Here is a 1,153,433-nt window from a genome sequence, read left to right on the forward strand (position 1 = left end):
TAGTTCCTAAAGGTCCAGTAGGGTTATAAAACATAAGCTCATAACAATTAGTGTCAGTGAGTTGAGATAAAATTTCATTAATGTAGTCAGTCTTATTCATCACCACCACATTACCCCCTTTATCCGCCTCTCTTATTAAAATCATTTGATCATTGCTAAGATTGTTTAAAGCCAGTCTCTCTCCTTGGGTGAGGTTATCATTAAAAAAAACACCACGGTGTTTCTTGGTGGTTTTGAAGTCCCAATCTTCAAGGTCTTGTAAGACCCTTTTATAGAAAGTATCTACTGAATTGCCACCAGGGAGAGTAGGAGTCCATCTAGATTTATTTTTTAAACCACTGGTAATAGAACAATCCATATCTAAGTCAAGTTCCTCAAGGAGACGTGCCATGGTGTAGGGCAACTCTTCAACTTCAGTGATGGACAATAACAGTCTAGTCTCTTGTATTTCTTGGATACTGGGTATATCAGACACATTACTCAAATTTGCTGGTGAAACAGGTTTATTCATTTTCGGATTACATGCAAAAAACTTTTTAAGTTTCAATACCCTGATGAATTTATATAGGTCAATCTTCATTTTTCACATGTCACCCGTCTCTTTGGGATTGAAATTTAGTCCCTTACTCAATAAAGAGACCATGTCATCATCTAGATGTTTAGCCAATAGATTAATAACCTGTAAATCAGTATTGGTAGGTTCTATTGCCTCTCGTTGCCTGAGCGTAGTTTGCTCCTGTACCCGTCCTTGTCTCCTTTGTCCCCCCCTTTGGCCTCTGCGGGTTTTGGTTCTTGCACTACTCTCCCTCCTGGGTTCCTGTTCCCTTTGCGTATGGTGCGGACTTCTAATAAAAAAGCAGAAACTGGAGTGGCGGGATTATTCTCATTCTCACTATCACTGGTTACTAACATACTTGTAGAGGTAGAATTAGATGCTATGGAAATGTTATCTGCATCTAATGCCGTGCCTGGTTTAGTATTCTTCACCAAAGAGTCATATTTTTGTGCGTATGTGAAGACTCTCCCGGTATTGTAGTCTATCTCATCACGCCTCACTTGTCTTGCCTTTCTGTCCTTAATGTCTTTTTGGTGTCTAGCTAAGATATCTTTTAAAATCACATAATTCTTTTCTGTGGCCTCTTTTAAATTCATGTCCTTAATCTCACTTTCTAGAGTATCAATTTCCGCCTGTAGCTTACTCACTTTTCTATCAGAACTTTCTATAAGGATCATCATCAATGTCTCAGAGTTTATATTAAGAGATTCCTCCCATTTAATTAAGAGGTCAGCATCCAGTTCATCGTATGTGGGCAAAACTTGGGAGCGTAAACCCCTTGGAATTCTCTTTAGTCTCAAATATTGCTTCAGGGTTGCTCCGTCCCACCACCTCGCATTTTCCGTTTTTTTGAGGCGGTCTAGTTTAAGGAATTTATCTCTAAGTCCCATGGTACGTGTAGAGTTACCATTAGTTGTGGTTCTCTTATTGCTGTGATTACTAGATAGGGATCCAAACAATTCCTGAGCTTCCTTGTCTCTATCCATTTTAAAGGAAGTTCTTAAATTAAACTGATATTAAATCATATGACACGTTGCGGCAGCCTTACCCAAGACCAATAAATGATACTGGGAGAGAGGGTTTTAAGTTTTTGGGATCTACAGGCGCTCAAGCAAAGTAAACGTAATAAGTTTTTATCAAGAGTAATGGTGCAAGCAGGGAGGGGAGACCCTTGAGAACTCCTCAATTAGAGCGTAACAACTACACCCTTACAACATAAACACAAAATCCTGCGCACTCAGAAAAAGTCTCAACAACAATGTGACAATAGATTAAAATTAGCACAAAGAGAAATTTTTGTCCAGCGTCGTTTTCATGGAGGTTCATGTGTTTCTCCTTTTTATTAGGTCATCAAATAGGTAAGCTTATATACAGCCAGCCGACACGTGTTTCGTTGTAGGACTGTACATACACAGAGACTACAACTCTTCAGGGCTGGAAAATTAATGCCACAATATTATTCAAAAGGTAAAATTTAGTCTCTAAAGAACCAATAGTTATTCCACATCCTTGGAAAGTTGGTATTATTGTGTCTAGTAGACAAGAGTAAAACCATCACCCATGTCGCAATTACAAAAGGTAACAAGGTGGCATTATTTTCGAGGGGTTCCACAAAAGGAGGTGTCTGTCGACTAAGATGTCACTTTGGGTATAGAGTGTACGACATAGTACCTTTTGACATGTATCCGTAGGAGTGCGACTCAGGTCATTTCTTTTATATTTTCCAGCCCTGAAGAGTTGTAGTCTCTGTGTATGTACAGTCCTACAACGAAACACGTGTCGGCTGGCTGTATATACGTTTACCTATTTGATGACCTAATAAAAAGGAGAAACACATGAACCTCCTTGAAAACGACGCTGGACAAAAATTTCTGTTTGTGCTAATTTGAATCTATTGTCACATTGTTGTTGAGACTTTTTCTGAGTGCGCAGGATTTTGTGTTTATGTTGTAAGGGTGTAGTTTTTACGCTCTAATTGAGGGGTTCTCAAGGGTCTCCCCTCCCTGCTTGCACCATTACTCTTGATAAAAACTTATTACGTTTACTTTGCTTGAGCGCCTGTAGATCCCGAAAACCTAAAGCCCTCTCTTTCGGTATCACATATTATCAAACCTAATATGGCCACTTTAGCGGCAGTTTGCTGCCGATAAAGTGGCGATATTTATGTCGCCAAGGGTTGATGATATGGCCCTCTCTCGTTTCACAAATAAAGCTAACAGTACAGTTTTACGAGTGCAGTGTACCTGGTATATTTTAGTTGGTATAGTGCCGCGTTCAAGTGGTGTCTGTATGGAAGTGCCTACTGTGTTACAGACGCCCGTTATGGAGACTTATTTCTAATGCATTGCCATGAAGGCTTTGTAGATCTAGGGTGCTGTGCTTACCTTGTATAAAGAGTGCGGCCACCGGAGTTCACCATTCGACTTGAAGTCTGCCTATACGTCAAAGTATATTCAATAAGTTGCAGAGAATTCCATTGCTCTTGCTCGATAGGCCGTGGTTGCTTCTGAACGATGTTTGGTGAAGGAAACAAAAGGACATTTTGATTAGTCATCGTAAACTGAGTTGTGTAACTACTATCAAAAGTTAATTTTAATGTGGGTTCTTAATATTCCGTAGTTAAGACTGTTGCTGCTCCAGCAAACAAAGGAAGATCAATAAGTTAATAGAGGCCTGGGACGGCCTCGTGATGCAGAAAAGAAAATAGTATCATGGACACACAATTAATAATAATAGAGGCCTAAGCACGTGGCGTAGTACAGAAACACGACAAAGAAATTTATGCACGCACAATTTTTAAGATTAGAGGTGTATAGGACCTCGTGACTTATAAAGAAATATTTCAATTATGTAAGTACAATTTAAAACCATGGAGGGGTAGGAAAGCCATATGAAGGATAAAAAAATAGCATTATGTATATACAATTTACAGTGGAGGCTGATGTTGTGACGTCTTCTCTTACCTTTGCTTCTGTCGTCTTTTGTCATGTCTTGAAAGGCTGCAGTTTTACTGAGTCTGGGATGTTTTCGACAGTCTGTCTGTCATCGCAGCACAGGCAGGCAAAAGAGAGCGTGCTCACGTCAGTGCCCGCATTATATGGGAACCGCGGGGGCTGATCACACCAAGGCCAGGGCCGTCCTTGGTAGCGTTTTCGTGGTCTGCAAGAATGATGGCCCTGGGGGACATGTCATTGGGTAATGTATTGGTTTCCAAGCTAAATGATAGCAAGCATGCTAGGTGGTGGCATGTGGGTAGTGTGGGCGGGCGTGCACCGCACATGTGCAAGTATGAGTGTGTGCACTAACCATTAGCAACAGAGAGAGATGGGGGCGGTGTTATAATGTACGCAGAGGCAGGCCCAGAATCGGATCTACAATGAGTCAGCACTTCTAATCATTGTCCTTAGCGTGCCCTGAGGTCTGATTTGTCACTGAGAGGGTGATCGCACCATAGTTTGTACTGCGTATCATACTCAGCGTGTACCCGCGCATACGGTACGAATATGCTTCGACGTTACGCGTCGCATTAAAGCTTCGGTGCGACGTCATGTACGGCGTTCTGTACGCGGAAGGGGGCAATGTTTCTACTTGGTTTAAAACATGTATGTATTTAATGTAAATACTAAGGGCAGACATTTGGGATAACTATGATTTAAAAAAAAATACTTTTAATAATCCTATATTACTTTTAAAAAGAATTACACAAATTGCGGTAGAACATCATGCATACTCGTATTGAAAGAGCTGCGCAAGCGCATCATAAGCGTACGCAAAGCCATGTGACTTTAAAAGTAGAGATTTGATTGGTTCGTAACTTTTCCTATTGTGAGTGTTGAAAGTTCCGTCCCATTATAATTATTCGACTTTGACTTTCTAAGAAGAAGCATTTGTTGTGAGAATCTTCTCAAATAGAAGGAAGATCACCATAATAAGAGCAATGGAGTCATCTTCCAGCAGTTCATAGGAATATTTAATTCCTGAAGAAGCTCCAAAGAAGAGGAAAGAAGCTCTAATTTGGAAGATTTCACTTTTCCAGAAGGTCAAAAAAAGGTTAATGCTGCAAAATTAACCTGTAAAATTTGCCAAACAACTCCTTCAAGGGGTGATCCATGTAAAAAATACTCCTTTGGCACAGCAAATATGGTGCGAAACGTGAAGAACTTGCACCCCAAGAACTTTGCTCGAGCTGAAAGACGGAGGTTGCACGAGAACCCACCTGCTGCTACACCAAGCACATCAACTGCGGCAGCATTTTCAGCAAGCAGTCCACACCCACATATTGATTCTGACTTTGCTAAAGTTAAAATTCTTTGCATTTATTGCGATAAACTTTTGTGTTACGGGGAACAGTCTATAGACTTGATGAAACGCAGGATGCAGGATCATTGCTGTCCTCGACATTAGTTGTTCTTGTTTTCATTCTTTTGTTCCGCTTGGAATTTGTTGAGAAAACACAAAAAAATACAAAACAAAAAAAACTGTTCTCTTTAGAACTACCTTCACTGGTCAAAGAAAGAACTGTATTTCTATGTTAGTGTGTAAAAGTTTGTCAGAATGAATGTGTAGTTCATAAATGAATGAATGAATATATTACTAGTGTATGGAGAATGTGAAAGTGCAGAGCTATAAGGGAGTGCTACAGCATAAATCTATAAGGTGTTTACCTATAGTATACTGTAGTATGTGCGAAGCACTTGAATGTAACATATGTACATAAATATGTTAGAAGTCTATGCTTCAATTTGCGCTGCTGGGGAAACTGCCTGGGTGAATTTGTATGTGTTAGGGGCGGATTTACAATCCCCTTGTGCCTCTTTTACACAACCATTGCGTCACTTTTGTGACACAGCGGTGGTGCAAAAGATGTGCCATGGTGTGTGCTATTAACAATGTGACACATCTGGAGGGTGCATTACATTGTAAAGCCCTGCGCCAGAAGAGGCTTTCCTGTGCAGAAGGGGGTGCAGCAACGCCTCCTAAAAGTGACTGAGTGAAATATATAACATTTCATTCAGTCACTTTTGAGCTTCTGCTGCGTCAAAACCTTGCACATGCTTGAAGCAGGTGTAAGGATTGATACAGCTTTGTGAGCATAGGGCCCCAGAGCATTGCTGGAGTTGTGTTATACTTGCAACCGAAGTCAAACAATAATTAATCCAAAAATTACTTTGCAATTTAGTTTTGTTATTATTTTATAATAAGAATATGAAATATAATCTAAAAAATTAAATACATATAAATATTTATATTAAAAATATAAGAAATTAGTATAAAAAGAAAGACATAAAAATTAATACATTTATAACTTATCACTTGCAAAACCTTTGAAATTCACTGAAAAAAACATAGGTTTCACAAACGTTATAGTTAGGAATTAGCATTTAAAAAACCTTGCAAGTTCATTGAAAAAACTATAGGTTTCACACACGTTATAGTTAGAAATTAGCATTTGAAAAACCTTGCAAATTCATTGAAAAAACATAGGTTTCACACATGTTATAGTCAGGAATTAGCATTTAAAAAACCATGCAAATTAATTGAAAAAACCCTAGTTTTCACACGTTATAGTTAGATGCACATTTCTCTCATATAAAACCTTTGAAATTCCTCTGTTATAGTTAGCTGAGCTAACTATAAATTGCGCGCCCGCAATGCACTGCTGATGACGTCACATATAACATCACTCATGACATGGTCAGTAACATCACTCATGACATCACTGATGACATCTCAAATGACATCACTGATGATATCATCCTTGTGAAAGAATGGCAGACCTCCTTTTGGTGTAATATAACCTTTGATACACACCTTAAGAAATAGAAAGTAAAAATGTTAAAAAAAATGGAGATACCAATACCACTTACCAAAAACCTATTCAGTAATTCCGCCATCTACATACCCATGCACTCATTCACCAACAGTTCTATATAGTCACTTATACATGTACTCACTCATCATATGTACTCATATACTTATAAATACTGTTACACACCGACAGTCATCCATACAGTTACTCACACACATACTCACACATGAAAATAAACTATCAAACATACATTTGTTTGCATATACAGCTATACACACACCACTACACTTACTTTTACAGAAACGTACACATACTTACTCTCTTAAACAATCAGTGATAGAAACACATACTTATGTATACAGGAACTTTTTGAATCTGTCACTGTCTGATATCCTTACTTATATACATCGATACTCACACATACTTGTTTAAAACATATGTACTTACTCATAATGACACTATTGAGGCAGTCATTCACTCACTAGCACACCCATACACACATTCATCCACCCGTGCAGTCCTGCCCACATGCTGTCTTCAAAACACATACAAACAGTGAGTCAGTCATTCATGCATCTGTGCTCTAAGGAATACCCGCCATCAAACCATACAGACACTCATTCTGATACTCAAAAAACCAACTAATAACCCATATAGACACTCGTGTAGCTACTCACCAATCCATGCAGACACTTATACACAAAGTGAGACTCTGATACAGATATTTACATATTTAAACATTACTCGCTAATACAAGTATTCACTAAGATACACTTAATAAGTCAGTTATACAATGAAATTTACAGTAAATAATCCATTTAGACACTTATTTACCCATTTATTCTTCCATCGACCTTTAGATATACATATATAAAAATATTTATTTTTCAGGAAGACACACATACAGTGGATGATGTCATCAGTGATGTCATTTGAGATGTCATCAGCGATGTCATGAGTGATGTCACTGATCATGTCATGAGTGATGGTATATGGTATATGTGACGTCATCAGCAGTGCATTGCGGGCGCGCAAGTTATAGTTAGCTGAGCTAACTATAACAGAGGAATTTCAAAGGTTTTGTATGAGAGAAATGTTCAGCTAGCTATAACGTGTGAAAACTAGGGTTTTTTCAATGAATTTGCATGTTTTTTTAAATGCTAATTCCTAACTATAACGTGTGTGAAACCTATGGTTTTTTCAATGAATTTGCAAGGTTTTTTAAATGCTAATTCCTAACTATAACGTGTGTGAAACCTATGGTTTTTTCAATGAATATATATATATATATATATATATATATATATATATATATATATATATATATATATATATATATATATATATATATATATATATATCTATATAACCCGGGAGGAGTTACAAGCAGCCAGTCCCCCGCCAACCAGCACGGAAGAGCACGCTCAGTAGCCGACACGAAAACACGCTCGGAGAACCGCGGGAAGACCGGGTGTTGAAGTGGTAAGCCGCTGTTGCTCAATATTGTTAGCTTCAATTTTGGCTGGTGAGAGGATAGAGCTGAGGAGAAACGGGGAAAAGCAGCACAATTGCAGCCTTCTCTCGAGTGCTTATTCTAATCTTTTTACACAACATGGCGATGTCGGCAGAAACGCTTCGGAACAGAGAATCCATGGCAGTTGCTCTTTTCGATGATTTACCTGATACGAATAACAGCAATCTTGTGGCTTCTAACACGGCTAATACTAGTAAAGCTGCAATTGATCTAAAGACATTATTCAAGAAACTTGAAAAGCTCTCACGGACAGAGTTAACCAAATGGTGGGAGAAGCGTTCTCTGGAGAAATATAAAGAAGTGTGTCGTGTCCCACGGGGTTTGAGGGTTCTCATAGCTCCATCATTTGAGAACCCCAACCCCCTAATGTTGAAAGAATGGGCAACTAATAATCTCGATGCATCGATGAATATGATCTGTATACTAATTAAAGATGTGGAAATTGATCTTGCGGCAATTGAATGAAATAGAGATATTGAACACAGAAATAGAGTTGCATGACAACAAAGACTCTATAGCTAAACACAGAGGGGAGATGGAAACACGTCTGACAAAGCATGAAGAAACCATAAGAATCAGAAAACAATATACATTTGCGCGTGATAAACGTGATTACGAAACAGGCAAAATTTTCACGCTCGTGCGTAAGTACGACAATGTTAAAAGGCAAGCACAAGCGCAGGCACAGGCACGGGCATAAGCTCCTAAGACCCCCACAAGTATGGAACATAGCACAACTAATATCATAGTGTCTGATACAGATGTGAGCTCAGCTGCAAGTAGCGTAGATTCAGAAGAAGGAGACACTACTAGGGGCAATCAATCCATAGTCCCCATTCAATATTCACCCTCGGAAGAGCTGGGTTTTTTAGTGGAGGACAGGTGACAAACGTTGCAACCAGGGACGCAGCGTCAACAATGGAAAAACACAGGGAACAACGCAGCAGGAAAAACAGAAGTGCAAAAGAACGGAGAAAATCCAGAAATGCCAACATTTGCAAAACGGGGCAGGGGGGGAAGAAGAAGTGGTAATGGAGCAAAGCGTACCAAAGGAGCATGACAACACAGTAGTGAATCTTTCCAATGAGACTTTGTCCAAGGCAGAAATCCAACTCTTAGCACTTGGTTTGTCCTTTTGCCCTAAAAATTCATTTGACTATGTGCAGACCCGAATTGATGTTTTTAAGTTTATCAGAAAACTTAAGCTTAGGAAACATTTCAAACTAAATAATGCCCAGAAGTTATCGGAAACTATCAATATCTCCATGCGACCAACATCTAAACTAGCAGTGAATGACACAGAGAACCTGAAAACAGTTTTTGCCTTATCATCAAGCGAAATGACACAAATTAATTCCACACAGCAAGAATTGGAAGTCATGGGGGTGAAAAATAATATGCCATGTCAGAGTAACTTTAAACCACCTTCGACATTTATACCCTTGATGGCAAAGGATGCCATAGATACTTTTTCTGATGTAATTATAGAAGATCTTAAGGCTTTGCAATACATGTCGAACAGGAAGAAAAACAGGCCTATATACATGGAAAAACAGTACTCCAAACTTATGAAGAAACTTAGATCTAATTCTAACCTTATTATCAATAAGGCAGATAAAGGAGGAAATATTGTTATCTGGCCATGACTAATGTATATGGAAGAAGCCCAAAGACATTTAGGAGACAAATCATGTTATCGAAAAGGAACTATGAGAGATTTAAAGAACTTAAAAGAAACAGTCACAAAAGAATTGAACCAATGGAGAAGAGATGGTTTGTTAAGTAAACAAGAACTTGGCTTCCTCACCAATGAATTCCCTATTACGCCGATTCTTTACTTCATACCTAAGATTCACAAACAGTCATCTCCAGTTCCTGGTCGACCAATTATTTCGGCCCAGAGAAGCTTAATGGAACCTGTATCTAAGTATGTAGATTATTTCTTGCATGATGAGGTGGAAAATTTACCAAGCTTTAATAAGGACACTGGTCATTTTCTTTCTAAATTGTCCAGAGTAAAGTGGGAAGACGATTATGTTTTGTTAGCCATGGATATTTGTGCTTTGTATTCTAGCATTCATCACACAGATGGTCTTTCAGCGGTAAAATACTTTTTGGATCAGCGCAGTATCGAGTTTCGTCAGCACAACATTATGCTACTAAGAATGATTGAGCTCTGTTTGGAACACAATTATTTTTTATTTGATAAAACCGTATACCAACAGTTGAGAGGTGTGGCCATAGGGGCGTGTTTTTTCCCCACCTATGCATGCTTGCATGTTGGGTAGTGGGAGGAACACGTCCTCATGGGTACACACAAAAATGTGTTTGATTCTCATGTTGTGCAGTTTTGGCGATTTACAGATGATATGTGTATGATCTGGAAAGGTACTATGGAATCAGCTGAGGAATTTGTTGAATTGATCAACCAGAATAATTTGAATCTACGATTTACAGCTGATGTTAGTAAGTGTAGGATTCCGTTTTTGGATGTGGAGATTTACATTGATGATTTGGGTATACAAACTAAACTCCATCGCAAATCCACAGCAGGTAATTCTATACTGCATGCCAGCAGTGCACATCCAGGTCACCTGATAAAAAGTATACCCTATGGTGAATTTCTAAGAATGCGTAGGATTTGTAGTTCACCATTAGATCTGGAAATTTGTCAAACAGAAGCACTGAATAGATTTTTGGCTAGAGGGTACAAATTACATAATCTTAAAGAAGCATTGAATAAAGCCAACTATCACTCTAGAGAAGACTTCTTGAAATCCACCAGCTCTAGTAGCCATAAAAAAGGAATAGATGTTAGAGCTGACCCTACATCTATGGACGGGTACAAGATCATCAGGAGGGACCGCATCAACCAGACCGGAGGAGGCATCGCCATCATCCACCGGAACACCATCCGCATCACGACCGACGCCAGCGACTCCTTCGCCGCAGCCGAACATCTCCACTTCCAGATTCACACCGACCCGAAGACGACCCTCAGAGGCACCCTCGTCTACAGACCCCCGGGACCACGCACACAATTCAGCGAAGACATCGCGGACTTCATCAGCCCACACGCCCTCCCCTCCGCTGACTACATCCTACTAGGGGACCTCAACTTCCACCTGGAGAACAACAAGGACCGCAACACCACCGCCCTGCTGGAAAACCTCGCCAACCTCGGACTCAAGCAACTGGTCAACACCCCCACCCACTACTCCGGCCACACGCTTGATCCCGTCTTCTCTTCCAGCAAGTACATCACCTTCAGCCACGCCACCGGACTCCACTGGACCGACCACAGCTGCGTCCACTTCAGCTTCAAAAGATCCACGACCCACCACCACCCGCAACAGGTACCTTACAGGAATTGGAGCAAGATCACCGCGGACCAGCTCACCACCTCCTTCAGCCAGAGCCCACCCGCCAACACAACGGACCGCAACGAAGCAGCCCGCAACTTCACACAGTGGCTGACCGCCTGCGCCGACGACCTCGCGCCACTAAAGAACCCTCCCAGCAGACCCAGAAGCAAGAAGGCATCCTAGTTCACCGACGAACTCAAGGACTCCAAGAAGACCTGCTGCACCCTCGAGAAAGCCTGGCTCCTCGACCGGACCACCGACAACATGACCGCCCTCAAACACGCTACCCGCAAGGACCACCAGCTCATCCACACCACCAAGAAGAAATCACTGAAGGAACGACTGGACAACAACGCCCACGACAGCAAAGAGCTCTTCACCATCGTCAAGGAGTTCTCCAACCCCAGCACCGGCACCAACGACATCACTCCGTCACAAGACCTCTGCGACTCCCTCGCCTCGTTCTTCCACCGCAAGATCGCCGACATCCACAACAGCTTCGGCGCACCACCCACGCACCTAACCGTTGAACCAACGCCCCCCTCCGCCACCCTCCGCACCTGGACCACGGTGACCACCGAAGACACAGCCCGCACGATGAACACCATCCACTCCGGATCACCGACCGACCCCTGCCCACACCACGTCTTCAACAAGGCCGACTCCACCATTGCACCCCAACTCCGGAACATCATCAACACCTCATTCAACACCGCCACCTTCCCGGAGAGCTGGAAGCACGCCGAGCTCAGCGCCCTCCTGAAGAAACCCACAGCGGACCCCACCGACCTCAAGAACTTCCGCCCCATCTCGCTCCTCCCTTTTCCTGCTAAAGTCATCGAGAAGATCGTCAACAGACAGCTGACCGCCTTCCTCGAGACAAACGGTTCCCTCGACCCCTCGCAGTCCGGATTCAGAGCCAACCACAGCACCGAGACCGCCCTCATCGCAGCCACCGACGACATCCGGGCCCTGCTCGACAAAGGGGAAACAGTGGCCCTCATCCTCCTGGACCTCTCCGCTGCGTTCGACACTGTCTGCCACCGCACCCTAGTCCAGCGCCTCAGCAGCATCGGTATCCAAGAGAAGGCACTGGAGTGGATCATCTCGTTCCTCGCCGGAAGAACACAGAGAGTCCGCCTCCCCCCGTTTTGCTCCGAGGCCACCGAAGTCATCTGCGGCGTCCCGCAAGGATCTTCACTCAGCCCCACTCTCTTCAACGTCTACATGAGACCGCTTGCAGCCATCGCACGCCAGCACAACCTCAACATCATCTCTTACGCCGACGACACTCAGCTGATCCTCTCCCTCACCAGAGACCCCGACACCGCCAGAACCTGCCTACACGAAGGGATGAAAGACGTCGCCGAGTGGATGAAGGACAGCCGCCTGAAACTGAACTCGGACAAGACGGAAGTCCTCATCCTGGGATCTTCGCCCTCTGCCTGGGACGACTCCTGGTGGCCCCCGGCCCTGGGCACCGCACCCAAGCCAACCGACCACGCACGCAACCTGGGCTTCATCCTGGAATCCTCCCTCTCGATGAACAGACAAGTCAACGCCGTCTCCTCATCGTGCTTCAACACCCTGCGTATGCTTCGCAAGATCTTTCGCTGGCACTCGTCACCAGCCGACTGGAAACGCCCTCTACGCCGGAAACACAGCCAAGCTACTGAAAAGACTCCAGCGCATCCAGAACGCCTCCGCCCGACTCATCCTGGATGTCCCCCGACGCAGCCACATCTCCAGCCACCTGAGGAACCTGCACTGGCTCCCCGTCGACAGGAGGATCACGTTCCGGCTCCTCACCCACGCACACAAGTCTCTCCACGACCTGGGCCCCAAGTACCTCAACGACCGCCTGACCTTCTACAAGGCCAACCCGCCTTGCAACGTTCCACCAGCTTCGCCCTCGCAGCCGTATCACGCATCCGAAGAGCAACCGCCGGAGGAAGATCCTTCTCTTACCTGGCTGCCAAGACGTGGAACTCCCTCCCCATCCACCTTCGGCTGACCCAGGACCACCTCGCCTTCAGGAAACAACTCAAGACCTGGCTGTTCGAGCAGTAGCATACCCCCTCCCCCAAGCGCCTTGAGACCCTCCCGGGTGAGTAGTGCGCTATACAAATGGTATGATTGATTGATTGATTGATTGGAACCAATCAGACTTATCACTACTTTTAATGTAGAAGAAAGGGAGGTGAGGGCAATTGTCAACAAACATTGGCCCATTTTAAGGACTGACATTAAGTAAGCACAAATACTCCCCCCGCAACCATGCATCACCTTTAGAAGAGGACCATCAATGAGGGATGCATTGGTAAGGTCAAGCCCAGAGGTAGTAAGCAAAAGTAACTGGTTGACTACAAAGAGAGGATTCTTTAATTGCATTTCGTGCAGAGCATGCAAATTCGGGATCAACACTAGTGAATACCAATCTATACTACAATCTACTCCTAATAAGATTCAGGGATTTTACACATGTCGTACAGACTATGTTGTATAATTCCTACAATCTACATGTAAAATGAAGTATGTTGGGAGTACTAAGTTACAAGCATATGTCCGAATTTTACAACACATAAGAGCACTTGTAAATTCAGACGAGAACTACCCTGTAGCTCGCCATTTCAAGCTCGTGCATGCCAAGAACCTTAATGATCTGAGTTACTTTATTATAGACTCTGTCCCCAAAAACATCAGGGGAGGCAATAGAGAGAAGCAACTCAGACAATTAGAGTCTAAATACATTCTAATGTTAGATTCCAGAATCCCTAATGGGCTCAATATGGGGGAGGACCTTCGCAATTTCTTGTAACGTCCTGTAGTATGTGTCCCTTTGGAAATCTGTATAGACCAGTAAAGATAAGAAAAAATTATGTTATATTTTTTTCACCGTGATGAGCTATCCAAACTTGTATATATATGTATATATATATATATGAATTGGTTTCAATATAGGATCAAATCTCAGCTGTACAAAGATCTGTCGATTTGTGCACTTGCACTGTAGTACCATCAGGAACTTCAACAATTGAGCAGATTAAGACCATGGTCTCTTATATAACTTTTTAAAAGAATCATTTTTTAATACACTTTAATACTATGTATCCTGGAATCTAATGATATGACTGTAAATATCATGTTTTTATTCCTTGAGATATGGCATACATTTTGCACTTTTGGAATATTTGCACTTTTTTTGCACTAAGCACTTTTTAGGAGTTGGTTGCATATTACAAGTGAAACAGACATTATTTAATATTTTGTGTATATAAATGAGTGATCAGTTTTTTATGGTTCTATCATTTTTGGCCACGTGGCCGGTAAGCTACAATATACAGAATATTTTCAACAATATGAATTAACTCTGATTTTACAGTTTTAAATATATTGTTTTTTGTATATAGCAAATATTTAATCGTAATTTATATATTTGTCTTTTAAAACATATTTATATGTTTTGAGTTAATATTTACGATTTACCATGTGATTAGAATCTGGGACTCATTGTAATTGCAATAGTATTTTGTCTGTTTTTATTAGTGGGGCAATCTAGCCTAACCAGGAAGTGTATGTATATAAACTGAACACTAAATCTGGGGCGTCATGTGATCAAGGCTGCCTTTGTGCAGCCGAAACGCGTCATGCTGACGAACGCCATCGTGAAATAAAGATTCATGCACTGATTTAACGTTTGGAGCTCGTTTTGTGGTCTGTACCTGTCTCGGGCGTCTGAGGATTCCAAAGATTCAGGACTTGTTCTGGTATCTATATATATATATATATATATATATATATATATATATATATATATATATATATATATATATATATATATATATATATATATATATATTCACTGAAAAAACCATAGGTTTTACACCAGTTATAGTTAGAATTTAGCATTAAAAAAAACTATTAAATTCACTGAAAAAAACCATAGGTTTTACACCAGTTATAGTTAGCTGGAAGTTTTACTCGCATAAAACCATTGAAATTCCCACGTTATAGTTAGTTGGACTCACTATAACTTGCGCGTGCAATGCACTGCTGATGACGTCACATATTACATCACTCATGACATGGTCAGTCACATCACTCATGACATCACTGATGACACCATCCAGTGAATGTGTGCCTTTCTGAAAAATAAATATTAGTGAGTAATGTTTAAATATTTAAAAATATTTATTAGTGTTTAACTTTGTGTATAAGTGGCTGCATGGGTTGGTGAGTAGCTACATGTGTATGTATATGGGTTATTAGATGTTTTTCTTAGTATCAGTATGAGTGTTTGTATGGTTTGGTTGGGGTGTTACTTAGCACATAGATGCATGAGTGATTGACTCTCTGTTTGTTTGTGTTTTAAAGACAGCATATGTGCAGGACTGCATGGGTGGATGAGTGTATATATGTGTGTGTTGGTGACTGAATGACTGTCTCACTAGTGTCTTTATCAGTAGCTACATATGTTTTAATCTAGTATATGTGAATATTGATGTATATAAGTGAGTATATGTGAGAGTGAGGGATTGTAAGAGTTCCTGTTTAAATTAGTATGTGTTTCTATAAGTGATTGTTTAAGAGAGTAAGTATGTGTAAGTTTCCTTAGAAGTAAAGTGGTAGTGTGTGTATAGCTGTATATGCAAATAAATGGATGTTCAACAGTTTATTTGCATGTGTGAGTATGTGTGTGAGTAACTTTTGGATGCCTGTCAGTGTGTAACAGGATGTATAGGTGTATCACTACATATGATGAGTGAGTATATCTATGAGTGACTATATAGAACTGTTGGTGAATGAGTGGATGTGTATATAGATGGTGGAATTATTGAATTGGTTGTTGTAAGTGGTATGGGTATCTCCATTTTTTGAAAATTTTAGTTTCTATTTTTGAATATGTGTTTCAAGAGTTACATTACAGTGAAAGAAGGTCTGTCACTCTGTCACAAGGATGGTGTCATCAGTGATGTCATGAGTGATGTGACTGACCATGTCATGAGTGATGTAATATGTGACGTCATCAGCAGTGCATTGCACGCGCAAGTTATAGTGAGTCCAACTAACTATAACGTGGGAATTTCAATGGTTTTATGCAAGTAAAACTTCCAGCTAACTATAACTGGTGTAAAACCTATGGTTTTTTCAGTGAATTTAATAGTTTTTTTAATGCTAATTTCTAACTATAACTGGTGTGAAACCTATGTTTTTTTCAGTGAATTTCAATGGTTTTTTAATAGCAAATCTTTATAGGTATGAAATGTAATATTTTTTATAACAAATTTTATTTTTAACCCCGGGGCGCTCCCGGTGAACGCACGGGTAAGCGTAATGTTACGGCGCGCCCTGGGGAGCGTACCGGGGAGCGTCCCGTTAGCGCTATTCTCGCGAAAGAAAACAACATCGTGACGTATCGCGTGGACGCGTGATGCGTCATATGACGCACAGCGTAAGCGCACCCGGAAGCACGCGTGCGCATACGATCGCGCAATGTCCTGACGTGCTTACGCTACGCGCCCCGGGTCGCGACTACGGGCGCGCCCCGGGGCGCGTAGCGTAAGCGCGTCGTGTCATGTGACCTGAAAATAAAACTTTTCATTGGTTCATTTCACTTTTGGTTTCCTAATGATGTAAGGCCAGGTCATGTGACCTAAAAATAACACTTTTGATTGGTTAAGAACAGTTTTCTTTTCCAAATGATAAAAGACCCCACCTTTTTTCCTCATTCTACCTTTGTGCTTTGAGACAGGAAGACCTGCAGTAATTTCAGTAGAAAATGGCTACATTAGCTGCAGCTGCTGGAGCTTCTGGTCCACCACCACCACCACAAGGACCACCACAACTTCACAGTGCTGGAGATCAAGAAGAGGAGGAGGATGAGGAGGAGGAGGAGAGGAGATTCGTCCGAGAGGACAATATTACCTACAAACCTAAAGAGCACATCTTCTGGCAGTTTTTTTCAATCCCCAATGACAAGAAAAAAGTAAATGCGCCTAAGGCAACCTGCTTAATATGCCATCAGGAGCTATCAAGGGGGAATCCCAACAAAAAGTACTCCTTTGGCAACCACACCATGATCAGGCATATGCTACGCAGGCATCCAAATAACTATTCTAGGGCAGAGGTCAGGGAACTGGCCAGAAATCCTGTCCAATCTTTTGCCAGCACCTCCCAAACTAATGATCCCACCCCATCGGGACCGGAAGTTAGGGAAATTTGCTCCACCATACAAAGAAAGTTTCACAATTTAAAAATGGTTTGTATTTTTTGTGGACAAACAATATGCTATGGACAGCAAAGCATCACACTTATTAACCTTGCTTGGGATAACCACAAGTGCCCAAAGAAACATTGATTTTTTTCCGCCTTTTTTGTTGCTCCTGTTGAGCCCTTTAGAATTCCCTATTTTTTGTTTCTCCCCTTAAAAAATACAAAAAATATATAAAACTTCAGAAAAGCCCCAAAAAATAAAAAATGTTCCAAAAAGCAATAAAAAAAATACAAAACAATAAAAAAACAGTTCTTTTTCGAACTACCATTAATTTATGAAAATAAACCTATAGTTTTAAAGAATCTCTGTCCATCTTTTTTCTACAGGGTACGCGTACCGGGCGCTCCCCCGCGAAAATCGAAAAAAAATTACATTTTTTTTGGACCCGCGGGACCCTTTTATGGCCCCCACATCAAACCTAGGGGGTCAGGGGGGATCTACCCTGCCCCCTTTTGATTATTTCCCCCTTTGTTTTTACCACCTCTTGTGTCTCGATCCTACCGAGACACAAGATGGTGGCCGCTCCGGACTGTTTAGAATGTTTACAGACACCCGAGAGCCAATCAGCTTTCCGTGCGCAAGTCGCGTGGTGCGCCCGGAGCGCTCCCCGGTACGCGTACCGGGGCGCGGCTATAGATATATAAATTTTTTTTAACCTAATTTACTCAAAATCCTCTGGGACACATATCTTGAGACATAGCAAAGGCACATCGGGCTACAAGTCCCTACAATTTTGCCAAGTTTGGTGAAAATCCATTCAGCCGTTCGAGCTAAAAGTGCGACCGACCGCCCTATGGAAATTAACATGGGGAAAACACGTTTTGGGACCCCCCTTTTATCTCGGCCCCCGCTTGACGAATCCCCCCCAAACTTTCAGAGAAGGAGCGGAGAGGCGCGAGGCAAGGTTGCTGAAATATTCAGGCAGATTCCTCAACCGGCGCCAAAGTTATTCACAATAGAATGTTGCGATTTCCCTATGGAAATCAATCCTAACTATAACTACCTACTGGCGACCGCCAGTAGGTAATATATGTATATATATATATATATATATATATATATATTTATATATATATATATATATATATATATATGTCACACCACTCCTTCTGGGGAAGAAGAAGAGACCACAAGCGGGGAATCTTGGAGGCATTTATTTTCCGGGGCTACAACATGGCAAATGCATTTCGGCTCTCGTCAGCCTTCTTCAGTGCCAGAGGTGTTCACAGTCAGTTGGCGCATTTTGTGGATTCAAATATCCCGCCCTGACCTGTGGCTCGTCGCTTGCCCCGCCCTCAGGTAAGTATTCATGCGGCTCAGTGTGATAAGCCTGCAAGTCCCAGAGTGCATTGTTCAGGTTCTGTAAGGATTCACTGGGGGGGGGGTGTTTTGACGCCACATATGATAGACCCTCGATGAATGTTCATAGCCTCAGACAGTCAATGTCTCGTTGGGTCCCCAAAACTACATCACCCCCAATCCAGCGGGATCCTTTACGGCGGGGGCTCGGTAGAACTCCACCGTGCCCGACGTGTAGGTGAATGGCGGCAACACCGCCCCAATTTTCTCCCAGGACCAGGGGGGACCTACGGCAATTCCAGTACCCTGGAGACAAAGCAAATCCGCTGAAACGGTGAGCCAGCAGTTCCGTGGTCAACTTCGCGATGTGGGGGTCTCAAAAGCGTGATGCTGGCTGACACGCAACAATATGTCAAACCACTCCTTCCGGGGAAGAAGAAGAGACCACAAGCGGGGAATCTTGGAGGCATTTATTTTCCGGGGCTACAACATGGCAAATGCATTTCGGCTCTCGTCAGCCTTCTTCAGTGCCGGAGGTGTTCACAGTCGGCGCATTTTGTGGTTTCAAATATCCCGCCCTGACCTGTGGCTCGTCTCTTGCCCCGCCCTCAGGTAAGTATTCATGCGGCTCAGTGTGATAAGCTTGCAAGTCCCAGAGTGCATTGTTCAGGTTCTATAAGGATTCACTGGGGGGGGGGGGCGGGGGTTGATGCCACATTTGATAGACCCTCGATGAATGTTCATAGCCTCAGACAGTCAATGTCTCCTTGGGTCCCCAAAACCACTTCACCCCCAATCCAGCGGGATCCTTTACGGCGGGGACTCGGTAGAACTCCACCGTGCCCGACGTGCAGCTGAATGGCGGCAACACCGCCCCAATTTTCTCCCAGGACCAGGGGGACCTACGGCAATTCCAGTACCCTGGAGACAAAGCAAATCCGCTGAAACGGTGAGCCAGCAGTTCGGTGGTCAACTTTGCGATGTGGGGGTCTCAAAAGCGTGATGCTGGCTGACACGCAACAATATGTCACACCACTCCTTCCGGGTAAGAAGAAGAGACCACAAGTGGGGAATCTTGGAGGCATTTATTTTCCGGGGCTACAACATGGCAAATGCATTTCGGCTCTCGTCAACCTTCTTCAGTGCCGGAGGTGTTCACAGTCAGTTGGCGCATTTTGCAGAATCAAATATCCCGCCCTGACCTGTGGCTCGTCGCTTGCCCCGCCCTCAGGTAAGTATTCATGCGGCTCAGTGTGATAAGCCTGCAAGTCCCAGAGTGCATTGTTCAGGTTCTGTAAGGATTCACTGGGGGGGGGGGGTTGACGCCACATATGATAGACCCTCGATGAATGTTCATAGCCTCAGACAGTCAATGTCTCCTTGGGTCCCCGAAACCACATCACCCCCAATCCAGCGGGATTCTTTACGGCGGGGGCTCGGTAGAACTCCACCGTGCCCGACGTGCAGCTGAATGGCGGCAACACCGCCTTCATTTTCTCCCAGGACCAGGGGGAACCTATGCCAATTCCAGTACCCTGGAGACAAAGCAAATCCGCCGAAACGGTGAGCCAGCAGTTCCGTGGTCAACTTCGCGATGTGGGGGTCTCAAAAGCGTGATGCTGGCTAACACGCAACAATATGTCACACCACTCCTTCCGGGGAAGAAGAAGAGACCACAAGCGGGGAATCTTGGAGGCATTTATTTTCCGGGGCTACAACATGGCAAATGCATTTCGGCTCTCGTCAGCCTTCTTCAGTGCCGGAGGCGTTCACAGTCAGTTGGCGCATTTTTCAGATTCAAATATCCTGCCCTGACCTGTGGCTCGTCGCTTGCCCCGCCCTCAGATAAGTATTCATGCTTCAACTTCAATCGCTTCAACAAACAGTCCACAATCAGTGTGCTCTTTTACACAGCAGGTGCACGGATATTGAGGTTGGACCTAACCTCGCAAATATCTTTTCCACCAAGAAATATTTCCCCACACTCCAGGAATCTCTGTTGTTTAGTTTCTATTTATTGTGAAAGTGCAATTATCACCAGCACCACCAACGTTTTGACCAAGAAATGGTCTTGTCCAACCTCTCTTTCATCTATTTAAAGATCCTTAACACCCCTCAACCCTTAAACCCCTACCCACCAGAAATCCTAAAAAAAATCCCTTCCCACTCAAAAGCCCCTACCCATCCTAAACTCTGAAAATTCCCTTGCCACCCAAAAACACATATCGATCCTAAACCTTAAAGATTCCCTTGCCATTCAAAAACCCAACCCACCCTAAACCATAAAAAGCCCTTACCACCCAAAAATCCATAGCCACCCTAAACCCTAATAAATACTTTGCCACCCAAAAATTCATACCCACCCTAATCCCTAAAAAAAGGACACCCACCCTAATAAATCCTTAACATCCCTCAACCCTTAAACCCCTACCCACCATAAATCCTATAAAAATGCCATCCCACTCAAAAGCTCATACCCACCATAAAATCTAAAAATTCCCTTGCCACCTAAAAATCAATTCCTGCCCTAAACCCTAAGAATTCCCTTGCCACCCAAAACCCCATACCTACCCTGGACCCTAAAAAATCCCTTACCATCCAAAAACCCATACCCACCGAAAACAATAAAAATTGCCTGCCCACCCAAAAAATGCACACCTTACCTAAACCCTAAAAATTTTCTTGCTACCCAAAAACCCATACCGATCCTAAACCTTAAAGATTCCCTTGCCATTCAAAAACCCATACCCACCCTAAACCGTAAAAAGCCCTTACCACCCAAAAATCCATACCCACCCTAAACCCTAATAAATACTTTGCCACCCAAAAACCCATACCCACCCTAATCCCTAAAAAAACGGACACCCAGCCTAAACTCTAAGAACACCTTTCCCCTAACACACACATACACACACACACATATATACATTTATATATATACTAGCAGCCCGTCCCGACCTTGTCCGGGGATGAAATGTAATGTGTGCAATGTTTGTAATAGTAAATCCCAATTTATGTGGCGCCGAGTGAATTCCGCGTTTCTGAAAGCCGAGCCCCTTTTTTTAGGCCTGCCCCCTCTGACATCACCGAGGCTCACCAATGAGAAAAGTTTTGTTTTTGTTATCGCCGCAAGTACTGTTAGTGTTATCAGTAATGGAGCGTGAATGGGCGCGCACATTGAAATCCAAGACCATTCATTTTGTGTTTTTTGTTTTGGCCCAGGCCCCTCTGACAACGGTGATGGCCAAAAAAGCGAGAATGTTGCGCCTAGTGAATTCCGCGCTTCTGAAAGCTGCGCCCCTTTTTTTAGGCCTGCCCCCTCTGAGAACGCTGAGGCTCATAAATGACTAAAGGTTTGTTTTTGTTAGCGCCGCAAGTACTGTGAGTGTTATCAGTAATGGAGCGTGAATGTGCAAGCACAGTGAAATCCGCGCAGATTTTGTTTTTGTTTTTGTTTTTGTGCCAGGCCCCTCTGACAACGGTGACGCCCACAAAGGCGTGAACGTGGTGCCGAGTGAATTCCGCGCTTGTGAAAGCCGCCCCCCTTTTTGTAGGCCTGCCCCCTCTGACAGCGCAGAGGCTCACAAATGAGTAAAGCTTTGTTTTTGTTAGCGCGGCAAGATGGCAGTTAGCGCGGCAAGTCGGCAAGTACTGTGAGTGTTATCAGTAATGGAGCGTTAATGGGCGCGCACAGTTAAATCCGCGCCCATTTGTTTTGGGCCATGTGCCTCTGACAACGGTGACGCCCACAAAGGAGTAATGTGAAGTGTAGTTTGAGACGCCCATCGCTACTTTGACACGCCCATCGCTGACAGCATAACGCCAACGCTCTCAAGGGACTACTTTACCCCTAAGGTTCTTTGACCTTTCTAATGTATATGGTGGCCAGCTGTACAGCCTATGTCCGTCTGCTGCAACTCCCCTTTACAATGCTGTATTGGGTGTTGTGATTGGTGCTGTACTTCTTGAGATTACCCGCTCAAAGGTTTCAGCTCTCTCTTTATAAAAGTAGTATAGATATAGATATATACACACACACACACGTCTATATATATATATCTATTTATATACACATACATATACACACATACATATAGTACGCTTACCTTTATACTTACATTTTGGGTGGTAAAGGCATGCTTTGTAATGGTAGGTCATGGTGAAAAAACTGCATGATAAAGACATGCATGGTAAGGATGCATGTGTTGCTAAGCTTTCTTTGTAATGGCATGCATGGGTCATACTGTCTTGTAAGGTATCTTTCCCGCTTGTACCACATGGGTTGAGGTAGAGACAGGTTGGTGAGATAGACATGTAGAGGTAATCACTGAGATTAGTAGAGAGGTCATGTGAGAAAGAGTGAGATGTATTGGCAGAGAGGTGTCGTATACACAGGTAAGATAGAGTTGAGATAGAAAGGAGGTATTTACATATATACACTGATTTAAGTGGGGGAGCAAAAGAGATAATGGTAAGGTAGAAGTGAGGTCAAGTAAGGAGACAGACGGAGAGAGATATAAAAAAAAATCTCATCAGCTGCCAGGGAATAAGGGAATTAATGTTTGCTAGCCTACACATCCCCAGCCACCATATTAAAAGGATCATCTGAGTTCATTATTCACACTGCTATCACTTTACTGGGGGCTGGAAGATGTAGGCTGTGGGCTATTGCACACTTCTTAAAAGGGCTCTCAATCTCAAAGGATCTAGGTGCTGTTAGAACACAACATACATTTAAAATAGCTAGCTAAAAGATTACAGGATACCCAGTCTAATAGAGAGCGAAAGGGAAAGTCTGGGAAGGATATCTTATATGAAAAATACTACAAGTTTCTTAAGAGAATTGATCGATGTTGAAAATCATACTGAGATATTGATTGAATACCTACATCTTCACATTTTTACTAAAATTCAATATACTGCTTGCCAAACAATGAAGGGAAGAATGTTCGTTGATTTTTTTTGCTGCCACTTGAAAGATTTGTGCTCAGATTTACCATGATCTTTGGTTGGGGTGCATCCCTTTTACTGACCACAACCCAGGCCCATGCACTGTGGCACAACAGTGTCTGTGTTGGTGCTAGGTAGCCAGAAGTGCACTGCCACACCCTTTATCAGAAAGCAGAAATGTACCATATCTTAGTAGATATGCAGCTTTTCTGTTATCTTCCTTTGATACAATGCAGCACAGCATTCCCTTTCTGTGTTGGGTTGCATCAAGGTTCATGTCAATCAAACTTGGATGCCATGAAGTAAGGTGTCTTAGAGTGATCACCACAACAATTAAAATAGTCTGCAGTGCTCAAGGAAACAATGCAAAACACACAAAATAAATTAGATGTTGTCCAATCTAGAAAGACTAGAGACAAATCTGGCTGCAGCGCCCTGGCCTATTTGCAGCCCGTAAGAGATTTTTTTTTTCCTATGTGGGGATAGGAAAATTTCACTGCCATCGTACAAATCTGTTTGGACCCTAACATTACTACTGATGTGCAGTTCGGTTTATGTACCGCAAAGAAGGAATTATTGCGTTGTCAAAAAATGGCCTAAAATGTGATAGGAGCTATGTCACGATCGCATCCAGTTCATTTAAACTGTCTTTAAAACCTATGCCTTTTAAGTATTTATTTAGGGGACATGGCTGTGAATAAAAAATCCCAATTCGCCACAAATATTTCACAGGGTTTCCTTGTAGCCACAACCCGATGCCCACCAAGGAAATGTCATTCCTGTTCTGCAAGACACTACTGTATTGGCGTTGCCCTTCAAAACTGCTTGTGCATTTGACTCGTACTCGGCCATTGCATTTGAACATTCAGCTGCAAAACACACCTTTTGGGCCAATGTTTTCAAAATGGTGGGGGTGTTGCATCCTCCCTCTAAGGTCTCAGACTGGCCTGGTCTGCTCGCTATCATCCTTTGCTCACGCTCACTATTTCCGGCCAGGGGATCATGGCCCACTTGTGAATTTTGTTGGTATGTGAATCCTCAGGGCGAGGGCAAGTCATGGTCTTCTAGGAGAAGTTCAGGATACAATGTCAGTTGTACCAGAACTGAGGGGAATATTATCAAGTGACTTTTCGCCACTTTTTCAGCCCATTTAGCTGAAAAAGCGGCTAAATGAATATAGCTCTATTAGCAAGGACTTGCTGACGCATGCCTACTTTGCATGCCAGCGATATTTATCGCTAATGGCATGCAAAGTAGGTGTTCCTCACTAAAATTTGATGAAATATGTCGCTAAAACAGCTTTGCACTATTATCAATGCGGACCCATATACGCAAAGCTATGAATAAAGTTGCGCTGAGCACCGCTTATCGCAGCTATTTAACACATGCAAAAACAATACTCAACCACCTTTACAATGGGAGGTAGATTAATATGTTAAGTCCACGCTAGCCTATTAGCAAGCTTTTCATTGGGGCACTCGCATTATCGCAGGATTTCTCACGCTAATCACCGATATCGTTGGATTTCACATCGCCTCTTAGCAAAGCGTTGATAATACACCGCTAAGAGGGCGACCCATCGATTGACGGCAATACCAGAAAACGCGCTAAGCGCGTTTTGCGATATTTATCGCATTTTGTTGGTAACATGGCCCAGAGTATCTTGTTGCTTGTACATTTCTTCCTCAAAGGGAAGAGGGAGTTGATGTCTTCCCCACCGTGCACCTCTGCAAAACTCTCAGAAAGAGAGTGCTGTGCTGCCCAGTCTCTGTACATGTGCATTCCCTTGAGGAAGGTTGACGTCTGTAAACACCCTTCCAGTGGGACAGCCATTTTTGGGTAAGTTGATATGACAGCTGAATGAGTTTAGCGCTCGCTGTTTGGATCTGTGTGTGATAAGATGGTTAAAGGTGTGAATCCCAGAAAGTTTGACTTAGCCTTCCTTCCTTCCAAGGTCAGTCCAAAGCTTATCAATTTTGATTGGGTAATGATAATTATATAAAACAAGTTGTCCATTGCAAAAAGCTTGTACATTTTCATATGTCTCTGGTGATGGAATGCACAACTAAAGCTGCATCATAAGGCACAGGAGCAGAAGACGATGATCAACCGACCATTGATCTACTGCATGAACTTTCACATAGGGTAACAGTCAACTTCACTCAAACCTTGTGCATAGGATACTACAGGCATAACATAAGTAATACCAACTTTCATTTGCTTGCCAGCTATGGGAGGGGACTGTCTGCATCTCCCTGCCTCTGTGCAGTGCAGTGGCGGCTCCTCCACTAAGGCGGAGGAGCATTGTCCCACTGCTCGTTGAGCAGTGGAAAAATAAAAATAAAATGATATTAACAAGAAGTTATTATCATTTTATTTTCCTTTGCGACTCTGGGTGGGACGGGGTGGGCCAGGCTCGCAGCAGAGGGAGCAGAAGTGGTGTGCACTCCCTCCCTACATGCGCATGATGCTTTGACTGGCCCTCTAGGGCAGGCCAACAGTCATGCGTAGTTGGCACGTTATTTATTGGTCTTTGTTGCTTTGTTGCACAGCACAGTGGAGAACATGTCCAGTTTCTCCCGGCACTGCTTCAGTGGCCAAACAGGACACTCAGAGCAATCACGATGCTGCTCATGCAGCGTCGTGATTGGCTGGCAGAGTTTGAAGCCTTGGTGCTTCCGGTGCAGGCTGCAGGTAGCAGCTGGGAAGAAGACAAGAAGACAGAGGAGAGATGGAAGTTAGATTCTGCGGCAAAGCAGGTAAATGTTGTTTTTATTTTTATCATCCTGCCCCACCACCCTGTTCAGAGGCAGCCACCACTGGTGCAGCGTCTCTTCTGGGTGATGTCCTGCTTCAGTTAGAGAACTCCGAATCGCACTGAATATTCAAACTCCTCGGAGTGCCCATGGGTCTGGGCCTGACATTGGATATTTGGAGTGGAATATCTATGGTTGCAACTTTTTCCCACCTGCTTAAGATTTGCTCTGACAGAACAGATGTGCGCTGCTCTTCTGAGATGCGAAACAGTTTCTGTTTTCAGGTTCCACCTGAAAGTGAAAACCTTTCTGTGAAAACAGTTCTCACCTTCCAAGTCCTGCATCAATTTTCTAATTATCAAAAGAAGCAGCTTTGCCTGAAATTCTTTCTTCCTCTACATAGGATGCAAGTCATACCACATAGCACCAGGTGATATGTTAAGTGGATTAACTAGATGAGAGCTCACCTATCAATACTTCTACATCTGTCAGAGATATGAAGAGACAAAAACTGCATTGGATGTTACCCCCACGCTTACTGGCTGTCATTAGGACCATATTACCAATCTTTCTTGATGTTTGTTCACTTGTAGATCCTGATATAAGGATGAGGAACACTCTGTGTGACCTACCTCAGATACCTATTAGGCATGAATCTGACCAATTTCTTCCTCTGCCATGCTTGAGAAGAAGAGTTCTTCATGGGAAAGGTGGAAAGGATTCATGGTTTGCAGAGACAATGTTCGATTTCATTTAGTGCAAGAACGAACAGAGCGCCTTCTAAATGCACTTTCAGCGTCTTGGTCAGTGAACATGTAAGGTCAAGCAACGTGACCGCGCATGTGCTGGCTTTCTTTTCTTGTCCTGAAACAGAAGTGGGAAGGATAAGAAGAAGCAACAGTGGGCAGGTAAGTCTTGGCAGGGGTGTTTCTGTGAAAAAAAGAAGCATCCACAGAGGAGGGTTATTGTCACAACCATGTCCTGGAAGCTGTTTTCTACTTGTGGCGATTGCTTTCTTGAGGTGGCGCTTTCCTCAAGAATATTTTCTGGGAAATGGGAAGGCATACAAAAAAGCATCACTCTGTGGAAACCTCCTCCTCATCGGATATCTCCTCGTCACCTCCCACAAAGAAACACAGACGGGAGTGGAAGAAGGAAAGTTTGAAAGGACTTATTATAGAGACAACTGCTGAATTAATATAAGCAAAACATCATCTTCTGTAAACAGACCTTGTGATCTTATGATTCTTCTGGCTCTGGGAGAAGAATCTGTGCAGAACGTGAGGATCAAAAAGGCAAATATGTGCTGAGATAGAGCCGGCAAACTCCTGGTGTGGCTAGACCAATGAGAACTGGCATCAAGTTGGGTGTTTGAAGTATGAGGGGACGATGGGTCCCAGGTCAGGGATAGACAGGGTATAACAGTCGCTTTCTCAGAATATTACAGGAAATTGCACACCCCATCTGCCACCGCTACAATTGAGGAGGAATGAGAGATGCTGATGGATCTCCAGATGGCAGGTCTCAAGTCGAAGAACAGAGACCTCCTCATACAAGAACTCACAGAGAATGAGGTCTCTCAGGCTAGTTGGCCACTGAACTCGGGAAAGACTGGAGACCCAAACGGCCTGCCCATTGAACTGTATTATCTTACAGCAGTTAATAGTGCCCTTTCTTCTAAAGATGTTTAGAGAGAGTTGTGAGGTGGGAACCCTACAAGGAGATCAAAGGATAGCCAACATAGTTGTGATCCACAAAAAAGGTAAACCTCCAGAGGAATGTGCCTCTTACTGGCTGATTTTGCTGCCAAATGAAAAGGTAAAATACTAGCAAAACTATTGGTGACCCGAATGTGAATGTAAATATAAATGTACCGGAATTTATATAGCGCAAATCACCAAGCGGTTTCTAAGCGCTTGCTTAGGGAACCCGTCCTGGTATTTCCCTGTGACATAACCCCGGCAAGGTATCCGCAAGGTGAATGCCAGGCATCCCACCGAAAGGGGCCGTTGTGGAGATTAAGCAAGCTATTGCCCAGAGTCGCAGAGTGTGAACCCGTGAATCGAGTAGGCACCAGAGCGAGAATTGTCGAGTCCATGGACATTTTAGGACTCAAGACCCCGCCGGGCCGGGAATTGAACCCTGGTCCCGGGCTGACCTCTGCTTCCAGGTCTGCCTCCTCTAACCAGTGAGCCACACTTCTCCACAATGACCCAAGTTATAAGGTCACTGATTCATCCTTACTAGTCCAGATTTATACCTGGTATGAACACCGCGCTTAACCTGAGACATTTGCACAGAGAGTTGGGTAGACCTTCTGATATCTAAAGGGTTGCAGCAGTGGTATCATTGGACATGCAGATAGCATTTGATAAGGCATTTGATATGGTGGAGTGGCCATTTGTGTACGCAGTTTTAGAAAAACAGGGATTTGGAACTTGTTTTTTAGCTTGGGTTAGACTTCTGTACTCTGACCTGCTGGCCCAGGTGACAGTAAATGGGGGCACACCAAAAATCTTCCAGTTGCAGCGAGGCACAAGGCAGGGTTGCCTCTTTTCCGCCTGATCTTTTCACTTGTTCTTGAACCCTTGGTGGTGTGGGTACGGGGCGGCCTGCTGATCAGGGGGCTGTTGTGGTCAATGGAGTGGGAAGACGGGATCCCCTTCTATGCAGATGATATCCTGTTGTATATAGAAAACCAGAGTGCCACGTTCCACAGAATACTGCACATATTTAACTTGCATCGTAAATACTCAGGATACACTTTCAATTGGGAGAAGTCATTAATCTATGTGCTTCGGGGAACTCCACCTCTCCTCCTCATAGATTGTGCAGTATGAATAGTCAGAGAGATTCAGCTATTTGGGGATTTACATAACCAGAGACCCTAAAAGCTTTTATCAGTGCAACCTTGAACGCCTACTGACACGCTTATGAAATTATGTTCAACTTTGGAGGACCCTGCATTGTCTCTTTTGGGAAGAGTGTCACTCTTTAAAATGATGGCCTTGACCTGCTTTCTTTATGCTCTCCACAACACTCTACAACCAGTGCCACCTGCATACTATCAGACAGTAAATGCTCTCCTTTGGCACAGTGGTTCTCCCAGAATATCCCTTCTGAAACTGACCAGAAGCTGGCATGACGGTTGAATAGCACTCCCAGCCCTCCAGAAATACTACTGGGCGGCTGAGCTCACGGTGGTCAATCATTGGATCAGTCTTCCCCACGAGCCAGCATACAGAATGGATCGCTGCAACATGCAACATATATTTAGATTGTTCAATGTTATTTTTTATTTATTTATATTTTTAATGACTTAATTACTTTTAATTACATTTAATTTTACATTATTTCTTATGGGGTTTTATTTGGCATCCTAGACCATTATCTTCCAAGAGAGGGTGTCGAAGCATAGTGGTTCTCCATGTGTAGTGCTGTAATTACTCCAGCTCTGGGCTGGAGTAATTTACAACTGTCTGAGTCCATTTTGGCGGTGGTAAGCTTAGAATTTTAGAAGTGCAGTTTGAGAACAGCAATAGATGGATGGGTGCATGTCCCTCCCAAAACTCCTCTATCATCCTCCCAGGGCAGGTGCTCAGTGACCGCACAATACAATCTGGTATTGAAGTATTGTCAAACAATTTCAACACAAAAACCTACTGCCTTGAAAATGCTGTTTGAAGGAGTTCGCCTCTTTGGGCCTGGGTTAAACAATAGAGGTACAAACTGTGCAGAAGGTGGTCAATACTTGCTGGCTCGTTGATGAACTGAGATAATGGAAGAATCAATGTCAGGCTTGGTTTTTTTTCTGAATAGTCAGGTCATGTACCGTATCAAATTCACAGGTACCCCTCCGTTTTCAGGAACCAGACTGAATTTGTGATCTCACAGTAAGGATAAGAGAAGTGTTTTGTCTCTAGCAGCTCATGGACTTTTAATAAACAAAAAGATCATTCCAGCGCCCAAACCAGAGGGAGAGGAAGGTCCGTACTCAATAGTATTCCTGGTTCTGAAAATCCCAGCATGGTTCTGGATTTGAAGAAGCTATGTGAATGGGTGAAGACAGTGATTCAAAAAATCATAACACTCATTAATCTGGGAAATTAAATGACAACACTAGATTAGCAAAATGCCTACTTCCATTTACCCATACCTACTAAACATCAGAAATGGATTACATTCTCCATCCAGATAAGGCCTTATCAGTTCAGAGTTTATCTTTTAATCTGAAGTCTGTCCCTCGAGTATTCACATATGTGGTAGCTCGAGTAGTACCTCTTCTTCATCTTCAAGGTTGGACAATATATGCTTCACTCAATTAGATGCTTCCCTGTGCTCTTTCATATTTCAACAGAACAAGGGAACCCTTGAGGTATATTTATAGGGACCTTGGGCATTACATATTTTGAAGAACAGTGGTCCCTATATGGAATTAATACACACAGAAAAATAATAATCATATACTTGATAAGTAATATGTCTTCTGCCCGTTTGGACAGGGTTTATTTATCAATGAGTGCATAGATAAGGTTTTTTTTGGAAGAATGTCAAGCGGGCACAGCTGTGACCCTCAACATACAAGACAAAAACAACAAGGAAAAAATGTGAACAAGGCAAGAAAATAAGTCTGCATACTTGTACATCAGTAAAGCAGGCACAAAATATTATGAAACCGCTCCATTGCAAATTTGTACAGAAATAGCTCGCATATGGGGTTTTTTAAAAGGTCGACGACGTTTCGATGCCTATAGAAATGAGGGCATCATCATCAGGACAAGGGTTAACATTATTGTTGTCTTGCGCGAAAGCAATATATAATGCCTTTAAGTTACATTTATTCGTCAAAACAATGACGCTGGCCGTTTAGGAATAAAAACGACAAAATCGGAGGATCGTTTGATCTAATCTGTCCGATGGTTTTCTGCAAATGTGGTAGATTTCAGCAGAAAGGTAGCGAGCCGGGACTCAGTAGCTTCAATGGCAAAGGAGCGCGATGGCTTCTAGAGGAGTGCGGCGGCACTGCTGCGGGTGTGGCATCCAGTGAGGCCAGATTTCAAACAGATGTTAAAAGGAGTTTACAGCCACAAAAGAGAGCTGTCAGAGTTTATGCTGAAACAGGTGGTTTCAGTGAAATCTTAGCTAAAAGCCCTGCTGTAGATGTCGGCATGAGTTTTCACAGTTCTCTTGGGCCCATTACATCTGTGGCCACTATGGTCTTATCTGCACTCATATTGGGATTCAACGACTCATAACTTCAATACATTGACCTCAGTATTCCAGGGCATAAGGAGTGCTCTTGAATAATGGTTAAATCTGGAATCCATAAGCAAAGGCCTTCCATTGCAATCAGAACCTCTAGCAGTAATCAGAAAGGATTGTAGTGAATTTGGGTGGGGAGCCTCCCTTGGATCAATGTCTATCGAGGCCAGGTGATCTTTGCTGGAGAGATGTAATTCTTTAACCTGGACAGAGTTGGTGTAAAGACAGTACTACATTTACAAAGATGGATTTGGATCACAATATGGTCATAAAATCAGACAACATGGTAACAGTAGCATATAAAAACAATCAAGGGAGCATGAGATGTAGATCTTTTAATTTTATAGAAATTCAGTTGTAGCAGTGAAAAGGGGCTTACAAGTTATCACTGATAGTGGAGCAAAAAGAGGAAAGGACAATCCAGGCATACAGGAATGTTAAGGTGGATAATATAAGCAGAACCTCTCCTTTGCCTCAGTAAATGACCCTGCCCAGGTAGATCATTGAAAGGATGTGCAGGAGATTAGGAGTCTCATTCCTCAATCTATTAGATCCTCCTCTCTATGAAGAATTTCCATGGTTTTGCTCGCAAACTGTGGTGACAGTGGCATGGGGAGTGGATGCATTAATATAAGAGTAACCAAACAAATGTCATGCATTTCTTCCAGTTTTGCCAATCCCCAAAGTATTAGCCATATTGCTGAGAAAGAACAGAGAACATATTCTAGTAGTTCATTTTGTGGTCCAGAAGATTATAGTTCTCTTTACTGAGATCTTTTGCAGTTCAACCTCAATGGCTACTACTTCTGTGGCTGTAACCTCCGAGATTTTCAAGCAGTGTTCTGATTGTGTCAGTTGGATTTAGTCTGAAAGGAGCAGTTTGCACAACAAAGGTTTACAATTACATTTCAATACAACAGTCTTGTATGCATTCTACCTTAAGTCTTAGGTTAGGCATTGGGGAACTTTCAGAAATTCTGTCCTAGTCACTCATTTTCACTTTGGATTCTTTGGATTATCATTTTTCTGCAATTCTACTATTTTTGTGGAATGTAGTGAACAATAGCTGTCGGTTTCCATTACGAGGGCTGAACTGACAGCTATTAAGGAGTTTAAGGATCTTTTGGTCGATTTTAAAGATAATGTGGATTTAACTTCTTGTTTGTTGAAGACATTTCCTCTTTTGTTAGACTCTAGTTGGTTCCTTGAGATTCACCTTTAGGGCCTTTTTATGAGTATGACGGTACTAGGACCACAGTACTCCTGGTGATGGTCCGATCACCGACATCATGGCGGGTCTGCCTGCAGTATTATGAGTGTGGCGTCAGACCGCTATGTTTGCCAGGATACAGTATCCAGCAAGTGGTGGCACAGCAGGAATATGCTGGTGGTGTCACTGCAGCACAGCTGAGCATATTCCGAGTTGCTTTTCCACCACCCAATTCATGGCAGTGAGTACACCATGGAAATGGTGGCGGAGATGAAAATATGGGGTCACTAACAGCATCCCTGCTGCTTCTGGGCATGGTGGTGCACGCAGGGGTGCCCCCCTGAAATCACCCCCATTCCTGCAGTGTGAAATACATGACATGGTGCATGCCACAACATGCAGGAACGTGCTGCAGGCGCTGTCACAGCATCGATATGTTGTTAGTGCTTTCCTATGAACGTAAGACATACTCTGCTGTGAGACTGCTGCAGAACTTCCTGCCTGACTTGGATTCAACTCAGAATCCAGTGGGTGGGTGCACCATCAGGTTGGTTGTCCTCCAGCAAGTGCAGCAGTGGCAGTGCTGCAGAACGACCACCGAACTCTGAATAAGGCCCTTAGTGATTATTGCCCTATAGATACATACTCAGGAACAGGGGTCTTCAAACTGTTTGATGCCAAGACCCCCACTATCAAAATGTTTTAGGCAAAAGGACCCCCTCCTGACAAAAATGTCTAGAACTTGATACTCCTCATCATTGACAACCATCGACAACCATAAACACCCACAATCCCCTCAGCAAATCATTTTTACTGTGGGGAAATAATATTAAAAAGTGTTTTGCAAACCAAAAGTCAGTGAGGGTGGGGGAGTGGTCAAAGGTGTGGCTAAAAACAAAGTGCCTAATTTTTGAGTAATTGCATATGGCAGCACGACAAGTCTTCATTACGCCTACTGTGGGGAGGTGTAAGGTTTTGGCACTGCCCCAAGTTTACATGCTTTCATAAATCTGGGGCAGCGTAAAATTCCATGGGTGTTGTGTGGGAACACCCACTGCAATGCCTATGGAACAGCACTTAACATAGAATAAGGCAACACAGCGACTTGCGCTACTTTGTCTTACTCCATATCTATGAGGGGGGCAAGGGAAACAGCTATCACATTGCATGCATTACAACGCATGCGATTACAATGCAGTCATTACAACGACCACGTTGTTACATCGCAGTACCATTACAATGCAAGTTGTTACAATGACTTGCTCGAGGGGGCGCTATACACTAAGGAATAGCATAATTTACTATCCAACAGCTTCTCTACTGTTGCACACACTGGAGTTGGAATAGTGAATTATACTATTCCTAAGTCCAGCGCGCCTTCTAGAGCAAGTCGTTGTAACAACATGCGTTGTAATGGAACTGCGATGTAACAATGCGGTCATGTAACGACCGCGTTGTAATCATATGCGTTGTGAACACATGCAATGTAAAAGGCTATATTCCCAAGCAAAGCCATGCAGGGAGACTTTGCACCACCTCATAGATTTGATAGAGACTCTTGCGCTGCCGAAGCTTCAAAAAAAGTGATGCTCCAGCGGCACAAGCCTCTCATAAATCAGCCTCAAAATATTTTGTTCATTTTTTTAGGTCTTTCACCATCAGGTAGCTACATATACAATAATGGGTAGCTTAAATGAAAAATACATTTTAAAAAGTTGTTGCTCAGTGGGAAATGCACTGTACTACATTATGAAACCTCTATTAGTTAATGCACTGCAGAGGTCTGTGTGCAGCCAGAGAGCCACATAATTACATTTAGTTGGTACAGTGGGGAATGGTGACTTGTGTATTTTTAGTGCTACAAGGTCACAGCCTTTTACAGCAAGCACTGTGAATGTGTAAGTCATTATTTTATACTTGCATTACACAATACGATAGACTGCTACAAACTGTGCAGATAGTTTTAGGATAAAAAGGAGCTTCCAAAATATAGATTTTAGTAATACCAAACCATAAGTAATGCAATTTTATTTTTGGCAGAGCTGTCCCTTCAAGACTGCCTCAGGGCTATTAGGCGCTGTGTAAATACAATTATGGCTAAAAGCTTGCACTTGACAGCCCAGTTGTTAACTCTTTGTAATACTATTAAAAAAGCTAATCTTTGCCATCGCAATGCTTGGAATGATTCAAGCAATTAGGGCCAGAACCACTCTCAAGCGCCCTTTACATTTTCAGATTAACTCACACTTCTGCATTTCATTCAGGGAAGCAGATACCCTGACATGAAGAATTTCTTTACCTGTCTGCCCGGCCTCTTCCTTTCGCAGCACAGGAGACTCGATTAACTTCAGCTGAAGCATTTTAACAATTGGAATGAAGCGTCCTGGATGGTTATCCTTTTCCAAAAGGAAGAGCACATGTTTTGAATTCCAGGCAGAAGTGAGGCCTGGAAATGCGCAACCCCCTTCCCAGGACTCCAGAGCCCCCCGGGGGGTCGCGCCACACAGATTGAAGATTTCCGCTCTAGAGTCTATGTCATCAGTTAATTTCAAGCTTGTTGCGATGAAAGTAGTGCTCGAAGAGACAATCACTTCGGTTAGAACTATTGGGGAGACTGGTGCTCTTCTTTTCAGGGAGCTCTTTAGTTTCTATTTGGGATGCTAAAGTGCTTTTAAGGCTATATTCAACATTGGTCCCAAGGTACTCTCAGCAAAAAATAAAGCACATAAGAGTGATCTTCCAGTACTTTTCCATCTCCTCAGATGGTAGCTGGCACTTGTAGGATTTCAAAATGGCTTTACTATCAAATCAAGAGACTCCAGTTGATCCAAAATCAGGCCGCTCGCCTGATTTACCGCCAACCTAGAGATCAACATATTCGTCCTCTCTTAAAAAGTCTCCATTGGCTTCCGGTCTCTGCTCGCTGTAAGTTCAAGCTAGGCTGCATCATCTCTAAATCCCTTGCAGGTCACGGTCCCCTTTTCATTTCTTCCCTTCTCCATCCGTATGTTCCTCTTCGTAACCTCCGGTCATCTCAGATGGCCCTGCTATCAGTTCCAAGATTTAAGAGGAAGAAACATGGCGGCCTCAGGTTCTCATTTTTAGCTCCCTCTTTTTGGAACACCCTTCCCCTTCCTCTGAGGTTGCCCTCCCCACACACCAGGTTCAGATCCCTTCTCAAGACTTTCCTCTTCACTGAGGCCTACAATTAGTTCTTCCCCCCTCGTTTCTTTCACTGTTCCCTCAACACAAGCGCCAAGAAACCTTAAGGTGTTAGCTGCGCTCTACAAATTTTTTTAACATAACATAACATAACATATCAATCCTGAGAGTTCCCAGAAATGTGTTTGTCAATTTTTGGGTTGTAGAGATTTTAGAGTAATAATTAGTTGGTTACAAATGGAAATAGATTTGGCCAATTCTTTAGCCTACGTACCTCTCCTGGCTAGGGTTCACAGTTTGAAATCTGTACAGCTGCCACTTGGAATTCTTGGATCTTTCACTCCACATTACTGACTAAATAATGTTTTGAAATAATGGAAAGAGAATTGGTATTGATGCTGGTGTTTCAAGCTTAATTGTGTCATGAATATTTGATTTTGATACTTCTAAAAAAAATCATGATAGTGTTGCATGTCAGTGGTTAATACACCGGGGGAGGGCGCACACTACCTCTCATCCCAGCACAGTTCACTCCATTGTATTTTTGTAAAATGCAGTACAATTACTTTAAAGTTTCAGTAGTTTTCCACCAAAGTTAGTGAAGGTAGTGCTGTTATCTCCAGACACATGTTTCTGGCTTTAGCCCTGCATCAGTAGAGTGCAGATGTAGTAGAGAGCACTGAAAAGTCACCTGGGGTTGCGGAAACGCTGCCCAACAGGTGCCTCCCAGGTGAGCTTGTCAGCTCTTCGGGTCAAGGGATCCTTTTGAACACAAGGGGGAGGGAGCACATTGCCTCTAAATCCCAGCACAATTCACCCCATTGCAGTCTGGTGAATGCAGTATGCTTACTGTTTCTGTAGTTTTGCACCAGAAGTTATTACAGGTTGGGCTGTTATCTCCAGACAGTGTCAGTGGTTTATTGTAATAATTATGCATATGGTTTTAATGATGACCGTTGAGTTGGCTTTGGTATTCCTAATGCTTAATGAATGGAATGAGGACGAATGACATGGAGGTAACATGGGCTAATCACCTTGCACCTAATTTTAGTGCTGTAGTGAAAATCAGCCTGGAGACCACTCCCAGGTCCGCTGCATGCCCCAACCAAGGACAATTCAACAACTCTAAGTGCTAATTCTAACAAACTTTCACTTGCGGCAACCGATTGTGAACCCAAACATCTCACAATTGAATTACAAATAATAAAACAATGTCAAATTGAAAAAATAATCGCGAGAGCTCAATGGGAGAGTGTCCCTGGTCCAAATGGCATCCCCAAGTGATAAAGAAAAACTGCCAAGCCATGTCTTCCCTGGACCGGAATCAAGCTTCCCAGGACCGGTTTCTGGCATTACAGCCGTCTTCAGCCGGGCTTGCTTGACTCCAGTGGCAAAGTGAGCAAGGGACTCACGTTTGAGCATACCCTGCCAACTTAGGGCGAACAAAGAAAAACCAAAGGTGGTGATGGACGGAACGTTGACAATACAAACACTCACCCCAGTCAACTGATCTGGGTTTAATCCATCACCGTTCTTTAGCTCACTCCGTCACCCCAGTTCGGACATGGCCATATGCAAATCAGTCTGACTCTGTGCCTCATGGGAACAGTCCAGCCCGAACTGCCAATCCATGTCTTCCCAGGACCGGAATCAAGCTTCCCAGGACCGGTTTCTGGCATTACAGCCGTCTTCAGCCGGGCTTGCTTTCCTCCAGTGGCAAAGTGAGCAAGTGACTCACGTCTGAGCATACCCTGCCAACTTAGGGTGAACAAAGAAAAACCAAAGGTGGTGATGGACGGAGCATTGACAATACAAACACTCACCCCCAGTCAACTGATCTGGGTTTAATCCATCACCGTTCTTTAGCTCACTCCGCCACCCCAGTTCGGACATGGCCATATGCAAATTAGTCTGACCCTGTGCCTCATGGGAACAGTCCAGCCCGAACTGCCAAGCCATGTCTTCCCTGGACCGGAATCAAGCTTCCCAGGACCGGTTTCTGGCATTACATCCGTCTTCAGCCGGGCTTGCTTGACTCCAGTGGCAAAGTGAGCAAGGGACTCACGTCTGAGCATACCCTGCCAACTTAGGGCGAACAAAGAAAAACCAAGGTGGTGATGGACGGAGCGTTGACAATACAAACACTCACCCCCAGTCAACTGATCTGGGTTTAATCCATCACCGTTGTTTAGCTCACTCCGCCACCCCAATTCGGACATGACCATATGCAAATCAGTCTGACCCTATGCCTCATGGGAACAGTCCAGCCCGAACTGCCAAGCCATGTCTTCCCTGGACCGGAATCAAGCTTCCCAGGACCGGTTTCTGGCATTACAGCCGTCTTCAGCCGGGCTTGCTTGACTCCAGTGGCAAAGTGAGCAAGGGACTCACGTCTGAGCATACCCTGCCAACTTAGGGCGAACAAAGAAAAACCAAAGGTGGTGATGGACGGAGCGTTGACAATACAAACACTCACCCCCAGTCAACTGATCTGGATTTAATCCATCACCGTTCTTTAGCTCACTCCTCCACCCCAGTTCGGACATGGCCATATGCAAATCAGCCTGACCCTGTGCCTCATGGGAACAGTCCAGCCCGAACTGCCAAGCCATGTCTTCCCTGGACCGGAATCAAGCTTCCCAGGACCGGTTTCTGGCATTACATCCGTCTTCAGCCGGGCTTGCTTGACTCCAGTGGCAAAGTGAGCAAGGGACTCACATCTGAGCATACCCTGCCAACTTAGGGCGAACAAAGAAAAACCAAAGGTGGTGATGAACGGAGCGTTGACAATACAAACACTCACCCCCAGTCAACTGATCTGGGTTTAATCCATCACCGTTCTTTAGCTCACTCCACCACCCCAGTTCAGACATGGCCTTATGCAAATCAGTCTGACCCTGTGCCTCATGGGAAAAGTCCAGCCCGAACTGCCAAGTTCTTTCTTCTTTCTTCTTTCTTCTTTCTTCTTTCTTCTTTCTTCCTTCTTTATCCCCAAGTGATATACAAAACAAATATTGGTAATTGGGCAGGAAAATTGACTAGGGTCTTTAATGCTGTAATACAGACTCAGTCTTTCCCAGATTCTTGGAGAGACTCAATTGTCAATCTAATTTCCCAGGGGGGGTGACAGGTTCAAGCAGAATAATTATTAATTGTCTTAATTGTTAATGAAGCAAAGTATTTTGCATCCTACCTTCTCGAGGATCTTTGCTGAATGTAATCCCCCTAAATTAAACTGGTTTTACACAAGGAACGGAGGCTCTCACTAACATATTGGGGCCAGGTTTTTTTGATCTCATTTTATCTAAGTTGTACTTGTGCTTTATTGGCTTTAAGGCCAAGTTCAATTATGTACCACCTAATCATCTCTGACTCAAATTTGGGTCTGGTTCATACTGTATCATTTATTGTGAGCTACATCATTACTAAACACAGATTCTAGGTTAAGAATTAAGATAGGCAAGGCCAACTGTTTGTCACAGAAAATCTTTACATATCAAGGTGTTAAACAGGGACTCATGCTGGCCCCATAGTTGTTTAATCTTTTCTTGGCCGACCTCTGGACCAAGACAATTCTCATGATCCTAAGCTAGGATATGTTCATCTTTCTCATTTGCTATATGCCAATGATGTTATAACTGCTGAGCCAAACTAATATGGGCCTTCAATGTTTAATCTGGCAACAGCTCACTCTGTCCTCAACATACAACAATCAAACAACGATTGATTACATCATTCTAAGTGTCAAACTACAACCATTGATGTCAAACTACACTGTCCATCAGCGAAACGAAAGTGATCATGCCGCCCTAACACTCACATTGAACTTGACAGCAGAAATTTGTCATAGGATACAATGCATTGGGGCCCCAAATGGTGATGAATTGTTAAAGCTACCTAGAAGAATCAAATGGGGGCCGGTATCAATCACCACGTTTAACAAATGGACAAACACCTGGGCAGGCCGGCCACCGAGCTCCCATATGATGGGCGTAATAGAAGAATGGGATAGAACTGCCGGGAACTTAGCATCTTTACTTCGAGGAGACACAGCAAGCACAAACCGCTGGCACCCACCATCTATACTTGGATTTACTCCGGCAATCAAAGATAGCGCCAAACATCTGAATGCAAAACGAAAAGCATACCGGAAAAATGGCACAGCATCGGATAAAAAACTACTACAAGAAGCAGCAAAAAAACATTCAAAGAAAGTGTTGGGCCGCGAAACGCGAATATTCCAAGGGACAATGGCTGAAAATCTTTGATTTGCTGAGACCCTGCAAATGGCAAGAGTTTTGGAGCTACCTAAACAACCTAACTCAAGGAAAAAACCACAGAGAAAACTCCCTCGACGCACATACCTGGGTCACCCACGTTAAAGCTTTATATAAAGAGGATTCAATCAGACCTCACTTATATAAAGCAGCCGCAGCAAGGGTAAGAGCTAGATCTCACCGCATACACGAAGGCCGCTCCCGGAAAATTCTTAGTATCCAAAATCCTAAAAAAAACCAGACAAAATGGTGCACCAGGTCCCAACGGTCTCCCGGGCTCCTTATTCAAGGCGAATATAGAATTTTGGTCTGAAAATCTGACCCACCTATATGCTGAATGCCGGCTCCTGGGGGATGTGCCAGATTCCTGGAGAGGGTCGCTTCTGCACCCAATACACAAGAAAGGGCCTAAATCAGACCCGTCCAACTATCGCATGATTGCCCTCCTGGACACCGAGGGCAAGGCCTACGCGAGTACCATCCTGGCAGATCTAGCAAATTGGGCAAGCACAGAAGGACTTTTCCCCCTCTTCCAAACAGGATTCAGACCCGGGGCTTCAACCGTGGACAACATAACAGCACTTTCTTATCTAGCCCATCAAGCACGGTCGCGCAAAAGTCTTCCCCTCTTCGCTTGCTTCATCGACTACTCTGCAGCGTTCGATGGGGTCGACCTCGCAATTCTCTGGAAGAAGCTGGCACTTTGGAACATCAACCCAGCCCTGCTGAAAGCAATTCAGTCGCTATACCAAAGAATGTGGGTCCGAATCAAACTTTCGAGCAATTCTGCATCAGAGAAGATTGAAACAGACCGAGGTTTAAAGCAAGGGTACGTCCTAGCACCGCTGCTGTTTAATTTATACACAGCAGACATGGACCAAGCCTTGACTGGAGCGGCTTTAGCTACACCAAGAATCGGGGGCACCAAAATCCAGTTTATGCAATAAGCCGATGACTTGGTACTTCTGGATCATACCAATATAGGCCTACAAAAGGCGCTTGCGGCCTTGGCAATTTACAACGATAAAAACAGGTTGGTGGCTCATCCAAATCAAAAATTGTTATCTTCGGGCACTACCCGGAAAAAAAAACTAACTAAATGGAGGCTTGGTCACTTGATTCTGGGATGTATGCAGCAATAGAACTACCTGGGCGTCTGGTACCATGAATCGGGGCTATCCGGTGCTCACCTAAGGAAAATTCAATGCAAAGGGAAAACAATCACCTTTGCAAATTACAAGCCACCTTACACAGCCCGACCCCAATTGCTATCCAAAGAGTACTAAAGGCAAAACTAATGCCAGCCCTGAATTACGCCCAACAAGCGTTCCCTGGAAAACTAAACAAGGACTTGGAAAAAATCAACTGTAGCGCATAAAAGAGACTATTCCACCTACCCACGTGTACTAGAAACACTCTTGTACGACTAGAATTTTCTCTGAACCAACAAAAGCTGGAAGAGATGGCTGCCTTGAGCAAATACTACTACCTTACAGCAGCGGCACATGATAAAACATTGATGGCAGTCTTAAAAAACAACTTCCTGGAACCTGGGAACCCTTGGTCAGCGACCCTCACCGCGGCAAAGGATCTCCTTAACTTAGCTACAGAGAACTGGGACTCTGAGCTAGTTAATTATCCTGCCATCAAAAATGCAATCAAAAAACAAGTCCGCATCTGCTCTCGTGCATTGGACTTGGAGTCACTGGCAAAAATTGGCCTCCAAGAATCCCAAAGTCTGCCGCATACAGTGCACAATTCTAAATACCATCTCACGCAGGCAGTGGGCTGCCCAGCCTTACACAAGATTTTAGTCTACAGATTACATCCCCTGCGCCTTACAGATTATACACCACTGAACGGACTGATTCAGCGACCAAGGAATGCAGGCTCTGTAAATACAAACGGGAGTCTCTGGCCCACCTCCTATTTTGCTGCCCGGCCCTGCGCACAGCTCGCAGCCTTTATCTCAGGCCCATCATCTTACAACTGGGGACGCGTACCGCCAAGAAGGCGGTTCATCAATTATACACATTGAACTCAGTAAAACAGATGGCCACATTTGGCAAATTCATTCAACAGACTCGTACTAAGCTGATGGCCATCTTGAGCTAAAACTATCAGAGACTTAGCCGATGCATGCTGGGCCGCAAGACTATGGATACTACCCCTTCCAGCCCACAAGAACTTCGATTTTAAATACACAGTCTTGCCTCAAAGAAGATGACTTCTCTGTCTCCTTTAACTTTTGTAATTTTTGTACTTTGGTTTTTATGTAATGGTTTTGAGTAACCAAACAATAAATTCATTCTTCATTCATTCATTCATTCATTCATTCATTCATTCATTCATACATTTGTTTAGAATTTAACATTATTAAACAGTCTCTGGCCAGACAAGGAGGCAATATTAAGACTTGCTAGAGGCTAAAACAGACAACTATTCAAGCAACATGATACCATGGCCTACCGTACCTAATTCCCCTCCAATGCCTGGAAGGCTGTACCTGGACACTGATATACACATGTTTTGTCTCGGGTTCTTTTGGGACCTGAATATACCACACACAGCCCTAAAAATTGATCAATGGCATGACAAGGAAGCTGTTGATAGTGGCAGATAAGGCAACACTGTCCAAAAGTTCTCATGCCTAAATGGGGTTACAGAATTACAAGTTCTTATAATCTCAGCCCTACTTTAATTGTGATTAGTCCTTTGCCTTAAAACAGACGTAAATGCTTTTTGCTCTGGCCGTTTACCAGCCCTACTACTCAGGCTCCCTTGGTTAAGGGCCACCGAGCACAGCTGATGTCCTCTATGTGGAGCTTCCAGGGAGGATTTGGTCCATTTGGATTGCATATGTCGAGCTCTTATGCATGACAGAAGGGATTTTTCTAGGGCGGATTTTTTAGCAAGGGAAATTTAAACATGCAACCAAGCAATAGCAATTCTTGCTTCTTTTAACCCAACTGACCCTATATTAAATTGTTGTTTTACTAAATATTTATTAAGGATAGATTGGAAAATCAAGTATCCCTTTAAACTGTACTGCAATCTATGCCCTGATTCTTTGTCCTTTTTCTTCTTTTTTTACGCAATGATTTTAATTAATCATGTACAATAAGCTACTTACCTACATTGTGGTAATGCTTCTATTACATATCAGTAAACTTCATTACAACAGGCCCTTTCATCCTCATATTAGTTATTACATACCCTCAATGACCAACATGTACACCATTCATTAGTTACGACTGGTATTCCAGGAAGAATGCAGGGTAACATGGTCCTTATGATAACCATTGGGGAAGATTTCTTGTTTTTTCCTGTTTCAGATAGTGGATTCCACCTCAAAAGTAAGTGACCAGAATGAGGCCTAATAGGATTATAAGTAAAGTAGATTACTGGTAAGTAATTGAAACATTACCACCTCGGTAGCGATCCTTGTCACAGTCTAATGCATTAGGTAAGCCCTCACCGGGGAGACATGAAGGTCACTGGCATTCAGTGCTCATATTTTTTCAAATTCTTCCCATCACCCATATGTAGCCTTGTACTGACCCACATCATTTCCAATTGTCTCTGTCTACTTTGGAGACAGTGCTATGCTGTGCTCCATGAGGTAAGATGTCATTTTTTATTTCTTTAACTTCTTTTCTTACACTTTACACTTGGTTTGGTCGTTGTCTATGTGCTGTCTGACTCCGTTGCTGTGCTCCTGCTTTTAGGGGGAAGGCTAACTTCCTTGTTGGGCTCTGGGTATACTCTACCAATCCATTTATCATCCCAGGATTTCACTGATGGGGTCTACTTGTTCATTACTGGTAGCTGCATTTTAAGTCAGTTATTTCAAACTTTACAGGTGGGGAGGTGAACTCAGCTGCTCTTGGGAGCAGAGTCATGCTCAGCTTCTGAGATCGCTCCACCAGCTCCAATAATCTCCTTGTTTCCTTTAAGAACTTTGCTACGCAAACAAATGATGGACGGAATGCTGAATAAATCATACATTTACCCCCAGTCAAGAGATCTGGGTTAAATCCATCCTTCTTGTGCTCACCCAGTTTAGACCCAGCCATATGCAAATCAGTCTAGACCCTGTTCCTCATGGGAACAGCCAAGACCTAACTGCCAAGTCAGGTCCTCCCTGTACAGAAACAAGCATCCTGGGACGCTGTTGACATGGCCTTTTCAGCATCTGGCCGTCCTCTTCAGTTTGGGGCCTTTTTTACATATGTGGTTCAATATTTGCTGGAGGACTTCACTCTTATGCACAGTGGCAAAGACCCAGTTCAATAGTGGAAAGCAAGGTATGAGTCCTCTCATTTTATCTTCAATATATGACTTCAAAACATATAAAGCACCTAGTGACAAGGGGTTAATCTCTAAGCGATGTGGGACATACAGACAGCATCAGTGTTTTATTGGTGGCGAAGGTCTTGCTTTAATCTGAACACCTGAGGTGTCACTTCCCTTACTACAGATTTATTAACAGAACATTGACAATAGATTCAAGGATCAATGCAGAATGCTGCAATTTATCACATTTGTGATAATAATTCACACTTTTTCTCGTTCCCCCAATGGGCTTACTAGTTCAGTTCAGTTCATTAAAATATTTTCGAGTTTTGATAAAATCATAAAAGTGTACATCTCATTTAGTAGGTCCGTTGGGGCAGAAAGACGGGGCCGGAGGGGGGCAGGGTGGGGGGTGATATAAACCGGAATATGGATAATTGGAGTTAAGTGAACAATTTAATTAATAAAATGAATTTCGTAGTGTGCCCTGCATCGCAGAATGCAATATATTAATAAAACAAATTTCGGGGGTACTAAAAATCGGAATATGGATAATTGGAGGTAAGTAAACAATTTAATTAATAAAACGACTTTCGTAGCGCGCCCTACAGCGCAAAATCCGATATGTTAATAAACTAATTTTGGAGCGCGCCCTGCATCGCAAAATGCGATGCAGGGCGCTCTACAAAATTCATTTTATTAATTAAATTGTTTACTTACCTCCAATTATCCATATTCCGTTTTTTAGCACCTCCCACCCTGTCCCTCCCCTGCCCCGCCTTTCTGCCCCAACGGACCTCCCTCCACGGGCCGCGGCTTAATATATCCCAGTAAAAATAAAACACTTAAAAATACATCAGATACAAATTTAAGAGGAGCTCACAGATATACATAAAAACAGGTAATTAAAAATAAGATTAAGATCAACATTGCCATCATTATCCTAGAAGAACTAGATCCTAAAGTGCAGATCTTAGTAAATTACAAATAGGACACCAGACCGAATGAGAAACAAAAAAACACATTTTGTTTGTCGCTAGCAGCTGTAGGTAAAGATATGCAGATCTGATCTGTCTGAAATTTCGGAAACCAGGAGAGGACTGATATATTTCTATTGGAGATTAAGAAACTTTGGGCAAATGAGTAAACCATGCATAGTGTGACAAATTGAGATGTTATCACAGTTTCAAACAGGAAAGTTGGATGGTTATTACCATACCCCCTTTGGGAACAAGAGCTGGTGAAATATATCCAGCCATAGGAATGTTAAGACATGACGTTGCCATTATGCATGTTTAGTAGGAGTTTCGGCTCAATCCCACAGACAGATTTGACAAGGACATACTTGTACATTCTTTGCTTTGTTAAAGTAGAGTTCTCCTGGTCAACTGCCATCCTCTGCCTGCTTGACCCACGCAAGATCGCTCTTCAAAATGTTTCTGGGGTTGGTAAAAAAGCCTAGTCGCCCTAATTCTTAAAAAAAATTCTCAATGTATTATAGCCATGAGATTTGTAATACATTATCTAAAAGGAGACAATCCTGGAGAATGAGCCTGTTAAGATGTAATTCCCCCTTATGCCATACAAAAAACCACAGTAAAAATGGACGAACAAGAATAAAATCTGTGATGAATAATTTCGGTGGAAATTCCCTGGCCCATTTCCAGTAGGTTTCTCAAAAACTTGTTTTCAATCACCTGTACATGATAACAATGATTTTGCAACAACAAGTTGCCATCAGGATGTGTTTATCCTTGTATATAACTAATACAACTGTGGGGGTGGTGCTTATGCGCAATGAGTCTGGCAAAATTGTAAAGCCCTGAGATGCCCTTTGTAGAATCCCTCAGTTATTCTCAAGTAGAGGCAGTGGGTTTAGTAGAACATGGGTACTCAATGTGTTGGAGCCCAAACTACTTTGGTTGTTGTAGAAAAGGGAAGAAATGTATATAGCTTTACTAGAAACCAGTTACTGTCATAACTAACCCTGAGCGCGGTCACGAACATGACGTTGAGGACCGCGAACAAGCAAAAAATGACCGCTGCACTACGCTACGCTGCGCTACGCATGTTCGCACTGTGCTACGTGCAGCTCGCGTAGCGCGAAGTTGCGCAAACTTCGCAAACTACGCGAGCGTAGCGTAGTGCTTCGCCCAGGGTTAGTCATAACTCAACAGAAAACTGTCTGAACAAGGGGCTAAGACCCACAGTAAGTCTGCTGTTCATAGACCACTTTAAGGAGTTCCCTTTTTTGCTTTGGTGGTGAAGTCTGAAAAGTTTGATGTGCAGGTGCACATACAAAATCTTGGACACCCTATTCCTACATTCAAATGGGGAACTGGAGACTTATGTCCTGGTCATGTATACAACATGTGGCCTTTCTGGCCTAATCAGCTATTGGGCAGGATAGGTTGATGCCACACTAAAAGTTCAGGAAGATCTTCCTTAGATTGTTTAACCTGCTGAAAAGCTCCTTTCATGCCAGCGCAGCTGCAAGGACCTTGTGTCACCTGGGCATCTTTATTCCTTGAGACAACCTCCTAGCAGGCTTCAGCAAGCTGGTCTTGCTTCTGTCTTCTTACTCACTGTTTTTTTGTTATTTGTTATATATATAGAGTGAACCTAGGTGGCCAGCAATGGAGCACTATACATTTTAGTGGGTGTTGAGAGGATTCTGTACATCAAGTGAATATTTACAACTTTGATTGACACAATTTCATGCAATTTACATAATTCTATTTATAGGCAGGGGCGGAGTTTCTTAAGTTAGATTAGAGGGGTGAGCAACAAAGACTTCCCAACCATCACTGCCATTGAAATGGCAAAATGATTGAGAATAGTCTAAAATGTAATAAACTTCTCTGCTGCACCACATAAGAGCCATCCAGTCCTTTGTTTATTCTTAGCCTGTGTTGTGCAGAAGGGAAGGGGAGAGATGGGTGTATTCAATTTCCAATTCCAATGTATTTATTTATTTTGCATTGGAACTCCTACGGAGGTCCACAAAAACACACCAACAATTTAAAAAGACAAACATTGCATACAGTACAAAATTCCTTCCTTATACATTACTATAACATTATATCAAACATAGTGAAAAATGTGCAAATAATGCGATAATACGTAAAACAATCACATAACCAACCATTAAATTTTTTTATATACATACTAAGAAATGTGCAAATGATGCTATGAATACATGAAACAATTAAATAGCCAACCAATTGGTATTAAATCGGAACCAGAGTACTACTGTTAGACAAAATTCCAATAAATAGGTAAAAATGTTCTAAAAAATTGGTATATCTTAAAACAAACCATTTCATTCGGGGGGACAAGACCAGAGAATGTGCGTCCTGAGCAGAGTGAATATTAAATCTGATAAATACTGGTTTTAAAAACACTCACCTGGCACTTTGCAATTTTGAACATACAAATAAGACATGATTTAGATCTTGGATTTGCAACTGGCACAATTCACAAATTCTCTTCTCTCTTGGTGTTTTATCCCAGATGCCAGTGACGTCTCTTAAAGGCAGCAGATTAAGTCTCAGTAGGAGTATCAGCCTTCTAATCCCATGGGGGATATTCCAAGTTAAATAAGGCTGTGATTTATTCCCCAATGCACTCCCACTGACCGCCACGTTACTGGGCCTGGATTTACTTAAAGCAGCGTCTCTCGCCAGACTGATAGGGGATCTGATTTCTTTACGAACTGTTTCAAACCAGATTTAGGCATTAGAGAAGCGGGAGTTAAACTAAGACTGAAACTGTCAATTGCACATAAAAAGGACCTAAAAAACGTAGATTGTTCTTTTAGAGTGCAAAAGATTTCTGTTCTCAGAGCAGCCCTAAGAGTACCCTCTTTCCCCAAGAAGAGAGAGTTATCGCACCTAGGAACTGCTGCCTGGACTAAAATAAAGGACGAGACTAATCCAAATTCAAGGCGCAGAACATGTGGGGCAGCCAGAGAATTTAAATTGCAGATTTGGCGCATAATTTGTCCTTCTGCCTTATCAAACAATAGCCAATAATTCATGTCCACTACCTCTGCAGCATATATTAACGAGGGTGGGATTTTAACCTTGAAAACAGATAAGACATGGCTAAAATGGCATCTTCCGCAAGTTTTATAGAATCTGTTTAATGCACTTGCCTGGGAGACGGCTTTACTAACACAGTGTTAAGTATGCTCCAAGTCTCGACCTGTGTTGGAAAAAACTTTCGGTAAATAGACATACGAGTCAACCAATTCCATTTTTTCAAAACCAAGCATCCATCTTAAACATCTCTTTATTCTGAGCCCCTTCTAACGAAAAAACAAGATCTTGCTTTTTGCAATGTTAATTTTTAAAAAGTGAACCTCTGCATATTTGTTTAAAACATCCAGACGGCGTTGCAGGTCAATAGGTGTTAAATCAAATATTGCAACATCGTCTGCGTACAATAAAGACCCAACTGACATTCGACCAATTTTGGGGGCATCCCCTCTCACCAAGTTCAAAGCGCCAGGGAGATCAGCGATATACAATAAAAATAAAAGTGGGGCTAATAAACAACCCTGCTTAAGCTAATTATGCGTTCTAATTTTGCAGGTTAACCCCCGCGTACCTCCCATTAGAAGCTGGCACCAGGTGTCAGTATGCAATTCCATGATCAGACCCAGAAGATGATTTGGAATGCCGAGGGAGACAAGTTTTCTCCACAGGGTCTGGCGGTCCACCTTGTCAAACGCCGTGGAGAAATCAGTAAAGGCTGTATAAACTGGCATCCCTCGGGTGAAAACATATTTCTCCATAATTGTCTGAACAACCGCTATATTATTTAAGGTGCCTTGGTTCTTTTTAAAGCCGACTTGTTCCCGTGGAAGGATATCCTGATCATAAACCCATTGTTGTAAGTGGCATAATATGCTTTTTGCAAATAATTTGCCTGAGGCATCCAGGAGGGCAATCTGTCTCAAACTAGTCGGCACCGTTTTTGGTTCTTTTTTATACAGGGGGACGATAATGCTCCCCTTCCAAGAGGTGGGAGATTTTATTCATAAAGCAGCAATATTTAAAAAGTGGCTCTAAAAAATTCCCCCATACTTCTGGCTCCTTTTTGATTAGTGCATTTGGGATACCATCCGGCCCTTGTGCGCCGGAAGTTCTAGCAATCTTTATCTACTTTACCAATACCTTTCCTAGCGGAGGACCAAATTCAGTAAAAACAGCTGACGCAGGTTTAACTCCATCAGGCAACACAGGAGAAACTGGGCTATTATTTCTATATACAAGAGAGATATAATCCACCCATTCCTTTTCGGGAATCGGTATCGGAATAGCTCTCTGCCTTGAATCGCAATATTCAGCAATCAAGTGCCAATATTTTCTCGAGTCCTTCACCCTTGCGGCTTCCCTCAGCCCTATCCACGTCACATCGAGCTCCTTTCTTTTTTCACTGAGCATGAGGCGACTTCTCACTCGCTTGATGCGATTGATTTCCTGCTGTCGACCAAGGAGGTAATGTATGTGCTGTTTTCGAACAAGATGGTTAATTGCCTGTTTTAAAAATATTATATGAGACCTATCTTGTTTATACATGAGAGGTTCAGAAGATGTGGAGCTTAAACTAGAAATCTTCTTCATTTGAGCCTCAAAGAAGGATATGATGTTGGAGTGAGTAATACCTTGCTTTTCGACATACACCGTCTTCACAATGGAGCCTACTTCAACAGTGGTTTTTTTGCGTCCAAAAGGACTGACTATTTCCTTTATTAAAAGTGGTCAAGCCCTGACCGGCATTCCCTAAATCCAGTGTGGGTAGATCAAAGGCCACTGACATACCCACTATGCAGTGGTCGCTCCATAACGACGGGCTAACAAAAAAATTATCACAAGCCCCAAACATTTGGTAGGAAACAATCACATAATCTAAAAGGCTCTGAGTATGTTGAGAATGAAAGGTAAAATGGGTGATTTTATTAGCGGGCACTTTCCAGTTTAAGATAACAAGATCCGAACTTCTGACGCTATCAAGCAAGAGGAACCCCCGCTTGTCTGTCTTTACTTTATTTGGTAATATATTCTCGGATATGTGCCAAATTTCCCCTTTGTCAGTATTGGCATAAATTTCAGAGGCAGAATTAGAAATTTTAGCATTTCAGTCCGCAGCTACTATCACTAGGGGGCAATCTTCTCTAGTAGCTATTTCCTGAATAAAAGAAAAAATACGGGCAAAAGACGATCACAATTTTTCCCGGGGGGGACATAAAAGTTTGCCACAAGAAAGGACGTGGGCGTGTCAGAATCTCCCAAGCATGGCAACTTCAAGCATATACAGAGGTTTGAGGGGTGGCGGAAAACCTTCTGGTTCCAATTGATGGAGTTTTTAAGCAGGATAGATACCCCCCGCTGGCATGTCCCCTTTCCGATCGCTTCGCGTAACACGAATATACAAAATAGCCATCACATTCAAACTCTTTACAAGACCACGTTTCTTGGAGACATATAATTATGGGATTCATACTTTTTAAGGAATTTCATTTTGTTTCCTTGGGTCCCAGGCCAGCCATATTCCAGGACACGAGTAGCCTACCCAGGCTACCTCAATGGAGCACTCCTTACTGCATCCACATGGGTGTTATTCAGGGCTCTTGCAACCCAACTCCACTGGACAAATTCATCTTCTATGTCTGGAGTCTGGGGGCAGCTACTACGATGGGAACAACATTTATTAAACGCCCCCTCCAGTCCACGGAAACCACTATATCTTTAGGATTGACCGTGGAATACTCTATTTCGGGGCCAAATGCGTCTAGTGCCACTGAATAAGTAGCCTTTGAAACTTTCAGGTTTTGGCTTTTGGGGCCCGCAATTTGATTTTCCTCAAATTTATTAACAGATGTTACATCAAGCCCTTGTTTAGAAAACAAAATACCAGTTCTTCACAACCAGGTTGGCCACTATCAGGGAACAAAAAGTAACCCTAGAGTACGGGACAATGTCATGTACATAAATCATCACATTTAAGATATCCTTGCTAGCTATCAGCTTTAGTGACTCTAATTCTGAAAATAAATTGAGAATGAAACCTCTGTTTACCGGGATGGATTCAGTATCAAATAGCCAGGTGAAATCCACCATGGGAGATAAACCGGGCTGTGCCCCGCTAGTATTCTTTGGGGCATCTCTCCATGGGATCCATAAGGGAACCCTATCCGTGGAGCAGGCAACTTGCGTCCCACCATGTTGTTGGATATTCGAGTATGGGACTGTATTGGGTATTGGGGCCTCGGAGTTTCCAACAGGCGGAAATGAGGGCCCTATGAGGGTTCTATTTGGCCCAACCTGCGATGTGATTGGGGCTTGGGGCCCTCCCTCTTGAGTACCAGCCCCCCTGGAATCAATAGAGTCGATTGCCCCAGACCCTATGTGCAGCAAGGGGACCCCGTAACCCATGTGCTCTTCTCCACCCAATGGGTCTAATAACTCCTTAGTGGGGGCTGGGTTCCTTGGAGGGTTTGTAGTGACCGGGTTAGAGGAGGTACTTCCGGTCCGGAGTCCCCCAAACTTCCAGTCAATGTTGTGGGTGCTATAATGGATTCCCTTGGGTTGCTCTCTGCTGATGGAGTTTTCGGGCCTCCCTTCTCCGTTATTAAATGAACATCGCTCTGGCTTTCCAAAACCCGGGAAAAATGCAATTTTGACGTTTGGAGAATCGTCTAATTTTTCTGTGTTTCTTTTTCAAGTTTTCCCCCTTATGTTTTGAAACTGGGCCATCCCTCTTACCTACTTTCTGTCCTCCCTTCCCTGACAATGTAGGAGAGTACACCTGAGAGGTAGTCAGAGGGCCCTGATTTTCTAATTTTCTCCGGTGCGCTCCAATCTACACTTTTTAAACAGGGGGAAGAATTTCATGGTGGGTTTTTTCTAAAGGGGGACTCAGTTCGACCTCCTCAAATAATATGCTTAAGCATAGCTCTTCCTTTTCAAGATTACATACAGGAGCCATGGGGGGGCACCAGGGAGAGAGGAGTTCCTGCCTGTACAGAAACATGTCTCGACTCTCCAGAGGGAAGGTCTAATACCGGCCTATCCATGTGGGGGAGAATCGTGGGGATAGATTTCGGTGTAACAAACTTGTTTCCCTTTTGGATTTCAAATAGCATTACAGAAATCATTTCCAGCATATGGTCAGAACTCAAAACAGATTCCTCTAATAAGGATAATATGGAGTTTAAGATGTTTTCAATACACACAAGATATTCTGATGGCGCCCCCTCTCTCTCATTTCCCCATTTTGGTTGAGAATCAGGCAAGAATACATCATGGCCAGACTCCATGAAGGTACCAATCAAATGACATGTGCTACTGTATAAGAGAGGCATAGAGAGGCACCGTGGCAAAGAGCTTACGATTGGAGTATTGACATATCTGTGACCACTCATTAATTGGACGTCTTTATGCCTACGATCGAAACAGTCTCCCAAGACCCTTTTTTGGGCTTCTATATCAATGTCCGGGAGTGTAAAGTCTTCCCCTAGCGGTGGCTCTTCGCGTGGTATTACCTTCTCCGCCGGGGGAACACCAAGGTGGTCATCTGGGATACCATCCCCGCCTGATCCCTTTTGGAATCCCATCCGTGGAGATAAAACAACCAGTGTAGACTCCTTTATACTGTCAATAGTTGACTGCTTTGACGGCTTTGACCCATTTATTAGAATAATTAACTGACTCTGCTGGCTGGCAACAAAGTCCAAGTCCGAAGGGGCACCGGTAGGTGCATCAAACAGTTGCACACTGGATCCGACTTCCATTCTCTCAGTAATCTGATCCACGGACCAAGACCCTCCACTAGACTGCACCTGCCCCGCAGCCAGGCTGCCTTGGAGCTACAGAGAATCTGTGAGGGGCGATCAGGAGGAGATTAACGGTAGTACAGGATGGAAGTTAAATGTCTGGCCTTCTTGGGCCACAACTGCCACCTCTGGATCTATCCACTGCCACCTCTGGATCTATCCGATGCTTTTTGCGAAAGAAACCAGTAATAACAGGGTGGGATTTATAGCAGAGATGTTGCAATTGCCTGGTAACGCTGAAACATCTTCTCAATTTATGACTGGGTGAGGAGGAGAGCACTCGCCCTGAGCGCAATTTTCTGGAGGTCATCTCACTCCGGATGTCCAGATACAGGTGTCCAGATAAAGGCTCCCTTCCGTGAACGAAAAGCTCCTGCTGTAATGGATAAGGAGCTTACGCTTCCTGGAGAAAAACTCTTGCGGCTCCTGCCCCCTCCTGCTCCCGCCGCTGTAGAGAGACTCTTGCAGCTTCTACGATGCGCTGCTGGAGCAGTAACGCTACTCGTGCCTCTGTGGTTTGCTCTCACCTCTTTGTCCTTGCCTCACCACTGCTCACCACTGCCGTGGGGCTACTCGCACCGCTGTGCCGTCTGCCAAGACTGTAGTAGGCTGTAATTTATTGCTGCAAACAGCCACAGCTGGGTTCAGAAGGTGATGGGGCAGGGAGGTGGTCTGGCTGCTGCTGCACCCCCAGGCCACAAGGGAGTCAGGCTGCATGCATCACGCCACAGCCCACCGTGATTCACTGAGGTCCACTGCAATCCATTGCAGTCCAGTGCAATCCGCCACAGCCTACCCCCCGCCGACCGCTAATGAATGCGGGGCAAAGCTGGAGCGGGGCTGACACGATGCTAACATCAAGAGCCTCGATCTGGGACCATGAGGCATCTTCTTCAGACCCCCAAACACGGGTCACGGTTGTGGTTTTGATGAGAGCAGCCACTCTGTCGTGAGACCCCCGGTGGGCTGGGGCCAGTGGAAAAAATCAACGAGGGAGAATGGAGCTGGGGTCGGAACCGTAGGATTAGGATTCACCTTATCCTTATACTTAGCTTTAACACATAACTCAATACTGTACAAGATTACAAGTGGGCACTTCAGCTGGGTCACCGATGCCTCAGGTGACAATTGATGTGGTTTGGGAGGCAGCCTCTCCTCCTCCTATAGAAACTGCCGTAGTCGCACTCCCCTCTGGACACCGCAACACTGCAGCACAGCTCCGGGCTCCGCGGCTCCAAGGTCCGCTCCAGAGCTCCGTCTAAGGCCCCAAAGCTCACCTGAAGATGGCGCCTCACACCACGAGCTGCACGCCCTGCTCCGCCGGCAGCTCTCGGTCCTGAGCTACTTCCGCGATGGGGGGGGCTCAGGCGTGGGCACGGACACAGACTCCGGCTGGGTCCGCAAATGAAGAAACTGCTGTGAAGAAACTGCCGTAGTCGCATTCCGCTCTCGACACTGCAACGCTGCAGCTCAGCTCAGAATACAATCTCTTCAAAGTTTCACAGAGATGTGTGTCCGTGCTATGAGTGCTGATAATCCGAGTGGACATCTGACCACAGACACTGCCAGCCTGACTGGAGGCCCAGGGCCCAACTAAACACACGAGAGTCCATTTATTATGGAGTGTCACTCCCCAATTTCCCGCCCTGAAGCCACGCCCCTGTTTATAGGCGCAGGAAGACTAAGCAGTTTACCCAGTATCACAAGATTTTCATTCAAAAGCTTCCTATCTTGGCTCCGCTTTGAGTAATACAGCCTGTGACCTCCAGGACAAGGAGCAGAAAAGCAATGATCACTTTAGTAGCTGGATTACCTGGGCACTAGATTCTATTTTGTCAGTTAGAAATATAATTACTCATCGAAACTGCCCTTCAGCACCTTTGAATACTCCAGCCACGGGAGATGTGAAACATGCTTGTAAAGCTTTGGAGAGAGCTTTGCGGAAAATCTCATTCACAGAAATGAATGTAAGACCGCTTTGAAGAACTAAGGGTCCCACTCATGCTAGCTTGTTTTGACTGCTTCTCCAAATGCCTCCTATCAAGCAGCAATTCTTCTAAAGAAATATTACAATCTTAAAAGAATTCTCTAATTCACGGGTCACCCAGAATAAGGGTCCCAAAACGCTGGAGGTCTGTGAATCAATCTGTAATGTTTTATGTTCGAACATTTAGACTATTTACCTTTCTTTGAAATAATACGCAAGCTTTATTTATTTATTTATTTATTTATAAAGTTTTATATAGACTCGACTCTCTTGACAACCCACGCCCAGTCTATAGTTCAACTTTTGGCTTTAGACTTAAAAAATCCATGTATCATCCCCAGACCTGTCAAGTTTTCAGGTCCATTGTGACTAGCTGCTCTAATCCAGGTTGTTTTCTTTAACACCTTCACTGCGGCGGCTATTTCGCCGCAGTGCTAAGGGTTTGGGGCGGCCGCGCGGCGGCCGCATGCTGGTGACGGAACCGCTCCGTCACCAGCGTCGGTTGAGCTGTGCTCGTGACGGAGCGGTTCCGTCACGGCCCGCCCCGCTCAATAGAACCCTCAGCGCAGGCGCGGAATTCGCGCCGCGCATGATCGTTCTATCGAGCTGGGCGGGCCATGACGGAACCGCTCCGTCATCAGCACAGCGCGACCGCGGCTGATGACGGAGCGGTTCCGTCATCAGCACCGAAGGGGTTAAATGCTGAAACTTGTAGTCTTGTTTATTCCATTACAAAACCAGAATTTAAAGAAAAGGCCTGGATGGGAGCAGCTCATCACTTATGGACTTGGGAAACTTAGGCACTAATCATCCCTCTACTAAAAAAGCAAATGTATGGCACCCTGATTTTGAGCAACTATTATCCCATTTCCCTGTTACCTTAGTGGTAAACTGAAAGGATTGTTATTGATCACATGTCTGAGTTTATTACCACTGACCCTTTTTTAAACTTAACTCTGACTTGGTGGCTGGCTGTATTTTAAAATATATTATGGGGTTAAAAGTCAAGTCAAGTCAAGTCAAATAATTTATATAGCGCGCTACATACCCAGAGGGTCTCAAGGCGCTTGAGGAAGGGTGGGGAATTACTTGTCGAATATCCACGTTTTAAGTTGCTTCCTGAATGCTAGGTGGTTCTGAGTGAGGCGAAGGTGAATGGGGAGTGAGTTCCAGGTTTTAGCTGCCAGGTAGGAGAAGGATCTTCCTCCCATGGAGGTTTTGTTGATGTGGGGTACGGCAGCAAGAGCTTGGTTGGAGGAGCGTAGCTGGCGGGAGGGGGTGTAGAAGGAAAGTCGTGTGTTGAGGCAATCGGGTCCGAGTTCGTAAAGTGCTTTGTGTGCGTGGGTTAAGAGGCGGAATGTTATTCTCTTATTGACGGGGAGCCAGTGGAGGTTTTTCAGGTGACTAGAAATGTGGTCTTTACGCGGGATGTCTAGTATGAGTCTGGCTGAAGCGTTCTGGATGTTTGGAGTTTTTTCTGAAGTTTTGCGGTGGTACCGGCGTATAGGGTGTTACCGTAGTCCAGTCGGCTCGTGACCAGTGCGTGGGTGACCGTTTTTCTAGTTTCGGTGGGGATCCAGCGAAATGTTTTTTTGAGCATGCGAAGAATGTTGAAGCACGATGATGAAACGGCGTTGACTTGTCTGTTCATCGAGAGTGAGGAGTCCAAGATGATGCCCAGGTTCCGTGCGTGGTCCGTCGGGATGGGTGCTTTTCCAAGGGCCTCTGGCCACCAAGAGTCATCCCAGGCGGAAGGGGAGGTGCCTAAGATAAGGACTTCTGTTTTGTCTGAGTTCAGTTTCAGACGGCTGTGTTTCATCCACTCGGCTACTTCTTTCATTCCTTCATGTAGGTTGGTTTTGGCGGTGTTCGGGTCTTTGGTGAGTGAGAGGATCAGTTGAGTGTCATCAGCGTAGGAGATGATGTTGAGGTTGTGTTGGCGTGCGATGGTCGCGAGGGGGCTCATGTATACTTTGTAGAGAGTGGGGCTGAGTGAAGATCCTTGTGGTACGCCGCAAATGACTTCAGTGGCTTCTGACTTGAATGGTGGAAGGCGGACTCTCTGAGTTCTTCCGGTAAGGAACGAGGTGATCCAATCCAATGCTTTTCCTTGGATTCCGATGTTTCTGAGGCGTTGTAGGAGGGTGTTATGACAGACTGTGTTGAAGGCTGCGGAGAGGTCAAGGAGGATGAGGGCGACTGTGTCTCCATTGTCCAGTAGGGTTCGAATGTCGTCTGTTGCTGCGATGAGTGCGGTCTCAGTGCTGTGTTTTGCTCGGAAGCCAGACTGTGAGGAGTCGAGGGATTTATTGGTTTCGAGGAAGGCGGCGAGCTGGCTGTTGACGGCTTTCTCGATGACTTTGGCCGGGAATGGTAGGAGCGAGATGGGGCGGTAGTTTTTGAGTTCGGTGGGGTCAGCTGTGGGTTTTTTCAGAAGGGCGCTGAGTTCGGCGTGTTTCCAGCTTTCCGGGAAGGTGGCAGAGTTGAGGGAGCAGTTGATGACGTCTCGGAGGTGTGGTGCTATGATGGAGTCAGCTTTGTTGAAGATATGGTGAGGGCATGGGTCTGTGGGGGATCCTGAGTGGATGGAGTTCATCAGGCGGATGGTGTCCTCAGTGGAGATTGGGTTCCAATCTGTAAGGATGTTCAAGGGGGGTGAGGGTACGGCAGAAGGTTGGGTGGGTTGGTCTCCGTGTTGGTTGTCGAAGCTGTTGTGGATGTCTGCGATTTTGTTGTGGAAGAATGAGGCAAGGGAGTCGCAGAGGGTTTGAGAGGGAGTGATGCCGTTGGAGTTGGCTGAGGGGTTGGTAAATTCTTTGACGATGTTGAATAATTCCTTGCTGTTGTGGGCGTTGTTGTCTAGGCGGTCTTTAAGTGCAGCTTTCTTGGCAGTCCGGATCAGTTGGTGGTGTGTGCGGGTGGCGTTTTTGAGGGCGTTCTTGGTGCTGGTGTTTGGGTCTTTTTTCCAGGCCTTCACAAGGGAGCGACAGAGTTTCTTGGATGTCTTAAGATCATCGTTGAACCAGGGAGCGTTTTTGCTGCCTAGTTTGATTTGACGTTTTTTCAAAGGTGCTAGGTTGTCGGCGCTATTGGTTAGCCATTGAGTGAGGTTAGTGGCTGCTTGGTTGGCGTTCGAAGAGTGGGCCGGGGGGTTTAGAAGAAGCGATGAGGAGATCTGGTCGATGGTGATTTTGTTCCAGTTTCTTCACAAAGTGGGTTGAGGAAGGTTCTGGGTTGTGGTCTTTTTGTAGACAAAGTGAACACATCTGTGGTCCGTCCAATGGAGAACTGTGGTGTGACTGAAGGAGATATGTTTGCTGGAGGTGAAGATGGGGTCGAGTGTGTGGCCTGCGTAGTGAGTGGGGGTGTTAACAAGCTGTTTGAGTCCGAGGTTGGCCAGATTGTCCAGAAGGGTTGTGGCGTTGCTGTCGTTGCTCTTTTCCAGGTGAAAATTGAGGTCTCCCAGTAGTATGTAGTCCTCGGAGGGGAGGGCGTGTGGGGTGATAAAGTCAGTGATGTCTTCACTGAATTGTGCACGGGGTCCTGGTGGCCTGTAGAGGAGGGTGCCTCGGAGTGTGGTCTTGGGGTCGGTGTGGATCTGGAAGTGAAGGTGTTCGGCGCTAGCGAGGTTGGCGTCTGAGCTGGTTGAGATGCGGATGGAATTCTTATGGACGATTGCGATGCCTCCTCCTGTTTGCTTGGTGCGGTCCTTACGGATGATCTTGTAGCCTTCCGGGATGGCAATGGTGATGTCTGGGGCTGAGGATGCGTTCATCCATGTTCCTGTTAGGAAGGCGACGTCCGGAGAGATGGTGTCTAGTAGATTCCAAAGGTCGATGGCGTGTCTGTGGACCGAGCGGGTGTTGAGCAGGATGCATTTTAGGTGGTTGGGGTCAGATCTCTGTTTGGTGTTCGTGGATGAGGAGTTGGTCTTGGTGCCGTCATACTTGCAGGAGATGCATGTGAAGGGTCCATGGGTGTGTCCTGGAGCGGCTTGGGCGCAGTTGGGGAGTCGGCCGGGGTTAAGGGCTAAAAGGGTGGAGGCGTCGTAAGTAATGCGGGTGGTGTTGGTGGTACGGGGGCCAGGGGGTCTAGCGCTGGGCGCGGGCTTTGCGCGGACGGGCGCAGACGGGCTTACCTTTGGCGCACCTTCGGCGCGGCCGCAGCGCGTGGACGCTGCGCGTTGGGACATCTGTCTTAAATGTAGAGTGAAGGGGGGTGGAGCGTGGGCGGGTCAGCTGGGAGGCGGGAGCGGGGAGGAGACAAGGGCCACGAGGACAACAAACAACCAAATGGCAGGAAACGAAACTGGGACACAAAGACCAAAATGCTATTCAAAGCGCCGAAATTACACAGCAGTGCAGCGCTATTAATTCAAATATTAATACAGGACACTTGGCTATAATGCGAGGCAGATAACGATACCAGGCGCTATGTTCGCGTTGCAGCGCTCTCAGAATGCAGGCGATGTCGCTGAGGCAGGCAATCCGATATAGCTGGAGGAGGGGTGCAGGCAGAGAAGGGGCTGAGGTAGGGAGCGTGTGGGAGCGACCTCCACGGAGCGAGTCCAGCAGGTCACAAGTTGGAGTAGGAGGAGAGAGCTTCCTCTACCAGTGGGTGGGCGGGTTAGCTGGGAGGCGGGAGCGGGGTCCTGCTGCAGAGTTCCCTGTGTATCCAGCAATTTTCAGTCAACAATAGAAATGTCTGGGTAACTCTCGTGATTAACGCACTTGCAGGAGGGAAGTTGAAGTCTTGTCTAGTGGTAGTTTTACCTCATCTGTGAGGTTTCAAAAGAATCGAGTTCCACAACAGAGCTGATATGAGTTTCTTATCCGTCTTCAGTACTCTTTACATCAGGGTCTGGGTTTCGTTCTCCTCCTTCTTCGGGCTCATGGATTTGGTTGTCCTCGGGGAAAGAGAAGAGTGGCATTGGTGAGAGGGTCTATCTGAATATATCTCCTCGGGTAAAGAGAGTGAGGGTTCACCCAGTGCTACGGACCTGAGGGACTGGGGACGTGCAGTTGTGAGGGGAGGATGGTGGGATAGGCAGGGGTTATTTAATGCTTGCCCACTAATGACAACTTTCTCCCTCATCTCGGTCCACCCTGAGAGCTGCGCACGTATCTTTGTGAGCCACGCTCCTCCAGGAGCGTGGCATGGCGTGGCGAAGCTTAGGACTGTTGGCCTCCTGGCTCTCCCGGTTTCTCTGGACTTCTGTCTCTCGCTGTCAAGACCAGCAGCGGAGTTCTCTCAGCTGATGTCTCCATCTCCGCCTCCTCTGTTGTTGCAGGGCCAGCATCTTTCACACCATGGCGTCTTCCGGGTTCTGTTCTCCTCTGTCCTGAAGGTGGGCTTCCCGTTTCAGTCACTGGCTCTGAGTCAGTGACGAAGGGTCGGGGGAGGGGGGAAACCTCTGGTGACAGTTCCCAATTAAAGGAGCCTTGTCTGGTAAAGGAAGGCTGTAGCCCAGGTGTGAGGCTCCGAGACACAGCCCAGTCTGGTGCATCATCTGGCTGCGGAAAGAGGAGAGGATCCTTTCCGTAAGGAACACACCACCATAGTTCAAGTTCAAGTTCAGAAATTTGTATAGCGCACTGCTCACCCAGAGGGTCGCAAGGCGCTTGAGGGAGGGGGCGTACTTTACTTATCGAATGACCAAGTTTTAAGTTGTTTTCTGAAGGAGAGGTGGTTCTGTGTAAGGCGGAGGTGGGTGGGGAGAGAATTCCAGGTCTTGGCCGCTAAGTAGGAGAAGGATCTTCCCCCCACGGTGGATCTATGAACGCGCAGAATTGCGGCGAGGGCTTGGTTGGACGATCGTAGTTGTCGCGTGGGGGTGTAAAAGGACAGGCGCGTGTTGAGGCATTCGGGTCCTAGGTCGTAGAGGACTTAGTGTGCGTGGGTGAGGAGACAGAACGTTATTCTTTTGTTGACGGGGAGCCAGTGGAGGTCTTTCAGGTGACCGGAAATGTGAGCTTGGCGGGGGATGTCTAGTATGAGTCTGGCTGAGGCGTTTTGGATGCGTTGGAGTTTTTTCTGTAGTTTTGCTGTGGTTCCGGCGTAAAAGGTGTTTCCGTAATCCAGTCGGCTTGTGACCAGTGCGTGGGTGACCGTCTTTCTTGTTTCGGTGGGGATCCAACGGAAGATTTTTTTGAGCATGCGTAGGATGTTGAAGCATGATGATGAGACGGCGTTGACTTGTCTGGTCATCGAGAGGGAGGAGTTCAGGATGAAGCCCAGGTTACGTGCGTGGTCCGTTGGTATGGGTGCGGTTCCCAGGGCCGGTGGCCACCATGAGTAGTCCCAGGCAGTGGGGGATGAACCTAAGATGAGGACTTCCGTTTTGTCCAAGTTAAGTTTTAAACGGCTGTTCTTCATCCACTCGGCTACTTCTTTCATTCCTTTGTGTAAGTTAGTTTTGGCGGTGTTTGGGTCATTGGTGAGGGAGAGGATCAGCTGGGTGTCGTCTGCGTAGGAGATGATGTTGAGGTTGTGTTGGCGTGCGATGGATGCGAGGGGACTCGTGTAAACGTTGAAGAGGGTGGGACTGAGTGATGATCCTTGTGGTACGCCGCAGTTGACTTCGGTGGCCTCGGATCTAAAAGGGGGGAGGCGGACTCTCTGGGTTCTTCCGGCGAGGAACGAGATGATCCAGTCCAATGCTTTTCCTTGTATTCCGACGTTGCTGAGGCGTTGTATGAGGGTGCTATGACAGACTGTGTCGAAGGCAGCGGAGAGGTCAAGTAGGATGAGAGCAACCGTTTCTCCGTTGTCCAGTAGTGTTCGAATGTCGTCTGTTGCTGCGATGAGGGCGGTTTCGGTGCTGTGTTTGGCTCGGAAGCCAGACTGTGAGGGGTCGAGGGATTTGTTGGATTCGAGGAAGGCGGCGAGCTGACTTTTGACGGCTTTCTCAATGACTTTGGCAGGGAATGGGAGGAGCGAGATGGGGCGGTGGTTCTTAAGTTCAGTGGGGTCTGCTGTGGGTTTCTTCAGAAGGGCGCAGAGTTCGGCATGTTTCCAGCTTTCCGGGAAGGTAGCAGAGTTGAGGGAGCAGTTGATGACGTCTCGGAGATGGGGTGCGATAATGGAGTCTGCTATGTTGAAAATGTGGTGGGGACATGGGTCGATTGGCGATCCTGAGTGGATGGAGTTCATCAGGCGGATGGTGTCTTCAGTGGTGATTGGGTTCCAGGCGCAGAGGTTGTTAGAGGGGGGTTTTGGTTCGGAGGTGGATGGAGAGGACTGGTCTCCGGACTGGTTTTCAAAGCTGTTGTGTATGTCGGCGATTTTGTTGTGGAAGAATGAGGCTAGGGAGTCGCAGAGGTCTTGGGAGGGAGTGATGTCGTTGGTGCCGGCGGTGGGGTTGGTGAATTCTTTGACGATGTTGAATAGTTCCTTGCTGTTGTGGGCGTTGTTGTCAAGTCGATCCTTGAATGCTGATTTCTTGGTAGATCGGATCAGTTGGTGGAGTTTGCGGGTGGCGTTCTTGAAGGTGGCCAGGTTGTCAGAGGTAGGGTTTTTTCTCCAGGCTTTCTCGAGGGTGCGACAGAACTTCTTGGATTTCTTAAGGTCATCGTTGAACCAGAGGGCATTTTTGCTACCTTGCTTGATTTGATAGTTTTCAAGGGTGCTAGTTCGTCGGCGCTGTGGGTGATCCATTGTGTGAGGTTGGTGGCTGCTTGGTTTGGGTCCGATGATTTGGCAGGAGGGTTTTGGTGAAGCGATGTGAAGAGTTGGTCGGTGGTAATTTTGTTCCAGTTTCTTCGTGGAATTGGTTGTGGGAGGTTGTGGGTCGTGGTCTTTTTGTAGTTGAAGTGAACGCAGCTGTGGTCCGTCCAGTGGAGAGCTGTGGTGTGATTGAAGGAGATGTGTTTGCTGGAGGTGAAGATTGGGTCGAGCGTGTGTCCGGCATAGTGAGTGGGGGTATCCACAAGTTGTTCGAGTCCGAGGTTGGCCAGGTTGTCCAGAAGGGTGGTGGTGTTGCTGTTGTTTTTCTTTTCCAGGTGGAAGTTGAGGTCTCCCAGTAGAATGTAGTACTTAGAGGGGAGGGCGTGTGGGCTGATGAAGTCAGTGATGTCTTCGTTGAATTGTGTGCGGGGTCCTGGTGGCCTGTAGATGAGGGTGCCTCTGAGTGTGGTTTTGGGGTCGGTGTGGATCTGGAAGTGAAGGTGTTCGGCGGTAGCGAGGTTATCGTCGGAGCTGGTCGTGATGCGGATGGTGTTCTTATGGACGATGGCGATGCCTCCTCCAGTTTGCTTGATGCAGTCCTTTCGGATGATCTTGTATCCGTCCGGGATGGCTATGGCGATGTCGGGAGCTGATGAGGCGTTCATCCAGGTTTCTGTAAGGAAGGCGACGTCCGGCGATGTAGTATCGAGTAGGTTCCAAAGGTCAATGGCGTGTCTGTGGACCGAGCGGGTGTTGAGCAGGATGCATTTCAGGTGGTTAGTGTCGGAACTCAGTTTGGAGTTTGTGGATTTGGTGTGGGTCCTGATGCAGTCGAATTTGCAGGAGTGGCAGGTGAAGGGTCCATGGGTGTGTCCTGGGGCGGCTTGGTAGCAGTTTGGTAGTCACCCGGGGTTAAGGTCTGAGAGGGTAGTGGCGTCGTACGTTATGCGGGTGGCGTGGATTTTGCGGGGGCCAGGGGGTCTGGCGCTGGGCGCGGTCCCGGTGCGGACGGGCGTAGACGGGCTTACCTTTGGCGCACCTTCAGCGCGCATGGGGCGCGACCGCTGCGCGTGAACACTGTGCGCAAGTGCATCTGACATAAGTGAATAGTGGAGGGGGCGGAGCGAGGGGGGAGCAGCTGGGAGCTGGGAAGCGGGAGCGGGGTGGAGAGGCTGGCTACGAGGCACAACAAGCAAAATGACAGCGAGAGCAAAACCGAAACCAGGACGAGATTGGGCACAAAGGCACCGGCACAATCAGGCAATAATTGTAAATATTAAATTACGCAATGCGAGAGCAGAGGGCACAATAATTCTTCTAGGTAGCAGTGAGCACTAGCAGGCAGCAATTAACAAAGCGCTACGATATGATGCAGTGAGCACTAGCAGGCAGCAATTAACAAAGCGCTACGATATGATGTAACAAAGCGCTAGGATACCCAGGTACAATTCTTAGAGGCAGAGAGGCAGTGGTAGCAGAGCGCTATGAGATCCAGGCAGGGAGCGTGGGGAGCGACCGCTTCACAGAGAGTCACACGGTCACACGGTTCACCCATACTGTCCGTTCCAGCCCGTGGGACGTGTGGTTCATGACATCATCATAATATTGATAAAAATGATGCCAATGCTCATAATGGTACACTTGCCTACACTAACACAATCGCATTCCTATTGTCAAATTCGCACATCATGGCCTCTCAAACAACCCGACTCATAAACACGTGATCAGGCAGGCTCTGGAAACTAGTCCCATGGTAATTGATTAACAGGTCACAGGTGGAGTGGCACATAGTGCCCAGACAAATGCTCGAACAGGAAACTCAGGTCAATTTCCCAGATAAGGGCAGAAACACCACAATGGTCCAGGGAAATTGGCCCCAATAAAGCACACATAGCCAAAGGGGTGCGCACATTTCCAAAACACCATGAAGTCAGATGCTGCATAGAGTTAGGAACATGCAGTCAATCAGGACACAGCACATACATTACAGGCAGTCATCATGCGCCCATCATGCTATTCATCTGGACAAATTACCCACTAGCCCACATTGTATCCACGCATGGTCGAGACCCACCTGCATTTGTCATCAGGGATCTTTTATTTACAACTCCAAAGACAAGGCCCGCATTCTTTTATCAAACAAGGATCGCAGAATGTACTTTTATGACACCCAAAACTGTATAAAAATCGCCTGGATTGATTGTACTTTGAAACAGTCCTAAGACCCGCTTTTGGCGTGTTACCTATTTTATGTGGCCAAACTAAGTAGTACCAAGCCAGCCTCGGAGACGTTACTGTGGAGGTCACATTTTAATGGTCAGCATACTATGAAGGGTGAATTGCTCGGCACTTGAGCCTCTGGGAGTGATAAAGATGGTACGCATGGGCCAAGGGTGTGATATAGGGCCAGCACCTCAATCTTATTTTTTAGTCTGAAGGGCTACTGCTTTCTTAACACTGGTGTTATCTGAAAGAAGAGAAATGTGTTATTCGCTTGGACTGCTGGGTGTTTCATAGATGGTATGCTAAGACCCTGGGTGTGAAACAGGGTGAAATTCAGAGGAATTTGAAATATTTGGATCTGGGAGATCAGGTGTAGCTTGTGTTTGGCCAGAGGAGCCTGTGGTTTGTCGAGTTATTCCCTTTCTCCGTGAATTTATTTTCAGTTTATTTGTCCCGCAGCTGATATTGGCAAACTATCGGGCTCACTTAGACCTGTGTACCGCGGAGGGCTTCCCCAGTCACAGAATAGCATGGGCTAGGAGCCGGTTTAGGTATTTTTGACAAAGTCATAATTATTTCTCTGTCAGTTTTTTTTTAATGTAGTTTGAAATTGATGCAAGTTGTTTGATTTGGAACTGCGGTGCTGGTAGATTATTGCAACTGTATTTTGTCTGAATAATGTGTTTTGTCAATGTCTCAATGTGCTATATGAAGGTGGTGCTATTTTCACAATTATTATTTCATATTTCAGTAAAGTCTACTACTTTCAGCCCATTTCATGACACTGTTACCATTGAACTTTCTTCCAGGTTGTGATCCTTCATATGCATTGCTATTTTGTGTTTGTGAAATGTATATATTGATGCCTCTATACATAGTGTTGAGCTCATAATAAGTAGGTATGACCAGAAATCCCCATGTAATATTGTCCCCACAAGTATAGTAGAACTTAAAAAGTTCCCAAAAAACCCATAGAAACTATTGTGCGTCTGTCCCTTAAAAAGTACCCAGCCTATCATGAAGTCACCACTAAAGTACATGCAAACCAGGTTCCACACACATGCAAAAACAATGAACAAGTATTGACATGATTGGTGTGTACACACTAAGGCACACGTATTTCCCTGACCAGAAGAGGGTTCCTTCTACTCTAACTTAATCAAACACACGAGGACACACATACAGACTAAATATGCAGGACAGAAGAAGGACAGGAGAGAGGCACTATTAGAACTGTGGGCCATCTTTGTGAAGGCCCAGAATGATGATCCTGTCTCACAGACAATAAGAAAAGCATTTGCACCTCCCCTGCCATATGCAGGTATGGAGGTGCTCACCCCAATGCCAGCTATCCCCGCATTAGGATACACCAACTTGCCAGTTGAGGGGGCTGGAGGATCCCCTACCAAACAAAGACTGTTAGGTATTGACACAAGTGCCTAACAGGCCATCTGGACCTGGCACAACCCCATTCCAGTGCTAGTGCTCCCTAAGGCTCGACCCCCTGTCTGTAGTATTTGGCCCATCAAGTCCCAGCGGCATGAAGAACACACACTCTCAGCAGGTCAGATGAACACCCTGGGGTAACAGGGAAATTCATAGCAATTATGGACAACTTGCGGGGATGAGGAACAGGGTCCCAGTTCTCTGGGGTCTGACAATAAGGTGGAGCCACAGGGTTTGCTCAGGTATCAGGAGAAACGACGGGTGGCAAGATTAAAGGCATGTTCTGACTAAAAAAACTGAGCACAGCTCGGAACGAAGGAGGAAATCTAGGTGGGAATTAGTGGAAAGGTGTGAAGTAAGGAGAGATAGAGTGAGCCATTGAAGCTCATCCAGAAATCAGAGCAGGGGTAGGCACAGAGCACCATTTGAGAAGCGTCTGAGGCAGAACTAGATGAGAGGCGTCTGGCCGGGAACCGAGCCTTGTCTTATCATCAGCGTAGGAGAGGGGTTGACCAGGAAATAAGAGACCATGGTAACCTGGTGCCAACTCAACTGAGACATAGGAGAAGTAGGATGGCACCTTTGTGTGCGCACGAGGGGAGCAGCGATGAAGATGTCCACTGCTCCTCCTGAGTGCATGGGACAGATAGGCTGACCCAAATGGCGATAGTGGCCCGAAAGGAAAAAGAGATCTTCCCATGGTCATTTTGCCACCTGTTACACCACTGGACCATGGGCAAGGACCAGTGTGATAGACCCTGGTCAGAGGAGGGATCCTTCGAACCAGAGGACATTGCTTTTGCTGAAGACTTCATTTGGAAGGGAGGGGGAGATCCCAAGTAGAACTTCACCTGCATGCAGGATTGCTTAAGAAGATGGGAAAGCTATGTTAGGGAAAAACCAGTGGAGTTCCCCCACCACAACATTTATCCACTACTATAGAAGGACACGCCTGGGGCCATCTATGTGCCCTGGGCTCAGATGGATAAAGAAGGGCTAAGGACCAAATTGTCACCCTTGATGGATGGGAGTGTGGAAATGGATCTCATGTTTTGAGAAGAACACTGCAGGTGTAAATCTTGTGATAGATGATGTTGAAGCTCTCCTGAGCAGGCTCATCAGAGAAGAGACTAACACAGTATTTGCCAGAGCTCGCATCCCAGCAGTCATGCTAACAAACACCTAGCATGATGGGCCCACGTTCAATTCATACAGGCACCAATTCTCGATGGCCCTGAGGGAAATGTTCTCTGAATGCCCAGATGTAGGAGGGTTAGTGGCAGAAACTTTGAAACCTGGGGAGACCATAGCTGAGTTTATGTCTAGAATGAGAGAACTATGGGGACAAGAGACAGGAGAGCTATGGACTGACTCTGGCCAACAAGTAGTGTACTTTTATAACATTCTCAAAAGGGGCTACCCACCGAGATGCAGAGTGGTTCTGACAGTGTAGTAGGGTTAGATACAAACCCTGGTGGGAGATACAGTCCCACAGATTGCACTACTCCAAAATTGAAACAAGAGATGGATAGAGAGAAACGAGAGCAGCGAAACCCCCATTGACAAAACCAAACACAGAGGGGCCCGAACCAACCATACACACAGTCTCAGGGATGTAAGCCAGCCACTGATCCACGGCAATAGGGATCAGGTAGTTGGGAAATACATGGCAACAGCAACAGCAGACAAGGAACCCAGATCAGCAGGGATCTGGGCCACAAACATGGCAGAAAAGGGTTACTGTCTGGGAAGGCAATGCCTTCATGCAGATGCAGAACCTAAATATGCAGTAAGTAAAAACACCCAATTATGAACCATCCATTTCATGCGCAACTCACAATCCTAGTACCAAAAGAAGAACCAATCAGACAATATTAGGAATCCAAGCCTTTATCTGTTTTCAGGAAATTCAGGACAGATAGACATGTTTTGTTGATCGGGTATCCTCACTAGAGTCCTCCATTCCATTTGCCAGCAGAAGCCTAGGCCCCTCGCTGCTGCTGATACCCAGGGGCGGGTTCGATGACCACACCCCTGGGGGAAGACAGTCTGACAAGGAGGGGCAGGATGACACCCGTCCAGTCCTGAAAAGCAGGCACACGCACCTACAATTTAAACAGGATGGGTTGTGATCACAAATTCAAAATTACTCCTTTTGTGGGCCCCCAGTCCGCGACCAAAATTCCTTCATGGCTTGTGGTTCCAACTGAGCCCCCAAAAGCTAGCAGCCTCCAGCCAATTGTGGCCCCCTTAAGTTCCAAAACAAAGCTGTCCTCTGGTGTCGGGAGCCAAGGTCCCACACACTTGGGATAGTGAAGACCCCATCACCTCCACCTCATAGGACCTGACAAGTTGCAAAGTGCTACGCAGTGCTGAGTCAGTCGGGAAGGGAGGTCTACCTGAACACAAAACTATCCCAGCCCATCACCTTCATTGGATGAATTTCAACAAATTCTTAACCTTAGATTCCAGGTTCTCCATGCAGAAATATTTTCCTCTCCCTTCGCTCCCAAAATTTTCCAAGCATCTAAACGCCTGCTCCCTGGGTCATGCTCCTCCAGAAAAACAAAATCAGCTTGCTGCCCTTGAAGTAAACCCTGACCACAACTGTGAACTGAGGTCCAAGTGTCCAGGAGAAGAAGGGTCCGAGGGAGGGGTGTTGTTGGGGGGAGGGACAGGGAGTCCGCAAAGATCCATCACAGTTCCACACGGTTCCGCACAAGATTAGAAGTTGAGAATGTGCTCACTGCCTTATTAGACCTAGCAGTGAGCCAACACCCAGTCCTTACACACACCATCTGAAGACGACAGCAGACCAAATCTCAGACACTGCAATATCAGAAGCACACAAAGGCCACAGGACAGCTTTTCAACCTCCTCCATTCTCTCCTGATAAAATGGGACAGACAAATCATGTGAGATCTAGGGAAGCACCCAAAAGACCAAAACAAGAAGCCCAAAGCTAGCCCAAATGGAAGTACAGAGAAGGGGCATAGTCAAGACACCTGATGCCACTGAGAGGGTTACGTTGCATGCTCCATGTTGAGACAAGAGGGGTATATACGTGCCCTCAGGGTGCGTTGCGATCACCACCCACATTCATTTGCGACACCCCCCTCTTATATATTGCTATATGCATGTGTAGATCAAGACCAGCATTCACACCCATAGTACCTCCCATTTACACCGCAGGGCTGGTGACACCCAAGGAACCCTAACTAACATTGATGACACCCCATGTTCACAAGTTTACCCCGTAAAAATGTTGCGCCAACTTAATTGCCAGCTAGGCATGGAGAGGGGGAGGCCTGACATCCCATAAAAATTAAAAGGCCCGACAATCCCTAAAAATGTTGTTTCCATGAACGATAACGTACTTTGCAAAATAAGATACCCCGACTGGTGCCGCCTTCAGGTGCCTCACTAAAAATGGCACAAATGAATGGGTAGAAGGCACACCCAATTACCAGCGGAACACCAATACCTCCCCTTTATCCAGTCCCATGATCTATGATGTTCCATAAGTTATGTATTGTTGCTCTTCTATGTACCCTTTATTTGCTATGGGTGTTTCCGCATCCATTCTTCATCAAAGCACTGCCTAGTCTGATGAGGTCTACCCCGAAGCTATCAATGCGCTTGCATAGGAACGGCTCCCACATTACTTAAAATTACACCAAACCCAAAACTAGCATTCCACACGCAATACATAGCACCCTCCTACACAACATGTCATATCAGCACATGACCACCATGGGCTCCCAGACAACAGACAGGTCAAGTTATGTTTGTTTGCTGATACTGCACGCAATAGGCGCAGACAGGCTTTACTTGTCCCAAGAGGTAGCCCCTCAAAAAGGAACATGCCTTCTTCACCTATATCTAAGTAGTAGTAGGACCAAGATACAGCCCACCAGAGAACAACCCCATAAAGTAGTTTGAACCTGACTTGATACGAGACCAATTCCACAGCATTGTACATTTTCATCAAGCCTAATGACATTTAAATAGAGCTAGAGAGAATGCGTAGGAGGGGCACCATGGGGGAGGATACTGTTTGGCGCAAGGCTTTCCATAATTGAGGTTCTTGGAGGTAGCTAAACTGCCATATCAATGCAAAAACACGTCTGCTTATGCCTCCATCTGTGGTCCCAGGGTGGCCGTTAGCATTTCTGGGGTTGTCTTCCTTAATAACAAATGGACCCCAAACATGGAGTTTCAGTGTAGGGCCATCCACCTCGGTGATACACAGCGAAATGAGTCTCTCAGGGGAGGGTAAAACAACAGCATAGTTCCCCCATGTCAGGAACTCCGGGCTATGGAGGTGAATAGATATACGTGATTAGAAGGGAAGGGGCAACCCTTAATTGTACAGAAACTTACACTGTATTCCTTGTGTGTCAAAGGAAAAAAGAACCATCCTACTGCGAATGAATAGGATGCCTACTGGCAGTACGGCGAGTTTGCTTACACTCAGCTTGTCCCTGGATGGCGTAACTTCTGCTACCTCGTCATCAAAAGCACCCAACCCTGATCATTCCCAGAAAAGATCTGTCAGAGTTGCACCAACACCAGCCAAGAAAGAGGAAGTCCCTGTTGCATCAGAATTGAGAGAAAAGAACTGCTAAATATTTTAGCTGGGCTCAGTATAAGTACATTATGGACACATTCAGACTGTTTTCTGACAAACAAATCAATGCAGGGGGTCCATACCCTTCTTCACAGTGCAAACAAAAGTGAAAATCCACTGGTTGATGATAATCAGGTGGGAGATGCTCAAGATGATGAACAGCACTGAGCTCGGCCTTTAGGCAATCAAGGAAGAACTGAAAACCGTCTGGCTCATGGTGATGCAACATCGATATATGTTGGACTTATGACCACAATGGAGGGAGGGTTGTGTGCCAAGATCAGTGTGTCCTGTTGTACATTTATCGCATGTAATGACCTGGATAAGACTTTTGCCATTCAAGCATTGCGCCGTTTACAAGGAGACAAGAGGGAGGAGGGTGGTGCCCGTGAGCAGCCATGGTATTTAAACTGGTTTACCTGGCTTTCCTGATGACTGTCTGGGCTGTGCACTTTGCTGTTGTCCAATCTCATATTTTTATTGTTCCTGTGCGGCTTCCTACAATTGGGGGTTTCCTGCTGTAAAAATGCAGTCCTCAAATTAGGTAGATAGCAAGTAACTAGGAAATGGCATTAGTCAAAAACGAAGAACAGCATGCCCCCAATAATGCGAATGTCATGAAGTATGGGTTAGATAATGTAATTGAAAATGCAACTAGAGGGTGGAATGTTGATAATGATGAAAACTATGCCAATGCTTATAATGGTCACTCGTATACACAAACGAAATTGCTTCACTATTATCAAATTCCCCCGTCATGAACTCTCCTTCAACCCCAACTCAATTATATATGTGATCAGTCAGACTCTGCAACCTAGACCTGCAGTAACTGATTGACAGGTTACAGGTGGGGTGGCATGTAGTCGCCAGACAAACGTGCAAACTGGGAACTCAAGTCCATCCCTCAGATAAGCACAGTGATACCACAATGGTCCAGGGAAACTGGCCCCAAGAAAGCACACATGGCCAGAGGGGTGCGCGCATTGCCAAAACAGCATCAAGTCAGAAATCAGCTTCCAGGGTGGTTTCTGAAATTGCTAAAAGCAGTAGAGCATCTCCAGAAGGACGGAAAGGGGACAGATCAAGCCATGGACTGAGGAGCTCAACAAGATCTTGTGCTGGAATGAGCAGATATAAGAAAACAGCTAGCTCTCCAAAGAGCAATAGTAACAAGGAAGTGATGGCAGAGCCGCCAAATTCAGCACAACACTCTATATGATGAGGGAGGTGTGCTGATGAGCCATCCTTGATGGTATGCCGTGTTGGAGGGGGGTGGGCACCAAGAGGGAAAAAGAAGGTGACCAACCTGCCTCTAATGAAGTAGCAACACCAAGGGATTCATAATTTAAGGGTTTTACACAAATGGATGTTAAGATACATGCAGGGTTACTGTTGGTTGATAATGCAGAGGTGGGTTTCCCCAACTACAACCCCAGGTACTATGCTCAGATGCCAGAGCTGCACCGTAGTAGTGGGACCTAAACATGGTGGCCAGAACATAGCAAGTGCAGGCATGGAAGTCTTTTTCTTTAACATTTTCAGTTCAGCCCGTAACTTAAAATAGGGGTTTCCAACTCCATACTGAAATCTTCTTCTCTGCAATGGATCTTTGCCACCATTTTAGAATGGAGCATCAATAAAAAAAACATCTCAATAGACATCATCAATTTAGTCATTTAGTTCAATCAATGATGAGAGTTTTGGATTAGTTTGAAAACCTTTATTTATTGATAAGAGCTTAGTATTTGTTTTAGCTTGTTATTCAAATTAGTAAATCAGATACATCTGTTTACAGAAACATAAGGAAAGGTCATAGTTAGAATCAATCATCTAAATTAAATGTGCTCCATAAAGGAAATAAATCCCTGTTCAATTCTAAGCAGATTCTTACCTTCCAGAACCCAGAAAGCATCCTTTTGGAAAAGAGCGTGATTTAAACAAGCAATAAAATAGAATCAGATTGAAGCCGAACTCCCCATGAAGAGTAGTTCTAGAAACTCATCTGAGTATCTCATCTCAAATCAGTATCAACAAACCGTCGCAGTAACAATGGTTCTCATTTAAGCTAAGACAATAGTCACAGCAGTAACAGTAACTGTTAAAGAAAATAGACACCCACAAAGTAGTAGGTGACAGAGATCACAGTCAGCAGTACCTCACACCGATTAGGGTAAAAATTGCTAAGAGAGAAAGGGATGATCGCAGAACAATGGCATGGACTGGACTGCTTTAATTTTAACTAAGAACATGCATATTATAAAACACAAAACATATGTAACAATCTATAGTGGTGTAACTTAATCTTAAACCAATGAGAAAAGATAGTCCGATGGTCTGCTACTTCTTCCTTAATTCTCACGGCAAACGTACGAGGTCGGCAAGGTACCATCCACAAATGTCAATTTAGGCCCTCATTATGATGAGAATCAGAAAGCCTCTGACCGCAGGTTCAGGTTTGACCGATGCATTACGCTGCATTACGATGCCGGCAGTTGAAAGTGAAACTGGACAGTCACGGTCGGAGGCCTGCCCTTAATCCCTATGGAGGTATTTCCACTGTAGGGATTCAGATGTCGGTTTCTGGCAAGCTTTCCATGTCTGGCTTTCTGACATAGTAAGACTGTCGGAAAGAGACATTGGGGGCCCCCAGCAGGGCCCTATTCACACTACGACCTCCAGTTTGGGGCAGAGGGGAGGTACCCCCCTGTTAATCCCTGCACATATTGGCAGGCACCCTGAGGTGCCTTCCACGTGGTGCAAGGAAGAACAGATTCTCCCATTTGTCTATGGGAGCATGCGACCGTACCACGTGCTGTTGCATTGTAATTGCGGTGTCAGGACCACCGACAAGAGGTCAGTTGGTCCCGAGACCGCAACATCTTGATGAGGGCCCATCTCTGACACAGTTCCCTCTTCATCCAATGGAGACATCCTTGAAGATTTTGAAAGGCCTTAAATCAGGCTCCCCCATGGACCTCTACCCAGCCAAAGTGTTAGCAACGGTGGCCGAGGCTATCAATCCAGCCACAAATGTTGTCCTCAACTCCTCGTTGAAGAATGGCCAAGTGCCCAGCAGGTAGAAAAAAGCTAAAATGTTACCACTAGTAAAAAAGCCTTCGGCCGATCTCTCGGTGGCCTTCAACTGTAGACCGATCTCACTCCTCCCATTCTTCTCCAAAGTACTAGAGAAATATGTGAACTCAGTTATCACAGACTACGTGGAAAACCACAATCTTTTCCACCAGAGCCAGTCCGGCTTTAGATCTAATTTAGCACACAGACAGCACTGCTTGAAATTTCTGAGTCTATTAAGGAGAAGCTGGATAAAGGAGGGAAAGTGGTGTTGATCTTCCTGGATCACTCCGCGGTTTTTGATACCATGCCACACGACCGACCATTGCACAGATTACAGTAGTACAGCCTGGGTGGCGCGGTACTTAAGTGGTTCTCCTCCTTTTTGGAGGGTAGATACCAAGAGGTCTGATCCCCTCCTTATGCCGCCCCATCTCTCCTCTGAAGGTGGGTGACCCCAGGGTTCTATTCTGAGCCCGACACTTTTTAATATTTACTTGTCCCCCCTCGCTCCTTTGGCTGAAGCTTGCGGCGCGACAATAATATCCTATGCAGATGACACGCAGCTTCTATTTTCATAATAATAAGGGCAAGGACTTTGCAGTGGAGAAGATTACAAAATGCCTGACTGGGGTATTTACTTGGTTAAGAGAAAATCAACTTAAATGCAACCCGAGAAATCTGAGATAAATTTCTTTGGCTCTCCATCTCGGGAAGAGTGGAAACAATGGTGGCCATCAGACATGCCACCTCCCCTCACCTTGGTTAACATGGTCAAGAACCTGGCTGTTAGGCTGGATGATACCCTGTCCATGAAGGCCCAAATCCAGTCAGTCACAGGTTCCTGTTTTGGCCTCCTGCGGATGCTTAAGAAATTTCTCCCCCTACTGCCTCTTACCCATAGGAAGACTGTGGTCCAAACCCTCATTATCTCTAGGCTTTACTATGCCAATGTGTTATACCTTGGCCCTCTGGAGTACCTTCTGAACAGACTTCAGGAGAACCAGAACGCGGCTGCCAGGGCGGTCCTTATGCTTGGACCGAGAGCCCGGATCATACCCCACCTAAAGGGGCTACATTGGCTTCCCATCCAAAAAATAATTTGTTTTAAAGCCCTGGTTTTAGCCTTTAAGGCTTTACAATGTATGGGTGCACACTATCTCAGAAGCAGAGTTACACATTATGTCCCCTGCAGAACTCCGAGATCATGTGTCCGGAATCATGCGGTTGTCCCTAAGTTCTCCCGCATCCGAACTGGAGGTTGTTCTTTCCAAGTTCAGATGGCCCGGGACTCGAACATCCTATTGGTGACTCTTAAACAGGTGCCTGAGGCACTCATCTTTAGGATGATGTTGAAAACCTGGCTGTTTCAGCAATAACCTTAAAGTATCTCTCTCCCTTTTTCAGGGTCTGCAATAGCTTTAGCTCCAAGGTACTGAAGCGCCGGGATACTCTTGCTGAGTAGCTGTGCACTCTACAAATATTATATATCATATAATTTTGGAGGGATTTGCATAGGGATTTAGAATCCCCTACATTGGACCTAGGACCAGCAAATCGGACCAGCAAATAGGACCAGCATTTGGGTGGAAAACTGCAGATTATGCACTGACATAATAAAATAGTGGCTGATAAATTGAGGAAAGAAGTAGAGAGTGGTCAAATGGCAAGCCCTTTAGATGATCTGCCACTACAGGATCAAATATTTTCACTCCTTGGGGTGGTGCCTAAGAATGCAGTAGACGACTTCCAGCTAATTCAGCACCTATCATGACTGGAAGGAGAAACTTCATCGACAACAGTGATTGTTAAATTGACTACTCTAACACAGATACAGAGATTGAAGTTAGTACAGAAAAGCAGAATGAGGCTGTGTAAAGCTGATATCAAGTCAACATTCCAGCTCTTGCCAGTACACCTTAAAGATTTGCAGCAACTTGATGTTTTATTTATAGGATAATACTACATGGAGAAATATGGGGTGTCTTGCACCGTGTGCAGTGTTTGAGAAATGTTGCCTGATTTTGGAGAGGGTGATGAGGCAGATGTTGAGGCCTGAGGAGGTGCTGCACTAGTATGAAACTGTTCTGATGGGGACAGAGTGTGAATGGCTCATGAGTGCACCAGAATGAGGAGAATCTTGGAGGCAAGAGCCAGGGTTAGACTGGGGCAGAAAATGGGCCCAGGCACCAAACTAGAAGTGGACCCCATTAGTGAATGTGAAAACTAAAAATGAGTCCGGTATTTTCAAATTTGGGTAGTTTTTAACTCGTAAAGACCTGCTATATAAGTGTTTTGCAAGGTATGGAAGACTGCACGGATTTTAACTTACTGCAGGCAATGCTTGTTTTAATGTCAGGGTAATCAACAGTAACAAATGGCCCAAAGGACCATAAAACAGTCCCATAAAAAGCCAAAAAACAGGGCCACACACTCACCTATCAGACCAGCCCATCAGCCCTGCCTGATTGCCCTATGAGCCTGTCCGACCCTGGCAATAGCGAGTGATTCTGGCATACAAGTAGCTCTGGAAAAGAAAGAAGGTATCAACACTCTTCTGACATTCCTGGCAATTAGACAAAACTCAGTGGATATGGTGCTGTGGCTTACAATGGACAAACCTAGAGCCCAGAAGGCCTTACTTAAGGAAGTAGTAGGTGAAAATAAGAGTGGACTGAGGAAACTACAACAGGTGCTAGGGCAACTGTACTCCACCTGAAAGGCAATGCACCTAGGTAGATCCTTTTTTGGACAGGTGCCTTTTACCATGAATGGATAAAGAGCAATCTATTGAGAGAATGCAGAACAATGTCATACATTCACCTCAGTATAGAGATCTGGGGCTAAATCCATAGTTTTTTGCTCACCATACCATTTCAGTTTGGACCCAGCCATATGCAAATCATTCTTGACCCTGCGCCCAATGGTAAAATTTCAGTCAGAACTGCCAAGCCAGGTTCACTCTGGACTGGGAACAAGCATCCTATTTCTTTATTTATTTAGGACCGGTTTTTGGGTTTCACCCCTCATCAGCCAGGATAGCTTGACTCCAGTGGCACGGAGAGCATGAATGGGGCAACAAATCCACATCACAAGGTTAAGGTGACAGAAAGGGTGAAACAGGATTTGAGAATATGGCTTGGATTTTTTTAGCACTACAATGGAGTCATGGTGTGGGTCCCAGATGAGCTGAATGTAAAGATCTTTTCTGATGAAAAAGGCACAGGAGGATTTGAATTTATGATGAATTTTATCATGAGGCAGATTGTGGAAGGGCTTGTGCCCGTGAATATGGGGGGGGGATTTACAGGCATAGCATTCCATGTGAAATGTTTCTTAGGATATCATCCACGTGGGTGCGAACTGGGCATAGGAATGCTTGAAGGGTATGACAAGAAAAACTGGAAAGATAGAGATCTTAGGAAATCAGTCACAACTGATGTTTGAGGGGAGTATTGGAACAGGTGAGAGTTGTGTACTCCTTCACCTGGGAGAGTGCATTTATTCATTGCAACATCCATATTGCTGTTTTTCAGGGCCTTTCGGGTATCGAAGGTAGTTGGGTCAGGGAGCAGCAAGGGATTTAGTTTGGATTACATAAGGGTGAATGAGGGTGGAGTATGAATTGGAGTGAAGAGGAGTAAAACAGATCAAAAGATTAAAGGGAATATGGCGTGGATAAATGTCAGGAGAAGAAATATGTCAAGTCAAAGTGGTAGGTGTGAAGGGGCTTATTTATGAACCCTTGCGTCTCTTTTGTGCGCCAGTGCGTCACTTTTTGTGACGCACCAGCGGCGTAAAAAATGCACCTTATTGTGCCATATTTGCAAAATGACTCATCTAGGTAGATCCGTCACTTTGTAAACCCCTGCGCCACATTTTACCTGTGCCAGGTATAGTGTATGCAAGGGGGGCGTATTGACGCAAGAAAGGGTCGTAGAAGTGATGCAGTAAAATCTATAAGATTTCACTGCGCCATTTCTTGGAAGCTAATGCGTCAATATCTTACACCTGCCTCATGGCAGGCGACTGATGCAGGCACATTTGAAATGGGACTTGCCCATGTGTAATGACCCATTGTTGAAGTTGCGTCACTTTTGTGACACACTCCAGCAATGCACCATTTTGGAGCCTACAGATACCTCAGAAATACTGACGTATCTGTAACTCCTTGCGACATGATGCATCATACAGTAAATATGACGCATAATTGGTGTCGCAGGGAGGTTCCAGTGAAAAGTGACGCATCGCTGTTTTCACGCAGCGATGCATCACTTTTTATAAATGAGGCCCAAAGTTTTTTTTAGAAAGCTGGGCAGTGCAAACAGCCGTTTTTTGGCATAAAGGCAGTTCGAAACTGACAGACAGTGACAGACAGGCAAGTGTTGGGGATTACTAGTAAAGACCTGAAGAAAAGTGGCTGGAAGGAGGGATGGTTAGGGACCCATTAATTCAATATATGGTTGGCTATGTCAGGATTTTTATTGGGACTGACTAGGTACATAGTGGGGTGGAAGAGTGAATGCATGTGGGGTTCTGTGAGAAATGCACTTAATGAGCAATACCCTGGTACAAGGTCGATAGCCATTTGAATGAAGTTGGGCTGGTCAGGGGGGCCTACAGATGTAGAATATCACTAGGAAGAAGACAGTGTGGGGGCTCACAGAATGGAGAGATGGATAAGCAGAATAGAGGCAAACAGAGGAAGTAGGAGGAGAGAGAGGAATAACGGAGATCCTGGGGGAAAACACCCGAGGAATGTAGGATTTAACACTGCTTAAAGTTGAATGTTGAGAAAACAAATAGAGGGGATGGGAGATGTTGGAGTGGTTTGTTGTTTAGAGAGTAGTGAACGGATTAGTCGCCGTTATTCCGTTGTGTATGTCATAATAGAACGTGGGGCTCATCCGAAGGTATGAAGATGTCAGCCCAGCTCTGTCCCAATAAATGTCCCCTTTTTTCACACCAGCATTAGAGTGGCGAAGGTGATTCCTATCCCATCTGAGAGTAGCGAAGGAATGGATTGTCACGAGATGCACGGTAGACGGGTGGCGATGGCAGGTGGTGTTTTTTTTCTAGCTGTTACAAGCATAGTTGGCGTACATGGCTATCCACACCGCTTTGTTAGAACTCGGCTTCGAAGAATGCGTATAAGTCTATTATTTACCAGTCTACACGGGCTCTCTTAGTTTCCCTTGTAATTATTAACCATGCAGCTTTTTCTCTCTACTAGGCATCTTGATTTTATCGCTGACATGACAGTAGACTAATCTGTATGCTGAAATATTGGAAACCTCAACAAAGAACTGATTGCAGAAAATAAGCAGGAATGCGAACACCTGCTGAGAGCAGAGGCGAGGCCCTGAACCGGCTGACCCCACAGTGTATGGTGTAGTCCCACCTGGCATTATTAGCCCGATTGAGCTAATGGTCAGTCCGCCTCTGCCTGGTTCCTGATCGGACTCGTAGTTTTGCAACACAAGAAAACTTACCTCACACCTCCCGCGGCTGCCTCAAAGTCTTTCTGGCGCTTTCATCGGCGCAGCTAAAAGGAGACCGCGTACTGCGTCCTGCTTTTCATCTGCCAGTGAAATTAATTAGGAAAAGCTTTGTTAATATTAATATTGTTTTCGCAAAAGATCAAGACAGGACGTGCTTCCCTCTGTCTTCACCGTCCGGATATTATATATTTTTCCTTTTGTTAATGCTGACGAGCCTGCATCCAAAAAAAGGCAGGTTTGTAATGTAACAATTCTACTCACGCCGACTTATCTTTGTTGAGAGCGCCACATTGGGACATATAGGCAGAATTCGTAATCCACTCGATGAGACCACATTTTAAGGAGCATCAGGCAGTACGGTGAAGACCAATCAATCAATCATTCATCATCTTTATTCGGTCATATTAAAAAATAACCACATACAAATGGATCTATAAAAATATGTTATTACAAAATATTATCATTTAAAATTCCGAATATTTCTTCACAATCCTAAACTGAGATGAGAGTGTATAAAAGATAAAAAAAAGAGATAAAAGTATGTAAAAAACATTTCATATCATATTTCTACTTACATTGAGATTGCTAATCAAACTCAATTTACTGCATGTCATCCCCTTCTTTTTTCTCATGCAAGCCCATAAGAAAGTTGCTACAGAGAAGCAAACCAAAGGACCTGAGAGCGTATGGAAAAAGGATAGTGCTACCCTACACTGCTTAAAGCCCAATTTCTTTAAAATTGGCTTCAAGTAGGCCTTCAGTTCACTCTCGTAGTGCCTGCAAAATAAAACCAAATGCAGTTCGGCTTGAGGTGATACCTTATCACACAGGCACAAGCTTAGATTGGATTGGTTATACGTTTTTTCAGAATAGCCAAGCATTAGTGGAATCAAGTTGGTGTGGAATCTTAACAGTAAGAATCTATGTTGTGAGCTGTTTATGTTGACTAGGTAAGAGAAATCTCCCTCCATTAGCAGTGGGTTAAGGTAATAAACCTGTGCTACATGTTTCTCTTTATGGTATTCTTTACGCCTATATTCAGCCATCAACATAAACATAACAATAACTTTCTGCTTGGACACCCTCTTACAGACCAGAGGATCTTTAAAAAGTTCATGAAGACCTATCTCTTTTAAAACTGTCTCCACATAGCTTAGCCACTTATATCTTTTCCATTTATCCTTCTCTATGAAGCTCTTAATTATCATTTGAGTCAAAGGTAATTTTTCTCTCCTCCAAATGGAATGCCATAGGAGGAGTGGGGCTAGTTTTATGTAATTTGATATGTAAGGGAGGGTTAGTTCTGTGTGTAAGATCACATTCATGAAGGAGAGAGGGAGGCCCACTAAATTATTTTCAATGATTTGTAGGGGTGTGGCTGCAACCGTGCCCCAAACCCCAGCTCCATAAGTCACGGCCGCTTTTACTCCAGCCTGATATATGTTTTTATTGGCAGTAGGGGTTTGGTGCGCCAAATTCTTTGAAAACAATTTTACGGCAGTAATGCCCCTCTCCATCACCATCCTCCAACCTTCCATCAATTTTGCCCATGTCAAGTCTAGATATAGGGGGCAGAGTCTACAACCTCAATTGTTCCTGCATCTGCGCTGAAATACGGGAATTTATCTCTTTTATTGCCCCCAGCTATGATTATAAAGGACTTAGATTGATTGACTTTTAGCTGTAATGATTCCATAAAAGAGACATACGCTGTTATAAGCCTTTGTAGTCCTATCCCCGTTCTTGCAATTAAAACCGCATCGTCTGCATAGGACAATATCGGTAGCATTTGATTTTCATAAAGGGGAACGTCCATAGTAGCCACTGTTAGCGCCTTCTCTACTCCGTTTGTATATAGGGAGAAGAGAAAATTGGCCAGTATGCAGCCCTGTCTGACTCCTTTGGAAATTTTAAAGAGACGTGTACTATTTCCCGATTTAGAATAGCGCACTGAAGCCGTGGCATTTACATACCATTGCCTAATGTAATTTAAGATAGCAGATTCAACCCCCTTCTTCTCCATTATATCCCCTAATTTATCATGGGCCACGCAGGCGAAAGCCGCGCTCGGGTCCATGAACGCCATGTATAGATTACCATCTTTCATACTGGTGTATTTTTCAATAGTCAGTGCTAAGTTCAAGCATTGGTCCGCAGTACCCCATCCCTGCTGGAAGCCATACTGTGCCTGGATCAAGATCTTATTTGCAGAAGCCCAACTCTCTAACCTAGAGAGGAGGAGTCGGCCCATAAGCTTTGATGTTGTGTCCAGCAGGGATATTGGTCTGTAATTTTTAGGGACAGCCCTATCCCCTTTTTTATAAATAGGTACAATAACCCCCGAAGACCACGAGATCAGGCTGGATGTCGGCTTGGTGGCCTCCTAGTCTAGGCCCCACTCCTACACCATGCACCCGGTGAAAAACCTTGGCGTATGGTTGGACTCCAATCTCTCATATGAAGTTCACACCAGATGTGTAGTGGGGAAGTGTTTTGGAGTCCTTAAAAGCTTGCGGAAAACGATGGATCTCCTTCCTATAGAGGCTAGGAAGATGCTGGTGCATGCCCTCATTACATCTCGCCTAGACTATGGCAACATACTATATCTTGGCGCCACTGCTAAATGCCTTGGAAGATTGCAGGTTGTGCAGAATGCCGCCGCACGGCTGGTACTTATGCAGCCTAGGAGTGCGGCCTCCAAAAGAGCCTTGGATACCCTGCACTTGCTACCAGTAAGGAAAAGAGTGATGTTTAAGGCACTGTGCATATGCCATTGCATCACCAAGGCCACGGGTCCTTCTTATTTGAGGGATCTTTTCACCTGCTATGTGCCCATAAGGTCCCTTAGATCGAGTGGGACTGGCCTGTTGCTAGTGCCGAAGGTGAAGAAGGCCAGAATGGGAGGCAGGTCCTTTCGGCTCCTGGTGGCTCAGAGCTGGAACAAACTCCCTCTGAGCCTCCGGATGGAGACTTCTGAATTAAAGTTTAGGAAGGCTCTTAAAACCCATCTGTTCCCATGTTGATTAGGTGGGCTGTTCTGGACGTGGTTTGAGGCGCTGCCACTTCTCTCACCCCAGCCCGGGGACACGCCGGTATGGCGTACCCATGCACTTTATAAACTCCTTTATTATTTATTATTTAAGAGTGGGATCCACAGATCTGGATTAGTTTGGAAGAAAACAATTGGGACGCCATCCGGTCATGGGGCCTTTCCTGCACTAAATGAATTCAGTGCCAACGTTACTTCATTTAATGAGAAAGATATTGGTGCATAAGACGTTTCCAGGATAATCGCATGATGGTTGTTAGTATCAAAAGTTGATGAAAAAATGTTCTCATAATGAATGACCCACGACTCCTCATCAACATTTACGTCCGTAGTAGGGTCAGTAGGGGTTTTAAAATATGGTGCATTAACAATTTTCCAGAATTCGCAGCTGTTTCCAGAACAGGATGCTTTTTCCAGGTCAGCCCATAGGTCATCCCTAATTTCGTTTTCTCTTATTTTCCTTACCGTTTTGTAGGAAGCCCGGAGTGTTCTTATGTGGTCATGGTTCCTAGGTTTAGCATTTAAAGCAACCAACAGTGCCTTTCTTGCTTTTGTGCAAGGGGAATTAAACCATCCCCGCCTTTCCCCCTTTTTGAGGTTTTATCTTTAGTTAGGGCAGTTTTTATTTTTGTTAGGATATTACAAAAGGCTGGGACAACTTTCCCTGCCTCTGCTTCCGGATCTAGACAAAATTGAATGTCAACTGGTGTATTGGATATAAGTTCAGGGACAAACTTCATTGCATCGATATGGGCCCACTTAAGCTGTATCCCGTTCTTCCTGGACGCAATTGGTATTTCAACATTTCTACGGGGTTGTCCCTCAGATGTTAATACCCTGAGTGTCACGGTTGTCACCTCCTCAGGATCAGGGTGATGCTCAAAAGGGGTCCACCTCCCGATCTCCCTACACTCTGACTGATAAACAATACACAGAGCATAAATGGAATCAGGCGAGCGAAAGGTAAGGAAGGGTCTGGAATGGGAAAGGATAGCTGAAACGAGAAAATGCACAAGGGTAAGTACATATATCTCTAACTACTCTCATAGAGTCTCGCTAGTAGAACACGTACCAAAAGCAAATGTCTGTGGGCCGTCCTTTTCCCTTTGTGGTAGGTAGCAGATCCATCTCTCTATAACTATCACTCATTTTCTATAATACAAAATCACAGATTAATGACCATTCATACTTTCTCCACACGGTTGATATAATGTCAAGCGCCCCGTGTTCCAAACATACCTTCCAGTCTTCCCACCAAGAAAATAAAGACTAAACAACCCTGCTCCAATAACCGTTGTAAAGGATTGTCCATTAGAGCAATAAAGAATCAGTAACTGCACTCAGTCTCCAATGTCTTGCACAAAAAAAATAACGATATATCCAAGAATAAAAGGAACTAGTTGTTTGTCCTCCACAAATATATATCCAGGAAAAACAAAGAAAGAGTCTCGGACCTTATTTGAGGCTTGCTTCCGCCCAAGGTCAAAAGTCACAATGCATAATGTTTATGGCAGCAGAAACATCCAACAGTTCTTATCCAGGGTTACTGTCACCACAATGTCCCGCAATTGGAGAATACAATCCAGAAATACAACGAGGCGCGTCTCATCCGAGAACGCGGGTACTCACTCACTGCTGTGAAGGCTCTTGTCTCTTCCGAGAGCACGATAAGGCAATTCCGCAGCAGCAGCGAACTAACAGGATCCAAAATGCCAGAAGGATAACGTCCGGCAGCTGCCGGACGTTCCGCACCAAATTAACAGGAGCTCGATCCCTGCGTCTCCGCCGAGAACGCCGAGAACTCCCCAACAGCTGATTCACGTGTCTCAGCCGAGAACACGATCAGGAAAAACTCCACTGCAGCCGCAAATGGAGGAACATGGAAAACGGGAGCTTGAACAGCAATCACAGCGCCTCAGCCGAGAATGCTGTGTTGACACAGTACCAGGATTCAGACAGGATCAACTCGGCTCAGGATACAAACAAAGAATCGCGTACAGCTTGCGTCGTGCTGTGGCCTTCCTATATGTTGATTTTGGCTCCTCCCAAGCACTGAGCCTTCTGGGACTTGTAGTCTGGCAGGCGCGATTGGCAGATCATGACAGTATGCCCTCCTCCCAAGCGCCTCCTAGCTCCAGGCTTCTCCGGATGGTGAGCATAGAACCTACGTAAAGCACTGGGGGCATGGACCCCTGAACATGGTTCCCACGAATCATCCTCCGCAGTGTAACCCTTCCAAGATACCAGGAACCAGAGCCTGCCTTGTCGATACCGAGAATCCAAAATCCGACGCACCTCATGCTCCAGTTGCCCATCCCTCAATACAGGAGGCACCTCCTTGCGACGAGCAGACCGGGCAGGTTTCAGCAAACTACAATGAAACACGGGATGGATCCTCAAAGACGCAGGGAGCTTCAATTTGTATGCCACCGGGTTTACACGACGAATAACAGTATACGGCCCGATGAAACGAGGATGGAATATGCTGTGGAAACGGAAGCGTATGTTCCTGGTGGAGAGCCACACCCTGTCACCCATCTGATACGATGGATCCTCTATACGATGTCTGTCCTCCCACTTTTTGTAGGACACCGTGGCCTTATCCAAGTGCGCCTGAACCCTCCGGTGAATCCTCAAGAGGGCCTTCACCTGGCTGGCCACCGTGGGATGGTTCAACACATCACTCGTAATCGTCACAGGCAATGTATCGGCATGGAAACCAGAGTTGGCCCTAAAAGGCGTCTCACCAGTGGAACAGTGCCAGGCATTATTGTAGGATAGTTCAGCCAACCACAACAACAACACCCACGAATCCGCTGCTTCGTCAGCATAACAGCAGATACTTCTTGAGAGTCTGGTTCAACCTCTCTGTTTGTCCGTCGGACTGAGGATGGAAACAGGTCAAAAGAGCGTCTGATATGTTCTTGTTCAATGCTTTACACCACATGTGCCAAAACCTGGCGATGAACTGTGGACCCCTATCTGATATAATGACCTGGGGTATCCCATGGAGACGAACCACTTGAGTCAACAGCAATTGTGCAGTTTGTGAAGCTGTAGGGAGATTCTTGCAGGGAATAACATGTCCCATCTTTGTGAAACTGTCCACCACCACCAAGATGGCGTTACTACCTTTATCCAAAGGTAGACCCAACACAAAGTCCATACTGATCACCTGCCATGGTCGGGAAGGAGTAGGAAGTGGCAAGAGCATTCCTTTGGCTTTTGATTGTTCACGCTTAGCCCGCGCACATGTCTCACACTGTTCTATCCATAGTTTCACGTCCTTTATCATTCCTTCCCACCAGAAATGTCTCTGTAGTGCATGAACAGTCTTTTGATGTCCTGGGTGTCCTGCCACCATCGCATTGTGACACCAATTAAATGCCATTAACCTAAGGGCGTGAACAGGAAGGAACAGCCGATTCTGAAACATTAGCAGGCCATGTTTAAGAGTACGCTGTACGTGTTTATCAGCCCACTCTTTCCATTGTAGAGGAGAACGATGTTTTGCAACTGCTTCCAAGAAATAATCCACGGTTATGGTACACAACACAACATCCGGAGATAGAATGGGTCTTGGATCATTCTTTGGCTGTCCTTCCGAATCTGTTTGTCGAGACAAAGAGTCTGCTTTCCTGTTTTCGGCTCCTGGGCGATAGGTTATTGTAAACTCATATTCCGCAAAGAAAAGCATCCATCGCATCTGACGTTGAGACAAATGCCGGGCAGTCTTCATGAACTGGAGGTTTCGATGGTCAGAATACACGGTTATAGGATGTTGCCCCCCCCCCACAGATAGTGTCTCCATTCTTGGAATGCTTTCTTCACCGCCAAAAGCTCCTTCTCTGCTATGGTGTAGTTTGTTTCCGCATGATTGAGCTTCTTTGACAAAAACGCCACCGGATGCAGCTGTCCTGTTTGTTTATCTCGCTGTGACAACACTGCCCCAATCGCCACATCGGATGCGTCTGCTACCACGATGAAGGGAACATCCATTTGGGGATGTTGCAGGATAGGAGCGGTGCTAAAGGCCTTTTTCAACTGCTCAAAAGCCTCCATGGCTTCGGGTGTCCAACAGAAAAGAGTACCCTTCCTCAACAGACGGGTTATTGGAGAGGCTAACTGAGAGAAATGAGAGATAAACCTCCTGTAGTAATTAGAGAACCCAAGGAAACACTGAACATCTCTCACATTCTTGGGAATTGGCCACTCCTGAACCGCTTCCACCTTTCTCTCCGCCTTCCTTAACCCTCTTGGATTTCGGATCACCCCCAGAAACTCCACTTCACAGAAATTGAACTCACACTTACTGAGCTTACAATACAAGCTATTCTCCTGCAGCCTCTGTAGAATCAAGAGAACATGACTAACATGCTGAGCTGGGGAATCTGAATAAATCAAAATGTTGTCTATGTAAATTACAACAAAACAATCTAGGTACTCTTTCATGATGTCGTTCAGAAAATACTGGAATGCCGCCCGGGCGTTGCACAACCCGAACAGCATTACAAGGTATTCATACAAACCAAAACGGGTCTTAAACGCCGTCTTCCACTCATCACCCGCCCTGATCCGTACCAGATGATGGGCCCCACGCAGATCCAAACGTGTATAGATGTTTGCCTCTCTCACCTGATCCACCAAGACGGGGATGAGTGGAAGTGAGTATCGATTCCTTACCGTAATCTTGTTGAGTTGTTTAAAATCAATGCAAGTGCGCAGCTCTCCATTCGCTTTCGAAATAAAAAAAAGAGGAGAGGCTGCTGGAGGACGCGAAGGGCGAATAAATCCAATGGAACAAAAATGCTCCAGATACGCCTTCAGGCGTGTGGTTTCTGAAGTGGACAACGCATACACTCTACAAGAAGGCACCACTGCCCCTTCCACCAAATCAATCCGGCAATCATAGTCCCGGTGAGGTGGGAGTATTCCTGCCTCACTAAACCCCTCCTTGTATCCTGCATACTCCATAGGCAGAACCACTTCTTTCTCGGCTGCTGTGGCGACTGTAAAGGCGTGGGCCACAGAAAAAACGTGCGACACATGTGATTTCAGACAATGAGACACACAAACGTCTGAATCAAAACAAACAGATTTCTGCTTCCAATTGATGGAAGGATTGTGTTGCCACAGCCAAGGCATACCTAAGATGACCTCGTATTGAGGAGCCTCAATGATGTTCAACACAATCCCCTCGCTATGGTCCTTTGGATCACCAGGCATTGTGAGTTCCAACACTTCAGTGTGTTCCACAATGGGACCTGATTTTAATGGAGTGCCATCTACAGCCAGGACTATTTCGGGCTGGAGGGTAGGCACTTTCACTAATCCTAACCTTTGAACTAGCCCGTAATCAATAAAGTTTCCGGTTGCTCCGGAATCGATCATTGTCGATACGGGGTACTTTTGGTGTTCCTTGTTTAGTAACATAGAAAATACAATGTGTGTCTCCGAACTCTTTCCAGTGGACACCTCCAATGAAGGTATCTTCCACTCTTGGGTTGGCTTACGGTCTAGCATTAGTTTCTTGCTCTCAGGTGGGGCTTCGGGAACTACGGCTGCGTTCATGATGGCCACCTGTTTACCGGAGTAGAAAGGGTTTCTCTTGTTAGGCTTCAGAGTACAGTCCCTAACATAATGCCCCTTTCTAACACAGTACATACAGAGACCATGTGCCCGCCTTCTCTCTCTCTCTCTTCTTTAGTCAAAGGGGATCGGATAGCCCCAATATCCATAGGCTCGGGACCTGTTTCTTTATTACCAATAGGTCCTGTAAAATCCACTCCACCCCCTGATCGTTCTCCTTTTTTACGGTCTCCACCCCTCTCAGACATTCAGTGATCCAACCTTAAGGTGAGGTTAATCAAGTCAGTGCAATTGGTGGGCTGGGGGTCTAACTGTGCCAACACATCCTTAAGGTCCTCATTTAATCCTCGATAGTACAAGGCCATTCTCTTTTCCTCCGGCCAGGAGGTTTCCACCACTAACCTGTTAAAGTTGGTCATATATGATTTAAGCTCTTTTCTTCTCTGACGCAATCCCATTAGTTCACGGTCAGCAGTGAGAGTAGTAGCTCGCCTGTCAAACACCCTTTCGAATTCCTTTCGGAAATCGTCCCAGTCTGTCAACAGAGGATCATCGTTGCGCACTAACGGTACCGCCCAATTGGCTGCATCCCCTGTGAGATACAAAATAGCAAACGCCACTCTCGATAAATTAGTAGTAACAGATGCCGGCCTACAAGAAAAGTGTAACGTGATCTGAGTCAAAAAGGTCTGTATTTTGAGAGGGTCTCCAGCATACCTTTATGGTCTAGCCAGAGGTATAGGGGGAGGCAATGTCACCTGTATTTGGGAGGCCCCAGTCGGAATGTCAAAAGGATTTCTGGTATGTCTATCTAACCTTTCTTTTAAGGCTGCGGTTTCAGCACGAGAGGTTTCCAACTCCTGCTGCACCAAAACTAAGGCCTGTAATACATCATCCAACGTGGCCATCTTTCAACCACCCCTGACCGGGAGGAGGATATAACGTGGGTACGTGATTCTGTCACGGTTGTCGCCTCCTCAGGATCAGGGTGATGCTCAAAAGGGGTCCACCTCCCAATCTCCCTACACTCTGACTGATAAACAAAACACAGAGCATGAAGGGAATCAGGCGAGGGAAAGGTAAGGAAGGGTCTGGAACGGGAAAGGATAGCTGAAACGAGAAAATACACAAGGGTAAGTACATATATCTCTAACTACTCTCATAGGGTCTCGCTAGTAGAACACGTACCAAAAGCAAATGTCTGTGGGATGTCCTTTTCCCTTTGTGGTAGCTAGCAGATCTGTCTCTTTATACCTATCGCTCGTTTTCTATAATACAAAATCACAGATTAATGACCATTCATACTTTCTCCACACGGTTGATATAATGTCAAGAGCCCTGTGTTCCAAACATACCTTCCAGTCTTCCCACCAAGAAAATAGAGATTAAACAACCCTTCTCCAATAACCGTTGTAAAGGATTGTCCATTAAAAACAATAAAGAATCAGTAACTGCACTCAGTCTCCAATGTCTTGCACAAAAAAAATAACAATATATCCAAGAATAAAAGGAACTAGTTGTTTGTCCTCCACAAATATATATCCGGGAAAAACAAAGAAAGAGTCTCGGACCTTATTTAAAGCTTGCTTCCCTCCCAAGGTCTAAAGTCACAATGCATAATGTTTATGGCAGCAGAAACATCCAACAGTTCTTATCCAGGGTTACTGTCACCACAATGTCCCCCAATTGGAGAATACAATCCAGAATTACAATGAGGAGCGTCTCAGCCAAGAACGCGGGTACTCACTCACTGCTGTGAAGGCTCTTGTCTCTTCCGAGAGCACGATTAGGCAATTCCGCAGCAGCAGCGAACTAACAGGATCCAAAATGCCAGAAGGATAACGTCCGGCAGCCGCCGGACGTTCCGCCCCAAATAAACAGGAGCTCGATCCCTGCGTCTCCGCTGAGAACTCCCCAACAGCTAATTCACGTGTCTCAGCCAAGAACACGATCAGGAAAAACTCCTCAGCAGCCGCAAATGGAGGAACACGAAAAACGGGCGCTTGAACAGCAATCACTATTTACAACAAGGGGTGGTGAGGGACAGAGTCTCTGAATTAAGCAGAATACTCTCACCCAGTCAAGAGATCAGGGCTAGATCCAACACCGTTTTTTAGCTCATTGCACCATCCCAGTTTCAGAACCTGGCTGTATGCAAATTAGTCTGTTCCTGTCCCAGTGCATGATGGGAACAGGGCAAACCAAACTACAAAAGCCAATTCTTACACTGGGAAGGAAACAAGCTTCCGGGGACCGGTTTCTGGCATTACAGCCGTCTTCGGCCCGGCTTGCTTGAATCCTGATGGTGCAATGAGCAAGGGACTCATGTCTGAGTATACCCTTCCACGCTTAGGGTGGACAAAATTATTTACAACAAGGGGTGGTGAGGGACAGAGTCTCTGAATTAAGCAAAATACTCTCACCCAGTCAAGAGATCAGGGCTAGATCCAACACCGTTTTTTAGCTCATTGCACCATCCCAGTTTCAGAACCTGGCTGTATGCCAATTAGTCTGTTCCTGTCCCAGTGCATGATGGGAACAGGGCAAACCAAACTACAAAAGCCAATTCTTACACTGGGAAGGAAACAAGCTTCCGGGGACCGGTTTCTGGCATTACAGCCGTCTTCGGCCCGGCTTGCTTGAATCCTGATGGTGCAATGAGCAAGGGACTCATGTCTGAGTATACCCTTCCACGCTTAGGGTGGACAAAATTATTTACAACAAGGGGTGGTGAGGGACAGAGTCTCTGAATTAAGCAGAATACTCTCACCCAGTCAAGAGGTCAGGGCTAGATCCAACACCGTTTTTTAGCTCATTGCACCATCCCAGTTTCAGAACCTGGCTGTATGCATTTCATTTCATCAACTTTTATTCGATTATAGGCTTGTATAATCATAAAAAGTACATTTAAAACAGGGAAATATAACATAGTCAAAAGGAAGAAAATCAATGAGCAAATGATCACAGAACTGGCATTGCTATACCGAACAAAAGATGTCTAAGCGGGTTACTGTTATAGAAGTGAATCAAGTTTAGAGGTTGACTTTGCGACGAGTTGATATTACAATTTTAAGAAAGGTCGCTATCATTTTTGCTTCATGCGGGGATTTCGGGGATTGTAAGTGAGAAAGTGCTGAATGTGATTGTCTAAAACCGCTTGAGCGGAGGAGGGGCAAAATCCATGTTTTCCTTGGTAGTCTGTAATACTTGCAGAAAAGGACAACATGTATCGTTGATTGTTCAGAGACTCCGTCGCAGGGGCAACTCGTCAATTTTCTGGACCAGTTCTTCATTTCTGGAAATGAGACCAGACGGAAAAAAAGATTGAACCGGAGTCTTGTGATTAAAAACTTTTCATAGTTTGAGAGGAAGTATGTCAGGTATGGCTGTATGAGTTTCCCTGTCTGCAATAAGCGAGATTTTTCATTATGTTTTTTGGTAATCTCAGTTTGGTTGCGGAGTTCCCTTAAGTGGCCCATACATAATTCCTTCAAATGTTTCTTCGAGATATCTTCTATTGAAGGGGGTTCGAGGAAGTAGTGCTCGCAGTCAAGGTCTAGAAAGAATTTGTGAATGTAATTGAGCCAAGGTATTTTTTTCCAGTACGCTAGGCCGAGACATTCAGTGATGAGGGAACGGGTGATGTGACTTTCGGGGTTACACCATATACGCTGCCACAATAGGATGGGCTGGCATCGTATGGTGTCGGTCATATATTCCATACCCAGTTCCCGATGTGAGGCTAGGATCGGGGAGCTTTGGGGGAGAGCTAGGATGTATTTGATAAAAGTGTTCTCAGTAACCTGGAGTTGGTCGATGGATCCATGGCCCCAGATGCCTGCTCCGTACGTGGCCACACTGTGGCATTTTGCATAGTATATCGTTAATAGTTCCGCTGGAGCTGGTTTGCCTAGTTTCCTTGAAAACGCACTTAATGCTGATACTGCGCGACGGAAACTGAGGTTTCTAGCTTCCACTGTCTTACTCCAGATCATTGTGTCTTCCACTAAAATGCCCAGGTATGGGTACACCGATGTTTTTTCTAGTCTACTGTTGTTAATGTATATGGGCTTGGAGACTCTTGGTCTCGGTCCGATGGTCATTGTGAAAGTTTTTTTAATATTAACTTTCAATCCCAGGGAGTCCATGAAAGTCACATATTTATTTAGCTGTCGCTGGAGTTGGTTGGATGTCCGTGCCAGAATGACAGAGTCGTCGGCATATAGGAGGATTGGTATCGGGCGATGGTCTATCTGCGTGAGGTCCAGGCTCCCTTCCAGCATGGCCTGTTCGAGCCCGTTTGTGTATAAATTGAACAGGAAGGGAGCCAGCACGCACCCCTGCCTTACTCCTCGTGATATTTTAAAGGGACGTGATAGTTCGCCGCCAATGCCAAAACGAACTCGGCCTTCTGCGTTGGTATATAGCTCTCTCAGGAAGGCTAGTATGGGAGGGTCCACTCCGAGGTTTTCCAGGATCTGCCATAGCTTTGCGTGCTGCACGCAGTCGAAAGCCGCGCTTAGGTCTACATAGACCAGATAGATGTTACCTCCTTTAGCGCGTGTGTACTTTCCAGCCAAAAGGACGAGGTTTAGAACCTGTTCCACCGTTCCGAGCCCCTTCTGGAAACCATATTGCAGGTCAGTGATGATGTTATTCTCCCGGGCCCATGATTGTAGTCGGTCCAGGAGTATTCGACCTGCAATCTTGCCCGTGGAGTCCAGAAGGGAGATCGGTCGGTAGCACGCGGGGTCGTTGCGGTCCCCTTTCTTAAAGATGGGCAGTAATGTAGATGTGGACCATGATTGGAAAAGACCGGTTTCGGCAACTGCTGCCATTACCCGTGTGATTATTATTGACCAATAATCAACATTGTGTAGGAACAGGTCCATGGGAACCCCGTCTGGGCCGGGGGCCTTGCCAGGTTTTGAGGCCTTGATTGCCTTTCTGACCTCGTTAAGGGTAAAACGTAGCCTAATGGGATAGATATTTCTCTTGGCTGTTTCAGAGTCTTGTGTTTGAATTGTTTGAGCAGCACCCGTTGGTATTGCAAAGATTTTTGTAAAGTGGGAGACCCAGTCGTCCTCAGTTATTGCCACATCAAGGTGGTTTGGGTCGGTGATGTTAGCCAGAAAGGGTGATCTTATGGTCTGCCAGAAAGCAGTGCTATCTTTCTTTGCTGCACTGTCGTGTAGTTGAAGCCATAGATCTTGCTTTATCTGCTTTTTGCGATTTTTTCGGGCGATATTATAGATTTTTCTCCGTTGTGAGATTATTTGGAGATCCCTCGGTTTCTGTCTTAGGGCTTCTTTAAGGGATGTAAGAGTCTTTCGGCAGTTAGTGTCAAACCATCTCATGGTAGGAAGTCTTGGCTTGTTTTTAGTGTTTATGAATAGCTCGTCCCTTATTGATTCCTGGATGTTATAAAAGGAGGTGATAATTATTTCTGGGGATGCCTCGGGGGACAAACAGTTTGTTAACCAGAGATGAGTTTTTTCAAGGACCCTTTGTGTTATCTCTTCTGGGTCGATCTTTGACCATTTAATTGCGTAGCCTTTCGTCTTCCTCATGGCCAGCGATTGTTGGTCAAGGGAGCTGGCTTTTGCAGAGAGTGTTCCAGCTTTTTTCATGAGGATTTCCACACTAAGAGGATAATGGTCACTGGTTGGATTAGACCCTATTTTATAGTTTTTTAGTTGCCCATTATAGGAGTTTGAAGCTAAAATATAGTCGATGGTAGAGAGAGAGCCTCGCCCGTGAAAGGTGGGTAGAAAATCCTGCACCGGGTTGACTAGTTCGTTAGCAAAGTCAAGGTCTAGGGTGAAGAGGATTTCATTTAATTTGTTACCACCCAACGTGTGCACAAAGTGGGGAATGGGATTTCCGAGGTCGTTCTGGAGCCCACAGTTCCCATTTTTGTAATTTGGGCACAGTGATAAATTGAAGTCACCTCCCCAGATATAGTTGAGTATGGAATTGGGATTTGTATTCTGAAGTAAAAGTAAGTATGCCGCTATTTCATCTAGGTATGAGCAGCATTCCAGAGTACCGGTGTTATTATAGTAATTTATGAATACATATAAGTTTTTCTTTGATTCCGTTGGTTGTGTGACTTGGATGATTTGATAGATGTGTGTTTCCTTTAGTAGTTTTACAGTGAGTGGAACAGTATTAGAAAAATAGATCATAAGTCCACCTTTTGGTCTTCCCATAGTACTAGGTACTGCTTTGGTGAAGAATGTTTTGTAGCCCGCTAAATGAAGTGGAGTTGTGCGCCAGGTCTCTTGTAGGCACAGAATTTGTTTGCTCCTTGCTGTGTCGAGCCATGAGGGACAGGTTATTTTTGTTGTTAAACCTGCAACGTTCCAGTAGGCGATGGCTAGGCTCAGAGTTGGTAGTTCCTTCGCAGTTGCGAGTGTTGTCGAGTTGTTGATATTCGCTGAGGCTTGTTGGACACATGTTCCCAAGTTGATACCACGTTCCGCCCGAAGGATGTTTGGTGGAAGCTTTTTTGAGTGTAAAGATAGTACCTCGGACTTTGGAGATGTTGCATGCTGCTTGGAGATTGCTAGTTGTGACCTGATATCAAATATTTGTTTACTAAGTTTGTCCCGAGTTGGTCAGTCGACCATTTCGAGACAATCGAAACGGTTTTGGGTTGGAAAGCCCTGCCATCCTTCGTAGGTTTGGCAGGGTCCGTCCTGCCAATATGGCCTCTGGCGTTCTCTGGGCCTTTCTCTTGAACCGCCCCTAGCTGTATGGTCATAAGGGTTTTCAATCTGTTTCCATGGCGCTTGATACCATGGCTCCTGATTCCACGGCTCTTTGGGGAGCTGGTGCCATGCCCAGGGTAGAGGGTTACGCTGCTGTTTCGCTGGGGGATAGAAGAAAGAAAGGTGTCGAGCATCGATCCCCCCTTTTTTGTCGAGCTGAGGCCATGCACAAATATAGTCTACTGTTGAGGGATCTCTGCACGTTATAATGATACAGTCTCCGCGTATTGATTTTGCCGTTTTGCCTATCCAAGCTACCCTACGGGCTGTGATTATTCCGCCCGATAGATGGGATTCGAGAGGTCTGTTGATGCTTAGCCACTGCATGGCTTTATTTTTAAGTGACCATGCAGTTTCTGGTGTATCATCAGTTAGCTCTGGCACTCCTGTGAGGACTAATGTGTAGGGAGTAGCTTCCGGGGGCAAGTATACAGGACGTCTAGTTGGTGGAGGTTTTTTGGGTGTATTTTTTGGAGTCTTTTGAATGGGAAATGAATTCAGTGGAAGGGTTTCGGACCTTTTTTCTAAGCAGGCTCTGCTCGTGTCTGTCTTTATCATTGGGCCTGGAGTATCTGTCTTGTCTGTATCAGCGCTTACTGTTTGGTGTACAGTTATAGCGGAAGGTTTCTCTTTCTGAGGTTGAGACGTTTTAACTGCAGGTTTGGGAAGTGTGATGTTTTGTTTGAGGTTTTTCTGTGGTAGGGACGTTGGGTTTGTGTGGTTAACTGTTTTAGGCGTGGGTACTTGATTCTGTTTTTTGGATGGCTGCGAGGTGTTACGCTGCCCCTTCATTTCTATACGGGTATTAGAGTCTAGGAGGGTGGCCGAGATTATAGTTAGTTGGGCTTCGAGATTTCTAATGCTGAATTGAATGGGCTTTAGATATTGATATAAGAGGTCTTTTATTGTAGTAAGAACTTGCGAGGTGATTCTGCAAGTTTTACATTGATTTCCCATATGGTCGTTTGAGATTGCCTTGTGTGGGAGGATAGTTTCTGGGAGAATAAATGTGCTATGGGACGTGGAGTTTAAATGAGTTGTTGTGTGTTCCGAGCACGGGACACTAGGTAATTCGTCATTATTTACTGAACGTGTTTTTGGGATTGCTCCTTCCCTATCACCTTTCTGGGGGGGGTTTTCATTGGATTGAGCGTCCCCCTGAGTTTGACAACCGGCTAGATCAGGGGTTGCTTCCAGGTCGTCAAATGTTATGGAGAGGTCTGACTCAGAATGTGTAACTGACAGGTCTACCACCGACGGTACTGTGTTTAAATCAGGTACTGACAGTGTCACTGGAAGAGAACAATCTTGTGTATTGAGATTGATGGGAGAGGTAGCGTTTGCTATAGCGCCTAATGAGGAACGCTTCGCGTGTGCACTCATAAGGTCTAATGATACTCTCTTCTCCATCAGGGCTATGCTCTGGTTTATTGTCTCATTGACCCGCGAAATGAATAAGTCAATAGGGCCTGTTACTTGTGCTACCTCCTGCGCGTGTTTAGATTTTGGCTTAGAGGTGCTCCTTGTTTTTGGTGGCATATTTGTTTGTTGGGTCGGTGAGAAAAAAGAGGTGGCCCGGTCCGGTCTCTACCGGGCAACAACGGGCCCGCCCTTGGCCCGGGCTTTGCCCGGGCGTCGACCCGCGCGCGTCCCGCGATGCGCGTTATGAGCCCTGTTTAAGTAGGTGTGTTGTAGGGAAGGGGCGTGGCACTGGGAGGGGGCGCGGCTCACGCGGGAAGAGGGAACAGCTGGTGTTACTGACGCTGTCCCTCGCAGTCCCGGGGCCGCGCCTCTCACCTCCTCTGCGGCCTCGCGTCTCCTCACTCAAGGTCCCGGTCAGCTTTGGCAACTGAGGGCTGCTCCTGCAGCAATGGCAATTCGGGCTTTAAAAACGCTGGAAACGTCTATACAAACAGCAACATCTATGGCGAGCAGCACCCGCGAAGCGGGGGCCGCAAGAGGTTTTGTACGCCTTGTAGGGGGCGGGGCACTGGGAGGGGGCGCGGCTCACGCGGGAAGAGGGAACAGCTGGTGTTACTGACGCTGTCCCTCGCAGTCCCGGGGCCGCGCCTCTCACCTCCTCTGCGGCCTCGCGTCTCCTCACTCAAGGTCCAGGTCAGCTTTGGCAACTGAGGGCTGCTCCTGCAGCAATGGCAATTCGGGCTTTAAAAACGCTGGAAAAGTCTATACAAACAGCAACCTCTATGGCGAGCTGTATGCAAATTAGTCTGTTCCTGTCCCAGTGCATGATGGGAACAGGGCAAACCAAACTACAAAAGCCAATTCTTACACTGGGAAGGAAACAAGCTTCCGGGGACCGGTTTCTGGCATTACAGCCATCTTCGGCCCGGCTTGCTTGAATCCTGATGGTGCAATGAGCAAGGGACTCATGTCTGAGTATACCCTTCCACGCTTAGGGTGGACAAAATTATTTACAACAAGGGGTGGTGAGGGACAGAGTCTCTGAATTAAGCAGAATACTCTCACCCAGTCAAGAGATCAGGGCTAGATCCAACACCGTTTTTTAGCTCATTGCACCATCCCAGTTTCAGAACCTGGCTGTATGCAAATTAGTCTGTTCCTGTGCCAGTGCATGATGGGAACAGGGCAAACCAAACTACAAAAGCCAATTCTTACACTGGGAAGGAAACAAGCTTCCGGGGACCGGTTTCTGGCATTACAGCCGTCTTCGGCCCGGCTTGCTTGAATCCTGATGGTGCAATGAGCAAGGGACTCATGTCTGAGTATACCCTTCCACGCTTAGGGTGGACAAAATTATTTACAACAAGGGGTGGTGAGGGACAGAGTCTCTGAATTAAGCAGAATACTCTCACCCAGTCAAGAGATCAGGGCTAGATCCAACACCGTTTTTTAGCTCATTGCACCATCCCAGTTTCAGAACCTGGCTGTATGTAAGCATGGGCGTAAAATCCGCTCCGCTCGCGGATTTTTCGGATTTTCGGCAAATTCGCAATCCGCGAACGCTCGCGAATTTGTCGAAAATCCGTGAATCCGCTCGCGGCGGATTTTTTGCTTGGTTGCGGCGCGAGGCGTGGTGCACGGCGTTCACTTTCCGTCATTTAGCGTTTGCCGAGTTGTTTTTCTTTGCGAGTGACGCGCCATTTTAGATCTTGCTGCGTGTTCCCGCGGGAGTTTGGCGCCCGCGAATACGTAATCGCGGCTTGCCACCTTGCACAGCACACCTCGCGAGAGTTCGCAATTGCGAACACGTAGTTGCGGCGGAAAGGAACAATCTCGCACTTGCGAAATAGAGATTTTGCAATTTCGCACAAGAAAATCACCAGCAAACAGGATAAACCTTCAGAAAATTATGATTTTTATCAGAATCACTCCTCAGGTTGACATTTGCATGGCCTTTTTTTTTGCAAGGAGTCCATTTTTGGGGGGGGGGAGGAAGGCTCCTCCCAGTGCTTTGTCCATCTCCTGGTCACTTTCATTTGGATCTGGAGCTGGAAGGGTTACTTTTTGTGGGTGCTGCTTGATATTTGGATTTGAGACCTTTTTGACTGTCTTTGGATCACTTTTGGATTAGAAATCAACGTTCACAAGTAAGTTTGTTTGGGGCATTACAGTTGCTGCAAGTAAAATTTTGGAACTTTTTCAGAACATTAAATAAATTATATTGTGGGTAGCCACAGTATCCAGTAGGACCAGGGTTGGTTAGGGGTTCATGATACAACTGTTTTGTTGAATTTAAACACCATTGAGGCCATGGATGGGCTGGGATTGTGCTGATTTTTGTCCTTTTTTTGGGCCTGCTGGTGTGGCCCTTTGCCCAGGGGTGGTGAGTGTTGCATGGGCCTAGTCTTTCTGTGGGGTGTCTTCTTGAATTTAAACATAATTGAGGCCATGGATGGGCTGGGATTGTGCTTATTTTATTGTTTTTTGTCGTTTTTGGGGGGCTGCTGGTGTGGCCTTTTGCCCAGGGGTGGTGGTGGTGCATGGACTGAGTGTGCCTGTGGTGTGGTCTCACTCTCTTTAATGTAAACATCATGGATGGCATTGGATTGTGGTGATTTCTGGCTGTTTTTCTGTTTTTTGGGGGTGTGTACTGTTGATGTGGACTGGCCATGTGGGTGGTGGTGGTGGCCATCTTGAGTGCTGGCTGGTACAGGCAACATGTGCTTGGGGTGTAAGGGGCCATTTTGAGGAGAGGCAGTGTCTGAGGCCTGCACTTATTTTGGCTACTTTTCATCCATTATGCCCAGGGGTAGTGAGTGTTGCATGGGCCTAGTGTTTCTGAGGGGTGTCTTCTTGAATTTAAACACCATTGAGGCCATGGATGGGCTGGGATTGTGCTGATTTTATTGTTTTTTGTCGTTTTTTTGGGCCTGCTGGTGTGGCCCTTTGCCCAGGGGTGGTGAGTGTTGCATGGGCCTAGTCTTTCTGTGGGGTGTCTTCTTGAATTTAAACATAATTGAGGCCATGGATGGGCTGGGATTGTGCTTATTTTATTGTTTTTTGTCGTTTTTGGGGGGCTGCTGGTGTGGCCTTTTGCCCAGGGGTGGTGGTGGTGCATGGACTGAGTGTGCCTGTGGTGTGGTCTCACTCTCTTTAATGTAAACATCATGGATGGCATTGGATTGTGGTGATTTCTGGCTGTTTTTCTGTTTTTTGGGGGTGTACTGTTGATGTGGACTGGCCATGTGGGTGGTGGTGGTGGCCATCTTGAGTGCTGGCTGGTACAGGCAACATGTGCTTGGGGTGTAAGGGGCCATTTTGAGGAGAGGCAGTGTCTGAGGCCTGCACTTATTTTGGCTACTTTTCATCCATTATGCCCAGGGGTAGTGAGTGTTGCATGGGCCTAGTGTTTCTGAGGGGTGTCTTCTTGAATTTAAACACCATTGAGGCCATGGATGGGCTGGGATTGTGCTGATTTTATTGTTTTTTGTCGTTTTTTTGGGCCTGCTGGTGGGGCCCTTTGCCCAGGGGTGGTGAGTGTTGCATGGGCCTAGTCTTTCTGTGGGGTGTCTTCTTGAATTTAAACATAATTGAGGCCATGGATGGGCTGGGATTGTGCTTATTTTATTGTTTTTTTGTCGTTTTTGGGGGGCTGCTGGTGTGGCCTTTGCCCAGGGGTGGTGGTGGTGCATGGACTGAGTGTGCCTGTGGTGTGGTCTCACTCTCTTTAATGTAAACATCATGGATGGCATTGGATTGTGGTGATTTCTGGCTGTTTTTCTGTTTTTTGGGGGTGTACTGTTGATGTGGACTGGCCATGTGAGTGGTGGTGGTGGCCATCTTGAGTGCTGGCTGGTACAGGCAACATGTGCTTGGGGTGTAAGGGGCCATTTTGAGGAGAGGCAGTGTCTGAGGCCTGCACTTATTTTGGCTACTTTTCATCCATTATGCCCAGGGGTAGTGAGTGTTGCATGGGCCTAGTGTTTCTGAGGGGTGTCTTCTTGAATTTAAACACCATTGAGGCCATGGATGGGCTGGGATTGTGCTGATTTTATTGTTTTTTGTCGTTTTTTTGGGCCTGCTGGTGGGGCCCTTTGCCCAGGGGTGGTGAGTGTTGCATGGGCCTAGTCTTTCTGTGGGGTGTCTTCTTGAATTTAAACATAATTGAGGCCATGGATGGGCTGGGATCGTGCTTATTTTATTGTTTTTTGTCGTTTTTGGGGGGCTGCTGGTGTGGCCTTTTGCCCAGGGGTGGTGGTGGTGCATGGACTGAGTGTGCCTGTGGTGTGGTCTCACTCTCTTTAATGTAAACATCATGGATGGCATTGGATTGTGGTGATTTCTGGCTGTTTTTCTGTTTTTTGGGGGTGTACTGTTGATGTGGACTGGCCATGTGGGTGGTGGTGGTGGCCATCTTGAGTGCTGGCTGGTACAGGCAACATGTGCTTGGGGTGTAAGGGGCCATTTTGAGGAGAGGCAGTGTCTGAGGCCTGCACTTATTTTGGCTACTTTTCATCCATTATGCCCAGGGGTAGTGAGTGTTGCATGGGCCTAGTGTTTCTGAGGGGTGTCTTCTTGAATTTAAACACCATTGAGGCCATGGATGGGCTGGGATTGTGCTGATTTTATTGTTTTTTGTCGTTTTTTTGGGCCTGCTGGTGGGGCCCTTTGCCCAGGGGTGGTGAGTGTTGCATGGGCCTAGTCTTTCTGTGGGGTGTCTTCTTGAATTTAAACATAATTGAGGCCATGGATGGGCTGGGATTGAGCTTATTTTATTGTTTTTTGTCGTTTTTGGGGGGCTGCTGGTGTGGCCTTTTGCCCAGGGGTGGTGGTGGTGCATGGACTGAGTGTGCCTGTGGTGTGGTCTCACTCTCTTTAATGTAAACATCATGGATGGCATTGGATTGTGGTGATTTCTGGCTGTTTTTCTGTTTTTTGGGGGTGTACTGTTGATGTGGACTGGCCATGTGGGTGGTGGTGGTGGCCATCTTGAGTGCTGGCTGGTACAGGCAACATGTGCTTGGGGTGTAAGGGGCCATTTTGAGGAGAGGCAGTGTCTGAGGCCTGCACTTATTTTGGCTACTTTTCATCCATTATGCCCAGGGGTAGTGAGTGTTGCATGGGCCTAGTGTTTCTGAGGGGTGTCTTCTTGAATTTAAACACCATTGAGGCCATGGATGGGCTGGGATTGTGCTGATTTTATTGTTTTTTGTTGTTTTTTTGGGCCTGCTGGTGGGGCCCTTTGCCCAGGGGTGGTGAGTGTTGCATGGGCCTAGTCTTTCTGTGGGGTGTCTTCTTGAATTTAAACATAATTGAGGCCATGGATGGGCTGGGATTGTGCTTATTTTATTGTTTTTTGTCGTTTTTGGGGGGCTGCTGGTGTGGCCTTTTGCCCAGGGGTGGTGGTGGTGCATGGACTGAGTGTGCCTGTGGTGTGGTCTCACTCTCTTTAATGTAAACATCATGGATGGCATTGGATTGTGGTGATTTCTGGCTGTTTTTCTGTTTTTTGGGGGTGTACTGTTGATGTGGACTGGCCATGTGGGTGGTGGTGGTGGCCATCTTGAGTGCTGGCTGGTACAGGCAACATGTGCTTGGGGTGTAAGGGGCCATTTTGAGGAGAGGCAGTGTCTGAGGCCTGCACTTATTTTGCCTACTTTTCATCCATTATGCCCAGGGGTAGTGAGTGTTGCATACTTGCATGTCCCTAGTCTTTCTGTGGGGTGTCTTCAATGTAAACATCATGGATGGCATGGGATTGTGCTCATTTTTCTGTGTTTTGTCGATTTTTTGGGGTGTATAACTGAACTGATGTTCCTCTGTCTTCCATTGCTTTTAGGTGTACAAGAAGACTCAAGAGAACCACCAGTGCCAGGAAGAAGTCCTGCAGCGGTGTGTGTGTGCAGCATAACGTCACGCGACGTCACGTCTGGACACAGAACCCTCTGCAACTCGTGCAACTGCTGCCGTGCTGACCTGCTCTGAAGAAGATGGCCCCAAAAAAAGTAACCCGTAGCTCCTCTAGCAAGAAAGGTGCCAGTAAGGAGCAGAAGAAGCAAGTTACCAAGGACACTGGTGTGCTGCCCGCCCCTTTTTTTGGGAGTAAAAAAAAAAGTATGCCTGCAGCAGCAGCAGCGGGATCTGCTGGGGACCAAGCTGGCAGCAGCACCCCCGCTCCATTGGGCTCAGTGCCACCACCACCACCACGCCAACTTAAGTCCAAGCCCTTGAGTGCTGCAGAGGCAGCCAGTATGGTTGTTCAATCACCATCGACCAGTGATGTTGGCTCATCGCAAGAAAGCAGCAGCAATGTCCCTCAATCAACACAGGTTGTTGTAGCTCATCTGACGAGTGTTGAACAACCACAGCCGCAACAACAATCACATGTGCAAGTACAAGCCCAAGTACATGTGGAAGGAGAGGCAGCGTAAGGAGATGCGCAAGCAGAGGTGCATGGAGGGTCACAAGTGCCCACAATAGTTGTTCCTCCCGAAGTAGGGGCACATCAGGAAATCGACAATCAAGGCGAGGTATCATTTGAGGAAGCCACTCCTCCTGATGATCCTTCATTGTCTTCCACACCCCTAGCAAGGAAGAGATCAAGGGTGGTGTCTACATCTTCTTCAAGCACACCTCCTTCTGATGATACGGATCAAACTTGGGAACCAGCACCACAGCCGTCTGAGAGTGAGGCACACCATGATCCGACAAAGGTAGTTAAGCGTAAAAGGAAGCTCGTCCAAAGTCTCAGAGTTATGGAGTGTGATGAGTCTCAACAAGAAGTGGCGGATACTGCTGCTGATGAAGACTCTGCCAACGACGACCCAGTCATCATAAAGGTCACTGCAGCCCCAGCGGGCATGCAGCAAACAGACATTTTGACCCTAGCCCGAAGAGCTGCTGAGCGTGATGATGATGATGATGATGTTGTCGATGAGGAGGCAGTGGAAACACCACAATCATTGGAGTTAAGTAGTACACCAACTCGTCCCGCTTCCATATTTCTTTCTGGCAAGAAGAGACCTCCGTCAACCTCGACCTTAATTAGTGGCGGTGAAAGTGCAAAACGTACAAAAGTTGGGCAATCCAGATCCTCCACTTCATCTGGCATTAGCTTCATGACCACCACCACCAGTATCGCCGCCTTTTCCAGGTCCCACAGACACTTCAAGTCCCCAGTTTGGGACTTCTTTACTGTTTGTCCCAAAGATCCAAAGTTTGCCATTTGTACCCTTTGTAAGCTTGCAGTTAGTCGTGGTAAGTCAGGTACCAACTGTTAGTCGCGGTAAGTCAGGTACCAACTATGGTACCGGCGGCCAGAGAGGTCATCTTGAGAGAAAGCACGCTGTCAAATGGTTTGCGCACCTAGATGCGATCAAGAAAGGCCAAATTCAAGGAAACGTTGATGTTTCATCTGATGATGATGAGCAGGAAGAAGACGTGTCAAACACTTCCCTTACACCCAGTACCCCTGTCAGCAGCACACCCAATGTGAGGCACACTAAGAGTGTTGGAGCGAGTGAGACACCAACGCACAAAAGTTCACCAGCGAGCAAAATTGGGTCAACGAAGTCATTATCAGCCCGTAAATGCTTGGTCCAGGGCAACATTAGAACAATGCTTACTTCAGACGTGCCATATGAACGCAACCACCCACTGACGCGTCTGTATAACACTAAGCTGGCTAAAATGCTAGCTGTGGACCTTCTACCTTTTTCTTTTGTAGAAGCGGTAGGTTTTCTTGAATTAGTGGCAACGCTCTGCCCTAAATGGAAGGTTCCGAGCCGGTTCTATTTTGCCAGAGTTGCGGTTCCAGCACTACATGAAGATGTGCTGGAGGCGATTGGGGCAGCTTTGCAGAAGAGTGCTGTTCACACAATACATCTGACAACAGACATGTGGACCAGTGGCGCAGGCGCTGATTACATGTGCATCACTGCACACTGGGTCTCTTTTTCAGGTGTTAAAGCAAAGCTAAACGCAGGTGTTGACCCGGACAAAGTTTTCAAAGCTGCTCGGAAACATGCAACACTAGCCATGTTTGGCTTGGAGAAAAGTCACACAGCAGAAAACCTTTTGGAAGAGTTTAACAAAAAGGTCTTGAAAATGCTATCCCCCCTAAAACGCAAGATTGGTTATGTTTCCACGGATAATGGCGCCAATGTAGTTAAGGCCATGTTGAAGGGTGACCATGTTAGAGTGCCGTGTTTGGCGCACTGTATCAACCTGGTAGTTCAAAAATTCTTGATTGATAAACAGAGTCCAGCGTTCGAGGTAATGGCCACCTGCCGCAAAATGTGCAACCATTTCAGCCATTCTTTTAAGGCCCGGAAGCATCTGCGGAGACTGCTACTTCAACGTGGAATGCCAGTGAAAGCACTCATCCAGGAGGTGGCAACACGTTGGAACTCAACCTTCTACATGCTTGAGCGTCTGTATGAGCAGTATACGGTACTCGATCACTATTTCTTCACAGAGGGTACATCTCAGAAGGAGGACCTGCGGATGAGTGCGGCGCAATGGGACATAGTTAAAAGCCTGACAGACATGCTTCGTCCTTTTGAGTTCTTCACGCGTGCAGTCAGCCAGGAGGACTGTAATTTGGGAAAAGCTATCCCATTGTTGTGCATGCTGGAGCACCAACTGATGGCGGTGTCTTCTGAGTTTGAAAAAGATGTACAAAAAAAAGACCATTTTATTTTGTCTGAGAAATTATTAGAGCGCCTACGTGGTGATGAACGTCTTCAAAAGATCAAGTCAGATCAGCATTACATTTGTGCTACTATTCTGGATCCACGCTACAAAAAGGCGCTGGCAGGCGAAGCATTCTTTCCTTTTGCTGATGCAGATGTTCAAAAGTACAAACATTGGTTAGCCTGGTCAGCCAAGAGGTTTGAAAAAGAACGGCAGGTTATTGAAGGAGAAGCCAGTACATCAGCATCAGCATCAGCAGGCCATCCCCAGTCACAAGAATCCACTTCTGCACCTGTGGCTGGGGCACAAGTGACCTCTCAGCCGTTAAAGACACCGGCAACTGGATCATCTGCACCACACACAATGACAACACTAACAGTGGCTGCGGAGGAGGATTGGCTAAGTTTGATGGGGTATGGTTCTCGAAAAAATGTCACAGGCACAGCAAAAAGTAAGCAAAGTGGAGGAACAGTTGATGACCTTGAGTCGATGGTGCAGGACTATCTGAATGACTCAACAGAGGTCTTTCTTAATGATGAGCCATTGCAGTATTGGCATGGCAAAAAACAATTGTGGCCACAGCTCTTCAACCTGGCTATAAACTATTTGTCTTGCCCACTCGCAAGTGTGTCTTCTGAACGTGTTTTCAGTGCTGCTGGTGGCATTGTAACTCCCAAACGGAGCCGCCTCTCGCCCAAAAATGTGGAGCGGCTGACAATGATCAAGATGAATCAGCACCTCATACCACCAGATTACAAAGTACGAGAAAGCACGCCGCATGAAGACGAGGAGGACGGCAACGTAGATGAGGGGATTTGTTCTCTGTTCGGTGGCACTGACCTCATCCAGCCTGAATTCGCAGAGTATGATGACGAAATCTTGTTCTTATTCCCTGACACCGAGCCCTGAAAATGAGACAATCAATCAAGAACTTTCTTTTTCGTCCTTATTCACTTTTATTCCTGTGTGCTTTGTGTCTCTCTTTCTTTGTTTTGCACAGTTAATTTAATTCAAACTTTAATCACCTAATCCCAAAAACAAGACCATCATCAGAACTGTCTTCACTTGTTTGCTTATTGATTTGAAGGTGCCGCAGTCTACATTCCTCAGGTTCACAAGTTCTGAAGAACATGCTCCTCTATCCTCCTCCTCCAGACTGCGATTTCCCTCAAAGCAGAGTGCTGGATTACGCCCAATGAAGAAAGACTCAGCACTTGTGGGGGTGTTGTACTTCTTTGCGGGTGAGTTGACGGATTTGGGCCCATTGCTGTGAAGCTCTAATAATGGACAAAAGTGTTTTGGACCAAATATGAGGTGGAAATTTCTTGCCGTTTTTGCTGACTTGCTTGCCTTTGAGGTGCTCTTTGGCGGGGTTCCGGGTGTTTGTGGGTAATTTTTGGTGTCTGGGAGCACTGTTGCGACAGTCTAATCTTGATTGCATTTGCTTTTCAGGAAATCCGTGGTGGAAAACAGGAGTTATGATGATTGATGATGATGATGACCTAGCTGCACAGCGCCGCGTTTGGACCGAAGGCCGAGAGATATTGTAAGTATGAGATTTAGCTTTTTCGCTGTTTGGGGGTGTTGTCGGGTGGTTTTTTCCGGGTGGGTTGGCGGGTCTTGCCTGGGGCATTCCTGGGAAGGTCTAATACCGGATAGAAGTGTTTTGGACAAAATCCTGAAGGAACAGCCTTTTTTTTGCTATTTCTTCTGTCATCTTGCTCAATGTAACGTTTTGGGGGGCTTCCTGCTGTTCGTGGGTGGGTTGCGGCCGGGGTCTCTGTCGAAGCACTGCTGCGACAATCTAATCTTGATTGCATTTGCTTTTCAGGAAATCCGTGGTGGAAAACAGGAGTTATGATGATTGATGATGATGATGACCTAGCTGCACAGCGCCGCGTTTGGACCGAAGGCCGAGAGATATTGTAAGTATGAGATTTAGCTTTTTCGCTGTTTGGGGGTGTTGTCGGGTGGTTTTTTCCGGGTGGGTTGGCGGGTCTTGCCTGGGGCATTCCTGGGAAGGTCTAATACCGGATAGAAGTGTTTTGGACAAAATCCTGAAGGAAACACCAGTTTTGGCACTTTTTGTAAGTTAGGATTCGTTAGGGTTAGCCCTACCAGCAGGATTGCATGTGTTTCGGGGGGTTCTATTGCAACGCAGTTCTGGTGTTGTAGAGCACTGTTGGAGCGATGCTGGCTATGGATACTTTTGCTTGCTTGCAAGTGGTTTGAATACAATCCACGGTCTGTATTTGGGCCTACTGTTACTTTCAAAGTACGTTTTGTAACCATTTTTCTGCTAGGCATCGTTTTTGGAGATCTGATTGGGGTTCTTCTACATTTTTGCGACTGGCTTTAGTAAGGGTCTTGGTGGGAGCATTGCTGGGATGGTCAAATTTTGTTCTAAAACACAGTTTACAGTACACCTACCTTGAGGGGAAAGATCCGCTATAATATTTTGGCCATACTTATTTATCCTTAAAAAGGTGACTCAGACAGAGCACGCAATTTCAAAAATATTGTACTGTCTATTAGGGAAATCAAAGTGTCACATTTTGAACCACACAGCGTACATACCTTTTATTTATTTATCAGTGGTATTGTAATAGCACTTCCTGTTTTCCGTTCAATAATTACAGGCCGGGTTTCAGTCAACATCCGCCAGGCAGGCAGTGGACAGGGTGTCTTCTGTCAGTGGTCACCAACATTGATGGACGAAGCGTCAGCTGGAATGGAGGAGTGCCGCCAATAAGAGGAATTGTTTGCTGCATGCAACTTACTTACCAAATTCAAGGACAACTCCAACAACATACGCAATACAGATACAGTATCCATTGTATTATTCTATGAGTGTGACTGCATGTGCTTAGCTTTAGTTTGTAACCAAAGATTGTCTTTATCTTCAATTATTGTTTGTCCATGCTCTGCTTTTTTTTTCTTCTCTCAACAAAACCTACCCAAAAAGAAACCCCCATTCCCATCCATTTTACAAACCCTAACCCTCTTCCCCCGGGCTGTGTTGTTTTGCTTGATGTCTGACTAAAATGACATCAATAATTCCACACACTTGCTGGGGAGGATAAGGTCATAGCAACAGGCTGGTGAAGGAATACGAGGATATCTTCTAGACTTACTCAGCTTCAGTACTATATCTTCTAGTAGTAGTAGCCAATGTCAAATAAATTCAACGCAAGTACTAGTTATACTTGCAAGCAAATACTTTACCATTTGTTAGGCTACATTATGGCACTGTTCTGTCTGTCACCTGCTATATTCTCGATCGTACCGTAACCGTTGTAATGCTACAGTAAGGACAAACAAGGTTTCGTTTTCTTTTTTTCCATAGGCATGCAACTGCCACTGTGTCACACCACTAGTACCACCGCAATGAGGAAATGTCACCCGCCCAGGATTGACAACGTTAATCCCCATTTCACGTGGAGCCAGCCCTGGGCCTAGCCCTAATTTCTAACACAAATTACAGGTAAGATAAGCGTTTGGTGGGAGGTAGTATAATGGAGTATTATTTCGGAGTAGACAAGAGATTGACGGTTGTACTACTAAAGTCCTACGACTGTTCAGGAAAACAAAGTTACTGTTACACCCCCACCCCCCACCCACCAGACTGAAAAGCAGTAAAAAACAGGTATGGTCAGATAAAGTTTAAAAATATATTTATGTAGCCCTAACAAAATAATCTCCCTCACCCACCCTAACCCCAACGATTGTCTTTGAAACGTCCCAAAACGATCCCAACTCCCAAATCCCACCCCCCAAAAGTCTATAAAAAAAGGGCAAGGGACACTCCACTACTGGAGGGTGCTGGTGCTGGTGCATTTTGCGGCATGGGCATCATACTCCTTGCGGAGGGTGGCAAGCTCGGAGCGGAGGCCCTTAACCAAGTTCTTATACTTCAGGACCTCCTGCTCCAGGTTGGACATTCGGACTCGTAGGCGGCGTTGGCGTTCCTTGCAGCTCCTGTGGGGGGCAGCTGGTATTTCTGTTGCTTGGCGGTGGCGGTTGTCTTTGTTAGCCCGGCTCGGTCCCGCTGGCTTAGTCACGGAGGAGGATGCAGTGGTCACAGTCGAGGATGTTGTTGTTGCCCCGCTCGACTGCGTGTCCTCCTCCTCCTCCAGGGCCACCAGCCGCCGATATTCGGCGACAGTGGCCTCCAGCCTCCGTTGCCGGGCCATTCTAGCCTGCTCCCTCCGTGTTGTTGATTTGGAAGGAGCAACTATATGAAGAAAGAAAGACATAGTCTGTAACCAATGCTCCTTAGCATTAATAACACAAAGTGATTGAGCCGAAAGTTGGGTCACAGTACAAGTAGCAAATTGAAAGCACAGTACATAACTATTGAGGACAGTATCTATGTAATAACCTCCCACTTCTGCATCCTTGCTCTAACATTAGTGGTAGTTTAATGAACAAATTCTACGACCACTATGGACTTCCATTACAGTCGACTATGACAGTACACCAGTCTTATTCTTCTTCTTCTCTCTTGTTTAGGGAAATTGGTACGTTATCTTATGCAAGCCGGCAGAATGACATGGACAGCACAGTGAACTTGCACCCGAGAAAAAAAGTTGCACACCATGATGAGTGAGACAGACTTGCGCGTTACTGTACCGGTCCAGTACATGCAGGTGGTGAAGCTATTACTTTTCTATTACGGGTGGCACTGAGAATACTCTGTTACAAGGGCTACTGCTTAATTAATTTACCTTTAACCCTACAGTGCAAATGAGTACTAGAAAAGGAAAATGAAGAAGCTAACTAATTTGATTATCTATCACTTCACATGGGACGTATTTGATGACATATGGGATGACTTTAGGTGCTTTGCTTAATATTGAGTGAACAGTGATACACCCACACATGAATGACGTACTACAAGTAAACTAAAGTTATTAAGAGAGGTACAGAGTGTCCACCGTAATAACCAGATATATGCTGTGATTGCAGACGCAATACAAAGTACTGCTACTATTCATGGTAGTATTGGACACATTTACAATTTCTTTTCCTTGCCTTCCCAGCACTGGAACGGACGTGCGGGTGCGGTGGTACATGCTCTTCAAGGTAACACTTACTTCATCTGGCAACCATCTACTCTCTCTAGATACACATGTGCTATCTAAGAGTCAGAGAATACCATGCTCCAGGCATCCATTCAGTCAAAGTATACGCACACATACAGTTTCTGTTTCACCCACCCAGGCTGCTGTCCTTCCACCCATCCTTGCTTCATCATTGACCCAGCCATGCACCATACCATATTCTTTCCTTCCCAGCCACCTCGGGGGCCAAGCAAACACATATCGTTCTTCTTTGCCAGCCATCATACAAGTATGCGTCCCACTTACTTACACCCTTCTTTCGCTTTTCGTTCATCCCATCCATCACGTTCGTCTAAGAACTTATTGGGATTCTTCTCACCAAAAACTTCACAGCTAAGTCGAAGTACATTTCGAGGAGGCTACTACCTGGTTGATTTGTAATACACCCGTGCAGAAAGCACACTATGCAGTCTTCAATCTCATTAAGTAAGGAATATATAGCTTACCTGTTTCCGCCACCACCGTTTGAACCCCCACAGGACCGTCCGCCGGCTCTTGCACCGCCTCCTCCCCAGAGTCCGCCGAGTCCTCGCCCAACACAGCCACCTCCGCGCTGGCCCCGTCACCAGATGTTACACCTACAAAGTACATTTAAGAATGTTAGAATACACCACTCACTACTATATAATATTTGGTCTAGGAGAAATGTTAAAAAACTGAATACAATGTAATAATTTGTGACTGTCTACTCCAAAGTAAAAATGTCCCATTTTCCAGGGAAGGCTGTTGTCTTGCTGCACTTTTATGCACAACTGATGAATGCTTGCTTTTGATTTTTAACACGCACCACTTTTTCTCCTAACAGACAGAAGCTTGACTCCTAAGAACACGACCAGGATCAAGTTCAAACCAGGTGAGAGCTCGGCTCGACCACAAGAAATGTGTCCAATTAATCGTCAGCACTAACCACTTTTCCGTTTTCAGTTAAATAGTTTTATGACAAAGTAGATTTTAATAAATGTGTTTACTTTTAATAAAGCTTTTAAACTTAAATAGACTCTGTGGTTTTTGTTCCTCCAGACTAGAGTGGATGAGCTAAAGGTTTTGGAATTTTTGCAAGCATGAGTGCCTCTGACACTTCTTGACTGTGCTGTGACTCCGTACTCTCTTGTCCTGCGTACGATAATCTAGAGATCATTGGGGATCAATAATCGGTGACTTCGGGAGCTGAATGACTCTGCCACACTATCTAGTCAGTAAGGAGACAGTGCATAGAGCTATTGCTGAATAGAATGGGAGTCCAATGGAATTGCCAAATGTCCAATCTTAGTTAGCTACACAGACAGACTAATAAGAATAGTCTAGTAATACCCCAGGGAGTCATATTCGAGGCAGGATAAGAATTTATATCCAGTCTACAAGAAGATCAAAGACGATTTAGAAAAAATCGAATGAGGAACACTAGGAAAAAATAGGTACTCTTTATTAAAATGTAAACTTACTGGGGCCAGCAAAGGAGCCCTCGCCTGCCCGATCCTGGCCTGCATCCTCAGCACCCTCCTCCTGTGTCCTCTTGCCCTTGGGGGGAGCTGATGTACAACATGAAAGAAAGAAAAACCAGAAAACATGGATGAGATTTTTCAACCAAATCAAACATTTCAAAAGAACAATAACAAAATATTTTGGAGAAATAGCAAATAGATAGACAACTATTCCATGGGATCTATCTCATGTGGTATACTACGTTATTCGTATTGCCTGATTTGCGGAACGTTGACTTAGAAAGTTCCTATGTAACTCAATAAACAGACTACTAAAGAGGTTTGCCTAGGCCTGGCACTGCAGGCAGCAGTCCGCAGCACGCGAAGTGACAGACAAAGTCCATCCTGCTTGCAGATCAGTGAATACTCAAACTATCAATCCACCCACCACCGCCACTATTTCTTCTTATAGCCATGTGTCTAAAGGAAGGACTGGACTTCAGTCTGTTGGGGCTGATTTAGAAGTCCCTTGCAGCTCATTTTCCTCCATTGTTGCGTGCCTTTTGTGAGGCAGCGGCAGAACAAAAGACTCGCCATGGTGTTGGTGCGGCGTATATATAAAAAAAAAACACATATGGGCATATGGGCGATGCATCACGTTGTAAAGCCCTGCGCCATCAGGGGGCGTTCCGGCGCAAGGGAGGGCGTACCTGCGCAGGAACGAATCCTAAAAGTGGCTGAGGGAAATCTACAAGATGTCAATCAGTCACTTTTAGGACAATGATGCATGACTCAAACCCTGCGCGCTTGAAGCCGACGTACGGCTTGATGCAGCATTGGGGAGATAGGGTACCCCAGAGCATTGCTGGAGCTGCGCCATCGTTGGCACGCAACTCCAGCAATGCGCTGCCTTTACGGCACAGATGCGTAAGGCTTCTGTGACGTTTTGGGCCAATGGGTGGTGGTGGCATGGCACACAATTACTGCCGCATCCCTGCTACTTTGCAGGGATGCGCCGGTAATTGCAAATATGACCCTTAGTGTCTAGCATTACGCAGTTCTTATCTTTACACTACACTCATACATAATTTCTCAGGCCAATGAAATGCTTCTGAACACAACATACAAAACAAAGAAGCATAGTAGCAAGCAAGGCTACTGAGAAGGAGAGCAGTGCACCTGAAATGCATAGAAGATTTTGAAATATAATTTACCTCAATGTAATCGGCAGCATTATTGCTCTTGGTAAAGAACAAAGATTTGCAAATAACAGAGCCGGATAAAACAGAGTAGTAAATGAATAGCTACTACTACTCACCAAGCCCGGGGACCTCTACGCCGAGCGCGTCCAGCAAGTCCCGCTCCCGGTCCATGACATCGGTCCAGCGGTGGGTGGCCTGGTTATATGTGCGCCGGACCCCAGAGAGCTTATACATGGCCCGGCACACCTTCTCCCACCGCTTGCGGCGCTCCCGGATGCCATAGCCAGTCGCGATCTTGCCGCCTCCCAGGATCGTCTTGGGGAGGCGGCGCTGGACGTGGAAGATGAGTGCCGCCACTTCCTCCGCGCTGAAGATCTCCCGCGGGACCACTTGCTCCCCCCTCAAACGCCCGCACGGGAGCCGGGCACGGGGTGCGGGACCCTTCCCCTTCTCAGGGTGCTTCCCGGCTCCCTTTACCATGGTCTGGGCAGAAATACAGTTAAATGATAAACAAGAAATAGAATAGTGAAGAAGAAAAGAAAAGAGTTTAAAAAAGTAGTTTAAAAGTAACTAAAAGCAGCAGAAAACACAAAAATATAGAGCTAGAAAAATAGAGGGATAGATAATAAGTAAAATTAGATCAAATAAACTTCAAACAAGCAAAGGATGGCAGAGATTGAGAGAGGATAGAGAAAGCATGCCCAGAACCATAGCAATGAATGAGAAACAAGATGGCCGCGCCCGTTCACGACCGCGTGGGTAAGTTCGCGCGAGATTTTCCTCGCGATCACGCGCGAAATTGTACTAGCGAGCAGCGCACTTTGCGAGATTACACATAGCGGCCGGAAACGGAATTACGTCACGCAAACAAGATGGCCGCGCCCGTGTACGACCGATAGGGTAACTTGGCAAACGTATAGCTAGAAGCGCCTCGCGAACACGCGCAAGATCACGCGAACATACACGTCGCAAAAAAAACAATTTTGTATTCGCACGTATTCGTGGCTTCCGAAATCGATCTCGCACGGATTCGCGCCCCAAAAAACGCGCGAAATTGCAGAAAAAACGATTTTAGCTAAACTGAAAGCAATGAGCAGGTGCAAAAGTTCAAACTTAACATTAGTAACATTCAAGGTAGTGCTTCCTGAGGGGCCCCTCCAGAGTTTGCAACTATTCTATGACCCTGCTATGACCCAAACAGCAGGCTCATAGAATAGCTACAAGTAGACCATAAAGGTCCTGTGAAAAAAAATTTCACTGCAACAAAAAGCAAATTACAGATAAGGAAGGAAGCAGGTGCCAGCCAGACTGGAACTTTCAAAATTACTGACACATTAATGACCCACAAATTAATTGATGGCAGTTGAAGAAGGGCAGGTGTGCTTGCTTTTTTCAACCACCATAATCTACAGTGATAAATAAACCTAATGGGTGGCAGTGAGGATGTACCAGAGGGTGGCATGGGTGTCCCAGAGGGTGGCAGTGGTGAAACAGAGGGTGCTGTGAACCTGTGATGATAAACCAGACGTAGAAACAACATAGTCGCGGCCGTTGCGAGCCGAAAAGTAAGTTCGCAATTGCGAACTTGTCCCAAAATCGGCGCGAACGCGCGCCAACACAAAAAACGGGAAAATCCGCAAATCCGCTAGAGTTCGCGTATCTTCGCGGATTGCGAATCCGTAAATCCGCAATTTCGCGTACGCGAGATCCGCTAGATCCGCCCATGCTTAGCTGTATGCAAATTAGTCTGTTCCTGTCCCAGTGCATGATGGGAACAGGGCAAACCAAACTACAAAAGCCAATTCTTACACTGGGAAGGAAACAAGCTTCCGGGGACCGGTTTCTGGCATTACAGCCGTCTTCGGCCCGGCTTGCTTGAATCCTGATGGTGCAATGAGCAAGGGACTCATGTCTGAGTATACCCTTCCACGCTTAGGGTGGACAAAATTATTTACAACAAGGGGTGGTGAGGGACAGAGTCTCTGAATTAAGCAAAATACTCTCACCCAGTCAAGAGATCAGGGCTAGATCCAACACCGTTTTTTAGCTCATTGCACCATCCCAGTTTCAGAACCTGGCTGTATGCAAATTAGTCTGTCCCTGTCCCAGTGCATGATGGGAACAGGGCAAACCAAACTACAAAAGCCAATTTTTACACTGGGAAGGAAACAAGCTTCCGGGGACCGGTTTCTGGCATTACAGCCATCTTCGGCCCGGCTTGCTTGAATCCTGATGGTGCAATGAGCAAGGGACTCATGTCTGAGTATACCCTTCCACGCTTAGGGTGGACAAAATTATTTACAACAAGGGGTGGTGAGGGACAGAGTCTCTGAATTAAGCAGAATACTCTCACCCAGTCAAGAGATCAGGGCTAGATCCAACACCGTTTTTTAGCTCATTGCACCATCCCAGTTTCAGAACCTGGCTGTATGCAAATTAGTCTGTTCCTGTCCCAGTGCATGATGGGAACAGGGCAAACCAAACTACAAAAGCCAATTCTTACACTGGGAAGGAAACAAGCTTCCGGGGACCGGTTTCTGGCATTACAGCCGTCTTCGGCCCGGCTTGCTTGAATCCTGATGGTGCAATGAGCAAGGGACTCATGTCTGAGTATACCCTTCCACGCTTAGGGTGGACAAAATTATTTACAACAAGGGGTGGTGATGGACAGAGTCTCTGAATTAAGCAGAATACTCTCACCCAGTCAAGAGATCAGGGCTAGATCCAACACCGTTTTTTAGCTCATTGCACCATCCCAGTTTCAGAACCTGGCTGTATGCAAATTAGTCTGTTCTGTCCCAGTGCATGATGGGAACAGGGCAAACCAAACTACAAAAGCCAATTCTTACACTGGGAAGGAAACAAGCTTCCGGGGACCGGTTTCTGGCATTACAGCCGTCTTCGGCCCGGCTTGCTTGAATCCTGATGGTGCAATGAGCAAGGGACTCATGTCTGAGTATACCCTTCCACGCTTAGGGTGGACAAAATTATTTACAACAAGGGGTGGTGAGGGACAGAGTCTCTGAATTAAGCAGAATACTCTCACCCAGTCAAGAGATCAGGGCTAGATCCAACACCGTTTTTTAGCTCATTGCACCATCCCAGTTTCAGAACCTGGCTGTATGCAAATTAGTCTGTTCCTGTCCCAGCACTCTTTTTTTTTTTTTTTTTTTTTTTAAAACCTTTATTAAGCTGATGAGCAGTACACAGCGTCTGCCTACAACCACTACGGGCCGGCCGCCATGACAAACAGGAACATTACAGATCGGCACAAAAAGCGGAAAGCAAAAAACAATAGCACTACATCGTACCAACAGCAGACTGGAAAATAATCAAATGGGTTTCATTTTATGAGATTAGAGAAAATTCGTACACTCAGGTCAGACAACCAACAAGGTGGGCCGTACGACAGAATAGCAATTAAGGGTGCCACCACAATAGGAGTCGTGCGCAAAGCAGTGCAACCAACATGGAAAAACAATACATTACATTCCGCGCAAGACTGCGCCCATACCAATTGACAAAACACTTCAGGATGTCTGTACAAACGAAGTCGCTATCCGGCAGGACTTAAAAGGGGCACTTTTAACAGCCGGAAGAGAGGATACGGCGTCACCCAGTAAAGCGAATTGTATCGGGAACAAGCCACAAAGGAGGAAACATACCCATTGTAAACACAATCAGGAGGAGAAACAGGATATGCGAACAGGCAATGGGGACATATTGTTAATAGCGCTTCGCACACAAAAATCCCAGAAACAGCGCAAACCCCAAAAACACAAGGCACAGAACCCACCCCGAAAGGAACACCACCCAGTCCCTGCCCGACCCAAATACACGAGAAGAAAGAGAATACAATAAGGAATAACAAAGGGGAAAGGGAAAACAACCAAAACAACAAAAATAAAGAAGGCCATAGAAACATAAGACAATACAAAACATCATCCCCCCACCCTGCACCACTGCACGTGACTACGGCCCCCCCCCCCTCTAGCAGCGTGCCTGTCGCCCAGTAGAACCCCGAAATATAGACAAAAGACCGAGGAAAGAGGGATAAAACACGGAAGGGAAGACAAAAAGAGACAAAAAGAAAAAAGAAGACAAAAAAGAAACTAACAGCGGGGGAGGAGGAGAAACAGACATGCCCTCGGCCCCACGACCCCCAAACCACAGCCAACATCCCCGGGCATCGATCCAACCGGTATGCTAACAAAACATAAAAACAACAGCATCCGGAGAGGACGTTTATCCCGGCCCCACCACCCGACAGCCGAGATGACGAATAGATAGCTCACCACAAGTTCCAGGTGTCCATCACAGTCAACAAACTCACCCCTGACCCTGACGAATAAACACATAAATGACCGTAGCCAGCATCCGCACCCCCTTAAGACAATGCAAAGTCCCAGTATGTCCATGAATCCACGCAGCGGGTCCGGTACGATCCGTCGGGACTCCACAGCCAAGAGCCGCCACAATACTCGCCTCCACCATATAAAAGTACATACCCAACAAAGCCCCTAACGAGATACTAGGCAGATAGTCCAAGGGAATCGACCACGACCGTCGGGTCGTCAAAGCAACAGTTCCAGACGAGGACAGGAGTGAGAAGTCAACCAACAACAAAGATGGCGGGTGGGATGGTGGAACAATAGGGTCAGCTTCTCCAAGCGGCCGGAGTGACGGTGGTAAGGCCCCAACACAAAACGGACCCGGATCACCTAGGTGCAGGCGTGGCGCAGAATAAGCCGATATTCCAGGGGGATCAGACAGACCAGGGCCCTCACATAATCGGCCCGTGGCGACGGTAGCTGAGATCCGAGCGTGGAACAAAGAAGCCATATAGGTGCGGAGGTCCCCAATGGCGGCCAGCACGGCTCCCAAAGACAAAGCATCCCCATCCCGCACCGCCTCCAGCGGAGCAGTTTCAAGCATCTGTGTATCCATCACGGGGCCGATCGCACCCGGGGATCCAAGCTATGCAGGGCGGGCGGGAACTGGAGGTGCAGCGTAAAGCAATGTCGGGGATTCACAGGCGGGGGCTCCGACCCGGCGGGGACGGGCAGGCGCCGGGAAGGGGGTCCCCCACCTCGCAGCCACCGCCAGGGGTAGTGCACCTCCGCAATACGTAGGGAGCCTCAGGCGGACCGCCAAATCCGGGATAGGATGTGTTCCACAGCCACGGTCCAGACCGCGTCCAGATCCCCAAACCGCTGTTGCTACGCCACAGCCCGATAAGGCCAGTACTCGCAGACCCGGCTCGCCACCGGCGTCAGGCCAGGAATGACAGCACGGTAGAACTCCGCCAATCCGAGTCAGAAATTGACCGGGAACACACCGTCGAGATCAGTATCAGGCAAGACACCCGGGGATGGAGCCGGAGAACAGGATTAACAACAGGATATTCGAACAACGGGAGAGGGTCAGCGGAGCCGAGAGCCTACGCGGCCATCTTCGTTCGTCGCTAGGCTCCTCCTCCAACCAAACACTCTTGAGAACCCAAACATGGCTAACTGAGAACCACCTCAAACTTAACGCACTCAAAACTGAACTCCTACTCATAGCTCCACCCTCCAAAATCCCCCTCCCAGGACTGGTTCAAACACCTCACGACATTCAACGTGCAACCGACAATCATTGACTCAGCTAAATCTCTGGGTATAACCCTTGATGGCAACCTCAAAATGCATAAACACATTGCCAATGCAACAAAAGTGCACATTTTCAGATTAATATTCTAAGGAAACTTAAACCCTTCCTACCAAAGAACGACCTCAAAACGGCAGTTCAAGTTCTAGTTATCCCCAGGATCGAATACGGATGTGTGTCTCTTTGCGGTCTCCCCAAAGCTACAACAGCACCTCTAAGAGCCACCATCAACGCTGCAGCCAGGCTCATAATGGGCTAAAAAAAAGGTCCCAGATCTCCCCCGACCTGAAAGCGTTGAACTGGCTACCATGGGAAGCCAGAATTCACCTAAAAATAGCATGCTTAACCCACAAAGCCATTCACCATAAAGCGCCCAGCTATCTCTCTCGGAAACTGTCTATCTCGGGAGGCAAGAGATCCACAAGAAGTGCAGATAGCCTATTATTGAAGCCACACAGATTTATCAAGGCGAAAACTTACAAACGCTCCTTCTCAGGGATGGCTCCTAGGATTTGGAACGCACTACCCCCAGAAACCAGACTTACCACATCTACTGCACTGTTCAAAAAGGAAGTAAAGGCGATCCTCATCGAAAAATTCACATGAGCCTCTCTGACATTCACGACCTATATAGATGCAAACAGACAATCTACATCGCATGTTGGCTCTCTCGGCCGGCACCTTTCTCTATATCAGACAAGATTTAGCGCATCTTAGGATTCAGCTTTTGATCTACCTCTCTTGGCTGTTTTACTTAGGCACACTTTATCCACACATATCTGTATTTCTGTACTGTGTAATGCTGTATTATGTTTTTATATCTCATTATATATACTGCTATTGTATACTGTTTTTGTATAAATTTTCACTGCTTGTAAAGCGCTCTGATATCCGCAAGGATCTGGTTCGCGCTCTATAAAACTTTCAAAATAAATAAATAAAATAAATCTCCGTCAGGTGACATATTGTTTACTGTATCTGTTGTACAAGTTACCTGTGCTGTATTCTGGTAATTTCTGGAGGCTACCTCTATCACAGTGTGTTCAGTTCCATTGACGTTTTCTGGCATTAGAGGCCTATCAATTGCAAATTATTTCCGGTTCTGAAGGTCGCTTCAAAAGTGTGTGGAAGTGTTTATTTATTGATGGGGGAATGTTGTGCGTGTGGAAGAGTAAGTGGTGAATGGATGGGGGACTTGGGAATGATTGGGTGAGTGAGAGGAAGGCCACACATGGATGGGTCAGTTGGGAGAATTCAACGAAAAACGAGTGGAGTGCATGGGTGATTTGGTGGACTTGTGAGCTTCTGAAAGGATGCCAGAATGGAGTGAGGAGTTTATTATTGGTTGGTTGAAATGAATGTGAATTTGTGAATAAATTGGTGGAGGAATGAGTGTATTGTTTGGTGACACGAGTGTAGCCAGAGTTGCTGACAGCCGTGAGCAAGGACACCAAAGCCAGATCTTATGGCAAACACCTCTTAATATTCTTAAAAACAACACAATTTATTTTGGACCAGGCCTCTGTGCTTTGACTTTGCAAAGGCAATGCCACCTATTCTGGCTGGCATGGAGAAGGAGTCAATTTAACTTTCACAAAATTGCATTTTATGAGAAAGCCACACAGAAGTGTAGACTCCCCGGTGCCAAGAAGGAATATTTGGAGGAGCAGACTTTATGTTAACCCCATCCATAGATTGCTTCCCTGAGAGGGTTAAGTTTTAGCTGTCAGAGGGTGCGATGGTGACTCAGATGTTCTACTTATTCTCTACTAGCAGCCCATCCCGACGTTGTCCGGGTATGAATTGCTGCCGGCCAGTAGTATATTGTTTTGTAGGATTTCATTTTGATAGCATTTCTTATCTGTGACAGGCCTGTGAAACGCTCCGATTCACAGTGCACTGCTGATGCACTTAAGAGTGCGCGTTCAGTAGTGTGTGAACTCTAGTTTCCCTACTTTATTTTTCCTTGCAATATTATATAGCGCGAACTCGACAACATGGCATGAGTACAATTTACATTACAGAAGAACACATTCATTTGTGGTGGCACGGGTAGACAAAGCGATTTGCCTGGAATCACAGGATGTTGAGCTGATGCAGAGATTCGAACGTAGCTCCCCAGCTCTAAAGTTCGCAATTCTAGAACTTGTGGCGGGAGGTGTGTCTAAAAGTGTATGTCGGTGCTGGCCATCAATGAGAGAGACCTGTGCATTTTTCAAATCGTTGGTGAAAAAATATGAGTATGTTGCTGGAGATGTGGGCCGCCGTACCACCAATGTACTTACCGGGGGAGGGTAAACACCCATTAGTCCGCAACTTCCTTTTCGCATACCATCACTTCGTTATACTTTCATTACGAAAGTACCATGACTCCGCAATGCCATTATAACGCATGGCATTACATTTTATATGCTTTTACCACGCATACATTTAGAACGAAATTCGTTATAAATACATGAATGGTAAAAGCATGTTTTTTTTTAAGGTTTGGATAAGGTAAGTATGGGTATAGGGGTATATGTTTTGGGGTACTGAGGTATATGTTTTGGGGTGTTTTGGTATTTTAAGGGTTCAGATATAGTTTTGGGTTATGGGGTAGAGGGGTAGTTTTAGGGTTTAGGGATAAGTATGGGTTTTGTGGTACAGGGGTATTTTTAGGGTTTAGGGATAGGTATGGGTTTTGGGGTACAGGGGTATTTTTAGGGTTCAGGGCTAGGTTTGGGTTTTGTGGTATAGGGGTATTTTTAGGGTTCAGGGGTAGGTTTGGGTTTTGGGGTACAGGGGTATTTTTAGGGTTCAGGACTAGGTTTGGATTTTAGGGTACAGGGGTATTTTAGGGTTCAGGGGTATGTTTGGGTTTTGGGGTACAGGGTTATTTTTATGGTTCAGGGCTAGGTTTGGGTTTCGGGGTACAGGGGTATTTTTAGGATTCAGGGGTAGGTTTGGGTTTTGGGGTACAGGGGTATTTTAAGGGTTCAGGGCTAGGTTTGGGGTATTTTAGGGTTATGGGGTAGGTTTGGGGTACAGGGGTATTTTTAGGGTTCTGGGGAAGGTTTGGGTTTTGGGGTACAGGGGTATTTTTAGGGTTCAGGGGCAGGTTTGGGTTTTGAGGTACAGGGGTATTTATAGGGTTCAGGGCTAGGTTTGGGTTTTGGGGTACAGGGGTATTTTTAGGGTTTAGGGATAGGTTTGGGTTTTGGGGTACAGGGTATATTTATAGGGTTAAGATGGGTTAGTGTTTAAGGGTGTTGGGGTATTTTAAGGAGTAAGGGTGGGTTATGATTATGGGGTGAAGGGGTATTCAAAGGGAGCAGGGTGGACACCCGGAGCTGTAATGTACAGAACCTGGGAAGAAAAAACAATGAAATATTGGGCACAACGCTCACTTTTTTTTCCCCCGTAATCCCGTGCCCCGCACACACCCACGCCCCCAGCAGACGCCCACAGCACACGATATGAGATATGGCATGAAGGGCGGAACGTACCGCACGACCCCAGCGTTTGTCACGCCCCCAGCACACGCCCACAGCACAACGCAGACACGCCCACAAGGGACTACTTGGCTGGCACGGTTCTTTTACCTTTTAAATGTATATGGTGGGCGTCTGCATAGCCTATATCCTTCTGCTGCAACTGCCCTTTCCAACGCTGCATTGGGTGTTGTGATTGGTGCTGTGGTTCCTGAGATTACCCGCCTCAAAGGTTTGGGCTCTCTCTTTATTATATTAGTATAGATATCACAGCAGAACAAATCTCCGGCAGGTCACCTTGCCTGGTGGTACATTCATCATGCAGGAGATGACTGTAGCTGCTGTGGGAAAAGAAATTTAAATCACATTTCGACTACAAACCATGTGAGAATATCACCTGAGAATGTGTTTAAACTGCTATAGAAATGTTTTCACATAGAAAATGACACATAGGAAAAATGTGTGTGCTTCATAATGTGAAAGAATAATTTTCAAATGCATTATTAATATCGCAAATAATTCATAAATTAATTACACGTAGGGAAATGTGCATTGCTTAAATATATATGAAATAATATTAAGAAACATTTTGTACTAGGCTATCATTCCTAAATGTGCCCCTTTAAGAAGGCCCAAAAGCCTTCCTTTTCGAACTATTACCCTTAGCTTGATAAACGTTTACTTAGAGCATTTTGTCTTGCACCAGCATTTTGCTTAAGAATGTGCTGACTTCAAGCTTATGTTTCGTTTGCCCCATCACCCACATTAGCTCATGTGAAATAAACAATAGACAATGCAGTGATTGTGAGAAGTAATAATGATTTAGATATTTTATGTATGCCTCACCAAAACATTATTACTAGTTTTGTAACAGTATATTTCATCCATGTTGCAAATGCATGGCATATTGTTTTACTATACACAGGCATGAATGTTTACAGTGGGAATCGAATGGCGAAACATCGAAAGTTGACAACACCATCAGATAAGCGGTTTCCATTGGAGGAAGACTATTAACAATTGCTAAGCTTTGATACATTATTACATGATTTTTTATTAATAAGTGTTTCTAGCTAGTTAGGGGCAGTTGCTCTCACTTCTTCTTGACCCTTACTTGAGACTCATTTTGAGACTAGAGACTCGCCCAATTCTACCTCTAAAACCCGCTTGTAGGAGACTTCATCCTTGCTACCGACAACTATTGCTAAAGGGGACTCTATTCTCTAACTTACCTAAATCCTTTTTTGAACAATTCTACTACAACGATCCTTCCTCCTTTACTGATACTTTTATGGTTGCACCTACGACTGTGGGAATTCAGCTGAGTTTTCAGAATAACTCTTTATGGGAAGTTCAACTTGCTATTTTCCGAAAAGGAACTCTTCATGGGTTCCATTCTAGGGTAGATCAGTGACAACTCTGGAACACTTTATATTAATTTATGCCTGTCATTAATCAATCTTTTACTTGATATTTGTGTTACCCAAACTGATTTGAATAGAGATGATGAAAATCATACTGATCCTTTAAGATAAATAACGGGTTTGGAAAACTGTTCCAATCTCTCATCATTGACTGAACATTAAGAATCTGACAGTTGATGAAATATGCATGACTTGTATTCTTGTTCCAGCTCCCTTCAACTACAGTGGCCAAGGTCCATTGATCTATGAGGGAGCCATCAGGATTTCCAAGGGACAAAATCTGTAATTTGGGGTGTTAGGTCTTTAAGACCCTTTGAAAACTTTCCAGAGATTTCCCGCACTGCAGATTGTGATTCTACCAAACTCTTACATCCTCTACTGTCAATACTTGTATACCTTTCATAACAATTTGGAAATGTCAAAGTAATTCCTTGTCGGTATCATGAATTTGAACTCTGATGATATAATAAGAGTATCATGACATCACCCTGGAGCCTAATGACATCATTAAATGTTACAGAACATGGCATTTTATCCTGATTCCATCGCAGGATGCAGCAACACTTTAACAGTTAAAACAGCTCTCAGGATTAGGTCGATTCGCTAAACTGCACAAATCTTAGAGGATTAGGCCTCAAACAGTAACTTCTAGTGTTAAGGGAGTTTAGCAGACTCATGCTTCAGAGCTATTGATCATGTTTCACAGAGTGTCCAGAATTGGATTGATAGGCTGGTGGATTAGACAACAGAGCTATCTCTCGGCTACTTGGATGTCAGAATCCCTTTCAGAAGTCGACGGGGCAAGCAGGGGTTCCTGGGCCCACTCCTGAGTGTTGAGGCTTTTTACTCCTGATGTCTTGGGCAAACTTACCATGGACTCTTAGCATCAGGGCCAAGTACCCCTTTTGCACTTGAGTCTCCAGATACCCTGGTCCGAGCAGTCCAAGGCTTCCTCAAGGGGAAGGTGGATACAGATTAGTAAAAACAGACTCACAACTCAACATGCACAGAGCTGCAAGAATAAATCACTGTCCAGAAAAATACTCGCTGTTATGAAAACAGAGGAGTATTTAATTTCTACCCCTATCCCCACAAATGAAAAATACAACATTCACAAACAATTACACACTCCTCCCCTTGAGATATGGTCTCTGGAGTTTCTTTGGTAATTCTCAGTCCCTCTCGCTCTTTGTGTTAGTGATCGTAGTTATTCCCCATTCACTACTGGTAACATCCAGGGTATGCCCCACTAGTAGTCTTAGTGTCAAGAGTCCACTATGACCTTGATTTAAAGTCAATATTCTTCCTGTGCAAATGCTCTCATATTAACAGCAAGATCTCCAGTGGTACATCAGGCCTGAAACAAGTCTTAACCCCACAGGCAGGTGTGGAGAGTCCCGAATTCTGGAGTGCAAACCATCTGCAGATGACAACAGCAGCTGCAGCCAACTTTGGGTAAGTCAGCTGCACACAGACCAGACAGCTGCACTCAGTGGGTGCCGATTCTTTCACTCGCGGTCACGCTTTTGAAGTGACCAACAGCTTTCTGCAACTCCTCCTGTGGGGTAAGTGGGTGCCGATTCTTTCACTTGCGGTCACGCTTTTGAAGTGACCAACAGCTTTCTGCAACTCCTCCTGTGGGGTAAGTGTTCCTTTGGCTCTCGATGGGGGGTGGGTATGACAATCCTGCCTTGGGTTCCTCGCCCAGAGAAGAGTGGACGGGTGCTCCCACTGCATCACTTCTCCAGCAGGGGGAAAAAATAAGATGCAGTGCCTGATGCTCCCTGTGACCCCGGGATCAGCACAACTCACTGTTCACAGCAGTCCCTCCTGAAATCCGGTGATTGCTGCACCACTACAGCACAATGCTTTGGCCCCTTCCACATGGCAGTCATTTTCTCAGCCACCTCTCGTGGCATACGGCGCTGCCAGTGCTACCAAAAAGGCTTTAGCATTACTGCATGGCTGTCTTTTCCTTAAGGGCCTCTTGGCATACAGGGTCACTGCACTGCTACTGCACAAAGGCTTCTGCCCTTACAGCATGGCAGTCTTTCACACAATTATCTTCACAACAGCCCCCTCCTGGCATACGGAGGTCGCTGACTCAGTCCTCTCTCTCGCCAATTGTGGAGAAGTGTGGCTCAATGGTTAGAGCGGCAGACCCTGATGCAGAGGTCTGGCCCAGGACCAGGGTTCAATTCCCGCCTCGGCGGGTCTTGGGCTCAATTTCCTCGGACCTGATAATTCTCGCCTCGGTGCCTATTCTAATCATGGGTCCCACTCTGCAACTCTGGGCAATAGCTTGCTTAATCTCCACAACGGCCCCAACAGCGCTGGGATGCCTGGAGTGGACATTTCACAGGGAAACGCCAGGAAGGGTTCCACAGAGGTATGCGTTACAGCACCAGGACACCCCAGTTGGGTTATTAGTGCGCTTTACAAGTACAAATTACATTTACATTACATTACAATGCTCTCCTCTTTCTCACAGGGCAGACTGGTCTTGGAAAGCAGGCTGGAGCTTCAGGCTCAAGGGCAGGTGGTCTTCGATTCCCTAAGTTATGTCCCCTCACCCAGAAAGGAGAGTAGCAGGCCTTGGCCCTCAGTCCTGGTCACAGTCAGAAGTCTTCCAGAGCTTCCCCTTCTCACACAGCCTGTCTGGCTACTTGGCAGATGACCCGTTTTTAGGGTCTCAAATTCACCTCCTTATAGTCCATTTCTTTAGGGTCAGAGTCTTTGAGGTTTTATGTTGTGGTCTGCATCTATTGAAATGCGTGTTCCCCTGCACCCTCAATCTCTTGAAAGCCAATCTCACATGGCAGGAGTTTCTCCAAAGCTGATGGTCCCACAACACAGGCCAAAGGAGTGATTAGAGTTCACACCTGAATGTCAGCCACAGAGATATGTGCATCACAAGATTAGCCCAGGGCCCCAAGCCCTACTATTTATGATTCTTTTATCAGCCCCATCTCTTTCCTGAGATGGGCCCAGGCCCCTTCCTTGTGACCCATCACTGAATTAAAGAGCACCCTTTGAAATATATGGGGAGGCCTAGAATTCTCTCCCCGGTGTACGTCTCACTCAGCTTACCGGAATGGAGCAATCCACAAATGTATCTGGGGGATCTCTCTACCTAATCTCCATGTTTTACCGGGCAGGCCTGGGTCTCCCAAAATGGCCCTACATGTATCGTACTATTCACAGGCACACATACACACAGTGCATGTATACAGCACACAAGAATTGCACAGTACTGTATCCTCCATTTTCTCTACCATTCAGAGGCACACATATATCCAGCAATTGCATCTAAAATGCATGCACTGCCTGTACTGTATCCTTTATACTCCACTTTATGCTCCACTCATAGGCACATACACTTCCACCACATGTATTTATTATGCACACACTGTACAGCACTACATCTTTCTGATATTGTACCACTCATAGGCACATGTAATCCAGCACAGGCATACACCTTGCACACACTACTCAGTAATGCATTATTCCTGAATTCAACCTTCTCAGGCACAAATAAACCCAGAGCAGATAACATTTCCACACTGTGCAGCACTTCACATCAACCTGATGTAAGCCAAGCGAAAGTTAAGCAGAGAACAGTGGAACTTTAAAAAGTGAGTGCACCTGTAGACCTATCTCCAGTGACATAGGTTAAAAAGGACCTATGCACTTCTACTTATAACTACACAATATACTGCCACCACCATAGTCGTACTGCTTAATTCCTGGTGAAGGTGATAGCCTTCCACCACTATGATGGAAGCTCTACGGGAACCCCCACCAGTGCTTCAAGATGGCATACACGCATGATCAGTGTTCGCCTATGAGAATAAAAAGTCAGCATTGAAGAACCAAAAATTAGTCAGTTGGTCACTCAGGGCAGGTGTGCACCTCTGTTACCATATAATGGACCTTTCTGTCCCAACAATAGACATTATAGGCTCAGACATCAGACGGAAGACCAATGCATCATGTTACAGGAGCAGGTCCTAGACCTAGCTCTCCCCTGTGCCAAGTGCACTGCCAGCCTTCGACGCCACATCTGCTGCCTGATCTCTCCTTCTGGGCTCACCCTCTTTGACGTCTATGTCTTTGACGTCTGTGCACTGTGCTCTCTGCTCTGCTCCTTTCCTTAGATCTTAATCTCTGAATTTGCTCCCTTTCTCTCTGTTCTTTCCTGCTCATTTTTTCTAATAGTTTTTGTGCTCATCCCTTGGTCTCACTCACCCCTGTTTTCCCTCCTCCCACCTCCCATTTTTCCCGCCTTGACTTCTTCTCACTCTCTATCTGTTCTGTCCTTTCCTTCGATCTCAAATTATGGCTGTTCCTAACTTTGTCTCTGTTCTATTCTTTTTCTGCCATTTTCAGGCCATTTTTCTGTTCATGTTCCTGCTCATTTCTCTGCCCATTCCTTGATCTCACTCACTCTTGACCTGCTCATTATCATGCCTCCAACCAAAACCCCTCTCCCAATCGCTGCTCTCCCTCCTCCCACTAAGCTCCCCCATCACCTCCCAGTGCCCCGCCTTCCTCCTGGGTCCTACTTCATGGAGGCCGCAGTGCGGCCACGCCAAAGAAAGCCTGTCTGTGCCTATTCGTGCCTGGACAGGGCCCAGCACCAGGACCCCCCATCCTCGGCCCACCCACAGATACAACACTACCGCCCTCCGCGCCCTCCGCGCCCTCCGCGCCCTCCGCACCTTGAACACCAGATGACCAAGCAAAGCTGCTGCCACATCGCGCTGCACTCTACTGTAGGGCCATTCTCCTGCACCACCTCTAGTCACACCACACCAGAAATGACACACTGACTCAATTGCCTACTCATCAACATGTGCTCCATGCACAAGCACTCCCCCGAATTATGGGACCTCATCTCCACCCTCGCACCGGCACCGTCTTCCTCAGATGACTTGGCTCAACCCCACATCCATTGTCACACCATTCCCATACAGATATAAAATAACTCACCAGGACAACACCAGCAAGCCGTGAGGGGGAACAGCCATCATCCACAAAACAATCACTGTGCACCACCACTGCCGCCAACACCACCACCCCCATTGGACACCTCAACTTCAAGCACCACACTGCCTGCAAGACAACCATTAGAGGTACCCTCACATACCGACCCCTGGGCCCGCAGTCCAGCTGCTACAACACCATTGCAGACTTCATTGCACACCTAGCCTTAGACTCCAACAACAACACCACACAACTCCTCAACAATATGAGCAGCCTTGGACTGACCCAGATCATCCACCACCCTACGAATACTGCATAACACATGCTCGACCACAACTTCACCTGCAGTAACTGCATCAAATTCAGCCACATCACAGAACCCAATTGGACCTATCACTCCATCATTCACTTCAGCATATCCAGCCATTGCACCACCACCCCCAAGTTGACCAGTGCTTTCCACGGCAGGTGGAACAAATTATCAGAGATCAGCTGGATGGATGCCTTCAACACCTAAAACCCCATTACTGCCACCAACCTCGAACAAGGAGTTAAGAACTTTAATGCCTGCATCACAAATTGCACCAACAGAATCGTCCCAATCAAGAAAAACAACCAGAGAAAACTCTCAAATAAGGCCAACGGGTACACCCAACAACTCAGAACATCAAAAAAGGAGAACAAACAGCTAGAAAGGAGATGGCATGCCAGAAAGGACAACTCTGAGAGGACAGCCTTCAAGACATTCATCCACAGCTGCCACTGCCTGCTGAGGGCAACAAAGAAGACAGCCTTAGTTGCACTCCAACCTGACTGACAGCGAAAACAACATCACTCCCTCATAGGAGCTGTGCAACCCCCTTGCCGACTTCTTCCACAACAAGATTGAAAACATATACAGAAATTCTGAATCCACACCTATGGACTTACCCGACAGACATGCCGCCACTGCTGCCAACACAATCCACAGAAGGACCACCTGGAACCTCCTCTCCTCTTAGGACACCACATCCACCATGAAATCCATCCACTCAAGAGCTCTCACAGACCCAAGCCCACACCACATCTTCAATCTCGGAAATCAAAAGATTGTCCAGGAATTCACCACCCTGCTCAACACCTCCATCAAAAACACAACAGTTCCCAATACCTGGAAACACGCAGAAGTCAGAACACTGCACAAACAACCCTCCGCTAACCCCAGCAAACTTGCAAACTACAGATCAATCTCCCTGGTTCCATTCCCAACAACAGTACTGAACAGATCACCAACAAGCAACTTGTGACACACCCAGAGCTGAAGCAACTATTCAACACTTCCCACTCTGGCTTCTGCAGCAATCACAGCTCCGAGACCGCCCTGAGCACAGCCACTGATGACATCTGAACCCTTCTCGACCAAGAAGAAACAGCAGCCCTGATCCTCCTTTACCTCTCCGCAGCCTTATTTATTTTTGTATTTATTTTACAGACTTGTAAAGCGCATGGCTTCCCGTGAGCGTCCCAGCGCTAGCCTTCAACACCATATCCCATCATGTGCTGATCAAAAGACTCCACCACATTGGCTTCCATGGGGACGTGCTCAGATGAATCACATCTTACCTCACCAGAAGAACCCAGAAGATCCACCTTCCACCTTTCACATCCGAATCCAAGGATATCACCTGCAGTGTCCCCCAAACCTCATCCCTCTCCCCTATGCTCTTCAACGCATATATAACCCGCTGGCCTCATTGTCAGATCCCACAAGTTCAACATAACTTCCTACACAGACGACACCCAATTCATCCTCTCACTCACCAACAACCCCACCATCTCTATAACCAACTTCCACAGTTGCATGACAAGCATCGCCGACTGGATGAAGAACAACTGCCTTCAACTAAACACAGACAAGGTGGAAGTACTGATCCTCACCCACTCCCTCTGACCATGCCAGAAACCTAGGAATCATCATTGACAACAAGCTCTCCATGAAATCACAGATGAGCAGCAGCTCCTCAGCCTGCTTCCTCACTCGGTGTAAGCTATGTAAAATCCTCAAGTGGCTGCCTTTGCACATGAGACTCACAGTGATACAGGCCCTCATCACCAGTCAACTGAGCTACGACAACTCTCTCTATGTGGAATCACCGCACACCTCCTACAGAGATTACGGATCATACAGAACACCGCAGCTAGACTCATGCTCAATCTTCCCCGATGTCCCCACATCACACTCCCCCTCAGGCAACTCCACTGGCTTCCCATTTAGAAGAGGGACCATTTCAAGCTACTGACCCACGCAATCAAGGTTTTACTCAACTAAGGACCCACCTACATTAACCACCGCCTATATTCCACCGACCATCAAGAAGACTATGCTCCGCCTCCCTTTCACTTGCCCAGACCCCCCACATTTACCAAAGAGAAGTGGAGGCTGCTTCTTTTCCCACATCACAGCAAAGACCTGGAACAGCCTCCCCATGCAACTCCTGACCATCACCTCTCTTTTGGAATTCAGGAGGCCCTCAAGACCCGGCTGTATGATTGTGCCTCCGGGACCTGCTAATGCCTGGATACCGTACTGGGTGATTAGCCGATCTTCATAAATGCTGATGAGTGATTGATTGGTTACACAAATCTTACAGGCTGAAAGCATTAATAGACTCTCCGTTAAAAAATGTAGCAAAAGAAAATTAAAGAACATTTATAATGATTATTAAGATCCCTAATAATTATGTTTATGGACATGTTGTCCTTTAGACTACAGAATTTACGGGACTGGGGTTAAGAATGCAGAGTTTTCTCTCATGTTGCGTCCTCCTTATATCTTTAGATTTTGAAAGGCAGACCCTCTCCGCCGGCCACACTCTCGCCCCCGTCTTGTCCCCAAGCCTGCAAGTCTCCGTCACCCACTCCACCGAACTCCTCTGGACCGACTACCGCTGCATCCACTTCGCCTTCCAGAAATCCACCACACACCACCGCACCCAACAGATCCCGCGCCGCTGCTGGAGCAAAATCACCAAAGACCAACTACACGCAAACCTCGCTCTCAGCCCACCCACCGAACCCTCCAACACCGACGACGCTGCCCACAGCCTCAGATGCTGGATCGAGGACCGCTCCAACACCCTCGCCCTGCCAAAGAAACCCCTCCACAGAGACACCAGCAAGAGCGCCAGCTGGTTCACCCCAGAACTCCTAGCCTCCAAGCAAGCCTGCCGGAAACCAGAGAACAAATGGCACAGTGAACAAACTCCGGTCAGCCACGCAGCACACAAGAACGCCATCCGCATCCACCACCACCTCATCAGGGCGGCCAAGAGGACCTCCTTCAAAGACCGCCTCGACAACAATGCACACAATAGCAAGGAGCTCTTCATCATCTTGAAGGAACTCTCCAACCCCAGCTCCAACACCAACGACATCCCGCCGTCGCAAGCCCTGTGCGACTCCCTCACCACCTTCTTCCACCTCAAGATAGCAGACATCCACAACAGCTTCAACACCCAGACAGCCCCAACAGACAGCAACACAGCAGACCCTCCTGGGCCAGCGTGAGCATCGATGACACCATCCAGACCATGCGCACAATCCACTCTGGCTCTCCGTCAGACCCATTCCCGCACCACGTCTTCAACAGAGCAAGCAGCTCCATTGCACCCCACCTGGGCAACATCATCAATCTCTCCCCCGAGACCGCGAACTTCCCAGAGATCTGGAAATGGCACTGGGGGCATCCCCGACACCCCCGACCACGCACGCAACCTGGGAATCATCCTCGACTCAACGCTCTCAATGACCAAGCAAGTCAACGCCGTCTCCTCCTCCTGCTTCAACATCCTCTGCATGCTCTGCAAGATCTACAGATGGATCCCGACAGATAAAAGATAGACAGTCACCCAGGCCCTTGTCAGCAGGCCCTTGACTTCGGAAACGCCCTCTACGCGGGGGCCCCGACCAAGCTCATCAAACGACTACAATGCATCCAAAACGCCTCGGCACGACTGATCCTCAACGTACCACGCCACGGCCACATCACCCCCCACCTGAGAAACCTGCACTGGCTCCCCATCAACAAGCGGATGTACTTCAAGCTCCTCACCCACACACACAAGGCACTCCACAAGACCGGCTCAGCCTACCACAACAGACGGCTCTCCTTATACTTCCCCAACCGCCAGCTACGCTCCGCCGACCTCTCACTCGCCACCATCCCGCGCATCCGAAGAACAACCACCGGTGGGAGATCCTTCTCCCACCTCGCCGCCAAGACATACACCCTCCCACTGAGCCTACAACAGACCCAAGACCTGCTGACTTTCAGGAGGATACTCAAGACCTGGCTGTTCGATCAGTAGCGCCCCCCCTGCGTCTTGTGACCCTCGTGGGTATGTAGTGCGCTTTACAAATGATTGATTGATTGGTTATAGAATTCTGATAGGGTAATCTGAGAAGAAGAGATCTGTTGATAAATGTACATATATCTTAAAGGGTAAGAACGCAGAGAGTAAAACTATTCCTTAGGATAGGTATCCTGGCTCTGAATAACAGATGTTTATTGTTACCGAACTCAATGGTACTCATTTTATCGACCTTAGATGGATGGATGAAAGGCTGAATGGAACGGCTGGGATTTGAACCTGTGACCATGAGGTCAAACACAGGCACCTGCAGTTGATGCATTAGTCCACTGAGCCACTAGACCCTGGTTTCAGACACGGCCGCTATCCCAAATGCTACACATACATTACAGAGTAGATGTAGTTATAGGTCGCAATGCAGAGCAACCAAATATTAATATGAAATGTATATGCTAACAAGATCCTTAATAGATATACCTTCATTTGTGTGCTCTGGGCCTTGATAATGAAACTGTGTGCCTCTCTTTATTCCGTGTTGATTTCATCGATCAGTTGCATTCACTGTTCCTCAGGCTGACCTATCTCTGACTTTGCCTCCCATAGCTAATATTAATCTTCTTCTACCACTTCTTTTCATCTCATTGCTTCCCACACAGAGACATTTTAAGGCATGGAAAAAGTTGGCAATTGCCAGGGCCCTCTGCTTCCCCAACCCGGTAAAGTGAGCTTTCTCACTAGCTCACTTCTTTGTATTTCTGTATTTCAACCTTCAACTTATAATTCAACATTGTTAGGAGGCCTAGGGATTGCAAAGCAGAAAATGGATAATAAAATTAGAGTTGTTACAAACAGGGCCGCAAAAATATTTCTGGCCTGGGTCCCTCATAATCCTTTACATGGCAATGACTGCCCCCACATTGAATTAGAGGGGAAGAGTGACATATCACCCAGAATGATCACCTTCATCTACCTCTCATGAAAAAAAGGTTACCTAAGTGGATCTTTATAGGCATGAGCGGAACTCATGGAGTTTCACTCCACATGAAATTCAGTGGAGTTACTAAAAAACTCCTTGGAATTCCATGAGCAGCCAGAAATAGACACTTCACGATGCTCACGCTGTGATTTAGCTCAAGGAGCTGAAAAAACTGTGCGAATGATACCACAGTGTATACCAGAGAGTGCAGCTTCTCAAGGTGATTGTGCTGCAGCTCGAGTCTATTTTCTATTTGAGGGGCAGCTTTCTGATAGTGAACAGTTGTGACCACCGTGTTGGAGAAATCACAACGTTAAATTCTCCATGTCCATCTGCGCTTGTTCCCTCGTTTACTCCGAGTCACAGGAGTTATCATTGCTTCTGAATTTTTTTCTGTATAATAATGTCTTTATATATCAAGACAAACTCTACACACAGACACAGGGGATGGCCATGGGTCCCTCTTTGACCCCAGCTAAGAGAACTTGTGTGTGGGCTGGTAGGAGAAGGAGGTAGCCTGGTCAGACACGCATGACGAATGTTGGTCCTGAGTTGGTGCAGCGTTGGGCTTCGCCGGAGGTGGAGGGGAAGCTCGTTCCATGTCTTGGCTGCAAGGTAGGAGAAGGACCTTTCTCCCGATCTGTTCCTGTAGAATCATGGGACGTTGGCAATGGAGAGGTTGGATGAGTGGAGGTTTCTCTTGGGTGCATGGAAGGAGAGGCGGTTGTTAAGGTATTGGGGTCTGATGTTGTGGAGGGCCTTGTATGTATGGCGACTAGCTTTAAAGTTATTCTTCTTTCAACAGGGAGCCATTGGAGGCTGCAGAGGTGTTGGGTGATGTGGTTGTGTCTAGGGATATTGAGGATTAGTCTGTCTGCAGAGTTCTGGACGGTCTGGAGTTTTTGGCAGAGTTTTTTGTTGATTCCGGCCTAGAGGGCGTTGCTGTAGTCAAGTCTGCTAGTGATGAGGCGTGAGTGATCATTTTCCTGGAGTCGGAGGGTATCCATTTGAATGTTTTGCCTAGTATGCAGAGGATGTTGAAGCATGCAGAGGAAACGGTGTTGATCTGGCGATTCATATTGAACGATGATTCCAATATGATGCAGAGATTACGTGCGTGGTCTGTCGGTCTGGGTGGGTTTCAAAGGACGGGGGGCCAACAGGTTTCATCCCATGAGGAGGGGTGGAGTCGAGGATAAGTACTTCAGTTTTCCCTGAGTTGAGTTTCAGGCAGCTGTTCTTCATCCATGTGGCAATGACTTTTATCCCCTCTTGGAAGTTCTGCCAGGTGATGTCAGGTTCCTCGGTGAGGGAGAGGATGAGTTGGGTATCATCGGCATTGGAGATGATGTTAAGCTTGTGGTTTCTGGCAATGGTTGAGAGGGGGCCCATGTAGACATTGAAGAGGGTGGGGATGAGGGAGGAACCTTGGGGTACTCCGCATTTGGTCTCTGTTGGTTCCGAGAGGAAGGGCAGGAGTCTTATTCTCTGTGTTCTGCCAGTGAGGAATGAGTGTTTCCAGTCTAGGGCCTTTCCTGCAATGCCGGCATCGTAATAGAGTTTGGTGACTAGTGTGCAGTGCCAGGTGGTACATGATTGAATTTGTTCATAAATGCCACGAGGAGCCAACATGCATTAATTATGAATAACTACTGGTAGGAGGCCATCAATATCTGGTTGATAATTAGGTACAATATGTGATTATAATTTACCACATATAGGTGCAGTCTTGTGTATAATGGACATTTGTTTGATGTTACTTATATGGATTGCAGAAATCAGAATACACTTCAAGGTGGCGTGTTTTATGGAGATGCCTGAATGCACATGTGATTTTAAAGTTTAGTCCTTGGTTTATAACTATAAATTTCAGTGAACCAATGAAATGTATTGTAGTGTAGTTCCTATATTCCCAATAGGCTCTGCGCATTGGAGTAATATATCCTATCGATGTGATGTAGGACTTTTGTCCAATAGGTCTCTATCGAAATATATTAGACTTAATTATGAGTGCCAGCTAGCTCAGAGGTCACTGGAAACTTTCTCGAATTCACAAGAAGAGATTTGGTTTCTGACAACTGCATAAACATGACAACTCTGTTTCCCCAAGATCAAACTGATCTTTAGAGTCGTGGAAACAATAGTTAGATATTTCACTCAGTCAATCGGTGCTTCGTTTCACCAGAGGTGCAGAGAAATAGATAGACGGGCGTTTTCAATAAAAGGATTTATTGAACAGTCTTCTTTCTCAAGCATAAGAAATGAATTGCTACAATTGTAAAACGGGTTGCAAAATATAATGCATACAGTAGAAAGAGTAGAATACAATAATTCTGTAAGAGCATTGTATGGTTCCTAAACCATAGATAAGTACATACATAAATAACAGAGGCTAAAAGAACTCAACTGGTGCTTCTAAAATACGCCTACCCCGATGTACCTAACCTAAGCTTAGTACGAGGGAAGAAGTAAATGAGGTGAGCATAAATGTACTATTCTTTGCCAAGAATCTGTCCAAGATTTCTCTTAGGGTCTAATCAGCTCTGTACCTTGATGTGGAATGAAGAAGGTCAGGCTCAGGACTCGATTTCCCAACAACCGCAAGGGTAGCTTGGAAACACTGGAGCTGGATTTCTCGACAGGAGAAAAGACAGCGTCTCTCTCAGTGCCTCTGCTGGAGGGTCGGCTTCCTTCGGCACTTGCAGTAGCAAGGCGCGTCGGGCAAGTAGATAGTCGAACTGCTCCAAACCACCGTGTGTTTACTATGGCAAGTGTGGGCATATTTATACCTTGAAGGTGCCGAGATTGACGTAAAGGTGGACATAATAACGTCATCAAAGAGTCTCAGTTCTTTGAAAACTCCGTGAGTTCTTGGACAAGTCAGTATTTGAGCAAGGGGAAGTCCCTAGCTACTGAAGCCGAGTTTTCCAAGAAATCATTGTGGACTAGTGGAATTAGCTCTGCCGTATTTGGACTGCATGAGCTATGTCTAAATATGGTTATGATTCTTATGCCTATATAATAATATGGTGATTTATACCTATATAAGGGCATGAATCGGAAAAATTACAATAGGGTCCTAAAATGTTTATGTGAGTCGTGAGACGTGAGTCTTTTGTAGTTTTTTCTGTAAAAGAACTACTTGTTCCCAAAGCATTGTATGCTTGATTGTGCCACCTTTTGCGTCTTTAAATCCATTTTTAACCCAGTTCTGCAGATATTCATTGTAAGACTGGACGCAGTAATACGAATCGCACACTAGGAGTGTGGGGAATTCGCGATCGGTATTTTCAAGCGCCATCTTGAAAGCCTGTAGTTCAGCTCGCTGAGCTTTACAGTCTCCTAGGGATTTCGTTTTTGTGACCATAGGTCTGGATTTGCCATCGCGCCAGCGACCTTTAACAATCCTGCACGCAGCACTATAAGCTTGTTTACCCTCAATTGAGGGCTGTGCTGATCCGTCTGTATATATTATACAGCCGTAATGTTCTAGAGGCAGAATTTCAGTGGGCAGAGGACATTCTTGTTTGTATTGGAGAAATTCTTGTGTCTTCAAGTAAGGATCAAAAACGTATTCAACGTCTGTCGCAGCAAGAGAATTTACCCATTGTATCCATCTTGGATGTAAAGCCTTTGCATTTGGAATGCTTGCCTTTGTCACTGCCTCTAAGGCAGGTACAGGAGTAACGATTTTTATGCGTTTACCATGCGCGAGGGCTCTTTCTTTTGCTACTGCAGTCTGAACCGCTGTCAGAATTTTCTCTGTTGAAGTGAATTTCATTTCAGCTTGTGTGTACAAGTGTGACTTATAAGCTATTGGTACCTTTTCACCTTCATTAAAGGTTAGGTATGTGAATCGGCATCTCCCAGGGATGATTCGGATTACAAGGTTGGGTTCGTTTACACGTGTCTGTAATTGGGTTGTTGCTAACATGTCTGTTTTCACTGAACGCAAAATTTCTGTGTGTTTTTTAGTCCAATTAGGTTGTTTGAAATCATTTTTGATTAATTCGTGGAGAGGTTTTACCCTTTCTGCGTAGTTTAGAATGTAAGTTCTTCCAAAATTCAGGAATTCTAGAACTGACTGTAAATTTTTCAGCGTTTTTGGAGGTTGGAGAAGAACACATTTTTCTAAAAAGTTTGCTGCCGGTCTTTTGCCTTCACTTGAAAGTTCATATCCGAAGAATAGGACATTGAGTTGGGCAATTCTTGATTTTTTAAAGTTGATTTTGTACCCTTCAGGGGCGAATCCAAGTATTATGGTGTTCACCCTGGTCAAGTGCCTGTCCAATTCATCATCTGTAAGATAGATGTCATCGACATAAGATAATGCCTCATCATCATACGTTTGTAGTACCTCTGTTTCTCTGGCGGAAAATAATCCAGGACTATTCTCGAATCCCTGGGGGAGACGACAAAAGTGTCGTTGTGTCCCCATTATTGAGAAAGCGGTCAAGTACCTGCTTTCAGGTGCAATGTTTTGACAGAAGAAATCGTTTGAAATATCTAATATTGTTTTATATTTTTTGCACACGATGTTATTCATCAGCGCTGCACTGTGTGCATTTTGTACTGCAAAGGTTAGGCAGCAGGAGCATAAATGTCTGTAATCCAAGACTAGACGATATGTATTGTCTGGTCTGGAGACAAGAAACAAAGGATTGTTCAATCATCCCTTGGTATTCAAGTTGATCTAGGATCTCCCTGACCTGTTTCTTTGATTCTTGTTTAACTGGATACTGCTTCTGATCAGTTGGTTGATTTTTTCAACTGGATTTTGTGGTGAGGAGAATCCTCATCCCATTCCACATGATTTTTATATAATGCGGGTGCCTGGGCCACAGACCATTTTCTGGCATAGGTGTATTTTTTATGAATAGGAATATGATTTGAGAAAGCTGGCATAATGATCAGGTGGCCAGTCTTTCAGCCAGAAGGATGTCATAACCCTTGGATAGTTTTTCCCAAAAGAGTGCTTTTATTTTCCTAGTTATGTCGCCCTCTATTCGGAGTGTGACTTCATATAAGTTGTGTGGTACACTAACCCTGGTATCTGCAGTTTCATCCTGAATGCATTCATTCAGATTCACTGTCTCCAGATGATCCTTCAGGATCCTGCGAGCTATGGTGACCTCTGCTACACTGTCCAGCATTGTCTGGGCCCACTCCCCGTTCTTGAGTTGTGTCCTCAAGATCCTCGGCATGTCTGATTTTAATACTTGCTACCTTCTTTTTGGTGAATTGAGTTTTCTTATTTTTTGGAACGTGTTGATCGCCTTTGGACTGATCGTCCTCTTCTTTCGGACTTCCTCGAGGAAGTCTGAAAGATACAAGAGGAGCGTGTATCAGTAACTTGATATCTATCAGGTTTTCCTAAATTATCCCTATTTCTAAGGTATACCTCTTTTCAGAGTGTTCTTTTTGAGGAGATCTACCTCTGGACTGATAACGCTTCTCTTTAGGAAGTGATTGTCTACTATTTTCCCACTTCTTTTTAGGTGTAGCGAGATTGTTTTTGATAAATACCTTTTCAGGATTTTCTGTCAGTTCAGGCTTTACTGATTTCCCACCCAAACTATCTCTTTCTAGTTCTTCATTGGATTTTTCAATAATTCTAGCAAGTTAATACGGTTGCTCAGTAATATCAAGTTCTTTTAATTTTTGGTGGATTGCCACGGATGCTGCTTCACCTTTAATGTTAGCTAATAATATAACTGAAACCTGTTTGTAATCTTTTAGTAATTTCATACCAAGATTCAAGGCAGGTTCTGGTCTGTATTCATTTTGAATCTGTTTCAGGACGTCAGGTATTACCGCCATAGACGGAACACCATGTGATTTTGTGTAGATTGAAGCAAAGACTGTACCCCAAGTGTCACAGTCCTCCACGTGTGGTGCAATCCCCATTGGTAAGCATATTGTTAAAATCCTGTGTTTCTCATGAGGTGTACTATCCAGAAATGCTGTCTTTATTTGAGTAATGTTTTGAGCTAACCAAAATGGAATTTGTTTCCCTTTTGCGGGCAACTTACCAATGACTCATTGTATAGTCTGTGGTGTAATTTTGTTTGTGTTCCCCTGATGAGGGGTGTGCTGTGGAATTCTTATAGCAGGTTGGACTGTTAAATTCCGCATGACATATTGTACCAATTGTCTATGAATTTTGATTAATTGTTTTAGCTGAGCTAACAGTTCTGGACCTGTCATTTGTTCTATGGCAGGATGTGGTGTATAGCTAGCTAGTACCGGCCATGTCGCTCCTGGTCTACCTAGTGGACCGAGCCTGGTAATGTGATTTTGATGTTGTAGGGCGCCTTTAAATCAGAGCTGATGCTCTTGGTAAGTTAGTGGAATTTCAATGTCCTCGAAAGGAGCGTATTCCGCTGGAGGTTCCTCCATCTTGTAGAAGTGGAAAACATGTGTTGTTGGATTTGCTTGTGGAAAGATAATCCATGAATAGAATACCTCTGTCTGCCGATATTCATGTGCCTCTATGACAAATATGACTCTACCACATCATGCTGCTGATCGGCCAATAAGCTTTGTAGCTATGGCTTTCCTTACGTTTTCCGGGATGATTATAGCATCCACGTCGTCTTCATTAAACCCTGTGGTGTCAAAACCTGGTTGAGCATTTCCAGCTCCACCGGCTTCGGTGTTGTTGTCATTCAACATTGTTTAATGAAAGTTTGCAGAGCAAGTCTTAAGGAAATAAAGATAAGGTGCACAATATTTTCGAACAGTGTATCCTTCAACGTTGAACAAAATCAAAAACTAATAAATAGGATTTTTCGTCCTACTCAGTTTAAGGCGGATATTTTATCCTTTAACCCACTCCAGACGTCTATTGGCGTATTCTACGGGAAAAAGGGGTCTCTTTGAAAAGCATGACTGAGTTACTCTAGTACCTAGCGTTAAATAAGTGCCTTACCAAATGTTGGGCGCCATGTAGTGTAGTTCCTATATTCCCAATAGGCTCTGCGCATTGGAATATTATATCCTATAGATGTGACATAGGACTTATGTCGACTAGGTCTCTATCGAAATATATTAGACTTAATTGTGAGTGCCAGCTAGTTCAGAGGTCACTAGAAACTTTCTCGAATTCACAAGAAGGGATTTAGTTTCTGATAACCGCATAAACATGACAACTTTGTTTCCCCAAGATAAAACTGATCTTCAGAGTCGTGGAAACAATAGATAGATATTTCACCCAGTCAATCGTGCATGCTTCGTTTCACCAGAGGTGCAGAGAAATAGATAGACGGGCGTTTTCAATAAAAGGATTTATTGAACAGTCTTCTTTCTCAAGCATAAGAAATGAATTGCTACAATCGTAAAACTGGTTGCAAAATATAATGCATACAGTAGAAAGAGTAGAATAAAATAATACTGTAAGAGCATTGTATGGTTCCTAAACCATAGATAAGTACATACATAAATAACAGAGGCTAAAAGTACTCAACTGGTGCTTCTAAAATACGCCTACCCCGATGTACCTAACCTAAGCTTAGTACAAGGGAAGAAGTAAATGAGGTGCAGCATAAATGTACTATTCTTTGCCAAGAATCTGTCCAAGACTTCTCTTAGGGTCTAATCAGCTCCATACCTTGATCTGGAATAAAGAAGGTCCGGCTCAGGACTCGATTTCCCAACAACCCTCAAGGGTAGCTTGGAAACACTGGAGCTGGATTTCTCGGCAGAAGAAAAGACAGCATCTCTCTCAGTGCGTCTGCTGGAGGGTCGGCTTACTTCGGCACTTGCAGTAGCAGTGCGCGTCGGGCAAGTAGATAGTCGAACTGCTCCAAACCACCGTGTGTTTGCTATGGCAAGTGTGGGCATATTTATACCTTGAAGGTGCTGAGATTGACGTAAATGTGGACATAATACCTTCATCAAAGAGTCTTAGTTCTTTGAAAACTCCGTGAGTTCTTGGACAAGTCAGTATTTGAGCAAGGGGAAGTCCCTAGCTACTGAAGCCGAGTTTTCCAAGAAATCATTGTGGACTAGTGGAATTAGCTCTGCCGTATTTGGACTGCATGAGCTATGTCTAAATATGGTTATGATTCTTATGCCTATATAAGGATATGGTGATTTATACCTATATAAGGGCATGAATCGGGAAAATTACAATAGGGTCCTAAAATGTTACACAACAGTATTGTATATGAAGATGTGCGATGATGATGTTCGCTAACATTGAGAAAGGCGTTTGCTGAAATGTGATTGTTTGCACCTGTCTTCCATTCATTTCTTGGAGCAATCATCTAATCTCCGAGTTGACCCTCACGCTTGTTCAAGCACCCACTCGTGTATGCAGAGGTCTTGGTAACCTGAAGTTTATATATACATATATATCTATAGTACTCCAAAAGAAAAAGAACACAGCACTCCAGGGAGTTTGTATTAATGATTCCTGTTCATTACAAAAACACCCATATTCCACTCCAACTGACTCATTTCAACAAAAGGGTCTTTGTCGCGGTAAGTACGTCCTTTCCCACTGTTGCATTTTACACTCTAAAATTGTATTACATCACTAATTCATTATGAGATCTGAACTTCTCCTTTGATACATATCAATTGGCCAAATGAATATGTTTACAAATGTGTTACTGTGGTCTCTATTAATCTACTTTATTGTACCATATGTCTGGGTAATAATCATGTCATTCTGGCATTGTTTCATCCCTTTGTACATTAATGCAACATAAAAAATCAATCTTTTTTATGGTGTTGGTGTACGTATTATCACATTCTATAGGATACTGTAAGAAATAATCGTTACCATTAATACGAACTCCCTGGAGTCCATTGTTAATTTTCCTTTGGTGTAGAAGATTATTGCGGTGTCGCGGTCTTACTCCTGAACAGTGCACGCTGCACCAGCAGTGAGAGCACTCCAGCACCTTGACCGATTTGTGGACGCAATATTCATATATATACATATATATATATATATTCACTTAAAAAAACATTGGTTTCAGGGACATTACAGTTAGTTGAACATTTGACTCATATAAAACCAGAGAATTTCACGTGTTATAGTTAGTTGAGCTAACTATAATTTGCGTGCCCGCAATGCACTGCTGATGATGTCACATATTACATCACTCATGACATGGTCAGTGACATCACTGATGATATCTCAAATGACATCACTGATGACATCACTCATGCCATCATCCAGTAAATGTGTGTTTCTGTAAAGTTTATATATGTTTTATATATATATATATGCCAAGGTGTATTGAAGAATGAATGCATTTACAAGTGCCTAAAGGAATTATTTTGTAGGTGCGTAACTGACTGTATAAGTTAGTGATTGTACTTCAGAACAATAAGTGTTAAGGATTCAGCCTGAATACTTGTTGACATCTTAAGTATTCCCTTGTTAGTTATTTTCTTGTTATTATTCTTGACCGTTTGAAAAGATTTCTAGATAACCTATTTATGGTGAAGAAATATTCAAGAAGTATTTGTGATGTTAATCTACTGGTAATGCCTTGTAAGTAGCAATGCTTGTTTAATTGGTTATTTGCCCAGTACTTAGTTGAAGGATGGGGAATCTTAAAGTGCTCACACGCGCTCACACGTGGCCTCAATGCTTCAACCGAAAACAACTAACACGTGTACAGCGCTAGTTCCATATGCCTGACGTTCTCACCCGTACCTATAAAAACCCACCCCGCTGCTGAACGGTGCTTCGCTTCTTCGCGTGCACAACAAGAACTCCCGGACCTGCTTAGAGACGCCGCCCCACAAGAACTCCCAGCTTACCTGAGGAGAGACGCTGCCTTCGGAACCGCTCTTGGTTTCTCCTGCTTCTCGGCTGCATCCTCAGCTGCCCCTTTCACTCCCGGATATTCTTCCGATTACTTCCTGGTTCGTCACTCCTCCCGACTGCTTTCCTTAAAACCTACGGAGAAAAGATAAAGCGCACAGTCTTAGAGTACAGAACAATCGGTAAATCTCTTTAAAGCAGAATACTATCTAAAAGGATGCCGGTAAGCTTATTTAACATTAATGAACATTCTTTAAATCTTTTTGAATATTTTAATGGAACGGTTTGGCGCATCTCAGAATATTTAATGTCAAAACATTAGACATAATAATATTTCAAGGAAATCAAGCACCTGGAAACATTTATAGGAATTCCTGTGAACTGAGAGACTTGTACTCAGAACTCTTAAGACATTTTGGAAAACTTTACTGATTAATGTTTATTTAGCATTTATTTGCTGCTAACATACAAGCAACAGAGCAGCATCTGTGCAGCATCTTCTGATTGAAGGTCACTACATTTAATGCATGCAAATATAAACATAGTGTTCTGCATTGTATTTCTTTTTAATTTTAATTTCAGAGTCCCTTTTTAAAGAATCGTCCCAGAGGAGTAAGGTACAATTAAAAATTCAGTAGGCCAACATTAACACTACTAACCACCTAACAAAAAAAGAGCAATATACATAATGATTAATGTTTTGTCATTTGTTTCTCTTAGTATAATACAGTCATCTTAAGGGACATAAAGATTATTTCCTTTGAAGTGTGTGCATGAGTTCTCTCAAATCTAGGTAGGCCTGCACCTGAACTTGGAACAATATTATTATTGTATAAATATGCAATATAGTTACATTGTTACCTCTTTTATGTAGATTACAAGGAAAGAGAGCTCAGAGTCACTTCCTGTTGAGAAAACATCGCTGGACTAATTCAAGTAGACGCAGTCCAGTGTTTGTCTTGTTTTTCTCATTCCACTTCCCCTTTTCCCCAGGGATCACTCAGGCTGACAGGAATTATTAAGATTTTGTTAGTTTGATTGGTTCAGGGGGGATTTTGGAACATTCAGCACCAAGAAGAACGCAATCGGAGACTCTGGAGGTTCTGGTGAGTGACATCGTGACAATAAGAGAGTAAGGAAAAACAGGAAGGCTACCTGTCCTGTTCCTTGGGTAATTATAGAATAAACAAAGTGGACAAGTCCTTGGTAGGTGTAAAGGTCGTAGTTCGTGACCTATACCTATGTAGAAGGAGCGCAAACAACTGTTTGTTGTTTAAGGAAACCCCTCACCCTCCTACCTAGTAGGTGGCATGCTTCATCATCGGGCCCAGCTGGATTACCAAGTGCAATCCAGCTGTGCTTCAATGCCTGAACTACAGCGAAGCGGGTTCTTGTGTGGAAAGTGCACAGTGCTATATGAAGTGAAATTATGTGCTAAAAATGTCTCTAGGAAATGCCCTTATGAAAGGGTCCTAAGACATGGGTAAAAACATTGTCAGGATACACTGGAGGTTTTAAAATGAACCTCTGTATCTCTTAAAAAAGTGTAGGTCTACTAGTTGCAGCCTTCAGAAATGTTCACGAGGCTTTCGTCAGGACCATATGAGAGTGCGTGACCCAAAGAAAGGGGGCACGTTGGTGTGATTATCAGCACACAACCTAAAGTGTGCTGTGAGTGTTGTGGGATCTCATTACTTACAGATCATATGCAGCGAATACCCGTGAGAGAGAAAATACATAATACAACTTATATTGTCACATTTTCAAATATCTGTAGGTATATCATGCATGTCTTACTTTGGTAGTGCTCCTCTGTACGTAGAGTTGTGGGGAATGGTCTGAAGAAGGCATCATGCATGTGACTTTGTGAGGGCATGCATGATGGCTATCTATAAATAACCAAGCGTGGCTACAATGTGCCCCAGTAGTGTCTGGTTGAATACAGGACTACCATACTGGCATTTTAGAGAATGGTTAAACAAAAGGCAGATTTGTGCAGTGGTGAACTGTTGTTATTTATCAATATTTTCTCAGAATGCATTTACGTTTTTGCACAGAGAAGTGTTCGCATTATGGTGCATCTTGTGTTTATTAAAATTCAGTATCTCGTGATAGCGCGTTATATGTCCAAAGAACACACTTAACATGGAGACACATACAGGACGTACTGACTGACAACGAGCAAGAGAGGCCTCACTTTGATTCTGTTAGCAAGCTGCCTCATGGATCCGGTTTACAATGTTACACCTGTTTTTGACCCAGGAAAAACAATAAGTGCTGTGGAAATAGTAGCGGGAATCGGCAAAGAGGGACAAACGAGGAAACGTTGTGTCCTGTGAGAGACTGGTGCCTGGATTTACTCACGTTTGTCCTTGAGCTAGAATGCATTATCACCTATGTTGCAGTCCGGATCCCGCCGTTTGTGGGATGCTGTGGGTCTAAGCGATACAAGTAGGAAGTTGCCGTCGTGGGGAAGCATGAGAGCGAGGCAGGCACATTCCCGGCACTAGTGCGCAAACCCTCTTGTATCGCTTAGACCGACCACATCCCACAAACGGCGGGATCCGGAATGCAACGTAGGTGATAATGCATTGCAACCCATCACATGGATGATGTCATGAGTGATGTCATGAGTGATGTCACTGACCATATCATGAGTGATGTAATATGTGACATCATCAGCAGTGCATTGTGGGCTAGTGAGTTATAGTTAGCTCAACTAACTATAACAGGCGAATTTCTCTGGTTTTATATGAGTCAAATATTCAACTAACTATAACGTCCCTGAAACCTATGTTTCTTTTAGTGGATTTCTAAATGGTAATTCCTAACTATAATGTGCCTGAAACCTATGGTTTTTTCAGTGAATTTCTAAGGTTTTTTAAATGTTAATTTCATATTTTAATGTTTTTAAAACCTACATTTTCTTCTTATATTTTAAAAATATTTTGGAACTTTATTATACTGCTTTTTTTTTTTACTTTAACAATTATGTAATGTTTTATATTTCCCCCCAAAAATATGTATATTATTTTTTTGTTGTTGAGAAAACTGCACTCCCATACCAGTAGCGTACAAGCTCAATCACCACGCAAATGTATCCGACGAGTTTCTGGCACCGCGTCCCGCATAACATCATATACGCAGGAAGTCCCCCCAACTGCAACTTTGGTGCCTGACGGGTTGACAGTACCAAGCCACATATTACGTCATGTACGTATGGGGTCGCGCTTGCTGTGCTTTGCGTATGCAACGAGTACACGCTGCCAGGGCCTGTGTTATGTCACAGACGTATAGTGTCGCGCCAAATACGCCATTCCCTCTTTTTTTTTTGTCTCAAAAGTATATCTAAATAACTTTAAACAGTATATGAGAGCAAGCGATAATCTAAAATAATTTAAACATTTATATATTCTAACTGTAAAAAATCTTATATTATGGTAAATATATTTTGTCAAAATCGCGTCGGGTGCGGCCTCCTTGCGCGCTCGGTGCGCTATTGCCATGTGACCCTAAAAAAAAGCATTGCTATTCCCATTGTAACATTTGGACGACCTCACCCATTTTAGTCATTCTCTCTACAGGTTTTGATGAGAGACACCTCTTCTACTTAGAAAGCTTTTTTGAAAAGTGTTTTCCTGTATACACATATCTTATACTTTACACAACATACAACAATCATCTTGATCAATATTCATGGTCTGTACATTAGCCTTCCACGTGTGATTGCAATGCATCTCAAAGGTTCCATCAAAAACAAATGTGTGTTACACAATGCCCTTGGTGTGTGTGTGTGTGTGCACATTATTGTTCTCCCTTTCGGCCTGAGTATTGGTGGCTCTAAGAAGTATCAGAATCCATGGGCAGAGTGCACATCCTAGATCACATGTGACAAACAGTAAACAGCAATGTGTAGATTTCTTTTGCTGTACGCTCTGTTGTCAGGCTTTACCAATACAGTAGTGTGTTATATATGAGACTTTCAGATTCACACTTGACATGCATTGCTTGACTGTAATGAGCATTATCACTGTGTATGACGTAGCCTCACTGCTGATCCTTCCTTTATCTGAGCACATCCACATGTGTACGCTTCGTAATAGCAACACATTCAATATTACCGCACACCATTGACATGCGTGTCTGCGCATATCCACAACCTTGACAATGACATGTACTGTTCGCCATTCAATCTTTTCAAACACCATCTCATAAGCGATACTTGCCGTCCTCCCGACACATGCTACACTTATATAAATTGCACACTCTGCGAGGTCAAAATCACAAAAGAAACCCACATAAGTACACTTCCTGGCCAGGCAGGAACGGAACAACGCCCTGGTCCCCGGAATAATTATTCACACCCCTACGCTAGCATGGGGTATGCAAGCACAGCCCACTTTGCGTACGTATAAATATAATAACCACGACGCCACACTGCCTCAGGTGATATGGCCGCATCCACCTCGCCTAGCACAATTTACAATAAAAAAGAGATCCATGAGGTGTACACCATCCTGGCAATCAACACTGGCTCTAAATTGTGAGCCCTACTGTCCATCGTCTTCAAAAGGGATCCATGAGGTGTACACCATCCTGAAATCATCACTCCATCTGAATTGTGCCCATGGTGTTTGCTCACACAACAATGACAGCAGGTGAGCAGAGCGGCCTGGGTGGACAGGGGCTCCAATTGAGCGCGGTGCGGCAGGAGTGGTGGGGTGCATCAGCCTGGCTGCGCAGGTGCGAACAAGCGATGTTGCTGTGCATAATGATGTGATCTCTGACCTGATTCAGTCTCATCTCTGTCTCATTTTAAAGTCCTGCTGGACCGTACTGTAGGCCTGAGCCAGCAGGCAGCGCTGCCCTACAGACGTGTTGAGCACTGTGCTGCTGGAGGGGTGGGGTGCATCAACCTGAATGCACACGTGCGAATAAGCGATGTTGCCGTGCGTAATGACGCGATCTCTGACCTCATTTAGTCACATCTCTGTCTCATTTTAAGGACCTCCTGGACCGTACTGTAGGCCTGAGCCAGCTGGCAGCGCTACCTACAGACACGTGGCGTTGGCTTGTAGGGCACTGTAGTGAGCTCGTAACTAAGTGTACATGCACACAGCCTTCTGCCACTGCATTACACGCGTACATTATGCTTCTACCATGTGCTCCGTTCCTTTCTCTGTGAACCTTTCTTTAACGTATTACTATTTAACCTTGTGTATTCTCGTGCACTCCAACTCCTCTTTGAACCACAATTACCACTAACAGTTGGTAGATCGTACTTCAAAAACGAAGGATGCACTCAACTCTTGTTTTCTATTAAGCTTGAAAAAAACCTTCATTTACCTCCAGACGTTTCCACCATTACATTATTCCTCCGTTTTCAGACACCCAAATTGATTGGCTCAAGATGGGCGGAGCGGGAGCCCACCCCGCAATGATGCCCTAGGCATTCTGATGCCTTCCATCATGGTATCAAGACACAGTCCCTGACCGGAGACCTGCTCTCCTACAGTACAAATGTACCCCGGACTCAGAGCTTGCACCAACATGTCGTGGGACACACCGGTGGTGGCAGGTGAACAGTGAAACCTCAGTGTGCAGGACCTACAATTAAGCACAGTGCGGGGGAAGGGACTGGGGTAAAGCACCCTGGGTGCACAGTTGCTGGCAAGTGATTTTCCCGTAGCTAATAATGTAGGACCATATTATCATGGAACGGCGAGAACATTATCGCCGCTTTAGCGGCAGGAAACTGCAGCTAAAGCAGCGATATTAGGCTTGATAATATGCCCTTGTGAATTCCCATAGAAGCCCAGGGTCACACCAGAACCTGGGCTTCTATGGGAATTCACAAGGGCATATTATTAAGTCCATTATCGTCGCTTTAGCGGCAGTTTCCTGTCGCTATAGCGGCGATAATGTTATTGCAGTTCAATAATAATGTAGCCCCTAATCTCTGGCCTCATATGTTTCATTTTAAGGACTGGCTGGACCAAACTCTTTCTCGCGGACCCCAGCGTCCTAGACAAACTGGTGACGGGAGGGTAAATACTGAGGGCTGGGTGCAGTAGACCGACGCTCTGACTCCTCCTTCCTCTCTTCTTTTGACTCTAACTCCCCTTCTCCCTTCCACCCACTCCCTCTCCCTCCCATTCTCACTATCATCCTTTCATTCGGACTATCTTTCTTTACCTCTTCCACATAGCACACATACTTATGTTTCATTTTTGTCTTGCAAGTTTTCTATGCTGCTTCCACTGGAGTCCAACCCACGTTTTTTATATTATACTGTTTGTTCTATTAAACTCACGTTTCTATTTATTTGTGTTTTAATAAAGATTATTTTTTTTCAAATAAATAACTGAGTGTTTATTGGTCTTCTTTTTCTGACAACACTTGTCTATAGTTTATTGTGAAAATCATCTGTTTGTAGGAGATTATGAGGGCAAACCTTTCTAATATTATAGTGCACCTACCAACCATAATCTAATTGACTATTACACAAATGAAGCCTGGGTAATTCTACAACTGCAAGGGTTCTATGAGTGTATCACTTTATAACACCATGAGTACTGCCTGTGTGATTACAGAACCAATAAGGCAATGCCTAGGACCACCGAGGCTTCTGGGACTGCCGAGGCCCACCCGGCATATTTTAGTAAAGCCCCGGAGTGTGGCGATCCCCGGACTTCATTTGGACTCGAACCCCCCGAACAATTAGTAAACAATGCCCGGGAGGATGACGGTCCCATAGGCTGAGAAACGTCTCTGTGCCTTCCAGTGTCTAATTTACATGTGACATTAAGATCCCCAGTCCTACAGAGACCTCGCAATATAATAATTGAATTGTCCACGGAACATTACCCACCACAGGCCTCATTTAAATGAATGGGTGAGACCCCGCTTTTTTATATTTTGGGGGGGGGGTTTCTCCATTTTTACCATCCGCATCCCCATCTATTAAAGCGATACAAGGTTTTCCTCCTCTCGTTTCAAGTAGTCAAACAAGGATTTGCTATCACAGGGTGGAAACCATGCACCCACCCTCTAATAGCAAACACCAATGTCCCGTGAATACACACCTTGGGACATTGTATGAGCTGCGCCTGAGAGGTCGCCCTCCCTAGGACCATGATGCATTTGTTAGTATAAACGCATACTAACACTACTTACACACGTGTAGTACAGCGACCAGAATGTAGTGAAGAATTAGAGAAAGTGCAAAATCTAAAAATATAAATCCTACCAGAAGTTGGATGACATAGTTCAATGAGCCGAGGACCCTGGCATGAGTAGAAACAGCTACACGAGGAAAACGGGTCTTCAGCACAGTGCAAGCAATTTTGAAATATTGGTGAGTGCTGCCTTCTTTTTACCTTCTCCCGCTCGTTGCCAAATTTATGTAGTGAAGAGGCGGACAGCAGTGGATCCAATAAGTAGATTTATAACGGGAAAACAAGACACCTGAAACAGCCACCAACAGGAGTAGACAGCAAGGCAACCGTCTTCTCCAGCACTGTGTACAAACTCCGAAAAGGTCCCCTAAGGACAGCCCTACATTCTAACATTACATACTTAGATTCTAGTAGAATTACATACTAACATTCTACCATGACTTACAATGGAATACTACACAGAGCACATGACTACACAGCAAAGAGCTCATGGTTTCATCCACGAGTCTTGAGACCGGTATGGGTGAGTAATTCGCTTCCCACTCCCTGTATTGTATAAACGCAAACTAACACTACTTCCACAGGTATGCTACAGCGCCCAGAGCACATCACTTTACAGCAATGAGCTCACAATTTAGGCTCACGGTTTAATCCCAGAGCCTTCAGACCAGTACGGGTGAGTAGTTTGATTCCCACTACCTATATACTATAAACGCATACTAACACTACTTACACACTTATACTACAGTGAATAGTATCCTACAATGCCCAGAGCCCATCAATTTGCAATCAGCTCGGTTTGATCCCCGACTCTTCACACCGGTAGGCGTGAGTACTTCACTTCCCACTTCCGGTATAGTATAAACGCACTGTAGCGGTCAGTAGTTTGCTTCCCACATCCTGTACAGTATAAATGCCTACTAACAGTATTTGCGCACATATACTACAGGGCCCAGAGCCCATCCCTTTATAACAAAAACCTCGGTTTCATCCCCAAGTCTTCACACCGGTAGGCGTGAGTACTTCGCTTCCCGCTTCCGGTCTACTATAAATACATAGTAGCGGTCAGTAGTTCGCTTCCCACTCCCTCTATGGTATAAAAGCCTACTAACACAACTTGCACACGTATATTACAGCACACAGAGCCCATCCCTTTACAGCAAATACCTTGGTTTCATCCCCAAGTCTTCACACCGGTAGGCGTGAGCACTTCGCTTCCTACTTCCGGTATAGAATAAACGCACAATAGCGGCCAGTGGTTCGCTTCCCACTCCCTGTGTAGTGTAAACGCCTACTAAGCCTGCTTGCAAACGTATGCTACAAAGGCCAGACTACATCATTTTACAGCAGTGAGCTCACGGTTTAGGCACTCGGTTTCATACCTGAGTGTAGCACCATATCATCTCAGCACCATGTCACTCTGAGGAACACCGCACTTTCAGACCGGTAAGAGTGACTACTTCTGTTCGCACTCCCCCACAGAGGTTACAGTGCTCCTCCCATCCTCTTTCCAACTTTGTTTGCCCTTTTTTCCCCTTACTCGCTTCAACAGAATCACAAAATTGCGGCCAACACTTCCTAGTTGCAAAAGCTCGCAGCCAATCAGCAGCAAGCTTGTGATCGTAACACCTCAGCCAATCAGATGGCAGAATTCCCAAATATCGATATCTGTAAATTTTTATATTTCTCAAAAACTACTGAACGGATTTACACCAAATAAACAAAAGCTTGCTTTCTAGACCAAGACCCGTCTCCGTGCCAAATTTGGGGTAATTCCGTTCACCTGTTCGAACTGTAGCCTTGTCTAAAGTTTCCTATGGAAATTAACACGGAGAAAACATGTTTTGGGACCCCTCTTTTTTCTTGGCCCCTCCTTGACGAATCACCCCCAAATTTAAACATAGGAGCTGATATGAACAAAGAATTAGTTTTGAAAATGTCATGAAGATTCATCAAACGATGCTAAAGTTATAAGCAAAACAAAGAATTTGAAACTAGGTCCTAACTATAACTACCTTCTGACGACCGCCAGTAGGTAATATAGATATATATATATATGTGTATATATATATATATATCAAACACACGAAGAGTTTCCCCCTTAGAAGAGCCACACCAGCAGTAAGGTACAATTCCGTTTATTCACAGAAAGCTGCAGCAAAGCGGATGAAAAACCACCAAAATTATAGTTTGCCTTCAAGTCTGCCTGACGCGTTTCATACTCCACGAGCATTTCTTCAGAGGCAAGGCGTCCATGCGCAGTCATTCGCTAGTGTTCCTTATATTCATTACACCTGCCCGAGTGGGCGTCGGCTCTCGCAGAGCCTGATGGTGTTTGTAGTTTCACCAACTGACTGTGATGCTCCGGACAAATATTAATCCACAGTGGGTCTGGGGGTGTTCCAAGCTCACGCTGTACTGCACCATAGTCTCTCTGAAAACGACCTTTCTGCCTGACCGCCGCCAGTCGGGTGACTGCAGCAGACACCGCATCAACGCGGTAGGGCTTCTTCCACGGCCGGGACCAGCCGTTTTACATCAAACACACGAAGAGTTTCCCCCTTAGAAGAGCCACACCAGCAGTAAGGTACAATTCCGTTTATTCACAGAAAGCTGCAGCAAAGCGGATGAAAAACCACCAAAATTATAGTTTGCCTTCAAGTCTGCCTGACGCGTTTCATACTCCACAAGCATTTCTTCAGAGGCAAGGCGTCCATGCTTTGCTGCAGCTTTCTGTGAATAAACGGAATTGTACCTTACTGCTGGTGTGGCTCTTCTAAGGGGGAAACTCTTCGTGTGTTTGATGTAAAACGGCTGGTCCCGGCCGTGGAAGAAACCCTACCGCGTTGATGCGGTGTCTGCTGCAGTCACCCGACTGGCGGCGGTCAGGCAGAAAGGTCGTTTTCAGAGAGACTATGGTGCAGTACAGCGTGAGCTTGGAACACCCCCAGACCCACTGTGGATTAATATTTGTCCGGAGCATCACAGTCAGTTGGTGAAACTACAAACACCATCAGGCTCTGCGAGAGCCGACGCCCACTCGGGCAGGTGTAATGAATATAAGGAACACTAGCGAATGACTGCGCATGGACGCCTTGCCTCTGAAGAAATGCTCGTGGAGTATGAAACGCGTCAGGCAGACTTGAAGGCAAACTATAATTTTGGTGGTTTTTCATCCGCTTTGCTGCAGCTTTCTGTGAATAAACGGAATTGTACCTTACTGCTGGTGTGGCTCTTCTAAGGGGGAAACTCTTCGTGTGTTTGATGTAAAACGGCTGGTCCCGGCCGTGGAAGAAGCCCTACCGCGTTGATGCGGTGTCTGCTGCAGTCACCCGACTGGCGGCGGTCAGGCAGAAAGGTCGTTTTCAGAGAGACTATGGTGCAGTACAGCGTGAGCTTGGAACACCCCCAGACCCACTGTGGATTAATATTTGTCCGGAGCATCACAGTCAGTTGGTGAAACTACAAACACCATCAGGCTCTGCGAGAGCCGACGCCCACTCGGGCAGGTGTAATGAATATAAGGAACACTAGCGAATGACTGCGCATGGACGCCTTGCCTCTGAAGAAATGCTCGTGGAGTATGAAACGCGTCAGGCAGACTTGAAGGCAAACTATAATTTTGGTGGTTTTCCATCCGCTTTGCTGCAGCTTTCTGTGAATAAACGGAATTGTACCTTACTGCTGGTGTGGCTCTTCTAAGGGGGAAACTCTTCGTGTGTTTGATGTAAAACGGCTGGTCCCGGCCGTGGAAGAAGCCCTACCGCGTTGATGCGGTGTCTGCTGCAGTCACCCGACTGGCGGCGGTCAGGCAGAAAGGTCGTTTTCAGAGAGATTATGGTGCAGTACAGCGTGAGCTTGGAACACCCCCAGACCCACTGTGGATTAATATTTGTCCGGAGCATCACAGTCAGTTGGTGAAACTACAAACACCATCAGGCTCTGCGAGAGCCGACGCCCACTCGGGCAGGTGTAATGAATATAAGGAACACTAGCGAATGACTGCGCATGGACGCCTTGCCTCTGAAGAAATGCTCGTGGAGTATGAAACGCGTCAGGCAGACTTGAAGGCAAACTATAATTTTGGTGGTTTTTCATCCGCTTTGCTGCAGCTTTCTGTGAATAAACGGAATTGTACCTTACTGCTGGTGTGGCTCTTCTAAGGGGGAAACTCTTCGTTTGTTTGATGTAAAACGGCTGGTCCCGGCCGTGGAAGAAGCCCTACCGCGTTGATGCGGTGTCTGCTGCAGTCACCCGACTGGCGGCGGTCAGGCAGAAAGGTCGTTTTCAGAGAGACTATGGTGCAGTACAGCGTGAGCTTGGAACACCCCCAGACCCACTGTGGATTAATATTTGTCCGGAGCATCACAGTCAGTTGGTGAAACTACAAACACCATCAGGCTCTGCGAGAGCCGACGCCCACTCGGGCAGGTGTAATGAATATAAGGAACACTAGCGAATGACTGCGCATGGACGCCTTGCCTCTGAAGAAATGCTTGTGGAGTATGAAACGCGTCAGGCAGACTTGAAGGCAAACTATAATTTTGGTGGTTTTTCATCCGCTTTGCTGCAGCTTTCTGTGAATAAACGGAATTGTACCTTACTGCTGGTGTGGCTCTTCTAAGGGGGAAACTCTTCGTGTGTTTGATGTAAAACGGCTGGTCCCGGCCGTGGAAGAAGCCCTACCGCGTTGATGCGGTGTCTGCTGCAGTCACCCGACTGGCGGCGGTCAGGCAGAAAGGTCGTTTTCAGAGAGACTATGGTGCAGTACAGCGTGAGCTTGGAACACCCCCAGACCCACTGTGGATTAATATTTGTCCGGAGCATCACAGTCAGTTGGTGAAACTACAAACACCATCAGGCTCTGCGAGAGCCGACGCCCACTCGGGCAGGTGTAATGAATATAAGGAACACTAGCGAATGACTGCGCATGGACGCCTTGCCTCTGAAGAAATGCTCGTGGAGTATGAAACGCGTCAGGCAGACTTGAAGGCAAACTATAATTTTGGTGGTTTTTCATCTGCTTTGCTGCAGCTTTCTGTGAATAAACGGAATTGTACCTTACTGCTGGTGTGGCTCTTCTAAGGGGGAAACTCTTCGTGTGTTTGATATATATATATATATATATATATATATATATATATATATATATATATATATATATATATATATATATATATATATATACAATTTTTAACATATTTATATGGATATGTATATAAGAATCTATATTATGTATTTATATTTTAATTTTCTAGTTATTCGCTTAAAATATTAAAATGTATTTATTTATTTGTATAGGTGGACTGAGTCATGACCAGCAATCGTAGGACCACTAAGTGTACACAAAAAAACAAAGAAACAAAATAATGTCTGATGTAGCATTCATGCCGGAATATCGTATGTGTGATTTTTGCCTATGAAATTACAGGTTGTTGTGGGTGTTTTTACTATTTTTACTATTTCCCTCTAAAGTTATGCATTGATGTTAAAAAATATATAATGATAATTATTGGGATAAGTTGAATCCATGTATATGTATGGCAAGTATATATCACTGGACATTAGTGAGCACTGTTACTATCACTTTAAAAGGTGTGGGTATTGCACAATCACAAGATCTCATTTGCTTGTTCAAAGAGAGGGGAAAAAATGACAAAAAGAAAAAAACTTGAAAAAAAGTAAAAAAAAGTGAACCACTATTTAAATGAATTGTATAGGTGGATTGGCGTCATGTGATCAAGTCCCAAGCTAGGGACGAAACGCGTCATGGCTGCCCCATCTGTTTTTGTACCTGTAATGAAATAAACACCGAAGGTATTTCAACTTCTGTGGTCCGTGCTCTTAATTTTGGTATCCTGTGATAGGAATTACGAAGCTGAGGAGAACTGTTCGATATATATATATATATATATATATATATATATATATATATATATATATATATATATATATATATATATATATATATATATATATATATATATACCACTGTCTCCTTCCAAGAAAAAGGAGTCCTTGCTCTCCAGGGAGGGTGGGCCATTGAACTTTATTTAAAACTGCTTTCCTTTCCCAGAGACACGTTTCAGCACTTTCTGCCTTTTTCAATCTGGAGTCACGTGCTGCTTGTTTGTTTTATTAATGCAAATTGGCCCTCCATCAACATGAAGGAAATATTCATCGTACTTCTTTTGCGAACTGGCCCGTCATTATAAATGTACTGTGAATGAATAGCCCAACCTGCACAGTGAGTATTGGAATGTTAAAATGTCTTGAACAACGAACAACACAGTAAAAGTTATTTTTAAAATAGCAGCATGAAATGTTCTAGGTTCACCTTTAAACAGTCCTTCATTTAAACTTGCAGCTCCCACTCCTCTCCACTGACTCACAATACTGAGGGGCAGTACCCTGCTTCGTAATCCTTGAATTATATATATAAGAATTTAACCCGTTAACCGCGACTGTAATTCCGCAGTGGTGCGGGCGTTTTCTTGTGCGGGTGGGGTCGCGTCGGCCGTTGTACGTGCGCAGCACTACGAAGGTAGTGCTCGCGACGGCCAAAGGCCGACAGCAGCAGGGAAGGGGTTAAAGAAGTACATATATTAAAATAATACCAACACATACACCACCAAAAAATCCCTCCAATTCACTAAATTGTGTCAAATATAGGAATCAATGGAAGTGCAGTAACTCCTCTTAACCATGACAGTTTGAAAAAATCATCTTGGTTCACAATGAATCAATCTTTCAAATACTCGCAAGAATGGGACTTAACATAAAATACAAATTCTGATTAATAAAGTTAAGAATGGTGTGGTTTTGATGTTTCGGTATTCAATGCCCCACTAGGTCCTTGAGACCATCCTCATGACTCAGCATTATGGAGAAATAAATCCTGTATTTTCTGACACAAACAAAGCACTGAATCAGAAGTACTCAAATCAATACCTCCAGTGACAATAGTCATCGCCTCTTTACAACAAAAACACCCACAAGTGAAAAATCACTACCAAAACACCATACATTTGTGCCAATTCAACCATAATGAAAAAACACTTTATGGCATTTAAAACTCACATTGGAACACCCTGTGTTAAACCTATAACCCAATCCCTACAGTCCATATGAATCAAAACCTTGCTTCCAAATAAATCAGCTTCATGCCAGATACCAATTATAGTGCATAATTCAAGCTGTAGATTAAAACACAATACCTGCAATGAATACTCCAAATCCAATCCTACTATAAATTGACTATCAACACAAGAAAAACGGTCTTATCCATGTCCAAGTTAATTAGGGTCATATTATCTATAAAAACAAGCATTTGCAATGCAATAGGTCTCGCATTTACTAGAGTTTGAGCTATTGGCATTGTAAATGACAATGCCTTTTATTTACTTGTTGATTTTTAAAACAAACATAAAAAGCATTGTTATTTACAATGCCAATAGCTTAAACTCTCACAAATGCGAGACCTATTGCATTGCAAATGCTTTTTTTTACTGGTACCAAAAATAGGGCAGTACCATTTTCAGCATTGTTGAGGCCTCTGCATTACAGGATGGAACACACCGTTTTTCCCTCCACAGGGGAATTTATGTACCAGGCACAAGTGAAACAAGTTTAAGCTATTGGCATTGTAAATGACAATGCCTTTTATATATGTTTTGGTTTTTAAAATTGCATCACAAATTCTTGTTTTGTTTTATAGATTTTAGATTACCGCACCTGAAATCAATAATTTGTTGGTGAATATTTCAGGACTGGAGACAGTGGTCGGAGGGGGTCACCCTACACATTAGACTCTAGATAGAACCCTACAGCCAGCCTTCTTGTAGCTGATTCACCAACAAACATCCAGTCAGCAGAAACTTGAAGGTAGATTATTGGGCATTAAGAGCCCCAGACTCTAGATCTCTTTAACCCCACCTTGCCAACAGATTTCAGCCATAGACTTAAAGAATCACTGGCAAAAACCCAACTATTTGGGCTGGCCACTTTTGAGACATTGATTCTTCCAAGGTAGCACAGTGTATGCAGCATAGGTGTGTATGCTTCGAATTCCGTTGGATGCTTAACACAAATATCCTCAGCTGATAGTTCTCAGACTCTCTGGCACTCTGAAGTGGTCATCAGGCAGCGTGTGGCTGTTTATAACAGCTGCAAATAAATAAAAAATGTTTCGAGGCGTGGGCTCTGCTCGAAACGGGTGCTCCACAAATAACACTATAGTGTTACCAGATGTAAAAAAATAAACTGGACTGAATGCTTCTGCTACCGTGTAATGAATGTGTAAACCAATTTGAGCTTAAAATAAGAGCATACACTTTGGGCAGGCGTCTCATAGGGCGTTAATGACACGAAGCAGAAACAAGTGGTAGCATTTGGTGGCATTCTCACTTATGCCGCACTGGTGCATTGCTGTCTGCTCTCCTTGTATCACTATGAAGACAGCAGCGTGAGGCTTCATAGGCGCAGCGGGGATAAGTGCTGGCATATGTATATAGAGTTGGTTATCTAAAAGTAGCGCGCACACAATGCATGTGCTCAGACCCCAATTTCAAGTTCCACGGGCCCTGCCTCCCTGAACTGGGTTGGTTAACGATGGTTGCAGAGACTGGCATCGAGACAGTAAGTAGACTCACCCATCCCGTGCGCAAAATACACAAGCAAAGTCCAGTGTGCGCATCTGCCAAGGGAGGAAGGTTGTGCACAGCTCTGAGAATCCGAATAGATGTGCACTACTGAGCGCTTAGTGTGCGAATGGAATGAACACTTGTGACTTGCGTAAAATATGGCTGCGTACACGTATCCGACAGCCCTGCTTTATTGGCGATTCATTTACGAGCCCAAATGCCATTTTACGGGGGGGTGCTGTTTTTGATACTTTAGTTTGGAAATATACTGGGACGTTTCACAACTATCCCACACGATGCAATATATAAGTGACTATTCTGTGGCCTCCATTCACCGGCCAAGATGCATGTGATGTCAGAATTAACGTCCTCAGCTGTTGACATTATGGCAGAAAACATACAAACATAGCACAGACACTGTGTGATCTTAGACAAAAAACGTTTCCAATGCGCGATCTAAAATGTAAGAAATACTGCAGCCCTCTAATATTGAAATGAAATACCAAGTCGAGCACACGATGTTTTCAAAGGAAGCACCTTCAAATAAATGTACAGATAGTGGGAATGAAAACTCATGGGTATGCGTACACTGACTGCACATAGTCCACATTCTTGCAACTAAGTATGGGTGGAAAATCCGTTCCGCTCGCGGAATTTGCGGATTTTCTGCAATTTCGCGATCCACGAATCTCGCGAAATTGCAGGAAAATCCAAGAACTAGCCAGCGGGACGGATTTTCAAAGACTGAAGTACATGCAGCACTTACAGGGTTACAGCAGGTGCCCAAGGTGAAGCTAATTTCTTTGTAACCGTTTACAAAATGGTTACAAAGAAATTAACTTCAACTTAGGCACCTGCTGTAACCCTGTAAGTGCTTCCTGAGGGGCGCCTCCAGAGTTCCTTGCCTACTTGCAACTATTCTATGACCCTGCTCTGACCCTCGAAGCAGGGTCAGAGAATAGTTACAAGTATGGCACAATGCTCCAGGCAGTCACAAAAATTAAACCACAACAGGAAGCACTTACAGATAAGAAAGCAGGTGCCGGACTTTAACCTCAAATTCAGTAACACATTAACCATCCCCAAATTAATTTTTATCGGTTGAGGCTGGGCAGGTGTGCTTTTTCCCCAAAATCTACAGTGGTGAACCAGAGGGTGCTGTGATGAACCAGAAGGTACAGTTGTGAACCAGAAGGTGCTGTGATGAACCAGAGGGTGGCAGTGATGTACCAGAGGGTGCTGTGATGAACCAGATGGTGGCAGTGATGAACCAGAGGGTGCTGTGATGAACCAGAAGGTGCAGTGGTGAACCAGAGGGTGGCAGTGATGAACCAGAGGGTGGCAGTGGTGAACCAGTGGGTGGCAGTGGTGTACCAGAGGGTGGCGGTGATGAACCAGAGGGTGGCAGTGATGAACCAGAGGGTGCTGTGATGAACCAGATGGTGGCAGTGATGAACCAGAGGGTGCTGTGATGAATCAGAAGGTGCAGTGGTGAACCAGAGGGTGGCAGTGGTGAACCAGAGGGTGCTGTGATGGACCAGAGGGTGGCAGTGATGAACCAAAGGGTGACAGTGATGAACCAGAGGGTGGCAGTGATGAACCAGAGGGTGGCAGTGATGAACCAGAGGGTGGCAGTGGTGAACCAGAGGGTGCTGTGATGAACCAGAGGGTGCTGTGATGAATCAGAAGGTGCAGTGGTGAACCAGAGGGTGGCAGTGGTGAACCAGAGGGTGCTGTGATGGACCAGAGGGCGGCAGTGATGAACCAGAGGGTGACAGTGATGAACCAGAGGGTGGCAGTGATGAACCAGAGGGTGGCAGTGGTGAACCAGAGGGTGGCAGTGGTGAACCAGAGGGTGCTGTGATGGACCAGAGGGCGGCAGTGATGAACCAGAGGGTGACAGTGATGAACCAGAGGGTAGCAGTGATGAACCAGAGGGTGGCAGTGATGACCCAGAGGGTGGCAGTGGTGAACCAGAGGGTGCTGTGATGAACCAGAGGGTGGCAGTGATGAACCAGAGGGTGGCTGTGGTGAACCAGAGAGGGTGCTGTGATGAACCAGAGGCTGGCAGTGATGAACCAGAGGGTGGCAGTGGTGAACCGGAGGGTGACAGTGATTAACCAGATGGTGGCAGTGATGAACCAGAGGGTGTTGTGATGAACCAGAAGGTGCAGTGGTGAACCAGAGGGTGGCAGTGATGAACCAGAGAGTGGCAGTGATGAACCAGAGGGCGCTGTGATGAACCAGAAGGTGCAGTGATGAACCAGAGGGTGGCAGTGATGAACCAAAGGGTGGCAGTGGTGAACCAGAGGGTGGAAGTGGTGAACCAGAAGGTGCTGTGATGAACTAGTGGGTGGCAGTGATGAACCATAGGGTGGCAGTGGTGAACCAGAGGGTGCTGTGATGAACCAGAGGGTGGCAGTGGTGAACTAGAGGGTGGCAGTGATGAACCAGAGGGTGGCAGTGATGAACCAGAGGTTGGCAGTGGTGAACCAGAGGGTGGCAATGGTGAACCAGAGGGTGGCAGTGGTGACCCAGAGGGTGGCAGTGGTGAACCGGAGGGTGGCAGTGGCGAAACAGAGGGTGCTGTGATGAACCAGAGGGTGGCAGTGATGAACCAGAGGGTGGCAGTGATGAACCAGAGGGTAGTAGTGGTGACCCAGAGGGTGCTGTGATGAACCAGAGGGTGCTGTGATGAACCAGATGGTGGCAGTGATGAACCAGAGGGTGCTGTGATGAACCAGAAGGTGCAGTGGTGAACCAGAGGGTGGCAGTGATGAACCAGAGGGTGGCAGTGGTGAACCAGTGGGTGGCAGTGGTGTACCAGAGGGTGGCAGTGACGAACCAGAGGGTGGCAGTGGTGAACCAGAGGGTGCTGTGATGAACCAGAGGGTGGCAGTGATGAACGGCAGGGTGCTGTGATGAATCAGAAGGTGCAGTGGTGAACCAGAGGGTGGCAGTGGTGAACCAGAGGGTGCTGTGATGAACCAGAGGGTGACAGTGATGAACCGGAGGGTGGCAGTAATGAACCAGAGGGTGGCAGTGATGAACCAGAGGGTGACAGTGATGAACCGGAGGGTGGCAGTAATGAACCAGAGGGTGGCAGTGATGAACCAGAGGGTGGCAGTGATGAACCAGAGGGTGCTGTGATGAATCAGAAGGTGCAGTGCTGAACCAGAGGGTGGCAGTGGTGAACCAGAGGGTGCTGTCATGGACCAGTGGGTGGCAGTGATGAACCAGAGGGTGACAGTGATGAACCAGAGGGTGGCAGTGATGAACCAGAGGGTGGCAGTGTTGAACCAGAGGGTGGCAGTGGTGAACCAGAGGGTGCTGTGATGAACCAGAGGGTGGCAGTGATGAACCAGAGGGTGGCTGTGGTGATCCAGAGGGGGTGCTGTGATGAACCAGAGGCTGGCAGTGATGAACAAGAGTGTAGCAGTGGTGAACCAGAGGGTGAAAGTGATTAACCAGATGGTGGCAGTGATGAACCAGAGGGTGCTGTGATGAACCAGAAGGTGCAGTGGTGAACCAGAGGGTGGCAGTGATGAACCAGAGAGTGGCAGTGATGAACCAGAGGGCGCTGTGATGAACCAGAAGGTGCAGTGATGAACCAGAGGGTGGCAGTGATGAACCAGAGGGTGGCAGTGGTGAACCAGAGGGTGGAAGTGGTGAACCAGAAGGTGCTGTGATGAACTAGTGGGTGGCAGTGATGAACCAGAGGGTGGCAGTGGTGAACCAGAGGGTGCTGTGATGAACCAGAGGGTGGCAGTGGTGAACTAGAGGGTGGCAGTGATAAACCAGAGGGTGGCAGTGATGAACGAGAGCTTGGCAGTGGTGAACCAGAGGGTGGCAATGGTGAACCAGAGGGTGGCAGTGGTGACCCAGAGGGTGGCAGTGGTGAACCGGAGGGTGGCAGTGGCGAAACAGAGGGTGCTGTGATGAACCAGAGGGTGGCAGTGATGAACCAGAGGGTGGCAGTGATGAACCAGAGGGTGGCAGTGATGAACCAGAGGGTGGCAGTGGTGACCCACAGGGTGCTGTGATGAACCAGAGGGTGGCAGTGGTAAACCAGAGGGTGCTGTGATGAACCAGAGAGTGGCAGTGATGGCCCAGAGGGTGGCAGTGGTGAACCAAAGGGTTGCAGTGGTGAACCAGAGGGTGGCAGTGGTGAACCAGAGGGTGGCAGTGGTGAAACAGAGAGTGGCAGTGATGAACCAGAGGGTGGCAGTGGTGAACCAGAGGGTGCTGTGATGAACCAGAGGGTGGCAGTGATGAACCAGAGGGTGCTGTGATGAATCAGAAGGTGCTGTGGTCAACCAGAGGGTGGTAGTGGTGAACCAGAGGGTGCTGCGATGAACCAGATGGTGGCAGTGATGAACCAGAGGGTGACAGTGATGAACCCGGAGGGTGGCAGTAATGAACCAGAGGGTGGCAGTGATGAACCAGAGGGTGGCAGTGATGAACCAGAGGGTGGCAGTGGTGAACCAGAGGGTGCTGTGATGAACCAGAGGGTGGCAGTGATGAACCAGAGGGTAGCAGTGGTGAAACAGAGGGTGCTGTGATGAATCAGAGGCTGGCAGTGATGCACCAAAGGGTGGCAGTGGTGAACCAGAGGGTGACAGTGATGGACCAGAGGGTGGCAGTGATGAACCAGAGGGTGACAGTGATGAACGATAAGGTGTAGTGGTGAACCAGAGGGTGGCAGTGATGAACCAGAGAGTGGCAGTGATGAACCAGAGGGTGCTGTGATGAACCAGAAGGTGCAGTGGTGAACCAGGTGGTGGCAGTGATGAACCAGAGGGAGGCAGTGGTGAACCAGAGGGTGGCAGTGGTGAACCAGAGCGTGGCAGTGGTGAACCAGAGGGTGGCAGTGATGAACCAGAGGGTGGCAGTGGTGAACCAGAGGGTGATGTGATGAACCAGAGGGTGGCAGTGATGAACCAGAGGGTGACAGTGATGAACCAGAGGGTGTCAGTGGTGAACCAGAGGGTGGCAGTGGTGAACCGGAGTGTGCTGTGATGAACCAGATGGTGGCAGTGATGAACCAGAGGGTGGCAGTGGTGAACCAGAGGGTGGCATTGGTGAACCAGAGGGTGCTGTGATGAACTAGTGGGTGGCAGTGATGAACCAGAGGTTGGCAATGGTGAACCAGAGGGTGGCAGTGGTGAACCAGAGGGTGGCAGTGGTTAACCAGATGGTGGCAGTGGTGAACCAGAGGGTGGCAGTGGTGAACCAGATGGTGATGTGATGAACCAGAGGGTGGCAGTGATGAACCAGAGGGTGACAGTGATGAACCAGAGGGTGGCAGTGGTGAACCAGAGGGTGGCAGTGGTGAACCGGAGTGTGCTGTGATGAACCAGAGGGTGGCAGTGATGAACCAGAGGGTGACAGTGATGAACCAGAGGGTGGCAGTGATGAACCAGAGGGTGGCAGTGATGAACCAGAGGGTGGCGCAGCTAAACTGCCCGGGAGCCCTATGGATGTGAGCACCCGCGCTGCTTAGTTGCCCAGGGATTGTGAGCCCCCGCGCTGCTGAACTGCCCCGGAGCCCTCTCAGTGTGAAAATCATTTGTGCTCAATTGCCTGGGAGCCCTCTGGGTGTGAGCACACATTGTGCTAAGTGTCCCCCTGCCCCCAATATATATATTCCCGTACCGCACTGCACCATTATGCTCTTGCACCATGAAGTCTGGTGCCTGGATGCTCCTGATCCGTGTAGGTGGTACCACCGTCTGGTGCAGTCAAAATGTAAAGTCATAACTTGCTACACCAATAAACATGTGTCCCCCCAGGCACCGGTATGCGCATATACCAGGCGTGCAGCATACAGTATAAAACGTCTTCCCGTCCGTCCCCTCTATGATGGCCAGCTCACTCAAGGGACCTCGGCGCCTTTTGGCGTGCTGGCAAAGTTACAGGCACACATGGTGACTGGAGACAAATCATCTGGCCCGTTACGCAGCTGCAGTGTAGGAAAAGCACTATACATTTACCCAACGAGGGAGCACTTACTGATTAGCCAATAGAAACTACACCAGTTGAGTAGAGGTATTGCACAAAACGGTGGCATCTTCGTGGACAAATATGCAGGGCAGGATTCATTCTGGCACGATGCTCCAGTCACAAATAGTAAACCTCAACAGTAGGCACTTAGAGATAAAAGTAGGTGCCCGAGTTGAAGCTCAAATTCAGTAATGTATCAATCAGCCCTAAAAAGTAGTGAGCAAGGTCGAGGCCGGGCAAGTGTCCTTTATCCCCATATCTGCCGACAAAAATGAGCTGTAATCCTTGAGGAGGTCTTTGCATCCATGAGTTTCCCGAGCGCCATCCCCGTGTAGCTCCTGTGACCAGGAGGCTGCTTTATCCTCATCTGCTACTCTGCTCGGTCTCTGACCCTTTACAAACAGGATGCATGTGAACTTGCATAGAAGCCCTGCCCGTTTGGCCCTGTCCACAACACACTAGCGGTATGAAACGTCTTCCCGCCCGTCCCCACTATAATGGCCAGCTCACTCAAGTGACCTCAGTGCCTTTTGGCGTGCTGGCAAAGTTACAGGCACACGTGGTGACATATTTGTGCAAATGGCAAACAAATCCGCGATTTTGCGGGGAAATTCATGAACTCGCGGATTTTTTGCCATTTCACACGAATTCGCGGACCGCGAATTCACAAATTTCGCCCATACTTACTTGCAACCCGCACAGCACATGTACTCCTCACATCAATCATACCCAGTGCAACTATCGGCAATATATGAAACGTGCCAATCACATGTCAGGCTTGGAAAGAAAGGCAAGCTGGCTCTGCGGAGCCGATGGGAGGGAAAGGGGGGAGCGCACGCTGCCAAACATGAAGCAACCTGCTTGCAGCCGCTCTATGAACGGAGGCAGTGATAGGGCAGCGCAGAGGGTGACGGTCTCCATGCATTTCTCTGCAAAGGCTCTCTAAAGTCAAACTTACGTACCAGAGTGCGCGTGAGCCGGCAGGACCAGAGGTTGGAGCGGCGATACTGTTCTACGCACTCCCAATATCAGCTCGCATATCTGTCTGCCGCCTGCCAGGCTTGAAGCCGAAGGCTTAGCCGTGACAGCAGAGCGTACATGAGTGAGAGCAGGCAGCAAGTAGCCCAGTGTGTGGGCCTCACGTTTACAGCACTTGGAGGCATTCGTGGCTTTAGCATGCACAAGGGCTGTCCAGGCGCCCTCGCTCGCGAAAGTGAAAGCGTGGGGGAGCACGAGAAGAGACGTGCACGTTCACAGCCCATGTCTCCTAAAGCGCGCGGTCACAGCCATTGTCTCCAATGTCTTTGGCAACCTCGTGCACCTCTCCTGTCCCACTTCGCTAACTACCCGGCAACTATAAGTCTCGCTTACGCGAACAGCGCATAGTGCTGCAACGGTAGCGACTTTCATTCACGACCTAGTCAAGGTGGTACAGAAACTCCTAATGTAGAAACTTACTCATACTCCATGCCGTGGCGTACGCATACTTTCACTGGTCCGAACAAACAGCTTCAACTTCATAAGAAGAATGCTTCACTCAATGTAAAAGTATATCTATTCAAGATCGCATGTGAGAAGCCAAAAATGTCAGCCTTATGAGAAGTACTTCAAAAACTAGAAAAACAATAGTAACCGAAAGCAGTAACCATAAATAAAGTATGTACAATATATCATAATGAGGCGTTAAACGCATATACAGGTGTGAAAATAACACCTAATGGTTCGCAACAATGTCACTTAACTAGACTAGAAAGTGCACCTTTCTAAGTTCCTCTTTGAAATCATTATAGGTCACTGCCATCTTGGAATAGCTTCAGAGATTCAACACAACAACTAATCTCCCTATCCGTACTAAAGGTGAATTGGATTTCACATGTTTGACAAAAGGAGACATAAACAGGTGAACCATAATGCTGTAAGTTAAAAACAACATCGCAAGCGGAAAACCGAATAGACAGATTTATGGTTTTACCGTGAGTTCAGAGTTTATTGAAAAAAACAATATTCATAGAACATTTTTTAAAGAATTTTTGGGAAAAAGAAAACTGCATCCCAAGGACCAATCAACTAAGGGAACCTACAATGAAGCATTTCACAGAAACTGGACAAGGTTGATTCAATATAACAAATAAGGACTAAAAACAACCATTTCTGGCATGTACTTACAGCAGAAAATATTCCATACTGCAATGTCTTTCCAGCCATTAGACCTTTAGATCTTGAAATATGTAGTATTCTCCTATTACTTTCTACCTCTTATGTTAACTTGCTCCTAGCTGCTCAGCCTGTGTCAATGTTCTGAGTGGAATGTTGGTGTGTGGTCTGGGTGTGGAATGCTTGGATGACTGTAGCAGAGTGACAGTTGGATGGATGGGGCTGAACAGCTAGCAGGCTGCTCCCGGTGGGACTGTGGAGAGACCTTATTACCTGCTTTTCCTACTCTTCAATAAAGCTACGTTGACTTCATCCTACCTGTGTTGTACAGATTACTGCACATATTTTTGGCGACGAGGTAAAGACGTTCCTACACTCAACGGTGTATAACTGGCCTGAGAAACCTCATCATGCCTTCTGCAAGATGCTGGAGAATAGAGACCACAAGTAACGGACGACTGGTCAAAGCAGAAGGAATAGGGTGTTACAGAAATTATGTTCAAGAGGCCTCACAGGTATCATTCTTTAAAGACACTAAGCTTCAAATGACACAAAAGAAACAAGTACAAAGACAGCGCACTATGCAGTCCCACCGGTGTCCATCACACCGGACAGCCCCCATACAAGCGTGCTGTCCTTCATCTCAAGAAGCTTCTACAAGAACCTACTTCAAGGATTCTGTGAACAATCAACCTTGCAGTAAAGTAAGCCTTTTATTTCACTTAATTGATGTTGCACACAAAAAGTGCCTGAGTGGAACAAAGTTTCTCTATATGGATGCTGCGCAGAGACTCTGTCTTTACCCAGCAAGCTACTCTTTAAGTTCCATGGATGCTGCACTGAATGTGTCAAACTTTCATCTGGGTGCATGATTTTAGCTGGCTCTGGTGCTGATGCTGATCTACACTATGGAACTTGTAAAGAGTCATGCTTATGGCATGTGGCAAATGGCAAGATTTTCAAAGACAGCTGTACTGCGCTCAATTTGTCTATTGCAAGCTGTGGGCGATACTTTGGAGATACTCGATTAAGGACTGTATGCCACAACGTATGTGTGGGGATCGGTGCACTTGATCTGGTTCGTTATGAAATCTCTTCTCTGAATTTTGAAGCTGTGGACACACTCAATTAATTAGAATGTACATGGAGCAGAGCGGTAAAAATTTACATCTGTGACACTTCATTTTGGCAAAGTCTTATGTATTTTCACAGTCACCTTTGTCTTTTGTACATTTTACAGCTGTGGACACACTCAATTTATTAAAATGTAAATCGATCAGAGAGGTGAATATTCATGACTGTGATACTACGTTTTTGCCAGTCTCTTGGGCCTAGTTCATTGTATTTTCTTAGGGGCCTTAGGTTTACATTTGGCAGTTTAACCGCCTCTGTTACAGTTTAAAATATCAATGTGCGCCATGCTCAGTGCATTTACAGGTTGTCCCTTAGTTACTACTGGGGCAGGCCATTGGGTGCTAGTCCCTATGTTCTCATGACGTTTTTGATTATTTACCTAGTGTGATTTTGTTTTAATCACAGGTTGTCCCTTTGGTTTACGGGGGCAGGACATTGGGTACAAGTCCCTCTTGTCCACATCCACATATTTGTTGTACCCTGTTTAGGGTGGGGGCAGGACATTGGGTATGAGTCCCTCTCGTCCACATTTGACATACACGTTGTCCCCTGTTTACAGTGTGGCAGGGAATTTGGGTTGACAGTTCCTCTTTCCACACCTTTACAAGGAGCCTTCCCTACATGGGATTATATACATTAATGTCATCTATTTATTACCTTTATTAAGAGGGGGAGATGGGTATTTCGTATTTTATATATTTACCTTTTTCCCTTCTCTTTTTATATTGCATAGTCGATATCCCTCTTGTGATGTTATTTATAACATCCCTGGGTTACTGACTATGTTACTTATCTTTTGCTGTTGCATTTACAGTCTTAAGATGTTAAGCTTATACATTTATGCTTGTAGTTTTAAGATGTTTTTATTTATCTTATCTTATACTTTTTGGTTTATAGTTTCAAGATGTTTAGTTTCGTCTTTTGCTTATAAGGAAAGAGATAAGTAGTATTCTCCTATTACTTTCTACCTCTTATGTTAACTTGCTCCTAGCTGCTCATCCTGTGTGAATGTTCTGAGTGGAATGTTGGTGTGTGGTCTGGGTGTGGAATGGTTGGATGACTGGAGCAGAGTGACAGTTGTATGGATGGGGCTGAGCAGCTAGCAGGCTGCTCCCGGTGGGACTGTGGAGAGACCCTATTACCTGCTTTTCCTACTCTTCAATAAAGCTACGTTGACTTTATGCTCCCTGTGTTGTCCAGATTACTACAAATTACAATATATATCAGTAACATCCAACGACATGAATTGCCACAACCAGAAAGTATTACAAAGTGGCCAATGTATGCCATTCAACATATTGTTTTAGCCCTTTTCCTAATATTTTGACCAACCAAATCCACTTGTTTTCTTTCATTGTAAGCAGGCAATCCACATCCTGTCTGCATCTAGAACACTTAACTACTCCCAAGACAAACTATTTCATTTCATTTGAGGCATGTGCCAGCCTCTTATAATGGTCCACCAATGGGGCATTTGCTACTTTGCAACGTAAGCATGACTGATGTTGAATTATACATTTCTTCACTTCTTGAGTAATTGTTCCTATATATACAACGAACAAGGACTTTCAATACAGTAAGTTACATTTTTTGAACAGCAATTTGAATGATGTCTCAAAATCCAAGATTTTCCATTTAATGTACATGTTTTAACTATGGTTGTCATGGGACATGCTGAGCAATTACCACATGGGTAATGTCCCATCGCTCTATAAAGATGATGGGACCTCCTCTAAGGTACTAATTCGCAGGTCAGGGAGAAGAGGGGAAAGAAATTTGATATAACAGCAATTATAAACACAAACTCCCTCGTGACCACTCTATTTCTTTAAGGGTTTTAGCCTCTTAAATTCTAACATGGGCCTAACAAAGCACAAATTTACATGTTTCTTATTTCCATTCTCTTTTTTATTTGTTGTTTAAATAATTTTTTCCCCTTTGTTATATCTTTTGAACATTGTTATCATTAAAAAGTACAAAAAAGTAAATCCTTATATACACAATTTAACAACATGAAAAATAATTCACAAATTCATTAAGTAATCTATATGCGACCGGGTAGAGAACAAACAACAGTCAAACCACACATACATACTTCACACCCATTCATACCACAAAATATCTGTGCAAGTTATCACGTTTAGTTGGTTCTTGTCTAATGCCCACAGACAGGGTCACTACAAAATGTAGGATTATATATAGACTTGGTCGACGCGTTTCGGTGGCAATGGATAGCAGTAAGAACCACCTTCTTCAGGACCCAACAATTTATCAAAAAAATATATTCTACACCCTGGTTCTTCCTGTAAGAATATATATAATAAGAGACCCACAATAAATGTTTATGCTCATGGACAATAACAATTATGACATTGATTGGATCGAACAAAATTTATTAAGAAAAATTACACATAAAAACACCAGTGCCACCTTATACCCAAGATGGATGCATTTAGCTCCCATTAGTACACCTATTATTTTTTACTTTCTTTCTTTTTTTTATATATATATACTTGCCCCCAAGTACTCTGGGCAATGATGTACTCTGTAATGCCTTTCGCAGAGACTTATAGGTATCTGATCATGCCTGACATATGCACTCACTATTGGTTGGAAGCAAACCCTAGTAGAGACTTACTCCACTTAGACTGTTGATGTAGCCTATCACAGCTCCACATTCAAGGCCTTCTTCAGAATGGTAGATATTTATCCCACAGAATTCTTTTATGACTAAATAAGAAAAAAGGAATACAAATTGCTGTTATCCCTTAACTACCAATGGATCTATCTGCCTGTTTTACCTCGGAGATTCCTAAGATGGACTGAGTGCACGATCCATCTTTATTCCAGTTAGAGCAGTATAAACTTAATTTCCACTGGAAAAGAAGAAATCAAATTAGTCTTCTATTTCCGTCACTATTTTCATTTATGACCATCTGCCTTTAAGCTTAATTACCTCGAGTATCCTGTCTCGGAGCACCGCTTATTGTTTTGATTCCACAAGTATGGGTCTCTCTCTCTTTTGTTATTACTCCCTTTTGTATTATAGTCCCTCCTACATGGTAAAAAGACATGGGGGCATATTTAAAATAAGTGGTGAATCCCTGCATATCAGCAGGGATGCGCCACTTATTGTGCGCCATGCCTCCGCCACTATAGATGCGCCGCATTTACAATGCGGCGCACCATGGGGCAAAAACGGCACAGATGCGTCACACATCTGTGCCGTAAAAGTGGCGCATTGCTGGAGTTGCGTCGCAAGCGCGACGCAGCTCCAGCAATGCTCTGGGGGGCCCTATCTTGTTAATGCTGCGTCAATCCTTACGCCTGCTTCAAGCAAGTGCAGGGTTTTGACGCAGCATGGGCCCCAAAATGACTGAGTGAAATCTTGTATATTTCACTCAGCCACTTTTAGGAGGCGTTCCTGCGCCGGAACGCCCCCCCCTGCACAGGAACGCCTCCCTCTGGCGCAGGGCTTTACAACGTGATGCATCCCCCGATGCGTCATGTTGTAAATACCCCGCAACATGGCGCATCTTTTGCGCCGATGCTGCGTCACAAAAGTGACAGGTTTAGATGATTGAAAGAAAAAAAACTAGAATTTCATTGCTGTCTAATGTACCTGAGAACTATCTGTAAAACTAGATAGTAGTGGTCAGTCTGTGTTCGAAATGCGTCTCATCAATGTTTCCGGGATAATTAAGATAATCTCGTAAGGATAGCTATCTTCAAAAAAGAAGCCTTGCCGAGAAAAACAGCGGGCCTAAAATTTAAGAGGCTAAAACCCTTAAAGAAATAGAGTGGTCAAGAGGGATTTTGTGTTTATAGTTGCTGTTATATCTAATGCCCCATCACTGGCTTTAAACCCAAAAGTTGTTGTAATGACTTAGATTCCAGATCATTGTATGCCCTAACCATATGACCTCTTAGGTTTTTACCTCTTTTAAACTCAAACATTGGTCTTTCCTACTAGGTGTCGACAGTTTTCAATATATGCCAATTTTTTAATATGGTATTTTTTGTCCTATTCAATTCAGTCCCAAAGGTTGTTACATAAGTCAGTCGATTATGATCTTGTTCTTGATGATATTTTACTTTTAATAGGGCATCACAATCATAATACCAAGCTTGTTTTAATTAACGTTTCACAAGGTGGTATGGATAGACTCTCATTACCAATTTTGACATAAGACTTTTCGCCTCATTAAAATAATTATCGGTTTTGGTATAATTATGATTCATTCTTAAAAACTGTCCAAAAGGGAGATTATCTCTCAAATTTTGGGGATATTGACTTGTGGATTTCAAAAGTGTGTTCCTAGCCATTAGTTTATTATACAGGCTTATTGAAAGGTGTCCTAGGTTATTCCAAATTCTTAGGTCGAGGAAGCTCATTGCCTTATTGACTGTTATATTCAATAGTAAATTATAAATTACTATCCTGTCGCCTAAGCCCTGTATGGAATTTTGTTAATTGCTTATAGAACCATGCCAGACCATAAGGACATTGTTGATATATCCTAACCATTTTTTCACATTATGCACAAATGCCCTCATTGCCAAACCTCTTATCTGGGCGAAAAACTCCCCATTAAAGATGAAGTAGTTCCGTTCTGAGGCATTACTTGCACAGTCTACAATAAAGCCAGTAGGTACCTTATGTGGTTGTGGTCTCAGTTCTAAAGGGCTTTCAATCACTGATAATGCTTCTGCTTGGGGAATATTAGTATAAAGACTTTCAATGTCCACTGTAACAAGGATATCATACTGGGCATCAAATTCAACCCCCTCTATTTCTGTAATGACTGCTAGGCTGTCCCTAGTATAAGATCTGGCGGAAGGTATAAAAGGTTTAATAAAAAAGTCCACATACTCAGACAAAGGTTGTAAAATAGATTGGCATCCTCCAACTATAAATCTTCCAGGGGGTGTTTGTCTCCTTTTCAACTATAAAGTGTGTAGTTGATCACGTGAATCACACCAGTAACTGTTAAAAATTGTTGAAATAATTAGTTTAAAATGATTCCTCAAGGAATCTTCAATGAGCTGCAGCACATAAAGATAACTAGGAACAGATGGATAGTTCTTGTTATTTTGAAGACTAAAGTAATTTAGCAATGTGTTTTTGAAAGTGTAATCAAAACCAAACCAAAGACTGTATGCCCCCAACAATATGAGAGTACATTACAAACCTAAAACTTCCTCACACTTTCTGTCTCCATCTATTTAATTGGGACAAACATCTAAGATTTAATGGGAACCATGAATGGATTTATGAGATGAAGAATTAAGAGACAATTCAGACAAGCAAATATCGTTTTTATGGTGAAATACTCAGAATTGTTTAACAATAATGTATGTGGCTTAGATCAATATAATATATGGCAACAAACTTTAATAGGGGCCTCCTCATGTGTAGGCTCAGCTATGCAGAATGTGAGGTTCTTGCCTCACATTAAATTCTGATAGACTGGTAGTGGCCATTGCGGGGATGCAGCCAAATAATACCCCATGGAATTGTGCTCACAATTGAATTCTTCAGAATATTTGACTATATGAAGAACCCACATCCCGGAACATATTTTGGGGGTCAACACAAGCAAAGACCCTCCGTGAGGCTGGATCATAAATGAGTTGCTGGTGCAGAGCAATGCTGTCCACAAACATACATACATAAGACATAGTGCACTCATATTAAAATAGCTTTATGAAGGATTGTGGCACTAGACACACCTTTAGGCATGCTCATAAGGCCTGGACCAAAGTCATTTTTTGTCAGGCCCGAGCAGATTGATCCTGATTAATTAGAGAAGGCCTAAGGTATGTTTAATTAGAAATGCCTCTTGTGTCCTGCAAAAGATGAATTTTGGCCCCAGTTTCCTGAACTGTGTTAAGACTTCATATGAGCTGGTGGTGAAAGTACGGGTGAATTTATTTATTTGTATTTATTTATGCAATTTTTAGAGCGCGCTGCAACCCTACGGGCATCCTGGCGCTATGAAAAGTGCGACTAAGAACTGAGCATCAAGGGGCAGGATGGGGGAGTGAACAGATTACTTTTGGGGTAGTTAGACTTTGGGGAAGAGCCATGTCTTTACCTTTTTGCGGAAAGGCATCAGTTCACTTGTTTTCCTAATTGCAATAGGGAGGCTATTCCAGAGATGGGCTGCTGCTATGCTAAAGGCTCTGCCACCGTGAGTAGCTTTCCTGATCCTAGGTATGCTAATGAGATTAGTGGATGAGGAACGGAGGGAACGTGTAGGCTCATACCATTTGAATTTATTTTGTAGAGGTTTGGGGCCCAGACCATGTGCTGCCTTGAAGACAGTGCATAGAGATTTAAAAAGGATCCTCTGATGCACGGGCAGCCAGTGTAGCTCGGCCAGTGCTAGAGTGGTGGAGGATCGTCGTCCTCGAGAGAGTGCCATTTTCGCTGCTGCCGCCTGGATGCTCTGGAGTCTGGAAATCAAATATGCAGGAGATTCCAGTAACAGAGTGTTAAAGTAATCCAGGCGGCTACCAATGGTGCTCCTGACTACGGTTGCTCTAGTCTGTGCTGGAAGGAGAGGCAGCAGCTTTCGGAGGCCCCGCATTAGGGCGAAGCAGCTGCTCACCTGTTTGTTGACGTTGGTCTCCAGATTTAGGTTGTCATTAAAACTGACCCCCAAATTCCGCACCGTCTTTACTGGTGTCAGTGGCTCATCTGAAGCTAAAGGCCAAAAGTCAACAGGCAGGTTTCTGACGATTCTTCCCACTTTGCATTGCATTATCTCAGTTTTACCGCTGTTAAACTGTAGTAAGTTACTTTTTAGCCAAGTTGCCATTTCCAGCATGCAGGTGTGGAATGTCTCAAGTGATTCTGCATGGGCACCATCAAGAGAAATCATCAGCTGCGTGTCATCCGCATAGTTGATCACGCTAATGCCGTGAGCCTTGATGATGCCCATCAGGGGTTACATATAGACATTAAAAAGGATCGGGCTGATCGCAGACCCCTGTGGGACCCCATGTGGGACTTTAGCAAACTCAGACTGGTATGGAGGGAGTGCCACTGCCTGCCATCTATCTGTCAGGTACGAACGAAGCCAGTCGAGCGCCGCTCCCTCTACTCCAAAGGTTTTCAGCCTTGTCAGCAGGATGTCATGACTCACCGTGTCGAACGTGGCGGACAGGTCCAGCAAGGTTAGAATTGCTGATTCTCCCCTGTCCGCCCTCATTCGCAGGTTGTCCAGGACCATCAGCAAAGCTGACTCGGTCCCATGGGCTGGTCTAAACCCAAATTGCTAATTGCTCCTCTTCAAGGATGTTATTTGTTTCCAGGAAGAGGGACAGAGACCTACTGACCAGCAGTTCCATGATCTTAATTGGATACGGCAGGAGCGAGATGGGTCGGTAATTCTTGTGGCAGCTGGGGTCCAAATTCGGTTTCTTTAGAAGGGGCGTGATAACTGCCTGTTTCCATTCTCTCGGTACAATACCTGTGCCGAGGGATTGCCCGCATAACTGACGGAGTACAGGAAAGAATTCAGCCCCAAATTCCTTTACTACTTTGTGGGGTAGAGGATCCAGTGGGGATCCAGATGGTATGTTAAGGGCTATTTGCGCAAACTCTTGTTCTGCGGGAGTATCGAATTTGTCCAAGATGGCCTTTGGCATTAGGTGTCCATCCATTCCTTCTCTCTTCTTCCCGTTCTCCATGCTGTTCTGGTGCTGCGCTAAGGAAGTGGGGGCATCCTCCATACTCTCTATTAGTTTGGTAATTTTTTCCTGAAAGAAGGAGGCCAAACCATCACATCATTCCTGCGAAGGTTTGATATTGCTATTGGCGCACTCAGGGTGAATGGGCCGTCTTCCCCATGAGAGGGTGTCTGAACCAAGTTGTTCTCTCTTGCAACTTTTATTTGCATTGACAATGGTAAAATACATACAAGATGTGCTGCTGCAGGACTTTGGGCAAGAAAAAGTCACCAAACGGCTTGTGAGACTCTATGCAATTAATATGCTTCTCTTTCAGTAATATCGTAGGCAGATGGTCCATTGCTTGATGAGACACTGAGGGCCCGATTCAGAAAGGTAAACTTACACTTTTGCATAGCTTTCTGACTGTTTTCTACTCATGAAGGTATTTTACTAGTAGTATCTTCACGACTGCAGAGTCTCTGCACTTAAATAGATAGGGCTGGAAAGTCACAAGTTCAGGTCAAAAGTGATGGAGCATGAGCTGGGTACCGTGACCCAGTAAGCCCGCTGAATGAGAGTTGCGAGGTCCTGCGCCGAGGATAGGTCAGACAGTTGAGGCAATGTGCTGCTTTTGAGGTGCTGCAAGATCCAGTATCACCATTTAAGATCCTGTCGCTGATGACTTGCAATGTGAAGCCTGATGCCGAGGATGCATCATGCAGTCAACGTGATGTGCAGTCCCGAGGAGCTGTGAAACTACAATGCAATAACATGCATCATCGTCAAGGCTGCTGTCGATGAGATATTTGTGATGGGAGGGTCTACGACAGCAGTTCTGATGTGGACTGCGGGGTTGATGCAGGGTCCTTTGATTGGGTGAACCCACGCAGGTTGGGTCTGCTCGGGAAAAGCGTCGCTCAGCAGAGGAGATGCTTGGGTTCTGCTGGGTCCACAGATAGCCTTGCAGAGCCCACTTCTAAGGGTTCAGAAGACCAGAACTAAGGTGGCAGTACTTGACACGGTAGGACTCAATGATAGTAGAGTCCAGGTGCTGGTTTCAAGGTTATTGGAGCCTTCTCTCCCTGAAGCTCCAGATAGGAGGTGGGATAACTAGCCCTTGCATTACAACATGTGTAACAAAATGTCACCATCAAGGGAGCCAGAAGTAGCTGCAAAATAAAAGGAACAGGGTGGAATTGATAAAACGAGGCTCAGTGGCCTCCAGGACAGGGATGCAAAGAGGCCACATCAGAAGGCAGTGGTCCTGAGCCTTGTGGTTGAAGGCGGAGGATGATTGTCTCAGAAATATTTGAGTGCAGGGATACGTAGCTCGCTAGAAGATGCTGGTCCTGTAGGAGGCAATACGATAAGTGGTCTCCAGGATTGCAGGTTGGTCCGGCTGGCTACTACTGGCTCCCTTCATGCTGGCAATGGGTTACACATGGAGTAACTTTAATACTGTCTAAGGAATAATCTTGTAAGCCCTGATGATGATTCCAATATTTCACTAAGAGATTGAAATTTCGTCGACTATGGTACCTTGACTCAATTGCTAAAATTGATCAATATTATACATGAGCATTGGTACTGGCAGTTTGTGATCTAACTATTGCATTCTCATTCTTGTTAGATTGAGATTCATGAGTTTGGAAGCTTCATGTGACCTTTCTTGTGTCCGTCTTCCCTCTGCAAAGTCTTTTGTTCTGCTTTAATAAATATTTATTATTACTCCAATTGGATACCAAATGTAAACTTCATTGTATTGCTATGTATTTTCGATTTTCTACAGTCTTCACATAAGGGACCCTTGCTCCTTTAAAAAACACCCCCGGCAGGGAGCCAGTCAAGTGGGCCATCAGGGTCCAAAAAACAGTTACGTCCTCAAGGGAAGCCGGTTTTAGTCCAGTTGTGCCGCCAGTGGCCCCTTTCATTGACTTCTATGGAGTGGTCCTCATGGAAGGGACACAGGATGCTGAAGAGGCAGAAGTATGCCGCAATGTTCTGCAGTTTGACAGGGGTCTTCCTGGGGCTACTCCTTGGTCATGGTCTTGGTGAGGTGATTCCACTCACAGGGGTTGACATCCTTCGAAGTCTGCTCAGGCAGCAGAAGTCCAGTCATCTCTGAGCTACCAGTGCCTGGCACAGTGGTTTTTAGTGGTTTCCTTTTTTTAGCAGTACCTCTCGTTCTGTATGATACCTCTCCCAGGCTTATACGCTATATTAAGGATGCCCTCTGTCCCCCGATTGTGCGGTCTCAAAGAAATCATCAGATATATGGCCGCCGCTGCACCTAGTTTCAATAAGAACGCCACGGCAGAACATCATCTGCGCGTACTATCCGTTCTACATTTGACAGCTACTTGGCACCGGCCGCAAGATATTTTTAGATCTACTAGCGACACATAGCAGTTATGTCCTATTAAAAGGGTCGTCCTTCTCTACTTACCACCGGTCGTAGGACTCTGGCCAGCAGGTCCTTCTCACTTTGGACTTTGTTGAGATCCTGCCATTTGGTTATTCCTCCTGTGGCTTAGTATAAAGTTCCCTACTTCAGTGTGTTGCCTTATACCCATATATATAGCCATAACCTTTTTAAGGAGTTTATGGACTTATCCTACAGTGTTATAATCTAGACAAGTGACCTACACATTTCTGCGATTTATCTCATTCATTAAGTTAAATCAGTGGCTTTTTTCCTGAAGAAGGCATTTTAATTACGCCGAAAGGCGCGTCGACAAATATTAATGATAAAGATTGCCACCTATATACAGTTGTATATATTTTTAAGCAAATAATAATGAGTATTCTCAATTATGGAATGTACAATTGATGTCGTTTTTATTTTTATGCTCTTGTTTTAATAATTAAATATACAATATTTGCTACATGATTTTCTTGTCTGTTACTCTCTGTTTTAAAACATTATAATGGCCTAGGAAGTTATTCTCTCATATTATATTTTCCTGTGCTAGGAATTGAGATATGAGCGAGCTCTGAGTTTGGGTGCTAGGGGTTTCCCTTTTATGCCCAGAAAATACCCTCAGGGGCGGTACCAGTTACTTCCCAATATGCTATTAGGGTCCCTCCCACCTGATGACAACTTCCTTTGAAGTGTGGCACTTAACTATCCCAGAGTACTCTATTCTGCCCACTGCCAAGAGGTCAGGCATCCCTCTTGGTGTGGAGCTCGGTAGCCCAACCTAGACATGTGGCTACCTGTGTGCTACATGCCCATGGAAAACAATTGTCTGATCAGTGTTTACCCCTCTTTCTCCCCAATGCCAACCTACCTACATGGACGAAAGAGTAGCTCCTATCTAGTGTGTTCACCTTTTTGAGCATTCAAAAGCAGTTTCCCCTATGAAGATTGCCTTTGGGGCCAATTCTCGGTGTGGCTTCTTACAAGAAGAGGTAACACCTCCTCAAGTGGCAGGCTTCTATTGTTACCGACCCCGGCCGTTGTTCATACATCTCCTCAGGAGGGCAGAAGGCTGTCTCATGGCAAGCCTCAACAAATGGTCACTGGAAGACTGGGCAACAATGTGGCAACTTTGTTGAAGTTGTATGTGGCAACATATTACATTAATTTCAACTTGAGCATCCAGTCCGGCTTAATGCAATGAACTGTTTGATATTTTGAAGTTAGCAGGGCTGAAGTGTCAGCCTCTAACTTTGTACTTGCCAATGGGGCTACGAACCTCCCTTGCAACAAAAATTACAATTTAAATTTTTTTCTGTCAGGACCTGTAGAGCATGGGTTCTGCTTTGGAATATATGGCATACTGCCTTAGGACTCAAGAGGTCTGCTGTAGTCGTGACTTGGGTATTTTACAACTTGAGGTTTGGGCTTTGCCATTGCCTTAAATGGTCAAGTCAAGTTGGCATTTAAAACTGCTCTGCAATCTGTAGTGGCAGCCTGGGAGACATGTTTAACTTTGTCATACTAGTCATATTTAGTCATACAACTAGTGATGCAGTCCACCAGTGACACTTTGACATGTAGGGATTAGGTACCCCTGGTACCATATACTAGGGACTTACAAGTAAGTTAAGCTATGCCAGTTGGGTAAAAGCCAATCACTCATGTACCTTTTTAGGGGTCAGAGCACATTCACAAGGTCCTGATTAACAGGGCTCATGGCATTTCAGAGTCATTATACCAGTGCCTAATAATAAAACATGGGGCAAATAGTGGGGGCGAAACATGCAAAAAGTGCCTTACAATTTTACTGAATGTTTTGTAATCATTTCTCCTGGAAGTGAGCTTTTGACCAAAAATAGGTGCTCAGGACTCCTGCTCTTTCCAAAGTTTGCTATATCCAATTTCTGCAAATGAGGTGGCAGTTTTTCTTATGCAGCAGGTTTCCCTGAGTTGGTAGCCAATCAGCATCTCAAAATGGTCTTTATATTGTAAAGTAGTCAGCAAACATAGGCAAAAAGGTGATACAGCCAATTTTGCAAGGCATGACACGTCCACAGTCTCTCGAGATGGGTGTAGATATGGCGCCTTGGAAAAATTGTTGAGTTGGTTATGAATGACCCCCTAATTCTAGAATGTGGACCAAGGGTGCATGTAAGGTGCCTTTTCTAGTTTAATAAATGTCTGTTTTAAAATTTTAAATGACCGCCATATGTGTTGGTGGTCCACTGGCTTGCTTTCAATGCCACATATTCTGTGAACCCAAAATCGAGTTATTGCTTTGCGGCCTCTAAAACAAGGTCACAATCCTGAAACATACAAGTTGCACCAACGGTATATGGTCTACTTGTCAAGGTGGAAGCATTTGGCACCCCTAAACTGGTTTTGGCACACTTAGACCTCATCAGCAGGGTACAGCTTGATTCAAGTGGCACAATGAGCACAGGACTTACGTTTGGATCACATCTCAAGCTGTATCCTACTGATGAGGCCCAAATCAAGGAAAACCTGTCTGGGATTGCTTGGGTTCCCACTCATAGGAGACCTGGTCTGGCAGTTCAGACTGGACAAAGGCTGATTTGCATATGACTGGTTCCTGGATGAAGTGGTGTGTTGAGCATAAATTAATATAAAGCATGATGGACTAGATTATGGCCCTGAGCAATTAACAGTGGCTGATATTACTTCAAGCAATCTACACATCACTTTTGTTTTCCTCAGTGCAACACCTTAAATGCAATGGGCATGCCCAGATGTGGGGCTCATGCTCACCGTGCATTAGCATTCAATCTGCACCCTGTTGATGAGGCCCATAGAGGACAAAACTGGTCTCTTGTTACTTGTCTTTCTGTTAATATGGCACCTGGTCCCGTAGTTTGGACTGGACTGCTCCAACTGCAGAAAGAACAAGGCTGATTTGTATATGGCCAGTTCGTGTATGAGATGGCATGCTAGGCAAAAAATACAAATAAAAAATGATGCACTAGATTGTGCCCTAGAGTACTTTCCAGTGGCGGAGATTAATTCTATCAAATCACTTAAAACTTTTTTGTTTTCATCTTTATGGGCATATCAATTTGGCAAGAGATTTACGAAATATATAAAATACCTCTGCCACTACACAGAAACACTTTGACCTACATCCTGAAAGGCCTAGAGCGAGCAAAGTGAGAGAGCGTAATTCGGATTATAATGGCTCTACACAATAGTTTGTGTAAAATGAGGTTAAATGGTGCACTCTACAGCACATCAGTCAAGAATTTACTAAAAAGTTACAAAATGTTTCTAGGCATTTGTTTACTGACATACATGAAATAGCCCGAAAAAATAAAAGACTGCCTATTGGGCCTGACCTTCCTTAAAGGTATTGAGAAGTATTGGAGTGAGGTACCCATGACATTTTTGATCTATTTGTACCCACATTTGATGTAACAATTAGTAAAAATCCTAGCATAAAAAACATGGGAAATTGTAGCAATTCCATGGCTCTGATGATGAGTTATGCGGTGCAGGGTGCCAAAATTACTGGGTCTGCAATCACAGATTTGTCTTGCCATTGGACCCCTGAATGATGAAATAACACGTTTTTGTACCTGCAACGGGGAATATCATGGGCCCAGAACTATTGGGTCCTCTTCCGCAATAGATGTTTCAATCTGTGCAGGGGGAATGGAGGACAAGAGGTTGATGTGTAGGGGAGGGCAGGAAAAAAGTATTATCAGTCAAAAGCAGTTGCTGCCAGGAATGGAGGCACAAATCATGCTCCTCCATACCCTAGCAGATATCAGACAGAGTCTGGGCACTACTTATACTTGTAACCTCTGCCAGATCTACATGCAGTTTTAAAAGCTGGCTTTTTCTGCATGGTAAAATCAAGCCTGGTTTTTAGACCTCTGGAAAATCGGTGTTCAGGATCAACAGGCCAGTTGTGATCAGATCAGGTGCCATTGCTTCCTGGTCAGGTTTATCATTCTACCCATCTCATAATTGGGGCTCAAAGCGCTAATCATTAAATATTTAGTTAAGTGTATGGCGTTCCAGACAGTTTGATTCTTCCAAGGGGTGTTTCATCCACCAATAAAATGTGGTAAAACAATTTACATCAAAACTGAATATTTTGCAGCCCTGTTGGTGTCAAAATTGGTTAAGAATAAGGCATTTTGAATAAGTTGGACATGTAATTTGACATTGTGAAGACATATGTAGCATCTTTTTTCTTTACTCATGCCTTCCACCTCACTTAAATTTCCTTTCCTATTTCCCTTTTCCATCTAGAATTTCATTTCATTGGGGAAATGCTGTGTAATAATCAGAAGCAGTTGGTGAACAGGGAGAGCAAATGCAAGATTTGTCACCACTATGCCTGTTTTGGACTGACAATTACAAAACGCAGAAATATGCCTCAAATGGCTACTTAAATTCAGGGGGCCTCATTTATGAAAAGTGACGCATCGCTGCGCGAAAACAGCGATGCGTCACTTTTCACTGCGCTCTCCCTGCGACATGATTGATGCGTCATATTTATAATATGACGCATCATGTCGCAAGGAGTTATAGATACGTCAGTATTTCTGACGTATCTGTAGGCGCAAAAGTGACGCATTGCTGGAGTGTGTCACAAAAGTGACGCAACTCCAGCAATGTTTCCTTTCACATGGGGAAAGCCCCATGTGAAAGGGCTTGCGTCAGTCTTACGCCTGCTGTGAGGCAGGCGCAAGATTTTGACGCAACAGCGTCCTAAAAGTGACGCAGTGAAATCTCATAGATTTCACTGCGTCACTATTACGAGGCTTTTTGCGGGTGAACGCCCCCTCTGCATACATTATACCTGACGCAGGTATAATGTAGCGCAGGGGTTTACAAAGTGACGCATCTAAGCTTAGATGCGTCACTTTGTAAATAGTGCGCATCAGGAGGCATGTTTTACGCCGCCGATGCGTCACAAAAAGTGACGCATCGGAAGCGCAAAACTCACGCAAGGCCTCATAAATGAGGCCCAGGGTATCATTATATCAAAGATGACCAGGATATGTCTTATTACTCGTTTTTCTTTCTATTACTTTTTTATGCCTCTTGGCTTCTCAATATGTTTTCTTTCTTGTCACTGTTTCTTTTGTCTTCTGCCTTTTCTATGTCAATACTCATTCTTCTTCATCTCTGCTTTCTTTCTTTTTTTACACCTTCACTTCTTCTCCTCTTTCTCTTTTCTTCTTTGCATTTTTCTTTATTTCCGTATCTTAATTCTTTTCTTTTTCATCTCTTCTTTCTCTTTTCGAGTTCTTTCTTCTTTAGTTTTTCTCCCCTCTGCTTTCTTTTAATTATTTGCTTCTGTCTCTCTTCTTTACTTCCTTATTCTCATTTTACTTTTCTTCCTGTCCCTTTCTTCCTTGTTTGTCATTCTTCTTTTGTTTTCCTTCCTTCCTTTCTTCCTTTTCATGTTGTCTTTCTATGTGCCTTCCTGATGAATTCCATTGTTCCTTTCTTACTTCAATCCTTTGTCCCTACATTCTTTTCTATCTTCCTTCCTTCACTATTACCTTTTTTTATTTGGTATTTCTGTAAGAAATATTTGCATGATTTTTGGCAATAGTTTTCACACGTTACCTCCTTTTTGTAATTCCACCGATCTTCACATATTTTTCTGCAGACATATTTCCTCCAGTATTCTGATGTAAAAAAGCAGAGTTCTCAATCATGTGGCAATCAATTGAAACTCAAACAGTGTAAACCATAAGGATCCCATACCCGGATATCACTTTTCAGTCTATGACTCGTTCAACGACTCTAAAATATGAAAAAAAGAAGTTAGGAATAGTATTTGTTTAGGTTTGGAATAGTATATACAGTGTCTGAGACAAGATTATACTCCACAAAACTAGGAGAGGTACCCTATTATTTAAGAAAAGGGACAGGGTCATAAAGTAGATTCTCTAATGAAAAAGTCTCCCTTTTCTTAGCACACATTCACTTGACTTCTCGTCAAAAGAAAACATCTTTATCACTAATAAACATATAAAGATTGCCACTGAACACTGAAACCTGTATTATAAAATTGTAATACAATATATATATAGTAGAAAATTATAGTGAGTTCGGAGAGAAAAGTGAGAAGAGTTCTTACATTTCTCCAAGATATATTTTCATCACAGATATAAACACTGATTTTCAGTTGAATTCACTTTTATCCAATCTTTTTGTAACACAGTATTAAAATACTTCAATGGTCTAAAAATCAATAATAAAAAAGACTCAAATATACAATATCACATTTCATCCAGAGTATTACTAAAAGAAAATTGTTGATGCTTCGTTTCGGTGGTATTGACTATTCTCTCCACCTTCTTCAGGACAAGCAGTGATATTAGAAACATTCTCTACATCCAGATTTATTAATTATGTTTCCTTTCTCAACTTTGTTTGAGTTCAGTCCTCATTTGAGTATGATATATCTGTCTTTAGTTACTCTTTCTGTAATCAAAACTTCAATCTTTTATTTCTCCTTCCATAGGAATATAGTTGAGTAATCGCTGTGGTGATTCAATCTACCTGTATTCAAATGTAGAACATTTTCTCAGTTGTTGATACTGTATAGAAAATCTTTTTCTGATTTTTTGATATTTGATACAGTTAAGAAGAGAATGTTTTTATATATATATATTGGTTTGCTCTGTTAAAGGTATCATGATCAATATCCTTCCTCGTGATCTACTGAATGCACGAGGGGAGCCTCTCTTGTTTTCCTAATTCTCAGTTGAAACTGATATCGATTGTGATAACCAGTGGGGCTCATTTTGCATTATCCATAGCGCAATCAGGGTGTTAGGTTTGAAAAACCCCATTCTTATTATAGACATATTTCGGGCCATAATAGATTAGCAGTGTGCGGCTAAATGACATCTCATTTGTATTCATGGTATGCAACTCACTGAGTTGTCCTTGTAATGCTCAAGCTTCAATTAGAAAGTGTGGCTCCATTTTGTATTTCACAATCCGCATTAGGCTGTGTCTAAACTAGGCGTGTTATTCATTTTGCTTGCCTCAGCCGAACACTGTATTTGGTTATTACTTTCTCCTCGGTTCAAGGTAGGCCATTTCGCCTTTGCCTACCTATCCATGTGTGTAGCTCTGCTCCCACGTTAAGAGACGCTGATACTCGGCACAGCAACCTGGAAACTGTGATACTGTATGCCCATCTAGCAGGTGGTAGCCCATCCTTATGTGTCTCCTCTGTTTGACTCGGCCTGAGCTGGTAACTTTCCACTGTAGTTGTGGTTGGGGGGTTACTGGAGAAATGGTTTTGCATTGCAGGCTGTTGGGGGCCGGTCCCTCAGCAGACATCTTAGGGTGCAGGTCAGATTGGACTCCTCTGCAGAGTAGTTTTTTTTTTATTTGAAAATTTATTGCACAGGTAAAACCATTTGCACTGTAACAAAAGCATTTAAAATCAGAACGTTAAAATGAATTCATTTCAGAGTTTAACCAATTTAATTTCAGAGACAATACAATTAAAAAATTAAAAGCTAAAAAGCAAATAGTTGTATATGAGGCAATATGACGAGTAACCCTGGGCGTAGTTCACGAAGTAGCGCTACATGTTGCTAAGCGAAGTGCACTTCGCACTATACGAACTGCGTAGTGCCCTGTTCACGATGATTGCACAGTGCTGGGTGCTTGTCCACACTGTGCAATCATTGAAAATGGCATCTTGCACAGTGCGAGCAATCTTTTACTGCCGCTAGAGTAGATTTTTACTCGAGCGGCAGCTTTCTCAACGCGGACTGGTAGTTTCTCATCGTGAGTGGTCGCGAGCATACGCGACCACTCGCACTGAGAAACCTGACCTCCCCGCGTTAAGAATCTCGCCGGGAGGTTTATTTTCCACGCTCGCAATCGGCAACTTGATGTTGCTGATCGCGAACGAGGAAAAAGTCTCGCCGGGATGTCGTTTTGCTTGCTCGCGGTCGCCAACTTGACGTAGAGGACCGGGAGCAAGCAAAAAATGGCCACTGCATTACACTACGCTACGCTACCCATGTTTGCACTGTGCTATGTGCAATTCGCGTAGTGCGAAGTAGTGCAAACTTTGCAAACTACGCGAGCATAGCGTAGTGCTTTGCCCAGGGTTAATGACGAGAGTCATTATGTCATTTTTAAAGTATGCCTTGATCCGTCCATGGCAAATCTATTTTCTCGCGGTTTGTCAAGATCTTATTCTTCAACAAGTCTGGAATGCACCTCCTCCATGTATCTCCCAATTCTAGCCAAGTCGGTTGGTAAAATGCAAGAGAATATAACTGCGACAACTTCTTTCACCGTCCAAGCTTCTTTGCGTAGCCATATTGGCTTTAAACGCTTATGACAAGACTGTAACAGGCCAGGGCAGCAGCACATCAGAAGTAGTAATGATTCTGTTTTAAAATTGCAGATTCTGCAGCTGATTTTGCAATCAAGGGATTACCACCCAGGATTAAGTTCTGTAATTGGGAGGGGCACTAGTCTGGCCCATTGAATGTTTTTTAGGGCCTTCCTCCCCAAAGCTTGGTGAAGGTAAGGCTGGGTTTTGTGCTCTATATATGTTGCAATCAGCCCAGGATGACCTCCTCCTGTTTCCAAATTTGCTAGGTCAATTTTTCGAGACAATTGGTAGCATTGTTTATTGATTGCATTTTTGATGGGCGAGTAATTTATGTCCTCTTGACCCCCATTCTGTGTTGCCAGATTTAAAGTTTCTGCTGCTTCCTGGATGTAAACTTGCCATGGGTTGGTTGGCCCTACGTAGATAGATTTTAGCATGTTCTTCAGGCTTCCATCCAGAGCTTTAAGTATTTGGTAATAGTATTTTGCTTGCACACCCAAGCATTCTTTGTTCTGTTGCACTACACCAAACTCCAGGCAAATCCAGCTATTGCAGGTGTATTTACGTACGTTAAAAATGCGTTTGTATGCCCGGCATTGCGCTTTTCCCATCATATCCATTTTACCTGGAAGTGCCTGCTGTGCATACCCCGAAATTGCCCTTATTTTAGATTGTAATGCCTTTCTGATTAGGATAGTCGTTCAACTTTGCTTTTTCTCATGTAATTTGCACAGGGCGTAGATTGTTGATTGTACTTTAGATTTCATTTTGTGTAGATGCAGTCGCTTTGCCCGAGTTGCTCAACCAGCACCCAAGATAATTGTATGACTTTGAAACAGCGATTATCTCTTTACCCATGTGCCATTTGAGGAATGTTTTTTAATGCAATGCCCAAAGATCAACACTTTGGTTTTGTCTGGGTTTATTGTTAATTCATTAAGCTGTTTTTAGGTGTTTAGAGCATCTAAACACCTTTGTAACCCTGTTCTTGTATGATCCATCACCACTAGATCGTCTGCATATTGTAAAATTTGAAGTTGGTTTGCTCCGATTTTAGGGACTGCTACGTTGTCATTATTGAGCATCTTGCCCAGGTCTGCTGTATATAAGTTGAATAGTCTTAGCGCTAGTATGCATCCCTGTTTTAGGCCTCGATTTGTGGGACACTTTTTTGCTGTGGTGTTGTTTGTTAATTTGACTTTGATCCAAGTGTTGCTGTATAGTGAGATAATGGTGTTGAGAAGGCCTGGTGGAATTTGCCAGCCGCTTAATTTAGACCAGAGCTTGCATCGAGGCACCCCTCTGAAGGCTGCTGAGTAGTCTACGAAACAGACCAAGACAGTTTTTTTGTTTTTAACGTTAACTTGCTGGCTCAAGTACGATATGGCCGTGTTGTTATCGATTGTCGAACAACCTTTGCGGAACCCTGTTTGATAGGGGGGAAGGATTTCCTTTTCTTCAACCCATCTGTTTAATTCTGTTAATAGGGTACTTGCGTAGGCTTTCCTTTTGATATCCAGGAGCGCGATTAATCTGTAGTTTTTTGGTTCTGTGTTGTCACCTTTCTTGCAAATAGGTTGTAAAATTGACCCGGCCCATGAGTCTGGCACCCTGGCATGTAGTCTGCATTCAGTGTATTGATTGGATAGGACTCTCCCCAAATATGCTGGACCTTTCCTTAACATTGCTCCCGGGAGGCCATTAGACCCTGGTGCCCCATCTTTTCTTATATTTTTTACTACTTTTTTCCACCACTGTGCCGTTTTGATCTTTGCTCACGGCTTCAGTAGTACATTCCACTGCGTTGTTTATACTCTCCGTGGGGCCATCCACACTATTTCCGGGTTCAATGCATCCTTCCTTTTCCACATAAATTGTGGAAACATGTCTCAGCCATGCGTCGGCGTGGACAGAGTTACATCGATCCACTATGCCATTTTCCAACCAAGCTATATATTGCCAACGTTGTCGATATTTATGAGGCTTTGTTAGCTCATGGATCTTGATCCATTCTTCCTCTAGCTTGTTCTAGTTAAGATTCCATAGCAGGCGCTTCCGCTCATTATGCAGTTCGTTGCGCTTATCCAATGTTCTTTGCATGCCCGCAATCTTGTGAGCTCTTTTTGCCTTATTTAGTTTTCGTGTTATGTCACTAAGTTTTATGTTATTATACAACGTTTGTGTAATGGGTTTCTCCTTTATTTTGAAGTCCGCTTCCTTGCTAAAGTTCAGAGCTTTTTTCAGGGCAGAGGTCCACTCCAACCAGTTTTCCATGCTGGGCTCGATACAAGGGTGGTTGCCTGTGCCTTCTTGTTTGTCTTTCCATACCTTAAATGCGGTAGCCTGGTGATTATTTCATTTTATTCTTATGACTAGGGCAAATTCCTCAATGCCTATTGATTTAGCTACCATGAGTGTTCTTTCCCGTTGATTGATAGTAATGTTCAGTTCAAACTGGAGTATTGCATGGTCGCTAGTATCTTCTAAGTTGATTTCAAAGTGAACAAATTTGCAAATGAGTTGATTGCACACAAAGATATAATCGATTGTTGAACAATTCTTAAATGTGATTGTTCATGGACATTTGGGTCTGAACATTTTAGTAAATTCTCAATTGACTTGAGATCATAACTTTTTAAAGAAGTTCTTGAAAGTTCTTTCAGCATTTGTTAGGTGCATCCTCTCACTCTGCTTCATTCCCAGGTGGTGCAAATTGAAGTTCCCCACCATCAATTTGGCTGGTCACCAGTACGTGCATAAGATTTCCTGTACTGTTTTCATCATAGATTTTGTGGCCTCTAATTTTGACTGACCAAATGCGTTTAGATGTACGTTTATTATGAGCAGTGATTCACTATCTTCCTTGTCCCCTTTTTCCTCAACTACAAGTGCCTGTAGTATATTTGAGTCAGTATTTATGGTCCTCACTGTTAGTTGTTTTGCATGTTTGACGTAAATCGAGATCCCACCTGATGGTCTTCCGTACAGGCTGTGTTTAATTGCTACTTTGTGGAAACCTGCATATCTTTCAAGATGTACTGGCTCTGTAGCCCAGGTTTCTTGTAGACAAGATATCACCTTCGCGCAGTTTGTTCATTGCTGTAACTTGTTTAGGAGCTTTTTGTATACCTGCCACATTCCAGGAAGCAATTTGGAGGTAATTTTTTGAGTTTTGAATAGGCCTTGGAGTGCTAATATTTGCAGTTGAAAACAATGTTGTGTTGAACTGCTCTTGTGGGTCCCCTGAACAATCAGCAGTGTGCACTTTTGCGTGGGTATGGCGAGTGCAACTCTGTGTTATACAGCTAGTCCTGTTGTATTGCTCCCTCCATCGGCTTTTCTGGGGAGTCTCGTCTTTTACTATTTTGTTTATGTTCGTCTCCTCCTGTGTTCTGACAGATATACTTAGGTTTTTGTAATTTGAATCTAGTTGTGTTTTTAAGGTACCTTTCAATATACTTTGGGAGTGGTCCTTAACTTTCTTTGTGTGGTTGGCGGTGTTAGATGGTTCAAGTAAAATTAGAGGATATTTTTCTTGCTCGGGTACCATTATTGCTATTCCCCATTTTTTAAAGATTTCTTTTTCAGTGAGCACCGCTTCTGGAATATGATGATTTATCCAGGTCACTACCGTGTTTTCCTGGGGAGAGTCTTCATTCCTTGGTTCAAAATGAACACTCACCATGTCTACACTTGTTATATTAGCCAGTGATGGTATGTGTTGAAGGAGCCTTAACCCGTTTACTGTGGGGTCAATTCCGCCGCGGTGCGACTGGTTTAATGAGTGGGATCCCCACATGATAAAAGCCTGGTTCTCTTGGCTGCCCCGCCCATCTAATCGGGCAAACCCCCGTCTAGTGGTCACCGGCTGGGATCCTGAGAAGGCAAGCCCTTGGATTTGACTGTTTGGTCTGAAGAGTCATCAGTGGAGAATAACCTTGCTTAACCTGAGTGCACCAGGTGAGTGATTTGATTCTTGGAAATATTGTGCCATTCTTGAACGGCACGAGCCTGCAGGCTGTGTCTTGGTACAGTCTCCGAACTTTCATGGTGCTGTTTTCGGACTGCCTTGCTTGAATGGCATGAGCCCACGGGATGTGTCCTGGTACGGTCTTCGGACTGTCTTGGTTTGAACTTGGTGGGTTTGCAGACCCTTAAAAGACAGAGAGCGTTTGTGAACAATCCATTAGGCCAGCTGGAAATTCGGCTTACTCTTGAAAAGCTCTGGGGCTGAAGCCTGTCTTCTTGAACTTGGTGCAGTCTCTGAACTCTAGGGTGTGGTCCTCAGTCGTTTGGTTTGGTTCTCAAAATTTTTATTGGTTGATGATATATTTGTTGGTTGGAGACAGTGCATGTGTCTTATATTAAGATGCCTTGTCTGAGTAAACTGGGGTGTTTTGGATGTCGGTGTTGTTCTACTGAGGCTCGACTAGAAGCGAGCCAGCCTGCAACCCTGGAGGGTACCCCAAATTTTGGTGTATACGTCAAGCACAGCATTGGCCCTATCATGTTTAGCACGTTGTGGAATAAATATACGAGGGACAATGCTGACTTACAGTGGCTGCTTACTGGCACGTTTGATGAACAAAAATTGAATTTCTCACAGGACAAATTGTTCACCAAAAGGGCAGGCAGTCGATGTTTGATTCTTTAAGAGTATGGCAGAAGGACGCAAAGCAAAGGCATATGAGAGAAGAGAAGGAGTCACGGAAGAGACAGATGCAAACAATAACGCAGAAAGTAGTGGCTTATAATAGAAAACAAATAGAGAAAGGCATAGAATGCGCAGATAGGAAGTTTGGTTTGCAGAATGTTCAATGGTATGTTACTAGAGAGGAAGGTGATGTTTTCGTAGGGGAGTTATTAGATTCTGGACCCCCGCATCCTTATGTCCCTGAGCGGATATATCCAACAGTTCCAACATCTTATTCTTCGGCCCCTAGTGCAGCCCTCCCTAGTGTTTCTGTTTCTAGCCCTACTGCTTCGGCTCCGGCCCCACCTGCTTCTTCTTTACTTATGCAAATTACAGGGGCGGGATCCGTCAGCTCTCCTATTCTGTCTACTGACTTTGTTACTATGCTCTCTTTTACACGGTCTCCTTTCATGATGGTACCTGTCTCTTCATCTGCTCTTTCTCCCTGAAGTGCGACACCTCAAACACTGAAACATGGCCAGATGCCTGTGCATGGGGTGCAAGAAGCGAAATGGGCAGCAGCACGAGACCGCATGGAGAAAGTGTTGGTCCACTCTGCTGTGGGTGATGAGGAAAAGCAAATGGTGGCGAATCAGGCAGGAAAGTGGGCTCGTAATTTGATATATAGTATGGAAGATGTATGGAGTCTGATAAAAGACTACGAGCAATTCATACAGCAGCATGCTCTCAATCATATGTCGGCTACGCTGATAGGATTGTGGGAGAAATGTTTGCAGGGTGTTGCACCGCAGATTATCTATGACTTACGGGACAGAGTATATGCTACAGGTATGGCCCCCAATGAGATTTTTAGTAATGTAACAACATTGGTGGGTTATCAAGGCAGATTGCTCCAAAAGGTTCTGACAATAGTGACACAGTGTCCCATGAGGGAGGTCCATCCCATTTACCATCCTGACATACCAGAACTACGTGACGTGACGAATACTGTAATTAGGCCACAAGTCGATGCTCAGTTTCAGGAACAGTAGATTTATACTCCTTGGAAGAGTAGTGAGGTAATATCCCTTAAAGCCCAGTTTCCGGACCCTCGTAAAAATCCGACTGCGTACTACAAAGATTTGACAGAGGCGGTTTCCTCCACGGTGATGATGTTAGCTGATTTTGAGTTGTTCTTTGGCCTGTTGGTACCAGTAGACATATGGAGGCAAGTGCATACAAAGGATCATGTAGTGGAATTGGGTGGAACATGGGATCAGATTAGGACGTGGGACAAGTAACCCAATTCTGGCGAGAAGCCGAAAGCAGAGTTGTTAGCCTTGCCGGGTCGCATTATCACTTATATGCACTCCCTTATCCCGCCGAGATGAGTCGACTGGGACAAGTTGACTGCATATCGTCAGAAGGATGAGAGTGTGTCTTATTTCTTTACTAGGTTTGAAGGGGTGTTTCTGGACTTTAATGGTCAGGATCTGTCATTGGAGAGTGGTGTCCGATTGATTGTCAGCAGGTTTGTTAATAACTTGCTTCCCCAGATTGCGATCAGGTTTCAAGCTTCGGAAAGCACTAGGAGCACTTCTTCCCCATCAGTAATATCAAGTATGGCACAGTACTATGAGCAGAGGTAAAATGAGGAGAAAGAGAAAGTGGAGAAAAAGTCAAAGGAGTTAAAGACGAGGATGTTAATGCAGCAAGTAGCGAGGGGAAGTGGAAGAGGCAGAGGTTCGGCCCAGCTGTTACCCTGGTCTACCAGGGACGGCGCTTCAGGTGCGCCTATTGGACTCAACCAATGTGCGTATTATAAGCAGCAGGGACATTGGCTGAATGAGTGTCCGGACTTATTGCAGATAGGTGAGGCTCCGAGGGGTCGGGGTTTTAGAGGACTTGGAAGAGGAGGAGGAGGCCGAGGGGAGATGCAGTAAGAGAATACATTGTATACTTGACAGAGCGGGAACTATATTTATGACCCCCGAGGAAGGCAGTACTATCATGATGACTATTACATGGATGACGTGACAGGGATGTCCCACAGCTAGGATAGCCAGGGACAGGGCGAGGGACCAGTTCCGGTACCTGTAGATCAACACGGATCCTATGTCCCTGCGGATCTGCAAGGCACGGCTAAGACATTTTTGATTGACAAAGGTGCAATGAATAGCTCTGTTTCTTGTTCGCTGGTCCGAGGGGCAGCTCTGTCTGGCTAAAACAATGTGTCAGTAGGTTTTTATGGCATGCCGTTCATTAGGCCCATTTCCAAAGCTCTTGCTTTGACTATAGGCCCCTTCAGCCCATTCACGGTTGATTCGCCTTTTTTGTTAACGTCAAATTGGGTGGAGAATTTGATGGGATTGGATTTCTTAAAAAGATTACATGCGGCAATCTTTTGTTCTCCGGACGGCGTTTTACATGACTATTAGACCAAAGGTGGCCTGTGCAAAACAATGCTTCGCAAAAGATGCCCCCCTCCCCGCTGAGTTCAAAGATGTGCCACACACATTGTGGGCTAAAGGAGACACGGATGTGGGGTTACTCCAGATCCCACCGTTCTCTAGCCAGATCAAAGACAACGCTGTTTTGCCACGTATTTCCCAGTACAAGATATCACAGGCAGGAGAAAAGGCTTTATTGCAAATATTCCAGGACCTGATTGAGTCTGGTGTGGTTGAGGAGACAGTGGCAAATGTGTGTAATAGCCCTATTCTTCCTATTCTTAAAAAGGCACCTTTGGATTCTTCTGATGCTCATTGTTAGAACTGGGATTTTCTGGTTGGCTTAGGCTTACGCCAAAGCCAGGCAGAAACCACCATTCTAGTCAGGGCAAGGGAGTCACACGCCAAGATAACCCCTGCTCACCCCCTTGGTAGCTTGGCACGAGCAGACAGGCTTATCCCGGAGGCAATGTGTAAAGCATTTGCGCACGCACACAACAGCAACAACATCCTAGGCACACCACAAAAGGAACTCCACACAAGGTTATATAAAAATAACTTTTGTATTGTCAAAACACATCAGATAGTAATCACACAATATACATTGTGCCAACTGGCACGGGCAATATTCACAAGGGATTATTTACAGGACAGGGCCACATGGGCCACTGTCAGAATCAACACTTTTAGAACTAGAAATACTGTTAGAAATAGCACTTTGTAGATCATAGAATAATAATCACTTTAGCACACAACCAGTAATCACTGGTAACAGGTAAGTACCACCTACGCAACCCTAACCACCTTAGGAGAATATTGCTCAAGGAACCAGGACCTCACTAGCAACACCTGTACTAGGAGAAAAACAACCACCTAAGTATCACAATACCTGTAGGGGTATAAGCATGAACATACTACACATGATGCATCACAACATTCAGAGGTGTAGGGAAGGAAAACACATGATGCATAAACATACATTCAGCGGTGTAAGAACAAGGCACATGATGCATCAAAACACATTCAGAGGTGCAGGAAAACACAATTGCGCAAAAATCACATTACGCACAAATCACATACCAGCCCCTGGCCAACTGGCCATCCAACAAGGGGACTCAAAAGCCCTGTGTCCAGAATGTCAGGGCGCGCTGCCAATGCAGCACCAGTCAGGGGTGCGCCACCGGCGCAAACCTAAACGTTGCAGCTGCCCACTAATTTCTGGGCAGCTGAGAACAATCACAAGGCCTAAACGTTGCAGCTGGCACTAAGTGCTGCGCAGCTGTAGCAGGCCTCGCACCTCTGTGCCATCTCTGTCCCACACAGGGACTCTCTCTCCCTTGGCGCCTAAACGGTGCAGCTGCTCACTAATTGCTGGGCAGCTGGAGACAAAACTGCGACAGGGGCTCCCACTAGCCCCTAGAACAAATCTGCTCCCTCTGTTGGAGCCCCACAGGCTCTAGAACAACATGTGCAGTCAGAGAGCGCATTAGCGCTTTAAAATGAAATATGCCCCCAAAAACTAGAGCCTAAAATAAGGCCAGGGGATAGCCACACAGGCTCTTTGGACAATAATGCCCCGTGGTCGTGGGAGCCTCGAGGCCCTAAACATAAATGCCCCCAGGGAGCCTTGTGGGCTCTAGACAACGTTGGGGCGACCCACTGCCATCCGGGGCCGCCCTAAATGCACCACCACGCTGAACCCGTCCCCCGCACCAGCAGTAGCCCCTACGGAGCCCGCCCCAGCCTGTCTCACTCACCGGCTGCTCTGGCGGGGCTCCTCGCGGGCTCTCCGACGTGCGGCGGGGCAGCAGCTCCACACTGCCTCCTCTTCTCTCGGCGTGTAGGCGTCGGTCCAGACTTCACCGGACACCGTGGGCCTCCCTCGGCACAGGGGAGCCCCGCAACAGGCCGCAACACTCCTCCTCTCGTCGCTTCGGGGGCAGCCAGCCTCTCTGGTCTCCCTCTCCCTACGGTAGACCGGCAACCACGCCATGGCTTCCCCCAGGCTGGGGGAAGCGGAAGTGAGTCCCTCCCGGCCCCGCCCACAGTCAGGCGGGCGCGGGCCGGACTTCCTGTTTTGCCGCGGCGGCTCTCTTTGCGGGGCTGCACCGAGGGGTGGGCACCCTCGGTTCACGAAATAAAAGTAGAAACGGGGTGAGCACCCGTTAGATAATTAAATAAACGGGGTGCCACCCGTCCATAAAAATATGCCATAAGCATCAAAGGGACAGGAGCGCTTCCCTCCAAGGGAAAACGACAGCGCTCTGCCCAGGAGGGTAAAATAAAGCGCTCTCAAGGCGCTAGGGGCATAGGCAAGCCCCAAGGCACGATCCCTATCCCCAGCAGGGCCCCAGACATGACCCCCATAGCAAGGAGGGTCCCAGCACAAGCAGGACATCACAGGACAAGGTTTCCAGGGCCAGGAAGAAGGGTCCACAAAAAGTCCATCAGATATCCAGGGGCTGGGCAGGCCCCAGGGAGGCAAGCCTTCCCCTGGGCCCAAGCAGCAGCACGCCCCTGGCAGGATTCAAGTCAGAAACAAGAACATTTTGTAAGGGGTCACAACCCATTTGTATACAGTGAATTCCTTTGTCTAAAGGTGCAGGGTGGGGGAGAAACCAGTCGCAGCTGGTTTTGGAGTACTTTGTTTTCCCCAGCCACCCTTTCCATTCACCAGGCAGGCTAGGGTCATCAGTCGCACCACAGGGGGCGGAGCCAGCATTGTGTGGGGAAAGCCCAGCCCTATTCAGGACCCAGGTGCACCCCTCCCCTCACATCAGCATGCTAATCTCAACACTCACCACTGGGCAGACCCATCCAGACTCCTGGAGCCAAGCTCCAGCCAATCACGTGTCAGCACACTCACTACACACGCACACCCATGTCTAGAAGTGGCACTTCCACACAAGACACATTCATGCCACATACATCATTACGCAGCATTCAATCTCACGAGTTCGTACATACCAAACTCGACCCTGCACTCCCCACACATCAGGAACTACCATGGTCACACATATTCCCCATGCATTCCTATGGGAGGGCAGGTCACTCACCACACACATAGAGAGCTCACGCACTTTACACTGTACCACAGTGAAAAAGTGCACAGAGACCTAAAATCACCAACACCAGGTTACAGAAACAGGCTAGGCAAAAGCAAAAAGTTTCGGGGTGAAACCTGCCAAAAGGGCCAGGTCCAACACTCATTCTGATGTTTACCGCTTCGTATTTGACCTTAGAGAGGTTAACAATATAGTAGTTCCCCCGGTATCCTGTAGTTACAGACATTACCATGATCTTGACAATGATTCCCCCCTCAGCGAAATTATTTTCTTCTGTGATTGATTTGAAAAATGCTTTCTTCAGCATACCAATCCATACAGATAGCGGATATCTGTTTGGATTTGCAATAGCCGTCCGGAGCTTTAGATTCTGTCGTGCTCCACAAGGCTATACAGAACGCCATGGTATCTTTAATAAAGCTTTAAAAACACAATTAGATTCTTTGGAACTTCCCCCTGGTAATGTGCTATTGCCGTATGTTGACCACCTCCTTGAGGCTTCTGATACTGAAGATGGTTGTAAAGGTGCCACAGTTAAATTGCTGTTGCATTTAGCACATCATTCGCACAAAGTGTCCCTTTCAAAATTTCAATATTATCAACAGGAGGGCACCTATTTAGGTCACCTCCTGTTGAAGGAGGGTCGCCGACTAACACCTGAACGCATAGCTGTTATCACTAATATGCTTGTTCCTAAGACCCAACACGAGGTGCGTGCCTTTATTGGTTTAATCTCGTATTGTCGTCACTGGATTCCCAATTATTCCCTACCAACAAAACCCCTCCTTTTCCTGACCATCAAAGAAGTGCATTAATCCTTGTCTTGAACATCTGCATGCCAGCAAGATTTTGAGCAATTTAAGGTTGCGCTTTGCTCTGCTCCTGTTTATACTCCTGATTACCAGAAGCCTTTTGTTCTCTACATACACAAGGCAGATGGTTGCGAGCTCTCTGTTCTAACACAGGGTTTTGGTGGTAAGCAGAGACCCTGCGCCTTTTTCTCCGCTATTCTTGATAACATCCCCAGAGCCCTCCCAAGCTGCCTAAGAGCTGACGTGGCTGCGGCAGTTTCTATCAGACAACCAGCAGGGCTCATCCTTGACACTGATATTACAGTAATGGTACCTCATGCTGTAGACATGCTTTTGAATAAGACAAAGACAAAGCCCCTTACTAGTGCACATCTAACTGGATATGAACTGACCTTGTTTGCTCTGCACATTACCATCAAACAATGTGCTTCTCTGAACCCAGCCATGTTACCACCCCTCCCTTCGGAAAAAAGGACAATGATGTCCATGATTGTTTATTTCGGACTGAGGAAGAAACGAAGGGACGGGTAGACCTGACTGATGTTCCCTTACCTGACCCCCAAGGGGAACTATATGTCGATGGCTCTTGTTTCAAACTACCAGATGTGACTACCACTGCAGCGTACATAATAACAACATTACACATTGTAGTTGAGACATCCTGTGTCCCATGTCAATAGGCCCAAGATGCAGAGTCGGTTGCCCTCCTTAGGGCTTGTGAGTTGAGTGAGGGATTGACTGTCAATTTCTATCCCAACAGCCAATATGCGTTTGGGGTGGCCCATAACTTTGGGTGCCTCTGGGCAGAGAGCAGGTTGTTGACCTCTCATGGATGGCGAATACAGAATGGCCCATTGATACGTAGACTGTTGTCCGCATTGACACTTCCCGATAAGTTGACAATAATAAAATGTAGCGCCCACAAAGCAATACCAGATGACGTTGGGAGGGGAAATGAATTCGTTGATCAGACAGCTAAGGAGACAGCTAGATCGAAGATGAAAAAGATGTTTGTGGCAGGTCCTGCTGGGCGGGTCCCAAACAATGGAATGTTCAAAGACACATCAGAAAGTTTCTGGGGAATTCAGGGTGAGGTGACCCTAGATGAACTGGCAATATGGGAGGACAGACCAGGGCATTTGGATGGGGATGGGTGCTGGACTGACCTGGCCCGAAAACAAAGTTGGTTGCTGCCTAACGCGTATGTGCTCCCTGTTGTTACCATGGCCCACGGCCCAGCACACATTAGTGCCAAAGGCATATGTAAACTACTGGACCCAGTATGGCAGAATGATAATATCTCTAAGGTAGCCACGCCTCTAGTGAAACACTGCATTATTTGTATGAGACATAATCCTGGGAAAGGCACTCCAACACCCTCAGGTAACTTTGCACCGCCTTCCTTCCCTTTCGAGGTCCTCCAGATGTATTTCATCGAAATGGAACGAGTGAACAATTTGAAGTATGTGTTGGTCATGATTTGTGCATTCAGTAAATAGATTGAAGCTTACCCAACTAAAGAGAACATGGCTGTGGCGACGGCGAAGGCAATCCTAAAAGAGTTCTTCCTGCACTTCGGATTGCCATGTTTGAATTGGAGTGACAACGGAAGTCTATTCAACTCAAAGGTCATCAAATTAGTGTGTGAGAGTTTGCACCATAAACAGAAGTTCCATGCAGCTAACCCCCCCCGTCAGCTGGTCTCGTGGAGATATACAACGGTACCCTCAAACTGAAGTTAGCAAAGATACAAGAAAGTACAGGTTTGCGGTGGCCATATGCTCTACCTTTGGCTTTGTTATCTACCAGAGCAACAGCGCATTCTAGAACAGGGTTGGCCCCATACGAGGTGGTCTTTGGTCACCCTGCTAATGACTGGGGTGTTCCAAGACCCAAGCGCTTCTCTGAGATAGAGTACCCCCCGCTTGTGGATTATCTGTATGAGTTAATTTAAGATCTTTGTTCTATCCACCAACAGATTCAAGACACGCTGCAGCCAGTACCAGAGGGGACCGGGCATCAGTTATAGCCTGGAGATTATGTTTTGGTGAAACACTTCTAGAGAAAGAGCTGCGTGGAACCTCATTGGAGAGGACCACTGCTTGTCCTCCTTGCCACCTGCACTGCGGTGAAGCTTGCTGTCTGGAACCACTGGGTGCATGGGATGCACATCAAGAAGGTTCCTCTCTCACTTTCATATGACCAGTGGGTCCTCAATGGCATTGCTGGCCAGGAGAGGGAGCAGGTGCCTCATTTCGTTCTCTTCTCCGATGTTCAATTGAGGTAGGTGCAGACGGACGAAGAAAGTCAAGCTGTCTTGCTTGAGGTGGTTCCCCCAGAGATAAGGGCCCCCCTGATACTCCCGTTTCTGATTCATGAAAATCTGAGTCTCAACGTCCACCTGACCCAGAGTTTCACCCCCATTTTGTTGATGAGACAGTGCCTGGAGTCACCAGGTACAATCTACGCTCCTGGCGGAAAGTCAGGACATCAGAGGGACAGTCTAGGAGTTAGGGAAGGACTTGAGACCAGGTTGTAGGTACTCTGTCTAAGGTACCAGTGATAAGAATAGGAAAAGAGATTGGTGCGCTGGCCTGGACAGTGGACAGGATTAGTTGAGGGTGTCTTCCCAGGAGGGGGGTACCCTATCCTGAAAGAAGAGTTTTTGTTTTTCAGCAAGGGCTGCGATCGTGCAGCTCCTCAGAGGGAATTCTTCATAGCACCATCGTTGATGAACAATAGGAGTCTACCAGTGAGGTTCTAAAGCACACTGGGTAACTTGTGCCCCTCTGGTTCTGCTGTTGTATTGGTGGCTCCCGTTCATTATTTCTTTTTTCCTCTGATAAATATAAGTTGCTCCTGAGATTTTATAAATGTATCCATTTGGTTGTGCTGTTATGGAAGAAGAACAGCCTCTAGCGCCCCACCACTAGTGCAGAGTAGTCCTGGTTGGCCTAGCTGGTTCACTAGGAGTAAGATAGTAGTAGTGATCTTCTTTCTCATACTCTTGATCACAATGTTCGGTGTTGTGTGGTATTTAGAAGAACACCATCCAGCGCACGCTCTGATAGAGACTACCCTGGTTCTACCTAAGCATCTGTTTGGTACATTGGCTCGGCACAAGCAGAGACATAGACAGTCGTATGTTGACAAAGCGTTTGTGCAAGTGCTTCATCAGGTACACAACACGACCAAAGCCACAAATTGCTGGGTGTGTGGGTTACTCCCCTCTGTCATGCACAAGAATGATTTACTGGTGTCTTTACCCATTCCGTACCTAGGTAGCTGTGAGACATGGTTCCAGATGCTTTCTATGATGTACATTCATTATCATGCTGACGCTATCGATCTGACGGAGTCTGCTTATCAAGCATCATTAGAGTATGTAGTGGTACACCAAGGTTATACTCCCGGGATAGGAGGAAAGGAGGGTACTTTACACTCAGATGCTTGCATGAACGTATTCGAGACTAATCCAAATTCACATGGCTGCAAGATGAAATGCTGGAATTCCAGGGATTCAATGTTACTGAATACCGACATCCGGTTGTCACAAACAGTGACAACCGGATGTCGGTCCGATTGGCTGAAACATGTAGATACACACATACATTCACTGAAAATAGTGTGATTGAGGAATTTGGATAAACACTTGCCTCAGCATGGTTAGAGTAGTTTACTCCTGCTCTGAATGTACAAGTGCAAAGTGGAGGGGTTATCTTGTTTCAACCCAATGGGAAAATGACATTTCAGTGTGTGCCATTACATAGGCCTGTGTCAGGGAATGCTGCCTTCCTTGGCCAGAAGGCCTACACAAATAATGGGCCTCATAGTAGATGGGCTGCAGCTGCCTATGACAGGGGTGAGACAAAAAGCATGTGGGATTGGCAGAATGATGTTTCTTGAACATCAGTAGTGTACCTGACCATGTGCCGCTGGTTCACTGCAGTGAGGCCTAATAGCTTGCTTTCCTGCTCCAAAGGGCTGTTGCTGTGTGTCACACTCACCAGCATCATGTCTACCAAAATAAGTGTGCATGTTAACACCATGTGCAGAACACATGTCCGAGCAAGACATGCACAACATAAATCTTGCAATGTGGAAACTGTGCACATACTGAGAGTGTATGTGATGCAAGAGTGTGTTCTGACACCTTCTGGCATTCAAGCACAGGCTAAAGGGAGTGTAGATCCAAACATTGTGTGATGATTGAGCGTGTGTGCTGCACGTCATGATGTTTGTTTAAGTTAGACACATGTGGATCACAGTACAGTTTCCTAAATGTCCTGTGATTGTAAACAGAGGGGCATAGAATGTTCATAGTCATACATTGCAGCACAGATAGTCTCCCTACTTCATGACTCTGTGTGAACGGGCATTGCAAGTAATGTGCAGTACCTAACTAAATGCAAAACAATCATGCCTTTTTTCAGGTGCTAATGCTGTTTTGATTTCCTAGTGTCTATGCAGGCACATTTGCACTAGGGTGTAGGGATGCTCTATCACATGTAGGAATGTATGTATGCATGAAGGGGCGTCTTCCTACTAACAAAAATATCCTGTAATCCGATTTCCACCATCTATCTGTGCTGCAGAATGTAGCACACATCGAAAAATGGAGTGAGGAGATTTGTAGGTCCAAGTCCTTGTAATGTCACTCATGGGAATAAAATGTTTAATGGTTCATTTCCCAGTTTACCGTATTTGGTATATTTGGGAATGCACATATAAACATCTCCACATTGTGTGGAGGAGTGTGGCTCAATGGTTAGAGCGGCAGACCCTGATGCAGAGTTCTGGCCAGGGACCAGGGTTCGATTCCCGCCTCGGCGGGGTCTCGGGCTCAATTTCCTCGAACCTGTTAATTCTCGCCTCGGTGCCTATTCTAATCACGGGATCCACGCTGCAACTCTGGGCAATAGCTTGCTTAGCCTCCACACCGGCCCCAACAGCGCTAAGGATGCCTGGCTTCACCCTGGGGGTGCCCAGAAGTGGACACTTCACAGGTAAAGCCAGGAGGGGTTCCACAGCGGTATGAGTATCAGCGCCAGGAAGTCGAATAGGCGACACCGCAAGGTGACCGTCTGGTGACAGTGCGCTCTATAAGTACCATGACATTTACATTTACAAACATCAGGTGTGCATCGGTCCCCCATGCAGGTGTCAAAGAGCCCCTCTCTGGTGCAGAGAGAGAGAGTCAATACAGTGATTTGCAATACACTGTGTCACTCATGAATAATGACACTTCTCATGGCTTCACAAGTTGGCCTTGCTTGACTTAAACAATATGTAAACAGATATCCATAGCACATCTACCATGGTGCATTGTGCTAGCCCAACACATATTGGTTCAGACATATAACCCTGAGCGGAAACGTGTCTTTACCACCATATCACATGGCATATCCTGCCTAGCTTTGCATGCAAATAAATATCTGCCTAACTATCACATGTGTCATAATGAAAATACAACGTATGCTTTTGAAATATACAGTAAATAAGCAATCTAGGTGGCATATCCACTGTAGTATGGGTGAGCTCACCTGTCTCTGGGCTTCTCTAAGTGTGTGTTGCATCTGTAACACATCTCATGCCAGGATTCCTGACAAATTGAATGAATAAATATATTGGTCAGAAAAGGTATAACAACAGCGAGGCACATAGGCCCCAGGATCATTCTTCCCCTGAACATATGACTTTTGGTGACATTCAGGTGTGAATCCTGGTAACCACTCTGATACCTTAAGTGTGATCAGATTGCTCCTGATTCCAGCCTTACTGTGCTACCATGTTGTCTGTTTTTCCCCAGGCTGGGTGGAGAGTAATGCACATGCACTTTTTTAACCTAGACTCACTAGCCGGGCCACAGTCAAAAAAGGACAGGGCATGAACCAGTTACATTCAGACAGATTCAACACCTGGATACCACCCACTGTCACACAGACCTGTCAAGTGGTGCCAACTCATTCGACAGCTGTGCCAAGTACCATCAAACACTGGACGTAGTAACACATACATTACATAACTGCAGTATCACCGCAGTTACCTAGGTTTCACCAAAGCTAGTTAAAACCACAAGTGGAAGATTATTTAGTAAATGTCTCTAAACATGACAATAATTAAGTTGTTCACAACACAATAAATTGCCACTCAATATGTAACGGTTCAGTAGGTATAATGTTACACATAATCACACTATGACCAATGAAATGTCACACTTAACCAAACTTTAAAATTGTCTGCTATAACCAATGGAAGTGTGCCCAAGCTGTGATTTCCTAATTTTCACGGTCCACTAAATTAGATCCCACACATTAGCCATTAGCATGGGCCAGACACCAAGCAATGCCTCCTTTGCGCGGCACATTGCATTTGTTGCTCCGGTCGTAGGCCACGCATCGAGGGCAGCTCATGCATAAAACTGCATAAGTGCCAATACACTCTGCGTTCATCACACAGTACCAATTTCATTACAGATGCGTCTAAAAAAACAATTCATTTGTCGAAAACAGGCGGGACACACCCACGAATCAATGCAATGGGTGTAGGAGGCTGCATACCAGGAAGTGTGAAGATATTTACACTTTCTCTTACTCTTTGTTAGTCTGTGCTGGGTCCTGGATATGTTTGGAGAGCGAATGTGAGATTGTTGGTTGTTTGGTCTTATGAGTGTGTGCTCTATCGCTATATTGTGTCTTTGTCTAACCTTTTTGTCCTGTTGTAAATTTTTGTGTCAAGTTATTGTTACTGTATGTTAGGTGTTTGTCATTTTGGGGTATTTTCTTGTACGGGTAGTTATAGTTGGAAAAGGGGTTACATTTTTTTCTATAGGAGCTGTTGGAGAGATAGGGACATATTGGAGAGGGGCAAAAACTTCAGTGAGCCGGTGTTGGGAGGACTGATTTGGCTCATTGTCCACTACCTGGCTCAGATGGTGGCAGCTGGCGGTAGGGCGAGCCAGGGCTACCCTGAAAAGGACAAAAAAGATCAGTGCGAGTGTGTGCACTGGCATCACCAGAACACCTTTCAGGTCAATCAGACCTGGGTCCAGATGAGGCTTGGGTGGGCTGTTTGTGGTGGCACAGGAAGCCAATCTAATTGACCTTCTTGGCCTGGAGAATGGTGGACCCATAAGTATGTATTTTTGTTCCTTCTGATTTTTGTGATGTAGCTATATCAGTTATGCCAAATATAACCATGGTCTGTACATAATTGTTCTAGTTCTTTTTACTTATTGCAACGTGCAAGATGTTTATCACATTGTATTGATATCAGAAACTGGAGGAAAGTAAAGGAACTTTGTGTACCTCACAGTGCGTACCTTAAGCAAGCACAGTGTGAATTGTTCCAGTCCCATATCCTGGTACAAGAGCCTGTTCAATGGTTTCTGGGTGCCAGTTCTAAATGTAAATGCATGGAATCATGAGCTTTTCCATATGTGACTTACATGAATGTGCAAGGGATGCTTCAAAATTGCCAGCAGACCCAATGTTGAAGGCAAAGTAGCCAATCAATATCCAAATTCCATATATGTATAATCTTCTATGTGTGCAGCATTGTGCTACACATGTATGCAGATTAATATGCTCACGAATATCAAAATGTGCAGAACTGTGTTTTTTTCAGGGCAAAGCCAAAATATTATACCTGTGGAAAATGAATGCATCTTAGCACACAGTTGGAAGGTACAAATAATTCACCTGGTCAACACACTGTCCACCAGTACCAGTAAACCCTTATATGTCTTCAATAATGTTACCTGCTGTGTATGCTTATTCTATTCTAGCATTACATCACTTAGTCATTCTGAGGGTAAATGTTGTCACCTTGTCTCATGGTACAATGGAGTCTGACATGATGCTAGTCAGCATAACTGAATACATCATATGCCTGAAGCATGTTTCAGGCATGTGAGGATGGATACATCTGGACTACATCATCAAGCCAGCTCAGGCCTCTACGCGAACCAGCTGTGTATAAAATCTGATCATATTCAGATAAGCGTGTCTAAGCTGTGGTGTAAATCTGAAATACTGGGATAACATACTTTGTCCGATTGAAATGTAAGCATATGTTAAAGCACTGTTTACAATGCAATGCTTCAAGTCATGGATTGTAGGTGGATATCGACCATTCACCCGGGGAAAGGTGGATTCTTTCCAGGACCCCAATGCAACGGGTAAGTGTTATAAGTCCAGGTATGTATTATTGTTAGGTCTGTGTGTTTTTAAGTGAAATGTAACATTTTGATGTGTTGTAGGAGGTAATGATCATCTACTATCATTTTGCTGTCAGTGTGTAAAACACAACAGAACATGCCCACAGGTTCATTTGGAATGAACAAGGAAGAATTCTATTGTGAATGTAGGGTGTATGTAAGCAGGCCCACAGGAAAGTAAACATCTTAACATTTGTGTTAATGTTTGCACATCTACAGTTATGTGACTTTGGGCACAGTAACCATCACCCGGTGCAGAATCTGCATGTGTTCAACAGAAAAACATTAGCAAATGGCACTTAGCTGGACCCCTTTTTCTCAGATCACATCTCAGGAAATACGCCCCTTCCAGAAATTTAAGATCAGCACAGTCTCACCTATTGGTAGTTCCAAGGTACAGTCAGTTGCGCTGGAAGGGGGGGAGTTTTGTCGTCGGCACGGCCAAGATATGGAACTCCCTTCCCTTACAGATTAAAAACAGCAACTCCTTGATGATGGTCAGAAGTCAGCTGAAAACGGGCTGTTTAAAAACTAATTAGGCATTCAAAGTGGGATTTAGTTGGTACTCTAGTCTTCCAGACTATTTCAGCGCCAAGACACCCTCGGGCATACGCTGCGCTTTATAAAATGTAAAATCAAATCAAATCAAATCATATGTAGTAACACACTGAAATGTGTGTTGCTAAGCATACCTGGGCAGGGTTCTGTTGCATATGTCCAAAATTGTGTATTACACACATGCAGATGAGGTGCAATTTTATAACCCAGATACTGTTAGCAAGGTTATACAGGTAGTTATGAAGGTACCAGAGTCACCCAGTGTGTGATTATGCCACATATGTCCAACATGCAGCATACTTAGCTCAGATATGCTGCATACCTTTGATCTCCCCATCTAAAAAATATCTGTTTGACTGACCATAACATTGGCCAAGTATACCTGCGTGTTACACCTAATTAGTTTGTAAACAACATACCTGTCCCTGTAGCAGTATACCAGACAAAATGCAGATTTATGAAAAGCTGTATGTCAGTGTCAGCAGGGCAGACATCACAATCTATCCTATTTTGCATATGATGTTTGCAGCATTGGTTTTTGAGATTGACAACATTCTTCATAATATATGTAATTGATTCATGACAGACAAATAATGACATGGCTTCATGTGTATCTGTTCAAGTGTTTGTATATCATCATGTGGATATCTAGATCTGCAAATTATTGGCCTACCATGATGTAAGGCTGTCGTAATCCAGCATCAGAGGTTCTTGAGCCTCCCTCAGAGTCATGGTGCAATGGTACCTGCATTATATGCTGCAAAGTACTTGATCAGATTTGGGCTCCAGCATGCATATACACATTTTTGAGAAGCATTCTCTAATTCGTAATATGTGCAGCAGAATGGATGCTTGGAATGATCTGTGAACAGAATGTTTCTTACTTCAGACTATTTTTGGCTACAAGTTTGAGGCAGAAGCCACATGTCACAATTTTGTATATTTACCTGAGGGTACATAATTGTATTGCTCCCCAGTCATGTTTTGCAGGAGATAAATGACAACCCCCATGTATGTATTGGCTACCTGACACTGAGTAAGTGAAGACAACTATTTCTGCTGCCTTGTGTGACTCCAGATGGAGCATGCAACTTATTTTCACACTACCTGGACTGTATCACCTTAACCACTTTCACATTTGTTGATGAAAAATTGTCAGCCCACTCGTATGATGCACTCTCTGAACCCAATTTACAAATTCTGGACCATGTGCACAATTTGAAATTAAAACATCATCTTGGACGTGAATCATTTGTCGATGTGATATGTTTGAAATGTCATTTAGACCATATTTAAATAATGTGCCCCTACACAGATGGCACCAGACTCTTTGTTCCTTACTCAAGTAGGGGATGTTCATATATTGACAGTACATTGTGCATATATCAATCTCTGTTTCTGGAGCTGGTATGGTCAGGCACATATGAACGTGCTACAATGTCAGCCCATTTTCACACACATCATGTACATGTACAGCTTGTGCTAAAAAAGTTTTTCCATCACCACCCTTGATAACATGACAGCAGAAGATGCCAGGACATTTAAAATGCAGAGGGACTGATACCATCACATTAGGCATGTTGTTAAGGCCTGTGGGAAAATGGAAACATTGTTCAAGCTTGAAAAGGCAGCATGGTCCTGGAATATCCCTCCAACCACCAGAGCCTCAGCACCAAAATTCACCTCCAAAATCCCAACCCCAGTGGGAGAAAGCCAGTAAAAGGCACCCAAAGCCCAGGAACGAGATGGTACACCTGCAGCCACCCAGACCACAACAACATGGGTCAGGAAACATATTGGCTTCTTGTTTAAGTATTTCATATTGTGTCAACTGAAGAAGATTACTGTGAGGCTGGATGATATGTGAAGGGACCTGGCCAGCCTGCATACACGTCTTGATACAATGGAGGAGGCTCTGGTGCAAATCGTACCACCTTTTATTCCAAAAGATTGTGGGTTTGCCCTATGAGCTGCACATCTATTCACAATGATTTTTTAACTGTATCATTAAATAAAAGCATTTTCATTAGAGTGCTCCCACGGTGGCACAATACCCACCCACCAGGGTATGCTTCCACTAGGACTGAAACAGCCTAGATCAATATTTCAACCACAATACACCGAAGCACACCAAATAGTTGTAACTAGTGTCTAAAAGCACAAAAAGAATCGATAAATGAATAAAGTTTATTCCACACTGTCTGGTTCAATTCGCCATAGATCAATGTCCTTTTTGTAGAAGTCCACAAAGAGTCTTGAATCAGGTCCTTTTGTTTGTTTTATTTCATTTCTTTAAACACGGAAAACAGCAGCAGCCGACATACGTTTCGCCCACCTGGGCTTTCTCAAGGCTTGGATATGAAGGTTGAATTTATTTCCGTAATATGAAACGCATTGTATTGATTTACTACCCTCAGTGCTGATACTTCCAGAATGGTAGTATTAGGTGCAATATCAGTGAGACTGGCACTGGTATTTACTTCTTGAACGATGTATACATCACCTCTCAGGAATATGCTTGGCGATGTCACTTTACTCTGTGCTTGGGACCTTGATAAGTCCTCTCTCCATCTCTTTGTGTTCTCCGCTTCTCTTGACCGGCGTAAACACCAGTGTGGTGCATCGATATAGCTAGGTTTTTTCATACGAAAATTCAAGCTATTTATGACATGTTTCACCATTCTTCAGCTACTAGTATTTCTGTTTTCAATGATGACCTTGCGCCATTTATTCATAGGATTCTTGAGGAATTTCACTTCTTGACCGCAGATAAGCTCACAGAGATCCTATATGAAGTTAAATCAGGATCCCTTATTGATCGGCTCCCCCTCGAATGCTAGAGAGAGTTGTAAATTCAATACGCCCTTCTCTGCTTGAATTAATAAATTTTTGTTTTACTACTGGTGGTAGTCCACTGGCATGTAAGCAGGGCATGGTCAAAGTACTACTAAAAAAGCTGAATCTGGACCCCTTGACGTTGGGCAATTATCGTCCTATTTCTCTTCTTCCAGGGATTGGTAAGATACTGGAAAAATATGGTAACAAGACCTTGTCAGAATTCCTGGAAAGTCACGAAGTATTGCCCTCCACTCAGACTAGATTTTGAACCCTTCATGGTACAGAGGGTCTTACTGGCAGTGGTTAAAGAACCTAAGAGATTGCTTGATCTAGAAGACACAGTGGCCATTATCCTACTTGATTTAGGCGCAGCATTTGATACAGTAAACCATAACATACTTGTAAAAAGACTTATGAAGGTTGGAATTACTGGAAGAGCTCTATCTTGGCTACAGTCTTTTCTTGAAGATGAGACATTTCAGGTTTATGAGGAAGGTTACATGTCCAACATCTTCTGTCTAAAATGTGGAGTACCTCAAGGCTCATCCTTGAGCCTGACTTTGTTTAATATATATGAGGGCCCTTGCAGACATTGTCTCATTCTTTGGGTTCTCAATAATTACTTATGCTGACGATACACAACTAGTTTTTTCCGTGACTCAAAATCAAGACTCCCCTTCTCTCTCTTTCAGCCCATGTCTTGAAGTGGTAGCTAAGTGTATGGAACACTCCTGCCTCAAGCTTAATGGGGACAAATCTGAGTTTATGTTCCTTGGCAACAATTCAATTTCAGGTCGGAGACTGGACTGGCCAAGTTGCTTCGGTGTTCCTCCTCCCTCTAAAACCATCATTGATAGCTTTGGCATGTGGCTGGATAATTCCCTTAAACTTGACTATAGTCAGTGAAGCTTGCATCCATTTGCAAGGGCTTGCTTAAAATGCTTCGGAAGATTCTTCCCCTTCTTCCTTTTTCTGCGAAAATGCTGATAGCCCAGGCTCTCATTTTCTCTCATATTATGGAAATTCTCTTTACCTAGGAGCTCCAAAGCCCACAACAAGGAAACATCAGGTAGTACAGAACTGTGTTGTGTGATTGCTTTTTAATGTACTTAGCAACCAATCTGCCCAACAAACGCTGATTTCTCTTCACTCGCTCCCTGTGACTGAGAGGATTATGTTCAAATCTCAGTGTATTGCCCATAAAGCATTGTGGGGCAAAGGACCCCAGATTTCCAGTACTTTGCTCTCATTCTATCGCTACCAAAAAACCCTGCGCTCCTCTAATTCGTACCTAGCCAAAGTACCCTCAGTTAGAAAAGAAAGCTCTGGAGGCCGCTCTTTCTCATATAATGTGGCAAGGTTATGGAACACTCTTCCCCTCCCACTGCACTCAGCAAACTAACTATTTCCTTTTCAGAAAATGCTTAAAACCTGGCTTTTCCAGAATATTTTTTATTAATAGAGGCTCTAAATAACCTTCTTGATGTTTCTGTGCAGCACGATCAGTGCTGGGATGCCTACGGGTAGTTATGCACTCAAAATAAATATAAGTATTTCATATTAGGAATGATAATGATTCACAACAAGAGCAGGTGATAGTGACTTTAGCGCTATATCCTTGAGATGCAAAGAATTGGGTTTTTAAATAAGCATCCAACATGGTCTAGTTAGTCCTATCTGCAACAGACATACACTACGCTGGGTCATAGGAGTGCATTTATTTACAGGTGTATGCAAAGGCATGCACATATATGCAGTTTTTGGGCACCAACATTGTTGTAGACCAAAGGATGTCCAGACAGAGGCCGTATGGAATACATGTCATGTGATATGTAGAGATAGGGAGAATTTCAGTGAGGAGGTCCAAATTGCCATTAATGAAGGTAGGTACAAAAGGGGGTGGTGATGGACGGAGCATCCGAACCAATCAAACACTCACACCCAGTCTAAAGATCTGGGTTTGATCCATCACCGTTCTTTAGCCCACTCTGCCACCCCAGTTCAGACATGGCTATATGCAAATCAGTCTGACCCTGTGCCTCATGGGAACAGTCCAGCCCGAACTGCCAAGCCATGCCTTCCCTGGACCGGAAACCAGCTTGGTAGACATCATCAACAGCAAAAACAACAGGTGATGGACAGAATGCAGAACATTGTCATACATTCACCCCAGTACAGAGATCTGGGCCTAAATCCATCGTTTTTTTTGCACTCTACACCACCCCAGGTCAGACATGGCCATATGCAAATGAGCCTTGACCCTGTGCCTCATGGGAACAGTCCAGCCCGAACCGCTAAGCCATGTCTTTCCTGGACCGAAATCAAGCATCCAAGGGCTGGTTTCTGGCTATCAGCCTTCATCAGCCTGGATAGCTTGACTCCAGGGGATGTGGAGAGCATGGGACTCACGTCTGAGCATACCCATCCCACTCGGGGCGACAAAGGCAAAAACAACAGGTGATGGACAGAATGCAGAACATTGTCATACATTCACCCCAGTACAGAGATCTGGGCCTAAATCCATCGTTTTTTTGCACTCCACACCACCCCAGGTCAGACGTGGCCATATGCAAATCAGCCTTGACCCTGTGCCTCATGGGAACAGTCCAGCCCGAACCGCCAAGCCATGTCTTTCCTGGACCGGAGTCAAGCATCCAAGGGCCGGTTTCTGGCTATCAGCCTTCATCAGCCTGGATAGCTTGACTCCAGTGGTGTGGAGAGCATGGGACTCACGTCTGAGCATACCCATCCCACTCGGGGCGACAAAGGCAAAAACAACAGGTGATGGACAGAATGCAGAACATTGTCATACATTCACCCCAGTACAGAGATCTGGGCCTAAATCCATCGTTTTTTTGCACTCCACACCACCCCATGTCAGACATGGCCATATGCAAATCAGCCTTGACCCTGTGCCTCATGGGAACAGTCCAGCTCAACAGTCAACAAATGGGTTATATAAACAGGTGAGCATACAAAATGGGGACAGTATCCGGTGACAAAGGAGTTGGAGTGATGATAAACCCAGGTCCACTGAGAAACTGGCCAAGAAGCACGGACAAATGTTACTGACCAGTTTGCCGCCGAAAATTGGCAAAGTCCACTTCTTTCTTCTCTGATGGGTGTTGTGCCTTCCCTGAGGATGAGGGTGTCTGTGTGGGAGGCATCCGAGGCACATACACATCAGGGGCAGAAGATATGGCTCCCCTGTCCCTGTCAACATTTGTCTGTGTCAGCAAGGAAAGCAGCTCAGCCCTGACAAGTGCCTGATGACATGTCAACAAGGAAACAACATCGCTGTGGAAGGCACTCAAAGTTTCTATATAGGATTCCTGCTTGCACTCAATAGTTTGCTAAATGGTGCAGGTGGTTACCAGCTAGCTGGCACCTCACTGGTGTCACATTGGCAGGGCTGTTGTTGTTGCCTCATGACACCAGCAATGTTAGCCAGCAACTGTTCCATTCTATGGAGCAAAGGGTAGATGCGTTTGATTGCCTTAGAAGTGTCCTTACTGGGACTGAAGCTCCTATGGGTGCTTTCAAGGGTATGCACCATCATCCCCCTCCGTGCCCGCACCGAATATAATAGCTGCCCCTGGACTACTATCGCTCGCCATTAAAGGCTACTTGGAGGTCCTCGGAGTTTACATCTGGGCTTGGACTGGTGAGTGGGTCCTCTGGAAACCCAGCAACGCTGTCATCTCTTGCCATGACCAGAGAAGGTATTCCAGTGGAGTCCACGAGTTACTGGAATGTGCCATCATCCTTGGGGGGCAGGTTGTCATTGCCAACAGGTTGCTCATCCAGGACAGGCTGCTGGTCAGGAAGTTTTGTTTTTCCATCTGTAATGAAATTCAAATAGGTTAATGGCGATCTATGATAGATGTTGACATGAGTAACTTGGCTGACAAACCGACTTTATTTTTATTCACTTTCGATTAAACATTGATGTGTAGGGCATATGGTAATCAAAGGAAATGAGGCCAAGTTGAAGTGTAGTTGCCTTTCAGGTGTCAATATCTTTACATTGTTCACATAAACACTGTGTGACAAGGGTGCTTTTTCATATCATCCCACATATTGCAAAGTATCTACACAGCTTTCTGGCCTGCACTGCCTGGGAGGGTTAGTTGTAGTAAAGGCCACATCTGCCTCATTGATTAGCTTTATTTTTCATGATGACTACACTGATTTGACATTTACTTCTCGACAGCAGTACTGTGCACAATGCACCAAGTCACAAAGATGCCTGCATTCCCTCTAGCCACTACTCAGCCTACAGCTCTTGGGAAAGTGATGTAGGTTTGGTCATGTATTTGATTTGTTCCTGCACTCTGCCTTTTACACAGTACACCACGCTAGTCAGCATTGTTTGATGTCTTGCATGCACTTTGTACATTAATGTGGCCAAAGCTCATATTTGACACTTATCCACACAGTTCCATGTAGCTGGCACCTTTGATATACTGTAGGAATGTGTAGGGGCACGGACATACCATGTTTTACTTATTTGTGTGTAATTATGTGGTTTCATAATACACACAGTCATCTCCATAGTTCAGAACAGTAGGCACTGTGTACCATCTCTGAGGGGGATAGGCCCAGTCATGCTTGGAAAATTGCAACCACTGATGCTCACCATAATTTGTCATTGCCAGAGTTGGTTATTTGCAGAGTATCACACATTTCTCAACTCACACAAACTCACTTGTACCTATACATGACTCCTCTGGCAATCCTCATTTAGACCCAGGGTTGTCACCCACTGATAGCACCCAGATCACACATTGACTCTCATGTGACACCATCAATATAAGTTACCATATGCAATTGACTGAGATGCCTACCTGTATATGAGAGCTATGGCTCAAGCTCTACTCCACATGCTAGTAGTAATCATATTCTGCGACCTGGCTGGCCACAAAACTAGGTCTATATACCTCACCCTCCAACCATCCCCAAAAATTCCCATCATCCCGGACACCTAGCTCATCCTGTCAGTTCACTATTTCATGTTTGACATCCTCCTGCATTGATATATGTGGTATAGTCAGACATTTCTTTTTAGGGATACCTCCTGACACCTTCTACATATTCATCGTGGTCCACAATACAGGATGTAGAACACCAATGCCTTCTTCTACGGCATCCCGTCACAGCTGTGACACAAGCGTGACACTATCAGATACAGCAATAAGTGGCTATCACTCAGGCCATATAGCAGTACACATCACAACTCACCTCCTTGCTTTGCGATGGCTCCCCATTCAGACACACTGCCAGTTCCATATGCTTAACCACACCTACATTGCGCTACACTACGAGGGGTCCACCAGCCTTACACACCAGCTATGCTGCCAATAAACACTTATGGTTATAACATGAACATAACTTGCATTCACCCCACCCCAGTATACATTTGTACATGACAGGAGGTAGGGAGGTCTCCATCATGGTGGGTAACACCTGTGTGCTCTCACCCGGCATATTGGGACAGCTGCATGCAAAGTTGATGATACTTCTCATACTCCACACCTGAAACTGTACTCAGATGCAGTGGTGGCTAGCCGAGGGAGTGCTGTGGGGTAGTGAGGCGGGGGAGGGGCAGGGTGGGGGAGTAGTGGAGTCCGACATACGACGGACGGGAATAAGGTAAGTAATTAAATAAATAAATAAAACAATTTACCTTGCATGTGCTACAGTGCCGAATTGGTGATGTAGCGCATGCCAGGATAATTATTTTATTTATTTCATTACCTACCTTACTCCTGTTCATCGTAAGTCAGACTCCACTACAACCCCACTCTGTCCCTCCCCCGCCCCACCCCACTGCCCCGCAGCATTCCTTTGGCGAGCCGCCACTGCTCCAACAAGGAGTTAATCCTCTGGCAACCCCATTCCACTCCATTGCTTTGCTGTCTAGATTTGTCTGCATGGGCCCAAGTTAGACACACTGGGCTCATGGTGCAAGGAGACCTGCATTGTCATAGTCAGGTTAGGCTGGGATCAAGAGTCCATGGATGATGTTCTGCTCCAGTCCAGGTGTTTTGCTTTGTATTGTGGCACAGTCACTCATACATTACACTACAAGTCCCTGTATACAAAGGTGAACCTGGATAGGGGCTGCACATCACACATGGACTGGACAATATTGAAGGAGCTAGACTGGACTGTACAACATGTAAGTGGGCAGTTTGACTTACATTTATGTGATGTAAGAATTAACATGCAAGAGATTCTTGCCATTTCCTTTGCACACAGCACAGTGCAGGTTGCTTCGCTGCACAGCATGTAACTTTTCACCATATTAACCCTTGTTGCCATATACCCTGTCGGTCTTTCTGACCCTCAAAGCCAGAACTGTCCTGTCCTTCCACTTCTGCCGCCAACTTTGCTGAGATGATTGTCGCCACCTTCTGGTCCTCAGGTCCTCCTCAATATCTTTACATTGTTCACATGAACACTGTGTGACAAGGGTGCACTGCTACCTTCAGGTTCTTGGCCAGTTTCCCCATGGTCCTGCGCTTATTTTCATGCCAGTGCTTCTTGCACTCTAGCACTATCTTTTAGTTTTCTCTACACTGTTTATCTTCTCCACTATGGACTGCCAAATAGCTTCTTCCTTCCCCAATAGCAAATTTGAGGTAATAAAGATAACATGTTTATTTTTGGTCACCTATGTAATTAAAGTTTGGTTCTCCTCAATGAAATTACTCTTCCTCTTCCCCTGGGGGTCTGTCTAGACATCCTGGCTGGGGCTGGGGTTGTTGCCCTGACTGCTGCTGCCTGCTGTCTGATCCATATCTCCTATTTGATGTATAGAAAACATATTGTTTGTCAATGCATCGCATTTTGGGTGATTTTTGACGCATGACACACTCCAGTGTGATGCAAAGATGATTTGCGGCATGTGAACAATGCTTTACGGCCCGCAAAGCATCTTAGCATGAGTTTGGCTACAAATGCATCACTTTTCTCTGCACCTTCCATCGCATGATTGTGTCAGTATTTTGAACGTACCTTGGAATCTTATGACATGGTTGAACCATACCATAAATATGGTCCATCCATGGCGTTTGAAGCTGTTGTACTGCAGCACAACTTTTTCTGACACATCGTTACCATGCCTTAGTGATGCATCAGTTCTCATAAATGTACCCCTAAGTTTATACAGCATTACAGCCTCAACAGATGAATGGCAGCCCATGTTATTTGTGACACCTGTGACACGTTCAGATTTTTTTAAGGAACATTTTGTTTCCTCGTTGCATTTTTATTTTCTAATTTATCACTGCAAAAAAACATACATGCTGGAAAACAACAGCATGCCAGGCCAGGCATTAACTCAGCACGGTACCGCAAACCATTTGTCTGCACCGCGCTGTGTTATTTCATAAGCAAAGGGAAGCATCATATCTACAATGATATGACGGATTCCTTTGCTCTCCTCTGCACTGGGGCACAATTAGCTGCCATGCACCAACACAAGCACCCTTGCACCATGGTGCAAGAGTGCCTGCGTCACAGGGATGATTGTTTTTGTGCAGAATGAGGCAGGCATAGAAAGAGGACAAAAACGAGGAGAAATGAAAACATTTCTCCTCCTTGCACCTCCCTACGCCTTCCCTGGGGAGGCATAGCTTTCTGACACATTTTCAGGTTTACGATTTCTCGTAAATCTGGAAATGCAGCAGAAGCCATGGGTATTACATGGGAATCCCCACAGCAACACCCATGGCGCGTCCCTTTCACGCAAAGTTTGTGCATAAAGGAGCCATATTTACAAGAACATGAAAAGCCACGCAGGGTGGCTTTAAGTGCCCTTGTAAATATGGGGCAGCAGGTTGCGCCACTGGTGCATCACAAAAAGTGACACAGTGGCGGCAAAAGGTACTTGTAAATAAGCCCCTGAGTTTTTGAGCGGGCCAGAAAAAAATGGAAAGGCATGGGAGGGGAGGGTGTAAGGCAGCAAATTGGAAGGGGGAGTAGAACCATCATGCTTTTGGGCATTTTTCCTAAATTACCAATTGGTTTGCTGCATGGAACTTTGCTTCACTCTGAGTTGGTAGAATTCTCCAGGTTTGGTAGAATCAGACCTGATTTTTCTGGCTGGTAATTTCGGTTGGAAAAAGTGCATGAGGCTTTAGTTGCAGAAGTTATCAAGCCTCAATCCATGTTTTTTTTCTATTAGAGGAACATATAATTCTGCCATAAATTACCTTCACTTTTTTACTCTGTTCATTCAATGCCTCCGGTAGGTGGTATGTTTAAGCATTAAACCCCACAGAATGTGACATTCTGTGTAGTTTTACACCCCAAAAAATGGTTCCACGTGGTAATTTCCCATTCCAAGGGGCTTAACTCACAAGTAGATGATACTGTGGTGGATTAGCTACACTGTAAAGGTAAATTAAATTCACATGCAAATGTACCACTCCCTCACTATTGCCCAACTCGTAATCAGAGCTTTAGCCATCTCTTAGGTCAGAGAAACAGAGAACAACAAACAATTCACCTGTTTGATTCTAAGGGGATATTTTCTTTGCTGGATAATCAGGTGATAGGAAATAATGATGTCTGTTAGCACTGTGTGGGATTCTGGGGGTAGGATTATGGTGGATATACAGTGCTCAAGTTGTTCTGGTGGCTAAAGGTGGTACACTATGTTGACCAGGACTTATTTTTCATTGTCAGACTTTGTCCCAGAGTAAGAGAGAGAAAGGCTAAAAAGGGATAACGAAAGAGTAAGAGAAAGATGGGCAAACAGTCATACATGGAGAAAGCAAGTGTGAAATGTAACCTGCAGGAGTGAGATAAAGAGTCAGGAAGTGAAGGGTGGGTGAAGAAAGATGAGCTAGAAAGGGACCAATTCAAGGCAGCCTTTGTGCATAGCAATGTCAGCATTCAGCAGTGCGGACAGGGAGCTCCTAATACAAACTTTGACATTTTACACTTTTTTAAAACCAATTTACCACTGTGCATATGCAAAGATTGGCACTTCAGTCACCACTCAAATCACTCAGGAGTAATACAAAATTGGATATCACCAAAGTGTGTTGGGGGGTTAAGGAGAAACATTTTCCGCACTGAGCAAATTCTGGTGCACCTCTGTCCCTTTGGTGTTAAATAGCAGAACGGAAGTTCATAGATACCCAGGCACCTACTTCAAGAATAGTGTTAATGGTTTATTTTACTTTGAGCCATCAAAGCAACCATAACCGATTTAATGAGCTGATCTTGTGTACTTATATATCCATGCCTTAATGTTTGAGACAAGCATGTGCTACTGGCAGGATCAAGCAGGTACCTGGATCATACTGCATAAATGAATTTCAATTTTCATTTAAACGTGGGGATGGTATGCATTGATACCAAACTGCTGTGCTGACTCCATCTGTTTCTTCTCGCTCCCAAACCAGATGGAGTTCCACTACAAGACCCATGCTAGTGCTATTTATTTTTCTCTTCAACCATCACTTTAGAGGAAAGTGCTTACTGTAACATAAACACAATCCAAAACCCATGATTTCTGACATCTTATATTCACTCATGTTCTGTAAATTAAGAATGGATTTAAAAAGAAATTAATAAGGAACACATATTTTTATGTAAATAATTGTTTTGGCAAGAGAAGCTCTAGAGCAACCCAGGATAAATTCAGGAACATACATTTTTGCCCGCTGTACAAAACACTGATCATTGAACAATAAACTAGACAAAAATGTTTATATTAAGCAAACAAAAGACAATGTGGCGTGTTCCCATAAACCCTGCAACAAGAGCATAGGTACACATTCAATTACAAGGCTCCCGCTAGACATTTACTGCTCAAACCAATCTCCTGCAGGCAAATCATGCAGGAAAAACATAAGCAGGAGATAACCAAAGAGTATCTAAACTTTGCATACTCCTAAAAGTTGGAAATGCACAACAAAATATCTGTTTTATCGCCTGAGGACTTTTATCAAGAGTACACCATTTCTTTATCACATGATACTTTCAAATGCTTTTTCCAATCAAGAGTAGATTTTGCCAATTTGGCCTATTCTGGTCTGCCCAAAATAGAATGGAATTAGAGCCAACATATTCAAAATGCACTATCCATGGACATTATTAGTCTTAAAAAGATTGACCACCTTCTCATAAATTATGCCTGCTACACTGGCATTCAGTTTGGATCAGAATGCTATTGAATTCAGATTCATCAACCATTAGATGATCAAAGACACAGGGGCACTTTTCCTGCTGATGAAATTCTCTAAATATAACACAATTCAAAATGTATGCTGTGCTTCAGAGGTTCAAATACCTAAAATGTAAAGGGACAGCTGTTGGTGTACGAGGTGGGCTTTTATGGGACATGTTGCATTGAGGGGGCATCCCATGGGTAGTACATGGGTGAGCCCACGCTACTACCCGTGTTTTTTGCTGCAAAGCCCAATTTACAAACAATGGCAGACAGGCCTTTGCACCAAAAAATAACACCTTGTCGAAATAGACATTAAGGGGCCGATTCTGATGCGGTTTGGAAAGCTTCCCAACCAAATGGGTTTTGGGAACGGTTTCCGACCGAATCGGATCGGGAGAGTCCAACCAACCGAGTTTGATGCATCCAGATGCTTCCAGATACGATTTGGTTGGACTCCCATTAACTTTAATAGGAGCCTATGTTCCGACCAAATACACAGGCTCCCATTGAGGAAAAGGGTGGCTGTGGTAAATCGGGGCCCCAAAGTGTGATTGTGACTGCCGATTCAAGTCAGATGGCATGATTAAGAAAGGCTATCCAAATCCAGCATCGTACTCGGTCGTTCGGAAACATGGCCCGTAGAGAAGTGCGAATCTTCTCTGTACGGCTCGGTCATTCCAAATGCCATCGGTTTGAGATTGGGATATTCCTAATGCGTAACTCGCATCATACTCAGACGGTCGGAAACCTTTCCGAGGCGGTCAGAAAGACACGTTCCCGATCCAATTTGGACAGAGCAAATACCATTAGGAGACCTTCCTAATCGCATCAGAATCAGGCCCTAAGTTGGAAGAATCTTTCAATTTCCACTAACTTTTTAAACATTGCATGTGTGCTGCCCTGTACAGCAAAGTAACCCACCATTAAGAAAATCCTATGCTAGCCATTTAGCACACCTTTGTGATATGGCGCAAAATTGTTTGCATGGCTCTAGGTGGCACTGGGGAAGAGAGCAGCACTGCCCCATCTTAGTAGATATTACTCTGGAATGCTCTCTCCATCAGCACATCACAGCAACTTGAATTGCTGCACTGCATTGCACTACAAACTAGTTAACATGCCCCATCATTTTCAGATGACCTTGGTGTCTTTCATAACTTTACTACTGGCTTTAAGTGTGTGCAGCATTAAAGGCCAATTCCTCCCTATTTCCATAGTGCCAAATAATCTTTTTCACAAGAATGTTGTGCTGTAGAAGTATCCATGCATACAGACTTACGTAAAGTGGACAAAATAGTCAAAATCCACCTACATATTAACATTTGCACAAGAAAATGAGTTTTGTAAAAAGGTCCTCTAGGAAAAGTTTCAAATTCACCATTTAGGGGTGCTGTATCAACTTGTTACATGGTTTGTAAAGAAATTAGCATTCTAAAGCATGTAAACCATTGATAAACGGTGTACTATTCACAAAGCTGTATTTAATGGCATTTCTTGCCATGGTGCATGGGATCAACGTTTTTCAAACCAGATCAATTTTGCTGCTGCAAAACAATAGCAAAATCCCCAGAGCAGAACTGTAGTGTACAATTTCACTCTGGTGAAATGTATCCTTGGTCAAAGCTGCAATGCAGTCCTTTCCCAAAGTGATTTTACTACCCATTTAAATCTTGTCCAGTGTTCTAGCACTAAGGAAATGTGGGTGTTGCCAGGGCACAGCAGCCCACTTATAATTGTGTTAATCATAATTCCACACAAGAAATCCATTCTCTGTTTGCTTGCATAGGTAACAAAAGGAGTTCATATGTAGATTGCTCTATATATTTAGAGATTTTTCATGGACAAGGTTTTTTTTAATTTCTACCAGTAAAAATATTTATAAGTAAAAAGATATACTGTATATGTTTAGCAATCGTTACACAACAATTGTATTCACTTTTGACCTGTGGCAAAAAGCTTTTCATGATTAGGAATAGGCAAAATGCATGTGCTTCTGTTCTTATTACAGAAGTAGAAAATGAGTAAAAATGTTTCTGCCTTTATCAAAGCACGAATGAAAGGTTTCTGTAATATGGCCCTGGAGGTTTTGTGCAACAGACCAGTGAGTCTAATGGGCTAACAGTGCTGAAACATTACCTTCTCTGCCCCACGCAAAAAGTTCCTTTCGTATTGGAGGTTGCCGCGAGTAAGAGTCTTTTGGTGCAAAGGGCAGGTTGATTATAACAGACAGTCGTTGCTGTAACCTGAAGACTTGGTTGTCGCTAGAGCTTCGTCTTGACTGTAGTCATGGGCTGTCATTGCTGCAGCACAAAGTGTGGGTCTCACATTGCTGGTTGACACAGGAGGTTATTGTCGGTGCGAAGAGCAGGTTTCACTGTCTCACATTCATAGTTCAAGCAGGCGGTCATTTTCGGTGTGAAGAGCAGGTTTCACTGGACCTTCGCTTTAGCGGTCATTGCCGGCAGAATAGTCTTTGCCTGAACTGCTGTGGAGGCCACCACATAAATAAAGGGGTGCGGCGGGGGGTTGAGGGGGCACGGGGGAAGTGCAGGAGTGGGAGAACATGGGGAGGGAGTTTAATAATAAAAAGTTAAAACTTACCTGCTGCTGGCTGCCTCCCGTATCGTGCCTCCGTGCATGTTGTTCCTGGTCCCAGCAGACACTGGGACCACGTCACAGACTCCCTTTCTAATCCCTACGCTGCTCTCTTAGTAGGAGAGCAGTGCAGGGATTGGCCTGAGCAGGCTGGAAAGATGCACCGCTCAAGTCAGGGAGTCTGTGGGATTTCTCCAGCCCGGCTGTTCAATGCTGCCGGGTTAGAGAAACTTAAGTGCGCATGTGAGTTTTGGTCAGCCTGAGATGGCCGGCCAAGCACACATGCTCACATACAGAGTGCACATAGCACTCCTCTTCTCCCCTCCCATGCCCTGGTCCCACCCCTGCACATGCTAGCTGAGCCAGATGCTTAAAAATAAAATGACAATGAAATACTGTGTATTATTTACCTCCTTGCTCTGACCAGTGGGGCGACGCTCCTCCGCCATTGCGGTGGAGCTGCCCATGCCGAACTGACCCGTTCGCGGTGCGAGGCACCAAAACTTCATAATTTTCACCTTTTCTTTAGGAGGTGTACACTCTGATACCAGCTAAGGGTCCAGGACCTGTGGAGGCACCTCTTGGTAGATAAGGACTCACTCAAGCAGAGGTCAGCTGGGCTCAGGCAGGTCCAGTTGCATGTCCAGGCATTTCCAGTTGCAGCAGGTCAGCTGGGGAGTTGCAAGGAAGCCTCAGAAGCATGTTGTGCCCCTGCAGCTCACAGAGGAGGTCAGCCAACTGAAGCTTGGAGTCACTCTGGCTAGCCTGACATGAAGGCAAGCAGGTCCAATCCTCCTTCTCAGACAGCAAGGCAGTCCTTCAGGCAGTAGGGCAGTCCTCTGGTAGCATGGTAGTCCTTCTTTTGTTACTTCCACAGGGCCAGGAATGTTATGATGAGTGGTTCTGGATGTCCAATATGTATACCTGGCACCAGCTCCACATCTGGTTCCGGAAAGTTCTTACCTTGTCAAGGCTTCAAATTATCTGTGGTGATGAAAAGCAGGGCAGGGCTAATGTAAGGCTCCTTTGTGTATTGAAATGGCAAAGCCCTATGAAGTGTAAGTGGGGCTGAGTGCATCCCATCCCCAGTCATCCTGTCAAGATGGCCCGTCATGTCTACACCTAAGCCCCCTTTGTGTTACTGTCTGAAAGCAATACACAAACTCCAAAAACTGAGCCTTCACAGTCATGTGACCCAAGACACTGGCAGGAGGCACCGTTGGATGGGACAAGAAAATGCCAACTTTCAAAAAGTCTCATTTTCAGAATTGTAATTTAAAATCCAACTTCAGCATGAAGGAGGAGTTTAAATTGTAATTCATTTTAGTGTAAACAGCAAATCTGCATCCCAATCTAAAGTTAGCACATATTAAATGTAATAATAATATAACCCAGTGTTAGTTAATGGGAGAGATAGGCCTTACTACAGTTAAAAAAGACTTTAGGAGTTTCTTACTGTCAGAACATGTAAAACGTAAGTACACATTTCCCACTTTTTAAATACAATGCACCCTGCCTTATGAGCATTTAGGGGGCTATCTTAGGGTTGACTTATATGTAATAAAAAGGTAGGTTTAGGCCTGGCAAAACGTTTCTTTTGGCATGTTGACATAGCTGTTTAAACCTGCTCTACAGGCTGCAGTGGAAGGCCTGAAACATATTTTACAGTGCTACTTTAGTAGGTGGCACCATCAGTGCTGTAGGCCCACTAGTAGCATTTAATTTACCAGTCCTGAGTACATGTAGTACCTTTTACTAGGGACTTACAAGTAAATTAAATGTACCAATGGGTCCGTGCCAATTGTACCATATTTTAGGGAAAGAGCACACGCACTTTATCAATGGTTAGCAGGAAAGAAAAGGTGCAAAGAGTCCAAATGGCAAAACAAAAAATTGTTCAGCAACAGAAGGCAAAAAACTGGGAGTGACCCTGCAAAAAGGGCCAGATCCAGCAGATTCTTTAGTAGTTCAACTTCTATAATTGCTAATTTATTTGTGTTTATATGCATTCTGCATTTGATTCATCTCTGTGAACATGTAGGCTAGTGAGTTTTATCAAGGCTATTTAATATATTCAAGTTTGTGTACACATATTTTTATTCACAAGGAACTGTGTCTGGGATTGTATTCACACAAGTTTGTCTGGCCACGGAAGGTGTGTAGTACAGATACCCTACTTTATCTCATTTTAAGTCAAGGCGGGCCGACGCTGCTGCTGCGACTTCATCAGATTTCAATCCAACAAATGAGAAACAGAAAGGCAAAAGAAGGAAGAGAATAATGATAGAAAAACAGTGACAAAGGGAGAAAGCGGGGTTGAAAAAGAACCTGCAAGTGTGACATATGGATATTGAAAGTGAAGAATGGCCAAACAGAGAGGCACGAGGTGGAATAAAGTCCAGGAAACCCTGGTGTTGGAACTCAAGCCATTCGCAGCTCTATCGGCGGGCTCCTTAGAGGAAGGTTTGGCTCCTGCGACACTGTTATTTTTTCAAATGAAGCATGGAACTGGTCACAGTCAGTGCTTTAAATGGGCCAGTACTGTCCGGTACTGAGTACCGGCACTTTTTTATTTTGCGAGGGAGAGTACCAGCACTTCTCGAAAGAAATGTAATACTTTTAATTGGAGAGTACCAGCATCAGGCCCAGACTTGCCGTTGCGGGCACCGGGCAATCCCCCGGTGCGCTGAAAAGGCGGGGGTCGATTTTGGGCCCCTGGGGCCGTTTTTGTAACAAAATCGGCAGAAAACCGGCCCTGGCAAAGAACACAGACGCACCCCCAACCCCAAACCCCCCCCCCAGCACTTTGCCAGGGCCGGTTTTGGTTCCCAGTCCGGCCCTGACCAGCACTTCTCAGAAACAAGCAGGTACTCTGGTTATAGAGTACCTGCACTTCTATCTTTCCAATTCAAGCACTGGTCACAGTACATTAACTTCAGACGTGGCTCTTCACCAGGCCTTCCCCTGCTAATGCTGTGCTGCCTACCTGCCACTACCGCATCTGAAGATCTGACGTGGCGCCCACGACATACGTGCACATGAAACACGTAGGTGTACTCTGGCCGCAGGTGTGATGGGCGGATCTCAAAATCTGCGATGACAGAGGCTACGACAGCTCTTTCAGACATCCTTCTCCTGTCCGCCTCTTGCTTCAAAGCCTCGATCTCTGATTAATTTGCTGTGAAATTTGTGGAAGTAATGAGCTGCCTCGCGCGACAAGGTGCCATGTGTTCAGTCAACCTCATCCTACATGCTGTCATCTGGCCCTCGCCAGCAGGTGCCTTTGATTCCATTGTATAGGAGCCTTGAGTTAGCGGTGACAGCTAATTCTGTCGCCGTCGTCAGGGTCGCCTGCTCGCTGGTCCCTGAAAGACCTTTATCTTCTAAGGATGGCGTGAATTTTCCCCTTTTCTGGGTCACTTCAACGTTGAGGCGAAAATAAATCTATCAAAAGCATTATTACTCACTGAGTGGACACATGCCTCTCTTCTCTGTACTGAGAATGTGTCATTGTTTAACAAGGACCGGCTGGTAAACTCACTCAAAGATTTGTGAGCAATCCCGTCCCTCGCGCACTTCCGTTTTATCTCTTTGCCTAAAATGGCCCCCACCGGAATTCAAAATATGCAATATTTAGAGGCTGCTTTATGATAGGACTGTTTTTGATTATTTACTTTAACTTATTGATAGCTAAGAGAACTGAAGCAAAGGGGAATTAGGTTGCTTGGCAAAGATCACAAGATTATTTTAAAGGGTACGGCTGGCTTAAACTAACACTCCTAGATGCATAAGTAGTTTATTTGCCCACCCGAACATTTTAATTTTATTTTAATTATAATTGCATTTATGTAGAGCTTAATACTCCTGTCGAAGCATTGTAGCGCTTTACCTCCTTTAAAACTTCAAATCACAACTTTCTATGAAAAGTTATGAGCAGAGTGAATGTTAAAGGTAATGCGGCCAAGAGGCAGGTAACTTTCAAAGCCAATTTCAGTTGCAATTACAATTACAAAAAATGCAGGCGTTAGTGTCTGATTTCTGAAGAAACATATACTCTTTAACCGGTTGTACAAGGGACCCACCTATAAAGTTGTGACATTACGTTTGAGTGCTGAACTATTGACGTCCGCTTGGAGAACACTTCACACGAATGAAAACCAAACACATATTCACATGAATGAAAACCAAACATATGTATTCATGTGATCTTTAGCAGGGAAATCCCAGTAGGCCCCTGAAAACTTTTTAGAGAGCACTCACAATGCTAAAAATGAAGTAACGCATGTGAGGAACTGGGTATCACAGGTATGTATTCTGTGTGACTAATGTATGAAAAAGAAGAAAGATGGGTACCAGATGTTAAAGTTCCCCTCTGAATTAACCCAAAACTCATGCACACAATTGTGAATTTGTTTTAACATTATACTCATGATAATAATACTTTAAGATTTGTCATGTGTAACTGTTAGGGTATAAATCGAAAGTATGACTTATTTGCTTGTAGAAGGGTGCACATAATGTAACCTGTGTATTGTTAATTTAGCTTAACTTTAGGCCTGAAATGTATTTCCAATGTATTTTTTTAGATTAGCGTTTAAATTCGCATTTTATTTGCACCGTTGAATGTTGTATGAGTTCTTGTTGAAGAAGGAGATGGGACATAAGACATACGAAATACCTCAAAGTTTGAACATGGAGGGGGAGAAAGGAAGCTGGAGGATGCTGGAATAGTGGGGAAAAAACTAATAGAACTGTGGGAGATGCCTTAATCCTGCGATTGTTTATGTTGCAACGTAGTTCGGGACAGCTGACACTTTTGCTTTAGGATGCCCTGAGGTACAGAATTCATCTGTGGCTGCTGTGGCTTCATGCTACATGCCCCAAGTTGGAGTTACTTCTTTGGAATGCTCTGACAGCTGACACATTTTCCCCTTCATTCAGCAACTTGCCTTAGGCAAGGACCCCCTCTTTAGTGTAGTATAGGGACAGTTGGGGTTTTTTAGAGCTTTTTCTAATTAGTTTCGAAGCAATCAAACGCACATTTTTCTCTCCTAATTACCTAGGTGACCGTGATCAAATTAGATGTTTTATTATTATTATATAGGGTGAATCGGTTCTGTAGATTTGGCTTCATTCTATTTACTCGGTATTTTTATAATATTATGCTTAGAATGATTGGTGTATATTAATCTGTTTCAGAGTTTGCAATAAACAAACTCATCTGAGTCCTTATGTATAAGAATTTGGTTACTCTGGAATTTGGACATTGTGGAATGGAGAACTTCTCTTTATCTCTCATGCTGCACAACAGGAACCATTGACCATGTTTTAAGGAGACGGGTTCCAGCTATTGCCCTACATGCGGTCATCTGGCACTCGCCAGCAGGTGCCTTTGATCCACAGTGAAGGAGCCTTGAGTTAGCGGTGACAGCTAATTCTGTTGCTTTTGTCAGGGTCGCCTGCTTACTGGTCCCGAAAGACCTTTATCTTCTACGGATGCCATGAATTTTCCCCTTTTCTGGGTCACTTCAGCGCTGAGGTAAAAATACATCTATCAAAAGCATTATTACTCACTGAGTAGACACATGCCTCTCTTCTCTGTAGTGAGAGTGAGTCACTGTTTAACAAGGACCAGGTGACAAGTTCGCACAAAGGATATTTGCAAGCAATCTTGTTCCTCAAGCACTTCCGTTTCTCTTCTTTGCTTAAAAGACCCGCACCAGAATTAAAAATGTGTAATATTTATAGGTTGCTTTATGAAAGACTGTTATTGATTATGTACTTTAACTTGTACAAAGCTAAGAGCACTGAAGCAAAGGGGAATTAAATTGCTTTGCCAAGTTCTCAAGATTATTTCAAAGCGTGCGGCTGGCTTAACCAACACTCCCAGATGCATAACTAGTTTCTTTGCCCACCAGAACATTGTAATTTTTTATTATATTGCATTTATGTAGTGCTTGATACTTCTGACAAAGCATTCAAATCACAACTTTTTCTGAAAAGCTATGAACAGAGTGAATGTTAAAGGTAATGCGACCAAAAGGCAGGTCACTTTCATGGCCGTTTGCAGCTGCAATTATAATTACAAAAAATACGGGCGTTAATGTATGGATGTCAGCAGCAGGTTGGACTACGGAAAAACGCCCTCTACGCAGGAGCCTCGGCCAAACTCCTGAGACGGATCCAACGCTTACAGAACGCCTCTGCACGCCTGATCCTCGACATCCCTCGCCGCAGCCACATCACACCCCACCTGAGAGACCTGCACTGGCTCCCGGTCAATAAGAGGATAACCTTCAAGCTCCTCACCCACGCACACAAGGCACTCCACAACACCGGACCAATGTACCTCAACAGACAACTCACCTTCTACACCCCCACCCACCAGCTCCGCTCCGCCGACCTCGCCCTCGCCACAGTCCCCCGCTTCCGAAGAGCGACCTCAGGCAGCAGATCGTTCTCCCACCTCACCGCGAAGACCTGGAACACCCTCCCCATCCACCTATGGCAGACCCAAGACCTGCTGACCTTCAGAAAACTCCTCAATACCTGGTTTTTCGAGCAGTAGCAGCATTCCCCACCCCAGCGCCTTGAGACCTTCACGGGTGAGTGGTGCTCTTTACAAATGATATGATTGATTGATTGATGTCTGAAGAAACATATACTATTTAACTAGTTGTATAAGGGACCCACCGAAAAAGTTGGGTCATTTTGTTTGCATGCTGAACTACTACACTTGGAGAACACATCACATGAATGAAAACCAAACACATATATTTGTGTGCACAATAGCAGTGAAATCCCAGTAGGTCCTAGGAAACCTTTTTAGAGAACATTCACAATGCTAAAAATGAAGTAACGCATGTGAGCAACTGGGTTCTTGTTGCAATACCCTCCAATTTTTTGCGTGCTTTTTGATGCAACTTTAAATAAGGGGTACAGGTCCCTGCTAACCAGGTTTCCAGTACCAGTGTTCCTTCCCTATAACTGTACCACAATTGGCACTACTTCAGCAACCCCACTAAGTCCCTAGGTAATGGCACCCCAGGTACCTAGAGTATTGGGACTGAAGAGAGTCCAGTAGGGCTGCAGCACAAATTGTGCCAACCTAGAGACCCCTCAACAAGATCATGAAAAATGCGATTGCAGGCTGCGTGTATTGTTGCGGAGAAAACTAAAGAGTTGACATGCCACACATCCCTGTTTGCCATGCCCCCATTCAATGCATGATGTATAAATAAGTCACTGCTACTGCACGCTTTATAGACCTCAAGGCAGGGTGCACTTTATCCCATGAGTATACATATCTGCATGAGCAGATATGACCCTACAATATCTGAGCCATTCTTGGATATTGTAAGTGCACAGGTAAGCCATAGAGATTACATGGGCTGGATACTTGTCATTACAGGTTTCCTAGCTCCATGATGGCTTCACTGTACCCCAAGATGTTTGGTACCAAATGCTTTATCTTAATAAATCTTCTCTGATGATAGTGTTGTATTTATTAATAAATGCACACAGGAGACCCTTTAGAGGGTCTCCTGAAAACGTACTGAGCATTGGTGTGGTCTTTGACTAGTCTTAGCCAGCCTGCCACTACCAGAAATGTTTCTGACCTCATGGGGTGAGGTCCTGCACTCTCAGAGGCCAGGAACAAAGCCTGCTCTGAGCAGAGGTGCTCACACCTCCCCAGGACAGGATGGCCTTACAAGATGGGAAGATTCAAACGGGATACTGCTTTTGAAATTCAACCCTGGCAGAACCAGATAGTGGAGGGTGCCAACCCCCCTTTACTGCTTCACATTTAGTGGGAAGACAGGTGGGAACATTTGGTAACTTAGGAGGTGGGCCCACATTCAGCCAGCACCATCTTTAAAGTGGGGCAGGGGATGTGTAGCCCACTTTTCATTGCCCTCCATCTTGGTTTAAGGGGAAAGTAGTCAATTAGCGTCAGGGTAGTGCCCCTTTCCACAGCAAGTGGTCACTTACAGGGTGTAGACACCCTAAAGGTAGTTCGCCCTTTGGCTACTACCTATCACCCCCTTTGAGGCCCCTACATTTAGTATTTAGGTGGCATCCTTGGACCCTGAATTCAGATTTAACTGACACTGAAAAGAAAAGGACAAAGAAGAGCTGCTGAACCGATGACTGAAGCCCTGCTGCAGAAAATTGGCACTAAATCCAGCCTGCTACATTAAGGATTCAACAATATTGGTGTCCTGTCTTGTCCTACACCTGTAAGGGCCTTCAAGAAAGCTGGTGCTCCTCCAGCCTTCTGCAAATTACCAAAGAACTCCCTTGGAGTGGAGGTACCACTCCACTGCAGCCTGCAGGCACCGAACCACAGAATATGGTTTTGTCGACTTGCTGTTTCACGGTTACTCCGACGCAACACTCAAACCAAAAGTGATACACAAGCTCCTGTGGTTATACGAGTCTTCCCACCAAGATTGGAGACACCAGGACCTTTCGGAGCCATGCTGCACTAATACCAGGGGTACAAGACCTTCAACAGCATTCACCAAGACAAAGAGTATAATCCGGACTCCAACTGCCCAGGAAGCAGGCACCGATCGATGGATGCCAAGGTCACTGACACCTATTTTGTGAGTGGCCCAGCTGTCCCGGAATTGCCTCTCCAATCTGCCTGCTACTGCCCTCGAGGACATCTTGAAGCACGTTGCCCAGCTGACCTATCTGCTCTGACCCAGCCCACCCGTCCTGACTACCAATGAACCAGCTGTGCTCCCATGATCTTGAGGCCCTTGCAGCCTGATCCTTTGAGTGGGCCGCCTCAGACTTACCTGTAAGTCCCCTTGTGTAGTGCTTTTTCAAAGTGCCCTGCCCCCGGCCGAATTTGGGACACTCCGAGTATCCACTAGTGGAACATTGAGCCTGGCCTTCCTAATTACTTAAATCCTGAAGGTGAACCTTGAAATCCAACTGTATAATCTTATATCTATTTTCTTATATCTCCCAATTGACTTCAATTGTGCACAAAAGTAATTCATTTTGCGAATTGTGAAAATTCATATCCTCAAAACTACTTACTGTAGAACAAAGTTTTTGGTCAGAAAAGGGACATAAAAATCATTGTTATTTTTATAAACTGGTCTCAGCTTTATTCTTGAGATTGTGTCTCATGTATTGCCTCTGCGAGTGAAACAAAGGCTTAGCACTACCCTCTGATAAATCTAACTGCTCGCCCACACTACCACAAATAGAGCCTAGCAAGGAATTCTGTACCTATAGTCTATCTGCCTGTTAGGCATGTCCATTGGAGGCATAACTGCATTCCAAGAGGGAGCTATGTTTCTGGTCCACAGGGCATTTTTTCAGTTTTTTTTATTTACCTTTAAAAGTAGGAGTTTGTTTTAGAAACACAACAAATCTGTTGCCCTGATGAACAGTGAGTTTCCTCTTTGTCCCTCATGGTCATTCTTTCTGTTCCTTGCTTGGGTCCATCAACTACCAAATTAACTTAATGGCTATAATCCCTACATTTAGGATGGCCAGAAGTAATCCCCTATTTGATCAGGTTAAAGCAATGCTTCTGCTACTGAGAGTTACAAGTAGCCTCACCACCATTTCTGGACAATTTTTGCCCAGGTGATTTGCAGTAATTGCATTCTGGTCCCACCAGAACCCTAAATAAATGTGTTGTAAAAAATAATGCAATCATCTCATGTTCATGTGCTATAACATATTAGCTTAGTGTACTTTTACTAACTACTGCAATCTCTTCCCACAGTGCCTAGCAAATTGTAACTATGTTTGGCCTGTAAAGGCTCTCATGTCTAGCAACTCAGATGCAACATTCTTGAATAGCTTGCTAAGCTTTGAAAATGTACCTTTTTGTATCAGTCTGATGGTAGATTGTGTACTATCCCATGATGTCAGTTTCCGGACTTATATTAGAGGTCTGTGCATTAAAATAAAAATGTGCTTTCTGTACTTGTATGGTTTGGCTTTATAGTCACAGGATGTCAGGAGATCAACTTATCACCCAGCCCTATGATTTGTAGACTACTTTTGTTTTGTTAACTACTATTTTCAGACCCCAATTAGCAGTGTGTGCAGATCTCTTTGACAACCTTAGGAAGAGATGTGGCGGTGCGGCCAGGGTGACTGACACCAGACGCTGGGTCTCACGGTTTGATCCCCAGCACCTATGGCAGGTCAGCCCAGCACCATGTGATTCTGGGCAATTGCTCGCTTAATCTTCCTGACGGCCCCCAGCGCCAGGATGCCTCTGGATAGCTATGCAGTTTACAAATACTGGATTTACATTTATTTCACATCTACATTTACAACATGTGGTCATATTATACATTGAATCCCAGGGGCGTAAAGGGTGTGTGCGCCTGCCTTATGCAACCCTGGGGCACAATGGCATTATAGGAAGGGCCATTGATGCTTACGTGCCTCATTCTGTAATATTGAGAGTGTTGGTGCACATGTAGTGCGCATGCAAATGAGGGAATCTCTTTGCCTCTGCACCCACGCCATATTGTAGATGGTGGAACCGATGCAAACAGGTCCTTAGAAGGCACACTGAAAGTGATTTTGGAGATTCTCACAAAATATTCCAATTTGGAATGGCCTGCATCATGGGTGTGTCTTGGCTCCCTTGCTTTTTAGTTTAGTTTTGGCAGACTTAGCAGCAGCTTTAAAACTAACAAAATCCCTCTCTCCAAAATTTGGGAAATGGCATATCCTATGCCTGCTGTATGTGTATGAATTGATTCTGTTAGACTATACCCCTCTTGGTTTGCAAAGAAAATTGGACTCCCTTGATGTATACAATAAACAGAATTCCATGAAAACTAACCAATTTTAAATGGGTTTTGAATTAATTCGATGTGGTTATGAGGGACTCTTATAAGTACTTGGGGTTGCCGTTTTCTAGGAATCTAAAGTTGGACGTTCACATGGGGAGCGTCAAGTCCAGATCCATGTTACAAGCAGGATACCTGGTCAAATTTATCCAGAGGAATGGGAGCTTGGCGCTCACACCTCTTATGAAAGCCTATTAAGGGAAAATACTGCCACTGGTGTTGTATGGGGCAGAGATTCTTGCACTGGACCCCTCATGTAACTTAGATACAGTACAGTCTGTTGTCCTTAGGAGGTTATTGTTGCTTCCACCCAGAACCATGGTACAAAGAATAAGGAGGGAGCTCAATTTGGTACCTTGGCATCTGCAGACTAATTCCAACATTTTGAGGTTTCTTAATGAGCTATCCTTAGATAATGAAACTTTAAATGTTTCCAAATTATGCTTGGAAGAAATTCTTGCTAGCGGAAGGAAGTGGGCCAGGGATGTTCGGTTTAGGATAAGAGACCTTGAAAGTATGCATTCCTTATGGGGCACAATTGGAATATGGACTTTCTTTTTAAGCAAACAAGTTCAGAGAGGATTATCTGAAACAGTAGGTTGTACATTGGAATTTGCCTACTTGAGGGAGAAACCTTCTTTAAGCTTAACACTGAAGTCTCTTGGCCAAGAAGTTTTTTTCCCTATGGGCTTATTAACCCGACCCCAGGCTATGTAAATTGTGATTTTAAAAGTGAGACTGAGGTGTAACACAATTTTATCAAGTGTTAAATAGAATAATGATGTACTGGACATAAAAGGTTTCTGTATGTGTCCCCTAACTGTGAAATGTTCTTTAAGTCATGTTCTCATGGAGTTGGCTTTTTATAAGTCTGCCCACATTACGGGTTTAAGGTCCTTATTTTTAAGATCAAATACACATTTGAGGTCCAATGCAATGGGCTTATTGTCTAAAATGTGTTTTATGGATGTTGCAGTAGGAATTGCAAAATTCATGCTTTCTGTTAGGCAGTGTTTTAAAAATGGTATAGCATAGGTTGGTATTTGTTTGTGTGTACTTAAGTGTTTTTCTTTTTTAGTACGTTTTATGGACCTAAATCTGAATCTGACCAAGACATCATGTCCTATAATATTGACCTTGTAGTTCCTGCCTTTAGGGGTTCCTTTGGAACTTCAAAATGGCAGCCTCTTTGTGGGTGAATGTGATTTATTTCTTGCAGCTCAATCATATTCCCAATTTAATTCCTATTATTTTGAATTTCCCTCCAGAGTCCTTCATTCCTATATCTGCCCACAGGAGTAATCTGGTTCCTACTTTGTTTGCAGCAACCAAGCCTATACTGGACAGGTCTGGACCTTGCTATCCTGCTCACAGCATCCCTGCCTACAACATGCTCCCGCTCACAGCATCTCTGCCTAACGACTTGCTCCCGCTCACATCATCCCAGCCTTACAACATGTTGCTGCTATGTCCCCATTCCAGAAACGACTCTTACTTAGTGAGTGCTGGTACAATCTGAAAGTTCTTCTCCAGGAATGGCCAGGCTAAGGGTGTGTATGGTCACAAGGGAACAAAGTCCGTGCCATCTGAAGATGAGCTCACTGTAGGTAAACTCGCTGCACTGCCAGGACATATCCATCACTGAGGAGGTGTCCCACTTCATATCTGGAATTTGTAGGATTTTCCCACAGTTTTCATTCATGCCAACTGGAAGCATTCCTTTGCCTCTGAAAGATAAGGAATACAGTGTAAGCATTCCCACAAATAGGGGTCGCCCCGTCCCTTCTTGCCAAGTGTCAACCACCCACCTCACTATCCCAGATTTCCTGACATAGGGTGCCTATGCTTTAGTTCAACCCTCCCCTACAAGACCCATTTCCCTTTGTATCATCCAGTCGGATGGCCCTACACAAGGATACCATGTCAGGGGTCCGGTTGTTGTTAAAGAAGACTGCCTTGGATATGCTAAGGGCCACCCTTGGATCACAAATTGAGACAGAAGCGGATGTGTTTGTGCATAGGTTTGCGGATTTTGCTACTTCCAAGAAGCTCTTCTCTTGAAAGTCTTGGCCCAAACAGTATCCTCCTCTATAGTGTCATTCAGCACATCCTGACTAGCTCAGTTTCAATATAGCCATTCTCTGTGAAAAGGTATACAGCAATTGGGTTGGTCTTGTAATTGGTTAGATTCACTACTACTCTGTGTGGTTCTACCATGTTGGGCTGGATTTTTGCCCTGATTTTGCATAGGTTTAGGTGGAAACGGCATTTTGCTTTTTTCAGAGGCTAACTCTTGGGACAATTAAAGTCTATCCATATCTACTGCATGTGGCATCAGCAAACATCTGTAACATGACCTGGCTGATGTCTTTGGTCATGTGCTGGTACCACATGTTGTGCAAAAAGGCACTGTGTAGTGCATGTGGAATGCTAGTGTTTGGGTTTGTGTAGTTATAAGTGACATGGCAGAGATCACGACGCAAGCACTGTGATAATTTCTGAATAGACTCCATTTGGATAGGTGGCTCTTTGACAGTGAATAGGTGCGGCAGCACCCAAACAAGACAGAGGGTACATAGAAGTGGAAAAAGATGTAACTTATAATTAAGCATTGCAAGTCATTGATATATATCCAGGGAGATGTCTGTGGTCCTCTGACTATAGCGGGTTTTCGTTCAACAGTTAGATCACAAAATTTCATAGGGCAGTTCATAAGTTTGATTAACACACTTTAGATCCGAATTGGGGTGATGACTGGCCAGCTGAAAGGTGGTGCACTTGGAGGTCCGATTGCAGATCTGTTGGATACGACCTTGGTTCATTTGTTAATTCAGAAAAACATTGCATGTGAACCATTGTTCATAGTCAATTGCTCGGCCTGGTACAGGCTGAGCACATTTTACGGTCTACTGACCCCTGTAGTTAGGATGGACTTAGCAGCCTCCCCTCTCCCAGCCATACGCCTCTCCACCCTGCCACTTCTCAGTCATGTTTGGATCTGTAGTACCTGGCTTGTGGCTAGGGACTTCCAACTAGTGGGCATTCTCCAGTCCTTATTTTGGTAGGTATGGGACAGTGACCAGACTTCTGATATTCGAAAAACCCGAAAGAAAGAACAGAAAACAATGCTAAGATCATAAGAATGTGGGGAACCCGGAGCCAAGGCCAAAAACCCTGCCTGAACTTTGCCTAGGGAAAGGTGACTAGAACGGAACTGCCTCACAACTCCGGGATGTTTGACTAACCCAATGAACCTCTCGACCGACTCGGCACCATGCCGCCACCTTTCAACTTATTGACTGTTGTGCATTTGCTGCGGAGATTGTGGGATCTTCACTATCCTAGGCTTATGAGAATCCCACCATCTGAGGATAGATTCATTATGGAACTGTAAGGAGACCTTTCAAAAAAAGAGAGTTTCCCATAAAACCAGAAAGGACTGGGTAATACAAGTAACAAAACAAACTTCCTTCCTGTGTTCTTCAGTATGTTTATATTCGAGACCTTGTTAGACAGTTTTAGAAAACACCCTGTGTACATATACTATCAACACACAACTTTGCATATAATGACTTGATTTTATTAAAAACAGGTTTGTTAAAAACAGGCTTATAGCCAAAATTCCTACTTTATCTAAACAAAATTATTCCTAATGTTCACAATGTTACAAATAATAATAATATAATCACAATGTGAAAAAAAAAATTTTTTTACATAGAATTTATACAAATATACAAGAAACAATATTTAAAATGAGGCCCTTATGTCGACACGTTTCGGTGTCTTGTTCTGATATTATAAACACCTTCCTCAGGACAGATCAATGTTAAAACAGACAAACCTAAAAATAAATATGTACAATTAATAATAAGTCATGTTGTGTGGGTTTTTACACTCATTCTAAGCTCCATACATGTACTAACAAGGTCTAACGAATCTTACTTTTTGATGTAAATATATATATTTTTTTTCTTCTTCTTCTTTTCGAAGGTAGACCACTGTTAAACTTTTGGTACTTCTTTACAGGGTTCAGCAAGGCTTCCTCCTGTATTAGAAAAGGTATAGGGGTGCTCTGAGTATCGGCCCTATATTTTTATTTTTATTTTTCCCACCAATTTAATCATTTCGTATCTAGTTGGTGGTTCACTTACTTAAAGTTAAAAACTATGTTGTTTCTTCATGACATCACTCAGTTTCAGTGCCATCTTTATCGTGCAGATACTCCTAATCGCGATAATTTCTCATGAAAATTTCTAGCGGGCGTTTTTTACAAAATTACACCCTTGTTCTTATGGTGCTTGTTCTGATTCTTCAATTTTCAGAATGACCGTGCACCTGTCATCATAAAAGAAGTTTTGTCAGTACTTCCATTGTCTATTAACATAGTGTGTTTACAAAGGGCTGACCTAATGGGTCATAAACCAAAAGTCTGATGTTTTTAGTACAAATCTGTCTCTATTTTTTACCAGTTAAATAAACGTTTCTATACCCTGTCATTTCCATTAACCAGTGGTTCTTTAAGAATTCTCTATTTAGAATCTTTATAATATATTGTATTACATTTCATACTCCCAAACAAAGGAAAACCTGAGCTACTTCCTTCCAACATCCAAACTCTATTTTATAAGTACCTCCCCGTTAGCACCTCATCTAAATCACTAAACGGGCATAAGGCATCTCCCTTACCTCTCGTTTAATCGAGTGCGTCCGAAACAGCCTCCTCCTTCGTGGACCGGTGGTGTGACTGCGGACTACTCGCTATCTCTTTATATACCCAGTGCTTGGATTTGTAATAGAATAATTGATTTCGGGGGATATCTCATTAGAAGTCCTCCCGTATATTCAATTAGTATCTGTAGTTTGGAAGCGCGGCGTTTCCGCATCACATGGTTTTAGGCGCGTGCACATGCATTACATTTAAAACACCATTTTAGTAGTTCTCCGGGTTTTATGTGTTTATTGTGTTTATGTAAAAATAACATTTTAAGAGGCGAGGTCTACATAATGTGAGTAACATTGGTAGAACAAATTATTATCGCCATTTTTATCGCTATTTTCGTCAATTATTACCCATGTACGTGGCAGGGACAGAGGATTTCTGGCTGTGAAAGTGCAATCTTTAAGGTAGCCATCACGCCTAATTTTACCTTGTCGGGGTTATTGATCTATCGACCCCCCGGGAGTGAGGTGGCCTTTAGAGCTGCACTACCAGATGCCATCAGTAAGCTGGCTGTTGGATGCTCTAATTTCTCCATTATTGGGGACATGAATCTGCATTTTGATAATCTTTCTAGCCCGTCGGTGTCTAGTTTTATGGCAGACCTAGAGTCGCTTCAGCTGGACCAGATGGTTTCACAACCTACCCATATAGGGGGGCACACTCTCGACCCGTTTTTCACGAACGTGGCGGAAGCCAGCATTACCAGCCTTACACCGCTGGCATGGACTGATCATTATTTGATACAGATCCAGTGCCCCGTACCTGCTACGCAGCCCAAACCAGTGGTGTGTCCAACCCCTAGACGGCGTTGGAACAAATTAAAGTTGGACGAGTTCTACGACCTTTTGTCGTCCGACCCACTAGACATAACTGGGGCGGTAGATCAAGGCTACGACGGCTTCTGTAACTGGGTGACTAGGGCACTAGATTCCCTTATCCCCACAGTTTGGTGCAAATCAGGGGCCAGGAATACCAGCCCATGGTATGACGATGCGCTGCGGGTACTCAAGACCTCCTATAGGCGTGCAGAGCGGGCATGGCGCAAGACTTATAACAACCAGGAGAAGGCCTTGTACCAAGCCACTGTGAAGCTCTACCATCGAGAAGTGTGCAGAACCCTTGCTGCCTTTTACGCCTTACAGTTCCGGACTAGTGCCAACCCCTCGAAAACCATCTTCAAGGTGTTGAAAGATCTTACAACCAAAAAGGTGACTGCGATCCTCCAGAGCTCTGTTGAGCATTGTGAAATATTGGCGGATTTTTTTGTGGAAAAGGTCAATGCTATCTATCGGGCTTTCCCGTCGGCCATTCCACCTGCAGACACACCTCTTAAACCCTTGACTGTCGAGGTACTGCACTCTTTTCCGACATTAACAACTGAAAGTCTTGGCAAATTGGCTTGCCAAGTGAGGTCGGGGTCCCCAGCAGATCCGCTTTGCCCGGCTGTGTTCAAGGATCTTGCGGTGCATGACATCTCACCGCTATGCTCTTTGATCAACACGTCGCTCACGTCTGGCATAGTTCCACTTAAGTGGAAACAGGCCATGGTCCGGCCTATCCTCAAGAAACCAAGCCTGGACGGGAGTAAGCCCGAAAACTATCGGCCAATATCACTTCTGCCGTGGCCCGCCAAGGTGACTGAGGCGCATGTCAACGCGGTCCTCTCGGAACATCTTCACCAAGCCGATATCCTCGATACGACGCAGAATGGGTTTCGAGCAGGCCATAGCACGGAGACGGCTCTGCTGTATATGGTGGAGCATCTGCGCTCCGTGCTTGATGCGGGCCAAACGGCGGCGCTGGTGCTATTAGATCTGAGCGCCGCATTTGACACCGTATCTCTCCCTATCCTTCTACGTCGATTAGAGAAGGCCGGTTTTACTGGCACCGCTCTCCAATGGTTCCGGTCTTTCTTAGCCAATCGGACCTTTAGCGTGACCGTCCCTCCATACCAGTCCAAACCCCATCTGTTGGATCTGGGGGTCCCCCAAGGCTCCTCGCGGAGCCCTACGTTGTTCAATCTATACGTAAGGCCGCTAGCTGAGGTGGTTCGGCAATGGGGTATGACTATGGTGTCATACGCCGATGACACCCAGCTGGCGGTCACGATCAGCGGGGATGCCGATGTGGATGCGCCCAGATTCCAACAAGGACTGCGGGCGGTCGCAAGCTGGATGACGTCCAACTGTCTCCAGCTGAACGCTAGTAAGGCCGAGGACCGCATCTCCTACCAACCCAGCGATCTTCTTCAACTACAGCCCTCTAGGCATTGTCCATGCATACTTGACCCAACCGCACTTTCAGGCCTTCTCAGTTGCAAACTCTGCCACTGGTCCGCTGAGCTCCACTCAGCTGTCCCATCAGCCAATTTACTTCAGGCCCCTCTACCCTCCTTCAAAGGTGGCCTGATCAACGCTCGCTCCATGTGCAAGCACAACCAAGACATACACGACCTCATCTTGGAGTCCGACCTCGACTGCCTCATGATAACTGATACATGGCTTACAGCAGATAGTAACCCTGATATTGCTGTTGCTCTTCCCCTGGGCTACTCCCTCTTTTGGGAAGATAGAGCCAAGGGCCGAGGCGGAGGTGTTGCAATTATCCTTAAAGATTCCTTCCACTGCCACACCTTTAGTCTAGAGCCTTTGAAAAAAACTGAAGGACTAGGTTTCTCTATAAAACTGAACGAACACACTTCGTTCTCTGGCGGACTTATCTACCGCCCACCTGGCAATGCATCTGAGTTTCTCGACTCTCTGTACGATTCCTTAGGACAACTCTCCCTTAGAAACCCTTTCTTCACCCTCCTTGGTGATTTTAACCTCCATCTAGAATTGAAAACAGATACCCATACCATCAATTTCTTACAAACCCTCGAGATGTTCAACTTTAGGCAACTCATCACCTCACCCACCCACTCTCTAGGCCATACCCTTGATGGAGTCTGCTCTAATTCCCCTTCCTTGATCACCCTTTCCCCTCTGCCCCAGATTTGGTCTGATCACTCCCTGATCCCATTCCATATCCTGAACAAAATCCTACCCAATCGTGACAAAGTGGCCTTCAACCCTGATAATCATATCAATTGGAAAAAGGTCCAGGATAACATTGCTCTTAATCCTTCAATGCTAACTCAAGTTCCCACTCTCTCCGGCAATGTCGACACTGATGCCGATCTTTTCCAAAACTGGATTACTCAAGAAATTAAATCCAGAATTCCGCCTTCACGCCCCTGCACTTCCCGGCGCAAAACCAAAACTAAAATTAATGCCCCCTGGTTCACACCAGACCTTGCAAAAACGCATCTGCTATGTAAAAAAGCAGATAGAAAATGGCGGAAGACATACGAGGCTAGTAACCGTTCCTCCTATATTGCAACAAGGAAAAACGACCTCTCGGAAATCAAACTGGCAAAAAAAAAACCACTATGTCAATGCCATAAAAAACGCAGGCCAAAATCAAAAAGTTCTGTTTTCGATCGTTAAATCATTCACGCATCCAAAGGTACTCCAGCCTGAAATTCCCCCTTCCCAGAAATTTTGCGATCAAATTTCTGATTACTTCGAGGAAAAGATTGCCTCGCTCCAAATCAATTTTCCCCCCCCCCATTGCCCCCCCAGTGTCCCCTCCACTGGTCCCCCCAGGCCCTGCACTATGTCATTTCTCCCCTGTCACTCTTGAGCAGTCGAAAAAAGCCATCCTGGCCTGCAAATCTGGTGCCCCGTCTGACCCTTGTCCCCCCATGATACTTCATCAACTTATTGATGAGGTCAACCCGACCATCAACAGCCTAATCAACTCCTCACTCAGCTCAGGATCAGTACCCAACCGTTGGAAAAAAGGGATCGTCAAACCCCTTATGAAGAAAGCAAATAAACCCTTGACGGATCTCACCAACTTCCGCCCAATTACGCTACTCCCGGCCTTGGGTAAAATTACGGAACACCTAGTCCATAACGAGCTGAAACGTTACCTGGATGATAACAACCTTCTCCATCCCCAACAATCCGGATTCCGCCCCAAACACTCGACAGAAACCGCTCTCATTGAACTGTCCGACACCATAAAAACTCTACAAGATCAGAGAAAGAATTGCATCCTAATCCTTCTCGACCTAACGGCGGCGTTTGACACCGTCTCCCACACCATTCTCATTAGTAGACTCAGGGACATTGGTATCTCCGACACCGCCCTATCCTGGATTACGTCTTTTCTCTCGGACCGTTCCCAAACCGTCACGCTGGGCCCATTCCACTCCAAAAACAAACTTGTCCCCTCAGGTGTCCCGCAAGGTTCTATCCTAAGCCCCCTCCTTTTTAATGTATACCTCATTCCCCTCCTTAATCTGATAGAATCATTCGGCATACCTGTCACTTCGTATGCCGATGATACACAACTCATTGTGCCACTTGACAAACTATCTACCAAAGCTGAACTCAACCTTAAACACTGCCTGACCGAAGTATTCCGATGGATGGACAACAACCAATGCAACTCAAGCAAAACAGAGATCCTCCCGATTGGCACAAATGTCTCTTTCTGTCCAGCACTATGGTGGCCAGATAATTCTGTTGCCCCCCCCAGACGGTGTCGTCAGCCAGGAACCTCGGCGTAATCTTCGACTCTGAACTCTCCTTTGACCAGCATGCCAGAACCATCGCAGGCAAATGCTTCGGAACGATCAGATCCCTCAGAAAGTTCTTCGACTTTCTCCCCATCAATGCCAGAAAGACGGTGACAGTCGCACTCATAATCTCGCGACTGGATTACTGCAACGGCATGCTTGCAGGAGTCAAAAAGAGCACCCTCCTTAAATTGCAGAGTGTACTTCACACAGCTGCCCGTCTCGTCCTGGGCTTACCCCGCAGATCCTCCATCTCTGCAGCGCTTCACTCACTTCACTGGCTCCCCCTTCACAAAAGGATTCTCTTTAAAATCCTGATTATAGCCTTCCGCGCCTATAACAAAACAGGCCCCAAATACCTCACCAGGCGTTTTCCCCACTACGCACCCAGCCGTCACCTTCGTTCAACCGATGACAACCTCATCTTTCTCCCGAAATACAATCTGAAAACGAAGGGTGAGAAAACCCTCAGCTTCCTTGCATCTAAAGCCTGGAACAAACTCCCTAAAACTCTCAGACAACAAACCCAGGAAAAACCCTTTAGAAAGCTTCTAAAAACATGGATTTTTAATCTTCCGGCCGAGTACTCCAAAGCTTCCATCTAACCCCCTGGACTGGTTCATTTAGGTTTCTTAGCGCCAAGATGCTCCCTCCGGAGCGAACGTTGCGCTCTACAAATACCCCTCAAATATCAAATATCAAATGATTTTTGGGAAACAACCGGAACTTTGGGGAGGGAGATGGTGGCCGGGGGAATTGGGTCCTATTCCTATCCCAGTCTCCGAGCTTAAAAACCTCGGGGTGTGGCTGGATCCTTCCCTTACGTTTGTATGTCACACCAAGCGTACGGCGGCTTGCTGTTTTGGCATCCTACGGGGACTACGTCCGGTGCTTAAGTTTTTTGATGCCGCCACCCGGCAACTTGTAATCCAAGCCACTGTTATCTCTAGGCTGGATTACGCGAGCTCCCTATTCGCTGGCTTAAATCAAGCAGAAATTGGTCGCTTGCAGCGGATTCAGAATGCCGCTGCGAGAGCGGTGGTAGGACTGCCCAGATCTTGTCCTACCTCCAGCACCCTGCGATCGCTGCATTGGCTCCCGGTGGCTCAGCGGATTCAGTTCAAAGTCCTCTGTGTCGCCTACAAAATACTCAAGGGGTCCCCAGCCATGATTTTGTCCAAACTCCTGGCCCACTACACCCCTGCGCGAGCACTAAGATCTGCTGACTTAGAACTAGCTGTTGTCCCTCGCTTTAAGCGCAGCAGAGCCGGTGGACGTTCGTTTCAAGTCCGCGCAGCTACGCTGTGGAACTCCCTTCCCCCGGCGATTCGCGCCCTTAGGGACCTGCTTTCTTTCCGCCGAGCGGTGAAAACTTTCCTGTTCCCTTAGTCTCATTTTACTGTGTTTTTATCTTGTTGTGTTGTGTTGCTACCTTGTCGCGGCGCCAGGACGCTCCTTCGCTGGAGCAGCTGTGCGCCTAATAAAAGTACATAACATAACATAACAACAATTATTATAGTAGTCCTCCCGTATGTTCAATTAGTATCTGTAGTTTAGAAGCGCGGCGTTTCCGCATCACGTGGTTTTAGGCGAGTGCGCACGCATTATGTTTAAAACACCATTTTAGTAGTTCTCCGGGTTTTATGTGTTTACTGTGTTTACGTAAAAATAACATTTTAAGAGGCGAGGTCTGCATAATGTGGATAACACTGGTAGAACAAATTATTATCGCCGTTTTTATCGCTATTTTCGTCAATTGCTACATTATTGTTGAAAGCGCGAAATTTTTAATCATTTCTATTTGGAGATTGCATTTAGGTTAATAACCTCATATATTTATTTCTTATGGGACCCAAAACATCATTGTAACTTTTGTAACTTTACTAATCATGTACATTATCTATAGTTCGTAATACAGTTAGGACACAATGACATGACCTTATCTTGTTACAATAAGACAATAATAACCGACTCACGTAATCATTCTTTTAAAATAAACAGTCATGTGGGCCTCCTACATTTATACCACAGAATATCACAAATGCATTATTCCTTTGTGAAACGATATACATAGTTAGCACATATATAGCTGTAATAATCATGCATAGTATATATGCATATTCGCAATACAAAAGGATGACAGTCATTTGATCGTAACTTTAACATTGTACCCATGTAAAAATTGGAAAATTCAACCCCTTACATAATGGTTTAACATAAATACATTGATTACACTTCACTAGGGTGCTGTATGAAAGATCAACCTTTAGTAGGATAATCCTTCCATTGTTCAGTTTATTCAATATCAGTTAATTATTCTTTCCCACTCTTCCCTATTATTTAAACCTTGGTGGTAGGTTTTGAATTTTGACATGAAGAATTGCTCTCTTTGATACTAATTGATACTAATTGAATATACGGGAGGACTACTAATGAGATATCCCCCGAAATCAATTATTCTATTACAAATCCAAGCACTGGGTATATAAAGAGATAGCGAGAAGTCTGCAGTCACACCACCGGTCCACGAAGGAGGAGGCTGTTTCGGACGCACTCGATTAAACGAGAGGTAAGGGAGATGCCTTATGCCCGTTTAGTGATTTAGACGAGGTGCTAATGGGGAGGTACTTATGAAATAGTGTTTGGATGTTGGAAGGAAGTAGCTCAGGTTTTCCTTTGTTTGGGAGTATGAAATGTAATACAATATAATATAAAGATTCTAAATAGAGAATTCTTAAAGAACCACTGGTTGATGGAAATTACAGGGTATAGAAACGTTTATTTAACTGGTAAAAAATAGAGACAGATTCGTACTAAAAAGATCAGACTTTGGGTTTATGACCCATTAGGTCAGCCCTTTGTAAACACACTATGTTAATAGACAATGGAAGTACTGACAAAACTTCTTTTATGATGACAGGTGCACGGTCATTCTGAAAATTGAAGAATCAGAACAAGCACCATAAGAACAAGGGTGTAATTTTGTAAAATACGCCCGCTAGAAATTTTCATGAGAAATTATCGTGATTAGGAATATCTGCACGATAAAGATGGCACTGAAACTGAGTGATGTCATGAAGAAACAACATCGTTTTTAACTTTAAGTAAGTGAACCACCAACTAGATACGAAATGATTAAATTGGTGGGAAAAATAAAAATAAAAATATAGGGCCGATACTCAGAGCACCCCTATACCTTTTCTAATACAGGAGTTAGCCTTGCTGAACCCTGTAAAGAAGTACCAAAAGTTTAACAGTGGTCTACCTTCGTAAAGAAGAAGAAGAAAAAATATATATATATTTACATCAAAAAGTAAGATTCGTTAGACCTTGTTATTACATGTATAGAGCTTAGAATGAGTGTAAAAAACCCACACAACATGACTTATTATTAATTGTATATATTTATTTTTAGGTTTGTCTGTTTTAACATTGATCTGTCCTGAGGAAGGTGTTTATGATATCAGAACAAGACACCGAAACGCGTCGACATAAGGACCTCATTTTAAATATTGTTTCTTGTATATTTGTATAAATTCTATGTAAAAAAAAAAAAATTCACATTGTGATTATATTATTATTATTTGTAACATTGTGAACATTAGGAATAATTTTGTTTAGATAAAGTAGGAATTTTGGCTATAAGCCTGTTTTTAACAAACCTGTTTTTAATAAAATCAAGTCATTATATGCAAATTTGTGTGTTGATAGTATATGTACACAGGGTGTTTTCTAAAACTGTCTAACAAGGTCTTGAATATAAACATACTGAAGAACACAGGAAGGAAGTTTGTTTTGTTAACTGTAAGTAGACCTCCATCTGTCCAGAGGCTTCTAGTTTTGGGTCTGAACTTCACGCAATGAAGTAAACATGGATCCCAGGCCGAATGCCAGAGAATGGGGACCTTTTGATTTAGTGACCGGAACCCGTCCCTATTGAATTTCAATGCAGGAACCTGGGTGTCTGCTTCTTAAGTTCTTGTTCTTGGAGCTGAACTGCCCCCTTGATAGACTGCCCCCCCCTGTAGCATGGTAGATCAGCAGCAGAGAGGGCCTTGGCCACCGCAGGTATCCTTAATGGCGAACTATAGTAGGGATACCCAATTGGCAGAACACATATAGCAGCACTGAATTTCCAGATGCAAGTAAACATTTATATTCCAATGATGTTTCATTGGTCCTTCTTTTGGCTTTGGTACAGCTAATTCTTGGGATGTTGGTGAATGGGTGTATTTTACTCTGATGTTTTATCTTACTCTGCATTTGGACTCTATGTTTATGTGAAGGTATTACCTCCCCAGACAGTTACCTCTCCTTCCAGAGGCTGTGGCATGACCCTGTTGAGTTGAGTTCCCTGTCTGCAGTTGCTGTTGGCATGTGTTTGTCCAACTACCTGGTCCCTGTTGTGGGGGTTGGATGCCTGAATGGCCTCTCTGTGGCTGAATGTAAAGTGTATTCATGTTTCCCTGGGCTTGGTTTTGTGGATTAGGATTTTGTGGTGGCTGACACAGACCCATCAATCTCTGTTCGTATTATGCTTTTAACTGGAATCTGTCTGCCAGGTGGCCCCACCTGTGGCAACAGCAATCTTCCCTAAGGTCTGGTCGCTGCCAACCTCTGTGGCCTCTGCCTCTATAAGTTGGTTGAAATCTCCTGGAGTTTTGCAGTAGATTCCCCATTTACGATGGGTGCCATTTGCACACTAGCAGTCAAAGTGGCCCCCTCAAGGGCAGTCTTTTTCAATTTGTGTTGGACCAATTTAGCAGGGTCTCTCAGGGCTTGTTCCTATTTTTCTGTAACTTTCTCTTGGTTTTTTTGTGGTTATATCTCCTGCCAGGGCTTAGTGTCTAGCCCAACCAAACTGTCCAATCCACTTTGTATCTTGGTGGGCAGCCCCTTTTTGAAAATATTGCAAGGCAATATGATTTGTGGGCCTGTGTCAGTCCATGTCAGTCCCATCTTTTGTCTCCATTGTTCCCCCATTATATCCAGAAAGTCAGTTATTGTCTCCTCTGGCTTCGCAGTCTCTGTCAGTACCCATTCTACATCAGGGTGGTCAGGGAACATCTCCCTCAGGGCCATCCATATTCAGTGCCAGTATGAATTGAATGTGGCCTTGTCATTGTTTGTCAGCTAAATTGTTGGGATTTGAGCATGGGCGAACACCGTGTTAGTCTGCTCTCCGATAGGACTTTTGATATTGCCAGGTTTATTCCTACAGTGTTCTTCTCAAAGCATGAGATCCATTTCCCTGCTCCACCCAGCAATCGCTGTAACTCTATTGTTAGCCCTTCCTTCTCTATTTAAGCCCTCGGCACATAGATGGTTCCTGATGTGCCATTTTATAGCAGTTGGTACATCTTTGCTTTGTGTAACTCTACTGGTTTCTCCATAACATGGCTTTTCCTTCTTTTTAGGCATTCCTGCATGCAGGGGAATTTCTCCTTGGGATCTCTCCTTCCATGCCAGATGCAGTCTTTCACTATGGCCATGTCCTCTGGTTCGACTGATCCCTCCTTCGGCCAAGGTCTATCATACTGGTCTCTTCGTCCTGTCCAGTGGGCTAGCAGGTGGCAGAATGACCACGCATAGGTCTTGCCTTCCTCTCTGGCCATTGTCTCCCTTGGGGTCATGTATTTGGGTGGAATAGCATAAGTCTTCATTGCTGCTCCCCTCATTCATGCTCAAAGGTGCCATGCTGTTATTCCAATGTCTTGGTTAGGTCAACACCAGGCTACCTTGGTCCCTGATTTTCTGGTCAGCACCTCTCCTTCATTGAAAATCTGGTGAGGAATGGACCCCAGCCAAAATACTTTAATCTAATTGTACCTCTTAATCTTCCCAAATCGGTGCCCTGGGACCTAACCCCAATCTCCTTATGTGGGGTGTGCACTGCTCTGTGTTCTCGGTGTGCTTCCTGGTGGGTGTGAGCTCTTTCTCTTTCCCTCCTTAGCTCGTGCCTTTCTTCTACATCCTGTCTAGGTCATCTCATTCGCTCTGAGCTATGTGTTGTTCTTTTTGGTTGGGCGTTACCTCAGATTCGTTCTCTGGTGTTTCCTAGGTTACCTGGGCAAGTTCTGTAGCTCCACCCTCACCATCGGATCCCTGGGGACTGGATCCCCTTCCTCACTCTTGCTAGCTGTATTACTGTCTAAAACCGCTACAAACCTCCCTGTCACTTGTGCGTGCTTGCCTAAATAAGTGAGGGTGTGTGTTCTCATCTACGCTGGGTTTCCATGTTTCGGGCTTGACAGGCGGGTGGTCGAACTTCTGGGAACCCTTGCATGAGACTGGGGTTGCTCTGAACTGCCTGGGCCTGCTGGCCTGTTAGTCTCTTATGCCTAGGCCTAACCGCTCATTATTCAGTGGGGGGGACCCGCCGACTTCTTTAACTGTCAGATTATAGTATCCTAATGCAGAGAGAGCAGGTGAGAGCACCTCCAAACCTGCATATGGTGGGCAAGGTGCTGACGCCTTGTTTGCTATCTGTAGTGAGGGACTGTCTTTCTGGGCATCCTAAAAGTTGGTCCATGGTTCTAATAATGCCTCTCTTATCTCTTTTTCCCAAATTTGTCTGAATCATAGCCTATATCGCACCCAGGGGCTAAGAGTTCCATCTGTGTCATGCCCAGCAGTCCAAGCATACCGGCTGTGTAATGTCCTGCGGAAAAAGCATGCCAACTGTGTTGGGAATTCACGCCACCAACACCTCTCATTTCTTTTTGATACCAACAGTGTTGGGAATTCCAAATACAAATTCTCAACCTGAGCAACACTAATAAGTAACAAGTGTCCAAATCAATAACAATCTTTTCCAAAAATTGTGGAATCCATATCTTCTTTATTTATTCCAAACCAATTTCATAGTTTAATCCAATCCATGGGTACAGATCATAAGGGTTTTTTCAACATTACAAATAACCAACAGACTTTGCCAACACGTGTTTCGTCTGGCTCCTCAGCCAATGACTTTGTCAGGGCAAGTTGACTAAATTTCAGGAATGTTATCAGAATGAAGTAAAATTCAACCATCAAATGGCAAATCATATATAAGATTCCTGAGGAGAAACGTTTATTCGTTTGTTTCTCTCCGAAATTAACTGTAAATGTTTCTGTCCAGTATAATATATTACATTCTTTAATTAAATAGGGGGCGTATCACATTTGCTTGAAGGGATGAGCGGTTCTATTTGCGGCTCAATTATTGTCCTATATACGGACCTGCAACATGAATCAGAGTTCTTCCATCCAGCACATGCTTAAAGTGGCGTCTAGCCTTGAGCATTAACTAGTTGAAGATATACAAAAAGTTAATAATTTCATACTATTTTGCGCATCTATTCCCTACTGCCAATCTGTTGTGGAGTGTTTAGTGTTGAGAATTCGGTGGCACTTTTAGACTAAAAAAATATGATGGAGGTGTCAACTACGAAAATAAATACAATAAATATTCACCTTTCCTAGTGTGCTGACTATAAAAAAAAGGTGACTTCCACGGGATCGTCTTCGAGATTGCCTTGTGACTTCTCAGCTAGGACATATAAAATAGGCAATATGCCATATTTCTGTCAGTGCAAATAAGATTGTGTAGTTGCACACCTGTATTGTAAATTCTTATGAAACGTTATACCAAATTTAAAGTGAAGTTGTAGTATTTTTGAAAAAAGTTGCGTGCTTCTCCCTATCTATGAGACAAGACCCTATGGTCCCAACGGGTTAGAATACACAAAACTAGACTGTGGAATCATCCACAGTCAAGGGAGTGCACAGCTGATGGACAATAATGTCTCAAGACAAGCTAATCTAATTCTAGTTACAACAAATGATGACCAATGCTCAAAGGCAAAAAAGTTTTGTCCACTTATCAGGTTTCAAAACCATATATTGTGACAAAATAAACACTTACTTCCAAAACATGATATTCATGCTGATTGTTAAATACATATCAAGATCAAATATTATATTCAAATGAAAATCGTCACAGAGTACATAAACATGTAAATGCAAAATTTAATTGTTAACTTAAATCATCCCAATGCATTTCGGGTTCACAATAGGAACCCTTCTTCAGGGGAAATCAATTGAATGGATAACAATGTCTTCATAACTTTCGATGCAATCCACAGTAATCTAAATCACAACAAGACGCAGTAAGTCTACTGCATCCAAGATTTTAGGATTTGCACTCAAAATCGTGACTCGATGCTCACAAAAAAGAAAAGTGGGAGATATTGTGCCAAAAAGAATTAAAATATCAAAGAGAAGTCACCTCAGGGTGTGATGTTATCAGTATGAGGTGATTCAGATACCACGGCCAAGTATCGAAAAATAATACAAGTTTGCCTAATGAAAAGAAATGGTTACCGTGGGATTCAATGTTAGTCCGTGCACAACGATGCGATCATCCAAGTCATTCACAAAGTGTCTATGAAAGGTAAGTGTAACCACTATTAAAATGTGAGACTAAAAAAATTGGGATAAACAGTCAAATGTACGCTTTGCAGCTCACCTTAAGCAGGGAGTGTACTCATCCGTCGATACTCGGGGCGAGTGTACTTGTCCGCCGATGTTTGGAGCAAGCGTTTGTAGATACCTGCGTAGAATACAGGTATGAGTGATATGAAGACTAAAGCACGATTATCACTTGTGAAAAAGAAAATTTACGAAAAACGAAAAAAGTTAAGCTTACCCGAAGGTAAAGATCGTGAGGATTTTCTTCTACCGTTGCTGCTGTAAGACGCCCAAATGTCAGCGTGTTCAACAGATCCCATAGTGCATAGCGGTTTTAAAGGAATAGTACCGGAGTTTTGATGTTGCGAGAAAGTAAACTATGCATCGAAATATATGAATAGGACCCGTATTTGTGAGATAAAACCAAATGTCCACGTCTTAAGAGCGAAGGAAGTGCATGTTTAATGGAGAAGTGAAACATAAAGTGTCACTATTTGTAAAAACGAGAACCTATGTGCTGTGAGCAAAACGGCAATTGCGAAAGAGAAAACTTTATTGACCATGTAGTGCTCAGAAGAAACAGAAGAAGTGTGAAGTGGGGTCCATAACACTACAGAAACGCTAAGTTAAAAGAGAGATTAATTGAAATTAAGGTTAAATCTGCCCAAAAAGGTTAAACAAGAGGTGCTTTTTAGACGAGTGTAAATCCTTTACAAGAGAAATGAGCTGATACAATTTTTCTCATGTTACCATTACAGAAAACATAACATTTCATAATGATCATTGAGCCCATTTGGGGCCACTATACCTAATGTTTTTATCTAATAGGTTTCCCTTCGTGCTAGTGCAGTGTGAATGTAAATATCTGATGTGCTGCTAATGCATTCAAGAATTGTGTAGCGTAATTGCGGTATGGTATGTCCCATTGTTCCCCAGTGTGAAGCCAGAGGGGAAGTTGTGTTCTTGTTTCTGATTCTACTTTTGTGTTCGATAATGCGTGTCTTAATCTTTCTGCTTGTTCTGCCTACATAAACAAGGCCACAAGGGCATTTAATGGCATATATTACTTGTTCTGTGTCGCAGTAGGATGTGTGTTTTAGTTTTATTTTGTGACCCGTTTGCGGGTGCAGAAAAGTATCACCAGGAATCACGTTACTACATTGACCACAATTGTGGCATCTAGTCATTCCCTTAAAGGGTTTAGTTAGCTCTTCATGTCGAGGTTTCAGAAGTTCACGTACATTTTTGGATCTGTTATGTGCAAACAGTGGAGGTTCAGGAAAAAGAAACTGGAAGTCTGGTTCATTCTCGATGATCTCCCAACGTCTTCTGATAATTGTTTTGATTCTTGCCGCCTGGGTAGAATATTTTAACACAAAGACTTCTCTTTTGGACGTAGTTTTAGTGGAGGCTTCTAACAGGTCCTTCCTAGATTTTTCTGCTGTCTTTTGTTCTGCTGTATTAAGAATATCCAATGGGTAACCTCTGTCTTGATATTTACATTTTTGATCTTCAATGTTTTGTTTGCATAGATTTTCATCTGATGTGATCCTTTTTATGCGTGTAAACTGAGAGGTTGGCAAATGTTTCTTCAGTGAAAATGGATGAGCACTTCTGAAGTGTAATGCACTGTTTACATCCGTCGGTTTTTTGTATACTGTGGTACTCAGGCCTCCCAGAGTTTTGCGAATCTCTATATCCAGGAAGTGTATTCTTTTTTCTTGAATGTCATACGTGAATTGTATCCTGGGATTATGGGTATTCAGTGTTTTGATGGAATCTTCTAGTAGAGTCTTCTGACCTTTCCATATGACTAGAATGTCATCAATGTATCGGAAAAATGCTACTGCATGGTTTTGCCACGTAGGGTTGGTAAGAATGTGTTGGTACTCGAAGTGAGCCATGAAGGTGTTAGCATACGATGGGGCTCCGGGAAAGCCCATTGAGGTGCCCGTTTTCTGTAAATAAAATTTCTTTTGCCAAACGAAATAACTGTGGTACAAGGAGAAATGTAATAGTTCCAGAAGAAAAACTGATAGTTCAGGTGATATTTGAGAGGCCAACAATCTCCACTCTACTGCCTCTAGGCCTTGGGAGTGCACTATTGAAGTGTAGAGTGCCACAACGTCTATTGTGCATAAGAGGATATCTTCGTTGAATGATTCATGAATAGCATCCAGTTTCAATAGGCAATCCGTCGTGTCTTTTATGTATGTTTCCCAATTTTGTACAAGTGGCTGAAGGTAATGATCCATGAAGTATCCTGTGGCTTCATGTATTGAGTTACAGCCGGCCACTATGGGCCTGAACTGTGGTTTTTGGTTGTCCTTATGCATCTTGGGAAGCATATATATGTGAGGGACTTTCGGGGTCTGGTTGACTAGAAATATTCCAGTGTTACTGTCGATAGTGCCATTGTCAACCGCTTTTGTTACTATTGCTGTTAGTAAACTGATGAGTTCATCTGTAGGATCTTTGACAAGTGGCATGTAGGTGTCTTCATTGAGTACGTGTGCGTTCACACTTGAGTTGTAAAATGTGGTGTCTAGAACTACAAGGGCGCCCCCCCTTATCCGCCGGTTGAAAAGTTATCGACTTGTCCTGTTTCAGAGAACTTAAGATTTTCCGTTCCTTTATGGTCAAGTTTGATTTGGTAGATTTGTTGTACTTGATTGTCTCAAAATCTTTCTTCACAAGAAGTTTAAACGTGTCCAGTGTCTTGTGAGTTATTGGGGACATGAATTTACTCTTTGGGCGAAATTTTTTTTATCTCCTGATTAGACTCTTCCGTCTGAGGTATTGTAGAGAAGAACCATTTTAGGCGCAATTTGCGCATGAACTTAAACAAGGATGTTTCCGTTTCTAGTGCATTAGAGGAGTAGGTTGGAACATAAGACATTCCTTTGTTCAGAACTCATAATTCTGCTTGATTAAGTTCCTTGTGGGATATATTCATCACGATTGATTCTGTTTTTTCAACTGCCTTCGAGGTCTGCCTGTCTCTGGAGCTTTTTAGGTCTCGTGACCTATCAATGCGCATGCGCATTGAGAGAAGCGAGACTATAGGGCTTTAAACAAAGTTTACCTAACTGTGTCGATTTGGTGCTGTGCCCGTGGCTTTTAGGTCAATGCGCAAGCGCATTGACCTAAAATGCGCGTGCACATCACCAAATCGCCGTCTGTTCCCTCAGCCGCACTCCTCCCACACCTTTGAAGTGAAGCTTAGCTTCACTTCAAAGGCCCCGGCTGCTTCACACCCTCATGCCGCTCTCCCCGCTCCGCCCCCTCCCCTGCCCGCCGTGTGCATTTCTCCTCCCCCCCCTCCCCACAGCAATGCCCTCCGTCTTGTTTCCTTTCTTGTTTTTCTTTCAGGTGAGATATCTTTTCCATCATTTGCGATAATACAGTTCTCATATGCATTTTTTAATTATTAGCAGCATATACACAGGCGCCCCTTCGGCGCTTTTGCTCTCAACCCTACTATTCTGTCAGCCGCATCTCTATAAGTTACTCGAAGCATGGCCTGACATGTGCACAGCTTATTCCGGCACCACCATCCTGCCAGACGCTTCTGCTTTGTTCGCCCACCGCATGGCCCTATTTGTGCACATTTTACTTTCGTGCATACCCTTACCCGCAGCCTCTCCTTCCCCACTTCTGCCTTTTCGGGTCTCGCGCTCACCGCAGACCCCTTCACATGGCTCACACCCACCTTTTTTTCAGGTTACCATGCCATTCCCCACCTATCCCCCAGTCATTTCCGGGTAGGACGCGTGCACCCAGTGGACTCTCGGCCTTGGCCCGCTTATTCTGCCAGCCGCTTCTGCTTTGGTCGCCCACCGCATGGCCCCATTTATGCACATTCACTTTCGTGCACACCCTTACCCACAGCCTCTCCTTCCCGACTTCTGCCTTTTCGGGTCTCACACTCACCGCAGACCCCTTCACATGGCTCACACCCACATTTTTTTCAGGTTACCATGCCAGGTTACCTCACTCACCCTCAACCCCTCACCCTCACTCACCCTCAACCCCTCACCCTCACCCACCCTCACTCACCCTCAACCCCTCACCCTCAACCCCTCACCCTCACTCACCCTCACCCTCACCCTCACCCTCACTCACCCTCAACCCCTCACCCTCACTCACCCTCAACCCCTCACCCTCACTCACCCTCACTCACCCTCAACCCCTCACCCTCACCCTCACTCACCCTCACCCTCACTCACCCTCACTCACCCTCACCCTCACTCACCCTCACTCACCCTCACCCTCACCCTCACTCACCCTCACCCTCACTCACCCTCACCCTCACTCACCCTCACCCTCACTCACCCTCACCCTCACTCACCCTCAACCCCTCACCCTCACTCACCCTCACCCTCACTCACCCTCAACCCCTCACCCTCACTCACCCTCAACCCCTCACTCACCCTCAACCCCTCACCCTCAACCCCTCACTCACCCTCACTCTCACTCACCCTCACTCACCCTCAACCCCTCACCCTCACTCACCCTCACCCTCACTCACCCTCACCCTCACTCACCCTTAACCCCTCACCCTCACCCTCACTCACCCTCACCCTCACTCACCCTCAACCCCTCACCCTCACCCTCCCTCAACCCCTCACCCTCACTCACCCTCAACCCCTCACCCTCACTCACCCTCACTCACCCTCACCCTCACCCTCACTCACCCTCACTCACCCTCACCCTCCCTCACTCACCCTCACTCACCCTCACCCTCACTCACCCTCACCCCCTCACCCTCACTCACCCTCACTCACCCTCAAACCCTCACCCTCACTCACCCTCAACCCCTCACCCTCACTCACCCTCAACCCCTCACCCTCACCCTCACTCACCCTCACCCTCACTCACCCTCACCCTCACCCTCACTCACCCTCACTCACCCTCAACCCCTCACCCTCACTCACCCTCACCCTCACTCACCCTCAACCCCTCACCCTCACCCACCCTCACCCTCACTCACCCTCAACCCCTCACCCTCACTCACCCTCAACCCCTCACCCTCACTCACCCTCAACCCCTCACCCTCACTCACCCTCACTCACCCTCACTCACCCTCACCCTCACTCACCCTCACTCACCCTCACTCACCCTCACCCTCACTCACCCTCACTCACCCTCACCCTCACTCACCCTCACCCTCACTCACCCTCACCCTCACTCACCCTCACCCTCACCCTCACTCACCCTCACCCTCACTCACCCTCACCCACCCTCACCCTCACCCTCACTCACCCTCAACCCCTCACCCTCACTCACCCTCAACCCCTCACCCTCACTCACCCTCACCCACCCTCACCCTCACTCACCCTCAACCCCTCACCCTCACTCACCCTCACCCTCACTCACCCTCAACCCCTCACCCTCATTCACCCTCAACCCCTCACCCTCACCCTCACTCACCCTCACCCTCACTCACCCTCAACCCCTCACCCTCAACCCCTCACCCTCACTCACCCTCACCCTCACTCACCCTCACTCACCCTCAACCCCTCACCCTCACTCACCCTCACCCACCCTCACCCTCACTCGCCCTCAACCCCTCACCCTCACTCACCCTCAACCCCTCACCCTCAACCCCTCACTCACCCTCACTCTCACTCACCCTCACTCACCCTCAACCCCTCACCCTCACCCTCACTCACCCTCACCCTCACCCTCACCCTCACTCACCCTCAACCCCTCACCCTCACTCACCCTCACCCTAACCCTCACTCACCCTCAACCCCTCACCCTCACCCTCACTCACCCTCACCCTCACTCACCCTCAACCCCTCACCCTCACCCTCACTCACCCTCACCCTCACTCACCCTCAACCCCTCACCCTCAACCCCTCACCCTCACTCACCCTCACCCTCACTCACCATCACCCTCACTCACCCTCACTCACCCTCAACCCCTCACCCTAACTCACCCTCACCCTCACTCACCCTCAACCCCTCACTCACCCTCACTCACCCTCACCCACCCTCACCCTCACTCACCCTCACTCACCCTCACCCTCACTCACCCTCACCCTCACTCACCCTCACCCTCACTCACCCTCACCCTCACTCACCCTCAACCCCTGACCCTCAACCACCCTCACTCACCCTCAACCCCTCACCCTCACTCACCCTCACCCACCCTCACCCTCACTCACCCTCAACCCCTCACCCTCACTCACCCTCACCCTCACTCACCCTCAACCCCTCACCCTCACTCACCCTCAACCCCTCACCCTCACCCTCACTCACCCTCACCCTCACTCACCCTCAACCCCTCACCCTCAACCCCTCACCCTCACTCACCCTCACCCTCACTCACCCTCACTCACCCTCAACCCCTCACCCTCACTCACCCTCACCCTCACCCACCCTCACCCTCACTCGCCCTCAACCCCTCACCCTCACTCACCCTCAACCCCTCACCCTCACTCACCCTCAACCCCTCAACCCCTCACTCACCCTCACTCTCACTCACCCTCACTCACCCTCAACCCCTCACCCTCACCCTCACTCACCCTCAACCCCTCACCCTCAACCCCTCACTCACCCTCACTCTCACTCACCCTCACTCACCCTCAACCCCTCACCCTCACCCTCACTCACCCTCACCCTCACTCACCCTCAACCCCTCACCCTCACTCACCCTCACCCTCACTCACCCTCAACCCCTCACCCTCACTCACCCTCACCCTCACTCACCCTCAACCCCTCACCCTCACCCTCACTCACCCTCACCCTCACTCACCCTCAACCCCTCACCCTCACTCACCATCACCCTCACTCACCCTCAACCCCTCACCCTCACCCTCACTCACCCTCACCCTCACTCACCCTCAACCCCTCACCCTCAACCCCTCACCCTCACCCTCACTCACCCTCACCCTCACTCACCCTCAACCCCTCACCCTCACTCACCCTCAACCCCTCACCCTCACCCTCACCCTCACTCACCCTCACAACACATATTGTGTTACAATAGGTGTCACATTTGCGAAAGATAAAACTATTGGCATTGTAAATAACAAAGCTATTAATTTCGCTATTTTCAAAACAAGCACATAAATAAAAAATGTGTCCTTTACAATACCAATAGCTCAAACTTTCCTAATGCGAGACCTATTGCATTGCTGTGCTTCTCTCCCCTGCTGCACTCTCCTGCTCTCTAGAGATGTGGCCTAACGACCAGAGCTGCCATCTAAGTGACGTAAATACAAAACATGTTGCATTCCAAATGCTATAGGTGTCACATTCGCGAAAGTTATAACTATTGGCATTGTAAATGACAAAGCCATCAATTTAGCAATTTTAAAAACCAACAAATAAATAAAATATGTCATTTACAAGACCAATAACTCCAACTTTTCTAATGCGAGACCTATTGCATTTCCAATGCTTGTTTTGTTTTGTCCCCTTCTGGTGCGGGTTGTGATTGTGTTGCTGCTTTCTCTGGTGGTACTTTGGCCGGTTGGCCTGCCGCTAAAAAAGGCGGTTGTAGATTAGAGGTAGTAGCTGCCCCTTCTGTTATTATGTTTGCCTGTGGTGTTACCAAAGTAGGTTTAGGGCGTTGTACTGTCAAATCCTGATCAGGTACTAGACTCTCCTCTGCAGGCAGAACAAGCAGAAAGATTAAGACACGCATTATCGAACACAAAAGTAGAATCAGAAACAAGAACACAACTTCCCCTCTGGCCTCACACTGGGGAACAATGGGACATACCATACCGCAATTACGTTACACAATTCTTGAATGCATTAGCAGCACATCAGGTATTGACATTCACACTGCACTAGCACAAAGGGAAACCTATTGGATAAAAACATTAGGTACAGTGGCCCCAAATGGGCTCAATGATCATTATGAAATGTTATGTTTTCTGTAATGGTAACATGAGAAAAATTGTATCAGCTCATTTCTCTTGTAAAGGATTTGCACTCGCCTAAAAAGCACCTCTTGTTTAACCTTTTTGGCCAGATTTAACCTTAATTTCAATTAATCTCTCTTTTAATTTAGCGTTTCTGTAGTGTTATGGACCCCACTTCACACTTCTTCTGTTTCTTCTGAGCACTACATGGTCAATAAAGTTTTCTCTTTCGCAATTGCCGTTTTGTTCACAGCACATAGGTTCTCGTTTTTACAAATAGTGACACTTTATGTTTTACTTCTCCATTAAACATGCACTTCCTTCGCTCGCAAGACGTGGACATTTAGTTTTTTCTCACAAATACGGGTCCTATTCATATATTTCGATGCATAGTTTACTTTCTCCCAACATCAAAACTCCGGTACTATTCCTTTAAAACCGCTATGCACTATGGGATCTGTTGAACACGCTGACATTTGGGCGTCTTACAGTAGCAACGGTAGAAGAAAATCCTCACGATCTTTACCTTCGGGTAAGCTTAACTTTTTTCGTTTTTCGTCAATTTTCTTTTTCACAAGTCATAATCGAGCTTTAGTCTTCCTGTCACTCATACCTGTATTCTACGCAGGTATCTACAAACGCTTGCTCCAAACATCGGTGGACGAGTACACTCGCCCCGAGTATCGACGGATGAGTACACTCCCTGCTTAAGGTGAGCTGCAAAGCGCACATTTGACCGTTTATCCCAATTTTTTTAGTCTCACATTTTAATAGTGGTTACACTTACCTTTCATAGACACTTTGTGAATGACTTGGATGATCGCATCGTTGTGCACGGACTAACATTGAATCCCACGGTAACCATTTCTTTTCATTAGGCAAACTTGTATTATTTTTCGATACTTGGGCGTGGTATCTGAATCACCTAATACTGATAACATCACACCCTGAGGTGACTTCTCTTTGATATTTTAATTCTTTTTGGCACAATATCTCCCACTTTTCTTTTTTGTGAGCAACGAGTCACGATTTTGAGTGCAAATCCTAAAATCTTGGATGCAGTAGACTTACTGCGTCTTGTTGTGTTTTAGATGACTGTGGATTGCATCGAAAGTTATGAAGACATTGTTATCCATTCAATTGATTTCCCCTGAAGAAGGGTTCCTATTGTGAACCCGAAATGCATTGGGATGATTTAAGTTAACAATGAAATTTTGCGTTTACATGTTTATGTACTCTGTGACGATTTTCATTTGAATATATTATTTGATCTTGATATGTATTTAACAATCAGCATGAATATCATGTTTTGGAAGTAAGTGTTTATTTTGTCACAATATATGGTTTTGAAACCTGATAACTGGACAAAACTTTTTTGCCTTTGAGCATTGGTCATCATTTGTTGTAACTAGAATTAGATTAGCTTGTCTTGAGACATTATTGTCCATCAGCTGTGCACTCTCTTGACTGTGGATGATTCCACAGTCTAGTTTTATATTTCTGTCAGTGGCAGGGTGCTCAGGTTATCCTGTTATGCTTCTCCCTAGTTTGGAATATGCCACATGCTTTACTAAGTTCTGATGTAGTCTCTTACCCTCTGTTATGGCTGCTTCAGGATGGACCTCTGCCCCGCAGATTCAGCAGAACTTTCAATCAATTGAGGTGTCTGCTCACCGTTCTTGTTGCGCAAATGTTAATCCATCTGGGCAGGGTCCCCTTCGTTTGACTGCAGTCATGTTTCAGGAACTAATCAGCTCCTGGCTGGCTCACCAAAATGTTGCCTGAACATGAAATACCGTGAAAAAACAAGAGACAAGAGGCGTTAGTCAAAATAGGAACAGTTCATGTAATTAAACAATGTGTCCGGGAGACAATACTCACACCCTATGCCCTATGCCTGTCACTGTGCTCCTGGCAGCATTGTTTAATGAAAAAAACTGTTCCTGTTTTGCCAAACGCCGCTTGTCTCTTGTTTTTCAAGGTATTTCATTAAGCAGTTCAAACAATATTTCTGTCGTGATCCACAGGACCGAAGTAGACACACAGTGGCCCTTTCAAGCTGGCCCATCAACGAGGTACCAGGGTGCCAGTCTCTTTGCCAGGCCCGTCCCACACTGCTGTAGGAGGAGATCAGCACTGATAATGGGCAAGCATAAGCCCTCATTACAAGTGAATGGATTAATTTCAATGCCAATGCAAACACGAGTTTGCACAGGGATAGGAAATATGGGTTATTTGGTAACTGTCACACCCTCACAGTATTCCTCTGATACATTCTGGAAGATTAAACATGCTGAAATTTATCCAAGGAATCGACCTGGGAAAAAGGGAAAACCTGCAGAATTTGGTCAATTAAAAAGCAGTTCTGCATGAAAAGCATAATTTCCTGTTGAAAACTAGCAATGGAAGATATAGTACCTAACCTTGACAAATGGTATTTTCTGCAAGTGGCAGCTAGATAAAATCTCAGGCAGTATTTAGGTGGTTATTTCCGTTATTGCGTTGGCAAAAGGAATTTACTGGGTAATGGTGTTTACTGTATGAAGTAATTATCATGCATTTACTTTGCAAATCAGAATGAAAAGGGGGGACCCTCGGCCCCCCCGCACGCATGGCGGCGCGGCGACCGTCGCCCCCCCTTACTCCAGTGTTGTCTCTCAGTGGTGGGGGCGGGCCCTGGGGGCGCGACCCACCACCGATTGGCCGGCGGCCTCCCTGACCCGGATACAAGGTAGAAGGTCCGGGTCAGGGGGGGCGGGCTACAGGAGGGGCGGGCCGGGGGGGCGTGCTCCCCCCGCCTGGCCCCTCGGGAATAAAGAGGCGAGGAGCGCCCAGGAGACCCCCTTGTCCCTGGACGCTCCCCCGCATTACGGTGTGCCCCGCGCTCGGGGCTTCTTTGTTTACCAAAGCCATATATTAAAAATATGGTGGGGGAACCACGAATGGCATAGAGACAGGGCCTAGAGCCTGTAGAAAGGCTACTCGGGGTCCTGATAATGTTACACACCCTGATGTCACACCTAAAAAGTGCCCAAGAGCCTAGTTGCGGCATCGCATAGTTCTGGGGATGCATGTGATCATGTCCGGTTGGCTGGGATGATATTTCCCAGACGCCAAAGTGGCGAGCGGAAAAGGTCCTTGGGCCAGCTTATGGCCTGGCGGAGTTGGGGCTGTGCTAATTCTTTTAGCTAAAGACTGTGATGCTGCACTGTTAAGTAGATTGTCTTGTTTTTACACATAGATCCTATGCATAAAGACGTGGGTAGAACACCAGGGTTAAGAGGTGATCTCCTCGCCTGCAGCACAACTTTCTTGTGTAACAATGATTGTGAAAATAGGAAGCCAATTTTACAACCTACCATGGTTAGGGCGCCGCTGATCCTATGCTTAACGACATAGATGCTGCACTAGCAAACAGACAAACTGAGGCTATGCTTAACATTTACTGTCGACGCGTTAATGTGTAGTAATCTGGCACTAAGATTATCTAAAACTTAGCAACTGATGGTACTGTAAGACTAACGCGTGTACAGCAGTTATCGCCGGAAACATTAATGGTGTGTGTCTATCTTTCCAATTTATGTACGACCGGGTCCATGGCGGATACCTGGAGTGCTCCACATCACAACAGCTGCAACAGGTGGACAGCCCAAGGGATGCTACGTCAGTCATGGCTGGGTCCATGGCGGATATCTGAGGAGTGCTCCACACCGCAACATCAGCAGCGGGTGGACGTCAAAAAGGGAAGCATACGTCAAGAAAGAGGACACCAAGGGCCTAAGTATTGCTGGCAGGTGTAAGTGCTACCAATTCCCTAAGGTGGAAGTGGGAATTGTCACCCAGGTTTGCTTGGTCTTTTCCTGGTTCTTGCAGTTTCTCAAACCTGTCACGCAGGGGAGGAACTCATCACCAGAAGGGGAGGAGCCACAATGTGCCAGCACAAGCAACATGCTGGACGCAGGACAGGGAAGAGTTGGTTTGAGGGTCTGTGCCTTGGTCAGTTCAGGAACTTCTTTCAGGGACTTTTAGCTCAGCAGCCCGACCCCCTGTCAGTGGTGATACTTCTCCTAGGGGGGACTGCAGTGGCCAAACTGGGGAGGCGAATACTCATTGATGAGTTCATCTCCACTGTGGGTGGGTCTTCAGGACTTGCCCGGGTGGCACAGTAGTAGGGTCTCAACTTATCCCGTGGTGGCAGGGACTCGGTCAGGGCGTTGAATCACTCGATAAAGAGGATCAACACACAGTGGGACAAATTATTTCAAGCCCCCCTCGGTTGCAGATGATCCAACATGGGGTATTTGTTCTACCTGGTGAGGGGAGTCCATTTGTCGGAGGAAGGAAGGGTCCTGTGGTCTGATGAGGTCAGGGCCTGGTTGGAAGGTTTTGCTAAAGTGAGAACTTTCTAGGGTAGGTCTAGGCAGGGGGAGGCCAGATCGTCGGTTAACAATGCTGGCCTGTGGCGGTAAGGTCATTCTCGGTGAGCACATATTTGAGGTCTGAGGGGGCGGGCATCATCCTATGGAGGTTCCCGCCCAGGGGGAGGGGCGTGCGGGCCACTCCTAGAACTCCAGGGGCAAGGTAATGGATGCTGCAAAGCAAAGGAGCGCGGGTAGGAGTAGTTCACGCTTTCCTTAGGCTGGTAGCCACCCCGCGCGCGTGGACTCATGACGTCACCGGATGGCGCAGAGTAAGGGCCCTCCTTCAGTGGGTAAATGGAGTTCAGGGCGTAGACCGGGCAATTCCCGGGGTAACACTGCGCATGCGCACGTCTCATGGGGAGGCGCAGCTTGTAGGACCTGACACCGGTAGTGACCTAGTCATATGGCCAGAAATGTACAAAAATCAAGATGAGGATGTTTAGACTCGGTTAGGAAACAACATGTATTAGAGTTTTGTTAAGGTCAGGCTCTCAAACTTGTTGACAATAATTTTGTATATAATGTCCTGCTGATTTTTGTATAAATTGTTGATCATGCAATTAAAAAACCTTTTTTAATTTCATACTTTAATAAATACGGCTGGGCGACTAGCGCCCGCCTTCCAAAAAGTAAAGACGTCTCATGTCCACGTTTCTGGGTGTTGGGTGCCGGTCTGGGGGGGAGGCGGCAGCTAGTCGCTGACCATGTGAAAAGGGGGGGCCCTCGGCCCCCCCGCACGCATGGCGGCGCGGCGACCGTCGCCCCCCCTTACTCCAGTGTTGTCTCTCGGTGGTGGGGGCGGGCCCTGGGGGCGCGACCCACCACCGATTGGCCGGCGGCCTCCCTGACCCGGATACAAGGTAGAAGGTCCGGGTCAGGGGGGGCGGGCTACAGGAGGGGCGGGCCGGGGGGGCGTGCCCCCCCCGCCTGGCCCCTCGGGACAAAGAGGCGAGGAGCGCCCAGGAGACCCCCTTGTCCCTGGACGCTCCCCCGCATTACGGTGTGCCCCGCGCTCGGGGCTTCTTTGTTTTCCCACCCACCATCCCTTGGAACAAAAGTCTTGTGGCATGCATTATGTCTGGTATAATGGTAAGTTTTTGAAGGTACTGTTCACATGTCTTACATGGTAGTAGAAATGGTTCTGTCGGTATATTGTGATGATGCTTTTGTTTAGGAATTTTTCCCTTTTAGCAAACTGTGTGTGAAGTAATTTTTCTGTGATGCCAAGTGTCCTTAGGCCTTTTTTCCCTTTGTAGCTGTACTGTGATACTATTATTTATTAGCCAGTGTAGCTGTCCTTTAGAATTTTTCCCCATAGGTCGTCGTATTTATTAGGTATGGGGCATGCGGTAAGGTCATTATCGGTGAGCACATATTTGAGGTCTGAGGGGGCGGGCATCATCCTATGGAGGTTCCCGCCCAGGGGGAGGGGCCTGCGGGCCACTCCTAGAACTCCAGGGGCAAGGTAATGGATGCTGCAAAGCAAAGGAGCGCGGGTAGGAGTAGTTCACGCTTTCCTTAGGCTGGTAGCCACCCCGCGCGCGTGGACTCATGACGTCACCGGATGGCGCAGAGTAAGGGCCCTCCTTCAGTGGGTAAATGGAGTTCAGGGCGTAGACCGGGCAATTCCCGGGGTAACACTGCGCATGCGCACGTCTCATGGGGAGGCGCAGCTTGTAGGACCTGACACCGGTAGTGACCTAGCCATATGGCCAGAAATGTACAAAAATCAAGATGAGGATGTTTAGACTCGGTTAGGAAACAACATGTATTAGAGTTTTGTTAAGGTCAGGCTCTCAAACTTGTTGACAATAATTTTGTATATAATGTCCTGCTGATTTTTGTATAAATTGTTGATCATGCAATTAAAAAACCTTTTTTAATTTCATACTTTAATAAATACGGCCGGGCGACTAGCGCCCGCCTTCCAAAAAGTAAAGACGTCTCGTGTCCACGTTTCTGGGTGTTGGGTGCCGGTCTGGGGGGGAGGCGGCAGCTAGTCGCTGACCATGTGAGGCTCTTACTGTTTGAGCTCTACCACCAACGCTTCATGTAACCTGTCGCAGGTCTTCCAAGTTCCCTGTGTATTCACCTCCGCTCGGTCTATTATCCGCTGCAGAAGTTATTAGCCGTGTAGGCGCTCTGTTGACTGCTCCTATGCTTTCTTTCGCTCACAATATTTGATTGCAGTTTCTCTGTGCTAGTTAACAAATCTTTTCCCTCCTGCCGCACGTCTATAAAATGTGTGACATTAGGAAAACGCAGAAGCATTGTTTCATAAAACGAAAACGGAGTGGTGAAATCTTTAAAACATTGATTTACCGATTTAACACCCTCGGCAATTTTTCCAGCTCACTTCATGTATTGTTGATTTAAGGAATTCTAGCATGCTTTGACTATGTCTGCAAATAATATTGTAATTTGAATTAAACACAAGCCCCAGGAAGATTTTGGAGCAGAAATGTGATTAAATGCGAGCCTTCTCGGATTAGGTTTAGCGTAGCCTGTAGAAATGGTAATGGTAATGTGTGTGGAAGGCAATAATTCTATTGTATTTTAATGAAATAAAACAGCTGCTACCTAAAAACCAGTTGTTAATATTCTATTGTTTCCAACTAATCGACCTCAGAAGAATTAAATTGAGCACTGACTTTTTGTGAATGGAATCTGATTTTGCAAACTGATTATAGGAATTGCAGGGAGTTGCAGACTGCCCTGTCAGTCAACATTCATTAGGCAGGTCAGAATTTGTGATTCACTGTGATGAGACACCATCACAGAAATGGTGTCCGTCTACATACAATGGACTACAATGTCTGTGATTGGCTTTAAGTAAAGTAAACAGTTTTTTTTAAAAGCAGTCAGTTACCCTTGAGAAACCAGGCTGCATTTTTTGGTAAAAAAACCCTAACTTTTTCTTAAAAGCTTGAAAGTGTTCCTTGGACCACTGCCTAATCCCTACCAAACTTTCCTTTTACATTCACAAAGACACACCTTCTGTTTAGCAAATGGCTTAAGACAACCAGCTCCGGTGTCAGTAACAACTCAGGGGCAGATTTACAAGCCCCTTGCGCCACTTTTGCGTCATTTTTAACATGGGAAAACTGACTCAAAAGTGGCGCAAGGGGCTTGTAAATCTGCCCTTCAATGTTTTGCAAACAAATTTTGGCGCAATTCTTTGATACATTTTATACCGATTCGCAATCTCTGTTTTAGCAGTTGGTAAAAGTTTACTGGCTCTTAAAATGGATTAGTACACAGCAAACAACGATTTTACAGTCACAAACACACCTATTTCATTCAGGCCCCAAATGCTGTGTTGCCCTTCCAAGAATAGCAACTTTAAATGCACAAAGATAACTGTCATGTTACCTCAGACCCTAATTGCTTGTCCCAATCCTGGAATACATGAGGTTCAGAGATAAGTACCCCACTGTACTAGTAAAAGAGAGGATTTTGGGCAATGTGTAATTTTGGTATGTACTTTTGACATGTAATTCTGTGCTATGCCAGACTCCTTCCCATCTGATTGCTTAGGATTTTTTTATGTCTCTGAAGTTTTGAAAAATAATTAAATGGATAATTGCAAACTATGCCAGGATGTCTGTTATCTTAATGGGGGCATTAGTTGAAAGCTAAAATGTCATACTGTCCTGTCAGTGTTTAATTTGTAAATAAATTCATGCTATGGCCCTCGTCACGAGGACACAATAGCTTGCACCATCTGTTGCCCCTGCCAACGCTGCCAATGACAGTGCCAACAGAACTATTAACCATCACACTCTTACAAGTGTGAAAATTCATACTATTCCAGGGACCCAAAGCTATAAGAATGGCTTGGTAGGCAGGTACAAGTCCTTGTAAATATAAATTGAATTAATAAACAGCTGTTGCTGTGCCCATAACTAAATTAGGCGGACGATGCCACTATGTGGCAGACGGTCATAATTACCGGTGCTGGCCAATAAGTGCCTGTGCTGAGCACCGGACACCACAAGCTCAACTTTAGCCCAACATGTGCTGTTAAAATTGAGTGATTGAAAAAGGACATATTTTACCATGGGTTCCACAGTGCCACCTGGGGCAACCACAACATGCACATCATTGGAACCACGGTGCCCTTGCCCCTGCAGCCCCTGCTAGACCTTGCCATCAAATATTCTAAATGCTAGGTCTGTTGCTTTGCTCCCACCCCAGTGGGAGAAGCTTTTTTCTCTGCTCCTGCTGGGCAGGATCAAATCTGTGTTCCATGCCTGGGAAAGTGCAGGCAGGGATTTAAGTTTATATCCCCTTCCCACACTCTCCTACGTAAGGAGTAGACCAATGTCCTGGGGATGAGATCCCCAGTACACTGCGCATATCGGACCTTGGAAATGGGGTCCCTGGGGCGCTCCAATGGCTTGGGAAAGAGGGCCGCACGCCTACTCCTCAAAATAACTTAGGGGGCCACATGTCCTATCAGTAAAAATAAATACAGCATCCTCAGGGGAAAGGGTCCTGGAGACTTATAAAGGCTTGTGGAGGGGAACTGCATACTCCTTCCCAAAAATAAGTTTTTGGGCCCCAGAGGATGGGGTCCCTGGGCCCACAAATGGTTCGGGAAGGAGTGCTGCATGCCTCCCTCCTGACTATAAATAAATCACCGCGGCTCCAATGATGTGCATGTTGTGGTTGCCCCAGTTGGCACTGTGGAACCCATAGTAAAATATGTCCCTTTTCAATCTTAACAGCACATGTTGGGCTAAAGATGAGCTGGTGGTGTCCAGTGCTCAGCACGGGCACTTATTGGCTCCATGAGATAGGGTTACCAGGGCCTAATAATGCCTCAGGGAGGGAGGGTGCATGCCACCCTACCAAAAATTAACCAATATGACAGTGTTTGGTCCCTGGCCCACTCCAGGGGAACTTTTATTTGTAAAGATTAGGAACCCATGCTTTATTGATTTATTTTACCGTGGATCTGCAGATCAGCAGTTCCTCCGTGGATCCTTAGTACCGCTAAAACAATATACAGTGCGGTCAATACAGTGTGGTCCCTCTAGGTATCCCTACCCTGCCCCCCTATGTGTTTTTTTTTATTTTACCTTTTTTGAGGACAGGGGACCGAGTTCTAGAGTCCTAAAAAGTCTGCCACTACATCTTTGTTGATATGGTGGTTGATATGGTGGGAGCCACACACATCAAATCTTTTGATCTTTCGGGTACACTGATTCTCATTGGTGGTATATATACATAAATGCTGAACCTTTATTTCTCAAAAACGACAGAACGTATTTACATCAAATTACAAAAAGCATGCATTCTGGATAAAGAACTAGCTTCTGCCAAATTTGGTGTAACTTTGTTCAGCCGTTTTTGCAAGATCGCTCCTCAATTTTCCTATTGCATGGTGAAACCGCATTTTGAACATCTCTCCTTTTTCTTGGCCCCTGAAACTTTCCAGGACGAAGCTGAGGTGGATGAGACTTTTTGGGAAAGTTTTGTGAAGATTTGTCAAATGGTGCCAAAGGAAACAAAAAATCTATTTCCTATGGAAATGTGGTCCTAAATATTACAAAGCAGTTTTGACTGCCTTTATATTTAACATATCTAGGGGTTTTACTTACCTTATTATACTTACCATGCTTGGTAAAGGCATCTGTATGGTAAAGGCATCTGCATGGTACAGGCTTGCATGGTAAAGGAATGAGTTGAATAGTCATACAAGCGAGTCCAATAGGGATATGTCCTGCCACCCCTATTGTTCAGTTTACTCATAAACTAGGCCAATGTCTACTTCAGGATGCCTCAATCTCAAGCCTAAAACTTTGAAATACAAGGAAACCTATTCTTCTGTTTGTATGCTATGCCGTTTTCTCTCTCTAATGGTACTATCAATGCACAAGCTAATCAGTTGCAGAGTACGCAGAAATACCTGATAATTAATCTGACAAAGATCATGATCGCAAAGCACACCCTTAATTTGAAGAGACCAATTAGAGTTAATAACCAATCTTTGGAATTTGCTATGTGTAACTACCTGGGATCTAACTCAATTCCTTGGGCTGGGTACTCCATTGATACCCTCATGCCTCGAATTAGGCATCAAACCCATATATTGCATCATCCCTTTTCATTCCTCTTTATGCTGGACAAGGGGGTGTAGGAACCCCAGGGATAGTAAATATTTTGCGTAGTGGTTGGCATGTATGTTTCTCAGGATATGCTAAATAGGGAAATTGGGAATATTTAGAACCTGACAGCAAAAGACCTGGGCCAATCTATCAAGCACCTCCCTCTAGAAGTCTGAGACCATGGCACAAAGTCAGCGGGTTTGTAAAAATGAGGCAACATCTTGATGGCATCTCAAGCATGCTGGAGAGGAATCTCTAAACATCTTGAACAATTTTGTGTTCTATAATACACCTGAATAAAGTTTTTGAATTGTATGAGACGGAGCCCAGCCAATATGGCTACTTCACAAGGGGGATGTAAGAGTCAAATTAGGGCAAATCCTGCATCAACACAGATGAGGTAGTAAACCTAATGAAAAAGGGATAGTGGCTCTTAACATTATGAAAAGATGTGTCTGTATCAAAACATGGCTCCCTGTTCAACAATTACCTCTGGAACAAGGGAACTATGAGTCTCACCCTTATCTGGATTAGGTTCAACAAGAGGCACATTGCAGCTTACGCATAAACAAATGGATTCTATCAATGTGAAGTGAAAAAGATTATTATTAATTTCTGTGAACTGTGGGAAAATTCACTCTCTCTTAGGGTGGTAAAGATGAGAGCACAATGTGCTTGTTAAAATACCCCTCACACACTAAAAAAATCCAATAGTGTCATGCTTCATCATTGGGGTCTTCCCGTCCCTCTACGGGGCGGGGCGTGCTACGACCTGGCGAACTACGCGGGAGCACTGATAATGTGACAGGGCTATGTGATGGTGCAAAGTGAGTTGTGTCAGTGAAGTGTAGGGACCTAGTAATGTGTGGTGAAAAACAAAAATTAAAAATCCTCTGGCTAGTGGAAAAAAACAATTTATTCACTTCCCTAGCTGGGGACGTTAAGAAGGGGGTTTTGGGGTAGAGCGAATAGCCACTACCTGGTCTACATGTTTCGTAAGCAGTCCCCTACTGCTTACTCATCAGGACCTTCTAGTGGCCCCTACTAAAAAAGCTCAGTTGCTAAATATAGTAAGCCTGTCGTCCTAAAAACTAACAGTAAAAATAAACTGATAGTTTTATGCTTTTAGGGCATGAGCTGGCCCAGGGAAACTAAGTATTCTCAAAAAGAACCTAAATAGGTCTCTGTAAGGAAATGAGGAAGAAACAAAAAGGACAAATCTTTACCATTGTAATTGTCATTCAATTAGAGACACGACGTATATGTAGCGCCACAATGCCCACGGGTCATTCAAATTATGCCCAACTCATAAAGGTTATAATTAAAGCTTTATGGACAGAGTGATGGAACAATCTGCCATCCCCTGTGTGTCCGTTTGTTTAACGAACATATTGTTGCCCCACATGATTGAGGGCGGATTCATATCTACCACACACATTCATTCATAACTCAATGCCCACGCAGGCTCACACACAAGGTTAAAAAGAGGAATTCGTTTTTCAGTTAGTCACCGGCAATATTATCTACCGTGCTGTTATCATGACCAATATACGTTAAAAAACCATAACACACACATAAGATGTCATTGCGGGAAATTCATACATACTGCTGAGGCGGAATGCATGTGCCTCATGAGCTTGCAGTCGATAGGTATCTCAATGCGGTAATCTGAAAGGAAAAAGGGGCCGCGCCCATAGTGTCAGAGCAGGCGTCCTTACTGCGATATTACCAGTTTCTAAGACCAGGGTTTAACGACGTTTGGCAGCGTCTTTTACTTACAGTAGCCGCGTAAGGTAATTACCTTACTTCTATCCGTCCTGCCGCTCTGGAGAGTGCTCGCGTCAGAAGCCCAGTGCTGCTTTTGGCTGCCCTGAGCGCCGGACACGTGTGAAAAAGACTAGAGCGCTCACCCCGCGTTCCATCAGGGGCGGCCACCTTGGGTGAGCGCTCTAGTCTTTTTCACACGTGTCCGGCGCTCAGGGCAGCCAAAAGCAGCACTGGGCTTCTGACGCGAGCACTCTCCAGAGCGGCAGGACGGATAGAAGTAAGGTAGTTACCTTACGCGGCTACTGTAAGTAAAAGACGCTGCCAAACGTCGTTAAACCCTGGTCTTAGAAACTGGTAATATCGCAGTAAGGACGCCTGCTCTGACACTATGGGCGCGGCCCCTTTTTCCTTTCAGATTACCGCATTGAGATACCTATCGACTGCAAGCTCATGAGGCACATGCATTCCGCCTCAGCAGTATGTATGAATTTCCCGCAATGACATCTTATGTGTGTGTTATGGTTTTTTAACGTATATTGGTCATGATAACAGCACGGTAGATAATATTGCCGGTGACTAACTGAAAAACGAATTCCTCTTTTTAACCTTGTGTGTGAGCCTGCGTGGGCATTGAGTTATGAATGAATGTGTGTGGTAGATATGAATCCGCCCTCAATCATGTGGGGCAACAATATGTTCGTTAAACAAACGGACACACAGGGGATGGCAGATTGTTCCATCACTCTGTCCATAAAGCTTTAATTATAACCTTTATGAGTTGGGCATAATTTGAATGACCCGTGGGCATTGTGGCGCTACATATACGTCGTGTCTCTAATTGAATGACAATTACAATGGTAAAGATTTGTCCTTTTTGTTTCTTCCTCATTTCCTTACAGAGACCTATTTAGGTTCTTTTTGAGAATACTTAGTTTCCCTGGGCCAGCTCATGCCCTAAAAGCATAAAACTATCAGTTTATTTTTACTGTTAGTTTTTAGGACGACAGGCTTACTATATTTAGCAACTGAGCTTTTTTAGTAGGGGCCACTAGAAGGTCCTGATGAGTAAGCAGTAGGGGACTGCTTACGAAACATGTAGACCAGGTAGTGGCTATTCGCTCTACCCCAAAACCCCCTTCTTAACGTCCCCAGCTAGGGAAGTGAATAAATTGTTTTTTTCCACTAGCCAGAGGATTTTTAATTTTTGTTTTTCACCACACATTACTAGGTCCCTACACTTCACTGACACAACTCACTTTGCACCATCACATAGCCCTGTCACATTATCAGTGCTCCCGCGTAGTTCGCCAGGTCGTAGCACGCCCCGCCCCGTAGAGGGACGGGAAGACCCCAATGATGAAGCATGACACTATTGGATTTTTTTAGTGTGTGAGGGGTATTTTAACAAGCACATTGTGCTCTCATCTTTACCACCCTAAGAGAGAGTGAATTTTCCCACAGTTCACAGAAATTAATAATATTCTTTTTCACTTCACATTGATAGAATCCATTTGTTTATGCATACCTATTTGGAGGGTGATTCTATCGGTACCTCTCTACTTCCTCTTGTGTTTTGACATTGCAGCTTACACCTCAGGTTTAGGCTGGGAGCCCTTCTAACTATAGAGCCAAGTGGGACAAGACAAATATTAACAAAGGTCTCTGTGGTTCTAGCTGGGGTGGGGGTAGAGATTCCATTTGACACTTTATGCTTTTCTAGATTAAGACAAGTCCCCTTCGCAATAGATGGTTGCTATCCATTTTGCAACCTATGTGTTGCACTTCTTAGTGCCACAATGGCACTTTCCTATAGGACTGAACAAACATCAGTATACTTCGCAGTGGTGTTCTACCGCATCTCACCCACTCGATTAGCCATCTGCAACTCTAAACATAAGAAAATAGAAAGACTGATGTATAACAAATAACAAATAAGCTTGCTGTATAGCATTATACTGCATGACAATGAAGAGACAATGAAAAGATTGACATCTATACTCCACTGCTTTTGTAAAAGTTTTTATACTGATTGTATTTATAAGTACTGTATGGTGTACCCTTCTTAACTGCCATGGCACAGCAGTCAACAACAGCAGAGGCTGGTGGAGGTAAGCATGGTAGGGTGGGGCAAACCGGGGGTGTCGACAGACAACAGAATAGGAGTTATTTATTTATTTAATTTGCCCTATTCCATCATCTCTCAACATCCCCCACCGCAGCATCCCGCCCCGCTGAGTTTACCTGCACCAGCCGCTGCTGTTCAACAATACAGTTTGCATAGAAAAGACTGAGGCTTATACTTATAGGATGCCACTCAGCATTACAATGAAGAGACAATGAAAAAATTTACACCTATTGTCCTTCTTTAGGACCAGAATCCAATTTTTCTCTCAGAGAAAATGAAATTTAGATCCTCACCTGTAGACGATCACTCTTCACCAATCAGGGAAGTCCTCTTTGGTCCGGACATAAATGAGGAGCCTCGCCGTATTACCTATAATAAACCAATCAATCACATTTTTTTATTTGTTTTGGTACTCAACTGAGGACCACAAATATTGTATAAAAAGACGGTTACAGGAAAAGGGATTCATTACAGGTTAATATAATGTTAAAAAGGGTTTTAAAAATGTATAGAAATTGTAACATACAAATTCATTAGGTGGTTGTTTGCACACAAGTAACAATTCTTTAACCGATGAAATTCTACATTTACGGTATATAGGATCAAGATGTCTTGACCGTGCTGTTACTACGTTTGCGTTTGGGCATATAAATAAAAGGTGCTCAATGATCTGATTTCCCCCCTGACAAAGAGTACATAATGGGGATCTACCTGATGTCCATCTTGATGTGAAAGTTAACACTGGTAAAATACCTAATCGCAGCATTGTAATTGCCCTCCTTGCACCATGTGTAAGGGAAAACCCTTTGTATGTCTGTACATGCTTGTACTCCAATGTCTCAACGTAGAGTTTATACAAAGATAATTTGCTACAGTGAGCAAGATCAAGTACAAAACTCAATTTAGGAGTAAAACATTTTTAAAAAAGTTTCAGTTGCGAAGGTGACCAGGTAAGCAGAATTTCAGTGCTGATCTTAGCTATTTGAAATACCACGGTCATATTTCTGAAGAATATTTGATTTGAAGCGTCTCGATCAAAAGTCTCGATCTTTAGCAAGGATCGTAGTGATCCTTCTTTTGCATGAAGGAGATTGTAAGCCCACCTGATAACATTAGCAACAGCTGTAGCATAGGAACTTGTGATTGAAAATTCAAGTCTTAGAGCTTGCACCGGTGTAGATTAGAGACCTTCAAGATTTTCTTCAATATATTCCCTTCTTTTTGGTCCATATAAGACCACTGTTTTATTGGGATGTATTCTGTGGCATAGGATAAAACAGGGGGAATCTTTACTCTGTATACTTTTAGTAGTGAGGAGAAGTGCCTGTTCCCTGTGGCAGAATACAGTCTGGAGAGGGATCCGGCATGTAATTCTGATTTCCTCTTTAAATTGTTGATCTGCTTTATATTTTTCAGACTCTTTGAGAAGATCCTGCCGAGATAAGTATATTCCTCGACCTCTTCTACTTTTTCTCCGCCAAGCCTCCAACAATACTTAACACTTTGTTTCCTACCAGAAAAGGAAACGACTTTTGTTTTAGTTAAGTTTGGGATTAAGAAGTTGTCCTTAGAATATTTATATAAAATATCTAGAAGCTTTTGCAAACCAAAGGGCGTAAGGTCCAACATCACAATATCATCTGCATATAGCAGGGCGTGTATGCTTTGTGCAGCAATCTTTGGAGGCAAACTTGAACCTTGTTGCAGATGGAGTGGCAGGTCACTGAGGTACAATGAGAATAATATCGGCGCTAAAAGGCACCCTTGTTTGAGCCCGTTAGCCGTATGGATTGTTTTAGTCAAACCTTTTTCACACCCCATTTGGACTTGACACCATGTTTTAGTATGAAGTTTAACAACAATCTGCAGCAATTGTTCAGGGATACCTAACCTCCTTAACTTATTCCATAAAGTCGGTCTGTCAACACGATCAAAAGCAGTTGAATAATCAATGAATGCTGCGTATAGTGACTGAGATTTCCCTACTGTATATTTATCGAGAATGGTCTCAAGTATTGAAATATTATCGGTGACAGAATGGTTGGGTCTGAAACCTGCTTGAAACATGGGTATTAAACACTGCGAGAATGCCCAGACTTTAAGTCGATCCAATACTTCTGCGGCAAAGATTTTCCCGGTAGCGTCCATCAATGCTATTTGACGATAGTTACCAGCAGTGTTTTTGTTCCCCTTTTTATAGATAGGAATAATGGTACTCCCCGGCCATGACTTTGGTATTTTTCCGGTTTTGAAGATGTAATTAAAGAGGGGTGAAAGCATCTGGCTCCACTCCTTGGGGTCAGCTTGAAGGACCTTGATGGGTATTTGGTCAGGGCTGGAAGCGATAGTGCTTCTTGCTTTTCGGATATGCATAGCAATGGAGAATGCTGAGGTCTTAGTAATCGGGGTAACATTCCTTTCCATAGTAGTATCGGAGTCCTTTCCTTCTGATTTAGTTGGGTTTGCTTTATATAAATCACTCAGATAAGTTTCCCAGTCCTGAGGTGAGACTGGGATAGCTTGAAGTTTCTTTTTTGTTCCGGTTATTTTAGCAATTAGAGACCAATATTTTCGCTGATTATATTGTTTAGCAGCTATTTGAATGTCAACCCAGTTGTAGTCCTGCAGCATTCTTTTATGGTTGTATTTCTCTCTTCGTAATTGATTTTTTAGTTTATTAATTTCTGCCTGAGTTGTTATTGAGAAATTCAAGTATTGTGCTCTAATGAGTTTATTAAGCCTTTTTGCAGTAGGTGAGTTCCGGGTTTTGTTTTTATTGTTGTTCTTATTTTTTCCAGAAGTGACCAGTTGTAACTTATTTAAGAGAGCACACTTGAGATTGTTAACTATACATTCAAAATTTGTTATTGGATCGTCTGAATGTATATTAGTTAGAAGTTGAGTGTGTGCAATCAGTGCGGTTATGTTGTCCAAGGTACATGAATTCCAGAAAATCCGCCTCTGATTGGTGTTGACTTCAATTGTGCTATTATAAAATGTTATCTGGCTTATAGGGGAAGGGGTGGCCATCCAGAGGGTAGTTAGATGTAAAAATGCATGATCACTCTCATCTATAAAGTTGGTATGCAAATGCGTAACTGTCTCCAATAAATCCATTCCACAGATTATATAATCGATAATTGAGAAAGTTCCATTTCCCCGTCTAGTATAAGATGCCGGTATATCTCCTGACACATTGCCATTCAGGATTGTCCCATTTAAACTTGGCAATAATGATAATAACAATTTACCTCTCTTGTCCGAATTTTTACCTTTAGGAAATTTTGGGATGGACATTTCCAATGTTTCTTCTTTGTATAGGTTTACCCATTTTCCAATTTCAATGTTTGAGATTTTTCCGTTCAGATCTCCCATGATTAGGTATGTCATGTATGATCGATCTTCTATTATATGAATGATTGCTTCCATGATATCCTCGAATAGGGCATCTTGGTTAGTGCCGGGTGGGGCATATATGTTAAAGAGCAGAATTGCCTTTTGGGGAGCTGTAATGTGTGTTTTCAGTGACACCTTGATACACTGAAAGTTTTCGGAATTGGTCTCGACGATTTTTTGAGCCCATAAGTATTCCTCGCTTAACAGGATTGCCAATCCACCCTTAGCGTGGCCCCGATTGGATTCTTTTGCAGGAATATCATAAACATAATAGCCTTTCTGGCAAAAAGTTTTTGTTGCCCAAGTTTCCTGTAAAACCAGGATATCAGGTTGATTTTTAGTTGCTTCGATCATTTTATTAGTTGTTTTTCCGGCCATATTCCATGAAGTGATCTCCAAGCCATTGCTAAACAGTATATTGTTGGTGGTTAATAATTTTTTTACTGTTTAACGTCTCCGAGATCCAAGCCCAAGACTTTGTGGTTTTTTTTACCTCATTTTCTTCTAAGTCTTGGCTCCATACTACCCTTTCACCATTATTCACATGAATTTTTAGGGTGTCATTTCCTAAACAGTTTAATACAGAATCTTCCAAATTGATAGTGTTTTTATACTGATATTTGTTTTGTATGTCAGAATTTAAACTTGAAGGGCCATTGTACCTTTTATTAGGTTTGTTTTCCTTTAGTTCAGGTCTTTCAATTACATCATAGCCATATTGGTGTAATATCTGCTTCTCTCTGAGAATAATCCCGGGAAGTACTGGTGACCAGAATGATACCATCGCTAATTTGCTGTTTTCTTTTTTGGGGAAGATCACCAAGTCTATTTCTTTACTTGTCAGAGATTGTAAAGGCAATATATATTTTTTGGAGAAGATTGATTATTCTTCCTCGATTGAGTGGCACGTTATCGATAGGGAAGAGTTCTTCAATTATTAGATGTTTTGACGATGTTCCTTCCCCGCGTAAAGATATCTTATCGTCATCTTCTCCTGCTCCTTTAATTCTCAGCCCTATTTTTGAGAGTAGTGTGGCCGGGAGATCTTCATCAGCTCTTGGATTCAATGATTTTACATTCTGTATGATTTTTCTGTCACTGGTTGCCTCTATTGTGGTAGTATTGGGAATTGTAGTGACATTTTGACCCTCTCAGATTTTTAGAGGAGTGATTGGTTTTTGAAATTTGAGTTTACGCGCTTTCTTTTTATGAATTCTTCTTTGCGGCTTTCTTCTCCTTTTTTTCCCCCCTTCTTCCTGGGTTTCTTTTGTTTTAGAAATCTTCTCTCCTTGATCTGCATCAGGTATATTTTTAGTGATGGTTTCCTGATCATCTTTGTCACACACAGTTTTATGTGAATCTATTTTTTTGTTAGGATTCGAAAAAATGGAGTACTGTTTGAGAGTATTTGATGGTTCTTCTCTGAAGAGTTCCTTCAGGGAATATATGGTAGAGTCTTTGTGATTTTTCCGAGTTTCCTTTATTTTTCTTTCTAGTATTACTATTTCTGATGTTTGTGTACTAATATCACATTTTGTTAGATTCTGTGTATTTTTAGTGATATTTGTTATGTTACTATTCTGATCTTGCATCATATCAGATGTTTGTTGTTTTTTCGTTACATCAGCTGATTTTTTTTTTCTTTTTTCCTCTACTAGAAATTTGAGTATACCAATTTGTACATCCAGGGTTTGATCCGAATTTTCAAGAATGTGACCTAAGAAAGTAAGGACCGATTCCAAAATTTCCTGTAGAGAGAAAAGTGCCTTTGACATTGGTGTTACAGAATTTGTAGAATTAGTATTAAGAATGAAAGGGTCTGGAAAAGATTCTAGTGCTGGATCATGTTCTAATGATTTTTTCAGAGAGCTAGTGAATAACTTATCTGGGCTTGACTGTAGTTCTGATTTATTATCCGCTGACTTCATGCTGTTACCATAGGGATCCTCAGTGCGGTCTGGGCTACCTAAACGTTTTATTGGAGTTAAAGATGTTGAGTGTGACACCTCATGATCCAAGATTTGTAGATCCTCTGATGATAAAATTATCTTTTGATTACATTCAAGATCTAGTTCGCTTAAGTTTTGAGTGGATTGATGGTTCAAAGAAGAGAGCTGTTTTTCCTCCTTAGTTTCCAAAGGATCAAGGTTTTTTCCTACTTCCAGAGCGTGAGTGAGTAATTGTTTTTTTGGTGATAAGGCAGAAAAATAATTGCTTATTGCCGGGGTCCTAGTTATCCGGCAATGTTTTACTGCTTTGTCAGAGGATTTCCTAACTGCTTCCTCGGTGCCCATTCGCTTCATAAATATTGTGCGAGATCTTAACTTTTTTAATGCCATTATACTTTCCTAAGATAGACCTGGTGGATGTGAGTTTTAACTCCTTCTCCGATGATTTATTTGAGAAATTTTCTTTTAGAATTTGTTTAGAATCTTCTTGAGGTATGGGTACAGATTTCTCAGGTATCGATGACTGCTCCAATCTCCTTTACCCGTGCCTCAATCTCAGTATTTCAATTATTACACTCCCCAACCTACCTTGCAAATTTACTACTTGAAACCAAATTGCCAAGTACCAAGGATCAGGGATAGGAATGTAAATAGGATGGCCCGTCCCGTCCTTGTACGTCCCAGGACGGCCACAGACGGCCCGCCCTTTGCCCGGGCTTCGCCCGGCGTCCCGCGAGACGGGGGTGACGCTGTATTTCAGCACCTCCTGGCGCGCAAATGTCGCGGCGGGTGCCGCTAAGGATGCTGGGTTCTGTAGTCTTTGGCCCTCGCACCGCGCTCCACTCGGCGGCCAGACCCCGAGATGGTAAAGGGGTCAGGCGGCGGGAGGCGGGTGGGCAGAGCACCAGGTTTTGGGAATCCTCGTCGTGCAAAGAGTTTCACGGATCAACAGGAGACACAGCAGAGTAAGTTGCAGAATACTCAAGATTCCCCCCCTCGACCGGGGTGACGCTGTATTTCAGCGCCTCCTGGCGCGCAAATGTCGCGGCGGGTGCCGCTAAGGATGCTGGGTTCTGTAGTCTTTGGCCTTTGCACCGCGCTCCACTCGGCGGCCAGACCCCGAGATGGTAAAGGGGTCAGGCGGCGGGAGGCGGGTGGGCAGAGCACCAGGTTTTGGCAATCCTCGTCGTGCAAAGAGTTTCACGGATCAACAGGAGACACAGCAGAGTAAGTTGCAGAATACTCAAGATTCCCCCCTATAATAAACCATGACAACCTTCCTCTGCAGAATTACGTGTACCCTCATCATTCTGAGAGGGAGGCCGAAATAAGCCCCACACGTAGAAGAATGACTCAACTATAAGCTAAAGTAAGCCACTACCTACGCTGTTGAATATTGGGGGCTGTCGCCTCCATTTTCAGAAGGGAAGATAAATCCTGGTCTCCGACATTGAAGGGCACCTTACCTTATGACTTAAAGCAGGCATTCGTATTAACCATGATCTCTAGGAGGTTGTGTTACCTTGTCCTTCGGAGAAGGTGACCACTTCAGGTCTTCCACATAAAAGGGCAGCACACCTCATCAATTAAAGCCAACAACCACATTCATCCTAATTCTTCTGAGACATATCACCTTGTCACTTAAAGGAGACAGCCTTTTCAACATTCACATGTAGAAGGAGACCAGAGCGTAGTGAAAAAATAGAAACCTGGCCCCCAGATTCACAAATATTTTGTGACTTTTTTACATCACTTATTTGATGCATCTCCAACACAAAGTCCTTTTTGATATTTACAAAGCCAAGCAAATGACGATTTGTGTGGCTTTGTAAGAAAAAGTAACGAAATGCAACACATTGCACTGACTTGTGTTACTTTCTGTCAGGAAGGCATTCCATGGGTGTCGTATAGGCATTTCTATGCATCCATCAATCCATCAATTTTATCACAAACACATATTTGCAAAGAGATTTAGACATAGATTTGCACTAAAATGGTACACCTGCTTCAGGCTGGTGTAACAAGGAGAAATATGTTTATTTTTCCTCTATATGTTCTCTTTGCTTGTGTGCTGCATTGTGCAGCACACTTCCAAAGAGAAAAAGGCGTCCAAGGATAGTTTGTGAGCAGGAACGTACCCCTTCCTGAACAAAAAATATCCTGACAATAACACAGGCACCCTTGCACAATGGTAGAAGGGTGCCTGTGTTCATGCAGGGCCACTCAAAGTACAGGAGTGCAGGGACCGATCAAAAAATGCACCATTTCATTTGAGATGTGGTACAGTTCTGCTCTCTTTCTTTAATTCAATGCAGAGCAGTAACATTAATTACTGCAGTATGTTGTGTGAATTCTTTGTAAATCTGCCTCCTGGTGTTTTTCTGTTGGAGAAATGACATTGAACTCAAAACTATTTAATAAGCACTCACCTTCATAAGTATATATACCATATCACTGCATACTAAACTGCCTCGGCTACCCTAACCTAAAGGAGCACATCACAGTTGTATCACTTGAATGAGACAACCACAGCTGTCGAACCATGCAGAAAGATACCAAATGATAGGGCTCAGTAGAGACAGAGGAGAACAATGCCTCATTTGCGTCATGAGCCAAGCAACAATAATGAACCAACAATTCACTCTTTAGTTCTGGTCTGTTCATTTTTCATTCACATTTTGTTTTTTTCCACACAGAGTACAGCATGATACAATAGGTCGGCCCAGTACAGCCCCTGGGACTCTTACACTGTGCTCACTTTCCTAAAAAGACATTCACTTCGGTACCAGGGTGAATCGGACAATCCTTTACTTTGTCAATGCTGTCTTTCTTCTTTAAGTTTTAATTAATTATTGTGTGATTAAAGAATGTCTTTGGGTTACAATAATTCAATAATTCAAAGCCAATAGTTTTTTTTCTTTGCACCTAAATAATTAAAATCATATTTTTCCTGTGACATGTGATGGAGCAGGTGTTCGCAAAGAGAAACCAACTCAAATTAACACCCCCATAGTATTTACTACCAGTAAGTAGTAATAGAAAACTAACGTGCAACTTACACAAACACGAGGGAAATATCTTTGCGCATGTATGCACTAATGGGAAATAATATATGAAAGAACTAAAATGTATTTGCAGTATGCTTGAAGGAAACAAAAAATAATGCATGACTAGGCCACATGTGCATTTCGTAGTATGCATGCTGCATTTAGCGTTGGAATAATAAATAATGCCGCTTTTGCTTAAAGCTTATGCTAGGTAATGAGGAATAATGCAAGGTGGGTGGTAAACAGTGAAAAGTGCATTATCATATAATTAATGAATGTTTATATTCTATTTGCTACAGTGAGCTGGACGAAACGCCATTTTCCTTAAATTACCCGAAGAGGGAGGGGTGAATAAAGGAGTGAATCTGATCTCTCAGAGGCATGACAGACGCGCTGAGCACAGCAGAAGAGAAGCACGGTTGAAGTCCAATGTGATGATTGTCTGCCAAGTGATGTGACCAAATGTGGGACCAGAGACTCCTTCCGCGATCGATGCTAATATTTATGAATTTAAATTGTTTAAATGTATCTTGTGAAGAAGTTGTGAGAACGAGTCTATGGAAAAGGATGTAGAACAATAAAATGACTAAATTGTAGCTGAAGTCACAGTTGTGTGACAACACCACCTCCCAAACCCACCAATCCCCTGTCGAGTTTCATAAAATGTTTCAAATAATGTGGGATGGACATGTAGGTTTTAGGGTATAACTGGGGTGCCTTTAGGGGAGTGGTTTAGACTTGCGGGGAGGAAGAGACGACGAGTGGATGCATCGCTGATCGTCGGTTTGCAGAGAAGCCTAGCTGTTCCGGTCCCTGTCTTGCTCCTGGGTTCTGAATCTTTGTTCCCTGATTCTATTTTGGGGAACCCCCTCTATCACCTAGGCCAAAGGGGTGGTTTTATACAGATCGTTAGATTTGTATCATTCTGACTCATTCTTGCAAATTATTTTCAAATGTATTTTGTCTCTGAAACTTTTGTCTCTTCACCTATCCACTCCGTCATAGGTACATTGCTATGTACTATTTTAGATGAAACTATTGTCACTTCATCTATCCCCTCCGTTGGGTGAATTTTGTTTCACATTTGATTCTGCTGAAAATTTTGTCTCTTAATCTATCCACTCTTTCATGCATAATGTCATTGCCTGTGTGATGAGTTTGTAATCATTTGAAGTTGCTGATGTTTCCTCTCCCTGTTGTGAATTTTATTATTTGCATTTTATGACTGTATTGAGCATTTGCAATAATTTTGAGATAAAGCTTGATTAACTTTACAGAGAGTCTGTGATTAGTTAGCTGACTGAATAGTAAGTTAGAGAAGTATTATCGTTACCAACTAATTGGTTCATCAAAGAAAATAGAGGGAAAGTTCATGTATAAGTTAGAGAAGTATTTTACAACATCACACATGGATTCTAGAAGTATATGACTTGAACGTATATAAATTGACTCCAGTGCATCAGGGATTTGGATGAATGTGTATGGGCCATATTTCTGTGATATTATTGAGTATTGATCCCTGATCAGGTATTAGCCACATGCTGGATCACATGCATTAAAACTAAAAAGCGTTCAATCACTGTTCTAAGATCATCTATCTGCTATGAGCACCAGTAGTGTTGAAATTATATGCAAGGGTCATCCTCTATTTTAGTTTAAGATCTTTATTGCGAGCATATGGCTACCAAGTTCAGGTGGTTGCATGTTTTTTTCTTCTTTTTTTTCTTGTTTTGGCACATGCCTACAATAAAAAATAACCATTTCACCAGCTTGTCAAAGCCAAACCTTTTGGTTTTGCCTGTTCTTGTCAGTTCATATCACAAGGGCAGATTGTGTGTACATCGGGCAATAGGAACGGGTCCTGTGATTTGACTAGTGGAAGTTCCTATTTGATGAAGGAAATCTTCGAGCGTTTTTTTTTCTAACCTGAAACACAAGAACACGAAAGCTTTCAAAAGGTTAGTCAAGGGCATTCTAAAATATGGCACTGTCACCCTCTATTGTTTTGGTGTAGAGTGAATGATAATAGAAAGATAACTAGCAAATATACAAATGCAAGTTTAGGTGCTGAGAAAATATTATTCCCAAAAGGGAATCTGATGAATGTTTTATTTTTACTGAATTTTGAAATTTGCATTTGCTTACCACTTTTCCAAAGTATGTTTATATGTTCTCTGATATTTTTGTTTTTTTCCCCAAGTTTTTCCCACTTAGCACTTTAAATTATTTTATTTAACAAAAGTTCATGATAATTCACCTTAAGCATTTGAAGCATGAACTCACATTAACATCTAAGAAATTCTTAAATTATTTTGCAACAAGTTTGCTAACTTTAATGTTAGAAATTGTCCAAGTGGGGACCACCGTCCTAGTCAGGGTAAGCTAGTTACACACTAAAAGATAACCCCTGGTAGCTTGGCACAGTACAGTCAGGCTTATCTAAACAGGTAATGTGCAAAGATGTTGTGCAACACACACATAGACAGTAACACAATGAAAACACCACAAAAAACTCTGCACATGTCTAGAATAATAGAGAATAATTTTATGATTAAAACAGGACCAAACAAAAAAAATCCAATCAGTAGAATCAGAGTTATGAATGTGTAAAGAATAAACCAACATGGTGCGTAGAAGTCAATACCGTGAAGGGGTTACTTGAGGTCACGGTAGACCGAGGTAAATCCAAAGTTCAGACCAACTGCGGTGGGGGTTAAGTTGTCTACAGGACTCAGTCAGGTCTCGCTGACAAAGTCCTCACAACAAGGAGCTATAGAGGGAAATAACCAGGCAGCCCTCCTCTCACAAATCATCAATACAATAAAAGCCTGGCTATAGGAGAGTTTATTTAATGTCACTCTTAGGACCTGCTTCTTACTAAATCTATTTTACCCACTTTCTGACACCTTGTCCAATTTCTAGCAGTCCCAGAACTCTCAAATTAATATTTTTATATAAAATGAAGAACCGCTGTTAATCTAGCCACCCACCTATACATATCCTCCCCCACAACATGTGAGTGAAGAGCACTTACTGAAAAATAAGTGAAAGAGTGATAGGGTACCTCACATATGCAACACCAGGGAGGCTACCAGCAGGTTCTCGCTAGCATGCCCCGTATATCATCATCGGTTGCCTACTCACAGAAACAATGAGAATAGCGTCCAATAGAGAGACAAAAAATAACTGTCCCAAAACATAAACCCGTGATATGCAGAGACCAAAATGTCCTGTGCAATTAAAAATGAGTTAAGACTCACTATTAAATCACCCTCTTTATTTGCAAATGTGAGCTTTCTCGGTTTAAAAGCACAGCATTTTGCTAACCTTTTTCAAGCAGGTCAACATGTTTCATTGCCATTTACGTATGCTGTGGCAAATTCGTCAGGGCGTGGGGTTCAATCACTCGCCTCTCTGGACAATGTTTTTTGTGATGCGGATGGGCTGACAAAACACAAAAGAGAGAACAATGGTTCTATCTCAATCAACCTGGTCAACCAGATAAAATAATATTACAACGTACTGTATGTTCTTTAATCTTGGGTCTCAATCGTATATAATTACCCGGTGTCTGCTGAGGGCTTTCATACCAGCCTACACCAGTCCAAAAGGGGGTGTGTTCATCACTGTTACCCCTGGTTTAGGAAACACTAGCATTGCTTATCGCAACACCTGTGGAAATAGTATACAAACTTTACATCAACACTACACATCATGTGTACCTTATATCGACCCTGTCTAAACACCATTGTGTGTCAATTTTCATATTCTTAAGGACTGAAAAAGTGCCTTGGATAGAGCAAACTTTGACATCTAGATGAGAGGAGTAGAGGAGGTGGTGTGTAATCATCAATCCCATGGATGGAGGTGAAGCACTGGTGCCAAAACGTGCAGTTGATGAAGGCTTCGGCGTCAAACCCCTTTACGATGATGGTTCTGCATCGATGTCCGTCGATGTCAAGCCGCATAGTCCGTAGATGCAATGCCATCAATTGGCACCTGTGTCAGCATCAGAGGGCAATATTTCGGTTCCGATCAAGGCAAAGTCATCACTGCATCAATTCTGATGGTTCTGGACAGCAGGAATCACCTTTCAAGGGCTTAGGACTGGATTGGCATCACTTGGCAGGACAGGAATCACAGATGACAAAGTCCAGGTGCTGTTGCTGAGTTGAAAGAAGTCTTTGAAGGCTCCGAGACTTCAGAACAGGGGGCAAGCAGCAAGAACTTGGAGTCACTCTTGGTTCAAGTGAGATGGGTTCAGTCATTGTCCTCAGCAGGGCAGAGATCAGCAAGCAGCAGGGAAGCTCAGCAAAGCAGAAAGCTGTTCCTTCAGAGCAGCAGTCAGGCAAAGTGACAATCCTTATGGCACAGCAGTCTTTCATCCTAGCAGAATTCTTCACAGGTCCAGTAATGTACTCTTTTGGTGGAAGGCAGACAAAATATCGATTTTTAAATATCGACATACAATAATGTTGATGTTTAAATGTCGAAGGGACATAATATAGAAGGTAAGTTATATCGATATTTTTAATATCGATGGGACAGAATTTCGAAGGTAAGTAATATCGATTTTGTTAATATCGATATTAGTACTATCGATGTTACTAATATCGATGTTAGTAATATCGATGTTACTAATATAGATTGTTATATGATTTTTATGTATATTATTATGTATTTGATATGTTTTTTTTTTAATGTGATTTAAGTAAATTTTGTATTTTAGTACCATAGCGGGATGTGGGTGTATAGGGGAATAGGTTGGGAAGTAATTTAATTATACTAAATTAATTATGAATTTTGAGGAATTATACATTAATTTTTATTAATTGGTAATTGATTTTTATTAAGCGGTAATTCATTGTAATGAATTGATTAATTCATAATTTATGTTCTGTAGCGGGTTATGGGTTTATAGGGGAATAGGGTGGGAAGTTATTTAATTATTCAGAATTAATTATTAATTTTTAGGGATTATAAATTAATTTGAATTAATTGGTGATTACTTTTTATTAATTGGTCATTCATTTTAATTAATTGATTAATTGATAATTATGTTCTGTAGCGGGTTACAAAAAACACAAAATAACACAAATCAATATATTCTAAAAATCGATATGACGTAATCACATTTATTATGTATGCTGATCCTCTGCTACTTAACAAACACGAGTCTTGATGAAGTTAACATTCTCCATCTATGGGCCCAAGGTATGGTATGTTGTTCGCAAGAGGAGTACCTTATTCTACTGAAATGTCTAGAGGGAATGCACAAAGTGTAGCTGTCACCCATCCCAGATGTATATTGGAGACAGGCTGAAAGGCACACAGAGCAGTAAGAGCAGAGAAATGTTCACTTTTTAAATATGGCATTTCTAAAACAGTAATGTTAAATCTAACTTTACAAGTGATACGAATTTATCATTACCATTCCAAAGATGTGAATCAGGATGCAGCTACTCCTTTCGAGTCAGGAGATGCTGCTTCGAAGTGTTTTAAGGAATCCTCAGTGCCAGCCTATGAGAGGAGTAGGCCATGCAGTAGCGAACAATAAATGTAGCTGTTTGTCAAAACCAGGACATGTAAAACTTACAAGTACATGTCCTACCTTTTACTTAAACAGCACCCTGCCCTTCGTGCTATCTAGGGCCTACCCTGGGGTGACTTATGTGTAATAAAAGGGGAGTTTAAGCCTTGGCAAGTGGTTTTTAATGCCAAGTTGGAGTGACAGTAAATTGCACCCACAGGCCATTCAATGGCAGTCCTGAGACAGATTTGAAAGGCTATTCACGTGGGGGGCACAATCAGTGCTGCAGGCTCACTAGTAGCATTTAGGTTACAGGCCCTGGGTATATGGCATATCGCTTTACAAGGGACTTACAAGTAAAATAAATGTCAATTGGGTATGCCATTGTCACCATGTTTAGGGAAGAAATCACATGTACTTTAGCACTGGTTAGCAGTGGTACAGTGCTCAGAGTCCTAAAGCCAACAAAAAGAATTCAGCAAAAAGGAGAGGAATAAGGCATAAAGTTTAGGGTGACCCTTCAGAGAGGACCATTTTCCAACACTTAGGGGCTGATTATGATAGCGGTTTTCCCGCATCCGCCGGCCCGGAGGATGCGGGAAAACCGCTGCGCAGCCTCGAAGACCCACCGCCATATTAGGTTGGCGGTGGGTCTTAAAATCTGTACGCAGCTTTTCCGCCGCGGTCGCCTTCCGACCGCGGCGGAAAAGCTCTAACATGGCTGGCCGTGTCTATCAGACACCGCCAGCCATATTAGGATGGAGGAAATCATATGCTTTTCCACGGCGGCTTTTCCCCCGTGGAAAAGCATACGGACATTCACTTTGGGGGCCCGTTGCGGGCCCCCTTGGTAAAGGGGGGGTGGGGGTTGCACATGGGGTTACCTATGGTACCCCACTGCATTTGCGTGCACAAAGCAACAGGCACCGCGCAGTGCCTGCCGCTCTGTGCACGCAAATGCGATGCATGCATTTTTAACATTGCGGCGGGTGCAGCATGAAGCTGCACCCGCCGCAATGTTAAAGATAGAGGATGCGACCGCCACCCTGGCGGTCACATCCTAATCTGCACGGAGGGAACGCCGCAGCCCATGCGGACGTTCCCTCCTCCTCTGGTCCTCCTCAAGTCCGTCCGCGATCCTAATGTGCCCCTATATTAGCAAAAATAAGGCATGCTGTACTGCTTGCCTTAATAGCAAGTGTGCTTCTTTTTAACATCTGCAGAAATGCAATCTCGTGAAGGATTATGCAGATTACATTTCAAGATGTTTATTCATTTTTAAGTTAGATTGTATTGAAATGCTGCTTTTCTCCAGCTCTTTCCTACCTTGTCAAGACCTCAAAGCACTCCGAAGACCATCTGGTGAGCGGTTCCAACTTCTCTAGTGCATGGATGAGGGAACAGTATTGGCGAGATTGTTATTGAGGCCCAGGGATTTTGATGTAGACTCTCAGCATGCTGGCATGGCACACTTTATTTTCCTGATGTCATTTCCAAATGTCACTGATTAATTCCACTGTGTGCTGCAACTCTTTGCTTGATGTGAGTTGGACAAAGACGTATTGATATCTGTCCGAGGTTATTCATTTCCTGAACAGGAGAGAGAAATAAACAGACTGCCACCACGCAGAGGAGAACTGCGGACACGAGAAGATTTGGGCGCCGCCATCACGCAGAATGATCTTCTATCTGAAATTGAATCATGACTCTATCATTATGTTCCGAGAGACGGCAAAATGCAGTTATAGAATGTGAGAACTGAATTCTAGTGATGAACTGGAGAAGTGAATGGAAGAGTCACAAACCGCTCCAGGTCATTGGGTGAAGAGATTTGGTAAAACTAAAAACCAGGATATTTTGCAAACCTAGAAGTAGGACTACAAATTCACATTGACTATGGTGCACAGAATTACTTAAAAAACATAGCACTCCTAAAAATAAAAACATTAACAACGAGACACTCAGGAGATATAGTTAAAGCAGATTTTTACACAGAGTATCTACTTTGTTAAGTAATTCGATGTCTTAAAAGGATGGTAACATATCCTATTTTAAAAGACATACAAGCTACCCTCCCAGCCAAGTGTCACACATCAAAGGTTAGCTTAATGCATTGTAACTAAATTACAGCATTGCCATGTGGTCAGTCATTTGTCATGCAATTCAGCAGAGCTAAAGTCACTGTGTGCCTTTCCAAAAACATTTCCCTTTGCTGTGAAGCCAAAGATGGGAGTGTGTCCCCACTAATGCTCTGCCTGTCAGTCTCACTCCTGCATGAACAAAAAGCCTTGGCAGCTGTTACAGTGTGCAGAGAAACGGAAAATTAATCTGGACTTCATGCCAGGTTAGCAGCACTTAGCCCAGTGAGCCTTCCAGCCTGCATCCTTGCCCGCACCTTGGGGCAGATTTATGTCGGACTTGCGCCACGTTTACGCCGCCGTTGCGTGGCGCAACGGCGCGGAAACGTGGCGCATCCCTGTGACCTATTTACAACGTGATGCATCTAGGCAGATGCGTCACGTTGTAAAGCCCTGCGCTACATAAAACCTGCGTCAGGTTTCATGTGGGCGTTCTGTCGCAGGGTGGGCGTTCCCTCGTAGGAAAGCCCCGTAAAACTGACGCAGTGAAATCTACAAGATTTCACTGAGTCAGTTTTACGACGCTGCTGCGTCAAATCCTTACGCCTGCTTGAAGCAGGCGTAAGGAGTGACGCACCACGTTATGTATGGGTGGCCTCTGTACATTGCAGGAGTTGCGTCGCACTTGCGACGCTACTCCAGCAATGCGCCGCCCGTACACCACAAGATGCGTCACGCATCTGCCCTTCATTGCACCATGGTGCGCCGCATTGTAAATGCGGCGCATCTGTGGTGCCGCAAGGAGGGAATTGCGTGACGCATCAGTTCTGGCGCATCCCTGCTGATTTGCAGAGATGCGCCAGAACTCATAAATATGCCCCCATGTACCCAGGTCTGGATGTAGTTACTCAAGCCTGTTGGACGTGACCCTCTCTGCAGGGTCACCCTCAAACATTTTGCCTTCACCACTCTTATTTAAAGTTAAGAACACATGCCACAATGCAAATAATCAGTCTCCATAATAAACATTTTAAAAGAATAAATGGCGTTCAGTAAAGCGCAAGTCCACATTTTCAGGGCTAGATTTACAGTGCAGGTGTCACCTGCCCTCGTGTGATCAATACAAAAAGAGCTTTCTCAAATGCTACTTTGGGCCTGATTATGAGTGGGTTGGTGTACTACGGCACGCATGTAAACCCTTGTTTAACACATGCAGTAGATATTTGTTACAAACTACTGTTACTTTGCACTTTAGGTTTTTAATCTTGGAAGTGGCCTGCCTCCCATTAAAGGTATTTTTGGCATCCACTATCCATTTTTAACTTGAGCACTTTCACTCACAGATTTTTTGTTTAGCACTACTTCTAGTTACCACTAGGTGGAATAGTACTAAGTACGATGTGGACATACCACCCTGTGAAATCGCCCAAATGATGACAAGAAGGGCGTCCCAGAGTGTGTAACTGATGGGAATACATATCACATCGTGATGAGTCCTGAAGTACTATACAGTTGAGTAGACACGTTTTGAACACAGAGACCTTAAGTTTCGTTAGACCCACAGTTATTGTTTGTTCATATAGTGTTGTTGAAGGGGTTATAACTGTGTATTTGGTCTTTAAATATTCCCTTGGACCCTACTCCCCCCGTGTTTGTTGTGAGGTATTTAACATATCCTATAATTGTAGGCTGCATTAAATATCTGAACGATCTTTAAATTTATTTTCATTTATTTATTGGATTTATTAAGCGCGACAGCTACCCATAAGGGTTTCCCGGCGCTGAAAGACAGGTACAACAGGACACCAGGCAAGAATGTTATAGGTCGAAAACCCAGGATTTCACCACTCTGCGAAATCGTAAGTGGGAATTTTCCATCCGAATGTCCAAAGGAAGTGTGTTCCACAGTCTGGGTCCTAAGGTCGCAAAGGAACCACCACCCATTCTGGTAAGTCTAAACTTAGGTACATTAAAAAGATGATGGGATGTGGAGCGAAGTGAGCGAACAGGAATATAAGGGCTGACAAGGGCCTGAAGGTAAAGGGGAGCTACTCCGATTTTAATCTTGTAAATAAATCTGCCGAAATTTAACAGGAGAAATGAGTACAGTATGTACCATACTACAAGGATATTGGTGTGTTAAACAACAAAATCTGAAAGTTGTTCTCCCCCAAAACTCACATTTATCACACCACATAAATAACATACTACGGGATATCGTTTGTGTGTGTGTGGGGGGGGGGGGGTAAACAACACTGTCATTCAAGAGTTTACCCAACCCTCCAAATGTTGGTTTCCTGAAGTAAAGCATTCGTGTTCTGCCACTGAAAGAGCTTTCTTGCATTGCACTTTTTTGCCTGTTGGGAAAGTTATGCTCAATACAGCAGGACTGTTTGGCTATGTGGCAAGCCAAGGCTGCTGGCACTGTCTATTTCTATTTAAAAGTTAGGATAAATGCAATAGTAATTATTATAAATGGCTGTTGTGAAAAGTATGTATTAGTCTTGATAGGTGTTTAAGAGTAGATAGTCCGTGTTCTGTATTAAAGCCTGCAGATAGGTATTTTGTTACAAGAAATCTCACAGATTACATTAGTAGACAAGGATTTTGGTATTGGTTACCCATTTTGACCATGGAGATAGAAGATTTCCACAGTAGTAATCCTTGTTAATCCTTCATGGGAGAAATAGTATTTTGCTTTGCCATCTTTAACTTTATGTGAATGTATAATGTTATGACAGTATGCCTGATGGTTGCCTTGTGAGAGAGCTTAAACTCAATAAAATAAGCTTCACTTGATTATGTTGGGAAACACTAGAGGCCTAATTGTTTCAATGGAAAAGTTTTGTCCAATGAAATAGATCTGATCTGCTTATTCTGAAAAAACGCAGTAGGACTGGCGTATTTATTGTGTAAAGCACACCTTTGACATTTGTTTGTTCACATGTGTGCCTCTGTCTGAAATTGCCTGTCTCAGGGCTGGTGGGCTGACACTTTAGTTTTCAATGTTCTCATTTTTAGCCCCCTTTCATTTATTTTCTCCTCCTCTTTTAATGTTTATTGTTCAGAGCTCACCAAGCAGACCTAACAGGCTGTTTGCTTGCCACTCTTTTTATCTGCAGTGCAACGCGGCCTTCCCAGCCACAGCCTCTAAAGCAGGTGACCATAATGGAATGTTCATAGTGTTTCTTTGTTTTACCATTCCAGGATGATCAACACTTCCTTTCTAAATGTGGTGGCCATGGTGGAACTTTAAAACAATGAAACGTTTACAATACCAAGATGGCCACCTGCTGATATGTTTAATTGTATTTATCGTTGCAATCATATGCCTGCCATATTTAGATCGAAAGGTATTTTTTTCTACTTGTATTTATTTAATGTATCTTACATGTATGTAAGGATGAGTGACAGCGGATATATTACTTAATGAGGGCATAAAACCAACAGAGACTGAAAAAGCACTTTCGATTATAAGCTGGCCCTATTGTCAGTGGTTGTTTACAAACAGCTGGGCATAAATTATATAGAACATTACCATCTGAGAGCAGGAGCAGATTTACCAACTCTGCAAGTCATGGAGCAGGTACCCCACAGACAGCAGATGCAGGAAAAACTAAACAATTGGCCCCTTGAAACGATGGAGTTCTTGGCCAAAGTTGAATGTGGCCCTGTTTTAAAATGCCCTGCACCTTTCCACATGTGCATGGATCCCCTTTGGCCTCAATACAATATGCAGTGGCACATTTTAGTATTAAATCTTTTTTTGGAGAAATCAGCTCGCACACAGACATTAGGACTTTCCATGAATCGAAAGACATGCAATGCATAGGAAAAGGGCATGGAAACACAGTGGCACATTTTAAACAGTATGAAATATGTTGGAATCATTATTTGACCACCCCCTCCTACAGGTGAGAGTGGTCCAGCATTACATTGGCTGGTGTCGGTGATAAATAAAACGCATATACTGCAAAAAGTTTAAATACGTTTTTTTTTGCATAGTTGACAGTTTATTTGATAGGTTCCTAAGTAAACTATTTTGTTCTCCTATCAACTTATGAAAATGTGCTTTCTGTGAAACATTGAACTTGTGCAAAAAACGAGGTAAAACTGTTTTGCACTATGTGGCATCTTGTGGAAAATGGAATGAGGCAATGAGATTTTGCCTCACTCTACCACCAAGGAGAACATTGAGACTAATGTTTTACAGTGGAAATATCTATAAACATATACATATTTTTGCTTATAAATAGTTTTACATGTGTCTAAGGTTTTTAACAAAGAAAGCCTAGACGATCAACAGCCAGTAAAAAAATAATAAGCAATCTGAGTTTTCAGTTTTTCCTACTTATGTTATAAAAAATGTATCAAAATCCGATGTCCTTCTATTTCCGCCTTTTGCATTTAATTTGGAGCGAGAAGATGTTTTCAACTTCTTAGTTTGCGAACACAGCAAAAATAATGTGAAATTAGTTTGTTCTGTTTGTTCTGGTTCACATATTGTTTGTCATAGTTTTCCTTATACCAGCAGTAAAATTAGCGCACACGGCTTTACCTTGTTTGTTGCAATATTGCAGTCTCTGTAAAACTTCACAAAGTGCTCTCTTTGTTAACGTAATCAATTCATCTTCGAGCTTATTATTTTGTAAATAACTTAAAGTACAAGCTGTGACTGTCCTCTACCAGCAAGATTTTGAAGTGAATTCTTTAAATTGCATAGAGAGTGCTAGTTTGCAACTCAGACTTCTATGCCATCCTACACTTACAAGTATATCTATGCATTATTCAAAGATTTTATTGTCTCATTTTGTATTTTCCAATAAATTTATGAGGTTTTTTACACTTGTGGGTCCTCTGGTTCGTGTGCCTCTTTTTTTTATGTTCTCCTACTCACTTTATTTTTCGTTAATGGAGGTACTAGTTGTATTTGATGTTGGGAATCTCCTTGTTTCAGTTTTTTTCATTAACAAAAATGCAGCTATACGTTCTGAAACTGGACATTTTGAATGCATTACAGAGTCAATGCTCAGTTATTACACAGCACATCTTAACTTAACAGTTGTGATACTTATCACCTATTCCAGGTTCATCCCTGTACAATGGGAAATAACTTGGGTTTTAGTGCTTACCATACCAAAATCCATATGTCCCAGGCTTTTCCGGTCACTTGGTAAATTTCAGCAAGTCTGGCCTCCTAAAATGTACATGGGAAAAATTGGGGTAGAGCAGTGTTTGCTGTAAAATTCAAAATTCCAGAATGTGTGGTAGCTGGACTTACAGGACATGCTGGGATTTTACCGGCCACTTGTTAAAGGGCCTAAGGGGTCCATTAGGATGGCAGATGACGAAAAGCGGTGCTGGGACTGGCCCCTAGACGTGCGGCAGTCCCGCACCACTGATTAGGATGTGACCGCCACCCTGGTGGTCGCATTCCACAATCTTGACATTGTGGTGGGTGCTACTGTAAGCAGCACCTGCCGCAATGCCAAAATGGCATGTTCTGCATTGCAAATCACAATGTGACAGGCTCCGCGCAGTGCCTACCACCTTGTGCATGGCATTGTAGGGGGGTACCATAGGTAACCCCCAAGTGCAGCCCCTCCCCCCCCCAGGGGCCCACAACAGGCCCCCAAAGCAATTCCCTGCCAACCTTTCCATGGCAGCATCGCCGCCATGGAAAGGCCTTTATAAACACCCATCCGAATATGGATGGCGGTGCCTGGAAGGCACCACCACCATATTAGTGCCCAAGTCCACCCACCTAGCAATGATTATGATTGCTGACCGGTGGAAAAGTGGCGGACGCACTTGCGTCCGCAGCGATACCCCGCCATGATATTATGGTGGGGGTAAATCAGGTTGTGCAGGTGGATCGACACTACTGGCCGGGCGGTGGCGATCCGCTCGACATCATATTCACCCCCATAGTGTCTACCAACCTGAAGCATCCATGAGTACGCAGTGGTGTCTGCAAATATGTAGGGCCTGATTACGAGTTTGGTGGTGCGGCACCGGGTGTGCCCCATCACTGTACTGCCAAACCTGTGGTCGGGGCACGTGCCAGATTACAAAGGTTTCTCTTGTCAGGATGGCTTTTTTTTTTACGTTCCCACAGTTGTGCCTCAGAAAATGGGCCCCGCAATGGGAATGCCAAAAACAGTTGCTTCACAGCATGGACTTTAAAGTCCATGGCGTGTAGGAAATGGAGTGCATACACACAGGCACACATATTGCACCCTCCTGCATGCAACCTATGTCCCAGAGGCAACAGGGGGCCCTCTCTGTTTCCTCTCTGCCATGGTTTTTCATGGAGGTGGACCCGCCATGAACGCCTTGGTGGAGAGGAAACTTGTAATATGCTTGGCTGGACAACGGATGACCTGTCAAGTATATTGCTGTCTCTACATCACCACACCATGGCCTGTGAATGGCAGTTCCCTTGCAGCTGCAGCTGGACAATGCTGGGCCGACCGCCCTAATTGTATTAGGGTGGTTGGAAGTCCACCACCGCCGCGTCCCTGTGAGTCTGGCAATCTGTGGACCACCAGACTCATAAATGAGTCCTTAGTGATCATTAGTGGTGATGCCTTGCATGATTTAATGCAAATTTGGACCCTACCCAACTCCAGTTTTAATAGTGCCCTAACCCAAAGAACACCAGAAGAGGAAAAGTCACTACAACCTTCCCAAATTATTAAACTTAGAATTCTATGAAAATCTCATTCTTCGGACATCTCGAATTAAGGGCAACTGGCCCGGGCTTTGTGAATCAGCTTGTTTCTTTTGGAGACACAATAATGTATTCAGAGTATAAAAGTGGGTCTTCATTAAACGAGATTTAGGGAAACACCTTAACCTAGAAGAGGCTGATGAAGGTTGGTTCTAGGAAACTACCTGCCGTTTTATACATATGGACTATTGTGTCCAAATTTCATGAAAGGGTGTTGGAAAAGAAACATTTTAAATAGATTCTACCTCTATGTGAATGGTCTGAGTCTAAAAGAACACCTCTAAATCCTTATTGGGAAGACATGCATGACCCAGAAGATACAATACATCAATGGTGAGAAAAGTTTGCATGTGCCCACCTTCTCGTACCTAGGAATACATTTTGACCAAAAATCCACATGGTCTCACCTGACTAAGATCAGGAAGCTAAGGCTCAAACAACCCACTGAGGCACTTTTTAGATGTGCTGAGAAGCTTGGCAGCAAACCCCTAGATGCTATGATGAATATCTATTCAACACAATGACTTTCCATGGTGACAAATGGAGCTGACCATGGGGTTACTGTGATATTGGCGCTTTATAGGATGCTGAAAATAGCTTCTTAAGAAGACTTTTGTCGGTCCCAAATAGCCTCCCCTTATACCGCTGCCATGCGGAACTGGGACTAGTCCCAATAGAGGACTATGTTAGATTAGCACCTTTAATGCTTTGTAGGGCAATTTGGGTCAAACAGGAAACTGCTCAACCGGGCTTTTTTTTATTTTTATTTTTTTTAATTAACTTTATACTTTATTGCATACGTACTCGGCACACAGCTTATACAGCCCACAACCCTGAGGCCGGCAGCAGACCACATCATCACAGTACTTCAAACCAGTTAGTGTGTACACAGCCTGTATGCCAGCATCCCGGAGGCCTGGCGGCGACGAGGGTTGAGCACATAAATGCATAGTACCTTAATGTCCGAAGAGTGACCATAACAGTCACACCCTGATGTCATACAGCGTGGCCATTATGTGTGCGCCCCCAGCAGCCTCGTCTATATTGATGCTTAGAGTCTACAGAACCATCGAGTGTGTAGTCCAGGAGGCAGTGTACCGTAAACAAAACTGTACGAAAAACCAAACCCCCCCACAAGAACTCAACACCCACTCTCTCCCCAGTGGAACTCCCACCCCAGGTGTGCCAGTGTCCTCAGTGTGTGTACTTATGGACAAGTCATCCGTGCAGCTAATATATCAGTTCTAGTGATCCACCCCACGGAACGAGTCCAGTGTATTACCAATGCCCAGCCTGCATCACCCCCTCCTAGCGTTATACCCCCGATCACCCGCAGGTCAAACTCCTCTTGTGTAGTACCGGGCTCCCTGTAGTACAGACCCCCCCCTTATATGTCGGCAACCTCCCTAATCAGGCATGATATCGCACTCCAGGTGCTCCGTCTCCTCTTCCCGAGCATCCCCATCATCTGCGTCTTCAGGATCCGTACCTGGGTCAGTTTCATCTTTAGCGTCCAGGTAGGCCCTATACAGCCCCCAGAAATCTTTGGGGCGACTCTTAGGGGGAAGCAGTTCGCTATAAGTCATCGACTGCGTGTTGCAGTACAGCAGATCCGACTCCCATCGCCTCTTTGTCGGTAGGGGCCCTTTCATCCAGCACATGGCTACCGCTCGCTTGGCAGTAAGTAACGCAATGTCAGCCATTCTGCGCATCGCCAGCGGGAGAGATTTGGAATAACCCAGCAATGCCATGGCGGGATCAAGCTGAAGGTCCATGCCTAGAATCAGGCCTAATGCCGTGAATACCTCCGTCCAGAACCTGTGGATGCCAGGGCAGGCCCAAGCCATGTGCATGAAATCCGCGTTTGGAAATCGGCATCGCTCACAAGCCGCAGAGTCCCTCAGGCCATATCTATGCAGCCTCTCCGGGGTGTAGTAGACCCGCTGTAAGTATTTAAAATGTATCAATCTATGTCTATTGTTCAGAGATATTTTCTTGGTGTTAGAGCAGCAATAGACCCACATCTCATCCGAGATCTGCATTTGAAGATCAGTCTGCCAGGCCACCCGAGCCGGAGGTTGCAGACAAGTCCTATGTTTGTCCCCCATTTTTTTGAGCCTGGACACTAGTTTGCCGGTAGCGGGGTTCTTAATCACATAGGTAAGTTCCGGCACCTCCTGGGGTTCTGCTAGTTCCGGGCCAAGCAGTCCCTGCAGGGCGCTGCGCACCCTGTGGTATTGAAAGGAGTGTAGGAGCGACTTCCCCGACTGCGACTGGAGAATCTGTGGGAGCGTTTTCAGAGTGCCATCCAAGAACAGATCTCCTAGCTGTGCAATTCCGAGTTCCTGTAACGCCTTCACAACCCCTTTGTCCGCAAGTGGGGGAATCCATACTGCCCACTCCACCAGCATAAGAGGGGAGTAAAGCCAAACACCTCCCTGTCTTTTCAGTAATTCATGCCACGCATGATTCGTAACCGTGATGGAGTCCAAAACCCCCGTCCTGCGGTCTACGGGGTGACACACCGTGGCCGGGAGAGGCACCGGTTCCGCAAACAACTTTTCCAGTTTTACATGTGGTATGTCAGGGGCCCCGTGAATCCACGTGTGGAGATGCGACGCTTGCGCTATCCGATAATATAGTTCTAAATCTGGGGCTCCCAGGCCCCCCTGTTGGTAGGGAAGTAGGAGTGTCTGCCATCGGACTCTAGGCTGTTTGCCACCCCACGCCAGTCTAATAAGGGTCTGCGTAAGCCGTTGAAAAAAGGATTTGAATAACACCACAGGAATGTTGGAAAAGAGGAACAGAAACCTAGGTAGCACCACCATTTTTATTAAAGCTATTCTCCCCATCAGGGAGAGCGGCAGTCTATTCCAAATCTCTACATCATCTACGAGTTTGCTGTATGCCCTCCCGTAGTTCTCTCAAACCAATAGTTCGGGGTCAGTATGTAGCCGGATTCCCAGATACCTTATGGGATCCGAGGTCCATTGCAACGGATATTCCAACGTGAACGGGGTAGTAACTGGAGTGAGTGGGAGTGCCACCGATTTGTCCCAGTTCACCCGCAGACCGGAGAGTGCTCCGAATTTCACTACCTCCCATAGAACTGAGGCAAGGTTAGTCTCCGGATCCCTCACATAGAGCAAGGTGTCATCCGCATATGTGGAGATACCTATCTTGTACGTAGGGAAGTTAATTCCCTCGTGCGCGTGGTATTCCCTGATCGCGCACGCCAGGGGCTCCGCCACAAGTGCATACAATAAAGGCGACAGGGGACAGCCTTGCCTGGTGCCTCTGCTGATCTCAATGGGGTCTGTGACCGTATCTCCCAGTTTTAACCGCGCCGAGGGTTTGTAGTAGAGGGCGCCTAACATTTGCAAGAAGGGTTCCCCCAGCCCATATTTCCGCAAAACTCGTAACATGAAGGGCCACTCAACGGAGTCAAAGGCTTTCTCCATGTCCAGAAAGATTGCCAGTGCCTTGGTATCCTGCCGCACATGTTGTATGGTACCAAGAACCGTACGTAGATTATACGTCAGGTTCCGAGCTGGCACGAATCCCGCCTGTTCTGGGGCAACCATTTCCGGAACTATTATGGCTAATGTCGCCGCTAGTACTTTCGCATACAACTTGGCATCCACGTTAAGCAGCGATAGCGGCCTGTAGGAGCTGCACTCTCTAGGGGACTTCCCTGGCTTGGGGATTGTGACAAGAAGGGCCTCACGCATGGACTTGGACATGCTACCCTGTTGGCATATATCGTCAAAAAGGGACATCAAATGTGGTATGAGGGTATCCTTAAAGGCCTTATAAAAGGCTACTGTCAAGCCGTCGGCGCCCGGCGCACTAGATGATCTCATACTTTCCAGCGCCTCTAGGATTTCATCACGTTGAAAGGGCATCATGAGAAATTCTCTTTGAAAGTTTTCTAGGAAGGGCATCCTGATATAACTCAGATAGTCGTCTATCTCATCCTCCATTTGCCCAGCTTTAGAGCTGGAGAGTTTAGAGTAATAGTCCTTAAATTCCGCTATTATGTCAGATTCCTCCGTGACCACGCTACCCGTGGACGTAACCAACTCCTCCACCACAAGTTGGGGTCTGCCATTCCGCATCAATCTGGCTAACAAAGCACCCGGGCGGTCCCTCTCCCCGTATGCTCGGGCCGTGGCGTACTTCCCCATATGTTTGACCTCTCTGTCCGCCTCCTCATGGAATTCCCGTACTAACTTTTTAATCTGTTCCTCCGCGTCCTTGTCCGACGTGCGCCCATGCTGCTTCTCCAAGTCTGCTAATTGTGTCTCAAGCTGTTTGAGCCTCTGTCTAATGGAACGGAGAACCCCGGAGTGCTTAGCCATCGCCATCCCACGGATATAAACCTTAAGAGTGTCCCACACTGTTTGAAAACTATCCACTGACCCCAAGTTGGTAATAAAGAACGTATCTATGTCCTCAGCTAATTCCCCTCTGAATGCCTCATCCAACAAAGAGTATGGGGGGAACCGCCACGTGAACGGAGGGATTTTCCTAGCAGGTGCAGTGAGGATCAAAAGCAGTGGTGAGTGATCTGACAATGTACGGGGGAGAACCGTGCAGTTCGTCACTGTTCTCAGCAGCGGGGTCGACACAAACCAATAGTCGATCCTAGTGTGTATATCATGGTAGGCTGAGTAATGCGTGTAACCCCCCTTCCCTGGATGCCTGTGTCTCCATGCGTCCGCCAAGTCTAATTTGATTAGTTCTGAGTGCATGAGAGCAGCGGACGCCGCAGGGCTGCGGACTGACCCCGTTGACCGGTCCAGGTCCGGGTGCATCACAAAATTGAAATCACCCCCCCCCACATCATTCTGGAACCAACATACATTCTGCACATATCTGCCAGCGATAAATAAAAAGCAGGATTGTCAAAATTTGGGCCGTAAACATTCACCAACAACAGATCTTGCCCCTTACCCAAGCAACGGGCGATGAGATACCTGCCCTCCAGGTCCACAGAGAGCGGAGTCAGCTTTAGTTTCGATCCGGGGTTCACCCACGTCACCACCCCCCTTGAGTGAGTAGTAAAACCTGCCGCCACACTGCAGCCGCTCAGACCTCTAGAAGTTAACATTTTACTGGAAAGCGGGAGATGCGTTTCTTGGAGAAGGGCTACATCTATGCAGTGCCTGTGCAGATAGCTTATAACTTTCCGCAGCTTCCTATAATCGTTCAGCCCCCTCACATTCCAGGTCAGCACTCTTAAACAGCCCGAGCCATCATTCATCCTTCGAGCTTCACTCTCCTCCATTAACGTTCCGCACTGGTTGATAGTCCCACCCAGGATACCTAGCCCACCCGGGCTCCGCAGTTCGGACCACAGAACTCGCTACAACACCCCTGTCTCCTGGCACACCTTCCCCTTGAAACTGAATTCCAAAATTCAACAATGCAAACCGCCCCAACCGGAGCAACCAAGTATCCCCCTCCCCCCTCCCACAGCCGACCACCCCCAACCTGGTCAGACAGATCGCATTATCCCCCCCCCATCCCCCCTGTAACCCAATCAGTACAGTCCCTGAGGTGACTCTCTCCGGAGTCCACAAGCCAAAAGCTCAGGGGTAGACGTTGCCAACAAAGCAATCAGTTGACTGTTCGATACCACTGTGCTACCATACTCCAGTGCCATGCCCCATGCAGACTGTCAGTGCAAATATGTTGATTGGTCCACCAAGTGCTCCGTGGCACTCCACCCCGCTCCCGGCAGTGCAGCGCCCCCCACACAACAATTGCAGAGCAGACCCGTCTTACAAAGTGCTAAAGCTGCGTCGTGACCCAGCCAATCTAAAAGAGGAACCCACCCCGGGCCCCCACATTGCAGTATCAAATCAGTAAGGTCTCACCCATCTATAAGTTCCATTCACAAAGCCAGGACGCCAGTGGAGGCACGAGGTTACAACGTAATCAGCACTCCGCCGGCTTCAAAACTCCAGGCAGCATCCACCTGGCAAAACTGTGTCAGTCACAGCCAGGTCGCGTCCGGTGCCTACGGGGCAGGGCGCTCAATCCTGCTCCTCCAATAACGAGGACGAAGCGTGGCCATCCTGATCCGTACTGGGGCTATTCCTGCGCTCTCGAGCCCACACCTTCAAGGACTTCTGCAGCTCCCGCGGGTCAGTGAAGAAGTGCGAGTGCCCTTGTCTGTTGATCCGAAGTTTCGCCGGGTACAGCATCGCGTAGTCCAATCCAAGATCCCGCAGCTGCTGCTTGTAGGGCGCAAATTGCTTCCTTTCCATCTGGACCTTCGCCGTGAAATCTGGATAGAGTGAGATGTCCATCCCCTCAAATTGCAGCTTGCCCTTGTCTCTAGCCAAGCAAAGTGCCGTGTCTCTGTCTCGATAGTTCAGGAACTTCGCTATGATGGGTCTCGGGTTTGCGCCCGGCTTCGGTTTGGGGCCCAGAGAGCGGTGGGCCCTCTCAACAATGAACAGGGGGGAGAAGACGTCGTCCCCAAGCAAGACCTTCAGGAGTTTCTCCACAAAGAGCTCCATCTTGCCGGTCTGCGTAGTCTCCGCCACACCCGTAATACGGATGTTGGATCTTCGTGACTTCGCCTCCAAATCCTCCGACTTTTCTTGGATCACCTGCAGTAGCCGTCCGAATTGCTTCCTGTCCTTGTCCCACTCCATCTGAGCCTCCTCCGCCTCCGTCAGCCGTCGCTCTGCCATGTCGAGGCGCTCTGAATGTTTGTCCACCCGCTCGGACATGCGATCCATGCGATAGGACAAGGCATCAACTTTGGCCCCAACCGAGGCTATGCTGTCCTGTATTCCTTTCTCCATTGCAACAAGCATGTCTCGATTATCCGAGCCCGCGGAGCCAGCAGCGGACGCTCCTTTGGGGGACGTCTCCGGCGCAGGCACTTCGGACCCCTTGGCGCGTCGCTGCTCAAATGTGAGTTTGGGTTGAGTCCTATCGTTCTTGCCCATGGTCAGTCTGGTGGACTTGCAGGCGTGGAACACCCTTGGCGACCTCAGCATGGTGGAGCGCACCAGTGTTCTCCACAACGTCGGCGCAGATTTCTTTCCCCAAGTAGCAGCACTCGATCTCCTCGGTATGCCAGGAGTTTTAAAGGTCACTGTAGAAATGCGCGTCCCCCTCACACCCGTAGTGATGGCACGCCACGTGTCTCTGCCAGTGATCTCATTACCATGCTTGTGTGAAGAGTCCCTAGAACACGCTGCACGTCCCAGTGCGGGCACAAAACAAATTCCCAGCCAGGTGTTAACAGCGCTCGTCACCTTCTCAGTCCCCCAGAGATGGAGGGTGCATCACCAAGCCAATCTCTACATCCACAACCGACCAAAGCGGACCAGATCTCCTCTGTGAATGCAGTCTCGTAGTGCAGCCAAGGGCAAGACTGTAGGCTGTGCGAAATGGCCGCTCCCAGGCCAGACCCGGTTTCAAAATGGCGGTCGGTGGTTGTCCTGGAGTACACCAGCCTTCGGGATCACAGGACGTCTCCCTATACCGCGACCAGAAGGGCCCAGTGAAGTCCGGGGGAGGCGAAGTGTCCAGGAGTAGGAGCGGCAGCTGGGGGCAAGGCCTCACCCCCGTTGCGCAGTATCCACCAGGTGCCCCCGGGTCCACTCTCCATGCGCCGGCGCCCCAGGTCAGGTCTCAGATCCAGTGCAGGCAAGTCGGAACGCACAGGGCGCCAAGCACCCAGTAAGTGGCCACAGCGATCAGGAGGCCTCCACGGCCAGGACCTACGCCAGCAGCGGCACAACTGTGGGGATCCAGGTAGCGCCCCCCGATGGCAGCTTCCCAGGGGCTACCTAGCCGTCTCTCGGCCACCACTAAAGAGAGTCCCGGAGTGACTCACCGTAGGCGTCCTCCAACCGCTGTGTCACCCGGCAGGGTGAAAAGGAATCCCGGGAAGGCGGGCGCTCTCACTCAGGCCGCGGGGCCACCCGACCGGATCGCCCGCATCACCAAGTCCGCACGCAGAGCGACGTCGTCGGGGTACTTCTCCCAGGAAAGGCCGCGGCTTCCGGCCTAGTCCGCCGCCGCCAGGACCTTCTTCCACGGGGCAGTTCGCGGCCGCCAAGCCGCCCGATTTCGATGCGTCCGGGCGGTCCGAGGAGATCAGGGCAGACCTCCACCACAAATTAGGGAATTTTGGCACTGTTAGGATAGTTTAAGAGGATGTAATTGGGGCAATAGCGCGGAGCTCAAAGCTCACACGTCCGGCATGGATGCCAGCAAGCTCCGCCCCCCCAACGCTCAACCGGGCTTTAATCAACAACTGAAAGCCCCTGGATAAAGTGCAATACCTATCCTGGTTGCGGTAAGTAAAGGAGCGTTTTGCTGTAATGGGACTAGAGGATTGTTACCACAACCCAGTACTAATGGCTACCATCCCTAAAAAGTGGCTAACTCATGAATTTTTCGCTGTATGTGCCCAACAATGCCAAGAGAAAGAATCATGTGAGAAGGGCATAACTTATTACATCTCTCTCGTCACCACCAAATACCATGGAACCATACCTTTTGTTTCCAATTCTAGGAAAGCATCATATTGTACTACGCACAAGGCACTTTGTCCTATTTGTCTTTAAGTCTGCACAATGCACTTCTCTCGGGAGATGGGGACCCTAAATCTGCTATCTGTGTTTAATATGCACAATATTATAGCGTGCACATGTACGGCTTTCCATTTATCCCCACTCTTAATTGCTGTGCATGTACCTACTCTTTTCCACTCTTGACAAATTTGGCATATGAGCTTGTATAGTGTAACCATTGGACATAGTTACATTGTTAAAATTTTCTTTATTAGATACGTTTGTGTTGAAATGCACAAATTATTCATCTATCTGCCCCTTGCAGATCTTTTATGGATTTTTATGACATTGGAACATGAAATGTTTTTTGATGTGATATGACAAATAGTAATGTGCTGTTTAAATTTTCACTGTTTTATCTGATTTTATTTGCATGTTTTATCTTTCCTGGTTGTATTTTGATATACTAAATAAAGATGTATCAAAGTCATTTAAAAGAGACCTGCCACTGCATGTCCAGGGCAGTGATCGGGTACTACTTCTTCCAGATATTCCAAGGTGGATGAATTATGAGATCTTTTACCTCCATCAATGCCTCGTTGATTTCAGATACCTTTTTACATGACCCTGGTCAGTTCTGTAATGCTACTGCAAAGTTTTTCAAATTAATGACTCCTTCACTATGGAAATACGGGATATCCAAAAATCAACCAGAATGACTTAAAATGTTGAAAGTCTTCTGCCTGTCTCTTGGTATTAGTGCTGGTAAGAGCAGATATTTATTTTTATTCAATCTTCTTCCAACACATGTCGGCAGGGACAGGGAGCACACTAAAGAAGTTAAGAAGAATAAAATGGGAACTTATGCGTATTTTCCACCACATTTTTTTAAAGAAATGATTAAATTGGCCTTTATATCACTGGCTGAAAAAATGTACGTTTTTTATTTAAATGGAATCGCAGACATGATGGTCTGCTCACCCCAGTAGTCCACTATTCCTGAGATGGCAATCAATCATAGTGGATTGCAATTTGAGACCTGCCTCATTAATACGCATGTGGTAGGTTGGATTCTGACCCTTTATGATTTACATTGTTTATAACCGACCCATTAGTGCATAGGTCGGTACTCAAAAATGTTTACTGGTCGCAAAAATACAGGTCGCTAATAACCTGTATTTTGTGACTAGTAAATACTGCTTGAGTCCCATTATTAGCAAAATTTCATGAAGCTTTCGGAAATTTCAATTTTTTCTCACAACCATCATACAGAGCAAAGTCCCACAGCTTCACATGATTCTAATTTTTAAGTATTTGCAATTCGAAGAAGATATCTGTCAAGTGAAATGACAGCAAATTTCTAGGGGATATACTTTTGCGTATGCTTTCACGTTTAACTTTGCATGAACATGCTGTGCGAATTTTGTCAGGTAACTCCACTCTTATACCATGGGTCAGCTTTTCATTGCAACTGTTTGAAAGTTAAGTGAGTCTCCCTGTTCCACCACATACTTATAAAGTCTTTCCCCAATTAGCCTTGTACTGCCTCACAATGCGGTTTATCAATTTTCATGGGGATTCTTCCCTCGTAAGGGGACCCTTAGGTCCAGATTTTCAAAACTGTCACGGAACTCAGGTCAATCAGGTGATTGTGAAGACCTCAGTTACAGGACAACCCCTGAGAGACTGTCCTAGACATATGTGGGATTGACTATCTCCCCTTGAGATAGGGAGGGGATGCTCATCATAGCTTCACCGCATTTAACCACAATTGATGTATGAAATATGTAACTGGTACATTCACTGACAGGTCTATATCGAATTGTAACCATGTAAATAATGTATATTAATGTAAATAATGTAAATAATTTTGTTTTGTATTGCACAATAATTATGGAACTGCACGATATGTCTTCACGTGCTCATTAGCCTAGTAGCAGGCCATTGCCCCCCGCCCGTAGTATAGCTATCTTGTAAAAGGAGAGAACTTACACTCACAGGCGACAACTTGCCACTTTTAACTATTGTACTAAAACCGCTCTATTAGACCTCCCATAGGGGCTTAATATTTGAATTAGTCACGGGGCCGCCAGCCAAGATCCCTCACGCTCGGCGACCCTAGCGTACAGTTAAAGTCTGTCTTCCATGTCAAGCGGCAGCTCAGCGTGAGTCTCACACTCGCAGAAAGTTCAAATAACGTCCTCGCGATTAGCCGGCCAGCTGACAATGATCCAGGCGGAATGTGCACGCTGGTGAAGCCTGACAGGTAAGGGCATACTGGATCACGCTGTTGCTGAGATCCTTTCCCTTCTCGTGGCCCCATCCCCTTCATTAGATGATATTTCTCAACAGGGGGTTTTGTTTTAGCTTACAGCTCCTGCATTGACTGCTGATTACATGGTACTGGAACCTATAGCCTGTACTTTACCCTACACACATGGGTGAGTACCAATTTATATTGTTCATAGCTAGTAACCACCAGATATACCCACTGCATAATTCTTAAACCAGCCCCCCCTATGTAATTTCAGATGGGAACCCACATTGTTTCTAATTACAGGAAGACCCAACATAATCTAGTGGGTAAGCCCTAGCTACAGATGGCCAACTATGAGATCCTTTAACCTTATTGCGCACAACCCTGACCCCTTCCATTTACCCTACAGGTGTGTGACACAGACACTACACCGCTACACAGGTTGCCCCTACCACCCTGAGGAAGACCCGCAGGCCAAGGCCCCCAGTCAACCCTTGAGCCCCAAGTCGGGTTGAAACATCGACACCCACTCTTCATCCACCCTGGAGCAAGAATCCCTGACTATAAACGTGCCGCACAAGACTGCTATTGTCTGTTCAAAAAATTGTATATAAATTGGTTTTAAAATGATTACATGTGGTCAGGTGGAAAAGACTGAGAATTATCCATCAGTCTAAAGAATGAAGTACCGCAACTATCTCTGTTCACCACTATTCCTCAATTCTGTTCACCCTCTGCACACCAAGAGCACTACTCCCCCCCATACGTTCCCTTGGAGCAACCTTTTCCCTGTCTCTCACTATGAATTACAGTAAAGAACATACTGTTGCAAATAACTGGATTGAATAAAGACCTTTTGCATTTAATTAAGTTTTGTGGTTGCTGCGCTTTTACCAAAAACGGTATGTATTTGGTTACTGGGATCCACTAGATTTTGTGCTCATTAAATAATTTGTTCAAATCATCATTGTAGGTTGTGATTCAACTTCCTTTCTTTTTTTAAAATCAAGTCTAGGACCACTGTTTCTCGTATCATACACAACCCAGCTCCAGGACTACTGGGTCATCCCATTTTTTTAATGGCTACGGAACTCAGCACAACAGCCAAAAATGCTGCGCTGCATTGTGTGATGGGAGGAGCAGGAGAGTGCCATATCTACTGAGATATGGCTCTCTCCTCCTCTCTCCCTAGCACTGGCATAGATTTCAGCTGCTGTGCACAAGGCACACACCTTTGCAACCATAGTGCAAGAATGTCTGCCTCAGTCTACCATAGGTTTTGTATGGGAAGGGTACCCTTCCAGTACAAAATACTATGCTTAGACACACTTTACATGTTTTTCCTTATTTGTCTGTGTGCTGCATTGTGTAGCACGCATGCAAAGTCAGAAAAGAAAGGAAAAATACAAAAAATCTCCTCTTAACGCCTCCTTTCAAATGGCGTTAACTTTTGGAGCTAAACCCTGTCTACAGTTATTTGTACATAGGGTTTTGCATCAATAGGTATGGGTGGTAGCATGAGAACACCCTTGTGACACCCATGTAACTCCCCCTTGGCGCTAAGTAACTCAAAGCAGTGCTTTGCTCTGAGCACTGCTTTGCATTACTTTCAGGTTACCTTCCAGTGCAAAACAAGTTTTGCACTGGAAAGTAAATTAGAAAAAAAAACAGTAGTGCTGGTTATCATCACTTCTGTGATGCTAACCCAGCAAAAATGTTTCGAAATCTACCCCTAAGTGTCCAACTCATTATTCCGCTGCCAAAACTTAATGATGAACCAGCAACTCTTGAGGTTCTGTAATTCTCGAGTCTGACTCCATTTTGTTCTGTGCCACGATTTTGTGTTGCCCTCACGTAGGACTGTAAAGGTAACCTGGCGAACGAAGTGGCCTGGCCTTCTTAGTTCATGTATACATTAACTAGGTTTCTTTTTGACTCTGAAATGAACTGTAAGAAACTGACCTCTTCACCTGAAACTGACCTCGCAAAGCCAATTTCCCTGATCGATCTTTATCTGAGATTGCCAATCAATGTTCAGGACATCGTTAACTTTTTAGTTTCCTTGCACATGCTTTATCTTGTTCAGCATCTGTTACTGTTTCTTTTTTATGTTTCTTCATTACATGGGTTATGCTTTCAAATATAGGTTTGTCCGGCTTGTGGAGATTGAATTTGGGACATTCCTAATAATTAACTTTTGGGTTGGGATACTGTAAATTGAGTTTTTGCTATGTGATACTTTGTTTGAAAATGTATCTTATTAGTTAGAATTTTGTGCAGTGGGTGTACATTTATAATGTGAATATTGGATATAAAAGGAGACGTCTCGCCTTTGAAAAATGAGCAGTCTCCTGAGAATTTACACCGTGATGTATTTCTAGGATCACTGTTACTAGCTGCAGCTAATAAACCTGGTCTCTAACGCCATCCAGAAGTATTCTGTGTCTTTGAATACCAAGACAGATGAACTCGAAGATCTTAGACGTGCCCCTGACGCCGATGGGTTAAACCCCTGTTCTTCAACTGGCGCCCAACGTGCGGCGACTTCAGCGGTACTGGTCCAAGCCCGAAGATTGTGAGGAGCCCCGTGAGGAAAATCTGGAGGACGGCTGCCACTTCATTGACCCCTGCATGTCGACGTTGACCGAAGGTTTTTTTCTGCGAGGCTTTCCCTTTCCTGACGGCTGCGAAGGACTGCTGCCCTGACTGTCGCCCTGTCTTGGACCCTCTTGTGATGATTTGTAAGGCGAGACGTTAGACAGTCTTCTGGTGACGTGACAGACATTTTGGTTAAGTATAAGTGGGTCGCTCCCACGACTTTGTTTTGTTTCTTGGTTTTGATTCGGCCATTGCAATAGTCGTGTCACGATTCCCCCGACCGCTGGTAAATCACTGCCTGCTCTTTGGAAATGAACAGGTTGGGGAAACTACATATCCCATGATCCTTTGCGGCGGCGCGTTCCTATGACGCTGTGCGACTGGAGTGGATAATACTGCGTCTCAATGGGGGCGCGCTGCCGATTATTCCTGCTTGGCGAGGAGAGTCTCTGGTTGTGTATCCTGTCTCCTTTGGGAAGGTTCTTTGGATTTCGGCGGTGGAAAGCGTTTGTTCGCTCTGTCCGGTACTCGGATTCCTGAGGTGGGGGCTGGTAGCGTCCGCTACTAGCGCTGTTTCACAGCGTGCTTTACTTGTTTGCTTGGAATACCCTGGTGGGGCTTAGGAAGCGCCTACTACGGAGAGGTCCCCTGACGTCTGTGCATGTGATCCCTGGGATTACTCTGGTGGGGCTTAGGAAGCACCCGTTTGGACACCGGTCTACTGAGAATCAGGTTTTTCCAACAAAACAAGTGTGGTGCTAGAATCTCTCTGCTGGAACCAAGTTTTGGTGTACTTGTCCTATGAAGGACCGTCAGTGAGCTTTTGATCTAGGGTTTTGCAGGACACCTGGGCTTGGGTGCCGCGAGACCAGTCATCGCACTATTTCACTCATCAGCGCTTACAGAGAAGGATCTGTAGAGACGCTTTGTTTATACTTTAAGCTGGGCATATATTTGTTCCCTTTTGTTTTTCTTTCAACACCTAACGAATAGGGATTGTATGTATCATAACTGGGGTTGACTCGTCCTGAACTGCCCAGTGAACAGTATATCATACATTCCTAGGAGGAGGAGCCTTTTGTTGAGTACGGACCGTGAATGGATGTGATCACCTTTCGTTTAGAGTTTTGGCATTTGTTTTTGGGTATTCTTTATCCCAAAGCTGGGTAGGTGTCCTGATATCAAAGCTGCTTTTTCAAGATTCCGGTAACATGATGGGAGGGAACATGGGGGTTGTCTAATGTTCTCTGTCTTATGTCTTCTAGTAGCACATGCCAGGGGATTTAGAAGCAGCCCTGTAGATTCTCCATTCGTTCCCGCATGCCTGTAGGGTATACAGGTGAGGTACCATGTGATATATTCCTTAGCAGGTCTTCACTGTTAGGGTTGTCATTACATTTACCCCTTGCTTCTGTAATTACAGGTCGAGGTCCCAGTTGCCCAGCTGTTCCCCTCCGGACACCTCTATTTTCCCCCGCTTGATCTCCTTAACAGTCTGTGACAATTGTCAGGCGGACTTGGGACGATCTAGAGGTGGGCCCCTTTATAGCATCGACCCGATCCTGAGGAGCAACCACGGCAGACCTGACAGAATAATCGGCCCAAGAGTATTTGCTCCTCCCGGTTGGATTGACATAAAGGATGGCCTCCTTGGATGAGGTACTGACCGCATTAGGCTTAGTACAGGCGGAACTAGCCGCCTCCCGCCAGGATACTGCAGCGTTGCAGGCCCGGATGGATGCCATGCAGCGGAATCCGTTTGACGCAGGAAACCCTGCCCCTCAGCCTGCACCAGTGGTGGTTGAAATGCCCTCCCCTGTACCCTTAGCTCCCCCGGAAAGGTTTATGGGAGATAGAAAGAAGGTGCAGGTGTTCATGACCCAGGTGATGTTGCATTTCACCTGTAAGCCCAAATGTTTTCTTACCAACCAATCACGGGTTTCCTTTCTGATTTCCTATTTGGGTGGAGAGGCAGCTCAGTGGGCGGTCCCTATCGTCCGGAATAACGATGGGATCCTGTACGATTGGGACTTGTTTCGTGCAGAATTTGAAAAAACCTTCGACAGGAGAGCGGAAACCTTTTCCGCAGATAAGGAGTTGCTTGTCCTTAAGCAAGGTAATTCCGATATAGTGACATATCTAAACCATTTCAGGAGGTTAATTGCTGAAACCGATTGGCCTGAATCCAAACAGTTGGTTCTGTTCTACCAAGGGCTCACAGATAACCTAAAAGACGTCATTGCACAAGTTGAGCCCCAGCCTACCACATGTGCGGCCCTAATAGATTTGGCCTTACGTCTGGACCACCGGCTGAGAGAGAGAAAAGGAGAGATGGGAAGAAAGGACAGGCCTTTGTTGTTCGGGGAGAAACCAACAGGTGGGGAGAGAGCCGAGGCTAAACCTGAACCCATGGACATTGGAGTGGTGAGAGCATCCCTCACAGCGAGTGAAAGAGAACATCGTCGCAAATTCGGGCTGTGTCTGTACTGTGGAAAAAAAGGACACTTTCTGCGCGAATGTCCTGTGAAACCAAAGGGAGGACGCTATCGTGCAGGACAAGGAGTAGTATCCACAGTGGACAAAGGGTCGGAAAACTCAAACGCTTGAGTCCAAAGGAAGGGAGGGACTCGAGTGTACATTTTATCCCTTCAATAACAGAGGAGGACTTCGAGGGAAACCATCTGTTCTTCGTGGACATAGAATTATGGATCGACCAACACCCTAAGCAGGTCCGTGACATGGTAGATTCGGGAGCCACAGGTTGCTTTATGGACTTGACTGAAGCAAGGAAGTTGGGAGTAACTCCGGTGGATAAATCTGTCTCCGAAGACGTATTTGCAGTAGACGGTCATGTGTTGGAATCTGGTCCTATCACCCAGCACACCCCAGAGTACGAGATGTGGTATGGGGGTTATCATGTGGAGCAGCTTTCGTTTAACCTCATCCAAGCCCCTACCTATGGAATAATATTGGGACTCCCTTGGCTGAAGAAGCATGAACCCACCATAAAATGGAATGAACAGACTATGGTATTCTCCTCCTCATATTGCCTAGAACACTGCCTCCAGGAGTCTCCTCGACCTTCCAGGATACTTGCGGTTACTCATATGATCTCTACAGCCGCTGAAAAAGAGGTAGAACTTCCTCGATGTTACCAGGAGTATGAGGAGGTATTCAGTAAGGTGAAAGCGGAAGTCCTTCCTCCGCATAGAGAATATGACTGCCGCATTGACCTAATACCAGGGTCAGTGGTTCCTTGTGGTCGAATCTATGCGTTGTCACAACCTGAAACCAAACATCTTCGGGAATATTTGGATAATCTCCTTGCCTTGGGATTCATCCGACCATCAAGATCTCCTGCAGCCTCCCCACTTTTCTTTATTCCAAAGGCCAATGGGGAATTACGCTGTTGTATTGACTACAGGGCGTTAAACGCCATAACAACAAAGAATCAATACCCTCTCCCATTGATACCGGTATTGTTAGAGCAAGTAAGATCGGCCAGGATCTATACGAAATTGGACCTGAGGGGAGCCTATCATTTGGTACGCATACGTGCAGGCGATGAATGGAAAACCGCGTTTAAAACCAGGTACGGGCTTTTTGAGTACCTGGTTATGCCCTTTGGGCTATGCAACGCCCCTGCCTCCTTCCAGTTTTTCCTTAACGAGGTACTGAGAGACTACTTGGATATCTTTGTAGTAGTCTACATAGATGACATTTTAATATACTCGAATGATGAACCAGAACATATCAAACATGTGAGTCAGGTGTTGGAGGCCTTAAAACAAAATCAACTGTACTGCAAGCTAACGAAATGTGAGTTTCACGTCACCACAGTGGAATTCCTGGGAGTCATGCTCACTCCATCGGGGCAGATAATGGCCGAAAGGAAAGTACGGGCCATTATGGAGTGGCCAAGACCCACCTCTGTGAAAGACATCCAAAAACTCCTTGGATTTGCGAACTTCTATCGGAGGTTCATTTCGCACTTTTCCGATTTGGTAACACCGCTCACAAAGCTGACTCGGAAGAACACCCCCTTTGTATGGGGGAAGGAAGAACAGAACGCGTTTGATCAGTTGAAAACCGCATTCACGTCGGCACCGATACTGGTCCATGCCGACCCGGACCTCCCCTTCATGGTAGAGGCTGACGCGTCCGAACTAGCGGTGGGAGCAGTTCTCTCGCAAAGGAATGAGAGTACCGGCCATCTCCACCCCATCGCCTTCATGTCGCGCAAGTTAAATCCGGCAGAACGCAACTATACCATCGCTGAGAAGGAACTGCTCGCAATCAAAGAAGCCTTCATGGAATGGAGGCATTGGCTAATGGGCGCTTCACACCAAATCACTGTATACACTGACCACCGTAATTTACAGTTTATGCGAGCAGCCAGACACCTTACCCCCAGACAACTAAGATGGATGCTTTTCTTTTCAGAATTTCGTTTCATAGTTACCTTCCGTCCGGGTTGTGACAATCGGAAAGCCGATGCTCTTACGCGGCAAGAAAGTCATCCAGAACTGACGGCGTCCCCAGAGACCAGCATCATAGAACCTCGACATGTGGTAGGGGTGATCCACACGGATGAGTTTCTCCGCAAGGTCAAGAGAGGTATCCAGACCTTTGCTTGGAAAGCATGGATCCGTCTACACCCGGAATGGAGAATACGGCAAGGATTGCCGAAAAAGGGGTCCCAGCTACTTCTCCCCACGCTCGCCTTAAGGCAACAAGTCTTTCAATGGTGCCACGATCTGCCATGTGCCGGACACACTGGAGGGAAGAAAACCTTGGAAAAACTGCTACGATCCTATTGGTGGCCAACAATCAGACCGGATGTGTATGCTTGGGTTCAACGATGTGACGTCTGTTCGCAAGCTAAAAGCGATCATCGACCAGCACAAGGGCTGTTACAAACCATGCCCACTCCTGTGAGCCCTTGGGAGAGCTTCTCTGTAGATTTCGTGGTGGGTCTCCCTAAAGACCAAGGGATGACGGCTATCATAGTCGTTGTGGACTACTTAACGAAAATGGGCCACTTCATCGCCTGTAAAGGGGTTCCCTCAGCTAGCCAATTAGCCCATACCCTGCTAGTACATGTGATTCGGTTGCATGGCCTTCCCAAGGTTATCGTTTCCGATAGGGGAGCACAATTCACCGCAAAATTCTGGAGGGTCTGGTGTGACCGATTAGGCATTGCCTCTTCTTTGTCCACCAGCTTCCATCCACAAACGGATGGGCAGACCGAAAGGTTGAACCAGACCCTCAAGCAATACCTGCGGTGTTTTGTGGACACCACTACTGAGGCGTGGGTGGAATGGTTGTGGTCTGCTGAGGTGGCATATAATGACGCAGTTCATTCCTCTACTTTGCATACCCCGTTTTTCTGTACGTATGGGTTCCACCCCAGATTCGCCCCCTTGAGTGTACCAGTCACTGATGCTCCTATTCCACAGTTGCAGTCCAGATTAGTGCAGTTGAGGAAGACGGTATTGCATGCTAGACGGAATCTTGAAAAAGCAAAACTGAGATACAAATCCCAGGCTGATAGACACCGAAGGCATTGTCCTGGGTACAAACAGGGGGATTGGGTGTGGCTGTCCACTCGGAACATTCGTTTCAGGAAGTACAGCGTGTTCAACCCAAGGTTTATCGGTCCGTACCAGGTGATGCGCCATGTCAACCCGGTAGCGGTGAAATTGAAACTCCCCTCACACTTCCGAATACACCCGGTATTCCATGTCTCGCTGCTCAAACCTGCTCGGGGTCCTGGCCCTGTGGCACCTGCGCCTGTGAGGGTTGAGCGGGAGGTGGAGTACGAGGCGCGGCGAATTCTGGACGCTCGTAGGGTGAGGGGGAAACTCCAGTACCTGGTGTCTTGGAAGGGATACGGGCCGGAGGAGGACTCTTGGGAGCCGGTTGGTGCTGTCCATGCTCCTCGGCTGGTACGGAGATTCCACATGTCTCATCCTGGGAAGCCTGGTGGCAGTCAGTGAATGTTGTGTGGGGGGGGGTGTACTGTCACGATTCCCCCGACCGCTGGTAAATCACTGCCTGCTCTTTGGAAATGAACAGGTTGGGGAAACTACATATCCCATGATCCTTTGCGGCGGCGCGTTCCTATGACGCTGTGCGACTGGAGTGGATAATACTGCGTCTCAATGGGGGCGCGCTGCCGATTATTCCTGCTTGGCGAGGAGAGTCTCTGGTTGTGTATCCTGTCTCCTTTGGGAAGGTTCTTTGGATTTCGGCGGTGGAAAGCGTTTGTTCGCTCTGTCCGGTACTCGGATTCCTGAGGTGGGGGCTGGTAGCGTCCGCTACTAGCGCTGTTTCACAGCGTGCTTTACTTGTTTGCTTGGAATACCCTGGTGGGGCTTAGGAAGCGCCTACTACGGAGAGGTCCCCTGACGTCTGTGCATGTGATCCCTGGGATTACTCTGGTGGGGCTTAGGAAGCGCCCGTTTGGACACCGGTCTACTGAGAATCAGGTTTTTCCAACAAAACAAGTGTGGTGCTAGAATCTCTCTGGTGGAACCAAGTTTTGGTGTACTTGTCCTATGAAGGACCGTCAGTGAGCTTTTGATCTAGGGTTTTGCAGGACACCTGGGCTTGGGTGCCGCGAGACCAGTCATCGCACTATTTCACTCATCAGCACTTACAGAGAAGGATCTGTAGAGACGCTTTGTTTATACTTTAAGCTGGGCATATATTTGTTCCCTTTTGTTTTTCTTTCAACACCTAACGAATAGGGATTGTATGTATCATAACTGGGGTTGACTCGTCCTGAACTGCCCAGTGAACAGTATGTCATACATTCCTAGGAGGAGGAGCCTTTTGTTGAGTACGGACCGTGAATGGATGTGATCACCTTTCGTTTAGAGTTTGGGCATTTGTTTTTGGGTATTCTTTATCCCAAAGCTGGGTAGGTGTCCTGATATCAAAGCTGCTTTTTCAAGATTCCGGTAACATGATGGGAGGGAACATGGGGGTTGTCTAATGTTCTCTGTCTTATGTCTTCTAGTAGCACATGCCAGGGGATTTAGAAGCAGCCCTGTAGATTCTCCATTCGTTCCCGCATGCCTGTAGGGTATACAGGTGAGGTACCATGTGATATATTCCTTAGCAGGTCTTCACTGTTAGGGTTGTCTTTACATTTACCCCTTGCTTCTGTAATTACAGGTCGAGGTCCCAGTTGCCCAGCTGTTCCCCTCCGGACACCTCTATTTTCCCCCGCTTGATCTCCTTAACAGTCTGTGACAATTGTCAGGCGGACTTGGGACGATCTAGAGGTGGGCCCCTTTATAGCATCGACCCGATCCTGAGGAGCAACCACGGCAGACCTGACAAGTCGAAGCCGAGGGGTTCGCATATTTACGAGTGTATCATTTTTGATAACCCCTTGAAGTTTGAAGCAAGACTAGTGACCTAAAGATGCCTGGTTTTGGCAAAATTAGGAAATGGTTTTGTTGTAGTTGTAATAAGGATTCCCGATTGGAGGACTCGTGTCCGATACCTCCGGTTGGAACTCCAACCTATGAGCTCTATTCAAAGCATGGTGTGGGTCCCATTACCTTTAATGAAGTATGGGTCCGTTATACAAGGAAAGATGGTGTTTTACGATGGGACCAACATGGTAGTTTTGAATCAGATGTTTTAGATAACCTAGAAGTTGCGCTATTTAAGAAGAAAGCCCGGCCTTCGACGTTTGACTCTTTCCGCCTTTGGCGTAAGGAAGCCAAACAGCCTGAAATTAAGCAAGCTAAGAGAGATAGGAAGGAAAGGAATATGTCGGTAATGCAAGCTGCTAGGCAGTTTAAGGAAGATGAAGAAGATCGTGCAATTGAAGTGTTAGATAGACAACATTGTATGGCTATTGACAAATGTTACCCGGCTTTGCCACCTACACTTTCAGATGTGACTAAAGACTCTGAAAAGGATCCTTTGATGTCACATTTACTGAGATTACCACTCCCTTATGTGCAGGGTGCTACTGCACCTCCGTTACCTCCAGTTGTTGCACCCCTTGTTGTCGTTCAACCCCTGTTGTTGTTCCACCACCTGTTGCTTCACAGGTGGTTCTTACTTCCGTGGCGCAGCCCCCTCCAGGGCCGCCAGCTTTGCCACCAGCCTTGCCTCAAACTCCTTCGCCTTACACTTCTTTATCTTCGACTTCTCTTATTTCTGTCCCTACGTCTCTCTTGCCTCAAAACACTTTGTCTCCTGTCCTCATGTCAACTTCTTCTCCTTCTGCTCGGCAACGAATGACTGAGACTGTCACTAGTCTTTTGTCTCCTTTCTTTGGGTCACTAAATATGACCCCTGTTTCTGAACGTAAGCAGAGACGTAGTCAGCTTCCTGGTCCCGAAGAGCGGGCAGTGTTAGATCTCCTTGCTCGTAGATGGGTTTCGAATGCCTCCAAGTACGGTCCACAAGTGGTTATGGATATCTTCCTACAGTGGGAGGCACTAAAACAAAGGTATGTTTTTGATGTCATGTGTACCTTCCTTCGTCAGGAGTGGGAAAATAATGAGTTGGGTTCAATTCTACTGGAATTGATTAATGTTCAGTCTGAATTTGCTAAAGGAACGATAGTGGGTTCCGATGTTGAGGAAGCGGTAGAGACACTACTCACATTTAGGTCTAGACTTCCACCTCAGTCATTGTTCGAACCTGACCCTTCTGTTAGGAGAAAAGTGAAGCAGTATCCTATCAGAGAGGTTCCCCCTGTATGGAGAGAGGCAGTTGTGGCTGATGCCGCTCATGGTATTGTGGCTGCACCGGCTCATTTTCAGCGAGTGTGGGTGCATGTCCCTTGGAAGAGAGCTGAGGTCCTGGCTCTTAAGCAGACCTTGCCTGACCCCCGTAAAAATCCTGCTGGTTATTACAAGGAATTGTCTCAGACAGTTGATGCATGTATTATGAATTTAGCTGACATAGATATGTTGATGGGTAATGTAGTTCCTCAACCCTTGTGGGCGAAGATCCGTCACGAGGATCACGCGCCAGAGTTAGGAGATACATGGGTTAATATTACTGCTGCAGATGGTCGGCAGGTAGGAGGTGCCAAACCTGAACCCTTAGTTGCAGAACTACCTGGTAAAATTATTAATTTATTGAAAACTATGATGCCTCCTTTGCGGGTGAATTGGGACTAGTTAGCAGCATGCAAACAAAAGAAAGATGAGAGTGTGTTTGATTTCTTCACTAGGTTTGAGGAAATATTCATTGATCATAGTGGTCAGGACATGAGTACAGAAGGTGGTCAGAGGTTGTTTGTAGATAAGTTTGTTTTTAATTTACTTCCTGAACTTTCTAATAAGTTAAAGGATTCTGAGAGTTCCTGGGCTGTTTCTTCTTCGGCCCAGATATTGGCTACTGCACAATACTATGAGAATAGAGATAAAGATGAGAAGGATAAAGTAGAGAAGACTAGAGAATTAAAAATGAAAGTTCTTCTGCAGCAGGCTTATCCGCCTCGCCCTAATCAGCGTCAGTTTCAGCAACCCCCACAGTTTCAGAAACTGTTGCAGAAGCCTGAGTCTTTTGCTTCGCGACTCCCGCTAGGCCCTAATCAGTGTGTTTATTGTAAAGAGGAAGGTCACTTCAAGAATAGTTGCCCGATCTTGCTACAGCGTGCGAATGGTATGTCTGGTCTGAGAGGTCGTGGTGCTTTCCAACAAGTACCTAGGGGTAGGGGACGTGGTACGTTTCCCCAGAATGAACGTTCCTTTTCCCCTCAGAATTCTAAAAATTATTTTGACCAACAGAATGTTCCGACCGTCCAGTCCACTCAGTACTACACTGATGATTATTATGTTGGAAGTGAGAGTGCTGGTTTTAATGATAGTTAGGACACCATGGACAAAGGGAGGGAGTAGTGTCAGTTCCAGTAGACCAGAGTGAACCTTATGTTGAAGTGATTACATCAGGTGTGGCAGAACCTTTTCTTTTGGATACTGGTGCAGCAAAGAGTTCTATCATGCACTCTAAACTCCCTGGCGCACCCTTATCTGGCTTGACTAATGTTTCGGTAGGATTTTCTGGCACCCCAGTTCGTAACCCGGTTTCTTGTCCTTTGCCACTTTCTATTGGTCCTTGTGAATTGGAGGCTCCCCTTATTCTAACGACTGGCTGTGGCGAGAATTTGTTGTGTTTGGACTTGTTGAAAAGATTGCATGCAACATTACATTGTTCTCCTTTGGGAGTACATCTTACGGTGGGTAAGAAAGTGATTTCCCCGATGTATCTGTCTAAGGATCGCCTTCCACTGGAGCTGCGTTCTCTCCCTGATACACTTTGGGCTACAGCTCCTAATTATGTTGGTCTTTTGCAGATTCCACCCTACGTTGTTACCCTTAAGTCGAACGCTAAATTACCTCGCATTCCTCAGTACAAAATTTCCAGTGATGGCGAAAGAGCTCTTTTAGCGATTATCTATGATTTGGTTGAGAAAGGTGTGGTTGAAGAAACGAGAGGCAATGTGTGTAATAGTCCTGTTCTGCCTGTCCTTATGCGTACTGACTCTTCTCAGCCACCTGTGTATCGGTTTGTGATCGACCTTCGAGAGGTCAATAAGATTGTTGTGCCACAGTTTCCTGTTGTCCCAGACATTACTGCTTTATTGACTATGATCCCTGCCTCAGCTGCTTGGTTTTCTGTTATTGATCTGAAGAATGCTTTCTTCAGTATTCTGATTGCTGAGGAAAGTAGGGATATTTTTGGCTTCTCTTTAGGAGGCTACAGTTTCCAGTTTAAACGCGCTCCTCAAGGTTATTGTGAGAGTCCCTCCATTTATAGTCAGGCTTTGAAAACTCAGCTTGATACTTTTGCATTGCCTTCTGGTGCTACTCTTATCCAGTATGTTGATGATCTGTTGGTTGCTGCTGATGATGAAGAGATTTGTAAAGAAGTTACTCTTTCTTTGTTGCGACACCTGTCTGACCTTCATCATAAAGTGTCACCTTCGAAGTTGCAATATTGCCGACAAGAAGTGACCTACTTAGGTCATCTCTTGTCGAAGGAGGGAAGACGATTGACCCCAGAGCGTATTCAAGCGATTGCCCAAATGACTGTGCCATGCACACAGAGAGAGGTGCGTGCCTTCTTAGGTATCACCTCATATTGCAGACAGTGGATTCCGAATTTTTCTTTGCTAGCGAAACCTTTGTTGGCACTTACTCTTAAGGACACACCACACCCTCTTCCTTGGTCTGACGAATGTCAGAAGAGTTTTTCTGAATTGCGTGATGCATTGTGTTCTGCTCCGGTGTTGGGTACCCCTGACTATAGTAAACCTTTTACACTTTATGTACACGAAAGAGAAGGTTGTGCGTTGTCAGTATTGACGCAACAATTTGGAGACAAGCAGCGCCCATGTGCGTATTTTTCAGCCACTTTAGATCCGGTAGCTAGGGCATTGCCTAGTTGTCTAAAATCTACAGCGGCAGCGGCTGTTTCTATCCGACAGTCTGCTGGTTTGGTATTGGATAATACATTGATTGTGATGGTCCCACATGCAGTGGATACTCTATTAAATAGAACAATGACTCAACATCTTACCAGTGCACGTTTGTCAGGTTATGAGTTGACGCTTTTGGCTAGCCATGTGCACATCAAACCGTGCAACACATTGAATCCAGCTACATTGTTGCCAATTTTTGTAGAGACAGATGCTCAGGAACAGCATGACTGTTTTCTCCGGACAGAGGAGGAAACGAAGGGTAAAGTTGATCTGAAAGATACTCCTCTTTCGAATCCTGATGGTACCCTATGGGTAGATGGTTCATGCTTTAAGCTTCCGAATGGAGAGACGACTGCAGCATATGCTGTCACAACTTTGAACACAATTGTTGAAACAGCACGTATTGCACAGAATTCAGCGCAGGCAGCGGAGTTGATAGCATTGACTAGAGCGGGTGTGTTGTCAAAAGGAAAGAGAGGGAATGTTTTTACGGATAGCCAATACGCATTTGGCGTGGCTCACAGCTTTGGTCGTTTGTGGAAAGAGAGAGGATTTCTTACTTCCCATGGTACGAAAATTCAGCATGGACAATTAGTGAGTGAACTTCTTGAATCACTTACTTTGCCGACCCAAATTGCGATACTAAAGTGTAGTGCGCATAAGAAGGTTACGGATGATGTGGGTCGAGGGAATGCGTTTGTAAATGAAGTAGCGAGAGAAACAGTGAAAGATGTGACGAGTCGGATGTATGTTGCAGGTCCTGCCAGATGGGTTGTGGAAGGAGGAATGTGTGAAGATACAACAGAAAGTGTGAAGATGATTCAGGCAGAAGCTACTGAGAAAGAATTGGATATGTGGAGGGAGAGTATGGGAATGTTGGATTCAACAGGCTGTTGGGTTGAGTTGTCAGAGCACCGGCGATGGTTGTTGCCGGATGCCATATGTGCTTCCGGTGGTTACTATGGCTCATGGGCTGGCTCACATTAGTTCAAAAGGGATATGTAAGTTGTTGGCTCCGGTACGGCGGTATGGTGGAATTCCAAAATTTGCTGAGAATTTGGTTAAACATTGCATGATTTGCTTGATGCATAATCCTGGAAAGGGAACACCAACTCCAGCGGGTCATTTTGCTCCTCCAACGTATCCATTCGAGGTGTTGCAGATAGACTACATTCATATGGAAAGATGCAATAACTTGAAGTATGTTCTTGTGGTTGTTTGTGCCTTTTCCAGATGGATAGCGGCCTACCCCCTAAAGGATAATACTGCCTTGTCTACAGCCAAGGTTTTGCTCAAAGAATTCTTTCCCAGATATGGTTTGCCGAGGATGGTATGGAGTGATAATGGAAGTGAATTTGTGGGTCAGATTATGAAGAAAGTATGTGCGGGTCTGGATATCAAACAGAAATTTCACGCTGCGAATCACCCCCAGTCAGCAGGCCAGGTCGAGTGCTATAATCGCACTCTGAAGCTTAGGTTGGCCAAGGTGCAAGCGAGCTCTGGTCTTACATGGCCCGATGCCTTACCATTGGCACTTTTGTCCACGAGAACGACAGCACATTCTCACGTGGGACTTAGCCCATACGAGATTGTTTTTGGACGCCCGGCGAATGTCTGGGGTGTGCCGAGGCCTAAGAAATACAGTGATATTGAGTACCCTATGTTGGTTAACTACTTACATGATTTGACTGCTAAATTGCGTGTTCTTCACCAACAGGTCCATGACACTTTGCCTTCAGTTTCTGTAGACGCAGGCCACACAATTCAACCTGGCAATTGGATTCTAACCAGGAATTTCCAGAGGTCAAAGAACTTGGAACCAAGATGGACCGGCCCATACCAAGTCCTGTTATCAACCCAGACTGCTATTAAGGTGTTCGGCAAGAAAAACTGGGTACATGGTACCCATTGCAAGAAGATACCTTTGCCCTTACCGTATGATAAGTGGGTCCGGGAAGGTGTTGCCGAGTGAAAGGGGCCCAAGATTTGTACCTTTTAGCGATGCACATCTGGAATGGACTCAGTCAGAACGTGCGGATAATGAAGTCTTGCAAGAAGCTGTGCCGCCGTGTTTGAGATTTGATACTACGTATCCAGAGACACTCTTTCAGGATCAAACTGTGCCTGGTAAAGAACGCTACAACTTAAGGTCTAAAAAGGACAAATAAAATCTGAATTTTTTGGTGAATTACACTCTTTCAGACAAGAGACTATTTTTCTTTTTCTTTTTTGAACCACCATCCGGGTTCAGCTGCAGGGTCGCGGTATAAGACTTAAGGGGAGGCCCGTGTATTCATGAAAGGTCTGCGGTTCTAGGGACGTCTAGGATGCCTGGACGCACACTTGAGTGAAGAAGGAAAATTGCCGCGAGCAGCACGTTAGAGGATGGAGTCTGTTGTAACTGAAAGAGATGTTGAGAGAATAGATCTTAGGACAAGATTTTGTACATTGATATATAGCAAATGTTTTATAATATTATGCTTTTTGATGTTTTTAAGTATCACATTAGCTTGTGCGGGTTGGATTGTCTATGTTACACAACAGACATCTGCACCCACCTCTCAACCTATGCTTTCTTTCACTACTGTTTCTTGGCACCAGTTTTATACGTTGCCTGAACATGAACAAACAAGGAGATCAGAATTTGTCAACAACTCGTTCATACAGTTGTTGCATGAGCATCAGTTAGTAGTAAATACCACTAATTGTTGGGTTTGTGGTCTTATGCCTCATATGACAGATAAAGGTATGCCATATTTGGTTTTGCCTTTTTCTTTTAATGGGTCTGTGTGGGCTTTTCAGACCATGTTTATCTATGCAAATGAGGTACGCCCCTTACGTTCCCTTAAAGATAACTCCAGCAATAGTGCCTTGATAAGGGGAATAGTAGCTATGATCCGAGATATTGATGCATATAATACTATCCCTAAGGATGAGGTGCAGGCTTATGTTGGTTGGAACATGACTGGATATAGTACCAGCTTAACAGAGAAGGAGAGACGAAAAAGGTCTCCCCCTATTTGGATTGTACCCCACTGTTGCCTGCAAGGTACTGGTCGGAATCCGAAAGCTCAGCTAGGTAAGAGTGTGTGTGCTCAAACCTATGTCTATTCATCCCGGACTTCTCCACCGTTTGTGCCAGCTAAAGGCACATATTTTGTTTGTCATGACAGAGCCTACACATGGCAGCCACCTGATTTTTCAGGAACATGTTATGTGGCGTTTTTGCTTCCCCCTACATACACTACTGCTTCAGACTATCATAGAACGAGATATGGTAGAGGTGTCTTCAATCAGGAAGATACTGCAGCACATGAAGTAGGAGATTTCTTCAAGGGCTTCCTGCCCTTTTGGGGTCCTATGATCAATAGTAGGCATATTCGACAGCTCGTCCGCGTTGTTGAAGCTACTATTAATGAGACAGCAGGTGCTCTTAGTAATGTTACAGCTGAGCTTCAAGCGGACCGCCTTATGACTTTGCAGAATCGTATGGTATTAGACATCATACTTGCAGATCGAGGAGGAGTATGTAAATTGATTGGATCTAGTTGCTGTGATAACATACCAGATAATGCCCCTACAGTGTACCAAGCCATCTCTAGGTTGCATAAGATCTCTGAGTGTATCCATGTAGATGAAGGAGACTGGTCATTGACGGGATGGTTTTGGGGATTGCTGTCCAAATGGGGATGGAAGATTCTGACATTTCTTGGTATGGTTTTTGCCATCCTTTTCTCTTGTAGTCTTTGCATCCAGTGTGGTCCCGCCATTTGTAGTCTTTGTGCTACTATGTGTGTTCGGAGACCTGTCCCGAGAGAATTAGAGAATAATAAAATGATGCTACAGCAACACTTTGATGACCTAATGAATATTGATATAGACCTAGATTCAAATTAACATGAGTCTTAGGTTATTGCCTACGTAATGGCAAAAGGAGGGCCTGAGGTTCTGTAATTCTCGAGTCTGACTCCATTTTGTTCTGTGCCACCATTTTGTGTTGCCCTCACGTAGGCCTGTAAAGGTAACCTGGCGAACGAAGTGGCCTGGCCTTCTTAGTTCATGTATACATTAACTAGGTTTCTTTTTGACTCTGAAATGGTCTGTAAGAAACTGACCTCTTCACCTGAAACTGACCTCGCAAAGCCAATTTCCCTGATCGATCTTCATCTGAGATTGCCAATCAATGCTCAGGACATCGTTAACTTTTTAGTTTCCTTGCACATGCTTTATCTTGTTCAGCATCTGTTACTGTTTCTTTTTTATGTTTCTTCATTACATGGGTTATGCTTTCAAATATAGGTTTGTCCGGCTTGTGGAGATTGAATTTGGGACATTCCTAATAATTAACTTTTGGGTTGGGATACTGTAAATTGAGTTTTTGCTATGTGATACTTTGTTTGAAAATGTATCTTATTGGTTAGAATTTTGTGCAGTGGGTGTACATTTATAATGTGAATATTGGATATAAAAGGAGACGTCTCGCCTTAGAAAAATGAGCAGTCTCCTGAGAATTTACACCGTGATGTATTTCTAGGATCACTGTTACTAGCTGCAGCTAATAAACTTGGTCTCTGACGCCATCCATAAGTATTCTGTGTCTTTGAATACCAAGACAGGTGAAATCGAAGATCTTAGGCGTGCCCATGACGCCGCTGGGTTAAACCCCGGTCCTTCACTCTGACGACTGAAGTTACTGATACAAAATTTGGAAACCTCATACTGAGGTCAGAGAACAGAAAAAGCATAACATCGCCAAAGATTGTGGGGAAAAGGCAAAGTACATTCAAGGAAAGTAGTGTAGATTAAGGGTCAGATGTACTAAGCGTGTAAATGTTCAAAGATGCTTCCATTATTTTCTTTAGGAGAGTTTTATATAGCGCAAACTAGATCAGAGACATCGATTATCAGAGCTCTTTACATGAGCACCAGTTCATTTAAAGATGGACACATTCATTTTTGTTAGGTACAACGTGATTTGGCCAAAATCACAGGATGTTGAGCGTCGTTGCCGAGACCCTGGTTTGCCAGCTTCAAAGGCGACCGCTCTAGCAGTAAGGCTACATCCTCTCCCCAATTTGGCATTGGTAACATTGAAAATACTTTTTCTTGCTACAGATCTCATTTTGGGAGTTGCAAAAGTTTTTGCAATTCCTAAAAAATGGGATTCCGAATGGATCTTGAATCTTGAAGGGGAGAGTTGTAGTCCTTTCCAAATATCAATTGGTATCATATGCAGCAAGGTTTTAAGACTGAAATTCTGTGTCAAAACATTGAAATTTTCCCTACATCTCAAAACAGTTTTAAATGCAGTTGCAAAAGGGAAACGATCTCCTGGGGACCCCTCCCACTTTGTGAATGTTAATAAAAAGTTTGTGGAAGAGAAGGCAATGATCTACGGGACCACTAACAACTCTCCAACAAACACAAAAAGTACACCTTTTGTTTTTAAATGCAGCCTGTTTCCTTTAAGAAAAACATGCTGCATTTAAATAAAAAATTTTACTTTATCCAAAAGCAATCACATAAATGGGGGTATGCTGATCCCAGCAGGCAACTATTCCTATATGGTCTCCAAACATAGTGAGTTGCAATTTGCATCCGACCTCAATAATGTTCATGAAGTATGTCACATTGTGCCCCACTTTGGGCTCGATTCCGATTACGAATGGAAGGGCTCCGAACGATGGTCGGCGTCCTGCCGCCCGAATTGGAACGTGTTGGACGGATTGCTTTCCAACCTAGCCATTCAGATGGGCTCGTTCGGAAAGGAATCCTACTTGAATTTCCGGATGGCTTACGATGGGCTCGGAGAGCCCGTCCGCTGTCCGGAAAACCTTCAGTACTCCCCCGGCCGCCTCTTTCCGACTGAGGGAGTACGATGGCAGTTTTTCACAGTTTTTTCGTGCCGGTGTTTCCGGCACGAAAAGCCAGTCGGAAACTGTCTTTGGGGGCCCCAGTAGGGCCCCCATGGGTGCAAGGCCACCCAATTGCAGCCTGGGGGCACCTATGGTGCCCCTCTGTTGGTCCCTGCACCCGGTGGCAGGCACCTTGGGGTGCAGGCCACATGGTGCAGGGATGAACTGCACCCCTCCATTTCACAATGCGGGATGCATTCTGCTCGGAATGCATGCTCCCATTGTGACACATACGAGTGCGACTGAACAGGGTTCGGTCGCATCGTACTTGCAGGCCGTAACCGACGACAGTAGGTCATTCGGTCACGGTTCCTGACCGATGTCGGACGGACTCAGGTTCGTCCGACATCGGAATTGGGCCCTAAGATGTGGAATTTTAAGAGCCGACCTATTAGTTCATAGGTGGGTTCTTAATTTTTATAATGGTTGCAAAGATACTGATTTCAAGTTGCAAAAAGTATTTTGTGACGAGTAAATAGTACACAGAAAATTCATCAGATATTTCTTATAAGGCAACAACAGAGGATACAAGACAGGGAACAGTGGCTAACAGCACTGACATTCTCACAGTAACACTTGATAAAATAAGATATTAAATGCGATTCAAACAGAAGTATATGCAAAATGTTTGTTCCTGTTCTGGAATGCCCTAAATATTCTGAAATCTATCTTTTAGCGATGAGGTGATTTTTCTGCCTTTCATTCCCAGTGCCTCAATAAATGTTACTTATATTTTTTCAATAAATAAGCAGGTAAATACTAATATGATATGAAGCATAGATTTTTTTCAGTACTGGTTTTTCAAAATATTGTGCATTATACAAACAATAAGTACAACATTCATTTTGTCTCTCAAGGACCTCAGAGACTAGCAGTGGTGATTGGATGGCATGCAATGTAGTTATTATACTCAATCAAAATGAAACTTTCAGACAGGTAGCTAGAGGTGTTGAGTGAGGTGATTAAAAAAGCAGTTAGCCTGCCCCATTGGACATCCAATGTTAACATAAGCCGTGGAAGGAAATCACAGATAGGTTGAATATGCCTTTGACCCATCCGTAATAGGTAGAGGACTTGGAAAGTGGTGAAACAACCTGAAGCGAAAGGTGAGGGAGAGATAGGCCATGAGAGCTGCTCCCACCTAAAAACAACTCAAAGCTTGGCAGAAAAAGATCCTGAATGCTATAGATTTGTCAGACCTTCTGGGGGCCCAGGGGGACACACGGCTGCATTTCCGCCCTGAGGGTCACGTGGAGGAACCACCACTGCATGATGGAGAGAGAAAGAAAGGCTGGGTCCAACCAGTGAACATATGCTGGAACAGAGGCACCAAGGCCATCCCGGCTGCTGGTCTTTGAACCCCTTGATGGCCTCTAGCCTAACCGTCATATGGCAGATGACCGTGGGCCAAACATCTTTATGATCTTCCTGTGGTACCCTGGCAAGGCTCATAAGGTGGCAATAACAAACTCTATCGGCCATGATCCTCTCCGAAGCCCAGGAGAACACAAAACCCTCACCTGTCCCATCCGCCTCTTACACCACTCAGTCCTCTTAAGGGTCACATTCCCAGCTAACTAGTTGATTGCCCTATTCAGCCCACATCTCGCAAGCAGAGAAGTCTTTGTCCAACAAAAGGATTATATACATAGTTTTATTTAGGGTGTGCAGGGTACACGTGGAGCTGGGGTAAGAGTGGCTGGTAGGATGGTGCCCTTAGTGGATGGTATATCTGGGGATAGGGTGGCTGGTACAGGAGAAATGTGAGAGCAAAGGAGAGACACTTTGGGGTCCATTAGGATGTCGGGCGGATTTCCTCCGCCAGGCCGACGGTAGCCACCGCCAGCCTGGCGGAGGAAATCCGCCCGACATCCACAGCCAAATTCCCCCCCCCCCGCCATATTAGTATGGCGGGGGGACCGCGACGGTGAGAAACACCGCCCGCATGTTTTCCGCCCCGGTCGCCTTGCGGCCGGGGCGGAAAACGAGTAACATGGTGGCGGTGTCTGTTAGACACCGCCCGCCATATTACAATGGGCTATCACCAATGCTTTTCCGTGGCGTGGCAATGCCGCCACGGAAAGTCATGCGGAGACTCCCGGGCCCCCTGGGAGTCCATGGCTTGGGGGGTGCACATGGGGGGTACCTATGGTACCCCCCCGCATTTCAAGGTGCAACATGGAAGGCACCGCGCGGTGCCTGTCATGTTGCGCTTTGAAATGCAAATGGTGCATTTCTAACATTGCGGCGAGCGGAGATTTCAACTCCGCCCGCCGCAATGGTAAAAATACAGAATGCGCCCACCTGTGTGGCGGGCGCATCCTAATCCTCAATTCGGGACGCCCGCCCTTTAGGCGGGCGGTCCCGTTTACCACTAGGGTGGCATCCTAATGTGCCCCCAAGTATTTAAAAATAGTTTTTATTGGAAATATTTTGCACCATGTGTTATCTGCAAGTACATTCTAACATGTGTTATGTAGGACAGTTCAGCCGTAATTAGCAACTATGTTGGCTTTGATGCTAGGAGTACCATCATTCCCACATGAGAAATGTGCTATTTCTGCTTCCTAACCACTGTATCATGGTCTCTTATTTTTTCCTGAGTGCAAGGCCATAGTTATCAATGGCGAAGAAGGTGAAGGGAGGGGCGTCCCAACCCAGCAGTTACTGTCAATTAAGAAGAACATTGATTCTATTGTGTCAGGGAATTCCTGTGGTATGGTGCCATCTCTGCCCATCAAGGATGATGGGAAGGTCTGGCTATGGCATCTCGCAATCTGAGCAGGGAAGGTGAGACATCAGTGGTGAAACAATTGTGGATGGTGAACTCACTGATATTAGAAGAGAGGTTGCCGAGAGCTCCCTCTTCGCACCACAAGAGTACTGGATGACTGCATTGCTAGTGATAGGCGCTGGAAGTAGGGGTGCAGAGGGTGCTGCAGCACCCCTCAAAAATATCTATGCTGAAGTTTGGAGGGCAAATGAGCAGTAAATGTGCCTTGAAAGTTTGCTTTTCTCCTGTTAGATTAGCTGCACGTTCAAAGCCAGGCCATGACTTCAGACAAATTGCATGAGATCGGTGTTTACATTTCATATTCTGACTGCAAAGTGAGAGGATTTTGTAAAGGGAATATGTGATATTCTTGCATGAGTACACGAAGAGTGAAAGAAAATGATGGTGGATGTCATATTTTTGTAACACAAAATTGAAATGCGGGTAAATGTATTGTACAAATATTTCAAAATATACCAGCAGTTATGAACGCGCAAATTAAGCACTATTTTTGCAATTCTGAAGTGTGATAGAAGCAAAACTTTTGAATAGGATCAAAATAAATCAAAACCCTTTACTTAGTGATGTGCACATGATAATTATACGCTGAACCTTACTTCCACACAATTTTGCTTGTGCGCTATAAAGTTTGATCAGTAAAACTGTATGTCTATTGAAAATGTGTGACCCTTTCAATGGAAAATATGCCGTCTGTAAATGACAGTGTGCTACCATACCATGCTATATTAATATATTTGCAATAATGTGCTCGAAGATGCACCACTGGCTATACACCACAGCAAAACTACTTTCCTGCTGAATGGTCTTTGCTCAATTGCTATACTAGTTCTTTGCATGACTTTAGGGGCCCGATTCCCAAAGGTAAACGTAGACATTTGGCCTAAACTTAGACCAAACGTCCAAGTTTATTACTTTGGAAATTCACAAAGGGCATTTAAGAGTACTATCTTTATGTCCACACTTGAAGCGGAGATCCGTAAACTTAGATGTTTGGTCTAAGATCAGACTAAATCTCTAACTTTATCAATCAGGGGGCTTAAAGCGCGCTAATCACCCATGAGGGTCTCAAGCAGCTGTGGGGAGGGGTGTGCAGCTCCTGTTCAGCCGAAGAGCCAGGTCTTTGAGGACTGGTCTTGAGCGTCTGATGTTGACTGGGAGCTCGTTCCAGCTTTATGACCTTGGAAATTCACAACAGGCATTTACGAGTGCTATCTTTCTGTCTGCACTAAGGCCTAATCTCTGGATAATGATTTTTGTGAATTCCCAAAGTCTTGAACTTAGATGGTTGGTTAAGTTTAGCCCAAATGTCTAAGTTTACAACTTTGGGAATTCACAAAGAGCATTTACAAGTACTATCTTTATGTCCGCACTCGGGTCAGATCTCCACCCGAGTGGAAACATAAAGACAGTACTCACAAATGGCCTACGTGAATTCCCAGAGTGGTAAACTTAGACTTTTGGTGTAAGTTTAGACCAAACGTCTGCGTTTATCTTTGTGAATCGGGCCCTAGGATTTTTCACAATCCCTATGACTTTGTTGATATAACCATGATGACAGCACCCCCACTCTGAAAATTGTTCTAGCACCACCGGTATTAGTAGTTCAATTACAAAGCAGCCCGTTAGGCACAAGCATGAGCTCCACTCCATGTGCAATGCATTGTGGCTCCACCTGTTGGTAGACTGAGGACATTACATCTAAGGACATCATATCATTGCCGAGCAAGGGGTAGGCCAAGTAAAAAACAAAATGATGTGGAGAAATAAATAAAGAAACAATTCCTCTAGGGAAAAACAAATTAGTTCCTACCAATGGGTACTTAGGGGCATATTATTAAGAACGGCGATAAAATTATCGCCGCTTTAGCGGCATGAAACTGCTGCTAAAGTGGCGATGATGGGCTTGATAATATGCCCTTGTGAATTCCCATAGCAGCCCAGGTTAACACCAGAACCTGGGCTGCTAAGGGAATTCATAAGAGCATATTATCAAGCCCATTATCGCCATTCTTGATAATGTGCCCCTTAGTCCCTGAACCATCTTTCTTCTTTATAACTCAAATACCAACGGGGGGGCGTGGCTTGCGCGCCGCTGTTGCATGGCGTGCCGCGCTTGAGCTCCGGGGTGAGTTGGTCCCGTAGAGCGTTTCTCTCCGCTTCTTCGTGCCCTTGCGACCTGAAACTTCACGTACCAGCGGCGGAACATGCGGTGACCTTCACGACGCTGTTCTTTCCGCGTTATCAGCCACCGAGGACATGTTTCCTGAATTCTTCTTCACAGGCGCTCGCATTCCTGAAGAGCGACCGCCATTTTGTCGCGCATGACGTTCCTGTCATCGGGCTTCTGAGGCGCTGCAGCGGATACAAACTTGCGGTTTTCAGCGCTTGGCTGAGGGTTTCTACTCACGACGGCTGAAATGGTAACATTTATGCTTTTTCCTTGAATGTTACTTTCTTGCTTCTTGGCTGGTCTTTTGAGCTGCTCGCTTTTATTTTTTCTCTCACATTCTTCATGGAGGTGTCCGCTCTGTTTTATTGAAGTGATTTCCTGCGCAACTTTCCTCATACTTGAACAGCTTCTCTTGCTTTGCGTGTTTTGAGCGCAAACTGTCACTGTTCTACACTGAGTCTACATATTTTGCGCAACTTTGGTGTTCCAGCCTATTCCAGTGTATTCTCTCAGGCTCCTGTTACGTCACTTGTCATTATGAGTCGACCATTGAACAGCAGGGACTCTAAGGAACTGAGCGCATCTTTAAAAAGACTTAAGTCAGTCTCTCCGTCGCCTGAATCTCCTCAGACAGACAATGCTTCCACATTGGACACCATTTTGGCGCGCCTGAATGAAGTTCATGAAATTGCGCAGTCAACAAAGACTAACACTGACTTACTGCAAGTGGAAGTGTCTGCTATCCGGAATGATTTTAAAGCCCTTTCTCTTCGTGTATCAGCGACGGAAACACGAATAAGTTCTGCAGAGGATGGGATGCAAAAGCAATCCAGGTCCCTTTCTCAATTGGAGCGTTCTATGGTGGCGTTGCGCAGAGACCTCACGGAGCAGGAAGACCGTAATAGGAGATCCAATCTCCGTATTTTTGGTTTGCCGGAGGACTCAGAGAAATCATCCTCCTCTATGATTGAGTTTCTATCTCATTGGATTCCGGATACACTCCAACTATCTTTTCACAGAGATTTTGAGATTGAAAGGGCACACCGTGTTCCTACGTTTCGTTCTAAGGCAGCCACCCAGCCAAGAGCAATTATTTTTAAACCCTTAAGACATCAACACACTGAACTGATTCTGTCTCATATGCGCAAGATTAAACAACTCAACTGGGAGGGTCATCGCATTTCCATTTCTCAAGACTTTGCCAGAGACACAGTCATAAGACGGAAAGGCTTCTTGAATCTTCGGAAGCGTCTCACCGATCTGGGCATTCCTTTTTCCTTTTCAGGTCCATCCAAGTTTCGCATCACTTTTAAAGGACGTACCAGGATCTTCGATGAACCGGCAGACTTGACAACGTTCTTAGACAACCAGGAGGAAATAGAGATGGAGATTCAAAGAGCAACAACACAGGCTCCTGGGGCCTCAGTGACCTGATCTGTTTATCTCTATACTTGTGGTTGTACTGTTTTCAAGATGACTCCCTCTTCGTTCTTTTTCGTAGTCTTTACACGCTAATTTACCTCTCTGCTATTGTACTTTTCTTCTTCTCTTTCTCTTCTCCATACTACTCTTGAATCTCTTCTTCCTTCTCAATTCGGTCCTCTCAGCCTCTTTTTCTGGTCTATCCTTTGCATGATACTGGCCTTGTTATAGTTATTGGGTGCAGATTTCTTGCTTGTATTTAATATACTATTTCTTTTTTCACTAGCACTTTTTCTTCACATTTTTACCTTATGCTAGTTATTGTGCTAGTATAGCGAAGTAGTATTCTCCTTTCGGTTTCTGCTCCTTTCCCTTTTCCATATCTGTCTCTTCCTTGTCTCTACATGCTCCTCTCTTGCACTTATTTTTTTTTTTTTTCTTTTTCTCCTTCTACGGTTTCACTCTATAGTATAGTTATGTAATTCTTGTTATTATTAATATGTGAAGTAGCTGACTATTCGTCACTATAGTTATGTAAAGTTACATATTATTTAGGTTGTTTATTGCGTAATTAAGTTTTTTTTGCATTTTTGATTCAATTGTTCTTCATTATATGATCTTGTTCATGTTATGGTATCGCTCATCTACCCTGAAGTGTGTTATTCCTCTTATAGCGTCTCAGCTCCTCATTTTCAAAATGTTTTTGCACTGAGTTCGGCTGTTTCTTCATGTGGTTTATTTATTTTCGTGAGATTTTTTCTAATAATTGGGCTGTTTCTCCTTACCAATTTTTTGCTCTTAATACGGTCCCCTACTCGCCCTTTCCACGTTCTCCCTTGCATGATGTGGGTCTCTTTTAGACCTCCCCCTCTGCTTCTTTTCTTTTTCTCTTCTTGTCTTTCTTCTCTTCTGGCCTTTCTTTTTTCCTGGTTCTCCCACATGGTGGCTCCAGTAACATCTATTTTGCTTAATAGCTGGCCCACTGTTTGTTTGCACCCCGTTTTTTGTTTGTCATCAATGCTGTCTCCGTTTGTATCCCCCTTTGTTCCATGTCAGGTTTAAATGTATTATCCCTTAATGTTAAGGGATTAAATCATCCAGTAAAACGATCTAAAATCCTGGATTACTGTAAGTCGCTCTCGGCAGACTTAGTCCTCTTTCAAGAATCTAAAATTACCAGTAGAGAAGCTTTATTTTTAAAGAAGGAATGGGTGTCGGATGTGTCTTGTTCTGATGCTTCTGGTAAACGCAATGGTGTGCTTATGTTAGTTTCAAGGAAGTCAGGATTATCAATCGTCTCTTCTGAACATGATTCTGAGGGTCGCTGGCTTCTATCTAAATTGTCGGATGGACAACATGTCTTGTTTGTTATGAATATATATGCCCCGAATGTGGATAACCCAGCCTTTTGGCAATCCATTTCTAAAAAATTGCATGACACCCCTCATGCTGGCAATCTCATTGTTGGTGGCGATTTTAACTTACCAATGGATCCTTTATTAGACAGGAACTCTGCATTCCAGTTTCGTCCACCTAAAGCACATAAGCAGATGATTAACATGTGTTCCAATGCTCAATTACATGATATTTGGCGTCTCCATAATCCCACTGGCAGTGACTTTACTTTCTTTTCTTCCCCTCATTCCTCATTCTCTCGTATTGATTATCTCCTGGTTCACTCCTCTCTTGTCTCAGCTTCTTCCTCTCCGCTGATTCATCCCATTGTCATTTCCGATCATGCTGCGGTCACTTTTACGCTTATGTCCTTTGCGCCGAAACCGCGTGGTCGTTCCTGGAGGCTTAATACGGAAGTGTTACATGACTCTGATCAAGTGGATAAATTCTCCACGGACATAAACACTTTTTTCCGTGAAAATGAGGACTCGGTATCTTCTCCAATAATTCTATGGGACTCTTTTAAGTGTACTTTTCGGGGCCAAGTTATAGCATGCATGTCCAAACGCAACTTGACGATTAAGAGGGAACTTACTGACTTATCTTCTAACATCAAAACTCTGGAGGCCTCCTTTAGACATACTAAAGATCCGACTAACCTACAACAAATTAAGCTCCTAAAATACAAATATAATACTATTGTCACTAACAGAGCTCATATCGGCTTCCAGGCGCAAAAGTCCAAAAAGTTACTTTTAAAGAATCGCGCTGGGAAACTCTTGGCTGCCACGCTAAAATTCCAAGACTCTTCCTATAAGTCCTCCCAGATCTCTTCTATTAAAGACCACACTGGCTCTACCAAATTCCAAACTGAGGAGATTCTTGAAGTCTTTCGCGATTTCTATAATAAATTATACACCCCCTCTAACCAGGCTTCTTTTGACAATTGCCAAGACTTTTTAAAATCAATTCCGATTCAATCAATCTCAGAAGGAGATCGCTCTACTCTGAATGCTCCTATCTCACCGGAGGAAATAGCGGCTGCTATCAAGGCCACCCGCTCGGGGAAAGCTCCTGGTCCAGACGGATACCCGATCTTATTTTATAAAACCTTTCTTCCGCTACTTGTTCCTAAGCTACAAGCTGTCTTTGACACTTTCATTCGTAATGGTTCTGTTTCTGGTACAGCTGCTGATGCCACAATAGTAGTGATCCCGAAAGAAGGTAAGGATCATTCAGATCCTAAGAATTTCCGCCCTATTTCGCTTCTTAATATGGAAGCGAAGATTTTTGCTAAAATTTTGGCTAAACGTCTAGAATCTTTTATTCCTAATCTAGTACATCCCTCCCAAACTGGATTTGTTAAGGGTAGACTGGCAAGAGACAATATCCGCACTTTCTGTCATATTATTGGAGCGGCTAAGCGGTCCCAATTACCTGCCGCGGCCTTAGCCCTCGATGCGGAAAAGGCCTTCGATAAGGTCTCTTGGCCTTTCCTTCGAGCTGTCTTATGTGCACATAACCTCGGAGACTCTTTTATTAACATGGTTATGTCTCTATACTCCCAACCTAAAGCTAACATTAGAGTTAATGGTGCTACTTCTTCTTCTTTTAATCTTTGCCAGGGCACGAGGCAAGGGTGTCCCTTATCCCCTCTCTTGTTTCTGTTATCTATCGATCCTCTCCTTCGGCTGATTGATTTACATCCTGATATCAAAGGCTTTTCCTTTGGCCCTCATTGTCTTAAAACGGCTGCCTACGCTGACGATGTTCTCATTTTCTCAGATGATATAGCGTTGGCCATCCCTGCTATCTCTGAAACCATTTCTTTGTTCTCTAAAGTATCCGGATACACTCTAAACAGAGATAAGACAGAAATGTTTCCTTTAAATGCCTACTGTTTCCCTGCTCATATGGGTTCGGCTGGCTTTAAGTGGCAATCTACCCATCTCAAATATCTCGGCATCTATTTCTGTTCCACGCTACATACCACGGTTGCCTATAATGAATCTCAAACTCTTACTAAGGTTCGTCATCTTCTGGATACATGGTCTCCGAAACATATTTCGTGGTGGGGTCGCCTACAAACCCTAAAAATGATGATCACGCCGATTATTAATTTTGTCTCATCCATGATTCCGATGAAACTATCCGACTCTTTTTTTCGGGAAATCGATGGGATCACCGCCAAATTTCTTTGGAATGGTAAACGCGCTCGGTTAGCATATAAATATTTACGTAGACCCTGTGATATGGGGGGGTGTAATTTTTCGGATTGGGAAAAATATCAGACGGCTTTCTTGGCCTCTCAGGGGGCCTTATGGTTTTCTCCTCCATCCCATCATACTCCTTTATGGCTACACATAGAACAGGACTTAGCTGCACCTCTACCAATTGCCTCTCTCTGTACTACTTCCACTTTCCACATTCTGTTTTCCCGCTCTATAATTATTGATACAATTTCCGCAATTAAGAGAGTAGACAGGAAGATGGCATTTCCTCTGCACAAAACTAGATGGTCTTCCATTTGGCGTAATTCCAAAATTAAACTTAATATCACTCCCACCCTCATGTCATATTGGGCTACGAAAGGTGTCTCTCTTGTACAACATCTGTATAGTGACTCTGGGGAGCCTTTACCTTTTTCTACCTTAGCGCTCAATCACTCTCTAACTAATCTAGACTTCTATACCTTTCTTAAAATCAAGGTTGCCATCTCAAAAACTCGTCTTCACCCCTCCTCCCCTACCGTCTCGCTATTTTGTATTTGGCTCAAAGCTGGTCATGTTGCCTCCCACATATACAAGTTTCTATCTTCTACTTCGCTTCCTGACCAGACGGTTGCACAACAAAAATGGATGCGTCATTTTGATCACAATATTACAGATCATTTGTCCTCTGAAGCTTGGCAATCCATTAGCAAATTTGCGCTTCGTAACAAAATAGCTCCTTCCCTTATACAGTCCAAGTTTTTCTCGATTAACTTACTCCACTGGACACCTGTACGTCTTCATTCTCTCAACCTTAAAGAAGATGATCTCTGTTGGAGTTGTGGCCTGGAGGCGGGGGATTTCCCTCATATGTTCTATAATTGTTCCTTACTTAAACCTTTTTGGGACCTTATTCAGCAACATTTATCTCTTATCTTTGACATTCAGCTCCAGCTCTCTTTTCCTCTAGTTATATTAGGTCCCTGGGCTGCTCCTACGCCCCTTCCCCTTGATTTGTTACAATTACAGCTGTTAGATCTTCTGTTATCTATTGCGGTAAAGGTTATCCTTATGGATTGGAAATCCTTCTCATCAGTCTCTTACCATACGTGGTGGGCATGGGTTTCCTTCTTACGCAGTGCTCACACCTCAGTAGATCTAGCACACCTATCGCCTTACATTTCAAGTGGGATTTGGGCATCATTGGATGAATACATGGACCTCTCCTTGCAAGGTGTAGTCCCTCGTTTTCCTGTTGGTTTGTCTACTTAATGTTTGGTCTACTAGTTACGTTGCATTGGGCTATTCCTGTGGGATTCCTTCTCTCTTTCTCCCTCTTTCCTGTCCTCTCATCCCGTTCTTTCTGTCTACTGCTATTTTTTCCCTTTCTTTCCTTCCTTCCTCCTTTTGCTCTTGTTTCTTCCCCTCCCCCCTCCCTCATCTCAGAGGCTGATATGTTCCACGTTCTGCACGATATACCCATTATTGACTTATATTAGTAACTTCTTATTGATTCCCTTCTTTCTAATTTTATTTCCATATAATTGAATTATTGATCAAATGATATCCATGTTTGGTTTTTCACGTTCTACTCACATTGGAGTGTATCACCTTTTTGTATTTTGACTGCTATTATTTGGATCCTTATTTCTCTCAATAAAATCTTGTTGAACTAAAAAAAAAAAAAAAAAAAAAAAAATAACTCAAATACCAACTCCAGGTGTATTATCAAAGACATGCTTTATCTTTTTGAAACATATAAAAGTAGTATAAACATATACACAAATATATACACACATGTGCAAGGGGTAGGAGCACCACTGGTGGATTTACTTTGTGAAATGAACAGAGGAATGATCTATAGTGAGAACACAGGCACTGCAGCAGCTGACCAGGGTGCAAACTCGTGGCTGGTGGAGAAGTAGAGCTGGCATCAGTTGAATAAGAGCCTGACCAGGCATCACTGGTGTGTCAGTGTGAGCTGTCCGCTCCCTTGCATGAGACTGTCGCGATTCATTTTGGTTCCCAGTCTGACAGTGTCAGCTGGTCACTGAAAATAAAACAATTATTTCTCTGCCCCAGGTAAGCCACAGTGACAATACTGCTTACCATATTTCTGAGCCTTAGCATTGCTAGAGGCGTAAGCTAGACTGGACCTTTTTTATCATGTAGATGAAAATTATGCATCCAGCACTTGTTTAAATACACTCAAAATAAACCTTTTACCACATACAGCCTCATTACAAGTTGCCTCCTCAGGGTGAAAACAAGAGTTTCAGATCAGAATGCTATGACGGCGTCTGCTGTATTGTAGCAGGAAACAATTCCATTTTTTTCTGGGGAAAAACACTCCAGGTGAAATATTTTGCTAATAATGGGTGCAGAAGTAAGGCCGCTCGTTACGAGGGTCTTAGAGAGGGACAGTTTAGCAACAGGGTGCAGGGGCACTGGTAGTAGGGGTGGAGGAGATGCTGCAGCACAACCCTCAAGATAAGCTTGTAGGAATTCAGAAGGGGAATTAGCAAGAAAGAGGTCGTTACATTTTGCCTTTAACTGGTTCATTTGCTTCTAATTCAAAGGAGAGGCAAAGTGAAAAGTCAAGGAATTTTGCATTGTGAACCGATTGTCAATCTTACTGGAGTACACAATTGCGAAAAGAAAGGCTGCAAGATATCAAATGCTTTCCAACACACAACAAAATGTAAATACTTGTATATCAACAACAAATATTTCAAAACATATGGCTAGCAAAGAAATTACACAGGATGTACATTTTTAGTAATTCTGAAGTGTGATGGAAACAAAGATTTTATTAGCATCAACACAAACCAAAACACTTTGCTAGTGTGAGGCACAAATGATGCATGATTTTCACAAATTGTATATGTGCCATATACATTTAGATAAAAGCTCCATGTCTGATAATTTAGTGGTCATTTCAAGAGGAAATTCCAATGGAAAATATCCTTACTGTAAATGGCAGTACCCTAGCATACCATACTTTAGGGCATATGTATCATCCGTTTTTTTAGTCGCAAACGCTGCGATTCGCAAAAAAAGCAGCATTTGCGACACAAAACTCGGAAAATGCGATGTATGATTGAAATCGCATTGCAAAATTAAGGAATCGCAAAATTTGCGATTCCTTAATTTTGCGTCAGCATTTAGGGAATCGCAAATTGCGATCCCTTAAATGCTATGTATGAAGCACCCAAGTTGTGCGATTTCTCATTAAGAAATCGCAAATTACCACCAACTTGAAGTTGGTGGTAATTTGTTATTTCTTTCACAAATGCACTTTTGCCATTTGTGAAGGTGCCATGTGGTGCACATACATGCCCTTAGGGCATGTATGTGCGCCATATGCGCACACATGTTAATTTCAGGGGTGCATCAGGGTGTCCTTATGACACCCTTGCACCCTTGAAATTATTCTCAATTTGCTATTCTCAAATTGCGAATCGCAAATTGAGAATAACTTCCTATTCATTCCTATGGGCCTCCTGGCCCATAGAAATGAATGGGAAAGTATTCCTTAATTGCGAATTCGCAATCTGCTAATCGCAACTAAGGAATATTAAAATCGCTAGAAAATTGCGATTTTTTACATACATCCCTTTTTGCAATTCTCAAATAGCGATTTCTAAAAAATCGCTATTTGAGAATCGCAAAGGAGGGTGTTGATACATATGGCCCTTAGTCATTTTTGGAACAATGTGTTCCAAAATGTACCACTGGACACACACACAGATATTACTCTTCCAACATTTTTCTCGTTCACTAGACTTGCTCTTTGTTTAACTCTTAAATTGTTCACCATCCTTATGACTTCACTGGCATAACATTGATGGCAGCACCTCCCCTTCGAAATCTGTTCCAGCACCACTGACCGAGTCTCTCTTCTTTGTAACTCCTTTTAGAGACAAAGGGCCTGATTTAGAGTTTAGCGGACCAGTTACTCCATCACAAATTGGACGGATATCCTGTCTACCATGTTACAAGTGCCATTGAATATGATGCACTTGTAGTACGGCGGGCGGGATATCAGTCATGTTTGTGACAGAGTCTGTCATCAACCAAACTCTAAATTAGGACCTGAGTTTGACACCCACAAGACAAAAATATGTGAACTGAATGATGGTGTACTTGAGTACCATATTTATTCTGAGAAAAGAGATGGGAGGAACTACATCAGTAGAGTAGAAACAAGCAGAACCCTCATTCTATTTATGTTACTCCTTGATAGAGCAGTGATAGGTGTCCACAAAGTGTGGCTTTTAACTTGTGTGTTGTTTGTGGAGGAAACTTACTCTGCTGCTTCCCAGACTGTCCTGTGCTATATGGATGAGAGACATCTGCACCAAAGGGCCTGTGTTGTACCTGTTTTATATGAGTGAGGGTACCTCCTGCCGAATGAGAAGAGCTGGCACTTCTGTGAATCTTCTGTTGCCTATGCTGAATATACATGTTTTGAGTGATTAAACCTTGCACTGCTCCTTCATGGCTGTGCATGGAATATGCATGCTGTGCCAAACCTATGTGTGTGAGTATCATTCACTGCTGGTGTCAATGCTGAACCTTCTTTGCATGTACAGGGAACCTTGCCTGAATGGTACACATGGTGTCCTTGTGTGTGTGGACTCCTATGCTATCATAGTGCATTAGGCTCCTGGATATCTAGCCGCATAACTTCAAAAATCAAACCAGTGAGGGTGACGCAGCCTCTCAGTGGCCCTTTACTGCTACCCCTTCATTCACTATGTAATCAATGTTCACCCTGGCTATGGATTTCACCTTCATCAGGAATGCTACTTGATCCTCTCTCTGCTAATATGCTACATTTAGTTGTCGATTATTGGCTGCTGCCACCCCTTCACCCAGAGGCACAATAGCAATCCCGAAGATTCCCTTCTCTGGGGTGTTCGCGCATTGTCATGCTATAATGGGCAATTCAGGAAATGCCCTTGCTGATTGCACACTCTTGTATAACTGTGTGGCTTGAATGCCTAGAATGCCCCTTTTGGGTGACTCTGTACACCGTACAACACAGGAAAGGTAATCATACTGGTTTACTAACATACATTTGAAACCCCAGGACATAAGTTATACACAGGATTCCCAACATTTAAAGTCTAATATGCAATTTATAATTAACCTTGGATGTAGAATGTGTTTGATTGCATTTTTGTATTCTATTGCAGGTGTGGAGAAAGCCTTATTAGTTAGAAAGGAAGTTTTTTTTTGTTTTAGTTAGATAGGAAGGTATGAGAGGATGGATCTCACCAAGGAGAAACACAGTAACGAGCAAGGAGGCGCGTTCCCATGGATGAAGAGTAGAATGATTAAGGATTAATGAAGTAGCTACTTATTGATGTGGGAAAGGTGGTGCCAGTAACCAATTTGTATAGGAATTGTGAAAAGTTACTGGAGATGAACACGTGTTAAAACAGCGGTGGCAGAGGAGTGAGTATAAGTAAGGTTGCGTGTATGAGGATTATGCTTAGCTTGCAGTGAAAAAGTAATTGTGTTGTCTGGCCGAGATATTGTGAAAGTTGTGTGAATGTGATGTTAAGATATTGATGAAGTTATTATCGGGTCTGACGTAACTCAAGATCCCAGGAAATATAATAAGGATGCAGAATACACCATGCTGTAATTGTCTGCTAAAGTTTTGTGGGGTTTGTTGTGATGCATCGTCGACGGCCCAATTGAGATAGGAAACTTTTGTGTGCAAGGTAGTTGTGATTTGAGCAGTGGATGTTTTTGCACAGGAGGGAAACTACACTGATCGAAGTGATTACCCGCTTGTCGAGGTTTCATTTGTGAATGTGTATGTTCTTAGGTATTGAATTCTGTTGATTCTTCTGGAGGAGGAGACAATTGTTATTTGTTCTTTTTTGTATGATTAGTGTAAACAAGAGAAAGCATCAGGAGTTGTGAAGGAGGATGAACTGCTGTGAGGAGTGAGAGTGGTGGCGTCAGAGTATGCTGCTCTGGGATAGGTCACTTGGTATAATGCTGCTCTGGGATTGGCTGTACTTGCCACTTGGTGCAGCACTCCTATTTGTGGTTGCATTGTTATGGATCTTGAAATATTGAGTTTGGAATGGATTTGCGAATGTTCAGATAAAGGTCCTCCTTGTCCTTCGGGAACTTGTAATTCTAATTTGACTTCAAGGATTCCGGATGCTCTAACTATACTGGTTACCATTGGTCCTATAGTCCCTATGTATGATCCTAGTTTAGTTGGGAATAAAGGTTAAAAAATGCCTGTTCCTACAGAAGTGAGGGCATCAGAGAAAAGAATGGATGGCCCCAATGCGAGATTTGTTCCATTAACTCCGATGAATGTGAGTTCACCTTGTGCAACGAGTGCAGATACCTCTGCAGTACAGAATGGATTGGCAGGTGTGGATTCGCCTGTATGGGAGACACTCCCAAATGTACGAAACAGTACACCTCTAGAAAACACTATACCAAAAAGAACTTCTGAAGGCCAACATATAATACATGTTCAAGTTGAAGGCACACTATAATAATTCAAATGAGAGTCAGAGTACAGAGACGAGTCATAAAATTATAAATTTGGCAAACATGTCGATGGATTTCTAAAAAATTCGAAGGTGCTGTGAATTGATTTCAATACACTGTTTGAGATTGCAGTCCCTAGTGATTTATGGTCTGCATGTAAAATAGCGACAGAATGGCCCAAAGGTGAGCCTGAGAGGGATCCAGTGATAAATGGCCAGTCACCTATAGTAGTAAAGAAATATGATCAGGTGATTACTTGGTTGAAGGCTTAAGTTCCCCTGCAGGATATTGATTGGGTAAAGGTTGACAGGATGACTCAAGAACCTATTGAGATGATTCATGCATTTTATGGAAGGTTGTTGCAGTCTTTCGAACAGATTTGTAGGATGGACCCTCTTGAACTCAAGGATATGGGAAAGTTTGTTCCCAGATTTGTGACTGGGTGGAGGCCTGAAATTAGTATGATGATTACATAACATTTGATTTGCTGGCAGAATAGAGCAGTCGACAAAATTCTGCGTTATGCTTAATATTGTTGTGATGAGATTGAAATGAAGCATAAGAATTTTAAGGGAAAGTTGATGGCATTGCAGATGAAGGCTGCTCAAAGAGGTCAAATTCAGCCTTATGTATGGAATACTGTCCCTCTGGAAGGAACCTATGGCACAGGAGTTCCAATGAAACAAGGTGGAGGACTTCAGGGGCTGGGAAGAAGAAGAGGTGCTCCTATAGATCCAAAAACTGAAGTTCATGCTGCCACCTTAAAGAAGTCCAATTTATGCCATTTTTGTAATAAATGGGGCATTGGAAGTGCAAATGTCAGCTTAATCCTCCAATAAAGAGCAGAATGGAGGGTTTAGTCAATTGCAGGGTAATGCTATGAAACCTCAGATTGCACCCAGATGGAGATTTCAAATTCAATTGGTCACTAGGGTCCCGTAATGGAAGTGCCTCAACCCCTGATGCAACCGCAAGCTGCAAATAACATTTGATTTAACCAGAACACAGACATGGGTTGGAATCAGAATATGTCCCATGGTAACAATCCATTCCAGTAGTACCCTATGTTTCAGACTTCTAATGTATACGGTTCAGATTAGTCTATATGATGGTGCCAGGGGGGAGGAATACTGTACACTTTGCGCAGTCTTAGCGGTAGACCAGACTGGACCATACGTTGATGTAGATGGCTGCAATGTCACTTTCTTGATCGACTCTGCTTCTACCCGTTCTACTGTGAGAACAGCAGAGGTTCCGAACCTACCCCTCTCGGGCACAACAATCCAAATTGTAGGAGTTGCAAATAAAAGGTTGTCAACCCCCCTGTCTGCAGAAGTGCCTGCAAAGATAGGGACATTTGAAGATAACCATCAATTTGTGTTATGTGATTCAAGTCCTGTGTGTCTTTTGAAACGTGACTTGTTGTGCAAGTTAAATTGCACCATTCATTGCACACTAAAGGGTATTATGCTTTGGACAAACAATAAGGATATTGCCTTTAAACTGTCAAATAAAAATGTGTACTTTTCATTGTTCCCCATGTTGACGGTAGAAGACTTAAAATTGGATCTCAGAGACACAGTGAGAGACCTAGTTTGGGACTTTTTGGGAAAGGACATTGGACCCATCAGAGGAGTTGAGCCAGTCTGTATCCAAGTTAAGCCAAATGCTGAATACCTCAGAGCCTCACAGTATAACCTGATGCATAAGACCGTTGTTGGAATTGCACCTGTATTTGACACTATGATTGAGAAAGGTATTATGAAAGAGATACTGGGGAGCCCATGTCACTCACCTATCATGGGCTTGCAAAAGTCAAGTGGTAAGCACTACATAGTACAGGATGTCCATAAAATTAACAACATGGTGCTTCCTTGTTGTCCCATGGTGCCAAATCCTTCTGTAGTATTGTTTCAGATTCCATGTGAGGGTGAATGGTTCACTGTTATTGATCAGTGCCACGCATTTTTGTACAATCCCCTAAACAAAGATAGCCAGTTTTTATTTGCTTTTTGGCTGGGGAATTATATATATATATTTTTACAGAGTTTTATATAGTGCAAACTTGATCCAAAGGTATCGGGTATCAGAACGCTTTACACGAGCACCAGTTGCGTTACATGAGGACACATTCATTTTTGTTGGGTACGGGGAGATTAAGTGATTTGCCCAGAATCACAGGATGTTCATTTAACATGGTGCTGTGTTTCACAAGGGTTTACAGAAAGTCCTTCCATATTTAACCAGATCTTGAAGAAAAATCTGGAGTCACTGGTCATGCCCTGAAATTCTCATCCTAATTCAGTACATACTTGACCTCATGTTCACATCAAACACTTGAGAAGCATGTAAAACTGACACCATTGCCTTGATGAACTATTTGACTGAGAATGGACATAAAGTGTTCTCAAGCAAGTTGCAGCACTGTTTGATGGAAGTCCTCTGCTTAGGACTTCACATTGTGAAAGGTGCGAGAAAGGTATCACACAAAAGAATATCAGCAATCATGCAAATGATTCCGCCTCATACGCAGAAGTAAGTCAAGATGTTTCTGGGAATGATGGGCTACTGTCACCAGTGGATGCCGAGATTTTCCCTAGTGGCCAAACCTCTGCAGAGGTTGACACCCAAGGATGTGTATGATCAAGTGCCCTAGGACAATGATTGCTTGAATGCATTCCTGGAGTTGAGAGAGAGTCTCTGCCGTGCTCCTGCACTTGGAATGCCTGACTACAATAAAGCATTTTCACTTTTCTGCAGTGAAATAGAACGTTGTGCTCTTTCAGTGTTGACTCAGAATCATGGAGGTGCGCATAGACCAGTTGGCTACTTCTCAGCTACTCTAGCTCCAGTAGCATCAGCGGATGTCTGAAACATGTTGCGGCAACAGGTGATAGCTTAGAGAGGTGTAAGAGCATTGTAATGGGTCACACTTTGACAGTTTACCTGCCACTATCTGTTTAAATATTGTTGACGAGAACACACACACAGCATTTGACGAATAGCAGGCTCACCAGGGATGAGCAGACTATCTTGGCTGGCGAAAATGTAGCCATAAAGAGATGTTCAGTTCTGATCCCTGTAACTTTACGTTCATTACCTGATTATGATGTGGATGAGATCGAAATCGAACAAGACTGTCTCGATGTCACTGAACTGTGCACCAAGCCACTTCCTGGCATTATAGCCGAGCCATTGCCTTGGTCTGATTACACAATATTTGTGGATGGCTCCTGTCTAAGGTACAATAAGCGAAATCTGAGGGCTGCCTATGCTGTCTGTACCAATACAGGAGTGGTGAAAGCTGCCTGGTTTCAAGAAGTATTCTCCACGCAGGTGGCCAAATTAATTGTCCTTATACGGGCATGCTGTGTTTCAGACCTGTAGAGGGTAACAACATCGGCAGTATGGCTTTGGTGTTGTTCACGACTTCGGATAGATATGGTCTCAAAGGGGATTCATGACCTCATCAGGGTCCCCATCTGCAATGGAGAATAAGTGAGAAAACTGTTAGAGGCTTTACAAATGCCTTACCAGATTGTTGTTGTCAAGTGTTCTGCCCATTGTAGGGGAAACAATTTTGTTATAGTTGGAAATCGTTATACAGATGAGGCCTCACATTACTGTGCCCTAAATGTTTGCACTTTCAATGGTGAATAAACAAATAAAGGAGCAGATGGAACCACTTTCACCCTTTGATGACCAATGCTGATATTTGGGACACTGTGAAAAGATTGCAAGAGGAAATTACTAAGGAAAGGCAGCAGAGTTGGGTTAGAGCAGGATGTGTGAAACAAAGTGAAGATATTTGAGTTTCAGGAGATGGAAGAACAGTACTGCCCAATTGTTTGTTGCCGCCGATGGCAAATTACTGATATGATATGATGATATGATAAATGGGATTTGTTAAGCGCACGTTCACCTACGGTTTCTTAGCACTGGAGTGGAAGGGCTGTGCGGCACATCATGGGGCGGACTAGTTGTAAGCAAGCGAGAAAAGCCAGGTTTTTAATGATTTTCTAAAGTGGACATAGGAGGGGAGAAGGCGAAGTGCAGAGGGAAGGGAGTTCCAGAAGAGAGGAGCCTGGGTGGAGAATCTCAGGCCTCCATGTTTCTTACGCCTGAAAGAGCAAGGGGTAAGAAGATTGGAGTTTGAGGAGCGGAGAGCATGTTGGGGAACATATCGGTGTAAGAGGGAGGAAATGAAAGCGGGCCCCTGAGAGGAAAGGGCTTTGTGAATCAGGCAGCCAAGTTTGAAGAGGCCGCGCTGGGTAACAGGGAGCCAATGGATGCTCTTAAGGAGAGGCTTAGTGTGGCTAGATCTTGGCAGGCCATAGATCAACCTGGCTGCCTGATTCTGGATGAGTTGGAGGCGTTGTGATTGGTTTGCTGGTATGCCCACATATAGGGAGTTCTCATAGTCGATGCGAGACATGACTAGTCCCAGGGTGACCTGCACCAGAGCATCTCGAGAGAGGAGTCTGCTGATTTTGCGGATGCGGCGCAGATGGTAAAAGCAGACAGAAACAACTGAGTTAACTTGCGCCCTCATGGAGAGGTCCTTGCAGATAGTGATGCCCAGGCTCTTGACAGAGTCAACAGGGGAAGGGGAAGGTCCAAGTGAGAGCGGCCAAAAAGAAGAATTCCAGGGGTTGTCAGAGGGACCAGTAAGAACTAACTCAGTCTTTTCCGGGATTGAGTTTGAGCTGATTAAGATTCATCCAGGAGCTGATGAAGTTCATGACAGAGTGGACATTATGGATGGAGGATGGGGAAAGATCAATGTTAAAGATGAGCTGAAGGTCATCATTGTAGTTGAAGATGGTAACAGACTTTTGATGAAGCTCCGAGATGAGAGGGCGAATATAGAGGTTGAAGAGGAGTGGTGAGAGAGAGGAGCCTTGCGGGACTCCACAGGTGAGGGGCTTTCCCACTGAGGAGAAGAGTGGGAGGGAGACTGCCTGAGCACGATCTTGGAGAAAGGTGTCTAGAATTGCTCCACGGAATCCGGCTGATGCTTACAAGGGTCCACCTCCAAACGTAACAAACCCTCTAGTACAAACACACAGAGGGTTTGAGCCATTAGGTGAGGGATAAAAAGAACAGGGAAGGGAAAGGGAAGGGTCAGCAGGGAAGGGATATACCTGAAACGACAAAACATATACTTAGAAACACTCAACTGATAAACAGGCTACTCTCATAAGGTCTCACTAAAGAAAACACCCAAGTACCTTGTGGTATGAAAGCAAACGGCCCTGGCGATACTTCTCCTCACCCACCTCGAGTCACTGTATAAAGCCTAGTGGGACACAAACATGGATCAGGAAAAAGCACACCCTCACGGGCACCTCAATCACAAACACCAACCCCTATAATTGGCATACCATGACAAGAGGCAAGAGACTCGAAGAATTGGTGTCTGTTAATATGCACAGCACCTTGCTGGAGTAGCCAAATGAAAGAAAGGTTCTTTGGGATAGTAATATAAACAACAGTTTCCTTATAATCAGAAACGGTAGTGCGTGGGAAGCAAGAACCACCACACTCCGCTCTGTATCGTCATAAGTACCAACACTGTTCACTGCAATACTTCCCAGTAGCAAGGAGTCACTACGATATATACTCGGTATATCCGAGCAGCTAGCAAGTCTCTCACTCTTTCTTTGATGCCAGAAAGATGAAGGATGCAGTTCACGGTAGCTTGTAGAGTCAGCCTCCACTACGCTCCCGAACTGGATGTCTAAGTAAGTGTTGTACATCCAGGAAATCAACAAAGGATAGAATCCCCTCACAGATCATTCTTGATGACAGTAAATACACATGAAGAGAGAACGGCAACACGTGGCTGAATACCACCGCGCTCCGCTCTAGCATAAGGAGGAACAGGTACTGCGTAGCCTACAATCCACCCGCCTGGAAATTGGCGAGCAAGCTCCCCGCACTCCCGAATCCTACCTGGAGCTCTGGACAACGAAGGGATTAACTTGTTCTCCTGTACAAGACCGCCGAAACAGACCAGCGGTAACCAAACACTCCAGGCGTTCCCGGAAACAAACGAATTACACGCAACAGGAAGCGTGTTCGCTCTGCTCAAGTAGTCCAACACACAGGGGAGTCTGGGAGTTGTAGTCTTCCACTCCCGACCCGTCTTTTGTGTCCATTGTCCCAGCGCTTGCGCCGTATTTTATGCATTGCAGGCACAACCTGGGAATTCCTGACAAAAGGAGGTAATCCATCGCAGTGGTAGCCCCCGGATGCCGGCGTGCTCGACACGTTCGAGTAGGATGGTATGGTCAACAGTGTTGAACGCCGCCGACAGATCCAGGAGCACCAGAGCCTGAGAGATGTTCTGGTCCGCCCCCCCCCTTCTTAGCTCTTCATGCACGGCCAGGGCGATTGATTCAGTGGAGTGCTGAGGCCTGAAGCCAGCTTGGTGGGGTCAAGAAAGTGGGTAGATTCGATGAAGGTGCTCAGACAGTTAACCACAAAGGCTTCCAGGACTTTACCCAGATAAGGCAGGAGGGAGATTGGGCGGAAATTGGAAAGAGTGCCGGGGTCTGCTCCAGATATTTTAAGGATAGGTGAGACCACAACAGTCTTGAAAGAGAGGGGGACCACCCCTGAAGAGAGAGAGTTATTTAGAATAGAGAGAAGGGGTGTGGGAATATTGAGGTAGATCTCACGACTAATGTGCGGGGGAAAGCTGCCATGGGGGGAGCCAGACTTAATTTTCCCAAGGAGAGAAAAGAAGGTTTCTTCAGTGAGCGTGGGGAACGTGAGATAATGGACGGGGTTGGGGGGGCCCGCAGTGAGGTGTGGTAAGGTGGCAGTAGTGGGGATACTAGTTTTAATAGTGGCAATTTTTTCAATAAAATAGGTATTAAGGGAATCGCAGAGGGATTGTGAAGGGGGGGATTTAGCAGTGACACGGTCGGGTTTTACTAGCTCATCCACGACGGAAAAGATGGTTTTAGATTTACAGCTGGAGCTAAGTATTTTCGCAGAGAAGTATGTTGATTTGGCTGCGACGATGGCTGCCTTATAGTCCTGTAGGGCCATTAAGAACAAAGTTTTTTTGAAGGGGCAGTAATGATGCCTCCACTTGCGCTCTGATTGGTGCAGAGCGAGCTTCCTGTCCCTAAGCTCTTTTGTGAACCAAAGTTGAGCGTCGTGAGGTGTCTTCTTTTTAAGGGCCTTCAGAGGGGCAAAGTTGTCTCTCGCCTGGGCCAGCCAGGAGGCGAGGGCTTCGGCCTGCGCATAGGGGGAACAATGAGGGTCCGTGAGGTCAGGAAAGGCGGGAAGAGTAGAAGTGACGCTCATGCAGAGGGAGGGAGTGTCTACGTGTTTCCAGTTTCTGACCATAGTGGGAGCGGCTGTATGTGTTACGGTGGCAGTCGGCAGGTTGATAGAGAGGGAAACAGAATAGTGATCGGACCAGGCACAGGGGAAGACACGGAGGTCGAGTATGTCCAGATTTAGACTCCAGGCCTGGTCCAAAATATGCCCTTTGATGTGGGTGGCCACTTTAATCTGCTCTAAGAAGTTAAGCCCAGTGAGTAAATCAGTGAATTGTTTGGAGCAGAGGTTCTCAAGAGGGTCATGTGGCCAGTAGTTGAAATCTCCTATAATGAGGGCGCTTGGCGTGGTTGACCACCAGCTCTGCAGCCAAATTACTCAAGAACTGAATGAAGTTCGATGAGGGATTAGGTGGCCAGTAGCAGAGTACACATGTCAGCGGAAAATGTTTAGAGTGCAGTGTCACCGCTAAGATATCAGCCAAGGGGGTGTTAGGAATAGTTAGGGAAGTGAAGATATGCGGGTGGGCAATGGTGGCAGCCACTCCCCCTCAGACTTCCCATCTGGCCAGTTAGCCTGAAGAATGTAGTAATTCGCAGGGAGGGCAGCCAGGATGTCTGGTGTAGACTCATGGGTCAACGCAAGTAGGAAGGGATGCCATGGTTAATTAAAAACCCGGCTGTTTCAATGAGAAGCAGAGTTCCTGTAGCTCAAACTGTTCTGTTAATAGGGTTAGGCCAGCGCCTGGACACTCACATGAGTAGCCGTGCGCTTTACACATACCCATATAACATATAACATAACATAACATAACATGGTGAGACAATTTAGGCAAACCTGGTTTAACCCAAAGTTCTGAGTGATAGCTGAGGCACTGTGTCATTAGTGTGTGTCTTGTCAACAAATGAATGTGGGGAAAATAACTGCTGTTACATTGAGTCTTTCAACAGGCTGCAGTTGGATTTTGTTAAGATGCCTGTATGCAATGGATTAAGGTATATCTTAGTAGTGGTGTGCATTTTTTCATTTTGGTTGGAAACTTATCTGACTATGAGATGTGATACCCTCATAGTAGCTAAGCAGTTATTGAGACAACTCATTCCGAGATTCAGATTATCAAACTCTTTAGATTCAGATTGAGTAACTCATTTAATAATGACGTTCTGAGAATTATTAGTGCAGCATTGTAAGTGGAACAGAGATTACACTGCAGTTATGGGTCAGAAGCTTCAGGCATCGTGGAACAGGTCTAAGGCACTCTGAAATCCAGGTTGGCTAAAGTGTGTGCTTCAATGTCTCTGAAATGGCCTGACGCTTTGCCTCTTGTGCTGATGAGTCATCACAGTGTACCTGATCAAAGGACAGGATTGTCACTCCATGAGATCATCATGGGAAGGACTATGCAATTGCCTGCTGTACTGCTTTGCCTGGGAAAATGCTTGTAAACATCATAGATCATTTGATGCTTGACTTCTGTAATGGATTGGCTGAAGGGATTCATCCTGTATCTCACCAGGTTGAAGCAGCTACAGCCCAACCACATCAAGAGCAGGGTGATGACCTTAGTTCCGGAGACTGGGTTGTCATGAAAAAGCATGTGAGAAAGTACTCTCTAGAGCCTCGCTGGCGTGGTGCATACCAGGTGATATTGGTCAATACGACTGCTGTGAAGTGTGGTGGCCTTACTAACAGTGTGCATGCATCCCACACTCGTAGGGTCCCAAGTCAACATGACGGAGTAACAGCTCCTCTCCTAGAAGAGACACCAGCAATGGTTGAGAGGCCATTGGAAGAGGTAATCCAAGCTGCAGGGGACAAGACAGAGCCTGAGACAGCACTAAAGCAATCAGAGCTGAATTTTGAGTTTCTATACTTTGAAATGTCATGTTAATTCTATATAATATATGCTAGTACTGCATGTTTGAAATTTTTTGAAAGTTAAAATCACATTCTATAGTGAGGACAAAATATAAACTAGTAACCCTAAGTCAAACTATGAATTAATTGTGCAAGTTGTATATGATTTATTAAGGGGATAGCATCTGACTAAAGGCCAAATGTTTTCATTCTCTAGCACCGAATGTCTGCATGTTATATTCCATGATGCATTTTGATGTTGGAAGCTCTAGGGAGATTGTCAGTAATAGTGCTTAATTTCTAGAGGAATTGTTCATGCTGTCTCACTAGCCACCCCTCAAATTTTCAATCCAGTGGGATGTGGTGTTCTTTTTGAACACTTGGAATCCCCTTTGTAGTGTCCATACTCAAAACACTCAACACTAGATGGGCTTAGGCTGCTGACTCTTGTCAGTGTATTTTCTCTTCTAGTGGGAATGAGAGCCAGACCCTTTCCCCTGTGAGTTGTTTTGGGGGACTTTAGAGAATGCTGCCTTTTTATTTCCCCCTTCCTTCCGATGGGAATCCTGACAACCCTTTTAGGAGTCCCCCTAGATACCTTCTTGGACACTGGTGCCTATTCACATGTCTGCCTCCTCAGCAAGCCTTCTGTTGTCAGAAAGCTTACTATCAATCAGGTATTGGCGCAGCTCTGGATAAAAAGTATCAAGCATGTGCTCCTCTAAAAAATAAGTTGTACAGCCATGAATAATCATAAACCTTGCTACCCCTCACCCAGCCCCTCAATGCGTTAGTAGCACAATCCAAGAAATCCACCCATGTCTTTGTGGAGAGTGTGTAGCTGGCCCTAAACCCTTGCCTATACTTTTCCAAGGGTCAGCCCCAACTAAGATGGCTTTCAGAGCAGTGTGGCATGTCTGGTCATCTAACTCTAATGTAAGGTGGTGTGTCCCTTCACACTGTGGGCAAATACTTCCAAACACTACCACTGTAGAACTCTTCTGGGACCTTGTGCACTCTCAGAGCCACTTCATAGGCTGCCATCCACTTATCTATGTCATCCACCACTCCATAACTGTGCACCAAATCCTTGGGCATCCTGACTCTGGAATCACCAGTGGACACTGCAGGTATGCTGCCACCATTGCTGCTGGACCCCACTTGTAGGACTCTTATGTCCTTCTCTCAGAGACTCAGCCCATGGGACATCTTTCTCTCCTCCGTGGCAAGTGTCCTCTCTTCTAGAGTTGCTCTTCTCCGACCTAGTAAAAGCCTGCTTCTTTTTAAATATGGCCAATTTCTGGGCCTGTTCCAGCTTAGCTAGCTCCATTTTGAGCTTTCTTTCCTCCCTCCTGTCTGCCAGCTCCTCTGGGGACAGATTGTTTGAAGAGATACTGCTCCCTTCTCTGGAAATTACTGCTTTATCCAGTAAGTTGTTGTACCCCTCTAGAGGCAGTTCCAAATCCACATTAGAATTAGAATCAGGTCATACTCCTCCTCTGGAATTTCCTGCTCCTCCTCCTCTAGGTTGTCATTCTCTGCAACCTGGGTCTCTGCCCAAGCTCTGTAAGCTTTCTGCAGATCCACCTTCCAGGTGAAGCCTTTTGTAGAAACTTGAAACCCCTTTTCAAAAATCTTTTAGCTGGGAAATACTGTAAATTCCAATATGGCAATCATAAAATTAATTCCTGCAGGTGTGGTTTCTCCAGAGGGAAATGGCTTAGCTATACAAATATAAAAAGCCAATAAGGGAGAATAAAACAAAAGTTTTAAATTGGCCTTAGTATGGAGTTTTAGTTAATAATGAGTTAGTATAGGGTATTAGACAAACACACGTCTTATCCCACCGCTGCCACCAAAGTTAAAAATGGGGTTCTGTTTGGCAGAGGTATGCACCCTGTCCAAGCAGGAACCACTACTCTTGTCAGGGTAAGCTAGATACACGCTTAGAGATAATCTTTGCTAAGCCTCTTGTAGCTTGGCATAGAGCAGTCAGGCTTATAAAAAGAGGCAACGTGTAAAGTATTTGTGCAACACACACAGTAACACAATGAAAACACCACAAACATTCTCCACACAAGGTTAGAGAAATAGATAATATTGTCATAACAAGACCAAAATGACAAGCATCCCATCAGTAGAACTGCAGTTATGAATTATTCAAGGTTAAATCAAAATATAGTGCTTAGAGTAATAAACAGTCAATCGGGGACACCTGGTCATGGTAGACAAGGGTAAATCCAAAGTTCAGGCTGATCACGATGCAGGGCAGACCAGCTACAGGACTCACGCCGGTCCCCCTGAAAAAGTACCATGGAAGGAGAAAGTGTCACCATCGAGGACTCGATGCAAGGTGCAGAAGAGGTGATTCATTATTGTGGATCATGCCGATGTAGCTGATGCGTTGGTTCTGATCCGTGAAGTTAGTGAAGTCTCGTCGACGAACCACTCTGCAATTCAGGTGATGCATCGTTGTCGAGTCATGCAGTACGTTGTCAACCCACACAGTCTATTGAAGCGATGTCGTCGATCAGCAACTCTGTTGAAGGAGATGCATCGGTTTTGATCAGCGCAAAGTGGTTGATGAGTGGGTTCTGCTGGGTCAACACAGAAAAAGTCACTTCCAAAGGCCCAGGACTGGGTTGGCCCACTTAGTAAGGCAGGACACACAGATGGCAGAGTCCAGTTGCTGTTGCAGGGTTGTAGGAAGTCTTTGTGACCTTAAGACTTCAGATATGGGGGTAAGCCAACAAGCCCCTGGAGTCCCTCTGGGTTCAAGTGAGATGGATCTAGTCCCTTCCTCAGCAGGGCAGAGAGTAGCAACCAGCTGGCAATAGGCAGTCCATCAGAGCATAAAAGCAGCTCCTCTAGAGCATCAGTCTAGCAGAGTGGCATCCCTTGTAGCAGCATAGCAGTTTTTCTTCCGAACAGGGTTCTTCACAGGTCCAGTAGTATACAGTCATGGTAGGGTCATAGACCCAGTACTTATACCCAATTGTATTTTTGAAACGGGGATGACTTAAAAAAAAGGTCTTTGAAGTGCTGAGAGGTTCTTTCTTCCCCGTCCTGGCTCCAGACCATCAGTAGGTGATAATCAGCCTTCTTTGTGGGAACAGAGCACTGCCAACTCAGGTGTAAGTATCAGCTCCCCCTTCCTTCCTGCCCAGGAAGAGCCTTCAGAATGCATATGAGAATTCAGCCACACCTAACCTTCCTGTTTTTGTGCCTGTCTAGAGGGAAAGCACAAAGTGTAACAGTCACCAACCTCAGATGTGAATTGGAGATAGGCTGTAGGCACAAAGAGCAGTAAGAGTAGAGAAATGCCCACTTTCTAAAAGTACTGAGAGGGGAGGGTCCCAGCGTGAAAGTAACAATGAACATACAATTTGTTAAAGAATTTAAATAAACAATGAATGAATCCTCATTGTTGTTTATTCACAATGGCGATGGGTATATTCAATATACTGTCAAATGATTACATGTTATACGCGGTTGTACAGTGCCCCAAGGGGGGGAAAAAGGGGGAAGTGATAAGGTGAGGATAGTGCGGATAATGGGAATTGTGACAGTAAAAATCAATGTAATATCAAAAGTGCATTGGTATATGAATTTCAATATACAAAACAAAAGTCAGTCGGTTCAAACCATCAGTCAACATGTATCATGCTTCACAAGTTACAATTAATGTCACACTCTTGGCGTGAAGCTGACAAACAGGGAGCTATTGTCGACGTTTCGACCCTCAATGCTTCGCAGGGATTAGTGGTACCCTTGCTGTGGGGTCTTCATCAGGACAGGGTGCGGGGCAGGCAACCTAATTGATATATGTTTAAAAGAACTGTTTTAATAGTCGCGAGAATTAATTAATCATAAATTATACACACCTAAGGGCATACCGTTCTGGTTGATGCTCGTCTTGTGGATAACAGACAGGACTTGCGTCTCCGTGAAATTGTTCAATTCTTGAGACTGAGAAAATTAAAGAGAGGAATTCACTTGGTAAACGGAGACCAGTAGGTCAGAGAATGAAGGAATAAGCGTATTGTTATTCCAAAGGGGCGTAGCAGTGGATTACATAGCCCATGGTTAAAATAAGTTAAAATGACTTACAATGAAGATGTTAAATTGAGCGGTGGAGATGGAGTCTGGCCCAGGGACGGTGAATGGCGGTATCTGGAACAAGACCTTCATATTAGAATTCAAGGGCTCAACAGGACCGTTGTAGCGCCCACCATTGGTGAAAAACCAACAAGGACTTACCCGATTTCTAAGTTGCGATGGCACTTAGTCCGAGGGTAATTTAGTTGCACAAGGGATCGCTCCGTGGTATCTATGGAAGAACACGGGAAACGTGTTGCGGATTAGGGTATTAAAAATGAAACACAGTTTGGCGCTATCTGAGGTCGGGTTAGCATAACAAAAGGAATCTAGTTTATCACAGAGAGGCGTAGCGATGTATTACGTGGCCCGTGATTAAATAAATAAAATTGACTTACAATGAAGAAGTTTTGTTGGGCTTGGGAGGCGGAATCTGGCCCAGGCACGGTGAATAGGTTGTAACTGGAACAATACATTTATATTAGAATCCAAAGGCCGAATGGGACAGTTTTAGCGTGCATCAATGGTGAATCGACAAGACTTACCCGATTTCTAAGTTGCATTAGCACTTAGTCCGAGGGTACTTTAATTGCACAAGGGATTGCTCCATGGCATCTAAGAAAGAACACGGAGAGCGTGTTACGGATTTAAGTGCATAAATGAATCGCAGTTTCGTGCTGTCTGAGGCCGGGTTAGTATTGACGGAATCACTCACCGTGCTTTGAATAAATCTGGCATACGGTGCAGCTCGTGTTCTGTAATGGCAAACAGAGCTTCCTGGTATTACCGTAGCTATGGAGATGGCATCACGTGACTCTGAGTCAGGAGTATGGACATAGAAGAAATACCGGGGCAATTGGTACAAATACCACGGGATAAAGCCTAAAAGAGTTGTAGTTAGACACTGTGCTGGGAATAAAGTATATTAATTGTAGGTTGGTGAAAATCACGCCTGGACTTAAATTGGTGCAATACAAAGTACATACTAATAACATCACAATTAGGATCAAGGGAATCAAAGGTATTCGTATGGCGTACCTGTCGCATGATAGTAAAGCCATATGTTACCACAATGAAACACATTCTAGATAAGTGATGATGAATGACATGTAATTATTTTTCGGCAGGTATTCATATACACTACATTATTACAATGGCGTACCTCTCACAAGAGGGTATAGGCCGGTCCTGGTCAGCGACAATAAATCATGTAAATTGTTATTAGTGTTTAGATTACAGGGGACTCAGGGCAGGGTTGCTAATTGGGAAAAAGAACTGCCCTGTTCATTGAGACCATGCAGGATGGAGTCAAAGAAAAGCATCCACTTCAATTCACGTGTATTGAGAATGCCTGAGATATTGCCCCCTCGGGGTCCTAGTATTGCCTTTTCTAACACAACTCATCGAAGACTTTCTGGCGGGTGTGCAGCAAGTTTGAAATGATCCACAAGTGGTGCGCCCTGGACCTCGCACCTAATTCTGCTCATGTGTAGGAGGATTCTCACTTTCACCTTTTGTTGAGTTTGACCAATATAAATCAATCCGCATGGGCATATTATCGCGTACATAATGTTGGATGTGTTGCAGTTGCTGTGTGATTTGAGCAGGATTTTGTGTTGAAGGTGTTCAAATACCTTTGTTTGTATTGTAGTATCACAGGCCTTGCAGTGGCCACATCTGAAGTGGCCCACTACAGGCGGCAGATTCCATAGTGAGGTGATGGTTGGATCTTCAGGAGTTTGTAAGAGGGATCGTACCACATAATCTTTCACACTTTTGCCTTTTTAAACGCGTGTAGAGGTGTGCTTTTCTGGTTTACATCATCAGAGATTAATTGCCAATGATGGTTGACAATACGTTTAACCTTGTTACTTTTGGTGGTAAATGTTGTTACACACACAATCCTGTTCTCTTGTTGGTCTGTCTTGTCTTTGGGTGAAAGTAGTTCCTCTCGTGGATAGAACCAGGCACGTTTTCTTGATTTTTTGACCAGGCGACGGGGGTGACCCCGTTGCTGTAGACGATTTGCAAGATCTTCAGATTCTTTGAAAAAGTGGTCTTTGTTAGAACAGTTCCTCCTGATACGTAGGAACTGCCCGAAAGGCAAATTGTCACGAAGAGCTCGCGGGTGATGGCTGTTGTATTGCAATAACGAATTCCTTTCAGCTGGTTTTCGGTATAGTGTAGTAAGTAGGGTGCCCGACTCCTGATAGATGGTAATGTCAAGAAAGTTTATAGTTTGATTGTCTGATTGAATCGTGAATTTGAGATACGGAGATTGTTGATTCAGCCATGTGAAAAACGTAGATAAAACATCCGTATCCCCGTTCCAGATTATCAGGATATCATCAATGTATCTCATCCAGAGACTGAGTCGGTCTCTGAATGGATTGAAATCATTGAGGACAGTGTCATCCTCGAAAGCCGCCATGTAGAGAATGGCCACATCCGGAGCAAAGGGAGCCCCCATTGCTACACCTGATGTCTGGAGGTAGAACTGATTTTTGAATATAAAAAAGTTTTTTGTCATCGCTATCTTCAACAGGGCCACAATAAATTCAGTAGGAATTTGTACAGGGGCAGGTCTTCTTTGCAAACATCTGGTTATAACCGCTAACGCTTCCTGTTGGGGGAAACATGTATATAGCGAGACCACATCACATGTAACTAACACTTGGTGTTGGGGGTCGAAGGATAAATTCTCGACGATGTTTATTGTGTGCATGGTGTCACGTAGATAGGATTGGGTAGATTCAGCCAGGGGTTTAAGGAAAAAATCAATGTATTTGCCGAGAGGTTCAAGTAGGGAGCCACATCCCGAGACTATGGGGCATCCAGGGGGGTTCTCCATACTCTTGTGAATTTTAGGTCTGGTGTAAATGGTGGCCAGTCGAGGTTTTTTTTGATTGAGATAAAGAAACTCATTTTCAGACAAAAAACCCTGATCACGGCCGGCTTGTGTCAGTTCCAGGATTTCAAGGGCAATAGCTTTGGACGGATCCGATCTAAGTTGTTGGTAGCTCACGCCGTCATTCAACTGACGAAGGATTTCAGATTCGTATTTTGACATGTCTTGGATCACAATCACATCGCCCTTATCGGCAGGTTTGATCACAACCTCATTGTTTAGGGCGAGGGATTGCAGTGCCAGCTTTTCAGTTCTACTTATGTTATACCTGGTATATGGTTTCTCCAGTAGAAGTTGCTGTACATCCCTCCAGACCACAGATTCATGGGCTAGAATTTTATGTATTAAATAAACAAAAGAAATCCAACATCAGGAGAGGAGAGGAGTGATCAATGGATATTGAAGCACTCAGTGTTTGTTAAAATACCCCTCACACACCAAAAGGCCCCTTGGTGTCATGCTTCATCATTGGGGTCTTCGCACCCCTCTATCGGGATGCGGCGTGCTGCGACCTACGGATACGCGGGAGCACTTTAGAGTTGGCTATGTGTGGTGTACAGTGTGTGGGGTATGTGACTAAAGTGAGTAGGGAAACGTGGTGAAGGAAATTAAAAAGTACCTGGCACTGGAGTGAAAAAAATTTTTTATTCCGAACTCTGGCTGGTACTAGTAAAAACAAGTGCAGGGCGAGATCAACCTGTTATGTTAATGAACAGGATCTCTGGTGTGCTGTGTTGTCGACATGTTTCGGAGACAAGCTCCTTTTTCAGGACAGGGGCACAAACTCCCTTCCCTACTCACGTCTTCTTCTACAAAAAAAGTGTAATATTTACAAAAAAGTGAAATTTTGTAGGAATAGGCTAAGTGTGCCTACAGCGGTCTGCTACAAGTACAATGACCTGTAGAAAGACAAAACCAAAAAACTAATGGTTACCCATGTAGCGGGTAGTTGCAAGGCGCAGTCGCCTGGAACCACACCATGTGCTTTTTAATAAGCTGGTAAAAAACGGACTCACAACACAAACAACATAAAACACATAAAACTAGGATTTTACTGTCAGGTATACTCATACTTGTGAAGCCTGGTTGGTGGGCTTCATGAACAGCGCGTTGGGGTGCTGCTTCAATGGCTATCTGTGGTAGAGGATAATGTAATTGTAAATTGCAGTATATTCCCACTTACTTCTAAAGATAAAGGTCGATTTCATGTGGGATGTTGTCTTGGATGATATACTCACAAGGTCCGGACACTTTGATCACCGCCTTACCCCTCTCGCTGCTCCGCTGGTATGGAGTCATGCGAAGGACATGGGTATTTATACTCTGTTTTGTTAATTGGTTTCGTTAATTGGGCGGAAACCGGAGTGTCTCCATGTATGGGTATTCCGCATGGTAGCCATACAGGGCGCTCGTATGTTGCTGCCGTGTTAGCATAGGGATCACGTCTGTCTGGTCTGGTTAGTGCCGCCTGACGCCGCTACTTCCTAGCGCATGCGCAGTTGTTCGTTCCCTTGCGCATGCGCACAGGCTGTAAGCGCACCGGTTTTTGTCTGAGGAGCGCTGCGGACTTAGTGTCTTTGAGAAGTTCCAATTATCTCTAGAATGGTACTGTGTGTGGTCAAACGGCTTAGTACAGCGGGGGAGAAAAACAGCAGGAGCAGTATTGTTCCCTCGATGGTTTTCAATTGGTCACTACTAGAAACTGCTTCGAGGTCCTGTTTTTGAGAATAAAGGAATATGTTTTAACTGTGTGATCTGTGGCATAGGTGTTGTTATGATATTTATGCTGACAGTTGGCTCCATGGCACATCATCATTGAGCCCATTAATATGGGTGCCCAGACGGAACACCCATCTTTGTTCCTTTTGAAAAAGGCCAGCATCAGTGGGTAATTGTTCGATTACTGTCCATCTCAAATCATTAACGCAATGTTGCATTGTGAGAAAATGCGTGGCCATTTTCGTTGTGCTTTTCTTGCATCGTACGTTACTCTTGTGTTCATTCAGACGCGTTTTAATGGCTCGTGTTGTCATTCCCACATATTCAAGGTGGCATGGGCACTTGATGAGGTAGATAACGTTTCTTGAGTTGCAGTTCGTAAATCTACGCTGCTCCCATGTTGATCCATTGCGGAAGGTGAGTTTTTTACTTTTTTCGGTTAGGTGACAGCTACTACAGTACCCACAGGGAAAGTGGCCTTGGATCCCTATTGATAGTTGGGGGGACACAGTAGTAGGTTTGGGTCTGGTGTGTACCAAAATGTCTCTTAGGTTGCGTCCTCTGCGGTGGGCAAACATCGGTTTGTCTAGATCCAGATCGCCACTCGTTAGTATTCTCCAGTGTTTGTTCACTATCTTGGATACTTCATTCGACATAGTGTTGTAGGTTGTCACACAGATTGGTCTTTTATTTTCAGTAGGTTCCCTTGCTCGTTTCTCCAGTAATGACTCTCTGTTGTTATTTCTTGCCCTCTTTAGCGCTTTGTTGATGATCCTGTTTGGGTATTCTCGTTGTTTGAGTTTGTCTTTGAGGTCAAACGCTTGTTCCTTGAAAACAGACACATCTGTGCAGTTACGCCTTAAGCGTAAGAACTGCCCGTAGGGCAGGTTTTCCCGTAGATGCCGAGGGTGAAAGCTATCGTACCTCAGTAGGCAATTCCTGGAAGTAGGTTTAAAATGGGTAGTTGTTTTTAGTATGCCTGCATCTGCATAGATGTTAAGATCTAGGAAAACCATTGTTTGGTCCGAAATTGTGCTCGTGAATTTCAAGAATGTGTTTTGGGTATTTAGCCAATTCACAAAGGTTTCCGCTGACTGACGGTCGCCTTGCCATATGACCAGGATGTCATCAATATACCTTCTCCAACATTTTATATTTGACCTGTACGGGTTCTGTTCGTGGAGTATCTTACTGGTCTCTAGGTGGTGCACATAGAGACCAGCCAGGCTGGGAGCAAAGGTGCTTCCCATGCTGGTCCCATGGCATTGTTGGTAAATAGTTGTTTTGTACTGGAAAAAGTTTTTTTGCAGAGCCAGTGAGATACATTCCAGAACTAAGCCTCGTGGTGTTTGGTATTCCCATTTGGTGGTGAAGAGTACTTCTTCGATGATCATCAAAGTCTCATCGTGGGGCAGGCTGGTGTATAGACTTTCCACGTCAAGGGACATTAGTAGTTGGGTATGTGGGTCAAAGGTCATTTCCTGAAGAAGTTGTAATACTGCCTTGGTATCCTTTAGGTACGTGTTTGTAGACTGCACCAAAGGTCTCAAGAATGCGTCCGCAAACTTTGACAGTGGTTCTAAGATGGAACCAATGCCTGAGACTATTGGTCTCCCCGGAGGTTTTCTGAAGTCCTTGTGTATTTTTGGGATACTGTAAAAGTAGGGAATGCGGGGTTTCTTTTGCTCAAGGAATTCGCCTTCCTTTTTGCTCAGCCAATTGTGTGTTAGACCCTCCTCAATCATACTCCCGATTTTTATCCTGAGTTGTTCCGTTGGATCCTGTTGTAGAATCATATAATTGCGTCTGTCCGACAGGAGGCGCATGCATTCAGTGTCATAGTCCTCAGCGGACTGTAACACTATTGCTCCCCCCTTGTCCGCTGGTTTAATGACTATGCTGGTGTCTCCAGATAAACTCTTTAAGGCAAGTTGTTCCTCCTTTGTCGTATTATGAAAGACTTGTGTGGATGACACATCTAATTTGTTGACGTCCGTCATGACAGCCTTTTCAAAGGCGAGTAGTTCGATTGGGAGTGTTGGGTCGGGAGGTGTGAAGGTCGATTTAGGTCTCAGACCAGTGTCTGTTGATGTGGTTATTGTTGGTTTGTCACTGAAAAAGACCTGTAGTTTCAACTTTCGTACAAATTCTTTCATTTCGACATTTACTTTGAAGATGTCCGGTTTTTGTGTTGGTACAAAACCCAGGCCTTTATTTAGTACCTGTCTTTGGATACTCGTGAGTGGTTTAGAGGTGAGATTCACCACTAGGTCCCTCTCTGGTTGCTGGTTGATGCCTGGTTCGGTAGGGAGCCCGTCATGCTCCTGGTTTGTCTGGGGTTCCCTTGGTCTGTTGACTCCCATGTGACGTTGTTGCCCTTCCGGTTCCTTCCCCGTGTTCCTGGACGGGAGCCTAAAAAAGGCTGTGGATCATAAAAACCTCCATTGTAGTCTTGGTTCCATTGTGGGAAACTCTGTATATCCGGTTGATGGTTGAACTGGAAAGGCTGGAAAGGGGGGGGTTGTGGCGGTCCCATGAATTGCGGATACTGGGGCGGGTATCCCCTCCATCCTCTTTGTCTTGGGAACTGCTGTCGTCTTTGTCTCCACCCGCCTCTATTCGGGCGGTTCCTTCTGCCACCGCTGGAATTCGAACCGGTGGAGCTGCCGTCCGACCCATCACTATCTGTGTCATTTCTCGTGGATACATAGTCAGCCTTAGTGTATGGGTACGTTCCTTCCGGTGTAAATTTATCTTTGTCCTTACTCAATTTATTGAGTTTGCTTTGTTTCAGGGTGAATTCAAATTCCGTCATTTGTTGGTTCAATTCATCCAGTCTGTTCTTTAGGTCTTCTGTCGACATGTACGTTTTTAGTTTGACTTCGATTTTGCCGATCTCTATTTTAAGTTCTTGTGTGATTCTGGTTGCTGTTTTAATTATTAGAACCAACCAGTCCCTGGCACAGTGCCAAGAGATCAGTGACCACTCTTTTTTAAACTGTAAGTCGGTCTGGAAAATGAACGGTTCATTTTTTACAATAAGTCCTGCAGGTCCCATCTTGTTCCTTAAGTATCCTGTCATTATCAAGCCATGTAGAGCTGCCTTTATTTGGTTACGTCTTAATTTTACCAATTCGTTCCAGTCATCGATGTTTGGGCCGGGTTCAGGGTTGGTAAGTCCCTCAAAAGGGTTTACTGCTGCCAAGATTCTGTCAATCTCATCCTCGCCGAAGGTTAAGCCATGTTCGTCCTCCATTTCTGAGAGACCGCTGTGGTCTACAGTGACCTAGTGTATGTGATTATGTGTTGTGGAGAGGTTGGGTTACTCCCGCAGCTGCACGCTGCCTAGACTATAATTTAAACCAAGGAGGGAGGTAGAGCTATTAGTTGGATTTGTACTCCACTATCATAATTAAATAAACAAAAGAAATCCAACATCAGGAGAGGAGAGGAATGATCAATGGATATTGAAGCACTCAGTGTTTGTTAAAATACCCCTCACACACCAAAAGGCCCCTTGGTGTCATGCTTCATCATTGGGGTCTTCGCACCCCTCTATCGGGATGCGGCGTGCTGCGACCTACGGATACGCGGGAGCACTTTAGAGTTGGCTATGTGTGGTGTACAGTGTGTGGGGTATGTGACTAAAGTGAGTAGGGAAACGTGGTGAAGGAAATTAAAAAGTACCTGGCACTGGAGTGAAAAAATTTTTTGATTCCGAACTCTGGCTGGTACTAGTAAAAACAAGTGCAGGGCGAGATCAACCTGTTATGTTAATGAACAGGATCTCTGGTGTGCTGTGTTGTCGACATGTTTCGGAGACAAGCTCCTTCTTCAGGACAGGGGCACAAACTCCCTTCCCTACTCACGTCTTCTTCTACAAAAAAAGTGTAATATTTACAAAAAAGTGAAATTTTGTAGGAATAGGCTAAGTGTGCCTACAGCGGTCTGCTACAAGTACAATGACCTGTAGAAAGACAAAACCAAAAAACTAATGGTTACCCATGTAGCGGGTAGTTGCAAGGCGCAGTCGCCTGGAACCACACCATGTGCTTTTTAATAAGCTGGTAAAAAACGGACTCACAACACAAACAACATAAAACACATAAAACTAGGATTTTACTGTCAGGTATACTCATACTTGTGAAGCCTGGTTGGTGGGCTTCATGAACAGCGCGTTGGGGTGCGGCTTCAATGGCTATCTGTGGTAGAGGATAATGTAATTGTAAATTGCAGTATATTCCCACTTACTTCTAAAGATAAAGGTCGATTTCATGTGGGATGTTGTCTTGGATGATATACTCACACGGTCCGGACACTTTGATCACCGCCTTACCCCTCTCGCTGCTCCGCTGGTATGGAGTCATGCGAAGGACATGGGTATTTATACTCTGTTTTGTTAATTGGTTTCGTTAATTGGGCGGAAACCGGAGTGTCTCCATGTATTGGTATTCCGCATGGTAGCCATACAGGGCGCTCGTATGTTGCTGCCGTGTTAGCATAGGGATCGCGTCTGTCTGGTCTGGTTAGTGCCGCCTGACGCCGCTACTTCCTAGCAACATACGAGCAGCAACATACGAGCGCCCTGTATGGCTACCATGCGGAATACCCATACATGGAGACACTCCGGTTTCCGCCCAATTAACGAAACCAATTAACAAAACAGAGTATAAATACCCATGTCCTTCGCATGACTCCATACCAGCGGAGCAGCGAGAGGGGTAAGGCGGTGATCAAAGTGTCCGGACCTTGTGAGTATATCATCCAAGACAACATCCCACATGAAATCGACCTTTATCTTTAGAAGTAAGTGGGAATATACTGCAATTTACAATTACATTATCCTCTACCACAGATAGCCATTGAAGCAGCACCCCAACGCGCTGTTCATGAAGCCCACCAACCAGGCTTCACAAGTATGAGTATACCTGACAGTAAAATCCTAGTTTTATGTGTTTTATGTTGTTTGTGTTGTGAGTCCGTTTTTTACCAGCTTATTAAAAAGCACATGGTGTGGTTCCAGGCGACTGCGCCTTGCAACTACCCGCTACATGGGTAACCATTAGTTTTTTGGTTTTGTCTTTCTACAGGTCATTGTACTTGTAGCAGACCGCTGTAGGCACACTTAGCCTATTCCTACAAAATTTCACTTTTTTGTAAATATTACACTTTTTTTGTAGAAGAAGACGTGAGTAGGGAAGGGAGTTTGTGCCCCTGTCCTGAAGAAGGAGCTTGTCTCCGAAACATGTCGACAACACAGCACACCAGAGATCCTGTTCATTAACATAACAGGTTGATCTCGCCCTGCACTTGTTTTTACTAGTACCAGCCAGAGTTCGGAATAAAAAATTTTTTTCACTCCAGTGCCAGGTACTTTTTAATTTCCTTCACCACGTTTCCCTACTCACTTTAGTCACATACCCCACACACTGTACACCACACATAGCCAACTCTAAAGTGCTCCCGCGTATCCGTAGGTCGCAGCACGCCACATCCCGATAGAGGGGTGCGAAGACCCCAATGATGAAGCATGACACCAAGGGGCCTTTTGGTGTGTGAGGGGTATTTTAACAAACACTGAGTGCTTCAATATCCATTGATCACTCCTCTCCTCTCCTGATGTTGGATTTCTTTTGTTTATTTAATTATGATAGTGGAGTACAAATCCAACTAATAGCTCTACCTCCCTCCTTGGTTTAAATTATAGTCTAGGCAGCGTGCAGCTGCGGGAGTAACCCAACCTCTCCACAACACATAATCACATACACTAGGTCACTGTAGACCACAGCGGTCTCTCAGAAATGGAGGACGAACATGGCTTAACCTTCGGCGAGGATGAGATTGACAGAATCTTGGCAGCAGTAAACCCTTTTGAGGGACTTACCAACCCTGAACCCGGCCCAAACATTGATGACTGGAACGAATTGGTAAAATTAAGACGTAACCAAATAAAGGCAGCTCTACATGGCTTGATAATGACAGGATACTTAAGGAAGAAGATGGGACCTGCAGGACTTACTGTAAAAAATGAACCGTTCATTTTCCAGACCGACTTACAGTTTAAAAAAGAGTGGTCACTGATCTCTTGGCACTGTACCAGGGACTGGTTGGTTCTAATAATTAAAACAGCAACCAGAATCACACAAGAACTTAAAATAGAGATCGGCAAAATCGAAGTCAAACTAAAAACGTACATGTCGACAGAAGACCTAAAGAACAGACTGGATTAATTGAACCAACAAATGACGGAATTTGAATTCACCCTGAAACAAAGCAAACTCAATAAATTGAGTAAGGACAAAGATAAATTTACACCGGAAGGAACGTACCCATACACTAAGGCTGACTATGTATCCACGAGAAATGACACAGATAGTGATGGGTCGGACGGCAGCTCCACCGGTTCGAATTCCAGCGGTGGCAGAAGGAACCGCCCGAATAGAGGCGGGTGGAGACAAAGACGACAGCAGTTCCCAAGACAAAGAGGATGGAGGGGATACCCGCCCCAGTATCCGCAATTCATGGGACCGCCACAACCCCCCCCTTTCCAGCCTTTCCAGTTCAACCATCAACCGGATATACAGAGTTTCCCACAATGGAACCAAGACTACAATGGAGGTTTTTATGATCCACAGCCTTTTTTAGGCTCCCGTCCAGGAACACGGGGAAGGAACCGGAAGGGCAACAACGTCACATGGGAGTCAACAGACCAAGGGAACCCCAGACAAACCAGGAGCATGACGGGCTCCCTACCGAACCAGGCATCAACCAGCAACCAGAGAGGGACCTAGTGGTGAATCTCACCTCTAAACCACTCACGAGTATCCAAAGACAGGTACTAAATAAAGGCCTGGGTTTTGTACCAACACAAAAACCGGACATCTTCAAAGTAAATGTCGAAATGAAAGAATTTGTACGAAAGTTGAAACTACAGGTCTTTTTCGGTGACAAACCAACAATAACCACATCAACAGACACTGGTCTGAGACCTAAATCGACCTTCACACCTCCCGACCCAACACTCCCAATCGAACTACTCGCCTTTGAAAAGGCTGTCATGACGGACGTCAACAAATTAGATGTGTCATCCACACAAGTCTTTCATAATACGACAAAGGAGGAACAAATTGCCTTAAAGAGTTTATCTGGAGACACCAGCATAGTCATTAAACCAGCGGACAAGGGGGGAGCAATAGTGTTACAGTCCGCTGAGGACTATGACACTGAATGCATGCGCCTCCTGTCGGACAGACGCAATTATATGATTCTACAACAGGATCCAACGGAACAACTCAGGATAAAAATCGGGAGTATGATTGAGGAGGGTCTAACACACAATTGGCTGAGCAAAAAGGAAGGCGAATTCCTTGAGCAAAAGAAACCCCGCATTCCCTACTTTTACAGTATCCCAAAAATACACGAGGACTTCAGAAAACCTCCGGGGAGACCAATAGTCTCAGGCATTGGTTCCATCTTAGAACCACTGTCAAAGTTTGCGGACGCATTCTTGAGACCTTTGGTGCAGTCTACAAACACGTACCTAAAGGATACCAAGGCAGTATTACAACTTCTTCAGGAAATGACCTTTGACCCACATACCCAACTACTAATGTCCCTTGACGTGGAAAGTCTATACACCAGCCTGCCCCACGATGAGACTTTGATGATCATCGAAGAAGTACTCTTCACCACCAAATGGGAATACCAAACACCACGAGGCTTAGTTCTGGAATGTATCTCACTGGCTCTGCAAAAAAACTTTTTCCAGTACAAAACAACTATTTACCAACAATGCCATGGGACCAGCATGGGAAGCACCTTTGCTCCCAGCCTGGCTGGTCTCTATGTGCACCACCTAGAGACCAGTAAGATACTCCACGAACAGAACCCGTACAGGTCAAATATAAAATGTTGGAGAAGGTATATTGATGACATCCTGGTCATATGGCAAGGCGACCGTCAGTCAGCGGAAACCTTTGTGAATTGGCTAAATACCCAAAACACATTCTTGAAATTCACGAGCACAATTTCGGACCAAACAATGGTTTTCCTAGATCTTAACATCTATGCAGATGCAGGCATACTAAAAACAACTACCCATTTTAAACCTACTTCCAGGAATTGCCTACTGAGGTACGATAGCTTTCACCCTCGGCATCTACGGGAAAACCTGCCCTACGGGCAGTTCTTACGCTTAAGGCGTAACTGCACAGATGTGTCTGTTTTCAAGGAACAAGCGTTTGACCTCAAAGACAAACTCAAACAACGAGAATACCCAAACAGGATCATCAACAAAGCGCTAAAGAGGGCAAGAAATAACAACAGAGAGTCATTACTGGAGGAACGAGCAAGGGAACCTACTGAAAATAAAAGACCAATCTGTGTGACAACCTACAACACTATGTCGAATGAAGTATCCAAGATAGTGAACAAACACTGGAGAATACTAACGAGTGGCGATCTGGATCTAGACAAACCGATGTTTGCCCACCGCAGAGGACGCAACCTAAGAGACATTTTGGTACACACCAGACCCAAACCTACTACTGTGTCCCCCCAACTATCAATAGGGATCCAAGGCCACTTTCCCTGTGGGAACTGTAGTAGCTGTCACCTAACCGAAAAAAGTAAAAAACTCACCTTCCGCAATGGATCAACATGGGAGCAGCGTAGATTTACGAACTGCAACTCAAGAAACGTTATCTACCTCATCAAGTGCCCATGCCACCTTGAATATGTGGGAATGACAACACGAGCCATTAAAACGCGTCTGAATGAACACAAGAGTAACGTACGATGCAAGAAAAGCACAACGAAAATGGCCACGCATTTTCTCACAATGCAACATTGCGTTAATGATTTGAGATGGACAGTAATCGAACAATTACCCACTGATGCTGGCCTTTTTCAAAAGGAACAAAGATGGGTGTTCCGTCTGGGCACCCATATTAATGGGCTCAATGATGATGTGCCATGGAGCCAACTGTCAGCATAAATATCATAACAACACCTATGCCACAGATCACACAGTTAAAACATATTCCTTTATTCTCAAAAACAGGACCTCGAAGCAGTTTCTAGTAGTGACCAATTGAAAACCATCGAGGGAACAATACTGCTCCTGCTGTTTTTCTCCCCCGCTGTACTAAGCCGTTTGACCACACACAGTACCATTCTAGAGATAATTGGAACTTCTCAAAGACACTAAGTCCGCAGCGCTCCTCAGACAAAAACCGGTGCGCTTACAGCCTGTGCGCATGCGCAAGGGAACGAACAACTGCGCATGCGCTAGGAAGTAGCGGCGTCAGGCGGCACTAACCAGACCAGACAGACGCGATCCCTATGCTAACACGGCAGCAACATACGAGCGCCCTGTATGGCTACCATGCGGAATACCCATACATGGAGACACTCCGGTTTCCGCCCAATTAACGAAACCAATTAACAAAACAGAGTATAAATACCCATGTCCTTCGCATGACTCCATACCAGCGGAGCAGCGAGAGGGGTAAGGCGGTGATCAAAGTGTCCGGACCTTGTGAGTATATCATCCAAGACAACATCCCACATGAAATCGACCTTTATCTTTAGAAGTAAGTGGGAATATACTGCAATTTACAATTACATTATCCTCTACCACAGATAGCCATTGAAGCAGCACCCCAACGCGCTGTTCATGAAGCCCACCAACCAGGCTTCACAAGTATGAGTATACCTGACAGTAAAATCCTAGTTTTATGTGTTTTATGTTGTTTGTGTTGTGAGTCCGTTTTTTACCAGCTTATTAAAAAGCACATGGTGTGGTTCCAGGCGACTGCGCCTTGCAACTACCCGCTACATGGGTAACCATTAGTTTTTTGGTTTTGTCTTTCTACAGGTCATTGTACTTGTAGCAGACCGCTGTAGGCACACTTAGCCTATTCCTACAAAATTTCACTTTTTTGTAAATATTACACTTTTTTTGTAGAAGAAGACGTGAGTAGGGAAGGGAGTTTGTGCCCCTGTCCTGAAGAAGGAGCTTGTCTCCGAAACATGTCGACAACACAGCACACCAGAGATCCTGTTCATTAACATAACAGGTTGATCTCGCCCTGCACTTGTTTTTACTAGTACCAGCCAGAGTTCGGAATAAAAATTTTTTTTCACTCCAGTGCCAGGTACTTTTTAATTTCCTTCACCACGTTTCCCTACTCACTTTAGTCACATACCCCACACACTGTACACCACACATAGCCAACTCTAAAGTGCTCCCGCGTATCCGTAGGTCGCAGCACGCCGCATCCCGATAGAGGGGTGCGAAGACCCCAATGATGAAGCATGACACCAAGGGGCCTTTTGGTGTGTGAGGGGTATTTTAACAAACACTGAGTGCTTCAATATCCATTGATCACTCCTCTCCTCTCCTGATGTTGGATTTCTTTTGTTTATTTAATTATGATAGTGGAGTACAAATCCAACTAATAGCTCTACCTCCCTCCTTGGTTTAAATTCTAGAATTTTATGTGACATCGTACTAGCATGAGGAACAAATGTAGATGGTATTCTGAGACCCGTTAGTGAAGGTTCGAAATCGGGTCCGGAATTGCGAAAGAAATATTTGAACCGTATTTTACGAAAGAACTTGAAGAGTTCAGTTCGTACTGTGAAGTTGTCTGGTCTATTGGTCGGGACATACGATAACCATTTGCTTAGCACTTTGAGTTCATCGTCATTTAGGTTGTGTCGGGATAAGTTGACTACAGGACTTGAAGTTCATTTTCATTTCCAATCTTTATTTCGACCATTAGGTCATAAAAGATATACATACAATAAAATCACATGAATTCTGTCAAATTTAGTAAAACATCAATACATGATTTTAAGATCAACACACACAATAAAAACAGTTATTTTTAAAAATTGAAGCGATTCTAAAGTCTACCCAGCATTTTTTTTTAAAAGACAATTACGCGTATGCCAAACATTCGTAAAAAATTTGGAAAGTGCAAAAACGGTAGGGCCAGAGACATCGGATTTTAAAATCCTGTACATAGGTATGTATTCCCTGCCACCCAGATTCTTAATCAAGGGAAGCAGCCAATACTTTCTGGCTGCCTTGTAGGCTGGGCAGAAAAAGACCACATGCAGATCATTTTCCTCTTTATCAACGCAAAGAGGACAGTACTTGGTGGAAGGGACTTGTGACCAAGTGCTTGAAAAGGACCGGAAAGGCAATGTGCCGTATCTCCACTGGAGAAATAACTTTCTGGTGAGTATGGGATATATGGGATCGAAAGCCTTCTCAAATCTGTAGAGATCCTTGGTTTGCAGGAATATGGAGGAAAGGGACCCCTCTATCTGGGTAGCTAAGGCCCTTGTCCTTTTGTGTTCGTGGTACAGATTCGCCAGGGATCTTTTAGAGATTCCTGGTGCTGCATTTGCTGGTTCAGTCCACAATTCAGGGAGCCCTAGATCAGTGCAAATTGACTGGATGTTTTGGACCCAGGGAATACTGAGCGCCTTGGGGTGCTTTAATAGTTCGGCCAATTCCGCCCTATAGTCGGCGAGATCATCGCCACTCCATAGCCTACGCCAGAAGGCAATGGGTCTTAAACTTATCTCGTCGGCAAGTGGCCGTATCCCTAGATCGAGCCTCAAAGGAAGGAGTGGGGTGCTAGGGGGAAGTGCGGTTATTTGTCTTATAAACCTATTTTCCGTAGAAGACAGGTTCCGACATGGGATGTGGCCCCACAATTCAGCCCCGTACAAAATTGCCCCCCTGGCCTGGGCCTTATATATCTGGATTAAGGCCCCCAGTGGGCGGTAAGTCGAGCCGGTCATCATCCGGGATATACCCCCCGTAATTTGAACTAATTTAAGGTTAGCCCTGCTCTGATGGGTCACCCAGGTCATATTTTCGTTGAGCGTCACGCCGAGATATTCAAACGTGGATACTCTTTCCAGCCGCACTGCTCCCAATTGGGGATTCGGGCGCTGTTTGGGACTCGGATTCAATACCATATATTTGGTTTTTGTGGCGTTGATTTCCAGCCCTCTATCCTGACAGAAGGCCACAAAGGCATCGAGTATCCTTTGGATGCCCATGGGTGTTTTAGAGATCAACAGTGTGTCGTCCGCGAACATTATTGCGGGCACACTGTTGCCATTTAATTTGGGGGCATCTGTATTATCGGTAGTATTAAGATGAGCGATTACCCCGTTGACGAAGAGGCAAAACAGGGTCGGCGCCAGCACACAGCCCTGTCTTACCCCTCTGCCAACGGGGAATCTATCAGTCAGTTCCCCCAACCTCCCACACCTCACCTGGGCATAATTATTATGGTGCAGCCTCTGCAAGGTCAGTAAAATATCTGGTGGTACGCCCATCCCTGCCAAGATGATCCAAAGTTTTCCCCTGGGCACAAGGTCGAAGGCGGCCCGTAGGTCCACGAAAATCGTGTACAAACTACCGCCCTCGAACCTCACTGTCCTCCAATAGACCAGATTCAATCTGAAGACCTGATCCACAGTCGATACCCCTTTCCTAAATCCTGCCTGATAGGGACTCAGGGCGCCCACCTCTTCTATCCATTCCTGAAGCCTATTCAGGAGAACCCTGCCGAACAGCTTCTGTGCTACGTCTATCAGGCTAATTGGTCTGTAGTTGGCTGGGAGGAGGGGGGATCCCTTTTTAAAGATCGGGACCACCTCCGCCCCCAGCCAAGTACTAGGGATTTCCATCCCACCAAGAATACCGTTGAAAAGAGCAGCGAGGTAAGGCGCCCAGACGGTGGGCTCCTGCTTGAACAGATCTCCCAGTAGCCCATCCAGTCCAGGCGCCTTCCCCGAAGCCAGGCCTGAAATAGCAGCACTGACCTCACTCAATGTTATTAGGTCCGCCTGAGGGCCCAGCCTCTCAGGTTCAATTAACGCAGGAAGTTCTCCGGACTCAGCACTATATAGGGACTGGAAATGGTCCTGCCACACTCCAGGAGCTATGTTAGGCTCCACTGCCGAATGTAGGCTCCCTGATCCCCCATTCACAATCCTCCAGAACAGGCGTTGATCTTGTATTGCTAAGGCCTTTGTGAGCTCTTCCCACTGGTCTTCCTCCCATTCTATTTTGGCCTGAGCGAGAAGCTTCTTGTACGCTTGCCTGCATTGCTTAAGGCGTTCCCCTCCTGTACCCTCCTTAATTACTCCAAGGAGTTCTGTTTTGGCCCGTCTACAGGCTGCATTGTACCATTGTGTTTTACCTTGGCACCTCGCCCTTGGCTTTCGTAAGTTACGAGTGAAGTGGGGTGCCGCAACTTTTATGAGCTCCTCGTGGGCATCAAACAGTTTGCTCCTTATATCTATATTATCTGCCACACTGTCAAGATCCCCAACAGTTTCCAGGATAGGAGTAATCTCTGCATAAAACAGTGGGAGTTTATCCTTGTTTGTGACCATTTGCTCCCACCTGATTCTTTTTCTACTGTTATCTAGGAGGAGCGTGGGGCGATTCTCTTCCGCATAGGACCCTGGGGCCTGAGGTGCTGGGTGGACAAGGTCTAACTCGAGGGCATTGTGATCACTGTCCGTCCTGTCTATTACCCTGAAATCCTGTATTGTTGACCACCTCATTAATTGGACCAGGACATAGTCCAAATGAGACTCTCTTCCCCGACGGTTGTAAGTGATTTTGCCTGGTCTGTCGGACTTGATTCGCCCATTACATGCTCTGAGTCCGAACCTTAACGTCAGGGCAGTAATTTGCAGTGCCAGTGGGGTCCAAGCTTTCGGAGATGGCACATCAACCCATGGTACTGCCCACCTGTCTTCTTCCTCTGATAAGAACCCTTCCTGGATGCCGGGGAGTGGCTCATAGTGAGAGTTAAAGTCCCCACCCACCACATAATATGAATCATCCGACAAGTCAGATAAAAAGTTCGAGAGTTCATCGAAGGTCGGTGATTCTTTTGCCCTTCCCATCGGCCTGGAATAGATGTTGACCAGCAGGAGGTTAGCTTTGTTTGGCCATGTTAATAAGACCCCAAGGATATCATCGGAATTGAATGGAAGCCGTGTAGCCACACAGCCCAGGTGAGCAGCAACCCACGTCGTGAGGCCACCTGATGGGCGGCCTTTGCCTTCCCACCTTGCGGAGATGTAAAATGATGAGTAACCTTGGTGTCCATAGTCCTCTCTGGCCCAGGTTTCCTGGAACATACATATGTCACCAGTCTCTATGTACTTTGCCCAGGACGGGTCTTCCAGTTTGTTAGCTAATCCCGCGATATTCCAGGAGATTATCTTCAAATGTTCAGAGGTGGCAGATGCCATACCATGAGGGTTGGAAGAGATAAGTCCAGGCTCCACTTCAATGGCGGGGCCTGTAGCAAGGACAGCAAAAGCTGCATGTGGCACCGGGGGTCTCGGCGCACCATTGCCCACGAGGAAAGGAACCATAGTTGTCCCCTCAACAACAGCTACCCCATCAGTGGCTAGGTGAGAAGATTCGGTTCTGCCGTGGTCTGAAGCAGCCGGATCATTCAGTGGGCCAGAATTTGGACAGGGGGACACAATGGGGAGTTCCAGGAGGCCACGGGGGCCCGAGACCCCTGGCACTGTCTTACAGACGGTAAGTCAATCGACCCCATCCAAATCGTTCAGACAGTTAAAGCGATTAAAATCGCAAAGAGGTGTGTCCGGCGGTTGGAAGTACGGGCGTTGTACAAAGCCTTTGTGTTTACGTCTGTATTCCACCCTTGTCCAATCATCGTGTATTGGAACCTGGTGCCTGGGAATCGGTGGAAAGAAAAAAGATACTGGGAGGGTCTGTATGGTGGAATCGAGGGAACGATTCATGCCTCCACAGATGTGTCGGACCGTACCCGGATCCTTAAAGGTTACCATGATACAGTCCCCCACTATGGTTTTCCTGGTCTTCCCTAACCATGGGACCCTTCTCACCATGATGATTTTGTTATTAAAGTGGGGTGGCAGGGGTCGATTCCAGTTAAGCCATTTGATTACCTTTTTCTTAAGGGACTGATAGTCCTCATTTTCCCCTGATCTTAAATGGGGGGCACCAGCTAAGACCACCATTAATCTATTGGCTTCGGGCGGGAGGTCTGGCCTCCGTGGTCTTGGAATTGGACCAACGGGCGTGGGTGGAGGGGCATTAACCTGATCTTGTTGTGTTCCAGAGGGCTCTGTTTGAGAGCTATGGGGGGCTAGATCCAGTGGGTGGGTAGGTCTATTGCTTTGATTATTATGTCGTGCCTGAAGTTGGATGGCCATAAGAGGTTGCAGAGGGGGGGCAGGTGGCGGGTTTCTGGGGAGGGCTTTATTGGCATTAGTTGCAGCTTCTGCTTTGGATGGATCCCCAACAGAGGAGTGGGTTCCCACTAGCTGTGTCTGCTTACTTACTAGAGTGTTCAGAGTGGTAAGAGAAGTTTCTAGCAGGGTGAGCCTAATCTCGACTTTTTTTAAGCTGTCGGTAATAGGCTGCAAAAGGGAGCGGAGTAGGAATTCGATGCTCCCCTTGGCAGAGAGTGGGAGGTTTGGGTTCGGCGAAATAACCTCTGGTTCTTTGGTAGTGGCAGTTATACTGGGGTTTGGGGGCTTAGGAGGAGGAATGATAGGCACTATCTCCGTAGGTTTCCCCGGTAGGACGGTATTAGTGCGTTTCTTGCCAAAGTCAAGATGTGATATTTTAGATTTCCCCCACCCCCCCATTGTTTTCCGAGCACGTTTACTAGGTGGGGGCCTATGTAACTCCACCACTACATTTAATTTGGACTTGCTCTTATTAGCCAATTGCATAGGTGGGGTTTGGGTTAACAGATTAACAATAGTATGGGAAAACTCTTGAGGGGCTGATTCTATGTTTTTTCCACCCGCTAGCCCTGGAGTAGAAGGAATTTCCCTTAGTAAGACGGGAAAGTCCTCGAGTGTCGAATTAATTAAACTGCTAGGTGGCGTGCCTTCCTCTTGAGTGATGGGGTAAGGGAAAATATCGGTCGAGAGCCTGGTTTTCATAGATTCTATGGAGCGCCTGCGCTCCACCCTACGTTTCTCAAGCGAGCTTTCCCTGTCCACCTCACCTTTAGTAGCTTTAAAGTAATTATCCAAAGTCCCAGAGCAGGAAGCGCCATCCCTTGAGGGAGTTTCCTGTGGTGGGGGCGAAGGCATTACCTAAAATGTGCAGTAAGGGGGATCAAGAGAGTGGGCCCAGCCCGGCCTCCTTCGGCCACTGACTGCCAAAGACGGTCCCGCCCTTGTCCCGGGCTTCTCCCGGGATGCTCCCGCGCAGCGGTCTCCTCGGTCCAACTTATATCCCCGATAGCAATTGGATGATTGTTGGGGGCGTGGCGATGAGGGAGAGCGGCCCAGGTGTTATGGGCGCGAGGTAGGCTGAGACTCTTGGGAGACTGAGTCCAGCCCCTCCTGCTCGCAGCCCTCGCAGCCCTTAGCCCCAGATGGCAAAAAGTACAACAGCTTCCAAAGATTAAGAGCGCCCCTGGACGATGCGGGACCCGCACAGCGGGTTCCGCGAGGCGTTAAGTCAGAGGCTGTCCCAGAGAGTCCGCAGATCCTTCAGGTCACAAGGCAAGTGGTATCCCACGGAGAGGAGGAAATCCGGAGGCTTTCAGCGATCTGTTGGGGGCGTGGCGATGAGGGAGAGCGGCCCAGGTGTTACGGGCGCGAGGTACGCTGAGACTCTTGGGAGACTGAGTCCAGCCCCTCCTGCTCGCAGCCCTCGCAGCCCTTAGCCCCAGATGGCAAAAAGTACAACAGCTTCCAAGATTAAGAGCGCCCCTGGACGATGCGGGACCCGCGCAGCGGGTTCCGTGAGGCGTTAAGTCAGAGGCTGTCCCAGAGAGTCCGCAGATCCTTCAGGTCACAAGGCAAGTGGTATCCCACGGAGAGGAGGAAATCCGGAGGCTTTCAGCGATCTGTTGGGGGCGTGGCGATGAGGGAGAGCGGCCCAGGTGTTACGGGCGCGAGGTAGGCTGAGACTCTTGGGAGACTGAGTCCAGCCCCTCCTGCTCGCAGCCCTCGCAGCCCTTAGCCCCAGATGGCAAAAAGTACAACAGCTTCCAAGATTAAGAGCGCCCCTGGACGATGCGGGACCCGCGCAGCGGGTTCCGCGAGGCGTTAAGTCAGAGGCTGTCCCAGAGAGTCCGCAGATCCTTCAGGTCACAAGGCAAGTGGTATCCCCAGGACTTGAAGTATGTGGGGGACTTACCACCGGTAAACTTTGTTGCGGGTCACCCTCTCGCCATGCTGTCCTCAATGATTTCAATCCATTCAGAGACCGACTCAGTCTCTGGATGAGATACATTGATGATATCCTGATAATCTGGAACTGGGATACGGATGTTTTATCTACGTTTTTCACATGGCTGAATCAACAATCTCCGTATCTCAAATTCACGATTCAATCAAACAATCAAACTATAAACTTTCTTGACATTACCATCTATCAGGAGTCGGGCACCCTACTTACTACACTATACCGAAAACTAGCTGAAAGGAATTCGTTATTGCAATACAACAGCCATCACCCGCGAGCTCTTCGTGACAATTTGCCTTTCGGGCAGTTCCTACGTATCAGGAGGAACTGTTCTAACAAAGACCACTTTTTCAAAGAATCTGAAGATCTTGCAAATCGTCTACAGCAACGGGGTTACCCCCGTAGCCTGGTCAAAAAATCAAGAAAACGTGCCTGGTTCTATCCACGAGAGGAACTACTTTCACCCAAAAACAAAACAGACCAACAAGAGAACAGGATTGTGTGTGTAACAACATTTACCACCAAAAGTAACAAGATTAAACGTATTGTCAACCATCATTGGCAATTAATCTCTGATGATGTAAACCAGAAAAGCACACCTCTACACGCGTTTAAAAAGGCAAAAAGTGTGAAAGATTATGTGGTACGATCCCTCTTACAAACTCCTGAAGATCCAACCATCACCTCACTATGGAATCTGCCGCCTGTAGTGGGCCACTTCATTTGTGGCCACTGCAAGGCCCGTGATACTACAATACAAACAAAGGTATTTGAACACCTTCAACACAAAATCCTGCTCAAATCACACAGCAACTGCAACACATCCAACATTATCTACGCGATAATATGCCCATGCGGATTGATTTATATTGGTCAAACTCAACAAAAGGTGAAAGTGAGAATCCCTAGCGACCAGTTCAATTTGGGAGAGAAGGATGTATATGAAATCAAGAGAAGATTCTCATAGCTCTTAAGTACCCACCATGACCACATGTATATTGAATCACATCAAAAGATACACAGAGATAAAAACAATAACAGACTTGTATATAGAAAAAATGTACAATTTATTAGGAAAGTCATATAGTCATAAAACATTTTTTTTTTCAACTTTTCAGTGCCATGAATAAACAGATTAAAAAATTGATTAAGAAATTGTGTCAAACAATATAAGAAATGTTAAAAAACATATAGTTGTTACAAAAGTTGTCGACGCGGCGTTTCGGTAAAACGATAGGACCTTCATCAGGACAAGGTTCTTATGGTATCGATGTTGTGTGGATGGTCCCAAGTTACCACCACATTGGTCAGTCTTAAATCCAAACTTTTTCTTTTCTATGGATATTTAGAGCGCTATTATTTTCATTAATCGTATGCTGCTGTTGAGTCTTGTCTGTCAAGAATACTATTCCAGAGTCAAGGGAGCCACCGAGTTCATGCGCGTGTTAAAAGTTAACCCTTAAATGTAGGGAATAAGCCAATCGATGCAGCACGTCAAGATCTTGAATACCGAGAGACGCAAGAGGAGCAGGGAGGCCGACTCGATCTTTGAAGAGCACGATAATATTGAAAACTCGGCTCATGGTGAAATATACAAAAAGCCACGGCAATTGAATAAGGCGTATCAAAAACAGCACGAATATCAGGTGCACCCAGCTACACTCTGCATCAATTGGCTTACGTTTTCCGTTTTCTTCCATAGATACCACGGAGCGATCCCTTGTGCAACTAAATTACCCTCGGACTAAGTGCCATAGCAACTTAGAAATCGGGTAAGTCCTTGTTGGTTTTTCACCAATGGTGGGCGCTACAACGGTCCTGTTGAGCCCTTGAATTCTAATATGAAGGTCTTCTTCCAGATACCGCCATTCACCGTCCCTGGGCCAGACTCCATCTCCACCGCTCAATTTAACATCTTCATTGTAAGTCATTTTAACTTATTTTAACCATGTGCTATGTAATCCACTGCTACACCCCTCTTTGGAATAACAATACGCGTATTCCTTCATTCTCTGACCTACTGGTCTCTGTTTACCAAGTGAATTCCTCTCTTTAATTTTCTCAGTCTCAAGAATTGAACAATTTCACGGAGACGCAAGTCCTGTCTGTTATCCACAAGACGAGCATCAACCAGAACGGTATGCCCTTAGGTGTGCATAATTTATGATGGATTTATTCTCGTGACTATGAGCAACTATTAAAACAGTTCTTTTAAACATATATCAATTAGGTTGCCTGTCCTGATGAAGACCCCACAGCAAGGGTACCACTAATCCCTGCGAAGCATTGAGGGTCGAAACGTCGACAATAGCTCCCTGTTTGTCAGCTTCACGCCAAGAGTGTGACATTAATTGTAACCTGTGAAGCATGATACATGTTGACTGATGGTGTGAACCGACTGTCTTTTGTTTTGTATATTGAAATTCATATACCAATGCACTTTTGATTTTACATTGATTTTTACTGTCACAATTCCCATTATCCGCAGTATCCTCACCTTATCACTTCCCCCCTTTCCCCCCCCCTTGGGGCACTGTACAACCGCGTATAACATTTAATCATTTGACAGTATATTGAATATACCCATCCCCATTGTGAATAAACAACAATGAGGATTCATTCATTGTTTCTTTAAATTCTTTAACAAATTGTATGTTCATTGTTACTTTCACGCTGGGACCCTCCCCTCTCACTACTTACAGAACCCAGGTCACAGTGACTATGTTTGGGTAAAACCCCCCTGTATATACATCACTTTCTAAAAGTGGCATTTCAAAAGTAGCAATGTTAAGTCTCACTTTACCAGCAAAAAGGATGTATCATCAGCATTCCAAAGATATAGAACATGATTTAGTTACTCCTTTCGAATCAGGAACTACAGATTAAAAAGGGTATTCAGGAATTCCCAATGTTAATCTGTGAGAGGAGTAGGCCTCAGAGTAGTGAAAAACTAAGTTAGCTATTTTTCAGTACCAGGACATGCAAAGTGAAAAGCACATGTCCTACCTTTTACTTACACAGCACCCTGTCCTTGGGCTACCTAATGCCTACCTTAGGGGTGGGGGGTGACTTATGTGTAATAAAAGGGGAGTTTAAGGTTTGACAAAGGTTTTTAAATACCAAGGTCGAAATAGCAGTAAACGGCACACCCAGGCTTTGCAGTGGCAGGCCTGAGACAGGTTTAAAAGGCTTCTTGTGTGGGTGGTGGCAAAATCAGTGCTGCAGGCCCACTAGTAGCATTTAGGTTACAGGCCCTGTGTATATGGTATAACATTTTATAAGGGACTTATAAGACAATTAAATATGCCAATTCGGTATACACCAATGTTCAATCAATCAATCAATCAGGGAATTTATAAAGCACATTACTTACCCGTTAGGGTCTCAAGGCGCGGAGGGGGGAGGGGTTCTGCTGCTAGTGGTCGAAGAGCCAGGTCTTGAGCAGTCTTCTGAAGGCCGGGAGGTCTGCGGTCTGTCGTAGGTGGAGGGGGAGGGCGTTCCAGGTCTTGGTGGCGCGATAGGAGAATGATCGGCCTCCAGCGGTGGTTCTGTGGATGCGTGGGATGGAGGCCAGGGACAGGTCGGCGGAGCGGAGTTTCCTGTTGGAAGGAGAGTCTGCTGTTGAGGTAGGCTGGGCCGCTCATGTGGAGTGCTTTGTGTGTGTGGATCATGAGTTTGAATGTGATTCTTTTGTAGACGGGGAGCCAGTGCAGGTCTCTCAGGTGCCGGGTGATGTGGTCTCGACGTGGGACGTCTAGGATCAGGCGTGCGGAGGTGTTCTGGATTCTTTGGATTCTGTTGACAATGTTACCATGTTTAGAGGAGAAGTACATGTACTTTATCACTATTCAGTAGTAGAAAAGTGCTCAGAGTCTAAGGCCAACAAAAAGAATCAGCAAAAAGAGAAGGTAAGCAGTCAAAAAGTTTGGAGGAAAAACATCCTATGGATGATAGTTCTAAGAATCATGGTTAATACGGGGTGCACACAGCACTAAGCACACCATACCATACTAATTAGCTCTAATTTGTGAACCAATTTGTACAGGAAACTGTTGAATTCCATTTCCAATCTATCTGCAATATGCAGAAGCAATTCTATGTTAACACATAGAATGTTTAAGATGACACAGAACAAAGGTTTCTGAGCTTTCCCTCTCCTTCAATGATTTTGAAATGTGGAAGATAAGCAGCAGAGTAGTTGCTGCCCTGTTTTGCTGTCTGCATGCCAATTGTAAGTCTTCTTAAAACAAGGTCATATGCTCTAGAGGTTAAGATGCGGGACTTGGAGCATTGAGACCTAAGTTTTAATCCTGGCTTTGGCTGAACATGTATTATCATGAGCATATCTTCAGGAGTGGGTGAGGAAAGTGTGTGTCACATCCACTAAAAATGTATTTATAGGTTGCTAGTTGGAGTGTCCCAGTCAGGTGTTCAATCTCTATTTCAGGGATTGTGGTAGGGAATGTCAAGGGCAGAATTTTACAGGATAACAATATTGTGAACGGAATAGTGGGGGGCACAAATTCAAACTGGTATGAGCGCAGAGGGAGGTATGGATTTACTACTTTAACACCACATCTATGTATCTTGAAGTGATACTTATCACAAAAGTATGTACGTGTGAAACTAGGTATAGAAAATGTATACAAATTTACCTTTCAGTATTTTTTCCCTCGACATTGCCATCACGATATTAATACCCTTTGGTATTGTGTTCTGCGATAGTCTTCTATTTCAGGTTTTAACTATCACCAGCATCACAGAATAAACAAGTGTCCCTCTGAATCCTTTGATATTCTTGTAAAGCATCTTCTCCCCCTTCCCCATCCCAACCAGGTGTTTCTCTTTTTTGAATAGTTGCAGGTCGTGGAGCAGGTAGCATATTAAAGAAAAGCATGGTTCATAATAATTGCTGTTGCACAGTTCGACCTGAACATTCAAGCTCATATGCAGTACTCAAAGTTTTCTGTTTTGCTGTGCCTGCCAGGGCCATTTTCTGATCCAGGAACTCCCTAGGTAGGATATTGTGGAGTAGGAACAGTGAGAAAGGTTGGACCCGCCCATGGAACACTCGTTTTGTGCATTTCATTCCGTATTATTGATGTAGAAGTGCTCTGTTTAGATGACAGCCTTCGTAACACCACAAATATGTTTGTTTATATATATATATATATATATATATTGTAACCACCTCTCCATTAGATGAAGGATTGGAGTCGCACTTCACTTGGTTCTCGGGCAATGATTTATTGGAATTCACGTTGTTGATGGCAGTCCTGACGGGTTTCGTTCTGACTTGAACTTTTTCAAAGGTAAGCCGCACGCTTTTTCCTGTGCCATTTCCTACAGCGATGGCCTTTATCAGTGTTCTGTATTCCTATATATATATATATATATATATATATATATATATATATATATATATATATATATATATATATATATATATATATATATATATATATATATATATATATATATATATATATATATATATATATATATATAAGACCAATACCTCCTCCTCATCAAAAAAGGCACAGCACACTCCGGAGTTCAAGGGCAAGGCTTTTATTAAAAATGTATGCGCGCGGTGCTAGCAGTCCCCTTGAAACGCTAAGGCAGACGCGTTTCAAGCCTTCCAAATGGCTCTCATCAGTGCCTGTTCCTGGGTCTCTGCGATCTCTGTGCTGGTTAAAACGAGGTGCAGGTGAGTGGTAACTTGCTCCTTAATGCTGTCATCATGCTCCTCCTCCAATGGGCGGTGTCTTGACCACTCACGCTTTCAGCCTGCCAAGCAATGCCTGCTGGTAGATGTAGTCCATAAGGGTGCCTGTACAGTGACAGAGCCTCTCCTCACATCAGATTGTGTGTCCAGTTGCTGGATATGGGCTGTACTCCAGCTTGAGTGCCCAGCAGGATGACCAAAAAGACTCTCACCCCAACTCCTTAATCAGGCGAACAGCGTCGCCTCCTCTCTCCCCAATGCAGTGTATCCTGCCATGGTGGCTGTCCAAGCTGCTAGGGGGGGGCTCCGTGTTGTTGCAGTTTGTGCAAATGTCCAAAGAAAGAATGCTGGTCTCAACACGGTGCACCAGACCGAGAGGGTGTGCTGTTAGTCAGCGACCCGCTTGCAGACAACACATAAGACCAATACCTCCTCCTCATCGAAAAAGGCACAACACACTCCGGAGTGCAAGGGCAAGGCTTTTATTAAAAATGTATGCACGTGGAGCTAGCAGTCCCCTTGAAACTCTAAGGCAGACACGTTTCAAGCCTTCCAAATGGCTCTCATCAGTTCCTGTTCCTGGGTCTCTGCGATCTCTGTGCTGGTTAAAACGAGGTACAGGTGAGTGGTAACTTGCTCCTTAATGCTGTCATCATGCTCCTCCTCCAATGGGCGGTGTCTTGACCACTCACGCTTTCAGCCTGCCAAGCAATGCCTGCTGGTAGATGTAGTCAATAAGGGTGCCTGTACATTGACAGAGCCTCTCCTCACATCAGATTGTGTGTCCAGTTGCTGGATATGGGCTGTACTCCAGCTTGAGTGCCCAGCAGGATGACCAATGTATCTGTTCAATGCGTAGTTTTTGGCCTTTGTGGTCCATTGGACTATATCTTAAACCTACTTTTGTTTACTAAAAAAACAAACTGTATACATATTAAAAATACACTTCCAGGTTTCCTAGACCTTTTTATTTTGCCTTGCTATGTGTGCAAAATTGTAGTTCTATGTATAGGCTTCCATTGGAAGCACTTTATATATAAACAGTTTCCTTGGCATGTTTGTTGGAAGATTTTCTGAAGCTCTTTCCATACTATTATTTTGAAAGGAAATGTGTATTGTTTATCTGTCTGCGTGCATCTTTCTACGCTTTCCACGCTCATTTAGCCAAGGGATTCAATGTAGTTTAAATGACGTGTTAGACTGTACTTATGGCATACTTATCATGATGTAGTTTATCGCACTCACCCCCAGAATGGCTGCACTGCTGCATACCTATCTTTGATCCTTTTTCCAACACTCACTCAGACGTTGGATGCTCATTAAAAAAAAAAATATATATATATATATATATATATATATTACCTACTGGCGATAGCCAGTAGGTATATATAGTTAGGATTTTTTCTCTATGGGATTTCTGAAAATTCTATGTCTAATAACTTTGGCGTTTGTGGACGGAATTGGCTGAAATTTTCAGGAAAATGGCACATTTTGTTTCTGAGCAGCCCCTGAAAATTTGGGGGGGTTTCGTTAAGGGGGGGCCGAGAAAAAAAGGGGGGTCCCAAAACGTGTTTTTAACATTGAGTTTTCCATAGGGCGGTTGGCCTCACTTTTAGCTCGAACGGCTGAATGGATTTCCACAAAACTTGGCCAAATTGTAGGGACTGGTAGCCCGATGTGCCTTTGCTATGTCTCAAGATATATGCTCCAGTGGTTTTTACGAAAATTAACTTTGAAAAATATATATTGGGCTACATTGGGCTATATATATGTTGGAGCCCAAATGTAGCCCAATGTAGCCCAATGTAGCCCAATGTAGCCCAAAGATGGCCACCAGAGACAAAAGAGCCCAAATGTAGCCCAACTATAGCCCAGTGACAGAATGTCCCAGAGTGTTCTAAAGAACAACTAGAGCGCTAACAGTCTTACTTATGACAAAAGTATGGCACACCTGAAGTCATCTTGATTGGAATAAAGTGTTAACACTTAAAACATTTAATTTGCAAAGGAACAAAATGAGGGGGTTCATTTTGCCATTGAAATGTTATATATATATATATTCACTGAAAAAACCATAGGTTATAGACCATATATAGTTAGGAATTAGCATTTACAAAACCTTGAAAATTCACTGAAAAAACCATAGGTTATAGACCATATATAGTTAGGAATTAGCATTTAAAAAACCTTATTTTACTCACACAAAACCATTGAAATTCCATATATAGTTAGTTGCACTAACTATATATCGCGCACCCGCAATCCACTGCTGATGATGTCACATATTACATCATTCATGACATGGTCAGTGACATCACTGATGACATCACTGATGACATCTCAAATGACATCACTGATGACATCACTGATAACAACATCCAGTGATTTTATGTTTCTGTAAAGTTTAAATATGTCTTACATATTGAAGAATGAGTGGATGTATAAGTGTCTGGACGAAGGATTTAGTAGGTGCATGACTGACTGTATGAGTGAGTGATTAAATGTGTCTCACTGAGTGCATGGGTTAGTGACTAAACTGTCTTAATTTGTGCATCATTATGTCTGTTGTTCTGTAAACTGCTGCATGTGTTGATCAGTAGCTATATGAGTAACTATATGGGTTATTGATTGATTGTCCAAGTATTTGTATGGGAGACTGAGTGTGTGTGTGGCTGGCTGGGAGGTGTGTGACTCTGTGCAGATCAATGTGTACTTATATCAATGATTGTATAACAAGGTAAGTATGTGTTAGTATATGTTTGAAAATGTAAGGTGCTCTATGTTTAACTGTATAGACAAGAAAATGGAAGTGTGATTGATTCTTTACAGGACTGACTAGGTGTGTGAGTAACTCCATGGATGAGTGGCAGAGTGTGAGTGTCTGTATAGGTGTATGAGTGCATATGATAGTGTTGTAAAGATGAGTGATTGTATGTATGAATGATTGTATGGGTGAATGAGTGAATGTGTGTGTAGACGTAGGAATCAGTGAGTACATATGTAGTAACTACTATTGGTGTGTCAATGGTTTCAAAAATTATACTCTGTATTTAACACTGGGTGAAACAGAGGTTATATTAAAATGTGAGGAGATGCATTGTATTGTCACATGAATGATATCATCAGTGATGTGGTCATTGATGTCAAATGAGATGTCATCAGTGATGTCATCAGTGATGTCATTTGAGATGTCATCAGTGATGTCATCAGTGATGTCACTGACCATGTCATGAATGATGTAATATGTGACATCATCAGCAGTGGATTGCGGGTGCGCGATATATAGTTAGTGCAACTAACTATATATGGAATTTCAATGGTTTTGTGTGAGTAAAATAAGGTTTTTTAAATGCTAATTCCTAACTATATATGGTCTATAACCTATGGTTTTTTCAGTGAATATATATATATATATATATATATATATATATATATATATATATATAGGCTTGCCGGCATTTCTCACATGTGAAGAACATCCGGAAAATCACTTTTTTTCTAACCCAACTAATACCGCACTTAAACAAAAAGAAAAAACCTTGCTCTTCAGTGCAACATACTTGCGACTCTAGAGGCAGTAAAAACAGGACACCACTACATGCTCAACATCTCGATGACGCAGGTTACTGCCTCTGAACCCTTTGGAAATACAGCTTGGCTATGCAGCAGCGCATTTTGTTGTTAACGCCCAACAAATTGCCCAAGGAACGAACAAGTATGACCAACCAATACACAAGAAGCACTTGTCGTTTTTTTGCTTTTTATGTAGGAAAATGATGGGTTGCATTTCGCTTAATTACAAACAGTTGCGCAGAAATTCTGCGTAATCACCCAAAGGCAGTCACAGGAGTTTCGAACCCCTGTTTGTGACTTGCAGATGATCGCAAAAAGCATTTAACTCACTGAACCATATGGGCCGCTACACAAATTCTTTACGTGCTGCATCCAATTTGTATCCTTATTTTTTAAATTCATTATTAATGGGCATCCTCTGCCAAGAGGGTGACAGTGCGTAGAAGATACAAAAGCAGCGATAAAATGCCAGGCATCCCTTACAAGGAACAGAGATACAAATCATTAGCAATGTATACATATGGAAACAAATGTTTCCAGCATCAGGTGGCAGATTGCTATTAACATCCTGTTAGGAATAGATTGAATAACAGAGAAAGGAGGAAAACAGTTGAGAGAGGCAGTAGTGATTGGGAGTATACCACATGTCGGGGGTGGTGAGGGGGCGTCCGGCGCGTGGAAATAGGAAGATCAGGAGATCACACCAGGGAAATGTCAAAGAAAGTGAGGTGGTACGCAGGAAAGAGGTACAAGAAGGGTAGCTTTAGACTCGAGAGATGAGAAAACAGAGGGTCAGAAAAGGGAAGGGGGAGGCTAAGGAGGGAGCAAGATGCCATTGAGGTCAAATTTAAAGGAACAGGAGCAGATTTACAGGCCCCTTTCGCCACTTTCCCGTCATTTTTAACATGGGAAATGTGACGCAAAATTGGCGCAAAGGACTTGTAAATAAGGCCCATAGTTTTTATGTTTTTTTAAAGTGTGATGCACTATCCTTTGGCGTCATGACGTGAGTATAACGTGACCGGCATCACTGTGCTACACAGAAGTATTACCCAGTTTTCCGTGCATGTCTTTTGCATGAGGTGGGGTCCACCGACAGAGCTGCCTGTTTTATTTTTTGCCAGAATAAAAACAATACATTTGCATTGTTATGTTTAGTGGTATTTTTAGGGGTAACAATTGCAAAGGTTTGCACTGGTATCTTATCTGGGTCCTCCTAGGGCTATTGTTTTGGGGGAAAGCTATGCTCTCATGTACAGTCAAAGTAGCTCATTGACTGTAAAGTTTACCTTATGGATATTCGGGATTTGTTGAAAAAAGCACATCATTTTCTATACAAAAACTGCATAATAGAAATGACAGCTCATGCTATTGAGTATTTATGCAAATTAAAAAGAAATTAATTTTCACAAAGCCATTGCTTGCCGCCTTCTTTCGCGCTTTGTGTGGGAGGGTGTTGAAAGCTCGTTTGCAAACTTAGTAATGTCTGGCAGAGCTGGCAGCTTGCGCAGTGATGTGTACCTTTTTAGGTCGAGCCTGGGCAGCGCAAGCGCTGCTCTTCGATGCATACTGTTTATTGCACAGACATCAACTTCAGAACTGCAACGTTGGATAGACTGCCGTTCCAATTAGGGAGAAAATCAACCATTCAAAGGCTAGAAATAACTTATAGGTTTATATATGAGCAATGACAACGTCTATGCTTAAGCACCCAATGTAAATTCGCGTTTTGGCTGTATTAATGGCCAAAGCAACACAGGACATATTATTATTTGATGTGTCACCTGGGCCCAAAACCAAACGTATACGCTTTTGCTATTTCTGAACACGGATGGAAACACAGCCTAGAACCCTAGCATTCTGGAACATACCAGCACGATAACTTGCACTGTTACCTAGATATGATGTTAGCCACATAATTTGTTAAACAAGTCTAACAGCACGAGACAAGTACAGTGTCTGTACCTCGAGCTGGCAAAGCCTCACTGCAAAATTTGAGGATGACTTCCTAAATGTCTGCATCTTGCATTGGGGCGGGGCATCTTTGAAACAAATACATGTGACTGCGGTTCTCGCGGTTGACTCTTTGCCTAGCCAGTGAACTAGGGCGTGGAAGCCCAAAACGTGTCTGGCTGTGATTTCAGGTATCTTGTCGCTGCTTTGCTTGCTGCACCTTCATTAAAGGAATTTGAATCCACCTGAGAGGCTTTTCCCAATGGAAGCAAACCCTTTTTCTGGAAATAATATGGCTGGCCCGGTCGTGGAACTGCCTGCTGCGGAAGTGCGGATCTGTGGACCACGAGTGCATGGTACCTTGGACTAGTGGTTTTTCTGATGAAGGTTACAGGTATTGGTAGGGAGCAGGTCGGTGACATGAATGCTAACCCAGTGTGGTAATTATTTGTGCACGATATTGGGAGCAACATCGAGACCCACTGGGGTTTTATTGTGCAGCACTACAAGCACCATAATGCTCGGAGGCCCATTGGGGCGGGCATCTTTGTAATAAAAACATGTGACAGCTGTTCTCGCTGTTGACTCTTTGCCTAGTCTGTGAACAAAGGCGAGGAAGCCCGAAACGTGTTTGGCTGTGATTTCAGGTATCTTGTCGGTGCTTTGCTCGCTGCACTTTCATTAAAGGAATTTGAATCCACCTGAGAGGCTTTTCCGTATGGGGGCAACCCTTTTTCTGGATATATATATATGACGATTTTTTGATCATCACATGTGATACTATATCTAAAACTCTCTTTAATTGACATGTCACGTTGTGTAATAATGTCACATTTTCCTTTTTAATCATTTGATAAGAATGTCTTCTAAATTTGTGCACTACATTACCCACAATGCAATGTCTTAAGATCATGTGGGTGTATATAAATATGTGCAACAAAGAAGGGACTCACCTACCGTGATCAAAGCCGTGGAGGCTGAAACGCGTCGGTTGAGCTTTAATAAATTACTCTGAATAATATAACTTCCCCTGAGTGCCGCGTCCTTTGGAAAAAAGTAAATGAAATACGGGTCTGGGTCCGACCCTTGCGCGGAGCACCCGCTGGCAGTGTGCGTCTTCGGTCTTGGACTTCTTTTGTGGTTTTAATTATTTCGGCAAGACTGCACCCTAGCAACAAACCTAACATAGGAACGGAACAAAGACTCACCCTGATCGTTGAGCGCCGGAGGACGCCGCCCGCACGGGAGACTCCGCTCAGGTGAGTGAAGACAGCTGTCTAAGAGCTTTCTTTCTGTTGCACGAAGCGGCCATTGTCCCCCTGAGAGGCCAAGAAAGCCGGGCACGTAAACATTACGGCTGGCGCTTTTCGGGAGACACGGTGGGGGAAGTTTGTGAAGTTTTAAAATATCAAATTGAAAAGCTTAAAGTGGGAATTTCACACAAGTGACATGGAAGCGCAAAAAGGTAAACGTGCTACAACAGCGGCATCAATATTCCAAGTGTCAGAGGTAACAACCGCACAAGGAAACGGTGAACCGAGTGTGACAACTGCAACAGATCTAACATTAAAGCAGCAGTTCAATAAACTGGAAAGACTATATAGGAAAGAGATCAATAAGAGCTGGGAGATTTTGGCATTGGAGAATTACTTAGAGGTAAACAGAATTCCGAGAGGTCTGCGCATTTTTACGATACCAACACACCCTGATACAAAAAGTGCCCTACAAATGGATTGGGCAGAGAACAATACACAGTGCTCGATGAACATGATGCGGATTTTGATCAAGCATGCAAAAATAGATATAATAGATATAACGAAAGAGCTTGATGAATTGGAAACCGCAATCCGTGATAGTAATGCACAAGATGAAATTGTGAAATTGCGCAAAGACATGGACTTAAGATTAGAAAAATATGAGGTGGAAATCCAGGAAAGAAAAAAACGCAAATTTTTAAGAGATGAACAGGACTACCGATTTGGGAGGATTCTTACTTTTGGAAAGCGTTTTGAAACATTAAAGAAAAACTATCCATTACCACAAGTACAAAGGGGAGACAGCATGAGTGCTAGCGAATCTGATGTTAGCGAAGGCGAACAGAGTGGCAGAACTCCATCGGGACCAAAAGCCAATTTTTTTGAGGAGATGAAATGGATGTATGTAGATCAAACATTATCCAGAACAAGAGCCACGGAAAGAATGTGAACCCAGGCCGAGGAAGAGAAAAGAATGCCTCACCAGTACCAGAAAAACCCGACGTGGTAAAAGAAAGAAAACAATATCCTCTACGCAACCGCAAATAGGCAAAAGCAACCTGATAGTGAATCTGTCCAGCTATATTTTGACACCAGAGGACGAAGTGGTTCTCAATAAGGGACTATCATTTTGTCCTGAAAGCCATGCAGATCGCACTCAAGTAAAAATAGACCTCTACAAATACATACGCAAATTGAAGCTTGCAAAAATCCATGCCAAAAATAATAAAACGGATACTATGTCAGAAGAACTGTTTGAAGAAACACATGAGGAAGCAGAACCCACCATCAGTATCGAGCAAGTACATGACCTGAAAACAATTTTTGACCTCTTATATGATCTGGAAGACAATGATATGAAAGAAGGAGAAATATTAACTGAACTTGCCATCGAAACAGATGCTACAGTAAAAAGTGGGCTAAAAAAGAAGTCATGTTATTGCCCAGTTTTACCTCCTGGCAATCGTTTCGACCAATTTAGTGAAGCAGTTCTAGAGGAGTTGGAGAAATTACCGAACAGTAGACAGGATAACAAAAGGGAAAATTTGAGTAAAAAAGAACGTGAAGCCATCAAGAACTTGAAAGAAAACAGCAAAATAATAATCAAACCCGCAGACAAGGGTGGTAACACTGTGATAATGGACACCCAAGACTATCTTGCGGAAGCCTACAGACAATTAAATGATACCATCAATTACAGTAGACTGGCCAGTAACCCAATCAATAGGATGATGTTGGATTTACAAACCAAGTTAACCCAATGGAGAAATGAAAATCTGATAAACGATGATGAACTAAAATTTCTCACCAATGATTTCCCAGTTATCCCAACTATTTATTTTCTACCAAAAATACACAAAACTTTATCTCATCCCCCTGGTAGACCTATTGTTTCTTCCTGCAACTCCTTATATGAGAACCTGTCAGAATTTGTCGACCAATTTCTTGCTCCCATTGCCAAAAGTCTGAGTTCATACATCAGGGACACTGGTGACTTCTTACGGATCTTGGACGGCGTGGTATGGAACAAGCAATACTTGATGATAACGATAGATGCAGTATCGCTTTATACCTAAATACGTCATGAGATAGGCTTGAAAGCCTGCCAGTACTTTCTTAACCAAAGGAAGGTATCTGAAATGAAGCATACGCAGATGCTATTAACTATGATTAAGATGTGCCTGACCAATAACATCTTTTACTTTAATAAAGAATTGTTCAAACAACTATGTGGCACAGCCATGGGCATCTCTTTCTCAGTGAATTATGCGAACATCACCATGGGGTGGTGGGAAAAAACTGTGGCCTGGGATGCAGAGAAGCAAGAAGACCTGGAAAGAATTATCTTATGGGTCCGTTTCATAGACGATCTGTTTATAATATGGAATGGGAGTGAAAAACAATTTCAAGAATATTACTAAGCATGGGCGTAAAATCCGTTCCGCTCGCGGATTTTGCGGATTTTCGGTAAATTCGCAATCCGCGAACTCTCGCGAACTTACCGAAAATTCGTAAAATCCGTGCGAAGCGGATTTTTTGCTTGGTCGCACTTGCCAACTAGAATACTATACAATTTCGCGGGAGAAAACACTTGCGAACACGTAGATGCGGCGGGCAGCGACAATCTCGCAATTGCGAGATTGCAAAATTTGCAATTTCGCAAAAGAAATCCACCAGCAGGCAGCATAAACCTTGAAAATTATGATTTTTATCAGAATAACTCCTCAGGTTGACATTTGCCTGCACTTTTTCTTTGCAAGGAGTCCATTTTGGGGGGTGGGGGTGGGAGGAAGGTTTCCCCACAGTCTCCAACTTCCTGTTCCTATCCACCAGGCTCCTCCCAGTGCTTTCTTCATGTGCTGGTCACTTTGATTTGGATCTTCACCTGGAAGGATTACTTTTTGTGGATGCTGCTGGATATTTGGATTTTTGCATAACTGAAAGCACTCAGCAGGTGCAAAAGTTCAATCTTATCATTAGTAACCATTACCTGTAGTGCTTCCTGAGGGGCCCCTTCAGAGTTCATTTGCCTACTTGCAACTATTCTATGACCCTGCTCTGACCCTCACAGCAGGCTCAGAGAATAGCTACAAGTATACAACAAAGGTCCTGTTAAAAAAATTACACTGCAACAGAAAGCAATTACAGACAAAACTGAAAGCACTCAGCAGGTGCAAAAGTTCAATCTTATCATTAGTAACCATTCCTGTAGTGCTTCCTGAGGGGCCCCTTCAGAGTTCAGTTGCCTACTTGCAACTATAGGCCACAAAGGTCCTGTGAAAAAAATTGCACTGCAACAGAAAGCAAATTACAGATAAGGAAGCAGGTGCCAGCCAGACTGGAAGTTTAAATTCAGTGACACATTAATCCACCCCAAATTAATTCATGTCAGTTGAAGCAGGGCAGGTGTGCTTGCTTTTTTTCACCCCCATAATCTACAGTGATAAACCAACCAGAGGGTGGCAGTGATGTACCAGAGGGTGGCATGGGTGTACCAGAGGGTGGCAGTGGTGAAACAGAGGGTGCTGTGAACCTGTGATGATGAACCAGATGTAGAAACAACATAGTCGCGGCCTTTGCGAGCAGACAAGTAAGTTCGAAATTGCGAACTGGTACAGAACCCTCGCGAACTGGCAGAAATCCTTGCGAACACAAAAAAAAAAAATCTGCAAATTCGCGAGAGTTCGCGGATTTTGCGGATTGCGAATCCGTAAATACGCAAGTTCGCGGATTGCCAATTCGCAAAATCCGCCCATGCTTAAATATTACATCAAATTAGCAAACAACCAGCTTGGACTATCTTTCACATATGAAACAAGTCGTACAAAGCTTCCTTTCCTTGACACATTAGTATACGCTGAGAATGACATGATACACTCTACGCTCTATAGGAAGAAAACATCGACCAATAGTATCCTACACGGGACCAGTTTCCACCCTAAGCCCCTTCTGAATAGCATTCCTGTTGGCGAACTCATGCGTATGAAACAAAACTGCTCCCAACCAGATGATGCAGAAAAGAGAATGCAAGAAACCATACACAGATTCAAAGAAAGAGGATATCAAGATCATACATTATCGAAGAACAAGAAAAAAATAGACTGCATACCAAGGATTGAAAGTTTGATCCCGAAAACTAAAGTGGAGAAACAGAAAGCCCAATCAATTCCCAGATTTGTAACAACATACAGCAAAGAGAGAGAGTGGTGCTATCATGAGCAAAATGCGGAAACACTGGCATCTGATTTCCAAAGACCCAGACATAGGAGAACTAATCGGGTCCAAACCCACAGCAACATATAGGAAGACAAGATCCTTGAAAGACAACTTGTAAGCAGCCACTTCGAGGTGAAAGAACAGGCCAATTGGTTGGATGAACAACGAAAGGGCTTCACGAAGTGTAATTCCTGCAAGGCTTGTAAGATTGGTAAAAACACAAAATCGATTATGGAACCTAATGGCAATACAATAAGAGTGAACCAGAGGATAACATGCACAACACAGTATGTCGTGTATGTTATAGAATGTAAATGCGGCCAAAAATACATTGGCAGTACAATCTGCCCTCTAAAGAAACGTATCCTGGAACACATTCGGGCGGTGAAGAACAAAGATACTGCCTATGCTACTGCCAAGCATATGATTGCATGCCAAAATGGTGATTGGCGGGCCATGCAATACTATGGGATTGATACAATCTTGCCCAAAGAACGTGGTGGAAATCGGAGAACAGAACTGCGCCAATTGGAATCTCGATATATCATTCGTTTAAAAACAAAGATGCCTAAAGGGATGAACTTTGATGAGGAACTTGCCGTACACCTTGAATAGACAATGGACTTACCCCATATAAGTGTATCCTGACCATCCATTATAATGAGAAATCTGTTCTATTCCTAAAAGTCATAACAAATGTTTATTATTCTCTTTTATCTTTTTTTCTTCTTTCTTTCTTTCCTTCCTCTCTTTTTTTCCTCTTTTTTTCTTTTTTCTCTTTCTTTTCTTCTCTTCTCCTTTTTCCTCGCTCTTCACTATTTTTTTCTCTTTTCTTTTCTTACTCTTCTTTTTTATTGTTTCACCTTCGCTTTACCAAGTAAAATGACATAAAAAATATTTCTGCTCGTCGATACTAATCAACGATGGGATGATGGTTGTTCATAAATTGCTTTCAAATAGGTAAAGATGAAAATGTAATATCACTTTGAAATTTGTAGGACTCTCTTGTATCCTAAAAACATAGATTAGAGTAACACAAACACAGTCATCATTTTTTTCGTAAAAACGCCTTTTTTTAAAACTCTCTTTTTTCTCTATTCTTTTCTTATGTTTCCTCTTACACATTTCTTAAACTTTCTATTTGTTTTTCTGTTGCTTGATTACCTATTACACTTTGATACGCCTGGTTGTCTCCTTAAGTACTACAGAGAATATTAATATGCCGATGTATAACTAAGTAGTGTACTATACCATTACTTTATGACGATTTTTTGATCATCAAATGTGATACTATATCTAAAACTCTCTTTAATTGACATGTCACGTTGTGTAATAATGTCACATTTTCCTTTTTAATCATTTGATAAGAATGTCTTCTAAATTTGTGCACTACATTACCCACAATGCAATGTCTTAAGATCATGTGGGTGTATATAAATATGTGCAACAAAGAAGGGACTCACCTACCATGATCAAAGCCGTGGAGGCTGAAACGCGTCAGTTGAGCTTTAATAAATTACTCTGAATACTATAACTTCCCCTGAGTGCCGCGTCCTTTGGAAAAAAGTAATTGAAAAAAATATATACAATACGTACGTACAGTAAGCAATCTCATGCCATAAGAAAAATCATTAATGCTCAGTGGCCCATTGTTCTAACTGATGGGGTTCTTTTTTTTTTTTAAATATATTTTTTTATTTTCAAAAGTTAGTCACACTTTATACATTATACATTGTTCATCATTCAATGAATTTCCATTACTAATTGTAAACCAAAGGTATACCGAAATACATAGATATACAATTCAGTACCTTTCATCATTTTAATACAAAGTTAATCAAAACAAGACAAAGCAAGTATTCGGTCAACCTAATCCCTCCTTCCATCTTGTGATAGGATCCCATATCCTCAGCCCATCAGTCTCCCTCTCTTCCCTTTACGAGCATATATATTCTTCTCTATATTATAAGATGCCAGTAGGTTAGCCAGCCAACACTGTACTGTCTAACTGATGGGTTTCTTAAGGGAGTCCTGCCTGTAAAGCCTAGTATCACTTACCGCAAAGCATATTCTATGAGATCAGATCTGGTAAAAAACAGTCCAGAACTTTTTAATAGAGATATATGGTTCTCCACAAAGAAGGGCTTTTTTAAATGTAGCAGTTGCAGAGTATGCAAGTTTGGTTCAAATACTAAATCCTACAAAAACGGTTTTTCTGATGAGTTGATTGAGATCAAAGGCAACTTTAACTGTAAAACAGACTATGCGGTGTATGTCTTGAATTGTGTATGTGGTCTCCGCTATGTGGGAAGCACAAAACTTCCAGTGCAGGCACGCATTTTACCACATTTGCGAGCAACAGTTAATTCGGACCAAACATATCCCGTTGCTAGACACGTCAAGTCTGAACATGGTAACAATTTGAATGTACTATCTTATTTTGTTATTGACAGTGTCCCCATAAACAAAAGAGGAGGGAATAGAGACAAATCTCTGCGACAATTGGAAACGAAATACATTCTAGAACTGGAAACGAAGAGCCCCCGAGGTTTGAATATGTGTGAGGACATGTACCACTATTTATGATTGAATATGCAATATTAAGTAAGTAAGTGTCTGTTTCCAGAGATTTATGTTATAGTCCTGAGAAGTATTTTAAGGCATTTAGTTGGTTTTATATTGTATATATAGTAGCATTTTTTATGTCTCCATTTGACATAGATAGCCTGTGGACGGAGGGACTTTTACAGATAAGGAAGCAGGTGCCAGCCAGACTGGAAGTTTAAATTCAGTGACACATTAATCCACCCCAAATTAATTCATGTCAGTTGAAGCAGGGCAGGTGTGCTTGCTTTTTTTCACCCCCATAATCTACAGTGATAAACCAACCAGAGGGTGGCAGTGATGTACCAGAGGGTGGCATGGGTGTACCAGAGGGTGGCAGTGGTGAAACAGAGGGTGCTGTGAACCTGTGATGATGAACCAGATGTAGAAACAACATAGTCGCGGCCTTTGCGAGCAGACAAGTAAGTTCGAAATTGCGAACTGGTACAGAACCCTCGCGAACTGGCAGAAATCCTTGCGAACACAAAAAAAATAAAATCTGCAAATTCGCGAGAGTTCGCGGATTTTGCGGATTGCGAATCCGTAAATACGCAAGTTCGCGGATTGCCAATTCGCAAAATCCGCCCATGCTTAAATATTACATCAAATTAGCAAACAACCAGCTTGGACTATCTTTCACATATGAAACAAGTCATACAAAGCTTCCTTTCCTTGACACATTAGTATACGTTGAGAATGTCATGATACACTCTACGCTCTATAGGAAGAAAACATCGACCAATAGTATCCTACACGGGACCAGTTTCCACCCTAAGCCCCTTCTGAATAGCATTCCCGTTGGCGAACTCATGCGTATGAAACAAAACTGCTCCCAACCAGATGATGCAGAAAAGAGAATGCAAGAAACCATAGACAGATTCAAAGAAAGAGGATATCAAGATCATACATTATCGAAGAACAAGAAAAAAATAGACTGCATACCAAGGATTGAAAGTTTGATCCCGAAAACTAAAGTGGAGAAACAGAAAGCCCAATCAATTCCCAGATTTGTAACAACATACAGCAAAGAGAGAGAGTGGTGCTATCATGAGCAAAATGCGGAAACACTGGCATCTGATTTCCAAAGACCAGACATAGGAGAACTAATCTGGTCCAAACCCACAGCAACATATAGGAAGACAAGATCCTTGAAAGACAACTTGTAAGCAGCCACTTCGAGGTGAAAGAACAGGCCAATTGGTTGGATGAACAACGAAAGGGCTTCACGAAGTGTAATTCCTGCAAGGCTTGTAAGATTGGTAAAAACACAAAATCGATTATGGAACCTAATGGCAATACAATAAGAGTGAACCAGAGGATAACATGCACAACACAGTATGTCGTGTATGTTATAGAATGTAAATGCGGCCAAAAATACATTGGCAGTACAATCTGCCCTCTAAAGAAACGTATCCTGGAACACATTCGGGCGGTGAAGAACAAAGATACTGCCTATGCTACTGCCAAGCATATGATTGCATGCCAAAATGGTGATTGGCGGGCCATGCAATACTATGGGATTGATACAATCTTGCCCAAAGAACGTGGTGGAAATCGGAGAACAGAACTGCGCCAATTGGAATCTCGATATATCATTCGTTTAAAAACAAAGATGCCTAAAGGGATGAACTTTGATGAGGAACTTGCCGTACACCTTGAATAGACAATGGACTTACCCAATATAAGTGTATCCTGACCATCCATTATAATGAGAAATCTGTTCTATTCCTAAAAGTCATAACAAATGTTTATTATTCTCTTTTATCTTTTTTCTCTTTTATCTTTTTTTCTTCTTTCTTTCTTTCCTTCCTCTCTTTTTTTCCTCTTTTTTTCTTTTTTCTCTTTCTTTTCTTCTCTTCTCCTTTTTCCTCGCTCTTCACTATTTGTTTCTCTTTTCTTTTCATACTCTTCTTTTTTATTGTTTCACCTTCGCTTTACCAAGTAAAATGACATCAAAAATATTTCTGCTCGTCGATACTAATCAACGATGGGATGATGGTTGTTCATAAATTGCTTTCAAATAGGTAAAGATGAAAATGTAATATCACTTTGAAATTTGTAGGACTCTCTTGTATCCTAAAAACATAGATTAGAGTAACACAAACACAGTCATCATTTTTTTCGTAAAAACGCCTTTTTTAAAAACTCTCTTTTTTCTCTATTCTTTTCTTATGTTTCCTCTTACACATTTCTTAAACTTTCTATTTGTTTTTCTGTTGCTTGATTACCTATTACACTTTGATACGCCTGGTTGTCTCCTTAAGTACTACAGAGAATATTAATATGCCGATGTATAACTAAGTAGTGTACTATACCATTACTTTATGACGATTTTTTGATCATCAAATGTGATACTATATCTAAAACTCTCTTTAATTGACATGTCACGTTGTGTAATAATGTCACATTTTCCTTTTTAATCATTTGATAAGAATGTCTTCTAAATTTGTGCACTACATTACCCACAATGCAATGTCTTAAGATCATGTGGGTGTATATAAATATGTGCAACAAAGAAGGGACTCACCTACCATGATCAAAGCCGTGGAGGCTGAAACGCGTCAGTTGAGCTTTAATAAATTACTCTGAATACTATAACTTCCCCTGAGTGCCGCGTCCTTTGGAAAAAAGTAATTGAAAAAAATATATACAGTACGTACGTACAGTAAGCAATCTCATGCCATAAGAAAAATCATTAATGCTCAGTGGCCCATTGTTCTAACTGATGGGGTTCTTTTTTTTTTTTTTTAAATATATTTTTTTATTTTCAAAAGTTAGTCACACTTTATACATTATACATTGTTCATCATTCAATGAATTTCCATTACTAATTGTAAACCAAAGGTATACCGAAATACATAGATATACAATTCATTACCTTTCATCATTTTAATACAAAGTTAATCAAAACAAGACAAAGCAAGTATTCGGTCAACCTAATCCCTCCTTCCATCTTGTGATAGGATCCCATATCCTCAGCCCATCAGTCTCCCTCTCTTCCCTTTACGAGCATATATATTCTTCTCTATATTATAAGATGCCAGTAGGTTAGCCAGCCAACACTGTACTGTCTAACTGATGGGTTTCTTAAGGGAGTCCTGCCTGTAAAGCCTAGTATCACTTACCGCAAAGCATATTCTATGAGATCAGATCTGGTAAAGAACAGTCCAGAACTTTTTAATAGAGATATATGGTTCTCCACTAAGAAGGGCTTTTTTAAATGTAGCAGTTGCAGAGTATGCAAGTTTGGTTCAAATACTAAATCCTACAAAAACGGTTTTTCTGATGAGTTGATTGAGATCAAAGGCAACTTTAACTGTAAAACAGACTATGCGGTGTATGTCTTGAATTGTGTATGTGGTCTTCGCTATGTGGGAAGCACAAAACTTCCAGTGCAGGCACGCATTTTACCACATTTGCGAGCAACAGTTAATTCGGACCAAACATATCCCGTTGCTAGACACGTCAAGTCTGAACATGGTAACAATTTGAATGTACTATCTTATTTTGTTATTGACAGTGTCCCCATAAACAAAAGAGGAGGGAATAGAGACAAATCTCTGCGACAATTGGAAACGAAATACATTCTAGAACTGGAAACGAAGAGCCCCCGAGGTTTGAATATGTGTGAGGACATGTACCACTATTTATGATTGAATATGCAATATTAAGTAAGTAAGTGTCTGTTTACAGAGATTTATGTTATAGTCCTGAGAAGTATTTTAAGGCATTTAGTTGGATTTATATTGTATATATAGTAGCATTTTTTATGTCTCCATTTGACATAGATAGCCTGTGGAAGGAGGGACTTTTATGAATTTATCTGCTATTTTATCATCATTTCATTTGTATAGGACCGGGTAGTTTACCCTATATATGTTTTAACCATATTTTATAGTATATGTGGTTATTTAATTGATTATGGTATTTATTGTGTATTATGTATACAGTATTACAGCTGGAGGGACTATTAGATTTTAAAGTCTCCCTACTGTTGGCATCAGCAATGTTTGCACTATTTTGCGGTATTTTGCACAGTTGGTATGTGAATGATTGTACCTTGCTAATTTTGCACTAATGCGATTTGTTGCACATTTAATTTGCACTATTGCAGTTTTTTGCACAAAAAACAGCAGGCACTTGCACTTTATTGAACATCAGCTTGCTGTAAGTACTGTGATAAAAAATTATAGTATTTTACTGATATTTTGCAACATATGTCCTATTATACGAATTAATTTGATGATTAATGCTTATTTCTTGGAAAACCTCTGTTCCATCCAAATTCGGTTTGGTTTTTAGGAAATGTTTTGGTATTTTACCGAGATTGCAATAGTACATGTCTGTATTTGACTCACATGCATTACAATGACCTGCCAGTATGTCTTCTATGTCTACTATGACTTAACACTACCCTCTCATGTGACGATCATCATCCAATCACTGGCAGTATATAATGGTGTACCTTTCATGAATACATTGTCATGTGAACAAGGCTCTTGCGAGCCGAAACGTCATGAGACTGAACCTGCACCTTAAATAAAAACTTGGAGCACTATACTTGGTCCGTGTCCGTTGGCTTCCTTCCTGGCTGGAGTAGATCCAGAGCGTGAGAGGAGTGGCGGTGTGGTCGATAGTTATGTACATATACACATAAAGAAATAAAAAAATTAGATGGAGTGAAGAGGCCTACGTTGGTCACCCATGTGCCCTCTCACAATATTGCCAGATAATTTCAAGCGCTATTCACTATTTATAGGACAGACACATGTGTGGAAAGACCACTTCTGCATTGTCACCCTGTAGCGGGGAGAACATACCGGCGCGAGGAGTGACCTCTGTGGTGGACTGGTGGGTCACTGACATAGCTACCCCTCCCTCTTTTTCCCCAAAGCAGGACGATTGGAAGTCAGACTCCCGGTCTATCTGGCAGGACAACGCCAGCGAGGAATGTGAGGGTTCCTTTAACTGGGCGTGTGGCAACAATGAAGATACGCCACCTGAGTGACGTCTATACCACGGGATTGGTTAAGACCCAGGAAGCAGGAAAGTCAGCGTGTGATGACATTGAACGAGCGAGAACGGTGTGGAGTCAAGCACCAGGAGAGTCGGGAGGAGGTTTGCCGCGAGAAGCAGGTTCCGAAGAGGAGCAGTACCGAGGAGAGAAGGAGGAAGACGAATGAGACGGGGTTGAAACGGAGAGAGTGCTGGAGCCAGGAGGCCACCGTCAACACGAGCCGCCCAGCCACACTCACCAGGGAGTGTGGCTCCACCAGGTACGGCAGCGCGGGACCAGCTGGTTAGGGAAGAGGGGAGGCACCACGCAGTAACAACGATAGCGCGTAGCCTGATACACACTGAGGTTGCGCTGGTTAAATACTTCACGTGCTCCCCTCTGTATCACAAGCCTGCTCCCATTCACAAATTCCCTCCCCTATCACCGTACCCTCTCACTTATCAGGAATACGTTGCACGGTGTCCCTATCACCCCGGTCATCCCATGGGTAAAGCATAAAAAGAGCCATACCTAACGCAGTCCTCATTTCTCCCACGCATGTCCTACGGTGGTGCAACCGAGGAGGAGGAGTGGAAAGCTGAGGACCCCACGAGAGAGAGTGGAAGACCCCATCCCAGACCAGGAGGAGTCAACCCAGCCATATTGGCCAGAGAAAGACTGACACTAAGGAAAAAGAAGACTTTCATAAAAATAAAACCTTATATACCTAGGACTGGTCTCTGTGCCCTTCCTTCACCCCCTTCACCCCCCACCCCCCAAATGTATGGACTGATTCTTCTGATTTTTTGTCTCTGTTTCACTGGGGCCCTGTTAAGCAGACCAACGTTCGCAGCTCTGACTCCAAAAACATTTGTTTGTTTGGCTAATTTCTGACTGACATATTTAACTTGCTTGTAAGTCCCTAGTATATGGCACCTCTTGTTCCCAGGACCTGTAAGGTAAATGACAATAGTGGACAGCAGAACTTATTATGCCACCACTAAAGTGACCATGTAAAATGTGACTTTATTAACTGCCACAGCAGTCTAACATGCAGTTTTGACAGAGTCATTTCGACTTGTTAAAATGACCCTTCAAACAAGCCTAAATCTTCCTTAATAATATCCATATCTCATCCTTAAAGTATACCTGACATGCCCTGAGGGCAGGATATATGGTATTTAAAAATAGGACACGTGTTCTTAAGTTTTACATGTCTTGGCGGTGAAAAATCTCTAAAGTTGTTTCTCAATGTAGCAAGGCTGGCTCTTCCATAGAAAGGCACTGGGTTACATTATATAACACGTCACAATTCATAACTTCAGTTTGGGGATAGCTAGAACCATGGTTGGGTCAAGGATTCAAATTAATTGGAATGTAAAATCCAATCAAATGGCAAAGTCAGATTTTAAATTACAATTTTTAAAATTCCCCTTTTAGAAACTTGTCATTTTCCTGCCTACAGTTTTCACTAGCCTTTTCAGAAATACCCACAGCTGTCACCTTGCGTCCTGTTGGGAGGTGTCTATAGCTCCCAGGAAAGGGGACACAATGGTTTTGGCTAGGAGGAGGTGTGACCTTCCCCTGACAGAATAACTTGGGGGATGTGCTTACCAACTGCACAAAGGGACATTGCATCCCCTGTCGCAGGCAGATGTAACTCACACCAACAAGTAGCCAGGTTGGTATCAATCCCTGTTGTGGGAAAATCTGTTCTAGAAATGGTTTGCAGGGGGAGATCTGCATTTCCCTAGACTCAGCTCAAGGGTGTGCTCAGAGCTCTGATCATGGGAAGAAACATTCTGTTATGTTAGATTTTGGCAGGGCACTGTTGGTTGTTTAGGGCTCAACCATTGAGTTTCTCAAATGTTTCTAAATCTGAACGTAGAGGACTAGACCGTGACTAATGACGAGCAGCATCCCACAGACAATGACACCTTCCTGTGACTGATCTTTGGCCTCCACCCACTTGGAGTTTTCCTGCCTTTGATGTAGAGAGCCTCGAAATTCCCACCAAAGCCGAGTGTCACCAAGGTCCTGTACTTCAGCAAGCAGATATCGGCGAGCCTTTTATGGGTCCAGCTGCCACCTCAACCAAACTAATGGTCTCATCAGTGAGAATTTTCTTTAAGAAAAACTCAGAAGGCAAACTTTTGACAAGATCGAACCTGGTCACTGTATCCAACCTGCGCTACAGTGCAGTCAGCTTTAACTTTGGCTTTGACTCAGTCTAGAGCTAACAGATACCACCAGCGTCTATTTGCTCATTACAATTTTAATAAATCGAAGTGGTTTGTTTTATTGTGTTGTGTTTTCCACTTTTACAGTAGTAATAAATGTTTTACACATTTTTCTAAATTAAACCTGTCTGCTCTGTGTTACATCTTTCAAGTGTTGAGCTCAAGTTTCAATTATTGAGACTTTACTGGGCCTAGTAAAGAATAGTGCTATTATTTCTTGAAAAGGAATACCATCAACATCCATTATTAATTCACTTTCTCACAAGACACACTTCATAAACTAAATCTTCCATTAGTTCTTGAGCAATATGGCAATCAATCAGGGAGTTTTAAGCACGCTACTCACCTGTGAGGGTCTCAAGGCTTGGGGGGGGGGGGTTAGCAGCTTCGGTCAGTAAGCATGTTGAGGTGGACGAAGCCCCAGCTACAAACACCCTGCAGCAGACCACAAACACTATTTTTCATTTCTCACAACTCTTGTGGGAATATATAATAAATATGCTTCTGACAACAAAGCAACAAGATCATTCTCACAAATGTAGCACCAGGGAGGCCACAATGTCCTGAAGCACACTCTGTATTTCTTTTTATTTTACTGATACAAACCCAGGTCCGGGGTTTGTTTGTTCTTTGATGCACCGGAAGCTTTCCCCCTGCATGTAACAATATTCTTTTTTACCTGATGGGGACAACCATACCTCCATGGTCGTTCCAAGTAGGAATAATGAATCTCAGAAGACTCACCCTAACTAGGTTGAGCCATGAAACATTGATGGCTGGTGGTCCTGTGACAGACAAGCCACTGCCTGAAGGTCTCTGACAGTGGATCCAACTGAGGCCCGGTGATTCCCTAAAATTAATGAGGCTTGGAAATGGACAATTTGGTAGAGTGGCGGGATACCTTTCTTCCAAATCATACATTTTTTGGCCGAGCCTAGGCAGCGCTTGCACTGTCTCTCGACATGCTGTATTCACTCAGGATGGATTATAGCATGCCTCATGCTTCTGATTGGATTTTCTCAGTGACTTTTAAAAACATTGCTTCTAATTAGATAATGGTTCCTGTTTGTCCTTCCTTTTTTATCAATTGCTAACTCCCATGGTTCGCCCCAGGTCTTGTTCTATTCCACTTGTGCTATTGTAAGTCCTGTCTTTGGAACTTTTTTTACATTAACATGAAGCTTTGCGCTCTCTTTTTTAATTAGCACATGCTTATGCATGCCTGTTTCTTAACACACCCCCAACCAGTCTGTGCCGTTTCTTCTCCCCTACCATCATGTCGATCTGCTGCCTAGCTCGTTAGCAGCATTCCCCTTGACGCTTGGAAAACAAAGGGGCATATTATCAAGAACGGCGTTAAAATTAACGCTGCTTTTAGCGGCAGGAAACTGCTGCTAAAGAGGCGATAATGAGCTTGATAATATGTCCTTGAGAATTTAAATAGAAGCACATGTTCACATCAGAACATGGGCTTCTATGGGAATTCACAAAGGCATATTATCAATCCCATTATCGCCTCTTTAGCAGCAGTTTCCTGCCGCTAAAGCGGCGATAATTTTAACGCCGTTTCTTGATAATATGCCCCAAAGTTTGTAAGCACTCTGTGATGGATCTCTTGGTAGTCTCTTTCCAAACATGGGCGCTAAGCTCTACGCAGTAGAGCCTGCCTCTTTCCATTCCCCACTCCTTGAATCCCCTCTCGTGCATAGGTTCCAATTCCAAACACGCTCATCCGCTTCCTTAAAGTGACTTTAAGGGCAACAGCAGTGGACTGTGATCGGGCGGTCCAAGAAGCGAACAATACCGCAAGTACTGTAATAAAGCATGTCTGGCATTCTGAACCCTCCTTGATGTATTGAGTATGTGCATTCATCAAATGTGAGACTCAAGGTGTATTTGGCCAAAGAAAACGCTACATGTGTAATTGTATCTAATCTATGACATTCCTACAGGCTTCATATGGGTGATAATGAAGCAGGTAGATGAGTCTGGATAGTAAAATCATTTTGAATAAAGTATCCCTGATTAACATATTGATAGGTAATCTGTTCCAGCTCTGGATATCCCTGCGTATCCCTTCCCACAGGCTCCCAATTCGAAAGAGCAATGTGAATGCCAATGTCTGTGGTTGGATTTTCAATTTAGCATACCTGGCAGACATGGTGGTACCACCATGAATTGGCACCATGGTCAATTTGGCAGAGTTTACCTAACACCAGGAAAACTCGCAACAGAGCAAACACTTGCACGTTCAGTCAGAGATCTTTTCGAAATCAGAGGCTGGGCGCTGCCACCTGCTACTGTAGGATGTACTAGAGTCAGTGCAAACACAGGAGCTGATCCGGGTGCAGCCACCCCTCCCTCTACCAAGCTCCCTCACACTGGCACCCTCTCGCACCCTCTCACAAAGGTTCCTACTTTGTCAACCACCATGATATGCTCTGTCAACCTCTGTATTATGGCCCCAGAGACACTCATGTGCCCAAGAGGACATGCAGCTTCCTCAGAGTCATTTTTTGCCAAGTGGACTTGTTTTCCTGTGCAGCTTATTTTATCCCATCTTCCCTCTGCGGCTCCTCAAAGAGCTTTGAAGTGGTCCTTGTGTGGTGGGATTGCTGCAAAGGTACCTCACATTACAAAAAATGACACATTTCTTCTCTCAGTCTAGCGCCTTCCTCTTCGATCCGTTTGGCGCTTTAAAGCAGACTAAGCAACATAGGGTAGCAACCAACAACATAGCTGGTCCTCCACTCGACCATGGCCTACTACTTCAGCACACTGATGGTTTGTCTGCAAAAGACATCACGGTGGCAACAGCGCCAGATTGTAGGCACGCTCAGCATCACCACTGCCCCTCTTGTAGTACCAGGACTTGTGCTTCCCACAGTGCAGGTCTGGGGTTCATGCCGCCTGGTAAAGTCCTGACCCATGCTTCGCACAATGGAGAAAGACCCTCGATGTGGGTTGTTACACAGCCACCATCTTGTCACATCTGCCATATCTTAAAAGGCAAAGGTCAAATATAAGGTTATGTCTGCAGCCAATGTGCTCCCTATTGTTTTAACATGGAGGTTAGTGGTTATGCCTTCTGTGAGAATGATGCTTATTCTTACGACATGGAGGTTGGTGTTTTGGTGGTTACTTTTCTTTTTCTAGCTGCACAGTGAGTGCATTTGTTAAAGTGAGCTATGTGACAATCTTACTGGGTTGGGGGACGTGAAAGAAAAGGCGGTAGGGTGTCACAATTTTTCAAACACATACAATTTTAGTTCCTGTCAATTAACTTGAAACATTATTGAACATACATGAGCAGTTGGGTAAGCATAAACAATGCCCTTGTGTGCAAATCTGAAGTATGATGGAAACATGGATTTTAATACGATCAAAACATATAAAGGCACTTCACTTGGTAATATAGAAATTATAAATATTGGTGAAACCTGATTCCCACACATCATTGTTTGTATGCTATTTAGTTTCCAGTCCCTGTTCATGCCACATAATTCCACTCCATGCCACCCAATGCCACTGCATATAATTCAACCCTCCTCATGCCACATAATTACATACTGAGTATGAGATGCACACCTCTTTTTCTACATTTGTTTTATCCATTTGTTTTTCCCTTTTATTTTGTCATTTTCAACTTAAACAGCGTGCGGTACTTTTTCCGCGCTCGTCTCATTGCGCTACTAACAATATTTCCAAGAACGGTGGACCCTATTTACGGATACACAAAAGTCGCACAGCCAAGTTCTGGATTAAATCCAATGAATCAAGTTCATTTGCATTCTTCATATTTTAAATTCTTTCGAGTTTTCTTTCGAGTTTTCCTCCTTATGTTTAAACCATTTTCTTGAGATCAATTCATTTTATTCAATCTGTCGTTTCCACATTCTAAAAAGCACTCAGAGGCATGGGGTGAATTCCGTGTCACGTTTTATTACCATGGTCCAATGCATTTCGGGAGGAAACCTCCCTTCGTCAGGGACATCGTGATTAAAAATAAAACATGTTATAAAAGAAGGGGGGGCATCCCCGTTCCAGCATCTCGGCGCAAACCATTCATCATTCTTTTTCGTTCAGTCTGGCGTATCATCGCCACCCTTTTCCTTGTTTTAGTAAAGTAACCAGCTCACTAAAACAAGGAAAAGGGTGGCGATGATACGCCAGACTGAACGAAAAAGAATGATGAATGGTTTGCGCCGAGATGCTGGAACGGGGATGCCCCCCCTTCTTTTATAACATGTTTTATTTTTAATCACGATGTCCCTGACGAAGGGAGGTTTCCTCCCGAAATGCATTGGACCATGGTAATAAAACGTGACACGGAATTCACCCCATGCCTCTGAGTGCTTTTTAGAATGTGGAAACGACAGATTGAATAAAATGAATTGATCTCAAGAAAATGGTTTAAACATAAGGAGGAAAACTCGAAAGAAAACTCGAAAGAATTTAAAATATGAAGAATGCAAATGAACTTGATTCATTGGATTTAATCCAGAACTTGGCTGTGCGACTTTTGTGTATCCGTAAATAGGGTCCACCGTTCTTGGACATAATTACATACCACATAATTAAACTCCACATAATTCAACACAACACCTCCCAATTCTATGTCTCGCAATTCACCAAAACACAAACCGACACCGCATAATTCATATCATAGATGATTTACTGTAAACTTTGATGTCTTTAATAGATAACGTAATGTAATGGATAATGTGCTGCATGGCTAAACACTTAAAAGGTCCCAAAGACGAGACCTAGTGGCTATGCCAATGCTTGTTAGTTCTTTGAACTCGACTTCAGTGGGAAGCCAAGACACCACTTTGGATTGGCCCTCTAGTGGTTCGTCCTCACTATCTGTAAGCAGGAAGGGGCCTATAAAATCTGTACTGCTGGCACCAAGGCAACCCTGTCTATTCCCAGCTGTGCTCTGGTTGTGCTCAGTGCCAGCCATGCTACTCAATGGCCCTAAGAACATTATTTCTTATTCTAGGTCTGTTATACTAGAAATTTCTTGCTAGGGGATGGTTTGAGGTGGCGTGGGCCTGCAAATTATGCAAAATGTGTGTCCCCCCTTTACTTTAACCCCAAATAGATCTCATGACTTGGTGGGTTACAACACTCAACCCCTCACAACAATCTAAGTCGGGTTTGGGACATTATTTCTCTTTCACTAGTGGTGGTATGACTACAAAGTTATCTATTAAGGATTTTACTTAGTACAGTAATACTATGTCTAAACAATGTCTTACCCTGCGCCCTGGATCCAAACCAGTTTTGAAGTGCTGTAATGAGTTTGGCCTTGATTAATGCACACTCATCTGTAAAGCTCTCAATGGAAATGTGTGATTTATTGTACCAGAGGGAGTGCCGGATGTTCTGTTTCTCACAGAAACCTGGGTCTTAGACTCGTTGTCTCCTGACTATTGTCCCTCTGAGTTTAATATTTTCTATCATAACTGCCCAATGAAAAGGGGTGGGCGTTGGCTCTAACTGAAAATGCTGACTATACCATTAAGATGCTTGCACTAGTTACCTTTCTGGCAGATGAGTTACTTGGTTTTTCACTTGTTTTTGGGGATTTACAGAGTGTTGAGTGGTGCTGTCTTTTACCGCCTTTCTGGCACATCCGAACCATTTTATCAATCCCTTTTTGGACTCTATATTACCCTCTCCCTCTCACACACTACCTTGTCGGTAGTGGAGAATTCAAACTCAGGCCAACTCTGTGCTTCTAAATGTTTGTTCTTCCAATTTAATAGAGGGTATGGGCGCTATGGAACTTATTCAGGTACTCAATGGTCGTACCCATATTAAACATCACATGCTGGACCTTGCTCTTTGGGCCCCCTAGTAGAGTAGAATCTGTTATTGCTCTTCCTTAAGTCTGAACAGATCACTTTTTTGTCCCATTTAACTTTATTATAGAGAGTTGCTGCCATGTGGATCATTTAAAAGCCAACACAATTTAAGTCCAGCGCCTTCAGAGTAAATTTTCCAATGGGTCTACATGCTAGCTAAAATGGTGATACCACACAATCCTTAATCCATTAATGAATATTATGATTACTTCCTGTGCCCTTAAATGCGAACTTGCCTTAAAAAAAGTTTATTCTGAAGCGCTTAAAAACTTCAGCCCCCTGGTATATTGAGACACTGACAGTCATAAAATGAGGCTCCCAAAGCTAGAACTGAATTCAAGCTGGCTCTTTTTATCTGCAAAAAATGAGTCACTGTCGCTAAAGCCAAATAAAATGACAGCAGCTGAAAATACCGCAAAGGAAATCTTAGCAATACGGAGGTTCCTAGCTTCTCCCAATTGTGTACCCTCTGCTATTGTTCACGCCCAGGTCCTTGCGGACAAACTCGCTTTTGACAAGATAAATTCTTTCTGTGGCTCGATGAGTGTTTCTGGCCTAGAAGATTACTTATATGTATGTGGCTGTTCATCATCTTCTAGCTCTCAGCCTGGTGTTTCTTCTTTTGGCCATCCTCCAGTTCTGCTGGAAGCTATAACTTGGTTATCCCTGGCTTAATTTATTTTCCACGTTTATTTGTAGAGCAGCTCAACTCTCTCGCTGGGTCTATTAAAATTGGCTATCCACTTGATCCAATTACTCCTAAATTTTGGAAACTCACTAAATCTGCTCTCCTCCAAACTTTGTTGAAGTGCATAATGGCTCACTTATCAATGCCTGGATCCCCAGAAAATGTAAAGGGGCCCTTAACTTTCCAGCACTGAAGAAACCAAATGCTGACCAATCTGTCCTCTAACATTTTAGCCCAATTTCTCTACCACTTTTTGTGCTTAAACATTTGGAGAAGTATGTTAATTAACAGCCCTCCAGTTTTTTGTAACAAACTCATCTATTACAACATGTTCACTCTGGTTGTCGACTTGAACACAGCACTGAAACTGCACTGTTTTCATTTTTGGATGATTTAAGAATGCTAGCAGACAAGGCTAATCCAGCTACCCTAGTCCTTCCTGATTTGCTTTTGATACTGCGTCCCATTACATGCTTTTAGCCAGACTAGTGAAAGTTGAGATAGAAGGATTTTCATTACAGTGGTGCAAAGCTTACCTTGAGTATAGGTACCAAGTTGTGTACCTCCCTCCTTATGTAATAGCGTAAAGACAAGTGGGACAGTGCATTTCACAGGTGCCTTCTCTAAGTCTGACCCTATTTAATATTTACATCTGCCCTTTGTCCCAATTGGTTTGATCTTTCGGTGGCATCTCCATGAACTACTCTGATGGCACACAGCTTAATGCAGCTCTGGACAAAACAGGGTCTACCCCCTTGGACAACTTTCATCAGTGTATGCCCTCTCTCACTTCCTGGCTGAAAAGGAATGCTTTAAAGTTCAATTTCAACACGACGGAGGTACTCTGGCTCTCTCATTTCTTCCTGGCTAAATCCTTTCCCTCTTTTTTCTGGCCTCCTTCCTGGGTTGAACTTCCCACCACCACCTGCTAAATTCACAATGAACTTGAGCTATTTATTCTGGAGGATAATCTGTCTTTGGGGAAACAGGCTAATCATTTGATCTTTTCTTGTTTTCTCCTGTTAAGCATGTTCAGCAAAATAGTTCCTTGGCTCCCTGCCCAGGCTCATTGGATTGCAGTACAGGCCACTCTCCTCAGCCACCTTGATTATTGTAACCCTTTGCATGGAGACGCCTCTCTGAGGATTCTGAAGAAGCTTCAGAAAATTCAATGGTGGCTAAAATTGCTCTTGGTTTACCAAGCTCTTTCTCTGCTTCCTTTGCTCTTGACACTGCACTGGCTACCAGTGATTAAAATGATTTCTCTTAAATCTTTGTGCATTGTTCACAAGTCTCTTCATCAATCTGGTCCAATTTATTTGGACAAATCATTTTAAGTTTTATGTTCCGAATCATTTGCTTCCTTCCCAGGATTATTTCCTTCATTGAATTACCAGAGTCAATTGCGTCTGATGTGGGGTAGGACCTTTTCTGTGGCTGCAGCTAAAATGTGGAATTCTATGACCCCCTCTCTTTTAGAAAAGCCTTAAAGACCTGACTGTAAAACCACTGACTTGGTTTATCTTGGTTTTCTTGTTAACTGTTACTTCTGATTTTCAGTAGGTTCTCTGTGCCAAGTTCTCTAGCACCATGACACCTTTCCAGTATTTGCACGCTCTATAAAACCCCGGAACAGAACATAACAGGATGTGTTGTAGACCCCCCCTTCTCAGGTCTGTAGTAACTTCATTAGCTGTATGCTAAAGTCATCTAATGAAGAAAAAATACGAAAGCTAACAAATAGAGGGGCATATTATCAAGACAGGTGATAAAATTATCGCCATTTTAGCGGCAGAGAAACTTCCGCTAAAACTGCGATAATGGGCTTGATAATATGCTCTATGGAATTCCAATTAAAGCCCATGTTATATGTGAAGGACATTTAACCTGAGCTTCAATTGGAATACCATAGAGCATATTATCAAGCCCATTATCGCCGTAGCTGCGATAATTGTATCGCCTCTCTTGATAATATGCCCCAGAGAGTTTTTGGTCATCCACCTTGAGCCATTGATTTGTTGGAAGTGCCATTCACATTTAACATCCGCCCACAGGATAGCCATGTGTAATGCATGAGGTGGCAGTCATGTTACATGACAGCATTTTTCCGACCTACGTTAGAGCCTAGCAGATACTGACTGGGCTGAACACTGAAATCTGAAAGACTTATGCCTCAATGCCTGACTAGCTAGTAGTTGCTATGGGATGTCATTTAGGCATTGAGGCTACAGCGAATGCCACACCCTCCACATACACGCAAGTGGCAGACTGAAAGCATTGTGGAATGATTCACCAATACTGCACCCATGGAGTATGACCAGAGTAACACCTGTGGAGCTATTCATCACACAACTTCAAACATTATTGTGACTTATACAGGAAGAATTTTTTTGTGCTTTCAGTCATGGGGAGCTGTGCATGTAGGGGAGAGCATAGTGGCTCCAATCACAGAGGAGAAGATGAACACACCGCCTTGCATGTCACAAATGTGCTGCAAATGGCAAAACATGTGGAGTAGTATCTGCAATGTTTTCCTAAACTATGTGTCACCCGACCTGAAAGCCCATCAATAGGTATATGGGGGAAGCTTAGCTCTGTCTTCCCCTTCTGACACTTTCCCTGCACTACATCTCTAAACACAATCCTGACCAGAGGATCAAACTCAAAACAGCGATCAGTGCCCTTCCACCATTATGCCAGCCAGCTTTCGTCCTCATCCTATCTACATTAAATAATGTAATACTCAGTTGCGGATGTTGCAATCCAAACATCTCTGTCCTCGAACCAGTAACAGTAAGTAGCCCTTTCCATCCATTTCTCTTGTAGGTATAGTTGCATTCATCATTTTCGAACAGAGAATGGTGACATTTTCACCAAGCTACCCAGCAGAGAGGAACAGATAGTTAGATAAAAAAAAAAGTTAATCCAAACCCACAATTTTGCATAATCACATCGGTGGTCTGGACACGAGAATATAGTTGTCCTGCAGCTCAGTATTCATTTGAAACCTGCAAATTGACCCTGAGAAAGGGTGCACGTTTCTAAAAAAAGGGACACATCAACCCAGGTGGCATGCTTCTTCATGGAAGGCTCCACATCTATACCACACCTGTTGTAGTGCAGATGGACTTCAAGATGCATGCAACGTGTTAGAAATTGGGCTTCTGGTTGTCAGAGTATGGACCCAGGACAAGAGGGAACCATAATCCTAGTCAGGGTAATCTAGATACACACTAGAAGGTAACCTGTGCTCACCCTCTGGTAGCTTGGCAAAGAGCAGCCAGGCTTATCTAAAGTGGCTATGTGTAAGGTATTTGTGCAAACTTAGATACTATAACACAGTGAAAACACTACAAAAAGACTCCACAGCAATATAGAAAATTAGTATACTCTTTACTGAATAAAGCAAGACCAGAATGACAAAAATCCACTCAGTGGATCACAAATTATGCACTTTTAAAGTATCAAGGTAAACACAGATTTACACAGCACTCACTATCATGAAGTCACATCAGACTAGGGCAAAACATCTGGAATTATTGTAAGGCGTGTTATTATTTGGTTTCCTTGCAGTATCGTGGCCAAAACAGTGCCACAAGAGGCACTGAATCATAGGTGTCAAATGGGTCCCTTGAGACCAGTGTGATCCAGCAATTTGAGCCACCCGGGAGAGTACCTTTTCCGGACAGTCGCAGTGATGCAGTCGTGCCGGAAGAAGAAGACTCAGCAGTCAGAGGTAAAGGGCGCATGCAACAGCTGCACTGGTCTTCTCCGATCTGACTCCTTCACCTCGGGTTGCATGCGAGCCTTTGACAGGGAAGCACAGCGTTGGTTTCCACTCCCTGCAAATGGGAGGTGTGGCGTAGTTGTTGACCAGGCCACCTGCTGAGAAAAGAATGCAGCAGTGATTTTGAAATGGCCCGCACTGCCATGGTCGATAACAGTGTGGCTTTTGACAAAAAAGGAGCGCTGATTGGGGGAAAAGGTGCCGATCCTTGGTTGCAGGTCGGGAGCGAAGCGCTGAACATTGTTGAAACCTCTGCGGGTCAGAGAGCAAAGTGCTGGCTGGGTGGAACTGGGCTGCCAGGCTCACAAACAACAGTCCAGCAGCTGAGAATGAAGTTTTTTATGACCCTGAGACCTCTTAAAAAGTAGGCAAGCAAACAAGCCCTTTGAGAGCACATGGAAAGAAGGCAGCGTCTATCTGTCCTTCAAAAGGGCCAGAGAGCAGCAGACAGCAGGGCAACAAGAAGAAAACGAGTCCTTCCAGAAAAGTAGTCCAATTGAGTCATTTAGGCAGAACAGTAGTGTTTCTTGCAGAGCTTAGTTACAAGTCCAGTATGCAGTGGCAACTCCTCCGTTAATGCAGATGAGCATCTCCCCACTTCTTTTTGCAGTGTAAAAAAAGGAAAACTAAAATGATGATAACTCAAGGTTATTATCAGTTTAGTTTTTCCTGTTGCAGCGTCTTTGTGGGGCGGGCTGCTCTCAGAGCAGGGGAGGCCTGGTTTGCACTCCCTATGTGAGCATAAGTGCTTGGCTGGCCCTCTTGGGCCACCCAAAACAATCATGTGCACATCCTGTGTTCTTATGCAGGCTGCATTACAGCCTGCATGGAGAACATGCCCACTGCTCCAGTCCCTGGCTGAGTGCCGAGTCACGGTGCTCAGACCAATCACAATGCTGCATTGCAGCATTGTGATTGGCTGCAGGGAGCTGCCTGGGAGCCCTGGTGCTTCTGGTCTCCCCCAAGAAGCCAGGAAGAGAACATAGGGGAGACAGTGGCTAGCCAGCCAGCTGGCCGGGGGGTAATTGATGTTTTTAACCCATCTCCCCACTGCTGCTTCCAGGTAGCAGTCGCCACTGCCAGTACTGTCTGATTTGATGGGGTGAGAGACCCAGTACTTATACCCAAAAGATCCTTTGGTGTGGGGGGGGCTTCACTGTAGTGCAGAGGTTCCCCTTTCAGACCAGTCCTGTCTGCCTGGATATCTGTGAGGGGTAAATCAGCCCTTTGTGTGGGAAGAGGATACTACTTATTCAAGTGAAGTGTTGGCCCCTCCCTTCCATCCTGCCCAGGCAAGGCCATCACAATCCATATGTATGTAGATGGGTACTCAGACACACCTATCCGTTTTGCGTTGTGGCTGTCTAGAGGGAATGCACAAAGTGTAGCTGTCACTCACCCCAGACGTGTATTGGCGATGGGCTGTCAGCAATGCAGAGCAGCAAGTGCAGAGAAATGTCTACTTCTAAAAGTTGCATTTCTAAAACAGTAACGTCAAATTCAACTTCACCAATAAGAAAGATTTATCATTACAATTGCAAACATATGAAACATGAAAAAGCTGTTTATTTCTGATCAGGAATTACAGCTTAAAAGTGTATCAAGGAATTCTCAGTTTTAACCTGTGACAGGAGTAGACCTCACAGTATTGAAAAACAAAATAGGCTGTTTCACACTAACAGGACATACAAAGCTTAACTTTTATTTACAAACCACACTGTCCTTACGGCTACCTAGGGCCTACCTTAGGGGTGACCTATATGCAATACGAGGGGAGTTTAAGGCTTGTCAAGTATTTTCAAATACCTGTTTCAAATGCCACGACAAAGTGGGAGTAAACTGCAGTGGTAGCCCTGAGACATGTTTGAAAGGCTACTGGTGTGGATTTTACTAGTAGCACTCGTAGCATTTAGATTACAGGTCATGGGTATATGTTATACCACTTTACAAGGAGATTACATGTAAACTTAATATGTCAATCATGTATACACTCATTACGCACATGTTTAGGGAAGAAGTGCATGCACTTCAGCACTAATTAGCGGTGGTAAAGTGCTCAGAGTCCAAATGCCAACAAAAATATACATCAAAATGTGGAGATCAAAGCCAAGAGTTTGGGGGGGAAGACCTCCCTAAGGATGCCAGGTCTAACACAGCTCTTTGTTGGAGGTGTTTACCTGGTGATATCAGGATCCAACAGTAAAGCACAAATTGCCTTTAGATGACCCGCTGATATTTTATCAAGGGTATCTATTGTAATGTTAATAACATCATGGTAGGGATGATGAGGATAATTAGCAGTCCTCCATCCCCCTGGTCGATATGTTTCAGCTGTTTCACAAACATTCATCAAGATAGTCTCTCGTCTGTGTACTTACAAGTGTGGTCTTCCTCCGTAGTTTGCAAGGTTTGTTCTGCTACACCCAGAAACCAACAAAAGTTACTGGATTACAGTCAATCAATCAATCAATAAAGAAATTTGTATAGCGCGCTACTCACCCGGAGGGTCTCAAGGTGCTAGGGGGAGGGGGCTCCACTACTGCTCAAACAGCCAGGTCTTGAGTTGCTTCATGAAGGAGAGGTGGTCTTGGGTCAGATGGAGGTGGATGGGGAGGGAGTTCCAAGCCTTGGCTGCCAAGTAGGAGAGCTTAATGTAAGCAACAATAAATGTACTGCCTTGGGCTTGTCTGCATCTGTACCCATTGGTGAACCATCTTCTGTCCCATTGGTCCCCTTGTTCCATGGCTTACGATTTGCCTATGGTGGTGTCAGGTATTCCACTCCAGAGTGGTGACAACGGATGCCAGCCAGTTTGGCTGGGGGGCAACATTGGATTCCTGGTCTGTGCAGGGTCTTTGAGATCGCCTGCAGGCTGGTTGCTCATCCAACTTCCTGGAACTGAAGGACATTCATACGGCTTGTCAGGAGTTTGCTTCGGCCCTTCGGGGGCATCATTTTTTGGTCTTGACGGACAGTCATGTTGTGATGGGTTATCTCAATCACCAGGGGAGCTAAACGGTTTGATCCCTGTGTCTCCTGGCTCAGGAGATTCTGACCAGGGCAGAGGACACTGTGTTGTCTCTCTGGGTGGTGCATCTCCAGAGGAGAGAGAACCGCGCGGCGGGCCACCTGAGCAGGGTGTTTCCCCCCATTTATTCAATCTCCCTGACAGGGGAGGTGTTCTAGGTATTGCAGTTGATGTTTGGGTGCCTGACGGTGTAATTGTTTGCGGCCAAGGAAAATGCTCAGCTGCCACCCTTCTGCACAATTCTTCCCTGCACGTAGGTATGGTGGGTGGATGCAATGTCATTCCGGTGGCCGGACTCCCTGCTCTACGCATTTCCTCTCATCCCTTTGATTGCTAGGATTTTCTGTGCAAAATTCGCCTGAACAAGGCATTTGTTCCGTTGGTTGTGCCAGGTTGAGTTCGCAATCCGTGGTATCCTGTTCTGAGGGAGATGGCCATCCAGTAGTGCTGGGCGATTCCCAATCTTCCGTACCCGTTAAGGGGTCCACGTCTTCCTGCAGGGGTTCTGTGTCAACTCCATCTTCAGGCCTGGTACTTGAGAGGGTGAGTCTCTTGTCCGGTGGCTGCTCCAAGGAAGTGGTGGACATGCTTCAGGGTTCCAGTCATCTGGCAACTATTCTATCTTATTCCCACCAATGGGGGTCCTTCTCTAGGGGGTGTGCTTCTAAGGGCCTGGACTCTGTGGAACCGATGAGGGTGCTGGATTTTCTGTCGGATGGTCTTGCCATGGGCCTGGCCCCTTTTACACTTCGAGCTTAGTGGGCAGCCTTGCGGGCATTATGCAGTCCTCAGTTGGATGGGCTGTATCCTTTGGTGGCCCGGTTGATTCAGAGTTGTTTTCTTCAATGTCCAAGAGTAGTTTGTGCTGCCCCTTCCTGGGACCTCCTGTTGATGTTGCAGGCTCTATAGGGGGCTCCCTTTGAGCCCTTGGGGTCTGTGGACATTAAATTCCGGTCTATGAAGGTGATGTTTCTGGTGGCCAGTGTGTCCGCTGGTCGGATTGGGGAGCTAGGATCCTTTTGTGGTCTCCTCATTTCTTGCATATCTTGTTGGATCATGTTGTCCTTCGTCCCGATCCTAAGTTCTCTTCCCAAGGTCCCTTCGGTTGTCAACCGTTCCAGGGAGGTTATTCTGCCCACTTTGACTCCGGTCCCTGGGTCTGGGGTGGATGCTGTTCTCTCCCTGCTGGATGTCTGGTGGGTGGTGTTGGTCTATTTGGAGAAGGCTTTGCCTTTTTGCAATCATAATAGTCTGTTTGTCACTTTTGGCCTGGTGAGATTGGGTCATAAGCCTTCACTCTCCACCCTGAATAGGTGGATTAAGCAGGGGAAACAGCCATCACATTGCATGCGTTACAATGCATGCAATTACAATGCAGTCAATACAACAACCGCATTGTTACATTGCAGTACGATTACAATGCAAGTTTTTACATCGACTTGTTGTAGGGGGTGCGCTAACCTAAGTAATAGTATAATTTACTATTCCAACACCTTCCCTACTGTTGCGCACACTGGAGTTGGAATAGTAAATTATACTATTCATAAGTCTAGCGCGTCCCCTACAGCAAGTCGATGTAACGGCTTGCGTTGTAATGGTACTGCGATGTAACAACGCGGTCGTTGTAACAACCCTGTTGTAATCGCATGTGTTGTAAACGCATGCGATGTAAAGGCCTATATTCATTAAGCAGACAATCCTTCTAGCCTATGGTTCGCGGATCCAGGTTCAGTCTAGCTGGGGTATTTTTGTCTCCTGGGCATCTTTCAAGGGGACCTCGATTGAGGATATCTGTAGAGCTGCTATGTGGGCCTCTCCTCACATGTATATGGACCACTATTGGGTGGTCCTGCTGTGGGTGGTTTTGCTGAGGCTGTTCTCCAGGCTGGCTCTTCCTGCTCTTTATTGGTGTGCCTTCTGTGGGCATCTGATGATTTTTTCCTCTGTCTTGTTGTTTGGATTAAAACTTGGTGCTTGCATCATCCTTTGGTCTGTGGTTTATTGGGGGTGACAATGAAGCTGCTTGGCTTGGGTATCTGCTCACTTTGTAACTCCGGTGGCGAGGAAGACTTATGAGGAGGTAATGCCCCGGGTACTTACTGGTAATCTTCAATCAATCAATCAATCAATCAATCAATCAATCAGGGAATTGTAAGCGTGCTACTCACCCGTGAGGAGCGTCTCTAGGCGCTGAGGGGGGGTCCGCAGATCTGTTTAGCCGAAGAGCCAGATCTTGAGGGTCTTCCTGAAGGTGTTCAGGGAGGGGGCACGTCTGATGTCTGCCGGTAGCTTGTTCCAGGTCTTTGCTGCACAGTGAGAGAAGGATATTCTGCCTGCTCTAGCTCTGTGGATGCGCGGGGTTTCGGCCAGTGCGAGGTTGGAAGATCGGAGGTTTCTTTTGGGTACGTGGAAGTTGATTCTGTCATTGAGGTATTTGGGTCTGTTGTTGTGCAGGCATATGTAGGCATGAGTGAGGATTTTGTAAGTGATTCTTTTCTCCAGGGGGAGTCAGTGGAGACTTCGTAGGTGTTGGTTGATGTGTTCATCATGTGTTCATGTTGGAGGACGAGTTTGCTGGCGGTGTTCTGCATTGTCTGGAGTTTGCGGAGTAGGGACTTGTTGATACAGACGTAGAGTGCATTTCCATAGTCCAGTCTGCTGGTGATGAGTGCGTGGGTGACTGTCTTCTTTGACTCAGGGGTGATCCACTTGAAGGTCTTGTGGAAGATGCGGAGGGTGTTGAAGCAGCTGGAGGTGACGGCGATGACCTGTTGGTTCATGGTGAGTGATGAGTCGATTATGATGCCGAGGTTCTTGGCATGGTCCGAGGGGGTAGGTGGGCTTCTGAGGGTGGTCGGCCACCAGGTGCTGTCCCATGCAGAAGGGAAACATCCTTTACAACGCAACTTTTACCACGCTGTGCCTTTACGATGCAACTTTTACGACGCAAACCATTACAACGCATTGCGCTGGGGGGCGTTCTAGGATAGGGAATAGATTTAATTTACTATCCAACACCTTCCCTACTATCCACGGGGACTGGAGTTGGAATAGTAAATTAAACTATTCACTATCCAGCACCCCAAAGCGATATGCGTTGTAAAGGCATGCGTTGTAAAAACCACGTTGTAAAGGCATGCGTGGTAAAAGCATGCGTTGTAATGTCATACATCCCATGCAGAAGGGGTGGTTCAGAGGGTGGGGACTTATGTCTTCTCTGCGTTGAGCTTCAGGCAGCTGTTGGTCATCCAGACTGCAACGTCTTGCATTCCTTTTTGGAAGTTGAGTTTGGCAGTGGTGGCATCTTTGGTGAGGGAGTGGATGAGCTGAGTGTCATCGGCGTAGGATACGATGTTGAGGCCGTGTTGTTGGACGATGGCTGCGAGGGGGGCCATGTAGCTGTTGAATAGAGTGGGGCTCGGTGATGAACCCTGTGGGACTCCGCAGGTGATTTTCGTGAGGTCGGATAGGAAGGGTGGCAGTCTGATTCTTTGGCTTCTTCCGATGAGGAATGATCAGATCCAGTCCAGGGCTGTTCCTTGTATGCCTGCGTTGTGTAGTCTCGCGATTAGTATGCGGTGGGAGATGGTGTTGAAGGCCGCAGATAAGTCGAGTAGGATGAGGGCTGCGGAGTAACCTTGGTCCAGGAGGGTGCAGATGTCTGTGGCGGCTAGTAGGGCGGTCTCTGTGCTGTGGTTGCTTCGGAATCCAGATTGGGACGGGTCAAGGGTGGCGTACTCTTCAATGAATCATGTCAGTTTCCTGTTGACTGTTTTCTCTGCAACTTTGGCTGCAAAGGGGAGGAGCAAGATGGACCGATAGTTCTTGAGGTCGCTGGGGTCAGTTGTGGGCTTCTTGAGCAGGGGTCAGACTTCTGGGCACTTCCAGTCATCTGGGAAGGTGCCTATTTTGAAGGTGGTGTTGATGGTGCATTGTAGTTCGGGTGCAATGGTGGCCATGACTCTGTGGTAGACGTGAAGGGGCAGGGGTCGGTGGGTGGAAGCTTTTCATGGTCAAAGCGGTGTCTTCAGCTGTGATCATTGTCCAGTTGGAGATGATGGGCTGGCTGGTGTTTCTGTGGGGCAGGGGGCTGTCTGTGGCACCTGGTGGATGGTCGATGACATTTTCGTAGAGGTTTTTGATCTTGAGGTAGAAATAGGTTTCAAGCTTGTCGCAGAGGTCTTGGGATGGTGTGATGTCTGTGGCTTTGCTGCGTGGGTTGATGAATTCTTGAATGACACTGAAAAGTTCCTTGCAGTTGGCCAGGATTTTGGTGTGGATGAAGTTCCTCTTGGTGGCTCTGATCTGGTTGTGGTAGTCGGTCATGGTGTCCTTGTAGGTGGTGTGGTTTTTGGTTGTCTTGGTGTTTCTCCAGTTCTTCTACAGGTGCCTGGAGGTGCGTCTGGCTTCTTGGAGAGTGGTGGTGAACCAGGTGGCTTTCCTGGGGTGTTGTCTGTTGGGGTTGCATAGCGGGGTGGTCTCATCTGCGCAGTTGGAGATCCAGGTGTGGAGTACTCTGGCTGCATTCTTTGCGCTGGGTGCCCGGGTGTGGTTGTCTTGGGTGAGGGTGAAGTTAAGTTGCTCGTCGGTAAACTTGCTCCAGGTCCTTCGTGGTGGGCATGGGGCTGGTTTGGGTGCCTTAGGTTTGTTGATGGCGAAGTGTAGATAGTGGTGGTTGGTCCATGGCAGTTGCGTAGTGTAGCTGAATTGGGCGCTGTTTCCTGCCGCGAAGATGGGGTCGAGGGTGTGTCCTGCTCTGTGGGTCGGTGTGTTGATGAGTTGTTTAAGTCCTATGCTGGCGAGGTTGTCATGAAGGAGAGTGGAGTTGGGGTCACTGGGGTTATCGAGGTGGAAGTTTAGGTCTCCAATGAGTATGTAGTTAGTTGAGGCGATGGTGTGGGGTGCGATGAAGTCGGTGATGGTGGTAGCGAAGGGTGTTCGGGGACGAGGGTTCTGTAGATGAGGGTTCCTCGGAGTGTGACTTTGGGGGTGGTCTGGATCTGGAAGTGCAGGTGTTCGGTGGATGGAAAGGTTTCGCTGGAGATGGTGAGGCGGAGGGTGCTCTTGTGGGTGATTGTGAGGCACCCTCCTGGGTGGTTGGGGCCGTCTTTCCTCTGGATCTTGTATATGTCTGGGATGGCGGTACTGATGTCGGGGCGGAGGATGCGTGGGTCCAGGTCTTTTTAAAGAAGGCGATGTCGGGTGAGAGAGAGTCGAGTAGGTTCTAAGATTTCCATGGCGTGCTTGTGTATGGAGCGTACGTTGAGGAGGATGCATTTTAGGGTGTCACCGGTGCTGGCATCGGCGGTGTTGGAGGCTGGGGTGGCGGTGAGGGTCTGGGGGCAGTGGAGGCAGGAGAAATGGCCGTGGGTCGTGTTTGGTGAGGCTTGTTGGCATTCTTTAAGTCTTCCAGGGTTGCGTGCTAGGAGGGTGGACATGTTGTAGCGATGGGTAGTGGGAGGTCCTGGCGTTGGCCGCCGTCGGATCGCAGACCGGTTTGCCTTTGGCGTGCCAGCTGCGCTTCCGCTGCATGATTGGCAGCAGTGGCGAAAGGAACAGGTAGGCACGAGAAAATAAAAACAGTGGTGGAATTAGAGCAAGACACAGATGGGCACAATAATAGGGGCACAACAGGGAAAAAATTAAGAAGAAGATGGCTGAGAAAAGTTACGGTGGTTGCGGGCAGTCTGGTCCCAGTTGGAGCGGGCAGCAGACACAGGAGCGGGCAGCAGCCTCAAACCTCCCATGGAGGAGGTGGGAGTCTGGAGGCAAGAGATGGCACAGTGGAGCGGAGGGTAGAGAGTGGATCTAGACCGAGGGTCGAAGGTCATTACAGCAAGTATTGTCTTCCTCGTCATATGAGCTCCCAACCCTCCCTCCCTGTTTGACTATTGGCTTCAAGTGGTTGCTTTTGGGGCTTGGTAGTTCTACAGGAAGTCAGGTGGGTCGTGCCTCCTCTTGTACTGGGACATGGGTGATTGGTGGTCGGCCATGTTGGGGACAGATGGGAGGAATACAACGTAAATTGCTTTGGAGGGTTCTGATGTGGAGCTGAAGCTCACTTTGTAACTCATGTGGCAAGGAAGACAATACTGGGAGTAATGAAGATTACCGGTAAGTAACCAGGACATTATATCACATGGCAATAATCATTCTTAGACTACACCTCAATAACTACATCGTCAAAACAGTAATATAGTAAGAGAAGTATAGATGGTGGTAAGAATAGTAATAATTTAGCTTTCTTCCAAGGTAAGTAGATGGAGTTAAGAATAGTGGTTATATACCTGCCTTGTGATGCAGTGGTTGGCTGTGTAGAGGATCCAATATTATCATTTGGACTTATTTTCAACCTAGATATAGTACCATGCAACCATTTCTATCAAGCTTCTAAATAATGTGAAACTTTTAACTCAATGCCTTCTGGTTAGGAGTGAGCAAGAGCAAAGCCAATGACTGTATGACTGTTTATTTTGCAGCATTCAACAGGTCATCCATTTTCTGTAGCATGTATCATAGAAATACATAATTAAACTCTCTGCAAACTCCCAGAGCAAGGTTATGGGGAGTGGGAAAGGTATTGCTTATGACTCTTGTGCCACTATATGACTTGATGGCATCCCTGTGTCTTGTGCACACCTCTGATGCTCGAACCATCAAGCTTCCACAATAAAAGTTATTTTGTTTCACAATTTATTCTTGTGTCATCATTATTTTCTCCCAAACTAACAGCAATTGTCCATTTCACCAACCCGACCTACCTTACCTGCATGCTACGATTAGTACATCCAATTAGTTGTTTCCGCCCCTTAGCTATATCTTTATTGTTACTTGCAGATGCTCCCCGATGAAGGGTATACCACCCGAAATGCATTGGAGCCACCTTTGATAATGCATAACATGTGAAATGAGGATAAAATATCACACGTTTTGAGAAAATAATGATGACACAAGAATAAATTGTGAAACAAAATAACTTTTATTGTGGAAGCTTGATGGTTCGAGCATCAGAGGTGTGCACAAGACACAGGGATGCCATCAAGTCATATGGTGGCACAAGAGTCATAAGCAATATATACGTGTGTTGGACGGACACGCCACCTGTATGTAGCACCCAAAATTGACAATACACGAACAAAGATTTACACGAAAAACTGGCTGTGCGCCTACCAATCCATTTTCAGAGTGGGAAATGTAGGCATATCAGAAACCATGATGCCTACAGAAGAAATATAACAATTATCGCTCATGCAGAACTTACTGCACGGACTGTTTTTTCCTGGTATTGTTAAACCTGACAATGGAAGTACTGAGCGCTGGTCATGCATATGGAAAGGATTACCGAGAAGCACTCATGTTTCGCTTCACAGCCTGCTTTCAGAGATGGTCTGTTCTTTGAAGCGGCACAGCAGTGCACGTGAATTTCAGCCCTGGAGAGATGCGTTGCGTTGTGTTGTATTGTAATTTATATACAGCTTTTACAAGGTGGTGTAGTGCATTACTAGTTCAGGCGGTGGAGTGCATTACAAAGTGGGCTAGTTCATTATAGGACAGGGTGCAAGTTACCTCAGGAAGAAAGGCATGGTGGAAAGAGTTGACAATACTACATGTTAAATTCTTTGTAGGTGACTGAAAGTTCTAGCACCCTCTATAGTAGGACAGTGGGTGGAATCCTGATTCATTCATCATCCAGAATGAGAATACAGTACCAACACATATGCAACCCTAGCTGCTTCTTTAGACTTGAGTACCAGGAACCCTGCCTGCCTGTCATTTGGTGCATCTGCTACGGCACTTAGGCCACTCTCAGACAGAGGGGCAGATTTACAAGAAACTGATGCATTTGTACAGATGTGTTAGTATCCCTGCGCCTCTATACGAACCCTTGCACCACCATGGATGTGCCATATTTACAATATAGCGCACCATGGTGCAAGGATTGACAGATGCATCAGAAATTCTGACGCATTTGTTGGCGCAAAAGTGACGCATTGATGGAGTTGCTCATGAAAGTGCACAACAGAAAGGTGACTCCTATTCCTTACGCCATGTCTGAGCAGGAATAGGGATTTTGATGCAGTGAAGGTGTAGAGTGATGCTGTGAAGTCTAATTTACGCAGCGAAATGTACATTTTACTGTGTCAGTTCTACATTGTTTTTTGCGTGGGAACGCCCACCATGCATACATTATACCTGACGCAGGTATAATGTTGCGCAGGGCTTTACAAGGTGATGCATCTCCCTCGATGCATCACGTTGCAAATAGGCTGCAATGTGGCGCATTGTTTACGTCTCCGTGGCTTCACAAAAAGTGAGGCAATGGTGGCGCAAACATGCTGCAAGGGGCTTGTAGATCTACCCCAAAATGTTTACTTTATGAGTGCTTCGCTGGCTGTCTCTTCTCATGTAGCTATGGAGGTGGTGCAGCCCCATTTTCTCTTTTCTCTCCCACGTGTAGATATCTGTATCAGTCTCTCACTTTGTGTTTAAGTGGCTGCATGGGTTGGTGAGTAGCTACATGAGTGTCTATATGGGTTATTAGTTGGTTTTTTGAGTATCAGTATGAGTGTCTGAGTGTCTGTATGGTTCGGTGGAGGGTACTACTTAGTCCATAGATGCATGAATGAGTGACTCACTGTTTGTATGTGTTGAAGACAGCATCTGTGCAGGACTGTATGGGTGGATGAGTGTATGTATGGGTATGTTATTGAGTGAATGACTGTCTCAATAGTGTCTTTATGAGTAACTACATATGTTTTAAACTAGTATATGTGAGTATTGGTGTATATACGTGAGTATATGGGAGAGTGAGAGATTGGAAGAGTTCCTGTATAAATAAGTATGTGTTTCTATAAGTGATTGTTTAAGAGAGTAAGTATGTGTAAGTTTCTGTAGAAGTAAGTGTGGTGGTGTGTGTATAACTGTATATATAACTAAATGGATGTTTGATACATTGTTTGCATGTGTGACTATGTGTGTGAGTAACTCTATGGATGAGTGTCAGCGCGTAACAGGATGTATAGATGTATGAGTACATATGATGAGTGAGTACATGTATGAGTGACTGTATAGAACCATTGGTGATTGAGTGGATATGTGTGTGGATCTTGGAATTACTGAATAGGTGTGTTGTAACTGGTATTGGCGTCTCCATTTTTTTGAACATTGTATTTTCTATTTTTCAGTGTGTGTATCAAACGTTATATTACGGTGAGAGGAGGTCTGCCACTCTATCACAAGGATGATGTCATCAGTGATGTCATTTGAGATGTAATCAGTGATGTCACTGACCATGGAATGCGTGATGTAATATGTGACGTCATCAGCAGTGCATTTCGGGCGCGTGAGTTATGGTTAGCTGAACTAACTATAACAGGGGAATTTCTATGGTTTTGTACGAGTGAAATGCCCAACTAACTATAACGCCCCTGAAACCTATCGTTTTTTCAGTGAATTTCTGAGGTTTTTTAAATGCTAATTCCTAACTATGACGTGCTTTAAACCTATAGTTTTTTCAGTGAATTTCAATGTTTTTTTAAATGCTAATTCATAACTATAACGTGCCTGAAACCTATGTTTTTTTTCAGTGAATTTCTCATTTTTTTTAAATACTAGTTTCTAACTATGCCTACAGAGGTAGGACATGTAAAGAAAGAAGAAAAACACACAGAAAGAAGAAAAAGAAATGCAGAAAGAAGCAACAAAAGTCCTCAAAGACGAAGAAAAGTGCATGAAGAAGGAAGACATGCAGAAAGAACAAACAGAGGAGCAGAAAGAGGCCTTGTTGCAAAATCATGCTGTACCCTCAAGTTTTTCAGATGGTACTGGTGGTAACGGACTCTGACTAACCAGTCCTAGAGCCAGTGCAATGCTAAAAGACACTTATAATACAGTTAAAACACCTGCATACACTAGGGAACACTATGCGTTGAGGTACCCCTGTTATCAGCATGACCTCCTCTGTAAGCCCCTAGTATATAATAGGGCAGGGGATTAAAACTACCTCTTAAAACGCACCATAGGGCGCGTTTGGACACTGGTGAAGAGGGAGACTGAGCTGACATGTGCAAACACGTCCTGTGGCAGTTTTAATTTGGGGGATGAAGTCCCCTTGGATACTGAGTGTCCCTTGGGTACATGTAGCCCACCAGGTATCTCCAGTTAGTGCCACAGAGCTCTGTTGCAGAGAGGTGTAAAAAGGGGCATGGCCTGGACCACCTCTCTACAACGCAGCACAGTGGCGCTTATAGTAAGCACCTGGTGGGCTAGTTAGCCCACATGGGCCCTCTGGATTGAAGCAGAATTATTTCCCCATCTTAAAACGCGCCACAGGGCGTGTTCACACACGTCACCTCAGGCCCCCTCCCCTCCCTTCACCACTATGTAAATGCAACCTGTGGCCCATTTAATTTGGGAGGTTAAGTTCCCTTGAATCCTAAGGGCTCCTAGGGTCCACCTAGCCCACTAGGTACCTCCAGTAAGCACCACAGAGCTGTGTTGCAGAGAGGTGTAAAAAGGGGTACGGCCTGGACCACTTCTTTGCAACACAGTACAGTGGCGCTTACTGGAAACACCTGGTGGGTTAGTTAGCCCCCAGTGTCCCGCAGGATTGAAAGAGATGTATTTCCCCAACTTAAAACGTGCCACAGAGAGTGTTTGCACACGTCACCTCAGACCCCGTCCCCTCCCTTCCCCACTGTAGAAACACGCCTTGTGTCCGTTGGTGATTAAGTGCCCTTGAATCCTGCAGGTCCCTAGGGTCAAAGTAGCCCACTAGGTACCTCCAGTAAGCGCTGTTGCAGAGAGGTGTAAAAAGGGGTATGGCCTGCAAAACCTCTCTGCAACGCAGCACAATGATGCTTATTGGAAGCACCTGGTGGGCTAGTTGGCCCTCAGGGGCTCTCAGGATTGAAGGGGAATTTTTTCCTCAACTTAAAACACGCCACAGGGCGTATTTACACACGTCACCTCAGGCCCCATCCCCTCCCTTTGCCCCTGTGTAAATGCAAACTGTGTCCATTTTAAGTTAGGAGATTAAGTCCCCTTGAATCCTGAGAATCCCTAGGGACAAATTAGCCCACTAAGTACCTCCAGTAAGCACCACAGAGCTGCGATGCAGAGAGGTGAAAAAGGGGCGTGGCCTCTGAACACCTCTCGGCAACGCTGCTCCCTGGCGCATACTGGAGTTACTTGGTGGGCTAGTTGGCCCCCAGGAACCCTCAGGATTGAAGAGGAATTAATTCCTCAACTTAAAACGCACCACAGGGTGCATTTGCACAATGGTGAAGCAAGGGGCGGGGCCTGAGTTGACATGTCTGCAAACACGCCCTGTGGCGCGTTTTAAGTTGGAAAATTAATTCCTCCTCAATCCTGAGGGTCCCTAGGGGACAACTAGCCCAAAAGGTACCTCCAGTATGCGCCAAAGAGCTGCTTTGCAGAGAGGTGTTCAGAGGCCACGTCCCTTTTTACAATACTCTGCAACGCAGCTCCGTGGCGCTTACTGGAGGTACCTGGTGGGCTAGTTGGCGCCCAGGGACCCTCAGGATTGAAGATGAATTAATTCCTCGACTTAAAATGCACCACAGAGCATGTTTGCACACATATCACCTCAGGCCCCGCCCCTCCCTTCACCACTGTGCAAACATGCCCCGTGGCGAGTTTTAAGTTGGTGGATTTACTCCCCTTGAATCTTGAGGATCCCTGGGGTACAACTAGCCCACTAGCTACCTCCATTAAGCGCCACAGAGCTGCGTTGCAGAGAGGTGTAAAAAGGGGCATGGCCTCAGAACACCTCTCTGCAATGCAGCCCCCTGGTGCATACTGGAGGTTCCTGGTGGGCTAGTTGGCCCTCAGGGACCCCGAGTATTCAAGCAGAATTTGTTCCCTATCTGCAAACGCACCAGGGGTCGCGTTTGCATAGTGCTGCAGCAAGGGGACTAGGCATCCGCACAATGCCTGGTTTTTTCCCCCTTTTTTTTTAAGAAGGGGGGCTTTGTGGCCCCCCCTTCTTTTCCTATTTTTGTGGCCCTGGGGGCCCCGTCCCCAGGGCCTGACCCCGAATTGCTTTTTAAAAAAAATTATTTGGAAGGGGGCCATGTGACCCCTCCCTCCCAAGGCCTTAATCGGCCCCGGGGACCCCATCCCCCGGGGCTTGGCCTCTATTTTATTTTTTTTAATCTTTTGGACGGAGGCTGCGTTGCCCCCCTCCTCAGGCCACTAATGGCCCTGGGGACCCCATCCCCCAGGGCTGGCCTTTTTTTTTTGTTTTGAGGAGGGGGCTGCGTGGCCCCCCTCATGAGCCACCTATGGCCCCGGGTATCCCATCCCCCGGGGCCTGGCCTCTCCTTGGGGACTGTGGGGGGTCCCCAATCCCCCCACGGTCCCAGCCGGTTCCCCGCCTACTGCGGGAGTCGGCATTGCTTTTCCACATGGGAGCTGCTAAGATGCAGCTCCCCGTGTGGAAAAACAATTTGGTTTGCAATTTGAAAGAGAGAGCAGGTTTCCCCGCTCTCTCTTTCAAGATGCAAACCAAGTTTGCTATGACAGGGCGGTAGCCGCGAGGCTCCCGCCCTGCCATAGCAAACTACAGTGTCCCGGGGGTGGGCACCCCGGGACACTGCAGGAGCCGGCCCTGGGGGTTGGCGGTCCCCAGGACCACGGCAAGGCTCCAGGAGGGGGGCCTGGCGGCCCCCTCCCAACCTTTTCAAAGCCCCAGGGAGTGCTGTTACCCAGGGCTTGGTGGTCCATGACACACCCCCCAAATGTAAACTCTTACTGCCCCAGGGAAGTGGCGGTCCCCGGAGCTTGTGGGGGGGGCTCAAGCCCCCCCACACAAGTGTATTTAATGAAAAAAAAGCCCAGATGGAGGCGGTTTCCAGGGCTGTGGTGGGCCATGAGCCCCCGCATATATTCTAATGAAGCCCCGGGGTGGCGGTCCCCGGGGCGTGGGGGGCCCTTGAGCACCCCCACCGACTTATATTGAAGCCCTGGGGGGTTGCGGTACGCGGGGCTGAGGAGGGGGACTGTGAGCCCCCCGCACATAATTTGCTAAAGCCCCTGGGGGGTGGCAGTTCCCAGGGCTGGGGGGCCCTTCTGGGCCCGCCATTCACATAAAAACATTGCCCTTGTGACTTGGCCCGTCCGGGGGCTAATTACCAACTAAGCGCGGGAGCCCACGCTTGTCTTTTTTTTCATTGGCAGGATCTGTGCTCTCTGCGCAGATTTTGCTCAATTTAAAAAAAGAAATTGGGGGGGGCTCTGGGGGTCCTTGGGGGTCCTTGCGGCTAATGGTTCCTATGGAAAATTGCATGGGGAAAATGCATTTTGGGACCCCCCTTTTTTCTCGGTCCCCGCTTGATAAATCACCCTGAGACTTTCAGGATAGGAGCAGACCGGAGCGGGCCAAAAGTTTTGAAAATTTCACGAAGATTCGTTGACCGGCGCCAAAGTTATTGGAAATTGAATGTTGCAGATTTCCTATGGAAAATAGGTCCTAACTATAACTACCTACTGGCGACCGCCAGTAGTTAATCAAATGCTTATCTGCCCATAATCAAAATGTAGCACAATAAGTCGATCCAATGTTATCCTATGAGACAGGTAGGCCTCACAGTAGTAACAAGTACATTTAGGAGTTTTTGCAGGACATGTAAAACTTAAAAGTAAATGTCCAACCTTTTATTTACAATGCACCCTGCCCTATGGGCTTCCAAAGGCCTACTTTAGGGGCAACATATGCAATAAAAGGGGTGTTTAAGGCTTGGCAAGGGGGTTATATTACCAAGTCTAATTGACACTGTAAAACAGAATTCAGGCTGCAATGGCAGACCTGTAACAAATTGTGCCGTCCACTTAGGTAGCTTCTCCAAACCAGCTGCGGCAGCTGCAGGTAAGAGCGGTAGTGCCGGGGAGCCGGCTTGAGGATTTCGAGAGATGACCACAAGGGAAAATGAAATAAATATTTATTTTACCTTCGTGGTCGTTTCTCGAAATCGCCCCCAATCCGGCTCCACCGCCCAACCGCTCTTACCTGCAGCTGCCGCAGCTGGTATGGAGAAGCTACCTAAGTGGGTGGCACAATATATCCTGCGAGCCCACTAGTAGAATATAATTTACATGTCTTGGGTAAATAGTATACCAATCTACAAGCAATTATAATATATAAATGTAATATGCCAATCAGGTGTAAACCAAGTTAGCCATGTTTAGGGGAGTGAGCACAAGCACCTTAACACTGGTTAATTGTGTTAAAGTGCACAGACTCCAAAGGCCAACAAAAACAAATGCAGCAAAATAGTAGACGATAAAGCCAAAACATTTGGTGTTGACCCTTCAGAGAGCACCTGGTCCATAATCAAAAATCACTCCTCTTCAGGTGCTAGCCTTTTGTTATGAAACCCCTATGTCTTGTGGTTAGTCTGTGTTCATATTTCAATATCACTGACATGCTGAAGGGTCAAACTCATAAATCACAGTGAAGCTGGGGGTGGTCCTTCTGCTTTCTCACAATCAGCCAGATTCTGTGGACCACCCTTCTTCATGCTCAGCGATCACCCATATTCTGTGAACAGGATATATTCAATACTCAGAAATTATCCATATTGTGGAGCAAGCCCTCTTTTTATTTCTAGACATATAAATTGGGAGGGGTACGGGGGCCTTGGAGCCAGAGGAAGATGGTGGTATCTACCTCAGCTCTGCAGTGGACAGCCCTGCTTGATCGGCCTGAGTTGGCCGGAATGGTTGTAAACATTGTCTAAAGCCAGTTGAAATGGAAAGCCTGGGCTATCACCAGAGGCAGCTGATGCATCAAATCCAATCTGCATCAGTGGGAGAGGAGAGCAAAGGCATGGGGACATGGTGTGGCCTCTAAGGACAAGAAGCAGCCCCAGCCTGCAGAGCACAGAACTGAAGGCCCAAAGCATGTGTACCAGCAGCTACCCCACAGAGATGCATCGCCCAACAGTTTATAGTTAAGAACCCACTGGGTGCGCCAGGAACAGAAGGGAAAGCCTTCCTCAATAGCAGCACTGGACTTCATAAACCTAGACAGGGGACTGATACAAATAGATTGTCCATACTGATTGGATGCACCATTCCAGGACATGTAAAACCAAGTGCCTTAATTTATTTAAGGATTCCACAGACTCATGGACTTGCCCACTGCCATATTTACAATATAGCGCACCATGGTGCAAGGATTGACAGATGCATCAGAAATTCTGACGCATTTGTTGGCGCAAAAGTGACGCATTGATGGAGTTGCTCATGAAAGTGCACAACAGAAAGGTGACTCCTATTCCTTACGCCATGTCTGAGCAGGAATAGGGATTTTGATGCAGTGAAGGTGTAGAGTGATGCTGTGAAGTCTAATTTACGCAGCGAAATGTACATTTTACTGTGTCAGTTCTACATTGTTTTTTGCGTGGGAACGCCCACCATGCATACATTATACCTGACGCAGGTATAATGTTGCGCAGGGCTTTACAAGGTGATGCATCTCCCTCGATGCATCACGTTGCAAATAGGCTGCAATGTGGCGCATTGTTTACGTCTCCGTGGCTTCACAAAAAGTGAGGCAATGGTGGCGCAAACATGCTGCAAGGGGCTTGTAGATCTACCCCAAAATGTTTACTTTATGAGTGCTTCGCTGGCTGTCTCTTCTCATGTAGCTATGGAGGTGGTGCAGCCCCATTTTCTCTTTTCTCTCCCACGTGTAGATATCTGTATCAGTCTCTCACTTTGTGTTTAAGTGGCTGCATGGGTTGGTGAGTAGCTACATGAGTGTCTATATGGGTTATTAGTTGGTTTTTTGAGTATCAGTATGAGTGTCTGAGTGTCTGTATGGTTCGGTGGAGGGTACTACTTAGTCCATAGATGCATGAATGAGTGACTTACTGTTTGTATGTGTTGAAGACAGCATCTGTGCAGGACTGTATGGGTGGATGAGTGTATGTATGGGTATGTTATTGAGTGAATGACTGTCTCAATAGTGTCTTTATGAGTAACTACATATGTTTTAAACTAGTATATGTGAGTATTGGTGTATATACGTGAGTATATGGGAGAGTGAGAGATTGGAAGAGTTCCTGTATAAATAAGTATGTGTTTCTATAAGTGATTGTTTAAGAGAGTAAGTATGTGTAAGTTTCTGTTGAAGTAAGTGTGGTGGTGTGTGTATAACTGTATATATAACTAAATGGATGTTTGATACATTGTTTGCATGTGTGACTATGTGTGTGAGTAACTCTATGGATGAGTGTCAGCGCGTAACAGGATGTATAGATGTATGAGTACATATGATGAGTGAGTACATGTATGAGTGACTGTATAGAACCATTGGTGATTGAGTGGATATGTGTGTGGATCTTGGAATTACTGAATAGGTGTGTTGTAACTGGTATTGGCGTTTCCATTTTTTTGAACATTGTATTTTCTATTTTTCAGTGTGTGTATCAAACGTTATATTACGGTGAGAGGAGGTCTGCCACTCTATCACAAGGATGATGTCATCAGTGATGTCATTTGAGATGTAATCAGTGATGTCATGAGTGATGTCACTGACCATGGAATGCGTGATGTAATATGTGACGTCATCAGCAGTGCATTGCGGGCGCGTGAGTTATGGTTAGCTGAACTAACTATAACAGGGGAATTTCTATGGTTTTGTACGAGTGAAATGCCCAACTAACTATAACGCCCCTGAAACCTATCGTTTTTTCAGTGAATTTCTGAGGTTTTTTAAATGCTAATTCCTAACTATGACGTGCTTTAAACCTATAGTTTTTTCAGTGAATTTCAATGGTTTTTTAAATGCTAATTCATAACTATAACGTGCCTGAAACCTATGTTTTTTTTCAGTGAATTTCTAATTTTTTTAAAATACTAGTTTCTAACTATGCCTACAGAGGTAGGACATGTAAAGAAAGAAGAAAAACACACAGAAAGAAGAAAAAGAAATGCAGAAAGAAGCAACAAAAGTCCTCAAAGACGAAGAAAAGTGCATGAAGAAGGAAGACATGCAGAAAGAACAAACAGAGGAGCAGAAAGAGGCCTTGTTGCAAAATCATGCTGTACCCTCAAGTTTTTCAGATGGTACTGGTGGTAACGGACTCTGACTAACCAGTCCTAGAGCCAGTGCAATGCTAAAAGACACTTATAATACAGTTAAAACACCTGCATACACTAGGGAACACTATGCGTTGAGGTACCCCTGTTATCAGCATGACCTCCTCTGTAAGCCCCTATTATATAATAGGGCAGGGGATTAAAACTACCTCTTAAAACGCACCATAGGGCGCGTTTGGACACTGGTGAAGAGGGAGACTGAGCTGACATGTGCAAACACGTCCTGTGGCAGTTTTAATTTGGGGGATGAAGTCCCCTTGGATACTGAGTGTCCCTTGGTTACATGTAGCCCACCAGGTATCTCCAGTTAGTGCCACAGAGCTCTGTTGCAGAGAGGTGTAAAAAGGGGCATGGCCTGGACCACCTCTCTACAACGCAGCACAGTGGCGCTTATAGTAAGCGCCTGGTGGGCTAGTTAGCCCACATGGGCCCTCTGGATTGAAGCAGAATTATTTCCCCATCTTAAAACGCGCCACAGGGCGTGTTCACACACGTCACCTCAGGCCCCCTCCCCTCCCTTCACCACTATGTAAATGCAACCTGTGGCCCATTTAATTTGGGAGGTTAAGTTCCCTTGAATCCTAAGGGCTCCTAGGGTCCACCTAGCCCACTAGGTACCTCCAGTAAGCACCACAGAGCTGTGTTGCAGAGAGGTGTAAAAAGGGGTACGGCCTGGACCACTTCTTTGCAACACAGTACAGTGGCGCTTACTGGAAACACCTGGTGGGTTAGTTAGCCCCCAGTGTCCCGCAGGATTGAAAGAGATGTATTTCCCCAACTTAAAACGTGCCACAGAGAGTGTTTGCACACGTCACCTCAGACCCCGTCCCCTCCCTTCCCCACTGTAGAAACACGCATTGTGTCCGTTGGTGATTAAGTGCCCTTGAATCCTGCAGGTCCCTAGGGTCAAAGTAGCCCACTAGGTACCTCCAGTAAGCGCTGTTGCAGAGAGGTGTAAAAAGGGGTATGGCCTGCAAAACCTCTCTGCAACGCAGCACAATGATGCTTATTGGAAGCACCTGGTGGGCTAGTTGGCCCTCAGGGGCTCTCAGGATTGAAGGGGAATTTTTTCCTCAACTTAAAACACACCACAGGGCGTATTTACACACGTCACCTCAGGCCCCATCCCCTCCCTTTGCCCCTGTGTAAATGCAAACTGTGTCCATTTTAAGTTAGGAGATTAAGTCCCCTTGAATCCTGAGAATCCCTAGGGACAAATTAGCCCACTAGGTACCTCCAGTAAGCACCACAGAGCTGCGATGCAGAGAGGTGAAAAAGGGGCGTGGCCTCTGAACACCTCTCGGCAACGCTGCTCCCTGGCGCATACTGGAGTTACTTGGAAGGCTAGTTGGCCCCCAGGAACCCTCAGGATTGAAGAGGAATTAATTCCTCAACTTAAAACGCACCACAGGGTGCATTTGCACAATGGTGAAGCAAGGGGCGGGGCCTGAGTTGACATGTCTGCAAACACGCCCTGTGGCGCGTTTTAAGTTGGAAAATTAATTCCTCCTCAATCCTGAGGGTCCCTAGGGGACAACTAGCCCAAAAGGTACCTCCAGTATGCGCCAAAGAGCTGCTTTGCAGAGAGGTGTTCAGAGGCCACGTCCCTTTTTACAATACTCTGCAACGCAGCTCCGTGGCGCTTACTGGAGGTACCTGGTGGGCTAGTTGGCGCCCAGGGACCCTCAGGATTGAAGATTAATTAATTCCTCGACTTAAAATGCACCACAGAGCATGTTTGCACACATATCACCTCAGGCCCCGCCCCTGCCTTCACCACTGTGCAAACATGCCCCGTGGCGAGTTTTAAGTTGGTGGATTTACTCCCCTTGAATCCTGAGGATCCCTGGGGTACAACTAGCCCACCAGCTACCTCCATTAAGCGCCACAGAGCTGCGTTGCAGAGAGGTGTAAAAAGGGGCATGGCCTCAGAACACCTCTCTGCAATGCAGCCCCCTGGTGCATACTGGAGGTTCCTGGTGAGCTAGTTGGCCCTCAGGGACCCCGAGTATTCAAGCAGAATTTGCTCCCTATCTGCAAACGCACCAGGGGTCGCGTTTGCATAGTGCTGCAGCAAGGGGACTAGGCATCCGCACAATGCCGGGTTTTTCCCCCCTTTTTTTTAAGAAGGGGGGCTTTGTGGCCCCCCCTTCTTTTCCTATTTTTGTGGCCCTGGGGGCCCCGTCCCCAGGGCCTGACCCCGAATTGCTTTTTAAAAAAAATTATTTGGAAGGGGGCCATGTGACCCCTCCCTCCCAAGGCCTTAATCGGCCCCGGGGACCCCATCCCCCGGGGCTTGGCCTCTATTTTATTTTTTTTAATCTTTTGGACGGAGGCTGCGTTGCCCCCCTCCTCAGGCCACTAATGACCCCGGGACCCCATCCCCCGGGGCATGGCCTTTATTATTTTTTTAATCTTTTGGACGGGGGCTGCATTCCCCCCCTCCTCAGGCCACTAATGGCCCCGGGGACCACATCCCCCGGGGCATGGCCTTTATTTATTTTTCTAAATCTTTTGGATGGTGTCTGCGTTGCCCCCCTCCTCACGCCACTAATGGCCCCGGGGACCCCATCCCCCAGGGCTGGCCTTTTTTTTTGTTTTGAGGAGGGGGCTGCGTGGCCCCCCTCATGAGCCACCTATGGCCCCGGGTATCCCATCCCCCGGGGCCTGGCCTCTCCTTGGGGACTGTGGGGGGTCCCCAATCCCCCCACGGTCCCAGCCGGTTCCCCGCCTACTGCGGGAGTCGGCATTGCTTTTCCACATGGGAGCTGCTAAGATGCAGCTCCCCGTGTGGAAAAACAATTTGGTTTGCAATTTGAAAGAGAGAGCAGGTTTCCCCGCTCTCTCTTTCAAGATGCAAACCAAGTTTGCTATGACAGGGCGGTAGCCGCGAGGCTCCCGCCCTGCCATAGCAAACTACAGTGTCCCGGGGGTGGGCACCCCGGGACACTGCAGGAGCCGGCCCTGGGGGTTGGCGGTCCCCAGGACCACGGCAAGGCTCCAGGAGGGGGGCCTGGCGGCCCCCTCCCAACCTTTTCAAAGCCCCAGGGAGTGCTGTTACCCAGGGCTTGGGGGTCCATGACACACCCCCCAAATGTAAACTCTTACTGCCCCAGGGAAGTGGCGGTCCCCGGAGCTTGTGGGGGGGCTCAAGCCCCCCCACACAAGTGTATTTAACGAAAAAAAAGCCCAGATGGAGGCGGTTTCCAGGGCTGTGGTGGGCCATGAGCCCCCGCATATATTCTAATGAAGCCCCGGGGTGGCGGTCCCCGGGGCTTGGGGGGCCCTTGAGCACCCCCACCGACTTATATTGAAGCCCTGGGGGGTTGCGGTACGCGGGGCTGAGGAGGGGGACTGTGAGCCCCCCAAACATAATTTGCTAAAGCCCCTGGGGGGTGGCAGTTCCCAGGGCTGGGGGGCCCTTCTGGGCCCGCCATTCACATAAAAACATTGCCCTTGTGACTTGGCCCGTCCGGGGGCTAATTACCAACTAAGCGCGGGAGCCCACGCTTGTCTTTTTTTTCATTGGCAGGATCTGTGCTCTCTGCGCAGATTTTGCTCAATTTAAAAAAAAAAAATTGGGGGGGCTCTGGGGGTCCTTGTGGGTCCTTGCGGCTAAAGGTTCCTATGGAAAATTGCATGGGGAAAATGCATTTTGGGACCCCCCTTTTTTCTCGGTCCCCCCTTGATAAATCACCCTGAGACTTTCAGGATAGGAGCAGACCGGAGCAGGCCAAAAGTTTTGAAAATTTCACGAAGATTCGTTGACCGGCGCCAAAGTTATTGGAAATTGAATGTTGCAGATTTCCTATGGAAAATAGGTCCTAACTATAACTACCTACTGGCGACCGCCAGTAGTTAATCAAATGCTTATCTGCCCATAATCAAAATGTAGCACAATAAGTCGATCCAATGTTATCCTATGAGACAGGTAGGCCTCACAGTAGTAACAAGTACATTTAGGAGTTTTTGCAGGACATGTAAAACTTAAAAGTAAATGTCCAACCTTTTATTTACAATGCACCCTGCCCTATGGGCCTCCAAAGGCCTACTTTAGGGGCAACATATGCAATAAAAGGGGTGTTTAAGGCTTGGCAAGGGGGTTATATTACCAAGTCTAATTGACACTGTAAAACAGAATTCAGGCTGCAATGGCAGACCTGTAACAAATTGTGCCGTCCACTTAGGTAGCTTCTCCAAACCAGCTGCGGCAGCTGCAGGTAAGAGCGGTAGTGCCGGGGAGCCGGCTTGAGGATTTCGAGAGATGACCACAAGGGAAAATGAAATAAATATTTATTTTACCTTCGTGGTCGTTTCTCGAAATCGCCCCCAATCCGGCTCCACCGCCCTACCGCTCTTACCTGCAGCTGCCGCAGCTGGTATGGAGAAGCTACCTAAGTGGGTGGCACAATATATCCTGCGAGCCCACTAGTAGAATATAATTTACATGTCTTGGGTAAATAGTATACCAATCTACAAGCAATTATAATATATAAATGTAATATGCCAATCAGGTGTAAACCAAGTTAGCCATGTTTAGGGGAGTGAGCACAAGCACCTTAACACTGGTTAATTGTGTTAAAGTGCACAGACTCCAAAGGCCAACAAAAACAAATGCAGCAAAATAGTAGACGATAAAGCCAAAACATTTGGTGTTGACCCTTCAGAGAGCACCTGGTCCATAATCAAAAATCACTCCTCTTCAGGTGCTAGCCTTTTGTTATGAAACCCCTATGTCTTGTGGTTAGTCTGTGTTCATATTTCAATATCACTGACATGCTGAAGGGTCAAACTCATAAATCACAGTGAAGCTGGGGGTGGTCCTTCTGCTTTCTCACAATCAGCCAGATTCTGTGGACCACCCTTCTTCATGCTCAGCGATCACCCATATTCTGTGAACAGGATATATTCAATACTCAGAAATTATCCATATTGTGGAGCAAGCCCTCTTTTTATTTCTAGACATATAAATTGGGAGGGGTACGGGGGCCTTGGAGCCAGAGGAAGATGGTGGTATCTACCTCAGCTCTGCAGTGGACAGCCCTGCTTGATCGGCCTGAGTTGGCCGGAATGGTTGTAAACATTGTCTAAAGCCAGTTGAAATGGAAAGCCTGGGCTATCACCAGAGGCAGCTGATGCATCAAATCCAATCTGCATCAGTGGGAGAGGAGAGCAAAGGCATGGGGACATGGTGTGGCCTCTAAGGACAAGAAGCAGCCCCAGCCTGCAGAGCACAGAACTGAAGGCCCAAAGCATGTGTACCAGCAGCTACCCCACAGAGATGCATCGCCCAACAGTTTATAGTTAAGAACCCACTGGGTGCGCCAGGAACAGAAGGGAAAGCCTTCCTCAATAGCAGCACTGGACTTCATAAACCTAGACAGGGGACTGATACAAATAGATTGTCCATACTGATTGGATGCACCATTCCAGGGCATGTAAAACCAAGTGCCTTAATTTATTTAAGGCTTCCACAGACTCATGGACTTGCCCACTGCCAGTCCCTTGGAGAGTCAGAAGTTAACTAATAGTAATGGAAGGAGACAGATAATAAGAATACACATTAGCATTTTCAAAGAGACCCTAACTCCATCAACCACATAGGGGAATAAATGTAATACCTCAAGTCACTCGCAGAGTGAAACTGACAGTAAAGTAATAATCAGATTGTACCTACTGCTTCTCCTCACACAGACCTCAGAGGAACTGGTGATGCCTAGATCCTGGCCAGCAGGCATTGAGTCAGAGATCAGCGGACTACAGACTGTAGAAATCCTTTCACCAAGTGTGAGATCTGAATGACATGCCTGGCCGACTGCAGCAGGACCTCCAAGTCCACACACCAGGCCTTATTACCTATCAATTCTGATGCAATATTTCATCAACAGACTTTTCTGATGTAGGAAACAGCCAGGTAAATTCTATTCACAGAGCTTGGAACTTACAGGCCTTTAAAACAAGTTATAGCTCAAGATACCAATGCACTGGATTCTGCACTATATAGGGGCATATTTACAATAACTGGCGCATTCCTGCAATTCAGCAGGGATGCGCCAGTTATTGTGCACCACAGTTCCGCCATCATGGATGCGCCGCATTTACAATGGGGCGCACCATGGGGCAAAAAACGGCACAGATGCGTCACGCATCTGTGCCGTAAAAGTGACACATTGCTGGAGTTGCGTCGCAAGCGCGATGCAGCTCCAGCAATGCTCTGGGGGCCCTATCTAGTTAATGCTCCGTCAATCCTTACCCCTGCTTCAGGCAGGCGCTTGGTTTTGACGCAGCATGGGTCCAAAAGTGACTGAGTGAAATCTTGTAGACTTCACTCAGCCACGTTTAGGAGGCGTTCCTGCCCCGGAACGCCCCCCCTAAGCCCCCTGCACAGGAACGCCTACATGTGGCACAGGGCATTACAACGTGACGCATCTCCCAGATGCTTCACGTTGTAAGTACCCGCACCATGGAGCAGGATTTGCGCTGCCGCTGCGTCACAAAAGTGACGCAACGGCGGCGTAAATGAGGCGCAAGGGGCTTGTAAATCTGCCTCTTTATGTTTTGAAGGGACTCACAACATTGAAAATCTTGATGAACAAAATCGACGAAAATCTGTCAAAAAAGTGAACATATTTTTTATTAATCCCGTTGGACATTGCCTCCTTTAGTTCAAATCTCCTTTGAACAGAGTACAGGCTTGCAAAGGTAAAACAAACAACAGCTACTGGGATGCACTGTGAACAAGTCTATTGAAAAAGTGGAAAAAGGCAATACGAAAGCCTTCTCGGAAAGCTTTACACTGGACATTTTGGGCATTACATTCAAACCCCGGGAATGAACAGGTATTGGCAAGCTGGAGACCCGTTTGCCGCACAACCAGACATGTTGATGTTATTATTTTAGAAAGCTGTTGCCCACCTCTAATAGCTTCTTTCCAAATGTACCATTAATTAATCATACTAGAACATAGTCGAGCGGCAACAACACAAAGAACACATTTGCAAAGTCAACAAACCACATAGATTAGACTGAAGCAAAATAAACAGGTCCTTCCTCTGATTCTTTGAATATTTATTCATCATCATCATCATCATCATCATCACAAAACTGTATCCAATCTATCAAGATAGACCATAAAAGAACAAGAAAAATAAAATAAGTTACAGTATAATGCAAAAAGATGAAGTGGTTCTCAGTACAATATAACAATTATGTAAATCACGGTCAAACTATTTTCTTAAAGGACACAACCATGTCAATTAATCACAGAGAGATCTAAGCTTTACTGCGAACCTCAAGAAGCTAAGGACATTTAACACAGAGCTGCTGGTAAGCATTTGTAAAAATATGAACGCTTGTCTGACCTGTCTAAATGGCCCTTCTTTAAAATGGGAATAAGATAAGATTTTCCAGGTATCTCGTAGAAACAGCAAATATCCAAAAAGGCATCATGTGTTGTGGAGACTTCCCATCGCAACCACAGGCAGGGAGGCTCTGTCCCCTATGTGCCCCACTAGGGTGGGCCAGGAGGTAATGAAAAAGGTCCAAACGGAACTTAGTAAGTAGGAACCGATCATGGGAACTTTTAACCCCTTCGCTGCTAGGCCTTTTCCCCCTCCTGTGCTAAGGCTTTTTTTGGTGTTTTGGGGTAGTGCGCGCTTAGGCCCTTGTAACTTTTTGACCACATAAGGGATCCGCGCCAAATTTGCGTCCTTTTCTTCCAACATCATGGGGATTCTAAAGGCGCCCAGGGTTTGTGGATTCCCTTGGAGGGGTCCCAGAAATTAACCAAAATATAGTGTTTTTTTTGTTTTTTTCAGAAAAATGGGAAAAACGGGCTGCAAATGAAAGCCTCTGGCTTTTTCCCTGAATATGGTATCAAAAAAGGGTTTGTGGGGCTGAATTCTCCATTTTCTCAGCTTTTAGGGAATGACAGTGTTTTGTCAGAGAACCGAAATTTTTCACTCAGTTTTGGCATTTTTCTGGGACATAGCCTATTTTTGCTATTTTTAGAGCTTTCCACCTCCTTCCAGTTAATGGTAGAAATGAGTTTGAAAGCAATAATGGATCCTGGAAAGCTTTACATTTCCGAAAAATAGACAAAATTCTGAATTCAGAAAGGGGTCATTTGTCTAAATCCATGAAGGTTTCGTTATAGAAACTAACAGTTAGATATTGGAATATTTGAAAATTTGTTGAAAACAACGGCCTTTTGTCTCAACATTTTCACCTATAACTTTCTCTAATTTTGACAGCTCTTGGAAAGCAATATACCGTTACATCCGTTAGACCTTCCTGGTTGTGGGGATATATGGGACTTGTAGTTTCACCAAGACCCCGACGAACCCAGATCCAAAAACAAAGCAGCAACTTGCAATGGTATTTTTTCATTTACTGGGTATAGTGCACTTTGTCTTGGAAAATGTACACATGGAATAATCTGCATGAAAGACACCTATGTATGTATGAATTGGGTACAAATTATAGAGTTCAGAAACAGTATATAATTGCACATTTTCAAAGTTGGGAATACTCATACTAGCATGAGAATTATTGTTCATTTTTCATAAAGTTTTTTTTTCTACACAATATCTTTCATTCAAAGGGAGAAATGCAAGAAAGCTCAATTGGTAATAACAGTTGATTTACAAATCTGAATTACCCCAAGTGTCCCGATAAAAACGGTACCTCACTTGTGTGGGTCGGCCTTGTGCCTGCGACAGGAAACGGCGCAAAATGCAACGTGGTCACACCTAAATTTTGCAGTTACAAATTGACCCTTTTTTGGCAAAGTGCCTACCTGTAGTTTTTGCACCCTAGTTCTTCCGGCACCTAGGGAAACCTAGCAAACCTATACATTTTTGAAAAGTAGACACCCAGGGGAATTCAGTATGGGATGACTCGACTGCCTACCACCAGGTTTTGTTACCCAGAATCCCTTGCAAAGCTCAGATTTTGACAAAAAAAACACATTTTCCTCACATTTCTGTGGTGGAAAGTTCTGGAATCTGCGTGGATCAACAAATTCACACCCACCCAGCGTGCCCCCAGGTCTCCCAAAAAAAATGGTACCTCACTTGTGTGGGTCGGCCTTGTGCCTACGACGGGAAACGGCACAAAATGCAACGTGGTCGCTCCTCAATTTCCCAGTGAAATCTTAAGCTCTTTGGACAAAGAGACTACCTTTTGTTTTTGAGCCGTAGCTCAACCAGCACCTAGGGAAACCTAGCAAACCTATACATTTTTGGAAACTAGACACCCAGGGCAATTCAGGATGGGGTGACTCGTCTGCCTACCCCCATGTTTTGTTACCCAGAATCCCTTGCAAACATAAATATTTGACCAAAAAAACACATTTTCCTCACATTTCTGTGGTGGAAAGTTCTGGAATCTGCGTGGATCAACAAATTTCCACCCACCCAGCGTGCCCCTAGGTCTCCCGAAAACAATGGTACCTCACTTGCGTGGGTAGGCATAGTGGCTGCGACATGAAACCGCGCAAAACGCAGCATGGTCGCATCTCAATTTCCCAGTGAAATTTAGCACGATTCGGACAAAAAGACTACCTTTTGTTTTTGCGCCGTAGCTCTGCCAGCACCTAGGGAAACCTAGCAACCCTATACATTTTTGAAAACTAGACAACCAGGGCAATTCAGGATGGGGTGACTCGTCTGCCTACCCCCAGGTTTTGTTACCCAGAATCCCTTTCAAACAAAAAATTTTGACCAAAAAAACACATTTTCCTCACATTTCTGTGGTGGAAAGTTCTGGAATCTGCGTGGATCAACAAATTTCCACCCACCCAGCGTGCCCCCAGGTCTCCCAAAAAAAATGGTACCCCACTTGCGTGGGTAGGCATAGTGGCTGCGACATGAAACAGCGCAAAACGCAGCATGGTCGCACCTCAATTTCCCAGTGAAATTTTGCACGATTCGGACAAAAAGACTACCTTTTGTTTTTGCGCTGTAGCTCTGCCAGCACCTAGGGAAACCTAGCAAACCTATACATTTCTGAAAACTAGACACCCAGGGCAATTCAGGATGGGGTGACTCGTCTGCCTACCCCCAGGTTTTGTTACCCAGAATCCCTTTCAAACAAAAAAATGTGACCAAAAAAACACATTTTCCTCACATTTCTGTGGTGGAAAGTTCTGGAATCTGCGTGGATCAACAAATTTCCATCCACCCAGTGTGCCCCCAGGTCTCCCGAAAAAAATGGTACCTCACTTGCGTGGGTAGGCATAGTGGCTGCGACATGAAACAGCGCAAAACGCAGCATGGTCGCACCTCAATTTCCCAGTGAAATTTAGCACGATTCGGACAAAAAGACTACCTTTTGTTTTTGCGCCGTAGCTCTGCCAGCACCTAGGGAAACCTAGCAAACCTATACATTTCTGAAAACTAGACACCCAGGGCAATTCAGGATGGGGTGACTCGTCTGCCTACCCCCAGGTTTTGTTACCCAGAATCCCTTACAAACATAAAAATTTGACCAAAAAAACACATTTTCCTCACATTTCTGTGGTGGAAAGTTCTGGAATCTGCGTGGATCAACAAATTTCCACCCACCCAGCGTGCCCCAGGGTCTCCCGAAAAAAATGGTACCTCACTTGCGTGGGTAGGCATAGTGGCTGCGACATGAAACAGCGCAAAACGCAGCTTGGTCGCACCTCAATTTCCCAGTGAAATTTTGCACGATTCGGACAAAAAGACTACCTTTTGTTTTTGCGCCGTAGCTCTGCCAGCACCTAAGGAAACCTAGCAAACCTATACATTTTTGAAAACTAGACAACCAGGGGAATTCAGGATGGGGTGACTCGTCTGCCTACCCCCAGGTTTTGTTACCCAGAATCCCTTGAAAACATAAATATTTGACCAAAAAAACACATTTTCCTCACATTTCTGTGGTGGAAAGTTCTGGAATCTGCGTGGATCAACAAATTTCCACTCACCCAGCGTGCCCCCAGGTCTCCCGAAAAAAACGGTACCTCACTTGCGTGGGTAGACATAGTGGCTGCAACAGGAAACGGTTCAAATCGTACGGTGGTGAATTTACATTACCTTATTGCAAAACTACCTTGATTTTGGGGGGGTGGATCTGAATTTGTGGCCCGGGGCTCGGTGGTATTCTTTGCAAAGTAGCAAACCCAAACAGTTCTGAAAACTAGACACCTGGGGGAGTCCAGGGAGGTATGACATGCATGGGTCCCCCAATGTTTTCCTACCCAGAACTCTCTGCAAACCTTAAAATTAGGTAAAAATTGCCCTTTTCCAAACTTTTTGGCGTGGGATCGCCGTGCCGGCAAAAAAGTCGTACCACCCTGCGTTCCCCTTGTTCTCCCGAGTAAAAGGATACCTCACTTGTGTGGGTGCCCCAAAGCAGAACACCCCAAAAATGAATTTTGAAAAAAGTAGTTTTTACTCACATTTACGTTTTACAAATTAAGCACCCCAGCCTAAGTCACTTGCCTTTGGCCCACCCACACAAGTGAGGTATCATTTTACTCGGGAGAACAAGGGAAACGCTGGGTGGTAGGACATTTGTTCCGGCAGCGAGATCCCACCCAAAAAAGTATGGAAAAGTGGGTTTTTGGACCAAAATTTCAGGTTTGCAGGGGTTTCTGGGTAGGAAAACATTGGGGGACCCACGCATGCCATACCACCCTGGACTCCCCCGGGTGTCTAGTTCTCAGAACTGTTTGGGTTTGGTAGTTTCCAAAGATGCCTGCCAAGCCCCGGGCCAAAAGCTCAGGTGACCCCCTCAAAAAATAAGATTATTTGGCTAAAGGTAATGTTTTCGTCTCCACAGTATGAATTGGGCCTTTTCCTAAAGCAGCCGCTATGCCTAACCACGCAAGTGAGGTACCATTTTTATCGGGAGACCTTGGGGAACGCTGGGTGGGAGGTAATTTGTGTGAGCCCAGTGATGCCACGCTTGCCCACACTAAAACGTGTGAAAAAACTGATTTTTTCCAAGCAAAAAATGAGGTTTGCAAGGGATTCTGGGTAAAGGAACGTTGGAGGATCCACGCAAGCCATACCTCCTTGGAAGCCCCCGGGTGTCTACTTTTCAGAAATGTGTGGGTTTGGTAGGTTTCCCTAGATGGCTGTCTCGCACGGGGCCAAAAACCCGGGTAACCCCTCTTGCAAAAGCTGGTGTACATGAATTCTCCAGCTTTTGCAAGAGGGGTTACCTGGGTTTCTGGCCCCGTGCGAGACAGCCATCTAGGGAAACCTACCAAACCCACACATTTCTGAAAAGTAGACACCCGGGGGAGTCCAGGGAGGTATGGCATGCATGGGTCCCCCAATGTTTTCCTACCCAGAACTCCTTGCAAACCTTAATTAGGTAAAAATAGCACTTTTCCAAAAATGTTGCCGTGGGATCGCCGTGCCGGCAAAAATGTCCTACCACCCAGCGTTCCCCTTGTTCTCCCGAGTAAAAGGGTACCTCACCTTAACAGAGTTACTCAAAAGTCAAACAGTCAAGCACGGCTATCTATTCCTCAAAGACACACACATACAGGTTGGATTTGGCACGAGGGCGAGTGATGGTTCAGTATATAAAATTTTATTAACAAGATATTTCAAAAAAATGAAATGCGCTGTCAATAAATAAATGCATAAAAACCGAACCAGTGACTCGCAACTCGTGAGCTGTAAAGCCACGACAAGGCACCAACCGTTTTACAGGCCATTCACGCACCTTTCATACCTGATACAAACAAGACCACTGACACCATCTGGAATAAAAGCAACACATTACAACAATCACAATAAGGGACAAGGTACACCCTAATGCAGAAAGAGAAAAAAAACAATTATTACTGCACACCCATCTAATCCGCAAGCACACACACATACTGGTTGGATTTGGCACGAGGGTGAGTGATGATTCAGTACATACAATTGTATACGCAAGTAATTTCACAAAAATGAAATACACTGTGTATAATTGCAAGTATGATAAACTGAACCACTGACTCACAGCTCGTGAGCTGTAAAGCCACGTCAAGGCACCAACCTCTTTACAGGCCATTCATACACCTTTCGTACGTGTGACACATTCAAAACATTCACAACGCCAGCCGCGGACCCATCACATTTCAACACTCACACCAGCAAACAGCGCCATTCAAGGGCCCATCACTTTCACACGCCCACATTTCTGACACTGGAACTACACAAATTGATGGACTGCGTGGAGTGTCACTCAACAAGCAGTGTGTGCAGTGACCAACAGAAAGTAACTACTCACACACCGCCAGCCGAGCGCCAGTCCACCCACACCACCAGCCAAGCACCAGACCATGCACACCGCCAGCCAAACACTCAGCGCACACCACCAGCCAAGCGCCTCTCCACGCACACCGCCAGCCAAGCACCAGACCATGCACACCGCCAGCCAAACACTCAGCGCACACCACCAACCAAGCGCCTCTCCACACACACCGCCAGCCAAGCACCACTCCACACACACCGCCAGCCAAGCACCACTCCATGCACAGACAGCCAAGTACCACTCCACGAACACCACCAGCCAAGCGCCACTCCACACACACCGCCAGCAAAGCACCACTCCGTGCACAGACAGCCAAGCACCACTCCACACACACCGCCAGCCAAGCACCACTCCACACACACCGCCAGCCAAGCACCACTCCACACACACCGCCAGCCAAGCACCACTCCACACACACCGCCAGCCAAGCACCACTCCATGCACAGACAGCCAAGCACCACTCCACGAACACCACCAGCCAAGCGCCACTCCACACACACCGCCAGCAAAGCACCACTCCACACACACCGCCAGCCAAGCACCACTCCACACACACCGCCAGCCAAGCACCACTCCATGCACAGACAGCCAAGTACCACTCCACGAACACCACCAGCCAAGCGCCACTCCACACACACCGCCAGCCAAGCACCAGCCGGCACAAACCACAAACACATTTAGAATTCTTTTTTTGAAAATAACACTAAACAAATGGAAATACCTACAAATCAGGTAACACAAATTCTTAAAATAAAAACTTTGCACTAATGCCAATCCTTGAAACAAACTAAAAATGTTTTACAGAATGCAGACCAGGCAATTCACTTTACAGCTCATTCAAACTCCCAATAGTTCTTTTGCGTGTGGTACGATTTAAAACAAGCTGACATACACAATGCAGGCTTAGAAGGACAGTCAGGACAGTATATACGAGACTCCTTCCGCACGCCTCTTCGCCAACAGACTCTGCATCTTCTAGTCGGAAAGTCTCTAGCAGTAGTGGAAGGAATAGATTCAGGAAAGTGGCGATCTTGCAATCTAGCCACTTCCTCCACCACTCCAAATCTAGGAACACTTGCCTGCTGCACAAGTACAAGGCTGCCTATTATAGACTCCTGAAACTTAAGAAAAGTCATCTTCGTCCCAGGACAAGACTTCTGGTACACAACGAAAGCATTAAATGATGCCAAGTGGAACAGATGGATAGCCAACTTCTTGTACCAAACGTAAGCCTTTCGAAGAGCAGCATAAGGTTCCAACCTCTGATCTACTCTGTCAACACCACCCATGAACTTATTGTAAGCTAGAATGCACACAGGTTTGCGCACTTCAGCACCCTGACCCCAAACAGGCACAGGTACAGTACTTTCATCGTGGATAGTAGTCAGCATGTACACATCTCTCTTGTCTGAATACTTCACAGCTAAAAGCTCCCCACATCGCAATGCCGTAGACTGTCCCCGCACAAGCCTTTTGCAAACAAGTTCCTTTGGGAAACCTTTACGGTTACTGCGCATTGTGCCACAAGCAACAGTGCCCACTTTGGCCAACTCCTTGAACAACTGCACACCAGTGTAGAAGTTATCTACATATAAATGATGGCCTTTGTTAAATAATCCTCTACCTAGTTCCCACACAATTTTCTCAGTTACTCCAAAAGTAGAAGGACAACCAGGAGGGTTAATGCGAACTCCTTACCAGTGTACACCCTGAAATTGTAGACATATCCAGTCTCACTGTCACACAGCATATACAGTTTGATTCCATAGCGTGACCTCTTACTAGGAATGTATTGCCTAAAAACCAAGCGGCCCTTGAACATTACCAAAGACTCATCCACTGCAATTTCTTTACCAGGGACAAAAATCTCAGAAAAACGATCAACAAAGTGATCAAGGACAGGCCGAATTTTAAACAAACGGTCACAATCAGGGTGATCGCGTGACAACGCTAAACTATTATCAGCAAAATGCATCATCCGAAGAAGAAGCGTATACCGATCACGACTTATGACTGCTGGAAATATAGCTGTTACCATCAAGGGACTAGTGGACAATATGAAGTAATTGATGACTTCCTTATCAAGCCCATCAAAAAAGTTAATCCCAGAAACTTCTTCATCTCTTCAACATTGGTGGGAGTCCACCGGATTGCTCTACAATAGGGCTTAAGGCTGGCACTGTTGGCCCTCAAATATTGTTCTGCATATAAATTGGTTTGCTCAACAATCTCTTGCAAAAACACATCGTCAAAAAACAACTGAAAAAAATTAATTGGCAGAAAATTCTCTGTATTCACTCTACACCCAGGAACACCAGTGAACTCTGGCAATGCCGGCTGCACCAAGCCAGGGGGAACCCAGAGGCCATCCCGATCAACGGGGGGAGCAGCCACCCCAGCCTGCAGCACCGAAACATCTTGCTGCTGTTCTCCAACGGGAAACCTAACAGCCACAGATACTTCTGGCTGCACAACACCAACAGAAGACGTAGCATCCCCAGAGGGCTCTTCCTGCACTACACCAACGGTAAGCCCAGCAGCCTGAGATGCTTCTTGCTGCACTACACCACCGGGAAACCCAGCAGGCCCAGATGCCTCTTGCCGCTCTACACCAATGGGAAGCCTAACAGCCCCAGATGCCTCTTGCTGCACTACACCAGCAGGAAGACGAAAAGCACCAGATGCCCCTTTGCGCACCACAGCAATGTGAAGCCTTTTGGGTGCAGGCTCCAGCCCACATGCCTCTTGCCGACGTAAAAAGAAAGGAAACCTTGCGGCCCTAGGCAGCAGCACAGGTGCCTCTTGGCCCACTACCGGCAACACAATGTCCTCCTGTACCATAGGCCCTTCATCAGCACTAGAAGAAGAGTCATCATCCGATGATGATGATTCCATGCGAAGAGAAAACTCACTGCCTGAATCTTCTGCCGCTTCCTGGGAGTCCGAATCGGACTCAGACTCTGAACCATGGTCCGAGGAAGACTCAAAAAGCAAACCAAGAACCTGCTGAGCAGTAATCCTGCGACTAGCCATTATCCTTACAAAGCAAGAAGACTGCACACACAAGTGAACAACAACCTACACTGTGCAAAGTAAGAAGTAAACAAGGTAAGGCTTTCACTAAAAGATAAATACAATCCAAAACAATTTAACTCTTACAAAATATAGCTACACTCACCAGCACCTACTCTGTTGAGACACAGCGAAAAGAAATGAAATCCCACTAGAAAGAAAAAAAGAAATGACATTAGAAAACAAAGTGCACATCAAACACTAATGCTGAAAAAAAAAACACAGAGCCACACAAACTGCTAGAAGTACAACCTTTTTCAAAAAGACAAACATCAAGGAGAAGTAGTACAAAATACATTCACTTACCAAGCACAAGCAACTACACAAGCTGCAAACAGACACGCAACCTACAACAATCCAAACAGCAAAAGCCTGGAACAAGACAAAAATAGAGAAGAAAAAAAAATTACTACCACATTTCACAAACAATATAACAATTAAAAAAACAACACACAAATTTGCCCCCCAAATTAAAATTCGGCCAGATGGGCCATCAATTAGGGCTTAGACCAAATGAGATTAGATGAGGTTTAACATCAAGACACTGGATAATTTTTTGAATTTTTTTAAAGTGCCTGACCACTTTGGTGCCAGTCAGTCTTTTGCTACTACCAGTACCCATATCACACAGGGGCAGTAAGGACATTCATACACCTTTTGTACGTGTGACACATACAAAACATTCACACCGCCAGCCGCCCATCACTTTCACACGCCCACATATCTGACATAGCAACTACAGAAAATGATGGACTGCGTAGAGCGTCACTCAACTAGCAGTGTGTGTAGTGACCAACAGAAAGTAACTACTCACACACCGCCAGCAGAGTTCCAGTCCACCCACACCACCATCCAAGCACCAGACCATGCACACCGCCAGCCAAACCCCACTCAGCGCACACCGACAGCCAAGTACCACTCCACGCACACCATCCAGCCAAGTACCACTCCCCACACACCGCCAGCCAAACACCACTCCCCACACACCGCCAGCCAAACACCACTCCACACACACCGCCAGCCAAGCAGCACTCCGTGCACAGACAGCAAAGTAGCACTCCAGCACACCACCAGCCAAGCGCCACTCCACACACACCGCCAGCCAAGCAGCACTCCGTGCACAGACAGCAAAGTAGCACTCCACGCACACCACCAGCCAAGCGCCACTCAACACACACCTCCAGCCAAGCAGCACTCCGTGCACAGACAGCAAAGTAGCACTCCACGCACACCACCAGCCAAGCGCCACTCCACACACACCGCCAGCCAAGCAGCACTCCGTGCACAGACAGCAAAGTAGCACTCCACGCACACCACCAGCCAAGCGCCACTCCACACACACCGCCAGCCAAGCAGCACTCCACACACGCCGCCAGCCAAGCAGCACTCCGTGCAGACAGCAAAGTAGCACTCCACGCACACCACCAGCCAAGCGCCACTCCACACACACCGCCAGCCAAGCAGCACTCCGTGCACAGACAGCAAAGTAGCACTCCACGCACACCACCAGCCAAGCGCCACTCCACACACACCGCCAGCCAAGCAGCACTCCGTGCACAGACAGCAAAGTAGCACTCCACGCACACCACCAGCCAAGCGCCACTCCACACACACCGCCAGCCAAGCAGCACTCCGTGCACAGACAGCAAAGTAGCACTCCACACACACCACCAGCCAAGCGCCACTCAACACACACCGCCAGCCAAGCAGCACTCCGTGCACAGACAGCAAAGTAGCACTCCACGCACACCACCAGCCAAGCGCCACTCCACACACACCGCCAGCCAAGCAGCACTCCGTGCACAGACAGCAAAGTAGCACTCCACGCACACCACCAGCCAAGCGCCACTCCACACACACCGCCAGCCAAGCAGCACTCCGTGCACAGACAGCAAAGTAGCACTCCACGCACACCACCAGCCAAGCGCCACTCCACACACACCGCCAGCCAAGCAGCACTCCGTGCACAGACAGCAAAGTAGCACTCCACGCACACCACCAGCCAAGCGCCACTCCACACACACCGCCAGCCAAGCAGCACTCCGTGCACAGACAGCAAAGTAGCACTCCACGCACACCACCAGCCAAGCGCCACTCCACACACACCGCCAGCCAAGCAGCACTCCGTGCACAGACAGCAAAGTAGCACTCCACGCACACCACCAGCCAAGCGCCACTCCACACACACCGCCAGCCAAGCAGCACTCCGTGCACAGACAGCAAAGTAGCACTCCACGCACACTAACAGCCAAGCGCCACTCCACACACACCGCCAGCCAAGCACCACTCCGTGCACAGACAGCAAAGTAGCACTCCACGCACACCACCTGCCAAGCGCCACTCCACAAGCACCACCAGCCAAGCACCACTCACCGCCAGCCAAGCACCATCCAGCCAAGCGCCACTCCACACACACCGCCAGCCAAGCGCCACTCCACACACACCGCCAGCCAAGCAGCACTCCGTGCACAGACAGCAAAGTAGCACTCCACGCACACCACCAGCCAAGCGCCACTCCACACACACAGCCAGCCAAGCAGCACTCCGTGCACAGACAGCAAAGTAGCACTCCACGCAAACCACCAGCCAAGCGCCACTCCACACACACCGCCAGCCAAGCAGCACTCCGTGCACAGACAGCAAAGTAGCACTCCACGCACACCACCAGCCAAGCGCCACTCCACACACACCACCAGCCAAGCAGCACTCCGTGCACAGACAGCAAAGTAGCACTCCACGCACACCACCAGCCAAGCGCCACTCCACACACACCGCCAGCCAAGCACCACTCCGTGCACAGACAGCCAAGTACCACTCTACACACACCACCAGCCAAGCGCCACTCCACACACACCGCCAGCCAAGCACCACTCCGTGCATAGATAGCCAAGTACCCCTCCACGCACACCGCCAGCCAAACACCACTCAGCACACACCGACAGCCAAGTACCACTCCACACACACCGCCAGCCAAGCACCGCTCCACGCACACCATCCAGCCAAGTACCACTCCCCACACACACCACCAGCAAACATGCCCAAGGGGTCGCTTCCTAAAAACTTTGTGTTAGTGGGCATTTTCCGCCCCCCCTGGGGGCAAAACGGCAAAAAAAACAGGCCGATTTGCCCCCAGGGTGGACAGAAAAACAAAAACACAATCATGTCCACCTGGAAGCGACCCTTACCCAAGGGGTCGCTTCCCAAAACAAACACATTGCCCCAACAAAAATCCCTGGTTCTAGTGGGTAATTTCTGCCCCCCCTGGGGGCAAAACGGCCGAAAAACGGGCCGATTTCCCCCCAGGGGGGGCAGAAAAACGAAAACATACTCAGACCCCGCCTGGAAGCGACCCTTGCCCAAGGGGTCGCTTCCTAAAAACTAAAATTACATCCCTGGTGTCTAGTGGGCATTTTCTGTCCCCCCTGGGGGCAAAACGGCAAAAAAAAACGGGCCGATTTGCCCCCAGGGGGGACAGAAAAACGTAAACAAAATCAATGGCCGCCATCTTGGCAAAAATCAATATCCCTGGTGCTAGTGGGGAATTTCTGCCCCCCCCTGGGGGCAAAACGGCCGAAAAAACGGGCCGATTTCCCCCCAGGGGGGGGCAGAAAAACGAAAACATATTGCCAGCCCGCCTGGAAGCGACCCTTGCCCAAGGGGTCACTTCCTAAACACTAAAAGTATATCCCTGGTGTCTAGTGGGGGCATTTCCGCCGCACAATCGCGACGCTGCGCGCGATCGTGAGGCAGAAATGCCCTGTAAAGAGACATCAGGGGAAAGGAAAATCTCTTTCCTCTCCCCTGATGCCTCTTCGCTGCCCCCAAACCCCCGCCAGCCTCGAGAAACCTACCTTCTTCCAGCGCGGTCAGGAAGCAAATGGCTTCCTGAGCGCTGGGAATCCCTGATGATGTCAGCGCGCGCTGTGCTCGCTGACGTCATCAGGGATTACCATGGGGGGGGGCGGGGGCGGCAGCGGAAGCTCTTCCACTGCCGCCCCCAGCAAAACAACGAGGATCAGAGAGCCTCGGGGGGAGCGCCAGCGCTTCCCCCGAGGGTGGGGCTGATGACGAGCTGGCCTTGTCATCCGCGCAGGACAGGTAAGCGCGATGACGAGCCCAGCTCGTCATTAGCCCCGAAGGGGTTAAGCTATAAGCGATAGGGCGCAGTTGATGGCATGGTTTTCAATGGGAAACACCCATGCACACTAGGCTTCTTCAGCTTCCCTTTTTCCCTGTCCATCTGCCGTTTTTAGGTCGAGCGTAGCGAACGGACCTCGTGTATACTTTAGTATACTTATGTAAATGGGGTGGTGCATGCGCTGGGACTGGGAGGTGCACGCGCTTTCCGTCATGGCTCTCGGATTTGACCTCGTGAGCGCGCATGTGTGCGAGCGCGACTCTGCCATGCGCTTTGGAAAACGAAACCTAAGAGCCGCGCGACGTGAGCTGTCTACGGTAGAAGCTCACGCGCGTGGCTCTTAGGTTTCGTTTTGACTTGTTTAATCATACTGTGAACAAGCAGTAACTTTGGTTTATTCTGGCACACTGGGCCCTGCAGGAGTTTAAGGGACAGATCTGAAGAACAGATGAGAACTGGGAGTAATTCTCAGTTTGCGAGTTTGTGAGTCAGACTTCCGACTTCCGAAGTCCCTGACCTTGCATCGAGGCCGCTTCTCAGAGGCAGCCTTCCTGCGCCAAGTCCTCTGTGATATGGACAGCAGGCTCGTGCGGAGCCAGGGCTGGGTGTGGGAAGTCGGAAGAAACCAAAATATCTCTTCGCTTCTGCGAGTGCCCCTGGCTCGTCGGCTGTGGTGGCGCCTCTAAACTGGTCTGCAGCGGGTATGGCCAGCTGAGGCCAGTATGCGTGGAGGATTTTTGGTTGATCCCGGTGAGAACGATGCTAAATCGACCCAGAAACGGAAAGCACAGGATTATTCGTCTCTGAGATGTCACCGCAAGTTCCAAGTATGTTGCTGGGCTTTACATTATGCTTTTTAAGAAGTCTTGTCTGCGTGTTTATTGGGGGAGAGTCGTTCTGCACAGCACTGCCCTCAAATCCTCACCCTTCTCCCACTAGGGAACATGCCATGAACCGTGTCATGTATAATAATGACGTGTGTAATACTATAGTGCGCTTATGCTTGTGTGTTAGGTCTTGTGCTGTTCAACACTATGCCTTTACATTTTTATGGTGCTTTACACTTTAGGTTATGTAAAACTGGCACGTGACTTGAACTACGTGGTCACTTAGCACTTAAGTGGAGTGTCATATTGAGGATAAAAATAGAATTTCAAAAAATAAAAAGGAAAAAATGGTAGGGGGCGCTTGTATAGTTTGCCTAGAGTGTCATTGGTTGGAACTACTAAACACCCTCCTGTCATGTTATCTCGTGTTATGTTATGTTCCGCGTTATGCAATATTATGATGTGCCTCTTACGGTAAGGTTAGTTCACAAATAAATGCCACTAGGGCAAATATACTTGCATGGTTCGCACTAAGGAGCTAGTTGTTGGAAGCTAGTCTAGGGCCATCTCTGTTGTGATGTTATGTTACGTAACGTTATGCTCTGTTATGCATGCCACGGTGAAGATAATTCATAAAAATGGCACTAGACTAAGGTAAACATAGCGTCCATGGTTTGCCTAGAGTGCCAGTTGCTATGAGGTAATCAGGGGCCATCTCTGATGTGATGTTGTGTTATGCTACGTTTCACTATGTTGTGATATGCATGCTACGGCAAGGGTAATGCATAAAAAAGTAAACATGGTTTGCATTATTTGTCTAGGGTGTAAGTTGCTGGGAGTGAGTGTGTCCACTTCTGAGGTAATGACTGCCGGTGCACAAAGCTCTGCTCTGAAATCCAAAGCTCTGCTCTGAAACCCGCTGGCAGTCAATTAAACGTCGGTGCATGGGACACCAACGCACAAATTAAGAACCGTCTGACAGCAAGAAAGAGAAGGACACACGTTCCATGGGAGCATGAGTGACCCACCTCATCCGGTGATTTGCTTTCTGTCATGAGGCTGTCACTTCGTACTGTGAACAGTAGAAGTGGACGTGTCCTGCATGGTGCTTACTGTCTCCTCTTTGAGTCACAGTTTCAGCACTGCCCTCATCTTGCAGAAAAAGCTTTATAAAGCACTCCAGTTGAATGGCCACTGTTGGAAGTGGACACTGTCCTTTCAAAAACCAGTAGTCCTGCACTTTTATATTAGCCAAATGACGGCTCAGTGAACTGTACTCTCATTAAGCCTCATACTAGGATCTGCATATGACCAGTCTGCATCCAGAAGAATGTGGTAATAGTAACACTAGTTATTTACAACTCTTATAAATGGCAGAAGTACCCTGTGAAAAGCAAATTAAATGCAAGTTATGATTTTATTAATAAAAGCAATACCTGCAAAGACCACAATGTGAGAGATAAATCCAGGACTGTCCCACCATGTTGTACCCAGTATTTAAAACAAGCATTTACAATGCAATAGGTCTCGCATTATTAAAGTTTGAGCTATTGGCATTGTAAATGACAATGCCTTTTCTTCATTTGCATCGTTGCGTAAACAAGCACTTTGCACTTATAGTCCATGCTTATGAGAAGCAAGGCTGTAAGTCTCTTTTACTGCCAGCTTTGCTCATTGTAAGCAAGGAATATAAGTTCGAAGTGCGTGTTTATGCACCGATTGCAGGTTTTAAAAACAATAAATAAAAGACATTGTCATTTACAATGCCAATTGCTCCAACTTTAATAATGCGAGACCTATTGCATTGTAAATGCTTGTTCAAAGAAGTTCTCCTTTACCCAGCCCTGATCTCTTCTGCACATACTCTCAGGATCGATAAAAAAGTCAACCCTTCCCAGGTCAGCAAGTCAGTCCCTTATATGAGCCAGGGAATACGGTAATAGTAATCCAGAGAGAGGCATCAGTTAAAATGTCCTTTCTTAGGGCAATACACTTCCTTAGCCACAATTTCATTCACAATTATAGGGGGTGATAGGACAGCAAGTCAGAGAGAAAAGCCGACCCCAGTTCTTAGTGGACTACAATAGAGGGGATGCACTGCGCTAAACATAAAAGACATTCAAAAAAATAAAATTTCAACAACTTGGAGTTCCTCATGCTCCGCATAACCCCAGATCTCGCTACTGTAGGCCACCTTAGTGATGCACTTGGCCTTATAAATCTTCAAGAGGGCCCGATAGGTCTACTGTCCAACCTAGATGAAAAATTGAAAATGGCAGTGTTGGCCCTGACAAAGTCCCCTTCTTTCCTACTGATGAGGGGACGCAGGGTCATTGCGGCATCAAACAATACGCCCAAATATGAGAAGACAAGAGTCTTAGGGACCGGCGTCGATATCACATTAAATGTATAAGGTTTATTGGGGCATAAACCTACTTACATTATGAAAGATTTATTGTTACTCACCGGCGAGTCCAGGTCCTCCATAAAATGGACAAATGAAATCAATAACATTTGCAACCCCCTGGCTGTCCTAGCCATGAGATCGGCGCCATCCACATTCAGTAGTACAGGAAGGCTCCGCCGACCCACCTGTGGACAATCAGTTTTCAGCTTCACAAGGGTCTGCTCTAAGTTGTTGCTATACAAATTAAATGAAAGGGCCCAGAATACACCCCTGTCGAACCCCCACTCAATAGAGAGCTGGCGGGTGAATCTCAGGTCCCTTGTATATCATACCACCGCCTTGGTATCTCTGTGTAAGTCCCTCAAAAAGGTATATTGTCTGGGCTAACTCCTAGGTACAACATGATCTGCCAAAGCTTCAATCTATTAACAAGGTCAAAAGCTGAGGACAGGTCCATGAAGGTTAAATATACTGTGCCGGGGCATGCAACAGTGTACTTGTAAAGTACCATGTACAGGTTTAAGCATTGGTCCATTGTGGATCGACCTGGGCAAAAACTGTATTCGGCGTCATACAGGATGTTATTCTCCTCTGCCCAAGTAGAGAGGCTATTAAGAACGATGGGGCCTCCCACCTTTACCACTGAATCCAGTAAAGAGATAAGCCTATAACAATGGGTACTATCTCGGTCTCCCTTGTTGAATACCGGTACGATTGTAGATAGTGCTCAAGAGGCCGGACAGCCAGACTCAGATGTGGCACCAATAACCGCGATGAGGGTCGGTACCTAGGTGTCCATGTTTGAAATTTACAGGTCCTGGGGTATCCCGTCAGGGCATGGGGCCTTCTTTTTTGTTAGCCCTGCTATACCCTCTCTAACTTCCTCAGATGTAAAAACCACATAGGGGTCCCCTCACCTCGGCACAGATCTACCTTTGTGGCAGAAGGTGATAAGAACAAGAAAAACCTCTTTTTTTTTTTGCAAGACCTTTATTTGCAAATAAGACATGTACACAGCGGTGTGCCTACAACCCGATGTCAGGGCCGGCTGCAAATAGTACAGTATCAATAGCGCAGAGCACTCATCCCACTGCAAGGAACACTACCATTTTATACAACGCAAAAGTCATCAATTACCAACTGGTCAGGCACAGCTCGTACCCTGTCATTATGACACATATATCAGAGCATGGTCTCATTTTATGTTTGTCGCATAAAACCAAACACCGCCCCCCCCAAGCCCCCACCCAACTTTCCCGGGTCCTGGTCACAGTAAGATCTGATGAGACATCTCAGAGTTATGAAGCAACATTCAACCTGCCGAAGTGTATAATAGTAATCAGATATGGTGCGCAGCCCCCGACTTTGAGGTCCTGCAGGTGTCGGCAACTATTGGTTGGCAAAGGGATCGTCGACCCAGTATGACATTCATGCTCTGAAGGGCCTTCTGCATGTTAGAGTCAAGGTAATATACATCAGAGTCTCTCACAGGAAGAGTGCATATGCCAGCGATCACATAGTCTCTCCCCCACCCGCCGATGGCTCCCCATTCTCATTACCAATGCTGTCTGCATCAGCCAGGGATAACATATACAGTGTGTATGGGGTCCATATGTCCGCTGGCCGTGATGCCGCTGGCAAGTCCTCATAGTAACAGGTCAGTTGGTCTCTACAATACGCCATATCCTTCAGCCACAATTGAACTTCAGGTGCCCTTATGCCCCCCCACGCCATTGCAACTCTCCGTTTAGCTAGCTGTAGCGCCAATATAATCAAACGTCGCCCTTTCGCTGACAGACCAGAGGCTATTCCCAGCAAACACAAGCGTATATCCAACACAACCTCAGTTAACGTCATAGTAGTCAGTGCTGTAGTCACAGCTCCCCAAAAGGCATACACTCTTGCACATCCCCAGGCTAGGTGCACAAAATCAGCATCATCCTCACCAGAACGAGTGCATTGTGCAGTGGCACGGAGACCGTAACGGAGCAGTTGCACAGGTGTATAGTACCACTGATGCACAAACTTGTAATGAAGGAGACGAAAGTTACCATTCACCGCATACCCCCCAGTCATGGAACAACATTCAGTCCACTCTTCATCAGTCAGTGGCTCTGGCAGGCATCCGTCCCATCTGGCCCTAGCCAGCACTGCGCCTCCCCCTTCGTCCTCTTGCGCAGCACGGTATAATCTAGAAAGCAGCTTGACCCTATCCGTAGTAGTATAGAGTAACTGCAAGGCACCGAGTGCCGGCGGTTCGTCTGGGTATGCAGGATACAAGGAATGTATCGCAGCCCTGAGTCTGATATAGATAAAGGTGGACATTACTGCGTTGGTGGATCTGTCCATCATGGCCTGTAAGGAAAGGTAGGCGGCCCCGGGGTATAGATTCCCCATGGTATGAAGTCCAGCACCCTGTAGAACCTGCAAGCCCCCCAGTTCGCCTGACACCGAGATCTCTGAGTGATGCAGCAGTGGCATAGCAGGGGCGTACAACGGTAGCTTGTTCGCCCGCCTACCCAGCTCCCGCCAAGCATTGGCGGTGGTTCGAACCGTGTCCACTTCTCCCGTCTCGAACACCGAATGTGTATTGACTATCATGGCCCTTAGTGGATTCGGTAGAACTGCACTGGCCTCGAGTGCCACGTGTGGAGAGTACGGAGGGGCTGAAAGCCAGTAAGTAGCAAAGTGCGCTTGAGCACATAAGTAATACAATTTCATATCCGGTATAGCAAATCCTCCCAAGGCATATGGCTTAATCAGGACCTCCCACTTCACTCTCGGTTTTTTACCAGCCCAAGTTAAGGTGATCAACAAGGACCGTAGTCTAGCAAAGAAGTGCGATTTTAACGGGAGTGGGATATTAACAAAAAGATACTGAAATTTTGGTAGTACCACCATTTTAATTAGCGATACGCGATCAGCCAGGGCGAGTGGCAACCGGATCCATCGCGCTACCTGATCCTCCAACTTGGAGAGAGCCACCCCGTAGTTAGCCCTGATTATTTCTTGGCTATCCCGGTGCATCCAGATTCCAAGATAACGCACCGGTTCTGTTGCCCACTCCAGCGGGAATTCTAAGGGAAATGGGAGAGTGGCATCTGTGAGAGGGAGCATGATAGATTTTTCCCAGTTGATGGATAGCCCAGAATGCCGACCAAAACGGATGAATTCTCTGAGTATAGGTTCAAGATATTGAGCAGGCTCACGCATATATAAAACCATGTCATCAGCGTACATGGAGACCGCCAAAGACCGAAGAGGGAACCTTAAAGCTGCGCCCGCATACCTCTGCCTTAAGATACAAGCCAGGGGTTCCATCACGATAGCAAATAGTAAAGGCGAGAGCGGACATCCCTGTCTCGTCCCTCTATACACAGGAAACGAGCCCGAAACATATCCATTGACCCTCACTCGCGCCATGGGATTAGTGTAAAGAAGTGGTATCAGTGATGTAAAGAAAAAGGGCACCCCCATCCTGTGCAATATTGCCATCATGTAACGCCATGCTACGGAATCGAAGGCCTTTGCGGCGTCAAGCATGACAGCCACTGCAGACAAGTCTGGCTTAAGCAGATGGAGCACCGCAAACAGTGCCCTCAAATTGTGGGCGGTGGATCGGAGCGGTATAAATCCTGACTGGTCCGGCAGCACCATGACTGGGAGAAGTAACCGTAGCCTGGTCGCCAGCACTTTAGCGATAATTTTGACATCAGTGTTGATGAGGGACAGAGGTCGGTATGATTCACATTTGTTGAGAGGTTTGCCCGGCTTCGGCAGTGTCACAAGCAGGGCCTCCCTCATTGTAGTTGGGAGCTGGCCCTGTGTCACCACTTCTTCCAGTACCCTTGCCAAATGCGGGAGCAGAAGATCAACGTATTCTTTATAGAATTCGGATGGCAGTCCATCCGTACCAGCCGCTCTTCCATTAGGGAGGGCTGCTATCGCATGTCTAAATTCCCCCTCCGTAATATGACTCATAAGGAAGTCCTGCTGTCCCTTTGACAGCCAGACCAACGCAATGTCTTCCAAATACTGGGCTATTTCCCCGTCTTCCGCCGTTTCCTTATATTCATACATTTGTTCATAATATTTGGTAAAACAGGCCAGAATGCCATCAGTGCTAGTTACGATGTCCTCCCCATCTTCTATCTCCTGCACAGTGCAGTGTCTGGCCCAGGGCTCCCTTATACGATCCGCCAACCCTTTCCCTGGTCTGCCCCTTCTCCATAGTATCTCGCCCTGGTGCGTTTAGATAAGAACTTCACCTCCTGATCAGCCAGTTCATTATATTCTGTAACTTTCGATCTAATGGCAGCTAGCAAGGTCTCGTCTGGGCAGTTTTCCAATTGACGTTCAAGCCTCATCAAGTCTCTCTCCAGACCAGACATGGAGTTTCTAAGCGATTCGAGGACCCCAGACTGAAGACCTATACATGCCCCACGTACAGTCACTTTGAAGGCCTCCCACACCATACACATACTGTCTATTGACCCGACATTCGTGACAAAGAACTCCTCAATGATCCCCCTGAGACGTTCACATAGCACCAGATCTGTCAAAGTCCCCGGGGATAAACGCCAAGTGAAAGGAGCCGGGGTGTGTGCCGGCAGGTGCATCTCCAAGCACACCGGGGCGTGGTCTGAAAGTGTACACGGTAGGTGTCTCACATCCATTATCCATCCACAAACATCTCTGGTCACCAGCCAATAGTCTAATCTGGACCATGTGTCATGAGCCGAAGTGTAACAAGTACCCTCCCGCCTACCAGGATATCGCAAACGCCACACATCCACCAGCCCCAGACCCTCCATCCCCTCGCACACCGCATCAGCCGCCTTCTTTCGCACAACAGGCCTGTCTTGTTTTTTGTCCATCTCTCCGTCCAGAGCAACATTCAAATCCCCACCACATATCACTGCTGACGGAGGCAGCATGTAAATTTTATTCCAAAGCGTTACATAAAAGTCGGGATAGTCAATATTAGGACCATAGACATTAAGAAGGGTCACCAGAGTACCGCATAGTTTACCATGTGCTATAATATACCGACCATCTTCATCAACCTCTGCATGTTGTAGAATAAACGGTACATTTTTTTTTATCAGAATCATCACACCACGTGCATATGATGAATAAGTGGTCGCCAGTCTAAAACCCGCCCATTGCTTACCCACAGTGTCTGAAGAAACGCCACGTGAGCGCCATGCCTGTTCAAGAACGCCAACATTTGTCTAGTTTTTTGTGGGCGATTCAACCCTCTAACATTCCAAGTAACACAGGTGAGTTTACCCCCCCTATCCATACATCGCACAGTGAAATATTTGTATTTTTTGTATTTATTTTATTTGTAAAGCGCTAACATTCATCCTAAAAGGACATCACGGCGCTAAAGAAGAATTACAAGTGATTTAACGGCAACACTTTGGAAATTATTGATCTGGGCTGGGGAAAAGGAATGTTTTTAGTTGTTTCCTAAAAGAAAGGAAGCAATCAGTTGTTCTGAGTTTGTGGGGTAACTCGTTCCATTTTGTTGCGGCAATGTGAGAGAAAGCCCTCTCTCCCATCCTGACAGTCCGAGCTCGGGTGATGGATGCTCTTCCGGACGTCATAGATCGTAGGTTTCTAGAGGGTTTATGAAATCTGATCATATCATGTAGGATGATGGGGCCTGTATCGTGGAGTACTTTGTGTGAAATACACAACAGTTTAAAAATGGCTCGTTGTCGCATTGGGAGCCAGTGGAGCTCACGCATACATTTTTTGGCTGAGTCATATTTTCTTTTATTACAGATGGCTTTGGCAGCGGCATTCTGAACCAACTGCAATTTGGAAAATAGGTAATCTGCCATTCCCACAAACAGTGAATTACCATAGTCCAACCTACTCAGCAATAGTGATTGGACTAGTGTTCTCCTGCAATCTGTCGGAACCCAGGGAAATAATCGTCTGAGCATCTTCAAAAGGCCAAAGCCTCTGCCGCAAACTATGGAGACATGGGATTTCATGGATAAGTCCTTATCCAGTGTTATTCCTAAGTTTTTAGCTTTTGTAGTCGGGTTAGGAGGCAAGCCCAAATCGCTCGGCCACCAACTGTTGTCCCAGACCTGTGTGCATCTGCCAAACAATAGAATTTCGGATTTGTCAGCATTAAGTCTAAGACAATGGTCCTGCATCCATGTTGCCAGTTCGGTCAGGCAGTTTGTCAGTCTAGTTTTAGAATCATCATTTTCATCAATGGTGACCATCAGCTGGGTGTCATCCGCATAGGAACACATTTCGACACCCCATTTTTTGCCGATGGTTGCCAATGAGGAGACGAACACGTTGAACAGAGTTGGGCTCAACGACGCCCCCTGAGGAACTCCGTATTTTATAGGTCGCGGAGGAGATGTATAGTCACCCAGGCGAACTGATTGGGTTCGATCCGCTAGGAACGATGTTAACCATCCAAGTGCTTTATCTTGAATTCCTTTCTCTGCCAGAGTATTCAATAATTGATGGTGGGGTACGGTATCAAAAGCCGCTGATAAATCAAGGAGTATCAGAGCAACTGTACTACCTTGATCTACCTTGGTCCTAATACTGTCTGTCACCGCTAAGAGTGTAGTTTCTGTGCTGTTATTTGCCCGAAACCCTGTCTGTGAGGCATCCAGCAAACCATTAACTTCCAAAAATGTGGAAAGTTGTCTATTGACCAGCTTTTCCAGAACCTTTGATAGGTAAGGTAACTGGGATATTGGTCTATAGTTGGCTGGATTGTTAACATCTGTCCCAGCCTTCTTTACTAAAGGAGTAACTAGAGCCTGTTTCCATGATTTTGGGAATTCGGCAGAGCTAAGGGAAAGATTAAATACTCTGGTGACTACTGGACATATTACAGGGGTGAGCTGGGAGAAAATGTGATGTGGACATGGGTCGAGTGGTGAACCAGACTTGACCTCAAGCATGACTTTTTCTACTTCTTCTTCTGAAAAAGGACCAAAAGTATGACAGATGGTATGTGCAACATTTGGTGCATATTGTTCGTTTTTTTCCATCCCTGATTTTGAAAAGGAGGCATAGATGGTATCAATTTTTTCGCAGAAAAAATCATTAAGTTTATTACAGTTCTCCTGTGAGGGAGTAAGATGTACGGAGAGATTAGTAGGGCTGCATAATTCTCTAACAATTTTAAAGAGTTCTTTTGATGAATTTTTATTCTCAGATACTCTGCGTGTGAAATAGTCCTTTTTTGCCTTTCTAATTGCTCTATGATAGAGTGCTTGAGCTTTTCTAAAACTATCTTTAGTTTCATCTGTCTTGGATACTCTCCATTTATGCTCAAGAGAGGTACAATTTCTTTTTAAAAGTTTGAGCTCAGGTCCGTACCATCTCTCTGATTTTTTATTGCCTGGTTTGTGACGGGATTGGGTGGTCGAACAATGTTCCAGTGCATTTTTAATATTGTTCTGAAGCAGGTCTATTTCCTCATGGATATTAGTGCTTATACAAGATGGGTGTGAGAAATGATTACTGAATTTCTCCAATGTAAAGGATTTCCAGTTTCTCATATTTGCTATGAATGCACTATGTTTTTTGGTCTGGGGGATGGGGAGATTAATACGGAAGGTGATCATATAATGATCGGTCCATACCAATGGAATTAGAGGGTCGATGTCAATAGATTCGATGTTGGAAAATATCAAATCTAATGTATGTCCTGCAATGTGTGTTGGTTGATGGACTCTCTGAGATAGCTGCAGGATAGCCATGTCTTCCACCAATAGATTCGTCAAGGAGCTGCTACTATTGTCCAGATGTATATTAAAATCCCCAAGGAGGAGGATGTTCTTGTTCTTCAAACAGACAGGCATAATCTGTGTGAGTAACTGTGAACTAAAATTTAATGTGCAGCCCGGAGGATTATAGATTAAAATGCCTCCAAATAGCACACTGGTGTTTATGGACACCGTAAATGCCAGAACATCATAGTTTCCAACAGGTGCAATACTCTCTTGTCTGCATGAAAGATGGTCTCTGAACAGTAGAGCTACACCGCCACCCTTTTTCTTAACTCTGTTAACATTCAATATCTTATAGTTTGGGGGAAGGGCTATAACTATATCTGGGATATTATGCTCATCGAGCCATGTTTCAGATAAACACACTAAATCAGGTTGGTGTTCGTTAAGAAGGTCCCAGATATACGTTGAATGTTTGGGTAGTGATCTTACGTTCATATAAATGCATTTAAGAGGGAATGTATGTAGATGTAATGGCACAGGGTTCAGTGTTGGGGTGCATTCCCATCTGCAGTTGTAACAACTAAATGGGCCATAAGTATCCATCGGACCCATGTGAGCACATTCAAGAGAGTTTGTGGTCGTCTTACCAATTACATCCAGCAGTTCGCGGCTTGTATAGGTAATATTTCCACTTGTGTCTGGGACCACACTGATAATTTGGGCAGGGGTCATGGCCCCTGGTCCCGGCCGGCCACGGACGGGCGCAGACGGGCTTGGCTTAGGCGCGGCTTCGGCGCGCATCCGGCGCGCCCGCTGCGCCAGCCCGCTGCGCCGTCTGGCCGGTATACACATTTTATAGTGTGTGAGGAGGGTGGGAGGGCAGCGCGACTAGAGCGCAGCCCCAGCCCTACCTAAGATGGCGCCCACCGCCGCAAACAGCAAGTTCCAAAAAACGGCTGGGGCGAGGCAGAACAAAGGAATTAAAGCGTGAAAGAAGGTGTCAGTGTGCCTACATCAATTCCCCAACTAAAATTATTATTTAGAGCCCCCCAATGTAAAATCTCATAAAAACGCTATTTTGCCGTTTTCTCATCCAACTTCATCAATAAAATTGCCAGAAGTAGTACACCAGTAAAATCACTCGCAGCCCTAGTGTCTCTCACTAGGGAGAGCTCTAAAAAGGCAGCGAGGGCTTAGAAGGACCGGCTCTAAATAGCCTGGGAGGGCGGGAGGGCAGCGCGACTAGAGCGCAGCCCCAGCCCTACCTAAGATGGCGCCCACCGCCGCAAACAGCAAGTTCCAAAAAACGGCTGGGGCGAGGCAGAACAAAGGAATTAAAGCGTGAAAGAAGGTGTCAGTGTGCCTACATCAATTCCCCAACTAAAATTATTATTTAGAGCCCCCCAATGTAAAATCTCATAAAAACGCTATTTTGCCGTTTTCTCATCCAAATTCATCAATAAAATTGCCAGAAGTAGTACACCAGTAAAATCACTCGCAGCCCTAGTGTCTCTCACTAGGGAGAGCTCTAAAAAGGCAGCGAGGGCTTAGAAGGACCGGCTCTAAATAGCCTGGGAGGGCGGGAGGGCAGCGCGACTAGAGCGCAGCCCCAGCCCTACCTAAGATGGCGCCCACCGCCGCAAACAGCAAGTTCCAAAAAATGGCTGGGGCGAGGCAGAACAAAGGAATTAAAGCGTGAAAGAAGGTGTCAGTGTGCCTACATCAATTCCCCAACTAAAATTATTATTTAGAGCCCCCCAATGTAAAATCTCATAAAAACGCTATTTTGCCGTTTTCTCATCCAAATTCATCAATAAAATTGCCAGAAGTAGTACACCAGTAAAATCACTCGCAGCCCTAGTGTCTCTCACTAGGGAGAGCTCTAAAAAGGCAGCGAGGGCTTAGAAGGACCGGCTCTAAATAGCCTGGGAGGGCGGGAGGGCAGCGCGACTAGAGCGCAGCCCCAGCCCTACCTAAGATGGCGCCCACCGCCGCAAACAGCAAGTTCCAAAAAACGGCTGGGGCGAGGCAGAACAAAGGAATTAAAGCGTGAAAGAAGGTGTCAGTGTGCCTACATCAATTCCCCAACTAAAATTATTATTTAGAGCCCCCCAATGTAAAATCTCATAAAAACGCTATTTTGCCGTTTTCTCATCCAAATTCATCAATAAAATTGCCAGAAGTAGTACACCAGTAAAATCACTCGCAGCCCTAGTGTCTCTCACTAGGGAGAGCTCTAAAAAGGCAGCGAGGGCTTAGAAGGACCGGCTCTAAATAGCCTGGGAGGGCGGGAGGGCAGTGCGACTAGAGCGCAGCCCCAGCCCTACCTAAGATGGCGCCCACCGCCGCAAACAGCAAGTTCCAAAAAACGGCTGGGGCGAGGCAGAACAAAGGAATTAAAGCGTGAAAGAAGGTGTCAGTGTGCCTACATCAATTCCCCAACTAAAATTATTATTTAGAGCCCCCCAATGTAAAATCTCATAAAAACGCTATTTTGCCGTTTTCTCATCCAAATTCATCAATAAAATTGCCAGAAGTAGTACACCAGTAAAATCACTCGCAGCCCTAGTGTCTCTCACTAGGGAGAGCTCTAAAAAGGCCAGGTGAACCTGGGACAAAAGAAATATGTCCCAGAAACCATAGTACCATTCCAGAGAGCAGCCAAAGGCGCATTCCATGCAACATCTCATTGACCGAATGGTATTCAGTAGCACCCCGTATGGCAAACAGCGCATCAACCAGCAGTGTTGCAACCTTTGCACTAACCTCCCACTCCTCCCACCATAGACCAGGAATCCCAGCAACCCTCCCTTAGAACTCCAGAAACCCACCATCCCCCCGCCTCCCACTTCAGCATCCCCAACCCGCCAAAGCTGTCCCCAAACCCTCCCCCCCAACAATCCCAACAGTGAACATGAAAGAGTGTGGGGATCTCCCATACGAGGGGGCGCAAGGACACACAACTCCCGCCAGATACCCAACGAGAGTGCAGACCGTGTAGTTCAATAGAGCGTCCCAGCTCCCCCAGCCCCGGCTCCCCGGCGTTAAAAATCAGAGCAGGAAAAGCACTTAATATATAACCTCAGATGCAGCAATAATTCTGTTGCGCCTCATTACATCTCGCATTGTATATAGAACATATTATAGTCAAACGGTGTAATGCAATGTCGCATGTCCGCGCATCGATCTCTGCCATGTAAGCCCACAGAGACACCCATAGCCCGCAAACATCCAAGGACTAGGAAATACACCTGTAATGAAACAATGTTCGAGCGGCATTTACACAGCAAAAGCCGTCCTCCGCAGGCGGTCATTATGATGCATCAGAGGGTGCTCCACTTAATGCAAGGGAAGTATTGTAGACTGTTAGGGAAACAGTTTGAATTAGGTCGGTTGCCCACTCCACAGCGCCCGGACAGTTCAATTGGAAAGCAGCCAGATATAAAGTCCCTAAACCACCTCTTCCTGCAGGTCCTCCTCTGCATCCTGTCGCATATTCGAGTCTCTTTTGCGTTTCTTTTGTTTCCTTGCGTAGTCCATGGCCGCTTTAGGGGAGGTAAAGATTTTGTTGTCAGCCGGGGGGCCAATTCGAAGACGCGCTGGATACAACATGGCGTACTGAATATTTTCGGCGCGAAGCAGCTGTTTTACCGCCGTGAATTCTTTGCGCGCCGTTTGGACCGCCACGGTGAAATCAGGATAAAATTCCAGTTTATTCCCCTGATATTCAACAGTGCCCTTCTCCCTCGCAAGACGCAGTATGACATCCCTGTCACGGTAGTTGAGAATGCGGGCGATGATAGGACGCGGCTGCGCCCCTGGCACCGGCCGTTTCGCCAGAGACCGATGTGCCCGCTCCACGATGAAGACGCGTGACAGTTGGTTGGAACCAAAGATGTCTACCAGCATGCGCTCCATGAAGTCCTCCATCCGACCTACATTCGTGGATTCCGGCAGGCCCGTGACGCGTATATTATTGCGCCTCGACCTCCCTTCCAATTCTTCATTCTTCGCCTGAATCACCGACAACACTCTCTCCAAGTTGAACACCTTGGTCGTCACCGTGGTCAATCCGTCTTCCGTGGCGGACACTCTTTGCTCCACTTCCCCCATTCGTTCATTTTGGCGGTCGAATTGCGTTGCCATGTGGTCCAGCCTGTGGTTCACCGCCTCCATGGTGCCTTCAATGGACTGCATGGTCTTTTGCATTGACACCAATGTGGCCTCTAAGTTCGGGGTGCCACCAACTGCTCCAGCCGGGTCCGGGTCAGGAGGCCCCTGCGAGGAAGATGAGGCTATCTTCCTGGTTTCAAAGGTAAGTTTTGGCTGGTTTCTTTTCGGCCTGCCCATGGCTCCTTTGTTGACCGCAGCTCAGCTCAGGCCCTGCAGTCCGTGGGTCAAGAACAGTCAATGTCTATCTCGGCGCAATCACCTGCAGTTCCCCTGGCACACAGAAGCCTTATATCGCTAGGTCACTGCCCGTCACCTCCGCGGCCCGCTCCACGTGGCCCCCAGCCGAGTCAGCTTCTCGGAGCAGAGTTTCAGCGCCAGGCCACTTTCACCAATGCCCGCAAGTAGCTGCAAGTCCGAAATCAGCAGCGTAGCGCAGTCCCTGCACGGCGCTATGGTTATCTCCCCCTCCGGCCCCCACCAGCCACAGCTCGCGCAGCGCGGCCCAGTGCGGCCCAGTGCCGCCTCCGCAGCCCCGGGCTCACCTAGTTCCCCGCCCCACTCACCGCCACTGGCAGGGCCGGGGTCCGAGCCGCTCCGTCCACAGGGTAACTCCACACGCTCTCGCTGGCCGCGCCGCTGGCAGCGTGGGTCTTCCTTCTCCACGGGAGGATCGCCAAGCAGGGGAGAGGCCGCCAAACACAAAGGACCCCCCCGGGCGCCGATGTCAGGGCAACCCAAGTCCGTCCTCCGCTCCGGCGCCAAAAACCGCCCTTCAAAAAGCGGCTCCTGCGGTCATCCCCGCTCAGGAGAAGCGCTGCTTCTATCGCTCAGTCCTCTCCGCCAACATATGTCACCCAGCCAGGGCACTGGGAATCCGGGACAGTCAGGATATTAAAGCAAATTTTTAACGGTCGCAGCAGAGCCTCACATACGTGCGGCCATCTTGCTCGGCGCCCTCTAGCGCCCCCCAAGAAAAACCTCTTTAATGGTAAAGAAAGATTTAAAGATAGTGCCTTACCCATTCATCTTTGGTAATGTGCGAGTCCAGGAGATTGCTTCTTCCACTCATTTGAATTGAACTTTAAAAACATCTTTAATGGTAAAGACAGATTGTAGGATAGTGCCTAACCCCTTCATCTTTGGTAATGTGCGAGTCCCAGAGATTGGTGTCATCACCTGCCAGGAAGGGATTATTGATGAAACTCCAAAACTTAGAACTGTTCATCAGGGTACTAGCTTCTATTAGGTTTGCCCAGGCTTCGTCCGCCAAGGTAGATTTACGGGTAGTCAGAGCGGCTTTATAAAGTCTACGACAGGTCATAACAGTGGAGGTGTCTCTTGGTTTCGTGCCAAGGGCTACTCTCAAATTCCTAGAGACTCATCTGCATTCGGAGTCAAACCATCTTGGGGCTACCGAGAGACGCTGAGCTACCGGGGCCTTTAGTAAGCTAGCAATTACGCCTGCGATCGCATTGAAAGCCCCTAAGATGACTGATGACTTAGCCTGACAATCTATACAGGTTGCAAACTCTTTATTACACTGAGAGAGCAACGACTCATAAAACTTATCTGTAGAAATGTGTACCCACTTCAATCTCCTCCCACTGTCCATTGTTGACAGCAACCCCCTGGGTTCTACTCTGTTGGTTTGTGCGGCCCGATGCCAGCAAGTAGACATACACAGTGGATTATGATCATTGTGCTCACTCTCCTAAATGGAAAAGTCCAAAATATGTGCAAAAAAGGGAGTAGAGACAAAAATTAAATCTATAAAGGACTCCCAGCCTCTGTCAGTAAATTTGGGGTTAATATCATTAGTCTCCGGGGCAACTTGTTCATGGATAGCAATAAATCGAACTAATTTACAATAGCATCAGGTAAATTGCCCTGTAACGGGTGCTCCTCAGGGACCCCGAGTATTGAAGGGGAATTTGTTCGATATCTGCAAACGCACCAGGGATCGCGTTTGCATAGTGCTGCAGCGAGGGGACTGGGCCTCCTCATGATGCCAGGTTTTTTCCCCCTTTTTTTTAAGAAGGGGGGCTGTGTGGCCCCCCTTTATTTTTCTATTTTTGTGGCCCTGGGGGCCCCATCCCCAGGGCCTGACCCCGTTTTCCTTTAAAAAAAAAAAATATTTGGAAGGGGGCCGTGTGACCCCCCCTCCCAAGGCCTGGCCTGGCCTTATTTTTAAAAAAAATCTTTTGGACGGGGGCTGCGTTGCCCCCCTCCTCAGGCCACTAATGGCCCCGGGGACCCCATCCCCTGGGACATGGCCTTTATTTTTTATCTTTTGGACGGGGACTGCGTTGCCCCCCTCCTCATGCCACTAATTGCCCCGGGGACCCCATCCCCCAGGGCTGGCCTTTTTTTTTGGTTTTTGAGGAGGGGGCAGCGTGGCTCCCCTCCTGAGCCACCTATGGCACCGGGGACCCGATCCCCCAGGGCCTGTCCTCTCCTTGGGGACCGTGGGGGGTCCCCAATCCTCCTACGGTCCCAGCCGGTTCCCCGCCTACTGCGGGAGCCGGCATTGCTTTTCCACATGGGAGCTGCTAAGATGCAGCTCCCCGTGTGGAAAAGCAATTTGGTTTGCATTTTGAAAGAGAGAGCAGGTATCCCCGCTCTCTCTTTCAAAATGCAAACCAAGTTTGCTATGACAGGGCGGGAGCCGCGAGGCTCCCACCCTGCCATAGCAAACTACAGTGTCCCGGGGGTGGGCACACTGGGACACTGCAGGAGCCGGCCCTGGGTGTTGGCGGTCCCCAGGGCCACAGCAAGGCTCCAGGAGGGGGGCCACGTGATCCCCCTCCCAAACTTTTCAAAGCCCCAGGGGGTGGTGTTACCCAGTGCTTGGGGGTCCATGACGGACCCCCCAAATGTAAACTCTTAGCACCCCAGGAAAGTGGCGGTCCCGGGGCTTGTGGGGGGCTCAAGCCCCCCACAGGTGTATTTAACGAAAAAAAAGCCCTGATGGAGGTTGTTTCCAGGGCTGCGGTGGGCCGTGAGCCCCCACATGTATTCTAATGAAGCCCCGGGGGGCGGTCCCCGGGGCTTGGGGGGCCTTTGAGCACCCCCACCGACTTATATTGAAGCCCTGGGGGGTTGCTGTCCCCGGGGCTGAGGGGGACTGTTAGCCCCCCGCACATAATTTGTTAAAGCCCCGGGGGTTGCAGTCCGCAGGGCTGGGGGGCCCTTCTGGGCCCGCCATTCACATAAAAACATTGCCATCGTGACTTGGCCCCCCCGGGGGCTAATTACCAACTAAGCGCGGGAGCCCATGCTTGTTTTTTTTTTCATTCATTGGCAGGATCTGTGCTCCCTGCGCAGATTTTGCTGAATTAAAAAACAATTGGGGGGAGGGGGCTCTGGGGGTCCTTGTGGGACCCCCTAAGCAGGCCTAGGGGGTCAGGGGATTTTTACGCTGCCCCCTTTTTGCGTTTTGCACTTTTTTTCTCTGCTTTCTTGTGCATCAGTTCTACCAAGGCACAAGATGGCTGCCAACACTTCCTGATTTGGAGTGGTGACAGCAAATTAGCATACCGCTCGTGATCGGGAGGGTGCGCGAAGGGTGCGCGGATCCTCTGCGACCATTGATGTATGGATGATTTTACTTTTGATTTTTTCAGGAACTACTGAACAGATTTACACCATTTAACAAAAAGGCATAAGTCTGAAACAAGGACTACCTCTTTGCCAAATTTGGTGTAATTCCGTTTAGCAGTTCGGGCTGTAGCTGCGGCTAAAGGTTCCTATGGAAATTGCATGGGGAAACGCATTTTGGGACCCCCCCTTTTTTCTGGGCCCCCGCTTGACGAATCACCCCGAGACTTTCAGGAAAGGAGCGGACCGGAGTGGGTCAAAAGTTCTGAAAACTTCACGAAGATTCGTCGACCGGCGCCAAAGTTATTGGAAATTGAATGTTGCAGATTTCCAATGGAAAATAGGTCCTAACTTTAACTACCTACTGGCGACCGCCAGTAGGTAATCAAATGCTTATCTGCCCATTATCAAAATGTAGCACTTATTAAACACAATAAGTCGATCCAGTGTTATCCTATGAGACAGGTAGGCCTCACAGTAGTAACAAGTGAATTTAGGAGTTTTTGCGGGACATGTAAAACTTGAAAGTAAATGTCCAAACCTTTATTTACAATGCACTCTGCCCTATGGGCTTCCAAAGGCCTACTTTAGGGGCGACATTGCAATAAAAAGGGTGTTTAAGGCTTGGCAAGGGGGTTATATTACCATGTCTAATTGACAGTGTAAAACTGAATTCAGGGTGCAATGGCAGACCTGTGACATATTGTGCCACCCACTTAGGTAGCTTCTCCAAACCAGCTGCGGCAGCTGCAGGTAAGAGCGGTAGTGCGGTGGAGCCGGCTGGGGGATTTCAAGAGACGACCACAAGGGAACATGAAATAAATATTTATTTTACCGTCGTGGTCGTTTCTCAAAATCGCACCCAATCCGGCTCGACCGCCCTACCGCTCTTACCTGCAGCTGCCGCAGCTGGTTTGGAGAAGCTACCTAAGTGGATGGCACAATATATCCTGCGGGTCCACTAGTAGAATATAATTTACATGTCTTGGGTAAATAGTATACCAATCTACAAGCAATTATAATATATAAATGTAATATGCCAATCAGGTGTAAACAAAGTTAGCCATGTTTAGGGGAGTGAGCACAAGCACCTTAACACTGGTTAATAGTGTTAAAGTGCACAGACTCCAAAGGCCAACAAAAACAAATGCAGCAAAAAAGTAGACGATAAAGGCAAAACATTTGGTGTTGACCCTTCAGAGAGCACCTGGTCCATAATCAAAAATCACTCCTCTTCAGGTGCTAGCCTTTTGTTAGACTCTGAAACCCCTATGCCTTGTGGTTAGTCTGTGTTCATATTTCAATATCACTGACATGCTGAAGGGTCAAACTCATAAATCACAGTGAAGCTGGGGGTGGTCCTTCTGCTTTCTCACAGTCACCCAGATTCTGTGGACCACCCTTCTACATGCTCAACGATCACCCATTTTCCGTGAACAGGATATATTCAATACTCAGAAATTATCCATATTGTGGAGCAAGCCCTCTTTTTATTTCCAGACATCTAAATTGGGAGGGGTGCGGGGGCCTTGGAGCCAGAGTAAGATGGTGGTATCTACCTCAGCTCTGCAGTGGACAGCCCTGCTTGATCGGCCTGAGTAGGCCAGAATGGTTGAAAACATTGTCTAAAGCCAGTTGAAATGGAAAGCCTGGGATATCATCAGAGGCAGCTGATGCATCAAATCCAATCTGCATCAGTGGGAGAGGAGAGCAAAGGCATGGAGACATGGTGTGGCCTCTAAGGACAAGAAGCAGCCCCAGCCTGCAGAGCACAGAACTGAAGGCCCAAAGCATGTGTACCAGCAGCTACCCCACAGAGATGCATCGCCCGACAGTTTATAGTTAAGAACCTATTGGGTGCGCCAGGAACAGAAGGGAAAGCCTTCCTCAATAGCAGCACTGGACTTCATAGACCTAGACAGGGGACTGATACAAATAGATTGTCCATACTGATTGGGTGCACCATTCCAGGACATGTAAAACCAAGTGCCGGTCCTCGGAAGCTTGTTTCCGGTCCAGGGAAGGCATGGCTTGGCAGTTCGGGCTGGACTGTTCCCATGAGGCACAGGGTCAGACTGATTTGCATATAGCCATGTCTGAACTGGGGTGGCAGAGTGGGCTAAAGAACGGTGATGGATTAAACCCAGATCTTTTGACTGGGTGTGAGTGTTTGATTGGTTCAGATGCTCCGTCCATTACCACCCCCTTTTTCTACCACTTTTGGCCGCCATAAGTGTGGCAGGGTATGCTCAGACGTGAGTCCCTTGCTCACTTTGCCACTGGATTCAAGCAAGCCGGGCTGAAGACGGCTGCAATGCCAGAAACCGGTCCTCAGAAGCTTGTTTCCGGTCCAGGGAAGGCATGGCTTGGCAGTTCGGTCTGGACTGTTCCCATGAGACACAGGATCAGACTGATTTGCATATAGCCATGTCTGAACTGGGGTGGCAGAGTGGGCTAAAGAACGGTGATGGACTAAACCCAGATCTATTGACTGGGTGTGAGTGTTTGATTGGTTCAGATGCTCCGTCCATTACCACCCCCTTTTTGTACCACTTTTGGCCGCCATAAGTGTGGCAGGGTATGCTCAGACGTGAGTCCCTTGCTCACTTTGCCACTGGATTAAAGCAAGCCAGGCTGAAGACGGCTGCAATGCCAGAAACCGGTACTCGGAAGCTTGTTTCCGGTCCAGGGAAGGCATGGCTTGCCAGTTTGGGCTGGACTGTTCCCATGAGGCACAGGGTCAGACTGATTTGCATATAGCCTTGTCTGAACTGGGGTGGCAGAGTGGGCTAAAGAACGGTGATGGATTAAACCCAGATCTTTTGACTGGGTGTGAGTGTTTGATTTGTTCAGATGCTCCGTCCATCACCACCCCCTTTTTGTACCGCTTTTGGCCGCCATAAGTGTGGCAGGGTATGCTCAGACGTGAGTCCCTTGCTCACTTTGCCACTGGGTTCAAGCAAGCCGGGCTGAAGACGGCTGCAATGCCAGAAACCGGTCCTCGGAAGCTTGTTTCCGGTCCAGGGAAGGCATGGCTTGGCAGTTCGGGATGGACTGTTCCCATGAGGCACAGGGTCAGACTGATTTGCATATAGCCATGTCTGAACTGGGGTGGCAGAGTGGACTAAAGAACGGTGAGGGATTAAACCCAGATCTTTTGACTGGGTGTGAGTGTTTGATTGGTTCAGATGGTCCGTCCATTACCACCCCCTTTTTGTACCGCTTTTGGCCGCCATAAGTGTGGCAGGGTATGCTCAGACGTGAGTCCCTTGCTCACTTTGCCACTGGATTCAAGCAAGCCGGGCTGAAGACGGCTGCAATGCCAGAAACCGGTCCTCTGAAGCTTTTTTCCGGTCCAGGGAAGGCATGGCTTGGCAGTTCGGGCTGGACTGTTCCCAGGAGGCACAGGGTCAGACTGATTTGCATATAGCCATGTCTGAACTGGGGTGGGAGAGTGGGCTAAAGAACGGTGATGGATTAAACCCAGATCTTTTGACTGGGTGTGAGTGTTTGATTGGGTCAGATGCTCCGTCCATTACCACCCCCTTTTTGTACCGCGGTAATTAATTTAAGGCTTCCACAGACTCATGGACTTGCCCACTGCCAGTCCCTTGAAGAGTCAGAAGTTAACTAAAAGTAATGGAAGGAGACAGATAATAAGGAGACACTTTGCATTTAAAGAGACCCTAACTCCATCAACCACATTGCAGGCATTAGAAGAAGGGGAATAAATGTAATACCTCAAGTCACTGGCAGAGTGAAACTGACTGTAAAGTAATAATCAGATTGTACTTACTGCCTCTCCTCACACAGACCTCAGAGGAACCGGTGTTGCCTAGATCCTGACTATGGCCAGCAGGCATTCAGTCAGAGATCAGCGAACTACAGACTGTAGCTATCCTTTCACCAAGTGTGAGATATGGATGACATGCCTGGTCGACTGCAGCAGGACCTCCAAGTCCAGACACCAGGCCTTATTACCTGTCAATTCTGATGCAATAATTTTTCAACAGACTTCTCTGATGTAGAAAACAGCCAGGTAAATTCTATTCACAGAGTTTGGAACTTACAGGCCTTTAAAACAAGCTAAAGATCAAGGTACCATGGCACTGAATTCTGCACTATATAATGGTTGAAGGGACTCACAACATTGAAAATCTTGATGAACACAATCGACGAAAATGTGTCACAAACCTGAACATATTTTTTATTAATCCGGTTGAACATTGCCTCCTTTAGTTCAAATCTCCTTTGAACAGAGTACAGGCTTGCAAAGGTAAAACAAACAACAGCTACTGTGATGCACTGTGAAGAAGTCTATTGGAACATGCAAAATAAACTCCTTAAGTTGAATGACCGGAACAGAAGAGACAAACTGTGCTTCTCAGGAGCGCCTGAAAAAGTGGAAAAAAGGCAATACGAAAGCCTTCTGGGAAAGCTTTACACTGGACATTTTGGGCATTCAAACTCCGGGAATGAACAGGTATTGGCAAGCTGGGGACCAGTTTGCCGCACAACCAGACATGTTGATGTTATTATTTTAGAAAGCTGTTGCCCACCTCTAATAGCTTCTTTCCAAATGTACCATTAATTAATCATACTAGAACATAGTCGAGCGGCAACAACACAAAGAACACATTAGGCCAAACAAAACTGTATCCGATCTATCAAGATAGGCCATAAAAGAACAAGAAAAATAAAAGAAGTTACAGTACAATGCAAAAAGATGAAGTGGTTCTCAGTACAATATAACAATTATGTAAATCACGGTCAAACTATTTTCATTAAGGACACAGCCATGTCAATTAATCACAGAGAGATCTAAGCTTTACTGCGGACCTCAAGAAGCTAAGGACATTTAACACAGAGCTGCTGGTAAGTATTTGGAAAAAGATGAACGCTTGTCTGACCTGTCAAAAATGGCCCTTCTTTAAAATGGGAATAAGATAAGATTTTCCAGGTATCTCGTAGAAACAGCAAATATCCAAAAAAGGCATCATGTCCTGTGGAGACTTCCCATCGCAACCACAGGCAGGGAGGCTCTGTCCCCTCTGTGCCCCACCAGGGTGGGCCAGGAGGTTATGAAAAAGGTCCAAAAGGAACTTAGTAAGTAGAAAACGATCATGAGAACTTTTAAGTCATAAGAGATAGGGCTCGGTTGATGGCACTGTTTTCAATGGGAAACACCCATGCACACTAGGCTTCTTCAGCACCCCATTTTCCATGTCCATCTGCTGTTTTTCAGAGAAATTCTCCTTCACCCAGCCCTGATCTCTTCTGCACATACTCTCAGGATCGATAAATACGTCAACCTTTCACAGGTCAGCAAGTCAGTCCCTTACATACTTGAGCCAGGGAATACAGTAATAGTAATCGAGGGAGAGGCATCAGTTAAAATGTCCTTACTTAGGGCAATACCCTCCCTTAGCCACAAGTTCATTCAGAATTATAGGGGTTGATAAGACAGCAAGTCAGAGAGAAAAGCCGACCCCAGTTCTTCGTGGACTACAATAGAGGGGATGCACTGTGCTAAACTTAAAAGACATTTAAAAAAATAATTTTCAGCAACTTGGAGTTCCTCATGCTCCGCATGACCCCAGATCTCGCTACTGTAGGCCACCTTAGTGATGCACTTGGCCTTATAAATCTTCAAGACAGCCCGAGAGGTCTACTGCCCAACCTAGATGAAAAATTTAAAATGTCCCCTTCTTTCCTACTCATTAGGGGACGCCAGGTCATTGCGGCATCAAACATTACTCCCAAATATGAGAAGACATGAGTCTTAGGGACCGGCGTCCATATCACAGCAAAAGTATAAGGTTTATTGGGGCATAAACCTACTTGCATTGTGAAGAATTTGTTGTTATTCACCGGCAAGTCCAGGTCCTCCATAAAATGGACAAATGAAATCAATAACATTTGCAAACCCCTGGCTATCCTAGCCATGAGATCGGCGCAACCACATACAGTAGTACAGGAAGGCTCTGCCGTTTCACCTGTGGACAATCAGTTTTCAGCTTCACAAGGGTCTGCTCCAAGTTGTTGATATACAAATTAAATGAAAGGGGCCAGAATACACCCCTGTCGAACCCCTCTCTCAATAGAGAGCTGGTGGGTGACTCTCAGGCCCCTAGTATATCATACCAACGTCTTGGTATCTCTGTGTAAGTCCCTCAAAAAATTTACAATGCCTGGGCTAACTCCTAGGTACAACATGATCTGCCAAAGCTTCAATCTATTAACAAGGTCAACAGCTGAGGACAGGTCCATGATGGCTAAATACACTGTGCAGGGGCGTGCAGCAGTGTACTTGTTAAGTACCATGTACAGGTTTAAGCATTGGTCCACTGTGGATCGACCCGGGCAAAAACCGTATTGGGCGTCATACAGGATGTTATTGTCCTCTGCCCAAGTAGAGAACCTATTAAGAGCGATGCGGCCTACCACCTTTACCACTGAATCCAGTAAAGAGATAGGCCTATAACAATGGGTACTATCCCAGTCTCCCTTTTTGAAGACCAGTACGATTGTAGATAGTGCTCAAGAGGCCGGACAGCCAGACTCAGCTGGGACACCAATGACCGCGATGGGGGTCGGTACCCAGGTATCCATGTTTGAAATTTACAGGTCCTGGGTATCCTGTCAGGACCTGGGGCCTTCTTTTTTGTTGACCCTGCTATACCCTCTCTCACTTCCTCAGATGTGAAAACCACATAGGGAGTCCCCTCATCTCGGCACAGATCTACCTTTGTAGCAGAAGCGGACAAGAACAAGAAAAACCTCTTTAATGTTAAAGAAAGATTGTGAGATAGTGCCTTACCCCTTCATCTTCGGTAATGTGCGAGTCCAGGAGATTGCTTCTTCCACTCATTTGAATTGAACTTTAAAAACATCTTTAATGGGAAAAGACAGATTGTAGGATAGTGCCTCACCCGTTCATCTTTGGTAATGTGCGAGTCCCGGAGATTGGAGTCATCACCTGCCAGGAAGGGATTATTGATGATACTCCAAAACTTAGAACTGTTCATTCAGGGTACTAGCTTCTATTAGGTTTGCCCAGGCTTTGTCTGCCAAGGTAGATTTACGGGTAGTCAGAGCAGCTTTATAAATTCTACGACAGGTCATAACAGTGGAGGAGTCTCTTGGTTTCGTGCCAAGGGCTACTCTCAAATTCCTAGAGACTCATGTACATTCGGAGTCTAACTATCTTGGGGCTACCGACAGGCGCTGAGCTGCCGGGGCCTTTAGTAAGCTGGCAATTATGCCTGAGATCGCATTAAAAGCCCCTAAGATGACTGATGACTCAGCCTGACAATCTATACAGGCTGCAAACTCTTTTTTACACTGAGAGAGCAAGGACTCATAAAACTTATCTGTAGAAATCTGTACCCACTTCAATCGCCTCCCACCTTCCATTGTTGACAGCAACCCCCTGGGTTCTACTGTGTTGGTTTGGGCGGCCCGGTGCCAACAAGTAGACATACACAGTGGATTATGATCACCCTGCTCACTCTCCTGAATGGAAAAGTCCAAAATATGTGCAAAAAAGGGAGTAGAGACAAAAATTAAATCTATAAATGACTCACAGCCTCTGCCAGTAAAAGTGGGGTTAATATCATTAGTCTCCGGGGGCAACTTGTTCATGGATAGCAATAAATAGAACTCATTTACAATGGCATTAGGTAAATTGCCCTGTAACGGGTGCTCCATATGCAACCCTGACAGCCGTGCACATCCCATGTGGTTGATCCCTTCTCGCCTCAAATTCCCACATAAATGAATATTAAAATCTCCTGCAATCATAAGATTAGTGTGCCTCTGTTTTTATTAAAAACAAGTTTCTCAAGAAGGAGCCCAACCGGGAGATGTTACTGCCTTCAAAAAGAGGGGATGGATACAACGTTATAAACGTTCCTAACCAACAAAATATTTGGCCCTCTTGAAAACATCAAAGTCTGCATGGTGGAAAAGTCAGTGGGTACTGTTGCAAAGGTATTACAGACAACCAGGGCAATAAAACTGACCAGACCCCCCTTGACTCTGCCCACACTTGAGGGAGTAACTGGTACAAAGAAAGTTTTAAAACCTTCCAAGAAGAAGTTGATGGCAATGGCCCATGTTTCCTACAGGCACATTACATCGTACCGTTTTATAAAAAGCATCCAAATTAGATCGTGAAACTTACTTGCCAGCCCAGCAATATTCCAAGAGATGAATTTACATTCAGAAGAAACCTGGTTGGCCTGCCCCAAGGGCCCAGTTGTCTGCTGGATAGAAAAGGTCTTAGGTTCAGATGAGGCTCTGGCAGGCAGTCAATCACAACAGTCAAGCGATCCCAATGGTGCATACCTATTGTACGTTTCAATGCCAGGGGCGAACACCTGCCGTGACCCCCAGTCACGGGCATATGGTCCACACAAGCTCCTAGCTCTGGGAAGGAGCGGGTAGATCAAATGCCTGTAAAAGAAATCCAAGGGGAGGGTCTTGATGGCTGAAGTAGGTCCAATACTGGTAGGCTGCGAGATTGATGCGAGTATCCGTCCGCAAAGTGGTGATTGTTAAAATTAATGACAATACAATCACTACTCCAATCCTTCCTAAACTTTCCCTACCCAGCTTATTCTCCTCAACATGACAATTTTGTTTTCCACTCTCGGTCCTGGAACAGCATTGGAGTTCAGCCAATGCACAACCTTGTTCTTTAGTTGGTCAATTTCTTCCTTTGCTCCTACTGGAAGAGCTGGGATGTTTGCAAGAACTACTACGAAGGGGGTAGATTCTGGTGGTAGATGGAGAGTACTCGTGCAGCGAGTGAGGGTGTTAGCTGCCTCGTCACTAAGGTTATTTGCCTCTCCTCTGGGTGTCACAGCTTCTCCAGGATTACGATTGGTGTAAGAAGAAACCACTTCTTTCAATGTTATGGACAAGGTTGTTGGGTAAATAGGAGGTAAGGATAAATGTTGGATGGAGGTGCTGTCAAATGCTGACTCCAGGGGGAGTTGAGGCTGGGCCGGTGGGTTTCTAATATCATACGCTTGTGCACTGCAAGTCGCTGAGATCAATGGAGCGGTTGGATCCAGGTGCTTTGCACCTACTGCCCCAAAGTTGCCTTGAAAAGACACATTTATGGAGGAAAGGCATATTTCTAGTTCAGACAGGCGTTCAACAATAGGATCTAATTTAAGGTCCAGTACAGCTGTGATAGAGCCCATGAGGGGTTCCAGCATGACAATCAGGTCCGATTTAGATATAACCAGAGTGTCAAGGGAACAGGGATTCACCCAGTTGCTCTTACGTCATTTGGCATTACTCCTGATGGGGGGAAATTTCCTTTTGATTCTCGCTCCGTTTCCTGTTTCAGAGTATTGTGCAGGTATTGCTGAGGCTGCCCCCGTTCCAGTGTCTGAGAGGTACCTTGGTCCAAATGTGAACCAATTCTGCTGCCTTCAAACAAATCAGATGCAAAAACAACAGTTGATGGACAGAATGCAGAACAATGGCATACATTCACCCCATCACAGAGATCTGGTGAGTCACAAACCATGATGGAATCAGGATGAAATGAGGTTGTGTGGGGGGAGGCAATTAAGGGGCAGTTAAGTGCCTGGTTCACTGGGGAGCGAGAGAGCAGTCGAGCAACTAACTCTATCTCCTTGTCCAAGACACCGACAACTCTTTGTAAAAAAGCGTCCATGGTTGACACTTTGTTTGTAGGTATTTTTGACAAACCTCATGTTTGCTTACGCTTCCCCATGACACTGTGCCCATCCAGCCTCAAAGGTTTCAGGCTGTATACTACCACTGCTTGTGAACCCTGTAACATTAATTAGGTTGGTTTGTGGCTTGCATTAAAAGGATCGCTCACAAGCTAGATTACAAGCTGTGAGAGTAAGTAATAACATTGACAACAGCAGGACAATAAAGAATGTCAATTTGTTAGAAGGCACCAAATAGACGATAGAAAAGGTGCCTGTAAAACTGCAAACACCGCAAAAAAATGGTGATGGAATAACATCAGAGTTGGCCTGAGTTAAAGAAAAAATGACATAGCGTCCCAACCTCTCTTCACTGGGGATCCCAAAAGTCCAAGCTTCCTTCCTTATGGTCCTGAGTCAGCTCCTAACAGCCAATGAGAATTCACCCAAACTGAAAAACAAGGGGGATGGCCCAGCCTCCTCCAGGCTCTGACGGGCACGGATGGCCCTGCCCTGGCCCGGGCTTTGCCTGGGCACGCCACGCACTGCGGGAGAAGTAATACAGTTTTATGTGTGCGGCGTGGGAAACAGCAATGGCAGACAGGATTCTGGGACAGCGAGTCCTTCAGCAGCCTCTCCGGACCTTGCCAGCACCTCTCCCGGCAACAAATACATCTTTACTCAATTTCTTCTGCACCAGTTATAGTTGAGCAAAGCCAACACATTTTGCCCAGTTAAAGGCTTCCTCAGGGCAAAGATCCTGTATTTATTCTGCTAGTACTAAACAAGTAAAAATGTAGTGATTCACTCACGAATGTCCCCACATTGAGAGCAAGAATAGGTGTGTGCTTTTGCAACCTTTGCCCTGAAGAGCTGGAGCACAAGAGAGCAGAAGAGAGCTGAAACTGCAGCTGGCCATAATGAAACTGGCTGCAGAGGGGAAAAGGGCATGGGTAGAGGGAGCTCTAGTCAAGGAAGTGGCTTAAGCAGAGAGAGCGTTAGGGGTAGGAGAAGGCTGAGGCAGCAAGAGCCTTGACTGAAAAGAAGGCTGAAGCTGAGAAGGCCTGGGCAGAAAAGAAGGCTGAAACTAAAAGAACCTTTGAGGAGGCATTGCTAGCTCTGGAAGAAAATAAAAAATTGCTGGCTTATGAAGTGACTCAAATAGAGCTAGACCTAAAAGCCAAACAGCTTACAGAGTCCTGCAGCAATGATGGTGGTGACAATCAGTGCCAAATACAGATGGACGGGCTTACATGCCCAAAGACCTGATGCCTAGTTATGTGTAATAATATTGGTAAGTAGTTTGCAGGATATGAAGTAGCCATGGGTATGCATAGGGTCCCAGAGCAAACTACCAGCTCCATTAAGATCTCACTCTGGCCTATTACAATTCAAAAGATCAATGAAAAACCTGGCTCTTTCCTCATTAATAGCCAGCCTTAGCTTCAGACCTCCATCAGCTGATTTTCTTACGTAGTGGTAATGGCTAGCGCCAGGATACCATTTTTGGTCACAATGCTCTTTATAAGTACCATATACAATACAATACAACTAAAGCTGCTCACATGGACCCGTACTCAAAGAAGGTAAACTGTTCACTGGGTGATCCTGGTCCCTATATTCAACCCATGCTCCATTGCGGTAAATCTGTACTTGTGACATTGACCCGATGACGCGTGACCAAATACCTGCGAGTGTTCCTTTGTCTTCTTTGGCACTATTTTCACCTAGAAGTTTAAAACTTCATAACATTGGTTCTACAAATTGGATGTTTGTTGTTTTGTTGTTATTTTATTTATTACATTTTACACTATCTTTCAAAATTGGTTAAGGATGTTTCTTGTGTTGTTTATATACCTTTTACAGCTAGAGTATTGCACAAATACTTTATACATTGCCTCTAAGTTAAGCCTGACTGCTTTTGTGCCAAGGTAGCAAAGATTTATGCATAGGTTTAATTAGTGACTTTGTGTTTCTTGCTTGAGAGGGGGTCTCACCCCCCTCAATTAATAACCAGTTTTTTACTATAACCTAAGCCCCCTAATCAATAACATTCAAAAATGCATACATAGGTGGCCCCTACCTAAATTACTCACTGTGTTGACATTCCCAAATACTGAAAATGAATGTTGTACCAAGGATTAAGTATGCCTTTACCATGCTACAATTACAGGTCCGTGCAATCATGCTACATATTATAACTAAACTGTGGAAAACATTCCTGTAGTAATGCAGGAATCCCAGACTCAAATTGTCAAAACTCCATACATCTACAGAATATAGGGACTAAGGTTAGAGAGTTTATATTTATATTGGTTGTCCTTTCAACTGGCCAAAATCAGTATCACTTAAATACTTCTCTGAAAACACTGAAATGAATCAAAAATGAAAACAATATTCTAGGTAAGTATGGTGGCCAAAACTTAGGGGCATATTAGCAACAAATAGCGATAATTATTGCTAAATGTACCTAGCGCATTTTTTTTATCGCCGGATATTATCGCAGAGATAACGTGCTATTAGCAATGTTTATCTCCAAAGCGATAAAATATCCGGCGATAGCGGCTCAATGCGTGAATATAGCTGGAAATCCAGCGATATACAGGCATCATTGCTAATGGGGACTTAACCTGAATATCCACCTCCCATTGGATATACAGGTTAAGAAGTGGTCTGAGCAGGCTTTAAGTTTTGGCGATAATCATGCTTAGCGCAAGTTTTTTTATTGCTTCGCCTGCCTTTCTAATAGGCGATAGCTGTGTTAGCGACTGCTTTCAGTCGCTAACAGGTTGGGTACGCCCACTTTGCATGTCATTAGCGATAAATATTGCTGATATGCAAAGCGGGCCCCAAACCTGTAGCTATCGCCTACAAGCTGTCGCTAACTGCTGTTAGCGACAGCTTGCTAATAGGGCGATAAAAATATTGCCGCTTTCGCAGGAAAAAAGTCCAGCTAAAGCGGCAATATCACCCTTGCTAATATGCCCCTCAGAGTTTACCAAAGTACTTCAAAAATCTGAGAAGGTGAACATTATTTTGTATGCAATGTTATATGCATGGGACAAAATACATGAGCAATTAAAAGCAAATAGTAGAGTCCTATGGGGCAAATGATAAGTATGCATGGGGAACACAGAGGGGTATTGGCTGGAACTTTGAGTCTGAAGAAATTATTAACAGGAGGCAGAATCAAAACACTTGCTGAAATCAATCTGACTACGATCTTCTATGGTCTCAGGTCTAGAATTATAAATGCTTGAGGCAATACATGTGAAAAATATTACACGGCAGTCCTATGGCTTAAAATACCTCACTTCATGGGGCATGTTTAGAAGAGTAGTATGAGGAATCTATACAATAATAACTGATGATGTCACCCTGCAGCAGCGCAGCTGAAAGACTGGTGGTCTCACAGGCTTATATCTGACTACATAGAAGAAGATCTGCTGGATATATTGCAGTTCCATGATGAAGACCTATGGGATGGTAGACTGAACTTTAACTATAACAAAATCCTCCATAGATGGCATTGGTCACCAAAGGCATTGGGAACAGCAGGTTCTATGTCACAACATGAATTTATTTATTTATTATTTATTTATTTATTAAAACATTTATAAAGCGAGAATGAAGGCCCATGGGCATCTCGGCGCTAAGAATCTCTGCGTGTTTAACCAGCAAGGGGAGCTAGAGTTTATTGATTAAAAAGCCAGGTCTTGAGTTGCTTGCGAAAAGACCAAAGTGAAGTACTCGTTTTGATCGAGTATGGCAAGGTATTCCAGAGTTTAGGTGCGGCTACAAGGAATCTTCTATCTCCCCATGAGACAGATTTGGTGCGGGGTACCACCAATTCGTGTGAGCTGGATGAGCGTAATGTTCTGGAGGGACTGTAAGGGATGAGATTTTGAGTAAAAAAAGCAGGTCTGACATTATGTAAAGCCTTATACACTAAGCAGAGGGACTTGAACTTAATTCTATTTCTTACAGGCAGCCAGTGCAACTGTCTTATAGTTTCTGATGCAGATTGGTGTTTAGGGATTCGTCCAAGGAGCCTGGCGGCTGCATTTTGGATAATTTGCATTTTTTGTAACACTCTTTCTTGGGCACCTAAAAACAGAGCATTACAGTAGTCTAATGTAGACAAAACCAGGGAGGTCACCAAGGTTTTTCCGGCATTCTCCGGTAGAAATGGCAAAAAAAAATTTATGAGCCGTAGTTTATGGAAGGCCGAAGAGGAGATCTGGTTTGCGTGAGGTAGAAAATTGAGGCGATTGTCAAACATGACTCCCAGATTCCTCACCTTACTAACCGGAACCGGGGGCTGGCCCATAGATAACGGCCACCAGAGGGAGGACCATTCCGGGGTCAAGTTGACGAAAATAACCACTTCCGATTTGTCGGAGTTTAATTTCAGGCAATTGGAGGCCATCCAATTCCCTATTGCCAGCATGCCCTGAATAAAATTGTTGGCAATTTTGTGCCCATCATTCCTGACGGCAAGGACCAGCTGGGTGTCATCTGCATAGGATGTAAGGCTCATCCCATGTGCCCGAATGACTTTGGCAAGGTCCGACACATAAATGTTAAATAGTGTCGGACTGAGGGATGAGCCTTGAGGAACTCCACATGGCAATGACAAGGAGGGGGATTGAAAGGATCCAATAGTGACCACCTGGGACCTGTCCGCCAGAAAAGAAGCAAGAAGTTTCTTGGCATTGTGTAGGATACCCATGCTTTCGACACGATCGACCAAAGTGGCATGGTCGACCGTGTCGAAGGACGCAGATAGGTCCAGCAGAATCAGGACTGCTGTTCCTCCAACATCCCGGATGGATCTGATGTCATCCGCCGCTTTAACCAGGGCAGTCTCGGTTCCGTGATATTGGCGGAAGCCGAACTGAGATTCATCCAGTAACTTATGTTCCTCGATAAAGGTTGATAGTTGGAGATTCATAACTTTTTCAACTATTTTTGCCAAGAGAGGGAGATTAGCAATTGGACGATATCTTTTTAGTTCTTCCTTGTCGAGGTTCGGTTTTTTAAGGAGGGGTTTTATAAGGGTCTTGTTTTAAATCTCTGGGTAAACGCCTGTACTGAACATAGTATTACAGATTGCAGTCATAGCCGGGAGAACCACTTCTATGATCGGGAGCAAAACTTTCAAGGGACATGGGTCTAGAGCAGAGCCCGATTTGATAGAGGATATGATGTTCCGAACCTGGGGGCAGGAGACATCTGTGAACTGCAAGAAGGTAGGACCAGAGTAGGAGGTAGGTGGTTTCAGGGAGATGTTGGCGTTATTTGCAAAGACCCGATAGATATCCTCAACTTTACTAAAGAAAAAGTTAGACAGATCGTCGCAGAGTGATTGGGAGGGGGGAGGTGTCAGGTTGGGAGAATATCCAGCTAGTTGTTTGGTGGTTTCGTATAATGCTTTGTTAGAGTTTTTTGCTGATTCAATTCTCTCACAATAGTACTTTTTTTTGCCTCACTAATTAAGATTTTATATTTAGCCACTGATTCTTTGTACTTAGTTTTGGCTTCTTCTGCATAGTCTTTCTGCCAATGCCTCTCTTTATTCCTACACTGTTGTTTGTGGGTACGTAACTCCTCTGAATACCAAGGGGCCGACGGGGCAGATCTGTTGCGGGACCGTTGTTTGACCTGGACGAATTCGGTGGCCGCAGAGCCCACCCAGTCGTAGAATTGGATAGTGGCAGTATTGGGATCAGTTGATAGCAGGGGGATGGAATCAGTAAGGTGAGCTTCCAGACTGGAGTTATCGATATCATCCCATGCCAGATAAGGTTGGCGGGGATTAGGGCATGACTTGACGGCGTGAGAGTCATGAAAAGACAATGATGCCAGGATAAGATGATGATCAGACCAGGTAAGGGGAAGTATTTGGGTGACTTGCAAGCCCGCTGCATTCGTAAAGATGCCATCCAGTGTATGGCCCCCTTCGTGCGTGGGTGAATTCACCAAGAATTGAAGACCAAAGGTGGACATATCTGCTAGGAAGGTGGCGGTGTCTGAGTTGTCAGGTTTGTCAAAGTGAAAGTTGAAATCACCTAATACCGTGAGGGAATTGTCGAGGGCGGATGCTTCCAACGTAGACCTGAGGTCTGAAATAAAATCAGTCCTGGGCCCCGGGGGACGGTAAAGAAGGATCCCTTTAAATGTGTAGGATGGGGTCAACTTGATGGAAAATTCTAGGGCTTCACAGGAAGATAGGGTCATCGTTTTAATCCTTACTGAGAAGACATCACGTGCGATGATGGCAATGCCACCACCTTTTCTCCGTTGTCTATCCAATCTATGTGTGGAGAACCCTTTAGGAACAGCAATCACTAAGCCAGGATCAGACGCATTGTCCATCCAGGTTTCTGTCATAAAGAGTAGGTCCACTTTGTTATCCTCTATCAGCTCATGTATGTCCTGTCGGTGTTTACCGAGCGAGCGGACATTGGTGAGGGCAAATATATAAGATTTCAAGGATTCATCCTTGTTACAAGGGGGTGAAAAAATGAAGGGTATAGAGGCTTTGCAGCCTGAGCAAAGAGTGACCGGGCTACTGGCCAGGGAATATGGATCACATATGAGGCAGGACTGAGGGGTAGGGGGACGCAGCTGCAAAAGCTGGGTGGCTGAATAGTAGCCTCGTGGGGGCAGAGGGTGGGAACCAGGGGGGGTGGCCCTCGGCCCGGGCCAGCCGCAGAATTGTTGAAGATGTACCTCCACAGACAGTGATATTGTACATTTGATATGGGACTGGCCATCATTGAAATGACCTCTTGTAACAATGAGAGAAAAAGGGAAAACAAGAACGCTCCTATTCCCCTTGGGTAATCAATCAATAAATCAACAGAGGAGCGTCACGATTAAAGTGACTACAAGAAAAGGATTGTGTTGTCTGCAAGTGGTCTAGCACGTTCTTCGGGGTCCGGCACACGAGGGTGTTGCAGGTGCTAAAGCGGGTGCCTAGCAAACGAGGCGGTGTGCCATTTCGCTACCACCCCCCTCCCGTGACGCATGGCGCTTTGAATCTTAGCGCCCCCCAAATAAACTCGGTTCCACTCCAACACGTTGGAATCTTAGAAACCTTTTTTTATATATATATATTTTTCACACTAGCAACCCCAGGTTAGGGTGGGCCTTAGCGTGCCCATACCGCCGGGGTTCTGACACTACACTTTCTTTTAAATACACTGTTCCTGACGAATGCCTAATATATTACTTCACATAGCCTGATACATGTTGACCTGACCTTACACTAGGATAATACTGGACTTATAATTCTGGTCCTTTATCCTACACATGTTTTAACCCTTTCCAATTGGCAAAACTAATAAATTCTTTTTTTGACTCAATTGTGACATTTTAATCTTCACTTCAAATTCACAAAAACCCGCTCCAGGCACTCGGCCACTCCTGGTGGGGCCCGATGATGAAGCATGTCACCAACCAGGTTGGTGACATGCCTTCTAATTAACCTATAAAGGTTTTCATTCTCAAGCAACTTAGACTGTGTGCTAGACCACTTGCAGACACAACAATCCATCATTGAAATGATACTGGCGTGATGCATGTAATACACAAGTCAATCTTTAATATTAACCAACCAACTAAACGTTAGATGGATACTATTGCATGACGACTCCTCATACCAACCTCAGACTACAGAGAATCAAGTAGCTTGCACCAGAACTTGTGTTGACAAAAACTGAAATATTATGGTCATAGAGCAGATATCATCATCCGAAAGTCGAGACCTGGTTACAAGAGATGTTCCAACTTGCACCATATGAAAAGATAATTTATCATCTAAATGACCAAAATGATTAATTTAAAGAGATGTGGCGAGAGTTTTGGACACATAGCAGTGATGAGTAATAAAAAGACCCACACAACTCATATGGATACCCAAGGGTAGCAATGATCATGTGGTATGCTATTATGTGGCTGAATGTAATTGTATTCTTTTTTTTTTTATTCTGTTTAATGGCACCTTTACATCATTCCAGTTCATCATAGTACACATTATCTCACATGTCAGACAATCTGTTCCAGGATCAGTATATCTGTAGATACATGTTACATTTTCATGCAGCGCAGTACATACTGTAGCATCGGAAACAATTTGACAGTTCCGGTTCAGGAGGTAGCGTCGGCAATTCACATATCCTGCCTCTGTAAGTGTTCCCTCCACCCCACAATTTAATCCATTTTTTGGGGCACCCCCTCTGCATATATACAGTTCTTTCTGCCACCATGGCTCTGTCCATATCTTTGCACCAGTTCCTGTGTGTCGGTGATGTCGCTCCCCCCGGTGTTGGGCAATGTTTCTCTTAGCCAGCATCATCCCCAGCATCGCCCATATCTGTGCTATAGAGCTAAGATCTGTTGCTTCCCAAATATTTAGAATACATCATTTGGGTTCAGGGGGAACTGGTTTCCCGCTAACTCTTGCAATCTTGTTCATGACGGATTTCCAGTACGACTGTATCGTAGGACACTCCCAGAGTGTATGGAAGAAGGTACTGATCGCCCCACATTGTCCCAGGCAGAGCTGGGTATGAGCTTTTCCTATTTTGTGAAGCCTGGTTCTGGTATAGTATATTCTGTCTAGTATTTTAAGCTGTACTAATCGCAGCTTGGACGTGATCGCCACTTCTCTGGGCAACGCAACTCTTCCTGCCAGTCAGTGTCATCCACTTCTCCCACCTCCACCCCTCATTTGTCTCTAAGTCTTTGCATGAGGTCAGGCATGTTGTTAATCATTTTACGGTATGTCATGGAGATCGCCTTTGTCGTCATATGGTCTGTTAGTAGTCTATCCGCCAACAGCGAGGCCTCGGGCGGAGTGGAGCCGGGGGGATCGCTGCCTCTAGTGCGTGTTTGATCTGATGGTAGTGGACTAGTTCAGTTGGTGTCATCTCATATTGTTTCTCAAGCTGTTCAAAGGGGATTATTGTTCCCTGCACCCAGAGGACCCCTACCTTGGAGATCCCTATGTCGTCCCAGTGTTTGAAACCTTTGCTCCTGCCCTATCTGCCTAATTTATTTGTGATCCAGAGGGGTGTTGCTTGTGTTAACTTATCATGCCTCCCTAATTTCTTGCGCACAATGTTCCATACCTGGACCACGTGGTTCGTCGGGTTTGTCAGGGTCCTAGTCTTGTTATAAAGTGAATGGTACATGCTCTCCTCACCCAGTTCTAATCTGTCAAGGCCGTAGGCCGGATCTGTATGTGGGACATGGAGCCACTGATTAATAAAAGTCAATTGAGATGCCCAGTAGCATACTTGGATACTTTGCAGTGCTATACCTCCATCATACAAAGTGTGCAACAAATTTGCCATAGCAATACGCTGTGGCTTATTACTCCACAGAAGTTTGGTGACTTCTGCGTCTATTGCGCGCAAATATGATTGGGGAATCAGAAAAGGGGTGTTTTGGAGGGCATACAAAAATCTCGGCAGTGCCATCATCTTAAAAAGGGCTGCTTTCCCTAACAGAGTCAGTAGGAGTGTTTGCCAATATTTTATGTCAGTTTGCAGTCTACGGAGAGGAGCTTGGCGGTTTAGAGTCATAAAGATCCCCACGTCATGGGTGATATGGATTCCCAAATACTTAAAAGTGTCCCCCACCAGCATTATAGGACATCTAGCCGGAAGCGCTGGCGGAGAGCACTTCAGGACGTATATCACAGATTTGGTCCAATTGATTGTGTATCCTGAGTGTCTGCCGTACGAGTCACAGATGTCCAACAAACATGCAAGAGAGCATTTAGGAGAGGCCAGGTAAGGGAGGACATTTTCAGCATATAAGGAAATCCGGTCCTTGCAGCTCGCCGTCCAGCGGAGTCTGTGAATGACAGGGTCCTGTCGCACCCAGGGCTCCAGGATGAGGGCGAATAGGAGCGGGGACAGTGGGCAACCCTGCCTAGTGCCGCGATGGAGTGGGAACTCTTTGGAGATATGTCCGTTAGCTATTACATGTGCGAGAGGAGCACAGTAGAGCAGCTTCACCCAGGCACAAAATTTAGGCCAGAACTATAACTTCACAAGGACAGCAAATTAGAAAGGCCACTCAACTGTGTCAAAGGCCATTCGTGCGTCTAAGGAGACTACGATGGCGTCTTCTTGTATAGTGTGTTTGCATCCAAGTACATTGTGGAGATGTCTCAGATTGAGGGCTGAATTTTTACCTGCCTTGAACCCCGATTGATCTGGGTGTATCAATGTAGTCAGGTGTGGCGTGAGTCAATTGGCCAGAGATTTAGCCAGGATGTTGGTTTTGGCATTATTCAGAGATATTGGTCTGTATGAGGTGCACTCTTGAGCAGGTTTGCCAGGCTTTTTAATGGCCACTATCGTCGCTATTTGCTGATCTCGTGGGAGTTCTCCACTATCCAGAGCAGCCTCGTACATTGCCACGAGGTAGTGCGCGAGTACTGTTGCATTTTGTTTGTACCATTCTATGGGAATACCGTTCTGGCCCAAGGCCTTCCCTGACTGGAGATTCCCGATTGCGATCGCTATCTCATCTATGGAGTGTTCGGCTTCTAATAATTGAGACTCCACTTCCATGCGTTTGGGAAGTTGGATATTGCGGAGAAAGTCGTTAGTGCCCACCTGTGTTATGGTAAGTGCAGAGGTATGAACCTGCTTATAGTGATGTGCTAAAACGTCTACCACGTCTTGTTGGTTTGTTACCATTTGTCCCGTAGGGAGCCGGTGTTCAGCAATCCACATGTCTGCCTTGTCCCGTTTATCGAGCCATGCCAGAAGTTTACCAACCTTGTCGCCGACTTCGTAGACAGTGCGCTGAGTCGCTGAGATTCTCAACTTCGCCTATTCCTCCATATTAGGCTGTAGTTTCATCCAAGCAGGTGCCATTAGTACAGTTAATTAATATGCCACTTCAAAATGTATCACATCCATCGAGGAGATTTGAGTTATGCCATATTAGGCGAGAAGGGTACCTGAAAGGTCCATTTAGTCCTCGTGTCGCTGTATCTCTTCCACTGACGTCTGCTCTAACGTTCCTGGTGATTAGGATCTTTCAGCTTTTCGGTTGATGTTTCGTCCCTGCTTACCACGAGGTGAAACCATTCAATAAACCTTCAAGCCAGTCCTGTGCTTCCTCCGGCGTGGGGAAGAACCATGTCTTCCCACATTGCCACCACTCTGAGCTTCGTGGGGAACATCATTGAGTATTTAAGGTCACGTTTTCTGAGTTCCTGTTTTACTGCGATGAAATTCCGCCATTGTTTGGTCACCGCTGCTGTATAATCCGGAAAGAAGGAGATTGTACTGTGCTGGCAGCTCTGGTCGTTTGGAGGATAACGTTGCAGTCACGAAAGGTACGCGACCTGTCGGGTTTTCAACCAGCCAGCTGCTGTTACGATATTACCGGTGATAGGAGCGAAGTGGATGCTCCCCCTCTCTGCCAATGAGCTGTCCCCCCGGGCGGCATACAGTTGATGGACTTCGGGGCGCCAAGGAATGGTGGTTGTGATCGGGTATATTTCTCCCTTGTTTGTGGGGGAGCTGGTGCACTAAGTGTCTCTGAGTGAGTGTTTCTGGCCCGTTCTGGAATCTGTTGGAGTCATCAGCTGACCATAGGCCCGTCGTGTAGCTCCGGGGTCGATGCCTCCACCAGTTCTCAATAAGTCCACAAATCAATCTGCGGGCCGGAGAGATCCACACCATAGGTCCCCACAGGCCCAATATAGGCATCAACAGGCCTGAGTTGTGTACACTCCGTGTGCACCCGTGTCACAGCTGCCTACCGGGTGTCAGACTGGGTGTGCTCCTCTCCGCAGCAGGCCTCCGAGCATCTCTAATCAGGGCTTCCGCGGTGGACCTTCAGCGCCTCAAATCCACGGGCCCCCTCGCTTCAGGAGACAACCTGAATGCCTCCCCGTCGATGTCAGGAGTAGTCTCACGGTACCCTCTATCGCCTGCGGCACCATCCCCCGCAATATCTCAGGACCACAGTCGCCGGAGGCGGCCGCTGGATACTGCTGGCAATCGAGGTCCCGGTTGCCTCGCGGGTGCAGGCTGCGCCTTGTACCGTTACCGGCAGAGCGCAGGTTCACCAACGTTTCGCCCCATGGAGTAGTCGATTGGGGCCACGGGAGTTCCAGGCACTCCCACCATCAAGGATGCTGAGTTTAAGGCACGGATTACTGCGCGGATGATGACTTTAGCCGCCGGGGGTCTGGAGCTCCTCTAGGCTGCGGCCACCTTAGTCAGCTGCAAGTCACGCCCACGTAATTGCATTCTTGTAATTTTTTATATAGATGTTGCATGTAAAAGAGGAGCTGTTTTTGCTGCTCCCTCACTCTCTCCAAAGCTTCCACACTTAGAAGAGTATTTTTCTAATGGTTGATTGAGAAACACTATGCACCAAAACAACTGTCTGCAGTGTGGTGCCTTTTGCAAATAATTCTAGTGCTTCTAGCATTTTCAGGAAGGGGAAATGGCAGTGGATGTCAATTCCGCTCCAGACTATCAGTAATGGTGAAAATATGGTTTGTATGGAGTCCATATTGAGGCTGTAGATTGCAAGCTAACTCATGTTTATGGGTTCATGCCTTACTCTGTCAATCCAATCTCTTATCCTGTGTTGCTGCACCTTTTGAAGTCATTGATTGGTGGCCTGGTTTCCATCCCCATGCTACAAAGTTTTTTGTAGCATAACATGGTTCTGGCATTGCATGACCTAGCGGCCTAACAGTGGTGTATACATTTTTGTGGATTGTAGAATGGAAGTGTGACCTGCCGCAATCAACCTGCGATAGCTTCACCTGTCCCTGGCTGTTAATGTAGTTCAGGCCTATGAGAAAACTGGGCTTTTGCAGTGTACCCACATTTTTGCGCCCCAATATTTGACTGATACTGGTAGTTACTGCCTCAAAAGTGTGCCCTGGGCCCTGCTGACCAGTGCCCTGTTTAAAATGTATATAGAAATTAGGTGTAGTTACAATTTATACTGACAACTCACCTGTAAGTCCATAGTATATGGTAGGAAATGTAGGTGTAGAGACCCAGTAGAATTAATGCAATAAAGGGGTGCATTGCTCTGGTGCCTACTGTAGTGTTAAAAGCCAGCCCTGCCTTGCAAGCTGCTTTTCAATAAAACTATGTCTAAAATCGAATTTGGAATTAAAGGTACTTTAAGAGTCCTAAACTACCTTATGATATAAGTCACCCATGTTCGAATAAGTAGTGACATTATGAAATATGTTTTAGATGCCCTTGTGAGGGGAAAACTGGCAATTTCATCTTACCCTACTGTAGTACATTAGGTCCGTAGGCTAAAATGGTAAGTCTTTATTTAATCAAGGTTGGATTTATTATAACTATTGTAGGAAAGAAGTTATTGAACTGCTATCCTAAAGTTACCCACTTAAAGCCTATAGCAGCCTCTTCTGATTGGCCAATCTTTGACAGGCTGAGCCAAGCTTGTCTGATGAGGTGTGAAGTGCCCTTAACTGAGACAAAGGAGGCATCTGGTGGTAGATTTTAGAACAGGAAGAGGGCTGTGTAGCTAAACAGGAATTCACAGAGAGAAAGACTCTTAGAACAGATACCAGGCCCATCCCCACTTCCTGCACCCCCAGCCAGATGGAAGCCCCTGTAATTGAATAAGGAGAGGGGTTAGAAGGGGAGTGTAAGGGAGTCTTAGCCACACCTGTGGGTGGGCTTAGTCAAACCTGAAGCTCCAGGAGAGATTTTCTCCATTTCTTTTGTGGACAGGGTTTTATGGACAACAAATATGCCACATTTCAGGTAAAGGGTCATCACCCCTTAGGATGGCACCCTACATCCATTGGTCAGGACTGCCCCCCTTCTTGCCGGCCCACTAACCTGGATAAATATGAGATCGGCCCAGCAACTCAAATCCCTGCCTAGAAAAATCAAGAAAAGATGTACTGCCTTGCTGAACCCCTGGTCTGCACAAGAGTACTGCACTCACAAGTACGGCACCTGCTGCACACTTTGGGCTTCACAAAAGTGGACTTTGCCTAACTTAAAAAGGATTAAGGAGTAGACTACCTGAAAGTAACAGGTATAAAAGAGCTTTGAGGCATCACCAGCATCACCTCCATCAAGACAAGCCGAGCTTACCAGCTTTACCTAGACATTAAAGGATTCGACCATGTGCATTGTAGGAACCTCCAAGAGGCAAATCAAATCTTTTGAATCCTTTGCTGGTGTTGTAGGCCCTCAAAGACCCAAAAGAAACATCTGGAGAAGAGGGACTGTCCTGCTGGGTCCATGGACTGCACAAGAGAGGGCTGAACTTATAAGGACTGCGCCTGTTGCACTCACAAGGCTTCACAACAAAAGGGCCTTGAATGTCTTAAAGGATAATGAGTGGACTCCCTGATCAGCAACAGGTATAGGAAAGGCTACCTGCAGCACCAACAAGGACCACTCCACCTGACAAGCGTCACCTGGATTTTACTTGAATTGACAAGATGCATTGTGAGCGTTGTAGCCCCAGACTCTAAGAGGCAAAACAGAACTTCGGAACCCTTGGCTGGAGCTCTGAACAACTTTCTTGCATCAAGAGACACTTCTGGAAGTAAGTGTAAAAGTGTAACATCTTGGGCAGCCTAAACTCTTGACTTTGTCCCTATCCAGCGTGACCTTTTTCAACCATTTAAGAGCTATTTGCCTCTAAACACTAGTTTTTCTTTCAATGTTTAAACATTCATCTCTCCGGTTTCCTACATGGGATTTTTGTCATTTTGGTGTCTATTTGTTTCTAAAAATATTTCCTAATTCTATTCGTTGATGTGGGATTTTTATTGTGTTGTGCCTTACTTATTTACTGTGTTGATGTTTTTAACTGCTTAACACACCTGTCTCCTAAGTTAAGCCTGTCATCTATCATTCAAATTACCAAGGGTTGAGAAAGGATTAATTTATTCAGAACTTGACTAGACCTTATTGGTGATTGTGGTGTTATTTCTAAGTGTAGGTACCTACCTGTCTTTACTAATAAACCACCTTCCAACAAGGCCCAGTGTGTAGGTGTTTGTGATATGTTATTGCTTTCAGATGAAACAATACATGTTTTTTCAAATTATTGTGTTGGTCTTTGAATTTTCCTGTTGTTTTGCAGCTTTTTTTCATTCCCTACACTTTCTCGAACTTTTACCACCTGCTTTTGACAAGTGGTATTTTCCACTGGTTTTTAATGGCCTCTGATACTTGTAATTGGGTGTTAATTACTAAATGTTTAACTCTCCTCATGTGGTAAATAGTGCATGCATTAAGTAGCACATGTAGACTACAGACAAGCATTATTTAACATGTGCAAAATAACATGTGATTTTTAACTCGTATTCAGATGATTTACTTTTGCATGTGGTAATTTCCACCACACCTACATCATAATCAGTGCTTAAGTTTTTTTAATTCACCCTGGGTAGGTCTGACAAAGTAGTCAAAATATGTGCATTGGTGTGCAATAAAGTTAATGTATTTTAACTCCTCAAAATGGCAAAAATTGTTTGATGGTTGGGCTTTTCCATTTTTGTGATTTCTATCTGGATTCAATTGTTGGAGAAAATAAGTAAAAAGCACTTAGGGGGACCCAGATAGCTATCCCCTTGCGAAAGCTCGACACCATTCTGAATTAAACAAAGTATAATGTGTGTGGATTGAAGAAGATTTTCACAAATAATATTTTCATTGAATTAAGGAATTAGTGAATAAAATGGATAGGAAATTAAATTGACTCAATGTCTACATGTGTACATTTTTGATTTGAGGGCAATATACAACAACTATTTGCAATGCAATCAGTATCGCCTTTGGGACGTTATATGTATTTTTGGGACCTATGCTGAAATTTAGCCTGGGTGCTGAAACATCTACTGTTCTTTAACTTGGAGGGAAAGTAAGCACCAAACCGCGTGACATGCCAGGTATTGGAACGCATGAAGAGAAATATTGCCTTTCAGCAGGAAATGGTATAGTCCAAAGCTCTGTTTTTAATATAAAATCAGGGCCTTCCGGTAGTCATATCACTGAAAGTACAAGATTTGAAAAAAATATTAATATCCTCGGGTGCTTGTGGAAGACAATTTCTATGGACTGTAATCTATGCAGAAGTGATTCTGATTTTTTACTGACCTCTGCTGGTCGTTTTCTATCAAGACAGTTAAATAGAGGCAGTTGAACAAGCAGAAAGCAATTCTGGTATTTTACTGACCTCTACTGGTTGTTTTCTATCAAGTGAATTAAATAGAGGCAGTTGAACAGAAAGAAAAGTCCCTAAGTGGAAGCAGACAAGTCCTAGGACTGATCTCCAGAACCCACAAAGTACATACACATATAAGTATATACTAAATTATAGAAAAGAGGTCTTGAATGCTCGACCTAAAAAGCCAGGTTGTGGGACACTATTTGCTAGTCAACCTCCTAGTTGTTGTAATGTATTTTATCCTTTCCTGCCTCAATGTCCCATATCTGTTTTAATCTCTCTAAATCGACTCTTTCTGGGTTACTCTACTCTCTCGCATTCCCAACATTCTAAACTTTTTGATTCCTGTGAGGGAAGATTCTAGCATGCAGCTTGAACTGGGAGGACGTAGGGTAAGGATCTATATTGGTGGTGTTACTATAAAGACAAAATAAGCGTTGTTCTAGATTTTGTATGGAGCCTGTATTTCTATATTTTATCACTAGTGATGAGGAAAAATATGATATCTGCAGAAAGGACAGGTTTTCACCATAAGCTTTCACTGACAATATTTGACATGAAGGTGTCCTATTGTCTCATCACTCTGGAATCGTGAGAGAGGTAATTAATTGTTGTCAGAGTTGTGTGCTAACAGTGCTTACATTCACAAGAGAGGACACAGGCATTCTGAAGATAACTCTCCTACAAGCTTTGAAATAAGCCAGAATCTGGTCACAATCTTTTTTCATGAATTGACATATTCTAGTATTCTAGGGTTTTAGCCCTTCCTCCTACCTATACATAAGCAAGATGCTCTGGCTTGCCCTTCCTCATATTAGGAAGTACAGAAATTCTGGCGATAACTCATACTCAGATTCTGGGGATCGACTTTCTTCATAATCAGATGTTATTCAGATTCTGGGGATAGCAAATTTCGTATAAGAAATTACCCAGATTCTGAGGATAATCATTTTTCATTCTCAGAAATTTGGAAGATAAGAAATAAATTGTCCGCATCCTGCAAGTACGACTTTTTAAAATGTTCTAAATAGAATGTGAAAAAGGATATGAAGGGTCAGTTTCTGAATATATTGTCTGATTTGCCAGATGGCAGTCCCTAATGTGGTAACTAAATTATTTACACTTTATTTTATAGGGAATATTTATTAATAGTAGATATGGCCTTGGGGTGGAACAAAATGAAGTTGCTAGCATCAGGAGTAAATGTCTGAGAATTAGTCATTGAGAGTACCATTGCATAACACAGAGGGGGGTCACAAATAAGGCTCCATTATAAGTAAGGGTTGGGGGGTCAGAAGGGAGACGAGAAGAGGTGGGGTCAAGTTAGTCAGGTGCTGTTTTATAGCGCCTTAACACTGACAAGGTGAGCGCTGATGCAGGGCCAACTGATGAAAGGAAGATAGTAAAAACATGGGGCCTAATTTACAAGCCTATTGCGCTGTCGGTGCATCACTTTATTAGACGCACCAGTAGCACAGTGTGTCTGCCCATATTTACAATTCCTTGTAAAGTCACCCTGCTTGACTTTTCATGACCTTCTAAATAAGGAACCCTTTATCTGATTGAAAAGGGCATTTCATGGTGGTTGCTGTGGGTTTTCCCACGCAACATCCCTGGAACCTGGCACATTCGCAGATATTTACAAAGTGTGGTAAACTTGAGAATGCGTCAGAATCCTACACCTCCCCAGGCGACGCATAGGAGTGGCTCAACAGGGAGAAACTCTATATTTTCTCCTCGTTTTTTGCTCTATGTGTCCTGCATCTGCAACACACACAGAAGGAGCAAATCGACTTTAATGATTGTTTTTGTGTAGAAGGTGTCCCTTTCTGCACCTAAACAATCATCCCTGCTACCCAGGCAACCTTGCACCTGCGTTGGTGCACAGCTGCTGTTTGTGCGCTGGTGCAGGGGAGAAGGACAGGAATGCACCTACATGCAGCTACAGCACATTCCTTCCCTTTTCTTTTGAGGCATGTTAGTGCAGCAGGAAGTTTTTCTGCACTGTTGTGCATCCCAATATAGTAAATGAAGCCCTCGGGTCTTAAAAGCTATCATTCACACTGTTTGTGCTCTACGTTAGACCAAAAACAATATCATTGAACTTTATGGTACTCTACTAGTGTGGCCATTAAGGCCCTTATTAATCCGGATAGGGACATACATTGTTCTCTCTTTAATTGGTACTCAGAGTTAGTCTCCCTTGCCCTGTGAATTACTGTTGCTGAATACCAATTCACAAGTTGTAGTAATTCATTTATGTCTATATTTAAGTTGTTATATGTGTAAAAAAAATAAGCCGAAGAAGGATTGTCACACAGTACAATAACTTATCGCCTTATGAACGTCAAACATTTTAATAAAATAAATAGGTGTAATATGATAAAGGATGAGAAGGGGGATCATTTTCTCTGGCCTTTCAAACCTCAGCCATACATCTGCTTATAAAGGAAATAGTCAGACAACTAATCCATCACATCCTTTAATCTTTATCATTTCCTAAAAGTAAGCGTGTAGTCATAAATCTTCCGACATTTGAGTGAGACGGCATGTACAATTATATCAGCCTTTAGTTGTACATTCTGTTTGGCCATGCTCCAATTGGAAGACCTACCTTTCTTCTTATAGCTAGCCTTGAAAGTGAGGACTGCACGTCTTGAAATGGGAAACAGCCTCCAAAGGCTGACACAAAAGGCTTTGTGGAAGCTGGTGAATGCCGATTTCACATCACTTGCTAATCTGTATAGACAACTATATAACTATATCTTGGATACAAAAGGGCAAGAGTTTTCATTGTTAATACAATAAAAGCGTCTTGTCATTAGCAGTAAAGCCATTCATAAGTGTCGTCCTATGCAGGATTCTTACATCATCCATCACAGATGCGCTTCCATTCAGTTTATTTAATTATATCTGTTGGATGTGGCCCTTTTTGCAGGTTTATCCCCAAACCTTTTGCCTCCTATTTTTCTGACCCTCTTTTTGTTGGCTTTAGGACTCTGAGCACTTTACCGCTGTTAATCAGTGCCAAGGTGCATATGCTCTTTGTTTAAATTGTAATTCTGATTGGTTATCCATGATTGGCATATCTGTTTTACTGGAAAGTCCCTATTAAACGGCAGTGTATGTGCCCAGGACCTGTATATCAAATGCTACTAGTGGGCCTGCAACACTGGTTGTGCCACTCACATGAGTAGCCCTATGCATTTGTCTCAGGCTTGCCATTGCAGTGTCTGAGTGCAGTGTTAAACTGACATGTCAACCTGGCAAGTGCACTCACTTGCCAGAGCCTACCCTACCCTTTTACTGCATGTTAGGCACCCCTAAGGTAGGCCCAAGGTGCCCCCATGGGCATGGTGCAGAGTATGCGAAAGGTAGGGCATGTATTGATGTGTTTTACATGTCCTGATAGTGAAATACTGCCAATTGTGTATTTCACTATTGCAAGAACTAGCTCTCCCATAGGTTATCATTGGAGCTGCCTTGTAATGTTTTAAAAGTATAACTTTTCATTGGGAAGATCAAGAAATTTTGAGTTTGGGCTCTCTGAACTCAGGAATTAAAAACACATCTTTTAGGAAAGTTGGCTTTTAAATTGTGTGTTTAAAATGTCACTTTTAGAACCTGTGCTACGCAAACAATTGATGGACGGAATGCTGAATAAATCTTACATTCTACCCAAGTCAAGTGATCTGGGTTAAATCCATCGTTCTTTTGTTCACCATGACACCTCAGTTTCGACCCACGCATATGCAAATCAGTCTTGACCCTGTGCCTCATGGGAACAGTCCATACCAAACTGCCACGCCAGGTCCTCCCTGGACCAGAAACAAGAATCCTGGGATCGGTTTCTGGGTATTACACTTCATCAGCCAGGCTAGCTTGAATCCAGTGGCACATTGAGCAAGGGACTCACGTCTGGGCATACCCATCCCACTGAATAGTGCTATGCAAACAAATGATGGATGGAATGCTTAATAAATCATACATTCACCCCCAGTCAAGAGATCTGGGTTAAATTCTTGGACCGGAAACAAGCATCCTGGGACCGAATAAGTGGGAGGGTTATGCCCAGACGTGGGTCCCTTGCTCACTGTGCCACTAGATTCAAGCTAGCCAAGTGGTGCCAATTCAAGTTCTGGGCCATTGGAAGTTTATTCATGCTGCAGAAGACTGCAAAATTGATGCATCACCCCCTACAGCCCCCGTTTTTCTGATTCTGCCCTGTCATGCAAGAGAAGTTCCCACGCACCGCCGCCGTGCGGTTGAAGAAATTGATGCATCATCTGTTCGTGGCCTGAAGAACTGCCACAGCCCAAGTCCAGCACACCGTGTCTCAGACTCCAATACCCCTGCATTAACTCCGACGTAGGCCCAGCTGTGTGGCTGAAAGACTCAATGCATCACCGGTACGAAGTTGAAAGAACCGGTGCAACACCTCTTTGCTGCTGCATCAACCTCCAGCGTGTCCGGATTTCCATGCATCACACCTGTGTGCCACATTCTCCACAGCACCAGCCAGAGACCAGAACCATCTTCGGATTTGAACGCATCGCTTCTCCTCACAGTCCGGTACAGATGCAATTCTTCTCCTTCATTCAGCACAGCTGACGCATCGCTTTACCAGGGACTTAAGAACTGACGCGTAACTGTGTTTTCAGATGCTTTCCTCCTCTGCTGCTGTTTTTCCTTGTAGATTCTGGTGCATCGAAGGTACTTTGTGCTAAAATCATCGCATCCATTGAATTCTACGGACAGAATTGTTTAATCCTTTAAAAAGTGATTTTTTGAGTTGTGCATGTTGGATTTTTATCGTTTTGCCCTAAATTGATTTAGATAAAGATTGGTTATTTTTCTAGACTGGTGTCCACCTGCAGCATTTTCACTGTATTACTGTGTGTGTGTGCTATGTACAAATACTTTATACATTGCCTCTGAGATAGGTCTGACTGCTCGTGCCAAGCTACAAAGGGAGTGAACAAGGGTTATCTTGGGTATGTAACTCTCTAACCCTGACTTGAAGGAAGGGTCCCTGCTTGGACAGGGTGCATCCCACTGCCAATTAAAGACCCTATTTCAAATAACTCTGATGTTGGTCCCATGCTCACCATGCCACTGGTCTGGCTCATGTGGGGTGATACCCAGAAACCTGTCCCCGGATGCATGTTTCCGGTCCAGTGGAAGACCTGGCCTGGTAGGTCGGGCTGGACTGTTCATCAGGAGCAGGGTCAAGACTGATTTGCATATGGCTTGCCCCAAAAATGGAATGGCGAGCAAAAAAACAATGGATTTAGGCCCATATCTCTGTACTTGGGGGTGAATATTTGACATTGTTCAACATTCCGTTCATCAATTGTTCTTTTTTGATTAGTCTCCCTAAGTGGGAAAGGTATGCCCAGATGTGGGTCCTGTCCTGGCCATGCCACTGGAATCAAGCTAGCCTGGCTGATGACGGATGATAGCCTGAAACCAGTCCCAGGATGCTTGTTTCTGGTACACAGAGGACCTGGCCTTGCAGTTCAGGCTGGATTGTTCCCATGGGGAGCAGGGTCAAGACTGAGATGCATATTGCTGGGTCCAAATTGGAATGGCATGGTGAACAAAAAAACTATGGATTAAGATCTATATATTTGTACTGGGGGTGAATGTTTGACATTGTTCAGCATTCAGTCCATCCATTTTTCTTTTTGCATACATTTCAGGCACAGCATCAACAACTAATTGATCCAGAATGGGCATTATGGGAATGGCCTACTTGTTGGCAAGGAAATATGAAAATACAACTGACCAACTAAAATGTAGAAATCTATGACTTAATATCCATCTCTGTGTCTGCCGGCGGAGCTAGGAGCATATGTATTAGAGCTGTGCCTCATACTTGCACCATGCATCATGATACATGTGTAATGCTAACCCCTGAGTCTGATATGTGAAGACACGCAATGCTACTTTGCATAGCTTTGAATGGCATAAAAAGTTGGAGTAATGCAACGCTGTGTAAAAAGCTGTGCTGTATCATTATGTGCAAGGGAGGTGTTCCATGAGCGTTTTGCGGATGCTTCCATGCAACTTTGATGGTTTATTATGCATGTCATGTATATAAAACCAGGTAAACCTGAGAATGTGTCAAATAAATGGGCCTCCCCAGGTGATGTGTAACAAGGATAAATATCTTAAGCTATCCAAGTCATTCCCACTTTCTATGTATGCTGCATTCCATGATGCACATACGTTTTTGGAATATGCCTCTAAGGGTTTATTATGACAGGAAGGTGACCCTTCTTGCACGAAGACAATCCTGCATGCAACGCAGACACATTTGCACCATAGTGCAAGGATGCTTGTGCTTGTGCTAGGCAACCCTTTTGTGTGCCAGTGCATGGTGAAAGGACAGGAATGTGCCATATGGCCTAAATACTGTGCACTATTGTCCTTTCCCAGTGACGCAGTGCAGCTAGGTGACTTGCAGCGCTAGACCACTTTGCCAAATATCTGACCCTAGTGTCATGTGCACATAGTGGGAGCAATGTACTGTAACTTGCAGACAATGATTTACCATTCTGTCATTCCCTCACAAATCTGGCAATGCCAGTAGGTACAATCTGTGAGTAGTAATGTGTCATTCCACACTGTATGAATGGATGGAACCACATCTTATGCACTGGCCAACAAATTACAACAAAAACCATGTGGTGCACAAGAAAACTCAATATGAGTACAAAGACTACACATTAGATAAGTGTGAGATCAGTGACTCTGCTATGGCACACCTAGTCTCATTACCAGTTAAATTCTGTGTAAATGAGTAAGTGTGTCACACCTGGCAGCATATTTGTCTATGTAATGAAGTTTTAGGAGCAACACTGGAAGAAGTAATTGCAAAGTTCATGTGTGGCATGCATTGGAAGTGTAGGCCCCAGACATGTGTAAATGTCTATATTGGATAACAATGTAATACCAACAGTACAAAACACACATATGGCCCAGCCATACTGACAATCTAGGTACATACATGCACATAGGTCTCAAGTCTCATTGACATAGACCTGTGTGATCGATCACTGGTTTTGTGGTTGGTTCAGAATAGCACATTTAATTCTTTGTTTTCGAGTCTGGGCTGGTGGTTATTGTAGCCAGTGGACATAAATGGTTGTCATGCTTGTTTTCTTAATTCCACACCTCGATTTAAATCAAGCAGACCTGATCCCTGATACTCACAATCAACACATTCTGGTCTTATTACCACCTATTCGGTGGGAATTATATGTCAACAATTGTTGGAACATTCCACACTGTCTGCAGTAAAACAACATATTTCTCTTTTGTCTGAGGACATGAGTTTGTCAGATTTTCTTTGGGTCCCAAATTCCCATGTGCTAAAAGATTTATATATGCTACTTATAATGACATTTACAAATTATCCCAGATAGAAGTTGCTGCACATTTAAGACAAATTGACCAAGATATTTTGGACAAAATGCTTTGTTGATAATAGTATTAATATGTTGTCATCTCATATTTACAACTTAAACAGCATTTTGTCGACTGTTATTAATATTGTGCAGAGTCACATGTCAACGTTATATCATAGGCAAAGACAGCTTAGATCTTTCAGGCAATTTAGCTGGACGCTTCAAGCACTCAAAAATGGGCGCTTTCCATGGCATTACTTGAATTGCAGTGATTTATTTGCTGCCTTTTATTTTAACATGTAAACAGCAATGGATGGCCATGAAAGACGCAACCTATACAATGCTGCATTAAGAAAAATTTGAACTACTCCCATTCACTATAGCTGAAACGCCTTTGGCAGTGTGGTTAATACACTTTTCAATTCACAGCTTGAAAGAATGTTTTTTCTATAAGTAGATATGAACCCTTAGGTAGCAGTTAGATACATGATTTATGGTCACTCCCCTTTACTTGTCATAGTGAACATAGCAACAAGGACGTTTTTATCACTGGTGAAGAATACAACTCTAATGACGGACATTCCTTGTTTGTAAACATGTTAAAATTCATGGCTCGTGTAACACTTCAGCACTAAACTGCATGTAGAGTTATCCCGGCACATTGCGGAAAGCCTGGCATTCTAAAACGACACTGTCTTCTGCATTTACTTTCTGAATGAATGACGATTCAGCAGAGTACTTTTAAAAAATCCTAGCAGCATACACTGTATGAATGATTAACGATTCTACAGTGTCTATTTTAAACAAATAATTTTTATGTGGTACTGGGTATGTGCAATATACTTTCTGCCTTGATTTGTGATACTCACGGTTAAGATGCCGCTTCTCTCCCCGGTCCACCACAGCTTGTGCTGTTTGCGTGGAAAGAGGCTGCAAGCGCGGCACACGGGGAGTGAATTAGACTCACTTCCGGGGGCACATCATAGGAGGCCATTTTGGCTGAGGTCACGGTCTAGTCTTCGTGCTAGGACCGAGCTCAGCCTACTATTTAGAGGGCTCTGACACGAACGTGCAGCAGGAAACAACTGCATGTAGAGGTATCCCGGCACATTGCGGAAAGCCTGGCATTCTAAAACAAAACTGTCTTCTGCATTTACTTTCTGAATGAATGACGATTCAGCAGAGTACTTTTAAAAAATCCTAGCAGCATACACTGTATGAATGATTGACGATTCTGCAGTGTATATTTTAAACAAATAATTTTTATGTGGTACTGGGTATGTGTGATATACTTTCTGCCTTGACTTGTGATACTCACGGTTAAGACGCTGCTTCTCTCCCCGGTCTACCGCAGCTTGTGCTGGTTGCGTGGAGGGAGGCTGCAAGCGCGGCACACGGGGAGTGAATTAGACTCACTTCCGGGGGCACATCATAGGAGGCCATTTTGGCTGAGGTCACGGTCTAGTCTTCATGCTAGGACCGAGCTTAGCCCTCCATATAAAGTACAGATGGCGTGGATGCGCAGCGGACGCATGCAGCCGGCGTGCCAAGACAAGCCCGTCTGCGCCCGTCCACGCCACGGCCGGGCCTAGGGCCAGATATGCTGCCCTTTCTAGCCCAAAACAACCCCTCACTAGGGACCTTATAATATCATTAAATACTGGACCAAACATGTGTAGTCAGACCTTGAATATGGCCAACTGGGAGGGGCCGATGAGTTGTAACCACTGTAAGAGATCCTTTGGGCCCTGTCAACCGGCACTGGGAAATGGTCCTTTTAAAGGCCTACGTGGGGGGCTCATAAATGCTAGATCAATGTGCAAACATGCACTGCATATCTATGACCTAATAACGGAAGGAGAATTAGACTGTCTCTTTGTTAAAAACCTGGGGTAATCCGGACATTGTGAACTCTCTCCCTCCCGGCCATCTAATCTTAAGGGCAGATAGACCTGAACAACGTGGAGGAGGCATTTCAATAATTTATCGGGACACCCTGAAGTGTTCAATATATGATCTTCCGGATCTCAAAGGACCAGAAAGTATTGTCTTTTGCATTCAGGTTCACGAGTCATTTACCTTTGCAGGAGCATTAGTCTACCGACCTCCAGGACATCAAATGGGTTCCTGGAGAGCATTGGGGAAGTACTTAGTAACTATTAGGCGACATAAACCTTCACCTTGACTCCCCTACAGATCCGGCTGCAACTTGCTTTAAGGACATAATGAATGTCCTTGGCTATTCACAGCTCACACTAGACACTACACACAGGGCAGGCCATATCCTTGACTGTATCTGCTCTAATTTAGAAACACTTAGGGGCCGATTCCGATTCAGGAAAAACCGCTCCGAATAGCCGTTCGGAGCGTTTTTCCCGTACGAATCGTACCCTGCAACGTCCCCCGTACGTACGACGACATACGATTCGTACCAGGAGCCGTACTCCGTACGAGTCGTACAGAGACCGTACGAATCAAATCCCCATTCGAATCTCCCTCGGAACCCGCTGTACGCGACATCTGTATGGTTTGTGGCTGGTTTTTACGACCCAGCAAGCACGATACGTGTCGGGTACGCACCGTACGACCCTTTTTCTACGGGAGCTGAAAACAGCCGTAAAAGCAGAGTTTGTGCCGAAACAGGTACGGAGCGCCCCCCCCGGGTACGGTGCGTACCCCCCATGATCACAGGGGTACAGTGCGTGCTCCCCCTGATCGCAGGGGTACGGTGCATATCCCTGCGATCATGGGGTGTACGCACAGTACCCCATGTACGATGGGTGTACGGTGCGTACACCCAGCATACATGGGGTACGGTGCGTACACCCCATGATCACAGGGGTATGCACCGTACCCCTGTGATCATGGGGGGTACATACCGTACGGTGTGTATGTGTTTGTGTGCTTTTCCGTACGACTCGCCCTTACCTGACGTGGACCGTACGAATCGCGTCCTCATACCCCGGTCCAGATCGTACTCGTCGGGTCGTACGGCATGTCGATTCGGACGGATTCACGGAATACGGATCGTACTACGCAACTCGGACGGACGGGTACGATTCGTACGGAGAGGGCCCCGGATACAAATCGTACGGACGTTTTTTGTCCCGAATCGGAATCGACCCCTTAATGTAAAGCCCCCTCTAATGCAAACATGGACAGATCATACATTTATCCTATTTGAATTGTTAGTCCAGGATAGCCCAGTAGGCAAAAGTAAAGCGAAAGTTATAAGGCCTCAACAGGGAAAACCCTCTTGGAAAACGATTATAGGATGCCCCGATTTTAGTCCAGCCGAGATGTTATAAGCGCCACCGCCACCATTCGTCTTGCTGAGAGTGGTATTAGGTCAAAGAATTTCCTCAGGCCTCTAATGATGTTAAAACAAGTACCCACTACGGCCAGGGCCTGTTGCTTGAATGACAGGGTAGCCTCAAACTTAATACCTAAGTTCCTAACTGCATTAATTGTGTTAGGGGGAGCAGTGGCATCTTCAGGCCACCACTGCTTGGGACTGAACTGATTATAATGGCCAAAAGGCAGAATTTCCGTTTTTCCTGGGGAATTCACTGATCTAAATAGGGTGGAGGTTCCACAGAGCAGCGAACTCAGAAACAAATTGCTGCAAAGTAACCCAGGTCCATCCAGGTGTCAGAGGATAGAACTGGAGCTTCAATTTAGGAATAAAATTGTTACCCAACCAAGCATTAACCTACCCCCTGAAGCAGACCCATTAGTTGTAGTACTAGTAGGGATTCCTCCGCTAGTGGAGGGAGAAATTAAATCCACAGATGCCCTCCTAGTGAATACTAAAAATTGGTGTAACCGTAATTGTTCGGGTGGTCTGGAAATCTCCTCAAATATTATAATGGCAAGGCAGGTGGATTGGCTAGGGAGCACCCAAAAGGTAACAAAAGGGGATTGTGTCATAGTAAACTTTAACAATCCCCATGATGCGCCCCGGCTGCTGTGGGACGCCTCTGACCTGAAGAGTGAGGAAGGAAAAATTAGGGCATTACCCGTGGGCTATTTTTACCCTCCCACAAGAAGGGGTAAGGAATCCCATGCAACGGTTTCTGGGTATGGTAATAGCCCTGACACAACAGATTGGCCACCCCACAATAGCATCATTAGGGAACATCGCCCTGATAGGAAAATTATGGGTCTAGCCCCTTCACCCCAACCCCTGTGTTCCCAGGTATTTATGAGAAATTACCCACTAGTATTATCTAATAGGTTTTCGCCCTTGTCCCAGTTAAATGAGATCGATTGACTAAGTTCTAACCAGGAGTCCCCCCGTTTTTTCCCCCCCGAAAATGAATACATTCCTGAGGGAATAAACAATTATCGACTAATGACCTGGAACATTGCAGGGCTGCGGTCTAAAAGGGATGATCAAAATTGGCTTAAGCTTATTGTAGCTTGTGAGGTTGTTGCCCTTCAAGAGACCTGGGACAAGGAAAATAACTTTTGGGTGGATGGTTTTAAGTCCTATTTCCAGCCAGCTCGTCCAACTCCTGTAGGGAGAGCTAAGTGGGGGTTGATGCTCCTTGTTTCAGTGAGATTGAAGGGTATAGTAAAATACAAGATTTTGCCTCCCCAAACTGTCTAATAGCGGAGATTACTTCCTCGAACAGTCATAAAACTCTGATAATTAATTTTTACAATGCGGAGGAGAGCGAGTACTGTAACGAACATCTCTGCTTTTTGACACGGTTTTTAGAAACATTTAAAGCACAGCAAACCACTTTCGTTTATATTATTCTTATGGGAGATTTTAATATTCATGTATGTAAATCTAACTGCCGAATTAAGGCGACACAAGGTCCTGCTCATGCCTTGCCACCCCATTTTGAACACACACAAAAGGGGGAGGCTCTGGAAGAGCTTATGGCATCTGCGGACCTCTACGAACCAAGTTTTTTTGATGTCAAGGAGAGGGTTGCAACATTTAAGGGTCGAGAAAGTGAGACGGTTATTGATTTTATATTCCTTTCTCCTGTTTTATTAGGGCATGTATTCTTTTACAATGCTATATACTCCCCATTCAGTGATCACAACCCGGTGATATTACAGTTAGACAATGGTTTTGAACATACAAATATCCCGGCAATTAGCAAAGGGCCAAGTTACATCAGAACCCAAGATCAAGGGAGGAGGTTAAAATGGGCAAAAATAGTTCCAGAGAACCTCTTTAATAGTTTAAGTACAAAGGCCAATGATGAAATCCAAAAATTTATTGATTTCTCTACTGCGGAAGGGAAAATTATTGTAGCCTTTGAAACTATTTGTAAACAGGTTGTTCTGGAACTGACTGTCACCTCCAGGCCCAAATTTGATAAAGTAGAAAGATGGTTTGATTCGAAATGATCGAGGGCTCATCAAAATCTGATAAAAGCGCTGAAAATCAAACCCAGAAATAAAACACTGATAACTAGCCTCAGAAAAGAATATAAACAAATCTTACTAAACCGTAAAAATGAAATTAAATCAGAGGCATGGGAAAGTTTGATGACTAAAGATGTCCTTAAGGACAGTGCTAAGTTTTGGTCAATTGTAAACAGCCCACTGTTTTCAGGGGAAGAGAATGGTTTACTGGAAATTAATATCCCAGAAGAGGAGTGGCTAATTCACTTCGAAACTATATATGCAAGTAATGAGATATTTGACCCATTTGTAGCCCCTTCCAGTAGCGCCTCTTCTCCTAGATTAGTGTTTAATGTTGAGGATGTAGAGCAAGCAATAATTGAATCCTCAAGTAATAGGGCCCCCGGCCCGGACGGCGTTCCTGCCGATCTTTATAAAAGCAACCCCAAATTATGGGCCAAAATTTTAACAAATGTTTTTAACTCTTCCGTTATTTCAGGGTTTCCTGCTTCTTGGGCCCACTCTTTTATTATCCCTGTATTTAAAAAAGGTCAGAGAGGGGATCCAAGATGTTATAGGCCCATTTCTTTAATAGATTCTTCCATCAAAATTTTGGGTAAAGTCATTCTCTCCAAGTTGTCAGAGTGGGTGACAGACAATAGAATCTTGTCTGACCTACAATACGGCTTTATATCTGGCAGAAGTACTGAAGATCAGTGCCTAAATTTGTATCTATTAACTAATAAATACACAGTAGCATCCAAGGGGTCAATTTATTTAGGCTTCATGGATCTTTCCACAGCGTTTGATCTGGTAAACAGGTCGAAGCTGTGGACGCTTTTATTAGACTTAGGGATTGATCCCTTCCTGGTCTATTTCCTGGCAGACATACATAGGGATCTTTTAGCGTCTGTTAGAATGTCCCATGAAGGTACCTGCACAAGACATTTTAAATCTGGTAGAGGGGTCAGACAAGGATGCATCCTGGCCCCCCTACTTTTTACCCTGTACATCAATGCTCTAGATAAATCCCTGGACACTGCTACCTTGGACGTTCCGCGTATAGGGGACAGTACCATCCCGGTTCTCCTATACGCGGACGATGCGGTCCTGTTAGCCCGCACCCCGATAGGCCTACAGAGGCTACTGAACGCTTTTGGGGAGTTCATGGATTCTTTGGATTTGGTTGTAAACATCGCTAAATCTCAAACAATGTCCATGGGGTTATGCAAGAATAAAGTAAGGACTTTTTATTGCAAGGGAGCGGAGGTTAAAAGGGTGAGGGTTTTTACCTATCTGGGGGTACTGTTTGATGACCGCTGCTCCTGGGCCCCCCAGTTCTTAGCAAAAAAAGCTGCCCTAGGAAGATCAACATCAGCAGTCCAAAGCTTTGCACAGCGATTAGGGGGAAGGCCCTGTGAAGCGATTATTTCTATTTACAAGGCAAAATGTTTGGCAGCAGCATTGTATGGTGCAGCTATATGGGAGTACAAACATGTGAATGATATACAGAAGGTGGAAAACACATTTTTCCGCTGTCTTTTATCTTTCCCCCAATCTTCACCCACGTTTTCCACTCACCAGGAGTTGGGGATGGGGTGTTTGTCTGATCAGATTAGCTTGGCCCCCTTCATCTGCTGGTTAAAAACCTGGCTTAACCCAGAATTAACTCTAAATCGACGGATTTTAAAAGACTGTGTCAGGTTAGAAAGGGGGATTGAAATACAGTGGCTTTTTTATATTAAAATAATGTTTGCGAAACTTGGGCACCCAGATTTATTTGAAAAACTAGATGATATTGTTAAAGGGGACATAAAGTGGGTTAAAGAGCAATTCCTGTCCCAAAGGTCCCAGGAATGGGAGGGTGAAGAACTAAAAAAAAACCTTGTGAGAGCTCATTTTTTACTAGTCACATCGCCATCTATTGAGCCCTATTTAAAGTTAGTAACAAGGCCATACCTGGTAAGTAACCATCGCTGGTTACTTACTAAATTCCGTTTTAACTTGATTCACCTTCTATTGGGATCTTTTGAAGGGTGGCATAAGCCCGAGGATATAGCACTTTGTAATTGTGACAGCAGCTCATTGCAAGATACCATGCACTTTACACTTTTTTGCGGTTATTACTGTGAAATTAGAATTAAATTTATAACACAGCTTTTAAAGGGGAAGGGGTTGTTTCAGGCTAAACCTGCCCTATTTTATTTACAACTTTTGGTTATTTCATTATACTTAATTAATTAATATGTTTTTATTTATTGTCATTGATTATTAATTAATTGCTAATTCATTATCAATTGGTAATTATTTTTTAAATTGGATAGTTTATAACTATATTATTATAATTAAGTATTATTATAATAAAGTATTACTTTTTATTTATTGTTATTTTTAATTAATGTATTGTTAATTAATTATTAATTGGTAATTAATTTTTATTAAGTGATTAATTGATAATTAAATTAATTATGTGATTTTTTATGTATAGTGGGTTCTGAGTTTAATGGGGAATATGGTGGGAAGTAATTAAATTAAATGAATTAATGAATATGTTTTTGTATATTGTTATTGATTATTAATGCATTGTTAATTAATTTTTCTTTGCTAAATCATTTTTATTAATTGATTAATTAATTATTAAATTAATTGTGTTTTTTATGTGTAGTGAGCTGTGTGTTAAAGCGGGAATAGTGTGGGAAGTAACTTAATGTTATTTAAGTAAATATTTATTTAATTTTATTGGTATTTATTAATACTTTTTTTGATAATTAATCATTAATATGTTGTTTATTTTACAAAATGTATTTAATTGATAAGTATGATAATGTAAACCCTACGTTATCCTACATTTTCCATACTGTTGCACTCACTGGAGTTTGAATAGTAATTTTAACCCCTACGCTATCCAACACTTTACCTATTGTTGCACTTACTGGAGTGGGAATAGTAATTTTTACCCCTACGCTATCCAACACTTTCCCTACTGTTGCACTCCCTGGAGTGGGAATAGTAATTTTAACCCCTATGCTATCCTATATTTGTACTACTGTTGCAATGTTTGGAGTTGGAATAGTAATTTTATTCCATCTGCTATCTAATATTTTTTGTATTATTTTAGCTAATGTAGTATATAATAAATTTTAAAAATATAAAAAATATTTTTCATTTTTTTAATTTCTTACATATATTTATTTAATTAGTATTTGTGTTATTGTTTTATGTGTATAGATGAATTTATAAGATTTTTTAAAACAATTTTAATAAGTAACTAATATAACTATTAAAACATATTAATATGTAAGCGTATATATATTATATATTATATGTATATATTTAATGTATTTTTAAATTATATATATTATTTATGATTTGTAGACATTTTAAAATATTTTAACTATGTTTATTTTAATAATATGAATTATTTACTTCATTGTACTTTTTTTTACTTTAAAAAAACGATTTTTTTTAACAACAATATTTTTGACATCGATATCTTTTTTTCGATATTTTTGTACTTACCATAATGTAGACAGGATGACGATATTCTTGATTCTTGATTTCGATATTCTTGCTATGATATTTCTGTAGGTCTACATTCAGACCTTCGATATTTTGTCAGTGATTCCTCCAAAGCACCTTAATTTAATTATTTTTCAAATTAACATTTCCTCCATAATTTCGTTTTTAGTCATTCACCTTCCTGTAACAATGTTTTGAGTGTGTTTACTTTCAGATCACATTCATCATATCTAGTATCCTTTCTAGTGCTATTATCCTGACCAAAGCGAGGTTGTTGTGTGATTCATGCATGGCCCATTGTAGTTTTACCTTTGTAAACTTAACTTTGTATGTTGTAGGCCTTATATTCCTTTGCATATGTTACTATATTAACACAGTTGCTTTTGTACCGCATTGTACTTTCACACGGAACCTTCCTGTGTTTTTGCATCCCTTTCTTTTTCTGAGATTAAGTCTGAACACCACAGACAAGCTCAAACAACTATGCTCCCTTTTATTCTTTCAGGCCAGGCACAAGCACCTAGACATAACACAAGAATGCAGCTGTTTATGTGCACACTTGTCTTGTCATATAGGTGAGCACATGAGAAAAAAACACACACATTGAACAAGAGTTCCGAGACAAAAACACTGCGTCTGCTGAGATGTAGAACAGCCATCAGTCCATGCTAAGGTACGGGGGTTCACCACAAATCCCAGAGATCTTTCATATATAATCATTTAGCTTCAGTAGCAGGGGAGGAGGCTATAGGCTACTCTGTCCTATAAAATGACAGGGCTTTTCATGGGATACAGAAATTAACCATGCTAACAGTATTTTTAGTATGCATTTGTTTTCTAATTGTGGCATGTATACTGCAGGTCAGTGCACAATAGTTATAATAAATATTCTAAACTTCCTTTGTTTCTCCTGGTTATCTTATTGTGAACAAGTATGAGTGAGAGAGCGAAAGGGAGGGTCCTGTTACTGTGATCCCTGAGAGGGAGGAGAGTGTTGTGTTATGGGGTGCCAATTCACTTGTTTCTCTCGCAAGGTTAGGAGGGCAAGTGAGACACTATACTTAGTCAGACTTGGACTAATAGCTACTGAGGTGGTATGGTGATTTAGTCCCTACATACTTATGTTCTATAGTTACAAGCATAGTTCTGTTCCCGAGCAACCTCTCAAACACTCATATACATGTTGATAGAGCTACTATCATACCTAAGCAGAAACTAATACTGACACTAGCACACTCATGCACACATTGTTACAGACACTGACACACCCAGGCACACACTGATATAGCCAGTGACACACCCAGGCACACAGCAATACAGGCACTGAGAATCCCAGGCATACACTGATACACCCAATCACACCCCCTCACACATCAATAGATCCACTTACACACACTGACAAACACTAATACAGCTACTGACACACTCAGTACATATCGATACAGCCACTTAAACATTCAGCAAAATACGCACGCATCCCCTCAAACACCCACACACACTGATACAGCCACTTGTGTGCCCAGTCTCACACCAATACAGTCACTTACACATTAAAACACAGAGTTATCTCTTTGTTTGTCCAGATGGAGCTTCTAAAAAGAACCAGGTTTTTTTTGTTGAGTGGATTTTTAACACTTTTCATTTTTTTTATTTTTCAGCAAAAAGTAAACAGGGTACTAAAAGTCTAAGATAAGGGAAATGCAAAGAAGCAATTGACTTCAGTGGTCAAAAAATATTGACTGGCAACTGGAAGCAAAAACAAAAACTAACAGTGATGCTTCTTCAATGTATCCAAGAATGCACCCATAGAAGAAATTTTTATAGCGACAAGCACGTGGCATTTTGCACTGTGAATAACCATGTCACTCAATTCTTCTCAGACAGGTGTTGTTGTAATGTCTGCAGCTTATGAAGGGTCTCCCATTGTTGCTGCAGGGGTGGACTGTGCTGCTGCACCTGCTCTCTCCTTCATCATACGGTTGTAGACCCTTACGTGAATTGTTTTTAAGTGCTTCCACAGAGAATTGGAACAACAGTCAGTTTTTACAGGCTGCTGAACTCCGGGCCTATCATCTTCATTACAGATGTCCAAACTGCGTAAGGTAGTGGACTCATCTACCCTAAGGGGAAGAGAAGACAAGGCCTAGAACAGTTAACTGGACAGCGTCATGGGGCTCCATCCTAGGTGGCACATGAAGATCTGTGGAGGCCTTGCCTCGGCAATCTCTGGAGTGGAGGACTTATCACTTGGTAGCAGCACAGGTCCACACAGCCCACATCAACAAAATGCCTGAGAGGGTATGGTATGGCCCCCAAGTTGATGGTACATAGTAGCCCAAGAACGGGCAGTAGCAGTCACACAATTTGATGTATTGGGAAGTGGCCCTGAAGGGCTCACGTGGCATGATGAGGTGTTGGACTTTGGAGATGACAGTCTCAAGAAAGGAGAGCTTGCGGACCTAGGTGTAGGACCTCTTGGTGCTACCAGTAGTGCAGAGGAGCACCTCATGGGAGGGGGCATCTCTAATCCTTCATCTAGTGCTGTTTTTTAGGTTCCGATCTTGGAGCAAGGACGAGCTTCACCTTTACAGGGGGCAAGGCAGCAACGCACACTGGCAAGGTGGCAGGCTTCAGAGCGAGCACTGACCTTAAAGTCAGATAAGACAGAAAATTTGCCCAAGGCGGCAGGTTCAGTCATGGTCTCAACGGGGTAGATGTAGAGTCCAAGTGGGAGTAAGAGGCACTTCAGTGGGAGGGTAGGTATATCAAGAACACTGGGGTAGGTATGGAAGACACAAAGAGAAAAGAGGCAGAGACCCAAAGGAAGGTAAGTATTGACAGGGACAGGGACAGGTGGGTATGGAAAGACCCAGGAGTGTAGTGAAGGATAAGAATGCATCTGCAGGGGTAGGGGAGGAGGGCAAACAAGGGGATAAGTGGAAGGTAGACGAGGCAAAGGTGAAAAAGAGTGAGGAGTATAAGATCCAAAAACTGCCCTTTATGGGGGTAACTAAGTCATTTGATATTGTCAACGAAAGAGAGGATTTGGAAAGGTGATTATGTGGAGATGTTCTAGCTCTTGCATAGAGAGCTTAAGACAACATAAGGTTAGAAAGAGGAGAGTATGAGCTAGCAAAACACCCAAGAGTGCTCATTACCATTGAGAATTGGACGGGGCGTTCCTGATCTACACCAGCATATACTGTGAGAAGTACCCAGAGAGGAGTGTAGCATTATTTGAATATATAGATGTAATACATTAGGCACTTTTGGGGGCAGATCCTGGGCACAATATAATGAGGAGTTCAGAGCATGCATGACGTGGAACCCCAAGCAAAATAGGTTGTGTTGGATATGGAACTGTGGCAGCAAAAAATGGGCTGCGCAAAATTTGGCAAGAACTTATGTACATCAAGTGGTTTTCTCAAAGTACATTGACCCTTTCAGGCCTGTCCCACCCGGGGAGTGGTGGGAACTTCCAATAAGTCTCAGGGAGGAACGCAAGGGCTTGTAGAGATTTCCATAAGGGAATGTGCACCAGGGAGTATTGTTGATTCAGACACAAGTGCTCTAAGTGTGCAGGGAGGCACCCCCTTGTCAACTGCTATGGAAGCTTTGGGGGGTATCTGGGATCCAGCATGGTGTCCACAACTTACAGTGGAACCAGAATCCAGGTGGAGCAGGAGCAGCTACATCAGGAGGTTATATGGGGAAGGGAGCTCAGGGGACTCAAGGGAAAAGAGTTGGAGAGACTTAGGTTTTGCTTGGATTCCTACCCGAACAAGGAGTATGCTGGCATCTAGCAGGAGGGTTTCACATGGGGATTCAGGCTGGATTACACAGTTCTGAGCGTAATGCGTGAGCTGAAATTTGAAGTCCATTAAAGCACACACACAGGGGGTGCTGGACATACTACTCAATGAGATACAGGAAGGGAGTATGGCAGGGCCTTTTCACAGATGACCAAAGAACAATTTGAGCATCTCCCTGATAGGGGTGATACTCAAGAAAGAAGCAGGGCAAATTAGGCTCATCCAAAATCTGTCATGGATCGAGGCCATTCAATCAATTACTTCTTAAGGGAAGAGTTAGCGTATGTGCCTTATTCCTTATTGGATGTGGCCATGGCCATGGTGGAGCAGCAGTAGCGGGGTGAAACATCCTTTACAGCGCAACTGTTACAACGCACTACCATTACGATGCAACCATTACAACGCAAGTCATTACAATGACTTGCGCTGGGGGGCACTCTAGGATAGGGAATAGTTTTAATTTACTATCCAACACCTTCCCTACTATCCACAGGGACTGGAGTTGGAATAGTAAATTAAACTATTCACTATCCAGCGCCCCCCAACGCAAGTCGTTGTAACGACTTGCGTTGTAAAACTTGCGTCGTAAAGGAATGCGTTGTAATAGCATGCGTTGTAATGTCATACATCCCTAGCGGGACCTTACATGGCGAAATGCAGCATAAAAACATCCTTTAGGTTGCTTCCTGTCTACCCAGATAATTTTGAATTGCTGGGAGTTCAATTTGAAGGTTCTGGGTACCTGTAAAATACACTTTCAATGGGATGCTCGATTTCATGGGCACTCCATGGGATTTTCAGCACTTTTCTGCAGTTGATGTTCATGCAAGCAACGGGTCTCGATAAGGTGACACATTATCTAAATTACTTTCATGTTCACAGAATGGGGTCGGCAGACTTCCAGTGGCTGCTGGTAAGTGTCCAGGAGCTCATGAAGGATGTGGGGGTTCCTTTATCTCCAGAAAAAATAGTTGGATTCAGTAGCCATGGTAGCATGCCTACACATTTCAAAAAAATGAGGAACTTACTTACAAGCCCCTTGTGCCACCGGTGCGTCACTTTTAATATGGAAAAAAGTGATAAACTGGTGGCGCAAGGCGATTGTGAATAAGCCCCTGAAGATACAGGTACTGTTGAACATGATGCTGGCACAACATAAGGTTACAACACGAGAGGTATAGGTGCTCTTAGGTCACCTCAATTTTGCATGTAGGTTGGTACGGACAGGCTCAACATTTTGCAGGAGGCTGGATTTGTCGCAATCAGGGCTTTCCCTACTCAACCATCATGTGAGACTATATTCAGGGGTGAAAGCAGATCTATGGATGTGGAGAAATGTTGGGACTCCTTCTATGGCATTCCGATCGCAGCACTACAAGCTTTTGATTGAAATGTTCAGATTTATTCCGATGCCTCAGGCAGCATGGGTTTTGGATTGGATTTGCAAGGTCACTGGTGTGCGGAGGAATGGCGTGACTGTTGCAAGCAAAAACCAACAAGAAAAACAAGCCTTTCCATTTATTTTTAATAGGTATAACTCTATAGAGTCTCAGGAAGCAGACCAACTCAAAAACATTTTTCATATGTTCGGTTCATACTCATTTTTATTATACAACATCTAATTACTTATTTCTGTTAGGCTCCCTGTCCAAACAGAGCAGGCTAAACACTAATTATTTCATACATCAACCACATCATACACAGTCAAATCAAATCAAAACTTCTTTATTCGGTATTCAACATTAGAAAACCATAAAAGTACAATTTCATAATAAAATTGTTGAAAAAGTTAAAAATGTAAAAATCCGGAAGGATAACAATTAAAAGAAATGATACATTCTCCAGTTAATAAAGTGCAACAGTATATATCATTATGGACATTAAACATGATTCACAATATTTCAAAATTACTTAATTAAAAAGTAATCCTATACAATTCATTTTGCTAACATAAATTTGCCCTGTGTTTAACACAAAACTTCAAAAATCTGGCGATGTTTTCAGCGATAAATGTAGTCTCCAGTAATTGCAAGGCAAGGTAGGCAGGACGACATCTCCTTAATTCCAGATGTTTTAATAACGGGATCAACCAACAAGTCCTAGGCTCTTTATAAAATTTACAAAATAGGACTGTATGCAAGGTGGATTGTGTAGAAGTTTGGTAACAAGGGCAAATTGTTGGATGTTTTGCCCAAGTATTCTCTATAGAGACTCAGGAAGCAGACCAACTCAAAAACATTTTTCATATGTTTGGTTCATACTCATTTTTATTATACAACATCTAATTACTTATTTATGTAAGGCTCCCTGTCCAAACTGAGCAGGCTAAACACCAATTATTTCATACATCAACCCCATCATACACAGTCATTCTAACACACACTCATCCAATCGATACATTAAAAACATTGTTCAAACTACCAAATGATCATTATTGTACATTGTTTAAACAATCATGTGTAAACCTAGACATCCATATATGTATATCACAATAAATGCTAAATAATTCTTTATAATTCATTCAATACAAATCTTAGCCATCAGTGTATTATGACTGGCAATCTTTTGAAAAGACTATGAAGTCTTATAGAAGAGCTCCCTTTGGAAATGTCTAATTGAATCTCATGCTCGAATCTCATTCAACTCACAGTTATATCATATAGTTCCTTAGAGACATCAAGGTTGAACCCTGTGACTGTACATTTCAATCTTTATTGATAAAAGCTACAATATCTGCAATTAATAAAAAGGTTTACATAAGTTGTTAAAATTGTTAAATACAGGCTTGACCAGTTAACAATTCTCACATATAATAAAAAGACATTCAATCTTCTCAATGTATCGGCAGGTCAACAATAAGAAAAATACAGTAATTAATCAAACTTCTTTTTAGATGCATGATTGTATAAAAAGAGACTACTCATTTAAAAAAAATACACATGTACAAACAAAGACTAGGAGAATACAACACGTAAGGTTTTAAGTCACTAACCTATTAGGTAATAGTCCAAAATATAAAAAATTCATTATTATCCACTGTATCACTCATTGCCTTTTAGCTTTAGTACAAAATATTGCATCAACACGTTTCGGTGGAATCCCCCATGTACTGAGCGGCCTTCTTCAGGGTAAATAGTTCTCGCCTGTTGTAGCAAAACAATATTTGGTGCATGATAGTGTAGTTAACCCCATTTCACTCTTTCGTGCAGTATAGAAACACATTTTTTCTTCCCCCAGGAGCTTTATAGTCGAATGGATATTGATCATGATTATTTCCTAGTACTCCAAAAGTCTCACAGGCCCATGCATCAACCATGTTTGCGAGCGCAAACAGTGCGATTCGCAAAAATCGTCCGTTTGCTCCCGCAAAAAGTTCATTTGTGATGCATCAAGGTTCAAAGCAGTCGCAATTTGAGAATTCGCATTTAAGGAATTGTAATTTGCGATTCCTTAAATGCAATGCAAGAACCACTTTAAAATAGCGATTTCCCTACTAGGGGGCGCAAATGACCATGAAGATGAACTTGATGGTAATTTGCTAAAACTTTGAAAATGCACTAAAGTGCATTTTTCAAAGTTGTAGGTCACACACACACATGCCCTTGGGGCATGTGTGTGAACAACATGTGTGCACAGAGCAATTTCAGGGGTGCAACAGGGTGTCCTTTGGACACACTTGCACCCTTCAAATTGCATGCACAATTTGCGAGTCCCTATTGGGACTCGCAAATTGCGCATGCAATCTCCCATTCATTCCTATTGGCCTGTAGGCCAATAGGAATAAATGTGAAGGCATTCCTTAATTTCGACTAGCAATTTGCGAGTCGCAATTAGGGAATGTTTAGGAATTACTATTTTAATAGCGATTCCTACATGCATAGGCTTTTGAGAGCCCTTAATTGCGATTCCTTAATAATCGCAATTAAGGACTTGCAAAAGCTTTCCTTGATGCATGTGCCTGCAAGTTCTTGATTAGGGTATATTGTACAGGTTTTTAGGGAATTATACTTTCCTGTACATATTACCAGGCTTAGGATGAGTTTCTGAGCTCGGGAGCTCATTACCTCTCCGAGGAGTGGGACCGAGTTGAGTATGTGGTACAATTCATCCTATGACTGACAGAGCAAAGTCTCTCCAAAGTAACAATCACAGGGAAGTAGGCAAACATTGCCTTCATGGGGAAGATTTTGTGGGGTTATGCACCATCAGCAGGGGAGTTGTATAGGAAAATGTTAGAAGGTCGTGTTAGGGAACAAGGTAAGTCAGGCCCTAGGAGGAAGCCTTTTTCTTGGCAGGTTTTTTGTAGAGTGATTTATAGTTTGACAGAACTGTGTTTTTCTCAATTTGAAGCTGTTCTTTTATCCACACTTATAAAGTGGATGTTTTTTGTAGTTTTTGAATGTGTCAGAACTCTTAGGAGGTCTGGGTACCTTAGGGTTGACATGGGAGGATGTTAGTTTTTGGCAACATGGCCTTGAACTACATTTGCAGAAGTCAAAGACAGACTAGAGGTCACTACATGGTCTTAACCTGCTTGGCTGAGGTCAAAGACAGACCAGAGGTTGAAGGGAAAACAAGTCATTTTGAAGTTTCAAGATGAGGAGTTTTGCCCAGTGACATGGATCAGGAAGCTCAGTGCACAAGCAGTAACATTGGAAGGGGTGGTGTTCAAACACCAACAAGGGGATAGAGCAACATTTTTTCAATTTTTAACAATCTTGGGAAAGGCAGTTACATAGTTGGGGGTGATACCTACTGAATTTGGCACTTGTTCTTCCAGGATTGGGTGGCAAACAATGGAGGCTAGTAAGAGGGGGTGGTCTAGGGAGCAGATAATGAGGCTGAGTAGGTGGTCATCAGACTGTTTTCAGAGGTATGTTAGGACTAGCAAGGGGGTAGGAGGTGCTTGTTAGCTGGATGATGTGTGTGTGTACACTGTTTTCTTTTTCAGGTTAGGTCCAGGACCATTGGCTGATGGCTTATCTGTATGGATTGTCGGACATTCCTTCATAAAGTGGGTGGCCAAGGCTGTAGAGAGGAGTGCATGGGGTAGAAATGTGGGCCTTCAACAGAGATCTTTGACGGTTCATTGGTTTGGTAAGGGTGGAATGAGTTGGAAGGAGAACTTACCCCAGCTTTAAAAGTTTATGCAGAGTAATATTAACCGGACATCTTGATGATTCACTATGGAAGAGTGACATTTTGGTGGAGAAGGGTTTGGCACTCTTACGGTCCATGACGCAGGATTTGAGGGAGATATGATTGCAATGGTCATGCTGTTTTATAGCATGAAGCAAACACAAGGAGACAATGTACGGAGAACTGAAACTTTTCAGACACTCGTACCCAGTCACTATTAGATCACTGTTAAATCCATCATCATTCTTTAGCTCACTTTGTCACCCCAGTTCAGACCCAGCCATATGCAATTCAGTCTTGACCCAGTTCCTCATGAGAACAGTCCAGCATGAACCGCCAAGTCAGGTCTTCCCTGGACTGGAAACAAGCATCCTGGGGCTGGTTTCGGTGTAACACACCTCATCAGCCAGGCTAGCTTGAACCCAGTGGCAAAGTGAGCAAGGGACCCACGTCTAGGCACACCCTGCCAAGGTGTGACACACAAAGAAAACACAAGGAGACAATGGACAGAGCACTGAAACTTTTCAGAAACTCACCCTCAGTCAGTTTTAGATCTGGGTTGAATCCATCATCGCTCTTTAGCTCACTTTGCTACCCCAGTTCAGACCCAGCCATATGCAAATCAGTCTTGACCCTGTTCCTCGTGGGAACAGTCCAGTCTGAAATGCCAAGCCAGCTTTTGACTGCAGCTAGCAACCTGGGACCAGTTTTGGAATAACACCCCTCATCAGCCAGGCTAGCTTGGATCCAGTGGCAAATTGAGCAAGGGACCCACGCCTGGGCATAATTTGCCAACTTATGGCGAACAAAAACAAACACAAGGAGACAATCGACAATGCACCGAAACTTTTCAGACACTCACCCCCAGTCACTATTAGATCTGGGTTGAATCTATCATCATTCTTTAGCTCACTTTGCCATCCCAGTTCAGAACCAGCCATATGCAAATCAAATTTTCAGCGCTCCATCTATCATCTCCTTGTGTTTGATTTGTTTTATAGCATGGACAGGTTTCATACCTAGGAGGTTCTGGAGAGGTGCAGACAAGCCATCAGCCATAGATAAAGCAAGGAGGAAGGTGAACAGGGAGATGTAATGTTTTTGAGGGACGAGGAACTAGGCAGAATTCAGCAGTTTGACTTGCATTACTAGGAAGTTGAGTTTTTGTGGATGACTGTGTACATCTGTTGTACATCTGAGGAACTGATGGAGTTTTTGGTCATGACCATGAAATAGAGGAGCAATTTGTTTTTTGTTTGGGGGAGCAAAAAAGTCAGATTGTTGCCTTTTTCTGGTGGTGGTTAGCCCATACGTTTGCAGGCCTTCACTTAAGGTTATTTTGGTTAATAAAGGCTAAGCAGAAAGAAAAGGAGGGTCTAAACAAGCCCACACCAGAAGTCTGGAGTTAAATCATAGGAATAACAAGTTGAGCACAGGTTAATTTGTTCACTTCTAAGCAGAAGGGGAAGTTTAAACTTAGACAATCAGAGAGGTACAATAGGTTATCATGTTAATGTTTGAGGGTATGTATAAGGGGGACAGGATTAAGGGAAGGGTAGAAGGAATGTAGGTGCTTTAATGTACAGTGAGGTTTTAGTTCAAGACCATAGGCTGAGGATGTTCATGTGAAACATACCTGTTCCAATAAAGCAGCCTTCTCCGCACATACAAGGAGTCAGTGGTCTGTGATGTGCCCCATTTCACCCAATAGCGCTTTGGGGACAGCCGGCCGAAGGGAGGTCTGTCGCCCAGGGGTATTGGGGGAACCAGGTGCAGACTAGATGACTTGGCTGGCTTGGGCTACATCTGGTAAAGGATGTAGCCCAAGATATTTATGGTGCAACATTTTGGGCTGCCACCCACCATTTTGTTTGTAGGGGTACATGGCTGCAGCCATTTAGCAGTCAGGGAAAATTGGTGCCAGTTGATATAGTTTTGGGAAAAGGCTAGGCTGGCTTTGATGGTCAAGAATGGGGCAAGCTGGTTGCAGCAGGTGCGTTGGGGAAGATTTGTATTGTTTGTTGCTTGAGACAGGTGTGAGAACTGGGCAGATCGCCCACAAGTTTTTAGGCCTTCAATTAAGGTTATTTTGGTAAATATAAGCGAAGCAGGCAGAAAGAGAAGTCGCAACAAGCCCATATCGGAAATCCTGGAGTTAAAATGTTATATGATAGAAATACCAAGTTGAGCACAGGATGATTAGTTCACTCCTAAGCAGAAGGGGAAGTTTAAAGTAGGACAATAATAGAAGTACCGTAGGTTATCATGTTACATTTTGAAGGGTATGTATACAAGGGTCAGAATTATGAGTGGGGGAGAAGGAATGTAGGTGTTTTAATGTATAATGAGGTTTTTGTTCTGTATGGCCATAGGCCGAGGATGTTTATGTGATATGCACCCGTTTCAACAAAGTGGCCTTTTCCGTACATACAAGGAGTAAGTGGTCTGTAATGTGACACATTTAACCCAATTCACCCAGAAATGGAGGTAAATGCTGCAGGTCGTACACTTCTTTCAGTTTTGCTTCTGTGCGTTCACAAGAGTAAATAAAAAATACAAAAACAACAGGAGAGGCGGGCTGCTGTCAAAAAATGTAATAAACCGAGAAATGTATTGCATGATTGTTCCTTGCAGTGGTTACAGCATTGTAAAGCTCAGCCTGCTTCCCCAAACACATTTATGGCCGCTGGTCTTTTCTCAAAAGCCTGTCAAATAGGTAGAAATTTACAGATTGATCAGCAGATCTGAATGTTCAGCACAGGGAAAGCAATGCCAAAGGGCACCACACTCCAGACGCCTGCTAGCGAAAATATGGCCCGCCATTTCAGAACAATGTTCACGCCCTCAGCTGTGCAACCACCAAATGTATATTAATGACTTAGATAGTCGTGTTGCTTCAGAACCTGGCTAGTAACAAATAGCATGCTATCAAATTCTCTACACGGGAAGGGTGAAAGGCTCACTTTGTCAGGATTTAAGTTTGGACTATGGATGGGCAAAGTTGCCTAGTTTCGCTTTTGCATAGCACTCATATTTCTTTTAAACATAATTCTTTTACAAAAGTGCCACAAGTGCCACAATTGCACTGGTTGCCGAGAGAAAAATTTGGATTGCCATAATACTTGTTAGTGGGAGACGCCATTTTCAACCTTCGGTTCACGACTATACATGGCTTCAAGCAGATTTCCATTCATTCTTCCACTGTCCCATCAGCAACCAGGCAAACATGCGCGAGGAGATCACGCGCATATAAAAAGTTCGCGAGATACAAGGGTCAAGGTATGTCGATCTAGCAGTGCTTAATTTGAGCAGGTGCTTTCAGGTGCTCAGCACCGGCACTTCTTTCACAGGGCCGGGGCTACAATTTCTGGTCCTGCAGGTGGTGGTCTCAATATTAATGGCCAAATTTAAAATAAAAAGAACCACATACCTTGCATGGTGATGGGCTGGTATGTTTTCATAGGGAGGCATACATCTGTTCAGGCAGGCATGATTGTGTATCATCACTTAAGTGATGTTGTCGTCACGCCTGTCATGACTCCAAGAAGTCATCACTAACGAATGGCATGCATTCTATTCCCCGAGTCTGCTGCACCCTGCCACTGCCTGGGCCTAAGCCTCCCATTTGATAATTGTAGGGGGGGCCTGCAGCCTTGCATTACTACTATCCTCAACATGCTTGACATGGCTATGGCCCACCACAACTCTTGTGCGCTATGGAGTCACCTGCATTTTCCGTGCGCTGCCTCCAAGCACGCTAATTGCTGAGTGTGCTTGAGCCCAGTAGGTGCAACAGCCATACTCCGGTCTCACAGTCATTGCAGCATTACGGTTGGGAGTGCTTTTGCTGTAGCAGGCAGGGTCACTGCAAGTTGAGCAGTGGATGCCTATGCCGTAGTCATACCTGGACCAAACTAATTACAGGCAGCACTAGCAGTGACATGACCTGCTGTGCGCAAGCAGCCTCCTGACCTGCAACAAATCCAGTCAGACCACACTGATTAATAGGTTCAAAAAAAGCATTTTAATTTGGTGTATATTTAGGTAAAGAAGTAAAACGCATGTCTTATGGGACAGACAGCACAGCATGGTTACAGCATGGTTACAGAATAGAGACTGAGGCAGTGCGGGTGTTGAAAGTTGGGCACACCGGAGGTAGAAGTGAGCTGTAGCCTCCTTGGCAGCATTTTCAGCCCCGGCACTTCATTTTTTTTACAAATTAATCTAGTTTATGTGAATCCCATGGTGAATCTTGCTAATGCACGAGGCTACAGGGCACATCTAATTTCAAAGTCCCCACACGACATTCTGCTCGAACCAAGAAAAGGTAAGTAGTTAACATAAGCGTAATACAATTAGGAAATTAAGCAAGCCATGTGTAGCTTAATTATCCATGCTAGATTACGTTTGAATATAGAGATTAGAAATGTTCACTCTCATCAAACTCAGTCAAGATGCAAAATGCATGCATACTTTTTCTTGGCAAGTTTGCCATTCGCATGGATTTTCTAAGCAAAATGACAAACTAGTCTGAATTTTCCCTGTTGTTGGAAAAGTTCAAATTTCGACCAAATGTGAGAAAACATACAACTTTGCAACTGTTTGAATTTTTTGCAAGTGTTCAATAGAACTTCACAAGGGTGATGTGAAAAACCTTTGCAAATTAGCACACCTCTATTCTGTGCATGACATTCTTATGAATACTGATAGAGGCCACTGGCATCTAGGGGTGTTTGCTAGGTGGTGAGATATGGGGCTGGCAAGTGAATTTAACATGTCTCAACAATTACTGAGGTATATCCAATTAAAAAGATGGTGTCGGAAACAGGGAGGTAGAAAGGCATATCAGGCAGTTTATATAGGTGTTTTGGGAGCCTGAGGGAGTATGGAATATCAATTCAATCATTCTGGTCCTTGTGTTATTTGAAATGACCTTGAGAGTCAGTCACGTGAGACAGGGACCTTATTCTAGCATCACGTGTCAGGCTAATAAAGGCTGGCTACATAAACACATGACTACATTTTAACATTAGAGAATGTGTCTATAAACATTAAAAAATGCATATAGTGGAATTGGTTCTAAGAACAACGGGCTGTTTGAATGACAATGCTAACAAATGTTGGCCTGTTCGCCTTTTTTCAGTTTAGAAACTCCGGGGGATATTCCCAAGAAAGTGTGATAACTACTGCAAAATTAGCTTAATGCAACTCTTCACATCGCAGTCTATTGCGGGAAAATAATGCGTGTTAACGTGGAATTCTCAACACGGCGGTACCATGCGATAGTCTCACGATAACGCGTCAAATGATCGTGCTAAAATCAAAACGAAGCCGTAAAAACGTGAAACACGAACGTGAAAATAGTAGCGATGTTCCAAACCGCGATACAAAAATCAGCGATAACCAGCGACAGGCCTGCAATTCCCACGCGTCATGTGGAAAAATGCACCAGAAAAGCAGAGAAAAAAAGGGAGAAAAAAAGAAACCGCTTAGCGCCATGGATGCACCCAGACCGAGTGCAGAGGCCAACGTGAACCCCACCAGCCCCACAGACCACCAGCAAGGAACCCCGGGGTCGGGGAAGGCCAAGGAGAAGAGGCAGAGGAAGACGGGGTTCAGTCTGCAGGAAAACCAGATATTCGTCATGGAGGAGATAGAACACTATCAACAACTGTTCGTCACCTCCACTGTGTCATTGGCAACACAAACGGAAACATGCCAGTCCATAGTGAACAACGTGAATGCAGTCGGAGTGTCGAGGAGGTCAATGGAGGAGGTCAAGAGGCGCTGGCATGAAGTGAAAAGCCAAACCAAGCAGAAACCCCCTGCCAACAGGAAGGCAGCCAGGGCGACTGGAGGTGGGAGTCCTGCGCCACAGGAGGAAATGGTGGCCACAGTCATCAGTGGGTAGACGGCGCAAGGAGTTGGGTGTCCGGACACAGCTCTATATGACTTGACGCAACATCAACAGGGTGAGTAACGACCAGGGACTGGGGGTACGGGGGGAGATGGGCACAATGGCACACATGCTTAAGCATGTGTAGCACACTGCACACCCACAATGCCCCTGGATCATGTCCCTGATTCCCTTGGCACACTGCAGAACACATACAAACATCAAGTAGGCCCCCATCCACCATGTGCCCAAAGGGGTGCCACCCCACACATCACCAATCTCACAACCAACACTGCAAAGATGTGTATTTGTGAGCCACATTGACAGTGCAAGTGACACTACATGATGATCAGCATGGCTGCAGTACAATCATCATGACATTGTGCACACCACGACACTAAGTTGGCTGAGTGTGGACCACATCCAGAAAGGAGCAGGTCACACTCTGACACATACATGTGCACAAACAACCCCTGACGTCAACAACACATCTGCAGACAAACAATGCACAAGAGAACAAAAACCATCCAAGAGCCCAAATGACCCAAGTCGCCAACATCTCAGCACCGTAAAAGCATGAAAGTCCAAGGCACACTGCCTCAAAGGGATAAGTGGCAGCAAAATCACTGCTGCAAGGGCGGATCCCCCACAATGTAGCACACACACATAGCAATAACAGCACATACACATTGACGACAATGTGGTACAAAGTGCAACCCTTACACTGCAGAACAGAGGACACAACTGGGTCCAATTGTGCGTTGAAACTGGCCAATCACATATGACATAGCAGGAAACGGTGAGATGAAAATGTGCATGTACAACCTCACATCCGTGATGTATTTCAAATGTCCACTGTCCCGCATCACATAGTCAGCTCCTCCCAAACAGTCACAATGTACATTGTCATGCAGTCTGTATGTAAACATGAACAATGTGTCAACATACATATCAACACAATGGCAAAATGCACCCCCCCTTCACATTGCAGAGGGACAAACAACACCTCCGGCAGAGCAGACCAGACAACTCATCTGTGATGCTGAAGAAGACCTCCACACCTTCGACACCGACGCCCTACAACAGTTCATGGACATCTTAGGCAATCCACCTCCAGGAGCAGGGCAGCCCAGCTGCATCGAGAAGACTTCATCCCCTGCACAGACCACACAGCTGGAAGCATCCACCACCATGGCTGGCTCCCTGCACCCCACAGAAGCACACATCGCATTCCAAGGCCAGGTGTCAGACTGCCAGAAGGAGGTGGCCGAACAGATGCAGGTGGGGTTTGACCTCATGGAACCCGAACTAGATCACATACGTGGGTGTCCAAGACCCATCAGGGACCACTTACACTCCCCCAAAGGAGACCCACACTGTGACAGAGACACATGCATTTGCACATTTCCAGTACTGAATCACACTCAGAGCCCTGGGATAATCATTCACATCCCCACGCTGGACTTGCCTACGCCGGCCCAGTCACTCCTCTTACGTACTGATTGGGGGACGAAAGAGCTACATGTCCAATGTCTTACCCTTTGCCTGCGGTGAAATGTTTGCGTCCGTTGTACACAACACAATGTAATGTTGTATGGCCCGGGGCCCTCATGCATACAATATGAGCACATGAACACACTCAGATCATTAGTGGAACTGGCTATGGTCACGTGCACCCAGCACCTTTATTGCCAGGGTCACATGTAGAGTGACGCCGGTGCTGGATGTGTGTGGGGTGAGTGTAAGACAGCCCTTATGGAGTGGTTGGTACTGGCAACAACTTGAACAGTGATCACAATTAAAGCGGAAACAAAAACACCAGCATAACAGAAACAACTGTGAAGCATCATGGTGGTAGCTGGAGCAAGTACAGAGGTCATCCAATATGCAATCAGAGGGGTCGATAAGTTGCAGTGCACTAAGGTTGGGGCACCATAGCTGAGCGTGCTCATGTGAACAAATTGTCTAGCATAGTGTCCTTTCGGGATATTCCTGCTGCAGCTGCAGTGGGGTGTGTTACACCTGAATCGTCTTCCTCGTCATCGTCCCAGGTCACTGCCTGAGGTGACATTGCTGCATGCAGTGTCCACAGCACAGAACTCAATCAGAATTGGTCCATGAGTTGTGGTGCACTAAGTTAGTGGCACCTGAAGAGTTGAGTAGGGTTTTAAGCTGATGATGGCACCCACGACAGGTGTGAGTAACTCTAATAGTCTGGAAGTAGGACACTTCCGACTCTGGCACTTGCTGTTTGGAGGTGGTCTTGGCGGTGGTGGCGTGTGCATCCTGTGCTGATGCAACGTCCAGGCAGGTCAGGACTCGATTTGATGTGTGAGCCCAGTAGGACCCCAGTTGAGACCAGAGGCAGCGGACAGTGCAGGGCCACAGACACATGGAGTTGATGAGCCCCACTGCATCGACCCAGAGGCCATCCAATATTCTATCAGACAGGGTCCATGACTTGATCTGCACAGAGTTAGTGTCCCCAGATGCACTGCGGCTGGCACAGGCACACCGCCCTGGGACGGTGACTTGCGGTGCACTGAGGTAGGGCCAGGTGAGCTGAGCGGATCCTCGTCGATGTCGAAGGTGAATGTAGTGGAGGGTTGCGGGGGACAGTGGAAGGTGTCCTCCAGGGCATGATGCAGAGGGCAGAAGCCGGCAGAAAGCGGCAAATGGAGGAGTGGAATGCTACAGCTTTGTTTTTACAACCTAGTCAGTATCACCGACATGATGATGAACACAACCCCAGGTCCATAGACTCAGACGCCACCAAAGTTCAACAAGAGAGTGTCCACGAATGTTGGGGCACAGACTTAGTGGCACCAGAGCTGAAAGGAGGTGCAGTCTGCGATGAGGCCTGTACAATGATATAAACTCTGCCATAAATAAATTAAGGCTCAGTTCCAAATGTGTGACCTACTGGACCACAGCGTAGGCCAGAGGCAGCGGTCAGCAGGGGCCCAAAGCCACGTGTCCTTGACTCGCAATGCACATAGTTAGTGGCACCAGAGCAGTTGTTGGTAGCGCTCGAACACCTCTGTAACGATGATCCTTTTATCCTCCGGACTGAAACACATCTTCCTCTTGACCTCTCCTAGCATGTGATGATATGAACTCTGCCAATGAGAAATCAAGACTCAGTTCTAAATGTGTGACTTACTCGTCTGCAGTGTGGGTCGAAGGTAGTAGTCAGCGAGGGACCACAGACACGTGTGGTTGGAATGCTATACACAGACTTGGTGGCACCACATCGAAGGGAGTACAGTGATATCAAACGTCGCATGAACATATGAACTCGGCCATCAGGATATCAGGACTCAGTTCCAAATGTGTGACCTACTTGACTGTAGTGTAGGCAAGAGGCAGTGGTGGAGTACGTCAACGAGAAAGGAGTACTGCGGGCCTGTGTCGCAGAGGCCGTGATGGTCGGAGGAGGCTCCAAGGTCATGGGCATTGGGCTTGGAGCTTGCACTGGCACGTGGTGGGCCCTCTTTGACACACACCGGTGTCGGCAGGTGAATAGCGAGGCCTGGATGCGCAGTGGCGGCCAAGACGGGTTTTGTGACCAGTGGTCCAGGGTGCAGCAGGCGCTCACGGCAACAGCGTCGGCCTTTTGGTGGGGTGAGAGGCACCACCTTGGCAGTTAATGGTGGATATTCCGGAAGAGAACCACACCCAGAGCTACGTGCTTTTTATTCACACCCCTACGCTAGCTTGGCATACGCCAGGCCAGCCCATGCTTACAGGGGGGGACGTAACAAGCTACATTTCCACTATCTTCCCCACTGACTGGGGTGACATGATTGTGTCCACTGTCCACTACACTCCAAAGAGCAGCAGTGTATGTCAACATAGATATGTCTGTGGTCTGCATACTGCAGTCTGTCCAGCACATCCACGCCCCACTTGGCATTGTGTACATTCTCATTCATGGGTCACTTGCCTCCTTTGCACATGCCTGGTTCCCACCTCTCCCCACATTCTGTTATTGTGTGGCTGGGGTGCCATGCCGTTGTTGGCTCATGTACATGGCTAGCCTGTGTTACCACAGTGAGTTGTGCTGTTGTGTCTGGTGCGTGGGCATGTTGTTTGGCATGTTGTGTGTGAGTTTGTGAATAACCAGAAGAAAACTAGGAGGTCTTTAGAATGAAGGAAGGAGACCACAATCCATTGACCAACACTTCTATCACAACTAACGGTGAGGGTCCATCAGTAATGAAAGAGTCCTATCAGCCCACCCATTTGGCGGAACCTCGTCATCTAGGACCTTATCAGCAGGTGTTCATATGGCCAAGCTCAATTGTATTTGCTCGGTGCCAACAGTTCCCATGCTGAAAGAAGATGAGTCCTCACTGCGAGTGGTACTGATAGGGTGCAGTGCTCAAAAGAAAAGTGCATAGTTAAAATTATTTAAAGAAACCGAGGTACCGACGGACAGAGCGGGGCCTCTCTATCCGAGCCGTTGCCGGGTGAGGTGAGGCTTAACTCCCACAAAGTGTTGGGAAAGGATGGTATCCCACATGGTTGCTTAACCTGAGACGGTAGGGTGGCTGACTTAGCCACACGACTAAATTTACCAGCCCAACCATGTTTAACAGCTTGTTTTGTTTTCTTTAAATAATTTTTTCTCACCATGAGAATTTATTAGATGTTGCAGTAGCCTATTTTTACAGCTTGGCCCTGACGAATGCCTGTAAAACGTTACATGAACGGCAGAAACATGTTGGCCTACCTCTAGATGCTTCTTTAACAGTGATATTGTCACACTGTTGCTACATCTTTTTAATCTGGCGTCCAGGGAGACACTAATAAATAATTTTTTCTACCTTGACCGCCATTTTAACTATGCACTTTTCTTTTGAGCACTGCACCCTATCAGTACCACTCGCAGTGAGGACTCATCTTCTTTCAGCATGGGAACTGTTGGCACCGAGCAAATACAATTGAGCTTGGCCATATGAACACCTGCTGATAAGGTCCTAGATGACGAGGTTCCGCCAAATGGGTGGGCTGATAGGACTCTTTCATTACTGATGGACCCTCACCGTTAGTTGTGATAGAAGTGTTGGTCAATGGATTGTGGTCTCCTTCCTTCATTCTAAAGACCTCCTAGTTTTCTTCTGGTTATTCTCGTTCTGAGTGGGGTTTTGATTAGAGAGGTCGGTAAATATTATCCCCTTGACCCTCAAAATACAGTTATTTTTTCAGTGTGTGAGTTTGTTACATGAGCATTCCCAGAGTTGTGAGTTGCATGATTGTGGAGTTGGGGTGTGTGGTGTGTTCATTTGGTACTTACCAACGAGCAGAACATTTTGGTAGGTGCCATCTGGTTTATGTTGGACTGTTGGAAGATGTAGGAATAATGCACAATACCTGGGTAGTTGGCAACGACATTGGTGAAGAGTTCCCGGTGGTCCACTATTGCCGGTACATTGATAGAATGCAGGCGGGTGGCAGGCCTGTGTGTGGTGGCAGTGGGTATTGTTGCCCTCTTGGGGCTCCTAGCTGCATGATCAGTAGCTCCATGGCATCTGTTGTTCTTCTGGTGTGGCTCTGGGCTGGGCTCCCCTTTCTGGTCCAGGTTGTTGTCCGACTTTACACCAGGTCAGAGCAGGTGTTAAATTCCTGCTTCTAATACACCTTATCACCTGTTTTGGGATCTTATCGCCAATCTGGCTGGTAGTTGAGAATGTTGTGGAGTGGTGTCTTCTCATTAGCGATTGTTGCCGGGGTCATCTGTGGCGATGGTTTTGGCGGCTGCTATCACAGGTAAACTGGTGATATCGGCTGTTAGCACCAGGATGTGAATGGGGCGATATATGTATCGCGACTTTGGCTGCGATAAAGTGATGATAACTCAGCGATAAATCCTTGAGAATATGTTTCCATGTTTTCTGACAATGTTTACATCAACAAGGCAGAGAAGGAAGCTTTCCCACTTCTCTGTTGAGCACATGCAATCATGGCTGAAGTGGAAGATGACCATGCAAAGATACGTTTTGGATGGTGTAAGAACAATTAGCACTAGCACTAAGTATTTTCCCTGTGTTTTTAAAAAGGCAAATCTTTACACATTTTTCAAGCAAAGCAAGAGCCTAACAAGAGTGACCCCAGGCTCAATAATATCCCATTACCAATAAAGTTATATAAAGTACTGGTGCGGGGGAGGGGGTTACACACTCTACCCCATATTTATAAGGTTACACACGTAGGCCTATATTTACGAGGCTGTTGCACCACCCTTGTGTCACGTTTTGTGGTGCATCGGTGGCACAAACCACAAAATCATATTTATGAAGTCGAGCCAAGCCACTTTGTGTGGCTTTGAATGGCCTCATAAATATGGAATAATGCAAGGCAGCACCAACCGCTGTGTTGTCTTAATCTGTGGTAGGGAGGTGTGGCATGGGCGTTGCATTGAAGGTTCGCACACAACACCCATGGATTTTGACACATCTCCAGATTTAAACCTGGGGATTTGCTAAAACCTTACACCCCTAGGGGAGCCGCAACGAGGAGAAATATCATTGTTTCTTCTTGTTTTTTCCTCTTTCCGGATAAAAACAGGAAAAAGCCTCCAAGGATTGTTTTTATGCAGGAAGGGGCCCCTTTCTGAACAATAACAATCCTTCATGCAACGCCAACAGCATGGTACAAGAGTGCCTGCGTTTGCGCTAGACTGCTGAAACTGCACCCGCAAGGGGAAAGGATAGAGATGTGCTGTATGCCATAGATGCAGTATATTCCTAACCTTTCCCTTTGATGCAAGACCCTGCACATAAACAATCACCAGAGGTGATTTCCTCTTTCCATGTGTGCTGCAGAATGCAGCAAGCATAGAAAGAGGAAACAAAAGGAGGAGAAATTAATAAATATCTCCTCGTTGCTCCTCCCTAAGCCTTCCCTGGGGAGATGTAGCATTCAGGCGCATTTCCAGGTTTGTTATTTCTCGTAAATCTGGAAATGTGCCCGTTTTCATGGGTGTTGTGTGGGAACACCCACAGCAACACCCATGGAATGCCCCTTTAACGGAAAGGGCTGCATGTAATGGGGCCGTATTTACAAGGACAGGAAAAGCCACGAAGGGTGGCTTTTCCTGTCCTTGTAAATGGTTGAAGACATGGCTTTCACAGCTGCAGTCTTCCACTTACATGCTATGGGTTTTAGTTCCAGAAAACATCACAAACAAAACCACAGACTCAGATTATATGTATGTGTTAGACTGTCCTGTGGTAAACAGTTGTGCTTCTTCAAAAACTGCATGAAGTATGAAAAGGTGTGGTGTTTTAGATGCTGGGACCAGCTTTATTTGAACATGTTTTTCACGTGGAACAAGGGCTGGGTTGGCCGGGCATTCGGCCTAAGCTAGGCTCAATCCTTGCTTGGCTTGCCTAATTCTACATCACACAGACATACGCACATATACATTTTGCACAACTCCTGCTGTTCCATAACCTTCCCAGTCAGGCAAGTTAGTCTTCTCTGTATACTTCTTAGCTATCTTTCTCCATCTGTTGGCTGCTAAATTAAAACCAACACAACTGGGTGGAGGTAAAAGCTGAGTTTACCTTTGCTAACACAAGATAAGGTGCTGTAGTAATCACACTTAAACGTTGCAATCCCTCCTACGCCTGCTTCAAAAAAGACCTCAAGCTGCTCCTTCTCAACAAATACTGGGGATCTTAATGTATTGTCCACTGTTTATTAATTTTTCTCTCTCCCTACATGGTCATTATCAACTCCCTTGCTCATCCTTTTTTTTCTCTCTTCCCATCTACCACCTTTCCCCCCTTTTTTGTATCTCTTACAATTTCGCCCTCCCTCTGACACCTTCTCTCCCCTTATTTTACCACTTACCACAATATTACATCTCTCTCCTACCCCCTCACCCCTCTTACTCTTCAATCACTTCTCCCATCCAGTTCCTCTTACCTTAATCTGTTATTTTTCTTTGGTCTACCTATTTTTGTACTCTTTTCCCAAATTTTTCAATGTGCCCTGCCTCATTACCTAATTGTACTATTACTCTGTTTGTAACTCTGTTATTTCCAATATGTTGTAAAGCGCTCTGATACTCTTGGATCCAGCCAGCGCTATATAAAACCCTTTAAATAAATAAATAAATAAATAAATAAATAAATAAATAAGTATATATTCTTCCTTTATTAATGTAGACAGGTACAAAGTGCATGCAGCACCGAAGCAGGATGACCTCAGAATGAGGTGATACATTCCAGAGTTCAACACTAATACATTCTGATGACATCCCTTAACTTCCACATTCCAACCCACCAAACAAAGATATAGAAACATGTAACTACACATCCCTTTCTTTACAAATCAACAAGAAAAAAACATAAACAAAGTAAGTCAATTAATAGCGAACTAACTCCTCCAAAGTTTTAATACGGCTGCAGAATTTGCTGAATCTCTCCGTCATACTGGTCTCTTCACACAAGCCAGAATTACCAACAGAAGGTTCCACGACATCTAGACGACCTTCACATTCAGTCCCAGGCTCACGTTCAGTACTACATCCAATCCCTGGTCCTGGTGTACCAGACACATCTTGTGGAACAATCTCAAGCAAAGGAGAACATGGATCCTTAACCAAGTCTTTCCCCCTTTTCAAGAGAAGGTAAAGCATCCATCCACCAATAACTGGTTCCTTCCACCTTCACACCACGTTCACTCATGGCAACAGAAGCTCTAGAAATGGAAATACAACTCATGTGGTGGACACTGCCATCATTCAGTTCAACGGTATTACTCATAAGTTTTGTCACAATCTTAGGTTCAGAAAACCGAGATTGTAACTTGCCAACTTTCTTTCCACACTTAACTCTGACAACTTGTCCCACCTTAGTGCAAACTTCTTTGGTACCATGCTTGGCATCAAAATAACGTTTTTTCTTACATTGAGAGTTAGTAATACACTCCCTAACTTGATAACAATCCCAATCATACTTTTTACTTCTACCCATCCATCCTGGATTAATCCTACAATAAGGAAATCTACCACGCATTATTCCAAAAGGACTTTCACCTACAGTGTTGAGAGAGCACAAATCTGAAAAATGTATAAGTGCACCATATTTACAAGCACGTAGTTAGTTAATGTATACTTTGCACCAGAGTGTCTTATATTCAGTAGTGAAATGTATAGAGTGTTCAAGTAGGGTAACAATAATCGTAGCAGTGTGAGACTAATGTAGAAATGTTGGAATGAATATGAAAACCTCACGTTCTCATGTTAAGTGATCATGTAAGAGAAAATTAGAGTCTTGCAAATCAGTTAAATTGTGTAGGCCTCATGGCAATTCACAGTAAATCTAAACGTGCTGCTAAAATAATGTGAGGTGGGGTTTACATGGTTCTTCCAAAATGTATTATCGAATTTAGTATTGAAATATATGTTTTATAGATGTGTTGCATTTTAGAAACGTGTGTTAGTTAAGAATACTGTTTAAATCAAGTTAAATATTTTCAGAGTGCAGGGACCCGCTTCATGTAAATCAAATAGGCCCGAACTGATAATGTTGTTTCTTTGATCTGCCATGTGCTCGTTAGAGAAGAAGTCGAGAGGCGCCAAGTACAGAGCTTTACATATGTTTTATGACCTATAGATATGGTGGAGCCTGGAATTTGAGGCCCACTGCAGAACGGCCTGTATGCAGGTGCGAGGGGTCTTAATCAGTTGAAATGAATGGGGCTTTGTTCAGTGGCGCTTGGCGCAGGCCTGTAGGAGTCTTCAGGAATTTCAGGGGGTACCGGCGCGCTGGAGAAGAAGCCTGGGAACCAAGGTCAACTTTAACGAGGGTCTTGAAGAGTACCATCATGGAGTTTGCCGCTCAAAGATGTACCACGTGAGGGGCGTCCCGAGGGGCGTTCCTATCGGAAATGTGATTTTGTATTAGGGAAAGCGACTCGGGAGGAGAAGAGAGCAGATGATTTTGGGAGCCTAAGGAAGCGGATGGGTAGGCAGATAGACTGATCAGGAGAGACCTATTATCAGAGAAGAGACAAAGAGAAGTGTGTGATCTTCTTAGGAAGTCACCACGGCTGACACCTTTTGGGGTAAAGATCTTGTTAAGTAGGGATGTCACTTAGTCTAGTGTAGGGACAGACTAACCTGAATTTTCTTTTCTGTAATGACTCTTAGGTTGCAACTTATATTGATTCTTGCAACCCTAATGATTTTTGAACTTGTACTCATTATTCTGTTTTGTAGACTCAGATTATTCAAAGAATTTATGTTCATAGTGATACCAGTATACCTTTTGAATCTTATCTTGAGAAGTTTGTATCTTCAGTTATCTTTGACTTTATATTAAATCTTTGAAACTTATCCTTGGTCAGTGGTCATTTAGAGTGGTGTAAGTTCTTAATTGATTGACCTAGTAGTAGATTGCCTTTTACTCAATGACAGGTACCAACGATCCAGTCGACTTGATTTGGGATCTGGTAAGACAACTAGAAACCAGAAACCCCACGTTAACAGTTGGTAGCAGAGGATGGTTATCTTCTTGAGGAAGGTAATCTAGAGAGGTTAGTTTACCCCAAGGCCCCTAGACATCGAGAGACGAGCAGCGGAAGAGTCATGCGCCGAAGGTACAGACGGTGCGAGAAAAGCAGCAGTATCGGAGGAGAGTGAGTATAACAAGGGTCATGCGTGAACAGATAGCGGTGTTTTGTGTTGTATTTGTAGTGTAATGTCTTGCGGAGTTGAATGCCTGTAGCGTGATTGTGAGAAGGTTGTGAGCGCGCGCAACCTGGTGAACTGGTTACCTGGTAAACGGGTGAACTGGCAAATCTTAAGTTCAGGCCAGAGCTTAAGTGGTTTTGGGTGTATCGAACATCCAGAGTAGTTGTCGACCATAGTACGGAGGTCACGAGGTACCATTGACCGCCGTGGGACCAAGATAGGGGCAGTGTCAGAGCGAGTGTATGAGTAACGGACGCTGGTCGAAAGTTACTGCGTGTGAGTAACCTATCAGAGAAGGCGATTGTCTGGAAGTAAACGGAAAGACATTTCGTCAAGTTAAGGTGACAACTACAGAAAAGACTGTGGGCGTACAGTCAAGAAAGGTGATCGCTTGGACGGAAGTAATCATTTTTCAGAGTATGAATGGGACGCATGCATGACCGAGGAGAGGAGCTGAGAGAGGAGGGGAACTGCTGCGAAGGGGGACGGGTGACGTCGGTTAGAGCCGCGCTGTGATTGAGCGGTTGGTGTGACGTTAGCTAGAGCCGCGCTCTGGTTGGGCGGCTAGAGTGACGTAGGAGGAAAGCCGCGCTCGGATAGGCCAGTTAGCGAGAACAGCACGGTGATTGGTAGATTGTCATCAGGAAGTAAACAAACGCGGAGAAAAGAGAAATCATGAAGTGCTTTAAGTGTTTGAAAGGGATTTTTAAAAGAAAAAGAAGTGAACATTATTACGGGGAAGAGGCACCGCCGGAGGGTACACCAGCTCATTATATGGCAGCGAATGTGGGACTGCATACAATACTATGGATTGGGGCTTGGAATAAGCTTACGGAAGGAAATGAGGAAATGCAGTTCCCGAAGTACGGGACGTTTAAGTTAGAGGTGTTACATCGGCTAAAAGCAACCATGTCCTCATTGAAACCCCCACCTAGGCCAACACAGTTTGAGGCCCTTAATGCATGGATTACGGCTGCACACGACAGGAATTTGAACAGGCGTCAACAAAGACTGACGCGATCGGTAAGAGCAGTGCGAGACTCCAAATGGGACGAGGAGGCAAAGAGATGGAGGGTACAGGCTATTGAAGTAGAGAAATTGTATCCCATGAGGGAGGTGGGAGGAGGAGGAAACATCATGGAAGAGGATGAAGAAAGTGAGTCGGAAGACAACCTGATAAACAGGTTGCTGTTAGATAGACCACCTCCGAGAGTTGGGGAGATTGAAGATAGGGGACTCGCAAGGGAAGGTGGGACGGCCATAGAGGGGTATACACCACTCCCCGTATCAGAATGGACACCTGTCAAAGGCGAGGAGACACCTCACAACAACACTGTACAGAGTGTAGTGGGAAGGTTTGTGGTACAGAAGACGCCAACCACCGAAAGGGTTGAGTCTTTTGGATTGCCAGACGCTCTTCAAGTGCCTGTTACCATAGGACCTATAGTATCGATCTATAACCCTGAGAGAGATAGAGAGGAAGAACTGAGGCAATTGGATAGAGAAAGGATTGAGATGGAAAGGAGGAATAACGTGACAAATGCATGGAAGCAATTGCCAGGTTCGGTAACGTGGAACACCCCATTAGATACAACTGTGGGTCCCAACTCAGGACAGGGAGGTCAGAGAGGACAGATGGACCTGAGGGGACCGCGGCCAAAGTCCTATACAGAATTAAGAGCTGATTTGAGGGAATGGGATGGGTCCGCAGTAACCCCGAGTAACAGGTCAAGAACAGAGCCAGAGTGGGAAAGCAGAGGTAACGGGACTGTATCTCATTGTGGGGCCAGCGAAAGCAGTCAAGGGCGGGAAGGCCAAAGTCAGGAGAATAGAGGAGTTACACGTCCTACGGATGAGAGGGAACAGCAGGAGCAAAATAGTAGGAGTGTAGAGTGTGAAGAGATGTCCCGTCTCTGGGAGAAAGGTGGAGATCAAATGGTACATGCATTTCAGAATAGGTTTAGGTGCCTTCATCATACACTCGGAGAAGACGTCCAACATTGGAGAAAGGAGAATAGTGATAGGTCCCGCCATGCTTCGAGTAATCAAGAGTCGAAGGGAAATAGTGAGGAAAGGGGGAGCAAGGGAATGCCTTACTATACATCCAGAGAAAGCAGGCAGAACGGGGAAGGTGGGAATATGAGAAGCAATGGAGTATTTCACCATCCACCCCGAGAGGATGGAAAAGCATGGGATCTGGAGAGGTGGGAGCATGGGAAGACTCCGCATAACTCACCGGAGCCTAAACGTAGAACTCGGAGCTGGGATGGGAGAGATGTGGATGGAGTACCTAAATCTAGTGTGTTGAAAGCTGCAATTAAGGCAAAGAGACTTGATGTCACCAGTTTAAAATCTGATGTCGATGAGATAATAGATGGTACACTGCCTTTAGAAAGGATAGAATTGTATGAACAAGATGAGCTGTTGTTCATGGCAAAGGATGTTACTAGGAAAGCTAGAGCGTTTCATGAGAAACTGACCAATTTGGCAGACAGGTACGCCGTAGATTTATCCAGGACAAGGGCATTGCAGAGTAACCACAGATTACAGTACTCAGACCAAGACCTAGATGAGAAGAGAACTACCGGATTAAAAACACACATAAGAGAATTGGGTCTCAGGAATAAGGGTGTGGAGAGAACTGGACAAATGGGAAGAGAGGTGGTCGAAAAAGGGCACTGTTAGGCGGAGTACAAGTGTGATGGCCCCAGAGGGAAGGGTAATGCAGATGGAGGCATTCCCTTTGCGAGAAATATCGAACGGAAATTATGTACATGTGCCCTGGAGTAGAGGAGATTTAGCTGCATTTACCAACTCATTTCCGAAGTTAAGGGACACTCCAGTAGAGTGGTATAAGCAGGTAGAAAGGTTTGTAAAGATATCGAAAGTATTGTGGATTGATTTGAACACGTTGTTTGACATCGTGGTCCCATCTGATTTGTGGACATCATGCAAGACTAGTGTTGAATGGCCAAATACTGAACCAGTGAGGGATGCTCTGACAAACGGACCGTCCGAAATTGTCATGCAAAAGTATGAAAGGGTAATAGCTTGGCTGAAAGAGAAGGTACCACCACAGGACATAGATTGGGTAAAAATAGACCGAACAAGACAGGAACCCAAGGAGACCGTTCACGAGTTTTATGAAAGGTTGTTGAAAACATTCAAACAATACAGTGGACTCGATGTAATGGATCCCAAAGATAAGGAAGAGCCAGTCACCCCACCCAGCCTCTCGCGCGGTTAGCGCTCTAGCTTTGGCAGCAGGCAGGGTATTTAAGCCCTCTCGTCGCCCAAGCGCGCAGCGGTTACGCGCAGGGGGCGCCTTAGTCGCGCCTGAGACGAGCCAGAGAGGAGCCCGTCTGTGCCCGTCCGTGACCGAACGGGGCCAGGGGCCATGAGTGCTGCTTCCGCTGCATCCTCCGGCAGTGGAGTGGATGGACCTAGATATTCCTCCAATGACTTACGCAATCTGTGGATTCCCCCGCTCATAGGCTGTGCACAGACCTCTGCCCCATGTCCTGGAGGTCCGTTTTCTTGTAAACGATGCCATTTCCAATCATACCCTTGGGAACTCCTCCCTGATACTCTGTCTCCTGAGGACCTTACTCTCAGGTCTCCCACGGGAAACAGTATACTGTGTAACATAAGATCTCTCTCGAAGCACCACTCTGAGGTTTGGGATTTGATTCACTCTAACCGCCCAGACTACTGCTTCTGTACTGAGACCTGGCTTAAACCCCATCTGGTTCCTGCTATCACATTGGGGATACCTTTGGGGTACAAGATACTTAGGCTGGACCGCCCTGTGAAGACTGGCGGTGGGGTCGCCATTATTTACAGGGAAACTCTCACCGTTACCATTCTTGATCAATGCTGTACTAGGGACATAGAAATTTTGGTTTTCAAAATTGGTTCCAACCCACAGGCCAGCTGGAAGGGGGCACTGGTATATCGTCCCCCGGGCCCCTGTGCTGATGCTTCCACTCTCCTTATGGAGACGCTGGCCCCACATATTTGTATAGGGACTAATTTTATACTCCTTGGAGATTTTAATATCCACAGCGAATTGTCTGACAATGTAGAAGCCCACAACTTACTGGCTGATTTATCGGCCTTGGGCTTCAAACAGTGCAACCAGGGCCCAACCCACCGTGCCGGTCATACCCTTGACTTAATTCTGTCCAACTCGCACTCTCTGACCTGTTATCCGCCAACACAGGTGGAGTGGACCGACCATTTTGTGATCAACTTCTCCATCCCTACCCTCACTGAGGAACACCCCCAACCTGTCCCCCTCCCGCTATGGCGCAGACAGTGGCACAAGGTGTCTGCAGATACTTTTAAAACTGTTTTTATTCCTCCGGATTTTTCTTCTGCTGATACCCCGGACACTGCCCTTTCTAAATATAATGCTGCCTTGAACACGGCGGTGAACCTCATTGCCCCTCTAAGACTCTGCAACCAGCGATCTAACCGCAGGCAGGAGCCATGGTACTCTGACTCACTGCGTGCTGAAAAGAAAGCATGCAGGAAGTTGGAGAAGACCTGGCGAAGCTCGCAGAATGTAGTGGATAAGGCTCGCTATCACTCGGCCCTGAGACTCTACCATAGGAACATTAGAGCGGCTCGCAAAAACCACATTGTCTCCCAACTATCTATGGCAGGCAATGACTCTAAATTACTGTACCAGGTTCTCTGTACCTTCACTAAGCCCCTTGCGTGCGACAGCCCAGAGACGTTGTCCCAAAAACTATGTGAGGAAACTGCCGGGTTTTTTGCCAATAAGATCGATGCAATCTACCATAATATTGCTCAAACCATCACTTCGGTTGGCATTAATGATCCCTCTCCCTGCCTTCAGCCTGGAACTGTCGGTCCCTGCCCTTCCTTACTGTCCTCTATTCCTGAGATTAGTCTTGACCAAGTCAACTCCCTGATTGGGACAATTAAATCAGGCAGCCCGGTGGACCCTGTACCCGCCCGTATCATGCACCTTATAGGGAATGCCCTTAGTCCCACCATCCAGACGGTCATCAATCGCTCTCTTTCTGAAGGATCGGTCCCTCTGGAGTGGAAGAAGGCCATGGTCAAGCCCATTAGGAAAAATACCTCCATCCCTTGGTCGGACATGACCAATTTGAGGCCAATTTCCCTTTTGCCGTTTGTCGGCAAATTGATGGAGAAACACGTCAACCACCACCTCTCCAGCTTCATTGAGCAGACCAGCTGTCTTGACCACTCTCAGTCAGGGTTCAGACCTAGGTATAGTACCGAGACTGCTCTTCTTTCTGTCACGGATGCTATACGCATGTCTCTGGACAGGGGTTTGTCTGTGGTGTTGGTGCTGTTGGACTTGTCCGCAGCATTCGACACCATATCCCACACCATTCTCCTAACCAGACTAAAGGAGATTGGCATAGACAAATCCGCCCTGGCTTGGTTCACCAGCTTTCTTGCAGAGCGCACCCAGAAGGTTAATATGGGCTCCTTTAGTTCCACTTCTACCAACATTACCAGAGGAGTCCCGCAGGGCTCTTGTCTCAGCCCTACCCTGTTTAATGTGTATGTCTCCTCTCTGGCCAACATCATGAGGTCCTTTGGGTTTCTGCCAATCTCTTACGCTGACGACACGCAGCTGCTGTTTACCTTTAAAACCTTTACCCCGGAGATAAGGCAAGCTTTCTCTAACGGCATGACTGCGATTGCCAGCTGGATGGCTAGGAACTTTCTCCAGTGTAATGTGGGAAAGTCTGAAGTCATGTTGTTTGGAGAGGCAAAAATCCTGTGGACCCCTGACTGGTGGCCCACAAGTCTGGGGAAGGCCCCTTCCCCCAAACAGGTGGTGAAAAATCTGGGGGTCCGTCTTGACCATGACCTCTCGCTTGCTCATCATGCCAACATCACGGCGGGATCCTGCTACCATGTCATCAGCCTCCTTCGGAAAGTATTTCCTCTTCTCCCTGACTGCACAAGGAAGACCTTGGTCCAGGCCCTCGTTCTGAGCCGCCTGGACTATTGCAATGGCCTACTTTTAGCAGCCAATGAAGGAGTGCTCAACAAATTACAGGTGGTACAGAACACCGCTGCTCGCCTGGTGAGCAATGCCCCCCCCAGAACACCATCCTTGCCCCTTCTTAAAGCGCTCCACTGGCTCCCCATCCGGAAGCGGGTGGAATTTAAGATCTGTTGTGTGATACATAAGAGCCTTCACAACCTAGGGCCTCACTATCTGGCCGAAAAATTTGTCCACCACCGCCCTTCTCGTAACCTAAGGTCTAGCAATCAGTTGCTACTTCAGATTCCCCGACACAATAAGACCAGACAGGGAGGCCGCGCTCTCTCCGTTATGGGTCCTCGTTTGTGGAATAACCTTCCCCTCTCACTTAGACAGTGTTCGAGCCATCAAGCATTCAGGAAATGTCTCAAGACAACTCTATTTTAGAGCTAGCGCAAGTCTTGACCTGTTCACTCTACAGCACCGCGCGGAGATACACCTTCGGGTGTGATTCAGGCGCGTTACAAGCCCATAAATAAATAAATAAATAGGACAGTTTGTGTCAAAATTTGTTTTGGGGTTGAGAACTGATATTTGTTTGATGATTCAGCAACATTTAATTTGTTGGCAAAACAAACCACTAGATGAGATCCTGCGATATGCGAGATACTGCAGTGACGAAATAGATTCCAAAGCAAAGAATCTGAAGGAGAAATTGATGGTAGTGCAGATGCAGTCGGCAGGAAAGGGAGGACAACAGAAACAGGGAATGGGACGAAAGTCAAATGGACAAAATAAAGATAGTGAAGAAAGTCAAAAACCTAGAATAGACTTTGCCACTTTAAAGAAAACGACAAAGTGTCACCAATGTCACCAGGTAGGACATTGGAGACGCGAGTGTCCCTTTAACCCTGAAAATGGAGAGCTAGAAGTAGAAGAGCAAGTTCAAGAGGTTCCAGCTCCAAAGGTGACAGTTCCAGGAAGCAAGGTGGCCAAAGGGGGGACTTCGGCTCCACGAGCCCAGTTCCCACAGCCACCGAAAATAGCGACAGGGGGAAAGGTCTTCAAACAAATGCCTCTCTTTATTGAGGAAGAAAAATGTTATTATATCGATCCATTAACAGGACAACGTGTGAGTAGAGAAGAGGACTGTACCCTCGGAGCAGTCCTAGAGGTGGATCAGAGAGGGCCGTTTGTTGAGGCTGAAGTGGCAGGGTGTCCTACAACGTTCTTGGTGGATACTGGGGCTACTCGATCAACTTTGAGATCGGCAGTAGTTCCAGACTTGCCGATGTCAGGGGAAACAATTCAGGTGGTAGGAGTTGCAAACAAAAGGCTGACTAGTCTCTTGACAGAACCAGTGTCAGTGAAAATAGGAAACCATATGAATGAACATCAGTTTGTAGTATGTGATTCAAGTCCGGTATGTCTGTTAGGAAGGGATTTGTTGTGCAAGTTGAATTGTACAATATACTGCACACCGGAAGGTGTGGAGGTACAGACTACAGATGACGATGCTACTTTCAAGGTAGCCAATTCAAAATCTTGCATAGAACTATATCCTACTCTGACAGTAGAAGATCTTCCCCAAGACTTACGAGATGCAGTGGCGTCAGAGGTATGGGATTTCACAGGAGAAGAAATAGGATTGATTAAAGGGATAGAACCAGTAAAAATACTGGTAAAGCCAAATGCCGAGTTTCCAAGAACGCCTCAATACAAATTGTCCCAGGAAACGATTGCAGGAATAAAACCTGTGATCGAGTCAATGATTCAACAGGGAATACTGAAAGAAATCGTGGGTAGTCCTTGTAATTCCCCGATTATGGGTTTGCAGAAACCTAGCGGGAAATTCAGGATAGTTCAGGATTTACGAAAAATTAACAATATAGTTGTTTCATGTTGTCCCGTGGTACCGAATCCATCAGTGATACTGTTTCAAATACCATGTCAAGCAGAATGGTTCACAGTGATAGATCTTTGCCAGGCTTTCTTTTCAATCCCATTGGATGAAGAGAGCAGGTACCTTTTCGCTTTTAAAATGGAAGATCGCGTTTTAACATGGTGTCGAATCCCACAAGGATTCACAGACAGCTCATCCATCTTCAACCAGTTGCTGAAGAAGAATCTCGAAACTCTAGTACTGCCGCAGAATTCGGTTTTGGTCCAGTACATAGATGACCTACTTGTTGCGTCAGAGACCGAGGAAGCTTGTAAAGTAGATTCCATTGCCTTATTGAACCATTTAGCTGAAAATGGACACAAGGTATCTCCGAGCAAGTTACAGTACTGTCTGACCGAAGTGCAGTATTTGGGACACCAGTTAGAAAAAGGAAAACGCAAGGTGTCCCCAGAGAGGATTGAGGCGATAATGAAGATGAATGCGCCTACGACACAGAGAGAAGTTAGGATGTTCCTAGGAATGGTTGGTTATTGTCGACAGTGGATAGTTAACTTTTCACTGAAAGCAAAACCCTTACAGAAACTGACGCACAAGGAGGTGAGTGATCCGGTACCATGGGACGACGAATGCCTAGTGGCGTTCTTGCAGCTGAGAGACGACTTGTGTCGTGCTCCGGCTCTGGGGATGCCCGACTACGAGAAATCATTTTCACTCTATTGCTGTGAGAGGGAGGGATGTGCTTTGTCAGTCTTGGCACAGACCCACGGAAATGCCCGTAGACCAGTTGCATACTTTTCGGCTACATTAGATCCGGTAGCCGCAGCGTTGCCCGGATGTCTCAAATCCGTTGCTGCAACGGGTGTCAGCATTGAAAGGTGCGAGAGTATCGTAATGGGACACCAGTTAGTGGTGTATGTACCGCATTCTGTAGAATTGTTAATGACCAGGACGAAGACGCAGCATCTGACCAATAGCAGGCTCATGCGCTACGAGCAAGTTATCCTTGCCGCGGAGAACGTGACCCTCAAGAGATGCTCTGTCTTGAATCCTTCTACTTTGATGCCATTACCTACTGTAATAGAAGGCGAAGGATGTGAAGACCATGATTGCCTTGATGTGACTGAACTATGCACGAAACCCAGACCAGATATTGTGGATGAGCCGTTGTCTGACCCTGATGAGATTTACTTTGTTGATGGCTCATGTTTAAGAGACGATACTGGTCGGTTGAGAGCAGCTTATGCTGTTTGCACCATTGCTGGAGTTGTGGAAGCTGCTTGCCTGGAAGGAGTACATTCCGCACAGGTAGCAGAAATCATTGCATTAACTCGTGCCTGTATAGCAGGTGATGGAAAAGAGTCACCATATACACTGACAGCCAATATGGTTTCGGTGTGGTTCATGATTTCGGGCAATTGTGGTCTCAGAGAGGTTACATGACCTCCTCTGGTTCGCCCATTCAAAATGGAGAATTTGTGTGACTGTTGTTGGAAGCATTACAAGGCCCAGCTGCCATTGCAATAGTAAAATGTGTAGCTCACACTAAGAATACAGATTTTGTGTCACAAGGTAACCGGTACGCTGATGAGGTTGCACGCTATTGTGCGGAACAAGATTATTCTTTTTCAAAAGTAGAAATTGATGGTGCGGAGGAGAAGACAGAATTTAGCATGATGTTAGAGACCGTGGATACCTGGGAAGATTTAAGGGTAATGCAGGAGAACGCACCGGAAACTGAGAAAAAGGCATGGGAAATAGCAGGTTGTGTGCGAAGTGAAATGGATTTTTGGATTTCAGCAGATGGGAGGGCTGTGTTACCTGAGGAATTAGCTAATCCCATGGCAAGAGAAATACATGGTCCAGTACACCTAGGAAGAGACGCTATGATGAGAGTGTTTAGGCAGACTTGGTATTGCCCTAAATTTAGAATAGCAGCAGAATCAGTATGCAAGCGATGTGTTACCTGCCAACAACTGAACGTAGGCAAAAGAACACCAGTCACACTGAGTCACATTGGGAGGTCGGGGGGGCCTTTCAATAGAATGCAATTAGACTTTATTGAAATGCCAAAAGTTAACCGTCTTAGGTATGTGTTGGTGGTTGTATGTATATTTTCCAGATGGGTTGAAGCATACCCTACACGTAGGTGCGATACACTCACAGTAGCTAAATTGTTGCTCAGGGAGCTGATACCGCGCTTCGGGGTGCCTGCCTCTCTGGAATCGGACAGAGGAAAACATTTTAACAGCGAAATTGTGAAGATGTTGTGCTCCACATTAAAGATCGATCAAAAACTGCATTGTAGTGATCGACCAGAAGCCTCAGGGATTGTGGAACAAGTAAATGGCACTCTGAAGAATAGATTAGCTAAAGTTTGTGCATCCACATCTTTGAGTTGGCCAGATGCTCTTCCTTTAGTGCTCATGAGCATGCGCAGCACACCTGACAGGAGGACAGGTCTCTCTCCACACGAGATTCTGATGGGGAGGGCCATGAGACTTCCTACGGTTCCAACTGCTGCCCTATTGAATATCACTGATGATCTGATCTTGGATTATTGTAAGGGACTGACTGACGCCATCCATTCTGTGTCCCTTCAGGTGCATGCGGCTGAAGTTCCATCATCAAGGAACCTGTGTCATGATCTGTGTCCAGGGGACTGGGTGCTGGTCAAGAAGCACGTCCGGAAGAACTGCCTAGATGTACGCTGGCGTGGGCCCTTTCAGGTAATCCTGATCACGAACACCGCGGTGAAGTGCGGAGGGATGCCAAATTGTATCCATGCATCCCATACTCGAAGAGTTCCAGCACCTCTAGAAGAAACAGCTCCTATCCCAGTCGAAAGTTCAGTCGTGGAAGAAGAGTCACAAGAGGGGATCGAATCAGCTGTGGGGGTGTCGGAAGAAGTTGGGAACGCATCGGATCCAGAAGAAGAGAGAAGACAGGACGGCAGTGAGACTAAAGACGCAACTGAAGGAGAGAGCTGCAGTGAATACGACTCAGACACAGATCAGTACCAGAGCGATCAAGAACCGAGTGTGAGGACGAGAAATAGGAGAACAAGGCGTGAAGCAGCCACCTGGCCAGAAAGAAGGAGGAGGTTGAGCTTGAGGTCTGCTCAGGAAGAAACGCTTGCTCCTATATCCGAAGACTCGGATCCGGAAGAAGATACCCAGGATCAAGCCCAGGAAGGTCCTAGAAGATCAAGGAGGGTGCGAGTGCCTAGTAGAAGATACTCTACTCCTGATTGGACCTACCTCATCGCAGATGTCCAGGGGACACAGAACCGGGAGGGTCAGGGAAGTGAACCTGATCAGAACTGAACCGATTATCACAGTGCAAATAAGGTTCCTGCTACCAGGAGTGGAGGCCGAAAGGTTGCTGACACTCAACATCGTCTATCCTCCTCTCTTGAGCGGAATCCGAAAATTGATTTTAGAAACAGTAGACTTTCCGGTTTGTTGTTCACAATATCCAATATTGGAGGGAACTCTTCTTCGATTGGAAATGCTTGAGCGAGTAGTGGAAGTTCTTGGTATGCTCATTGTCGTGGATTAACATCTTATTGCTAATGTCTTCAAAGGGGCGCAGAACTGGGAAGGTGAAGAAAGTGATCTTGGTCAGAACGGACCCCTTTGTAACTGTGGATGTAGAGTTGATAGTACCAGGAGTGGAGATTGAAAAAACATTAACTCTTCATTTTGTTCGTCCTCTTGTCCAGAGCGAAATAAGAAGAAGAATCCTAGAGACAGTCGAATTTCCATGTTGCTGCAAGGAATGCCCAATACTTGAGGGAATGTTTCTTCGGATGGACATTTATGAAGACGTAGTGTCACTCCTTGCAACACTCATAGCTTCTGATTGATAAAAGACTTTTGAAAAGAACTTGTAAATATTGCTGCAAGATAACCTAGCGCCGAGTGGAAGAAGAAAATGATAGGGTCTCCCTTTTAGAGGATGGAGAAGGGCTAGGGTTGTCTATTTTCTACAGGACTTTAAACTGTTTTGCGGAATAAATTGTCACCTTCCAAGTGTTCAAAAGAGAGACATTGTTTGAAAGAAAGTCTTTGTTCGGAGAGAAGGAGAAGTTGATGCTGGAAGAACATCCAGAGCTACACTGTTTGAGAACATGGAGGCCGGCAACCCGAACCGCAGGGCAAAATGCATAGTGGGCACACTTTTAGGAGTAGTGATTTCTCTTATAGCTTTAGTGGTTACTGTTTCATATATAGTGGGACACGAGAGAGATGCAACTGCAGTCAAGGAAATCAAGGGAGTGTCAACACAGAGAACCACTACTGTTAATTATAAGGGAAACATCAATGATAAAGACAAAGCGTTGTTAGATGCGGAAATAAAAAGATTACACACAGATGAATCACAGGGAAATTTCAGGTCAAATGCTTATGCCAAATTACTTTATGAGTACATTGATGTCATGGAGGCGAAGAATTGCTACGTTTGTATGCAGTTACCAGCTTCTGTGGATGAGGGTATCAGATACCATCATCTTCCATTGACATATGGAATCACATGCAGTTTGTTGTTGAGCATATTCTATGGACGAGAAGGATTCGAGTATTATTTCTCGAATTTCGACTCGACATTGCCAGAGGTCCCAAATTACAAGCATTTAAATAAATGGGACTATTACAAGAGCGAAGACAGGTTACAGAAATGGTTTCTTCCATGGAGAACGTTAGACACATCACATGCCCGAAGAAATAATTTGACTTGTCAAGTATCAGAAATTGAACAGAAGTTTATAGGGCAGGTGGATACTCGATACAGAAGGCAAAAGATTCAAAAAGCTTCAGGACAATGGGAAACAGATTGGACCAAGGAAGAAAGGGAACACCAAAGGAAGGGTAGCAAGGGTCCAATTGCCTTAGATAAAGAGAAAAGGGGGAAACTATGTATACACAGAAGTTACTCCTATTATGAGAATTTGTTTGTAGGGGAAGTCAGTTGTGAACATGCTTTCCAGTTGGAGTATTACTCCAAAAATTTCTTGAAAGAAATGCAAGCCATACCAAATGTATATTTTGTATGTGGAAGAAATGCCTATGTGAGGTTACCAGATAATTGGTACGGATCATGCTATTTAGAGATTGTCTTTCCCAAAATATACCATGCCGAGAATTTAGAGACAACAAAGAGAGGAAAACAAGCTAGAGGGAGAAGAGATCTTGCCACTGAAGAAGTGGTTGGAGATGTATTTGGTGTGGTATTTCCCTTTTTGGGATTGATATTGAATGACATCAAGCTTAGGAGATTGGCTACAGTCGTAGATAGGCTATCTGCCAGTACTGCTAGATCATTAATGCTGGTGGAGGGTGAGATGCAATCGATCAGGGCAATGGTTCTTCAGAACCGACTTGCTTTAGACGTTCTGTTAGCCAAAGAGGGAGGAGTTTGTAAGGCTTTGAAGGTCCAGGAATGCTGCACTTACATTCCGGACAATTCAAAACCTCTAGAGAAATACATACGAAACATCACTGCAATTCACCACGAAATTGAGGATCTGACAAAAGTAAACGTGTGGGAAAAAGTAGGTCATGGAATGGGTAAAGTTGGAGGTTGGTTTGCCAACCTAGGAAAGGGTATCGTTTGGTACATACTGAAACCCATCATCATAATAGTGATTTGTGTAATCACTTTGTGGGGATTGGTGCGTTTGTATCAATGGTATAAAGCAAACAGGTTGCAGAGATCTATGAGAGAACAGGAGAGAAGGTTGACAGCGATGCAAGATACGCAATATAAGAGTCTGAAGGCATTGGAGACAATGAAAAGAAGTGGTACTGCCACGACTTCACTTTGAAGGGTCCTACATTTTAGAGATGGTGTCTTGATGGTGATGACTCCTGAAAGTCATCAAAGGGGGGACTGAGAGAGCACAAATCTGAAAAATGTATAAGTGCACCATATTTACAAGCACGTAGTTAGTTAATATATACTTTGCACCAGAGTGTCTTATATTCAGTAGTGAAATGTATAGAGTGTTCAAGTAGGGTAACAATAATCGTAGCAGTGTGAGACTAATGTAGAAATGTTGGAATGAATATGAAAACCTCACGTTCTCATGTTAAGTGATCATGTAAGAGAAAATTAGAGTCTTGCAAATCAGTTAAATTGTGTAGGCCTCATGGCAATTCACAGTAAATCTAAACGTGCTGCTAAAATAATGTGAGGTGGGGTTGACATGGTTCTTCCAAAATGTATTATCGAATTTAGTATTGAAATATATGTTTTATAGATGTGTTGCATTTTAGAAACGTGTGTTAGTTAAGAATACTGTTTAAATCAAGTTAAATATTTTCAGAGTGCAGGGACCCGCTTCATGTAAATCAAATAGGCCCGAACTGATAATGTTGTTTCTTTGATCTGCCATGCGCTCGTTAGAGAAGAAGTCGAGAGGCGCCAAGTACAGAGCTTTACATATGTTTTATGACCTATAGATATGGTGGAGCCTGGAATTTTAGGCCCACTGCAGAACGGCCTGTATGCAGGTGCGAGGGGTCTTAATCAGTTGAAATGAATGGGGCTTTGTTCAGTGGCGCTTGGCGCAGGCCTGTAGGAGTCTTCAGGAATTTCAGGGGGTACCGGCGCGCTGGAGAAGAAGCCTGGGAACCAAGGTCAACTTTAACGAGGGTCTTGAAGAGTACCATCATGGAGTTTGCCGCTCAAAGATGTACCACGTGAGGGGCGTCCCGAGGGGCGTTCCTATCGGAAATGTGATTTTGTATTAGGGAAAGCGACCCGGGAGGAGAAGAGAGCAGATGATTTTGGGAGCCTAAGGAAGCGGATGGGTAGGCAGATAGACTGATCAGGAGAGACCTATTATCAGAGAAGAGACAAAGAGAAGTGTGTGATCTTCTTAGGAAGTCACCACGGCTGACACCTTTTGGGGTAAAGATCTTGTTAAGTAGGGATGTCACTTAGTCTAGTGTAGGGACAGACTAACTTGAATTTTCTTTTCTGTAATGACTCTTAGGTTGCAACTTATATCGATTCTTGCAACCCTAATGATTTTTGAACTTGTACTCATTATTCTGTTTTGTAGACTCAGATTATTCAAAGAATTTATGTTCATAGTGATACCAGTATACCTTTTGAATCTTATCTTGAGAAGTTTGTATCTTCAGTTATCTTTGACTTTATATTAAATCTTTGAAACTTATCCTTGGTCAGTGGTCATTTAGAGTGGTGTAAGTTCTTAATTGATTGACCTAGTAGTAGATTGCCTTTTACTCAATGACAGGTACCAACGATCCAGTCGACTTGATTTGGGATCTGGTAAGACAACTAGAAACCAGAAACCCCGCGTTAACAGTGTCATGGACAGTTACTCTGTATGACCAAATCAATTTTCCAAGTTCATCATTCCAATTCTTATTTCCCTTGCAAGCCAATTGTAAAACACCCTTTAATACTCTGTTACATCTCTCCACAACAGAGTTACCTCTTGGATGATACAAAGCTGTAAATCTCTGTTAGATACCAGTGAACTCCATACATTTTTTCATCATGTCAGATTTAAATGGAACCCCGTTGTCCGTTCAGATGTATGCCGGAACGGAAAGCCCTCTCCTAAGAAGCATTTTTCCAGAAACCTAATAACAGTTTCAGTGTCAACTTTCTTGACCACCTCAACTTCAATCCACCTCGACAAAAGGTCAACCAAAACCAAAATGTACTTGGTGACACCATCTTGCCACAAAACCAGTCCCATAATGTCTAAAGCAATGTCTTCCCAAGGCAGAATGGGACAACCCAGAGAAGACATAGGTGGGTTAAGTGTGTTTTTTAGTCTTGTCCGAGCATTCACAATTAACACAGGAACATACAAACCTTTCTATTTCCAAATCTACTTTGGGCCAACAGTACAACGCCTTGATGTTACTTTTTGTGCGAGACACACCAGGATGTCCTTCGTGACCAACAGAAACAATCCTTTGCCACATTCCTTTAGGAGGAATAATCTTTTCACCTCTACAGACAAACTCACCATCCACACTCAATTCATACTGTACCACCCAGAAAGCTCTCAATTCAGATTTGACTTGGCAGCCACTAGACCAACCATTAGTGATCTCATTTCACACAGTAAGTACAATTTAATCTTTTTTGTACTCTTCTTCCCATTCATTCTTATGTAATTCAGCAGTGTCAGAAAACACACCAGCCACACAAATATCAATCCAGGGGTCCTGGTCAATTTCCTTTAGGGGGTAATGAAAGTCTACTGAGAAAATCTGTGATGACATTTTTAACCCCAGGAACATATTGCACCTCATAAACAAATTATTGGAGTCTCATAGACATTCTAACAATTCTTGCTGAGGCTCTTGAAAGACCTTCTGTAGAAAGCAACTTGGTCAAATGTCTGCTTCCAGTATACAACAACACCTGGTGGTAAGCAGCAGAAAGGTCCAAAGTGGAAAACCACTTAGCAGTCTGTGTTAAAGATAACATCTCATCAATTCTGGGAAGAGGGAACTGATCCTCCAGTATATTGTTGTTGAGATACTTTAAGTCCACACACAAACAAGCCTTCCCATTTGATTTTCGGGCAACGACCAATGGAGAAACCCATTCCGATGCTTTCACAGGTTCAATAACATTAGATTTTAACAATTTTCTTCAACTCACACTTGACCTCGACTCTGACTATAAAAGGATATTCCTAGCTTTGTGTACCTTGGGAACTGTACTATCTTTCAATCAAATTTGGTGTGTAAAACCTTTTCGTTTTCCCATACGTCAGCAAAATCTTCTGGAAATTCTTGTAAAACCCACGTTCTAGTGCCCTCCCCATCACATGACACCAAAACTTGCTCCTTACTGTTTGGATCAAGAATAATGTTCATGGATTTTTGATCTTTCCACACTAAAACTGATGGTCCTTCCTTGGATAAATAGAGTTTTCCAGTAGCATGTCTTTCCTTGAAACAAATGATTAACATCCTAAAACCTCTTGGGAAACGATTGTGAACGGAGACCCTGAGCCTGCCGCAAGGGAAACTAGGCATAAGGGTTTCGAGGATGACCCATCAGTAATGTTAAGTACTACTTTCTTCTTATGAACATATTTGACCGGTACCCCATCTTCACTTGAGCTTGAAAAACTCTCCGCCTCCTTTCTTGTACACAAGCAACTTTACCTTCAGTTTTGTTTTTCGATTTCCTTCTGCAGACTCTAGAAAAATGACCAATTAAACCACATTCCATACAATTTGCAGATTTGTCAGGACATCTTTCATACCTAGCAGAGTGCGAGAAACTTCCACATCCGTAGCAAACCAGATTACCACTTTTCTTTTGCTCAAAATTGTCCCCTTTCTTTTTGTCAACTTTAAAGTCACGGTACGATTTTTGCCCCGACTTACTTTCCATAAGCTTCTCAACAACCTCTGATTCTTTACTATCATGAGAAAGTGCAGCTTTTGCACAAAGTTCAGGGAGTTCAGCTTTTTTTACCATAGCAATGATATCCTTCTAACAACCTTCGCCTTCCACCCATAATCTATCTTGCATGCTTTTATTCTTAGTATACATGACAACTTGGTCTCAGATGAACTCATCATGCAATTGTGCAAATCTACACTTACTCGCTATTTTTTTTAACGAAGAAACATACTCTTCAATTCCCTCATGTTTTTCTTGTTTTCTGTGAAAGAAAGCGTGTCTTGTGACAGCAATGCACACTGAAGGAGAGAAATGATCATCAAGATGTAATATGGCTGCTTTAAAAACATCAATATCATCCCCAACTCTCTCTTGCTTTTGTAATTCATTGTAGACACGTAACCCTTCAGAACCCAAAGAATACATTAAAATCCTTTTTTTCCCTTCAGGGGAGAAACTTCCACTGATGTCGTCCAGGTTGGCAATATAGTTAAGAAAATACTCCTTCCAGTTATTTCAATTAACCACAGGTTCTCCAGGCGTTGGCAAAAATTCCTTTGGATAATTATGTGCATGGAAGAAAGATTGACATCACCTGCAGCGCTAGTTCCACTAGTAGACGCACTTGTTCCACCAGTAGACATGACTTGGCGCAGAAGAGACAGTGGAGTAGTACAATAAAATATGTGTAGAACAAGTCAGCCAAAAAATAAAGTAACAACAGAGCAACAAAGCGCAATGCCCCCACAAAGTTTCACATAAGTAGTGCACAAGACCAAACAAAGTAAGTACAGAGCTGCATGCACCTTGAAAGAAAATGTGAAAAATGTAAATAATATAATTCAATCCAGTTTACGTACAGTAGGAAGAACGAAAAGTGTCACCAGGAGAACTCCGATGAAGAGATACTGATTCTTGGATGAAGTGACAGTCCTTTCACAACTGAGATACCAACAGTACTCCTAGATGGCTTCCGTGAGTGCTCAGTAGCGTAATGACTTGCCCATGATTAGTCCTTTTTCTCTGTTTGTGAACGTGTTCCCAGAATACACCTGCGAGGAAGGCTTGATTAAAGAGCAGGGTGCGCTGGCACGCGGCAATGTGGGATTTTAACAAACGACGCACCGTTAAGAATGACCGCTGCTAAGTGGTAACTAAAACGAGGTTACACTTACTTTGAATATGAGCGCTGTTGTTTCTCACCACACCGCTGTTGAACGCAGTGAATTCCAAACATGGCACACGAAGTAACCAGGCAGAATCATCTAATTTTTTAAGATGTCCAGTAGCCAAAGTTGTTCTCCTAGCGACCGGATCTGTTTTAAAGGAACAACGATTTTCTCTCAGTGGGTCTTTACTGTAGACCGCTCATCGCTAAATTTGGTGTAGTAATCACACTTAAACAATGAAGTAGATATTCTTCCTTTATTAATGTAGACAGGTACAAAGTGCATGCAGCACCGAAGCAGGATGACCTCAGAATGAGGTGACACATTCCAGAGTTCAACACTATAACATTATGATGACATTCCTTTACTTCCACATTCCAACCCACCAAAGAAAGATATTGAAACATGTTAATACAGGGGCCTTATTTTGAGTTTGGAGGTCCGATGGACCACCAAACCCAAAGTCAAGACTTGGGTCATGAATATGCACAATGAATCTAGAATCAAGACAATCATTATTCAGTCATATAGTCATAAATGAGCATGCCCTGTTCTAATTCAACTTGTCATACCATAAGTCATATTTGAACACAGCATTTGGTGCTGTTTTGGCCTGTGTGCGGGATGCACAGGCACTTCCTCTAACACGCTTGAGCTTCTAGGGTTCCCTTGCCACTGTTATGTAACAATCAAGGCTGCCTCCTGGTGTGGCTGGCATGCAAGAGCCATGTTTGCTTTGCAGCTATCTCTTTGAAAATTACAGTTACCCCTCAGTGTGTCTTCCTGCCATCAGGCATCCCAAGGACCACAGCTCTGGCATCCCTTTGACCTGTGCTGGATGAAGGTGCTGCCTCTGTCATGATGCCAGTGTTTTCCTGACCACTGACAGTTCCCCTTTCTCATTTGTAGGAGCTACCGACTAGTTACAGAGTGCCTGCAACGTTCAGCAGAAACATATTCATACTGACCTCCGATAAGTGAACCCTGTCCTCTAGTAGCCTAGAACCTCCAGGTTGATCAGCCCATGTCTTAAACTCCCAGCCCATGCCCCTACAGAACTTGCTCATGGCAATGTTGATCTTCCTTCTGGATATTTTGATTGGTTGGTGGCTCCTTGCCCCCATCTACTGAAAGCGGCTATGATCTCCAACACCAGAATGTCTGCTGGCCACAAGAGTCTAGCAGCTTCAGTTGGATACTTTTTCATCTCCTCCAGAAGCGGCTGTCTTCCAGATGTTGTCAGGTTGTTTCTGCCTAAGCACACCACAATGGCATCAGGCCTCTCACTCCTTTTGAGCTCCTGCTTTGGTGATGCCTGCAGTTGTGCCAATCTCATTCCAGATTTGCCCATCCATATGAAGCGCGTATTATTCAGCCACATCTCCATGTTTTATTTCTGTGCCCCCGCCCAACACAGGGCTACCGAGATATATGAGTGACCCAGTAGCCAAACTTTGCACTCATCTTCTGCGACCCCTGTGGGAACAAAGGTACATAAGATGGATCTTAGTTAAGTTCAGGCCTATTTTAAGCCCTAAAATCCCTGGATTTCCATCTACCTAACCTTTAATGGTCTCTACCCCTAAGTTGAGCGATGCCGCTGCTGTGGCCGCCCCATCCGGAAGTAGTGTGTCCCAAAGTGCAGAGTGGCTAACCGACCTTTTGTAGGGCTCTCCTCATTACTGCAGTGAATTGGAGCTTGCATCTTGGTGGATGAACAATGGGGACACACCCATGGGCTTTAGTCTTAAATACTCCTATGTCAGGCGTACTGCACAATGGCCAACGGGTCCTTCCTTAACTGAAAGGGTGGGCAAGCCCATTCCAGCATGCACTAGCTCTTTTAGAAGAGAGCAGCGAATGCAGTGCATGGACTTTTCTATGCGAGTCCCTGTTGCCTTCCCTGGACAGGAAACCTGGGAGGAGGGAACCCCCCTGCTCAAGCATCTCCGCCTTCCAGCCCTGGTTCGCATGAGCTGCAGTCCCATCAAGGTCGGGCTTCGCCTTCCCAGCCTGCTCTTCTTTCCAAATTTAGAAAGCAGTGCCTTGCATCAGTGGAAGAATGGATTTTTAGGATCTACACATTTTCAATTTTTTGACAGAATTGTGTTGATAAAGAAAGCTAGGAACTGCAAACAAATATAAGGTAGACTTAAAGCACATTCGTTAATTCCCCCACCCCGCCCCCTCACCCCAGGGTTTCCAGAGGCTTTATAGGGCCTGGGCAAAAACAAGCATATGGTGCCATTTAGCAGATTGGTAGTGTTTAGTTGCCTTATTAATAAACAGGCAGGCTTGCTTCACAATCAACACATTAATTGACCAGTGGGAGCGTGGGGACCATCAAAAACCATGGGGGCCTAGGGCATCATGAACATTACATCCTCCCCCTGTGAAGGCCCTACTTCCCACCTAAAATTATATGAAATTTCATAGAGAGACGTACTGGTGTCTTTCCCATTCCATCACACTCTTTATGTTTCACAAACAGAAGATCTACAGTAAGCTATTCATTTTCCACTTTTCTCTTCTTCATTTTTTGGCAAAGATTGTTTTAGATGTGCGTATCTGTGAGCCTGCTTGCATCTGAAGATAAAATAAACAAGTGGAACATTGCCTCAGGGCAGAAAAAGGGACAATCACAGTTTTAAAATGTGCGAGTTTTCTGCAGTCGGTCCAGGGGCATAATGGAGGCACCCCCACAGCCCTGTCAGCGTGAGGGGTCTCATAGTTTTTCGTTTTTTTTTAGTTTCATAGAGCGCAAACTAGACTCGAGACAGTTGATATCAGAACGCCTTACATAGCCCCAGTTTCGTTACAGAAGGACACATTCATTTTTGTTAGGCACAGGGAGATTAGCACCTTTGCTGCGGTGGCTATTCCGCTGCAGCGCTAAGGGGGCGGGGGGGGGCGTGCGGTGCTCACACGCTGGTGACGGAACTGCTCCGTCACCAGTCTCGGGTGAGCTGCACTGATGACGGAGCGGTTCCGTCATGGCCCCGCCCGCTCAATAGAACGTGCCGCGCAGGCGCGAAATCAGCACCGCGCAGGCGCGTCGGGCGGGCCATGATGGAACCTCTCTGTCATCAGCACAGCGCCACCGCGGCTGATGTCGGAGTGGTTCCTTCATCAGCATCGAAGAGGTTTAGTGATTTGCCCAGAATCACAGGAGGTTGAGCGTTGTTGACGAGACTCCAACCCAGTTCCCCATCTACGAGGTCAACCGCTCTAGCCGTAAGGCAACATTCTCTCCTATTCTTCTTCCCCTCTAAGCCATGACTTTGCCTGCCTAGCAGAATGCATGAAATGGCATTGAATAGGAAATAGCTCAATGCTCCAGAAAGCCAGTATGCTATCCCAAGCAGGCCCCTGCTGCATGGGGGACGCGACCATTCATGGGGTCCCCATTGAGCTCAAGACCAGTGAATATATGTGCCATCTGGGAAATGCCAGGGTCCATCATCACATTCTGCAGGGGGCCCCATCGTTTTGAGTTACGCCACTGAGTCGATCAATACAAAGCCATTTGGTCTCAATAGATGTAACTCACTCACTTTGTTCCCATTGTTCAGAGGTGAGTGAGAGAGAGAGAGAGAGAGAAGGAGTTGGTCTGAATGAACACTGCGAATGTTCAAGGTTTGAGTTTTGGACATGCTGCAAGTTGCTGTTGTCATGTGACTCTGAACAATCATTGCCACCAGATGAGACTCCCCAGAACCACCTACCTACATGAAAAAGCACATAAGAATGAAATTTGACAACCCACATCTCCTCTGAAAACACGCACTTATTTTCACCTCCATTCAACATTCAATGGCCATTTTTAGGTCGAGCATTCAAGACCTCTTGTATATACTTTAGTATATATATACTTTAGTATATACTTATATGTGTATGTACTTTATGGGCTCTGGAGATCAGCCCTAGGACTTGTCTGCTTCCTCTTAGGGACTTTTGTTTCTGTTCAACTGCCTCTATTTAACTGTCTTGACAGAAAACGACCAGTAGAAGTCAGTAAAATACCTGAATTGCTTTCTACTGAGGGACTTTCTTTTTTTTATTTTTCTGGCAACTGCCTCTATTTAACTTTCTTGATAGAAAACGACCAGCAGAGGTCAGTAAAATACCAGAATCACTTTAGCATTCTCTAGATTCCAGTCCATAGAAATTGTCTTCCACGAGCACCTGAAGACAATATTTTTTTCAAATCTTGTATTTTTAGTGATATGACCACCGAAGGTCCTACATTTATATTAAAAACAGAGCTTTGGACTATACCATTTCCAGCTGAAAGGAAATATTTCTCACCATGTGTTCCCATACCTGGCGTGTCACACAGTTTGGTATTTACTTTCCCTCCATGTAAAAGAACAGTAGATGTTTCAGCACCCAGGCTAATGTGTTGCATAGCTAAATACTAATGAGGTCCTAAAGGCGAGACTGATTGCATTGCAAATGCTTGTTGTTCCCTGCAAGCAATTAAATCCGGCTCTTTGACCAAAGACTAGGAAAGATGGGGACTTGAATGTCTGGATAGCAATTTCTGAAAATAAAGCTAAGGGGTGCTAAGTTCTGTAATTTTTTCCTCAAGAAATGGTGCATAATTTCAGGAAATACTCAAGAATTTTGTTTGCAGAATGCACATTTTTCCCAATTCAAAATGCTCATCACAGACCCTGAATTTTGGCTTTTGTCATGCAACATTTGTATTCGGACCGTAACCACTTAACCCCTTCGATGCTGATGACGGAGCGGTTCCGTCATCAGCATTGGTTGGGCTGTGCTGATGACGGAACCGCTCTGTCATCAGTACAGCCCTGGGGGGAGCGCTGGCGCTCCCCCCCTTGTGCATCAATCCTGGGTATTTTTGCAGGGGTGGCAGCGGAAGACTTTCTGCTGCCACCCCCTGGCCCCCCCACGCTTCCTGGTGACATCAGCGTGCACAGCGCGCGCCGACGTCATCAGGAAGCGCTGGACGCGCTGGAAACCATTTGTTTCCAGCGTGTCCAGCAGACAGGTCGGTGTTTGGTGCTCCGGTGGGGCGGGGGGGGCGTTTTTTCAGTGCCTTGAGGCATCGGGGGTGGAGGAAACTGTGCTTCCTCTCCCCTGATGTCCCAATGCAGGGCATTCCTGGTGCACGATCGCGCACAGCGTCGCGATCGTGCACCAGGAATGCCCCACTAGACACCAGGGATTGTGTTTGAGCATATGTATTTGTGCAGGAAGCGACCCCCTGGGCAAGGGTCCCTCCCTTTTGGGGCCATAATATTTTTCAGACTTTTCTGCCCCCCCTGGGGCAGATCGGCCGTTTTTTTGGCCGATCTGCACCCAGGGGGGGCAGAAAAGCCCACTTGTCACCAGGGATTTGTTTACATTTGAAAAGGAAGCGACCCCTTGGGGAAGGGTCGCTTCCTAGTGGCCCTAATTTTTTTTTAGACTTTTCTGCCCCCCCCCCCCCGGGTGCAGATCGGTCGTTTTTGGGGCCGCATCTGGACCCAGGGGGGGCAGAAAAGCCCACTAGACACCTGGGATTGATTTATATTTATAAAGGAAGCGACCCCTTGGGCAAGGGTCGCTTCCTTAGGGGGATAAAATATTTTTCAGACTTTTCTGCCCCCCCCTGGGGCAGATCGGCCGTTTTTTTTGGCCGATCTGCACCCAGGGGGGGGGGGTAGAAAAGCCCACTAGACACCAGGGATTTTATTATATTTATAAAGGAAGCGACCCCTTGGGCAAGGGTCGCTTCCAGGGGGCATTATAAATATTGTAGACTGTTCTGCCCCCCCTGGGGGCAGATCGGCTGTTTTTTTTTACCGTTTCTGGACCCAGGGGGGGGATAGAAAAGCCCACTACACTCCAGGCTTTTTTTTATAGGGAGCGACCCCTTGGCCAAGGGTAGCTTCCTTGGGCCCATTTGTTTTCAAAAGTATGTTCTGCCGTGTCTTTATTTGGCCTCTCTGCCCTCCGTAGGGTTGCTTCCAGGGGGCCCACGTTTATAATGATTTATAATCTTCCCCCCTTGGGGACAGACACCCACCCCATTTGTGACATACCTTGTGACATAGCCTGTTGTAATGTGTGTTGTTTTTGTTTCTTCTAATGTGTATTTTTTTTTCTCTTTAGATTGTTGCAGTGTGCGGTTCTGTTACTGGTGGTTCTGTTGTTCTGCTGTTTCTGTAGTTGCATGTGTTTGGTAGGAGACCTCTTTTTTGTTCAATTGTACTGTAATTGTTTATTTTGCAAAGTGTGTAGTAATACGAGTATGTTTGGTGTCTGTTTTTTGTGATTGTAAAACATGTTTTGCATTTGTTTTTGATGTGTCCTTCTGTAGATGTAAGTTTTTTTTTCTTCTTTCTAGTGGGATATCGTTGCCTATTTGCTGTGTCTTTGCAGAGTAGGTACTGGTGAGTGTAGTTGTGTCTTGTTAGTGAATTGTATATTTTTTCTAAATATAGATTTTTGTGAAAAAGGCTTACATTTTTTTTCTTACTTTGCACAGTGTTGGGGTTGTTGAGTTGTTTGTGCAGACTCCTTTATTTATAAGGATAATGGCCAGCCGCCGGACTACTGCTCAGCAAGTTGTTGGAATGCTTTTTGATTCTTCCTCTGACCATGGTCCAGAGACTGACTCTGATTCTGAGCCAGAGGTGGGAGGTGAAGATTCCGGTAGTGAGTTTTCTCTACACATGGCTACATCTGATGATGAAGACACTCTGAGTGCTGATGAAGCTACTTTTGGTGTGGATGATGTGCCTGTGGTTGCGGAGGACATTGCTGTGCCTGTGGTTGCGGAGGACATTGCTGTGCCAATAGTGCGGCAAGAGACATTTGGGCTGCAGCCTGGGGCTGCTAGACTTCCAGTTGGTGTAGTGAGACAAGAGGCAGCTGGGTGGCAGCCTGCGGCTGCAAGACTTGACGTTGAAAGTTCTGACATCTGGGTTGCACCAGGCATGGTGCAGCCGGTATTGCCTGAATTTACTGGTGTTCCAGGGTGTAGGGTGAAAACTGAAAACTTTTTGCCTATTGATTTTTTCAAGTTGTTTATGGATGATGTGTTTTTGGCAAAGATTGTAGAGCAGACTAATTTGTATGTTGAAATTTTTTTGAGGGTGAACAGTGCCAGCCTTAAGCCCCATGCTAGAGCTACCCGGTGGACTCCCACAAATTTGGAGGAGATGAAAAAGTTTTTGGGTTTAACTTTTTTGATGGGCTTGCTTAGGAAACCATCAATGGCTTCATATTGGTCTACTAGTCCCTTGATGGCAACAGCTATATTTCCGGCAGTCATGAGTCGTGATAGGTATTTGCTTCTGCTTCGGATGATGCATTTTGTTGACAATAGTCTTGCTTTGCCACAAGATCACCCTGATTGTGACCGTCTTTTCAAGATTCGGCCTGTCCTTGATCATTTTGTTGATCGATTTTCGGAGATCTTTTATCCTGGGAAAGAAATTGCAGTGGATGAGTCTTTGCTGTTGTTCAAGGGCCGCTTGGTATTTCGGCAATACATTCCTAGTAAGAGGGCACGCTATGGAATCAAACTGTTTATGCTGTGTGACAGTGAGACTGGATATGTCTCTAATTTCAGGGTGTACACTGGTAAGGAATCCAGGATTAACCCCCCTGGTTGTCCGTCGACTTTTGGAGTGACTGAGAAAATTGTGTGGGAACTTGGTCGTGGATTTTTTAACAAAGGCCATCATTTGTATGTCGATAACTTCTACACTGGTGTGCGGTTGTTCAGGGAATTGGCCAAAGTGGACACTGTTGCTTGTGGCACAATCCGCTCAAACCGTAAAGGTTTCCCAAAAGAACTCGTTTGTCGAAAGCTTGCTCGGGGACAGTGCAGTGCATTGCGTTGTGAGGAGCTTCTAGCTGTGAAGTTTTCAGACAGGAGAGATGTCTACATGTTGACTACAATACATGATGAAAGCACTGAACCGGTGACTGTTTGGGGTCAGGTTGCAGAAGTGCGCAAACCTGTGTGCATAATGCACTACAATAAGTACATGGGTGGTGTTGACAGAGTAGATCAGAGGTTGGAACCGTATGCTGCTCTTCGTAAGGCTTACATTTGGTACAAGAAGTTGGCTATCCATCTTTTTCACTTGGCAACCTTTAATGCTTTTGTTGTGTTCCAGAAATCTTGTCCCCAGTCAAAGTTGACTTTTGTAAAGTTTCAGGAGTCTGTAATAGGCAGCCTTGTTTTAGTGGAACAGGCAAGTGTTCTCAGAGTTGGAGTGGTGGAGGATGTTGCCAGATTGAAAGATCGCCACTTTCCTGATACAATTCCTCCTACAATCTCAAAAGACTTTTCCAGTCGGAGATGTAGAGTCTGTTGGCGAAGAGGTTTGCGGAAGGAGGTTCGTATGTACTGCCCCGACTGCCCTTCAAACCCCGGGCTGTGTGTACCTGCTTGTTTTAAATTGTACCACACGCAAAATAATTTTTAGGAGTATCAATGAGTGGTAAAGTGAACTGGTTGGTCTTATTGTTCAGTTTCAAAGTTTGCATTTGTGTAGTCTTTTTAGATTTAGTTGTTGAGTTAGTAGATTTGTATGAATTTGCAATTTGTTTTTGTTTTTCTTTTATTTAAAAAAAAAAACTAAAGTATGATGTTGGTTTGCGTGTAGTGTCCATTGTCTGACGGTGTGCATGGTTTGGCGCTTGGCTGCCGGTGTCTGTGGACTGGTGCTTGTCTGGCGGTGTGCGTGGTCTGGTGTTTGGTTGGCATTGTGCGTGCTCTTGCGCTTGCCTGGTGTTGTGTTTGGATTTGTCCTTGGCTGGTGGTGTGCGTGGAGTGGCGCTTGGCTGGTGGTGTGTGTGGAGTGGCGCTTGGCTGGTGGTGTGCGTGGAGTGATACTTGGCTGTCTGTGCACGGAGTGGCGCTTGGCTGGCGGTGTGTGTGGAGTTGCACTTGGCTGGTGGTGTGTGTTGAGTGGCGCTTGGCTGGTGGTGTGTGTGGAGTGGCGCTTGGCTGGTTGTGTGCGTGGAGTGGTACTAGGCTGTCTGTGCACGGAGTGGTGCTTGGCTGGCGGTGTGTGTGGAGTGGCGCTTGGCTTGCGGTGTGCGTGGAGTGGTGCTTGGCTGGTGGTGTGCGTGGAGTGGCGCTTGGCTGGCGGTGTGTATGGAGTGGCGCTTGGCTGGATGGTGTGTGTGGAGTGGTACTTGGCTGTCTGTGCACGGAGTGGTGCTTGGCTGGCTGTGTGTGTGGAGTGGCGCTTGGCTTGCAGTGTGCGTGGAGTGGTGCTTGACTGGTGGTGTGTGTGGAGTGGTACTTGGCTGTCGGTGTGCGCTGAGTGGTGTTTGGCTGGCGGTGTGCATGGTCTGGTGCTTGGATGGTGGTATGGGTGGACTGGCGCTCGGCTGGCGGTGTGTGAGTAGTTACTTTCTGTTGGTCACTACACACACTGCTAAATGAGTGACACTCCATGCAGTCCATCATTTTGTGTAGTTGCAGTGTCAGAAATGTGGGCGTATGAAAGTGATGGGCCCTTGAATGGCGCAGTCTGCTGGTGTGAGTGTTGAAATGTGATGGGTCCGCGGCTGGCGGTGTGAATGTTTTGTATGTGTCACACGTACGAAAGGTGTATGAATGGCCTGTAAAGAGGTTGGTGCCTTGACGTGGCTTTACAGCTCACGAGCTGTGAGTCAGTGGTTCAGTTTATCATACTTTCAATTATACGCAGTGTATTTCATTTTTGTGAAATTACTTGCGAATACAATTGTATGTACTGAATCATCACTCACCCTCGTGCCAAATCCAACCAGTATGTGTGTGTGCTTGCGGATTAGATGGCTGTGCAGTAATATTTGTCTTTTATCTCTTTCTGAAGTAGGGTGTACCTTGTCCCTTATTGTGATTGTTGTAATGTGTTGCTGTTCCTTCCGGATGGTGTCAATGGTCTGGTTTGTATCAGGTATGAAAGGCGCGTGAATGGCCTGTAAAACGGTTGGTGCCTTGTCGTGGCTTTACAGCTCACGAGTTGCGAGTCACTGGTTTGGTTTTTATGCATTTATTTATTAACAGAGCATTTCATTTTTTTAAATATCTTGTTAATAACATTTTATGTACTGAACCATCACTCTCCCTCGTGCCAAATCCAACCTGTATGTGTGTGTCTTTGAGGAATAGATAGCCGTGCTTGAATGTTTGACTTTTGAGTAACTCTGTTTAGGTGTACATTATAGCTATAAATAACTTACTAAATTTAGATATTATTGTTAAACCATGGAAGTATATGGTCATGTCTTTCTGGTGAATTCTACTGTTGATTTTTATCCACAATCTCCTGCAAACTTGAAATTGTCTGTCACAATTTCCATGTAATATTGTCCCTTGAATCGCACGCTCTCAAATTGAAAACTTAATTCTCCACCGTATGATTTGGACCTTTTCCTGTTGCAGCCACTATGCCTACCCACGCAAGTGAGGTACCATTTTTATCGGGAGACCTTGGGGAACGCTGGGTGGGAGGAAATATGTGTCAGCCCAGTGATGCCACGCTTTCCCACACATAAATGTGTGAAAAATCTGATTTTTTTCAGCTATAATCGAGATTTGCAAGGGATTCTGGGTAAAGGAACGTTGGAGGATCCATGCAAGCCATACCTCCTTGGAAGCCCCGGGGTGTCTACTTTTCAGAAATGTGTGGGTTTGGTAGGTTTCCCTAGATGGCCGTCTAGCACGGGGCAAAAAACCCAGGTAACCCCTCTTGCAAAAGCTGGTGGATTTGACAATGGTGACAATGTCAAAACCACCAGCTTTTGCAAGAGGGGGTTTGGTAGTTTCCAGAGATGGCCGCCGAGCCCAGGGCCAAAAACTCAGGTGCCCCCCCCACAAAATTCAAGGTAGTTTGGTATAGGGTATTGTAAATTCTCCACCATACAATTTTGACCTTTTCCTGTTGCAGCCACTATGCCTACCCACGCAAGTGAGGTACCATTTTTATCGGGAGACCTTGGGGAACGCTGGGTGGGAGGAAATTTGTTGATCCACGCAGATTCCAGAACTTTCCACCACAGAAATGTGGGGAAAATGTGTTTTTTTGTCAATTTCTTAGCTTTGCAAGGGATTCTGGGTAACAGAACCTGGTGGTAGGCAGTCGAGTCACCCCATCTTGAATTCCCCTGGGTGTCTAGTTTTCCAAAATGTATAGGTTTGCTAGGTTTCCCTAGGTGCCGGCAGAGCTAGGGTTCAAAAACAAAAGGTAGTCTCTTTGTCCAAAAAGGGCACGATTTCACCACGAAATAGAGGTGCAACCACGTTGCGTTTTGCGCTGTTTCCTGTCGCAGGCACTAGGCAGACCCAGGCAAGTGAGGAACCATTTTTTTCAGGAGACCCGGGGGAACGCTGGGTGGGTAGAAATTTGTTGATCCACGCAGATACCAGAACTTTCCACCACAGAAATGTGAGGAAAATGCATTTTTTTGTCAATTTCTTAGCTTTGCAAGGGATTCTGGGTAACAGAACCTGGTGGTAGGCAGTCGAGTCACCCCATCCTGAATTTCCCTGGGTGTCTAGTTTTCAAAAATGTATAGGTTTGCTAGGTTTCCCCAGGTGCCGGCAGAGCTAGGGTTCAAAAACAAAAGGTAGTCTCTTTGCCCAAAAAGGGCCCGATTTCACCGTGAAATTGAGGTGCGACCACGTTGCGTTTTGCGCCGTTTCCTGTCGCAGGCACTAGGCAAACCCAGGCAAGTGAGGTACCATTTTTTTCAGGAGACCCGTCGGAACGCTGGGTGGGTGGAAATTTCTTGATCCACGCAAATTCCGGACCTTTCCACCTCAGAAATGTGAGGAAAATGCATTTTGTTTGTTAATTTCTTAGGTTTGCAAGGGATTCTGGGTAACAGAACCTGGTGGTAGGCAGTCGAGTAACCCCATCCTGAATTCCCCTGGGTGTCCAGTTTTCAAAAATGTATAGGTTTGCTAGGTTTCCCCAGGTGCCGGCAGAGCTAGGGTTCAAAAACAAAAGGTAGTCTCTCTGCCCAAAAAGGGCCCGATTTCACCGCGAAATTGAGGTGCGACCATGTTGCGTTTTGTGCTGTTTCCTGTCGCAGGCACTAGGCAGACCCAGGCAAGTGAGGTACCATTTTTTTTGGGAGACCCGAAGGAACGCTGGGTGGGTGGAAATTTGTTGATCCACGCAGATTCCAGACCTTTCCACCACAGAAATGTGAGGAAAATGCGTTTCTTTTGTCAATTTCTTAGCTTTGCGAGGGATTCTGGGTAACAGAACCTGGTGGTAGGCAGGTGAGTCACCCCATCCTGAATTCCCCTGGGTGTCTAGATTATAAAAAAATTATAGTTTTGCTAGGTTTCCCTAGGTGCCGGCAGAGCTAGGGTTCAAAAACAAAAGGTAGTCTCTTTGCCCAAAAAGGGCCCGATTTCACAGCGAAATTGAGGAGCGATCACGTTGCGTTTTGCGCTGTTTCCTGTCGCAGGCACTAGGCAGACCCAGGCAAGTGAGGTACCATTTTTTTCAGGAGACGCGGGGAAACACTGGGTGGGTGGAAATTTGTTGATCCACGCAGATTCCAGAACTTTCCACCACAGAAATGTGAGGAAAATGCATTTTTTTTGTCAATTTCGTAGCTTTGCAAGGGATTCTGGGTAACAGAACCTGGTGATAGGCAGTCGAGTCACCCCATCCTGAATTCCCCTGGGTGTCTAGTTTTCAAAAATTTATAGGTTTGCTAGGTTTCCCCAGGTGCCGGCAGAGCTAGGGTTCAAAAACAAAAGGTAGTCTCTTTGCACAAAAAGGGCCCGATTTCACAGCGAAATTGAGGAGCGATCACGTTGCGTTTTGCGCTGTTTCCTGTTGCAGGCACTAGGCAGACCCAGGCAAGTGAGGTACCATATTTTTCAGGAGATCCGGGGAAACGCTGGGTGGGTTGAAATTTGTTGATCCACGTAGATTACAGACCTTTCCACCACAGAAATGTGAGGAAAATGTTTTTTTTTGTCAAATTCTTAGCATTGCAAGGGATTTTGGGTAACAGAACCTGGTGGTAGGCAGTCGAGTCACCCCATCCTGAATTCCCCAGGGTGTCTAGTTTTCAAAAATGTATAGGTTTGCTAGGTTTCACAAAGGTGCCGGCAGAGCTAGGGTTCAAAAACAAAAGGTAGTCTCTTTGCCCAAAAAGGGCACGATTTCACAGCGAAATTGAGGTGCGACCACGTTGCGTATTGCGCTGTTTCCTGACGCAGGCACTAGACAGACCCAGGCAAGTGAGGTACCATTTTTTTCGGGAGACCCGGGGGAACACTGGGTGGGTGGAAATTTGTTGATCCATGCAGATTCCAGAACTTTCCACCACAGAAATGTGAGGAAAATGCATTTTTTTGTCAATTTCTTAGATTTGCAAGGGATTCTGGGTAACATAACCTGGTGGTAGGCAGTCGAGTCACCCCATCCTGAATTCCCCTGGGTGTCTAGTTTTCAAAAATGTATAGGTTTGCTAGGTTTCCCCAGGTGCCGGCAGAGCTAGGGTTCAAAAACAAAAGGTAGTCTTTTTGCCCAAAAAGGGCCCGATTTCACAGCGAAATTGAGGAGCGATCACGTTGCGTTTTGCGCTGTTTCCTGTCGCAGGCACTAGGCAGACCCAGGCAAGTGAGGTACCATATTTTTCAGGAGATCCGGGGAAACGCTGGGTGGGTGGAAATTTGTTGATCCACCCAGATTACAGACCTTTCCACCACAGAAATGTGAGGAAAATGTTTTTGTTTGTCGAATTCTTAGCATTGCAAGGGATTTTGGGTAACAGAACCTGGTGGTAGGCAGTCGAGTCACCCCATCCTGAATTCCCCAGGGTGTCTAGTTTTCAAAAATGTATAGGTTTGCTAGGTTTCACAAAGGTGCCGGCAGAGCTAGGGTTCAAAAACAAAAGGTAGTCTCTTTGCCCAAAAAGGGCACGATTTCACAGCGAAATTGAGGTGCAACCACGTTGCGTATTGCGCTGTTTCCTGTCGCAGGCACTAGACAGACCCAGGCAAGTGAGGTACCATTTTTTTCGGGAGACCCGGGGGAACGCTGGGTGGGTGGAAATTTGTTGATCCACGCAGATTCTGGACCTTTCCACCACAGAAATGTGAGGAAAATGCATTTTGTTTGTCAATTTCTTAGGTTTGCAAGGGATTCTGGGTAACAGAACCTGGTGGTAGGCAGTCAAGTAACCCCATCCTGGATTCCCCTGGGTGTCTAGGTTTCAAAAATGTATAGGTTTGCTAGGTTTCCTTAGGTGCCGGCGGAGCTAGGATTCAAAAACAAAAGGTAGTCTCTTTCCCCAAAAAGGGCCCGATTTCACAGCGAGATTTAGGTGCGACCACGTTGCGTTTTGCGCTGCTTCCTGTCGCAGGCACTAGGCAGACCCAGGCAAGTGAGGTACCATTTTTTACGGGAGACCCAGGGGAAAGCTGGGTGTGTGGAAAATTGTTGATCCACACAGATTCCAGAACTTTCCACCACAGAAATATGAGGAAAATGCATTTTTGTTTGTCAATTTCTTAGCTTTGCAAGGGATTCTGGGTTACAGAACCTGGTGGTAGGCAGTTGAGTCACCCCATCCTGAATTTCCCTGGGTGTCTAGTTTTAAAAAATGTATAGGTTTGCTAGGTTTCCCTAGGTGCCGGCAGAGCTAGGGTACAAAAGCTACAGCTAGGCACTTTGCCATAAAAGGGTCAATTTTTAACTGCAAAATTGAGGTGTGACCACGTTGCATTTTGCGCCGTTTCCTGTCGCAGGCACAAGGCCGACCCACACAAGTGAGGTACAGTTTTTATCAGGAGACTTAGGGTAATTCAGATTTGTCAATCAACTGTTATTACCAATTGAGTTTTCATGCATTTCTCCCTTCCCAATGAAAGACATTGTGTAAAAGAATTTTTTTTTTCAAAAATGACCAATAATTCTCATGCTCGTATGAGTATTCCCAATTTTGAAAATGTGCAATTATATACTGTTTCTAAACTCTATAATTTGTACCCAATTCAGAAATACATAGGTGTCTTTCATACAGATTTTTCCATGTATACATTTTCAAAGAAAAAGTGCACTACACCCAGTAAATAAAAAAATACCATTGAAATTTGCTGCTCAGTTTTTGGATCTGGGTTCATCGGGTTCTTGGTGAAACTGATAGAGCGCGCGAGGCCACCCGACCAACAGTTTTCGCCGTTTCCGGCTTCAGGGCCCATATACTTTCAAATCACCATATACATCGATCAGGTGACTTCACGAGCTCTACCAGGTTGATGTGTGTGTGTTCCCTGCTACCAAATTTCGGTGCACCCGACTTACCATCCACCGATGCGGGTGCCTAATGACCACAATGAATCAGGGAGCTAGCTGTAAAGGAAAGGCAGCAAAATACAAACCCAACCAATAACATTCAAATACTGTTTAAATGACCACGGACAACTGGAAGTTTTAAAATGTTTATCTAAAGTTCAATATTTTCTTGCATGAGGTACAATAAAACAAGGCAATCAATAATCAAGATAATGTAAATCACATATGCATAAAGAAATAATGACAGAGTAATCATCAAAGTACTAATAAAATGTAACGAGAAAAGATACTATATAAGTCAGTATTATCTAGACAGTGATAGACTAAGTGTGTGTGACTATAGAAGAACTTATAATGAATAACACGCTTCACTTAAGGTGAAAGGGCCTTTGAACAACCTAGGCAACGAAGTTCTAGACCATATCAGGAAATGACACACTGCTATGCAAAATATGATTTCTAACAAATGAGAAGACATAGGAATAACTTTGCAAAATTATAAATGACTGTTCAATAGTTGCGGAAAGGCATGGAAATATAACATATGCAATGTTGAACTTTATTTAAGCAAAAGTTAGAAATTCAGAAGGTGCAAGAATTTCAAGAGGTTCAGAGTGATATTTACCTAGAAAAGGTGTGGAAACCAAACCCTGGCCACGGGTCAGTTAAGGACAGGAAACCCTCAAGGAAGGATACCCCTCAAAGGACAGCAGGTGCAGAATGGACACCCAGGATAGGACAGGATACCCTCGGAATAGGAATCAGGACAGGACCCTCAGGACAGGACAGCAAACCCTCAGGACAGGACCCTCTTCAGGACAGGACCGCACCCGCAGTTAGGAAGCAACGCCTGCGCTCCACCCGCTCTGCAGTTATCGATCAAGACCCCGATTGGGTCAGCGAACTCCCAGCTAAGTGCTTGCCAACACTTTAAGGTTCAGTAGAACCTCAGTCTATGGTCAAATTCGGACAGAGTGCTCCGCAGCGCTCTGTATCTTTAGTCACCTATTGAGTGCGTTGGGTCAGTGACAGGTCAGCTAAACCAGACAAGTCGGACGGTTCACTAGGTGAACCCAGGGTAGATATACAGTTTTGGGACAGTGTACCACCCCCCAATGTTGCAAAGTGTCAGAATCCCTCAATTTCGATTGGTCCTAAGGTAGGGTTTGGGTAACACACCAATCACAATACACGAATTGAAGCCTTCATTAACATATTTGGGTACCGCCTAGCAGATTTGGGGTTCCCATGAGCTAACAGTAGCGCAACATTACATTGTATCACATAAGGAGCCACATTCGCTGTTCTCGCAGGGCAGAGGTGACTTTCTCAGGAGCATCTCGCCCATCACTGCCAGCTGGCTATGTTCCATCAGCCAAGGTCCCTTGTGCTGCCGAATGTCGCACAGGCGCAGAAGGGACCTCCAATATGGCTCTCCTCTCACTCAGACCCCCATTTCCCGCGGTACATGAAAAGTAAGCGAAAACAAATTAATACATAATAATGTCATTATGAAAACACATCACAGGGTTTGTACTTTTAACTCATCATCAAGAAATAAACTTATGCAATTAAATGTTAGCTACATTGAGACGGACACAAGAGCAGTGGCACGAGCTGTACCACATGATAAGCACAGCTATGAATTACGCATGCGCACAACTTTCCCTCCACTTCTGCAGACGCGTCAGGACACGTGAGTGTGGCTGACGCATGCGCAGTAACTAAAATACAAGCGGCGGCCATTTTAGAGGACACAGATTAAATTCATTAGAAATACACATAGGCAAGCGTCTTAAACTTTTACTCAAACTTAATATAAATGTTAGTAAGACGTACATTTATTACCTTGTTATACATAAACGAGGTTCTTGATTTCGGCAAGCCGCAAAATATGCGAAGCTTTGCTTCATCAATCCCCTCTTTGATGATATCTACTATCATCACAAATTATAATGGAACCAGATGCCAACTTTCTTTCACACTTTATAAAGTTCTATTTCTTCCAGCAACCGTTCTAGCTTTTCTCTTTCAGTTTTAGCAGGGTGAGAAGTCTTCACCTTTTTGTATATCTGATCATTCACTTCCTCTAATTCAATCTCATCCACACTTCGTTTCACTCCTCTTGCATTAACCTCGTGCTTTTTGGTGCGCTTGCGGTATTTACAGCATAAGAAAATGGAAAGTATAATAAGACCTATAATACCAATTGGCATCAGAATTTTGAATAATAAGCTTTTACCTATGCTAGCAAGCCAATGACCTACATTTGAGAGACCATCTACCAGTCTCTTCCAGGCACTATCAACCTCGAGTGGTTTGAGTTCCTTTGCCAAATTAGTAATGTTTTTCACATATCTTTTGATCTGTACACTTTTATCCGGAATATAAGTGCAACAATGTTGCGCCTTCAACATCCGGCAGACTCCGCCCTCTTTCGCTAATAAGGTGTCAAGAGCAAGTCGATTTTGTAAAACCATTGATCTGATCGCAACCATTTCGGTATTGACCAGCAGAAATCCATGAGCTGTTTCAGTAGACAGCACATCTACTATAGTAGACAATTTGCAAATTCTGTGAGTGTTCAGAACCACTCCCACTCCAGGTATCAGTGCACTGAAAATACTACCCATAATTTCACCTATACTTTCTCTTTTACTACGCACTAAGCCATTAGTATCTTCATTGCTTCCAGCTTTTCCATTCACATGGTATATTTTCGGGAAGACAATGCCAAAGTAGCAGCTTCCATACCAGTGATCCGGCAATTTGAAATAAGCCTTGTCCCCACAAATATAATAAATTCCAGGAAACACAGGCTCTGACCCATTTTTAAAACCCCAACCTCCAATTACCTTGTAATTATGTTCGCATTCACTGGAACCAATGAAAACATTATTATAATAGCTAGTCTTCTCGCGGTGAAGACATAGCTTGCCTTTCTTTTCAAAATCCAGCAACAGAGCAGGACCCGCTCCACCAGATGAAGTGCCTTCCATGTTTTCTGCCCACTTTGGCTTTTTCTGACTTTCGTCATTAGCCTTCTTCTGAATTTTAATTCTCCTTTTCTCTGCCATGTTCAGGAACATCTTTTCCTGCTCACGCAAAGAACAAGTCAAGTTATCTCTGTGTGCGTCTGCTATGTCAATGTTCCCTATAGTCAGAAAGTATTCTCCCATATATCTTATGGTGTCAGTTTTGGTATGTACAGGATTCAAGTTCCCACGTATAGGAAGTTCAGAAAAGATCACGTCATTGTTAGAGTAATAATACTGTAACGGTCCCCTTTTGTAAAATAAACTAGCTAAAATGCTACAGGAAATTCCATATGTCAATGGCAGATGATGGTATGTCACGCCTTCAGCCACCGAAGTAGGTAGCTTCATGCAGACATAGCAATCTTCAATTTCCATAGTTTCTACATAGTGTATTAACAAGTTTGCGAAAACATTCAAATGTGTCCTGTTTTTCATTCCATGGTAATGTAGTCCTTTCTCATCTGATGCTTCTAAGTCTCGTTTAGTTTGTCTCAATGCTCTCTCATGTCTTTCTACACTCTGTGTTGTCAGCTCCTCATTGTCAGTATTTACAACTTCAGTAGGGACAATGTTAGTATCTTTACTTACAGCAAAGGGAATGAAAATTGTTAATCCTATCCAGATAACTATCAGCACTACTACACTACATATACACACCTTGCAACACGTCTTAAAACGGCTGCAACTAGGACTACCATTCACTGTTGAATCAGACATTTTAGCTCAGTAGGAGTGTTCTCACCCCTCTTTTTTACTTTTTTTACACAACTAGCTTACTTTGTGCAAATTCACGGTGGCTCGTCTTCCTCTTCAGCTGAGTACTCTGGGACAGGTTCTCCGTCGCTTACGTCAGTTATATCAAGATCTTCAAGTTCTTCCAAAACCAGTGTCCATTCAGGAGATTTGTACTTTTTGTTTTGTCTTTTTATTCGCTCACTCCTTCTTTTGGAAGAGTCTTCTTCTTGCTCTGCTATTCGAGCACTTCTTCTTGCTTCTGCACGTTTTTCTTCCACTGTCTTTATCCTTAGTCTCAGTCTTTTTACAAACCTAGGCTCAAGGTTGTTTCTTTTCTTTAGTCTCTTAGTCGGTACTTTGACTTCACTTTCTTTCCTTATTCTCTTGTTCTCTTTATCTTGTGGTAATTCTTCTCCACTTTCTTCTCCTACTTCCCTTATCTGACTAGTTCCAGGGCTAGCATCAAATTTTTCTGCCTGGTTGCTAATCTGGCCTTGTTCAGGAATATTTTGTTTTTGGCTTTCAATTGTCTCTGTTTCTGTTTCTGTTTCTGTTTCCTGAACCCGTTTTTCTAACCCTATCTGATCCTGTTCAAGCACTTCGATCTCTTGATTTTCTTCTGCTCGAACTATTACTCTATGTCTAGTCTGTCCCTTATCCACATCAGGAGTTAGCGGAGGAGTATCAAACACTTGCTCTGTATCCTGCACTTGTTCAGTATCGGGTACTTGTTCAGTATCGGGTACTTGTTCAGTATCGGGTATTTGTTCAGTCTTATTCACTGGATCTGTATCAATCACGTGCTCTGTCCCTGTCTGACCTTCTCCTTCCTCAGTTTTGATTTGAATCTCAAGGGGCTGAGGATCTTCGCCTGTGCCTTGCTTTTCCTGACTAGTCCACTCTCTACCTTCACTAAGTCGTTCTCTTGTTCTGATAGGATCTTCGGTCAGATCAATCATCGGCATCCATTCTTCTGGCCATATGCTTGGCAGCTCGTCTTCAGCTACTCCTGGCTCAGTTTCCTGGACCTCTTCAGCAGGCTGGGTTCTTGGCAGTTCGCAGTCAACTACTCCTGGGCCAACGTCTGCTGTTCCTGCAACCTGACTGGTGCTGGGCTGCTCGTTGTCAGTTGCTACTGGTCTGACTTCTTCAGGGTCCTCTGCTGGTTGCCCTGGTTCTTCAAATCCTTTGTCTGGCAATACCTTCTGGGTGTGTCCGGCGTGGATCCACTGGGGAACACCTGCGACTTTTACTGCAGTGGTTGTCACCAGGATTACTTGGCGTTTCTTTCCCCACCTTGGTGCCAGACAGCTTGATCGAGTGTGCTTCTTTATTTTGACCCAGTCTCCTGGAACCAAGTTGTGGAGAGGAGTCGTTGGATTAAGGATGCCGTCGTCTCCAATCTGGCGAGAGATAGAACGCACTTGGTCACCCAATCTTCTGCAGTATTCAAGCACCAAATCATCAGTAATACTCAACAGTTTGCTTCCTGGCACCCATGCTTGTCTCATCACTCTTCCCATAATGATTTCATGGGGACTTAGGCCTGTCTTGCGGTCTGGAACACTTCTCAGTCCCATCAGGACCAGGGGCAGGGCCTTCACCCAGTTCATGCCAGTAGCATCTGTCAGCTTTGCTAGTCTGTTTTTGATAGTTCCATTTACTTGTTCCACTATTCCAGAAGCCTCTGGGTGGTATGCACAATGGAGTTTCTGCCTTATTCCAAAGGCCTTACAGAGTTCAGCCAGTATGTCATTCTGGAAATGTCCACCCTTATCTGATTCAATAATGCATGGTATTCCGAACCTAGGTATCAGTTCTTTTAGTAAACACTTCGCTACTGTCAGTGCGTCACTTTTGGGAGTAGGGTAAGCTTCTACCCATTTCGAAAATACGCACACAATGACAAGGACATATCGCTTTCCTTCACAATGGGGCATGGTGATGAAATCAATCTGTATTTTTATAAAGGGACCCCCTGACCTCCCAATCTTGCTCAGTTCAACCATTGTCCTCTTGCCTGGGTTCATCTGTTGACATGACAGGCACCTCTGGCAGAGGGACTCTGCTACCTTCCTGAATTTCTTGCTGTACCAAGTCTGTTGAAATACCAGAATCATGGCATCCCTACCAATGTGTGATCCTTCATGTATTAATCTTGCCATTGTGCCAAGCAAGTGTCGGGGTAACACCGGCATACCAGTTGGGCCCAAAATCACACCATCCACACGCCTCGGTCTACAGCCATCCTCCTTCCATTTTTCTCTTTCTTGCCAAGGAGCCGACTCCTGCCACTCTCTCACCTCATCCCATGTAGGCACTTCCTCAAACACCTGAAGCTGGCAGCTGGTTCCTGGCCCCCCTCGTTTTGGATTTACAATATACCGATCTTTGGCACACCATTGAGCCACTCGATCAGCATAATCGTTTCCCAGAGATACTCTGTCCATGCTCCTTTGATGAGCAGTACATTTTACCACTGCCAGTTCTTTGGGCAACTGGATGGCCTCTAAAAGGTCATGAACAACTTTTGCATTCCGAATGGGAGTACCTGAGGAAGTCATGAATTCCCTCTGCAGCCATAATTGGCCAAAGTCATGCACAACGCCATAACAGTACTGACTGTCAGTATACACTGTTATGCGTAAGTCCTTCCCAATTTTGCAAGCCATTATCATGGCTATCAATTCGGCTACTTGTGCAGACTTGATGTTATATAGGTAACCTGCTTGTTCAATTTTTGTGAAAGACACTACTGCATAAGCAGCACTCAAGCCTCCTAATTCATGTCTTAGACAGGAACCATCCACAAATAGTTCTTTATCATGCTCAGGCAATGGTACTTCTTTTATGTCTGGGCGTGGTTTGGTACTGAACTCTGTTAGGTCAATACAATCATGTTCATCATCATCCCCACCTTCCATTTCCAAGGGGTCGGGGAGTAAGGTGGCAGGGTTCAGAATACCGCACCTAACAATGCTTACATTTGCTGCACCCACAAGAATCCTCTCGTATTTAGTCAGCCGACTAGGGGTGAGATACTGTGTTTTAGTTCTGGTCAATAGAATTACCACTCCATGTGAAACATACACAGTCACAGGATGTCCCATGACAATGGACTCACTCTGTTCCAAACTTGCACAGGTAGCAGCTACTGCTTTTAGACAGCCTGGTAACCCAGCAGCTACTGGGTCCAGTGTGGCAGAGAAATAAGCCACAGGCCTTCTGGTCGTGCCATGTTCTTGAGTCAGGACTGACAATGCGCAATTATCGCGAGTGTCACAGAATAGTGCAAACTCTTTGGAATAATCTGGCATTCCCAACGCAGGGGCTGTACACAGACAGTTTTTCAATCTTGTGAAAGCCATTAGACTTTCATCGTCCCACTGTACAACATCTGGCATTCCTCTCGTGGTCATTTTTATCAAGGGCCTGGCTAAGGCTGCAAATCCCAGAATCCACTGCCTGCAGTACCCTAATACACCCAGGAACATTCTGACTTCTTTTTGAGTACGGGGCAACTGCATCTTTTGAATTATTCTCACTCTTTCTGAAGTGACTTTTCTGACACCCTTTTCTATCTGGTGTCCTAGATATTTCACTGATTTTGCACAGAACTGTAGTTTGTCAGGGGCCACTTTATGCCCTTTCTCACACAGATGATTTAGGAGGGCAATGGTGTCAACTACACAGTCCCGGTGACTTTTAGACGCCAATAGAAGGTCGTCTATATACTGCACTAAGACAGAGTTCCCAGGTAAGGTCAAAGTCTCTAGACATTTCTTCAAGATCTGATTAAAGATAGAGGGACTCTCTGTATACCCTTGAGGGACCCTGTTCCAACAATACACGTGACCCTCGAAAGCAAATGAGAAAAGAAATTTGCTGTCGGGGTGCAGGGGTATCGAAAAGAATGCATGACACAAATCAATCACAGTGAACCACTCAGCATCCCAAGGAATCTGGTACAGAATTACTGCAGGGTTCGGGACAATAGGGCAACAAGGAACTACAATTTTGTTAACCTTTCTCAGGTCCTGCACTACCCTATACTTGCCACTAGGCTTTTTGATGCCCATAATCGGTGAGTTGCATGGGCTGCTCATCACTTCCTGTATGATGTTTCCTTCCAATAATTTTTGTATTTCCAGAGTGACACCTGCTTTCACCTCAGCATTCATTCGGTAGGGCCTAGTGTTAGGATATACTGCATTGTCTTTGATGGCTATTTGTATGGGGTCCACATCTTTCATCAACCCCACATCCTTTCCAGTGAAATCCCACACCTCTGGCTTTACGGCTTCCTGTAGTTCTTGGGGCAAGTCCTGCAGGGTCAATCTTTTAATTTCTGAGTCAGGTCTAAGCAACAATAATTTATAAATGCCGTCTTCATCTGGGGTCTGTATTTCAACACCTTTTGGTGTGCAAAAGATGGTACAGTTCATTTTGCACAGCAAATCACGTCCCAGTAAATTTACTGGACTGGTGTCACAGACGACAAATCTATGCATCTGTTTAAAATTTCCAATTGAAATCTCCATTGGTTCGGTAACAGGAGTACTAATCAATTGATTAGATACACCTACTACTTGGATATTTTCTCCCGAGAGGGGTAGGTTTGGAACGTCCACTGTTCTTACAGTAGAACGGGTAGCGCCAGTGTCCAACAGAAAGGTGACATCATTTCCGTCAACCTTTCCTTCAATATATGGTCCAGACTGGTCTACCGGCAAGGAAGCGCCAAGTACGCACTCCTCGTCCTCCCCTCTCAGGCCCCGTCAGTCCTGATCATTACAAAGGAAGGTATCATTCAGCAGATACTGCGAAGTTGCTGTATTTCTGTTCTCCCCGCTTTCCCAAACCTCTATCTCTTCATTTTCTGCCTGTCTTCCCCTGTATACCTGCTTGGGTGCTCGAGGCACCTGAACTGTTTTTACCTGGGGTTGAGTCTTTCTTGGTCTTTCTTTCTGCGTCTGTGGAATTAAATCAGGAGTTTTCTCATTAACATCGACTAATTGGGGACACTCGTTTCGCCAGTGCCCAATTTCGCCGCACTGATGGCAGGGAAATTTTTTCATAGCCTCTTCCCTGCTAAATTTGGGCCGGGGCTTTCCTCCACCCCCTCCCCCAGGACTTTTGTTCTCAGCATTTTTAACCATGTTACTCAATTGTTTTTCCTGTTGTTCTGCGAGCTTCACCTGAGCCCACATAACCTTCTCCTTAAGGGCCTTTTTCTTTTCTGCCATCTCGTCCTCGCAGTACTTAGCGTACCGCAGGACCTCATCCATTTTCTTAGTATGCCAACAGATTTTATTGTCTTTTATCCACTGACAAATTTCAGGTCTTAAACCATTTACAAACCTGTAAATAAAGTGCGTCATATCCTTCAGGTCGATGTTGTCAATACCGCTGTATGTTTTAAATACCTGCAATAACCTCTCATAGAAAGAGTGCACTGTCTCATCCCTTTCCTGTGTTGTTCTATCTATTTTTGTCCAATCAGTTTCCTTAGCGGGCACCTTTTCTTTCAAGTGCTGAATTACCTGCTCATATTTTCGCATGACTTCCTTTGATGGCTCCCCTGTTTCCTTGTTTCTGGGATACTCTTCACTGGGCCAATCTATGTTTATTTTACACTGGGTCCATAAATCTACTGGAACCACAATGTCGAAAAACCCATCCAGGTCTTTCCACAGACATTTCTGTACCTTCACGAACCTCTCCACCTGCCGGTACCAGTCAACTGGTTTCTCTCGTAATTTTGGAAAATCGTTCGTGAAGGACACAATATCCTGCCTAGACCAGGGGACATGCACATATTTTCCCCCTGGAACTTCGCGCATGGGGCATAACTGCTCAGGTTTTTCTACCTCTCTTAAAGCAAACTCGGGAGTCACTTGTCGGGAGCGAACCTCTTCTCTCTTTTTCGCCCACCTGCTTCTCCATTTTTCCACATCTCCCCATTTCTGCAGTACCCCCATTAATTCTTTAATCTGCAACTTCTTCCCTGCCACATTCAGGTGTTCTATATCTTTGTCTGAGAAGTCTGCTCTGTACGGTTTCTGTAAGGGCTTGGATTTTGAGATATCTACCCCCATACTAACTGCTGTTTCGGTCAGTTTTTCATGGAGCACTCTGGTGTTCCTTGTAAAGCTTTTACATATGAACGACAATTCTTCTTCAGAGTAGGTATTCAATCGATCCAACCCCACATTTCCTGCCATTAATTCTTCTATTTCGACCCTCAGCTTGTAGAGATCTAAAGGCTTTGTTTGCGGAGTCTGCTTCTCTAATTCACGACTCCAACTCTCAATTTCATCCGGAGTTACCAGAGAGACATTCCTAGTACCTGTTGCTGTCTCTAATTTAATTTCTTTTGTATTAAAAGGGTTATACCTCTGCTGTTTTCCCTTTCCAGTCTGTTTGTTTGGCAATTCCAAGAATGCAACTTCAGACTCACACTCACTGGACTGATCATCTATGATGATTGGTTCCTGTCTCGTGGTTGCTATGACTGGGGTCATGACTGGAGTAATCGGATTTCCCTGACCATTTCCGTATAACGGGACCACCGGTCCAATAGTTACTGGAATAGTCAATGCCTCAGGACTGGTATTTATCTGAGAAATTTTCTGAATTATTTCTGTTCTTTGTCTAGCTAGAGCCTCTTGCTCTTTTTCCACTAGTACCCTTCTTAGAGTTGTGTCATGTAATATCTGTGGGGTCAATGGAGGAGTAAAACTCGGGGCAGTAGGATGCGTTTCACTTGGTCCTCCCCCATAATTTGGTTTCGGGAATAAAGTTCCAGTATTAAAGGACCTGCGCTCTTCCCTATATGGAGGTTGAACAAAAGGCAGTCCTGAATTCGAGGGTTTCTCTTCGCTTTCATACAAGGGTCTGGGAAAAAAGGTTTTTGTACGTGAATATTTTTCTTCCTGACTTGCGGGCACTTTGGGATATATGTCCCTTGTTTCCGTCAGTTCGGGTTTTTCAGGATAGGGCAATACTTGACCACTCCCTCCCAGTCCCAGGGACCTGTCTTCTTCCTTTAGGAAGGGGCGTCGGGGAACATCTCCTACACTGGAAGGTCGGGTTCCCTCATTGTAAGGTGGCGGACTTCTGGTACAGATGTCATCTATTAGTTCATCATCTGAATCCCCCAGGGCCCCCCAATGCTTACATTTTTCAGTACTTTTCTCACCCGCTCCAACGTTATGACATGCCGGCATCATGGGAAACAGACCCTCAACAATCATGCTCTGCCTCCACTGTTTCATCCTTTTATCCCTGGATTCCTGTTTCTGCCTGGGGTACCACTTGGTCAAACCCTTGTCCATTCGGGGTCTTTCTCTTTCAAAAGCCTCAATCTCCCATTCCTCTAATGCCTCATACTGCGTTAGTCTCGGTCTGGGATGCAGTTCATTCATTCGGGTTCTTAAATTAAATAAGATCCTACCATTGAAAGTACCATCTAACGGAAAAGCCAATACTCCGTCATCTTTTGTATACTTCACCCAATTCTCCAGCCACACACAGGTATTGTACCCTCGGTCAAACATCATGAATGAGGCAGGAGTATTGGGTGCTGGGACAAGAACACCTTCCCTAGATTTAATTGGTTTGTCCGTTTTAAAATAATTTTTCACCTTACTTACAAGGGACATTTTTCTCTTGGTTCCGTACATAATATCGTATCTGTTAGCCTTCCACTGATCCCTTTCAAACCCTAGATGCCTTGGATCAGGTCGCGTCTCTGTAGTCCGCGAGTGCCACATACGACTTCTGCGCTAACTTTGTTTACAAACTACCTCCAATCAGAACGCGCTTCAGAAAATTCGTGCAACCAATGGGTGCGCGACACAAAATAAGCTCCGCCAATGGGTGCGCGGCCCCTTCGTGAGACAGTTCCCACGCTCCGGCGCTCACCCCTCCTTTACAATTTCAGCTCCGCTACCCGCCCGCTGCGTCCACCAATCCCAGCGCGGCACAGAGTGACGTCAGAGGCGCTTCGCGACTGACTCCCTCCCTTCACAAGGTAACGGAAACTTTCTTTCTTTTAAAGTGCTCAGTGCTTGGTTATTTTACAACAAATACACATTCGCCACAGTGCTCAAGTGTCTAGACAGAGAAAGAATTCTTTTACAGCAAGTAAACTACTTCCATTTACTTTTCACTCGCTGCGGGCAGATCTCTTCCGCCTACCCTTCACTCTAGCATCGGTGAACCTGTTATTCCCCTAAACTCATCCACTTCTTTCCGGGATATATTCCGAGTTTAAGGTTTCTCAGCGGACCCCTCTGCTTTCACGCTAGCTCCGAGGAACCTGCTACTCTTCCGATGTGACCCTTACTAGGTTACGCCACTATGGGAATTTTGCCAATGAACCCCGTTACTGTCATTTATTCACACATGTATTCAGAAAACCCTAGTTAGTGCTTCCCGGTTATCCTAACCTGCACCTAACTTTCCTCGAACCTGTGACCTCAGGACAATGGATTCTATTCACCACTTGCCCTTTCAATTCCCCGGGGAGTTCGGACAACAAGAAACAAGACGGTTGACAATTGCATGGATTAGTACATATAACAATATAAGAACAAGAATAATGGTAATACAGTAATTCATGAATTTCAGCAGCGTATTCACAAGAGAGTGATCAGTTCCCTCAGAACAGCCGCTCTTATAGCAGCATTAATATAATAGCAGCTTCCGACTTAACTAGCCTAACTAGTCCCTGCCTTACTCTCAACTAGTCCCTAACCATCCTCTAGCTACCAGAAAACTGATAGAGCGCGCGAGGCCACCCGACCAACAGTTTTCGCCGTTTCCGGCTTCAGGGCCCATATACTTTCAAATCACCATATACATCGATCAGGTGACTTCACGAGCTCTACCAGGTTGATGTGTGTGTGTTCCCTGCTACCAAATTTCGGTGCACCCGACTTACCATCCACCGATGCGGGTGCCTAATGACCACAATGAATCAGGGAGCTAGCTGTAAAGGAAAGGCAGCAAAATACAAACCCAACCAATAACATTCAAATACTGTTTAAATGACCACGGACAACTGGAAGTTTTAAAATGTTTATCTAAAGTTCAATATTTTCTTGCATGAGGTACAATAAAACAAGGCAATCAATAATCAAGATAATGTAAATCACATATGCATAAAGAAATAATGACAGAGTAATCATCAAAGTACTAATAAAATGTAACGAGAAAAGATACTATATAAGTCAGTATTATCTAGACAGTGATAGACTAAGTGTGTGTGACTATAGAAGAACTTATAATGAATAACACGCTTCACTTAAGGTGAAAGGGCCTTTGAACAACCTAGGCAACGAAGTTCTAGACCATATCAGGAAATGACACACTGCTATGCAAAATATGATTTCTAACAAATGAGAAGACATAGGAATAACTTTGCAAAATTATAAATGACTGTTCAATAGTTGCGGAAAGGCATGGAAATATAACATATGCAATGTTGAACTTTATTTAAGCAAAAGTTAGAAATTCAGAAGGTGCAAGAATTTCAAGAGGTTCAGAGTGATATTTACCTAGAAAAGGTGTGGAAACCAAACCCTGGCCACGGGTCAGTTAAGGACAGGAAACCCTCAAGGAAGGATACCCCTCAAAGGACAGCAGGTGCAGAATGGACACCCAGGATAGGACAGGATACCCTCGGAATAGGAATCAGGACAGGACCCTCAGGACAGGACAGCAAACCCTCAGGACAGGACCCTCTTCAGGACAGGACCGCACCCGCAGTTAGGAAGCAACGCCTGCGCTCCACCCGCTCTGCAGTTATCGATCAAGACCCCGATTGGGTCAGCGAACTCCCAGCTAAGTGCTTGCCAACACTTTAAGGTTCAGTAGAACCTCAGTCTATGGTCAAATTCGGACAGAGTGCTCCGCAGCGCTCTGTATCTTTAGTCACCTATTGAGTGCGTTGGGTCAGTGACAGGTCAGCTAAACCAGACAAGTCGGACGGTTCACTAGGTGAACCCAGGGTAGATATACAGTTTTGGGACAGTGTACCACCCCCCAATGTTGCAAAGTGTCAGAATCCCTCAATTTCGATTGGTCCTAAGGTAGGGTTTGGGTAACACACCAATCACAATACACGAATTGAAGCCTTCATTAACATATTTGGGTACCGCCTAGCAGATTTGGGGTTCCCATGAGCTAACAGTAGCGCAACATTACATTGTATCACATAAGGAGCCACATTCGCTGTTCTCGCAGGGCAGAGGTGACTTTCTCAGGAGCATCTCGCCCATCACTGCCAGCTGGCTATGTTCCATCAGCCAAGGTCCCTTGTGCTGCCGAATGTCGCACAGGCGCAGAAGGGACCTCCAATATGGCTCTCCTCTCACTCAGACCCCCATTTCCCGCGGTACATGAAAAGTAAGCGAAAACAAATTAATACATAATAATGTCATTATGAAAACACATCACAGGGTTTGTACTTTTAACTCATCATCAAGAAATAAACTTATGCAATTAAATGTTAGCTACATTGAGACGGACACAAGAGCAGTGGCACGAGCTGTACCACATGATAAGCACAGCTATGAATTACGCATGCGCACAACTTTCCCTCCACTTCTGCAGACGCGTCAGGACACGTGAGTGTGGCTGACGCATGCGCAGTAACTAAAATACAAGCGGCGGCCATTTTAGAGGACACAGATTAAATTCATTAGAAATACACATAGGCAAGCGTCTTAAACTTTTACTCAAACTTAATATAAATGTTAGTAAGACGTACATTTATTACCTTGTTATACATAAACGAGGTTCTTGATTTCGGCAAGCCGCAAAATATGCGAAGCTTTGCTTCATCAAAACTACAAGTTCTATATACCCCCACAACCAGGAAGGTTTAACGGATGTAACGGTATATTGCTTTCCAAGAGCTGTCAAAATTACAAGAAGGTATAGGTGAAAACGTTGAGACAAAAGGCTGTTTTTTTCAACAAATTTTCAATTATTCCAATATTTACCTGTTAGTTTCTATAAAGAAACCTTCATGGATTTAGTTGTTGTTGTTGTATAAGCTTTATTCGAAACAATTTTCATAAAAGCACATGACATGTAAAACAATTACACAATAATACATAATAACAATAAAAAGACATTAAACTTACAGTGCAGCCCATACAATATTGCATCTAAAACCATGATAAAATATATTACATTATCAGTTTTTAAAAGGGATCCCTAGTTACACAATTCTCCCAAGAGCCCGTCGTCTAATTGCCCAGGCCCAACCTAGATATTTAGCCACCCCTATGACTATCGAGTCCTGAGTAGTTGTACATAAAATTCTTAAGGCCACAGTGCTATCGCGTGTCCCTAGGTTCTTACATACCGGCGTAAGCCATTTAGCCCTAGGTTTCTTATAGGCTTGACATACGAATAGGAAGTGGCCTATGCTCTCTTCGGCATATTCACATGCAGGGCATAAATTATTGGTCGATTTATTCCAGCCAGCTGTCATTTTCTTCAGGGGGATAGATCCTGACCTTAGCTGAAAAACCAATTTCCTATCCATTGGTACCGTGATGTTATCCCAATAATTTTCTAAGGCGGGTAAAATTTTTGACTCCAGAAACCGGCCAGACATGGAGTCAGTCCTTGTATCTTTCAACAATTTAACACCCACCCAATCCCAGTACTGTTTTTTTAGGTTTTCCTTACTGGGGAAAATCTCTCCTTCAGGATTATTCCAAAGATTTGAAAACCCTATATTGCCTAGCATAGACTTCAGATGTTTCAGCCATTTTATCTTATGGAATGTATCTTCCTGGATTATCCACAGAAAGCCCTCCGCATATTGTCTAATTTCTGGAGTCGTCCAGAGGCGCCTCCAGTAGAGGAGTGGACGCAATCGGGCTCTATCAATGATAGAGCGCCTACCTAGTTCCAAAAACAATGGAGTTAACGGGGTGCTCTGTGGAAGTCCTGTGATCCCTCGCAAAAACTTATTCTCCGAAATCTGTAATGCCGCAATACTTTCCCAGGCCCATAGCTCTGCGCCGTATAAAGTAGCACCCAAGACCTTTGCGTCATACACCGTAAGTGCTGGTTTTATGGGTTTTGTCTTGGATTTTCGGTGCTCGCCCCTAAGGGCACCTGAGAGCTGCTGATGTCTTAGGACCACTTTGTCCACATGATGTGCCCAACCAGTGCCCTCGGCAATCTGGACCCCCAGATACGTGAATTCTGCAACAATATCCAACCTGCTATTATTCAAGGTTACTTTGGGGTGGTTCCTACGGCCAGATGAAAAGGCCATTAATTTTGTTTTTCCCACGTTCACCTCTAGGCCATGCTCAACGCAAAAAGCATCGAAAATGTTCAGTGCACGCTGCAGCCCCATAGGGGTCTTAGATAAAATGAGAGTATCGTCAGCGAACATCAGGATAGGAACCCTGGTGTCCGCTAACGATGGGGCATCAACGCTCGCCTCCAACATTCTCTCAACAATCCCGTTGATAAATAACGAGAACAATAGGGGGGCCATGGAGCAGCCCTGCCGGACGCCCCTTTCCACTGGGAAGTCCATAGTTGTTTCCCCACTTCCACCCCACTGGACTCTTGCAAAGTTGGACTCGTGCAGTCGCATGATTAATGTAAGCAGATCTGCAGGAATCCCCATCTTTTGCAGAACCGACCATAGCTTGGATCGGGGGACTAGATCGAATGCCGCCCGTAGGTCGACAAACGCGACATACAGGCAGCCCCTTCCCAGTACCACAGTCTTCCACCGCAGTATGGTAAACCGAAAGACCTGGTCGATGGTACTGGTTGCTCGCCTAAATCCAGCTTGGTATGGGGAAAGGCCGTTGTTGTTATCAACCCAGTCCATAAGCTGGTTTGTTATCATCCTCCCCACAACTTTCTGCATTGTAGATATTAAGCTTATAGGCCTATAGTTTGCAGGCAGCGAACGGTCGCCCTTCTTGTGAATAGGGATAATAGTTGCACATTTCCAAAGGTCTGGGACCACTTCCCCCTTTGCCAAGGCATTTGCTACGAGGAAAGTGTACCTCGCCCATCTTGTCACATCATATTTGAAAATGTCAGAAGGAATCCCATCTGGGCCTGGGGCCCTCCCACACTTCACAGTCTCGATGGCAATTTCCGCCTCTCTAAGAGAGAACAGATTGTCAGTTGCGTAAGCCGGTATTATACTGCTCGCCCCCGTTGGGTGATTAACATTAGCATACTGTGGTCTAAAGTAATCGACCCAAGCATCTTCTGCCACGTTGTTATCAGGCTTTCCGGGACCAGCTCCTCTACCCCACTTAATAATTTCCCAGAACCTTTTAGAGTCTTTATTGCCTGAGGCCTCTTTCAATTCTGCCCAATGATCTTCATCCCATTTCTTTTTCGCTAAATGGATGGCCCTCTTGTACAGTTTCCTTTGCTCTGTTACTGCTTCACGGTCCCTACTCCTTATGGCTTGTCCCAGTTCAAGTCGTGCCAGTCTACACTGACTATCAAACCACCTTCCCACCTCTTTGGCTTTCTTCGCTTTCTTGTTTTTGGTGAAGAAGCACGGTCTTAAGAGGGAGAACAACTCGTTATGGATTTCCGTGATACCACTATCTCCCGGTACCACTGGGGCCGTTGCTTCAATTGCAGAAATTGCACTATCGACCACATTATTAATGAAGATCATAGTAACCTCATTTGCAACTACTTTTGGCCATTTTAGCCTCCGTTCATCATTACTCATGACCGGAATATCATCATTGGTTACAAAAGAATTTCCTGCCCCTGCATTCCACCACCTGTGAGTCACACAGAGGGGGTTGTGATCACTTTCGACCATAGGCCTAATAATCATATCAACAACTCCTTCCCACAGCTGGAGACTACACAATATATAGTCGATTCTGCTCCTGTGAATACCGTTATCATAAGTATACCCGCCACCCTTGTCCCCTTGTGTCCTCCCATTGAGTGCTCTTAAGCCATGTTCCAAACAAATACCATTTAATATTAAAATCTCTTTTGTCCATCTCTTAACAGGTTGTAAGCATAGAGAGGGTACTCCCCAAAGGTTATCCTCTTCGCTCCCTAGTGGATCGTTTGTACAATCCAGCGGCTCGAAAGTCCTGTTGAGATCGCCTGCTATTATCAACATACTTTCTTGTGACGTAGCCTCTATGGCAGCAGATAACAGCTCTATGGTGGGTGTATTAATTTCATTATTACCTCTCACATAGACATTATACAAATCTATTGGGGGGCCCTTTCCTGTAGAGATTCTTAGTAATTGTAAATCACAACTACCCAGATCCAACATTTTAACATTAATATGCAAATCTTGTTTGACCCATACAGTAAGGCCTCCCTTTGGCCGCCCTCTTCCACCTTTTTGGGCTGGTATACAGTAGTTTAAATAACCAAAACAAAAAAGAGAATCGCAAGCCCAGGTTTCTTGGAAACAGCAGATATCATATCCATTTATAAAATTCACCCAAGATTGGGAGTCCATCTTACTGCCCAGCCCTGCAATATTCCAGGATAAAAGGGTACCAATACTAGCCACAGAACCATCAAAGTTGTTGGTATTAATGGATACCTGGAGTGGCATTAAACTTTCAATAGGATTGATCGGCCCTTCCCCTACATCCATGTGATCTACAATCATGTTATCATTCTTTGTCGGTAGTACGTTTACATTTGGGTTTGAAACTTCTAAACCATAGACACTTTCTTCCACCAAATTCCCTATCGCCATGTTATCAGACATTTCATTTACACTTGTAATATCAACTTTACCATCCCCAGCCATTATTGGCACATTATGACTCTCCCGCTCCCCAACTGTACTGGTTTGTCAATATCCCCGTCCGGGGTCCTGCCATCCTACACAAGAGTTGTGGTTTGTGTATTTGTTATAATTGTAACCAACTAAAGGAGGTAATGGAGGTAATGGGCAATTGGCTGGCCAAGGTACAGTTGGGGGTATTAGGGGTTCACTAAGCAGGCTAGTTGTTACGCTACTGGATCGGGGGTAAAAAAAGGTAAGGTCTACAATTCCAATACCTCCCTTATTTATTCCCCATCCCTGCCTAGTTATCCATCCCGCCACCCTGGGGTCTTGAAAATTGACCACTATACAGTCTCCACCCAAAGTTTTTGCTGTGTATCCCATCCAATCTATTCTCCTTACCCCTATAATTAGCCCGTCTATATCACCAGGGAGAGGGCGATTATCCTTTAACCAGTGCATGGTCTTATTCTTAAGTGTCTGGAAAGTTTCTCTCTGTCCTGGCGCTAATGATGGTACATTTATAAGGACTGCAACATAGGGGAAGGAATCAGGAGTGAGATTAATCGGGGGTTTCCTGTAAGTAGGCTTTACTAAGGGAGGCGGGATAGATATAGAAAATTGGGGGACTAATTGGGAGGAGGGTCTCAACGCCTCTTGATTATTATTTTGTTGAATTGGTACTAAATTCTTATCCGCCACAGAGCGGGCATTAGCCCTACTCCCTCCCACCTGAGTGTTTGGGGCAACTTGCATGCTAGCGGTTGCTTCTGCAGTTGGCAGTGCTTTGTCCACACTCATAGTAATTGGGGAATTTAGTACCTGCTGTGTTGAGGATTGTATATGGTGCATTATAGTCGGCTGAGTCGGAACAGAGCCGACTTTAGATTTGTCCGATTTTTCTAAGGGTTTTGTTACTACTGCAGCCAAAGATTTACCTTGCTTTGGGGGTAAAGGAGAGTTATTTTGGGGCCTTCTTCCCTTATCCTGATTAACAGGGTTATTAGAAACCTGGGGATTTATCCTTGCATCCACCCCAACATTTGCTTTAATCAGCGATTTTGTAGAATAGAAATTGTCTAGTGTAGACTGTTCAAAATGATTAAGCCTTTCAGAAAGCTTAGTAATTCTATCCTCTATAGGGTTAAGCAAGGATCTTAATAGTTTTTCTAACTCAGGGAGCACATCTACAAATGAGAACACATTTTCATTGTTATGTACAGTGGAGGCAGTACCAGGGATGACTTCGATATCCTGGCTATCTAAGAGGGCAGGATCGGTATGCACAACATTTTCTAAACTCTCTGTTTCTTTAATAACAACCTCTCCAGTGTTCATAATTTTATGTAGCTTCCTGTGTTTCTGCGGTGGTTTCGCCGCCGTTTTGCATCTCCTTGCTGGGGCTGATCTTTTCCTTTTAGACCCCAGCTTAGATTGGGCCAATGTTGCCTGAGCACCGGAGTCAGGGAGCGTAATAGTTTGAATGTCACTCCCACAAGAGATATTTAAATCTGTTGCAACATCCTTATTTCTTGTTTGGACTTGGCCCTCAAAATGCTCAACTGCAATAGGAAGATTCAATGATGACAAGGGGGTCACCAGGGTGGGGTACGTCAGATTAGGAAGTTTGTCTGCAGAATTCTTGAGTAACTCTATAGACAATCTGCGCTCCGCGCGCTTCTCAGCCAGAGACAACTCCTTGTCAATTACTACTGAACGACTAAAGAAAAATTTGTCTAGAGGGCCAATTGCTAATGGAGCATCCTCGACCGGGTTAGATATCATCTGGCTAGAAACAGGACTTAACAATGTGGACGTTGCCATAGTCAATATCAAGCTCAACCACAATGACACTTACTGTAACAAATACGGTCCAGCAGGAGTTAAGGGGGTAGCCCGGCCCGGCCTCCTGCGGCCCCGGACGGCCACAGACGGTCCCGCCCTTGTCCCGGGCTTCTCCCGGCGCCCTCCCGCGCGCTCCCGCGCAGCGGCACGTATAGCTCCTTTTATGATGATGGGGAGAGTTTATGGGCGGGGTGGGCGGGGCCAGCAGGGAGAGCAGCCCAGGTGTTACGAATAGGGCTCGCAGGGACTCCTGGTAAGGCGAGTCCCTGCTTCCAAGCTCGCAGCCCTGCCGGCAACTCCTCACGCCCAAGATGACAGCTCCTCTCCCAGGAATGGCACAGGCTCCAAGTGCGGCGCTGCGGGACCCGCGCAGCGGGTCCGGCGAGGTCTCTCCCACACACGACGGAAGTCAGAGGGGCAGCAGGTCAACACAAATCAGCAGCAGGAATGGCCAGCAAACAACAGGCTTGAGGATCCCGTGAAGGCAAGTTCCTCTCCCACTTTTCACTCCGTGGGCGGGTGGGCGGGGCCAGCAGGGAGAGCAGCCCAGGTGTTACGAATAGGGCTCGCAGGGACTCCTGGTAAGGCGAGTCCCTGCTTCCAAGCTCGCAGCCCTGCCGGCAACTCCTCACGCCCAAGATGACAGCTCCTCTCCCAGGAATGGCACAGGCTCCAAGTGCGGCGCTGCGGGACCCGCGCAGCGGGTCCGGCGAGGTCTCTCCCACACACGACGGAAGTCAGAGGGGCAGCAGGTCAACACAAATCAGCAGCAGGAATGGCCAGCAAACAACAGGCTTGAGGATTCATGGATTTAGACAAATGACCCCTTTCTGAATTAAGAATTTTGTCTACTTTTCAAAAATTTATAGCTTTCCAGGATCCATTATTGCTGTCAAACTCATTTCTACCATTAACTGGAAGGAGGTGGAAAGCTCTAAAAATAGCAAAAATAGGCAATGTCCCAGAAAAATGCCAAAACCGTGTGAAAAATTTTGGTTCTCTGACAAAAGACTGTCATTCCCTAAAAGCTGAGAAAATGGAGATTTCAGCCCCACAAACCCTTTTTGATAACATTTGCAGGGAAAAACCCAGAGGCTTTCATTTGCAGCCCGTTTTTCCCATTTTTCTGAAAAAAACAAAAATGTCACTATATTTTGGTTAATTTCTGGGACCCCTCGAAGGGAATCCACAAACCCTGGGCACCTTTAGAATCCACATGATGTTGGAAGAAAAGGACGCAAATTTGGCGTGGATACCTTATGTGGTCAAAAAGTTACAGGGGCCTAAGCGCGCAGTACCCCAAATCGCCAAAAAAGGGCTTAGCACAGGAGGGGAAAAGGCCTAGCAGCGAAAGGGTTAAGAGGTTAATCAAGTCAAGAAAAGAACGGGTTCCGCTATAGCTATTTTGACTTTCAAAATGAAGGCAGAGGCATCATTGGTTTTTCAGACATGGCCCTAGATGAAGTGAGAGAAAAGGAATGCAGTATTGAGTAGCCACCTGCCTTGGTATATGCTCCTGTCAACTTCACCAGGGGAAGGATAACCCAACCTCCCTGGTATATTAAGTTGCATTACAAATTATAAAGGTGTGCTATTTTGCCGTTTTGTGGTAGGAAAAATTAGTATTCATACATTTAGTAACATAATTGCACAGTTGCGCAGCTAGCCATTGTGTCACCTGATACGGCCCCTAAGTTTGCGCCTGGGTGCATGGAAGAGCGGGGGTGAGGGTGGCGACTGAAGTCAGACTTGTGCCGGGGGTGGGGGGCATGGTAGCCTGCAGATACGACTCCTGCCACCCCCGAAAACAGTGCCACCTGTGGCAGACCCTCCCCCTAGCTACGCCCCTGCAATTGGGATGTTTGGACACTTGAGACGCAGGATGCAGGCGTGGTAACTCGCATGTCGCACGTCGTTTACAACGCAGTGTTTACACCGCACAACCTTTTCCATGCAGCTATTACAACGCAAGTCGTTACTACGAATTGCGCTGGATGGCGCTGTGGGATAAGTAATGTTGTAATTTTATATTCCAACACCTTCCCTACTGTTACGGGGACTGGTGTTGGAATATAAAATTATAAAATTCCTAAATCCGCTCCCTCCAACGCAAGTCGTTGTAACGACTTGCATTGTAAAATCTGCGATGTCAAGTACCGCGATCTAAAAGATCGCGTTGTACTGACATACATCCCGTGCCAGCATATGTCACACAAAATCATTACTCTTCACATGGTCACCCAGAGAGGAGCACAAGGATAGCTAGAAACCACTACAAAAGTCATGGTTTGAGTTGCATGTTATGTATACGATTTACTGTTACGGATAGGTAAAATCACTGCAGAATCATGCAATTATGAGTTGAACCCCATGGAATGGGAAATTATCACCTGGAAAGAATTTTTCCAGTACAAAAACCACACAGAGTTCATCATTCCATGGTGTTTTACCCCATACAATTGCCGCCTTCTCTGAGTTGGTGGTAAATTTACCTGCAGGCTGTGGGTGCAATAGGGATATGTGAGAGGGGGCGCCACACTGACTTCTGCCCTGTTGTGAAAGGAAGGATTTGCCATCGTCGAAGGGAAGGACTTACCAGCAGCTTGCGGAACCCGCTCCCTGCGGGTCCCGCTTCGCCGAGGCTGCCCATCCAATTGTTGGCCCCTGCTGGGTGAGTGTGTGAGTGACAGGGCTGCGAGCGCTGGGACCGGGACTCGCTCTCCCAGGAGTCCCGGCTACCCCGAGGCCAAGTCACCTGGCCCGCTCTCCCTGACCGCCCCGCCCAGCAGAACAGCTGAAAAGGATTCCGCCTGTTCAGCAAACCGGGACGCCACACTGACTTCTGCCCTGTTGTGAAAGGAAGGATTTGCCATCGTCGAAGGGAAGGACTTACCAGCAGCTTGCGGAACCCGCTCCCTGCGGGTCCCGCTTCGCCGAGGCTGCCCATCCAATTGTTGGCCCCTGCTGGGTGAGTGTGTGAGTGACAGGGCTGCGAGCGCTGGGACCGGGACTCGCTCTCCCAGGAGTCCCGGCTACCCCGAGGCCAAGTCACCTGGCCCGCTCTCCCTGACCGCCCCGCCCAGCAGAACAGCTGAAAAGGATTCCGCCTGTTCAGCAAACCGGGACGCCACACTGACTTCTGCCCTGTTGTGAAAGGAAGGATTTGCCATCGTCGAAGGGAAGGACTTACCAGCAGCTTGCGGAACCCGCTCCCTGCGGGTCCCGCTTTGCCGAGACTGCCCATCCAATTGTTGGCCCCTGCTGGGTGAGTGTGTGAGTGACAGGGCTGCGAGCGCTGGGACCGGGACTCGCTCTCCCAGGAGTCCCGGCTACCCCGAGGCCAAGTCACCTTGCCCGCTCTCCCTGACCGCCCCACCCTTTTACTGACGCCTATAAGAAGCGGCGCACATCGCTGCACGGGAGCGCGCGGGAGCGCCCGGGGCTAAGCCCGGGCCAAGGGCGGGCCCGTTGTTGCCCGTTAGTGCCCGGTAGAGACCGGACCGGGCCACCCCTTTTTTCACCCCAGCATCCATTCCTAGCAGATTACAAATATGCCGCCGAAGACAAGGAGCACTACAAAGACCAAGTCCAAAAACGCACAGGAGGTAGCACAAATAACCGGCCCAATTGATCTGTTCATCACTCGTACTCATGAGGTAATAAACCAGAGTATCTCCCTACTCGAAAAAAGAGTGTCACTGGATCTTATGAACGCGAAGCGTTCATCTTTAGGCACCATAGCAACTGCCGCATCCCCGATCCACCTTATTTCCCAAAACTGCTCTTTACCCGTGACTATGTCAGTCTCTGAAAACATCACAGTACCATCTACAGTAGACCTTTCTGTCACTCAGACAGAGTCTGACCTTTCACTAACTTCGGACAATCTTGAGGCAACCCCTGACTTAGCGGTCTGCCAAACCCTAACTCAGGCAGGATCCCAGTGCAATTCCATCTTGCTCTCACAAGGAGAAAGGGAAGGAGCCATCTCAAAACAAGGCAGCACAAAACCTATTGATAGTGTAGCAGAAATGGCTCCGATCCCCGCTCATGCCACAGATCACTTAAACCAAGCAGTATATCCCCTCCAACAAAACATATCACTCCTTCTGGCAGTCAACACTTTCCATCACACAACTCTGAACGAGGCGACTGCTAACCTCTGCAGAACATGTAACGTGACTTCGCAAGTCCTGACCACTGTAAAAGATTTGCTGTACCAGTACTTAAAACCCATTCAACTCAGTATTAGAAATCTGGAAGCCCAGATGACCATAGTGTCGGCAACACTTCTTTACACCAACACATCCATAGAAATAAAGGGCCAGCGAAAAGCCCCCCAGTCCATCAAAAACCATTCTCATCCACAACCATCTATAGCAATAAAACGACCAAATTTGACTATTCTACCCCCTAAAAATCAAACGCAAAGTGTCATAAATCAAACCTCACAAACTTTAGAGCCCCAACCGCAGCAGAGTAAATCCACTGTGGTATTAGATCGGCAAACATCTAACACAGGCCTGGTAACCCAAGATACACCAGGACCGGTGATCAGCAAACCCAGCAAACCCCACTCACCAAAAAAGTCAGTACCTCTGTCACCAAAATCAGCCGTCCCCCAGCCTTCGCCCAAAAATAACCCCAATAAAACATCAGCTACCAGACGTTCAGTCCACTTGCCCCCAGAAGCCACTCCATATACGCTAGTACTCACCGGTGTACCAGAGCTAACCGATGATACACCTGAAACCGCATGGTCCCTTAAAAACAAGGTCATGCAGTGGTTAAGTATCAACAGGCCTTTAGAACCCCACCACTCGGGAGGGATATCCACAGTCCGCAGGGTAGTATGGGTTGGCAAAACAACAAAAACGACCCGCGGAGACTGCGTAATAGTAACCTGCAGAGACCCCTCCGTAGTGGATCATATTTGTGCTTGGCCCGCGCTGGAAAAAAAGGGGGGAATTGACGCTCGTCACCTTTCTTTCTTTTACCCTCCTGTGCGACAACATCGATATACCCCACCCTGGAATTGGCACCAGACCCCTAGGGAACCCTGGCACCAGACCCCAAGAGAGCCTTGGAATCAGCAGGAGTACACTTATGATTAGGGAGGCAGAAATCCCCCGAGAGACTGGCCAAGGCAATACTGGCAAGATAGGCCCATACAATCCTATGAAGGCTGGCAGGGCCTCCCAACGCAAAACCGCTTTGACTGCCTGGAGATGGTCGATTGACCACCCAGGGTCGAACCTAGGAACACAAACACTTCCATCTTATCGCAAATGAACCTCACTCAGCAGCGAGCTTCTTTGGAGCCAGTTCCTTGCAATCTTAGGAATGTATGCCAAGAATTATCAACCGGTTCCCTTAGCTTTTCCAATACTGTTACTATCGACGACCTATCTCCGGAAACACTAGTTGTTCCTACAAACACTTCTAACAAGGTTACCCAGATTACCTCCTTAGCTTCAGAAGGAATCAACACTGGTTTGCACCACCAGCATATTTTAGCTCCTAATCCTCCTGTTAACTCCCCGCAGGTTGAACTCCACCATTCTCAAGTCATCTTTCCTGCAAATACTCTGCTAAAATCGCCTCCTGTCCCTGCAGACTCCACAAACCCGAGCATCTCTATTGCTTACTGGAACATCGCAGGCTTATTATCAAAAATAACACTAGGGCCATGGCTAGACATGGCCAGAGGACATCAGATCTTATGCCTGCAAGAAACTTGGTGCACAATCCCACTCCACCTCGCGGGTTACAAAACTTTCTTCACCACAGCAGTACAGGGAAATATGGGCAGATCTAAAGGGGGGCTCATGACGTACGTAGCCAACACCCTCCCCCTCAAAATGAAATTATTAAAGGAGTCATCAACATTTCAAATTTTTCAAATCTCTCAGATGTCATCATCCAAAGACAATAACAACTACATTCTCATAAACTACTACAACAATTTAGGTACCTCGGACTGCTGGTCAAACTTAGAGGAGATCGCCACAGCCCTAGCAGTGTCTCAAAATGACAACACTAAAACCTCAAATTACACTATCTGGGGTGGCGACTTTAACCTTCCTCTGTGTTCAAACTATAAAAATGGAAATTGCGGCCTCCAAAATGAACTTGGGAACCCCATACCTCACTTCGCCCACTCGCTCTGCGGTAATAAGCTCAATGAAATTTTATTCTCTTTTGATATGGCCCACGCGAACGAACTGGTTAATCCGCAGCAGGATTTCCAGCCCACATTCCATGGGCGAGGCTGCTGCACAATCATAGATTACATAATAGCCTCTAATTCACTTAAAGGGCAACTAGCGAATTTCGTAACTGGGTCAAACCCAATAAGTGATCATTACCCGCTTAGTATACAAATTAACATCAAACGGGAAAGAGTCCATCCCATAAAACTGAGCTCCCTCAATCAACAAACACTTTCTATGAATAATCTGAACGGGTATACAGTAAAATGGACCAAGATAGATCCTGAAGAGGTGACACAAAGGGTTTTTGAAAAATCAGGTCAGTGGCTATCCAAATGCACGTCTCCGGAGGCATCACCGCAGACGATTGTCAGCAGTTTCCAAAGCATCCAAGAAACAATAAGGGGCGAGTTATTCGTTATCATAAAAAACAAGACTAAGCATCCCACCACGAGATGGTTTGGCACCGCATGTCGAAAGGCCCTCTCATCACTTAAAGACGCCTTGCATAAACCTACTAGGGATCCTCAAGAAATTTCCTATCTGAGGAAGATATACAATACAGTAAGGCAAGATCGCAAAAAACAAATTAAAAAAGACCTCTGGATGCGTCTACACGACAGTGCTCAAAGAAAAGATAGCACCTTATTCTGGCAAACCATAAGATTGCCCTTCCTGGCCAACAAAACAGATATCGATCATCTTGATGTGGCTATACCGGAGGAAAACTGGGTTTCCCACTTCGCCCAAACTTTTGGAACAGCCCCTGGTCCCGTAACAGAAAACACAACTCACGAGGTCCAGCCTAAAAGCAATAACATCTACCCAATTAAGATATGTTTTCATCTTAATGAAATTATAAAGGCAATTAGGGCTTCCAAACCTGGCAAGGCCCCTGGCCCTGACGGCGTTCCAATGGACTTGTTCCTCCATGATGTAGACTTTTGGGCGCAGATAATCACCCGGGTCATGTCAGCAGTAACCAAGATCGGCCTATTCCACTCATGGTCTACCTCCATCCTCCTGCCCATTTTTAAAAAAGGAGACCGCAACGACCCTGCTTGTTATAGACCAATCTCCCTTCTGGACTCAATGGGCAAAATTGCAGGTCGAGTACTCCTGGACCGCTTACAATCCTGGGCCCGGGAGAATAACATCATAACCGACCTGCAATATGGTTTCCAGAAGGGGCTTGGGACCGTGGAGCAGGCTCTGAACCTTGTTCTATTGGCTGGTAAATATGTACACGCCAAAGGAGGCAACATCTACCTCGTCTATGTCGACCTAAGTGCGGCATTTGACTGCGTCCAGCACGCGAAACTCTGGCAAATACTAACTGACCTGGGTGTGGATCCCCCGATAACAACATTCCTACGAGAACTTTATTCAAATGCCGAAGGTCGAGTTCGTTATGGTATCAGTGGCGAATTGTCGCGTCCATTCCAGATAACGAAGGGAGTAAGACAGGGCTGTGTCCTGGCTCCCTTCCTGTTCAATCTTTACACTAATGGACTTGAACAGGCTATGCTGGACGGGAGTCAGGACCTCCCCCAGATAAGTCGTCGCCCAATACCTACGCTGTTGTATGCTGATGACTCAGTGATTCTAGCACGGACACTAAACCAACTTCAGATCCAAACCAACAAGTACACAGCTTTTATGGACTCACTCGGTCTCAAAATAAACATCAAGAAAACCTTTGTAATGCATCTCGGCCCTAGGACTAAAACCACAAAACCAATAATGGTTGACAACACCAAATTGGAAAAAACCCGGGTCTATCCATACCTAGGTATCCTAGTGGACGATGCTCTGAATTGGCGGAAGGCAATCGAGGCCAGGAATCTCCACTTTCGTCGTGCAACTTTAGCATTAACATCTTTCTCGAGGAAACTGGGGAAACCAGCCCCATCTGAACTCCTGACAATATACTATGCGAAATGCCATAGCGTGGCCACCTATGGTGCTGGAATCTGGGGTCATGGACGTATCGACCACTTACAGGTCACTGAAAACGCCTTCGTAAAGTATATCCTAGCCCTCCCCCAAAGTTCTCCGACATTAGCCTCACATCGGGAGCTTGGTATGGAATATATTATTGACACCATCCGATGCCAGCCCATTCTGTTGTGGCATCGAATATGGTGCAAACCTGAATGTCATCTAACTCGCTCCCTCATTGCTGACTGTTTAACCCTGGCAAATTGGCGGAAAATCCCCTGGTTAACCTATGTTTCTAATTTCTTTAAAGACTTGAATCGTGAATCCTACTTTGAAGAACCACCCTCAATGGAAGACATCTCTAGGAAGCAGTTAAAATTAATGTGTCTGGACCACCTAAGGGATTTACGGAATCAGACAGAGATCATTAAACCATTAAATGAAAAAATTGGCGCCCAACAAACTGGAAAATCCATGCAGCTTTATTTGACGTATTTTTTATCCAATCACGAAAGGTTTCTATTAACAAGACTTCGCTTTAACATTTTCTTCCGATTAGTTACATTTCCTGAAACGAATAATTGGTCGCCCAACTTGCTGAACTGTGCCTGTGACGGAATTTCTCCTCAATCTACGATCCACGTTGTCCTTTTTTGTAAATATTATAAAATATCAAGGAAAAAGTGGATTATTCCGTTTCTCCGAACCAGTGGTCACAGACAAACACATGCAGCATATCTTTATTTGCAATCCTTAAAATCAATGCATGAAGCTAAATACATAGCGACCTTTCTTAAAGCAGTCTTGATAACACGTCGCAGCATTTCTAGTTAATTCTGGAACCGAACTGTATCTCAAAATTTATTTCTCTATTTAAAAATGTTTTTTTTATATTGTGTTTCTTAATCATGTGTCTAAAAATTTTTACTATGTAGTTTTTATGATTATTTACTTGATAATCGAATAAAAGTTAATGAAACTGAAACTGAGAGGGGGCGGGCGGAGCAGGAGAAGGAAAGCAAATCTTGTAATTCTAGGAGAGATGGGGCTTGGCTAATGCAGAAGCCAAAGTCCCCTGGGCTGTGGAAAAGCCTAACAATTCATAATCAGAGAGAAATGAACTCATACAAATGTGCATTAATTTTGCTCTGAATAACTTGTTATCAGGGCTAAAGTCTAGGGGCCTGATTCACAAAGGGCCTCCGGAAGCCACACAGTTGTGGAAAGGGGGTGGGGCTGCCCCCATCTACAATGAGAAACTGCAGTGTGTCGGTCCAGCCATAGATGTCGGCCCCACCATGACTGCGGGGCCTCCCCATGAGTGCAAAGGCCCTTTGTGAATCGGGCCCTAGATTTTCAGCTTGTTGGTAAGGGTGGTCTGCATGTTTTCTGGCCATTACAAGATATCTGTCCTCCTCAGGGCATGGCATGCAACCCCACAAGCCTCTGTGGGAAAAGGTTATTACCAAAGCAGCGTATATGGCTCAAAGTCCTGCCCCCTCACCACAGCTCCTACCAGCCGCAGCTCCTCCTCGGTGGTTGCGGCTCAATGCTGCATCACCTCCCCAGAGTGTTCACACTGACATTTTCTCAAGGTTGGCATGCCTCACGTTGCCATTCAAAAACAACTATTTTTGCCTTCATCACCGAGGTCTACCTGTGAAGCATTTTGTTTATACTGTGATCTATCTTAAGAGTGTGTCATTTACCTCAAGCAAAGTTCATAATCTTTATAGGTTTTTAATAGCTGCGCAGTGAATCTGTACTCAAATTTCCTGTTTTGTATTCAAAAGAAAACGTCTATACCTAGGCAGGTTCAGGAGGCAAACACTTGAATTCCCTTACCTCAGACCTTCTGCATATTATGGTCTCTTCTTTTTCAGAAAACACATTTAAGTCTCCAGATGTGCCATTATTTCAATGTCTGGGGCGCATGTTAGTTTTTTCATCTTGTTTATATCTGTTTTGTGTTTTTTTCTGTATCTATTATTATTTTCAGTGTTCTAACGTTCGTTGTAGCCAGCCTGGGCCTTGTCAGTTCCATAACAGAAATAAATAAACCCATAAAATTAAAAACAACGCATGACTGAATTTGTCAAAAGCCTTCTCTAGTCAATAAGAGAGAAGAAGTTTATGTCAGATTTCGACATTGCAATTCTTTGCATTTTTTCGAAGTTGTCTGGTGCCTAAAAAGAAGCTTCATGTCTACGCTAGGAAATTTTATTTTAGGACAGTAGCCTCAGGGATGTTCAGTATGAATATTTTACGCACTATGTTTTTATTTTTTTAATTTATGACAGTGGCACTTTTTTGGTGGAAATGACACGCTTAGACAGACTTCTTTCAATTGTAATACAATAATTCAAAACATCTACACATTTTATATCCTCCAGTGCTACACTCATTGGCCTGTCCTTCAATACTTGCATTTTAAGCATATCTAATTTATTGGTAATTCTGAACTGCAAAAAGCTCACATTTAATGATTGTTAATTGGTAAAGATTAGGAGTTTTATGTGTTCCAAGCCTCCACACAGACACAGAATGGGGCTGTGCATGTATCCCTTAAGCACATACCCTAAGGGCCCAATTTATGAATATGCTACCATGAGTAGCTGTGACTTACTGTTGAATATTCTTGAATTCCAGGAGTAAACCAGGAGTACCTCTATAAGGTGGACCCCGTAATAAATCAACTCTGCTTGCACTATGTCATTGTATGCATTTGTTGATTTGTCCCTCATTGCGAGAAATAATTATTTGAGGCGGAGGAGGAGGGCAGGCAGAGTTCACAGGCATAAAAAATCAACATCTTTGGAACAACCAAGAAAGCTTTTAATGCCAGATACAGCTTCTTACCTGATGTGATCCTTTACATTACTCCAGACTGAGAGCAGTAGCTTGTTTCACCTACAGCCCACTCCCTGGCTATCCGTACCTATGTCAAAGTAGTGGATGTACTGCATTTCATTGCCACTGAATCTTTCCATAGGGTGACCTCTGAAAACGTTGGCATCTCACAGGCAAATGAGTCTCAATGCTTGCATTAGGTACGGTGGTGCATCAACACAAGAGTGTATTTGTTTATCTCCAGGCCACAATCACTGGTTGAAAGGCAAATGGTGGCAAGGGAATTCTGTGCCTGTGCGCACTTTCCTTGTGTGCTAGGTGCCATTAACTGCACCCACATGGCACTTCAGCCTCAGCAGCACACCTTATCCACAACAGACACCACTGGCACTCCATCAACGTGCAAGCTGACTGCGACATCAATTGCTGTTTCGCTGATGTGTATGATGCCTTTGTTGGAATCACACATGACAGCTACATCTTACAACAGTCATCTTTTGCACATTGCTTAATTGTTGAGGATTTCAGTGACATGTGGTTCATTGGTAAGTAAAATCATCTCTCACTTGGACCACATGTGCATCTGGGACGGCCATGTGTAAGATTTTAGTCACCACAATACAATAAACACTCTTAAACCTTCCACCCACTGCACGTTTGTTGGCATGCAGTATTAAATAAAGAATAGGGGCCCCTTTTGAACTATTTCCGATCGACTCACACCCTGTAGATGTTCAACCACACAGCCTGAGCAGAGATACACTAGGCCACACATAAATATACAATCCATTATTGAATGCCTTTTTGGGGGTCTCAAGTCACGATTCAGATGTCTTGAGCATACATGGAAAGTGCTGCTGTATCCCAAGACATCGTGCGCATGATTGTTGTAGTGTGTTTCACAACATCATCATGAAACAGGGTTTATATATTGATATTAAACTTGATCATCGCCCACATCCAGTTATGGTGGCATACAGAATAGAAGTCAACGCATTCTGGTGTGGGATCAGCTAGTTAACACATTTTTAGGTCTCGCTGGCGTTGCAGCGCGAAGCGCTGCCGCCAACGAGACTTATAGCCGCCGTGTTTGCCTCCAAGGGAGACAGACCTGGAGACACACCTGTGCACGAGCCGATTCTAGTATGGGCACGAGCTCAGGTCTGTCTCCAGGTCTGCCTCCCTGAACGCGCTTCTGGCTTTGCAGGGCCGCCACTGGCAGGAGCCGCAGGGAACGCTAACGTGCACGCTCACGGCGTCACGCTCATGCACTCCCGCGTCCCGCTGTTCTCTGCTCCAGGCCGACTTGTTTTCCCCAGCAAACTAATATACCCAGACTCTAACGCGCAGGAGGTGCTTATAGCTGTCCTACACTACGCGGAAGGTAAGCAGCTGCCAGTTATCTCACCCGGTACTTTTGAACTTTTTAGGTCGAGCACACACGCATACACGCAGACACACACACAGACTGTCGCGCAGATACACACACACACACGCGCAGACAGACACGCACACACACACACAGTCACACAGACACACATACACACACACCGCCCCCCCACTATGCCCCACTTACCGCATCAGCGGCCTTAGCCGCCACTCCTGACTTCTGCTGCCACCCGCCGCCACTCCTGCTGCCACCGCTCCCGCCTCACGATAGCCAGGAGCGTGCACATCCCGAAACCGGAAGTTCGGGAGTGTGCAGCTCACGGCTTGTTTGAAGAGCGCGCACGTGACCCCGGCCAGAGCAGTCAAGCAGAGGCGGCGCAGACCGGTAAGTTTTCTTTTCATATATGTTAATTTTAAACTTCCCCGGCCCCCAACAACCCCCGCCCCCTCCCCTTCCGAGTAATGCGAGCCGGCTGCTTGATTGATTTTGCAAACAGTGCCCAGCACGTTTTCTTTTCATATATTTTAATTTTAAACTTCCCCGGCCCCTAACACCCCCCGCCCCCCCTCCCCCCTCCCCTTCCGAGTAATGCGAGCCGGCTGTTTGATTGATTTTGCAAACAGTGCCCAGCAGGTGCAGTGACACCCGTACACAGAGTCCCAAGGGTCCTCGGGCCTGTTGAACCTTACTACTCCAACAGCAGTAAAAAGGAGACATTTTCCTTCATTGCTGCTACGCTACTGGTAATGTCTTGCTTCAGCTGCGCCTGTGCTAAAATGTCTGCATCTCCTTAGTGCAGGTTTGTTTTGGATGCCATGTGCTGATTCGAGGTAGTGCTAGCTCCTGAGTCTGCTGAGTCACTCCGCGCATGCGGCTGGGTACTGGTTCTGAATATGCCAGCATAATAAATTCGGACTCGGATGCTGTATGCTCTAGTAACACATTGCATATTGGTCTTGAATGGTGTTTTGCTCCATTTGTTTGGGCGGTGGTCAAGGCAGTATTGGGCAACACAGTTTTGTGTTTTTTACCCGGTGGTACATTTTGAAACTTTTCCGAATTATTCTTTTGTCAATTCTGTGTTATCACCACTTGTTTGGGAATTACTTTTTTAGGGTGGGACCTCGAGCCACTTCTGTGCTGTGTTTTCCGTGACACCCATTTTCTACATATTGTCTGATGTAGGTGTTAGTAGGTTTCCGTGTAGGTGTTAGTAAGACATTTGTAATTTTGAATCCTAATATCATTCACCACCACTTTATGCCAGAATTAGGCCACCCAAGGGCCAATCACGGGCCAGATGAGGGTCGTCTGAACCTATTACAGGCCGACGTTCAACCAGGGTCAATTCTGGAAAGCTGTGGAGGGGAAATGTAGGCTATGTGTTGGGAGAGAAATTTAATACGTTTGAAATGTGCATCCAGCGAAATTGGTTTGACCTGTTTACAAGATTTCCTCCAGTCTGAATCGGTCCACGGCTCTGGGCACACTTGCGCTCACTTCTCCCGTGCCCCTTCCAGAACTCCACTCCTGTCTTTTAACAATGCTGCACGTTCGTTTTTTACCAACTACCATATTAAGGATTTTTTTGTTATTATTTGTGTGTCTTTAGTGAAGAAACTTCCTTTTTGACTAACCTTTGAGAGAACAGATGTGCTAGGGCGATATGTTTTCACTTAGTTATGAGAAAATGTCACGATTTTTATAAGCATAAATTAATTTGAGGGCTTTTCTTTGGGTCCTGGTATATTTAGTGATTACAAGGCGGCATTCTGTGTTGCTACCATTGACCACCACAGGGACCAGGGCTTTAAGTGGGCTTGATGGGGGCAGGCTTATTTCAGGGTGTGCTCTGTCTTGATCTTAGGGGTTGATGCTCATTCCCACTATAAGCTCGATTTGTCTCAGATGGATGAATACAAATACTGCATTAAGGAGTACTAAGCTATGTCTTTTGTTTGTTACATATGAGATCTTGGATGTGAATTTTGGGAGCAGTGCCTGGATGCAGCTTAGGAATCAATATCTACATGAGTTATCTGCTGGGTGACCAATGTTCTTGCCTGACTGAACTTCATGGGAGAGTCTTTAATTAAGAGAGAGTGCTGCAAATTGTCACTGTGTGAGATGTGTGTGTGATTGGCCATGGCATTGTTTTTTGTTACTGGGCATGGAAACACTTGTGACTTTGCCATGATTGTTCGGAGTGCATTCATTCCTGAGACTCATGGTTTCAGGGCTTTTGTCTGAGACTCTGCTTTTAGAGATGTTAACGAGGCTGTCCAGATGACTGGGCCTTCTTATGATAGTCGTGTTGCAGTAGTCAATCCTGAGACTGCCTGCTATCTTTCGGCAACTGGCACAACTACCTTTTTTCTTAGCTGCCAAGTAGGTGATTTGGCAACTACGCTGCTTAGGCGTTTTTATCTGACATTGACAATTGTATTCAGACTAATTTCCATGAGGGCCATGCTGGCAAAATGCAAAATTCTCTGCTTTCTCAGCTATTTCACTAATTCTGCAAAGATTCTTAAAAGAACGCATTTTATTGCCAGCGCCTAATAGCAAAAAAATCATTTATACATTGACATAGAAGTTCTTGTGTTGAGCGTTGTGGGATAAACTGTATGGGAAACTACAATGCGCCTACAGCACGTTTCGCGCTATGAGGTAATAAGAATGTTCCACTCAGGAGGAGTGCGCAGCCTCGGGTTAAACTGTTTGCCGATAGTCCCAGAAATCTTCATTTCCGACAGTCACCGGAAATCAAGGTTTTTAGCCCCAACATGAATTATATGCTCATACGGAGAGCATTGATAAGGCCCTAAAGATGAAGACAGTATTATCTATTATGCCAGGTAAGTATGTAGTGTTGCAGAGAGAATATGAGTGATCAAGATTTGAGTTTTACATGCAAGTTTTACATTAAATTGCTCATTATTCTATTTTAACCCCTTCTATGCTGATGACGGCCCCCAGCCGTCATGCATCACGGTGCTCGTGTGCTGATGACGGCTGGGGGCCGTCATGAATCCGCCCACTCCGAAAATTGCCGCACAGGTGCAGAATCACGGCCACGTCCAAGGGGTTAATAAAACGTTCCTACTCCTTGGACACCCAAAGTGCTAAGTGGCAAAGTATATGTGTGTGTGTGTGTGTGTGTCAGTGTGCGTGTGTGCATGTGTACGTGTGCTGAATTTTAATAATTTCTTTTTGGTGGTGGCTGCTGTGCCAAAATGAAGATGAAGTATTGTTGCTCACACTACGCTTTGTGTGGTTTGTATGAAATGTGTTTTTGAAGGACGGTCTTTGTAAATTGACTCTAGACTGCGATTCACTATAACGTTCTCTCATAATCCCTACATTGGCTTAGTGCTTTGAATTGTACATGGTGCAGTGGTGTTATGTTCCCTGCATTCAAATTGCTGTTGTGATATTGTTTTAGATGTTAAAAAAGTGCAGTGCGTGGGGTGTTCTCATCCTTCTCTCCTGTCAGCATTAGGCTGGCACTTGACATCAGATGCCCTATTGGTTTAGTGCACTGAATGTGTAGCTTTAATGTTCTCTTGGTGTGGCACTTTATATGACCGGCTGGGCACATGGATACTCCGTTTTAATCAAAGGTCACTGAAAATCCCTAGCGGCAATGTCGCTGTCTGGCAACTAAGTTAATGAATGATAACCAACAGGAGTATGTTAGGACTTCTGATGTCATTCTGCTTCTGGACCCGTGGTTGACAAATGAGTTTTTTTGCAGGGGTTACTCGTCTTTCTCAGCCGTGCTACTCTCTCGCTGGTTGGTAGCTACATGGCTCAAAACATCTCTGGGATGTAGCACTGCTGCACTAAACACCAATTCAGATTTAACACAGGCTTTCCACTTGGTATGGGATGATGGTTTTGATCTGTGTGTTATACATTTTTATAATATAAATTTCACATGTATTTCATTTTCCAACCCCAAATTTACCCTGCCTTTTTATTTTTTTTTACCGTTCTTCAGGGGAGTAGCAATCACAGAGGTGTGAGCTGAACATGATTTTGGCTGGGGATTTCAGTGCTAAGCTAGGCAGTGAAGCCTCCGTTTATGGTGAAAGCCCGCCCTGAGGAGACATGCAGGGGTGTACCCTGCAGGGACAAGATCAGAGAGGTTATTACTTGTCTCTTCATGTCCCCACGTTTGATTTGTGTAATGTAATAAAGATCTCAGGGGTTACCTTAGTAGGACCCACAGGGTGCGGGGTGTGGAGGGCACTGGATGGGGTCATCAGACCTCAGTGGTTGACGCATTCCTGCTTTCTCAAATTTGCTTGAAAATGCACAATTTGACCACTTTTTTCAACTTTTTTTGGGGGAGAACCCCCCAAACCCTCTGTAGGGGGTTCAGGCTCGCTCGCTACGCTTGCTTGCCACAGTGCAGTACAACAATTGTTTTACTCCTCACCTCTTTCAAATGTCACCATCCGCCACTGGGGCCGAGGACTGGGTGTTTCAAGAAATGGAGAATTAAATTGTTGCTCTTTTGTGCCACCACGCTGTCTTCCTCTGAATTATCAGATTTCACTTCCTTTCCAAGTATTGTTGACTGGCCGAACAAGCATTTGCAATGCAATAGGTCTCGCATTTACACAAGTTAAAATTATTGGCATTGTAAATGATAATGCTTTTTATTTATGTTTTTAAAACCAAAACATTAATAAAAGGCATTGTCATTTACAATGCCAATAGCTCAAACTCGTATAAATGCGAGACCTATTGCATTGCAAATGCTTGTTTCTTAAGCTGCAAGTTTGGATGCTGCATTTTATCTGGTTGGACATCCTCTTATCTAAGAGCAATTGTGGACTCCTATCACATCGTCTACGTATACCATCCGTAGAGATGACTCTGTTTATTTCAGATAATGCCATCAACTAATGAGAAATATGTGTGATGATGTTAAAACACATCATTAATAACACCTAAGCGCACAATCTCATATAGTACACTCATGCTATAGGACAAACATACAAAAATTCCTTCCTCAAAACATATTTATTATGTGCAGAAAAAATACTGTTTTTTATTTGTGTGATTCCTTCAATTTTCTAATGTTATTGCTAGATGCAGGGGTCACCCTCCTGCATGCAGAGGAGGTATCTCTTCTACATGCAGGGAAGACACTCCACAGTCCTACCACATGCAGGAAGAGGAAGTCAGACATTTCTTTGTCATGCTGAGCCATCCTCTCTTCACTACAACACCATTCTCTTCCATGGTGCTGGTCCTTGGAATAATCTAACTCCCAACATTGCTGAGAGACTTTATGAGAAGTCCCCCCAAATTCACTGACCAGTAATTAGAAATAACTAGCGGGGGTTACAAAAGTACCCTCAGCTATATTTTTTTAAAACAAATGAACAATGAGACATAATACTTTATAATATTCTGTTGCCTTGTAAACACACACACTAGCCTAAGATAACCAATGTCTGTAGGATTTTTAAAAACATGTTTTTTTTATTTTAAGCACAGGATTAGTCAAAAAATAAGCTCTTGTCACAAACCTTTCCCCTCTTTTGAATGCCTCATACCAAATATGTGTTAGCAAATATCATTTCTAACTCTTTGTAAGGGCAGAAATATTACAGTCATAGGATGGGATACCAAAACAATTGATAAAGGCTCTACAATGTCCGCCTGTATTTGAGGATAATTTACCCCTTTGGGTTAAAGGTATGGTGATATGTATTACTGAACATAAGAATTCAAAACGTATGTCTTTTTTCTCAGTGGACCGGGATGGTCGAGGTTAATCTCAGCAGGACCGACAGCAAGAAAGAAGATGCTCGACAGGGAGATGGGTACGAAGTCTTTCTACTACTAGTGAGGATGATGAAGCCACTACCAGCAGGTGTAGTGTGCCTGCCAAGAGGCATGCCTGATTTGTCACCAAGAGGCTCTGGGTAGAGGGTTGGATGGGAATTGGAAGGGCCTGGGTATGTCGTCAACCCCAGCCAGTAGGAGGAAGGTCTTTGGGCTTCCATTGACCTTGACACACAGCAAGCTGTTGTGTCCAAAGAGCAGGGCTCACCACCATCTAGGCCTGCAGCCAAGCCCTCCTTAACTCCAGAGAACTCCATTCTATCGGGTCCTACAGCTGCACACAGGCGCAGGCAAAATCTCCTCCTCCCAGTGCCCACGAGAACAACACCAACAGCTGAGAGACACTTCAACCTTGGCACATCGAAGCCCTCTTGTACTGCCCACTCCCTTTCCCAAAATATGAGTCCTTGGCTACTCTCAATATGTCACTGGACCTAATCAGAGAGGCTCAGGGAGTGCTCTTTTTTGATATCCTTGATTTAATTGGAGAGATCTGGATTAATTGAGAGATACCCTGAGAAACAACATTGAACAACCTGGAACTTTGGTGGTCTCAAGACCTCCTTGATCGCAGATCTTACTTTGCATGCACCTTTCCAGCCAGCCCAACCACCTGGTGTCCCATCACCCTGTTCATCTATGATACCTGCTTCTCATTCTATCTCTGCATCTTCTCATTCTATGGGGGTGGCTGGTCCTGCAATGGGCAGCCCTTTGCGGTCAGCATAAGAGGAGTAATTCAACATTGTTGTAGAGAAGTCAAAGAGCAAGAATGGCCAGTGACTTTTGTACCCAAGCCAGTACATAATTCGGACACACACTCTGGCTTGTGAGAATGGATTTACTATCATTTGGAACAGAGGACTCCTTATTTTGGACTATTTATTGACTATTCACTTCACTTGCCTTTTTCCTCCTTGGCATATAGACTAGTTCCCCTGACATTTTCTGATGTGTTATTATTTGCGCCCCCCCCATTCAAGTTAGCATTATTTAATTTTGGTCTTTCCCACAAACAGTTTTTCATTCACCCCAAAATGGTGCAATTTGTGCTACAAATTTATGTTTTATATATTTATATTTATATGTTTATGACTTTTTGTTATTTAAATAATAACAACGTCACATCATTCGTTTTGAGATTGCAAATGAGGAAATACACCTTAAGGAATTATATTGAATAGAAATACAAAGTTCTGATCCTTGAAATGTGTAAAGAAAGCAATATCATTATGAACTTAAGCAACACTTTAAAATTGCTGCCACTTTCACTAAGCCTAAAATGTGGTGTAGTAGTCGTATTGTGCTGTTTATGTTGCTGTGATTTTTTTTCACTCTTTTTTATGTTTATATACTTTAACAAACATAAATGAAATTACCCCATGACAAAGGAGCTTGGCTCCGAAACGCGCCGGGCAAGGATTTGCCGATAAATTGAAAATAAAATAATCTTTCCACGTATCAAGGAGTTGGGCTCGGTTCTTTTTGGTTTGTGCATATACCAAATGATTGATGGAATTTGGGAGGTTCACTACCTCACCGGAGCCCACCGCCAGCTGAGGCAGAGTAATCGCGACCCTGTTGTTTGTACTTTCTTGGAAAACTACTCTGCCCGCAAACCGTAACCTGCGTCTCTTTAAAAAGAAAAACATTGCCGAAGTCAGGAAGTAGCCAACAACGGGACTTAGAGGGAGGTCGGAGGACCCACCTCAGTGGATCTCAACGTGGGAGAAAGTATCTGACGTTCCTCAGTGATAAATATAATTTTTGAGTGAGCGGGACACGGTTTGCATGCGGAACCGTCGGAGCGGCTGCTCTTTGCCGAGGAAAAGCGTGGAGGCGCAGAGGAAGATTAGCGCCAAGAATCTCGATAATACGGGATTACTTTAATGGTTAAAATGTTGACGGCAGACCGCGAGGCTACGAGGAGGCAGGCAGCAGAGATGCTATTTGTCCCAAGAAGTAACGGTGCAAGCGGCGCAGCGGGGCACAGTGAAACCACCGAAAGTGCCTCTGAGAGTAAAAAGGCACTATGGGATAAGCTATGGAAGGCAGCTAAGCTGGAACAGGTAAAATGGTGGGAGGCTACAGCCCTCCAAAAATATGTAGATGCGAAGATGGTCCTGAGGGGACTAAGAATATTTGTGACACCAACTTTTGCTGACCCTGATCCATAGGTAATCGAGGAATGGGCATTAAACAACCATGAGTGCTCCACCGTGATGCTAAAATTACTAATTAAATATGCCACGAAGGAGAAAGAACGGTTGGCACATGAAATTGAAAGATTGTCCTCATTATTAAAAGAACAATACACAGAAAGTGAATTTGAAGCTGAAATTAAAAAGGTTAATTTACGACTGCAAAAAGCCGAAGAAGAGATTAAATTAAAGAAACAACGTAAATTTTACAGAGACCAACAGGATTATGACTTGGGGCAAATCTTTACGTTTGATAAACGATTTGACCATTTGAGAGGATCTAATGAAAAAGAGAGAAGTAAGGCAGTAGTACCACTAGATAAAGTAGCTGTGGAAGAAACAGAAATGAGAAGTTCTGTGATGGAATCACCCAATAATCAAATATTAAACAATGCCCCTGGGGTAGAGGAGGTTGGAGTGGAACAACAACCTGGAGTAAAATCCTAAATTTTAAAGGAATTCAACCTAATGGCAATAGCACGTCAAGGTCAAAATCAAGGACGTTCAGGACCCCAAGGGAACAAAGGACGTGGTCAAGGCGCCAGAGGAGGAAAAAGTTGAGGCGCCAAAAAACAAGCGAATTTGGACTCGTACGTGGGAATGACAACACAAGGAAAATCTGCAACCAAATGATGGAGGAACTTACAGTGGTAAATATATCTGATATTTTACTCACTGATATTCAAATTAATGTTTTGTCCCTTGGTTTGACCTTTTGTCCTACTAAGAAATTTGATTAAACTACGGGTGGAATCGAGTTGTTTCATTTCATCAGAAAACTAAAGCTTAAGAAATGGTATGAATACAAAAGAATTGTACAGGTTCCATCTATTGGGGATCATACAAATTTGACAATTGCTGATTTGGGCACTTTACAAGTATTACATGAATTAAGGGATGAGGAAGCTGGCAGTTATAATCCCATTGAAGTAGCGGCTGAGGAACAGTTAACTGTTGATCACTGTAGTGGAATTGGTTTTAAACCTCAGTCCATGTTTTTGCCCCAAATTCATTGTGATGCCATTGACATCTTTGAGAAAGGGGTAAAGGAAGAATTTAGAAAGTTGAGTCAAAGTAAGAAAAGAATCAATTACAATCTCACTTCTGAACAGAATGAGGCAATACAGGAATTAAAAAATAACACCTCCATAGTAATAAAGAAATCGGACAAAGGTGGAAGTATCGTGGTGTGGCCATTAACAATGTATCTTGAGGAAGGGTTAAGACAGCTAAGAGATTAAGAAAATTATGGTGTCACAACTAGGAGGTGTTATGAAAAAAGTAATGAGCAATTCAAAAAATGCCTGAAAAAATGGAAAAGCGAGCTATTGATTTCTGAAGATGAGTTCAAATTTCTGTATTGCGAACACCCCAGACTACCTGTTCTATATTTGCTGCCAGAACTACATAAAAATAGTGAAAAACCACTGGGGCGACCTATAGTTTCGTCTATGGGTAGTCTGTATGAAATGACATCCAAATATATTGACTATTTTTTAGACCCTACATTGAATCCCTACCCTCATATAGAGGACCTTTTCTTATACTAATTGAACACATTATGTGGGAGGATGGAATGATGTTGATAACATTGGCTGTCAACAGTTTATACACATGCATACCCCATTCATTAGGCATAGAGGCCAGTCGACACTTTCTACAAATGAGAAAGTTGTCTTATTTTAAACACATGGCCATGTTGTTGAACATGATGCAGGCATGTTTGAGCAACAATTTTTTCATGTTCAATCATATGATCTACCGCCAAACCCAGGGGACGGCAATGGGAACCTGCTTCGCCCCCAGTTACGCGGGTTTAAACCTGGGCTGGTGGGAGGAGCAGGTGGCGAGTAAGATCAATGCCTTTTCCCAAAATGTCATCCTCTGGGCCTGATAAATCGATGATGTTTTCTGTGTCTGGTGAGGCTCTGAATTAGAAGCCCTGGAATTCATTCAGACTCTGAATAACAATGAGTTGAAACTTAAATTCACAATCACCATTGATGATAAAATAGTTAAATTCCTAGATGTAGAGCTATCAGTGAAAAATGAGAAATTGGAAAGCAGGCTGTTCAGGAAGAAGACATCAGGTAACAGCCTAAATCACTCTGATAGTTGTCACCCAAGAAACCTGGTGAATAGCATCCCTTATGGGGAGCTGTTACGTGTAAAAAGAAATTGCAGCACGGAAACAGGTTTCACAGAGGAAATGAAAACTATGTCTATTTGTTTAAAAAATAGAGGGTACTCTGAAAAGATCATAAAACAGGCATGTGATAAAATCCAACTAATATATAGAAAAGAGTTGTTAGTGGATAAAGACTAGGACATTAAATCAAATACCCCGCACATTTCATTACAACGTACAGTAATCAGGCCTGGGAGGTAAGACGTTGTTTAAAGAAATTTTGGAATGTCCTAAGAACTGACAGCACCCTAAAAGAATATGTAGGTGTGAATCCTAAAATCACCTATAGAAAATGCACTGCTCTAGGAGACATGCTATGTAGTAGTGATTTAAGGGACGCAAGTGAGAAACAAATGGTAAAAGGATTTTTTTCTTGTAGGGCTTGCAAAGCATGTAAGAACAGCACAAACATGAAGCAAATTAATTTATGTGTACATCAAAAACCATTTGTGATAGATAAACATCTAAAGTGCAAATCAGATTTTTGTGTATATGCCCTACTTTGTCCTTGCCCCCTAATCTATATCAGAAGCACTATACATCAGGTGAAAAAGCGTGTTCACAAGCACAGAAGAGCCATCGTGAATGAGGATAGGCAATATCCAATAGCGAGGCATTTCAAAGATGTGCATGATAAAAATGTGGAACTGTTGAAATATTGTGCATTGGACAGGATTCCAAAGGTGGAAAGAGGAGGGAATCGCTTAAAAGAATTAAGGCGCCGAGAATCTAAAATGATTATAAAGTACGAGACAAAGTATCCCCTTGTGTTAAACAAGGATGAGGAACTGTCAGTTCATTTGGGATGATTAGATGCACTGTTAAAAGAAGTAAAGTAACCTGTAAATTGTTTGTACATATTTTAATAGATGAATATTGATCACGTGTATGTTTTTATCATAGGAGACGGAGACACCATCATCAGCAATATGGGGACAGTAGTGAGAAGCCAGTGTTACATGAGTACTACTAAAAAAAGCCCACATGGGCAGAATTGTAAATAATGTATATATTGCAATATGAAAGAGACACATGGAATATTGTTTTGGAACTTTCGAAATACTGTTATTATTGCCCACTGTGGCAGAATTGTTTATGAATTTTTGGTATTTAAATCATAACAACGTCACATCAATCGTATTGAGACTGAGAATGAGGAAATACACCTTAAGGAATTATATTGAATAGACATACAAAGTTCTGATCCTTGAAATGTGTAAAGAAAGCAATATCATTATGAACTTAAGCAACACTTTAAAATGGCTGCCACTTTCACTAAGCTTAAGATGTGGTGTAGTAGTCCTATTTTGATGTTTATGTTACTGTGATGTTTTTTTCACTGTGGGTGTATGTTTAGATACTTTAACAAACATAAATGAAATTGACCCGTGATAAAGGAGCTTGGCTCCGAAACGCGTCGGGCAAGGATTTGCCGATGAATTGAAAATAAAATAATCTTTCCACGTATCAAGGAGTTGGGCTCGGTTCTTTTTGTTTCGTGCATATACCAAAGGATTGATGGAATATATATATATATATATATATATATATATATATATATATATATATATATATATATATATATATATATTCACTGAAAAAACCATAGGTTATAGACCATATATAGTTAGGAATTAGCATTTACAAAACCTTGAAAATTCACTGAAAAAACCATAGGTTATAGACCATATATAGTTAGGAATTAGCATTTAAAAAACCTTATTTTACTCACACAAAACCATTGAAATTCCATATATAGTTAGTTGTACTAACTATATATCGCGCACCCGCAATCCACTGCTGATGATGTCACATATTACATCATTCATGACATGGTCAGTGACATCACTGATGACATCACTGATGACATCTCAAATGACATCACTGATGACATCACTGATGACATCTCAAATGACATCACTGATGACATCACTGATGACGTCATCCAGTGACTGTATAATTCTGTAAAGTTAAAATATGTCTTACATATTTAAGAATGAGTGGATGTATAAATGTCTGGATGAAGGATTTAGTAGGTGCATGACTGACTGTATGAGTGAGTGGTTAAATGTGTCTCACTGAGTGCATGGGTTAGTGACTAAACTGTCTCAATTTGTGCATCATTATGTCTGTTGTTCTATAAACTGCTGCATGTGTTGATCATTAGCTATATGATTAACTATATGCGTTATTGATTGGTTGCCTACGTATTTGTATGGGAGACTGAGAGTGTGTATGGGTGGCTGGGAGGTGTATGACTCTGTGCATAGATGTGTGAGCAGTTGATTCACTAGATGTATGGGTTCAAAAGTGCATGTGGAAACAGCTGTATGGGCGGTTGACTGTGTGCATGAGTGTATTGCTGAGTGAATGGATATCTCAGTGCTACATGTAAAAGTAAGTACATATGTAAAACACAGTACATGTGAGAGTTGACATATATAAATAACTGTGCATAAGAGCCAGTGAATGTGTGAGTGGCTGTATGGATCATTGTGAACTTGTATCCAGGATTGTATAAGTGAGTAAATATGTTTTAGTATATGTTTGAATAAGTAAGGTGTGTATAACTGTATAGTTGAGAAAATGGATGTGTGATTGATTCTTTGCATGACTGACTAGGTGTGTGTGTAACTCTATGGATGAGTGACAGTCTGTGAGTGTCTGTTTACACTTACTGTATCTAAGGTTATATTAGAGTCTGAAGAGCTTCATCGTATTATCACATGAATGATGTCATCAGTGATGTCATCAGTAATGTCAAATGAGATGTCATCAGTGATGTCATCAGTGATGTCATTTGAGATGTCATCAGTGATGTCATCAGTGATGTCATTTGAGATGTCATCAGTGATGTCATCAGTGATGTCACTGACCATGTCATGAATGATGTAATATGTGACATCATCAGCAGTGGATTGCGGGTGCGCGATATATAGTTAGTACAACTAACTATATATGGAATTTCAATGGTTTTGTGTGAGTAAAATAAGGTTTTTTAAATGCTAATTCCTAACTATATATGGTCTATAACCTATGGTTTTTTCAGTGAATTTTCAAGGTTTTGTAAATGCTAATTCCTAACTATATATGGTCTATAACCTATGGTTTTTTCAGTGAATTTCATTGGTTTTTTAAAAGCTAATATCTACAGCTGTAAAATGTATTCTTCTTTAAATCCAAAAATATATTTTATATGTTTATTAATAAATTTTTTTAAATATTTTTTTTGTTTCGCTCCCGGTCCGCTAACCGGGAAGCTTCCCGTTAGCTCAATTCGATTCCGCGATCCGGTCCGCGAACCGGTAACAAATCAACATAGTGACGGTATCGCGTTGCCGCGTAATGCGTCTTATGACGTACTGCGTTAGCGCACCCGGAAGTGCCCCGGGGCGCGGACCGAGGCGCGAAACGCAACTCCCCGGAAGCGATCCGCGGCGCGAAAGCGCGACGTATCGCGTTGCCGCGAAATGCGTCTTGTGACGTATCGCGTTAGCGCACCCGGAAGTGTCCCGGGGCGCGGACCGAGGCGCGAAGCGCAGCGAACCGGAAGCTAACCGGGGAGCGTTCCGCAGCGCGTAACATGAGCGTTAGAGGTCATGTGACTTGTTAATAAAGCTTTTCATTGGTTCATTTCACTTTTAGTTTCATAATTATGGAAGGCTAGGTCAGGTGACCTAAAAATAACACTTTTCATTGGTTGAGAAGTATTGTTTTTTCCAAATGATGAAAACCACTCCTTCTTTCCTCACTCTGACTTTCATTATTGTGAGAGGAAGACCTATTTTGCTTCTTGGAAGACCTATTTTGATTGTATGAAAATGGCTTCACTGATTGCTTCAGCTGGTGCACCCCCACCACCACCTCCACCTCCTCATGGGAAGAGAGGACCACCTCCCCAGGTGGTTACCAACACTGAGGAGGAAGATGAAGAGATGGATGAGGAGGGAGAACAACCACAATTCCTGGAAGAGTTGCCCCGGGTTTCAAGAAAGAAACCCAGTTTCATCTGGCAGTTTTTTTCCATCCCTCGTGGCCAAAAAAAGGTCAATGCCAGGTACGCAACATGCCTCATATGCAAGGAACAATTGTCCAGAGGGACGGACAAAAAATACAGCTATGGTAATCATACCATGCATAGGCACATGACGAGGAAACATCCCCTAAATTACAGCCGGGCGGAATTAAGGGATATGATGGACAATCCTCGACCAACTCCTGTGGCGAGACCAACAACATCGGTTTCTTTATCACCAGAGGAGGCACGGGAAACTGTGCCAAATATCCAACCAAATTTTGGGAATATGATACATTTATGTATGCGCTGTCGTGCATTATTAGCTTGTGGCAACATGAGCATCAATGCACTGAACCTGGCGTATGAACACCATGATTGCCCTAACCGCCCCCAGTAATTTTTTTTTGCTCCTGTTGAGCCCTTTTCAACGCCTGTTTTTTGTTGTTTCCCCCCCCCAAAAAAACCAAAAAAAATATAAAATCGTTCAAAAAATACAAAAAAAACAAAAAATGTTCAAAAAATACAAAAAAAATATAAAACAACAAAAATATTAAAAAAAAAAGTTCTTTTCAGAACTTCCTTCCCTTTCCAAAAAAATTGCTACAATGTTTAGCACTCTGGCAAGCTATCTTTCTTTTGGTTCGCTCCCGGGTTAGCTTCCCGGTACGCGGACCGGGAGCTAACCAAAAAATTTTTTTTTTTTTAAAAAAAAGTGTAAGTATAAGGAAAGTAAACAGAGAGTGATGTTTCAAGAAAGACAGCTATAGGGAGTAAAGAAGAGATACTGTTTAATAGATCTATTTACCAAAGAACAGACAGAAGAGGGTATAATTGTGAAAAACAAAATAGATAACGAAGTGAAAGAAAAACAAGCATTGGCATAGCCAATAGGTATCGACTTTGGGACCTTCTAAGTATTTAGTTATGCAGCATAATATCCTTGGTGCAGCAACATCAACTGTTGCATGGCTAAACACGTATAAGGTCCCAAAGGCGAGACCTATTGTCTATGCCAATGCTTGTTTCTTAAGTAGAATTGCAATACGTCTGGCTCTTCCATGTGAAAAGATCTTATCTTGTGCTCTAAAGATTGCTAAAGTCTCGACAGAGAACAGGCTAGATTGTAAGTAGGGTAAATTGCGCTTGGTGATCTGTTTGAGGGAGCGTCTGCTTTGCCTGGTGTCTTTGGAGAGCAATTTTGATTGTTATACTGGACAATATAGCCCTAATGTAAATAACATAGGGGCATATTATCAACATAGGCAATAAAAGTTTTGCAGCTTTTATCGGCAGAAATGTGTCGCTAAAGCTGCTTTTGCGGCAGAAAACTGCCGCTAAAGCCGCTTTTGCACCAGTTTTCTGCCAATAAAAAGAGCAATAATTTTATTGGCTGCATTCATAATATGCCCCTTAGTGTGCTTCAACTACACAGAGAAAGCATTATGAACAAATAGTGATACAGTGATCAGTCAAAGACACTAAGAGTAATAGAGACGGAGTGAGTGAACAAGAGTGAGGAACTATGAGAAGAGAGGGACTGAGAAAAAGAGTGGAAGGAGTTGAGTAAGTAGGTAATAGAGAAAGGAATGAGGGAAGTAGCAAAGGCAGGAAACTGAGGATTAAAGAAATGAAGCAGTGGAACTAATAGTAGTTCAATGTGATAGAAATGTAACGAAAAGAGTACAAAATATTTACCTTATAATTGTCGTTAAATTCCTCATTTTTTATTTTTATACTTTCAATCTGTGAAAGAGAGAACAAATTTGAAAAATATAAAAACATGTATTAAAAAATTACAAAAGACAAGGGCAAAGATTGAAGGACAAACAGTTTTTCAATAACTTTGACACTTACAGAAGCTACACAGTCCTAAAGATATACATTTTAAACTAACACTATCTTGATGCAGATGAAGTGAGGCCTATCTTAAAACATGGTGCATCTTTTGCATTGCTGTTGTCTCAGAAAAGTGTCGCAAGACACTAAAATTTAAAATAATTGCTTCAGGATGCCAATAAGATGTCTACTATCCAGAGTTTTGTTTCAGGTGAGGCCTACTCAGGGTTGCAGATGAAATTTCGAGTTGTTGAAGAGAATAGAGGACATAATACATGTGAAGGTCTACCAATGAAGTGAGTCATGTCCACTGCAATCTTCAACAAAGTCCAAAACTCCTATGTTTCCCTGGACAGACCTAAACTTCATCTGCACAATGTGATTCGTAATAATAGGAAACACAGGTGATGTAATTGAAATACATGCAATTTATTTTGCTCATTTCACAATCACATCACTTGTGTTTCCTTTGCTTAGGTATCTCATTGTGCAGATGTAGTCTAGCATATGAAAGAATACGCAGAAGTGCAGCACTGCATGCAACAACTTTGACACTTACAGAAGCCTCACCTTCTCCATGCCTCCTACACAGTTCTACATATACATCATAAATGCAAACAGTACAGAATTAATTATACATGTTAAATGGTTTATTTTTGCTGTTCTCAGAATGTATCAAAATTCACTAAAAACAGTGACTTGAAGGTATTCATCATGTAACAGCGGGGAAAAAAAAACACAATCAAAATGATTGTGTTTAAAAAACCCATACAACATCAGAAATCAAAAATCAGAACTCCTTAAAGTTAACTTACTTTCCATGACGTCCAAGGATGTCCTATGAATAGCTTACACTCTTTTGTGCTGTTATTACTTTCAGCCCGCCACTTTCTGAAAGAAAATCTCCATCGTTTTTAAAAACATGTTACATACAATAAATGACTTCTTGCTCTCTACCACAAGATTCCACAAGGCCAAATCTTGTCAGAGCCATGTATAACTCTTGGATTTCTTGTTAGCCAATCCCATCATTTGGCATTTCCGCAACTTTCAGAATTAAAATGTTGAAGATCATTTTCACAATCCTGGAATAGTAATATCTTCCCCTTCTTGCTCAGTCATGTTCTACATTTCCTATGACACTGATACTGCTTAATATGAAGCAGACTTACACTACCTCTATGACTACAACAATTATTTAATTCTCTACATCACTTTTAATCACAAAGCAATGTAAAACAGTAGACAGCATTGCAGACTTACATTCCCTCTACTCCATGTTTTGATTGGCTGCTTCAATTAGCTTATAAAAAGAAACAGTTTTTCTGAACTCATTCAAAGTGCACATATATCTCCATGATGTCCAGTCCTATGATTAGAAGTTATGTCTCTGAACTACACTTATCCTCAAGTCCAAATTGTGTAGGAGCCATTAGAACTTCTAGAAATTCCACAGAGCACATCCCGAGATTATTTCCCTAAAATTTTGGTTTTAAAAACACCAGGTAAGAGTTTTTAAGGTCATACGGCAATTTTTTTTTGAAAATTAAAACAGAATCATTGCAGAATGACCAGCCATTTCTAGACTTTAAATAAGCTGTGTAATGTCCTGATGTTATTGAAGGGCCGTCATGATATATAATTGCTGTAGTTACAAAAGTCCTTCCTGATATTGACAACTGCGAAGCTACAATTTTTTTTATTAAAGTTGTCAATTTTGTTCCATCAGGCCTACATCGTTGGAACATTAAAATGACGTACTGGCCATATGTTCGTATAAATATTGTGGACATCATTTCAGATTTACATTGGCTACACTCCATGTTGTGATTAGCAGCTTTTACTAGCTTATTAAAGGAGACTGATTTACTGTCTGGCAAAGTTAAATATATAAATCTTTCTGAGTCTACACTAGTAGTACTTGATATCATACAGTTCTCGCAGTCATGCTGCCATTGATAAGAAAGCCCAAACAGCTGATCTACATCTACACCTTCAGCATGTAATACATCAAGCATATACATTAAAAACTCCTGACAATCTTGCTGAATATTTTGAGAGAATTGTGTTTGGCCTGAACATCTGTCTAACAGATTTCGAATTTCAGACACACTTTCTATGTTTCTTCTATCAGTGGTACATTTCTCTAACACAGAATTTAACAAACCGCAAAATCTTTGATCAGAATTGACCACAATCTCTTCTTTTACATTTTTTAGAGAAAACAAAACATTAATTACTACATTAGCATAGCAGTTGACACCAGAACTGTTTTCAAACTGAAAACCAACAACATCTTCAACAGAATCCTTTTTGTTTCTGCTTGTAATTTTAGGTTCATTCACTTTTTGTCTTTTTGCTATAACCTCCCCAGTATTGTTCTCATTTCTTCGTTTCCGGCCTACCAGACGTTTCTCAAACAAAGGAAACTGAGGCAAATGTGGCGCATACTCTCTTCTTAACCTATTGTATTCCTTAACACAATCTAGATCTGCACAAATGTTTGTGACATCACACTCAATCAAGTACAATCCCGATAAAGTTCTAACTCGTGACAATGCCACATATGCCATACCCTCCTTGAACACAGAACTGCCAATATTCACCAATGCACTGTCTACACTTAAACCTTGCGATTTATGGATTGTCACCGCATATGCCAAGCAAACAGGAAACTGCTTACGGCGAACATATAAGTCTTTTACAAGCAAAAATCTAGCAGAACAACGAGCAATTAGCTGTACTTCCTCAATGCCTTCAAATTTAATTTTTAAAAATTCAATTCCATCTCTATTTCTGTATTTCACAAAATCAACAACATTACCCATTGATCCATTTACCAGACCTCTTTCAACATGTAAATTCCTTCTTAAAATTATACGGCAGTTCAAGCACACATTCAGAGTCTTTTCAAAACCTGCAGTTTTAGATATACTCTTCTCTAATGAATCCAATTTTGTTTTCAGATTCTCAGACAAAATAATTGTTGATCCCATATGCTCTACTCTATCAATAGCTTCCAGTTTCACAATCTCTTGCTTTTCTAAATGCAACATTTTGTTGTTAAATTTGGCACATTCTGCAAGAGTTGGCATCAAACATATTCCAGATTTCTTTTCAGTAATTTTCTGAAAAATATTCTCAGGCACAACATCTTGTTCTGGATATAAATTTGACAGTAATCGTGCATGTAAAGCTTCTTTCCCATGCTCGGTCACTTTTCCAATTCTAACATCTTGTAGAATAGTCTTGTAAACTTCATCCTTCGCCTGACGCATATTTTCATGCAGTTCAGCATAATTGAAGTTTAACCATATATTGACGTTGCCAATGCTGCCTAGGCACTTCCTGGTATCTTCATGCGTGAGCATTTTGAACACAGGTTGCCCTTTCACTGGTGTCAGCTGCAAAAGATCTCCGAAAACAATGATGTGTTTGCCACCAAATAACACATCATACTCTGTTTTGAGAACTTCTTGCATCCTCAAATGCACAAAGGCAAGCATGACATTGGAAACCATGCTTACTTCGTCAATGATAAGAAGTTTCATTTTCCTCAAGATTCTTGAAACTTCAAAACAAGCATCTCCAGATAGCTTGTGATATTCTAATTTGTTGTCATGCTCCACTGGCAGCATCAGTAAACGATGTAAAGTAATCCCTTTAATATTATGTGCTGCCAGTCCAGTTGGAGCAGTGACAACACAAGACAGCGATGACTCTGTCTTTTCCTGCAAATAGCATGAAATTGCTTTAATGAGGAAACTTTTTCCAGTTCCCGCTTCTCCACTCACGTACAGTCGGACAGGCTTCAACGACGTACATGAGCACTCTTTCTTATCATGACTTAATCCATGATCAATTTGCATGGTAACTTCGTCATATATTTTCCTCTGCTCAACGTTGAGTTGCCTTTCCAACTCTTCTAAGTTAACCGCATCCTCTTGAGCATGTGCCATGGCTCTTTCCACTTCATTCATAGCAGTGGCAGCTTCATTTTCGATAACAGGTCCTCCTAGTGGATCTTGACTCAATGAAGCAGAACTCTGACTGTCCTGAGAACTGTCTCTGGCAATCTCGGCTGCAATTGTTGCTTCCTGCTCAATTTCCGCATTCAACATTTCTACATATTTGGGAAAAGCAGGACATTCTATGGTCTCCTTGGCGGCATTGAAAGAGTCTTCGTAACAGAGAAAATCTCCAAGCAGTTCCTCTTCTGCACGCCAAGGCTTGAAAAGTTGCAAAAGTGCTAAATAGAAAAACTCCTTTTTTTCAGGAGATTCGCCACTCAATTTTCGATGGTTTACCAAGTGGCATTTTCTTTGCTTGACCAGACATCCCTCACTTCCTATTACAGCATACACTCCTTTCTCAGTATCTTCTTTGATGTTCCTCTTGAATATGTAATTTTGCAGAACCTCATACAGACAAACATTCTCGAGGTGACTGCTTCGATTTGGATAATATGTATCCAACATGTTGGTCTTCAAAATGTCGGTACTGTTTGGCTCCTTTTCCGCCAAATACTCAATTTCCCGCACAGGTTTGAGAACTCGATTACGCGTTGCAGCAAGACCAAGACTCGCCCAAACGATACTCCTGGACTTGGCATAGAGACTTGCTGAAGACAACCGGTCAGAACATTCGTACGCTCCGATTTCTCGATGCGACAACATCTTCAGACTGAAACTGTACAACTTCTTGCTGAGGCTCTTTTCATGGGAAATGTCCTCCCACATATCCTTCAATTCTGTCTTCTCTTTTTTGGTGATGTAAGACGTCACATACCGCGCCACAGCCATACAGTTATCAGCCACAAACTGTATATCCATGTTAGCATTCCACATGGACAAAATCACCGGGTTGTAGTCGTTGATGTACTTGGACTCTTCGTTCCTCTTCAAATTGTAAGTGTTTTTAGGTGATTTCTTCATGACATTGTGTCGCAACGAAGACATCAAACTGTTTACTCTTCCTTTAGAAATCACCGGTCGTGGAAAGCCGAAACGACATTTAGTGTAGAACTTGTCTTTGTTTCGGAATTTACGACGGCAGTACTTTCCACATCGATGGCTTTGGAAACGCAGAACTTTTTCTCTTAGGCTTTTCTTCTCCTTTGCGTTTGGAACAGCACACGTAGAATACTGTTGGATGAAACTCATCACTGAGTCTTCTGGATCCGTTCCAAATTTAGGTGCATCCTTGATCCACAGCAACATATGTATATGAGGAGCACCTCTTGCTTGGTACTCCTTTCTCCAGAAGAAATCCAACACCTCTCCAAGAGGTGGATTCTTCTTATTCATGATGAAAGACATCATAGCTTCAAATCTATGATTGAAGTACCTACATACATTGACTGGATCCAAAGAGCACAGTTCTCCGGGTGTCTTGAATTCGATGTTATCTACGTTAGCATTTGCCTCTCGTAGAAATTCAAGTAAGTCTTCCCAGCCATACTCGGCACAGCTCAGAGTGAGGAACCATGTGGGAGTACCTAAGTTCCTCAGCATACATTTTAAATCACCATGACGACGGTACCAGTACTCATTAGTACCACGCTGACACGCCATGAGATTAATCAGGTGAGAATCCAAAATACTATCTTGGACATTGACTTTATCCATAAAGTCACTTGCCGAGATGTTTTGCATGTGTATACCACTTTTCAAGATGTGGTTCACTGCATATGACAGTCCAGACAGATCGCTTTCAAACAGGAGATGAAACAAATAAGGAATGCATTGTCGAAACCTAGCATCTCCTGCATACAATCGCAAAGTCCGGGATTCAGAAGCAGGAATTTGATGAGGTCGCTCATCATATCTTCCTCCCTGACCTGTTGGAAAAAGCTGTGGGAAACACCGAGCTTCCAAACTTTCCTCCCAAACACTAATGGGACTCCCTTTGGCTTGTTTCATTTGAAACAACTCAATAGCATTCCCCATGACTTCCTTGGAATGCAAAGGATGAACACTATAATGTTCATATATTTCTTCACTAGTAGAGGGTTCTACTTTCTCAATTTGACCAGCACACAAATCGCTATCCTCTTCCTCACTTACTTCCTCTTCTGCAACATATACATTCTTGTAGTATTTATTATTTTTTTTCAAATACAATGTTGCCTTTTTGACTTTCCTAACATCTACTAAATCTTGCCATGTTTTCTTATTCTTTGTCGGAACCCCATTAACTAAGATAACCAGAGGTTCCTCTTCCACTTTTTCTACTCCAATTGTGTTAATGTTTTTTTTTAAATCTAGAAGCAAATAAACAACTCTTCCCTTTAATCCTCTCTGTAAATCTGATGGAGGCAATTTCCCTGTCTATGGCTCCATTCTTACAATAGCCTGAAAGGGATGGATACTTTGAATCAAAATAGATTCATAAGTATTTAAGTCCTTCAATTCAGAAGGAATCTCAACCAATTCCAGATTATTATGAACTGCTCTAGCAGGCATCTGGTTTTGTTTTAATTTGTTACAACAATAAGTACACACACGTTGATCCAATCCCAAATCAAAACAATTTTCTACCATCAAGTATGTTGCAAAATCCTTCCATTCACTATTATTTTCCCTTTCACTTTTTGCATATAAATCCACTAACTTAGTCTGATTCTTATAATAAGTGCGTCGACAACACACACAAGTGAAATTAGGCCTCTCACTTGATTTCACCTCAAACGTCGCAATTTCCCTCTGGAAATTATCTGTACTGGAAACCTGTACACTATCTTCCACATGACCCTCTACTTCTTGCTCAATTTCAACATTCTCCTCTTTACTTCCAAAGTAACAAAACTCAATTTCTTCACATATATTCTTCACATCTATTTCAGAACCATGCAAAAGAGCAGCGCATAATTGTTTCAGCATAATTGCTGGACTCTTAGCATAATACAACATTCTAACTAATTTCCTCACTTTGTTATGATGCACTGCTAGCATCCTGAAATGATGAAAAACACTCTGACATACTCTCCTGGAAAGACAAGCCAGTGAATGACCATGCAAACCTGTCACTTCTCTTACTCTGCAAGGATCTAATTCTTGCAACAACATCATTTTCTGCTTCAAACTTTTTTTGTTAAATGACCGTACAAAATCACAAAGCAAATTGATGGAATCCTGTCGCACACTGCAAATACTACTACACTTCCAGGTGTACACAGGACCCTTAGCACGTCTTCCTAAAACCTCATTACCTAACACCTCTTCTGCCTCTGTTGTCACAAGTTTTTCTTTTTCAACTGGACAACCATCTTTCACTTCATAAGCACGACCACTGGTGTCAACTGCATGCACCAAATCATTATCCTGGAAATAACTCTCCTCATTAAAAAATGCCTCACAGCTTGAACTATGCATCCATTCTCCAGAAAAAACTTCACAAAAATTACTACGATTAACTATTCTCTTCCATCTACTATTTCTTTTGAAATCAAAAATTGCCTTGTTTAGCTTCCTAATTCTATTGATTATCAAAATAAATAACTTACGTTTAATTTCAAATGCCTGATCAATAACTTTCTCAACTTTTTTTTTTCTCTTATAAAAAACTAGTTTCTGTTGACCTTTCTTAATATTTTTTAACAAATTGCCAATTATCCTGTTGCGGAACATTCGTTTACGAATCTCCCTAAACTGTTGTTTCCTTCTACTATCATGCACAGATTTATCTCTTGCTCTAGCAGTAACATTTTTCATTGTCCTTTTCTTTCCATTTGATTTCCTTCTCGTGTTATGGACTGAAACATTTTCTGTAGTAATATTTTTTTTATTACAAATATTTCTTATGAAATATTTAGAGCTCTTACCCGGTGCTTTCTTCGTGGCTTGAGAAATCTTTTTGTTAGAGGACTGCTGGGTTTTTGTTTTCACCTGCTGTCTTTGACGTTTTGCAGCCTTTATCTGTCTTTGTATTGTAGGCATGGTGAAATCTTGAAATGATCTGCAGTTGAATCTGAGGAAAAATATAATAAAAAATGTTAATAAACATTATTACCAAACAGTAAATCAGTAACAGTGATCAAAAACTTAACACACTACTTGACATTTTAATTTGAAGATTTTTTAGTCATTGGCAATCTTACAATACAAAAATACCAGAAAAGAAATGACATTTATATTTATGTTACCTATGCTATTTTATATGTGAATCTGATCTAATTTTATGAACATATTTTAATATTTTATTGAAGACACTACACATAACCTGTTTTTGAAGGTGTCTTTATTTTTAAATTAAACGGTTTACCTTTTTACTTTTTATTAATTATAAAATTTAAAAATAAATGTTTATATTTCCAAAGGCTCAAGCAGGTCAGCTTCCCATCCTATATCATATAGTTCGGACAAATCTGCATCCTCATCACGCTCTTCTTCATCCTCAGGATTTAAATCATCCAAAGGATCAACATCCACTGATGTTTCAATTACAAGTTCATTGATGAGGTCAAAATCAACTGATTGCAGATTGTCGCTCATGTTGAGGTTGTCTTTATCTTTAAAGAAAGATAACAACAATGAGATGTTGCAGAGTAAGAGACAAATCTCAGAGATTATAATAGTAAAATTGTTTAACAAGATTAACATTTAGCAGCTATTATTTAGCCATGTCCAGCAATGCTGAGCAGGTGAAGCCTATGTCTAATTATTCACTGAACAGGACTCATCTCTTCTTAACCTTGGATAAGCCTCACCGACTCTGTGTCCCCTGCACATACTTAAATGTAAAGGGGCAGATTTATATTAAATGGCACATCCCCAGGCATGCACCAGTTAACGTGCACCACTGCTCTGCCACCCATGGTGTGCCGCATTTACAATCAGATAGGAGAAAGCTGCGTCAAAACCCTGCGCCTGCTTGAAGCTGGCATAGGTCTTGACGCAGCATTGTGGAGATGCGGCACCCCTGAGCCTTGCTGGAGCTGCATCGCACTTGCGATACAACTCCAGCAATGCGCCACCTTTACGGCACATATGCGTCACGCATCTGTGCCATTTTTGCCCCATGCTGCGCCGCATTGTAAATGCAGCACACCATGGGTGGCGGAACAGCGGCGCAGGATGACTGTCACATCCCTGGTGATGCGCCAGTCATCATAAATGTATCCCTAAGCTTCTTATCTTGTTAGAGATGAACTGCCATATGTATCATCAAAATATTTTACATTTCCTAAATAGCGAATTTTAAGGAATAAATAGCGATTCTTTACCATTCCTAATTTGCGATGAGCAAATTGCTAATTGCAAGTTACCCATTCATTTCCATGGGCTAGGAGGCTCATAGGAATGAAGGTTTAATTTGCGATTACCAATTTGCTCATCACAAATTAGGAATTTTTCCAAGGGTGCAGGGGTGTCTCAAGAACACCCTGCTGCACCCCTGAAAAAGAAATTTGGGGGCATATGGCACACATACATGCCCTAAGGGCATGTGTTGGCGTCATATGGCACCTTTTGTTTTTTTGAAAAAAAGCTTTTTGAAAAGAATTCACAAATTACCACCAATTTACCACAATAGTTTCCAAATCCTTAATGTCATTTTTTACATAGTTTTTGTTTGATACATTGCATTCACGTAGTCACAAAATTTGCAAATCCTTCAGTGCAATTGCAAAATAAGGAATAGCAAATTTTGCTACTCCTTATTTTGCATCAAACTTGTTTGATACATACCATTTGTCTAATTAACATTCACAAAGGCCGAAATTCGTAGAATTTTGATCTTTGCAAATGCTAATTACCTTCATACATATGGCCCCAAGTGAGGCCTGTCTTGCGGCATGGTGCATCTTTTGCATCACTGCTGCTTGGGTTTTATGTGGTACGTTTTTTTTACACCATGACATATCTGCCTAAATGCATCAATTTGTAATGTTGTCGCCTCATAGCAAATCTTTTGCACCACCGCTGCATCATAAAAGTGACGCACAGTGGCACAAAAGAGGCATACACCTATCATAAATCTGTCCCTACCATTTTAAATGATTAATCCAGGATGACAATAAAGTGTGTCCTATCCAGAGGTTTGTTTAAGGTGAGGCCTACTCAGGATTGCAGATTAAAGTTACGCTTGATGAAGAATACAGAGGAGATAATACATGTAAAGGCCTACCAATGAAGTAAGTAATGTGCACTTTATTGCGCTAGTCATCATAAATGTATCCCTAAGCTTCTTATCTTGTTACAGATGAACCACCATATGTACCATCAAACTATTTTGCATTTCCTAAATACCAAATTTTAAGGAATAAATAGCGATTCTTTACCATTCCTAATTTGCGATGAGCAAATTGCTAATTGCAAGTTACCCATTCATTTCCATGGGCTAGGAGGCTCATAGGAATGAAGGTTGCAATTTGTGATTAGCAATTAGCTCATCACAAAATAGGATTTTTTTCAAGCGTGCAGGGGTATCTCAAGAACACCCTGCTGCACCCCTGAAAAAGAAATTTGGGGGCATATGGCGCACATAAATTTTAACAACATTCCTTTACCTCAACAACGATTTTCAAATCATAACTTCAAAACACTACACATGGGAAAATTACTTAAATTGTCCTTAAGACACATAAAAGCGTTTTTTGATTGGCTTTCCTGCATGGTAGGGTCACTTTTAACATGGCTATGTAACACAAACATTCAAAATCTAAATTTTCCATGCACATGTGGGAGCATATTTACAAGCAATTTGCGCCACAGAGAAAGGTCTTACACTAAAATGAGAAAAATAACATCAGGGACAGTCAATTGCCTTATAAAGAAGCATACACCATTATGTCCTTGTCATGATTTTAAAAACAATTCCTTTTCCCCAAAAACGATTTTCAAATCATAATTTCTAAACACTGCACATGGGAAAATGACTTAAAATGTCATTAAAACACATGAAAGCGTTTTTTGATTGCCTTTCGAGCATGGTTGGGTCACTTTTAACATGGCTATGTAACACAAACATTCAAAATCAAAATTTTCCATGCACACGTGGAAGCATATTTACAAGCAATTTGCGCCACAGAGAAAGGTCTTACACTAAAATGAGAAAAATAACATCAGGGACAGTCAATTGCCTTATAAAGAAGCATACACCATTATGTCCTTGCCATGAATTTAAAAACAATTCCTTTTCCCCAAAAACGATTTTCAAATCATAATTTCTAAACACTGCACATGGGAAAATGACTTAAAATGTCATTAAAACACATGAAAGCATTTTTTGATTGGCTTTCCAGCATGGTTTAGTCACTTTTAACATGGCTATGTAACACAAACATTCAAAATCAAAATTTTCCATACACATGTGAGAGCATATTTACAAGCAATTTGCGCCACATAAATCATAATTTTCTCCTTAAAGCACACTATTCTCTATCTAAATTAAAGAAATATTTTCTCACCTTAGCAAATACTTTGAGTTTGAAAACAGTCTAAGAAACACACCAATTTGTCTTCAGCAGAGCAAAAGGTATGCACTCCAGAGTCTGCAGCTATCAAAAGCACAGAAATGCTGTAATTCTTCACACATATTTCTCATGTCACCCAATCAAAACTCTTCCCTCACTTTTTTTCAAATTAAAACCCTTCCCCCTCTGCCCTTTCTGCCTATTTTCCATAGCAACCACCTCTTGGAAAAACTCTGGTGTTTGCAAGTTCACACAACAATGTTGCAATTGAACTCTGAACTCTCAGTGCACCTGCATATCCAGTGCATTCTTTCATTTAATGATTTTTTATTGACCACTCAAAATACATCTTTCAAAGAACACATCTGTGCACCCTAACTTTCTGTTTTCATCAATCAAAATCCACCAATCACTGTTACTGCTTCATGAACACAGAAACTCCACAGTTTTTTTTTCATTTTACACTCTCATTTTTTCAACTGCCATTTCATTGCCACACTTCATCTGACTGCAGGAGAACCTTCTCTCACCATGTTTTCTGTCTGGATTGTTGGTCATAGTTATATTCACTGGGCTCAAAGGTACGTTGAAAGCAGGAATTTACCTAACCTCAATTTACAAGATGTGGAAATTAAGTGGTTTGGCCACAGAGGATTAAAATGTCACCAATTGATACCATTGGTGAAAACCTTTATGCATTTGCCAAAACCTGACCTGTTAATTGTGCATTGTGGAGGTAATGACTTGGGCACTTTGACTGGTGTAGGTCTGGAAATGCTTTTAAAGGACACCTTTGAGCAATTAATGGCACTTTTTCCTCAGACTGCCTTGGTATATTCAAATATATGCCAAAGACAGAAATGGAGGTGGTCAAACCAATTTTGTCCACAAATTGAGAAGTCGAGGAAGCATGTAAACAAATCTGTTTCAGCTTACATGAGAGACCATGGAATGGGCTCCCTGTACAACAATAACTTGCGTTACTACATGCAAGATATCTACAGAGGAGATGGAGTTCACTTCTCAGATGAGGGCAACAGAGTTTTCACTCTGAATTTAAGAATGTGCATTGGTACCTACTTATAAGTACCTAAATGTACCATAAACCCAAAAGCTCTTCTCAGAGCTACCCTACATCTGATCACTCACAATTATTATTTAACTCTAACATTTTTCACTAATTTTCAACAAAATACGCTACCGGGGCCGCTACCCGGTACGCGAACCGGGAGCTAACCTCGCGAAATTTTTTTTAAAAATGTTTTTTTTTCGCATATATAAGCCTCCTCAGCCACCCTCAGAAAACCTAGGGGGTCAAGATAACTCTACCGTGCCCCCTTCTACCCATTCTGAACATTATTTGCCCTCCATCTTGTATCTTAATTCGACCAAAACACAAAATGGTGGACTCCCGGAACGCTTAAGGTTCGCGAACCGGGGCGCTCAACGGTTCGCGTACCGGGTCGCTCCCTGGGAAGCGCACCATCAAAAAAGGTGGGAAAGTAGTTCACACAAAAGCCACTTGAGACAATTTCACCAAATATAGATTAGCTCATACTACATACCAATCCCTACCATTTTCACAAATTTGATTGGAATTCCATTTAGCCATTTAGCCTGTAGACCTCTCTAAATACCGTGAGGTAAATTACTTCACAAAACACATCTGAAGTGTTGGAATTGACAACCAATTAAAATGTTACTTTCATTTTCTACTTTTTTTACCTGACATTTGATTGGTTATGTACCCGAATATATATAAAGGAAGAGAAGGAAACACAGACATTTTGACTACTACTTCCTGGTGTACATTTCAATAGGATTTTCATTAATAACTTCAACTTCTTTTTAAAGGTAAGTTGTTATTTTTAAAACTGAAGTATATTGTGCACTTTAAGTTAATATGGCAAACTTTTTCTGTTAGTTATATACTATCCCTCTGTAGTACTTATAAATTTAGATACACTTTTTTATATTCCTACTTCCACTCTGATACTATACACTGCCCAAAGATAAATTCACTGTTAAAAACTGCCTATCTAAAATTAATCCCAACAGTGCCCTACCTCTACTAATATATATTTTTTTTATGCAAATTTCAGGGAAAATGGAAAGTGAACAAAAAATTTCATTTGAAATTGTCCTTCCAGAGTCCAACACAGAAATCATTGATCCAAATGAGATTGAATTTATGGATGAAACTTGGGACCAAGAACTACTGCAATGTGTACAAGCAGTAGATAACCTCCTTGCAAATGAGGACATTTTACAACCTCAGAGACTACAATGTATATTCCATGATAATTATGAAATTTCTGACAATGAAATGTTAGAAAGTTTAATAAATTATGAAACACAATAAAAAATGCTTAAAAAATAAAAAAAAATAAAAAATAATCAACAAAACCAACAATCAATTAACATACAGCATTTGAAAAGTCTATCATTCATTTTTCATTGCAGTACGCTGCCCAGAACGCTTCCCGGTTCGCGGACCGAGCGCTACCCACGCAAAAAAACAAAAAAAAAAATTATTTTTTTTTGCCCCGCGGGGCCCTTTTAAAGCCTCCACATTAAACCTAAGGGGTCAGGGAGGATCTACTATGCCCCCTTATGGTTATTTCCACCTTTGTTTTGGCCTCCTTTTGTCTCTCAATCCTACCGAGAGACAAGATGGCGGCCGCTCCGGACTGTTTGGAATGTTTACAGACGCCGGATAACCAATCAGCTTCGCTACGCGAAGTTTTGGTACGCGCCCCGGTCCGCGAACCGGGAGCTGCCCAGTCCGCTGTTACAGATATATATCTTTTTTTAAATGTTAATTTCTCAAAATCCACTGGAGCACATATATTGAGACCTACAAAAGGCACATCGGGCTACCAGTCTCTACAATTTTGCCAAGTTTCGTGCAAATCCATTCAGCCGTTCGGGCTAAAAGTGCGACAGACCGCCCTATGGAAAACTCAATGTTAAAAACACGTTTTGGGACCCCCCTTTTTTCTCGGCCCCCCCTTGACGAACCCCCCCCAAATTTCCAGGGGCTGCTCAGAAACAAAATGTTCCATTTTCCAGAAAATTTCAGCCAATTCCGTCCACAAACGCCAAAGTTATTAGACATAGAATTTTCAAAAATCCCATAGGGAAAAAATCCTAACTATATATACCTACTGGCGACCGCCAGTAGGTAATATATATATATATATATATATATATATATATATATATATATATATATATATCCAATCAGCAACTCCCACCACTTCAAACCCGCAATGCCGGTGGCGAAGTAGAAGACTCGGACCCCACAGCTCTTCAGGCAAAGAAGGTCTTTATTGCTTTCACAGCCTGCGAATGACGCGTTTCGGGCTATTGAAGCCCTTGATCACATTTAGCTAGCGTACTATTTTTATATGCTTTTAGTGAACACCCATTTTCGCTTGTTCCAGTCACATGACCTTAGACAGAAACAACAGACTTCTTTTCCAAAAACAACATAAACATCCGAACAGGAAAATTAATGCGTGTAATGCTAGTATAAAAACAGTGCATTTAAACTGAATGTATACAAATCAAAAAAATCATCATATTCATTGTATAAATACATGTTCATTTAGACCCGGATTAATTCACTAGGAAAATAGAAAAACCTGATATTGTTTTTCCATCTGTTGTCTATCTAAGCTACATCATTTACGATCATAACTCGCTCTCAGGATAAATCCAGGACATGATTTCAACAAAGTGCAAAAAGCGGATGAAATTGTTAAAGTGCAAACTTATTCCTAAAGTGCAATATAGTGCTTGATTGTGCAAAAAATCAGCAAATATAAATTTACAGTGCAGTACTATTTACAATAAGACCAGTAATTAATATAATTCCATAGCAGACACGCATTAATATTATCAATAGTAAAATTCCCCTCTGGAAAAATCACTATTAAAATTCATATTAAATAATTGATCATTTGCTAAAAGTTCAATATAAAAACTAGTCTTAAAAAGGTTTAAAAGAAAGGGGAAATTCATATATATAGCAGCAGATCAATTCCATTCACTTTGCTTTCTTAGCCATAAACAGTGAGCCATCATACCACATTAAATATCAAAGGAAATTATACATATCTTCTGTGTTGTTCAAACCCAGTGGCCATTTACTGTCTAATTCAAGGATGAATTTAGTTTCAGATTGCCTTAACTGTCGCTCCCTATTGCCGCCTCTCTTAGACTTTGGTACAGCGCTAATCACATAATAGGAAAGACAGTTGATATCCTTGTTGTGACATGTATTGAAATGTCGTGCAACAAGGTATTAGAATCATTGTAAAGGATGGCTCTAATATGCTGCAATATTCTGACATGCACCTGCAGCTTCGTACTACCCATGTAGTTAAGGCCACAGGTGCATGTCAGAACGTAAACAGCATATTCTGTTTTGCAGTTATAACTGCCCTTAATGGGAACCGGAGAAACTTCAAAAGGAGTACAGTAAGTTGTCTTATTGGTGCCGAATTTACAAGCTCTGCACACCGTACATCTTTTGAATCCCTTGGCAGGTTGTAACCAGGGAGCAGGTTTTCTTGTTTCAGGGGAGTTTTTGTCAAGATCAGTTCCCATTGATCTCCCTTTTCTGAATGTGATGGGCGGTGACAAGGCCAACCGATCATGCAAGATGTTATCAGTTAGGACTATTGGCCAGTGTTTCAGGACAATCGCTCTAATTTTTCTTTCTTGTTTGGAGAAAGTAGTAATCAACCTTGGGGTATCATTGTTATTGCTTTTATTGGCTACCTTCACTGAGCTTTCTCTCTGGAAGAGGGTCTGTCTGGGGCGCTTACTGGTGTTCATATTAGCCTCCCCAATGATCTTATCATTGTAACCCCTTACTTTGAGCCTCTGCCTCATTTCTTCCTGGAACATATTAAAATCTTCCTCCCTGCTGCAGATTCGTTTCAATCTTAAAATTTCTCCATATGGTATGCTGGCTATCAAATGCCTAGGATGGGAACTGTTGGCATGTAACGTGATGTTCCCAGATGTAGGCTTCCTATAGAGCGTACTCTCAAGCTTACCATCTTTGACCTGAAGCCTCACGTCGAGAAATTCTATTTGTGTTTTATGTATGTGGGATGTAAAAGTTAAATTCATAGAATTAACATTAATATCGGCTATAAATTCTTCAGCCTCACTTATGTTTCCTCGCCATAACATAAACACATCATCGATGTAGCTAAAATATGCAGCAACGTGCTGAGTGAATGGTGCCCTGTGTCTCCTACGGAGGACCTGTTCCTCCCACCAGCCTACATGTAAACATGCATAACTGGGGGAGAAACAGGCCCCCATAGCTACACCCCGTTGTTGTTTAAAGATCTCATTATTGAAGAGAAAAAAGTTATGGTTGAGACACCAATCAATGAGTTCAACAATAACTTTATTATGTTCATAGTACTCACTACTTCTACCAGCCAAAAAATGTTTAACAGCTTCCAGTCCCTGAGCATGATCAATGCTTGTATATAGTGATTCTATATCAAGCGTTATTAAATATAGATCATCAGTCCAAACCATATCTTCCATTTTCACAAGAAAATCTCCTGTATCCTAAATGTAACTAGGGAGAGATTTAACTAAGCTCTGCAGGAAAAAGTCAATATACTGACCTATGTTTTCACTGGCGCTGTTAATGGCCGAGTTGATTGGCCTACCTGGGACCAGTGTTGTCCCTTTATGAATTTTGGGTATAAGGTATAGGACAGGCAACACAGGGAACTCTTTGTACAAGAACTTATTCTCCTCACTTGAAATGAGACCCTCTATCCTCCATTTGGCCAATAGTTTACATAACATCTCTTTGGCTTTGTCATATTCCTTTATGTTAGATTTTTTTACAGCAAGCATCATCATTCAGTTGTCTATATGCTTCCTGAGTATATTCTTTTTTGGGCCATAACACTAGGTTACCCCCTTATCACATTTTTTAATGACAATTTCACAATTCTCACCAAGCTTTTTAATCAGCTTCTCATAAGCTAATCTTCTAAAGAACATGCTGCGCTGTTTCTTATTCTTTTTGGTACTGTGATAAAAAATCATTAAATCACCAGTTACCATATCATGAAACGTACAGCATCTTTAGGAATGAGGGGTACAAAACAAGATTTCGGTTTAAAGGGGCTGAGCCCAGCCCCCTTCTGAACATGGTTAATTTTCTTTAACCTTTCCTGAGTAGATAAATCAATTCCATCATTACACATTTGCAAAATATCCTAATTAAATAAGTCATGTAATGTAAGCAAGTTTGATACATCAGAGGCTGATAGAAATGGACCTGATTCCTCTTCATGGCTTACAGTTTTATCCATTTGTTGTTTGCAAGACTCAAGAGCAAAGAACTTTTTAAGTTTATATATATATATATATATCACAACGAGGGAAATCCGCTGGAACAGAAATCAGGCAAGCCCACAGACTGATGAAGCAGGTAAGGTTCTTTATTGCGGTAGTGAAGGACCACGCGTTTCGACTACAGCCGTAGTCTTGGTCACATATATATATTATCCAGACCTCTTCCTAGCAGAAAGAGATTAGACGCACACCAACAACGAAGCTTGCATTCTTTAATAATTTAATAAAGCAGTCGGCAGTCCTGACATGTTTCGTTCTTGCTAGAACTTTTTCAAAGGTGCGCCGTAACTTCTATTCAGGTAATAGTGAGCCCACAGGAAATGCACTCTATTTGAATGTTGGCCCCCGATGGAATGCCCACAGTGACTCGCAGTGCCTTATGGTGCTAGTGGTTCACTACTTGTTTCTTTACTTTTTACCCTCCATTGGGTAATGTTTAGAAGTTATTTTTACCTTAATTAAAAAATGCAAAGTTCATTTTCCCCCCAAGAAACCCATTTTCAAGGCTTGCCGAGGTCCATGCCAAAGTCGGTCTTTGGCGTCACCTGTCTGCCCTTTTCGCTTCTGCGGTACACATCAGAGGTTCAACTGCAGGCAGACTATGGCGCGCTTACTGGAGGTGCGTCGCTACGGTAGAACCACGCAGTTCTATATTATCCAGACATCTTCCTTGGAGAAAGATTTTAGCCGCACACCAACAACGAAGCTTGCATCCTTTAATAATTTAGTAAAGCAGTCGGCAGTCCTGACATGTTTCGTTCTTGCTAGAACTTTTTCAAAGGTGCACCTTAACATATATATATATATATATATATATATATATATATATATATATATATATATATATATATATATATATATATATATATATATATAGATGTGGATTCTCACGTGGTGGAGTAATAAGAATATGTAATCCACTTGGTACACTGACAACTTCACTATAATAGTTCAGTAATGTTATGATATGTTATGTTATGTTACTGGGGTTTTTTTAAAGCGCTCAGCTGCTCAAAAGAGCGTCCCGGCGCTATAGATCATCACACAAACACCAGCAACTAACAAGACAGCCAAACGGCACTAAAAATCCACAAAAACAACTTACAGGGCAAAGAGATAAGTTTTAAGTCCCTTTCTAAAAGCAGACAAATTGGAGCACGTTCGCAACGTCAGGGGCAGAGTGTTCCAAAGACGGGGGGCAAGGTAACTAAAGGAGCGACCTCCACAACGAACACGTCTCACTGCCGGCACGATGGCATTGGCCTGGGCAGCCGACCTCAAGGGTCTAGATGGAAGATAGAAGTTGACCCTTCTCTGCAAATAGCCAGTGCCGAAATTGTGAAGCGCCTTAAAAGCTGTGGTTAAGGTCTTAAAGGAGATGCGCTTACGAATCGGCAGCCAATGCAGAGTCACAAGGAGGTTGCTAGCCCTGGCTCTTCTGGTAAGACCAAAGATTGCCCTGGCTGCCGAATTTTGGACTATCTGCAGGCGGGTCAGCAGATATTCAGGAAGACCCAGTTAAAGGATGTTGGCATAGTCTAGGCATGAGCCTATCAGGGCCTGCACCGCAATCTTCTTGTGCTCCAGAGATAGGTACGGCAGAAACTTTCTCAACATCCTTAAGATGGCAAAGCACTTCCCCGTCAGGCCAGCTACCTGGGCCTTGAAGGAGAGGGTGTTATTGACCAACATGCCCAGATTCTTAGCTGTAACAGAATCGCTGGCAGGGGGGAACATGGCCGAAGGCCACCAGTGCTTCCATCTCGGGTCGGCAGGACAACCAAAAAACAATATCTCGGATTTGTCTGAGTTGCATTTGAGGCCGCATTTCCCGAACCAATCAAACACAAACTCCAGACACTTCCGGATGGCCGCTCCGTCGAAATCACAGCCCCTGTCACAAGTGAACCGGAGCTGTGTATCGTCCGCATAGGGCACGATCTGAGCCCCTAGCTCCTCCACCCGTGCCGCCAAAGGTGTCATAAAGATGTTAAAAAGGGAGGGGCTGAGTATGGAGCCCTGCGGGACCCCCACCTCAAGCTGCGGCATAGGGGCGGAGAAAGGGGGGGCCCAGATCGTTTGTCTGCGGTCGGCCAGGAAAGATTGAAACCATTCGAACACCGTTCCCCTCAGGCCAATCTCCCAGAGTCTTGTCAGGAGAAGGTCTTGGGGAACGGTGTTGAAGGCCGCCGACAAATCAAGCATGATGAGCAAGGCCTTTCCACCCCTGTCCAGAGTTTCCTTCACAGCCTCGGTCACCTCGAGTAGAGCGGTTTCTGTACTCAGGTTAGATCTAAACCCGGACTGAGACTGATGTAATAAGGAATTAACCTCTAGAAAGTTGGTTAAGGTGGTGTGTACATGCTTTTCCGCTATTTTGGCCAAAGCGGGCAGCAACGAGATTGGCCTATAGTTGGAATGCAATTTGGCATCTGCATTCGGCTTTTTAATAAGGGGAAGGACTAGGGCCTGCTTCCAAGATGAGGGGACTTTTCCCGAGCTCAGAGATGAATTAATAATAGGGTTAATGATAGAGTTAAGAGCAGGCGCCAAGGTCGCAAGACACTTGGCGGGGCAAGGGTCAAGTGGAGAGCCAGATTTTCATGTGACTTCCCATCATCTATTACTCCTTTTTCATGCTGGTACAAACATGCTGGTACAAACATTGTTTAATGGATTCTGATGAATCGTTACTTCCACCCACAGCCAAACCCATTTTAAACTTTGCCTAATACACTCCTGATATAATTAAGACTAATATATATATATATTTTTAAAGTTTAATTAGCTTTATTAATGTAAAACATTCAGTATGCAACATAGGGCGATACCATAACAATACTTAAGAAATAAATCAACACGTGTAGAGAGAATGCCGTAAAACACAGCAAAAAGCTGTTTACAATTTTAGGGTTTATAAGGAGAAAAGGAGGGGAGAAAAAGAAAGAGGGAAGATAAGGTAAACTCTGCATCTGAGGATCAAGTGGCAATGTCTATACATCAGAAACAGGAAGGAATATAATGATACATTTCATATAAAAAAAATCTTTAAAATATTAAATATCTAAAAAGAAAAAAGGCAAAGAAGTGAAATTGAGAAATTATGGAGGTAGGGAATTCTCAGAACATTCACGGGATACCTGAATAATAGAGATCTTATTTAAATTAATAGTTATTGGCAACCCAAATATATCTCTATTTAGTTGCGGATTACAACAAGAAGCAAAGGCAGTATCCAATCTATGATAATGACATACATTGTTCCACCAAGATTTGATTGAGAGTTTTTTTGAACATTGCCAATTAAGGGTAATCTGTTGAAAGGCTAAAGCTAGCATGAGGTCAAACAACCCTCCTTCATGAAACAATAACTCAAGTGAATCGGATAGACTTCCCGTAAAGAGAAAGATATTTGATATGGGGATGTGTAAATCAAAAATAGTCGAAAGCCTAGACCAAATTTGTGACCAAAAAGAAGTTACGGGAACATGAAAAAAGGAGGTGACATAGATCAGCCGATGGGTGATCACAAGACCAACAGGTCTTATTATCAGAGTGAGTAAAATTGGCAATGGAAATGGGAGTAAAAATAATCTGTGATATAGAAAAACATTGCTTGAGTAGTAGATGCAGATCTAGAAATGTTTAATGATCTGATCCAGATCTTGCTCCAGAAGTCAGTGCTCCATATACAATCCAAATCAGACTCCGATGCAAGTTCCACCTTAGTCTTAGCGTGCTCCAAATCAGCGGAGTTAAAAAATTTATAAATGAGAGATGCCTTTGGAGACAATGATAAAATTCAAGTAAGCGGATCTGGTATAGACAAGGAGTCATCAGAGGGGAGAGAATAAAAACCTTCCAGAATTGTTTACATTAGTAACAAGAATTTGTCCAAAAACGAAGAAGGAGACTGAAATGTGGCTTGGAATTGGAGAGAAGAATAAGGAGAGAGGCCATCAAACGTTTCCTGAACCCAAATAATACCTTTGGATCTCCAAAAGCTCCAAAACAAGGTTCTATTGTTGATAGTGAGAAGATGGTTGTGCCATAGAGGAGAACACAAAAATGTATCTCTAGAGTTTATCTTTGGTTGACAATGGGGTCTTAACAATGAGCAAGTGTGTTTAAAACGAGGAAGAGATATGAGACTGGTTTTGGCCATAAAGGCTAAGAACTCTGGGAAAGAGAAAGGGGAGAGTAAGCAGCGTTCAATATTGAGCCATAAAGGAGTGAGAGAAGAGATGCCGGCTATGGAGCCAATAGGAGACCTGTTTAAGACAAAAGGCTTTATGGTATCATCGAAAATTTGAGAAATTCACACCTCCAATAGATTTAAATTGTCTGAGGTGAGATAAAGAGATTATGGATTGTTTACCATTCCATAAAAATTTGGAAACAACTGAGTCCAATCTTTTTAAATAAAGAGAGGGAATATGAATTGGGATCATGGAAAGAACATATAGTAAGATAGGAGTGACCATCATCCAAGCATCCCCACTAGGAGAGAAAAAGAGGGTTCCAAGAGGAAAGTAATTTGGAGATCTGATCAAGAATTTCTTTCCTATTTATTGTGATCGAATCTGGAATGGAATTGGTAAACCATAAGCCTAGGTATTTAATTGTAGCGCTATTCCAGCGGAATCCAGTCAGGTTGAAATAATGTTTAGAGCAAAATGTGGTTATGGGGAGGTTTTCTGTTTTGTCAGAATTTATTTTATAACCAGATACTGCCGAAAATTCAGAAATTTCTTGTAATAAAGGTGGGATAGAAGATTCTGGATTGGATATAAAAAGTGATGTTGCCTGCATAAGCAGAAAGCTTTAAGTCATGATTTCCATACAGAAACCCAGAAATGGAAGCGTTATGACGAATGTGAGATAGAAAGGGTTCAATGGATAGGATGAAAAGAAGAGGAGATGATGGGCAACCTTGTCTGACACCACAGTGAAGCGAAAAATGATAAGAAACAAGACCATTAACTGTAGTAGAGGCAGTAGGTGTGGTATAAAGTAATGAAACCAGAGAGATACATTTAGGTCCTAATCTATGCCAACAGAGTGTTTGAAATAAGAAAGACCATTTAACTCTATCGAAGGCCTTTTCCGCATCGATAGATATCGCAGTTAAGGAATAAGGTAGAGTGGATGCTTTGTTCAGAACATGGAAGAATAATCGAGAGTTATCAGATGTTAATCTACCCTTGACAAAACCACACTGCTCTGGGCCAATTAAATGAGGTAAAAGTGATTCCAGATGAAGAGCCAATAATTTGGCAAAGATTTTATAATCCACATTTATTAGGGATATAGGGCGATAGTTTTTGCAGAATTTAGGATCCTTACCTTCTTTATGGATGAGACAGATAGAGGCTTCTAGGAAAGTACCACTTGCTTTTCCAGTAGTTCAAAACTACTGAAAGAGGTTGAAAAGTTTTGGAAGTAAGACTTTAGAAAGATGTAACTAAAATTCCACATAAAAACAATCTTGACCGGGAGATATATTTTTCTTTAATGAGCCTAGAGAACCAGCAATCGCCTGAAGCGATATGTCTGAGTCTAGAGATTTGAAATCAAAATTTGAGCAAGAGGAAGGGATACTACTGAGGTAAGATTCAATAAGTGGGTCTGATAGAGGTGATTGCAGAATGTATACATTTTCATAAAAAAAAGTAAATTCATTCAAAATGTCATGATCTTTAAAAAGATGATTCCCATCTGCTGATTAAATAGAATCAATCACAGCCCTTTCTTTTCTGGATTTAAGGTAGTTAGCTAGGAGTGAACCAACTATGTTACTGCCTCCATGGTATCGGGCGCTGCTACGAAGCAAGATAGAAGAGGCGTTATCTGTAGAGATTTTATTAAAATCCAGCTTTTCACATATAAGCTTCTGCAAATTGATGTCCGATGAGGAGGTATCAAATTGATGCTCTAAACATTTAATATTAACTAACAAGGCTTTATGTTGAGTAAGGACATGTTTCTTATTTTTACAGACAAAATCAATGATGAAACCCCGGGTAGCACCTTTAAAAGTGTCCCATACCAAGTCAGGAGAGGTAGATGGGCCTTCATTAGGAGAGAAAAATTATTCCGCAAAAGAAGTAAAGGCCGAGGAAAAAATGGGATCCTGTCGAAGGAAGTTATTAAATCTCTATCTAGAAGACCTGGGCTGTGGACAGAGCATGATCAGAAATCAAAATAGGTTCAATCGAAGATGAAATAAGAGTTTGAGCTAACGGTTTGGATAGGAATAGATAACCTAATCGAGTTAGGGAGCCATGTGGAGGGGAGAAAAGGGACAATTCTGGTTGATCTGGGTTACACAGTCTCCAAGCATCTACTAGATGTGCCTGTGTGATTATACTGTGGAATTGTTTTTGGGTTTTGTGAGGGACAAAACGTACTTGGGATCTACGGTCAATAAAGGGGTCCATGGTCTGGTTGCAGTCGCATCCAAGAAGAAAGAAATCATCCTTGTGTTGCAGGCATTTAGTTGTAATAGTGGGCCAGAAGGTGTAATCTGGTTGAGTTGGACCATAAACATTGAGGACAGTTAAAGGAATATTGTTACTAATGAGCAGTTTCCATCATTCCATTCACTATTGAATTCATATATAAAATTATATCTTGGAATTCACTTAATAGTTTACAAATAGTATGCCTATATAATTGTTATATTTAAAAATGTCTTAGTATGCTAATTCATCGTCATATTTAAAAATGGGTTTGTATGTGTTAACATTCAATTTCAAAGGTGCCTTAGAATCCCAAAAAAAAAAACATGAACTCACGAACATTTAAAGATGGCGTGATTGTGTGATGTCAGTATCATGTGACCTTACTTGACCATTAATTTTGGAACCGGAAGCTAACTCTAATCCGCTTTTCGTGTCTTTAACATAAAATGACAATTTTATTCAAGGACCAGTAACTGTATAATTTGCAAATAATAGCTCCATATAGGTCGGTTTATTGGACTCAATGAATATGTGTCAAGAAAACATACTGTTTAAAATAAATGAATACGGAATCTTTTCACATTTTAAGATGGCGCCGTGTTCACAGAAGAATAACGTGATTTGTTTCACAAACCTTTATCGTTTTGCAGATCCTCACAGGTGTGCTAGCTTTGGACCAGATATACATTTTGTGTCTTGGAGGTGTTCATTTCTTTTAAATTTTATTGAACTGGACAACCGCACACCCGCGGAGGGAGACACTTATCCTGTAAGTACAATGACTATGGTCACGCCACAAAAAATACCTTTAATGGACATTTGTCATAAATTTTAAGGTTTAGAATTTATCGGTGTTATTCATAAGTGAATAACATATAAGACGATATATGTGTCTTTCTGAACACAGTGTGTGCTTTCTCCCATGAACTAAGGGGCACAACGGTCTATTGTAGATGTGATTCAGATACTTACTGAAAGCATCAAACTATCTTAATGTGGCAGATGCTTTTCTACACAGTTAGCGTTTGCCAACATTTTGTGTAATGTCCATTATATACCTTGCACACAAGATTGAAGCATAACAGACCTCGATACATGGTTCTTTAATTTATGATATCTAATAGGAATCAGTTTGAAATCCGTTTAATACAGGTTGCACCATATTACAATACCTGTTAAAGGATAGTTGTTTCAAAAACTTTTAAAATTGTTGATGTTATCTCTCGACTTATAAGCGACCAGCAGTTTAACATCATGAACTGTGGGGATTTTCTCCTGAATGACGAGGTCTTAACATTAAGGCGCTGATACAGTAATAATCACTAACTAATAATGAAATTGGATGTCAATATAAACATGTAACTGTAGTTTATATATAAAACTGGTACTTTTAATATCCTTCTACGGACTTTGTCACATCTGGAGAGCGTAGTACAGTGCGTCCTGTGGATGCCTGGCTACTCTTGCATATAAACACTTGCAACTGAACGAAAAAAAAGATAAAGAAAAACAATAAAATGTAAGTCTTGAAATGTAAAAAAAGACATTGGCTTAAAACTTGACTTGATCTTATAAATAATCACCAATTTTACTGTCTATGTGGACAGACTTTCTAGGCTTTATTATTATTTCAATCCTGATTCCTTTTCAGAGTGAGTCAAGAAGGAATTACATTAAAATAACTGATAGCCTCATAGGTGCTCTCAATATACTTTGGGTGACTTAGATAGCCACTCATGTATTTTTAAAGCACTGGTATGAAATCGGTTTATATATCAACTTTGGGTCAATCTATCTTACTTTTCAAAGGCACTCTCTGAAATGTAAATCATTTACTTACAAACAACAGAAAATACTGAATTATCTAAAATCATTATTAACCATTTTTTAGAAAACGTAAGTGGAACGATAGCTCATAAAGTATGACAGAAAAAATATTTTTGTTCAAGTTTATAAAGAAGGGTACATTTGTACTGTGCTTGTTTACAGAATCCATGTACTTTTGCTGCTCTGAACGTCATACACGAATTGTAAAATACAGAAAATATGGAAAAATCTTTTGAGGTATGATTTATAAATTAGGAGAAACGAAGAAGAGCTGTATAGAATGTTTGGGTGATTAATAAATATTGTGCTCATTATGCTTAAATAACACGTGGAATTGCCATATATTTGTTTTTGTATTATGTATGGGTGTATAGGCCTTCGATCTCTAAAACGATGATTGATTGAAAAGACTCCTTTTTGTTTGAATTATATTTTCAGAACTTGCTTGCTCTAGTTTCTCTCTTGCAAAAGTGATATTTGCTTTAGTGCTTTCTATTGTAAAATGCAGATTAGCTTCCTGCAGATATATGTGCTATACATTAGAGATGACACAAAATGAATATACAATGAATATGGATTATTGGAATCATTATTATGTTAATGAATGGTCTGGTTCTTAACTAGTAGGTATTTTTATTATGATTGTATTGTATATAGTTTTTTGTAATTGTTTTTAGCCCTGAAGAAGTCCCAACAGGGACGAAACGCGTTGTCAGTCTTGTCCAGTGTACATCTGTATTTTAGAGAATGAAGTTTTTGGATTATAAGAATAAAGACAACGTTTCTCTACAATCAAATTTCGACCATTTGTCTTTATAATTGGCCAGCAATCATTAATACTCTGTTCTGTTTCTATACTATGGCGTATAATTGCCTTTATAAATAGTTCACTTGCATGTTTCGAGTGCACGGTCATTTGTCTGTATTAACAGTGAAGAAGTGTAGCAAAAATTAGCTGAGTAAGAAATAGAGAAAAGAAAGAATACGATAGATGTACCAAGAAAAAAATAATAATATCCATGTTAGAGGAGAGGGAAGAAGTAGGATGGGGGGGACAGGAAAAGGAGGGACAAAAGACCCAACCAGAAGGGACAGTACATGTCCAAAGGACGACTGTGATACATACCGTTCACGCAGGAAGAAGAAGACAACAAGGAGGAGTGGCGACAACAATGAATGAATTAATTGATTAATTTATATTTGTATAGCGCATGGCTACCCTGAAGCTTCCTAGCGCTGAGGACTGACGCAGATGAATACTGGGCAGAGAGTTCAAAGGAGGTCCTTGAAAAGGCAGGTTTTGTGGAGTTTTTGAAACGCTAACAGGTTTGGCTCCTTCCGAAGATTTAAAGGGAGGGTGTTCCCAAGGTTAGAGGCATTAAAAGAGAAAGAGCGTCCACCCCATCATGCTCTTCTTATTTTTGCTGAGACGGCAAGATATGAGGAGCTAGAGCGGAGTTTTCTGGGCAGATGGTTAGGTGGTAAGGTAATGAAGATGACACAGCCGACAAGGGAGCAGGCACCACACCACGACGCCAACACAACAGTTATGGAACAGACAAACCAAATATCAAATTACCTGCAAGGAAGGAGAAAAGATGAAGGAACAAAAAACTCAACATACTTCCAATGAGAAAAACATATATCAAGAAACAATTTGTAAAGGAAGCAATCATTAGTAAAACTGAGAAAAATAATTATGTTATGTTACATCTGCTTATATAGCGCGGCGGCTGCCCCAGCGAAGGGGCGTCCCGGCGCTTGACTAGACAGGAGAGTACACAACATACAGACAGGTTATCAGGTCAGTTTAGCAGAACAGGTGGGTTTTTAATGCCTTTCTAAAGGTAAGAAGGTCATTTATACTCCGAATCCGCAGAGGTAGTGCGTTCCATAGTTTGGCAGCCATGTATTGAAAGGAACGCCCTCCTGTGCGGGCTAGCCTAAAACGGGGAATTGTGACCAGGTTTTTTCCTTCGGATCTGAGCGCTCTATTGGGAGTATACTGCGTCATAAGATGACATAGCATGGGAGGTAGAGATTTTTTTTGGATCTTAAAGGCCAAGCACAGGGCCTTAAAAGCGATTCTCTTTTCCACCGGCAACCAGTGCAGTTTTACCAGGGTCTTGGTTGCAGACTCGAATCGGGGTAGCCCTGTTAGGGCCCGCGCTGCCGCGTTTTGGACGCGCTGAAAACGTTTTTTTTCCGCTTGATTGGCTCCCAGGAGTAAGGAGTTAGCATAATCTAAGCGGGAAAGAATTGTGGCTTGGATGATTACCTGACGTGTGGAGGGGTCGAAGAATTTTAGTATCGGTCGTAAATTGCGCAGGATACCGAAGCTTGTGGCAGCTACTTTTTTTGTGTGGCTAGTAAAACTCAAAGTTGAGTCGAACCACACCCCCAGGTTTTTTACCTCTGTATTGGGGTTGGGGGGGGGGCCAAGATTGTCTGGCCACCAGTCTTTTCCCCAGGTTTCGGTATTTTTTCCTACTATTAACACCTCCGTTTTACCGGCGTTGAGTTGTAGGTAATTGGCCGTCAGCCACTCAGTTACTGCAGTGAGGCCATGTTTAAAATTCGGTGCTCCTGATCCGTTGTCATCACTCAATGTTACCACTAGCTGAGTGTCGTCAGCGTATGATACGATGGAAAGGTCCCACCTTTTGGCGACCTCAGCTAGTGGTTGAACATATAGGTTAAAGAGTGTTGGGCTAAGCGCTGAACCCTGAGGTACTCCCTGCCTTATGTTGCACTTTTTAGAGACAAAAGGAGGAGTAGCTACCTGGAAAGATCTGTCTGATAGAAATGCTTTAAACCAAGCCAGAGCTGTGTTCTTCACTCCTGCTGCCTCCAGTCTGTACAGAAGCACCTCATGAGAGACCGTATCAAAGGCAGCGCTGAGATCGAGCAGGATCAGCGCTGCCGTTTGACCGGAATCTCTGATGGATCTGAGATGTTCTGTGACACTAAGAAGTGCCGTCTCCGTGCTGTGGTCTGCACGGAAACCATGCTGGGAGGCGTCCAAGATATTGTTGGCATGGAGGTGTGCCGTAAGGGTGGTATTCACGTGGGATTCCACAATCTTGGCAGGCCATGGCAGTAAGGATATGGGCCTATAGTTATCAGGTTTTGTCGGATCTAAGTGAGGTTTTTTAATTATGGGATTAACCCATGCCTGCTTCCATTCTAAGGGGATTTCTGATGTTGCCAGTGAAGTATTAATGATGTCTTTTAGTGGATCAAGTACTGTGGTGCCTGCTTTCCTGAATTGCTCGGGCTTTAAAGGGTCGAGGGGAGAGCCTGACTTAATTTTTTGACAGAGTCCGACAAAAACCTCCTGATTTAGCTCCGGGATGCTGGTAAGTTCGGATATAATTTCTATTTTAGAGGGGGTGAGCACAGGCTTTGCGGGAAAGACATTGTAGATTTTTTCAATTTTATCCACAAAGTGCAGAGCCAATTTATCGCAGAACACCTGTGATGTAGAGATGTTAGCTTCTGCTTTTTTTGTGCTCAGATCTTTTAGAATTACATAGGAATATAAAAGTCAAGTGACAGAGGATGGGCCAGGAATTTCCATTGATGTTGTAGAATGTGAATGAATAAAATTCCTTAAGTCCGCAGGATCTTTAAATGTGGACGTATTGTTCTGAAATGTCACCTTGAAAAGGCATGGATGAAAGAGGCCATATGGAGCTCCAAAGGTGCGTAGAGCGGGTCGTAGATCAAGGAAGTGTTTTTGCTGTTTGGCCGTTGCTGTAAAAACATCTTGGGAGATAAACAAGTTGACACCAGACCAGACAAGATGTTTCTTAGCCTTGGCTGCATTTACAACTTGAAGAAGATCTGTAAATTGTAAGACGTGAAGAATCACTCCCCAAGATTTTGATGGGGTCGACGTAGAGGAAAGACAAGGACCCAGTCTGTGGGCACATTGGATGTTTAAATTGGTCAAAGGAGGAAGGTCCCGGAGCTTTGGAAAAAAGGATGTGAAAAAAGTAACAGGGTAATTCCCTTCAAGGCCCTCCAGAAGACAATATAAACATACATTGTTACGTCTGTTCCTGTTTTTGAGGTCTTCAGCAGATTTTTTTAGCAGTGAAATATCTTTTTCCAGCGTTGCAATCTGCACTGTAGCATCTTGGATATCACCAAATTGTTGTTCCACTAAGGAAAGTCAGGACTCCATTGTGGACCACTTGTTATCCCACATTTGCAGGCAAGTGTTGATCTCTTCAATAAAAGGGTGCAGAGCGCATATCTTGTCAAAAATAGTTTCTAGAGATACTGGAGAAGGAACTTTAGGAGTGGAAGGTGGATCTTGCTTAAGGCCATTGTTAGCCGCAGGAGTTGTCTGCATCTTAGAATTTGGCAAAAGCGGTGTTGTTAGGCGAGAAGTAGATGACTGAGCCATATCTGCTGTAGAGATCGAACAATTCATGGAAGGCTCAGTATACAAAGAATCTGCTCTGGCTATCTTGGAAGTACCACTTTATTTGAATGTAAGAGGTTTTTGCTTCTGTCCATATGTATCCTTAAGATGCGTAGTCAAAAAAAACACAGGCAACAACAGGCAAGTATTTCCCTCCAATAGTTTCCCAAAACCAGGAAAACAGACCGTCTGCTAATTGTGCAAATCTCGGCAGACTAAAAGGTTCAAAGTAGGATAAGGTGAGGCAGAGCCAATATAGGGCCAATAAAATACTAAATATTGTGAGGGAGCAAGCTTCAAAAACAGTCAAAGTCAACCCAGTGCTGAGGGAAAACATCATCTATGAAACAAAATGGCTGCCACAATGCTGAGGAAAAATTTAGAAGCCCAAAAAAGATTTGAAAGTAGCCAGCAAAAAGAATGAAAAGACAATCCCTCAGTGCAGCACGTATTCCGATGTCATTTTCGTCCATTTCCCATGTAGTTAGAATCACGGCAATCGCACATTTAATTACGGCACTCCCGCCGCGGTATGTAGTACCGTTATCAGGCGACCAACTTGGGCGCCGCAGCGCACGCCTCCTCATTAGGACTAATATTAATAAGTGCAAAGATGCTATGAAATATTTCATATTTGTTTTTGCAGAGTTACTGAAGTCAATTTTGAATTTTTTTTTGAAAGAATATGGTTTCCATTGTCAATTAATTGTAATATATTTTGATGTCTGTCTGTATAAGTATATATATTTTTGGGGATTTCAAAGTTAGTTTTGAGAGACAGTCGCAATGTTTATTTAGAGTTTTTGGTGGTTGTATTTTGAGAGACTGCTGTGATCATAGGGTACCAGCACTGGACACATGGGTTGTTTTGCAATAGTATTATTATTTGGCTCCAGGGCAAGAAATTGACTTTTTCTTTGAGTCCTTGAGAATGTTAGTTATAACCAAGGTAATAATATTTTTGATTGTTAAAAAGAGATTGCATCAAACGAATTGTACAATATGATGAACCATGATTTTTTACTTATACCCCATTAATTGTGACTATGCGTGCTTTCCTATTTTTTTTATAATTTAGGACACTGTATAGTTAGTTGCCTTCCTTGTCTTCTACTTTCACTGTGTTAACATGAAAATAGCGTTTTAATGTATTTTGTTGCAGAAATGTTTTTAAAGGTGATTGTGCACATAAAGTAAGACTTACCAAGATTGTACGCCATTAGTGCAATTTCTTTCTCTTTTCAATTTCGTTTCCAGAGCTAAACTTGTTTAGCGCTGGAAATAACTTGAAATATTTACTGTACTGAATCTCTGTACTGAATCTCTACTTTATACAATGTGTCTCTGCTCATTCATGACTGACTTCTTTGAGAAAGTGCCCCTGATGAGGATAGTATACCAGTTCTCCAGAAAATTTCCTCTACCTGTTTTTACCTCATGTGAGATTTCCAATTCAGTCATTAAAACCCGACATGACATCTCTGTATAGGATCACTGACAGAATATTGAGAAGAATATCGAGCTGCCACAATATCGAGGTAAAAATACCGAGTGACAGAATATCGACTTTCTATCTACAAACAGGTAAGTACAAAAATATTGAATTCTGTATATCATTGTTAATAATATAGTTTGCTAAAATATTGAATTTTTTAAATGTCTATAAAGTAATATAACATTAATTAAATATTAAATATATTTAAGTAAAATATACTTAAAAATAGTTTTAAAAGGTTAAAATTAATAAATAATAAATGTAATAAAAAATAAACACACATTTTTTATCCTTTTTATATATATTAACATAATAATATTTTTAAATAATTCATATTTTTAATTATAAAAATTAATTATATATAATAAGTTACAACATTAAAATAAATATTTTTTTACAAATAAGATTTTACCCTACATTAAATATAACAATACTGAAAATGTTGCATAGCTTAGGGGATAAAATTACTATTACCACTCCAGTGAGTGGTACAGTAGGGAAAGTGCTGGATAGCGGGTGGATAAAAATTACTTTTCCTACTCCAGCGAGTGCAACAGTAGGGAAATTGTTTGATAGCGGGTGGTTAAAAATTATTATTTCCACTCCAGCGAGTGCAACAGTAGGGTAAGTGTTGGCTAGCGGGAGGGTAAAAATTACTATTCCCACTCCAGCGAGTGCAACAGTCGGGAAAGTGTTGGATAGCGGGTGGGTACAAATTACTATTCACACTCTAGTTAGTGCAACAGTAGGGACATTTTTGGATAGCCAGAGGGTAAAAATTTCAATTCCCACTACAGGGAGCGCAACAGGAGGGAAAGTGTTGGATAGCGGGAGGGTAAAAATTACTATTACCACTCCAGCGAGTGTAGCAGTAGGGAAAGTATTGGATAGCGGGTGGATAAAAATTACTATTCCCACTCCAGCGAGTGCAACAGTAGGGAAAGTGTTGGACAGAGGGAGGGTAAAAATTACTATTCCCACTCCACCGAGTGCAAGAGTAGGGAACGTGTTAGATAGCGTAGGGGAATAATTTTAGTATACCCACTCCTGCAATATAATTAACATTAATTAACAAGTAAATATTTTTTCAAAATTAATTTACCTTCCACCATTTTCTCCTATAAATGTCACCTACGATATTGTAAAATATTATTAAATTAACATAAGTAATTAAAAATCATTTAATTAACTTATTAAAATTAACAATAACATTATTAACCATCAAATCTAAATGAATTCACAAAATTAACACTATAAAATAACTTTTAATAAATATAATATAAAAACTAAAAAAAGTATGTGAAAACTAAAGTACTTCCTACCGTATTCCCCTATTAACCCAGACCCCACTCCTAAAAGAAGTACACAATAAACATATTTACTAATTATTCATTAATAAATAATATCTAATTAATTGCTAATTGATAAAAAATAACCCAATTAGCATAATTACCAATAATTATTCATTGTTATTAATCAATGTATAATTAATTAATAATACATTAATTAACTTAATTGACAATATAAATGATTAAGCACTAAATTATTAATTAATAAAATAATTAATTAATTTCACTTAAATCACTTCCCACCCTATTCCCCTATAAACCCACAACCTGCTACAGAATGAAATTGCACAAAAAATAATTAACTTATAACGAACTATTTCTAAATATTTCTAGAAAATATATTATAATTAAATTACTTCTTACCTTATTCCTCTATAAACCCACAACCTGCTACGGATTTAAATTAGCAAAAAATATTTTAATTAATATTCATTCTTTTCTAAAAATTCAAACATACATTACAAAAATAATACATATACTAACTCTAAAAACACTATACAAAATCGATATTTTTAACAATCATATTATGACTGTCGATATTACTAACTTCGATATTATTAAAAACAATATTTCTTATCTGCATTTCGATATTCTGCACCACTATATTCTTGTAAGTCGATATTATGTCCATTCTATATTTTAGACTCGATATTTTGCCAAGTCGATATTAAAAATTCGATATTGTGACTGATTACCGGCATTCTTACTAGTATATGATTTGATAACATGGTAACAGATCATTTAAGCACCTTAATTATGGCAATAAATGTAAATTTGCAACCTGGTTCCTCACTATGTTGGGCAGAATACAGTATATAAAATGAATGTGATAAAACACATCAACTATGTGCTTGCAATGCTCCCACTATGACTAACTGCTCATATAGTGGTGAATTGACCTCAATGATGGAGCGATTCATTTGGGCTGGTCACAAACCAAGATTGAAACTAAATAGGCTTCATGGCTCAATAGAATATGAAAGATTATGAGTTCCTCAGATATAGTACCACTGGCTTGCATTCCAGCTAGGACACATACAATACACTGTGCACATCACCTTAGACACACTCCACCAGGTTCTTTTGGAAAGATCGCTCTGGGAGGCAAATTAAGATTTGCATCCACTTCATTATGGAACCAAAGAGTCACCACTGTCCTCCAACACATTTCTCCAAGTGATGAAATATGCGTGAAAACTGGTTCATAAAATAGTGAGAGAGGACACTACAAGAAATAGCACAACTATGGAGAAAAATGCTGACTGTATAGGAAGAGTAGTACCTGTCTGCAAACACTTCATTGGCAAAGGTATTAAAAGGCTTGATCATATGATAAAGGGTAATGTGTTTACACATTTTTCAGATTACACCTCAAGGGCACTATTTTCGGGGCCTTAGAAGCCTTAATTATTGCTTAAACAAAACGCAGAAATAGAAATTCAATCAGTCATTACTTTGCCGACCTAACAGCCTGATTCATCAAGCCGAATTGCGCTCGCAAAGGGCCAGAATCTGAGAATCTCGCCATTTGCGAGCGCAATTTTTGCATTTGGGATTCATCATCCCAAATGCAAAAATCGGTAATTGCTAATTCGCTAAATTGCGAGGAATTACATTTAAGGAATCTCTATTTGAGATTCCTTAAATGTAATTCATCAACCATTTTTAAATTGCTAATTCGCAATTTCGGGCCGCTATTTACCGAGAGGTCAGACCTCTCGGTAAATAACAAAAACTTAGAAAAATGCTTTTAAAAGTATTTTTCTAAGTTGCATGTTGCACACACACATGTCCTTTGGACATGTGTGTGCGCAACACCTGTTTCAATTTGCATTTAAGGGGTGCTACAGGGTGTCCTTTGGACACCCCTGGCACCCTTTAAATCGCTATCTTATTTGCGAGTAGCAAATTGCTAATCGCAAATAAGGAATACTCCCCATTCATTCCTATGGGCCTTTTGGCCCATAGGAATGAATGGGGAGTTATTCCTTATTTGTGATTAGCAATTTGCTACTCGCAAATAAGGAATGTGTAGGAATCGCTATTTATTTAGCAATTCCTACATGAATACCGCTTTGCGAGTCCTTAATAGCGATTCGCTATGAATCGCTATTAGGGGCTCGCAAAACGGCCCGTTGATGAATAAGGCTGTAAGTTCTGCTAAAATTTCGGCAAAAGCGGTACAAAAAGGGGTGTTGACGGCAAAAGCATTTAACCCCGCACTGCTAGCGATCTTACTTCAAAGAACCAGCTGCCTGTGGAAAACGCAACAATGTGTACACTTTAAATTGATAAAGGTCTAATAGTTTAGTAAAAAACACAGAGAAAACACATGGGATCTGAACAAATTAAGAACTGTATATGAAATCAAGTGGATTTTAGCAATGAAAAGCAATTGTCCGGCAAGGGGCAAACCTCTAGAACTGTTCACTAGCCTATTGGACAATGATCAAACATCAATTGAATACTGTTAAGAAAAAGTTGCGTAAACAAATTAAATGATAAAAAAGATACAAATAAACGCAACAAACAGGAGCTGTACCCTGTTCTCTGCCCTGAGGAGACCCTAAAAAACAACAGGGGTTGAAACACACGAAACACGATGACTACCAAGCATTAGAGTGTTATTTAAGTGCCAACCTTTAATAGGCAACATGTGTAATTGAGTTGGTGCCTCGTATGGGTTAAAATAATAAAGTGTACTAACCCCTGATGTTATATGCAGATTTACTTGAAGAGTATAGGTAATGTGAAAAAAAAACTTGCAACTCCTTCTGCAACAAAGTTGTGGACTGGTAGGTTTTAAAGTGTTTTTTAGAGACTGTTAATTTCACTTATTTTTCTGTTTGTTTGAAGTACTCATGAATAAAATGTGGGCCATTGAAATGCAAATGAGATTCAACTGATGTTATGTTCTATTAACAGTTTGTAAAGTGCAGCGCTGCTCGGTAATAGGGCTTATCAGCGCTACACCCCAAAAATCATAAGGACAGTGTCTGCCTCCAAAAGGAAGAGGAACAGAAAGGCTAGATGGTCTTGTAATGATGGTCATGTAATATAAAGCGTATGGGTTTTCATGTAAAATGAACTGAAAATGTGTTAAGTGAACATAACGTAATGAATCAGTGGTCATGTTAATTACATTTCTTGATCACGAGAAAGCAATTTGTGTATCTATAATTTGAGACAAGATAAATTGTGTTTGTAGCTTTTCAAGTGATTCACCCTTGCTGATTATCAGACCCAACCCCTGGGTTTCTACTCTAACTTTCTAAAAGTCAGATTTTCAGGCTCACAACTCAAAATCAGACTTTACTATGAATTGAGATTTTAACTTGTGAGTCCAGAGATGCCAAACTCAAAATATCTATCTTTCCCATTTGGAAATTACAAATATGAAATGTAATTAGGAAATACAAATGTTAACTTATGGCAGAGAAAGGCCTTGCAGTAAATGTAAAACGTAAAAATAGATGTCCAACTTTTTAGGCACACTGCACCCTGCCCATGGGGCAGTCCCTGGCCTACCTTAAGGGTGACATATGAATTAAAAAGGAAGCTTTGGGCCTGGCAAGAGGATTAACTTTCAAGGTCGAAAAGGGAGTTTGAAACTGCACACACAGGCTCTGCGATGGCAGGCCTGAGACATGTTTAAATGGCTACTGAAGTGGGTGGCCCAATCAGTGCTTCAGGGCCACTAGTAGCATTAAATTTGCAGGCCCTGCGCACATGCAGTGCACTTTACTATAGACTTAGAAGTAAATTAAATATGCTAATTGTGGATATGCCAATGTTAACATGTTTTAAGAAAAGAGTCCATGACCTTTCGCACTGGTCTGTAGTGGTATAGTGTTCAGAACAGTAACGCCAGCAAGAATGAAGTTACCAAAACAGAAGTTCAGAAGGTGAAAATATTAGGGGAAACCACAGTAAAGATGCCAGGTCTAACACGTGTCGCCACAGCTGAAAATGGGGAGAGCTACCTAATCCCTTGGTAGCTCTCTTCACTAAGGCAAAAGGAACTTGAAGAGACCATGTGCATTGGTGTTGTCATTGCCAGGACGGTGTTTTACCATAAAGTCCATTCCCTGTAAGGGGATGGACCACCTCAACAGTTGGGATTCTCACTCCTCATCTGCATTAACCATTTGAGGGGCCTGTGCTCTGTCTGAACCCAGAAGTGCGCGCCAAACAGTTATGGGCTTAGGTTCTTCAGCGCCCAGACCACAGCAAAGTCTTCTATTTCTTTTGCACTTTATCTCTGTTGCCTGGGAAGTAGCCTCCTATTGATGAAGGGCTACAGGTTGATCCAGGCTCTCTTCATTTAACTGTGAAAGTACAGCCCATATACCACGCTCTAAGTCATCTGTCTCAACAATGAACTCTTGGGAGAAGTCAGGGGCCTTCAGCACAGGTGCTGTGCACATGGCCTCCTTCAGGGAGGCAAAAGCGTTCTGGCATGCAACTGTCAAGATCACCTGACATGGCTGCTTCCTGGAAGTCAGTTCTGTCAAGGGGGCAAAAATGGTGCCTACCCCTTGACAAATCTTCTGTAATACCCAGTGAAGCTAAGAAGTCTCTCACTTCTGTCTGGGTCTTAGAGGGTTCCCAAGCCAGAATGGTTTACATTTTGACCTGAAGGGGTTGTACCTTGTCAACTCCCACTTGGTGACCCAAGTAGACCACAGAACCCTGCCCTCGCTGGAACTTACTTGCCTTGATATATCGCAATGTCTAGATAGGCGGCACAGAAGTTCTCCATCCCAGCCAGGACCTGATTCACCAACCTCTGGAAGGTGGCAGGGACTTTCTTCAACATGAAGGGCATGACTTGGAACTGGAAGGACCCTTGTGGTGTAGAGAACGCAGACCTCGGTTTAGCCCGCTCAGTCAATGCAATCTGCCAGTGCCCATAGGATAGGTCAAATGTGCTGAGGAATTTGGCAGCTCCAAATCGATCAATGACATAATCAGCTCTGGGGATGGGGTGTGCATCAGTCTTAGTGACCGCCTTGAGTCCACAGTGGTCCACAGAGAACCTAAGTTCAAGTTTGACACCTGGAGGGGCAGCCTTGGGGACAAACACCACTGGGCTGAAACATGGGGTGTTTGAGTTCTCAATTACGTCTAACAACAGCATCTTGGAGACTTCCTCCTTAATGCTGGCTCTCACCTTTTCAGACATCCTGTAAATGTTGTTCTTTACAGGTGTGCTGTCCATAGTATCAATATCATGGGTACACCATTTAGTTAGTCCTGGCTATAAGGATGAGTAAAGAGGGAAACTGCCCCAGCAACTGGTAGCAGTTTCTCTGTTGGTCTAGAGTCAGTGTAGGGGAGAGACTGACACCTTCCACTGACTCATCCTGGTCCTTGGAAGATAGGAGGTAGGGGGAGAGGTTCAGTCTCCTCTTCCACCCAATCATCTGTGACCAAGAGCATAGTAATCTCAGACCTTTCAAAGTGGGACTTGAGGCGATTAACATGTAGAACCCTCAAAGTGTTCCTAGGAGTTTTAAGGTCCACCAAGTAGATGACTTCGCTCTTGCACTACTTCACCTGAAAGGCCCCAGACAGGCTGCCTTGCAGAGCACAAGGCTTCACAGGTTCTGTTACCCACACTATTGGGCGAGACTGAAACTCAACCAGAGAGACATTTTGGTCACACCAGTGTTTCATGTCTTCCTGGCTAGCCAGCGGATTCTCCTGAGCGAGTTTCTGGAAGAGGGCTGTTTGGTTGTGAAGGGCCAGCATGTAGCTGACCACATCCTGGAGAGCACTCCTGGGAACTTGCTTCCATCTCTCCTTTACCAAGCTCTGTGAAGTGCAAAAAAAACTCTGCTGCATTATGCAAGCAACGGAGTGCGTTAGATAAATGCTGTGTGCGTGATTTTCAGTACCGGGTGTTTGTCCTCACTGTGCACTCCTCAGCAACAGCACCATGCACAGCACAAGCGGAGTGCATTTGATAAATGCTCTTTGCTGTGATTTTCAGTGCCGGGCGTTTGCGATGATTGCTCAGTGTGCACAGAACACAGCCAGGGAGAACCCCAAAATAAGAGGATTGAAAAGTATTGACTGAATTCCCTTGGGGAATCCCTTACCAGAATACCTTCTGGTCAGTGGGCAATTACAATGTACTAAAGCCCCACTACAACCAAACAACTATTGGAACCCCCAAGAGACACTTTTAGCAAGAGCTTCACAGTATAAAGAATGATAATGACCACTACTTCTGCATTATGTTTTAATGACTTGACTGGTCTTAATACCACCATTGAGGTTTACGTTGAAATTGTTGATTGAATATGAGAGCACCATTAAGAGGTTTTTTTTTGTTTTTTTATGCCCAAGTTACAATCAATTATACTTTGCGTAATCACGACCTAGCAGTGAAAAGCTGTACACAGTTCTGTTGGGCATATTAAATATATGTGGCCCTTTTAAGACATGTTCAAATGTTTATAATAATTGTTGAAATGACAATGAAAGAATTGTGATTAAATACACGGGCCTAGATAAGTAACTCACTTGACCTTGATTAGTAAAAGTTGACGGTTTGAAAAATGCAGTTAGGCTTAGGTTATTTATTTAAAAAACTTTCCAAAAGTAGCATTTTCAGACTTACAATTTAAAATCCAACCTTTATATAAATTGTCATTTTAAATTGTGAGTCCAGAGACACCAAACTCGAAATCCCAATTGGAAATTAAAATTATGAAATATAATAAGGTAATCCCAATGTTAACCTATGGGAGAGATAGGCTTTGAAGTAGTGAAAAATTGAGTTTTTCACTATCTGGACATATAAATGTTAAAAGTACATGCCCAACATTTTAAATACATTGCACACAGCCCTAGGGGTTGTCCCAAGTCTACCTTAAGAGTGACTTATATATAGTGTCAGAATCGTTGCTGAGCCCAGGGGGGCAATCCCGGAATTTTTATCACTTTTATTGGCAAAGTTACACCGTCTTTCATTTTTGGGCCTACTCCAGTGTGTGAGCCGGGGCCTCGAGTACTGACCCAGCCGGGTTTCAGTTGAACAACATCGACCGCGGGTACCCGGCGGAGTCCGGTCTCATCGGAGTGAAACGTATTCTCAATCCTGGTGGTGGTCTTTGGTCCCGGCGAATACTAGCCAGACGGCGACGCGACGTGGTTGCCGCGGTGGGTGGGGGGCCAGGTCCCGAGACCCTGCTGCATCCCTCGGGGTCCGCGGGTGGGCCCCCGCTCTCGGCAGCGGTGTAAAGAGCGCCAAGCCTGTACGTCGCCAGTCGCCTCCGTCCACCCCGCTCCTGTTGGTTCCCCGGGGTTAAGGACCTGCTTTGTTTTCGTTTCGCGGAGATGGATCGAACGATGTGTGGACCTACATTGGGGACCGTAATGGCCGCCATCGGGGCTCTTCATCAGCAAATGGAGGCTGCGCTCCACAACTTGACTGCAGGCATCGAGACTGTTTGTTTGAGACCGGACTCCAGCCTTGTGTCAGACATGCAACATACGGTGACCCCCGCGAAGCTCGATCTAACTCGAGAGGAGAACTCCGAACATAATCATGGCCTGGTGCCAATTGTATCTGTGCAACTACAGCGGTACGCTACTGGAGCCGCTGAACAACCAGCAAGATCGGCAAAGTCATCGCCCGTACAGGACTCATTTCTTCCTTCGTTTCTGGAGACCTTCATTACTACTTTTTGGATTGACTTTCATGCACCTGGCGGACTTCGAGACTTAACTTTTTTGACCCCTTCAGGCTACATTGATCTTCTTTTTTTACAACATTTTGACTCTTTTGCTACTATATTGGTCCTACTGGATGGGGTTTGTGCGATAGATCGTAAGGGCCAGGGCTGAATTTGACTGTCTGAATTCGCTACAGTGACTCTCTTTTGGCCAGCTGGGTTGTATCTGTGGGAGTATGGGCCATATAGAATTCTGATTGTCTGGGTTTGGTGCTATGGCTACGTTCGAATAGAGATTTGCTGCCTCTGTGGTGCCGGGGGTGTGGCGGGGGTGTGGCGGGAAGGTCTGTCCTTTTTCGGTGACTCCCCTATCAGTTTGTTTATTGCTCTGCTTTGAATCGCTTAGTACTACGGTAGGGGATGTCTGCTTTTGGCGGGGGGGAGGGGAGTCCGGGAGCCCGTATCGTATTGTAAGACATTTCCTCCTCCATCTTATCCCTTCCTTGGGGTGTAGTTTAGGGGGCGACAGGCACGCTGCTAGTGGGGTTAGGTCTTATCCATCTGCAGGGGTGAAGGGTGGGGGGTCGGGGGGGGTTTATTTTTGCTTTGTTTTGTTCTATGACCTTACTTTTTCCCCTTTCCCTTCTTCACAAGAGATGTGGCATATTCTCCTGAGCTTTTCGTTCCTCATGGTCGGGTGTCGAGTGTTCAATCTACATATCCTGTATCTTTGGTGGGCGGGTTCCGATACTGTTTGCTTAAGGTTATCTGTATTGTATTGTTTTGCCCCAGCTCTAAGTTGGTATTGATAATTTTCAGATGCCTATAATTGTGGTGTATTACCTCATTTTCTTTGCCCGTTCACCACTGTAATATGTTCCGCCAAATGATACCCGATATGTACATTTCTACTCTTGTGTTATAATCAATAAAAATATATACAAAAAAAAAGAGTGACTTATATATAATAAGAATGAAGGTTTGGGCCTGGAAAGGGGGTTAACGTGTCAGCTCGAAATGGCAGTTTAAACTGCACACAAGATCTCTACAATCCAGGCCTGAGACTTGTTTAAAGGGCTACTGAAGTGGGTGGCACATCAGTGCTGCAGGCCCACTAGTAGCATTTAATTTTCAGGCCCTAGGTAGATGTAGTGCACTTTACTAGGGACTTTGAAGTAAATTAAATATGCCAATTGTGGATATGCCAATGTTACCATGTTTTATGGAAAAAGCACATGCACTTTAGTACTGGTCAGCAATGGTAAAGTGCCCAAAACACTAAGGCCAGCAAAAATTAAGTCAGCAAAAAAGGAGGTCAGAAGGCAAAAAACAGTCAGGAGAAACCACTCCTAGGATGCCAGGTCTAACAGGAACACTACATCACAAAACTTAGGACAAGTGAGCATCCTCCTCACGAACGAAACAGCACTCCTGTATGACCATGACAATTACCTAACATGGCACACAACACGAAAAGATGGTTCACAACAATGCTGACTGTAATCAAGATAAGTATCCTTAGACTGTGGAGAACTCCACATTGCCCTATCTGACAGTTATGAATGCAGAAAATGTATAAGACAGCATTATATGAACAGGTCATTTACCACGTCAACAGTCAATGAGACAAATTTGATGAAAGTTCATCTATGCCGAAGATCACACAGGATATATCACTGAGGTATAAGCAACTAGTTTGATTGTCTTGCCCTATTGTCAGGTCCACAGACTGCAACCGCTCATCTGTATCAATATCTACATTGCAACACTCGCCCACGTCGCACGACAACATAACCTCAACATCATCTCCTACGCCGACGACACCCAGCTGAGCATATCCCTCACCGAAGACCCCCACACCGCCAAAGCCAACCTCCACAGAGGAATGAAGGCCGTAGCCGACTGGATGAAGGACAACAGACTGAAGCTGAACTCAGTCAAGACGGAGGTCCTCATTCTCGGACCCACCCCATCAGCCTGGGACGACTCTTGGTGGCCCACATCGCTAGGCGCAGCCCCGGAACCCACAGACCACGCACGCAACCTCGGGGTCATTCTCGACTCCACCCTTTCCATGACCAGGCAAGTCAACGCCATCTCCGCGTCCTGCTTCAACACCCTCTGAATGCTCTGCAGGATCTTCAAATGGATCCCCCCGACACGAGAAAAAACGTCACCCACGCCCTCGTCACCAGCAGACTCGACTATGGGAACGCCCTCTACTCAGGAACAACAACCAAGCTCCTGAGACGACTACAACAAATCCAGAACGCCTCGGCACGACTGATCCTCGAAGTTCCCCGACGCAGCCACATCACACCCCACCTGAGAGGCCTGCACTGGCTCCCCGTCAACAAGAGGATCTCCTTCAAGCTCCTCATCCATGCACACAAGGCACTACAGAACACCGGACCTACATACCTCAACAACCGACTCAGCTTCCACACCCCCACCCGAAGCCTCCGCTCAGCCAACCTCGCCCTCGCCACAGTTCCTCGCATCCGGAAAGACACCGCCGGCGGCAGATCCTTCTCCTACCTCGCCGCCAAGACCTGGAACACTCTCCCCACCAGCCTACGACAGACCCAGGACCTGCTGGCCTTCAGAAGACTACTCAAGACCTGGCTCTTCGATCAGTAGCAGCCCCCAAAGCGCCTTGAGACCCTCACGGGTATGTAGCGCGCTTTAGAAATGCAGTGATTGATTGATTGATTGATTGATTAAAGAGCTAATAATTGGGATCTGACCATAGGCCACCTATAATACATGACTGCCTGACACAGTTCAATCACGCAGTGCGATTTCCAATTACTGTAGTGGGAAACACTCACATGACAAGGTCACTGGTTTAATGCATGCATAAAGGGAATAGCTGTGTATTGTCATACTTTGGATAAACTCAATAGCAGAGAAGAGTTAAAGAATTTCTATAATCCTCAAGTTGTGATACTATTTTAAAACCGTGTTCAAAATGTATCAAATACGAAAAGCAGCTACTGCTCCTATGTATGATCCTAGGCAAAATACAGTCCTCTGCTGCCTTCTGGCTTGGTTTGCCCTATGCAAATATGACATACAGTAGCACAAAGTGAAAGAACTGAAAGGAATTTCAAACATTGGGGTACAGCAGTATGTACTTTCATGATTGGTTCAAGACGTGCTTTCATTTAAGAAGTTAAATTGCAGTGTTTTGATCAAGTCACTGCGCCTTGATTATTTCTTCTGGCAACATGTTACTAGGTCTGCTGGGTTAGGGTACTCATGTGCCCCAGGAGGGCCTTGTGTATGACCTCATGGTCACAGTTTTAAATCCTGGTGGGGCCACTCAGCCTTTCGTCCTTCTGAGATCGATATAATGAGTACCATTGAAATGGGTAACAATAAACATGTGTTATTCAGTGCCAAAAAGACATCCTTGGGTGAATGTGTGGTTCACAAATACTTATATTATGATACATTAGGTTTGCAGGGCCTAGAGCCAAGGTTGGATGGAGGTTTTTGGTAAGTCAATTAACAAGACAAGAGTGTTCAATGGTAGTATTAAACCACCGTTAGGAGCAGGTAAACGACTTCACTTAAGGCGTTAAGGAAAGCCCTCACTCACCACCTAGTGATGACATGCTTCATCATCGGGCCCCACAAAAGAGACCTAGCGTCTCTTTTGTGTGCTTCAAAGCCAGATCTACTGCGGAGCGGGTTGGTGGGTTAAGGCAGTGTTGTGCAAAGAAAATTAAGTGAGTGGTGGATAGTTAAAAATAGTCAGTAGTGTATCAAAATTAACTTTATTATAATGATCACTAAGGATTTATGGATTAAAATTATGTGTAGGAAATTCGTCCACAGTTAATTAAGTGGTAGTTTCCTAATATCAGTCGACATGTTTCAGCCACGAAACGGTATGAATTTACCTGGCATTCATCAGGACTCAGTGTGTATTAAACCCTGGTGGTATGGACTCTCTAAGGCCCACCCTTACCTAGGGACGTGAAAGTGAAAATTAACAAAAAAGTGAAAAGTGCAAAAATATTAGGAGGAAAATAGTGTCTTCATAATTACTCCTGGTTTAGGAGGCTTCCGAACTTACGGTTTCTGCACCTGTGGGTAAAAAATAACAAGGACAAACATGTAGGACAAAACATACATTGACTCATGATGCTGATCACTTAATGTCAGTCCATTGTGCTCCAGTTAGTGGTTTCAGAGACATTGTGTGGCAGAGTAACAATATAGTTATCACCACCATGATCCCCAGATTTTTAGAACGCTAGAGGTGGGTAGTGATGTGTACTATACGTGCTATATACAAATAATGCTATTCACAAGGGGAAGTTATTTCAGAATCGCTATCAAACTAAAATGTAGGCGCGGTCGCGATCGTGCTAGCAAATTAAAAATTCTCACTTTTTTGGTGTCAAGGATTCACACCATTGGTCACAGGAGGGGGGTGGGAGCGTAATTGACACACCCTGCAGATTGCCAAGACAGAGGGAATAAACGTACAATCAGTCATACAGTATTGGTTGGGTACTTAGCTTAGCGAAGTAATCGATGGAAGGGTTCTGCCTTGTTTACTCACGCCCTCGACGCTTAGCACCCGCTGTGTACCTGCATCAACCCTCGACTGGACCCCGAAGATGTGAACGCGAGGCCGCGAGAGCGTTAAGTGAGTATGTCGCGGTAGTCTGCTTCCGGGTGGGCGCGGTCGGGCCACACCGAGGCATGGGTGTGGGCCAATCGGCGCTTGCCGTCGCAAAGACACGTGGTTGTATGAGCCAATGAGGGGGGATGTTGTCGTTGTTAGGGACAACCAAGTAAAAAAGTCGAGAGATTGCTTCTCAATCGAGTGATGCAGAATAGGGCCGGTTCGCAAATGAGGAGCCCGAGAGTTCTGCTGACAGTCATTAACATTTGGAGATGACAGATGAATGAACAGTGCAAAGGCATGGCCACATCAAAGCATGGGTGTGGGCCAAAACGGCGCTTGACGTCGTTTAATCACGTGGTTATATGAGCCAATGGGGGGTGAGGTTGTCGTTGTTAGGGACAACCAAGTCAAACGTTAAAAGGATGATTCTAGATCGAGTAATACAGTATAGAGCCGGTTCTCCGATGAGGAGCCCGAGAGTTTTAGCTGACATTCACTATACAAATCAGATGTCTCATCATTGCATAGCACACATTTGTGTGCCAGAGAGTCAAAAGGTGTAAGCCCTGTGCATGTGGGGTTTATGAAAACTGACAGAGAGGTTATTAATACATAGCACGGATGGGTTGATTAGCTGGGGACGTTAAATGGAACGTTCCCTTGACTGTCATATGTGGAAGTGGACATATGTAACAAGTAGCAATTGAAATAGTTGAGGTACAGTAGTCAATCATAGGTTATGACTAAGTGTCCCATTGGTAAAGGGATGCCCAGAAAGACACGGGCTAAGGGATACCCAGAATGACATGGCTCCCTAATATTCACTTAAAACCAGAGTTCCATGGGATATCGTAATTTAATCCAAGAATATGGGTCCCAAGTCTGTAGACCCACCGCTGTTCTTTTTCGAAGAGGCGGTGGTTGACGTTGTTGCCACTGCCAATGTGTTCGATGACTGTCCATTGCATGTCGTTTGTAGTATGATTGAGTTCCAGGAAATGTCTGCTCATTTTGGTGGTGGATTTTTTACATCTGATGTTAGACCGATGTTCACAGATTCTCTATTTGACCTTTCTGCTGGTCATACCTACATAGCGTAGATCGCAGGGACACGTAATAAGGTAAACTACGTTCTGCGTGTTGCAGTTAGTGTGATCTCTTTGTGTCCACGTCTTGCCAGGTTCTAGTTCTAACGTTTTTGAATGCCAAAATGAGCAGACATTTCCTGGAACTCAATCATACTACAAGCGACATGCAATGGACAGTCATCGAATACATTGACAGTGGCAACAACGTCAACCACCGCCTCTTCGAAAAAGAACAGCGGTGGGTCTACAGACTTGGGACCCATATTCTTCGATTAAATGACGATATCCCATGGAACTCTGTTTTTAGGTGAATATTAGGGAGCCCATGTCATTCTGGGTATACCTTAGCCCGTGTCTTTCTGGGCATCCCTTTACCAATGGGACACTTCGTCATAACCTTTGATTGACTACTGTACCTCAACTATTTCAATTGCTACTTGTTACATATGTCCAGTTCGACATATGACAGTAAAGGGAACGTTCCCTTTAACGTCCCCAGCTAATCAACCCATCCGTGCTATGTATTAATAACCTCTCTGTCAGTTTTCATAAACCCCACATGCACAGGGCTTACACCTTTTGACTCTCTGGCACACAAATGTGTGCTATGCACTGATGAGACATCTGATTTGTATAGTGAATGTCAGCTAAAACTCTCGGGCTCCTCATCGGAGAACCGTCTCTATACTGTATTACTCGATCTAGAATCATCCTTTTAACGTTTGACTTGGTTGTCCCTAACAACGACAACCTCACCCCCCATTGGCTCATATAACCACGTGATTAAACGACGTCAAGCGCCGTTTTGGCCCACACCCATGCTTTGATGTGGCCATGCCTTTGCACTGTTCATTCATCTGTCATCTCCAAATGTTAATGACTGTCAGCAGAACTCTCGGGCTCCTCATTTGCGAACCGGCCCTATTCTGCATCAGTCGATTGAGAAGCAATCTCTCGACTTTTTTACTTGGTTGTCCCTAACAACGACAACATCACCCCTCATTGGCTCATACAACCACGTGTCTTTGCAACGGCAAGCGCCGATTGGCCCACACCCATGCCTCGGTGTGGCCCGACCGTGCCCACCCGGAAGCAGACTACCGCGACATACTCACTTAACGCTCTCGCGGCCTCGCGTTCACATCTTCGGGGTCCAGTCGAGGGGTGAATCAGGAACACAGCGGGTGCTAAGCGTCGAGGGCGTGAGTAAACAAGGCAGAACCCTTCCAGCGATTACTTCGCTAAGCTAAGTACCCAACCAATACTGTAGGACTGATTGTACATTTATTCCCTCTGTCTTGGCAATCTGCAGGGTGTGTCAATTACGCTCCCACCCCCCTCCTGTGACCCATGGTGTGAATTCTTGACACCAAAAAAGTGAGAATTTTTAATTTGCTAGCGCGATCGCGACCGCGCCTACATTTTAGTTTGATAGCGATTCTGAAATAACTTCCCCTTGTGAATAGCATTATTTGTATATAGCACGTATAGTACACATCACTACCCACCTCTAGCGTTCTAAAAATCTGGGGATCATGGTGGTGATAATTATATTGTTACTCTGCCACACAATGTCTCTGAAACCACTAACCGGAGCACAATGGACTGACATTAAGTGATCAGCATCATGAGTCAATGTATGTTTTGTCCTACATGTTTGTCCTTGTTATTTTTTACCCACAGGTGCAGAAACCGTAAGTTCGGAAGCCTCCTAAACCAGGAGTAATTAGGAAGACACTATTTTCCTCCTAATTTTTTTGCACTTTTCACTTTTTTGTTAATTTTCACTTTCACGTCCCTAGGTAAGGGTGGGCCTTAGAGAGTCCATACCACCAGGGTTTAATACACACTGAGTCCTGATGAATGCCAGGTAAATTCATACCGTTTCGTGGCTGAAACATGTCGACTGATATTAGGAAACTGCCACTTAATTAACTGTGGACGAATTTCCTACACATAATTTTAATCCATAAGTCCTTAGTGATCATTATAATAAAGTTAATTTTGATACACTACTGACTATTTTTAACTATCCACCACTCACTTAATTTTCTTTGCACAACACTGCCTTAACCCACCAACCCGCTCCGCAGTAGATCTGGCGTTGAAGCACACAAAAGAGACGCTAGGTCTCTTTTGTGGGGCCCGATGATGAAGCATGTCATCACTAGGTGGTGAGTGAGGGCTTTCCTTAACGCCTTAAGTGAAGTCGTTTACCTGCTCCTAACGGTGGTTTAATACTACCATTGAACACTCTTGTCTTGTTTATTGATTAATACTGGGGTATAAGAGTGTTCCACTACTCTCCCTGCCTCTCTTTTTGTTTTGACAGACACATTTTTTGGTAAGTGACATGCCATCGGTCTACCCAAGTTTTTTATCCTCTAAGTTAACCATTTTCCTTTTGCAAAAGAAGGCCGGTGCCAACAATTGCTTCAATCAGTTAAGAGCCCTTATACCAGCAAAGTATACTAGCAGTAACCAACAGCCCAATAAGGTCAACCATGTGTTCAATGTGCACCTAGGTGTTACCACCCCTCACCTTATGCACAAACCCGATTAAAAACTTGGGGCCTCATTTATGAGGCCGTGCGCCACCTTTACGCCGCCTGTGCGTCACTTTTTGTGACGCACCAGCAGTGTAAAAAATGGCCTTGTTGCACCATATTTACAAAGTGACGCATCTATGTAGATGCATCACTTTGTAAACCCCTGCGCTACATTATACCTACGCCAGGTATAATGTATGCAGGGGGGCCTTCTGACGCAAGACAGGGTCATAGAAGTGATGCAGTGAAATCTATACGATTTCACTGCGCCACTTCTAGGACACAAATGCGTCAATTTCTTACGCCTGCCTCACAGCAGGCGTAAGACTGACGCAGGCCCTTTCACATGGGGCTTGCCCCACTGTGAAAGGACACATTGCTGGAGTTGCATCACTTTTGTGACACACTCCAGCAATGCGTCACTTTTGCGCCTACAGATACTTCAGAAATACTGACGTATCTGTAACTCCTTGCGACATGATGCGTCATACTGTAAATATGACGCATTATTGGTCTCGCAAGGAGGGCGCAGTGAAAAGTGACGTATCGCTGTTTTCACGCAGCGATGCATCACTTTTCATAAATGAGGCCCTTGGGGAGAGATTTTCGAAAAAGTCACGCAACGCAGCGCAGCCTCCCACGAGGCTGCGCTGGATTGCTTGACAGGGAGGGAGCAGGAGAGCACCATATCTTCAAAGATATGGCTATCTCCTCCTTTTTCCCTTGCGCCGCACCATGCACACGCCTTAGCGCCGCACGCTAGGGTGTGCGCATGAGTCCAGTATAGATTTTATACAGGAAGGGTACCCTTCCTGCACAAAATACTATGCTCGACACAAGGGAAAGCTTTTCCCACTTTGTATGTGTGCTGCATAGTGCAGCACGCATGCAAAGTCGAAAAAGGAAGGAGAAATGAAAGCATTTCTCCTTCCTTGCGCCTAGTTGAAAAGGGCGCAGTTTTCCACGCTAAACCCAATCTACTGTTTTTAGTAAATTGAATTTAGCATGACATAGCTTGGGTGGTTGCATGAGAACGAACGCTCATGCACCAACCTTGGTAAACCCCCATGGCGCAAAGTAATGCGAAGCAGAGCAATGCACTGCTTCGCTTTACTTTTACTTTATTTCCAGGGCTAAACAAGTTTAGCGCTGGAAAGTAAGTTACAACAAAAAAAAATTGCCTCGTTTTGCATCACTTTTGTGATGCAAACACAGCGCAAAAGCGTAATAAATCTCCTCTTGTGGTCATCAATCCACTCTTGTGGCGCAAATGTGTTTGAATGTCTTCTAATTTTCTAATGCATTTTCACATCAGAATACCCTTGTATTTCATTTATGTCAAACCAAGAAAATCAAATACTATTTCGGAGCGTATAGGGGGATTAAATCTTCCATTGGTTGTTCAGTGAAAACTGACATACAGTAGTGCAGTCTACCTTAAACACATGTCTGAGAAATAAAATGATGAATGAATTTTTGGCGAGATTTATACTCAGGGCCACTTGAAATATGCGACAGGGGAGGGTCAAATTATGTGGTAGAGTTGACTAAATTATGACGAAAAAAAAACAAACTGTTGGGTATGACGCAAGTAAATTTTGTGACAGTATTACTCCATTCTTTTAATATTTTTGGACATATTAACACTATCTGGGTAAAGGTTCCACTTCATTTGTAACAGTTTCAGTAAGAGCAAAGTGAAAGGTGACCAGACAATATTTGCAAGGGCCTCCCACTGCGCGGCAACGTGTCCCTACGTTTTTTGTAACTTTTGATCCCTTTCAATCCGAAACCTTTTATTGTGGGTAAAAATCTGGAAATAAAGCACAAGCTAATGGTTTATCTGGAAAATGCGCACATCTATCGTTAGGAAAGCGCCGTAGCCGCAAGAACCGCACAATTCCAGTTGCCCTAATGAAACCACCTCTCTTCTTAAAATAAAAACATCTGTGAATGGTAAAGGAAAATGCGCCAAAGAGGCCTTCCTCTGCCCCACCTCCACCAGAAGTCGTTCGAGGAGCATGCTTCACAAGTTCTAAAGACCAGAGATTATACATTTATTTTCTAACACCGCGTAATAAATTCCTTTATGCTCCGTACCAGCCTCTGGCAGAAACCAGCAGCTCCCTCCTCGCTAAGACATCTGGCAGCGAAGTTCTGAACCAGAGCTTCCTCGTGGACAGTTGCCGAGAGATGTGATAATTTTGCCTTGCCGCTGAGCATCCGAGCATGTTCTTAAATGTCAAGTGGTTTTGAGTAACAGCTGGGAAGATAAAGCCGCAAGAAAAAGTCTTGCTCAAAGCCAGCGGTCTCTTTTCCGGTGCGAGAAAAATTACTTTGTTCACCCGCGTGGCTCTGAATATTAATTTTGCCTTTTCAAAGAGGCCGGTCGTTAATGAAATAGCTGTGTTAACTGTGTCGCTGTGATGCCGCCGCGCCATTACGTTTAGGGAAATGGATAGGCATGTCAAGCAGAGCTCGCGTGCAATTTCCATTCCTTCTTTAAAGGCAGCTGCGTCCTCGCCTGGGGTGCGTTTATTTGTTCAGGGCCAGTAATGTCTTTTTTTTTAAATTCATTCATTCATTTGTTTATAGGTGTTGCTTAGGCGCGCAGCAGCTCATTTGTAGACAAAAGTACGATTTTTTTTATTTTTGTAAGAAAAGAGAAGTAAGCGAGCAATATTTTGAAGTGGCTGTAGAATGTATTACCTTAACAGTGATGTAATAGAGTGGCAAAATACAACCCCTCCCAGGCCTGCGAGTTCGCTCTCCCCCTCCATGCCATGGCCCCAATATTCATAATCCCTTCTCTTCATACAATTGAAGGACACAAGCTTATGGTGTAGAGAGGCCGCAGTTTTATTTCATCATAAGAACACAAAAACATGGATCAAACATTTCACAACGATATGGTTGGTCATTCGCCACCCATGTCTTTTGTCATAAGTAATATTGCAAAAACAACAGCAAAAACAACAGTTGATGGACAGAATGCAGAATAATGCCATACATTCACCCCAGTACACAGATCTGGGATTAAATTGATCGTTTTTCTGCTCACCATGCCATTCCAGTTTGAACCCAGCCATATGCAAATCAGTCTTGACCCTGTGCCCCATGGGAACAGTCCAGCCCGGAATGCCAAGCCAGGTCCTCCCTGGACTGGAAACAAGCATCCTAGGACCGGTTTCGGGCTTTCAGCCCTCATCAGCCTGGATAGCTTGATTCCAGTGGCATGGAGAGCACAGGACTCACGTTTGAGCATACCCCTGATGAGTAATATTGTCCCACTTGTTTTATTTCCTATCTAGCAGACAGCAGTGTTCTTGCGGTGGTCCGTCGCACAGGTACCCCAGTGTTTACGGTTCTAGGCTTCTCTTGCTACCGCGCTCGTGGGCAGCCCAGCCGGCAAGTCCTGTTCCGCTTGGCCTGTACCTTTGCTGATCACTCACCTGCTCCTCTGTGCCCCTGTCGATTGGCATGCCAAGGACACTGAGCAGCCCTTCTATTCGGAGTGCCTATGGGTGAGGTCCCCTGCTCCTCTGTGCCCCTACCGATTGGCATCCCAACGACACTGTCTGATCAGCCCTTCTAATCTGGCTGCCTATGCGCGAGGTCCCCTGCTCACCTGTGCCCCTGTGTGAGGCATCCCAAGGACACTGTTTGAGCTGCTCTTCTGTCTAAGTTACTCTTTTCCGTAGGTACCTTTCAATGCTGCCTCCGCTCTGCCCTTCCCCACTGCTTTTATGTCTGCGACTGCCGTATTCTGGTGTGGGTGGGTGGGTATAACTGGCGTGGTCAGTTGTTTTCTTCTTGTGTTTCATGGGGGTCCTCTGCCCCTTTTTTACCCTAAATAATCCTTTGATCTCCCCTTGGTCACCTATTGGGCGGCCCCCATTTTGAATAACGCGCTCCAATCACAGCGCCCCGCTCCCGCCACCGTGAAGGGTTCCCCGTTGGCCCTGACCGGTCCTGCTTCGCTTTCCCTGGCCCACACTACGACTGTGCGTAATCTGCTGTATTCTCCACTCCGAAATTTCACGCCATTTGGGAAACATTTCACAACATGATACAAAATGCATACATAGTTTTGGTTTGGTATCTCGTGTACTTTTCCTAAACATGGACATATATGCATAGTTTAGTCGAGACACCACAGGAGACTGATGCATGCACAGAAGAAATCTCAAAGAGGCGTTTTTTGCTCAAACAAGTCTCTTGGCAGGCAAAACTCACATGCAATTTGTCGTACAGGTTATGGCTAAAATATTGCACCTTTCACTTAACAAAAATTTCGAGAATCTCGCTGGAATATTCCCATCCTGTAATGAAAATTACGTACAGGCCCAAGGCAAACAGAAAAAAAACTGGGAAATGGGGCTTGCAGCCATGGACGAGGACGAATTTTGAAGAGTGACAATTGAAGTCGCGTAGCTGCGTTTAAATGAGACCGTTTTAGAGTGTTTGGGACAGATATCAGGAGAGATGTGTAGTTTGGCAGGCGAGTCATGCTCAATTACAGACAGTTCACATAGGCTGTAGCAGACAGACGCTTTCTCTGATAGTTGTTGGATGTCTGTGGACCACGGGTTGCCTTCCTTCTCGTCATTTTATGTTATTTGGAAAGCACAAATGCACTTATTTGGAAGAGAAAGGTCCTCCACAAGAATTATTGTACTTCCAAGCAAAATATTAGCAAAAAGCTTAAGACTGGCATTATACATGCAAGCACTGAATGAATTACAAACGACAATGCAAAGATACGAATGAGGAAGAAGGATTGGAGAGAGAAGGAAGAAAGAGAGGGAGGGAGGGAGGAAAAGAGTAAAGGAGATTTTTTTTACTGATTTTCCTCAAGGTCACTTTATGTTTTTTCATGAAAATAGTTTTCATGAAATCTTATGGAAGGTTTCTATTTAATATTTATTTTCGGCTATTGCAATTCATTGCCATATGTTGCTTGGTTTATCAATGATGTCAGAACCCCTTTCAGAGAGGTATGTGGTACGCAGGGGCTACTGGGCCCAACTGTGGGGGTTGAGGCCTTCTACTCCTGATGTCCCAGGGCCCGGCATACTATGGATCCAGCTCAACCAAACCAAGTACCCCTTCTGCACTTGACTTGCTGTGGTAGCTGTGGTCGACCAGTCAAGGATCCCTCAGGGGGATGTAGATACAGGTCCATGAACACGACATAACACAAAATGCAAACAGTACGAACATTAAATCAATGTCCAGCCATATACTTGCATTTATAAGAACAAGTAGCATTTTATTTGTAAGTCTACACATACAAAGAGATGCAACATTCGAATGCCATAACACAATACCTACTTGTTGTCAGGCTGAACCCTGTCCCACTCTCACTCATTTAACATGTTCTGGTTATTCTCCATTCACTGGTGGCCACATCAGGGAATGCAAACTATTAGACCTTACTCAGAGTTCTCCTTCTGACCTTTAATCATCATTGGGCTAGATGTATGATGCATTTTACAGGTTGTAAACGGCCCATTGGACGGGCCGTTTGCGACTGGTAAAATGCATTTTACTATGTACAAACCCTATTTTGCGAGTCAGTAACCTGTTATCGACTCGCAAAATATGGTTTGCGATTCACTATTAGGAAGGGCCGTGCCAAGGGCATCCTTTCCCAATAGCAAGTCACTGGGTGATGTACAACTGTTTTGCGACCGGAATACTGTTGCAAAACAATCGCAGTTTGCTGCCTACTTCAAGTAGGTGGTAAGTCAGTTGCAAATGATAAGGGGTCCCCGTAGGACCCCTTCACCTTTGTGGCTGACAGCGAAAATGCTTTTAAGAGCAGGCACTGCCCTACTCTTTGAAAATGAAATGAAATGTTTCATTAAAAAAAAAAAAAAGCTTCCTGTTTTCCGTTAAAGGAAAATGGGCTGTATTTCCAAAATAAAAGTGGCTTCATTTAAAAAGCAAACACAGACATGGGGGTCTGCTGTTCCCAGTAGGCCATCATCACTATGTTTTTGCCCATTCCCAATGGGTTGCAAATTGATGCAGCAGGTCGTTTGTGACCCCATTGGGAATCGCAAAATGTGTCTGAGACACATTAGTACATTTCCATTTGTGATTGGCAAATTGCGAGTCTCTACATTTTGCAAATTGCAAGTTGCAAAAGGAAATTTTCATACATGTGAACCTTAGTCAAAAGTGTCTATGGTGCTGCGGCACTGTTAGCAGCAAGTCCCCATAGACCCCAAAGGCCCATTTTCAGTCTTACCCTTTCCAGTGCAATGGCAGTGTTCAGAGGTGCAGCAAGTGCCCTCTCCTCAGGTGCTACCAAGTCTGAATCCTGTACGGCATAGTTGGGCTGCTTGCAATGGATAGAGCAATACCCAGCGGTGCAGGTTTTTCTATCGAGCAGTGCTCTTTGGCCTAGCGGAGGGTGGGTGCACCAGCCGCGGCCGGTAGTGGGAGTACCGGCCGGACGGTGACGTGGGGAGGGGGAGGGGCTGGGTGGGGGGTAGTAATGTATGGATTACGGACTTTTAAAGGTAAATAAACATAACAATAAATAAAACGAATTTCGTTGCACACACTGCATCGCATTTGGTGATGCAGTGTGTGCAACGAAATTCGTTTTATTTATTTTTATGTTTACTTACCTTTAAAAGTCCGTATTCCATACATTACTACCCCGCACCCTGCCCCTCTCCCTCCCCATGTCACCGCCCGGCCGGTACTCCCACTACCGGCCGCGGCTGGGGTGCACTAGTGTGATCATGCAGCACCCAACTGAAATTCCAAGGGGCGATGTCCTCGGTGGCGTCTAAGTGAACCTTGGGACTTCGTCAGTTGCAGGTCATGGTGTATGGGCTCTAACTGCTGGTAGTTCTCCTTTGTTTAGGGTGATGGCTTGAACTCTAGACCAAAGTGGTACAAGCAGCCCCTCTTGGCATACAGGGTTATCATGTTAATCATGATCTGGGCGCAGACTCTTCTTAAGCAATCATACTGGCTATGGCGGCCACTTCTGGCATGCGGGGTCGGTGGTCTTGGCAGTCGCAGGTCCTGAGCACCTGGCCCAAACTCTTTTCACCAGTGAACCACTCTGGCATGCGTGATCACCCCTGCATGGCAGTACCACTTTGTGCTTCCCGCCAGTGCTTTAGATTTGGCCGAGGGACCTCTATACAATACACCATTGCAGGGACGTTTACTCAGTGGACATTCAGTTAAGCACCAATACCTCTATGCATTGTACCTTTACATATGCACATGCATTCTGAGCACACTCAGTTTGCACCCACTGTTAACCACTGAAGCTTTTCTATCTTCAACCAGCAAGACCTGTTTCAAAACACATGCACTGCCAGCACACAAACTCTTCATGTACATGCTGCACAACTCTTCTCCCTTTGTGTATTGTACTTCAATCAAGCACATCTACACCCAGCACATTGTGGTCCCTGTGCACTCACTGCACTGCCCTGTATCGCTCATGTAGTGTATTACTCTCAGGCATAGATACATTCAGCACATATACTAAGTACACATGTACTGCACAGTGTTGCTCCATATTTGTGCTGTGCCCTTCCCAGGCACACATATAACTAACGTATAATCACTACTTCTGCTCTATGCATCAATCAACATCTACATGATGTAGAACAAATGCGAGTTAAGCACACAGCAGGTGAAATTTTAAAAATGTGAGTCAGCATGTTGGCCTCATTTCAGTGACACAGGATAAAAAGCTCCTGTTCACTACTAAAATGATCTACTACACGATATTCTGCCACCACCGCACTCTCGTGCTACTTAACTCCTGGTGAAGATGGTAGCCTTCACCCACTAAGAGCATAGCACTTTGGGTGCCCCTCCTGGTCTAACAAGACAGCAATCCATGAGACAGGCCTATGTTATGGCACACACCAACGGTCTATGTTTGCCTATGACAAAAAAATTGTCATTAGAGATCCAGACAGCAGTACAGATGGGCACGCAGGGCAGGCGTACGTATATCTTACAATGCAGAGGACTTTTGCGTCCCGACAAACTACATGGCTTGAAGTTGATAGAAGACCTGACTGTGAGCCTGAGAAACCTTCAAAACACTAACATAATGTCCTTAATGAAAGAAGGTATTGACCTATATTTAGATTTTATTGAAAGCCGGGGTCTACAAAAATGGAGGGTACTCCTCTCGCTAAACTTAAATTTAGAGGGTAAACTTAAATCTAAAGGTAACTGAAATCATAGAGTTTATAATGGAAAAACCTCAACTGACTCCATTAGTGTAAAGTCACTGACAATCAGGTCATAGTGACAGCCTCTCAGAGCTATTTAGAACAGGTCGATGGTCACTGGATGTCCCTTCCTGCGACAGTTGATTTAGATATCCACGGGCGAGGCAGCTATCCAAACAATTAAACGACCAGTCCTGAGCCAAAGGAGTGGAGACCATATTACTTCACTAGTGTGGAGGGCCAACAAACTGCCCGTTGAGGCACATAGTCATCAGGAGATGATGAAGTTGACAAACATACATTCAAATTTCATACCCTGACGCAATTTTGCAGTCTCTGATCGCTGTCAGTAGCAGGTGCTGTGATTCCAATCACAAAAAGATGGGTGAGTTTAGTCATACCAGACAGAAATATAGACCAGGAACCAAAAAAGAAATGTGGCTGATGTTCCCAAAATATGTTTAAAAACTTTCCACATTCTGTTTGTTTTAATTGCATTTTGGTGCTGCCTTTTCATGAACATATTAGACGTTTACAAAGTTCTGAAACCTGATGTTTCGAAACTCTGCATTCTTTTTTTAAATAACAGGTAGTCATTCTAGGTGCACAGATACCCATAGTATTAAATAAAAATAAGAAGCAGAGTCAGTGGTCCTTTGCGGTACTGGCAAGCTCCTACCACCACCACAGCCACCACCCCTGCCAAATACTTTGGCCTGACAAACTTGTTAACTTGCACAAAGATCTTGCCAGACTGGCCTTCCCCATCTGCTGTCTGTCTGCATGCCTGCACAATTGCTACCACCCACACTGTCTCCAGTGCTCCGTGTTGCGACAGAGAATGGTTCACTGCATAGCTTTAGAGAGTGTGTGCCCCTGCCTCATATTCAGCATAACAAGTGGCTGCTTTTTGACTCCTGTCTTAGCACACATAAAAATCACGTGCCTACACTTTTATAAGCATGACTAGGGCCAGACTGGGAACAGCAACCAGCCTTGGCAGATTGCTGCTCCAACGGCCCTGGGAGCGGAGGTGAGGTGGGTACTAGCAAGAAGCACTGCTCCCGCTTTTGTTACAGGGGCCAATATTGCAGTACTGCTGCAAAACCGCCCTCATAGCATGACTAGGGTTAGCTCCTTGTCTATAGAGGACTGACAGTGAAGGCAGTGATACCAGGGGCGTATCTCTTCTTGGGCAGAAGAGCATCATGCCACTTGCTGCAAGCGCAGTGGTAAACAAAGAATAATAAAATGGTAATTACCATTTTATTATTCTGTGTGCCTCCGGCCGTAGTGAGTCAATGGTGGAGGCGAGGCAGATTCCTGCAGATTGCAGGATGACGTTTTAGGTGTTCAAGTACACGTGTCAGATTGGCGGTCTGTCTACAGTCGGCTAATCTGACATGTGCACTTCAAAGCCAGTAATCCCAGTACTGTAAAACAGACAAGGGATTGCAGGCACAGGCCTCTAGCCTCAAAATGAGTCCTGGGTTAGCCTGCTCTAACCAATCAAGCTCCAGAATTGGTTAGATTTAGGTGGCACAAAGGAGGAAGTCCCTCCCTTTCCTTCCTGCCCTTCGCCACCAGCAGGATCGGCAGGGAGAAAGGATCGGCAGGGAGAAGAGCATCTGCTTGGAGTTTCCGGCGGCTGGCAGCATTTATGGTGAGTGCCTCACCATTCATTAATGTTGCCAGCCGCCACTGTCTTATACTGTTGTATACTTGCCTCTCCCACCTTTCTTTCAAAGTGGTCTGCAGACAGTCCCCTTTGACTAGGTCCTTCGTCTATCCATCCCATTTAGCACATGGATGTTGTATGTGTGTATCATTTCATATACATAAAGTATCGTTGTATGAAGCTTGATTGACAAAGGTGGTCATAGTCACATAGGGATGAATATTGTATTTACTATATTCAAGCATCACATAAGATGAAGGATTGGAAGGATATGAATTTGCACGGCTCCAACCAGGACCTTCTAGGGAGACTTTGCAGTGGGTCAGATTAAAGAGTGTAAAGGAGAGGAGACAGATGTCACTTTAGCTGCTATGGAGTTGCCTCCTGCCATGTCCTAGCCCATTTTTCTCTGGAAAGGCTACAGCAAACAGGTCAATGGGTAGTAAAGTTGAGCAGCTTTTCTTGTCTTCATGTCCTTGTTTTGGGTTTCCTCTGACTGGCGTCTTCCAGCTTCATCCCACATTTCAGCTCAAATCTATTGACATTGGATGGACCAGTCTGAATAAAATATACAAAAGGGCAGTCCTACCCAGAAACAGTCTTAAAGCTGAAATAAAGGAATACACGATTTCTGTCTGCCACTTTATCATAAAGATGTGGAATAGATTTCCATCCAGTGTTCCACGCTTTATCTGTTGGGAATATAGGGGTTTTAGGCCAGTTGCATTAAGACGTTCTTTATACTCCAGGGTTGTGGTATCCACCATGAACTCCCCTTTTCGGGTCTGGGACCAGAAATCTAGCAACTTTAATTATGGCTGCCAGGACTTTGCTTCGAAGGCAAGAGCAGGCAACTGCTCAGGACTGACATAGAACGCAGGAGGGAGGTACTGCTCAGAGGAAGAGGGGTCATCAAGAGACTAGGCTGACTGAGCCAACGAGGGTTCTGTATCAATGCTGTAACTGCTGTGTGCCTCTGTGGAAGAATAATAGTTGGGAACCTAAGAAGCTGATCTGAAAATTTCCCAACATCAGCTGATCTCTGAAAATATGCAATGCACTAAAGGAAATTGGGACGCAGCACAATCCAAAATACTAGAGGTGAGCTGATTCAACAAAGTAACTGACATCCAGATCTTGTATTCACCAGGATATGCACTTAGGTCCTTGAGCGGTGCATTGTGTATTTGGAAATGAGGGATAACCTCAAGCCACAAGATTCATCAAGGGATGAGCAGTAGAACTCCATCACTTCCTCTGTGACTGGTGTTAGTATTGTCACTGATGTCCTGAAGATCAGTACAATAAGTGTAACCATGCTGTAACCGTGGCAATAGTAAGGTTCTGCCCCAATGGCACAGTGACTTCAATTTTAGCCCAGTAACCACCGCCTGACCTTGATGTCATGAAAAAAGTTTCCAGACCCTGCTTGGCATCTACCAGTGCTGGTGGGAGGTTACAGCCTTCAATGTTGCCATTTTCTGCTCCAGGATGTCCAGTGTATAATGGTGAGAGTTAGGCCCAACTATGCAATTCATAGTTGGTGAAATTTGAAACAAAATCTAAGTATCTCTCATAAGCATGGAATATGCGATTTTCTCCGGCTGCATTATGGTGGTAAAAATACGCAATCCCTGAAATCTAAAGAACCATTTACAATCATGTTGGACAACTTTCATTATGCAAAAATGTATGGGATTGTAAAGTGTCTTTCCATGGGTTATCTGCATCATCCCAAAAAAGATTTATGTGGTAAATTAGTGAAAATGTAGCATGTGTGTGCATGTGTGTGCACATGCATGTGTGTGTATGTATGTTTGTGTGTGTCACCTGCTTAAGCTCTTATGTTACTAATCAAATAATCACAAATAAACAAGCTCCTCTTGTGCTCAAATGCATGCCATATTTGCATTAAAACAATCGACAGTTTTGCTAAACCTTATGGGATTGTTCCTTGCCATATATGACTGTCCATGCCTGTGTGAACCAATTAATAAATGCCACCTTTGGAAAGCACTCATATGTTTTAGGGTATTGAGTGCCACATAAATCTGGTAGAATCAAAACTGCTGCCTTTCCTGGCCAGTGGTTAATCTGAACCGGTGGGTTCCGGTGCTCAGCACCGGCACTTAATTCTCAGCATCCACACTGACAGTCCACCACATGGTCGGGCTCTTTGTCTAATATTTAGATGAGGATAACAACAGTGTTTAACAATATACAATACAAACGAATAATGCCTGCTGGTTAAGCCGTTCCTGAAGCATTGGGTGGCCCGGAATAGTCTGAATTGTTACACTTGTAGGAGTGTGATGGTTAGTAGCTGGTTTGGTAGTGTCACTGGCTGCCCTGGCAGGGGCAATGAGTGGTACAAGCCGCAGTGGCCTCCTGAGCAGGGCCCTGGCACTTCACTTTTTTTCAAATTGAGCACTGCTTCTAGCACTGCCATTCTATTCCTCACCTAACACAGAACCCAGGATATTGTAGCTGTGACAATATTAATATCAAATGGTTATAAAAAACATAATCCGAGATGGAGAGGGTAGAAGGGGAAACTTGATAGGCAACTGTATACATTTATAATGACAATAGACATGAGTAAACATTTATAGAGACAATAAACATCTGTACATATTTATCGATTCAATAGAAATCCAGGCGCATTTATAGAGTCTGTAAAGAGCAGTTCAAGTTTATACAGACAATAAACAGAGAACATATTTATTGAAACTGTAGACAGCAGTGCCTCTGTTTATAAACGTTTTTCACCTGAAGGTATATACCTGAACTTCACACATCACTGTAGATTTACAACAATAGGCATGTATATAATTTTGCAGAAAGTTTCAGGTCATGATTGAGATTTTACAGAGATATATATGTATTTAGAACAGTGGAACAGGGCAGCTGACGAATGTAGTTCATGAGGACATTTCATTTACTTGAATACACTGCACGAAAGGCCATCAGGACATATGTACAAGAAACTTGTAGAGCACTGTGTTATGTCAAAATTGGTAATGCCGCTCTCCATCAGTTTCAAAAGTCAGGGATGAGCTGTATTTACAAAAATATGACGCACCCCTGCGTTTCTCTTAGTGCTGGTGCTAAAGAAACTGCCTAGTGCCAGCGCAGGCATCCAAGTGGCATTTATCTAGAGTGCCTGCGCTGCAAAGGCGATTGTTTGTGTGTAGGATGGGACACCTTCCTGTACATAAACAATCCTAACAGACAATTTGATCTATCACTGTGTGCTGCAGAATGCAGCACACATGGAAAGAGCAAAATACAAAGAGAAATAAAACATTTCTCCTCTTATCGCCTGTTTAAGACCAGGTATTTCCTGGTCCTATTTAGGGCAATGCCCAATGTCTTGTAAATGTGGGGCAACCTAAAAAAGCAATGGGTGTTGCAATGTAACACCCACTGCAACACACATTTCTCGCCCCTTTCACGCTAAGGGCTGCATGAATAGGGGCATTATTTAAAAGGCGATGGTAAGCCACGTTAAGTGGTTTAATGCCACCTTGTAAATAAGGCGAAGGGCTTACGCCACCAGACGTCACAGAAAGTGGCATTCTGGTGGTGTTAACTCCTTGTAAATATTCCCCTCATGTCAAAGTGGTAGATGTTCTAGACTAGAGGAAGGGTGCATTACTAGGAAAGAGAATAGCTCTACTCTGCATGGAGGTTTGAGTGTGGAAAGTTGTTTCAATGTTTCAGAATGGACGATGCGATTAGTTGACTGTAGAGCAAGACAAAAGAATGAGGGCACTTAGGACTTGATTTAGAGTTTAGCAGACAGGTTGCTCCTTCACTAACGTGATGGATATCCGTCTGTCATGTTACAAGTGTAATTGGATATAATGTACTTGTAATACGGTGGATGGGATATCCGTCACATGTTTGATGTTAGCCTGGAGAAGCAGTGACCTCAAAAAGGTATCCCGGCACTGAAATCCACAAGACACAACCTAGGATGTCAGAGTTATTAGGTAAAATTAGAGGTCAAACCCTTTTTCTTATTGCCTTATGGAAAAAAGAATGGGAGGAAATTCTTATGATGGTGGGAGGGAGAGATTTTCAAACCTTAGGGTATAAAAAGCTAAATGACGTGCCACCACATTGAATACATTGAATTTGTGGGAAGAACATGAGTTTGGCAGCTGGACAATGGAGAACACAAGATTAAACATAGGGGTATATTTATGAGAGCTTTGCATCATTCTTTCTCCACGCAACCTGGTACATGCATGACCCAACCCTTCAAGTCATATTTGTTAAGCTGGTTAATTTTGAATGGCTTCAAAAATATGAAGTGATGCAAAGCAGTGCACATTGCTGCATTGTATTACTCTGAGCAAGGGAGCTAATCCATGGGCGTTGCGGAGGTTGTTCCCATGCAACACCCATGATTTTTGATGCATTCCCAGATTTGCCAAACCTGGTAAACCTGGGGATGCAAAGAAAAACCAAAGGAAATTATGGACAGAGCGTTCACAATACAAGCACTCACCCCCAGTCAACTGATCTGGGTTTAATCCATCACCGTTCTTTAGCCCACTCTGCCACCCCAGTTCAGACATGGCCATATGCAAATCAGTCTGACCCTGTGCCTCATGGGAACAGTCCAGCCCGAACTGCCAAGCCATGCCTTCCCTGGACCGGAAACAAGCTACAGAGGACTGGTTTCTGGCATTTCAACCGTCTTCAGCCCGGCTTGCTTGAATCCAGTGGCAAAGTGAGCAAGGGACTCACGTCTGAGCATACCCTGCCAACTTATGGCGAACAAAGAAAAACCAAAGGAAATGATGGACGGAGCGTTGACAATACAAGCACTCACCCCCAGTGGGATGCACCACAAATATATGCCTATCCAGGAGAGGCGTAATGAGGAGAATTGTGTTTATTTCTCCTGGTTTTTTTCTCTTTCTATGTGTGCTTTTCAGGATTGTTTTTGTGCAGGAAGGTGCCCCTTTCTGCACAAAACAAATCCTGTCTACAATGGATAAATATGGTGCATTCCAGGGCAGTGGAACAAGGTGACTTGCTGTGCTGCCCTGTGGCAAAAAAACTTGTAAATATGCCCTATATTGTCTTAGACAGTCATGGATAAGCACTGAACCACTGGGTGTGGAGCATGGCCCTGTAGCAGATACAAGGGATCTAGAATGAGGCAAGTTTACTGACTGGAAGCTAGATTCTTTCAATGTGTGAAAGGCCAATAATCAAATGGCAACCTTGTTCTGTATGCCCTGGAGTAAAGAGTGAGCAATGGATGAGTTAATATTTAAGGTGACAACTGCAGGCTTGTGGCAAGACATAGGAGAGGAAGGCTAGCCTTAATGTGAATGGGCTGTGACAGGTCATACGCTGAAATCACAAAGTTGTGCAGAATGAACTTGCTGGCCCACTGGGAAACATAAGAGTTAGACCTTTCTGTAGGATTCCTGTCTAGTGGGTAAATACAAAAGCCCTGGTATTGCTGGAACCTGCTCTTCTGAGACCAGACCACAAGGTGGTTCCTTGTTGGGAGATGGTTAACTAAAAAAGACACTGATTTGCTTGCCAACAGCCTCCTCTAGCTGACGCAGCAAGAGTGCCGTGGGACCAAATGCAAGAAAGGAAGTAGGCTCCTTGAACTCTGGGTTGGTTACTTAAAAACAGCCATTATGGGGGTGCATTGGGCTCCTTCCATTCCCTGGACACGGGTGTCTCCGCACCTGCTGCATTATTGGCAGCTACAGGCCTCCACATTCTTCATTTTACCTGCCTTACTCGCAATTTCTCAATTTTGCTCTCACCTACATTCTCATTTCAGCCTCTCTCCTCCCTATCCACTCCTTTGTCTCACTTCCCCTTCTGTCTTTCACTCATCCTCATCTCCTTCCTCAGATTCTATTACTTTATCACACCTCAATCCCCTAAAACATTCCCTTTCTTCCTTATCCCCTTTCTACACTTGTCCACTTTCCCTGTATACTTGCTTCTTTCTCTCTCCAATTCTTCTCTCCACAAATTTCCTACTGCTATACCTTTCTTTCTATCTCCTTCTTCCCTTGCTCTCATCAGACTCGGTTCCTTTCCTACCTCGTTCTTTAGTGCCACTGTGTAGGAAACTAGTTTATTAGTTGATAGGGTTGTGAGATCTCATCATGTAATAAGTCCACACTTAACTATGAGGTCCAGTTAGGTCTCAATAAATGAAGCCTTCGCTCTACCCTAGGAAACACAGCATAGAGCACTCAGGCCTAATTTTTGAGAAAAATGTGTAAAGCATGTAACACCACCAACCCTGTCAATAAGTTAGAAACAGGACAGAATCAAAATCATGCTCCAATTTATAAAAATAGCTTTTAAAATAAAATCTTTAAATAGTCACCAAAATAACAATAATATATAATAAGGAGCGCCAGATATAAATATTAGAAGATTTAAAAGTAGGTAATGAATGATTGTAGCTCACTACAGCAGTCCGCAATGAGCCTCAAATATTAGGGTTCCTATGGGAGAGTTTGAGGCTACCTAGAGATCAGCAAATTTTGTCATTGAGGGTAACAGGTGCATGTCTTCCGTGACAGGCTTCACTTGGATCAGTTTGCCCATGTGGAAATCCTCAGTAATATCCTCTGGTTCTTATGGAGTTCTAGGCTTGGTTGATGCAGTCCTCTTTGGCACAGTCCTCCTTGGCACCAGCCACGATTCCACAACTTTGGTAGAACGCTTGTGCCAAGGACTCATTCTCCCATCATGCACCAAGGTAGCCTCAGATGAGTCTAGCTGCAACTGGTCAACTGGTTATCTCTCAAAATGCAGGTTTCTCTGTATTTTCCACTGATTTTCTTCAAGTGGGCAACATAAAGAGCATACTCTAATGTGACCATGGGTTCACTGCGTGGAGGACACCTCAGGGAGGTTTCTGGGTTGATCTCCCAACATGCACCAGCACCAGCACCACCATGGAGACGTTTTGGTTAGGGACCAGCTATGCACTTGAAAAACAGTCTCCAGTAGCCCTAAGTGGTCCTGTGGCTTATCAGAGAACCATTCCACTAGCCCTTGATGTCACTCTGAAGTCTATTGGCAAAGTGGGAATTGATTAAGCCCTTGGTGTCTCTCTCTACGCAGTCAACACCAAACTCAGTTCTCTTTGTGAAATCCTGGGGTGTAGCAGGAACGCTATATCTTGGTACAGCCTTTGTGCAATCCAGTGACTCAGTAGGAGCAGTCCTTCTGCTTCCCACAATTCCAGCAGTGAACAAAGTCCTCTTGGCAGGACTGCCAAGTATATCCTTTGAACAAGCTTGTGAGAATGGAGGACTCACTAGCCGATGGGCATACACTTCCCTGGGCAATCGTTCCTGCCTTGTGACTATGTCGTGGGAAGTGTGTGTGGCAGCAAAGTATCCCAGGGTGCACTATTCTGACCCCTATCAACATGGCCAGATCCCTTTTCCCCGTGTGGAGTGCCTTAGCCCACCTCAGCGATGTGGCTGCCTGTGGACTTCTTTCTCCAATCAGGATAACTCCTAATTTGAATAAAATGCAGTCAGGCTGACTGGCCAACAAAGAAAAAGAGTCAGGCACAGTCTCAGTGACATTTGTTCCTGCAGTGGTAACCTCCCTGTGAAGTGTAACTAGCCCACTGGCTCTCTCCCCAGCCATCTTGCTACAGCAGAGAAAAACTACTTCCAGAAGATGACTCTGTTTTCTCAGTTCCTGAGAAAACTCGACACCTAATCACAGGGCAGTGCTGGGAGCTGTAAGCTGCTGGGTCAATCAGAAACTGATACCTGTGGCATTTAAGGCAATTTAGAAATGTAAAGCTTCTAAAGCTACTTTTCTAAAATAGTTATGTGAAATACAACTGTGGCAATATGTTGGTTTGATATAAGTATTATCGTAACATTTTAAAACACCATTCTAGCTAGTCCTATTTAGAAATTAACTTTATTAGAATGAATAAAAGTCACTCCATGTTATCCAATAGGACTACCAGCTTTCCAATACGCCAAATCAACGTTTGGAGATTTTCTAGTAGCAGAGCATGTAAAGCACACTTTATACATAATAATAATAATAATAATAATAATAATAATAATAATAATAATAATAATAATATAATAATAATAATAATAATAATAATAATAATAATAATTCCATTTGTAAAGTGCCTTGTTACACCGCACAGTGTGTCCCTGCAAAGAAATCAAGACCCTCTGAAGAAGAGAGTGGAAACACCTAACATGGGAAAGGGAAATTAAGGAAAAAAGAGCCTAGAGCGAGTTCCAAATTTAGGGAAGAAATAGCCAGGTTTTTAGTCTTTTACGAAGGATGCTCTCAATGGGGTTGGCTCTCAGAGTCAGTGGTAGAGTGTTCCTTTTTTTGGCAGCCAGATAGCCGAAAGATCGGGCTCCCCTCCTGGCCTTTGGAATTTCGCTACTCTGACCAGGTGGGCTTCCGTTGATCTAAGATTACAGACAGGAGTATAGGAGGTTATCATTGGGTGGAGATAACTCAGGCCTCTATTCCACAGAATTCTGTTACAGTAGCATATGGTTTTGTAAGTGATCCTTTTTGCCACTGGCAGCCAGTGGAGGGTAGCCAGAGCTTTAGAGGAGGATGTTCTTCTGGGGAGATTCAGGACCAGATGAGTGGCAGCATTTTTTATATGTTGCAGTTTGTGAGGCTTTTTGGAGGCTCCTAGACAAAGAATGTTGCCATAGTCTACCTGACAAGTAACTAGAGAGGGCACAAGGGTTTTTCTGGCTGCGATAGGTAGGAGGTCTAGGAGTTTTCTTAGGACTTTAAGAGTCCAGAAGCATTTTCCTGCTACCTTCCTGATTTGATTCTCAAACAAAAGTTTGGGGTCAAACCAGACCCCTAGATTTTTGGTGTCCTCTTTAGGGTCAGGCGTGGACCACAGAGCCTGAGGCCACCATGCCGATGACCAGATTGACTGCATTTTCCCAACTAACATTACTTCGGTTTTGTTGCCGTTAAGTTTAATGCAATTGGTGTTCTACTTAGAATCACGCACTGTGCTCTCTGGGCACTTGAAGGTAGACTTAGGGGGTGACTTATATGTAATAAATAGGGATGTTTGATCCTGTCATAAGGTTTAATTTGACAGGTCAAATTTGGCAGGGCTTCAGCTGTCATGTTTATATTTGGCACTGCAGTGGTACAAACTTAAGTGCACTAGCTTCCACTAGCGAAACTTTAACCTACAGTCCATTGATACCTTGAGTACCATATTCTAGGAACCTACAGATAAATAAAACTTTCCAATTGAGATTTCCTATTGAGATATCTTTTTACTTGCCATCTAGGCTGCAGAACAGGCCTAGCGCCAAATCTCTCCTTGCCATTTTAGTGGTGGCGCAAACAGTGATGCCGTCCACTAAAGGCACTTTAACTTACGGGCCCTAGGTACTCTGAGTACCTTTTACTCAAGACTTACATGTTACTTAACCATGCCAATCAGGGATATGCCCCCTTCTTCACACTGTTAGGGGTCAGAGCACATACACTGGGCACTGGACATCAGCGCACCACTGTGTAAAGCCATTACACCAGTACATAAGGTCATCAGAAAGTGGGGAAACATTTGGAGGTGAATCTGCAAAAACAAAAATTCCTACACACTGCATCACAAATAGGTATTCCCCTGGTAGACAGGCCCTCTAGCAGAGGAGCTGGTGGTCTGTGGTATGCAATTCAATCAGAGCAGGCTTACTTTTAAGTGCCCCCTAATTCTCCCTCCATTTTGTGGTATTATCGTAAGAAATATCAAATAGGATCCCGAAATCCCATTTGATCCCATATGATGGCCTTTCTGGCCCCCATGGGATGGGCAGATTGATGGTAAGTTCCACAATCTGTCCACCCAGAGGACTACTAAAAACCTATCAGACTCTGAGTGAAACAGAGTGAAAAAAAGGAATGGGGTGAGGTTGTTGGATATTCTTAGTATTGGTCCCCGCTACTGGCACCAAACGATATTTCTGCCCCTAGGAAGAGGCATAATGAGGGTTTATCCCTCTCTGCCAGGCCACATGGCAAAATAATGCCCACAGAAATCCCAATTTCCTCTTCCTTGCTATGGTGATTGCCTCACTATTTGGACACTGGGTTGGGCGGCAACCTAGAAACCGAGGAGAATCAAGGGTGGTGTGGCTTGCATGGATCCCAGCATTTTCTGGTACCCATAATACCTTGCTGAATATCAAATTAAAGGTCAAGAAAGGGTATTTTTCATATATGTATGTGACAGGAATCTCAGACACATTCATTTAATAGCCAAAGTCTTACCACACTGGTTTCCCACACTTCTTCCAATTGAAACATAGCCTCCATGTGTGGGTGGACCTATCACATGAAACCAAAACTATAATTATGTGAACACCTCATTGACTCCACATTGGTTTCATATGGTGATAGTTTTGACCGATCAAGGGTCGCGAGGCTCAGGCACATAAGATTTGGACAGTTTTTTGCAAGAAATGTGTAACTACTAAAAGGGATAATTTTGGGGATTCCGACTGATGCAGGAGCTTTCCCTCACAAAAATGTGAGAAAAGTTGTGATTTGAGTAAAGGTTTGATGGTTACAGTGCATTTTAAATATGAAAACTGAATAAGGTTCACACAAGTCACACCACCAGGAACTCTCTTCGGTATCTAGTATCTAGATTTGGTAGGTTTCCCGGGCTGCGGCCAGGTACAAATACCACAGCTTTCCCCTTTGGTAGAATGGGTCAGTTTCAAAGGCAAATGTTGCTGTCCTCCACAATACATTTAGGGGCCCATTGTGAAATGGACGAAAGGTCAGGCTACACAAGTGTGGCACTGTTTTTACCAGGAGAAGAGTGGGATCGCTGGGTGGTAAGAATCTAGTTGATCCCCACATATTCTAGAACCGTTCCTCAGGAAAATAAAAGGAGAATTCTTGATTTTAACAAAAGTTTGACATTTCCAGTGCATACTGGGTAAACAAAATCATAATGGATCCATGCAGGTCTCACCATGCTAGACCCCTCTAGTGTCTAATTTTCAGATACGTTGGGTTGGTTGTTTGCTCTGGGTGGCTATCAAGCCTGGGCTTTAATATCCAATCTGCCCACATCATCAGAAAGGTCAATTTGCAAGGCAAAATGTTTATGTCTCACATGGAATTTTGAGGTCTTTTCTGTTGCAGGCGGTAGGCCAAGTCACAAAAATGTGGTGCTGTTTTTATTGAGAAAAATGGGAGAATGTAGAATAATAGAACATTTGTTATTATCAACTGAATTTTTCTCCATCCTTGTTTCCAAATACAAGCCAGTGTGCACGAAAGAGCAAATGTTTGAAAATGTCCCTTGAATCAGATGATAGCCTGGGTAACCCGAGATTCAGAGTTGTATAAATAACCACTATTTCTAAACTCAATATGATAGGCACATTTATAAAATGAATAGGTTTGCCATTTCACCATATGAATTGATGCATGGTGGGTACATAAATAAAAATCATTGTTTGCTGCTGCTCAGATGTTGGCGCTGGGTATCAGTTTACTACATTTGTAAATCAGCCTGTAGTAATCAAAAACCCTCTTCTCAGGGGTTCCACTGATACTTAGTCCATTTAAACCAACAAAGAAGAGATTGGCACAGAAGCTGAAATATAACAGAGAGTTTTATTAACCTCAAATGAGGTGAGACTAAGTCACACAGAAGCCTTAGCAACTGAATGAGGCAGTCTAAGGAGTACAGAACACTGGGGCCTTATATATGTGAGGGTTACATACTCAGCATAAAACCAAGGAGCAGCCCTGGCTCATGTAAGCATACAAAATGACCAAGATGGGCATGCAAGATCTACTTGCTCAACAAAGTGGGAGGAGAGTTACTTTTCCATACAGCAGCAAAAATAGCCTGACAGGTATACTAGAGAGGCAGGTGCATTCTACTAGCTAGGCCCTTCTGGGTATGTGCGAAGTGGAGGATGCTAAACATAGTTTGTCTCTAGGCAGGCTACAAGAGCAGTTAACAGAAAGGTAGGACAGAGCACATGGCAGACAAAATGGCCGCCAGAAATACAAAATGGCTTTCAGCTCATGCTAACAAATCTGTCCAATATTTAACAAGCCTACTGAGAAAAAAAATTAGAGATGAAAACCTTGTCATCTATTTCTATAATTTCAGTATTTTGCATTTCAACAATTAGTTTCAGCAGAAAAACTATGAGCAATATACACAAATGACCCCCTGTTGAGTTCCGAGTTTGGTCTACATTTCAGAAATGTATAGCTTTTTTCACCCATGGGTTTCACACCTCTTTCCTTCACAAACTGCAGGCAACTAAAATCCAAAAAGATAGCAAAAATCAACCAGCACTTAGACAAATGCAAAAACTGTGTAAAAAAATGATTACAACTTTGCCTGTTTATGAAAGTTGGGAAGAGGATAATCTTAGCACAAAATACTGTTTGTTGATGCCATTTTTATAAAAACATACACGTTCTTGCACAGCATTTTTTCCATTAAAGAATGCTATATTTTGGCTGTTTTCTCCGTTTCCTACAGGACAATATAGAATCTCTGGTTATTTTTAGAATCCACAATATCCAGGACAAAAAAGACACAATTTGGCCTGGATACCTTTTGTGCAAAGAACTGTTATGAATGCAGAAGATTGAGGAGCCCCAACATCAAAAAAGGCTCAGCACGTTGGGGCAGGGGGAGTTGGGAGTGCAAGCCTCAGCTGTAATGGGGTTAACATCCTGACAGCCATTGCATATTTTACCTTGCTTTAGGCCTATGTATCTATGTTGTTTTGACATATGCATAAAAAGACCATAACTGTATTCAGATGCCATCAACCATTAGTGATTTAATCGCACTGTAATTGGGAAAGGAACCACCCATGCCAAAGGGAATAGCTGTTTAGGTGGACGTGAACTATGTTGAGTAGTTTGTAGGTGAAAAACATGGCATTATCACTACAGCAATTATCAAAAGTCTTATGTCATGGGACTTTTAGCCTTGAAAGCGTACTAGAAGGTGCAATTGAGATGCAAATTACGACTTGAACAATGCAATAAGGGAATTTTGACCCCACACCGAGTTTCACTATTCTGGGATGTATTGTCGCAAACAGGAGGTACTCTTCTGGTTGCCAGGGCGACATTCTGAGATATCAATGTGCTTTTCCCAGGTCAGAAACATTTGTGACTGGATTTGTACCTTGAATAACTACTGTGGAGTAACTGGACCTGTGGTTCATATGTTTAATGCATGTCTACACATCATGTTGCAATAGTCAAATTCAAGCGAACTGTCTGACCCAAATGCGATTGTGATGGGTTACAAAAAATAGTCTTGGAATATCACCAAAGACTTAGCTCTAAAATCTCATTAAATATATTACATTTAAAAAGGTAACTCAGTAGAAGAATAGTTAATACAAATAACACTCTGAAAGTGTCACAATGAATCAAATTACTGAAAATATTAGATGAAAGATAAGGGTATTATCCTTCAAACTACAACATCTTGTTTCATTCGAAAAGTGATTTGTCCAGAGAACTATGTAGTAATCTAAGATTTCTGGATGTCCTAAAAATTGAAATAGCAACCACTCTGGTGGTGTATGGAAGTGCTGCGATGCATTTTGTGTATAATTGAGCAAGGCAAAGTCAAAAACATGAAGCTTCAATGGGGAAGTAAAACATTACCTCAGCAATAAGCGGATATTGATTACCTAACACTCCAAACACAATATTGCAATTTAAATTGAACGTGCTCTCACAGGCTGAGATTAAGGCTATTACTAAAGCAATACACTTTAGAGAAAATCTCTGCAGTTTTCACATATTTAGGCTGTTGATTGCAGATATTATTAAATGGAATTTCTAAATATATATTTCTTTATTGTAATCTTGTGGCGTCACTAGGGTTGGTGTCACCCGGTGCGGGTAACTCATGGTGTCACCCCCTCACGACTTACAGCATGGACCATCACACCCTCTGCCTGCACCATCTCCCCTCTGTCCACACGATCTCCCCTCCGCCTGCACCATCTCTCCCTCTGCCTGCACCATCTCTCCCTCTGCCTGCACCATCTCTCCCTCTGCCTGCACCATCTCCCCCTCTGCCTGCACCATCTCCCCCTCTGCCTGCACCATCTATCCCTCTGCCTGCATCATCTCCCCCTCTGCCTGCATCATCTCCCCCTCTGCCTGCATCATCTCCCCCTCCGCCTGCACCATCTCCCCCTCTGCCTGCACCATCTCTCCCTCCGCCTGCACCATCTCTCCCTCCGCCTGCACCGTCTCTCCATCTGCCTGCACCATCTCCCCCTCTGCCTGCACCATCTCCCCTTCTGCCTGCACCATCTCCCCTTCTGCCTGCACCATCTCCCCCTCTGCCTGCATCCTCTCCCCCTCTGCCTGCATCATCTCCCCCTCTGCCTGCATCATGTCCCCATCCGCCTGCACCATCTCTCCCTCTGCCTGCACCATCTCTCCCTCTGCCTGCACCATCTCTCCCTCTGCCTGCACCATTTCCCCTCTGCCTGCACCATTTCCCCTCCACCTGCACCATCTCTCCCTCTGTCCGCACCATCTCCCCTCCGCCTGCACCATCTCCCCTCCGCCTGCACCATCTCCCCTCCGCCTGCACCATCTCCATTCCCCCTGCACCATCTCACCCCCTGCCTGCACCATCTCACCCCCTGCCTGCAAGATCTCTCCCTCTGCCTGCACCATTTCCCCTCTGCCTGCATCATCTCCCCCTCCGCCTGCACCATCTCTCCCTCCGCCTACACCATCTCTCCCTCTGACCGCACCATCTCTCCCTCTGACTGCACCATCTCTCCCTCTGCCTGCACCATTTCCCCTCTGCCTGCACCATCTCTCCCTCTGTCTGCACCATCTCCCCTCCGCCTGCACCATCTCTCCCCCTGCCTGCAAGATCTCTCCCTCTGCCTGCACCATTTCCCCTCCACCTGCATCATCTCCCCCTCCACCTGCACCATCTCTCCCTCTGCCTACACCATCTCTCCTTCTGCCTGCACCATCTCTCGCACCATCTCTCCCTCTGCCTGCACCATCTCTCCCTCTGCCTTCACCATCTCTCCCTCTGCCTGCATCATTTCCCCTCTGCCTGCACCATCTCTCCCTCTCTCTGCACCATCTCCCCTCCGCCTGCACCATCTCTCCCCCTGCCTGCACCATCTCTCCCTCTGCCTGCACCATCTCTCCCTCTGCCTGCACCATCTCTACCTCTGTCTGCACCATCTCCCCTCCGCCTGCATCATCTCTCACTCCGCCTGCACCACCTCTCCTTCCGCCTACACCATCTCTCCTTCTGCCTGCACCATCTCTCGCACCATCTCTCCCTCTGCCTGCACCATCTCTCGCTCTGCCTGCACCATCTCTCCCTCTGCCTGCACCATCTCTCCCTCTGCCTGCACCATTTCCCCTCTGCCTGCACCATCTCTCCCTCTGTCTGCACCATCTCCCCTCCGCCTGCACCATCTCCCCTCCGCCTGCGCCATCTCCCCCCTGCCTGCACCATCTCACCCTCTGCCTGCACCATCTCTCCCTCTGCCGGTACCATTTCCTCTCTGCCTGCACCATCTCTCCCTCTGTCTGCACCATCTTCCCTCCGCCTGCACCATCTCCCCTCCGCCTGCACCATCTCCCCCTGCCTGCACCATCTCACCCTCTGCCTGCACCATCTCACCCTCTGCCTGCACCATCTCCCCTCTGCCTGCACGTCTCACCCACTGCCTGCACCATCTCACCCCCTGCCTGCACCATCTCACCCCCTGCCCGCACCATCTCTCCCTCTGCCTGAACCATCTCCCTCTCTGCCTGCACCATCTCTCCCTGCACCATCTCCCTCTCTGCCTGCACCATCCACCCCCTCCGCCTGCACCCCCCTCCCCCGCCTGCCGCTCTTCTTACCCTTTCCTCATCGCCTTCTACCCCCCACCCCCACCCCCGATGGTTTCTCCCTCACAGTTTTTGGCTCTTCTCAAAGTGACTGAAATATACACAAGAAATGCGCTTTGACTTCGTGCACGCAACACTGAGTGGAAAAGTTTAAATAGACACAGAAGACACACTCGCCCTCACCTTTGAGCAGAGAAGGGGGGGCTGGCCAGGATGGGGGCATATCACGTCTAAAATGGGGGTTTTGCGGAGAAAACCTGACCAAAAAACATAGTGCGCCTTGCAGTGGATAATTGGATATAAATACAGGAGAAGCTTATTAACTAAAAGTCAAACTTAGTTCGTATTATAATTTCGAGTAAGGCGTTTGCCTTGCTGCTCACTCTGCTCTCAGAGTCTCACCTCAGAAATGACCAGCTTGTTCTGCGCATTAGTCGTCTGTCAAGCATGCTAAAGGGGTTCTGAGTCAAGGGTGGTCAGGCGTCAAGGGGCTGACATGAGAAATCCACTCGTGAAATGTAACATTGGCAAAGTGTCCTTCTGAGGCCTAGTCAGGGCAACTTCCTGGGACCCTGTGACAGTGCGTACAGCGCGCTGGTGGCTGTAACGTGCTCTCCATAGGAGGTAAGAAGAAAATCTGGCAGTGAAGCATAGTACCTGAGCACTGTACACGGACACAAATGTGGAGAGTCGAAAATGCAGATCAAAACAATAAACAGCAAAAGGATGTCTGTTGGAAATAATGAAAGCAAAAACAGGGCTCAGCTGGATAAGAGCAGATAAATCAAGTAAATGATTCTCCAGGCCTGAGAACAGACGCTAACTTCTTACCAAGGCGAAAAGATATGAAGATAGCCAGAAACTCAATGGGGTCTGGTAAATGACGAAAAAACTATATTTTAAATAATCAGCACGTCCAGACAATATTGGTTGGCGAAAGTTTTGCTGCATGCAAAAGAATGGCTGCAACAGAACAAGAAAGAAAAAGTACTTTAACCAGATAATATATAATACATCCAAGGGCAAGAAACTATTTAAGGTCGGAAAAGAAATGACAGCTAGGTGGGCGGACATGAAAATAATTACCGAAGGCAACAGAGTTTTCGGATGTTGCGTTCACTTTAGGATTGAAGTGGAGGTGAATCCGCAGGGGAGCATGCCATGGTGCAGGGCTAGCGGGTGCTGAAGGGGTGTCCTCTGTGCATGGATATACGAGGAATCCAGTCTAAAGAAGGAAATGCGGAAATAAACTATCTGGGGAGGAATGCTCAAAAGGCTCAACAGCAAGGCAATATACATTGGAAAAGACCAGCAGCACTTAACCGTATTCGTGAAGAAAAGGTGTGGCAGAAGAAACGCTGTCCCGGCGTCAGACGGCTAGAGCGACATGCCGGAAAAGGATGGTCTTTTCAAGTAAACGCTAGAGTGGCGTGATGATTCGACGGCCCCGGGAGTTAATGAAAGACGTTCAGGGCTGGATCTTCAATCGGTCAAAAAAGGGATGGGGGCGGGGGGGAATTCAGGGCCCGATATGGAGTGAAAAACAACACAGGAGATACAAAAACCTGAAAACAGCGTAACGGTGTCACCCCATGCGATGGTGTCACCCGGTGCGGTCCGCACCCCCGCACCCCCCTAGTGACGCCAGTAGCGGGTCCTACATTGGACAGTACAGAATACATACACTTTTGCAAAAATATGGACTTAAAAGAAAAATACTTGAAAAGTGGATGACTACAAATGTTCTTGAAAACAAATTGTGTCATTGGTAGTGTGGATTTTTTTCTCAGCGGGGGAGTTGCAACCATATTATATCAACACTATACAACACAGTACAGAATAAAGTTAACTTGTGGTAATATTCACCATTATGTTAATCACAATAACACCATTCCATAAATATCATTTAATGAAAACATCTTATTAATCAAAAAGATTAAGGCAATTTGTTACCAACAAAGAAAACCAAGTTTATATTGATCAGAATTTGTGCTCACTGCTAAAGCGATCATGTGGTCTATAAATAAAAAGATGCACAGAAAATGTGCATAATATAAAATGACAGTGACCCATACAATGGCTTGACAATTTTGGTATAAATATATCCAAAACGTCTATAGAAATAGGAATCCAATTCATTCATCCAATTGCAAGAATGGACACAATAATTTGGGAACCAGACCCAGGAAAACCACAACTTGGAAAACCTAGTTCTGTCTACGATACTGCCAAGCAGTACCCAGGGTTTGTTAAGAAAATGACAGGACAAACCCAAAACTAAAGAAAAAGATAAGTCTCAAAGGGGATCTCCACCACCAGAGTCCTCGGACAGGCGCTGTAATTTGCATGATCGCACATTAATAAAAGCATCTTATAGCTGTTAGAAATGGGATTTCTGGTTGCCTAAGGCTTGCGCCAAAGCCAAGCAGAAACCACCACTGTCAGGGCAAGGGAGATAACCCCTGCTCACCCCCTTTGTAGCTTGGCACGAGCAGTCAGGCTTATCCTGGAGGCCATGTGTAAAACGTTTGCGCACGCACACAGCCACAACATCCCAGGCACATCACAAAAGGAACTCCACACAAGGTTATATCAATAATAGCCTTTGTATTCTCATAACACATTGGAATGGTACTCACATAACATACATGGTGCCACCTGGCACTAGGTCATATATACAAGGGATTATATACACCTGCAGGGCCCACTGGACCACTGTCAGAACCATCACAGAGTAAACCTAGTAAAAGTAAAACATATCATAAACGTACAACCAGTAATCACTGGTAACCACTGTATTCAGCATCAGCCTGTAACATAAACCACATTATGCACAGTATCACATTAGGCGCCAAACACATTCTACGCCAACCTCACTAGCATAAACACATTAGGGGCATAAATCACAGTGGAGGATAACCTCCCAAGCACAAACTATATTATGCAAATAACCTCATACATAAACCACAGTTAGAGGCATCAGTCAGGGTGCATAGGTCATACTATATAAATTATATTTCTTAGTACCACATAAATCACATCAGGACCTGGCGCCCTATAAACCTAACAGTCTCCCTGGCTAACTGGCCTTCTCAAAGGGGCTCAAATGCCCTAAGTCCAGGAGTCAGGGCGCACTGCCAATGCAGCAGAAGTCAAGAGTGCGCAACTTACGCAGACCTGAACGTGGCAGCTGGCGCTAAGTGCTGCGCAGCTGTGGGTCACATCTGAAGGCCTGGCACTCACTGTGCCCTTAGAACAAATATGCAAAACGTTGCAGCTGCTCGCTAAGGTGCGGTGCAGCCGAGAATCAGGGGAAGGGGACCTGGCATGACGGTGCCCTTGCGGCCCCACTGGGGCTCTTAAATTACCTTGGCCCCCATAAAGTTGGAGCTGCCCTCTAGCAAAATGGGGCAGCTGTAGAAAATTGCCAACACGGGAAGCACAAGCACCACTGGCCCTCGGGACCCCCACTGGGGCCCTTAAACAAAATATGGTTTATGTTGGAGCGGCCCGCTGCCATGTGGGGCTGCTCAGACACTGCGCACTACAAAGGTGAGTGCAGAGAAATGCCCCCAAGCCCCCACGGGACTCCATACCTTAAATGTGGCTTCCCGCCAGAGATCAGCCCTTACTCAGCGGGTTCTCACACAGGACTCCGCTCTTCTCTGTGGCTTCTCCCGGGCCCCCTCCTGGGACTTTTCTGGTGCTTCGGTTGGCGGGACTCTTACGCGGCGGGGGCAGGCACCGACAATGTGATCAGACACACCACAGGGGGCGGAGCCAGCATTGTACAGCCTGGGCACAGTCCCATTCAGAGTCAGGGGATTACCCCTCCCGCTACTCTTAGCCCAGGTGTCCCTAATTAGCCTGGCTAACTCACCTTGCCCCTCCTAGAGCCACCCACACCTCTCAGCTCCTGTCAATCACAAGCCAGACATGCAATTCACATCAGGCAGGCAGACACATAGCAAACAGAAATGCCAACTTCTAGAAGTGGCATTTCTCCACCAGTCACCATAAATCTGTGCACACCATTGCGGAGCATTTATCCTCACGAGTTCATACATACTAAACTCAACCTTGCACTCTTCTCATAACAGGAATTACAATGGACACACTTATCCCCCATGCATTCCTATGGGAGGGTAGGCCAACCATACCAATGTAACACAGAAAGCACATGCACTTTACACTGGACCACAGTGCTAACGTGCTCAGAGGCCTAAAATCACCAACACTAGGCTACAGAAAAAGGCTAGGAGAATGCAAAACGTTTCGGGGTGAACCTGCAAAAGGGCCAAGTCCAACAATAGGTATCTGTTTTCTGAAGCTCTTCCTTCTCGTACCCTTCAGGACTCATTAGAAAAACAATATGAGAGAGGAGGGTGTTTTGACTGCAGACAGGGAAAGTACATGAAACTGAAGAGGGACTCCCAACGCTCTTCTGACGTGAAAATAAAGAAGGAGGAAAAACCTCCTTAATTTAGGCCCAAATTTCAGGGAAAAAAAGGTTGTGATATAACGGCAAAATATGCCACAAACACTGATAAATCTCCTCCATAACAGGAGGTGGGTGGTGACTCTACTTGACAACGTGGCAGAGGTCACTATAGTGCACTGTAATCTCCAGGAGTTTCTGGAAGTGACAGCGACAGCAACTCATAACTTTGATACAGCTGAAACCCCAGATAGGTGTACAGCTCCTCCAGACAGATTATATCATTTGAATATACAAATTGAGGGTGACATACAACGAACCATTAGGGTGATATTCTGAGAAAATGTAACTTTATCTTATGACATTCTTTTGGCGGAGGTTGATTGGCCCCCGCAGTTTGTCCAAACCTCCCCACAGGGTGAAAATGTAATACTCCCATCAAGCAAACAAGCATATGCAGCAGAATGGGCTCTTGCACTGGCCCCAGCTAAATATATTGCAATCATTTTGGTTGGGATAAGGAAGACTCGCCTTATCATATAATACCCATATGGTCCAGCCCACTAGTACAACCACAATATCCCATAAACGGGATGCTAAAGCACCTGTTAGAGAAATATTCTCCCAGTTGGAGTACCAGGGAGTGCTTGAACCCTTTGTCCCTCCTATGAATAATCCACTTTTTCTTGTTTTCAAACTGAATCATTCATATTGTATAGTGTTAGACTACAGACATTTAAACAGTCATACACACACATTTGATATTCAAAACATACACATCACGGTCCTTTTAAATAATATACTCCATAAAAAATACAAAACAAAAGTGGACATCTCTAATGTTTTTTCTACCAAAATACAGCGCCTGAAAGCAGGGATTGGATTGCCTCTCAGAGCTTGGCTTTCAGCGTCATTTTCTCGTCTCCCTAAGGGTATAAGAACAGTCCTGGACTGTTTGTTGCCTGCATAGTATCAATTCAACAAGATATTGACCCACACATATTGTCCTATGTATATGATATGTACCTGACGGATGATGAGTTACACACTCATTTGGCCAGGGTGGATCACTTAAAATTGGGATTCAGCAAATCTGGCCACAATTTCAACTTTAAGAAATCCAATAGAGCATTTCTAAGTGTCCTAATCTTAGGTTAAGAACTCACACATGAAGGTAAAAGCCTTGCACCTCATTTCCTTGAGAAGTGTGCTCTGCTGCAGCCTCCTAATACTCTACAGAAACTAAGGCCCACATGCATCAAGCATTTTTGCAGTCGCAGACGGTGCGATTCCTTAAAATCGGCCGTTTGCGAATGCAAAAGTGCTTGTTGGGATGCATCATGCCATTTTAGAAGTCGCATCTTTTTTACGATTTCTAAAATTGCATTAGCATTTAAGAAATCGCAATTGTGCGATTTCTTAAATGCTATGCATCATTAAAGAAAAATATGCTTTTTTTAAAATTGGAAGTGCAAATTACCACGAAGTTCAACTTCGTGGTAAATTGCGAAATTGATTAAATATGCACAAAAATGCATTTTTTAAACTGTAAAGTTACACACACACATGTCCTTAGGACATGTGTGTATGTAACTTATGCTGAAAAGTACATTTCAGGGGTGCATGGGGGGGTCCTTTGGACCCCCCCCTGCACCCATGAAATTTTCTAAGTGCCACTCGCAATTTCCATTGACTCCTATGGGCCTTTTGGCCCATAGGAATCAATGGAAATTGCGAAAATTAAGTTAAGAAATCGGTATTTCTTTGGGATTCGGTAAAAAATGCGATTTTTACCGAATCCCACAAGAATACCGAAAATATTGATGCATATCATTTTGCATTTCTTAATTTGCGATTCCTTATTTTTCGCAAATTAAGAAATGCAAAAAGACACAATGATGCATGTGGGCCTAAAATCCTTGTTGGGATTCCTTAATTTTGGCAGAACCTGCATACCTGATTTTGCACAATGCATTACATCATTATGAATTAATTCATCCTGATTTTTCCGGTTCTCATTGGACATCAGAACAACCAGACATACATAGATCATTACAGTCTGACTTGCAGGCGACACGTCACTTACATACACGTGTCAATACAACAAACCTGGTCATCCAAATAATTGTAGAAGCCGTTGCCTTTACCTATGTCACCTTTAATGAAGATGAGACAGTGCCCATTATATATAAACCACATTTATATTCCTGTGCAGAAATGCTTTTTGCATCCACTGAACAAATACTGACTGCAGTGCAAATGGTTATGTTTAAAGAGCAGCCACTTGTGCAAGGTAAACGCATTATTGTCGTAACTCCCATTCCAGCCTTTGAGACTGTTACCAAAGCTATCATTCATAAATCTAAAACCCTCCATCCCATATGGAGTCAATCGGAAACATCCTTAACAGCGGTTGACATAGACTTCGTCTTTGGCCCATCTTTACAGACACGAGCGTTTCTTCAATATGAGCATGTTTATCCCATGCCTGGCAATATTCTGCCTCATAAGCAGTATAAATACATTGTTTATACTGATGTTTCAGCCCAACCTGCTCTTGACACTAACCACCAATACTGAGCAGCATGCGCTACTATTCTTGCTGTGATGCTGGATGGAAAATTCTATCATAAACAAACTTGCACACAGTTTCCAGGGGACTGCGCTACGCAGTTGGCTGAACTGAAAGCCTTGTTACTTGCACTAAAACATGTAGATCCTGATTTCTCCACACTTATAGTGTGTTATTTGTATTATTGTGTCCAGCCTTTTAGAGATAATTTACATTATTGACAATCTTACCATGCACCTGTGCCAGTCCTTTCAGAAAAGGGGGTGGTGATGAACAGAGTGTCTGAATTAAGCAGACCACTCTTACCCAGTCCAAAGATCAGGGCTTGATCCATCACCGTTATTTAGCTCACTGTCCCATCCCAGCTCAGAACCTGGCTATATGCAAATTAGTCTGTCCCTGGCCCAGTGCATCATGGGAACAGGGCAGACCAAACTACCAAGCCAATTCTTCCCCAGAAAGGAGACAAGCTTCCGGGGACCGGTTTCTGGCATTACACTGTGCCAGTCCTTGGCATTAGATATACAAGAACTGTAATATTGCCACTACTTGTTGGTTCTAAAGACAATTGTTTTGTCTACATTGATCACATCTAGTTACATCATGTGGCCGATTCTAAACAGTAGGCTACGAGGAGTCCATAGTAGTTCCCTAACTCATCTCACTCCCATACAGGAAATCCCTCTGCAGCTTGTGAGCACCATCTGAACTGTTTCTCCCCAGCTTGGGCGGGGGGGGGGGGAGATGACAGATATTGAACTTCAGTTAATTCACAATACTGCACCAAATTCCAGTCACACGTCTGAAGTGAGTACTGTACTTACTACTGCATCTTCTGCAGCTGATTTTGTTTATACTAATCCACCCCTCGTGGACTCCATCAGTTCTTTACTTGCTCCTGTGGCTCCTGTTTGTCAATGAACTGCTTCTGTTTATTATGTGGGATCCGACTTCTTTGACTGTTCACCCCTCCTACACCGGTGGGGTTTTTTCATGGCTGAAAAGCACCTATCTGGTCATTGTTATATGTTTGGACACAGCACTTTGCTTTCTTTTTCTATTTCTTTGGATTGGATTTGAGACCGTTTTTTTCTTGCTGATCAATGGCCATTACCCTTCTGAATGCTCAGTCACAGAACTGGTCGATGAAGGGTTAATGCCGCACTTATCTTCACATAAGCTAAAAAGACAGTTGTTCCTTGAGAACATTTCAGCTGTTCCAGTAACTGATGGAATTGTTTGAGATAAAGTAACTTATGGTATCTTTAGATCTTCGGATCTACAGAAATACAGCAGATTAATTATGTTGTGGGGTTTTTATAGGTGATGTTATTGCACCTGGGTTACATTCTGATGACTGGGATGTTGAGACTATACATTCCATGCTCTAGGAGCTGGAATACTTCACTGTTTTCAAATCTGAGGACCTGTATCTCAATTCTGCTAATTGCGGTGAAATGTTCCGTGGCTATCATTATGGACATCATTATTTACATCAAGCTAATATTCAACCCACACTTTTTAACTATACAAAATAGGAACATTATCTAACTCGTCCACAAGGGAGCTCCAAAACATAAAGAGATACATTTAAATATTTTTCTGGACATGATACATTTGACCCAAAATCCTTTTATTTTAAACTTGTGCCTACACCGGCAAAGAAATATATGCTTACCAAAACCAAGCTAATATATACAGCCTTGCTTGTCACACAATTAGCAGTGAAAGACTATGACTATTGGAAGGTTACCATTGACATGAACTAAATTTGGGTTACCATAACTTGGCAACTCTAGGGAACAGACACCTTGTTCTGAGCCAGCTTAATTCCAACACAGATGATCTTTCTGAATTTTACAGTTCAGCAGACTACTTGTGTAGAACTGGCAAAAATCATGAACAAACCAACCTTCCTACCTTTGCCCAATTTGACAATTGGCAACATTTAACAAATTACACTGAGGATAGTATGTTACAGAATGGCACATTTAACTCTGCACTTTCAGGTCCAAATGGGTTGTTATTGTGGCCAGTGAACACAAATGATTGTTATGCTTGTTTTTTTAATTCCAGACTGGGGTTTAGGCATGCAGACCCGACCACCATTATTCCCATTCTTAATACTCAGGTGTTATCACCACCTCTTCGGTAGGGAAATTGTGCCAGCAATGGTTGGAACATTCCACACTGTCTGCAGTAAAACAACATCTTTCCCTCCTTTCAGAAGACATGGAACTATCTGATTTTTGTATTTGGTCTGTGTTCGAAAGATGTATTTATGCCACATATAACGAAATTTGGACACTTACACAAATGGAAGCTGCTACATGTTTAAGACAAATTGGTCAAGATAATTTGAATAAAGTGCTTGCTGTTGTTGATAATAATATTAATATGTTGCCTTCTCGCAATTACAACCGGAATAATATTGTGTCGTCTATTATTGATATTATGCACAGTGACATGTCTTCATTATACCATGTGCAAAGTTTGCTTAGATATATCAGTTCAGTTTCATAAGTCTTTATTTCGGTAAAATATACCATAAAAGACCACACAGAATAAAACACAATATAACATTAAAACCAACATAATACATGATTTACATAATACACGGTACATCGCTGGCTATTCAGTAACATACATAAAAATGATAAAAGCAACATTCATTATATACACATCATTAAGAACCATTTCATTACAATAATTGATGATAAGTTAAGACATTATTAAGTCAATTCAAACGAATTGCTAATCACTGGATACCACTACTAAAAAACACTTCATGAAAAATAATTTGGGATGGTGTTGTTAAGGCCATTCTGTACATACACACTCCGATCCGGCCGATAAATAATCTCTATGTTAGATCATTCCAGAAAATTGTGTTTTCTCTCTAGTCTTGTCTTTAAGGGCCGAGGGTAGCGGGACCTAGGGTAAAAATCATGGAGTCCCCAGACAGAGATCGGGCCATCCCCTAATTGTGAAAAACAAGTTTATAAATAAGGCACCACCCGATCGCTCCAGAATCTAACTAACACCAGGTCGCCTGGGAGATCTTTTGGAAGGGGGCCGAGCCATCCCACCCTTCTAACACTTCGAATGGCACCATCAATGTTCGCTGGCAAGGGTCGGTTCCTAGACAGCCAATAGATGACCTTGTGTTTTAGATCCTCTAATCTCTCGGTTTTTCCCTTTGTAATTGGTAAGACATCAGTGAGAACACAGACAAAGGGGGCGGCCATTGGGGGCAGATGTATATGTTTAGTATAATCTAGGTTAGTAGTTTTCTCCTCATAAGGTGGGGGAATATTTGGCACCCCTACATCAGCGAAAATGCTCTTGGTGGTAATGGGCTCGGTGACGGATGACGAGGAGATACAGGGGCGGTTCTGTGGGACCATGGGTCTGTTAAGAGGGATGCTACTTTTTTGAGGAGCTAACTTAGAAACCACGGTAGTGGGTAAGGGCTGTGGTTGGCTCAGTCCTGCCTGGTTCTTGTTAGGTTGAGTCGGTGCCCTAAATGAGGTCTCTATATCCCTTAACCTATCCCCTAGGGAGTTGATTCTTGCAGTCAAAAGGGATATAAGAGAGGTAACCAGGCGTTCAATGAGGTCCAGAAGAGCTGCCTGGTAGGGGGGTGCAAAGGATTCAATGTTGTCGCGGACTTGGGAAGCTGTAGGAGGGGTGCTGACAGACGGTAAGGAACTTGTGCAAAGCTTAAGCAGTTTAGCTTCCCTCCCCATGCTGTTATCCCCGGGGCGCTTTCTTGTGGCCATAGGAGTTTTAGGGTTCCCTAGTTGTTTAGTATTTACTTTTACTAACGGGGATAAGAGTGGGGCAACCAGAGTGTGATCATTTGCGTTCAATAAATAGTTAGAGAGCAAATGTACGGGAAGTATTGGGCTGGATAGGACTTGGGGTGGGTCTGTTCTGGTTTCAACTAATGCATATCGAATGTGACATAGGGCGTTCAAATCCTCCAACAAGGACAAACTTGATGCTTTGTCGACTAGCTGCACCTCGGGATGTTTGCAGGCTACGCAATGTGAGGGCAGACGAGTTTCTAAATCTTCCAAGTCATGGATAATGTCCCGCAAAAAGTCAATGGAAGTCCTGGTGTCTCTGTAGTGTATACAGAGATATAGGTCAGAGTCTCACTATACCTTGTTCAGTAGGAGCCAAGGGGGGGTGGCCCGTCCCGTCCTTCTCGGGCCTCTGAGGGCCACAGAGGGCCCGCCCTTTGCCCGGGCTTCGCCCGGCGTCCCGCGAAGCTGATCAGAGCGCCATATATGGGCGCCTCCTGGTGCTTGCAGTGCGTGTGGAAGCTGCGCCGCCGCTGAGGCAGCCGGGAATTGCAGTCCCGGGGCGGCGGCGCTATGCCTGCAATGTAGTGACTCCTGGCGGTGGCGGCAACAGAAGAGGACTCCCCTCGTCCCCCAGCCCCTGTGAGTGTAGATATATCATGCTGTTTAGTTGGGCACTTCAGGTTCCCAAATGTAGCTGCGTGTCATGGAGTTACCTAAATTCTATGTAGCGATTCTTGCCTTTCAACCTGACATGTGAATAATGACTCATGGCCAAGAAGGACAACACTAACACAATGTTGTGTCTCAAGAAGTTAGAACAGCTCCCATTTACAATAGAAGAGACACCCTCTGCAGTGTGGCTAATACATGAAGTAATATCTTATAACATTCCAGTTCACAGCTTGAATGAAACATTTCCCAGTGGGTTGATATAGAGCCCTAGGAGGGAGCTTTATTCATGAGTTGTGGTCACTCCCATTCTCCTACTAATGTGAGCGGTCTGAGAAATAGGCATTTCTTATTGGAAAGGAATGCGGCTCCTCTGTTCCTCACTCACTTGTCTGTAAATAAATTACCATTCAATGCACATGCAATGCTTTAGTAGCAAATTTGGCCTGTTTTCTAAAAGGAATACTAGCCCCTTCAGTTCTTCCTCTCACCACTGTCCTTTCAAATGGAAGCTATTTCATGTTATGTATTGTTGCGGCATGAAGACCATGATCCCCTGTATTTTATTGGCCTCCCAGATAGTGACCTGCTGCAATAATGTGTTTTTTCCATCTACGCATACAGTCTTTAATAGTTGTTTGTGGCCTTGAATTCCAACTTTGAAGACAGATATTAACAAGCTAAGCTAACTTAAAGCCTTATTGTTTCATAAAGATGTAGCATGAACATCTGCCTGAGATAATTTTGAACTGATGGTTTCCAGGATGTCCAGTGAAATACAGTCCTTGTTGAACACAAATCTTCCATTACATTTTGGAGACTTTGTGCACTTAATTTTGTAATGCTTCCAATACCACCGATATAGTACACTTTTTAAAAATAATCAGGACCAGGTCAGTCAGAACTTTCCAGAAGACCTTTGGAGTAATACCAGCATTTATTTATTCAATAATTTCAATCAATCAATCAATTACTCAGGATTTGTAGACCGCAGCTGCTTCACCCATGAGGATCTCGAGGCGATGAATGTTCATGCTGCCTGTTCCTATTGGTTGAACATCCAGGTATAGAGTTCTCTCTTGGATTTCTGGAGTGATGGTGAGATTCTGAAGTGAAGGGGGAGGGAGTTCCAGGTCTTTTCCGCCAGGTGGGAGAAGGAGGGGACTCTGCTGTTGGCCAGGCGGATGAGTTGGGTAGCCGCTAAGTAGAGGGATCTGAAATGGACTTCCCTGGTCAGTTGGTGGTCACTCATTTGTTGAGGTACGCCGGTTATTCATTGTGTAGTGCCTTGCAAGTGTTTGTGAGCAGTCTGAACTGGCATCTCTTTGTGATTGGTAGCCAATGAAGTTTCCCAAGATGAGGGGTGAGCTGCGTCTGTCTGGGGAGCTAAAAATGAGTCTGGCTGCTGTGTTCTGGATGGTCAGGAGTTTCCTCAGGAGTTCGGCGATGATTCCTAGGTAGAGGGAGTTTCCTTAGTCGAGTCTGCTGGTGAGGGAGATTGCACTACAGTTCATCTGGTACTGGGAGGGAGCCATCTGAGGACCTTCCTGAGCATTCAAAGGGTGAGGAAGCAAGAGGAGGAGATAGACTCTGACCTGCTTCTTCATGGATAGCTGGCTGTCGAGGATGATGCAGAGGTTGCCGGGGTGTTCGGTAAGTTTGGGGTTGGGACTAGCTTGGGTGGCCACCATTCATTGTTCCAGAGGGTGTCCTTGTCTTTCCCAAAGATAAGAACTTCTGTCTTGTCTGTGTTGAGTTTGAGACAGTTGTTGTTCATCCAGATGACCCCTATGTGTTCAGGGGTATACCATTGCTAGAATTCCTCATTTGCAGCATTTTGGTTTTATTTTTGTTACTCCACAATGGATGTTCCATTTTGAAGCCTGTTGGTACTGGAACTACCACCGGTCCAGCTTTGCTGTCAGCATATAATACAACTCTTTGGAGTCTCTTTGCTCCAAGAACTGAACACTTACTGGTCATTGTTATTCCGACATGCCGGGTTCACCTGCGTACAACCTGTGTTTCATTGCCTATGATGCTCCTTCGAATGGGCACTGGTTGCCTGCTTGGCTATGCAATTGCCTGTTCCTGTGGACATTTACCTCTTGATGAGTCTGATAATGACCCATTTTTGGAGTTGTCACATGAACTTGTGACTGCTTCAAGATGTATGGTACGAGCCACTCCCTCTAGGGGAGATGGGAGCTTCAGCACCAGGAATATCGAACTCAGGCTCTAATAACATGGATGCAGGTCACCAGGCTACTTTCTCAGCATCGGCTAATAACGAGGAACATGTCAGTTCTTTGAAGCTTTAAATGGGTCAATTGCAGAATCATCCTCTTACTAGCATTGCATTGAATTTGCTTAGCTTGTGCTTGCAGTTTTAATATTTAGTTAGTGGCTAACTTAATTTCCTAAGCAAGGAAGCGATGTTGTGATTTCCCCTTTTGTGCCCACTTTAGTTCTCCCTTGGATGCACATATTAGCTGTTTTAGACTTCCACTGCTATGCACAGCCACACATAATACATATGTTTATGTGAGATGAAATTATTTTAGAAATATTCTGCATATATTATTTGTTATTTAGAGACTTTTCTTGGTATTTGGTCTGAACATTTTGTGCAAGATTGAACAACATGGTGACTGTTTTCATGTGCCCCGTCAGCAACATCTTCCAACGTTTTTATACATATCACAGTAGCACAGCTGCAGTTTTTCAACACAGTAGTTCTTATCTCATATAAACTGTGTCTCACAACCTTGAGGGCAGAAAGGAAAATTCCCGCAGAGAAACCGGTCCTGAACGGAGGCAGTAGCCTTGCGTAAACTGAGTTTGAATCTATGATGTGGACCACCGAACCAACACACCAGGTATGGGGTACTGTGCTATCCCAGAGATCACTAATATATCCTTGTGCTCACATAGTTAGGGTAGACATAGATAGATATGTTAGTTGCCATGGTTGTCTTGTTCATTGTTTACAACCTGCTAGCAATGTTTTTTATAATACCCACCTTCGATAGTGACCATAATCCCCTATGCAGTAAGTTTAAAAGGGGGAAAAGTAAAGAGAGGGGGGCGAGTGCGCCATTGAAAATAACTAAGGAGATTATCCCTTATGAAAATAATCGAAGATTGAAATGGGATAAGGCCCAGTTAAATGAAGACCAACTAGGGACCATTAAATCCGCCATTGAAGACTTGCAGCGAGATTTGGAGGCAATGGAATGGGAGGATGATAGTGCCCCGAACCCTTCCTTCAGCCTCGATTTTGCTTATAAAGGCACGATAGACCAAGTGAGCCATTATTTTATCTCTAAAGGGAAAAGCCGTCGACCGAACATGGCTCCTCCCATCTCTAGCAATCCGTGGTATTCAGCGGAATGTAAGGGGAAAAGGAAAAATTTGACAGTTGCCCTGCTCTCGAGGAATCCCGTTCTGGTTAGAGCGGCTAGGAGGGATTATTTGAGGGCAATAGCACTGGCCAAACGTGATTGGGAGGAGGAGCACTGGAAGGATATAACAGATGCTGTGATCAGGAGGGATACGATGGTATTTTGGGATTTAATTAACAGAGCTAGACAGGGTAAATCCCAGCCTCTAGCAGCCCACATAACTAGCCAACAATGGTTTAATCATTTCTCAGCTCTATATGGTGGTAGTGAAGATACATCTTGCCCCATGGTGGTTAGCGGTGGGGGAGGGGAACCCGGCGGGGCGTTTGAGTGTCTATTCACGGCCTCCGAAGTAGCTGTAGCTATCAAACACTTGACCCCAAAGAAGGCGGCTGGTCCGGATGGGATACCTGGGGACCTCTTGATCGCAGAACCCCTGGCCTGGGCCAATCTTATAGCTACTGTAATGAATTTGATAGTAAGGGGTCACCCCGTGCCTGATTCTTGGAAGGGTGCCGAGGTGGTCACAGTGTATAAGAAGGGGGCAAGAGATGACCCTGCCAACTACAGACCAATTAGTCTGATAGATATAATCCAGAAAGTGGTTGGCAGGGTCATCATCTCCAGGGTAGGCGACTGGATGGAGGAGGAATGTATTCTCTCTCATCTCCAGGCTGGATTTCGCCAGAGGGTGGGCACGATGGACCAGGTCTTTCGTCTATTTGGGATCTATTGGAAGGCAGTTACCATCAAGAAGGGCAGCCTGTATATGGCCTTCATAGATCTCAAGACGGCCTTTGACCTGGTCCCTCATGCTAAACTGTGGGAGATTCTGGAAAGCATGGGTTTCCCTGGTCTACTCTTGAGACTAATCATAAGGCTCCACGAGGGGACATATGCGAGAATCAGATGGGGTTCCCAGGGCCAATTGACAGATAGGGTACCCGTGAGGAGTGGAGTCCGACAGGGGTGTGTTATGGCTCCGACCCTCTTCTCCTTGTTTGTGAATGGAGTGGTGGACCATCTAAGAGGAGAAGAGACGGATGCTCCATCCCTGGCGGGGGAAAAGATCCAGACCCTACTCTTCGCCGATGACACCTTACTGATAGCTAAATCTCCGATAGGCCTGCAAAAACTTTTGCACCGATTCAGTTCATTTTGTATAGATAGAGGCCTAACCATCAATACCACTAAAACCAAATTGATGGCCTTTTCGCCCTCCAAAAATGTTAAAAATAATTTTCTGCTTAATGGGGCCCCACTGGAGTTGGTTGACGCATTCGACTATTCAGGGGTCCGGATAAATAGCCGTATGAATTGGAAGGATCACCTGGCTAAAATGTTACTGGGCCACAAAAGAGTAGCTGGGGTGACCTTGCGAGAGTATCGGGAATCAATTAGTAAACCAGTGTCACCGGTTATGGCTATTTATGAGGGCCAGATACTCCCGGCTGCATTATACGGCTCCGAATTATGGGGGTTCGACAACGTTAATGAGTTAATCTTAGCAGAAAATAAGTTTTTGAGAGATGTGGTGGCCCTACCTGCTTCTACCCCGCTGATCCCCCTGCGGTTAGACCTTGGTAGACGAGCCCTAAAGGATATAGTGAGGCTACGCCCACTGCTCTTTTGGGTCCGCTTAAGAAGGACCAAGGAGCTGGCCAAATATGCTGAAGGTCTGGACGACCTAATCTCGCTTGATATCGGTAACAAAATTGGCTGGTTGAAAAATGTGAGGCAATTAGTCTCACATTTGGGTTTGAGAGATGGATGGGAGACCCAATCTCCCCCCCCAAAATTGTGATCAAGAAACTATATTGGGATTGGGTTCAGGCCGAAGCAACACGCAGCATGTTAGGGGGCTCACTTACAGAGCGTTTTCTTGAGTTTAAGTGGGCCAGAAAATTGGAACCCTTCTTTGACCTTATAACCAAGCCGCTAGACAGGGCCCTTTATTTAAAATTAAGATACGGGACCCTCCCGGTTCATGAATTTACTACAAGATGGTCCAACCAGGATGGCCCATCGCGATCATGTCCGGGTTGTGCGGCTCCTAAAGAGACAGTGGCCCATCTCTTTTTTGCCTGTCCCGCGTATAAAGTGGCACGGAAAATCTGGCTGAAACCAGTTTGTAGGGGTTTGGGGCTGAGGTGTCATCGATCGGCCTTACGAGTGATATCATCGGACTCATCATCTACCTCATTGATTTGTGGGGTGGCAAAGTTTTTGAGTAGTGCCTGGCTTATTAGATCAAGAATTCTGAAAATGAATGCCAGGCCACTAATTAACTGGTGTGGAGATAACTGAAGCCCGTTTATTCAAAGTTTGTTGAGTATTGTTGCTTGTGGCCCTTATCAATTATCAATTGTTGTCTGTGCTTTGTTTATATTTTAATTATGGGTTTCCCTTGTTGATAGTCATTATTCAAACTTGATGAAATGTATTTTAAAATGTATATTGTCATCTTTTATGGTGAGCAAATTTTACCGAATAAAGATATTCACAAACATAATGCTCAGTTGTATTTGTTTACTCAGCACAGCACGCTTGCTTCAGAATAGACCACAATAGAGTCAATACATTTATTGTAAACTACCTTCATGTCTTTCCTTCTTTTACTATGTGCATACATGAGTGATAAATGAAAGCTGATGATCTGTTTCCATGATTCCCTTGGGCACTAGAGGTTCATGTTCTAGGTTTGCGTAAATCACCTACTACTCCAGAAAGGTTATGAGTTCAGGTGAAGCACTGTGAGCCAGTCGGATTTGGGCCTGCAGGTACTGATGTGTTAGAAAGACTCAGTCCCTACATCCTGACACTGTCTTCTCCCAAGGCACCGTTGTGCTTCAAAGTAGAATCCCTGCAACATTGTCACACCTTGATTACTAAATGATGTCCATCTATGATCTTATTACAATCCGGCACAACTTGGATTCATTACGATCAAATGACAGTTGTTCAAATGCAAGACTTTCTAGAGGTTCATCAGTGCCTCTTGCACTACTAGGCTATTTAGGATCATACCCTCAGCATGACTGACACAGGAGATTGTGTGGTCCTTATTATGCAAGACAATGTGAACCATGAAATCTTGTTAAGCAGAAGAGAAACAGTGGCGAATGACAACCATAGTCCCCAGAAGTGTTTCTATTCCTTCCATCTGAACTGATCACAGTTTGCCCAAAATTAGGTTCATGGTTTTGTGGAAAATCTGACATCACCAATGTAATCCAGAAAGGACCTCAGCTATTGCCGATCTTTCGTTATATCTATTCAGCTTCACTTTTTGCCATCATTCAGGTGTTAAGGGTTGAAGTCAATCCTGTAGGAGAGTAGGGTCTGCTTCCTATGGTTACCCCCACTTTTTGCTGTGATTCTCTGGTTTTTCGACTTTAGTATGGCTGTGGCCCTGCTAATCAGGCCCACAGCCTAGCTGTTCTCTCTCTAAATGGATACCATGTACTTTAGGTACATACCAGATTGGTTACTGGGTCACCCTTGTGAGCCCCTGTATAGTGTACCCTAGGTACCCAGGGCATAGGTGCACCCAAGGCCTACCAGGGGCTGCAGCATGTATTGTGCCACCCCTGGTTAGCCTTCCACACTGACACCACAGGTCTGTACTTACAGCCTGGCTAAGGTGGTGTAAGCACCCCTTACCTAGATATAGTATATATATATATATATATATATATATATATATATATATATATATATATATATACCTTATATATCCCCTTCCATGCTCATGACGAGCTCAGCTCGTCATGCAGTACACTGCTTGTGTGCTCATGACGAGCTGAGCTCGTCATGAACAATGGGAATATGAAGATTTCAGCACCAGGGGAGAATAGCTTTAGCATTGAAGGTGTTAAAGACACATAATTTAATTTAATTTAATTTAATTGTGGGTTTATATAGCGCTAGAATCAACTCCCGGAGGAGTATCTCCGTGCTTCGACCGCTGGGGAACCCGTCCTGGCTCACCCTGAGAGATGGTCCCTAATGGGTATCTCTAAGGTGCGACCAAGCATCCCCGGCAGTCTGGGGGGCCGTTGTGAAGATGAGGCAAGCTAATGCCCAGAGTTGCCGAGTGTGGTCCCTGACTGGAGTAGGCACCGAGGCGAGAATTATCGAGCCCGCTGACCCTGGTCCACGACCCTGCCGCATCGGGAATCGAACCCTGGTCCCGGGCCGTCCTCTGCTTACGGGTCTGCCTATAACCTATAAGTCACTCCTATGGCAGGCCTTGACAATCCTGGAGGCAGAGTGCTTGGTTTTGTGTGAGAGGGTGCCCTAGTATGAGCTGAGCCCCTCTGCAGCTTTCGGAACCATCTCCTTATAGCTGTTCTATGATATAGCCATACCATATACTCTTAAGTGCATTATAATACTCGCGGTTAATGCTAAATTTGGTCTGGCTTCATCAAAACATGTTGTGTAAGGTGTCAAACACTTTGGAATACTACCCCCCCCACCAGTCCTGGCAGCGGGGGTAGCATTCCAACCCTTCTAGAGGGAGAAGACATGTAGTTACTGGTTTACCCGGTTAAAGCCTCAGCATCACAAAACAGATGCTGCTGCCACAGACACGAGTCTGCCCTCCTGCTGCTGGACAAAACTCCGGCAGGGGAGGCCTGGACGATAGGTTTCCTGCCCAGGGAGGTACTAGCACCTCCCCAGAAAGGCTCTTAGTGTTTTGGGGCAGGGAGGGCTGCATTCAGTGAATGCTTTCCAGACACTGCCTCGGGCACACAAGGTGCTCCATGCATTTGCCAGTTCAAACCGGTTGCTGGGTCACTCAGCCCCAGCTCTGGCGTGAAACTGGACAAAGGGGAAGGGGTGTAGCCACCCCCTCCCCAAGTCCGCCCATGGGAGGGACCTTAGAGCTAGTCCAGCCCCTAAACTTACTATAAGTATAGAACCCCAGTCCCTAGGACTTTAGATTACCCTGGACAAAACTCTGCAACATATATCTTGGACCTTCGACATTCCATATCGACTGAAGATGGAAGAAATCTCCCTTGTGGTCAAGGAGTGATCACTCTGTTCAAACAGGCACCAACAGCAACTTTGCTGGTCTGCATTTTCGAGGCTCCTGCCGAATCCTGAAAAATCTGCGACTCATGACATGGACTTCCAGACACCTCTGACACTGACCTGTGCTCCCAGCAAAGCCGAGATCTGTGGTGGACACGAGAGACGTGTGACCGCAACTCCTGGACATCCAGAATTTTGCAACCTGCACCAACTTTCCGAGGTATCCTGAAGTTGTGCATTGGGGTGCTTGAAGGCCCAGCCCTGAGCACCTTTTGTACCAAAGCTCAGAGGCCCACACTCCACGAGTGTCCCATGGGCCGGCTTTGTGCATTTCAGCTTGACGCATCTTTGTGGTTCCTAGTCTGTTGGCAAGTGAGCCCCCAAGAAGACCAATCCTTGAAATACTTTGCTTTCCTGGTTGCTCTAGGCTTGCTCCAACTTTTCCCTAAAAGAGAAGTTCCACAGCCCTTGCTGGTTTGCACCGAAGCCGATCTTGACATCTTGCGTGGATTGCGTTTGCCAAGGCTTGCTGGATCCAATCTGGATACTGACACGGCAGTCAACTAGATCCTTTGTGGGACAGCTTGAATCCAGCTCCTGGTCATTGTCGATACCTCCTGGACCTCTTGGCTGAAGAGACAAACTTCACCTTTTCACCTGAAATCACCCGACATCGGCTGGCATCTTCCTGTTGCCATCCTGATCACTGGCTAGTGACTTAGACTCTGTCCCTTCTGCTTTCAGGTTCTTCACATCTGCGATCCCCCCTTGGATCCACCCGGACACGTTTCCTCTGGTCGCCTGCAGCACTTCTTCGCAGCTCTCCATTGGAATCGATGACAAAACCTGACACGAAAAGACACCTATGCACCCGGCTTCCCTGGGTGAGGTAACACGAGTACTCCGATGCTACCGTGGGTATTGACTCTCCAAGTGTTCAGTCTAAAAGGGTTCCATCGCAGTTCACCTCCTTGTACCCTTAATCTTCAAAATTGTAACTTGTTCGTTCTCCACGGAAAGTCAATGGTAAACTGCGGTTGTGTTTAGATACTGCACGCGTCTCCCGTGGGCCGCCTACATCCTACCCTTTGGGTGTTCCTAGAAGCCTCAGCGATTCCCCAGGCCCATGGGCCTGCTTTCTTTTCCTCACGTGGTTCTTATACCACTATTTTAGTATATGGTTTGTGAGGCCCCTAGAGCAAAACGTATACTGTGCAACTTATCGTATGCTAATTAAGTTCCTTGTATTGTACTTTTACCTCTGACCTCATAAAGAGCGCAGAGGGGTTGTGTTTAGAATAAATACCTATATAGTGGATATATACCTTGTGTGGTGTGCTTTCATTTGGTACTCAAGGGATTATAAATGGTAAAACAACTTGCTTAACTCGTCTCCAAGTATTAGCCTGAAGGCTGCTCTCCACAGCTACCACTAGGATAGCTTTTTATAAGGTTGACTTTATAACCTACCATCAATAAGGTTTGATTGGACTGGTGCAAGGTGCCCACTAGAATAGTGGACATCATATACCAGGCCAACTTCTCACAAATCCTATGCATGAGATAGCCAGGATTATATTGGACTTAGAGCTCCTTGACTAGCTCTACAGTCTCTAAAATACGGGGTCATGCCCTGTGAGTTGAAGTCACTACAGATGGACTTCTGTAATGCACTCTAGCTTGTCCTTCCTAGACCCTATCTGCATCAACTCTAGTTAGCTAAGAATGCACTTTTCAAAATGGTTTCTCTGCATGTCTCTGAGGTGTGAAAATCGGTACATTAGCTCCCTGTTAAAGACAAGGGCACATTTAATCTTTTATTGTACTAACTAAAAATAAAATATCAAGACAGTACTGTACATTAACGTTTGGGATCAAATTCAATACTTCCTCAGATTGTATTCCAAAACAGCTTACAAGGAATATGCCAGAAACACTCTAAATATATTTTCCCATGAGCAGAAAAACATTTGCCTGAAGCCCCAGAGCAGTGGGAAACATGAAGTGACCTTAACAGTGCCAGACATGCATTCCTATGGGATGTCAGTGTATCTGTTAAACCATAAATTCTAGCACAATCTTTTAAGCAAGACTGTGTGAGAATGTTTTAGAAGCAGTTTACACATTTTGAAAATTAGGGTCTTTTAAATTCCCTTGAAAGTCAATCACACAAAGGCCTTCCATTTACGGAGTGTGAGACTATTTTACTAAACCATGAATGTGATTTATAAAGAGAAACTGACTGTTGGGGATTCAGAAACAGTCCCAACTTTAGACCTCCAGCCTGCAGTGTCAGTGCTGCAAATTAAAGAAAGTAAAATGTGTTATACTATTTTGATGAAAAAGAAAAATAAGAGTCATATGCTGAAGAAACATAGGGGCATATTATCAAGGACGGCGTTAAAATTATCGCTGGATTAGCGGCACAAAACTGCCGCTAAAGCGTCGATAATGGGCTTGATAATATGCCCTGGAGCATTCCAATAGAAGTCCATGTTCACACCAGAACCAGTTTTCTGCCGCTAAACCGGCGATAATTTTCAAAGCTGTCCTTGATAATATGCCCTCTTGGACTGAAAGAAGTCTTAAAGGAGCTTAAGAAATGTATTGATCAATAAACTCTAAAAGCAACAGGCCTACCCTTTGGGAAAATATCCACGGGTCTCTTCAGGACTGAGAATCAGTATCACTTGAGCACTATAAATCTGCTCCATCCATTCTTATGTTTGACTATCATGCAGAGAACATGTAATTCTTATGTATTATAAAAATTTATTTATCGCAGCCTCTTTCATAAAAAAAGGAGAACTGTCAGTGTAAAACTAGTAGTCACAGAAGGTAAGCCCACTGCATTGGCATTAATTAAAGGTGCTGCGCTGAAAAAAATAGATAAAATAATTCCAGTCAATGTCCTAGGAACGAATGGGTTTTAGTGTCACTCTAATATATTCACATTTTTCCTATATCACATAACCTATGCAATGTGCTATAGACGTACAAAATCTAAACTTACATAAGCTAGAAAATGTTTCTCGCAAATTCATTTCCTTTTATGTCACTGAGATTTTCTCCTTGTCAATGTGTAGCTATCACAAAAGGCTGATTACAGTTCTCTTCATACAGTACCCACATGGTTCCTAGAACCAAGTACATATCAGCGCAGGCATAGGGCTTAATTGAGAGCTTTAAGCATGAGAGTACCACGGTAAATGGGTAGTGCTCACGCTCTTCCAAACTCATGGCTCTCCTGATTCCTTTACCGATTGGGGTGCTGCAGGGTTTAAAAGGGCAGAGCCTAAGCTGGCTCCATCATTGGAACCCCTTGAATTGATCACCTATTCATCACTTGACCATCAGGTCACAGACACACTCGTCCTTTTCCACTTAGCACAGTGGGACTGTCACTAATTTCCTGTATCTCGATATACCATTTGAGAAATGATAGCGCCAAGCATGAAAAAAGTACAGTGCACTCAACCTCATACAACATCATGCCCAATGGTTTGTGGTATGTCAAATTGTATAGCGTGGTAATCACCCATGTAGTTGTGAGGCACTTTCAGAGTTATCTGAAGAGCCAGGTCTTCAGCCTCTTTCTGAATTCAAGAAGTGAGGAGTAGGCTCTGATGTGCTGAGGGAGATCATTCCAGGTTTTGAGTGTGATGTGGAACAGGCTACCTCCTGCCCTGCTTTTGTGAATGCGGGAAATGTCTGTCAGATAGAATGAGGCATAGTGTAGGTGTCTGGTAGGCTGGTGTAAGTGAATGTGGCTGTTAAGGTATGCTGGTCTCCTGAAGGGTTATTCCTCATTATTGTCCCTGTGTCAACTCTGGTGAGGGTTGTCCATTTGGTCATGTAGCTGTCTTGGATGGTGGTGGGTAGGTTGGCCATGCGTTTGTTAGGGTCAGGTCAGTGTGCAAATTTACTGTTGCTTTTTATGATTTTACTGTAGAAGAAGCTTGATTTATATGTGCGCATAAGAAGTTTAGAATTGGCTATGCTTATGAAAGAGAAGACAGTGAAACTCCTTGAGGTGTGGTGTGATGTGGGCGTGGATTAGGAGGTTGAGTATGAGCCTTGCGGTGGTATTCTGGATGGCCTGAAGTCTGTGCAGGAGTTGCTTGGAGATTCTGGGATAGAGTGTGTTGCCATAGTCGAGCATGCTTGTGATGAGTGCTTTCATGACCCTCCGTCTGGTGTTCTGTGGCATCCACTTGAGATCTTTCATAGGAAGCATAGGATTTGGAAGCAGGAGGTGTTAATTGCATTGCCTTGTGCCATCATATTGAGTTTGTTATCTAAGATGACCCCTATATTTCTAGTGTAGTCGGTGGGTGTTGGTCCTAGCTCTGACAGCCACCCAGTGGAGCCCCATGAGGAGGTCTTTTTTCCATTAGCCAGTACTTCTGTATTGACGGAAATGAGCTTTGAGGCAGTTTGTTCTCAACCAATCTGATGCTGTGGTCATGCGGTTGATGAAAGTGGTTTTAGTTTAGATGTTCTGGTCTGTCAGGGAGAGGACGAGCTAGATGTTGTCGGTGTAGGAGATGATGGTGATGCCTTGAGATCGGACGATGTTGGCAAGTACTTTCATATAGATGTTGAACAGTGTGGGGCTGAGAAAGGACTCTGGGGGCTCTGCAGATCAGGCTCTTGGACTCTAATGTGAAGGATGGTAATTTGACTATTTGTGTTCTCGCCGAGAGGAAGGAGCAGGTACAGTTGAGTGGAAATCCTTTGATACCAAACTCATGGATTCTTCTGATTAAAGTGTTGTGGGGGACCGTGTTGAAAGCTGCAGGGAGGCCAAGCACGATGAAGGCTGCTGTTTCTCCTCAGTCCAGGGTGGTTCGTTGTTCTTGGTGGCAGCGACAAGTTCAATTTTGGTGCTGTAGTTCTTTCTGAATCCTAATTGGGTGTTGTCCAGCAGGTGGTGGAGCTTGAGATGGATTGAGAGTTTGTTGATAGCCTTCTCAACCAATTTAACTGAGTAGAGGAGCAGGGAGATTGGTCAAACGTTGCTCAGTTGTTTCATGTTGGCTGGCGGTTTCTTCAGGAGGGCGTTGACTTCTGCATGTGTCCAGTCATCAAGAAAAGTGGAGGAGGTGATGGATGTGTTGATGATTTGGGTGAGTGTGACCCTGATTTGTGATGTTCCCAGGTTGTAGACATTGTGGGGGCATGGATCCACCGGGACCCCTGAGTGGTTGGTCCAAGTGAGTGCCACTATTGTCTCTGGTGAGGGTTGTCCATTTGGTCAGATAGCTGTCTTGGATGGTGGTGGCTAGGTTGGCCATGAGTTTGTAAGGGTCAAGTCGGTGTGCAAATTTACTGTAGCTTTTTACGATTTTGCTGTAGAAGAAGTTTCATAGGTCATTGCAGAGTTCTTAAGGGGGGATATTGTTGTTGATGCAGGCTGAGGGAGTGGTGAATTCCTTTATGATCACGAACATGTCCTGACATCTGCTGTAGCTTCCTTTGATGTGTTCTGCTAGCGCTTTCTTTTTGGTGTCCCTTATTTGATGGTGATAGCATATGAGTGCACCCTTCTATGTGGTTCTATCTGTGGTGTCATGGTTAGCTCTCCATTTCCTTTCCAGCAGTTTATAATGCCATTTAATATCATAAAAGTCTTTTGTGTACTAGCTGGCTTTCTTTTTGGATCTGCTTTGCTTGTTGGGTTTCATGGATGAGAGGGAGTCAGCACCGTTTTTAAACCAGTTGTTGAAGTTGGTGATGTCCTTGTTGAGGGTATTTGGGGTTAGGTTGATGCATGCTATGGGCACTGAGCCAGCATGCTTCTGAAAATTTCCCACATCTTCAGCTTGGTAGGCTAATACTGTTGGGTGCATTAGTCTGCGACGTGCTGATTTCGAAGGGGATGATGGCATGGTAGGTCCATTTGAGCAGTGAGGTGCAGTTGTATTTGACATTATCACTAGTGGTTAATAGTGGGGTCCAGTGGGTCACAGAAAAAACAAAGGGTACAGGGACGTTATAGTTAGGCTCAGGTTTCACTCATACAAAACCAGTGAAATTCAGGTTTTATTATACTTAGTGAGCTAAGCAAAACTCGGGTCCCCGCAATACACTTCTTATGACCTCACACATTACTTCATTCATGACATGGTCAGTGACATCACTGATGATGTCTCAAATAAGATCACTGATAAGATCACTGATGACTGAGTCTGGGCTGAGCGCGTGGAGTTTTACTTTGTGGAATTCTGAAGAGTTTCTGGAAAACTCCCCAAAATTCCGCAGAGTTCTGCACTTGGGTGAAGTTGTAATATGTTTCACAAATGAAGCTGCAAAAGAAGGGTAGCAGTTAAAGAAATATCATGCTGGAGTGCAGAAGGTTTATCTTGGCTCTGGTGCGTGCATGGACCGCTATTTAATTGGTGTTCAGTTCATCAGATATTGCCTGTTATTGAACTGTTGTCATCAATAATATAGCAATCATGGACTGCATGTGAATCTGATGCAGTCCAGTTCCTGGGGAGGAAATTCCAAGGGTTCTACAATGCCTGCCTGAAACACACACAGGCAGCGCTCACACTAGTTGGCCGGTGCCTCGCTGCTGGTCATACACGGCAATACAAGAGGAGCGGGACTGCAATCGCGCACAGAAGACCGACATTTGAGTTGAGGCTGAATTGTGCATTAATTAAATATATTCTACCCAGGGCATTCAAGTGATATGGGTGTGCACAGAGTATTGTTAGGGAATTTTGTGAGAACTGAGAATCAGAGGTAGTGGAGATAGGCGCTGGGGAGTGAGCAATTGCCAATTGGGAGGCAGTGACATGCAGTAATTGTAGCCAGTGTGTGAAGGAAAACAAATGAACAAATATGAACAGACTTTTGGCAGCACGCGGATCAAAAACAACACAAGTCGGGCACTCACCATAACAAATTGAAGGTAATCATGGCACAACCAGCCCAGGAGTCAGGAGGACACAGCTTGTCGGGATGAAATGCACTAATGAAAGAATAACCCAGTTCCAGGAGCTGTGCTCTGGGTGAGTGCAGATATTCAGGCTTCCAAATACGGGCCCCGGAGACGAATGTCTGCTGCAACATGTAAGAAGATGCCTGCAACATCTCCTCCTTCTCCTCAACAGCTGTAACATCTTCTTGTAAAGGAAAGAGACAGGCATGGAGATGCTGGTGAGGGGTAAATCCCTTTATTTCTGATTGTGCTCGTGTTGTTCGCTGCCTGCTGAGTGTTCCTTCCCAGGCCAACATACAGCACTTCCCCCTCACATTGCTTCTCCCAACCCTCCTCTCCTTGCCTCAGGCTGGCTGTGGTTTACCTGTTGCCTTATATTCACAAACATCAAAATCACACACACACAGGGGATCTTTTGTACAATTAGTTGTGTCCACTTGCCTCCTGACGTCCTCAGGACTAAAGTGTACTTCCTCCCCCAAGAAGCAGTGCTCCAGGAAGCGTGTTGGCAGAGTAGTGGAGAAAGGGGGCTTCGGCTCTGATGACCTCTCAGCAATTCAGCTGTGTGGGTCTTACTGGAGGTAACAGGAGGGCTAGTTGGCCCCTAAGAAACCTCAAGAGCCATGAGGACTTAATCCCCCAAGGAGATGCATTTGCAAGTGATGGAGAAAGGTGGCATGGCAACCAAAAACCTCTCAGCAGACCCACTGTGTGGGACTTGCTGGGGGCCAAAGTAGGGTTAATTGGACATTGGCCCACAAGGACCCTCATTAGCTATGGGGATTTTTTCCCATACTAGTAGTGTGCCAAGAGGGGGTATGGCCTCATACTGGGTCTCAGCGACCTGATGTGTGGTACTTACTGGAGACAACAGAAGGCGTAGTTGGCCCCCAAGGACATCGTTAGGGGGCAACTACCCATCTTGGTATCCACAATAAGTCCCACACAGAAGGATTGCGAAGTGGTCTTTGGAGGCCATGCCCCCTTTCTTCACCACTCTGCAAATGTGGCTCAAGGTGAACTACTGGTTGGGAGATGAAGTCTACTTTACTCCTGAGGGACCTTCGGGGCCAAGAAGCCCTCCTAGTACCTCCTGTAATTCCTACACAGTAGGATTGCTTAGAGCTGGTCGAAGGCCCAGCCCCCTTTCTAAACCACTCTGCAAAAGCAACTACTAGATAAAAAAAACATAGAAATGCACTGAAAAAAACAAAGGTTACAGGGACATTATAGTTAGGAATTAGCATTTAAAAATCCTTAGAAATTCACTGAAAAAAGCAAAGGTTGCATGGACATTATAGTAAGGAAATGGAATACAAAAACTTCGAAATTCACTCATTTAAAGTCCCTGTAATCTTTGTTTTTTTAAGTGAATTTCTAAGATTTTTCATATTTGATGTCCTAACAATAACGCCCCTGTAACTTTTGTTTTTTTCAGTGAATATATATATATATATATATATTTACTGAAAAAAATCAAAGGTTAAAGAGTCATATTTAAGCTCAGGTGTCACTCGTACAAAACCAGAGAAAATCAGCTGTTATAGTTAGTGAGCTAACTGTAACTTGTGCACTCGCAATACACTGCAATACACTGCTTATGACCTCACATTTTACATCACTCATAACATAGTCAGTGACATCAATGAATATATATATATCTATATCTATATCTATCTATATATATATATATATATATATAGATATATATTCTTTGATGTCACTGACTCACCCAAAGCTTGCTCAGCAGTTCGAAGCCTCACTCCCAAGCAGGTTGGGAACATCCTTTATTTAAATGAAAGCCAGCTTCGCATCCCGTATGGCAGTCCTTTGGCCGACGCATTTCGGAGAATTCTCTCTCCTTCTTCTCGGGCCAATGCGAGCACTTGGAAACATTCACTGCTGGAACTACAAACCCTGCATGCTACTTGAAAGTCACTATTTGGCCTCCGGTGTGCCCTCGATCTTCACATTGGTCCCGTTGCATGCTGGTTAATGTAGTTCCCCATTTTTTTGCATACTTTTTGCTATATATCTATATATATATATATATATATATATATATATATATATATATATATATTGGTTACCAATCCGCTTTCACTCACGATCAAGGATGGCACTGACACCGTGAATTCGACTCAAGTAAAAGTTTTATTCCATCAAGCTGCTACAGACGCGTTTCGGCGGAAGCCTCTGCCTTGCTCATATATATATGCAAATCAGCTCCTCTCAGCTTCTCAGCGTTCCGCAGCAGGCAAGCATGCACGCTAAGCCGGCGACAAAGGAGACGGACCACCAGGTACAGCTAGGTGTTGTTTTTATTACGTTACCACAGAAAACAGCTACGCGTTTCGGGCCAAGTCGCCCTTGTTCACACTGCAACGTCAATAAAGTCAATCGCATTTTTGATATGCTTAAAGTGAACTACACCTCTAAAAGTGACATCAATGATCACATGGTCATAGAGAGAGAAGACGTACATAGGTATTATTACAACGGTGTGTTTTTGCATATCACAGGATAAATCCAGGTATTAGACATATTGTAATAAATATATCTTGCAACATCGAGGAAATAAATATGCATTTTGATATCTTCTATATTATGTGCACATAAGAATAATTGTTTTTAGCAGCAGATTTTGACAAATTATTTCTGTTTAAATACGTGTACACCATAAATGGGTAACACACATCTGATATCTCAAAATCATGTCTAATAAATAACACTTGTTTTAAAAAAGAATATCCGTTATATGTATGTCTGCTTATATAAGTGCAAAAATTGCAGAGCAGCAATTGAATTAAAGTTCATATAGAACTGTGCAAAAATACGTGCAAAGAAAGCAAAAAAGTGCATGCTGAATGAATCAAGAAGTATTTCAATATTTATAACTGTAATCTCTCAGATCCCTGCGATGACCTTACATTAAAATTATGAAACTCATCCACTTCTAAAATCCCTCATGGCAGTAAAAAAAAAAAGTTATAGAGTTAAAATCACAAATTCTCATAAATATCTATAAATATATACAGAAAAGTATCAAAATGTGTAAAAAAGTATGAAAAAGTGTAAAAAATTAATCATTATATATACAGTAAAATGTCAGTACCGTTGTTGCTGTAAAATGGTCATAGTACAACAGTATAAGTCAATAAATAGATAAATAAAGCCTATACATATATATAAATATGACAACTTATGGTTTTGTACTCAATAATAGGGATCCTAACTATTAAGTAAGTTGTATATGATGAACAAAATGGATACTCAAAATATATATATATATATATATATATATGTATGTGATCCGGATTGCAAAAAAATATTATATTTAATTCTTCATAAAATGTGATGCATCTCCTCTGTATTGTTAAGCCCATTTGGCCATTTGCTATTGAATTCCAGAATCATTTTAGTTTCAAGTTGCCTGAGTAATAATTCTCGATTGCCACCTCTTCTTAATTTGGGGATTGCTCCTACTACAAAATATTTTCGGCAAGCCACATCATTGTTGTGTATGGTTTTAAAGTGGCGAACTACCGGATAGGCCGGATCGCTATGTAAGATGGCCCGTAAATGCTGCAATATCCTGACGCGCACCTGCAGCTTGGTACTTCCAATGTAATTCAAGCCACAGGTGCAGGTCAGGACACATACAGCATATTCAGTTTTACAATTAAAACTGCCGGTAATAGGTATTTCTTCTGTGCAGAAAGGAGTAGAATAATGAGTGGCATTTAGGCCAAATTTACAGGCTCGACAACTGGAACATTTACGAAAACCCTCAGCAGGTTGAAGCCAAGAAACTTTTTGTTTTAATTCGGGGGCGGCCTTGTCCAAGACAGTCCCCATATTCTTGGCTCGTCTAAAGGTAATAGTGGGAGTCTGTGGGAGTCTGGACCTGAGGACATTGTCACTTAATATGATGGGCCAGTTCTTCTTTATTATGGCTTTTAGTTGTCTGTCTTCACTACTGAAAGTAGTTATCAGTCGAGGACAGTCTTTAATATGAGTTTGAGTTTGGTCAACATGTATTACCTGTGTTCCAATCTCAGTATCCATAGGCTCACTGCTTTTAAAAAGGCTTTCTCTTGTTCTGAGTTCCGCTTTATTTATTGCTTGCTTTAATACTGTGTCCAAAAACGTGTGACCATCTCCTTAAGGCAGAGATCAAAATCAGTAGTGGAGCTGCATATTCTTTTTAATCTAAGGATCTCACCATACGGGATGCTTGATATTAAATGCTTCGGATGCATACTAGTTGCATGACGGGTTGCATTTCCCGCGGTGGATTTCCTATATAGTGTCATTTGAATGCAGGAATTGGTAATATAAACCTCCACATCTAAAAATTGCATTTGCGTCTCGTGAATATGAGCAGTGAAATTAAGGTTTAAGGAATTGGTGTTTATATCATGTACAAACTTGAGTGCTTGGTCTTTGTTTCCCTCCCGTAGGATGAAAATGTCATCTATGTATCTTAGATAACATTTAATGTTTTCATCCAGCTAAGTTTTATGTTGAGTAGCGAGGACCTGTTCCTCCCACAAGCCAACGTGTAGACACGCGTAGCTGGGGGAGAAACAGGCCCCCATTGCTACTTCTCTCAACTGTTTAAACACATCCTTACCAAAAAGGAAGACATTTTTATGGAGGCACCATTCAATGAGGCATAAAATAACCTTATTATGTTCATAATACTCAATAGGTCTCTTTGCCAAAAAGTGTTTAACTGCAGCCAATCCTTGCGCATGGTCACTGCTAGTGTACAGGGACTCTACATCTAGCATTATTAGCAACATATCAGGATTCCATACCAGGTTTTTAATTTTTTCCAAGAAATCGTTAGTATCTCTTACAAAACTAGGAAGATGCTTTACTATATCTTGCAGAAAATAATCAATATATTCTCCTGCTTTTTCTCCCATGCTTTTAATTGCAGATATAATGGGCCTTCCTGGTACGGGGCTTACCCCTTTGTGTATTTTGGGGATCAAATACAAAGTCGGGAGGACAGAAAATTCAACATGCATAAATTTAAACTCTTCAAAAGAAATTAAACCTTCCCTACGCCACTGTCCCAACATGCTCTGTAGAGTTCCTTTGGCATTTGCATACTCCTTGTGCGTCGATTTTTTATAACAAATGTTGTCATTTAATTGTCTGTTTGCCTCTTGTATATAATCTGCCTTTGGCGAGATTACCAAATTGCCCCCCTTGTCAGAGTTTTTAATTACGATCTCATGGTTATCCCCAATTTCTTCATTAATTTCACATATTCACGCTTTGTATTTAAAATTTTCTTTCTCTTTTTGCCTTTGGTACTTTTATATAACTTCTTGATATCGTTTGTTACACAGTCATGGAAAATGTCACTAGAATCTTTGGGCATGAGTGGTATACATCTAGATTTGCTTTTAAATGGACTTAGACCCGCTCCTTTTTGGTGTATATCAATTTTTCTTAATCTGATTTGGGTCGCTAGATCTGGATCAGTTTCTGGTGATTGTGGATTGGTGGTATTAATTAAGTCATGGATGTCCAGGAAGATATGAGCATCTGAGGCAGATAAGGTACTAACATAATCTGTTTGATGTCCATCTGAGCTGATGTTTACATTGTCTTCAGATATTATAGTATCTTTAACACTTTTTAGAGCAAAATGTTTCTTCAATTTGAGTTTACGAATAAAACAGAACAAATCTATCCGTGTCATGGTGTAATTAAATCTCTGAATGGGACAATAATTTAATCCCAAGGATAGCAATTGTTCCTCTGCTTTGCTCAAAATAGGTGTGGACAAATTGATTAAAGTGTTATCTACTGACGTTTGTTTACCCAAGTGCTTTTCTTCTTTTTTTGTTCAGTTTTGTTTGCACTTGTGTCTCCTTTCTTTTCTACGTTTGTTTCTTCTCTGCCTGTTGGTTGTCTTAGTTGCCTCGGTCGTAAGGTTTGTAATCTCTCCTCCACGATAAAATCCATCTCCTGTTCTAAATTGAGCTTTGTCAGCCCTTGTAAATTAGAGGTTGCAGAGTCCATGCTGGAGTCACTCGTTAAAGAAACAGAATCTGAGCTGGGCTGATCTTCATCGTCATTTTCTTCATTTACTGGTTTATTTCTATTTATGTTTCCCAGAACGTTTGACGCAGAGGCGATATTTGCAGTTTTTTTGCTGTATTCTTGTCTTTTAGCAGTGTTGTATTTTCGAGCAAACGTGAAGATTTGTCCATTATTGTAATCGTCTTCATCGAGTGCAATCTTGTAGGATTTGCGCAATTTGATTTTTTCCTCATGTTTTTGTAAATGATCATTCATTGTATCAGGTAACTTTTTTATTTCTTCAGTTTCAGCTCGTGTTTGTATTTCTGTTTCAATGGCTTTGATTGTCTCCAAAGTGCTTTCACGATCAATGGTAGCATATTTAATTAAAATGCACACTAGGTTCGTTTATGTGGCCAAGTTGCTTTCCCACCATTCCTTTAGCATAGCTGGGTTCGGTTTATCAAAGCTGGGCACCAGGAGAATGAGTATTCCACGTGGGACTCTGCCTACTTCTGCATATTTACTGAGTGACTTATGTTCCCACCATTTGGTAACTTCTAATTTTTTATTTTTCTCCAAATCTTTAAATAAATTTTTCAAGCTTTTTAATTGCCCTGTATTTTCATTTTCATTAGAGGTTTTCTTAGTATTCCTTGTAGATGTCGATGATTTGCCAAATAATTCATTAGCTGCTTCTTCGCGCATTTTTACTATTTCGTCTGACATAGTAAACTTCTGTGGTTAACTTGATTCTTAATGAGAGGTATAAACTCTATCTATTACGCTGCCTGATTACTTCCCCACCAGGATATGTGCTTCTGCTTCCACTCACCGCACGTTGCAAAACTGCTTCGTATGTAGGTCCTCCGACCCGACCATCCGTCACAATTGCGCGTCGGCTCTAGTAGATTTCAGCAAACCAGGGGGCAGCCGCCGTAATTTCCACAACGGACAAACAGGAAACGTCGGTTTGATGGCGGCCGCCAACTTCAGAGGGAAGGGGTCCGTTACGGAAGCAAACCAACTTCCGTTACCATATATGCAAATCAGCTCCTCTCAGCTTCTCAGCGTTCCGCAGCAGGCAAGCATACACGCTAAGCCGGCGACAAAGGAGAAAAGGAGACGGACCACCAGGTACAGCTAGATGTTGTTTTTATTACGTTACCACAGAAAACAGCTTAGCGTTTCGGGCCAAGTCGCCCTTATTCACACTGCAACGTCAATAAAGTCAATCGCGTTTTTTATATGCTTAAAGTGAACCACACCTCTAACAGTGACATCAATGATTACATGGTCATAGAGAGAGAAGACATACATAGGTATTATTACAACTGTGTGTTTTTGCATATATATATATGTATATATGTATTCACTTAATAAAAAACAAAAGGTTACAGGGACATTATAGTTAGAAAAAAGAATTTAAAAAAACCTTATAAACTCTCTGAAAAAACCAATGGTTATACTGAAGTTACGGTTAGGCTCATATTTCACTTGCACAAAACCAGTGAAATTCAGCAATTATAGTTACCTGAGCTAACTATAACTTGCGCCTCTGCAATGCACTGCTTATGACCACACATATTACATCACTCATGACATGGTCAGCAACATCACTGATGACACCTCAAATGACATCACTGATGATATCACTTATCACATCATTAAGTGCATGTAAATGTTTTAAAGTGTTTATGAGTGTTAATAATATACATATACTAACCTACTACAAAAGGTAAATTAGTATACTAGGTGCACTACTATTCAGTGATACTACTTACAACATATATTAAGTGAGCGGCTGTGTGATTGTATCCTTGTGTGTATGGCTGTATAACTGGGTGGGTGAGTAGCTGTGTTTGTGAGTGAGATGGTGTCAGAGTGACTGTATTGGTGAGTGAGTAGGTGTGTCAGTGGCTGTGTGGATGAGTGAGTAGGGGTATGGAAGGCTCTATGGGTGGGTAAGTGGGTGGGTAGTGATAGTATGGATAAGTGACTGGGTATCTAAATGGTTGTGGAACTGAGTTATTCAGTGTGTAAATGGCTGTATGCGTGAGTAAGTAGTTGTTTGAGTGGGTGTTTGGTTACATAGGTTGGTGGGTGAGTGGCTGTATTGGAGAGGGTGTGAATGGCTGTATGGATGACTGAGCAGATGCGTGAATGCTTGTATGGATGTGTGAATTGGTATGTAAGTGGTTGTGTGGGTATGTGAGTGAGTGTGGGAGTGTTTGTATGGGTGAGTGAGTGGCCATGTTGAGAGGTTCTATGGGTGAGTAAGTGGGTGTGTGAGTGACTGTGTATGTAAATAAGTGTTTGTGTGAATAGATGTATGAGGGAGTGTGTGGCTATATGCGTAGCTGTACGGATGAGTGACTGGTTGTATGAGTGGCTTTACGGGTGAGTTAAATGAGTTAATGATTGTATGTGTGGCTGTATGAGTGAGTGAGTGGGTGTATGAGTACCTCTATGAAGGAGTGAGTGGGCATATGAGTACTGGTATGGGTCTGTGAATAGGTATGTGAGTGGTGATATAGGTATGTGAGTGGACATATGAGAGGTTGTATGCAGGCCTTGCCAGTGAGCTCTGCTCTGTTCGTGGTAAATCAATGCACCACTCTCACCACCACTTCACAGAGTTGGGTAGGCCTCGTTGAAGTCATCACCAAATCAGTTGGTGTCAGTGAAGTTGTAAGCTTTCTTCTTCTGGTGGCAGTTCTCAAAGTATCCACACCCTGAGTCCTTCTATCATCCGCTTGACTCTGAGTAAAGTTTCCAACACTGTACTGACTGATTTCCGACTCAAATGCAATCGATCGACCTGTAGTACAATGTAGTTGATGCATAACAAGAGAAACATTGAGTCAATTTTTGTGTAAACTAGTTTGTGTTTGTGTAACCTAGAGAGACTAACGGGGTCACTTTGAGGAGTGTGAAGCAGAAAACAAAGCAGTGTGGAGTGGACCCGGGGGAAAAATCTTGCTATGTCTCACAGGGGAAGGAAAAAATTACCTTCAAGAAAAAAATGATCAACCCTGGTTATGCCACCAACATTATAAATCATCACAAACACATTCAAGCATAATAGTTACAAATAAATAAACACCCTGTGACACTGCCTGCAACCACATGAATCATCTCGACACACTTACAAACAACAATCACTCCACGTGCAATGAATGCCATGTACCTGTTCTTCCAATTCAGGCGTGGTCACCGTGGTACATTACCGATCCATTGTTTCACAAAACAGACAATGGCCAGTCTTGTAAAACAAATAATGTGGCCCAGTCTGACTAGGGGAATAAACTAGGAAATGATAAATAGGCATGGGATGGAAGAAGGCACAAATTTTTACCTCCAATGTCCTTGAGGAAAATGAGTTGGGCGGGGGTTCTTCACTGCACACTGGTGCAAGTCCAATCCGGCAATATAATGTGTCTAAGACAGTGAGGCTGCATCAGTCCACCAGACACAAACAAATAAAATAAAATAATGTTCCCCAAGCTATATCTTTTTTTGGGGGGCGTGAAAGGAGATCAGCGATAGAGAGTGAAAGTTCTTTGGTTGGTGGCCCAGGCCTACTAGTCAGGGAAACAGAGTTTGTCCTCAAACTCAGGTGGTTCTCCCAGAAGTAGATCAGCTAACACACTACTTCCATGATCTGAGTCCCCCTCATCTTCCTCCTGTCGTTCTTCAGGTATGGAGTAATCCGGTGGTATACAGTGCTGATTCATTTTGATCATGGTTAATCTCTCCACATTTCAGGGAGAGAGACTGGTCCTTCTTACTACGGCACTAGCAGCACTGAAAACATACTCAGTTGAGACACTGGATACTGTGCAAGTCAGATAGTTAATTGCAAGTCTGCTGAGCACTTGTCAGGTTTAACTCCACGGAATCCGGTCGTTGCACAAAGGGCTCCACCTCCTAATGTCACCAACACCCTGATTACAGTATACAAGGTGTTAGAGCTATTAGGCGAGGGAAAATAATGAGGAAAGAAAACAGGGAAGGGAAAGGAAGGGGTCAGCAGGGAAGAGAAAACCTGAAATGACAAAAAGACACCTTCATAAGCACCACTGTACACACAAAAGGCTACACTCATGAATTCTCGCTAATGTATCCAAGTACCTGCTAACAAAGGGAAAAGGCTCTCTACTGTGTACTCTTCAGCCTCCACTGTTGTCCTTGGATTACCTATTAGAAACATGAGCAACACATTAGGGCAACCATATACAACCTAAGTCTATTAATCTTATGCCCATACAACCTCCTGAAACATACCATAGAACAGAGCAGAGGACATGAGGTATTTGGGGGTCTGTTGAGGTTCATGGGTAAGAAAGAACTTAATCTGTCATAAAGTACACTCCAATCATGAAAGATAAGGACACGGAAGTGTGTAGGAGGAAAGAACCACAACACTCCGCTCCTCAAAATATCCAGAAGTAAGTTCTTCCAATTTCAAATAAACCAAAGGAAACAGAACAAGCAAAAGAACACAGAAACGCGTAGTTGCGTCCACCATAACGCTCTGCTCCCTTCAAACTGAAAGAAGAAAAGAAAACACGGCAATGCGTAGTTAACTCACTACCGCGCTCCACTTTTCTATTTGTAAATCCCAAGTAACACTGAGTCCAAATAAGTACACGGAAACGTGTAGTTGTGACCACCACCACGCTCCACGTAAATATCACCTTTTCTTTATGTCCAGCACACTTGAGGACTTATCCCCCTTGAAATGAGAACACCAGTGTGCATAGAACGTGTACTTGCAGTGCAATAATATCCCACTTTATTGCCGACGAGTTTTAACAATAAGAAACAAAAGCAGGACACGAAGCCGCTTGCTCCAGTGTCCCTCATCCGATGCAGACCGCTAAAATAGCGGGAGATTTTCTCCAGCGCGGCTGAGCCCAGCGCGCGCGAGGACACAAAACAAAGTCTTAGGAGTTCCAACCTTGGAACGTAGAAGTCACGGGTTGGTTTCCGCACGGGGAAACCTCAGAAGCCGGCGAGCAGAGCATCCGCTCTCACACCAAGGACGAGTTCAGAATAACACGCACCCGGAAGCGTGTTCCAGCCAATGAAGTACTTCCTAGAGAACCAGAGAGCCAACTGGGAAATGTAGTCTTGTTGCATTACGTAGGCGCAGCAAGCCGAGACCTGACAGTACGTCCCCCCCCTAGCGACTCCTAGGCCCAGGCCGCAAGGGGAATCTGCGGTGGAAAGAACGGATCGCCGCAGGAGCATGCACATTACCCACAGGCTCCCACGAATCATCCTCGGCCGAGTATCCCTTCCCATGAGACCAGGTACCACAATACCCCCTTCTCATCTTTGAGTCCTTGATGCTCCGGACCTCATATTCAAACCCAACATCACTGACCACAGGGGGAGGGGCACGCCTTCTAGCTGAGTGCTCGGGCTTCAACAGGTTACAGTGAAACACAGGATGTATCCGGAGCGTACCAGGCAGTTTCAGTTTGAACGCCACCGGATTGATCCGTTTCACAATGGTGTACGGTCATATGTATCTGGGATGAAATACACTGCGGAGTCTGAACTTGATGTTTCGGGTGGACAGCCACACTCTGGCCCCCACTTGATACACTGGACCCATGATTCTATGCCGATCTTCCCATTTTTTGTACTCTGACTTAGCATGTATCAGATGTCTCCTGATTTTCTTGTGGATGTTATGGAGTTTCTGCATCTGCCCCATGACAGTAGGCTGTCGTGACACCTCCTCAGGTATCTGCACCGGAAGTATTCGTCCATCAAAACCATAGGTAGCAAGGATAGGAGAAACACCCACCGAACAATGCCAAGCGTTGTTATACGCCACCTCGGCCATCCAGAACATAGAAACCCATGCATCCTGGGCATCTGTTGCGTAACATTGGAGATACTCTTTAAGGGTTTGGTTTAATCTCTCCGTCTGCCCATCTGTCTGGGGATGAAAACTGGTGGAGAGCGAGGAACGGATACGCAAAGCCTGACACCAAACCTTCCAAAACCTGGCAACGAATTGTGGGCCCCTATCGGACACAATGACCTCGGGCACTCTGTGTAGTCTGATGACATCAGTCAATAGCAATTGAGCCGTTTGACCTGCCGTAGGAAGGTTCACGCACGGGATGAAATGCCCCAACTTAGTGAGACTGTCTATGACAACAAGTATGGCTGACTTACCCTTATCAGGGGGTAGTCCGGTAATGAAGTCTAGACTGATATTTTGCCAAGGTCTCCTCGGCGAAGGTAAAGGCATCAGAAATCCTTTTTTCTTTCCAGTCACGTTTTTTGCTCATGCACAGGCTTCACACTGTTCAACCCATTTGTTTACGTCATATTTTTCTGTATCCCACCAGAAATGCCGTTGCAGGAGTTGTAATGTCTTTTTTACTCCCTGATGACCGGCCAACGGGAAGTCATGACACCAAGCAAAAGCTTTTTTCTGCAGGGCTGCAGTCGGGAGATACAGCCGATTGTTCTGGAACGGCAACCCTTGTTTCAAGGTGCGATTTATCCCTTTTGTTGCCCAAAAGATCCATGCATTCTGATCCCTTGTTTTACGAATGGTTTCCAAGAAATTATCTGCATGAATCACGCAGATCACCTTTCCTGGGTTCACTATTGCCACCTTGGCATCATTGTTACCTTTATCCACAATCTGATTCTGTCGAGAGAGGGAGTCTGCTTTTTGGTTGTCCCTCCCAGGCCGGTAAGTAATAGTAAAGTCCTACTCTGAGAAGAACAACATCCATCTCATCTGTCTCTGTTTGAGATGCCTGGTTGTCTTCATGAACAGAAGGTTCCTATGATCTGTGAAGACTGTGACTGGAAACTTAGCCCCCCATAGATATTTTCTCCATTCTTGGAATGCCCTTTTTATAGCTAACAGTTCTTTTTCAGCTATAGTGTAGTTCTTTTCAGCCTGGCTCAGTTTTTTGGATAGATACGCCACAGGGTGTAATTGTCCTGTATCTTTATCTCTTTGGGACAGAATTGCCCCTATGGCTTCATCAGAGGCATCGGCTTCCACTACATACGGGTACTCTGGTTTTGGATGTGCAAGAATCGGGGCTGTAGTAAAGGAGTTCTTTAGGAATTCGAAGGCTTCCGCGGCTTCAGCGAACCACTGGAAAATAACTCCTTTTCTGAGCAGTTTAGTCAAAGGAACCGCCACCTGCGAGAATTGTAGTATAAACCGGCGGTAGTAGTTTGCAAAGCCTAGGACGCTCTGTACCTCTTTTAAACAAGTGGGGGTAGACCATTCTTGCACAGCTTGTATTTTTCGTTGTGACATTGGTAAACCCTCTTGGCTCAACATAACACCCAGGACCTCAACTTTAGACACGCTGAATTTGCATTTGCTTATCTTAGAAAACAATCGGTGTTCTATCAGTTTCTGCAATACCTCCACAACGTGTCTGTGATGTACGGTGGTGTCTTCGGAGTATATCAGGATGTCGTCTATGTACACCACCGCACTGATGTCCACATACTCCTTTAGAACATCATTCAAGAAATATTGGAATGCCGCTGGAGCATTACACAGACCGAACGGCATTACGGTATATTCATATAAGCCATATCTGGTCTTGAAGGCGGTCTTCCATTCGTCCCCTTTGCAGACTCTGACCAAATAGTAAGCACCCCTTACGTCCAGTCTAGTGAACACCTTGGCGTACCTTACCTGGTCCAACAGAACAGAGATAAGGGGCAGAGGGTATCTGTTTCTGATTGTGTTCTTGTTCAACACTCGGTAATCTACACAGGCTCTCAGGTCCCCGTTAGCTTTTTTGATAAAAAACAGGGGTGAAGCGGCTGGGGATCTAGAAGGCCTGATGAACCCTATGTCCACGTAATGATCTAGGTAGTCTTTTAGGTGTGTTGTTTCTGGGATGGACAGCGCATATACCCGACATGATGGTATAGTAGCTCCTTCCACTAGATCTATTCTACAATCGTAGATTCTGTGTGGAGGAAGCTGCTCTGCCTTGCTTTCGCTAAAAACATCCATGTACCCCTGATACTCGACGGGCAACCTCACCTCTTTCTCCGCTGCAGTAGCCACTACTAATGGGAGTAGTAAAGGTGACGGCAGTGAGATAGCATGCCCCTCCATATGTGCCTTGCATTCTGTTGATAAGAAGCGTACTGTCTTTTCCTTCCAATCAATGGAAGGATTGTGGTGGCATAGCCAAGGCATCCCCAGAATCACCTCATACTGGGGTGCTTCTATAATATTTAGCGACAATTCTTCCTTGTGTCTGCCTTCCTTTACCTCGACAGACAAACTAACCATCTCGGTTTGCTCTGTGATTAGACCTGAGATCAAAGGTTTACCATCCACTGCTAAGACTTCTTCTGGAGTGTCTCTAGGAACTCTGTCCAAGGAATGTGACGACACCAACCCGCTGTTAATGAAATTACCTGTGGCCCCTGAGTCAATCATGACCATCACTTGGTGTACCTGCAATTGACACTCTAACCTCATGGGTAGCAAGATATGTGACTCTGACTCAAGCAGGGCTAACACAGTTAATGACGGAACTTTCCAGGGCTGAACTTCGCTCTTACTTTCTTCATGTACTCCGCTCACCTCGTCCCCTGCACTCAATACCGTGGTGGCGACTCTTTTGTTCCTATTCCATCCCCCTGTGGTTTTAGGTTTGGAGGGACAATCTCTGACATAATGACCCTTCTTGCCACAGTACATACACAACCCGGCCACCCTACGACATTCTTTTTCTTCTCGGGTTAGTGGAGCCCTAACAGCCCCTATTTCCATGGGTTCTGAATTAGTCTCGGGGGAAGGCAGAGCCCTACGGGGAGTCCAATCGGTTCTAGGAGGGCCTCTATCCCATCTTCTCATATCCCCTACTCGATCAACCATTCTCCCATCCAGTCTTAACGTTAAGTTAACCATGTCAACACAAGTGGTAGGTTGGGGATCTATTTGTGCTATTACATCCTTTAACCCATCCTTTAATCCTTGGTAGAAGAGAGACATCCTCTTCTCCTCGGGCCATGAAGTCTTTGCAACCAATCTATTGAATTTGGTAAGATAAGTCACTAAATCACTTCTGTCCTGTCTTAATTCCAGCAGTTCCCTGTCTGCACTGAAAGTAGTGGCCCGTCTAACGAACACCTTTTCGAACTCGGTACGGAAGGCGGACCAGTCCGAGAGGATAGGATCGTCCTTCCTTACCAATGGCACTGCCCAGTTAGCAGCGTCACCAGTTAAATAAGAAATGGCGAACGCCACGCGGGAGTGGTTGTTAGGGAATGAGGCCGGTTTACATGAGAAGTGAAGCAGGATTTGCGTTAGGAAGACCTGAGCCTTATTTGGATCACCCGAATATCTCTCGGGGCTAGCCAGAGGGATGGGTGGAGGGACTGTGACCTGTAGCTGGGGCGAGGAGGCATCGAAGGGATTTCGAGACAACCTATCTACCTTTTCCCTTAAGGCGGTTGCTTCTGTTTTAGAGGAGGCTAGCTCCCTTTGAACCAGAACCAGCGCCTGCATTACATCCTCCATGGTAGCCATTTCGAAACAACCGGATCGGGTAGAGTGTAATTTCGTGGGCGTGTTATTCTGTCAGGTTTAACTCCACGGAATTCGGTCGTTGCACAAAGGGCTCCACATCCTAATGTCACCAACACCCTGATTACAGTATACAAGGTGTTCGAGCTATTAGGCGAGGGAAAATAAAGAGGGAAGAAAACAGGGAAGGGAAAGGAAGGGGTCAGCAGGGAAGGGAAAACCTGAAATGACAAAAAGACACCTTCATAAGCACCACTGTACACACAAAAGGCTACACTCATGAATTCTCGCTAATGTATCCAAGTACCTGCTAACCAAGGGAAAAGGCTCTCTACTGTGTACTCTTCACCCTCCACTGTTGTCCTTGGATTACCTATTAGAAACATGAGCAACACATTGGGGCAACCATATACAACCTAAGTCTATTAATCTTATGCCCATACAACCTCCTGAAACATACCATAGAACAGAGCAGAGGACATGAGGTATTTGGGGGTCTGTAGAGGTTCATGGGTAAGAAAGAACTTAATCTGTCATAAAGTACACTCCAATCATGAAAGATAAGGACACGGAAGTGTGTAGGAGGAAAGAACCACAACACTCCGCTCCTCGAAATATCCAGAAGTAAGTTCTTCCAATTTCAAATAAACCAAAGGAAACAGAACAAGCAAAAGAACACAGAAACGCGTAGTTGCGTCCACCACAACGCTCTGCTCCCTTCAAACTGAAAGAAGAAAAGAAAACACGGCAATGCGTAGTTAACTCACTACCGCGCTCCGCTTTTCTATTTGTAAATCCCAAGTAACACTGAGTCCAAATAAGTACACGGAAACGTGTAGTTGTGACCTCCACCACGCTCCGCGTAAATATCACCTTTTCTTTCTGTCCAGCACACTTGAGGACTTATCCCCCTCGAAATGAGAACACCAATGTGCATAGAACGTGTACTCGTAGTGCAATAATATCCCACCTTATTGGCGACGAGTTTTAACAATAAGAAACAAAAGCGGGACACGAAGCCGCTTGCTCCGGTGTCCCTCATCCGATGCAGACCGCTAGAATAGCGGGAGATTTTTTTCAGCGCGGCTGAGCCCAGCGCGCGCGAGGACACAAAACAAAGTCCCAGGAGTTCCTACCTTGGAACGTAGAAGTCACGGGTTGGTTTCCGCACGGGGAAACCTCAGAAGCCGGCGAGCAGAGCATCCGCTCTCACACCAAGGACGAGTTCAGAATAACAGGCACCCGGAAGCGTGTTCCAGCCAATGAAGTACTTCCTGGAGAACCAGAGAGCCAACTGAGAAATGTAGTCTTGTTGCATTACGTAGGCGCAGCAAGCCGAGACCTGACAGCACTGGCCATTGGCGCCACTTCCCATACCAATCCACCAATGGAGTTTGATCATGATAGACCTCTGTTTGGTCAGCTAAATGGACTTAGACCATCCTCTCAATAGTCATTGTTGATCCACCTTGTTTGACCTTTTACCTTCGTCTCTGCACAGGAGTTAAGGCCTGCCTTCAGAACCCAATCATATGCAGATTTAGTGGCTGATGCTACTGTTCCTGTTGTTGCTGGGGTTCTTATTGGTTTTGGCTGCTGGGAGCCAACAGCACTGTCCTCAGGCTCTGAAGTAGTGGGTTGCTCTGCAGAACTTGTGCCATGAAGTAGTAGGCCTCTAATTCCTAGCCGTTTTTTTTCTAGTTCACTGCCTTTCTCAGCAATACACGTTTTGTTGGTTAAAACATCCCCGTCTGAAAAAGGAATGAAACTGGCCAGCAGTTGTTTGTACTGTGGATCAAAAATTGATGCACAGATGTAATGTTTAGATGAGACAATGTCTTTGCACCTATGTATTAACAGATGAGCGAAGGATTAAGCTCTCCACCAACTCATAAGCATCAATTGTTTCCTCCACACCTGCAGATGTTTGAGACAACTTCTTTAGCTGTTCCTGTAGCATGTGCAACAACGGGACAGCTTGGCCCCTGGTGCTGTCCTCCTTACTGACTTCCTGTGTAAACACCTCAAAAGGAAGCAGCATCTGTGTCAGGCATTTGACTAGGCCCCAATGTTCCATGCCAATGATCATACCTTTCACAGTTGCATCCCCTCTTTGCATAACATACTAATTGATCAGTTTGTACTGCTCAAATAGTCATTGCAACACGTAATAAGTCAAATTCCAATGTGTTGGCATCTGCTGCTTGAGTGCTTTAACTGGCATTCTATTATCACGCCGAATGACACTCAGCTGCTTCCAGGCTTTACATGAATGGCTGAAATGAGTGCAGATTTTTCTGCAGGTGGACAGTAAGTTGCTTATTTGTTCTTTTTCTTTTAGAAAGTCCTATACAATGATGATAATGTAGTGCGCCAAAAACATGACCCTGAAATAGCCACCATTGGCCATGGCTTTAACTATAATCCTGCCATTCACCATGGCAACAATTTCAATGTTAAGCCCTATTGGTCACAGACATTCAAAGACCATATTGTTAAAGTTTTCCAAAATGTGTGCAGCAGTATTGGATTACACCATGGTGAGCATGGCTTGCTTCCGAGCACCAATACAAATCTCAGCAGTGTCAACACCTGCAGATATCTTTTCTCTAATCCACCCCCAAAAAGAGATCCAGTGTGCAGTGATGCACATGTAAACAGTGGCTTGGCAACTGGTCCACATCTCTGTCGTCAGGTGGATAGTGTGAACAGCACTCTGCTGCAAAGCTTTTCCAAGCAATACCAGCACATCGTGATGAGCAACTGGAACAGCATCTCTGGCAAAATAGGACCGGCTGGGAACCTTCCATTGTGGGCAGATGGCTGCCGAAAATTCTAGAGAACCCACCCTTTCCACAAAAGAAAAAGGGAGGAGGGACAGCACTAACATTTTAGCCAGCTTTGCAATGTACAAACGTGCAGTTGCATGGTTGTGTTTGTACCACCTCTCCTGCCTGAACATGCCGAGAATAGTAGCCTGGATTTTTTGTTTTCTGGCGCCACTGATGCAGGTGAACGTGACTTCTTAAGAGCAGACAGTGGTAGGCTCAATGTGCATTTCAGCTGTGCAGTCACTGTACCCTCTTGCCATGGTGTCTCAACCTGATTCTTCTTGTCTTATTGTAATGTTGCTGATGTGCGCGATACTACTGCACTGCTGGGGACAGCTTTGCTTTGCGTAACAAAATCTCTTCCTCTTCTTCACCTTCCACCCTGATCAGATCGAATTCCCTTGTCAGCCTTTCACCTCCTTCAACAATATCATCTGCAGTTTTTGACCGCTAAGGTGCGCCTCCCACTGGATCATATGGTGTTTTCTCAAATGTATTGTTTGCGCTCCGGTACAATTGTTTATACCAAGCTTACCCTGACTAACACTTGCTCCACAAATGGAGCATATGGCAATGTTTTTCTCCATCTTGTTACTGTAAAGATGTCCCAAACTCGGGAGGTCCACTTTCTGATGCTGTTGTCACTGCCAATGTCAGATGAACTGTCAGTAGGGGGGCATTTTGATGTTTGGTTTTCTGCAGTGCCTACTTCTACAGAGGTGGCTGTGGATGTAGGTCACTAAAATTTGGCGGCTGGTGGTGGTGATGATATCTGTGGTGCCACATCTCTCACAGCAGGTTGAGATGGGGTAACATCACTCTCCACTGGGGCTGGGCTAACATCCATGATGACTGGCTCGTCGTTATTCTCCTCCTCTACATCCATAAGTCTAAGACTTTCATGAACCTTCCTTTCCCCTAGCCTTTCACGGCGGGTCTCACTCTCAGACTGAGAAGGGATCCAAGTGGTGCCTAGATCCTCAGAAGGGGGGCTTGGAGAAGAATATGGTGGAGTAACCATCCTTTTTCTTTCTGGAGATCTGGAAGACAATGGATCTTCTGAAAAAGCGTCTTCCTCTTCTTTCTCAGGATGAAGCTCAATCTCCTGAACTGCTCCTACTTTGGAAGGAACTACTATTGCAGGCTGCGGCTGTTGTTGTCCACTTATCTGAGTTATGGAATGATTAAGTACTACATTGTGAAAGCGATAAGTCAACTTCAACATCACTGCCTGTTGGCATTGCCGTGATTAGACTGTCTGCCTTTGTGACAGACATGGGCATGGGCCTAGGTTGGGGTGGGTCCGCTGATGGGGGATGCTGTTCCCAACTTGTTGCTCTGAGGCCAGTGTGGCAGGTACAGGTTTTTTTCTCCAAAAAGGATCTGGATCGACATTCCAGTAAGCTCCTTCTTCTTATCACTGGCAACTATGTTGGTAGCACCTTTCTTTGGGGACATCTTGAAGCTGTAAATTGGCAGTGGCAGTTAGCTTCACAAGTTTAAGAGATGTCTGTGATGTGTGGTCACGTCTCACATTGTGCACAGGCCTTCTGTCTGGCAGTACTGTGGGTGATGTTGTCTCTTGTTCACCTAAAAGTAAACAGGCAAGAAGGACATCAGTGAAACGTGGCATTGCTGCAGTTTAATTAGTAGTACAAACAAACAATATCATTTAGAGTGGTCACTGGTTACTTAAGTAATTATAAATAATTAACAATACAGTGAATCTACTATCTATTCGTACAACCACACCTACATAAACTTTCATGGTGTATTAACTGAGGAAGGATAAGAAAGAGCAACAACATACAGATGTAACTGTTTGCTTTATGTGCATCACGTGGGATGTGGCAGTAAGGGAGGTGCAGCTGACAAATGACAATGGAATAATCCCTAGGCAATGCTGTTGTGCAGGGTGCACCTATAACAGACATGGGCAAGGGGTTTAGTCATTGATGTCAGATGTTATGAAAATGGTTACAAAAATAAATGAATACATTACATTTAAAAAAAAGTAAAAACTTAAAAAAAGATTTTTGAAATAAAAATAAAAATATTCTGTTAAACCTAAACAAATTGAAATTGAAAAAAATATTAACAAAAAACTAAAATTAAAATAAAATTGTAAATAATAAAGAAGTGAAATTATTCTCAAGCATATATAATTTATTGAACTGCTATCTCATTTGTTTCTCAACTATCCATACAAGCCTATGACAAAGGGCCACACTGGCGGGATACACAAAATGGCTGCAGTGCCACATGGTCATCAACAACAACAACACTGAGAAAGTAGCTATTAGTAACAAAGAGAATACACGCAGGCCTGAGGCAAAAATCCACACTGGCTGTCTATACAAAATGACCACCAACCACACTGTCACAACAACAACCAAAAACGCATGTCCTCAACAAACAAAACATACAGGCCTATGGCAAAAGCACACCGTCTGCCTACACAAAATGGCCACAAGTCACATGGTCAAACAAGAAGCACGAGGCCTGGAAAGCAAAGAACGAATGCAGGCCTATGGGGAAAGCAACCTGACTGGCTATACAAAATGGCCAAGTGCAAAAAGAACAGTTGATGGACAGAATGCAGAACAATCTCAGACATTCACCCCAGTACAGAGATCTGGGCCCAAATCCATAGTTTATTTTGTTCCCCATGCCATTCCAGTTTTAACCCAGCCATATGCAAATCAGACTTTAACCTGCATCCAATGCAAACAGTCCAGCCCGAACTGCGAGGCCAGGTCCTCCCTGAACTGGAAATAAGTATCCTAGGACCGGTTTGGGGGCTTTTCCCCCTCATCAGCCAGGAAAGCTTGACCCCAGTGGCATGGAGAGCACGGGACCCACATCTGGGCATACTTGTCCCACTCGGGGTGACAAATGCAAAAGGAACAGTTGATGGACAGAATGCAGAACAATGTCATACATTCACCCCAGTACAGAGATCTGGGCCTAAATCCAATGTGTTTGTTCCCCATGCAAATCAGTCTTTACCCTGCGCCCAAAGGGAACAGTCCAGCCCGAACTGCCAGGCCAGGTCCTCCCTGAACAAAATGGCAGCCAGCCACATGATCACAACAACAAGCAAGAATGCAGGGGGACTAAACTAAGAGGAACATATGCAGGCCTATGGGGAGAGCACACTGGCGCTCTACAAAAACTGGCCACCAGCCACAAGAAGAAGCAGGAGGCCTGGAAAACAAAGAACAGATTCAGGTCTATGGACACTGACTAAACAAAATAGCCCCTGGCCACAAGGCTTGAGAAACAAAGGCAAATGTTGGCCTATGGCAATCACTCACATATACACCAGCCAGACAAAGGAGGTATTGTTAACACAGCAATGCAAAAAACTAAAATTAACATGGCTAAAAATGTTTTACAACACACATCCTCCAAAGGCATTTCTCCACCGCACTGTTTTCAGGGAAAACAATTTGAAATACCATTAAAAAAAGTTTGTATTTTAATCCAATGCCATCCATGGCATAAATGGTGTTTCAGTGCAACAGATACCACAGAAACAGTTGTTTCATGCACCCATGACTAGCACTGGGCCTACTAGCTGGAAGGGCCATTGGCAGACTGGCAACATTTTTCCTTCATAAAAGAAGAAAAATTTCATGCAAACAAAATGACTAGGCCCCTACTGAAGCTGCAGGCCACCCACCACAATCAATTTAAAAACAATCGATTAAAAGTACAAATAAATTCAGGTGCATGCCCCCAATCAAACAAACAACACCCGTACACACCAGTTTTCAACTTACTTGTGAAATCACAAATTCAAAGGACATCATTATGATGGCAATAGGGTAAGTTTCCGACCGCATTGTTTTGGAAATGGACCGCCCGACAGGGAGTCAGAGATCTTGCTTCCCAAATAATGATGCAACCACCTTCAAGGCAGCACAAGCCACAATAGGAAATATGCATTTTTTGGACATCCCTGCACTTTGTGGTAGGCACAATGCAATGCCTGCAACATGACAAAGGGAGGTGTATGGTGGGCACAGGCCCCATAGTGGAGTCCTGAGGGGATGGGAGCCCTGCTAAGAGGCACTGTAAACCCTACAGCAGTGCATGAGCAGGCAGCACCCCAATTGTAGTGATTACTGTTGGTCCCTCCGCATGATGCCTCCAACTGCATGCATCATAATGTGGTGATCAGATCGCAGCAGCAGATATCGGGCAGACCACTACTGACAAGCTGTTGGATGGCCTTCTGCCCGACTTCAGAAGTTGGTTGAAAGTCCTTAAATCCAATGGTAGATATGCAACAAACAAGGAGAGTGATCCTTCCAGCTCCATATCCAATTAAAAAGTGACCAGAAGTGAGACAAAGCACCAAGAGGAGCCTGCTGGACAGAAACAGGAAGCTGGAGACTCTTGGTCACTTTCTTCCTGTTGGAAAAAGTTTTTAGAAAAAAGGACTTTTTACACAAAAAAAACAATATCCCCCGGTCCTTTCAGGGAGGTTTTTGACTTCAAACCATAATTTCGGGAAGAGTTTGATGCTTCTCGAGGAGAGCATCTTCCTCATATTGCAGCCGCATTAGATTCTGCACATACGGGACAGCGTACGTCTCAAAACATCCAGCAGAAGTCACTGCCACCTCCAAATGACATGTTGGCGACTGCAGAATCTCGTGGTGCTCCAGAATGCCTCTGAAATCTCATGGGTGATTGCGAGCATCCGGCAAATCACTTCTGCATGCGCAAAAGGACATTTCAGGCGCGCAATAAAAAAAACTCCACTCTGTTGCAGAGTTAATTGGCAACTCTGTGTTCTACACAGAACGCAGAGTTGCCAAACGTTGGAGAGTTTTACGCCCATGCCTAGTTTTGAAGTTACTATGTTGATGTCCCAATGTGTAGGTACTAGCCATGGCCAACAGATCAATCATCCCTCAGGTGAGACGTTGATCCTGTGAGATGCCAACTGTATGCTATGCATAACCAGCCTTGCTTGTTATGCATTGGCCAAGGTTTGATGGAGGGGCATCAATTAAAGACATCTGTTAGTGTGCTGCACAGCTCAAGGAAGGATTATTCAGGCACAAACCTTGTTTTTCCTCTTCCTCGCAACGATCTTTCATGTAAATTTTGTAACGTTTGTATTATGCTAAATGCTAAATGCCTCATATAACTTGTAACTGGTGTAATTCTATAATTTTGTGGAAACTTATGTAAAGACGTTGAGACGACATGGCGGATGCCCGGTGGAGCCGCTTGGTTCGGCTATAGAGGAGTCTGGCGGCCGTCACCTACCCAGCCGGACATTGGTGCATGGCACTCCTTGTCCTTTCACTGCTGTCTCTTTATATCTTCCTCCGATGACCTCCTCTCCCTCTCTCAGAACCCCTTTTCTTGTCCCATCTTCCTTCTCACCCTCTCCTCTGATCCTAACCTGCCGTCTTGTTCCGTCCTTTGTCAGTTCCTTTCTCCCTGCTTCCACTCATTCCCACATTTCCCTGCTCCCTCTTTTCCCTTACCCCTATTTTCCCTCGCTCCCATTGCTCCTTAATATCTTCTGATCTAATCATTAGATGTTTTTGTATAACCTTGTTTTTCCTCTTCCTCGCAACGATCTTTCATGTAAATTCTGTAACGGTTGTAATATGATAAATACTAAATTCCTCATGTAAAGCGCTCTGATACCTCCGGGTCTAGCAGCGCTATATTAAACTCTTCAATAAATAAATAAACTGTGTGAACAGGGAAGTGCAGATTTGCACTGTGTATAGCTGAGTAGAACGCTTCCCTGTTCTTTCCTTTCTGCTGGTGCACAATCAGCAGTGTAGGAATTACAGAGGTGCCTATTGAACTATGGTGCAGGGATTCCAGCATTGGTGTACCTCTGTTATATGCCCACCAGCACATTAATATAGCCCAACTGTAAGACTTACAGCACTGCCCTATGCAAATATTTTTTCTAAACACACATAACTATTCAATTGTTATTATTTCTACGCGTAGAGTACCTAGGTGGCTACCATTTTACTTGCACACACAATGTGGGAGAGCACTGAAGTACAGGTGCCTGGACTGGACACATGATATATTTCCCCCCCAAATCCCTTGTTGGTACTTACCCTGTTGCTGATGTAGTTGGTCATAGTCCTGGTCATATCAAGTCCTGTCTTGTTTCTGTGTGTGAATTCACAACCACTTATTACCTTTTATAAAACTACTGTTCATTGTCTGGCATGAGAGCCTGCACGCGCCAATATGGTGCAACCACCAACCATAGCCCATGATGCGTGCGTCATGAGAGGACACTATGTGACCCTGCTCGTAGGGGAGGTTTAAAAATGCTACTAATGGTGTGCTTTCTTTTTGCAGCAATTGAAATCCAAAAAATCGTATGTATTCTATTACGAACGCATGCTTCATACATTAAGTGTTTTTCTTCAATTTTAATTATCACTGTATGATTAGGGACTTTGGAGTGGCAAATGCAGGGCTGGTCCCTGCATGGTCCTGATGAAATGCTAGGGGTAGCATGAAACATGTTGACTTTTCACTGAACCAGTCCTCATTATAGGTTGGTTAGTAGTGATACTTACCCCATTTTTAATATACCTGTCTATGAGCAAAATAAATCTATTGAGGCCCACTAAGCATGGTATTTTTAATACACCCACTCCACCACCTTGCACTACACATAGTCTCTCACTTTGAAGTGCTCCTGCGTAGTTCATGAGTCGCAGCACGCCCCTTTTCGTAGAGAACTGGGAGGCCCCAATTATGAAGCATGTCACCATGGGGCAACCCTGGTGAGTGAGGGGACACTAGAAAGATTTTTTTCTTTCTTGGCAGGTACCACTGATCAATCAGGTCAGTTACCGCGACATGAGCTAGGTCTTGGAACCCAATACTTTGGATTCTTGGTTGTACACTGCAGTTGCTAACTGCCATGCTGACCTGACCAGTGTCCCCACTGGCAGCCAGGCCTAACCCTTCCCTTTCTGTACACATTGGACACCCCTATGGAAGGCCGAGGGTACCCCCCTGGGCAGGGTGCAGTGTATGTGAAAGGTAGAGCATGTACTAATGTTGGTGACATGCTCTGATAGTGAAATACTGTCAATTTTGTTTTTCAGTATTGAAAGGCTATCTTGCCCATAGGCTAGAATAGGGAGTGCTTTGTATAATGTTTACAAGGCATATCTTCCCATAGGAGCAAGATAGAAAATTAAAGTCTGGTATCCCTGTACTCAGAATATAATAACCCTTCTTTTAGGAAGGATGGTTTTTAAATCCTGTGTTTGAAAACAGCACTTTTAGAAAGTGGCTGTTTTCTTGTCTGACATTTCCGTGTGCCTTGGCCTGTTTGTGATTTGACTGTCTGGTTTGTGAGTGACAGGGGCTGGGGTGGCTCCAGGAGACTGGGTGAGTCAGCACTTGGCTGATTAGCTTAATCTGCATCTTGAGTGGTGGAAGGGGATAGCACCTGGGCCTGAATAGGGCTGTGCCTGCCTTCCACAATGCTGGCTCCACCTCCTGCTGGGCAGCTGACGACCCTGCCCCTCTCTCTCAAAGGAAAAAGGAGTCATGTAAACAGAGTGCTCCAGGACTGACCAGAACTAGTTTGGACTAGGCCAAGGCCTCTCTGCCTTTGGAGAACAAAGAGAATATTGGTATAAATAGAGATACTCAGACCCCTGAACTTTAGATCATCCTGGAATCAAGAAGGAACCTCTGCCAAGGAGAAAAGCTGGAAGACCGAAGAGGAAGGACTGTTCTGCTGCGTGGTTGTGGGCTGACCTGCAGTTGCTATTCTGCCTAGGAGAGGGGAAGGACTTTTGCTGTTGCTGTGTCCCCTTGCTTGAAGAGATCTCCAAGGGCCTGAGAAGAGCTGGCCTCCTGTTAAGAAGTGCCAGGCACAAAATGACTTCACCCCCAGGTTCCCCCTGAACTCTGCTGTTTGAGTTCTGACCTGCCTAGAGTGCTTGATTCATTTGTGGGGCCTCTGGAGGTTGTTGCCTGCTGTTTGGGGAGCTGGAAAAGAAGAAGAAAAGAAGATCTACAATGTGCACGCATCGCGGAGCTCATCATCAACAGTGCGAGAAAATTCCCATTGCAGCACCTGTTGCCGCTGCAAGAACTGATGCATCATTTGCTTGCAGAGCGCATCCCCCCGGTGCAGGAAGATTCCTGTCGCTGCAAATATTGTCGCAGAGCCTGGTATCGCTGTGAAAACCGTCGCACCGCTTGCTTGCTGACTGCATCCCGTCGCTGCGAAATTGTCGCAGAATCAACGCATTAAGAGGCCGCGACAGAAGAAGATCGACTCTGCGCCACGGATCACCATTGCACCGAAGATCGTCGCCGTCCCGGAGATTGCCGCATCGTGCCTGTGCGAGTCGCTTTTTACCGAAGAATCTGCACCCTGGAATCCATACAAGGTATCGCATCACTCCCCATACAGACCGGATTCGTCACACCATGCCCGCTGCGTGCAGAGGGGTTGTCACATTGCCTCCCCAGGGTCTTAGGAGTGACGCGTCGCTTGTTTTTCGACGCTGCAGTTACCGCTAGGAACTTTTGTTGCATCTACTGGTATTTTGGACTAAAACTGACGCAACTGTGGATTATTTTGACGCAAACCCTGGAACTCTTTTAAAATCATATTCTTGAACTGTGTATGTTGGATTTTTGTCCCTTTGGTCTTGTGTAGTTTACATAAAGATACTTTATTTTTAGGTCGAGCCTGTAACAGCGCACATGCGCTGTTCTGGCGAAGACTTTATGTTAGGGCTTTTGAAATCTCACAGCACACTCATGCGTGTGGTTTTGTTTTGCTCAGCAGGCTATTGGGCTTTGCGTGCATTTTACTAAGAAAGACAGCCCGCAATTGGGCAAAGGCGGGTGCATGTCCCGCCACCAAAGTACGGCAGCCATGATTAGCAGCCAGCCTTGGCTAGTTTCTGTGTTGGGGTACCAGCAAAGGTCCGGAGGATCAGGAGCCCCTGTCACCCTTTCTGATTCATGTCACAGGCATGCTGCGGGCTTGGCCCCTTACTTCTACCACCCCCTCCCCCTCGTACATCTCTTATACAGTTACCAAATGAAAAATAAAATCTGTTGTTTGCAGTCTGTTATTACAGAGGGACTTTTGAGTATTCCAACCATTTTACCAGGGGTCCCCTTTGAAGGAGGGGGCACTGGGCAATCACCCACTTTGTCCATGTCTCAACACAGCTGTGACCGATTCCGCGAATGACGGCCAAACACGGAGCACCTGTACGCGTTTTAGAACAAGACAGCCTCTTCATTCCTATAAATGTGGGGGACATTTTTTTATATGTTCATTATGAAGTTTATATTGCACTGTATGTTGCCTCACAGTTCCTAGTTCACAGCACTGTCCAGTCAGTTATGATAGTTTAGGTTTATGAGATGCAGAGTCCAAATTAATCCGTCCACTGGCACCCATCAAAGCTGCCGTTTAGGCCCCCGGCTGCACCGCAGTGTAGTGTGTACAGAGTTGGTCTATTTTGTCATAGAAACGACTGCTCTGTTGGCAAGAGAACCTGGAGTTTCGCAAACCACTCCACCACCATCCACTGCGAGTGATTTACGGAAACGTGGTTACCGTCTCACGTTTTTTCTGAATTCAATCTCCCAATTCAAATGCCTAAAACTAAAGTACTGACTAAAAACGTACCCGAGGTAAATAATACTGTGCCACTTTCAGGATAATGGTGAGTTTAATGCGAAAGGTCGGTGATGCACACTGGATACCGCAGCCTCTCTGAAATCGAGCAGTTCTTTCTGCGTTACTATTATGTGGTCACTGAAACATAAACAATGCCTCCACCACTAGGCCCAGAGGTGCCTCAATCAAAACAAAGGTGAGCTCATTTTCCCCAGCAGGTCTTTGTCTGTCCAGGAAGGATGCTGTTGCCTTTCTGTGTCTCCGTTGTCTTTACAGTTTACTGTGTGCTTCTCAGAGATAGTGATTGTGTCAGTCAATATGCGCAGGGCTGTAGTAAAATAGTTTAAAAAAAGAAATTGATCCAGACCTCAATTGCGATCAACAAATACAGAATTCAAATAATTTTAGATTCTCATAAAAATGGTTAGATAAAAGACTTTTGCTTTTTAGGCTCACTACAAGATGGTACAGTAGCAATATTCTACCACCTACTCATACAGCATTCAATAGGATTAGATAAGGTAAAATTTTCGGATTGTGCTTAGGATTTAAAACAGCTGAAAAAAGCTTTTTAAGAACTTAAACAGATTATGGCAGACAAATTCATTGACAGGAGAGTTACAAAATGCAATTAATAAACGTGAAGCAAATCTTGTTGACCACCTTTGCATAATTCACATGAACCTTTGGGGTTATTAGTACCATCCCAATCAGCTGAAAAAGTGGCTAACGGGAGTATACCCAAGCGTAAGATTAGAATACAATGCCTTACTCCGTGCTTTAATTGAAATCGCAAACGGGAGCATAGATTTGTTATGTTATGTTATGTTAAATGAAATGTATTACGCGCACATGCACAGAGAAGGTTTCTTGGTGCTACAATGTCTTCAGAGCCGAGTTCGAATGGATAATTAGAAAGCCTGGCAAAAAAGCCAAGTTTTTAGACAGCTTCTGAATTTACGAAGAGTGTGGCAGAATCGTATGTCGGGAGGGAGAGAGTTCCAGAACATGGGAGCCAGCACAGCAAACCTGGCACCCCGTGCGCTTTAGTCTGTAAGAGGGTGTAGACAGCAGTAACTTATGGGCTGAGCGAAGGTTACGGGAAGGTGCGTGCCTGTGGATCAAATCATTCACAAATCTAGGACTTTTCCCATTAAGGGACTTGTAGATGAGTCCAAAAAAAGAGTATTCCACAGCTGATCAAGCTAGATGAGGCACCCGACCTTAAAGGCGCAACGCTGGATTACAGGTAACCAATGAAGTTGTTACAAGAGGGGGGTGATATGAAGATGTCTGGGTTGATGAGTAATCAAACGAGCCGCCTGGTTCTGGACCATTTGTAAACGTTTTGAGAGATAGAGGGGAATGACATAGTAAAGAGAGTTGGCATAATCAACATGGGACATAACCATAGCAAGAATAACCTGGATTCTGGCTTCATAGTTGAGAAACCTGCAGATCTTTTTTATTTTCCTAAGTTGGAAAAAGCAGGTTGAAATCTCTGAGCCAATCTGAGCCTTCATCGTGAGGTCCTGGCTAACAATGACCCCCAAGCTCTTGGCTGTGGATGATGGAGAGGGAGCTTGGCCAAGTTCCCTAGGCCACAAATGCGGGCCCTAAGGGTTATTGATGATCCCTCCAGTGAGAACTAGCTCTGTCTTATCCGGATTGAGCTTAAGATGATTACTGTTCATCCATTGACTGATGAACAGTATGGTAGACTGAAAAGTAGAGACCGATTCCGGAGAGTTACTAATAGGAAAGATGAGTTGAAAGTCATCTGCATATTTGAAAGTGCAGACATTAAATGCTTTCAGAGCTCGGATGAGGGGGAGAAGGTACAGATTAAACAACAGGGGAGAAAGCGAGGAACCCTGAGGAACTCTGCAGGAGACACTCACTCTGGGAGCAGTAAATGGTACTGTGCTAACTGCCTGGGATCGATTCTCAAGAAAAGATTTGAAATTCTATTTGTTCTGCAAACCGTTTATAGTTCTTCAATTGACTACTGTGTTCTTTATCAGATTCAAAGCTGATTCTAGGGGTCAAATGTTTTAAACAATTTAAGGTGTGCTAGGGACCACTCCTGTAAAAGTGCAACGGTGCATTGAGAGACCTCAAAGGTTTTCACCATATTCCTATTAAAAGTATACCCAGACGCTTCCTCTCTAAAAGTCTCCAATTTTAACAAATGTATTATGGTGTCTGGGGCTGCATGAAATAAATTGTACGCCCACCTAATAATTTTTGCAATTACTCTGGCTTAGATTTCCGTTACGGACAGTTCAAGACGTAGGGCTTGAACTGGTACCGACTGTGCCACTTTTATCAATTTTCGGAGTATGGTCCCTTCCTTTACTTTTATAGATTTCCATGTTTTAATTTGTGAATATTCCATAGTGTACGATAAAATCAGAGGGATTTTCATACCATAGACTTCCAGCATTGGTGTAAAGTGTCTATTTCCCGTGGAGAGGTACAATCTTTGTAAAGCCCCAACGTGGGAATCTGCCTTCCGGTTCAGGTGGCGGAGGTGGGCTGTATCTAACAGATTGGAAGTAAAAATACGACCCAAATACACATACTCTCTTACAGTCTCTATTGGTTCATCTCCTAAAGACCAGATATAAGGTAAGGGCTTCCTTCTGCCACTGAGAGGGAGTGCTTTCGTTTTATTAATATTTGGCATCAGAAAATTTTCAGTTGCATATAGATTTAATTCATTCAAAGATCTTTGTAAACCTATCGGGGTCTGGTCAAGTATAACGATATCATCTGCATACATTAAACAAGGTATATCGACTTGAGCTAATTTTGAAAGGGAAATTTTTACTTTGAGAGAGACGCCCTGGCAGATCGCTAATATAGATGGAAAATAATAGGGGAGCTAGTAAGCATTCCTGTTTTAGCCCATTCCGCGTAGGGATGAGTTTGGTTAGGCCTTTTTCTGCCCCCATTCTCCCTCCATTTGGACTCTGTACCATGTTGATGTATGAAGGGAGAATATTATTGTTATTATTGTTAAGAGATCTTTGGGAATCCCCATTTTAGCCAATTTTCTCCAGTGTCAATCTATCTACACTATCGAACGCAGTCGAAAAATCAATAAAAGCACAATGTAAAATTTGGTGGTTTAACTTAACAAACTTATCAAGCACTGTTGGGAACACAGCAATATTGTCCAATGTAGAATGCTTTGGGCAAAACCCAGCCTGATACATGGGGATTACTTTTCTAGAAAAAGCCCAGTCTATTAAGTGTTCCAAATACAGGCAGCAAAGACCTTGCCAGACGCGTCAAGGAGAGCTATTTGTCTATAGTTGGCAGGATTAATTCTTACGCCTTTTTTTTAAAAGGGGAACCACCACACTCCCTCGCCAAGATTCTGGAATTTCTCCACTTTTCAGGCAATATTGGAAGAGAGGGGCTAAGAATTTTCCCCAGACATCAGCGTTTTTGTAAATCTTTGATTGGAATCTTGTCTGGGCCCATCGCTGCTGAAGACCTGGCAGAGAAAAATCAAAATAGAGATCTGGACGGCTGAAATTTCCGTTGGTTTCTGTTCGGGTAGTTTCTTCAGTGCCTGATCCAATCTAGGGAAAAAAAGGTCATGATGATTAGATTTATAGAGCCTTAGAATATACTTTTCCCAGTCAGATGATGATACAGGAGTCGCTTGAGCAGATTTTCGTATCACCATCTGCGCAGAGATTACTTTCCAGAATGTTTTATTATTGTTGTGTTTTACTGCTAGTTGGATGTCGACCCAGATACGATCTCTCAGTGCTTGTTTTTCTTTCTCCTTTTTCCGTTGGTGGAGTTTTTTCAGTTTCCTTATTTCTCCTTGTCTTAGCACACAGAAAGAGCGGAATTGCATTCTAGTCAATTTATTTAATTGTCGAGAATTATTCTACAAATATTTTCCCATATGGCATGTTTTAACAAATTCTCGTCTCGAGGTACTTCCTTGAAGAGAGGCGACTACGGACTGTAAAGTTGCAGCAGGGCTGTAAGAAAACAGATAATCCACTCTTTGTGTGCTGGGAACTGGGTGTGAGCTTTATCAAACACACTTATTTTGTCTGAATGGGCTAGTACTGCACCTAATATCTGGTTGCAATCAGTGGTAGAAGTGGGCGGGGACAGAAGGGCATGGCGTGCCCCTACTTCTAAAAATTATTTCAGTCCGTTCCCCTACTTTTTACTTTCAAATAAAGCATCCCGGCACGGTAAGAATAGTCCTTCTTAAAACGATAACTTTTTTTTCATTCAGCTTCCAGGGGCAGCTCGCACTTCTCTGTTGAACTCTAGAGGCTGCAGCAGCCCCTCCCTGAGCTCCCACAGACTGAGGGCAGGCCCATTGTCATCCTGATTGAGGCAGATTATCCCCTTTGGAATGACAATGCACCCGCCCTCTGCCTTCAACATATCAAGTGTCAGTGAGATCGGAGTTGGTGATTACAGAGGAGCTTTCCTCAAACAGAGTGCTGTGGGGAACTTGACACCTTGTGTAATTTGTCAATGTTGTACACAGAGTGAACTGGGCAGGAGCAGTGACTGGACAGAAGAGACGACAGGAAAGGAGAGGTACTAGGGCAGGAGAGGTGACTGGGCAGGAGAAGTTACGGGCAGGAGAAGTGACGGGCAGGAGAAGTGACGGGCAGGAGAAGTGACGGGCAGGAGAAGTGACGGATAGGAGAAGTGACAGGGCAGGAGAGTTGACGTGTCAGGAGCAGTGACGGGACAGGAGAAGTGACAGGAAAGGAGAGGTGACGGGGCAGGAGAACTGATGGGGCAGGAGAACTGATGGGGCAGGAGAAGTGAAGGTGCAGGAGCTGTGATTAGGCATGGGCAGGAGCGGTAACCAGCAGGAGCAGTGAAAGGATGGGGCAGTGAACGGATAAGAGCAGTGAACGGGGAAGGAGAAGTGATGGGGCAGGAGAAGTGATGGGGTTAGAGCGGTGATCGGGCAGGAGTGCTGACCGGATAGGAGCAGTGAACGGGCAGGAGCAGTGAACGGACAGGAGCGGTGACGGGGCAGGAAAAGTGACAGGGTAGGAAATGTGACGAGGCAGGAAAAGTGACGGGCCAGGAGCAGTGACGGGTCAGGAGAGGCAACAGGAAAGGAGAGGTGACTAGGCAGGAGAGGTAACTGGGCAGGAGAGCTGACCGGGCAGGGAAAGTGATGGGCAGGGAAAGTGACAGGCAGGAGAAGTGACGGGCAGGAGAAGTGACGGGGCAGGAGAAGTGACGGGGCAGGAGAAGTGACGGGGCAGGAGAGGTGACGGGGCAGGAGAGGTGACGGGGCAGGAGACATGACGGAGCAGGAGAAATGACGGGGCAGGAGAAGTGAATGGGCAGGAGAAGTGACGGGCAGGAGAAGTTTCGGGGCAAGGGAGGTAACGGGGCAGGAGAGGTAACAGGGCAGGAGAGGTAACGGGGCATGGGATAGAGCGGTAACCGGGCGGGATCGGTGAAAGGACAGGAGCGGTGAAAGGACAGGAGCATTGAACAGGGCAGGAGCAGTGAACAGAACAGGAGCAGTGAACGGGGCAGTTGCAGTGAACGGGGCAGGAGCAGTGAACGGGGCAGGAGCAGTGAATGGGGCAGGACCAGTGAACGGGGCAGGAGCAGTGACAGGGCAGGAGAAGTGATGGGCAGGAGAGGCGACAGGGCAGGAGAGATGACGTGGAAGGAGAGGCTTCTTTAAACAAAGAGAGAGGTAGGGAGAGTAGACTGACACTCTTATTCCCCGGTTATGATCAATAAACAAGCAAAGAGTGTCTTATGGTTACACTAAACCACATTAGGGAGCAAAAAAAAAATGGCCTCACTTAGGACATTAAAGAAAGCCCTCACTCACCACCTGGTGATGACATGCTTCATCATTGGGCTCCACCAAAGAGACCGAGTGTCTCTTTGGTGTGCTACAACAACAGGACTACTGCGGAGCAGGTTAGTGAGATTTAGGACGTGTTTGTGCAAACTAAACTAATGGGTGGTGAGGGTATTAAAAAATGTCTGTAGTGTATCAAAAAGGAACTTTATTCTATGATCACTAAAGACATTATATCAAAATCTATGTGTATGGAAGCAGTCCACATTTAGTTGAGTGGTAGATTCCTAGATATCAGTCGACATGTTTCTTGCCACGAAACGGTGTAATTTTACCAGGCAATTCTTCAGGACTAAAAGTGTGTTTTAAACCCTGGCGGTATGGACGCGCTAAGGCCCACCCTTACCTAGGGACGTGAAAGTGAAAATAAGGAAAACAGTGAAAAAGTGCAAAAAATATGAGGAAGAAAGAATTGTCTCCCTAATCTGTACCTGCATCACCCTCTACTGGACCCCGAAGACCCCTGGGTCCAGTAGAAGGTGATGCAGGTACACTGAGGGTGCCGAGCGTCGAGGGCGGTGTGCCAATTACGATCCAACCCCCCTCCTGTGACCCATGGTGTTCCTCCTTAACACCAACAAAGTGCAGAAACCGTAAAGTTGAAGCCTCCTAAACCAGGAGTGATTAGGAAGGAGAGGCAACAGGGCAGGAGAGGTGACCGGGCACAAGAAGTGATGGGCAGGTGACATCACAGGCAGGTGATGTGATGGGCAGGAGAGGTGATGGGCATGGAAGGTGATGGGGCAGGAGAGGTGACTGGGCAGGAGAAGTGACGAAGCAGTAGAAGTAATGGGGCAGGAGCGGTGATTAGGCGTGAGCAGGAGTGGTAACCGGACAGGAGCAGTGAATGGGGCAGGAGCAGTGAACAGGGCAGGAGCAGTGAACGGGGCAGGAGCAGTGAACGGGGCAGGAGCGGTGCACGGGGCAGGAGTGGTGCACGGGGCAGGAGCGGTGAACGGGGCAGGAGCAGTGACGGGGCAGGAGAAGTGACGGGCCAGGAGAAGGGAGGGGGCAGGGAAGTTGACAAAGCAGGAGTGTTGATCCAGCATGAGCACTGACTGGACAGGAGCAGTGAAAGGGCAGGTGCAGGCGTTTCCCAGGGCGACTGGAAGGGTAGGGGGCCAGTTTAGTTTGGGGGGACCGGTTTTGTACAAGTGCAGGAGTTTTAAAAACACTGCAAAGATTTTTGTATATTCAGCAGGTTTCGGTCAACAATACAAGTGCCAAGATAACTTTGGTGATTAATGTACCTGCTGGAGAGAGATGGAAGCATATTTTGTCTAGTGGCTGTTTTACTCATCAAGGTAGCGCAGAGGGGTAACATGCCTGCTGCAAAGAACATGTACCATGCATATCAAAGAGCAATCTGTTATGTGCATAGTTCAGTGGATACTGCTTTGTGTTCACTTGCCGAATGAAAGGACACTTGAATACATATGGCCTGGCAGTTTGGGCTGGACTGTTCACATTGGGCGCAGGATCAAGACTGATTTGCATATGGCTGGGTCCAAACTAAAATGGCATGGTGAGTAAACAAACAATGGATTTAGGCCTAGATCTCTGTACTGGGGTGAATGTATGACATTGTTCTGCATTCTGTCCATCAATTGTTCGTTTTGCATTTGTCACCCCAAATGGGACAGGTATGCTCAGACATGAGTCCCGTGCTCTCCATGCCACTGGAATCAAGCTATCCTGGCTGATGAGGGCTGAAAGTCCGAAACCAGTCCTAGGATGCTTGTTTCCAGTCCAGGGAGGACCTGGCCTGGCAGTTCGGGCTGGACTGTTCCCATTGGGTGCATGATAAAGACTATTTTGCATATGGCTGGCTCCAAACTGGAATGGCATGGTGAGCAAAGAAACAACGGATTTAGGCCCAGATCTCTGTACTGGGGTGAATGTATGCTATTGTTCTGCATTCTGTCCACCAGTTGTTCTTTTTGCTATATTATGATTGAGCAGCTAGCTGGCTGACATGAATATGAAGGAGCCTTTGTGGGTTTCCGTGAGTCTAGATTCTCCTGAAGAGTCCCTTTCTCTTCTGAGCCCTGCTTAATACATGTGTACAGGAAGAGCCCTGTATTCATGACCTCAATGTGTGAGACAAAAAATAATCATGGATTTCTGATCAATGAGAGTAAACGCATTAAGGTAACATGTTGTTCCTGCTTATATTTCACACGCTTTACATACACCTGTATTCCTTATGAGTGTTTGCTTTTTCCTGAATTAAACCTCAAATAAACATGTTTATCCATTGTTTTAATTAAATACCGTTATAAGCTGTAATTGGTCAGTGAAATGCTAAACGTACTAAAAATTGGTATGTTTTGCTATTTCCAGCCACACCCCTGACTCCGCCCACTGATTCAATCTTCGGTTATTCCCACCCCCTGATTCTCCACCCACAGTTCCCCTACTTTTCTTATCCCACTTCGACCACTGGTTGCAATGTTTAAAATGGGACAGTATGGACACTTCTTCATACTGAGTATTACGTGATACCTGCAGTTTGTAAGTACCTGCGCTTTTTATTTCCATTTCAAGCAAGGATTGTATGAACACACGGTGCCTGAGAAGCAATAGTTGCAACAGAGATGACCCCCCGCCCACGTCCCAAACACACACAGCTTTATAGACGCACATTTTACCTTTCAAGGAGATAATAGGAAACAATATAAGAACCTGCAGTGAAGCAGCATTAAACGACCAGTGGTAGACTTTAATATACAACTCGGCACATTGGTCATTAATCACAAAAAGTGAATGGTCAGTCTACTTCTGCCCACTGTTTCCCTTGGTCATGGCTAAAGGTTACGATTAATTTTGTGGGTTATTCTACTCCGCAAATTCATACTGAACTACGAAGTCATAAGCCAATTCGGTAGATCAATAAGTTTCTATAGTGTTGCGCCTCTGTATTCCGATGTATAGCTCGTAGTGCCCACACTCCCAGCGCTTCCTCCACTCTGCGCCACATACCACTTACATACCAAGAAAACTCATGAGACAAATTTCTGTGGGAAAGCAGTGGTGCAGGTTTATTTTGCACAACAAGTGGAAATAAGGTGGGTCATCTTACGGGCGATCCAATGCGGCAGCCCCTCGCTGCCCCGCATGCCTAATGAGCCATTCTTGCACGGCGAGTCGATGCTCTGACGGTGCAGTCCATTATCCCTTTCTTTCGTTCACTCCCGCCCCCCCTGTCAGGGCGGAGCGATGAGGCACACCCCCGGTCGGTTCAGGCCCCCCGACCGCCCGAAGGACTAACGGGGCGCCGACGCTGTTTCCTGGAACCCCCTCGGCTCCAGGTTCTTGGCTCAGGCACCCCTACTGTGCCAGGCAGAGGTATTGACCGTATCCTTCTGCCGCAGAGGTACCCCTACTGTCCATCTGCTTCCAGATCGCCCTGTGACTCCGCCTGCAACACAAAACAGACCGTTAACAGTTCAAAACATGCCTGCTGCTCTGCCGCTGGGTTTGGGCCAGGGCGGGAACAGCGCAGAGCAACCAGGAACGCGACGGCAGGAAAGGCCGAGCCTCGCTGCCGCGCAAAACTTAAACCCCTTAAGGGCCGCCCCTCACCCCTGCTGGCCCGCGCCCATAGGGCGAGCATGAAAGGGGGCGGTCACGAGCTGGCAGCACCGTTTGTCGCGCGGAATGTGGGACTAAGGAGCTGTCTCGCTTAGCTCCCCTTCGCGTCGCGCGGCCAGCGGCATAGTGCCCACACTCCCAGCGCTTCCTCCACTCTGCGCCACATACCACTTACATACCAAGAAAACTCATGAGACAAATTTCTGTGGGAAAGCAGTGGTGCAGGTTTATTTTGCACAACAAGTGGAAATAAGGTGGGTCATCTTACGGGCGATCCAATGCGGCAGCCCCTCGCTGCCCCGCATGCCTAATGAGCCATTCTTGCACGGCGAGTCGATGCTCTGACGGTGCAGTCCATTATCCCTTTCTTTCGTTCACTCCCGCCCCCCCTGTCAGGGCGGAGCGATGAGGCACACCCCCGGTCGGTTCAGGCCCCCCGACCGCCCGAAGGACTAACGGGGCGCCGACGCTGTTTCCTGGAACCCCCTCGGCTCCAGGTTCTTGGCTCAGGCACCCCTACTGTGCCAGGCAGAGGTATTGACCGTATCCTTCTGCCGCAGAGGTACCCCTACTGTCCATCTGCTTCCAGATCGCCCTGTACTCCGCCACAGCTCTGGAGGAGGCCCCCGTCGTCTGAGGGGGGGTCATTGTGGTTCTTCGTGTAATACACAGCCACGTACACCGCTAGCGCTCGAGGCCTGTCTGCGCACGCGCCTACCCGAGCAGCTGCAGCGGTGCATCTACAAGTGCAACAGCTATCTCCAGATGTGAAACCTTATATAAGGGCGCTATGTACCGGCTGGAAGTGGTTTGTCTGTACTGCAGAAGCTTAACCCTCCCTGAAAGGACATTCATCAGCACACCCGCTGTCCCAAATTAATTTGCGTGGTCATCTGACCTTTAAACAGATTACCACCAGTCCAGTGCCAAATTATCCTAGACAAATTGATCCTATGCCCAACCTGACTGCTTGTAAGCTCAGTGTTTGTAAACCTAAGCACGGTTAGGCACATATAAATTAAAACTCCCGCATCTTAGGCCGAGCTTGAATGAAGTTGTGCCTTCATGCTGGTAGCAACCCGAGGGACAATCGGAGCTAAATAATGTAAACACACAAACTGGGTGTTCTATAACAACTGGATAGTTGTGCGGTGCCCATGTTACACCTTTGTACCATAGTTTAGTGACTTAAATGCAAGTTAAATACGCACTGAAGGGTATGCCAGGTTCATCATGTCATATGGGCACACAGGAACTATCACTCTGGCCAGCAGGGATAAGTGCATAGAGGGTTCCCCACTCCGACCTGTCGTTATTTACATGGCCGGCTTTGTTTCGAATTCTAATGAACCTATGCCGGCGCGTGCTCACCGGAGTGAGAGGAACTGGGAAGAGATGGCTTTTGATCATTAAACGTAGCGGGATATATGATTTCAGTACTAAGCTGGAAAGTTAGCGCTCTATTCATAGTTTAACTAGCAGCTCCAATGAATATTTGGGAAATGTCTCTCTTGCCGCCAGCTGCTTTTGCAGTGGGGCTGTGACGTCACAATGCAGCTACACTGTAATACAGTATTGACGTACAGTAGTGATACTATTTTCATTTTACTGATCAGAAGTGATGTCTCACCCAAAGTGCTACACATATATTACAGTCAGTTATTACACGGTTCTTGCAGGCTTCCATGTGTTATTGCTGCATGGCATCTATGATGCTTGGCAAAAGACCCCGCTCTTAATATAGCCTTGCTAACTAGACCGCAAATGCTGCATGGCATCTATTACTCTAGTATATAAGTCACACAGCGCTTCGAAGCAGCTGTAATATGGCATATACAGCACTGTGCAACACATGTGACCATGATGCTTGGCAAAAGACCCTGCTCTGAATATAGCATTGCTAAATAGACCGCAATAACAAGCAGGAAAGACACATAGTGCTGCGATGCGCCTCGTCACCCAACTGTCAGTCGTGGCTTTTTATCAGTCAAGTCCAGCGCCAGACGTGTGTGCGCAGCAGTAAACTGGGAAGAGATGGCCTTTAAAAAGTTAAACGTGGCGGGATATATAACCCAACGTAAGCCTTGGCAGTGGCGGGATATATAACCCAACGTAAGCCTTGGCAGCGCTAGGGTAAAAATTGTGACTGCTACAGTATGGGATGATTCGTCTTAAGTACTTGTAAAGCAGGGGCCACGCGGTTTCACGCTCCAATTGCGACCTCGGGAAAATTACTGATGCACGCATCAGCTAACCAAGTTTAAAAGAAAGCTTATACCTTTGCTAGAATGTTGTCGTTAATTAGGTAGCAAACTTATATCCTGTGTATGGGAATGTACTTTTCATTTGGCAAGGGGGCTAAAAATCAGCTATCCAGCCACGGAGTTTCCTTGGCACAGATGCTGACCCTGGCATCCTCTGTGAGGTCCGAGTGCACCCGCAGCTGCATGTTGTGTTCATGCGTTCCCGTCCACAATGTGATCACCATTCCAGTGACGAGCGCACCGCGTGGCCGGCAATGGCGGCGGGATCCCACCCAGTGGCCCAGTCGACTCACACGGACCTTCACCCTCCTGAGGTCGATAAATGGATAGCAATGAGTGGACTCGATAAACCTCTATAATATTATATTAAGGACAGAGCATTCAGACTCGTGCGCCGCACACATCAAAGCGGGACACATGCTTTAGGTGGAAATACAATCTATCCCGTCTGTCCAACCGAGCCACAGTCACGTTTCATGAAGCATTTAATAAATGAAGACCATCTTGCAAAAGATAGAAATACAACCGAAATGATGCTGTGAAGCCAATAACTTAATAACTGCTATTTAGAAAACATTTATAACATGGAAAACAAACATGTTGTGTACTTTGGGGTCCCCGACACTTGGAATTATTAGCAGAATTACAACATTCCACGGTCCCCCACTCGGCAACAAGGCGGCGTGGACGCTCCCTTCACCTGGCCCGCAGAGCAAACTTTCACCCACCAATGATGGACACCTCAAATGTGTCCCCTATATTAAAAGCGTGAGTACGTGACCCAAGGAAGCATGGCGCCGGAAACGGTGAATAAGGCGTGCCCAGGCCGGACCTGCAACGTTAACAACCTCTACATAGCAGTTATGCCAACCGTAGCCGCAATGTCGTAAAAACACACGAACTGCGCTGTGTCAAATTTACTCCCGGAGGTCTAACACGGGAGAGGAGGACACCCATGCTGATGCTCAAATACTCAATACGCTGTTCCCTTCAAGGAGAATCGAACCTACATGTAGGCCTTGAAGACCAACGTTCACCGAACCGAGCATAAACTCATCATAATGCCAATAAGCCCTACCCGCTCCCGAGCTCAGCAAAGGGGCAGGAGAACCGGATAAACACGAGACTGGAGATGACTGATGACATGCGCCCGGGTATCCACTTTCAATTAGTGTTGCACATGCACCGTCTGCAGAGAGGCCTGCTATCGTATGGGCACCAAGTCTGAACCCATATCCACATGCGCACAAAGATGGCCAGTGCGAATCCCATAATGCTGAACTAAAAATGCGACCCGTCCCGAAAAGCAACCCACACTATACATACATTCAAGTGCCAACGGAATTACCTTTCAGAACGCCCTAAATTACATGTGGCGCTCGCATAGCAGCCATTAATTTAATTGATACTTTCAATTCATAGACCTTGAAAGATACGAATTTTAGAGTCAACAGTTTAAAGGGCGAAAGGTAGCCTGTCATTGTTGGGACGATTCACTTTTACTTTTTTGATAAACAGTGGTGAATTTCGGCAAATACATTTGTCTGCCCCCGCTAGGGCTCGAACCCTTGTCTCCCAGTACGGAAGCCATTTCACCGGCTCCTTTATTCTCTGCACCACTAACACATCTTTTAAGCAAATGTATTCGTATATTTTTTTTGCTTTTGTTTGCCCTCTCTACAATTATGACCCGATTAATAAAACAAACACAGTTAATTTGCTGTCCGTTCCCATGCGCCAATATATGTTAAACCACACCGTTAAAACGCTCTGCATTGAGCATATTACTTGCTCAATGAGATTCCATCAATAAATATTTTTTATCCTTTCAGGATTCTACCCTGGAGATGATGGCATCTGTTGCCCACATACGCGCGCCAAAACAGCCAATGGGGGGAAGGTTTAAATGTTTGCTAGTGCGAAGCTGGCCTCCGACACGCAACCAGGCGGGGGTGGGGGGGTCTCTCCCAATGCCCCGTATGTGCCGCCGCGGTGACCATTTGCGCGATCATCAGTCAGGGGGGAGGGGGCCTTAGCAAACCCGACCCAATCCTTAAGCATTATCGATCGCAAGTGTGCGCATCTCGTGTGCCCTACACATCTGAAATTGAACCTCCCGCTCTTGTTCTCCCTCGAGCGCACGATAACCCAGCACCCGACCCGCAACGGACCTCATGCCACCCCCGTGGCCATGGCCGCCACGCCCCGTACAACTTGGGTTTTTGCCCAAGCATGCACCCACATGTGAGGCCCAAACATCCATTTAATCAAGGCACAGGGCTTGCAACCACTGTACGTTTCTGCTGCGAGTCTGTGCTATTTACTATTGCTACATCAGGCACAGCACAAAAAATGGACCCTGATCAAATGACTCGGCCGCTCAGCTCCAGCGCCTTTCAATAATCAACTTAGGAGTCTTAAATCCAAGACATTCATTTGTAAAGAGCGCCTTTAAACTTCTACACTGGAAATCGGAGCTCCTCACACCGCCACAACAAACATTGCCACAACAACGCTCTCCCTCCCTCGGCCCCTCAGACCACGCTAACCGCCGCTCTGCATCGGGGACAACCAACGACCCCAGAACTCCGCGAAACCCCCGCAAGCGAGCCCCGGTCATAAGCACTCACCGCACGCCGGTCGAGGCAGATAACCCGACGCAAGACCAGCGAGGCAGGCGTAGGACCGCCACACAAAGGCCGAGACAGGAACAGCAACAGCGCAGAGCAACCAGGAACGCGACGGCAGGAAAGGCCGAGCCTCGCTGCCGCGCAAAACTTAAACCCCTTAAGGGCCGCCCCTCACCCCTGCTGGCCCGCGCCCATAGGGCGAGCATGAAAGGGGGCGGTCACGAGCTGGCAGCACCGTTTGTCGCGCGGAATGTGGGACTAAGGAGCTGTCTCGCTTAGCTCCCCTTCGCGTCGCGCGGCCAGCGGCAGAGAGCTGATACAATGCCGGTTTCACTGTCACGATATTGAACCTTCACGTGTTTCGATTTTCACGAGGGCTCAGGAGATGAGGCGAGAGTCCTTGAGAGACATCCTAACGTCACTGCGGTGCCCACAACTGTCTAAGAGTTGTCGGGCGACGGACATTGGCACTTGCGTCTTTGTAGTGCTTTAAATGGGCCGGTACTGAGTACCGGCACTTCTTATTTTTATCCCTTTAAGTACCGGCACTTCTCCCTCCACCAAGGAGAGTACCGGTACTCATGTCTGATATACTGTTAATTGCTAATTCTGCGGAGCCCTGTGCTGAGCCCCTGCCGAACCGTTTAACAGCGTGTGGGTGTTGAAAATGCCATCTTCACACTGCGCTTGACAGAGCAGTGTCTGTACCATTCAGACACTGATCTGTCAATCACATTTACACTATGGTGTGCATTGGTGCACACCCCGGAATCCAGGCGACCCACTGAGAGCAGCAATGAAGGAAGCCACGGGAGGTAAGGAGTTGAAAGTGTGCTTTATCCTGCGTGAGCATTTTGTGTGAGTGTTTGACTAATTGCAAGTGTTTAACGACTTGTGTGAGTGTTTACGTGTAAAGGAAAGAGGAAGAGAGAGAACGTGGATACTCTACAAAGGTGTTTTAAAAAAAAGTGTGCGGACTGCTTTGTATGTGTGCTCGGGCCTGTATGAGTGACTTGAGTCCAATGCAAATCAATGATGAAAATCAGGTCCATTGTAATTATGCAGCAGGTTTTATAAAAGTATGCAGCAACAAAAGGCAAAGTATGTGGTGTAATGCAGAACATTTGCTGATTGTTTTGTCATTTTTATACTTGTTAATACTGTCCGGGTATAAACTGCATTTCAGTTTAACACCAAAACATAGCTATAAGCAACAGAAAGGTGAGCAGTGAACCTTTGTAAAGGACCTTCACTACACAGTAGCATGTGTTGCTACTATTTTTATAATTGTTTTATTGTTTGGGGTAGAAACAATTGTTTTTTGTTAAAATCTTCAGATTATGCAGCAGATGTTGTGGCAAATGTGGCATATAATGTCACATAATTCCACTTCCCTGACAATAATAGTGTGGCATCAAGAAGCTGCACTAGATAAACTAGTATTGGCAAAGCCATTAGGTGTAGCCTTGGTAACGCTGTTGCAATCATTAATTCAAAAAAGAATATTGCACTAATATGTCACAAAAAAACTACCTCCTATATGTGGAGAGCCTAAGCATGCAAAAATTAATTTAAATAAAAAAGGATTCACCATTGCATATAATTTAACAGTATGAATACACAACAGATGGAAGTAGTACCATTGTATCATGTCCCACCTCTAGCCCCGCCCATAGCCCCGCTCACTAGCCACACCTCTAACTCCATTTGAGTACCTGCACTTATTCTTTTTCCATTTAAAGCACTGCGTCTTTGCCCACTTGATCCCCTCGCACATGCTTAATACGTTAGATGCCTCACCGGATTTTACAGTCAGTCGAATCCAGCACTTACGTGAGGTGATCGCCTGCTAATGGCACAAACACGCTTCTCGCGAGAACTCCATGATTCCCTACTCTGCGACTTTCAAAATCTAGTTAAAATTCGGAGCCATCCCCATGGCTACCCAGGGAGCAGTGGGCGCGATTTCTAAATAAATCAACGGACAGGCCGTTTAATGTCAAATCTGTGTGTCCCCAAAATGAGCCGCACAGCCTTATGTGGGACATCTGGAGCAGTTAAAGTTAACTTTAACTAAAACAACTGTATTCCTATTTTGTAAACTCTTTAGGCAATATTTGCCCTTTCTGTCCAAACATGATTTATTTCGAAGGGATACACTCTTTCTCAATTAGCCACCTCGCCCCGGTCCTCAGGTTCTGCAAGATGACTCAGATAGCTAAACTCTCGCTGCTGACATCTTTTTGGGGTTTACAGGTTGCGAGTTTGAATAAGAGCAAAACCAGCTCAGCTTTCTACCCTTTTTGAAGCTGCACATTGAGTAGGATTGAAAGGGGTGACAATACCACCTGTTATCAATAGCGCTTAGAAATTGCAGTAGTGCGGTATGAAGCGCTTCATTAAACACGTTGTTAATATTTGCAGCAGCAGTTTTGTAAACATAAAATGGATGCATGGGCGCCCTGCCTTGTTTATATAGTTACTCAAATGTTATTGACAGATAAGAGCCGGAAGCCATTGCCGCTCTGCCAAAGTTCATGCTTGTTGCAACACGGCGGTCCATGTAAGGTCTTCAGTTCTGTCTTTGCCCTGCGCTGACGACATCTCGAACTGAGCATGCGTGCTGGTTGCCAGGGACATGGGCGGGGCATTGAGCAAAAAGTGTCCGGGGCTCCCGTGAGCTGAGGGAGCCCACCGTGTTGCAGCCGGAGTGAAGACAGAAGTCAGGCAGGAGACATGAAAAGCAGGCGGCAGAGCAGCGCAGACACCTGGTGAGCGGGGTTGAACGGGAGGCATGCAGCACATTGCATGGCTTGCTAGGACGGAAGGGGGACAGGAGATGGGGAACATTCCGGGACTGTAGGTGCGTGTTCACGCGCGTCCACATATCCAGTTCGGCCTGCAGCCTGAACGTGCCCATCTCCTGTCTCCCTTGAGAGCCCTTGAAAGCTTTGCGCTGCGTCACCAGGTGTGAGACCTAAAAAACAAACCATAACAAGCAGCCATTGCGACAGGCAGATACAAGTTGCCAGCATTGAAAGGACAAAAAAAAACTCAAGACATTATTTATTATTAATACTTTTTTAATATGGTTGTTCAGTTGTATATAATGCTTTCTTGGTCACATCTAAGGTAACAAAAATGCTTCTGACACTTCTTTATTATAACTTTTCAGCATGCTGCAGACTTCTGTACAGCCAGCTTAAAGACATAGGCAAAGTCAATATCTCTGGCTAAACACTTATAAGTTCCCAAAGGCGAGACCTATTGGCTATGCCAATGCTTCTTCTAAACTGGTGTTGAGTCCATTTGTGGTGATTTCACTGTGTTACTGTGAGTGTTGGTACAAATACTTTTCACATTGCCTTTGATAAGCCTGTCTGCTCGTGCCAAGCTACCAAGGGGGTGAGCAGACGTTATCCAAAGAGTGTATCCCCCTTACCCTTACTAGAAACAAGGGTTCCTATTTGGACATTGGTACCAACCTCTGCCAACTAAAGACCTCAGGTCTAAAATTGGTGGTCAGCGGTGAGGATTTGAACTTGTATTTGTACTTGACACACAGAAATTGCTGTACATCACTAGTCTAGTGCAGACCACTGTGCAACCACATACCATGTTTTTATTTTTGGTTCTATTTTTGAGTAACTCTTCAAAAGCATCATGTCTCAGAAGGCAGCAGATGAAAGGGAAGAATTTCACATTGAGGATCTGTATTCATACAAGGTTGAGGAGCTTAAACAATTCTGCAAAAATCAAAGAGTGAGAGATCATGAACTGGAAGTCATGAGAATCAAGATGAAGCAATTGGAAGTAGAGAAAGAGGCAGAGGAGAGCAACAGGGAGGTGCCACAGAAGACCTTAGGGTTCAGTCCCTTTGAACTCCTGTGCAGCCACCCTGTGAGAGGGCCTCTCAGTCTAGTGAAGGAGGGTTGGGAGAAATCACCTGGTAAGAATCCCCAGGATGTGTTTAGCTACATGCTGGCCTTTCGCAACCAGACACAAAGCTTCAGGAAACTCGCTCAGGAGAACCTGGAAGCTAGCCAGGAAGAAAAGAAAAGATGGTACGACCAAAATGCCACTCTGGTCGAATTTCAATCTGGGCAGAAAGTGGGGGTAATGGCGCCAATTGAGCCTTGTGCGCTCCAGGAGAAGTGGACTGGGCCATACGAGGTGTTTGAGCACAAGAGCAGTGTAACCTACCTGGTTAACTTACAGACTCCCAGGCACCCCTTGAGGGTCCTACATGTGAACTGCCTCAAACCCAACTTTGAGAGGTCTGATGTGACAATGCTCCTTGCTACAGATGCTGGGATGGAAGAGGATAGTGACCCTCTTACTGACCTCCTGTCAGCCAAGGAGCGAGAAGGGTCAGTGGATGGAGTTGTCCCCTCACCCACCCTGACCCCAGAACAGCAGAGGGACTGTCGCCTGGTGTTGGGTCAGTTTGCCTCCCTGTTCTCCCTGACCCCAGGAGTCACCAATTGGTGCGTCCATGATGTGGACACTGGAGATAGTCTACCTATGAATCAGAAATTCTACAGGGTAGCTGACAAGGTAAGGGCCAGCATCAAGGAAGAGGTTTCCATGATGTTGGTGCTAGGGGTAATTGAGCCCTGCAGCAGCCCATGGGCTATCCCAGTGGTCTTAATACCAAAAGCTGCTGCGCCCGGTGCCACTCCAGTACTCCGGTTTTGTGTGGGCTCAATGCGGTCACCAAAACTGATGCACACCCCATCCCCAGGACTGATGAACACGTAGATCTGTTGGGCGCTGCCCAGTACCTCAGTACATTTGACTTAACATCTGGGTACTGGCAGATTGCCTTAACTGAGGGGGGCAAGGAGAGGTCTGCATTTTCAATGCCAGAGGGGCACTTCCAGTTCCGTGTCATGCCCTTTGGGTTGAAGAACGCCCCTGCCACATTCCCGAGACTGGTCAACCAGGAACTGTCCGGGCTGGAGGAATTCAGCATCACCACTTACCTGGATGATATTGCTATGTTCAGCTCCATTTGGGGGGGGGGGGGACACTTGCAACACCTCTGCGAAGTTTTGAAGGCTCTGCAAAGGGCAGTCCTCACTGTCAAGGCCAGAAAGTGCCAGATAGGGCAGGGATCTGTGCTGTACTTGGGACACCAGGTAGGGAGTGGCCAGGTGGCGCCCCTACAGGGGAAAATTGATACCATTCTGGCTTGGGAGCCCCCCAAGATCCAGACAGAGGGCAGAGCCTTCCTAGGTCTCACCGGGAATTACCGAAGATTTGTCAAGGGATATGGCACCATTGTTGCCCCCTTGACAAAGCTGACTTTAAGAAAGCAGCCTAGGAGAGTGAATTGGACAGATTCCTGTCAAACTGCTTTTGTTGCCCTCAAGACTGCCATGTGCACAGCACCTGTGGTCAAGGCACCTGATTTCTCTCGTAAATTTGTAGTGCAGACAGACGCTTCAGAGCATGGTGTGGGAGCGGTGCTCTCACAACTGAACAACGAGGGCTTGGACCAACCTGTAGCTTTCATTAGTAGGAGGCTACTTCCCAGGGAACCGAGGTGGAGTGCGATCAGAAGGGAAGCTTTTTCTGTGGTCTGTGTGCTGAAGAAGCTTAGGCCCTACTTGTTTGGGACTCACTTCTGGGTTCAGACAGACCACAGGCCCCTCAGATGGTTAATGGAAATGAGGGGTGAGAACCCAAAACAGTTGAGGTGGTCCATCTCCCTACAGGGAATGGACTTTACTGTGGAACAACGCCCTGGTACAGAACACGCCAACGCTGATGGCCTGTCCATATTTTTCCACCTTAGTGATGAGAACTCCCAAGAGGGTGGATAGTTCTCTCTACTTTCAGCTGGAGGGGACACGTGTTAGATCTGGCATCTTTGGGGTGGTTCCCCTGACTTTTTGCCAGTACCTCCGATATTTTTGGCGCTGTGCTGGATTTCATTTTTGCTGGTTTAGATGCCGTGGGCACTTTGCCACTGCTGGTTATCCATAATTGGCATATTTGTTTTACAAGTAAGTCCCTAGTAAACTGCACTGAGTGTGCGAGGGCTGGTGATTCACATGCTACTAGTGGGCCTGCAGCACTGATTGTGCCACCCACATGAATAGCCCTAAAATGGTGTCTCAGGCCTGCCACCGCAGTGCCTGTGTGCAGTTGCTAACTGCCATGCTGACCTGACTAGTGTCCCCACTGGCCAGGCCTAACCCTTCCTTTTCTGTACACATTGGACTCCCCTATGGAAGGCCCAAGGTACCCCCCTGGGCTGGGTGCAGTGTATGTGAATGGTAGAGCATGTACTAATGTTGGTGACATCCTCTGATAGTGAAATGCTGCCAATTTCGTTTTTCACTATTGAAAGGTTATCTTGCTCATCGGATAGAATGAGGAATGCTGTGTATAATGTTTACCAGCATATCTTCCCATAGGAGCAAGATAGAAAATTAAAGTCTGGTATCCCTAAACTCAGATTTGAATAACCCATCTTTTAGGAAGGATGGTTTTTAAATTCTGTGTTTGAAAGCAGCACTTTTAGAAAGTGGCTGTTTTCTGACCTTTCTGTGTGCCTTGGCCTGTTTGTGAATTGACTGTCTGGTTTGTGAGTGACAGGGGATGGGATGGCTCTAGGAAGCTGGGTGAGTCAGAACTAGGCTGAATATCTTAATCTGCATCTTGAGTGGTGGGAGGGGATAGCACCTGGGCCTGAATAGGGCTGTGCCTGCCTTCCACAATGCTGGCTCCACCTCCTGCTGGGTGGCTGACGACCTTGCCCCTCTCTCTCAAAGGAAAAAGGAGTCATGTGAACAGAGTGCTCCAGGACTGACCAGAACTGGTTTGGACTAGGCCAAGGCATCACTGCCTTTGGAGAACAAAGAGAATATTGGTATAAAAAGGCACACTCAGACCCCTGAACTTTAGATCAACCTGGAATCAAGAAGGAACCTCTGCCAAGGAGAAAAGCTGGAAGACTGAAGAGGGAGGACTGTTCTGCTGTGTGGTTGTGGGCTGGCCTGCAGTTGCTATTCTGCCTAGGAGAGGGGAAGGACTTTTGCTGTTGCTGTGTCCCCTTGCTTGAAGAGATCTCTAAGGGCCTGAGAAGAGCTGGCCTCCTGTTAAGAAGTGCCAGTCACAAAAGGACTTCACCCCCAGCTCCCCCCCCTGAACTCTGCTGTTTGAGTTCTGACCTGCCTAGAGTGCTTGATCCATTTGTGGGGCCTCTGGAGGTTGTTGTCTGCTGTTTGGGGAGCTGGAAAAGAAGAAGAAAAGAATATCTACAATTTGCACGCCTTGCTCGCTTGCGGAGTGCATAGTCGACAGTGCGAGAAAATTCCCATTGCCGCGAAGATCGTTGCAGTGCCTTTTACCGCTGCAAGAACCGACGCATCGTTCGCTTGCTGAGCGCATCGCCCCGGTGCAGGAAGATTCCTGTCGCTGCAAATATCGTCACAGAGCCTGTCGTTGCTGTGAGAACCATTGCACAGCTTGCTTGCGGACCGCATCCCGTCACTGCAAACATCGTCGCAGAGTCAACGCATCGAGGGGCCGCGACAGAAGAAGATCAACGCTGCGCCGCGGATCGTCTCCGTTCCAAAGATCATCGCATCGTGCCTGTGCGAGTCGCCTTCTACCGGAGAACCTGCACCACGGAATCCATCCAAGGTATCGCATTGCTCCCTATACAGACTGGATTCATTGCAACACCCCGTCTGCGTGCCGCGGGGTTGTCGCATCGCCTCCCTAGGGTCTCAGGAGTGACACAGCGCTTGTTTTTCGATGATGCAGTTGCCACTAGGAACTTTTGTCACATCTACAGGTACTTTGGACTAAAACTGACGCAACTGTGGATTATTTTGACGCAAACCCTAGAACTCTTTTAAAATCATATTCTTGAACTGTGTATGTTGGATGTTTGTTGCTTTCGTCTTGTGTAGTTTAGATAAAGATACTTTATTTTTCTAAACTGGTGTGGAGTCCATTTGTGGTGTTTTCACTGTGTTACTGTGAGTGTTGGTACAAATACTTTACACATTGCCTTTGATAAACCTGTCTGCTCGTGCCAAGCTACCAAGGTGGTGAGCAGGGGTTATACAAAGAGTGTATCGCCCTTACCCTGACTAGAAGCAAGGGTCCCTATTTGGACATTGGTACCAACCTCTGCCAACTAGAGACTCCCAGGTCTAACAATATGTAATTAAACTTCTTGCATTGTTACCACTGTCTTATAACTGGAAAATTATCATTCAAGTGTGTTAAGGTAACGTTTTTGGGGATATTTATATCCTTGAATCTTTTTCGAACAGCAGGTGTTTAACTGATTGCTTTTCCATTCCTGACTATGAGTCTTTTTGCATTGGGAACTGCAGGGATTTGGCCTATAGTATAATTTGAAACATTGGAGATTATATATTTTTTAAATTGGGGCAAAAGGCTCTTATGAATTGATATTAGCTTCCCTGAAATTTTGCAGTACATATCTTACTACATTTGCTGTAATTTTTATGGTCCCTACAATTTTCAATAATTTTCTTTTTATAATTACCTTCCCATGCAATGCATGTTTATAATATGTTGCACCGTTCCAGTGCATTTTTTCATTGCTTATACTTTCTTTTCTGTATGTGTATCCCGAGTGGAAAATAATAATTTTTCTATATGAGATTTAGTGCATGTGGCCCAGTGGGTAATAAAATATTAATTATTAATAAAATATTAATAACTGTATTTTGACTAGTAAATTATGTATGTGCAAAACATTTTGGAGCATTTATACTTATTATTCAGATGTTTTGGTGATGCATTTTTTGAGCTATTACCTTAATGGTTTATTAATTTAGATGGTTTTTGCCACTGGAGTTTATTTTGAATGTGGTGGAAAAAGAAATAATAGAATTAGTTTTGTATGCTAAATTATTAATTTAATTTTCATGTAAATTCAGTGTTTTTGATAGTTTTTTATATAATCTTAGTTACATTTATTCAACTTACATTCAAATAGTTGTTTATTTTGCTTGATGTTGTATTTTCCTTTTGGTGTTTCAGCAATTTGGCAGCATTCTGGCTTCTTCAAGTGCAGGTTTATTTTAAAAAAATTCTTGAATACTTATATGGCTTTTTATACTGTTTGTTAATTACTAAGGCATTGTAGGACAACAGCCAAGGGAACTTCATCTCCGAACCAGTAGTGCACCAGGAGGCCCCTTCACAGAGTGGTTGTGAAATGGCTGTGAAGTGGGGCAGGCCTACGATGAGGTCTCAGCAATCCCGCTGTGGGGGACTTACTTGTACAACAAAAAGGGTCCTTGCCCCCAATGACCCTCAGAAGCCAAGGGGACTTCTTACCCCAGCCAGTAGTATACCAGGAGGCTCCTATTCAGAGTGACAGAGAAAGGGGTGGGACCTCTGATGAGGTCTGAGCAATCCTGCTGTGGGGGACTTACTTGGGGCAACAATAGGGGTTCTTGGCCCCCAACGACCCTCAGCAGTCAAAGAGACTTCATCCTCCAACCAGTTTTGCCCCAGGAGGCCCCTTTGCGTAGTGGTTGAAAAAAGGGGGCAGGGCCTCCGGCGAGGTCTGGGCAATCCTGCTGTGAGGGATTTACTTGTGGGTGTTATTTATCCCTAGGGAGGTAGTGGTCCCTGGGGCTCAGTAGTGTGTGCTGCCCCCTCATCAATCTTTCTTTATCTCCAGGGAGGTGGTGGACCCATGCACCACCATCCTTTACATTTTTTATGAGCCTGCATGCCTCTTGGACCTAGCCCACCAAGGGGCTAAATTGTAGAGAAGCATAGGAGCTTGCGCTTTAAAAAAAAATGTTTGGGTGGGAGCAGCGGATCCAGCGTGACTCCTGCTGCAGGACTTCTTTTAAGAGGCCTAGCGGGTCAGGGTATTCCTACGCTGCTCCCTTCTCTTTTTTTACATCTTTTGTGGGCCTCAGCTGAATCCAAGCCACAAGATGGCTGCCAACACTTCTTGATGGAAGAGTTGGCAGCCAATCACATTTCAGCACAGGACTCAGATCCTCGGAGGATCCCCGTCCCTATACATACACATTTGATTTCTTTTTAATTTCTCCAAAACTACTGAATGGATTAACCGAAGGCCCTCCTTTGGGACCAAGAGCTAGCTTTCTGCCAAGTTTGGTGTAATTCTTCCCAGCGGTTTGGGCTGTAGTCCTCTTCAAAATCCCTATCAGAGTTAACATTGGAAAAACACTTTGTTTGATCCCATTTTTTCTCAGTCACCGCTTGACAGATCGTCTTGAAACATTCCAAGTACAAAAAGAATCACAGCACACTTTTTGGGGAAAATTTAGTGACGATTCATCAAACGGCACCAAAGATATAGGCAGGTCAAAAAATGTTTTTCCTATGGAAAGTAGGTCCTAACTATGGGCCAGATGTAGGTAACTTATATTTACCGACTCATAAATACCGAATTTTACCAATTCGGTATTTATGAATCGGTGAATATGAAGGAGGGAGATGTAGGTAATTTTTGTTTTTGAATTACCAAATCGGTAACATTCTGTATTTACCGAATCGGTAAATACCGATTCGGTATTGCCCATTGATTCCTATGGGCCTTGAAGCCCATAGGAATCAATGGGCAATACCGATTCGGTATTTACCGAATCGGTAAATACCGAATCCTGCAAGGGTGCAGGGGGTGTCACTTTGACACCCTCTAGCACCCCAAGTACAGGCATGTGTGACATGTGGCACACATACATGCCCTAAGGGCATGTCTGTGTGTCACATTGCACAGGTGTGCATGCACAGATGTGCATGCACACCTGAATTCGGTATTTTACCACCCAATAGGATTGGGTGGTAAAATACCGACTCTTAAGGGCCTGTGGCACTCTTAGGAGTGTCACCTACATATGGATTTACCGAATCGGTAAAATTACCGATTCGGTATTTTACAGAATCGGTAAATTTACCGATTCGGTAAATTTACCTATTCTGTAAAATAATGGCCGCTACATCTCAATCACCAAATACCGGTCGGTAACGGCCGAATTCGGCCGTTACCGACCGTTATTTGGTGACCTACATCTGGCCCTATAAGTCTCTACGGGCAACAACCAGTAGGTAAATTACATTCACTGAAAAAAACAAAGGTTTCAGGAACGTTATAGGTATGCTTAGATTTCACTCATACAAAACTATAGAAATTCAGCAGTTATGGTTATCTGAACTAACTATAACATACGCACCTGCAATTTACTTCTTATGACCTCACATATTACATCACTCATGACAGATGACATCTCAAATGACATCACTGATGACATCACTGAAGACATCATCCAGTGAGTATAAGTGTTGTCTGAGAATTTATGAGTGTTAAACATATATACTAAGCTACTACAAAAGTTTATTTAATATACTAGGCGTGCTACTAATGAGTGATACAACTTTTAACATATAATATGTGAGTGGCTGTGTGTATCCATGTGTGAGTGGTATCTCAGTGGCTATATGGGTATGTGAGTGGCTGTAAGGGTGTATAAGTTGGTATGTGGGTAGCTGTGTAGGTGAGTGAGTAGCTGTGTGAGTGGATGTATTGGTGAGTGAGTGGGTGTGTCAGTGGCTGTATGGGTGTGTGAGTGAGTGAATGTCTGAAGGGCTGTATGTGTGAATGACTGGGTATGTAAGGCTGCTGTATGGGTGAGTGATTGGCTCTTTAAGTAGGAGTTTTGTTAAAGGAGTTGGTGTGTGAGTGGCTGTATTAGAGCATATGTGTCTGTGTGCATGGCTATATGGGTAAGTGAGTGGATTTGTGGGTACTTGTAAGGATGTGTGAATGGGTATGTAATAGATTGTGTGGGTGTGTGAATGGACGTATGAGAGGTTGTATAGGTGTGTGAGTGGGTGAGTGAGTGGTTCTGTGGATGATGCCATCTGTGTTGTCATCAGTGGTCATTTGAGATGTCCTCAGTGATTCCCTCATTGTACGAGTGAAACCTGAGCCTAACTATAATGTTCCTGTAAACTTTGTTTTTTCCGTGCATTACTAAGGTTTTTTTAATTTTATTTCTTAAATATAATATTCCTGTAACCTCCTTCGTTTTTTTCAGTGAATGTCTGTGTTTTTTAAAATTCCCAACTATAACGTCTCTGTAACCTTTGTTTTTTTAAGTGAATTTCTATTGTAAAAGGGGGTGGGACCCCTGACCAGATGACAGAAATCCAACGATGTGGAACTTACTGGAGGTACCGGAGGCCCCCAAGGACCATCAGCATCAAAGAGAACTTCATCCCGCAACTAGTAGTGAGCCAGGAGGGGCATTTGCTGAGTGGTAGAGAAAGGGGGCGGGCCTCTGACCAGCTCTCAGCAATCCCACTGTGTGGGACTTACTAAAAGTAGCAGGCAGATTCTTGGTCACCAAGGACCCTCAACATCCAAGGGGACTTCATCCCCCAACCAGTAGTGCACCAGGAGGCGTGTTTGCAGAGAGTTTTAACAAGGGGAGGCGCCTCCAACAACCTCTCAGCAATCACAGTGTGTGGGACTTACTGGGGGTGGGGCTTCCAACCAGCTCTCAGCAATCCCACAGTGTGGGACTTACTGGAGGTAGCAGGAGGGGTCCTGGCCCCCAAGGACCCTCAGTATCCAAGGGAACTTCATCCCCCAACCAGTATTGCACCAGGATGTGCATTTGCAGAGTGGTGGAGTTTGGCCTCAGAGACTCCATCCTCCGAGACCTGCCCATTTGTTCTGGATGCCCCTCATGGCACCCAGTGTCCACTGGGACCATTGGGGAGCCTGAATGGCCCTGCAGTACCTGCCAGCTCCCCAACTTCCGCGGGAGCCGGCATTGCATTCAGACATAGGGAGCTGCTGCAAAGGCAGCTCCCTGTGTCTGAAAGCAATTCTGCTTCTCTTTTAGCAAGCAAGAGCATTTTCACTGCTCGTGCTTGCTGGAAGTGGAGTGTTTGCTGTGGCTTGGCAGGAGCAAAAGCTCCTGCCACACCACAGCAAATAACTATGTCCTTGGGGTGTACACCCTAGGACATAGCAGGAACTGACCGTGGGGGGTGGCAGTCCCCATGGCCATTTATGGCTCCAGGAAGGGGGCCATGTAGTCCCCTCCTAGATTCTTGTAGGATCTGCACTGGAGAGGTGGCTTGTGGAGAGGTGTGGTGCAGCGGCCCGGACAGCTGACTTTGGAGCACAGGGTTCACGGTTCGATCCCCGGCTCTGGCAGGAGCTCAGCCCAGCACCACGTGACTCTGGGCAATAGCTCACCTAATTTCCATGACGGCCCCAATGCCTTGAGACCCGTAAGGGTGAGTAGTTTGCGCTTTACAAATACAGATTTTTTTACTGTCCTCAGGGCTGAGAATGGTCCGTTCCATGCAGCCCTCCTCCCATTTGTAAAAAACGAACTTGGCCTAGGGGAGTCTCTGAGGCCCCCACTACAAATTGATTATGGCCCATAGGAGGTGGTGGTCCCCGGGGTCAGGGGATCCAAAAGGCCCCCCATAACAATTCATGAGCCCCAGGGAGCTGGTGGTCCCCGGGGTTCAGCGGGTCCATGAGGCCCCTCAATTTATTTTTGGAATGTGGCAGCAGGGAGGTGGCCCCAGGGAGGTGTGGCATTAATAGTCACTGGAGGGGGAATACAGGCACCCCCTCCTTTATTTTGTAAATGTCTCGGAGAACTGCTCACCTGGGGGCTGATTACTAAAGAAGCTCCAGCGCTTTATTTTTTCTTTCATTTTTGGAGGGAGCTGCAAATCCAAAACAGCTCCAGCCAAAAATTCAACAAATAAGTGCTTTTTTGTTTTTGAGGGGTACCAGTGGGACCCCCCTCTGGTATCCCTAGGGGATCAGGGTCATCCTGTCCTGCCCCTTTTCTTTTTTTAAAACATTTTTTCCATGACTCAGCTCAAATTATTGAGTCCCAAGATGACTGCCAATACTTCCTGGTTGGAAGTGTTGGCAGCCAATCAGATCTCTGCATGAGATTGGGAGGGGTTATATATCCTCTGCATCCCTATACATACAACTAATGAACGTATTTACCCTCAATCACAAAAAGTACTTCCCAGCACCAACTTCAACCTTTCTGCCAAATTTGGTGGATTTCCTTTCAGCAATTCAGGTTGAAGAAGTGCCTAGAGGTCCTATGGGAAATAACAAGGGAAACACAAATGTTTGGACCTCCCCTTTTTCTCATCCCCTGCGTAGCGGATCACCCCAAAACATTCCATGTGCAAAAAGAATCACCAGGGAACTTTTTTTGAAAAAGTCATGAAGATTCGTCATACGACATCAAAGATATAGGCAAGTCACAAATAGCTTTTCCAATGGAAACTACGTCTTAATTAAAACTACCTACCAGTGACCGCCAGTAAGTGATATATATATATATATATATATATATATATCACCTACTGGGTTTTACCGGTAGTTAGTAATAGTGAATACCGTCACCTAGTTTCCATAGGAAAGGCACTTTTTGTTTTGCCAATAACTTTGGCGCCACTTGACAAATCTTCATGAAGCTTTCATAACTAGTTTACTAGTCATTTCAGCCAGCTGCTATCTGAAAATGTGCAGGGGGATTCACTAAGTAGGGGCCAAGAAAAATAAGGGGTCCCAAAATGCGTTTTCCTAATGTAATTTCCCATAGGGATTTTAGATGCAACTACAGCTGAACAGAATGAGCGCTTTTTGTAATTTGGCAGAAATCTGTTCCGTTTTTTTGGATTCATTAAAAAAAATATATGTATATCTATAGACGCGGATCTACTGATGAGTATCCGCGCATCCACATGCCAATAGCATTGTCATGATTGGCTGGCGACAACCTGATAGTAGAAATTTAAAGCCACCATTTTGTGAATCTGGATGAGGTTCCCGGGGGGGGGGGATAAAATCTTCAAAGGATATAGGGGGTCAGAATAGAGGTATCCTGCCCCATTGTGCCTATGGGTGGGTCTGTGAGGGATGCCTCATGGGCAAGAAATGACCCCAAAATATATTTTGGGTGTGAGTGAGGATCTGCAGATCCACCACACCACTCAGCGCGGCCGCCATGTGAATCTGCAAAAGACCTGCAAATCTGGAACTCAATTAAAAAAGAAAAATACACCCACTCACAAACACACTCACTCACATACTACTTGTATACCCACACAACCACTCACACAAACATACAGCCATTCACAGATCCACTCAGTGACCCAGAAAATATCTCACACACCCACTCACAGACCCACACAGGCACTCACATCCCCTCTCACACATCCAGGTACATACCCATGCAACCACTCACACACACCTGTACAGCCATTCACATACCCTCTCAGAGAGCCAAAAAATAACTCCCACACCCACTCAAAGACCACACAGCCAGTCACACACACACTCACTCACACACCTATTTACACTCCTACACAAATATTCATGCACTCATACACCCACTGAGAAACCCAGAAAACCACTCATACATCCACTTACACACTCAAATAGCCACTCACAGTCCCAGAGAACCACTCAAATAATCACTCACAGACCCACAAGGTACTTATACACCCGCTCACACACACACACACCCACGTACACACCCATGAAGTCACTAACACACCTGCTCACAGACCCACACACCCACTCACAGACCCACACAGCCAGTCCACATGCACTGACACCTACCACACACACACACACACACAACCACTCACACACCCGCTCACATACCCAAGTTACAGGGACATTATAGTTATGATATAGCCTTAAAAAATGAAGAAATTTATTGAAAGAAACAAAGGTTACATAGACATTATAGTTAGGAAATAGCATTAAAAACATTGAAATTCACTGAAAAAACAAAGATCACAGGGAGGTTATAGGTGGGAACAAAAAATAAACACCTTAGAAATTCACAAAAAACAAAACATTCAGCAGTTATAGTTATCTCAAGTAACTATAGCTCGTGCCTTACGGTAACTATAACTCGACCCTCACAAAGCACTGATAATTTCCCCACATATTACATCACTCCTGACATCTTTAATGACATCACTGATAATATCACTACAACATTTGCAGTAAAATTGTTGATGACAAACTGTGCATAGCAGGGGGGCGAGTTATAGTTACCTTAAGGCACGGGTTATAGTTACTTGAGAGAACTATAGTTATAACTGCTGAATCTCTATGGTTTTGTGTGTGTAAAATCTGAACCTACGTATAACGTCCTTGTTGTTTAGTAAAAGAAAAAAATATATATATATATATGTATGATTTATTTATTTTGATAGTACTATATCAAAATAATGATTTATATAATCATATATACACTTTTCATTGCATTATACTTTGGAGTTGTATTTTTTGTGTATTGAAAATAATTTGTGATCATTTTATATATTATTTGTTTGGAGGCTTAGTTTCAATTTGTTATTGTTATAATACATATTTATTATCAATATTTGATATATCAATATTTTTGCTATGTGTGTGTTTCACAGTGTTGCTTGTGTTTAGTTTTTCTATATTTTCGTTTACAATACTTGGGTATTTTAGATATTTTGCTAGCGATATTTTTTTAAGACAACATTGTTTTCTCTTTTTAAGTATAGAATTGATATATTAAGAGAATCAATATTTTTGGGGTGAGATTTGTGAAGTTCAATATTGTCTCCCTCGCTCTTGGTATACAACTGTTCCATTATGTCGAACAACATGCCCTTACTGTGAGATATATTTTAATGTGCTGTGAAATTTTGAGACATAATACATTTCAGAAGAAATGTAGTGTGGTGTGATGTATTATTGGAATGTGTTGTGTTGTGTGCTGCATATTGTGGTGTTGTGTATTATGATATGGCTAATTATGATCTGTAAGTTAAGGAGTGGTTCCAGGTATGCATATGCTCACTTTAGTACAATGTCCTATTGAAAACTTCACCTTGTTCTTTCTGTATGTTTGTAACTGGAGTCTTCTTGTGTCTGTTTTCCTGTGTGTGTCTGTGTGAATGAATGAATGCATGAGTGAGTAAATTAATGGATGGATAAATGATAGCAAAAGTGATCACCTACCCAGGGCATCCTGGTACTGTGGGGGGAAAATACTCAGTGAGAAGAGAGTTAAGAAGTGCTAAAAAAACAAAACTCATTTTAATTATTGGTGGACAGATTAGCCAGCATTGGCCTGGTGGGGGACTTTACATCTGCCAGGCAGAGACTCATCCGCCTGCAAATTGATGAATGGCAACTTAGCAGGCAGTCATGTATAAAGGCATGGGCATGAACGGCCGTCACAGTGGTTCCTATCGAAGGGGCCGATTCACAGAACTAATCTGAGATAAAATCCTAAATGTACTACTTTTGGTATTCACAGAAGGAATTTAGTAGTAGTAAAGTTAGGTGTCCTAACTTTACTACTACTAAATGCCTTCTGTGCATATCAAAAGTAGTTAGTTTAGGTATTTATCCCAGTTTAGTAGTAGTAAAGTTAGGAGTCCTAACTTTTCTATTACTAAATGCCTTCTGTGAATACCAAAAGTAGTAAGTAAGTGTATTTTACTGTCTGTTACAGGCCTACGTCAGAAGGCCCGGTAATAAACAGTAACTTTTTTTCTTTTCAAAAAGAAAGTTTTAAAACGGGATTTTCTTTTTGTAAAGAAAAAAAAGTGCCCTCCTCATCATTGGAAGCTTACACCGAATGACGGAAGGAGCATTAAAATGTTTGACTGTTACTTACTGTCAGGTTCTACCTGTCAGTAAGAAACAGTAAAAAATGACTACATGTAGTCATTTCTCCGACGGCCCTTGCTCCCCAGTGCTGTTGGAGGGAGTTAATCATGGAGGAGACAGAGTAGTCCTCACCGTGATTAACCCAAAGGTCTGCTTGCCTCTTACTGCGGTTGGCAGATCGCATTCTTGGCAGTCAGGATACGTGCCGCAGATGCGAAGGAGCATCCTTACCATCAAGAACTTACTCAGGCTGTTTCCATTTTTGTAATTGAAGAATGGTCAGTAGTGGACCTGAGATGGATGGGAAGGGTGTTCCATAACTAGGGATTAGTAATGAAAAAGCACGACCACCAGAATGGTGTGAAAGAGCGGTGTGTATTTTTTGTATCTGAGTCTGCCAGAGTCTGGGTATTTTTATGCTTTGCTTCTGTGTTGTGTTTGCTTTGTTCACCCTAAGACGGCAGGGTATGCCCAGACGTGGGTCCCTTGCTCACTTTGTCACTGGATTCAAGCTAGTCTGACTGACGAGGGGTGTTATCCTGATACTGGTCCCAGAATACTTGGTCATCGCCAATCCAATTAGGCCAGGCTAAAGGATCTATAGCGAAAGGAAGACGAAGACAATATGTAGAAGGCATCTCACATGTTTTATACTTGATGAAATCTATATCATGCAAATGCTATCATCATTATCTTGACTAAATGCGCTAGAGGTGTAACACAAACTGCTTATAGGTTATGGCATGTATAGGTCAAACTGTCATTGTAATACGCTACAAATGAATTTGTTTTTGTACTTGTAAATATCTTAATTTTAGCATAAATGTTATCTCTGATTTTAATTGGTATTAGCATTATGCATTTTACCAAACTTCAATATATATATGGTTGACATCCAAGTGAAATTATATAGTCCTGGTTTATCTTAAAAAAATAGATGCTTGGCGATGCCCCCCGTGATTAATGTCCAGGAATAAACTGCTAGTCACCACATGTATTTCAGCAATTTAACCCAGACCTTTAAGACAGATAATCTCGGTTTCCTCAACCAATTGTTCTTCTCAAAATATTTTTCTCTTCTCTTTTATTAATTGTATCTGATGTGCTTTTATGGTTTTAATGCAAAATTGAATAAAGATATTTACTACTACTGGTCCCAGGATGCTTGTTTCCGGTACAGGGAAGACCTGGCTTGGCAGTTCCTTCTGGACTGTTCCCATGAGATGAGGAACAGTGTCAAGACTGATTTGCATATGGCTGCGTCTGAACCGGGGTGGCGAAGTGAGCTAAAGAATGATGATGGATTCAACCCATATCTAACAGTGACTGGGGGTGAGTGTCTGAAAAGTTTTGGTGCACTGTCAATTGTCTCCTTGTGTTTGCTTTGTTCGCCATAAGTTGGCAAGTTATGCCCAGACGTGGGTCCCTTGCTCAATTTGCCACTGGATTCAAGCTAGCCTGGCTGACGAGGGGTGTTACTCCAAAACCGGTCCCAGGTTGCTTGTTCCCGTCCAGTGAAGACCTGGCTTGGCAGTTCAAGCTGGACTGTTCCCATGAGGAACAGGGTCAAGACTGGTTTGCATATGACTGGGTCTGAACGGGGGTGGCGAAGTAAGCTAAAGAATGATGATGGGTTCAACCCAGATCTGTGACTGGCGGTGAGTGTCTGAAAAGTTTCAGTGCTCCTTCCATCATCTTCTTGTGTTGCTTTGCTTCTGTGTTGTCCCATTTGCCTGCCCTTCTTGTCATTGTACACTATATGTCTTTCAATGTTACTATAAGCAGTTGTCCTTCCCCAGGTCAAAGCTAACAGCTTTGTAAAGAATTTGGTGGATTTTCTACCATAGCTCTGGTGTGGAGGAGAAAACATCTCCACACCACATCGGCCAAGTTCTGACTTTGACCGCAGTGCTATCACATGCCAAACCACAGTGCAAGCGGTACAAAAGGGGGTGGTGATGGACGGAGCATCTGAATCAATCAAACACTCACACCCAGTCAAAAGATCTGGGTTTAATCCATCACCGTTCTTTAGCCCACTCTGCCACCCCAGTTCAGACATGGCTATATGCAAATCAGTCTGACCCTGTGCCTCATGGGAACAGTCCAGCCTGAACTGCCAAGCCATGTCTTCCCTGGACCGGAAACAAGCTTCCGAGGACCGGTTTCTGGCATTCCAGCCGTCTTCAGCCCGGCTTGCTTGAATCCAGTGGCAAAGTGAGCAAGGGACTCACGTCTGAGCATACCCTGCCACACTTATGACGGCCAAAAGCGGTACAAAAGGGGGTGGTGATGGACGGACCATCTGAATCAATCAAACACTCACACCCAGTCAAAAGATCTGGGTTTAATCCATCACCGTTCTTTAGCCCACTCTGCCACCCCAGTTCAGACATGGCTATATGCAAATCAGTCTGACCCTGTGCCTCATGGGAACAGTCCAGCCCCTGAACTGCCAAGCCATGTCTTTCCTGGACTGGAAACAAGCTTCCGAGGACCGGTTTCTGGCATTCCAGCCGTCTTCAGCCCGGCTTGCTTGAATCCAGTGGCAAAGTGAGCAAGGGACTCTTGTCTGAGCATACCCTGCCACACTTATGGCGGCCAAAAGCGGTACAAAAGGGGGTGGTGATGGACGGAGCATCTGAATCAATCAAACACTCACACCCAGTCAAAAGATCTGGGTTTAATCCATCACCGTTCTTTAGCCCACTCTGCCACCCCAGTTCAGACATAGCTATATGCAAATCAGTCTGACCCTGTGTATAATGGGAACAGTCCAGCCCGAACTGCCAAGCCATGTCTTCCCTGGACCGGAAACAAGCTTCCGAAGACCGGTTTCTGGCATTCCAGCCGTCTTCAGCCCGGCTTGCTTGAATCCAGTGGCAAAGTGAGCAAGGGACTCACGTCTGAGCATACCCTGCCACACTTATGGCGGCCAAAAGCGGTACAAAAGGGGGTGGTGATGGACGGAGCATCTGAATCAATCAAACACTCACACCCAATCAAAAGATCTGGGTTTAATCCATCACCGTTCTTTAGCCCACTCTGCCACCCCAGTTCAGACATGGCTATATGCAAATCAGTCTGACCCTGTGCCTCATGGGAACAGTCCAGCCTGAACTGCCAAGTGCAACAGTGCAAGCAGCCTCTCTGTTAAAAAGATTCTGTGGCAGGTGATGTGACACAAGCCCTCTGGTCTCTGGGTATCCCTGAACGTACAACAAAGCCCATCCTGCTTGTCCCTGAGCAACCTCAACCTGACATTGTTACTTCCAAATGTAACTCCGGCCCTCTGCATCTTTTCTCTGCCACCAATTCCAACCCTTACAGATTGAATCTGGGTCCTGGATACTGTGTATTTATGCCCTTTCACTTTGTTGTAGGGCAGCATAGAAAGGTGACTTCCTGCACGGCCCTACGCCAAATCCCCATAAATGTGGCCACAAATGTGTTAGAGCTTATCAAGAGGCGTTGTCATCCCGACTAGCACATAACATGTTCCACTGAGCCTTCTTTCACTATCTGCTACTGAGCAGGCAAACAAGAGAGCAGAGTCCCTATTGGCTGTGCTCTTCACCGCAGGAAGCCTAATTAGCTACTATGTATTCCTGCCCTTTCACTTTGTGGTAGGGCAGCGTAGAAAGGTGACTTCCTGCACGGGCCTACGCCAAATCCCCATAAATGTGGCCACAAATGCGTTAGAGCTTATCAAGAGGCGTTGTCATCCTGACTAGCACATAACATGTTCCACTGAGACTTCTTTCACTATCTGCTACAGAGCAGGCATAGAAGAGAGCGGAGTCCCCATTGGCTGTGCTCTTCCCCGCAGGAAGCCCAGTTAGCTACATATAAAATTCAGGAAGCTGAATGCACAAGTGGTTTGCAAGACTTCTCCCTCCAGGACGCCTAATATAAATTACCACATTAAGATGATCGGCGCGTAAACGCAGCCATGCGTAAATTTATGGAAATGCGGGGGGTGGGTTTCATCAGGCACGGGCTGCTGCATGCGAAATCCATTGGCTGCTGGGAATCTGACGGGGTGCATTGGTCCAAGGTAGGCATGGCGATATTCCTACTAGACCTAGGGGAAGCTCTTGAAACAGCAGGGTGCAAATAGAGGAGAACTAGGGAGCTAGGTGGTGGGGGCTCTTGGCGCAGTGGATGCCACGCCCAGGGCTGTGGAGGATTTACAGGGCGATCCCCATACAAGACAGGCGCAGGAACAGGACCTGAAGCCCCAGTGCAAATCGCACCGTGCAGAGTCATACATACTCCAAGGGGCCCTTCTTGGGGACTTGGGGTACGACGGGGCCCCGTTAGTCCTCAGGGCGGTTGTAAGCCTGAGCAACCGGGGGCTTGCCCTATAGCGTCCCGCCCGGCTGGGGAAGGTGTGAGTTAACTCTCCCTTGTCCAGAGGGCGGAGTGGGTAGACGATAGGTCCACCGGTGGGAGGAGTTATCCTTCCAGGTACCACACCGGGCTATGGCTGCTGGTGTTTCTTTTGGCTCATCTTCAGGCGCCCTGCAACAAGGGGTTGCAGGGCGGAGGGGGTCGCCTGTAAGTTAACCCATCCTTTTATTTGTACAAAAAATAAACCTGCAACTTCTTCATCCCAATATACTTGTCTGTGTGTTATTTGGGTTCTGGGGAGGCTGTGGGCAGCAGCGTACCGATGGAAATACTATGTGGTAGGGCAGCGTAGAAAGGTGACTTCCTGCACGGACCTACGCCAAATCCCCATAAATGTGGCCACAAATGCGTTAGAGCTTATCAAGAGGCGTTGTCATCCTGACTAGCAAATAACATGTTCCACTGAGCCTTCTTTCACTATCTGCTACTGAGCAGGCAAACAAGAGAGCGGAGTCCCTATTGGCTGTGCTCTTCACCGCAGGAAGCCTAATTAGCTACTATGTATTCCTGCCCTTTCACTTTGTAGTAGGGCAGCGTAGAAAGGTGACTTCCTGCACGGGCCTACGCCAAATCCCCATAAATGTGGCCACAAATGCGTTAGAGCTTATCAAGAGGCGTTGTCATCCTGACTAGCACATAACATGTTCCACTGAGACTTCTTTCACTATCTGCTACAGAGCAGGCATAGAAGAGAGCGGAGTCCCCATTGGCTGTGCTCTTCCCCGCAGGAAGCCCAATTAGCTACATATAAAATTCAGGAAGCTGAATGCACAAGTGGTTCGCAAGACTTCTCTCTCCAGGACGCCTGATATAAATTACCACATTAAGATGATCGGGCGCGCGCTTTTCCCCATCCACGCCATTCTTCTCCAGGGGAGAGTGGCACAGCTTTTCTTCTTCGAACCGAGAATCATTTTCTCCGTCTGAATATGGTTTGCTTACAGTTACCCGGGCAGAAAACATCTGTTTTCCCCTATTACGGTGCAAAGATTACGCGCCATTATTTCAACTTACTGTCTTAGTTATATTTACTGGGACTCTGGAAATTGTGGAGATTCGAAGCATCGGGAGGAGGTCGCGGCGAGTTACAACTTGATCACCCAGCAGATGCCAGAGTGGTATTTATTCACCCAAACTGCACAAGCCCATTCATTAGATTTTCAGAGTTAATTGGAAAACACCTGTTTTCTGTTTGATTCAACACTGATATCTACTGTCTGCAATTTGCTTTCTTCGGTGCGAGCAATTAGGTCGCACTGACAGTAGCGGCTAATGTAATTAGAGCAGGGCTGCCCTGGGAGTGAAGCATTGACTCCAAGAAATTACATGCACATGATCGCCCGTCTCGCGCTCTTTTTCCTCATAATGGTTTTTTTGTGCTCGCGCGCACCTCTGTCGAACAAAGCACGTCTGATAGGCCCCTGATTTTCTTCATCTCAGAGGCCAGCACAGTAGTGTTTAAGGAAATCTCAAGTTAATGGAGTCTGCGAAATCTGCACATTTTGTGAAACTATGGGAACATTTTGCAAATTTGAAAGTTTTTTTCAATACTGGCTGGAGAAGGAATCTAGAAAAAAATGGTTACACGAGAAAATTCACGTGCGAATTGAGTTTTTCGCTCGATTTTTTCCTGCAACATAATTAAAACTTACCCCGTGGATTTTCGCTGACAAAAACATGCATTGACTCATGCAGGAGAATTGTTTTACCGATAAAGGCGATGAATAAAAACAGATTTGCTTAGTAATTCTAAGAAATTGCAAAACTATGAATTTCGCCTTGTTCCGCTATCAAAATGATTATTTAAAACACCTCAAGTGTTACTGAAATCTTAGGTTGTGCCATATCATGTGGGTCGGGTAGTTGCAGTACCTCTCAGGGCTTCGTGTGCTGCTAGTCCAGGATTCATGATCAATCAATCAATCAGGGGCTTATAAAGTGCGCTACTCACCCGTGAGGGTCACAAGGCGCTGGGGGGGAGGGGGAGGGGCTCCCGTTCGGGGGGGGGGGGGGGCTCCGGTTCAAAAGAAGAGCTAGGTCTTGAGGTTCTTCCTGAAGGTGTGCAGGTGAGAAATTATATTGGTACTCAAATCTTCGCTAGGAAATAACAAATCACCTTCCATTTCTCTTGGAAGAGATGGGTCAGGGATCTCACCGCTCACATCATTTCCGGTGTCAGACACTTGGTTAGGTGCAATGTGGGTGGTTTGTTGATATTGTGAGCCAGGACCGGACTGGCTACCATACGTTTTGGAATGCTGCTGAGCTGGTGGCTGATTTAGTTGATGGGGACCTGTGTGTGCTGAACAAAATTAGTTTTGCTTTGTTTATTTCAAAGCACTCGCAGATCTCCATCAACAAAATCAGCCCCCACCGCAGAGAAATCAGCCCCCAGCTTGGCAGAATTCCAAAACGCCCGGTAGTCAGTCCAGCCCTATTGTGAGCTACTGTGCAAGATCAGGATTGAGGCATATGGGCTAATAAAAAATTGCTTCCTTTCCTAGGAGTTTGTTGTGCTTGGTGAAAAGATTTGGATCGGGGTTGATCTCAGATGAGCAAACATAGCTGTGCTTCTCAAGGGCACAGGAATTGCAGGACATCTATAGATTTCTATTTAGGTTAACTTGTTCTTGAAGTCTGTTTGATGAGAAACTTGATGGCTCACCCAAATTCCTAAGGTCACTACTTGTCCTTTCACCTAAGACACATAAAAAAAGACTTCCTTTCCTTCCAGCTTGTGCATGTTTTTCAGTCATCTGAGTAATCTTGGCCTTCCTCAACCGCAACGTAACCAACTTCAGTCCAGTCAAAACTGGCCTGCCAGACATCTCTAAGTCTTCCACAGTCCATTCCATTACTTCTCAGTTCAAGCAGCAGCATTGGCGGCCAGTGGCTAAGCAGACTTTTTGTAAGACCCTTTGTATTTGCTACAAGACCATCTACAGTCCTGCCCCTGAGTTCATGAGGAAATTATTCATTCATTATCACTATGCATGTGTTCACAGCTCTGCCCTTAGAAGACTACATGTCAGAGGTCGTGGATTATTTGTTTACAGATGCCAAATCTCGGAATTCCCTACAACACAATAACATGATATGTGTATGATATCCAACCATCTGGCATTGAAGTAATGACCGAAAACTTGACTGTTTTTCCCTTAGTTTTGCTCCTTTACATTGTTCTCATCTGTTATATGTCAGTGCCTAGGTGCACTTACTTGCACCTGCGTGCTTCAGGAAACATAAAAATGAAATAACTAAACAAAATCAGCAAATTTAGCTACCATAGCACTGGAACCAACTTTTCATTGTGCTATATGGAGCAGTACCCTGGTGTGCACAATCTATGGTCCTGGAAGGAGAAGGATGAACCTGAAAGTATCTTAGCTTTTGTGTTCAGTGGTGGGGATCACCATGCTCTTAGGGGGTGAAGCATCTATTTACATAAAGAAGATCAACAGCCCGCCATTATACTCAGGGGTATATTCTCAAGAAAGTGCAATAATCATCGCAAAAATAGGTTAACGCAATTTCACATATCGCCGTCTATTGCGGGAAAATAACGCTTTGTCAACGTCACATTCTCAACACGGCGGTAACGTGATAGTTTCCTGACAACACGTCAAATGTCCGTGATAACATTACATGGACGGTGATACAAATCCAAACCCGAACGCACCAAAAGTTGCGTTGGGCCCAACTGCGAGAAAAAAGTCAGTGATAAGCAGCGCCAGGCCTGCAGTCAGGCTGCAAAAATCAGTATAAAAGCGGCAACAAAAAACACAAACAGAACACAAACAGCTGCGAAGCACCAAGGAGGTAGCCGGAGCAAGTACAGAGGACAGCTAGAACCCCACAAGCCCCACGGAGGACCAGCCTGGGACCCTGGGGTCAGGGAAGGGCAAGGAGAAGGAGAAGAGGAAGACGCGGTTCTGTCTGCAGGAAAACAGGATCCCGATAATGGAGGTGACACTGCCACCATCTAATTGCCATTGGTGAAATTGTCAGCACTAAATGTTGCACTTACACTTGTCAGAGTGATGTGCTAATGCAGAGGAGTGACATGCACACAGGGAATGTGTCTTGGAATGAATTTATTTGCACATGCTGTGCCTGTGGTCATTTTGTCCTGTCCCATGATTGCTAAGGACAGTCCCAATGTGACATGCTCACGTGAAGAAATTGTTAATGATAGTGTCCCTTCGGGCTATTCCTGCTGCTGCTGCACCGGGGTGCGGACCACCTGCCTCATCCTCATCATCATCGTCTGGTGCATCTGGCACATGGATTCATGGGGTATTGGAGCGTACACATATGTTGTGCAACACACAAAATGCAATGATCATCTTGCACACTATTTGCGGGCTGTACAGGAGTCTTCCACCTGTGATGTCCAGGTACCTGAAACATGACTTCAACACGCCAAATGAGCGCTTCACAGTGCCCCTGGTGCATTTGTGGGCCGCATTGTACTGCCTCTGGGACTGGGTGTTCGGGGCTCGGAAGGGGTCATCATCCACGGGCAGAGTGCATATCCTTGATCACCTGTGACAGGGGAGAGAGATATGAGTCAATCAGTTATTCTGCATTCTGTGTTGGCAGGCTTATTAGTTTAGTGGTGTGTGATGTGTTTGACTTTGGGATTCATGTTTGACATGTATTGCTTGTGGCAAATGAGCGGCATCCCTGTGTTTTAGATGGCCTTACAGCTGCTCCTCACTCCCCCGAGCCTATTTACTTGTGTGCGCTGCGCGGTTGCATCACTTGCACTCCTAAAACACACAATTGTCATGACTGTCTGCACATGTCCACAAGCCTGACAATGACACTGTGTTATTGGCCATTGAAGTTGGTTGGCCACGTGTGTGTAGGTCTAAGGTAAGGATATGGCGGACACAGAGACACACACAGTAGTTGCTTTGGTGGCCATCCCGGAAGTGAACCATGCCTGAGACCTGCACTATTAATTTCCACTCCTATACTGGCCCAGCCCGCTTTGCTTACGCTTACAGGGGGAACGACATAGCTACATGTTCAAGGTCTACCCCACTGCCTGAGGTGTCATCGTTGCGTCCACTGTTTACGACACCACAAACACCAGGAGTATATGTCCACATGGACATATCTTTGCTCTGCATACTTGAGTCTGTCCAGCACATCATCGCCACACTTGGCATTGTGTACATTCTGATTCATGGGTCACTTGCCTCCTTCGCACATACTTGGTTCCCACCTCTCACCACATCCTGCTATTGTGTGGCAGAGGTGTTATGAAGTGGATGGTTTGTCTACATGGCTGGCCCCTGTTACCACAGTTCCTTTTGTTGTCGTGTCTGATAGATGGGCATATTGTTTGGCATGTTGTATGTGATGTTGTAACATGTGCATTCCCAGAGTTGTGAGTTGCATGATTGTGGAGTTGTGTGTGGTATGTTCATTTGGTACTTACCAATGAGCAGTGCATTTCCGTAGGTGCCATCCTTGAAGCGCTGGTTGATGATGGACAGTCGGAAGATGTAGGAATCATGCACACTGCCTGGGTAGTTGGCAACAACGTTGGTGAAGAGTCCCCGGTTGTCCACTATTGCCTGCATATTGATGGAATGTGTGTGCTTACTGTTGCGGTAATTGTGTGCAGTGTCGGCAGGGGGCACATGTAGGACATGTGTGCAGTAAATTGCCCCCAACACGTGCGGGAAGCCAGCTATGGCGTAGAAGCCTTGCTTGATCTCCAGCTGTTCCTGCGCAGTCAGGAGGAAGTGAAGCTGCTGGGGTACCAAGCTGATGACGGCATCCAAGACAGTTGTGATGCACTTTGATGGGGCTGGATGTGAGACTCCTCCAACTCTGGCAGTTGTTGGTTGGAAGGTACCAGAGGCCAACAGGTGCAGCACAGCCAGCAGCTTTGTCTGCGGAGGGATGTTGGTTGCCCGCTCTGTTGGTATCGTCAGCCTGTGGGCAATGTGGGTCAGAATGTGGAGGATGGTTGTCCTTTTGAGCCTGTAGTGGGCAATGACTTCCTCTGGCGTTAAGTCTGTGAGACTGGTGCATTTTCGGAAGGACCAATGTCTTATTCTGCGCTGCCTCAGTGGGAGTCCTGGGGGAGCTGTCCGGGGGGTGGCCAGGGGGTGGTGGTGGTGGGTGTTGTGGGCCTCTTGGGTCTCCGAGCTGCATGATCAGTAGCTCCATGACATGTGTTGGTCAGCCTACGTGGCTCTGGTCTGGACTCCCTTTTATACTGTAGGTTGTTGTCCTGCTTAACCCCAGTAAAAGGCAGGTGTTCATTCCCTGCTGCTAATGCGCCTTATCACCTGTTTTTGTATTGCTTCGCCGATCTGGCTGATTGTTGAGAATATCGCAAAGTGGTGTTTTCATGTGTTTTTGCACGGGAACGCCTACTCTGCATATCATTGGCGTTATTTGTGGCTCACATCCGTGGCGATGTTTGTCGAGGAAGCTATTGTTGGAAAACTGGCAATTTTGGCATTTTGCACCAGCTTGAGAATGGGATGATGAATAGTTTGGCACTTTTGCGGCGCTAAAGTGCCGATAACTCGGCGATGAGTCCTTGAGAATATGCCCCTATGTGTATTATTCATTGCCTGTGAATGACAATGGAAGTCAACCATGACCTCTGACTTGACCATTGTACAAACATGCTGCTTCAATCACTTGTGGTTATATTAACCATGTACTGGCCTATTCTAGAATGGGTGTTCTTCTTAAAAGTCAGAACCCATATAGTAATGCTTGGTCGTTATCATCATGTACACAGATATGCTTACCATGAGACAGCCTCAATCAAAACCAACAAGCTTCAAGCCATGACGCCATACCGTTATCAATAATAGTAGACGGAAAGACTAGACAATGAAAAGTGATGAATACTGAACAAATGCAATGGCGGAATGCAAGGTGCTGGATATTGTGAATTTCGAGGATGATGAAGATGGCAGTACCTCATCTTAGATGATATAGGGTGGAATAGTAAGAAAGGGGTTTTGCCAAGAGACTGTTCCACGCCCACACTATAGCTGAATCTTACCTAAACTTGATCTCTGGAAGATCCTCAACATCACAAAAGATAATAAAGAAGAAACACAATCAGATTCATAACCTCGGAATATTAACTACAATGTAGCCAGAAGTGATCACCAGGAAGAGTGAATTGCCTACGCCAGTGATACAAACGAATCCACAGGAAACGTTATTTGAAGGGAAAAGGGATAAGCATTTAGAACTATACAATGCAGGAAGGAATGCACGTTTAGCTCCAGGAGAGGATAGACATGGTCTGAACATTCTGGCATAAGGATAGAAAAGGAATGGAATGCAAGATTAGTGCAACAAGACAGGGTAGCAATGGAATGCATGGTCTTGCGCCCAGATTGAAGGGAATTTAATATAAGTCCTGAAAACCCTAATAGAGAACACAACACAAAAAGAGAATCACAAATAAGGCTCCCTGTTTTCCATTTTTTACGGATTTTTACAGATAAATACAGACAGAAAACAATGTTTTTTCTGTCTGCATTTATTTTTAAAAGTGGATAGATACAGAAAACTGTGCTGCTTTTCAGTGACTCTCTGTGCTGTCTTTTATAAATTATAGGCCAACAGCTGACCAGATGGACAGCATGGAAAAATAAAAAAACAGGATGAAATTTTAAATAATGGCATGTGTCAAAATACATTTGTGGTATAATGTTGGTATTTACCAGTGGATGAATTGTTATGCAATATTTGGCAACTTAAATAGCTAATACATGACAGACATCAAAGCATGAGTGTATGTCTGTCAGTCAAATAAATATGGAAATGTACAGGTTTACAACTTCATTCATATACAAAAAAAAAAAAATATGAATACACAAAGATAAAATGGCCCAAAAATAAATATGGATAAATACAGATGGAAATAAAAAAAAACTAATACCATAAAACCGGGAGCCCTATCATAAATGACTAGCTGAAAAAGGCGGTCATCTCAAAATTATACCGTTTCCAAATGAGGGGGAAGTCCAAATTAGTAGGAGGGACAGCAGAGAGAAAAGGCAATAGGGCAAAAGGGATTGAAGTATTAAGTAAGGATTAGGACATTGAAACAGGAATGAAACAACAGGTATCAAGACTCTGCATACAATTACAGTTGAGAATTAACGAGGACATGTTTTCATTGGGCTTTTATATTTAGATTCCTAAAAGGCCCTCCACCACAGGTGTGGGTAACTGTGCTCATCAGGTAAGTGTCCTCATACGTTACACACTCAGAGGAAGATTTATGGGCCCCTTGCGTCACTTTTGTGACGCAGTGGCGGCGTAAACCATGCGCCACATTGCGCCCTATTTACAACGTGATGCATCTAGGGAGATGCTTCATGTTGTAAAGCCCTGCGGCGCATGAAACCTGCGTCATGTTTCATGTGGGTGTTCCGGTGCGGGGGGGGGCCCTTCCGGCGCAGTAAAGCTTCGGTAAAGTGCCTGAGTGAAATCTACAAGATTCCACTCAGTCACTTTTCTGACGCCGCTGCGTCAAAACCTTGTGCCTGCTTGAAGCAGGGGAAAGGCATGAGGCACCACGTTATGTATGGGCAGGCCACGAGAATTGCTGGAGTTGCGTTGCGCTTGTGACACAACTCCAGCAATGCGCCACCCTTCCGACAGGAGATGCGTCACGCATCTGTTTATCCTTGTACCCCAATGCGCCGCATAGTAAATGTCGCGCATCTGTGGTGGCGCAAGGGTAAACTTGCGTGACACTTCTTACCTGGTGCATCCCTGCTGATTTGCAGGGATGAACCAGTCGTCATAAATCTGCCCCCTAGTTTATTAAGAACTCAGTCCAAGGTGGTTTCCTGTTAGTTGTATATGTAGTCCCACGCACATTCACTTTTCAGCTGGTTTGGGTTGCAAGATGGCCACTGCCTGTTTCTGTGCCCTGCTCCTGGTATTACTGGAATAGCAATGGAACAGAAAGAAAGTGGGAAGTAGTTGATGTGGCTTCCAGTGAACAAAATCAGTGCCCCCGGGGCATGATGGTGGTAGATGGCTGCCACTCATGCTCATCTTTCCAAGGGGCCACCAAGGAACCCCACTGTTGCACAGAATCATAATCTTGTGACTAGAACCCACCATCGACGAGCAGTTTCTGTCCCCATGCAATTGCGTTGAGCAGGAGCATGACAATCAGCAATTCAACTCTTGCTTATTAATCAGGCTTCAAAATTATATGTTGTTTTGCACCCTTACTTATTTTATATGTGACTTTACTTAAAGCTATAGTAAGAGAATGCTGACCTCCCCATTGAATAATACACATATAACACAATTCTCTGTACATGAATTAGTTTAACAGAGGACAACCAATTCCTGCCCCATGCCTCAATTACATCAAAAGTGGTTTGCAGCAGTTGTCTAAATACCAATGAAATAAAACAGAATTATTTCGAATTTGTCTAAGAACAACCTCAATACCACAGTCTTCAATGTTATTGCCCATTTGCGCACATTTCTATACCTTGGCAGGAACAATGTTGAAAATGTTTGTCAGGCGGCTCTGTCAATCAAAGTTTTATTATGTTTCAAAATCAAACTTCCAAAGCGGGAGTTTGTTTTTGAAAAATAAAAAACTAATGGCACCAAGGGAGGTTTCTCCCTTGGGGCTTGGGTACCTTTTTCTTTTTCTTACTGTCCCTCACCCCAGGTATTGGTTATGGCCAGTAAAAAAAATAAGCTACCTGCCCGCCCACTCTGAATAGGGCGGACAGTCGAATGGCTTTCCTCTGACAGCTCCTACTCCCAGTCAGGGGAAGGTTACATTTGACCTTGTCAGCATAAACATGATGGCTCGCTCAGTTCTAAATCAGGCGGGCGGACAAAGAGTTTGTCGTACACGATACTCACAGGCAGATCCTCTGCTAAGGAGAAGGAGCATCGCCCCACTGCTTTAAAGCAGCGCGAAGAAAAAAAGAAAATGATAATAACGGAACGTTATTATCATTATTTTTTTTGCAGTTGCCGTCAGGTTAGTGCGGAACTTGTCTGAGCTCCCTCTGACACAGGGAAGAGGAATGGCTGCTGCTGCACCTAAAGTGCGCATGACTCTTTGGCCGGCCGTCTCGGGCTGGCCAAACAGTCATGCGCACTTTGCATGTTCTCCACCGAGGCTGTATTACCAATCACAATGCTGCTATCAGCAGCGTCGTGATTGCCTAACCGAGTCTGGAAGCCTGGGTGCCTCCTGTTCCTGCTTAGGAGAGGCAGCAGCTGGCGGCAGCGACCAGTAGGTAAGTTTTCTTTTTTATTTAGTTCCTACCCCCACCTTTCTCCTCCGTGCCCCCTACTAGCCGCCACTGAGGATACTCCATTGCCATTACGAAGGACCACCATTGTTTAGGTGTAGTTTGAATGTTAAGGCACAGTCAGCTTGGAACGCACGTTTGTACATGTCCTGCTGTCTTAGGGAAACTTCCTTAGCCTGCACAAGAAGTGATGGATCAATGTCAGTCAATGGTAGGCAGTCGGTACTGGCTTCCAGATGAATGTTGTGTAATCTCTCTGTGCGATTATACACAGGGACTAATCCTATGTAAAACATTCTTGACCTATCCCAGCATGGGCAGTCCATGCGGAACTGCCAGGCCACTCTGAATAGAAACGCAAGCAACTCATGGCCAGGTTTGGCCTTCTAGGGCCTAGTCACTGTTGTGCTGCTTTTAGTTATCTGGCACAGAAAGTTTGAGTCACAAATCTAGGCATACACCTCTTACGATGGCTCACTACACAGTACTTATTAAACCGCCCTCACTAACACACCAGAGCAATTATCTATTTCACTTCCGATGTAATATTTTTCATATTTTATCATATGTGCATCGTTTCTCGTGTTAAACACAAATAATTTTAGTAACATCTGCAGAAGTGTAGAAATATATAATTATGCATGTGAATGAATGTTTAAGAGGAGCCACACAACACTGCAGGTGCATTCATAGTAGCGTCAAATTTTTGCCTTTCTGACAAAAATGCCCAAAATAACTTTATATAAAGTAGCGTTAAAAGCTTCTCAGAACGTTGTTTTTCACATTTCTTCGTCTGAAATTAATAAGCGCAAATTGGGAAGTGCTTGAGAAATGTTATGCCATGTAGCTCGGTACTTACAGTCACTAAAGCGTTACATCTTCACCGGTGACTTGTCTTACTTTACTCACAAAGTCAAGTATAAGGTGCAGGCAAGCATGAGTTGATACCCTAATGGGATCTATTTTAGCAGAAATAATGTGCGATGGCGTACATTTGGAGGTTAATACATAATTGATTTTGAAATAAGGCTGATGGGGACGGGAAAATATACATTTCTATTTCCAGTCCACGAGCTTTAATCGACGCTATAGGCTTGGTAATTTTAAAAATGTCATAATATCAGTACAAATAGACTGAGGCTGAGAGGGTCAAAATTCATTAAATAATTGTGTGCCCGAAAATGAGTTTGTGTGGAGAGTGAAATCACACCAATTAACAAAGGTGTTGATTCGTTTGGCAACTGATCAGCATAAAAACCGGGATCATTATTTTGAGCTAAAAGCACATTTTCTACGGTTGCCGAGGATGTGTGTGAATGTGAGTACGTTATGCTTTAAAATATATGTATCCACTTCTTGTCCAGTAAGTGTCAGTCTGTCTGCATGCCTACCAGTGTGCTTTGTTGTTTGTCTTCCTGTTTTTATATACTATGTATTTCATGTATCCCTTCTTCCATTCTCCCTTCTTCTTCTTTTACCTCTCTACAACTTTTGGGCCCTTTCTCTTTTATTTTTTTTAGGATATTTCTTGTTCTTACGCTCCCTCCTCGAGCGTTTTTCCTACTACTTTCAGCTACCATCCAATTCTCTCCATTTTTTAACCTACACATTTGGTAACATCTACTCTTTCTGAATTCTGCATCGTTGTGTTCCTGTAGTTACATCAACAATTATTATCTCTATTCCATGTTTTTGGCTCAACCTGGGAGGTGACTTTACCATTCAATGTGAGATATTTCTTGGGGGCGCTAGAGGGCGCACATACAGAATGGCCACATGTGAGTGAGGCTCCTGCAAGCTTGGAACATTAATCCTTTAATTATCCTATAAACTGACACCAATTCCGATATAAATGCTCACAGAGGTCGGAGATAAGGAGCCCTGGACTCGGTGAAACTTTGGCTGCATTCTGTCGCACCAGGCCGGTGGAAACAACGACAGAGTGACTGACCGGGAGCTGCGCTGGAGACAGGGGCGCTGGAGGTCCGGACACCGACAACTACTTTACCCCGCGGCTTCCGGCCAGACCTCTAGGCCTTGAGAACGAGGACACGACAAGCGGGCGTACTCAGACAGCTTCTCCCCACATAACCCCGAGGGTGATACCAAAATAAGGAGGAGGGTCACCAACTGCCCTATGAGACTAGCAAAAAGGTACCTGCATTGCTGGAAACGGTGAGAGCACAAAGTGAGCCCGGAGGCCGGGGCGCGATTGATGGCCGCAGCGGGCCCCACCAGGAGACCGCCGGAAGCAGTGATAGCTGATACCGCGCTGGAGGGTGTAGAGACGCCGGAGGCCTTGCGACAAGACGGCAGGGCTAGTGGGGCGAGGGTGTCACCAGCTGCCCCCCCCCACACGCAGGGTCGCACGAGTTGAGTGTCACAGAGGAGGCTGGGTTATGTGTGCCGCGGCACCCTGAAGGGCCCGCCCGGCTCCTCCGCCATTGCTGCCAGTGCGGGAATCACCCTGACCGGACTGCAGGAGTGAAGGTTGCCGGTGCACTCTGGGGGGACTGACCCTTGCGGCTCTCAGGCAGACATCCGATCGTCCGTCCCCCTCGCAGCAGAGCGGACCGGGAAGTGGAATTTCTTGACGCGGCTCACCACGCTGACTGCAGGTTGCGGATGTAGATACCTCGCCGGACTTGTGAGAACCTGCAATAAGAGAGCTCGGAGATCCGCTGCCTCCACCTCACTCCCCAGGGGATAGATACCAGCTTTATTGGGGTGAAGCCCACCCGGTGCACCTGACCGCCCTCTGCTGCCTCCCCACCCCCCCCTGTGACTTGGCGAATACAACAGCGGTTATACAGCGGGGCTGGGCCTGATACTATACATACTCCAAGAGGGCAAACCGGGATAAGACGACGAATTGAGGAGTGGGGGCGGGGCCTGACCTGGTCGCGCTGGGCCGACCCCCCCCAGGGTGTCGCACTTCTCAAAAGCGTTGCGGCAAACACCTACTTAAATAACTGGGTACCGTTTAATGTAGTGTTGCGCACTTTCACTTAAAAGTGCATGAGTGCCTTCCAGACATAGATTATCGGATTGCGCGCCCATCACCTCTCATTGAGAAACTGCATAACGAATGGGCATCGGATGACTACGCCTCGCTACCAATATCTCTTCTGCCTGCATGCCACGCTCCCTCCTCGGATGGGCTGCAGCGACCACCGATAGGGCACTGACTACACTCATCTCCCTGCCTCTACGGTACCTGCACTACTGATATCACGGGCCCGTGTGACGTGATTGGTAGGGTCTCCAATCTAGCGTGTCCCGAGGCGTAGCACGTCGACATTATATCAGTGGCAGCGGACTTCAGGGCCCCGACTCACGAGGCTGATCTCAGAAAATACCTTGGATCAACACGGCACATTGCGGCCCTTTCGCACCCAGGCATAGAGACATACAACAAGTGCTTCTGGGCTACGTCCACCTACTCCCTGGTGGTCCACGAAAAGACAGCTCCGAATTGATGAGCAAAGGCTCTGGCCGCCTCCGGGATACCAGCATAAAGCTCACACAACCGGGCGCTCACAGCCCCAGCAGCTGCATCACCATGGGCAAACTGGAAAATCGTCAGTCAAAACTATCCTTTGACTCTGCGACTACCAAAAAAGGGTCAAGGCACTCACCGTACACTGGGGGTTCACAGAGCCCATCGACGACAGGGGCGGGCCCAAGCTCTCCCACCGCAGATATACAACAGTTGGTACAGGAAATAAGGCAAGGATTCGCCACTGTTGTGGATAAAGTGGACCGCATGACGTCCAGGATGGATGCTATTGCACACAAGTTAGATGTACATGATGAAAGAATTAAGGAAACCGAAAGAAGGATTTCTGATAATGATGACACCACGGCCTCTCATACCACATAGCTCTCGAGAATGGACAATATCCTCAGAGTAATCGCTGCTAAGAACGAGGATTTGGAAACTCGCAGCCGGCGCAATAACATCCGCGTGATAGGCGTGCCAGAATCCACAAACACGGGGCGCATGGAGGACTATGTAGAAAAGATACTCCTTACGGCGGTCGGACCCGAGTCATTTTCTAAATAATTTATAGTTGAAAGGTCGCATCGCTCACTTGGTCCTAGGCATAAACCAGGGGCCCCGCCCAGACCTATCATTGTGCGATTCCTAAACTACCGGGACCGCGATGTGGCACTAAGAGCAGCACGTAATAACCAAAATCTTACATGCGAGGGCGTAGGCTTCTCAATTTATCCTGATTTTACGGCAATGGTGCAGGAGCAGCGGCTTAAATTTCTAGAGGTTAAAAAAAAATTGCTCGCCTTACAAATTGATTACGCTCTACTATATCCAGCGAAGCTGCGAGTAACCCACCAAGGGAAACAGCATTTCTTCGTGAACCCGCAACAAGTGGATGACTTTTTGAAGAATCTACGAAAAGCGCGGCAAGGGAATGGCAATCGCGAGGAAGACCGGCGAGAAGACGAGCAAGCATCGGATGGCGATCTTTGATCTGGCGGACTGGGTAGTCAGATGCTTCATTTTCCGAGAGACGTTCTCTATGGGGCCTAGTCGAAGACTTCTATTGATTCTGGGAGCTGATGCAGGGCCGGGATATTATGGACGGTACTTGGAATGTTGGTGGTAATGTATTCCAGGCACCACTCCCCTCCCTTGATTAAGCGCACACAGGGCCGGACAGGACGTAGGGCCAAGGTGAAGGGAGTGGTTATGTGCATACCTTAGATGTCTCCCGAAGGGAATTCTCCAAGGTTAATGTCTGGTACACGGCAGATACTGGGCTGTTTCACTACTGGTGTGGGAGGGGGCGGGATGGGGATTCTGGCAAGTTGGGGATGCTTCAGTGGGAGGGGGGTGGGAGGGGGTTCATTGAGAATTGCATAGCATTGCATGCTGTTAAGAGAGGGTATGATATTGTTTTACAATTTAGCTATAGACATGACCATAGGCTTCATGGGATAGATAGGTCATTCATGGAAGGGACGTTAGGGCCGACCATGGCGGAGCAGTGCATAGACTCTGTGAGGTACGAAAACATGATTATGACTCACATTGAGATGCACAGGGCAGTGCAGGGTAGACCACATATGCCGACCTCTCTCTATGAGGGGGATACCAACTACTTAGGTCATATATGATGGCGCTTACTGATTTAAATCTTATGACATGGAACGTTAGAGAACTGGGAGATCCACGAAAAAAACGCCAGGTCTTGGCGTATCTTGACAGGCACCACATACATATAGCTCTTCTGCAGGAAACCCATATCAACCTTTGCCTGCAGGGGGGCTAGTCATACTAATTTCTCTTCATACTCCACCTATGTGAGGGGCACTGCTATCCTAATTAAGAAGGGGACACAATTCACTGTCCTGGGTACGAAAATTGATGCGCAGGGCAGATATTGCATGACATGGGGCCGTGTGGGACACTTGTCGGTTACACTGGTATGTTGCTATGGCCCGAATACCGATGATCCAGGGTTCTACACAGAACTGTGGGCTGCCGTTGTGGATATAGGATCCGACCAACTTATATGGGGAGGTGACTTTAATGTTGCAAGAGACCCAACACTCGATAGGTCACAGCCTTGCCCACATCATTACACCTGCGCACAGGCCGCATTACACGTAATACTACAGGAATACTCGCTGATAGACGCATGGCGGCACCTACACCCTGACAAGCGGGAGGGTACGCATTTTACCGCTCATGCCAGGACATGGGCCAGGATAGATTATATCTTCCTGACGGTAGGGCTGTGTCCGGCACTTACGACGGCCACACACCTTGCTAGAACCTACTCTGATCATGCACCGGTCCGTCTAACACTGACAGGTGATGAACTAGGGCCACAAAGATCGAGCTGGAGGTTACAACCCACCATGCTGTTGGATGAGGTGTTTCAGGAGGAGCTTCGAGAAGAGGTATTAGATTTCTTCCAACGCAACAAAGACACTGTGGATAGCGTAGAGACTATCTGGGAGGCGTTCAAGGTGACGCTGCGCGGGATATGTATTGCAAAGGGCTCTGGAGTACTTAAAAGCATTCAGCGCTCATTGACTATTCTAGAGCAGGAACTGAAGGCACTGGAGCACTCCCTAATTGACAATCCGGAGGGGGAGACCTATTCCAAAATTAGAGAGAAAATTTCGGAATATAAGGAGGAAGCTGTCAGGGAAACGAAAGGGGGAAATACTGGACAGCGAGACGATATGGAGAGGGTGAGAGGCCGGGGAAGGCTCTTGCCGCAACGGTCAGACTAGAAAGGCCCATCAATGTAGTGATGGAAATTGAGGATTGCGAGGGGAAGGTATATAGGGACACGACACACATTCTGAACTCCTTTGTACGACACTATGCAACTCTGTACACATCTACGAGAACTACCTCACCAGATTTCTCCGGGTACCTGAGTGATATGACATTAGGATGGCTAAGTGATGCCCAACAATGTTTTCTGAGTACCCCATTTGAGCTGGACGAAGTCCGTGATGCAATTATGCATATGCAATCTGGCAAAGCCACTGGTACAGACGGGATACCAGTTGAATGTTACAAAACTTACATAGAGTTTATGGCCCCTATACTGCGAGAAGTATATGAAGATGCGTTTGAGGTGGGACATCTCCCCCCTTCCATGAGGCTAGCTCTCATCTTCTCACTGCTAAAACCACGTAAATCACCACAGAGCGGCGACTCTTACAGACCGTTATCCTTGCTTAATTGCGATGTAAAAATTCTGGCTAAACTTATAGCGACACGGCTCAGTCTCCTTATGGAAAATCTAATCCTACCGGACCAATCAGGGTTCGTACCTGGTAGGGCAACATCTCATAATTTGCGCACCTTCTTTACCGTATTAAATAATATCTCTGACGACTTACCCATGGCGGCCATTTTTCTAGATGCTACGAAAGCATTCGATTCTCTAGAGTGGGATTACCTGTTCGCAGTGGTGACTCGCATGGGATTCCCACCAATCTTTTTATCCTGGATCAGACTTCTATATGACGCCCCCACAGCTAGAGTCCTGATAAATGGGAAATTGTCTGATGAAATACCAATCTCGAGAGGCACGCGACAAGGTTGCCCATTGTCACCCCTCCTTTTTGCGATCGTGGTAGAGCCGCTTGCGTCTAAACTGAGACAACACCACAATGACAAGGCGCTGAGGTGCGAACTGCGACAAATATTGATATTGTTGTATGCGGATGATATCACCCTGTACATATGAGACCCCCAACAAAATTTGAATCCCATTCTGAGAGAATTTGTAAAGTTTGACAGAATGTCCGGAATCCAGATTAACTGGGGGAAGTCCTGTTGCCTCCCTCTAACGGCAGGGACGACAGAATTCCATATGGACTACCCCATACCTTGGTGTGAGGACGATTTCAAGTACTTGGGTATTCGCATAACGAAAGATAGGGATGAGTTGTTGAGGCTGAATTATGGGACAACTATGTCCCGGATATCGGACAAAATCTCGCGTTGGATTACGCTACCGTTGTCCATGGCAGGGAGGGCATCCCTCATTAAAATGGTCATTCTTCCACAACTTTTATATCTCCTCCTAAATATACCCTTTTTCCCTGGGAATTTTTTTTTTAAGGTCTTGAAGACCGAGCTGACCCGATTAGTCTGGGGAGGTAAGTCCCCAAGACTTGCATGGGAGGTGCTGACCCGACCAAACCTCCAAGGGGGTTTCGGGATTCCCGAATTTGAAATGTACTATTACAGTGCACAAGCCCAATACGCATACTTCTGGATACATCAGCCCCGATACATGCCTCAAGTGGCGGCGGAACATTGCCTGGCCTTACCAGTACCTATAGAAGGAGCGCTGTATGCGCCGACGGAAGGCAGAGACAAGACACCATCCACTAATATGAGCACGGTGCATGCGTGGTCTTCCCTTGGGAAGATGCTAGGCACGACAATGCTGTATTCTCCCCTGCTGCCACTCATCTACCACCCTGCAATGCCACTACTCCAGGAAACCCTCTTCCGTAACCTTCAGAAACGCATTTGAGTCGAGACTTGGGGTGATCTTTATCACGAAGGTAGAGTACGCACACTAGACCACCTCTTTGCAGGAGTTGCCAGAACGCCCCTTGATGTCTTTTTATACATTAGACTGCGACAGGGTCTGAGGGTTATCACTCCAAATTTCCCTGATGAGCCTCCAGTCTTTGAGCCCCTGCAGAGGATTTTGCAGGGTGAACAGGCTAAAAAATGGGTGTCTGTAATATATAAAACGGTACACGGGTTACGGGATCGCCCAGACCCACATTGCTAGAGCCAAATGGAAGCAAGAGCTAGGTATAACGCTAACTGATGACCAATGGGGCTTCTGTGCGCAGCAGACAGAGAGGGTGTCCGCTAATAGTAGACTCAGAATTATACACTACAGGTACCTACATAGGCTTTATTGTACTCCTGCGCGTATGCACAGACATAACTTAAGAGACACAGATAACTGACAGATGCCAAGCTCCAGGAGCTGATTTTCTACACCTCGCTTGGGATTGTGAGAGCGTCAAAGCGTACTGGGAGCAGGTATTCAGCGCACTGTCCACAATGATCAATACTGCCTTGACTTTGTCACCAGTTCTTGCACTCCTGGGGCACGTGACACCGCTACCGATGGTGCACCGTAAATTCGTTGCCTTTGCACTACTGATGGCAAAACGGCGGGTGGCTTGTCGATGGGGTCGAGGGAGGGCACCTAAGTTTAAGGATTGGCTGAATGACCGGATTTATTGTCAGGAACAATTATTGACATATGCTGAACTATTGCCTGTGGCCTCCAGACCAACAGACATCTGGGCCCCCCTGAAATGCTATCTGTTAGGGCAAGAACAGCCCGTTACCCCGTCATGATATTCTTCCTTTCTATGACACACCCTCTGGTATGGTATACAGTGATTGCTGTACACACGTTGATGTAGTGATGAGGATGTAATGGAGTTGGATATGTGGTGTTGTCTTGTTGCTTTATCTGCCCCGAACTGTGCCAACCTTGTCCTGTGTTTATTGCCATCTATACTGATTCCGATGTACCGTCTGTGCACTGTGTTTATTATGATGACTTTTTATTCTGTGTACCTGACCCGCCTTCTTACTTGTGTTCTTTGTATGCTTTACAAAGCCCAATAAATAAAGTTTAAAAAAAATGTGAGATATTTCTTTCACAATTATGGGATGTGTTAAGGAACTTGGAGGCTTTGGGTCAAACATAAGTTGAGACCCCCTTTTAAAACAGCTTATAATTTATTTTTCATTTTCAGGTCACGCATGCCCTAATGATAGCAAGCAATATTGAATTGAATGTTGACATTTCAGAAATCTTAAATGAAAGCAGAGAAGTAATATATAATTGCTTACATAAATGATTACATGAAGTTCTGCACTGATTATATTTTTTAATACACAGCCTGTTGCGAGGGCAGAATGGAGGCTAGTACTACAGGTGGTTGGGCTCCTGAACTATAGAGTTCCTGGGACTATAGGTAACTTCACTCAAAGGCAATACAGATAACAACACTATAGGCACAGGAAAGGCTTCCAAGCAATTTGAGGGTTCATAAGCACTAAAGAGGGCAGCATTCTCAGTCTCTGCAAATTCTAGCATTCCTAGGGACTGTATGACGTTACAACGCATACATTTACAATGCATGCCTTTACAACACAGTTTTTACATCGCAACATCTTTTACAATGCATTCTTTTACGTAGCATGCCATTACATCGCTTTTTCAGAAACTACCTTCACAACGCATTCCATTACATCGCATTATACCTTTAAAACGCATACCATTATAATGCATACCATTATATTGCATTTAAGGTAAGTATTGGATAGTGTAGGGGTAAAAATTACTATTCTAACTAATTGAGTGCAACAGTAGGGTAAAATGTTGGAGAGTGTAAGGGTACTATGCATTGTAATGGTATTTTTTGTAATGACTTGTGAGGTAATGCCTGCGTTGTCGTGACATGCATTGTAATGACATGCGTTATAGTGACATGTAAAGGATGTGGCGATGTAATTACTACTATGTAAAGGTAGTGCAATGTAATGACTGCATTGTAAAGGTTGTTTCCCTTCCTTGGCAGTCAATTCAGGTACTAAGCATTACTGAAATCTTAGGCACAACCGATGCAACACTACTAAAAACTGCATTCTCAGACCCTACCGAAATCTACACTCTCTCGCATCCTAGATGGCAGTGCTATTTATCACTAGAGATGGCTGCACTCAAAGGCACTGACGAGTGTTGCATCTAAAGCATCCGAGGTGTTAGCTGTAATGTCATCAGCTGTTTCTCCCTTAACAAAGCTAAGAGGATGGGTCATTCATTCGTATGTCCCTGCAAAATGATTATAATATCCAAACAATAGCATATAATCAATTGTGTACTCGGATATGAAATATGGAGAGGACAGGTTTACAGTAATTCCAGCATGCACACTGGAACTGTCCAGGCAGCACTCCACACAAACTAAACTGCAGTATTAATGACAGACAAATAGTTTGTATTTCTAAATATTATTATTGGATTTGTAATGAAGACTTTAGAAACTACTTTGTCTAACAACCTGAGAGTAAAGGTGGCACCACTTGTAAGGAAGGGGCAACAATGCACTGAGTTACTTTGGTGGGGTGTTTCAGGCCCTTTATGTGTCAAGTAAAGGTTTGCCTTCATACCAAAAGGAGTTAATTTGCCCCAGGCCTAAATTTCTCATCTCAACACATCTATTCCTAATTTATCATCTGATGAACCATGTGAGCTTACTCCCACATTACAAGACCCACAGCTAATGGAGTGGTTACTGAGCTTAAATTCACCAACCTAATCTTAAAAGGCATTACTTGTGTTAGCTGCTAAAACAACAGGTTTACAAACGAGCCATTTTTATATTCAACCATTCAAGGGAGGCTCATGTTATCTACCCGTTCCCTCTTCCCGCTCAGGAAGAGCGGTTTCTCTTGGAAATCGCAATACACTTCGATTCTTGCCCTGGACAAGTGTTATTAGTATGGTAAAGAGGATTACCTTTTTTCAGAGCATGGTATTTACATACTTGGTTGCTTAATAATGCAGCAAGAAATATAGCGTTGTTTACAGAATGTGTTGACAAAATCCCATTAGCCTAGTTGCAAACATGTGACATCAGTAAATCAGTATGCAGCAGGGACGTGCTCACTCAGATCTTGGCTGCTGTAAATGCTTTTGTAAGAAGACCGAACTTTGCAACTTTTTGAAAGATTTAGATGTGTGTCTCGAATGTCTCTGACCCCCCCCCCCCCCCCCCGTACCTACCAAATGTCACAGGAGGGTTACACTGGGAAAGCCTTCAGTAGGATGCAGAACAGGTGTCACTAGCAGCAGGAGCTTAAGCACAGTGACCATTTAGCCATAAGCATGTTGGATGTATTGTGTTGTAGCTTTACTTATACAACATAACGTATGTGCAAACACATGTTCACACCTTGTTGCTGAATAACAGGTATTTACCACTACCCAACGAAATAGTACTCATTTAATTGACCTCAGAAAGAGAAAAGGCTGAATGGACGGGCAGGATTTGACCCAGTGACCATGCTGGATTCATCCAGTGGCGAAGTGAGCAAGGGACGCACGGCTGGGCATACCCTGACAACTTAGGGGGTACCATGCAAACACAAGGAGATGATGAATGGAGCTTCGGAGCACTCCAAACACAGAGGAGATACGATTTTGTACAACTCAGAATATGCTCAGACTGGCACATTCCCACCGCAACCAGTTTTAGCTAAAGCCATCAAATGCTGCACTTACTCACTTAGATTGAGAATAGTAAATAACATCTATCTCCCTTTTTAAATCTTTGGGTGGCATCCTAAAAATATTTTTAAAAGCACCACTTATGGAAAGATCATTTTTCTATAGTTTGAAGGAACAATGAACAGAAATGTTGCCACATAGTGCAAAAAACAGCAGAAAGTTGACAGCTCTGCACCTGCCAGTCTGCTGCCGATGTTCAGCCTCAGATTATGGGTCCAATATTTATGGACACCTACGGAGACTGTGATTGCATTGACGTTGTGTTGGTTGCACAAGAAACCGTGCTTCAATCTAATAGTCCCCCCCCCCCCTGAGTAACAGTGTATGCTGTCTTCAGACTGAATTGGCAAATGAAATTGTTTTGGCAGGCAGTCTCACCTGAGCATGCCCAGCCCAACTACGACTAGACTACTACTGTCACTATGTCATTTGTAACCCATACTGCACATGTTTGCAAGGATAAGTGCGGTATGGGCTGATAAGTTGTATGTAAAGCAAAGAAAATGATTTAAAGTAAGAAGTAAACTTGGTTTTAAATGAAACGCAGATCTTTTCTCACCACCAAAAGAAGAAGGCCCCCATGAAAGTTGGAGCTCTTGTCCAAAGATCTCCTTTGTCTATGCCTTAAAACATCTCTGATTATGAGTTATCTGTGTGTAGCGATGAATACCATCTTGGCTAAGTTGCCTAATATAAAACATTTAAGTAAATTGAGAAGTTTTTGCAATTTATTTAGCTTTCTGGGACTGTGCTATGTTTAATATTTTGAATGTGTGGGTTTGAAATGTAGAACATATCTCTTGAGTGACTAAATATGCACAGTTCGCAGTACTGAATACAGAGTTTAATTGAATCCAATGATGCCAAAGAATTTCTGATATAGAGCACTGAAAACTTCAGTGATACTGCTGCAAATAAAACTATCAAGGGCCTGATTTAGATCTTGGCAGATGGGGTACTCAATCACAATTGTGAAATATTACCCCATCCCCCAAAATATAAATCCTATTATAAACTTTGGGAATTATATTTTGTTGGATGAGCTATCCGTCACTGTTGTGTTGGAGTAACCCATCAACCAAGATCTAAATCAGAACCTAAGGTTTGAGATGGGAATGTCTCCTGCATAGTAAGACAACATGTACCCTCGTCCTGAGTGTCCAACTGTATAGGAAACAGGACCCTGACATTCATTTTGGCCCAGGTGTCATGCTACCTAGTGCATGTGTAGAGACTTACAGCACCCCTTGACTGTGCAAGGTCCTGAAACGTGGAGTGGCAAACCAACTGTTCTCTCGCTATAGGCAGTGAACTACTGTCCCTGCCTGGATTACACACGTAAAGTGTGGTCACAGCTTACTGAGTTTTGTGATTTTGTACTGTGACCAGAACTTTTTCCCTGTGTCAGTGAGAGTGTGATCTACTGACCTCTGTCTTGTAAAGGTTTGCAATGTGAAACCCAGAATCTTATCTTGTCATCCTTATGCATTCCGAAAGTGTGTGTGTGTATATGTGTGTGTGTGTGTGTGTGCCTGAGTACTGAGTACAGTCGGATTTATTTAGGATGCCCCTGGACAGCAGGACACACATGAAGATAAGGATAGATTTCCAAGACAGTGGAAGTATATTTGACTGACTTCCTGTGTCTCAAGGGTGGAAACCCAGACACTGAAGTGAGGAGAAGGTCGACAGAACTCGCTTTAGAAATTCCATGAGAGCCTTGATAGCAAAGGGGTGCTTATTGGCTGCTCAAGGGCACTGCCATCTGGTAAATGCTAGGGGCGAGGAGTGGAACTGCAGTTTCTGTTGCTAACGGTGAACGGATTTTAAGGCAGGGCATACCCACTTGTCGGTATCTGATTACTGATCCAGGAAAGCTGATGGTACCCAGGTGCAGAAAACCCACAATTCATTGTGCTCTTGTTTTGGGCACTTTTGTTTGGAGCCAGCCATTCCTACGTGCCCGGAGAAACATCTCTTTGCACAAAGGCTGTACCTGGAAAGCAGCCTTTAAATAACATTTCCCTGTGTAGAAAATGTGTACAAAACTGGAATACAAAGCACTCCGCTTTGTTCCAGTCTTGCGTTTTCGAGACCAAGCAAAGGGGTTCTCCTCAAACTACTCAAGGAGTAGCTGTTAACCAGGGCTGGTGTCTGTTGCCAGCCAGTCATCCAGAGGTGAGGAGACATCTTCTGAGGTTCTGCACTTTCAGCTGGAAGAACTAAGGATTTGCATAAAGAGCCTTGACGCCTGCCTGTTGAGAGTGGGTTGGAGTGTGTCTGGCCCTTCAGTTTATAGACCTGAGAAGAACAAACTATTTTTATCCCCAAAAATGTTGAAGTACTATTCTGTTTACCTCTCACGTTATTTATTGTGGTTCAATAAGCTGAATTCTGCCATTTTAGTCACATCTTCAGCCTGTTGTTTCTGCATTAGTATCACTCACTGCAATAAGTTAAGGACATTTAGACTATGATTTGGAATTTAAAGAAATTCAAATTACCTAATATAATTATTACTAAGATGTAAGCCCATACTTACAGTATCACTCAAATGAAGATTCCACAGTTTTCAAATTACTATTCTTAATTCACCACTGCTCCTTCCAAAAATGTTGGATGCTAAGACATACAATATTCTTCACTTCTGGGGCAATAGTTAATTTGTGACTTGCGCACCTGAAAGACCCAAAAAGAAGATTAGAAAAAAAATGTGTAGGGCTTTCAAATCTAATGACACCCAAATCTATGAGTTACACCAATCAGCAATGTAATGAGCAAAGGCTCTACATTGCATCATCATTAATATCAAAATCAAAATAATGACATAAATCATTAACATACGATTTCTGATTTTAAATTAATGTCCTCCATTGTTGACCCCCCAGTAGTACAAGATGAAATGCAAGTGCCTAATTATACAGAATATGTGCCCAGAGCCAGATCCTTCCACTGTACAAATAAGTGATGGTACAGGAAAATTCTTTTGGGCATATCATAGAGCAGATGCCCCAATGACTTGCCACATCTAGTGTGTAGCAAGCATTCCATAATAAATATTGTGTAGTCATGAGACCCCAGTGTGAGGAATATAACATACATGAAGTTTACAGAAAAAATAACCTGGAAAAATGATGAATTAAATGTTGTGAATAAGTGTGATATAGAGAAACTAAGGCGATGAGAGAGACTACCACTGGCCCTCTGGTCAATCGTTTCATACTCATATGGAGAACTATCCACTCTGAGAGATAAATGTGTAAGAGGACAATGTGTATACCTTTGCACTCACACATGTACCTGAATGTAGGAGTACAGAGGAGTTTCGTTTTTTACATGAACACATTTTTAACTAGCATGAAGAAAACTGCAGTAGGACCTTTGTGAGTGCTTGTTGCGTGTATCACATGGTTTTAGAGCAACATGTGAGAGCATATATATTCACTGAAAAAACTAAAGGTTACAGGGACGTTATAGTTAGGCTGACATTTCACTCGTACAAAACCAGAGAAATTCAACAATTATAGTTAGCTGAGCTAACTATACCTCACGCCCCAGCAATGCACTGCTTATGACCTCACATATAACATCACTCATGACATGGTCAGTGACATCACTGTTGACATCTCAAATGACATCACTGATGACATCACTGATGACATCATCCACAGCACAAGTGAAATGTCAGCCTAACTATAACATGCCTGTAACCTTTGTTTTTTTCCTTGAATGTCTAAGGTTTTTTTAATGCTTATTTTTAACTATAACATCCCTGAAACCTGTGGTTTTTCAGTACATTTCTAAGGTTTTTTAACTAGCAGTCACTTTTGCAGAGTAGTGGCGAAAGGGGTCTGGACCTTTGACCAGCTCTCAGGAATTCCAATGCACAGGACTTACAGGAGGTACAAGGAGGGCTTCTTGGCCCCCAAGGTTCCGCTGAAGTAAAGTGGACTTCATCCCCCAACTAGTAGTGCGCCAGGACGTACTTTTGCAGAGTGGTGGACAAAGGAAGCATGGCCTCCGTAGACCTCTTAGCAATCCAAGTCTATCGGACTTACTGGAGGTAACAGGTGGGCTATTTGCCCCCTAAGGACCCTCAGTAGTGCAGGGGACCTCATCCCACAACCAAGAGGTGCGTTTTCAGAGTAGTGGAGAAAGGGGGAGGAGCCTCCGGCAAGTTGCCGGCTTCTTTTTCATTTTAGGAAGGGAGACTATGTGGCCCCCCTTCCCCTGATACTTTTAGGTCCCAGGTGACCCCATCGCCTGGGGCCTTACCCTTTTTTGTAAATTAAAAAGGGAGGGGGCCACCAGCCCCCCTCCCCAGGCCAATTTTGGCCCCCAGGACCCCATCCCCGAGGCCTGGCCAATTTTTAAAAACATTTGTACTTTTTTTTAAGGGAGGGGGGCCAAGCGGCCCCCTTCCTGACCATTTTCAGCCCCGGGGATCCCACCCCCGGGGCTTGGCCAACTTGTTGGGGACCGCATGGGGAGCCTCAAGGACCCAGCAATCCCTGCCAGCTCCCCACCTCATGCGGGAGCCGTTATTGCTTTTGGGCAGGGGGAGCTGCAAAAATGCAGCTCCCTCTGCCCAAAAGCAATTCTGCTCCACTTCATGGAATCGAGAGCATGTTCAATGCTATCGCTTCAGTGAAGCGAAGCAGAGTTTGCTATGGCATGGTGGGATGCCATTGCAAACTGCAATGTCCCGGGGTGGGCACCCCGGGACATTGCTGGAGCCAGCCCTGGGGCTGGTGGTCCCCAAGGCCATTTACAGGTCCACGAGGGGGACCACGCTGCCCCCTCCAACAATATTTAAGCACTGGAGGTGGTGGTCCCTGGGACTGTATGGGGGCTTGATACCCCCCACTCTTTATTTTGAAATATAGCCCTGGGGAGGTGGCAGGCCCTGGGGCTCTGTGAGGTGCCTGGAGCCCCCGTGCATCTTTTGAATTTAGCCCAGGGAGGTGGCAGTCCCCTGGGCTGTGTGAGGGAAAAAAAAAACAACATGTTCTTTTTTGATAATATAGCCCCAGGGAGTTGGCAGTCTCCAAGGCTGCGAGGGGCCTCCTAGCCCTCAGGTTTTGAATAGATAAGCCCAAGTGAGGTGGCAGTCCCTGGGGCTGCAGAGATCCACACGGGCCTGTGCATGTATTTTAAACATTGCCCCCTGGGATCTGGCCCACCTGGTGGCCTAATTAAATGAAGCGTCGGAGCTCAGCTTAATTTTGTTTAAAAATTTTACCCAGATTTGAGGATCAAACGTGAATCCCGTCCAATGTTTAAAAAAAAAAAAAAAAGAATACTTTTTTGGCTCGTGAGCAGGTCTAGGGAGTCAGAGTATTTCTACTCTGCCCCGTTTTCTTGATTTTTAAAGTTTTTATATTTTTTCTTTTGACACGGTTCCACCGAGTCACAAGAAGGCTGCCAACACTTCCTGTTTGAAGTGTTAGCAGCTAATCAGATTGCAGGCTGGAGAGCAGAAGGGTTCACAGATCCCACGTGTCCCTATTTGTATATCTAGGAAATGTCTACATTTCTTAGGAACAACTGAACAGATTTACATCATTTAACACAAAGAGTGCACTCTGGACCAAGAGCTACCTTTCTGCAACATTATGTGTAATCCGTTCAGCAGTTTGGGCTGTAGCTGCGTCAACATTTTCCTCTGGAAATTAACATTAAGAAAAAGCATTTTGGGACCCCCTCTTTTTCTCGGCCCCTGCTTGATGGATCACCCTGAAATTTTCAAGATAGCAGATCTGACCACCCCATTAGTTTTGAAAATTTCGCAAAGATTTGTCAATCAGCGCTAAAGATATTGGCAAAAGAAAAATTGAATTGAAACGTCTCTCTCTCATCAAACAACGGTTTCAGGGACATTATAGTTAAGCTCAGGTTTCACACGTACAAAGCCAGTGAAATTCAGCAGTTATAGTTAGTTGAGCTAACTATAACTTGTGCCCCCGCAATGCCCTGCTTATAACCTCACATACTACATCACTCATGACATGGTCAGTTATATCACAGATGGCATCGGTGATGACATCACAAATGACATTAATGATGACAGCCTCCAGTGACAGAATGTTTTTTAAGTTTATGAGTGCTAAATATATATATATATATATATATATATATATATATATATATATATATATATATATATATATATATATATATATATTACCTACTGGCGGTCGCCAGTAGGTATATATAGTTAGGACCTAGTTACCATAGGAAATTTCGAACATTCTATTGGGAATAACTTTGGCGCCGATTGAGGGATCTGTTTGTAATTTTCCCTCAAATTGCCTCGCTCCGCTCCGCTCCTTCCCTAAAAGTTTCGGGGGGATTCGTCAAGCGGGGGCCGAGAAAAAAGGGGGGTCCCAAAACGTGTTTTCCCCATGTTAATTTCCATAGGGACATTCTGACACGGCTGAACGGAATTACACCAGATTTGGCAAAATGGTAGGGACTGGTATGCAGCAGTGCCTTTTGTATGTTTGGTGTAAATCCCTCCAGTAGTTTTTGAGAAAATTGAATTTGACATTTTTAAAATGGCATTTTCTATGGGACCTTTAGACACGGCTACAGCCCGAACGGCTGAACGGAATTACACCAAACTTGGCAAAATGGTAGGGACAGGTATGCAGTAGTGCCTTTTCTATATTTGGTGAAAATCCCTCCAGTAGTTGTTGAGAAAATGGAATTTGAGCAAATTATATATCTATATGCGCTCACCATACGCGCACCGCACGCGTATGGTATGCGTACAGTACGCGTACGTGCGCGTACCCTTACATGCGCGAGCGAGTTTCTGATTGGCTGGCAGTCGACTGTCAACATTCTAAACTGTCCAAACCAGGAAGTGTTGGCCACCATCTTGTTTGTCAGGAGAACTGAGGCACAAGAGAGCCCAAAACAAGAGTGGAAAACACAAAAAGGGGCAGGGTAGAGACCCCCCAACCCTCTAGCCCTTCTCAGGGGGTCCCAAAAGGACCCCCAAGGGCAAAAAAAAAAAATTCAAAAATATCGCGGGGTACGCGCACCGTACGCGTACGGTACGCGTACCGTGGGCGTACCCCGCGATTTAAAAAAAATAATAATTTGCACTTGACCCCTGGCCCTGAGAAGGGCTAGGGGGACAGGGGGTCTCTACCCTGCCCCCTTTTCGCGTTTTCCACTCTTGTTTTGTGCTCTTTTGTGCCTCACTTCTCCTGAGAAACAGGATAGCTGCTCAGGTGGTCCCAGAAGGATAATAACATATATAAACGTTATCCGCTAATAGAATTAACATTTACAAAACCTTTGAAATTTATTTAAAAAAATATAGGTTTCACGCCTGATATAGTTAGGAATTAGCATTTAAAAAACCTTGCAAATTCACTGAAAAAAACATAGGTTTCAGGCCTTTTATAGTTAGGAATTAGCATTTAAAAAACCTTGCAAAGTCACTTAAAAAACCATAGGTTTCAGGCCTTATATAGTTAGGAATTAGCATTTAAAAAACCTTGCAAATTCACTTAAAAAACCATAGGTTTCAGGCCTTATATAGTTAGGAATTAGCATTTTAAAAACCTTGCAAATTCACTTAAAAAACCATAGGTTTCAGGCCTTATATAGTTAGGAATTAGCATTTAAAAAACCATTGAAATTGCTCCCATATAGTTAGTTGTACTAACTATATTTCGTGCACCCGCAATCCACTGATGATGATGTCACATATTACATCATTCATGACATGGTCAGTGACATCACTGATGACATCATTGATGACATCTCAAATGACATCACTGATGACATCACTGATGACATCTCATTTGACATCACTGATCACATCACTGATGATATCATTCATGTGATAATACGATGCACCTCCTCACACTCTAATATAACCTTTGATACACCCAGTGTTAAATACAGACTACCATTCTTGAAACCATTGACACACCAATATCAGTTACTACATACGCACTCACTGATTCCTAGGTCTACACACACATTCACTCATTCACCCATAGAATCACTCATACATACAGTCACTCATCAATACAACACTATCATATGCACTCATACACCTATACAGACACTCACACACTGTCACTCATCCATGGAGTTACTCACCCACCTAGTCAGTCATGCAAAGAATCAATCACACTTCCATTTCCTCAGCTATACAGTTATACACACAACACCTTACTTATTCAAACATATACTAACACATACTTACTCTCTTATTCAATCACTGATACAAGTACACAATGATCCATACAGCCACACGCACATTCACTGGCTCTCATGTATAGTCATTTATATATGCCAACTCTCACATGCACTGTGTTTTACATATGTACTTACTTGGACATGTAGCACTGAGATATCCATTCACTCACCAACACACCCATGCACACAGTCAACCACACATATAGCTGTTTTTACATGCACTCTTGAACTCACACACCTAGTGAATCAACTGCTCACACATCTATGCACAGAGTCACACACCTCCCAGCCACCCAAACACACACTCAGTCTCCCATTCAAATACTTGGGCAACCAATCAATAACCCATATAGCCACTCATAGAGCTACTGATCAACACATGCAGCAGCTTACACAACAACAGACATACTGATGCACACATTCAGACAGTTTAGTCACTTACCCATGCATTTAGTAAGACACATTTATTCACTCACTCATACAGTCATGCACCTACTAAATCCTTCATCCAGACACTTATACATCCACTCATTCTTCAATATGTAAAACACATTTAAACTTTACAGAAACACACAGTCACTGGATGATGTCATCAGTGATGTCATCAGTGATGTCATCAGTGATGTCAAATGAGATGTCATCAGTGATGTCATCAGTGATGTCATTTGAGATGTCATCAGTGATGTCATCAGTGATGTCATGAATGATGTAATATGTGACATCATCAGCAGTGGATTGCGCGAAATATAGTTAGTACAACTAACTATATAGGAGCAATTTCAAAGGTTTTTTAAATGCTAATTCCTAACTATATAAGGCCTGAAACCTATGTTTTTTTAAGTGAATATATATATATTTGACACTGAAGAAATGATTACACTGCGTGTGCAGAAAGAGGCATTGTGGACCAGGTAGTCCGAATGAAAGAACACATTGGGAGTTAAAAGAATCAAGGTAAACCAAATAACATTTTGAGTGACTGTCCGCATTAAAGCACTATAAAAGAATGAAAACGGGACTTTTACCTTGAATTCGACCAACACTTGAAAATTAACATTTAAAAAGACTGCCTCTTTTAATTAATGGACTGTTGTCCCTCTTCAGTGTCACAGCCACGTTTGAAAAGACTAACGAACCCACCCCAGAAACCATTGCATATGATTAAGAGGTAACTGACCTCGAAACGCGTTATGCTATCCTGCTTGTAATTAATCTCTTGCCTGGAAATAAAGAACCTGGAACATGCTGGTGTGGCCGGTTATTGCGCTGCTGACGGCGGTGCGTAATTCCTGTTGAATATATATATATATATATATATTATATATATATATTATATATATATATATATATATATACCAATGTGTATTGGGGAATCAGTGTGTGCATGAGTGCCTTATGGATGATTCAGTGGGTGCATGACTGACTGTATAAGTGAGTGATTATTTGTCTCAGTGAATGTATGGGTGAGCGACTAGTTGTGTGAATGTTAGTATCAGTCTGTCAGTTGGTGTCTAAGTGGCTGTTGGATGTGTCAGTGGGTATTTGAGTAGCTGTATGGGTGATGTATTGGTCACCTGTATGGGTGTCTGAGTGACTGTGTGGGTGGGTGAGGGGGTGTGTGACTGTCTATATGGATGAGTGAGTGGGTGAGTCAGTGGCTGTATGGGTTAGTGAAAGTGTGTTTGAGGGGCTTTATGGGTGAGTGAGTATTTGTATGGATGTGTGGGTGAGTAGATGTGTCAGTGGTATATGGGTGAGTAGCTGGGTATATGAAAGGCAGTATGGGTGAGTGATGGGACATTTGAGTGACTCTCTAGGTGAGTGAGTGAATGTGAGAGCAGCTGTATGGGTGAGTGTGTGCTTATGTCAGTGACAGTATAGGTGATTGAGCAAGTGGTAGTATCTGTGTGAATAAGCAAATGTGTGTGTGTGTAACTGTATGGGTGAGTACGTGGCTGTGTGACTGACTTTATGGGTGAGTGAGGAGGTGTGTGAGCAGCTCAATGGGTGACTGACTTAGTGTGTGAGAGGCTATATGGGTGTATGAGTGGATATGTTAGTGGGTGTATTATTGAGTAAGTATGTGTACGAGTGGCTGTATGGGTGAGAGTGGATGTGTGTGTGTGTAGGTCTATGAATCACAGAGTGGGTGTGTAAGTACTGGTATAATATACGGAGTGCATTGTGGGGGAGTGAGTTATAGTTAGCTCAGCTAACTATACCCGCTAAATTTCACTGGTTTTGTATGAGTGAAACCTGAGCCTAACTATGACGTCCCTATAACCTTTGACTTTTTCAGTGAATTTCTGTGGTTCTTTAAATATTAATGGCCTTTGCAGAGTGGTGAAGAAAGGGGTCAGTCCTCTGACCAGCTCTTAGGAATCCTGCTATGTAGGACTTACAAAAAGCACCAGAGGAGCTTCTTGGCTCCAAAGCCCCTCAGCATCCAAGTGGACTTAATTCCCAAACCAGTAGTGCACCAGGAGATACATTTGCAAGGTTGTGGAGAAAGGTGGCATGGCCTCTGAAGACCTCTTAGCAATACTACTGTGTGGAACATACTGGAAGATACAGGAGGGGTTGTTTTCCCCCAACAACCCTCAGCAGGCAAGAGGACTTCATCCCCCAACTAGTAGTGTGCCAGAAGGCATGTTTGTAGAATGGCAGAGGAAGGGGGTGTGGCCACAAAGACCTCACAGCAATCCCGCAGTGTGGGACTTACTGAAGGTAACAGGAAGGGCAGTTGGCCCACAAGGAAGTACAAGACTTACTGAGTGTTAACTATAGATAGTAAGGTATGTAGCTGAAATATGGGTGAATCAGTGGGTGTGTACATGGAGTATAGAAGAGTGAGTATGAATTTTAGAGACTGTAAACATGAGTGAGTATCTGTGAGGTTTTGTATGGATGAGTGAGTAGTGTCTTAGTAGGTGTGTGAGTAAGTGAGTAGGTGGGTGAGTATGTGTATGGGTGAGTGTCTGGTAAATTGGGTACAATTGTGGATGTATGGGTGTGTTAGTGACTGTAAATGTGGAGTAAGATGGTGCATGAGTGATGGTATGAGTCAGTGAACATGTATGTAAGTGTGTCTATGGGTGAGTGAGAGGGAACATTATTGATTGTATAGGTATATGAATAGGTGTTTAAGTGCTTATATGTCTGAGTGGCTGTATTTGTGCCTGTATGGCGAGTGAATGATTGATGTACCGGGCCTTAGCTTTGATGAGGATGCCATAGCCGAAGCATTGAGAGCAGACCCCTCGATTTTGAATAATCCTACTGCCTCTGCCTCAGGCACATCCAATGACGATTGGGCTACCCTCACGGAGCTGAAAAAAGAACTGATAAGGATCACCCTGCACGGTTTAATGATGACCGAGTACCTCAGATATAACATAGCCCCTCAAGGACTACTAGTGAACATCATCCCCAGATTGTTCCTGACAGACAAACAATTTAAAATGGACTGGTGCCAGGTATCCTGGAAGTGCACCAAAGACCTGCTATTCCTGATATCCCAAACAGCGAAGCGCCTCGCGGACGCTCTCCAGGATAAGATATCAAGCATAGAGGCCACAATGAAGGGTGCTGTCAACAAGAACAGCAAGACCGCCTTTACCTCCAAACTAGCTGACATCAACCAAGAGATGGCAGACCATCACGAATATCTTTTGAAGCAGAAGACAGACAAATTACAAAAAGACATCTCCAAGTTTGACAAAGAGAAGGTCTACCCTTATCTCAAGGATGATTTCAAGAGTAAAAAGACCAACTATTCTTCAGATGACAATTCAGACGCGAACAACAGACGCGGATCCTCCAGCAGTGATTCGAGTGGGGGTCAAACTCCCAGGAACAACCGTGTGCAACAGCAATCGAATTGGCACCAAGGATACCAACCGGGCCCCATGTTCCACGGTCCGTCTCACATGGCACCGCCCTGGCAGTATCCCTTCTTCCCGCAGGGTCCACCTCAATTCTACCCTCTGAACCCGCCACCTTTCCAAGGCAGAGGTTGGGGCAGAGAAAGAGGGCGAAAGCGAGGAGGACAAAAGGGTGTCCAGTGGTCCGACCAACCGACACCAACGAACATGATGGAAACACGGAGCTTCACCACCAGAGGGAGAAGAGCCTGATCGTCAACCTTTCCACGAGACTTCTGACCCCAGCAGAAACCAGCGTCCTAGAGAAGGGTTTGGGTTTTGTCCCAACCCCTATCTCAGACAGCTTCCAGGAAATGATTGAGATCAAGAACCTCTTCAGGAAGGTACGCTTACGAGCCTTCTTCGATGGGACCACACAACCCCCCACCCCGGATTCCGGCCTGCGGAAACCTTCCACCTTCACCCCCACTGATGGGATGGTCCCTCCAGAAGTCCTAACCTTCGAGAGAGCAGTTCTCTCAAGCCTCAAGCAAAGACCACACATCAACCAATTTCAAAACCTGTCAACTGCTGAAAGACAAGCCTCAATCACCTTGGGCAATGATGTTGCGATTGTGATAAAACCAGCAGACAAAGGGGGAGCCACAGTCCTACAAGATCACCACGATTATGACCGGGAGTGCAGACGACAGCTTTCGAATACCACTCATTACAGGCCCCTCTCTGTGGATCCGACCAAACGCCTGGCCACGTCCATTATGAGTCTAGTGATCGAAGGGGAAGTCAATGAATGGATCACCAAGAAGGAAGCTGAATTCCTCATAACTCCGGAACCCATTACTCCATACTTCTACACCCTCCCCAAGATCCACAAAGGCACCACACCTGTCCCCGGGAGACCAATAGTCTCCGGCATCGGCTCCCTTCTGGAACCATTGTCACAGTTCTGTGATTTTTTCTTTCAGCCGGTAGTGAAGAAAATACCCTCATACCTTCAAGACACCAGGGATGTCCTTCGCCTCATTGATGAGATGGACGGCAGCACTGATGTGGACCTACTTTTGACTCTAGATGTGGAAGCCCTGTATACAAACATACCACAACAGGCCACTCTAGAGGCAGTAGAGTCCACCCTGAGACTAGAGGAGTGGACATCCCACACCCCCATCTCATTCATCATGGAACTGGCCAACATAGCCCTGACGGAGAATTTTTTCAAGTATGACACCCAACTATACCACCAGATTCGGGGGACATCGATGGGTTCGACCTTCGCACCGAGTGTGGCCTGTATATACATGGCCACATTTGAGAACTTCTTCATCTACTCCCCCGAACGAAACCCGTTCCTCGAGAATCTATCCCTGTGGCGTCGCTATATAGACGACATCCTGATCTTCTGGAAGGGGGACCGAACGAGCTGCAATGCCTTCTGCTCCTGGATTAACCAACAGGATCCCTTTCTGAAATTCACAGGGACGATCGCCGAGGACTCCATACCGTTCCTCGATCTGAGGATCATGTTGGACCCCATGGGATTAACCACCACTCTTTACAAGAAGGAGACCGACAGGAATAGCCTCTTACTCTATGAGAGCCATCACACCAAGGCATTGAGGGATAGTCTACCATTTGGACAATTTCTTAGACTCCGGAGAAACTGTTCTGCCATCTCCGATTACCAACGGGAGGCGCAATCCCTTCAGCATAAACTCCAAGACAGGGGCTACCCCACTAGACTTCTGAAACGATCCATGAAGAGAGCCCAGTACAACAATAGAGAATCCCTCCTGGAAACTCACAGCAAAGAAAGCGAGAACATCATCACGTGTGTGACTTCCTTTACGAAAAACTCACCCTACATCAAGAGCACAGTGAACGCACACTGGGGGATCTTGAACTCTGTGTCCTTAGACATCCCCCGTCCTCGGTTCGCCTTCAAGAGAACCAGCAGCCTGAAGGACCAACTTGTCCACACCCGACCAAAGAACACTCATATCCGTCCGCAGAACACCCTGTGGGACCTGCCCCCAGTTACGGGACATTATCGGTGTGGCAACTGTGTGGTGTGCCCGCAAACAACCAAAACGAAAACTGTCAAACTATCTGATACCTTCACATGGTGCTTGAACCGACACACCAATTGCAACAGCAGTAACTGCATCTATCTGCTGACCTGTCCTTGCGGACTCAAGTACGTTGGGATAACGACCCGCCCTGTAAAAACACGTATCATGGAACACAACAGCAACGTACGCTGCAGAAAGACACAAACACTTTTATATGCACATTGTCAAGAGAAGGGGCATGCAGCTGAGGACATACAATGGGTTGTGCTAGAATGGCATCCTTCATTAAACCAACAGGCCCTCTTTAGGTTGGAGCAAAGATGGGTACACCGCCTCCATTTAGACACTGAGGGTCTGAACGATTCTGTCCCGTGGAACACACTGTCCAGATAGACGCCCTGTCCCCTTGCCTGCATTTAGACCTGATTGTTATCACTATAACCTGATGGTAGTACTGACGTTTCCCACAGCAATATCGCACTCAGTATTCACACTCAATGACCTTCCCCATAGGTGCACACTGCCAGTGGGAATGACCCACACTTCGGTCAACCAGTGTCCCATTATCCGGCTGACCTAGTGTGTGTCTATACATTCGACCGGTTGCCTCCCTGACCACTGGCCCACTGAGACCCCCAACAGGCGTACACTAACACCGTTCACAACAGAACCAAGCAGATGACGGAAGTCATTTGACAAGCTCTGGTCCCACGTCTACCAGCCCTCCTTGACCTTATTCCAATCCGTGCAGGACCACTGTTTGCATTCAATTTTTGACCACATGTCTCAACTTACACGGGGCGCAATCCTAGTCACCTGGCTTCCCGATGTATACCCTCTTACATATATACATCGTGACAGGGATTCCCTTAGTCCATACTACATCCGGGTTGGATACCCACCCTTGAGTAATGGTCTGTCCGTAGTATGTATAACATTGAGCCATGAACTATTCCCACCCTTCCTTTAGCACCCTGGCTGATCTACCACCTGAGAGCCATGTGGTGTACCTAGTACCTGCAACACCAAGCCATGAGTGGGTCGTCCCAAATTCTATATGCGCTAATGAGCAGACAGTTACATTACTAACTGCCTTCCTTCCGTTCCCGATACCCCTCTCCAAGATGGCGGCGGACACCGACACTATGACGCTCTGACGTCATGCCGGTGCGCCGCCTAACGCTGAGCCGCGTCCTCGACACGCCTCCGGCTTCCACCGGATTCCTTATCAATGGGCGCAACTAGCCAACAGACACGGCTGCTTCAAGCGACTTGGCGCGCTAGGACGTGGGGCTAGGTGTAGAGGTCGCCAGCCCGCTGCGTAGAGGTAAGGTACTTGGGACGGGATTTTGGTGAGGCGATTCCCTGGACCGCCAGGAGCCCGGTCACACTGGTTGGGTTCCCGGTGCTGTTTCCTTTTCTTGCATCCCTCAGGGACCTCAGGCGTCGGCCCCCTCCGAGGCCGTCCGCAGAGGTGGGGCACCGGGCGGCGTCCAAACGGGCCTGCCGTCCGCCGGACTGGGGGTTGACTCGGCCCTCCACAAGCGTCCCTCGCTACCCTTGGCGCGCTTGGGAGCGAGTGGCAACCAACCTACCGGTCACCGGCCAATGATGACAGAGGAGCCCCGCCGGCCTTTGTCCCGGTGCTCCCCCAGGCTGCGACCTCCCTGGGTGGTGTGACTGCCCTGGGCACGCCGGGATTGTTTGTTTGGGACCACCACGGACTTTAACCTTGACCGATAACTCCTATTTGCTGTCCCCATTGTTGGGACACTCACTTACTCACCCCCCGATGGCATCTGACCCCATGAACCATCTGCTTAAACCCTCCAGATTACTGCCCTATCCTCGCAGACCCCACGGGAGCAGCCTTGGGGCACTTACGACCGCCATTGAGGGTAAGTCCTCCGCCCACCCCGGACGGTTTTCCGTGTATTCTAGTATTCTTGTTTCCTTGTACCCTGAGGCACTGCCATCTTCACGTGCAGTGACACGCCGGCTGGCGTTAGATCCTGTCATTTCTTTATTTATTATTATGTTTATTCTTATATCTTCAAACACCAATCTGTTTGTCGAAGGCACTTCGTGTTTGCTGGAAGCCCTCCACCCAGCAATGTTTTTAAGTGACCCCCACTACCCCTTTGATGCGTAGTTACCTGACTGTGTCTTCCCCTGCTCCTGACCTTACCATTTATTGCTTCACGGTAGGGAAGTAGCATCCCCCTGATATGCTTACTGGGGATACTGATTCACCAGCTGAAGTCCACTTCTCTCCCCACAGGGTATCCCTCTGATGCAGGAACCCCTCTTCGGCTGGATTCGGCAACCACACAGGTTGTATACTTCTGATGCCTCAGCCTGATGCGGGGCATCCTGTTAAATCACTAAGTTTATGAGCACTTTTTGTTTTTGTTTGGTCCTGAAGAATTGCCAATACAGGCATGAAACATGTCGACCTATTCACAGCTGAGGGTTGAACGGGACTGACTCCTCGTAGCTACTGTAGTCCCATTGCCCCTCACATTTTTATTTCAGGTGGTGTACTACACGATTAAAGCCATAGCCGTAGATCATACCCACCTGTTTTAATCCACCTCACCCACGCTCACTACTTCACTCACTAGGGCCCTCACACCCTTACACCTATCGGCAAAGGAACAAAAGATCTCCACAAGAGTGTAGCACCTTGTGCTACCCGTCAGGCATTGCAGCGCCTATGGCGGTCGCCAGTAGGTATATATAGTTAGGATTTTTTCTCTATGGGATTTTTGAAAATTCTATGTCTAATAACTTTGGCGTTTGTGGACGGAATTGGCTGCAATTTTCAGGAAAATGGCACATTTTGTTTCTGAGCAGCCCTTGAAAATTTGGGGGGGTTCGTCAAGGGGGGGCTGAGAAAAAAGGGGGGTCCCAAAACGTGTTTTTAACATTGAGTTTTCCATAGGGCGGTTGGCCTCACTTTTAGCCCGAACGGCTGAATGGATTTGCACGAAACTTGGCAAAATTGTAGGGACTGGTAGCCCGATGTGCCTTTGCTAGGTCTCAATATATGTGCTTCAGTGGATTTTGAGAAATTAACGTTCAAAAAAAGATATATATCTGTAACAGCGGACCGGGCAGCGCTCCGGTTCGCGGACTTTTCGCGGTACGGAGCTTTGTGAAGCGAAGCTGATTGGTTCTCCGGCGTCTGTGAACATTCCAAACAGTCCGTAGCGGCCGCCATCTTGTCTCTCGGTAGGATCGAGAGACAAGAGGAGGCCAAAGCGAAGGGGCAAATGACCATAAGGGGGCATAGTAGATCCTCGCTGACCCCCTAGGTTTGATGTGGAGGTTTTAAAAGGGCCCCGCGGGGCAAAAAAAAAAAATAATAATAATAATCGAACGGCTGAATGGATTTGCACGAAACTTGGTAAAATATTAGGGACTGGTAGCCCGATGTGCCTTTGCTAGGTCTCAATATATGTGCTCCAGTGGATTTTGAGAAATTAACGTTCAAAAAAAGATATATATCTGTAGCAGCGCTCCGCTTCGCGTAACGGAGGTTTGCGAAGCTGATTGGTTCTCCGGCGTCTGTAAACATTGCAAACAGTCCGTAGCGGCCGCCATCTTGTCTCTCGGTAGGATCGAGAGACAAGAGGAGGCCAAAGCGAAGGGGCAAATGACCATAAGGGGGCATAGTAGATCCTCCTTGACCTCTTAGGTTTGATGTGGAGGTTTTAAAAGGGCCCCGCGGGCAAAAAAAATAATAATAATAATAATCGAACGGCTGAATGGATTTGCACGAAACTTGGCAAAATTGTAGGGACTGGTAGCTCGATGTGCCTTTGCTAGGTGTCAATATATGTGCTTCAGTGGATTTTGAGAAATTAACGTTCAAAAACAAGATATATATCTGTAACAGCGCTCCGCTTCGCGGAGATAAAATTATATCTGTATTACCTAGCTGTTGCTAACACCAGTTAGCGACGGCTAGTAGGAGATAGCGACCATCTTGGACCCCACTTTGCATGTGAGTGATATTTATCACTAATGACATGCAAAGTGGGGATGCCAAGATGTTAGCGACTGGAAACAGTCGCTAACATCGCTATCTCCTATTATCAACTTTTGGAAATATTCGCGATAAGCGCGAATATCTCCAAAAGCTAGCACCTGCCCTGAGCAGTTCTTAGCCATGTCATCCAATGGGAGGTGGATAACATGGCTAAGAGCATTAGCTCGGTAATGCATGAATATCGCTGAGTTTTCAGCGATATTAATGCATTGCGGTTGTTTTTTATCGTATTTGCGATAAACCTTGATAATAGCAAGGTTTATCTGCGATAATTTCTGACGATGCTTAGCGGTAAAAAAATCGTTGCTAAGCATCGTTAGGGATAAATATCGCTTAACTTTCGTAATATGCCCCAACGTCTGTTAACGTTCGATTCGAAGGAAATCAGGAAGTGTTGAAAAACATTGTCTGCGCCATCTTGCCTTTTTTCAAATGCCACACTTTTGTCGTGCACGGCAGTCATTTTAGATGCCTTGACCAGACCCACTCTGTGCACGCTGTCGATCCTTAGCATGGCTCCCCACCCTCGCAAGCATCTCCCCCAGGCAGTGGTCACCCCCGCTCTCTATCTTATGCATGGGTAATAAACCACCCCCCATCTGCGCTGCTCTTCCCTGAGAATCACACCCTGTGCCCGCCCGACACCTCCCTTTCGCCCTATTCACTACCGTACCCTCTGACACTTCTTTTCCTCTGTGTCCGATTGTCCAGGCCGGTCCTAGGGTATCAGCTAGCCCTGCAGATGTTGTTTATGGCCCCAGCTGTAAAGAATCACCCCTCTTCAAAGGAGTTATAGTAGATCAAGGCCCACACTCGATGAGATCCGTCACAGCAGACGCGTTCCTATTATCTGAAAACCATCCTGTATTGTGATTGGGGAGGGGATCGAGCCTGAAGCGGAAGATTCCAGGGATGACTCTTTGTACATCAAAGTTTTTACAATTATGTGTCACATTAAAAATATATAGCACTCCAACAAAGTAGTAAGATTATAAAACTTTAATAACTTATAAATATATACAAGAAAACAAAAACAGTAATAACATATAAACATTTTTAGGGAAAAACAACGAAGTAGCGGTCGGCTGTGCGAATAGTCCCAACGCAGCACAACGTCCAGATTTCTGGCGTGGGGCGTCGCGGGGGGTGGGTCATCAGTAGCAAACTGTTGTGCGAATAGTTCCAAGGCAGCAGAACGATGGCACCAAGGTGATGTCCAGTAAGTTGCCGCACTGGTTTTGGTATCCTACAATGCTGCTCCGAATAACGGCGTGGGGCGCCCCGGGGGAGGCGGCGTGAACAGGCCTCTCCAGGTGGAGTCTCATCTGTTGTAGTGGGGCGCCCCTTTACCGTTTCAGTTGCCATTCCGTCCGCTTTTGGTCCACTGTGTCAAAAGCCGCAATTCAGCTGAGTTGCGCCCACTCTTGCGGTGCAGCGATAGGCGGCTGCGCCCACTCTTGCGGTGCAGCGATAGGCGGCTGTCACAGGACTCTCAAAATGGCGGCAGGCTCTTTCCTTTTTGGGCCTGGTCCACTGAAATGGCCCTGGGACACCTTGGAAATCGGACGCTAGTCTGCTAGGTCTTGGACCCCATTCTCGAAAGCGTCCCCTCCGCCTTGAGGATTCATCAAAAGTTTTGGGGGCCCCCGACTCCTGTAGGCTTCTGGTGGGGAGCGGCTGCCATGATTGCTTGCGGAATGACCACGACGGAGCTACGAGATGGTGGTTCTCTCCTGCTGACGCCAGCTTCAGTCTGAAACATCCAGAAACAAGGTGGGGCTTTCATCGTTTGGGAAAAAAAAAGTTTTCATCCAATGAAAAGTGTTGTTTTTAGGTCATATGATCAAGCCTTCCATCATTAGGAAACCAAAAGTAAAATGAACCAATGAAAAGTTTTATAAACAAGTCACATGACCTGTTATGCGGCATAGGGTATAAAATGCGGAGAAAATACGTTGGCACGTGAGGCGGCGTCAGTAGCGGACCGATGTGCGAATAGGCCGAAGGCAACACAACGCGCCAAGATCCGGATGGCACCGAGGTGGTGTCCAGCAAGTTGCAGCACTGGTGTGGCCATCTTACAATGCTGAAAGTTGGCGTGGGGCGCCCCGTTGGCCTGTGAGTTTGCGTCAGTAGCGGACCGATGTGCGAATAGGCCGAAGGCAGCACAACGCGCCAAGATCCGGATGGCACCGAGGTGGTGTCTAGTAAGTTGCCGCACTGGTGTGGCCATCCTACAATGTGGAAAGTCGGCGTGGGGCGCCCTGTTGGCCTGTGAGATGGTGTCAGTTGCGGACCGATGTGCAAATGGGGCCAAAGGCAGCGCAACAATATTTCCTGAATAGAAGACACCACTAGGCGCTGAGATGCCAAGATCCGGATGGCACCGAGGTGGTGTCTAGCAAGTTGCTGTACTGGTGTGGCCATCCTACAATGTTGAAAGTTGGCGTGGGGCGCCCCGTTGGCCTGTGAGATGGCGTCAGTAGCGGACTGATGTGCGAATGGGGCCAAAGGCAGCGCAACAATAGTTTCTGACTGACACCACAAGGCGCTGAGATGCCAAGATCCGGATGGCAACGAGGTGATGTCTAGCAAGTTGCTGTACTGGTGTGGCCATCCTACAATGGTAAAAGTCGGCGTGGGGCGCCCTGTTGGCCTGTGAGATGGTGTCAGTTGCGGACCGATGTGCGAATGGGGCCAAAGGCAGCGCAACAATATTTTCTGTATGGAAGATACCACTAGGCGTTGAGATGCCAAGATCCGGATGGCACCGAGGTGATGTCTAGCAAGTTGCTGTACTGGTGTGGTCATCCTACAATGCTGAAACTCGGCGTGGGGCGCCCCATTAGCCTGTGAGATGGCGTCAGTAGCGGACCGATGTGCGAATAGGCCGAAGGCAGCACAACGCGCCAAGATCCGGATGTCACCGTGGTGGTTTCATAGTTGAGAGGCACTTCATCTGCAGTGGGGCGCCGAGATCCGGATGGCACCGAGGTGATGTCTAGCAAGTTGCTGTACTGGTGTGGTCATCCTACAATGCTGAAACTCGGCGTGGGGCGCCCCATTAGCCTGTGAGATGGCGTCAGTAGCGGACCGATGTGCGAATAGGCCGAAGGCAGCACAACGCGCCAAGATCCGGATGGCACCGAGGTGATGTCTAGTAAGGTGCACTGGTGTGGCCATCCTACAATGTTGAAAGTCGGCGTGGGGCGCCCCGTTGGCCTGTGAGATGGCGTCAGTAGCGGACCGATGTGTGAATGGGGCCAAAGGCAGCGCAACAATGTTTTCTGAATAAAAGACACCACAAGGCGCTGAGATGCCAGGATCCGGATGGCACCGAGGTGGTGTCTAGCAAGTTGTGGCACTGGTGTGGCCATCCTACAATGGTAAAAGTCGGCGTGGGGCGCCCTGTTGGCCTGTGAGATGGTGTCAGTAGCGGACCGATGTGCGAATGGGGCCAAAGGCAGCGCAACAATATTTTCCGAATAGAAGACACCACTAGGCGTTGAGATGCCAAAATCCGGATGGCACCGAGGTGGTGTCTAGCAAGTTGCTGTACTGGTGTGGTCATCCTACAATGCTGAAACTCGGCGTGGGGCGCCCCATTAGCCTGTGAGATGGCGTCAGTAGCGGACCGATGTGCGAATGGGGCTAAAGGCAGCGCAACAATATTTTCTGAAGAGAAGACACCAAAAGGCGCTGAGATTCGGTTACCACCGAGGTGATGTCTAGCAAGTTGCCGCACTGGTGTGGCTATCCTAAGATACTGCTCCGAATAACGGCGTGGGGTGCCCAAAGGGGGGGGGGGGGGAGGCGGCGTGAACGGACCTTCCTAGGTGGAGGCTCGTCTGCTGTAGTGGGGCGCCCCTTTACCGTTTCAGTTGCCATTCAGCTGAGTTTCGGCTGCTCTTGATGCTACAGCGACAGGCGGCTGCAACAGGACTCTCAAAATGGCGGCCTGTTCTTTGGATTTGGGCCTGCTCCACTAAAATGGCCCTGGGACACCTTAGAACTCGGACGCTCGATTTTTTTTCCCTCTCCTGTACATGCAAAAAAAGGTAAATGCCCGGTACGTTACACGCTTCATCTGCCACGATGAAGTCTCCAGAGGAACCGAAAAAAAATATAGTTATGGTAACTATACCATGCATCGTCATATGGAGAGGTGGCACCAATTAATTATAGTGCTGCATAAAAGAGAGATTTGGAGGAGAACCCCTGACCTGCTAGTACATTCATCAAAGAAGTGGCACTGACAGCATCAGAGGCAAGGGAAACGGTCCCAAATATTTAGAAGAACTTTGGAAAGATTAAAATGACATGTTTAGATTGTGGCAAATTAATTTCATGTGGACAGATGAGTGTTACTCTAATAAATACAGCATATGAACATCATCATAGTCGATGGTTGGTAGAGACATTTTGACTATATCCTGGACCTGCCCGTCCTCGCCCAAAATGGCGCCGGAATAAATGGGACTCGTAACTCCTTGTTGTGTACTGGTTGCAGAACCTTGAAATCACGAGATACGTATGCAGTTTTGAAGCACATGGCGGGCGGGGACGAGAATTGATTGAATATTTCGACATCCCTATTGATATTAAGTTCTGATGTGTTATTGATTACTGTACTATTGAAAGTTCGAATTAACGTCACCCATGGTACTTGTCCGCAAATGTATATCTAGATAATTTTATTGTAACTGGCCCTGTCGTATTTTAATTATAAAATGTACGTCCACCGATTCCGTAACTGTTAGACACCTTAGTTCTTGCAACCTAATGGCCCGCCCGTTACGTTCCTCTACAGTGTAAATGTCTACTCATCATATACGATTACAGTTTGCTCCGTGGCCGGCCCACGTGGTTATAGGCTCGTATTTGTATAGTGAAATTTTCACAATAAAGGTTTTTAAAAGAAAACACGGTAGTAGTATATACATTGGTAAAGTTTTTAATAATAGTCACTGTTTTAGAATCATTAAAAGGCAAGTGAAATAAAGCAGACCAATTACATGAAGGGTAAAAGGTATAATACGAAGGAACGCAGTAAAGATAAATGGTCAAGGGCTGTTGTGTTTTCTATTCCTGCAACATAAAGTGATCGATAAGAATCTCATATTCAGGCGTATCGGCGACTAAGACAGCAGGTCGACCCTCTTTTGCTCAACGGCTCCGTCATGGGACGAAGAAACGCTCTTTTTCTCGAAAAAAGAATATATTTTACTTGCAGGATAGTTGTAAATTTTCCGGGAAAGTACATTAGCCTGGAACATTATAACATATATTTAAGAAAAAATAATGTTCGGAAGTAATAAAAAGCGTAATTTTTAGGTCATATGACCAAGCCTTTCATCATTAGAATAAGAAAAGTAAAATGAACCAATGAAAAGTTTTATTAACAAGTCACATGACTTGTTATGCTTACGTTACGCGCTGCGCGCCCCGGATGACTTCCGGATGCGCTAACGCGGCGCGTCATATGACGCATTACGCGACAACGCAGGTCCAGAATATAGTCAAAATGTCTCCACCAACCAGCGGTCGGAACACAACCCCTTTCAGCAGGCTAAATAGTTCTGTTAAATGACAACAGAAGGGACAGGCAACAAGAACCATTAGTCAAAGAGGGGAGGGCTAGTTCTTCTCTACCGGGTTACATTGGGGCGCTACCGGAACTGATCGAATTGGTAGTCTACAGTGTTTCTGGATGTTTCAGACTGAAGCTGGGGTTAGCATGAGAGCAGTACCATTTCGTAGCTCCGTCGTGGCCATTCCGCAACCAATCATGGCAGCCGCTCTTTATCGTTATTTTGGGCGGGGTGGGTGGCGGAGCCGAGCTGTTTTGCAGCCATCATTGTGTGGAGTTCAGTTCATTTCACTAGTTTTGTATTTGTCATGAGGGGTTGTTCCTAATGTTTCTATTTTACCGAGGTCAAAAAGAGATCCCATTAGTGGCCTACTGATTTTGCTCGATTCCTTTTTTTTTTTTTTTTATACACGATTTTTCGTTATCTGCAAAGACTAAACAGAGTATTGCGACTCTGTGTTTGTTTGTAAATAGAGAATGAACCAAAGAGAACCAATTCTAAAACAGTAAATACTTGGATAACAATCAATCAAATGGAGAGAGAAGCAGGCACGACGTATTACAACGGGGGCATAGGCCTGCGTTAACTACCCTTCACTATGTGCAAAGAGAGAGTACTCCTAATAGAAATGAGGGGGGGGCACCATTCAAAGCAGATCAGTGTGCATAAACACGAAAATGTTTTCACTTACCACATACTTGACATTCGACAGCTTATGATATTTGCTATTAAAAAACCATTGAAATTCACTGAAAAAAACCATAGGTTATAGACCATATATAGTTAGGAATTAGCATTTACAAAACCTTGAAAATTCACTGAAAAAACCATAGGTTATAGACCATATATAGTTAGGAATTAGCATTTAAAAAACCTTATTTTACTCACACAAAACCATTGAAATTCCATATATAGTTAGTTGCACTAACTATATATCGCGCACCCGCAATCCACTGCTGATGATGTCACATATTACATCATTCATGACATGGTCAGTGACATCACTGATGACATCACTGATGACATCTCAAATGACATCACTGATGACATCTCATTTGACATCAATGACCACATCACTGATGATATCATTCATGTGACAATACAATGCATCTCCTCACATTTTAATATAACCTCTGTTTCACCCAGTGTTAAATACAGAGTATAATTTTTGAAACCATTGACACACCAATACTAGTTACTACATATGTACTCACTGATTCCTACGTCTACACACACATTCACTCATTCACCCATACAATCATTCATACATACAATCACTCATCTTTACAACACTATCATATGCACTCATACACCTATACAGACACTCACACTCTGCCACTCATCCATGGAGTTACTCACACACCTAGTCAGTCGTGTAAAGAATCAATCACACTTCCATTTTCTTGTCTATACAGTTAAACATAGAGCACCTTACATTTTCAAACATATACTAACACATAGTTACCTTGTTATACAATCATTGATATAAGTACACATTGATCTGCACAGAGTCACACACCTCCCAGCCAGCCACACACACACTCAGTCTCCCATACAAATACTTGGACAATCAATCAGTAACCCATATAGTTAATCATATAGCTACTGATCAACACATGCAGCAGTTTACAGAACAACAGACATAATGATGCACAAATTAAGACACTTTAGTCACTAACCCATGCACTCAGTGAGACACATTTAATCACTCACTCATACATTCAGTCATGCACCTACTAAATCCTTTGTCCAAACACTTATACTTCCACTCATTCTTCAATATGTAAGACACATTTTAACTTTACAGAAACATAGAGTCACTGGATGTTGTCATCAGTGATGTCATCAGTGATGTCATTTGAGATGTCATCAGTGATGTCATCAGTGATGTCACTGACCATGTCATGAATGATGTAATATGTGACATCATCAGCAGTGGATTGCGGGTGCGCGATATATAGTTAGTGCAACTAACTATATATGGAATTTCAATGGTTTTGTGTGAGTAAAATAAGGTTTTTTAAATGCTAATTCCTAACTATATATGGTCTATAACCTATGGTTTTTTCAGTGAATATATATATATATATATATATATATATATATATATATAATTGAGTGGGTGTGTGAGTAACTGTATGGGTGAGTGAGTAGATATGTTGGTACCTGTATGAGTGAGTGCATCAGTGTGTGAGTAAGTGAATAGGTATATGAATGGGTGTGTAAGTGTATGTACGTGCACATTAGTGCATGTCTGAGTGGCTGTATTACTTAGTGAGTACATGCATCTGTGGTTACATATGTGAGTTAGTGGTTGCATTGTTAACTGTATGGATGAGTTCTGTTGGTGTCTCTGAATCAGTGAGTAGGTGATTTAACTGTTTGGGTCTGTCATTGCACATATGAGCGTTTGAGTGGGATTGGGCATATGAGAGGTTGTATGGGAGTGTGAGTGGGTGTATGAGTAGTTGTGCGGATGATGTCATCAGTGATGTCATTTGAGATGTCACCAGTGATGTCATGAGTGATGCCATTTTAGAAGTTATTAGTGATGTCACTGACCATGTCATGAGTGATACAATATGTGTGGCCTCAAGCAGTGCATTGCAAGGGTGTGAGTTACAGTTACCTCAGCTAACTTTAACTGCTGACTTTCCCTGGTTTTGTACGAGTGAAATCTGAGCCTAAATATTACTTCCCTGGAACCTTTACATTTTTAAGTGAATTTTAAAGATTTTTTAAATTCTATTTCCTAACTATAACGTCCCTTTAACCTTTTTTTCAGTGAGTTTCTAAGGTGTTTTAATTTTATTTCCTAAATAGTGGATAAAGGGGGCGGGCCTCCCATGAAACTTACAACCCGGATGCAGTCTTTTTTATGGAGACATGGCGTACCTCGTCTTCTGCTCCGGACCTCATCCAGGCATTACCACAGGGCTATCAGGTAGTCAGGACGGATCTCATGACGGGGAAGTGAGGGGGCTTAGCCATAGTATTTAAAGATAGGTTCACATGTCGTTGCATTTCTACCTCTATTGTGGGTTGTGAAAGCACCTCATTCAGCCTGGAACTGTCACCAAATTTAAATTTTTCCGGAGTACTGGTCTACCGCCCGCCCGGTTCGGTTAGACAATTCCTGGACTCTGTGCCCCCTGCAGTTGCAGATCTTGCTACCACCTCAGCTAACTTCACCTTGCTGGGTGATGTAAATATGCATATTGAAGATATAACTGACCATGCTGCCCAAGAACTAATCGCTGGTCTATCTGCATTTAGTTGACCCAATTGGTCCCTTCACTTACACATGTGAAAGGACACTTGCTGGACCCGGTGTTTAGCAACTGTCCGGACCTAGTGATAGAGCCCCCTATTGCACTCTCGTGGACAGACCATCGACTTGTCCCGCTAACCTGGTATGCCCCTAAATTGCCTGTGCTCCCAACAGGACTACGAGAAGCCGGAAATTGGCCCAAACTGTCTATAGACAAGTGGGTCCATGAACTTCAAGCCACTATACCTTCCATGACTACAGACCCGACGGTTGCCAATGACACCTTTAACAACTGGATAATTCAGTCATTGGATTCTATTCTTCCAGTGAAAACAACTCGGGCTAAAAGGGCTAGGATCTCTGCCCCTTGGTACACCACACAGCTTAGGGAGAAAAAAAGGAAGTGTAAAAGGCTGGAGAGGAAATGGCGTCTGGACTATACAGATCCAGACAAAGCTATATATATAAGTTCCATCAGAGAATATAAGCCGGAGATTAAGAACGCTCAATCTCTATACTACACAAAAAAGATAACTGATGCCAGATCCAATTCCAAGGAGATCTATAGAATAGTAAAAAACCTCACAGTTCTTCCCCAGCCCCCCTTAAACAGTGACAACTTACAAGTCCGGTGTAATGAGCTGGCAGACTATTTCTTTAACAAAATAGATCTTATATACTCTGCCTTCTCAAATAATCAACCATATACCCCAGCAGTCATTTCCGGACATGTCACAAATAGGGCGTCAGACAATATGCCACCAGCACTGGATAAATTTCCATTGCTGCGCTTGGACTTATTAGCCACATTGGTGACACAGGTAAAATCTGGCTCTCCAAGCGACCCTGCCCCTCCGAGCTTCCTAAGGACCGTTAGTCAAACCATTCTTCCGGTTGTACTAAAGGTACTCAATGCTTCTATTTCCACCAGTACAGTTCCATCTAGGTGGAAAGAGGCTAGGGTAAAGGCCCTCCCCAAAAAGCCCAATATGAATAGTAACAACTTCAGCAATTACCGCCCAATCTCCCTGCTCCCATGGGCCAGCAAATTACTGGAAAAGTATATTAACAGCCTCCTGACCAATTTCCTGGAGAATAACAGCCTCCTAGACCCCTCGCAGACCGGCTTCCGTCCCAAGCATGGGACGGAGTCAGCCTTGCTGGCAGTCATGGAGGAAACAAGGGGCATCTTGGATCAGGGAGGATCGGTGGCAGTCATCCTCCTCGATCTAAGTGCCGCCTTTGACACTGTAAATCATACCATCTTACTACAGCGTCTCCGGGACATTGGGATTCAAGGAGGAGCGTTAGAATGGATTTGTTCATTCCTAACCAACAGAAACTTCCAAGTCTTTGAGGGTAACATCACCTCTACTAGCAGGCCCCTGGAGTGTGGCGTCCCGCAGGGTTCTTCACTCAGCCCGACGCTGTTTAATGTCTACATGAGGCCGCTGGCTGGGATCGTCCGCCCTTATGGTATCAAGATCGTGACCTATGCGGACGATACAAAGCTGGTGGTCTCATTGGCGCGGGCTGAAGACCCTGCTGGCACAGTGGATCTGGCGGGCTGTTTGAGTGAAGTTAAGAGCTGGATTACCCTGTCTTGTCTGAAATTAAATGGGGACAAGACAGAGGTCATGGTGCTGGGTCACTCTGCACCCACTACCATCAACCAGATCTGGCCAGCCTGCTTGGGAACCGCCCCAGTCCCCAAGGAGTCCATCAAGAGCTTGGGGATATGGCTGGATAAGTCCTTGACGTTCGACCATCAGCGGTTGTACTATCTGCCACTTGTTTTGGCCTCATTAGAATGCTGAGGAGGATTCTACCTTTACTACCTTTTGAGGCAAGACAAATAGTGGTTCAAGGACTGATTCTTTCCAGGCTGGACTTTGGAAACGCACTGTACCTTGGGGCCCCAGAACTTACATTAAAAAAGTTGCAGGTGATTCAAAACTGTGCCGCCAGAACCTTGCTGCAGATTCCCCGCAGGACCTCTGTGAAACCGGGACTGGCAAGACTGCACTGGATCCCGTTGAAAGACAGGATCAGCTTTAAATCTCTTTGTGTGGCACATCAGGCGTTTTGGGACACTGGACCAGTGATTAGTCGCCCTCTAATCACCTCTTACCTTCCTGGCAGACAGCTACGATCAACTAAAGCCCTACGTGCTGTTGTGCCAAGGGTAAATAGGTCTAGATCAGGAGGTCGCTCTTTCTCCCTTAATGTGGCCAAACTATGGAACTGTCTACCTTTTCAGCTCCGATCCAATTCAAACCTCACTTCTTTCAGGAAACAGTTGAAAACTTTTTTGTTCAATAAATAGTTGTTTTCGTTCTGCTCACTATTTTAGCTGACAACACATGATCAGCAGTCAGCGCTTGGACGCCTCCGTGCAGCTATGTGCGCTTTATAAGACTCATTTTCATTTCATTTCATGACCTCTTAGCACTGTGTGGGACTTATTGTAGGCAACAGGAAGGGTTCCTTGCCTCCAAGGACCTTCAGCATCCAAGGGGACTTCATCCCTCAACCTGTTGTGTGCTAGTAGGCTCGTTTGCAGAGTGGTGGAGAAAGGGCACGGCCTCAGAAGACCTCTCAGCAATCCCACTATGTGGGACTTATTGGAGGTAACAGAAGGGGTTCATGATCCCCAAGGATCCTCGGCATTCAAGGGACTTCCTCCACCGACCAGTAGTGCACAAGGAGGTGTGTTTGCAGAGTGGTGGAGAAAGGGAGGCGAGCCTCCAATCACCTCTCAGCAATCCCCGTATGTGGACTTACTGGAGGTAACAGGATTGGGTGTTGGCCCCCAAGGACCATGTGCAGCCAAGACGACCTCATACCCCAACCAGTTGTGTGCCAGGTAGTGCGTTTGCAGAGTGGTGATGAAAGGGGATGGGGCCTCTGGCAACTTGCCTGTCCAGCTTATTAACAACATTTATTTTTGGTTTATTGGGGTATGGGGGCCATGTGGCTCCGTTCCCTGTGCCGATTTCAGCACTGGGGACCCTATTGCCCGGGACCTAACCTTTTCATTTTTGTTTATCTTTTATCAAAGGGAGAGGGCCGAGCAGCCCCTCCCCGGGCCCATTTTGTCCCAGGGACTCCATCCCCTGGGGCCCTGCCTCTACAATTTAGGAATTACAAAAAAATAGGTGAGGGGGCTGTGAGTCTCCTGTATCCATGCTGATTTCAGCTCCGGTGGCCCCATCCCCGACTTTATTTTTGTGTTTTTTTAAATAAACTTGAGGGGGGCTGCGAAGCCCTCCTCCTGGGTCCAATTTGTGCCCGGGTACCCCATCCCATGGCGCCCAGACTCATTTCTGGGTGCCCTGGTTCCACCTAGAGCTCCCAGTCACTTTTGTTGGGGACTTTGGGGGAAGCCTGAAGGCCCCCGTGCTCCCTGCCACCTCCTAATTTCAATAAGGCCCTGGGGAGGTGGCGGTCCATGGGGCTGCAGGGCAGTCCCTGGGGCTGCAGGGTACCCACAAGGCCCCCCTACATTCAATTTAAATAAAGCCCCAGGGAGGAGGTGGTCCCCGGGGCTGCAGGGGGGTCTGCGTACCCCCACATTCAATTTGAATAAAGCCTTGGGGAGGTGATTGTTTCTGGGGCTACAATAAGCCCTAGGAGGGGGTTCCATGGGCTCCCCTCTTATTTTATTATGTGCCCCCTGGACCTAGCCTCACCGGGGACTTAATTTAAAACAACCGTAGGAGCCTGTACTCATTTTTATTTGCTGCAAATCCATGTATATCGCTAATGTTTGTCAATGTTTTTGTTTCCAAAATGCTTTTATGCCGTTGTGAGGTGCCAGGGGGACCCACAAGACCATGGCTTTGGAGTCACCTGCCCCGTATTCTTTTTTGTAAACATTTTATTTCTGAGCACTTGGTGAATTGATTAGCAACTCTTTGGGCTAAAAATTAGTTGATCCTATTTGAATGACTAAAAACACATTCTGAAACACATTAACTTACTCTGTCATCTTAAACTGTGGATTAAAAACGCACCTGTTTTACTCTGCATACACTAAACATATCTAGTCATTGAGACCATTTTATAGTGATAATAGGAGCTGAAAGAAAGGGAATTGATCTACTTTGGGAAACTAAAATAGAAGCACAAGATTAAGGTGAGAAATTCCATTAAAAAAAAGATTGCTTTGCTGAAAATCAATCACAGACATGGTGGTCTACTGGCCTCAGCCCCTGTGATTTTTGCAATTCCCAATGGGTCGCAAACTGAGACCTACCTCATTAAAATTTACACGGTAGGTGTATTTGCGATCCACTGGGAATGGCTAAATGTGTAGAACACACCTTTGTACACTGCTTTTTGCAATTGCCAAATAGCGAATCACAGAAATTGGCTGTTTGGTAATCGCAAACACTTTCCTTTGTACATCTGGCCCTAGGTCTTTTAAAGAAGACTGGGGATATTTTGTAAAGGGTACGCTATCACAGGAGGTAATGGAGGTTAAGAAAAGAACAACTGTGCTGTTGGATTTTTCTCAGAGTCTCTGTGTTAAGCCCTGTGAGTCAGAAGAGTGCTCAAGTTTGTCAATCATTCCCAATCCTCTTATGCAATACCTTGCAATCTAGCTTTTGAAGCATTACTGTTCTAAAGAATACTTAGGACTACATGTACTAGAATACAAAGTGATATAAGCTACAAACGTTTAGGTTGGCAACCCCAGAGTTCAAATATTCAGGCTATTTCAGACGGGCCCGTTAGATAATCTGTGTCCTTTCATGCAGTTGACTTTGGAATATATAAGCCACAAGGCAAAGCTTATGTTACTCCATGCAGTTCTTAGTCTTCATGTCTGGCCATCACAGGCATGTGACAGTGGAATCCTTCTTACCATTAGAGGCAGGCCACAGTGCAAACCTCATGCCATTAAGTCTTGGAAACAAAGAGATGTGCTTTAGCTACATAAACCTGACATCAAATGTATTTTTCATTATAAAGCTGACATAATTAAACAGAGCCACATAAAAGGTGATAGGATGAATGGTTTCAATTAGTCTAAACCACTAGCGATAAGTCTGGGTTGCATTCTACCCCATATTTTTTCACCCACAATGCCACTCTGGACAGAGACCAGCCAACTCCAAATCAGAGCAACCTTAAACCAGTTTCCTCCTTTTTAGGCCTCATGAATGAGGTATAACTTGCATCCTATGACACAGCAAGCAATGCCACTCTAGACTGACACCCACCCTATGCAAATTAGGGCTCACTTTGCCCCTCATGGTACAGGCCATACCACGCTGGAAGGCGAGAACCCCTCTGATGGGTAGCCAAGCCATCCCAGATCAGTTCTGGCCTTATTAGTGTGGGTGCTGAACTCCAGTAATCATCAGAACCCCAATATTTACTCACCCTGATATTTTGCCAAAATATTTAGTCTCCAGTGTCTTTAATTAATCTAGTAGGTAGAGACTACACTCCTCATATCAAGAAAATGGAATTTAGCATAATTAATCAGAATGAACTATTGGAAGCATAAAGAATGGAGTTCTAGATCAAAAATAAGGAAACCATTGGATTTATTACAGAATAATCAAAATGTCGTACAGAGAAAAATGCATAAATTACAATGATGGCCACATTTCAGAAGTACAGGTAAATGCAAAATCATAAAACTCAATAATCCCTAATTATTCAGAATGTTAGCAAACATTCTAAGTGTTGAAGTCATAAAGAGCACTGAGAGTATCCCAATGGCTAGTTTAAAAGGCAAAAGATGTACATGGAAAATCACATGCAAGGAAAATGGTAAAAAAAACTAAATCTCTCATGAAAGACAGAAATCCAAAGGTTTTATAGATAAACCACACAAACTTTCAATAGATTCTAAAAATTCAGCATAGCATGGTCAAGGTTAAGGTCCCACTGGCAAATCAGAAACAACAATATCATTTTTAACATCTTTAGTACTAACCCACTTCTTAAGTTAAGATAAATCTTCCACTTGCTTATTCATCATCTGCAGTCCAGGGGTGTATAACCCAAATCAAACATTTCTTAAAAATAGCTCATAGAATCAGCCTAACTTCATTATCACTTTCAGCGGGCGCCCTTGAACAACAATACTTTTAGCAATAAATGGAAGCTTTAGCCACAATACATGCTTTCTATCAATGTTGTATATCAGTATTGTACTTACGTCATTCAGTTGATGCTCCACGGAAACATGGGGAGATATGGTTATGCAGCGGGACACTGAATGAGAAGGAGAATTAACAGGAGCAAGTTGACTAGAACACCAGAAACTACATCCATTTTAACAATAATGGTGTATCACATGAAAATGTGAAATAACTAATCATAGAATGTTTCACATTTCCAATTCACAAAGAAAACTCGTCCAACTACAAAATCATTAGTTTGTTGGTTACAGCTCTATTCCCCATTAAAAACACTAAGGGGCCTATTAAGATTTCCGCCCGACACCGTCTCAGAAACGGGACTGACCGACCTCCAGTCGGAGGACCCGACCACCTCATTATCATGTGGCTGCATATGGTGCAGTCACATTCTGACATTTCCCTATGGGAGCATGTGTTACAGCTGTAAACCGGCCATAGTACATGCTCCCATAGGGAAATTTGAGGTGGAGCTAATCCCTGCTCCTCATGGTACTGATAGAGCGCGCAGGTCACCCGACTATGATTTTATCATACTCACCTGGGCCCATTATCAATAACACATAATTTTAATCAGGTAACCTTCGTTCTACTACCAGATATTTTACCTATTAGGTCCTATACCATTGACTTACCAATCCTTGTCACTGGTACCTGTAAACCTATTGGAGCAGGGTGTTAGCATAATAGGAAAAAATAACATTTGCACTCATAAAATAACCACAGACTCGGGAAGGTTTAAACTCTTTATCTAAATTTCTTAAATGGTCATGATCCACAAATTAAACACAATTAGACTCTCAGTAATGAAGATTAGAATCAAAATATAACTATGCAAAAGATGTATTAAACTGATTTCGATCATTTAGCAATAGGGAGGGTAAGAAAAGGAACATAAGGTACGATCAAAATGTTTAGATATTTAACAAAAGGGAGGGGGGAAAAGGGAACATTTCAAACTGTATTAATAGGATGGGTAAAGAGAAGGAACATAATATGCAAGGACTATTACCAAATATGTAACATTTCGGGAGGGGAAGAGAAGGAAACAAATTAATGACGAACCCACACAAACTTATATTTACCTAGGAATGGTGTGAAGAACTAACCCTGGCCACAGGTCAGTTTGAAGGACAGAACCCCGAAAGTTGCAGTCCCCAGTAGGCTAGCAGGTGGAGATTCAGAATCAGGAATGGTAAAACCAAATTGGATCAGGACAGGACCACCAAAGGTAAAGACCAGCACCCGCAGTTCAGTTGCAACACCTGCGCTACTCCCTCTCTGCAGGTAAGAGTCAGAACCCCGATTGGGTTATCGATTTCACCGACAAAGTGCTTCGCCAGCACCTCAGCTTCCCGGACCCCGACTGGGTCAGCGAATCTTCTGACAGAGTGCTCCGCAGCACTTCTGCTCTCGATCACCTATTGAGTGCATTGGGTCAGTGACAGGTCAGCTATTCGGACAAGTCGGACAATTTGTCTAGCTAAACCTACGCTAGTTATACTGTTTTTCAGGTCAGTGTCCACCCCCAATGTTGCAAGTGTAAGGATCCCCAATTTTGATTGGACAAAGAATGAGGAGAGGTCATCACACCACACCAAATTTTGATACCTCAGTGTTGAATATTAATTTAACGTTCCCGCCCATCAATTTATTTTCACATGACATCTTTATTCCACCCAACAATGGAGAATTCAACATTGTAGATATTGTAATACAACGGGTACAGTTTAGCTTCCTCTAGCAGGGTTAAGGGTCAGCTTCCCAGGCGCATCTTGGCTGTGATTGTCTTTGGCTTGGTTTCAATGACAAATCACTTCAGCTTCTCTCTGGAGCTTGTCATGCGCAGAAGGACTTAAGTAATAACGTCTCCCAGGCCCAAATTTATCGTTTCATAAAAGAATAGATAGAAACAGTTTTAGAACACAGAATAAATGAATACACTGTATACCATGTATTTCTACTCTATACCCATTATTTTATATTTAACCATAGCATTAGGATTAGGCAGAACGAACAGCTTAGCAAAAGCAGCAGTGCAAGCTTCTTGCATATTTTTTTTTTTTTTAGGACATAGAGCAGCCATATTAATACTAGTGCGCAGAAGCGACAGATTCCGTCCAAAGCAAAGAATACGTCATGTCACGTGAGTATGACAGATGCATGCGCAGTAGAAACCCTCGCGTAGCAGCAGCCATCTTAGATGAAAGCGTATTATGGTTAGTAAAACACATAAGCAAGCTTCTCTCGGACACCCAATGTTTATGTAAAATGCGATTTTAGTAAAACAAACATGTTGATTAGTGCTTTTAACGTTATTCAAGGTTCATGAATACAAGCAAGTCGCTTCATGTGCGAATCCTTGCTCCATCAGTACCTGCCATGGGGCGCAGGGTTTAACAGGGGGCACCTACTTGGCCACCAACCAGAGGCCGCCAAGGAAAGGGGGGCCTTGCTAGGGACCCCCAAATGCGCTTTCTGACAGGGTCGCCATGGCCGCCCGCCGGAAACTATGCATCGTAATCTGAACGGCATAAACCACTGTCCATTTGAAGTACGGGCCGGTTCAGACTTGACAACGGGCTCCTTAAACCCGTCGGAAGCCCATCAGAAGCCAGCAGGAATGACAGGCCGGTATCAATTCCGACCGGTTGAACCAAAATCAGCTGGTCGAAATTGAAACTGATAATATCGGTCGTAAGGCCTCCGACCTGAAGTTGGAGGCCTTACAACTGAAGTCATAATAGGCCCCTAAGTATCAAAATTAATTTTGACATCACACATGCATATTTTGGATATTTTGAAAACACTATAACATTTGGAAATGTTTAATTATTTGCCACCCTTGTCTTGATTAGTAAATACTGGCAAGATCACTAGCATCTATAAAAGAAAGAGAAGATGGAGAAACAATGAACATTTGTTAGACGGCTGTATAAAAGTAAACATGGATTTAAACAGATTAGATATTAGTAAAGAGAAGGGAAGTATAAACAAAGAATCTTAAAGGGTCAAGAACAAACTCTTAACAGATATTTTTATGAAAATAATTTGCTGTTGTTTAAGAACTTTAAAAACTCTAATACAAATAAAAAATACATAAAATAGGAAAATAAATATTTGAACTCCCATTAAGCATAGAAAGTATGTTCGTATAAGTAAAAGCGCAACCATTCTCAGAACAAAGCAGACATATCTAAAGGAAAAAGTGAAGCAAGATGAGAAATGCCAAAATGTGTGAGTGCAAGGCAAGTGGTAATTACATGCCAATAACATTAAATCAAGTCAAGTTAAGGTGAATGGGTTAAATTCCAGACAATATACCTACCTCATTACATCTTTTAATACACAACACAACCATTCAGTTTAAAACTTTTTAAAAACCTCTAAAATCGATTAACCAATTAATGAAGAGAAAGCTGCATGGTCCATAATACATATAACCATGAAACAAAGATTGACTGTTCTCATCAACAAACGGTTTTCTACAGATAACAACCCAAAAGTAACAATCACTTCCACTTGACAAAAAGCCCTATCTTGAGAACACACAGCAAGTGCTTTTCAGTTTCACACAATAAGCGAGAAAAAACAATCATGTACGCTTAAAAATTGTGAACTGCACTTTGCCTGGGCAGGGTAACCTCCATTCCACCGTGCTATCGATAAAGACAAGTTTAGCAAATGCTGCAAGTGAGAGCCAAAAAAGCCAACCCTGTCGCAAAAATATATTTTTTTGTATTGCAAAATGCGGCATGCACCACAAATCACCATTTTTAAGTTTTCCGAATCCAGAAGAAGCCTGCAAGATTCCACCTAGTGGAGCACATTGGCAAAAAAAAGTGACAAATTAATTCTGCGAGTGAACATTTTTCACAGATAAAATTCGCAGTTTTGGCCAAATGTATTGCTAACTGCCGCTTCCTCACAGACCTTTAAAGGTACATATGCAAAAATTGAATGCTACAACCTTCTATGAATTATGCATTTTCATTTTGGCTCAGATTTACAAAAAATACAGGCAGCAGCACAGCAAGTTGCTGTGCTGTGCTCCGTTGCGTGAAATTGAGACAGCAGAGCAGAGCGGTATTTACTAAGGACTGGTGTTGGTTTCATCTCCCCCTGCACTAGTATACTTTAGGCTGCCATGCTCCAATGCACAAACATTTGCGTCATAGTGCAAGGTTGTGCATGCTCTGTAAGGAATATTTTTTGCACGTGAAGAGGACAGTTCCAGTACAACTACTATTTTTTTAAGACTTTTCCTGCTTTGTTTGTGTGCTGTACAATGCAACACGTATACAATGTCGGAAAAACGTGAAAAAATGTAATATTTCTTTTCATTGCACCTGCCTCGAGGACACTTACTGCTAGAGCATCAATGTTCAATTTTGCGAGTCCTTAATTGCGAAATTTAAAGATTCGCATTTAGGGACTCGGAAAATCAGATGCATGTAGGATTTGCTGAAATATTAGCAATTCCTAAATATTCCTTATCTGCGACTCGCAGAGTGCAATTTGCAAATAAGGAATGACATCTCATTGATTCCTATGGGTCAAGAGGCCCATAGGAATGAATGGGGAGGAATTCTCAATTTGCGATTCGCAATTTGAGAATGCGATTTCAAGGGTGATGGGTGTCCAAAGGACACCCTGTTGCACCCCTTAAATTGACCTGAACACTGGTATTGTGCACACACATGTCCAAAGGACATGTGTGTGTGTAACATACAACTTTGAAAGATGCACTTTAGTGCATTTTTCACAGTTTTCGCTATTTACCATGAAGTTTGATTTCACGATAAATAGCGACCCCTATCAGCGAAATCACTAGCTATTTTACATTCATGCATTGCATTTAAGGAATCTCAATTTGAGATTCCTTAAATGCAATCGCAAATAGCGATTTATGCATTTGGGATGATGCATCCTGTTGGAACTGGCCCTTCTTGCAGGGTCATCCTCAAACTTTTTGCTTCTTCCTCCCTTATTTTTCCTGACCCGTGGCTGTTGGCAATAGGACTCTGCACACTTTACCACTGCTGATCAGTGCTAAAGTGCATATGCTCTCTGTGTAAATTGTTATTCTGATTGGATATACATGTTTGGCATATTTGTATTGCCACGAAGTCCCTAGTAAAGTGCACTGAGTGTGCCAGGGCTGGTGATGACGAACGCTACTAGTGGGCCTGCAGCACTGATTGTGCCACCCACATGAGTAGCCCTAAAATGGTGTCTCAGGCCTGCCACTGCAGTGCCTATGGGCAGTTTAGAACTGCCATGTCCTCCTGGTCAGTGTCCCCACTGACCAGGCCTAACCCTTCCCTTTTTGTGCACATCAGTCACCCCTATGGAAGGCCCAAGGTACCCCCCTGGGCAGGGTGCAGTGTATGTGAAAGGAAGAGCATGTACTGGTGCAGGTAACATGTTCTGGTAGTGAATTACAGCCATTTTCGTTTTTCACTATTGTAAGGCTATCTTGCTCCATAGATTAACATGGGGGATGCTGGCTACAGTGGTTAACAGCATTTCTTCCCATAGGAACAAGATAGGCCATAAGTATCTAGTATCCCTGAACTCAGAATTTAATAACACATCTTTTAGGAAAGGTTGTTTTTAAATCCTGTGTTTGGGAACAGCACTTTTAGAAAGTTGCTGTTCTCTTGTCTGACCCTTCTGTGTGCCTGGGCCTGTTTGTGTATTGACTGTCTGGTTTGTGAGTGACAGGGGCTGGGAAATTCCCCAGCAGGATGGATGAGTCAGCACTAGGCTGAATGACTACATCTGCAACTTGAGTAGTGGGAGGAGTTAGCACCTATGCTGAATAGGGCTGTGCCTGCCTTCCACAATGCTGGCTCCACCCCCCTGCTGGGCGGCTGAGGACCCTGCCCCTCACTCTGAAAGGAAAGATGCAGCCAGCAAAACAAAGTGCTCAGGATCCACCCAGAACCGGTTCAGACCGGGCTCAGGGCCCACATGCACCCAGAGAACAAAGACTTTAGTGGTATAAGTACAGGACCCCTGACAACAGAAATTTAGATCATCCTGAAAATCAAGAAGGAACCTCTGCCAAGGAGAAAGCTGAAACTGAAGAAGGAAGATTGTCCTGCTGTTGCTCTGCTGGACTGACCTGTTGCTTTGCTGCCAAGGAGAGGGGAAGGACTTTGCTTGTGAGCTGTGTCCCCTGTCTTGAAGGAGTCTCCAAGGGCCTGAGAAGAGCTGGCTCCCTGTTTTGAAGTCCCAGGAACAAAAGGACTTCACCCCCAGCTTCCCTGAACTCTGCTGAGAGAGTTCTGTCCCTCCTAGAGTGCTTGATCCAGTTGTGGGGCCTCTGGAGGTTGGACCTGTGCTGGGAAGCTTGAAACTAAGCTTGAGTGACTTTTGAAACTGAAAAGTGTCGCATCGCTCGCTTGCGGAGCGCATCCCCGACAGTGCGAGAAGTTTCCCGCCGCTACGGAGGTCGAGATCGTCGCAGCGCCTGACGCCGCTGCCAGAGACGTCGCATCCTTCGTTTGCGGGACGCACCAGACCGGTGCGGGAGAATCGAACATCGCTGCGAGTATCGTCGCAGAGCCTGTCGTCGCAGGGTGAGAACGCCGCACCGCTTGCTTGCGGACCGCATCACGTCGCTGCGAGTGTCATCGCAGAATCATCGCATCGAGGAGCTGCGAGAGAAAGAATCGCCGCTGGACCGCGCATCGTCGCCCCGGAGATCGTCGCAGCACCTACGAGATCGTCGCATCGTGCCTTTGCGAGAACAGACTTCCTACGGAACCTACGCACCGGAATCCATACAAGTGGCCTTCCTCCCCATACATTAGCAAAAAAATGGTCAGGGGTTCTGCCCATTTAACCCTCCCATACCTGAGCAGGAGACATCCTAAGATGAAAAAGTAGCAACAAAAAGGTACCAAAGGGATTGATCCAAATTTAATTTTCAAACAAGAAACAATTAATTCTCTTGTGACACAGAAATCAAACATGCAAAAAATTCCATATATCAATCAATCAATCATAGCATTTATATAGCGCACTACTCACCCGGAGGGTCTCAAGGCACTGGGGGGGGGGGCGCTACTGCTCGAACAGCCAGGTCTTGAGCTGCTTCCTGAACGCGAGGTGGTCCTGGGTCAGGCGGAGGAGGGTCGGAAGGGAGTTCCAAGTCTTGGCAGCCAGGTAGGAGAAGGACCTTCCTCCTGTGGTTGCTCTTCGGATGTGGGGGACAGCGGCGAGGGCGTGGCTGGTCGATCGAAGCTGGCGTTTGGGAGCGTAGAAGATGAGGCGGCTGTTGAGGTATCCTGGTCCTTGGTTGTGTAGGGCTTTGTGTGCGTGGGTGAGGAGCCGGAAGGGGATTCTCTTGTTGACCGGGAGCCAGTGCAGGTCTCTCAGGTGTCCGGAGATGTGGCTGCGGCGGGGGATGTCCAGGATGAGTCGTGCTGAGGTGTTCTGGATCCGCTGGAGTCTCTTCTGGAGTTTGGCGGTGGTTCCAGCGTAGAGGGAGTTGCCGTAGTCCAGACGGCTGGTGACGAGGGCCTGGGTGACCGTCTTCCTGGTCTCGGTGGGGATCCATCGGAAGATCTTACGCAGCATGCGCAGGATGTTGAAGCATGACGAGGAGACGGCGTTGACTTGTCTGGTCATGGAGAGGGAGGAGTCCAGGATGAAGCCCAGGTTGCTTGTGTGGTCTGTTGGTTTGGGTGCGCTGCCCAGGGCGGGGGGCCACCAGGAGTCGTCCCAGGCGGAGGGTGAGGATCCCAGGATGAGGACTTCCGTCTTGTCTGAGTTCAGTTTCAGGCGGCTGTTCGACATCCATTTGGCTACGTCTGTCATTCCTTCGTGCAGGTTGGCTCTGGCGGTGGCGGGGTCATTGGTGAGGGAGAGGATCAGCTGGGTGTCGTCGGCGTAGGAGATGATGTTCAGGTTGTGCTGGCGTGCGATGGCTGCGAGGGGGCTCATGTAGACGTTGAAGAGTGTTGGGCTGAGCGAGGAGCTTTGAGGAACGCCGCAGATGACTTCGGTGGCTTCCGATCTGAACGGGGGGAGGCGGACTCTCTGTGTCCTTCCGGCGAGGAAGGAGGTGATCCACTCCAGTGCCTTCTCCTGGATTCCGACGTTGCTGAGGCGCTGTACTAGGGTACGGTGGCAGACAGTGTCGAAGGCCGCGGAGAGGTCCAGGAGGATGAGGGCCGCTGTTTCTCCGTTGTCGAGCAGGGCTCGGATGTCATCGGTGGCTGCGATCAGGGCGGTCTCGGTGCTGTGGTTGGCCCGGAAGCCAGACTGCGAGAGGTCGAGGGAGCCGTTCGTCTCGAGGAAGGCGGCCAGTTGCTTGTTGACGGTCTTCTCGATGACTTTTGCAGGGAACGGGAGCAGCGAGATGGGGCGGTAGTTCTTGAGGTCGGTTGGGTCTGCTGATGGTTTCTTGAGTAGAGCGCTGAGTTCGGCGTGCTTCCAGCTCTCCGGGAAGGTTGCGATGTCAAAGGAGGTGTTGATGATGTCCCGCAGGTGGGGTGCAATGACAGCGTCGGCCTTGTTGAAGACGTGGTGAGGGCAGGGGTCTGTCGGAGATCCGGAGTGGATGGAGTTCATCGTGCGGATGGTGTCTTCGGTGCTGATCGGGGTCCAGGCGCGGAGGGTGGTGGTGGGGGGCGGTGGTTCGGACGTGGCGTGCGTCGGTTGAGTGCTGAAGCTGTTGTGTATGTCCGCGATCTTGTTGTGGAAGTAGGAGGCGAGGGAGTTGCAGAGGTCTTGCGAAGGGGTGATGTCGTTGTTTCCGTCGTAGGGGTTGGAGAGCTCTTTCACGATGTTGAAGAGTTCCTTGCTGTTGTGTGCGTTGTTGTCCAGTCGTTCCTTGAATGCGGTTTTCTTGGTGGCGTGGATCAGCTGGTGGTGTTTTCGGGTGGCGAGCTTGAGGGCAGTCATGTTGTCCGGTGTTGGGTCTCTGCGCCAGGTTTTCTCGAGTGCTCTGCAGTTCTTCTTGGAGCTCTTGAGTTCGTCGTTAAACCATGGGGCTTTCTTGCTGCCGGGTCTGTTCGGCGGGGTCTTCAGCGGGGCGAGGTCGTCTGCGCAGTCGCTGATCCATTTCGTGAGGTTGGTGGCCGCTTGGCTGGGGTTCGTTGTGCTGGTGGGAGGGTTCTTGCTCAGGGAAGTAGCGAGCTGGTCTGCAGTGATCTTGTTCCAGCTTCTGCGGGGAGCCTGTTGCTGGTGATGGTGGCGCGTGGTCCTTCTGAAGCTGAAGTGTACGCAGCTGTGGTCCGTCCAGTGGAGTCCCGTGGCGTGGCTGAAGGCGATGTCCTTGCTGGAAGAGAAGACCGGGTCGAGCGTGTGTCCGGCGTAGTGGGTGGGGGTGGTCACCAGCTGCTTGAGTCTGAGGTTGGCGAGGTTGTCCAGCAGGGTGGTGGTGTTGCGGTCGTTATTGTTCTCCAGGTGGAAGTTGAGGTCCCCGAGGAGGATGTAGTCAGTGGAGAGGAGGGCGTGTGGGCTGATGAAGTCGGCGATGTCTTCGCTGAATTGTGTGCGTGGTCCTGGGGGTCTGTAGATGAGGGTGCCTCTGAGGGTGGTCTTGGGGTTGACGTGGATCTGGAAGTGCAGGTGTTCGGCGGGTGCGAGGGTGTCGTCGGTGTTGGTCGTGATGCGGATGGTGTTCCTGTGGATGATGGCGATGCCTCCTCCTGTCTGGTTGGCGCGGTCTCTCCGGGTGATCTTGTAGCCCTCTGGGATGGCGATGGCGATGTCGGGCGCTGAGGAGACGTTCATCCAGGTTTCCGTGAGGAAGGCGATGTCTGGGTCTGTGGTGTCGAGCAGGTTCCAGAGCTCGACGGCGTGTCTGTGGACGGAGCGGGTGTTGAGCAGGATGCACTTCAGGTGGGTGTTGCTGGTGGTCGGCTTGATGGGTGCTGGTGTGGTGTGGGTCCGGTTGCAGGTGAACTTGCAGGAGTGGCAGCTGAAGGGTCCGTGGGTGCGTCTCGGTGTGGCTCGGTAGCAGCCCGGGGTTCGGCCGGTGTTGAGTGCGTTGAGTTCGGTGGCGTCGTAGGTCCGTCGGGTCGGCTTCCGGCGGTGGGGGCCAGGGGTCCCGGCACTGGGCGCGGGCCAGGCGCGGACGGGCGCAGACGGGCTTACCTTTGGCGCACCTTCGGCGCTCAATCGGTGCTCCCGCTGCGCGCGTCCGCTGCGCGGTCGCTCCGGGGGCGTCATAAGAAGGGAGCCGGTAGGGAGGGTCTGCGGGGAGGCGGGAGCGGGCCGACCAATCGGCTGGCGGGGGGCGGGAAAATGAAGTCGGGCTTGGTGGGCGGCCCTGCGGCGTCTGGGGCAGCGGCGGGAAAAACAGGAGGCAGAGGCTTGGAGGGCGGCCCTGCGGCATCTGGGGCAGCGGCAGAGAAAGCAGGTAGGCAGCGGGCAGCAGGTAGGCAGAGGGGGCGACCAGGCCAGAGGCGCATTGCAGGCGCAATATAAATTCTTCAGCACACATATGAGCGGACATCAAGGGGAGCACAACAACCAACAATATATCTACAAAATATCACATATACATATATGCAAATATACATTACATTTACAATATCACGTTTCTATGTACCCCAAACAAAACAAAAAATATATATATAAAAATATATATATATATGTATCCTAATTCGGATCGGTGCCTCCACTTAGTTTATAATGAGAGCCCAACACAATGATAGTCCCAAGAGTAAAGCACCTGGGGGTTACGAAATCAACCCAATCTATATTTATATAGGTGCCAATCAGAAAAAAATCCAACAACTTGTTTCAACGTAACAAGGGACTCCAATTGAAGCAAAAGGTGTCGACGCAGTCGCGGTCGCGTTTCAGCCAGATGATGTAGGCTTCATCAGGACAATGGGTACTCTGGTAACAACAATTAAGTACATATATTATAACATCTTACTAATCAAGTAGAAATCCAAATATTCAAATCACATCAAAGCTGTACCAATAACATCATCTCCCCCATGTGTGGAAATGCAAGGTCTAGTGATATATACACAGAATAGGTGAAAAAACCTGCAAGAAAGCCAAGGACGGGCAAAGGATAAGCACCAACAATCCACCAGAGTGCAAAGAAAAATCAAGTAAAATGAGCAAAGAGATATTAAATACACTGACATGTGTATAGAAGGAACCATCAACCGTATCTTTATGAGGGAAGACAAACATCTCGAAGAACAAAAAGTGGCACCAAAATTATACACCAGTTATCTTCCCACAATAAATTCCAGTACTAGGAGACTCAGAACCTGACGCCCAACAGGAGGAATAAATATACCTATACTTATCGGTCCTCGTAGATTCTTGGACTGGTGTTGGCAGCCCGCAAACACACCCACCCTCAAGGGAGGGGTGTGTGGGGATGGGGCAGGGATCACTATCTGACCCCAAGACAAGGAAATCCTCCTAAAATTAACATATAACAAAAAACAATTAAGTAGTGATCCCGGGTGTAACTTAAAGCAGGGGAGTCTCATCACACTGTCCAGAAATCAGGGCCCTGTCATACCTTTATGTATACGCAGTGAATCCACTTGGATGAGTCAAACGTGGGACAGGCGTGGCGTGAATTCCACGTGCTATCTGCCATCGTGAAGAAAGAAACAAGAAGAAAGGGGAATCGTCCATTAGCATACTCCCTTTGGCCTCTATTCCCACAAATTCATTAACACATGTCTATTAAACAAATCGGGCGCGTGCAAGGATAAAGAACGCGTCACTCCGTGGTCAGTACTGTCAGCATATGTCTATATCTCGCATAACCAAACTAAACATCTGGGAAACCCTCTAAAAACCTAGGTATGCAAATGTACGCGAGTTCAATATATCTAGGGTCCAAAGGACGCGGTGAGCAAACACGTCTGCATGTATATCGCAAACCCGCCCCGGTATTATCACACTACCAGTCCACTGTCCAGCATGCTTCCCAGCAGACGCGGCAGACCACAATAGCAAGGGACACAAATCTATCTTGATGGTAACTCTATCGCGCTAGCTCGCGAGAATATGTAACTATACCCGGTCCAAAGGACCTCGTGCAACAAACAACAAAAAAAGGAAATTACCTGCAGCAACAAGATTTAGGCAACACGGACAACCGATGTTCGCTACGGCGAGATCGAAACTCCAATTAGGGAAGGGCGGGCCTCCCCACGCATATAGAGGGCGCATGTAGAGCGTCAGCACAAGCGTCAGTCTAGTCATTAACACTAAAAAAGGACGAATCTCCACATGCATATAGAGGGCACATCTAGAGCGTCAGCACAAGCGTCAGTCTAATCATAAACACAAAAAAAGGACGAATCTCCCCACAATACAATTTAACAATTTAACAGTCCCAGTAGTCACACGTCTCAAGTGCAACACCGGCATGGCTCAATCCAGATTCTCTCAAGTAGTAGAAGGCTTGTGCACACATGTACGGAAAATAAAAAACTCATTTGAATACAAACAATAAGGCTAACGTGAGTGATTAATCATCAGACAGACAGCAGTCAATATACACACATAGTGAAAGAAAAAAGAGACAAATTAATATATATCAAGAGAAAGCACTTTTACATTTCCACAGCTTGGGTTCCCATTCTGGATGTAATATCAATAAAAAATACCTATCCAAATTTGATTACCCACATTCAGTAAAAATATATATACACATAAAGGAATGTGCTCAGCAATCAATATCGAGGGCTATGCATCATATTTTCATTATCCACTTCAATTAAAAATAGAAATAAGGAAAAAATGAAAGTGGACAGAGCCCGCAGCAAGAGGAAGGACATTCGGAGGCTTCAAAAGAAAACTACAACAGATCAGATCAATGCCCAAATTTCATCACGTTCATTCAGCCCTATTTCAGACGTGTGGTATCTCTCTATTAGTCTTGCTTCAGTTCGATTCAGCTTGGTCTCTAAATCGGTTTTATTTTTAGCTAGGATGGTGACAAGAACTGCCCAAGTGAGATCTTCTTCCTTATGGTCTTTCTCCATAAAATGCTGTACTAGTGGCGCCCCAATGTACTTACATCTTATGCGTGATTTATGTTGACCAATGCGCATTTTGACCGCTTGTGACGTCTGACCAATGTATGCCAGGTCACAAGGACAAATGACAACATAGATACAATTCTTGGTGTTACAATTAGAAAAAGTACGTATCATATGCGTATGACCATTGATCTCTATTTCTTTCAGATCTCTAGTGTTTGGACATACAGAGCAGTTCATACAGCGATAATGTCCAGTTACCGGTGGTAATCCCAGCAATCCCCTAGTGTCTTTTTTGAGTGGTAGCATTCTATTTGCCTTCACCAAATGCTGCTTTATATTCTTTCCTCTACGAAACGCAAAAAGAGGTTTCGGTATATTCAAATGGTCTATCAGTCTCCAGTTTTTTTAAATAATTTGTTTGACCTTATTCGCTTTGGGGTTAAAAGTCAATACACAGGTCAATGCAATACCTTCTTTTTTATCTCTAGGTGTTAGTAAGCTTTCTCGGGGCGTGTACCATGCCCGTTTGAGTGCTGCTCTGATCAACTTCCTGGGATACCCTCTAATGCAGAGTTTTTTCATTAAGATCTCTGCATTGTCAAAATAATCACTTTTGTTGGAGCAATTGCGACGAATGCGCAAAAATTGCCCACAGGGCAAATTTTCTTTAAGGCTCCTAGGATGACCACTACTGAATTCTAGAAGCGTGTTCCGGTCCGTAGGTTTAGTAAAGAGATTGACTTTCAAGGTCCCTTCGTTGTTAAAAACCCAGACATCAAGAAAATTGATTTTGTCATTGCTTACATTTATAGTGAATTTCAAATCAGGGGAACATGAATTAAGCCACTCATAAAAGAGGGTCAATTCCTCATTGTTACTGTTCCATATGAGGAATATGTCGTCGATGTAGCGAACCCACCTCGACAACAAATGCCGAAATGGGTTCGCCGCACCGAAGACATACACCTCCTCGAATTGGTCCATCACCAGATTCGCAATTTCAGGCGCAAAACAGCAACCCATTGCGACTCCCTTCAGTTGTAAATAAAGGGAGTCCTTGAACGTAAAGAAGTTATTTTTAAGGCAGATTTTGGCCAGTTCTATGATGAATTTCGTAGGGACCTGGTGGGGTCTACTTCTACGGTCTAGAACCAACTCCATAACCAATAATGCCTCTTCTTGAGGTATATTAGTATACAGACTTTCGATGTCGAAGGTGACCAACAATTGTTGGTCACCGTCGAACACCGAGTCTTCCACCTTATGGATGAAGTCCATCGTATCTCGCACATAAGCCCTAGTGGTGCTCACAAATGGTTTTAGGAACGTATCAATATATTTGGCAAGGGGCTCCAATATTGAGCCACATGCCGCAATAATCGGGCTTCCCGGAGGCTTTGTAGCATCCTTATGCACCTTTGGGAGTACATATATCATAGGTGTCTTTTGTTCAGAAGTGTTCAAAAACTCATATTCTTTGTTGCCAAGGTATCCCAGATCCAAAGCTTCAGTAGTCAGGTGTAGAATTTTGGCTCTCAACATAGGGGCGGGGCTATTTACTATTTTCCGATAGTGTGCCGCATTATTCAGCTGTTTTAGCACCTCACTGTCGTAATCATCACTATCCCAGAGCACAATGCCCCCGCCCTTATCTGCAGGTTTTATCACCGCTAAGGGGTTATTAGCTAGACTGATCAAAGCCTGGCGATCTTCTTTCCAGAAATTGAATCTATAAGAAATTTTCTTTTTATTCAATATGTGTATCTCCCTTAGTACCTGATTCTCAAAGAGTATCACTTCGTCTGGCATACTAGCAGAATCGGGACAAAAATTGGACTTCAATTTGAGACCACTGACATTCCAGTCCATCTGTTGTTCTTGATCTCTGAAAAATGCTTTCAGTCTAACCTTTCTGAGGAACTGAAGAACCTCAGTGTTAGTGTCCACAGGGTCTTGTATGCTTAGAGGGACAAAAGATAGTCCCTTCTGAAGGACTCTTAATTCCACAGGAGACAAAGTTATTTTGGATAAATTGTAGATTGGTATGGGTTCAGTATTCAAATGATCGTGGGTATCAATGTCACCAGGGCCCTGGTGATCATCAACCATATTTAACGTGGGTACGCTCGTTGGCGTGTCCGAAAAAATTCGGATCTTGTACTGGGGCTGGCTGTGGGAACGGCTGGAAAGATTGATATTGTGGTTGTCTCCAGCCTCGTCTGAACCCTCTCCCTCGTCTCCCACCTCTATCTGCAAAGGGCGGGGGTTTGGATGATATTGGTAGTGTGGTTGGTATTGAGGGTATGGGGGGTAATAATATCCTCCGTCACTTTGGTCTGAGTCAGAAGAAGAGTTTGAGAAAGTAAGGAATCTTGTTTTAGACCTTCCCTTATACTGAGTGTTAAGATTTCCTGGGTTTGTGTTCTTGAAAAAGTCGTCCTGTAGGTAAGGGTATACCAATTCCAATTTAAAGTTTTTTATATCCCTGCTTAATTTGGTCGTTTTAAGATTTACAGTGTGAGATTTGAAGTCTGCAAGAGTCTTTTCAATACTGTCTAACAAGGCTTTAGTGTCAGTTATAGTTGGGTCTCCCTTAAGTTCTTCTTCCAATTTTTTAATTTCCTTTAGTTCCTCTTCATTGATACGTAATGCTGTATTAATAGATAGGACTATCCAGTCCTGAGAGCATTTCGTACCAACCCCACTGAAGTCCTTTAGGTATGGTTTATCTTGGAGAAAGATCACCGGAGTGTTTCTAACCTGTAAACCTACAGGTATAGTATTGGATTTAAGGTGCCCTAGCAAGACTTCAGCATGCAGTTGTGTGCGGGTATTCTTCTTACGTAATTGGATTAACCTTTCTCCTTTATCAGAGCTCAAAGGTCCATCTCCAACCAAATCAGCTCCCAGTACAGATGGTAATTGTTTAAGTCTATTAATTTCCTCTTCTGTAAAGCTAACTAGGTGCGGAATGGACATATTTCATATAACATGTAGAAACTAGTAATACCCCTCTTAGGTGAAAGAAAACGAAAAAAGTTTCATTAAACAAAATATATCATGAACATGGGAAATGGGAACACTCAAAGACAAAAATGTTAAAAAGAAGGTGAAATACATGTATATTATGCAGCTATGAAAAGTGTTCCAAAAAGGTACAACAACAAACATATATCATACAATCAATGAACAAGAGGCTCACCAAGGTGCAAACTCATATATGTAACAACTCTAAGTATTCAAACCTCAAATATACTTTGAGATTGTATTTGTAGAAACAACCCTCACACTTGACAAAGTGTAAAGCAAAGATTAGCAAAAAAATGGTCAGGGGTTCTGCCCATTTAACCCTCCCATACCTGAGCAGGAGACATCCTAAGATGAAAAAGTAGCAACAAAAGGTACCAAAGGGATTGATCCAAATTTAATTTTCAAACAAGAAACAATTAATTCTCTTGTGACACAGAAATCAAACATGCAAAAAATTCCATATATAAATTCTTCAGCACACATATGAGCGGACATCAAGGGGAGCACAACAACCAACAATATATCTACAAAATATCACATATACATATATACAAATATACATTACATTTACAATATCACGTTTCTATGTACCCCAAACAAAACAAAAAAAATATATAAAAAAATATATAAATATATGTATCCTAATTCGGATCGGTGCCTCCACTTAGTTTATAATGAGAGCACAACACAATGGTAGTCCCAAGAGTAAAGCACCTGGGGGTTACGAAATCAACCCAATCTATATTTATATAGGTGCCAATCAGAAAAAAATCCAACAACTTGTTTCAACGTAACAAGGGACTCCAATTGAAGCAAAAGGTGTCGACGCAGTCGCGGTCGCGTTTCAGCCAGATGATGTAGGCTTCATCAGGACAATGGGTACTCTGGTAACAACAATTAAGTACATATATTATAACATCTTACTAATCAAGTAGAAATCCAAATATTCAAATCACATCAAAGCTGCACCAATAACATCATTTCCCCCATGTGTGGAAATGCAAGGTCTAGTGATATATACACAGAATAGGTGAAAAAACCTGCAAGAAAGCCAAGGAAGGGCAAAGGATAAGCACCAACAATCCACCAGAGTGCAAAGAAAAATCAAGTAAAATGAGCAAAGAGATATTAAATACACTGACATGTGTATAGAAGGAACCATCAACCGTATCTTTATGAGGGAAGACAAACATCTCGAAGAACAAAAAGTGGCACCAAAATTATACACCAGTTATCTTCCCACAATAAATTCCAGTACTAGGAGACTCAGAACCTGACGCCCAACAGGAGGAATAAATATACCTATACTTATCGGTCCTCGTAGATTCTTGGACAGGTGTTGGCAGCCCGCAAACACACCCACCCTCAAGGGAGGGGTGTGTGGGGATGGGGCAGAGATCACTATCTGACCCCAAGACAAGGAAATCCTCCTAAAATTAGCATATAACAAAAAACAATTAAGTAGTGATACCGGGTGTAACTTAAAGCAGGGGAGTCTCATCACACTGTCCAGAAATCAGGGCCCTGTCATACCTTTATGTATACGCAGTGAATCCACTTGGATGAGTCAAACGTGGGACAGGCGTGGCTGGAATTCCACGTGCTATCTGCCATCGTGAAGAAAGAAACAAGAGGAAAGGGGAATCGTCCATTAGCATACTCCCTTTGGCCTCTATTCCCACAAATTCATTAACACATGTCTATTAAACAAATCGGGCGCGTGCAAGGATTAAGAACGCGTCACTCCGTGGTCAGTACTGTCAGCATATGTCTATATCTCGCATAACCAAACTAAACATCTGGGAAACCCTCTAAAAACCTAGGTATGCAAATGGTATGCAAATGTAAGCGAGTTCAATATATCTAGGGTCCAAAGGACGCGGTGAGCAAACACGTCTGCATGTATATCGCAAACCCGCCCCGGTATTATCACACTACCAGTCAACTGTCCAGCATGCTTCCCAGCAGACGCGGCAGACCACAATAGCAAGGGACACAAATCTATCTTGATGGTAACTCTATCGCTCCCCATACAGACCGGATTCGGCGCAACACGCCCGCTGCTGCAGCGGGGCTGTCGCATCGCCTCCCCAGGGTCTCAGGAGCAACGCATCGATTGTTTTCGACCGCACCAGCTTCTGCTTTTGGAACTTTGTTGCAACTAAAGGTACTGTGAGTAAACGTGACGCAACTGTGAACTTTTCACGCAACTGTGGTTTATTTTTACCGCAACTTGAAGAATTTTAACGCAACCTTAAGAACTCTTTTTGAAACCATATTCTTGAACTGTGTATGTTGGATTTTTGTCGTTTTGGTCTTGTGTAGTTTAGATTAAAAATACCTTTATTTTTCTAAACTGTTGTGGAGTCAGTTTGTGGTGTTCTCACTGTGTTACTGTGAGTGTTGGTACAAATACTTTACACATTGCCTCTGGTTAGCCTAGACTGCTCGCGCCAAGCTACCTAGAGGGTGAGCGGAGGTTATCTCAGAGGGTTATCTCCTTGCCCTGACTAGAAGCAAGGGTCCCTATTTGGACAGTGGTGCCTACCTCTGCCAACTAGAGACCCCCAGATCTAACATTGGTGGTCAGGCGGTGGGATTTGAACTTGTATTTGTACTTGACCCACAGTAATTGGTGTACATCACTAGTGAGTGCAGACCACTACGCCACCGCATACTACTGTTTTTTTTGTTGGTTCTATTTTTGATCATAACCCTGAAAGAATCCAAGCATCATGTCTCAGAATGGTAAACCAGCAAGTGATCGTGCAGAACTGGAGTTTGATATTGAAATGTTAAGTGATTACAAAGTAGGTCAACTCAGGCGGTTCTGCAGGAACTTTGGATGCCCCATGAAGCGCTGCTCCAAGAAGGAGGAGCTACAGGAGGCCTTAAGGGCCTGGTGGGAGACCAAAGAGACTGGGGAGACAGATGATGCAGAAGTGGATGAGGATGCACAAAGGAATGGTTTCAGGCCACAGGATCTGCCTGTGTCCAGAGCAGCCTCAAGGGCTGGCAGCAACCATTCAGCTGAAGGTTTTTCCCCAGAGGAGTTGGAGGAAAACCAAAGGGCTAGAGATCATAAGTTAGAAATGTTGAGGCTTGAAATGGAGCTGAAGCAATTGGAAATGGAGAAAGAGAGAGAAAGGGCGGCGGAGGAGAGCAAAAATGCCCGTGCCCTGGATGAATTGAAATTGACCTTGGCCCATGAATTAAGAATGAGGAAGCTTGAGTTGGAGCTCCAGAAGCGTGAGGCCATGAGGGTCTCAGCTGAAGAAGTAACATGGGTAGCTCAAGAGGTGAGCTTTGCTGAGTTGTAGGTGGAGTCCATCTCAGATGGTGGTAGCATGATTATGATATCTAGTGTGGAAAGAAAGGTACAAACACCCAGAGATGTGGCGCCTGACTTGAGGGAGGGGGTCGACATACACCAGGGGGTACAGGTTTATGATGTAGTTCCAGTGGAGTGCAGTGTCCCTGAAGGAGATTGGGGGACTGGCACAGGGGACCATATTCCTAGTGGTGGGAGGGACACTCTACTGACTCTAGAAGAGAGGTACAGGGAGAGGGGTTCCCCCGTGGTAGAAATCTTGGTGTGTGTGTATGAAGACCAGCCAGAAGAGTGTGGGTTGTGTGACAGAGACAAACAGAGACAGTCAGATACTGTCTTGCCAGTCTCAGGAGAGTGGTGTGGGGTACTTGTGTGAGGCACTGGAGGGTGAGGCAAAGGGTAGCTTGGTTAACAACTGTGGGGGGCTGTGTGATTCATTTGTTGGAGAGCATATTTTAAGTCCCTGTTTTCCAGAGCTATGCCAACACCCGGTGGAGTGTGAGTTCACTGATCCCAGAGAGCTTGCGTTGGAGGCAGACCTCTTGGTGGATTCCAGAGAGTCTGAGGAGGCATTGGGGAGGGATCCCAAAAGGAGTGGCTTAGATATCTTCCAGACCTGTGAGGTGGAAGAGGTTCAGTGTAGTCCAGTTAGGTCCCAGTGTAGTGGGAGGGGTGTAGGGGCTCATGTCCGGTCTCAGTGGAGAAGGAGTGAGTGTGGGACGGTGTGTCTCACGGTGCCCGAAACCCAGTCTCAGGGCCTGGAGGGTTCCTTAAGGGAACACCAGGTTGGGGACCTAGACTGTACTTGTAGGCCATTTGAGGAGGATCTCCTAGTGTCTGGGGAACGGGGAGTGCCTGTAACCAGGTCTCCATCAGTTCTGGTGTCTGGCAGTGCCACTCCATTTGGGAGGGTACCGAAGTCCAGACTGAGGGGTGAGAGGGGGAAGGAGTCCCCAGTGGGAGAACCAGTGGGTCAGGGACCAGTCGGAAGGGCTGAGTCCCCAGTGAGTGACCATGGTGACCTCACTTCTGTCCTGGGGGATCTTCCCGCGCTGTCAGGTGGACAGGGGTCGGGAGATCTGTGCCAGGCAGACTGTCACAGGACACATGAGTTGTGTGTCACCCTCAAGGGGGTACTATGTGAGTCCCCAGAAGTCCTGGCGTGCCAGGCAAATGCACAACTGCAGGTTTTGGTCCCTGGGTTGGGAGACCAGGTTCAGGATTTGCCTGACCTGGAAGGAAGGACATCTGTAACCAGTGTCCTGACCAATATGGTTCCCAGGGGTACCCCTCCAGTAGGGAGGGTGCAGCGCTCTGGAAGGGGGTGCAGAGGGAGAGAGTCCTCGCCCCTGACCCCGGTACAACCTGAGGGGTTAAACCCTAGGTTGGGAGACCAGTTGCTAGAGGGAGGTCCTGAACTGGTAGGAAAGTTGTGTTCTTGGTTGTCTTGGTGGACAGGGTTGCCCCTGGAAGGAGGGCAGGAGTCTCACCCTGGGGGTGGACTGGGCCACACCGTTGTGTTGGCCAGGTGGGTACTGTCTACCAGTATAGGCACCTCAGTGAGTGAAGTCCTGGTGCGCCAGGCAAGTGTTTCACTGCAGGGGTTAGTCCCTGGGTGGGGAAGCCAGGTTCAGGTGCTGTCTGACCTGGAGGCTTTGGAGCCTAGGTTTGAGGGCCAGGCCCGGGGTATCCCCCTGACCTGGAAAACCAGTTGCAGGATAGCACCCCTGAACTGGTGGATGAATGGTGCGGGATACCTGCCACAGGTGCCCTGGCTATTCTAGAAGGGGGTACCGCTCTAGGTGGGAGGGTACAGAGCCCCAAGGAAGAGGAGGACCGGGTGTGGGGAAGCCCACCACAGCCTCCTGTCCAGCCGCAGGATACAGGTCCAGGACTGGTGGGTCAGTGCCAGAGTGTCAGACCTGACCTGACAAGAAAGGGAGTGGACAAAGGGTGCCAAGCACCTGGCGCTACTGCCCCCACCCTCTGACGCCACAGAGGTTTGAGCGCCCTGAGAGGCATGAGGCCTGGGTCTCATCCCTGATCACTGTTGGTGGTCACTGTGGCTTGCTGTCGGTCTGTTGGGACACACCTGTGAGGAAATTAAAGTTAGGTGCTGCACAGGTGGTGTCCACAGGTGAGGAGAATATTTCCACATGGATTGGCATGGTGGACCCTGAGAGTATGGATAGAGTGATCCAACTGGGTTTAGGACGGCGTAGAACAGGACTGCCCTGCTGTGTGGGCCAGTTTCCGTGTTCTATCGCCTTAAGCAGGGAATCCCATCGAGGTATCGTTTGGTCTACCCTGGCTTTAGGCTGGAAGGGGGTTGTGTTGGAACTGGCCCTTCTTGCAGGGTCATCCTCAAACTTTTTGCTTCTTCCTCCCTTATTTTTCCTGACCCGTGGCTGTGGGCAATAGGACTCTGCGCACTTTACCACTGCTGATCAGTGCTAAAGTGCATATGCTCTCTGTGTAAATTGTTATTCTGATTGGATATACATGTTTGGCATATTTGTATCGCCACGAAGTCCCTAGTAAAGTGCACTGAGTGTGCCAGGGCTGGTGATGACGAATGCTACTAGTGGGCCTGCAGCACTGATTGTGCCACCCACATGAGTAGCCCTAAAATGGTGTCTCAGGCCTGCCACTGCAGTGCCTATGGGCAGTTTAGAACTGCCATGTCCTCCTGGTCAGTGTCCCCACTGACCAGGCCTAACCCTTCTCTTTTTGTGCACATCAGTCACCCCTATGGAAGGCCCAAGGTACCCCCCTGGGCAGGGTGCAGTGTATGTGAAAGGTAGAGCATGTACTGGTGCAGGTAACATGTTCTGGTAGTGAATTACAGCCATTTTCGTTTTTCACTATTGTAAGGCTATCTTGCTCCATAGATTAACATGGGGGATGCTGGCTACAGTGGTTAACAGCATTTCATCCCATAGGAACAAGATAGGACATAAGTATCTAGTATCCCTGAACTCAGAATTTAATAACACATCTTTTAGGAAAAGTTGTTTTTAAATCCTGTGTTTGGGAACAGCACTTTTAGAAAGTTGCTGTTCTCTTGTCTGACCCTTCTGTGTGCCTGGGCCTGTTTGTGTATTGACTGTCTGGTTTGTGAGTGACAGGGGCTGGGAAATTCCCCAGCAGGATGGATGAGTCAGCACTAGGCTGAATGACTACATCTGCAACTTGAGTAGTGGGAGGAGTTAGCACCTATGCTGAATAGGGCTGTGCCTGCCTTCCACAATGCTGGCTCCACCCCCCTGCTGGGCGGCTGAGGACCCTGCCCCTCACTCTGAAAGGAAAGATGCAGCCAGCAAAACAAAGTGCTCAGGATCCACCCAGAACCGGTTCAGACCGGGCTCAGGGCCCACATGCACCCAGAGAACAAAGACTTTAGTGGTATAAGTACAGGACCCCTGACAACAGAAAATTAGATCATCCTGGAAATCAAGAAGGAACCTCTGCCAAGGAGAAAGCTGAAACTGAAGAAGGAAGATTGTCCTGCTGTTGCTCTGCTGGACTGACCTGTTGCTTTGCTGCCAAGGAGAGGGGAAGGACTTTGCTTGTGAGCTGTGTCCCCTGTCTTGAAGGAGTCTCCAAGGGCCTGAGAAGAGCTGGCTCCCTGTTTTGAAGTCCCAGGAACAAAAGGACTTCACCCCCAGCTTCCCTGAACTCTGCTGAGAGAGTTCTGTCCCTCCTAGAGTGCTTGATCCAGTTGTGGGGCCTCTGGAGGTTGGACCTGTGCTGGGAAGCTTGAAACTAAGCTTGAGTGACTTTTGAAACTGAAAAGTGTCGCATCGCTCGCTTGCGGAGCGCATCCCCGACAGTGCGAGAAGTTTCCCGCCGCTACGGAGGTCTAGATCAATCAATCAATCAAGACATTTGTAGAGCGCACTACTTACCCGGAGGGTCTCAAGGTGCTTGGGGGAGGGGGGGGTGCTGCTACTGCTCGAACAGCCAGGTCTTGAGCTTCTTCCTGAAGGAGAGGTGGTCTTGGGTCAGGCGCAGGTCGGTCGGGAGGGAGTTCCAGGTCTTGGCGGCCAGGTAGGAGAAGGACCTTCCTCCTGTTGTCGCTCTTCGGACGCGGGGAACGGCGGCGAGGGCGTGACTGGCTGATCGGAGGTGGCGTTTGGGAGCGTAGAAGTTGATGCGGTTGTTGAGGTAGCTCGGGCCCTGATCGTGAAGGGCTTTGTGTGCGTGGGTGAGGAGACGGAAGGTGATTATTTTGTTGACGGGGAGCCAATGGAGGTCTCTCAGATGTCCGGAGATGTGGCTGTGTCGTGGGATGTCGAGGATGAGTCTGGCTGAGGTGTTCTGGATCCGCTGGAGTCTCTTCTGGAGCTTGGCGGTGGTTCCGGCGTAGAGGGCGTTGCCGTAGTCCAGACGGCTGGTGACGAGGGCCTGGGTGACCGTCTTCCTGGTCTCGGTGGGGATCCACCGGAAGATCTTCCGTAGCATGCGCAGGATGTTGAAGCACGACGAGGAGACGGCGTTGACTTGTCTGGTCATGGAGAGGGAGGAGTCCAGGATGAAGCCCAGGTTGCGTGCGTGGTCTGTCGGTTTGGGTGCGGTGCCCAGGGCGGGGGGCCACCAGGAGTCGTCCCAGGCGGAGGGCGAGGAGCCCAGGATGAGGACTTCCGTCTTGTCTGAGTTCAGTTTCAGGCGGCTGGTCGTCATCCACTCGGCTACGTCTTTCATCCCTTCGTGAAGGTTGGCTCTGGCGGCGGCGGGGTCGTTGGTCAGGGAGAGGATCAGCTGGGTGTCGTCCGCGTAGGAGATGATGTTGAGGTTGTGCTGGCGTGCGATGGCCGCGAGGGGGCTCATGTAGACGTTGAAGAGGGTGGGGCTCAGCGAGGATCCTTGAGGGACGCCGCAGATGACTTCGGTGGCCTCTGACTTGTACGGTGGTAGGCGGACTCTCTGTGTTCTTCCGTCGAGGAAGGAGATGATCCATTCCAGTGCTTTCTCCTGGATTCCGACGTTGCTGAGGCGCTGCACTAGGGTGCGGTGGCAGACAGTGTCGAAAGCCGCGGAGAGGTCTAGGAGGATGAGGGCCGCTGTTTCTCCGTTGTCCATCAGGGCTCGGATGTCATCGGTGGCAGCGATGAGGGCGGTCTCGGTGCTGTGGTTGGCTCGGAAGCCAGACTGGGAGGGGTCGAGGGATCCATTCGTCTCGAGGAAGGCGGCCAGCTGTTTGTTGACGGTCTTCTCGATGACTTTGGCTGGAAACGGGAGGAGCGAGATGGGGCGGTAATTCTTGAGTTCGGTGGGGTCCGCTGTAGGTTTCTTGAGTAGGGCGCTGAGTTTGGCGTGCTTCCAGCTCTCCGGGAAGGTGGCGGTGTCGAAGGAGGTGTTGATGATGTCCCGCAGGTGGGGTGCGATGACGGCGTCGGCCTTGTTGAAGACGTGGTGAGGGCAGGGGTCAGTTGGAGATCCGGAGTGGATAGAGTTCATCATGCGGACGGTGTCATCGGTGCTGATCGGAGTCCAGGCGCGGAGGGTGGTGGTGGGGGGCGGTGGTTCGGTCGTGGCGTGCGTCGGTTGGGTGCTGAAGCTGTTGTGTATGTCCGCGATCTTGTTGTGGAAGTAGGAGGCGAGGGAGTAGCAGAGGTCTTGCGATGGGGTGATGTCGTTGTTTCCGGCGTTGGGGTTGGAGAGCTCTTTCACGATGTTGAAGAGTTCCTTGCAGTTGTGTGCGTTGTTGTCCAGCCGGTCCTTGAATGCTGTTTTCTTGGTGGCGCGGATCAGTTGGTGGTGCTTCCGGGTGGCAAGCTTGAGGGTGGTCATGTTGTCCGGTGTAGGTTCTCTTCTCCAGGCTTTCTCGAGGGCTCGGCAGTTCTTCTTGGAGCTCTTGAGTTCGTCGGTGAACCATGGGGCCTTCTTGCTGCCGGGTCTGCTGGGCGGGGTCCTCAGTGGGGCGATCGTCGCAGCGCCTGACGCCTGACGCCGATGCCAGAGACGTCGCATCCTTCGTTTGCGGGGCGCACCAGACCGGTGCGGGAGAATCGAACATCGCTGCGAGTATCTTCGCAGAGCCTGTCGTCGCTGGGTGAGAACGCCGCACCGCTTGCTTGCGGACCGCATCACGTCGCTGCGAGTGTCGTCGCAGAATCATCGTATCGAGGAGCTGCGAGAGAAAGGATCGCCGCTGGACCGCGCATCGTCGCAGCACCTACGAGATCGTCGCATCGTGCCTTTGCGAGAACAGACTTCCTACGGAACCTACGCACCGGAATCCATACAAGTGGCCTTCCTCCCCATACAGACCGGATTCGTCGCAACACGCCCGCTGCTGCAGCGGGGCTGTCGCTTCGCCTCCCCAGGGTCTCAGGAGCAACGCATCGCTTGTTTTCCACCGCACCAGCTTCTGCTTTTGGAACTTTGTTGCAACTAAAGGTACTGTGAGTAAACGTGACGCAACTGTGAACTTTTCACGCAACTGTGGTTTATTTTTACCGCAACTTGAAGAATTTTAACGCAACCTTAAGAACTCTTTTTGAAACCATATTCTTGAACTGTGTATGTTGGATTTTTGTCGTTTTGGTCTTGTGTAGTTTAGATAAAAAATACCTTTATTTTTCTAAACTGTTGTGGAGTCGGTTTGTGGTGTTCTCACTGTGTTACTGTGAGTGTTGGTACAAATACTTTACGCATTGCCTCTGGTTAGCCTAGACTGCTCGCGCCAAGCTACCTAGAGGGTGAGCGGAGGTTATCTCAGAGGGTTATCTCCTTGCCCTGACTAGAAGCCAGGGTCCCTATTTGGACAGTGGTGCCTACCTCTGCCAACTAGAGACCCCCAGATCTAACACATCCCAAATGCATAAATACCGGTCGCAGAGGGGCAGATTCCGAGAATCTGCCCCTTTGCGAACGGTATTTCGCTTGATGCATCTAGCTGATAGGATTTTCACATAAATCCCTGGCTATGAATATTTGTAGATAGGGATTTGCGTCAAAACCCATGGGTAGTTGCATGGGAACTTTCATGTACCACCAATAGAATGCGCACTTGATGCACATTCCCGTAAAGCAGGGCATAGCGCAAATCTTGATTTTGAGTTGGATAGTGAATCCCAAATTAACACTTTGCGTTGCATTTGCGGTACAAATGCAACACAGACCCGATGCAAAACATTAACAAGCCTGGGCATTAGTTTATGAATTTGGGTGGATGATTACAACCACAGATACACCACCCTTGCCCCCACTTATTCCAGGTTTTATAATGCCTCATGGGCAATATGGTCGATAAAAGATTATTTTGCAGCTACAGTGAAGACAAACAAGGCTTGAGTGGCATCTGAGTCCCTGTGTCTGGTGGCTGTGTGGCAAGCTGTTGCAGTTTCTTTATAGCAGATTTCAAGATGCTTGATAAGACAAAGACTAATGCAAGATGAAAACCGTACGAATTCTGGGCATGCACCGTGTCCCTGACCCAAAACATTTTAATTGAAGTCTCAGAAAGCGTGTACGTGGAATGCTGACAGAATGAAAGCTGATTGTGATTAGCATGGGTAAGTGAAGAGGATTGAAGGTGGTGTGCAGGCATGATTAGCGATTCCATGTTCTTGTTGAATAGTAAGTTTGATAATGCTCTGGCACATGCAGATGGGGTCTCGAAAGCATTTGGGAATCAATTACCTAGGTGAGTATTTTGGAATCTTCCCTAAAGGTCATATCATTTGAAAGAGTGGCCAGGTTGGGGCAGGGTCAGACTTGTAGCAGGCACAGGTGGCACAAAATAATAACAGCTTTAGCTGTTTGTAGACGAAGATCTATTGTCTACAATACAATATACTTTCAGTGGACCTTTGTGCAGCCATTAACTTATGTGTGATTTGGTTTTTGTCAACCTCATTTGCTTGCTTCTTGTTCATTGGCTTTCCATCCTCTTCCGTCCCCTGGAGCATAGGCTTTAACCCTCCTTATCGACTGAATGACTTATATTCTTTCACTTCAAAGGAATCAACATTTTTCTTTATGCTTTCAGCACTTAATGGGAGTGTATGTGTATCCTTGTTCTCTCTGTTCTCCTGTGTTGTGCCGCTTTCCCTTTCACATCCCTGCTATGCTCTCTGTTGCTCCCCCACTCTCCCCATTCTACTCTGCTTTTATTGTGTTTTTTTCAACCACCCCTGATGCTTACTCGTCCTCCTCTGCTCACCTCCAGACACTCATTAGCAGCATTTAATTGCTCCACCCCCATTCCCTTCTCCTCTGCTTCTACCCTTCCACTCCTGCTGGTGATTATGTAACATGCGTGGAATTAATATTTACATATCAATGGAAACAATATAAGCAAATAACACAAATACAAACGTTGTGGAATTGATGAGATTTCCTTTGACTGAGTTTACATTTCTTTAACTCCCCACTACCTCCCAACATAAATGCAGTAATATACAGCCTCTCACATTAGTAATTACTCTGCTGAATGTAAATATTCTTAGTAAGTTGCTGTTTTGATTGTGTTGATAAAAGAAATGCCTGGCTGCAGAATATTGCATATAAAGTTCTTTGATGGCTAGCAGATGTTCCAATATGAGCTTTGAAACAGGGTGTATATTAGTTCCTTTGTTTATTTTATCATCTGGGAACATCAATTAATAAACACAATAATCAGAACTGTAGATTTGATCCTTGTTAATAGTACATTCTTTTTGGCTATAAGGAAGTTCAAAGTTCAAAACATTGTAACTATTTCTGCATGTCCTACAGCTCTTGCATCTGAAGAATCTTTTTTTCCTGAATGAATTAATGTATATTAGTGTTTTCGTCTCTCAGTGGTCAAAGGTCAAATTACGTTTTATTCGATTTAAAAATGTTAAATCATAAAAGCACAATACATTAAAAGGAAGATAAAATGATGGCAGTACGTAAATATTAATTCAACAATCCAATAAAAACATGTTAATTACAATTTAAAAGAACTAATAACAAAATACGAGGACAATCAAAACGTACGATAAATTCATATGCAGTTATGATAATGCATCACCCTGCATGCTCATTCTGGATCTGACCACCCCTTTCAAGAATTTTGCTATGTGATCAATAGACATCTCTTCATCGAGAAATTGGAACTTAATAAATGCGGGTCGACTTTGTCTTAAGTCTTGCCATTTTAAAAGGGGCAGAATCCATCTTTTCCTGATAAGAGTATAGAACTTACAAAAAAAGATAATGGATTTTAGACTGAGCCTATGTATCGTCACATGGACATGGGCATTAGGTACAAGACCAGTCATTTATCTTAGGGAACGTAACCCTGTTATGAAAGATGCCTAGGCATAGACGCGTCAACGGCATCCTATCATAATTACCTCATGTTATGAATAAATAAGGTTGTGGCAATGGTTGTGTCAGAAGTAGTTGGTGTTCTCTGACAGACAATTTCATAACATTGGTGGACAAGCTTATTGTCTCCAGGTGGCCTGTACATAATGATTTTAGTTCCTTCCTGGTAGACCAGCACAGACTATCAGGGTTGGCATAATACTCAGGATATCCTAGATCGTTCATACAATTTTTAACGAATGCAAGCCATGTGATGTAAAGTACCCATTGCAGGTTCTGGCAATCATTAACAGGTCCTGGTTAAGGCTAGTCGCAGTACTGCTCCAAACCTTGTGCCAGAGTAGAACTGGCTGGATTTTAATTAGGTCGGTTAAATATGGTAGACCCAAATCAGCATGGCAAATATACGTAGCAGTGCTGTTCGGGTCTGCTAAAAGATATTTTAAGAACCTATTCACAACCAACTGTAGGGATGCTGTCTTACATGGTCAATCAATTTTAATATTCTGCTACCTACTTAATCAATCCTAACAGTGCTGTGCTCAATTAGTCCAATCTTCATGTGTTTATTAGTACCCTATATATATATATATTCACTGAAAAAACCATAGGTTATAGACCATATATAGTTAGGAATTAGCATTTAAAAAACCTTATTTTACTCACACAAAACCATTGAAATTCCATATATAGTTAGTTGTACTAAGTATATATCGCGCACCCGCAATCCACTGCTGATGATGTCACATATTACATCATTCATGACATGGTCAGTGACATCACTGATGACATCACTGATGACATCACTGATGATAACATCCAGTGACTGTATGTTTCTGTAAAGTTAAAATATGTCTTATATATTGAAGAATGAGTGGATGTATAAGTGTCTGGATGGTGTATTTAGTAGGTGCATGACTGACTGTATAAGTGAGGGATTAAATGTGTCTCACTGAGTGCATGGGTTAGTGACTAAACTGTTTTAAATTGTGCACCATTGTGTCTGTTGTTTTGTAATCTGATGCAATTGTTGATCATTAGCTATATAACTAACTATATGGGTTATTGATTAGTTGGCCAAGTATTTGTATGGGAGACTGAGTGTGTGTGTGGGTGTCTGGGAGGTGAATGACTGTGCATAGATGTGTGAGCAGTTGATTCACTAGATGTATGGCTTCAAAAGTGCATGAGGAAACAGCTGTATGGGCGGTTTACTGTGTGCATGAGTGTATTGGTGAGTGAATGGATACCTCAGTGCTACATGTCAAAGTAAGTACATATGTAAAACACAGTACATGTGGTAGTTGACATATATAAATAACTGTGCATAAGAGCCAGTGAATGTGTGAGTGGCTGTATGGATTATTGTGAACTTGTATCAGGGATTGTATAACAGAGTAAATATGTGTTATTATATGTTTCAATAAGTAAGGTGTGTTTAACTATATAGTTGAGGAAATGGAGGTGTGATTGATTCTTTGCAAGACTGATTAGGTGTGTGAGTAACTCCATGGATGAGTGACAGTCTGTGAGTGTTTGTTTACACTGAGTGTATCTAAGGTTATATTAGAGTCTGAAGAGGTTCATCGTATCATCACATGAATGATGTCATGAGTAATGTCAAATGAGATGTCATCAGTGATGTCATCAGTGATGTCATTTGAGATGTCATCAGTGATGTCATCAGTGATGTCACTGACCATGTCATGAATGATGTAATATGTGACATCATCAGCAGTGGATTGCGGGTGCGCGATATATACTTAGTACAACTAACTATATATGGAATTTCAATGGTTTTGTGTGAGTAAAATAAGGTTTTTTAAATGCTAATTCCTAACTATATATGGTCTATAACCTATGGTTTTTTCAGTGAATTTCATTGGTTTTTTAAAAGCTAATATCTGTAGCTGTAAAATGTATTCTTCTTTAAATCCAAACATATATTTTGTTTATTAATAAAAAATGTTTTAATACTTTTTTTTTGTAAGCTCCCGGGGCGCGGACAGGTGAACGCACGGGTAAGCGCAATCTTGCGGCGCGCCCCGGGGCGCGTACTAATACGCGTCCCGGAAGCGCTATTGCCGCGAATGAAAACAACATCGTGACGTATCGCGTAGCCGCCACGCCTTGCGTCATAAGACACGTATCGCGTAGCCGCGAGATGCGTCTTATGACTCACCGCGTAAGCGCACCCGGAAGCGCATACGATCGCGCAACGTAAGCGCCCCGATGCGCTTACGATACACGCCCGGGGCGCGCCCCGGGGCGCGTAGCGTAAGCGCGTCAAACCATGTGACTTTAAAATAACACTTTTCATTGGTTCAGAACTTTTATTTTTCCAAATTGTGTGAAACCCACCCATTTCTCTCACTATTGCTTTGTACTTGGAGAGAGCAAGAGCTGTTCTGTCTACTCTATCTCCTACTTTTCTGATCTCCAGCAATGGCTGCAAGAGAGTCATCCAGCAGTGATTCAGATGGATTTTTAGATGAGGACCCTCCTCAGCAAAAGAAAAAAAACCATTTCATCTGGAAATTTTACGACATCCCTGAAGGACAGAAAAAAGTCAACGCTCCCAAAGTAACCTGCAAAATATGTGGGAGTAGTTTATCCAGAGGCAATCCTCTGAAAAAATATAGTTTTGGGAATGCTAATTTGATCAGGCATGTGAAAAGAAGACACCCTAACAACTTTGCCAGGGAGAGTGTCAGAGAGCTGGCACGGAATGTACCAACAGATGGCGGCAGCACCTCCACTGGTGGAGCAACACCTTCGGGACCACCCCGTGGAAGAATGGTCCCTAACATTCAGCCGGTGTTTGCAGGCATCAAATTTTTGTGCACGGAGTGTGACGAACTGCTCTGCTATGGGGAGCAGAGTGTTGAACTCATTGCCCTAAAGAAACAGCAACACCGCTGCTCTGCCAGTCCCTAAATTTTCAATTTTTTTTGCTCCTGTTGAGCAGTTTTGCAATCCCTGTTTTTGTTTTTCCCTCGACAAAAATCCAAAAAAAATATAAAATTGTTTTAAAAAGTCTAAAAAAAATATAAAACAACAAAAACAAAAAAAAATATATAAAACAACAAAATCAAAAAAAAAGTTCTTTTCAGAACTACCTCCAATTTATAAAAAGAAGCTTTTTTTTTTTTTTAAAAGTCTGTCATTTTTAATCTCCATGGTACGCTCCCCCGTAAGCTCCCCGGTGCGCGTACCGGGCGCTCACCCCCGCGAAAATCGATTTTTTTTTGATTTTTTTTTCACCCGCGGGAGCCTTTTATGGCCCCCACATCAAAAGTAGGGGTTCAGGGGGGTGTACCCTGCCCCCTTTTGCTCATTTCCCCCCTTTGATTCTTGCCACCTCTTGTGTCTCAATCCCACTGAGACACAAGATGGCGGCCGCTGTGGACTGTTTCGAATGTTTACAGACACCCGAGACCCTATCAGCTTGCCGTGCGCAAGTCGCGTGGCGCGCCTGAAGCGCTCCCCGGTACGCGTACCGGGCGCGGCTCTAGATATATATCTTTTTTTAAACCTAATTTACTCAAAATTCACAGGACCACATATCTTGAGACCTAGCAAAGGCACATCGGGCAAACAATATCTACAATTTTGCCAAGTTTCGTGGAAATCCATTCAGCCGTTCGGGCTAAAAGTGAGGCCAACCGCCCTATGGAAAACTCAATGTTAAAAACACGTTTTGGGACCCCCCTTTTTTCTCAGCCCCCCCTTGACGAAACCCCCCCAAATTTTCGGGGGCTGCTCAGAAACAAAATGTTCCATTTTCCTGAAAATTTCAGCCAATTCCGTCCACAAACGCCAAAGTTATTAGACATAGAATTTTCAAAAATCCCGTAGAGAAAAAATCCTAACTATATATACCTACTGGCGACCGCCAGTAGGTAATATATATATATATATCTCCTCATAAGCCAATTCTAAAACAATTCTAACAAAAAACCGCCATTAATCTGGCCAGCCATTATCTTTTCAACATGAACTACACACTTTCCCACCTTCGCCCTTACTTTCACCCAACTGAAAACATCTACACATTTTCTCCCACCTTCTCCCTCACTTGCCCTCAACTGGAAACATCCTCACCTTGCATTCACCTACATTTGCATCTCCCTACACCTCTCTTCTTTTTCTACTTTTTCCCAACTTTCCCCAAACTCGACATACTTTTGAATTTACCCATATCTATACACTCAACATTTGTACCGCTTTCATCACAAACTTCCCTCATCTGACCGCACGCAGTCAACCTCCCACCCACCCTCAATCAGAACTCTAGTCGCAGCTCTACACTCATGCACATGAACGCACTCTATCACTCGTTATCGACTTTTGCTGCTATTTAAACTAGCTTACAAACTAAACATTCAATCACCAGCCAGAACTTTTCTCACAAAATTGCACGATCCTGTCACGACTTTTAAAACCAGTCAGTCCTCGTTTGGACATCGAAAAATGATTCATGCCCCCGTACTTTCACCCAATTTTTAAACCACCATCACCTGCCATAGTGCCTCCCTCCTATGTGTTAACTGATTGGCCAAATACTCAGTCTTTTCTCTCCTTCTATTTGCTATTGACTAGAAGAAAACTACATTTCCCACACTGCAATAAACTCGCCAGAAGACGCACAATAAAGGATCATCGTGATCGTGTAAACAATATTGAATTCGGATTCGCAACATTTTGAAGAGGATAACCAATGTAAGCTCTTTATCTTCACAAAATGCCGAAACGTAAATGTATTAAAAGTTCAATGCCATTTCTCTTTAACACCAGCTTGCTTTACGAACCAAGATGTTACACCACACGTGTGGAAAATTGCTCTGTACTTAAAGTCCATCTTTATCCATTTTCTCCTGTCAGGTGCTGTCCCAATGAAGGGCAATATTCTTGAATAATCAATTGTGATTGTGGGACGCACACCTCTTAATTCTAGGATTGTCCGTATTAATCCACGTCCTCAAGGAATGTGTGCATACTGGAAAAATGCCTTGCCCAATTGACACTCAATGAACAGCTACATGATGTGGGGCGATTTGACGCCCCATCTCCAGTCGTACTACTTAATTGCGCGCATTCAGCGCCTGCTTATTTTTTCAACCAATAAACTCCTTGTCTTCCATGTACTCCATATTTTTTATCAACCTTTTATTGCTCAATTTCTGTTCGTCCACATGCAGGAATGACATTTTGGGGCAGATTTATGATGACTGGCGCATCCCCAGGGATGCGCCAGTCATCCTGCGCCGCTGCTCCGCCACCCATGGTGCGCCGCATTTACAATGTGGCGCACCATGGGGCAAAAACGGCACAGATGCGTGACGCATCTGTGCCGTAAAGGTGGCGCATTGCTGGAGCTGCGTCGCAAGCGCGACGCAGCTCCAGCAAGGCTCGGGGGTGCCCCATCTCCACAATGCTGCGTCAAGACCTACGCCTGCTTCAAGCAGGCGCAGGGTTTTGACGCAGCATTGTCCTGAAAGTGACTGAGTGAAATCTCATAGATTTCTCTCAGCCACTTTTAGGAGGCGTTCCTGCGCAGGAACGCCCCCCCCCTGCGCAGGAACGCCTCCTTATGGCGCAGGGCTTTACAACGTGACGCATCTCCTAGATGCGTCACGTTGTAAATAGGGCGCATTGTTTGCGCCGCCGTTGCGTCAAATAAAGTGACGCACCGGCGGCGCAAAGCCTTCATAAATCTGCCCCTTTGTACTCAAAACAGACACGCGTGATTATCATTACAGAAATTTGCTGGAGATTGGGTCGGAGGGGTGCATTCATGAAGTGCCGATGAGGTACGCCGGCATTTTTGTCTTTTAATTTACGTTCAAAAAGTCACAAGATGCAATATAAAGGGCTGAATTGCGATCAAAGGCTTAGCGCTCTTCTACTTTTCTATTATAGAAAAAGGAGGTGGAACGATAAAAATTACCGCTCCACAAAAGAGAAGCCAAAAACAAGAAAGTGCAAAAGATGCCAGGTATGCGAACTCACTGTATATATGGGAGAGAGAAAAAATATTGTAACAACTAAGGCATCATGAGAACGGTTTCTGTAAATATTCCCGTTTTTGTTTGTAGATGCGCTCGCGCGCAAAGATAAGCGGTCACCAAAACTGTTTTACAAGCTGATTTCAATAGAATGATAACCTTCGCACTCGCCCCCACCTCCCCTCTTTGTACATTCACCATACTGGATTCCCATTGTGCCAACTAAATAACCAATACACACTTCTTTCATGTTGTGGTCATTTATTGGACGCAGTTTTTATTTTGGAATACAGTGACAATATACATAACTTTTGCATTTTGCTGTTTTTTAGTCTCTTTTTTATTTTGGTAGGTTGGATTTTTGGGCTCCACTTGAGCGGAGGGGAGGGGTAGCTTCTGTCCAAGGAGTTAGGCCATGACTCGCTACCTTTCCATTTCTGGTGGTGCCCTGCCATCCGGCGGGGGCTGGGCTGCGAGCGCCATCTGCGTTTTTGCTACCCCCCTTTTTCGGTAAGCCGCCTCACCCAGCCATGAGGCATCTGAAGGTGAGTGGTCTTACCCTCTGGCCAGGTCTTCCAGCCGTGAGGCATCCCAAGGTTAGTGGTCACATCCTGGCACACTCCCCTCCGGTGTGCCTTGTTACCAACCCTAATCCGCGTAGTTCTCTGCCACGGCTTCCCCTACATTGCTGTACCTTTGGTGTGGGTAGGTGGGAAAATTCAGCTCCAGGCGCTGCTCCCCCTGCTCCGACCGTGGACATGGAGCTCACCTGGGGGAGCAGCCTTATATCCCCCCCTTTCCTTTGTCTGGCTGGTGGCCTGCCTGTTGGCCAGGCCCCTCATTGGGTGATTTGTATTCCGATACCCCCACCCCATTGGCCCCGGCGGTCCATCCGGGGGGGGGGGGGGATGTTGTGCCGAGCCCGGGCTGCTTTCAGCCCTTTGCTGCTTGCGCGCCAAATTTTGGCGCGCTGACTTGTTCTTGTTACTGGGGGGGGGGGGAGAGGGGCACGGCGACCATTATGGCGCCAGCTGTCGAGCCCCCCCTTCGTGGAGGCAGCCTCTGCGAGGTAGGTAGGTGCACTAAAGTACAATACAAATACGTAGAAGGTCAAGCCAATATCGATAGTCTAATTCGATTTTTGTTTAAATAGATTCATGACGGTAGGTTTCACTTTAAAATCCAGACAGCAGTCCTGTTGAATAAAATCCAATACGAGCAGGTACAGTGACGCTATAATAGTGAGACAGAAGGAAATAGAATAACGGTGAAGGATGAGAAAGTGTGATATTTAAATTTTGTTTTGTAGATTACACCAATGTGTTTTAACTAAGAAGCCCTGATGAAAGCCCCTTGAGAATCCTTGTGACTTGAAATACGTCAGCAATAACAATAATACGCAATAAGGCTAAGACAGATTTCATACTGATGGACACTAAAATGATATTGTGGTCCTAGGTTTGATAATTGATTTGGATTCTTCTGTCACAAAGAAATTAATTTGTGTTGATTGGATTGTATAAGATACATTGGTTTAGTGTTCTATCCATGTTTGTGATAAATGTTTGTAATGTATAATGTGGTAAATGTTGTGAAAATATATGAATGTTTGTTAATATGTAAATGTTTTTTGATATGTGTTCAACTGAAAGGATGTGAAGTCCTTATATATAAAAGAAAGATACAAGCTTTTTTTTTAAAAAAGAAAGGTTAAATAAATAACCCAATCACCCAAAATAATATAGTGTGATTGCTTGAATGAATTAGGATACCAGGCTTTCCTTTTGTTGTACTTTTAGAAAGTTTGGATTTTCTTGCCATAACCATTTGGTCCCTGCAGCCTGTATCCAGTTGAATTTAACTAGGAGTAGTTGGCTGTTGGCTCTTGTGTTTTCCTACCAGAGTGTCACACATAAGGAGGACTGGGAGTTGGCAGGATTGGCCATCCTGATATGATGGAAGGGGTGGAGCTGTGTACAGCACCACTTACATGTCAAAGAAGCTGCCTCAACCCACACACAAAGAACTTCACACTAGCCTCTGGTGCCCCAACACATCCTGGGACCATGGCAGGGAAGAAGGAGATTCATCACCATCTGTGGGGGAAAACACTAGAAGTTTCTCCCACTTCAAAGCTGCCCAAGGTATAACATTAGGATGCTCCGACCCTCTTTTCAGTTCACTTCTGGACCTGTGGAAGACTCAGAGGACCGTTCTTCTGACTGTGGGCTGCTGTGGTCTTCATAGGACTGTTCTGCTACACCAAGAGGACTTCCTAGCTGCCTGAAGCCTGCCTTATGCCCTCAGAGGACATCCCTGCTGATTTAAACCTACTTTTCTGCTTAAAACTAGGACCACCAGAGTGACCACAAGGGCTACCTGGCTGTCCTCTTTATCAGAGCCTCAGGGACGGAAAAAGTTCCAACCATCTTGAACCAGCAACTGGACTAGCCAGAGTGTGTCTTGCCCTCCAGGCGGTGCTCCTCCAGTCCTGGATCTTGGGAGTGGTGATAAAATGGGTCCTGTTAGCCCAAACCTAAAACTTTCAGCATACCAAGACCTACTTCTTTTCTGATCCGCCCATGCTGCATCACCGGTCGGCCTGACTTTACTATAGCTCCCAGCACATTCTTCTCCACAGGCTCAAATCCTGCACAGTGGCTCCTTACAGAATAGATATCTGACCTCATGGAGTTTCCGCCAGCTGCAGCCTGCAACTTCGTCCCGCTGGAGATTTTCAACTTCTAGAAAAGAGTCTAAGTCCGAATAGAGAAATCTTCACTGCAACTTAATTTAGTGGCTCGCCAATGAAGATGCCTCCTCCTCAGACACTGGCATCTTCTTTCAACCGCTAGACGTTACATTCAGAGACATTTTTCCTCAAAAATTGTTTGAAGTCCGAAGGTAAGGCGGAGACTGGTACTTTACACATTGCCTCTAAATTAAGCCTGACTACTTTTGTACCTTTGTGCCGAACTACCCGAGGGTTAAGCACTGGTTAATTTAGTTATTTTTTGCGATTCACCCAGACAAGGATTATGGCTGTTGCTTGACTAGTATTTCACCCCCTTCAACCAACAACCCAATTTCTCACATTGGTGATCAGTGGTAGGATCCAGTACATGTGTTTGTGCAGTACCATACAATGATTGGTATAACGATAAAATCCCAGGTAAATCATCAGTTTTGGATTTACTTTTCTTTCCTTTTTCCATTTTAAGTTTACTGTACCTCCTTTTTGCTACAATGGAGATGGCGCTGATCAAGGTGGATGGTCTAAGCAATGCTGAGCTGCAGAGGCTTTGCTAGGAAATGGGGCTGAATGCAGGAAAGAAGGCCCCAAAGGAGGACCACCATATAGCTGCCTTGCCTGTTAGGAGGTCAAGAGGATAAAGTTCACCCCAGGGGAGCAAAGGATGACAACCAAACCTGAAGCAGAGGAAGTGGACTTGGAGAAGGGGGAACAGGATAGTCTGCCAAGATCTGCAGGCTTGTGATTAAGAGTAGAGCACCTTGCATACAGGAGTGGATCCACAAACCAGTATAGGGAGCAGTTTGTCCACCCTAAGCATGCACCCTGAGGGACTGGGGAACAGGAAGTAAGTCTGATTGGGATTTCAGGTTGCATATGACCAAGTTGAAACTGGAGGCAGCAAAGGAGGATGGCGCTGCCACGAGGGCCCTAGAGGAGAAGAAGCTGGCCCTGGAGAAGAACCAAATGGCTCATGAGAGGAGCCTGCAAGTGTTGTACCTTTAAGCAAGAAAAATCCAGCAGCAATGATCGCAGATTACATTCTGTGTCAACTCAAGAAGTAAGAGATGCATTCCTCAAGACCTGGTGCCCAGCTATGTTGTGGGAGATGACATAGACAAATGTTCTTTTGACTATGAGGTAGCCCTTAGATTGTACAGAGTCCTTCAGGGGGATTGGTGAGAATGCTTGTTGAAATACATGCCCATATTGGGGAGGGGCACCCTTCTGAAAAATAGATAGAGGATCAGATGAAGTATGCTCCTATGAAAGCCATTTTACTTGCCAAGTTTGTGCTGACTCCTGGGGAGTTCCACCTCAGGTTGAACGACAGCCTCAAACTACCAAACCAGTCTTGGGTAGATTTCTTGGTCTACGCCGCTGCAGGGCAACGCTGCTTCAAACTCAAACTTCATCGCTACAAAGCGGAGCAGATGGCAGGCGGGACAGTTTCTCTTTACCACTTGGTTATTACGATAAGGCTGAAATACAATTAGGACTGGAAGCCTCCCCCACAAGGGGAACAAGACATAGCACTACACTACCAGATGACTTTGCACAGAAGCCACACCCACTGAGGTAACATTAAAAGTGCAAGAAAAAAGAGTGCTTTCATTCCTTTGCCTGAAGCCACTGAAGAAAGGATTGTGTGTATCCTGAAACGCGTCTGGCAATTATGAAGAACTTCTGAGACCTGTGTCCACCTTATCGTCTGCTGGCAAGCGATGAAATGTGAATAAAACGAGTGATTTCAACTTTGTGTGGCTTGTCTTTGAGGGGCTTACCGGCAATGAATTGATGTATATATCTATACATATATATATATATTCCATATGAGTTTGCCACGCAAATGAAGACACCATCACAGTAGTGGATTTCACCTTTTATTGTAGGGCAGCAACAACGGACCAGGATTTTCCAGCACACAATGAACACCAAACACCTACGCGTTTCAGAAGCAGTCTTCCTTCCTCATGGCATGGTGTGATGAAAATAGGAAACAAGCGGCCATTGCTTTTCAGGTGTTGCCAGGTAAGTGTTAGTCCCCCCCAAATGGGCGTTTCTTTACTAGGTCTTATGGTTATTGTAGTTTGTAGGTCATATTACATCCGTAGTGGATGCCGCTATTCATTCCCTTCAGAAAGTGGTCTCCATCGGGACATTGTTGCAATGAGTCCAGGCACGCTGCTTGTTTTGCGCTGTTCCTGCAAGGTATACTGCTACGCTGCATGTGTTTACAGTTAAACACTCGGACCCGCCTCACAGCGGTGGGGTAGTCTTCGTGACCCTTGGCTGGCCACAACATTTTCCATATGAGTTTGCCACACAAATGAAGACACCCACGCAGTAGTGGATTTCACCTTTTATTGTAGGGCAGCAACAACGGAACAGGATTCTCCAGCACACAACGAACACCAAACACCTACGCGTTTCAGAAGCAGTCTTCCTTCGACATGGCGTGGTGTGATGAAAATGGGAAACAAGCGGCCATTGCTTTTCAGGGGTTGCCAGGTAAGTGTTAGGCCTGCCCAAATGGGCGTTTCTTTGCTAGGTCTTATGGGTATTGTAGTTCGTAGGTCATATTACATCCGTAGTGGATGCCGCTATTAATTCCCTTCAAAAAGTGTTCTCCATCGGGACATTGTTGCAATGAGTACAGGCACGCTGCTTGTTTTGTGCTGCTCCTGCAGTGTATACTGCTCCGCTGCAGGTGTTTACAGTTAAACACTCTGACCCGCCTCACAGCGGTGGAGTAGTCTTAGTGACCCTTTGCTGGCCACAAAATATTCCATATGAGTTTGCCACGCAAATGAAGACACCCACACAGTAGTTGATTTCACCTTTTATTGTAGGGCAGCAACAACAGACCAGGATTCTCCAGCACACAACGAACACCAAACAACTATGCATTTCAGAAGCAGTCTTCCTTCCTCATGGCATGGTGTGATGAAAACGGGAAAGAAGCGGCCATTGCTTTTCAGGTGTTGCCAGGTAAGTGTTAGTCCCGCCCAAATGGGCATTTCTTTGCTCGGTCTTATGGGTATTGTAGTTCGTAGGTCATATTACATCCGTAGTGGATGCCGCTATTCATTCCCTTCAAAAAGTGTTCTCCATCGGGACATTGTTGCAATGAGTCCAGGCACGCTGCTTGTTTTGCGCTGTTCCTGCAAGGTGTACTGCTCCGCTGCATGTGTTTACAGTTAAACACTCGGACCCGCCTCACAGCGGTGGGGTAGTCTTCGTGACCCTTGGCTGGCCACAAAATATTCCATATGAGTTTGCCACGCAAATGAAGACACCCACGCAGTAGTGGATTTCACCTTTTATTGTAGGGCAGAAACAACGGACCGGGATTCTCCAGCACACAACGAACACCAAACGCCTACGCATTTCAGAAGCAGTCTTCCTTCCTCATGGCATGGTGTGATGAAAATGGGAAACAAGCGGCCATTGCTTTTCAGGTGTTGCCAGGTAAGTGTTAGTCCAGCCCAAATGGGCGTTTCTTTACTAGGTCTTATGGTTATTGTAGTTTGTAGGTCATATTACATCCGTAGTGGACGCCGCTATTCATTCCCTTCAGAAAGTGGTCTCCATCGGGACATTGTTGCAATGAGTCCAGGCACGCTGCTTGTTTTGCGCTGTTCCTGCAAGGTATACTGCTATGCTGTATGTGTTTACAGTTAAACACTCGGACCCGCCTCACAGCGGGGGGGTAGTCTTCGTGACCCTTGGCTGGCCACAACATTTTCCATATGAGTTTGCCACGCAAATGAAGACACCCACGCAGTAGTGGATTTCACCTTTTATTGTAGGGCAGCAACAACGGACCAGGATTCTCCAGCACACAACGAACACCAAACGCCTACACGTTTCAGAAGCAGTCTTCCTTCCACATGGCATGGTGTGATGAAAATGGGAAACAAGCGGCCATTGCTTTTCAGGGGTTGCCAGGTAAGTGTTAGGCCTGCCAAATGGGCGTTTCTTTGCTAGGTCTTATGGGTATTGTAGTTCGTAGGTCATATTACATCCGTAGTGGACGCCGCTATTCATTCCCTTCAAAAAGTGTTCTCCATCGGGACATTATTGCAATGAGTACAGGCACGCTGCTTGTTTTGCGCTGCTCCTGCAGTGTATACTGCTCCGCTGCAGGTGTTTACAGTTAAACACTCTGACCCGCCTCACAGCGGTGGAGTAGTCTTCGTGACCCTTTGCTGGCCACAAAATATTCCATATGAGTTTGCCACGCAAATGAAGACACCCACACAGTAGTTGATTTCACCTTTTATTATAGGGCAGCAACAACAGACCAGGATTCTCCAGCACACAACGAACACCAAACAACTATGCGTTTCAGAAGCAGTCTTCCTTCCTCATGGCATGGTGTGATGAAAACGGGAAAGAAGCGGCCATTGCTTTTCAGGTGTTGCCAGGTAAGTGTTAGTCCCGCCCAAATGGGCGTTTCTTTGCTCGGTCTTATGGGTATTGTAGTTCGTAGGTCATATTACATCCGTAGTGGATGCCGCTATTCATTCCCTTCAAAAAGTGTTCTCCATCGGGACATTGTTGCAATGAGTCCAGGCACGCTGCTTGTTTTGTGCTGTTTCTGCAAGGTGTACTGCTCCGCTGAATGTGTTTACAGTTAAACACTCGGACCCGCCTCACAGCGGTGGGGTTTTCTTCGTGACCCTTTGCTGGCCACAAAATATTCCATATGAGTTTGCCACGCAAATGAAGACACCCACGCAGTAGTGGATTTCACCTTTTATTGTAGGGCAGCAACAACGGACCGGGATTCTCCAGCACACAACGAACACCAAACGCCTACGCATTTCAGAAGCAGTCTTCCTTCCTCATGGCATGGTGTGATGAAAATGGGAAACAAGCGGCCATTGCTTTTCAGGTGTTGCCAGGTAAGTGTTAGTCCCGCCCAAATGGGCGTTTCTTCACTAGGTCTTATGGTTATTGTAGTTCGTAGGTCATATTACATCCGTAGTGGACGCCGCTATTCATTCTCTTCAAAAAGTGTTCTCCATCGGGACATTGTTGCAATGAGTCCAGGCACGCTGCTTGTTTTGCGCTGTTCCTGCAAGGTATACTGCTCTGCTGCATGTGTTTACAGTTAAACACTCGGACCCGCCTCACAGCGGTGGGGTAGTCTTCGTGACCCTTGGCTGGCCACAAAATTTTCCATATGAGTTTGCCACACAAATGAAGACACCCACGCAGTAGTGGATTTCACCTTTTATTGTAGGACAGCAACAACGGACCAGGATTCTCCAGCACACAACAAACACCATACGCCTACGCATTTCAGAAGCAGTCTTTCTACCACATGGCATGGTGTGATGAAAATGGGAAACAAGCGGCCATTGCTTTTCAGATGTTGCCAGGTAAGTGTTAGTCCCGCCCAAATAGGCTTTTCTTTGCTAGGTCTTATGGGTATTGTAGTTTGTAGGACATATTACATCCGTAGTGGACGCCGCTATTTATTCCCTTCAAAAAGTGTTCTCCATCGGGACATTGTTGCAATGAGTCCAGGCACGCTGCTTGTTTTGCGCTGTTCCTGCAATGTATACTGCTCCGCTGCATGTGTTTACAGTTAAACACTCCGACTCACCTCACAGCGGTGGAGTAGTCTTCGTGACCCTTTGCTGGCCACAAAATATTCCTTATGAGTTTGCCACGCAAATGAAGACACCCACACAGTAGTGGATTTCACCTTTTATTGTAGGGCAGCAACAACGGACCAGGATTATCCAGCACACAACGAACACCAAACGCCTACGCATTTCAAAAGCAGTCTTCCTTCCTCATGGCATGGTGTGATGAAAATGGGAAACAAGCGGCCATTGCTTTTCAGGTGTTGCCAGGTAAGTGTTAGTCCCGCCCAAATGGGCGTTTCTTTGCTAGGTCTTATGGTTATTGTAGTTCGTAGGTCATATTACATCCGTAGTGGACGCCGCTATTCATTCCCTTCAAAAAGTGTTCTCCATCGGACATTGTTGCAATGAATCCAGGCACGCTGCTTGTTTTGCGCTGTTCCTGCAAGGTTTACTACTCCGCTGCATGTGTTTACAGTTAAACACTCGGACCCGCCTCACAGCGGCGGGGTAGTCTTCGTGACCCTTGGCTGGCCACAAAATATTCCATATGAGTTTGCCACGCAAATAAAGACACCCATGCAGTAGTGAATTTCACCTTTTATTGCAGGGCAGCAACAACGGACCAGGATTCTCCAGCACACAACGAACACCAAACGCCTACGCGTTTCAGAAGCAGTTAATTCCCTACAATATCGGCACCCCAGGACACTTTAGGAGCCGTCCCTGGGGTGTGGCGGTCTCCAGGGCCTTCGAAGGCTCTAGGCATAGGGTCATGCAGTCTGCCTCGCACAGTACACCAAATCCCAGGGGTGGTGGTTCCTGGGGATTGAGGGGGGTCGTTGAGGTCCCCACACTTTTAATTTTGAAGGGGGGGGGCATTGGAGCCCCCCACATCCATTTATTTTATTGCCTCAGGTGGTGACTCTCAGTCTTGTACAGGAAACAGCAATGTTGAGAACATCTTCTGGTAAGATAACAAAGGATTTTGAAGTCCATTTTCTGTGTTTTTTTTCTTTGCAGGCATTAAAGTGACAACAATTTTAACTCTGTGTTTGTAAATATGCCACTAAGTTGTGTAATGTCGACAATCTCGTCTTCCATTTAAATAGGCACAAAGTATTTAATGATGTTCATTGTGAATCGTGAAACAACACTGTCTAATTTTGATCGATAAAGTAGTGATGAATGAGTTGTGTACTTGTTTTGCTCATAAGGTGCATAGGGGTAGATTTAAAAGTTCATTGCATTACTATTGCATCACTTTTAAGATGGGAAAAGTGACGCGAAAGTGGTGCAAGGGTGTTGTAAATCTGGTTTGGATTTTGACATAGAGAGTAGAGTGCATCAGTAGGGTAAGTGCAGGTTAGTGTAGCGGTAACAATTACTATTCTAACACCGGGGGGGTGCATCTGTACGGAGTGTGTTGGAAAGTGTATCACAAAAAAAAAAAATATTCCACCCCCAAGGTGGTGTATCTGTAGGGTATGTGCTGGATAGTGTATGAGTAACAATTGCTATTGCAAATCTAGGGGGTTGCATCTGTGGGGTATTTGCAGGATAGTGTATGAGTAACAATTACTATGAAAAAGAAAAGAGTTAAAGGAGAAGGAGACACGCACTTTAACGATGAACGTGGAAGAAGAGAAAGTGACGAGAGATGATTTGTGACGTGTGTAGGCTTGAGAGCCTGGATAAACATTAAATGGGGTCTGGCAGTGAAGTGCGTACTTATTCTGGAAGAAATCTTTCTGGGACTTGCGAAAGCAAGTCGTCTTTATTAATTGCCTCTCCCTGCGTGTACTTGCAAGGTTATATGATTTGCTCGTACGTTAAAAACAGAAATCTTCTACACCTCTTTTTGATTGGTTGTGAAGCATTGTGAGAAGACATATTAGCGACCAATCCCTTTCCTTGCGCAGATTTTGAAAAACATTTGATTGGCTGTTGTGTGGTTAAGTCTACCTTCCTGATCCTAATGTTGATTTGCTTGTTTTTTCTATGTGACGTTACGATACACTCACCATGTACGTAGTCCATTTTGTGACGCACTTTATTTGACTATGCGTTTCAAAAACTAGTTGTGGTAGGGTGTTCTTAACTTAAACTGTGTACTGTGCTTATGAGTTTGTTAACTGTTAAGGTATTTAAAAATATGATTCTATTTTCTATTCTATCATAATTGTGCTGACTTTCCTCCTTTGGCGTGGAGTAATATGTTCTCTTATAAAATGTATAATTCTTCAAACCATCCTTGAAAGAAAAATGCTCATGTTTTCAAAATATTTTTATTGAGTCTTTTATATTCATCATATGGGTGAAATGCAAAAATTATTTTACATTCATTGGTATCACGCGTTGGATCACATTTATTTTATTTTATCATAACCACTCGTTCCTTATGTTTACATTTTATAAGTTTTGCCCCATCATCCTTTAATAAATCTTTGGGCTTTTTTTACTTTCAGATAAAGTAGAATAGAAGTACTATGACAAACACTCCCTCACTACTTCATCTTTCTTTTTTTATGTACATTTCATTTCAATATCACATTTAACAATCATTTTTAAAAATGGAAAGAATAATTAACATTTGAAGCCACAATTATATTACTTTATTTCAAAATGAGTGCTCGCGAAGGTAATCCTCCTGTTCTTCACGAGTGAAAATTGGGAAAAGCACTACTCAATATAAATACTTTTAGCCCATGTTCACTCTAGAATATAAAGAGTATTCTTTTTTATTCCAAAGTATTTCGTTGTTTTGTCGATAGTTTATTTATAGTACATTTTTCAATCATTAAGAAATACTTGCATACTAAAAAAATATTACTAATTAATGTATGAAATTCTTGGTTGTAAGTCATCCAACTCCAGATGAAGGATCATAAAGTTATATATAAATTAAAATTAAAATATACATTAACAATATGATCCCTCTGTGGAAATGAAAGATAAATTGAAGATTATGACATTGCTCCTAATCATTACTTTGCACATAGTAATTCCTTAAATAACCTATATTTCTTGTAATGGGTATTTAGTGAACTCGTTATTATATTCTATTTAAACGTAATCATACCACTTTCTATAATCATTTAAATATTTTTGCTTTCTTTTTTAAATATATAAAACATATACCCATTAAGATAATTTACCTCTCTTCGATATTCTTTCCTTCCTACATCGAAATTCATCCAACTCCTCTGGAGGGGACATAATGTTTTATGTATTTTTAAATATACATTAACAATATGTTCCCTCTGAGGAAATGAACGATATTGTCAAGATGCTTCCGCAGTCCCGAATCATTACCTTCGCTCGTAGTTTCTTCGCCCATATTAATTCTCTGAAACCAAACTAATTACCACGGGTGTGGTTTACATAAATTTTGGTTTTGGTTAACAGTCTATGGGATCAATTTATTGCACCTCCCACTTTTAAGTCACGTTTTTCAGTTGACAGGTGTTCTCATTTGCACTGTTTTAGTGCGTCACGTGTTTATGTAAACGTGCCTCTTTCCATATTTTTTAACTTTCGTATAATTTCTAAAATGCTTTATTCAAACTCGTTTTTCTTATTAAAGCATTTTTAAGGGTTACTTTTTTTAATACGAGTAATAACATTCATTCCCCTTTTTTTTTTTTTTTTTTTTTAAAACCTTTATTGTGCAAAGAATGCTCACAAATACGGGCCTACAACCCCACGGGCTGGCCACCACACGGTAAAAAAGCGTATCAAAGGAGAATAAGTTCTTCACAGGAGTTGACACCAGGAGCACAGGAGAAACAACAAAGGCCATCGAGCAGTCAGCAAGAACAGGATAATAAAAGGTTAATTTTCTAATGCGGGGCGGGGGGACAGAAGACTAACGGGCCGTGAAGAAACAACCAGGGAGGGGCCGCGGCAAGCCGCCATTTTATGAACACAGAATGACACAAGAAGCCATACAAACATAGCAACCAAAGAATATACACATAATCGGATTACAAAAAGCAACAATGGCATCTGTCAAACCGCGCTCACCCAGCACCGCCCTCACCCAAATAGAGGAGACATAATCAAAAAGGCCCCCATTGCAAAGACAATACGATACGCACCCCAACGGAAATAAAGAAACCCCCATAAAGGAGGAAGGGGAAGAGGGAAAAAGGAGACGAAAGAAGGGACTCCCACCAAACCTCGCACCCCCAGGAGACAAGACAGGACAACATAATCCGGCAATCGATATACCAAAAAGTCGATACCAAAATAACCAGTGGGCCACAATCAGACAAACACCGGAATACGAACGCCACAGAAACTCCCCAGGGGGACACATGAGGAGACAGAGTCCCGAAAAAGTAAATACACAAGAGCCATAGAACAAAAAAGGAGGAAATAAGGGGGGAAAAAGACCCCCAAACACAGACAGACCCCTCCCACCGACCCCTAAAGCCCACCCTGCACCCCTGCAGAAGGCTATGGCCTACCCCCCCCGCAGCGTGCCTGTCGCCCTAATTAGAACCCGAAATATAGCGGAACAAAGTTGAGTCGGAATGAGAAGACAAAAATGGGAAGGGAAGGGGAAGGGAACACGGGATGGGAAACACACACACACACACACGGGGGAGGACCTAAAGACAGGAGGAAACGCACCCAGCCACCTGCCTGAGTCGAAGGTCCGAGTCCCCGGGAAGCCAAAGATTATCAGGTTACAGTCCAGGAGCACCCACCAGTCACATATAACCATACCAAAACACGTTGACCATCCAAACCAGCACAGGACTACCGCACGCAGAGGCCAATGCACATCATCCCTGTCCCTGTTTGTCCAAAGTGGGAACGGTCCGATCCATCGAGGACCAGGCCACGAAGAACTGAAGGCCGACAGCAGGAAAATCCAACGGCAGTCCGAAAAATACACGTGAAGCAAAACACGGAAGATCCAGGAAAGTCACGAAGAGTAGGAAACGATGCAGGCACAGTTCCAAGGATATGTTCAGAGAACCGACCCATCTGGGCCAGCACAGGAGAGATCGCCGGGCAGCGGCGGCCGAAAGGAACCAGGAGAGTCATGAAGGTCAGGCCAAGCAAAATCCAGCTCCCGGGCCAGAGGCAAAGGAGGTAGCGCAGGAGGAGGAGGTGCCATCAAGTTACGCACACCCGCAGACGCGGTCGTAGCCGGGGCCAATTCCGCCAGGATAATTCCAGCCGCACCCCGCGACGGCAAAGCCACATCCGGCCGTGGGGGCCCGGGAGGCCCGCAGCGAGGAACCACCTCCGAAGCTATGACAGGCGCGGCCACCAAGAGTCGCCAGGAGAGCAGGGCGTCCAGGACCTCCTTAAGTGTAGGAAAACCTTTACAGTATCCGGCATCCGGGCCATGCGGCGGGCCTCCAGCGCTCGTCCAGGCCCGGCCAAGACAATTGGGGTCGGCCGCCATTTGAGAGCCCGACCAGGCCGCGCGGCCGACAACCTCCGCCGGGGCGACGTCAAGGCAAATGTAGTCCCGCTGACCGGAGGCAGAGCACACCGGGCAGGAAGGAGGGCCACCAGAAGAAAGGGACCTCGCCGGCTCCCCTATTCCGCCGGTCCCGTTCTCCGAGTCCGGGCGGCAAAATCAAAATGGCCGGACCGGAGAACAAAGGGGGAGCAAGCCAGATACACGAGGAGCTCCGACAATGGAAGGCAGCGCCTCCACCAAAGGCCTCCTCCCCACGGGAATCGGCCAGGAAGAACCTCCGGCCCAAACGAACAACGGCCTTCCGACCACCTCCACCGCGCCCCTAAGGGCAGACCCGCGAGCTCCGTCCGGCCCAGGAGCCGGCAAGAAGATCCAGGCCAGTCCGCCTCCGACTCCCCGAAACGATCGGGGGCACCGCACCGGATACACAGCAGCCAGGATAACCGGAGCAAGAGGTAAGTGCCTGCAGGGCGTCGTAGCACTACCACACAGCAAAGAGGGCTTCCCGGGGCAGGATAACAGCAGGATAAATGTGGAAACACAGGCGGGCGAACGGAGCCGAGCTAAAGCGCGGCCATCTCGGTCGCGAGCTAGGCTCCTCCCCTCCATTCCCCTTTTTTTGACTTATTTTTCTAGTAACTTCCCTTTTTTGTAAAACTATTTTTAATATTCTTCATTACCCTAAACCCATATTTTCCCTACATCCTGTACAAGAGATACTCTCTATTAAACTTTGAGTATTCTAATTTATATCAGAGTATTAATTTATTTAGTTCCATTACTACGAGTTTTAATACATTTATTTATCTAATATTTTTAATCTTTCTTTATACACTGCAAGGGATACTGTTATTTGTGTAGAATAACACTATGAATCAGTGTCTATTTGGCAAAATTGAGAGAGATTGATTTGGTTGGTTGATGTGTTTGCAGTTACATAAGTATATATACTCTTGCGGGAAGCCAGGCTTTAGGGTATGCAGTACTTCAAACTCCTATGCATATGCATGTAATTGTGTAACCACCTTCACATTGTGCTTCAAGCCTACAATTCCCCAGTCAGTATCTATATACTCCAGCTAACACAGTGTGACTCAAGTTGCAATTTGAAAATGACTCTTTTGGTACCATGCAGTAATTCATTCAGTAAAGTAAAAGTGAACTTATATTAATGTAATCATTCCCTCAGTAAGCATGTACTCATGCAGTGAGGCAGGCTTTAGGGAATGCAGTGATTCAAAGTGCTATGTATTATGCATGTAGTGGTGTAATAACCTTTATATTTATGCTTGAGGACTACAATTCCCTACTCACTATACATACCAGGGGTCTCCAACCATTAGCTCGGGAGCTACTGGTAGCTCACCAGAACCCTGAAAGTAGCTCTCAGAGGAGAAGCCAAACCAATCTCAGAGATTCTGTGTATATTAAAGAAGGTAGTACTGCTCATTTCACTACCTTTAAGAGTTACAGACAGCCAAAGCAGTGGCAGGGCCTGTTCATAACACTCAAACACAAACTGTGATGGCATATGAATTAATCAATTAGGGATGTATAAAGCTCACTATTCACCTGTGAGGGTTTCCAGGTGCTGGGGGAGTATTTTTGGGGGGGAACACGTGCAGCTTAGGTCATTCGAATAGGCAGGTGTTATGGCTCTTCCTGAATTCTTTCAGTGTAGGTGTTCCTCTGATGCTGAGGGAGAGTTCTTTCCAGGTCTTGGCCATGATGTACGTGAAGGGTGTGCCTCCTGTCTGGTTATGTGAATACAGACGATTTCGGCCGAGGCCTGGTCAGCAGATTGGAGGTTTCTTTTGTGGGTGTAGAAGGAGATTGAGGCATTGGAGTCCGGTGTTGTGGAGGGCTTTATAGGTGTGTGTGAGCAGCTTGAAGATCACTGTTTTTTTGACAGGGAGCAAGTGCAGTTCTCGTTTATGCTGAGTAATGTGGTCTTGTCGTTGGATCCTGAGGATAAGTCTGACTGAGGTGTTCTGGACAGTCTGAAGTTTGTGGAGTAGAGATTTGTTGACTCCGACATTGAGGGTGTTCCCGTAGTCCAGCCTCCTGGTGATGAGTGCTTGGGTGTTGGTCTTCTTTAATTCAGGGGGTGGGTCTATTTTAAGGTCTTGCTTAGTATGTGGAGGGTGTTGAAGCATCTGGAAGCTGCAGCAGTGGCCTATGGGTCTGTCACATGAAACATGTTTATGCACTTTAAATCTAAGTTGGGGAGACTTACTGTTGTGGTAATACCATTTGTGGCACACTGTAAGTGATTATTTGAATTTTACTTGATTAGAAGCCTTTAATATTGATAAACATGTTCCTAGCATTCTGCTGATAACTTCATCTGGAATGTTTTGGTGGTTACTACTGACAATTGTGCATAGGGTGGAGATAGGGTAATGTTAATAGATACCCCCAGCACAACCCCTACACTTTACAAACCCCACTACACTATTGTAAACTCTAAACACTATCCCCAGCATGAACCTCTACAGCACATAAACACTATTGCACTACTCTAAACCCTAAAACACTACCCACTACAGTAGACAAACACTACTGGACTATCCTAAACCCAACAACACTACCTTCAGCACGACCCCCTTCTCTTAAGGAAGGCCTAAAAAGAATTTTGCGTATGCGCTTGAAGTCACCTACGGGTCGCATAACAATCAGTAGTGTACTACCCTAAAAGCTAAATGTACCACCAACACGACCCCCTACTCTAGACAAAGACCTATGCACTACCTAAATCTATCCCAGTTTAAGCAGCAGTGCGGAGGGAAGGCCGGACTTACAACATATTTATGTACATATGTTGCATCCCTGGGCTTTGGAAGTAGCTCAGCACGCTGTAGCTAAAGAGCTTACTGTATCATGCTACAGCACTTCCTTATAGTTCTACCGTTATACATTCACCTTATACTACAAATGCATTCTTTAGTCAACTATGCAGTATGTATACATTTATGTAAACTTTCACACACTAGCATATACATTTACCTCTTTCTTTAACCAGAGTAGTTAGTTCTGAAAATAACTTTTTGTTAGTTTTTTGTACTTTTATATATATATATATATGGCGAAACTTGTCACACAGAACACAGGAGGTCCAAATACTAGTAACAAAGAGCCGACCCAACTATATATATATATTTTAAATGTTTTTTTCTTTTTTATGTTTCTTTTAAAAAGAAAAAAAGTCAACAGGACGAACAAAACCATGAACTTTGAGGAAAAAAAAAAAACCTAGCATTGATGGTTATCAATTGCTCTGCAAACTAGGTCTACTGATTGCTCCCCATGACAAATTAAACACAAGCACTTCACGCAGTGCATTCTAACTTTCATAAATTGGGGACGTATGTCTGTTGATGATGTTAAAGGTGATGCCACAGAGGTACTTGGTATTGCCGGTGGTGGAGGTGTATTTTGGTGCAATCTTCTACATTCTTCGTTAGCATAGTTCACAGGATGCTGAAATTGGAGCTGCTTGCGCATACTAGCAGTGCCACAGGAGTATTTCTTGTTTGGATCTCCTCTGGACAGCACTGCCTGGCAAATCTTGCATGTCACCTTGGTGGCATTACATTTCATTTGTCCCTCCAGAAAAGTAAAACATTTCCATACAATGGATCTGTATCTTTTGGGAGGGTGAGGTTCTGGTAGAAATTGTTCAGTAACAAAATCATCAGAATCAGATAATTCTTGTAGTGGTGTAGTCAGTTTTGAATCTAAAAAAGAAGTTCAGGTTTCCAATGATGAAAAAGTGAGGTTTTTCTCAGAACAGGTCTTCTCTTAAGGAAGGCCTAAGAAGAATTTTGCGTATGTGCTTGAAGACACCTACGGGTCGCATAACAAACAGCAGTGTACGACCCTAAAAGCTAAATGTACCACCAACACGACCCCCTACTCTAGACAAAGACCTATGCACTACTGTAAACCCTAAATCTATCCCCAGTACAACCCGTTCACTACACAAACACCACTACACTACCCTAAACCCTAAAACACTACCCCTAACACTTATACAAACAGCACTTCATTTATTTATACAGATAGTTACTCATAGTTAGTGTTAAAAAATCACTAATACAAGTATACAGTTATCTACTCAGTTACTGATGAAATCACTGAGTCATATGTATACTTCTTTATATACAAGAAATGTCACATACTTTGCCTTTTATTTTTGTACTTTATTGCACATGTACCATTGAGAGATATATTTTCTAATCACCACACCCATAAAAATGTTTACTCACCCAAACAATTGTTATAACATGCAGTCTTAACATCATATACTTACTGAAGCAACTATTCACACATCTTTGGGCAGTCACACATCCCCCACCGAACCACACACACACATTCATTCTCCAATACATATACTTAGTTAAGTAATCAATAAGTAATATAGACTTTCAAGTAGCTAGTAACCAACTGGTGCAGCAGTTTATAGAACAACTGTCAAAGTAATACAAATATTCACATAGTTTAGTCACTATTCAATATATTTAATGAGACAGTATAAATTAGTCAATTAAACTATCAATCACACTGCTAGTAAACCCTTTATCCAGATTTATTTTTATATCCACTCATTCTTTAATGCAGATTGTGGTATATATATATATATATATATATATATATATAGTATATATATTTAGATAACAAACCAAACCACATTCACTGGATGTTGTCATCGGTGATGTCATAAGTGATGTCATATGAGATGTCATCAGTGATGTCATTAACCATGTCATGAATGAAGTAATATATATGTAAAGAGCTGCGTATGAAGGGGCCGTACTTCTAAGGAAGGGAAAAGTCACGCAAAGTAACTTTTTCTCTCTTTGTAAATATGGAGGAGGCACCTGCGCAACCAGTAAGTCAAAAAAAGTGATGTATTGGTGGCGCAGAGAGCTTGTAAATCTGCCGCAAAATTGTTTTCATTTCTGATCATATTTTTCTTCCAATATATGCTACATGCACAGCATAGATTGTAGGAGAAAAATGCCTTCACTGATTCTTTTTGTATAGGAAGGTGTGTCTTCCTGGACATAAACAAACTCCACACAACACAGATATTCTTGCACCATGGTGCAAGGGTGCCTGTATCACCATATGCCTGCAGTTTAAGCAGCAGTGCGGAGGGAAGGCCAGACTTACAACATATTTATGTACATATGTTGCATCCCTGGGCTTTGGAAGTAGCTCAGCACGCTGTAGCTAAAGAGCTTACAGTATCATGCTACAGCACTTCCTTATAGTTCTACCGTTATACATTCACCATATACTACAAATGCATTCTTTAGTCAATTATGCAGTATGTATACATTTATGTAAACTTTCACACACTACCATATACATTTAGCTCTTTCTTTAACCAGAGTAGTTAGTTCTGAAAATAAATTTTGTTTTTGTTTTTTATACTTATGTATATATATATATATTTTTTTTTTGTAAATGTTTTTTTCTTTATGTTTTTTTTTTTCAAGAAAAAAGTCAACAGGATGAAAAAAAACATGAACTTTGAGGTAATAAAAAAAAAACTAGCATTGATGGTTATCAATTGCTCTCCAAACTAGGTCTAGTGATTGCTCCCCATAACAAATTAAACAAAAGCACTTCACGCAGTGCATTCTAACTTTCATAAATTGGGGATGTATGGATGGTGGTGATGTTAAAGGTGATGCCACAGAGGTACTTGGTATTGTCGGTGGTGGAGGTGTATCTTGGCGCAGTCTTCTACATTCTTCTTTAGCATAGTTCACAGGATACTGAAATTGGAGGTGCTTGTGCATACTAGCAGTGCCACAGGAGTATTTCTTGTTTGGATCTCCTCTGGACAGCACTGCCTGGCAAATCTTGCATGTCACCTTGGTGGCATTACATTTCATTTGTCCCTCCAGAAAAGTAAAACATTTCCATACAATGGATGTGTATCTTTTGGGAGGGTGAGGTTCTGGTAGAAATTGTTCAGTAACAAAATCATCAGAATCAGATAATTCTTGTAGTGGTGTAGTCATTTTTGAATCCAAAAAAGAAGTTCCAATGATGAAAAAGTGAGGTTTTTCTCAGAACAGGTCTTCTCTTAAGGAAGGCTTAAGAAGAATTTTGAGTATGACCGGTCGCATAGCAATCGCGCATGAAAATACGCACGTATTGCACACCCTGCGCGCATCCTACAGAACAATTGTAAAATGGTGGCTACGTTCTGCACAGCATTTGAGAGAGGTGCGCTATGGGTGTGGGACTGCTCAAATATTATTAAATATATATATATATATATATATATAAATATTTTAATAAATATAAATATATATATATATATTACATTTAAAAAATATATATATTAAAAATGTGTAATGTCATCTAAAAAAAGGTATCTAAAAATTATATTTGAAAAAAATTTGAAAATCAGTATCAAATAAATAAATATAACAATTAATAGATTTAAAAATTGTTATTGAATAAATCTTTCAAAATCACTGAAAAAAACATTGGGTTTCAGGCAGGTTATACTTTGGAATTATCATTTAAAAAACCTTTGAAATTCATTGAAAAAACCATAGGTTTCAAGCAGGTTATAGTTAGGAATTAGCATTTAAAAAACCTTAGAAATTCACTGAAAAAAAACATTAGTTTTAACCTACAAAATTTGCAAGGCAGTTTTATCAAGAGAAGATCCCAACAAAAAATATTCTTGTGGAACTGCCAGCATGTTTAAATATCTGCACAGTTTGCATCCTGTCAATCTGGCAAGAGAGGAGTGCAAGAGACTGCAAAAGACTGAACCACCACCACCTCAAGTTGCAAGCACTTCTGGGGCGTCCACTTCGACATCTACTTTGGACATCTGGCCCCAACTGGCAAAGACAAAAATTCATTGCATAAAATGCAATAGGTTGCTTTGATATGGGGAGCAATCAGTTGATTTGGTTTGCAGAGCTCTGGAGAACAATTATTGTTAGACTGTTTTTTTTGCCCTACAAGTTCATTGTTCTGTTCGTCCCGTTCAGTTTTTTTTTTCATAAAAAAAAAAAAGAAAAATCGTAAAAAAAATACAAAACAAAAAAAAGTTATTTTCAGAACTACCTACTCTGGTTATAAAAAGAGCTAAACTTGTATGCTAGTGTGCGAAAGTTTAGATGGATGTATGTGTAGTGCATAATTGACTAAAAGAATACATTTGTGATGTGTGGTGAGTGTATAAGTGCAGAACTATAAGTAAGTGCTGCAGCATGACACTGTAAAGAGGGAGAGGTGTGGCGCCGCGGCCAGGGCAACTGACGCTGGAATCTGGGGATCAGGGTTCGATCCCCGGCTCCGGCGGCAGGTTAGCCCAGCACCATGTGACTCTGGGCAATAGCTTGCTTAATCTTCCCGACGGCCCCCAGCGCCTAGAGACCCTAACGGGTGATTGTGCGCTATACAAATGTGGATTATTATTATTATTATTATTATTTAACTACAGCATGCTGTGGTACTTCCGAAGCACAGGGATGCAACATATGTATATAAATATGTTGCACATCTGTGCTTCCCTCTCCACAGCTGCTTAAACTGCAGCCATGTGGTGACACAGGCACCCTTGCAGCATGGTGTAAGGATGTCCGTGTCATGCGGAGATTGGATTTTCTCCTTCAATATATGATGTGCATTGTAGCATATATTGAAAGAGAAAAAATGAGAAGAAGTGAAAAAAATTATCCTTGTTGTGCTTTGCTACACCAATTGGAGGATGGTGCACCATTCACAAACATGGCCAGATTTATGATTTTTTTTACAACTGGATATATGTCTTGTTCTATGACTGTTCTGTGCAAACACGCACAGCAAAAACCATAGAACACCTTTTCAACGGAAAGTGCTGTGTATGATGAGATTATCTTTACATGGAAAACAAAAATATATAGAATGTCTTTTTCTCACCTTGCAATTAAGAAAGAGAGTTAAAAGATAGGCCAATTCTTATTAAAGGAGTGCATTTTTGTACAACTAACAGAGAACAAGATACATTTATAAGTACTTATGTTTTACAAAACTTATAGCACATATTTATATATGACTGAAGAGAAGGGATGAGGCCTACTGCCACATGTAAAAAAACACTTGGGGCCAGATGTAGGTAATTCTATTTTACCGACTCATAAATACCGAATTTTAACGATTCGGTATTTATGAATCGGTAAAATAGAAGTACCGAGATGTAGGTAAATCCAGATGTGGATTTACCGAATCTTTAAAAGTCGGTATTTACCGATTCGGTAAATACCGACCGGTAATGCTCCATTCATTCCTATGGGCTTTGAAGCCCATAGGAATGAATGGGGCATTACCGGTCGGTATTTACCGAATCGGTAAATACTGATTTTGACAAGGGTGCAGGGGGTGTCACTTTGACACCCTCTAGCACCCCCAAAAAAGGTACGGGGGCCATGTGGCAGGCATACCTGCCCTAAGGGCAGGTCTGCCTGTCATATGGCACAGGTGTGCATGCACACATGTGCATGCACACCTCAATCGGTATTTCACCATCAAATTGAATTTGATGGTAAAATACCGATTTCTTAGGCCTTGTGGGACTCATAAGAGTCCCACCTACATATCAATTTTACCGATTCTGTAAAAATACCGGTCGGTAAATTTACTGACCGGTATATTTACAGAATCGGTAAAATTACCGATTTGCCCAGTTTCTGTCCTCCTACATCTCGGTAGCCAAATACCGGTCGGTAACGGCCGAATTCGGCCGTTACCGACCGGTATTTGGCTACCTACATCTGGCCCTTGGTGATGTGCTTTAAGTTAAACAGTTTTATTTCTTATAATTCTAAAAGTACCAGGACCTATAACACCACCATATGTCTCTATTGTGTACTATACTATGTATCTTGTAGACAGGTGTTCTGAAGCTGTCTCCTATTTGATACCTGTCTGCAATGGAATTCTCTGGCACAAATCTAGTTCATCTTCCATTTTTTCAACTGTGTGCAAACACAGTCCATTGTGCATTTTAAGACTTACTTAAACTTACCTCAGCAGTAATACAACTAAAAAACGTTTACATATTTTATTCAGTTGTTTTTTATAATGTAAAATAAAGTAAATTCCATATTTTAGAATTAGGATCTGTAAAAGAAAAGAAAAAAATAGTTATACCATGTAATAATACATTTTTAACAGCACAGCATAATTTTAACATTTTACAAAGTAATTTCTTAGCCTTTTTTGCTGTTCTCAGAATATATTGAATTTCACTACAAACAGTGATTTCAATCGTACTCAACACATAACAACGGGAAAAAAATAGCAATCAATTAGATTGTTTAAAAAAAACAACAATCTATCCACAGTAAAATAACGGATAATACAAATCACACATAAATAAAATTGTTACTGCTAAGAACATTTTATAACTTAAATTTGTAAACAATGTAAATGTCGTCAGTTAAAATTATACACCAAGACAATGTGCAACAAAAAGTCCATAATTCAAAAAAATACCTTTGCTTGAGGCCAAATTGTATTTTTGCAGTCATTTTTAAGTAAATTGTCCAATGGTAATCCTATTAAATCATACTATTAAATTCCTCAGAGGCTAAATTATCTTCCTAAAACTTTGGATTTAAAAATATTAGGTAGGAATTTGGTAATTCGAAAGGCAAAAGTTGTTTGAAAACCAACTCAGCATCATTACAAAGACTCCAGCCTTTATCACTTTTTAGATAGGCAGTCTAATGTCCAGATGTTGTTGAAGGACCATCATGGAAAATTATTGCTACTGCTACAAAAGTCCTTCCTGATATTGATGGTTGAGTAGATACCAAATGTTTTATTAAAGTGTCCAATTTTCTTCCGCCACCTTTACAACGTTGCATCATTAAAATTATATATTGTCCATATCTTTGTATAAATAATGTTGATAACATTTCTGATTTGCAATGGCTACACTCCATGTTTTGATTTGCCGCGTTAACTAATTTATTGAAAGACACTGATTTACAGCCGGTGATGTAAAATTTAGAAATCTTTCAGTGTCTACATTAGTGCTACATGTATACATACAATTTGCACAATAATGATCCCATTTATAACAAAGGCCAACAATATTCTCTATGTCTACGCCTTATTTTCCAATACAGTAAGCATATACATTAGAAATTCCTGAGCATCTTGTTGGATATTTTGTGTAAATTGTGTAGAACCAGAACATACATCCAAAAGATTACGAACATCGGAAACGGTTTGTATTTTACTTGTATCAGTTCTTAATTTTTCATAAACAGAATGCAACAAGGAACAAAATCTTTTTTCCTGATTCTCCATAATTTGCTGTTGCAAACCTTCAAGAAAAAAAACAACATTGACCACTACATTAGCATAGCAGTTGACACCTGAACTATTTTCAAACTGATAACCAACAATCTCTTTAAAAGTGTCCTTTTTCTTTTTGCTTGCAATCACAATATTATCTTGTTTTTTTCCTTTCTCTACACCTTCAGTACCGATATTCTCATACCTTCTTTTTTGGCCAACCACACGCTTTTCAAATACAGGATATTGGCCTAAATTAGGAGCATATGTTCTTCTTAACCTATTACACTCTTTGACAAAGTTTGCATCTGCAGTAACATTTGTGTCATCAAAATCAATCAAAAACAAACCAGATAATGTTCTGACTTGCGATAAAGCAACATATGCCATACCCTCTTTAAACACAGTGTTTCCAATGTTCTCCAAAGCACTGTAAAGACTTAAACCTTCAGATTTATGAATAGTCACTGCATACGCCAGAGAAAGTGGAAATTCTTTTCTACAGACATATAAATCTTTAAGAAGCAAAAAATGAACGGAACAACGACCAATTTGTTTAACTTCTTCAATCTGATCATATTTAATTTTTAAGAATTCAATACCATCTTTATTTTGATAATCAACAAAATCCACAACTTTGCCCATTGCTCTATTAACTAAACCTTTTTCTACGTCCAAATTACGCCTTCAAATGATCCAACAGTTTCTATATGCATATAGATTCTTTTCTAAACCACCAGTTTTAGATATTGATTTTTCTAAAGAATCCAATTTTGTCTTCATGTTTTCTGTCAAAATAATAGTGACTCCTTCATGCTCTATTTTATCGATGGCTTCAATTTTTATTATTTCGTCATTTTCCAGTTTCAAAAGTTCTTAGTTGAATATACAACTCTCATGCAGAGTGGGCATTAAGCAGATTACAGAGTTGTTTTCTGCAATTTTCATGTATATTTTCAGAGGAACTACGTTTTCATTTGGAAACAAATTGTAAAGTAATTGAGTCTGCAAAGCTTGTTTGCTATGTTCAATCAGTAGTCCAATTCTTATATCTTGGAGAATAGTTCCATAATCAACATATTTGTAATTAGTTCTTTGTATTCAAAATATGACCAAATGTTCACGCTTCCAACACTACCCGGAGACTGTCTCGAGTCTTTAAGTGCAAGTGTTTTAAATACTGGTTGTCCTTTTACAGGAGTCAGTTGCAGTAGATCTCCAAAAACTATTACGTGTTTTCCTCCAAATAACACGTCGTACTCTGTTTTAAGAATTTTTTGCATTCTTAAATGCACAAAGGCAAGCATTTAAGGGGAGATTAGGATCGTGGTTTTCCCGTATCCTCCGGGCCGGCGGAAACCACCGCCGGCCCGGAGGATGCGGGAAAACGGCTGCGGAGCCTCAAAAGACCCCCTGCCATATTAGGATGGTGGTGGGTCTTGAAATCTGTCTGCAGCTTTTCCGCCGCGGTCGCCTTCCGACCGCGGCGGAAAAGCTTTAACATGGCTGGCGGTGTCTATCAGACACCGCCAGCCATATTAGGAGGGTGTTAGATGTATGCTTTTCCGCGGCGGCTTTTCCGCCGTGGAAAATCATACGGACCTTCACTTCGGGGGCCCGTTGCGGGCCCCCTGGGTGAAGGGGGGGTGGGGCACACACATGGGGTTACCTATGGTACCCCCCTGCATTTGCGTGCACAAAGCGGCAGGCACCGCGCGGTGCCTGCCGCTTTGTGCATGCAAATGCACAACTTTCATTTTTAACATTGCGGTGGGTGCTGCTTCAAGCAGCACCCGCCAAAATGTTAAAAATACAGGATGGCGGTCACATCCTAATTTGCACGGAGGGACCGCCGCTGCCCATGCGGACGGTCCCTCCTACTCTAGGGTGGCGGACGGACTCAGGTCCGTCTGCCATCATAATCGGCCCCTAAGTTTGATACCATGCTTACCTCATCAATAATGATAAGTTTCATTTTCTTCAAGTCTCTTAAAACTTCACAACAAGCTTCTCCAGATAGCTTGTGGTAATCGAATTTGTTTTCATGCTCTACTGGTAGCATTAGTAAACGATATAAAGTAATTCCTTTAATGTTGTGTGCTGCCAACCCAGTTGAAGCAGTGACAACACAAGACAAATGCAACTCAGTTGTTTTCTGTAGATAACTTGTAATTACTTTAATTTAAAAACTTTTTCCTGTTCTAGCTTCTCCACTCCCCTACATTCGGATAGGTTGGAATGACGTGCATGAGCACTCTTTCTTTTCATGAAGGAATCCATGGTCAATCTGTTGTCTCACTTGCTCATATATTTGTTTCTGTTCAACATGTAGCTGTTCTTCCAAGTTTGCTAAGTTTGTTACATCTTCTTGAGCATGATGCATTGCTGGTTCCACCTCAGTCATGGCGATTGCTGCTTCATTTTCAACAATTGGTTGTCCTAGTGGATCTTGACTCAGCGCAGCAGAACTTTGACTGTCTTGAGAACTGTCTCTTGCAATCTCAGCTGCAATTGTAGCTTCTTGATCAATTTCATTGTTCAACATTTTCACATAATTTGCAAAAGCATTGCATTGTATGCTATCTTTACAAGCATTAAAGGAATCTTCATAGCTTTGGAAATCTCTAAGTAATTCCAGTTTAGAACGCCATGGTTTGAGTAGTTCTAAAGGGCTAAATAGTAAAATTCCCTTTTGTCAGCAGTGAAGCAACTCAGCTTTCTGTGATTAATCAAATTTCCTTTTGTTTGTTTCACCAAACATCCTTTGGAACCAATGACTCCATATTTTCCATCATTGATGTTCTCTGTAGTATTCCGTTTAAAAGTGTAGTTTTGCAGCACTTCATAGAGACACATGTTCTCAAGATGATGACTTCTGTTTGGGTAATATGTGTCCAACATATTCATTTTCAAAATATCTGTACTTTCTGTATATTTTTCTGCTAAATATTCAATTTCTTGTACAGATTTGAGTACTCGATTTCGAAAGGCTCACCCAAATGAGTATAGGATTGCAGATGATAACCAATCTGAGCATTCATATGCTCCGATCTCTCGATGGGATAACATCTTCAAACTAAAACTGTATAATTTCTTACTTAGAGTCTTCTCGTGAGAAATCTCTTCCCACATTTATTTCAATTCCATCTTTTCTGATTTTGTAAAATAGGACGTTACACATCGAGTAACAGCAATGGAATTGTCCGCAACATACTGAATATCCATGTTAGCATTCCACATGGACAAAATAACTGGGTTGTAATTATTTATGTATTTTGACTCTTCATTTCGTCTTAAGTTGTAGGTATTTTTTGGAGACTTTCTTGTGATGGTATGTCGCAAAGATGACATAAAACTGTTCATCCTCCTTTGGATATTACAGGACGTGAAAATGCAAAATGACATTTCATGTAGAACTTGTCCTTAGATTTGTACTTTTGTCAACAGTATTTTCCACATCGGTGGCTTTGGAATCGTAAGACTTGTGCTCTTAAGATGTTTCCTTCTGTGCTTTTGGGTACAGCACATGTTGCATGTTGTTCAATAAAACTCAAAACAGTATCATTTGAATCTGTTCGAAATTTGGGAGCGTCCTTAATCCATAACAGCATATGTATATGAGGAGCGTCTCTTGCTTGATACTTCTTTCTCCAAAAGAAATCCACAACTTCTCCAAGAGGAGGATTTTTTTTATTGCAGATGAAAGACATCATAGCCTCAAATCTATGATTGAAATACTTGTATACATTAGCAGGATCCAAAGAGCAGAATTCTCCAGGTGTCTTGTATTCAATATTTTTTATATTGGAATTTGCCTTTGGAAGAAATTCTAGCAAATCATCCAAAGAGTACTCAGCACAGCTTAGGGTAAGGAACCATGTTGGAGTTCCTAAGTTCCATAGCATACATTTCAGTTCCCCATGACGACGGTACCAATATTCATTAGTCCCACGCTGACATGCCATCAGATTAATGAGTTGAGATTCTAGATGATCATCTCTCTGGTGCACTTTATCCATAAAATCTTTTGCAGATACATTTTGCAGATGTATTCCAGTTTTTAAAATGTGATTAACTGTATATGAAAGTCCAGACAAGTCACTTTCAAACAAAAGATGAAATATATAAGGGATAGATTGTCAAAATCTTGGATCTTCTGCATATAATCTTGTTGTCCGATATTCAGATGAATCTGCACAGGACGTTCATCATATCATCTTTCTTTTCCAGTTGTAAACAACTGCGGAAAACAACAAGCTTCCAAGCTCTCTTCCCATACACTCATGGGACTTCCCTTTGCTTTTTTCATTTGGAACAACTCAATAGTGTTCCCCATCACTTTGTTTGAATGAATTGGATGCACACTGTAATGTTCATAGATTTCTTTACATCTTAACATATCTACTTTTTCAATTTGTCCACTAGACGTTTCAGTATCTTCTGCTAAAACAATTTCTTCTTCTCCCATATAAACATTCTTATAGTATGTATTGTTTTTTATCAAATACAATGTTGCCTTTTGCACTTTCCTAACATCCACTAACTCCTGCCAGATCTTCCTATTCTTAGTCGGCACACCATTAACAAGAATAACTAGTGGTTCACTTTCTACACTTTCTACACCAATAGTTTCAATATTTTTCTCTAAATCTAACGGTAACTACAAACTCTTCCATTTAATCCTCTTTGTAAATCTGAAGGAGGCAATTTACCTGTTTTAGGCTCCATACGAACAATAGCCTGAAACAAATGAACACATTGAATGAGAATAGACTCATAGGTGTTTAAACCTATAAATTCTGGATGGATGGCAACTAACTCTAAATCAATATACGCAGCTCTAGTGGGCATTTTATTCTCATCCAATTTGTTATAACAAGATTTACAAATACACTGATCAGAACCCAAATCAAAACAATTCTCTACCAACAAATAAGTTGCAAATTTCTTCCACTAATTATTATTTTCTTTTTCACTTTTTAAATACAGATCAACACTCCTAGTCTGATTTTTATAGTGAGTTCGCCGACAACAAATACAAATAGAATTTGGCCTTTCACCTGAAATCACCTTACACTTTGTAATTTCATTGTCAAACTTTGTTGTACAAGTATGTTCAACATTCTCTACAACATTTTCTTCAATTAATGTCTGAGTTTCTTCACTCTCTTCTTCAGGACCAAAGTAACAAAGCTCAATATCATTACAAACCTTTTTCACATCTGATACTGACCCACGCAAAAGAGCATTGTTCAACTCATTTAACTTTAGTGCAGGACTTTTTGCACAATACAATCTTCTCACTAAAGTCCGCATTTAAGTATGATGTACTGGCAACATACTGAAATGGTGAAAAAAACTTTGACATACTTTCCTAGAAAGACAAGCCAGAGAATGACATTGCAAACCAGTATGTTTTCTCACTCTGCAAGGGTCTAGTCCTTGCAACACCTTCATATTTTGTTTAACACTTTTTTTACAATATGCTTGTAAGAAATGACGTAATTTATCAATAGATTCTGTCGTACACTAAAAAAACTACTACCCTCCCAAGTGTACACAGGGGCTTTAGGACGTCTGCCTAGAACTTCATCAGCTATCGCTTCTTCTGCATTTCTAGGAACCATTTGCTCTTTGTTAATTGGACAACCATTTCTAACCTCATAAGCTCGACCACTGGTGTCAACTGCATGCAACAAATCATTGGTCTGTAAATAACTCTCTTCATTAAAAAAAAGGCTCAGAACTTGAACTGTGTTTCCATTGCCCTGAGAAAATATGACTACATTTACTTTTGTTAATTACTCTTTTCCTCTTACTTTTGGCCTTAATTAAATGAATTGGTTTATCTAGTGATCGAATTCTCTTTAATACTAAAATGAATAGTTTCCTCTATACTTCAAAAGCCTTTTCAACAATGGATTCGATATGCTTCTTTTTATAAAATACTGTTCTCTTTCTATATTTCTTTGTATGTTTCATCAAATTATGGACTACTCTGTTGTAAAATATTTTTGTGCGGATTTCTTTCTATTGATTTTCTCTTCTTTTACTATAAGTTGTATACTTTGTATGTACATTGCCTTTTTTCCTTTCCTATTCTTTGCACTTTTTTTGTGCTTGGAACATTTTCAGTGCTTTGCACATTTCCAGTTTTTTTTCTGAATCTAGCAATATTTTTAATAAAGTCCTTTGTGCTCTTACCTGAAAATGTTCTCTTTTTAGCCACATTATGTTGGTCTTCCAATACTTGTGGTTGAGTTTTTTTTAAGTATATATCCTTTTTCTGGCCCTTTCTTCTTCTTTCTTTCCCCGGCAGGATAACTTTATTTTAATGATGATAAACAGTATCTGTAAAAGAAAAATCATAGATAAGTATTTATTGATAACTTTATAAATTATACTTTTTTATTACTATACAAACACATTCCATATACATTCTGACTAAGAAATTGTAGGCCTGAAGCACAACAGTGAAGGTGGTAAGAGCAGTACATAGTGCATAGCAGTTTGAAGCACTCCAAAACACTAAAACCTGAAGCACTGTATGAGTACATGCATATTAACTAAATGATCACAATACTATAAGAAGAGACACTGAGTGAATTCATAATTGGTTCCCTTTTACTTTAGTAAATAGATTACTACATGATACATAAACAGTCACTATGGTTTTGCAACTGTACAGATTTGTTTTTTTTTAGGATGGCAGGCGGATCGCCCCTGCCAGGCTGGCGGTAGCCACCGCCGGCCTGGCGGGGGTGATCCGCCCGCCATCCTACCCTGAATGACCACCCGCCATATTAACATGACGGGGGGTACCGCGGCCGTCGGAAAGACCGTCCAACGCTTTTCCGCCCCGGTCGCCTTGCGGGCGGGGCAGAAAAGTGTTTATATGATGGCGGTTTCTATTAGACACCGCCAGCCATATTAGGATAGGCATTTGTGAATGCCTTTCCATGGCGGCAATGCCGCCACGGAAAGGCAAGCAGAGTCCCCATGCGGGGGCCCATTGCAGGCCCCCAGGGACTCCGGGGGGTGGGGGGTGCACATGGGGGGTACCTATGGTACCCCCCTGCATTTCAATGCACAACATGACAGGCACCTCGCGGTGCCTGTCATGTTGTGCATTGAAATGCACAACGTGCATTTTTAGCATTGGCCCGCCACAATGCTAAAAATGCGGGAAGCGCCCACCACTGTGGAGGGCGCATCCTAATATGTACAATGGGACCCCCGCCCTTATGGCGGGTGGTCCCATCAATTGGTAGGATGACGGGCAGACAAAGTCCGTCCGTCATCCTAATGTGGGGCTTTAGAGTTTAGAGTAGTGCAGTGGTGTTTGGGTAGTGTAGGAGGTCGTGCTGGGGTAGATTCAAGGTTTAGGGTTGTGTAATGGTGTTAGGGTAGTGTAGGGGGTCGTACTGGGGTAGATTTTTTAGGGCTTAGGGTAGTGCACTAGTGAATGGGTAGTGTAGGTGGTCGTACTGGGTGTAGATTTAGGGTTTAGGGCAGTGTAGTGTTCTTTGTGTAGTGTAGTGGGTCGTTCTGGGGTAGTGTTCTAGGATAGTGCAGTGGTGTTTAGGAAGTGTAGGAGGTCATGCTGGGGTAGATTTAAGGTTTAGGATAGTGTAATGGTATCTGCGTAGTCTAGTGGGGAGTGCTGGTATAGTGTTTTAGAGTTTGGGGTAGTGCAGTGGTGAATGGGTACTGTAGGGCATCATGCTGGGGTAGATTTACAGTTCAGGGTAGTGCAGTGGTGTTTGTGTAGTGTAGGAGGTTGTGCTGGAGTAGATTTAAGGTTTAGAGTACTGTAATGATATTTGGGCAGTGTAGGAGTTCTGCTAGGGTAGTGTTTTAGGGTTTAGGGTAGTGCACTGGTGAATGGGTAGAGTAAGTGGTCGTACTGGGGGTAGATTTAGGGTTTAAGGTAGTGCAGTGGTCTTTGTGTAGTATAAGGGGTCGTGCTGGGGTAGTGTTCTAGGATAGTGCAGTGGTGTTTGGGTACTGTAGGAGATCGTGGTGGGGTAGATAGTGAAATGGTCTTCGGGTGGTGTAGGGGGTCATGCTGGGTAGTGTTTTAGTGTTTAGAGTAGTACAGTAGTGTTTATGAAGTGTAGGGGTCGTACTAGGAGTAGATTTACAGTATAGGATAGTGCACTGATGTTTGTGTAGTGTAGAGGGTCGTGCTGTGTTAGTGTTTTAGGGTAGTACAGTAGTGTTTAGGTAGTATAGGGGGGTCATGCTGGGTTAGATTTAAGGTTTAGAGTAGTACAATGGTGTTTGGGTAGTGTAGTGGGTTATGCTGGTATAGTGTTTTAGAGTTTAGGGTAGTACAGTGTTGAATGGGTACTGAAGGGGGTCATGCTAGGGGTAGATTTAGAGTTCAGGGTAGTGCAGTAGTTTTTGTGTAGTATAGGACGTCGTACTAGAGTAAATTTAAGGGTTAGAGTACTGTAATGATGTTTGGGTAGTGTAGTAGTTGTGCTGGGGTAGTGTTTTAGGGTTTAGGACAGTACAGTGGTGAATGGTTAGTGTAGGGGTCGTGCTTGGGTTAGATTTAGGGTTTAGGGGTGTGCAGTGGTATTTATGTAGTGTAGGGGAACGTGCTGAATTACTCTTTTAGGGTAGTACAGTGGTGTTTGGGTAGTGTAAGGGGTTGTGCTTGGGTAAGTTTAAGGTTTAGGGTAGTGCAATAGTATTTGGTTAGTACAGGGGGTCGTGGTGGGGTAGTGTTTTAGGGTTTAGGGTAGTGCAGTTGTGTTTGTGTAGTGAAGGGGGTCGTGCTGTGATAGTTTTTTAGGGTAGTGCAGTAGTGTTTGAGTAGTGCACGGTGTCATGCTGGGGTACATTTAAGGTTTAGGGTACTGCAATGGTGTTTGGGTAGTGTAGGGAGTCGTGCTGGGTAGTGTTTTAGGGTTTAGGGTAGTACAGCAGTGTTTATGTAGAGTAGGGGGTCGTACTAGGGGTAGATTTAGACTTTAGGATACTGCACTGGTGTCTGTATAGTGTAGAGGGCCGTGCTGAGGTAGTATTTTAGAGTAGTGCAGTAGTGTTTGGGTAGTGTAGGGTATCATGCTTGGGTAGATTTAAGGTTTAGGGTAGTGCAATGGTTTTTTTGGGATTGTAGTGTGTCGAGCTGGTATAGTGTTTGAGAGTTTAGGGTAGTGGAGTGTTGAATGGGTAGTGTAGAGGGTCATTCTGGGGGTAGATTTAGAGTTCAGGGTAGTGCAGTGGTGTTTGTGTAGTGTAGGAGGTCGTGCTGGAGTAGATTTAAGGTTTAGAGTACTTCAATGGTGTTTGGGTAGTGTAGGGGGTTGTGCTGGGGTAGTGTTTTAGGGTTTAGGGTAGTGCAGTGGTGAATGGGTAGTGTAGGGGGTCGTGCTGGGGTAGTGCAGTGGTGTTTATGTAGTGTAGGAGATCGTGCTGAATTACTCTTTTAGGGTAATACAGTGGTGTTTGGGTAGTGTAAGGGGTCATGCTGGGGTAGGTTTAAGGTTTAGGGTAGTGCAATGGTATTTGGGTAGTGTAGGGGGTTGTGCTGGGGTAGTGTTTTAGGGTTTAGGGTAGTGCAGTGGTGAATGGGTAGTGTAGGGGGTCGTGCTGGGGTAGTGCAGTGGTGTTTATGTAGTGTAGGAGATCGTGCTGAATTACTCTTTTAGGGTAATACAGTGGTGTTTGGGTAGTGTAAGGGGTCATGCTGGGGTAGGTTTAAGGTTTAGGGTAGTGCAATGGTATTTGGTTAGTGTAGGAGGTCATGCTGGGGTAGTGTTTTAGGGTTTAGAGTAGTGCAGTGGTGTTTGTGTAGTGTAGGGGGTCGTGCTGTCATAGTGTTTTATGGTAGTACAGTAGTGTTTGAGTAGTGTAGGGTGTCATGCTGGGGTAGATTTAAGGTTTAGGGTACTGCAATGGTGTTTGGGTAGTGTAGTGGTCTTGCTGGGGTAGTGTTTTAGGGTTTAGGGTAGTACAGTGGTGAATGGGTAGTGTAGGGGGTCGTGCTGGGAGTAGATTTAGAGTATAGGATAGTGCAGTGGAGTTTGTGGAGTTTAGGAGGGTGTGCAGTCTAAATATCGAGTCATTTTTATCGATTTGACAGAATATCGTATGAGTAATATCGAGATGGCAGTAATATCCAGGTGGGCAATATCGTGGTATGTTTTATCGAAGTTAGAAATATCGAGTAGTTAGTATCGACAATTTAAAATATCGTTATTTTTTGTTAGTTAAAAATATCTAAACTTAAAATATAGAGTGTCAGAATATCGAAAGTCAAAATATAGAGTGTAATAATATCGATTTTTTAAATATAGACGGTTAATAATGTCGAAAAAGTTAGGTGTTTGTAAGAAAAAAAATGTTTGTTAATTTATTAAATTAAATTAATATATTTTTGTACTTACATTTTTATAAATTTATTAAAATTTTAAAATATTAAATTTTTTAAAAATAAATTTTAGTATTGGGACGTGGGTTTTTAGTGGAATAGGGTGGGGAGTGTTTTAAAAAATATATATTTGAATTTTGTTTTTTTTTAATTCATTTTACGTTTTAGGGGTGGGTGGGGAGTGTTGTAATAATGTGAATTTGAATTATTATTATTTTTTAATTACATTTTTAAAAAAAATTATAATTATTTTTAAAAATGTATAATACATTTTAGGAGCGGGATGTGGGTTTGTAGGGGAATAGGGTGGTTAGTGTTTTAAAAATGTGAATTTGAAATTTTTTTATTTACATTTTCCACATTTTTTAAACATTTTAATTATTTACATAGAATTTATAATCAATTTTAGGAGTGTGATGTGTGTTTTTAGAGCAAATGGGTGGGGAGTGTGTTAAAGTTTTTTTATTTAAATTGTTACATTTTTTTAAAAAATTAAAATTTGTTTTTGAATTTGGTGTGTTTTTTATGTTTTTAGGTGTGTAGGGTGTGTATTTTCTGAAAATGTGAAATTTAATTTTCAAATTTGTCTTTTTCTTTTTAAAAAAAATGATTTAGACATTTTAATTTTTGAAATGAGAATTTTATTTAAAAAAATGTTGGGTGGAAATATTTATAAAAATGTTTTTTAATATTAAAATTTGACATTTATTTTGGGGGTTTTGTGTGTTTTTTGTGTAATATATATTTTTTTAATTTAATTTTTAAATTTAATTTTTTTAAATTAAAAAATTAATTTATTTTAAAAAATTGTCTTTATATTTGGTGGAGTGGGAATAGTAAATTATATGGGTTTAGTGTCCAGCACCTTCCCTGAATTTATACTTGGTGGAGTGGGAATAGTAAATTATATGGGTTTAGTGTCCAGCACCTTCCATGAATTTATACTTGGTGGAGTGGGAATAGTAAATTATATGGGTTTAGTGGCCAGCACCTTCCCTGACTTTATACAAAGTGGAGTGGGAATAGTAAATTATATGGGTTGACTTTCCAGCACCTTCCCTGACTTTATACTTGGTGGAGAGGGAATAGTAAATTATATGGGTTGACTTTCCAGCACCTTCCCTGACTTTATACTTGGTGGAGTGGGAATAGTAAATTATATGGGTTGACTTTCCAGCACCTTCCCTGACTTTATACTTGGTGGAGAGGGAATAGTAAATTATATGGGTTGACTTCCCAGCACCTTCCCTGACTATATACTTGGTGGAGGGGGAATAGTAATTTATATGGGTTGACTGTCCAGCATTTTGTAAGAGTATATCCAGTGGGAATAGTAAATTATATGGGTTTAGTGTCCAGCACCTTCCCTGACTTTATACTGGGTGGAGTGGGAATAGTACATTATATGGGTTTAGTGTCCAGCACCTTACCTGAATTTATATTTGGTGGAGTGGGAATAGTAAATTATATGGGTTTAGTGTCCAGCACCTTCCCTGACTGAATACTTGGTTGAGTGGGAATAGTAAATTATATGAGTTTAGTGTCCAGCACCTTCCCTGAATTTATACTTGGTGGAGTGGGAATAGTACATTATATGGGGTTAGTGTCCTGCACCTTCCCTGAATTTATACTTGGTGGAGTGGGAATAGTAAATTATATGGGTTTAGTGTCCTGCACCTTCCCTGAATTTATACTTAGTGGAGTGGGAATAGTAAATTATATGGGTTTAGTATCCTGCACCTTCCCTGACTTTATACTTGGTGCAGTGGGAATAGTAAATTATATGGGTTTAGTGTCCAGCACCTTCCCTGAAATTATACTTGGTGGAGTGGGAATAGTAAATTGTATGGGTTTAGTGTCCAGCACCTTCCCTGACTTTATACTAGGTGGAGTGGGAATAGTAAATTATATGGGTTGACTTTCCAGCACCTTACCTGACTTTATACTTGGTGGAGAGGGAATAGTAAATTTTATGGGTTGACTTTCCAGCACCTTCCCGAACTTTATACTTGGTGGAGTGGGAATAGTAAATTATATGGGTTTAGAGTCCAGCACCTTCCCTGACTTTATACTTGGTGGAGTGTGAATAGTAAATTATATGGGTTTAGTGTCCAGCACCTTCCCTGACTTTATACTAGGTGGAGTATAGCATTTTGTAAGAGTATATCCAATGATATTTTTAGTATTTAAATAGATATTATACAGTCAAATTTATATTAAAGTATTTAATAATTATTAAAAATGACAGTAAGTGAAATTAAATTAATCAGACTCAAAGCGTGTTTTAAAGATTTTATTATGTTCAAAAGATGGTAATAAAATGAGAAAATCATTTTATTGACATTTTTCAATGTTAAGTACACATTTTTATTTTGATGACATATACTTTAATAACATATTTACATTATAGTCACAGTTGTATCTTGGTGAAAACAAATTTGTATTGTAACAATCATTTTTAAGAAAAGTAAAATTTACTCAGTGTACATTTGTTTGTTTATTTCACATTTATTATTGTAAAAATAAAGATTTAGGCCCCCTTTAGGATGGCGGGCGCCCGCCACCGTCGCGGAAACAGGACCGCCCGTGAGCTGAGCGGCGGTCCCGCACTACATATTAGGATGCGCCCGCCACAGGAGGCGACCGGGGCAGAAAGCGGTGGCGGACGGTCTTTTCGTCCGCCGCGGTCCCCCCGCCATCCTGATATGGTGGGGGAATTTAGGTGCGGATGGCAGACGGATTGCCCCCACCAGGCTGGCTGTGGCTACCGCCAGCCTGGCGGGGGCAATCCGCCCGCCATCTTAATGGGCCCCTTATTTTATGTCATATAGAACAATTTTCTTAAATAATTTTATAATATAGTGTTTGTATATTTACACATTTTTTTGAAGCAAACATGTTTATATATATAAGTAAAAAAGAAGTAGGTATTGTTGACATTGAAATATAATTTACAATTGTATTTTATTGAAGAAATTATTATTATTAATACATAAAATATTAATAATAATAATTTTTACAGAGGTAAAGAATTATTACACAGGTAAGGTTTTTTGGTACATTATTTGTACATATATAAAGTAAATAATAGTAACATGTATTACAGTATTTCACATTCATACAGTCATGTAAGTATTTTTTTTAAAAATAAATGTTTGTTAAATTAATATAAAGTAATTGAAAATAACATATAGGACATTGTAAATAATTTTTATAACATTGTTACATTTTTTTAATAAAAAAAATACAACAGTTAGATCATATTGACTGAAACATGTATAACATGTATTAAATAATTTTCGAAGGTTATTTAATGTTAATATGAATGGGACTATTTTTTTGTTAGGGACTATTTTGTAACCACGTTATGTTATTTTGGGTCATTTCGACGTGGAAGAGCTCGCGGTTGGAGGCTGCTTCGCGTGTGGAAGGGTAAGTTTAATTTTAAGTATTTTATTTAAGTTATATATATAGTTTGAGTGTTTGTGGAGTGTGTATAGGTTTTCTAGTGTTGGGTAGTTGTAGGGTGTGATTGTTTTAGGCGGTAGTTACGGTTTTCGTATTGGTTCCGGTTTTCTCGTTTTGGGCGTACTATGTTGAGGTAGGAATAGGGTTAGAAATGTAAATTAAATGATATGTTTAATGTTTAATATTGTTTGAAAATGTATGTTGGGGTGCATTGTGTGTGGGTGGGTGGGTATGTTTTTTTTCTATTTTTCAGGTACTTCGCGTGGATGTCGTTTTTTGGAGAAGATTGTGTTTTTTTTAGTAAGAAGTGTGTAGAATATTATTTATTCTTTTTTAAACACACTTTCTTACATTTTCACATTTTCAAGGAGCGTTTCTTTCATTTTTAACCTATTTTCGGGTTTTTAATGGTTCATCGTTGGATCTACTTTGGGGAAGATTCGTTATGGATGTGTTTTAATTTTTAATTTTACATTTGGTTTCCTTGGAGCGTTTTTTTCATTTTCGATAACTATTTTCGGGTTTTTAAGGTTTATCGACTGGATGGTATTGGAGAAGAATGTTTTTGGAATTTTTAGCATTTTTTATGGGTTCCTTTGGATTGTTTGGATGGAATACTAGTATGGAAGGATTTCTTTTGTTACAAAGGATTCAGCAACAAAGTGAGTAAGTTTTATATATTTATTTTTTGGGTGGGATTGTCAGTTTATTTGTTTAATTAGTTTATGTTACATGTTAGAAACTGTAAGAAATCTGTACAGAATTAAAAAAAAAAAATTATTATTATATTTGACAGTTTTGTCACAGTTTCTAACATGTATCTAATATATATATTTTATGTTTAATATTTGCTCAGTATAGGTATGTTAGATATGTTAAAAGAATTGTTTTTGCTATCATAGACAGATATTGTAGGCCTCGAGTAGTTGGGTATAGGTTTACTTGGTCTTGTAAGGTATTGTACATTTTTTTAGTTTGTTTAGTTAGCTTAGGGCCAATTAGTGCTCCATTCGAAGTTCTTGGTAACTTTGCTCCTTTTTGTAATCATTGAAGTAGTTTATGTAGTGTGGGGATACCTTTGCCTGTAGTAGCTTGGAAAGCATTGTGCCATCTTTTGACAGCGCTGTTAGTTTTAGCCTGTTTATTTAGGGTACATAGGTAGACGTTTCACCAGGGGATTTGAAATTTTGGTTGCCTTCTGTGTCCTGATCTGTGTAGCCTTCCTAGCCATGTGTCTTCGAAGTAGTCTAATAGATGGCTTAATTTTGTTTCTTTTTTTTATAATAGGGGCTGTCGATTAGTAGGTTGTAATGTTCTGCTACGTCTGTAACAGGAACGTAGGCTAGCGCAATTAATTATTTCACTTCGTAGGCAAAAGTGCATTGGTTAAAATGGTAGTAGCAACCTTGGATTGCTGTGTGAGGGTAGGTTTTTAGAATTGAATGGATCATTGCTTTCTCAAAGTCAATGATAATTTTTAGGGGGAAGTAATTATTTGTTAGTTCTTTTATTTTATCTAGTAGTTCAACATAGGTTGTTTGCTGTTTGTTGGGTAGTAGGCTATATATGAAGGGAATATTGCAGTTATGATATTGTCCATGGATGGTGTATAATTGATAGAAAGGTTTTGGGCATACTGAGAGTGTGCCATCCATCATCCATGTTTCGCATTGGTGTAATTTCACCATATTGTCTGCTGTAGCAAATATTATAATTCTTATTTCTTTACATGCATTATTGTATAGAATGAAAGGTTCGTCATTATGAGTTAATCTCAGTTCAGGGGGAATTTGGATTTGCTCAAAGGTTTTGGGGCATGTGGAGTAGCTGCAGTTCTTTTTTGCCTAGCTATTGTTCTTTTTAGAGATTCGATGGAAGGTAATTGGCTTGATGCATGTTGGGGTAGAACTTTTTAGTGTTCTTTAAGGATAATTGTAGAAGGGAGGTCTGTGCTAGTACTTGCTTCTTTTAGTGAGTCAAGCATTTGTCTAATTTCTATTTCTGTGACGTTGGGAGGGTGGTTATGTTCTGTGGTATTGGTTACAGTTGTTTCCTGTGTTATAGCTCGACCATAACATTTGTTACTGTAAAATTTGCTGCATTTCGAAAACACTTTCATTTCATGCTGTTTTTCTTGTTTATATGTATAGCCCATATAACATAAAAGCATTTTGCCTTTCTGTGAAGTTATAAATGTGGCTCCTTCAGTCATTTTTCTTTTTTCTTTCTACAGTAAATAAATGTTGCATAGATATATTTAGTATGGTTTCTAGGTTCATCATTTGCATTTATAACATTTTAATTATATATTTACCTGTTTGTTTGTTGTTTTGAGGGCTGTGCTGTGTGTTTGGCAGCTTTACTTCTCTTTATTTTGTTGATGGTTCTGTTGGGAAAGAAAATGAGATTTATTGTATATGTTTTATTTAGTATTATTGGCTTTCTTTGCATAAGGACGTTTTCTTGATAGTTTTTCTTTTAGCAGTTGTCTCTGTTATTTTAGTTTATATACTTACTCTTGTTTTAGAGTTGATAGAGTTGTAAAAGTTGGGATTTTTTTCGGTAACTTTGACATATCTGCAAGACCTGGTAGGAAAATGAAACACAAGTGTGAAGATGGTTAGACTACTACTTGCATAGTGCATAGGAATTTCAAGCACTGCATGCCCTAAAGCCTGGCCCACTGCAAGAGTACATGTTCTTAATTGTCTGTAAAAACATCCACTAACCAAATCATGCTCTCTCAATTTTCCCAAATGGACACTGACTCACAGTGTGATTCTAGACAAATAACAGTATTTCTTATAAATGGAGTGTATAGATACTGACTGGGAAAATGCAGGCCTGAAACACAAGTGTGAAGATGGTTAGACTACTACTTGCATAGTGCTAGGAATTTCAAGCACTGCATGCTCTAAAGCCTGGCTCACTGCAACAGTACATGTACTAATATATCTGCAAGCACATCAACCAACCAAACCATTCTCTCTCATTTTTCCCAAACAGACACTGACTCACAGTATGATTCTAGACAAATAACAGTATTTCTTATAAATGGAGTAGTAGGGTAGTACAGTGGTGTTTGGGTAGTGTAAGGGGTCGTGCTAGAGTAGGTTTAAAGTTTAGGGTACTGCAATGGTGTTTGGGTAGTGTAGGAGGTCGTACTGGGATAGTGTTCTAGGGTAGTACAGTGGTGTTTGGGTAGTATAAGAAATTGTACTGAGGTAGATTTAAGGTTTAGACTAGTGCAATGGTGTTTAGCTAGTGTAGGTGTTTGTGCTAGGGTAGTGTTCTAGGGTAGTACAGTGGTGTTTATGTATTGTAGGGAGTCATGCTAGATAGTGTTTTAGGGTTTAAGGTAGTGCAGAGGTGTTTGTGTAGTGTAGGGGGTCATGCTAGGGTAGTGTTCTAAGGTAGTGCAGTGGGTAGTGCAGTGGTGTTTGGGTAATGTAGGAGGTCGTGCTGTCATAGTTTTTTATGGTAGTACAGTAGTGTTTGAGTAGTGTAGGGTGTCATGCTGGAGTAGATTTAAGGTTTAGGGTAGTGCAATGGTGTTTGAGTAGTGTAGAGGGTCGTGCTGGGATAGTGCTTTACGGTTTAGGGTAGTACAGTGGTGTATGGATAGTGTAGGTGATCGTGCTGGCGGTAGTGTCACTCCAAGAGTACATGTACTTATATGTCTGCAAACACATCAGCCAACCAAACCATTCTCTCTCAATTTTCCCAAATGGACACTGACTCACAGTGTGATTCTAGACAAATAACAGTATGTCAAATAAATGGAGTGTACAGATACCGACTGGGGAAATCTAGGCCTGAAACACAACTGTGAAGGTGGTTAGACTACTACATGCATAGTGCATATGAGTTTCAAGCACTGTGTGCCCTAAAGCCTGTCTCACTGCAACAGTACATGTACTTATTTGTCTGCAAACACATCAAGCATCCATTCCACATAGTTCATAACTGCATTTTACTATTAAAGCTAAACTCGTTTTGGAAACACATAACCAATAACTATTTTCTAATTCTACCAAAATGTGAGAACACAATACGTTTTTATTCTAGACAAGCAACTCTATCCCTTGCATTTTACCAAAACACATTTACTAGTCTACAAGACTTTAGGTGACTGTACACATTGCACAACATTTTCTACTACACATTAGTATAGAGTGCATCTATCAGAATGATTTGTAAATGCACACAAGACTCACTGTGTGATTCTAGACAAATGCAACTATCCCTTGCATTTTACCAAAACACGTTTTATAGTCTAGATGGAGTACTGCATTTTAGTGTAGAAACTTGACTCATTTTGCAAATACATAAAAATGACTGGTTTCTAATTCTACCAACACAGAAGAACAGCATAGTTATCTGTCTGCAAATACATGAAATACACAAATGCTTATCTCAGAATTATTTCTAAATGCACACACACTCACAATAAAATTCTAGAGAAAAAAAAGTACTCCCTGCACTTTAGCAGGAGAAACACATTAGTCTGATTAAAATGAAAATGCACCACAATCATCTCCTCTCAAATTAATAACTCACCTTTCAAATTGTTTTGTACAATAATAAGTATGTCAGTCACACACCAGATTTTCTCATACAGAATCTCTGTTCTGTACACCTCTCACCAGAACCAAAGAATGGCAATGTTTCCCTCCCATTTAGAACACATATACACCTGAACATCAAATCACATTGCTTCCCACATTAATTCAAAAGCAAACACACATTGCTATAGGTTACACATTTCAACCCTTTCCAATTGACATACATTTGAACACTACCCCCAATCTGCCTTCTGCCTGTTACCATAGAAACAGTTCATGGAACACTTAACTGCACACACAGGTCAAATGTTCATCACACAATGTTGCTAATTAAAACAGCAAGTGTGCTTGACTTTTCAACATATCATCTTATCAAATATAATGTTGCTTTCACTCAGATTTTGTTAACCAATAGGAATCATGCTTTTAAAAAACAGAAACATGCACCCTACTTCTCAGTGTAGAATGTTGTCAAACAACCAATGATTTCTTTTTTCAAAACTATATCTTATCCACCATTTTAGAAAAATGTTAGTTTTCAAACTGCCATTTCATTTACAGAGACCATCTGAGTGCATCCAGACCTCCCTTCAAGATGCTTAGCACGTGGATTGTGGGACACAGCTATGTTTTCTGGAGCCAAAGGTACGCAGAAAACAAAGGAATTCACAAAGACCTAGGTTTACCAAATGTAGACATTAAATGGATTGGACAGGGAGGGTTAAAGTAGCACCTATTGAAGCCATTGGTTAAATCCTTTTTGCATCTCCAACACCCTGACCTCATAATTGTGCACTGTGGTGGCAATGACCTAGGCACTTTGACTGGGGTAGCTCTGGAAATGCTTAAGAAGGACACCTTTGGAGAATTGATATCACTTTTCCCCAAAACTGCCTTTGTCTATTTTAACATATGCCAAAGGCAGAAATACAACTGGTCAAATCAATTTTGTCCACAGATTGAGATAGCTAGGAAACATGTGAATAAATCTGTTTCTGCTTTTCTCCGAGACTATAGAATGGGGTCCATTTACCACAACAATCTCTATTTCAATATGGATGGCATCTATAGGAGAGATGGTGTACATTTTACAGATGAGGGTAATAGAGTCTTCCTCTTGAACTTTAAATTCTGCATAGGTACTTACTTGTAGGTACCAACATCTCTCAATAGGCACAATGGCTCTTTTTAGAGCCACCTAAGAACTAAAAACATGAACTTGAAGTATATCTGAAAAAATATATCTTTTTTGCTTGGAGCCGCGCACCCAATGCGTTAGAGTCGTGCACCCAATGAGTAGAAGTCGTGCACCAAACACTCCTGCCCTCTAATAGCAAATAACAATGTCCTGGGGGTGGGCACTCCAGGACACTGCAGGAGCCGCCCTGTGCGGTGGCGGTCCCAGGACCCTCGAGGAATCCAGTACAGGGGCCATGCAGTCCCCCTCCCACAATACACAAAGCCCCGGGGGGTGGTGGTCCCTGGGGCTTAAGGGGCCGTTGAGCCCCCCCCCCCCCACAAATTATACTGGGAGGGGCTTTTGAGCCCCTACAAACAATTCATTTTGTAGCCCCGGGGTGGCGGTCCCCAGGTCTGGGGGGCCCCTCTGGGGCCCCTTTAAATTTATTAATTTTGTCCCTGGGATTTTGCCCCCCCGGGGGCTAATTATAAAAGAAGCTCTGTTTTATTTAATTCATTTTTTTACAGCAGAGTCCGCGCACCCTACATGCACCTGCTGGGTCTTAAAAAAAAATTGTGGGCCCTGGGGTCCTTCTGGGACACCCTAAGCAGGTCTAGAGGGTAAAATTATTTCTACGCTGCCCTCTTTCTACATTTTGCACACATATTCCACTGACTTCCTGTCATGGTTCATTGGTTCACCCCTTCCCGCTTACCTGTTTGCCTGCGTGTGTTTGTATACGCTCGAGTGGGATGCAATCTCCTCACTTCCGGCATCGGCATGACAGCAGTTCAGCCTTTCTGCCGCAAGTATCATGGCGTCATCAGCGGTTCCGGGGGAGTCTGCTTATCAGCTGCGGTTTCCCCCGGGTACGGCGCTTTGTATTAACACCAGCCCGCTGCCTGATTCCTGCCTCTTTCGGACGTTCCCAGGTGAATTGCCCGCTGAGCAGGAGCACTAGTTGAGTAGACTGCAGGGACTGCGCTGGAGCGCTAGCTGGGTAAACTGCAGGGACCGCGCTGGAGTACTAGTTCGTATGTTGCTCAGCAGCGCTGGAGCGCTTTCAAGGGATTATGCTTTGCCGCGCCTGGAGCGCTTTGTGATCTGCCCATGACAGTTTCATATCCATGCTGGAGGGCTATACTTACATGGTTCTGCCTCGTCTGAGCGCTGATTACTTTTTTCCTGACTTTGTTTGCCGCGCTACTGCACTAGTTCCTTCACCGCCTCACAGCACTGGTGCATCTATGTAGGGGCTGGTAACCTTGTTGTTTCTCTGCGTAGAACCTTGCCTTAACTTGGGGTATAGCGCAGGAGCACTTCTTTATTCCTTTGATTTAGCGCAGGATCACTTCTTTCCTTTGACATATCACAGGTGCGCTTCTTGATTTCCTTTGGTGTTTAGCACAGGAGCGCTTCTTTTCCTTTGACATAGCGCAGGAGCGCTTATTGATTACCCTACATAGCGCAGGTGCGCTAGTGTCTCGACAAGACTTTCAGTTCCTTTCTTTTGATGGTAGCAGATCTTCTGATGGCTTCATAGGAGGTAATTGCTGTCTCCCACATGAGTGTATGTTTGTGAGTGGTTGCAGTGTTAGTGTGTTATTGGTAACTGGTGTTCCCTTGTCTTCCTGTCCAGCTGGTGCCCAAGGTTCATCCGAACAGATGGACGTCCACTACTACCTACCTGACACCATCCTGATCCTTTTTGGCTACCATCCTCACTCCCATCTTCACCCTAGTTTGTTGTCATATCTAGAGTAGGGTAAGGTGGGCGGGGGGGGGCCATAGCTCGTGTCGTCTCTGCGAGATCTCTCCACAAGAAACAGGTACTTATGGGGAACCGGACACTTCCTCAGCCTCTTTTCTACCGAGGCACAAAATGGCTGCCAACAGTTCCTGGTTTTGAATGTTGACAACCACTTGACAGCCAATTAGCATTCAGCCCGTGATCGGAAGGGTGCGCTTATGGTACGATGACAATGCGCGCAGAATCCGCGGATCCACCGCACCCATAGGTATATAAATGATTTTAACTGTAATTTTCTCAGGAACTACTGAACAGATTGACACCATTTAAGCAAAAGGCGAAGGCCTGAACTGAGGGCTACCTTTTTGCCAAATTTGGTGTCATTCCATTCAGCAGTACAGGCTGTAGCTGCGGCTAAAGGTCCTTAGGGAAATTGTATGGGGAAAACATATTTTGGGACCCCCTTTTTTCTCGACCCCACTTGACGAATCAGCGTGAAACTTTCAGGATAGGAGCGGAACAGAGCTGGCCAAAAGTTTATGTATGTGAAACACCCGCCGGCGAGTGCACCGCGCTATTGGTGTCACGGAGCGAGTAATATATATATATATTGTGAGCAAGATGCTTGTAGCATCGAAACGCGTAGATCGTTTTGCTTTCATGCTGAAAAGATTATAATAAATCAAACTGTGGAATTCAGGGGGAGTGCACCCGATTTTTTTGTGTGACAGCGAAGAAGCGTAAAATATATATATAAAATATATATATATATATATCCTACTGGCGATAGCCAGTAGGTATATATAGTTAGGACCTAGCTACCATAGGAAATCCGCAACATTCTATTGGGAATAACTTTGGCGCCGGTTGAGGAATTTGCGTGTAATTTTCCAAAATTTTGTCCAGCTCCGCTGCACTCCTTCCCTGAATGTTTCGAGGGGATTCGTGAAGTGGGGGCTGAGAAAAAAGGGGGTCCCAAAACGTGTTTTTCCCATGTTAATTTCCATAGGACGTTCTGACAAGGCTACAGCCCGAACCGCTGAACGGAATTACACCAAACTTGGCGAAATTGTAGGGACTGGTACGCAGAAGTGCTATATTTGGTGAAAATTGCTCCAGTGGTTTTTATGAAAATTAACTTCAAAAACACATATATATCTGGGCGGAGCCTAACCACACTTCTCATTGTGAGATCTGATTGGCTGTCAGCACTTCATCCATAAAGTGTTGGCAGCCATCTTGGGACCAATATACCTGATAGCACCTCATTAAAAGCATTGCAGTTAATAGAAGGTTTTAAGACTTAAGTTACATTATGAATCATTTGTTGATGGTACCATACTCATTTTAGGAGTTGTGGTGTGTTCTAAGGTGATTTTACCATGTGAAAAAGCCTTCTGCTGGGATATTATGAATCTATTTTCTCATGCTTTTACCACCGAGGTTTGGAAGGTGATCTATAAGCTAACCTGAGAGCATATTTTCTGTAAATTCACATTATCTTTCTCAGTCATGGGAGAATGAAGTCTGACATTCTCAGTAAAACATGTGCATCCAACAAGGGCAGAGACTGACAGTTGATTTCTTTGTGTTCTACTGCAGCTTCCCAGAGTGTTCTAAAGAACAACTAGAGCACTAACTGTCTTACTTATGACAAAAGTATGGCACACCTGAAGCCATCTTGATTGGAATATACTGGTAACACTTAAAACATGTAATTTAAAAAGGAACAAAATGAGGGTGTTCATTTTGCCATAGAAAGTATGATTAGTGCTACATAAAGAAACATTAGGGCACATTTTGAGTGACTTCTCAAATCCTCTTCTATTTCATTAAAATAATTCTGACAAGCAGACTGAAACATGTACTTTCAATACCAGCAGCATATTTCCCTGGTGAGCAGTAGCTTTACTACAGTGACCTAACGAGCAACTAGAGTTCTAACATTCAGAATTTATGGCAAATGTGTGACACATCTGAATGCCTTCTTGAGGGAACCAAAGTAAAACACTGAAAGTATTTCCTACTGAGGAGACTGTAGTAAATGAGGAAATTAGGAAACTTCATAACAGACAAAAGTGCCCAAATGTAGCACAAATATCACCCAGATGTAGCCCAAGTATAGCCCAATGACAGAATGTCCCAGAGCGTTCTAAAGAACAACTAGAGCACTAATAGTCTTACTTATGACAAAAGTATGGAACACCTGAAGCCATCTTGCTTGGAATAAAGTGGTAACACTTAAAACATTAAATTTGCAAAATAACAAAATGAGGGGCTTCATTTTGCCATAGAAATTATGATTAGTGCTGCAGAAAGAAAAATTAGGGCACATTTTGACTTCTCAAATCCTCTTCTATTTCATTAAAAAATTCTAACATGCAGACTGAAACATGCACTTTGAATACCAGCAGCAGACTTCCCTGTGAGGTTCCGTGACGATTTTACTCGTGTTTGTAACATTGTCGTAAATACATAATTTTGGTATCAGTGAACCGCAAATGATCCACTTAGTATATCCTGGTGTTTTCGCTATGCTACGAGCAAGAGCACTCCAGTTACAAACACATTTCTGTTCTACCCATGGCATCCATCTTAGAACACGGAAGCCATTTTGTATTCCTTGCCCTCACATAGTCAATGGACACGCAATGACCTCTTTTTCATCTAAGGACACGTAGGCTTTACCCGGCGATTCACCTTGCGAGGGACACGTGCACCTTAGGCCAGCAACGCTGTGGCAGCATGACTCGGCAAGAACTGCCTCCCCAGCCTGAGGCCAGTCCTGCTATACTGGTTCTTGTGTTCGTTGGCCTGATCATGATTAGGCGGCCGAAGCTGGTAACCGTGCCCATTTACGACCCACAAACATCTCTTATCCTGTCTTTCTATCTTCTACACCTGGCTCTGCTCCTTTCCTTCTGGGCCTTTATTAGGGGGAGGTAACGAAATTTACGATGAGGCGGTCCGGGTCTTGAATGAGAAATTGACAGGGGATTATGATGGAATAGTGGGAACCCCTCATTCGTAATGTTTTGACATCAGATACTGTTGACGATTCCTGTGCAACGCCAAATATTTATTGTTTAAGACACGAATGTTTAGAACTGTGGTAACATGTAAAGAATTTGCCCCAAGCAGAATATTTAGTATATAAGGAACAACCCTCTTTGTACAAATTGAACAGGCTCCTAGATACTGCCCATGTGTAGTTTCTGTGACTTCTGTGTCCCTGCAGTAATAAACCTTTGGTCTTTGACGCCACCATCGAGAAGCCCGTGTTTCTGTTTGTTTGTGCACCGAGACAGGTAGAACTCCGGGGTCTTCGGGTGTTATCCCTGACACCTCTGGACAGAACCGAAAAGTCCAGAACTCCAATTGGCGCCCAACGTGGGGCGACGTCATTCGGTACCGGTCCAAAAGCCTGAAGAGTTCGAGGAGCTTCGTGTGAAGATTTCAGAGGGAGGCGCCCCACTTCATCGATCCCGGCATATTGCAAAAGTGGCCCGACGTTCTCTTCCACGAGGGTTCCCGTTCAGACGGCTGCAGTGGTCCGTTGCCTTGACCGTCGCCCTGTCTTGGACCCGAGGTGCAGTCCTTAGTACGGCGAGACGTGACGGGTTTCTCCTTGGTGACGTCTTCAGTGCCTCAGTTAAGTATTTTGTGAGGGTTGCTCCTGTTTGGATAATCCTTTTAGTTCTCAGTTCAGTTCAGTTCTGTAAGATTATCACTGGTTATTCTGGTTACGATAATCATTCGGTTCAGTTCAGGTATCGATACATTTATCAGTTCTGGTAGGCCTAAGTTCTTGGTTCAAGTGCGCACCCTTTTGTTTGTATTTTGTCTGTTCTGTGTTCCGGATTATAAAATGGTAAGTCGGAAAAATTGTATGTTGTCTTGTTTTAGTTGCAACAGTGATTCCCAGTTAGAGGACTCGTGTTTGGTTCCTCCGATTGGAACTCCTCTTTATGATCTATATTGCAAATTTGGTGTGGGCCCTATCTCTTATAACGAGGTATGGATCCACTATACAGAGAAAGATGGTGTCCTTAGTTGGCCACTACATGGTAGTTTTGAACCTGAAGTTCTCGATAATCTAGAAAGAAGGTTGTTTAAGAAGAAAGCCCGGCCGGCAATGTTTGATTCTTTCCGTTATTGGCGAAAAGAATCTAAACAGAGAGAAATTAAAAAGTTGAAGAAAGAACAGAAAGAGCAAGAGTTGACTTTAGAACAGTCTGCTAAGCAGCTGCAACTCAACGAGTCTGAAAAAGCGATGGAGGTGGCCAATAGAGAGCGTAATTTAGCGATAGACAAGTGCTATCCTGCTTTGCCATCGAGTACGGCTAAGATAGTAGAGGACCCTGAAAAGGATCCCCTGTTGTCTTACTTGTTACGATCACCCCCACCGTATGCACAGGGTGCTACGGCTCCACCTATACCGAATGTTCAATTACCGGTTGCTGGACAACCTGGTGTCCCTGTTCCCGCTCCCCTGAATCAAGTTCCTGTACCTCCTGTGGTCAATATTAATGTTCCTTCGACAACCCCTGTTCCAGGGTTGCCGGCTTCTTTACCTATGCCTGTGTCGCTCACACCTGCTAGTTCACAAGCTATTTTGCCTGCTACTCCTACTGTTCCTAATCTATCTGTTCCAACTGCTACTCTATTTACTGCCTCTGCTAATATTATGACTCCACTTTCTGTTCGTCGGAGAATCACTGATTCTGTCTCTAATATTCTATCTCCCTTCTATAAAACTCTGATTAAGACTCCTACCTCTGACTCTGTGCAGAGGCGTAGCCAGCTTCCCAGTACTGAAGAAAGAGGAATATTAGATTCCACTGCTCTTAGATGGGTTTCAAAAGTTGGAAGATATAATGTACAAGATGTATTAGATACATTTATGCAATGGAATGAACCGACACAACGATATGTGTTCGATGAAATGTGTTTCCTTCTACGTGAGGAATTGGAAGAGGATGACCCTGAATCAAATCTAGGAGAATTAATTAATGTTCAGAAAGAGTTTGCTGCAGGTATGATAGTCGGTCAAAATATAAAAGAAGCGATGGAACTGGTTCTAAGTTATAGGACCGACTCATCCCTTCGTTCACCGAGAGAGTTAGAGAAACGTAGTACGAAACAAAATCATCAATACCCAATGAGAGAGGTTCCACCAATTTGGCGTGAAGCTGTGCAAGCTAATGCAAACCTTGGTATTGCAGCCGCTCCGGCCCAATTCCAGAGAGTATGGATACATATTCCATGGAAGCGAGCTGAAGTATTAGCAGTGAAACAGGCCTTGCCAGATCCGCGTAAAAATCCTGCAGGGTACTACAAAGAGTTGGCTCAAACAGTTGACGCTTGTGTATTGAATCTTGCTGACATAGATCTGCTATTTGGTAATGTAGTACCGCAACCAATTTGGGCTAAAATTCGTAAAGAGAATCATCCAGTTGCCCTAGGTGGTGACTGGGCAGCTATAATTGCAGCGGATGGTCAACAAATAGGTGGTTCCAAACCAGAACCCCTAATTGCTAATTTGCCTGGTAGAATAATCGATTTAATGAAAACCTTGATGCCAGCATTGCGCGTTAACTGGGACAAATTGTCCGCGTGCAAACAAAAGAAAGACGAAAGCGTCTCCGACTTTTTCACAAGATTCGAGGAGACTTTCGTGGATCATAGTGGTCAGGATATGAGCACAGAAGGAGGCCAGAGATTATTTGTTGATAAATTTGTGCACAATCTGTTGCCAGAACTTAGTGGTAAATTAAAGAATTCTGAAAGTGCGTGGGCTGTCTCTACGACTGCGCAAATACTTGCGACTGCCCAGTACTATGAAAATAGGGATAAAGAAGAGAAGGAAAAATCAGATAAAAAGACGAAAGATTTAAAAACTAAAGTACTTTTACAGCAAGCTTATCCGCCTCGCACGAATCAGACTAACATGCAGCAAGGGTCATATCAAAGAACGGATTATAATTTTCAAAGGCCACAATACCAATGGAATCAATGTGCTTATTGCAAAATGGAAGGTCATTACAAAAATGAGTGTCCTGTTCGAACGCAAAATAATACTGCGGCTGCTCAGAGAGGTCGTGGTAGTTCTATGCAAAATTCTAGAGGTCGAGGAAGAGGTGCTATGCCTCCGCAGACGAGTGATCGCCCTTCTAATTATTTCGATCAACGAAATGGACAATCTGCCCAACAGAATAGGTCTCCACAGTATCATGTTGAAGACTATTATGAAGCTAGTGAGGAAGTTCAGCAAAGTGAGTACTAGGACAGCCATGGACAAAGAGAGGGAGTAGTATCAGTTCCAGTAGATCAGAGTGGGCCTTATGTCGCAGTAGCAACATCAGGTATAGTCGAACCGTTTCTGTTGGATACTGGTGCAGCAAAAAGTTCTATCATACATGCGAAACTCCCTGGCGCACCTTTGTCTGGCTCAACAAACGTTTCAGTAGGTTTTTCGGGCGCCCCTGTTCATAACCCTGTTTCTGGTCCTTTGTCTATTTCTGTTGGACCCTGTCAATTGAAAGCACCCCTGATTTTGACGACAGGTTGTAACGAAAATCTGCTTGGTTTAGACTTGTTAAAACGCCTATATGCGACATTGTACTGTTCTCCAGCAGGAGTACAGCTTACGTTGGGTACAAGAATAATCTCTCCGATGTACTTGTCGATGGATGCGCTCCCACCAGAGCTGCGTTCACTCCCTGATACTCTTTGGGCGACTGGTCCTAATGATGTAGGTCTATTGGAAATTCCACCCTATATAGTAACTTTGAAAGCAAATGTCAAACTTCCACGAATTCCACAATACAGAATCTCTAGTGAAGGTGAGCGTGCGCTCCTACTGATAGTGCATGATCTGATTGAGAAAGACGTTATAGAAGAAACTAGAGGTAATGTCTGTAATAGTCCTGTACTGCCTATTTTGAAACGAACTGACCTCCAGTATATAGGTTTGTAATTGATCTTAGAGAGGTTAATAAAATTGTGATCCCACAGTTTCCTGTGGTTCCAGACATTACTGCATTGTTAACGTTGATTCCTGCTACAGCAGCATGGTTTTCGGTTGTCGACTTGAAAAATGCCTTTTCAGCATTCCGATAGCCGAAGAAAGCAGAGATATCTTCGGTTTCTCTCTAGGAGGACGAAGCTTCAGGTTTAAACGCGCTCCACAAGGCTATTGTGAAAGCCCATCCATTTACAGTCAAGCATTAAAAAGCCAGTTAGATTCCTTCGTACTTCCTCCTGGTTCTGCTTTAATACAATATGTTGATGATCTTCTAGTGGCTGCTGATGACAAGGAAACTTGCAAAACAGCTACGATTTCTTTATTGCATCATTTGTCAAATTTGAATCACAAGGTGTCACCTTCAAAAATGCAATACTGCTGCCAAGAAGTGACCTACCTAGGTCATCTCTTGTCAAAGGAGGGAAGGAAGTTGACCCCAGAGAGAATAAAGGCAATTACACAGATGAATGTTCCTAGCACGCAGAGAGAAGTACGTGCTTTTTTAGGTATTACCTCATATTGTAGGCAATGGATCCCAAATTTTTCTCTTTTGGCAAAACCATTGGTAGCCTTGACTGGGAAAGGTGTTCCGAGTCCGGTACCTTGGTCTGCTGAATGTCAGCAGAGTTTTTCTGAATTGCGAAATGCACTGTGTTCAGCACCTGTATTGGGTACACCCGACTACAGTAAGCCATTCACGCTCTATGTCCATGAGAGAGAAGGTTGCGCGTTGAGTGTGTTGACACAGAAATTTGGTGATAAACAACGCCCTTGTGCGTATTTTTCATCAACATTAGATCCAGTAGCTAGAGCGTTGCCTAGTTGCTTGAGAGCTACAGCCGCAGCTGCAGCCTCCATTCGACAATCTGCTGGTTTAGTAATGAACAACATGCTAGTAGTTATGGTTCCTCATGCTGTAGATACACTCATGAACCGAACCAAGACGCAGCACCTTACCAGTGCTAGATTATCAGGTTATGAACTGACACTGTTAGCTAGTCATATTCAGATCAAAAGATGCAATGTATTGAATCCAGCAACATTGTTGCCGACTAGCCAAGAGTCGAGTGATTCCGAACCACACGACTGTATTTTCAAAACTTGCGAAGAAACAAAAGGACGAATTGATCTAAAAGACACTCCGTTATCAGATCCAGATGGAACGTTGTATGTTGATGGGTCTTGCTTCAAATTAGAGAATGGTGATGTGACTGCTGCTTATGCAGTAACGACTTTGAGTACGATTGTGGAGACTGCAAGAGTGAGTCAGAATTCTGCCCAGGCTGCAGAATTGATCGCGCTAACAAGAGCGTGCGTTTTAGCTAAGGGAAAGAGAGTGAATGTGTTCACAGATAGTCAGTACGCGTTCGGCGTGGCCCATAGTTTTGGCCGTTTGTGGAAAGAGAGAGGTTTCATTACGTCCCATGGGACTAAGATTCAACATGGCCAGCTAGTTAATGACTTGTTGGAATCTCTAACCTTGCCGACTGAAGTTGCGATTGTGAAATGCAGTGCTCATAAAGCAATCACGGATGATGTTGGTCGTGGGAATGCTTTTGCCGATGAGACTGCAAAACAGACAGCTAGAAATATGATGAGTAGAATGTATGTTGCAACGTCTGCAAGATGGACTTCTGAGTCTGGAATGTGTGAAGACACAGTGGAAAGCGTGAAAGAAATTCAGAAAGAGGCGACTGAGGAGGAAAAGCTTGCATGGAAAGAGAGCACGGGTAAATTGGACTCGAGTGGGTGTTGGATTGACTTGTCGGAACAACAGCGTTGGATGTTGCCTGATGCGTATGTGCTTGCAGTAGTGACGATGGCACATGGAGCAGCGCACATCAGTTCTAAAGGGATTTGTAAGATGTTGGCTCCAGTTTGGAAGAATGATGGGATTAGTAAGTGCGCAGAGAGAGTGGTGAGGAATTGTATGGTATGCTTGATGCATAATCCTGGCAAGGGAATCCCCACACCTGCAGGTCATTTCGCTCCTCCCTCCTGCCCCTTTGAAGTGATCCAGCTAGACTTCATTCACATGGATCGTTGTAATAATCTGAAATACGTCCTAGTGGTAGTTTGTGCTTTCTCCAGATGGATCGAAGCATACCCGCTAAAGGACAATACTGCCTTATCCACTGCCAAAATTCTTCTTAAAGAATACTTCCCCAGATACGGAATGCCACGGATTGTATGGTCAGATAACGGAAGTGAGTTCGTAGGGAAAGTTATGCAGAGTGTGTGTGCCGGCCTAGGGATTAGACAGAAGTTTCATAGTGCGAATCATCCCCAGTCCGCGGGTTTAGTCGAGGGTTACAATGGCACCCTTAAACTGAAACTTGCTAAGATACAAGCGTCCACGGGTTTGTCCTGGCCAGACGCATTGCCTTTGGCTTTGCTATCAACAAGAGCAACTGTACATTCTAGAGTAGGGCTTAGTCCATATGAAATAGTTTTTGGTCGTCCTGCAAATGTTTGGGGGGTACCTAGACCAAAAGAATTCAAGCAGCTGGAATACCCAATGTTAATTGATTACCTTTTCGACTTGACTGCTAAATTGAGTCTTATTCACCAACAGGTTTTCGATGCATTGCCAAAGCCACCGGAGAGTCCAGGCCATCAGCTGAAACCGGGTGACCAGGTGGTCATTAGAAATTTTGCAAGAACGAAAAATCTTCAGCCCAGATTCATTGGCCCTTTTCAAGTCCTACTAGCAACGAGAACTGCTATTCGTGTGGCCGGAAGGAAGAACTGGATCCATACGACACATGTCAAACGTGTGCCTCTGCCACTTCCTTACGACAACTGGGTAAAGAAAGGAATCGGTGCCTCTGAAACGGAACAAGTCCCCAGGTTCATACCTTTCAGCGATGCAGAACTGATCACGGATTCACCAAATTCTGACTCTCCTCCTGAAACTGCTCTTTTGAACCCTGAACATTTGCCATCTGCAAATGTAAACATTACAACGTCGGCTGAAAATACACTGTTTCCAGATCAGACAGCTCCTGCAAAACTGAGATACAACTTGCGACCTCGCAATATGGACAAATAAAGCAGGAAACTGCCTATTTTCAGATTTGAATTTTCTATACATTGCCTCCAGCCAGGAAGTTTGCTAATACTTTGTATTGTTTCTTTTTGTTTTAAAATTGCCTTGCCGTCTGGGTAGCCGTAGGGTCGTGGCTGTGTGCCTAGTTGAATCTGCGGGGGTCAGACACAAGGTCGATCTTTCTGTTAGTTCTGGGAACTCCCAGGGCTGATAGAGGCATTTTCATCTACGTACACATCATCAGTGGTCGCGAACGGTCGTAGAAGATGGAGCTTCCTGAGCTGCAAAGAAAGAATGTAATTTATGTTCGCAGAAATAGACTGTACCGAATACTTCACAGCAAATGCTTTCTAATGCAATGTGCAGTTACGTTTTTAATCGTTTTGATAACGTTGGTGGGTGGAATCATCTTTGGTGTGCATTTGATTTTCATGCCGGTAACTACAGTACCTCCCCTTGATCCTACTACTTCTACGGTTTCTTCTATGCATTCTTTTCACTCATTTCCTGAACACGAACAAGCTCGACGCTCAGAATTTATTAACAATACATTTGTACAGCTCTTGCATCAACACCAACTGGTAGTTAATACTACAGACTGCTGGGTGTGTGGCTTGATACCTCACACTGTGGATAAAGGCATTCCCTATCTAGTCTTGCCTTTTAGCTACAATGGATCATTTCAGGCCTTTCAGACCATTTTTTCATATGCCCTTGAGACCTATCCTCCGCGTCCACCACGGTCCACTAAATACAACTCAGCCAACAAAGCTTTAGTCCAGGGAATTATTGACATGATTAAAGACGTCAATAATACTCCATCTTACCCTAGAGATGAATTACGGGTGTATTTGAGTTGGAACTCTACCGAGTATCGCCTTAGTTTGGGAGAAAGCAAGCGTAAAAGCTCCACTTCAGTTTGGGTCGTGCCTCACCGAGGTCAGGTCTGTTTACAAGGAAATGGGAGAAATCTGAGAGCTCAGCTAGGGAGGAGTGAGTGCGTTGAGACTTACGTATTTCCGTCTAACTCCTCCCCTGCCTTCCTGACTGCTAGGGGTACCTACTTCATCTGTCAGGACAGAGCATATACATGGCTGCCTGCTGACTTTTCAGGTTCATGTTATATTGCTCGATTGTTACCTCCGACATACACTGCTTCTTCAGATTATCACAAGACCAGAGTAGCAAGAGGTGTCTTCAGCAAGGAAGATACCGCTGGTCAGGAAGCTGGAGACTTCTTCAAAGGTTTCCTTCCGTTTTGGGGGCCTATGGCCAATAGTAGAAATCTACGTCAACTAACACGGGTAGTTGAATCTACTATTACAGAAACTGTTGGTGCCCTTCGTAACTTAACAGCTGAGCTTCAGGCGGATCGTCTCATGACGTTGCAGAACCGAATGGTTCTAGACGTAATACTTGCAGATCGAGGTGGGGTATGCAGAATGATCCAATCGAGCTGCTGTGTCTTTATTCCAAATAATGCTCCAACAGTCTATGAAGCGATCTCTAAGCTACACAAGATTTCCGACTCTATACACGTAGATAAGGGAAACTGGTCCTTCATGGAGTGGTTTTGGACTCTGGTATCAGCGTGGGGATGGAAGGTTCTGATGGTCATTGGTGCCATCCTAGTATTTCTGTTCTCGTGCTGCCTTATTATCCAATGTGGTCCCGCTTTGTGTAGTCTCTGTGCTGCAACCTGTTTCAGAAAACCACCTGCATTTGGAGAAAAGGTACGAGACAAGATGATGGTGCAACAACATGTCACTGACCTAATGAGCATAGAAGTAGACTCTGACTCTGACATAGACTGAGTAATTGCCTATGTAAGGGCAAAAGGAGGGTCTGAGGTTCCGTGACGATTTTACTCGTGTTTGTAACATTGTCGTAAATACATAATTTTGGTATCAGTGAACCGCAAATGATCCACTTAGTATATCCTGGTGTTTTCGCTATGCTACGAGCAAGAGCACTCCAGTTACAAACACATTTCTGTTCTACCCATGGCATCCATCTTAGAACACGGAAGCCATTTTGTATTCCTTGCCCTCACATAGTCAATGGACACGCAATGACCTCTTTTTCATCTAAGGACACGTAGGCTTTACCCGGCGATTCACCTTGCGAGGGACACGTGCACCTTAGGCCAGCAACGCTGTGGCAGCATGACTCGGCAAGAACTGCCTCCCCAGCCTGAGGCCAGTCCTGCTATACTGGTTCTTGTGTTCGTTGGCCTGATCATGATTAGGCGGCCGAAGCTGGTAACCGTGCCCATTTACGACCCACAAACATCTCTTATCCTGTCTTTCTATCTTCTACACCTGGCTCTGCTCCTTTCCTTCTGGGCCTTTATTAGGGGGAGGTAACGAAATTTACGATGAGGCGGTCCGGGTCTTGAATGAGAAATTGACAGGGGATTATGATGGAATAGTGGGAACCCCTCATTCGTAATGTTTTGACATCAGATACTGTTGACGATTCCTGTGCAACGCCAAATATTTATTGTTTAAGACACGAATGTTTAGAACTGTGGTAACATGTAAAGAATTTGCCCCAAGCAGAATATTTAGTATATAAGGAACAACCCTCTTTGTACAAATTGAACAGGCTCCTAGATACTGCCCATGTGTAGTTTCTGTGACTTCTGTGTCCCTGCAGTAATAAACCTTTGGTCTTTGACGCCACCATCGAGAAGCCCGTGTTTCTGTTTGTTTGTGCACCGAGACAGGTAGAACTCCGGGGTCTTCGGGTGTTATCCCTGACACCTCTGGACAGAACCGAAAAGTCCAGAACTCCACCTGGTGAGCAGTAGCTGTACTACAGTGATCTAATGAGCAACTAGAGTGATAGCATTCAGAATGTATGGTAAATGTGTGATTCATCTGAATGCCCTCTTGATGGAACACAAGTAAACAAGCATTGAAAATGCAATAGGTCTCGCCCATGTTTAAGTTAAAGCAATTCTGTTTGTAATTAGGTGGCTTTTTAGCTTTGCTTTTATTGGTGTTTTTCAGACTTTCATGTACATGACATGCAGGTCTGCTGACCTGGTTTTCTGGCTCTACAACAGATCTGCTGACCTGGTTCTCTGGCTCTAAAGCAGTACTGCTGATCCGGTTCTATAGCTCTAAAGCGGTTCTGCTGACCTGTTTCTCTGGCTCTACAGCTGCTCTGCTGACCTGGTCCCTTGGCTCTAGAGCAGCTCTGATGTCCTGGTTCTCTGGCTCTAAAGCAGCTCTGCTGACTTGGTTCTATGGCTCTAAAGCATCTCGGCTGACCTGGTTCTCTGGCTCTAGAGCAGCTCTGCTGACCTGGTTCTCTGGCTCTAAAACAGCTCTGCTGGCCTGGTTCTCTGGCTCTATAGCAGCTATGCTGACCTGGTTCTCCCCCTCTAATGCAGCTCTGCTGGCCTGGTTTCTCTGACTCTACAACAACTCTGCTGACCTGGTACTCTGGCTCTAAAGCAGCTCTGCTGACCCGGTTCTATGGCTCTAAAGTGGTTCTGCTAACCTGTTTCTCTGGCTCTACAACAGCTCTGCTGACCTGGTACTCTGGCTCTAAAGCAGTTCTGCTGACGCGGTTCTATGGCTCTAAAGCGGTTTTGCTGACCTGTTTCTCTGTCTCTACAGCTGCTCTGCTGACCTGGTCCCTTGGCTCTAGAGCAGCTCTACGGACCCGGTTCTCTGGCTCTAAAGCAGCTCTGCTGACCTGGTTCTATGGCTCTAAAGCAGCTTTGCTGACCTAGTTCTCTGGCTCCAGAGCAGCTCTACTGACCTGGTTCTCTGGCTCTAAAGCAGTTCTGCTGACCTGGTTTCTGGCTCTAAAGCAGCTCTGCTGGCCTGGTTCTCCGGCTCTAAAGCAGCTATGCTGACCTGGTTCTCTCCCTCTAATGCAGCTCTGCTGACCTGGTTTCTCTGGCTCTACAATAGCTCTGCCGACCTGGTACTGTGGCTCTAAAGCAGTTCCGCTAACCCGGTTCTATGGCTCTAAAGCGGTTCTGCTGACCTGTTTCTCTGGCTCTAGAGCAGCTCTGCTGACCTGGTTCTTAGGCTTTAAAGCAGCTCTGCTGACCTGGTTCTCTGGCTCTAAAGTAACTCTGCTGACCTGGTTCTCTGGCTGTAGAGCAGCTTTGCTGACCTGGTCTCTGGCTCTAAAGCAGCTCTGTTGACCTGGTTCTCCGGCTCTAAAGCAGCTCTGCTGGCCTGGTTCTCTGGCTCTAAAGCAGCTATGCTGACCTGGTTCTCTCCCTCTGATGCAGCCCTGCTTACCTGGTTTCTCTGGCTCTACAGCAGCTCTGCTGACCTGGTTCTCTGGCTCTAGAGCAGCTCTGCTTATCTGGTTCTTAGGCTCTAGAGCAGCTCTGCTGACCTGGTTCTCTGGTTCTAAAGCAGCTCTTCTGACCTGGTTCTCTCGCTCTGAAGCAGCTCTGCTGACCTGGTTCGTAGGCTCTAAAGCAGCTCTGCTGACCTGGTTTTCTGGCTATACAACGGCTCTGCTGACCTGGTTCTCTTGCTCTAAAGCAGCTCTGCTGATCTGTTCTATGGCTCTAAAGCAGCTATGTCCACTCCTACAATCATCCTAACAGAAGCATGTCCTTATCTAATCCTTTTGCTGAAACATAAGTCCTTATAAACGTATCCTGCTGTCAACTACTAGAACTCTAGGAACCTATTCACTGTCTATGCACTTGCAGAATGACTCAGGCATTGAGACAAGCAGTGTTACAGTCAAATGTGCACAATGTATGCGGTCCCTTAACCCCTTGCAGACTACTGATTCAGACTTTCAAAAGTCCAGGTAATAGTCATGTTTGTCTGGAATCACACTGTGAATCTGTGTCCACTCCTACAATCATCCTGACAGAAGCATGTCCTTATCTAATCACTCTGCTGAAACATAAGCGCCTCATAAACTTACCCTGCTGTCTACTACTAGCACTCTAGGAACTCAGTCACTATCTATGCACTTGCAGAATGACTCAGGCATTGAGACAAGCAGTGTTACAGTCAAATGTGCACAATGTATGTAGTGCCTTAATCCCTTGCAGACTACTGAGTCAGTCCTGCAAAAGTCCAGGTAATAGTCATGCTTGTCTGGAATCACCCTGTGAGTCTGTGTCACTCCTACAATCATCCTGATAGAAGCATGCCCTTATCTAATCACTCTGCTGAAACATAAGCGTGTATAAACGTATCCTGCTGTCAACTACTAGTACTTTAGGAACATAGTCACTGTCAATGCACTTGCAGAATGACTCAGGCATTGAGACAAGCAGTGGTACAGTCAAATGTGCACACTGTATGCAGTCCCTTAACCCCTTGCAGACTACTGAGTCAGTCCTGAAAAGGTCCAGGTAATAGTCATGCTTGTCTGGAATCACACTGTGGGTCTGTGTCCATGCCTACAATCATCCTGACAGAAGCATGTCCTTATCTAATCACTCTGGTGAAACATAAGTCCTTATAAAGTTATCCTGCTGTCAACTACTAGCACTCTAGGAACCTATTCACTGTCTATGCACTTGCAGAATGAATCAGGCATTGAGACAAGCAGTGTTACAGTCAAATATGCACAATGTATGCGGTCCCTTAAACCATTGCAGAGTACTGAGTCAGTCCTGCAAAAGTCCAGGTAATAGTCATGCTTGTCTGGAATCACACTCTGAGTCTGTGTCCACTCCTTCCATCATCATGACAGAAGCATGTCCTTATCTAATCACTCTGCTGAAACATAAGTGCTTATAAATCTATCCTACTGTCAACTACTAGCATTCTAGAAACTCAGTCACTGTCTATGCACTTGCAGCATGACTCAGGTTTTGAGACAAGCAGTGGTAAGTCAACTGTGCACAATGTATGTGGCCCCTTAACCCCTTGCAGACTACTGAGTCAGTCCTACAAAAGTCCAGGTAATAGTCACACTTGTCTAGAAGCACAGTGTGAGTCTGTGTCCACTCCTACAATCATCCTGACAGAAGCATGTCCTTATCCAATCACTTTGCTGAAACATAAGTGCTTATAAACTTATCCTGCTGTCAACTACTAGCACTCTAGGAACCCAGTCACTGTCTATGCACTTGCAGAATGACTCAGGCATTGAGACAATACCTAAGCGCTTATAAATTAATGGAGCACTCTGTTTGCAGCACTGTCATCATTCTAGTTACTAGTGATGTTCTTATAGAATGACCTAGGCACCAACACAAGTACACGTACAATATTCTATGCACAATCCCTACAAACCTCTAAGCAGATACATACTATTGGTGCACTCCACTAAATACTGAAGTAGTACTCATGCAGCCTAGGATACCTCCTGTCAGTCTCATGCAGTTCGTCAAATAGCCATCCAGCACTATGTTCTTATTGTATCACTTTGCCAATACCTAAGCACTTATGGGGCAGATTTACAAGCCCCCTGTGCCACCAGTACATCACTTTTTGTAACGTAGTGATGGTGCTGGGGACTCCTCCATATTTACAAGGAGAGGAAAAGCAACCCTGCGTGGCATTTCCTTTCCTTAAAAATACGATCCATTCAAACGCAGCAATTTGGGTTGAAGGGGTGTTCTATGGGTGTTGCTGTGTCTGTTCCCACACAACACCCATGGAATAACACATCTCAAGACTTGCGAGAAAGTGTAAATCTGTAGATACGTGTGAATGGTGCGCCACCCTAGAGGTGGTGTAGCAAGGCACAACAAGGAGATATGTTTTCATTTCTCCTCGTTTTTCCTCTTTCAATGCATGCTGCATTCCACAGCACACATTGAAGGGGGAAAATGCATCTCCCCATGACACAGATATCTTTGCACCATGGTGCAAGGGTGCCTGCGACACTGCATGGCTGCAGTTTGTGTGCTAGTGCAGAGGGAGCACAGAATTGCGACATATTCATGTAAATATGTCACATCCCTGTGCTTCAGAAGTGCCGCAGCACGGTGCAGCTAAAGGGCGTGCAGTGTCACGCTGCAGCACTTCCTCATAGATCTGCCCCTATAAATTCACCATACAGTACTAATGCATTCTTTCAGTCAATCATGCCCTACACATAAATGCAACCAAACTTTCAGACATTGGCATGCAACTATAGTTCTTTTTTTAAACTAGATAAGGTATTTCTGAACTTTTTTTTTCTTCTGTTTTTTGTTTTCAATTTTTTTTGTAGTTTTTTAACAATTTTGTACTTTTTTGGTGTTTTTTAAAAATGGAACAAAAAAGAAACTAAGTAAACAGTTAGCTTTTGGAATTAAGCATCATTCTAAAAACAAAAAAACAAAAGAAATTGCATTTGTGGTTCCGTTGAGCTGCACAAATAGCGTCCTCTGACTGTTCACCATAACAGATGATGGTTTTGCACTTAGTGCAGTGATGCTGCAGAAAAGCAAATTCTGGGCAAATGTCTACTGGTGATGCTGAAGTGGACGCTCCGGAGTTGCTAGCAATGCCTGGTGGTGGATTTTTTGCTGCACGCCTCATTTCTTCTCGTGCTAGATTGTTTGGGTGAATGATCCGCAGGTGTTTATACATACTCGTTGTTCAACAGCAAGCATGTGACTTTTCTTGCGTTGACCTTTTTTTCTCCGTCAGGAAAGGTGAAACATTTCCATACCACTGATTCAGGCACCTGCTTGGGTGGATCTTCCTCTTAGATATCTTCATCTGAAGAATTATGAGGAGCTTGCGAACCACATGCCATTTCTCCAATGCAATTTTTTAAAAACACCAAAAAATTCAAAAAACAGCTCTGGTAGAAGAAGAGATGTCTCTCATCAACTGCTCCAAACAGAATAATTAAAATGGATGGGGTCCTTCAATAGTTACAGTGGGAAATGTTATGAAGCAATCAAATCTTTTTTTTTAGGTCACATGGGATCCGCGCACCGTGTGCTCATGAAGCACACACCCGATGTGACGTCGCGAACATATATTTAAAAATAATATGTTGATTACATGTAGAAATATATTATTTTTATGAATACCTTAGATAATCTTTTGTCCTGATATGTACATTAAAGACACGCACATTTCATTTTAGAACACGTATATGAAGTCACGTGGTGCCCGCCACAGCGCAAGCGTTGCGTACCATAATACGCATGTGTCACGAATAAGCATGGGCGTAAAATCCGTTCCGCTCGCGGATTTTGCGGATTTTCAGCCAATTCGCAATCCGCGAACTCTCACGAACTTGCCGAAAATTCGTAAAATCCGTGCGAAGCGGATTTTTTGCTTGGTCGCACTTGCCAAGTAGAATACTATACAATTTCGCGGGAGTAAACACTTGCGAACACGTAGATGCGGCGGGCAGCGACAATCTCGCAATTGCGAGATTGCAAAATTTGCAATTTCGCACAAGAAATCCACCAGCAGGCAGCATAAACCTTGAAAATTATGATTTTTATCAGAATAACTCCTCAGGTGGACATTTGCCTGCACTTTGTCTTTGCAAGGAGTCCATTTTGGGGGGGGGTGGGAGGAAGGAAGTGCCCCACAGTCTCCAACTTCCTGTTCCTGTCCAGCAGGCTCCTCCCAGTGCTTTCTTCATGTGCTGGTCACTTTGATTTGGATCTTGACCTGGAAGGGTTACTTTTTGTGGATGCTGCTGGATATTTGGATTTTTGCAAAACTGAAAGCACTCAGCAAAAGTTCAATCTTATCATTAGTAACCTTTCCCTGTAGTGCTTCCTGAGGGGCCCCTTCAGAGTTCATTTGCCTACTTGCAACTATTCTATGACCCTGCTCTGACCCTCACAGCAGGCTCAGAGAATAGCTACAAGTATACAACAAAGGTCCTTTTAAAAAAATTACACTGCAACAGAAAGCAATTACAGACAAAACTGAAAGCACTCAGCAGGTGCAAAAGTTCAATCTTATCATTAGTAACCATTCCCTGTAGTGCTTCCTGAGGAGCCCCTTCAGAGTTCAGTTGCCTCCTTGCAACTATTCTATGACCCTGCTCTGACCCTCACAGCAGGCTCAGAGAATAGCTACAAGTAGGCCACAAAGATCCTGTGAAAAAAATGGCACTGCAACAGAAATCAAATTACAGATAAGGAAGCAGGTGCCAGCCAGACTGGAAGTTTAAATTCAGTGACACATTAATCAACCCCAAATTAATTCATGTCAGTTGAAGCAGGGCAGGTGTGCTTGCTTTTTTTCACCCCCATAATCTACAGTGATAAACCAACCAGAGGGTGGCAGGGATGTACCAGAGGGTGGCATGGGTGTACCAGAGGGTGGCAGTGGTGAAACAGAGGGTGCTGTGAACCTGTGACGATGAACCAGACGTAGAAACAACATAGTCGCGGCCGTTGCGAGCCTACAAGTAAGTTCTCAATTGCGAACTGGTACACAACCCTCGCGAACTGGCAGAAACCCTTGCGAACACAAAAAAAAAAAATTTTGCGGATTGCGAATCTGTAAATACGCAAGTTCGCAGATTGCCAATTCGCAAAATCCGCCCATGCTTAGTCGCGAATGCCCAGGAGCAGGACTTGCGGACCGGTCACGCACACCACGTAACATTGTACGTATATGACGTAACTGAAACAAAAACACACACTCGTCGCTCACCATACGCGGATCCTTCGTGATACGTGGACCAGCTACGGTAGGTACGCTTTGGGTGCGCAACTCCCCCAAAAAATTTTGACATTTTTTTAAAAAGAAAATCATATAAATATATTAAAATAAAAAAATCAATTTTTTTTTATATTTCAGTTTTAATTTTTTTGTTGTTGAAATTTTCAGAAAAATATATAATGTTGTTTAATAAATAGAATATTTATAAATTAACAGTTGAAAAACTGGAGAAAATCAGTACAAAAATAGGTATAACTACTATTGCACTTGAAAATTAGCATTTAAAAAATCTTTGAAATTCACTGAAAAAATCACAGGTTTCAGAGACGTTATAGTTAGAAATTAGCATTTAAAAAACCTTTGAAATTCACTGAACAAACCATAAGTTTCAGAGACGATTTTAGTTAGGAATTAGCATTTAAAAAACCTTTGAAATTCACAGAAAAAACCATAGGTTTCATGAGTGTTATAGTTAGCTGGATATTTCACCCATACAAAACCATAGAAATTCCTCCATTATAGTTAGTTGTGCTAACTATAACTCGCACACCCGCAATGCACTGCTGATGATGTCACATATTACATCATTCATGACATGGTCGGTGACATCACTGATGACATCACTGATGACATCTCAAATTACATCACTCATGACATCATCCACGTGACAATCTGATATACCTCATCACACACTAGTATAACCTTTGATCACTCACTGCAAAATACAGAGTACCATATTTGAAAGCATTGACACACACATACCAGTTACTACATACGCACTCACTGATTTCTAAGTCTACACACACAACTGTCCATTCACCCACAGAATCACTTATACATGCAGTCACTGATCAATGGTAACACTATCAAATTTAAAACACACAAGATGAAGGATGGATCAAATGTACTCATATACCTATATAGACATTGACACATCAGCAGTCATCCTAGTCGGTTATGCAGTGATGCTACTCACTCATGAAAAGAATCAATCACACTTACATTTACTCATTTACACAGTTATACACAGTTATACACACACCACCTGATTTATACATACATATAGTAAATCATTGTTACTATGTTAAAAAATCACTATTACAATTATACACTCATTCATACAGTTACTCTCACAATCACTGACTCTTACGTATACTTATTTATATACACCAACTCTCACATACAATGCCACATGAATGATGTAATATGTGACATTATCAGCAGTGCATTACCGGGTGCGCGAGTTATAGTTAGCATAACTAACTATAACAGAGGAATTTCTGTGGTTTGGACGAGTGAAATGTCCTGCTAACTATAACGCCCCTGAAACCTGTGGTTTTTTCAGTGAATTTCTAAGGTTTTTAAATGCTAATTCCTAACTATAACGTGTCTGAAACCTATGTTTGTTTCAGTGAATTTCAACGTTTTTAAAATTCTAATTCCTAAATATAACGCCCCTGAAACCTATGTTTTTTTCAGTGAATATATATATATATATATATATATATATATATATATATATATATATATATATATATATATATATATATATATATATATATACTTTGCCTCCAATGTGATCTCTTCATGGTTCGACGCGCTCGACAGCAGGTGCTCAGCATGGGGGCCAGATCCTGGCCCTGAATTTAATTGTATACAACAAAGGACGCTGCACTCCAGAGCTGGATTCTGTCCAATGTATTCTTGGCAACACACTAAAACAAAGCATTTCAGCCCTCACACAGCTTTTTTCACGGTTAGTAAGTCCTTTCTTTGTAACACTTTTTATACCCATATTAGCCTTGATGGGGCATTGTGGGATTTGTAGTGTTTCTATACGAACAAAACTTTATTCATACTATTTACAAAAAAGGAATATGCATTTTTTGTCAGGTTTTATGTTATGATATTTGTACTTCTATGATCAGATTTGATGTTCACAGTTCCAACATTTGGCACAGTTTATGTTAAAACACATTACATTTAGTGCATTTAGATCATGACCATCATCGGTATTCATTTGACTCTTGTTAAACTAGATCAATGCCTGGGAACAGAAATTAATCACAATCACCGGTATAGTCCCCGTGTACTCAATGTCATGATAATTTGTTATTGGTACTGGGTCTAGTACCCCTTGAAGCCACTCACAAGTTCACAGAGTTATTTTCAGTCCCACTAGAATCATAGTTATTACATTTTTTATCCATTCCAGAATTTATTCGAGGTGTACATAAAGTTTCTCATCATTATTGATGTCTCTGGGGGTCTTGGTCCTGAGTCTGATGATATAACGTGACTCCATTTGACGCATCTTTTTAATTCTATCTCCTCCCCGTTCTATGATGGTATTATTTTTCAACAATGTGAGCCCGGCCAAGCAGGGTGCAAAACAACCAAAGGACTGGTGGAATATGACAACCACCGTTTCCCCTCTTCCTTCTCAGCAGCAGGATGAGTGGAACTGCCCGGACGGATGCGTGTATGGAGTAGAGGAGGACAATAGGTGCTGTCCCTTTAACTGGGAAGACGGGCCTGAATTTCACGCCCACAGTGATTACGTCGAGGAGGCCTGGCCCACAAGAACAGGAGAAAGACGGAAGTCGGTATGTGGCATCACCGGAAGAGTCGAGGAAGAAGAAGCAGACGGAGTCGAGTATGGAGCGGAACGCACGGTACTGTAGTGTAGTTCCTATATTCCCAATAGGCTCTGCACATTGGAATAGTGTATCCTGTAGTTTAGACGTAGGACTGAAGTCGACTAGGTCTCTACCGAATATACTAGACTTAGTTGTGTGTGTGCCAGCTAGCTCAGAGGTCACTAGAAACTTTCTTGAATGAACAAGAAGGGATTAGTTTCTGACAACCGCTTAGAACATGACAACTTTGTTTCCCAAGAATAAGAAATATATCTCTAGAGTCGCGGAAGCAATAGATAGTTATTTCACTCAGTCAATCGTGCATTCTTCGTTTCACCAGATGTGCAGAGAAATGGAGGGACGGGCGTTTGCAATAAAATATATTTAATGAACAGTCTTCTTTCTCAAGCATAAGAAATGAACTGCTGCGATCGTAATACTTGTGGTAAAGTACAAAGCATACAGTACGAAGAGTATTATAAAATAATATCCTAAAAGCATGATATGGTTTCTAAGCCATAAAATACCTAAAATGCATATAATACATACAGTGATAATTAATGACTAAAAGTACTCAACTGGTGCTTCCAAGATACGCCTACCCCCGTGTACCTAACCTAGGTCTAGTACAAGGAAGAAGTAACTAAGGTGTAGCCTAGTTTTAGTATTCTTTGCCAAGAATCTAATCCAAGAATTCTCTTAGGGTCTAATCAGGTCCGTACCTTGGTTTTCAGAATGTAGGAGGTCTGGTATCTCTCTCTCAGGACTTGATTTCCCAGCAACCCGCAAGGGTAGCCTGGAAACACTGGAGCTGGATTTCTCGGCAGGAGAAAGTACAGCTTATCTCAGTGCGTCAGCTGGAGGGACGGCTTCCTTCGGCACTTGCTGCAGTAGGGCGCGTCGGCAAGTAGATAGTCAAACTGCTCCAAACCATCGTGTGTTTGTGTGGACAAGTGTGGGCATATTTATACCATGAAGGTGCCGAGTTTGACGTAAGATTGGACATAATAACGTCATCAGAGACTTAATTCTCTGAAAACTCCATGAGTTCTTGGATAAATTAATATTCATGCAGGGGGAAGTCCCTGACTGCTGAAGGTGGGTTTTTCCAATAAATCGTTGTAGATTTTCGGAACTAGTGGAAGTAGCCAATCCGTATTAGGACTACTTGAGCTATGTCTTAATATGGGTATGATTTCTATGCCTATATAAGGATACAATATTTTATACCTATATAAGGGCATGAATCTGGAAAATTACACTAGGGTCCTATAACGCTATACAACACCCACTCCACGTATTATGTCTAATATTACTAAATCTATAAGCATAAAAAACATAACTAAAGCATGTGTTCATAATCCCACCCAAAATACATGAAATGCATCAAATATGGTACATACACATACATGAGTATTTGTCTTGCATGTATTTTATAAGCAATAGCTGTCATTAAAAATGTTATCTAAATGAAACATGAAATGACAGTCATGAAATGGCTCTAAATTTATAGAAGAAAAAAGGTCGAGACCATTCCATAGCATAATATATAAACTCTTAATGTTTTCATGAGAAAAATGCCAAATATTTGTCTATAGGAAGTGTCAAATGAATTTCTTGTTCTCTAAGAATAGTTCTACTTTAAGCAGATTACTTTGTGCCAAGTGAAAAAAGTTCTATTCTGGGATGGAGAGAAAACATTTTTTCAAATGTAGATTGTAGAAACATAGAGTTCCCAAGTTAGAGGGTTTTGTTTTGAAAAACCGAAGGCCGAATTTCAGAGTTCATGGAACGCTGTGTGCACTTTCAAAAGTTATTCTCGGTGTCAGGAGAAAACATCAAATCATCCAAGCTGGCAAAGAAACCGTCTACCACAGTTGGTGAAAGTGGAACTACTACATCAAGTAGATCAAATGTGCATAGATGTGAAGCATCGCCGTCAGCGTCAGTCGTATTAGCAATGTTCGATGTAGATGGTACCTGTGTGCCTGTTGTTCCACGTACCTCACCAATAGCTGGATTCGCTGGTGAGATCTCAATGAATGCCGTCATCAGGATTGGCAGCCGTTGGGGGCAACACGATGCAGGAGTCGTTACCGGACCTAGCAAGGCGTCAACATCCGTTGGCAGTGCTGATGGAAGTGTAAGACAGATGTCTAACACGCTTTCTTCTCCGCAAAGCAGGCATCGTAGAACAGGTAAGATGCAATCTTGCCAGATTGGTCTGAATGAAAGGAACCAAGTGGTATTCAGCTCTCTTAAACGAGCCAAGCCAAGAATCTGTGTAATTCTGTCACGATACCGCATGGCCAGAAGAGCCCGTTCCATTGTAATCTGGGTATCGTCGGTGATTGGACTTGACATATCGGAGCAGGAGAAACAAAAATAGAATTAATTGCTACGAGTCCCAAAAGTAGAGGCAGACCACCGAACACAGAGTTTGGAAAAATGCCGAGGACTGCTTCGAATGGTGTTAACAGTCCTGAAAAGATTGTCTTAAAGACATGTGCGATGCCACTGGTATCAGACATGTTTAAGATTTGACCTAACATTTTGCGAAATGTACTGGGCAGTTTGTTGATAATAACGCATGTATCTCTGCAGAAGTCCTTGCAACTTGCAGATCATACTTTTCTCTATACGAGGTCAGTGGCACAGTTTGTTGTAAAAGAATGGCTTTCATTCTTCTTAAAGTATCAATTTGTATAGAAGAGATATTCAGTGAAGGCCATAACGCCGTCTGCCTGTCTGTATTACTTTTTGGATACAATACTTGCATACAACAAGTGACCCTGGCCAACACACTAACTAGATAAGCTTTTCCTGGCAACATGCCACAACAGCTGTGATCATTGAGCATAACGTAGCTCCCATTGGAAAGCTGCCTGAAAATCGGGTCGAACACGGCCGCTGAAGTACTGTGCATGTGGCAAGAAAGGTTATTTAAAGAACCTTCCCAGGCTCCATGTAAATTAATACCTTCACATAAAAGTGTACCGCTTAGTGAATTTTTACAATTTTTTGTACTAAGAAATGCCTCCTTTCCCCCACTCCAACATTTGTGTGTTTTTATGGTAAATTCCAGGTTGACTTAATGTTTCCCTTTCCCAACCGTTCATACAGGCCTGCTGGTGTATGCTGTAGACAGTACTGATATTGGAAAATCGTCACTGGTATCGTGATGGTGCCATGTATTATCCATTCAACAACAGGTTTCTCAGAAACAGTTAATGGTAATCTTTCCAGTTTTTCAATGCTCAGCACCGTATAGTCTGCTCCTCTTTCTGCCAGAGAGATTTGTTTATCTGCAAAGTTAAAGACAGTAAACAATGATGTGGTATTGATTAGACGCCATGGCACATAGCCTGAACGGAGATTTTGCAACGTCCAGCCTAGTAGCATTATAGAACGCAACTGAGACTGGCCATGTTGTAACATTAGCAAATCCTGTTCTATTATGTCAATGGCAGATGAAACAATGCTGTCCAAAGAATAAATTCTGGAGGACAGAGTCGTTAACCCATTGTCCACTACAGAGAGTGCTTTCTCTAAATTAATACAATCAATTTTTTGTATTGTTTCTGCAGTTTCCATTTGTGTTATTTTCCAAGCTTCATTGTAAGCAGAGTATATACTGGCGTATATGAAACGTTTTTTACGTTGTTTACGAGGCCCAAGTAAGAAGTCTCGTAAGTCAACGCCTTCTTTAAGTAAAGTCAAGTGTTGTTTCATTTCTGGAAGTGTGGATTTCTGTAGCGAATTAAGGCATAGTTTTCCTACACTGTATGGGGTGACTATCCCTGGATGTTGTCTCTGGGAGTATCTTGGATGTGGTCTATTTATTTCGAACCCTTCTGTTTTGTTCATGAATCTATCTTGACAGTTATTCGTGTCTATGGGCCAGATTAGCCATTGTTTCCAATCAGGATTGGTTCTGTTGTGATTTAAAATCTGTTTCACGTCTACCTCCTCATCTGCAGTGCCATTACTGTCAGGTGTGGCCTTAGGTATGGACGGTTTGTTTAAATCTTTTATCTTAGCTAAGCCAAGACATGATGTTTGTTGAACAGTGTCATTCAAAAATATGATTTGTTCTGGTATAATGCAGGCTCTGAACAAGGCTTCTAAACCCTGCACCTGCTATTCTTTTGTGCCCCAGACAGTTTTTGTCTCAATATTGTCTCTCCAAAAGTTGTACCCTAATGTAGACAGCTGAGCATAAAATTTTGCAAAATAAATATGTTTAGTATTGGTCAACATGTTTTTCATTCCTGTCTTATTCACATTTTTGAAATAAAACGTTTCTGTGTTGTGACATTAAAACCTGTAAAGTATGGAAATTTGTCTTAAAATGTCTTAGAGCTGCCTTTTGGCGGCGTTAGACAATGTTCACATTGATTGTAAATAAAAGCATTTCTAGGATTTACAGATTTGTGCAAAAAATGGTGACCAAAATGATTATAACAATACAGTTCTTCATAACTTGTTGAACCTTCTAGGTGTTCATTTTTTGAAAAATTTTGCTGACATTTCTAAGTCTGACATCATATTATTAACAGTTTCAAAGTCCCAATCATCAGAAAAGGTGCTTGATGAAACAAAATCACTTAAAGAAACCTTGAACTGGTGTGAAATTTTCAGCAGTCCCACCGGGTCATAAATGTTATAATCAGTTGTGTCCCATGCTATACCACCAGGTATATGACCGGCTGTGATGTTCACTGATGACAGGTTTCTTCGCTCACGATGGGATGACTTGTAAGGTTGCAGGAGCAAGTTGATGTTCTTACTTGCCGTGTCCATTGTACTGTATTTTCCATCTATCGTTTGTCCCAAATTTAAAACAAGAATGAGCCATAGTAGCCGAAAAAGTACGCCTAATCCTATCCAAAATTCAACCCATGGCGAAACCAGATATGTTTTCTCAAGTTGATGAAAGAGTTCTGTTATTTTTGTCTTCAAATCTTTATTTGCTGGCGTTATTTCTGGTTCACTGGGATCCTCAGAAAAGTTATCGAAGTTGATAAAATAGCCAGAGGCAGTTCTGTCACTGGGGTTGCTTCCTCCTCTGACATATTGGTATAGTCAGATGCTACATCATTGTAGACAGGAGTTTCTTGACGAACTGATATTTGGGTATCAAGAGGGACGAGTTCCATGGCTGTGTTGCAAAGTCCTTCTTTTCTCACTGCAGGTTTATCAAAGGTGATAAGTCTTTCAGTTTGAATCTCTTGAATAGTAGCCAGATTTGGTTGCCTTCTACTTCCTGGGAGTCCTCTGGGCCTACTACTTATTATCGGCCAAATGATGTGGTTTTACCAGGTCAATTGATACTGTTCTGTTCTCCCTTTTTCCAGCAAGCGGCGGTAGTAACACTGATCTTGTTCCAAAAATTGCTAAGACAGGTACTGCTTTTCTATAAGAAGGCCCAAATTCCTTCTTTACTGCAATCTTTTCCCTGACTAGATCCCCAATCTTTGGAATCCAGACAGGTCTTGCTGGGACTGGTGGTTTTTCTTCAGTGGTCGTTGGGCTTTGTGTTGTGTTACTCAGACTTCTTCTCGTTTCGTTTAAGTCCTGTAAAACAGCCAAACGGTCTTTGATATCAAAGGGTTTCTGTTCTACCACTGAAGTTCGACAATCCAGATCCTGGATAAGCATTCTAGTACCAAATAATAATTCACATAGAGTGAATCCCCCCAGAGAATTTCTTGTCAGATTGTTAAGACTACGTTGGACACTATTTAGATGTCTGACCCTCCCGTCACCCGAACCTAATACCCTAGCTGTTATAGATTGCTTTATGTCACGGTTTTTTCTTTCCACTACCGCATTTCCCTCAGGATGGAAGGGACTCGAAAACCGCAATGCAACGCCCAAGCTGGCCATTGCCTCCTTGTAAGCTCGAGAGCTAAACGCAGTACCCTGGTCAGAATGTAGCGTGCCGATTGCATATGTGCCGATAAAGACTCGCAAATCTTTTATAACAGTTCTGGCGTCAGCCGAGCGCAGGGGCCACATCCAAATGAATCCTGTCTTAATATTTGTGGGACCACGTACGTCTATGGCGACGTCTGCGTGTAGATAGTCTAATGATGTTTAACAACAGTGTCTGAACTGGGCTTGTTACACAGTAGTTAGGTACCTGGTGGTCTTCGAAGCCATGCTCTCTGTAACAGGTATCACAGTTAATTCTGAATTTGTAAACGTGGACGCTCATTCCCGGCCACCAGTACATCTCTTCTAATTCTATTAGAGATTGCAAGATCCCTTGATGTGTCAGACCCTCTCCCATATGTGCTTCGTGAACCAAAGTACCTCTCTTGTTCCTGTTTGGAATTAGTCTATCCACCACTCCAGGGATTTGAGCAAAAGGAACAGAGTTTGCATCAATTATGTATGTATGTATTACCGAGTGGATAGTTTAGTGGTAATGCTGCATAGTTGCCTTTCATTGAGGCATTCACTGCTAGCATTGTCTCACCGTCTATTTTCGGTTTTGAACGAGTGATTGCAGCTGCGGTTTGCACAGCTGCCTTCGCGGCTTCATCAGCCAATGAATTCCCTGCAACGTGAATGCCATCACACTGATGACTCAGTGTATTAATCACCTGAGTCTTTTGTAGTTCTTTCTGTAATAGAACTACTTGTTCCCAAAGCGTTTTATGCTTAATTGTACCACCTTTTGTGTTCTTAAATCCATTTTGAACCCAGGTCTGCAGATATTCATTGTAATTCCTGATGCAGTTATACGAATCGCACACTATCAGTGTGGGGAATTCGCGATCTGTATTTTCAAACGCCATCTTGAAAGCCTGAAGTTCAGCTCGCTGAGCTGTACAGTCCCCGAGTGATTGAGTTTTAGTAACCATAGGTCTAAATTTACCTATGCACCAGCGACCTTTAACAATCGCGCACGCAGCACTGTAAGCTTGTTTACCCCCAATTGCGGGCTGTGCTGAGCCGTCTGTATATATTATACAGCCGTAATGTTCGAGTGGCAGAATTTCAGTCGGCAGAGGACATTCTAATTCGTATTTTAGGAATTCTTGTGTTTTTAAATACGGGTCAAAAACTTATTCAACATCTGTTGCAGCAAGAGAATTAACCCATTGTATCCATCTCAGATGTAAAGCTTTAGCATTTGGAATGCTTGCCTTTGTCACTGCCTCTAAGGCAGGTACAGGTGTAATGATTTTAATGTGTTTACCCTGTGCGAGGGCTCTTTCTTTTGCTACAGCAGTCTGAACCGCTGTCAGTATCTTTTCTGTTGAAGTGAATTTCATTTCAGCTTGTGTGTACAAGTGTGACTTGTATGCTATTGGTACCGTCTCAGGTTAGGTATGTGAGTCCGCATCTCCCTGGGATGATTCGGATCACTAGGTTGCACACGTTGTTGCATGTTTGTAACTGTGTTTTTGCTAACATGTCTGTTTCCACTGAAGGCAACATTTCTGTGTGTTTTTGTGTCAAATTAGTAGGTTTGAAATCAGGTTTGATTAGTTCGTAGAGAGGATTAACCATTTCTGCGTAATTTAGAACATAAGTTCTTCCAAAATTCAGGAAACCTAGAATTGACTGTAAGCTTTTCAGCGTTTTTGGAGGTTGGAGCAAAAAAAGTTTGCTGCCTGGCTTTTACCTTCACTTGATAACTCATATGCCAAAAATAGGACATAGAGGTGGGCAATTCGTGATTTCTTAAAATTGAATTTGTACCCTTCAGAAGCGAACCCAAATATTATGGTGTTCACTCTTTTAAAGTGCACGTCCAAATCATCATCTGTAAGATAGATGTCATCGACATAGGACAATGCCTCATCATCATACATTTGTAGTAACTCTGTTACTCTTGCTGAAAATAACCCTGGACTATTCTTGAATCCCTGGGGGAGACAGCAAAATTGTCCCTGTGCCCCCATTATGGAGAAAGCGGTCAAATACCTGCTTTCTGGTGCAATGTTTTGACAAAAGAAACCATTTAAGATATCTAATGTAGTTTTATATTTTTTGCGCACAATGTTATTCATCAGTGCTGCACTATGTGCATTTTGTAATGCAAACGTTTTGCAACAGGAGTTTAGATGTCTGTAATCCAAAACTAGATGATATGAATTGTCTGGTTTGGAGACAGGAAACAAAGGATTGTTCATTAAGGAGGTGCATGTTTCAATCACCCCTTGATATTCAAGTTGATTTAAAATCTCCCTGACCTGTTTTTTAGCTTCCTGTTTTACAGGATATTGCCTTTGCATTGTTGGTTGAGTTTTCAACTGGATTTTATGGTGAGGGGAATCCTCATCATATCCAACATGATTTTTGTATAATGCTGGGGCCTGTGCCCCAGCCCATTTCCTGGCATATGTGTATTTTTTATGAATTGGAATGTGATTTGAGAAGGCTGGCATAATTATATCTTCACCATGTGGGCACTCCCTGACAAATTCAGGTGGCCAGTCTTGTTCAGCTAGTAGGATGTCATAACCCTTAGAGAGCTTCTCCCAAAAGAGTGCTCTCATTTTTCTTGGTTTGTCCCCCTCTATCCGGAGTGTTACTTCATATAATGTATGTGGTACACTAACCCTGGTATCTGCAGTTTCATTCAAGTCCACTGTCTCCAGATGATCCTTCAGGATTTTGCGAGTTATGGTTACCTCTGCTGCGCTGTCTAGCATTGTTTGGGCCCACTCCCCATTCTTGAGTTGTGTCCTCAAGATCCTCAGCATGTCTGATCCTTAGACTTGCTACCTTCTTTTTGGTGAATTGAGTTTTCTTATTTTTTGGAACGTGTTGTTCGTCTTTAGACTTGTTCTTCTTTTTGTTCTGAACGTCCTCTTCTTTTGGATTTCTGCAAGGAAGTCTGAAAGGTACGAGAGGAACGTGTATCATTATCTTGATATCTATCAGGTTTTCTCAAATTATCCCTATTTCTAAGATTGTATCTTTTTTCAGAGGGCTCCTGTTGAGGAGACCTTCCTCTGGACTGTGAACGATTCTCTCTAGGAAGTGTCTGTTTTCCCACTTCTTCTTAGGAGTAGTAAGAATATTTTTAATAAAAACTTTTTCAGGATGTTCAGTCAGTTGGGGATTTTAATGGTTTCCCACCCAAGCTATCTCTACCTAGTTCTTCATATGATTTTTTAATAATTCTGGCAAGCTCATATGGTTGCTCAGTAATATCTGTTTCTTTTAGTGTTTGGCGGATCGCCACTGATGCTGCTTCACCATTTATATTGGCTAATAGTATAGCCGAGACCTGTCTGGAATCTTTTAGTAATTTCATACCCAGATTTAAAGTAGTTACTGGACCGTATTCATTTTGAATCTGTCTCAGAACGTCTGGTATTACCGCCGTAGACGGGACACCATGTGTTTTTGTGTAGATTGAAGCAAAGACTGTACCCCAAGTGTCACAGTCCTCCACGTGTGGTTCTATCCCCATTGGTAAACAGATTGTCAGAATTCTGTGTTTCTCATGAGGTGTACTATCAGAAAATACTGCCTCTATTTGAGTAATTTGTTGAGCTATCCAGAACGGAATTTGTTCCCGTTTTGCGGCCAATTTACCATAGACTGACTGTATAGTCTGTGGTGTAATTTTGTTTGTGTTTCCTTGATGAGGGACGTGCTGTGGAATTCTTACAGATGGTTGGACTGTTAAAGTCTGCATGACATATTGAACCAGCTGCCTGTGTATTTTGATCAGCTGTTTTAGCTGAGCTAACAATTCAGGAGCTGTCATTCTTTCAATGTCAGGATGTGGTGTATAGCTGGCTCGTACCGGCCATGTGGCTCCTGGTCTACCTAGTGGACTGAGCCTGGTAATGTGATTTTGATATTGTAGGGCGCCATTAAACCAGAGCTGATGCTCTTGGTAAGTTAGTGGAATTTCAACATCCTCGAAAGGAACGTATTCCGCTGGTGGTTCCTCTAATTTATAGTGGTGGAACACGCATGTTGTTGCATTTGCTGCAGGAAACAGAATCCATGAATAGAATACCTCTGTCTGCCAATATTCATGTGCCTCTATTACAAATATTACTTTACCACCTCTTTGTGATAGCCCATTTTATATAAGTTTTATAGTAATGGTCTTCCTTATATTTGCAGGGATGAGTATAGCATCCGGGTCATTTTGTTGGAGACTTGTGTCGTCTAAAACTACCTGAGCTGCTGCTGCAGCTCTATCCCTTTCGTCTTCACTCTCCTTCATTTTGTTGACCGAAAGTTTGCAGAGCAAGTTTCATGGAAACAAAGACTAGGTGCACAATATTTTGGAACACTGTATCCTTCAACGTTGAACAAACTAAAAACTAATACATAGGATTCTTTTCCCGTCCTACTTAGTTTAAAGCGGATATTTTTTCCTTTAACCCACTCCAGACTTCTATTGGAGTATTTAACGGGAAAAAGGGGTCTGTGTGAAAAGCACGACTGAGTTACTCTAGTATCTAGTGTTAATTTATCGCCTTACCAAACGTTGGGCGCCATGTAATGTAGTTCCTATATTCCCAATAGGCTCTGCGCATTGGAATAGTGTATCCTGTAGTTTAGACGTAGGACTGAAGTCGACTAGGTATCTACCGAATATACTAGACTTAATTGTGTGTGTGCCAGCTAGCTCTGAGGTCACTAGAAACTTTCTCGAATGAACAAGAAGGGATTCGTTTCTGACAACCACTTAAAACATGACAACTTTGTTTCCCAAGAATAAGAAATATATCTCTAGAGTTGCTGAAACAATAGATAGTTATTTCACTCAGTCAATCGTGCATGCTTCGTTTCACCAGAGGTGCAGAGAAATAGAGAGACGGGCATTTTCAATAAAATATATTTATTGAACAGTCTACTTTCTCAAGCATAAGAAATGAACTGCTGCAATCGTAATACCGCATTGCGGTAAAGTACAAAGCGTACAGTACGAAGAGTATTATAAAATATTATCGTAAAAGCATGATATGGTTTCTAAGCCATAAAATACCTAAAATGCATAAAATACATACAGTGATAAATAATGGCTAAAAGTACTGAACTGGTGCTTCTAAGATATGCCTACCCCGGTGTACCTAACCTAGGTCTAGTACAAGGGAAGAAGTAAGTAAGCTGTAGCCTAGTTTTAGTATTCTTTGCCAAGAATCTAATCCAAGAATTCTCTTAGGGTCTAATCAGCTCCATACCTTGGTTTTTAGAATGTAGGAGGTCTGGTATCTCTCTCCCAGCAACCCACAAGGGTAGCCTGGAAACACTGGAGCTGGATTTCTCGGCAGGAGAAAGTACAGCGTCTCTCAGCGCCTCAGCTGGAGGGTCGGCTTCCTTCAGCACTTGCTGCAGCAGGGCGCGTCGGGCAAGTAAATAGTCGCACTGCTCCAAACCACTGTGTGTTTGTGTGGATAAGTGTGGGCATATTTATACCTTGAAGGTGTCGAGTTTGACGTAAGATTGGACATAATAACGTCATTAGAGACTTCATTCTCTGAAAACTCCATGAGTTCTTGGATAAATTAATATTCATACAGGGGGAAGTCCCTGACTGCTGAAGGCGGGTTTTTCTAAGAAATCATTGTAGATTTTTGGAACTAGTGGAAGTAGCCAAGCCGTATTAGGACTACTTGAGCTATGTCTTAATATGGTTATGATTTCTATGCCTCTATAATGATACAATATTTTATACCTATAGAAGGGCATGAATCGGGAAAATTACACTAGGGTCCTAAAGCGCTATACAACAGTACGGAGCAAAGGAGAGGAGGCAGAGTGGTCACAAGACACCAGGGAGCCAGGAGGCCAACGATACCATGATTCGCCAAGCCACGCTTTAGGAGGAGCATGGCAGGTACGCAAGCGGTTTGCAGGCTGGGTAGGAAGAAGGGAGAGACCCGATACCTGAACCTAGGGGGTTCCCGCTTCCAGGTGTTCCCTCCCTGAACACTTCATGCACCTAGATAGATGTGGTGTTCACACTGTGTGATCCTTCACTTCCCCCTCCCCATTCTTGTGTGTTACCTCACCACACTTACACCAAGCTCCCTTTTGTTTTGTTTCTCTATTTACCATGAACACTGACACACCGAAATCGATGAATGGATGGGCTTGCTGGAGTGGATGAGGAGAGGGTGGACCTCGTTGAGGGACCGGGACCATAAAGACAAGCAGCCATTATTCCCTGTACCCTACCATAGACTGGCAACTCGACGGAGACGGATTCTAAATCCAATAAAGCCATCATTGTCACAACCCAGTCTCCTGCCCCTTTCTTCCAACCCGCTAGTGGAGAATGCGGGCATAAACACCTCTATCTGTACCCTACGATGGACGCGCTAATAAAACACCTAGTAAAGAGCCAGGAGAAGCTGGGATGGGTCATGGAGCGTCAGATGACGCCGGCCCAGGTGGACAGAGATATCTTCAGGGACACCATAGCTGCTCAGATAGAGGATTTGCAAAAGATGATGACTGATCAACCCACCCCTGACCCTCAAGAACCCTGGAACATAACACCAGGACCCTCTGGGATCTCGCTGCAAATGTATGTGTCGTGGAAAAACCCCAATGCCTTCTTGATTAGTTTTGAACGAGCGCATGGGCCTGTGGTTGGCTCATAGAGAAATGTCAGTTTTTCCTAGCACCGCTCTTAACCGGTGAAGAGCAAGCAGCCTATCAGGTGGCCAATGCAACAGGGAATACCCCATATGCTTATATTAAGACCATAATACTGGACCACCTGGGGCTAGAATCAGCAGCGTATCGGGTGCGCTTCAGGGTGGCGAGAGGTACCCCAGGGGAAAACCCCAAAACATTGTTTTTCCGACTAAAGATGACTGCTGATAAATGGCTAAGCCCGACTGTGAGCACAAAAGATGAGATAATGGATAAAATGTATATCGAACAGTGCTTGGATGGTTTAATACACAGAAATGGTTACGCCAACACACCCATCTAACTACAGAGCAAGCCATTGATATGGCCACTACCTACACACGAGCACAGCCATAACTATCTGGGTGGGAACCTGAGAACCCAAACCGGCAAGCTCCAATAAAATACGACAAGAAACCCCGTGCGATCCTGGAACCTATTAAACTACCTCTTCTTAAACCAGAGATACAATCATTGAAGGGACCCCAATGTTTTGAGTGTGGGGACTGAGGTCCCATTGCACAAATGTGCCCTTGACGAAAGCCAACCGAAGAAACGATGGAGGTGGGATACATCCCTAAGTCCATTCTCTACACCACTGAGATGGGGGAGTGCATTTCACGTGAGTGTACAGGTGAATGGGAAAATGGTAAAGGCCCTACTAGACTCAGGTTGTAGGCAGTCCGTAAAACAGGGTGTTTTTTTGTACAGCCTAATCCGATCATCCCCAATACCATAGTTCATACTAGTTGTGTCCATGGAGACGTTAAGCCATACCCGGTAGCCGTAGTATCCCTTACCCCTTCAGACGGCAGAACCTATGTCATCCGGGTGGGGGTGTTGGAGAGCTTGCCTGAGGAACTCATTATAGAGGCGGATAACCCCGAGTTTCTGGACATGTTCTTACAAACGGTACAGAAACAGACAATAAAAGACGGGTCAGGAAAGACAGCAGACACTCCAATACCAGCTCTGATAACTCCAGAACCCTGGACGTTAGACAAAAGTTTCAAATTCGCCCACGCAAACAACGCCACTTTGTTCAATGCCAAGGAGCAGGCACACAGAACACAGAACTGCTCCTCCCCTGTTTTTCCCCAGTTCCTTATCAAAGAGGGTCTATTATACCGCAAGGGATCCAGGGATGACCCCAATCAGTTATTAGTCCGCCTTTCTTTTAGGGAATAGATTATGTTTTTTTCTCACTCTCATCTGACTGCAGGATATATAGGCAGTGAAAAGACAACCCAACACATTTTAAGACACTTCTTTTGGCCTGGAGTGTATAAAGACATAAAAACTCATTGTCAGACCTGCGAGATATGCCAGAAGAGGAACACTCATCGCCCCCTGGCCATGCCTTTCCAGCCCCTTCCCATCATAGGCACCCCTTTTGAAAGAGTAGGGATAGATCTTTTAGGACCCCTACCAAAACACGAAAAGGGAATCAATATGCTCTGGTAAGAATAGACTATGCTACCCGATACCCAGAAACCTTCCCCCTAAGAGCCCCAACCACGCGCCTTATATCGGAGAAATTTCTAGAGTTGTTCTCCCTAGTAGGGTTCCCCAAGGAGATCCTAACCGATCAGGGGACCCCGTTTGTATCCAGGTAAATGAAGGAGGTCTGTGGGGTATTAGATCTACGGCACATCAGGACATCTGTCTACCACCCCAAACAGACGGCCTCGTTGAGAGGTACAACGGAACACTAAAATCCACATTAAAGAAAATGGTTGCGGTAAATGGCAAAGAATGCAACCAATTGCTGCCCCTGGCAGTATACGTCATCCGTGGCCAGAGGCAGAGCAGCCTGAGCAGTTCCTATTTTGAGATGCTGTATAGGCGACAACCCAGGTCACTGTTGGAGATGACCAAAGAGGTATGTGAGAAGGAAGACGCCGACGAAACACGCAGAGTGCTTGAGTATACCCAGGAATAGAAATCCAAGATAGGAAAGCTGAGAGATGTGGCTTATTCTAATCTTGAGAAGAAACAAGAAAAACAGAAAACATGTTATGATAAAAGAAAAAAATTGAGGAAATTGGAGGTCAATGACTGGGTATTGGTATTACTACCCTCCTCCAATAAGAAATTCCCGGCCGAATGGATAGGTCCCTACAAGATCATGAGAACTATCAGTAAGACAAGCTATAGAGTACAGATAAGTGCGCAGAAAAGCCAAACATATCACATAAACATATTGAAGAAATGGCTAGGACCCGCGCCGAAGACAGCCCACCTCACGTTGCCGACTCATGCCCCCTCAACTAATACTTTGGATCAGTTGGTTGTCAATGAAGACCTAAGAGAACAAGAAAAGACTGACCTCCGAAAAACGCTATACCCCTTTTCCTCCCTTTTTTCTGACAAACACGGAAAGACGACACTAGCAGAAAACTGCATTTAGACACCCCCTGGAAAAACCATCAAACAGCGTCCATACAGGATGCCCGCAGCCAAGCGGGCTGCGGTCCATAAAAAAGTACCTGACATGTTACAATTTGGAGTCACATCAAAGAGTGAATGGTCTTCACCAATCGTTATGGTGCCCAAACCCGATGGCAGTACCAGATTTTGTATGGATTTTAGAGTCCTTAACGCTATTTCCTCCTTTGACGCATACCCCATCCTGCGTATAGATAAGCTGATTGAAAAATTGGGTGAGGCCAGATATATCACCACCTTGAACCTCACCAAAGGCTGGCAGGTGCCCCTAAGAGAAGACCGGGAAGAAAACAGCTTTTGCCACCGGAGAAGGATTATATAAATTCACGGTGCTCCCCTTCGGACTACATGGGGTACCAGCAACCTTCCAGTGCCTCATGAACACGGTGCTCCGAGACTATCAGTAATGTACCTCCACCTACCTAGATGACATAGTGATCTTCAGTCCCACCTGAGAGGCCCATCTAGACCATCTACAAACCATCCTCCACGCCCTACAACAAGGTGGGGTACATATAAACTCAAGGAAATCCCGGGTAGGCTACCAAAAGGTCAAGTATCTGGGTTACGTGCTAGGGCACGGGATGATTGAACCACAGATCGAAAAAGTTAGGGCAATAGCAGAGACCCCCTTTCCCAGCACAAAGAGAGAGATGAGAGCGTTTCTATGATTGATAGGTTACTACCATTCCTTCATCCCCCAATTTTCAGAGGTAGCTGCCCATTTTATAGACACCCTCAGACAAGATGTAAAAGCCCAGAACCTCTTACACCCCACGCCACAGATGTGGAAAGAATTTAGGTCCTTAAAACAAGCTATAACCACTAGTCCTGTGTTGTCCTTCCCCGATTTTTCCCGACCTTTTGTCCTCCACACAGATGCAAAATAAGAAAAATCGGTTCTGTCGAGTAGGACAAATATTTTGTACATGGTATTCAATACCTTCAAGACATTTCCAAAAAACACACAAAGAGAACACAACTTTGATAAGCAGTAAATGGTATTCTTTACTTTTCAAAATGTATTGAAATGGCTGTCGAGTAACACAATGCACAAGAACAAAAAACTACACAAGACTCAAGTGTACAATGAGTGACTTATCGTGATGGGTGACAGTTGTGCTATACAAAAAGTGACAAGTATGGCATGTGAATACAAATAGGGAGAAGGCACTTTATGGTCAGGTCCAAACTACAAGCATAACCCACCGACAGGGATTATGATTTCCTGTTCTGTTCAGGGGATTGCGTGGACTGATGATGATGATAATGTTGACATTTCAACCCTAGAAATTGGCGCTGATTAATGTGCATCCAGAGCGGGTCTTCATCAGGGCGAGGGGTGGAGGAGGGATGACAGCCTGTTGAGTAAATGCCAAACTAAAATCAGGATGGTGGGTACATGATGTTAATCACCTGCAGCAACAGAGTGGTAGCAATTATGTGCTTACCGCTATCAGTGGATCCTAGTGATTCAGAATCCTCCTGGAACCAAAGTGCATTGAGGTGTCAGCCAACACCTCAGACTCACACCAGTAGGTTGTGGTCTGGAAGGGAAATCATGAAGGGCAAATTAAAAAGAGTGTGCGCAGCAAGCATCAAACTAAGCGTAGTGTGCCAACCTCTTTCTATGGTCAATCTGAAGCCCTGCATGGGGCCAACATACCTTAATTATGCAAACTTCACCAGCCGGTTGAAGTAGATTAAGTGGTGGCTGCCAAGGTGATCCTGTGCTCTATAAGGAAAGAACACAAGGGCTCAACATCGTGGGGTACTCAAGATTGTGGATATAAGGGTGACATGTTACCAGGGTCCCTAGTTTCAGTAAAAGGTACTCTTTCGTAATTGGATATACAGCGATCGTATAATTAGATATGACATGCTATCCGTGTGCCTGTTGTTAAAAGTCCCAGCATCTGTAGCTGTGAGGTGCTCATGGGTTCAGCGGTCTTTACAAGTTACCGGCGTGTGGATTATTAACCATGCCTGCATACAGCAGTAAACAATGTGATTTAAACTTGGCATGCACGTGTGCTATTCAGTTAACCAGTATGCCTAATAAAAGCTGATCCTTTGTCCTCCACACAGATGCATCGGATTGTGGAATAGGTGCCGTCCTGTCTCAGTTGTCATTTGAGGGGGTATACCATCCTATTTTATATATCAGCTGTAAACTTTTTCCACAAGAGCTTAAATGCCCCACTATCGAGAAGGAGTGCTTAGCGATAAAATGGACTGTCAACAAGCTGAGGTACTATCTGGAGGGTTGCCCTTTCACCCTATACACAGATCACAACCCCCTCCAGTGGATGAGCTGAAACATCGCTCTTAATCCCAGGGTTCTACGTTGGTTTATGTCCCTTCAGCCTTTTTCTTTCACCGTGAAGCACCGTAAGGGCACGGACAATGGTAGTGGTGATTTCCTTTCCAGATATCCTCTCCCCGATCGGGAGAATCTGGGGGGATGGTGTGTAACAATGTGAGCCCGGCCAAGCATAGGGCAAAATGTCCAAAGGACTGGTGGAATGTGGCAACCACTGTTTCCCCTCTTCTTTGTCAGTAGCAGCATGAGTGAAACTGCCTGGATGTACGTGTGTATGGAGTAGAAGAGGAAAATAGGCTCTGTCCCTTTAACTGGGAAGACTGGCCTGAAATCCACGCCCACAGTGATGACATCGAGAAGGCCTGGCCCACAAGAACAGGAGGATGACGAAAGTCAGTGTGTGGCATCACCAGAGGGGTAGAGGAATAAGAAGCAGATGGAGTCGAGTGTGAAGCGGAATGGGTGGCACGGAACAAAGGAGAGGAGGCCGAGTGGTCGCGACTCGCGAGACGCCAGGAAACCAGGAGGCCAACAGCCTCCTGGATTTGCCCAGCCATGCTCCAGGAGGAACTTGGCTCTCGCAGGTACGCGAGCGGTTTGCGGGTTGGGTGGGACGAAGAGAGAGACCCGATACCTGAACCTAGGGGGTCCCCGCTTCCAGGTGTTTCCTCCCAGAGCACTTCACTCACCTAGATAGACGTGCTGTTCACACTATGTGATCCTACCCTTCCCCCTCCCCATTCTTGTGTGTTACCTCACTACACTTACACCAAGTCCCTTTTTGTTTTATTTACCAATTTACCACAAACACTGACTCACCGAAATCCATGACTGGACGGGCTAGCTGGAGTGGATGAGAAGAGGATGGACCTCCTAGAGGGACCGGGAATCTAAAGACAAGCAGCCATTATCCCCTGTGCCCTACCATAGACTGGCTACTCGACGGAGATGGGTTCTAAATCCAATAAAGCCATAATTGTCACAACCTAGTCTCTTACCCCTTTCTTCCACCCCGCTACATATATGGATTCCATAATAGCTCATGTTTCTCCAGTCTCCATTCTAGCATTATGCCCTGTGCTTCGCAGTTGCATATGTCATGTTCCTATTCTTCACTGCAAGTATATGTTCAAGGATACGCTTCTTAAACATTCAGGTAGTGCTGCCAATGTATTTCATTCCACAATTGCACTCAATTCTGTGACTGGCAAAGCAAGATGTAGACGTGATGTTTTGCTCAATTGTTATCATATTTCCGTTGGGTTCCATGATTGTTCCCACATTCTTTCCTATTTTACAGGCCTTACATTGGTTACATTTCTTGAAGCCCTTTTGCTGATCTGTAAGCCAGTTTGTCCCTTTGCTTTCCTGAAAGTGTCTTTTAACAAGTATTTCCTTCAGGGATTTTGTTTTTCTGTAAGTGACCACAGGTTTCAGACGCAAGATTTTCCCTATGTCTGGATCACCAGCAATTAAATGCCAATAGTTCTTTTTGAATATTTTCCCACTATCTTTACTGTATGTGGTGACAAACCTAGGTGTCCCCTGCTTGATTTTGTCATCTGTTTTTATTTTCGGAATCAAAGTTTCCTCTCTTGGTTTTTTTGTCAATTCTTTTCTTACATATCTTTAATGTTCTTTCACTGTACCCTCTTATTCTGTGTCTGTCCATTATTTCTTTGATCTTTTCCTATGCATCTTCTTTTTTTGGAACAATTCCTTTTCATGCGCATAAATTCCCCATAGGTGATACTTTCTATCAACAGTTTGGGGTGAAAACTTGTTGTTTGCAGTCTTTTTTTTGAACAACGTGGAGTGTATTTGATGATTTTCAATAAAGACTTTAGTGTCTAAGAAGGCAATTTCCTTTTTACTTGTAGTACACATGAATCACAGGCTGATGTGATTGTTATTTAATTTCTGTTAGCACTCATTAAAATCCTGTTCTGTACCATTCCATATTAAGAACAGATCATCAATGTAACCGACCCATAGAATAATCTGTTGTAATTCTGCCTGGTTGTCAGTACTCCATGCTATTGTTCTCTCCCACCATCCCATTGCAATGTTCATATAATTTGGGGAAAAATAAATCCCCATGGCAGTGCCACATAGTTGCTTGAAAAGTTCTTTGTTCAACAAGAAGATGTTCTTTGTGAGACATATCTCAATCATTTTCATGAGCATTAGAATATGTTTTAATTCTGTTATGTTCTGTTGTCTTAGGAAGAAATTGCATGTCTCCAGACCAACTTCATGCCTGATGGACGTATATAAGGAAACTATGTCTATTGTTACTAGAAGATACTGATGGTTCCATGTTATGCGAGTTAGGATCCTAAGGAAATCTCCAGTGTCTCTTATTTACGAGCTCATATATTGAGCAATAGGTGCCAGGAATTTTTCCACATATTGTGATAGATTTTCGTAGAGTGAATCTTACAAGGACACAATGAGTCTCTCAGGTGGATGTTGAAGTGTTGTATGTATTTTAGGTAAAAAATAAATCATTGGAATTAATGGAAAGTCTTTAGTGAGACATTTCAATTAATCATCGCTGATGAGATTCTCATTATGCCATTTCTGTAAATGTGAATTTACGTCTATTGTCATTTTGTTTATGTGATTATTTTTGATTCTGCAGTAGTTGACTGTGTCATTCATTTGTCTGAAAGCCTCCGTGACATAATCCTCTGTATCCAACGATACGATGTGTCCGCCTATATCATCAGGGCTTGATTGTAATCTCTTTATTCTCACTTTCAAGTCTTTTATCCGTTTCAATGTTTAGATGTTCTAGTACTTTCTCATCTGTCATATCATCCTCGTTTAAATTGTCTAGTAAATCAAACATGGTTTTAGGGTCAGACATTTGATCTATCATTATGCCGGCGGAGCATGCCAGACATATTAAATTGTATCCAAAAGCAAAGTAAACACACTCTCAGGGGAAATATACTGGTAGTTAGAAAGAAACAAAGGTTTATGATAAGTTATAGTTAGGATACATTTGTATACAAAGCCAAATTAAACTACACACGCCTTAGAACTTCCAAAGTTATAGTTATAACAAAGTTACAATTTGTGCCCAGCCTAAAACTAACTATCGCTCGTGCACCTCCATACAAAGTGTTGTCAAATCACTAACCACACTACATTAACTATACCTTGCCAATCTACTATGCACAGTGTTCTCATAAAATATGTAATTTGAGATGTCATGGGTCTTGTTATGAATACTATCATTTAATATGCTACAAGTGATATAATATGAAAGGGTACAAGCAGTACATGGAAAAGGGAAGAGTTATAGACAATGAAGTGTGGCTAGTGAGTATATTAACTTTTTGGCTAATGCTAGCCATTAAAATGAGACGCACAAATGAGAATCAAAAGAATACATAGTGGAGATAGCTGTTGTGATATTTCTTGAGATGTTCCAAGGTAATAGTTTGAAAGACTGAAGGCAATGCTCATTCAAATGTTATTTTATTCCTAGAAATTGATTTATGCAGCTCTGAAAAATGCTCCAAAAAGATATGCAAATAACCCTATATCTGCAAGAAAGTGAATGATAATGTGACACCCTTTTGAGTCCTTTTATTGTCACCACTCTGATTCCTCCAATTGTCTATTAATAAAGAACAGTTCTAAAAGAATTATGAATTAATCCAAACAATACGCTCTATACATTTACAGCAGTCCTGTGCTAGATGCCATTTACCCTAGATCTGAACTCATGTATTTACAACACTTACTTGTGTTAAAAGAATATTAATAAACCTCTTCATGAATAAACGTGAACAAGCTCATTAATATGCATGCACTGCCGTGGCAGGTTTTAAAACAACTTCTTTTGAGAGGTTCCTCCATTATAATTGGGCAGAGGCTGGTACCACTTTTGACATTATAGGGTCTTGTTCCATTACTGTCCAGAGCGCCCTGTCTATATTTGTAAGGTGTGACTGCAGATTTCTATTCCAATCCTTCTGACTGAAAATTTACGTCACTGTGCGAAGAAATGAATTTGCCACATTAAAGAGCAAAAAAATGGAAAAATCAAGGCCGGAAATCAATCTTTCTCTACGGGAGATTACATTCATCACATTACACTTCAGAGCTCTGCGATTACACTTTATCAGACGACATTATTCCAAGGCTGCTCATTATCCAGTCCCCATAGCTGCCTCATCACAGTTAGGTACCGGCCTTTATTATTTCAGAAATCCATCATGAGAGCTGCAGCTTGCAGGGTAAACCCCTTTAGTTAGAAGCCGATCTTATCACAACAGGACATTGACACCTCCAGTCTGTGCTAGGTATTGCCCAGGCATCTCTGCAGGTCTGGTAGATGGTAGAAACAGATGTGAAATCAAGTGTTTCTTGTTCCTGTCTCACCATGGCAATGAACAACAATGGGCTAAAAACATACACTACAAGGGGAAGGAAAACATTTAAGAAATTAAATGAAATGGAAAAACAAGTACTGGCTGAGCCAATAGTCTGGCGCTGTTTGTTATGGTCCTTGCTTTCAGCTTTTGTAGGGGGAGTGGACAGACTATTGCCAATATTTCTATATATATATATTCACTGAAAACCCAAAGGTTACAGGGACATTATAGTTAGGCTCAGAAAACTAGTGAAATTCAACCGTTATAGTTACCTGAGCTAACTTTAACTTATGCCCAGGCAATGTACTGCTTATGACCTCACATATTACATCACTGATGACACATCTGTGACATCACTCATGACATCTGAAATGGCATCACTGATGACATCACGAATGGCATCATCCAGTGAGTGTAAGTTCTTCATAAACATTTCTGAGACTTAAAGATATTTACTAAGCTACAGCATAAGTTAAATTACTGTTCATTCTGTACTACTAAGGAGTGATAATTTTTTTAATATATGTCGTCTTGGTGGCTTTGTGACTGTCTGTATCAGTTTGTGAGTGGGTGTATGAGTGGTTGTATGGTTGTGTTAGTGGGTGTGTGAGTGGCTGTATGGATCTGTCACTGGGTATGTGAGTGGCTATATAGGTCTGTCAGTGAGTATGTGAATGGCTACATGGACATGTGAATAGGTTTGTGAGTGCTTATCTGGGTGTGTGGGTGGATGTGCGTGTGCTTGTATGGGTGTGTACGTGGGTGTGTGAGTGGTGGTATGGGTGTGTGAGTAGTTGCATGGGTGTGTGTGGATGTGAGAGTGGTTGTATGGGTGTGTGAGTAGGTAGCTGAGTAATTCTAGGTGTGTGAGATGTATGGGTCTATGAGAGGTTTTGTGGGTTTGTAAGTGGATGTGTGAGTGGTTGTGTGGGAATGTGCGTGGGTTTATGGGTCTGTAAGTGGGTGTGTGAGTGGTTGTATAGGTGTGTGATATGGATGTGTGTGGGGGGTGTGAGTGGTTGTATGGATTTGTGAGTGGATGAGTGAGTGGTTGTGTGGGTGTGTGAGTGGTTGTATAGTTGTATAAGTGGTGTGTGAGTGGTTCTATAGATGATGTAATAAGTGATTTAATCAGTGACATCATTTGAGATGCCATCAGTGATGTAATGAGTGATGTAACTGACTATGTCATGAGTGATGTAATATGTCCGGTCCTAATTGGTGCATGTGGGTGGTGTAAGTTACAGTTGGCTCACCTAACTATAACTGCTAAATATCACTGGTTTCATACAAGTGACGGCTTAGCCTAACTATAACGTGAAAGAGGGTGTGGCCTGCTATCAGGTCTCAGTAATCCTGTTGTATGGAACTTACTGAAGTTAATATGAGGGGTCCAAGGACATTCTTCGGGGCCAACTACTGGGATTGCTAAGAGGTCTTCGGAGGCCATGTCCACTATATCCACCACTCTGCAAACACGGCTCGTTGTGCATGCTGGTTGGTTGATGAAGTCCACTTTACTTCTCAAGGACCGTGGGGGTCAAGAAGCCCCCCTGGTACCTCCTGTCGGTTCTACATAGTGGGATTTCTGAAAGCAGGTCAGAGGCCCACCCCCCTTTCCCCACTATGCTGCAAACATGACTACTAGTGAGGGACTGGTAAAAGCTGATATAAACTGGGTGAAAGCCAATTTTCTCAGATATAGGGAACAAGAGCGTGCATCTTTACAGTTAAGAAAGCCTATGGTAAGGGCTCATTACCTGCTAATCACATGTCCATCTTTGCAGCCTTACCTGAGAATTGTAACAAAACGATTTCATCTGTGGTTATTAACCAGATTTCATTTTAACCAGATCCACCTCATCTTAAGTGAAGCTATAGGGTGGTGTAGGCCAGAGGATGCTGCACTGTGTAAGTGTGATGGTCACTCATTCCAGGATACCATGCACTTTACTTTTTTTTGTACCTTTTATACTGGAATTAGGAAAAAGTATATATTCCCATTGCTGAAAGATAAAGGGTTCATACAGGTTAAACCAGCATTATTTTATCTGCAATTACTGGAACATCCACTTTCTATTTTCTGTGTAGCAATTTTTTTTGTTGGGGCTGTTCGGAGCAGGAAAATAAGATTGACTGGTACAACAGTCCCATGCATTTTTGGAAGTACTAAATCATAAATGAAATTGTTAAATTGTTTTTAACTGATTTATATAGTATACTTTTATGATTTTTATTAATCGAATAAAGTGGCTTTTGACTTGACTTGACTACTAGTTATACAAGCATTTGCAATGCAATAGGTCTCACATTTGTGAGAACTAGAGCTCTTGACGTTGTAAAGGTAATTATTGTTTTTTGTGTTTTGGAGTGGAGTAGATGTATGTGGTGTGCAGGTGAATTATGTGGATAAACATTTTGTGGTATTTAGTGTATAAGAATTATGTGAAGTGAGATTGTGTGTTATAGAGAGTAATTATGTGGTATGGTGGTGTTGTGGAGCGTTATGTATTGGAGTTTTATTATGTGGTGTGCTGTTCTAATTTTGCGGTGCAATGTTGAATTATGTGGTGTGGATTGTATGTCTGGTGTTTTATGTAAATGTGTTGGTGAATTGCGTTATGTGGTTTCTTGTTGAAATATGTGGTGTGTAAAGAAATGTGTTGAGTGTATTTGTGTGATATGGAACTGTGCAATTCTGTGTATAAAAATAGATAATGTTTCTAGAGTTAAAAAATACACTAACTCCCTTCCCACACACCAATTGTAGCTAAACCATTTAAATTGTGTTTTTGCGCCCGTTTGTTAAAACCTTTTACATTGTTTTCAAATAACAAAATATATTAAGTTTAGAAAAACTAACAGATAAGGCCTACAAAGTGACCCTCAAACAGGATTTAATGCATGATTTGTAATTGATACAGACCCCCTAAGGCAAAATCATTTGCTTTAGAAAATAAAGTAAAATGAGAGTTAGAGCTACTGGTGTTGTACATGTGTTTTACCTATATGTAATGGAGTGGATGTATGTGGTGTGTAGTGGAATAATGTGTGTTGGTTTGGAATGGTTAGGTGTGGCATTTTGTGGCGTGGCTTTGTGTGGTGTGGAGTGGATTTGTGGAGTGGAATTATGTGGTATGGTCTTCTCTGGAATTATGTGGATAGCAATTATGAGGTATTGATTGTATTGGAATTATGTGGAGTGGGATTGTGTATCATGGAGTGTAAATATGTGGTATGTGGTATGGCATTTTGTGTTCTGGAGTGTTATGTAGTGGAGCTTAATTATGTGGCTGTTGAATTTCATGGTATGATGTTGAATTATGTGGTGTGGTTAGAATGTATGTGGTGTATTATGTAATTGTGTTGATGAGTACATTTTTGTGGTTTGTTGTGGAATTATATCTGCACAAAAACATAAGGTTTGTTTGGGGATCTTATCACTGCTGTCTCGAAAACTGCCTTTGAGTTAGAAAAGGAACCTGTAGTTAAGGAATGTGGTAGGAGTTATGTAGGTGCACCCCTATGACAGCTCGCTGCAAAGAGTGCAAAAGTGACTTGTCATACCGCAGTTAACCACACTGCTGATGTGTGGTGAAAGATCGGCTAATATGCCCCAAACCAAAGCTAGTTCCTTTTTTGTGTGCCACGTGCTAGGCCTAAAATGTATGTTTGACCCAATTACAGATTGTATCCACACATGCACAACATGACTGAACCATGTCTAAAGTGTGGATTTTGTGCTTGTTATGGAAAGGCATTTGTATGAAGTGCTAATGCGCCCCACACTGAAGCCTGTTCCTTCTGTTGTGTGTAGCATGCTGTGGACCAGATAACAGTGTCAAATCCAACCGCCAACAGAAGCAGTGGTACAGACACGCCAATGGTTTATATTTAGAGTGGTGATGAAGCACACGTTGGCAAAGTCAATAGCGTTTGAATTGGTGCTTAGCCTTATTTCTTTGTCAATGCTTGTTGTGTTTTATCAAGGTGTTTGTAATATTTATTGATTGGGCAATTACTAGAACCTCAAAATATGTCTTTGGCCTGAAAATAAACGCATTTCCCTAGCTGTCCCTTGAACTGGAGGGAAGCACTTTGTGTGTGGACGTGCTCTTTGTGAACAAGCAGATTGCCCTATACGGGATGCTGTAGTAGGCAGAAGAAAAATGTAAATGATACAACAGACCAGTGACTCAGAGCTGGCTGGAAACCCCTAAAAGTGCGTAGATTATCTGTATTATATTAGTAACAAATGGAAGTTTTGGCCCACGCTAGACCTAAAATCGTTCATTGCTTTTTTTAAACCAATAAAAAAGACTTTTTTTTTTAACATCAGTGCCTTTTGGAACATTTGATCAGTGGTACGAACGTGATATACCTTTTAAACCCACAGTGTTCAAATGTGCTGTTCCTGAGCAAAAGGCATCTTGCTGGTTTTTTAGCATGCCGAGCTGGTAAACAGCTTGTGAAACATAGGCAGGTGTAAATATGCACTGTTTTGTAATGCATTAAAATACTGCGAGATGTGATTGGATGAAAAACCAAGTCTCATGCTGTGCCAACCAACAGAACAGCTGATTTGTGTGTTACAGCTTTGTTGAGGTATCATTTATACGCTATCCAGAGGCATATGTCACAGCACACATTCGCTCTTTCTTTCTGCTTTTCTTGAATAAATGTTCCAAACTACTCATAAATGTAGAAATCAAATACAAAAGAGCTACTTCCGCATTGAGTCCCAGAACCACAGATCTGTTTGCTAGGCAGACTTCATGGAAGCAGTTAAACACAAAGCTTCATACCCGGCTGCCCTGTATAATGAGCAGAAAGTGACCCATGCAGCTTCTACACACATTTAGAGAGCATGCGGTGTGAAATGGAGGTAGTCATGTACCAACAGGCTTCTTTACATGTCATCTTGCCCCTTAAAAGGCACTGACACACTCACTGAGTTCTCAAGAAAGAAGCTGACACACCGAAGAGTGGCATGGTAGGAGTCAGCCTTTCATTTTGGCTTAGGTCAGGCATTGCAAGCTCTGCCTCACTAATGAAACTGGTAGAGAAAAGTGAGGTTTAAAACATGTGCCAGATATATTAACCCCTATCCGAGTCCATATAAGTCTCTGCGAAGGTATGCTGCAAGTAGTCCATAGATAGAGAGGTGTGTGCTTTAAAGATAAAGTGTACTCTGTCAAGTTTGAATGCTGCCATATCTTGGGTATGTCTCTGGCTGTACATGTAGCCTGGCACGTGTGCTGCAGCTTATGAACCTACCTTAAAAACTATATAGTCAAGCACTCCCCTGCACACATATTGTCAGAGCTACTTCAGTCTCAGAAGAACAGATCAGTTTGCTAGGCAGTCCTCATGGAAGCAGTTAAACACAAAGCTTCATGCCCTGTATAATGAGCAAAAAGTGACACATTCAGCTTCTTCTACACACATTTAAAGAGCATGCGGTGTGAAACAGAGATAGTCGAGTACCTATAGGCTTCTGTACATGTTATCTTGCCCCTGAAAAGGCAATGTCACACTCCTTGAGGTCTCTAGAAATATGTTGACACTCAGAAGAGTGATATGACGGGAGTCAGCCTTTCATTTTGGCTTAGGCCTGGCATTGAGAGCTCTGACTATATAATGAAACTAGTAGAGAAATGTGAGGTTTAAAATATGTTGCCAGATGTACTAACCTCTATCCGAGTCCATATGAGTCTCTGCAAAGGTAAACTGCAAGAAGGCCGTAGATAGTGAGGTGTGTGCTTAAAACTGAAAGCCCACTATGTCCCGTTTCAATGTCTCAGCTTGTATGTGTAGTCTAACACCTGTGCTTCAGCTGATGACCCTAACACAAGCCGATACAGTCTCTCCTACCCCTGCACAAATCTGGTCAGAGCTACTTCAGCATTCATTCCAAGAAGCACAGATCTGTTTGCTAGCCAGACCTCATGGAAGCACTTGAACACACAGCTTCAAACCTGGCTGCCCGGTATAATAAGCAGAAAGTGATCCATGCTGCTTCTTGTACAGACTTTTACAGAGAATGCAGTGTAAAACAGAGGTAGTCTGGTACCTATGCCACTATAAAGAGCACAGACACTCTCATTGACGTCTCTATAATGATGCTGACACTAATATACGTGACATAACAGGAATTGACTTTTCATTTTGCATTAGGCCTGGCATAGTGACATCTCTCTTCGACGAGAGTTGTAGAGAAATGTGATATTTAAAATATGGTGCCAAGTGTATTAACCTCTATCCTTGTCCATATAAGTCTCTGTAAAGGTACACTTCAAATAGGCCGTAGATAGTAATGTGTGTGCTTGAATCTGTAAGCGTATTCTGTCAAGTTTGAATATCTGACTGCTACCATATTTCAGGTTGGTCTATTCTCCTTCATGTGTTCTGACATGTGTGGTGCAGTTAATGACCCTAAGTAAAAAACTATGTGGTCTATCATTTTCCTTGACAAATATTGTCAGAGCTATTTCACCTTTCAGTCCCCGAAACACAAATTTGTTTGCTAGGCAGTCCTTATGGAAGCACTTAAGCACACAGTTTCATACCGGTTGCCTGTATATTAAGCAGAAAGTGACCCATGCAGCTCCTTCTACACACATTTAGAGAGCATGCAGTGTGAAACAGACGTAGACTAGTACTTCTAGGCTTCATTACATGTGTTGACTTACCCATGAAAGGCAATGACACATTCATGGTGGTCTCTTGAAAGATGGTGACACTCATAAGTGGCATGAGATGAGTTGACCTTTCATTTTGGCTTAGGCCTGGTATTGCAAACTGCGCCTCTCTAATGAAACCCGTAGAACATATGAGGTTTAAAACATGTTGACAAATGAATTAACCTCTGTCCTAGTCCACATATATCTCAACACAAAGGTACACTGCAAGTAGGCCAACGATAGTGATGTGTGTATTTCAAACTGAAAATATATTCTGTCAAGTTTAAATATGTGACTTCTACCATGTCTCAGCTATATCTCTATTTCTATGTGAAGTGCAGCATGTGTGGTACAGCTGATGACCCTAACCTAAAAATCATATGGTCTATCATACCCCTGACATATATTGTTACAGGTGTTTCACCTTTCAGTCTCACAAGCAGGGATCTGTTTGTTCGGCAGGCATCATGGCAGCACTTGAACACTAAGCTTCATACCCAGCCACCCTGTATAATAAGCAGAAGCTGATCGATGCAACTTCTGCTACAGGAATTTACAGAGCATGTGGATTGAAACAGAGGAATTCTAGAGCCCATCATTGCAACTTCACCTGCCCCGCCTGCTGTGCCACATGGGGACTCCATCTCCCAGCTGCCGTTGCGGTTGGAGCCACCGACGTTCCTTCTCACGCCAGGAAGCGCTTTAAAAACTGCTCTGGGCACCCACGGGAGCCCATCATTGCATCTTTGCCTGCACCGCCTGCACTGCCACATGGGGACTCCATCCCACAGCTACCTTTGTGGCCGGAGCCGCTGACGTTCCATCTGGTGCCAGGAGGCGCTTTAAAATCTGCTCAGGGCTCCCTCGGCTTGGGAGCCTATCATTGCAAATCCACCTGCCATGCCACATGGGGACTCCATCCCCCAGCTGCTTTTGTGGCCGGAGCCACCGACGTTCCTTCTCACCCCAGGAGTTGCTTTAAAAACTGCTCAGGGCTCCCGCAGCGCAGCAGCCCATCATTGTAACTTCACCTGCACCACCTGCCGTGCAACACGGGGACTCCATCCCCAGCTCGTTTTGCGACCGGAACTGCCAATGTTCCTAGTCACGCCAGGAGGCACTTTAAAAACTGCGTGGGAGCCCATCATTGCAACTTTGCCTGCACCACCTGCCGTCCCACACTGGGACTCCATCCCCAGATACCTTTGCATCCAGAGCCGCCGACATTCCTTCTCGAGACAGGAGGCGGTTTAAAAATTGCTCAGGGCTCCTGCGGCATGGGAGCTCATCATTGCAACTTTGCCTGCACCGCCTGCCGTGCTACATGGAGGCTCCACCTCCCAGCTGACTTTGCGGCCAGAGCTGCCGACATTCCTTCTCATGCCAGGAGGTGCTTTAAAAACTGCTCAGGGTTCCCGCTGCGCTGAGCCCATCATTGCAACTTTGCCTACACCGCCTGCCGTACCACACGGGGACTCCATCCCCCAGCTGTCTTTGCGGATGGAGCCGCCGACATTCCTTCTCGTGCTAGGAGGCACTTTCGAAACTGCTCAGGGTTCCTGCTGTGCTGGAGGCCATCATTGCAACTTCACCTGCACCGCCTGCCATGCTATACGGGGACTCCATTCCCCATCTGCCTTTAAGGACGGAGCCGCCGACGTTCCTTTAAAAACTGCTCAAGGCTCCCACGGCACGGGCCACGCCCTGGGCCAGGCCAGACCCGTCTGAGACCATCAGAGCCCGGAGGAGGCTAGGCTGGTCCACCCACCTGAGTTTTCCACCCGGAATTAGCTGAACCAGGTGCATAGACATTGCACGGACCGATGTTAGTGCTTCAACCCCCTACCAGAAATGTACTGTGCCCTTGCACCCCTTATTGAATTGTGTGATTCACAAAAAAGTCTTGTCCAACATCTGGCCCCAGCTGATATCTAATAAGCGCAAGAGTATTAATTACAGGAGGTGTCTCCACATACACTAACATACTGAAAAGAAGTACAATAATGGGGAAGTGAACCTGTACCAACAAAAAGCAAATTACACTCCGGGAAATCTCGCCCTCAGTACAACCTACCTCTATTGATAGGATGCTCCAGAGGGCTATAGGAGTGGTCGCCACTGAAATTGAACTGACTGAAAGGCAGCTGTCGTTAACTCTGAACTTAGATTTCCCCTTGACAGATCTTGAAGCCTCATGTACTTCAGTTACCTTGGTTAGTGACTCCTCCAAGAAACAGACACATAGACAGGCGACTACAGGTAAAAAACAAAATGCTGATCTGTATCCAGGTGCTGCTCCTTCACAGCCAGTGACAAAAGGGAAATCCAAGCCATTTGTGAGATCAGGGGCAAAATGGAAAAAGGCTGCAGAAGAAACAGCGGACATCAATGACACTGTGGAGGGAGGAACAGCTAGTTGCTCAGGAATAGACAACGAGCACCCAGTATGGGTAACAAACCTGGTGGTAGACTTACAAGCACAAGTCAGGCCCACTGTGAAGGACAAGCTTAAATCTCTGATAACACGGGTGGACAAGCTGGCACCAATATTTGAGGCTTGGGTAGCCAATCAAAGAGTAACCACTAGGGGGAAAGAGAATGTCAGTCATCAGGAAACACTAGCTGCACCCTGTATGACTAGAGTTGATACCCCGCCTATACAAAATCCTATCCCTTTAACTGCCCCAAATCAGGCTAACCAGTGCTCCATGAATGCAAATAGGGTAAATTCAGCTACACCGCAAGCACTCGATAATAGGCAATGCCAGGGGCACAGTCAATGGGAGGGGGTAGTATCAGTTAGATGTAAAGATGCCAGTGAAGAGAGGCCAGACTTGCCATGCATTCATCTTCCACCCGCTTTAACCCCATATTTTATCATTTTAACAGGAGTACCAGAGCTTGAGAGGGGCACAGGGAATTACATCAGGAATTAAAAAAATAAATGCATGTTCTGGCTACCTAAACAGAGGCAATTTTCCTACAAGGATGCAGGTGAGATGCTCCTGACACGTAGAGCTAGATGGGTGGTCTGGAGACCGAAAGATATACAGGGGGACTGTATTGTGATACATTTTAGAAATCCATTGGTTGCCTGAGCCCTCTTAGGTAGGTACGATTATAGACAGGAGGGGGGCATAAGGGCCCTTCCGTTGGGCTACTTCTACTCTCTAGGAAGAGCCCAACAATCTAGAAGGTAGAATGGATGGGAGGGGGGAATGCTGAACCAGAACTATTAAACTGCTAATTCAGATTACGAACCGCCCAGGCAGCTACTCTTTAACATACCAATAACAAACCTATATGGTGTCTTAGAGGGAGTAGATTGACTTGTACTGCAAAGGCATCAGTTAGAGAAACTCCATCGTCAGTGGGAGCACCAGGGAAGAGTTTTTCAACTAGGGGAGGTCCCCAAACAGAGCATGTCACCCAGGTGGGGTGGGACCCATGGGAAGGGAGATGAAATGGAAGGAGTTAACATGGTTCATAGGGATAAAATATGTAGATCATCTTTAAACCTACCTAATGAGACTATGCAGGTACCCGACATAATTACAGAGGAAGCTTTATACTCACTACCCCCCACACCTACAAGGACAGATAGGGCCAAGAAGGTTGAAGGTACTATCTTGGAACATAGCTGGACTTGTTTCTAAGATGGACAACCCTGAATGGGGGAATTTGTAGAACAACTTAAGTTCTGTTTGTTCTAGGAAACCTGGGCTAGGGTGGACATTTTTAGATCAGGCTACGCATCGTATAGAGTAGCTGCTACATCGGGAGGAAGGGTAGGCCCTCAGGGGGGCTCTTTAATTGGGTTGGTGTACATTTGGGTTGTGTAGTAAAACAGATGGAGACACACTCAAATGACATCCTAAGTATCCACCTTATTTTTCCATCAGGTCCTAAAATCGCCTTAATTAATGTCTACTCTACTCGGTTAGCTACAGCCAGGAGACAAGGTCTCTTGTTATGTTATGTTAATTTTGATTTCTATAGCGCACGGCTACTCCAATGGAGTGTCCCGGCGCTTTAATTGGCGGCTCATAACAAAGAGAACATAACACAGAGATACAGAAACAGGGAGAGGGGAAACAACCGACAGCGGACGAGACACATTAGAGGGTAAAGAGCCAAGTTTTAAGGCCCCTCCTAAAGGACAACAAGTTAGGGTTACCACGTAGGGCCAGTGGCAGAGCATTCCAGAGCTGAGGTGCCCTTAACCCGAAGGAACGCCCCCCAATTCGGGCCTTCTTTATTCGGGGGACCCTCGCCAGAAACAAAGATTCAGAACGCAGAGCACGGGCCGGGCGATAAAAGGCCAGCCTCCGTTGAAGATATTTTGCTCCTGAACCAAAGAGCGCCTTATGTGCCAGTGTCAGCGTCTTAAAAATTATCCGTTTCCGGATAGGCAGCCAATGGAGCGACTGCAGAAGGCCAGACACTCTGGCTCGCCTGTGAAGGCCAAAAATGGCGCGTGCCGCGGAGTTCTGGACCACTTGTAGCCGCTGTACAAGATATTCTGGAAGACCCAGATAGAGGGCTTTGGAGTAATCCAATCTGGAGCCAATTAAGGCTTGCACCGTGATCCTCCTATGCTCTTCCGAAAGCAGGGGAAGAAACTTCCGGAGCATCTTGAGGATGCCGAAACATGTGCCCGTAAGACCGAGGATCTGAGATCTCAAAGTCAGACCATCGTCTATCTTGATACCCAGATTTTTTGCCAGCTGGGACGCATTAGCTGGGGGGTACATATTGGTCGGCCACCATGTCTGCCAATCAGGGTCCGAGGCACAGCCAAAAAACAATACCTCGGACTTATCTGAGTTACATTTGAGGCTGTTCAGATGAAACCACCTGAAAACAGCCCCCAGGCACTCACGAATGCTCTCTCCATCAAACTCCTCACCTTTCCCACTCGTAAAGAGGAGCTGGGTATCATCGGCGTAGGAAACGATCTGGGCCCCAAAAGACTCCGCCAGTGCCGCCAAGGGAGTCATAAAGATGTTAAAAAGAGTCGGGCTCAACACAGAACCCTGCGGAACTCCAACTCCCAGAGGCGGCATCTCAGCAGAGCTAGGAGAGGCCTAGACCGTTTGTCGACGGCCCGCTAGAAAAGATGTAAACCAGCTGAGCACCGTCCCCCTCAGACCGATGTCTGACGAGGAGCCCCTCATGGGGGACGGTGTCAAAGGCCGCCGACAGATCAAGCATGACAAGCATAACTTTGCCGCCTGAATCCAGAGCCTCCTTAATGGCTTCTGACACCTCCAATAACGCTGCCTCGGTACTCAAATTGGGGCGGAAGCCAGATTGAGTGGGATGCAACAGGTCATTGGTCTCCAAAAACGTAGAGAGCACGCTATGGACGTGCTTCTCCACGACCTTGGCCAGTGCCGGGAGGAGAGAGATGGGCCTATAATTAGCTAACACTTCAGGATCTAGGCCAGGCTTTTTGAGGAGGGGGATCACCATCGCCTGCTTCCAGATCTGCGGGGCCACCCCCTCACTGAGCGAGAGGTTCAGAAGTGGATTAGCCAACGGGTTTACCACGGCCGCCATCCTCAGCAGGAATTTGGCCGGGCAAGGGTCTAAAGGTGACCCAGATTTAAGATTGGCCAAAAGAGCCAATGACGCAGAGGTAGAAATCGGCGGGAAAACCGCCAAGACGGGATCCACGATGGCCAGTGGAACAGACCCCTCTCCCGAACAAGGGTCAACTTCAGTTAACTTCTCAGGAAAAGAATCCTGAATCAGTTTAATCTTGGCCGTAAAGAACTTGGCCAGGTCACAAACCCAGGAGTCCAAAGGGGCAGCCTGAGTGAGATTAGACCGAGGGGCCGTAAACTCCCTCACGATAGAGAAGATCTCTTTACAAGAGTTAGAGGCTGCCTCTATCCTCCTAGCAAAGTAGCCCCTTTTCTCATGTATTATATCGCGATGATAGGCTTTAATCGCCATCCTATATGCAAGTCTGGCCGACGGATCGTATTGTGAGCGCCAAGCCCTCTCAGCCACCTTGCACTGCCGACGAGAAGCCGACAGTGCTTCCGTGAACCATGGAGCAGAAACCCGCTTTGATGTGGTCCGAGGAGCCAGCGCAGGGGCTAAATCATTTAGCCTGTCAGTCAACCAAACTTGCAAAGACTCTAGATCCCGCTCTAGGTCGCCCGAAAGAGGGCAGGGATGATCAAGAGATGCCTGGGCTAACATCACAGGAGTCACCCGATGCAGAGCCCTAGAGGGTGGGCCGTACTGTCTAGGCGCAGTACTAAGGGGTTTCTTCATACCCGGAACATAGAATCTAGCCAGCCTATGGTCGGACCAGAGTACCGGGAGAAGTTCAATGCCTTCTATGGGGACCGTGGAGAAGACCTGATCCAGGGTATGACCTCTGTCGTGCGTAGGGCCAACAAGAAACGGGGCAAAACCAAGGGGGGCCATAATATCGAGAAGTTTACTCGCATCCGGGTCCTCTCCCTCGTCCAAATGGAAATTAAAATCCCCCGCCAACACACAGTGCTCAGCTCTCAAGGCTAGCCCTGAAATGGCTGTCTGAAGTTGCTCAAAAAAGGATCCAGCCGGTCCGGGAGGTCTATAGACCAGCAGCCCTTTAAGAGCTTGATGAGGGGCCAAAGAAATGAAGAAGGCCAGGGATTCAGAGCCTGTGATAATATCCATAGGGATAACCGAGCAGATAACAAGCTTACTCACCACAAGAGCCACCCCTCCTCCCCTCCCCTTCAGTCTATCTTGCCTAAAAATATTATAATCCTGTGGGATAGCTGCAGCAATGTCCTCTTGATGAGCTAACAGCCTCTTGTCTACCATCCCGGGTAACTTTTTGGTGATTCTTGGTGGTGACTTTAATTGCAAATCTGAGCACTTCGATGGCCTTAACAGAGGAAAACCCAGTGAAGAAGATCAACACTGGGGCATCCCAGAGACCAACATTCCATCAGCAAAGGCCTGGAACCCATTGGTGCTCCAGATGAATCCCATTACACTAAAACATTCACTAAGGGCATGTAATGACTGAACAAAATCGGACTCATCAGGCAACTACACCTTAAGAAGAACTGGGCATGCCTCTATTCTAGATTACATCCTGATAGATATCAAATCCTGGCACAGGGTAATAGATTTTAAGATTGTGCCTCGCCATTATAGCGACCATAATGCCCTGATCCTAGAGATGGTTTTGCCACGCCCTAAGAGAGTAACTGGCCCAGAATTTCCAGCTGATCACAGACTGATCCTTGACAACTGTAGGAAGCGAGTTTGATGGGTGGACATATACCAATGTGTATGCGTCTTGTAAAGCGCACTGCTGCCCTGAGGCGTCGTGGCGCTGTAGACTATCCCTGTGAGACGGTCCCTACTGGGTATCTCCGAGGTGAAACCGGGCATCCCCGGCGAATGCGGGGGGCCGTTGTAGAGATGAGGCAAGCTAATGCCCAGAGTTGCCGAGTGTGATCCCTGGTTAGAGTGGGCAACGAGGCAAGAATTATCGAGTCCGCTGACCCTGGTCCACGACCCTGCCGCGTCGGGAATTGAACCCTGGTCCCGGGCCGTTCTCTGCTTCCGGGGCTGCCGCCTCTAACCAGTGAGCCACACAACTCCACAATCACAAGAAAAGCTGTCCTCCCTATTTCAAACTATTATTCCGATCCTCACGTCTGCGGTGCAATCAGTTCTGGCTGACGGCAACTCAATTGAACTTCTGAAAGTTGCTGAGAGTCACACAACATTAACAATAACCATGGAAAATTTCTTCTACCCCAATAAAAGAATCATGGCATGCAAAAAACATTGACACCCTTGGTTCAATGAAACCTGTTGTACGGCCAAATCAGCTCTAATTTCTGCCATTATGGCCAAGGATGGGCTGTTAATTAAAGAGAAAAGGGCGGCCTATAGAAGCAATATGGAAGAGGCCAAAAAAGGTTGGGAATGCAACAAGTGGGAAACCCATAGCACACATGATGTGAGGAACTTTTGGAATGTGGTAAACACGGGTAGTTCCGAAGGCAGACAGGCAATAGAACTTAACCTAGGAGTGGACGTGTGGAGGGAACACTTTGAGTCCCTTTATTCGAGGGCAGAGGTAGTAGATAGTGCAGTAGGCAATGAGTTTATACCCCCACAGGCTAACTGTACTGAGGTCCACACAAAACCTCTAAGGAGACAGCAGATGTCCCTGTGATAACCCTTAAAGAGATACCTTCAGCCCTGAGCAAAGTAGCACCATCTAAAGCTCCTGGGCTTGATAAGATCCCCGGAGACCTCTTCCGCAGTGAACCTACCATCTGGGCACCCTCTTTGTGGACCCTGTTTAACGCCATGCTGTTAGGAATGGTGATTCCCGCCACCTGGGCAGGTGTAGAAATTGTACCAGTCCACAAAAAGGGCTCACTACTTCTTTCCACTAATTACAGGCCCATAAGCCTCAGTCAAAAATATTTGCTCGAGTGCTGTTGGGTCACCTTCAGAGATGGATGGAGGAGCATAATGTTCTCAGTCCGTTTCAAGCCGGGTTCAGAGAAGAGATGTCCACTTTAGATCAACTTTTCAGGCTCCAATTATTACATTGGAAAACTATGTGCATAGAGGGTGGCAGTCTCTACTTAATAATTGTGGACCTAAAGTCTGCCTTTGACCTGGTGCAGAGGGTAAAACTGTGGGCAACTCTACTGGACCTGGGGATTCTAGTGTATCTTTGCCAACTTTTGAAATGATTACATGAAGGCAACTTTGCCCATATTCATTTCAGTAAACACAATGAATTTACTACGCCAATATCCATAGACAGAGGTGTCCATCAGGGCTGTGTCCTTGCCCCGACTCTTTTCTGCCTTTTCGTAAACAAATTAGTTGAATCTTTAACTGCAGGGAAGGACATAGACGCACCCAAGTTGGCAAACCGTAAAGTACCAGCCATGATGTTCGCTGACGATACTCTGTTACTCTCAAAAACATCTATGGGTATACAGATGGGGGTTTGTTAGGTTTGACGCCTTCTGCAAGGAAAGGGGGGCTTGAGATCAACCTGAAGCAAACAAAATTTAAGGTGTTTAACTCAGGCAATAACACCCGGCCAAATCTGTGTTTAGAAGGCAGACCCCTGCAGAGGGTGTTTTGAGTACCTCTGCATCACGATCACAGAAATAATTGACTGGGGAGCCCAAATTAAAAAAGCCAGTCTGAAGCTAGCTCAGACAACGGGGGGTCTGACAAAGGTATTTCAAAATTCCATCCAAAAATCTGTTGGCCGAGTAGTTGAAATATACAAAGTGCAAGCCAGAGGTGCTGCCCTATATGGGGCTGCAATTTGTGGCCACTGTTCACTAAGCATGGGCGGATCTAGCGGATCTCGTGTACGTGAATTTGCGAATTTACGGATTCGCAATACGCAAAATCCGCGAACTCTCGCAGATTTGCGGATTTTTATGTTTTTTGTGTTAGCGAGCGTTCGCGAGGATTTGTGGACCATTTCGCAATTGCGAACTTACTTTTCAGCTCGCAACGGCCGCGACTATGTTGTTTCTACGTCTGGTTTATGATCACAGGTTCACAGCACCCTCTGTTTCACCACTGCCACCTTCTGGTACACCCATGCCACCCTCTGGTACATCCTCACTGCCACCCATTAGGTTTGTTTATCACTGTAGATTATGGGGGTGAAAAAAAGCAAGCACACCTGCCCTGCTTCAACTGCCATGAATTAATTTGGGGTTGATTAATGTGTCAGTGATTTTGAAAATTCCAGTCTGGCTGGCACCTGCTTCCTTCCTTATCTGTAATTTGCTTTCTGTTGCCGTGAAAGCAAGCACACCTGCTCTTCTTCAACTGCCATAAATTAATTTGGGGGTGATTAATGTGTCAGTAATTTTGAAACTTCCAGTCTGGCTGTCACCTGCTTCCTTCCTTATCTGTAATTTGCTTTCTGTTGCAGTGCAATTTTTTTTCACAGGACCTTTATGGTCTACTTGTAGCTATTCTATGAGCCTGCTGTTTGGGTCATAGCAGGGTCATGGAATAGTTGGAAATAGGCAACTGAACTCTGGAGGGGCCCCTCAGGAAGCACTAGAGTGAATGGTTACTAATGTTAAGTTTGAACTTTTGCACCTGCTGATTGCTTTCAGTTTAGCAAAAATCGTTTTTTTGCAATTTCGCGCGATTTGCGGGGCGCGAATCCGTGCGAGATCGATTTCGGAAGCCGCGAATGCGTGCGAATACACATTTTTTTTTTGCGGCGTGTATGTTCGCGTGATTTTTTACGTGTTCGCAAGGCGCTTGTAGCTAAACGTTTGCGAAGTTACCCTAGCGGTCGTACACGGGCGCCCATCTTGTTTGCGTGACGTAATTCCGTTTCTGGCCGCTATGTGTAATCTCGCAAAGTGTGCTGCTCGCTAGTACAATTTCGCGCGTGATCGCGAGGAAAATCTCGCGCGAACTTACCCACGCGGTCGTGAATGGGCGCGGCCATCATGTTTCTCATTCATTGCTATGGTTCTGGGCATGCTTTCTGTATCCTCTCTGAATCTCTACCATCCTTTGCTTGTTTGAAGTTTATTTGATCTATTTTACTTATTATCTATCCCTCTAATTTTCTAGCTCTATATTTTTGTGTTTTCTGCTACTTTTTGTTCATTTTAAAGTACTTTTTTAAACTCTTTTACTTTCTTCTTCCCTATTCTATTTCTTCTTTATTATTTAACTCATTTCTGCCCAGACCATGGAAAAGGGAGCCGGGAAGCACCCTGAGAAGGGGAAGGGTCCCGCACCCCGTGCCCGGCTCCCGTGCGGGCGTTTGAGGGGGGAGCAAGTGATGCCACGGGAGATCTTTAGCGCAGAGGAGGTGGCCGCACTCATCTTCCACGTCCAGCACCGCCTCCCCAAGACGATCCTGGGAGCCGCCGCAAGATCGCAACCGGCTATGGCATCCGGGAGCGCCGGAAGCGGTGGGAGAAGGTGTGCCGGGCGATGTTTAAGCTCTCTGGGGTCCGGCGCACCTATAACCATGCCACCCACCGCAGCGTAGAGGTCCCCGGGCTTGGTGAGTAGTAGTAGCTATTTCTAGCTATTTCATCACTAATCTGTTTTATCCGGCTCTGTTATTTGCAAATCTTTGTTCTTTACCAAGAGCAATAATGCTGCCGATTACATTAGGTAAATTATATTTCAAAATCTTCTATGCATTTCAGGTGCACTGCTCTCCTTCTCAGTAGCCTTGCTGGCTACTATGCTTATTTGTTTTGTATTTTGTGTTCATTTCATTGGCCTGAGAAATTATGTATGAGTGTAGTGTAAAGAACTGCGTAATGCTAGACACTAAGGGTCATATTTTCAATTACCGGCGCATCCCTGCAAAGTAGCAGGGATGCGGCAGTAATTGTGCGCCATGCCACCACCACCCATTGGCCCAAAACGTCACAGAAGCCTTACGCATCTGTGCCGTAAAGGCGGCGCATTGCTGGAGTTGCGTGCCAACGATGGCGCAGCTCCAGCAATGCTCTGGGGTGCCCTATCTCCCCAATGCTGCATCAAGCCGTACGTCGGCTTCAAGCAGGCGCAGGGTTTGAGTCACGCATCATTGTCCTAAAAGTGACTGATTGACATCTTGTAGATTTCCCTCAGCCACTTTTAGGATTCGTTCCTGCGCAGGAACGCCCTCCCTTGCGCCGGAACGCCCCCTGATGGTGCAGGGCTTTACAACGTGATGCATCTCCCATATGCGTTTTTTTTAAAATATATACGCCGCACCATGGCGACTCTTTTGTTTTGCCGCTGCGTCACAAAAGTCACGCAACAATGGAGGAAAATGAGCCGCAAGGGACTTCTAAATCAGCCCCAACAGACTGAAGTCCAGTCCTTCCTTTAGACACATGGCTATAAGAAGAAATAGTGGTGGTGGTCGGTGGATTGATAGTTTGAGTATTCACTGATCTGCAAGCAGGATGGACTTTGTCTGTCACTTTGCGTGCTGCGGACTGCTGCCTGCCAGGCCTAGGCAAACCTTTTTAGTAGTCTGTTTATTGAGTTACATAGGAGGAGCCTGCTGGACAGGAACAGGAAGTTGGAGACTGTGGGGCACTTCCTTCCCTCCCCCCCCCCAAAAATGGACTCCTTGCAAAAAAAAAGGCCATGCAAATGTCAACCTGAGGAGTGATTCTGATAAAAATCATCATTTTCTGAAGGTTTATCCTGTTTGCTGGTGGATTTCTTGTGCAGAATTGCAAAATCTTTATTTCGCGAGTGCGAGATTGTTCCTTTCCGCCACAACTACGTGTTCGCAATTGCGAACTCTCGCGAGGTGTGCTGTGCAAGGTGGCAAGCCGCGATTACGTATTCGCGGGCGCCAAACTCCCGCGGGATCACGCAGCAAGATCCAAAATGGCGCAGCACTCGCAAAATATGATCGAGAAAAACAACTCGGCAAACGCTTAATGACGGAAAGTGAACGCCGTGCACCATGCCGCGCACCGCAACCAAGCAAAAAATCCGCCGCGAGCGGATTCACGGATTTTCGACAAATTCGCGAGAGTTCGCGGATTGCTGAAAATCCGAAAAATCCATGAGCGGAGCGGATTTTACGCCCATGCTTACTGTTCACCTGGCAACATAGTAAAAATCGAGAACACCTTTGCCAGGCATCTATTTGACCTCCCTCGTAGCTCCCCCTCACACCGCTCCATCTAGACCTTGGGGTCAGATCAATTGCAGACAAAGCAGCCATTTGACCTACTCTATTATGGCGGCGTCTGTGGGCCACCCCACAATTGGTTGAGTACAGGAAAAACTGAAAGAGATGTTGATGATACAAGGGGTGGAGAAACTACAGTGGCTGGCTTTTATTCGGGATACATTAATGGCTATGGGAAGGGGCAATTTGTGGTACAACCCAGAAGTAACTTGTCCTATAGTATCAAGGAAGGATTTGGAAGGGAGCTACTGGGAGAATAAACTGGCCCACCTCCAGGGGAGTTCTGCAGTCGGCAAGCTCACCGCAATGTTTTTAGAAATTAAAGAACAGTATAGATTAGAGGCTGTTTTGGATGACATTAAACTGGCTGCTGCGAGGAAGTTATATCTACAGTTTAGGCATGGGGTACTCCCGCAGCGTGCTTTCACAAACAAATGGGGGGGGGCTCACAAATTTGGGGTTGCCCAGCCTGTAATAACGCAGAACAGACAGAATATCATGTACTCTTTTCCTGCCCAGGATATAAGAAGGTGAGAAAACAATGGCTGATCAAGCTATGTAGAAACCTGGGAACCAGGCACTGCATAGAGGCTTATAGGATAGTGAAATACGATATGCGTCTCCCTATCGCATTTTTGGTAGCAGGCTTGTTATTCTATATGTGGTGCACTCACAGTGCTCTCTTGAAGTTGACCCCCTTAGATTTTAGCTGGTTATTTTATAACATTTGTACTGGACTTTGAATGTCTACTTATCTGTATGTAATATATTTTTTTTAATGATGAGCAGTTTTAGCTATATTAACAATGTATATTTTGATTTATGAATAGTGTACATGTTACTAACAGGCTCAATGGTGGTTTCTGGGACAGGGCATATGCCCATGTAAACAGATTACAGTTGATAGGCACAAGCACTTTAAAAAAAAAAAGGTACTGTAATTGAGGGCCAGTGGGCTTGAGCTCGTCCTTATGAGGATTACTGTGTGTTTACTTATGCTCGCTTTCTATATTGCACATAAATTGCACAAGCACTTTAATGAAGTTTTTGGGTTTTGGCTGGCCAAAACACATTTGTATTCCATGACATATTTCTGTGGTGAACATGCAATCGTGCAAGATGAATGGGTTTTCTTTCACTATTTTTATCTTTTAATCGAATGAAATGTATTGTATCATACATATACTTTTGATGAAATACTAACCTTTGTGTAAATACTGGGATAGACCAACACATCTGATATTCTTACAGTGCATGCATATCTACTAAACAGGGACTACAGCCCGAACTGCTGAACCGAATGACACCAGATTTGGCAAAAAGGTTGCCCTTGGCTCAGAGTTGTGCCTTTTTGTTAAATGGTGTAAATCCGTTCAGTAGTTGATGAGAAATTAAAAAGTAAAACACATATATATCTAGGGCCGCGGTTCCTCCAGAGTAAGAGCTTTATCCTAATTGGCTGTCAACAGCCATCTTGTGCCTTGGTAGAACCGAGGCACAAGAAAGCGGAGAAAAAAGCATGCAAAACGCAAAAAGGGGGCAGGGTAGAAATACCCTGACCCCCTAGGCCTGCATAGGGGGTCCCACAAGGACCGTTCTAAGTTGGGAAATTAAGTCCCCTTAAATCCTAAGGCTCCCTAGGGTCAAACTAGCCCACTAGGTACCTCCAGTAAGCACCACAGAGCTGAGTTGCAGAGAGGTGTAAAACGAGGTGTGGTCTCTGAACACCTGTCTGCAACACAGCTCCGTGGCACATACTGGAGGTACCTGGTGGGCTAGTTGGCCCTCAGGGACCCTCAGTATTGAAAGAGAATTAATTCCCCAACTTAAAACTTGCCACAGGCGCGTTTACACAGTGGTGAAGGGAGGGGATGGGGCCTGAGTGACGGGTGAAAACACGCCCTGTGGCGTGTTTTAAGTTAGGGAAATAATTCCCTTTCAATCCTAAGAGCCCTAGAGGGCCAACTAGCCCACCAGGTGCTTCCAGTAAGCTCCACTATGCTGTGTTTCAGAGAGGTGGCCCAGGCCGTGCCCCTTTTTACACCGCTCTGCAACGCAGCTCTGTGGCGCTTACTGGGGGTACCTAGTGGGCTACTTGGCCCCTAGGGACACTCAGGATTCAAGGGGACTTAATCTCCCAAATTAAAGCGTACACAGGGCGCATTTACACAGTGGTGAAGGAAGGGGATGGGGCCTGAGGTGACTTATGCAAACATGCCCTGTGGCGGGTTTTAAGATGAGGAAATAATTGCCCTTCAATCCTGAGGGACCTTGGGGGCCAACTAGTCCACCAGGTGCTTCCAGTAAGTGCCACTGCGCTGCATTGCACAGAGGTGGTCCAGGCCGTGCCCATTTTTACACCTATCTGCAATGCAGCTTTGTCACTTACTGGAGGTACCTAGTGGGCTACTTGGACCCTCAGGATTCAAGGGGACTAAATCTCCCGAATTAAAATGGCCACAGGGCGTGTTTACACCGTGGTGAAGGGAGGGGATGGGGCCTGAGGTGACGTGTGTAAACATGCCATGTGGCAGGTTTTAAGATGGAGAAATAATTTGACTTCAATCTGAGGGCCCCTGGGGGCCAACTAGTCCACCAGGTGCTCCCAGTAAGCGCCACTGCGCTGTGTTGCTGAGAGGTGGTCCAGGCTGTGCAACTTTTTACACCTCTCTGCAACGCAGCTCTGTGGCGCTAACTGGAGATACCTGGTGGGCTTATTGGACCCAAGGGACACTCGGGATTCAAGGGGACATTTTCCCTCAAATTAAAATGGCCACTGAGCATGTTTGCCCACATCAGCTTAGCCCCCCCTCCCTTCACCAGTGTGGAAACGTGCCCTGTGGTGTGTTTTAAGAGGTAGTTTTAATCCCCCTGCCCTATTATATACTTGGGGCTTACAGAGGAGGCCATTCTAATCACAGGGGTAACCTAACTCATAGTGACACTTAGTGAATGTAGGTATTTTAACTGTATTCTAAGTGTCTTTTAGCATAGCACTGGTTCTAGGACTGGTTAGTCAGAGTCAGTTACCACCAGTACCCATCAGAATTTATTTTTTAAAAGTGCACCAAAACCCAACCACTTATAAATTCACCCAGGCACTCTCCTTGTAGTACTCTAATCATTCAGTCAGTAGCCAAGTACTTATGCACTGAGCCAGGCCTTAGCACATGGACTGCTTCAAACGCCTATCCACTATGCATGCAGTTCTCAAACCACCTACACACTTGTCTTTCATACCTTCAATTCCCCAGGCAGTATCCATACACTCCAGCAAACACACTGTCACTCCCCTTGCACTCTACCTGTGCCCCATTCAGTACCATGTACTAATCCATTCACTGCGCCATAATCCTACCAAATTCACTGAGGCCCTCTCCTTGCAGTACTCTAATTCTAATCATTCAGTCAGTATCAAAGTACTCATTGAGCAAGCCAGGCCTTAGCACATGGACTGCTTCAAACGCCTATCCACTATGCATGCAATCCTCTAACCACCTACACACTTGTCTTTCACACCTTCAATTCCCCAGTCAGTATCCATACACTTCCAGCAAACACTCTGTCACTCCCCTTACACTCCTCTAGTGAGCTATTCAGCACCATGTACTAATCCATTCACTGAGCCAATACCCAAACACTTATAAATTCACCCAGGCACTCTCCTTGCAGTACTCTAATCACCAGACAGCCACACAGCCCTACAGCCACACAGCCCACAAAAGGGCCACCCGCAGACACCACCAACTCATCAGGACCGCCAAGAGGACTGCCTTCAAAGACTACCTAGACAACAACGCACACAACACCAAAGAGCTCTTCAGCATCGTGAAAGAACTCTCCAACCCCAGCTCCAACACCAACGACATCCCACCATCGCAAGACCTATGCGACTCCCTGGCCACCTTCTTTCACCGCAAGATCGCCGACATTCACAACAGCTTCAACTCCGACACCCCCGCATCCACCACCGAGTCCACCACCCCTGCGATCACCACCCGCACCAGCTGCCTGACCGCCCGGTCCCACGTCAGCGACGAAGACACCATCAAAACCATGAACTCCCTTCCACTCCTGATCCCCATCCGACCCCTGCCCTCACCACGTCTTCAACAAAGCCAGCACAACCATCGCACCCCACCTCCGGAAAACAATCAACAGTTCCTTCAAGACAGCAACCTTCCCGGAAAGCTGGAAGCATGCTGAGATCAACGCCCTTCTGAAGAAGCCTAAGGCGGACCCCAAGGACCTCAAGAACTTCCGGCCCATCTCCCTGCTCCCGTTCCCGGTAAAAGTGACAGAGAAGATTGTCAACAAACAGCTAACCCTCTACTTCGATGACAACAAATCCTGTACCCTTCCCAATCCGGATTCCGCAGCAACCACAGCACCGAGACCGCCCTCATTGCCGCCACTGACGACATCAACATCCTGTCGGACAAAGGAGAAACAGATGCCCTCATCCTCCTGGACCTATCAGCAGCCTTTGGCACAGTCTGCCACCGAACCATATCAGCATGCCTCCATGACGCCGGAGTTTAAGAGAAGGCCCTGGCCTGGACCACATCCTTCCTCTCCGGCAGAACGCAGAGTGTCCGCCTCCCACCCTTCCGCTCAAAAACCACCGAGATCATCTGCGGCGTCCACCAGGGATCCTCCCTCAGCCCGATGCTGTTCAATATCTACATGGCACTGTTCGCCCACGTCGAACGACAACATAACCTCAACATCATCTCCTACGCCGACGACACCCAGCCGATCATATCCCCCCACACCGCCAAAGCCAACCTCCACAGAGGAATGAAGGCCGTAGCCGACTGGATGAAGGACAGCAGACTGAAGCTGAATTCAGACAAGACGGAGCTCCTCATCCTCGGACCCACCCCATCAGCCTGGGACGACTCCTGGTGGCCCACATCGCTAGGCACAGCCCCGGAACCCACAGACCACGCACGCGACCTCGGGTGATCCTCGACTCCACCCTCTCCATGACCAGGCAAGTCAACGCCGTCTCCGCGTCCTGCTTCAAAACCCTCCGAATGCTCCGCAGGATCTTCAAATGGATCCCCCGACACAAGAAAAACCGCCACCCAGGCCCTCATCACCAGCAGACTCGACTACGGAAACACCCTCTACTCAGGAACAACAACCAAGCTCGTGAGACAACTACAACGAATCCAGAACGCCTCAGCACGACTGATCCTCAACGTCCTCCGACGCAGCCACATCACACCCCACCTGAGAGGCCTGCACTGGCTCCCCATCAACAAGAGGATCACCTTCAAACTCCTCATCCACGCACACAAAGCACTACACAACACCGGACACACATACCTCAACAACCGACTCAGCTTCTACACCCCCACCGAAGCCTCTGCTCAGCCAACCTTGCCCTGGCCACAATTCTTCGTATCTGGAAATCCACCGCCGGCGCAGATCCTTCTCCTACCTCGCCGCCAAGACCTGGAACGCTCTATCCACCAGCCTACGACAGACTCAAGACCTGCTGGCCTTCAAGAAACTCCGCAAGACCTGGCTTTTCGATGAGTAGCAGCCCCCCCCAGCGCCTTGAGACCCTAACGGGTATGTAGCGTGCTTTAGAAATGCAGTGATTGATTGATTGATTGATTTAATCAGTATCCAAGTACTCATGTAACGAGCCCCCTATCCACGATGCATGCAGTCCTCTAACCACCTACACACTTGTCTTGCACACCTATACTTGAATGGCTCAAAGCCCTAAACGCCCTTAATGTTCCTCTTCTACCTACAACCTCCGCCAAATCACTGGTGATCACTCTTGACCCCAAACTGGACATGAAAGAACACATCTCTAAAACTGCCAAAAGTGCTTTCCCTAACCTGAAAATTCTCTACAAACTGAAACCCTTCCTCCCCTCGAAAGACCTGAAACAGGCCACTCAGGCACTGGTACTCTCCAGAATTGACTATGGCATTGCTACTCTGACTGGAACAGCCAAATCTCACCTGGGACCTCTGACCGCTACCCTAAACGCAGCAGCAAGAATGGTCACGGGAACTAAGAAATATGAGCACATCACCCCGGCTCTTAAGGATCTGAGATGGCTTCCCATTGACCAACGAGCCAGCTTCCGCACAGCTTGCCTCACACACAAAGCCCTGCATACAGGCAAACCGGAATATCTGGCCAACAAACTTAATAGAGCCGGTCAGTCTAGGAAGCTCAGAAGCTCCAAAACGCTCCTACTCATTCCTCTGAAATCACAGAAACGTAAAACTTCTAGTAGGTCCTTTGCGGGTAATGCTCCCAAGATATGGAACTCCATCCCCCCCCCCCACATCAGGATGACCGCCTCCTTCCTGAAATTCAAGATACTACTCAAAGCCCTCTTTCTTGAGTGGGCTGGATCGTAACTAGAACCCCTCATTTCACTTTGATAGATCACTATCTCTATGCTCCCAGAGAGAGCCGGATGACTCTCCCTTGATCTCCGCCATGTTGTGAGCTCTTGCTGCTATTGTATAGACTTTTACTTCCCCCTGTTCTCCCTGCCCTGCTTTCGTCCTTCTTGTCTTGTTGATGCTTATTTGTATTCAATGTGAAGCGCTCTGATACCTTCGAGTCCAGCCAGCGCTATACAAAACTTAAATAAATAAAAAAAATGTTAAAAAAAATCAGCACCATGTACTAATCCATTCACTGGGCCAAAACCCAAACACTTAGAAATTCACCCAGGCAGTCTCCTTGCAGTACTCTAATCATTCAGTCAGTACCCAAGTACTCATGCAGCGAGCAAGGCCTTAGCACATGGAATGCTTCAAACCTATATCCACTATGAATGCAGTCCTCTAACCACCTACACACTTGTCTTTCACACCTTCTGTTCCCCAGTCAGTATACATACACTCCAGCAAACACTCTGTCACTCCCCTTGCACTCCTCCAGTGACCCATTCAGCACCATGTACTAATCCATTCACTGCGCCAAAACTCAAACACTTATAAATTCAACCAGGCACTCTCCTTGCAGTCTCTTATCATTCAGTCAGTACCCAAGTACTTATGCGGTGAGCCAGGCCTTAGCACATGGACTGCTTCAAAAGCATATCCACTATGTATGCAGTCCTCTAACAACCTACACACTTGTCTTTCACACCTTCAATTCCCCTGTCAGTGCCCATACACTTCCAACAAACACCCTGTCACTCCTCCTGCACTCCTCTAGTGACCCATTCACCACCATGTACTAATCCATTCACTGGGCCAAAACCCAAACACTTAGAAATTCACCCAGGCAGTCTCCTTGCAGTACTCTAATCATTCAGTCAGTACCCAAGTACTCATGCAGCGAGCAAGGCCTTAGCACATGGAATGCTTCAAACCTATATCTACCATGGATGCAGTCCTATAACCACCTACACACTTGTCTTTCACACCTTCAGCTCCCCAGTAAGTATACATTCACTCCAGCAGACACCCTGTCACTCCCCTTGCGCTCCTCCAGTGACCCATTCAGCACCATGTACTAATCCATTCACTGTGCCAAAACCCAACCACTTATAAATTCACCCAGGCACTCACCTTGCAGTACTCATCATTCAGTCAGTACCCAGGTATTCATGCACTGAACCAGGCATTAGCACATGGACTGCTTTAAACCCCTATCCAATATGCATGCAGTCCTGTAATCATCTACACACTTGTTTTTCACACCTTCAATTCCCCAGTCAGTATCCATACACTTCCAGCAAACACCCTGCCACTCCCCCTGCACTCCTCTAGTGACCCATGCAGTACTCAAGTCATTCAGTCAGTACCCAAGTACTTATGCATTGAGCCAGGCCTTAGCACATGGACTGTTTCAAATGCCTATCCACTATGCGTGCAGTCCTCTAACCACCTACACACTTGTTTTTCACACCTGCAATTCCCAGGTCAGTATCCATACACTACAGTAAACACCCTGTCACTCCCCTCGCACTCCTCCAGTGACCCATTCAGCACCACGTACTAATCCATTCACTGCGCCAAAACCCAAACACTTATAAGTTCACCCAGGCACTCTCCTTGCAGTATTCTATTCATTCAGTCAGTTCCCAAGAACTCATGCACTGAGCCAGGCCTTAGCACATGGTCTGCTTCAAACGCCTATACACAATGCATGCAGTCCTCTAACCACCGACACACTTGTCTTTCACACCTTCAATTCCCCAGTCAGTATCCATACACTCCAGCAAACACCATGTCACTCCCCTTGCACTCCTCCAGTGACCCTTTCAGCACCTTGTACTAATCCATTCACTGTGCCAAAACCCAACAACTTATAAATTCACCCAGGCACTCACCTTGCAGTACTCTAATCATTCAGTCAGTACCCAAGTACTCATCCAGTGACCCAGGTCTTAGCACGTGGACTTCTTCAAACCCCTACACACTATGCATGCAGACCTCTAACCACCTACACAGTTTGTCTTTCACACCTTCATTTCCCCAATCAGTATCCACACACTCCAACAAACTGCCTGTATCTCCCCTTGCACTCCTCCAGTGAACCATTTAGCACCATGTACCAATCCATACACTGCGCCAAAACCCAAACACTCAGAAATTCACCCAGGCAGTCTCCTTGCAATACTCTGATCATTCAGTCAGTACCCAAGTACTCATGCACTGAGCCAGGCCTTAGTACATGGACTGCTTAAAATGCATATACACTATGCATGCAGTCCTCTAACCACCTACACACTTGTCTTTCACACCTTCAATTCCGCAGTTGGTATACATACACTGTATCAAACACCCTGTCACTCCCCTTGCACTCTTCCATTGACCCATTCATCACCATTTACTAATCCATTCACTGTGCCAAAACCCAAACACTTAGAAATTCACCAAAGCACTCTCCTTGCAGTACTCTGATCATTCAGTCAGTACCCAAGTACTCATACAGCGAGCAAGGCCTTAGCACATGGAATGCTTCAAACCTATATCCACTATGAATGCAGTCCTCTAACCACCTACAAACTTGTCTTTCACAAGTTCAATTTCCCAGTCAGTATCCATACACTCCAGCAAACACCCTGTCACTCCCCTTGATCTCTACCAGTGACCCATTCAGTACCATGTACTAATCCATTCACTGCGCCATAACCCTACGACTTATAAATTCACTGAGGCACTCTCCTTGCAGTACTCTAATTCTAATCATTCAGTCAGTACCCACGTACTTATGCAGTGAGCCAGGCCTTAGCACATGGACTGCTTCAAACCCCTATCGGCTATGCATACTGTCCTCTAACCACCTACACACTTGTCTTTCACACCATCAATTCCCTAGTCAATATCCATACACTCCAGCAAACACCCTGTCACTCCCCTTAAACTCCTCTAGTGACCCATTCAGCACCACGTACTAATCCATTCACTGCGCCAAAACCCAAACACTTATAAGTTCACCCAGGCACTCTCCTTGCAGTACTCTATTCATTCAGTCAGTTCCCAAGAACTAATGCACTGAGCCAGGCCTTAGCACATGGACTGCTTCAAACGCCTATCCACAATGCATGCAGTCCTCTAACCACCTACACACTTGTCTTTCACACCTTCAATTCCCCAGTCAGTATTCATACACTTCCAGCAAACACCCTATCACTCCCCTTGCACTCCTTTAGTGACCCATTTAGCATCATGTACTAATCTATTCACAGTGCCAAAACCCAACCACTTATAAATTCACCCAGGCACTCTCCTTGCAATACTCTTGTCATTCAGTCAGAACCCAAGTACTTCTCCTGTGATCCTGACAAAAAACAAAATTTCAGTTTCAATATTAAAAAAATATTTGTATTTCCATTTGTATTAAAAATATATAATGCAATTTAAAAATAAAACATGTACAAATAAACAGTTAAAAAACTGTAGAAAAGCAGTATAAAAAATTACATATAACTATTATTACATTTAAACATTATCATTTAAAAAACCTTTGAAATTCACTGAAAAAAACATAGGTTTCAGACATGTTATAGTTAGGAATCAGCATTTAAAAAACCTTAGAAACTCACTGAAAAAAACCATAGGTTTCAAGGCTGTTATAGTTAGCTGGACATTTCACTTGTGCAAAACCATTGAAATCCCTCCTTTATAGTTAGATCTGCTAACTATAACTCGCGCGCCTGCAATCCACTGCTGATGATGTCACATATTACATCATTCATGACATGGTCAGTGACATCACTGATGACATCACTGATGACATCTTAAATTACATCACTGATGACATCACTGATGACATCATCCGCGTGCCAATATGATACACCTCATCATACACTAGTATAACCTTTCATCACTCACTATAAAATACAGAGTACCATATTTGCACCCATTCACACACCAATACAAGTTTCTAAAAACCCACTTAGTGATTCTTAGATCTACACACACATCTAATCACTTACCTATAGATTCACTCATACATGCTGTCAATGATCAATAGAACACTATCAAATATACTTATATGCCTATATCCACATTACACACTAGCACACATCCTATTCACTTATGCAGTCATCCTACTCACTTATGCAAACATTGGATCATACTTACAATTAGTCAGCTATACACTTATACAAACACCATTTCATTTATTCACATAGATAGTAACTCATACTTAGTATGTTATAAAATCACTATTACAAGTATACAGTTATCCATACAGTCACTCATTCAATCTTATGTATACGTATTTATACACAACAACTGTCACATACAAAGCCTTTTATTTTTCTAGTTTATTGGACATGTATCATTGAGAGATATATTGGCTCATCACCACACCCATAAAGATATTCACTCACCCAAGCAACTGTTATAACATGCAGTCTTAACCTCATATACCTACTGAATCAACTATTCACACATCTTTGGGCAGTCACACACCCCCCACCGAACCACACACACATTCACTCTCCCATACAAATACTCAGTTAAATAATCAATAACTAATATAGACTTTCACGTAGCTAGTAACCAACTGGTGAATCCGTTTACACAACAACTGACAAAATGATACAAATATTCACACAGTTTAGTCACTACCCAATATATGTAGTGAGACACTATAAATTATTCAAGTAAACAGTCAATCACACTGCTACTAAGTCCTCCAACCAGATATTTATATATCCACTCATTCTTCAATGCAGATTGCTATATATATAATACATATTTAAATATCGAACCAAACCACAACTCTGGATGATGTCATCAGTGATGTCATCAGTGATTTTATTTGAGATGTAATCAGTGATGCCACTCACCATATCATGAATGATGTAATATGTGACATCATCAGCAGTGGATTGTGGGCGCGCGAGTTATAGGTAGCAGGACTAACTATAACGGAGGAATTTCAATGGTTTTGTATGAGTGCAATGTCTAGCTAACTATAACTGCCCTGAAACCTATGGTTTTTTCAGTGAATATATATATATATTACCTACTGGCGGTCGCCAGTAGGTAGTTATAGTTAGGACCTATTTTCCATAGGAAATCTGCAACATTCTATTTGGAATAACTTTGGCGCCGGTTGACGAATCATTGCGAAATTTTCAAAACTTACGGTCAGCTCCGATCTGCTCATATCCTGAAAGTTTCACTGTGATTCGTGAAGCGGGGGCTGAGAAAAAAGGGGGTCCCAAAATGTGTTTTCCCCATGCAATTTCCAATAGGACCTTTAGCCACAGCTACAGCCCAAACTGCTTTATGGAATTATGCCAAATTTGGCAAAGATGTAGTCCTCGGTTCAGACTTGTGCCTTTTGCTTAAATGGTGTCAATCTGTTCAGTAGTTCCTGATGAAATTACAGTTAAAATCATTTATATATCTATGGGTGCGGTCGATCTGCGGACCCTGAGCGCACCATGAGCGCAACATAAGTGCACCCTTCCAATCACACGCTGAATGCTAATTGGCTGTCAAGTGGGTGTCAACATTCGAAACCAGGAGCTGTTGCCAGCCATTTTGTGCCTCGGTAAAAGCGAGGCTGAGGAAGTCAGTAGAATATGTGTGCAAAATTTAGAAAGGGGGCAGGGTAGAAATACTTTTACCCTCTAGACCTGCTTAGGGGGTCCCAGAAGGACCCCCAGGGCCCTCAATTTTTTTTTAAAAAGACCCTGTAGGTGCGTGTAGAGTGCATGGACTCTGCCCCAAAAAAATAAAAAAATAAAAAACATCTTTTATTTATAATTAGCCTCAGGGGGGCTAAATACCGGGGGCAAAATTATTACATTTTACTGGGGGCCCAGAGGGGCCCTTCAGCCCCGGGGATTGTCACCCCCCAGGGCTAAAAAATAAATGGTGGGGTCCAAGGTCCCCAAAGCTGCGAGGACCACCACCCCCTGGGACTTTATATATTGTGGGAGGGGGACTGTGCGGCCCCCCTCCTGGAGCCTTTGAGGGCCCTGTCACCCCCCGGTGCTACGAAAAAAATGGTATGGGGAGGGGTCCAAGGTCTCCAAAGCCCCGGGGACCACCACTCCCCGGGGCTTTATGTATTGTGGAAGGGCCTGCTCCTGCTGTGTCCCTGGGTGTCCATCCAGCCCTCCCATAGCAAGGAAATCTCTTCTCTCTTTCAAAATCTAAATCAGATTGCTTTTTCAGATGGAGAGCTGCATGTTAGTAGCTCCCCATGTGGAAAAGCAATGCTGGCTCCCAAACGTGTAGAAATTGTGCACCAAAGGCGCTGGAGTCGCGTACCCTACAGATTATGAGTTGTGCATCTAGCACGTGCACACCAGGGGGCCGCACTGAGCGCCGCGCTTGGTGCACGATTTCTAATTTTTCCGTTAAAAAAATTGCCCCTATCAGTAATTTCTAATATCACTGGGGACCCCATCCCCTGGGGCTTACATAAAATGCTGGGGACCGCAGGGGGAGCCAAAATGCCCCCACGGTCCCAGCCGGCTCTCCGCATCCTTCGGGAGCGGGCATTGCTTTTCCACATGCAGAGATGCTAACTTGAATGTGGAAAAGTTATCTGGTTTGGGTTTTGAAAGTGAGAACAGATTTTACTGCTCTGTCTTTCAAAATGCAAACCAAGTTTGCTATGGTAGGGCGGGAGCCGCGAGACTCCCGCCCTCTCATAGCAAACAGCAGTGTCCTGGAGGTAGGCACCCGGGACACTGCAGGAGTCAGCCATGGGGGGTGGAGGTCCCCAGGGCCCTCAAGGGCTCCAGGCGGAGGGCCACGCAGCCTCCCTCCCACAATACATAAAGCCCCGGGGGTGGTGGTTCCCGGGGCTTGAGGGGGCGTTGAGGCCCTTCCACTTCTAATTTTGCAGGGGGGGCCTTGGAGCTCACTCCAACCATTTATTTTATAGCTCTGAGGGGTGGCTCTCACTGTTGCATAGCAAACAGCAATGTTGAGAAAATCTTCTGGGGGGATAACAAAGGATTTTGAAGTCCATTTTCGGCGTTTTTGTTGTAGGTTGCAGCTGTTAAAGCAGCGACAATTTTAACTCCGTCTTTGTAAATATGCCACTAAGTTTTGTAATGTCGACAATCTCGTCTCCCATTTAAATAAGCACAAATTATTTATTGAAGTACATTGTGAATCGTGAAGCAACACTGTCTAATTGTGATCGATAAAGAATTGAAAGAGTTGTGTGCTTCTTTTGCTCGTAATGTGCATACGGGCACATTTACAAGTTCATTGCATTACTGTTGCATCATTTTTAAGATGGGAAAAGTGACGGGAAAGTGGCTCAAGGGGCTTGTAAATCTGCTACACAGTGTTCTGTCTTACTTTGCTTTCCTTTCTGTCATGTAGAGGATCCTCGGTAAATATAACTGTTTCTGTACAGCCGGTACCTTTCAACCCTACCCCAAAATGCTTACTGCACGTTACCATAGTAACAGTTCATGGAACACTTAAGTGAGCACAGAGTTTAGAAGTTCACCACACTATGTTGCTAATCGAACCAGTTACTGTGCTGGAGTTTTAAAAGTTTTCCATAGGAACCGTTAGTCGTAGAAGAAGTCAGTGGAAAATATATTAAAAATAATAGCGGGGGCTCGCTGGGGCCCCTACAGTCCTGGGGCTTCACTCATGTTGAGAGGGGGCTGCAGTAGGCTGTGTAAATTATATCGGGAAAACAACAATGCAGCTTATTGCGGCTTTTCTTCAATATAATGTGGAATCATGTTTATTTATTAGGCAGTGTCCACTTTTGTTACGGATAGAGTCACTATGTTACAGGAAATTTATTAATATGTAGGACGGAGTGTTCGGTATGTGTGCGTGGAACAAATTTAACGTTTAAATGGCTAAGGTGTTCCAACAACAAGCTTAATGTTCATTGGGTACGAACTATTGAAAGTAGAAGTGTTTTCTGCAATTCACTTCTGCTCTGGAGGGTAGCAAGGACATCTAATTGGCTTACATGTTGTAAGGAGGACTTTCCTGAGCTTTACGTTGGTTGGTTGCGAACTATTGAAGGTAGAAGTGTGGCCAGCCATTCACTTCCGCTCTGCAGAGTAGGAGGGACATCTGATTTACTGATGTGCTCCAAAGAGGACTTTCCCAAGCTTAATGTTGATTGGCTGTAAACTGTTGAAAGTAGAAGTGTTGTCAGAGATTTCTTCCCTCTTCGCGGAGTATTAGGGACATTTCATTGGGTAACGTGTTCCAAGCGGGACCTTATGAAGCTTAATTTTCATTGGCTATGAAACATTAAAAGAAGAAGTTTTGGCAGTGATTCCTTTCTCCTCTGCGGAACAGCATGGACATTTTATTGGCTAAAGTGTTTCGAGCACAAGTTTGCTCCTTATTGGGTGGGAACGGTTCACTGTTGTCAGTGATTTTGTGATGCACTTCCAAAGGAGTCTGGGAAAAGAAAGTAGTAGAGGAGAGGTTAGGAACGCTATTAACTCTGTACAGTGGTCAAAAGGTGGTGGACAGGGATTATGAAGGTAAAAATTGTTTTTATATGTTTTAAGGGCCATTTATATAATTGCCGTGTGGTGTACAAATCAAGGCGGAAAAATGACGGTGTCTTGCGGTATTTTTTTTATCAAGTTTGCCTGTGGGATACTTCTCAGGAGCACTATTTACTTATAATGTGGTGTTTACTTTACTGATGGGGAGGAGTTAAATACAAGTGACTTCATATTACATAGAAATGTATGCATTATTATTTTTCAAATTTGTATTCAGTAGAATTCAGGAACGTTCTGTCGTAGTGCTTAGAGGTCGCACACTGTTCCGCTAACAAATCACATACTCACTTAAGAATATATAGGATGGTACTATTATGATATACAGAACTGGTCCTATATATTCTTTAGGGAGAAGGTGAATAGGAACCGCAAATGAGAAGAATAGAAATTAGAAAATAACATTCAGAAATGTAGGGTTTATCAAATATTTATAGTAACAAAGTATGTATGAAAGCTATATTTTTTATTCTGCAATTTCGTAAAATATGCTCCCTGAAAAAAATATCTGATCAAGTTCTAATGTTTCCTAAGCTGTATTACAGATGGTGCCGAAAAATCTCCTATTCCTCCTCTGTAACAATACGACAATCTATTACAATATAACGATTGATACCATTGTTACAGTAAAAAGAAAAGGAAAATAAAGTTATCTATTTAACAGAACATCCATAACGAAATACTTTTGAGCAGTAAATTTTTTCTGAGCTTCTTTTCTCCGGGAGGTCAAAAAGTTTGATCTTCGTGGCGACGGATCATAAATAAGCATGAGCGAAAAATCCGCTCCGATCGCGGATTTTGCGGATTTTCGGTAAATCCGCGATCCGCGAACTCTTGCGAATTTACCGAAAATCCGCAATTCGCGAGCGGCGGATTCCCGGTCAAAAGTTCACGCCTTGCTGCTCTGTAACTGATTTACGATGGCGCCGGCAAGCTGCCAGCGCCATCCTAAAGTTACTTAATTAGCTTCAGCAGGAAGCTCTAATAGATAAGATAAAGCAGGGGCTCGAGCGCCTGCTTTATGTTACCAATTAGAGCTTCCTGTTGAAGCTAATTTAGTAACTATTTTAGGATGGCGCTGGCAGCTTGCCGGCGCCATCGTAAATTAGTTACAAAAAAACGGTGGTGTCTTCTTCAATAAATATGAAGGGCAGGGTTCATTCTGGCACGACGGTCCTGGCACAAAAATTACACCTCTTTGAACAAACTTTTCCGTGTTCCAAAAGAGTCAGAGCATGTCAGTTAGTTTGTTATTTGCAGGCTGAATTGAGACTATTTTTAAGCATAATTGCCCATGTGTACTAAAGTATTTTCCCCAAGCCCAACCTTTTGATGCTTGCTGCACTAAATGCCAAACAATGCTGCTGTTTTGGAAAAATACTTACATCATGTAGTCACAATTTCAAATGTGAATGGGATTAGGAACAAGAAAAATAACATACATGCAAAATGGCCCATTTTAAGAATAGGGTTTGGGGGGCAGCTGTCCTTGGGAGCTGTGCCCCGGGGGATATTGGTGGATGGGACAGCCAAAGCTACATTTGGGCTTGTCGATATAACCAGCAAGTTTCATCGTATCAGCCACCATTTTGGGAAAAGTGGCATTGTGGCCCCAGTAAAATTTGTTAGGCGCATTGAGGAGAATGATGGCAGACGATTCAGGCGGGAAGCCATGCGCCTACTGGCAGAGGCAGGACACATAGATTTCATTACATCGAGACGCATGTAGTGACATGCCCGGTGTGGCGTGCTGAGGGAGAAGCAGCAGTTTTCTCGTGCTCTGATGAGCCGCTGGCTAAGGTAAACAATAGGGGCCGTTCGAGAGCAAGGAGAGATCCCCAAGGACAGCGTGTGGCACATACGGTGTGAGAGACACTGCACGTAGGTCCTCGTTGGAATTTATAGTATCGCGGGCATACAATGAGCAATTGGAGGAGGCTGCATGGGAGACAGCCTCCTCTCATGAGATGAACAAGAAGGGAAGGTGAATTGAGGGAAGCTTTAATTCAGTGACTCATTCATCAGCCCAAAAACAATCCTGAGCGTTGTGGAGGCTGGGCAGTTGTGCCTTCTTCCCAAATATACCGTCGAAAATCAGCTGTGACGCTGGATACAGGCCTTTGCATCTTTGACCTTCACGAGCGCAACCCCCGTGCTGTTCTGTGACCAGGAGCTTCTGTTTCTACATCTGTTGCTCCGATCAGTCTCTGACCTTTTATACACACAAGAGGCATGTGCACTCGCATGGAAGCCCCGTCCGTTTGGCCCCGCCCACACACTCGAGGTGTGCACCGTGTTCCCGCACTATACATTTACCCAACGAGGTAGCACTTACTGATTATCCAGTAAAGCCCCGCCCCCAAATCCGCCAATCCGCCGATCCGCAAAATCCGCGGATTTTGCGGATCCACGATCCGTGAATCCGCAAATTCGTGAATCGTGGATCCGCAAAATCCGCCCATGCTTAATCATAAACTCCTCTGAGATCATGACTGTGAAAATTATAATATATATACTCACAGTATATGATCAAAAGGGGGGAACAGACTAAAAACCAGAAGCTGGTGATGTTGCTTATATATCTTTATTCTTTGTGACAACGGGTCATGAACTCCACTAAGATTAGCATAAATATTAATATTATAATATACATATTAACAGCAGAAAATCCCTAGGGGAAAAATCCCTAGGGGAAAACACACTAACAACTGGAAGGTGGTGACATTGAATTAATAGACGAGATAGCGCTTCGGGTCTATTGCTGACGCTGCACTGGCTACCCATCCGCAAACGGATCGCCTTTAAGGCAATGACTTTGGCCTATAAGGCTCTCCACGCGGTGGGAGCAAAGTACCTCCAAAAGAGACTTGCCTTTTACCATCCGGCTCGCTCTTTGAGGTCTGAATCTTTATTCCTGGCTGTTGTTCCACGTGTGAAGAGAGCGCGCCTGGGCGGCCGTTCCTTCGGCTTGCTGGCTCCACAGATGTGGAACTCGCTTCCGCTCTCACTTCGGGGGGCTTCCAGTCTCCTTGCTTTTAGGAGAGGTCTTAAAACCTGGTTGTTCACCCAGTAGGCCTCTCAGTAGCCTTTTTACTGTGTCTGTCTTGTTTTTTTTCTCCTTTTACTGTGTTATGTTATGGTGAAGTAGTTCTCCTTACCTAAAGCGCCGGGATACTCTTTTTGAGTCACCGTTGCGCTATACAAAAGAATAAATAACATAACATAACATAACATGCTTAGGGTTTGCACCGAAGGGTCACCAACACCTCTGAAGCGAAGTACAGTGTCAATATTATAATATTGAAAGTCACAATATATAAACTGAAAGGAGCCAGAAAAGGAGCAAGGTTTGTTGTAATATATCTGTTTCTGAAAACAAGCTGCTGACGTTACAGAGAAAAAAGGAAAAACATGCAATAACACTTCTAGATATAAATGTTTAAATATTGACAAATGGCCACAAATTATAACTATCTACTATTCCATAATGAAACAACTTACAACTCCGGAATATGTTAGTTTTTTTTTTCCAAAACCTTTATTGGAGTAAGCATAGAAAAATACAAGAATGGGCCTACAACCTCACGGGCTGGCCGCTAATAACAAGGCACAATGCATGTAAGAATAATGTACACCCGTGGATAGGTACAGCTCACGTACAAAGCATTACTCTATAGACATCACAGAACAATTTGCATTTTTATTTTATAAAAAGAAACACAAACACTAAAGGCGAATGGACGATAATTAAGGTCAGCCCAAAGAGCGGGGGGGACGGTTCCACGATCAGGAGAACACACCCAGAGCCCGAAGGCTCCAATCAAGTCGGGGAGGGGGGGGGAGGGGAGCAGCGGGGAGAACCGGAAGTATAAAAAACCTTACGGAAAGGCTCCGGGAACTCTAGTCTAGGGAGAAGGGACAATCTCAGCAGTATTTTCAAGGGGAGGGGTGCAAATACCCCCACGATAATCATTCCACTGGCCCCAAACCTTCGTCCACGCCCTGGGCCTGCCCCTGGCCACATAAACCGTCTTCTCACGAAACATGGACCAGTCCATATTGTCTTCCCACTTCGAGACCTCAGGGGGCCTGGAAGCGCCCCAGAGTTGCGCGACATCCCGCTTCGCAATCATGTAACCAAGGGTAGCCCATCTGGTCTGGGCCACAGAATAGTCAGTGGGTTCCCACACATTCAACAGACATCTGCGAGGCTCCGGCCGCAGGGCCACATCCGTAACAGCAGTCATCACCTCAAGCACAGCAGTCCAATAAGCAGCTACAACCGGGCACTCCCAAAGGATATGCAAAAAGGTCGGAATATGTTTGTTGACGCAAAACAAGAATCTGATGCTAGAAAGGGGAACCTGCATCACAGATTGGCGACGCAGAAATAACTCACGAAAACGAAACTAATCGCACAATAGGTGTGGTTTATATAGTTTTTGGTTGTTTAGTAGTCTATGGAAGGAAGATTCGGCTCCACCTATGTAGTTGTCACGTTTTATAGTTTACACGTGCTCACATTTTAACTGTTTTACTTATGCACTTGTTTGGAAAATGTACAAACTGTGAAGCGGTAAAGGTTTTGATTTCCATAGTAACATATATAAGGTCCTTATTATCTACATACGTTGGAGAGTTTAAAAGGTGTTACCCAGTAAACTGTGTCCTTTGAATTCTCATGATTAAAAACATCCAAATAGAAGATATAAAAAATAATATCGTTTACAATAGAAGAAAGAAAAATTGTATTAATATTTGTTATCACTATGCTTTTTAATTAAAAAAATGCCAGCATTTGTGAAGCGTAAAGCTACCCCCGAAAAGGTGTGCCGGCACTTTGGGCATTGGGAAGATTAAGCAAGGTGTTACCTACAGTGAGATAGTGGTGGGCTAAGATGCTGATGGACTTTGGAAACAAACTGTGAACGCTGTTCTTGAAAGTCTGGTATTATAGGTGCTGCGTCACACTTTTACCACACTTATATGTTAATTACTGCTAATTAAGTTGAAAATATTCTTAAATTATAAGTAGGCCTCCTTGATTTATGTTTTTACTGATTTCTACAGATAAATGCAGACAGAAAAGTATTTATTTTTCTCTCTGTATTTATTTTAAAGTGTGGATAAATACGGAAATTGGTTTTTTTTTTAGCGTTTGTAAATGGGATGTTATAGTTAGGTGGACCTTTGACTTATATAAAACCAGAGAAATTCGCCTGTTATAGTCACTTGAGCTAACTAGAACTCGCGCGCCCCCAATGCACTGATGATGATGTCACATATTACATCACTCATGACATCTCAAATGACATCACTGATGACATCATCCAGTGAATGTGTGTTTCTGTAAAGTTTAAATATTTTTCATATATATCTATGCCAAGGTGTATTGAAGAATGAATGCATTTACAAGTGCCTGAAGGAATTATTTAATAGGTGTGTGACTGACTGTATAATTGAGTGATTGAACGTGACTTACTGAATGCATGGCTTAGTGACTAAACTGTGTGAAAGTCTGTATTAGTCTCTCAGTTGGTGTGTAAGCAACTGCATGGGTTGAGGAATAGCTACATGAGTGTCTATAGGGGTTATTGATTTGTTGTCTGAGTATCTGTATGGGCCCCTGAGTGTCTGTGTGGGTGGGTGGGGGGTGCATGACTCTGTACATAGATGTCTGATTGGGTGATTCACTGGTTGTATGGATTCAAAAGTACATCTGGGAAGGGCTGTATGGGTGAGTTAGTGTAGGTATGGTTATGTTGGTGAATGAATGAATGGCTCTGTGGTATATTTGTGACTAACTACATATGTTTTAAGGCACTATATGTGACTGTTGGAGTATATAAATGACTATACGTGAGAGTAAGTTATTTGACGAGTGGGTGCATAAATGAGTGTCTGCTTGTATCAGTGACTGTATAAGATAGTAAATATGTGTTAGTATCTGTATAAATAAGTGATGTGGTATGTCTATAATTAACGGAGTTGGTGTGTATAACTGTATACATGAGTAAATAGGTGTGTGATTGATTCTTTGCATTGCTGACTAGGTGTGTGAGTAACTCTATGGATGAGGGCAGAGTGTGACTGCATGTATAGATGTATGAGTGCATATTATAGTTCTTTATTGATGAGTAACTACATGTATAAGTGACTGGATGTGTGTGTCTAGACCTATGAAATAGTGGATGGTATGTAGTGTATGGCATTGTTGTGTGTGTGGTTTCAAAAATAGTAGTCTGCATTTTAGAATGGGTGTCTCAAAGTGATGTCACTGACCATGTCATGAGTGATGTGATATGTGACATGATCAGCAGTGCATTGCTGGTGCGTGAGTTATAGTTAGTTCAACTAATCAGGCTGAATTTCTACTAACTCACTATAACATCCCTGAAACCTATGTTTTTTTAGTGAATTTCAAAGGTTTTTTTAACTGCTAATTCCTAACTATAACGTCTGTAAAACATATGGTTTTTTCAGTGAATTTCTAAAGTTTTTTAAATGTTAATTTCATATTTTAATATTTATAAAACCTAATTTTTTTTGATTTTTTTGTAATATTTTGGAACTCTATTATCCTTTTTTTTAACTTTCAAAATTATGTAATGTTGGGGACGTGGCCTGCAGTCAAGGAAGAAGGCCGCACATTAAGTGAGCAGTGAGCCATATCCTTTCTTTACACCCCTAATTCGACATAATCCACAGATTCTGGCCACACCTAATGCTGTTGGAAGTGGCAGTGAAGCGGCGGGCGGTGTCCATTTACAGCGAGACCCCCGTTTTGTACTCCGGTGGAGGCTGCGGGAGTACGTGGCTGAGGGGCTCAGCAGAGTTAAGATGGTGGCTGCGACGGCGGAGCTCGGAGTCTGAGAGCCTGTGTCACTAGAGAGTGGGGAGGAGGCGGACGTTGCTTGGAGTGCGCCTGCTCTTCCCCTTCCAGGCACAGCGTACACGGAGGCGCTATCCGAGACGGCGATCTGGCGGACGTGAGGAGGTCGGCGGCGGGCCTGTACTCGGCTGAGGGGCTGCAAGAGAGGCGGTGAGAAGGTGGGGGGCAGTGGCGCATTGGAATTTGAGCCGTCATGAGAGTAGCGGCTGCTCCCGCGCGGACCCCGGCAGCAGCAGTGATCCACGGGGCTGCGCTGACGTCAGTCCTGCATTGGGGCACAGATAGTCAGAACAAGCCAAGGCCTACATAGTGGGGCCAACACAGACATAGCTGTACTGAGTGTGGGAGCCAGGAGGGCCCCAGGCCTCATCAGTGACAGAGAACGGGAGGGGTGCGCCCCCCTCCCCCACCAGGAGCCAGCACATGACAGCATAGAGGCGGATCGTCTCAAACCAGAGCCCAGCCCGTGAGAGAGCAAGGTCCGAGGTCTCCAGAGGTCCACCTGTTCCAAGGCGCATGCGTAGAAGTTCGAGGCCTTCAAGTTTCAAGATTCTGCTTCCCGGTGAGTACCACTATGGGGAATGCATCAAGTTTCAAGACGGGCCCATGGTAAACGTGGGAACGGTAAAGACGTGTCTCATTTTTGAGACCGGTATGGTTGTACTGTATTTCAGTGCATAAAGTTTTTCAAGTACATGTTTAGCTCTCTGTATCAGTTTAGGTTGTAACTGTTTTAGTGTTTAATATTTGTTTGTGTGTGAATGATTGTTGATTGTTTCAGTCTATTTTTGTGAATATTGGTTTCAAACATGCCACTGTTTTCAAAGTTACGTCAGATAGGGACCAGAAAAGGTATACTAGAAGAGTCAGTTAACATCCCGCCTAGAGACACACCTGGTCATTATATGTATAATAAGCATGGATTAGACACCATTTTGTTTTTAGATTTATGGGTAAACTATACAAAGGACCTGGAGGAAAAGTATAGATGGCCAATCTCGGGAACATGGGATCCTGAATGTATTATGAGGGTGGAGGAAGCGCTATGGAAAAGGAAGTCAAGACCCTCTCAGAAAGATGCCATCGAATTGTGGCGCAAAGAGTCACATAGGAGAACAGAGAAAGAATTGAATAAAGCAGATAGAACTAGACAAGCTGGGGAAAAAGCCAGAGAAAAGGAACTGCGGGAGGAGGGGGAACGTGTCAAAACAGAACAGACTGATAGGGAAAGAAAGGCCGTTGTTAATGGTATTTATCCCGTTCTGTCAGAAGAACTAGCTAAAGTGACCACCTCAGAAAGATCCAGTAGGCCGCGAACGCCACCACCTGTACCATATAGAGTACATAGAATAAAGCCAACAGCATCAGATGCGTTCATTTCCTCGTATCTAGACGAGTCCCTTCCAGACTACGTTAATGCAGGTTTTCCTCCACCCCCACCAGCAGATCAGCTCCAGCAACTTCAGCAGCAGCCCATACAGTACATAGATTCTCTGACCACATGCATGCCTCCAGTCTTACACCATGACAGACATAGCGTACACATAGACAGACAGAACCCCCTACGAGAGGTTCATCCCGTCAAGTATGCGGCCAATGAGTTACAACGGGTGTATGTTTACACCCCCTTAACGAAATTAGAGATTCTTGAAATGAAAAAGATGTTGCCTTGTCATGATAAAGACCCAGGGGGATTTCACCTTGAATTAAAAGACATCCTCCGCATAGGAGATTATACATACGCTGACATTCTGAAGCTATTAAAAGTACTGTTACCTGCAGGGATTTATGAAAAGCTTAAGGAAAAAGACTGGGAAGTGGGTGAGAAAAAGTTAAGTTGGGATGCATTGGAAACAGAAGAGAAGGGCAGGGCCCCAGGAGTTGGTCTTGGAGAAAGAGCTAGAGAACTACCTGAATTTCTGATACAAGTTTTGCCAAGATTATTGATTACTAAAAAGGAAGACTGGGATGCTATTTCAGCATGTAAACAAAAGCAAGACGAGGACACAAGTGATTTCTATTCTAGATTTGAGAAATGCATTACTATTAATAGTGGCCTTAAGCCAGGTAGCGAGTCATTTCCACATCTTTTTGTGAGCAAATTAGTAGAGAATTCCTTACCCCAGATCAAGAATAGAGTACTGAAGGTTGAGAGTACTTGGCAAGCAAACAGCCCTTCACAAATGTTACAGATGCTACAGTATCATCAGAACAGAATTAGGGAAGAGCAGGATCATGAGAAGAGACGCATGAAAGAGACAAAAATGAAGGTGCTGGTTGCCCAGACGGTACCGGCGACTTCAAACAAACATAACACGACACCAGTTAAAAGGGAACTTTTAAACGTTTCTTCATTATTGTCTGCTATTGATTCAGAGGCTACTTACTTTACTGTTATCGATTTGAAAAATGCTTTCTTTAGTGTTCCCATCCATCCCGACAGCCAGTACCTGTTCGGATTTTCATTAAAAGGTCGTAGCTTTGTCTTTACAAGAGCTCCACAAGGTTTTACAGAAAGCCCTAGTATTTACAGTCAAGCATTAAAAAGACAGCTAGACAGTGTTCACATGCCTACTGACACTGCCCTACACCAGTACGTAGATGACATCCTAATTACAGCACGTTCAGAAATAAAATGCGAAAATGCATCACTGACAGTATTAAATTTTCTGGCGGATAAGGGACACAAAGTGTCCCCTTCGAAGTAGCAATTCTGTGAAAAGCAAGTGGTGTATCTTGGACACTTGCTTTCCAAAGAGGGGAGACAGCTAACACAAGCACGTATACAGCTCATTGCTAACCTTTCACAGCCCAAGACACAAAAGGAAGTACGTGCCTTTATTGGCCTTACTTCATACTGTAGGCAATGGATTCCCCAGTATGCCTTTCTAGCCAAACCACTCATACAGTTAACTACACAGGAGGCAGGGGGGACTGTCCTCCCTTGGACACAAGAACACACCTTGGCATTTGAGGAATTAAAAAGAGCTTTATGTCAAGCGCCAGTTTTAGCGACTCCATGTTACAGCAAACCTTTTATGCTTTTTGTAACTGAAAGAGAAGGAACAGCGTTATCTGTTCTCACACAAGATCAAGCAGGAAAACACAAGCCTTGCGCTTATTTTTCTAGTACCCTAGATCCAGTGGCCCAGGCTCTGCCATCATGCCTGAAATCAGTTGCAGCAACAGCCCTAGCCATAAGACAAAGTGACTCCATAGTGCTGGGTCACCCTCTGACAGTGCAGGTTCCACATGCAGTGGAGGTTCTCTTAAACAGAACACAGACACAACACTTGACTGTAGCAAGACTGACAGGATATGAACTGACATTATTCCAGCCACACATAGAGATCAGACGTTGTAACATTCTGAATCCTGCAACACTTTTGCCCTCAAGTACAGTAAATGCACCACCACATGACTGTGTGGAACTAATGAATATAGTGACGAAACCAAGACAAGACCTGACAGATATTGCACTTTCAGAACCAGACTTAACGCTCTATGTAGATGGATCATGCATGAGAACGAGTGCAGGAGAGTTAGTAGCAGCCTATGCTGTGACCACTGCTACAGAGGTCATAGAGACACAGAAAATAGACACACTGTCAGCACAAGCAGCAGAGCTCATCGCTCTGACACAAGCCTGCATAAGAGCTAAGCACTTGAAAGTAAACATTTATACTGATTCACAATATGCCTTTGGCGTTGTTCATGATTTCGGGGTACTATGGAGGGAGAGAGGTTTCCTGACCTCCCATGGGACCAAGATCCAGCACGGCCAGCTTATTCAGGCCCTGTTAGAAGCCATACATTTGCCTACAGCCATTTCTATCCTGAAGTGCAAAGCTCACACCAAAGTTACAGACACCATTTCCCAGGGTAATGACCTGGCAGACCGGACAGCTAAACTTACAGCCCAGACACCAACAGACACGACAAGGACAGAGGTACCATTACTGACAACAAGTATGACAGTCAGGGATCCCACACAAGATGTACTTGACATACAGACACATGCCACCACAGATGAGATAAAGAAATGGACTGAACAAGGAGGGGTCCAGACTGACCAAGGTTGGATGACTAAGGGAAAAAGCTCATGGTTTCTCCCAGATTCTATGGTACAAGTAATCATAAATACAGCCCATAGTCCAGCACACTTAGGAGAAAAAGCAATGTTAGACAGCTTACAGAACATCTGGTTTAACAAGCACATGCGTGCAGCAGCGAAGCAGAAAGTACGAACATGTATGATCTGTTGTCAGTTCAATCCAGGTAAAGGCATCCCGGTGGAACAAGGCGGATTTCATCCTCCTGAGCACCCTTTTGAGGTTCTCCAGATGGATTATATCCAAATGGACAGATGTAGAGGTTACAAGTATGTCTTGGTAGTAGTGTGTGCACTATCTAGATGGACAGAAGCTTATCCAGTTCCAGATTATACTGCTGTAACAACAGCCAGACAGTTAGTGCGCGAGTACTTCCCCAGGTATGGATTACCTCGGGTGATCTATTCAGACAACGGCCAGCCATTCTCTTCTGAATTAATGAAACAAGTGTCTCTTCTGTTAGGTTATACATGGAAGTTCCATTGTGTCCGACACCCAGAAGCAGCAGGCCTTGTAGAAAGACATAATCAGACCCTCAAGACAAAATTAGCAAAGGTCTGTGCAGAAAAAGGCGTGGATTGGATGGTAGCCTTGCCGGTTGCCCTCTTTTACATGCGTATGGTAGCACATTCCAGAACAGGCCTATCTCCGTATGAAGTGGTTTTCGGTAGACCGCCAAATATGTGGGGTACGCCTATGCCCAGAAAGATAACTGATGTTGACAGTAACATGCTGACAGATTACCTGGCTTCCTTGATGTCTGCACTACTCTCTTGTCGTTCACAGGTTGCTGCCGCCTTCCCTGACAACACCCAGGTCAAGGAACACGCCATAGTCCCAGGGGACTTTGTGTGCATCCGGAATTTTGATCGTTCCAGCCCCCTCGAGCCGCGCTGGAAGACCCCGAAATTGGTGCTTCTTACCACGAGGACCGCACTGAAAGTGGAGGGACGCAAGGGCTGGATCCATGCCCATCACGTTAAGCGGTATTTTGGACAATGTGGAACATTTGCAAAGAACATTGACTTTAATGACAATACAGACTTTGTGCTGCCTTTGCTTGAAAAGACCCCTCAGCAAGAGTATAGGTCCAAGCTAAGATCTAGTAAGTCAGACGTAGTTTAATTGTTTAAGCCCACCCGGTGGTGAATCGGTTAGACTAGTTTCTGACATGTATAAGATCACATATGAGAATAGCAAGAAGAAAGATAAAAAGGAAAAATACTGCAAGATATTACGCAGTAGATGTATTGTTACCTTGATCATTCTTTTTATTCTGTGCATTGTTATAATCTGTGTCAGTTTATTGCTACATGTTTTCTTTCCCATTTCTTCACATATATGCTCTTCCAGTAACAGTACCATAGAGCATACATTTAGTGTATTGCCACCTCATGAATTGTCATATCGACTTGCCTTGCGTAACAATACTTTTATTCAAATGTTACACCATTCTCACCAGACCAGCAATGCAACTGATTGCTGGGTATGTGGCCAACTACCCCCTTATCAGAAAACGAAGGGAGTTCTGCCGAAATAATTTCTCGAATTTTCGGAAAAAACGCCCATTGGATAACATGGCAGATCGCACCTCCGCACAAAACATGCTTTTTCCACCACTTCCACAGCTCAGATCCTTTTCAAATTTGGCATCACAGTAGTCCAAGCGATGCCCTAAATCCTCACCAAAAAGCAACCAAATCCCTCCACTGGAACGGGTACGAATTTCCGCTCAAAAACATGCCCCCCGCAAACGCCAAACAACGCCAAAATCCCTCAACACCTTGTTAAACAGCATGTTAAAACAAATACTGCCTTCTCAATACAAGATATCAACTCTTTGGCAGCTGAAGCACAATCTTTCCCCAATGACTGCTGTACATGGGAAAGTCATGAACTCATCTCTCCACGTTATCACATAACACGTACGCACATCTTCAAAACGTTTTCTCCAAACACTTGAAAGAGATCCAGCTCTCTCCTGCCTAACGTAATGTCAACATACTCTGCACAAACCATATCCACATGGCGCTATCCACAAGCCATATTTACAAGAAACTCAACAAGTTATAATAATGACATGCTCTTCATAAACCATATTTACGAGGAGCTATTTACAAGGAACTTCACTCTCAGACGGACTTTCCTCTTCAAAACATCACGCCATACCTATTTCATTTGCGGTCAGACAGCCTATGTACATCTGCCCTTAGACTGGGGTGGGACTTGTTATATAGCATTCCTATTGCCACCTGTTTCCTTGGCCCCATCCCATTATCACAGAGATTCACAACTAGAACATGTTAGACAAACTCAACTAATACGCAAGTTAACAAGAACCCTTGAAGCAGTAGTGAATGTCACTGCATCTGCCCTGGCGAACTTGACCCAGGAGCAGTCTGCCATGATACTATCTCTGTCTGCAGTGTGGCCTGGCGATTTGCGGCCTGTGTGCAACTGCTTGCGTTCCCCATCCACATGTACAAAGGATAAAGATGAAGGAATGATTCTGTATGATCAGCTATACGGTCTCATGAATATAGATGTCTCCTAAAGGGTTATGTAGGAGACAAGGAGGGAATGAGGAAAATGATATTTTGCCTGACCAAAATGTCCACTACATACACCCTATGTTACATACATGTGCATGTCACCCATGCATATTTCTCGTAGTGGACTGAATCACTAGGCCTCTGCAAACATGTCCTGCAAGTCATCAAGTCATCAAGTCTCCCAAACATTAAGCTAACATGAAGGCCCATGTTTTTGCATTTTGCATTGTGCACTTTTAAAATAAATATCGTACTGAACCTTTTTTTTATGGTTGAGCCTGAAACCACTTTCTGAAATATTGTTTTCATGACTTCTGGCACACTGAAAACTGCAGTCACGTCAGCAAGAAGCCTGCCAAGACAGTGTTATGAGTAACAGTTATCTGTTTTCAGTACAGAGTGGCATCCCTGCCCGGTGAGGAAAAGTAAACAGAACCCGTCCGCGACAGATAGGGCCTAACTCTCTGTCTCAGCCCCCATGCAATGAACGGAGGAATATATGCTTTTTCTTTATTTCTAGTGATGAACAACCTTTGCTTCAGATAAAACATCCCCTGACTCTAGATATCAGCTGTACCAGACGTGCTCAAGTCGCCCTGACACAGGAGATTTCTCTGCTAGGCCGAAAGTCAGCTCTCCTCCCAATACACGTCAATTACAGTCATACTCAAGTTGCACAATTAGGGCAGAGTTCCAGCTGGTCATGCATACTCCTCCTCTAAGTACCCACCCACCTATGACACCTACCTATCACCTACCTATGACTCATCAAGTGTACACCCTCATACACGCCCACATGCTCTTATCTCTTTCTTTATTGCTCTGCCTGGAGCGCTCCTCCCTATGTACAAGGAGTAAAATGTATATATTCTGTTCATTGTTATTAAATGTTAGATTACTCTTCCTGAACCTCAGTGGTGATGGAACATATTCTCCCTTTGACTCGAGTTATTGGAATAAAGCCCATTTTAACTTGGACACCACGGATCCTGTCTCTCATTTGATGCATGATACTTTGTTAATGCCTAGAAATTCTGCCAGGGTAATATTTTATTTACCACAATAAGATAGTAAATATGTGTTAGTATCTGTATAAATAAGTGATGTGGTATGTCTATAATTAACGGAGTTGGTGTGTATAACTGTATACATGAGTAAATAGGTGTGTGATTGATTCTTTGCCTTGCTGACTAGGTGTGTGAGTAACTCTATGGATGAGGGCAGAGTGTGACTGCATGTATAGATGTATGAGTGCATATTATAGTTCTTTATTGATGAGTAACTACATGTATAAGTGACTGGATGTGTGTGTCTAGACCTATGAAATAGTGGATGGTATGTAGTGTATGGCATTGTTGTGTGTGTGTGGTTTCAAAAATAGTAGTCTGCATTTTAGAATGGGTGTCTCAAAGTTTATATTAGAGCATCAGTATGTGCATCAGATTATCACGTGGATGATGTCATGAGTGATGTCATCAGTGATGTCATTGGAGATGTCATCAGTGATGTCACTGACCATGTCATGAGTGATGTGATATGTGACATGATCAGCAGTGCATTGCTGGTGCGTGAGTTATAGTTAGTTCAACTAATCAGGCTGAATTTCTACTAACTCACTATAACATCCCTGAAACCTATGTTTTTTAGTGAATTTCAAAGGTTTTTTTAAATGCTAATTTCTAACTATAACGTCTGTAAAACATATGGTTTTTTCAGTGAATTTCTAAGGTTTTTTAAATGTTAATTTCATATTTTAATATTTATAAAACCTAATTTTTTTTGATTTTTTTGTAATATTTTGGAACTCTATTATCCTTTTTTTTAACTTTCAAAATTATGTAATGTTGGGGACGTGGCCTGCAGTCAAGGAAGAAGGCCGCACATTAAGTGAGCAGTGAGCCATATCCTTTCTTTACACCCCTAATTCGACATAATCCACAGATTCTGGCCACACCTAATGCTGTTGGAAGTGGCAGTGAAGCGGCGGGCGGTGTCCATTTACAGCGAGACCCCCGTTTTGTACTCCGGTGGAGGCTGCGGGAGTACGTGGCTGAGGGGCTCAGCAGAGTTAAGATGGTGGCTGCGACGGCGGAGCTCGGAGTCTGAGAGCCTGTGTCGCTAGAGAGTGGGGAGGAGGCGGACGTTGCTTGGAGTGCGCCTGCTCGTCCCCTTCCAGGCACAGCGTACATGGAGGCGCTATCCGAGACGGCGATCTGGCGGACGTGAGGAGGTCGGCGGCGGGCCTGTACTCGGCTGAGGGGCTGCAAGAGAGGCGGTGAGAAGGTGGGGGGCAGTGGCGCATTGGAATTCGAGCCGTCATGAGAGTAGCGGCTTCTCCCGCGCGGACCCCGGCAGCAGCAGTGATCCACGGGGCTGCACGGACGTCAGTCCTGCATTGGGGCACAGATAGTCAGAACAAGCCAAGGCCTACATAGTGGGGCCTACACAGACATAGCTGTACTGAGTGTGGGAGCCAGGAGGGCCCCAGGCCTCATCAGTGACAGAGAACGGGAGGGGTGCGCCCCCCTCCCCCACCAGGAGCCAGCACATGACAGCATAGAGGCCAGGAGTGGCAGTCAGCAGAGGGCTGGATGAGGCCGAACAAGTCGGGAAAGGCTTGAGGCTGGTGGTTAGACCAGGCCTCGTGTGCTACACCAGTGTGCGCATTAGGCTGCAGCGGTGAGAGTGGGGCCTGGAGGGTGAGAGCGGAGGCTCGCTGACCGCGGAGGGCCAGACGGTCGGGCCCGGGGCTCCATTAGCATCCTGAGAACGCGCAGTGGCGCGGCCTAGTTGGGGCCCGGCGGATTGGGCCTGCTACGTGGGCTCTAAAGTATAGTGTGGGCCTGTGGTGGGTGCCCTATCAGCGTGGAGGTGTCAGCCTTGTGGGGCCTTGCGGTGAGTCCAGTGTTCAGGCCGTGCAGAAGAGTCCAGCTGGTGATAGTGAGTGGCGTGGTGGGAGATCAAATTATGGGCCGCAACCGACCTTTGACCCAGAGCCAAACGAAGTCAATGGATAAATACACCGTTAGCGTGGACAGACAGGAGGTCCTGCAACGTGAACGTATGCAGAGTTAGACGGCAGGAGGCGGGCGGGATCCTTCGCTTAAGGACATTATGTTCGCTATTCAGGAGATGTGCGGAGCCATAAAAGACATGAGGGGCACCATGGAGCCCAAGCTCGACTCGGTAACTGAGGAGGTCAATCTTCTGCGAGCAGACTTCAGAAAAATGTCAGATAAGATATCGGAGGCTGAGAGTGGTATAGGCAGCCTACAATCGAAGACAAAGAGGCTTGAGGAGCAAGTTGCCACACTTACCAAAAATCAGGCCGACATCACCGCCCGCCTCGAGGATTAGGAAGGCCAGGCGAGGCGCAACAATATCCGAATCGTGGTGGTCTCGGAGGGACTGGAGCGCCCCTCCGTGGACTATTTTGTGGAGGACCTTATACTCATTCACCTCAAGCCGAAACGCCTCTCCAACTTTTTCTCGGTTGAGCAAGCCCACCACGCGCTGGGGAGAAGGCCAAAGCCAGGGGCACCATCATAGTGCGGATCCTGAACTACCGCGACCATGATGCCATCCTGCAGGTTTCAAGGGTGTCTGGCGATCTACAAATCGAGAATGCCACCGTCCGCTTCTTGCCTGACTTTACGCTGCAAGTACAGCGTCAGCGCAGGTTATTTGAGGGAGTGAAAAGGGCCATTAGGGATCAAGGAGTAAACTACATGATGCTGTTTCCCTCGCGCCTAAAGGTCCTTGACGGGGAGAAGGCATAGTTCTTGGACTCACCAGAGGAGGCGAGCGATTGGATGGAAGGATGGGGGACCATGGGCTGCCGAGGTGCATTGCAACGCCCGTCCCAGAACAACAGGAGCCAGGGGGCCCAGACTGGCACCACCCCGTTGCAAGATCCTCCTCTCACTGGACATTCTCCTCTGAAGTGACAGAACTGAACTGCATTGTCTGAGAGGGGCCTGGTCATGGAAGGTATGGAAGGTAAGGGGGGCGGCTTGCCCCCGATTGTCCCGGCCTCTCATTATCTGGAGGGTGTGGGGCAGAAGATCCGTGGAGGTCTACAAACTTGGAAGCCTTAGACTGTTATTGAGCTATATGATGGACTCCCAGAGATTTCGGCACTAGGTTTAAAGATGGGGGGTGGGGGGGATGGGGGCCATTTTTCTGAATTTCTATAGGGGGTGCGTACTCCGTTTTTACAGTATGCCTTCTTCGGCGGCTGCAGCCTCATGTTTCCTGACTTGATTGTTTGTGGGGTTATGGGGCGATAAGGCACTCTGAGTATTATGATGGTGGGTGGTTGGGGGCCCACTGAGCAGGAAGGCAGGGTGGGGGGTGTGGTTGGGGGGGAAGAGAGGGGTGTTGTGGGAATGTTTATGTTTGGCTCCAGGTGTGTATGTATGGCAGCTACATAGGGTGGTCATTGGTATTCAGCAATGGGATGAAGGGGATCCGGCGCATTCTAGGGCTCTGTACGTCAATGGGTGATCAGTCAAGGTTAAGGATTTGGTCATGGAATGTCAATGGGTTGGGCAATAAAATAAAGCACACGTTAGTCCTGCAGCATCTGAAACGCCATGGCCCGGACATAGTTCTCCTACAGGAGACTTACTTGAGAGGGAATACCTGCAGGGCGCAGGACCAGTTCGGGTACAAGTTACTGGCCCACTCTGGGTTCTCGTCAGGCTCTAGGGGGGTGGGAATTTTAATCTGCACAGCTCTTCCACTGATTGTCATGAGTAAATGGGAGGAGGACTCGGGCTGCTTGGTGACACTCACGGCTAAAAGGGAGGGTCGCACGATACTGTTCAGCTCCTGCTACATGCCTCGACCTACACGAAGTTGGGGCCCCATTTGGTGGAGCTTCCATGGGGTACTTTGATTCTAGGAGGCAACACTAATGCAGTTATGGACTCAGATCTGGACCACTCGGGGGTGAGGCAGGGCCATAGGGGGGAGGCAGGTTTGAGTAGTTTTACCTCAGCAGTGGGCCTCAGTGACATCTGGTGAGTACACCACCCCACACAAAGGCAGTACACTTTTTATTCTGCTAGGCATGGAGCCTTCTCCAGAATAGACCATCTCTTTGCCAGAGTGGACCATGTGGGAGATTTTGTAGACTCGTGTATTATGGCCAGGGGATATCAGATCACTCTCCGGTGGGGGTCACTCTCAAAGGGGCGGGTACTGCAAGAGCGGCCTACCCGCGGATAGACAGATCGCGTCTCAAAGACGACTCAATAGTGGACAAACTGCGGAAGGGCTCCCAACTCTATTTTGAGGAAATCCAGGGTTCGGTTGACTCCCAGGTGATCTTATGGGAAGCATTTAAGGCCGTTCTGAGGGGTCAGGCCCAGGCGCTAATTGGCGCAAAGAAGAAGGAAGAAGCGCAACAGATGACGCAGTTGGAGCGGGAGGTAGAAGCGCTGGAGAGACGGGTGGGGGGGCCCCATCGGAGGAGCATAGCCACGACCTGGCCCTCAAGCAGTGGGAACTCCGTTCACTGGCAGAGGGCGAAGCACGGGCCTACTCCCTTGCCGTCCAACCCCGGATATATGATACCGGGGACAACAGCATGAAGCTGCTGGTGTGGTTGTAATGCTGGGATCGGGAGCGCTCCTGGGTCGCGGAGGTGCGCGATGAGGAGGGGACCATGGTATCGGCGGGAGTGGACATAGCGGAGGCCTTCGCCTCATACTATGAGGCGGTGTACACCATGGTGTGTACCAGAACTGAATATGATTGCGAGGAGTTCTTACGTGACTTTGCGCTTCCCACGCTATCGAGGGAGCAGACCGACAGCCTGGAGACGGACCTTACAGTCCTGGAATTGGGTGAAGCCCTCAACGCGCTTCAAGCTGGGAAGGCGCAGGGGCAGAAGGGCTCCCAGTGGAAATTTACAAATGATAGGCCAATGTCGTGACAGAGCCCATGAGGCTCATGCTTTTAGAGGCACAGCATGCTGTGATACTGCCACCGAACCACGGGAAGCAACGATAGTGGTAATTCATAAGCCCGGGAAACCGGCGGACCGCTGCTCTTCATATCGACCTATATCACTCATCAACGTGGAGGCCCAAGTCTTGGCTAAAGTTTTGGCGACGCACCTGCTCACAGTACTGCCGGACCTGGTACATGTTGATCAGTCGGGATTTATGCCCCGTAGGAGTACACGACACCATTTACGAAGGCTGTATGGAGTGATGTATATGACGGAGGAGGTGGTTAAAAAAAGAAAAGAAAATTATGTAGTGTTTTATATCTTCCCCCAAAAATATGTATATCTTTTTTTTTTTTAGAAAACAGCAGTCCCATACTGGTAGTGTACCAAGCTCCATCACCACGCGAATCCTATCCGCCATATTGCTAAACTCGTAAATGATGCACATTTCGTATCTGATGGGTTCCTGGCACCGTGTCCTGTGTAACATCATATACGTATGAGGTCACACCAGCTGCTACTTTGGTATCCGACGGGTATGCAGTACCAAGCCACGCGTTATGTCATGTACGTATGGGGTCACGCCCGCTGCGCGTTGCGTATGCGACAAGTGCACGCTACCAGGTCCTGTGTTATGTCATAGACATATAGTGTTGCACCAGGTATGCCATTCCCTCATTTTTTTATGTTTTCAAAACTATATCTAAATAACTTTAAAGTGTATATGAGAGCAAGCGATAAACTAAAATATTTTAAACATTTATACATTTCTAACTGAAATAAACGTATATTATGATAAATATTTTTTCCAAATCGCATCGGGTACGGCCTCCTTGCACTCTCGATGCACGATTGCCATGTGACCTTAAAAAAAAACATTTGATTAGTTCATAACATTTCCCATTGTAACAGTCCGAGGACCCCATCCATTGTAGTCATTCTCTCTACAGCGATTGATGAGACACACCCCTTCTCGTTAGAGAGCTTTTTTGAAATGTTTTTTTGCTGTGTACACATATCTACACATATCTTATACTACACACAACATGCAACGATCATCTTGATCAATATTCATGGTCTGTACATTAGTATTCCACGTGTGATGGTAATGGATCTGAAACGTTACATCAAAAACAAATGTGTGTTACACAATGCCCCTGGTGTGTGTGTGTGTGTGTGCACATTATCGTGCTGCCTTTCGGCCTGAGTAGTGGTGGCTCGAAGGGGTATCATCAGCCACGGGACAAGTGCACATCCTAGATCACATGTGACAAACCGTAAAGAGTAATGTGTAGATTTGTGTTGCAGTATGCTCTGTTGTCAGGCTTTATCGGTATAGTAGTGTGTCATATGTGAGACTTTCAAATTCACGTTTGACATGCATTGCTTGTCTTGCGTTATCACTATGTATGACGTAGCCTCACTGCTGATCCTCCCTCCATCCAAGCACATTCACATGTGCGCTTTGCGATAGCAACACTTTCAATAATACTACACACCATTGATATGCGTCTCTGCGCATATCCACAAGTTTGACAACAACATGTGATGTTGTCCATTCAATGTTTTCGAACAGCATCTTATTAGCGATAGTTGCCGCCCTCCAGTACATGCTACATTAATGTAAATTACGCATTCCGCAATGTCAAAACTTCAACATAAACACACATAAATACACTTCCTGGCCAGGCAGGAACTGAACAACGCCCAGGTCACCAGAATAATTATTCACAACCCTACGCTGGCCTAGCGTATGCAAGCCCAACCCACTTTGCATACGTATAAATAGGAGAAGGACGACACCACGTGTCCCAGTTCTTCACACTGCTTCAGGTGATATGGCCGCATCCACCTTGCATGTCACAATGCGCAATAAAAAAAGGGATCCATGAGATGTACACCATCCTGCAATCAACACTGCTTATGAATTGTGAGCACTGCTGCCCATCGTGTTTGGACACAGAACAATGACAGCAGGTGAGCAGTGGGGCCTGGGTGCACAGGGGCTGCAATTGAGCGCGGTGCTGCAGGAAGGGTGGGGTGCATCAGCCTAGGTGCGCGGGTGCGAACAAGCGATGTTGCCGTGCGTAATGATGTGATCTCTGACCTCATTCAGTCACATCTCTGTCTCATTTTGAGGACCTGCTGGACCGTACTATAGGCCTGAGCCAGTGGGCACTGCTGCCCTACAGACACGTGACATTGGCTTTTAGAACACTGCAGTGAGCTAATTACTAAGTGTACATGCACACAGGCTTGCTCTACTGCATTACACGCAGACATTATGCTTCTAGTATGCGCTCTTTTCCTTTGTATGTAAACATTGGCATAACATTTTATTATTTATCCTTGCCTATTCTCGTGCACTCCAACTCCTCTTTGAACCACGATTACCACTAACAGTTGGTAGATCGTACTTCAAGAAGGAAGGATGCACTCAAGTAGTGTTCTCTATTAAGTTTGAAATAAACCTTCATTTACCTCAAGACGTTTCCAGCATTATATTATTTCTCCCTTTTAAAACACTGAGTTGCTTGCGCCAAAATGGGCAGAGCGGGTGCTCACCCCATCACAATGCCCTGGGCATTCTGACGCCTTCCATCGTGGTATTAAGACACCGTCCCCAACCAGAGACCTGATGGGTGATCCTGACGGAGCTTGCACCGGCACGTCGTTGGACACACCAGTGGTGGCAGGTGAGTAGTGAAGCCTTGGTGCGCAGGAGCTGCAATTGAGCACAGTGCGAGGGTAGGGGCTGGGGTTCAGCAACCTGGGTGCACAGGTGCAGGCAAGCGATGTTGCCGTAGATAATAATGTAATCTCTGGCCTCATTCATATTTGTTTCATTTTAACCCCTTCGCTGCTAGGCCTTTTCCCCTCCTGTGCTAAGCCTTTTTTTGGCTATTTGGGGTAGTGCGCGCTTAGGCCCCTGTAACTTTTTGACCACATAAGGTATCCACGCCAATTTTGCGTCCTTTTCTTACAACATCATGGGGATTGTAAATTCCCTTGGAAGGGTCCCAGAAATTAAGCAAAATACAGTAAGTTTTTTGTCAGAGAACCAACATTTTTCACACAGTTTTGCCATTTTTCTGGGACATAGCCTCTTTTTGCTATTTTTAGTGCTTTCAACCTCCTTCCAGTTAATGGTAAAAATGAGTTTGAAAGCAATAATGGATCCTGGAAAGCTATACATTTTAGAAAAGTAGACAAAATTCTAAATTTAGAAATGGGTCATTTGTCTAAATCCATGAAGGTTTCTTCATAGAAACTAACAGTAAAATATTGGAAAAATTGAAAATTAGTTGAAAAAAAAACAGCCTTTTGTGTCAACGTTTTCACCTGTAACTTCTTGTAATTGTGACAGCTCTTTGAATGCAATATACTGCAACATCAGCTGGACCTTCTTGGTTCTGGGGATATATAGGACTTGTAGGTTCACCAAGAACCCAACGAACCTAGAGCCAAAAACTGAGCAGCAACTTGCAATGGTATTTTATTATGTACCTGGTATAGAGCAATTATTCTGGGTAAATGTATACTTGGAAAAATCGGTATGAAAGACACCTATGTATTTCTGAAATGGGTACAAATTATAGAGTTTAGAAACAGTACATATTTGCACATTTTCAAAATTGGGAATACTCATAATAGCATGAGAATTATTGGTCATTTTTCAAAATGAATTCTTTTTTACACAATGTCTTTCATTTGGAAGGGAGAAATGCATGAAAACTCAATAGGTAATAACAGATGATTTACAATTCTGAATTACCCTAAGACTACCCACAACATTGGTACCTTACTTTTGTGCGTCGGCCTTGTGCCCGCGACAGGAAATGGCGCATAACACGACATGGTCACACCTCAATCTCGCAGTGAAAAATGACCCTTTTTTTTAAGATTGCCTAGCTCTAGCTTTTGTACCCTAGCTCCGCCGTCACCTAGGGAAACCTAGCAAACCTATACATTTTTGAAACTTAGACACCCTGGGTAATCCAGGATGGGGTGACTTGACTGCCTCCCACCAGGTTCTGTTACCCAGAATCCCTTGCAAACCTAAAAAATTGCCCAAATAAACAAATGTTTCCTACATTTCTGAGGTGGAAAGTTCTGGAATCTGTGTGAATCCACAAATTTCCACCCACCCGCGTTCCCCAAAGTCTTCTGAGAAAAATGGTACCTCACTTGTGTGGGTTGGCAACAGAAAACGGTGCAAAACGCAATGTGATTCGACCTCAATTTCGCAGTGAAAAATGACCCTTGTTTTGCAAAGTGCCTAGCTGTAGTTTTTGAACCTTAGCTCTGCCGGCACCTAGGAAAAACTAGCAAACCTATACATTTTCGAGAACTAGACACCCAGGGGAATCCAGGATGGGGTGACTTGACTACCTCCCACCAGGTTCTGTTACCCAAAACTCTTGCAAACCTAAAACATTGTTAAAAAAAACATTTTCTCCACATTTCTGGGGTGGAAAGTTCTGGAATCTGCGTGTCTCCACAAATTTCCTTCCACCGAGCATTTCCCAAAGTCATTCAAGAAAAATGGTATCCCACTTGTGTGGGTCGGCGTAGTGCCTGTGACCGAAACGCTGCAAAACGCAACGTTGTCACACCTCAATTTCGCAGTGAAAAATGACCCTTTTTTGGCAAAGTGCCTAGCTGTAGTTTTTTAACCCTAGCTCTGCCGGCACCTAGGAAAACCTAGCAAACCTATACATTTTTGAAAACTAGATACCCAGGGGAATCCAGGATAGGGTGACTTGACTGCCTCCTACCAGGTTCTGTTACCCAGAATCCCTTGCAAACCTAAAAACCTGACACAAAACACATTTTCCCCACATTTCTGTGGTGGAAAGTTCTGGAATCTGCGTGGATCCACCAATTCCCACCCACCCCACATTTCCCAAAGTCTTCTGAGAAAAATGGTACCTCACTTGTCTGGGTCAACCTAGTGCCTGCAACAGGAAATGGCGCAAAATACAACGTGGTCACACCTCAATTTCGCAGTGAAATAGGACCCTTTTTTGGCAAAGTGCCTAGATGTAGTTTTTGAACCCTAGGTCTACCGGCACCTAGGGAAACCTAGAAAATCTATACATTTTAAAAAAACTAGACACCCAGGGGAATCCTAGATGGGGTAACTTCACTGCCCCCCACCAGGTTCTGTTACCCAGAAACCCTTGCAAACCTAAAAGAATATTTTAAAAAAGAAATATTTTCTCAACATTTCTGTTTTGGAAAGTTCTGGAAACTGAGTGTATCCACAAATGTCCTTCTACCCTGCATTCCCCAAAGTCTTCCGAGAAAAATGGTACCCCACTTGTGTGGGTCGGCCTAGTGCCTGCGACACAAAACGGCGCAAAACGCAATGTGGTCACACCTCAATTTCGCAGTGAAAAATGACCCTTTTTTGGCAAAGAGCCTTGCTATAGTTTTTTAACCCTAGCTCTGCCGGCACCTAGGGAAACCTAGCAAACCTATACATTTTTGAAAACTAGATACCCAGGGGAATCCAGGATGAAGTGACTTGACTGCCTCCCTCCAGGTTCTGTTACCCAGAAACCCTTGCAAACCTAAACATTTTTCACAAAAAACACATTTTTCCACATTTCTGTGGTGGAAAGTTCTGGAATCTGCGTGGATCCACAGATTTTCTTCCACCCTGCGTTCCCCAAAGTCTTCTGAGAAAAATGGTACCCCACCTGTGTGGATTGGCCTAGTGCCTGCGAGAGGATGCGACGCAAAATGCAACGTGGTCACACCTCAATTTCACAGTGAAAAATGACCCTTTTTTGGCAAAGTGCCTAGCTGTAGTTTTTTAACCCTAGCTCTGCCGGCACCTAGTGAAACCTAGCAAACCTATACATTTCTGAAAACTAGACACCCAGGGAAATCAAGGATGGGGTGACTTGACTTCCTCCCACCAGGTTCTGTTACCCATAATCCCTTGCAAAACAAAACAATTGACAAAAAAACACATTTTCCCCACATTTCTGTGGTGGAACGTTCTGGAATCTGCATGGATCAACAAATTTCATTTCACCCCGTGTTCCCCAAAGTTTTCCAAGAAAAATGTTACCCCACTTGTGTGGGTCAGCCCAGTGCCTGCGACACAAAATGGCGCAAAACGCAATGTGGTCACACCTAAATTTCGCAGTGAAAAATGACCCTTTATTGGCAATGTGCCTAGCTGTAGTTTTTTAACCCTAGCTCTGCCGGCACCTAGGGAAATCTAGCAAACCTATACATTTTTGAAAACTAAACACCCAGGGAAATCCAGGATAGGGTGACTTGACTGCCTCCTACCAGGTTCTGTTACCCAGAATCCCTTGCAAACCTAAAAACCTGACAAAAGACACATTTTCCCCACATTCCTGTGGTGGAAAGTTCTGGAATCTGCGTGGATCCACCAATTCCCACACACCCCGCGTTACCCTAAGTCTTACGAGAAAAATGGTACCTCACTTGTCTGGGTCAACCTAGTGCCTGCAACAGGAAATGGCGCAAAACGCAACGTGGTCACACCTCAATTTCGCAGTGAAATAGGACCCTTTTTTGGCAAAGTGCCTAGCTGTAGTTTTTGAACCCTAGGTCTACCGGCACCTAGGGAAACCTAGAAAACCTATACATTTTTAAAACACTAGACACCCAGGGGAATCCTAGGTGGGGTAACTTGACTGCCCCCCACCAGGTTCTGTTACCCAGAATCCCTTGCAAACCTTAACAAATATTTTTTTTAAAAACACATTTTCTCCACATTTCTGTTTTGGAAAGTTCTGGAAACTGCGTGTATCCACAAATGTCCTTCTACCCTGAATTCCCCAAAGTCTTCCGAGAAAAATGGTACCCTACTTGTGTGGGTCGGCCTAGTGCCTGCGACACAAAACGGCGCAAAACGCAATGTGGTCACACCTCAATTTCGCAGTAAACAATGACCCTTTTTTGGCAAGGTGCCTAGCTGTAGTTTTTTACCGTAGCTCTGCAGGCTCCTAGGGAAACCTAGCAAACCTATACATTTTTAAAAACTAGACACCAAGGGTAATCCAGGATAGGGTGACTTGACTGCCTCCCACCAGCTTCTGTTACCCAGAATCCCTTGCAAACCTAAAAAAATATTTTTTTTAAAAAAACACATTTTTTCTACATTTCTGTGGTGGAAAGTTCTGGAACCTACGTGGACCCACAAATTTCCTTCCACCCTGCGTTTCCCAAAGTGTTCTGAGAAAAATGGTACCCCATTTGTGTGGATTGGCCTAGTGCCTGCGACAGGAAGCGGCGCAAAATGCAACGTTGTCACACCTCAATTTCACAGTGAAAAATGACCCTTTTTTGGCAATGTGCCTAGCTGTACTTTTTTAACCCTACCTCTGCCGGAACCTAGTGAAACCTAGCAAACCTATACATTTTTGAAAACTAGACACCCAGGGAAATCAAGGATGGGGTGACTTCACTGCCCCCCACCAGGTTCTGTTACCCAGAAACCCTTGCAAACCTAAAAGAATATTTTAAAAAAGAAATATTTTCTCAACATTTCTGTTTTGGAAAGTTCTGGAAACTGAGTGTATCCACAAATGTCCTTCTACCCTGCATTCCCCAAAGTCTTCCGAGAAAAATGGTACCCCACTTGTGTGGGTCGGCCTAGTGCCTGCGACACAAAACGGCGCAAAACGCAATGTGGTCACACCTCAATTTCGCAGTGAAAAATGACCCTTTTTTGGCAAAGAGCCTTGCTATAGTTTTTTAACCCTAGCTCTGCCGGCACCTAGGGAAACCTAGCAAACCTATACATTTTTGAAAACTAGATACCCAGGGGAATCCAGGATGAAGTGACTTGACTGCCTCCCTCCAGGTTCTGTTACCCAGAAACCCTTGCAAACCTAAACATTTTTCACAAAAAACACATTTTTCCACATTTCTGTGGTGGAAAGTTCTGGAATCTGCGTGGATCCACAGATTTTCTTCCACCCTGCGTTCCCCAAAGTCTTCTGAGAAAAATGGTACCCCACCTGTGTGGATTGGCCTAGTGCCTGCGAGAGGATGCGACGCAAAATGCAACGTGGTCACACCTCAATTTCACAGTGAAAAATGACCCTTTTTTGGCAAAGTGCCTAGCTGTAGTTTTTTAACCCTAGCTCTGCCGGCACCTAGTGAAACCTAGCAAACCTATACATTTTTGAAAACTAGACACCCAGGGAAATCAAGGATGGGGTGACTTGACTTCCTCCCACCAGGTTCTGTTACCCATAATCCCTTGCAAAACAAAACAATTGACAAAAAAACACATTTTCCCCACATTTCTGTGGTGGAACGTTCTGGAATCTGCATGGATCAACAAATTTCATTTCACCCCGTGTTCCCCAAAGTTTTCCAAGAAAAATGTTACCCCACTTGTGTGGGTCAGCCCAGTGCCTGCGACACAAAATGGCGCAAAACGCAATGTGGTCACACCTAAATTTCGCAGTGAAAAATGACCCTTTATTGGCAATGTGCCTAGCTGTAGTTTTTTAACCCTAGCTCTGCCGGCACCTAGGGAAATCTAGCAAACCTATACATTTTTGAAAACTAAACACCCAGGGAAATCCAGGATAGGGTGACTTGACTGCCTCCTACCAGGTTCTGTTACCCAGAATCCCTTGCAAACCTAAAAACCTGACAAAAGACACATTTTCCCCACATTCCTGTGGTGGAAAGTTCTGGAATCTGCGTGGATCCACCAATTCCCACACACCCCGCGTTACCCTAAGTCTTACGAGAAAAATGGTACCTCACTTGTCTGGGTCAACCTAGTGCCTGCAACAGGAAATGGCGCAAAACGCAACGTGGTCACACCTCAATTTCGCAGTGAAATAGGACCCTTTTTTGGCAAAGTGCCTAGCTGTAGTTTTTGAACCCTAGGTCTACCGGCACCTAGGGAAACCTAGAAAACCTATACATTTTTAAAACACTAGACACCCAGGGGAATCCTAGGTGGGGTAACTTGACTGCCCCCCACCAGGTTCTGTTACCCAGAATCCCTTGCAAACCTTAACAAATATTTTTTTTAAAAACACATTTTCTCCACATTTCTGTTTTGGAAAGTTCTGGAAACTGCGTGTATCCACAAATGTCCTTCTACCCTGAATTCCCCAAAGTCTTCCGAGAAAAATGGTACCCTACTTGTGTGGGTCGGCCTAGTGCCTGCGACACAAAACGGCGCAAAACGCAATGTGGTCACACCTCAATTTCGCAGTAAAAAATGACCCTTTTTTGGCAAGGTGCCTAGCTGTAGTTTTTTACCGTAGCTCTGCAGGCTCCTAGGGAAACCTAGCAAACCTATACATTTTTAAAAACTAGACACCAAGGGTAATCCAGGATAGGGTGACTTGACTGCCTCCCACCAGCTTCTGTTACCCAGAATCCCTTGCAAACCTAAAAAAATATTTTTTTTAAAAAAACACATTTTTTCTACATTTCTGTGGTGGAAAGTTCTGGAACCTACGTGGACCCACAAATTTCCTTCCACCCTGCGTTTCCCAAAGTGTTCTGAGAAAAATGGTACCCCATTTGTGTGGATTGGCCTAGTGCCTGCGACAGGAAGCGGCGCAAAATGCAACGTTGTCACACCTCAATTTCACAGTGAAAAATGACCCTTTTTTGGCAATGTGCCTAGCTGTACTTTTTTAACCCTACCTCTGCCGGAACCTAGTGAAACCTAGCAAACCTATACATTTTTGAAAACTAGACACCCAGGGAAATCAAGGATGGGGTGACTTGACTTCCTCCCACCAGGTTCTGTTACCCATAATCCCTTGCAAAACGAAAGAATTGACAAAAAAAAAAAACATTTTCCCCACATTTCTGTGGTGGAAAGTTCTAGAATCTGCATTGATCCACAAATTTCATTCCACCCCGCATTCCCCAAAGTTTTCCAAGAAAAATGTTAGCCCACTTGTGTGGGTCACCCTAGTGCCTGTGACAGGAAACGGCGCAAAACGCAACACAGTCATACCTCAATGTCACAGTGAAAAATTACCCTTTTCTGGCAAAGTGCCTTGCTGTAGTTTGTGAACCTTAGCTCTGCCGGCACCTAGGGAAACCTACCAAACCCACACATTTCTGAAAAGTATACACCTGGGGGCTTCCAAGGAGGTATGGCTTGCGTGGATACCCCAATGTTCCATTACCCAGAATCCCTTGCAAACCTCAATTTTAGCTGAAAAAAACAGTTTTTTCACACATTTTTGTGTGGGAAAGTGCGGCATCACTGGGCTCACACAAATGTCCTACCACCCACCGTTCCCCCAGGTCTCTCGATAAAAATGGTGCTTCACTTATGTGGAAGGCCTAAGTACCCGCGACAGGCAAGGGCCCAAAACTTAGTGAGGCGACTTCAAAATTGCCTATTTCAAAACAACCTGCTTTTGCAAGGGGGGTCACCTGGGTTTTTGGCCCCGTGCTCGACGGCCATCTAGGGAAACCTACCAAACCCACACATTTCTGAAAAGTAGACAACCGGGGACTTCCAAGGAGGTATGGCTTGCGTGGATCCCCAACGTTCCCTTACCCAGAATCCCTTGCAAACCTCAATTTTAGCTGAAAAAAACAGTTTTTAACACATTTTTGTGTGGGAAAGTGTGGCTTCATTGGACTCACCCACATTTCCTACCACCCAGTGTTCCCCCAGGTCTCCCGATAAAAATGGTGCCTCACTTATGTGGGACAAAAGGGGGTGGTGATGGACGGAGCATCTGAACCAATCAAATACTCACACCCAGTCAAAAGATCTGGGTTTGATCCATCACCGTTCTTTAGCCCACTCTGCCACCCCAGTTCAGACATGGCTATATGCAAATCAGTCTGACCCTGTGCCTCATGGGAACAGTCCAGCCCGAACTGCCAAGCCATGCCTTCCCTGGACCGGAAACAAGCTTCCGAGAACCGGTTTCTGGCATTACAGCAGTCTTCAGTCCGGCTTGCTTGAATCCAGTGGCAAAGTGAGCAAGGGACTCACGTCTGAGCATACCCTGCCACACTTATGGTGGCCAAAGCGGTACAAAAGGGGGTGGGAGGCACCATTTGACATTTATAAAGCGCACAAATGCCCTGGCGCGTCTCGGCGCTAACATAGGCAATTTTGAAGTTGCCTCACCACGTTTTCGGACCTTGCCTGTCGCAGGTACTTGGGCCTCCCACACAAGTGAGGCATAATTTTTATTGGGTGTCCTGGGGGAACGCTGGTTGTGAGGAAATTTGTGTGAGCCCAATGATGCCATGCTTTCCCACACAAAAATGTGTGAAGAAACTGTTTTTTCATCTAAAATTGCAAAGGATTCTGGGTAAGGAAACATTGGAGGATCCACGCAAGCCATACCTCCTTGGAAGCCCCAATGTGTCTACATTTCAGAAATGTGTGGGTTTAGTAGGTTTCCATAGATGGCCGCCGAGCACAGCACCAAAAACCCAGGTGACCTCCCTTGCAAAACCAAATTGTTTAGACTTAATTATGTGTTCAGTTCTACAGCGTGAGATTTTTGGGGACAATATTGCATGAAAATTGTGAGAGACATTTTCAAGTTTGCAGGACATTGTGGATAAAAAAAATAACTTGGAATTCACAAGAGAGACCTCACTATGTACTCCCATGGGTTAACAATAATATCTACATTTAGAAGGTTATTCTTAGATGGAATGTACACCTTAACAGAGACACTCAAAAGACAAACATTCCAGCACAGCTATCTATTCCTCAAAACACACACATACTGGTTGGATTTGGCATGAGGGCGAGTGATGGTTCAGTACATTAAATTTTATTAACAAGAGATTTCACACAAATAAAATGCTCTCTCAATAATTAAATGCATAAAAACCGAATCAGTGACTCGCAACTCGTGAGCTGTAAAGCCACGACAAGGCACCAACCGTTTTACAGGCCATTCACGCACCTTTCATACCTGATACACACAAGACCATTCACACCAGCCAGGAGCAAAATGCAACACATTTCAACATTCACAAAAAGGGACAAGGTACACCCTGCTTCAGAAGGAGAAACAAGACAAATATTACTGCACAGCCATCTAATCCTCAAGCACACACACATACTGGTTGGATTTGGCACAAAGGTGAGTGATGATTCAGTATATACAATTGTATTGGCAAGTCATTTCACAAAAATGAAATGCACTGTTAATAATTGAAAGGATGAGAAACTGAAACATTGACTCACAGCTCGTGAGCTGTAAAGCCACGTCAAGGCACCAACCTCTTCACAGGCCATTCATACACCTTTCATATGTGTGACACATACAAAACATTCACACCGCCAGCCAAGGGCCCATCACATTACAACACTCACACCAGCAGACAGCGCCATTCAAAGGCCCATCACTTTTACACCCCCACATTCCTGACACAGCAACTGCACAAAGTGATGGACTGTGTGGAGTGGCACTCAGCTAGCAGTGTGTGTAGTGACCAACAGAAAGTAACTACTCACACACCACCAGCTGAGCACCAGTCCACCCACACCACCATCCAAGCACCAGGCCATGCACATCATCAGCCTAGCGCCAATCCACGCACTCTGCCAGCCAAGCACCAGTCCACGCACACCACCAGCCAAGTGCCACTCCACGCACACCGCCAGCCAAGCGCCACTCCACACACACCACCAGCCAAGCGCCACTCCACACACACTGCCAGCCAAGCGCCACTCCAAGCACACCGCCAGCCAAGCGCCAATCTTCGTACACCGCCAGCCAAGCGCCAGTCCACGCACACCGCCAGTCTACACACACCGCCATCACATTTTGAATTTTTTTTACAAACCAAACACAAACAAATTGCAAATAGATACAAATCGGCTAACACAAAATCGGAAACTAAATGCATGGCACTAATGTCAACGTTAAAACAGAATTCAAATTTTAAACAATACAGACCAGGCAGTTCATTTTACCACTCATGGATACTCCCAAAAATTCTTTAATGTGTGGTAAGCTCTATAACAAGCAGGCACACACAGCCCAGGGTTAGAAGGACACCCAGGGCAGAAAAGACATGTCTCCTTCCGCAAACCTCTTCGCCAACAGACTCTACATTTCCTAGTGGGAAAGTCTTTTGTAGATGTGGGAGAAGTGTAATCAGGAAAGTGGCGATCTTTCAATCGAGCCACATCATCCACCACTCCAAATCTAGGAACACTTACCTGTTCCACAACAACAAGGCTAGCTATCACAGAGTACTGAAACTGAAGAAATGTCAACTTTGAGGCGGGAGAACACACCTTGAACACAATAAAAGCATTGAAAGTTGCTAAATTGAACAAATGGATGGCCAACTTCTTATACCAAACATAAGCCTTCCGAATAGCAGTGTAAGGTTCCAACTTCTGATCTACTCTGTCAACACCACTCATGTGCTTATTGTAGTCGTGAATGTACACAGGTTTGTGCACTTCAGCAACCTGACCCCAAACAGGCACAGGTGAAGTACTCTCATCATGGATGGTAGTCAGCATGTACACATCCCTCCTGTCCACAAATTTCACTGCTAGTAGTTATTCACTACGCAAGGAACTGCACTGACCCCTCTGAAGTTTTTAGCAAACAAGCTCTTTCGGAAAACCTTTGCGGTTAGAGCGGATTGTGCCACATGCAAAAGTGTCCACTATTCCTTCAACAATTGCACAGCAGTGTAGAAGTTATACAGGTACAAATGGTGGCCTCTGTTGAACAGTCAATTCAATTCAATTCAAATGATCTTTATTCGGATTAATACATCCATAAAAGTACATACAGAATGAGAATACATTAGAAACATTAAAAACAACTCATACACATAAGACAATAATCGAATTAAGTTTTAGGTTAAGCAGCAAGATGACTTAAAGTGCGTAATATAATTTGTAAGGTGCATAGTGCCTAATACTAACGAGTATTAATTCATCAATATCCACAGTTGCCCAATATAGAAATATCTCATAAAATCATTCAATATTATTACTATTTAGTAACTGATACTCAAATACGTGAACCAACATGACTCTGTTATCCATTATCCAGTTTCCATGGTTGCCCTAGATTTTACACAGGCTTTTATAAAACAGCTAACAGAGTAAATAACATCATCCATATGCAGCATTTGCAAAAATTGTAGAGCAGGAATAGATTCCCGTAGATTATATTTACGTAAAATTGGTCTTAAGTATTGACATGTATACAATTTGTAATGGCCACAAAAGAAGAAATAATGCAATAGATTTTGTCGTCCACCTAAAGAACAGGGACAATCCAATTCTTCTAAATTTTTATTGTAGCCAATGGGGAAGCTAAGCAGATAAACTAAGCTTCCCTCCCGGAACCTAAATAGAAGACTCCGGATCCATCTACCTATTGGCAATGTCAAATATCTAATAAAACTGTTAGGATTATCAGCATCTGGGTCACAAATGCGTGAATATTTCATGACCACAGGTTTACTAGATTCTGATCTCATCCTTTCCTCAGTATATACCTCCAAAAGTGCCCGTTTAATGCTGTTTTTATGGGCGGGTACAATTAAGTCAGGGGAACTAAATAAAGATCCCAGTCCCACCTGTTGCAGGCTGGTTTTAACTGCTTTTAACCAAGGTATATGTTGAGATCTATCACTAGACAAACAATCAGATATAATACTACGAGTCAATGTTGCTGCTGGGTTTAACCAGATTTTAATCCAAAATAGGGCAGGCCTTGACTTTATAAAATCAGCAATATATGGCAGCCTCAATTCATTATGGCAAATCAAAGTGGGAGCACAGGGGACTCCCCCTAGCACCCTCCTACAGAATCTATTTTCTGCCACCTGAAGGGCCGAGCTGTTACAATATCCCCATACTTCTGCACCGTAAGTCCCAGTAGGTCGACATTGGGTACGGTAGATGGAAAGAAGAGGGGTAACAACATCAGCCAGTTTCGGTTGGCGAAGGGATAGGATCGAGTTAATCGACTTGCCAATTTTGTTACTTGCAAAGACTACATGTTGCTGCCATGAGCCTGAGTTAGAAAATGTCAACCCTAAATAAGGAAAAGTGCTGGTGCATTTTAAAATATTATTCCCAGATTTAATGGATGCAATGTTATACTTCTTTGGTCCACAATTCATTATAAAAGATTTTTTAAAATTGGTATTTAAACCAAGGTCAGGCATAAAGGCAACAAAGCCGGAGATTAAAATGCGTAATGCATTCGGCGTACGCCCCATCAATACAGCATCATCCGCATAGAGAAGAGTGGTGATGGGCGAGCCGTTTATTATGGGGACATCCTTAACAATCTCACTCAAAGTGTTGCTTAACCTGTTAATATATAAAATAAAAAGCAATGGGGCGAGTACGCAGCCCTGTCTAACACCTCTACTAATAGGGATGTCGTCAGACAGATCACCATCATTGTTAATTCGTACTCGTGCTTTTAGATCCCTATGTAAATAAGAAAGGAAATACACCAGTGAATCGTCCAAACCATAATCAAGCAAAACTGACCACAACCTAGAACGGTTAACAAAATCAAACGCAGAACTCAAGTCCATGAAACCTAAATAAAGAGGGGATTTTTTAACAATAATATGTTTAGCCATAATCAGGTTTAGATTTAAGCATTGTTCTGTGGTGCCCACCTTACTTCTAAAACCCAATTGACTACAGTGAAGAATATTGTTTTCTTCAGCCCAATCCCTTATCCTTCTGAAGATTACTCTTCCCAAGACTTTTAACGTATTGTCGATTAGTGAAATCGGGCGGTAGCAAGCGGGATCCGACCTATCGCCTTTCTTAAAAATAGGCACGATGACACTATTCGACCAGGATTCGGGGATTGAGCTGTCATTTAGGTTATTAAATAAATTGCATAAAAGAGGAGCCCAAAAATTAATTTCCGATTTTATTTGGTCGATGGAGAGACCATCAGGACCCGGAGCTTTATTGCTAGCACTATCGGTGATTGCGTCCTCGACCTCAAATAATGAAAAAGTCAAGGGTTCATCACTAAGGGATGGATGGACAGTGTCTGAAGGGGTAGCTGGTGCGGCATAAATTTGGGAGAAATGATCTACCCATGCCTCGCCCGTTATATTACTGGTAATTTGGCTGATGTTAGAGCCAAACGATCTTAACGACTTGACTTCTTTCCAGAATCCCATTGAGTCCTTCAGTTTGGCGGTGTGCGTGAGTGATTCCCAATGTTTAATTACTAGGGTTTCAGATCTAATGTATAAGACCCTTTTATATTGTGATCTTAATGTTCTCACAAGTTGAGGGTCCCTCGGGGTGGTGTTAAGTGCATCCCTCAAATCCCTGTTGGCCTTAGAGCAGGAGGTATCAAACCATCGGGGTCCCTGCAAGATGTTCTGCCTAACAGGTTTAGATGATTCAATTTTAATTGCCCTACATAGATCACCAAAAGCGCCAACCACCTCATTGCCAGGACTTGTATGCGACAGGCAAGTTCCAACTGTCTCAGGGTGTTTTTTAATTACTCTGGAAAGTATCCCTTTATTGTCAGCTCCCTTCCATGCTAGTCTCAATCTATCGGTTGATAGAGCTAGGTTTAAAGGACCTACATCTGGTTTCGCTGCAACCCTTGAGGTCTGGGGATTGTGTATGTTAACTTTAAGCGGATAGTGATCACTGTATGCAGAACAGACGACTTCAGCTTTTAAGGTTATTTCACTTAACTCAGGGCATGTGAAAATATAATCAATCGTAGAAGCACAGCCCTGACCTATGAAAGTGGGGGTTGTTACATTATTTATACCTGTACCTGCAAATTCCATAGCATTAACTAAGTCATGAGAAGCTATAAAATCTTTCAATTCTGCCCCATTCTTACATATTGGGTTATGGCGATACAAGTGTGCATTAAAATCCCCTCCGATGCAAATACCATCGAAAGATCCATGCTTTTTCCCCCCCATAATTTCATCAATAAAATTAAACAATAATATAAAATTGCCATTTGGGCGACTAACAAAATCATTATTATAAAAGTTTATAATACATAGTTTCAATCTGTTAATGTACTTGATGGCCATAAAACAACAGATACCTGGTGTAGGGATCAATTTAGTATGCACCCCGTATTTTATCTTGGACCAAATAGATAGTCCCCCACTAGGTCGACCCATGGGTGACGGCAGAGCCTTAAGATTGTGGCAACAGAAGCCCTCAATTGTTGGAGACATTGTACTCCATGTTTCTTGTAGCAACAATATATCACAATTATTATCAACCCACTTAAGCCACTCCGAAATTTTCAATTTAGAATTTAGGCCAGCTATATTCCAGCTAACAATAGACAATACTGAGTCCAAATGTAAATGAGCAAGGGTCTGGTGTTCTTTGCTCATGGTTCTTTGAGGCGAGTTTTCCGGGGCAATCAGGAGTTCGGATACCGGAGAAGAATCGACAAAGAAAGTCGAAGATGGTCAATCTTGCATATCCAGGTCCGAAAGTGGTGCATATCTATTGTACATTTGTAATGGGAGATAGGGTTGATAAAATTGCATAGGAGGTGGGCGAAAATGCACAGGTGGTGGTTGAAAATGCATAAAAGGTGCTGGTTGTGGATGCGTTAGTGGCACTGTGAATTGCATAGGGGGTGGGCGAGATTGAGTGGCCGGTTGTCTGTAAAAATAACTCAAGGGTAACATAGTTGCAACAGTTGGAATGGTTGAATAATTGCAATTTCTGTTTAGGAGGTTTCTTACTGTCCCAGGATTATTAAAATTGAGGACTACGCAGTCACCTTCCTTGTCCTTGAGTAAAGGGCCAACCCACGATACCCTACGCACAGATATAATCTCTCTAGAGATATCAAAACCAACACCTTTGTGTTTAGTTAGCCAGTCTATGCTCTTATTCCGCAATTGCACCCACGATTCCCCCTGATCCTCCCTCAAAGGCGGGACACCTGCTAGAACCAGAACAAAAGGACAGGCATCCGGTGGCAGATGTAATGCTGGTCCTTGATGTTTAAAAGATTTAGTAGACCCTTGGGAGCCAGTGCCCACGTTGTTATTAACCGCTGTCGGTTTTGAAACTGCACTTAAAATGGATGGGCCACTATTGTTGCTTGGAACAGAGATATTAGAAGTCGATGGAATGACAGCTGTCCTAGGGGCAGGTATAGGAGTTGGTTTCGTGGATGTATTAACCTTACTCGTAGCTGGCCCCTTTTCAGTGGCTGTGGGTTTTACTGATAATTGTTCCGACAGTGGAGAGGCAGAAACAGAATTGCTTAGTGCCCCACCCGAGGCACTAAAGTTAACCTGTTTTTTTGATGACAATATATTGTTTGCATTTTCCAATTCCTTCAAAAGGCGATCTGCTCTAACTTGATCCAAGATGATTGACCCTTTCCTTTTTGTTTCACCAGTTTTAACCAGGTTATCCAACCTATCAAGTCTTTTAAAAACATTATTAAACTGGGTGATCATTTGTTTTTCAATTCGATTAAAAATAGTATCGACTATGGTTTCTATCATATTTCCATTCTGTCTTGATAGATTAAAATTATCACCCATTATTGTAGTTTGCGTCCATATATTTTTAAAGTTCCCACAAGAATTAGTGATAGATACATCAGAAAAGCTGTCCAGGTCCGCGGATTCTTTATCCACTTTATCCTCTGTCAAGACGATTTGTACCCCCGATGATTTGTTTTTATTCCACAGACTATGAGGTGTTGGTTGGTTTTTGTGGAATACAGTCTGTTTTCTTTTATTCGCACTTAACTTGGGTGTGCCTCTTTTGCGTTTCTCCCTGCCCGGCTTGTTACTACTGGAGTCGATGATGTCCACATTAATGACATCATCCTGCGAGGCAGTTACAATTGTAGTAACACTCTCTGTCTGAGTGGGTACCGGGGATATCATTGTCAGTGGTGGCTTTGGCGTTGCTGCCACTGGTGATGTCGAGGCAGAAACTTGTGCTGTGTAGATGACTGTATTTTCATCATCCTGAATTATGGGCACATCAACGCAGGGATATGATGGTTTTACCACGGTTATTTCTGGATTTATGTGTGCATTACCATTGATGCCACTGGAGCTACTTGTGGAAGTTGTTTTATTGTTGATAGAAGCCATAGAAAACCTTCGCTCGGTCTCCACTATTTCGTTAAAAGCGGAGTCTATCATTGACTCAAAGGAAGTAATAAGGGAAACTGAGGCGTCGGCAATCTTATTTCCTACATCATCATTCTCATTGTCGCCCATTTTAGTATCTGTAATAAGTGCTCACCTTTAATAGAGTTGTTAGAGGGGTGGCCCGCCCGTCCTCTGCAGTCCACTGACGGCCACAGACGGCCCCGCCCTTGTCCCGGGCTTCTCCCGGGACGCTCCCGCACGCTCCCGCTTAGCGGGAACTAGCCTTTCCTTATATAGATGGTCCGTATGGTTATAGGCGGGGCGTGTGTCCAGGGAGAGCGGCCAGGTGACGGGAGGCGTGGGGTGCAGGGACTTCTGGGATTTGAAGTCCTGCCCCGACGCTCGCAGCCCTGGACCTTCACGCACTGGTGCAGCAAGACTCCCCTGTCGTGCTGATGCGCAGCGGGACCCGCGAAGCGGGTTCCGCAAGTTGTAGAACCGGTAGCGGGAAGAGAAGGGTCCAAGCAGAGTCCACGACCCACAGCAAACACAACCGCTACGGTGCTAAGGTTTCCTGTTGACCTACGGTGCTAAGTCCTGTTTGACTGTTGAACAGTCTTCTGGCAAGATCCCACACAATCTTCTCTGAAACTCCAAAAGTGGACGGACAACCAGAGGGGTCAATAAAAGAATCTCTACCAGTGTACACACGAAAATTAAAAACATATCCTGTCATAGTCTCAGACAAAATATACAGTTTAATTCCATAGCGTGCCCTCTTGCTAGGGATGTACTGCCTAAAAACCAAACGACCCTTGAACAAAACTAAAGACTCATCAATAGATATTTCTTTCACTGGAATGTAAATCTCTGAAAATCGATCAACAAAGTGATCAAGAACAGGCCGAATCTTAAAAAGACAGTCACAGTCAGGGTGACTACGTGGCAACGCCAAAGAATTATCCACAAAATGCAGCATGCGTAGCAAAAGTAAATACCGATCACAAGCCATAACTGCTGGAAATATGGCTTTTGCCATCAAAGGACTGGAAGACCAATATGAAGCCAGGTTTGGCTTCCTTACCAAACCCATCAATAAAGTCAAACCCAAAAACTTCTTCAACTCTTCCAGATTTGTGGGATTCCACTGGGTAGCTCTAGAGTGGGGCCTACGTTTGTCACTGTTGTCCCTCAAAAACTGTTCAGCATACAAATTAGTCTGCTCAACAATCTCACCCAAAAATACATCATCCATAAATAACTGAAAATACTTTATAGGCAAAATAAATTCACAATCCACTCTACACCCTCCATCACCGCTAAAGGCAGGCAACACCGGCTGCACCATGTTTGGATCAACCCATAGTCCAACATTTGCAGTAGAAATCCTAGCAGCCTCAGGCTGCAATCCAGAAGCCTCTTGCACCATCGGCACAGCAGAATCCTCCTCTAAAACAGGCACTTCATCTGCACTGAGAGAACCTTCATCATCCGATAATTCCATGTGGAGAGAAAACTCACTGCCATAATCTTCCCCTCCCTCCTCTCCCTCAGACGCACTGTCAGTGTCATAATCCGGCTCAGAGGAAGATTCAAGAAGAGTACCAACCACCTGCTGAGCAGTCATTCTACGGCTAGCCATAATAATTACTAATAAAGGTAATTTGTCACACAATTCAACAACACCAAACACTATGTAAAATAAGCAGTGAACAAAATTCACCTTTATAAAAAATACCTATACACTCCAAAACGATACCACTCACTTGCCAGAAGCAGTTGCAGCACGTACTCTGCACAGATACAGTATGGATCAACAATATCCCATTAAAAAAAAAAGAGAAAAGAAAATTACACATTAGACAATGCAAAATACATCACAAAGATTTTCTTGCTCAAAACACTAACTAAACATGCTGCCACTATGAGACCACTTACAAAGAAAATAAATTCCTACATTACAATATTAATCATTTGGAGCAAATACAACATAAATATTTTATGTACCCAAAAACTGCAAGTACGCAAAACTGCACAACAACCATTGTCGAAACCACATACAGGAATCAAAAGCTTTACACTAGAATCAAAAAGAGAAAAAAACATTACAATCACATATGCAAACAATGCACCAAACCACCATCCAAGCTAAGGGGTAGGTGGGCCTAAGAGTATAAATTAAACATTCACCCCCGTAAAAGGGAGCAACCCTTGCCCTTAAGGCCACCCCCAAAACAAAAATTTTAAAAACTCTGGTGTCTAATGGCTTCTGCCCCCTTGGGAGCAGATGGTCCTAAAAACATACTGCTACTCTGCCACCCAAAGAGGGCAGAAATAGTCACAATCATCCTCCCATAAAGAGGAGTAACCCATGTCCAAAGGCGGCACCCCACCATAAAAAAAAATACTTGGTGGGCTACTGGCCCTACAAAAAATAAAAAAATAAAAAAATAAAAAAAAAAGAATGTGCTGAACTGCCCCTCAGGGTGATATCAAAAGGGATGATGGACGGAGCACTTCAGCAAATCTAACTGTCACCCCCATCAACTAATCTGGGTTTAATCCATCATCATTCTTTAGCGCACTCCACCACCCGAGTTCAAAACATCTAAATCAGCCCCCCGGGGGCAAACAAAGAAAAATGATAGGCCTCCAAAAGGGGAGCAACCCTTGCATAAGGGGTCGCTCCCCAAAACTACATTTTATAAACTGGGCTCCCTAAAATGGCCCCCAAGGAAGTGACCCTTGCCCAAGGGGCCACTCCACAGCACATTGGCCCAATTTTTAAAACCAAATTATTCTACCCCCCCCCCCCAGGGGGGCAGACAAAGCGATTTATAATGCCCCCAATACTAAATTTTAAAATATAGGCACCCTAAAATGGCCCCCATGGGAGTGACCCTTGCCCAAGGGGCCACTCCCCAGCACATTGGCTCAATTTTTAAAAACAAATTATTCTACCCCCCCAGGGGGGCAGACAAAGCGATTTAGAATGCCCCCAAGATTAGATTTTAAAATATAGGCACCCTAAAATGGCCCCCATGGGAGTGACCCTTGCCCAAGGGGCCACTTCCCAGCATAATAGCAACATTTCTAAATTAAAATTAAAATTCTGCCCCCCAGGGGGGCAGACAAAGCAATAAACATTGCCTCCAAAAGGGGAGCGACCCTTGCCTAAGGGGTCTCTCCCCAAGACTAAATATTTTGATGAGGCATCCCTAAAATGTCCCCCTTGGGAGTGGCCCTTGCCCAAGGGGCCACTCCCCAAAACATGCCCGGTTTTGCGCCGATTTTTTTAAGAAGTATTTAATTTTCTACCCCCCTCCCGGGTAGCAGACATTGTGAAAAATCAGTGCCCCCTAAAGGGGAGCGACCCTTGCCAAGGGGCCGCTCCCCAAAGTAACAAACATTGCCAACATAATAAAAAATTTTAAAAAATCCCTGGCGTCTAGTGGGCATTCCTGCTGCACGATCACACGATCGTGCAGCAAGAATGCTCAAAAGAGGCATCGAGGGAAAGGAAAACCCTTTCCTTTACCACGATGCCTCTTTAGTTTAAATTCCCTCCTCCCCAGTCCCTAAACTTACCTGTTTCTCCTCCGACACACAGGAAGCAAATGGCTTCTCTGCGCGTCGGAGGAGAAAGGGAACCTCCAATGACGTCAGCGCGCCTTGCGCGCTGACATCATTGATGATGCAGAGGGCGGGCGGGGAGAGGCAGGGAAATGTCTTCCCCTGCCTTCCCCGTAAAAAAGATTAGGATCGGGCACCCACGGGGGGAGCGCCAGCGCTCCCCCGTGGGTGGGTCTCATGACGAGCTGAGCTCGTCATGAGCACCCAAGCACTGTATGCCATGACGAGCTCAGCTCATCATGAGCATACAAGGGGTTAAGGACTTGCTGGGCCGCATTCTTTCTCATGGACCCCAGCATCCTAGACGCACGGGTGACCGGAGGTAAACAGTGAGGGCTGGGTCCAGTAGGCCGACTCTCTGTCTCCTCCTCCCTCTGTTCTTTTGACTCTCCCTCCCCTTCTCCCTCCCTCTCTGTCCCATTCTCACTATCTTCCTTTCATTCTGACAATCTTTCTTTTTCTCTTGGACATGGCACACATACTTATGTTGTTGCAGGGATTCTGCTCAGTCACAGAACTGTGCCCAGAGACTCAGAACCTCAGTGAATTAGGATGTGCCAAAACTCACCTAAGTACCCAAAATCCCCTACCAGACTAGCATCAGTGTCACATTAGCTCTTCGTCTTATAGGAAAGTCACTAATGATTAGACAACCCAGAACATGCAACTTAGGATACCTCAGGTAAGGTGGGAAACATGAGCACTTTTCTTTATACTCTCATACCAGTCCAGAACAGGGAGTAACGGGAGACACGAGCAAGTTTAAAATGTTTATTTAAACGCCGTGATCTCAAATGCAGCATTTTAGCTAATACAAGCAGACATATGATAAGAAATAAGATTGTCAGCATAATTAACGTTCCATAAAATACAAAGGGAGAAAGCATGTTATAATGCTAAATGGAAACAGGTTAAATATATACCTATATTTCACCCTCCCTTGCTAGTAGGTTATTTTATAACTACAGAAGGTCTCTTAGGCTTGCATAGGCGACCCCATACCTCAGAGTTTAGCAGGAGTGAATCACATCGAATTCTGCACAAGCTCTCAGCATACGAAAGTTTTCCAAGTGTGTTCAATCATGCCTACACAGTGTATTATTAAAGGCGCCAGTATCTGAGCTGTCCGCAGCTGCATACATGTTATGTCTAGAACGTGCGCTGATCAGTTTGAACAAAAGCAACAGTGTTAATAACTTTGAAGGCCTCGGCACTCACTGTTCAGACTATGCTTACGAGGCAAGTCTAGCAATGTGGAAAAACAAGTTATTCTCATGTGAAGCAAAACTCTCAGCCTAACGTGAAACAATAACTAACGTGTTTGTCGTGTGCAACAGAAATCAAAATGGTAAAATGGCGTTTAAACTTAACACTGTAGAAATGCAAGACTCAGCCCCACTACAATGTTTATTTTTTGTCTTGCAGGTTTTGGACGCTGCTTCCAGAGGAGTCCCACCAACAAATTTCATGTTATACTGTTGTTTGTTCGCATAAAGTTGCGTTTCCATTTAATTTTAATAAAGGTTATATTTTTACCAATGAATAAGTGAGTGTATGGGTCTTCTTTTTCTGACAACACTTGTCTGTAGTTTATTGTGAAAATCGGCTGTTTATAGGAGGTTATGAGGGAAAACATTTGTAATTTTGCAGTGCACATACCAAATATAAACCAACAGACTATTACAAAAATGAAGCCTGCGTACTTCTACAACTGCAAGGGTTCTATAACACCATGAGTACTGCCGGCCGTGTGATTACAGAACCAATAAGGCACTGCCTAGGGCCACCAAGGCTTCAGGGACTGGCAAGGCCCACTATACAGATTTAAGTAAAGCCCCGAAGGGTGGCGATCTCCGGACCTCAGCTGGCCTCGAAGCCCCCCGAACAGTTAGTAAACAATACCTGGAGACATGGCGATCCCCTAGGCTGCGAAACGTCTCTGTGCCCTCCTGAGCCTAATTTACATGTGAGAAAAAGGTCCCCAGTGCTTCAGAGACCCCGCAATATAATAATAGGATTGGCCCCGGAAAGTTACCCACCAGGGGGCTCATTTAAATGAACGGGTGAGACCCCGCTTCATTTTTTTTAACCATTTTTACCATCTGGATCCCCTCTATTAAAGCGATACGAGGGTTTCCTCTTCTCGCTTCAACGAGGCAAACAAGGATTTGCTATCACAGGGTGGAAGCCATGCACCGGCCCTTTAATAGCAAACATAAATGTCTTGCAGATGCACACCCCCGGACATTGTATGAGCTGCGCCTGGGAGGTGGCGCTCCCTAGGACCATTAAGTATTGGTTACTGCATATCTACAGAATTAGTATATGCATACTAACACTACTTGCACACGTGTAGTACAGCGACCAGAGTGTACTGAAGAGGCAGAGGACACCCAAAATCTAAAAATATAAATCCTCGCAGAGGTCGGATAACATAGTTCAATGAGCCGACGACCCTGGGGTGAGTAAAAACAGCTTCACGAAGAAAACGGTTCAGCACACCGCAAGCAAGCTCGAAATATTGGTGAGTGCTGCCTTCTTTTTACCTTCTTCCACTGGTTGCCAAATTTATGTAGTGTAGAGGCAGACAGCAGTGGATCCGATAAGTAGATTTATTGCTGGAAAACAAGACAGCTTAAAAAGCCACCAACAGGAGCAGACATCAAGGCAACCGTATTTTCCAGCACAGTGTACAAACTCCCAAATGTTTCCCTCATGACAGCCCTACATTCTAACATTACATACTTACATTCTACTAGCATTACATACTAACATTTTACTATGACTTACCTTAGAATACTACACAGAGCACATGACTCTACAGCAATGAGCTCATGGTTCAATCCACGAGTCTTGACACCGGCATGGGTGAGTAGTTCGCTTCCCACTCCCTGTATTGTAATAACCCAAACTAACACTACTTTGACAGGTATGCTACACCACCCAGAGCACATCACTTTGCAACAATGGGCTCACAATTTAGGCTCACGGTTTAATCCCGAGGCTTCAGACCGGTAGAGGTGAGTAGCTCGCTTTCCACTCCCTGTATAGTTTAAACTCATACTAACACTGCTTACACAGTTATACTACAGTGGCCAGTATGCTATAGCACCCAGAACCCATCACTTTACAGCAATCAGCTCGGCTTCATCCCCGAGTCATCACACCGGTAGGCGTGAGTACTTCACTTCCGGTATAGTATAAACGCACGGTAGCCATAAGTAGTTTGCTTCCCACTCCACATATGGTATAAATGCCTACTAACACTACTTGAACACGTATGCTACAAAGACCTGAGCACATCACTTTACAGCAATGAGCTCACTGTTTAGGCTCCCGGTTTCATACCTGAGAGTAGCAGCATCTCATCTCAGCACCATGTCACTCTGAGCAACACCGCACTTTCAGACCGGTAAGAGTGACTACTCCGCTTCGCTCTCCCCCATAGAGGGTACAGTGCTCCTATCCTCCTCTTTCCTACTCTTTTCACCATTTTTTCCCCTTACGCATTTCAACGGAATCACAAAATGGCGGCCAACACTTCCTAGTTGCAACCGCTCGCAGCGCTTGCCACCAATAAGCAGCAAGCTCGTGCGCGTAATGCCCCAGCTTATCAGAGGGCAGAATTCCCAAATATCGATATCTTAAATTTCGATATTTCTCCAAAACTACTGAACAGATTTACACCAAATAAACAAGTGTGCTTCCTAGACCAAGACCCTTATCCCTGCCAAATTTGGGGTAACTCCGTTCACCCGTTCGACCTTTAGCCTTGTCTATCGAGTCTAGAAAGTGTTGATTGGGAGATCATAATAGTAGAAGGAGGTTTGGGATGAGTATAAGGAGAAATGGAGGAGGGAAGAATCTCTAGAAATGGGTTAGGGCGATCACAGTAATAAAATTAGTTTTGTGATGAGTCAAAGGATGAGAGAGGTAAGGGAAGAATTTAGATGGAATGTTTGGGAGATCATGGTATTAAAATGAGGTTTAGTTTTATCCAAGGAGGGATAGAGGAGGGAAGATTCTAGAAAGGGTTATTTTGGAGATCATAGTAGTAGAATGAGGTTTGGGGTGAGTCAGAGAGTGGAGGTAGTGGATATATTGAGAGAGGTATAGGGTGAAATATAGGTTAGTGCATTCGAGAGATTCAAAGGTAAATTAGGAGTAGAGTAATAAATATATAAATACATAGGTACATATTATTTATGCATATTTATATCACCAACTACACATATATAGATACATACATATAATAAAATAAAATGTTAAATGTTTATAGACACAGGGATATGCTGTTTATTTGAGTATGGTGGTTATATAGGAAAGAGGAAACTCTTGAGTAGTCTTCTGAAGATCACATAGTTATCTGTAGATCTTATGTATGGGGGTAATGAATTCCATAGTTTGGTTTCTTGAACAGAGAAATGTGTGCCATCTATGTTGTTGTATTGTTTGTTGGGATTCTGAAGTGAGGTGCCAATCTGGAGCAGACGTTCCTCTGTTGATGTATTTGGTGATTTTATTTCTGATGAAAAGTGGTACTGTTCCATGTATTGTTTTGTGGATGATAAAAAGCAGCTTGAATGTGGATCTTCTGCCAGCCGATAACCAACGTAGGACCCTCAAAGAAGGGGAGATGTTGACTTGTGGCTTTACATGCAGTAGTCTTTCAGCATGGTTCCGAATCCATTGTAGTCTTTTCATAGTAGATAAAGATGATCCCTGGGGGCGTGGCCAGCAACATGGCCGACTAGACGTGCCTTGCCGGAGCTCCGGCCGAGCAGCACGATTATCCGACAATTCAGATCACCCATGAGCCCTAACACATGCCACAACGGAGGACCGACGTCCTGATACCCGGCGGAATCCCCCCAGCGATAGTGCGGAGCTGTCTCTACCGAGTGCCAGACATTTCAACCCCAGAAGCTCCCCGGCGGCCATGCTGACGACCGCGGCGCGCGGTGCAACGCGGCGCCCCTAGTGCCTCACCTTCCAATCCTGCCCCACAGTGCCCGGCTACTGGGGGCGCCGGGACCCCCCGCCCCCCCCTGGCGACCAGGCGGGACCGAGATTCTGCCGCTGGAGAGAGGAGGGTAATCCGAGGCGGGCGAAGCCGACCGGCCGCCTACACCAAGATGGCGGCCGACGGAGTGTGAAGCGGACGAGGCAGGCGAGAAGTCCCCACCGCGACCAACCCCAAGTGGCGGATGAACAGGGAGACGCAGACAGACCGCGACGGAGGTGAGCCCGGGGCACAGGAGCCGGGAGCCGACCACGCAGGAGCCGGGAGTCTGCCTCTGACTTGCACTCGGTGCCCGCCTTTACCAACATGGCGGCCGGGCTGCTTTGTCACCCAGCCTGACGGCCACTGTCGAGGGTGTGTGCATGAGGGGCGAGTGCCACTTGGAGAGAGGAGACCTAGATCCCCCCGGTGAGGAGGCAGTCTGCTGGGGCCCGGGGAGAGGTCCTGCCTACGCGACCCCATCCTACACACGACGACCGCCAGACCACGGTGAGCAGCCAGGGGACCCTCAAGACTGAGGCGAGAGAGGTGCCAGGGGACCCGCGGGAGAGTCTCTGCAAACGGGGCCGCCCGGAGTGACTTTACTGCCACCCGCTGCCCGGGGCTGGGCACATCTGCGCCGCAGGACCCGGAGAGGCGCGATATCAACATGGGGAAAGGTGACCGGACTTCCGGGGCCTCGAAGCGGGGCCCCATGGACGACTTCACCGCAACGCGGTCCGGGGCGGCACAGCAATCTCAGCAGAACGGCGCACGCAACGACACGGCCATGCTGCTGGAGGCCATTCAAGCGTCCAGAACCGATATTCAGGCATCTCGGACGGCCCTGGAAACGAAGATTGGAGAGGTGAGATCCGAGGTGACGCTACTACGGCAGGACTTCCGCAACTTGTCCGAGAGGGTTACGGTGACCGAATCTCGCTTGACCGACAATGAGGAGGCGATTACAACACTTAGGAAGGATATGGCGGAACTGCAGGCCTCTCATCGCCAACTGCTGTGGAAGGTGGATGATGCCGAAAATAGATCCAGGCGCAATAACCTTCGCTTTGTGGGCTTTAGAGAAGGGATTGAGGATGGGAACATGTCCGCCTTTCTCCTGAACTGGCTGAAAACTACCTTCCCGGCGGCACGATTCTCCCAGTGCTTCATCATCGAGAGGGCGCATAGGGCGCTCCTCGCCAAACCTCCGGAGGGAGCGCGGCCGAGACCTGTCATAGCGCGCTTCTTGAACTACGCGGACAGAGACCTGATCCTGCGCGAAGCCAGGAAATTGGGGGAAATCCGTCTGGAGAATACCTCCATCATGATTTTTCCAGATTACAGTCAGGAGGTCTCGAAGCAGCGGCGCTTGTTCGACTCGGTCAAGGCGAAGCTGAGGTCTTTGAACATTTCTTACATGCTCCTCTTCCCTGCCAAACTCAGGGTAATCTATAAAGACAAATCCATCTTCTTTGCCCACCCGGAAGATGTGTGGCAATGGCTCGAAGAGAGGCCCATTCTGAACAGCAGAGAGGCGGCAGGCCGAGCTGCTCTGGACAAGACGATCCGTGAGGGGCCGCTCTGGGAGGTGCCGAAACCACAGCGAAGGGGTGCGCGGAGGGTGCAGAAGAAAGCCCCGGCGACGCCATACCGCACGCGAGACAAGGAGGGTGAAAGAGGAAACAGGTCGGCGTCCCCAAGCAATGACTTGGTGGCGGGCTCGAGATTCAGCTGCCTGAGGAATAGAACCCGATCCGAAGGCGATGAGGTGGAGGACTCGGAAGCCCACATGTCTGGAGGAGAAGGAGACATACCAATGGACAACTCGGACCATCCGCTGATAACGGTAATCCAGCAAATGGAACAAGAGTCTTCAAGCCAAGGGATGAATACGGACACTCAGGACTCACATTCGTGAACCTGGCTGAAGGGGGATCGGAGATGATGACGTCTCGGCGAAACGGAGCAAGCAAGTTGACACGCACCCCCCTACTGTTCTTTAAGTTCTCAGTGTTAGTTCTTGTTTAGCGTGGGGAGGGATGTGCGGGAGGGCGACAGACCTTCTCCCTTGGATAGTTCAGGCCCGGGTTGGGATGCAACTGGAAGGGGAGGGAGGTGGGGAGGGGGGAGCTGAGGGGAATTGGTTCCTGTATTACCCCCGGTTGGGGTCCACAAAGGTTATGGGGGGGAAGGGGGAACCCGTTCAGGAACAGCAGAGACACGCCAGCCCACAGTTGATGACATCCCTAAGTCACGGTCCCACCCAGGGAAGGTTCAGAGCAACACAATGGCAAGTACACTAGACGCCACACCCACGGGTAACACAGGGTTCACGGTGCTAAGCTGGAATGTGAACGGCCTGGGGTCGAAAATTAAAAGAGGTTTAGTTAGTGCGTACCTCAGACGACTGACACCAGACGTCATCCTCCTCCAGGAAACGCACCTTAGAGGGAACCAGTGCGCATTTATTGCGCGGGGAAGATATACTGTCCTGGCACATGCAGGATACACGGCAGACTCCAGGGGGGTGGCGATCCTTATAAAAAAATCGGCGCCATTCACGATTACACGCACTTGGTTAGACCCTCAGGGCACATATGCGGGAGTCCAGGGGTTGTGGAAAAGACGTAGGTTCACGATAATATCAGTGTACGCCCCACCCAAGCTGCAGGCTCCCACACTGAAGGCGGTTGCTAATATCCTACTGGACACGGCTGACACAACTCAAGTAGTGGGGGGGGACTTTAATGATGTCATGTGCACCACACAAGATAGATCGGGGACTTCACACCCAATGGGATCCACAACTGCCCTAGCCCGGCAGATGAATACCCTCGGCCTCACCGACGTATGGCGTTGGCTCCATCCAACACAGGTAGCCTATTCCTTTTACTCCGGGGCACACAAGGTCTTCTCCAGGTTGGATTATGTTTTTATGTCTAGGCAGGATATCACGGTTGGAGACCTAGCAGAATACAAGGCGCGGGGGATCTCCGACCACTCCCCCCTATTAGTGCAGGTGGGACGAGACAGAGGGGTGAGGCAGTCACAATGGCGATTAGCGGCATGGGACATCCAAACCCCGGAACTACTTAAGGGCGTGCGTGCGGACATACGGGTGTACATGGCCGAAAATGAGGGTTCGGTGGGCTCTGGTGTTACCCTCTGGGAGGCAATGAAACCAGTCCTGAGAGACCGCATTCAAACTAGGCTGGGAGAGGCTAGGAGGTCGCGCCAGGGTCAGGTAGAGAGTGAAGAGGTCTCCATTTTAAATTTAGAAACGGAGTATCACCAACAGAAGGGTGAGGCCCGCCTCAGGAAATTGATTGACGCACAGAGACGTTACAGGGAATTAGTCACGGATGAGGCGCGCACTCAGGCACTGGCGACGTTGCATCGACTATATGATGTCGGTGACAAGTCGGGCAAACTTTTAGCCTGGCTGAGTAGGAGGGAAACTGCAGCGAGATGGGTGGATAAGATCTCGTTACCAGGGAACAGGCAGGTAAACATGGATAGAGACATAGCCGAGGCCTTCGCGACCTATTACGAGGACTTCTACAGGGCTAGGGACCTGGGCGACTGTGAGGACGCCCAACGCTACTTAAGTGATATGGAGTTGCCGACGTTATCCGCGGAGGCTACTGCAGCCCTGGAGGCGGATCTGACACTGGACGAAATCTCTGAAGCTGTGACGGCGTTGAAACCGGGGAAGATTCCCGGGCCCAATGGCTTCCCGGCAGAATTTTTTAAACGTACGGCTGATCTGTTGCAGCGACACGTGAAGAACCTCTTCACGGACGCATACCATGCAGGGAGTTTTCCTCCGGACCTGGTCTTGGCCACTATTATCCCGATCTACAAAGAGGGCAAACCCAAAAACGACTGCTCCTCCTACCGCCCAATCTCCCTCCTAAATACGGAGACGAAAGTACTGGCCACTATCCTGGCTCGACGGTTACGACAGGTGATAACGGAGTTGGTGCATATGGACCAGTCCGGTTTCCTTCCGGATAGGGCGACCAAATTGAATCTCCGTCGCACTCACAACTGGCTACAGGAGGTCCGTGAGAGAAGTGAACCCCACTGGTTCCTCTCATTGGATGCGGAGAAGGCATTTGATGCAGTCCACTGGCCCTTTCTGATGGAGACCCTCCGACGTTTTGGGATTGGTCCCAAATACATGCAGTGGGTCCGGCTCCTGTACTCCAACCCGAAGGCGAGAGTGCGGATCAATGGAAGGTTGTCCCGTGAGTTCCCCATTGGTAGGGGCACGCGCCAGGGCTGTCCATTATCCCCCCTCCTGTTTACCCTTACGATTGAGATTTTAGCGACACGGATTAGACAGAATCAGGATATCAGAGGTTTTAGATGGGGTACTATTGACGACACACAGGAAAAAATATCTCTGTATGCCGACGACGTACTATTGTTCGTGACCGACCCAGGCAGGACAATTCCAGCACTGTTCGGGGAGCTAGGCGAATTCGGGGCGAGGGCGGGACACACGATCAATTGGCACAAATCGGTCCTTTATGACCCACACGGCAAGGAGCGTCATGAGTGCCTTCCGGGACAGCTTATTCATACGACAGACGGCTTCCAATACCTGGGCGTATATATAACGCTAGATAAGGCACGCTCCTACACTGCAAACGTGGCTAGGATAATGGTAGAAACAAGGTCAGAAATGGACAGATGGAGGCAACTCCCGCTCACCCTATTGGGTCGTGCCGCACTATATAAAATGGTCCTACTACCCAAGTTTCTCTATGCACTCCAGAATGAGTATTATCCCCTACCATTGGCGACTCTGACTAAAATACATGCGGACCTGCGCGCCTTCCTGTGGCTGGGAAAACAACCTCGTGTGGCCCTCGCCACGTTGCAGCGCCACCAATATAGCGGGGGTATCTCGCTTCCCAACCTGGAGGCGTACTATTGGGCGGAACACCTCGCCCCGATCAACGAGTGGCTCCATGCGGCGGCCGATCACCCCACCTATGCGCTGGAAAGGTCTCAATGGTCACGCAAATCTATATTGCATTACCTCTATGGGGAAGCGGTAGGCCAGCACTTCCTTCCCGCCACTAAGATAACGTTGACAGCGTGGCGTAGGGCAACGAAAAGAATGGGTTGGGACAAGAGGGTCACTCGTCAGACACCACTGTGGTGCAGCAAGTGGCTAGGAGAACTGAATAAACTGAAAGGTTTTAGGAGGTGGGATGACATAGGCATCTCCACGGTAGGGGACGTGATTGCAAAAGGGGAATTAAAGACCTTTCCGGCACTCAGAGCAGAATTTGGCCTACACAACACTCAGTACTACAAATATTTACAACTGAAACATGCATGGAGCGCACAAAACATTGCACCGGCAGATCTCCCAGAGTACGCACCACTGGAGGGTAGACTGCTGCAGGAGCAGATACAGGGTGGGGCGATATCCCTAACGTATAGGACTCTAACCAACAATATGCTGGGTGACCTGCAAGCCCTACGAGATAGATGGGAGGCGGATGTGGGGGACATGGAGGATCTAGACTGGGAACTCGCCCTCATGCACCCCCGTGAGGTAGCTATTAAGTCCAGACTCCGCCTCATACAATTTAAAATACTGCACAGATCTTACTTTGATAGGGTACGACTCTTTAAAATGGGTAGGATACCAGACACAACATGCCTTAGATGCCATCGACACACAGGTGATTTCTTCCATACACTATGGGGATGTGAAATAATTCAAGAATACTGGGAGGAGGTGTTCCGGGAACTGGAGGATGTATTGGAGGTGGCCTTACCACGTGACCCTAGACTGGCATTGTTGGGTACGATCACAGATGTGGACCTGCCCCGCCCCTTGACTATCTTTCTGGTACTGGCCTTAGTAGTAGCAAAGAGAGACATCGCAAGATGCTGGGGAGCGCCCGAAAAACCGAACATGGAAGAATGGCGGAGGGGGTTGGATTTGTACATGGCGGCGGAGAGAGTTACTTATCGTGCACGGGGCTGCCCCAAAAAATTCAGGAGAATATGGGCTAAATGGAGACAATTCCATGGACTAGATTGAGACCCTGTGGACTAGTGAAATGTGGGAGGGGAACACCTGGACGAGATGGTGTGCACAGTGGGGACTCATGAGTGTTATGTGACTACATTAATACCTGTTCTTGTGTGCGAGATTGTCGGATGAGACACGTCGAGAGAGGGTGGGGACCAAGGGGTGGGGGGGGTGTGGAGGGTTGGCGGGCGGCTGTTCCGGGGATTCTGTTGGGTTTTGGTTTATTTGTTCTTACTCTTGCTAGTTTGAAAGCGAATCTATTACTGCAGGATATGATATGATGTAATTACTGAGAAAAGTTGCGTTCCTGGCGGATAGGGCGGAATGTTGACACCCTACCGTCTGTCTGCCTTTTTCCTTAGCGGTGATACTACTGATGCAACAATAAAAAGAATTTAAAAAAAAAAAAAAAAGATGATCCCTGGTAGAGGCCATTTGCCTAATCAAGTTTAGACAGTGCAGGAGAGAAAGTGGCTTGGAGCTTGTACGGAAATCCCAGCTTCAAAACAAGGCAGTAATTAAAGACAAACTGGGCCAAATGGTCTCCCCACAGCTGGCCCTGGACTCTCCCTTATTTTTCTAATAGATACCCCTTTTTTCCACTCTTCCGGCATATGCTTTTTATTCTGAGTCAATAAGTGTCAGTTATATCTAGTTAAATTCAACCCCCTAAGGGTAACCCTTGTCACATTATTCATTTGTTGTCCTGAAGCCTTAATGAGACAGTCATCCCCTTGCACAGCCACACATACGTTTTTTTAATATTATCTTTTTCTTCTTACATATTGGTCGCATATTTGTGCAAAGTTGCTAACGATGTGTCATTTTATTGTGTCATTTTTTTATGTGATTTTACGTGTTTCTATGCTGACTCAAAGATGTTAATGTTTATCTCATGGTGGTAAGATCCACCCTTTTATGATTTTTACAAATCAAATAAAGTATTATTATCAGGTGGGGGAAGATGCGTCATCGCAGAGTTCTCATTGAAATGGAACTTGATGATATAGTAGGCTTGGTAGAAATGTTGCTCTAATTACAAAGCAAATATGCTTTAATTTTGGTCTTGAAAGATTCTAATAGGTTCTCTAACAAGGGGGCATATTATCAAGAAACGGCATTAAAATGATTGCCGCTTTAGCGGAAGGAAACGTCCGCTAAAGCGGCAATAATGGGCTTGATAATATGCCCTTGTGAATTCCCATAGAAGCCCATGATCAGATGTGAACATGGGCTTCTATTGAAATTCTCAAGGGCATATTATCAAACCCATTATCGCCGTTTTAGCAGCAGTTTCCTGCCACTAAAGCAGCGATAACTTAAATGCTGTTCTTGATAATATGCCCCAAGGTTTGCTAGGATAACTCTGCCTTGATGGAACTACAAACTTTTATGATAGCTATTGAAAAATGGATGCATGGTAAAGATGTTCAAACAGCTTCAACGCAAAGATTATTATTTTTGGGACCCCCAGAAAGATCATCTTACTTCATTACTTATATTACTATATTGGCCAGAAGTTAGAGGCTTTAATAAATGTAAAAAATATTAGCTTTATTTTTGATACAAATATCAGTATCTTCTTTCACTCTATTAGAGAACGTTGGGACAAATTCCTGATGAAGACATCAAATCCGAGGAGCAGCCAGCCTCCCCTTTAAAGGAGAAAAAGCATCAAAGAAAAACTAGTAGCAGAGTTGTTATAATACTACACATTAATTGCATGTCGCAAATTTGAAAACTTGACAGTTTCATGCCGCAGGCAGATTCTCTTTTTTCTTGCAACAATTCTTTATGAAGGTTTTCAGAAATAAAGCAAATCATGTGTTTGGAAAAATGGCAGTAACAAGACTCAATGAAAGTGAAGTAATCCCTGTGCAGTAGAGTACAAATACAGAAGGAGACAAGTAAAAGCCTGGAGGGAAGAGAAGGGAAAGAGAAGGTGGTGTGAAAGGGATTTAACACCAGACATTGGGGCACATTTGTCAATTTTTCAAGCAGTGCAATTCAGAAAGTCGCCTTGCTGTGCTGTGCCGTGTTCCATGAAAAGGAAAGCGCAGAAATGCATCGTATTTAACATCATACGCGTATCTCTATTCTTTCCCTTCCTAGCACACACTTTGCTGCCTAGTGCCAAAGCAGGCATCCTTGCACCATGGTGCATCTGTGCCTGTGCTGTAAGCAGGATTGTATTTATGCAGGAAGGGACATCTTTCTGCACAAAAACAATCCTCTGAGGCATTTTATTCTTTCTTAGTGTGCTGTAGAATGCAGTACACTTAGGGGGATATTCTCAAAAACGTGCGATAATCATCGCCAAAATCGGGTACCCCAATGGATCATATCCCCGTCTATCACTGGAAAATAACTCTGTGTTAATGTCCTATTCACAACACAGCGATAACATGCGATATGTTCCCCATAACGCATCAAATGTGTGTGATAAAGTCACCGGGACAGCGATAAAAATACAAACCCCAACTCGAAAAAAGTTGCGATGGGCCCAACCACGATAAAAGAATCAGCAATAATCTTCACCAGGCCTGCAAGTCACACACCTCAAGCGGAAAAAATCACTATAAAAGTGGAAAAAAACATAAACACAAGCAAAACAATGAAGCACAATGGAGGTAGCTGGAGCAACTACAGAGGACAACCAAAACCCCACAAGCCCCTTGGAGGACCAGCCTGGGACCTCCGGATCAGGGAAGGGCAAGGACAAGAAGAAGAGGAAGACACAGTTCAGTCTGCAGGAATAACGGAGTTGGTGGAACGCCATCAACTACTGTTCATCACCTCCACTGTGTCATTGGGAAAAAAAAAGGAATATGGCAGTCCATCGTGGACAAGGTGAAAGCAGATGGAGTGCTGCAGAGAACAATGGAAGAGGTCATGAGGCGCGGGAATGATGTGAAGCACAAAACCAAGCAGAAACTCTGCAACAAGCGGAAGGCAGCAATGCAGACTGGAGGTGGGAGTACGGCGCCACAGGAGGAGCTGGACGAGATAAAGGAAATGGAGACAGTGGCAGAAGTTGGGATACCGGACACTGCTCAACATGACCTGCCACAACAGCACCAGGGTGATTAACGGCCAGGGACTTGGGGGATGGGGGGAGATGGGCACAATGGCACACAAGCACAATTAAGTATAGCACATCTGCGGACAAACCATGCCCCAGAGCCTCAACTCCCACCAAGAGACCAATGTACCCAAGTATGCAACATCTCAGCACTGTATAAGCACTGAAGTCAAAGGCACACAACATGAAAAGGATAAGGGGCAGCCAATCAGAGGTGCAGGGGCGGCTCTCCCCAAATGCAACACACACACATAAAATGCAGAGCACATCAACATCGACAACAATATGGTACAAACTGCAACACGTTCACAACAGAAAAGAGGACAAAACTAGTGCAGCTTCTGTGTAGAAACTGGCCAATCACATTTGGCATTGCAGGGAAATGTGAGTTGACAATGTTTAAGTACAAACACACATCCGTGATATTGTTGAAATGTCCACCATCCCGCATCGAATAGGCAGCTCCTCCCAAACAGTCACAATGTACACTGTCATGCAGTCTGTATGTAAATATGTACAATGCATCAACATCCATGTGAACACAATGTTAAACGGCATCTCCCCTTCACATTGCAGAGGGAAAACCAACACCTTCTGCAGAGCAGGCCGTACCTCTCTTCTCTGATGATGAAGAGGACCACCACACCTTCGACACTAATGCCCTCCAAGAGTTCATTGACAGCTACGTCAACCCACCTCCAGGAGCAGGGCAGCCCACCTGCAACGAGGGGACCCCACCCCCTGCACAGACCACACAGCAGGCAGCATCCACTACCACGGCTGCCTCCCAGGACCCCCACGAAGAACAAATGGCCTTCCACCGCCATGTGTTGGGGTGCCAGGAGAAGCTGACTGAACAGGTGCGGGTGGTGTTCGACCGCATGGCAGCCAAACTAGTGGCCATACGTGGGTGTCTAAGCCACATCAGGGACCACTCACAGTCCCTTACGGACACCCACAGTCTGCCCCATGCTCTCCAATGATCCATGGCTGACATCACTGGAGTCCTGGCCCAGAGACAAGAACAACTGTCTAGTCAGAGTGGCTCTAGTGATGTCACCCGGAGTTGGGACACATGCAGAGGATCAAGGAGAACCTGGCGCAGATGCAGCCAGAAAGAGCGGCTGTCACAGCTGCACACCAGCAAGACGTTGCTGGGTTTTTCCATGCCCTGCAGACCCTCCTCATGGCATTACTGCCACAAGGCCTGGCGTGGATAAATGCTGCTGCTACCACTCCATCCACATCTCTGCCCCTGAAGTGTCAGTGCCACACAGTGCAGCAGACAATCCACCTTATCCCCCTGAGGTGTCACTGCCACACAGTGCTGGAGACAGAACACCATCACCCACATGTGAGGCACATGAAACAGCAGAGGACGAAGATGAGGATGAATCTGCCTTAGTGGTAAGGAGAAAGCTGTAGCATTCATCTCTTCCATATTGCCTGTTTCTGCTTGGTTCTGCCCTCAGCATCATCAACTTCCACTGTCCCTCAATGCCTTCTGCGGCACTCACCTTCGACCTCAACATGGACTACCTTAATCTGTTTGGTTACCAATGACACAGCAATCAGACTGCGGTCGGAACTCTTCCTCTTCAGGTGAACTTGTCATTCTGTAAAGGACTCTGGCTGGCCCTCGATGGGCCTACAATGTAAAGTAGGGTTTGCATGGCTGTGTACTGCTCCAGCTACAAAACTCCACTGAATGTGCATTAAACATTCATATTCACGCAGATGTGTTATGTCTATGATCATTCAAGTGGGTCAGTGATTCCCCCTTATGTCCATGTTGCTCATGTTGTGGGACTTGAGTCACAGGGTGCCACATTACTGATTGTGGTCCAGGTGGCGCCGATACTACAGAGACACTCACATTAGTTACTTCCTTGTTCAGCCCAGGACGGAACCATACACAGAGCCCCGTGGTCATTGTTGGCGCCCCTACGCTGGACTGGCACACGCCAGGCCAGCCCACTTCGCCTACGCTTACAGGGGCGGGGGACAACGCTACATGTCCCAGGTCTTCCCTGTAGTGATCTGCTGATCACAGGTCTAGTTGTCCGCATGCCACAGCTACTCCATCACGGCTGGTTTATACCCACACCACACCCATCCAGCATACGCGTCACAGGACATGTGAGCCTGCCAATAAAAAGGGCTGGGCGCATGTGCTGGGCGCCATTACCACTCTCTATTTGGGTGTATCTGTGTGGTTATTATTTATGCATGAGGGCCTAGGGCCCTACCACATCACATTCTCCAGTGCCGGAGGTGACATGATGGCGTCTGTACCACGATACTCAATCATAAAGGGTCCATGACTTGCGGTACACAGACTTGGTGGCACCAGATACACTCCAGCCAGCACAGGCACACCGCCTCAGGACAGTGACTCTCGGTGCACTGAGGTAGGGGCACCTAAAGAGCTGAGTGGGTGTGCAGCCTGCAATGATGTCCCATCCTGGCGGTCCGGACTGGTAAGGATTTGGGTGAGCCCTGCTGGACAGCAATGTAGGCCTGAGCCAGCGGGCAGCATGGGCCTACCACCATGTGATGTTGCCTCATGGGTCACAGAGTTAGTGGCACCAAAGAACTGAGCGGGTGTGCAGCCTTCGATGATGCTGTGTGCACTGATATGATCTCTGCCATTACGAAATCAAGACCCAGATTCAAGTGTGTGACTTGGTGGCCCGCCGTGCGGGGCTGCATGATGTGGAGGCGGGCAAGGTCATGGGCCCCGGGTTTGGAGCTTGCACCGGCACGTGGTGGGCCCTCTTGGAGACACGCTAAGGGCGGAAGGTGAGTAGTGAGGCTTGGATGCGCAGGGGGGGCAATCACCGCTGGGCGGCTGGAGGGGCTGGGATGCAGCAGCCTATGTGTGCAGGGGCAGGCAAGCGATGATGGCATGTGCAATTGTATGGACTCTGCCATTCATGTATCTGGACTCTGTTTCAGATAAGGGACTTGCCCCCAGATTCATCATTGTCCCGTTTTGCGAGTCCTTAATAGCGATTATTTAGGAATCGCTATTAAGGACGTGCAAAACGGGATTCATGTAGAAATCGCTATTTTATTTGCGATTTCTACAGCTTCCTTATTTGCGATTAGCAAATTGCTAATCGCAAATAAGGAATGACTCTCCATTCATTCCTATGGGCCATAGGAATGAATGGGGAGTCATTCCTTATTTGCGATTAGCAATTTGCTAATCGCAAATAAGGATGCGATTTCAAGGGTGCCAGGTGTGTCCAAAGGACACCCTGTAGCACCCCTGAAATGTAAATGTAGACTGATGTTGCGCACACACATGTCCAAAGGACATGTGTATGTGTAACATCCAACTTAGAAAAATGCACTAAAGTGCATTTTTCTAAGTTTTCACTATTTACCACGAAGTCAGACTTCGCGGTATATAGCGGCCAAGAATAGCGAATTCGCAATTCAGAAATGGATCATGAATAGCATTTAAGGAATCTCTAATTGAGAGCCCCAATCAAAAGTTCTAAAGAACAGGTATGATCCTTGTTATCAGCCGATGCTGAGGAAATATTCTCTTGTCCTGCATCTGGGGTATTAGAGGCAGTGCGGGAGTCCAGGGGCCATAACACCCATCCCCCAAGAAGGGAGTAACTCATTACAAGTGTCTTGAATCAACAGTAAGTTCATAGAACAACTCTGAAAATGGGTCATTACCAGACTCCTCAATCGGTCCATGTTCATAGGAACAATCAATTGCATTTCAAGGCAAGCATTGAGTACCCACTCAAAGGGTCACCACAGGCAATGACACACAGGTTGAACGCAAGGAAACCAGGTGGGTCTGAATGACAATGACCAGTCAGTGTTCAGTTCCTGGATTAGAGAGGCTCCAAAGAATCGTATCATGAGTTCACAGAAAAGCTGGACTGGTGGTAATTCCATAACCAGTGGGCTTTGGAAAGAAGGATCAATTCCAGAGCTTCAAAAATAGAACCAAAATGTCACAAATGAGGTATAACACCAAGGGTATGCCCCCTGAGAACACTTGAAAATAGAGAATGTGGACAGGCAATTATTACACTAAAGATGTTCTGGAAGGTACTGACTTAGCAGCGCCGATTGCTTAAAAAAAGTGAGGTATACCAGCAGTATTGAAAGCATTAAAAGTGCGATGCACATGCTTGCCAAAATTCATTGGGAGGTTAGTCCTTAAAAGCAACTGTATTTCGCTGAATGTCCTTGCAAATTGTCATTGAAAGGTTTTTCGGGAATATGTTAGTGCCACATCCTGTGGAAACAAGGCATTGAGTCTGCTTAGCTTATTGAAATCTGACTTTAAAGTTGGAATTTAAGGCCATAAGGAAATAATCAAAACCTCCTACATTGGAGGGAAAAGCACGTTATTACAGCAGGTCACTATCTGGGGGACAGACAGGGCGACAGGATACCGACCTTCAACCCACGCCACTCTGGGTCATTTAACATGAAATACTTATATTGATCAACAGTTGCACTCTGAGTATTCTTCTCTGTGTTTATCAAGCTTCTTTAGCCAAGTTCATTTTGGTGCAACACCCTTGTGAGTGTTTTGTCTAAGAACACTGTCCAGTGAATAAATGATAGGTGAGAACAGGACTACTGTCCTCGAGTTCAGGGTGTGCACACACTTTATAATGGACCAATGATAGTCCTCTTAATCCATATTGTTATTTCAATGAAAAAATCTTTAGAAACAATGTCCTTTATGTCATCTTTAATTGTGTATTCTTAATGATGATTTCTCATAAGATACGTCGTTTTTTCAAATATTAGCAGGTTTCAATGGTACAACATTACACTTTTACCCAATGCATTTCGGGTACAACTGGACCCTTCGTCGGGGGTCTATGTTTTTCAGAATGCCAGACATCCACAGTTTCAGTGAATCGAAGTTTTCTACGTACATCTTCAACTGATCTCGATTTCCTCCGATTAATATGAAGCTAACATGAAATAACTTCCATTGGAAAGTAGTGTGATGAGGGGAAGAATCAAAGGGCCTAGTATTCCTTTTAGAAAACAGGCCAAATTTGCTACCATAGTATTACATGCTCCATGTGTTGTAATGTGTTTTCAAACAAGTGAGTGGCCGACAAAAGAATTAAATTAATTTCCAGTAAGGAATACCTCCCTGTCTGTTCTTTCACATCGGTAAGCAAGAGGAATTGACCAAAACTCATGGATAAAGTTCCCTCTCAAGGGTTCAGATCTGCCTACCCAGAAATGTTTCATGTAAGATGTAAACTGGAACACTGAAATTGGCAAAGCTATTACGCCACATACTAACCATACTGGGGAAGGTGTTGCAGCTACTGTGAAAGGCAGTTGTTCTAACTCCTCGATGTCTAACATTGTATAAGTGGTATCCTTTTTGGGCATGAGTCGCTGTTTACATGTCAGGTTAAAAGGAGAATAGTTGCATAGAATTTAAGTAACTCCATGGCACTCGGCCAGATTTTAGTACTAGAAATGTCCAACTAAATTGCATATTAGATCCAAGCTGACTTTGGACATTGTATAATACAGACATTTCATTTTGCATAAAATCAGTGACAGACGGCGCAGTGATCTTCAAGCTGTAAATGTGAGAAGACAACATATTTATGCTATTATCAATAACAGCAAGTACTTTATCCAAATTATCTTCATCAATTTGCCTTAAACTTGCAGCTGCTTCCATCTGTGACAATTTCCAAATTGTATTGTAAGTTGCATAAACGAACCTTTAAGAATGTGGAGACTTAGGATGTTTCAACTACTGTTGGCCCAAATTTCCTACCGAAGATGAGTGACTATCCCTGATTATTTTTATTTATTTATTTTTATATAGCGCAAACTTGGCCCTGGGGCATCAGAGCGCTTTTCAAGGGTAGCATATACATATATGCAAGGGGATCCATGTAGAGGTTTTAACAAGGTAGGGAATAGGATTGTGCCTTGGGAAAATCTATGATTGACTAGTGCAGCTGGTGATGTCAAGTCATTGACTTTGATTACTTGGGATCTTGCGCTCAGGTGTAATGCAAACCATTACAGGACAGTACCGCTTGGGCCAGCTCATTGGGAGAGGGTGCTTAAAAGAATGCTGTGGTTGATGGCATCAAAGGCCAAGGAGCAGACCAAGAGAATTAGCAGGCTGGCATCGCTATTGTTGAGGGATCTATGTAAACCATGAGTTATGTTCAGGATTGCAGTCTCTGTCCTGCAGCCTTTCCTGAATCCAGATTGGAAGGTGTCATGTAAGTTGAATTTTTCAATGTGGTTGTTTAACTGGGAGAGCACATATTTTTCCATGGTTTTTGCAAAAAGAGGGGAGGTTTGGTATAGGTCTGTTGTTGTTCAGGTCATTGGGGTCAGATTCTGCCTTTTTGAGAAAGGGGATCCAGTGTACTTGCCTTAAACCCCAGTGTGGAATTTAAACAACAAGCATTTTAACCACTCATTTGGACCTGAAAGTGTAGAGTTGAATGTGCCATTCTGCATCATCCTATTGAGCTATTCTAGGCTGTAATGTGTTAAATGTTTCAATTGTAAAATCGGGTAATGGAACAACTACTAGGTGAATTCATGTCTTTAATTTTAGCAAGTCCTAGACATGTAGTCTGTTGAACTGTGTTATTTAGAAAACTGATTTGTGTTGGAATAAAACTCTAAATAAGGTGTCTGCTCCCTAAACATACCAATGTTTGGTACCCCAAATTCTGGGTTCAATGAATGATGTAAAAAAAGGGGGGGACAAGGAGCGCCAGTAGATCCAGCATACATGCTCCTAACTATACAAGACTGCACAACCAGAGTACGCAGTACCTTTTTAGAGAAGAATTAAATAGAAGAAATAGGTATGGTTATGAACTGAGGAATCAGATGGGGAACTGATCCCTGAGGAGCAAGAGCTATCACACACCCAGAAGGGTGTCATGCTTCATCATAGTGCTTGCTCCTCGTCAAACCTGCGCTGCAAGGCCCGACGGACACCTGCAATGGGGTTTTTTGACAGAGATCTTTTGTATAACAATGTCGTATATGAAGTGTGGAAGTGGGGCTGGAAGTGTAGATTGGTGTTGAAAGATGTATATATGTGAAAGAAACATGCGTGATAAAATAGACTAAGTAGTGCTTGGGTGATTTTAATAAATGAGCCCACTTGTCTATTTAAAAAGGTGGTCGCTATCAGGAGAGGCAATGATCTTTGATAGCTAAGTGGATCAACATGTTTTTACCAATTAAAGTCACTAATGATCATGTGGAAATTCTTCAGGATCAATTTTCCTGATCATCACTGTGCTTGGAATCTTGAATTATGTGTCTCCCAGGATTACCAATCACAAGTAACCAATATGTGGTATGAAATAATACCTTGTTGTGGCTAAAAACCAACCTATAACAGAGAAGAACAGAATACATAAAGCAACTTGTGTGTCACAAGTAGCAAAAACCACTTTCAGGTGAGGCATGCCTAACTTTGCAATAATGTGCCCCTGCTGGTGTACTTGCAACAAGCACTATAAAACATAAAGACATATTTATTTTAAAACAACACCTTCAAACAAACACCTGACAAAGTGTAGAAAACCTCATTACACAGATAACATTCACTGTGGCCAGAATGGTTAAATCACCCTATTTGGCTCTCAGTAATGTCCCCTCAAGTGACGGTAGATCAAACACTAATTAGCGTACTATGAGAAACAAGTGGAAAGATATTAAACACCGAAGCAGGCACCTCACAGTAGGAGCGACCGCTCAAAGTGGCTCTTCCTATGAATCTTGTTGAGGGAACACAATGTCAATACGTATAGGAACGCACGCGACTCCACCAGCAGCCCACTACCCCATCGATTGAAAGCATTGACGGGTATTTAATGGTAGACCTCCTCCTGGGTCTTTCTCTTCCAAGTAAGCAGAGATGGGGTAGGGATGTCGATGGATGCCGCACTGTTTTCCTGTTTATATTGACAATTGTGTTCCATCAACAGGACTCGTATGAAAAGCCACATTGAGCGCTCCTCTGGTGAAGTGCCTACTTCCGTGTTTGATTTCTTTCCACGTGTGGTATGTCAATTAGCGTTTGATGTGCCTTCACTTGAAGAGACATTACCGAGACCCAAATAGGGTGAGTTAACCCTTCCGGCCACAGTAAATGTTACATCTGTGGTGAGGTTTTCCACACTTTGTCACGTGTTTGTTTGAAGGTGTTTTTTTTAAAGCACATCTTTATCTTTCACAGTGACTGTTGCATGTAAACCAGCAGGGCATGCTATTACAAAGTTACCCATGCCACACCAGAAAGTGTTTTTTCCTACTTGTGACACACAAGTTGCTTTATTTTTTCTGTTCATAGCCTTTGCCATATATAGCTTTATTCGGAGTCACAAAAAACATCCATAAAAGCAGTTACACTAATAAAAACAACAAGCATCGAAATTATTTCATTACATATAAAATAGACTAAAAAGCAGCAACATCATAAAATCAATCTATTAAAAAGCTAACTGGTTAAATTCATTGAAGTTCACATAAAAGGCATGTAAAAATAAGGGCAATTTGCTAAAAGACCACTAACTACCCAGAGTTCCATTACACGTTTATACAGATTTAATCCTAAAAATGGTTGTAGTGCATTAGTACAGTGTTCTTCATGTTCCCTTCCAGATTTTATTGTTCCCAGAGACCTTAATGACCATGGCTGTTTGATGTATATTCCCATTGCTATACTCTATATGGTACTTGATGTCATCTTCTGTCTAGCATAACAAAACTGCCCAAAGGAAAGATGACATTCTGCAGCAGATCTCTAGCGTTGGTAACAACTGCAAGTACACATAAACAGTGTCGGGTGCGGTGAGTGTCCAGGCAGAATTCCAATCTCCTCGGGAGCAAAGATAGTATCGCTCTCCTTCAGAAAGACACCACCCTCTAGATGAATCAAAGTACACCAAAGAAAGGGTAGGTATTTCGCTAAAAGAGTGAGACCAAAAACCATAGGTCGGCCAAGGTGTGGGAAGTGGTGCCAGTGGAGTTCAATCAACTCAGTTCACTGTAGTGTAAAGAGAAAAAGACAAATATAGCAATATATTAATAGTGTGCAAGGTGATAGGGACAAGAGGCTACACTCAAATGCATATGCCCTTCGCAATGTACTGTCCCACACTCACCTGACCTGATAATCCCAGGTGCTTCAAAAGAAAATGAATAAGAACATTCAGTTGGTCTCTCTTGGTGCAAGAAAACAGAGGTACCGCTGTATTCAGTAACAAGCATTTGCAATGCAATAGGTCTCGCATTATTTAAGTTTGAGCTATTATTATTGTAAATGGCAATGTTTTTTGCTTTATGCTATAGTTTTCTTATGTACATAAAAAGCTACATATAAAGTATTTGTTGTTAAAATTATTTATGCAGTATTTAAATTTGTTTGCATAAAAGATTACAAGAATATCTTAGCAAAAAAGTTAAACTTTTTAATGGTAATTGACTAAATGTCCATTTGTACATTTTAATTTCAAATAGGTAAGTGTAAACATCACAAATATATTGTGCAAACAGTGCAAAATATTTTAGCCATAAATATTTTTGTTTTACGAGGTAGTTTGTAAGAAAATGATTGTAAAAGGCAAACACTGTAATTAAAATGTAACATATAACAGTACAGTTATGGCTAGTAAACATACATTAGTAGTATAGTATAATTGTAAACAAGATGTAAATAAGACTACAGAAATTAGCATGAATTATCACTTTAATATCAACTTTACAAACATTTTGAAAACACGATCACAGCTGGTAATCATGCATTGGCTTGTTATTACAAGCATTTCATTTTAATAAATATTTCTGATTCCCAAAAACAAATATGACAGTCTCTCAAAATAATGGCTTTTCAGTTTTAGTTGTATCTTTGATCTCCATGTCATCAAGTACTCATGAATATTACTGCCCCATGGACAGAGTCTGGCTTTACATGTCTACATATCAACATCCAATTCCATGAACACCCATCGCATGCCAGGGATGACCATCACCGCTGGTGAAGAGAAGCACAATTGGGTCAAGAATGCCCACAATACGTTGTGGTCCCATTATACCAGGGATGGGCTCAATAATGCCAAAGATGCCAACATCATGCCAAGCATTGCTAGACTAAAAGTGGGAATAATTCTAACAGGGACACCACCAATAAATTAAGAAGGAACACCATTACGCTAAGGCAAGCATTACCGCCTTCGGGTAAAGTCCGCGCTATATAAAAATGCATAAATACATGAATAAAGAAATACCGCCTTCGGGTAAAGTCCGCGCTATATAAAAATGCATAAATACATAAATAAATAAATACCGCCTTCGGGTAAAGTCTGCGCTATATAAAAATGCATAATTAAATAAATAAATACATACCGCAAAACATCCTCGTTACTCTGCCGGCCTGCGACCAGGAAGTCAGGCAGGCCGGCGCGACACCCGGAAACAGGAAGTAGGAGGGCGGGAGCCTACCCCGCCTCCCACGGAAGAGCCGCGATTGGAGCCGTGTTGGGAGCAGGGAGCACCGGAGCAGGCAGGAGCCTACCCTGCGCCCCGGTGCCGAAGGAGGGAAGAAGAGTCCTGCTGCCGGGCCTTGCAGCTGAGGAGAGGAAGCCGGTGAGTGCGTTGCTGAGCGGCGGGCGGGCGGAGAGAGAGGAGCATGTAGGCGCGGGGGGGGGCGGCCTGTGTATGTGTGTGTATGTGTGTGCGTGCGTGTGTGTATGTGTCTTGGAGTGCGTGTGTGTGACTGTGGGGGAGGGGGTGTGTGTGTGAGCGAGTGTCTGTCTGCGACGTGTGTGTGTGTGTGTGTGTCTGTGTCTGTGTGCGTGCATGCATGCGCGGTAGGCTGGGAGGGCGGCGCATGCGCAGTAGGCTGGGAGGGCGGCGCAGGACGGAACGTGCGCGTTCGCGCAGCCAAATCCGAATGCTAAAAATCGTGCCAGTTTTGTGTCCCTCATTCCCCGGCATCAGCCGACTATAAGTCTCCGTCCCTGTTCCAGGGCGAGACCTAAAAAGGGCAATACCAGGGACAACACGTTTCTTCACGCTTTGTATTAGAGTTCCAAAAAGGTCCATAAAGACTTTCTCAGCGTCTGAAAACAAAAGAGGCTTGCAAGCCTTGCAAATGTAACCAAAGCTAAACGCGTTCTCGCGTATAATAATGTAGTGGCTGAAGGCAGGGAAACAAACGCGCCCTTTGCGTTTGTAAAGGCAGGGGCTGGAGGCAAGGAAACAAACACGCCCTTTGCGTTTGTAAAGGCAGGGGCTGGAGGCAAGGAAACAAACGCGTCCTTCGCATTTGTAATTGCAGCGGCAGGAAGCAGGGAAACAATACACGGAAGTAACTCGGTCTGGCGTGATGAAATGCACACAGCTTGTGCGGTTTGTGCTTTGGCGTAGACTCAGGCAGTTTCAGGAGTTGCCGACCAGAGGACAATGCCGCCGGAGGTTTCACAGCGGCAGGATTGATAAAGTTTTGTACAAAAGGAAAAAAAAGGAATTCAAGCCACGAGGGGCTCGGCGTGTTCTTAGATGCCGGGGAGAAGGGGACGGGAGACTCCGTGTAATCACGGGCGGCAATACAATGTCAAAGAATGGGGTAACAGCTCGCTCACGGTTCTTCGAGGAAAAACACAGTTCACAAGGCAAATACCAGGAGAAGTATCAGCAAGGTCTCAGGAGAGGATAGTCAAGTAAACCAAGCGTCGCCATGTTTGGTAGGAGGGATTATGTACCTCCCATGAAATCACATGACTAGTTTCTAGGGCAGTATGGAACAGCACATTACCTCTCTCTAGTTATGCACTCTGGGACATGTAGTGCTTACTGACCTCTAATCCTAACAAACAGGGTGGCATTGTTTGAAGCTTAACTGTCTTATAAATGAAAACATATTCTGCTTCCTATATTTAGAGTAAAGTTTACACAAAAGAACCACGTGAATGGTATTCTGCCGCAGCCTACCATCACACAGGCACTTTACCAGATCTGTTGACCACTCGTTCATAGTAGGAAAAGTACATAATCTATTAAATATATCCAATCTTAAATGTACAAGACAAACCTGTGTTGTGAATTTAAAACAGTCGTAAGATAAGGCTACATATTAAAAGTGGTTAAAATCAATTGATTGTGGAAAACAGAAGATTTAGGGAGTTCGGTTGTCAGACTAAGTTTTTCCAAGTAAACCACCACCTCTGTTTTCAATGTCTTTCTGCTGACGGTAACTAGTGTCTCTGGTTTATCAAAATATTCCGGATGAGCCATGTCGCCTAGGAATCGCTGGACATACGTCAGCCATGGGATGGACTTATATGCACTTAAATTCAGACAATCTGCAATTATAGCTCGATGGAGTGCTGTGTAATCTGAAGTCCATATTTTGTGCCACATCAGAATTGGTTCTAGCTTAAATTGGTAAGAAAGGGGCCGCCGAGCTCCGAGGGGAGTACATTTGCTGACGTTCTTTTAGGGGTTGCTAGAAGATATCTAAAAAAATATTTTCTGTTACTTGCTTCTCTGCACATTTCTTGTATGCCCCTATGCCTGCCCCATAAAGTGCTAACTAGTGCATTTTTCTTTATCTATCTTCATCATCATTTTTGGGGGATTCGTGCCAAGTCTATTTGCAAAACTGCTAAGGGCCCAACAGGTCCTACTAAACAGAATATTTCTATTCTCAATTGCATTGTTCCATAACCCTTCTTTGTCAAATAGGACTCCAAGTTAAGAGAATGTGTTGGTAAAGCTAAACTGTATGCCATTTATTTTCAAGTTTCTACATTACTCATTATTCCTTCCACACTTCATAATGAAGGTTTTTGATTGGTTAACTTGGAGTCCCAGGTTGTTCATATATTCAACAAAGTTAGTAAGCAGCATCTGTAGGGCCAATGGGGTAGCTTGCCATTAAAACCGTGTAATCGGAATAGAGGAGGGCCGGAAAAGGGCATGTGCCTATTTGTGGAAGATCTTAAGAAATAGCCACAAGCTTCTCCCCCACACTATTTATATAAAGAGAAAATAGGAAGGGGGCCAAGACACACCCCTGTCTCACCCCTCTCTCCACGCCAAGCCTCAGTACATTCTCCTCCAGCCCCATACCTTACCATGGCTCTACATACCGTATATAAATCCCTTAAAAGCTAAATATAGGGCCCTCCACCGCCATTTCTTTCAACTTTAACCATAACCTAGCATGTATTACACTATCAAACGCCGATGTCAGTTTGACGAAGGCTAGGTACAGCATCCCCTTCTTTATTCTTACATATTTTACACTGAACATATTTAGGTTAAGACTCTGCTCAATTGTCGCAACGACAGGTCTAAATCCATTTTGCAGGTCTGTAAGTTTCCCATTACTTTCAGCCCACTGCTGTAAACTCTCCCGGATTATACTTCCTGCTATTTTCGCTAGTGAGTCAATCAGGGAGATTGGCCTATAACTTGCTGAATTTAGACGATCCCCTTTTTTATAAATAGGTACTATGATTGACTCTCCCCATGTCGGGAGGAAGCCTGCTAGACAACAAGCACTCAGTCAGTCAGTCAGTCAGTCAGAATATCTTTATTCGACTTATTCAAAGTCATACAAAGAAAAACAATAAAACATTTCATACAAAGTATTTTTCCTAAAAGCAATAATATAAATATACAGTTAGTTTTTAAAATGTATTATACACAAGTTAAAAAAGTTACATTCGTTAAAATGATCATACGTAATGAGACATTTACTTTAAGACGAAGTTTGGCAGACAGCTTTCGTCCTTGAGGCGGCTACCAGGAAATTGGCTATGCAGAAATTAATGCGGGGATTAGGCAGTAATTGTAGAAAAAGCAGGGCCGGTCTCACTTGGGTAAAGCCCGTCTCTTTCAGAATAGGGAACAGATATTTTTTCCTCTGCTCTATATACAACCCACAAAACATAACAAAATGCATTGTGTCCTGCACAGAAAACTGATCACAGCTACAGGGGGGGGCTAAATCCGGCTTCTGCCAAGTTTTAAAAGAACCTAGATAAAAATGTAACAAATTAAATCTAAACTTAGTTAATAAAAACCTGTGGAAGGGGATTGTGACGAAACTAAGGTAAGATGCGAGTGAGGATGAACTGACCAGGAGGCAATGTTCCCTTACTGATGGTTTCACCAGTTCAAATTCCTCACGGCATGCTTCCTTCCTTACCCTGAATGACTTTTTTATAAAGTCAATGTCTTGTACCTTAATTTTCTCTGGGGAGGAAAAAAGCTCCGGACGTCCCAAGTCTGCAAATGTTTTGGCTAAATAGGCCAGCCATGGGATCTTGTTAAATTTGTCCAAGGACAAAACATCATGCATAATTTTATGGTTCAAGGGAAGTTCTTCGTTCATCCACATTTTCAGCCAAAAAATCAGAGGGGACAAGCTCAAAGTATCCGACAGATAAGGTAGGCCTACTTCTTTGTGGATTGAATAAGTTGGGGTTGACTGTGGTACAGAAAGCAGGGTTCTAATAAACCTATTCTCTGCTCTCTGTATTGGATCTAGATTTACATGCCCCCATAAAGCGGAACCATATAACGCAATGGCCACAGGTTTACACTTATAGATTTTTAGGAGCGCTTCCATGGGCCTAGCCCCTAGCTTGCCAGCAAAGCCCAGAAGAGCTGATGACGATCTAATTACAGCCAACCTCTTTGCTCTTATCTGTGGCGCCCAGGACCCTTTCTGGTCAAACAGTACCCCTAAATAGGGGAATGTAGATACCTTAGAGACAATGTCCCCCCTATAAGAAAATGTTTTATGACCCTTCTTGTTACACACTCGCCCCATTACCATTGTATGCGACTTAGTTACATTTACCTTAAGGTCAAGACACTCCATAAATGAGCCGAAAGCGTCCAAAAGGTGCTGCAGGCCGACACCCGTGCGAGCAATCAGCACAGCGTCATCCGCATACAGGAGTGCCGGAATTTGGGCATCTCCTGCATGCGGGACGTCGGCTCCCTGCCCCCGCAGATGTGCGCCCAAACCATTGATATAGATGGTGAAAAGCAAGGGGGCTAATATACAACCTTGCCGTACCCCCTTTAAAGATTTAAAAGGGGGGGTACGTCTACCATCATTTGTTACACGCACAGCTGCTGAGAGTTCCTGGTGCAAAGTGGCCATGAACGCAACCAAGGCTTCATCAATGCCCATCTCCAACAGAATCAGCCACAGCTTTGACCTATTAACCAAGTCAAAAGCCAAGGAGAGGTCCATGAATGCAAGATACACGGACCCCTCCTTGGCCACGGTATATTTGGAGATAAGCAGATACAAATTTACGCACTGTTCAATGGTCCCTTTTCTTTCTCTAAAGCCATATTGTAACTCGGACAACCCACCACAGCTCTCTACGTTTTCCCTCAATCTAGCTAAAAGGACTCGGCCTAGGATTTTTACAGTTGAGTCCAAGAGGGATATGGGCCTATAACAGGCGGGATCATCCCGCTGACCTTTGTTTTTGAAAATAGGAACGATAGTGGATGTAGCTCATGAGACTGGAACTGGGTTACCATTAACTGCGTTAAACACATTTGACAAAACCTCAGCCCACAGTTTTGGTGAGTACATAAAAAAGTCAGCAGGGACACCATCAGGGCCGGGTGCCTTATGCTTTGTAGTGGCCAAGATTGCTTTTTCCACTTCTTGAGGGTTAAAAAGGATAGGGCAACCAGCTACAATGACCATCGGGACATCTTTAACTTCTTTATCCTCATCCCCGTAAACGTATTTAAAATGAGACAGCCATTTTTCATCGGGGATAACACAGTCCATGGGTTCATTATTGTCATCTGAAAATAAAGGCTGTTTGATAATCTCCCAAAATTTCCTGCTGTCCTTCAGCACTGCCGCTGAGAGGAGATTTTTCCATGCTTCACCTTTGATGATGTCCTTTCGTTTCTTTATGGCTGACTTGTAAATTTTCCTTAGTCTGGTAATGTCGTCTTTTACCCTAGGAGTATGTTTTAGGGCTACCAGCAATGATCTGTGGGCATTTGAACATGCTGTGTCAAACCAGCGCTTAGTTCCTGGAATTCCTTTTTTTGGCTTTGCTAAAAGGTCCTGTGACACCTGGCCACATATTAGTTCAAATGACTCTATTATTTCTTTGCCCTGCGCACAAAGATTTTTGCAGATCTCGACCTTGTCCTTGATTTTGGAGAAATTTTGTGCATAAAATTTTTCTGGGATTACTTTAGCCCATTTCACTCGCCTATCTTGATCAGTAATCCTCAAGGGGTGGGCGAGATTTGCTATTGTTGGGGATGCTCCCATCTTGGCTCCCCATGACATTTCAAGTATTACCGGGTTATGATCGCTAAAGTGTATTTGTACTGTGCGATAATCCATAATCCGGTTTAGAAGACCTTGTGAAACAAAGATGTAATCTATTATTGTGCCTTGCTGGGCACCAGTAAAAGTTGGCAGTCTCACCCCGCCATCAGGTTCATAAAGATCGAAATCAGCTAGCAGTTCTTATAACTCCTCCCCCTCTGAAGAGTGTTCAAAGTGCGGGCCCTGTGGTCCCTCATCCCCATCGTCACTGCTTCCCCTACAGGCTAGGTTACACAAATGAATATTAAAATCGCCTAATAAAATAAACTCAAAAACGTGCTTGATATTCTGGGTTACTGTTTTTAAAATACTGACTAAATTAGCAACGTTACAGCCTCTGTAATCCCTGTTACCTGAATTGTAGAAGTTTATGTATATAGTCCTGCTGGTGTAACTAATCACCCTTTCAACCATTAGGATATTATGGGAATCGGTGCTTATCTGCCTATAACTTCCCTTCAGGTCTAGAGAGAACAAGATCACTAGGCCTCCCTTGGCTCTCCCCATGCGACTGGGGACTGCTGGTTTTGTGAAACTGGTGAACCCATCCCACCAGAGATTAGCGGAAGTATCCCAGGTTTCCTGGAGTGCGATAATATGATGGCTTAAGACGAAACTTGACCATGCCTTGTCCTGTCTTTTGACACTTAGCCCTGCTGTGTTCCAGCATATAATCTTGCAAGAATCTGTGAGTTTCTTAGGTTCTTGGTACCCCGCCATGCTCCCTTCAGCTACTCGTGACGGTTTTGACCTCTCGTTACTTCCCACTTGCAAAAGACTCTGTGGGTTATCGCTGACAGGGCTCTGAGTTGCACAGTACTCTGGCCGATTTAGTGTAAGAAGATGGTCATGATTCGATATGTCTTGGCCCACTAGCGCTGTCTGGGGGGTGGGGTCACTGAGGTCTTGGCCATTAGTGTGTTGACTTCTCTTGAATGGTGGCATATTCAGAGCATCAGTTGCCAAATCGGTTCCATCTGTGAGTCAATCACAGTCATTTAGGTTCGATAAAGGACCATACCTGTTCCCCATTCCAAATCCCCAATCCAAAGGGGTAGCTACCTGGTTCCATCCACTAGCTGTTGTATTCCATATAGGACGTGGGGTCTTTGGTCGCATCAAAGACTGATCATTTCCCATCCGTGATATAAACCCATTACCCTGAGCTCTATGGTCGTAACCCAGAATTCCAGGACCCCAACCATTTGTAGTGGGCCCATGCGACGTTACTGACCTGGCAATTGGCTCGATCGGATAGTAATATTTTCTTGTCTCAGGATTTGGCATGGGCTGATAACGGTCGTAATTATTATATCGGGGTCTTGTATCCCCTCCCCAGCTGGTGGTGTTTATATGTCTCCTAGATCTAGGGATATTGGGGAAGGTAGCAAACTGGATCTCATTATAAAAGAACTTTAGGGTAAGGGGAATTATAGAGCCATTCCGTCGTTGGGGTGGAAAGATGTTGGACAGGATATTTTGGGAGTACCTCTGCGTTAGCAAAATTTAGTATTACGCAGTCCCCTTTAAACTTTTTTGGCTTATTCCCAATCCATGGGACCCTCCTTGTCATAACAATGTCCCCTGCTAGTTGATCAGACCCTTGATATGCCATATGCATATTGTTAGTAAGCCAGTGTAGCGCTTTATCTTTTAGACCCTGGTTAGATTCTGTTTTATCTTGTGATAGAACAGGGACATTTGCCAATACCAGGACTACTGGAAAAGCTTCCATGACGAATTGGGCTGAGTCATCCTCTTGTTGCAGGCGTGCTGATGCAGCAGATGGTAGTGGTAGTGCGGAGGTGTCTCCTACTAATTCCTGGCTGGGCACAAGTGATGATGGCAATGATGGCGATGCTGTTGTCTGCCCTTGTGGGATAGTCTGTGTTTGGCTTTCCAATGGGATATCCTCCGCGTCCGCGTCCGTTGCCATCAGTTTTGTAACGAAGGTAGATAGATTCTCCACCTCTTCGATCAGCTTACTTTGTGACCCGCCCAACTTTTTAACCTCGGAAGTTAATTTATCCAATTTCCCGATCATAGGCTTTATAATAGTCCTTTCATGTCTATCATATCTTGAATCCTATTAAATAGGTCGTCATCAATGATGCGTCTTGACTCCTCGTCAACATCAAGCTCTACGGTTTTCCCTTCCTGTCTTGGTGGTGTAACCAGCTTTTTCCTACCTTGCTGTCTACCCCCACACTTTGCCTGAAACTTTCTGCAGGTTCTCACAGCCCGTACTACGGGCAGCTGGGGTGGTGGGACTTCATCCACTGTGTCTATCTGGTGGTTAAAATCAGAAACAGCGTTTGTAGACAGATCTACTAGTGGGTCTGAGTCACCGTCCTCCATACCTATATTTTGAGGATTAGAGTCTGGTATGTATATGGGAGGATTTTCTGCAGGTGGGTCGCGCGTTAGTGCACTAAAGGGAGGGCTTTCTGAGAGCAGAGTTGGCGATTGGCTCAAGCCTAGAGATTGCCTTCTTTCGTTATTGATCTTGCTGACAACTTGTACTAGGTAAGAGTCTAAGGTATTGAGTGGCTCAGTGACAACAGGTACCAATTTTTTACCCATATTAACGATAGGCTTTTAAAAGCTGTCAGAAGGCTAGACGTTGCTCCAGGACTAAACTGCAAATAATTTGCCCAGTGTGAGCAGGGCAGCGGGATGTGGCTAACGTGCGACAATGTACACTTTCTTAATCAACTCTAGGCAATTCAGGACGCTTACTTAACTAAGGATCGATGAGTACGGTACCTTTGTAGCTCGGTGCAGGAAATATCAGGGGGATGGCCTTGCCTGGCCTTTTCGTGCCTCTGAGGGCCACAGAGGGCCCGCCCTTTGCCCGGGCTTAGCCCCGGGCGTCCCGCTCGCGTCCCGCGATGCTGAGGGCTTGCTGCTTATCTGGCCCCTCCTGGCGCGTATTCCGCGTCAGGGAACGCGCCGCCGCAAAGGCTGCCGGGATATGGAGTCCCGGGGCAGCGGGCGCGCCTGATGGGAGCAGTGACTGTGTTCCCCGGTTGTTGGTCCGCCTGGAAAGCGCTCCTCTGGTGCCTCGATCCTATCCACAGGTAAGGCTGTAGTGAATTACGGGTCCCCACGCTCCCCCGAGGGCTTGCTGCTTATCTGGCCCCTCCTGGCGCGTATTCCGCGTCAGGGAACGCGCCGCCGCAAAGGCTGCCGGGATATGGAGTCCCGGGGCGGTGGGCGCGCCTGATGGGAGCGGTGACTGTGTTCCCCGGTTGTTGGTCCGCCTGGAATGCGCTTCTCTGGTGCCTCGATCCTATCCACAGGTAAGGCTGTAGTGAATTACGGGTCCCCCCGCTCCCCCGAGGGCTTGCTGCTTATCTGGCCCCTCCTGGCGCGTATTCCGCGTCAGGGAACGCGCCGCCGCAAAGGCTGCCGGGATATGGAGTCCCGGGGCGGCGGGCGCGCCTGATGGGAGCGGTGACTGTGTTCCCCGGTTGTTGGTCCGCCTAGAATGCGCTTCTCTGGTGCCTCGATCCTATCCACAAGTAAGGCTGTAGTGAATTACGGGTCCCCCCGCTCCCCCGAGGGCTTGCTGCTTATCTGGCCCCTCCTGGCGCGTATTCCGCGTCAGGGAACGCGCCGCCGCAAAGGCTGCCGGGATATGGAGTCCCGGGGCGGCGGGCGCGCCTGATGGGAGCGGTGACTGTGTTCCCCGGTTGTTGGTCCGCCTGGAATGCGCTTCTCTGGTGCCTCGATCCTATCCACAGGTAAGGCTGTAGTGAATTACGGGTCAATACTTGGGTCAACAAGGGTCCCCATAAGTTCATGTTTTCTTTATATAGATCTACAGGGATTGAATCTGGCCCTGGTGCTTTCCTCTTCTTGCTATCTTGAATCGCATTGTTAATTTCCTCTTGAGAGAATGGGAAAATGGAAGAGGTTTGGGATGGAATTTCATTCTCGTTTGTCACTTGTCCCTGGACTTGTGACTTTATTATGTCAGGTGCAAAATAAATACACACAAAATGCTCAATCCATTCTTCCTCGAGGATAGCTGACTCAATTTTAGGGGACACTTCTTTACTCCATGAAGAAGAATTAATTATCTTCCAAAACATACCATCATCATTACCTGCACTAGCCTCCTGTAGGGACTCCTAGGCAGGCTCTCTTAAATGTAATTTTCTCCTCTTTACTGTCTGTTTATATTCTAATCTGCATTGCTGGAATTCTCTATTGCACCAGATGTTTTATGTAGTGCCTCCTTCAATATTTTATGGGCTTTAGTGCAAACACTGTCCAACCACCCCTTTTCTCTCTTTTTTGTCTTCCCCCTGGAGGCAAAAAGTATCTCTTTTACGCCCTTTGCAATGGCCAGAAATGCCCCAACAATATCCTTTGGGGATAGGTTTTCATTTAGGCATAAGTCGAAGTCACCTTTATGATTACCTATTAACTGTTTAAGAAGATCCTCTGGGTTGATCTGTGTCCAGCGCAAGGTGTATCCATCGCGACTTGCCAATTCAATCCCCTCTACCTGTGGTATTACATTATTGTGGCTTTGTTTAAAAAAGGGTGCAATCGTTAGTTGAAGGCTCAATGAGAAGTGATCACTTAGGGCTATCTCATGTGTACTGAAATTAAAAATGGAGCCAGTGCAGTGGTTTGACAATAAAACATGGTCAATGATGCAGTTATTAGTGGACTTGTTAAAAGTTTTCTATCGGTATGCATAGGGTATTGAGATTTCATTTGGGAATGAGAAATCGAATTTAAGTATTAATTTGTTTAATTTGTTACCATATATGCTATGTACAAAGTGTGAGTGATCTATATCTTCTATATTTGTAATTCTTCAGATTTTCCATGACTGCGCATTGCACTGACATTTGTTAACACCCCCCCCAATAGGAATGTAATATACTTATTTTTACCCATGGTGATGCGCTCTAGATAATTGTTTATTTCCAGCGTCGCTTCAGTTATTACTCTCAGCGTGGTATTGTTGTAAAAATTTATTATTACTAAGATAGTGTACTCTTTTGCATTGCACAACATTACTTGATAGAATGGGTTGTTTGTCAGAAAGTCAATTTTAGTGAATTGTAGAGTATTCGCTATATAGGTACACAGGCCCCCCCCTTAGCCCTTCTGTGAGGTGAAGGTATTGCTTGAGTAAAGTTTGACCTATACCCATTAATATGGATAACCTCGGTAAGCCATGTCTCTTGCAGACATATGATTTGTTATTCCCTTATCAAATCTAACGATTCTGTGGACTGTATTTTTCCACTTAGTCCCGCCACGTTCCAGAATGTACATCCAAAGGATTCGGTTTTGGGTTGAACTCCTTTCTCTAAATGAATATCTGTCAGGAGGACTTGTCCGTTAGGGTTGGTTGGTTGGGGAACTATTTGTTTCCTCAGTACAATATCTTTGTGTGTTGTCAATGGATTAATAATAGTCACTGTGTCTGCTAAGTTTTCACTGACAAGACTTATTTGTAATTTGTCATCTACTGTCAAGTTTGTCCCCTCCTTAAGTCAATCAAGGCCATCCAACGTGGTTAAACTTTGAATCCTGTTATAAGTCGGTATTGTAATATTTAAAAACCTCGATCGCTGTTCATATCTTGGCTGAGGGAGCAGATTGTGTCTTTGGTTTAGGGGCTGATAAAAATAGTTGAGAAGGCGTGATAAAATACAATTTCCATAAGTGCTGGGGGTCCCAGTCCTATTTAGTACTGGATCTACCAGCTGAGGACATCTAAAGTTCTATACCACACTATCGCCACTCTGGGTTTTATTCCCTCTCCCTACCCAATTAACTCCCCTGACCATCTTTAAGTCTCTAAATAGCTGGTCGGTTAAAACTGTTCTCACACCTAACCAATGTAGGGCCTTATTTATCAGAGAGAAAAAGTTCTCTTTGCCATTAGTGAGGAGAGAGGGCATGTTTGTCAAGACTACCATGTAAGGGGCAGCTGCTTGCGGAAGGTCCAAACGATCAGTAATATTTCTGTTTGTTCTTCAACATGGTTATCAACAGCTGGGATTTCCCGAGCGCTTTCATACTCTGTTCCTTTCTCGTACCTTCTGCTGTCCCCACCACCTGAACTTAACCTAACCCCCTTCTCCCTCTCTTATATTTTTAGTGCCTTCATTTTTAGAGGAATGAGTGGTGAAACCTCTCATTAACCTGTTCTCAGTTGTAAGATCACTGGTAAGTTCAACTGGTACTCCGGGAGTTGGGAGGTGATCCGCTTTGTAAAGGTCCTTCTGCTTTTGGCCTGTTGAGAAGATTGTCAAAAGTTCCAAGCAGTAGATATTTGTTCCATCGACTTTAGATGGTCTGGCATGTATTGTCCCCATAGTTTCTTTCACATGCTGATCAAGTGTTTGAAAAGCCTTTGTTAAGGCATCTAATTTTTGAATGATTATGTTAGTATTTGGGACTGAGATGGTAGTTGATGTAATTGCCTCCGTTTGACCCAACCCCTGAATTAGAGAACTACCCTTCTTTATACCAGTCAAATCTCAACTAAGTGGAGCGGATACGTTATGGGGACAGACATTTTTGGGATCCGTTTTGGTGGAGGGGAGTTAGACTTATTTGGGGAAATACTGTAATCTCTATATTGTACACAGCCATTTACCATGTTCTCCCTCCTAATTCTGTTGGCTGTTGTTTTGCCTCCCGTGCTATCCGTAATATCAGCGTGAACCCCCTCCGGTATACTTTTAGGGTTAGTGGCTATTTCAATCTCATTCTCCCTTCTAGATCCGCTCTCTAGTATAGCGCTGCCACTAGTGTCATGATCGTTAGTAAGGGTCTGGACTTTTGTAATAACAGCATTTTCAATTCCCTTCCTGATAACAAAGATTCTTCAACTGTTGAGATCTGCTTTTCTATGGCTCCCATTGCACCGATAATATATTTTAGTAATGATGATTGTGTTTTGTCTGGGGAGGGGGCTTTTGTAGCAATGGCTAAATGCTTTTGTTTACCCATATTAGTGATAAGCATCTCTGATACCTCTAATGTATAGTAATCTTAAAAGAGCGGTCAAGGGAAGTAGAGCTCGCTAGCAATCAACACCTTTAAGTGGGTGAAGGAATGGATAAGGCTGATCACAATGTCACAGTATAGCTCAGATGATCAAACGCTTGCCCGCTTACCCAGCTTCTTATATGTTGTTCACCTGGGTGTAGCTACCCAACACCCTTAGCCCCCTCCCCTTACCACACAATGTCTGTACGCGGATGCTACAATATGTTAAAAACAGTCAGATATACCTATTAAAGTCTGTTGCGCTCCTTAGGCCGATGCGAGGAAAAACAGGGTTGATGCGAGCAAGTCACTTCAGGCAAGCCTAAATGGAAGCCTAGGGAGAGAAAATTGAAACAAATACTTTGAACTGTGAAGTCCCAATGTCCCATCCTGCTTTACTGACCAATGCATGGATTTGCTAATTCCTATGTGAGGGTACCTCCAGTGAGCTGTGAGTTTCAGTGCTTTGTTGGTCAGCATCACAGTATGAATTAAACGCTTAAGTCCTCAATGGCAGGTGAAATGGGCACTGCTTGAACTTATGCTGAAATTTCCTGGAGACTTCATTACAAATTCAAGGGGGGTGGCCCCGCAACGCCTCCTCCTGTCACCAACGGGTGCAGGACGAGCCCGTCCTTGGCCTGGGCTTTGCCCGGGCACTGCCCACGCATGTCCTGTGCCACTGTAGCTGCCGCAGTAATTATTGCCCCTCCTGGACGCTGAAGTGATGACATTGGTGCCGGGGAGACTAGGAGATGGAGTCATGGCTCCTCATTCCACTCCCGCTCCCTCTTGCACTAATGCTGGGTTCTCCTACAGTCTCCTTGGCAGCAGGATAAGGTTGGTTGCACCCTGACAGCGTTCTTGGTCTCCTGGCTTTTCCTGGCTATCCCGTGCTGCGGGAGCTGCTGCTGTCATTTATGCCCCTCCTGGACGCGCAGTGATGACGATGGCTCCGGGGAGACCGGGAGATTAAGTCCTGGCTCCTCACTCCACTCTCGCTCCCCCTGGCACTAGTGCTATGTTCTCCTGCAGTCTCCTTGGCAGCAGGTGAAGTTTGGTTGTGCCATGACAGCGTTCTCAGTCTCCTGGCTTTTCCTGGCTTTCCCTGGATTTAGGTCAATTTCTATCTACATCTAGGTATTTCTTTATACCACATATTGTTTACTTGTGATAGACATGATTTAAGATTCCTACCACAGTATAGTTTAGGATAAACTGGTCCTAAAAAATTGCCACATGATTATTAGTGACTTTAATTGGCAAGAAACAAGTTCAGCCACTAAGCTATCGAAGATTGTTCTCTCTCCTGGTAGTGACCACCATTCAAATTAGACAAGTGAACTCATTTATTAAAATCCTACAAGGACCACTTAGTCTATTTTATCATCCATTCTTCTTTCAAGCATATACATCTTTCAACACCAACCTACACTGCCAGCTCCACTCCCACACTTCACATAGTACATTTTTATGCATAGGATCTACAGGAAAGAGCCCCCATGCGGGTGGCCATCAGGCATTGCAATGCAGGCACGATGAGGAGCATGCCCTATGATGAAGTATGACACCCATTTCGGTGTGTGAGGGCTCTTGCTCCTGAGAGATCAGGCTCCCGTTTGATACCTTAGTTTATAACTGTACCTATTTCCTCTACTTAATTCTTCTCTAAAAGGGAACTGCATGCCTTGGTTGTAAAGTCCAATGAATCATGGGCAGATAAATATGTGATCTTTTCCCTAACTGTCTTTGAACTCCCTTCTGGGGAGCTAGAAAATGTTCCCATTGTGTGTAATTAAAACATGTGTTGAACACTCGCTCTATGTAAATAATGATGCTCGTATTGAAGGCAACAGAACACCTCACTGCAATCATCAGAATTTAGATATGACTTTCCTTTCAAAAACACTACACTTCATTTCCAAGAGCAGAGAGCCAACAACATCAACATCCCAATCACCAGACCGCAACCTATTCACAATAACATTACCCATAGACACCTCAAATATATAGGGAATCTCCAGACTTTCTGTAGGACTGAAAATATCATAGAGGATCCTATCCCAAACAATTCCATCCATTATTTGGACAGCTGAATTGTTCACGAGGAACAGGTCTCTTCTCTGTTTATGTGAGGATGAGTGAGGCATTAACACCTCATCTACCTGTTCTGTGGCAGAGCATTCTGGAAGGTAATGGCTAATTATTTCCAATGAAAAAAACAGTCACAAATCCAATCTAAAGTAATAGAAAGACAATGGAAAGTGTTATTCAAACATATATCCAAGGTGGCACAGATAAGTGTGTTTCAGTCATGAAAGGAAATCACAGACATGTGTAGGTGTAGTGTCTAAAATGTTGGAAGAGTCTGAAGGTTCCAATAAAAAAAATCATCAAGTACTCCAAAATACCCAGAAGCAGCTTGTTGAAAAACAGGAGCCACAGGTGATGAGAAAGAGTTAGTAATTAGCTCAAAAGGTGGAACATCATAAATGACTTCATCTGCAGAAGACGCTTTAGTAAGTACATTACTCACTTCTGTCATATGGTTGTCATTAGTAGTGGCATCAGGAATTAAATGAAGTTCATTCACCACCACCTGCCCCAACTGGGGAGAAACATCTGTGAGGTTGCTCACAAGCTCCAGAGAAAATTACTGCATAGTAGGGAGAGGAGTTACTAAAGTACCACAGAGTACTTTTGGCCTACTGTTTCAAATCGGCCACATGATGTAATTTTACTACATTAGTGGAGACATGTTGATTGTCTTTGCAATCAGCAAACAGTGGCAATATCACCATTCTAGTTCCTTGAGCACCAAGGACTGGCACCGGTGCACAGATGATGGGAGATATTTCTTCTTTGCTGCAATTTTTATATGAACAAGAACCCCAACCAGAGGAATCCAACCAGAATACGCTGACTGCCTCTTGATTCCAGCAGAGGTAGATGTCTGCAACTCTTCCTTAGCTTGACTGTCTCTGAAGTTTTACAAATCCTGTAAGGAAGCAGAGCAATCGTTTCGTCAAAGGGTATGACTGCTTCAGGACCATTAAGGTCTGGAACATACATTTTAATGCCAAATAGGACATTACACAGTCCAGCCACTCAGAGGTAATTTGGGGAGATTATTAAGTGCACTATGTACCTATATAAGTCATGGATCCAACTACGTCCTGAACCTAATACTCTAGCTGTTAAGGATTGCTTTAAGTCACAGTTCATCCTCTCAGCTACAAATTCCCCTCAGGATGATGGGGGAGGAATAATGCACCTCTACACCCAGAGAAGCCATAGAATCCGTATATACTTTTGAGGCAAAAGGAGGGCTCTGGTCCGAGTGGAAAATAGTGCATGCCTATTTGCTGTTGAAGTCTTGCAATTCTTTAATAACTATGTGAGCGTCAGCCGAATGTTGTGGTCACACCCAGAGGTAATATGATCAAAAATTTGCTGCAAGTAGGATAAATTTAACCGCCCCATCCAAATTTATGGGAACAGAATAGTCCAAATAAATACAGTCAAAAGGTTTGTTGGAAATCAACAGGTGTGTCTGTGGTGGGCGAGCCACAATGGAATTTTTAATTTGTTGACAACTGTCACAACAAAGAACATATTCTTGGCTTGTTTGTATAAGCCATGCCACCAATAATGTTGTTCTAATAACTAAATTATGTCTGCCATACCAGCGTTTTCAGAAGCAACACCTTCATGTGCCTCTCTGACTGAGGCTAGCCTGTGGTCTTGGTTGGGAGTCACACTATCACCAACTCCTGGAATTGTAGCAAAGGGAACATTTTGTTCACTCAAACCGTAATTATATTTAGCTGGAAAGCCCATAGGCAAAGGAGTGCCATCGCGTGTAGCATTAACGGATCACGGCCGACCAGCTCACCACCTCCCTCAGCCTGAACCTCCCACCAGCGCACTGGACCCCAACGAAGCAGCCCGCAGCTTCACACAGTGGCTCACCAACTGCGCCGAGGACCTCGCACCACTGAAGAACCCTCCCAGCAGACCCGGCAGCAAGAAAGCCTCCTGGTTCACCGACGAACTCAAAACATCCAAGAAAAACTGCCGCACCCTTGAAAAAGCATTTCGCCACGACCAGACCACAGAAAATATGACTGCCCTCAAGAACGCCATCCGCAAACACCACCAGCTGATCCGCACCACCAAAAGGACAACATTCTAAGAACGACTGGACAACAACACCCACAACAGCAAGGAACTTTTCAGCATCGTCAAAGAGTTCTCCAACCCCAAAGCCGGAAACAATGACATCAAACCCTCGCAAGACCTCTGCGACTTACTCGCCACCTTCTTCCACCGCAAGATCGCCGACATACACAACAGCTTTGGTGCACAGACCACGCACCCAACCACCGAACCAACGCCCCCCACCACCACCCTCTGCAACTGGACCCCGGTCAGCACCGAAGACACCACCCGCACGATGAACACCATCCACTCCAGATCACTAACCGACCCCTGCCCCCACCACGTCTTCAACAAGGCCGACTCCATCATCGCACCCCAACTCCGGGACATCATCAACATCTCCTTCAACACTGCCACCTTCCCGGAGAGCTGGAAGCACGCCGAGCTCAGCGCCCTCCTGAAGAAACCAACAGCGGACCCCACTGACCTCAAGAACTTCCGCCCCATCTCGCTCCTCCCTTTTCCTGCCAAAGTCATCTAGAAGACCGTCAACAGACAGCTCGCCGCCTTCCTTGAGACAAACGGATCCCTCGACCCTTCGCAGTCTGGCTTCCGAGCCAACCACAGCACCGAGACCGCCCTCATCGCAGCCACCGACGACATCAGATCCCTGCTCGCCAACGGGGAAACAGCGGCCCTCATCCTCCTGGACCTATCTGCGGCGGTCGACACTGTCTGCCACCGCACTCTAGTACAGCGCCTCAGCAACATCGGAATCCAAGGGAAGGCTCTGGAGTGGATCATCTCGTTCCTCGCCGGAGGAACCCAGAGAGTCCACCTCCCCCTGTTCAGATCCGAGGCCACCGAAGTCATCTGCGGCGTACCACAAGGATCCTCACTCAACCCCACCCTCTTCAACGTCTACATGAGCCCCCTCGCAGCCATCGCACGCCAACACATCCTCAACATCATCTCCTACGCCGACGACACCCAGCTAATCCTCTCCCTCACCAACGACCCCGCCACCGCCAGAGCCAGCCTACGTGAAGGGATGAAAGACGTCACCGAGTGGATGAAGAATAGCCGCCTGAAACTGAACTCAGACAAGACGGAAGTCCTCATCCTGGGATCATCGCCCTCCGTCTGGGACGACTCCTGGTGGCCCCCTGCCCTGGGCACCACTCCAAGCCAACGGACCACGCACGAACCTGGGCTCCATCCTGGACTCCTCTCTCTCGATGACCAGACAAGTCAACGCCGTATCGTCATCGTGCTTCAACACCCTGCGCATGCTCCGTTAGATCTTCCGATGGATCCCCACCCAAACCAGGAAGACAGTCAGCCAGGCACTCGTCACCAGCCGACTGGAATACGGGAACACCCTCTACGCGGGAACCACTGCCAAACTACAAAAAAGACTCCAGCACATACAGAACGCCTCGCACGACTCATCCTGGACATCCCTCGCCACAGCCACATCTCGACCCACCTAATAGACCTGCACTGGCTCCCCGTCAACAAGAGGATCACGTTCAGACTCCTCACCCACGCACACAAGGCTCTCCACGACATGGGCCCGAAGTACCTCAACAGCCGCCTCACTTTCTACACACCCACCTGCCAGCTACGATCGGCCAGCCTCGCCCTTGCCGCCATACCACGCATTCACAGAGTCACCGCTGGAGGAAGATCCTTCTCCTACCTGGCAGCCAAGACATGGAACTCCCTCCCCATCAACCTACGGCTGACCCAGGACCACCTCTCCTTCAGGAAACAACTCAAGACCTGGCTTTTCGAGCAGTGACGGACCCCTCCCCCCAGCGCCTTGAGACCCTACTGGGTGAGTAGCGCGCTATACAAATTGCTGATTGATTGATTGATTGATTGATTGATAACCAATATATAGTTTACCTTGATATGAGAAGTAGTAATCACAGAAACGGTTGCAGTCAAGACTGTAGATTTAGCAGCCACATCCGCCAAAGAAATCCCAAAAATGTATATTTCAACATGCTGATGACTCAATGTATAAATGACATGAGCCTGTGGTAACTTATCTTTGATGTCCTTACCTTCACCAAAAGTGATGTATGCTTAATAGTGTTTCCTTTGGAGCCCTGGAAGCCATTCTGGTGCCAATAATGCAAAATATCAGTTAAGGACTGGACACAATAATACAATCACACACTATAAGACAATCACACACTATAAGAGTGGGGAAATCATGATTCATATTTTTTTTATTGCAAGAAGTAATGCTTTCTGTTTAGCCAACTCTGCAGTGAAGTCACATAAGGACTGCATGTGAGTTTTTTGGAGTTGGAATTTACCATCCAACATCACACCATGAATAGAGGCACATGTCGCACAATATTGGTGCTTGGTCCCTATAGCAGTTGGGGCTGAACCATCAGTAAGAACAGCATGTTTATACTGATCAAGAGGGAGGCAAAGTATTGCTGGACATGGGTAACACAAGCTCAGATTAGAGAAATCCTGTTTGCAAAGATGGGTCAAAGACAAAGTCAAAAATGAATGAGGCTTTCACAGCTTAATGGATTATCTGTTGCTCCTGAACAGTTAGTGATTTTGCGTGCTCCAGTGGGATCGCTGTCTGTACCTTACAGCGTCAAGGATTACAAGGACTAATACAAAGCTGCCCCTATCCGAGGGGCAGACTACTCCGTGCACAGCTTAAATGACTGGAACGTCTGATAGTCTTATACTGCAAATTGATCAAGTTATCTCAACAAGAGTAAAGTTTGAAACTTTTTATTCCATTTGTTTCTTCCTTTGTGGTATTTCAACACATTATTTTCATGGTTGTAACCAAAGGTTGTTAATCATGCCCAAACATGTTCATAATTCGTCTTTCCCAATGCATTTCGGGCTTTACTGACAGCCCTTCGTCAGGGGATTTCTCTACAAGTAAAAAAATGTGAATTCCAATCAGTGTGGATATATGGAAAGGTAGTCAGAACGCAATGCGAAGTGAAAAGGTGAACTTGTGCTCCAAATCATGCTTAACATGCCAGTGTATGGGTTGCTGTTAGTCATGCGAAAAAATCAAGGTAGAAAATCATGGGGTGAATGTGCGTTTAACGTCATGTGGTCATTACTTGAATGTGGTCAAAGCCACAAAATGTCTAGTGCCCGGTTCTATTGGAATTGTGATGATAATCGTGACCGCGACTGCAGCTAGGTGCGGGGTGTTTGTGTACTCACGGTAGACGTTCTGTAATGATCACGCCTGCAATACACGGCGAAAACACTAAGTTAAAGATGCTGTGATGGTTTGTACTACGCGGGGTGAAAATAATAAACGGGTCCTCATTCGAGGTACTTACAAGATCTTGAGGTGATTCTATGTCGTGAATGGGCTCCGTAGTTGTTCGCAAGAAGTGGTGAAGTGCCCGAACGAAACCCGGTGTATTAGTTCGTGCTGGGATAACTAAACATGGAGGACAGACTACAGGATGGCAAATGACGTCGGTCGCCATCTTGGAGTGGAGTGGTAAATCATCGTAATTGAATAAACGTGCAAGTGAAATGTGTAAACAAGATGAATAAGGCTGATGAAATGATGCCTATGCATATGACAAATGAAGTATGCAGTGTATCAACACTATGCATGAAAATGTTGCACATACAATAACAACAGCATTACATTCAGAATAAACATAAGACTGTCTTTACAGGTAACATAGGAATTCCATCCTATCATTCATCCCGTTCGGTTGCATCGTGGCAAAGTCTTCATCCATAGCTGTTAAGGATGTTTCCCATTGTATCGAACGTGGATGCAGGGATTCAGCATTAGGAATGCTTACTTTTGTTACAGTCTTTAAAAATGGACTGGGAGTAACGGCAATAATACAAGTCTCTGGTGCAAGTGGCGATTCCATAATAACAGCAAGAAGGCAGCAAATAGTCCCAAACTGTTTATATACCCCATGGGGAGTTGGCAAAAGTGACATTGAGAGCCTAGTGCTGAAAACACAGTCCAATCTCTGCCTTTAGGCACTATATTTGGCAGAAAAAAAACATTGGAGAGATCCAAAGTTGTTTTACATTTTTTACGGACTATATTATTGATAAGTGCTGTACTATGTGTATCTTGTATTGCATATGTATGTGTATGACTGTTTAAATGTATGTAGTCTAAGACTATATACTATGAGGGGTCCAGCATGGCAACAAGAAAAAGATTTTCATTGATTTGGGAGATAGTGGGCTTAATTACACCCTGGTATTCTAATTGTGAGAGTATTTCTCTAATAGGAGCTTTCTCTTCATTAAATTGGGAATTGTGTTTGTACTTTGGGGCTGAGTCGTATGCGTATTAAATGACAAGGAGAGTACTTACCCCAGCCTACATGATTGCAGTACAAGGCTTGTGCAAGAGCCCATTTAGATGCATAGGCTTTTTTGACTTAGTTAGAACTGGCATCTTTTAACTTGGTATCCCTTGTCTTTTTGTTTCTGACCTCCTGTTTTTGACTGTGTGCTGAACTTCCTTTTTGTTGGTGTTAAGACCTTGGGCACTTTACCACTGCTGACCAGTGCTAAAGTGCATGTGGCCTATGTCTAAAATGTAATGACATTTGTTTTATCCATGATTGGCCTATTTGATTTAGTATTAAGACCCTGGTACAGTGCACCATATGTGCCTAGGACCTGTAAATCAAATGCTATTAGCGGAACTGCAGCACTGATTGTGCCACCCACATGAGTAGCCCTTCAAACATTTCTCAGGACTGCCACTGCAGAGCCTGTGTATGTACTTTTATTGCATGTAAGGCACACCTGAGGTAGGCTCTAGGCAGCCCCATGGGCAGCGTACAGTATATTAAAAAGGTAGGCCATGTGTTTTTAAGTTTTACATGTCCTGGTAGTGCTAAACTGCTACTTTTGTTTTTTACTACAGTAAGGTCTATCTCGCCCATAGGTTAGCATTGGAGTTGCCTATCAACACTTTACAAGTTTAACTTCCAATTAGGAGCAGATGGAAAATTGAAGTTTAATGTCTCGAACCCAGAATTAAAAAATACATAGGTTAAACCTCAGACGGACTTCCGAATCGACCACCTCACTCGCACATTCAGCGGCTGTGATGGCTCCCCTGCAATCATTCCGGGCCTCAGTTTCATGGCTCCCCCTACCGGGAGATACACTTTCGCATCTTGGCTCTTTGTCCCCCTGTTGGGGCATCCAACACACTACCAGGCTGTCAATTAATGCCCCTCCTCTTGTTGAAACAACCTACTTAATAGATACACACTTTTGCCTTTTGATCTTACCATGATGTGCCCTTTCCACACCAATTAGTAATTACCACAACCGATTTACCATCTTCTGCCATAGGATGTTTCTCTCCTCAACTACTGGTGATATTAGGCATTTTTTGTCCCAGGCATAAAATGAAGTCCTGATGATGATCCCCATATTTATAAGTGGGATTGAAACGCCGTTGACACTCAGTACCATAAATAGCACAAATGCCTTTGCTTTATTAATTTGATTGTATTGGTACACTAATCAATTGTGATTAAAAGTTTCATTGTATTTACAGTCACAACAAATAAGTTTGAGCTGTAAATTGACTTCTCAGTTGTTCTTTGTTTTTTCCCCACTAACCGCGTTATTTTTGTTTGTGTTATATAATTGAATAAATACTTGCATTTTCTCATTTAAGAAGCCTGTTGACATAGAAGTTACTTATACTCTATGGACCAGATGTAGGTAAATGCATGTTTGTTATACCTTAATAGCGATTATTAGGGAATCGCTATTAAGGAATCGCAAAATGCCATGTAGGTAGGAATCGCAATATTTTTTACGATTCCTTAATATTCCTTAATTGGATATGGCAAATTGTGATTCGTAATTAAGGTATACCTTCCCATTCATTCCTATGGGCCAAGAGGCCAATAGGAATGGATAGGAATTGCTCCTGCAATTTGCAAGTCACCAAGAGGCACTTTACTGTAGCAATTTGAAGGGTGCCAAGGTTAAAAAAGGACCCCCTGTTACACCCCTGAAATGGGCATTTGTGCACATGTGGCTCACATGCGTGCCCTTAGGGCATGAATGTGTGCCACAAGGCAAAAAAGTGTTTTTTTAAATGAAATTGCTAATTACCACCAACTTCAAGTTGGTGGTATTTAGTGATTCCTTAAGACTAAAGTGCACTTTCTTTTGTGCTACTTATATTGCATTTAAGGAATCGCAATTAACTGCAAGAGCAAGAGCTGCGAATTTCAGCGTTAGCGCTCGCTATTTGGCCACCTACATCTGGCCCTATGTCTGATATTTAGCTATTAAATTGTCCGAAGAGACTACTTGTTCCTTGATAAATACTTGTACCCATGGTCCCTTACATAACACTGGGTTCAAGTGTTTAAAGAAAACACTAGTGTTCAGGCAACACTGATTTTGCCACCCACATGAGTAGTCCTTCAAAAAATGTCTCAGGCCTGCTACTGCAGAGCCTGTGTGTGCAATTATAAACTGCCATGTTGGCCCATGGGCAGGGTGCAATGTGTTTAAAAGATAGGATATGTGCTTTTAAGTTGTACATGCCCTGGGAGTGAAAAACTGCTCAATGAGTTTTTCACTACACCACGGCCTGTCTCTCCAATAGGTTAGCCTTGGGGCTGCCCTGTAACATTTTACAAGTGTAATGTCCAATTGGAAACTGATGGAAAATTGGACTTTGGTGTCTCTGGACTCTAAATTGAAAAACACATCTTTTAATGAAGTTGCTCTTTAAATTGAAGATCTGAAAATGCCACTTTTAGAAATGTAATAAGAAAATATTGGAATTCACTCAATCAATCAATCAGTGACACTTATAGAGCGCGCTACATACCCGTAGGGTCTCAAGGCGCTGGGGGGGGGGGGGGGGGGGTGCCGCTACTGCTCGAACAGCCAGGTCTTCAGCTTCTTCCTGAAGGAGAGGTGGTCTTGGGTCAGGCGCAGGTCGGTCGGGAGGGAGTTCCAGGTCTTGGCGGCCAGGTAGGAGAAGGACCTTCCTCCTGTAGTCGCTCTTCGGATGCGGGGGACGGCGGCGAGGGCGTGGTTGGCTGATCGGAGGTGGCGTTTGGGAGCGTAGAAGTTGATCCGGCTGTTGAGGTAGCTCGGGCCTTGGTCGTGTAGGGCTTTGTGTGCGTGGGTGAGGAGGCGGAAGGTGATTCTTTTGTTGACGGGGAGCCAGTGAAGGTCTCTCAGATGTCCGGTGATGTGGCTGGTTCGTGGGATGTCGAGGATGAGTCTGGCTGAGGCGTTCTGGATCCGCTGGAGTCTCTTCTGGAGCTTGGCGGTGGTACCGGCGTAGAGGGCGTTGCCGTAGTCCAGTCGGCTGGTGACGAGGGCCTGGGTGACGGTCTTCCTGGTCTCGGTGGGGATCCACCGGAAGATCTTCCGTAGCATGCGTAGGATGTTGAAGCACGCCGAGGAGACGTTGTTGACTTGCCTGGTCATGGAGAGGGAGGAGTCCAGGATGAAGCCCAGGTTGCGTGCATGGTCTGTTGGTTTGGGTGCGGTGCCCAGGGCGGGAGCCCACCAGGAGTCGTCCCAGGTGGAGGGGGAAGAGCCCAGGATGAGGACCTCCGTCTTGTCAGAGTTCAGTTTCAGGCGGCTGGTCGTCATCCACTCGGCTACCTCTTTCATCCCTTCGTGCAGGTTGGCTCTGGCGGAGGCGGGGTCGTTGGTCAGGGAGAGGATCAGCTGGGTGTCGTCGGCGTAGGAGATTATGCTGAGGTTGTGTTTGCGTACGATGGCCGCGAGGGGGCTCATGTAGACGTTGAAGAGGGTGGGGCTCAGAGATGATCCTTGAGGGACGCCGCAGATGACTTCGGAGGCCTCTGACTTGTATGGTGGTAGGCGGACTCTCTGTGTTCTTCCGTCGAGGAAGGAGATGATCCATTCCAGCGCCTTGTCCTGGATTCCGACGTTGCTGAGGCGCTGCACTAGGGTGCGGTGGCAGACCGTGTCGAAAGCCGCGGAGAGGTCTAGGAGGATGAGGGCCGCTGTTTCTCCATTGTCCATCAGGGCTCGGATGTCATCGGTGGCGGCGATGAGGGCGGTCTCGGTGCTGTGATTGGCTCGGAAGCCGGACTGTGAGGGGTCGAGGGATCCATTCGTCTCGAGGAAGGCGGCCATCTGCTTGTTGACGGTCTTCTCTATGACTTTGGCTGGAAACGGGAGGAGCGAGATGGGGCGGTAGTTCTTGAGTTCGGTGGGGTCTGCTGTTGGTTTCTTGAGTAGAGCGCTGAGTTCGGCGTGTTTCCAGCTCTCAGGGAAGGTGGCGGTGTCGAAGGATGTGTTGATGATGTCTCGCAGGTGGGGTGCGATGACAGCGTCGGCCTTGTTGAAGACGTGGTGAGGGCAGGGGTCGGTCGGTGATCCGGAGTGGATGGAGTTCATCGTGCGGATGGTGTCATCGGTGCTGATCGGGGTCCAGGCGTGGAGGGTGGTGGTGGGGGGTGATTGTTCGGTCATGGTGTGCGTTGGTTGGTTGTTGAAGCTGTTGTGTATGTCCGCGATCTTGTTGTGGAAGTATGAAGCGAGGGAGTTGCAGAGGTCTTGCGATGGGGTGATGTCGTTGTTTCCTGCGTTGGGGTTGGAAAGCTCTTTCACGATGTTGAAGAGTTCCTTGCAGTTGTGTGCGTGTTGTCCAACCGTTCCTTGAATGCTGTTTTCTTGGCGGCGCGGATCAGCTGGTGGTGCTTCCGGGTGGCAAGCTTGAAGGAGGTCCTGTTGTCCGGTGTAGGTTCCCTTCTCCAGACTTTCTCGAGGGCTCGGCAGTTCTTCTTGGAGCTCTTGAGTTCGTCGGTGAACCACGGGGCTTTCTTGCTGCCGGGTCTGCTGGGCGGGGTCCTCAGCGGGGCGAGCTCATCCGCGCAGATGCTGATCCACTTCGTGAGGTTGTCGGCGGCCTGGCTGGGGTCCGCTGAGCTGGCAGGAGGGTGCTGGCTCAGGGAGGTGGCGAGCTGGTCTGCTGTGATCTTGTTCCAGCTTCTGCGGGCGGCCTGTTGTTGGTGGTGGTGGGTCGTCGTTCTCTTGAAGGTGAAGTGGATGCAGCTGTGGTCCGTCCATTGAAGCTCTGTGGCGTGGCTGAAGTCGATGTCTGTGCTGGAAGAGAAGACTGCGTCGAGTGTGTGTCCGGCGAGGTGGGTGGGGGTGGACACCAGTTGCTTGAGTCCCAGGTTGGCGAGGTTGTCCAGCAGGGTGGTGGTGTTGCGGTCGTTGTTGTTCTCCAGGTGGAAGTTGAGGTCCCCCAGGAGGATGTAGTACTCCAATTATAATCAAAGTATACAGTGTAGAAAAATGTGCAAGGATCCCTAATTGCGTGCAGATCAGAAGAGTGCTATGTCCCAATAGCACGTGTATATGTAAGGATTATCTGGTGTCGTCACACACCAGCTTCGAGCTGCACTGCCATTCGACTTCAGTTTAAAAAAGTCAAAAAACAAGAATCTAGTGTTCATTCAAGTAATCCATGTTTATTCAGTATTTTTCATTCATTTTCAAAACAGAGGCAACGTAATTCTGAGCATCAAATGCCAGAGAAATGCCCATCCACGCCTTACCTGAAAGCACAACAGAATTCGCTTTACACCCTGGGACCACGCTGTTATAAAACCCAATGCTGGAAAGCCCTTCCTCAGGGGTAACTGTAACATGAAAGAAAGCCCACCACAGCTGTGGAGAATTTCATGCTTCATAAATGAGCCTGCCTACAACAACCATCATGCACTATACTCAATTAATCCAACGCACTGCGTGCTCCATATGTAAAAATTCATGCTTGCAAGAACAATTATGCGCTGGGTGTGAATAATATAAACTAAAATAAACATCCATCGGCAACAACTTAAACTCACGACAACCATTGTGCACTATGCCTGGCTCCAGCAACATGCTACGTGCTCAATAAGAAAAAATCAATGCTTACAAGAAAAAAATAATATCCTAAATGTGAATAAAAAGAACATCAAGGGGCATATTCTCAAGGAGTTATCGCCGACTTATTGGCACTTTATCGCAGCCAAAGTTGTAAGAAATGTTTCGCCCCATTCACCAGCCGGTGCTAACAGCCTGTACCACCACTTTTCCGGCGATAGCATCCTCAAAAACCATTGCCATGGATGACCCCGGCAACTTTCGCTAATTAGAAATAGAGTAGGCGTTCCTGAGCCAAAAGCAGCGACAACATCACTCTGCAACATTGTCGACGACCAGCCAGTTTGGCGATAAGAACACAAAACAGACGATTTGGCGCGTTAGCTGCAGAAAACTAACACCTGCTCTGACCTGGTATAAAGTCGGTCGACAACAGGCAGCAGCCTAGGGAGCACAGCCCAGGGCCAAACCTGAAGGACAACAGATGCCATGGAGCCACTGATCATGCAGCTCAGAGCCCCAAATGGGACACAACACCCACCACCACCACCCCCAGGACCACCCCGCCCTTTGGACAAAGATAATGCACATCTACTCCACGAAACCATGAACCAAATAAAGCACCTGAAGTCACACAACCACAACACCGAACATACTGGAGCGGCCAGAAAAATGGAAACCATACATTTAAATCATATAATCCAAAAAACAACTTTGTTACAGAGTAAACAGAAAACAACGATCGCGAAGAGACACAGCGTGTCTTCTCTGGGCATTCTGTAAGTTACAGCCTACAAGACAGAAGTACAGATAAGAAGGTGTGTCATGCACCCATCAAAGTACAGAGAGAGAGAGAGCGAAAGAGAGAGAGACAGAGAGAGAGAGAGAGAGAGAAAGAGGGAGGGAGAAAGAGAGAGAGAAAGAGAGAAAAAGAGAGAGAGAGAGAGTTCCGACATTGCAGACCCAGGACTAACTACTCACCTGCAGCCACTGGTGTGTCTCCAACCATGTGCTGGTAAACACTGCAGTCCCCCAGGTCCCTCATCTGAAACACTTGCCAGAGACTTGAATGGCAGAATACATACAGTGGATTGAAAACAACAAGGACCCCCTGAACAATAGTGTCAGCAAACTCCTAGGGCAGGGAAAACAATGTGTGCAAAAATTCCTAGGAAGTAAGATAATGGGCAAACAAGTAATATAAATTGACAGCGAAAAGTAACATTAAAAACAATTTTTCATATAAAACAACCATGATTTTAATAGACACAGTTAAAAAATCATACAGGTTACTAACTAAACACAAACTGTATGATAACAAACACAATCATTAAAATTCATATAGTTAATACGGAAAAATACATGCTCTTAAAACAAGGACACCGCAAGGACTCAATGTGATTGGTGTCCAAGGACAGTGGCGAATAGAACTTGACGCGCGTTTCGGTGTAGAACACGCCTTCTTCAGGAGCCACACAGTATTATCTGAAACATATATAAAAAAAGATTCCTTTCATAATTTAATCAGAATTATAATACAGAGCAAACATTACATCTTAAAAACACATAATTATTCCTCAAATTACATTTTACAAGAAAATCCAACTTATCGCTGTCAAGTTATCAATTTCCATCTTGTTTCCACAACAGACATAATGGAACATAATTATAAAGATTGTACAGTACTCATATTTAACTATATCGGACAAAACATATGTTTAGCAAAAATATGCCCCAATGATGTACAAAACAGAGACGGGGTTGAGGCGCCCTACATATACTGTTATCGTATTTGCATTGAATAATAACAATACTCATTTACCCAATTCGTTATTCATAAGATGTCAATCATAGTAATTATATATTTGTTAATGCAAATCACTGTTTGGTAAGGTTGACCGGACTTGTTTGAAGATATACTCAATGAGTCCTAAATTCAAGGTAGAACAGTGGCCAAAACAGATATAGTCCTAAATAGGCAAACACATATAGTGCCATGGTTAATTAAGCAGTCCCTAAATAAACCTGTTGTTTTATATGAAAAATTGTTTTGAATGTTACTTTTCGCTGTCAATTTATATTACTTGTTTGCCCATTATCTTACTGCCTAGGAATTTTTGCACACAGAATACATACATTAGCACACTCCCTCAGCGCTTGCTCCCACCACCCAGTGGAGATTGCCCACCCCTGCGCAACCAGACCTCCCTGCTCACCTTCCACCACCGGCGTGTCTCCAAGAGGGCCCACCACATGCCACTGGGAGCACCAACCCCGGGGTCCGGGGCCCACGACCATGGCACCCTCCACATCATGCAGCCCCGCACTACGGGCCATCAGGTCTCATATTTGTTGCTGGGTCGTAATTTTGCTATGGCAGAGAACATATCAGTGCACCCGGACTCATTGCAGGCTGCACACCCCCTCAGCACTAGAGTTGCCACTAACTCTGTGGACTGCGAGGCGATGCCACGTGGCTGTAGGCCCACAGTGCCCACTAGCTCCAGCCTACACTGCGGTCCAGCAGGGCTCACACCAATTCCACCATTCTGGACCACCCGGATGGTGCATCATCACAGGCTGCACACCCGCTCAGCACTTACGGTGCACCTACCACAGTGCACCGAAAGACACCGTCCTGTTGCGGTGTACCTGCCGCAGTGTATCCGGTGCCACCAAGTCTGTGCCCCACAAGACATGGACCCCTTATGATTGGGTCTCGTTGTGCGGACGTTATGATGTCACCACCGGCACCAAGCAATGTGCTGTGCCCGGGCCCTAGACCCTCCGGCAGAAATGATAACCACATGGAGACACCCACTTAGAGAATGGAAATGGTGTCCATTACGTGTGCCAGGCCCTTTTTATTGGCAGGGTCACATGTCTGTTGATGCCTGTGGTGGATGGATGTGGTGCAAGTGCGAACCAGCCATTCGGGAGTGGCTATGGCAGGCTGACAACTAGACCTGTGAGCAGCAGATCACTACAGAGAAGACCCGAGACATGTAGCGTTGTCGTCCCCCCTGTGAGTGTAAGTGGAGTAGGCAGGCCGGGCATATGCCAGCCCAGCATATAGGTGTGAACAATGACCCCTGGGCGTGGTTCCGGTCTGGGCTAGACAAGGAAGTAACTAGTGCGTGTGTCTCCGTTCTAGTGTCGGCGTCACCCGGCACGCATTCAGCAATGTGACACCCTGTGACCCAAGTCCCACAACATGAGCAACATGGACATAAGAGGGAATCATTGAGCCTACATGCATCCATACCTCCACACTTGCAAGAACATAGACATGAAACATCAGTGTGACAAAGAATATTTGATGCAAATTCAATGGAGTGTTGTAGCTGGAGCAGTACAGGGCCATGCAAAACCCACGCCACAGTGACAGCCTGTGGAGAGCCAGCCAGAGTCCTTCAGGGAATGACAAGTACATCAGATGAGGATGAGTTCAGTCCGCAGTCTGATAGCTGTGTCATTGGTGACCATACAGAATATGGCAGTCCATGTCGAGGTCCAAGGTGAGTGTCGCAAAGTGCATTGAGGGACAGTGGAAGATAATGATGCAGAGGGCATATCCAAGCAGAAACAGGCCATATGGCGGAGATGAATGCTACTGCGTCCTTCTGACCATGAGGGCAGATTAATTTGCATCTTCGTCCTCTGCTGTGACAGGTGCCTCACATGTGGGTGGTGGTGTTCTGTGTCCAGCACTGTGTGACAGTGACAGCTCTGGGGCCGGAGGTGGATGTCTGTCGCAGTGTGTGGCAGTGACACATCCGGGGCCAGGGATGTGGATGGAGTGGTAGCAGCAGCATGCATCAGCGCCAGGCCTTGTGGCAGCAATGCCGTGAGGAGGGTCTTTATGGCATTGAGTGACACAGCTACCTCTCGCTCGTGTGCAGACGTGCCAGCCGATCTTTCCGCTCGCATCCGCTCCATGTTCTCCATGAGCCTCTGCATGAGTCCCAACTCCCGGGCGAGCTCGCTGGAGCCACTCTGACTAGACAGTCGTTCTTGATGCAAATTCAGGACTCTTCTGATGTCAGCCATGGTTCATTGAAGGGCAGGGAGCAGACTGTGGGTGTCCCTTAGGGACTGTGAGTGGTCTCTGATGGGACTTAGACACCCACTTATGGCGTCTAGTTTGTCTGCCATGTGGTCGAACCCCACCTGCACCTGTTCAGCCAGCTTCTCCTGGCGCCCCAACTCACGGCGTTGGAAGGCCATGTGTTCATCGTGGGGGCCCTGGGAGGCAGCCGTGGTTGTGGGTGCTGCCTGCTGTGTGTTCTGTGCAGGGGGTGGTTTCTCCTCAAGGCAGCTGGGCTGCCCTGCTCCTGGAAGTGGGCTGCAGAGGCTGTCCATGAGCTGTTGGAGGGCATCAGTTTCAAAGGAGTTGTGGTCCTCAGAGATGAGAGGTTGGGACTGTTCTGCAGAAGGTGTTGAATTTCCCTCTGCAATGTGAAGGGGAGATGCAGTTTAACATTGTTTTCACATGTATGTTGTCGCTTTGCACATGTTTACATACAGACTGCATGACAGTGTACATTGTGACTGTTGGTTGGGAGCTGCGTATTTGGTGTGGGACAGTGGACAGTTCGGCAACATTATGGATGTGTGTTCGTAGTTGTACATTGTCAGCTCACATTTCCCTGTAATGCCACATGTGATTCTGCACACAAGCTACACCAGTTGTGTTCACTGTTCTGTGGTGGACGTGTTGCGGATTTTGCCACATCGTTGTCACTGTTGATGTGCTCTGCAGGTGATGTGTGTGTCCCGCATTTTGGGTGTGTCGTCCCTGCAGCTCTGATTTGGCTACCCCTTATCCCTTACATGCAGTGTGACTCTGACTTCTGTGCTTTTACTGTGCTGGGATGTTGCATACTTGGCTGCATTGGTCTCTTGGTGGGATTTGGAGGTCTGGGGCATAGTTTGTTCACAGCTGTCCTATGCTCAATTGTGCATGTGTGCCATTGTGACCATCTCCCGCCGTCCCCCCAGTCCCTGGTCCTTACTCACCCTGTTGCTGTTGTGTACGGTCATGTTGAGCAGTGCCCGGGCCCCCAACTCCTGCTACCGTCTCCCCACTGATGACTGTGGACACCATTTCCTCCAATCCGTCCAGCTCCTCCTGTGGGCGCTGGGCTCCCAAGACCAGTCTGCATTGCTGCCTTCCGGTTGTTTGCGAGTTTCTGCTTGGTTTTGCGCTTGACATCATTCCAGCTCGTCTTGACCTCTTCCATTGTCATCTTCAGCACTCCGACTGCATTCACCTTGTCCACGATGGTCTGCCATATTCCATTTCTAGTTGCCAGTGACACAGTGGGGGTGATGAACAGTAGTTGATGGTATTCTATCACCACGGTTATCAGGATCCTGTTTCCTGCGGACTGAACCTTTTCTTCTTGCTCTTCTTGTCCTTGCCCTTCCCTGACCTGGAGGTTCCAGGCTGGTCCTCCGGAGGGCTTGTGGGGTTCTGGTTGTCCTCTGGACTTGCTCCAGCTGCCTCCATTGTGCTTCGCTGGTATTTGGCTTTTTTCTGTGTTTTTTCCTGACTTTTGTAGTGCATTTTCTTGCATGTCGCGTAGGAATTGCAGGCCTTTGCCTGGTTTTCGCAGATTTTTGTATCGCGATTTGCGTCATCGCCGCTTTTTTGGTGTTGCTGTTTTGCTTTTTTGATGTGTTGCGTTGATTTTAAAACGTTCATTTGTTGCATTAGCGTGGCCCTATAGCATGGTACCACCGGCGTGTGAATACCATGTTAATACAGTGTTATTTTCCCGCGATAGACTGTGATGTGAAGAGTTGCGTTAAGCTACGTTTGCGGTAGTTTTCACACATTCTTGAGAATATCCCCCCAAGTATCTTAAAACCCATGTTAAACGCAACTTTGTGCACAAACATAATAATCAACTCACATGGTCACTGCTATGCGATCTACAATCATGGTGTCTCACCGGTGTAGTCAGCAGTGTTGCTGTTCGTAAAACCAACAAGGTTGTGAATTTAAAAAAATGCTAGTTTTAAGCCCATTGTGAACACCCCAGGTGCAACCAAATCAAATTGAAAGTTGGTTGTTGTGGGTATAAGTTGTTGCACATGTTTTAGTTTAACATGGCACACATGTCTGTTTATTTCAGTGCATTTTATTCACATAAGTGTTCTTGTAAGCATGGATTTTTACATATTAAGCATGCAGCATATTGGATTAATTAGTTGTAGTGTATGATGGTTGTTGTAGGCAGGCTCATTTATGAAGCATGAGATTCTCCATGACTCTGATGGGCTTTCTTTCACGTTATAGTTACCCCTAAGGAAGGGCCTCCAGTCCGAAATGCATTGCATTTTATAATAGCATGGTCCCAGGATGTAAAGCAAATTCTGTTCTGCTTTGGTATAAAGGCCTGGATGGGCATTTCTCTGGCATTTGATGGTCAGAATTATGTTGCCTGTTTTAAAAATGACTGAAAAATACTGAATAAATGTGGATTACTTGGATGAACACTGGATTCTTGTTTTTTGACATTTTTGGAACTGAAGTCGAATGGCAGTTCAGCTTGAAGCTGGTGCGTGACGACGCACCAGATAAACCTGACTTTTAGAAATGTGCCATTTTCTTACTTAACTATTCTGTGCCTCTGCCTGTCCCTAGAATACATGTCTGGGTTGGATATTAGTTGGACTTTGTGATTTCACTCTAGACAGTCATACCCATCGGGAACTGAGGCGTACCCTGCATATCCTGATGAGTTATCACCAGAGTGATGACCCTTCCTGAGCTAGAGTGGTGGGAAGAGTGGACACTTCCACCCGAATAGGGCTGTGCACTGCCCCTCACAAAGAGTTGCATACCTCCCTGTAGTGTGTCTGGAGCAATGGCCAGACAGGATAGAGTTCTGTGGGTATAAGTACTGGACCTCTTACACCATACACTCACAACCATTCAGGGCTGAGGTGTTATCCTGCCAGGAGGTACTACCACTTTGCTGCTTGCTTTGTTGAGTTGGCACGATGACTGCTGCATCTTGCCTGGGAGTGAGAGGACTGGACCTTACTCCCTGTATCCTGCTTTCTAAGGTTCTCAAAGGCTTGAACTGAGCTTGCCTCATGTTTCTGAAGTCTCAGGGACATACAAGTCTTCACCTGCACCTTGGCACCTCTGCTGTGAGTCCTGAACTGCCAAGTGGTGCAAAATCCAGTCTGGGCCCTTGGATATGAATTTGATGCTGTAACCAAGAAACTGGTGCATCAACTCTAAAGCGTTAGTTCAGAACCAGTGCATCCCTGCGAAACCGATGCATTGCCGCAGCCTGTAACGAAGCCATGGACACAATGACGTCGCCATTGAACACAGCTCTGACTTTGCCACAGTACCTCGAAAGAAATGCCACTGCGTGAGTCTCGAACTCCACCTCACTGAAGTTTGTGACGCACCAGTCTGACTCTAATTCAGCTCCAGCCCTGCATAGCTTCCGACTGACACATTGCCCTCAGCCCATTGTTTTGAATTTACTGCCGTTAAATCAACGTAGCGGCCTGTCGACATCGACGCATCATTGGTGGAGCGCCACCTTCAGGAACTGAGACCTTGCACCAGCAACTTACGCATCACCTACTCTACACAATGCATTATCCCGGATTGGCAAAACTTCAATGACCTTGCACTGCCTTCAGAAACAGATGCATTACCTGCATCTATGACGCCTCAACTCCTCTGCATCACATATCGTCTTTGATTTCTGATGTATCCAAGGTACTGTAAGGGTGTCTGTGCTACTTCTGCATCCAGCCTGTGCTCCATAGCGATCGGACTGAACTTTTGTATCTGTCTCAGTCAAGCCCAATCAGATAGCCCCAGTTTCAGCAATTGACTTTCAAGCACTGCAGTTTAATTAATCTTACAAAATTATTATCTTCACTTGTGTATGTTAGATTTTTGACGTTTTGGTCATGTTTTACTCAGGTAAATATTAGCTATTTTTCTAAACTAATTTGGAGTATGTTTCTGGTGTTTTCACTGTGATACTGTATGTGTGTGTGTGTGTCTGTGTGGGTGTGCACAAATACTGTACTCATTGCCTCTTTATTTCAGCCTGGCTACTCTGTGCAAAGCTATGATAGGGTGTGCACAGGTAAACTGTTAGTGTATACTACACTTAACATGACTAAAGTGAGGATCCAATCTTGGACATTGTGCATACCTCAGTGAACTAGAGACTACAAGCACAGAACATGATGGTATTATTATTTGTTGTTGGACCAGCTTTATTTCGACAATGATGTCATTTAAGCTATAAAAAAGGTTTAAAAGAGAAATACAAGATAAGCACATAGTACAACAGCATGGTAAAAAGTGATATACACAAACAGTCCATAGAGATACACTAGTGCACCCTCTATGAGAGGAGCAGTTGCCCGAATCTACTAGTTAAAAGTTGCTATCCAATTTGTCAATAAAAACATACATAAAAAAAAGTTAAAAAGAGAGCAGTATAAAAGACCTTCACAACTGAAGCCTTTGTTACGGGCTCAGTTTGCAAACCCTCAACCAGGCCTGACTAGAGTGGTTTGAGCCCTCCTTAGGATGACAGCGGGGAGAATCAAGATGTAAAGTGCACGCGTGGTATTATTGCATCTTGCCTTGTGGGGATGTCCATATAAACCCTGTGGGCCAATCGACCTCCGCCACGAGAATGTCATATGATATTGTTAAATTTTGCCAGAATATTACCCGTATGGTGTGCTGCATGTCACCCTCAATGTGTATGTCCAAATTATATAATCAATCTAGAGGGCCTACGCTCTGGTCTATGCTTTCAATTCTAATATAGTTATCAGTTGCTTTTGCCGCCATAAACTCCTGGAGATTCTGGTGTTCTCTAGTTATCTCTGTCGCTCTGTCGAGGAGAGTCACCGCCCACTTCCTGTTCAGGAGGAGATTTCTCAGGGTTTGTAGCATATCTTGCATTTAAAGCGGCAACTTTCTTTTTCAGAAATTGGGTCTGAAACGGTGGAAGTTTGCTTTCCTGCTTTATATTCACATCAGACGAGCATTGCGATTCCTTTTTTCGAATTCACATATTCTTCTTGTATGCACTCAGAACACCTCCTCTCTTATATTGTTTATCCGATGAGTCTTGAAAGGAACGAGAAGGATGTGTATCAGAATACCGATACCTATCAGGTGGCTCCAAATGTGTGTGATCACACAAATTATAGAGTCTGGCAGAGGGCTCCAATTGCGAAGCATCTCCTTGAGACCTAGCTTTTTCATTAGGTTTGGGATAGTCCCATCGATTTTTAGCAAACTCTGGCTTCTGCTTGGCAGTGTCCTTGTCGGAACTAGGTTTGTCAAGATGTGGTATATTTGGTCTGGCCCCAAATTTTCACGACCTATAGAGGTATACACCCCAGCAATAATTATAGGTAGCTCAAGTTCCTAGTTGACTGGTGCAACCTGCACAAGCCTTTGTCATATATCAAAAGACGCTGTTTTGCCGTTAATGCTGGCTAGAATCATTGAGGAGACCAAGGGAGCATTTCCCACTAATTGTATCTCCAAATCCAGGGCAGAAGCTGCCCGTGTTCATTTTGTGTTCGTTTCAACAACTCCGACAAGACTGACATAGACGAAGTACCATGTGTTATAATATAGGCTGTAGTAAAGATTGTGCCTCAAGTGGTCCAGTCACCTATTTGGGGAACGATCCCAAGGGGTAAGTACAAAGTTAATATCCTATGTTTACCTTGTGGTCCCCTAAGGGGAAACAAAGCTTCAATGTGGTTAATTTGTTGAGCTATCCAAACTGGAATTTGATCACGTTTTGTATGAACTTTACCCATAATTGCATTAATGAACAGGACTAATATGAGATACAGCAGGCCACTGTTGTTGCCGTACTAGAGCTACCCATGATGGGAGAGCCATCAAGGTATGCTAAACATATTGACTTAGGTGCCTATATAGTCTTACATTACAATTGTATAAGGGCAGTAGCTCATTAGCATTGAGATTTCGTGTGTGAGGGTATGGTGTACAACCAGCTAAAGCTGGCCATGTGGTCCCTTCATTACTAGGGGATCCTATGCATACATGGTCCAGGATGTGTTTTAGTGTGCCTCTGAACCATTTCTGATGTTCTCAAACAAATAGTGGTATTTCTAGCTGCTGATATGCTCTGTAGTGTTGTGGTGGTGAAACATCAGTGTATGTATGAAATGTTTGTGTATTAGCATCCACAGCGGGAAAATTGACAAAATAACAACAAACTGCCAAACAATAGACATTGTGGGCTTTAACCGGGAAAGTTACACCACCACCCACATTACAAAGTCCATTTAAAATTAAATGTGCGTGGACTGCAGGTCTGCAATTATTAGCTGTAGGTATAGGCTGTGGCGCCACCATTACTAATAAAGTAAAGGAAAGAAAGTGGAAACACTAAGATGGGTATTTAAAGTTTCAAACTTGAGCAGCCAACAGTAAAAATGTAGGTGCTTCCTAAAATATTGTAGAGGATAAATCTCTAAAACCACTAATGTCTCTGGTTATGGTGTATAGGGTACCAAGGGCCCACACACGTACTACTCTGGGAGACCTTTTAAATATGCACCTGGCCAAGGTTGGCAGCTCCTGTTGCACGGATTCTGGTGGAAAAGCAGATCTGTGTGTACAGACGACAGAATGTAGGGACTGAGTTACTCTACAATACTACTCAGAGTCAGAGTCTTGGTGCTGACCTGACTGGGCGTTGTTGCTGCCTTTGCTGATCGATCTCCCACGTCGCTGGATTGGAACTTTTCCCCCCTGGACGCGGCTCTTGCCAGCGAGCTGCTGTTGCTGATCCAAGGACCCGCCCTCACCGCCCACACCGCTGCGGGACTGCGAGGCAGTCTCCACACCTGAAGCCTCTTCCCGCAGCGGCACCGCCCCCCCACCCGGTGCTCTATTAACTTTCGCAGCACCCGCTGCGCGGGTGCTACTCAGAGTCAGAGTCTTGGGGCTGACCTGACTGGGCGTTGTTGCTGCCTTTGCTGATCGATCTCCCACGTCGCTGGATTGGAACTTTTCCCCCCTGGACGCGGCTCTTGCCAGCGAGCTGCTGTTGCTGATCCAAGGACCCGCCCTCACCGCCCACACCGCTGCGGGACTGCGAGGCAGTCTCCACACCTGAAGCCTCTTCCCGCAGCGGCACCGCCCCCCCCACCCGGTGCTCTATTAACTTTCACAGCACCCGCTGCGCGGGTGCTACTCAGAGTCAGAGTCTTGGGGCTGACCTGACTGGGCGTTGTTGCTGCCTTTGCTGATCGATCTCCCACGTCGCTGGATTGGAACTTTTCCCCCCTGGACGCGGCTCTTGCCAGCGAGCTGCTGTTGCTGATCCAAGGACCCGCCCTCACCGCCCACACCGCTGCGGGACTGCGAGGCAGTCTCCACACCTGAAGCCTCTTCCCGCAGCGGCACCGCCCCCCCCACCCGGTGCTCTATTAACTTTCGCATACTCAGAGTCAGTCTTGGGGCTGACCTGACTGGGCGTTGTTGCTGCCTTTGCTGATCGATCTCCCACGTCGCTGGATTGGAACTTTTCCCCCCTGGACGTGGCTCTTGCCAGCGAGCTGCTGTTGCTGATCCAAGGACCCGCCCTCACCGCCCACACCGCTGCGGGACTGCGAGGCAGTCTCCACACCTGAAGCCTCTTCCCGCAGCGGCACCGCCCCCCCACCCGGGTGGATATAATTAGACATCTCGTCTCGCGCAGCGGGACGCGCGCGGGACTGAGCTCTGGGCGAAGACCGGGCAAAGAGCGGGCCGTTTGAGGCCGTTCGAGGACGGAAAGGACTGGACTGGGCCACCCCCCTTGCCTAATTTTCTATCACATGTACAGGTTTTAATTGTATTTTATTCCTATATTTATTATGTGCTCACGGGGGACTCGTAGCAAAACCGCTAAGGGAGGGCTAAAACCTAACGGGACACTCGATGATTTCATTGTCAAGACTAATATAGCCATTGACAATGAAATCACTAAAATGCAACATAGAGTGTCATTGGAGTTAGAGGCAGCGCGAAGACTATCTCAGGATTTAGCAATTTCTAAAAAATCATCTTTAGGCAACATTGCCTCGGCTAAAACTCCTGAACGCCTGTCAGGCCCTCGGCCCCTGATAGTACAGGCGGACATCCATCACCCCCTACTAATCCCTCCATCGGAGTTACAATCTATTCCTTTGTCGATATCCCCTAAGCCCACCCAGACTTTGTTGTTAAAAACCCAAAGCTCAAATCTGGGTATTTCCAAACAATTTGACATGCTAAAGCAGCCAGCTAGTGTTAATAAAAGGGATGCTGCACATATAAGAAAACGTCTTGCCAGATCAGTTTATGCTCGGAAAAAGGCTAAAATTGCGAGGGCACATTTTTTTAATAATCGTCGTCTCCTGGCTACAAATAGAGCGGGTACTAGTGTTCCGCTGGCCAATACTTGCCCTACTGGTGTGGACACTGGTATTAATATAGATAGTACACACTTAGATACAAAAACGGGGGAATCACTCCCAAATCTTGTTGAGGGAGTCCCTGAGGTACTGCTTGGTGAGTCTGGCAAGTTACAGGGGGGTGATGAAGATTTTCTCAAAATTGTATGGGACACATTGAAGAGGCTTCTATCCCCCCTGGAACTTCGACTCTCACGAATTGAAAATAATTTACTAGAAATGGACAAGACAATTGTCACTCTAGCTAGTCTTGGCTTGAAGCAGATGGAGGCCAATACCCTACTGGGTGTTGAGAGCATCCCACAGGCCCCAGCTGTACTTATATCGGCCCCACTCCTGCCTAATCCCAAACCCATACCCAAACCTCGCACTAAGGATTGTAACCCTCTAGCCATTAACCCCCATCCTATTGTCCCAATCCCTTGCCCTTTACAAGATAAAGCACCTATAAAAAAGGGCTCTCAGGTTAGTGTTCTACAACCGAATAAGAGTGTGAACCCACGTACCTACTCCAAGGGATTTGGAAATGGTAACAGACATAACTTTCGTGGGGGCTACATTGACTTACCACCAGATGCCAGGTCTTATGTTGTAGTGCTGGCAGGTGTGCCTGTTCTGGAGCCATGGTCTCAAGAGGATCATTGCTCATAAAAGAACAAGGTTATTCACTGGCTCAATGTAAATAGACAATTACCGAACAATCTTAGAAGTAACATCCTAATGGTTCGCAGGGTTCCCTGGGTAGGTCCCTCATTCAAGTCTATTTCGGGTGATTGCATTGTTATTTCCTTTGCAGATCCAAAGACAGCGCACCATCTATGTTTATGGGATGTATGTGGCGATAACTGTGGTATTACTGTCAAGCCACTTACCTTTTTCTACCCCCCACGATCACACACAAACTTAGGAGGGAAATGGTCTACAGTCCATAACACCACTTGGGGTGGACGAAGGGAAGGTTGGCAGGGTCAAAATGGCTGGTGGGAAGGGGTCCCCACTTCGAATAGGTTTGGTTGTCTCGTCGAGGTCGATTGACTTCGGAGGGCTAATGTACTAGCTCATAATCTTGAATCCATCCCTATCCCTGTGTTTTCTGTCCCTTCCCCTCTAGAAGTTAGTGCAGAAAATGTCGCTCCTATCGAAGTAGCAGGTCCTGTTCCAAGACCTTCAATTAGGCTTCCCATTTCTAATCTTCTTGAAACACATGTTGTTAGTGATACATCCTTGGAGGGCCCACAATCTGTTTCAAAATCTGTAATTGGCTTTATTGAGACCAGGGCCGAAGAGACAGGTTTATCAGAGGAAACACCTCTCAGAGTTCTAGTGAGCCCGCCAAGGGTGGCTTCCTGTAACACAGTTCGGCCAAGGGGAGGTACATTTCTGCCCCCTGCTGCGCCAGTACTAACGATTCCCCCGGTAGCTCCCCTATTGGACACATTTAACATAATGTCCTGGAATGTTGCAGGGGTCAGGGGAAGCATGAATTCAGAAGATTGGTTGGAGTTTGTGGACAGATTTGATATCATCCTGCTACAGGAAACTTGGGCACCTGACCCAGTCCATAGAGTAGGTTTTGTAAATTTTTTCAAACCTGCCATAAAGGGTGTCAAAGGGCGTCCCTCTGGGGGTCTGCTGATTTGGGTGAAGCAGTCATCAGGATATCACCCATCAGAGATATTTGTAGACAACCCGGACCTCCTCGCAATTAAACTGAGCAAAGAGGGCCATCGGGACATGATTATTATTAATGTATATGCACGAGGGCTCCCAGGGGGCCACTGCCCTGCTGTGTTGGATGTATTGGACCACCTTCTCATAGTACAAGCCAGAGAAGACTTTATCCTCCTGGCAGGTGATTTTAACTGCACCTTTGAGCCGCTATATGTAGCCGGAGATAGCTGGGGCTCTGCAGAAGATGCAGCCTGGAATATCCCAGATCTACTGTTAAATAAAACTGTTAAAGCTACTGAGGCCGCGTTGAACTGGATGGCTCTGTGTCTTACCCGGGGGCTAAGGGCAATAAATGGTCGGTCAAGATCGGATGTGGGTGCAAACTACACCTTTGATAACGGTATGAGGAAAAGCAGGATTGATTATTTCCTGTTGAAGTTGGAATACTGGCCGCTGCTGGTAGACATGGAAGTGGTATCTCGGCCAGAAAGCGATCATAACCCCCTCGCACTTAAATTAAGGCTGCCAGGTATGAAGAGACTAAAAGAACCCGATACCACCCGGACAGGGGACGTTCTCCTGACCAATGACCGTAGAAGGTTAAAATGGTCTAGGCTAGCGGGGGATGAGCCCTTCCAGGAGAGCGTTGAGATCATGGTTTCTAATACGTCTAATGAGATCATGCGCGAGGAATCGCAGGGGGGCGGATCTGTAAATATTGTTATCGACCTTCATGAATGCTGTTTTAATGAGCTTAAACTTCTTCTCTCTCTACCAGGTCAGAAGGGTATTGTTAAACAGAACGCACACCGCCAGAAATGGTATAACAAAAAGTGCAGGGAGGCCCACAGACATCTTGTCAAAGAGGTTAAGTCCCGGAACATGTTTGCGGTCAAGGCAGCTAGGGAGCAATATAAGAAAGCTCAGTGGGAAGCTAAACGGGAGTGGGAGGATATGTATTGGTCCGATCTTCTGGATGCCTCTACCTCAAATAACCAGCTTAAGTTCTGGAATCTAGTGAAATGGGGTAGGGATCCTGACTCACGTACCCCTACAAACCACGTATCCCCTGAAGTTTGGGTGACCCATTACTCGGACCAATTTTGTGCCGAAACATCTGAACCTCCCTTTAAATTGGATGAGGTATCTCTGTCACCCATTTGAGGGGAGGAACTCATTTTTTTGGAAACCGAGGTAGAGCTAGCACTTGGCCTGTCCCAGCGGGGTAAAGCACCCGGTATGGACTTAATCCCTGTTGTCCTGTTTAAAGCCAACCCTGCTCTTTGGGTGCCCTATATAACAAAAATCGCTAATGCAATAGCTAATGGGGCAAGAATCCCTAGGTCGTGGAAGGGTGCGGAGATACTCCCTATCCACAAAAAAGGCGATAGGTCTAATCCGGGCAACTATCGCCCGATTAGCCTTATCGACTCCCTCCAAAAAAATCATGGCACGCATGGTTTTGAGCAGAGTTCAAGGCTGGATTGAACTAGAGGATATTCTATCTCCCATGCAAGCAGGCTTCAGATCTGGAACGAGCACCATCGATCAGGTGTTTAGATTCTGCCTCATATACTGGAAGGTGGTTCTGCTCGGCGGTGGTACCATCTTTGCCGCATTTATCGATCTGCAGTCTGCTTTCGATCTCGTGCCGAGGGTTAAACTGTGGTGCGTCCTGAGGGACTTGGGTCTACCAAGGGAACTACTTGATCTGATAGTTAAAATGCATGAGGACAATTACGCCAGGGTGAGGTGGGGAGGCCAGGGACAAGTATCAAAATCTTTCCCCGTGACCCGTGGCGTTCGTCAGGGATGCGTCCTGGCCCCAACACTCTTCCTGCTATTCATCGATCAAGTGGTCAAATTTATCGCAGATACTCCCACTGACGCCCCTTTGCTGGCAGGGTCGAGGTTTCCAATGCTTATCTTTGCTGACGACACCCTACTCCTCTCAAAAACTCGTAGCGGTCTGCAGCGGGCGCTGGACCGCTTTGAGGAGTTCTGTGCCATCAATGACCTTAAGGTAAACGTTGGTAAAACCAAGTTTATGGTTCTTCTTAACACTCTACAATATTAGTACCTGTTGGCCCAATCCTGGCTAGCTCACAGTGCCTCACCTGAACTCCTAACCTTCCCACAGTTACAGATCATTTTGGCAACCTTGAACATGACCTTCTAGTCCCCAAAGGAAGTGTGCAAACAGATTCTCCCCTTTTGTCACTCACTCATGCATGCCAGTAACAACATAGTAAAGACACAAAGAAAGTGTACAATACTTTTATTGAAACTATTGAACCCTATTATGAAGCAAATTTGCTGCAATCATTAGACAAATGCAACTAAACTAAGTAACGAGCGTTACTAACAGGGTGTATAGGATTATCGACCCAACCATGGCAAATTATATATCTATCTAGGTCTACCCTTACTGTGTGACTAAAGGAATATATACTTGATCTTTGTGATTGGCCTCAAACCCCATATCTGGTGTATGCATTTAGGTGGTCCACGTCATGAGTGTAAACTTTGTTTGTGCAGGGCTGCATGCCAGGCACAGCTGTCATTCCAGAACAGTTCTCTCTGCCGTAATTCTTCCCTATGCCCCCAAAGGGACACAACACAGTTTATATCATAAAATTATTGTGTTTAGGGGATGCAGCTGTGTGACAGTGTTATGTCTAGATGCTGAACAAGGAAAGAAAACAGTACATTATGTGGTTATGTATTCCTAGCAACCATGTACGAGTTGTGCAGATGGAATCCCAAGAAGAGTCTCTGAATAACAAACAACGGGGCATATTATCAAGGGATATATCTCCGCTTTTTTGGCTTTAAAAGCCAAGAAAGCGGAGATAAAATTATCTCCCTATCAGCAACAGGGTGCTAACACTCAAATTCGCATGTTAGCACCCTTTTTCTCTACGCTTCGCCTTGCATCTCTAATGAGATGCAAAGGGGGCGTTCCATAGAAAAATAATAGGAGAAATGTTGTTAAGCGACATTTCTCCTATTATCAAGGATTTCGCTAACCCTGTTAGTGATAAAAAAAGCAGCGCTAACCGCGGTTAGGACTGCTTTTTTTACACCTGGTATTTTCCTGACTTAGCCATGATATCCTATGGAAGGTGGATATAATGGCTAAGTTTGTGAGCCCCTATCATCAAGCTAACGCCAAACTTTGAGAGATTATCGTTGGTTTTCTAGCGATAATCTCTCATTTGGCAGTTAGCGCGAGGATTTTTATCACTACTGAGATAAACCTTGCTAATAGCAAGTTATCTCTGCGATAATTTCCGGCGATGCTTAGCGTTAAAAAATGTGTTGCTAAGCCTCGTTAGCGATAAATATCGCTAATCGTTGTTAATATGCCCCAACATGTATAACCCCTAAACAATGTCGCTAAAACAAGCATATTTTATGCGGCTATGCAGAGCAGAGGAAGTCTAAAACGTCTAAGATGCAAAACTAAGGGTGAACCAAAGCCGGCCCAGAAGGGAAATCACAACACAGGCGCTGTGTATTCTAATAGATGATACCTCTAGGAACTGGCATCCAGTTCATATCTTCTTCCATAAGATGATTCACACGTCGACATTTAAGTATAATTTGGTGCATCTAAGAAAATAAATATAAAATAAAAGGACATCAGTCAAGAATAACTTTAGTCTAATTGATCAAAGCAATTCATACAAGTAATAACAAATTACATCAAACAATCACATCTCCATATATTAAAAGAGAGCAAATTATAAAAAGACATTATAACCTTACATCGTGCTTTTTCAATCTTCAAACACCTGATAAAAACCATGTTAAAAAAAGAAATATATGCAGGGCAGAAAAAGATTACAAGTATAATAAAGCTGGTCACACTTCAAACTCAAGGATATCAGGAGGCGTTGAATGTATTCAAACAGAGGAGAAAAGCACACATTTTTGTATTACAAAGCACTTGAGTTTTGAAAACCGAATCTTGAAAACACAAAACTGAGGGGCATATTATCAAGGGGCTTTATCTCCGCTTTTTTGGCTTTAAAAGCCAAGAAAGCGGAGATAAAATGATCTCCCTATTACCAAGCTGTCGCTAACACCAGTTAGCGACAGCTAATAGGAGATAGTGACCATCTTGGGCCCCGCTTTGCATGTCAGTGATATTTATCACTAATGACATGCAAAGTGGGCGTGCCAAGATGTTAGCGACTGAAAACAGTCGCTAACATCGCTATCTCCTATTACCAACTTTTGGAGATATTCGCGCTAAGCGCGAATATCTCCAAAAGCTAACACTTGCCCAGGAGCAGTTCTTAGCCATGTTATCCAATGGGAGGTGGATAACATGGCTAAGAGCATTTGCTCGATAATGCATGAATATCGCTGACTTTTCAGCGATATTCATGCATTGCGGCCGTTTTTTATCGCATTTGCGATAAACCTTGCTAATAGCAAGGTTTATCTGCGATAAAAATCGCCGATTTGCGGCGATAAATTTTGTCTCTAAATAAGTTAGAGACAAAAATTATCTCTATTGGTTGGTAATATGCCCCTAAAATTGTATATATCATAAAAGATAAATAGTGGTCTACGTGTGCTTTCCACTTACGGGACATTAGGAAATGAATTAGCAGACATTACTTGCTTGGAGAGGATGGTAGCTTAACTTCTCCTAGACGTACAAATTAATTTTTAGAGTTGTGAAAATATGTAGAAAGGGATAGTTGAAAGATGGATAGAAAAACAAGACTTTCCCTGGGTAGATTAACTACTTGCAAGGTTCATGAAGCTCCACAGTATCATCTCTGCTATTTGGGCGCAACCCCTTTAAGTCTTACTCTCTGTAGTGTATTAAAAAATTAAGGCGGAGGGTGAAGTAGGCTGCTCGCTTTTGTGTATTGTATACAAAAGATTGGCTTTGCCAGACCTAAAAAAATAAAGTTTTGATTTTAAATCTAAAAAAAGCTCCAATCCATTTTGTTTATACGAAGTGAAGATTTCTCTTTATGTTTATTTTCCATTTTTTTATTAAACAAATTGGCAGAGAGGATTAAAAATCAAAGGGGTCTATTATGATGTCCGCCCGACATCATCCCCCGCCCGCCTCCCATTTCCCCCGCCATAACATGATGGCGGGGGGTACCGCGGCAGACGGGAAGACCATCCGCCGCTTTTCCGCCCACGGAAAAGACTTGAATATGGTGGCGGTGTATGCTAGACAACGCCATCCATATTACAATGGGAAGGAGAAGCAGTCTTTCAGTTGCCACATTTTTGGGACAGTAAAAATGTGATTGTTGTTTTTTGGTAGGAGCGGGGAGTGGCAAGAAAGCTCTTTTGCCTTTCAGGGAAAGGAGATGGGTCCAAGTGATCCCAATTCATAACCATGGTGGCGCCCTGTGTGACAATGTCTGTTGGCGCACCCCCAATGACCATCTCTGCCACAGATTCCCTCACTGGTACAAAAGGGGGTGATGATGATGGATGGAGCATCTGAACCAATCAAACACTCACACCCAGTCAAAAGATCTGGGTTTGATGCATCACCGATCTTTAGCCCACTCTGCCACCCCAGTTCAGACATGGCTATATGCAAATCAGTCTGACCGTGTGCCTCATGGGAACAGTCCAGCCCGAACTGCCAAGCCATGCCTTCCCTGGACCGGAAACAAGCTTCCGAGGACCGGTTTCTGGCATTAAAGCCGTCTATAGCCCGGCTTGCTTGAATCCAGTGGCAAAGTGAGCAAGGGACCCACGTCTGAGCATACCCTGCCACACTTATGGCGGCCAAAGCGGTACAAAAGGGGGTGATGATGGATGGAGCATCTGAACCAATCTAACACTCACACCCAGTCAAAAGATCTGGGTTTGATCCATCACCGTTCTTTAACCCACTCTGCCACCCCAGTTCAGACATGGCTATATGCAAATCAGTCTGACCCTGTGCCTCATTAGCACTCTTTAACAGTGCCCCTCAAGTCTCTATAACCACTGTCTGTCAGATTCATTTAGTTTTATAGCACCACTCAAACCAGTGTGAGGTGTCAGAGCACTTTACATCACACACACATTGCACAGAGACAATCATAAGTGTGTAAATCAGTGTATAGGAAATGTTACATCAGACAGGACTACAAGGTGCAGTGAAGGAGTGACATGTCATCGATACTGGTAGGCAATGTAGTTTATGAGTGCTTATTCTGGAAAAGCACAAATTCTGAATTTAAAATGTGCCATCGCTGTTTGGGGTTCTCTTTAATAATATAAATAGTGTTCTACCCAATTGAACATTTTTGCAAGATTAGGATAATGAAAGATTGAGCATAAAACAAACCATATAGCTCTAACATATATCTTGCAGTTTGCATGCAGCTCTTTGAGGACAGATAATAGCTCAATGTTCTATATTAGGATTTTGACTTATAAACAACAAGTTACAAAAGGAGCTCTCCTACAGAAGCACCAACCCACTGACCTGTTTACATTATAGGCACTTTGTTATCTGCATAGTGCACATTCTTAGAAGCAGGCTTTTTAGCTGTCTGCGCTGCCGTAGGATGAGTCAAAACTTCCATAGTCAAAGAAAAAAGAACAGAAGTAGGGGTAGAAGAAAGTGAAATATTTCGGGAATAACTGGGTGTATACAATGTTCAGATCATAATTCAGAGAAATCCAGCAGTTACATTCGTGGGAGTACAAGGGAACAGCTGACCCATACAAACTCCCAAAATTTGTGATGCACCTCCCACTCAGTAAGAACAAAAATAATACCTTACAGAATATCCCTCAAAGTTCTCAACCAAAAATGAAGCCTTATGCTCACACTGTGTGCAACTCCACTGCCCCTTCCGTTCCTCTGGGGCGGTTAAACTTAACCAATATACATTTTGAACAACTGTAGGTTGCACCACTCAATTGCAATGTCCAAATGAAATAATATTACAAATGTCCGCCCAATATTGTAGATACTCAAAATTCTTTATTCTTCTTCACATATGAAACTGTACATCTAGAAGCCAACATGTTTCGTTCTCTTAAAAGAACTTCGTCAGGGCTGTAAAACACATTTAAAAACATATATATAATACATATAAGAGAAATACACAAACATTTTGATATAAATACGAAAGACAGGAGAACCATACTACAAAGAGATATCAAAATTGCTTTCATTCTACACTCTCTATCAGTGCAATGTCAGTGTATAACATTAACTCGAATCCTTTGATTGTTTTCAAAAACCTGAATATAAACAGGTTCACATTTTTTGAGCACCCGTACTATCTGATAACATCAAGAGACTATTGACTTGCCCTTTGGCACCCGATCCTTTATTACAATCTAATATGGTAAGATCAACTTATTCGTATTATTACATCCTGCTGACCAACCAATACAGACTTAAATAAAAAAACTATCACAGACGAATTTGTGGGAGTACAAGGCCAGTACAAGATGGATAGCAGCCAGTCAGTCCAAACTCTAGCGGCAACTAAAATAAGCAAATCCACTGAGTGGTGTGTGCAATGCATGATTTATGGGAGAAACTTGCCCATTTGGAAGGTTTTAGCTTCTTTTTTAAATATTGGAAGAGAAGGAATTCTTCTGATGAAAGACGGCAGCAAATTCTAGATTCTTGATGAGGCCTCAGAGAAAGCACAATTGTAAGTTTTTTCCTTTCTGAAGCGGAGTGGCTGGAGTACAAAGTCTCTAGCTCACCAGGGCGGAGCTGCACTTTGGTTTACAGCATACCCATGTGGGGGCATCTGTTGATGGAAGCTGACTGCAAGTCAGCATTGCATTATTTTGGCATTATGAACTGTTTAATTGTTGCATAACGAACTGCATTATTTTTTACATTGCAAAGTGCCTGATTCATGCATTACGAACTGCATAACATTGCATTAGGACTGCAGTGGATCATTTAGAATTGCTCATGAATATTGCCAGAACTTACTTGGGCTGTCTGGCCTAATACCCGGCCAGGAGGAATATTACAAATACGCATATGTTGCACTTATATTGTGTGGTCTCATCGTATATCTTTTAATATAAACATACTTGTTTTTATGAAACTCGTGTGGAGTCCATTTGTGGTGTCATCATTGGCTTACTGAGACCGTGGTTGTAAATACTTTACACACTAGCCTTGAAGATAAGCCTGGCTGCTGGTGCCAAGCTACCGAGGGGGTGAATGCGGGCTATCTGAGAAGGTGTCCTTCCTTTCCCTGACGTGGAAGCAAATGTTCCTATTTGGCCTAAGGTACCTACCTCAGTCAAACAGCGACCCCCAGGTCTAACAAAGAGGAAGCCAGTTCAGCTCCTTCAGATGCAGTGAGATGTGATCGAATTTGTTTGAGCCTGTTAATAGTCTGGCGGTGGCGTTGAGGCAAGCTTTTAGGGGGGCCGTGGAGATCTTAGACAAGCCTGAAAGGGTTGAGCATCCGTATTCGATTCTGGAGATAACTAACGCCTGGAATACCATTTTATGTCTGAGGCATCAAGGAAAGGTTTTAGTTTCCTTAGGTAGCTCAGGTGAAACCTGGCAGTTTTACCCATCAAGTTGATGTGGTCTCACAAATTTAGATTGCTGTCTAGGATTATTTCAAGAGATTTGACAGATTTCACTATGGTCGGTGTGCAGTTTAGTGCTGTGATCGACTTGGTCCATTACTGGATGTCAGTGTTACTTTTAGGGGGTAGATTAGAAGAAACTCTGTTTTTTGTGCATTTAGTTTGAGCTGGTTGCGGGCAAGCCATTGAACAGTCAGCTTTAGGGTCTCATTCTGTTGTATAGCATTTTTGGACCCTACTGTAATTTTCCCGATTCATGCCCTTATATAGGAATAAATCACCATATCCTTATATAGCCATAGAAATCATAACCATATTTAGACATAGCTCATGCAGTCCAAATACGGCAGGGCAACTTCCACTAGTTCCGAAAATCCACAATGATTTCTTGGAAAATTTGGCTTCAGCAGGTAGGGACTTCCCCTTGATTGAATACTGACTTGTCCAAGAGCTCATGGAGTTTTCAAAGAACTGAGACTCTTTGATGATGTTATTATGTCCACTTTTACATCAAACTCGGCACCTTCAAGGTATAAATATGCCCACACTTGCCTTATCAAACGCACGGTGGTTTGGAGCAGTTTGACTATCTACTTGCCCGACGCATCCTGCTACAGCAAGTGCCGAAGGAAGCCAACCCTCCAGCAGACGCACTGAGAGAGACGCTGTCTTTTCTCTTGCAGAGAAATCCAGCTCCAGTGTTTCCAAGCTACCCTTGCGGGTTGTTGGGAAATCGAGTCCTGAGCCTGAACTTCTTCATTCTAAACCAAGGTACGGTGCTGATTAGACCCTTAGAGAAATCTTGGATAGATTCTTGGCAAAGAATAGTACATTTATGCTACACCTCACTTACTCCTTCCCTGGTACTTGGCTTAGGTTAGGTACATCGGGGTTAGGCATATTTTAGACGCACCAGTTGAGTACTTTTTAGCCTCTGTTATTTATGTATGTATTTATCTATGGTCTAGGAACCATACAATGCTCTTACAGTATTATTTTATATTACTCTTTTTACTGTAAGCATTATACTTTGCAACCAGTATTACGATTGTAGCAGTTCATTTCTTCTGCTTGAGAAAGAAGTTTGTTCAATAAATACATTTTATTGAAAACGCCCGTCTATCTACTTCTCTGCAAACTCTGGTGAAATGAAGCATGCACTAATGACTGAGTAAAATATCTATCTATTGTTTCCACGACTTTGAAGATCAGTTTTATCTTGGGGACATAAAGTTGTCATGTTTATGCGGTTGTCAGAAACTAAATCCCTTCTTGTGAACTCGAGAAATTTTCTAGTGACCTCTGAGCTAGGTGGCACTCACAATTAAGTCTAATATATTTCGATAGAGACCTAGTAGACATAAGTCCTACGTCACATCTATAGGATATATTATTCCAATGCGCAGAGCCTATTGGGAATATAGGAACTACACCACAATTCAAAGAGTAGAGATGAGATTTTGATGTAGATCTGGGTATCAGCGGCATACATGTGGAAGGAGATGTTGGCGGTAGGTAGTAATTCAGCTAACTGTTTAAGGTAAAGATTGAGGAGGGTTGGAGAAAGAGTTGTTCCTTGAGGGACTCTGATCGTATTGGGGAAAGAGCAGATGGATTACTGTTGACTAAGAATCTCTTGGTGCAGTTCCGGAGGAAGGATCTAAACCATTTGAGCACAGATCCCCCCCAGTCCGATCCTGAATTTGAGGCATTCAAGAAGTTTCTCGTGGTTGACTGTGTCGAATGCCGAGGATAAATCCAGTAGAATTAGGAGACATGTTTTGCCTTGGGCAACAGCTTGAAGAGCATCATTCCCAATATGGAGAATAGTAGTTTCCGTGCTGTACCCAGGCCTGAACCCAGAATGGAATTCGTCTAGCAGATTAAATTTGGTGATATGTTGGCTCAGTATAAGTTGCACACATTTCTTCAGAGCTTTCACTAGAAGTGGGATATTGGATATTGGTCTGAAATTGTCTGGAGTAGCAGAATTCAAGATATTTTTCTTGTAAGATGGGGACGACTTAACCGGCCTTTAGAGAGTCAGGTATAGACCCTTGCAGTAGGGAAGCGTTGATTATTGTAGTCCAAATGGGAATGATAAATTGGGAGTTTGTGGCCACGCAGCTGGAAGGGAGTGGGTCATTAAAGTGGTTATTCGGATTTAAGGAGGATAGAATTTTCGAGATGGAATAGTCGTCATGTATCTTGAAGTTGGACCAGTGCGCTTGGTTCTTGGGTGCTGTCTGGGGAGGAAGAGAGGAGAGTTGGGACTCGGCAGGAAGAGGTTGGATGTTGATGGCGGGATTAAATTATTTTCCTAGGGAAGTAATTTTGGCTGTAAAGAAGGAGAACTGATCACAGGTTATTAGGGATTTTGAGGTTGCTTCGGAAGTTTTAGCCAGTTTGTTAGATTGGTGTTTGATTATTTCAAAGAGCTTACGAGGTCTGTTCTTTTTTTTTTTCCCATTTTCGGGGGGTACCCCGAGAAATATATACAGTTTTTTCCCTGAACATGCACCAGTCCATGTTTTGTTTCCATTTCCGAATCCCGGGTGGTCCTGAGCGCCCCACAGTTGCGCAATGTCTCTTTTAGCGATCATATTGCCCAAGGTCACCCATCGAAGCTGCGAAACGGAGTAGTCGTTCGGTTCCCATACATTCAGCAAGCATCTCCTAGCCTCCGGCATCGATCGCACCCCCGTAACCTCACTCATCACCTCGTGCACACGGGTCCAGAATCGCACTACCTCAGGGCACTCCCAAATGATATGGAAAAAGGTGCCCAGGAGACCGCATCCACGCCGACACAAACCATCCACAGAAAAGCCCATGTGCACCAAACTGGGACCAGTCACATACACTCTATGTAGGATTTTAAGTTGCACAAATCTAAGGCGCGCCTGGATGGCCACCTCTTTAGGGGAGGAGATCGCCGCCTGCCAGTCCTCATCGTCCAGCTCCAGCCCGTCACCAATCCAGACCTCTCTGAGGCGAAGCAGGAGATCAGACCTGGAGTTGATCAACTTTTTATAAATAAGTGAAATCGTACTATCCGGAACATGTCCGTCCAGTACCCTGTCCTCAAGCGGGGACGACTCCGGAATCTCCACACCCGAAGGGAAGACCGAGAGCACCGCGTGGCGGACCTGCACATAGCGAAAAAATTCACGATCGCTCAGAGCGTACTCAGTTTTCAATTCCTCAAACGTCTTCATTCTCCCCTTAGTCCAAACATCATCAATCCTGCTGATACCTATCAAGTCCCACCTATCAAACCCCTTCGACTGCCAGAGAGAGCCAAGTCTATCGGATGCATACAGTGGGGTGGCACGAGTTAATTTATCAGTCCACCCAAGCGCCATGGAAGCATGTCTCCACACCTGGACAGCCGTCCTAGTGGGGCCCGTTACGTTTCGAGGGGTGAGTCTCGAGTAGAGGGCTCTATTATAGTCACCCCCCGGCAACAACCATTTGTCCATCTTGAAGGCCGGATTCGGCCAAGGGCCATACATGCAATGATTTATTGCCCCTAATTGAGACGCCCAATAATAGCGACGGATATCAGGCAAAGCAATTCCACCGTCGTACCACGGGAGCGACAGTTTAGCGATGGCGATCCGGGGCCTACCCCCCCACACCAGTTGTCTCTGTAAACTCTCAACCTCACGGAAATATTTAGCCGGGACAACGTCAAGTGTGTTTTGCAATGCGTAGAGGAAGCGGGGCAGTGACATCATCTTAAACAATGCCGCTCTACCCAGGGGAGAGAGAGGGAGTTTCCCCCAAGCAACAACATCTGCCCGAAGGCGCTGAAGAGGGGGCAGCAAGTTCCGGTCAAACCGCAGTTCAGGTTTCAGAGTGATAAAAATGCCTAGGTATTTAAATCCATCTCTCACAATCGCAATAGGACAACCACTTGGCAGAAGAGGGGCGTCTCCCGACAGGACGTATACACAGGACTTCGACCAATTGATGACAAGACCCGAGTTTTTGCGAAAGGACGTTAAGACATCGAAACATACAATGAGGGATTTACGGGGAGATGTGAGATACAGCAGAATATCATCAGCATAGAGAGATACACGGTCCTCAAACTCCGAATTCCATCTAATGCCCTTCAGGGACGGTTCCCACCTCAACCAGGCCGCCAGCGGTTCCAAGGCGAGAGCAAACAACAAGGGGGACAGGGGACAGCCCTGTCGCGTGCCCCTGCCCAGAGCAAAGGGTGCAGAGACCCGACCATTGACCACCACCTGAGCCATGGGACCGGCATAAAGCAATTTGACCCACCGAACAAACTCAGGACCGAAACCAAACTTGTCAAGAACCGCCCACAAATACGGCCATTCTATTGTATCAAACGCCATCGTAGCGTCCAAGGACGCCAAGATGGCAGGCTCACGCAGCGTCTCGGCTCGTGCCAAGACGCCATGCAACCGTCGGAGGTTAAGCGCCGTGTTGCGATGCGGTATAAAGCCGGATTGATCAGGGTGAACCAGGTCCCCAATGACAGTCGCCAAACGTGTCGCCAGCAGCTTGGCCAAAATTTTAGGCTCCGCATTAATCAACGAAATGGGTCTAAAAGAGGCACAGCGATCCCGAGGTTTACCATCTTTGTGGATGACGACTATAGTGGCCAGTCTCTGGTCTGGTGGGAGAGAGCCCACCTCCAAAGACTCGAGAAACATAGAGCGCAGATGCGGAGCTAGCGTGTCCGGGCGTAGTTTATATAGCTCAATGGGGAGCCCATTAGGGCCCGAAGCCTTGCCGGATCGGACCGAACGGACAGCAGCGGCAATCTCGTCCACAGTAGGCGGCGCATCCAGAGCATCCCTATCAATGTCAGGCAATCGGGGAAGTGCAATATCCCGCAATAGCAGGTGGGAGTCCTGCTCAGATCGATCAGACACCTGGGAATACACCTCGCGGAAGTAATCGGCAAAACATGCAACAATATCAGCAGGGTCAGTACAACACTCTCCATTCTCCGCAACAATCACAGGGACGACACGACTTGCATTCTCCCTCTTATCCAGCCAAGCAAGTAATTTCCCAGCCTTATCACCCACATCATACAGGCGGCCCTGCTGTTCCCTTCCCATTTCCTTAGCGGCTTCCGTGACCAGAGCCCTGTATTCATGTTGTTTCAACTCCAATAGATGTAACCCCTCAGCGGTGACCCCAGATTCCAAGCACCCCTCCAGGGCTGTGACCTCCCCCTCCAGGCGAACCATCTCAGCACGGTTGGCCAACTTCACGCTACCAATCAACGAGAGGGCCTGGCCACGAATGACAGTCTTGTAAGCTTCCCAAAGTAAACTTGGGGAGGAAACAGAGCCCACATTTTCCGCAAAATAACAATCGTGCGTTTTAACCAGCTCAGCCCTGACCCTGGGGTCCTTCAAATACCAGGGGTTAATCGGAGCCACTCGGCCCGCCGAACCCCGCCGTGCATCAACCACCAGCCAAAGCGGAGAATGGTCCGAAATACCCCTTGCCAGATGTTTAACTTCCCGTATGAGGGATGCATGGGCCGAGGGCAATAATATATGATCTAACCTCGAGAGACTACCATGAGCACCAGAATGATAGGTATATTGCAACTGCCCCGGGTGAAGCAAGCGCCAGCAATCAGTGAGCCCCAGCGTCTCTAGGAAGTCACTCAACCAAGTCTGGGCCTTCGGCAGTTCCCTGGGAGGGTGACGGTCAAGCATCCCCGAGACCACCGCATTAAAATCACCCCCAACCAAAAGCAGACCCTCGGGGAGACCCAGGATAAGTCCACTCAGATCAGCGAATGTGGTGGCTTGGAGGCCCGGGGGCACGTACACGGAAATCAGAATAAGAACCTTCCCTTCCCAGCGCCCCACAATGGCGGCGTATCGTCCCTTATCATCCAGTATGACATCATCAATGGCCAAGGGGAGGGAGGTCCGAACCAGAATGCCCGCCCCTCTGGAGCCCGAAGTAAAACCCGAGTGCGCCACAAGGCGATAACCACGCCTATTCAGAGCGTAGCACTTGTTGCCGAGCAAATGAGTCTCCTGCAGTAAGACAACATCAGGAGACAAACGTTTCAGCAATTGCAGCACCACCCTCCTCTTGATCCCATCCCCCAACCCGTTCACGTTCCAACACAATATCTGAAGTCCCCTACCCCCATCCCCGAATTCAGCCCCTCCCCCGCCCCACATCCAAAGCAACTGCAGAAAACAGGAGTTTGCCTTTCCTTCACCTTGCAAATAACAATAAAATTCAAACAAATAGCCCAATCCCCCCAACAATGCCAAAACAACTATACCCCCCACCCCGCACCCCTGCTGAAGACCAAAAAGCCCCATAAACTTGCAGTGTGCCTGTCGCCCAACCTCCCAACTAATCTACGAAAAGAAAACCCAGGAGGAGAAAGGACCCGCTCACCCCCCACCCACCCCCAAAAGGACTATTACTTGCAAACATTAATGACACAGCATAGCACAGTTCAAAGCCAACGTGAAGGGTACGGGGTCAAAGTCGACATCTATTCCTGCTCCGTCAGGCCACCTTCCGCCCGATCCGATCTGCCAGAGTCCTCAAATGGTTCTTGATCCGCAGGCAGCGAGTCAAGCCAGTCACTCACGACCCCAGGATGGTCGAAGAAAAAAGTACGATCCCTATGAACCCCCCGCAAACGGGCCGGGAAGAGCATGACATACTTCATAGACCTTTCCCGGAGTCTCTTCTTGACCCCTTGAAACCCCAGCCTCTGTTTCTGGACCTGTTGTGTAAAGTCCGGATAAAAGCTGACAGTAGAGTTCTCAAAGGCAACGGGACCAGACTGCCTCGAAGCCTGCAGGATAGCGTCTCTGTCCCGGAAATGAAAGATCCTCGCAATGATGGGTCGTGGGTTAGCACCTGATTTAGGCGTGCCGCCGGGGATCCTATGTGCACGCTCAACAGCGAAAAACTTGCTGAGGCCCTTGGGCGCCAAGTGATTCAGCACCAGGTCTTCCACCAATAAGTCCGTCGAGGCAGCAGTCGATGATTCCGGGACCCCAATCAGGCGGATGTTATTGCGCCTGGCACGGCTTTCATAGTCCTCTAGGCGCCCAGAGAAATAGTCATTAGCTTTCCGCAGATTCCCGACTTCAGCCTGTAAGTCAGAGACGTCAGCGACCAGACTAGTGGTCTTGAGATCCAGGGATTTGACCTTTTCGTTTGTCTTCGCCAAATCCGCCCTGATCAAATTGACATCAATCGACACAGTATCCAGTTTGAGAGTCAAGGCCTCATATTGTTGCCCCAATGAAGCCTTCATACCGGTAATGGCGCCCATGAGATCCCGCAACGAGGGCTCCTCCGCAATCGATGAGTCCTCCGGCATTGTCGTCAAGGGTTTAGACGCTGTGCCCGGCGATCCTTTAGTAAGGGTGTACCGGTCCATAATGTTCGTCTGCAAAGCACTCCCTCGAACGCCCGGTTTAGACTTGCGCCTCTCACTCTCTGGCTTGGTGGCCATCTTAAATCCTGGACCCGTACGGGTCGCCTGTTGTCGGGTGAAAATGATGACTGCGGTGGCAAATGCAGGACCAAAAGGGCGAAGGTGGTGCCAGTCTCAGAACTGAAAGCCACGACAGATCGGCATCAGAAACGGATAGACCAAAAATATAGGCACGTCCGGCCGACTACGTAGCTAGCAAAGTCAGGTTGATCTCGGGACAGGAATCGAAACCAAAAGCGGTCGCCAGCCCATGCCAGTCCGGTAGTCCGTTGTTGTTCACTTACTGGACGGCAGGCCAGACAAGATAGCTCGGGGCGTCACCTAGGAGCAGGCCAGAAAACTGCGGCGATCTGTAGCTCTGGACCCCGAACTCCAAAAAAGTTTTTTGAAACAGATAAATGATCAGTAGAACTACGCCAATAAACACCCGTCGTCAGAACCAGGATAAAGTACAGGATAGTCGATGGAGGTGGCGAGGGTCCGGGAGCCCTGTGCTCACGCGACCATCTTGGGTGCGCACGAAGCTCCTCCCCTACGAGGTCTGTTCTTAGCGTTTTCCAGTTCTGATGTAAAGATCTCTTTTCTAGATTTCAGGATATTCCAGTTGTATGCATTTCTGGTCTGTCGGAGTAGTTTTAGTTGGGAGGCTGAGGGGTGCTGTCTCCAGGTTCTTTCTGTTTCTGGGCAGTCCTTTCATTGATGAGGGATCCATTGAACCAGACGTTTTTGTCTTTGACTCTGGACCTTTTTTAGCTTTAGCGGGCAAGATCATCAATTATGTCAGACATAGTTGAGTTGTAGTGTTCTGAAAGGTCATTGACCTTTGAGAGATTTGGGGGGGGGGGGATCGTTCTCGCAATGTGCAGCCAGCTTCTCGAGATCTAGGCTCTTTGATGTCCCTGAGACAGATTTTTTTTTGCGCTGGCCTTTTCTTGTGGGTGCCAGGCAATATAAAGGTAATAGCATGGTGGTCAGACTAGTTGCATGGATCTATTGAGTTATCTTGACATTTTAAATGAAGCCTGAAAATTTCTGGAGGCCAGGAACGTGGTAGCAGGTGCTTAAATGATAATATACTTGCAATTATGCCCCCACCCTAAGTCAGCACCCAGTGCGGTGGCACCGATCACACCGCCCTAGAGCCGGCCCTGATTCATACCTTACAAGGATGAATATTAAGTGAGATTCTGCACAACACATTCAAAATAGGCAGTTCACAATCATATGAGCGGTGTGGGGCAACTACGAACAGACTAAACATTATACACAGAGGAGATGGTTAACCTCTAAAACCCTCAATCTGAACAATAGGTCAGAGTCTATAAAAGTTCAGATGAAGTAATTTAACTACCCCTGCCATTTTTATGTATTTTTCGATGCACAGCAATTAAATATGGTTTGGCCTCCTGCGAACATACATTTTTCGAAAAAAGGTAATAAAATTGAAAGGGGAGAGGATGTTGCCTAATGGCTAGGGAGTTCGATCTCAAACCCTGGGAATCAGGTTGGAGTCTCTGCAACGATGCTCAACATCCTGTGACTCTGTGCAAATCACATAGGGGAATATTTACAAGCCCGTACGCCACATTTGCGCCGCCGCTGCATCAGTTTTGTGACACAGCGGCGGCGCAAAGCCAGCGCCATGCTGCGGGGTATTTACAATGTGACGCATCTGGGAGATGCGCCGCGTTGTAAAGCCCTGCGCCACATGTAGGCGTTCTGGCGCGGGGGGGTTGTTCCGGCGCAGGAACGCCTCCTAAAAGTGGCTGAGTGAAATCTACAAGATTTCACTCAGTCACTTTTAAGGCCATGCTGCGTCAAAACCCTGCGCCTGCTTGAAGCAGGCATAAGGATTGACTCAGCATGTTAGGCATAGGGGCACCCCAAGGCTTGCTGGAGCTGCGTCGTGCTTGCGACGAGACTCCAGCAATGCGTCACCTTTACGGCAGCAGATGTGTCACGCATATGTCTATTCTTGCCCCATGGTGCGCCGCATTGTAAATGCGGTTCATCCATGGTGGCACAAGAGGTGTCTGCCGTGACGCACAACAACTGGCGCATCCCTGCTGATATGCAGGGATGCGCCAGTTATTGTAAATCTGCCCCAGTATCTCCCCATGCCTAACAAAAATAAATGTGTCCTTGTGTACCGCAACTGATGCTCATGTAAAGCGCTCTGATACCTGCAGGTCACGTTCCGTTATAAAAAAACCGGGGAAAAAGGAGCTGTGAACAGGGGGTCCCAAAATGAATCTTGCCTGTGGCCCCAAAAATCCTTCCAGAACCGTCTTTCCTCTCTTTGAATCCCTGCTGGTAGTCCTAGCGGTGGGACTGTGAATGAGTTCACCCTGCTGCTTAACAAATTGGAGTTACGTTTTGCTGACACCGCCGGGCTAGCAGTACAAGTCATATCTCTGGCTGTCGTTACAAAACCCCATTGTTCGCATAAGACATAGACACGCTGTACTCGTTTCCGACAGTGCCTACATTCCCTTGTAAGAAGAGCCTTTAAATAGCTGGGGTTCCTAATGAATGTCACTTAGATTAATGAAAGGGGCAGTGGAGATAATATATGCCCTTAATATGCAGAAACCAATTATTGCAGTCTGCTTATTTAATTAAAGACTGCGTGGCTGGTAGGAGGCATCTCTACTGTTCGGCTTGAACACATGTTTAAAACAGGCGGGTGCACTAGCAACAAGAGGCACAGCCAAGAAAATAGCGCTTCGATCTGTGTGTGGCTGCAGAGTCTCGGCTAGTGGGAAGGGCAGTGTTACTATTGATTCGTCAAAGTAGGGTAGCAGAAGTGATATCACATACCTTTTGATCTTGATGACATCGTAGGATGTGACATCATATGACCTGTGGCCTGGAATCCTCCCAGGAAGTGATGTCACATGGCCTTAACCGTGACAGCATCACTGCAATTAACATTGCTCAAGTACCATAATAACGGCTTGAATAATATAACAACACACCACTGGCAAATGTCTATTATAGACATCACACATATTAGGGTGCTAGGCTGGCATGATCTTTGAAAGTAGATCAGCATAGTACGTACCCTAAATTATTGTAAACAAACAAAGTGAGCGAGCCAGACTTCTTCTAGGTAGACTTGGGGAGTCAAATAGTGCATTTTAGGCACAATTGCCAACTAAATTAGCTAAAAAGCCATTGACTCTGAAAGTGCCTTTCATGGTGCGCAAAACCAATCAAATTTGGCCTCCTCAAGAAATGACCACATTTTTATAAAAACGTGCTTTGGTGGCCCCCATATATCAAAAATTAACTTCATTGTGCTAGGGCCAATATTTTGTCATAGGTGCCTCTTATAATCCCTGGATGCCCCTTATGGCAAACATTACATGCAGTATGGCAAGTCACAATGTTGATGTTTATGCTGTCCGTATGAAATGGGTGACCATTATGTAAAATAGTAACTCTAGTGTGTCAGGGCCAGCATTTTGCCATGGTTGCTTCCTCCCATATGTCACAATTATCCTCTCTTATGAAAGAAATGACTTCTAATGTGCTAGTACCTGCAAATTTCCACAGGTGCCCCTATGCCAAGTATTAGAGTTCTAGAGACTAAGAAGCAGCGCAGGCTGCCACGCTACCTCGCTACTAAGGAGGCTGATTTTTAAACATTTGAATTTTAGAATTGTATACTGTGTTCTTAATAATCTGACTACGAGATTACTTGTTGTTGTGCATCCCGCTCGGACTCGTTCCACCTTGGCTGTGCCCTAGAGCGGCGAGTCCCTGAAAGCGGCACTTCCGCCCTCAGCGCTACGGGGAAGGGGATTGGACTAGCCGCCCTCGCCTCGTGGCTCCCCATAGGTTACTTAAGTCACGAGAATACGATCGCGCACATCTAGAGACTAAGAAGCAGCGCAGGCTGCCACGCTACCTCGCTACTAAGGAGGCTGATTTTTAAACATTTGAATTTTAGAATTGTATACTGTGTTCTTAATAATCTGACTACGAGATTACTTGTTGTTGTGCATCCCGCTCGGACTCGTTCCACCTTGGCTGTGCCCTAGAGCGGCGAGTCCCTGATAGCGGCACTTCCGCCCTCAGCGCTACGGGGAAGGGGATTGGACTAGCCGCCCTCGCCTTGTGGCTCCCCATAGGTTACTTAAGTCACGAGAATACGATCGCGTACATCTAGAGACTAAGAAGCAGCGCAGGCTGCCACGCTACCTCGCTACTAAGGAGGCTGATTTTTAAACATTTGAATTTTAGAATTGTATACTGTGTTCTTAATAATCTGACTACGAGATTACTTGTTGTTGTGCATCCCGCTCGGACTCGTTCCACCTTGGCTGTGCCCTAGAGCGGCGAGTCCCTGAAAGCGGCACTTCCGCCCTCAGCGCTACGGGGAAGGGGATTGGACTAGCCGCCCTCGCCTCGTGGCTCCCCATAGGTTACTTAAGTCACGAGAATACGATCGCGCACATCTAGAGACTAAGAAGCAGCGCAGGCTGCCACGCTACCTCGCTACTAAGGAGGCTGATTTTTAAACATTTGAATTTTAGAATTGTATACTGTGTTCTTAATAATCTGACTACGAGATTACTTGTTGTTGTGCATCCCGCTCGGACTCGTTCCACCTTGGCTGTGCCCTAGAGCGGCGAGTCCCTGATAGCGGCACTTCCGCCCTCAGCGCTACGGGGAAGGGGATTGGACTAGCCGCCCTCGCCTTGTGGCTCCCCATAGGTTACTTAAGTCACGAGAATACGATCGCGTACATCTAGAGACTAAGAAGCAGCGCAGGCTGCCACGCTACCTCGCTACTAAGGAGGCTGATTTTTAAACATTTGAATTTTAGAATTGTATACTGTGTTCTTAATAATCTGACTACGAGATTACTTGTTGTTGTGCATCCCGCTCGGACTCGTTCCACCTTGGCTGTGCCCTAGAGCGGCGAGTCCCTGAAAGCGGCACTTCCGCCCTCAGCGCTACGGGGAAGGGGATTGGACTAGCCGCCCTCGCCTCGTGGCTCCCCATAGGTTACTTAAGTCACGAGAATACGATCGCGCACATCTAGAGACTAAGAAGCAGCGCAGGCTGCCACGCTACCTCGCTACTAAGGAGGCTGATTTTTAAACATTTGAATTTTAGAATTGTATACTGTGTTCTTAATAATCTGACTACGAGATTACTTGTTGTTGTGCATCCCGCTCGGACTCGTTCCACCTTGGCTGTGCCCTAGAGCGGCGAGTCCCTGAAAGCGGCACTTCCGCCCTCAGCGCTACGGGGAAGGGGATTGGACTAGCCGCCCTCGCCTCGTGGCTCCCCATAGGTTACTTAAGTCACGAGAATACGATCGCGCACATCTAGAGACTAAGAAGCAGCGCAGGCTGCCACGCTACCTCGCTACTAAGGAGGCTGATTTTTAAACATTTGAATTTTAGAATTGTATACTGTGTTCTTAATAATCGGACTACGAGATTACTTGTTGTTGTGCATCCCGCTCGGACTCGTTCCACCTTGGCTGTGCCCTAGAGCGGCGAGTCCCTGAAAGCGGCACTTCCGCCCTCAGCGCTACGGGGAAGGGGATTGGACTAACCACCCTCTACAACGGACTATTTAATATGGGGGAGTGGCAGAGGCGCAGCGGACGGGCGCAGTGGGGGCGCCGACTTCGCGCCGAAGTTGCGCCTAAGTTAAGCCCGTCTGCGCCCGTCCGCGACCAGACGGGACCACGGGCCATCCCCCCTGCTCCGCATCCCACAAACCCCAGGCTGTACTACTCTAGCCATGCCTTGCGATCTCTCCGTCTCCCTACCAACAACACTTGCCCCTGCCTTCGGCCTATGGATGCCCCTACATCCTGCCAGGTCTGTTCCTTGACTCTTATCTCAGTACCCTCACTTACCCCTATTCCCAGTTCCATATCTGGGAAGCCCTCTCCATGTCAAGTCCTCGTGTCACCAACGCATTACTCCACTGATTTTACTTTTATGAGTTTGAATTGCAGGTCTCTGCCTAAGCATAGGAGGGACATCTTTGATCTTTTGGTCTCCGACAGTCCGGCAGCCCTGTTCCTGACAGAGACCTGGCTGAATGACTGTACGGGACCTGACATCGCTATAGCTCTTCCTAATAACTATACCTATGTGAGCCATAATAGACAGGGCAAAGAGGGAGGTGGCATTGCCATCATTTACAAACGGACTTATTCATGCAAGTGGGAGGATTTAGTCATACCTAATTGCGAAGCTGGCTGCTTCAAATTATTATTGACCCCTAATTATACCCTCTCGGGTGTTTTACTCTATCGTCCTCCTGGCGCTGCTGGCGCATGGGCATCCTCCTTATCGGAAATTATAGCTCCTCTACTGATGCAAACCTCGAACTTTCTTCTCCTTGGTGATCTTAACATTCATTTTAACAATATACTCTGTCCTATTAGTACACATCTGCTACAAGATTTGGCCGCTCTTAATCTTCATCTTCATAATATTGGCCCTACACATAAAGCAGGTAATTTACTGGATCCCATCTTTTCGAATCTTGACACTCTCACCTGCCTCCCTTCTAAACCCATTACCTGGTCCGACCACTACATTGTCGAATTTAACATCTTGACGAGTGCTATTGTCGGTCCTCCAGTTTACATTCAGACCCTCAGACCGAATAGAAACTGGAAAAAACTCAATCTGCTACAACTGAATCGCCAGCTTGTTACAACCCTACCCTCTCTACCCAATAACATCACTATTAAAGATGAAAGTTTAATTAACACATGGCTATCTTCAGCCATCGACGTCTGTCTTCCGGCCCGAAATGGAAAACTAAACTTTACCCTCCCTCCCGCCCCCTGGTTTAATGACCAACTTAAATGTGCCAAATCTAAGTGTAAGAAACTTGAACGTAGATGGAGATCTGAGTATTCCCCCAAGGATAAAGATATTTATAAAACAGAACTCCGATACTATCACTCCCTGTGCAAAACGGCCAGAGCAAGCTATGTAAACACCTCTATTTTATCAGCCCAAAATCGCCCTAAAGCTCTGGTTTAGAGCAGTTCAAGAACTTTCGGGACAAACCAATTCTCCAAAAGCCCCCTGTTTGGACATAGATCAATGCAATACACTTGCTGAATTTTTCAGGGAGAAAATAGACCGCATCTATGCTGGTTTCGATGCCGCTCCACGAGCATTGGACAACCCCCCCAGTACAGACCCTGACACCACTTCTCCCCAGGACATTTTTACTCATGCCCATCACATTTTCATTGACAAATGGGACCCTATCTCGTTAGAACTCTTCTTTAAACTTATGGCTGAAATCAAATCTGGCTCTCCACTTGATGCCTTGCCCCCTCAAATTTTAAGTCCCCCTGACACTTCTGTTCTTTTACCCATTCTAGGCCTTCTGAACGCATCTTTGTTGGAAGCCACCGTGCCTGCAGCTTGTAAACACGCCATGGTGGTTCCCCTTCTCAAAAAAACTAACGCTGATCCTAATAACCCTTCTAATTTCCGACCCATATCTTTACTCCCTTGCCTATCCAAGATATTGGAAAAACACATTAACCTCTGCCTCTCCTCTCACATTGAGGATATGAATTTTCTTCATCCATCCCAGTCCGGTTTCAGGGCGGGATTTTCTACTGAATCCACCCTTTTAGGTGTCACAGAGGCTATCAGACAGCAGGTGGACAGAGGGGAGACGGTGGCGCTTATCCTGTTGGACTTAAGCGCGGCGTTTGACACCGTCTCCCACGATATCCTCCTCTCCACCCTAAAGGCCGCTGGCATCCATGGCACGGCTCTAGCCTGGATCGCTAGTTTTCTGTCCGCACGTACTTTTCAGGTTTTTTCCCCTACTTCTGCCTCCACTGCCCTCCTGTCCCCACACGGTGTACCCCAAGGCTCTATCTTAATCCCCCTTTTCTTTAATATTTATGTCAGTCCTCTTGCCTCTTTGGCAGAACAATCTGGGCTTTCTATATTTTCATACGCGGACGACACCCAAATTATTTTTTCTCTTTCCTCTAATAAACACGCTCCCTCTTCATCTCTTAGATCCGGGCTCACTAATATTGCCAATTGGATGCAGACCCATAAATTAAAACTCAACGGTGACAAAACCGAACTCCTTCTATTCGGTCCTGACACCTCTCTCTGGGGCCCTAAGCACTGGCCGCAGCAAATGGGTCCTCTGCCGGCTCCATCCACTAAGGCTCGCAACCTGGGAGTCACTTTTGACAACCAGTTATCCATGAAGCAGCATGTTGTGAAAGTCTCAGCCACCTGCACTAACATCATGCGGTGGCTGAGGAAAATAGCATGGATGCTCCCGCCAGACACTCAAAGAACTGTGGTCCAGGCTTTGGTAACCTCCAGGTTAGACTATGGCAACGTGCTCCTCCTTGGGGCTAGCAAGAAGGTAATACGGAAATTACAGGTGGTGCAAAACATGGCAGCTCGCCTGCTTTGCAACCTGCCCAGAACTGCCTCTGCCACTGTTTCCCTGCGCAACCTTCATTGGCTGCGCATCGAATCAAGAGCAAAATTCAAAGCCCTTTGTTATATGCACCGGATTAAAACAGGCAACTCCCCCCCCTACCTTTCCAGTTTGGTCCATCCGTATTGTCCAGTGCGTACTCTCAGATCCTCTTCTCTTGCACCTTTTTCGTGCCTCGTTTCAAACGCACCAGAGTGGGTGGTCGCTCCTTTTCCTATTTGGCGCCATCACTCTGGAATTCACTCCCCATCGCTTTGCGATTTGAAACCTGCTATTTGAAATTTAGGAAAGGCCTGAAAACCTGGCTTTTCTCTGCCTAATTCATCTCCTTCGTTGTCTCCCTGCTTCTTTTGCTCTGTTAGCGCCGGGAAACCCCTGGGTATCTGTGCGCTCTATAAACTCAAATATAATAATAATAATAATAATTATGAGAAGTATGCCAGTACCAGCATTTTCCCATTGGTGCCCGTAATGCCAATAAGTAACACCAGAAAAGCAGTGACAATTCCAGTGTCAGTATTTTACCATGGGTGTCTCTATAAACAAAGAATTACGTTCAGTATGCCAGGAGCAATAGCAAACTTACATGCATAACAGTACATTTTTCATCCTGCTCACTTACATTAATACACACTCACTCTGATTCATTCACGCTGCTTTGCACTCATTCATTCTCACTCTTTTATATTCACTGTAACTCTCATTCATTTTCATTCATTCACACGCTGTCATTCTTACTCTCACTTGCTCATACTTTCTTACTCACTCACACTCACTTGCCCTCACTTGTACTCTCACTTCCTAACTCTCACTCATTGTCACTTCTTTCCACTCCCTCTGGCTCATTCTCACTCACTCACTCGCTCACTCACTCATTCATTCACACTCCCTCACACTCATTGTTAGCCTCACTCATACTTTCCCACACATTCATTTGCACTCACTTTTATTTTCACTCATTCTCACATATTCTCACACACCGACTCGCTCATTCTCATGTACAGTTACACTCACTTTCACTCATGCACACACGCTCTCACACGCACAGACACACACGCTGACATATTAACATGCTGTCGTTCTCACTCAAACACACTCACCCAGAAGCATGCACACAACATACATTGAAACGCCTTTTCACAAACCTCAGCTACCTACCCAAGTTTTGTTGCAGCTCCTGCTGCCATATTTCTTATTATAGTAATTGTATATAATAAACCCATTTTTACTATTAGTGTAAAAAAAAATGGGGAAGGGAAGTCCCAATGACCATAAAAGTGAGCTGCTCATGTGTTCTTCGTACTGATTTTGTTACCTCTGATTCCAGGTTTGCACAAGCAGTGCTAGGGTTGGCACAGGGGGAGAGCCAGGGGTAGCCGCTGTAACCCATGCCAACCCCTAAATTGCACCCACAAGTGCTACCCTCACAACTGCCCTTCACCTAAAGATGGTAACAGGTACAATCAGCAAGAAATATGAAAAATACTCCGTATATATACATGGTAAGCGTCCAATAAGTGTAAATACTGCTAGTTAGTTCCCATTTACATGGAGAACAGGATAAATTACGTGCAATACATATAATCACTAACCATTATTTAGAATGCCAGTGCTGTAGAAGTTCAACACATTTGTGGGAATTGTCTGTCTGCAATTCTACTCTACTTTTGATGTAGGCAAGAGAGGTATTACGGCTTTATGAAATGCATTAATTTATGAAATGGGTTAATACCACTATAAATCAGAGAAAAACAGTGACAGGTTAACACGAGGCCCGGGCAGAATTGCTATCGTAATCCAACATAATTTTTGACATTTCACATTACTCTTGTTATGCAAAGTTCCCGAAATTAAGCATTAGTCATGTGATGTCATGTCATTTCAAGTCCATTTGGGTAAAAATTCTATTGCAGGAGCACTGGAATAAAGCGGTGATCAGAAGAGAGTGGCTGTTGTTTGCAGAATTGGAGCTTTTTGCCCTGTTTTTTTGCTGAGAAATGTATCTTCATGGCAAATTAGACGTGAAGACTTATTTCTTGTGGAAATACATTGTTAAGTATCTGATTTGCATTTTCACGTAATTTTGCATGAAGTTTCTGAAACTTCAATGTAATTATTCAAAAGAAAATTATGCAAATTTCTCACTCCCCTGGTTATAGGATGTTTGAAAAATGGTTGTGGGACCAGCAACAGAGAGTTTGCTGTTAATTTAGTCGCTCCACTATGAGAAACTCAGGGGCATATTACCAAGCTATAGCGATAATTATCGCTAAGCTTGGTTAGTGGGCATTGAAATATCGCCGCGCTCCGACGATTTTTACCGCTGAGATACCTTGATATTATCAAGGTTTATTTCAAAAGCGGTAAAAATCGTGGGAAATGCATGAATATCACTGTAAAATCAGCGATATTCATGCATTAGCGAGCAAATGCTCTTAGCCATGTTATCCACCTACCATTGGATAACATGGGTAAGAACTGCTCTGGGCAGGCGTTAGCTTTTGGAGATAATCGCGCTTAGCGCGATTATTTCCAAAAGTTGGTAATAGGGGATAGCCATGTTAGCTAACATCTTGGCGCGCCCACTCTGCATGTCATTAGCGATAATCATCGCTGACATGTAGAGTCGGCCCCTAAATGCCCGCTATCGCCTAATAGCTGTCGCTAACTGGTGTTAGCGACAGCTAGGTAATAGGGCGATAAAATTATCGCCACTTTAGCGAGAATTTTTCCCGCTAAAGCGGCGATAATGCCCTTGGTAATATGCCCCTCAGTGCTTAAATTGAGCCGGTGGTTGCTGGTTGGGGGCACCGGCACTTATTTTTGGGGGCCGGCACTCATTTTTCTGCATCAGGCATTTACTGCGAGCAAAAGACACATATGGGAAAGACAGAGGAAGAGAAAGATGGAAAAGCGTCACAAAGGGAGAAAGCAGAAACCTGCAAGAGTGAGCTGAAGAGGCAGGGAGTGGCTGTAAATGGAATAAAGATGTCCGAGATGGCTTTAGTATTTTGTGCTTGCACATTTAATTGCAGCACCTGCGTGTTTCAGCGGAGAGCCTTGGGCACCGGCACATTTGTATTTACAAATTAAGGACTGGAAACGCTGCTTTCCTTCAAGCTCTAAATGAGAGAAGGGAAGAGGGATAAGGGTTCACAGAACATTCAACTATTTTGGCAGATGTCCTGTTACTATCCTCCTCTAAATGAGACTCTATATTTCCTGATTATTGAGAGCTATACACCAAAGCCCTTTCCAAAATATAGAAATTTTGAATTTGTGATTTGCCTGCACCAGAATAGGAGTCAAAATCACGCTAAGAGTGTTCAAAACCCTCCTCCCCCTCCTGTCTTCTTGATTAACCTTTGTTTTATTTGGTCTAGACTTTATTACAAGCATTAATGTTTGAGGGGACACTGGAGGACTTGCAGAATATGTTCTCTAATGTCCATCTAAGATTGCAAATGGGGCAATATTTGTTTTAAAACCCTTCTTTTATTACCAGTAAAATCTCTGCAATAAACTCTAGCACAAAGGTTAAACAAGAAGACAGGAGGGGGAACTGAGGGTATTGTAACTCATAGTGTTGTTTTCGTTCCTACTCTGGAATATTAGTAATTGCTTGCAAAAAAATTCTGAAATTCTGATTACATTGTGTTGGAAGCCGGAGTCCCCGTCCCGCACCCCTGTCACCAAATGCGAGACCCGGGACTCCTCACCCAACGTTAGGCCAAGTAAGGACACCGTTTGAGATAGCCCTGCTCACCCTCTTAGTAGCTTGGCATGAGCAGCCAGGCCTTTCTCCAAGGCAGCAGTGTACAGTATGTGCAACCACACCCACAGCAACCCCCTGTGATGAGTATAAACTTTATATAAAAAGATATACGATCAGGCCACATGATACAAAAGCCAACATATAATAAAGGGTAATATTGGTTCCGGCTGGCTGGTAGATTCAAATCCCACCCACCGCTTTCAAAATGCTATGCTGGTCGCAATGCTAGAATCACACACGTTGCAATAGACAAACAATAGTGCAGTGTGCAACAAAACAATTCTGTGCTGAGCAAAGGAGAAATAATACAATGCGTAACGATACACCCCGGTACCTTGCAATGGGAGAAATACTGCAATGCGTACAGCTACAATCATGTACTGCGCAATGAAGGAATAATGCTGTGCATCACACCCCAATCACGTACTTTGCCATGAAGAAATTATGCATTGCGGGCCGCTATAACCCTGTACTTTGCAATGGAGAAATAATGTAATGCGAAGTGCTACAATCGTGTACTTTGTTATGCAGAAATAATGTCAGGCGTCATAAGACAGTCCGGCAGTTCGTTAGCAGCAATATTGGCATTCTGTATTACGACAATCAGCCTCTTCGATAACAGTTGACCAAACACACGTATCAACGATGAATAAAGTACAGTTTCTTACTCTGGCCCCGGTACTGCTACTCCTTTTGTCAGTACGGGCCCCAATCTGAGCCAAAGCAAAGGCTCACGTCGTCAGAAGGACTGAGAGGCCGACAGAGTGTCCCTCCGAGCCCGCACCCTGCCCAGGTAGTGATCCAAGTTACCTGGGGGCGAGACCCCTCTCTCCTCTCCAGTCCTCCTTCAGCGAACTGGGCTTCCGTGCAGAACTTTCTCAATGGGCGTCAGCGGCTCAGCCTGGCAACTCAGCTCCTCTGAGGCAGCCGGTCTGGGCCGCGACTGTTAGGAAGGTTTCAGGCGGCCGCAGGCCACACGTACCCCATGCCTCTGAGATTACTTTACTCGGGTGCACGTTCACCACAGCACCCTCCGGGTCTCCTCTGGCACGAAGCCACACATACACCGCTGATGGGACTCCATGTCGACTCCGAGTGCACGCTCACCAGGCACTCCTTCCTGTGGTCTCTGTTGGCGCCAAGACACACACACCGTGCTGCAGAGACTCACTTTTTTCCACTGCACACGATAATCAGCCGATCACCTTCACAGCCCCAGGTTGCACCAAAGCACACACAATGCTTCACTGAGATTTACTCCAACTTCGGTGCCCCAATATCCAGGCGCTCTTCACTAATGAATACAGCTGCACCACGACATGCTCACCGTGTCCGAGCCTCACTTCTCCTCCGGTGCACTCGATGACCAGGTGCTCTTCACCAACGCCTCCGGTGCACCCCGACATGCACCATGCGTGTCTGATACTCACTCCACTTCCGATGCACTCATTGATCAGGAGCTCCTCACCAACTCCTCCTGTGCACCACGACATGTACCCTGCGCGTCCAAGACTTACTCCACATCCAATGCACACTCGGACCAGGCGCTCTTCACCAGCGTTTGCAGTGCTCCACGATACGCACCCTGCGTGTTCGAGTCTCACTTCAGCTTTGGTGCACACGCTTACCAGGCCCTCTTCACTAACGCCTGTGGTGCACCAAAACACGCACCCAGTGTGCCCGAGACTCACTTCACCTTCGATGCACACGTTGACCAGGCACGCTTCACCAACACCTCCTGTGCACCAAGACACGCACCCAGCGTGTCCGAGTCTCACTTCTCCGTGTGTCCAAGATCACAGGGCACACCTTCCGAGGGTCTAAAGCTGCCACAACATGCGCCCACCATGTCGCTTGAAACTTCTCCGGTAACTTTTATGTTCCTGTGTTTCCAAACAGGGAGCCACCTCACCCCTGACCTTTGGGGTAACAAGCCACACCACAAAGCACAGTCTTTGTCAAGCAGGGGGACCCAGCGCACCAAGCACAGTCCCAACAGCCTCTTCCTTGGTTAAATCAGCAAACTGCAGACCAGCCCCAGATCACACAAGGGTTGGTCCTTCCCCAGCAGTCTCTTCAGTTGTTCCTTCCTTAGCAGAGGTTTATCTTGACCACAAAATGGGTCCAAGCCTTTTCAGTCTCAATCTATTTCTGTTCCTTTCAAACGTTCAGGGGTCTCAGCTCTCATATTATACCCCTAAATATCTTTGAAGTTCGTTGTGCTCAGGGGTCCCTGACCCCTGCCTAAATAAGTTCGGGGTGTCTCCCTCCCAGTGTCACCTTTCTCCCTTTGATACTGGGGGTCTCGATCCTTAATCACTCAGCAGGAGACGGGTCAATTGTTTTATAGCAGCAACCCAGGCCTCTTCACCTCCTGGTGCTTCTCCTCGTCCAATCTCCAGATGCAGGTCAGCCTGGTGCCATTTCAAACCCTCCCATGGGTCAAGAACTCCCCAGCTCCTCTCACCTCTCAGATCCAGACAGTCAATCCACATTCAGCAGAGACACACAGAAATGCTTAAAGCACAAAACCCATCCACTTTATAAAAGAAAACACAGTGACAAAACCACCTTCATAGAAATATGTGTTATGACACTGTGAGTTCATTCATACTGAATTTCACCTCTCCATTTTAAACTTATAGGAAACTAGGCTACCAAAACACAATACCCAGCCTCCCCCATTCGTTCCTATAGGCAGGATGGCCTTTCACCAGTGAAAAACCAAATGGAGTGTTTTTCACTGTCAGGACATAGCACACACCTCAGTATATGTCCTGCCTTTTACTTACACTGCATCCTACCCAGGGGTTACCCGAGACCTACCACAGGGGTGCTCACTGTGTATGCAAAAGGGAAAGTAAGGTCTGACAAGGTGTTGCACTTGTCAGGACAACATGCTAACTTAGCAAACTGTGCTCAGGCCCTACACTGCAGGCCTGAGTTCCCTTCTCCACACACCTTTGCATTACTAGCCCCGGCACACACAGTGCACATCACTTGGGAATTTACTAGTAAGGCAAACATACCAATCATGGCCAATCAATTACCATTACACTTTACACAGGTAACACTTGTACTTTGACATTGATCAGCAGTGGCAAAGTACCCAAAGCATCTAAATTGGCAACTCTATGTCAGGAAAACGGTCTAGGGGGAAAGCAAACAGTTGAGGGAATTTTAGCCAAAAAGGCTAAGTCCTACACACAGTTACTACACATTATGTCTACTTTGTAAGCCAAAAAGCCTTACTTCCAGGTGTAATACTGCTTCTCCCACTTGTGATAACATCTGGATGTAATCAATGGATTTAGCACAGTTCGCGTAAATAATTGCGTGAGTGTATGGGAAAGCAGTGTAGCACACCATTTCTGGACCCATTGTCTTGTTGCTATGAGAAACTGCCTGGATGGTAGGGAAGAAAAGGAGAGGGCATGGATCCGGTTTCTTGAGACTAGACCGAAAAGGCTCTTAAAAGAGCAACACAGGCAACCAGAAAGAGCTGCGAGAAGGGATTGGGTGGTATGCCACTTTGTTTATATTCAGCTCTAGATGTGACAGATGAAAGCGATTGCCGGGCTCTGGTTTCTCAGAGACTGACTAAAGAAACTAGGCAAGATTTCAGAGGTGTCCAATAGAAGGGACTGGTTTGACTCTCTCATCCCTAGGATTCTGTTATGGAAAACAGAAAGGAGGGAACAGGAGCATGTCTTTCTCTTGGAATGACATCTGCTTCTGGATTCTTAGCCCATGGCCCCACTCGCATAAGAAGCATGTTCCAGATTAGGCATGTCAAACAAACATAAGGTGAACCACAAACTCAAAATGGGTTCTAATGAAGGGGTGTCTAGGAATCCCCCTTTTACTATACATTGATAGCAGGCAGAAGCATCTTCCCCAAGTGGTGGTAGCACACGTAGAAAACGTCCGAGATGACAGTGCCTTTTTTTAAAGAAATGGGCCACAAACTATGAGGCACGGTGAGGAGAAAGAAGGAGGCAGGGTTCCAACCTTGGTTTGTAATTTTCAAAGTCTAAGTCTTAATTAAATATGCAATTCAAGGTGGAGTTGTAAGAGAAAAACACAATGTAAGGACACTCAAAGTGCAGAAAAAAACCAAGAAACAATTGGGAAAACTGCATCATAAAGCATTTTTCAATCCAAGTAAGAAGAATAACACATCCCGTTTCAACATATTAAGAGGCCATTCCGAGTTGAGAAATGTCCCCAAAGTGATCCAGAAATATCACTAATCCTTCCTACTCTGAGGTCTGAAAACATTCAGAGTCTTTATTATGTAAAGGGCACACTTTCCCTGCTTGCGCGGGTGCACCTTAAAACAGGTGCACCAGGTGCAAAATGGAAAAGTGCGCCCTATTACATGGAATGCACTGCCCCAGAGCAGTTGCGACTCGCGCTGCTCTGGTAGCAGCGCATTTCTGTGAAGAACAGATTGGCTGCTTTGAAGCCACTTCGTATTTCACAGAGGAGGCGGCAACCCAGATGTACTTTTAAGGGGGACTACAGATCCCATAGTAGGCGGGTGCAGTGAGTGACCACACCCACTTCCAAGGGATGTCTGAGGGGCCCATGGTCCATCTTACCCCCTTCAGTGGGCTGCCATCATTGATAGTGTACCTCCTGACAGCTTTTCTGCCTCTATGCTCACATCTATAATACGGTGCGTGTGCAGAGGCAAAGGGATTCCCTAATTTGCACCTGGCCATGCCCCATGTAAATGAGAGACTGCCCTCTAAAGATAGAGCAGGTGCCATATGTGCACCACAGCTATCAATAATACAGAAGGGGATGCACAAGCGGCTGCGGCCCCTTCTGAAGTACAAAAGTGCCTGAGGTGCGCAAAGTGGGCACAAACACCCGTCGCGCCCCCAGAGAACTTCCGTAATAAGGCCCCAGGTCTAACATCATTAATACCAGCCCCACAACTGATGCGAGAGTAGTTCAAGCAGAAAACTTCTCCGGAGAACAGTAAGAGCTCGTTTTCCCTCAAAACCACCTTCTGGCGGTATTTTGTGTGAATTTGGAATGAGGGGTTCGCTCTCACATTCAGGTACATATTTATGAAATTTGTCAAGCAGTGCAGCACAGCAAGCCACCTTGTTGTGTTGTGGTGGGTAACAGGGAAAGGGCAGGAATGTACCATATTTAAAAGAATACGGCGCCTTCCTGCCTTTTTCCCTGAGCTGGCTACACTTTCACTGCCTAGCGCCAATGCAGCCTGCAGCTGATACTCCCGACCGGAGCAGTCCAGAGAGCTGAAGTGCCGTACCTGAGAGGCCGGTGAGGACCTGGGCACCATGGGTAAACTCAAGTAGCCCTTGGAGTGAGTGCTGATCCCCCCTGGAGTGAGAGCTGATCCCAAGTCCGACACCAGGGTAGGGCCTATCTCACCAGAGAAGAGCTGTGGGAGCCGCGAGCTTTGGAGGGCCCGACTGCTGTGAACAAAAGTGACCCCGGAGGGGCGAGTTGGCTTCTGGGAACTCCCTGGACTCACCAGCGCTGGGCATAATCTGCCAGGGTGCAGGAGATACAACAACACAGCCACAGTAAAGAAGGTTATACCACATATAGAAGTGCAGTGGGGGTGCCCAGACACGATGTGCCTGACTTAAACATGGCGCTCGCCGCTTACATTGCCTATATGCGGTTTTGGTGCACTGGGCCTGCCTTGAATTTACTGCGGGTGCTTGTGCCAGGCGGGAGACCTGACTTCACGGCACAGTTCGGCCTGTCCTTGAGCATCCTCCTCTATCCACAAGATGGAGCCCAGCATGACCTCAAGATCAGCCCGGGGATCCAGCATGCTGCTTCCCCCACCACTATCCGGCCTTCTACCCCTATGGACAAGTCCAACTCAGGGATCTCTTCAGACGCAAGACCGCCACCCTGGAGTGCAACACCACCTGAACACCTGGCTGAATGATGGGAAGAATTTCCTGCTCTGTAAATATGTAATATATAATTGTCCCAGCCTAATCGCTGTTAAATGTAATCCTGAGTGAATTTGTATATATATAACTCAAACAACTAGTATATGTAGTAGACCTTTGTACTTACTACCATTCCAATGTGATTTTAGAGTTTATCTGTTTTTATCTCTTCCTTGAGTGACTTTAGAACTTGTACATTTGCATTTTTTTCTGTTTGTCTCTTATGTAACTCATGTAATCCAAAGTCCTTATGTAACACAACTGGTTCTTTTGTAAAGTGCTCTGACACCTTTGGATAATGTTAGCTCTATATACTATTGCATTAAATGAAATGAAATAAATGAAATGCATGTACTCTGGCACCATGGTGCAAAGGTGCCTGTTTTGCATGCAGGTTTTATATTAAACCATTCCTGAGAGGCATATTCCTCTTTCAAAGTGTCTTGCAGAATGCAGCACACTTAGAAAGAGGAAGTAACAATGAGAAATAAAGATATTTCTCCTTGTTATGCCTCTCCTGGGGAGGTGTATCTTTTTGGCACTTTCCCAGCTTTACCTGTGGCTGGTAAATCTGGTGATGCCTTCCTAGCGCAGAGGAAGGCAACACAGTAATTTGGGTTGCATTGCTCTACTCGACATTTATGAACCCACCCAGGCCACACAAAGTAGCTTTGTGTGGCTACATAAATCTCGTTTTTCAGTTGCGTCCTGCATGTACTGGGTTCATAAACAAGGCCATAAGTTTACCAATTGATACATTGGAAAGTACATATGCAAAATGTTGCTTAATGTTGCTTAATTACATTAAATTTCATGAAAAAAATATTTCCCTGACTCCTGTACGGAAGCAACCAGGGTACTGAATGGCACAAGATTTGAAAAGAGCATCTTGATAACAGTCCGCATAAATGTTATTATCAGAACATAGCTAAATTTCTTGAAGAAGGAGTTACAGGGAACAAGTGTCTCAAGAATTGTTACATCTGTGTCGGGTACTTACTCGAGACAGAGTGCATTGAAAGAAGATATTAGGTCCATGGTTTCTGCATTGGCTGTGAAGGAGAGTTTAATAATATAAAAAATAATAACGTATATAATTAATGTGCAATATTAATGTGTAAGTGTTAATGACAAAAATAGTTTAAATTCAAAAATTCTCAAAGCAGCCATACTTACTTGACTAGGCCTGAAAATCTGAGAAGGCATTGCTTGACCTGGAAATGAACTGACTAGACAATGCTGATGTAATTTAAAAAATTTAATTTCTTGACCATTTCCATCAACATGCCTTTCATAATAAATAAATTGTTGAATAAAATGTTTGATGTATTTCTGCAGAATGTTTCTACTTAAAAAAAGTTTATGATTAGATTACTGTTATAATTAGAAATTAGTCCTTTAATGGGGGAAATGAAGAATATGTACATGTACAAATCTGAATTTAAACTTGATTTTAACCCTTTCGACTCACTTATACTTTATTTTTAGTAAATGTGTGCTGTGAAATATTTTCTTTTTCTATACAGGGATTTGTTCTTCTTCATAGACTATTGTTAATAAAATGATATTAGAAGGTTAGAGATGTAGTATGTGGGGAAGTAGTCCTGAATGAAAGAAATACCTACGAGTTCCAGAACCGTTACAATATAGTTCCAAATTTAACATTGCTGTCTGAAGACTACTGTATTCTTGTTTCGAAGATGAGGAGTGATCCTGTTCTCAGGAGAGCATCAAACGCTGATTGGCTGACCAAAGACGAAAAAAACGACTCTACTGAGTTTCTTGAACCTTTCTCTATGGGAAGTTCAGCTTTGAATCATTTTTTAACTATTGAGCTGATTTAATGCTGAAGCATTATGCTTTTCCCCACTCTCTTGGACTAGGACTCTTTATGGGTTCTGACTGACACCTTTCCCCTCCGTTTCTTAGATTAAGGATTCTTACCTTCCTGGAACACGCTAACTGCTTTATTACAATTACTGATTACCTATTGAGTGATTATTGACTTCTTATGATATTCTAATGACTAGAAGAATGCTAAATTGTTCTTCTGATGTAACAAAGATGATTTATGCAAAGAATTTGATTATTAAAACCCTTTGACTCATCCCAAACTATCTTTATTGATTGAAAATTAGGCAAATGATTAAAATTATGACTCATGTGAAGTTCAGCTCTCCTCTTCTCTAAAACAATGTTAAAGATCCATCCGAGCAGACAGGACATGAAGTGGGAGTAAGCCTGTGTGATTGTAACCAACAACTCCTAAATTAAAAGCTGATTCCCACTCCAGCAGCTGCGTCGTAAGACCGTACATCTCAGTATACTGCGCTCAGTGAAAGGGTCGGTGTTAATGCTACCCAGCTTGCATTGGCATTTCTTTGACCACAGTCACCCATTGGGGTTTTTTACAGTCAGCGCCAAATATCAACAATGAAGGATATAGGTCGGTACATAGAAGATCAGAAAGAAAATGAGATTTCAAGTTTAGGATTCTTCTCATAGTGAAATTACGCTATACGCCTGAAGGACAAAGCATGGCTAGTCTTATGTATTGCCATTTTCCAAGATGGTGGCTTTTCCACTGATGTTGCATGATGCTTCCAAACCAAGATGGGGTTCATCTTTTTTTCTGTGATGTCTTATCCCACTTAGATCATATATAAGGAGACACTGACAAATGATGGATAAATCACAATGGACTGGTTCCCTTATTTTTCATCACATTCATGTCTCACTTGCTACCAATTTTTTCGCTAATTTTTCTTTCATTCTTCTGCAGCTGGAATCCATTTGGATTCATATCTCTAGGAAAACAAATTTTTGGCTCATTTCTCCACCCTAATTCATTGAGGGGTTGGTGCCTTGCTTATTTACATTGTTTTACTTCCCATCTTTAATCAGCTACTATCAAGATTGCCAAGCAGAGTTTTATGCCTTTTTTGGCTATTTCCTCACTACTCGGATGGCCTTCAGAAAACATTTAACCCCTTTCACGTGTACATCAAGTGCATGTTGGCATCATAACTACTGGAAGGATTAGCCCTTTCTTTTAGCAGTGAAAAAAGGGCTTGTCATACCTTAACAGCCTCCAGTTCTTGACAAGGCCTTAAGTTTAGACCACAAATAGAGGATTAGGGCTAGTGTCAGAGATTATGGGCATATTTACAAGGGCCTTATCTCCGCTCTTTTGGCTTTTAAAGCCAATAAAGCGGCGATAAAAATTTCGCCCTATTTACAAGAGGGTGATAACATGCATTAGCGTATGTTAGCACCCTTTTACCTGACGTCTTCCTTTGCATCTCTAATGAGATGCAAAGTGGGCATCAATGGGCAGAACAACCTTGTAAGTATTGCTGATATACACATTGTGATATTTACAAGGAGGCCCAGGCATTTTTGGCGAAAACCGTGGGTTTCGCCAAAAATACTGCAAAAATACTGACTTACCTATACTTTATATTGAAGGTGGATTATGCTGATACGATCACTGGGTCGTATCAGCAAGGTTATCGCCGTTTTCCATGGAACATCGCTGGAAAACCAGCGATGTTCCATGGAAAATATCCCTATCGCTGTAATAGTTATCGCCATAGCACTATGCATTGTTAATACAGCGCTAGCATGGCGATAATTATCAGCGATAGCCGGCGATAACAATTCTTACGCTAAGAGCGGCCAGCGATAATTATCGCTGGCCGTTGATAATATGCCCCTACATTCTTTATACAGCCAATTTGCTTCATCTCTTTCGCCTGCATCCTGCCGATAACGGAGCTGAGGACTCTGACCTTTCTGTTGTGCATTGCTTGCTGATTTTAAAGTTTCAGTTTGCCGGACCCGCTCCGCGGGTCCCGCTTCACCTGGACACTCTGCGGGGGCTGGTGGAAGCTTACAGGGCTGCGAGCGTGACGGCAGGGACTCAAACTACCAGGAGTCCCTGCGAGGCCAAATCTTGACACCTGGCCCGCTCTCCCTGTAGCCACGCCCACAGTGCATCGGCTGTTGGTAAAAGCAGCTGCATCTTCCTTCAACGGTGGATTCTCTTTCGCCTGCATCCTGCCGATAATGGAGGTGAGGACTCTGACCTTTCTGTTGTGCATTGCTTGCTGATTTTAAAGTTTCAGTTCGCCAGACCCGCTCCGCGGCTCCCGCTTCACCTGGACACTCTGCGGGGCTGGTGGAAGCTTACAGGGCTGCGAGCGTGACGGCAGGGACTCAAACTACCAGGAGTCCCTGCGAGGCCAAATCTTGACACCTGGCCCGCTCTCCCTGTAGCCACGCCCACAGTGCATCGGCTGTTGGTAAAAGCAGCTGCATCTTCCTTCAACGGTGGATTCTCTTTCGCCTGCATCCTGCCGATAACGGAGCTGAGGACTCTGACCTTTCTGTTGTGCATTGCTTGCTGATTTTAAAGTTTCAGTTCGCCGGACCCGCTCCGCGGGTCCCGCTTCACCTGGACACTCTGCGGGGGCTGGTGGAAGCTTACAGGGCTGCGAGCGTGACGGCAGGGACTAAAACTACCAGGAGTCCCTGCGATGCCAAATCTTGACACCTGGCCCGCTTTCCCTGTAGCCACGCCCACAGTGCATCGGCTGTTG

The sequence above is a fragment of the Lissotriton helveticus genome, chromosome 11, assembly GCF_964261635.1.
Source record: "Lissotriton helveticus chromosome 11, aLisHel1.1, whole genome shotgun sequence".
Taxonomy (NCBI): domain Eukaryota; kingdom Metazoa; phylum Chordata; class Amphibia; order Caudata; family Salamandridae; genus Lissotriton; species Lissotriton helveticus.